Source organism: Geotrypetes seraphini, chromosome 4 (genome assembly GCF_902459505.1).
Source record: "Geotrypetes seraphini chromosome 4, aGeoSer1.1, whole genome shotgun sequence".
Taxonomy (NCBI): Eukaryota; Metazoa; Chordata; class Amphibia; order Gymnophiona; family Dermophiidae; genus Geotrypetes; species Geotrypetes seraphini.
The window spans coordinates 82,806,698-83,960,130 of record NC_047087.1 but is presented as its reverse complement, the minus strand read 5'-3'; the positions used below and the strand labels follow the sequence as shown (position 1 = coordinate 83,960,130).

General features: G+C 41.8%; 1 protein-coding gene and 1 long non-coding RNA gene across 2 annotated transcripts; one reads left to right on the top strand and one right to left on the bottom strand.

Annotated features, from left to right (window-relative positions):
- Positions 1-35,064: 35,064 nt before the first annotated feature.
- LOC117359889 lies at positions 35,065-93,185 on the bottom strand. Its single transcript, XR_004539320.1, has 3 exons — positions 92,908-93,185; positions 57,890-57,975; positions 35,065-35,284 (listed from the first exon to the last, which is right to left on the bottom strand). It is a non-coding gene; the product is annotated as an uncharacterized LOC117359889 (long non-coding RNA).
- Positions 93,186-185,831: 92,646 nt separating this feature from the next.
- Positions 185,832-1,070,777, top strand: ROBO2 (roundabout guidance receptor 2). Its single transcript, XM_033941714.1, is given in 29 exon segments — positions 185,832-186,450; positions 250,375-250,701; positions 750,961-751,118; positions 754,248-754,368; positions 766,280-766,418; positions 806,463-806,590; positions 857,448-857,560; positions 857,563-857,610; positions 877,747-877,918; positions 899,163-899,368; positions 905,799-905,880; positions 907,524-907,689; positions 924,271-924,437; positions 942,977-943,098; positions 958,333-958,564; positions 970,818-970,942; positions 979,573-979,744; positions 999,787-999,969; positions 1,010,810-1,010,852; positions 1,012,434-1,012,561; positions 1,022,698-1,022,979; positions 1,026,878-1,027,034; positions 1,034,957-1,035,217; positions 1,036,935-1,037,140; positions 1,055,146-1,055,328; positions 1,060,505-1,060,675; positions 1,061,682-1,061,951; positions 1,062,956-1,063,153; positions 1,069,888-1,070,777. Coding segments are annotated over 29 exon segments (4,617 nt in total). The 5' UTR covers positions 185,832-186,395; the 3' UTR covers positions 1,069,890-1,070,777.
- The last annotated feature ends 82,656 nt before the right edge of the window (positions 1,070,778-1,153,433 follow it).

Sequence of the window (1,153,433 nt, the reverse complement as noted above, 5' to 3'; positions counted from 1 at the left end):
ATACAAGGTTCTTCCTTTTGGCCTAGCAACCTCTCCTCGGGTCTTCACCAAGTGTCTGGTTGTGGTAGCAGCGGCTCTTCGAGCCCAAGGGTTGCAAGTTTTTCCTTACCTCGACGATTGGCTTATAAAAGCCCCTTCTCTCTCAGGGGTTACGCAAGCGACCCTTCAGACTATTTCTTTCCTTCAAAGTCTGGGGTTTCATATCAACTTCCCAAAATCTCAGTTAGTTCCAACTCAATCGATTCAATTTATTGGGGCGGTGTTGGATTCCATCCGCATGAGAGCTTTTCTTCCTCTCAACCGACAGAATACTCTCTTAAACCTTTGTCATCATGTAACTTCCCTATCAGCTATCAGAGCGCGTCAAATGATGGTCCTTCTCGGTCACATGGCATCTACAGTACATGTGACTCCTTTAGCAAGACTACATCTTCGCATCCCTCAGTGGACTCTGGCATCCCAATGGCAGCAAGCTCTAGATCCACCTTCTCGCCATATAACGGTGACGCCTTCTTTAAAGAAGTCTCTCCGATGGTGGATGCTCTCTTCAAATCTTTCCAGAGGTTTGCTGTTTCACCATCTTCCTCATCAGAAAGTTCTCACAACAGATTCGTCCGAGTACGCATGGGGAGCCCACGTAGATGGTCTCCGTACGCAAGGATTATGGACGGCCACAGATCGTCGATGTCATATCAATCTGTTGGAACTCAGAGCGATATTTCTTGCTCTCAAAGCTTTCCTTCACATCCTTCACGACCAAGTAGTCCTTGTTCGGACGGACAATCAAGTAGCAATGTATTATGTCAACAAACAGGGCGGGACGGGTTCCCATCCTCTGTGTCAGGAAGCTCTGAAGTTGTGGCATTGGGCGATTTCACACAACATCTTTCTTCGAGCCGTTTATATTCAGGGTATTCAGAATTGCCTTGCAGACAAATTGAGTCGTCTGCTTCAACCTCACGAATGGACGATCAACTCCCCCACACTTCGTCAAGTATTCAACCGATGGGGGACTCCTCGGGTGGATCTTTTTGCGTCACCCAACAACTTCAAACTTCCTCTGTTTTGTTCCCGCATCTTCTCCCCTCTTCGTCTCGAGGCGGATGCGTTTCTACTAGACTGGAGGAATCAGTTCCTTTACGCTTTTCCTCCTTTTCCTCTGATTCTCAAAACTCTTGTCAAGTTGAAGTCGGATCATGCCACAATGATACTCATAGCTCCTCGGTGGCCCCGACAACATTGGTTCTCTCTTCTTCTGCAACTCAGCATCAAGGAACCTCTTCTTCTGCCAGTTTTTCCTTCTCTGCTCACTCAGAGTCAGGGATCCTTACTTCATCCAAACCTGCAGTCTCTTCATTTGACAGCATGGTTCCTTTCCACTTGATGGATTCTGCTGAATTTTCTCAGTCTGTTCAGGATGTTTTTCTGGCTTCCAGAAAACTGTCAACTCGTCAATGTTATAGTCAAAAGTGGACCAGATTTTCTTCTTGGTGTTCCACTCATAATCTTCAGCCAACTTCTTCTTCTTTGGCTTCTGTTTTGGATTATTTACTTCATCTATCCCAGTCGGGTCTCCAATCCACATCTATTAGAGTTCATCTTAGTGCAATTGCTGCTTTTCATCAGCCTTTAGAGGGAAAGTCACTCTCGGCACATCCTCTAGTTTCTCGTTTTATGAAAGGTCTTTTTAATCTCCATCCACCGATCAAACCTCCCCCTGTGGTATGGGATCTTAATGTGGTATTGGCTCAACTGATGAAACCTCCTTTTGAACCTATTGACTTGGCTCATTTTCGATATCTTACTTGGAAAACTGTTTTCTTGATTGCTCTCACTTCAGCTCGTCGAGTTAGTGAGTTACAAGCTTTGGTTTCGGATCCACCTTTTACTGTTTTTCACCATGACAAGGTGGTACTCCGTACACATCCCAAATTCTTACCTAAGATAGTGTCTGATTTTCATATCAATCAGTCTATTGTTCTACCTGTATTTTTTCCTAAGCCACATTCTCACCCTGGTGAGGCGGCTTTGCATACTTTGGATTGTAAACGTACGTTGGCTTTCTATCTTCAACGTACTCAACCTCACAGAAGTTCTCCTCAACTTTTTATTTCCTTTGATCCAAATAGATTGGGTCATCCCGTTTCAAAGCGTACTATCTCCAACTGGTTAGCTGCGTGTATTTCTTTCTGTTATGCTCAGGCTGGTCTTCCTCTACAGAGTCGAGTAACGGGCCATAAAGTCAGGGCTATGGCGGCTTCCGTTGCTTTCCTCAGATCAACTCCTATTGAGGAAATTTGTAAAGCTGCCACTTGGTCCTCGGTTCACACTTTTACTTCTCATTATTGTCTGGATACTTTATCCAGGAGGGATGGCCATTTTGGCCAATCTGTGTTACAGAATCTTTTTTCTTAAATTGCCAACTTCCCTCCTCCCTTTTGATTTAGCTTGGAGGTCACCCATGTGTGGGAATATGCTGCCTGCTTGTCCTGGGATAAAGCACAGTTACTTACCGTAACAGGTGTTATCCAGGGACAGCAGGCAGATATTCCCACAACCCTCCCACCTCCCCTGGTTGGCTTCTTAGCTTGGTATCTGAACTGAGGATCCTCTCAGGAGATGCGCCCCCTAGTTTGGGCGGGAAGGCACGCGCGCATGCGCGATGCAGCAATCGAAAGCTCGAGATCTTCAAGCAAGATGCTTTCGAGGCTGTCCGCTGCGGGGCTCCGTCGGTGACGTCACCCATGTGTGGGAATATCTGCCTGCTGTCCCTGGATAACACCTGTTACGGTAAGTAACTGTGCTTTATGGCATCATGTATATCAGTTCTGGTTGCCACTGAGGGGGAGATTCACAACTTGAGCCAATGTTAAGATGTATTTTATCACAGGTTTCATTTTATGCAATGACATCTAGGGCTCCTTTTACGAAGCCTAATAGTGCACGCTAATTTGCCGGCCGCACTAGCCGCTACCGCCTCCTCTTGAGCAGGTGGTAGTTTTTCGGCTAGCGTGGGGGTTAGCGCATGCTAAAAAGGTGCATGCAATAAAGCCGCTAACGCGGTTTTGTAAAAGGAGCCCCTAGTTACTAATAACTGGGGTTAACAGTAAAATAACATGTATTAATAGTTACTCACATTCATAACTTCCCCACTAAGGCCCCCTTTTACTAAGCAGTGGTAGAGGTTTCTACCACAGCCCAGGGCGCTAAATGCTCCGTCACTGCTCCAAGGCTCATAGGCAATATCAGAACATTTAGCGCTCTGGGTCACAATACAAAATGATACCAGGCTTAGTAAAAGGGGGGAGGGGAGGTAAATCTCCATTTAATAGGAAGTTTTTGATAGTCCACAATACTATCGAATTAGGGAATAGAGGGAAAACACAAAGATACAAAAAAAAACTCACCCCATTGATGAAAACCGCTATTTTTCTGTAAAGTGTTTACCTGCTACAATTAACCAGAAGCAAAATATTTTTTTGCCTATAATGCTTGTGTGGTAGAGTGTGGGCTTACCTCTCCTATTGTCTGAGGCTTTTTCTTTCGCTGGTTAACACTGTTTTGGTGCATAGCGGTTTCCATCAATGGAGTGAGGTTTTTTGTATTTTTAAGTTTTTGCTAGCTGCACACCTTTTTGGTTAAAAGCAACAGCAGATAGTTCCTGCATAAATTTGAGCCTTTGTAGTACATGATTAAGGCTTTTAGATATCAGAATAAAGTCTGTGAGAATATGGTAGAGAGTGGAAAAGATATATTCCTTGGCTGTCAGACGAACATTCTCAAGAGATAACATAAATCATGTTCCTGCTGATTAAACTTTGGAGGTCTACAAGCTGGCTCCCTATTCACACTGTAATCTAGCAGCAAATTAAAGTCTCCTGCTTAGGAACTGTAGCGTGTTCAAGGAGTTTAGTTGCAAGCTTTAAAAAAACAAACAAAAAAAAAAACAACAACCCTCTTGTTTGTCTTTAGTAGGAGCACAGGAACTCACAATATGAATTCTGCATTGTGCAATCTGAATTATCATGAGAACCATTTTAGATATCTGCCCTGATGCAGTGATCCTAGACTTGATCCGGCAAAAAGCGGGCTAAGTCGGTTAAACAATAACGGAGCAGCGGTTTACATAAATTGATAAAAGGATATACTGTATTGAAGGGACAGCAGCAATTGAGAATTCCCTAAGATAAGTAATCCTTTAGTTTATGTCCAGAAGACAGAGATAAAAAAAAGTCTTCCGAGTTAAATGTGAGATTTGCCGATTCTGTATATTTCGACGGGTTTGAAAGGCTAATGGCTGGGAGTTAGTTACAGGAAAGTTAAAATGGAGGCCATAAGCTATATATTGCTAAGATAGCTGATTTTATGATAAAATATAAATTGAAAAATCTAAAAGAATAATAAATAAAACAGTTTTACAGGGTTTTTGCCTGTGACGTGAGCAGGAGCTAATGCATCTCTTCATGATTGAAACCCGAATTGGGTATATTGCTCCATTATCTGAGGCTTTTTTTACCCTGACAAAGATATTACTTTGATAATAAAGAGAATGAAATTGGTAAGCCTTACAAACTTTTCAGTTGGAAACCAGTGGGATTTATCTAGAAATGTAGTTACAGATACCCATTGACCACAAGGTTAATTGTTAGGTTTGGGGACATTTTAGATAGGTCATGGAAAGGGGAACTGAAACAGAGATGTGCTTGAGTCCTCCACCAGCATTCCTTCTGGTCCCTGCTACCTCTCCCTTGTAAATGAAGGCATAATATTATATCACCTCCTCCCCACCAGAATGATGGCACAGTACTCCCATGATCCAGACACCGAAAACCACGCCACAATCACATCACTAAACTGAACCCGTACAACCTAATAATAATCCCAACTACTTTACATGAAGGAAATCTTACTCGCCTCAATCCCATGTAGATAAGTTAACACGAGATCAGTGGTCAACAAGACTGAAATTATAAAAGATCTGTTTGATGAATTACAACCTGACTTTCTATTCCTAACCAAAACATCGATATCAATGCACGATGACCCCAGATTACAACTACTCTGCCCATTAGACTACAAAATCACCTACCTGAGAACTGGTCTCAGGGGAAGCAGCCTGGCAATAGTACACAAATCATCTTTTCACATCAAAATGAAGACATCTATAACTTTCATCTCACTAGAACTATTAATGGTAGAAATAAACAGCGACTCTTGCCAATGCCCTATCTGCTGCATACTATTCTACATCCCTCCTGAAAAGAAGATAGAAGCTCAACCACAGTTCTCAGACATCATCTCAAGAACCAGGGTACAATATGATTCCACTTTCATCATAGGAGATCTCAGTCTCTACCTAGATTCCTTAAACTCTCAAACCCTGAAATTCCTCGACCTTTTAAATGAGCTGGACCTTAAACCTTTATTTCAACAACCCACACACAAAAAGTTAGATCTACTCACCTCCTCAACTTCAGCAAAAAAAAAAAACAAAAAAAACCCTCAAAAAAACAAGCTATCTAGAATCCAAAGTACCTTGGTCGGACCAGCTACTTCTAAAATTCACCAAATTCTGGAATTAGATATCAACACCCAAATTTACCCCTCCCCCTGCCCGACTAGCCTCTTATTATAGAAACAAAGTATCTCCTGAATCATAATGGAATGAAATAGATAACTCATTACTATCCCTCCCCATCCCTGACCAAGACTTTCTGAGCCATTGGAAAACGATCAATGAACAAACCCTAAACAAACTAACCCCATTCAAATGCAGCAAAGGAATTCAAAGATCATCAGAGAAGTGGTTCAACTCAGCGCATATGTCTCTAAAAAGAACCTGCTGATAAGCTGAGCACTACTGTATAGATCCATGGTAAGGCCATGGTAAGGCCTCACCTGGAATACTGTGTGAAATTTTGGAGGCCGCATTATCGCAAGGATGTGCTGAGACTGGAGTCGGTTCAGAGAATGGCCACCCAGATGGTCTCGGGACTCAAGGATCTCCCGTACAAAGAACGGCTAGACAAATTACAGCTATACTTGCTCGAGGAGCGCAGAGAGAGGGGGGGACATGATCGAGACGTTCAAGTATCTCACGGGCCGCATCGAGGCGGAGGAAGATATCTTCTTTTTCAAGGGTCCCACGGCAACAAGAGGGCATCCGTGGAAAATCAGGGGTGGGAAACTACGAGGTGACACCAGGAAATTATTTTTCACTGAAAGGGTGGTTGATCGCTGGAATAGTCTTCCACTGCAGGTGATTGAGGCCAGCAGCGTGCCTGATTTTAAGGTCAAATGGGATCGACACATGGGATCTATTCACAGGGCAAAGGTAGGGGAGGGTCATTAGGGTGGGCAGACTAGATGGGCCGTGGCCCTTATCTGCCTTCTATTTCTATGTTACTGGTTTAAACACCCATCCCCAGAAAACAAAGTTCTCAGCCCAGCCAAGAAGAGAATGAGGTGGATATGGTTCAATCAATGATCTGAAACAACGTCACAGCAGAGAATTTTTTTTTCTGCAAATTGGCACTTAAAATAAGGTAACATACTTTTCAGTTAAAGTGACAAAATAATGCTCAGAATTTAGGAAGTTGATTGGTAGGGGCTGATACAGTTTCAGCACCCTCTCAGATGAGTCTTTCAAGTGAAAAAGTTTGGAAATTTTGAAGAAAGGGTAAACTAGATGCACATCTCCTTAAGAATGGCATAGAGTGATATGGGTAAGGGTAAATTAGATACACATCTTCCTTGAGAAGCATACAGTGATATGGGGACTAAAACTATGCCAGGGTACACCTGGCGGGGCCTCCGCGTGTGCGGATCACCAGACTTGATGGACCCAGAGTCTGATCCGGAGATGGCAATTCTTATGTTCTTATGCACTGGTCTACTGTAGTTTACTGTAAAACTCTTGTGTGCATGCACCAAGCACATTCTTCTCCCTTGCTCTTGGTTTCATAGTGTGCATATAATTTGAATACCATTTCTTTTGATCATTGTAGCATTAGAGGGCTACTTTTCTGCACTGTTCTGGTAGTATGGGGCAGGCACTGTTGGTTTTAGCACTGAAGTTTTGAGAATTGACTCCATGATTTGCAAGTCCCTCTGTATCTCATTTGAGTTAATGTAAATCAAGCAGCTTTGATTTTAGAATTGCTACTTGAGAATCCAGCTTGGTCAGCTTGCATTTCTACTTCTTTCAGTCTGTTCAGCAACAAAGTCATTTTTGCAATCAAGGATTCAAGTTCAGATATATTTGTGGAGTCATTGAGTAGTGCTCGCATTATAGCTTCCACAATGCTCAACTTATTAAGATAGTAAGCTGCATCTGGTCATCTTTGCCCGTGGCTATCTTTTCCATGATGAAAGGATCTTGATTAGACTTTTAATCCCAGATGCTACTGAATAATTATTATCAGACTTCAAAGACTTACCTTTAGCCGTTTTTTATTAAGGCAGTTGATGTTTCTGGCATGATTTGATTATCTAAGTTCATGTAGGATTCAGTTGAACAATAAGTCCTGTAGGAACACTATAATCATGCTAAGCACCTCCTAACCAAACATAGATTCATCTTAAATGTCAATGAATAACTGTTATACAGTATATGCACATTATTTTATTTTTCACTTTCCTTGATGTTTCATATACAGGGCCCATGGCTGGGTTTTTCACATATGTAAACTTGGTGATGTCTATATTGCCTGTCACCTTCCAATGTCTAATGTAGTAAGTCACAATTTTATTGCATCCTATACCACCCATAAGAAAGTTCTGATATAATTGAGATAGAAATTTCTTTTGGATAATATAGGGAACAATAAAATTACTACATAAGAATAGCCTTACTGGGTCAGACCAATGGTCCAATTAGACCAGTATCCCATCTTCATGGAGGCCAATCCAAGTCACAAATACCTGGCAAAAACCCAAATAGTAGCAGCATTCCATGCCACTGATCCAGGGCAAGCAGTGGCTTCCCCCATATCTATAGACTTTTCCTCCATGATCATGTCCAAACCTTTTTTTTAAAACCAGCTACATTAACTACTCTTACCACATCCCCTGGCATCACATTCCAGAGCTTAACTATTCTATGAGTGAAAAAATATTTCCTCCTATTGGTTTTAAAAGTATTACTCTGCAACTTCATCGAGTATCCTCTAGTCTTTGCAAATCTTGATGCAGTAAAAAATAGATCAACTTGTACCCATTTTACATCACTCAGGATTTTGTAGACTTCAATCATATCTCCCCTCAGCCATCTCTTTTCCAAGCTGAAGAGCCCTAACCTCTTTACTCTTTCCTGATACGAGAGGAGTTCCAACCCCTTTATCATCCTGGTTGCTCTTCTTTGAACCTTTTCTAGTGCTGCTATATCTTTTTTGAGATAAGGAGACCTGAACTGAATGCAATACTCCAGGTGAGGTTGCACAATGGAGTGATACAGAAGCATTATAACATTCTTAGTTTTGTTTACCATCCCTTTTTAAATAATTCCTAGCATCTTGTAAGCTTTCTTGGCCGCCATCACACATTGGGTGGAAGGTTTCAGCATATTGTCCACAATGACACCCAGATCTTTTTCTTGAGTGCTGACCCCCCAAGGTAGACCCTAGCATCTGGTAACTATGATTTGGATTATTCTTCCCAATGTGTAGCACTTTGCATTTGTCCTCATTAAAACTGAATCTGCCATTTGGACACCCAGTCTTTCTATTTCCTAAGGTCTTCCTGCAGTTTTTCACAGTCCGTATCGCAGTTCTTCTACAATAGGCATTGGAAGGTAACAGGCAATAAAGGCTTAACCCAGTTATGTGAAAAACTCAGCCTTGGGATCTATATATGAATCATCATGGAAAAAGAAATATAAAATAACGTGCATATAAATCTATAATGATTTTACATAGGAATCAAGGGTCGTGGAATGGGTAACCAGCTCTCATACTTGGGCTGCTCAGGATTCTTTTTCTCAGGGCTGTATTATTCTGTTAGCAAAGACTTCTAAAGTAGAAGCGATGCTCATTGTCAGATTAAAATAATCCTTGTTACATCTATATTTCAATTTACATCTTGGTAGAAAGTTTGTAACTGTAAAAATGGCCTATCAGGACAGAAAAGTACATTAATATAAATGTGTATTGCCACTCAGATGTCATGTATGTACAGCAAATAAGAACTAGCAGTAAGGTTTTAGATAGGCAATATTCAGAACAAGGCTAGTGACAGAGAGAGTCTTCTATTTATCAACGTCAGATGCTCAAGGATGTTCATATTTTTGCACCATAAAATCAAAGCATTAGTCTATATCTGCTTTATGAAACTGTCTTGAAGAGCAGTGCAAAAATAAATTAAATATTATCATCATGTCAGCTATCACATTCTGCACAAATTATAACCTCCTCCAAGGACAATGGTGCATTCTACTTTCAGTCACATGATCTTGAACCAAGCAGACATCTTACAACGAATGAAAGGTGTTACAGAGCATTAGTAAAAGTACAATCACCTGGATTATCAACTCTTTGGTACAGAGAGCCTGCATCTATTGCAAATACCTTTTGTGACACCATCTGTTTATAATGGGAGTGATTCAATAAGGCAGATTTAGACAGCAAGAATGTGTCTAAATGCCAGTATTCTAGTCATTTACATGCATAAGTGGACACATATTGTGGTCATGTGTTAATCTGTAAGTATCAATAGTATCGTATAATCTCTACTTTACAAAAAAAACCCAACATCACTAATGCTAGAGACAGCAAAAGAAAAAGCCTCAGTTACAGTGAACCTATAAAAATCTGGCTCTACTCAAAGTACATCATAGGCATAAAAACATCTGGGTCTCAATAGCGCAGGGGAGAATTCAACACTTCAGTTCTATAAAAATGAGTCAAAGGTTAATGGAACAAGGCCAACGATCGTTTCGTGGTTTATCACCACTTCTTCAGGGCCATTGCAACAAATAATACTTGATGTAAAAAAACTACATAAACAGTAATTAACTCAAACTTTTTACAAAAGCTACTTACTCAGAAGTGATCTCTTCCTCTGCCAGCGCAACATGCAAAGCTTAGCGTAGTGACGTCTTAAATACTCTCAAAGGACCAATCAAACAAAACACGATACTATTGATGGTCTTTCCTCCACACCTCCTGTAGTTTGTTAGTGATTATCACGGTACTAATCTGTAAGAATGCACTGAGATGAGATCTGTATATTGCAGATGGGTACTTGCATGGACAGAGTGTGGGCGGGGTGCATTACATAGACCTTGAGAAGGGGCAGGGAGGGAATCTTCACTATGGTAACACCCATTGGCTGAACTCAATGCACATGTACTGTAATGCAGTGATTTCCATCCCAGTTCTGAGACCACACCATGAACTGGACTGAGGACCAATTCTGTAGAGCCTGGGCTGAGGAAGGATGGGAGACCTATAAAACAAGGAGAACAACACGATTAAAGGTCCGTAGTTATGCAGCCCGATAGATTTTGGCTCCAACTGAAATAGAAGCCCAAAGCGGCAAGATGGAAATTGGTAGGCCAAAAATAAAAAATGAAAATAAATAACCCAGAGACAATGTTATTATGCTTTAAAATAGACCAAAAGCAATGGGGTTCTATTTGAAAGGAGCGATTCAACAAGTCCATATACAATAAATCCATATAAATTTATGTAATCTGCTTCCAGCAAAGTGAACTAGGGCGAGAGAGAATAATTAAGGGGATAGAAGCTTCCAGTCAAGCTGTTGACCCTATTAGGTTAGCTTGCAATAGGGCTGTCACGGGCTATGTGAATGGTACAGCCACATAGGGCGCAGTTGTCCAGGGGCACATTACATGGTCTGCTCACACTTTTCAAACTGCTTCTTTCCCAACTACCGGTCCTCTCTTCCGCTGCCACCACCACTACCACTATTTCTTCCGATCTGCAGTAGTAATGGCAAAAGAAGAAGAAACTTGTGCGTGGCTGCTCTGCTCATGCGCACGCTGTTGGTTGTTGCCAGTCCTCTGCTCCCCTCTGTTGTCAATTCCTCTTCTGAGGCAAAGGATCATCACAGCCGACAGAGCACCCACAATCAGAATGGCTCCGTGCATGTTTCTTCTTTATTTGCCATTACTACTGCAGATCGGAAGAAACAGCTGTTACTACTGATGATTGGAAGCAGTAGCAGGAGGGAATAGATTAAAGCCAAAGTAACACAGGAAGGGGAAAGGGGGCTGGGAACAACTGGATGGAAGGGTAAGGGGAGCAGGGAGATGCTGGATGGAAGGATGGAGGAGGGAGGGTAGGGGACATGCTAAATGGATGAGGATAGAAAAAGGGTAGAGGAGATACACTGGATGGAAGGATGGGGGAGAGAGAGGGGGTCATGCTAAATGGAAAGATGAGAGAAAAAGAGGACACAATAGATAGAAAAGGGGCAGAGAGAAGATGCTGGATGGAAGGATGAGGAGAAAAAGAAGGAAGATGCTATATGGAAGGATGAGGAGAGAAAGAGAGGACATTGGATGGAAAGAGGTACAGAGGAGATGCTGAATAGAAAGATAGAGAGAGGGGGGGGACTGGATGAAAGGATGAGTAGAGAGGAGAGACACTGAAGAGAAGGATGGGGAGGGGCTCGCTAAATGGAAGGATGAGAGAAAAAGGGGACATGCTGGATGGAAAATGGGAGAGAAAAAGCAGAGATGCTGGATGGAAATGAGGAGAGATCCAAGAGAGGGGTGGCACACTGAATAGAAGTGGGAACGGAGAGAGAAGGACATGGGGACTGGAGAATTAGAGGAAGGGGAATGAGAGGTCTGGTATGAGAGAAAAGAGATAGAAAGCTATAGGTAGAAGCAATAAAAAAAGAGAGAAATGGAAGAAAATACAGTAAGAATGAATGAAGAGAGGGAGCAAAATACTTTGACGAATGCTAAGAAAAAAAAACAACACAATGTTAGAGATGGATGTAGTGGAAGAGATGAAGACAGGAGGAGAGAGAAAAGTGACAAATGGACATAAAACCCTGGCATGAGAAGACAGAGGACAACAGAAAGGACAAACATGATTTGAAAAATGAAATGGCTAGACAACAAAGGTAGAAAATAGAATTTTAGTTTTAATTTAGAATAATGTACAAAACTCACAACTGAAAATCTGATATATCATGATTGGGGCAGCACAATATAGGATGCAAGGGGGGGGGGCACAATTATAGCTTGCTATGGCCCTGGTTTACAGGGCACAGGGACTGCATTGAAAGGATGTGAGTTTCTAACTAGGTCATTCATACAAAAACTATTTAGTCTTACTGCAACAGGAATATTTTCAGGAGCTTTTCTATAACACCTCCTACTTCTTCACCAAACACCCTTTAGCCAGACTGAGAACTAAACAGATGGAATTTTCTTCTGTCACCAACACCCAATTCATATTATAATTATAGTACCAGTTGGATAGAGGTGAATGTTGATGTAGTATTGCACTGATTTTCTCTATAGAGCTTGTTGCATTTTTATATACAGCATCTAATCTAATAAAAGCTTACCCGCACATGCGCTGTAACATGGTGTGATCCCTGCCGCCGTGATTCCTGATCCATGGCTGTATTCTATTTGGGGCCGCATGCACCCCGGCTTCCAACGTCTTCAGGCGCTTGCGCTGGCTTCCGACTTCTTCAGGCGCTTGCGCTGGCTTCTGACGTATGCAGCCATCTCAACAGCGGTGGCAGTTTGTTAGCTGGCACAGAGGAATGTCGTGCGGTGGTGGTGCGGTGTTGTGCGGTGTCGTGCGGTGGTGGTTTGTTATCTGGCACAGAGGAATGGCAGGAGGGTGTCATGTGGTGGCGGTTTGTCTTCTGTTAGCTAGAGGAGTGGCAGGAGGGTGTCGTGCCGGTGCTACAAGGTAAAAATTACCATGCTGTTAAAAATTCTGTTACTACTCAGGGAAGTGGAGGGGGAGAGGGAAAGGGGGCTGCTTTGGGGGGAGGGATGTGCTGGGGGCAGACAGCAATCATGCTTTGCTCTGGGGGGTGAGAAGGGGGCCACGGCGCAGGCAGGCATGGCACAACAGGGGGCCAGGGGGAGAGGGAAAGGGGGCTGCTTTGGGGGGGAGGGGTGTGCTGGGGGTAGACAGCAATCATGCTTTGCTCTGGGAGGGGGTAACAGAAGGGGGCCACAGATCAGGCAGGCATGGCACAACAGGGGGCCAGGGGGAGAGGGAAAGGGGAATTACAGACAGACAGGGGACTAGGGAGAGACACAGACAGAAAGAATGACAGACAGACAGGGGGCCAGAGAGACAAACAGAAATGAAGACAGACAGACAGCGTCCAAGGAGAGAGAGACAAAGACAGACAGACAGCGGCCAAGGAGAGAGAGACAAATTTTTTTAAAAACAGACAGTGGCCAAGGAGAGAGAGAGAGAGAGAGAAAGAAACAAAGAAAAACAGACACACACATTTATTCTGGCACCCGTTAATGTAACGGGCTTAAAGACCAGTTATAAAATAATGCTTCCCTTTACTTAAGAAACATTCAGACATAGCTCCTATGTTTTCAATAAATTTCATTTTTAAATTGCAACAACTTACACCAAATAAACAAAATAGATTAAGAAGATCATTTTATAACTGGGTACCTACCTTTGGGGCTTAGAAGTGTTGTCTCTTGTATAACTGAAACTTAAGTGCATATCACTCTTAGAAATGATCAGCCTAATTCTATAAAAGGCATTAAAAACTGAAGCACAGGTTTGGGCACATAGCTAATTTAATTGAATAATGAGACTATTAGCACCAATAATTAGGATCTTAAGTAATTATCTGTGCTAATTGTAATGAAAATTTATGTGCATATTATAGGCACTATATGTATTGTATTTGTTATAGCGCTTGTATATAAGTATTCAGCAGTTTACAAAAACTAGAACATTTGGCACTTTAACTTCCCTTACTGTCCCAAATGTGCTTACAATCTAACTAAATTGCTTAGGAGAAAACACTATTTAAATAAAAGATAAAGTGTGTGTGTGGAGGGGGGGAACCATCATAATATTGGAACATTGAATCTAGTAAAAAAAAAAAAAAATGTATAAGCTGCATTTACAAATAAAGGATTGAAAATAAAAGAAAGAAGCAGAAAATTAAACAAATGCAGCAGAATAAGAAGAAATAATATAAGGTGCACAAAAATAAACAACGAAGGAGACCAGATGATGCTCAATCCTATTTATTAAACAGACTCGACACGATCGTGTTTCGGCCCAAGAGAGCCTGCCTCAGGAGTCTTGGTATCGAATAATAAAACCAATGGCGTATCAATCCAAATGTCCAAGTATCGCAATAAAAACACTGATGGCAACGATTGCCGTGAACACCGTACAAAAGTAAGCTATTTTTTTTGTGGCGTCAACACAAATGCTTGCTCTCAGTTTTGCACAAATGTCCTGGTTTATTTTAAACAAAACTGTTCTACAAACAATTATTTCTGCACTTAAAACTCTGTTTTACACATGTAAATAACATACTCGTATATTGACGTCCCTAAGTGGCAGAGGTATACTTTGCTTTCTTTTATAGAAGGCAATCCACTAATAAACAGAGTCTTATTTTGTACTACTACTAGTGAAAATATTAATAAAATAGGCAAAACAGTGGGATTGGGTTTTCTTTTAGTGTGGGTAGCAGTCAGTCCTTCTCTTTTTTATTTCCACAAATGTATTGCTAATCTAATCTATTACACAGGCCAACAATTTTTTTTTCTCAGTGCCTTGGGTTTTTTGACTTGTTCCTGGGGTTATTTGGGGCACCGATTCAGAAAATTGCATTGGATAGACCACATTAGCTCTAGTTTTTTTGTTTGTTTTTTTTTTTTAGAAATAGTGGCTATACAAAGTATCCTTGCTTTTTATGCCTTTGGAATAGTATAGCCAAACATGAACATTGGGCAAAAAAAGATTGGCCTCCGAAGGACTATATGGTGGTTGGAGGACAAAATGCAATCAATGAACCTTTGGTAGCACGAGATGGAATCATACTGCCACCACTACCTATAAAGCTAGGCCTGATGAAACAATTTGAAAAGGCTTTGAATAAAGACAGTTCATGCATTGAATACATAACACATATGTTATCTGGACTTACCATGGAAAAACTGAAGGCAGGAATTTTCAATAGTCCACAGATCAGACAACTTAGAAATGGCACACATTTCATTCATCAGTGAATGAAATCAAATCATGTGCCTGGTCTTCATTTGTTCTAGTTGTGAAAAACTTTCTTGGCAACAAGAAGGCAGACAACTACACACAATTAGTAGAACATATGCTCTTTCATTTCAACAGGCTTGGCTGCAACATGAGTGTTAAAGTCCATTATCTGCACAGTCACATACATCACTTTTCAGAGAACCTTGGTGACTTAATCAAAGAGCAAGGTGAAAGATTTCACCAAGACATAAAAACAATGGAGGCCAGATACCAAGGAAGATGGGGTGCACGCATGATGGAAGACTATTGTTGGAATCTTGTGCGGGATTGTCCTGGCAGATCCCACTCTCAGAAGTCTTAGAAAAAGAGCTTCTTGTGTATCGAATGACTGGAAAGTATGTATCATAAACTTGTGCTTTTGGTATGAAATAAGTAGATTTTCATGTTGTACACTTTTTGTTTAATTTTTTATATGTATCCTTCATGCTTAAAAGATATTACCGTATATGCTCGAATATAAATCGGGATTTTTGGCCCAAAAAATGGGGGTCCCAGTTTATATTCGGGCCAGCATCCAGCACACACTCACCCCCTCCCAGACTTATTGCAGGCCTCCGCTGGACCGCCAGGCTCTGCACCTTGTCCCCCCTTCCTGCCCTGTTCATCTTACCTCCTCTGGTGCTGGAATCCCTGGTAATCGAGAGGTGTAGCAAGTGCTGCTAACCCGGTTGGTCATTGCTGTGAGTTACGGCTTCAGCTGCTGAGTGGTATCGAGCGGGAGTGCGCTTTGGCGCTGCTGCTCGGCATTGAGTGGCTTCCTGAATGGTGAGGGGAGAATCATCTTGGAAGTGTTAAAGGCTCTGGTAGATGAGAAATGCAGTCTTGAGAATATATGTGTTAGTGCCTTTGTGGAATTTAGGTATAGAGATGATTGTTTTCGGCTTGAAATACCTGCAGCCTTTCTCTACCCCTGAAATACCTGCATGTCTGTTAGATCATATATTGTAAAACACTTGGGGCTGGATTCAGTAAATGGTGCTCAAAATTCAGCACTGAAAACAATCGGAACTGAACAGTGTTCCATGATGGGCGCTCTGGGATCAGTGCTCTTTATGGAATAGCACACACCGCTGGTATGTGCCCAACTATGGGCGAAAGGATTTACACCAACTGAAACCTGGTGTAAATCCTGGCAAGTAAGTTAGGCACGGATCCTCGGTATTCAGTAATAACCCTCCCATGGCCACACATCCTTATAATATTTGTACATGGATCTCTATAGAATAGCACGGAACAAGATATATGCACAAATCCAAATTGTTGTCAATTAATGCCAATAATTGTTAGCTCCCAATTATTGGTGCTAATCAACTTGTTAGCCAATTTATGTAGTTGCATGCACATCTCAAGATAGCATGCAAATTTACATGATTAAATTTGCATGACATTTATAGAATCCAGTCCTTGGTAACCATACTCAGTAAAAGGTGAACTATATGAGGGGCTGCTGAAACATTATAAGCCCAACCAACAAAATTAGAGCAATCTATATCAAGGTCTATTCACTTAGTCCTGTAATTTTCCACTTTTTTCATTCCATATTTTTCTAATGGAACAAAAAACATGGAAAATCACTGGATTAAGGGGATGATTCTATAAACTGATTGTAGGCAGCAGTAAATGTCCTACTGCCATCTGGAAGCCAATCTGGATGCATGTTAAAAAAAAAAAAACAAAACCCCAAAGCAGGATGCCTACACTGTAGGCATTTGTCGTGGGTCTAGGGAGATGGGTGGGGACACTTAAGCTCACCCAAGGCTGGGCATGGATGTGGTTTCACCTGGAAGTGGTCTTGGGCAAGCTTAGGCGGCCCTAGGCATCTTCCCAGGTTTGCGACAGATGCCTGAAATGTTAAACGTAGACGCGACTGACAGGGCTGATCCCCGATCAGCTGAGCCGGCAGACCTCCCCAAAGCCACTCTATGGCTCTTAACATCACCTACAGCAAACATGAGTCTCCCACACTCTACCACTTGTGGTTTTTTGACTTCCCTTTGCTTTCTGGATTGGATGCAATCAACAACTGAAACACATTACTGGCCAGAGCCAGCTTAACTATTAGACCAGGTGAGGCTCTGACCCAGGGTGCTGGCAATTAAGGGCGCCAAAATACTCAGGTTCCAACCTTAACTGGTCTACAGATTAAGCTTTTTCTACACCTCCTTAGCTAGTCTCCTCCCTTCTCTCTTTCACCTATCTGTGAGTCCAGCAATGCTCCTTCACCTCTCTCACTCCCCTATGTAGTGGCGTAGTGAGAGTGGGAGGTGCTCGGGGCAGTGGCGCTCCTGCCCCATCTACTCCTTCCATGCTCCCCCACCACTATCATCATGCATGCTTCTTCCCTTCCCCTGTACTTCTTTAACTTCCCTGGTGTAAGCAGCATTTTCAACTTGCTGCCCGTACCAGCCTCAGCACCTCTGATGTCACTTCCTGGTCCCATGACTAGGAAGTGACATCAGAGGGAGAGCTGAGGTCGGCGCAAGCAGCAGGTTGGAGCTGCTACTCATGCTGGCAAAGAGCTAGAGGTACGGGGAAGGGAAGGTGCGCATGCACACAATGATGGAACGGTGGGAAGGAGCGGGGGTCAGAGAGAAGGAGAGGTGCCAGTGCCCCCCCCAGGATGACACCCAGGGCGGTCCACCCCTGAACTCCCCTTTCCATGCCACTGCCCCTACAGTCTTGCAAAGTTTATTTTGGTGACTGGAGGCAGCAGCAACAGTATGACAGACTACCTTTGGCCAGCCCCTGGATTCTTCCTTTGCTGGGTCCTTCCTTCTCCGATTCAATTTCCTATGGGAGGCACACATTAACTGTGATATATTCTCCATGTCCATTCTCCATCCATGCCATTCATAGTTATGTCCTTAATATAAAATGCCCTTAACATATGAATTGGTATGCACTAGGTGAAAAATAATGCAGAAACAGTTTCCATATTTGTATGGCAGCAGTCAGTGCACAGCAATTCAATGCATTAAGGGCTTGATTCTATATATGGCACCTAAAAAATCAGTGCCGATCAGGATGGAGTTTAACGCAGTTCTATAAAAGTTAAGTGCACCTTATAAAATTACGCATGTCATAACTTTTAGACACACTCATCTAGGCCAAGGAAAGCAGGCCTAAACTCCTGCACTTAAGTTGTGTGCAGATTGGGCATGTTCTATAACAGTGCTCATAAGTTTTAGGAATGGCCACGATTCCATGCTCCTCTACTAGCCACGACCCCTTTTCAGATTCATGCACTAGAAGTAATACAACAGTTTGGACAATGCACCTACCAAGCTGTGTGCGTAATTATTAACTAGCACCAATTAGGTATTGCAGTACTTGCCAATTAACAGCGCTGATTGGTCCCAAATAAGTTGTGCGTGCAAACCGGCTGTGCGCACCGATTTGTGCACACAAATTACAGCGCTATATACAGAATTGGGGAGTAAGTGCCTAACACTTAATGAAAGGGCTCCCAAATGTGTCCATGTACCCTGCTTGACAAGTAAAATCCCAAAATGCAATAATGAATCACAAATGGTGATCTACAAAACATAACGTGGTACTCGCGAGGCAGGCTGCCAAACAGTAGGAGTTTTCTAGATGAGAAAATCCGTATCAGGCCCACTCTAACTCAAGTTAACAATCAATCAGAATAAACCTATCAGTCACCTCTTTCCAGGCTGCTGCAGAGGGGAAAAAATGTGCCACTCTTATTTTTCATTAAATGGGGCATCCTTAAGTAGAAAAGCTAGACACGATGACATACAGCAGAACCCAAGCAGCTAAGATTACATTCTTCATACCAAGGCAGCAGGGGGAAAAAATTGCATTTGTCTAAAGTTTAAAGGGCAGCCCTGAGTAACTGAAACATAAACAGGAAAGAAACTTGATAGAATACCTTGGCACTGCTCTCCATCAATGCTAATTACTGCTCTACCATTGTTTTCTGAGAGTCCTGAATTAATAAGGTGGGAGGAAGGCAGACGAAGTACAAGGCGATGGGGGTAAGAGGGAGGGTTCAGTTTTGCTTTCTGATATCTAATATTTATGACTTTTAAGGTTTATTTTCCTTTGGAGCATACTTTTCTCTTTTCAACGGTTCTCTTGTCCCATCCCCCTCTTGTTGACCAATCCCCTCACTTTTCTCAACTTGTACTTCATTAATCTTTTGTAAACCACATAGAACTTAACGGTACTGCGGTATATAAACTGTTATTATTAATATTTATTTATTTATTCAATTTTCTATACCGTTCTCCCAGGGGCAAGAACGTTTTACATGAATTTATTCAGGTACTTAAGCATTTTTCCCTGTCTGTCCCTCTCAATCTATCTAATGTATCTGGGGCAATGGGAGGGGGGGGATTAAGTGACTTGCCCAGGGTCACAAGGAGCAGTGTGGGTTTGAACCCACAACCTCAGGGTGCTGAGGCTGTAGCTTTAACCACTGTGCCACTCTATTGCTTCATGTTGTTTACAAAACAGGCAAAATTGAAGATTGAGAAGATACAGTGGTTCTTCCATCAATGCTTTAATATTTAGGTGTGCAGATGGAGGAGAAAGAGAGAGGGAAAGTGCGTCAAGAATGTAGAGAGGGAAATGAATGCAGCATGGTGTCCTGGAAAGACAGATTAGAAATGTTTATTTTAAAGATTTGTCTTCTGTGTGCAAAAAGGAAATGCTACTGATAACTATTGAAATACTGGGTCCAATGTATGTGAAAAATTAATGAGCTGTTCTCCATCCAACTGAATGCAAATCATCTCATTAATATTAAAATAAAAGATTTAATGGAGATTGCAATAAACCATGATCTTCTATAAGCAGTGGAAAGCTAACTTCACCTCAAGAGGTGTAATCAAATTTCCCTGAAAGCATTGGCAAGCTAATATGCCTGCCAGTAGACTCATGCCTCATCCTGGATCTTTAAAGTGACAAGGAACTCTAAGATACAGCTCTTCAGCACTCAGTTCAACATTACTAAAATCCTCTCATTAGCACACCTCTTCTCAACAATAATTCTCCTCACTGGCTTACCCCAAATCCTCCCTTATCCTTCTACTTTAGCTTCTTGGTTCATTGGACACAGGAGAAATCTCAAATTATTTTGGGTACCGTAATTCAAAACAGTGCCAGCTGAAAATAGACCCCCCCCCCCCTCTTTTAGTCAGTATACGTCATTTTGAATTGCACCACCAGTTCGTGGGTCTAGGTTCTTTTCTGTACCCCAAAAGAGAAGTTTTGCATAGAGGAATGCTATGAGGACAACAGCAAATTTATAGCAAAGCTCAGCCCTCATTAAAAACGGATTCTTGGCAAACAGAGCCGTTAGTGTGTTAAACTGCAGTAGCTTAAGGGTAATTTGGAATTCCTTAAAATGAGCCAAAATTAAGTTTGCCAGTTCTACTCGTAAATCCCTACTGAATCTTCTCATGTAACTTGGCAAAACATTAGGCATTTTGAGCAAATGTGAAGACCACAGAGCAATACGTAACAACAACAAAGCAATTGGTATAATAGGCAGGAATGGATATTTCATAAAATCAAAACAGTTATGAAAATAAAGTTATCTATCAATCTATCTATGCCAATCAATGTGGTAAAGTTTATAACTTTATTTTCATAACTGTTTTGATTTTATGAAATATCCATTCCTGCCTATTATATCAATTGCTTTGTTGTTATTAGACTGAGTTTCACTATTATCTATCAATCTATCTATGCCAATCAATGTGGTAAAGTTTATAATAGTGAAACTCAGTCTAATAATATAATAAAAGACTAAATCTATCTGCCAGCCTATGTGGGTACTGGTTTGAATATCTACTGGTGCCTGGATAAGTTCCAGGTAGCCATATTAACCTGGATATTCAATGCTGATACTAGAAACATAGAAACATGATGGCAGATAAAGGCCAAATGGCCCATCCAGTCTGCCCATCCACAACATCCACTATCTCTCCTCTTTCTAAGCGATCCCATGTGTCTGTCCTGCACTTTCTTAAATTTAGACATAGGGCCTCTTCTATCAAACTGCGCTAGCAGTTTGTAGCATGGTGAGCCGCGCTGAATGGTCCACGCTGTTCCCGACGCTCATATATTTCCTATGACCGACGGGAGCAGCACGGGCCATTCAGTGCGGCTCTCTGCGCTAAAAACTGCTAGCTCAGTTTGATAGAAGAGGCCCATAGTCTTTATCTCCACCACCTCTACCAGGAGACTATTCCAAGCATCTACTACCCTTTCTATTAAAAAAAAGTATTTCCTTAGATTATTCATGAGTCTATCACCTGTAGACCTCATTCTATGCCCTCTCACTCTGGAGTTTCTTTTTAATTGAGACTCGCCTCACGTGCATTTATGCCACGTAGGTATTTAAATGTTTCTATCACATCTCCCCTCTTCTGCCTTTCCTCCAAAGTATACATATTGAGATATTGAAGTCTGTCCCCCATATAAGAACATAAGAATTATCTTACTGGGTCAGACCAATGGTCCATCAAGCCCAGTAGCCTGTTCTCACAGTGGCCAATCCAAGTCCCGAGGCCAAAACCCAAGGAAGACATTGGTTCCTCCATACCAAAAAAAAATATAAAAATCTGTGCGAGTGTCCGACTGGCTCACTCTATTCATTCAATGTTCACTATGTGTTAACAATGTCGGCTCATTTTTCTTAGTGCTTGCATGATTGTTGGATTCATCTCTTTAAAGTAAGGCAACTCGAGTTTGGAAATTTCCCCTGAAGAAGACCCGGTCAGGGTTGAAACACCTTCAGAAACAAGAGGCGTCGGGAGTTGTTTAGCATATCAACGTTGATGGTGGCTGGTTCCACCTCACGATAAAGCTAAGTATTGCCTTTTTCTTTCCAAAAAATTTTTTCTCTCTATTTTTCCTTTTTTATCTAACATTAGCAGTTTTGCACATTATATTCTTCATATTTAAGGAGCTGTTTTGCACATAATATTATTTATATTTAAGAAGTTTTTGTAGGCTTTTTGCACATTTTAGGCACATGGTTTAGCTGATCCAATGCATACATACCAACCCCCTTTTTAGTTTATAAATTGAAGGTTTTCCACTTGCATCTCGTGCAATTTTAAAAAAGTGCTTTCAAGTTATAAATTCATTGAATTTCCAAAAGCACCTTTTAAATTTATATGAATTTATCACATTAACATGAATCAATATTTTAAGTCTCTTTTTTATTTGTTCTATTTTATTCATTATATAAAATAATATACAAAATAATATACATTATAACAATATTTAATTAGTCATTATTAAAAATAGTATGGGATTCATAATTTTAAAAAAAACGTCTAAAAAGTGTCCTAAATGGCTACTTGGACGATCAAAAAGCCTGATCGTCCAAGTACCCATAACCAAAGCTGGTTTTAGACGTATCTAAAACCAGCTTAGGCCTTTCTCCTGCCACTAAACCTACAGAGAGAAAAGAGGCGTGTTTAGAGGAGGGGACAGGGCGGGCAGTGAGCGGGAGGTGGGCCGACCTACACCTAGGCGTGCAGCAGGTATAACCAAAACCTTAGGCAGGTTGCCTAGTCGGCACTTATACCTTTTTGACTTAGACGAAGTCAAAACAGGTCTAAGTGCCGAAAAAGGGCCCGCTGAGTTGATGGCCGCTGGCGCGATCAGTTCAGCGGCCCGGCAACCTACCCACCCACCCACCGCAACCATCACGGCAGGAGTAATGACTCATCTCCCCTACCGCGATGCAATCACCCCTCTACCCGAACTGCCGCGGATTGTGGCAGTTCGGGTAGAGGAGTGATCGCATCGCGGCAGAGGAGATGGCCAATCTCTCCTGCCGCGATACATTACTCCCACCCCGACAATATTGGGGCAAGAGGGAGCCCAAGCCCTCTTGCCCCGCAGTATCTCTGACTTCCCCGACGACATTGGGGCAGGAGGGAGCCCAAGCCCTCCTGCCCCGCCAGCCACGGCACCCCATGACAACATCAGGCCAGGAGAGAGCCCAAGCCCTCCTGGCCCCAGCGATCCGTGACCCCCCCTCACTGATTACGTTTGGGACAGGAGGGAGCCCCCTATCCCCCACCTCCCACTACAATATGGGCAGGAGGGATCCCAGGCCCTCATGCCCTCGACACAACCCCCCCCCCACACACATACCCCTCGACACAACACAACCCCCTCGTCCGCCCCCACTAACCCCCGATCTGCCCCCCACCGACCCACCCATGTGCTTAAGGCCCCACCCATAGGAGGAGCCTAAGGCTCCCGGGTCTATTCTGATTGGCCCAGGCACCTCAGGGCCAACCTGTGGGCAGGGTTTCAGCCACCTGGGCCAATTCGGCCCCATTCCGGAGCCGGCTGGCCTGCTGGATGGGCGGGCTTGGCACCCTTCTGTCCGGCCAATGATTTGAGGTACGGGGAAGGGTGGTGGGGCTGGGGGGATCATGGGGTCGGCGGGGGTGCCGACCGTGGTTTTGGGGGCGGACGTTGGGGGGAGGGGGTTGTGTCGAGGACCTGTATTGTAGTGGGGGTGGGGGATAGGGGGGTCCGCCTGGGCAGGAGGGGTTGGGCTCCCTCCTCCTGAACATGTAGGGGGGTGGGGGGCGAAAGGCCAGGAGGGCTTGGACTCCCTCCTGGCCTGATCGTAATCAGTGGGGGGGCCTGCGGGGCAGGAGGGCTTGGATTCCCTCCTGCCTGACCGTAATGGGGGGGGGGTTAGGGATCGCGGGGCAGGAGGGCTTGGGTTCCCTCCTGCCCCGATGTCGTGGGGGGGGGGGTTAGGATGGATTCTGTAACTGGTGTTGTTTTTGACAGACACCGTTTGTAGACCCCCGGCTTTTAGGTGAAGGACTGGCTCCTCCTTCGTCTAAAAGCCCTTGTGTTGGACGTTTGGGGCTTAGGAGTTTTTTAGTACATTAAGGGGTATAAGTGTAGATGTCGTTTGGGTACAAGTGTAGACGTAGTGGTGGTCTGGGCGTTTAAACAGCTGAATGTAGAGGCAGGCCATTATCAAAACAAGGACGTTTGTTTTGGTTATGGACACTTTCCCTGCTTCAGCTTTCAACGTTGAAGGCCTTAGGCCAAAAAGGGACTTAGACTTTTTTTGATTATGCCCCTCCACATATTTTAATAAGATTCAAAATTAGTTAAAATAAATTTAGTAATATTAATTCTATTAGGGAATAAAGTTTTAATACATTTATTACGGAATAAAATTTAAAATTAAGCAGTTGAAAAATAAAAAATTGTTTGGTAGGGGATGGTGGACATAGATGATTACAACAATATACAAGAAAGGAACTTGCAATGGTATACATCATAAGAGGTTCCAAAGACATAATGATATGTCCACCATTTTTGCTTTAAATATCTAATAGGAATTGTGATTTAGTATTAATATTTTATATATATATAGTCCTTGGAAATTATTGATTTAAAAACCTCGTTTATTAGTTGCTATGATGGCTTTAATACAGTTATGAACATAGTTAGAATTGTTATATAACAAATATTATCTTCCCTTCCAATTTTTCTTGTTATCAATCATTTGAGTCTTAGGGATGATATATATTTAAGTCCTCATTACATATTATCAAAACCCAAGGAATAGCAACATTCCATGCTACCGATCCATGGCAAGTAATGTCTTCCCCCATGTCTTTAACAGTCAATAACAGACTATAACAGATTAGTCTGACAATAACAGAATAGTCAGACAATAACAGTCAATAACAGAATAGTCAATAACAGACTATGGACTTTTCCTTTAGGAAAAGTCCAAACCTTTCTTAAAACCAGCTACACTATCCACTCTTACCACAACCTCTGGCACTGCGTTCCAGAACTTAACTATTCTCTGAGTGGAAAAAAAAAAAATCCTCCTATTGGTTTGAAAAGTATTTCACTGTAACTTCATTGAGTGTCTCCTAGTCTTTGTAAATTTTGATGGAGTGAAAAATCGGTCCACTTGGACCCGTTCTACTCCACTGAAGATGTTGTAGACTTCAATCATATCTTCCCTCATCCATCTCTTTTCCAAGCTGAAGAGCCCTAACCTTTTTAGTCTTTCCTTATACAAGAGGAGTTCCATCCCCTTTATCAACTTGATTGCTCTTCTTTGAACCTTTTCTAGTGCGGCTATATCTTTCTTGATATACAATGTTGACCGGGTCACCCTTGTCTATCTGCCTGTATACTCCCTCGAAGAAGTGCAGCAAGTTCGTCAAATAGGAACTGCCTTTGCTGAAGCTGTGCTGGCTGGTCCTCATCAGATCGTGTGTGTCAAGGTGATCAATGATGCGGTTCTTTATCAATGATCCAACAAGCCCAGTAGCCCATTCTCATGGTGACCAATCCAGGTCCCTAGTACTTGGCCAAAACCCAAGGAGTAGCAAAATTCCATGCTACCAATCCAGGGCAAGCAGTGGCTTCCCCCATGTTTTTCCCTCTCCCCTCAAGATAGGTAAGACCTGTACTCAGATGATTTGTATGTGGTATAAAATACTTATAATTGCTTTTGATTCTTTTTGTCGCATATGGGATGGAGACTGTAGAAGTCTGTCTAGCATCAACTACATCACCTCACACTGCCCCATGGCTGGAGTTGCCATCACAGCTAACTTCAGCCCCCCCCCCCCCTTGCCATATATGGGACACAGACCGTAGAAGTCCGTCCAGCATCATCTTGCTTCCCTGCTGCTGGGCTTCTATTTAAACAGCACTCCTGCACATTATAAATGAAAATATAGCTTTTGATCTGTTGAGTTTTGTGTTGATACTATCCTCCTTCTTTTTAGGGATCCTTTGTGTTTAACCCATGCATTTTTTAACTCCGTCACCATTTTTGCTTCTACCACCTCTTCCACTAGGAGCGCATGCCAGGCATCCATCGCTCTCTCCATGAAGGAGTATTTCCTGACATTATTCCTAAGTCTGCCACCCCGCAACCTCATATTATGTCATCCGTTACTGGTTTTAATACTTCTCCATCTCTGAAATAGATTTGTTTGTAGATTAATACCCTTCAAATATTTAAACATCTGTATTATATCTCCTCTATCCCTTCTTTCCTTCAGGGTTTACATATTTAGGTATTCAAGCCTCTTCTCATACATCTCTCAGCACAATCCTAATATCATTTCTGTCGCCTTCCTCTGGACCACTTCAAGTCTTTTTATATCCTTAGCAAGGTACGGCCTCCAGAACTGAGCACAATATTCCAAGTGGGGCTTCACCAATGACTTGTACAGGGGCATCAATACTTCTCATTTTCTGCTTGCGATTCCTCTCTCTACGTAGCCCTGCATCCTTCTGGCTACGGCCATAGTTTTGTCACATTGTTTCGCAGCCTTGAGATCCTCAGACATTATCACGCCAAGGTCCCTCTCCTTGTACATTTATTTATTTGGTTTGTTTTATATGTATCAGTTTTTCACATCTACGTATGTACAGCTCCTTTGGATTTTTACTCCCCCAAGTGCATCACTCTGTACTTCTTCGCATTAAATTTTAACTGCTAGACATTAGACCATTCTTACAAGGACACTAATTGTATTATCAAAATATAAATTCAAAATACAGTCAAAATGTTATTAGCCAAGTGGTGGAAATACCACATTTATATTCCTCTATTCGCAAATCTCTTCTCATGTTTTCTATTCCCTCCAGCGTATCTACTCTGTTGAAAATCTTCATGTCATCTGCAACAAAAATGCACTTTTCCTTCTAATCCTTCAGAAATATCACAAATATATTGAACAGAATGGGCCCCAATACAGATCCCTGAGACACACCACTACTCACCTTTCTTTCCTAGGAGCAAATTCAATTCATCACCACTCTGTCATCTGTTCGTCAACTAATTTCTAATCCAGGTCACCACTTTGGGTCCTAACTTCAGCCCACTAAGTTTATTGATGAGCCTCCTATGAGGGACCATATCAAAGGTTTTGCTGAAATCCAGGTGGACTATATCTAGCGCACATCCTTTATCTAATTCTCCAGTCACCCAGTCAAAGAAATCAATCAGATTTGTTTTGCATGATTTCCCCTTGGTGAAACCAAGCTGTCTCAGATCTTTAACCCATTGGATTCCAGATAGATCACTATTCTCTCCTTTCGCAGAGTTTCCATTATGTTTCCAACCACTGAAGTGAGGATTACCAGCCTGTAATTTCCGACTTCTTCTCTGTTCCCACTTTTTTTGAAGAGGGACCACATTTGCTTTTCTCCAATCTCACTGAATCTCTTCTATCTCCAAGGATTTATTAAACAAATCTGCCAGAGGTCCCACAAGAACTTCTCTGCATTCCTTCAATACCCTAAGATGGATCTCATCAGATCCCATGGTTTGTCTACTTTTAGTTTCCCCCAGTTGTTCATAAACACTTTCTTCCATGAACAGAGTGATATCTACTCCATTCCCATATATACCTTGGTCAGCCAATTGAGGTCCTTCTCCAGAATTTGATGTGTAGGTAGCACATACTAACAGGCAACCAAAAATGTATTATGTGATAATATTTTTAGGAGGGGGCATGTCATGGGTGGAAAGTGGGCATTCCTGTGTTATCCAATTAAGGCCTCATTCTCTATATGGTGCCAAAATAATGAGCACCGACTAAAATGATACTTAGCATGTATCTTTTATAGAATCGCGTTAAGTGCCAGTGAACTGCATAAATTTTAGGCGCATCCATTTAAGCCAAGGAAATCCTTGCACATAACTTGTGCACTCATCAAGTGTATTCTATAACAATGTGCCTAACTTTTTGGAATGCTCACGATCTGCCCATGCCCCTATCCTAGTGTGCACTAGAACTAGCACTTACTTTTTAAAGAATCGTGCTTTCCAAGGTGTGCATGTAACTTTTAGTGCCAATTAGTATCAATTACAAGGTGTTTATTGCCAATTATCATCAATGATTAGGCCTATCAAACAATTAAGTTGTGCATACAGATTTTGGGGTTATTGTGCTATGATTAGCATACACTAACTGTATAAAGCACAGTTAGTGCAGAAGTCCCTAGCACCTCCGAAACAGCAGGCAGTAAATACTCCCGTATTAACTGTATCTAGTTGCCGTATGGTCAGTGGCTTAACACCAGCACCTCGCCACCCCCCAATGTCACGCATATGCCCTCTCTCCCCCACCCCATACCTCTTTAAATCTTCACAAGCATGAGCAATTTATACAGCCTGCTGCTTGCACCGGTCTGGCTACCCTCTGAAATCACTTCACGGTCACAGGGCCAGGAAGTGATGTAAGAAGGAAAGCCGACGCCAGGCTGAAGAAGCTGCTCACACTGGCAAATATATAAAGAGGTGTGAGGAAAAGGAGGGCGTGAGTGTGGCATGGGGGGTGGGGAAGGAGCGGGGAGCACCTCCTACCCTCGTTATGCCACTGTGTACAGTGACAACATTAGTTCAAAACCTGTATTAAAACATTAAAAATCCCCAATAAATTAAATCTGGTCTTAGCACGCATGAAAGTCCCATATTAAAATGTGTTAAGCTCAGATTTCATGCTTCTAAAATGGCTATTGGTGCTGAATTTATCAGCATTTCTACTTACAGTACAGTATATTCCTGTATGTCCTTGCATAGAAACATAAAGACATGATGGCAGATAAAGGCCAAATGGCCCATCCAGTCTGCCCATCCGCAGTAACCATTATCTCTTCCTCTCTCGAAGAGATCCCACCACATGCATATTTACAAAAGGCTCCACACTGAGCAAAGCCTTTTGGACATTCCATTCTACACATACTGTATATGCCCTTTGGAAAATTGCACTTAAAATGTCCTGCAAGACATTTAAATAAAATATAATAAAAGCTTACATTCTGAAAAGGAAGGCATTCCACAGTGATGAAAGACAGCCACTGTGGCAATGATTTCATCCAGGATCGCATTCTACAATTTTTCTTACTTATACTGTGGTTACTCAGACTGGGGATATTCTTAAAATTCATGAGACATCAAAAGCAAGATATTTTTGGATACAGACTTGTCTCCTTATTGGCTTACACTTTTTAAAGACTAATGTGAGAGGTGACTCAGTAACAACATAAAAATTCATGTTGAATATAATGAAGATATTTTTATGTACTGTTTCATATGTATGTATAATACAAAGATTAAATATTCTTAAGAAATGGCCTCTCTTAGATGTTCGACTCTCTGCATATATGTTGGTAGGTATTATGAGGGAGTGCTGAAAAGTTCTCAGCCCAACCAAGAAGAGAATGGCATGGATATGGTTCAATCAATGATATGAAACAAGGTCAAAACATAGAATTTAGTTTCTTTTTTTTATTATTAATTTGATAACTTGAAAAACAAGCATACAATACTTGAAAACAGATTCATTTAAAAACCACAATATATTTTACGGTGAACAAAGTCACCAAACAAAAGAATTTTGATTATTTAGTCCACAATTTTTAGAGATTAAGGAAAGGAAATATAATTGAAATACATTTTATATATTACTGAGAAGACAACATTGGACAAACAAAGTCGGCAGCTGGTATGTATCAAGGTATAGGAGAAGCTAATGATCTTATAATTTATTCCACCCCCTTCCTTAGCCACAATAAAGTCCAGTAATTGCTTCGGCTAAAAAAAAAAAAAAGAAAAAAAATTACCACCTAGTGAAACACAACATTTTGCAGGAAATTTTAATATAAAATATGATCTCAAAGCTTAGACCCTAGCATGCCTATAACCCAAAAAAGTTCTTCCTTCTTCTCTGTGTCACTTGAGATATATCAGGAAACAACAAATTGATGTATTAAAACCCTATCATGTTCCAAGGAAACATCACTATAAGAGTAGTTCTTTCAGCAATTACTTCCAAGGAATTCTCCAAAAAATTTGTTAGATTCATCTCACCACCAACTCCTCCAGCCGTCTTAGTAGGGGTAGAACTTCCCAATTTATTACTAATGGTAAATTCTCTGTAGGAATCATCAATATCTCTTTCGTTTATCTTCACACCATTTCAACAGCTGATACAACCGGAGATTTTGGAAAGTTTTTTAAAGTCAATCATCTTTATTGGAGTAACAGAACAAAAATCAAACAGAACAAATCAACATAAATGGCACAGGCATCATCATCAACAATAAAGGCAGAGACATCCATACGCATACTGTAACAATATGGTATCACACCAAAACTTCAGTAAGTACAGACGTATAGGCAGAAGTAAATGAAAAGAAAGAGAAACACTGTACAGTTAATTAACCATTACAGTAAGTTAATAACGGAGACCAAATACGATGAAAAGTTGAATGTGACCCCCTGCGTTCAGCCAGACGAAGCTCATATTGATAGGCATTAAGAACCATGTTCCACCAATGTGATGAAGAGATTGGTGAGTGATATTTCCAGTGGAGTAGCATGGTCTTAATGGCCAGTCCAAGTAGAATGTCAAATAGAGCAGAATGTGGACAAGAAAGTGGTGGCTCCAGAATGGCAGAGCGCAGTATCATCATACGGTAAGTCAGAGTAACAGGGGAGGGGAGAAAGTGACTCATAATATCCCCCACTTCTGACCAAAAACCAGAGATGAAGGAGCAGTCAAAAAGCAAGTGTTGGAAGGTGGCAGTAGACACCATACATCTCCAGCAGTTGGTAGAGGAAGTCAGTGAGACTCGTTGCTGTTTGATAGGAGTCCATAAGGATTTATGAAGTACAAAAAATAAAGATTGTCTAATGGAGGGGTCGATTACAATAGCGCCACACCTGGGACCATTGATGCGCAGTGATGTTACATTCAAGATCTCGCAACAAGAGCCGCTGGAGAGGAAGAAAACGTTTATGATCTGAAGTCATAAGGGTACCATAAATCACAGACATTAAATGAGGTCTGAAGCTCCAATAAGTCAACAGCGGAGCATAGTAGGCATAACCCCTATGGAGACTCTCCAAAGCGGGACCAAAAGCAGTATGTGTGCTATGACAAAGTTGGAGATATATATATACCTGGTGAGGAGGCATACCATAAACTGATTGCAACTGTGCAAAGGTCATTAGACTATGGTCTATCAATATATCTTGGAGATGCCAAATTCCATACGCAATCCAGGTAGGCCAAAACACCGTACAAGACCCAACAGTGATGTGTGGGTTAACCCATATAAGGGAATGTATACTAGTATACATAGGATAAGGTAGGGTCCGCCCAAGGTCAATTAACACCTTCTGAGTAGCAGAAAGCACCGCCCATTTCTGGAAGCAAGGAACATTGCTTCCAGACATCAGAGGAGGGGCGGGACCGCGGCGGAGGAAGCAGCGCCAAAGCAGCCCAGGGATTGCTGGCATCGCGATCCCACTGCAGGCTGCTTCTCCACCGCAAACAGTTCGGGGGAAAAATCCGGACGTCGGGTGGGGGGGAACTGGACGCCAAGGCCGGGAGCACCCCCTCAGGGCATGCACCCGGGGCAGACCGCCCCTCCCCCCCCCCCGCCATCCCCTTGGTACGCCACTGGCTTTAGCCAATCTGTCTGCATGAAATTTCGCAAAAATTTTACAATCGTATTTGAGTAGGGAGATGGGTCTGTAATTTTTGGGCAGAAGGGGATCTCGACCAGGTTTAGGAAACATCACAATGTCGGCTTCAGCAAAAGTTCCCCCACTGGTCCCCCTATCCAAAAAAATCATCATAGAGTCTAAGTAACTGGGGAATCAAAAGCGTCTGAAAAGTTTTATAGAAGCCCAAAGAGTATCCATCCCCCCCTGGAGCTTTCCCTAATTTTAAGCCAGCTATAGCCTCTCCAATTTCCACTCCGGTGAGGGACCGGCGGAGATCCATAAGGAGTTGGGATGATAGTGAAGGGGGGCCATGTCTTTAAAGAAAGCAGCAAAATTGTCCATAGAAGGATCAAAAGCGTTCAATCAAATACATGAATAAACTTGAAACTTGAAACTTGAATCAACTCCCGAAGTATATAAGTGTTCATAAAAGGAGTGAAAATGTTCAGCAATGGCATTAGGGTCAGTGATGAGGGGTCCGGACGTTCTAATGGCTTTGATATGACTAGCTCGCTTTTTCTTCTTGAGGTAATTGGCCAACATAGTACCTGCTTTGTTGCGATGTTCATAATACACAGCCCCCTCATGCATCAGCAGAATACCAGCCCTCTCGGAAAGAATAGAATAATAGTGAAATTTAAGCTTGCGGAGTTGCATTAAATCGGAAGCAGTGGGAAAGGCATGATAACGGACTTCCAAAGGTTTAATTTGGGCATCCAAGTCAGTCAGTAGTCGCTTACGGTCTTTGTTGAGATGAGCGGAGTACGCTATGATTTCCCCTCTTAAGTAAGCCTTATAAGCATCCCAAAGGGTCTGATAGGCTATATCCAGAGCATCATTGTGCATAAGGTAATCCTTAGTCCATGTCTCACCTTTGGACAGAAATTCAGTATCAGCCAAGAGGGCGGCATTCAGGTACCAAGTAGAGGCAGGAGAGGATGGAGTAGATAAGCAAAGAGTAACCGAAATCGCTGAATGATCCCTTAGAGGACAGGGAAGTATAGATGAAGATTGTACAAAATGTATGAGAGAGTGGGATAGAAGGAAATAGTCCAATCTCATGACAGACGTGTGGGGCACTGACCAAAATGTGCATTCAAGGTCCTTAGGGTGGAAAAGGCGCCAGACATCAGCCAATACATAGGACTGGATAATATTCAACAGGAGTGGATGCGTTTTCGGAGGTCGATAGGAAGACTGAGATCTACAGTCCAGATGCGCATCAAGAACCAGTCACCACCCACTATAAAATAGTCTGTGGTGATAGAAGCCAACTCTTTAGCTAAATCCTGAAAAAACCCCGGATGAGCAACATTAGGACCATAGAGCGTAAAAAAGGTATAGCGTTGGGAAGCAATGTTTTTTTTTTGTTTTTTTTTAAATTATAGTTTTGAATACATTACAATATCCAATAATTCCAAAGGAAAAAAGGAAAAATCACACAAAGCAATACATAATCAAATCATACATACATAATTCCTTTTAAGCCCACATCAATGGGGAGAACATGTTACTATTTCTAATCAAATAAATTAAAGAAAACTAAAGGACAATCATTCTCGGTTTGTACTAGACCACCTTGAATCATTCCTTACTAAATGGGATATTAATTTAATTTATCCTCTTATTCTCAGCTAGATGAAACAAACTCATTTCTGTTCTCTCGCAACTAAAAATTGTTGTAGTTGTATAGGATCCCAAAAAGCATACTCAATATCTTGTAACTTAACCAAACATTTACAAGGAAATTTCAGGTAGAAAGATGCCTCTAGAGCCAGAACTCTATCCTTCAATTTCAGAAATTCTTTCCCTCTCAATTGAGTGGTTCTAGAGACATCTGGAAAAATCCTAACAAAATCCCCACAAAATTTAATTAACCTATTTTTAAAAATAAAGTTTCATTATTAACGTCTTATCCATCTCGTTCATGCATGTTATCACCAGGGTGGACCGACTCTGGATCACATCCTGTGTATCTTCCAAAAATTCAGTCATATTTACCTCTGGTGTGGCCAGATGGTCCACCTCCTGGGCAGATTCAATTTTTTTTAGGAGAAATGTAATAATAATTATTTATTGGAAATTTCTCCGCATTGGCCATTCCCAGTACTTCTTTGAGAAACTTCCTTAATAAAATTTCAGGTGACAATAAATGAGTTACTGGAAAATTGACCAAGCGGAGATTTTTTGCTCTATTCATATTCTCCATAGATTCAATTTTAGAATGTATCACTGTAGAATCTTTAACAGCAGATACCGAGACAGCTTGTAAATTATTACATTGAGTTTCTACAATATTTAATCGTTTATCCAAACAACCTAAGTTAGAATCCACATTTTCTAATTTAGAAGAAACGGAATGAGAAAAATCCCCCATTTGTTTCATCAACTTCAACTTCAACTCTAGATATTCCTAGCCATAAATCCCTTAGGGTAATATCCTGTGTTTCCTCTGTATGTGGACTTTCCTCCACTCCTCCAGAAAAAATCAATGGTTTAGGTATTTCAGTATAAACTAATTTACCTATATGAGTAGAGGAAACCCCTTGTTCATCGGATATAGTAGGGTTTATATTCCTACTATCACTTGATACTGGGTGAAGGGGAGGAGTCCGTTCGAGGGGACTTAGATGAATCTATATTTGATGATACAGCAAGTGGATTTTCAGATAATAATGTTAAATGTCTGTCCATGGGACCAGATACCACTGGTGGTGAACTTTTTGGTTTAATTTTTCTTTTCCCCATATTCAAACAAACATGCAAATATTTAAAGTAAATTATATTACCAAGAAGATCCTGCTCTCAGGCTCCTCGTGGCTCCAAGGGGCGTGCCCTAAGGGGCCCTGCGGCCGCGGCAACTTTTTAAGAAGTTGGAGACGGACCCGATGAAATCAGGGGGTCCGTCTCTATGAGTGCCTGTTGGCGTTGGTCGAACAAGGTGAAGAACCGCTGCTGCAGGAGACAGGGACCACCAGAAAGCCTCCTCAGATATCCTCCGGGTCAGTAACAGCTCCCAATGTGAACCGCGGCAGCGGCAACTTTTTAAAAAGTTGGAGACGGACCTGATGACGTCAGGGGGTCCATCTCTATGAGTGCCTGTCGGCGTTGGTCAAACAAGGTGAAGAACCGCTGCTGCAGGAGACAGGGACCACCAGAAAGCCTCCTCAGATATCCTCCGGGTCAGTAACAGCTCCCAATGTGAACCACGGCAGCGGCAACTTTTTAAGAAGTTGGAGATGGACCTGATGATGTCAGGGGGTCCGTCTCTATGAGTGCCTGTCGGTGTTGGTCAAACAAGATGAAGAACCGCTGTTACAGGAGACAGGGACCACCAGAAAGCCTCCTCAGATATCCTCCGAGTCAGTAACAGCTCCCCGGGAAGCAATGTTAAGTGTGACCGTAACCCATCTACCCTGAGAATCATGGGAGGAGTGCACGATGGTATATTGAAGATGCTTAGCCAGTAAAATAGCCACCCCACCTTTAGATGAAACTGCGGGAGAGAGAAAAAACAGTGAGAGATCCAGTCTCGCTTCAATTTAGCAGACTCAATGGCGTTCAATTTGGTTTCCTGCAGAAAGACCACCTGAGCAGAATGATGCTTGCAAAATAACAACATTTTCTTTCTCTTGATAGGGTGATTCAAACCTCTAATATTCAGAGATAATACATTACATACTGACATTTAAACAAGTAAATCATATAATATTGCAATCCCCTGCATGAAAAAGAAGAAAAACTGTACAGCACACTTACAGACATCCCGCTGCCTAGTGATTCTGATACCTGATAAAAACTGCCTAGCCCACATCAAACATAGGAAACCCCCAAACATACACATACAACCCCCCACCCTCCCAACAGCCATCTAAACCCCCACCCACCCACAAAACAAAAGCCTTGTAACCATCCCGCCAAAAAGGCGACCCGAAGGCCTACGGAGGGGAAGAGACACCACAATATGGAGGCTCGAAGTCAACTCCTGCCCCCCAACAGCCCCGCAAAAAACAATGTTAGGTAAATACAGAAAATACAACTGGTATAACATTTCACTCATAACCCTGGTATGAGCATGACAAGGCTAGCAGCCAGAGCTGCACATTGTCATTAAAGCGAAAGTAAAGAAAACAGGATAAAGATAAAGTCTTAGAGGCAATCAGGTATCCATGCGTTGCAGCTCTTCCTGCTCCCTCAGGAAGAGATCCATCTCCTCAGGGTCGGTATAAGTTTTGGTTCTGTTTTGGTAGGTAATTTTGAAACGCGCCAGCGATAAGAGACCAAAGCGGGCCTCAAGAGCACGCAGACGAGGGCGCAAGGCCAAGAACTTGCATCGCTTCTCTGCCATGGCCTTAGTGTAATCAGCAGAAATGTAGATAGTTTGACCCTGCCAGTCAAGTTTACGAAGAGTTTTCATCTTATCTAGAATCATTGCCATATGAGGGAAGCGCAGCAACTTCATCACCACAGGTCTCGCTGTGATCCGAAAGGCGATTTGGTCAGTGCCCTGTGGGCCCTTTCCACCTGTCGAATTTCAAGGATAACACTTTGGGGAGCCAATCTTCAAAAATTTTGCAGGCCTTCAATCCCCTCATTTAAGCCGCTGATGCTTAAATTATGTCTGCGACCACGGTTGCCAATATCTTTCAGCTGAATCTCCAGTGCATGCAGGGCTCTCCGATCCATTTTTTGATTCGTAGCGATCTCATCCACGAGCTGACTCTTCCATTCCAAAATAAGCATTTTGGCATCCATCGCCGACATTTTCTCCGTGAGATTCATAATCTCGTGCTTAATATCCTTGATATCATCCTTGCTCTCTGATAGCATGTTAGAAATGAGCTGTAGTTGATCTGACACTGTAAGCTCAGGTCTGCACGTGGCCTGTTCACATCGCCCTTAGTAGGGGGTCAGCGGATCTTGTTTCGGCCGTTTAACACCAGAAGTGCCGGCAAAAGCAGCCTCAATTTTACCCTGCTTAGGCATCATTTCAGCTAGGAATATCGCTATTTCTTTTGTAGAAGGTGAGTGGAAATGTAGAATTAGCGGAGCCATTGGCGGGAGCTCGTGACTCAAGCCTCCATATTGATCGGGCTCCCTAGCGTTCCCCACCCCTCCCCGATTTTGGAAAGTTTAACATTCTCAAATTATTTCTCCTTTGCTTATTTTCAATGAATTCTTTTTCTGGATATATAACCTCTCATTAATTTCCACTTCTAAAGTCTTAATTTGATTAAGCTGTTCTGAATGCTTTTTTATACTCTAACAATGTTCTCGTAGTGTTTCACCTTGATGTCACCAAGGAATTAATAGTGCCACAATCATTTCACAAACTTGTCACTACTTTCTTCAGGTTGGAATCCATGACTTCAATAGCCTTCCACAGTGCATCCGTATTGACTTTGGCAGGCTTAATCATCTCTCCAAACAGATAGTCTTACTCCCAAGATAGCTTCCATGTAGGGTGTCGATATCCAGGCTCCAGCAGAGCAAGCATCCACCAACAACTTTCCCCCTGCTGCTCCTCCAGAATTAGACGCCGTCCTTTCCTCTTGGGACAACTGACTTGTCCAGGTATGACTTGTGTCCATACCTGCTGTGCTCTTGCTTCCAGGTTGGAGAGGGGCCTGTCCCTGATCCAGGCTTAGAGAGACCCAATCGATACTGAGATCTGTCGATTGGTCTGGCGTTCCTCCCAAAGCCAACAATACATTCATCGTGTGGTGTGCAACCGCTCCAGTAATGGTTGTTTGGATCAGTCACCTCAAGTTCCAGACTGCTAGAGGACCTGGCTGGGAACTTCCTTTCCACTTTCCTATGTTGAAATGCCAACAAAGAAGAAAGAAGAACCTCAAAGGTAAACTTCAGCAAGTGTTCAGACTTCCATAGTGGCGGGAGCTCAGCACACCGTGTCTGTCTTCAACGCCATCTTCTACAAATTGGCACTTAATGAAATAAGATAGCACTCTTTTCAGCTGCAGTGGCAAAATAATGCTCAGAATTTAGGAAGTTGGTTGGTTGGACTGAGAACTTTTCAGCACCACCTCGTAGATGCTTTTATGAATGGAAAAAAGACTACTTACATGCTGTAAGTAATTGTAAGCTGCAAAGTTATAAGCTCATTATTGGAAAATAGGCAGGTCTTTATTCATTTAGACTAGAGGATTTGATATACTTCCTTTCTGTGATACAACCAGTAGTTTACATGTATTCTATACAGGTACTTTCTCTGTCTCTAGCAGGCTCACAATCTAACACCCCCCTTTTTCTGCCATATTATCTGGAAAAATATTTGACATTGTACATTCCACTGTGGAAGCTGAGATCTGAGAATCATAGGTTGCTGGATACAAAGAAAGAGATCAATACCCGCTATGTACGAATGAAGAGCTCTTTTTTTCTCTATAGCCGGTCCATTGATGTGGAATGTCTTGTCCGGAGCATTACGCCATTGTAGAAATCTCCTGCAATTCAAGAAGCTGCTTAAAACCCATCTGTTTCTTCAAGCCTTCTTTAAGTGAATATAAAACATCTTTTGAGTTATGTTTTCATTGAAAAAAGGTGTACTAAATTGAAGAATGGAAGATTACTTGATAATTAGTTTGGATGCAGCCTTGTCGAGGACACGATGAAATAATATCGTGCCTTTGTATTTTCCTCTAATTCATATATGTCTCCTTTTAAAATGTGTGAGCCGCCTTGGATAAAGGCAGATTAAAATGTTTTAAATAAATAAATAAAACCACAGATTCGTTTTTTAGTGCCAGCCAGCATACAGAATGCTGCTACTACTACTACTATTACTATTAATTATTTCTATAGTGCTACCAGACGCAAGCTCTGCGCTGCTCCAACACTCATGAGCATCAGAGCAGTGCAAAGCATTCAGCGTGGGGGGGGGGGGTAAATTTTTGTGCCTGAGCAACAGAGGGTTAAGTGACTTGCCCAGGGTCACAAAGAGTTACAGAGGGACTTGAACCCCGGTTCTCAGCTCACTGCACTAACCATAAGGCTTCTCCTCTTTTTTTTTTTAATTACACATTCTGGTGGGCGAGCATGTGCAATACATATAAATATGAAAGAATGAATGCGGATTGCTTAGGTTTGAGTAATGCATTTAATAAAATATGGAGCCCATTGACTGCATTTGTTAACAAACAATAAGGATAATGTAATTTTTGTTTTTCTTTCTCACGTTTCCTTACACATCCAGGGTGGGGGGGAAGGGGGAGAGAGGGATATTTTGAGGGGTTAAAATATATGAGTATATTATTGTATTAAAAAATGATTTAATGTATTAATAATTGGATGGGGGGAAATGGTTGTTTCATTTATATTTTATGTATTAGCCGAAAAACTACCACCTGCTCATGAGGAGGCGGTAGCAGCTAGTGCGTGCGGCATTTTAGCGTGCACTAAAACTGCTAGCGCGCCTTTGTAAAAGGAGCCCTTAATTGTGGGAATGCTATAATATGGTTATTTGGATTACTAATATGAGATAGAATGGGATTTGGGGATTTTAAAATAAGTGAAAAAATTTGAATGACACTAGAATATCCAGGTAAATAATTTCCCTGTCATCTTAAATTTAACAGTCAAGAACAAATCCTATGCCAAAGACCTACTTTGAAAAATATAGCTTTGGGGGGTGTGTGGGAGGGATAAATATCTAATCCCTGCTATTCCACATGGAATCCACATGACAAAGGATAGGCATTCAAAGTTGTTTGTGGGTAAGGAAGTTAAGTTTTTATCTTATACCCTTTTTTTTTCTGTAGACAGGATTTGTGGCACAGTGCCCTATAAATCCCTTTGCAAATGAACAATTCCATTTCTTTTCTCTGTTAAGCACCCCCTGCAGGTTCAAAATAATTGGAAGGACTGGAGGCCCTTTTAGAGAAGGAAGTATTGGTTAGATTACAGTTGGAAAAGACAGAAGCAGTAAAACTTAATTATGCAGTGTATATTCTGTTTCAGTTCTGATCCATTAATACTGCCAGTCACAATTCAAAACATAGTTATGGTATGAGTGACCGAATCTATTTTATCTGACCCCTAATTGCTTGAAACACACTATGCAAGAGAAATAAATAATTAGTAGACTGCTACAACTATGACTGGGATTTTGATTAGGGGAGTAGAGGAACTTGTGAAACGAAGCTAAAAAAAAGTCATTTTGCACACTAATAAAAGACCTTTTTTGATATCCTTGACTCATACATTATGTATATGCTTTAATGGCCCGTGTAGTCAAAGGATGGCACTTAAATTGATGAGGGCGATATAGTCATATGTGGAACAAATTAGTTTAAGGAGAAATGAAGAATAGATGTGCATCCTCGCCACCATGACCTGCTACAGTTATAGCAATTATTACAACCCCAATCTAATACCTTCATAATTTCAAATATCATTAAATGCCAAAGCTTTGGAAATCTGCAACCATCTCCTTTGAAAGAAAAGTGTGTTGTTACAGCTGGAGAATGACAAGGGAAACTCAATTCCCCTGTCCCATCTCTGCAAGTTTTGTCCCTGTCCCTGCCTCAATCTTGTAAGCTCTGCCTTAACCACACAAGCCTTGAACATTTATGATTTTAAAGTGTTTGAGGCATGTGCAGATCAGGATGGAGCTTGCAGGAATGGGGCAGGGAGAGGAAAAGAACTCTTGGGGGCGGGATGGGAAAATTTATCCCCGTGTCATTCTCTAGTTACAGCCATAAAATGGGCCAGGAGATAGGGATCTGTATATGAAGCCGTACTTCTGATTAAAGTTCCCGTAAACACAAATGAAATAAGGTGGATTATTTTATTTGTTAGATGATGACAATGAGGATCCCATGAGAAGAAGCGACAAGATGGTGCAAATCTGTAAATCAATTTTCAGAAGCTTTTTACTTAAAAGGTTGTTTGTAAATTGACTTCCCTTAACTTTGCTAAAAGTACTGAGGGGGGGGTGTCATTTATAGTACACATAGGGCTCCTTTTACTAAGGCATGCTAGCTGTTTTAGTGCACGCTAAACGCTAACGTGTCCATTATATTCTAATGCATCCATTATATTCTATGGATGCTTTCCATTATATTCTATAGATGGGTTAGCATTTAGCGTGCACTAATATTTAGCATGTGCTAAATCGGCTAGGACCCCATAGTTCTAGTCAAGTTAAGAGGAAAAGTTCTAAGAGAAGGATTTTGGATGAGATTGAAAGAACCTACATGGACTACATTTTCAAATGTACAGCCACATTTAGCCTACACCTAAAAGTGGTACAGACAGGGATTGAATAAAGAAATTAGAGGTCCTAAGCAAACTCTCAGTCTTCTGCCCATTCTCAATTAGTATTTTGATTTATATATATATATATTTTCAAATTTTACACAAACTTTAGAAAATAAACAATCCCTATAATAATAAATAGGATGGCACCACATAAAAGATTAAGACAATCCCAAAACCTCCCCTTAAAAACCCATAGCAGATGCCCACCCTCTGTAAAGGCCCGCCAAAATGAGAAAATCTAACACAATATGTGAGGAAAGTACGTATTATAGAAAGTCCAACAATTTAAATATGAGCATCTAATCAGACTACAAGAATATGATCCATTAAACCAGGGGTGTCCAACCTGTGGCCCGAGGGCCGCATGCGGCCCCATGAAGTATTTTGTGCGGCCCCGGTTGAAGGCGATGCAGTGTTTTCCTCTGCTGCCCCCGGATGTTTACTGTCTTGCCGGCTCCCTCCTCTGTCTTGCTGCAGCGTTTGCGCAGCCCCAGAAACATTTTTTCAGCCAATGCGGCCCAGGGAAGCCAAAAGGTTGGACACCCCTGCATTAAACCATCATAGTATATGTTACATCTGGTCCTTGTGTGTATCAACAGGGGTCTGAATGAAACATTTTTTTATGCACATATTCTTTCAGATGTGCAGGTAGAAAAAAAATGTATCTTACTTTAGCGATTTTAATCAGTAATCATAATCACACCAAACCCAGATTGGTCTTATTAAAACATTGATTGGACATCACACTGTTAAATATTAAATTTTGTTGCATATATAGAATGCATTATAAAAAGGACATTCAAATCAGAAACATCCAGGTTCAGGTGTCTGAAGTTCTGCTACTATTTTAGAGCTCTAAAATACATAGTGAAATGGATGTCAATGGGTTAGCTATTTCCCACAGGAATATCAATTTAAAAAAGGGAAAAGCGGGTATACTGTATAAGCATCCACTGAAGGCACATTATTGTCCATTTTGTGAAATAGTAACATAGATGTCCATGTTGACTCAGAATGCTACAGAACCTGGTATGACAACTAATATGCGGGTTGTAACCATGGGCTAGCTGTCACCAATGCTGATAGCACTGCTGCTCTTAATGCCACCGCAAGAGGAGGCATAGACACACTGGTATTATTGGTAGTCTATTAGCACAGCTGCACAAGTACACTCCCTTCCTGAGCCCCCTCCCTCCCAGCACAAAACCCTGCTCCAGAAACAACTCCCTAGAAACCTACCTTACCTCACTCCCTAAACTCCCCTCCACCCTGGGACCTACTCAAGATGTACATTGCTCGTTTCTGTGGTCCTGAGTGGCAGTAATCCCCCTCCATTGCTGCCTGGGAAGGTGCTAGGATCTGAGATGGTATCTTTCCATTTTCAGGGAACTGCTGACACCCAAGAACTCTAAATGGGCAACATACACCTCCGGTAAATCCTGGGGATGGGGGTTTGGGGGTGGGGAGAGGAGGGCTTTTGGGAGGCTGTAGCTGTTGTGGTTTGGGGTTGGGTATTGTGTCGGGAGATCAGAACACAATGGGGTTTTCAGGAAAGGATTTAACACCCATAAAGTTCCAAAGGAGGTTTGTGGACCCTTGGTGGAGGGTTTGGATGGGGTTAAGGAGCTCTTGATGGGGGGTGGGAGGAAGATGTGGAACTCCCAGGGGGGTTGAGAGGGAACAACATTATTTTGGAGGTGCATCTTCATGTTTTTTTGGGTTTATGGGGGCTCTGGAGTGGAGTGAGTGTGGTATACTTTTACTGCACTTACTTTGTATTATGTTTTGCAAAAAAAAAGCAGGGCTCCAGGGGATTCTTTTAACCAACTGAAGGCCCTGACAGTAATGTAATGTAATGTAATTTATTTCTTATATACCGCTACATCCGTTAGGTTCTAAGCGGTTTACAGAAAATATACATTAAGATTAGAAATAAGAAAGGTACTTGAAAAATTCCCTTACTGTCCCGAAGGCTCACAATCTAACTAAAGTACCTGGAGGGTAATAGAGAAGTGAAAAGTAGAGTTAGAGGAAAAATAAAAATAAAATAAACATTTTAACAAGACAGCATTGATCTAAATACTTTGGAAGGTAGAAGAGAGGAGAGAAAGGAATAGAAGCAGAAGGGGGAGCCGTTGAACAGTAGAATTCTGGAGAAATTTAAATGATAGAAATAGAACAAAACAATAGATAAGATTAAAGATAAATCATAAGCTGGAAAGAAAAATAAAATAAAACTTTGTCTTCAATCCACGGTTTCAGCGTCAGTGATGAAGTGGAGCAAGTAAGTTTAGGAGGAGCGATTGACGTTTCCAGAAAGGGCTTCTTCAGGGAAGAGACTTGGCAGACAGTCCCAGGATGCCTATGTCTCCTCCCCTGCGATGTTCTCCCATCCATGCATCCACTGCCCGTGCCCCAGCCGCTCCAAGGAGGCTGCCCCAGATGAGGCCCACGGTGAATGCAGGATTCTCTCTTCTGCGGGAAAGCCGCCCGGAGCCGACAGTCGATCTTCTTAGCGGATTGCAAGGGGGGAAGAGTTCACACTCTTGGTAGGATCGGGTCTGTGTGCTCTCGGTGGTTGTGGCTGGTCTCGTTGCTGCTTAGGTGTAAAAGCAGTTGATCTCCACTGCTGCTGATATTTAAAGCAGGTAGATTGATCTCTCCAATGGACTGCAGGGGGAGGAGTTCACTGATCTGATCTGAATTTGATTGGCTGAGCAGCATCTGCCTGTTGCCTGCTCGACCAATCAAATTCAGAGAAGTGCCTTAGGGCCTTTAAAGGGTGAGGTGAATCCCCTGAAGGCCCTGATCACACAACACTGGTGCAAACAGTTACTGATCCTTACAAAAAGGGTTTCCTGGATATCCTACAAGTAGCAAGTCTAACTCCAGATATCTTTTTTGGGCATGGATGTTGAGAACATAAGAGTTCATCAAACCCAGTATCCTTTTTCCATCAATGGCCAATTCAGGTCACAAGTACCTGGTAGATCACAAAAGAGTATAAACAGATTTTATGCTGCTTATCCCAGGAATCGGCAGAGGATTTTCCCAAATCCATTTTAATAATGGCTTATGGACTTTTAGGAAATTCTCCAGACCTTTTCAAAACCCTGCAATAGGAAATGAATACTTGGGGGGTTTTTTGTTTTTTAAAAATTCTTTATTGATTTTCTAAACTTCAAAAGTGCAATACACAGATATATATCATATAATATAATAAGTTAATAAAAGCACATTCAACTTACAAATATGCATAACCAACCATTTTCTCCTACCCACCCCCACCCAATGATTAGTCAATAAAACACAGAAACATAGACTATCCCAATAACCTTACCCTATTCAGATTAAAAATATCCTTCCACCCTCCTCTCACCCCTGGTGGATATACTCAAAAGTCAAATTAGAATGAATCTGAATGTGCTGCCTAAGGAGGAGCTCAGCAGTCAAGCAGCCATCCTCACTGCCCCCAAGTTCCGGAACCATGAATGCTTGTTTAAATCCTGGCCAAAACTCACCCAGATCATGCTCTCTTACCATATGCACATTCTTCACTTTTAGAAAATTAATATCTTAGCTTTGAAAAATCAGTATTCAGATGTCCATGTGTATTGGAATAGGATGCCTAAGTACTGGTTTATGGGCATTTAAAGCATGAATAGTGCTTCTAAAATAAGCACCATAGCCTTATAAAACTACCCTTTCAATTATGTCCAGGTTGTAATTTCTCTATAGTTGTTTTTCTTTCACATACAATGTACAGCCTTTTATTTTACTTACAGAAAGTGTTTTTACAGACCTGTATAACTACAGACGTATTTAAGAAATAGACACAAAACCCTTGTCTGCATGGTGTACCCAGAAAACTGTGCGCGGATGTCACATTAACCAGACACTTCCATCTACGCTTCCTGCATTGCTCCCTCATGTTAAGCAAGGCAAACACAATTTAAAGATAACTGGCTAGGCTACATGCTTCCAGTTGCTGTGAGTATGGAAGGCTAGAAAGGGAAAACCTAAGGACCAGTCCCACCTTTGCTGTGTCAGAAAGAGGAAGAAGGTAATTGTGAGCATCAAGAGAGGAGCATACCTCCTTCAAGCTAAAGGTAAACTAAGTAGATTCTGAAAAGAGATGGAGAGTTTGGGCAAAGGGTTTCTCCTCAGTAATATGGAGTGAGCAAATAGAGGCTTTGCTGCTCAGAAGCTAGAAAAAGAAAACCACCACATGCTCTGCAATGCATGGAGAATCTAGATTGCAGTTCCAGAATCTAATCTAATCTAATCTTCAGTTTATATACCAGTTCATTTTCTATAGAACTACCTGTCGTCAAATGCTAGCTGAAAGAAATATATTTCAACCCTCTGCTCCCTTAGTCCCCTGCCGCCCCTTTCCCATGGTCCCGACAAACGTCCTTATTCCAGCAGGGGCCGCAGCATTCTAAACATGCTGCTTCGCGGCCTTCTACTGGCCTGATTTGCTCTGCCGTGTCGGGCAGAGCAAATCAGGGCAGTAGCAGGCCGCGAAGCAGCATGTTTAGAGTGCTGCTGCCCCTGCTGGAGTAAGGATGTTTGTTGGGACCATGGGGCGGGAAGAGAAGAGGAGCGGCGGCAAAGGACTAAGGGAGCCGAAGGTAGGGTCAGATGGGAGGCTGAACGGGGGTTCGGGTGTGCCGGGGAGAGGAGTGAAGACAACGCCGACGACCGGCCAGAGAGAGAGAGATTCGCGCGCATGCGCACTCCTACCTGTGGTGCCCTACATCTCACGGAAAACGGACGCACGCAGGTGGGAGTGTGCATGCATGGCTTAGGGTTTTATTATATTAGATAAAATGACATAGTGGTAGATCCTATTAGTGCTATTAGAATAACAAAGTGCTATTAGAATAACAATTCCTGAAACAGTACTGTTTGTTAAGATTAAGATAGAAATTTAAAAAGCTAAAATATACTTTATTACAGTTTGTCGACTGGTGATCTTAAAAACTATTGCATAAACAGCCAAGCTTTTAAATCTTTACGAAATTGCTGTAACTGACCTAACAGTCTTAAAGAATCTGGAAGTTTGTTCCAGATCTCCACCAGTTTAAATGCCATAGATTTACTAAGCTTCCCGGCACATTTAAATCCTCTAGAGGATGGAAATGATAATTTATTAATTGTTGTAATCCTTGAGTGGCAAGATCTAAAAGCATTCCAACATAGAGGGACTGAAGGATCAAATATTCCATAGAGGAATTTAAAAATGACACGCATACTTAAACTGTATCCTATGATGGACTGGAAGCCAGTGAAGTTTTCTCAATAATGGGAACACATGGTCGTATTTTCTCTTTCCAAAGATAAGTTTAGCCGCTGTATTCTGTATCAACTGAAGTCAGTCTAGACTACGCTGTTTGATACCCAAATAAACAGAGTTACAATAGTCCAACTGAGCAAGCACAGTGGACTGTACCAATACTGAGTGAGTGAATCATTAGCAAAATATCTTTCCAGTGGCTAAGAGCCTTACTGTACCTGCTAGATATTCAGTGGGATATTATCTTGAAAGAGGAAAACATCAGCAAGTGGCCACCAACAAACAGCACTGTTGACCATAGTCTAAAAACAGCATCGTAAGTTAGGCAGCGGTAGTCGCTTTGATTGTTTCTACCAGTGCCAAACTTCATTGCTTTGATTGGCTTTTCTTGGGATGGTAATTGACTGTGTCATTTAAAACCAATTAAAAACACATTAAAAAAAACAGGCATCTGAATTGCGCCTACAACATGGCGGCTAGCCTATGGTCAAAGTAGGCGTAGTTAGGGGGAGGTGTATTAGATAGATTGTGAGTCCACTGGGGCAGCCAGGGAAAATGCTTGAGTGCCTGAACAAATTCATGTAAACCATTCTGAGCTCCCCTGGGAGAACGGCATAGAAAACTGAATAAATAAATACATTGGGTTTTTTGCTTGCAGGTGATTGCAGGTGTTATAGAGGGGAACAGAAAAACAGGTGGGGCATTTTGTTTGTACCTGAGAGGACTATCACCAGGGCAGGATTAACCAATAGGCCAAGTAGGCACGTTCCTAGGGCCTGAAATGGTCAGGGGGGCCCGATGAAGGAGGGCATCAACATTGTGATGGGCCCCTCTAGCATTGATCGGCAATGCGTGCCCCCACCCAATCGGCAACACAGCCCCCCCCCCCCCCCATCGAAGGAAAGTAAGACAAGCAAGCAACGCGGGTAAGAAAGGCAATGGGAACTGTAATTGTGCAAGCGGTACTGCTTGCCCAAAGCTTCTCTCTGACGAAGCTTCCTGTTTCTGCCTGGGCACATGGTGGGGTGGGGGGGCCAGTTTACTTGTGTGCCTAAGGGCCCTCGACGAATTAATCTTGCCCTGGCTATCACAGGGGTTGGCCATAGGATTCGGGCAAATAAATCCTATGGTCAATAGGTTCTCAGCACTCGCTGGTCCAATACCCACATATATTGCAAAGAATACCCAGTAGAATCTCTGAGAGAGGAAATGGGTTTCTCTCATATGGAAAATCAAAAACTGTGGATATGATCTTAAAATCTGATTGTGAGTCAGGAGCCATTGCCAGCTCTTCATGTTTACAGATTTCTTATCTTTAATAGTTGAAGTGCTGAATAATTTCAAGTACAGTTGTATACTAAGTTCATGCCTGAATAGAAGTCTCCTTGGTATTTAGGGATTAATAAATTCAAACCTCGATGCTCGTCACACTCTAGAATTCATTGCCACAAAGGGAAGTAAAAAAGATTGGCATCTGTCAGCAGTGTACATGCAGTAAGGTGCTAATTTTAGAAGACAACTAATCTGTTTATTTATCCGAAGAACGAGACATGTTTTAATTAAAATATAATCCTTAACTGGTAGGAAGAGTAGTATAACTGTTTTAAAATCTGGAGGGGAAGGTCTAAATTCCTACCAATCTGTGTTCCTTGTGAATGTTTTGGTACTCCATCTTAAATATAAACTCACTGCAGAGCTCTATCAGGTTCTCTCAATGAGTTCCACGGTTCATAGTCAAATGCGTACAAGACAAATGCGCATGGCCAAATGTCGTTGCACTCAATTGTCCACGCGCATTTGTCTTGCACACATTTGACTTGCCACCGAGTTCCACTGCTTGGGCTCCCTCTACTGGCTGGCTAGTGACAGGGAACTTTGTCACTCACCACTCTAATCAGCAGATTAATCATCCCCCTAACAGTATCTCCCACCCTGACATCCTATTTGTCTAGGCTGTTTAGATTGTAAGATCTTTTGAGCAGGAACTGTCTCCTTCATGACTCTGTGCAGCGCTGCCTACTTCTGGTAGCGCTCTAGAAATAATTATTAGTATTGGAAGCATTTGTTTTCATGTTACTGCTAGGTACAACAAAATGAAACCCCTTTTTCTCATGCTACTAGATTTCATCATGTCACTCCTTGACTCATTCAGCAATATTATCTCCCAGATTCAGCTTGAAGTACGACCCCTCACATACAAAGTGTTCCATACCGGCACTCTCCCTTACCTCTCCTCTTTAATCATCCCTTACGTACCACTCAAGAGTTCTTCACTCTCTTAATGATTAATGTCTCCAAATTCTCACTTCAGAACAGGTCCACTACAATCCATAAGAATTTTCTCCCCTCCACACTATGACGAACCCTCCAGAAATTTAGATCCCTCCTGATGACTTCACTATTTCAGAAAGTTTTAGGCATATACCTCAATGTTGACAGGGATCACAAAACCTCCAAAATCTCATTTATATCTTTTCCTTCTCTCTCTCGCTCTTTTGTTTGTTTGTTTGTTTTTTACTGTTTCTCTTCTTTCCTAATGCTAATGGCATTCCTTGCCTTTTATATTTAACTTGTTTATTATTCACCACCTTCCTAACCTTAGAGGAAAGGTGGTATATTAAATTAATGAAACAATAAACCATATCTGTCTACTTAAAAGATTTGAAATAGAGACCATTTAAGGAGGAAACCCTGTGGGCTGGCACTATTTATCTTTGTCCATATACTGGCATCTAATATATAGTTATTCTTTTCAATAGTAATGAAATTGAAGTCCCTGAAAGTCCTTTTAGGAAAATTTGATCATGATATATAGTTAAGTACCAAACAGCACATCAAAAATACAGCAAGTTCTCCAAGTGGGAGTGACACTTGCAGTAAGGTATTGCTTTAGTAAGTCAATCTTTCATTTGTTGATCTGTTGATGGCCTTCATTAAACATTCCACTAGAGCAGGCTTGAAGAATGAGTTTCATTTGGGCTGTACTTGTATAAGTGTTTTCTAAGATCTTAAAATATTTTATAACGTTTCTTTTGTTTCAATTGAACCAGTTTCTGGGGTGGTATGCGGGTTCTCTGCCTAGGGGGTCTAGAGGGAGGTAAAAAAAGAATTAATTAAAAGAATGTTATTCTGTTAAGCAAAGAATATGGTATTAGATATGAAAATCAACAAAAGATTCACCACATGGTCTCAAATTCAAGGCAATTTCAATATAAGGCAAGTCAAAATTTAGAGGGAGATGATTGAGTTGTTTATTAAGGCTTGTTGTTGTTATACCACTTATGAATAGAAACATAATTGCTCAAGGTATACAGTTCCTCTAAAATGATTGTCAACTTTTCTATTTTCTCTCTATGATATTGTTAAGTGCAATCGATTCGTGCTTGACTTAATGAATTGTGAATCTAAAAAGGAATCGGTTTTGTGTTAATCCAGAAAGGTCCTCCAGCATCATCCCCTTGGTTGTTTTCAATGTGTCCAGCCATCTGATTGCAGGTTGCCCTCTTCACCTGGTTCCTTCAATCTTCCCAAACATGATGTCCTTCTTCAGTGATCTCTCTCTTCTGATGGTGTGACCAAAATAAGACAGTCGTAATTTCATCATTTGGGCTTTGAGTGACATAGCCAGTTTGATCTATTCTAGAATCGATTTGTTACTTCTTCTGGCAGTCCACGGCATGCTTAAAATCCTTCTCCAGCACCAAAGCTTAAATGAGTTAATCTTTCTGTCTTGTTTCTGAAGTGTCCAGCTTTCGCATCCATAACTTACTACTGAGAAAATGAGTACATGGCCAAGTCTGATCTTCATTTGGAGTGTTACCTCCTTGCCTTTGAATATTTTGTTGAGAGTATTCATTGAAGAGCAACCAAGTGCTATTCTAAGGAGTATTCCCTCCCTGCTAGTTGCTTCTTTGTTTACAAAAGAGCCCAGGAGATTGAAATCCTTTACAACTTCTATTCTATAGCCTCTAAGCTCAAAATCTTCATCATTTTCCATTTTCATGATCTTCGTCTTGTTTATGTTCAGTTCTAATCCCATATTATTTTCTCTCTATACTTTATACCTATTCTAATTTTAGATAGTATAGATATGTGGTGTATTTAGATTTTAGCAAAGCCTTTGACAGTGTTCCACACAGATATCTAATTAAACTGAGTGCCTTCGGGATAGATCCCAAAGTGACGGACTGGGTCGGGAACTGGTTGAGTGGAAGGCGACAGAGGGTAGTGGTCAATGAAGATCGCTAAGAAGAAAGGGATGCTACCAGTGGTATGCCTCAAGGTTCTGTTCTTGGGTCTGTTCTTTTTTAACATTTCTGTGAACGATATTGCTGAAGGGCTGTCGGGTAAGATTTGTCCCTTTGCTCCTTTGCGAAAGAGTGCACACCCCAGATGATGTGAATAACATGAAGAAAGACCTGACGAAACTTGAACAATGGTCTGAAATTTGGCAGCTATGATTTAATGCTAAGAAATGTAAGGTCATGCATTTGGGCTGCAAAAACCTGAGGGAAGGGTACAGTTTAGGGGGTGAAGAACTTATGTGCATGACAGAAAAGCAGGACTTGGGTGTATGTGATGATCTTAAAGTAGCCAAACAGGTTGAAAAGGTGATGGCGAAAACTAGAAGGATGCTAGGGTGCATAGGAAGAGGTATGGCCAGTAGGAAAAAGGAGGCATTAATGCCCCTGTATAAGACTCTGGTGAGACCGCATTTAGAATATTGTGTACAGTTTTGGAGACCACACCTTCAAAAAGATATAAAAAGGATGGAGTCAGTTGCAGAGGAAGGCTACTAAAATGGTGTGTGGTCTTCATCATAAGGCATATGGGGATAAACTTAAAGATCTTAATATGTATACTTTGGAGGAAAGGCGGGAGAGGGGAGATATAATAGAGACATTTAAATACCTACAGGGCATAAATGCACATGAGTCGAGTCTCTGTCATTTGAAAATAATCTCTGGAATGAGAGGGCATAAAATGAAGTTAAGAGGCGATAGGCTCCGGAATAATCTAAGGAAATACATTTTTACAGAAAGGGTGATAGACTCATGGAGCAGTCTCCTAGAAGAGGTGGTGGAGACAAAGACTGTCTGAATTCAAGAAAGCATGGGATAGGCATGTGGGATCTCTTAGAGAGAGGAAGAGATGATGTTTACTGCAGATGGGCAGACTGGAAGGGCCATTTGACCTTTATCTGTCATCTTGGTTCTATGGTTTTATGTAAGCTGCTTAATAATAAAGAAACTTGAACTTGAAACTTCTTAGAAACGCTGTATGCTAAGGTATTATATTAGCAGTTAAGATATGGCTGAAAGCTGAAATCAAACATTAACAACATGGAATTAAATAACTGGATAGACTGGATGGGCCCAAATGATCTTTATCTACTATTATCTATTATGTTAGTATATTATGTTAGCTCTGTTGAAAAAATATTTTCACAAACTGTCATTATCATAAACCAGTGTTTCTCAACTGGGTCCTGCCAGTCAGGTTTTCAGGATATCCATAATGAATATGCATAAAAGAAATTTGCATATAATGAAGGCATTGTATGCGCATCAAGTTTATGTATAGTCATTGTGGATATCCTGAAAACATGACTGATAAGGGGGTACTCCAGGACCAAGTTGAGAAACACTGTCATAAACCAGGCATAACCTAACAGAAGTCTGTCTTATTAATATCCCCCTAAGCTTCAGATCCTGTATCTAGTATTGAAGCTGCTGTGCTATTATTGATATGATTTAAAGAATCTATATTATAATGCAACTACATGAGCATAACGGTTCACAGTCAAAAGCGCGTGAGACTAATGCGTGCCGACATTTGAGAGCGGACAATTGAGCACAAGACTTCAGTGCGCTGCTCTAAAAGCTTATTTTAAAGGGCTCCGACGGGGGGAACGGGGGGACCCCCCCCACACACACACACACACACTTTACTTAATAGTATTGGTGCTGTTGTTGGGAGTGGTTTGAGGGGGTTGTAAGTTCCCTCTAAGCTGAGCAGGTGTCCTCCAGCTGCATTGCTACCACTAGGGGGTGGAATATTTTCAGTCGCTAAGGACAGGTATGCTCCCTGGAGTCCTGCAGAACTTGCCTGTCCCTCACAATTGAAAAATGTGACAGTAAAACAGCACCCTCTATTGGTGAGACTGTGGGTGGAGGACTCCTGCTCAGCTTAGAGGGAACAGTGCCACAGAAAACTTAACTGTTCCCCTAAAAATAGGTAAAAAGTTAAGTTTTCTGTATAATGTACACCCCCCACATCCTAAGCTTTTAGAGCGGTGCGCTGAAGTCTTGCGCTCAATTATCCGCTCTCAAATGTCGGCACGTGTTTGTCTCGCGCACTTTTATCCTATCACCGAGCATAACATACATTGCTCGATAGTCATTGCTACATGCAAAAAAGTGCTTTTGTGCAAAAAGAATTCTGTTGACACTGTATAAAATACAAGGGTTGGAATGAAACATAATCGCTTAATTTAGCATACAGTATACGTATTTAGTAAAAATATAAAAATGCAAGCTTTTTAGACTAGTAGCAAACATGGAACTACTCCTGCGAAGTAAATGATCAGGTTACTTTTGGTCATAGAATTTGTTTGAAATGTTCTCTTTGAGCGGACACATAAGCGTAGATGTGTACACCACTGCATTATTGCAACGTCAATCATGTATTGATCAAGCTGTTCCCATGCAGTCACTACCCTTCCAGTGTTGCATCAGTTTCATTCATCTTTTTCAGAAGCGTATGTCCCTCATTTTCCACTTCTTTGTTAGAAATTCAGCAATAAGTTTTGACACACTGTAATGTTTGGATTGTAGCAAAAAACTTGATAGCAACTCTATCTTCTTTAGTAAACACCATTTTCACAGCTAGTGTAAACAGTGACATCATATTGTCGATAATATTGCACAGTAGAAATAGCAAGTAAGCAGATAATTCTGGCAATCGTTGTGCAAAGTTTTGTTCGATATTTATTTTGGTACAAATTAATCCCAAATTTGCTTAAATTAAACTGTTAAACTACAAAAAAAAAAAAGACAAAATCTACGGACTCCCTTTTTTCCAAGTCACCGTAGTTAAGCGTAAACAATGACATCACATCCCCATCACTTTTGCACAGTAGAAAAAGGAAGTAAACAACAAGTTCTGGTGGTCAAGTATGCAAAATGTTTCTTGATATTTACCTCCCCCTCACCTTTTTTTTACAAAACCGCAGTGCAGATTTTAGTGCCAGTTGCAGCAGTGTCAGCTCCAACGCTAAAAGCCATGCTACGGTTTTGTAAATGGGGGGGGGGGGAGTATTTTGGCACATATTCCCCAAATTTGCTTAAATTATAAACAAAGGTAGATGACAAAATCTAAAAAATCACCAAGTATAACAGAATCTAGGCAATTAGGTTCCATTATAGAATATTAGTGTAAGTCCCCTCCCCCACCCAATATTTTAAGCTATTTAACCAGCCAGAAATGGCCACTAATCAATTAAATAGCTGAATATTCATGCTTGGCAGCTAAAAGTTAACTGGTTATATCGTGCGATAACCAACAATATTCAGCGTTGACTGGCCAAGTTTAGTGAGCAAGATTTGATATAACTTAGCTAGTCAATCTTGAATTCTGATTTAACTGCTTAAGTTATACCCAATCCAAACAAAAAAACAACCCAGATATCCAAATGCTACCTGGAAATGGCTCTGCATTGAATATCCAGGCTCTGGGACTTGGGCTGCCTCCCTTGGTCTGAAATTTGAATATGAAGCCCAGGTGTCTGCAGTTACACGAGTCATAGAGCTGGAATGAATTCCATGCCAAACTGCAGCAGGGACATGTGTAACTCACAGAATATTGTACGTTGTATGCATAAATGAGTGGCCCACCCATAATTTGCCCCTGCACATGCCCCCATGCAAAGCACACTCTGCACGTTTTATTTATTTATTTTAAAAAAAATATACACCACCTAAACCTAGGTGGTTTACAAAAAAAAAAAATAGATATGATTAAAAAAAGGCAGCAGCAAGAAAGCTGAGTTTTATGCATTTTTAAAAAAATGGTCATCTATTGGGCAATGCTGAAACTATTATCTTGAATAGATGTTTCTATCTCCTAATGAGGGGATTGGTTAACCAAGAGGATGGTAGATCCGATGAATCTAATCAGAGGAAAGATCCATTCGAAAATTTAACATTATTTTTTGAAACAAGTTACAATGATATTTCAGATCATGCCACCCTCTTAGTTACCTTTGCCTCAGAGAATTGTAAAAGTAAGGTGTTGAAAAATTATTTCTTGAAAAAAGATTTCCTCTTTTGTGGGCAGAAACTGCAAATATTTCCAGACATTTGTAGAGCTAACCAGTTTAGGCGGAAACAGTTTCTTCAATACAAATCTCGTTTATTATCATTGGGAGCAACTTTTTTCTTAAAATTTCCTGTTAAATGTATGATTATTTATTCAAATATGTCATTTGCCTTTTTTGAACCTGATCAGTTGGAAAGATTCCTGATAAATAGGGAAACGGGTGTTCAAACTAAAACTTAAAATAGAGGTATACAGGCTTTTTTTTCTTTTATTTGTTGGCTATGTATATTTAAGAATGACCTCTTTCTCTTCCTTGATGTGGACTCATATTGCTTTAGAATACTGTATGTATTATAATTGTTATATTTAAATAATTTTTTAACTTCTTTATTCATTTTTAAAACTACAATTGTGCACAAAAAATGATATAGTTACATAGAAGAATAATTTTATAGCACAATACACTTTTAAAGATAATAAGAAAACTTATTTTCCCCCAACCAATTAATCAACAAAATCTTTAAAATATATATGAACAATTCAACAAGCTTTTAATCAATCCCATACCATATCCCCTCCCCAGGATGTGTATATTTACTTATCAATATAAAAATAATCAATCCTTACAATATTTGGTTAATGGTTCCCAAACATCCATAAATTTTTTTATAATAACCCTTCTGAATTTTAATGACATAACATAGGGATTCCCACCAGAATGAATAATTTAATCTATCCCAATTTCTCCAATTCTTTAAGATTAGCTGCATGGCAACCCCCGTCATTATAAGCAAAAGTTTGTTATTTTTTACTGAAATTTGACTTTTTGCTCTCATAAGTGTTCCAAATGAGATAGTATCATATGTTAAAGCCACTGGATTTTCTAATAAATTATTAACTTGATCCCATATAGATCTCCAAAATTCCATTATCAACGGACAATAAAATAATAAATGATCCAGTGTCCCTATTTGAAGATGACAATGCCAGCATCTATTAGATTTAGTATTATCTACTTTATTTAAACGAACTGGGGGTCCAAAAAACTCTATGCAACCAAAAAAAACCATCTTTCTCCCATAGATGCTGACAATGTACATTTCATCCTCCAAGATGCAAAAGGCTAGGTAAACCACTCCATAGCCTCACTCCTACTAGTGCAATTGTTGAAACAAGTTCAAGTTTATTAGCTTTTATATACCGCCTATCAAGGTTATCTAAGCGGTTCTACAATCAGGTACTCAAGCATTTTCCCTATCTGTCCCGGCGGGCTCACAATCTATCTAACGTACCTGTATAGACATAACACACTTTCAACAAAATTTTCAGCTGTATCCTATATCTTACAGTTGTCTACATATTTGTATTTTAACCCCCACTCCCCACCCCCTTTTTACAAAACCATAGTGTGGTAGTAATAGCTCCTACGCTCATAGGAATTCTATGAGCTTCGGAGCTGTCACTGCCGCGGTCGGCGCTAAAAACTGTGCTACAGTTTCGTAAAAGGAGGGGGGAGGTAAATATCAAGAAACACTTTGCATAATTGACCACCAGAACTTGTTGTTTACTTCCTTTTTCTACTGTGCAAAAGTGATGGGGATGTGATGTCATTGTTTACGCTTAACTACGGTGACTTGGGAAAAAGGGAGTCTAGATTTTTTTCTTTTTTTTTGTACTTTAACAGCTTAATTTAAGCAAATTTGGGATTAATTTGTACCAACATAAATATCGAACAAAACTTTACATAATGATTACTAAATTGTATTAAAAAGGCAATTCTAATTGGGTGTCGAGACGTGGATTGGCAACTGCGGTCGGTGTAACACTGGGGTATTTGTAATGGCAGAATAAGAACATTAGAACATAATTATAGGCACACTGGATCAGACCTATGGTCCATCTAGCCCAATATCCTATTTCCACATTGGCTAATCCACATCTCGGCACTCTGCTAGAATTGCCTTTTTAATGCAATTTAATAAATAGACCCCCCCCCCTTAATTCAAATATTAATCAAAAAGGACAATCCTCTCTCAGTTGCTACAGGCTGAGCAGGCAAAAACAGGGTAGTTGGTTTTTTTTTTCACAAAGACTTCCCCTTCCTCCCCCAGCAGCTGAATTTTACAGACCTAAAATGAAAAGATATTTGTTGGATCACAAAATAAGAATGATAGACTTTCACTTAATAGTATTCTGTCTTTTTAAACATCATTCACATTTCCTTAATTACGTAGCATTCTTTTCAATGGTAACCTTTCAATGCAAGAAAGGTATTTCTCTCTCTTTATGGATCCTATATAAATGCGGGAGCATTTATTTTCCAAATGGCTTTTCAACGCATACCTGAGCATTCAACAGACTAAGATTTGAGCATTCTTTCTGGTTCTGTTGCCCTTTTTTTTCTCTCTGCCATTCATTAAGTTAGCAGACATTCTCCCATTTGCTTTTTACACCTTGCACAATTTGGCTTTTTTTTTTTTTTGTTCTGGGTCAGAGTTTTGCAGTTATCACCATAGCAACGTTCCCAGTCTAATAGAAAGATACATCTTCTGAATGACTGGGGATACAACATTAAGTGTAAGAACATCACATTTTTTTTCAAGCAGGGAAACATCTGGCTGCACTAACTGTAAAGATGCGTTAAAATGACTCTGCCTCTGTAATAATCACCTAAGGCCACCCTTGCTAGGGCTTTTCTAAACACTTTATATTAACAGAATACAATAAAACTGAGGTTTATTTCAGCATCAAGGAAGTTTAATTTATAATGTAAGTTGTAAAAGGCATGAATCACCCTTGGAGGAGAAGGACGGAATGGTGCATTGGGCCATCTTCCCTTCCCCTGCTATTAACGGCCTTTTAAAGCTGCACTCACACTGCTATTTACCGGTTGCTGATTATATCCTGTGGCAAGATTTGAGTCTACGTCTACTTCCCTGCTGCAAACTAATCAGTTTTCAAAATTAGTTATTGATCCCAGATCCACTGCACTGGACAAATTTGGTGGCTGGTTCATTGAGTGCCAACAGTGTGCACTGCACAGAGGTGAAGGCAAATAAAAGGAATCCAGCACCCATGATTTCACATGCTGACCCAATCTAGAATAAGGCAGGATAGGTGCAACCATCATTTTAAGAAGAACAGCTCTTCCAGCTAATAATAATTATAATAATAAACTTTAGAAAATAATGTGTTCATTCTTACATTTTATTACTCTTCCATTTAACTGTTCTGATGTGGTAGGTTAGATTTGATAGCTTGACACCTGTCAGTGGAGTTTTCCAGTATTCCTACAAAAAAATAAAAAAATAAAAATCAATATAGATTATTTTGAACTTCACTTTTGGTAGCCTGGTGAAATCTATTTTTTTATAAGTAGACTGGAAAGAGGCTTTTGTATGGGAACTGGATGAACTGTATCAAACTTCTGCAACAAGCAAAAGCACTAAGGTCGCATCGGAACATTACTGCCTGGCAAGATGAGATAACCCTATCACCTCTTCATACAGCAAAGGGACAAAAGAATTGGAGGAATGTCTGAAAGAAATCAACGTACCAGAAGTAGAGGTTAGGCTCGAACAGAAAAAAAACACAAAAAACTTGCAAGAGAAATGAATTTCAAATTCAATAAGGTATTCCAGGTCAGGTGTGTCAGCTCGTAATCCTGGAAGACCACAACCTAGCCTGGTTTTGAGGATATCTCTATGGTATATGCATGATATATATATTTAAGTGCACTGCCTCCATGGTATGCAGCTTAAAAACAAATGGAGCAAGTGGAATCATTGTCCTGGATGAGGCCAAAAAAGTTTATTGAGGGTCTATTAATAACTGAGAACACAAAATAGTCCAAACAACCCCTAATTGGATGTCTAGAAGGGATATGAGCAACATGATACAGGGCTCCTTTTACAAAGGTGCGCTAGTGTTTTTAGCGCACGTACCGGATTAGCGGATTAGGAGGCGGTAGTAGCTAGCGTGCGTGGAATTTTAGCGCATGCTATTCTGCGCGTTAAGGCCCTAACGCGCCTTCGTAAAAGGACCCCACAGTCAACTAATAAGACCCAATATAAGCAGTGTAGTACAGTTAGTTAATAGAACCTGTTGGTGGAACCCAACACAATCCATGTTTTCAGGTTTATTAAAATTTGATATACCACTTTATTGAAAATCAAAGCGGTTTTACAATGTATTAATCGAATTAAAAAGGGGCAACAAAACAACAGCGAAGACAACAGAAGACTGACAAGCAATGACTTACTGGAACGAAAGGTAACGGGGTGGAACTACAGTGTTTAGATAGATAGAAAAGAACAGAAAAGGAAAGGAAAAACCAGAAGGAAGGGAAAGCAGGCATGTCAGCCAAGGATGGGCTGTGAATCACCATCCATCGCAGTTCATGAAGGAGCAGGAAAGAAAAAAGAAACTTCTCTCCAGCGCCGTCCTCCAATCCAGAGCTGCCAAGCTCTTCCCCACCTGTGAATGTTCTCATCCTCTTCTGTTGCCATTCAGACAGTGGCACGGGACCAGGCAGGTGCGCAAAAAGCTCACACCTGCCTTGTTCGCCACTCTGCCTCTTGCTGCCGCAGCCATACAGCGAGGGAAGTGCCGGGATTAAAAACAGGTGGGGTGGGAGCACTGCATGCCTGCCCTGTGCCCTGTGTGCCCTGTCCCTACCTGCCTGCCAGCCACTAGGCCTGCCTGCCCTGTGCCCTGTCATTGCCTACCACTAGATCACCAGAGGGGGGACAGGGTACAGAGCCTGGCAGGGAGGGAAGACAGGGTGCAGAGCTTGGCAAGGAATGTGGGGTTGGGTGCAGAACCTGCCAGGGAGAATTTGGTTCAGAACTTTTTTTCTTGTTTTCCTCCTCTAAATCTAGGATGCTTCTTATGGTCAGGTGCGTCTTATGGATCAAAAAATACGGTATCTTTTAAGTTAACCTCTGCTTTGCTAGGAGTTGTCTCTGAAGACAGTAGTGGTAGCCAGTCTCTCTCTGGAACCTCTTTGTCTCAAACTGCTTTTCACCAGTTCCCTTCTTACATGTTTTATAATCCTTTTTTTAAAAAAAACCCTTGCAGCAGTGGTATACTATGGGTTTCTCCTAGTTGAGAACCAATATCTACATTTGTACTTCCTTCTAACACACATCATATCACAAAGGCCCCATGCTTTGTTTTTTGACCTTCCAGCTACACCCAGAGAAGATAGATCCTTCATGAGTCACCTGCATAATTTGGTTATGCTATCATTAAACCTGGACAAGTGTTCCAATAAGTGGAAAGAAATGAGTGAGAATTCACTGGTATGCATAGGAAAGGATGCAACAGAATTAGCGAAAGAAAAAATAAATCTGTTTGAAGAATTAATATAAACAAGTGACAGATGCATTAAAAAAAAGGTGAAAAATACAAAGTGTGACTCCAGGACCCCATTCATTAATCAAAATTGGAGACATGAATGGTTAAGGAGTGATGAATTGAAGCCTAAAGATGAGCTATTGATAGTTGTAGAGCAAAGAATTAGGCAATGTATAATGAAAACACCCTCACAAAGTTACCACAACACAATAGAAAAATGAAGGGTGAAAGCAATGACCTTATCAAAAATGAAAAACCATAAGCATTCAACTGTTAACTGTTGAGTGTTTATGTTTTTCATTTTTGATAAAATCTGATAGTTGTAAAGCAAGATATGAGATTATGACAGGGGTTGCCATACAGCAAATTATGAAAAATTGGAAAAATTGGGATCGGCTGAATTATAATTTTTGGTGGAATTCGTTATGCCAAATTTTTAATATGGAACGGGTACTAGCTATACAGCAGAGGCATTTTAAGAAATTTAGAGATGTTTGGGAGCCATTAACAAAATATTGTACAGAATGAATATTATTTTTTCCCTTTGTTCATACATGTCCAGGGTGGGGAGGGGGGGAGGGAATATTGTATGATTTATTATGCTTAAGTACAATTGTTGGATAAAAGGGGGGGGAGGGATATTTGATGTGAGTTAAACTTTGATGGTATATTAAGTGATGTTAAAGTATAAAATGATTGTATCTTATGTTACACTATTTTTTTTATCTTTATTCATTTTCAAACTTACAATAAGTGTGACAATATATTCAAACAAATTAACAATAAATATATCACTTAATAATCATCAATGATACAAATGATATGCTCTTATCTCCCACCCTTTCTTATCACATAATCAAATACCTTGTACGATTTGTAATAATAAATTACCCTCTCTCCCCCCCCTTCACAATTGAACTTGTAAATTCAAGGGAAAAAATGTCCTCTAATCAGTACAATATTTTGTTAATGGCTCCCACACATCTTGAAATTTCTTAAAACACCCTTTCTGTATTGCAATAAATCTTTCCATTTTATATATATGACATAGGGAATTCCACCAAAAATTATAATTTAGTCTACTCCAGTTCTTCCAATTATAAGTAATTTGTCGAATGGCAACCCCAGTCATTATAAGTAACAATTTGTTATTATTTGAAGAAATCTGACTTTTTGCTCTCATTGCCATACCAAACAGCACAGTATCATATGACAATGCCATGGGATTATCTAATAAACAATTAATTTGGTCCCAAATTGATTTCCAAAAAGCTATAACATATGGACAATAGAATAGCAAATGATCTAAAGTCCCTGCTTCAAGATGACAGTGCCAACATTTATTAGACTTAGAGCTATCCAATTTTTGTAACTGAACAGGGGTCCATAATGCTCTATGCAACAGAAAAAAACCATGTTTGTCTCATAGATGCTGACATTGTACATCTCATCCTCCAAGTCCAAATTTGTGTCCATTTAAACAGAGAAATTTGATGTTTGATCTCTATGCTCCAAATGTCTCTCAGACCAGTGTTTGGTTTCTTTTTAATCAGTCCAGTTAACAATTTATACCACTGGGCAGCCTGGTGACCCAGGAAGTCCGCCTGAAAGCATAGGAATTCCATACTATATTGATCATTAAGGTTTTTCCATTCAGGGAACCCCCGCCTGAATGGCCTGCTTCAATTGCAACCATCTAAAACTTTCTGATTTATTGATGCCATATTTATGTTGCAATTGTGAAAACTCAAGCAGTTTACCATTAGAGATAACATCATCCAATAAACATATTCCTGCTTTCATCCAATGCTTCCAGGCGACCTTTTCTCCGCCTATTTGAATCTTGGAGTTTAGCCATAAAGATTGATTTGTAGATTTATAAATTGGAATAGTTGTTAAATTACTTACATAACGCAATGTTTTCCATGTATCAGCTAATATTCTATTATCTTTACTGTATCTAGGCATAAGATATCTTATATTACACTTGTTAAAAGTTTTAAAAATGAATAAAGATTAAAAAAAAAGATAGGAGATTATGGATGAAAAGATTCATAGCAAGTATAGAAAAAACAGGTACCACTACTATTTATCACTTATATAGCGCTGAAAGGCATGCGTAGCACTGTACAATTTATAGACAGTCCCTGCTCAGAAGATCTTATAATTTAACTTGGACAGACATAGAAACATGATGGCAAATAAAGGCCAAATGGTCCATCTAGTCTGCCCATCCTAGGCCCTCTTGAATTTAGACATAGTCTCTGTCTCCACCACCTCTTCTGAGAGACTGTTCCACGCATCTACCACCCTTTCTGTAAAATTCTGTAGATTACAGACAGACATAAGAACATAACATAAGAACATAAGAATTGCCGCTGCTGGGTCAGATCTGTGGTCCATCGTGCCCAGCAGTCCAATCACGCGGCGGCCCTCTGATCAAAGACCAGCGCCCTAAATGAGACTAGGAACTTGTCTTTGTCTAGAACCCCTGGAGGGTGTTTTCCCCTATGACAGACTCCAGAAGAGCGTTCCAGTTTTCTACCACTCTATGGGTGAAGAAGAACTTCCTTACATTTGGACGAAATCTATCCCCTTTCAACTTTAGAGAGTGCCCTCTCGTTCTCCCTACCTTGGAGAGGGTGAACAACCTGTCCTTATCTATTAAGTCTATCCCCTTCAGTACCTTGAATGTTTCGATCATGTCCCCTCTCAATCTCCTCTGGTCAAAGGAGAAGAGGCCCAGTTTCTCTAATCTTTTGCTGTACAGCAACTCCTCCATCCCCTTAACCATTTTAGTTGCTCTTCTCTGGACCCTTTCGAGTAGTACTGTGTCCTTCATGTATGGCGACCAGTGCTGGACGCAGTATTCCAGGTGAGGGCGCACCATGGCCCGGTACAGCGGCATGATAACCCTCTACGATCTTTTCGTGATCCCCTTCTTTATCATTCCTAACATTCTGTTCGCCCTTTTTGCCGCTGCCACACATTGCGTGGACAGCTTCATCGACTTGTCGATCATAACTCCCAAGTCTCTTTCCTGGGAGGTCTCTCTAAGTAGCGCCCCGGACATAGGTACAACAGATATCTATAGATTCTGTAAGGACCTGGAAATGGGTACTCATCTTATAGCTGGCAGAACAATTCTAGACAAAAAGGCATAATAAGGTGGCACTTCTAACCACTGGAAACTTTGTAACCATTACAATATTGCTGTACCAGAAAACACTGGGATAATGACCCTAAGAGAATTATGGAGAATGAAGAGGCTATGTTCACCTAGAACATCCCCAATCTGACCAATATAAAGCCGGACACAAGGAAACCAATCATAATAGTAAAAGAGAAAAACAGCAGAATGGTACAGATCAAAGAGGTGTTATCCTAATTTATGTGGCAAGAAATGCAGTCAAAGAGCAAGAAAATGTGGCAGAAAGATAAATACTGTACTTTCCATTGAATCGAGTGTCACAGGCTTGATTAAAAGGAATTTGCAAGCATACCTGGATAGGTCGCCTATAATGTTACATTTTACAAATTCTAGAAGGAAATTCTGTTTGGCACAATGCAAGAACTACAGAGAGCATTACTAATAAATTTGAGAACATGAGATCATACTTTGGTCTAGGAGTGAGGTTTGTTACTTTCATGGTATGTGCAAAACTATCCCATCTGGAGACATTGCCCTTGAAGGAGAAAGGAGGAGGGATTGGGGGAGTCCAGAATCTTCCCTAAGTCGCAGTCCATTTTTCTCTGTTATGCTTCTCTTTGTTTCCTGGATTCGGCAGCATTATGTCTGTCAGCAAATCTCTCCGCCTTTGTAAAGTTGCTTGAGAGCAGGTTTAAAGTCCTGGCCTTCCTATATCATAGATCTCGATCCCCAGGGCCCTTTTCATTTTTTTTTCTCTTTTTATTTTCTCTTACTAGGAAATTTCTCTGCTACCTGTGCCTTCTGATTACCCCTTAGGGCATGGAGTGTAAACTGTGCCACAGTATATAAATCCGAAAGTGTTAAATATTCTCTAGTAAAAAAGGAGAGCTGAAAGGAAAAATATGTGGTTTAGTTTAGTACATAGTACAGAGTCATAACAATGAGACTAAATTATAATTCAATAAAAAATGGGATGTTTACTAAGCTGCAGTAAGCAGTGGCGTAGTAAGGATAAGTGGCACCCGGGGCGATGGAACCCTTCCACCGCCCTCTTCTCTGCCCCCTGCTCCTTTCCAACTCCCCTTCCACACGCATGTCCCCCCCCCCCTCACCTTACCTCGTACCTTTTTAATTTTCCAGGCGAGAGCAACAGCGCAAACTTGCTGCCCACATCGTGTCGGCTCTCCCAAGGCGTGGGACCCGGAAGCGACGTCAGTGTGCTTACTACAGGCTAGAAATCACTACTGCAGGGCATGCTCAAGCATCCTACGATGGTTTCAGAACCAGTGCGCACTTCCCATATTCTAAAAAAAACTTTTTATTTTTTAGTACCGGGGGTATGTTTGAGGGTGGAAAGTAGGCATGTTCTGCGCATAATCAGCACAGCTATTGTTCCACGTACCAACCAATTAGTGTGGAATTAGTGCAGGAGCCCTTACCGCCTAGAAAATAGGTGTTGGGAAGGGCTGTCACACTAATGGCCATGTACTAATGGGGAAATTAGTGCATGGATATTAATTGAGAAAATGGGAAATGCTGCCATTTTACGGGAATGCTAAAAGTGGCCTCAGCATGTGGGAAAACCTTACACTAGGGGTACCACAGACAATTTTATAGTGCAGCTGGGAAAAGGACCCCTTAACTTAAGTGTATCTTAAATTAATGTAAAACATTTAGGTCCTGATCCTGTAAGCTGCACCTGCCATGGCAGGCACCTACAAAATGGGCACATGATGCGTGTCAATCACCGACAGGTGCTGCATCCAGAATCATGGCTCCCAGGGTTTTACAGGCCTACATTTCCGGCACCCAGGTCCTTCCTGAATCATAGCCAGTGGCACATGGTGATGCTGAAGTCCAGCACCACCACTAACCACACCCACTTCCAGGCTCACTATCCACAGCTAGCTGCCAGTGACCTAGGGCTAGATTCACTAAAGCCCCCTTACCTGTCCGATCTGTGGCCAAGTCTTTCCCGGGCGACTGATCCACCAAGCCTACTTATGCAAATGACTGCGATTGGAGGCCCGCCCCACAGCGACTGCACTGATCGCAGCAGAGCAATCCCGACACATGCGCAGACCATCTTCTATGCCTGTAGATGGTCTACGCATGCGCTTGCTGTCCGTCACAAAAACTTTGCTTTATTATTTTTTGACTTTGGACTTTTATTTTTTGACTTTTTTGTTTTACTCGCGAGCCCGTGTTTTTAACCCATGGGTTTAAAGCGGGGCTGCATTGCAGAATGTTCTGGAACAGAACAGAGCACGCCGTAGTGCAGCCCCGCTTTAAACCCACGGGTTAAAACCATGGGCTCGCAATGCGGGGAGGGGTGGCAGAGCAAGAGAAGTCGGGGCAGCAAAAGCAGGAGAAGTCAGGGAGGAAGAGCAGGAGAAGTCTGGGTGGAAAAAGCAGGAGAGGCAGAGAGCAGGGATTTTTCAGGGCTGCAGGGCTGGGATTTCATGGCTGCAGAGAGCAGGAAAGGAAGTGAGCAAATGGTCCCCAGCAGTCACTTCTTTTTTGATCGGCCAGCCCAGTCAGTGTTCCTGAACAAGTTTAGTAAATTGAGGCCCCTCCTACTTTGCATGCCGTTTCCCCTCATTTGCATGTGTGAATCGGATCAGATGCAGGGGAAGGTTAGTGAATCGGGTCGGGGTCGCAAAGTGGTCGGGATACGATCGGTGGGTTAGTATATCTAGCCCTTAGGCCAGTCCCGGAGGCCATGTATTGGCACCAACTTTTTTTTTAGCAAGGGCTTAATTGGGCTTTAATGGCTCAACCAATTATCATGCCACTTAAACCCAATTAAACCAATTATGTTAGGTGGCAGTAAAGCAGCTACCGCCGCCTAATTTTCAGTGTGTTTTGTAGAATCTGGCTAAATCCCCAGGCCTTTCATCTAATTCAAAGACAGATGAGTACTAATATATAACATATAAATACAAATGCATAAAATTAATTAAATGTAAAAGATAAATCATTGCATTTGTGACCGATGACGAGTTGGGTGCATGAGTCTGCATATATAAGTTGGATTTATGCAGTGGCACCGGCTGAGATCTGAAGATTCACAATTCAGAGTTTGTGCATTTGAATACTGTATGGATGTAGACTCTGAATTACAGTTTGAAGCTGGTGAATTGTTTGCTTTGTAATTTATAACATAGGTACAGTATGTGCCTACATAATCAAAAGTGGCTTCTACTTTTATACCTGCTGTTAATAACATCCAAACTTATAGCAATATAATTTTTGGGACCTGGTGCCTTGTTTAGTGGTCACAGATGGACATTTGCTTGAAAGTTTATGGTCAACGTTCCTCTACTAGGTGGAGATACTGCAACATTTACATAGCATATTCCACTTAATATGCTCACTAATTCCTGTAGGAAGAGACTGGAAGCAATAAAATTAAAGAGAGGTATGAGGGGAACGGGAAAACAGAGGAAAGAGAGGTCGCTTCATAGAAGCGGTTCTCATGGCTAGTATGATGTGGTTGGAGAAAGAATCTTATCTGGTGTTTTGGTAAGTGTCTTAAAATAGAAAGGTTTTGAGTTTGATTTTTAATTTGTCAAGAGAATTTTCATGACGGAGATGTGGTGGCATGGAATTCCAGAGGGCAGGGGCTGTGGCGGAGAAGATGGTATTTCTGATGGATCTGAGGGTATTTCGGTGGATCTGAGGGCCTTAGATGAAGTATAGGGAATAAGATGTTTCTCGAGAAAAGCTGGGGAGTGGGTAAGTTTAATTTTGAAAACGAACAAAAGTATTTTAGATGTAGTTCGATGGGAGACTGGTAACCAATGAGTTTCTCGGAGTAGCAGGGTGACGTGGTCGTATTTCCTTGCTTTGTAGATAAGTTTAATGGTGGTATTTTAGATCAGCTGTAGTCAACAGATTTCTTTTTGAGTGGTATATAAATAAAATAATAAATAACCTAGATTATACCCATGTTGCCCAATTTTGCACAGAACGTGAAGATTAGAAATGAACAATACACTTGTATAAATCAAAATGTCAAGGAACTTTAAATTAGAGAATGACACAGGGACAAATTTTTCCCTGTCCCTGCAGGAACTAATTTTCCCATCCCAGCAAGTTCATTATTGCATTATTTGCTGATGATGCTAAACTGTGCAACATAGTGGGCAAAAGCACCGTGCCTGACACTATGACGCAGGACCTACTCTTACTAGAACAATGGTCCGCAACTTGGCAACTGAGTTTTAATGCCAAAAATTGTAAGGTTATGCACCTTGGCAGCGGAAACCCATGCAGAACTTACACCCTGAATGGTGAGACCTTAACAAGAACTATTGCAGAACGGAACCTAGGAGTAATCATTAGTGAAGATATGAAGACTGCCAATCAAGTGGAGAAAGCATCATCCAAGGCTAGACAAATGCTGGGTTGCATCCGTAGAAGTTTTGTCATCCGAAAGCCCGAAGTTGTAATGCCGTTGTACAGGTCCATGGTGAGACCTCATCTGGAATATTGTGTTCAATTTTGGAGGCCACATTATCAAAAGGATGTGCTGAGAATGGAGTCGGTTCAGCGAATGGCCACTAGGATGGTCTCAGGACTCAAGGATCTTTCATATGAAGAACGTCTAGGTAAGTTGCAGCTATACTCTCTCGAGGAACGCAGAGAGAGGGGAGACATGATAGAGACGTTCAAATATGTTACTGGCCGTATTGAGCTAGTAGAAGACATCTTTTTCCTTACAGGACCTACGGCAACAAGAGGGCATCCGTTAAAAATCAAGGGTGGGAGATTTCATAGTGACACTAGGAAGTATTTCTTCACCGAAAGAGTGGTTGATCGTTGGAATGATCTTCCACTTCAGGTAATTGAGGCCAGCAACGTACTTGATTTTAAGAAAAAATGGGATAAGCATGTGGGTTCACTTCGTGGAAGTGCTTAGGGGGGAGGGTTCTTAGAGTGGGCAGACTTGTTGGGCCGATAGCCCTTTTCTGCTGTCATATTCTATGTTTCTATGTTTTCCTGTCCCTGCCCCATTCCTGCAAGTTCTGTCTTCATCTGCACAAGCCTCAAACATTTTACAATCACAACTGTAGGTTCTTCCCCCCACTGCTTGTGTTGGCTTCAGCCCTCCCTCTGATGTCACTTCCTGTTTGCAGGACCAGAAAGTGACTTCAAAGGGCACGCTGAGCCACAGTGAGCAGCAGGTTGGAGATCCTGCTTGATGCCACAACTAAGTTTCAAGTTTATAAAAAATGTGATATACCGCTTATCAAATATCTAAGCGATGTGCATGACTACAAAGCTAAGATTAAAAACTTAAAAAGGTAATCACAATAACCAAGACAGACTAACACAAAGATAGGAAAAGAGGGAGATACTCAAAAGAAATAATCAAAATGAAAGAAAGACTTCAAAAAGGAAACAAAATAGGGAGGGTATTACAATTCTGTAAAATAGTAGAAGAATATAAACGTTGTTAACAGCCAAATGCATCTTTGCATAAAAATGTTTTTAAGTTTGATTTAAATTTGGTAAGAGAAGAATCTTCCCGAAGGTACATAGGCATGCTATTCCATAATGATGGAGCAATGACAGAAAAAATTGATTCTCTGGTCGTAACGTATATTATGTGACGTGGTGACTGAATTGCTAATAGATTTTGATTGCTTGAGAGTAGTGATCGTGTGGTGTATATGGAGTGAGGTATCTATTAATGAATCCTGGGGATTGTGTCATTCTAGTTTTAAAGGTTAGAAGTAGAATTTTATAACTAGAAAGGGTACAAGGGGGAAAAAAAATCCATTTAAGAGACCCCCTACATATCCCATTTAAATGGCAATAACCGGTTGCTAGCATTCAATTATTGCACTTTAATGGCTCATTAGCCAATTAAGATGCACGTGCACCCAAATCTGGACATCGTATGTAGAATTCAGGAAAGTTGAGACATAAAAAGACAATAAAAATTATTAACCAGAAAATGCTAACAAATCTATAAGCACAAACTTCCAAAGGCCTTCCTAAAGAGAGGAGCTTTAGCCTCATAGTGAAAGTAAAGTAATTATCTCTGTTCATGGATTAAAAGCAAGACAATTCCATGCCATAGGCCTTGCAGCTGGTAAGGCTGATCCACTGGTAATGCACCCTATGAAGCTTAAATATTACAGAGCTAAGCAGGAAGAGAATGTTGTAAAGTGGTGGGTGGTGTGGCCTGGACGAAGAATGACCCTAAATGGACCCTGGGCAAAAGCTGTCCCTCCCAGGAACAAAGAAGCGCTTACCCACGCGATTGATGCAACAAATGGCAGAGTTTGAGCATCAGGAATTTAAGAAGAAAACCTTAACGCTTTTTCTTTTTTTTTCTTACCTCTTCTGACTATGTCATCATAAAGTATGATTTCTCTCTTTTTTTCCCCCCCTGTATTTTTCTCTTTATTTTTATTTCAGCAGTACCTTACAAAATAATAATAATAAAAAACTAAATATTACAACAGCCTAACATATAACTAGCAATCTTAAGGGACCTTAGTGTACATATTCCCATTCCCTTAGCGACTTAAGAAATAAATAATCAATATTAAGATGCAGGAAGCAGTGCAGCAGCGAGATGGGGGCTATCCAGTCTTATGCACTGAGTGTCACATGTTTGATGATCTCCCAGTTGGTGAGAACAGGTCCGATCTCTGGAGGCTAGAACAGAATAGCAGACTTGGAGAAGTTGAAACAGACAGAGCTATGTTCCCTCTAACCTGAGTACGTGAGCAATAACATACATTTTAGGAGCATCGCTTACAGATTTTACATGGCCACAAGCAAAAATACTTGCATATCTGGAAAATAGTTGGATTTTAGAACTTGATGCTCACACGAAAACATTTTTTTTTCTAAACTGAGCTTTGTCTCTCACATGAGAAAAAATGTGTGCCCACCCAACTAATCCTTAGAGAGATAATTGACAGAGAGGTATATAAAAGAGGCATACAGGGACATACTAAAGAAGTCCCACCACCAATCTGGCAACCTTTCAGCAGCCATGCAGGGGAAATGTCTCCTGAATGGAGAGCATCACTATGGGGAGGAAGAAAGTAATCCTATAGCCAGGACATGCCCTCCAGGGGATATAATATACTCTTGCAGCAAGGATGTGTCTCCAGGGGCTTCTGCCCAGAAAGGAAGGGTTAGGACAGCCATGGTAGCACAAGATTCGATCATTAGGCCTGTAGACAGCTGGGTGTCTGGAGAGGATCGCTTGGTTATTTGACTGCCTGGTGTGAAGTTGACGTGCCATCTAGATAAGCTTTTAGACAGTGCTGGGAAGGAGCCTGCTTTCTTGGTACATGTGGGTATCAATGACATAGGTAAATATAGTAGGGAGGTTCTTGAAGCTAAATTTAAGCTCTTAGGTAGGAAGCTAAAATTCAGAACCTCCAGGGTAGCATTTTCAGAAGTAGTCCCCATTCTATACGCAGGACACAAGAGACAGGCAGAGCTCAAGGCGTGGATAAGGAGGAGGGTTTCAGATTTGTTAGGACCTGGGCAACATTCTAGAGAAGAAGGAGCTTATTCCACAAAGATAAGCTCCTCCTTAAACAGGGTGGAACCTGATGGCTGGCATCAGCATTTAAAAAGGAAAAAGAGAAACTTTTAAACTAGAAACTGGGGAAGGCTGACAGTCGCTCAAAAGAGCACGGTTTGGAACAAGATATCTTTAAAAGATCTAACAAACAGGGAAGATTGTGCACCAATCTACCACATTTCCTCAAAGGAATCAATAAACATGTTGATAAAGGTAGGCCGGTGGATAATATGTATCTGGATTTTCAAAAGGCATTTAAAACAGCATCTCATGAAAGACTAATGAGGAAATTAGAAAGTTATGATATAGGAGGTAATGTCCTATTATGGATTAAGAACTGGTTAAAAGGTAGAAAACAGAGAGTAGGGTTAAATGGTAAAGGGTAAATAGTGGGGTTCTAACTACCAAGTGAAACCCTCCACAATCACATAACTGCAAGGAAACCATCAATTCAATACTCCAAACACCTAGGGCAGGGGTAGGGAACTCCGGTCCTCGAGAGCCGTATTCCAGTTGGGTTTTCAGGATTTCCCCAATGAATATGTATGAGATCTATTTGCATTCACTGCTTTCAATGCATATTCATTGGGGAAATCCTGAAGATCCGACTAGAATACGGTTCTCGAGGACCGGAGTTCCCTACCCCTGACCTAGGAGATATATTCACTTGTTCCCCAATTAAAAGGAATTAACTTTCAATATAGGGCTCCTTTTACTAAGGTGTGCTAGGGCTTTAACACATGGAATAGCGCACGCTGCATTGCCGTGTATGCTAGACCTTAACGCCAGCATTGAGCTGGTGTTAGTTCTAGAAGTGTAGCGTGCGGTGTAGCGCATGGTAATTTCCTGCGTGAGCTATAAACACTAGCGCACTTTAATAAAAGGAGCCCATAGTGTTATGCTACCATAATATATTCAGCCCATAAGGAAAGGAGGAAAGAGTCTCAGACTCCCAGCCTGTCGCTGCTCATTAGATTTCAAGCAGACTGTATTCATGAGCTACCTCATTGGCTCAAAAACCTCCTCCTCCCTACGTTTCTTTGTTAATTTTATAACTCCCTATCAATTTTATAATTTTAAATTTATAATGTAGTAATAAATCATTTTATAATTTTTAAAATAAGTTTTCATATTAAAAAACTTCCTCAGAGCGAAACACTACATTCCAGACTTACTTTCTTAAGCTGGAGGGGGCCTAAAAGAGGTTCATGGGAGTGACCATTAAATCATTTTCCTTCTAGTGTGTTAGAACTGCAATCGGATGAGTGCTAGCATAAAATATGCACAAAAGCCTGAGAGGGGCATAATCAAAAAAACCATGTGCCTAAGGCCCCGCCCTCAGGAGGGGCCTAAGACTCCCGGGCCTATTCTGATTGGCCCAGGCGCCTTAGGCCCCACCTGTGGGCAGGGCTTTGGGACGGCTGGGCCAATCCGGACCCATTCTGGCATTGGCTGCCTGCCGGACGGATGGGTTTGGCACCCGTCTGTCCTGCCAACTTTAAAAAAGGTACGGGGGGGGGGGTGGGGTGTCGTGGGGTCGGCAGGGGGGTCGCGCGTCAGCTGGGGGGGCGATCTGGGGTTCTGGGGGCGGCGATTGTTGGGGGAGGGGGGTTGCGTTGAAGGCAGGAGGGCCTGGGATCCCTCCTGCCCATATTATAGTGGGGGGTTGGGGGTAGGGGGTCGCTAGGGCCAGGGGGGCTTGGCCTCCCTCCTGGCCCAATCCAGTCGGGGGGGGGTGCCTGGGCCAGGAGAGCTTGGGCTCTCTCCTGGCCCACTCGAGTCGGGGGTCGCCACGGGCCAGGAGAGCTTGGGCTCTCTCCTGGCCCGATGTTAATTGCGAGGGTGGGGGTGAGGGACGATATAGCGTACAACAGGTATAACCAAAACATTTACAGGTTGCCTAGTCGGCACTTCGACCTTTTTGACTTAGACGTAGTCAAACCAGGTCTAAGTGCCGAAAAAGGGGCCGCTGAGCTGATGGCCGCTGGTGCCCTCAGTTCAGCAGCCTGGCAACCTACCCACCGCAACCATCGTGGCAGGAGAGATGCCTCATCTCTCCTACCGCGATGCCATCACTCCTCTCCCCAAACTGCCGCGACCTGCGGCAGGAGAGATAGGGCACCTCTCCTGCTGTGGGTCGCGGCAGTTCGGGTAGAGGAGTGATGGCATCACGGTAGGGGAGATGAGGCATCTCTCCTGCCACGATGGTTGCGGTGGGTAGGTTGCCAGGCTGCTGAACTGAGGGCACCAGCGGCCATCAGCTCAGCGGCCCCTTTTTCGGCACTTAGACCTGGTTTGACTACGTCTAAGTCAAAAAGGTCGAAGTGCCGACTAGGCAACCTGTAAATGTTTTGGTTATACCTGTTGTACGCTATATCGTCCCTTGCTCAACGCCTAGGTGTAGGTCGGCCCACCTCCCGCCCACTGTCCGCCCTTTCCCCTCCTCTAAACACACCTCTTTTCTCTCTGTGCGTCTAGAGGCAGGGGAAAGGCCTAAGCTGTTTTTAGATACTTCTAAAAACCAACTTTGGTTATGGGTACTTGGACGATCAGGCTTTTTGATCGTCCAAGTAGCCATTTAGGACACTTTTTAGACGTTGTTTTTTTTATTATTATTATTAACCCCTTAGGCTACAACACTTATCTCTGTCCCTTGCAGTTCAAGGTATCATCAGCATTCCACACTCTTGTTCAAAAACAGAAGTCTGTTAAGCCCATCAGCCAAAAGCCGACGGTGAACTGCCAGTGTTTCGCTATGCTGCGTCAGGGCAATAAGGTTGCGTATCAGCACTTAACTCTGTGCTCAAAAGGCTAGCCTTAAGGCTTTTGTGCATATTTTATGCTAGCACTCATCTGATTGCAGTTCTAACACACTAGCAGGAAATGATTTTACGGTCACTCCCGAGTACCTCTGTTAGGCCCCCCTCCAGCTTAAGAAAGTAAGTCTGAAATGTAGTGTTTAGCTCTGAGGAAGTTTTTTTAATATGAAAACTTATTTAAAAATTATAAAATGATTTATTACAAAATTTAAAATTATAAAAATTAATTATTTGATTATGAAATTATAAAATTGATAGGGAGTTGTAAAATTAACAAAGAAACATAGGGGTTCCCCAGGGGTCTGTGCAGGAACCACTGCTTTTTAACATATTTATCAACGATCTAGAGATGGGACTAACAAGTGAGATAATTAAATTTGCTGATGGCACAAAGTTGTTCCAAAGTTGTTAAGATGCAAGAGTATTGAGAAAAATTGCTAAATGACATTGGGAGACTGGGCATCAAAATGGCAAATGACATTTAATGTGAGCAAGTGCAAATTGATGCATGTTGGAAAGAGGAATATGAACTATAGCTATGTGATGAAGGGTCCAACACTAAGGGCTTGTTTTACGAAGGTGCTCTAGCGGTTTTAGTGCACATAATGCCGGGCATTCTAGACACTAACACCTCCATAGAGCTGGCATTAGTATTTTCCATGTAGTGTGGGGTTAGCGCGCACGGCATTGTAGCGCACGCTAAAAATGCTAGCTCACCTTCGTAAAAGGAGCCCTAAGAGTAAACATCCAGGAAAAGGATCTAGGTGTCTTCATTGAGGATATGTTGAAACCCTCTGCTCAGTGTGCAGGGGCGACTAAGAAAATTAATAGAATGTTAGGAATTATCAGGAAAGGAATGGAAAACAAAGATGAGAATGCTAAAATGCCCTTATATTGCTCTGTTTTGTGACCACACCTTTACTGTGTGCAATTCTGGTTGTCACATCTGTAAAAAGATATAGTTGAATTAGAAAAGGTACAGAGAAGGGCAACAAAGATGATAAAAGGGATGGGGTGACTTCCCTATGTGGAAAAGCTAAAGCAATTAATAAATAATAATAATAATAACAGTTTATATACCACAGGACCGTGAAGTTCTATGCGGTTTACAATGATTAGAAATGTTACAGATTGAGTGAATAAACAAAGTTACAGATTGAATGAATAAACAAAGTACAGATTTAGCGACAGGTGGTTCTTGCGCTCGGTTGTTAAGGACTAAGATTGAATAGGTTGGTTTCCTAAGTATTTCAGGAATAGATGTGTTTTCAGGCATTTCCTGAATTCTCCATAGGTAGTAGGCACAAGCAATTGTTCAAGGTCTTTACCCCATAATGCTGCTTGATGTGCTAGAAGATGTTGATGATGACTTTTAAATTTACAACCTCTAACCGTTGGAGAAACGAAGTTCAGGTGTGAGCTTCGCTTGTGTCTGTTGGTTGAGAAAGAGAAAAGGTCTGTTATGTATTTAGGGGCTAAGCCATAGAGTACCTTGAAGCAAAAACAACCAAACTTGAATTTCACACGTGCCTCCATCGGTAGCCAGTGTAAAAGTCGATAGGAAGGTGTCACATGATCAAACTTCCTCAGTCCACAAAGCAGTCTAACCGCTGTATTTTGAACTAGTTGCAATCGCCACAAGTACTTCTGGGGGAGTGCCAAGTAGGCGATGTTACAATAGTCGAGTTGACTCAGAATAAGGGATTGTACTAGAATGTGAAATGATGAGGCATCGAAGTAAGCTCTGATGGACCGAAGTTTCCAGAGGGTGTAAAAGATTTTTCTGATCAAGGAGTCTACCTGGTCTTTCATGGTCAGGTTTTGGTCCAGTGTTACACCCAATATCTTCATAGCAGGTTGAATTGGATAACTAAGGTTGTTGATGCACATTGGTGCTTTAGTGTTGAGTGGGTATGGCGCTGCTATGAAAAATTTTGTTTTCTCTGAGTTTAGTTTTAGTCTGAATTCGGTCATCCATTGTTCCATCCGATTTAATACTTCTGTTGCTTTGGAGGTGACTTCTGAGACAGAGTTGGTGAATGGGATGATTATCGTGAAGTCGTCAGCGTAACTAAATAGTTTTATCCCCAGCCGGGATAGTTGTGCACCCAATGAGGACATGTAAACATTGAAGAGCAAAGGGGATTGCGGTGATCCTTGTGGCATGCCAGATGGATTGCTCCATGTATCTGAGAGATCGTGATTAAAACGGACTTGGTATGTGCATGATATAAGGAAACCTCGAAACCAGTTCAGTACTTCTCCTCTGATTCTGATTGCGTCCAGGCATTGTAACAGTTTTCCATGGTCCACCAAGTCAAAGGCAGAACTCATGTCAAATTGCATGATTAGGCATTGAGGCCCTTACTGAACAAGTAGTGCAAATTGTCCAGAATGGCTGCAATTACTGTTTCAGTGCTAAATAGAGGCCTAAAACCAGATTGAGTTTCGTGCAGGAGGGAGAATTGGTCAAGGTATTCCATTAGTTGGGTGTGTACCAGTCCTTCCATGATTTTTACCATAAATGGAATAGATGCTACAGGTCTATAGTTGGTTATTGATGTTGCTGGTTCTTTACAATTTTTTGGGTTTGGGGTTATTATAATATGACCATTGTTGGTGAGGAAATTTCCATTGTATAGGTTATTGGTTAGATAATTCAATAGGGATAATTTAAAGCCTAATGGAGCTGCTTTCATAATCTCTGGGGATCATGAGTCCAAGACACAGTATGAATTAGAGTATTTGTTATATAATTTGATGTAGTTATTCCAATCTGAGTTGTGGAAGGAACTCCAGATCATATCCGCTGGTATTTCATTTCTTGGTGTATCAATTGATTGATGTTCGTATGCAGGAATTGTCGAGTAGTTGTTTCTTAGGTTTTTTGATTTTTGAGTCGAAATGTTGTGCTAGTTCGTTTGCTGAGGGTAGTTTGGCATTATGCATGGGGTTAGGGTTAGGATTAGGGTTCTTCAGCCTGGAGAAGAGACAACTCAGGGGTGATATGATAGAGGTCTATAAAATAATGAGTGCAGTGGAACAGGTAGATGTGAATCGCTAGTTTATTCTTAAAAAAAAAAAAAAAAAATGTAGGACTGGAAAGCATGCAATGAAGCTACTAAGTAGTAAATTTAAAACAAATCAGAGAAAATATTTCTTTATTCAAAGTGTAATTAAACTCTGGAATTCATTACCAGAGAATGTAGTAGAAACAGCTTAGTAGGGTTTATAAAGGTTTGGATAACTTTTTAAAAGAAAAGTCCATAGGTCATTGTTAAGATGGACTTGGTGAAAATCCACTGCTTATTCCTAGGTTAAACAGCAGAAAATCTGTTTTACTCTTTGGGAATTTGCCAGGTACATGTGACCTGGATTGGCCACTGTTAGAAACAGGATACTCAGCTTGATGAACCTTCAGTCTGTCCCAGAATAGGACAATCAAGCCATTGTGACATCATTGATGAGTTTGACTCTTAGGCATTAGTGGAATGAGGCATTATGACATCAAATGTTGCTACTATGAGGGATCTAGCTAGGTACTTGGGACATGGGTTGGCCACTGTTGGAAACAGGATACTGAGCTCGATGAACCTTCAGTCTGTCCCAGTATGGCACCTCTTGTGTTCTTATGTTATCTGCTGGCATGATCACTCAGACTGTCATCTTGTTTATTATTTATTGAAAACTTCTATACCGCTACTAATGACTGGGCAGTCAATTCAGAGCGGTTTACATGAGCTTCAGCAATGGTATTATGATACTTGACATTTGGTAATGAGGTTACAATACATGAGCTTTTCTGTTGATGTTACAGTTATATAACAATACATGAGCTACGATGAGTGTTTTAGGTGTTACTGTACAGAGCTAGAGGGTTTCTGTGATGGTTATCTATACATGATCCCCCCTATGAGCATCAGGATGTGTGCAGAGCATTCAGGGTGTTGAGCTGCGCTAAAACCGCTATTGTAGTTTTGTAAAAGGGGTGTGTGTGTGTGTGTATATATATATATATATATATGCCTTGCAGAATGTTATATTAACCCTATGTGTACATTCATCATACCATATTACACAATCCCATAATATATAATACCATAATACTTAAACAATTTTATTATATGTATATACATATACATGTTATTTCTATTTATTTCTAGTTTTTGTGTGCCAAGGAAGAAAAAAGCAACATAATTTTCTAATCAGATGAAAATTAACTTGTATTTCCCATGAAATCCAGTCCTGGGCTGAATTTTTCTAGCAGCTTCTCCTGACTGCAGTTTTTCCCTAAGTTTATACCTTGCACCAAATCTATTAGGGATTATGAATAGGAACAAACATTTTTTGGTTCAGCTCATTCTCAGATTAATCACCCATTCCGTTCATTTTTGGATACTGAATAATGTGTTTCTTTTGTTTCACTTGTTCCATTAAAGTCAATGGAGTGAGCAATTTTGTGCTGTTACAGTAGCAATTTCCATCCTTTTTCAATGAAACATGCCTAAAAACTGGAGTGGAGAAGTAACCTTGTGTTTAGTCTACTGCAGTGAGAGCAAGGGAAGCTAGGATTTAAATCTCATTATTGCTGTACTGCTTCATACAAAGTCACTCAAACTACTACTTGAAAAGATGTGACCTAAATCTAAATGCAATTTTTAAACTTGCTAGCAGGCATCTATAACAGAAGCAACAACACTACAAGACATCAAAAGTATCACAAAGACTCCTTGGCACCGAAAAGCATGAAGACTTTTAGTTACCTTGGCAAAGGCAAACTGCACAAACAGGCAAAATAAAGATGCAGAGCTACCAGAACAGGGGCAAAGCAGTGAGAAGAAAAAAAATGGCAGGAAGAACAGAAGAGAGATAGAGGAGCACCAGCATTGATTGACCGTGCTCTTTTCAGTTGATTTTCTGTCAAGATTCTCACTACTGAGTGTCTCTGCTCTTTAAACAATAAAGTCTGACTTTTCTCTGACACACAAACTTGACTGGTACCTAGCCACTTTGTATTTGATCCCTATGTGCGCTCTTTGCTATCTTTTTGCCTCTAAGCCTGATTTTTACCATGTTTTCCTCTTACGCCAACTCCCTCCTAAGAAAAGCTTCTCTTCCTCTGAAATCCAAGAGAGAATTGGCAACAACTGCTGCTGGTCACAGGTTCATGATGACATCATCTGCCATGGTATTTTGAAACGAGGCTCGGCTAGGCTTGTTTGGCAAAAGGTTTTAGTGTATTAGGGCAAGTGGCTTCTGCTTTGTTCTTGCCTCTTTTAAAGGCAGCTCTACTCTATTTGGCTGTTAAGTTTGCCGGGGATTGAACTCATGATCCTCAACAGAAGAGGCTGTAAATTTACAGTTGAAACCATGGAAGCTAGCCAATTGAAGCAGAAGTCAGTGAATAGTTATCCTCTACATAGGCCTTGCCCCTCCTCTCTCTTCTTGCCTGTAACGCAGCCTCCTGAAGCCTCAAACTGAAGCTTAACTACTGCCTGGCTGTAGCCCCTCCCAATCAAGCAATCAGCAGTGACTACAAACTAACCTCTGCAGCCCCTCCTCTCTCTTGCTACCTGTAACCCCACTTTCTGCAGCCTCAGACTGGTGCCTAACTACTGCTTGGCTGTAGCCCCTCCCAATCAAGCACTCAGGTGCCCTCACAAACCTCACTACATATTTAAACAAAACCCTCTCTGGGTGAGCCGCCATTGTGAGACGCATCACATGATGAAGGAGCACAAACAAGGAGCATGTGCTCCTTAGTGCACTCCTTTGTGCGCCTCCTGAGGGCAACCCCCCCACCCCTTTTTTTTTCTCCCTACCATACTTTTTGTATGTTTCTGTTTTCTTCTCTATTCCTCTCCTTATGACTCCAATTCATTTTCTGCTTCTCATACTCGCTCTCCCTAATCTCACTCCCTATTTCCTTCCACTCCACCCCAATAGTCCTCACTATCCTTCTCCTTTTCTTATCCTCTCACCAGCCATCTTGTCATCTACCTTATTCTCAGCTCTCATACTCAAACGTTCTCTCCTTTCTATTCATCCATCTTCTTTCTCATTTGAGCACCTACCGTCTTCATCATTGCCGTCACTATTCCCCTTTGCTTCAATGCACTCTCATACTCCTTCTTCTGCTCATCTCAGGCCCTCCATGCCATATGCTGGCCCTCCATGCCATATGCTTCACCACATGTGTAACTGTCCCAACCTTATTCCTACTCCTCCCCTTCTGTTCTCTTCTCTCCCTTTCTCGTGCATTCTATGGAATGTTCACTCTTGTCTCCAACAAACTACAGTACCTTATATTCACAACCTCTTTATCTCCTATTCCCTCCACCTGTTTGCTCTAAGACATAGATTTGTCCAGAGGACTTCACTGTAGCTGCTCCCATGGGGGTTACCAGTTCTCCTATACATGTTCTACTAGTCAAGGCAGAGGTGTTGGGCTTCTTCTCTCCCTTTCTTGCACATTTCAGCCTCTTTCCCCTACCCCAATTACACTGCCTTTCCTCATTTGAAGTCCACACCATCCACCTAGTCACTGTTCTACCTCTCAGAATAGCAGTCATGTATCATTCCCCCCCCCCCAAGTTCCCTTCCTCCTTTCTCACCGAGTTTGACTCCTGTTTTTCCATCTTCCTTGATTCATCTTCTTCCTCCATCCTTCTTAGGGATTTTAACATTCACACTGATGATCCCTCCTTTCTTGCTTTAACCTCCTCATTTGGCCTCCATTTATGATCTACTACCCCTACTCGCCACCATGGCCACTGATTTGATCTTGTCTTCTTCTCCAACTGCTCCCTCAATGCTCTCCATCTGATAACCTTCACAATTACTTACCCTCCCCCCAGCCACACCCAGTCATCTCCAACAGGTTTTGAAATCTTCCTGCCCTTGATCCTGCCACACTCTCCACCACCTCTCCTCGCATTTATATTATCCAAGTCTGTTGACAAGGCTGGCTTATGGTACAACTCTATTCTCTCCTCTGCACTAGACACTCTTGCTCCCCCTGTAAGGAGTACCAAACCTCAGCGCTGTCCTCATTTGGATTCCACAAATCTGTCCTCTCCTGGTTTGTCTCCTACCTCTCCCATTGCACCTTTAGTTGCATGTGGATCCTTCTCTGCTGATACCTTGCCAGCGATTGGTGTACCCCAGGGCTCTGTCTTAGGAGTTCTTCTCTTCTTCCTCTACATCTTTTCCCTCAGTGCCTTGACCTCCTCCCATGGCTTTCAGTATCACCTATATGCTGATGATTCACAGATCCACCTTTCTACACCCAAGAATCCAAGAAAAGTCTCAGCCTGTCTGGCTGATATTGCAGCCTGGATGTCCTGCTGCCACCTGAAACTAAACATGTCCAAGACTGAACTGCTCCTCTTTCATTCTATACCCTCTGCTCTTCTCCCTCCATTTTCTGTTTCTGTAACTAATACTATCATTCCTGTATCTTCTGCTCTTAACCTTGGAGTCATCTTCGACTCAGACCTTTCATTTTTCTACCCAAATCCAATAGACTGGTAAAACCTGTCACTTCTATCTCTAGTACATCGTCAAAATGTGCCCCTTCCTCTCTGAGCACACTACCCAGACCCTTGTCCACACTCTCATAAACTCACTCTTAGACTACTGCAATCTACTTCTAATAGATCGCCTGCTGAATTGCCTCTACCCCCTACAATCTGTACAAAACTCTGCTGCATGACTTATCTTCTGCTAACCTCACTACATTCACCTCACCCCTCCTCAAATCACTTCACTGACTCCCTATCTGCCTTCGCATACTGTTCAGACTCTGATTATTAATCTACAAGTGTGTTCATTCTGCAGCCCCTCAGTTTCTCTCCTTTCTTCTCTCTCATACACCTCCCTGAGAACTCTGTTCCTCAAATTTATTTTATCTGTACCCTTTTCCTTCACTTCCAGTTCCAGACTTTGTTCTTTCAACTTGCTGCCCCTGTATGCCTGGAATAAACTACCCGAGTCTATCCACCATGCTCTTTCTCTTATTCAAAAGGAGGCTGAAAGCTTACATTTTTGAATTTCCTTCAACTCATAATCTTACTCCCCTCTTCCCTCTGCTCACCACCCTAGCCAGCAGTTTAACCTTCCCCTCTAACTATAACTCCTACCCTGACATCCTGTTTGTCTGCCCTGATTGTTTAGATTGTAAGCTCACTCGAGTAAGGACTGTCTCCTTTGTGACTCTGTACAGCACTGTGCACATCTGGTACTGCTCAAGAAATAATTAATAGTAGTAGTAGTAGTCCATTAGGGTAGAATAATGTGTATATTTGAGTAGAGACTAAATGCTGTTCCAGTGGACTCCTGCAGGTGCTTGTTTCTCCTGCCTAGAAGATAAAGCAGCATCTCGCAAACTTTTCCAAGCCACGGCACACTAAATCTGGGGCTGAGACTGGAGGGTCTCTGCATACGCGTAGATGTTGACGCGATGATATCACGTGCATGTGTGATGTCATCATGTCAACATCTGTGCATGCGCAGAGGCCTTCTAGATGAGGCCCTGAACTTGTTAACCCTAAAATGATTACTTTTGTGGGGAGCTGCGGAGAGCAGGAGAGGCACCTGCGAGGAGGAGAGGGGGGCGGCACTGGCTGACTTGCCTACATGGCATGCCTCTCGCGGCACACACAGAATATCACCGTGGCACACAGTTTGCAATACACTGATATAGAGTTATTTTTGATATGACATCTATGTCCAATTGTAGAGGAGGTTTTGATGAAATCTAATATTCTCATCCTGAACATAGTAATTTTCAAATCCCTCCCCCCCCAAAAAATATTTTTTTTTCTGTTTTGAAAATTTCTAATTTCCAGAAGTTTTTGTGCTTAGTATGCTTTTCCAGTCATGATACATGGGCTTGTTGCGCCACTGGGGCTTGCGCGCATCTGAGAAGCTGAAAGCTATGCCATCAATAGTTTCACTACCAACAGGGCCTCCCACGGTGAATAGGTTTCAGCAGAGATGTCAGACTAACGATATACCACCCATCTGGGCAGAAGCAGATGGGCAGTGTTTGGAGGTGGAGAATTGTATTTAATGTGACAAGAGTGACAACATTGAACTTATACTGCGCCGTAGAAAGGCCCGGCAATCTACATCTGTAGTCTCCCAAGAAAGCTTCGTGATGATGATGATCTGCAATTCATCAAGTCGCTAGGACTCGAACACGAGTTGATGGCATCTAACAACGAAGAATTCTTTAGATACCTAAAAAAAAACCAGCCATAGGGATAGCTGTATGACACCATTCCTAATAAATTGCCCACACAGGCATCCCAGCAGAACATAGGGGTAGGAAAAGTCCATAGTCTGTTATTGAGAAAGACAGGGGGGAAGCCACTGCTTGCCCTGGATTAGTAGCATGGAATATTATTACACCTTGGGTTTTGGCCAGGTACTGATGATCTGGATTGGCCACCGTGGGAACGGGCTACTGGGCTTGATGGCCCATTGGTCTGACCCAGTAAGGCTATTCTTATGTTCTTATGTAGCCATTATTTGGTATTGTGAGCCCTCTAGGAACACTGTAAAACCTACTGTACTTAAATGTACACCACTACATAAAAACCCTCAGGTCTGCACAGTGGTGAGGCGAGGCTGAGAGGCGCCCAGGGCGATGGCACCCCTCCTCTGCCCTCTTTCCCGCCCACCCTGCCCCTTCTCATTCCCCATACCTTTTAACTTCTCTGACGTGAGCAGCATGCCCACGTGGGTGTTGGCTCACCATTTGACACCACTTCCTAGGCATGGGACCCAGAAGAGACTTCAGAGAGAACACCAATGGCAACACAGGCAGCGATGTTGCTCACGCCGGAGAAGTAAAAAAAGCTATGGGGGAAGGCAAGAGGCACACGCGTACAGCAAGGGGAGGAACGGGGAGGTGGGCAGAGAGGAGGAGGGTTGCTGGCATCCCTAGCAAGATGGCGCCCGGAGCGGACCACCCCCCCTTACTACCCCACTGGATCTGCAGGTGTCTCCTATTTATAGCTTCAGTTGGTATTTTGTGGATTTTGAAAGGTTCATAATTTAGAACCATAGAAACATGATGGCAAATAAAGGCCAAATGGCCCATCCAGTCTGCCCATCCGCAGTAGCCATTATCTTTTCCTCTCTCTAAGAAATCTCACGTGCCTATCCCACCCCTTCTTGAATTCAGACATAGACTCTGTCCCCACCATCTCTTCCAGGAGTCTGTTCCATGCATCTACCACCCTTTCTGTAAAAAAGTATTTCCTTAGTTTACTCCAGAGCCTATCACCTCTTAACTTCATCCTATATCCTCTCATTGCAGAGTTTCCATTCAAATGAAAGACTTGACTCATGAGCATTTTACACCACGTAGGTATTTAAATGTTTTTATCATATCTCCTCTCTCCCACCTTTCTTCCAAAGTATACAGATTGAGATCTTTAAGTCTGTCCCTATACGCCAATACACTTCATAAGTGTACTAGTTAGAGTGGGATATGAACACTGTTCTCTAGAGTCCACTGCACTGGCCACTAGCCTACTCCTGAGACCAGCTTGCTGCTCTAATAGGAATGGCCATAATATTTGAAGCTTTCAGTCTGGTATATATTGTCACATCTTTGGGGGAGGGATGGGAGATAGTCAGTGACCATTGGAGGATTAAGGGGGGAGGGTCATACCTTAATCCCTCCAGTGGTCACCTGGTCGATTGGGGTACCTCTTTTGTGACTTAGCTGTGATTGAAACAGATCCAGATAAAAATGTCTCCATTTTTGCCCTAGTCCATAATGTGGTCCCATCCAAAACATGCCCCCAATATGCCCCCTTGCAATTTAAATGAATTGCAGAAAAAAAGTCTACAATTTGAGTTTCATATATCACAACTTGGACATTTTCTCATGAAAACGTTCATCTGTCGCTTTGTGCTATTTTGGGGATTTTTTTCTCCTATGAAAGCGAATGCCGCAATGACTACTTAGCTTTTGTAGCTTCAGTTACATGTCTCTAGTTTAAAGTTTATTTAAAATTTGATTTAATCACAATATCATATTTCAAAGCGATTTACAAGTATAAAAACAGGGTATCAGTAAAAGTGACATATTTTAGACTCTGACAAAACAGGAACAAAAGGCAGGCAGGTTGAACTACAATGTATAAAAGGAAAGCATGTAGGGCAGGGGTGTCAAAGTCTCTTCTGGAGGGCCGCAATCCAGTTGGGTTTTCAGGATTTCCCCAATGAATATGCATGAGATCTATTAGCATACAATGAAAGCAGTGCATGCAAATAGATCTCATGCATATTCATTGGGTAAATTCTGAAAACCCGACTGGATTGCAGCCCTCCAGGAGGGACTTTGACACCCCTGATATAGGGTTAGAACATTAGGATAGGGAATTGTTATCCATTAATTATCTTTTATAGGGATAATGGCTCTCTGAAGAATGTTGAGTTCAGAGGAATCCGAGAAACTCATTTTTAAGATTCAAAAGCATCTAGTCCAGGGGTGGGCAACTCCGGTCCTCAAGAGCCGCAATTCAGTCGGGTTTTCAGGATTTCCCCAATGAATATGCATTGACAGTAGTGCATGCAAATAGATGTCATGCATATTCATTGGGGAAATCCTGAAAACTTGACTGGATTTCTGCCCTCAAGGACTGGAGTTGCCCACCCCTGGTCTAGTCACTACTCTGAAAGGTTATAGTTTTGATTTCTAGTCAGCTTCATACTGTACAAGGGAAAAAGTGTTGTTTTTCCATCAAAATCAAATAGGGCCTAAACATTCTGACCAAATGGGTGACTTTCATGTGTATGTGCCGTCATCTACACATGTAGGGTTCAATTTTGTACAACCTACATGCGTAGGTGTCAGCAAGTACTCGTGTATGTGACCCTTGCTTTCCTCATTGATTTTTGTCAACATGAATTTATTCAAAAATGGAACCTCTCACTGCACGTAGCCAGCACCTATCTGTGTATTCCTTCATATATTTAGAAAAGGATCTATGTGGGCAGATGCTGATGTATAATGCTGCTGGAATTGTTCTTGTCCTGACCTAGATGTGTCGATTCATGTTTGCATGTTCTTTCTAAAATTTGCCTCTGAATCTATTTATGCATGCTAAAATGTCAAATGAAATAAAATGGCATTTGGTATGCTTTTTTTTTTTTTTAATACAATTGTAAATGAAGCAAAATAAAACAGCAAATATTATTTCTCTGTTATTTCAAAAATGCAGCATATCCCTAACTTAAACTAGATTTTAATTCAGTAACTGCTTTATAACATAAAAATAGCCATACTGGGTCAGACTAAGGGTCAATCTATCCCGGTATCTAGAATTGGAGACTGAAATAAGGAATGCCGACCTAGATGTGGTGGCAATATCTGAAACTTGGTTCACGGACCCACATGGGTGGCATATGGCTATACCGGGCTACAATCTACTTCGTCAGGACAGAGAGGGCAGGTTAGGAGGGGGGGTAGCTCTATACATTAAAGAGGACATCAAAACCACCAGGATCACAGATGTCAAGTACACCGGGGAGTCCCTCTGGGTAAACCTGGCAAGAGGCAGAGAAAAATGCCTGTATCTAGGTGTGGTATACAGACCCCCAAGACAACTGGAAGACATGGACGCAGAATTAATTGAAGACATAGAGAATATCACTCTACGAGGAGAAGCTGTACTGCTAGGGGACTTCAATATGCCTGATGCAGACTTCCATTTTCAGCGACAACCAGCAGTAGCAGGAGGCTCTTAACCGCCATAAAGGGAGCACGTCTCAAACAAATGGTAACGGAGCCCACTAGGGCCCAGGCGATCCTCGACCTGGTACTCACCAACGGGGAAAGCGTCTCAGAGGTCTCAGTAGGAGATACGCTAGCCTCCAGCGACCACAACATAGTATGGCTCAACCTTAGGAAAGGCTTCCCTAGATCAAACACGAAAACAAAGGTACTCAATTTCCGGGGCACAGACTTCGCACGCATGGGAGATTTCGTCCATCAGACGCTGCAGGACCAAGTGGAGACCGATGATGTGGTTAACACTGAAATCAACCATATGAGAAGCTAAGTGGTTAACACTGAAATCAACCATACATGAAGCAACTAGCCGCTTCATAAAATCAGTAAATAAACGACAAAGAAACAATAAACCCCAATGGTTCACCGCGGAGATCTCGCACCTCATTAAGGAGAAGAAAAAGCGTTTCTCTCCTACAAGTGCACGGAGAAAAGAGAGGCAAAAGTAGAATATAGGACCAGATCTACAGCGGTCAAAATGGCAGTTAGGGAGGCAAAACTTCGAGTGGAAGAAATTCTGGCAAAAAACATTAAAAAGGGGGACAAATCCTTCTTCAGGTATATTAGTGACAGAAAAAGGAACACAGGTGGGATAGTACGCCTTAGAACACCGGACGGAAGTTACGTGGAAGCAGATTCCGTTAAAGCCGAACTACTGAATGAATACTTCTGCTCAGTCTTCACCTGTGAGGCACCGGGACACGGTCCGCAGTTGAAGGCAACACAAAGCATAGAAGACCCGTTTCAGAATTTTGAGTTCACACCAGGTGAAGTTTACAGTGAACTGGCAAGACTCAAGGTGAACAAAGCCATGGGACCAGACAATTTGCACACAAGAATGCTCAGAGAATTGAGCGATGTCCTGGCGAAACCGTTGGCTGAGCTATTCAATCTCTCCCTAAGTAAGGGGAAAGTTCTCCTGGACTGGAAATTAGCTAATGTCGTTCCTCTGCATAAAAAGGGTTGCAGGGCAGAGGCTGCGAATTATAGACTGGTGAGTCTCACATCAATAGTGTACAAACTCATGGAAACACTAATTAAAAGCAAATTGGACACGATCTTGAATGAAGGGAATCTTCGGGATCCCAGTCAGCATGGATTCACCAAGGGTAGGTCCTGCCAATCCAATCTCATCAGCTTCTTTGACTGGGTAACAAGAAAGTTGGACTTGGGAGAGTCTTTGGACGTCGTGTACTTGGACTTCAGTAAAGCTTTTGACAGTGTCCCACACCGCAGGCTGCTAAGCAAGATGGAATCGATGGGGTTAGGAGAGACACTAACTGCATGGGTCAATGATTGGCTGAGTGGCAGACTTCAGAGGGTGGTGGTTAATGGTACCCTCTCTAAAACATCGGAGGTGACCAGTGGAGTGCCGCAGGGCTCGGTCCTGGGTCCACTCCTTTTCAACATATTCATAGGGTATCTGACTCAAGGGCTTCAAGGTAAAATAACACTATTCGCCGATGACGCCAAACTATGTAATATAGTAAGTGAATGCAGTTTACAGAATTATATGGCGCAGGACCTGCTTACATTGGAAAGTTGGTCTTCAACCTGGCAGCTAGGCTTCAATGCTAAGAAATGTAAGGTCATGCACCTCGGAAGCGGAAATCCATGCAGGATGTACTTCTTGAACGGAGAAACTTTAACTAGGACTTCAGCAGAACGAGATTTAGGAGTAATCATCAGTGCAGACATGAAAACTGCCAATCAAGTGGAGAAGGCTTCATCTAAGGCAAGGCAGATATTGGGTTGTATCAATAGAAGTTTCGTCAGCCGAAAGCCTGAAGTCATTATGCCGTTGTACAGGGCCATGGTGAGACCTCATCTGGAGTACTGTGTGCAATTCTGGAGGCCACATTACAGTAACGATGTGCGCAGAATTGAATCGGTTCAACGGACGGCCACCAGGATGATCTCGGGGCTCAAGGGTCTCTCGTACGAAGAGAGACTGAACAAATTGCAGCTCTACACTCTTGAGGAACGTAGGGAGAGGGGAGACATGATCGAAACATTTAAGTACCTCACGGGACGTGTCGAAGTGGAAGATGATATTTTCTTTCTCAAGGGACCCTCGGCCACAAGAGGGCACCCGCTCAAACTCAGGGGCGGAAAATTTCATGGCGACACCAGAAAGTATTTCTTCACAGAGAGAGTGGTTGATCATTGGAACAAGCTTCAAGTGCAGGTGATCGAGGCAGACAGCGTGCCAGACTTTAAGAATAAATGGGATACCCATGTGGGATCCCTACGAGGGTCAAGATAAGGAAATTGGGTCATTAGGGCATAGACAGGGGGTGGGTAAGCAGAGTGGGCAGACTTGATGGGCTGTAGCCCTTTTCTGTCATCATCTTCTTTGTTTCTATGTTTCTATCTAGTTGACAACAGTGGCCAGTGAAGGTCACAAATACTAGGCAGTGTCCCAAAAGATAGCAAGATTCCATGTTGCTTCACCTTAGGGATAAGCAATAGCTTTCCCCAGACCTACCTTAAAAATGATTTATGGACTTCCATAATATGTAAAATAGGAACTTAAATTATACCTTAGGGTAGGGTTGCCAGATTTTCTCATTGGAAAATCCAGACCGCTAGACCCGCCCCCCAGGCCCGCCCAGTTCTGCTCAACCCCGACCTGATCCCACCCCAATCCCACCCTAGCCATGCCCCCACCTGGCTGCCTGCTCCTGTTGAGCAGGGAGGAAGTCTGCACATATGTAGATGCCATACGACAACATCACGCGCACATGTGTGTGTGATGTCATTGCATGGCATCCGTGCATGCGCGGACTTCCTTTATGCCCGACGCGATTTGAGAAGGCTTTTCAAAACCTGAACAAAGTGCCGGGATTTGAAAAGCCATCCAGACCCCCGGACATGTCCTCAAAAGGAGGACATGTCCGGGGAAATCCAGAGGTCTGGTAACTCTACCCTAGGGTAATGTGGGCGAGCAGCAGGCTTGGATTTCTCAGGAATGCAGGCAGAGAAGGTATAGTAATAACCAAAAGTTTTTCTTTATTATTAACATAACTTGCACTAAAACAGTAGCATTAACATTCCTTGTAAACCAACAGAAGGCTGGACCCTGGCCACACCCCAAACACAGAACTGTAGTTCCCCAATTCTATAGCGCTACTAGACATATGCAGCGCTGTACATCAAAACACAGAAGAGATGGTCCCTGCTCAAAAGAGCTTGCAATCTAGTCAAGACAACTGGACAAGAAGGTACATCAGTACACTGTGCCCTAATATCTAGGTCTTCAAAATGATAAGAGAATTCCTACTTTAATAGTCTCTCCCCACACAAAGATACCCAAGTCATCCTGTTTCCCTGGTCCTCTCTTCAGGTATTATGGCTCGTCCCTTGACAGGAGTCCTCTGAGTCCCACTCCTCTGACTTGGGGCCTGTTCTAGCAGTTTAGCACCATCTGCCGTCAGCTAAACTGTGTCGCCAGTGAGGAAGTATTCCTTGCCATCTCACCCACTTCCTCACATACCCCTCTTAGGGAGTCTTTTACTGTAGTTGCAGTTTAAATTCTTACATAAAGTGCCTACCTGCAATATAAAAGTACGTTCTGTGGAAGTACAGAGAAAGAAGAAAACATTAAATGGGCAAGGAGACCCTGGTGAGCGAGTTAACAGAAAACAAACAGAAACCAGAGCCTGGGATCAATATGATTTGAATAATAAAGTGAGCAGACAACAAAAGGTGGAAAAAATAATTTTATTTTCTATTTTGTGATTGCAATATGTCAGATTTGAAATGTGTATCTTGCCAGAGCTGGTGTTAGACAGCAAGCGTAAGCTAGGACCTATAAGAGAGAGGAAAAGTCCTTTTTGTTTACACCTCAGCGCCTACGTGGGGTTGGAGAGGTTGTAACCCTATGTAATGTTATATTGTAACACTGGGAATGTTAAACTGTAACCCGTTCTGAGGTCTCTGGGGAGGACGGGATATAAAAATAAATAAATATATCATTTTGACCTGAAATCCTCTCACTAACACATTTATAATTCATAGAACTAAATACACTGGTTCCACTTACTAATTCAGTATGTTAAACAAATGCGGCTTTTAAGCAAATTAGGGAAATTTCAAGTAAATAATAGACTCTTAAGATCAGAAACAAGTTTTGTAGACCACATACTAATTGCAAGAAAAGATTTACACTAGAAATTTAAGTTTAAGGTCTTTGGAAAGAGACTTTGAAGCCAACAGCGGTAAGGCATGGGTTGTCAAATAAAATGAAGAATGCTAAGAGCAAGGGTATCGCAGAAGAAAACACTATCAAAGTAGTGAAAATATATAGGGATCTTTTTACTAGGGTGAATTAAGCAGTTAATGTGGGAATTAGCTGTTAGGGCAAATCTGTAGTAACATACCCCCTCTTCTACTAAACAGCGGTTTCGTAGAAGAGGCCCATAGTGGCTGGGCACTTGGGGCTAATTCTGTAAAGTGGGTATCTAAATCTGCATGCCAATTTTGCACATACATTATTAAAATACTGTCATACAATCTCTTCGTATTATGCTTAAATGAAAGCGATAAGGTCTTGATCATGAAATAATACTTTAAGAATACAAATGCAATGTTTTGTGGTGCTATAATTCAAATATTTCCAGATGTGGCCATATCTACCCAGCTCAGAAGAAAGGCTGTTTTTGCCCTGGAATCTAGAGCTGTAGGATCTGGAGCCACTTTCTTTTTGAAATTTCCCTGCAAACGTTTGATAACATTTCAGAATAAAGACCATCCCCCTCTTTTACAAACACATAGGGCTCCTTTTACAAAGGTGCACTAGCGTTTGCAGTGCATGCACAGGATTAGCTGCGCGCTAGCTGAAAATTACTGCCTGCTTAAAAGGAGGCGGTAGCGGCTAGCACGTGCGGCATTTTAGCGTGCGCTAAAACCGCTAGCGCGCCTTTGTAAAAGGAGCCCATAGTGCAGGTTCTAGCGCCGGCAGCTGCAGTAACTGCTCCGACGCTCATAGGAATTCTATGAACGTCGGAGCAGTTACCGCTACTGCCGGTGCTAAAACACACGCTATGCATTAGTATTTTCTTGTAATATTGATGTACTCCCTTTCCAATGATGAGAGCTTGATGGTATTTCTGTATTGTTATTTTAAGATTATGCATATTGTTTTCTTGGATTCCCATATCTTGTATATATGTTGGATACATTTATTAAAATTCTAATAAAAAACACTGTCATACATGCATGTAAATGCCAAACATTTACCGTATTTTCACGTAGATAACGCGCACCCGTGTAAAACGCGCACACGGGTATAGCGCGCGGGAAACACAAATTTATGTAAAGAAATTTTTATATACCGCGCTCACGGGTATACCGCGCATGCCGCCCCGACTCTCCTCTGGCTGCCCTGACTCTCCTCTGGCTGCCCCGACTCTCCTTTCACCCACCCGACTTTCCTTTCGCTGCCCCGACTCTCCATTCGCTGCCCCGACTCTCCTCTGGCTGCCCCCCCTTGAAGTCCTGTCCCCCCTTGAAGGTCTGCCTGTCCCCCCTTGAAGTCCTGTCCCCATCCTGAAAGCCTGATGCCCCCCCGACGCCCGATTCATCATCCGGAAGGACCGTTCGCACCCCCACTGCTCGCACTCCCACCCCGATGGACCGCTCGCACTCCCACCCCGATGGACCGCTCGCACTCCCACCCGAAGAACCGCTCGCACCCCCACAGCCTCCTCCCCCTCCCCATGGAAAAGCTGTCTACCTTGTTTCCGGATGCCAGTGAGCCCAGCTGCTTCCTCTGCCGGCGGTCCCGCCCCTTCTCTGAGCCCTGCGCTACGCTGCTTCCTCTTCCGGCGGTCCCGCCCTTTCTCTGATGTCAGAGAAAGGGCGGGACCGCAGGAAGAGGAAGCAGCACAGCAGGGCTCAGAGAAGGGGCAGGACCGCCGGTAGAGGAAGCAGCTGGGCTCACTGGCATCCGGAAACAAGGTAGACAGCTTCTCCATGGGGGATGGGGGGAGGCTGTGGGGGTGCGAGTGGCTCTTTGGGTGGGAGTGCGAGTGGTCCATCGGGGTGGGAGTGTGAGCGGTCCTTCCGGATGATGAATCGGGCATCGGGCGGGGTGGGAACTATGTAAAAAAAATTTTATATAGCGCGTTCACGCGTATACCGCAAGGTTATGCACAGTTTGTAAAAACACGTATAACGCGTACGTTATATGCGTGAAAATACGGTAAGCGTTATTCTGAAAACACATGCACCTTTTATATAGTGGGTATTTGAAAGGTGAGCATATACCTGGGCAGAGTCTTAGCGGAGTCTGGGCAAGACTCACCCCTTATGTGCATAACTTATAGAACACTATGAGTTATGCATGTATTTCTCGCATTTAAGCACAAACATTTACTCTAGCTCTTAGGCTGGCATGAGTGCTCACATCTTAATGGAAAATAGGACCTTTTCCTTTACAGAACAGGCTTCAAATAAGTGCCCTTTTGGCATCAAATAATAGGCAACTGTGATCATGTGATCAGGCCGAGCAGTTATTACCCGTCACACAACTGTCCCCAGGTACTTCTGGTCTTCTGCTGTGCTCCACCAAATGTGATTGTGTGATTGGGCCGAGCGGTCATTACCTGTCACACCTCTTTCCCCAGGCACTGTTAGAATAAACACAACACTGTTAAAAACATGTGACCAGGTCCCTACAGGCACTTTCTGGTTATCTCTGGTCCTACCAGTAGTTCAGCCCTGAAAACAATATATTTATAACATACCATACCATTTTGTTTAATGAGCACAGATTCTGTCTCTGTGTTACACATGCATAATATCTGCCCCATTAAAAAAATAAGCGTGCCGAGCTACACATCCCCTCCTGATGACGAGCCGCCGCAACCCCCTCCGAAGACAACTGCAGGTCTCCAACTCCCCCCCCCCCCCCCCGACGATGATGGCCACCCCCGCTACAGCGACGCACCCAGAGAGACTGGAGGGATGTCCGCTCCCTCCTGTCTCAGCAACCTAAGCAACACTTTGAGAGATTGATGGGCAACTTCTCCCCTTGTCTAAACTCCTTTCTTTTTTCATCTTACATTTTTCATTTACATGTATATTTTGACTCTGCTAAACAGATCTCCTTTCAAAGCTTAACTCTCAGCATAAAAGACCACACACCCCTCTTTGAAGGAGTGGAAGGAGCGTTTTAGAGTTTCAGAGAAATGCAATGTGAAAGAAACATTATTGTAACGTCTCACGTCCAAGATTTTCAACCCTGTTTCTGAAAGTAAGTGTTGCAGATATATAACCAGTTACTGAGTGCATAGCAAAGCAAGCAATGAAATTGGAGACCAGGACACTGCCTTTGGTCTGACTGAACATGCAGCTTAGATGTGCAGGATAGGCTTGGATCAAGCAACTGTTTATAGACTTATTTATTCCATTTGTTTGGGTTAGTCTCCATTTCAGTCTAGACCTGAAGGCAGTCAGTTCCTTCTAAGTATGCTTTGACTTGTAAATTAATTCTGTGGTTCTGACTCTGCATTGAAAGATTACCTAGTCATGGGAGGCAGCTGAGGGTACATAACATGACTGTACCCTTGTGCTTCTTGGGTTGTTCAGGGTTCAATGGCTGCATTAATAAGAATTTTGATTTTTTTAGGGGAGGAGGTGGAGGGGGGGAGTAGGAAAGGTAGAGCCCAAGAGCTTGTCTTGACATATGGCTATAACAATGGACTGGAAGGCCCAAGATGGTTGCCCATCGAGACCTTCTAGAAAGGTCTTTTGGATGAGGAGGCTGGTACTCAGGGCAAAAGGGAGCAGGTGGAGCAGGCAGGTGGGGGAGCATCAGGAATGGCTTCCTGGTGAAAAACTCTAATTTGACTGGGCAGGGGCAAAGGAGTAGGGGCCTCATGAGAGGGGGGTATAAAGTTCTGGACTCTGAGGCTCAGGACCTTTTCCTTGGAGATGGCTTTCCCTCCCTCCCACCCCTTATCGATGAGATGGATTAATGATGCCAAGAGGGCTCCAGATGTCGCAGTGGTGGTAATCCCGAGCTACTGGGTATTGGGCTCATCAGGTGATGAGCGGTTGGCTCAGGTAGTGGATGCCATTTGGGTCAGGTGACTCGGAAAAGGCATGGAGATCTATGCCATCCCCAGGCCCTAGCTGACACAGTACGGTCAGAGGGGGGGGGGTCTATAATTTGGTTTATTATGTTACATATTCTGGTAGCTAGGGAGATGTTATTCTATTGTCAATGTTTGCACAAATTGTGTTTACAATAAACAGAGCTGCAGAAAGTATCTTTTGTTTAATTACAGTAAATTCCATTAATAAAAAGTTATGCAGATGGTTTCATGATGTTAAGTGCATATAGAGGTGATATAGCAGGAGGGAAAGAAATTGGGGCTGGGGTCAACCGGACCATTCCAGATCCAGGTGTTATAAAAAAAAAAAAAAACATGACTGAAAAGAGAAAGGGAGGATCAAACATTTGAACAGGTCCTTTCGAAGACAACAGGAGACCAAAAAGAGGCAGAAAAGATGCTTATATAACAGCAGTAGCCATGACACATCAAATAGGTTCAATCATATATTTGATAAACACATTAATTCTTTTGTAACAAGCATGAAGTCCATAATCAAGGATGGCTTTTGATATCCCTTAAAGGCATCAATCTTATCATTAAAATAAAAAAGGACATAGCAATAAAATACAATAACCAAATAGAAAATAAAAACTGAAAATATCTATCCGGTCAATATCCAGCTCACAGCAGTTGGTCATCCCAATGCTGGGCAGTCTCCAGAACTGTACACAGTATGTCAAGTGAGGTTTCATTAGAAATAGAGAATGACACGGTGGCAAAATTCGTCACCGTCACCACCCCTACGGATAACCGCGGGAAATAATCCCATGCCATTTTCTAGTGTCTATTTCAACCTCAGTCCTTCTACCCCAGCATTCTTCACAGCAAAGCTTGAGGGTCAGTGGTTGTGCCCATTCATACTATGATTCTTATGTGAGCCAAGAATAATGAAGCCATTATGACATCACTGATGTGATTGGCTCTTAGGCACTGGTGGAATGAGGCATTATGACATCACAATATCTGCTCTGGATACCAGAGAGTGTCATTCTGTAGTGTCTATTTCAACCTCAGTCCTTCTACACCAGCATTCTTCAAAGCAAAGCTTGTGGGTCAGTGGTTGTGGCCATTCATACTCTGATTCTTATGTGAGCCAAGAATAATGAAGCCATTATGACATCACTGATGTGATTGGCTCTTAGGCACTGGTGGAATGAGGCATTATGACATCACAATATCTGCTCTGGATACCAGAGACTGTCATTCTGTAGTGTCTGTTTCAACATCAGTCCTTCTACACCAGCATTCTTCAAAGCAAAGCTTGTGGGTCAGTGGTTGTGCCCAATTATACTCTGATTCTCCCCTCTCTCTTTAAAGAATGACATGAAGATGGTTTCCCGCGGTTATCCAAGGGGACGGGAACGGTGATGAATTCTGTCACCGTGTCATTCTCTAATTAGAAACTTATACAGAGACACTTTCATCTCCCTTTTCCTGCTGGTTATTACTCTCTGTATCCATCCCAACATCCTTAAGACTTTTGCTGTTACCTTCTCTATCTGGTTGGCTACTTTAAGATCAGATATGATTCCCTATATGTCTTGTACTTCTTCTATGCATGGAAGTAGTGTACTCCCCAAACTGTATTGCTCCCTCAGTTTCTTGCAGCCCAAATGCATGACCTCCCCCCCCCAACACACATTTCTTAGCAATAAATCTTAGCTGCCAAATTCTAGACCATTCCTCAAGCTTTGTCAAATCCCTCCTCGTGCATTGCTTACCTAGGGTTGCCAGATTTTCCTTTTGGAAAATCCGGACCCCTAGCCCCACCCCCCTGGCCCACCTAGTTACACTCATCCCCTGGCCCTAACCCTGCCCCCAAGCCCGCCCTAGCCCCGCCTCCCACTGCCTGCTCTTGTCAGGCAGGGAGGAAGTCTGCACATGCGTGGATGCTACATGATGACATCATGCATATGCGTGTGACAGCTTTTCAAAACCCAGACAAAGTGCCGGATTTGAAAAGCCTTCCGGACCCCCAGACATGTCCAGGGAAATCCGGACGTCTGGTAACCCTATGCTTACCATACTATCAGAGGGGCCTACCCTATTGTAGATATTATTGTCATCTGCAAAAAAACCTTACCAGGCAGCTCTTCTGTGATATTGCTCACAAAAGATGTTAAAAAGGGAGATAAAGGACACACAACTCTGGAAACATTTTTTTTTTCCTCAGTAATAGTAAAGGGGATGAGACTTGCATACTGCTTTACTGTGTGCTTTACATACCCAAAGTGATTTACATATTTTAGACAGGTACTTATTTTGTATTTGGGGCAACAAAGTGTTAAGTGACTTGCCCAGAATCACAAGGAGCTGCAGTGGGAATCAAACTCACAACCTCAGGGTGCTGAGGCAACTGCTCTAACCACTAGGCCACTCTTCCACCCCGTTAAGGCCCTGATTCTATAAATGGTGCCCAAGACTTAGGTGCTGAGGAACATGTCAATATTAAATTGGGCACCTAAAGTGGACAGTTACGTCCTAATTATGTCAGTGTTTTCTTGGCCTAAATACCAGTGCCTGAGTTAGGCACCTATGGTGCTTAATTCTACTGTAGGTGCCTACACGTAAAACATGACCACAATCCACCTCTAACCACTTCTACTTTCTAGCAGGAGCCTACCAGAAAGCGGTAGGCACTTACCACCCAATTAATTTTAATTTAAGTCAATTATGAGGTGCTAATTTCTTGTTATTGGTGCCAAGTAAGCTTGTTAAATAATTAAGTTAGATATCTTGATCAGCTAGGTGCATTGCTCTAGGCACCTAACTTTAGGCATTTTTTTTAATCGAATCAGGGCCTAATTTACTTAACCGCACAAGCCTGTAGTTCCTAACCATCTCTTTACTTCCACTTTTGTATAGATGGACCATATCCATTTTTCTCTCCATTTATATAACTGCTTTGCTATAATTCTAAGGCTAATGTGGAAAGGAATTGGGTCTAGCAAAGGAATTCAGAGGGGAAGGGGACAGGACTTGATATACAGCCTTTCTGTGGATACAATCAAAGCGGTTTATATATTGGGGGCAATGGAGAGTTAAGTTTTTTGCCTAGAGTCACGAGAGGCCGCAGTGGGAATAAAACCCAGTTCATACACACTACCTCTCTGTTGCACACTTTTAATGTTTTAAAGTGAGGACCAGTGATCAGTGCTCTCGCATTAGACTTATCTCCAGTTATCTTTAAGTCTTATATCTTCAAAGATTACTCTATTTAGAGGAGGGGCCTCAGATCCCCGCGCGCTGCCAGCAGTTAACTTAACAGCATGATCACAGATTGTATAAGGACCTATGTAATATTGACCACATCATCATATTATTATATTTGATGCATCATCATTGTTGTACAAGTTTTAATGTTGTATTTGTTGTTGTTTGCATCAATAAAAATTTTTTGAACTTAACAGCCGCACTAGAAAGGGAAACAACCTCATCGGCCCTTCTCCCCCTCCTGCCTAGCATTCTAGCAATCAATGGTCAAAGAAACTTAGCTTAGGCAGGGATTGTTCAAGTGGTTGTTCAAATGATGGAATTTGCTGTCTTCGCTGGTCCGCTTCCGCCTAACGTAAAGCTAGCTGACGTTTCGCTATGTAGCTGCGTCAGGGCAGTGGACTCCCCAGGCTCTTAGGCCAGTGCACTAATCACTAGGCTGCAATAGACAGCAGACATCCTTGAGAATTTTAGGGACTGAGCATAATTGGTCAAATTTACTTTTGCATTCTTGATATTGTTTACTTTGATGGAATATTTATATGTCTAATTTTGCTTTCTGTACAAGTTATGTTTGGTAATTAAGATTGAAAATCTAATAAATATAAATAATTAAAAAGAATTTTAGGCAGGACTGGGGTTACCAGATGCCCAGAAAAATCTGGACATGTCTTCTTTTTTAGAGGACTGTTCGGGGTCCCAGATGGACTTTCTGAAACCTGGCAGTTTAATCTGGGTTTTGGAATGTCCCGACGAGCTCCGGCCTCATCTGGAGGACATGTTAGCTTGTGAGGATGACGTCACACACATCCGCACATGCTCCAGGCCCTCCAGACATGGCTGGAGCTTGTCAGGGAAGAAGAGAGGAGGTTTGTGGGGGTGGGGCTGAAGGCTTAACTGGGCTGAGCTGAGCTGGAATGGGGCGGATCTGAAGGCGGAACTAGGTGGGGTGGGGAAGAACGGGGCAGGGCCAGAGGCGGAACAGGGTGGGGCTATGTGTCCGGATTTTTTGCAGCCCCAAATATGGTAACTCTAGGCAGGACAGAAATAAATCATGAAGCACTTAAGAGAGCATACATGCAAGTTTTTTGAGCAAATAAGAGTGCAATTTAGTGGAATGAGGATGATAGATTTAGTTTCACAATTTGGTTAACAATTTAAAACACTGCAAAATATTAGTGAGGATTGGGCCTTATCAAGATTTTACTGGGGAAGGGGTAAAATGCGTACCTCACGGACTTCACGGATCTAAAACCGCACATCCTTAAAAATCTGAGGTCCGTGCCACTTGTAGTTTTGGGCTCTGACAGACCTCGATGACAATTTAGCGTTGACAGATCCGTCTCAACATAGGGAGGGAAAAGTATTAGTATCTGTCAGCGCTAAAATGTCATAGAGGTCTGTCATAGCCAGAGACTAGTGCTGGAGCAGCTCTAAAACGAATCCTTTAAACCGGTTTCCTGATAAAAGAAAGTGAGAGGTGGTTGTGTTTGCTATATCCCTATCCCACCCTGCCTATGGGGGTCTGCTTAAACCTGACTTTCTTTCTGGGCGCTGTCTATTCTCATTTGTGTTTGTTTTCAATAAATTAAAAAATCTGAGGGCCACGCCACTTTTAGTCTCTGGCAGACCTCTATGACATTTTAGCATTGACGGATCCTAATACTTTTCCCTCCCTATGCTGAGACGGATCCATCAGAGGTCTGTCGGGTCTGTGTTTTACCCCTTCCCATTTTACCGGCCCCTTTTGTAACAGAAGTTTTTCGGCTAATAAAGAAGGGTAAGTGGAAATGGGGTCACTCAGGTGCTATTAGAGGGCACCTGGGTTGATGATGGCTATTAGCTTTATGATAATATAGTCCCTTAATACTTTGACCATGAATAAGAGTAGCTGTAGGAAAGCAACAGTATATCACTCTTAATAATACTTATGCTAGACATATGCAGCACTATATGTTAAACATGTAAGTCCCTGCTTAACAGAGCTTACAATCTAATCAAAACAAACAGGACAAACAAGGGATTAGGGAATTGTTTACGATGGGAATGATTAAAGCAGACATGGGTACTTTACAAGTAGGAGTTAGGACAGAATTAAAAGCAGCCTGAAACACCACTTTTTATTTTTTTGTAAAAAGGAGGGAGGGGGGTGGTAAGTATGTTTTTATTGATATTTTAGGGGGATTTTCTTGTACTGGATAAACACAAGAATGGAGAGAAGAGAAAAGGCCTTGTTGCCATTTTCTGCCTACTATGTACATCCTTTACGGTCAAGGAAATATTTGGGGGGTTTGAGGCAGGAAATGTCTACAGTCATGCTTAGTTTTCTGCAGAGCTGTGGAAACATTCCAAAAGACTCTGAAAGTATGAATAGATTCTAAGGAACTTAGAAACATAACTTCTAGGCATTAAAAGCAAGTTTAGTGTTTTAATATCATTGCATTTGATGAGACTGATGGTCCCTTCTCTTCAGTGTGTATATTCACAAGTTTTAATTGGAAAATTGTGTATGAGTTACCTCAAATAAAAATAAACTAGTTATTTTCTTTAAATTAAACTTTATTTCTCATAAGTATTTTTGCATGTTAAGTGACAAACATAAATCAAATAGGAAATCTAGTAGTTAGCAATATGAGCATCCAGGAAATGAAAAGAAAGACAACTACTAGGCATAAATTATTCCTGTAGAGATTCTCATATGCTAGAGGGAGGACACCCAATACAATCAACATGACAAGAAAGAAATCCCAAAATTAGCAGACAGAAAGAAACGCAGCCCAATATGGTGTCTCGAAAGAAAATCAATTCCATCATTATGTAAGTCAGATTTTAATTCAATAAAAGGACCTTAATTCAGTTCTCCTGATGAAGCAGGGCTAATTTCACCCAAGAAGTGAATTGCTGAAAATGCTAAATTGTATCCCTAGAAAATCTGCTATGTGACTAAGGGGCCTCATTATTAAGCTGTGGCAAAAAAAAAAAAAAAAAAAAGCTTTTGCACACCATTGTGTGGGTTTTCCCCACCCACTAAGATCATTTTTACCACTGCTTTAAAAAAAATAAATTATTGGCCATGCACTAATGTTGACATTAGCACATGGCTATTAAAAAAATTAATGAGAAACTCTATAGTAATTGAGTGATCCAATAAATAACTTCAAATATTCAAAACTAAATTCTTTACTATGGCTTATACTTAAATTGTACAAAATATGAAAAATTGGTGAATGTGAAAAGCTCAGACCCTATACTCAAACTCTAGTGTAAAGACATGGAGCTGGTTGTTGAAGAGACCATCACAGCTGATCACTGCCTCATTCCACCGCTATTTATCAAACTTTTCACATTCACCAATTTTTCATATTTTGTACAATTCAAGTATAAGCCATAGTAAAGAATTTAGTTTTGAAGATTTGAAGTGATGAATTTTTAATAAGTTATTAAAAAAAATTACCACATGAGAACATATTGCATATTGTATGCAGTAAGGAGGAAATTCTATAAGCGCCTAAAGATAGGTGCCTAAATAAATAGGCGCCTAACTTAAGCTCATAACTGAAAAAAATTAGCTTGATTGGGCTATAGCAGGGGTAGGGAACTCCGGTCCTCGAGAGTCATATTCCAGTCGGGTTTTCAGGATTTCCTCAATGAATATGCATGAGATCTATTTGCATGTATTGCTTTCAATGCATATTCATTGGGGAAATTCTGAAAACCCGATTGGAATACAGCTCTTGAGGACCGGAGTTCCCTACCCCTGGGCTATAGGCACCTCTCTTCATAGGCCAGGGTGTCAAAGACCCTCCTCAAGAGCCGCAATCCAGTCGGGTTTTCAGGATTTCCCCAATGAATATGTAAGAGACCTATTAGCATACAATGAAAGCAGTGCATACAAATAGATCTCATGCATATTCATTGAGGAAATCCTGAAAACTCGGATGGATTGCGGCCTTAGAGGAGGGACTTTGACATCCTTGTCATAGGCGTAATTCTATAAAAAATAGATGCCTATAACATGGTGCCTAGTGATAAAATAGGCCTGTTAAGGGATGGAGAGTGACTTAGGTACCACTTGGCACAATTCTGTAAAGGACTTAGGTGCCTATAATGTAGGCCTTTAAACCCCTAGCACCTAAGTTTTATATCCACCGCCCCTTTTTTTTTTTTTTTACAAAGCCGTGCTAGTGGCTGCTGCTGCAGTAACTGCCCAGAAACCCATAGGGATTTAAAGGGCTTCAGGGCTTTTGCTACATGGAAGTCACTACTATGGCTTTGTAAAAGGGTGGGTAAGTTAGGCGACGCTAAGTCTGATTCTGTAATGGGTGTGACTGACATGCAATAGGCACCTAACTGTAGGCGCCTACCTTTTTTAGGCGCCCATTACAGAATCCAGCCCTAAGGACTTACGTGGTAATCTCTACATAAAAGCAATTAATAAATTCTAATAAATATTAACAGTCCTGTGCTAACCTGTTAGCATGCAGTAATATAACTGCACTAACTGATTAGTACATGAACATGCCCTGACATATCCCTCTAAAGAAAAAAAAAAAGAAAATTTTGTAGTATGAGTGTAGATTTGTGGATGCTAAATTGGAATTTATCTCCTAATTCTATTTAAAGCAACAAAATTTGAATGCAAATTTTGGTAGCATTTTCAAATTGTGTTTGCAACTTAATTGACTAGCAAGCTAATTAAGAACATAAGAATAGCCTTACTGGGTCAGACCAATGGTCCATCAAGCCCAATAGCCTGTTCTCATGGTGGCCCATCCAGGTCCCTAGTACCTGGCCAAAACCCAAGGAGTAGCAACATTCCATGCTACCGATCCAGGGCAAGCAGAGACTTCCCCCATGTCTTTCTCAATAATAGACTAAGGACTTTTGCTCCAGAAAATTGTCCAAACCCTTCTTAAAATCAGCTACTCTATCCGCTCTTACCACAACCTCTGACAAGAGCTTAACTATTCTCTGAGTGAAAAATATTTCCTCCTATTTCCCTGTAACTTCATCGAGTGTCCCCTAGTCCTTGTAATTTGGCATTTCAACAAGCAATTATTGGCATTAATTAGAATCAATTAAGGGTTACACCAATGGCATAGTAAGGGGGGCAGAGGAGGTGGCGGTCCACCCCAGGTGCCATCTTAGTGAAGGCTCAGGCAACCATATTCCTCTCTGCCCCCCCCCCCAGCTCCTTCCCCACCCCCCACTGCCGTGAGTGGATACCACTTCCCTTCCCCCGTAGCTCTGTAACGTTCCTGGTGCAAGCAGCAACCCCCAAGCTGCTGCTGCGCCAGTGTTGGCACTTCCCCTGATGTCACTTCCTGGATCCATGCCTAGGGGTGGGGAAGGAGCGTGTGGAGGTGGGGGTCAGAGAAGAGGGTGTGGAGGGGCACCACCACCTCGGACACCTCTCACCCTCGCTAAACCACTGAGTTACACATATAAATTTAGGCATGAATCAAAAACAGGGATGCTGAAATGTGTGGGGAATGGACAGATAGGGGTATTCCTTTAAATTGTGCACATAAGTACAGAATTAGGGCCTCCAAAGCCCTTTAAATCCCTATGGGCTTCGAGGCAGTTACCGCAGCAGCAGCCACTAGCACGACTTTGTAAAAGGAGGGGCTAGTTTTGTAAAAGGATCCCTATGATTCTAAAAATTTTTGGCCCCCTTTTACGAAGCTGTGCTAGACTTTTTTTTATTGCCAGCCATTGTGGTATTAGCTTTGACCATAGGCGTCGGAACAGGAGAGGCCACAGGGGCCCTGGATTTTCCAAAGACTGGTGCCTGCCCTCCCACCCGCTTCCTGGTGTTCTAATGTTTAAATCTTCTGGCAGCTGCCGTGCAGCATCAGCGAGCAAGCCTGCCCCAGAGCACTTCATTCTACTTCCAAGTGCAGGACTGCTCGCTGACATTGCACAGCGGCTGGTTAAAGATTTAAAAGTACAGTGCCAAGAGGAGGTAGGTAGGAAGTTAGGAGCTAGGGAGAGTTCACACCGTAGGATTCCGCGGGCCTAGAGCAGAGCTCCTGGGCCCCCCTCCCACCCCCAAACCAAGCAGTGTCCCACTGCCTATGGCTCTGACACTCATCGGAATTCCATGAGCACCAGAGCTAATACTGCTGCGGCTGGCAATAAAAAAGCTTTGTAAATGGTGGGGAGGGGGGAATTGACAGTATTTTGGACTGAGAGTGGCTTGCATTTTAACAGCCTCTGAACAGATAGCTAAGTTATTCCTCTTGGCTGCCATCACAGTGGAAATGTCTGAAAAATGTTTAATATGGCATGAAACAAACTTAACATAATGGTCCAGTTCAAAAATAAAGGTAAGTAGGAAAGTCGTCTTCTTTGAATAGATAAGAAATTGATGCTTTGAGTTCCTGAGTAGAGAAAGTAATTGCTGGTAAGATTTTGATGATCTGTAAACAAGCTTTAGTGATTTGATTATATTTTCGACAATGGGGCCAATGACACCAGAGTAACTGGGGATCATTTGTGCCTCCCACTGGATATCAGTGAGACCAGGGAAGAGGAAACATAAACTCATTTTTTGTTTTCAAGGGATTATGAGTGGAGAGAACGGAAGAGTCTTGGATGTGAATGGGATTTTTTTTTTTAATACATTAACTGGTCTTTTTAACTTCATCCCCAGCAACATCAACTTGCACATTATCAGGCTGATGCTACTAGGTGAAAGCAAACAACACCTCTAGAAGTATTAACTTTCTATGAATAACACATTTTACCAAGGTTAATATAAGCTGCATTATATATTTTGCATAATAAAGTGATGCTGAACAAAATCTATGTATACACATAATTAATTTGACCTACAAGCTATTTTTTTGTAATATTTAAAACACATTCTTATCCCATCAAATCAAAGCATACAATTCTTATTCATATACCACCAGAGGCAGCTTCTGCTATTACCACTCTTTCAGAATTCAAGTAACGTCCAAGCCCTTGCATCTCAAAACCTAACAATGAATATGAGGATAATTTTATAACAGGGCATTAGTCCGATTATATTTTTTTTTCTTTTATCTTTTGAAACATCCATAAACTTGAACTTTATATCTCAAAAATCTTCACTCACATGCACTTTAAGATTAAACATTTACAATTAAATGTTGTATGTACCCATCTTCAAAACGAGGCTCCCCTCTTGAATAAAGTCAATATGGAGACCATCATCTGACATACATGAATTTATGTGAACATATATTTATGTTTCACCAAAAAGTAGTAAAATTAAAACAAAGCAGAGAAAATATTTCTTCACTCAACATGTAATTAAATTCTGGAATTCATTGCCAATGAATGTGGTGAAAGCCAGTGGCTTACCAAGGGGGGGGGGAGGAGCGGGGGGGAGATCCACCCCGGGTGCACACTTCAAGGGGGTGCAGAACCGGCCGGGTCAGGAACCTCACACGCTGCTCAAAACGGCACCTCAGCGCGGCTGCCAACTCTGCTTTGAAATAAGTACGGCAGCCACGCTGAAGTGCAGGAAGGTCCCGGGATGACTATTTCTGCTGCCTCTGCTCCGGAAGAGGTAAGTGACGTCGGAGGGAGGTGGACTGACAGCCGCAGTCATCATGGGACCTTGCCGCAACTCTCTGCGTCTGCCGGCCCAGCCCCCCTCTGACGTCACTTACCTCTTCCGGAGCAGAGGCAGCAGAAGTAGTCATCGCGGGACCTTGCTGATTTGGATGGAGAGAGAAAGGAGCATAGCAGGGTGGTGGAAGGAGAAAAAGGGGGTCAGGGTGGTATGGAAGCGTGGTGAAGGGTGAGAAAGGGGATCAGGGTGATATGGAAGCATTGTGAAGGGTGAGAAAGGGGGTCAGGGTGGTATGGAAGCATGGTGAAGGGTGAGAAAGAGGGCAGATGCTGATGGAAGTGGGGGGAAGGGAGAGGAGAGAGTGAAATACCAGACCATGCGGGTGTGGAAGAGGGAAGGAGAGGAGAGAGATGCCAGACAATTGGAGGAGGGAATGGAAGAAGATGGATGCTAGACCAGTGGGGGTGAAGGGAGAGATGGAAGGGGAGGCATAAAGTTTCTGGAAGGGGAATAGAAGGAGAGAAGATGCCATATAGAAGAGGCAGAGAGAGGGTATACAGTGGATGAAAGGAAGAGAGTGACAAGAAGACGAGGAAAGCAGAAACCAGAGAAGACAAGGTAGAAAAAAATTCTATTTATTTATTTATTTTTTGCTTTAGGGGAGATGCATCACTGTTTCTGTGTTGTTGCATTGTATGCAGAGTCCAGTTTCTTGGTGCTTCAGTTTAACCTTGACTACGTATTTTTATTCTATCTCCCCATTTACAAAACTGTAGAGCGTTTTTTAGCATTGGCATCTGAGCTGTTACCACCATGGCTAAAAACCACACTACAGTTTTGTAAAAGGGGGAGGGGTTAATTTGTGATTACATTCTAGGTGAATGTGTTTTCTGTGTGTTCGAAAAGACATGGTTTTCTGTTAGGATTGACTGTGTAGGATTGATCTGTACTAGTCTGGCTTGTTTAGTTTTACAATGGATTTATTGATGTACTACTCACTGCAGTATGTAAGATGCTGCCTTTTCCTAGGTACATTCTTGTGTGGACGTGTGGATGTTTTTCATACAGATGGGGGGGGGGGGGGTAAAAAAATGATGGGCCCCAGTTGTCACATATGCTAGGTACGCCACTGGTGAAAGCAGTCAGCTTAGCAGGGTTAAAAATGGGTTTTGGATAATTTCTTAAAACAAAAGTCCATAAGCCGTTGTTGTTTTCATTCCTCTCTATAAAGGGATGTAAATACAAGAAATTTCAGGAACAATTAATATCTTTTCAGGCAGCCTCATAGACTAGGGATTTAACTCATATATTCACATTCCCAATTTCGTATCAAAAATTTTGATGTGCCTTAAAAACGTATCTTTTTAGGGAATCATTCGGAAGTTAGAAATTGGATGTTTATTCATTTGTATTACTAATCTTTGTGAACTGCATAGAACTTAATGGTATTTACGGTATACAAGTGAGTTTTATGTTTATGTTAAGATGGACTTGGGGAAATCCATCACTTATTCTAATGATAAGCAGCATAAAATCTGTATTACTTCTTGGGCGGAGATTGGCAGTTTATGATACTCTTGACAAAACTACACTGTTTATGTTTTATTATATTTGATACACTGCCTTATCTGTCAGGAAGGTCAAGGTGGTTCACGCAAGACAACATTAAAGAAAAATTAAAGAAAAGTGCTTTTTTTTTTTTAAACAAAGGGCAGTATCAAACATACAAATCAAACAATCAAAAGGGGGGTAACATAACAGAGGGAATTGTCCAGGAGAAAGGCATATGAGCAGAAGGCCTCAAAGCATATGCCCAAAATGTACACTTCCCCCTCCCTATTCGCTATTTCATCATTCGCGGTTTTGATTTTTCGGGGGGGGGGGGGGGTTCCTTACCTGGTGCATGGATCTTACCTGGTGGTCTAGCGGTGACGCGGGGCAGAAGCGTTCTTCCTACATTCCTGCCCCGTGCAGAGCTGTGCTGTGAGTTCCTGTGATCTCATGAGACTACAACAGGGAGTTCCTGTTTTAGTCTCGTGAGACCATGGGAACTCATAGCATGGCTCGGCACGGGGCAGGAGTGTAGGAAGATCGCTCATGCCCCACGTCACTGCTGTTGTAGTCTCGTAAGACCACAGGAACTCACAGCACAGCTCTGCACGGGGCAACAGTGTAGGAAGATAACTCCTGCCCCATGTCACTGCTGTTGTAGTCTCGTAAGACCACAGGAACTCACAGCACAGCTCTGCACGGGGCAAGAGTGTAGGAAGATCGCTCCTGCCCCACGTCACTGCTGTTGTAGTCTCGTAAGACCACAGGAACTCACAGCACAGCTCTGCACGGGGCAAGAGTGTAGGAAGATCGCTCCTGCCCCGTGTCACCGCTAGACCACCAGGTAAGGTCCAGGGGTGGGTCAGAGCCGGTCCAAAGGTTATTCATGAATTTTCCCTATTCGCGGGCCGGCTCTGCCCCTAATCTCTGCAAATAGGGAGGGAGAAGTGTAATTTAAAAAAAAAAAAAAATGAGTCTTCAATAAAATTAGAACAAGACTGTTCTGTGCATAATGCGGGAGAAAGGTCATTCCACAATCGTGGTCGAGGTAGAAAAAAGCCAAGAGGAGAAATTCTATAAATGGTGTCTAGAAAGATAGGTGAAACAGAGGATATCCATCATGGTATTTTGTAATGTCTGGATGAGTCTGAGTTGCATTTGGACCTACGTAAATAATGTTACAGTAGTTAATGTGCGACATTAAGAAAGCATGAATCAAAGTGTGGAATGATGATCAAGAACTCTGCAAAACTCCTCCCAGAGTAGAATCCCATGAACCAATCCCCCCTTAGCCACCTTACCCAGATTTTCCTACCTGCCTCCAACACCCGGGGGGGGGGGGGGGGTCCATGGTAGTCTAGTGGAACAGCACAGGAACAATCTTTCTTTGCTCCCACCCCTTCTGGCACTGTGATCCAAAATAGCACCTATGAATCTGAGTGGTAGTCTCATGGTAATAAAGCTAGTGAGTGATAGACAGGGCAGTCCGTTGTGATTATTAGTGGCATTATTCAGTTAATGCTGCCGAAAATCTATGGATAACCCTAATCAGCACTGCTTATCCCTGGTATTCAGTTAGGTAGGTAGCTTTGAAAATGGGACTTTCTGTATTAAATTATCAACTCTAGGCAGTTGTTTCTGCTTGAGCGGCTATTTCACATTTATCGCATAATGTTTTCATACGTTTGTTCAAGCATTCCTTCACCATGCTACCATGTAATTTTGATCGATTTTATTGAAATGTCGGCACTTCCATTTTAATCAATTTTAGTGCCTTTTTCAATGTATTTTATTAAGTTTTTTTAACTGAAATGTATGTATTGTTTTCCATGCTGTGAGCCGCTTAGAACCTCCCCGGTATGGCGGCATATAAATAAATTATTGGTAGTAGTTGTAGTGGTAGTAAAGCACAAATCTTGCTGCAGCTATGGTTTCAATATGCTGGTGAAATGTATCGATCCATTTTTTTGGTCTTCCTGTGGGCATTTTCCCTTCCATCTGCCATTCCATTTCTTTCCTGCCAATTTCACTTTTGTCTGTTTGTTTTCTACTTCTCCAAATCACACCAGTCTTCTCTCCCTTATCCTCTTTGCGATCTCAGTCACCTTCAGCCTTTTTCTAACTCCTTTGCTCTGACCTTGTCATTTCATGTTACCCAACACATTCAGCACAGAATCATCCTCTCAGTCATGCCCGTTGCTTCTTCTTCTTCTTCTTTCTTTCTCATGCTTCAACAATCTCCTGACTGACTTTCTGTTCAGGAATATATTTACTCATATGTGAGATAAAAATAAATACTCTCTTCTGCTGGAAGTGGCCATACAGCTCCATTTAACTCTAAGGGAGTTAACCAATGGCCTTGTGGCATTAGTAAGAGCCTGATTTACTAGGTCCCTGCCCCCCCCCCTCTGAAACAAAGAAATGAACAGAAAGTCTTAATAAATCAAGACCTAAGTGTTGCTATGCAGGAGACTCTAGTTTAGGGTTACCATATGGCTCCAGAAAAAGGAGAACAGATTGAGATATCCAGATTACACTTCCATTGCTTTCAATGGAAGTAAAGCCCAGATGTCTCAATCTGTCCTCCTTTTGCTGGAGCCATATGGTAACCCTATGTAGTTTGATTCCCATCAGGTTGGATACCTGCTGTGAAGACAGGGGTCTTTGCAAGTTCTTGTCATCAGATAATAAAACACCTGGCAACCTCTGACTATGACCTTTCAGCTACAAAACTGTTGCCACAATGGCTGAGATAGGTAAAGAAGGAAAGTTCAAAGTGCCTCAGAACTCGACACACCCTTATTCACAAGTGGTAGCAAAAAGACTGAATTAGAAGTCCAGAAACCAAGGGAAGACCAACAAGCCAAATTGAAAGCTAATTAAAAGCACATTTTATTCTAATTCAGACTCTGAACAACTGAATGCTGTCTTACAATAAGACAGTTCTACAATATAATAATAATAATAACTTTAATTTTCTATACCGCCATAGTCAGATGACTTCTAGGCGGTTCACATCGAAGAGGACTGGACAATCAGCGAATTACAGAATGCAAAAAGTGAGGGTACAACATATTACACAAGAAATAGACAGAAGGAAAATATAAATGTATAAATTTAGTGTGGCTTCTGTTTAGGAGATGAATCTGTCAAACAGTACAGTTTTAATTACTCTCCAAAAGGTGCCGTAGGTCAGCCTGGCTCCATTGATGTATAACTGTGAAAGATTTAAGCATATATAGTTTCAGCAGTTGAAAGCTGTAAGAGGAGATATGCTGAGATTCAGTATACTGAGGAGCTGCGATTTCTAAACCTTATGAAGGAGATTTGCAGCCGAGAATCTTTTGATTTTCAGAGATTGATTTGTAGAATGAAAGGGGGGAGATATTTGGCTATGTAGGTGAAAACATGTGTTAGTAAAACATATTGACCTCTGCCATTTGAAAAGAACAAATGCAACAAAGGAACTATTAAAGCCATCAGATCTATAGGGAAGAGATCTAAGTGACTTCGGGCAATGGATGAAGGCTTTAGATGCTTCTAAATAGCTCAATTAAGCTCTGGATTGCCTTGAGAAGATACATAGTTGACCAAAAAGGAGTTATCAGAAAAATCAATATGCATTTAAGGAATAAGATGACTATTCTGATGGGTGTTTTCTGATATACCAGAAGCTTGTGGTATAGCATTCATTTCAGTAATATAAATGGTTAAAGATGTAATTGCTGTGATTTATTCGTATGCAGTTGTGAACAGGATAATCTATCTAAGGTGTCCAGACACAGGCAGTGCCTGCCTAATGTTCTCATAGTGAAGAATTTACCAATAGGAATGTCAGACTAATGCTTAGTAGGCAGAGAACATTTTCTCTCACTTTGGCAGACTTTAGAAATGTCAGTGAAAATATCAGCACATTTTAAACATGGGAAGAAAACTGGAGAACAATTTTATCTACTATACTCGTGGTGTTGCTTTCAACATAGGCATACACTGCACATTTCAGCACAGAAACAAAGAAGAAATATGATTTCTATAGCACAATAGAGCTCACAGATCCGTCAGGCTGTTTTATTTCGCTTTAAGGTCAATAATTGTCCTATATGTTCCAATTCTCATGCTAGGGTTTGCTTGGAAAACAGACTTCCTGGGTTTCCATATTCAAATTTTTCCGGATGTCTCTAAGGAGACTCAAAAGAGAAGAAGGGAATTTCTAATGTTGAAACCTGGTGTGACCCAGATTGGGGGTTTATTTTTCCTTAGCTATCCTTGTAAATGTGTAGTAAGGTATCATACTTTGAAATATGTGTTCTTTGAACCAGCTCATTTGACAGCCTTCTTCTCCACGAAGCGCCTTGGGAATGAAGGAAAATCAGCGTCCAAGGAATAATTAGCTCCTTTTCAGTATCAGATAATGTGATTTCCTTTAGTTGTTATTTTGTATCCTTAAATCACTCCGTTTCTTAAGTCTTGGATCCTAATTTTGAGGACTAGTGTGCGATTAAGTTGAGAGTTATTTCTTCTTTTTTGGAAAAAAAGTTTTTTTTAATGTTGTGTTTAATATTGTTTTCTTAATTGCACTTTCTGTACAAGATGATATGCTTGTTAAATAATGTAAAAATTTCTAAAATAATAAATAAATAAATAATAAAAAATAATAAAAAAAAAATATTAAACATATCTTGAAGAGGGCCTACCTATTCCTCTCTGAAGCCTCTAAGAGGAAGTATTGACACTGCCCAACAGATGGCATGGTGTGGTTAATCAGTAGGGCATCATATACAAAATGTCATTGCCCTTAGCTGTTTGCATGTTAGAGGAGCAGAGAGCAGTCATCAGATTTTTATGGACGGAGGGTGTGAAACCTTGTGAAATTCATAGAAGAATGCTGCAACAGTATGGAGATGCCTGCATTGGTGACAGAAGAGTGTACGAGTGGGTAGATGTGTTTAAAAACGGGCAAATATCAATCCCTGATGAGGAACGCTCCAGTCGTCCCAGCATGGCTGTCACTGATGAGAAGATGGGTCATGCTGACGCCATTATTCATGAAAACAAGTGCATTTCTTTAGAAGTTCTGACCAGGGAATTGGATGTATCGATCCGCACATACCATTGTCACAGAAGTTCTCAAGTATCTCAAGTTGTGTGCGTAGTGCGTGCTTAGGATGCTGACTGATGGGTACAAGATGATTCATGTGCAGATTTTCACAGCCTTTTTTAGTGTAGTATAATGAAGGAGGAGAAGGCTTCCTGGCACATATTGTTACAGGGGACAACACCTTGGTGCATTACTATGAGCCTGAAAGCAAGAGGCAGTTTTCACAATGGTGTCACATATCATCTCCAGTCAAGAAGAATTCCAAGTCTCAAACCTAAGCTGGAAAGGTCCTGTTCACTCTCTTCCGGGATATGAATGAACCAAACTGACCAATTTAGGAGCACTGTCAAGAAAAGGGTGAAACAGTAAATAATGCCCTATACAGGACATTGTTGGAGGAGAAGCTGAAGCCAAAACTACAGAGCCGTCACAGAGGACTTTTGTCTAAAGGCGTTCTTCTCCTTCATGATAATTCACAACCTCACACAGCCATTGCAACTCTTGACAGCATTCGGAGAGTGAGATTTCAGATCTTACAGCATCCTCCATACAGCCCTGATCTTGCTCCCTCTTATTATCATGTGTTTGAACTCTTGTGTTTGGTTATTTTGGACCCTTGAAGGATACTTTGAGAGGACGAAGATTTGGAAGCAATGACGTAGTCAAAGAAGTGGTGCATTCCTGGCTGAAGGCACAACCAAAAATGTTGTTTTTTTTTCAATGAAATAAAGAAGTGGGTGCAATGGTGTGAAAAGTGTGTTGAAAAGGAGGATGAGTATATTGAAAATGATATATACCCCCTTTTTCAAAACTGCGCAAAAGGTTTTTAGCGCCGGCCAGCACGCTGAATGCTCTGTGCTGCTCCGATGGTCATAGAGTTCCTATGAGTGTCGGAGCAGCACAAAGCACTCAGTGCGCTGGCCGGCACTAAAAACCTCTTGCGCAGTTTTGTAAAAGCGGGGGATTATTTGTATCTCTAATTGAATTATATATCTCAAAATATTCAATTTTCTGTTACTTTTTGAAACACCCTCGTATTTTATTGAGTCCCATAGCTCTGCTTTCTATAAGGCGAACTTTGGCCTCTTTTTATTAAACTGCGCTAGCAGTTTTTAGTGCGGGTCATCAGCATACAAATCCTTGTTTAGATTTGGTCTTTAACTTTAGCATCTAAAGATATTTTTTTTTCATGTGCTAAGATAAAAACAGAAGTTGGCTACCTACTGACCGGCTGTCACCGTGGCATATAAACTAACTCCGCAGTTTATTCAACATCCAAATAAAATATGGCCAAGTATGCTGAGCTATGAGGTTTGTTTAATAAAAATAACTTCTCCTGCATGACGGCCAGCACCAGACAGCCAAAAATATGTTCATACCATTTGTATATTTTATGCATTAGGTAAACATTTGTCTTTGACTTGCTTCAATTTGAATGAAAACAACAGGCAACATGGCACACAGCATCATTAAGGATTGCATGAGGCAGCAGTTATCTATCCACAGAATGCAGAATGCCAACATTGTACAGGAAGAATTAGCCAAATATGAACAACTGCACAAGAATGCTCAGGCACACAGTATTGCCATTAACCAGACTTGAAATGTAGGCATAGCAAATTGACCCAACAAAACTGAGGGCCATGAGCGGCTTACAGTACAGCAGTAGACATGGCCACTAATTTGGGAAATGATGCACTGTGTCAGTACTGCTTGAAATTTCAGTGGGTAATATTAATTCAAACAGAGGTCTTTGCCACTAATAAATGAGTTAAATTGAGTCAATTACTAATTTCATGCTTTTATGATTTTTTTTTTCTAGCTACTTGCTGCATTTTTAACCATGATCCTCTAGAGACCCTGACCATTTACAAAGAGCAAATGTATTCACTGCGCTGTTTGCACAATTCATTATGTGAAAGATTCGCTGTGCATGAGGAAAGCTCCTCAGCCATAGGAGGAGTTTTCCTTGTGCACAGGAAACATTTCACAAAATGAATCGTGCAAATAGCGCTGTGCATACATTTGTTCGTTTTTCAACTAGTGGTGAGCTGTGTTCTCAAGTGTTTTGATTTAGTTGCATTCATTTGACTCATAAAACACCATTCTGAGAAAAACGCTCCAGGAAGTGGGCTTCCAGGAAGTTTTCTCTCTGTACCCATTCACAAATAAGATTTAAATATGCTCACTAGGTCATCAAGAGCTGGGGATGCGACAGAGCAGCAGTGGGCAACCGTAGTCCTCAGGGGTTTTCAAGATTTCCACAATAAATATGCATGAGATTGATTTGCATGTACTGTTTCCATTGTATGCAAATAGATATCAGACACATTCATTGTGGAAATCTTGAAAATCTGACAGAGTTGTGGCCCTTGAGGACCGTGGTTGTCAACCCTGCTACAGAGACATGATTGATTAATCCGTTGAGGAGAGGGGGAAAGAGAGTTAACATCTCTATGGAAAGAGAGTTAGTAATCTCTATACCTAGTAGCCTGATGGTCCATGTTGGAGGATTCTAGAAGGAGCTGCAGCTATTCAAATAGCAGTTGAATATCAACAATATCCACAGAGCCAGCAGCACCTGCTTTTCATTATCTGGAGAGTAATGCTAAGTGCATAGAATCAGGGTCGGATTTAGATGAAAAGAGGCCCTAGGCTATTCCACTTATGAGGCTCTTTCACCTCCCATTTTTAAGTTTATAAATTACATGAGAGATAATAAAATACATCATTACTGTGATATATATCAATATGTTAAATGAAACATGTTGTTATTGGTACTTTATAAAAAATGTGACACGGATCTTGAGGCCCTAGGCTGAAGCCTAATTAGCCTAGTTAGCCTATAGGAAAATCCGGCCCTGCATAATAGATTTAATGCCATGGTGGCATTTTTTACAAAATGCAGAACATAGGGGGGTATATCGGTATATCCCCAGATTCAAAAAAGGGTGCAAAAAAAGCCAAACAAAAGACCCGGCGTGGATAACTAAAGAAGTGAAGAAAGCGATAGGGGATAAGGAGAATTCATTCAAGAAATGAAAAAAGGGCAAAACCGAGGAGAACTGGAAAGAACACAGGAAGTATCAAAAAGAATGTCACCTCGTGGTTAGAAAAGCAAAAAGATAATATGAAGAGAGGCTAGCAAGGGAAGCACAAAATTTCAAACCGTTCTTCAGATATGTTAAATGGAAGCAGCCGGCTAGGGAGGAGGTGGGACTGCTGGATGACAGAGATAGGAAGGGAGTGGTGAAGGAGGAGAAAGAAGTGGCGGAAAGATTAAACATGTTCTTTTCGTCAGTATTTTACAAAAGAAGACACATCCAGCATACCAGAACCTGAACAAATCTTCAAAGGAGACCAAGCAGAGAAATTGAGGACGTACACAGGCAGATAGAAAAATTAAAAACTGACAAATCGCCGGGCTCGGACAGAATCCACCCTAGAGTATTGAAAGAACTAAAGAAGGAAATAGCGGAACTACTACAACAGGTTTGTAATCTATCCCTGAAAACAGGCATGATCACGGAGGATTGGAAGATAGCCAATGTTACGTCCATCTTTAAAAAGGGATCGAGAGGTGACCTGGGGAACTACAGACCGGTAAGTCTGACCTCGGTTCCGGGGAAAATGGCGGAAGCGCTGATAAAAGATAGCATCGAGGAGCATCTAGAGAGGCATAAACTTATGAAAACAAGCCAACATGGCTTCTGCAAGGGAAGATCGTGCCTGACGAACTTATTGCACTTCTTCAAAGGAACTAACAAATGGATGGATAAAGGGGACCCCATAGACATTGTATACTTAGACTTCCAAAAAGCCTTTGACAAGGTACCCCATGAACGCCTACTTCGGAAACTAAAGAACCATGGGGTGGAAGGAGACGTACACAGATGGATCAGGAATTGGTTGGCAGGCAGAAAGCAGAGGGTAGGAGTGAAGCGCCACTACTCGGACTGGAGGAAGGTCACGAGTGGTGTTTCGCAGGGGTTAGTGCTTGGACCGCTGCTATTCAATGTATTTATAAATGATCTAGAAACGGGGACGAACAGCAAAGTAATAAAATTTGCAGATGACACCAAAGGTACAGCTACACGAGATAAACCCAAGGTACAGCTACACGATGGGAGGGCTGTTATTGAGTGAGAGTTCCCAAGAAAGGGACTTGGGGGTAATAGTGGATATGACAATGAAGCCATCGGCACAATGCACAGCGGCTGCTAAGAAAGCGAATAGAATGCTAGAAATAATCAAGAAGGGTATTACAAGCAGAACGAAATAAGTTATCCTGCCGTTGTATCGGACGATGGTGCACCCGCATCTGGAGTACTGCGTCCAATATTGGTCACCGTAGGATATGGCGATACTTGAGAGGGTTCAGAAGAGAGCAACACGTTTGATAAAAGGTATGGAAAACCTTTCATACGCTGAAAGATTAGAGAGACTGGGGCTGTTTTTGCTTGGGAAGCGAAGACTTAGAGGGGATATGATAGAGACTTATAAGATCACGAAGGGCATAGAGAAAGTGGAGAGGAACAGATTCTTCAAACTTTTGACAACTACAAGAACGAGAGGGCATTCCGAAAAATTAAAAGGGGACAGATTCAGAACCAATGCTAGCAACGTGCTTCCAGAGGGAGTGATAGGACAGGGTACGGTATTGGAGTTCAAGAAGGGATTGGACAATTTTCTGAAGGAAAAGGGGATAGAAGGGTATAGATAGAGGGCTAGTATACAGGTCCTGGACCTGATGGGCCACTGCGTGAGTGGACTGCTGGGCATGATGGACCTCAGGTCTCACCCAGCAGAGGCACGGCTTATGTTCTTATGTTCTACTAAAACGCTACACAAAAGGCAGTAAGTCATTAGGTTCCCAGAGAGAACTCTGGGGGTAACCACTCATGAGGAGAATAAATACTCAATGATTCATTAAATAAAAATAATAAAGATTTTTTGTGAAACGGGGTATCCTCAGTGTGGGGGGGTCTGCAAACGGGGCAAAAACCTCCAGTGCAGAAAACAACCAGGTTGGGGCAGCAAACCCCTACCAGCACACCATCATCGGACACCTCACGTGTGCATAAATCATACAGTGAAGGTAAAAGTGAAAAATAAGTGATAAATCATTTAATTATCACACGAGTGGAATCACACGGAGAACACTCTGAGAGCCCCCCAACCAACTCCCAAAATAAACTTGAGTTTGAACTTAGCTTGAAGGACAAAGGTTGCTTCCTCTTTAAAAGTAACAACAGGCACGATGGAAAGGGAATCCAGAAAGTCACCACAGTTAAAGATCCCCGGGTTCAACCAAGCCCGGTTTCGGTAACTCAGCGTCCTTTCATCAGGAACCCTTTGAAAATGGTGAAAAATAATCACACATAACATCCAACAAGCCGGCTGGGAGGAGGGCAGTTTCCCTTTGGAGTTTTTTGTGTACTTATGTTCTACTAAAGCATATCCTATTTTGTGCCATGTTAACTGCTAGTGTAGAGTTGCATTAAACAGCTTCGCAGTATTTTCGTTGTATTGCATTAAACAGCTTTGCAGTTAGGAGCCATTTTACACCTCCCCACTTTTACAAAAACAGCAAAAGTGTTTTTTAGCGCAGGCTGGTGCGCTGAATGCTCTGCGCTGCTCTCAACACTCATAGAGTTCGTATGAGCGTCAGAAGCAGCGCAGAGCATTCAGCGAGCCAGCCTGTGCTTAAAACCACTTCTGCAGTTGTGTAAAAGGAGGGGGGGGGTTAGTAATGTGTGCCTAACACATCGAGTGTTCTGTGGTAAGTTCCATTTATTTTTTGGGGGGTAGGGGGTATTTCTGTGCTAATCAGTTAGTTCAGCTACATTACCTCATACTAACTGGTTGGTGCAAGATTACCTCATGATCCTTTACCGCCTACAAAATGGTAGTGGTAAGTGCCCACAGGGTAAATTTTTTTTAATGGCCACATGCTAATAGCGACATTAGTGCATGGCCATTTGTACAAAAATGGAAAATTGGCCATTTTACTGCTGCAGCACTGTGAAAAATCATACAAGAGCATGCCAAGGCCACTTTTTGCCACAGCTTAGTAAAAGAGTTCCTTAGCATGCTAAACTGGTTTAAGTGTTATGGCATGGATGGAGATTGGACAAGTAAGGCATTTGACGGTTAATGTGCAGATCTTTTCGTGAGATCACTGCCTCATGCAGAGTTAATGTGGAGCCACTTAACTGTTTTCCAAATAGGAGGTGCTAAGGGACAGATTCTTTAATTGGCGCCTAAAAAGACAGGCGCCTAAAGTTAAGTACCTATCACATGTCAATCACTCTTAGGCACCCATTACGGAATCGCGCTTAGTAGCGCTTAACTTAAAACTTAGACACCTGTAATGTAGGCCAGGGTTTTAAAGGCCTACATTATAGGCACCTAAGTCCTTTACAAAAGCATGCCTAGCGGCACCTATGTCACTCTCCACCCCTTAACACTAGGCTTACTTTACCACTAGGCTTACTTTACCACTAGGCTTACTTTACCACTAGGCGCCATGTTATAGGCACCTATCTTTTGTACAATTATGCCTAAGAAGATAAGCATCTATAGCCCAATTAATTTTTTTTTCAATTCTGAGCTTGTTAAAGCTCAGAATTGAAGCCAATTTACCAATTAGGATAGGTGCCTAACTTTAGGTGCCCTTTATTAAATTTAAACCTAGTGTTTCTCTGTTGACCAGGATCAGGTAGCACATAAGAACATAAGAATTGCCATACAGGGACAGACCAAAGGCCCATCAAGCCCAATATCCTGTTTCTAACAGTGTCCAATATAGGTCACAAGAACCTGGCAAGATCCCAAGGACTAAAACAGATTCTATGCAGCTTATCCCAGGAACAAGCAGTGGAGCCATCTTAACAATAGTTCATGGACTTAAACTGCTAGTTAAAGGTTTTATTGGCTTTCCAACCTAATGCATTTGACCAGGATTAGTACCTTAAGAGCATTTCCTACTCAAATGTTTATGGCAAGGATCCATTAAAGGTACTTTGCTGGAGTTGAGATTAATGTTATTGCATCAAGTAGCATGCAAGATTGTCTATCCAGGAAAACCAAAATAACATGTTTTACAAGACTATTATATCCTCACTAGCTTTATAGCCCGTTACATATGTGTGTGTGTGTCTGTCTTTATTTCTTTCTCTCTCTGTCTCCTTAGCCACTTTCTGTATTTCTGTCTTTCTTTCTTTTGGCTGTCCATTACCACCCCTTGCGTGCTCCCCCTGTCCATTCTCCCTTCTTTTTATCTCCCCTGTATCCACCACCACCCCTCCACTGCTCCCCTTATCCAGCTGCAGCCCTTCTCTCTTTATTTTACCTCCCCCCTGTCCATCAGCACCTCTTCCTGCTCCCCCTGTCCAGTAGTAGACCTCCCTTCCTTTTTCCCCCTCTGTCCATCAGCACCTCTTCCTTCTCCCCCTGTCCAGCAGTAGGCCTCCCTTCCTTTTTCCCCCCTGTCCATCAGCATCTCTTCCTGCTCCCCCTGTCCAACAGTAGGTCTCCCTTCCTTTTTTTGCCCCCCCTAGGCCTCCCTTTCTCCTCCCTTTCTCTATCCCCCCAACAGTCCAGCATCTCCCTTCTCTCTATCTCCCATCAACCAAGCATCTCCCCTCTGTCTCCTCCTGTCAGCCGCTGCTATTCGCCATCTGGTCGAGCTGCTGCCGACAGGCGGTGTCCAGCTCCAGCGCGTTGCTTAAAGGCACAGCAGTGGGAGCAGTGCCACCAGCAGCAGCGCCACCATCTCCGCTTCCGGACACTGCGGGAGCCCTTCTCAAGGGGGCGGGACAGGCTGTTGAGGAGCTTCGGGGGCTGCTGCTGTTAGCCCTGGCAGAGACGGAGCGGCCAAGCTGAGCTGGCGGCAGTGTCAGCGCCGCTCTCCCTCTCAATGGGCCAGGCCAGAAAAGGAGTAGAGTTACGGTTGGGTGCAGGCCGTCTCCTGGCATTGTCGGTCGACGCTGAGCCGCTGGGGGCAGATAACTGAGCCGTCCGCGGACAGAGTGTGCGAGGCGGGTGGCTACACGGATCACCGGGGACTGCTGGAGCTGCCATGCGAGCTGACGGAGGGGATGGTGGTGGGTGGGCAGTGGCGCTGCTGCTGGTGTCAGAGCTGGTGACAGGTCAAAAGTGCGCGCTGACAAAGGCAGCGCCAAGTCAGAGCTTCGTGCTGGTCTGCGTCTTCCCTCCTGTCTGCCAGCTGCTTGCCCCGGAAGTGTTATTTTTGGTTGTTTCGTCGCCGACTCGGGCTCGGGGCCTTCTGCTGTTGGAGGAGCGGAGCGGGCTTCTGGAGGCGATCGGCGGCTTGCTGCAGTCGGGAAGACTGACTGCGAGGTCCTCAGTACGCGACTGGAGGTGCACTGGTAAATAAGAAGACGTCTGGAAGGGGTGGGCAGCAGACAATGCGGTTCTCCAAAGTCCCGATCCCTTCCCGAAGCTGGAGAGGGGCGGGAAAAGCTCGCGATTGCCTCTTTTTTCGCTCTCCTGGGCCTGCTCTCCTTCCCCTAAGTACCGACTCCTCACTCCTTGCCATCTAGCGCATGCGCACTCATGCGCCATAGTGCGACAGATCAGGGAACACGCAGCGCGAGTGCGCATGCGCGCTTAGCATTTTATTATATATGATATTATACATTTTTGCTTCTGTTGTCCATCTAACTTCTCCAGAAACTCAGAGTTCAATCAAGTCAAAATTGAGGCATAAAAATCTTCCTATATTACGAAGCATTCTCTATCACAGTGTTTTTGAAGCCAGATCATGGAATATCCCCTAGTTCAGGGGTGTTAAAGTCCCTCCTCGAGGGCCACAATCCAGTCGGGTTTTCAGGATTTCCCCAATGAATATGCATGAGATCTATTTGCATGCACTGCTTTCATTGTATACTAATAGATCTCATGCATATTCATTGGGGAAATCCTGAAAACCCAACTGGATTGTGGACCTCGAGGAGGGACTTTTACACCCCTGCCCTAGTTGGTATAGTTTTCGGGAAAATCATAATGCACATGCATGAACTAGATTTCCATGCAATGGAGACAGTGCATGTGAACCGTCTCATGAATATTCACGGTAGACTGGTTAGGGAGATGTCTAGGACTGATTTCAGAAACACTATAATATAGAAAGCTTTATAGCAGTGGTTCTTAAATGTGTCCTGGGGGACCCCCAACCAATCAAATTTTCAAGTTATCTCTAATGAATATGCATGAGGCAGATTTGCATGCCTGTCACCTTGATTATATGCAAATCTGCCTCATGCATATTCATTAGGGATATCTTGAAGACCCAACTGGTTGGGGTTCACCCAGGACACATTTAAGAACCACTGCCTTATAGTATAAGAAAAGTTTGCATATACAGTATGGAGCTCATAATCAAAAGAGAAAAACGTCCAAAAACTGGCCTTAGTCGGCACTTGGACAAACATTTCCCAAATACATCCAAGTGCCGATAATAAAAACGGGTTTTGGACATATTTCTAAATGACCTAGGCCTACATAGTGCCGCTGAACGACCAAAGTTAAATGGAGCGTTTCGGGAGGAGTTGGGCGGAACGTGGGCCAGCTTAAATTTAGTCATACAGCATGTATAACCGAAAGTTATACAGCCCACAATCGACGGAACTTGGACGTTGTGACAGACTATGTAAAACATGGTCTAAGTCACAAAAACCCACCTAAAGTCACCAGATAAGCACTGAAAACACATAAAATAGATCCCCACATACTACCCCAGTTATCCCCGACCCCCCGCCCCCCACTCCCATAAAAATATTAATCACATCTTTAAAATTCAGCCTCGAGACCATCATCACCTGGCCGCCTGGCATAGGAAAGCCTAGTTGTCCAGCATAGAGGCAGCTTAAGTCATCTTGAGGGTGGGTTAGGGACTCATGGAGAGGAGGACCCATGCTCAAAAGCCCCCATAATCACTGCATTGATACTTAAACATGTGCACTCCCCTATACACCCCCAAACCCTTTTTTACTGGCATATAAGTGGCTCCTGCAGCCATAAAGGCTATTGGGGTAGTAGATAAGTGGGTCTAGGGGATTCTGGAGGTGGTTTGGGAGGCTCACCATGACCTATAAGGGAGCTGTAGTGAGGAGAAGAGATGGCGTGACGTTCACATCAGTGCCCTGTAAGGTACCCCACTATTTAGATGGCATGTCTGGGTGTTCAGTTCATCACTTTGCAGAGCCTTCCCATGTCCAACAGGGCTTGTTCTAGGCATTTTTGACTTGGACAAAAAGTTGGACGGAAATGTGGTATAAAGATGGATGATTTAGCGGCTTGGATGATCAGATCAGCAGGACGTATAATTAGACGATTTTCGAAAGAAAAAAAATTTGGGACGTATTTTTCGAAAATGTGTCTTAGGCTGTTTTTTTTACTTTGGACGACTTGCAACTTAGACGCAAACGTTCTTAGACATCCCTTTCGATTATGCCCCTCCACATGAAAACAAAAGAAAATTGAACTCTTCTTCCCTACATGCCCTGGCTTTGTTGTAACTGAACATTACACAATTTTATTCATGAGCTTAATCAAAGTTTTTTATTCTTCCCTTCACAAAATAACCCACTGGGACATCATGAATTAGTGATTTTAGGTGGCACCTTGTGTTTGCAATATTGCATTGTACCCCTTCTTTTTATATAGCAAAAAAATTAGATTTCAAATCTTATTTGTATCTACAGTTAAAATTACATCTAAACATGAAAAGATGCAACATCTTGATTCATGCTGAATCTGAAGTTACTATTCCCTTTGATATAAATTTTAAAAAAATTTCTGCCATCCCAATGCTCTCAAAAGGGAGAAGCTATCAAGCTGTGTTAGGGATTTAAGGCATGTTATTTGCCCTTGAACATGACTTAAAGTGACCTAACAGTCCAACTAGTCTTAATTTATCATTATGGATAGTAATGTGGGACTACTTCTAGAGACACTATTTTAGATGCAGCACCAGACAAGGCAAGAGAAACTAGGGATCACTTCTGCCCAATTACCACTGAACCACAAGAAAATACATTTGGTAGGTCCTGCTAGGGGTGGCAGACCTTTTGGTGGGGGTAGTGAAGAATTGGGGTCCAGGGATGTAATCGATAGGGTAGGGGCTGGGGAAGTGCTTCAGGAGAGGTGAGGGAGAGAAGGCTCTGACAGCCCTCAGTCTCTGACACAGGAGCATCGGGTCACACCGAAGTCCAATGCTCCCTCGCCACTGGAATAATGCTGCTTGTGAGCTGTGCAAGCAGCATTATTCTTTTACCCTGGGATTGATGAACCTATGGGCAGGTTTGCTAAATCCCCTGATAAATCAAGATGCAGTAAAATCTCATCTTTTACCATAAAATGATAACTTTCCATTAAATAGAGTTACCATATGGCTCCAGAAAAAAAAAAAACAAAAAAAATTTCCAGGTTTTACTTTCATTGCTTTCAATGGAGGTAAAACCTGGGCTCTCAATCTATCCTCCTTACTTCCTTTGCTTTCAGTGGAAGCAAACCCAGATGCCTAAATCTGTCCTTTTTTTTTTCTGGAAGCCATACGGTAACCCTACCTTTAAATCTGGATAAGAAAGCTAGGAAGTAAAATCTTTCAAATAACAGCTTTTATGATCATTGCTACTGGTTTAGCTTACAAAAATTTACGCTCTAGATGCAAAACCTTAAATGGTTAGAGGTTCTTAAATACTTTAATTAAGCTGATAGAAACATTCAAGATACTGAAGGGAATAGACTTAGTGGATAAAGACAGGTCGTTCACCCTCTCACTCTAAAATTAAAAGGGGATAGATTCCGTACAAACGTAAGGAAGTTCTTCTTCACCCAGAGAGTGGTGGAAAACTGAAACGCTCTTCCAGAGGTTGTTATAGGGGAAAACATCTTCCAGGGATTCAAGACAAAGTTAGACAAGTTCCTGCTGAACCGGAACGTACACAGGTAGGGCTGGTCTTAGTTAGTGCACTGGTCTTTGACCTAGGGGTCACCGTGGGAGTGGACTGCTGGGAACATTGGACCACTGATCTGACCCAGCAGCAGCAATTCTTATGTTCTTATGGAATTTGAGAACCCTTTCCATATACAAAGATCATGACATTAGCATCATAACTAGTAGTTCTTAGAGGCCCTGATTCTATAAAAGACGCCTAACGATCTAGGCGCCTAATGTTTTAAAATTGGTTTATTTGTTGCTGATAATTGAAAGTGCATTTAAACCAATTAAAACAGTTTAAAAAAATTAATTAGCCAGTAGGGGGCCTACCTACTGCCTCGCAATAGACATTTATACCATGGCGCCTACCAGCACTTATATGGAAAGTTGGCACAATTATGGGTAGAGTTTGGTCACAGATTGAGTCAGGCAGTGGTAGGCGTCTACTTTAGGCACCATGCTTTATTAGGCCAAGAAAGCCCTGGCTTAATATACCAGTGCATAACATTTTGACGCCTACTGTTGCCGAAGTTGATTTAGGCACTGCCTGGTACAATTCTACAAATGGCGCCTAACTTTGAGTGAAATGTGATAAGTGCCACTTTTCCAGGCGCCTACTTAGTTTGTTTTATAGAATCTGGCCTAAAATGTTGATGTCTCCAAAACAAACCATTGGAATGTAACAACTCTGTGATACGTGGGAGACCCCATTGTACTTTTCTTTACGCCATAAAAAGTATTATCTTCAGGATAGGGGTTGTCTTCCACCTATTTGAGGGGCAGTTTGGTTGGATATCCATTAAAGAGGTAATTTTATACAGTCATTTTCACACTTGTGGGAGTTCATAAAACACCAACCAGTGTAAAAGTACACACTATAGCACGATGACATGTACTTTGCTGGTAATCATGTGTAATTGTGAAACTTGGACGGAGCATGGATGGAGTTTTCAAGTACGTGGGTGTATTATAAAATACATTTATCTACACCAAAAGCTAAAAATTATGGGTGTGGACCAGTGTTCCCTCTAAGCGGGCGGGTGTTGTGAGCAAACTTTTTTCACTGTGAGCTAAAAATATCGGGCGCCAGCAAGTTATGAGCCAAATAAATATGTTGCTTTCTACCACAGAACTTCCTTACGTTTGTATGGAATCTATCCCCTTTCAACTTTAGAGAGTGCCCTCTCGTTCTCCCTGCCTTAGCTACTAAGTCTATTCCCTTCAGTACCTTGAATGTTTCTATCATGTCCCCTCTCAATCTCCTCTGCTCAAGGGAGAAGAGGCCCAGTTTCTCTAATCTTTCGCTGTACGGCAACTCCTCCAGCCCCTTAACCATACGTGACAAAAAATCAATTCATGTAGCAAATGCTACATTTATCTTTTGGCATGGCCCATCATGTAGCAAATGCTATAACTGATGGGCCATGCCAAAAGATAAATATATATATACTAAAAAATAAAAAATAAAAATAAATATATACTAGGAGTAAAGGGGCATGCAATAAAGCTTTTAAGTAGTAGATTTAAAACAAACCTGGGAAAATATTTTTCATTCAACATGTAATTAAAAAAAGATTTGGATAATTTCCTTAAAAAATCTGCATGACATTATTAAGATGGACTTAGGAAAGCCCACTGCTTATTCCTAGAATAAACAGCATAAAATCTGTTTTACTCTTTTGCACTGTTGTGCTTTCAGCAAAATGTTTTAAACACAAAAACAGAAAATCACATGCACAGGCATTAGGTCACCCAGGCATCTAGAATTAGCAATCTTGCACAGCCAGCCTATGATTGACAGGAGCTGCCAAATCACATTGAAAAGGATGATAAGGAAGGCAGATAAGAGATGGTGGAAGGAAGACAAAACGAAAAGGCAAGAACAAAACTGAAGTAGAAACGAGCCAAACATACAGTATAGCATACAAAAAATGTATGTTTTCCTTTGGCTTCCAAAAACTGATTGGCATCCAAGTTCCCTAAAGTTTCACACAATCATCTTCTAATAATGTCACCATATACAGTTGGCTTGCCAGAAATATGTTTAGGATGCCACTGCAACTCTACCAACAGCATATTAACTTAACAGTGTAGCTTCAAAATAACTGCATCTCTATCCTTCCCTCCCCCCTGTGGTTTTTAGCATATCTCTCTTCTCATTTCCTCCACTCAGATCTGATCATTCTCTGCTCTCTCTTCCCTTTTCTTCTCTGGTCTTCCTTCTCTATTTTCTGCCTCCATCTAAATTAAATTCTTTCTTACTATTTAGTCCCGTTTCCCTCTTTTCACTGTGTCTACACACAGCTTGTCACCCCTTTCCCTCACCCCTCCATTATCTTACTATTTTCTTCCCCCTTTATTTATCTCCTCCTTCCATCCAGTATGTGTTCTTTCCCCACTTCCATTCAGCATCTGCTCTCCCTTCTCAACTGACATCCATCTGCCTTCTGCTCTCTCTCCCTTCTTCTCACTTCCATCATCTGTCCCCTTCTCTCTCTCTCTCATCTCCTCCATTCCATCATCTGCCCCTTCTCTCTCTCTCTCTCTCTCCCCCCCCCAACTTCCATCATCTGCCCCCCTTCCCCTCACCTTTGTGGGTCACTTTCTTTCCCCTGAGGGTGGCTCATGTCACAGGGGAAACTTTGGCCGAGCAGAACCGCTTGATTGACAGTGGAACTTACTTGATTGATGTCGATGCTGGGGCCCGTTGCCGTTTGAAGGAAAAAAAAAAAGGTGGAAAAAAAGGAACCTGTAAAGGCGAGAGGAAGGGAAACCTCCAGGACAGCTGCTTTTTGCCCTCCTTCAGCGGCCCAAGAGTTCAGACCAGCAGCGGCAGCTCTGTATGCTTTTAACTTCGGCACAGAGCTGCCCCTAATCAATAGTTTAGCGCGGTTTCATGAGGCAGCCTCGGGGCCTTTGATAGCCGGCCCGCTTCGATGATGCGATGTGGGCCGGCCTAGCAAAGGCCCCGAGGCTGCCTTATGAAACCGCGCTAAACTATTGATTAGGGGCAGCTCTGTGCCGAAGTTAAAAGCATACACAGCTGCCGCTGCTGGTCTGGAGGTGCGGAGACAAGGCAGGAGGCAAACGCGGTGGAAGGCAGGAGTCCCGGCGAAGGCAGGAGTCCCGGCACAGCGACTACAACAGGAAGTTGCAAGTCAGCTGACGCCGGCCTTTCGTTGCGGCGGGGACCGAATCCTTCGCGGACCGGCAAGATTTTGTTTGCGGACCGGCGGTTGAAGAACTGTGCTCTACACTGTGTGCGCTGTGACGAGAAACTTGTGCGCTGCGAGGTAATATTTTGTGCGCCAGCGCACCCAACTGCTCTAGGACGGGTGTAAATATCAACGCCTACATGGTAGGTTTACCTTCTGCCATTTTCTCTCATATTGTATAAAGATGATAAGGTACCTATTTGTTTGTATAGTATTTAAGTAGATACGTTCGTGTCCTCTTAAACCCAGCTTCCTGGTAGAAATTTACCCTCTGAAAGCCAATAGCAAACAATCTGCAGTTACCCATTGCAAACTCCACTGGTTTACATGTCCAAATTATTTTCAGATTCAGTCCAGATAGCCACCTGGTTTTCAGGATGTCGATAAGTAAATATTCAGGAGCTATATAGTATTTTCATATGGGTCTGAGAGCCAGGTTAATTTGCATATGTATGTTGTCATGAATCACCAGTCCTTTTTGAGGGTTAAGAAGTGAGAGTTTGAGAATCACTGATAGCTGTAGGTCGCTCACAAATTCCCATGGTAATTTCAACCTTTTAGCAGCTGCCATTGAACAAACATACATGGATTAAAAGACCTTTGAATCCTTCTGGGGAAAGAGTAAGCTCTACCGGCGGGACGGCCTGCACCTGAGCACAGAGGGAACTAGACTACTGGCTACCAATGTGAGGAAGGAGATCGAGAGGGCTTTAAACTGAGGAGAGGGGGAAAGCCGACAGCTGATCTGATGTTGACGCTTCGGACAACAGTATCCAGAACAGATGCTGAACGGGCTGACTGCACGGAGGAAGTAGAGAGACCAGTGGATCTCAGGATCAGACAGCGAGGGAAACAACAGGTAAAGGGAGCTTGCTGGATGGAGACTAAGGGGCATGGAGACACAGGAGGACTGGGTGGCAAGAGGACGAAAGCTGAGGGCATTTTAGGGGCTACACAAGGCGAGGGGGATCGAACAGAGGCCGGGGCCCAGGAGGGGGCAAGAAAACCCAGAGGAAAAGCGGGGAAGTGGGGTGGCAGAAATGTGGGGAAGCTGAAAGCTACGAGGGTAAAGGCAAAGGGCAAAACAGAAGTACAGGGAACAGGAGAGGCGGCCCAGGTGAATGCAGAGGTGAATACAGAGGTGAATGCAGAGGTGAATGCAGAGGTGGAGGAAAAACGACGGGACCTGCGGTGCTTATACGCAAATGCAAGAAGCCTCATGGCCAAGATGGATGAACTAGAGGTCGTGGCCAAGGGGGAAGACCTGGATATAATTGGAATTACAGAAACATGGTGGACAGAGGAGAATCAATGGGATGTGGCGCTGCCGGGGTACAAGCTCTACAGGAGAGACAGGACCCACAAGAAGGGAGGGGGCATAGCACTATATATAAAGGACTCTATCTACTCGGTCGGGATGGATATGGCAACGAAGGCAGAGGGGCTGGAATCGCTATGGGTCAAATTGCCGGGAAACAAGGGTGCAGGCATAAAACTGGGGCTGTACTATCGCCCACCTGGTACGCCGGAGGAAATCGGACACGACTTGGAAGCTGAACTAAGACAAGAATGCAGGACTGGAAGTGTAACAGTGATGGGGGACTTCAACTACCCGGGGATTGACTGGAGTACGGGTCACTCCAACTGCACTAGGGAAACGGGATTTGTAGAAGCTGTGAGGGACTGCTTCATGGAGCAACTAGTCAGGGAACCGACGCGAGGGAGTGCTACTCTTGACCTCATCCTAAACGGATTAGAGGGGCCTGCAAAAGGAGTAGAAGTGGGAGGACCACTAGGCAACAGTGACCACAACGCGATCAGATTCACATTAGAAAGGGGGGGTAATGAATTTTTGGGTGTGACAAGATGGCGGCGGTGAGTGAGTCGCAGTGAAGCGTGTAAGAAGATCGGGACGTTTGCCGGACGTTTGCAGGAGTATTTTCCTCTTACCTCTCTTTTGAGTGCAATGCCGCCGAAAAGGAAAGGGGTGTTGAGGGCCGTTTCCTCGCCAGCCCTCTCTTCGACACCCATGCAGCAAACTATCCAGCAATCGCTGGAACGCTTCTTTACGACTCAATCGACAGCAACCCGAGTTATCGGAGGTGGTGACCCGGTTTTGGGAGAAGGCGGTGGAGAGCTTTTCTCCATTTCGGGGAGTGAAATATCTCTGTCCCCTCCGGATCCTTTCGTCCCCGGGTGTCCTGCTACAGCCGGGACTCAGCAGCGGGAGAAACATGACCCCGGAAGGTAAACCATGGAGCTGCCCGGTGAGGGCGCTGGACCGGAACGAGCAAGTGCAGGGAAGCTGAAAGAACCAACAATCAGCATATCTACACCAACACCATCGGAGGCTTCCTTGGGAGATATCTGGGTGCTTCTACAACGTATGGAGGCTTCTATGGCTAAAAATACTGAGGAGGTAACAAATATTAACTTTAAAATTGATACTTTAACTAAATCTATTGACTCAGTTAAACTGGATTTCTCAAACCAAAACAAACAGATACAGGAGGATATACAACAGCTTCAAATGTTTAAAACAGCAATAATTAAAGATAATTCCTCTATACATAGGAAATTAGAGCAATTTGAAAATTATAATAGGAGATTGAATCTTCGTATATTGAATTTCCCAATTTCACCTGGTATTCCGCCTATTGATTTCTTCAAAAGATATTTGATTGAAAAATTGGGAATTTCTCCTGAAAATATTCCTCCTTTAAATAAGATTTATTATTTGCCAAATAAAAAATTTCCTCAGGAAAAAAATGTTGAACAAGAGAAAAATAATGGACAAGAGGAACAGATTGACTTTGCCAATGTTACTGCTCTTTTGGAACAAACCTTGAATCCAGATACTGCAAGATCTACACTTCTAATATCTTTTGTTTTTGAGCAAGATTTAAATATGATCTTAAGATTATACTTTAAAAATTCTCAAAAATTATTTGGGGCACAACGTATTTGGATTTATCCAGATGTTTCCAAAGTGACTCAGGAGCGAAGGAAAGAATTTCTTTCCCTACGACAAGAAACTCTAAAATTGGGTGCTACATTTCTTCTAGCCTACCCCTGTAAATGTTTGGTAAGGTATTTGGGAGTCAAATATGTTTTCTTTTCATCAGAACATTTAAAGGAGTTTCTAAAAGTTAAAAAGATTACTAAGAGTTAAAGGATTACCAAGGTATGATGTAGAAAGGAATAAAATAAATTGGAGGGTAGCCGTGCCTCATTAAGCCTTTTCCTTTAAATTAAATTCTTAAATTTAGGTCTCCAACTAGTATATGATTATCACACCCCTTTTTAGTGGTCTAAGGAAGGGATAAAAATGTATTTTTAAATTTTCTATTTGAATTGTTTTGTTCAAATTTGATATATTACTTTGGTGGAACCTGTTTTCTTTCTCTGTATTTCATGGAACAAGATTACGCTTGTGAATTGTTGTTTTGAAAAATTTAAATAAAGAATTAAAAAAAAAGAAAGGGGGACACCCACAGTAAGGAGGACCGCAACAACTGCGCTCAACTTCAGGAAAGGGAACTATGTTGCTATGAGGGAAATGGTGGGGAGGAAGCTCAAAAACATCCTTAGGATGGAGACTGTAGGAAGCGCCTGGACCCTATTCAGGGACACCCTGCAGGAAGCACAAAGAATGTACGTCCCAAGTTTCAGGAAAGGCGGCAAGAACAAGCGGTCAAAGGACCCAGTTTGGATCTCAACAGAAGTAAAGAGGGCAATAAACGACAAGAAAGTGTCCTTCCGGAGATGGAAAAAGGACCCAACGGAGGAAAATCACCAGGCGCACAGGAAATGCCAAAAGGAATGCCACCGAGAAGTTAGAAAAGCAAAAGGGAAATACGAAGAGGGGCTGGCCAGGGAGGCGAAAAACTTCAAGGCTTTCTTCAGTTACGTAAAGGGGAAGCGACCAGCGAGAGAGGAGGTGGGGCCGTTGGACGATGGGGATAGGAAGGGAGTGATTAAGGAGGATAAAGAGGTAGCTGAGAGGTTGAACACGTTCTTCTCATCGGTTTTCACGAGAGAAGACACATCTAATATACCGGACTCAGAGGAGCTCATGAGTGGGGAACAGGCTGAAAAATTAGAACACATAGAGGTAAGTAAGGAGGATGTCCTCAAGCAGATAGACAGGTTAAAATGCGGCAAATCGCCGGGCCCGGACGGGATCCACCCAAGGGTTCTGAAAGAACTAGGACAAGAAATAGCGGGCACAATCCAGCATGTTTGCAACCTATCCTTGAAAACTGGAGAGGTACCAGAGGACTGGAAATTGGCGAATGTCACACCTATCTTCAAGAAGGGATCGAGGGGTGACCCCGGGAACTACAGGCCAGTGAGCCTGACTTCAATTATAGGGAAGATGGTGGAAGCTATGATCAAGGATGGTATTTGCGAGCACATCGAGAGATATGGCCTACTGAGAACAAGCCAGCATGGATTCTGTAAGGGAAGGTCATGCTTAACGAACCTTCTGTACTTCTTTGAGGGAATAAGCAGTCGGGTGGACAATGGGGAACCTATAGACATCATTTACCTTGATTTTCAAAAGGCTTTCGACAAGGTGCCACATGAATGGCTGCTTAGGAAGCTGTGGAACCACGGGGTGGGAGGGGATGTGCACAGATGGATCGAGCACTGGTTGTCGGGTAGACTGCAGAGGGTCGGAGTAAAGGGACAATACTCTGACTGGCGGGGAGTCACGAGCGGAGTGCCACAGGGATCGGTGCTGGGGCCGTTACTTTTCAACATATTTATCAATGACCTGGAAAAGGAGGCAAAGTGCGAGGTTATAAAATTTGCAGACGATACCAAACTGTGCGGCAGAGTTAGGTCCAGGGAGGAGTGTGAGGACCTGCAAAGGGACCTGGACAAGCTGGAAGACTGGGCAAACAAATGGCAAATGCGCTTTAACGTGGAAAAATGCAAGGTCATGCATATAGGGAAAAAGAACCCGTTGTTCAACTACAAATTGGGAGGGGCATTGTTGGGAGACAGCAGTCTTGAGAGAGACTTGGGTGTGCTGGTGGATGCATCACTGAAGCCATCTGCACAGTGCGCAGCAGCCTCGAAAAAAGCCAACAGGATGCTGGGCATCATAAAGAGGGGCATAACAACCAGGACGCAGGAAGTCATCATGCCATTGTATCGAGCGATGGTGCGTCCACATCTGGAATACTGCGTTCAATATTGGTCGCCGTACCTCAAGAAGGACATGGCGGTACTTGAGAGAGTCCAAAGGAGAGCAACGAAACTGGTAAGAGGGCTGGAACACTGCCCGTACGCCGAGAGGTTGGATAGGCTGGGGCTCTTCTCTCTGGAAAAAAGGAGGCTCAGGGGAGATATGATAGAGACCTTCAAGATCATGAGGGGCATAGAGAGGGTGGATAGGGACAGATTCTTCAGGCTGAAGGGGTCAACAGGCACGAGGGGGCATTCGGAAAAACTGAAGGGAGATAGATTCAGAACAAATGCAAGGAAGTTTTTTTTCACACAAAGGGTCGTGGACACTTGGAATGCGCTACCGGAGGAAGTGATCAGGCAGAGTACGGTACAAGGATTCAAACAGGGATTGGACGGATTCCAGAGGGATAGGGGGATCGTGGGATACTGAGAGAGGTGCTGGGATGTAACACAGTTATAGAAAGCTAACTAGGTAATAAGTATAGAAATCCAACCAGGTCGTGCATGTGCAAGACCGGAGGGTTAGGACTTCGATGGGAAGATAGGACTCAATGGGAAGATAGGACTCAATGGGAAACCAAGGTGGCAAGGGGGCCCCTTCTGGTGACTCAGACAGGCCGTGACCTGTTCGGGCTGCCGCGGGAGCGGACTGCTGGGCGGGATGGACCTATGGTCTGACCCGGCGGAGGCACTGCTTATGTTCTTATGTTCATGGGCATTCAGTATTCTTGACCGTTTCAAAGGGGGAGGGGGCTTCTCCTTTTTTCTTTTTTGTTCCATTTCTTGCTTATTGACATTGAAGAGGTTAGGGTTTACACAATCTATGCCACTATCCTCCGTGCTACAAAAACTGTGACCCTCACCCTGCTGCTGTGTTTTATGCAAGCAGAAGCAAGATTAGGATAACATTCCTTATAAATGAGAAAACACAAGAATACTTGCATGTGTAGGAGGAACTTACTGTAAATCATTAAAGGCCCCTCCAGAGTTTGACACGGGAGTTACATTCATTTATCTACCAGTATGTTTCTTTTCTTTTGTTTATGGCAGGGATTCATAAGTAGTTATTTTTAATATTTTGCAGATTGTAGCAATTATGTATGCATATGTTCAAAGATTAACAATTTTTCACTGCATTTCTTGAGAAACATGCCAGTTGGTGCTAGATTTTTAATTCTGAGAGTTAGGGTGGTTTGGGGTTGTTGGTTTTTTTTTTTGTTACTCCTGGGAATTGCAAAACTGTTGCTAATCATTCAGAGAAAAATGATATATTTTGACATTCTGTCAAAAATTGACTTATGTCACATATTTATTGCCTTTTTATGAAGTATTTGGCAGTTACACAATACTTATTCGCACTAATTGTTACATTTACAAACTTGAGATTTATTTACCAAACTGTTTAACTATTATCATACAAATGTTTTGTCTAGAAACTCTAATGACGGGAGAGCTTCACACAATTTCAGACTGATAGGGGGCTAATCTTAGCCTGTGCATGCTTTTTACCCTCATTCTTCAAAACCATCTTTGAAACAAAATTGTTTCCTTTTGAAAACTGACTTGGAACAAATGTGTACCTGCTATTTGTGTGGGTACATTTAGAGCGTTTTTAACATGAAGGCATTGACTTTCAAGATATTACAATTACACCAATACTTGTACATGCGTGTGCTATGTTACCCCAAGAGTAGCTTGTTGGTTGTCCCCACAATTTAAAAAACCTGATTAATAGTGGCAGAGAAGGATATCTGTAACTGAATTTTGACGTAAGCTCATGGTAGATCTTAGAGAAACAGAAACCTTATATCAGGATAATAATAATAATAATAATAACTTTATTCTTATATACCGCCAACAATCTTGCGACTTCTAGGCGGTTTACAATGAAGATGAACTGCACAGACATCGAATTACAGAGTGTAGCAGTGAATATCTGATAGTAGCAACAATAAAAATAATAACAACAGTTTATATACTGCAGGACCGTGGAGTTCCATGTGGTTTACAATGAATTAGAAAAATTCCATAAATTGAAAGGAACATTCATAGTTAGAGATTAGAGGTTAACAGTTTACGAGATCTAATTTGGGGAGGGATTGCGATGGGGGCTATTGTTCTGATTCGTTACCTAGGTATTTCGAGAACAGGTATGTTTTTAGGTGTTTCCTAAATTCACCATAATTGTTTGTGTGTGTAATTAGTTTTTCCAAGTCTTTGCCCCATAAGGCTGCTTGGTATGATAGAAGTTGTTGATGGTGTCTCTTATATTTGCATCCTCTGGCTGGTGGGGAAACGAATTTCTGGTGTGCTCTTCTCTCATGTCTGTTGGTTGGGAATGAGAAGAGGTATGTTATATATTTAGGGGCTAGACCGGATAATACCTTGAAGCAGAGACATCCCAGTTTGAACTTCGTACATGCCTCCATTGGCAGCCAGTGCAGGAGTCGGTAGGAAGGGGTTATATGATCGGACTTCTTCAGTCTGAAGATCAACCTGACTGCTGCGTTTTGGATCAGTTGAAGTCTCTGCATTTGCTTCCGGGTGATTGCCAGATGGGTAATGTTGCAATAATCAAGGTGGCTTAGTATTAGGGATTGTACCAGAATTCTGAATGCTGAAGCATCGAAGTATGCTCTAATGGACCTAAGTTTCCAGAGAGTAAAAAACCCCTTTCTGACTAGGGAGTCCACATGGTCTTTCATAGTTAGACCTTGATCCAGTATTACCCCCAGAACCTTCATTGTAGGTTGAATAGGGTAGTTAAGATCGTTAATGCGTAGTGGTGTTGTGGTGATAGGTGGGTGTGGCGAGGCTATGAAGAATTTAGTTTTATCTGAATTAAGCTTCAGTTTGAATTCTGTGGTCCATTGTTCCATCAGGTTTAGCGCTTCTGTTGCTGTGGGGGTGATTTCGGAGGGTGACGTATTAAACGGGATAATGATTGTGAAGTCATCCGCATAACTGAATACTTTTATACCCCGTTGGGCCAGCTGCATGCCTAGTGATGATATATAGACGTTAAAGAGTAGTGGGGATAATGGAGACCCCTGTGGAACGCCTGATGGGTTTCTCCATGTTTTAGAGAGGTTGCAGTTGAAGCGTACTTGATAGGTGCGGGTCGTGAGGAATCCTCGGAACCAGTCGAATACCTCACCTCCGATGCCGATTGCGTCTAAACATTGTAGCAATTTTTATTGATCCACCAGGTCGAAGGCCGAGCTCATGTCAAATTGCATGATTAAGGCATTGTGGCCCTTGCTGAATAAGTTGCGTAAGTATTCTAGGGTCGCTGCAATCACCGTCTCAGTGCTAAACAGAGGTCTGAAGCCAGACTGGGTTTCATGTAGTAGTGAGAACTGATCAAGGTAGTTCATCAATTGGGTATGTACTAAACCTTCCATTATTTTTACGAAGAATGGAATGGATGCTACCGGTCTATAGTTGGTTACAGATGTTAGGGATTGTTTACGATTTTTTGGAATTGGGGTGATTATAATGTGACCGTTATTCGTTAGGAATTTTCCGTTTTTGAACTTATTGGTCAGATAACTCCACAGTGTTAGTTTAAAGTCTAATGGGGCTGTTTTCATAATGTTGGGGGGACAGGGATCTAGAATGCAGTGTGATTTAGTGTACTTGTTATAGAGTTTTATGAAGTTATTCCATTCTAGATCCTGAAAGGAGGTCCAAAACATATCCACAGGTATTTCGTTTTCATGTATGTTGGCTATTTGATGTGCAGGTATGCTGTTTGTTGGGCAATTGTTCCTTAGGTTCTTAATTTTTGAGTCAAAGTGTTGAGCTAGATCGTCTGCTGATGGAAGTTTTATGTCGTGCATGGATTGATTGTGGCGTGTGGTGTCGAATAAATTTGTAACCAGGTTGAACAGTTCTTTAGTGTTGAATCCTTTTGAACTCATATTGGATGTATGGATTTTGGAAGAGTAGAATGTTTTTCGTTTTTCTTTTATCAGTTGTTTGTAGTCCTTTATGTTGGATCTCCAATTGTTCCGGTCTAATATTTCTCCTGTTTTATTCCAGATCCTTTCTAGTCGTCTTACTGATTTTTTCATGTTTAATAGTTCGTAGTCGAACCATTTATTATATTTATTTGAGCGGTTTGTTCTGTTGCGTTTAGGGGCTATTTTATCTAGGATGGATGTGCTTGTTTTCGTCCACTGTTCCCAGAACTCATCCCCTTCATTTATTTCCTCACGCGATTCGTAATGTGCCCAGTATTCCTCTGGGTTGATGTGGCCCCTTGTGAGATGTTCTTTTTTTATCTTTGGGTGAGTTTTTTCTTTTGGTTGATTCCAGATTAAGTTAAAGTAGTAGGTGAAATGATCGGACCAGATGTCGTGGTACCAGATACCGTCGGATATAGAAATAGAGGGATTCAGGATCTCTTTTGAGGACATAGCTACCAAATCTAACTGATGGCCTTTTTCATGAGTTTGTGTAGATGAAGGGAGATTGTAGTTGAGTGAGGATAGGAAGTTTTTAAAATCTTTCGTGTCAGGATTGTCCTCATTCTCTAAGTGTATGTTTACATCTCCTGCTATAATATTGGAAGACGGAGTAATTGAATTATGTAGAATGAATTCGTAGAAATCCTCTCTGGCCTTTGAACAGCTTTTTGGCGGGACATAAAATAGAATACAGGAGAGGTATTCTTCTAGATTCTTATTACTAATTTTGCATGCTAGTATTTCTAATTGGTTGGTTATCTTGGATTCTACTAATTCAAGTTCAAGTTCTTCCTTAAGGATGACTGCCAGTCCTCCCCCTCTTCTGTCTTCGCGGTTTAACATGTGAATTTTATAGTTATCTGGCATTAGGTCGTTTAGTATTGGATCTTCTTCGGACAGTAGCCATGTTTCTGTTAGAAAGAGGCAGGCTAACTGCTTGTTGATGATCCAATCTTTGATTAAGAAAGCCTTGTTCCTTACTGATCTAGTGTTGAGGTAGGCGCAGGGAACAGAGGTAGTGATGATGGGTAAGGCGAATGTAGTGGTTTTGATTGGTTTTATTTCCCTTGATCTTTTTTTGGTGGTACGGTGTGGTCTTCCGTTACTTGTGATTATTTTGATATGATTTACTCTTTCTTCCTGTTGGTCAATTGGAAGCCTAATGGGTGTGACAGGGTAATGAACGGATTGAGGTTTTGGATAGAGCGAGATAACGTCCCTAACGTTATTGCTTAATAAATAGATCAATAGGATCAATAAGAGCTTCATGTTTGCTGGTTGTTGTAATTGGTGCTAATCTTTGAAAAAGGTCGGCTTTTCTGTGTCTGGAGGGGGGCAGAGCAGGGCTCCCACGCTCCTCTCCTTGCTGCAGAAGGGCCGGCGAGAGAGGCAGGTTCCTCCGGTGCTAATCTTTGAAAAAGGTCGGCTTTTCTGTGTCTGGAGGGGAGCGGAGCAGGGCTCCCACGCTCCTCTCCTTGCTGCAGAAGGGCCGGCGAAAGAGGCAGGTTCCTCCGGTGCTAATCTTTGAAAAAGGTCGGCTTTTCTGTGTCTGGAGGGGGGCGGAGCAGGGCTCCCACGCTCCTCTCCTTGCTGCAGAAGGGCCGGCGAAAGAGGCAGGTTCCTCCGGTGCTAATCTTTGAAAAAGGTCGGCTTTTCTGTGTCTGGAGGGGGGCGGAGCAGGGCTCCCACGCTCCTCTCCTTGCTGCAGAAGGGCCGGCGAAAGAGGCAGGTTCCTCCGGTGCTAATCTTTGAAAAAGGTCAGCTTTTCTGTGTCTGGAGGGGGGCGGAGCAGGGCTCCCACGCTCCTCTCCTTGCTGCAGAAGGGCCGGCGAAAGAGGCAGGTTCCTCCGGTGCTAATCTTTGAAAAAGGTCGGCTTTTCTGTGTCTGGAGGGGGGCGGAGCAGGGCTCCCACGCTCCTCTCCTTGCTGCAGAAGGGCCGGCGAAAGAGGCAGGTTCCTCCGGTGCTAATCTTTGAAAAAGGTCGGCTTTTCTGTGTCTGGAGGGGGGAGGAGCAGGGCTCCCACACTCCTCTCCTTGCTGCAGAAGGGCCGGCGAAAGAGGCAGGTTCCTCCGGTGCTAATCTTTGAAAAAGGTGGGCTTTTCTGTGTCTGGAGGGGGGAGGAGCAGGGCTCCCATGCTCCTCTCCTTGCTGCAGAAGGGCCGGCGAAAGAGGCAGGTTCCTCCGGTGCTAATCTTTGAAAAAGGTCGGCTTTTCTGTGTCTGGAGGGGGGCGGAGCAGGGCTCCCACGCTCCTCTCCTTGCTGCAGAAGGGCCGGCGAAAGAGGCAGGATCAGAAGGGCTCGACATATTTATTTATTATTTAATGTGTGAGTGTTTTATATATATATATACTATTTTGAATGGACCATTTTGGTCCAAGAGAGGGTATATAAATTTTATTACATAAAATAAAGATCGTGTAAACTTTTGAATTTTCAAAAGTATGACTTCAGTGCCTATCAAGTCTCGGGACCCCTTTTACAAAACCACAGTAGTGAGTACTGGTGCGGCAAATACGATACAGCTTGTAGGAATTGAATGGGCTGCATCTCATTTGCCGTGCGAGCCTCGCTACTGCAGCTTTGTAAAAGAGGCCCTCAGTTTCTGCGCACATAGGCTTATGCATATTTAGGATGGGCAGTTTTCAATAAAGGCCATTTCCACGATTGCATCCTTTGAAGATTTTCCCCATGCAACATTTAATGCCAACATATTGAATCTCTGTAGACTTGTACTAGGCTAATATTTTTCTGCTGTGAACACATCTCTTAATCCTGAGCTGGCAGTTATTAGGAAGGAGAGAACTTCAAAATTAGGACCTATGTAGGGCTTCATGATGAATGGGAAGCATATGAGCTTGATGGGTACCCTAGCAAAACACCATAACAGGATGTGAAAATATGTTAATACCTGCAAATGCTGTGAAAGGCACAGTAGAAAGACTGCTGGTAATTTCAAGAGGTGCAGAAATCTGGTGGTTTTATTGGTACTGGACCAAACCAAACTGGATGTGTGTGGTGATACTTTCAGTGGGCCAGCAATTCTCCTCTCCCCATTGTTTCCCTTTTGTATCATGTACGTCAATGCATAAGGGCTTCCCTCCATGTTTTTATTTTTTATATATATATTTTTTATATTCGATTTTATTGTTAACCGTTTAGATACCTATATGATAAATGGTATATTAAAAATAGAGAAACTTGAAACTTTTTTTTTAAGTTCAACACAAGTTTTATTGAATTAAAATATACATGCTAAGTAAATGCTTTGGGGATCCAAAATGTCCCCTTTTCACTTCTAAAGGGATCAGCAAAATGTGTCAAAGATTCCTTATCATCAAGCAGAAATCTGTGTATTCTAATTTTTTTACAGATACGTATGTATGTGGCTGGGACCTTATTTTCAAGCAGAACTCTGAAACAATCTGTTGATGCTGTTAATAACAGACATAGTTCTGGTTGTAACATGGTCACTTTATGGAGCTATTAGCAGTTCATACCCCCAATTTTATTTATTTATTTTTTTTACAAAAGCGTAGTGCGGTTTGTAGTGCCATTCGTGGTAGTAACAGCTCCGACACTCATAGGAATTCTATGAGCGTCAGAGTTGTTACTGCCACGTCCGGCACTAAAAATTGTGCACGGGTTTTGTAAAAGGAGGTGGGGGGGGGAGGAATGCATAGTAGTTTTGCTGCTCCAACCCACTGGCCCACATATGTTCTGAATTTAGAATGGGCTCTTTTGCAATTCCAAAAAACATTAAAAATAGGTCTACAATCACAGCCATGGAAATACAGGAATCAGATTTGGCTTTAGCTCATACCCTTTCTCAGTAGTTCAAGGTGAATACCTGAGTTTGTACCTGAGGCAACGGAGCGTTACGTGACTTGCCCAAGATCACAAGGCGATGCAGAGGGACTTAAACTTGGCTTCCTCATTCTCAGCCCTCTGCTCTAACCATTAAGCCAGTGTCTCGCACACTATCCAGAGCCATGGGCATACTAAACAGGAAGCCACGACTGGAGCTCATCTGGTAGTGTGTGAACGTTGGCGTGATGATATTATATGCATGCGTGACATCAAAAATGTTCCTAAGTCTGAGGTTGGACGTTTTGTGCAAAACATCCACAAACTCAGCAGGAAAAATGTCAATTTTCAAAGCTGCTAAATGTCTATCTTTTATTTTTGAAAATGAGCAAGGTATAAGTTTTGGTCCTTAGGACGTCAACCTTTTTTGCCCATTTTCAAAAATAAAATCATCCACACAAAAAAAGTACAAAAACAAGTTTTGTAGACGTACCTACCAACTACCGTATTTTTCACTCCATAAGACACACTTCCCCCCCCCCCCATAAATAGGTGGAAATGTCTGTGCGTCTTATGGAGCGAATATAACTATTTTTTTTTATAACCCCCCCCCCCCCCAGTACCTTTTAAAATTCTGGTGATTCAGTGGTATATCGGCAGAAGCGAGCTTTCTTTGCTCCTGCCCCTCCCTCGCTGGACAGCTGCCTCATCATATGCTGTGAACAGCGGCGCACAAGGCAGGAGTGAGCTTTTCGTGCTCCAGCCTGACGCCACCCCGCCCCTAAACACACCTACTTCGGAGTTAGGTGTCGTTAGGCACCATAAGATAGGCACTTATCTTATGTAAAATTGTACCTATGAAGATAAGTGCCTATCACCCAATAAATTTTTATTTTTCTTCAATTATGAGTTTATTAAAGCTCATTATTGAAGCCAATATACTAATTTTAGGCACCTTTTATATAATTTCCCTCTAAATGCCTGCACCTAAGTTGTGTGTGAATCAGGCATTATCTGTAACAATGCCTATAACTTTTAGAAATGCCTTTGATTCGCCCAGAATCCACACCTGGCCACTCCTTCTTTTCAAATTTCTGCCCTGCAACTGGTGCATACTTTTTATAGAATTGTGCTTTCTGAGTTGTGCGCATAATTTTTAATTAGTGTTGATTAGCGTCAATTGCAAGGTATTAATTGCCAATTAGGCCAATCAATTAAGTTGTATGTGCAAATCAGCTGTGCACACCGATTTGCATGCACAACCTAAGGTACCATATGCAGAATTGGGGGGTAAGTCTGCAATTGCACACACCAGTTTAGGTGCCCCCACTTATGCCAGCTCAAAGGCTTATATAAATCCGGTCGCTTAAATATGTAAAATACAGGTATTCTGTAATCTATGAGCACATATTCTGGGCACACCTCTGACTCACCCGTGCCCCTCCCACATCTATGCCGCCTTTGAAGATGCGAGCTCTTGAATTTACATTCATGGTTTATAGAATAGTGACTAAGGGCAGTTGCCCTAATTAACTTCAATTATAGCCAGTAATTGGCAGTTAAGTCTAGTTAACAGCCAATTATTATATTGATTTGCACACAAAACTGATCTTATTCTAGAACAGTGAGTACAAATGTGGTCACTAATACATGCTCTGTCATTGGCGTACCTAGTATATGTGACACCCGGGGCCCATCATTTTTTGGCACACACACCCCCATCTGTACAAAAAACATGATTTTTAGTAACAAGCCACACGTCACACATGAGTACCTAGGAAAAGGCAGCATCTTACATATGCAGTGAGCAGTACAACATCAATACACCCATTGTAAAACTAAACAAGCCAGACTAGTACAGATCAATCCTGCAGTCAATCCTAACAAAAACCATGTCTTTCGAACACACAGAACACAGAAAACACCTTCGCCTGGTATGGGATATGTCATCACAAACTAACCCCTCCCCCTTTTACAAAACTGTAGTGTAGATTTTAGCCACGGTGGTAACAGCTCGGAAGCTCATAGAATTCTGAGCATCAGAGCTGCTACCACCACGGCTGGGGCTAAAAAACGCTCCACAGTTTTGTAAAAGGGGGGATAAAATAGAAATACATAGACAAAGGTTAAATTGAACCCGCAAGAAGCTGGACTCTGCATACAATGCAACACCACAGAAACAGTGACACATGTTTCCTAAAGCAATAAATAAATAGAAAACTATTTTCTACCTTTGTCTTCTCTGGTTTTTGCTTTCCTCATCTTCTTGTTACTCTCTTACTTCCATCCACTGTCTGCCATCTCTCTGCCCCTATATGGCATCTTCTCTCCTATGCCCCTTCCAGAAACTGTATGCCTCCCCCTTCCATCTCTCCTTTAACTCCCATTGGTCTGGCATCTCTCTCCTCTCCTTCCCTCTCCCACACCTCTCTTCTGCAATCCATTTCTTCCTTCATTTTCCTTTTCAATTTATTTTCTGCATCCATCTAGATTACGTTCTTACTACCCTCTCATCAATTTCCTTTTTTACAGCTCGCCACCTCTTTCCCTCACTCCCTCTAGTATTTCCCTAACTCAATCCTTTTCCCCCATCATGTGCCCTCCTTTTATCTATCCCCTCCTTCCATCATGTGCCCTCTTTCTCTACCCCTTCCAATTAGTACCTTCTCCTCTCTCTGTCCACTTCCATATAGCATCTGCTCCCCTCTTTCTCTCCTCACATTTCATTCCTGCATTTGCTCCCTTATCTCTCCCAACTGCACTTCCATTCAGCATAGGCTTCCCCTCTACCCGCCACACTACCATCCAATGTCTGCCCTTTCTCTCTCCATCCACCCCTCTTCAATCAGCATCTGCCCCCTTTCTTTCCCTCCAATCCAATTCCATTCAGTATCCTTCCCCTAATGTCTCTCTCCCTTTTCCCTCTATATCAATTCCACCAGCATCACCCTTCCATTCCACCCTGCCCCCTTTCTCTCTCTGCACCACTCTTTCATTCCAGCAGTCCTGCTCCTTTCTCGCGATGACTGTAGCTGCCAGCTGCCGGTCCACACCACTCTGACGTGCTAGCTCTGGAGCAGATTCAGCAGCCATGTGCTGGAAGGTCCTGCAATAACTCCAGGCTTTGCTCCGGAAGAAGTAAGTTACGTCAGAGTGGGTTGACCCAGCAGATGCAGGGAGTTGCAGCAAGGACCTGCGATGACTGCGTATGCCGGGTCCACCCCCTCTGACATAACTTACTTCTTCCGGAGCAAAGCCGGCAGACGAGTCATCAGGGGACCTTCCTGCACCTCAGCGCAGCTGCCGACTCTGCTCTAGAGCAGTGTTTTTCAACCTTTTTACACCCGTGGACCGGCAGAAATAAAATAATTATTTTGTGGACCGGCAAACTACTAAGGCTGAAATTTAAAAAACACATTTCTGCCCCATCTCCACAAGCTCAGTCCCCGCAAACCATCTGATCCCATCTGCATAAGTCTCAGTTATGATTTTATATTGAACATATTTTATTAAAGTATAAAAAGAAACAATATTCTGTACAATTGTCATTTTTTAAATATAAATATACAGAGCAAGGACCAACAAACCCCCTGTCTCCCCGCTCCTTCACATATATCTCCTCTACTATCAAGAAAACTGAACAAGCCAAATTATTATAGAATGCTACACAGAAATATCATGCTAACAGAATGCTGCAGTCACACATGACAGGAATAGTGTTAGGGGAATGCCCCCTGGTCCGAGAGAGCCTATATCGGCGCCTAACTTTTGGGCTCTTCTTATAAAATTTACCCTTAAGTGCCAACATTTTAGGGATATATATAGAATTTGCTCCTCAATGCATACCATCCTTCAATCAAATTCAAAATTGACCATGCCGCAGAAAAAGTCAACTTTCTATATACCACAGTTTCTATCAACAATGGCTATATACAAACATTTAAATATGGGAATCCAAATGATACAACTCCAGTTTCCACCCTTTATAAACATAAAAGTTCATTATATGTTATACAAAAGTCAGAGATAAACAGCTCAAAATCCCGACTGAATCCTTCAAACAAAAAGGCTACAACGCCAAGATAATCTCCAAGAAGATTGCGTCATCTCATTAAATACCTAGGGAAAACCTTTTGTAATACAAAGAAAATAAACCCACAGAGAGAGCTCCCCTATGTAGCGACATACAATCCAGAGCTGGAAAAACTGAGAAGAATCATAAAATATCTTAAGCCACTGCTCCAAAAGGATGAAATACTAAGAGAGATTCCCACCTCCACCAATGTTAGTCTTCCGACCAAAGAAAAGCAAACTCCAAAAAGAAGCTGTAATGTACCAAGCTGCAAACTGTCAGCATATATCACAGGATCCCACAGTCACTCACAGGGGAAAAGGGGTTTTAAGGGAGGGTAATTGGATGTGTAATTGGGATAATTTATATATAAGAATTAAAATCTTTTCAGGTCATTTTCTTTGGTTCCTTAAAATAAATATAAATATAAATGTATTTTAAAATGTATTCGTTGAATGTTAATGGACTCAATCACCCTATAAAGAAAAAGAAAGCCTTATTTTTTCTTAAAAGACAGGGGGCAGATATTTATTTCCTGCAAGAAACTCATTTATCTGCATTAGAATCAAGTAAGCTGGAAGGGGGTTGGGTTAAACAGTGTTTTTTTGCCCCTGCTGCAGGCAAAAAAGCTGGTGTGGCTATCTTTGTTATCTATGATCCTTTCGGAAGATGGGTCCAAGTAAAAATGAGCTCAGGGAAAGATACCTTGATACTGTTCAATATCTATGCACCTAATTTGAATCAATCTGAGTTTTTTAAAAACCTTCAACAAATAATTTTACCATCATCTTCCTCCAATTTAATTTTGGCAGGGGACTTTAATGCAGTAATGGACCCTATTTTAGATAAAAAGCCTAGTAAAATTTTAAAATCTTTAGGATTAGATAATTTGATAAATTCTTGTGGTTTAAAAGATATTTGGAGGATTTTTCATTTCAATGATCAGGAATTTTCATTTTATTCCCATGTTCACAAATCATTTTCTAGAATTGATTATTTTTTCGTTTCAGATAATTTAGTACAGAAGGTTAAGAAGGCGAATATAGATTCAATTATACTTTCAGATCATGGGGATATTTGGATTGATTTTGAGATAAATGAACAAGAAAATAATAGACCTGTTTGGAGGTTTAATAATACATTGCTAGCAGATTCCAATTTTATAGAAAAATTTAAGTTAAAAATAAGTGAATTTTTTCAGTTTAATGAATCAGAAGAAATGTGTCAGGAAATTTTATGGGATGCCTTTAAAGCTACCTTGAGAGGACACATAATTTCGTACTCAGCATATGTTAGAAAACAACTAAATAAAGATTTTTTAATTTTAGAACAAAATATTAGAGAATTCGAAATTAAATTAAAGGAAAAATGGGAACAAAGTATTTATCAGAATTTGCTAAAAGTAAAATTTAGATACAATGAGATATCATCACAATTGGCTAGAAAGGAGTTTGTGTCCTATAAGGCATTGTATTATGGAACCTCAAATAAGGCGGGAAGATTACTAGCTAACTATTTAAAAGCAAAAAAAAGGAAAGCTAATATAATGGCTATTTCAGATGATAATGGAATAATTCATTCTCAAATTAAAAATATTTTACAACAAGTTTTTGAAATTTTATGAAAGCTTGTATTCTTCTGAGCATTATTTTAATAAAGAGAAAGATGGTTTTGAATTTTTAAAGTTGATTAATGGGCCTAAAGTTCCTGATCATATGAAAGAAAATCTCGAAGCACCTATAACACAAAAATAAATTCAGAGGGCTTTAAAGTCCCTTAGAGTTGGATCCGCTCCAGGAAGTGATGGATATACGGTAGAATTTTTTAACTCTTTTCAAACTATTTTGTTACCCCATCTTTTCAAATTATATCAATTTCAACTAAATAAAGGTTGTATTTCAGGTACTATGGCAGAAGCTTTAACAATAGTTTTGCCTAAGCCAAACAGAGATCCCATGTTGGTTTCAAACTATAGGCCTATTTCTTTGATTAATGTTGATGAGAAATTGTTAGCTAAAATATTGGCTTTGCGTTTGAATAAGGCTCTCCCTTATATTATTGGTATGCATCAAACAGGTTTTGTTGCTCAAAGACATTCTTCAAATAACACCAGATTAGCTTTTCATATTTTACATTTAACAAAGGATATGAAAGATCCGGCTTTCTTTGTTTCTTTAGATGCAGAGAAAGCATTTGATCGGGTAGAATGGACTTTTATGTATCAAGCAATGGATTGGTTTAGTATTGGTTCTCGATTTATACAAATGATTCAATCCCTGTATAGCTTCCCATCTGCTAGATTATATATAAATAGTACTTTTTCAGAAAGGTTCTTTTTAGAAAGGGGAGTTAGACAGGGTTGTCCATTATCTCCTTTGTTATTTGATATTGTTTTGGAACCTCTACTTTTAGCTATTCAACAATCAAAGGAGATAGAAGGTATTCCTTATGCAGGTCGGGAATATAAAATTTCTGCTTATGCAGATGATATTTTGATTCATTTGAGAAATCCGGAGTCAACCATTCCACATTTATTGGATTTGATTGATAAATTTGGAAAATTTTCAGGTTATAAAATAAATTGGAATAAATCAGAAATTCTTCCACTAAATGTACATTGTATAAAAGGCTTATTTGATTCGTTTCAGTTTAGTTGGAAGAAAGATGGAATAAAATATTTAGGAATTTGGATAAAAAGTACATTGGAAGAAACAATGAAGGTAAATGAAAAATCCTTATTACTAAAAGTTACAGAATTGTGTGAGCAATGGAATTCTTTGCATATTTCTTGGTGGGGGAGAGTGCAAACAGTAAAGATGATGATTTTACCTATAGTTTGTTACCAAATGAGTATGTTACCAGTTTATTTTCAAGAGTCCTTTTACAAAAAATTAAATAATATTTTGACAAAATTTGTTTGGCTTGGGAAAAAACCAAGAATTGCTTTAGTATCGTTGCAAAAATCAAATGTGGAGGGTGGGGTAAATTTTCCAAACTTTTATAGGTACCATCAAGCCTATATATTGCGTCAAGGTATGTATTGGATCATCCCTGAGCTTATTGATCATCAACCAGATTGGTTATATTTGGAACGGAATTTGGTGTCCCCTATGAGACTTCCACATGTATTAAGTATCAGATTTCATAAATATGCTAAGGACAATATAATTTTATTGGATACTTGGAAAACTATTAAATTTATTGATAAATTAACAGAGGTACCAATAATGAAATCTACTTTACAGTCCTTATGGTTAAACTCCAAGATTCAAATAGGCGGTGCTGGAATCGCTTGGAAGAATTGGATGCAGGCAAATATTAGGACATTAGATGATCTTATTTCTAATGGTAATCTGCTTGAGTTTTCACAACTGCAGCATTCATTTGGTATTTCAAACACTCAACAATATAGGTGCTTGCAGTTGAAGCAGGCTATTCAGATGGGGTTCCCTGAATGGAAAAATTTGAAAACTTATTTTAGCTTGCAAATCCTTTGCTACCAAACAGATTTAATAGGACATCAGGCTGCCCAGTGGTATAAATTGATTTCTGGATTTTTAAATAAAAAACCAAAAAATAGTCTTAGAGATATTTGGAGTATCGAGTTAAAACAGCATATTTCTGTTTCTCGTTGGCCACGAATCTGGACTTGGAGATTAAGATGTACAATGTCAGCATCTATGAGACAAACATGGTTGTTTTTATTACATAGAATTTTTTGGACTCCAGTTCGGTTGAATAAAGTAGATAGTTCTAAATCTAATAGATGTTGGCATTGTCATATTGATATTGGGACTTTGGATCATCTTTTATTTTTTTGTCCATTGATACTTGGCTTTTGGAAGTCGATTTGGGGGCAAATTAATAATATTCTTCAATCCTCTATTCCTTTGACATATGAAGCAATAATTTTTGGAACGATTCTGCATGATAAACCCACTTTGGATAGAAATAATAGTCGCCTTTTCATGATCTTATCAGGAATAGGGGTTCAAATGATCACATCTAATTGGAAAAATCATGATAGGATTAATTTTACTTTTTGATGGGCAACTGTATGTGCAACATATAAATATGAAAAGATTATGGCAGAGCGTTTAGGGTTTGTTAAATCCTTTAAGGGGATTTGGGGTCCATTAACTAATTTTGTCACATTATAATTAAAGTGATTCCTTTTTCTTTATGTTAGATTCCTTTGCACATCCAGGGTGGGTGGGGGGGGGTGTATTATTTATTTAGAGGTATAAATTTCATAATATTCTATAATATTGATGAGTATAATATAATATCATTACTGTTATAGGTTAAGAAGGGATTTAAAATTTTTATTGTAATATTTCTGATGTTAATAGTGTATTTTCATATAGGTTTTTTTTTTTTTCGATTTTTCAAATGTATACATTGTCAAGCTCAAAATATCAATAAATAAATTAAAAAAAAAATACAGGGATAGTACTATGCTCTTCAAATATAGTTTATATCAGTGTTCTTCAACCTTTTTACACCTATGGACTGGCAGAAATAAAAGAATTATTTTGTGGACCGGCATCGGTCCGTGGACTGACAATTGAAGAACACTGGGCTAAGTCATGGGCCAGACCCCGCCCATCTCTACCCAATCTCCACCCCAGACCCCACCCCCATAATAGTACTAATTGTAACACTATTTTTTCCATTCATTTTTCACAGATACACAATATAATCTTATTAACAAAACATAATGGTTAACCATAACATTAAACTACACAAAGCAGCCAGTTGGATCAAGGGGAATCCATTGACATCATTTACCTCGACTTCCAAAAGGCCTTTGACAAGGTACCCCATGAGCGGCTACTTAGGAAGCTGTGGAACCACGGGGTGGAAGGGGACGTATACAGATGGGTCAAGCACTGGTTGGCAGGCAGAAGGCAGAGGGTTGGAGTGAAGGGTCACTACTCGGGCTGGAGGAGGGTCACAAGCGGCGTTCCACAGGGGTCGGTACTCAGACCGCTGCTGTTCAATGTATTTATTAATGACCTGGAAACGGGGACGAAGTGTGAAGTTATAAAATTTGTGGATGACACTAAACTCTGTAGCAGGGTTAGAACTGTGGAAGAGTGTGAGGACCTACAAAGGGACCTAAACAAACTGGAGGAGTGGGCAAATAAATGGCAGATGAACTTCAATGTAGGGAAATGCAAGATCATGCATATAGGGAAAAATAACCCGATGTTCAGCTACCAAATGGGGGGATTAGTATTAATGGGAAGTAACCTTGAAAGAGATTTGGGTGTGCTGGTGGACACAACAATGAAGCCAACGGCACAATGCACAGCAGCCTCGAAGAAGGCAAACAGAATGTTGGGTATTATTAAGAAGGGTATTATGACCAGAACGAAAGAAATCATCCTGCCGTTGTATAGGACAATGGTGCGCCCGCACCTGGAGTACTGTGTCCAGTATTGGTCACCATACCTTAAGAAGGATATGGCAATACTTGAGAGGGTCCAGAGGAGGGCGACAAAAATGATTAAGGGCATGGAAAACCTTTCGTACACTGAAAGATTGGAGAGACTGGGGCTCTTCTCCCTGGAAAAGCGGAGACTCAGAGGAGACATGATAGAGACCTACAAGATCATGAAGGGCATAGAGAGAGTAGAGAGGGACAGATTTTTCAAACCTTCAGAACATAAAAGAACAAGAGGGCATTCGGAAAAGTTGAAAGGGGATAGATTCAAAACGAATGCTAGGAAGTTTTTCTTTACCCAGCGTGTGGTGGACACCTGGAATGCGCTTCCAGAAGGCGTAATAGGGCAGAGCACGGTACTGGGGTTCAAGAAAGGATTGGACAATTTCCTACTGGAAAAAGGGATAGAGGGATATAGTTAGATGATTACTACACAGGTCCTGGAACTGTTGGGCCGCCGCATGAGCGGACTGCTGGGCACGATGGACCTTAGGTCTGACCCAGCAGAGGCATTGCTTATGTTCTTATGACAGCGGATGTAAATTCTAAAGATTGACATAATTCAATCACTAAATTAAAAAATATAATCATTCCCCCCTACCTTTGTTGTCTCCCTCCCTCCATGCTTTGCCTTACCTTCTGGCCTGCTCCCGCTTAGCCATTGCATGCCTCCCCCGGTGTTATCTTCAGGCCAGCTCCCTCTTCCTCACTGATGCAATGCACAAAGCTGTGGGCAGCAGCTTCTTGCATGTCCCGTGCCTCATCTGGAAGCCTTCCCTCTGACGCTGCAACGTTGTAGAGAAGGCTTTCGGTTCAGGCGCAGGACGCGCGTAGGAGCTACTGCCCGTGGCTTTGTGCACTGAATCGGTGAGGAAGATGGAGCTGGCTCGAAGATAACGCCGCATCGATCGTACCGTGGTTGAAGAACACTATTTTGGGCCTGATGCAAGTGCTGGCCCTGTGGACCAGCAGGAAATTTCTATGGACCAGCACCAGTCCACGGACCGGCAGTTGAAGAACATTGGTTTATATCATTCAATGCAGAAAATGTGAAGAAAGATGCTATGCTCGGGAGACAGGACAGATGCTTAAGCATCACCTTACACAGGCCCACATTAAATACCACAAAGTTAACCAGGGTGACACCTCTTTGGGAGAGCACTTTGTAACACCAGAGCACTGTGCCAGTGACTTTATAGTGAGAATACTAAAAGGAAATTTTAAAACAATCCAGGGACATAAAACCTTTGAAGTTAAAATGATGAAATATTTGGATACCCACTAGGCAGGACTTAACAAAGGTCAGGGTTTCCAATCACTTTATAAGTCTTATCATTATCCTGCTTTGTCACCATCTGACAGCCCATCTATATTTCCATTTCTCAACTCCCCACAACAATTCCTAACTTTCCCTGTGATACTATCACTGGAATGCGTTTATGTTTCACTTATACATTTTTTGGGTGAGGGCCCTTTGGATTAGTCTAAGGTGTACCATAACATGGCCAAGCCAAATCCTCTACTATTTGAAAGGTGTTTTAAAAAAGGAAGGAGGTGGGAGGAGGGGGCACAGGTAGGGTTAAAGAGGATTAGGTTTTCAAGGAGTTACTAGAAAGATTCTGGAATGGGTTCTTTGGATGGACAAAGAAGGAAGGTTGAAGATAGCGGAAGAAAAGCTGTTTGGAGCACAGGAGCAGGGAAAGGCTTGGATCAGTGTTGAGTATGGGTTTAGCTGAAAGCAAAGGTTTGGATGGGAAACAGTTAGGTATGAGCACTCAGGCATGTGGAGAGCTTCAACCTGTCCACTCACTCAAGGTTTGTGGATATTTCACAGGGGGGGGGGGGAGTTTCTCTTTGGGCATGAAGGAGTGGTTTTGGTTGTTATTGCAGCAGTTTTGGGTAGTCAACAGTAATTGGCAGAATTGATTGGGGTAGATGTTATGAGGAAATTTGGGGACAGCGGTTATGTGAATGGTTCATGTGTGACACCGTCATGAACTTTGGGGGAGGACAAAGGCATGATTTTGTATTACCTTAGCTCCTGTCCTGGAAGGTAAAAATAAAATTAATTATTGAAATGTTTATTGTTGGTTCGTTTATCCACTAAAGGACCTCTTTTATCAAGCTGCATTGGGGTTTTTTTTTATTGTGGGCCGCTGCGGTAAAAGCTCCGATGTTCATAGAATTTATTTGAACGCCGGAGCTTTTACTGCAGTTGCCCATAATAAAAACCCTAACACAGCTTGATAAAAGGGGACCTAAAGGAGTAATATTTATGAGTTGTTATGTGTTTTATTACAGCGCAAAAAAAAGGTTGAAGTTGAAACAGTTGACATGTTATTAAATTAACTCCCCCCCCCCCCCTTTTACAAAACCGTAATATGTTTTTTAGCGCCAGCCACAACGGTAATAGCTCTGACCCTCATAGAATACCTATGAGCATTGGAGCTGTTATCGCCGTGGCCGGCACTAAAAACTGTGCTACAGTTTTGTAAAAAGGGGGGGGGGGGGGAGAGGGTTAATAAAGCTGCAGCCAGGATTTGTCAATTAAAGCTTAGTTTGGCTTATTTTTTGTATGTTTGTAGAAGTGAGAGGTGACAACATGTAAATGCCTATGTTATGACCTCTTTTATTTCTATTTAAAAGTGGACTAACACAGCTACTACACCATTTTATCCAAGATTTTGTAATAAATTGTTAACTCATAAAGGGCATTTTAGAAGCCTTATGCAGCACTTCTGTGCAAATGATGGCATCTTCATAGAATATATACTGTACATGTATAAATGCTAATTGTAGAATGTTGCTATTTAAATGGAGAATTGTTGCAGGATGCTCTGATTCAAAAGGGAAAGTTCTGGGTGGCCCACAATATTAGACCTATATTCCCATTTTACAGTGTATATAATTTCAAGAACGTTTCCTGTTGATATTTTAGACAAGCTCCAAAGCTGGCATGTCAGCCACCTGCTCAGCTGGACCAAGTGACTGAGGGCACAATTATGCTTATCTCTATGATGCATAACTCCCTTTAAATATATTTTGCTCCTAATTGATTTTCCTGTATGTGCAGGTTTGTTAAATCTGGCACTTACACATGTAAGGCATGGCATTTATTTATATATAGCACACACCTCTTCTGGTAGCCACAGCAGTAAAAGCTCTGATGCTCATAGGAATTCTATGAGCATTAGAGCATAGTTTCAGATCCTAAAGTAGGAGATTGCTTTTGAGTGGAGTATAATATAGGAGACCAGAAATAGGACAGTATTTTATTTATTCCCCAAAATCTATAAAGTGCCAATTGACTACTTTTATTTACCATTTCTAAAGCACTGAAAAGTGTACGCAGCGCTGTACAATCAACACACAATAGATGGTCCCTGCTCAGAAGACCTTACAATCTAATTGGACAAACAGGACATGTGTGGATTGGGAAGTTTCTTGCAGAGGGAATGTTAGGATGGATATAGAGTGGGAGTTAGGAGTTGAAGGCAGCATGGAAAAGTGGGCTTTTCTGCCAGAGATGGCGTCTGACATAATGACTAAGACATTTTGTTCCATGCATCAAGATAGAAGGGACGGAGTCTGGAAGTGGCAGTGGAGAAGGGTAGGAGGGACTTCTCTGATGAATGGAGTTCATGGGGGGAGAGCATGGGGGAGAGAGGTGTGAAGTTAAAGTTAGAACTGTAATATACTGTAGAAACATACTGTAGTGGATGACTGCAGAAAAAGACAAATTAGCCCACCCATTCTAGCCCGTAATTCTGACGATACTGCTGAGAATAAATTCTAGCTGTTAATCACCCTGTGTATCCACCTGCAAGATATTTCCCCTTATCCTAGACATCCTTTTTTTGTCTTTCTCCTATGCTGTGCATCATCCTAGATAGATAGAAACATAGAAATATGATGGCAGATAAAGGCCAAATGGCCCATCCGGTCTGACCATCCGCAGTATCCACAATCTCCTCCTCTCCCTATTGGATAAGGCTCATTACACCTGCATTGTGATGTCATAGAAACATAGAAACATAGAAAGATGACGGCAGATAAGGGCCATATAGCCCATCAAGTCTGCCCACACTATTTACCCACCCTCTTAAGTCTTCTGACCCCTTAAGTATAATTGTAATTATACTGTCGCTCTACTGACCCGCTCATTCAAGTCCTAGTGACCCTATCCCTTGGCATGACCCCATAGGGATCCCACATGGGTATCCCATTTGTTCTTGAAGTCTGGGATGCTGCGTGCCTCGACCACCTGCACTGGAAGCTTGTTCCAATGCTCGATCATTCTCTCCGTGAAGAAGTACTTCCTTGCGTCTCCACGAAACTTCCCTCCCCTGAGTTTGAGCGGATGTCCTCTTGTGGTCGAGGGTCCCCTGAGAAGAAAGATATCCTCTTCCACCTCGACCCGTCCCGTGATGTACTTAAATGTCTCAATCATGTCTCCCCTCTCCCTACGCTCTTCAAGAGTGTAGAGCTGCAATTTGCTCAGTCTTTCCTCGTACGGGAGACCCTTTAGCCCCGAGACCATCCTGGTGGCCATCCGCTGAACCGACTCAATTCTGAGCGCATCCTTACGGTAATGTGGCCTCCAGAATTGCACACAGTACTCCAGATGAGGTCTCACCATGGCTCTGTACAATGGCATCATGACTTCAGGTTTCCTGTTGACGAAGCTTCTCTTGAAACAACCTATCATCTGCCGTGCTTTAGATGAAGCCTTCTCCACTTGAGTGGCTGCTTTCATGTCAGCACTGATGATTACTCCTAAGTCTCGTTCTGCTGTAGTCCTGGTTAAAGTTTCTCCATTCAGGGTGTAAGTTCTGCAAGGATTTCCGTTGCCGAGATGCATGACCTTACATTTCTTGGCGTTAAAGCCCAGCTGCCACATCAAGGACCAACTTTCTAAAGTACGCAGGTCTTGCTCCATAGCATCTTGTAGATTATGGCCGTTTACTATATTGCATAGTTTGGCGTCATCAGCGAATAAGGTTACTTTGCCTTGAAGCCCTTGAGTCAGATCCCCAATGAATATGTTGAAGAGGAGTGGGCCCAGGACCGAACTCTGTGGCACTCCGCTAGTCACCTCCGACATTTTAGAGCGGGTACCGTTAACTACCACCCTCTGAAGTCTGCCATTAAGCCAATCTTTAACCCATGCAGTTAGAGTCTCTCCTAATCCCATCGATTTCATCTTGTTCAGCAGCCTGCGGTGTGGGACGCTGTCGAACACTTTGCTGAAGTCCAGGTACACGACGTCCAAGGACTCTCCTGAGTCCAGTCTTCTTGTTACCCAGTCAAAGAAGTTGATTAGATTTGACTGGCATGACCTACCCTTGGTGAATCCATGTTGGCTGGGATCCCGGAGATTTCCCTCGTTCAGGATCGTATCTAATTTATACTTAATTAGTGTTTCCATGAGTTTACACACTATTGAGGTGAGGCTTACCGGTCTATAGTTTGCAGCCTCAGCCTTGCAACCCTTTTTATGTAGAGGAATGACGTTGGCTGTTTTCCAATCTAACGGAACTTTCCCCGTACTTAGTGAGAGATTGAAGAGCACTGCTAACGGTTCCGCCAGAAGATCTCTCAATTCTCTGAGCACTCTTGGGTGTAAATTGTCCGGTCCCATGGCCTTGTTTACCTTTAGCCTTGCCAGCTCGTTGTAAACGTCCCCAGGTGTGAACTCAAAATTCTGAAACGGGTCATCCACGTCTTGTTTTATCATCAACTGTAGTCCGTGTCCCGGTGCTTCGCAGGTGAAGACTGAGCAGAAATATTCATAGAGCTTTATGAAACATAGAAACATGATGGCAGATAAAGGACAAATGGCCCATCCAGCTTGTCCATCCGCAGTATCCACTATCTCCTCCTCTCCCTATTGGCTAAGGCTCTTTACACTTGCATTGTGATGTCATAGAGCTTTATGGTTATAGAAACTGATAGCAGATAAAGGCCAAATGGCCCATCCAGTCTTCCCATCCGCAGTAACTATTATCTCTTCCTCTCTCTAAGAGATCACATTTGCCTATCCCAGGCTTTCTTGAAATTAAACACAGTCTCTGTCTCCACTACCGGGAGACTGTTCCATGCATCTACCACCCTTTCTGTAAGAAAGTATTTCCTTAGATTACTCCTGAGCCTATCTGCTCTTAACTTCATCCTATGCCCTCACATTCCAGAGCTTCCTAACGGATGTAGCGGTATATAAGAAATAAATTACATTACATTACATTTGTTCACCTTCCATTTTCATTCTGTGCAAGATCTTTTTAATAAATGAATTAGCCAGGAATACTAGTATGGCCACCTTGATCCCTTGCATAACATACTAGACAGACCCAGCTATGAGAGCACCTGCATTTCCATGGGATGTTCTAAGTGTTAGACCTAGCTGCAAGTTTGATTCTATTTCCACAGCCTGAAAAGAAAAAAAAAATGGATATCAAGCAATATAAAGTTGTGATACTTCATTGTATGTCGGAGATCTTATGGGATGATTTTTGTTAATATGAGTAAACCTTCAAAATTATAGAAAGGCAGCACAGGAACATCTACTTACCTGAAGTATTTGAGGTTTTCTACATTACTATCATTACATGTGAAACTAAAAGCTAGTTAAATGATCATTCAGTATCAGTGGGTTGTATATCACTTTTCTCTTCTGGGAGCTGAAAGCTGGAATTGGCAGGTTAAGAGCTATGCCACAGCTCTCTAGAATCTAATTGGTAGTGTAACTCACATTAGACATAACAGATACATTTGTGAAATACCCCCATTTATGTCCTCCTTCTCATCTAATTCCAAGAGATAGTATACATGTGAGCAAATTCATTTTATGCAGACAGAAATTAGGAAATAGACCTGCTAAAGGTCAAACCAAAAAAATGCCAAGTCAGGAATTTCTATTATTATTATTGTGCTGAAAATAGAAATCTCTGTTTTCTAGCCATATGAATGTGATACTAAGTCATATAGACCAGTGTTCTTCAACCGCTGGTCTGCAGAAATTTCCTGCCAGTCTGCAGGGCCTGCACGTGCATTTTTCCCCAGCCACCAGTCCATGGTGTGATCGATGCGACGTTGTCTTCGGGCTGGCTCCCTCTTCCTCAGTGCTGCAGTGAACAAAGCCATGGGCAGAGGCTCCTACGCACGTCCTGCGCCTGAACCGGAAGCCTTCTCTCTGACTTCACATCAGAGGGAAGGCTTCCAGATGAGGTGCGGGACGCACGAGGAGCCGCTGCCCACGGCTTTGTGCACTGAGGCACTGAGGAAGAGGAAGCCGGCCCAAAGATAACACCGTGGGGCAGGCCAGAAGGCAAAGCACAGCATGGAGGTAGGGAGACAACAACAGTAGGGGGAATGATTTTATTTTTTAATTTAGTGATTGATTTACATCTGCTGTCTGTTCAGGAAGAAATGCATTTGTTTCTTTTCCTCTGGGGTTGTACTTCATGCAGAGTCTTGCACCTTAGGGTTTTTTTTGTATATATTAGTACTTTTACGGCCTCTTTTACAAAGCTGAGCTAGAGGCCCCGCTGTGCTAAAGGCCCTGAATCCCATAGAGATTTAAAGGGCTTCGGGGCTGTTGCCGTGCGGCTTTGTAAAAAAGGCCGTTAGTTTTTGGTCCCGTATTTGCATGGGGTTATCTGTGTTCTGGTAGGAATGAATATTGAGAAGCATACAGTGTACTTTGTATAGTTTAATTTTGTGGTTAACCATTATGTGTTGTTAACACGATTGTATTGTGTGTGTATACAGTATATATGAAAAATGAATGGAAAAAATGGTGTTACAATTAGTACTATTATGGGGGCGGGGGCGGGGTCTGGGGTGGAGATGGGCGGGGTCTGGCCCACAACTTAGCCCAGTGTTCTTCAACTGCCGGTCCACAAAATAATTATTTTATTTCTGCCGGTCCATAGGTGTCAAAAGGTTGAAAACACTGATAAAGACCACGTGTCTTTGCAGAAGTAATTTCCAAATTCAGTTTTACTCACAGACTTTCTATGACTTTTGAAACTTGTCACAGGTACCGGCATATATTTGTATCTGTTTTTGGTGTGGATACAGTAGAACTGGAAATGCAGGTTTATACTCGTTTTTTAAAATAATTTGTGAAAGCTCTGACCTCACATTTAGGAGGGAATTCTATAAATGGTGCTCAAATTCAATACACACATAAAAAAATCAGTGTTAAGCATGATTCTATAAAGGGTGTTCACCATCTATAGAATCGTGCTTATATTTATTGACATTTTATAAGATCACCCTTAACTACAAAGCAAATCAGGGCAATTTACATTAAAGACCTAATCAATCAGAAAAAAGAACTCCATAAAAATAAAAGGAAAGATATCAAACATTCCAGAGGAAGATTGTTTAAGTGTTAGGGCAATATTGGCTGCAAGCATTCCTGAGTGCAGACACACCTTGTCATTTAATCTCTTGTCCCAATAAGGCTCCAAAAGCAAAAGTAAAAAGGTGCATCTTCATTTTTGTCTTAAATTTATGGAATGACAACTCAGAATGAAAGGCCAAAGAAAGGGCATTTTGCAGAAAAGGAGCAAAAAAACGTAAAAGCCATTTCTTCTAGTGAATTCCCAATATTTCCTTGAGGGGCTGGGGAAGACCAAACGGTGGTCGTTCAAAGACCTTAATGACTAAGTCGGAACATAAGGGATTGTTATGAAGCTAAATAATTTGGGATTCCAGTAGTGCTTTATGAGTCAACAGAAGAACCTTAACATTGTCATTTGCACCGGCCACTTGTCAGACATTCATACCACAATCATACCAACCAGATTTACTCTTTTTCCTAGTTACCGTATACCATTATAAGTATTAACTCACAATAGCAACTAACACCCCATCCCAACCCACAGTTCAGCTTTTTATGCATCCCAAACAACTATTGATTCAGATTTTCTCCTTCTTTCTCCCACACATCATTGATCCAGCCTTTACTCCTTCTTTAACCCCCACTCACTCACTAACAAGCCAATCATTGGTATAGCTTTGCTCCTTCTGCCCCTCCGCCCCCCCCCCCCAACTTTTCTCCTTCTCCCCCACCCACCATCAGTCCAGCTGTTCTTCTTCCCTCCACCTACCATCGGTCCAGCCTTTTTCCTTCTCCCTCCCCTACCTAACCACCCACCCACCATTAGTCCAGCATTTCTCCTTCTCCCTCCCTCCATTCCCCCCCATCATTGCCATAGTTTTTTTCCTCACCCCCTTCCCATTGGTCCCAGCTTTTCTCCTTCTCCCCCTCCTCCACCCACCAGAGGTATTGCATTTTTTTCTTCCTCCCCTTCCCCCAGCCTTCTTTTCCTTTTGCTTCTTTTGTAATGTGTGATGGCCTCCTGCCCCCCCCCCCCACCCATAGCTTTCACAAAGCTACCTTCTTATTTTAGAGGTTGCTAGCGATTCATAACACATTGTGCCAACATCTTAGATTTTAGTCATGCAACGTCCAGTTTCCACATAGGCGGGAAGGTCAGGCTGAAGGCTTCCATGTTGGCACAAGTAGTGCCTTGACCACTACAGGCAACCTCTAAAATAAGAAGACAACTTTATGTAAAGGTATGAGGAAAGGAGGGAGGAAGGTCATTGCACATTACAGAAGGAGCAAAAGGGAGAGAATCCCAATCTGGGGGTGGGTGGGGGATGGGGGATGGGGGAGTCACTGGTTGTGACACCACTTCCTGATCTCTTAGAAGAGCCTGAACATTCTTCCAGCACAAATTAAGCCCTGAGCTTGCCTATCTTTGTTAATATATAAATGTAAATAGAACTGCTTTCATAATTGTTAAGAATTTTTACAGGCCAACAGCATAACTCAGAAAGGGAAAATCCACTATATAGATTTTATGCCTGAAAAGAGGCTTTTAGATTCTGGTTTTTTTCTCTAAAGTAAATTTCTGTAATTTTCACCTTGACTAAAATGATGTGCTATCTGATGGAATTTCAAGTGTTCTCATCTATAAGTTAAAAATAGTTTAAGTGCCTGGATATTTATCTTGAAAGGCGTCATGGACATTCAATCAGTGAGGATTTATTTATTTTGTCAGAGAGGAGAGAGTAATTCATTGGTTTGTGCTTCTGCATCACATCAGCTCTGTTCTGGATTTCTTTTTTGGTTCTTGCATAATTCATGCAGTTTCTATATATTTATTTCTAAACTGTATATACTGCCATTGTTGACAAAACAAAAACTGAATATATAATAGATCCTGTTAATTTGCAATTATTTTTAAAAAAAGTAAAGTACAGACCTAGTGAAAAACAGATTCCAGAACTTTTAAGGAAAGTACTTTGGGTCTGACGTCTTGTCACCTGGGGCCACCAGTGGCATAGTAAGGGGAAGGGAGGTGCAGCACCTCTCTGCCTCACTACACCACACCATGACACACATGCGCCATCTCGCCCTTCCCCCTGTACCTCTGTAGATTTCTACGCTAGCGTGAGGAACTTCTCCTGCCTGTTGCACGCACCAGCTTGGTTCCCCTCTGAATCACTTCCGGATCATGGGGCCAGGAAGTGACTTCAGAGGGAAATCCAACACTGGTGTGAGGAGCATGCTGGAGAAGTCACTCGTGCTGGCAAAGTTTTAGAGATACAAAGGGAAGGGGAAGTGTAGAGTGTAGAGTGTAGAGTGGGGGGCGGGAAGGTGCAGGGGGGCACAGAAGGAGCGGGGTCACGGAGTGGAGGGCATGAGGGGCACAGGGGGTGCCACCGCCCCAGGTGCCTTCTAACTTTACTACACCATTGGTGAACACAAAGTATACAGGAGTAAATTAAATAAATGACACCCAAAGGAAGGCACTGGGAAGAACTGAAGTTTGCTAGTATGCCCTAAAGAGTGCTCTGCATGGAATAACCTTTACAAAATACTATACTAGCTTAACATGCATTTTCCCTCAAATTCTATATATAACAAAAATTGGCACTGATCAGAACATACCATATATAGAATAGCATTTAGTGTACCAGCCATATGCATCATTAACATTAAGGTGCACCTATTTAGGCCAGTGAAAACCAGGCCTTAGTATCTGTGCCTAAATTGTGCACATATTGGGCATATTCTACAACAGTGCAACTAACTGTTAGGAACACCCATAATCCACCTATGCTCCTCCTCTGGCCATGCCCCCTTTTCAGATTCACACTCTAGAAGTGATGCACACCACTTTATAAAATGCGCTTACAAAGCTGTACACATAGACCCAGATTCTCTAACCGGTGCTGATCTTTTTAGGTGCCAGTAGGTGCCCAAGCTCATTAAAAAAAATGTTGTTTAAACAAAATTTTTAACTGAGTTTCAAGGTGCCTACTGGCGCCTAAAAAATCAGCGCCAGAATCATGTCTATGTAGGTGCCTTAGGCCGTGTAATCCCAGCATGGGTGTGGCTAATGCCAGAAGTGGTGTTAGGTGGCCTAAAGCGCCTATGGAGGCATGATTCACATCAAAAGTAGGCACCGGAAATGTAGACCTGGAACACCCTATCCTACATTTTCAGCTCCTACCTTTCCCGGGGGGGCCTCAATTCTGTCCCCAGCACCTTTGTGTGATTGACATGCAATTAGTGGCCACTTTTAAGGCAGCCAATGACAATGGTGCAGGTTACAGAATCCAGGCCATGATTTCTAATTAATACCAAGTAGCATTGATTATTAAATATTAATTGCCAATGATCGGCACTGATTGGCTTGTTAAATAATTAAGGTACACTCGCAAATTGGATATGCGCATCGATTTGCACGCACACCTTAGGATTCCATTTACAGAATTTGGGTCTTTGTACTTAACTTTGAGCATGAGCAGGTACACCTGCCAAAGGCTGGTGTACCTGCTCATGCCCAACTAATTGCAGTTAGGACCGGTGCACAGATGTGTATAACATTGCATTTACTGCAGGGGTGGGCAACTCTGGTACTCGAGGGCCAGCATCCAGTCAGGTATTCAGGATTTCCCCAATGGATATGCATTGAAAGCAGTGCCTGCAAATAGATCTCATGCATATTCATTGGGGAAATCCTGAAAATCCGACTGGATTCCGGCCCTCGAGGACTGGAGTTGCCCACCCCTGATCTACTGTATAACGTTACATCTACTGTATTTTATGGGAATACCCATGACCCGCCCATGCCCCTCCCATAGCCATGCCTCCTTTGGAGTTGTACACTATCCCCCTTATTTACAAAGCTGTGGTAGCAGCTGAAGCTTGGCAAATGCTCCAACGCCCATTAAATCCCTATGGGTGTTGGAGAGAATACCACAGCAGCAGCCGTTACTGCGGCATTGTAAAAGGATCCCTATGAAATTTGGGAATGAATAAGGGCATTGGGCAAATCTGCACTGCACCTAACTCCTGATTACTGCCAATTAAGTGCTTGATTATCACCTAATTGTGTGCCCAATGTTGGGCAACCCATAAAGAATCCAGGAGACAGTGTCAATAGTTTCATAGAAATGTAGCCCAAAATGCTTTGTGTTCACTTTGTGAAATAACATCTCCCAGTATCACATGAGGCAGGAGCATGAGGACTCGAAGGGACAGTAGCATTGATAAGGTCAAAGATGTAGGTAGGAGCAGAAGATCTGAAGTTTATGGTGTTACAGGGTGCTTTGTGATTTTTATATTGGTAATAACAATTGTAGAATTAATATAGCATCTTTATACTCAGACTACACTGTACTCAATTCTGTTCTGCAGATGTCAGCATTGTACTGTAGAGATGAGCTGTTATTTGCACCAAAACAGCAAATGTCAACGACATATCTCATTGTTGCATGTTGTTAAACCTGAAAATGAGCAGGAATGTAGTGTTGTTGGTTTTTTTTTTTCCTTTACCAATAATCGTATGCATCTTTTTGAAAGAGAGACTGCATACTGTATTCTTTTCCCAATAGTGATCCATTGCGCATGCGTGGACCATCAAAAACTAAAATGATCAAAATAAACATTTCCAGAAACAAAAGAAAATACTGGCTGTCCATGCCCATCCCTATTGGACTTACCTCAGAAGTGGGTGCCCTAACAGTCCATTTTGTCACCCTGTGTAAAGCATTTATATTTTTTAAAAAAATGTTGAGCTGTTTGATTTTCTATCAAAATAAAGATTTTATTTTTGTAGATTCTTTACAACTTGAACAATTTCTTAAATCATATGAGCTGTAGTAACTGGCAAATTGAGGAATAAAAAAATCTAATACTGTGCCTTTAATGATGGGAAGATTTTTTTTTTCTTCCTTAATTATTTCCTGTTTTGATTTCTGTATAAAAATAGTTATGCTTCTCTCCCATAAAGTAGACTTGATTGGAACTGATTTATATGTTTTCCTTTTCTAATCCTAGTGTTATCTAATATTCTGTATTCTTTCTTAAATGTAAGATGTAAAATTGATATAAATAAAAAAAAAAATGTTGAGTGTGTGTGTGTGTGTGAGGGGGGAGGAGGCAATAAGGAACACTACTATTCTTATCAAGCTGCACTAGAGGTTTTTAGCATGGGCTGGCAAGATATGTTCTCTATAATAGGGCCTGGAAGGAACCACAAGGTACTGTGTTTCCCCGAAAATAAGACCTACCCCGAAAATAAGCCCTAGCATGATTTTTGGGGTAGGTCTTAATATAAGCCCTACCCCAAAAAATAAGGCCCTAGTCACCGGCAGCAGCAGTGCTTCCCCATGCCTGCCCGCTGATGCACACCCCCCTCACTGACCCATCTCTCCCTCCCATCCGAACTGCGAGACAGGAATACCTTATAACAGCATCGTCAGCAATCTACACAGGCTGCTTCATGGCTTCTCCTGGATGTTCCTCTGCCGCAATCACTGATGATGATATCAGCAACGCGGCAGAGGAATGCCCAAGAAATAGAAGGCCGTGAAGCAGCCTGTGTAGATTGCTGCCGACAGTGTTATAAGGTATTCCTGTCTTGCGGTTTGGATGGGAGGGAGAGATTGGTCAGCAGACAGTGGGGGATAGAAAGATGCTATACAGGGGGATGGCAGGAAGGGAGGGATAGAAGCTGCAAGGGTTCTGCTGCACATGGGATGGGAGGGAGGGATAGAAGCTGCAAAGGTTCTGCTGCACAAGGGATGGGAGGGAGGAAGGGAGGGATAGAAGCTGCAAAGGTTCTGTTGCACAAGGGGATGGGTGAGAGGGGAGGAAAGATGCTGCACTTGTGGGGGAGAGAAAGGAAATAGGATGAATTGGGGTGAAAGAGAGGAAGGGGGAGATGATCATTACATGAAAAAATAAGATATCCCCGAAAATAAGACCTAGTGCCTTTTTTGGGCCCCAAATTAATATGACAGTGTCTTATTTATGGGGAAACACGGTAGTAATTCTATGGTTTCTATACTGCGATATTTGGCTGTATTAAATACATTTTGTTATATCACAAGGTTGATGTGTACTGTCCCCTTCCCCACTTTCCTTCTGTTGTATATTAACCGTGGGTTGTTTTGCCTTGTTTTGTATATTACGATATGGTCTCCGACACTCATATGAATTCTATGCTCATTGGAGCATTTACCGCACCAGCTGGCACTAAAAACCTCTAGCGCAGCTTGATAAAAGGGGATGAGTGTTTGCTATCATATAGTTGCCTACTGAATAAAGAGAGGCAAGGGGGAGGCTGTGCTTTTCAAGGACACCATGATCACAATGGGTCCAAGCAGTTCTGATCTGTTCAATTAGCCGCTATTCAGCAACCCTTTGTAAACATAGAATTGTCATTTCATTTGGACATAATTTCCTTCCAGGCAAGCAAATAGCTCAGGTTCTTGCACGTAATGGAAATGCATAATACTAAAATAAAATATGACTAAACAAATGGGGAGAATGTTTCTCCTTTTGCATTTAAATCAGTGTGTTGTTTTCCCTTGCTTCCAAAATGGGCATTGATGGGTCCCTCCTCCATTAAGCCTATGTTAAAAAGAGCTTCTTACCATGGGTCAGTGAGGTAAATGCTACGACATTCATAGGAATTGAGTGAGCATCGGAGCATTTAACGGTGACGCATTAAATCCACGCAAGACAATCACACGCAGACAAAGCCGGGCCGACAATCGCATGCAGGACATCAGTGCGCCAGATTTAAACTCAATCCGAAAGCGCTCTGAGGGTGCTCTGAGGGGGTGTGTGGGGGAAACCCCCCACATTACAAAGGAAACTGAACTTTTTCCCCAAAAAATAGGTGAAAAAGCCTGTTTCCTCATCCCCCCCCCAACAGCAGCGCCAACTCTACTAAGTTAAGTGCGGTGGTTCCCTTCCCCCACAACCCACCTTGGGGCGCTTTCAAATAAAGTTTAAATCCAGCACGCTAATGTCCTGCGTGCGATTGTCAGCCCGGCTTTGTCTGCGCACAATAGTCTCATGCGGTTTTAACTATGAACCGCATTTACCTTACCGGCCTGCAGAAAGAAGCTCTTCAGCGGTTTAGTAAAAGGAGCTCTTATTTTTCTAAAATGGATGTTTGCTGCACACACCCTGGGCATAAACGTCTGTTTCTCTTGACTTTTAGAACATATTCATTAGGAGATTCTGTTCTAAAATACAGGTAATAAATAGAAATAAAAAAAACCCTAGAAAATAAGATAAAATGATACATTTTTATTGGACTAACAATATATTTTTTGCAATAGTTCAATAAAATGATATGGCCTGGCACTTAGTAATGGGGCCTCGTTCTGCCCCCTGTGGTCAGTGTGTAATAAAAATACTGACCATTGCAGGCTGAACAGCAACCTCTGGATTCTTTTTTACCTTGTCCCAATTTTAGGTTTGCTGTATTTCTGTTCCTTGGTTGTTGTTTTTTTTCTTCAACTGGGGATAGGTGTAGCCATTAAAATCACTTTTGGATCACAATTATTATTTTATGATAGGAAGGCAGTTCGCTGTGTTAAACTGCTTATATCTCTCTGTACCAGCCTTTCTGTCTTGAGCAGAAAGATAAAAAGATTTTTTGTTGAATGTGATAAATCGAAATGTAATGTGCTTCTCATAATCCAGATAAGGGCTTTCATGGATCTCTTTAGAGAAGCAGCAGCACATTGCATGATACAGATCACGCCATAGCCAGAAACATTCTCCCTACATCATCATATGAAAGGTACTGCTCAGATTCCAAGGAACCTGATGTCAGTAGAATAGCTGGCAAATACACAATAGGATGAAAGTTTGGAAAGGTAGTCAGAGAATGAGAAATGGCCCTGAAAAGTAAGCAAGAATGCAGAACAGAGACTTTCAGGTCAGCTTCAAACACTGAATTTAAGTAATAGGAAGCGACTATAGGAAACTTTTTCTGATTCTCAAATGGATGGTGGGTGAGTTAATTTGAATTATAGGGACCTGGTGACTTCTTTAACAAGATGATGATGTTAGATAAAGAGGGAATTGTATATTATCTTTTTTGTGGCTTTGGCATTTCAAGGCAGTGGACACTGGAGGGTTAAGTCACTTGGCCATTTTATGTGGCCCGTGGTCTGATGCCCCCGGTGTCATCTTGTGGATGGCTCCCTCCTCCTCACAGCCGTAGTGTGCACGGAGCCGCATGCAGCTGCTCCTCGTGTCCTGCACCTGAACCCGGAAGCCTTCTCTCTGACGTCGCAAGGGAATGCTTCTGGATGAGGTGGGAGGCGTGCGAGGAGCTGCTGCACGCGGCTCCGTGCACATTACGTCTGTGAGGAGGAGAGAGCTGGCCACAAGATAAAACTGGGGGCATCGGACCGCAGGCCGCATAAAATGACCAGGCAGGCTGGATTTGGCCAGCGAGCCTTGAGTTTGACACCCAAAAAACTCCATGTTGGTCTCTCATCTCTATATATTACCAGATCTATAACTTCTTATATAAAATGTATAAAATAAATTACAGGTGGCAATTCAAGCTTTCCTTTGCATAAATAGCATTTCAATGCCACAAAAGGCTGTTTGATCCATTCTGTCTTCCAAAAGGTGAATATGAACAAAAAGATGTTGAATTAGCCTCCAAGGATAGGAGTTTTCTCAAAGCATCGAAAGAGAGTAAGTACTCAATCAACCTGAACCACAGTAAACACTGCATGAAGACAGCGGAACATTATATCTATGAAAACAAAAAACTTTGCGTTCTTATTATAACAAAAGCACATTGGGAGTGGTTTGGAATGTTCAACTCCAGTCCCTGTTTGAGTGACTCTGCTGATCCTGGCAGAAGTTCCTACACTCCAAAGAGGAGTGTGTGGCGCAGTGGTTGGATCTACAGCCTCAGCACCCTGGGGTTATGGGTTCAAACCCCGTGCTGCTCCTTGTGACCTTGGGCAAGTCACTTAATCCTCCATAGCCCCAGGTACGTTAGATAGATTGTGAGCCCACCAGGACAGATAGGGAAAATGCTTGAGTAAAACTGCTTAGAAAACTTTGATAGGCGGTATATAAAATCCTAATAAACTTAACATGAGGCCATTGTATAAGGGCTGAACAACGCAAACATAAGATGATTTTCTGAGCTAAATTATTTTGAAATATCATTTGCATCTTTAGTTCAGCAAGGTATAATTTCAAGGTGACATTTCCTTAGGATTATGATACACCTTTGGTCTCTTCATCACATGGAAAATAGGATGTGCTTATCTTTGCCTGGATCAATTTTGCTATGGTGTGGGAAGCACACCAATACTTCAGGACATTGTTAGTGAAGGTGAGTCCCCTCAGACAGACTCCTGGCTTTGAAAGAAACTGCAGCGATCTGGGAGTTCAGTAACAGAAACTCAGCAGCTGTCCCCTTTTTCAGTAAGGAAGAGCTGAGTTATGCCATCATAATCTTCTTCACTCAAGATAATGACTTGGTATAAAACCCTGTCTTGGTATGTTGTAAAATGGTTCAGCCCACTAATTCTATAAAAGGTGAAGGTTATGGAGTATTTCAACAGTACTTGGGATTTCTGTTGCCATAGATACCAAATTAGAGAGTTCTTTCATGTGCTGTGACCTATAACTTTCTGCTTTTTTTATATATAAAAACTGGCAGCCTACAGTATTCTTCTAACACAGATACAGTGTATTTTATGCTTGCAGTAGCTATCAAGCTTTCTACTATTCTTGACAGTTTAATTTATTTTATTCATTATTTTTTGTTACTTTTCATTAAATTCTGTCATTTACCTGCATGCTGCAGTGTCAGTTCTAAACAAAGTATGGTTGCCATTACAAGTCTGGAGGGATAAATATATTTTTTAATCTTCTCTTTAAACTAGACTGAACTATGGTTAGATCTTCCTAAGAACAATGAAAATGGATGCATTTTTAATGCATTGCCATTACTTCATTCAAGATGACTTTCTAATTCTTTTCTTGTTGAGGAACTCTTCCCACTGTTAAGGTTTTGATGGTATCATGCTTCCATGGGTGGTAAAACATTTTCTATTTACACTTCTCCCTCCGTATTCACGGTGATTGGGGATTAACAGAGCAGCGAATACTGAAAAACCGCAAATAACTTTCTCATAAGTTATTCGTGGTTTTCTGTTCAAAAACCCTGGAGAATATTATAAAACTGCAAATAACCTGACCTGTTCCTGTGAAGAAAGTACAGCGATTTTCTCTGTGCAACGTTGTACTGTACTGATGGATGTTGTAATTTTGGGGGTGGAGCCAGCAAACGAAAACCCACGAATAATCAAAACCACGATTGTTGAAACCGCAAATATGGAGAGGGAGCTGTATCCCCCTCCCAAAGAAAAAGAAAAGCAGGGCTTTTGGGCTGGGGATTCTTCAAACCCCCCTGAAGGCCCTGAGGGTACTGATCTGAATTTGATTGGCTGAGCAGCATCTGTTGTTGCATGTTCAATCAAATTCAGAGCAGTGCCCTCAGGGCCTTTAGGGGATGGGGTGAATCCCCTGAACACAAGCCACTGTCCACCATACTCTTTCTCTGCTGGATTGAATATAGGTCACCCAAAACTGGGTGTGCAATTTTGGACACGGATCAGCTGCTTCAGAGAACCCAAATTCAAAACTATCTTCTTTCAAGCAATAAACAAGGTCTCTGTAGAAACAAGCATCAAACAAAAATTTTGAACTGAAAAAAAACCAAACTGTTGAACTTCTATAAATATTAAATCTATGTACAATAAACATTTACGATGCTATTGAAGGGTACTTCACTCTTCAAACCTCTTCAACATTTCATAGATGCTGACTGTCCATACACTCCTGATAGGATAGGTTTAACTGGAGCAACTTTAAAGATACAAGAATATCTTTAACCATACTAAAAACCACAAAAATACTGACCATTCTACTTCCCTATTAAGACCATATGGTGCAACATTCTTCCAATTGCAAATCCATTATTCTTTTTTCCCCACAAAATTGCTAGCAAATTACCTCCCCATATTAAAAAAGGGGCTTATAAAACAACAAATCATCCATGCTGCGTGGTTGGTCGATCCAGTGTTGAACAAAAGGGCCTCAACTACTCCTCATCGTATTTTACTTAAGTGTTAACTATTTTAGTGCAAATTTGTCTCTTAGGGTTAGATTCACTTACCTGACTCTCTGTGCCCGATCCGTGGCTGATCTGTGCAGGCCCGACCAATTCACAAAACAATAAAATTAAAATGAGGGCGATCGGAGGAATGCCCCCTCTGAACCCAAGCACAGTACCGGGTAAAGCATTGGATTCTCGCCCAGAAATAGCTAAGAAGAAAAAAAAAAAAAAAAAAAATTTAAATTGAATCAGGTTGGGCAGACTGGATGGACCATTCGGGTCTTTATCTGCCGTCATCTACTATGTTACTATGTTACTATGACTGTACTGATCGCTAGTGTGCGATCCTGATGCATGCGCAGACCATCTGCTTTCCCAGTAGATGGTCTGTGCATGCGTTCGGTGTTTGTATTTGCTGGGGGGGGGGGGGGTTTAACTGGCCCTGACTCTCCTGCTCTGAAAGGGCGATCCCCAGCATTTAAAACCACGGGCTCGCACTGTCGGGAAGGATGGCAGAGAGCAAGAGAGTCGGGGCAGAGTGGCAGAGATGGACTGAAGGGCTGGGATTTCAGGCCCACGGACAGTCGGAAAGGACGTTTGCGACTGGTCCCCAGCAGTCGATTCTTGTGTTGATCGGCCAGCCCAGTCGGTTTCAAAAATGTCTTTAGTGAATCGCATTCCTGCCTACTTTGCATGCCGTTCCCCTCATTTGCATGCACAGATCGGAATCGGGTCGGCACAGAGGTAAGTGAATCAGGCCGGAGTAAAATCGGGTCGCAAAGGGGTTGCAAACCAATTGGTACACGATCGGTTTGCTTTGTGAATCTAGCCCTTAGTATGTCCAACTTATAAAAGCAGTGATGGGCATACCCACAAGAGCATTCTTTGCTACTTTACATATCACTGCTCTTAATACAAATGTTTCCCCTCAAAGTACTGATCAAATTGTGCATCAGCATTTGCAGGCAGTGCTAATTTCACAGAAGCACACATCGATGGGGACCACTATAGCCCTGACCATAACTGACCTATATGTTAATGCTTTTGAAGATTTTCATCTTTATACTTTGTAAATTTTTTCCATATCTATACATCTGGAAGAGGATAATAGATGATATTTTTTGGTATGGACAGATACATTTCAACAATAGTTCTTAATAGCTTCCTAATGTAAGTATAAGTATATGGCATGATATCTATTTGTTTATTCTGTAATGTATTAAAACTTAATAAAGATTGAACAAAAAAAAAAAGTTCTTTTGTGGAATGGCTTAACAACTGTGATCCCAACTTGCAGGTTACTTCTACTACACACACTCAAACTAAGCAAATTTCCATCAGTCATTTTTTTGTATGGTGTGATGAATTTAGACTCTTCAATACAAATTAGAATGTCCAAAAACATTGATAGAGGGTTTAGTTAAGCATGCTTATAAAAGGCCTTTATATGCACAGTGGTCTCTATTTTTACAACCGGCACACAGCTTTCAATCCTTAACCCTACTCCTCTGCCCTCCAACCCAGCCAGCTAATTAACCGTTCCCCTTAACTGTATCCATGACATCCTGTTTGTCTTTGGGAAGCAGAGCTGAGTTTCTGATGTCATAATGGCTCTTCCACCAATAAGAGCCAATCTCATCAGTGATGTCACAATGGCTTGATTGTCCTGTACCTCCTCTGCCCTCCAGCCCAGCCCGCTAATTAACCGTTCCCCTTAACTGTATCCATGACATCTTGTTTGTCTGTCTTGCCTGTTTAGATTGTAAGCTCTTTCGAGCAGGGACTGTTTTATTACTCTTTGTGACTGTACAGTGCTGTGTGCGTCTGGTAGGTCTATAGAAATAATTAATAGTAGTAGTCAAGAACAGTTAGCATTGATATTCATATTGAGTTTTCAAGTTTTAAAAAAATCAAACAATATTGGGATGTAGTACAATTTAATACTGTGTTTCAAAATTCTCCAAAATTTGCCTTTTCATGGGAGAAAAAATATTCAGTGTATGAACATAACCCATGGGGTATACAGCATGTGACTATTGCTCTGTGTGCACTTATGCTATTCAGGTTGATTATGTAGTCTATCCCACGTTATAGACGCAACATCGTTTATGCAAACATACAAATTGTGATACAAGCGGAGTGGTATACATAGAATTTGGTTCCCATGCCCATGGAAAAAATGCTGTTTAAGAAAAGATGGGAATAGGGGAGAAGAAAGAGGGAGGTTAAGGAGAGGAGAGAGATACCAGATCACAAGAAGGAGGAAAGGGAAGGAGAGATATGGACTACTGGAGAGGGAGTGAGAAATACCAGACCAGGGAAAGGAAGGAGGAGAGAGGTAGGGGAGAGGTGGATGAGGACACAAAGGGGGAGGAGGGAAGGGAAGGAGGGGAGATTGATGCAGACTGCGGGAAGGAAAGGAAAAATATGTCAGATGTCAGATCACCAGAGGGTGAGAGAGAGGAAGGAGATGTTGCTCAGAGATGGGAAGGGTGGGGAAGGGAAGAGAGATGGAAAAAAAATGTTGTTTAAGAAAAGATGAGAATAGGAGAGATGAAAGAGGGAGGAGTTGGTGCACATGTGTATATCAAAAATTTTAGTTGTGGTCCTGTATTTGCATAGAGTTTATCTGTGTTCTACATTAGAGAGTTGCATGGGGATAGAAATCCCACCCATCCCCGCCCGTATCCTCTCCATCCCCACCCGTCCCCGCCAGGATCCTCTCCGACCCCACCAGTCCCCGCAAGGATCCTCTCTGTCCCCACCCATCCCCGCAAGGAATTACCTTCATCCCCGCCCGTCCCCATAAAAAGCAGCAATTACTTCTGACAGGATCATCAATTCCAGTTTCTTTTGTATTTACGCTGCTGTTTTCCTTGTGGAATCTCTTTGGCGGAACCCTTTTTTTGTTTTCTGTTCAGGTAATTAACTTATAAACCCCCTCTTTTACTAAGGCTGACGTGTCCATTATATTATATGAACAAACCCTGCTTCCAAAGCCTTCCATCCCCGTGGGAGTCCCGTTGGCTAGAGGGGGGTCCCCGTGGGAGTCCTGTGGGTTAGGGGAGGATTCCCGCAGGACCCCCGAAATCCCCATTCCCATGCAGACCTCTATTCTACATGTATGATCAAAGCCAGGTGTGCTGGTAGGAATGAATGTTGAGAAGCGTTATTGGTGTCATGACCCAAAACGGCCCTTGCTTAAAAATTAGTGAAGACCACTGACTTTGGATGTTGAAAGCTAAGTGCTATGAGAATTTAATTCAGCAGTTAAATGTTGATCTATTCAAAGCAGTACTTACATCACAAACTCAAAATTTCAAAAAGTTTTTTTTATTATTCACATTTAAATAAGGGAAGCATAGTGTGCAATGATTTACCTATGTGAGTGGAGTACGTGGAGACTGATTGCCCCAATTGGTTTCCTAGAGTTTCTGAGCACACTTTACACACAAAAATATTCTATGCATTTTTTATATGCATGAATTTGATATACTGAAGCTGTGGGTTTCAACATTGGTTATATACTTTCCATTACCTTTCAGCAACAGTGTAGTTAATTCAGATCCCTTACAAATTTGGGGGGATGTGCACATAAACATGAGGTGAGGAGAATAAGATTAGTCACTGAAACTGTGAAGAGAGAAGAGTTAAATTGCAAAAATAAATCCTTGGAAGCCACACATCCATGCATTTGTCTTGTATAATTCTTCTAGTGCAGAAATTATTAACCCTGTCTTTGGGACACACTGAGCTAGTCCGATTTTCAGGATATCCACAATAAAGATGCACAAAATACAGTAGATTTGCATACAATGGAGGCAGTGTATGCACCCGTATCTCACGCATACTCATTGTGGTTATCTTGAAAACCAGACTGGTTTGGTGTAACCTAAGGACTGCGTTGAGAACCTCTGCTCTGGAGGCTATCATCGAAACATTGTGGTGCTTTTCTATGACCCACGTAGACAATCAGCTACCTATGCTAAGAGAACATGCATCTCATTTCCCTATGGAATCTTTAGTGTGCACTTACGCAGTATAAGTCAGTTATATCAAGCTCTTATATTTGAAGCCCCTCCAAATATTCAAAGAATAACGTAATAGTTAGAGAGGCTCTAAAGTCTCTTGACCCACAGACCTCAGAAATGCCTAGGGGTATGTTCATAAATCTTCAAAGAACATACACACCACAAGTGGCACCCATATTCGTCATAGGTCTAATGTTAGTTATTTGTATTTATTTAAATAGCTTATATAAATATTTTAGATATTTTAAGTATCAAAAAAGTACTCATCTTTTGTTTTCATCTACGCGGGTGGGGGTAGGCACTCCGACATAGACTATGTTTCGCCCACACGGGCTGTATCAAGGAATCCCCCTGCGAATAATAACATTCTATTAGAGTAATTTAAATTTATAGTAATTTTAGAGCAATAGAAAAAGTATTTTAGCATACCTTACATCCAGCGACTCATGCTTCCCGCTGTAGAGTTTTATATCAGGAAAAACATGGCCGCGGCGTTCTGAAGCTATAAATAGCTGAATTCTAACGTAATGACGTATATCTAGCGTCAGACACACCTCCTGTCCTAATTCCCTATCAGATCTTCTAAAACTTCATTCAAATTAAAGAGAACCACTCAATTTCAGCGTTAAGTCCTAAAGGTGTCACAGTATTTAATCTGTAAATCCACTTCTGTTCTTTGAAATTTAGTTTTTCTTTAATATTTCCACCCTCCCACCCACTAGAGACCTGATCTATGACTCTCCATTTAATATCTGCAATTGTATGTTTTTTCTCCCTCCAATGTAGAACAAGGGGGGCCTCTAAATTCCCTGTTTTTATTCTAGATTTATGCTCTGTTAGACGAATATTAATTTTCCTGCTTGTTCGTCCAACATAGAGCAATTGGCAAGGACACCGAATCATATAGATGACTGAAGAGCTCTGGCAGGATGTATTCGAACGAGCTCGATAGACAGTGTTAGTCCTCGGATCCTTCCAAATGGGACCTTCAAGCGTTAGATCGCACCATTGGCATTGGGCACAAGCTTGATGGGTAAATGTAGTGTTGTCATCTCTTCTTTTAATTTCGTATCGGTGTGTGGATAGAAATTCCCCCACTGTCCTCCCCCGTTTATAAGAAACAGTAGGATAATCTTGAAGTTGAGGGCTGAGTTGGAGAGTCCGCCAATGATTCTTAATTATTGCAAAAAAAGCAGTACTTAAAGGCATATATGGAAGTACCATTATTAGCTGTTCCTCTAAAGGTTCTATATTTTTCTCCTTGAGGAGAAGAGATCGTTGAGCAAACTTTGCCCTAAGATAGGCACGTTTGACTGATTTACGAGAATAGCCCCTCTCGTAAAACCGATCACTAAGATGTTTAGCTTGTGTTTCAAAGTCTTCATCTGAAGAGCAGAGTTTCTTAATACGTAAGAATTGACTCACCGGGATATTAAACTTCAGAAGAAAAGGATGATAGCTAGAAAAATGGAGGAAATGATTTCTATCCACTTCTTTCCGGAATAATGTTGTTCTAATTTGTTGTTTCTCATCTTTTATCAGGAGGATATCAAGAAAAGAGATATGATTTTCATGGTAGGTCATAGTAAATTGCAGGTGAGGGTTGAGAGAGTTCAGCCATATTAAGAAATCATTCAGTTCGGATTCAGATCCGTCCCAAAAAATCAGAATATCATCCAGATACCTTTTCCAGAGGATAATATGTTGAAAATTGGAAGCAGGAAAGACTTTAGAGAGTTCAAAATGGGCAACATATAGACTTGCTACAGATGGAGCCAGAGTAGCCCCCATTGCCACACCTTGCGTTTGCTTATAGAAGTTCCCATTGTACCAAAAGAAATTTTCGGTTATTACTAACCTAGCTAGTGCTAGAACCCATTCGTATTTAAACCTGCCCAAATCTATCTGCATAAGAGTCTCTTTTATCACCCCTAAGGCAGCTTCTTGGGGTATTTTTGTATATAGAGATGTTATATCCAGAGTCACAAAAAAGGTAATATCACCAGATTTTTTGTTATCTTCTAATATACGTAATAGGTGAGCTGAATCTTTTATATAAGATGAAATTTTTAGGACTTCTGGTTTTAGAAAGTAGTCAACAAATTTGGACAGTGGTTCTAGAATTGATCGTCTCGTAGATACAATAGGTCTCCCCGGGGGGTCTTGAAGTCTTTTGTGTATCTTAGGCAGCATATAAATTTTCGGGGTAGATGGTCCTACTTCTAGAAGGAAATCAGCTTCCTTCTGAGTCAGAAATTTTCTTTGCATGCCTTCTTCAATAAGTTTTTCAATTTCCAATTTCAATATCTCTGTAGGATCTTTATCCAGCTTCTTATAAGCTAGAAAATCTGACAGTTGTCGGTTGACTTCCATATCATATGCTTTTCGGTCTTGTATTGTAATGGCACCCCCTTTGTCAGCTCTCATTATCATCACATCAGAATTATCACAAAGTTCTCTTAAAGCAAACTCTAATTTTTTTGAGAGATTATAAATCCTATTACCTCCATAGTATTTTTGTTCTAACTCACTAAGATCTTTCAATACTAGATCTCTAAAGGTAAGGAGAAAGGGCTTAATAAAACCAGGGGGGCACCATTTAGACGGTCTTTTCATAATTGAAGTATCAAATCCTGGAGGATTTTCTTCAAAAAATACCTTCAATTGAAGCTTCCTAAAAAACCGAAAAAAAGCAATCCTCATTAGAAATGAATCATATTTAACTGTGGGTACAAATCCTAGCCCGAACTGAAGAACTTGAAGTTGAAGAGCTGAAAGTGTGGTTGAAGAAAGATTAATCACTGTTTCTGATATTGTTTTGAGCGCAGGCTCGGGCCGGTTTGATCGCGAGGTCTCTGTATGAATTTCCCTCGTCCTTTGGATGGTTCGTTTTGTTTTAGAGACGACGTTGAGCTCTCTTCTGTAGTTGATTGTAGACTAGAGCTATCAGTGGTTTCACCACTACTTCCATCTGAAGTACCAGTAGATCCATCAAAGACCACTTTTTTAGTGGTATTATAAGGCCCCTTTTGATTTCCTCTTGGTTTGTTCCCCATAGATTTTTTCATCCATGTATATACCCGGTCATACTGGTAGTCGCGTTCATCACGCTTAAATTTCTTAATCTTGTTCAGACATAAAGAGTCTTTAAATGCAGAAATTGTATCGTCTAGATGTTTTCTTTTTATCACAATATCTTCATTATCTACTTGTTGTTCTGATTGAATAGTATGTTCTATATTCTTGATCTGTTCACGTAGTTCAGTTTCTACATTGGAAGTAGTTTCCACCAATAATATCATCAAGTCTCTACTGCATTTATTTAAGATAGCCGTCCATTTGTCCATGAACGTTTTATCCATGGTAAATGTCTTCGGCTCCTTAAGAATTCGGAGACCTCGAGGGATCATACTCTTCCGTAGGTATTGAACTAAAGTGCTTTCATGCAATTCGGCTCGAGTCAGCCTCTTCCAAACGTTCTCTAAATCTTCCCAGGAGTTAGTTGTGGCTGTATCGCCTCCTTCATCCAGCAAACATGGTCTCAATAAGATTTGCTGGAATTGTTCTTCCGTATAGCCTTCAAAGGTATTTTTGTATTGAGCCATATTATTTTGTCAATACAAGTCAGTTATATCAAGCTCTTATATTTGAAGCCCCTCCAAATATTCAAAGAATAACGTAATAGTTAGAGAGGCTCTAAAGTCTCTTGACCCACAGACCTCAGAAATGCCTAGGGGTATGTTCATAAATCTTCAAAGAACATACACACCACAAGTGGCACCCATAGTCGTCATAGGTCTAATGTTAGTTATTTGTATTTATTTAAATAGCTTATATAAATATTTTAGATATTTTAAGTATCAAAAAAGTACTCATCTTTTGTTTTCATCTACGCGGGTGGGGGTAGGCACTCCGACATAGACTATGTTTCGCCCACACGGGCTGTATCAAGGAATCCCCCTGCGAATAATAACATTCTATTAGAGTAATTTAAATTTATAGTAATTTTAGAGCAATAGAAAAAGTATTTTAGCATACCTTACATCCAGCGACTCATGCTTCCCGCTGTAGAGTTTTATATCAGGAAAAACATGGCCGCGGCGTTCTGAAGCTATAAATAGCTGAATTCTAACGTAATGACGTATATCTAGCGTCAGACACACCTCCTGTCCTAATTCCCTATCAGATCTTCTAAAACTTCATTCAAATTAAAGAGAACCACTCAATTTCAGCGTTAAGTCCTAAAGGTGTCACAGTATTTAATCTGTAAATCCACTTCTGTTCTTTGAAATTTAGTTTTTCTTTAATATTTCCACCCTCCCACCCACTAGAGACCTGATCTATGACTCTCCATTTAATATCTGCAATACTTTTTCTATTGCTCTAAAATTACTATAAATTTAAATTACTCTAATAGAATGTTATTATTCGCAGGGGGATTCCTTGATACAGCCCGTGTGGGCGAAACATAGTCTATGTCGGAGTGCCTACCCCCACCCGCGTAGATGAAAACAAAAGATGAGTACTTTTTTGATACTTAAAATATCTAAAATATTTATATAAGCTATTTAAATAAATACAAATAACTAACATTAGACCTATGACGACTATGGGTGCCACTTGTGGTGTGTATGTTCTTTGAAGATTTATGAACATACCCCTAGGCATTTCTGAGGTCTGTGGGTCAAGAGACTTTAGAGCCTCTCTAACTATTACGTTATTCTTACGCAGTATAGCCATAAGAATAGCTATACTGGGTCAGATCAATGGTCCATCTAGCCCAGTATCCTGTTGCCACAATGGGTTTTTTTTTTTTTTTGTAATAACGGTCATGTGCTGATGTTGCCATTGGTGCGTGCCCATTTTCAAAATTGACTGTGTGAGCAGTCTAGAGAATGACAGGGTGACAGAATTTGTCACTGTCAAACCATCAGTTTTCGTTCATTAATGTCTATCTCAACTTCAGTCCTTCTATAACAGCATTCTTCAATGCAAGGCTTCAGGGTAAGTGGCTGTGCCCATTCATACTCTGATCCTTTCCTCTCTCCTTAAAGAATGACATGGAGATGGTTTCCCGGTAGAGAATGACACAGTGACTGTTACCCGCTGGAAAGGGGGAAATAATCAACTGGTTGCCACGGGTACTGGGACAAAGCCATTCACCTCCCCGTGGGGCGGTGAATGGCCTTATCCTAGCAGTAAAGGATCTGCCAAGTTGCCTCCCTTCCTTCCCCTTTGGATCAGCCCTGACAGCTCCCCTTGCGCTTTCAGCTGCCTACCTGCCCGACACCCTCCCTCCCTATTACCCGCGAGTCCGGCAGTCCCCCACCCTCACACCAAGCCCCCCTCCACCGAAGCTGACTGGAGAGCTTCCCTCCGAAGTCAGAGCTGACATCAGAGGGAAGCCTTTCTCGTCAACCGGGGATCCCAGGCAGTTACTTCGACTGTCGGACACCATCTTCCTTCCAGCTTGGCTGCTCCTCCTTAACTTCAGCATTTCATTATTTGATTTTTTTTTAGCCCGTCCTTCCAAAGGAGCCCAGAACAGGTTACAAATCGGGTTGTCAAGCATTTTCTCTATCTGTCCTGGTGAGCTAAATAGGTATGAATAACCCACAAATGGAAAATTAGATTAGATTTCTAATGTCCCTGGAGCAGTGGAGGATTAAATAACTTGCCGAGGGTCACAAAAAGCAGCACACTGTTTGAACCCACAATCTCAGGGTACTGAGGCTATAGCTCTAACCACTATGTCACGGTCTTCTCCATGTGGTAATGTTAGTTCAGGAATGCCCACTCTCTGCCCATAACGTACTCCTTCAAAAAAAAAAAAAAAAATCTGAAATATTTTTTAGTGCACGGTTGTCATGCACACAGTTTGGAGTTCAACCCAGATACACTAACCACTGTAACCACATCCTCCAGCAATGAGTTCCAGAGCTTAAAAATTCATTGAGTTAGAAAAAATTTCATCCTATTCGTTCTGAAAGTATTCTAGCATGAATCATGAACTTAGCAGTTTCATGAATTTAGTTGCAAGTTGGCTTAAGGATTTTTACATAATATGAGCATGAAAAAGATACTGGGAGAAAAATGGTCCAGGGAAGAAAGAAATTTTAATAAAACCCAATGGGTGCTCTACGTGAAATGTCCCCAAATGCAGATAGCACTCAGTGAGGGATGGTAATTTTTGGCAATGTGTGGCATTCGGCTGTGGAATATCTATTTAGTTACATTGCCCTCTGATTCTCCATAATAAACATCAAGTCCTCTTAAAGTCTACTGGAAAACAGAAATAACATTTTGTATTTCATGCTCTTGTTTGGTATGGATGATTTACAGATTTCCAGCCTAGATAATCTAGGAGTCACTACCAAAGGAGTCCATTTTGATCATCTTACCCTAATTAGCTTTAATTATAGCCTCCTACACATAGTAGTCTTTAGATGAATTAAAATATACATTTATCTGTGAGGCAGATTGTGGGTACACAAAGCTTCTAGCCTTTTATTTACATAAGAAAGGATTGGAGCTGCCCTACAGCTGTAGCTTGTTATAACACGACAACACAGTGTTTAGGCATGGTGTTATAATTTATAAATACCACATCTTGACTTTTGAGGGTCAGAGAATGTGTGGGGGAGCTCACATCTTGATTTGTATTGGTTTCAGGCTTTCAACATCTTTCCTTCAGGATTTACTTAATCAGAATCACCCACATGTAAGGAATACAGTTTAATTAGCAGCTGTGGGCATCCTATTAACAGCTGTGCTTTTAAGTGATGGAAAAACATATTTTCCTTCTACAGGTAAAATGCCAGCCGCTGAAAGGCCCCAGAAATGTCAATTCACTTTCATAATGGAAAAAAAAAATTAGTCTACTGTAGACACACTGGGGTTTGCTTTTGGGGCACATGTAAGCTCTAGGCATGCTCCAGCAGTGACTATCCCATTCAGAATTGAGAATCTGTGTGAGGTGGTTGAGTTCATGGATATTACCCAAGGGAGCTGGCTCCTCGTGTAAACATCGATGACTGGTGCATGAGTCTATCAACTTTCTGGTGACCTTGAGGGCACTTGGCACAGAGACCAATGATGGGAGATGCCCTGACAGTATTTTTGACTTTTTAAAGGTATTTAGTGGCAATGCAGGAGGAGAAAAAAATCCTATTATTGAGATTTCTGCTTAATCATAGTAGCATAAACCATTATTTCATGGTGCCCTAACTAAAAAGGAACCTATGTTTCCAGCTTAGATATATAATTTCACTTTTTGCTCTGCAAGGTCAAAAAGAAAATCCCAAAAATAATAATAATAATAATAACAGTTTATATACCGCAGTACCGTTAAGTTCTTTGCGGTTTACAAAAAATTAGTGAAGTACAAGTTGAGTTGACGTACAAGTTGAGTTAACTTAAGGGATGTGGGAACAATAGGGAGAAAGGGCAGGAACACCGTTAGAGAGGGGAAAGAGAGGAGTTGGTCAGCTGTCTAGGTATTTCAGGAATAGGTGAGTTTTGAGGCGTTTCCTGAATACCTCATAAGTGGTGGGCTATAGGAGTTGTTCTAGGTCTTTACCTCATAGAGCTGCAGTAAACAATACGATAAACCAAAGACAAAGAAAAATAGTGCACAAGATGCTGGCAAAGAAGTATGATTCTTAATACTTTACATTGAAGCTATGTAAATGTTCTTTGCATTTTTATATATTTGGTATTTCATGTCACCTTTCATTCTAGGGTAGGGGGGAAAATAGGAGGGATGATATTAATATATGTAAAATTACTTGAACTGCATTTCTGTTTAATGCATCCTAGTAGGTCCTGATGGGGGGGAGTCAGGGAATAGGGTTTGAGCTGTAGGCATGGGGGATCAGGTCAGCAGGTGTCAAGAGGGATCGGAGGGGATCATAGGTTGGGGAGATGTGATCACAGGGGAATCAGATGCTGGAGGTATGGAGAGGGAGGATCAGATGTCAGTGGAATTCTGCTGTGTGCTAATCCACATACCAGCTGACACCCCTGGTCATGTCTCTGACCCACCCTTGCCACATTTGGTTCCCCCTCACAACCCTCATTAAGCAGCTAGTGTTGAGTGTGCCTCCATTCTGCTGGTTTTTAATGCATGCCAGACATTATCATGGGTCCGTGCTAATATTTACCATTTGGTAAAACGTGCACTAGTTGCTTAAAGAACCCCTTTATTGTGGGCCAACTTGGTTTAACTTAGAAATGAATGTGTTAAGTTGATTAGAACGCATTAGAAATGTTTCATTACAACAAATGTGTGAAATGAACCAAAAACATGTAAAAAAAAAATCAGGGGGAAAAGGCCAAATGAATTGAAAATAAACAGAAAAATGTTTGTCCTGAGCACATTACTTGTATAAGTTGTAAAAGGGCAATTATTGTTTCCTGCAGCTTTGCAAAAACACCTAACACGTGTTTACTGCAGCAAAAAATGGCTCACCTTGAGGCCGGCTGAGGCATTCTTTGGTAAATTGGGGATGTGCATGCATTACATACAGTATAAAATTTATATTTTTAGTGCTGAAGGGCAGGTCTGGGGACAGAAAGGGCTGGATTCTGTATAGGACACCCAGTCTCAGCAGCCACCTAAGCGGCTTTTGAGAATCGCACATGAGCATCCTATATAGAATCGCGTCTGTCCATCTAACCATCCTGATTCTCTAACTGGTATTGCCATTGAGCTGATCGTGGAAAGGGAATCTCCTTGCTGCGATCAGCACAGCGGCCGCAGCAGAAAATCCCCCAGCTGTAAAGTCAGCCAGCAGGAGGGATGCCCAGTTTCTTCTGCCAGAACCCCCAAAGCCCCCCCTAATATCCACAGCAGGAGGAGTCCTCCTGCTGCCATTCCCTGAAGATCACCAGCAGAAGGGATGCCCACTCCCTCCTGCCAGAACCCCACCTGAAAACTAACACCCACCTGGATCCCCACAGTATCTTTTATGTGTAGGCCAGCCAGAGAGATACTTACTTCCTCCAGCCGGCCCGCCTCCAGAGAATGGCAGGCCTTCCCCTTCCTCGTGCATCCTGGGATGCACTGGGGAGGGGCCTAAGGCCATACCTGGTCCAATGGGAATCTTAGGCCTCTCTCCCCGTGCATTCTGGGATGCACTGGGTGTGGCCTAAGGCTCTGATTGGCCAGTTTCCTTAGGTCACCCTCCAGGGATGGGGGCACAAACTCAGGACACAGAAGGAATGGGGGGGGGGGCATAAACATGGAACACAGAAGGGAGGAAAGAAGGGGGCACTAACTTTGGAGAAAAGAGGAAGGGAAGGAATAGAAATGGAGAATTGATGGGCATGAGTGCTGAGTGAAAGGGAGATCATGCAAGGAAAGAAAGAGGAAAATTGGGCATAGAGAGAGGAGTGAGTGGGGAAGAGAAGGATGAGAGGGAGAAATGTTGGATATGGTGGTGGAGAGAGAACAGAGGGACAGATTGAAGGGGATGCAAGGGGGAGGGATGTTGGACATAGTGATGGAGGGAGAGATGTGGCATGGTAATGGAGAGGAGGTGATAGGAGAAATGGGCTTGGGGCTGGTGGGCAGTGGTGAAAAATGCTGCACATGATCCAGGGGATGAGAGAGGGAGAAATGTTGGATATGACAGTAGAGGGGGTGGTAGGGATGCACCCTGGATTTCTCTCTCTCTCTTTCCCCACTCCCTTTGCAACAAGGGAAGGAATGAGAGAAAGACAGATGAACAGTGAGAGAGAGCGGAACGCGTTGCCAATAGGGATGGAAGAGAGAGGAAGAAAAATTGGACTCATGGAGGCACAGAGAGAGATGTTGGTTGGGGAAGGGAATGAGGTCCAGAGGAAAGGAAGCGCACAGAAGGCAGAAAGAATGAAATATTGAATGACAAAGTCAGAAGGAAATGTAACCAGAGACTCGTGTCTTTATTTTGCACTATATTTGTCTATTTTTCTATAGTTGTTACTGAGGTGACATTGCATATTTTAAAGTCATCTGCCTTGACCTGTTTGAAAAAAAAAAAAAGAGAAAGCATATAAATGATAATTAACATTTTATCTGTGTACAGTGCGCTTTATGTTTTTTTTTTTAATTTTGTGGTTACCATTATGTATTGATAAGGTTATATTGTGTGTATATGAAAAATGAATGGAAGACATTGCATTACAATAAGTACTATTATTATGGGGTGGGGTCAGAGGTGGAGCTTGGGTGGGTCTGGAGCAGAGCTTGGGCAGGGGGGTACTCGGTTGATATTTGTTAGACTTAAGGGGTACTTGGGTTGAAGAAATTGAGAAACACTGGATTAATATACAGGCCTTCTTCCATATTTGTGGGTTCAGTGCTCGCAACTTTGCTTATTTGTGGTTTTCATCTCTCTGACTCCACCCCCGAGTGACATCATCCTAAGATGCCAAGAGAAAAGTTCAGCGCTTTGCTTCAGCATGGTCGGGCAAAAATTTGTTCACAATTTTTTGGTATTCATGAGCCAGCTTTGCCCCTAACCCAGAGGTGGGCAAATCTGGTCCTCGAGGGCCGGAATCCAGTCAGGTTTTCAGGATCTCCCCAGGATCTATTTTCATGCACTGCTCTCAATACATATTCATTGGGGAAATCATAAAAACCTGACTGGATTCTGGCCCTTGAGGACCGGAGTTGCCCACCCCTGCCCTAACTTCTGCGAATATGGAGGGAGAAGTGTACTGCCTTTCTGTGGTACAACTAAAGTGGTTTACATTTATTTAAAGACCTCCAAGACTTCCAGAAATATCTACTAGGTACATTTTCAATCCTTTGCTGTTGCTGCTATGTTCTATCACTAATATATACTTTGTGGCTCGATTGACGTTATGGTCATTTAAATGTTCACCTAAGGCAGGGGTGTCCAATGTCGGTCCTCGAGGGCCGCAGTCCAGTTGGGTTTTCAAGATTTCCCCAATGAACATTCATGAGATCTATTTGCATGCACTGCTTTCATTGTATGCTAATAGATCTCATGCATATTCATTGTGGAAATCCTGAAAACCCGACTGGATTGCGGCCCTCGAGGACCGACACTGGACACCCCTGACCTAAGGTTTACAGCTGTGTAACTAGCAAAGCCTGCATTTTTCCACGTAGCTTCGTGGTTCCGCTGATCGCACAGTTTATATATCTTTCACACAAGCCTGTTTCGCAGGATTAGGGAAACTTAAACTGACACAGCGGCCCTTAGGTTCACTGTCTGGACGAGTGTGCCAAGTACAGACAGCAGAAAATGTTGCGCCACCGTGAACAAAAAGCCTTTTTCCACGGCCATTTCAAACAAATGCAATAAAACTGTGCCGCAGCGCCAGTAGGGGGAAGTAGAGATTCATCTTCCGACTCCGGCCACGGCTCCCGGCGTGTAAAGCGTTCCCGTAAGTTTTAGCTCCAGTCACCAGAACAAACATCAAAACGCTCCTCGGGTCGCACGTGATCGGTGTGCACCCAACTCTACCCGTTATTGCAAGAAATATATCTGTACTCCCTTCGCCGCTCAAGCGGACCTGTTCGCCCTCCCCCCCCTGCTTTGCACACTTCTCCCCTACATTTCCTTCTCTCCGCTAATTGCGTAGGATGGATTTCTGTTTGTTTGGTTCTATCTCCCCCTTTTTTGGCGAGTTAAGTTTGAAATCCTTGCAACAGCAGAGCGTCGCTGTCCTCTTTACTGTCACCAGTCTTTTCAGGCTATCGGTGCAGCCGCGACTTCCCCCTACTTCCTACGCATTTACAGGTGGCGGAAGCGGACGAGATGCAGCGTCCCACCAACTTTTATCTAACGTAAGAATAGCCTTAGTGGGTCAGACCAATAGGTCCATCAAGCCCAGTAGCCCGTTCTCACGGTCACTAGTACCTGGCCAAAACCCAGGATCTTGTAATGCTGGAAAATATACATTTCTTGGAGGGAAAAAATAGGGGTGGGGGGAAGAGCGCTGCTTAACACTCGATTTCAAGTCTCTTTAGTGCTCACACAGGATGGTTCCCGCTCTCCTCCCCTTCCAGACTTGCCCGAATCCAGACCGCTTTGGCCATACCTTAGGTGCTCGCATGCTTTACAGCAGGGGGGGGGGGGGGGGGGAAGGTGGGCGTTAGACTGGAGAAAGGCAATGAATAATTAGGGAATGCTTCCACGAAATCACTCACCAGAAAATTACCTGCCTTGTTAAATAGGAAGCGGAGAGCGATGGCGCAGAAGTCGAGCTTCCCAGCAGTGCAAAATATAAGAAAATAAAAGTAAAAAAAGAGAGAGAGAGGGAGGAAAGGCAACTTCTTTAATGTTTGTAGGGGATTTTGTTGTTGTTTGTTTTCTTTTGGGTGATGTGACTGCCGTTGCCAGTGCTTCAGTCCGCACCTCCCTCGCCTCCTCCCTGGGCTGAACTCCTATCCCCTCCCTCCTTCCCCGGCTCCCGATCGTTTCGTGCTAGCAGCCCAGAGTCAGAGCCCCAGCGGGAGGAGGAGGAGGACGACGACGAGCTGCAATCTCGGAGTACCAGGGGCAGGGAAGAGGTGCTTAGCTGCTCGATTGCCACCCTCCATTGATCTGGGAGGAGGGGGGGACTGCAGGCAGATCGCGCGCTAAAGCGGAATTCTCCTCCTGCCTCGAGCAGTCACACAGCCGGCAGTTTCTGGGGGGTTGGGGTGGGTTTTTTTTTTTTTTTTTTTGGCTTATGAAAAGCAGAAACGGATCGGATGTTCTCAGCTCTAGCCTCCTTCGGTTTAGGGCGGCAGGATGGAAGTTAAGTGAGAAACTGGGCAGCCCCAGCTGATCCCGGTTTTAAGACGCCGTCTGAGCTTTTTCTTCAGAAGTTTGTTGTCTCCCCCCCCCCCGGCACTTTCTAGGACTTGGATTCCTGCTCCTGTGTTTGTTTCTCCCTCACTTGTGAACGGCGGTGGGGGAAATCCCTTCAGTCCTGGATTGCAATGAATTGCGAGGATTTTTTTTTTTAGATCTGCTTGACTAATTGGCTCGGCCGGACCGGATTTGTGGGGATTTTAGAGCTGATTTTCGGTGTCCTGGGCTCATTTGGATGGAGCTGCGTTTGACCGATGCAAGATCACCTTATGGTCACATTTTGGACTTCACTTCCTGGAAAGTCTAAATTTTGGACTTAAGACTTCACTTCCTGGAAAGTCTAAATTTTGGACTAAAAAAAAAAAAAAAAGAGTTCCCAAATTACTTGCCTCTTTGGCTAAGTGGGATTTGGTCTCATACTGTTAGCATCGTTTTTAATATGTCAGCATGGCTCTTGTAGCGCAATTTCTACTCTGCAGCTTCCTGTGGTCCCAGGTCTATGGTAAGTTCATTTCATGTTAGTCTGGGTTGAGTGGGCACCAGGGTAACAGTGAATTTAATGTATCAAGTTAGGCTTTGGTGAAGGAACTGCAGTTTAAAGCAGGTTAAGATGTTTCCACTATAGACTTCCTTCTCAGGTATTTATCAGAAACGTGTACTCCAGTAGAAAGCTAGGCAAACCTCTATTCTGAGTACAGTACTGGTAAATCTCTTGGGGGGTGTCAAGGTGCTCTTTTATTTGTAACTACTTCTGTAGTGGTCACAAGGTAAAATGTTTCATTATTTACCTGGAAAACAGACTGATAGATCAGTTAAAGCAGATTTTGGGGCTCCGTTAATGTGAATTATAACTCTTATGTGCTTCTGATGCTACAGGGAGGGTTCAGAGTATGCCCCCCCCTCCCTTCCACTATTTCCAGTCTCCAAGATGAAGTTGTCAGTAGAAAGGTGACTCCTGAGGTGAGAGAGCAAGCCCCAGACACTTAAGGATGTGAACAGGTAGTTGTCTCCATGCAGACCAAGGAAGATTATGAGAGGTGCTGGGGCTCTTAGCTTAGGGGTTTGGTTTCTTGTTCAAGTGTGCTTGCTATTTTTTTTAAATTATTATTTTAATATAGAGCGCCTTTAGTGTTCATTCATGGCGAGCAAAAGGGGCTGGGGGATTTCAGGTGGTACTCGGTGATTACAAAGTTCGGGGAAACGAGCAAGGGTGAATGAAACTTGATTTTGCAAAAGACCCATGGGGGCTATGCCTATACCTAGAACATTTGGTTGCTACATACAAAGTTATAATGCAATGACCCTTTTCTGTGAGAACGAAGAAATATGAATTCGTCTTTAGGTGGTGGTATTCAGGGGAGAATGAGCGTAATTAGGAATTATGACCCATACATACACCTTATGCCAGAAAGAGCTTTAAAGGCAAGACATATTTGTACCCACAAACTGTTGTTTTGATATGTAGGGGATGTTTGCAAATGATATATATCTATGTGTTAGTCTATGGGGACTATGTGAATATGAATCATGCAGAGGTATTACTGTAGTTTTTGGCTACACTTATTTGGGTTATTATAGTTGATGTCTAGGACAGGCTATATTTGTCTGCTTGAGGTCGCAAATGTTGCTCAGCATTTGCCAGCCAATTATATGATGTGAGGCCATGGAGAGGCAACCTCCCTGTTTACAGTGTTTAACAGGGTACCTTAACAAGGGCTTTAAGGGATGGGCTCATGTGCTATTATTGCAGAATCTGAAGTGTGGGACCTAACACTTTCAGCACAGGGGTGTTTAAAGGGCAAGATACCTGTTTTGGCAGCAGTTGTGAAGGCATGAGACTAGCAAGGGGAAAGTGATGTGCAGACTTGCAGTATTTTAGTAGGGAGGAGGAGCCTCCTTTTAAACTCACTTTTGCTATTAGCTATAGGCAACACTTCTTACCTCCTTATGCCCCAAGAGCACCTACCACCAGCTTGTTCAAGGCTAAGGGAGGGGACCTGTTACTAGCAGCAGTTATGGATAGCCTGGACTTGAGAAACAGCACTTGGCTTGTAAGTTGAGGAGCATCTCTAGTTTGCTTTCCGATGATGGGTTTTTTTTTTAACATGATACATTCCTACTGGAAAGCAAAGTTCCACGTTCCTTTTTATTTTATTTCTGTTTTGTTCTTGCTTTGCCTCTCCCAAGGGCATTCTTTGTTGAGTTGAGTTCTTTCACTGATTGATCATTAGAGAAGTATTTTCAGAAACCAAGTCCCTTGAACATTGCCATTCTGTTAATCAGTTACTACAGCTGGATGAGAAATTCAAACCTTATGCACCCTCTAGGACAGGGGTGTCAAATGTCGGTCCTTAAGGGCTGCAATCCAGTTGGGTTTTCAGGATTTCCCCAATGAATATGCATGTGATCCATTAGCATACAATGAAAGCAGTGCATGCAAATAGAGCTTATGCATAATCATTGGAGAAATCCTGAAAACCCAACTGGATTGCGGCCCTCGAGGACTGACATTTGACACCTCTGATCTAGGGCTACAGCTGAGTAATGAGTTATCCCTCATTTCACTGAGTGTGCCCTGGAATGATGTACTCTCCGTTTGCTTGGTCTAGAACAGTGTTTCCCAACCCTGTCCTGGAAGACCACCAGCCAGTCGGGTTTTTGGGATAACCCTGATGAATATGCATGAGAGAGATTTGCATATAATGGAGGTGAAAGGCATGCAAATCTGCTCCATGCATATTCATTAGGGCTATCCTGAAAACCTGACTGGCTGGTGGTCCTCCAGGACAGAGTTGGGAACCACTGGTCTAGAACTCAAGCTGCAGTTAGCAATAATGTATTCAAATCCACATCTGTCCCGTGATTTGTTCTGCCAAAGCATTTGCTAGATTTTGAGTAGAGATTTACAATCATCCCATCATAGGCACTCTGTAAATGAGGGCAGAGAAAGACCAGTTGGCCCATCCAGTTTGTACTAACTAATCGGACGTCAGAATTTAAGTTTCCTTACAGCAGTCTTAAACATTTTTTGGCATTCTATCTTTACTTTTCAGTAGAATGATTTTTAAATTTTATACCAGGCAGGAACCTGAATCTCATGTCAGGGAGCAACATTCTTGGAGCACCTGCGACATCCTGTGTCCCCCCCCCCCTATTGTGGCTGAAAACAAGTGTCTTTGTGACCCTTTTCTTTGTATAGATTCTGTTTTCAAGGGCTGGATTCAGAGCCAAGAATATCCTCTTTGTGGTGGACCAATAGCAGCGTGCATGTTGAATGTGTCAAGGACAATGAGAGGGGCACACCTTGCTTTTTCTGTTCATGCCTGTAGCACTGCCATTCCCATTTGTTTTATCATTCCCCTATAACAGCCTGCTGTATTATACCATAGCCTACAGTCAACCTGAGTGATGTTCATTGTAAGTCCGACTTGTGTCCGTACAGTAAAGGCTGAACAAACTACACTGAAGGATTCATTCTTTCTATAAATAGAATTCTCACCCTCTGCTCTTATGACAAGTGTATATTGCAGTTCACAGGGCCATGCCTACGAGTACCAGGAACAGACATATACAAATGATAAATATTGCACAGCACAAATGCAATTGTTAGGAAGTGTTTAAAAAAAAAAAAGCTGGTGTGTTGCAGGGAGAAATACAATTAAAGTGCTCACTGGAAGTGACAGAGTGAATCGGAGAAGCTTGGTGTTACGAAATGTAATTAATGTACTAGGCTGTTTGAAGATATATGAAACAAATGCAATTAACCAGTATGCCGGAACGACAGAAGGAAGACATAATTTATGCCTTGCTTTTCGTGAGGAACCCAACTAGAACCTGTGTTCTTATTTAACACTACAGGAAAGGCGGAGAGGGAAGAGAGTGGATCGCCTAATCTTGTCCCGAGTCCATCAGTGTAGTGTTGTAGAAAAAAAAAAAATTAATTTTGCAGGTTCAATGTCTTGCTCGTGTTCATGAAGCTGTTGAAATATAGTAAATACTGGGTGGCAGGATCACACTGCCTTTGGCCTTTAATGCTGTTTTGTGTTGCTGGTATTTATCGATAGCGCACAATATGATTACAAATTAATCAGCAATACTGAGTATGGAATTGAGAGATTTAAGATATATTTAAAATAAAATCTGTATATGATTGCCCTGAGATTTTTTTTTTCAAATTTTAACTGTAGTACAGAATTATACTGGTTGCTTTGAAACGATGCATATAAACTAGGAGTGAAGTGACATGAAGCAATTAATTGAAATGACTAAAAATACTCTTAAAGGGAGTAATTTTCCAAAACATATTTTTTTTTTTTGCACCTAGACCCTGTTTTGCATGTGTGCAGCAGACCTTTCACTAATGAGATGAAGATGATCCTAGAGAAGCTGAATAAAAGAGTTAGAGGGTCCCTGTCACTTTAGAAAGAGGAAACATTAGTAAAAGAGCAGAGTGCCTGAAGTAATGTGTAAAAAGTCCTGGCAGATAGGGGGAGACAGAGGTCAAGATCTAAACTAGAAATTAACAAGTCAGACAGCAAAAAAAGACAAAATAGACCCCAAATTGATTTTTTTAATTAAAATATTTTTTTAGGGGCTCCTTTTACAAAGCCGCGCTAGGGCCTTAACGTGTGGAATGGCGCGCGCTAATCCGCTAAAACGCTTAGCGCACCTTCGTAAAAGGAGCCCTAGGTGATTCTCTCCTCCCCCCCCCCAAAAAAAAAGGGGTCAGTATTCAGCCAATAGTGGTCAGCATTTTTTTTTTTTTTAAGTGCTTACTGCCAGTGGCTAAATTAGACCCAAATATATAATGCCAGACTATGTCCTGGCCCCAGCTTTGACCATACAAGCCGTTGGCAAATCTGGAAGTTATGTGGGTGCAGGGCCATTGCCAGTACCTGCAAACCTAACCAGGGAAAGCAGGATTACTTTTTATGCAGTCCTGTCTGCCCAGTTAAGAATATAGATACCGGCACTGAATGTCACCAGTACCCACATAATTTCCAGGTTCACCCTGACTCTGCTTTCAGACTGCCTGCATTGCCTAGATTTTGCCGTGGTGGTCTGATCTGATTAAATTTGGCAGAACTTTCTAGTTAAGTGTAGATTAATATTGGATGCCAGCCAGCTCAATGTGGTTTAAGCAGGTGGGAGCCTCCCTTGTCACCTTTAACCATGCTGAATATTGACCTCCAAGTATGTACAGTCCTTACTAAAGACAAAACCAACAGACAAGACAAAATGCTAATGATTATCTAAAACTAAAATCCCTGATCTTAGTTTGCCTTTCACAGTCATCCTCTGTCCTTTTCTTTGTGGTTTCCAGGTAGATATCCTTTTCCCCTCTCTATCTTGGAAGAGACAGCAGCTTCCTGTTTGGATTGTTACAGCAGCTCAGATAAGAGCATAAGAATAAGAGCGGTTAGACAATGGGTCCATCTAGCCTAAGTTCAGGTCACAAGACTCCATGCTATTAAACCCCAAGAATAAGCAGTGGCTTTCCCCAGGTCTATCTTAATAACAGTTTATGGACTTATCCTCCAGGAATTTGTCCAAACCTTTTCTAAACCCAGCTACATTAACGACTTTTGCTACTTTCTTTGGCAAACAGTTCCAGAGCTTAACTTTATATTGATTGAAAAAATATTCTTCTGTTTGTTTAAAATATACTACTGCTACTGCATATAATTTCTATAGCACTACACAAGAGACAGTCCCTGCTTGAGAGAGCTTACAATCTAATTGTCACAGGCAAACAGAACAAAAGGGGTAAATCTATACACTCTTCTCAGGTAGGGAATGACAAGACAGGATAGGGAACTATAGAGGGAATGACAAACTGATATGGATGCTTTATAAGTGGTTTGGAGTTAAGACTTGAAAGCAGCTGCAAAAAAGTGGGATTTTAGCATAGATTTGAAAACTGCCAGAAACGGAGCTTGACGTATTGAGGCAATTTGTTCCAGGCATATGTTGCAGCAAAGTAGAAGGGACGAAGTTGGGAATGGGCAGTAGAGGAGAAGGGTACAGATAAGAGAGACTTATCTGATGAATGGAGTTCCTGGGGAGGAGAATAGGGAAAGAGAGGGGAGATACTGAGCAGCAGCAGAGTGAATACACTTGTAGGTCAATAAGAAGAGATTGAACTGTATGCTGAAGCAAACAGGGAGCCAATTGACGTGAGGAGAGGGGTAATATGAGCATAATGACACTAGCGGAATATGATGCATGCAAATGAATTCTGAACAGATTGAAGGGGGGAGAGATTTAGCGGAAGACCTGTGAGAAATAAGTTGCAATAGTCTTAATACGAGTGTGGATGAGGGTCTTAGCAGTGTGCTCAGAAAGGAAGGATCTGATTTTAGTGATGTCATAGAGAAAGAAATGGCAGGTTTTGGCAGTCTGTTGGATATGTGAAGAGAAGGAGAGAGATGAGTCAAAGATGACCCCAAAGTTGCGAGCTGATTATACAGGGAGGATGAGAGCATTATCCACAGAAATAGAGAATGGAGGAAGAGGAGAGGTGGATTTAGGAGGAAAGTCTTGGCCTTGTTTAATTTTAAATGGCTGTGAGGCATCCAGGTAGCAATGTCAGACAGGCAGGCTGAGACTCAGTCCTGGATTTCAGGTGTAAAGAGGTAGATCTGTGAGTATAGAGGGTGATACTGAAAGCCATGGGAGGAGATTAGAGCACCAAGGGAAGAAGTGATATAACATAGACCCAAAACCCAAGTGAGGACAGTGCATCAATGAGTAAGTGTGTTCTACAGTGTAAAAAGCTTTAGATAGATCAAGGAGAATGAGGATGAAGTAGAAGCCATTGGATTTGGCCAGGAACAGGTCATTTGAGACTTTAACAAGAGAGTTTCTGTAGAATGAAAAGGGCAAAAGCCCGATAGAAGTGGGTTGAGGATAGCTTGAGACAAAAGAAACTCAAGACAATGGCGGTGAATAGCATGTTTAAGTAGCTTGGGTAAGAAGAAGAGGAGGAGGGAGACACGGCAATAGTTGGAGGGAAAGATAGGGTCCAGCGAGGGTTTTTTGAGGAGCGGTGCAACTACGACATGTTTGAAGGCGTCAGGCACAGTTGTAGTGGAGAGTGATAGGTTGAGGATATGGCAGATAGAAGGTATGACAGTAGAAGAGATGGTGATAAGGAGATGGGCGGGGGTGGGATCAAAGGAACAAGTAGTGAGTTTAGAGGAGGAAAAAAAATCTGCAGTTTCTTCTTCATTGATTTCAGAGAATGAAGAAAAAGTGGTAGGAGTTAACGGAGGGTTGATAGAGACTGGAGAAGGGAGAGGTGGAGATGAATTGGTCGAGAACTTGAGATTAATCTTGTGAACCTTGTCGTGGAAATACTCAGCCTTAGTCTGGGGAGAAAGCTAAGGGGTGGGGGGTGGAGATGAGGGCACTTTGTTGAGAGTTGAGTATAGCAAAGAGAAGGCGAGGATTGGATCCAAGAGAATTAGTCAAGTGGGTGTGGTCTTGCTTTGCAAGTGAAAAGGCGGGCTGGAAAGAGATCAGCAGGAATTTGAAATGCACAAAGTCAGCACAGGTATGGAATTTCAGCCAAAGACGTTCCACAGATTGGGAACAGGAATGTAAGTAGTGGATCGTGTGTTTAGCAAACTGTACAAATGTGAAATGGGAGCAGCATTTAGTACGTGCTAACGTGGTAGCACCCTTTGATGGAATAATGCACCTAATGTACAATGAAAGATTCTAGATGTATGCTTCTGTCAATAAAAATTTATTTTACCCATTGTACTGAGGAGGGGAGGGGGTGGCACAAGTGGGGGAGGTTGTGTGGAGGACACTATTGCCCCAAGCGCCTCTTACCCTTGCTACACCACTGCACACTGCCGTTTAGGCCAGGATTTTCTTGGCTTAAAAGTGAAAAAGACCTCGTCTCTTTTAAGAAAATTTTAAAAACATATTTATTTCAAGATGCATTTCTCATTATTTCTTTTTATTTATTTTTTTTCTTTCTCTTTTCGCCCCATTATTACCTAATGTGTTCTCCTTTTGATGTAAAATTTTAACAAATAACGAAATTTTAACTTTCCCCTTTCTTCCCACTATCTCCCGTTTGTCCAATTTGTTTGTCTATTGTCTACCCTATTTAAACTAAATGTATTACCACATTCTGATGGTTTTTTAAACTGTACATCGCTTAGATATTGTTATAAGCGATTCATCAAATGAAAATTAAACTTGAAACTTGAAACTTTGCACCTAAGTCAAACCATTCCCTAAATCCACCTCCCAAACTCCCCTAACCATGCCTACTTGCTGGTAGATGCCTCTTTGTAGACACCTGCCTCATAGTGGTAGGTGCCTACCAGATAATTAATTTTTTTAAATCATTTTTTAATAGCGCTTTCAATTAATGGTGCCGATTAAGCCAATTAAGAAAATTAACCCTCCTCCTTTTATGAAGCCGCATTAGGCTTTTTTATCACCAGCCGTGGCAGTAAAAGCTCTGATGCTCAGAATTCCTATGAGCGTCAGAGCTAATACCGCCATGGCTGGTGATAAAAAAGCCTAATGCGGCTTCATAAAAGGGGGCCTAAGTTAGGTGCCTAGGTCAGCTAAGCGCGCCAATCTAGGCACCCAGATTCAGGCACCGTTTCTAGCAGTGTATCGCAAACTGTGTGCCACAGCAGATTACGAGATCCTGTAGGCAGACAGCCGGTACGACTACTCTCCTCCTCTCCCCACACCTCCCCTCCTTCTGGATCCCCCAGGGTCACGGCCAGAGGGCCTCCATGCTTGCGCAGACATCGACGTGATGATGTCACACGTGTGTGATGTCATCGTGTCGATGTCCATGCACTTCCAGGTGCCTTCTGGTCGGGGCACCGAATTTAGTGTACCACTAGGCCGAAATGTTTGTGGGACACTGGTTTATAGAATCTGGGTCTATGTGCACATCTTGAGGTTTAAGCCACTAATTCTGTAACACAACTGGTGCCCAGCACTCCCCATCATAGCACCTAACACATGGCACAAGTGGCGTAGCGAGGGTGAGAGGAGCCTGGGGCGGTGGTGCCCCTTCTCTTTCCCCGTGCCTCTTTAACTTTCCGGCACGAGCATCATCACCAACCTGCCACCCGCCTCGGCGTCGGCTCTCCTTCCGACGTCACTTCTAAGCACGGGACCCGGAAGTGATGTCAGAGGGAGAGCTGATGCTGGCACAAGCAGCAGGTTGGAGTTGTTGGTCATGCCAAAAATTACAAAGATTAGGGGGGGGACACTCGATAAAGTTCCAGAGAAATACTTTTAAAATCAATAGGAGGAAATAATTTTTCACTCAGAGACTAGTTAAGCTCTAGAACGCATTGCCAGAAGATGTGGTAAGAGCGGATTGTGTAGCTGGTTTTAAAAAAGGTTGGGACAAGTTCCTGGAGGAAAAGTCCATAGTCTGTTATTGAGAAAGACATAGGGGAAGCCACTGCTTGCCCTGGATCGATAGCATGGAATATTGCTAAACCTTGGGTTTTGGTCAGGTACTAGTGACCTGGATTGGCCACTGTGAGAACGGTCTACTGGGCTTGATGGACCATTGGTCTGACCCAGTAAGGCTATTATGTTAGAAGTATTTTTTTTTTTTTGGGGGGGGGGGAGTGAAGGTGTGTGCCCAGTGAAGTAGGAGTGGGAATAGGAAGGAGCGGAGTGGGGTGTGGAGAGGAGGTCGGGTGCTGGGCCCCCCTCCACTAATACGGTGCCAAGGGTGATCTGCCCCCGCCCCCTTATTATGCCACTGTGTGGCACCCAATTATAGACTTATTCCCATAGTTTGTCATTCATTCACTCATCCAAGCTCCTCATATAAATTAAATCAGTACCCATTTCTTCTCCGGGTAGCTTTTCTCTTAGCACTAATTTCTTCTTTTATCTTTGCCTTATGTGCCATTCTAATGCATGCTCATATCTGATTCTACATTAAAATCTGAACTGATGAGGAGATACATTTTACAAATTGTGAGTTATATATAAAGCTCTTTATTTGGGTTCAGCCCACCGGGAGCCCTGTTTCTTTGTTTACTAAGGAGGCTCACCTGTTGCTGCATCTTTGCAGCCCAGGCAAACATTGTCTCCTGGGAATTCCCTCTACATCAGGTGCTTCTAACATTGTAAACAGAGAATGCTCCAGGGACCTATAATCTAACCTGAAAATCCTTAATCAAGTGCATCTGTACACTGTGATCGTAACTACTAACATTGGCAATACAGTGTGTACGTGTAGACTGAAATACTCCCACTCTTACTTCTCAGATGTTCTGCACCCATATAATAATGCTAAAAGTGTTAGATCTTGGTAGCCATAAAATGTAGCTGGTTTTATTGCCTTGCATTCTGCTTCCCAGGTTGCTTTGCTGCTCTACTTAAATGCATTTTTCAAGGTGCATTGTTGGTCCTTTTTAATTATTCAGGGATGCTTGAAACAAAATGTTCATTTGTGCTCTCTTACATTCCTGTAATATACTGGTTATCATTCAAACTGTACCGGCGTCTTCCATGTATGACTTGGGCACTTATTCTTGTTCTTAACAATAGCTTCCTGCGGTCAACCTACTGCCCTCACAGCACTGCCTAGCTATACTAGCAGGTACATTGGTGTATCACATATGTTATCTTTGGGCTCTGCACAGGTCTGGAGATGTAGCAAGCATTTTGTTCTATAAGCCTGTAATGAGGCGGGGACCCTGGTGACACTGACTACAAAGGAGTTTCTTAGCTGTAGGGGCTATCGCTACACAATCCCAGAGACAGCCGAGGAAAAAATTGTGATTCTCCTTAAATAATGCTCAGGGTTCCTTAAGACCACCCCAACTCAATAACTGCATTGGGTTAGAATTGGTGTAAAGCTAATGGTGTTATTTCTGTAATGTTTTGCTAGCTGTATTTCTCTTTTCTTTAATGAGAATTTATATTTTGCCAAACCAAGAGTTGTGCTTTCATCAGATTACAGTTAAAAGCATAGAACTAAAACAGACCTTATCTATCTATCTAATCTATCTAGATTATCTATCTAGTCTTCCTACTAAAGACATTTATTAAGGGCACATTTTCATTAAACCACTGCATGGCATTGGCAAAATGGCCAGCTCTAATACAGACCTACATTTAAAATTGTATTGCAGCTGGGAATAGTATGTGTTCTTGACCACAACAATGCCAAAATAGTGGGTTATATAAGTCAGACCTTTTTATCTTTTGAAGGGCCAAGCCAGTGCATTACAAAAGACATCCACAATCCTCTTCTCCAAGATCCCTGTCCCATTATCAAACTACCACCTCATGAATACTATCCCATTATCAGCTTCAGGGAGTTGGGGGCAGAGAATAGTTAGGCAATTGGATGGGAGTTGCTTATGAGAAAGGAGATTGACAGGTGAGGGATAATTTTTTTTACAGCATTGACTCTTTTAAATTGCTCTCCAAGAGCATCATGCCACACACATGCAAACTTTGTGGTGCCTTCTTTCCTTGAATAATGCAGCTTGCAAGGTACATTTATTTGTTTTGTAGAAGCCACTTAGTATGCTTTGTTTCTCAATAATAGTTTCTTGCACTATGGTTAATAAAAACCCCATGCATTAAAGGCAAATAACATGATATTCCCGTAAGACAGTGTAAATTGAAGAAGTGTATTTTATCTTCAGTCTAGTTAGCTAGGCTGCGGTTGAAAATTCATTTAAAACTTGCAGGCAGTAACATAGACATCTAGATTTAAGTCAGCTATCACTGTACAGTAATGGCCACAGAACAAGTCCACCTCTCTTAAATCAACCATCCCTTTGGACTTTTTTTTTTTCTTTTTTGAGAGGCTGCAGATTGCTAACCAACATTCTTAGTTTTTCCAAGCTACAAATGTAGTCACCTTATTCTTTCTTTCTTTAAAATATTTATATTCCACATGTTTCACGGTGGATAATTCTGCTGTTAGATTTATGTATTTATTCAATTTTCTATACTGTTCTCCCAGGAAAGCTCAGAATGGTTTACATGAAATTATTCAAGCACTCAGACATTTTCCCCTGTCTATCCTGGTGAGCTCACAATCTACTGTACCAGGGGCAACGTACCAGGGTCACAAGTAGCAGCGTGGGTTTGAACCCACAACCCTAGGATGCAGAGGCTGTAGCTTTAACCAATGCGTCGCACCACTACGCCATGATAGAAAGTCACTGCTCTCTCACCAGCCAGAGAGCACCTATTCCTTAAGACACATAGTTTTAAATAACTGCAATTTACTTGGATTTTAGGTTCAATTACCGGTATTTGCCTTCCCAAACCCAAACGTCAGTCAGTCTAGAAGGTTTACAATCTGTTTTAAGGTATCTGCTCACCTACCTATGTCACGACAATACAGATTAGAGAATGAACAGGGACGTTTGTCCCCGTCCCTATGGGACTCAATATCCCTTTTTCAACCCATGAATTCATGTCCCTGTCCCATTCCTGCAAGCAGTGCCTTAACCGCACAAGCCTCGAACACTTATGATTTTAAAGTGTTCCAGGGTTGTGCAGATGAGGACAGAGCTTGCAGGGACGGAGCAGGGACAGAACTTGTGGGAGGGGGAGGGGTGAGGGGGGGGGGGTTAGAGAGAGATCCAGCGGGGATGAGGAAAATTTGTTCCTGTTCATTCTCTAATCTGTACTAAAGTTGCTATTACCAATGTTAAAGCTCTGTGCCATGAAACAGTTTCATTCAATGCACATTGGGGTCCTACTACTACATTGGGGTCCTACTACTAAGGTGTGCTTATGGAATCAGCATGCACTAACTAGGGGTTTGTTAGCATTTAGCGTGCGGTAAATCCGTTACTGCACTTTGATAAAAGGAGCCTGTTGTTTGTGAAGCTCAATAGATGTCATGCCAAATTTTGACCCAGTGCACATTAAAAGCAAATTAACTGTGTGGCAAGCTCCATCTTTACTAGCAAGGTATCAGTGCCTCCAGAATGGGTGTTAACTTTCTCTCCAGAACATCTGGCCAGTAATATGCAAACTGACGCTCCTAGGGATGAATTTAAAAGTGGTGATAAACAGACTTAAAATAGCATCTCTTAAGAGTGGAACTCTTCTGGTGTAGTAGTGAAAGTCCATGCACATTCCTCCCCCCTGCCTGCACATGGTTGTAAAATGTAGAAAGTGAAAAAGTATTACAGCATCCCTTTTAGCTCTGCTTTGGCACCTGCGGTGCAGCCCTGGGAGAGCAGGAGCCAGCCTCAGCTGCTCCATGGTACTTACTAGCAGTAGTCTGTGGTACCATGGTGATAGCATTGTGAGATTACTACTTGAGAGGATCAGTCCCCGGCATTTCTCAGGATCTCTCAAGGATTGGCTGTTCTGTGCTTGGGGCGGACAGGGTGGATGTTGGGAGAGAACAGGCTTGAGCTGGGGCCCACTATCATGCACCACTGCAGTCAGAAACACTCCGATGGTCCTGACCACAACTCATGACAAATATCTATGAGTTTCACTAACTGAATTTAACCTGCAGGTTTAGTGAATCTAGGTTAAGGGTCAGTGAATCCAGGGGTAATTTTTCTTTAGTAAACTGTTGTGCAAATATGCTCTTTTAGCTCCGTTTTTTTGACTTGGCCTCCCAATTTGTACTCGAGACAAAAGAGGGTTCGATAGAAACATGATGGCAGCTAAAGGCCAAATGGCCCATCCAGTCTGCAGTAATCATTATCTCTTCCTCTCTCTAAGAGATCCCTCGTGCCTATCCCAGACTTTCTTGAATTCTTACACAGAGTCTCTATCACCTCTTCCAGGAGAACAGTCTCTATCACCTCTACCACAGCCTATCACTTCGTAATTTCATCCTATGCCCTCTCATTCCAGAGCTTGCTTTCAAATAAAAGAGACTCGACTCATGTACATTTACATCATGTAGGTATTTAAAATTCTCTATCATATATCCCATCTCCCACCTTTCCTCCAAAGTATACAGATTTAGATCTTTAAATCAGTTCCTATATGCCTTATGACAAAGTCCACGCACGTACCTTTCCTCTGAACCAACTCCATCCTTTTTATATCTTTTTGAAGGTACAGACTCTCAAATTGTATACAGTATTCTAGATGAGGTCTCTTCCAGTGGCGTACCAAGAGGGGGCGGTCCGCCCTGGGTGCACGTCCCAATGGGGTGCACAGCTGGCCACCCTCCCTATTTTGCCGCCGCTGTTGCTGCTTTCCTTAACCAGCAGCAGCGGCAGTAAACTTTAAATGAGGGGTGTCTGTGGCCCAGCTTGTGCTATCTCCGGCGGGTGTTTAGCTTCTGGCCGGCTTCCCTGCAGCAGTTTTTCTGCTCAAAAGCCGCAGCCGTCGGCTCCTCGCGCGATCCATGGCTGTTTTGGAAGGGTTTCCTCTGATGTCAGAGAGAAGGCTTCCAATGCAGCTGTGGATCGTGCAAGGTGTCGACGCCCACGGCTTTGAATGGAAAACCAACTGCAGCAAGGAACTGTCCAGAAACACTGTTGCTGCACAAGGCAGGGAAGAGAAATGTTGCTGCTGCTGCACAGGGAAGTGGTGGGGAGAAATGCTGCTGCTGCTGCACAGGGAAGTGGTGGGGAGAAATGCTGCTGCTGCACAGGGAAGGGAAGGGGGGAGAGAGAAATGCTGCTGCAGCTGCCCCAATTGGGGAGAGAGAGGGAAGGAGGGAGAAGGAAGACAAGGGAAAGAAACCAGAGATGCCAAGTCGATGGGAAGGAGAGAAAGGAAAGAAGGAAAGGAGATACAAGACCATGGAGGGGGAGGGGAAGGGAGAGATGCCAGGGCATGGGGGAGGGAAGGAGACAGATACAAGACCAGGGGAAAGGAAGGAAGGAGAGAGGGAGAGAAAGGAAGAGTAGGAGATGCAAGATAATGGAGGGAAAGGGGGAGTTGGAAGGAGAGGAGAGAGATGCCAGGGCAAGGGGGAGGGAAGGGAAGGAGATAGGGGAGAGAAGGGGGATGGTGATAAACAGACTTAAAATAGACTTAAAAAAGTGGTGATAAACAGACTTAAAATAGCATCTTAAAATAGCACCAGACCATGGTGTGGAATGGGAAGGAAGGAAAGGAGAAGAGAGAGAGATGCCAAAGCATAGGAGAGGGGCTGGAGACAGAAAAATGGACAGGGGTGAAGCTGAAATGAATCATGTACAAAGGAGAGTAGGGGCACAAGATATTGAAGGGATATAGAAAGAGGGAAGATGCCATATGGAAGAGAGAGAGCGTGGACAGTGGATGGAAGGGGCAGAGAGTGTGGGCAGTGGATGGAAGGGGCAGAGAGTGTGTGGGCAGTAGATGGAACGGGTAGAGAGAGTGTGGGCGGGCAGTAGATGGAAGGGGTAGAAAGAGAAGGCAGAAGTTGGGTGAAAGGGGCAAAGGGGGGTGCAGATGTTGCATGGAAGGGAGAGAGGACAAATGCTGTATAGAAAGAAGAAAGAGAAGATGATTAAAGCAGAAATGACAAAAGGTAGAAAGATTTTTTTGTTGCTTTACTTAAAATCAAGTAGTATTGTAACTGTATTGATAAAAATTTATAAATAGCAAATGGAAATAAAACAATTTTTTTTGGACTAAATCCCTTTTCTCAGGTGAGGACAGGATACCATAACAGCAGTATATTGTACTGTTCTGAAGAAAAATTTGGCCTCTGAAAGTTAATTGAAAAATGGATTAGTCCTATAAAATGGTATTTTCTTATTTCTCATTATTTGTTTTATTTCTATTGTTAATTTGCAAAGTGGTGATTGTTATGTACAGTAAACCCTCACGAATTCATGGTTCCGAATTCACGTGGTAAGCTAGGACTGAGGGAGCCGTTGGGTCTGTGTTCACGCGCCCCCCTCTCCTGCCGCTATTCTGTTCCAGCTCCCATGTGCTCTTGCACTGGGATTGTTCCGCTCCAGACACCATCGGGGTGCTCGGGTCAGAGAAGAATTCGTGTGGCAAGCTAGGACCGAGGGAGCCGTTGGGTCTGTGTTCACGTGCCCCCCTCTCACCTCCCGCTGTTCTGTTCCAGCTCCCATGTGCTTCTGCACTGGGATTGTTCCGCTCCAGACACCGTCGGGGCGCTCGGGTCAGAGAAGAATTTGCGTGGTAAGCTAGGACCGAGGGAGCCATTGGGTCTGTGTTCACGCACCCTCCTCTCACCTGTTGCTTGTCTGTCCCAGCTCCTGCATTGATTACAATACTCATCCAATATTCGTGGTTTTTCAGTGTTCGCGGTCACTCCGAGAACGTAACCCCCGTGAATTTCAGGGGAGTACTGTATCAGTTTTTTCAAATTTACATCTACTGGATTTATATTTTGCACAGTATTAGGGGACATGTGCCACTATATCTGTGGTGTTGTGGTGTTGCATTGTATGCAGAGTTTGGTTTCTTGGCAGTTCAGTTTAACTTTTGTCTACATATTTCTATTTTTAGTTTGTGATTATTCCATATTGGGCTAGGGTGTATCTCTGTTCTGTGTGTATGAAAAGGACATGGTTTTTTGTTGGCTTTAAATGTATTTAAAGGATTTGGCTTGTTTAGTTTTACAATGTATGTGTTGGTGTTCTAGTGCTCACTGCAGTGTTTAAGATGCTGCCTTTTCCTAGGTACACTCTTGTTGTGCGATATGTGGATTGTTACTAAAGATCATATTTTTCATATAGATGAGGGGAGTGTAAAAAAATGATGGACCCCGGGTGTCACATATGCTAGGTACACCACTGGTCTCACCAAAGTCTTATTGAGAATTAGAGAGCTGCACCCAGGGTCAGTGGAGGTTACTCTTAAGCCCCTTGGCCTTACAGTGATAAACACTGGGTTAGGGTCTTTCTATGAGTTAGTGAGTGGATTTAAGAGCAGCAGGGATTGAATGAGTAAGTGAATGGGGAAGTTATGACAGTTATGAGAATTGAGTGGATAGGGATTGTGAAGGGGTGGCAGGACTGAAAAAATGTGCCTGGTGCGGGGTGAGGAGCTGCATTTTATCCCACATATATTATGAAGTTTGAGGACTTTGAGGATGTGGACTGTGGAGCAAGATAGTCTTGTGTGTGAAGAGGGAGGGAGATGCAGGTGTGGTAAGGTAATAGTGATAAGTAGTGTGCGTAATGTATAAAAACAGATTTTGAAGCACCGCAGCTGTAACTGTACATGGATGCTAGCATTTACACCTGGTTTTAGCAGGCATACGTCTGGCATTTAAAGTTTGGGCACAGGAATCGGTTCCCATTTTTGAGTGTGACTTACAGAATCTCTCTGTACACGCATAAATGTTTAGAACTTCTGTGTGTGTGCTAGCAAGCCACCTAAGCAGAATTCTGTAAATTCCTACATAATGTCTATAGCAGGGGTGCCCACACTTTTTGGGCTTGCGAGCTACTTTTAAAATGACCAAGTCAAAATGATCTACCAACAATAAAATTTTAAAAAAAAACACAACGCACACTGTACGCATACAATTGTTAATTATCATTCCTATTCTGGGGTTTTTTCAAAGAGGTCAAAGGAGATGACTCTATGCACTGTCACCTCAGTAACAACCATACAAAAATAGACAAATACCCACCCCCTCCCTTTTTACTAAACCACAATAGCAGTTTTTAGCGCAGGGAGCTGCGCTGAATGCCCAGCGCTGCTCTCGACGCTCATAGGCTCCCTGCGCTAAAAACCTCTATTGCGGTTTAGTAAAAGGGGACCATATTGTAAAATATAGAGAGCAGATATAAATTCAGACACATTTTGATCACTAAATTTAAAATAAAATCATTTTTTCTACCTTGTCTGGTGATTTCATGAGTCTCTGGTTGCACTTTCTTCTTCTGACTGTGCATCCAATCTTTCTTCCCTTCTTTTAGCCTGTATGCTTCCTCTCTTCCTGACCTCATTCCCCCCCCCCAATGTTTTCTTCTTCTCTCCTTGCCCTCTCTTTCTTTCTCTCTTCATGCCCCCATTCTTTTTTTCTGTTTCTCTTCTTTCCTTCTGTTTCCCTGCCTGCCCTCTTTCTCCCTCCCTGCCCACCCACAAGCCACTGCTTCTGCCGCTGCCATCGGATAACAGGCCCCCAAAGCCGCCCGCCGCCGGCCAAGCTCTCCTTGCTTCGGGCCCACCAGCATTCCTCTCCCCGACGTCAGTTTTGCCGTCGGAGAGGAAGTTCCGCTGGCCAGAACTTCCTCTCCGACGGCACAATTGAGGTCGGGAAGAGGAAGGCTGATCGGCCCAAGATCGACATTTTGGGAAAAATGCTGCCGGGTCCTGCCTTTGAGGAAACAGAAAGTAGGCAGGACCTGGCAGCAAGAAGAGCAAATCGCAAGCTTCACTGACCTGTCTCCCGCTTTAGCCTGCGAACAGGGCTCTAACATGTGCGTGCCGGCTTCCCTTCTTACCCCCTCCCCCTCCCCGGACATAACTTCCGGTTTCAGAGGGAAGCGAAGGGAAGCCGGTACAAGCACATGTTAGCCCCCGGAGCATAAGTTCTCCAAGCTTTTTTTTTTTTTTTTTTAAATGTTGAGCAGCGGAGGCAGCAGCAGAATTCAGGAGCAGGCCAGTCAGGAGGGGAAAAAAGAGAAGGGAAGAAGGGAACCCGTTCCGCGATCGACTGGGGTCGCCTGAGCGAGCGACCTGTCGATCGCGATCGACGCGTTGGGCACCCCTGGTCTATAGCATGTATTTGTAAAGTGGCGTGTGCAGGGGTGGAATGTGGACAGGGTATGGGCAGGGATCCCACCTAACACAGGTAACTTACAGAATACTATAAATTAGCACTTGTCACTGCTGTACTTGGGCAAGCACACACCAGCTTTATAGCTGTCATAAATGTGAGTGCCTGAATGTTAGGTCGATACTGATTGGGTTTTGCTAATATTTTATCATGGGAACTACCATTTTCCCTGAAAATAAGACCTATTCCGAAAATAAGCCCTAGCATGATTTTTTTAAAGATGCTCCTAATATAAGCCCTACCCCCAAAATAAGCCCTAGTTAAGATAGACTCCCGAAGCCTCCCCCCCCCCGAATATCCCTGACACTCCAGAACTCCATCCCTGACACTAGAGCTACCTGATTTGCTGAAAAAATCCCACCCTTGCTGCTTTAGGAGGTCTCGGAGCGGAGGTATGTCAGTCTTACGGTGGGAGAGTTGGTGGGGTTCTGCTGCACAAGGGGATGGGTGAGAGGAATGATGCTGCACATGGGGGGGGGGGCGAGGAGAAAGGAAAGAGGAATAATTGGGGTAGAGGAGAGGACGAGAGAGATGATTGCTGTACATTCCCAAAAATTAGCCCTAGTGCGTTATTTTGGACCCAAAATTAATATAAGACACTGTCTTATTTTCGGGGAAACACGGTAGGGGTCATGGTTCTGATATGGAATAGATTCCTACCTTGTGGTACTTAAATAGAGGAGCCCAGTTAAAGAATTAATTCAAAGAGGGTTAATTCCATAAACTGGGTGTTAACATGCACCAGTTACAGGTGTCCATGTTTACAGCAGAGGTGTTCAACCTTGGTCCTCGAGGGCTGCAATTTAGTTGATTTTTCAGGATTTTTCCATTGAGGTCTATTTGCATGCACTGCCTTTGTTACCAATTCCTTTACGGTACTATACCTGAACTATTCAAGAATAATATGACTAGCTATCTACCAAACAGATCACTACGCTCTGAGAATTCAGCCTTATTAAAGGCAAATGTTAATCCAAAATACGTTGAGACCAGCTCAGTTACCTTCTGTTGTGCAGGGGTCAAATTGTGGAATTCACTTGTAAGTCAAATACGGAAATGTGGTGAAAAGGGCACATTCAGGAAATTACTTAAAACACAATTGTTTGTAAATGCCTTTTTCTAGATATTGATTCTTTATGATTGCTGATCTCTGAGAACATAGAAACATAGAAATTGACGGCAGAAAAGGGCCATAGCCCATCGAGTCTGCCCATACCAATGACCCACTCCCTGACTTTTACTCCCCTATAGATCCCATGTGAATATTTTCTGTATTATACGTGAATATTTTCTGTATCTCTTTTCTGTGTCTCTTTTGGCATTGATTTCTCTATTGTTGATTCTCTGAGGATTTGTATATTTACGTTTATGAGTTTTTAAGTTTTTTGTTTTATAAATTTATGTATTATCATGTAAACCGTTTAGGTTTTAGACGGTATAGAAAATGTTAAAAATAAATAATGAATGAATGTTCATTGTGGAAATCTTGAAATTCCAACCTGGCAAGAGCCAAGCTGGTTGGACACCTCTGGTTTAGGAAAATAGAATCTATACCCCTAGATGTGTACAGGTAAACACCAAAATGCCATCTAAGCGCTATTCTGTAAATACACACATAAGAACATAAGAAATGCCTCCGCTGGGTCAGACCTGAGGTCCATCGCGCCCAGCAGTCCGCTCACTCGGCGGCCCATCAGGTCCAGGACCTGTGCAGTAATCTTTTATCTATACCCCTCTATCCCCTTTTCCAGCAGGAAATTGTCCAATCCTTTCTTAGACCCCAGTACCGTTCGCTGCCCTATAACGTCCTCTGGAAGCGCATTCCAGGTGTCCACCACACGTTGGGTAAAGAAGAACTTCCTAGCATTCGTTTTGAATCTGTCCCCTTTCAACTTTTCTGAATGCCCTCTTGTTTTTTTATGTTCTGAAAGTTTGAAGAATCTGTCCCTCTCTACTCTCTCTATGCCCTTCATGATCTTGTAAGTCTCTATCATATCCCCTCTAAGTCTTCTCTTCTCCAGGGAAAAGAGACCCAGTTTCTCCAATCTCTCAGCGTATGAAAGGCTTTCCATCCCCTTAATCAGTCGTGTCGCTCTCCTCTGAACTCTCTCGAGTAACACCATATCCTCATCGCTTGTATTTTGCAGGTAAATGTAAACATAAGCAAAACATAGGTGCCCTCTGGATATTTCTATATAGACGTAATGCTATGAAGTTATCCCATATGGATTTACTGAAGACTAAAACCAGTCAGAAGCTCCTGTTAGCACAAGCAAGGTGAAATGGAAATGTGTTGGGTTTTCCCCTGTCATTTTGGATTGGAAATGACACGCAGTGAAACAGATGTCATTTCCAAACAGCATGTCCTCAGGAATGAAAGGTGTCATGGCCTGCAAAGAATGCAGGTTCCCTTCAGACCGATTCAGCCACTAAAACTCTGCACAGAAGTATCCGTGCGTGTGCATCTCTCCCCCATCTGCCTTCGCTCGCCTTTTAAGAATATGTTCAGTAAGTATTAAATTGCAATTCCTTGATTTGGTTTTCATTGACAATCGGTTGGGGATCAAATACCGGAGAGCATGTGCCTGGCTTTGTACATGCAAACATTCTTCTGTTTTTCCCTCCCAGTAGACAAGATGCCTTTTTCCCTAAGTGCTAGCAGTTGCTAGGAGAAGTGCAGTGGTGCTGCCTTCTCTCATTCAGCACTAAAGGCGAAGAGGGTATTGAGGTAGAGACAGGGGGCAAAGCACAGTGTGACCATGAATCACACGCTGACGAATATGTCCACTTTGTTCTCACTTTTTTCTCAAAATACTTTTGTTTTTGCTTACAGTCCTTGCTTTCAACTGTCTTCTGTGAGCCCCTCAGCAGAAAGATTACGCTGCTAAGATTCCTCTTAGCGAAACAAAACCAAGGGTTGAGAGTTATTCATGGGGGCCACGTCGGTGACAATGCACATTCAGTGAATAGCATCAGTCAGCTGCCTTTAAAACGTGGTGATTAATACCGTCTGTTTTTGTGTTTTTTAAAAAAAATAGGGATAAAAGAGACACAGAAAGGTTCTGCCTACTGGCTTTGCCAATTTGCAACACAGATCTGCTCACATTCTTCTGAGCTATGTACAAAGAGGTCATTAAGCCACTTCAGTTTCCCGTGCATGTTTGATAAAAATTGCAATGTCAGTAAACAACTCATGCATTTTCTTAGTATTGCGATACCCGGAGCAAAGAGTACCTGATTTGCAGGCAATAACTGGGTTGTGAACGCCATGCTATACAAGCACCGAATGTTACCACAATGCTATCTCGAAATGTGCCTGCATAGTTTGGAATGCAGCGATGCTCGTGTGTTTGTGGCTTGTGATGAGAACAATTATAGAACCCTCTGAAGGTTTTTCTCTGGGCCTTATGAAGATGGGCACAATGGCAGCATCTGTGAATTTCCCATGAGCACATATATGTAGTGGAGGTGATGAGGCATGCACAGCATTTTATGTTGCTGTTGAATGCCTGGGTGGGGGTGGGGGGAGCTGTGCCCAGCTTATTAAAAGACTTTCTACAGCTGCTAAATTGGAGAAGCTATTTGTAAAACAGAAAGATGAGCAAAATGGAAACAGAGTATTTTTATCTGCTTGCACACTGCTATTACTGAATCCCACTACTTTTCACTTACCTAGACAGCAGCCACAAAAACAAAAGTCTAAAAGTGGTCATCGTGGCTTGTGTACCCCAGATAGTGTGGCGTAGCGGCTAGAACTACAGCCTCAGCACCCTGAGGTTGAAGGTTCAAACCCCACGCTACTCCTTGTGACCCTGGGCAAGTTACTTAATCCTCCACTGCCCCATGTACCGATAGACTGTGAGCCTGCTGGGACAGATAGGGAAAATGCTTGAGTACCTGATTTGTAATCGATTCTGAGCTCCTTTGAGAGGACGGGCTAAAAAAAATCATCAAATAAATAAAAATCTGCTGGTCAATGTAAATCAAGAAAACTAGATTCTGAAATAAAGTGCTTACTTCTTCATTTATTACTTCGACCTGCCTGTGTGTATCTCAGGAAGCATTTTCCATGGACTTTTTGATGGGTGTTTACAGTATCCTATATCTTCAAAAATACACATCCAATAATCCACCCAGCATTTCACACACCAAAACCATCGAGCCTCAATCAAACTCAAAATTGGAGAGAAGACCTCAGTGTCTAATAGGGGTATCTTCAAAATTCAACTCCCACATAGACAAACCTGCCTCAATATACAATCATTAAGGCAGGAAGACACATCCTCGGTCTGAAAAACTCCAAAAATAAGTGGAAAAAATTTCTCTTCTTAATTAAATAACAGTTGCATAAATATATATATCAAAACATTGTCACACTTATCTGAAAAAGTAATCTTCGTAGTGCTGGGCTGTAGATGCAGGAAAAACCGTCAAAGTGGAGCATGAGCTAAGTGCAAAGTGGCCACTCAATCTCTACTGCTTGCACACTGTTCAACAAGTCTTCCTTCTGACGTCAATTCCAATGTCGGAGAGAAGGTTCTGGGTCAGCTATGCAGCGTGTGAATCGCTGCCTGTGCCCCTGCACAGAGTTCTGCTGGGGGGGAGGAGGGAGCCAGTCCGGCTCCAACGAAGTAACAGGGTCAGCTTTTGGGGGGGGGGGGGGGGGGTGCAGCAGGCAGATAGGCAGGGAGGGAGAGATCCTTGGCATTAATTGGTTTTACATGGCACCAATTAGCAGTTTCACACGAGTGCTCTTAGCTGCTAGTTTAGATGTTAAGTGTGCTAATTCTATTGTGCTCAATTTCAAGGGTGTGTGGATGTGGGAGGGGCATAGGTGGGTTAGGTGCACGCCTAAGTGTTTTGCATGTAGATTATAGAATACTTGGAATTAATGTGCTTAATTGCCAATAGTTAAGCACACGTACTTAACCAGCCTTTGACATGGTTAGATGTGAAATTGAGGATGTATGATAGTATTCACTTTATCTATCCCCCAATCAGAGGTGTCAAATGCAAAAAAATGTACAATGGCCTACTGGCCACGCAGCAGCAAAACTTGACCACCAACTATCCAATCTACTGATCATGACATCAGACTACAAAACTTTCAGAAAAAAAAAATAAAAACCCTGCTATTCAAGAAATCAGTCAAGATAAATAACTCCGCAGGAAGCATTTCAATCCCCCAAAGTAACCCGCTCAACTATGTAACTCTTCTGGAATTGTCCAGATAACCTCTTATGTAATCCGCCTTGAACCGCAAGGTAATGGCGGATTACATAAGTCACCAATGTAATGTAATATTTTGTAACAGCAGTTCATGAAAAACTACCATTAGAGAATTTGCATTTAGCACACTTCATCCAGTCTGGCATTCATTTTTTATTAAATCCATCCCCGAGTGCTTAACATGGTTTAGTAAAAGCACCCCTAAAATTCCTGCTTATATTAAGTATAAGCAGTCTCTAGTTCTTAGCAGCAGTCTGAGCTCACATTCTGCAACCAGACACATGAAATTTCATAGACAAAATTAAAAATATTGATTTATTTGTACTATGTCTGCAGCGTAAAATACATGCTGGTATATTATCTTCTGGGTCATGAGATCATTGTAAATGGAAGAAAAATGTATATCTTGCTCTTTACATACTGAAAACCTTATCATCCTGACTACTTCCGATGCATATAATTATGTCAAACCTGATTGGATGTCTTTTAAATATTGTACATTTTTATTGTAGTTATGTGATTAACATACCATCTAAATGTGATTAACATTATCCAAATGTCACTTTTTATTAAAGACAGTGTTGGCTTACCCATTCAGAGGACAAGTTTCAAAGCCATTTATTCAAGCAAATAATGATTTGCATACACTAGTTCTGTGTCTGAAAATTTATCTCCCTCAATAGGGCTAAAAGTAAGTTCCACAACCTTTGCTCTGTTCACTACTTTTAGCTGTATTTAGAGCAGTGATTCGTAACCTTTTTTGAGTCACGGACCCCTTTAAGAATCTGATGAAAGCTATGGACCCCCTTCCCCAGAAATAGTCACATAAACACAACTTTGCATGCAATGAATATAATGTACTTTAAAGTTTAATAATACTTTGTGTATGTCATATATGTATGAGAGAATCCAAAAAAAAAATACTCCTTTTTAATGCAAAAAGTAATGGCCACTTATTATAATTATGAAATACAATCCTCATGTGCAAATTAAAACAGATCTACTAATACTACGTTTTCTGCAACCATTACTACTACATTTCTCCCTCCTTATTCACGGTTTTTCAGGACCTGCGGTTTCACCTATTCACAGTTTTTTGTGCCAGGACTCCCCATAGTGAATCGACCTTACCTGGTGGTCTAGCGGTGACGCGGGGCAGGAGCGATTTTCCTACACTTCTGCCCTGTGCAGAGCCGTCATCAAAATGGCTGCTGTGAGTTCCCATGGTCTCACGAGAGTACAACGGGAACTCACGGCAGCCATTTTCGATGACGGCTCTGCATGGGGCAATAGTGTAGAAAGATCACTCCTTCTCCGCGTCACTACTAGACCACCAGGTAAGGTCCAGAACGCAGGAGGGGGAGGCAGGAAGGGGTGGGTGGGTCAGAGCCGGCCCAAAAGTTATTGGGCCAGCTGTGCCCCTAAGCACCGCGAATACGGAGGGGGGGGGGGGGGAAGTGTATTACTACTTCATTAACTCTCTCATAATCTGCAATAAAAATCAAGAATACCGGGGTATATAAATGAATATAAATGTTAATTTTTATTTGACCCTCACAGACCCTCCTGAAACCCATCCATAGACCCTCCTAGGGATCCACAGTAGAGAGTTGCGCGGGGACAGAAATCCCACCCGTCCCCACCAAAGTCCCACCCGTCTCCACCCGTCCCCGTGAGGAATCCCACCCGTCCCCACCCATCCCCGTGAGGAATCCCCTCCGTCCCCGCCCGTCCCTATAAACTTCAGAAATAGTTATTTCATTTAATTATGCTACTGAATTAAAGGCTCTGGTAGAAACCCATTTACAAATAAGCAAAAAGACTTTATTAAATTGGAAATATTAATTGGGAAGAATACATACTTTGTAAACAGGTTTCTACCAGAGCCTCTTTTGTTTATAAATTTTTATCAACACAACTAATATACTACTTTATCCTGAAGCAAAAAAAAAAAAGAAAGAAATAGAATTCTTTTCTTACCTTTGTTGTCTGGTTTCTGATTTCCTCATGTTCTCATTCAGTTCCTTCCATCCACTGTCTCTCTTCCTTCTGCGTCTTCCATTTGCTCTGTTACTGTGCCTCTCCCTTTCTCCACCCTTCCAAATTGGTCTGGCACCCATCTTCTTCCCTCCGCTCCCCCCATAGTCTGGCATCTCTGTCTTCTTCCCTGCCAGCGTCTTCTCCCCACTCTCTCTTCCCCATTTCCTTTCAGCGTCCTTCTCCCCCCCCCATCTTCCCCATGTCCGGTCAGCATCCTTCTCCCCCCTCTGTCTTCCCCATGTACTTTCAGTGTCCTTCTCCCCCCCTCTGTCTTCCCCATGTACTTTCAGTGTCCTTCTCCCCCCTCTGTCTTCCCCATGTCCTTTCAGTGTCCTTCTCCCCCCTTTGTCTTCCCCATGTCCTTTCAGTGTCCTTCTCCCCCCTTTGTCTTCCCCATGTCCTTTCAGTTTCCTTCTCCCCCCTCTGTCTTCCCCATGTCCTTTCAGCGTCCTTCTCCCTCTCTGTCTTCCCCATGGCCTTCTCCACACACCCCCGTCTTCCCCATGTCCTTTCAGTGTCCTTCTCCACCCCTTTGTCTTCCCCATGTGCTTTCAGTGTCCTTCTCCCCCCCCGTCTTCCTCATGCCCTTTCAGCGTCCTTCTCCCCCTTCTGTCTTCCACAAGTGCTTTCAGTGTCCTTCCCCCCCTCTTCCCCATGGCCTTTCAGCGTCCTTCTCCCCCTTCTGTCTTCCACAAGTGCTTTCAGTGTCCTTCCCCCCCCTCCCGTCTTCCCCATGGCTTTTCAGCGTCCTTCTCCACCCCTTTGTCTTCCCCATTGCTTTCAGCGTCCTTCTCCCCCTCCTTCTCTCCCGCCCTGGGTGCAGCACAGCCGGCCAGGTCCCCTTACTTTTGTTGGCGCTTCCCCGACCGACCGACAACAGCCCCGGTCTGACAAACCTCCCTGCCCTTAACCGCGAATCTAAATTTCCTTCTTACAGCTGCTGTAAGAAGGTAATTTAAATTCGCGGTTAAGGGCAGGGAGGTTTGTCGGACCGGGGCTGTTGTCGGTCGGTCGGGGAAGCGCCACAAAAGTAAGGGGACCTGGCCGGCTGTGCTGCACCGGGGCGAACCGCCCCCTCCCTTGGTAGCCACTCGAGCCGCGAGGCTACTCTCCTCCTTAACTGCCATGCCTGCAGCACAGAGCCGAACGGAAGTCTTCCCAACGTCAGCTCTGACGTCGGAGGGAGGGAGGGCTTTGTTTAAGCCCTCCCTCCCCTCCAACGTCAGCGCTGACGTCAGGAAGACTTCCGTTCGGCTCTGTGCTGCAAGCAGAGCAGGTAGGGAGAAAAGCCGCGCGACTTAGTACATCCAGCCCTGCAGGAACCCCGCAACCCTCGGAGGCGTCCCCACGGGATCCCCGCAACCCTAGGGGGCGTCCCCACGGGATTCCCGCGACCCTAGGGGCGTCCCCACGGGATCCCCATGACCTGAAGGGGAACCCGCGGGATTCCCGTCATCCCCGTTCCCGTGCAGCTCTCTAATCCACAGTCCCCAGGTTAAGAACCCCTGATTGAGAGGATGCATTCCAGGAGATTTATTTAGCCTTGGGGAAGAAAATAACACACTATAGAAGCAATTCTCAAACCCCTAGATTCTATATACTGTGACCAAAGTTGCGCATTGCCAATTAGTGTGCAAAACTTGATTAACAAACCAATCAGCGCTGATTAATTGCCAATTAACAAGCAATTAGTGGCACTAATTAAAGTTTACACACATAGCTTTCTAAGTGTATTCAATACAGTTACGCGCATAAATTCTGCATAGAACATAAAAGGGGGGGGGGGAAGTGATCGGGGAGGGGCATCAGCGAGTTGTGGGCATTCATAAAAGTTAGGTGCACTGTTACAGAATAGGCCCGATCCACGCACAATTAAGCACAGGCATTTAGGCTTGGTTTTCATTGGCATAAAAGGCTGTGCCTAAATGTTAGTCATATAGGAGGGCGTTATGTGTATTCTAAAAACCATGGCTAACTCTGGAGGCGGTTTATAGAATAGCGCTAAGTGCAGATTTTATCAACAATGATATATAGAATTTGATCCAAACTCTCCACACTAGGGCAGTCTCTGAACTCTCAGATTTTGCACCAGTTCTCAGAGCATAGGTAGGCACATACTTTTGCTTTGGTACTTGTTAATGGAAAAGAGAAACAGACATTTGCAAGTACATCTTGTGAATTGGATTTTACTGGAAACGCTTTCTCAGCTAGGGGAAAATGCATCTTAAAAAAAAAAAAAATTATTTGCATTTGTAACTTACATTGAAGAAAAAGAAAACCAAACTTAACAGAAATCCAGAAATATTAAGAAGCTAATTAACAGATTAGCAAAGTAACTATTAAGGAAACAATTTACATCTTATAGTCTACAAAAAGAAAAGAGAAAAAGAAGAGAAGTGAACCAAGCATAATATCCATAGGAAGCTGAAAAATAGAGGCAATAGCAAAGGAGCAGATCCTGTTGCTGTTTAATTCATTAAAGCCTGGATTCTAGGATGCATTAGGTCAAGCCATAAGACTCATTTACCTTTAAGAAAAATTGCAGTTGGGCTCGTTCGTAGAAAATATATCTAGTCCTCCTAAGGCCCCTCCCATAGGCCTAAAGCGCCTATGTAGATGTGATTCTAGCACCTCAGCCTAGCCATTTTTTGCCATTTCTAACGGTGTTCTTCAATTAACTTAGGCGCTGGTAGGCTGCATAGGTTTCAGCACTGGTTTTAGAATTTCCGCCAGATTGTTACTCTGAATATACTTCAAAATCTTTGCGGAACTCTATAATGGAAGCGTGCTAAGTTGAAGGTTTTCTTGGTTGCAGATGCTTTTGTTGCTTGGTTGCAGATGCTTGGTTGCAGATGCTTTTGTTTGTAGATCAACTGCAGATTGATAGTGGATGAGGTTGCCATTTCGATTGTGATTATATTGTTTCACTACAAAGTTTACTGGCATCCAAGTACTATGTTATGGAGGCTTTCAATATTTATAGTATAAACAGCTGAAGGCTTAAAGAATAAGAGCAAAACAAATGTATGTAAAACTTACAAAGACCAGAAAGGTCCAAGATGCCCACACTCTTTATTTTAATGCTGGGGTTTTTTTTTTCTCACTTACTGTAGCGCTCTTCTTATTGATGGTATAAGGGTGCAACCTTCAATTGCCTCTCCTATAGGTCTGATGGATGTGTAGATAAGTGATTTGTCACATCTAGGCCTTTTATTGGTAGTACTCTGGAGCAGTGGTTCCCAACCCTGTCCTGGAGGAACACCAGGCCAATTGGGTTTTCAGGCTAGCCCTAATGAATATGCATGAAGCAAATTTGCATGCCTATCACTTCCATCATATGCAAATCTCTCTCATGCATATTCATTAGGGCTAGCCTGAAAACCCGATTGGCCTGGTGGTCCTCCAGGACAGGATTGGGAATCACTGCTCTGGAGGAACTCCAAATGATGAACTTGAGGCTTTTCTGAACCCAAAATATGATTTTCCCCCTTCACAGCTAGTAAGGGAGATGTGTGTGTGTGGGGGGGAGGGGCAGTGATTTCTACTGTGGAACATCTATATATTTTTAGTGATGATGAAAGCATTGGACTCTAACTCAGTGAGTGGTTGTCAATTCCATTCCACAGGGCACAACCAGTCATGTTTTCAGGAAGGTTAGATAACATACCATAGAGACAATGCATGCAGATCTATCCTCTGCATGCTCATTATGGATATCCTGAAAACCCAGGTGGCTGGGTGTTCCCCAAGGACTGGTTGAAAAGTACTACTTAAACCTGCAGAAACTGAGAAACTGGAGAGTGCTAAAAGAAGAAGCAACTTATGTCTAGTTAAAGCCTCAAAATCTGAACTTTTCTTTCCAAGGAAGATATTTAAATGGCGGATGCCTGCAATGTGTCTTTGGAGGAGAAGAGGGCAACACAGATGGTAGTGAAATGCAAAAAAAAAAAAAAAAGTAGACTGGATGGGTTTTCTTGATCTTATTAATTATTAATTGCATCTATAATCTTCCTATAGCCATACATTATTGTAGAGATTTATTTAAAATACTAGCTGATGCCCCGGCGTTGCACGGGTATTTAATTATAGCAATAACACTGTAAATGGATTCAAATAAAGATACTTTATAGTGGTGAATGAAATTATTTTTTAACAGCTTTATAAAAAGTACAATATTCAAATTATAATGTGAAATATTTGACAAAATGAATACAATACAACTAACACAAAACTTGATTATAAACAACATTTTTAGTTTTACCTCCAGGAGCAAGAACATATAAATTCTTGGGTGAACCCACCCTTGAGCAAGCAACATAGAGTTGTCCATGGGAAAAACAGGGGGATCTTAAATCCACTCCACAGTATGTAATAGTCTGTCCCTGTGATTTGTTGATTGTGATAGAGAATGCAAGTCTCACTGGAATTTGCAATCTCTTAAACTGAAAAGGAAGATCTGTTGGAATAAGTGGCATCCAAAAGTTTCAGTATTGATTTAAACAACTCAATATGTGGAAACTCAGGTTGAAAAGAAACTCCATGCAGTTTTTCCCCGGTTCAGAATGGAACCTGTGTTCCTAGTTCAGCATATGTGAGTACTCATGTAATGTAATAACATTATGAACTGGGGTTCATGAAGGAAACAGTTACAAACACAGTTAGAACATACAAACTCTATATGTATGGTGTCCGTAGTAGAATAGAAACGATGTCCCTAGTGGTTATAGTGTCATAGAAAGTGTTTTATAGTTGGAATTACTGTGAGAATGGCAGCTTTTTACATCCTTTCCATTGACATGAATGGGTGAAATCTGATTTTCTGTTTGTAGCTCCGCCCACGTGTGCAGGTGGGCCACGAGACCCCCAGAACATATCACCCCAGGTAGTGAGGGATCTGCATACCAAGTTTCGTTCACATCGGTCAAGCCGTTTTTGAATTACTGTGAGAATGGCAGCTTTTTACAATTTTTCCATTGACATGAATGGGTGAAATCTGATTTTATGTTTGTAGCTCCGCCCATGTGTGCAGGTGGGCCGCGAGACCCCCAGAACATATCACCCCAGGTAGTGAGGGATCTGCATACCAAGTTTCGTTCAAATCGGGCAAGCCATTTTTGATTTACTGTGAGAATGGCAGCTGTTTACATTTTTTCCATTGACATGAATGGGTGAAATCTGATGTTCTGTTTGTAGCTCCGCCCACGTGTGCAGGTGGGCCGCGAGACCCCCAGAACATATCACCCCAGGTAGTTGGAATTACTGTGAGAATGGCAGCTTTTTACATTTTTTCCACTGACATGAATGGGTGAAATCTGATTTTCTGTTTGTAGCTCCGCCCACGTGTGCAGGTAGGCCGCGAGACCCCCAGAACATATCACCCCAGGTAGTGAGGGATCAGCATTCCAAGTTTCGTTCAAATCGGTCAAGCCGTTTTTGAATTACTGTGAGAATGGCAGCTTTTTACATTTTTTCCATTGACATGAATGGGTGAAATCTGATGTTCTGTTTGTAGCTCCGCCCACGTGTGCAGGTGGGCCGCGAGACCCCCCAGAACATATCACCCCAGGTAGTGAGGGATCTGCATACCAAGTTTCGTTCAAATCGGGCAAGCCATTTTTGCGTTGGCAGCTTTTTACATTTTTTCCATTGACATGAATGGGTGAAATCTGATTTTCTGTTTGTAGCTCCGCCCACGTGTGCAGGTGGGCCGCGAGACCCCCAGAACATATCACCCCAGGTAGTGAGGGATCTGCATACCAAGTTTCGTTCAAATCGGTCAAGCCGTTTTTGCGTGATCGCGGCACATACACACACACATACATACACACATACCTCCGATTTTATATACCGTATTTGCCGGCGTATAAGACGACTTTTCAGTACCTTAAAATCCTCCCCAAAGTCGGGGGTCGTCTTATACGCCGGGTACTGTTTACATGCCCTTACTTTACATTAGAGAGCTGCACGGGGACGCCCCTAGGGTCGCGGGGATCCCGTGGGGACGCCCCCTAGGGTCGCGGGGATCCCATGGGGACGCCTCCGAGGGTCGCGGGGCTCCTGCGGGGCTGGATGTACTCAGTCTTCTGGATGTACGCGGCTCTTCTTCTCCCTACCTTCTCTGCTTGCAGCACAGAGCCGAATGGAAGTCTTCCCGACGTCAGCGCTGACGTCGGAGGGGAGGGAGGGCTTAAACAAAGCTTAAACAAAGCCCTCCCTCCCTCCGACGTCAGCGCTGACGTTGGGAAGACTTCCGTTCGGCTCTGTGCTGCAGGCAGGGCAGATAAGGAGAAGGAGAGTAGCCTCGCGGTTCGAGTGGCTACCAAGGGAGAGGGGCGGCCCGCCGCGCCCCGCCCCGGTTGCAGCACAGCCGGCCAGGTTCCCTTACTTTTGTGGCATTTCCCCGACTGACCGATAACAGCCCGGGTCCGACAATCCTCCCTGCCCTGTAGCCGTGAATCTAAATTACCTTCTTACAGCAGCTGTAAGAAGGTAATTTAGATTCGCGGCTACAGGGCAGGGAGGATTGTCGGACCCGGGCTGTTATCGGTCAGTCGGGGAAGTGCCACAAAAGTAAGGGGACCTGGCCGGCTGTGCTGCACCTGGGGCGGTAGAGAAGGAGGGGGGGAGAAGGACGCTGAAAGGCCATGGTGAAGACAGGAGGGGGGGAAGGACTCTGAAAGCACTTGAAGACAAAGGAGGGAGAAGGATGCTGGAAGCACATGGGGGAATACAAAGGGGTGGAGAAGGACGCTGAAAGGCCATGGGAAGGGCGGGGGGGGGGAAGGACTCTGAAAGCACTTGTGGAAGACAGAGGGGGGAGAAGGATGCTGAAAGCACATGGGGAAGACAAAGGGGTGGAGAAGGACGCTGAAAGGCCATGGGGAAGACAGAGAGGGAGAAGGACGCTGAAAGGACATGGGGAAGATGGGGGGGAGAAGGACACAAAGGAAATGAGGAAGAGAGAGTAGGGAGAAGACGCTGGCAGGGAAGAAGACAGATGCCAGACTATGGGGGGAGCGGAGAGAAGAAGATGGGTGCCAGACCAATTTGGAAGGGGGAAGAAAGGGAGAGGCACAGTAACAGAGCAAATGGAAGATGCAGAAGGAAGAGAGATAGTGGATGGAAGGAATTGAATGAGAACATGAGGAAAGCAGAAACCAGGCAACAAAGGTAGGAAAAGAATTCTATTTCTTTTTTTTTTTTTTTGCTTCAGGATAAAGTAGTATATTAGTTGTGTTGATAAAAATTTATAAACATTAGAGGCTCTGGTAGAAACCCGTTTACAAAGTATGTATTCTTCCCAATTAATATTTTCAAATTAATAAAGTCTTTTTGCTTATTTGTAAATGGGTTTCTACCAGAGCCTTTAATTCAGTAGCATAATTAAATGAAATAACTATTTCTGAAGTTTATAGGGACGGGCGGGGACGGAGGGGATTCCTCGCGGGGATGGGTGGGTACGGAGGGGATTCCTCGCGGGGACGGGTGGGGACGGAGGGATTCCTCACGGGGACGGGTGGGACTTTGGCAGGGACGGGTGGGGACGGGTGGGATTTCTGTCCCCGTGCAACTCTCTACTTTACATGCCCTAACATCTCCTTCCTTACCTCCTTACGGTGCTTACGGTACTAGTAAACCTGCCGGGACATCAGCGGGGCCATGGTGGGACATCAGTGTGACAAGGGTGCCAGCTCCTTCATCCTGTGCAGCGGGAAGCAGCGGCGCTCTGGCCCCACCCCTTTTCTCTTTACTACGTCTCTCGCACATGCGGCCGTGTGTGGAGTCTAGCCCTTAAGGAAGTTGCGGGGGCGAACAGGAGGCTTTTGAAGGCTTTTAAAGGGAAACTGTCATGCCAGCAAACTTGCTAGGGACTTGCCAGGCACTTGCTCTCTCCCTCTATGTGCTATCTTCCTTCTATCATTGACAGTTTCAGTTTGGTTAACAGTTTAGAAAACAAATAGCATGGCAGCTCCCATGGGTTTATTGTTCTATTCAGCTTTAGTGAATTAATTAAAATTGTTGAAATAAATTCTGATGTTCTTTTAAGTTTTATTTGTTGTGCAGAAGGTGTGCGGAAGAAGGGGTAGTCTTATATGGCGAGTATATAACAAACTCTATATTTTAACTGTAAAAGTTGGGGGGTCGTCTTATACGCCCAGTCGTCTTATACGCCGGCAAATACGGTATATAGATTTATAATCCACGTAATAAACTAACCCCCTCCTTCTCTAACGCGTAGTGAGGATTTTAGCGCCAGCAGCGGCGGCAAATGCTCCGAAGCTCATAGAATTCCTATGAGTGTTGAAGCAGTTACTGCCGTTGCTAAAATCCACGCTACGCGTTAGAAAAGGAGGGGGGGGGGGTAAGTGACTCACAATCTCACATTCACAATTCATTAGACAATTCATTAGACTTTACAAAACAACACTTTAAAATTCTAGCCTTACTTAGCCATAAATTAAATTGCTATAATCTCTTGTCTTCTAAATCTGATTCCACCATCTCTCTTTCAAACATAATTTATCAATATTAAGTAAAAGCCTGGACAAAGAAGTATGTTTTAAGAAGTTTCCTAAACTGTAAGACATTTTCACAAAATCGTATTGCACCAGGTATCTCATTTCATAAAACTGGACCTGCAACTGAAAGACAAGATTTTCTCATATTTGCATATTTCACTACATCCGTTTTCCATACGTCCAATAACATATCACTTTCAGATCTTAACAATCTACCTGGTCATAAGAACATAAGAAAAGCCTTACTAGGTCAGACCAATGGTTCATCAAGTCCAGTAGCCTAATGTCACGGTGGCCAATCCAGGTCAGTAGTACCTGGCCAAAACCCAGAGTAGCAACATTCCATGCTTCTGATCCAGAGCAAGCAGTGGCTTGCCCCATGAATTTCTCAATAACAGACTATGGACTTTTCCTCCAGGAAATTCTCTAAACCTTTCTTAAAACCAGCTACGCTATCCGCTCTTACCACAACCTCTGGCAATACGTTCTAGAGCTTAATTATTCTCTAAGTGAAAAATTATTTCCTCCTATTGGTTTTAAAAGTATTTCCCTGTAACTTCATCGAGTGTCCCCTAGTCTTTGTAATTTTTGACGGAATGAAAAATCGATCCACTTGTACCTGTTCTACTCCATTCAAGATTTTGTAAACTTCAATCATATACCTCCCCTCAGCCGTCTCTTTTCTAAGCTGAAGAGCCCTGACCGTTTTAGTCTTTCCTCATATGAGAGGCGTTCCATCCCCTGGTCTGCACATTATCATGCATTTTCTTAAATAATCCGGTATAATTTTGTATATCCCTTGTTGAATCAATAACTTTTTCTCTGCTCCATCCTAGGTATTTTATTCTGTCCATATTTAATTCAGCTTTGATCTCAGGGGCCAATCAGAAGCTGCCCTCTCTTTATCAGATACACTGCAACTGAATTAGGGCTGTATGCAGCAAATGTTTTCTCCTCTTCTTGCAGAAAACATCTGTGTTTTTCAATTACCCTATTCTGCTTTCTTTGAAAATTTTGCTTGGTATAACAAATCTTTTACCTGTATCTCTCCTGCCGTTTTGTTTAGAAAGTAACTTCTGGGCTATCATCACATCAGCCATGTTTTAAGATAAGCAGAAAGGGTCATCAATCAATTGACATCTTGCGTGCATTGATTAGTTTTGTTCATTTCAACATTTGGCTGGATTTATTAAAGTCAATATAGTAAATTTAATGAGTAGATAAAACAATACTAACATGATTTTGTAACTTAATAATGGAAAGGTTATCATTTGTGGGCATATGAAGTTTATTTTACTTCAAATGTATTGAAACAGTAACAGAAAGCACCAGTAAAGAATTAGTGGTTCAGATGATGGCCTTTCACCCTTAGGAACAATATTCAGATTGAGTCTTAGGTCCAACTTAAATTGAGATGGATGGTTCTCTCCTTGTCCCCAGGGTAACATGGAATATAGTACATGAAGAAAATCACCATACATCTTTTCTTAGTGAATTGGCAGCCTTTCAGGGCTCAGATGGCATTGAGAATGAGCTATGCACAAGAAGGTGCTTCCAACTAGGTCAGGGTCAAAGTCACTACAGGGCTGGAAAGAGAACTCCTACTGTTTAAAAACATTATAGGAACCTTGATGCTAAAACTGCACTAAAAATTTCAGAACTTTGAAGACCACAACTGTTAACAATTATTTAAAACTCATTTACCAAAGTTTCAAAAATATTGATGTTGAAGCCTCCAGGATGCTCTTCTTATGCTAACAGGGCTAGATATGTGGATCTGCCCAATGTAGTTTATACTCTGCAATTTACACATCTGTAGAAATGCATGTAATCAAAAAGTGCCAAACAGATAGGTGTGGCTTTATCTGTAAATGATTCTTAAGTTTCTGATGTTTCATGTTAGCTTTATCTGCTTATGTTCAGACAGGCAATAATGTTCCAATAACTAAATGAGTAAACTAAAAAAGTGCTACATGAAACAAGTAAATACCATAGTCCAGTTAGCAACTATCCTTTCACTACTTTTGGACAAGCCAAATTATAAAATCTGGGCTATTTAAATCTCTTGTCCTCTGCAGGATAATAAAACAATCTGCAGTTGAGAAAGAAATTTTTGTTAAACTACCATCTTTTTAGCCAGGAACCCAACTTTCCCAACTGAAGTAGCTGTTAGGCAGTTAAGTTAGTTGAACTTGGTACTGTCTGGTGTTCTTTCAGCCTTATCAACTGCATGACAATGAAGGAGACTAACACATTCTGAGCAACAGCAAAAAGCAATTAACTTATACACTCAAGATTCATCTATGAAGGTGTTATCTAGAAATGTTAGGCAGAAAAATGTCTTCCTAGTAACATAAAATCATATAAACATGATGGCAGATAAAGGCTATGTACCTTCCACTATCTCCTCCTTTCCCTAATAGAATCCATGTGCTTGACCTACTCTTTCTTGAATTCAGACACAGTCTTTGTTTCCACCACCTCTACCGGAAGACTGTTCCACCCATACCACCCTATCTGTAAAAAAATATTTCCTTAGATTACTCTTGAGTCTATCACCTCTTAACTTTATGCCCTCTCATTCTGGAGCTTCCTTTCAAATGAAAGAGAATTGCCTCACACGCATTTATGCCACATAGGTACTGAGCCATCTTACAACAAATTTCCGTAGTATAAAGACGAATTGGCAAACACACTCAGCTACAGATTCAGTACAGATACCGCAACAGGAATGTAATAGTTATTCACTGGAAGGTTAACAGAGGTCCATAGGGGTATCAGACGGCCCACCAAACAGCATAGTTTGAATGGGTAAATTCTTCATTTGCCTCGTGGTACCTCCTCCTCCTTACTTTTTTGTTTTTATAAATATTATTTTAAGAATTTTTAATTTTTGTTTATATTATAACTTTAGTTATTCAACTTGTTCATATTAAATGTACTTAGCTTTCAGCTTAGCATTCAGCTGCAAACTGTTTCCCCGAACGCCAACGCATTTCGAGTTCTTTGTCAAGGCGACATGGGGAACTTATAATTAACAATGCACAGCATACCATCTACCCGTATCGTAAAGCCGTATCGTATGGCTTTACGAAACGGGTAGATGGTATGCTGTGCATTGTTAATTATAAGTTCCCCATGTCGCCTTGACAAAGAACTCGAAATGCGTTGGCGTTCGGGGAAACAGTTTGCAGCTGAATGCTAAGCTGAAAGCTAAGTACATTTAATATGAACAAGTTGAATAACTAAAGTTATAATATAAACAAAAATTAAAAATTCTTAAAATAATATTTATAAAAACAAAAAAGTAAGGAGGAGGAGGTACCAAGGGGCAAATGAAGAATTTACCCATTCAAACTATGCTGTTTGGTGGGCCGTCTGATACCCCTATGGACCTCTGTTAACCTTCCAGTGAATAACTATTACATTCCTGTTGCGGTATCTGTACTGAATCTGTAGCTGAACATAGGTACTGAAACATCTCTATCATATCTCCCCTCTCCCGCTTTTCCTCCAAAGTATTGAAATCTTTATGTGTTCCCATACACCTTATGACAAAGTCCACTGACCATTTTAGTAGTCGTTCCCTGGATCAAATTCATCCTTTTTATATCTTTTTGAAGGTACAGTCTCCAGAATTGTACACAATATTCTAAATGAGGTCTCGCCAGACAGGGGTTTCATATCTCCTTTTTTCTACCGGGCATACCTCACCCTATGTACCCTAGCATCCTTCTAGATTTTGCTGTCATCTTTTCAACCTGTTTGACCACCTTAAGATCATCACATGCTATCAGCCCCAATTCCTGCTCCTCTTTCATGCACATAAGTTCTTCACTCCCTAAACTGTACCATTCCTTCGAGTTTTTGCAGCCCAAATTCATGACCTTGCATTTCTTAGCTGCCAAATTCAGACCATTCTTAAAGCTTCACTAGGTCCTTCCTCATATTATTCACACCATCAGGGGTGTCTGCTCTATTGCAGATTGTGGTATCATCTGCAAAGATGCAAATTTTACCTGACTGCCCTTCAGCAAAATTGCTTACAAAATTGTTAAAAAGAACAGGCCCAAGAACCGACCGTTGAGGCATACCACTGGAAACATCCCTTTCCTCAGATCAATCTCTATTGATCACAACCCTTTGTCACCTTCCTGACCCAGTCCATCACTTTGGGGCCCAAACCAAGGGCACTCAATTTATTTATTATGCCTTTATAGAACATTGTCAAAGACTTTGCTAAAATCTAAATACACCATATCCACTGCACTCCCTCTTTCCAATTCTCTGGTCACCCAGTCAAAGAAATTGATCAGATTTGTCTGACAAGACCTGCCTCTAGTGAATCCATGTTGCCTCAGATTCCAGAAATGTTACTATTTTCTGTTTTAAAAGCATTTCCATTAATTTACTTACCACAGAAGTCGGACCTAACTGGCCTGTAGTTCCCTACTTCTTTCTTACTTCCATTTTTGTGGAGAGGGACCACATCTACTCTTCTCGAGTCCTCTGGTACCACTCACAACTCTAGAGAAGCATTGAAAAGATCACCAGCGGAGCTGCCATAACTTCCTTAAGTTCCTTCAGTACCCTCAGATGTACACCATCTAGCCCCATCGCTTTATCCACCTTTAGTTAAAGCTAGCTCCTCATGAACACAATCCTTTGAAAATTGATCAGGATCTATAACACCTCCATTCCTTTTTTTGTTGGTCTTCTGTGGTCCCCCCTCTCAGCTATGAACATAGAACAGAAATATTTATGAAGCAAATAAGCCTTATCTTTATCAGCTTCTATATATTCTTCCCCTTCTTTACCTTTGAGTATCATAATGCCGTAGCGTGTTTTTCCTCATTTTGTTTGGCTGAACGTTTTGGTAGATATAATTCCTGGAATTTGTTTTGCTTTGATGCAATATTTATTGATTGGCTGTCTCCAGCATCCTGAACTCTTAACGAGTCCGAACACTAACTAGACATAAGAAGGCAAAATATGCTCTTTAAGCTCCACTTGAGGATTTTATTTTCCAGTAGATCAGTGTTGGCTCAAAGGTATCTACTGCCTTAGGTGAACCTTCAGTCTTGTACCCCCCCTCCCCACACACACATACACTAACGATACTTTAAGTGTGCTTTATAGAATTAAGACGCCAATTGTGCATCAGTGTTTACAGATACTAATACTTAACGCACAGGATTGGTTAAATTGTCAAATACACTGATAAATGCTAGCTGTTATTTTATAAATATGGCATTGTATTTTGCTTAGTGTACAATTGGAAGTAGGCTGTACCTGAGGGTGGATCATGGGTTTATCATGGGTGTTCCACCTAGTAATGTGTGAGACGAGGGGTGCATGCTGCAAGAGCACTTAAGCGACAACTTACACCTGCCTTTGGCGTGGTGTAAGCAGTCATGTCTAGATATCAGCATGCCAAGACTACTCTGTGCTAGTATTCTACAATAGATTGTTGTTGTTAGATGCCATCGACTTGTATTCGAGTCCTAGCGACTTGATGATGATATCAACTTTTTGTGGCAGAATACGGTAGTAGATTGCCAGGCCTTTTCTTCTACGCACTATAAATTTGATGTCGCCGTTGTCACATCAAACACAATCCTCCGCCTCCAACACTGCCCGTCCGCTGCTACCTAGATGGGTTGTACATCGTTAGTCTGACATCTCTGCTGAAACCTGTTTGCCTTGGGAGGTCCTGCTGGTAGTGGAACTACCAATGGCATAGCTTTCAGCTTCTCCGATGCACACAAGCCCCAGTGGCACGACAGGCCCAGGATCATGACTGGAGATAATAGATTAGGCAAGCACTAATTCCGTTATAGTACTAACACTGTGGCTTCCCCTTTGTGGTGTCTGTATTTTGGCACAAATTTATAGAATTGCCACCTAAACTTTCAGCCATATTTTCTTTAATTTCTGGTTGCATTTTATGTTTGTTTTGGTACTTAAGGAACTTCTCTTTGTATGTTATGCATAACAGTTTCTAGATACTATCAATGTGTCTTGTTTTCTGCATTCATCAATGTGGATATGGATAAATTAAGTAAAATGCACAGAGTAAAAAGGGTTAAAAAGTAATAAGGTGCAAGGTTGTGTGTGTTCTTCAGGGATTACAGTAATTTCAGCATACTGACCATGTATTTAAAAAAACATTTGTTAGGACAAATTGCAGGAGATTCAATTATTCAGCAAGTAGTCATTTCCATGGAAAGTATTTGCTTTATTATTTGTCTTAATAGGTCAACGTTCCTGGCAATGGTTTACATGTCTCCTTTTTAATAAAGTTGCTTTTTTTTTTGCCAGGGAGGCTGAAGATGTAATTAGATGAATCGTTTGTATGGAATAATGCAGGGAAAGTAAAGCTATATCATCCCATGGGGGGAAAAAGTAATGACAATGCCAGAGTTGGAAGTCTTTATAATGTAGCTACTGCATAGTTCAAGCAAGCAGAATATTTTATGGCCTGGGATAATGATTAAAAATTAAAAAAAAAAAAATAATTTATTTGAAATGCTTCCGAGATAAATGTACCAGTTAAGAGAGAGGGGAGTTAAGACTCCTACAGCTGCAGACTGACCACATGTTTCGAAAAGATAAGCAGTAACAGCAGTGAGAACTGAACATCGAACCTATCATCCAAACATGATCGCAGTATGCTTAGAGTGTTGTTGATAGTGTTGGCCAATTACAGTTGGGCGAACTGAGGAAGCATGGGGAGATAATGTGCTATTTAAATCAAAATGCTCTCTTGAGACTTGAAAGCTGTGAGTTTTTCCTGATGGTGCAATTGAGTGCTGTAACTATTAGACCACACCTTCTCCCCATGCTTTCTTTCCTTTTATTTATTTATTAATTTCTGTCTGCCAACATTTTGAAGACATTTTCCCAAAGCAGTGTACAGCAAGAATAAGCCAAAGGCAATAGACAACTGAAGCAGTAAAAATGTTCATAGAAGATTACACAGTCATAGTATTCTTTTTACAGTGTTGACAATACTCATTAAAACATTTTAATAGACTGCTTAAAGGGTAAGAGGAGGTGGAACATCTAGACCAGAGGTGTCAAAGTCCCTCCTCGAGGGCCGCAATCCAGTCGGGTTTTCAGGATTTCCCCAATGAATATGCATGAGATCTATTTGTATGCACAGCTTTCATTGTATGCTAATAGATTTCATGCATATTCATTGGGGAAATCCTGAAAACCCGACTGGATTGCGGCCCTTGAGGAGGGACTTTGACACCCCTGATGTAGACACAGAGTGGCAGGAGTTAGAAAATAAGCGTGACTAATTTAGATAAAATTGAATGGAAATTATCTCAGTTAGATTAAGAATGAATAAGTAAGAAAAGAATAGCCTTACTGGGTCAGACCAATGGTTCATCTAGCCCAGTAGCCAGCCCTTACGGTGGCCAATCCAGTACCTGGCAAAACCCCAAAATGTAGCAACATGTGTTTCATTATGGGATATCTTTTAGCACTTCCAGGGTCTTCTCTGCCAAGTTTCTTAATGCTGGTATACACAAGTATCATATTGTCTTGATAATATGATTCATGCACTATAGACGATATTAGAGAGTTTTGCTATATAAAGATACTGTGGTGGTATATACAAGTATGCATGTTTCATGTAAGACCCTCTATTATCCCCCACACCCTCTTTACATTCCAGCCTCTAGCAGTTACAGTCTTCCTTTATTCCAATAGACTTGGTGATTCTCAAGTACTCTAAACAGTTCCAATAGAAGTCTTTCCTGCTATTGGGCTTTTAAAATCTTTCTTCATTTTCTAACCAGATACATTTTTATTTTCCCCCGTTAGATTCCTTTACACATCCAGAGGGTGGGGGTGGAATATTTATTTGGAAGAGTAAAATTAATTCTTTTTTATTATATTGATAGTATAATATATAATTTTATTGTTTATAATTAGGATAAGAAGGGGATAAAAAATTGTTTAATATAATAATTGTGATGATTACAATGTATTTTCATACAGTTTTTTTCTGATTCTTCAATTGTATACATTATAAAGTTTGAAATATCAATGAAGATTTACCAATTAAAAAATCAAACAAACACAGAAATTATAGTCTTTGAGCTCCCCCAGTGATTTTCAACTCAGGGATTTATATCAAAGGACAACATTCCCCAGATTCTATACATGGCGCCGATCCATCGTATGTGCCCAAAAACTAGAGTGCCAATTAGTGCCGATAATTTGTTGCTAATTGGTAATAATTGCTACCAATTTGAATTTGCATACACATTTTGCTACACCTGACTCTATAATAATGTGTGTCTAACTCCCATAGTGAACAACCCAAAAAGGGGTGGGGCCATAAGAGATGCATGGGTGGGTCAGGGGTATTCTTAAAAAGTGTGTATAGTATAATAGGATGCGAGGGATATGCACCCTAATTGGGCACTGGGAATTGCACTTGATTTCAGCAGGTGTAAGTCGTCATTGAGTGCTGATTTTTGAATGCCATTACCCAAATCTATCTCTATATATCTCCATGTATGTGGAGCAAACCAGAATTAAAGCCAACTTGTGAAAAAAATAATATTTTGGAATAAAATTCAGTCGGGGCCCTTACAAACCATTGAACTGGAGAAAATGTTAACACTTTTTCTAAAGATGATGCTTAAATGAGATCTGGGGGAAAACATGCTTTTGTTTTAGGTTTGCAATGATTGTTGAATGTATATATTTAAGTTACATTATATAGCACTTGGAAGTGTTCATTCTAAAGCTAACTATAATTACCTTGATTGTTCTTTCTTTCTGATGACCTAATTATATTAGTCTTTATGTGACTTTATATAGTAGCTTGTTGTGTCTCCTTTGGCTTTCCTTCAGTTTATCCAACTTATGCTTATCAGTATTTTCCCTTTACACCAAACACCAGATTTACTAAAGAGTTCTGCTTAGTGCATGCTAGTAATGTTAATGTGTGTGATTTAGTAAATAGGTCTCATTGTTTAAAATGGACACTAAAGGCTCACAATGTGCCTGGGGCAATGGGGGGGGGGGTTTATGTAACTAGCCCAGGGTCACAAGGAGCAGCATTGGTTTGAACCCACAACCTTAGGACACTGAAGCTGTAGCTTTAACCTCTCCCCTAGGAGTCTTGGTTCTCCTGTAGAATAGGCTTCTACCATGCGACCTGGGGGCAGGGGAGCTAACTGGAGGTACCCAGTTACAGAAGTACACCCTTAATTTTCTCAGTTGGGGAGTTAAAGCCTCAAGGCCAACCCTAAAGGTTTTTAAATCTAGGCGTACATGCCATCCGCCAGTATATTATTGCTTATTGAAAGCTTCTATACCGCTACTAATGGCTGGGGAGTCAATTCAGAGCAGTTTACATGAGCTTCTGCAGTGGTGTTACCATACATGAGTTCCTGCAAAAAGAAGGCATTATTATGATTATGAACTTGGTCGTGGAGAGCCTACATTTATCATTAGGAATGATACTTTTATTAAAGATGCAATATTTTAGCATTATTAAAATCCATTCCTTAAGCAATATTTAAACAAAGCATGCATTTCATAAAATGCCTTTGACAGTCTAGTGATGCCTTGGGTCAGACAGTGGCATCTGCCCCAAATCTCATCATTCCAGTGTCTATTGTGATCAGATGTGTGCTACAGTTGGCTTTTCCCTCTTTGTTCATGACCCTTATGTTTTGACTTGAACCATGTATAGAGTGACACTTATGTTTCTGTGGGCAAAAAATGGCAAATCTTGGTACTAGAATGCCATCAGATGGTAAAGATATGAAGGCAATGTCCTTTTTGTTAGAAGAGACCTTTTCTGTCTTCAAATATTTGAAATTTAATTAACTAGATTCCTTTATTTGACACCTGGAAGAAAAAAGAGTTGTTAACATCACACTGAAGGGAAGAAGGAGCAAGGGGAGTTGTGTGATTAATCTAGGGAAAAAGTAAGATCTGCTTCATTATTCATCAGTTAATGACAGTTTGGAGCAAACTGCAATGTTTCAATAATGAGAGCTATAAAATGTTACTGAGAAGTAGCCACCATCCTTCAGAACACAGGACTTGGAGTTCCTCAATGAAAATGCTAATTTCACATGATTAATCCCTCGTTCTTTACTGTCAACATGAATGTTACTGTAAGTAAGTTATTTTAGAGTGTCAGTGCCCTATATTCTTTCTTTGAAGATATTTTCTTTTTTTTTTCAATCTTTATTAGATAAACTGGGTCTTTACAAGAATATCACTCAAAGATCAAAGTATATTCCAAACAGTATTTGCCAGATCATGGTTTTAAGTTGGGCAAAGCCTAAAATAACCTAATTAAACAAACAGAAAACATACAATTGTGTTTGAGAGGAGCTAGCTAAACTAAAGGTGGACAACGTGATGGGGCCAGATGATGTACATCTGAAGGAACTTAGAGAAGTCTGGCGGCTCCGCTGGTTGACCTTTTCAATACTTCTCTAGAATCGAGAGTGGCATTGGAGGACTGCAGAAGGGCGGATGTGGACCTTCTCCACAAAAGTGGAAATGAGGAAGAAGTAGGGAACCACAGGCTGGTAAGTCTGAATTCTGTGGTAAGTAAATTAATGGAAATGTTTTTAAAACAGAAAATAATGATGTTTCTGGAATCCAGTGGATTTCAGGACTCAAGGCAACATGGATTCACTAGAGGCAGGTCTTGTCAGACAAATCTGATCAATTTCTTTGACTGGGTGACTAGAGAATTGGATAGAGGGAGTTGCATTGGATGTGGTGTATTTAGATTTTAGCAAAGCCTTTGACAGTGTTCCACACAGGTGTCTAATAAACTGAGTGCCCTCAGGATGGGTCCTAAAGTGACTGACTGGTTCAGGAACTGGTTCATTGAAAGGTGACAGAGGGTAGTGGTTGATGGTGAACGCTCTGAGGAAAAAGATATCTCCAGTGGTGTGCCTCAAAGTTTGGTACTTGGGCCTGTCCTTTTTAACATTTTTGTAAGTGATATTATTGAAGGACTGTCAGGTAAGATTTGCCTCTTGGCCGATGATACTAAAATCTGCAGTAGAGTGGACACCCCTGTGGATGTGAATAATATGAGGAAGGACCTAGCGAAGCTCGAAGAATGGTCTGAAATTTGGCAGCTAAGATTTAATGCTAAGAATTGCAAGGTCATGCATTTAGTCTGCAAAAACCCAAGGGAATGGTACAGTTTGGGGAGTGAAGAAATTTTGTGCAAGAAAGAGGAGTGGGACTTGGGTGTGATAGTATGTGATGATCTTAAGGTGGCCAAACGGGTTGAAAAAGTGACGGCAAAAACTGGAAGGATGCTAAGATGCATAGGGAGAGGTATGACCAGTAGGAAAAAGGAGGTATCGAGACTTCATTTAGAATATTGTACACAACTCTAGAGACCATACCATCAAGAAAATATAAACAGGATGGAGCTGGTCCAGAGGAAAGCTACTAAAATGGTTGGTGGTCTTCATCAAAAAGCATAAGTGGACAGACTTAAAGATCTCAATATGTATACTTTGGAGGAAATGCAGGAGAGGGGGAGATATGATAGAGATGTTTAAATACCTCTCTTGAAAGGAAGCTCCGGAATGAGAGGTCAGGAGTAATCTAAGGAAATGCTTTTTTTACAGAAAGGGTGACTTGTGTCTGAACTCAAGAAAGCATGGGACAGGTACATAGGATCTCTTAGGGAGAGGAGGAGATAGTGGATGATGTGGATGGGCAGACTGGATGGGCTATTTGGCCTTTATCTGGCATCATGTTTCTAAGTTCTTTGAAAGCTCAAATCCTGATGTACAGTTCATAGCACAGTTGGAAAGAAAGGAAATAAAACTAAAGATTCCTAGAAAGTAATCTGTATTTACTGTACTATATTTTTGGGCTATGATTTAAACACTTGGCCAAGTGATGGACTGTACACATTAATTCCTATGTACTGTAATAGAAACATAGAAATATAGAAACATGATGGCAGATAAAGGCGAAATGGCCCATCCAGTCTGCCCATCCACTGTAACCATTATCTCTTCCTCACCCAAGCCCTTTCAATTATTCAGTGATTCTGAAAACTATCATAGCTGCTCATTTTTACTTGATCTTCATGTAACATAATCTTAAGATTAGTGCTAGGAATATTCTGCAGGTTGCTTATATGTTAATTATTTCATTCGGGCATGCACAATGAGTTAGGATGGGGTTTCCATGGGGAGAATCACCCTCATAATTGAATAGTGGCTGTAGGCTGTTTTGGTTTATTGGCTCTCTTATGTGCTATAACATGAAATTGCGAACATTTTATTGACCCTTTTGTTTAACACTTTTTCCTGCTATGCAATAGCAAGGCACCTTTGAAAACAGAAGTCTGTCTGTATATGTTTTAGAAAATGATGATTTCTGTTTCATTTCAGGAATAAACTGATTTGAATATAAGGTATAAATTGTATTTTTCCAGTTAAAGTGTTTTAAAAAAATGTTCACATCCTGGTTGTTTAGTAGATTCTGCAAATAATGGATTTTTGCTGTTTAGCTAAGTAAAACCTAGTGCTGTGTTTGGGATGCCCTGAACAATAGCCAGTTCTGAATATAATGTCCAAATGATAGATGAGTGTACTGTTATCTTCCTGCAGCTTTCCACTCTTGACTCTCTATCCTGTGCTTTTTCAGTGGCAGTATTATGTAAATCAGCCAATTAATGGCAGACAAAATGGCCTCCCTGCATCGCCATGTTTGTTGTAACAAGAAGGGCAGCACTCAAAGTCACGTACATAGTCAGTGCATGCTGTAGGCCACTGCTAGGGCATGATTAGCCCTTACTGTGGAAGACAATTGCAGAGGCATCTGCTTGGTTAATTTCATGAGAAAATTTACCAGATGGAGGCTGAAGATTTAAGTGATTAGAAGGTAGAAGATTGGAATACAAATTGGATTAAAAGAAATTAGATTGATATAAATCGAATTGAGTCACAACAGTTTGTGTTGCTCCTACCAAGGGGCAATGGATTATGGGAGAAGCAGATGCTCCAGTGAGATAGGAATTAATGTGGCTTTGACAGTCCATCTGGGAAGGCCTGACTATCGAGTACATCCCTAATCTTTCTCTCCATTTATCAATGCCATAATGTTAATTAGTACTTCATTCATTAACTTACTTGCAGAAGAAAAAAATTTCACCCTGAGCCCTTCTCTGCTTGAGAATTTGTTTTTCTGCCAAGAATTAGAAATTCTCTCTTGGCTGAGCTAGCTACAGTTGATTGTTGTTCCTGTAGGACTTTGCCATTTCCCCTTAACATGCCATAACTGTCTTGTGTTTAAGATAGCCCAAGTTTGACCCTTGTGGGATTTCTGTACCTGCATTTTATGACACACTGTAATGATTTTCCCTAAAATCTGCATTTGAACTGTTTATGTATTTATTGTATCTGATATTCAAATAATTTATGCTCGTAACTTAGCCTCTGAAAATTTACTAGGGCGGAGAGCATAACTTTACACTCAAAGGGGTCAATATTCAGCCGGTGGTGGGGAGAGGTTATTTTAGCCGCTGCTGCATTATTCCTGGATATTCATTGCTGGGCTATGTCTGGGCTGATGTACTATTAGTAATCTGTGTGGCACAGTGGTTAAAGCTACAGCTTCAACAAACTGAGGTTGTAGATTCAAACCCATGCTGCTCCTTGTGACTGGGCAACTCACTTAAGCCCACCCCCACCCCCATTGCCCCAGGTACATTATATAGATTGTAAGCCCACCAGGAGAGGGAAAAATGTTTGAGTATCTGAATAAATTCATGTAAACTGTTCTAAGCTCCCTTGGGAGAACAGTTTAGAAAATTGAATGAATAAATAAAATTGTGTATGATACCTGATGGGAAGGTGGCCAATATAATGTCAGTTTTAAAAAGGGCTCCAGGAGTCATCTGGTAAATTAGATTGCTAAGCTTGACAACAATGCTGGGCAAAATGGTAGGACAGAGTCAACATGGATTCAGTCAGAGGAAATCTTACCTTACCAAGCTGCTATATTTTTTGAGGATGTGGATAACGTTGAGCCAGTTGACATAGTGTTTCTGGATTTTCAGAAAGATTTTTAGAAAGTCCCAAATGAGAGATTCCTGAGAAAATATAAAATTCATGGGATAGGAAGCAATGTTCTGTTGTGGCTTAGGAACTGGTTGAAAGACAGTAAACAGAGAGTAGGGTTAAATGGCCAGTTCTCTAAAAGGAGAAAGATGAATATTGGAGTGCCACAGGAATCTTTACTAGGACTGGTGCTTTTTAACATTTATAAATGATTTGAAATGGAGATGCTGAGTGAGGTGATAAAATTAACAAAAGCCATTTAAAATGGCAAAATATCACAATGTTAAAATGCCTACTGGCGCCTATATAATACATGACCGAATCATGCCTACATAGGCACTTTAGGCCACCTAACACCACTATGGGCATGGCTAATCCCAGAAGTGGCATTAGGTGGCCTAAAGCGCCTATGTAGGTATGATTCATTACAAAGAATAGGCACCAGAAATGTAGGCCTGGAAAACCTGGCCTAAATTTCCGGTGCCTATCTTTCACCGAGGTGAGATTCTCTATAGGGTACTGTCGTGTGATTGACACATGATCAGCGGCCGCCGATACCGGCCCCATATAGAGAATCTAGGCCTTAATGAATAGCTAAGCTCTAGAACTCATTTGCTGGAGGATGTGGTAAAAGCTATTGGCATAGCTGGGCTTAAAAAAGGTTTGAATAATTTCTGGAGATAAAGTCCGTAAACTGTTGTTAAGGCAGACCTCGGGGAAAGCCGCCGCTTATCCCTTGGGTTGGTAACATGGAATCTTGCTGCTTCTTGGGATTCTTCCAGGTGCTTGTGACTTGACTTGGCCATTAGGAAGCAGGATACTGGGCTAGATGGATCTTTGATCTGATCCAGTATCCACAGGAATCTTTACTAGGACTTTACTAGAATCTTTACTATGTTTTTCTTGGTACTTTCCTTCATTTTGTATCCAGAGAAATATATAGCTGAAGGGGGGGGGGTATTGGGACTTGTATATTGCCTTTTTATAGTTTTACAACTACACTTAGAGCACTTCACATACAGGTACTTCAAGCATTTTCCCTTATCTATCCTGGTGGACTCACAATCTATTTAATGTACTTGGGGCAGTGGATGAATAAGTGACTTGCCCAGGGTCACAGGGAGCAGTGTGGGGGAAAGACTCCTTCTGGGTTTGTATGAGGATCCTTTGAACTCCAAGGCCCTAAATTCAGTGGACACGTTTTTCCTGGTATGTTCCCAGTGCTCAGTGTCTCCAAATAGCAAACTGATTCTATCAGTCGCTTCACTATTCAGTTAGAGTTCAAGTGAGTTAAAATTAAGAATATTTACTGATATAAAACCAGAAGGTAAACTGTGCAGAAGAAAATGCAAATTACTTCAATCTTAGAGGTAGGCAAGAGGGCACAGTAGAATTCAACTGGAGCAAGATTCTTCAGGCTTCTCCTCTTTCAAGGGTTTTTGACTCCAGTACAAAGAATCAAATTCTTTTGGTCTCCGACAAATTGTGTACATTTGATCTTGTTTTGAGGAGTCTTCTCTTCGGGTGGTGCAGTGATTGGCTTGAGGGTCTTTAGGCAACACATTCCAAAAGCACAGAACTCTCTTTTTAAAACAGATTCCTCTCCCATTTCTCTCTTTGGCCACTTTGGCGCTCTAGACCCTTGACCCTCCCCAGGAAGGTTTTCCAAAATGTTTCTTCCAAATGCCGTGGTACACATTCTCCTAATCTCAGGTCTCTAATCATTGTCCAAAGATTCCAGCAGCTCCAGCCTTGAGCTCTAGCCACTCCTCAGGGCAAGGGAACGGGGAACTAAGCTAGTAGCTCTTTTCTCTTTGTCTCAAGATTTCTTTGATACTCAGGACAGAACCCTTCGGGATTCAGGTGTTCATTCTAGATGAGTCCAAAACCCCTTGGCTGCTTGCCAAAAAAGATGAGAAAATAAAGACCTTTTTTTCTCTGTCCCTAGACCTCTTTGGTGTGTCAAAACCCCAGTTCCATGGTCTGGGCACTGTCATTACAGGATTTCAGATGTTCTAGTAGAATGGCTTTCAAGAGGAAAAACCCTATAAACCCTTCCCATACTTAGGGGGTTTTATACTTAATCATATCATCATATCTCTTTCCATATATTCCCAGAAGTGAAATATATTTAGCATAACTACTCCCCGTTTGACTGATACTCTGAAGCATTACAACTTATTGCCGACAAAAATGAATTATTCTGTGAGCTGTACAGTGAGAAATAGTGGAGAACAAGTGTTTAGCTACTCTCCATGTTCATTGATTTGAAGGGTAGGTAAGTATGTTGATAAGATATTTTTCATTAGTGGTTCAGACAGCACACATTAAGCATATTAGAAATAATGATGTTGTCTCTGTAAATTGTCTCGAGCTGACTCCATGCCATCTGCTTTTTACAGGTGTTTTCTAAACCTTCATGCACTGCTTCTCCATCTCTGCCATGAAATTATTGCTGTGATCCGCAAACAGAGGGCAAGGGATTTCAGTTCTAGAACAAAATTGAGGTAGTTCTGATCACATGTTCCCGTGCCACCCATATAACATTTTATACATGGGAAGAAAGCAAGCAGACTTGAACTTCTCACTATTGAAATTGTAGGTCACAGAATTTAAATTTCTGTGCTACTCCCTGGGTCCTTTCAAGGATTGCTGTATTCCTAAAGCCATTCAGTTTAGCTGCTAGTTAAACATGGGGCAGATTTTAAAGCAGTAGCACACCAAATCCAGTAAGAACTGAATACAAACTGACCTACGCTGCATATTCAGTTAACATAAACTGTTTAATTCTTGTAGTATCAGCACAGAGCTGTTAGTATATCTTTTACAGTTTTCATAGTGTGCATACAAATAAAACTAATATAATTTAATTTTTCTGGTGCCTGAAAGCCGCGGGTGACGTGTTTTGACCATACTCTATCAGTCTGGTATATATAAACTGTAAATGCCGCCATCAGAGCTGTTTCCTAACCTCACTATGCACTTGGTCTAGTGCTTGGCCCCCAAGTGCTGTTTAGGCTTGTGTGACAAGTAGCAGATGAAGGGATTTGGGATTTAGTTGAGGACTTTTGACTGATAGTTCAGGTCAAGTTGCATTCAGCTATAGCAGGCATTTCTTTGTCCCATGTGCACAAACTCAAGTTTGTACTTGGGGTTAAGCATGGCACTGGATTTGAGTCCTAGCTTTCCTGGTTCTTGGCCCGCTGTTCTAGTGAAAGAAAGGCTGCTCTGTCCACAGAAAGCCAAATATTCCACACAGTGTACCACAGTCTTCCTGGATAGTGAGGCATTCACACTTTTAGGGAGATTTGTCAACCAATTGTTGAATGAATGAATTCTCAGGGCTCATTATAGACTGGTTTGTCGGTGGCAAGGGTTAGGGGAACTAATCATAGACTCATTGGAAGTGGTATTGTGTTTTTCATTACACTGTAATAGCCTGATAAAGAAAAAAGTTTTGAAAAGAATGTTAAGCACAACTTTACAGATATGAGTTCCCAGATTGACATATGTGGCCTGAGTGGACATATGTGAAGATATGTTGGTGGGAGCGCAAAAAAGAGTGGAGAACCTCTGAGCAGAAATGCACGAACTAGTGGACAAGCTAGAGGACCTGGAGAATTGTACCTGGTGCAATAATTTCAGGCTGTGAGGGGTAAGCAAACCGTGCATAGATCAAGCACACTATGCATTAGGCCCTTTGGAGAGACTTTGAGACATTGTGGTCTGCCTGCAGAGCTCCACCTTGAAGGAGCATATTCTGCGGAGAGCGCCAGAGCTGGGGATGCTTAATTGGAATGGCTGCAGGACGAAGTTATATTAGGATTTGGTATCCAATACTTTTCAGAAATGAAGATCTTTTTAGTAGGTGACTTGAGCGCTGATCAAAGCTAATATCCAGTATCAATGGACTTTGGTATGGTGGTGACTTTTAATGTAGTTTATAAACGGGTCATGCAGATCCTATTGCAAAAGGATGGGTTTGAGGTGCCTGTGGAGGTTGGAGTGATGGCAGAGACTCCATCATTTCAGCGACGCCACTAGCAGAGGATTGGAAGGAGTTCTAGATCATCAGCTTCTGGCCTACGAGGAGAGGGGAACAGAGCTTGAATTTCTGGACTACTGAGAGACAATCTATATGCTCTGCGTGCTGCTTCTTTTTTTTTTTTGCACTAAACAGAGATGAGACTTTGGGTGGATGTGGTATCATGGACAGGCTATTTGGAGATGGTTTTGTATATGAGCAAATGTTGGGTTTGACTGGGTGAATTGAGTGTATGTGGTGGTTAAAATAGATCTGAGATGGGTGATTTGAAGTGATAGTGGATGGGTTGGGGGGATTGTATGTCTGCTGAGTTTGAGGGAGGTTGTCTATTATACTAGAATATCCTGTGATAATGGCTACTGGAGACAGTTACTGCCTTGTCTGTTACTGGGAGGTCATACCTGTTTTTGAACAGGGGGGGGTGGACAGGGAGGGTATGGGTATTGTGGTTTGGGTATTCAGCAGGGGAGGGTGAAGGGGTTAAAGGATGGAATGCAGTGGGCTTAAGTTTTCCTAAAGTGTGCATGGTCTTAACTGTCCCCATAAATGCAGGGCTCTCTTTAGGGAATTGGTGAGTGGCCAGATTTGCTTCCTACAGAAAACACATCTTTTAAAATCTCATGAGCAGTTAGTGATTGACCCCAGATTCTCCTTAACCTATTGGGTGTCCAGGGTAGGCTCTGCCAAGAAAAGGGGTGCCTTTCTTTACCCCACTGAGCTTTAATGTGAAGTTTGACCTAGGTATGGAGGGAGAATATATTTATTTCCTGAGAAGGTAGGGGATTGGTGTATGTGGGACAGTTTTTGGATTTGGCTAGGGAGGAAATTAAAAAATTTGGTTAGCTACCGGACCAGTATGGGTTGGGGGTCTACAGATCTTTATCCCTACCTGCAGCATATTTCTAGCTCTGGGATGCTGAGGGAGTTACTTCAAGAGCAAACTGGATTTGAAAAATTTGGGGGACTATTTCTAAGGAAGGGGTAATTTCAGAAATTTATAAGTATCTAAATACAAGAAGGGGGGGAACCCTTGCAGCGTATAGTGGCATGAGAGGCAGATTGGGGGAGTCCTTTAAATTTGATAGAATGAGAAACTATGTGGAGACACACTAGGTTCTTGAGAATGGCCACACTTTTAGTGGAGGCCTTCAAACACAGACAGTGTTTGTGTTTATTCTGCTGATGTTCTGAGACAAGGCCATTTAATCTTGTTAATGAAGTTAGCTGCTTGAGACTAAATATAGTACTATACCCCAGTCCGCATAGGGTTACCAGACATCTGTGAAAACCTGGATATGTCCTCTTTGTAAAGAATTGTCCAGGTGCTCACAGGGATTTTCAAAACCCAGCAGTTTGTCCAGGTTTTGGAAGTTCTCAAGCTCGGGGCCGTATCTGGAGGGCCTCTGCGCATGCAAGGCTTGAGGGCTAGTGTTTGTGCCCATTCATACTCTGATTCTTCCCTCTCTCCTTAAAGAATGACATGGATATGGTTTCCCGCGGTTATCCACGGGGATGGGAATGGTGATGAATTTTGTCACTATGTTATTCTCTATTTGGCATCCCTTGTTGTGTACACAAATATTGCTGTCCTCTTTACCCCGCAGCACAGATGGATGTAGCCAGCCCTAAATGAATTATTTTACTAGTTTATAAGTTGCACAGAAAAAGTAAAAGTTAAAATAGGAAATAAGTTATAGATGATAACTTATTGGACAAACCTAATATACTTTGATTAGGTTTCAGGAGTTATGCTCTCTTTATCAAACTGGTGAAAATTGAACCCAGACCTACATAAACACAATTACTCTAGTGAGTTGCAGGAATAATGTAATAATGTGCTGAATAGTTCTCAGAAAAAAATATTGGTGCAGAACTTCAGTTTGAAGAGTAGGCGTAGAAACATAGAAACATAGAAACATAGAAAGATGACGGCAGATAAGGGCCATAGCCCATCAAGTCTGCCCACACTATTTACCCACCCTCTTAAATCTACTGACCCCCTAAAGAATAATTGTAATTATACTGTCACTCTACTGACCCGCTCATTCAGTCCTAGTGACCCTATCCCTTGTAATTATACTGTCACTCTACTGACCCGCTCATTCAGTCCTAGTGACCCTATCCCTTGGCATGACCTCGTAGGGATCCCACATAGGTATCCCATTTGTTCTTGAAGTCTGAGATGCTGCGTGCCTCGACCACCTGCACTGGGAGCTCGTTCCAATGCTCAATCACTCTCTCCGTGAAGAAGTATTTCCTGGTGTCTCCACGAAACTTCCCTCCCCTGAGCTTGAGCGGATGTCCTCTTGTGGTCGAGGGTCCCCTGAGAAGAAAGATATCATCTTCCACCTCTACCCGTCCCGTGATGTACTTAAATGTCTCAATCATGTCTCCCCTCTCCCTACGCTCCTCGAGAGTGTAGAGCTGCAATTTGCTCAGTCTTTCTTCGTACGGGAGACCCTTTAGCCCCGAGACCATCCTGGTGGCCATCCGCTGAACCGATTCAACTCTGAGCACATCCTTACGGTAATGTGGCCTCCAGAATTGAACACAGTATTCCAGATGTGGTCTCACCATGGCTCTGTACAGTGGCATCATGACTTCAGGTTTCCTGTTGACGAAGCTTCTCTTGATACAGCCTATCATTTGCCGTGCTTTAGATGAAGCCTTCTCCACTTGAGTGGCTGTTTTCATGTCAGCACTGATGATTACTCCTAAGTCTCGTTCTGCCGTAGTCCTTGCTAAAGTTTCTCCATTCAGGGTGTAAGTTCTGCAAGGATTTCCGTTTCCGAGATGCATGACCTTACATTTCTTGGCGTTGAAGCCCAGCTGCCAGATCAAGGACCAACTTTCTAAAGTACGCAGGTCTTGCTCCATAGCATCCTGAAGATTATAGCCGTTTACTACATTGCATAGTTTGGCGTCATCAGCGAATAAGGTTACCTTGCCTTGGAGCCCTTGAGTCAGATCCCTAATGAATATGTTGAAGAGGAGTGGGCCCAGGACCGAACCCTGTGGTACTCCGCTGGTCACCTCTGACATTTTAGAAAGGGTACCGTTGACCACCACCCTCTGAAGTCTGCCACTAAGCCAATCTTTAACCCATGCAGTTAGAGTCTGTCCTAATCCCATAGAATTCATCTTGTTCAGCAGCCTGCGGTGTGGGACGCTGTCAAACGCTTTGCTGAAGTCCAGGTACACGACGTCCAAGGACTCTCCTGAGTCTAGTCTTCTTGTTACCCAGTCAAAGAAGCTTATTAGATTGGACTGGCATGACCTACCCTTGGTGAATCCATGTTGGCTGGGATCCCGGAGATTTCCCTCGTTCAGGATCGTATCTAATTTATACTTAATTAGTGTTTCCATGAGTTTGCACACTATTGAGGTGAGGCTTACCGGTCTATAGTTCGCAGCCTCAGCCTTGCAACCCTTTTTATGTAGAGGAACGACATTGGCTGTTTTCCAGTCCAACGGAACTTTCCCCGTACTTAATGAGAGATTGAAGAGCACCGCCAACGGTTCTGCCAGGACATCTCTCAATTCTCTGAGCACTCTTGGGTGTAAATTGTCCGGTCCCATGGCCTTGTTTACCTTTAGCCTTGCCAGTTCGTTGTAGACGTCCCCAGGAGTGAACTCAACGTTCTGAAACGGGTCATCTACGTCTTGTATTATCATCAACTGTGGTCCGTGTCCCGGTGCTTCGCAGGTGAAGACTGAGCAGAAATATTCATTTAGTAGTTCTGCTTTTTCTGAATCCGCCACCGCGTAGTTTCCGTCCGGTTGTCTAAGGCGTACTATACCGTCTGTGTTCCTTTTCCTATCGCTGATATACCTAAAGAAGGCTTTGTCCCCTTTTTTAATGTTTTTTGCCAGAGTTTCCTCCACTCGACGTTTGGCCTCCCTAACTGCTGTTTTGACCGCTGCCGATCTGGTTTTATATTCTACTTTAGTTTCTCTTCTCTGGGTGCGTTTGTAGGAAAGAAATGCTTTTTTCTTCTCCTTAATGAGGAGTGAGATCTCTTCAGTGAACCATTGGGGTTTGTTGTTTCTTTGCCGTTTATCTTCTGATTTTATGTAGCGATTAGTTGCTTCGTGTATGGATGATTTCAGGTACGACCACATAGTTTCCACATTGTCGGTCTCTTCTTGGTCCTGTAGCGTCTGATGAACATGATCTCCCATACGTGCGAAGTCGGCGCCCCGAAAGTTGAGCACCTTTGTTTTTGTGATTGATTTAGGGGATCCTTTCCCAATGTTGAACCATACCATGTTATGGTCGCTGGAGGCTAGCGTATCTCCCACCGAGACCTCTGAGATGCTTTCCCCGTTTGTGAGCACCAGGTCCAGGATCGTCTGGGCCCTAGTGGGCTCCGTTACCATCTGTCTGAGATGTACTCCTTTTATGGAGTTCAGAAGCCTCCTGCTGCTGCTTGTTGCTGCTGAAAATGTGTTCCAGTCTGCGTCAGGCATATTGAAGTCCCCTAGCAGCACAGTGTCACCCCGTAGAGTTATATTCTCTATGTCTTCAATTAATTCTGCGTCCATGTTTTCCGGTTGTCTTGGAGGTCTGTATACCACACCAAGATACAGGCATTTTTTACTACCTCGTGCCAGGTTAACCCAGAGGGACTCCCCGGTATACTTAACATCAGTGATCCTGGTAGTTTTGATGTCTTCCTTAATGTATAGTGCTACCCCTCCACCTAACCTGCCCTCTCTGTCCTGACGAAGTAGATTGTACCCCGGTATAGCCATATCCCACCCATGTGCGTCAGTGAACCAAGTCTCGGATATTGCCACCACGTCCAGGTTGGCATCCCTTATTTCAGTTTCTAGTTCTAGAATTTTATTGCCTAAACTGTGTGCATTAACATACATGGCCCTCCACACTTTGTGTTTGCTGAGTCCCTGTAAGGCTATTCCTGACCGAGTCTGTGTGGCTCCAAGAGAACTGTTTGCATATTGGGTCCTTACCTCGGAATCTGAGTGTCGACTCGTCCCATCAGGATAGTTCCTTTCCACCCCAGTATATGAGTAGGTCCCCTCCCCCAACTTACCTAGTTTAAAGCCCTGCGAAGTAGGCGGGCTAGTCGGTGTCCGAAGACGTTCTTACCTCTGCTGGTCAAATGGAGTCCGTCTGGTCCCTGTAGTCCTTGCAGCGCCTCTCTATGATCAAGGAATCCGAAGTTCATATCTCGACACCATCCTCGTAGCCATTCGTTCGTTCTCAGGATGCATTCATCTCTGGCTCTTCCCTTGCCTCTAACTGGTAGGATTGATGAGAAGACTACCTGCGCGCTTGTCTGCTTCAGCCTCTCACCCAAGGCTCCGAAGTCTCTGGCGATGGTTTCTGGGGTGTTCCTGGCAGTGTCATTCGTACCTATATGGATAAGAAGCATAGGAAAATGGTCATGAGGTGTAAGTAATTTCCCTAGGCTGGTGGTGATGTCCCGTATTTTGGCACCAGGCAGACAGCAAACCTCTCTTGATTGTGCATCCGGTCTGCAGATTGGTCCCTCGGTGCCCCTCAGCATGGAGTCCCCGATGACTATAACTCTGCGCTTCTTCCGTTGTGGAGGAGGAGGAAGTCGGTCAGCAGATGGGGTTGCGTGTTGGGCCTGTTCTTCGAGTTCTTCGTGCTGGGCCTGCTCCTGTACCTTGTCGGCAGCTTCTTCCTGAAGAATCTGGAATCTATTCTTCAGGACGAGATGAGGGGTTGATGTAGGGTCGGCCTGTTGGGGAGAAAAAGAAGAGGATGAAGAGATTGAAAAAAGGAGGGGGGATCTTCTATGTTTACCTGTGGAAGAGGTCACCAACTGCCAGGTGTCATTGCCGCCAGCCATTTCCTGTAACCCAAATGTTGGCTTCAAAACTGATGATTTGGGTGTCTCAAGGATGGACTTGTCGTGGGTCTGCTCTGTAATTTGGGACAACTCCTGAACGGCTCCGTCGATGTAGGCCTCATCCTCTCGGATGCTTCTCAGGCGAACCACCTCCTCCCTGAGGCTCCGCAGTTCTTGCATGAGGGCTCCATCCAGCTGAGCAGCCTCCTCTGTCTGCGTGGAGACTGTAGTGTAGTGTCGGGGGATGGATTCGGTCTGCACGGAGACCTCTGTCCACCGCCCTGAGTCCTCCTCCCTTCGTTCGCCGTCCGTGATCTCCTCCAGGGTCCCCATGGTGACTGGAATGCTGGATGTGGTTGTACCCTTGGCGCTTCTAGTCCTCCCTGCCATCTTCAAGTTGTGAATTAGGTCAGCCTGTCAGTAAATTAGAAAAAGAAAGGAGAGTTAGAAAAAAATCCTGCTGAGAGCTAGTGCGAGATTATGAAAGATTTAGGTGTCTGAGAGAATAAGAAGTTAAGAGCTGAGGGTATCTGAAAGGGGTTAGCTGAGTGTGAGTTAGCTTGGCGTGCAGCTAGCTGAAAGAATAGAGAGAGAAGAGAAGAATGGGAACAGAAGAAAAGGTATTATATTTTTTTTTTTTTTTAGTTAGAAGTTTAGAGTTCTCTGCTGGGCTGCCTGTGCTCCTTCTAAGGCTCCTTCGCAAGCCTTCGCCGCGCGCCGAACGGCCGCGCGCCGTTGGCACCCCCCTCTTAAGGGGGAGTCCGGCGCTGGTGTCGCGGCTGGTGACGCGGGTGAGCGGAGCTAACTCTCGCCGCTACCCGCTCCTCACCGCCGCACCTCTCCTCTCCCGGCTCCCTGAAAAAAAAGCTGTTGCTGTTTTTTCTTCAGCCACGCGGCTGCTGTGGCGTCCTTCTCGCCGGCTCCCTTCTCTTAAGGGGGAGTCCGGCGCTGGTGTCGCGGCTGGTGACGCGGGTGGGCGGAGCTAACTCTCGCCGCTACCCGCTCCTCACCGCCGCACCTCTCCTCTCCCGGCTCCCTGAAAAAAAAGCTGTTGCTGTTTTTTCTTCAGCCACGCGGCTGCTGTGGCGTCCTTCTTCTCGCCGGCTCCCTTCTCTTAAGGGGGAGTCCGGCGCTGGTGTCGCGGCTGGTGACGCGGGTGGGCGGAGCTAACTCTCGCCGCTACCCGCTCCTCACCGCCGCACCTCTCCTCTCCCGGCTCCCTGAAAAAAAAGCTGTTGCTGTTTTTTCTTCAGCCACGCGGCTGCTGTGGCGTCCTTCTTCTCGCCGGCTCCCTTCTCTTAAGGGGGAGTCCGGCGCTGGTGTCGCGGCTGGTGACGCGGGTGGGCGGAGCTAACTCTCGCCGCTACCCGCTCCTCACCGCCGCACCTCTCCTCTCCCGGCTCCCTGAAAAAAAAGCTGTTGTTTTTTCTTCAGCCACGCGGCTGCTGTGGCGTCCTTCTTCTCGCCGGCTCCCTTCTCTTAAGGGGGAGTCCGGCGCTGGTGTCGCGGCTGGTGACGCGGGTGGGCGGAGCTAACTCTCGCCGCTACCCGCTCCTCACCGCCGCACCTCTCCTCTCCCGGCTCCCTGAAAGACTGAACAGCCATCAAAATATCCCACAAGAGACCATTTAAAAAGCGTGTTAGATGACCTGAATTAAAATGAAATGAAACTAGAAATCAGGTGTTTACCATAATCTGTTAAAAAAAATAGCTTTTAAAGTGTTCTACCTGAGCTAGGAGAATACTTGCCTGTGGTTACAAAAATAAAAGCATAGACTGAGTTAATCTAATGGAAACTTGTGCTTTTCCATCAACTGGAAAAGAGCTGCTCCTGTGTCTTGGGGCAATTGCTGAATTATCAGAGGATAAAGACCCTACTGTAGTTCTAACCATAACAGTGAGTACTTTATGTAGTTAATTAATTGTACAGTCTCTGTCACAGAGTACTTAGCAGAGATGAAATGATGCCTTTGGATGTAAATGCTATTTAAAGAATAGCTCTAACATGAAAAGGATATCCTTTTTTTTAATGTTTCATTTGGCAATGGGGGCTGCTTCAAATATCGGATTCCTCTTTATCCATGCTGAAATAGACCAGCCAAGTGGAAATATGAGGTCTGACAGTTAAGTTCATGAGCTCATTCTAGAAAAAGTACAACTTACCTCACTGCTGAATATCACTATGGTCACCTTCAAAGTACTCCCCTTGGGAACCGATGCCAGCGCCTAGTCCACTCTTCAAAGCAATTTTGGAACTCTTTTTCTGGAATGTTCATCAGAGCTATTGTATTACCTTTGATGTCTTGAAGGTCATCAAAATGTCTTCCTTTCAATATTTCCTTTATCTTCGGATAAAGGAAAAAGTCATTGGGGGCCAGATCAAGTAAGTGGGGAGGGTGTTCTAATACAGTTATTTGTGTACTGGCTAAAAACTCCCTCAATGTGAGCTGGTGCATTGTCGTGACGCAAGACCATGAGTTCTTGGCAAAAAGTTCATGTCGTTTTCATCTAACTTTTTCATGCAGCCTTTTCAGCACTTCCAAATAGTAAACTTGGTTAACTGTTTGTCCAGTTGATACAGACTGATAATGAATAATCCCTCCGATATCAAAAAAGGTTGGCAACATTGTTTTGACTCTTGATTTTGACTGACGGAACTTTGTTGGTCATGGAGAATTGGTTGACTTCAATTGTGCAGTTTGACATTTTGTTTCAGGGTCGTATTGGTATACCCATATTTCATCAGCAGTGATAACACAGCCCAAAACATCGTCTTGCCTCTCCAAAAAGTCTTGGCAAACTTCAACTCTCCTTTGCTTTTGTTCATTGGTGAGCTCCTTCAGGACCAGTTTTTCACACACCTTTCTCATGCCAGGATTTCCAGTTAAGATTTTCCTATTTCTCTATCAAAGTTTACTTGGTTTGCTATGCTGATGCTATGGTATGCTGATGAGTTTGATGCATAAGTAGACAAATTTTTGCAATGTTTATGTCAGTTCTACTCGTTACTGGCCATCTTGAACTCTCTTCATTAGTGACGCTTTCTCTCCCCTCAGAAAAACGTTTATTCAATTTGTACACTGCCATTTTCTTCATGGCATTCTTCCCATAAACTTGGACTAACATGTCCCTGATTTTACTTCCATTCTTGCCAAGTTTAACAAGAAATTTTAATGTTTGTTCATTGCTCTAATTAAAGCTCCGACATTCTTGCGACGGCACATAAAAACATGCAACAACAATAATGAGCACCACTCAGCAAGACACCGCCACATGTTGACATGTGCACAGCTGTGAGACACTATCTATCAAGGTTATGAAACCTTACTGAGCTTTTTGTTCAGTGTTGACAATGTAAGCGCACGATGGAAAGTTCATGAACTTAATTGTCAGACCTCGTATACCTTGATTCCAACAGTGCAAGTCAGAGCTAATACCTTCTGCATCCATTAGATTATTTGTAGAGCGCTACCAGACATATGCAATGTTGTACTGGTACAGCAGGTAGTCTAGCAGTAGCTACCAGGCAGAGCCGATCTGGAGAAAGGGGTGATCTTGGACCCCTCCCGGAGCATTCTGAAGACTAAAGATGTGGTAAGTCAGGGACTGAGGATTCACTGTCCAGAGCAGACGACTTAGTTCAGGAAGCTGAGCAGACTGCAGTAGAGGTTTCTACCATGGGCTGGGAAGGTAAATGCTCAGATGCTCATGGAATTCCTTAATGTTGTCAGCTAAATTATGCCACAATATTCACTGCTGGGCCATATCTGGGTACTGAATATTGGGGCATAATTCTGGGTGACCTGGCTGTCCAGAGTTTATGTGGGCCCCGGTTGAATTTTGGGCTGGAGCCTGCATTTTCTTTGTAGAAAAATTTTTTTAAACTCGTGCCCCTCCTACCCCCTCACAAATGCCTCCTTTCTACTCATCCCCAACCCCCACCTGGTTACCCCCTCCCGATTTGTAGATAGGCCCCCTGGCTGTACTCCCACTAAGGATTGTCTGGGTGCATGCAGATTTTTTCTCATATGAGCAACAAGTTCTAAAAAGTCTTTTTTGTGTAAGCAACAAGTTCTAAAAACCAACAGTTTTCCAAATTTGCAAGTATTTTTGAGTGACCATATAAAATCTATGAGGGACGCTCCTAGAATGTGTGAGTGATTGCTCACAAGCTCAGCTTACAGGGAAAATAGCCCCCAGGCCTACCCATATACGTGGTGGTCCAGTGGGGGTCTTTGGGGATGAGAGCACAGCCCCTTTGCTCCTGTCCCCTCATGGTATCTTGTCAAAATGGCTGCTGTGACCTCTCATGGCAGCTCGTTGTTGTACAGCTTTTGAACTGTGCTAAATTCACCCGTATAAGCCCCGGTTCCTCCCCAGCACTGCCCCCTTGTCTGCCCCTGACCGACCCACTTTTTGGGGAGCCAGTCAAAGCCGATATTCAGCGGCACTGCTGAATATTGGGCCCACTTATATGCTTCAGATCTAATAATACTATTCTTTGTGGATTACACTGAAAACATTTAAAACAATATTAAAGGACAGTGGTCTTCATTCATTTTCAAGCTTGGGCCACTTTGGATTCTAATTAGCTGAAGGAGAGCTGCCAAATATCTTTCCTTGCAAGGCCATGACTCAACTGACTAGTATGTGTCAATTGATATCAGCCCACCTTCAAACTTCATTGGAGGGTATCTTCAAGGTTATAAGCAATTCCAAATGAATTCTCTCTTTTCTACTGAGAAATGCTTTGTCCTTCAAGCATGTGACTCTTTCCTCTCATCTACTTTCCCCTTTCTGTCCTAAACCTAGGTTGAAAGGCAGCGTGTCAGACAAGAAAGAAACCCCCCCCCAAAAAAAAAAAAACACAAAATAAAAAACCCAACAACAAAAACCAAAGACAATGGGGACCACCATTGACTCTCGCAGGCCTTGCATTGAAGGACACTGGCATATGACATTGCAGAATTACATATATGAGGGGGTGCTGAAATGTTCTTAGCCCAACCAACCACCTTCCTAAATTCTGAGTGTTATTTTGCCGCTGTAGCTGAAAAGAGTGTTATCTTATTTTGTTAAGTGCCAATTTGCAGAAACAAAATTCTGTGTTTTGACATTGTTTCAGATCGTTGATTGAACCATATCTATGTTGTTCTCTTCTTGATTGAGATGAGAACTTTTCAGCACCCCTTTGAATATCTACTAAATACCTACCTTCTAAAAATGAAACCCATTCTAAAACAGCAGACTTGCATCATAGTGTATGTGACATTATTTACATATAATGATAGCATCTCTCTTGTTTATTTTGCCCTTTGTACATTAGTTTTATGGATCATTAAAAAAATTAATGCAGTTGAAATATGTTTTGAAAATGAACTGTTTTAAAGAAAGCCCTCAGTGCAACCAAGATTAAGTGTAGAATACAATACGTTTGACCACCGATGCATGAATTTTAATTAGTGAATTTTGGTATGGGTGTTTTAGAAGTTGTCTGCATATTACAGAAGTGTTTTGATGGATGATACCCAAGTCTTAGTGTAATGATCCAGCTACCAGTGAGATTACATTCCATTCACAGAACAGCATAAACTTTAAAGGCTGTGATTACTGTCTACAGCTGTATTTCTCAAGCTGGTCTTGAAGACCCCCCTCCCCTTATCCAGTCAAGAGATTCATAATGAATATGCATGAGATAAATCTGCATATTATGGAAGGAGGGCATGCAGATTTATTCATGCATATTCATTAAGAATATCCTGCTAATCACATTGACTAAGGGGTATTCCAGAACTAGTTTGAGAAACACTGACAGTAGCTATAGCTTGTCTTTATTTTTACCCCTTTCATCTTTTGACATTTCCAAAAAGATAACATATATTATCAAGCAAACAAATGTGCAAAACTTAATTAAAAATAAAAACTTTTGTATTTTCCAGGATCTCGTCTTCGACAGGAAGACTTCCCTCCTCGCATTGTTGAACACCCTTCTGATGTTATTGTCTCTAAAGGGGAGCCAACAACTCTGAATTGTAAAGCTGAAGGAAGGCCAGCTCCTACCATTGAGTGGTACAAAGATGGAGAGAGGGTAGAGACTGACAAAGATGACCCCCGATCCCACCGGATGCTGTTGCCCAGTGGATCTTTATTTTTTTTACGCATTGTGCATGGACGCAGGAGTAAACCTGATGAAGGAAGCTATATTTGTGTGGCAAGGAACTATCTCGGTGAAGCTGTGAGCCGCAATGCATCGCTGGAAGTGGCATGTAAGTGAATTGCAAACTTTCTAATATAATTCTATTTGGGACCAGTTTTTGATCTAACCAGTCACCAGGCTGACAAAAAATCAAAATCAAATGTGTTTTTCATCTTTATAATTCTTTGCAGTGACCTGTGTTTAAAATGTTTTACAGACTTCTGTTTTGCTTTTCTACTTTTTTCTGCTTGAAATTTCTTGGTTGCATGTCCCTGGAAGATCAGGGTTACTATTCCTTTAATACAAGGCCTGTGAGCCAGACCTTTTGGGTGGCCCGCATACCTATCTGGGATTCCATACCACCTTCCTGGCAAGATCTGATAGTCGCTTCCCTCTTTTCCTCCCAGCAACCGCTCTTTCACAATTCAGGTCGCCAGTAACGTGAGTGAACTAAACCTTCTGCCTTCAGCGGCTCGGAAGCTTTTCCCTCTTGTTACTGCTTCCTGTCTCCGCAAAAGTGGAAGCAGTAGCAGAAAGAAAACTTCCAAGCTGCAGAAAGCAGCATGTTTAGTTCACTCATGCTGCTTGAAGAGTGAAAGAGTAGCTGCCAGGAAGGAGAAGGGAAAGCATGTACCAGTTCTGGGGGGGGGGGGGGTTTGCACAAGGGGGGGGATCACAGGGGGATAGTTCCCTTATTATCAGTTTGCATGTTTTTGCTCCAAGAAGCAAGAGCCAGCTTAGTTCAAGAACCAATTTTCCTTATCTTTGATGCTGGCTCGATGCTTGCTCAGGGGGGGAAGAGAGAGAGAGAGATGCTTGCTTCGGGGAGGGGGTTATAAGGAGAGAAATGCTTTCTCTATGGAGGGGGATAGGGGGGAGAGAGTTGCTTGCTCTGGGGGGTATAGTTGAGAGAGAGAGAGAGAAATGTAAACATATGACTACAACTATAAAAGACAGACCAAGATTTTTGTCATTTTGATTGTTGATGATGTGCTTTGCAGCTCATTAATTGGAGCTGAAATGTTTGCAATTATTGATTATTTTATGATTCTTTTTTGTCAGCTGTATCACATGTTAAGTGATTTTTATTCTGGTACCATATTAAATACTTTTTTTCTTCTAATAAAAGATGCATTAATACATACTTTTAGTTTTATTACAGGTTGAGAATTGAGAGTAAGCGAGTCAGACAAGGAATTTGAGGTAGAGAGACTGGTGATATGCAGATACAGAGTGGGGAATGTTTAGTAGAGAGTCGAGGGTAAGGCTTGGTATAGGTGTCTTTTCAGAGCTAGTGAGGATTGGCGTCACTGACACACGCTGGTCAGCAGTGTTGCAATCCCATGTGGGAAAATATTTGGAGGCTCACCTTCGGCTCATTTGAATCCAAAATGGTCCCCGCTCAAAAATTAGCAAAGACCACTGCTTTAAGAGAAGGAAAAGGATACATTGTAGTTGCTGTAGGAATAGTAATGGTTTCAAATTCATGCATAATCGTGTTTGATTGATACTTTTATTGTGTTTTAACCGTTCCTTCATTCATTTGTCTTCTCATAAACCAAGTCTCTCTTCCAGTCAGAATATTGTTTCTTCAGGTTATCTGCAAACATGGGATTGGGAACTTAGGGTTGAAGTTATCATTTTGGACTACTGTTAAGGAATATTATTTTTACCACTATGAAACTCCTGCTGTTTTACCATAAGTACCATTTAATGCAATGAGACCTAGGCCCTCTTTTTTACAAAGGCGCTTTAGCGTGCGCTGAATCAATGTGTGCGCTAATCGCTAACACGTCCATAGGATAACATGCACATGCTAGAGTTTAGTGCGCAATAATATTTAGTGCTCACTAAAAAGCATAGCGCACCTTTGTAAAAGAGGGGGCTAGTTACTAATAACCTGGGTTGACAATAAAATAACCCTTCTTAATAATAGTCCATATTGATAACTTCCTCTATTAGAATTTAGATAATTTAGGAAGAAAAAAGAAAGCTGTTTATTGAATAAATGTCAGAAAAATTCCATTACCCCTTGTTCTCTCTTATCCCTCCCCTTGTTAGCCTTGGATTATCTAGTCTATTTTTGTATTTGTGCAATTGTATGTATATGATTCAATCGGAAAAAAAAAATACCCAACGATAGAACCTGCAGTGTAAAACAAAACAGTGACAAAACAACAAAATCCAAATAGCACCAAAAGGTTCCACATAGGAAATGAAGCAGCAAAACAACAAAAAGATTGTGGAACAGAAGATCGGAGGTACCAGTTTGTAGTTTAATAAGCATTCAAATTACTTAAAAGCAATAATCATAAAAACAATCCATAAAGGGTGTATACAGTCACAAGTGACCCACAAGATAAAACCCCAAAAATGTATACAATAAAAATTGAACCTACTACTTAACTAAACAAGCAGTTACTTCACAAAAATGCTGCAACAAACAATTGTATTTTTAATAAGAAAGCCAACGTTATTGACTGCATAAGTTTTCACATCTCTTGGCAATACTTCATGGAAAGCATCTTTACAGTACTTGAAGCCATTGGCATATCTAAAAGCAAGTCTTGTTTAGTAATATGGTACAATTTTGTCACCCTCCAATAGAAACATAGAAAATGAGGGCAGAAAAGGGCCACGGCCCACCTAGTCTGCCCACTCTGATGACCCACCCCCTAACTTCCTCCATGAAGTGATCCCATATACCTATCCCATTTTTTTCTTAAAATCTGGCACGCTGCTGGCCTCAATTACCTGTAATGGAAGATTATTCCAGCGATCTACCACCCTTTCGGTGAAGAAATATTTTCTGGTGTCACCGTGAAATTTCCTCCCCCCCCCTGATTTTCAACAGATGCCCTCTTATTGCCATGGGCCCTTTAAGAAAAAAGATATCTTCTTCCACCTCGATCATGTCTCCCCTCTCTCTGCGTTCCTCGAGTGAGTATAGCTGTAACTTACCCAGCCGTTCCTCATATGAGAGATCCTTGAGTCCCGAGAAAATGGAATACGTTTTAGCAATAATCTTCAAAACAACAAAAAGATTGTGGAACAGAAGATCGGATGTACCGGTTTGTAGTTTAATAAGTGTCCGCATAACTTAAAAACAATGATCATAAAATCAGTCCACAAAAGGTACAGTCACAAATGACCCACAGCATAGAAACCAAATAATGTATACAACAAAAATGACCCAACATGAGCCATGTTTCGGTAGAATAAAAATGTCTTCCTCTGGAGTCTTACATGGTCCTTGGCTATCTTAAATATAAAAACATAAAAGTCACTAAAGATCCAAATCATTACACCAGCCTGCATTGTAGTCTTGTGAGCTGCGCTGCTTGTTTGTAGCCTCTTAACTACTTGGATTTTTTGTGACATGTTTTTATATTTAAGACAGCCAAGGAACCTGTAAGACCCCTGAGGGTGGCATATAATATTATTGACCCATTTGAATGATGACCCATTATCAGCTCTGGCCTGATTTACTGTAATTCAGTAAATCCTTTTATAAATTGAGCATTTATGAATAAAGATGGTTTGCTTTGCCATTGGCTTAAAGTCTGTTAAGAAGTCTGAACAGGATGCTTTTGGTTCACTTAGAATATGACTTCAAGGAGTTAAGGAAGGGGAGGGGCTTCCCTTTTAAAAATGAATTTTTGAACTGGTGAAATGTGTATTCTCTGGGCCTATGCTAATTAAATATATTTAGGGCTTCTGATTTTAGGTTTTAATAAAAAAAAGCAAACGTAAATTGACATTAATGGATAAACACTGGAAAAATACCACTTCCCCTGGCTTGTCTTGCAGCCTCCATTTAGGTCTCTTTTTACAAAGCCGAAGTAGCAAGTGCTGGCATGGCAAATGCAACACAGCCCATAGGAATTGAATGGGCTGTGTCGCATTTTCCACCCAGGACTCATTACTGCAGCTTTATAAAAAGGGTCGTTTTAGTTTTATATCTTTTGGGCTCTAACAACTTTAGCATGACACAAACGTACATGTCAGATTCCACCAGTAAAGGTCCCCAGCAATAGTACTGTAGCAGAAATCCACTGGTCGGTTTTAGGTACTCTTAATAAAGCCCTATTGTAGAAAATAAGCAACTAAAATTACAATTCATAAACACGTAGAAACAGACATGCTAATTATATTCTAGTCCTACCGTCTAAATTGCTGCTAATGGAGACTTATGTGATCTGTGTGCACTAAAAGGAGGTATCTGTCACACTGTTTTTTATCCTTAACTTACAACTCTTGATATGGAAACTGAATATGCAAAAGGAAATAAGTATTTATGACGGGAGTAGGTTCTTCCAAACCCTTTCCGTTTGCTGATGTTTCTATATGGTTACTGCAAATGGGCAGACTAGATAGGCCATATGGTCTTTATCTGCCGTCATGTTTCTATGTTTCTCATTTCAATCAAACGTAAAATTCTCTATACTGTCTTGAAAACCGTTTAGCTTATGGTAATTTTTCAGGTCTTAAACTAAATCTGGAAAAATGAGAAGCCTTGGATATTAATGGCAAACTTCAAGAAAATTGGGTAAACATTCTTATGTAATGGATAGATGGTAGTATTAAATATCTAGGGATAGATGGTCCTTAAGAATTCTAGAACTTTACATTGCATTAGTGATTTCTATTCCGCCATTACCTTGTGGTTCAAGGCAGATTACAAATGAGTTGTCGGGACATTTAGGGGTTGTCTGGACTTATTCGGAGGTGATAAGGGTGAAGTGGATTGCAAATGGGGCTTGAGATGGATCTTGCTGTGTTAGTTTGTCTTTATGGTGTAAATCAACTCAAACATCGAACTGTGGACAGAAAGCTAAATGAAGTTCCCTTTGTTATGACAAGGGAGAATGGATCTACTTAAAATGATTCTGATCCTTGAACTATTGATTGGCCAGTATTCAGCCTGCAGTGACCAACATTTTGTGAAACACTGACTGCTGCAGGCTCATTTAGAACAGTATATTTTTTTTTGTACCTGGACATCGGTGCTGAATATTCAGTTCATTGATGGTTCCTGGAAGTTTTCTGGGTACTGCTAGGATTGAGTGCCAGTGCTTGGATAACAAGCAGGGCAAGTTGGGACAACTTGATATCTAGCTCAGCTTGCTAGATAACTTATCTGTTCACTGATACTGTCAGTGATACCCTGATAACATCTGGTTCCACTTTTGTTATGCCCCTAGAATATCCTAGCGGTACCCAGATAGGGCTGGAGTTAATCAAACCTGATGTTCTCTGGAATTTTCCAGTTAAATTCAGAGTATTATCCCATGCTGCTGAGTATTATCCCATGAGCTAGTCACCATGAGTTAACTGGTTAAGAGCTATAACTTTGGGTTTGGGATTTACACCTTTTTTCAATTGTAGTTCCAAGAAGTTATATTCAGGGTCAGTAGGTATGTTTCTATCCCCATAGGGCCTACAAGCTAAGTTGAACATATGCACATGTATGTTTGTAAACTGGCTAATATACACAGTACATATGCACTAGCACATGAACATATATTGAAGAGCCATCTTTCTTAATATGTTCTGAAATACCAGCCTATATATGTTTATGTTGCCATGTTATGCCTATTGATATTTAAGACATTTATTAATCTAAAATGCATGATATTTCTACACGTATTTAAGAAGAGGTTCTACATTGGCAGAACTTCCCAAACTATGGGTTGGGACCACAGATGGGGGTCTCAGGACCTGTGTTTGAGGTCACAACCTAGGTGGGCTCTCCATTGGTGCCTAATTATTTTGTATCTCTTGGGTGTTGCAGTCTTATTTGGCCGCAATCATGGGGTCACAGCCAATAAAAAAGATAAGCAGATCTTGAGATGTCTTGACCTTTAAATCTCAATTCAAATTTGTACATCTTTTTTAAAATGCCACACTATGGACTAAATTCTATAAATGACACTCAAGTTTAGATACCGATAAAATTAGTGCCAAGTGCTATTCCATAAATGGCACTCAGAGTTGGGCACCGTTTATAAAATAACATTCATGCCAGGATCCACACCCAGTTTTGGGCATAAGGATCTACACCAGCTGAAGCCTGGTGTAAATTCTCATGCCTAAATTAGGCGTAGATCTTGTAACTCTGCATGAAAATTTCAGGAATGCCTCTGATCTGCTCATGCCCCTTTTTCTGGTCCACACATAAAATTTACACGCAGAATCCGACACCTAAAGATATACAGATAAATGTAAATTGCTGTCAATTAGTGCTAATTGATTATTAGCTATCAATTATCATTGCTAATTGATTCATTTGTCGAGTAAATTATGTATGTAAATTGGGTGCCTGCCCAAATTTGTATGTGCAATTCTGAGCACCATATATAGTTTCAAGTTTATTAGTTTTTTATATACTGCCTATCAAGATTATCTAAGCGGTATACAATCGGGTACTTGAGTATGTTCCCTATTTGTCCTGGTGGACTCACAATCTATCTAACGTACCTGAGGCTATGGAGGACTGAGTGACTTGCCCAGGGTCACAAGTAGTAGCGCGAGGTTTGAACCCACAACTCCAAGGTGCTGAGGCTGTAGCTCCAACCACTGCGCCACATATTCCTCCAGAATTAGGATGAATATGTTTACCAGCTGTTCATGAAATTATAACTCCATTTGAATTCAGCGGCTTTGTTTTTGAGATGCATAAACATTTTTTCTGGGAAAATTTACTTAAAACCTAAAAGAGGAATATAAATCCAGATGCATTGGACTTGCCTAAATTGAAGTGATATTGTTATAAGAGGGTAAACTAAAAAGTAAAGGCAAAATACATTTAATGGCTTTTCTACTTTTGTTGTATCATTCAACTAGCTTCTGCATTCCTGCAGAAGTTTTTGGGCTGCTCCCGAAGCCAGGTGAGCACCGCTTCCTTTACTTCATTATCAGAGGTGAATCTGTGACTTCGCAATGTCTCCTTCAGTGGACCGAAGATGTGATAATTGCTAGGCACCAGATCCGGGCTGTAAGGAGGATGTGGAAGACATTCGAACTCATGCTGTTGCACTGTCTCTTCTGTCGCTGCTGCTGCCGTATGAGGACATGCATTGTCATGGTGCAGCAAGACTGTTTTGGACTACATTCTTCTTTTGCTGTGAATTGCAGGTTTGCGTTCATTTTCCAGCAATGTGCAGTAATTCTCACTGTTCGTTGTTTGTCCATGTGCTTGGAAATGTGCCAGAATAGGCCCCTTCCTGTCCCAAAAGAGGGTTAACATGATTTTCTTGGAGGAGGGCACTATTGCACGCTGTTCTTCGGTGGTGCAATCTTTCAATGAAGCGTCCATGCTTCTGACCTTGTGGCTGCCACATGACTAAACGCTGAGCGCTGCACTGTATGTGGACGCCAGGCAATGTATGAGTACATACATTGCATTTTTCTAGCGCCGTACCGGTTATTGCATAATTTAACAATTGACTTTATTTTTTTATTCGCCCTTGTATATTAAAGTCAAAATTGGAAAAAAAAATATTATGCAAATACTTATGGCATATGGTGACATTTTATTTCGATCCTCCAGAACGATGACGAGAAGAGCGTTAACCTCTTACTGAATAGATATAATCAAGGCAACAAAAAATGGCAAAATACATCCTTATGTCAAGGGGACTCTTAAGAAATCAGAGAATTCTTTCCTCATCACTGAGTATTATGTTGGAGCTGGAAATAAAATAAGGAAAAAACTTATCTTGTACAATGTTTTTTACTATAATTTGGTGACTGTAGAAAGTCAGCCTTCAAAAATATTCACATTTTGCTGCATATAGCCTTTGAATAGTATGTATTTAAACAGTATTTGTTCCCTGTGCAGCCTCTTCTGCAGTAGGCTAAGCTGCTTGTGACAGGGGACCCATTCAATCTCTTCCCCCCACACACACACCTTCCAGACCTCCCCTAAAAGTACCTCATAACCCATCCACCTTTCCAAACAGATGCAGCTGTTCTGCTCCTGGACCCCTCTTTAAGTTCCTCCCCGCTCACCTGCTCAACCGCAGCCTCTCCTGGGAATGGGGGGGGGGCATCCCTCAGATGTTTCATGGTGGCACTGCCATCTGCTGCAAAGGCTGGCAGGGAACCCTAAGCCCTGCCAGCTAAGGAGATTGTCTACCCGCATTCTACTCAATTCTTCCTGCCTCCAAGCAAGCATGGGACACACTCAGGCAGTCTGGATTTCAGGATACCCACAAAGCAATTCACCGCCTCCAGTGTTTGCAAATCTATCTCATGTATGTTCATTGGGAGTATTCTAGAAACCTAACTGGCTTGAGGATGAGGACTGGGTTGAGAACCACTAGGGTGGAGAATAGCATGTTGAATGGAAAAAAGCACAAATTTAATGCTTCCACATCCGATACAATGGCATAACAAAATTTGCCAACTGTTCAACGGTGTAAACTTCTGTATATCATTTGTATGCTTTATTTGTAAATGACAATTTACCGTATATACATGAATATAAACTGACCCGAATATAAACCGAATATAAACTTCCCCCCCCGAAAAAAGGTTGACTCTAATATAAACCGGGGTGTGTTTGTGTATTAATATTCAAGTGCAGTGCCTTGCTCTGCCCTGTCAGGCTCTGCACCCTGTTCCCCCTCCCTCGCTGCTCTGCATCCTGCCACCTCACTCCCTCCCTCCCCTCCCCTGCCAGTCTCTACATTTTCACAATTCTTCCACGGAGATACTTTTCCAATGATTGATTTTATATGACAAAGGCTCACGTTTATTTCTGTTGCGGTTTGATTTGATACCTGTACAAATTTGGGACCCCTGATGAAGGCTTGTTAACCGAAACACGGACCGTGTCGGGTCCCCTGGTTTGTATAAAGGTGGTGCTATTAACCGTAACAAATTACTGTTTTAATAAACCTAGCCTGCATCTTGTACTCCTCTCTGTAATTGCCTAAAGTGTTCAAGTTGCTGCACTAGACACGAGATACAAAAATTAAAAGTATATCTTTGCCTTTCCTGAGTCTATGAGAGATTAGGCTCAGGTAGATATCTCAATAAAACATGTTGTTGCACCTTCTAAAGTGCTTTATGTGTGCTGATTGGGTGAATGTGTAGGGTTCCTGGAAAACCTATCCAGGAATCTCTCGCAAACAACTTTATTTGTAGAGGCCTTTTGCTAAATGATTTGTTGATGTTATGCTTGTAATATATATACTTACTAGTATTTTAGCCCGTTACATTAACGGGTGCTAAAAGTCTGTCCGGCTCCCTTAGTCCATTGCCCCCCTCCTTCCCTTCCCGCGGTCCCAACAAACCTGCTGACTCTAGTAGCGTCTGCAGCACTCTACACATGCTGCTTCGTGGCATTCTGCTGTCCTGATTTACTCTGGCATGCCCCTGATGACATCATCAGAGATGCGGCAGAGCAAATCAGGGCAGTAGAAGGCCCCGAAGCAGCGTGTGTAGAGTGCTGCAGACAGGTTTGGAGTCTGGACCGCGGGAAGGGAAGAGGGGGCCGGTCAGATGTCGGGAAGGGATGGGAGGGTCAGACCGCAAAAAACTTACTGTGTTTTTGCCGCGAGAGAGCAGGGAGTCCAGCACTGGCGGCCAGTCCTGCCGCGAGTGTAGTTAGGTGCTGTAAGGTTGGGGACTCGCGCATGCGCACTCCTGCCGCCATAGACTTACATCTCACGGATCAGGGAAACACGGAACACGCAGGTAGGAGTGCGCATGCGCGGCTAGGGTTTTATTATATAGGATGTTTTATGTCATTTGACAGTTATGTATGTGTCTTTGTGAGCCGCTTTGGTGTAAGAGGTTTAAAAGAATTTTTAAATAAATAAATAAATTATCATAACATTCAGCCTTCCACTTAGATCTTTAGAAGAGTTCCTAGTGGATTTTGGTTTTCTTTCCGTAAGATATACAACACTAACTTCATGCGATCCCGGCCTTTTTTCATATATATACTTAATGACATCACAATTGTTCTATTGGCATAGATCAATAAATTTATAAAGTTAATGGTAAACTTAGCTCATATCAACGTCAGGTGGGGACAAGTGCTTCCGACATGTTTCGCCTCATGGCTTTTTCAATGTGGTCCCCCAATTCACTATGGGCTCCTTTTACTAAGCTGCAATAGCAGTTTTAGCATGCGCTTAGCGTGCGCAGAATTGCCGCGCACGCTAGACGCCAATGCCAGCATTGAGCTGGCTAGTTCTAGCTGCGTAGCGCCAAAATTCTGTGCGTGCTAAAAACGCTATTGCAGCTTAGTAAAAGGAGCCCTATGTCTTTCCTTCCCCTTGATAAAGCCGTGAGGTGAAAATGTCAGAAACACTTGTCCCCCCCCCACCTGATGTTGATATGAGCTACGTTTTCCATTGCAATATAAATTGGCTTTATTGATAGTATTCTTTAAAGATATTTGCTTGCTCACAATAGCTTATCTGTAAATGAAGCATAAAATACTTTTCAGAAAATATTTTTTATGAAATAAAAATCTTGCAGAGTGGAGTGGTCCTGGCGATAGGTCCTTGAAAAGCAGTTTGTACACTCAGCACTTTAAGCTTCAGCCGGGTTATGTCCAGACTCTTATGCCAGACTTTGTGACACCACAGCTGGTGGAAGGTCATGCATGAACAAAACATCCTGGAACACAAGACTATCCAAACAATAAAACTGGAGTTTTGGTGTGAAAACTATTTTGAGAACAGATCTCAGAACATAAAATCAAAGAACAGAAATTCAAGCCAGAGTTTTTATAGCAGGCATCGTGCACCTGACACCAGATTATTTTACTGTTTTTGTAGCTTTGAAAGTTAACAGGTTAAATTCTTCAATTAAGCTCATTCAGGATTCAACAGCTCATTTCTTGGGCTCATGGTATTAAAGAGTGAATTGTTTTTGCTACTGAGACATGATGGTAATTATGTAGAATTTTATCCTACTCATTTTGAAAATAAGAACTCCATGCTGTAGCACTGACATTCCTTCTTTTAAAAAACAAAATTGTATTTCAAAAAGTAACTCATGCTGCATCACTTCAAGAAAAAAGGTTCATACTATTTCCTCTCTAAAAGTCATAGCAAGGTCAAGCCTATGAAGCTGGATAGCAAAAATGACTGTAGTCCATTAGTGCTTAGATAAAAACCTTTGTACATGTGCTCAATGTGTAATTATGAACAGCACAGCTGCACCTTTACAAACAGCACTGCTACAATCTTCATACAGGATATAATCTTCAGAAGCCTCAGTGGTGACTAGCTTCACTTGAGCCACTCTGCCCATGATTGACCTAACCTTTCACAGGCTTCAAATATTGTTTACTTAAATACTCACGAAACACACATTTTTTTTAGTTCAAAGATTTTATTGATTTAAAATATAGTATTATAGAAAAAAGAAATGTTAATGAGGCAAGATACAAGCATTCTGTACACCCAAATAATCCAAAGAATAGAAATCATACAAATTGTCCACAGAATACAAAGACTTTCACAATAATCCATATCCAAAATGGTACTTAGCTTGAGAAAATGTGTCTCTTATTAGCTATCTGGTCCAAGTCTTTAATAAGAGACACACTTTCTCAAGCTAAGTACCATTTTGGATATGGATTATTGTGAAAGCCTTTTTCAAAAATGTAAGTTTTGTGAGCGTTTAACTAAACAATATTTGAAGCCTAATGAAAGGTTAGGTGAATCACGGGCAGAGTACAAGGTTTGGAAGTAATTGCTCCCGCCAGTAAGAAAAATTATTTGACCTGATCAACTTAATTCATTAGTGCTTAGATAAATGTGTGTGTGTATGTTTTAATTGAAAATTCAATTTTACATCAAGCACACTTGATAAAGAAAAAATACAGTGAATACAGCAGAAAGTGCAAATAAAAAAGAGAAAAGAAAAGAGATTTAAAAAAAAACCCCTATGATTGCAGATCAGCTTCTGGAATCCAGAAGAAAGCATGGAGATGGGGGTTGTAGTAGACATCCTAGAGGCAAGGTTTTGCAAAGTACCGTATTTTCATGCATATAACGCGTGCGTTATACAAGATTTTACAAACCGTGCATAACCATACGCGTTATATGCGTGAGCGCGTTATACAATTGTTTTCTGTCTTGCTGGCGCCCTCCTCCATCTTCCTGCAGCATTTGCTGAAAGCCGCAGCAGCGGCTTCCATGCGCCTCCTGCGGCTGGGAAGCGTTCCCTCTGACGTCGTGACGTCAGAGGAACACTTCTGGGTCAGCCGCAAGAGGCACATAGGATCCGCTGCCTGCGGCTTTCAGTGAACAATGCAGGAAGATGGAGGAGGGCGCCAGCAAGACAGAAAACACCGCATCACAATAGAATAGGCATTACAATAGAAAACCTGGGAAAAAATTACTTCATTGGTAATTTCCCTGCTGGCGGCATTTGCTGATAGTTAAAATAGCTCAGCTAATATTTCTTGTGAAGTCATTTTGCATACGAAGCAACAGTTAGATAAATAGGACTTAAACGCTGGCATGGATTATGAAAGTTCAATGAGGAGCATGTGCGGTATACGCGTGGGCACGCTATTCCAAAATTTTCTTACATAAATTCCTTGTTCCCGCGCGCTATACCCATGTGCGCGTTGTACACGTGTGCGCGTTATATGCATGAAAATAGAGTAATATACAAAGAAAAATTGTAATTTAACTCTAAACTGGGATATTCAAGCTCTTAGCATCTACTTGAGTTACAAGAAGTAATCTCAATGATACTTGTACAGTGAAGGTTTAATTTAGTTATTGTTTACTTTATTTCTAGACCACCTTTATCCAAACGTTAGGATGCTTTCCTTTACAATCCATCATACAACAGAAATATTCAGATTCTGGCATTACCTCAGCAACACAAAACCCCTCATAGGGGAGATAGGAAGGAGGGAAGAATACGGGGGAGCGGGTGGGGGGAGGAGTCAAACCTAGGGTGAAGGTGGAATATAGGGGGTTGGAAATGTGTAGGGGAGCAGGAGGGATGTGTGTGTGTAAGGGGGCCTGGGTGGCTTGAGAGTGGGAAGACAGGAGGGGATATAACCTGGGTAGAGTCTTTGAGGCAGGGAATAAAATGCTCCAAAGAGAGACATTTCTTCTCGTACTGCACAAAATATAGAGATGAGAAATGAATATTTTCCACAGCTAACCTATGTAGCAAACATAAGATTTTTTTGGCCTGTTTTTATCTGGACATTATTACATTAGTCCTGCTCTCTATCATTATCATGAGTCTTGACATTTTCCTCCCAAACTCCAAATCTCTGTTTTCCTGAGCCTCTACCCAGTCCCTGAGTTCTCCCTCCCTCCCTCCACGCATTCAATTCCTGCATCTTTCCCGGCCCTTTCTCTGCTGACATGGTGCCTGTAAAACAAGAGAAAGGCACGCAGGCACTTGTGCTGCAAAAACCCGAGGGAACAGTACAGTTTAGGGGGTGAAGAACTTATGTGCACAACAGAAGAGCAGGACTTGGGTGTGATTGTATGTGATGATCTTAAGGTGGCCAAACAGGTTGAAAAGGTGACGACGAAAGCTAGAAGGATGCTAGGTTGCATAGGGAGAGGTATGACCGGTAGGAAAAAGGAGGTATTAATGCCCCTGTATAAGACTTTGGTGAGACCTCATTTAGAATATTGTGTACAATTCTGGAGGCCAGACCTTCAAAAAGATATAAAAAGGATGGAGTCAGTCTAGAGCAGGCGTCTCAAAGACCCTCCTTGAGGGCCATTCCAGTCGGGTTTTCAGGATTTCCCCAATGAATATTCATAAGATCTATGTGCATGCATTGTTTTCAATGCATATTCATTGGGGAAATCCTGAAAATCCGACTGGATTGCGGCCCTTAAGGAGGGACTTTGAGATCCCTGGTCTAGAGGAAGGCTACTAAAATGGCATGTGGTGTTCATCATAAGGCGTATGGGGACAGACGTAAAGATCTCAATCTGTATATGTTGGAGGAAAGACGGGAGAGGGGAGATATGATAGAGATGTTTAAATACCTACGTAATGTAAATGCGCGTGAGTCAATTCTCTTTCATTGAAAGGAAACTCTGCAATGAGAGGGCATAGGATGAAGTTAAGAGATGATAGGCTCCGGAGTAATCTGAGGAAATACTTTTTTATGGAAAGGGTGGTAGATGCGCAGAACAGTCTCCCGGAAGAAGTGGTGAAAACAGAGACTGTATCTGAATTCAAGAAAGCCTGGGATAGGCACATGGGATCTCTCAGAGAGAGAAAGAGATAATAGTTACTGCTGATGGGCAGACCTGATGGGCCATTTGGCCTTTATCTGCCATCATGTTTCTGTAGGTTGCACTTAGTTCTGATGGACAAGCCACTTTCACTTTATGATTGCTCCTTCTAGAGCCTCCTTTATATTGAAAAAAATATGCCTTCTGTGTTTATATACTATAGAAGTATTTAAATGTCCTATATGCCTTTTGGAACCTTCTTAAGGGTATACACACTTAGATCTTTTAAGTCTGACCCTATATGCTTATTGATAAAGACCACTGACCATTTAATAGACACGCTGTGGACTGACTTTATCCAGTTTTTATCCTATTTGAAGGTATGGTCTATAGCAGGGGTGCCCAACGCGTCGATCGCGATCGACCAGTAGCTCAGGAAGGCAACTCGAGTCGATCGCACTCGTGTTGCCGTCCTGATCTACGGGCCGATCAGCCTTCCTCTCCAGTGTTCTCCCTAGCGGTCCGCCCAGCTGTCATCTGCCACTGCTGAACATTAAAAAAACCCCCAAAAAAACCGGCTTGGAGATTTCAGCCCGTAGCGAACTTATGCTCCGGGCTCTAACGTGTGCGTGCAGGCTTCTCTTCTCTTCCCTCCGAAACCGGAAGTTATGCCCGGGGAGGGGGAGGGGGGGAGAAGGGAAGCCTGCACGCACATGTTGAGAGCCCTGAAGCAAGCGTTCGCTACGGGCTAAGGCGGGAGACAGGTTAGTGAAGCATTTCCTCTTCTTGCTGCCGGGTCCTGCCTACTTTCTGTTTCCGCGAAGGCAGGACCCGGCAGCATTTCCCCCAACAGTTCCTCGCGATGCTGGTCGGCCGAAGCAGGGAGAGGTTGGGGCGGCGTCGGCTTTTGGGCGTGTTATTGGCGTCGGCTTTCGGGCCTGTTATTGGTGGCGGTTTGGGTCCTGGTCCCCGATGGCAGTTTGGGTCCCCGATGGCAGTGGCAGTGTCTTGGGGGAGGGCAGGGAGAAAGAAAGAAAGAAAAAGGGCAGGCAGGGAGACAGAAGGAAAGAAGAGAAACAGAAAAAAAGGAAAGGGAGGCAGAGAGAAAGAAAGGGCAGGGGAGAGGAAGGAAAAGTTGGGGGAGGGAATGAGGTGTGGAGGCTGAAAGAAGGGAAGAAAGATTGGATGCACAGTCAGAAGAAGAAAGTGCAACCAGAGACTCATGAAATCACCAGACAAGGTAGGAAAAATGATTTTATTTTAAATTTAGTGATCGAAATGTGTCTCAATTTATATCTGCTGTCTATATTTTACACTAAGGTCCCCTTTTACTAAACCGCAATAGAGTTTTTTAGCGCAGGGAGCCTATGAGCGTCGAGAGCAGCGCTGGGCATTCAGCGCAGCTCCCTGCGCTCTAAAAACTGCTATCGTGGTTTAGTAAAAAGGGAGGGGGGTATATTTGTCTATTTTTGTATGGTTGTTACTGAGGTGATAGTGCATAGAGTCATCTGCTTTGACCTCTTTGAAAAACCCTGGAATAGGAATGATAATTAACATTTTCTATGCGTACCGTGTGCGTTGTGTTTTTTTTAAATTTTATTGTTGGTAGATCATTTTGACTTGGTCATTTTAAAAGTAGCTCGCAAGCCCAAAAAGTGTGGGCACCCCTGGTCTATAGAATATCAAACAATACTCCAAAGAGAGTTACATAGAGGCACAGTCACTTCCTTCTCCTGTTGGCCATTCTTCTTTTTATGCACACACATATCCTTCTGTCTTTCTTGCTGATGCGTAGCCATTTTAACATGAACAGAGATAATCATCCCCAACTCCTACTTCATGTATGCACGGTTCTTCAACCCCTGTATTGTATTGCTCTTTTGGGGTTGTTGTTTTTTTTTAGCCCAAATGCATAATTCTGACATTGTTAGCATTAAATGTTAACTGCCAAATTCTAGACCAGTGTATCACAAACTGTGTGCAGCGGTGAGATTCCGGGTGAGCTGTGAGGAGGAGAGGCACCAGTGCCGGCTGACTGCGTGTAGGATGTGCCTCTCGCGACAGTCACATCCTGAAGACAGTCAGCTGGCATCCGTGCCTCTTCTCCTCACCGACGCCTCTTCTCTTCTCCATGATTCTCCTGCTCCAGCACCTCCCCGAATGGCGGCTCAGGGCTTGCTTAGACGTCGACGTGATGACATCACGCATGCGCGTGAAATCCTTTTACTACCATCCTTTGTCGCTTCCCAGTCAAATGGTATCTAGCTTAGCTCATTGCTCCAGGCAACATACCAAAAGTGCTCCTCGTATTTATGAATGGCCTAGGCCAAACATGGGCAAACTATGGCCTGCAGGCCATATCCAGCCCATTTTATTTTTAATCCGGCCCGCCAACCATCCAAACCCTGCTGACCGTGAGCCCTACATACCTCCCTCCAGAGCAGCGTCAGGCTGGCAGCACTCTAAACAGGCTGCTTCGCGGCCTTCTCTCATCTGGGAATTCCCTCTGCCGCATCACTGATGATGTCATCAGTAACACGGCACACGGAGGGCCCTGAAGAGAGAAGGCTGTGAAGCAGCCTATTTAGAGTGCTGCTGGCTCGATGCTACTCTGGAGAAGGGTATGTAGGGCTTGCGGTCGGTGGGGTTCGGATTGGAGGGAAGGATGGAGGGTCAGTGGGGGTTCAGCTGCATGGTGGATGCAGGTGCTAAAAGGTTCTGCTGCATAGGGGGATGGGAGGGATAGAGGGATAGAAATATGCTCTTGGTCCAGCCCCTCTGTCAAATTTAAGAACCCATTGTGGCCCATGAGTCAAAAAGTTTGCCCACCCCTGGCGTAGGCCACATCTTGTCAAAAGCCTTGCTGAAATCGAAGTACACCACAGCTAGCACTCTTCTGATCTAATTCTCTGGTCACCTAGTCCAAGAAATTGATCAGATTCATTTACCAAAAGCTGGTTTTTCTGCAGGCAGATTTGAAGCTGGAAAATAATGTGAGTAGACAAGAAAATCAAACCTGTGTTGCTTCCCAAATAATCCAAAAATGTGCCATCAGGAACACATCCTGTGTAAGTGGCAAAAGGAACCCATGATTGCTTTTAAACTGAACTCTTTAAGCATGTAATTTTTATATAGAGCAGGTATAATGTTAAATGATCAAAGCAATCGAAAATGAATCTTATTTTTTTCTGTTCTAAAAATAATACTGTAAAAAAAAAAAGCACAATTCATTCTCAAAGCAGAACTGGCATTACTGGACTTTTAATGCAGAGTTTTCCCCTGAGAGTTTTAAGAGACACATTCCGATAAAGCTGGGATCAGATTTCGGTTTTGAGCTGTTGGAAGCCACATGTATGGAAGGGAGAAGAGCAGGAGGGGGTCCTTGCATAGACCACGGCTTCCTGGGGAGCATGCCAGAGCCTGTGGCAGTCCCTGGATATAGCAGCTGAATCCCCAGGTGCTAAATGTGTGACAGCAGTTTGATCTATCGACCAGAGGAAGATGCGGACTCTGGCCTAAATGAAAATTCATGAAAAATTGATGAAGTTCTCCATATTTTTTTTTTTTTCCTTGCATGGCCTTTTCTTGATGTGATGCCAGTGCAGTGCAATGAAATTAAATGTGGTGTTGAATACTTTCCTGGGAAGGAGGGATGTGGTTCAAAGGTCATAAGTCATACAGACAGGCCTGTCTCATTTTTTTTCTTGCTTTTTCTTACACCCTGAATTTAAACTTGAGGCTTTCTTTGTGGGATATAGCCTGTCTTGGGCATTGCAATGAAAAGCATCAATGTTCAGGAGGGTTCCTTCCAGCCTGCTTGTAAAGAGCTGTATGTGAGACGTAATTCAATTTTGTAAAGCCAAACTAGATTGAATTCTGATTGCATTGGTTGCATTTTGGCCTTCCATCTTTTTGCCTTTACTAAACTCATTTTGAGCAAGAAAAGGTCTTGCATTATTTATAGGTCAGCAATGGTTGCAATAGCGATCCCTAGAACACTTACCTGACACCGTGATCCTGATTGCTTTAAATCCAAGTCCAACTGCTATTTTATTGGTATAAGTCAGAGAGGTGACAGAGGTAAACAGAGTTTGGTAAGTGGGGTCGCAGGTGGTTTAGAAAGAGTCTCAACATAATTGTGAACTGAGAAGTCACGGTATCTGCTCTCACAGCTACTGGAATATCTGAAGGAATGCATTTTTTTTTATATTCGGGACAGTTCTGCCATAATTAGTTCAAAATAGAAGTCAAAGGTCATCAAAGCTAAGCAAAGTGTTTAGAAATCCTTTTCTCTGAAGGTGTGTAGTGCTTTACATTAGTGATGTTGAGGAGCCGTGACATGTATTTAAGACGTGCGATGAATCCAAGCCTGCCCAACAGTGACATGGCTGGTAGGGGTCCCGAAGCCCTTCCAGCTGAAGACTCCTGGCCTCTCTCCATCTTCTCCCTCATGCGATCATGTGGTCTCTTAACGCCATACCCCAATCCTCTTACCCTTTAAATCCTTCTGTTTTCTACTGTCAGTGAGCAGTGACTCGCACCCACTGCTCATGCCTTCCATCTGATGCAACGTCTTGTTCATGGGATCAGGAAGTTGCATCGGAGTGAAGGCTTGGGGCTGGCATGAGCGGCAGGGACAAGTCGCTACTCACTGCCGGCAAATAAATGAAGGTAATGGGGAAATTGAATTAAGAGATCCTCATTTGCCTTGGGGGGGTGGAGGGAAGGGAGAGATGCTGGGCATGGTTTATGTGCTCCCCACCACGGACTCAGGCCCTCCCAAAATTGAGTGTCTGGCTAAGTCCCTCACATATACATGCATAAATGAGCATTTCCAGCTAAGCACTAGTCTAGTGTGTACTTCGCAGGAAGGTGTTTACATGGGTGGAGTTTGAGTGGATTGTGGGTAGAGTGCACATTTCCATGTACAGATGAAAAAATATAGTAATCTATGTATGTTCTTTAACCAACCAGGCAAGAGCATCCATACCAACTGTGCATAGAATGGATAAAAATGATTGCACCCTAAATTCAATCATGTTTTCTGTCTCCTGCGCTAGTATTCTGTTAATACAAAGTAGGCATCTACTTTTTTTTAATGGAATAGACTTAAAACGATGCCTGCTCACCCACTTATTGTTGGCCCATTGTTATTGAATTACCCCCTCCATCTTTAATGTTACTGAGTAAATGGCAACAGAACAGGCCTGTGCACTGCTTGGTACTGGACTTCCACACTTTAGCTGCAGCTGGCAATATGAAATTACTATAAATTCTTTGATAGTGCTTTTCATTAAATTTTCTTCCGTGAATACCACTGTATGTTTCTAAAGGGTCATCCGGTGATGTGTGACGTGAAGGCGCACTTCAGAATTAGATCCCATAACTCTTCCAAAGGATACAGTTGATGCATTCATAAGCGACTTGCAGTTGAAAGAGATGGGGCATAGGTGATCCTGATCTCCACCCTTTTCTTTGAAGTCACAGCTGTGGTGTAGTAATGGTCTCTGTGCCTTCATTAATTGCAACACTAACAGAAGGAATCGATAATTTGTAGGTAGACCAAATGCATCCGGTCCAGTTAGCCAAAAACCTCTTATGTGGTTTTGTAGAAGGGGTTATATTTAGTTATCATAAATATTATTACTTTGAAACAAGATTTAATGATCTTAAGCTATGTTAGGCCCTCCTTTATCAAGCTGTGTTACAGTTTTTTTTATCGCTGGCCCTAAGCATCAGAGGTTTTACCGCAGCGACCGGTGATTTAAAAAAAACCCCCTAATACAGTTTGATAAAAGGGGGCCTTAAAGCTACTTATATTTTAGCGTTACTACCTAGCAATTTTTGTGTGTTAAAAATGTTCGAGCTAAAATACAGTAAAATAATGAACAATGTGTCAGAATATTGCAGTCACTGAATGCTCAAAAGCCCGGATTCTATAAATGGCATCAGCGTTAGCAGCCACCTTAAAAATGGCTGCCGATCATGTGTCAGTCGCACAGCAACGGAAAAGATAGGCGACGGAAATATAGGCCAGGGTTTTCAAAGCCTACATTTCTGGCACCTACCTTTTACATGAATTTTGCCTAAGGAGGTGCTTCATGATGTCTTAACGCTACTTCCGGTATTAGCCATGCCTACAGTGGCGTTAGGCATTATAAAGTGCTTCCATAGGTGCGATTTGGTGCCACCTACACTTTTCTTTTTAAATGCTTTTTTTTCTTTTCTTTTTTAAACAGCGTTTTCAACCTAACTTAAGGCACTGTTTATAGAATCTGGGCCACCCCCCATCTTCAGTCCTTTGTCGATCGGTCCCTGAGGCAAGCTGTCCTTTCACCAGTGCTTCCTTGAGTTTACCAATTGTTTGTGGCTTTGGGTGGAGCTTGATAGGCCTCCAATATTGCTCCGCAGAGAAAAGCTTACATCACTGACTTCTTTAACACTAAGCTGGCACCCTTTTTTTTTTTTTTTCAAATAATAGTAGTTTTATGGTGCAAATATTTTTTGCACGCTTGAAAATCGCTGTAGTGTTACACCTCCCCTTTTACAAAACCATAGCATGTGGTAGCATGCCGACGCTAATGGAATTCCAATGAGAATCAGAGCTGTTACTGCCACGGCTGGCACTAAAAACCATGCTACGGTTTTGTAAAAGGCGGCAGTATATATAAAGGTAATATCATTCCACTCAGTGCATAAATGTAGATTGCAGCAACAAATAAAGCTATAAAATTTCACTTTCAAAAAACTCTAGGGCAGGGGTAGGGAACTCCGGTCCTCGAGAGCCGTATTCCAGTCGGGTTTTCAGGATTTCCCCAATGAATATGCATGAGATCTATTTGCATGCACTGCTTTTAATGCATATTCATTGGGGAAATCCTGACACCCGACTGGAATACGGCTCTCGAGGACTGGAGTTCCCTACCCCTGCTCTAGGGGGTTAGCGTTATTTATTTTGTGTTTTTGCCTTACCCTGTAATTAGCTACTCGGAATAAATCTCTTTAAAATCATCCCCTGCATTTTCCTTTTTTTCCCCCCTAGGTCTATACCTGATGGTTATTGCTTATTTTCTGCAAATTTCTTTGCAAGTGATTATTTCTTGTTTTATGTGATAAAAAAATTCTTAATAAATAAGTAAAAGAACTGTCCCCTGCATTTGCTTGGATGGAATCTTGTCGCAGTTTTCTTTTTTTCGCATACATTCTTTTCACTGAACACATTCTAATTTAGCTAATCCAAGAAATCATGCATCTCATCAAGGTAAATGTAACATCAAATTATTTCATATAACTACATTTTTTACACCTTTTCCTTCTGTGTAAAGAAGAGGTGGAGGAGCTGTAATTAAATTACTGTACTGCAAGAGATACTGTTGGCATGTAGCTCAGACAGATGTGAGATAAAAATAATTTGAACAGTAGCAAAAGCTTTTTTCATATTTTGTTTACATTTCATAATGAAATCTAGGGACCAGTCCCGTTATTTAAAATATTGTGAGATCACATGAGAGTATTCATACAGAAAAAAACCCCAAACTGCATTGAAGTAACATATATTAGTTGTTCAAACTCTTAGGGCTCCTTTTACGAAGCCGCATTAGCAGTTTAACGCACGTAATAGCGCGCGCTAATTTGCCATCCCGCTAGCTGCTACCATTTCCTCTTGAGCAGGCGGTAGTTTTTCAGCTAGCGCGCGCTAAAAATTTGCGTGCAATAAAGCCGCTAACGCGTCTTCGTAAAAGGAGCCCTTAATTTGAGGGTAGTGTGATAGGTAAGAAAAATAACAAAGAAAATGCTATCTGATGGAATCCGAAAGTAGTGATTGGCAATTAATTCAAAGTGAGATGGAAGATATACTTTGAATCCTCTATCAACACAGCAGGTAAAAATCAGGAAGCATAACTGGTCTCTGGAGCAATGTTGGGCTCTAGTAATGGTACTTTATCATGCAGAAAGGTTTCGAACAGTGGGGGATCGTAAAACACAGGGCTCTTCCCAGCATATCTCACTGTGATTTGTAAGAGAATGTTCCAGGAGCCTGTGCACTAAGGTAAGAACTTGTGGAAACACACGGCAAATAATTAATTGCACCAAGACTGTGTTGTTTTGCAGTGGGAGACATTGGGCATCTCCCCCCGCTGCCGAGCGGATTTGGGGGGGGATGTTATTTGGCAGTGGGAGACATTGGGCATCTCTCCCACTGTTGTGTTTTATTTTTTTTCCTGTGTATTCTGCACATGTGCCCATCACTGTAACAAGTGATGGGCACATGCAAATTTAGAGAGTCTTCACTACTCTCCGCCAACCTCATTTGTATGAGCGTTTTTTGGAGAATGACTTGCTTTTTTTGCAGTTGCTGCTATAACGACTGTGCTAGCAGCCTGCCGTGTTTTTATTTTTTTGCATTTTTTTGAAAATCTAGCCCTTAGTCACCTTGCAGAGGCCTGGAGAAAAGGGTGTTTCGTTCAAAGGCTTGCATCAGGATTCAAAAGCATGGAAATAATCGATGTCCCAAGCTGATTTGATTGCAATTGTAAACAGATGTGAAATTACAAAGGTCGCATATCCCCTCTTTTACTAAGGTGCGCTAACCGATTAGTGTGCGTTAATCGAATTAGCGCGCGCTAAATGCTAACATGTGCCTGTTAGTCTATGGATGCATTAGCGTTTAGCATATGCTAATTCGATTAGCGCACGCTAATCAGCGCATCTTAGTAAAACAGGAGGATAGTCTTGGACATTGAACCAAGAGTTGTATGAATAAAGTTTGCTATCAAATCATCTTTGTCTCCTTCATTGTGGTATTGCTTGCAACTTAATTAAATAACAGGCCAATTAGCGCTAATTGTCTTCTTAACAAGCAATTATTAGCATTAATTTAAATTTATAGGTATAAATTTGGGCACGGCTTCCTGGTGTAAGGGTTATTCCATAATTGACACCTAAATTTAGGTGCCAGCTATAGAATATTGCTTAGGAGGGGTATTTTTCAGTGACAGTTTTTTAGGCGCAATAAATAGAATTCAGTCTTGAATGTGTGCTGTGTGCATTGCTTCTTTTTGTGATGTATTTTTTCTGGGGGTATGGCATGGGAGGGGAAGTGTTAACTCATCATGCACTAATGAGGATGTGCTATCTAGTTAACTCTGACTTAATGCTTGAGACCTAGTGCTTCCTTGTTAATTTTTGTCAGGTAATGCCTGCTAATGCCAACATTAGCACTGACAAGAAAAAAAAATAATTGAAAATGCCCTATTTATTTATTTAAAAACTTACACCCCACTTAAACCTAAGCCTTGGTATGCTAGAAATGGGCTTAGCAAAGGAGAGTCCTATGTAAGCACGTGCTAAGTTGTTTCCTACCACCCTTTAGTAGACAAACCCCTATGTGTTATGACCCCACCTGAGGATAAAAAAAGAAAAAAGCACAAAATTTAGTTACACTGATATTTAAGGATAGAGCAACATTCCAGTTCATACACAGATATGTGCTGATCCTTGGAAAATCTGGTAACCCTTAGTGCATGGCACAATGATGCTGGGTACCTCTTTTCATTCGCTGTATTGCTGCTTGTATGCTGCCTTGGGCATGGAAGGAAATTTCTCACATTGGATGCCATTAAAATCCCCTATTTATTTCTGTGCATTGCAAAGAAATACTTAATGGCCTCATTAATATTCATTTTAATCTACTGTGCATCCACGAGTGCTGGGCAAGTTAACTTCTGCAATAAACCCCTTTCTGCATTGTGCACCTATTAACCATGCTTCCATTTGTGGTGGGTAACTCCAAAATAGGAGGTGCTAACTGTTTCAGCTTTAAACAGGAGCATGTACCTCATGTGTGAATATTAACACACAATCTGCAGTAACAAATACAGAGAATGCCCCCAATATATGTTGCATTAAGTTTGCAGCTACCACAAGGTAAAGGCCTTCATTGAACTGCAATAATTGTAATTTTATTGTGGTGTAGTTAGCAGAATAGAAGCATTAGGGGTTCCTTTTCATAGGTGCAATAAAAAAATGGCTTTAACACAACATTTTTGTTTGCAAATAAAGGCCTGTGTGTGTGTATTTTTCACAATGCAAATACATCAATAAATGTCTAGTATTCTAATCCTGGATAAACACCTAATTGCCTTAAAAATAAACCCCTTAAAATTGCAAGCAGTAAGGGGCTCATAATTGAAAGAGAAAAACGTCCAAAAACCGGCCTAAGTCGGCACTTGGACGATCATAAACAAAAGATGTCCAAGTGCCGATAATCGAAACGGGTTTGGACGTGTTTACAAATGACTTAGGCCTTTACAATCAGAGCTAGACAGGGTGTTTCAGGAGAAGTGTCGAGGGCGGGATTTGGGCAGGCTGTGGACCGTGCTAGACTTAGTCATACTGAATGTGTAACCGAAAGTTTTACAACACAGCCTAGACAGAACTTGGACGTTGTGACTTAGGCCATTTAAAACATGGTCTAAGTCACAAAAACCTATATAAAGTGACCAGATAAGCACTGCAAACACATGGTACAGACCCCCACACACTACCCCAGTGATCACCGAACCCCCTCACCACAAAAATCATAATCACAACTTTAAATATCTGCCTCCAGAACATCAGCACCTGGCAGCTTGTCATAGGAAAGCCTAATAGAGCTGCACAGAGGCAGCTTAAGTTGTCTTGGGGGTGGGTTAGGGACCTATGGAGAGGAGAACCCAGGCCCATAAGCCACTGTAATCACTGCATTCATGGTGAAACATGTGCACTCCCCTAAAAACAAACCCTTTTGTACTGCCATATAAGTGGCTCCTACAGCCATAAGGGCTATTGGGGTTATAGACAGGATTATAGTACATTTTGGGGGTGTTTTGGGGGCTCACCATGACCTAAAAGGGAGCTATAGTGAGATGCTTATAGCGCACCCTTTTTGGGAAATTCATAGCAGTGCCCTGTTAAGGTACCCTACTATTCAGGTGCCATGTCTGGGTATCCAGTCCATCACTTTGCTGACCCCTCCCACGTCCAACAGGGATTATTCTAGGCGTTTTTGACTTGGACGAATATTTGGACGAAAATGTGGTATAAAGATGGACGATTTAGCAGCTTGGATGATCAGACGGCTAGACATATAGTTAGACGATTTTCGAAAAAAAAAAATATATATATATATATATATATATATTTTGGGCGCATTTTTTGAAAATGTGTCCTAAGCGGTTTCTGACTTTGGACGACTTGCGACTTAGGCGAAAATGGACTTAGACATTTCTTTCGATTATGCCCCTCCACGCATCTAGGGCCAGAAGCCCTACTTATACCATGCATTCCATAAATGGCACCTAAAGGTAATGAATGCATGGTATAAGTAGGGCTTCTGGTCCTAGATGCTTACTGCTTGCAATTTTAGGGGTTTATTTTTAAGGCAATTAGGTGCTTTCTATATATTGCGCCAAAAAAATCAGCTGATTTTTTTTTTGGCGCAATATATAGAATTCAGTCTTAATGTGTGTTAAGTGTGCATTGTCTTTGTCATGTTTAAACTGGCTAAGACTCCCTGCGATTACAAAAAAATCCCCCAAAACCCATGCTCGTAAAATTTGGTCTAATTGAAGCACTTCAGAGACCCCATTTGCCATCCTTTTTCTTGCGAAAAAAAGAGGATTTTGCCTTTGGGTCACTTCCCTGATCGGTTTTACAGTATGTTGTCTTCTGCCATACAATAAACTTATTTTAATTTTGAAAATATTGTTTCTTGAGTAAGACATTACCAAGCAGCCTGTTAGTGTTGCTTCTTGTTTTTCTGCTTGTCTACTTTGTTTTCTACTTCCATTTCTGCCATAATTGGGAAATGGTTTGCAGGAGCATTACTTATGCTTGGTGGTTTATACACTTGTGGTACACATACAAGAGGGAAAAATCTGATTGTTCCACCAGTGTATGTTTCTATCACATGTCCTGGAGTCTTCTGTTGAGGTGACCTCTGGTGTGATAAGCAATATTGTTAATGAGATCCAGTGACTTTATGACCCTGACCTGGCCCTTACTCCCTTCATCTATCTTCTTAGCCCCAATGCTTGCGAGACAGTATATTAAAGCAGGATTAAATACGTGTGAATAAACGAGTTCAAGAACTCTCTTATACAGCTGCCAATGCAGGACAGTAGTGAAACAGGATAGCAGTGGCTTAGTGCACTGTAAATACATTAACAACTGGATGTTTGAGACTTTGATGCTTCCAGACTATGGCCGTAGACTTGATTTTCAGCCACCTGGGACGTATGTAATTTGACTATTTTGGCCTACTGAAGACACTAGTTAAAAAAAATTGGTTCTTTCTTTTTTTTTTCCTTCTGATTTTTGCTGATTTCCAGGTGTGTGTAATTTTCTATTCATTTCACATATTTGTTTTAATAGATAATATTTAATACATGCTGTAGCATTTAACATGTACTAGTTGACTCAGTGAGCATCAAATCCATAGGATAATGTACATTAAGGGACCCTTTTACTAAAATGCATTACTAAAATTTAATTGGGAGATAGGCGCCTATCTTCTTAGACGTGATTCTATAAAAGATAGGCACATATCGGTGCCTAACACCAAACTAGGCATGTTTAGGAGTGGAGAAAGGCTTAGGCGCCACTAAGAACGGTTCTCTAAAGGACTTTAGCACCTATCATTTAGGCTTTTAAAACCCTGGCTTACATTACAGGTGCCTAAGTATTAAGTTAGGCGCCACTAAGTACGATTCTATAATGGGTGCCTAAGTGCGATTGACATACAATATGTGACTAACCTTAGGTGGCTAACTTTTTTAGGCACCCATTACAGTATCTGGCCCTTAGGACCAATTCAGTAAATGGTGTTCAAAATTATGCAGTGGGAAAAATCTGGTCCAAGTGCTATTCTATAAAGAGTTTTCTGGGCTGAGCATAGCAATTAGGCCTTGATTCTGTAAATGTTGCTTAACTTGTAGGAGCTGTTAGGCATGATAGCCAATCATCCGCTAGGCACTGTTTATAGAATTGTGCCTACTGTACCTAAACATTTCTAGACACTGATGGATGTTGAATCCTTAGGTGCACTACCATTTAGGCCAGGATTTTGTAGGCCTAAATAAATATGCCCAAGTCAATCTAAGCCCCAAATCTACTCTTAACCACACCTACTTTCTGATAGGTGCCTACCAAGTTAGGCCCCTAGCAGCTAATTAATTGAAAAATTTTTTAATGGTGCTTTAATTTAGTGCCAATTAAGAAAAATTAAGTTGGTCTCCTAGATCAGCTAGGCATGCCAATCTAGTTGCCTAACTTTAGGCATTTTTTATAGAATCAGGTACTTAGGGCCATATTCAGTAAATGGCACTGAAAATTATGCGCCAAGTAAATTCTGCATCAGGCATATTCTATAAAGAATGCTCTGGGACAAGTGGGTTTTTTTTAAATAGAATAACACTTAGTGCAAATTCCTATGAGGGTATGAAGACTTACGATTCCTGAAACCTGGTGTAAATCCTGCTGTGCAAGTTGGGTATACCACCCTGGTATTCTGTAACACTGCCCTTAAATTTTTGAAATGTCCCTGACCTGCCCATCCCCTTTGTATGGCCATGCCCACTTTTGAGTTGCAAGCAAGACACTTTGGGCTCCTTTTATCAAGGCGCGCTAAGGGGGTTAGCGCGTCGGACATTTCATCATGCGCTAATCCACACGGCAGCCTAAAATCCTAACGCCTCGTCAATGGAGGCGTTAGGTACTAGCGTGGCAGGCGGTTTAATGCGCAGTATTCTGCGCCTTTGTAAAAGGACCCTTTTGAGTGTGCCATATTATGGAATAGCACATAGGGCACATAAGTCCAAATTAGTGACAATTAATGGCAGTAATTGTTAAGGATTCATTAACTAATTAATTTGCACTCGCATCTGCCCTGCATGTCCAAATTTGGGCACCATATATAGAATCTCGGGGTTAGTGTGCCATTTACCATGTGGTAATTGTTAGAGCACAATTGAGATAAGGGTTTTTGCAGTATTATAACAATTACCACATGGTAAAAGGTACATTAGATATTTGTGCATTAGGGACAAGGTACATTACGGACCAGGGCATGGGTGGAGAATGCTACTCTTACCAAACACTTACCTCCAAATTCTGTATATGGTGCCTTAAGTTTGTACATCAAGTTTCAAGTTCAAGTTTTCAAGTTTTTATTAAAATTTGATACAGTTGCTTATCAAATTGGTGCGCACAGACTATTTGCACACACAACTTAATTAATTGGCCTTATTGATGCTGCTAATTGGCAAATAACACCTCATAATTGACACTAATTGGCATTTTTTTAATATTATGCACACAACCTGGAAAGCACAATTCTATAAAAAATGTCAGTTCTAGTGCAGAACGGGACTTAGGGGTGATCATCAGTGAAGACATGAAGACTGCCAATCAAGTGGAGCGGGCTTCATCTAAGGCTAGGCAGATCATAGGATGTATACGTAGGATTTTCGTCAGCCGTAAGCCTGAAGTCATTATGCCGTTGTATAGATCCATGGTGAGGCCCCATCTGGAATATTGCGTGCAATTCTGGAGGCCTCATTACCGCAAGGATGTATTGAGGCTTGAGTCAGTCCAGCGAATGGCCACCCGGATGGTCTCGGGACTCAAGGATCTCCTGTACGAGGAACGGCTGGATAAATTGCGGCTATACTCACTCGAGGAACGCAGAGAGAGGGGAGATATGATCGAGACTTTCAAGTACCTCACGGGCCATATCGAGGTAGAAGAGGATATCTTCTTTTTCAAAGGTCCGACGGCGACAAGAGGACATCCATGGAAAATCAGGGGGGGGGGGGGGGGGGAAGTTGCACGGCGACACCAGGAAATACTTTTTCACCGAAAGAGTGGTTGATCGCTGGAATAGACTTCCACTTCAGGTGATCGAGGCAAGCAGCGTGCCTGATTTTAAGAAGAAATGGGATCGTCACGTGGGATCTCTGCACAGAGTTAAATAGGGGAGGGTCATTGGGGTGGGCAGACTAGATGGGCCGCGGCCCTTATCTGCCGTCTTTTTCTATGTTTCTATGTTTCTAGTGCACAAATTTGAAAAGGAGGCTTGGCTGGGGGATGGGGCATGGGTGGATCATGGGCATTCCTAAAAGTTATACACATTGTTATGATAAGTAGTAGTAAAATAGACGCGATTCGTGCACAATTTAGGTGCTGTCATTTAGGCCTGGGTTTAACTGGCCTGTCAGTGCGCCTAAAAGTTATGTGGTGCGCAGGTACTTAGTGCAATTCTATGAAAGGTGTGCACCATGTAGAATCACACTAAGGGACAGATTTTATAAGTATGGTACTTATGGTGTGTCAATCACACTTAGGCACCGATTACAGAATCCTGCTTAGTGGTGCCTGTAATATAGGCCAGAGTTTTAAAGGCCTACCTTATAGGCTCCTAAGTCCTTTAGAGAATCATATTTAGCGGCGGTGTCTAAGTCCCTCTCCATCCCTAAACAATCCTACTTTACTGTTAGGTTCCTCTAGGCACCATGTAATAGGCGCCTATATTTTGTAGGATCATGCCTAAGAAGATAGGTGCCTATCACCCAATTAATTTTCTTTTTCCAATTATGAGCTAATTACTAGGTGCCTAACTTTGGGTGCCTCTTATAGAAGTTGCCTCTAAATGCTAGTTGGCACCAATTTTTTTGGGTGCTATATATATATGTGTAGAATCAGGCCCTTACTGACTAAAGTGCAGTTAACATGGGACTACTTACTTTCTCCTAAATAGGAGGTGCTAAGTGCTGCCTTGTTAGCATAGAACCTAAAAAGGGGAAAGCTGATTTGCCCCCACCCCCTCAGGATCTGCACAAAATTTGCAGCTACCATGTGCTAAAGTCCCATAGTTGTATAATTTTACCATTCTTAAGGGCCCTAAATCAATTTACTATGCACTAAACTTTTTAAGTTGTACTAAGGGATGCACATCCCCAGGTCCTTGAGTTTTTGTATGGCAAGTTTGTGTGCCATTCAGGTGCAAACTGCTCAGTGTTTTTTGTATGATAAACAGTTGGTTTGTATACCGATTTCCTGGATATGATTATTTTTAGTAACATTCTACAAGTGCTCTTATTTGTTGGGGACAATCACATTTTAAAAAATCCGTGACCTTTCTTATTTTTCAGACAGTGGCTCGTTAGGGTGTAATCGGCTTACCTTCTGTGTATAATTTTATTTCATACAATGGTTTCATATTAGTTTCAAATATTGTGACTTGACAATAGCAAATGGTGTACGGATCTTGTAAAAGTAATTCCAGTCATTATAGCTCCGTTTCAGAGACCCCTCTTAATTAGAACTTTGTTTTCCAATCTCATTTCCCTTGTGAGCCTGTTCCTCCACATTAGACGCAATGATAAGGTATGCAGGTACTTTCCGGCTCAGGGCACTTACTGTGACAGTGTCTGTCCTTGCTTTGACAGGACCTTCTGTTTCCCCACGGTGTCACTTTGATAAGTTGATCAGACACTGATTAAACATATTTATTTAGTTCACTGAAGGTTAGAGCTATTGCAACATATAGAAGATCACTGATGGATTATATCAGCCTGGCCCTTGACATCTTGCCTTTACGTACTCCATCATAGGAATATTCATAGCCTATTTCTCTGAACAATAATGTGCTTAACCACCTGCATGATTACAGGTTGGTGGTAATTTGAATTATAATATTCAGCTGGCAATGGCCAGTGCATTTTTAAATATAAGTCACCACTGGCCGAATTGTACCCATTTTCAATGGCAGTACCTGGTTAGCACCCAGTTAACTTAGGACAGCTTTTGCAACTCCCAGCTGCACCCCTAGATTTTTATCTGATTATGAGCCACTGAAAATTCAGGATCACCTAGTCAATGGGAGATAACTAGGTAGTAGAGGCTTCTACCCTGTTTTCTCCTGACAAATATTGGCCCCCATAATAATCATATTAAGAAAGCATATAATAAATGTAAACTACTTTGGTTGTACCCCAGAAAGGTGACATATCAAACCCATGACCCTCCTCCTAAATTGAACCAGGTAGGCAAGATGTTTGCTAATATTAGTTTTAGCAGTTTTTTTTAAGGATTGTAGTTAAGTCCTTGTTATTTCAGAATGCTATCCTAATCCATATTATTACCTTACTAGCCTTTAAGCCCGTTACGTTAACGAGTGATAGAATAGATGTGTCTGTCTTTCTTTTTTTCTCTCTCTCTCTCTCTCTCTCCTTGGCCGCTGTCTCTCTCCTCGGCTGTCCACCACCACCACCCCTTGCCTGCTCCCTCTGTCCAGCAGTAGCGCTTTCTTTCTGTCTCTCTCCTTGGCTGCTGTCAGGAAAGGATTAGGTCAGTAAGGGACTCATTTAAGCACACCTCAGAGAACTATATTGAAGTCGATTCTGTAAATGATATTATCCAAGAAGGGGTACTGACTGACCGATGTTGGAAAGAATTCCACGTTACTACAGAAGAAGTCTCTTCCATGCTGAGAAGACTCTCAATACTTTGTTGCTTAGATATCTGTCCGGCTAACATGCTGGAATATATCCCTTAAGGTTTCTTGTTGTGACTGACTGATTTTGTTAATGTATGCTGTTAAAAAGGGCATATTCCCCAAAACAATGCCTGCCTTTGCACTGACTCCCATACCTAAAGCCTCGGGATTGGACTTATTTAAAGTAGAAAACTTTAAGCCATTGGCAGGAATACCATGGTTTACAAAACACTTAGAATTACATTACATTAGTGATTTCTATTCCGCCTTTACCTTGCAGTTCAAGGCGGCTTACATATGAATTCTGTGTCAATGTGCAATTCTCTGATTTTTCTATGTCTAACAGATGGATTTCACAGCATAGAACATGATTATACATAGCATAGAATCCTTACTGTTAGAATTAACGTCAAAAGCAAAATCATACCTAAGCAAAGGTAAACAAACCATCCTGTTGCAGTTTGACATCTCAGCTGCTTTTGATACAGTGCACCACTCTCTCTTGCTTCTACAATTGTGTGAAGTAGGCTTACATAGAACTGTTTTAAATTGGCTTACAGAATTCCTAGGCAATAGAACATACGAGGTAAGAAAAGACAATAAAAAGTTCCAAAGTTGAAAGGCTGCCTGTGGTGTTCCACATGGCTCCCTGCTGCAACCATCCTTATTCAATGTGTATTTGAAAACCCTGGGTAAGAGTTTCTCCTCTCCTCAAGTTCACATACACATTACAGTACTTAACAAGGCTCCTTGAGGACCTAAGTATGTGGTCACAGATGACTTCATTAAATTTAGTAAACTGAAGACTAAGGGCTCCTTTTATCAAGGCACGCTACGGGGGTTAGTGCGTCGGACATTTCATCAAGCGCTAACCCCTGCGGCAAGCCTAAAAACTAACACCTCATCAATGGAGGCATTAGCAACTAGCGCGGGAGGTGGTTGAACGCACGGTATTCCGCTCGTTAACCGCCTACCGCACTTTGATTAAAGGAGCCCTAAGATGCTTTGGTTTGGAGATCATAATTCACTACTACATACAGATCTGACGTTTAGTTACAGGAGAAAAACTTTTAAGATTTGATAAGATGTCAAAAGTCCTTGGCATTATTTTTGACTCTTGTCTAACCTTTGGATCACAAATTGTCTCCTTACTCAGGAAAGTTTTCTTCATATTGAGACAACTTAGAACAAGAAGATCTGTCTTAAGCCAGACCTGCTTTAGAACAGTGGCACAGGCGGTTTTATTCCCATATCTGGACTATTGCAATTCCTTATACTGTGGAATCTCAGAGAAGGAATATAAGAGATTACAGCTTTTCCAAAACACGGTGGCTAGACTAATCTTTCGTTTAGGAAAATTTAAGAGAGCCGGTTTGTTATTGGCAGAGCTACACTGGCTGCCAGTGAAAAGGAGAATTCAATTTAAGATTGCTTGCATGGTCTGTAAGGTCATATACAGTGAGAATTCCAATGGTCTAACATCTGACATCAGTCACATGCTCCTTCTGTAACTCGAGAGCGACACAGCGCTTTAAGATGACTTTTCCTTCTCAACAAATCCTCTGGAAAAGCTATTCACATCTACGTTCAATTTTCAAGGTCTCAGTGACTGGAACAGCCTACTGTACTACCTGCGTCAGCTCTCCACCTACTACCAATTCAGAAAACTGTAATTCTTATGGCTTATACTCCTTTTTTTTTTTGTATATCATTTTTATTAAGGAGTCAACAAGAGAAACAAGCATATTACAAGGATGAAATACGCAAACAATCAAAGGCAACCATGAAAAAACACAATAGCCATCAACAAGAATACATAGTATGCCAAGATGAATTTTTCTGTAACTTCAATGAATGCTCAGAATTCTTATTGTAAATCACAAAATAATTCTTGTTGAAAATTGTGAGATATAAGAAACTGTATGGTATGGTATGGTTCATTGCAAGTATTTGAAAACGCCTTACCTAGAATACTTTTTTCTGCTAATAGGTATAAAAGAGTTATTTCAGTGGTCTTCGCTAATTTTTAAGTGAGGGCCATTTTGGGTTTAAAAGAGGTGAAGGAGAGCCAACAAATATCATCTTACTTTGGGCCACCACACCAACAATGCTTCACGATATTCATTCCTACTAGAACAACTGGCCTTGGTCACACGTGCAGAACACAGATAAATCTTATGCAAATACAGAACCACAAACAAAACCCTAAGATGCCAGATTCTGCATGCAGTAAAATACCAGGGACATAAAAACAAATGCATTTCTTCCTGAGGAGTGCAAAGTATAGACAGCAGATGTAAATTCTCAAAATTGACATATTTCATTCGCTACATTGAAAATAAAATCATTTTTTCTTACCTTTGTTGTCTAGTAATTTTATTTTTCTAATCATCTTTTTCCAACCTCTGGTTACACTTCCTTCTGTCTATGCTCTTAATTGTGTTTCCAGGGCCTTCTTATGCATTTGCTGTATTTCTCTCCTTTTTCACTTTCTGCCGTCTTTGGTATTAACTTTTAATATTCAACTTTCTTCAATTTTTCTGCTTCCTTCTCAGATCTATCTACTTTTCTATGACTCCCCTTCCCTTCCCATCTCTTCCCTCTCTTTGCCCTTCCCATCCTCCCCCTCCATTCATATGTACCATCTCTCTTTCTTCTCTCCTATTCCCATCTTTTCTTAAACAGCATTTCTTCTATCTCTCTTCCCTTCCTCACCCCTCCCATCCTTGTGCACTATCTTCTCCCTCTCTCTTCCTCTCTGGTGGTCTGACATCTTTCTCCTTCCCTTCCCTCCCACAGAGGTCTGGCATTTCTTTCTTTTTTTCTTCCCATCCCCGCGATCCTACATCTCTCTAGTAACCCCCTCCCTGGCGATCCCTCCTCCACATGATCAGGTAGTTGCTCACCCTTCTCTTTCCCGGCAGCTGCGGCCCTGAAGCTTTCCCTCTGCTACTGCTTCCCACCTTATCTCACGCTGCCGGCAGCCCGAAGAGTGAAAGATTGGTTGCCGGAAAGGAGAAGTTTTAGATCCCAAAGTGGGGGATGGAAACTTAGTCAGCTGCATGGGCAGCCCAGAAGGTTTCCATGGGCCACCTTTGGCTCGCAGAACTTGCAATGAAGACTTCACTGGCTGCCAATAAGATCTCATATTATATGTAAGATTGCTTGTTTGGTCTATAAATCACTTTATGGGTTTTCTTCTGTTTGATTAACAAATTATTTAAAGTTTCCTGCAAAATTTGCCACATTGAGAAGTTCATGTTTTAAGCTGAATTATCCTGTGAAGAATATTTCCCTAAAAAAACAATTAGAAAACATATTTGCTTATCAAGGTGCTAAAGTTTGGAACTCTTTACCTCTTAATATAAGACAACTTGACTTTTTAAAAGATATAAAAAGGATGGAATCGGTCCAGAGGAAGGCTACCAAAATGGTATGTGGTCTTTGTGATAAGGCGTATGGGGACAGACTTAAAGATCTCAATCTGTATACTTTGGAGGAAAGGCGGGAGAGGGGAGATATGATAGAGACGTTTAAATACCTAAGTAATATAAATGTGCATGAATCGAGTCTTTCATTTGAAAGGAAATTCTGCAATGAGAGGGCATAGGATGAAGTTAAGAAGTGATAGGCTCCGGAGTAATCTGAGGAAATACTTTTTTTACAGAAAGGGTGGTAGATGCATGAAACAGGCTCCTGGAAGAGGTGGTGGAAACAGAGACTGTGTCTGATTTCAAGAGGGCCTGGGATAGGCACGTGGGATCTCTCAGAGAGAGAAAGATATAATGGTTACTGTGGATGGGCAGACTAGATGGGCCATTTGGCCTTTATCTGTGGTCATGTTTCTATTTAGCTTTTTGTAAACCTCTAAAAACATACATGTAATTCCCCTTGTTTTAAGGGTTTTGTCTTTTTTGTAATCCTCACCAAATCAAATTGAATGGTAGTGGAATACAAGTGCTTGAATTGAATTGGTTTGTGCTGTTCATATAAATAAATGGGGCTAGATTTACTAAAAGGCACTAAGAACGTTATTTATGGTAGGTCCTATTTTATGCATTGAAGCTTATTAATTAATATCATGCATTAATATACACATTCACAGCCATTCCTTTGTTTTCCCCCCTCCATCAAAGGAATTCCTATGGTGGTGCAGGATGTTATTAGCTCCCTTGGTGTCAAGTTTGACTCTAACCTTCCTTTTCATTAGCAAATGAATGTGGTAGTTCAGTCATCATTTGTTTGCTTTCTATAACTAGAGCTGTTAAGGCTTGACTTTCAACAGGGGGTTAAAAACTTAGCTTCTTGTGCTGGTGATGACAAAGACAATCAGTACAACTCCCTTTATAATAATCCCCCTGCTTTTCATCACTTAAATACTTAGGCAGCGATTCACAAAAAAAATGAGGGCAGAATCGGGGCAGAGAACAGGAGACTCGGGGCAGAAGCAGAGCCAGTCACTCAGGTCCTTTCTGAATGCCCTGCCTTCTGCTGCTCTGCTCTCTGCCCTGTTTCTCTGCTCTCTGCCCTTATCGCTGCCCTACTTCTGCCCCGAGTCTCCTGTTCTCTGCCCTGATTCTGCCCCGACTCTCTTGTTCTCCTGTTCTCAGCCACGATCGCCGCCCTGCTTCTGCCCCGAGTCTCCTGCCCCAACTCATCGCCCTGCTTCTACCCTGGCCTTTTTACCCCTCAGTGTGAGCCCGTGGTTTTAACCTGCAGGTTTAAAGTGGGTTAAAACCACGGGCTCGCTATAAAAAGTTAAAAGTGGACTTTAGATTTGAATTTAAGAAATAAACAAAAACACCAGAATACTGCACTGAATAAAACCCACGGCCATTGCACAACAATTAACCCAGCCAAACTGAAGAGGGATGTGAGGTTTAGCATTTTCAGTTGCAGGGACAAGCTCCAGCGGGTCTTTGCAGCTCTGCCTGCCACGGAATGCCAGTGCATGCGCAGACCATCTACAATTAACTGACTATAGTTTACCATATAACCTGTATTAAAAATGGATGCCGTGACTCCCATCGACAATCTCACACGACTGAGGCTGGAAGTCGTGGCAGTCATTTTTACCATAGAGACGGCATTGGCAGGCGTGAGTGAGGATCTGTCCTACCCCAAGGCGCCACTAAACCACCAGAGAGATAGGGTAGGCCTGGGAGTTTGTCTGAGGGGAAGGGGGAGGGAGAAACTAAATGTGAGTCATGCCTGTTCGGGGGGGAAGGGAGGGAGGAAGTAAGTCAAAGGTGTTGGCGACGACTGCAGTGGTGGAGGAGGAGGGACATCACCGAGAAGGAGGGAATGGTAGCAATGCTGGATATTACGAGAGTGGGAGTGAGGGAGGGAGGTAGGTAAGTTTTGAATATAAACTGAAGCCTTTTTGGGCCACAATATCTTAGGGCTCCTTTTATCAAGCCGCGCTAGCGGTTTAATGCACGTAATAGCGCACGTTAAATCGCTGGCCGCGCTACCTCTTGAGTGAGCGGTAGTTTTTATCCAGCGCGGGGGTTAGCGCATGATGAAAAGTCACAAGCATTAACCCCGCTAGCGCGGTTTGATAAAAGGAGCCCTTAGTTTTATTTGAGTATATATGATAAATCTCTTAATATCAACCCTATATTTTTCAAGCATGCACATTTAGAAAATTACCTCCTTTATATCTTTTTTTTTTTTTCCAGGAAATTATTCATTATAAAAGATTCTTTATCTGTTTGCGAACTCTCTTGTTTTTCGTCAACTTTTGTGATCTTTCGAGCACACCCACTGAGTTTATGGCAGGGGTGTCCAATGTCGGTCCTCGAGGGCCGCAATCCAGTCGGGTTTTCAGGATTTCCCCAATGAATATTCATGAGATCTATTTGCATGCACTGCTTTCATTGTATGCTAATAGATCTCATACATATTCATTGGGGAAATCCTGAAAACCCGACTGGATTGCGGCCCTCGAGGACCGACATTGGACACCCCTGGTTTATGGTTTCCTGGATATCTGTAGCCAGAGGTAGACATTATACTCCCTGGGGTGAAGGCAGGGTGAGAGTTATGGTTGTCGGAATGTGTCACTATGTGTAATGATCTTCCACTAATACTGTGTAGGACATTAACTTCGGCTAGAGTTACTTTAGTGGGGATGAAACCCAATAAGAAATGAGAATTTAACAGTACAATGCAGCAGAATATGAGTGTACTGTCTTGTCTTTCTCATTAAGGTATGTCAGAAACTATTTGAAAGTGATATGTCTGAAATGCCTTGAGGCTTTATAATGAGCTGTTATGGAAGTAACTGAAAACCAGTCTTCAGTATCTTACATCACACCTCAGGCTAGGTATTTGTTGGTGAATGGTTGTTGGACTATTAAAACATGTGGAATGAAAATCATTTACATTCACGACCATTCTTACTGGGTAGAGAGAGAGCTTGTTTAGCTGAAAACTTTTATTTCGGCCTCTTGTGCACAGTTTATGCTAAGCACGCTGCTTCATTAGTGCATGTGCGCGTTTGAATTGACCTGTCACACACTGATCAGAATAAAACAAGTGCATAGCTTGTGCATAGTTTGAGCATTTTGGCTCATTTTTGAAATGTAGAACCCTTAACCTTTGCAGGCCGGCTATAAACCGAGAGGTAGACGCCCTGCTGGCGTTTTGTTCTTTTCTGCCGTTCCCATCCTTATTAGCCCTTGAGAAGATAGGGGCTTTCACTCTTGGTTTCATGACAAATGCAGTCACTGCTGGTGGTGGCCTCCTCTGGTGACCTAAAGAACTGGCTTCCGCAAAGCTGCAGTGCTCTCCTATTAGAGCTGATTGGTGGGGAAGTGGCAGCAGAAAATCAAGAGCTGTATCAAGACTTTAAACGGTGCCAAGCTTTGGTGATGTAATGAATAAACGGGCTCATTTGTACAACTGGCTAGTTTTAAAAGAAATCTGTTAAGTTCTTTTTAAGAAAAATGTGTTAAATTCATGACACTAGATAAGCATTGATTTTAAATGTATTACCACATTCTTTTGAGGGAAAATGAGCAATATGTCAAACAGAAACCTTAATCTGAGCCTTATAACTAGTCTTCTATGCTACTGCTTTATTACTGTACCAAGTAAGGCTGATTAATCTTTGCTAGTACAGTCTTCTTAGGACTCTTTTAAGGAGACGTACTAAAAGTTCAGCTAAAATTATTGGGGGTAAAATTCAGGTCATGGTGGTAAGTGTTTTGCTGGCTGACCTAACCCCAGTTATTCAAAGCACACATAACCAGATATTAACTGGACTCTGGATGATATTCGGATCAGTGCCCTATTAACTCAGCAGATAAATCCCCCCTTTTACTAAACAGCGATAGCGGTTATTAACTCAGGGAGCTGCGCTGAATGCTCCGCCCTGCTCCCGATGTTCAGAGTTCCTATTAGCGCAGGGAGCAGCGTGGAGCATTCAGTGTGGCTCCCTGTGCTAATAACTGCTATCGCTTTTAGTAAAAGGGGGGGGGGGGGGGAAAGTACCTTCCATACTATATTTGCCAAGTTTCCAAGTTTATTCTTAATTTGATATACAGACCATCACAAGTATCTGGCCGGTTTACAATATTAAAAATTTTTAAATATCTTAAAAGTAAAAAAAAAAAAAATAGAAATAAAAATGGAGTAGTGAAGACCAAGACATAGGTATAATTTGTGGGGGAGCAAGGGGGAAGGAAAGTTTTAATTTCATTATGAAAATAAAAATAAAAGGGAGGAGGGGGAGGATAAAACAGAAGAGAAGTCACTTCTTAAAAGCGGTTCTATGTTGTTTGTTTATTTATTTTATTTTTCCATGATTAAGATGGTTAACTGCTATTTTGATATGCATCTTTAAATAAAAAGGTTTTGAGATTGATTTTAAATTTGTTTAAAGAGTTTTCACTGCGGATATGCGATAGCATTGCATTCCAGAGGGAAGGGGCAATTACGGAAAAAAATGGTGTTTCTGGTGTAGTATAGGTCTTTGATTGAGAGAACTGTTAATAGGTTCTGGTTGGAGGATCTGAGAGCCCTGGATGGAGCATGTGGGATTAGGCATTTGTCCAAGAAATCAGGAGAATGGGAAAGTTTAATTTTAAAGACAAGTAGAAGTATTTTATATGTTGTTCTGTGTGTGACTGGCAACCAATGAGATTGACAGAGAAGCGGGCTGACGTGGTCATATTTTATGGCTTTGTAAATGAGAGAACTGTTAATAGGTTCTGGTTGGAGGATCTGAGAGCCCTGGATGGAGCATGTGGGATTAGGCATTTGTCCAAGAAATCAGGAGAATGGGAAAGTTTAATTTTAAAGACAAGTAGAAGTATTTTATATGTTGTTCTGTGTGTGACTGGCAACCAATGAGATTGACAGAGAAGCGGGCTGACGTGGTCATATTTTATGGCTTTGTAAATGAGAGAACTGTTAATAGGTTCTGGTTGGAGGATCTGAGAGCCCTGGATGGAGCATGTGGGATTAGGCATTTGTCCAAGAAATCAGGAGAATGGGAAAGTTTAATTTTAAAGACAAGTAGAAGTATTTTATATGTTGTTCTGTGTGTGACTGGCAATCAATGAGATTGACAGAGAAGCGGGCTGATGTGGTCATATTTTATGGCTTTGTAAATGAGTTTAACTGCAGTATTTTGTATCAGTTGGAGTCTGCGGGTTTATTTTTGAGTTATTCCATGATATAAAGAATTACAGTAGTCTAAGTTTGAAATGACCAGTGAATGAATGAGGGTTTGAATAGACGCGGATTCTAGAATAGAGGTTATGGAACGAATTAGATGGAGTTTAGAGAAGCAGTTTTTTTTGTGACTGGGCTTATTAACATCTTTATCAAAGATGATTCCTAGTAATTTTAATTTGGATTCAAATTGGAGGGGGGCAGAGTCAATACATATTTGTCCAAGTAAGATGCCATTGTTTTTAGCGGGGAATAGGATCCCTCATGATTTTGCTTTGGTCAGTGAGAGTCTGTTGGTTCATAACCATAGGCTAATTTTATCCAGTTTGAGATTAATTTATTGGATGTCATTGATGTTTGCTGGGTTAATAGGGTGGAGGAGTTGAATGTCATCGTCGTAGGTGAAAGGGGTGAATCCGATTGATTGAGCTAACGTTAAGAGAGGGGCTAGGAAGATATTAAATAGTAGAGGAGATAGGATAGAACCTTGTGGAACACCATAGGTTTGAAAAATTGGAGAAGAAGAAATTCCTTTAGAGTGTACTTGGAAATTCCGATTGGAGAAGTAAGAGGAAAGTCATAAGGGAGCAGAGTCAGTTATGCCACTGTTTTTAAGACGGATGAGGAAAAGGTCGTGATCAATCGTGTCGAAGGCAGCTGATAGATCAAGGGATATTAGGAGAACTGATTTTCTATGGTCATGGAAGTAGAATATGGTGGTGGTGATGCCGAGTAAAGGCAGTTCAGTTGAGTAGTAGTTGTGAAACCCATTTGTTTGTTCAAAGAATTCGGAGAGTTGGCAAAAATGATTTTTTCAGTGAGTTTGGAAATGAAGGGTAAATTGGCAGTAGGCATTGGGTTTCATCTAGGTTTAGATTTTTTAATTTGGGAAAGACTAGGGCCGATTGCCAAAATTTTGGGACAACATTAGTTGAGAGGCTTTGAGTGATCATTTCTAACTGGAATGGTCCAAAAAAAGAGAAGAATTTTTTTTTTAATATAGAAGGGGGAATATTCTTTAGGATATTAGAAGAGGTATCCATGGATTGTATAGTTCTCAGTAATTCAGCTAGAGAAGGGAGTTTGAATTTTGAAAGTGTACTGAAGGACAGAAGAGGATCGTGGTTCTGAGAGTCTGGGGGATTTGTGGATGAAAAGTTGTTGAAGTTTGATCCAATGTCTTTTATTTTTTGGTCAAAATAGTTGGCCAAATTTGTTTCTGATAATGGCTGGTTGAGTGTGGAAGGAGAATTTTTAGTTTTTGAATAAGGGGTGAGGGATCGAACAATGGCGAATAGTGTTGAGGAGTTGTGGGCATTTGTTATGCATTTTGAATAATGTTCCTTTTTTGCAGTTTGTATTGCATGTTTGTAGAGAGTAACTAGTTCTTTATATTGAAGAAGGGAGAGAGTTGAGTGAGATTTTCGCCATTTGTATTCTGAAGAGCAGAATTGACGTCAAAGAAGTTTCAGATTTTCTGTGAACCATGGTTTCCTTTTAGGATTTGAATGATATATTTGTTGTTGGAGGGGGGCTAATGTGTCGATGAGTGAGTTTTTTTTGTCATTCCAGACGGTTGATTGATCTTCGGATTCTAATAGCGTAAATTCTTTTATGTTTAGATTGAAGGAGCTTTGAATTGAGGAGGTAGTGATCTTAGAATAATCTCTGGAATTATAAGCATGATGGGGGAATCTGTAGGTGATTGAAGAGAAAAATTGATTAGGACGTGGTCTGATCATGGAAGGGAGTGGGTGGCTGGGTTATTGAAGAAATGAATAATTGTTTCTGGTCCAAAAATCATGTTGATGGTGTGTCCAGCTTGATGAGTAGGGGAGGATATCAGGGGGTTAGGGAGATGTCTGAGATTAAGGTTAATAGTTCAGCGGTGTTAGAATGGTTTGGTTGGTTGAAATGGATATTGAAGTCACCCAGAAGGATTGGGCTAGGGTGGGAAATACAGAAGTCCATGATTATGGATATGAGAGAGGATAATGAAAGTTTGGTGATGGGGGGAAGATAAAGGAGTAGAAAATTAAGGGGCATCTTGTTTATAAGTGTGAAGTGTAGGGTTTCAATGGGTGAAGAATTGAGAAGTTGGAGAGTTCAATTTTAAGGGGTAGTGAAGAGTGGAAAATAATGGCTAAATTGCCTCCTTTGTCAACAATGCTACAATTTCTTATGCTATGTCTGCTACACAATGTTTGCCATTCCACGTCTAATGTACTAGGTTTTATCACTGTTGTCATACTAAGGCCCTCTTTTACTAAGGTGCGCTAACCAATTAGAGCACGCTAAATGCTAACGCTTGCATGTTAGTCTATGTACGTATTAGTGTTTAGGGCGCGCTAATTTGATTAGTAAAAGAGGGGGGTAAGTTAGCCATGCTTCTAATACTATGTTTGCCATGCTATGTTTTGTCATGCTATGCTCACCATGCTATGTCATATTATGTTTTACCATGCTTTGTTAATTATGTTTTGCCATCTTTGTCAGATAGTGTTCTGCCATGACATGTTTGCCATCACTTTGTATAAATTCTCTTTATTATGTATGTAAACTTGTAACCTGTTCTGAGCTCTTCTGAGAGGACAGGATATATAACCAAATATATAAAATAAAAAGATAACACCCCTCCTTTTATGAAACCACGCAAAATGTTTTTAGCCCCAGCCAGCGTGCTGAATGCTCTGCACTGCTACAACGCACATCGGAACTCTGATTATCGGAGCAGTGCAGAGTATTCAGCACGCTGGCCAGCGCTAAAAAACTCTTGCACGGTTTTGTAAAAAAGAGGAGGGGGGGGATAAATAAAGGTAGGACATCCTTGTTGCCATCCTAACTTGAAGAGCTCACTTATCACCCGCTAATCAGCTGAATTCTGGCTCTGCCTTGAGACTGCTCCTAACCTAGCCAGTAGGAAATGGGATGATTAGCAGAGATATTCAATGGCGCCAGTTCGGTTGAATATTGGCAGGAACATCTCTTGCCTGGTCAACCCCATTGTAAATGTTTTTGGCTAGTTTGCCTGCTTAAATGCACCATGAAAAAATGAAAGCTACATTCCTCTTTCACTTCCTACATCAAGCATGAATGAAATGTCAATGTCCTCTAATTCCTTCTTACCCTACTGGAGGGTTTAAATAGAGAAGCAGTGATCTTAAATTACTCTTGCCCTGCTTCTTCTATTTTTTTTTTCGTGATGGTGCCCGCTAACTTAAAACTAGCACCATTTTGATGTACAGACGGAACAGATCCTGTCCCATTTAAACTTGCAGTTGGAATAAGAAGGGGGGTCTGAGATGTTGGAGGATTTAGAAGGTCATTCATTTTTTACCCTGTTGGCAATTGCAAAGGAAGTAGTGAACAGGGCTGCATCAGTGGCAAAAGTGTTTTTTAATTTTTATTCTGCTTCACTGCAAGTTGAGGATATCACATAAGAACATAAGAATAGCCTTACTGGGTCAGCCCAATAGTCCATCTAGCCCAGTATCTCGTCTTCGTGGAGGCCAGTCCAAGTCACAAGTACCTAGTGAAAGCCCAAATAGTAGCAACATTCCATGCTAAAGTCACAGGTTGGATGGAAAGATCAGAGAGCAGGAGACTCCAAAGTCATGGGTTAGAGCAGTGGTTCCCAACCCTGTCCTGGAGGACCACCAGGCCAGTCGGGCTTTTAGGATAGCCCTAATGAATATGCATGAGAGAGATCAGCATATAATGGAGGTGCCAGGCATGAAATCTGCTCCATGCATATTCATTAGGGCTATCCTGAAAACCCGACTGGCCTGCTGGTCCTCCAGGACAGAGTTGGAAACCATTGGGTTAGAGCATTATGGTAGACCATATCCCCTATTAGTAGTTTTATCCTTTGAGGACATACTATAATATCCAAAGGGGTACACACAAAAATTGTTTTCCCTGGTCTTCCCTCCACTACATGTACTCTTGCCTCTGGGGGGCAGGTTCTTTGATGGATGGGGAAGAAATCTCTCTTCAGACCTTGAAATACAGATCTTCTGTCTTCTCACTCACCCATCTTTAAAAATTCAAGGAAGATTTATTTACAGGTCATGCCTGTAAGATACTGTCCCACAAGTTAAGCCAAATGAAATAAACTCTTCACTGCAAATTCAAAGAAAATCTGTACTGCCACCCAGGGGTCTCAGTTTATATAGGATTAGGCAGAACTATTTCAACCATCCAAGAGGGGTTGCTGTAACAGAAGGGTTTTAGCTTCCCCATTACTTTAAAGGTGGTAGGATCCTGATGCCAAGAGCATACGGGCTTATGATGGTCCCAAAGGAATTCTTACTGCTGCAAAAGGAACATATTTTGAAGTATTTTGGGCCTGAATCTATAACCAGTGCCTAGATTAGGCACTGCTAGGTACCCTAAACTTGGACACCTAGTGATGCTTAACTAAAATTCACACACATTTTTAAAATTGACTTAATTGGTGTGATAATTGACCACACCATTACAAAAATATTACAATTTATTAAATTAATTAGGGTTACACACGGACTATCGAATGCACCTACCGGTGCTTAAAAATGCCTACCTGAAAACTAAGCATCGTTAGGGGTAGAGAATAGGCATGGTTGAATTAGGTGCCACTATGTGAGTGTGTTAGGTGCCAGTAAATTAGGGTAGGAAAACATAGGACTAATATACTGGCTCCTACCACAGGGATGCCTAACAATGCTTAAGTGCCGCTAAGCGTGAATCTGTAAGTGGCATCTTGCGGTTGATTGATAACCATCCTGACCAACACCTAGAAGTTAGGCGCCATTAGGCACCATTTATGGAATCAGGTTCTGTAAGGCATAAACTAAATACAGCTTGATAGTCTCTACTACAATGAGTGTTGATCTGGCAGTTGTGGATTTGAAAGTAAATCAAGATTCCTTAAGGAAATTCATTTTTTGATAGGGTACTCACAGAAAGCACCTTTAAGGCACATTTTTTTAAGGTGATGCTTGGTAAAGATAACTTCTTTCATGGAAAAACAAGAGTATGTTATCTTAAGCCACATTATTTAAGATCTTCTGCAATGTACACTATTTTTCATTATATAGAAATACTGTACAATAAACACAATCGAGTCACATTTTTATGACCATCTGCTAATATCCAGAATAACTGCCTCTGGCAGCACGGACAGCAGCCAGATACCATGGGAGAGACCCTGTAAGATGCTGGGTGGTTGCTAGAGGTAGCTGGAGCCATGCAGACTGTAGTGCATCCAACAGTTTCTGATGAGTGCATAGTGGCGGATCCAGTCATCAAATATGTTGATCAAGGTGGTCCGAAATGTGCTCCATTGGGTTAAGGTCTGGAGAATTTGGAGGCCAGAAAAGTAGCTAGAAGTCTTGGTTGAGCTCTGTGAACCACTTGCGAACAATTCTGGTGCTATGACATGTCGCATTGTCCTAGTAAAAGATCCCATCGGCCATAGGGAAGACCATCAACATGGGTCATTGGTATGGGCAGACTCGATGGGCTATAGCCCTTTTCTGCCGTCAATTTCTATGTTTCTATGTACTGGTGTACTTGATTGGCAAAGATGGGGAGATACCCATATCGGTTGAGAGTGCCTTCCAGAGGTATCAAGAAACCCAGATCATAGCAAGAAAACATTCCCTAGACTATTAACGTTGCCGCCACCAGCTTGTGTACGTTCAACAATAGTTGCTGGCTGTTTGCTCTCAGCGGTTTTACTCCTGACACGCCAACGTCCATCCATTCAATGGGGCTCAAAATGTGACTAATTGGAGAAGGCACCCTCTGCCATTCGGTGAATGTCCAGTGTCAATGCTCCTGTGCAAATAGCAGTCATTTTTTGCAATGACCCCTTTTGAGCATGGGTACAGTCACCAGCCTTCTGCTCCGGAACCCCATTCGCAACAGGGCTCGCTGCACAGTTATTTTGGATAAACATCTGGAAGCCCCCTGGTTCATTTGGATGGTGAGTTGCTCCACTGGCGCATACTGATTGGCCTGTAGCAACCTACTTAGCCAACGTTTACCTCTCACATCGATGGTTTATGCTGCCCCACAGTTACCATATTGGGGTGTTGAGAAGATTCCATTCATCCACTCACCGTATACTTTAACCACAGCAGCCTGCCATTTCTGAAATGCTGCTGCCCTTGGCCCAGTAGCGGATGATCATGCCTTTTTCAATATCTGATAAATCATGCCTTTTCCCCCATGACAGCCACTGTTCGTCTATTGGCAACTTGCTGACATTCCACCTTACATACACACGAAGCCTGCGCGCAACACATGCATTCATTCATTGGCTTCAAGTTTCTTAAGGAAGGGTAGAATGTTGTTTTATGCTAAAGAGGTAAAGGTTCTGTCAGCACTGCCCTAGAATGCCACAAGCAGAAATTCATATTTATGCAGCTCCCATTCACTGCATACATTTGACCCCTAAGTGACAGAGTAAATGAAAGTCCTTTCTCAACATAATGCAATCAGTTCAAAAATATTGTGCTAATAAAGTTATGCATTCTAATTGAAAGATTTATGGCAATCCATTTAGTTGTTACTGGGTTATTTGTGACAGACAGATGCAGAGTAACCCGATTAGAGGCAGCCTTTGTGATGACTTGTAGCTACTGAGGGGAATAAAGCTTCAAACTGTTGTCACAGTTCATTCTCTGAAATCAGGTAGAAGATGATTTTAAGGAGGAATGCATTGCAGTTAAACTGAGGTCCACCTCTGCTTTCCAGAGGTTCCTTCACTGTAAACTACAAAATTGACTGGTGGTGGGTGAGTGTTGGTAGTGATGGGGTGGGGGGTGAGAGAGAGCAAAGGGTGGGTGGATGGGGGTAGCCTGATCCCTAATTGGCTTACTCCTATATAAAATCAGATTTGCAGGTTCTTTGTGTAATAGCTATTCAGTAACTAATAGTGGATTATAACGGATGATCCATCTTCTGTTGATAGGTTTCAGCCTAGACATCTTTTGTCTGTCTTAAGAAGCTAAATTGGATAAGGGTCATGAGATTTGTCAACTTCAGTCGAGTTTAAGGAGGTCCATCATGAACTTGAACTGTGATCAGAGGGCTGGTAAAAGAAAAATACTTGCACAATCAAGCTAACACCCCTCCCCCCAAAAAAAAAATAAATAAATAAATATTTTAACACTTTAATTGAAAGAGATTTCAAGGGTGAGGTCAGATGAATGCCTCAGCTCATTGCAAGACTATTGAAGTATCAGTGTTTTATTGATATCTAGGGTATGTTTGTGACTCATTCGTAGGACAAAGGAAGCATTAAGAGCAAGAATGAAATGAGGCAAAATGTGTTTCATCGTGGATACCAGCAGCAAAATGAACCTCTCTGTGCTAGCTGGAATATACATTAGTGTTGGCAAAAGTTTGAAATGGTAAGATTTTATTTGTGGCATTTTGATTGCAATTTTATGATATAATTACCTTCTATAACCAGCATGATTAAAGAACAAATGAATACCCAGCACAACCTCTATCCTTGAAAATGTCTCTTCCTAATGATCCAGTATTCTTTCTTTTTCCTTTGTTTGTTTGTCTTTTCAGACCTACTGTGATTTCCTGTCTGTAATTATCAGACTCATTTCAAGCGAAATGGCTGCAATATACCAAATGCCAGTGAAAAGTGGATTCTTTTTTATTTTTAATGGAAACTAATTAATAAAAAGGCACCATTTTACCAGTGTTGGCGCCCATGGTTTAATTGAGGTCTTGTCCTGTATGATTCTGCAAATGTGGATTAAAGTAATTTTGTATCAGAATTCTTTTCTTGGCTTCCTGCAGATAAGCTGCTTCATGATTTATGGCTGGAATGCAATCTTAAAACGCAATGGGACTCAATGCTGATTTTTAATAACACCATCATATCGCATGTTGTAAGATATATTGCTGCTTTAATATCATTGAATGTGGTGATAGAGTATCCCAATGGCTTTTTGTGATTATTGACTGATAAGCAATCAAATGATTCAAGGTTCAGTGGTAAATGATATTTTCATCCCCCACCCCTATTAGTAGTGGCCCTTATGCTGTAATGTGTCAATCTGCCACTGTTTCAAATTTATCACTACCATAAATGGGTTAGTTACCGCTGTTGAAGGTGAGCATTTTTTTCAGAAGTGTTTTTGTATTGTAAAGGTTTGCTGGTCGTCTGTAAATTGGCACCTCAGTCTAAGTGCCCTAATGTGGTATGTTTAGTGCCAATTCTGTAGTGGCATCTTGATACCAAGATTCAGTTATACAATACTAGCGTAAGTCAGGATTTGGCGTGCCCTTGATCAGGCATTCTCTTGCAAGTGTAAATTGTCGTATCTAGGTACATCAAGTGAGGTGTGTAACTTTGCTTAAATATGTGCACAAAACTAGCTACCCTTGGTTCAGAACCTTGTATGTATATGTCCGGTGTGCACTCCCTGATAGGTGCGCAAGTTCTTTATGCATCAAATTTGCATATGACTAGCTTCTTTCATCGATGAGCAAAACTTTGGTGCAAGCTTTTCTGCATTGACCCAAAATAGTGCACTGAGAACCTAAGAAGCCAGCAGGGCTGGTCTGTACACTAGGTGGATTAGGCATCTGCCTTGAGTGGCACATTTTAAGGGGTCAAATTATTAAGCCACTGAACCTAGTACTGAAATTACAAGTCCAAAATTGAGAGTACCAGTACAACTTGTCACAATACTGGACCCACTCACACTTAGACAAAGAATAAATAGGGGTGAGTGAAACCAATAGCTCTTATTATGATTTTTTAAAATGTTTTTGTATGGATCTTCAGAATGCAAATGGGTATAGTATTCTTCCGGTTGCTAACGTCTCCATCGATCCAAATTTTATTGAATTTTTAACATTTTTTATGTATATATATTTTAAAATTTTTCACATTTCTTCTTATCATAGAAAAAAGAAGATAAGAATGATAAGAATATGAAAATTTTTACGTGGGGGAGGCAGGAGGAAGATAAAAATAATTAGAATCAGGCTGGGACAGTAGGTGGGAGGAATCCCTTCTGTCACGGCCATCACTGGACCACCAGGTCTCATGACAGGCCCGGCCTGACAATAGAAGACAGCACAATATATGAATAAGACACATCAGAGGTTTTAAGGTACTATAACCAGATTTAGAATTGTTAATTCTCTGAAGCAAGACCAGATCAGATCATGTCTGCAGTTTGCTGAGTAAGACAAGGCATGTGGTCTAATAAATTGAGGCACAGAGTTGTTTTCAGTCTTCTGCAGAGTGGCCTTTGAAGTGTTGAGGTGTTGGCCAGCACTCGTAGCGTGCCTTAGTGCTCTTTTTTTTTTTTTTCCAACTATCCTCCAATGAAGCCACAACAGGCATAGTCTGAGCAGTTCCATCTCATACCTGTCAACACTCCCGGAACCTTTTCAACACCCTGTTTCACAGCACTGTCATTGATCAAAGCATGACCTGCTTACTAAAGCTCTCATAAGATAGTAATTTAATAACCACGCAGAGCCAGAAGACAAAGAAAAATACAGCATAGGAGATGACTCCTAATTTCTCTTCCCCCCCCAACGTAATCGAATCAGTATAGCTATCCAGCCAGGACTCATAACCCTTAATAAGTCACTCTACTCGATTAAGAGAAATTGATTTTCCTGCACTGCAGATCCTAGTGATTGTGATAAATATGGTATATTCTGCTCAATTCCCCTTGTCCCTTCCAGCACCCTTTGGTTTTGCAGGCCGGCAGGTAAACGCGTGGCGCAGGCTGTGCTGTCATTAATGGCCCCTCTGTGTTAGTATTCTGACAGCTGTGGGATTGAGTGGCTTCATTGATCAGTGCAGGAGCCAATTGTGAGAGGCATGAGCTGTGGTTATGTACCTCTGACAACTATTCTGACAGCCTCGGCACTATCATTTGCAATTTCTAGCCAAGTGGATAAATTAGCATGGGGAGGGGGAAGGAGGATGCCATTGCTTACAGTTTAGGATGAGTGAACAGGAGTTCGGGCAGCATCACTTTTACCAGTGAAAAACTGTTAGGTCGGTCTCCTCAGGAGGTCATGAGCCACTTTGTTATATATATATATATATATATATATATTTTTTTTTTTTTTTTTTTTTTTGAGGAGGGGGGTTGCTTCAGACATATAGAGCGAAAATTATTCTGTCTACAAGACATTTGAGTAACTTTATAGCCTTGGTCTAAAATAGATTAAGGCATCCCCAAATGTGTCCCTAGGTTCAGAAACTACAACCATCTCCTGCCCTTGATTTTGGTGAGCAGAGATACAGGAGTTTTCTTCTTTCACCATTCCATCCAATGCACCACAAGCAGCCTTTGCAGTCTTCTTGATCCTCCTCCTTCTCTCCTTCCATGCTGGTAGCAGGATGGTAATTAAGTGCATCCCAGAATCCTGTGCTGCATGGATCCAATCTTGCAGGCCAGAAAGCTGTTAAATGTCTCTTGTGCTGCTGGCATGGAGGGAGAAAAGAAGGTATTTTTGTGTCTGAGCTAGAAAAGGAGTGATCCGCTTTGCTCCTTTGCTTTCCTTCAAGCTGCAGCTAACCAAGGAAAAATTAACTGCAATGTTGCTTCCCTGCTTCCAGTTGCCTGCAGACAGAACCACAGGACCAGCTGTGGATCCACATGTCCACCGTAGGCTTATCTCCTCACCCTGTGCAGTTCATATCGGTGTTCTATATGTACAGGAGAAAGAGAATCACTTGGCAAGAGGAGTGGGTCTGAAGGAGATGGAATAGGAACATTTGAAGCTGGAGGGTAGAAGGGATTTGGAGAGTGACATAGAAGCAAGAACTGTAAGGGCAAAAGGCAGTGAGGTCAGGAAGTGGGAGTGAGTAGGGACTCAAAATATGGGTTGAGGGAAGTGTTTTGGGGATCTGTGGTCTGAGGGGAAGTGAATGAGGTTTCAAAAGACTGAAGTGGAAAAGGAGGCTCAGGAACTGGTATAGAAGATGGCAAGAATTGGTGACGAGGGAAAGGAGAATTGGGGGATAGAGAGGACAGTGTAGACTCAAAAGCACAGATTCAGGGAATGAGAGACAAAAGCTAACTGGCATGGAAGGAGAAAAGAAACTCTAGAGATCAAACAGAAAATATTTTTAACTAACACACAGAATATTGGAACTCAGCTCAAATATATTATGCTCTGTTTGTATCCTGTAGCTTTGATATTTTTTTTAGACTGTCTGGGGATGATAGACCTGCCAGCTAAGGCCGTTTTTCTGCCTGGGTCAAATGGCCATTTTTTCTATTTTTTTAATTAATGGTCATGCGTGAAGTTTTTTATTAGCACGTGAGCTGCTACTGCCACATATTTTGTAGGTGGGTAAGGGCTCTCACACCAATTACATGCTAATCAGTTAGTGCATGGCAATGTAGCAGCTAACCGATTAGCACAAAATATGTCCACTCTTCCCATCTAAAAATAAAATCTGTTTTTAGCACATGTGAAGCATGCACTGATTACAGAATTACTGTGGGATGCCTGAGCGCTCCATGTCATAAGGCCTTTTCTTGCTGTGCTAAGCATGAATTTGTGCTTACCACAGCTTAGTAAAGGAAAAAAAAATATATAGTTTTTTTTTTCCTGTCATCAATAGAATGCATTATCTTCAATAATGTATGTTATTGAAAAATAATGCAAGAGATTAACATAACAACCCAAAATAAAACAAAAATATTACAACAAAATGCACCAAGTGAGAAAAATGGAAACAAGCATACAAATCAAACAGAAAAAGTTTCCAAGCACATCCCTAGGGGTAACAACAAACAGGCTAGCAGTGTGGCACTTTATAGACAACTAATTTATTGACGAAAGAGCTTTTGTGGATGAGCATTTATCTTCTTCAGGTGTATCTGATGACATGAACTCTTGTCATTGAAAACAAATGCCTCAATACATTTAGGGCTCCTTTTACAAAGGTGTGTTAGGGCCTTAACGCTCGCTAAAATGCTGCACGTGCTAGCCGCTACTGCCTCCTCTTGAGCAGGCGGTAGTTTTTTGGGTAGCGCGCGCTAAAAACGCTAACGAGCCTTTGTAAAAGGAGCCCTTAGCTTTTCCTCTAAAGTGCCACCTGTATTTAGTCTTTTTGGCTATAGACTAACAAGGCTTTTCTCTGAAAGTTCTTTGAAATGAGGTCTTTGGTGATGTAACTGTCATTTTCAAACAGGGCCTATCAGATAAAGCCTCAGAGATCTTTGGTTCTTGCATCATACCTTCTAAGTGTCACCATTCGTGCTGCTTTAAAACCGACAAAAGCTGTAAGATGTGAACACTTGTAAGATGCAGAGATCCCATTCTGTACTCTGAGCAGTCTCTGAGTGGACAAGGCTCACAGAGGCTGTGTTTTGCCAACACTTTATGTCATCATAATACTCTGGTTTTCCATTCTCTGCCCACCAACACTTGGCAATTTGAATAATTTATGATCTCCAATTAATGCAAATCTGCAAGTGCCCTCCTAATGTGCCAGAATCAGAGCTTTAATTTTAGTCCTACGCACGCTGTTGAAAGCTTAGGCCATTCGCAGACCCTTCTGAACCAGATGTATGAGCTTCTAGCTGAGATTCCAGAGGCTCATTCTCTTCACATTGCAGAATGCATGGGAACGTAAACCTGCTGGCATGGCTGCACTTCCGAGCTCTAAATGAAACTTTTCTCAGGCAGCAATACCAACTGAATCGGGGACTGGGCAACCTTGGTCCTCAAAGGCTGCAGTTGGTGACCCAGAAGGAGGTTTCAGGATTTCCCCAGTGAATATACATGACATCTATATAGATCTCATGTATATTCATTGCAGAAATCCTGAAAACCTAACTGGGTTGCAGCCCTCCAGTCTAGATCAGTGCTTCTTGAGCCAGTTGGGTTTTTAAGATTCCCCTAATGAATATGCATGAGGCAGATTTGCATGCCTTTCACCTCTATTATATGCAAATCTACCTCATGCATATTCATTAGGGATATCTTAAAAACCTGACTGGCTGGGGTTCCCCAAGACAGGTTTAAGGACCACTGGTCTAGATGATATGTATAATTAGATTTTAGGTAAAAACCCTTGGCTGTTCAGACACTAAGGGGCAATTTTATTAGTGAGATGAGTGTGCAGAATGTGAGCAGTTAAAGGGGTATGTTGTAGCAAGTGCTAAAAAAAAAACCATGCACACCAATATTCAATGAAGTTTTACACTCACTGGTGACTGGAGAGCATATAAATTCCCTATCCATGGTCTTTTGGCCCTGTAAAAAATAGAATCAAGCCATAAATATATCTGAATGGCCTATTAATTTCCATATATCCAGGGTTATGAACCCAGTCCTTTATACCCAGCTGGCCAGTTTTTCAGGATATTCAATATATTTATTAATGACCTGGAGGCGGGAACAAATTGTGAGGTTATTAAATTTGCGGATGACACCAAACTCTGCAGCAGGGTTAGAACCACGGAAGACTGCGAAGACCTGCAAAGGGACCTAACGAGGCTGGAAGAGTGGGCAAAAAAGTGGCAAATGAGCTTTAACATAGAGAAATGCAAGGTCATGCACGTAGGAAAAAAGAACCCGATGTTCAGCTATAAAATGGGGGGGATCATTGCTAGGGGTAAGTAACCTTGAAAGAGACCTGGGGGTGATGGTGGACACAACATTGAAAGCACACAACATTGAAAACATTGTGTGCGACAGCCTAAAAGAAAGCGAACAGAATGTTGGGTATTATTAAAAAGGGTATCACGACCAGGACGAAGGAAGTCATCCTGCCGCTGTATCGTGCAATGGTGCGCCCACATCTGGAGTACTGTGTCCAGTACTGGTCGCCGTACCTCAAGAAGGACATGGCAGTACTTGAAGGAGTCCAGAGAAGAGCGACTAGACTGATAAAAGGTATGGAAAACTTTTCATACGCTGACAGGTTGGAAATGCTGGGGCTATTCTCCCTGGAGAAGCGGAGACTTAGAGGAGACATGATAGAAACCTTCAAAATCCTTAAGGGCATAGAGAAGGTAGACAAGGACAGATTCTTCAGACTGTGGGGAACTACAAGTACAAGGGGGCACTCGGAGAAAATGAAAGGGGTCAGGTTTAGAACAAACGCTAGGAAGTTCTTTTTTACCCAGAGGGTGTTGGACACATGGAACGCACTTCCGGAGGTTGTGATAAGCCAGAGCACACTACAGGGGTTCAAAGAAGGTTTAGATAAGTTCCTAAAGGATAGGGGGATTGAGGGGTACAGATAGAAGTAGAGGTAGGTTATAGAAATAGTCAGGGACCACTTCACAGGCACACTGCACATGTGGCATGCTTCCGTGCGCCACATGTGCAGTAGAAGGAGCCTGTGGCGGTTTGCATCGTGTGTGGTGGTTTCCCCAGCAACGTTCTTCCCCCGATCTCCGACGTTGGCTGACTTTCTGCCTTCTGACTATGCTGCCGCTGCCGGGACCCTATTCTTCTCACCCCCGGATCAGGAGCAGCAGCAGCTGTGGTTATATGAAGCAGCTGCAGGGCATTTGCTAGGCTGGCCCACTTTGATCATTCGAGGTGGGCCGGCCTAGCAAAAGCCCAGAGGCTGCCCGGCCTAGAGGATGCTGGACAGGGAGCAGGGAAGGGAGAAGGGGTACTACTGGAAAGGGGGGAGGTAAAAGTAAGGGAGAAGGGCTACTGCTAGACAGGGGGAGTAGGGAAGGGGTGCTGCTGGACAGGGGGGAGAAACAGAAAGAAAGACAGACAGGCAGGGGACAGGGAAAGAGACAGACATACAGAAAGAAAGAGAAAGAAAGAAAGAAAGAAAGAGAGAAATGCCTACATCTACACATCTATTCTAGCACCCGTTAATGTAACGGGCTAAAAAATTAGTGTTGTATAAAGTATTTTCTCAAAGATGATATCAAAATAGTGCTTACAATTACAGAAGGAATTATTTTAAGGTGGGTGGATGTTTTCTTTCGGGAGGCTATTTTTTAAGTGTTCAGGTAGATACCTTTAGTAAAGGCTTTCTTCCCCACTGTGAACACATACTACGGGAGTCTCTGCCATAGTACTTCTCCTGGATAGATGGTTCTCTCATTACTCCTCCCCTTAATTTTTCCTTTGTAGATAGTGCAGAGGTCTAGTCCCTACTTCAAATTCTTATTGGTCTCAAGTTCAGCAAGATGGATCTGCTACTGATTCCTACTTCCTTCCCCTATGCACTAAGGCCCAGATTCCAAAAACGGCGCCATTAGGAAGGCTCCGGTAAGTGCTCTACCATTTGTTTTAATTGGCTGTTAACAGCGTGATAATTGACCGCGCTGTTAAAAACCAACTATAAACAAATGAAAAAAAGTAGGTGCCACGAAACGCCTACAAAACATGGTGCTGAAATCACATCTACGCAGATGCCTAGTGGTGCTGAATGTCAAAAGAGGTGTGGTTATGGGCAGGGTTGACATTTGGTGCCTCTAAGCATGATTCTGTGTTGAAGGTAGGCGTTGGAAATTTAGGCCTTTAAAACCCTAGCCTATATTTCTGGTGCTTACCTTCAATGCAGGCCGCGATTGAAAACAGCGATGTAATCTGAGTGACATGCGATTGGCTCTGTTTTTAGAATGTGGACCTAGGTGTCTTAGTCTTAAGCTCGCCTTTGGTGCAGTGGTCAGGGGAGTCAGAAGCCAAAGACATGGCCCTTCTTTTGGACTACACTTCCCCCTCCCCATTCGCGGTTTCGACACTCGCGATTTCACATATTTGCAATTTTTTTGGGAGAGGGAGACTCCCCCCTATAGTTTAGCACATTCCTGCCTCTCTCCAGCCTTCCTACCGGCATCCCGGCCTTACCTGGTGGTCTAGTGGGCTTTCGGGGCAGGAACGATTTTCCTACGCTCCTGCCCTGTGTAGATCACCAATAGGAAATGGCTGCCGTGAGCTCCCATCGTAGGCATTATAATGAAGTCTGGAAGGAGTATAGCATGGGAAACTAAAGGGTGCATTTTGGAAATGTAACAGGTGTGGACTTAATGAGGTTGGCTACATTTAGTTATAAAAATATTGTGCTTCCCTGAAAATAAGCCCTAGCATGATTTCGTGGTAGGTCTTAATATAAGCCCTACTCCAAAAATAAGCACTAGTTAGATGCTGCGGAGGGAAGGCACAAGGGGATGGGTGAGTGGGGCGGAAAGATGTTGCACATGTGGGGAAGAGAAAGGAAAGAGGAAGAATTAGGGTGGAGGAGAGGAAGGGAGAGATGATCATTGTACATGAAAAAAAATAAACACAAAAATGAGGCAACCTTGATAGATGTGAATATCCTTCAGATTTTAACAAAGGATTAGCGACTCAGGGGCAAATGGACCTCAAGTGCCTACAGGTGTCAGATGTAGATGAAAAAAATAAGACATTCCCCAAAAATAAGTCCTAGTGCGTTTTTTGGACCCCAAATTAATATAAGACACTATCTTATTTTTGGGGAAACATAGTAGTATAAATAAGCAATTTCATTTATTAAATGAAAAAGGAACATCAATATAGGACCCAAACAGGAAGCAGTAGAACTGAAATGTGGGCAAGCTGGTATGCTGAAGAACCTGTTTAGTTGAAGAAGAGTCAATCGTTTGATTCAAAATGCAGGAACTGTAAACACACCTAAATTAATTTTCTAGCCATTACCTACAGCAGTTACCACAGATTCAAACTTTCCTAACAGTATATCGATATCCGTTTTGCTTAGATCAGGCCAGGGGTGAAAAAAGTTTAAAGACTTAAGTTAACATCTCCTGCATGTGGCAGCACACGATCAACAGTTGCTCTACCACAAACTTATTTTCTTTTCACTAGTTTTGATAATTGCGAGCAAAGGTCAATCACTTCTTCCGCAAGACAGTTTCTGACAGTCTGAAATGTCAGGGAGTAAAGCATAACTGACATGCTTATCAGCATCAAAAAAAAACCCCAGCCAGGGTACATATTTGATCTCCTGTTATCAACTGGAAAAGGGGAGGAAAAATCCCCAAAGTGTATTTTAAAGGGATTGCATTGTGACTTTATTGAACTGGCAGACTACAGCAGAGTGTATTTCTCAATTTTAATGGATCGTTTTGAAATATTGACAGTATAAATTTGTCAGTTTGAAAGTAAATGAAAGGCTGACCTTTCAGTGGTTATGTTCTCTCCTGTACTTGGAATGGGTGTAAGATTTAGTGACTTGTTTTGGTGTAATAGTTATTATAATGCTGATAAACCAGAAGCCATTACCCCTTTGTGATTTAGCAATCTCTTCAGATCCTTCTGATGGTGACTGATATAGCAAGATTCTCCTTTGTTGATTTTAGTGGAATATGTTGGAAGAACAAAGTTTATTATAAAAAGAGTTGACTGCAAGGGGCTGGCATGCTAAATCCTACCTGCAGTAATGTGCTATGGTATCGTGTTTCAAACAAAAATCAATTTTGTTGAGCTTTGATCTGGAGAAGGCAGTGACATAGACTATGAGCCAACTAGCCCATCCACCAGTATGAGAAACATTCAGAATACTGAAGGGAATAGACTTAGTAGAGAAAGACAGACTGTTCACCCTCTCCATGGTAGGGAGAACGAGAGGACACTCTCTAAAGTTGAAAGTGGATAGATTCTGTATAAACGTAATGAAATTCTTCTTCACCCAGAGAGTGGTAGAAAACTGGAACACTCTTCTGGAGTCTGTTATAGGAGAAAACACCCTCCAGGGTTTCAAGACAAAGTTGGACAAGTTCATGCTAAACTGGTGAGACTGGACTCATTTGGAGCACTGGTCTTGACCTTGGCGCCACCGCGTGAGCGGACTGCTGGGCAGGATGGAACATTGGTCTGACCCAATTCTTATGTTCTTAGCAATCAACAAGGGAGGATCATTGGAATAACCTGAGATTTAAAGGCTAACAGCCTTAGTATCCAAAATTGAGGGAGAATGGAGAAAGTGGACTGCTTAAGTACATTTAGACATGGATACACATATTCCTGTACCCTAGCAAGAAAAAAACCCCATCAGTGTAATATATCTGACACATACAGCATACATAACGTTACTTTCAGAGTTACAAAAATTACATTTTATATTCTGGATTAGGTTGAGAGAAGATCAAAAATCCATGGAATCTACCCTTTTCCTGGCTTCCTAACATAAAATATATCTGGAGCAAATTTTGTGGCAGAGATAGAAATCCTTCCTGACCAGAAACCTGGTAATCAGTTTAGAATTGCTGAATTATCCTATTGTGTAGCTATCAAATATTAATTTCCTCTAGCATTTTATTTGGTTTACTTCTGATTTGATTTCGTGGTAGAGCTGTAGTTGCTAGTAATAGTTAGTCAGGCACCACTGATATACACTATGTAGTGCTAGTGTCTGGGTAACTATTAGGACATGTAGATCTGCACAAATAGCTGTGCTGGATAGTTATGCGAATGCTAGCACCGAACATTGGCTAGCACCTGGATAACTCTGACAGTTCTGCAAGACCTGCATATTCAATACTGATGCCCAAACACAGTGCAGAGAACAAGATGCAAGACCTAAAAATAAAATACTAGTCTTTATTATACTTCAAAATGACTCAATATGGGCTGGCTTGTCAACATTGCAAAATGATGGTGTGTGTCTGTTTGCTTTTGACCGATGTTTAAAAAGCCTGGTTCTGGGGGGCACCCTAGCCAGACAGGTTTTCAGGATATTCCCAATGATTATTCATGTGACAGATTTGTGCGCATTGGAGGGGAGCGCATGCAAATATATCTCATGCATTGTGGATATCCTGAAAACCTGACAGGCTGGAGTTCCCCCAGGACCAGGTTTAGGAATATTGTTACTCCTTGGGTATTGGCCAGGTACTAGTGAGAACGGGTTGCTTGGCTTGATGGACCATTGGGCTGACCCAGTAAGGCTATTCTTAAGTTCTTAATCATTGGGCTAGACTCAAATTTAGCTGAGTTCTTCTATCAGGTTTTTTTTTTAAATTTAGGTGACTTGAGTCGGTCTTTCAGTGATTTTAATTTGGCTGGTTCATTTTGTCACAGAGACCCAGATGCTCTAAAATTGCCGTTAAAATCCTATGGGTCCAGTAAATAGTACGATTTGAAAACGGCGATTGATGATCAAACAATTTTGCATGCAAATGCATTTCCTGGCATTCCATGTAATCCTATCTGATCAGTCATTGGCAAAAGTGACTGACGCATGCACAGAGCCGGCAGGTGCCTCCTGCTGCTCAACTGTTTGGGACAGCACAAATAGTTTTTTTAATTTTTTAATGGGCATAGTAGTGCATGTGTTTACACATGTACAACATCTGTGTCCATTTAAAAAAAAAGTCATGTTGAGAGCCCCTCCCAATGATGGCCCTAAACCTAAAAAAAACAAAAACAAAAATTGGTAAAAGGAAAGTCCACTCCATCCTGCCTCAGCCACCACACTTCTGATCACCCACTTTTAAATTGAAGATTGGTGAGAGGGATGCTCGCTCCCTCCTGCCTCCAGTGCCCCCTGTGACCCCGCAAACCCCCCACCCCCTCACAACCCCGTACCTTTCAGATTAAAATCCAGCAAGAGGGATGCCCACTCCCTCCTGCCAGCAGGCCCGCCTCTTCAAAATGGAAGGCCTTCCCCTTCCCGATGCAACTTTGATTGGCCCAGCGCCTAAGGCCCCTCCCAGTGCATCCCATCTCTATAAATGCACATCCCTATTTATTAAACTAGTTAAAATACAGGAAACAGAGTCAGTTATCCATCTGGAAAAGGTTTAATGGTTGGAAGGCAATGCATGGGCCTTTTTTTCTTAACCTTGTTTAAGATACTGTATTTATAAATTATCTAGGGATAGGAGTGGCATATGAAGTGATCAAACATGCAGATGACGCTAAATTATTCATAGTTGTTAAAATAGCATAGAATTGCAAGAATTTGTAAAAGTATCTGTGAGACTAGGAGACTGGCCATCTAAACAACAGATGAAATTAATATACCGTATTTTCACGTAGATAACGCGCACCCGTGTAAAACGCGCACACGGATATAGCGCGCGAAAACACAAATTTATGTACAGAAATTTTTATATACCGCGCACACCCGTATACCGCGCATGCTGCCCGACTCTCCTTTCGCCCGCCAAGACTCTCCTCTGGCCACCCCGACTCTCCTTTCGCCCGCCCCGACTCTCCTCTCCCCCTTGAAGTCCTGTCCCCACCCTGAAAGCCTGATGCCCCCCCCGATGTCCGATTCACCCCTCCCCGCAAGACCGCTCGCACCCCCACCCCGAAGGACTGCTCGCATGCACTCTCACCCGCACCCCCACCCTGAAGGACCGCTCAAGCCCTCTTGCCCCAGCCAACCGCGGCACCCCCGACACGATCGGGGCAAGAGGGAGCTCAAGCCCTCTTGCCCCAGCCAACCGCGGCACCCCCGACACGATCGGGGCAAGAGGGAGCTCAAGCCCTCTTGCCCCCCCGACACGATCGGGGCAAAAGGGAGCCCAAGCCCTCTTGCCCCGCCGACTCCCCAACTCCCCGACAATATCGGGCCAGGAGGGAGCCCAAGTCCTCCTGGCCCTGGCGATTCCCCCCCCCCCCCGTTAGTTGTTCGGGCCAGGAGGGAGCCCAAACCCTCCTGGCCACGGCGACCCCCTACCCCCACCCCGCACTACATTACAGGCAGGAGGGATCCCAGGCCCTCCTGCCCTCGATGCAAACCCTCTCCCCCATCGACCTCCCCCCCAAGAACCTCCGACCGCCTCCCCCAGCCGACCCGCGACCCTCCTGGCCGACCCCCACGACACCCCCACCCCCCTTCCCCGTACCTTTGTGTAGTTGGCCGGATAGACGGGAGCCAAACCCGCCTGTCCGGCAGGCAGCCAACGACAGAATGAGGCCGGATTGGCCCATCCGTCCCAAAGCTCCACCTACTGGTGGGGCCTAAGGCGCCTGGACCAATCAGAATAGGCCCGGGAGCCTTAGGTCCCTCCTGGGGGCGGGGCCTGGGGCACATGATCATCCAGATTTTTTTAAGGATCTTCAGATGGCGTTAGTTGAATATGACTCTTGTTCTCTAATATTGGGCGGAGATTTTAATCAAATTCAAGATATCTATATAGATCGATCATCCTCTTGCAAACCCTCAAAATCTAAATCTCTTGCAGCTCTGCATGCTTTAAAAGAAACTTTTTCTCTTGTAGATCCATGGCGTTTACTGTATCCCAAAGGTAGAGAATATTCACACTTTTCACCACCACATAATACCTACTCGAGAATTGATTTCTTCCTTCTCTCCTCTTCACTCATTCAAGACGTGACAAATACTTTCATACACCCAATAACTCTTACAGACCATGCAGCTATTTCATTACATTTATCTATCTCTGCCCCACGTAAAGAATCTCCCTCTTGGCGACTTAACAATACTCTGCTTTTAGATGAGGTAATAATGGAAAAAATCAAATCTTTTACTATGGAATTTTTTGAAATCAACACCAAAGATCCAGAAATTTGTCCTTCTATTGTTTGGGAAGCTTACAAAGCCTCTCTCAGAGGTGAATTGATCAAACTTGCTTCCTGGAAAAAAAACCAATCCATCCAAAAAGAAAAAGAACTGGAAACCTCTATTAAAAATTTAGAACTACAACATATGGCCACCCATTTACAAGATCCATCCATGTCCCAACGTATTCAAAACTTAAAATATGAATACAATACTCTAGTCTCATGTACGGCCCGACGTGACGTTTTCATTTCCAACTCTGGTCACTACATGGGAGATAATCTTATGGGTCGCCCTTTAGCTAGGTATCTTAAAACTAAATCAAAACGCTTGCACATCTCAGCTGTTCAAGACTCATCAGGACAATTAGCCAGAACCAGATCTCTGATTTCTTCCCAATTTGAAAAATTTTACACTACCCTATATCAATCTGAATTTTCAGCCTCTGAAACGGATTTAGATTTGTTTCTATTCTCACTAACTCATCCGACTATATCGGAATCCATTAAAGCAAAACTAGATGCTCCTATAACAACATCTGAGATTGAAAATGCTATAACCTCTCTACCCACTGGGAAAGCTCCGGGCCCAGATGGTTTTACTAATGAGTTCTTCAAATGCTTTCGAACCCTATTGGCTCCTCAACTCCTTACATACTATGATTTCCTCCACTCCACTCCGGACAAACAATTTAATTTCGCTGAGGCTACGATTGTAGTTATTCCCAAACCAGATAAAGATGCTACTCTGGTTAAAAATTTTCGTCCTATCTCTCTTCTTAATTTAGACTACAAAATTATGGCTAAAATACTTGCAATAAGACTCACCACAGTGATCCCATCTCTCATACATGGAGATCAAACTGGATTCATCAAACATAGATACATAGGAGATAATCTTCGTTTATTTTATCATATCAATGCTCACGCCAAATCAATGTCGGATCCTGTGATTGGTCTAGCCATTGATGCTGAGAAGGCCTTTGACTGAGTGGAGTGGCCTTTCTTATTCCGAGTACTGAAATGGTACAACTTTGGTTCTTTCTTTACAGACTGGATAGAAACAATATACAGACAACCCACGGCGCGTATCCTGATAAACAACTCTCTCTCTAATAGATTTTCCCTCCATAGAGGTACCCGTCAAGGCTGTCCCCTTTCACCACTATTATTTGATTTAGCATTGGAACCTCTATTGTTAGCTATCCGACAATGTTCCTTAATTAAAGGTATTCCCTCGTCCAGTCGAGAGATTAAACTAGCAGCTTACGCTGATGATGTTCTTCTCTTTCTCAAGGATCCTCTTGTCTCTTTACCTCATTTTATCCACATCGTCTCTCAATATTCTCAAATATCTGGATATTCTGTTAATTGGGAGAAATCAGAGATCTTTCCGCTAAATGATCACATTTTCTCCTCAGATCTAGCTCAATTTCCTTTTTCATGGTCACAGGGAGCCGTAAAATATTTGGGGATTTTAATACATAAAGATCCATTACTTGCTCAGGATCTCAATATATCTAAAATCAAAAACTTGGTTTCAAGTACTACATCTCATTGGTCCCCGCTTTATTTGTCCTGGTGGGGTAGAATAGTCTCCATTAAAATGACCTTAGCTCCACAAATTAATTATACTTTATCTATGCTTCCCCTTCTCTGCCATAAACCGTTATTTCATTGGCTTAATATGAAAATTTCTGAATTTATCTGGAACAAGAAAAAACCTCGTATTGCTCTCGCCAAGCTGAAGGCCTCTAAGATTAAAGGTGGCTTAAATTTACCTGATTTTTATTATTACTACATCGCATCCTTAGCCAAATACGGAGCTCACTGGATTGTTGACTCTTATCCACAGGATCAACCAGCATGGTTTGAAATGGAATGCTTTCTATGTGCACCATTACACATCTCCTGCTTCCTTACAGTGTCGATACCTAGACACTTGAGAAAGTATTCTTTGCTGAGCGCAACACAACATGCTTTTCAATTATTAGATGCAGTGGCTGAGATCTCTGTTGCTGAAGGCCCACTCATGTCCCTTTGGAATAATTCTAAAATTCAAAATAAGGGTAGATCCCTTTCATGGAAGAGGTGGCAGCGGGCGGGTGTGTGGTTTGTTCATCAATTGATCTCCTCCTCTTCATTTGTCCCATTTGATACTTTTTGTTCTGTAAACTCACTCCCATCCTCTGTATATCCTCAATGGCTTACGCTTACTAGAATACTATCTAATGTGCAAATGCGCCCTGACTTTATGACCTCACATCAAACTATTCGTCACTGGTCTACCTTGGCTTTACTGAAAGGTAGGGCGATATCTCTTTTTTATAGTATCTTAAGAGATCACACCTTCACTTTTACGCCTCAATCCATGAACCACTGGGGCTCTATCTTAAAGACCACGCTTTCTGAAATAGATTGGGAACTCTTCTGGTCATCTACAAATCGTCCTCTATTATCCTCAAGAGTCTCGCAATCAATGTTCTTTATTATGTGGAATGCAGTATGGACTCCGTTTCGAATGTGGAAAGCGAAACTGAAACAAGATCCTATCTGTTGGAACTGTTTGAAAGAGCCTGGAATTCTAGATCACATGCTTCTTCACTGCACTATGGTTCATTCCTTTTGGATTCGTATCTGGGACACCATAAAATCTATTACCAAATGTTCAGAACCTATTTCCATGGACATTATAATCCTTCGTTCTCAACACCCTTGCTTCGCACTATCAAACTGTCCTCCTAAACTCATTGACACCATGTTTGTGACAGCTCTTATGCACATTTTAAAAAATTGGAAATCATCTACATTACTAGACTACACCTTTTGGTGGAACTCTTTGAGCATGTACCATAAATTTGAATCATATGCATATGAAAAGAACATGATATCTCGTTTCTCTACAAAATTGATGCGAAATAAATCACCTTGGTCGTTCTTAGATTCATATGTTCATTCTACCTCGTAGACACTTCTACCTCTCTCTTTTTCTCCCTCTTTCTCTTTCTCCTTCTTTACCTTTCTTTTTTCTTTTACTTCATCCTCTCTGCTTATCTAACCTTTTTATTTCTTTTCTTAGCAGTTTCAAATACTCTGAATTCTTCTTAATAATTTGTTATATGCAAATGAATGCAATTACGGTTTCTTTTGTTTCTACATCACTATTTCTTATTCAATTTTCATGTACTTGAACTGCTTTCTGTATATTATTTATAATATTCAATAAAATTATTGAACTGGAAATGTAATCCCAAGTACAGAATTCTGGGTTCTGAGTTAGGAGTCAATATAAGAGCTGGTTTTAAGTATAAGCTAGACAAGCTACAGCTTAAGTCCTCACATTACAAGGGTCTCATGCTTCATTTGTATGGAAGACTATTAAATCCAAAATGTAGTTCCTCTTTAATCTAGGGGAATCTCTAAAGGGCCAGAGTATGCATAAATCTGGCCCAGTCCCACTTAAGAAGATGATCTTTGAATCATTATGCCCAAAAATTGTAATTTTGAGCCCAATATAGCACATCTGTTAAAAAATAGAATATAATGTTGAGGATTATTTAGCAAATGATGAAGAAAAAAACTTGACTATCATTTTGCCTCCATCAGTGGCATAGTAAAAGAAGATGGTGCCCGGCATCTCCCCCTACTCGGTGATGGGGATGTCTCAATGCACTCCCCTTCTCTCATACCTCTTAAATCCTTCCATTCTTCACTGGAAGCAAGCAGGACTCCTACCTGCTGCTCATGCCAGTTTGATCCTTTTCTCTGATGTAACTTCCTGAACAGGAAGTTAAATCAGAGGTAGAGCTTGGGGACAGCATGAGGAATCCCTGCTCATTACCAATGAGGTACCAGAGAGGAGGGAATGCTGGGGGTCTTCAGCTGGCAAGATTTGTGGATCCTCGCCAGCCACATCGCTGCTGGGTGGCACCCCTGCTAAGATAGTACCTGGGGCATTCTGTTCCCTGCCTCCCCCTTACTACTCTACTAGCCTCTGTTTCGATCCCTGTGTAACCACATCTTGAGTATTCTGTGCAGCTCTTGTCATTCCATCTAAAAGGGACTTTATTTATTTAATTTTCTGTACCGTTCTTCCAGGGGAGCTCAGAATGGTTTACATGAATGTATTCAGGCACTCAAGCATTTTTCCCTGTCTGTCCCAGTGGGCTTACAATCTATCTAATGTACCTGGGGCAATGGGGGGATTAAGTGACTTGCCCAGGGTCATGTGGAGCGGCGTGGGTTTCAACCCACAACCTCAGGGTGCTGAGGCTGTAGCTCTAACCACTACGTCACACAGAGAAGGAAATCAAAAATGATAAATGGGGTAGAACATCACCCTTTATGAAGGTAGAATCTTCGGGCTAGAGAATTGATAGAAGTTTATAAAATCATAAGTGGATGGAATAGAAACAGTTGTTTAACCTTTTAAACCACACAAGAACGAGAGCATATTCCAGGAAACTAATGGCCAACAGACTGAAAACAAATTTTAGACTTGCTATTTTTTTTTCATGCAGTATATAATGAAGCTGTTGAATCTATTGCCAGAGGATGTAGTTAAGGAGACTAACGTGGTGGGATTCAAAAGAGGTTTGGACACAAGAGGGAAGGAAATGCAAGAAAGGAAAAAGCTGCAAACTCAAGTGTATGTACACAAACGCAAGGAGCCTTACAAATAAGATGGGTGAATTAGAAGCCATAGCATAAAAAGATAATGTTGACATCATAGGCATCACGGAAACATGGTGGATTGAGGAAAACGTCTGGGACACTGTGCTACCAGGATACAAACTATACCGCAGAGGCAGAGTGGCTCAAAAAGGTGGGGGCGTTGCCATATATGTCAAAGAGGAAATTGAATCTGCTGGAGAGAACATGCCACAACTGACGGATAAGTTAGAGTCTCTATGGGTCAAAATTCCAGGAACAAATGGCCTGGAAACAAAGATCAGCATCTACTACCGACCCCCAGGGCAGTCCAAAGAAATTGATGGAGAAATGACAGACGAGATTAAATGCAACTGCAAGGGAGGCAACACAGTTATCATGGGTGACTTCAACTATCCGGGACCAGACTGGAACCTAGGCACCTCCGGCTGCATTAGAGAGACCAAGTTCTTGGATGAGGTAGGCGATTGCTTTCTGGAACAACTTGTCAAGGAAAATACTAGAGGAAATGCAATTCTGGACTTAATTCTAAATGGCCTGCGAGGACCAGCACAAGATGTAGAAGTAGAAGGGACGCTGGGAAGTAGCGATCACAATATGATCTGCTTTGATCTGGACTCAGGGAAGAAACATCGGTCCAAAATGACAGCCATGGCACTGAACTTCCGAAAAGGGAATTACGAAGGGATGAGACTCATGGTAGGGAAGAAGATTAAGAAGAGGATAAACACTGTAAAAACGCTAGAGCAAGCTTGGTCCTTTTTAAGGACACAGTCACCGAGGTGCAAAATCTATATATACCGCGTATCAATAAGGGATCCAAGAGGAAAAATAACAGAGAACCGGCATGGCTCACTGTAGAGGTGAAGGAAGCGATCAGAGACAAGAAAACTTCATTTAAGAAATGGAAAAGGTCAAAAACGGATGAAAACTGGAACAAGCACAAACAACATCAATGCAGGTGCCATAAGGCGGTAAAAGGGACCAAAAGAGACTATGAGGAAAAAATAGCCAAGGAGGCGAAGAACTTTAAGCCGTTCTTTCGATATATTAAGGGGAAACGACCCGCAAAGGAAGTGGTGGGACTGTTCGATGACCATGGAATAAAGGGAGCACTAAAGGAGGACAAAGTAATCTCTGACAAACTGAACACATTTTTTTGCATCTGTATTTACTGAAGAAGATGTACACAGCATACCGAAATCCATCAGGCTATATGCTGGAGATGAAGAAGGAAAGCTGATAGGATTGACGGCCAGTCTAGAGGAGGTATGTAGATAGATTGATAGGCTTAAGAGCGATAAATCCCCGGGACCGGATGGCATCCATCCGAGGGTCATCAAGGAACTGAAAGGGACCATAGCTGAACTGCTTCAACTAATAGCCAATCTGTCGATCAAATCGGGAAAGATTCCAGAAGACTGGAAGGTGGCGAATGTTACACCGATCTTCAAGAAAGGTTCGAGGGGAGATCCGGGGAACTACAGACCAGTGAACATAAGAACATAAGAAATGCCTCCACTGGGTCAGACCAGAGGTCCATCGTGCCCAGCAATCCGCCCACGCGGTGGCCCAACAGGTCTAGGACCTGTGCAGTAGCCCTCTATCTATACCCCTCTATCCCTTTTTCCAGTAGGAAATTGTCCAATCCTTTCTTGAACCCCTGCACCGTGAGTCTGATCTCGGTACCGGGAAAGATGGTAGAGTCACTGATAAAGGACAGCATCATTGATCACCTTGACGGACACGGGCTGATGAGGACCAGTCAGCACGGTTTTAGCAAAGGCAGATCGTGTTTGACAAACTTGCTGCACTTCTTTGAGGGAGTAAACAGACAGATAGACAAGGGCGATCTGGTCGACATTGTATATCTGGATTATCAGAAGGCGTTCGACAAGGTTCCGCATGAACGACTACTTCAGAAAATTGCAAGCCATGGAATTGAAGGTGAAATACTCACGTGGATTAAAAACTGGCTGGAGCATAGGAAACAGAGAGTGTGAGTAAATGGACAATACTCGGACTGGAAGAGCGTCACCAGTGGGGTGCCGCAGGGCTCGGTGCTTGGACCCGTGCTCTTTAACATCTTTATAAATGATCTGGACATAGGTACAACGAGCGAGGTGATTAAATTTACGGATGATATGAAGCTATTCAGAGTAGTAAAGACGCAGGTGGATTGCGAAGATCTGCAACGTGACATAATCAAGCTCGAGGAATGGGCATCGACATGGCAGATGAGGTTCATCGTGGATAAGTGTAAAGTGATGCATGTCGGTAACAAAAATCTCATGCACGAATACAGGATGTCCGGGACGGTACTTTGAGAGACCTCCCAGGAAAAGGACTTGGGAGTTCTGATCGACAAGTTGATGAAGCCATCCACACAATGTGCGGCGGCAGCAAAAAGGGCAAACAGAATGCTAGGAATGATAAAGAAGGGGATCACGAACAGATCAGAGAAGGTTATCATGCCGCTGTACCGGGCCATGGTACGCCCTCACCCGGAGTACTGTGTCCAGCACTGGTCGCCGTACATGAAGAAGGACACGGTACTACTCGAAAGGGTCCAGAAAAGAGCGACTAAAATGGTTAAGGGGCTGGAGGAGCTGCCGTACAGCAAAAGATTAGAGAAACTGGGCCTCTTCTCCCTCGAACAGAGGAGATTGAGAGGGGACATGATCAAAACATTCAAGGTACTGAAGGGGATAGACTTAGTAGATAAGGACAGGTTGTTCACCCTCTCCAAGGTAGGGAGAACAAGAGGGCACTCTCTAAAGGTGAAAGGGGATAGATTCTGTACAAACGTAAGGAAGTTCTTCTTCACCCAGAGAGTGGTAGAAAGCTGGAACGCTCTTCCAGAGGCTGTTATAGGGGAAAACACCCTCCAAGGATTCAAGACAAAGTTAGACAAGTTCCTGCTGAACAAGAACGTGCGCTGGTAGGGCTAGTCTCAGTTAGGGTGCTGGTCTTAGACCAGAGGGCCGTCGTGTGAGCGGACTGCTGGGCATGATGGACCACTGGTCTGACTCAGCAGTGGCAATTCTTATGTTCTTATATGTCCTGCCCCTTTTGAGAAGCAGAAAAGGCTGGCTTTTAAGGCTATAGTTATGCAGTTGACTGAAGAGTCTAAGAGAGGATAAAGAATGTGCTATGAGGTCTTTGTGTTTAGGCAAAGTCCTGGTCATCTCAGCAGGTAAGTCAGAAAAAATGTCTTGGTGTATTCTTATATTCTTGGTGAACGTAACAATGTATTGTATTGTATTGTATTGTATTGTATGCCCAAGGTTTTTTTCTCACTGTATAGAATTTTCTTTTACAGCTTATCTTAAATAACTGGAAATATTGCAAGTGTTTGGACATGACATTATCTGGTAGAATGTTGGGAGTGCCATTCTCAAGCATGAGTTGATAACAGCAAAGCATGAAAAGGTTTACTTAGGTGACGGATGCTCTGGAAGGCTTTTGCCAATTTCTGTTAGCCCTGGGTCAGGACTGATTGCAAAATTATAGTCCATTCATGTGTGCTTAGCTTTTGTTCTTTGCTATTTTATGCTTAGGAAATACAAATATATTCAAACTAAAAAAAAAATATATATTTTTCGAACTTGAATTATTTTAAGGGCAGGCAGGGTGGTGAGGTTGGTGATGCCATCATAGTACCTGTCACATCTGAACAAAATTCCAAAGTAAGCCAACAAAATGACAGCATTTAAATGAAGAATTATGCTAGAAGTTAGTGATGACCAAGATGCTTTTTTCTTTGAACACCAAATCCATTTTCTGTGTTCCAGACAATTGGCTGAAGACTGTAACCTAGTGAATTCAGCTGCCATAGAAATGGAGGCTAGAAAGAATAGGATAGAGTCTCCTGGCAAATACACAGGTGTTTTGTCTTTTTTCCCCCCGTTTTTCTCAGTTATTCATTATGGTAATGGCACCTTGTGATGTGCAGTTTCTCGATTTATGGCCCATTCTCGATAAGCAGGGATGCAGGCTGCATGTGCATCTTTGATAAGGTTCTAATTGGATAACGGTGACCTTTCTGAATGTAATTCAGGGAGGAAGATTAAAAAGCAGTCCAGAAAGTGACAGGTTTGGGACAATAACATATGAATTTGGCTCTGCTGCCAGGCATGAGATGTAAGCCATGATAAATTAGATGCAGGCCAAGCGGTCTTGCTGAGTGAGTGTTCATTTCTGCTGTGTCCCTTAGCGAGAGCTTTTGCTTGGGTCACACCAACAGTTTTATGCTGTCCTCCCTCCATCCAATCCTTCATTTTCCCAGTATATTGCTTATTTATTGATTTCATTTACTGGAAAATGATACAATTAATAGGGATGTGAATTCTTTAGTACACATTCAGTTTGTTAATGTGCCTTAAAACATTTAGTGCACATGAAATCAATTTAACCTAGGAATTAACATGCATACAATCATTTTGCATGCATTAAAATGTTCTAATGGGGGTTAAGTAAATTTAGTTAAAAGAATGTGTGATGCAAACTGAAAAAGCACCTGAAAATTGTGAAAAGAAGCCAGTGAACAGAAAATGAATAATCTTTGGCCTCTGCACATTTTCAACAGTTAATTTAATTTTGCAAGGTATGAAATTTTTATACTGAAGACTGAATGTATGACTAATGTAAAGTTGGAAGGAAAATTCTCTCTCCTACAGAAATTTAAAGGCTGTAGGTGAAAGGCATACAGAGATGGACAAACCTACATTTCCCTACATTCTTAGAGGCAAAGGAATTCATCAGAGGAAAATCTGGGCTAGATGGGGTATTATGGGAGGAAAATCTGATTGTAATGGGTGTGGCTTCCAACCATGATGCAGTTATATCTACAAATAGGGGTACCTGCATAGAGTGCCAATTAGACATGTAAATGCTTGGGGTTGAAGACCTGCAACGAGCAACAGCTACAACCCTAAATAGCTTACATGGAGCGCGCCAGATACTTCTGACTTGGATTGGCTACTGTTGAGAAAAAAATAATTTTTGGTCTGATCCAGTAGTAGAATCCTTAATTTTTTCACATGTTGATCAGACTGGATAGGCTATTTTGGTGTTTGTTTTTTTCTACAGTCATATAACTATGCTATGCAATGATGAATCTATCAGATCCTTATCAGTGGTATAGCGAAGGTAGGAGGCGTCTAGGATGGGGAACTCCCCCACCCCCCACAGCATGCACGTGCCTTCCCTTCCCCTGGACCTCTTTCTCTTCATTGGAGCGAGCAGTATCTCCAATCTGCTGCCCGTGCCGGCTTCAGCTCTCTCTCTCTCTCTCTCTCTGCTGCCACTTCTGGTCTCACGACCAGGAAGATATCAGAGGGAGATCTAAGGCCAGCACGGCAACAGGTTGGAGATGCTGTTCGCGCCAGCAAACAGCCAAAGAGGTGCAAAGGTGGGGAGCAGAGAAGAGGAGAGGTGCTGCACCCCTATCAAGACGGCGCCCGGGGTGGTCTGCTTTGTGCCCCCCTTTATTATGCCAATGATCCTTATGTATGATGTTACTGTTCCATTTTAATGTCTTTTACTGGACCACTCTAGTAACCTTGTAACTTAACATGTGATGGCAGATAATGACCGGTATAACACAGGAGAAGCATATCCATAAACACACAAGCGTACAAGGAGTGGAAATGTCTCAAAGAAGACTGGTGAACAGATATATTGCATATAAAATCTTTATTTCTTCAAAACAGTGATTCGGTGACACAACACGTACATGTTTCGGCCAAAATGGCCTGCCTCAGGAGTCTTGCAAATCATGCAATGAAGTTAAAATCAGGTTCACATAAAAGCATTTATCCAATAATCCATAGGCAGCTAAAACAATTGGGAGCTCCGTACTGAAAACTAAAGCGGCACCTTCCAAATGTCCAACAGTGTCCAAAAATAGTCAGCCAGCATAAATGGATTCCAGTTGCCCTGATATCTTTTTTTTCCATAGTGGCAATGTCCTGGTGAAACCTTTCACCATGTTCGTTGCTGTCTGCACCAAGATTTGCGGGGAAGAAATGTGAATGTAGAAAGTGCATCTTCAGTGACATGTTGCAATTCATGGTTTTGTATGCTCTAAGAAGTTTGTCAACCAGTTGAATATACATAGTTTGGTGCTCTTGTCATTGATGACGTGTCTGTTCTGTGGACCGACAAAAATGCCTTTCTTAATCTTGGCATCAGTTATTAAAATTATTAATTGTGTTATCCTGAAAATACAACAGGAAATTGTAAAAATGTACTTTTTTGTTAAAACGGTACGTGACACGTAATTTTAAACATGATTTTTGTGATCAGCAGCCAAAAATCTGCAAGATACACCCGAAAGGGTTGAAGAAGCGAAAACTATGTTGTCCAGTGTATTCTTCAAGGTTACTCCTTGGTGGTTTATTCACTAAAGCTTATTTCCAAAAATACTGTATATATTACAAATATATATATTTATATCGCAAATACTGTATATATCACAAAAATTTTCACATTAGCAGAGTCCAGAAAATCATTCACAAGGAAACATAAAGTTTTCACATTTGAAACAGCTCAAGAGATCATTAGTAGTTTTACAGCTATTCTGATGCTGTCAGCATTTCGCAGCCCCAACAGCCAAGTTGCTGCCAAGTTAAAGAATTGCCTCTTTTGTATCTTTTATTTTCTCTAGTTTAAGCCCTGAGCTTTGTCTCTCTCTATCCATTAGGGCCAGGTTTATGTATACTGTGGCCTCTTAAACTATAACATTTAAAAGGCTCCATGATTAAATACAAGCAGATTTTAGGTTTAATAATTCTTCTATGTTAGTGAAGCATGAGAACCCCTTTTAATGTGAGATCCTGTAGCTTGTCTTACTTTGTATGTAAATCCAGCCTTGATTAGGACCCTTTAGATTTTACTTTCAATGCCCTATGTGTGCTGACCTTTTTCAATTTTGTTCCATTTTAAAGTGGAAGATATCCCTATAAATTTCTCTTCTTCGCCCTTTTGTTGAGAGGCTGGCTGCTTGCCTGTAAATGCCATTTTTACAATACTATAGTAACACAGGAAGTCTGTATCAAAAAGGGAAGGGGGGAGGGGAACATGAGAGGGCCTTGAGCCTCAAAGTAATTCAGAGGTCCCAGCCATGCTTATTTACAGTATTTTACTTCTTTGTTTCTTTGGCTGCAGCATGGGTTTTATGATCATACCACTGAAGCTCCATGGTCCTGGTTTCTAGTTACATTCAGCCCACTGGGGCATGCCCAAATGCCCAACAGAGCAACCCCTCCCTTGGAATTAAGTGAACAGGTCATGTGTGGAGGATGAAAACACTGAGGGCTCTTTAAAGAACTAATGGCTCCCCAAAGTAATTGATGCTCTATCAACAAGTGTTCAGAGAAAAGAAAGAGACCATAAAGGAGAACTGAAAAGACTGAAATTTTAGCTTCTTAATTAAACTGAAGCTTATTATGAACATACAGATGTTTTTCAAGTGCCTTTCCCCCACTAATCTCTCATAAACTCTCACTTTGAAAGATGGATTTGCTGCCTTTTTTTTTTTTTTTTTAAGGATAATCTAATTGGGGCTTCCAGAAAAACATATTCTTCTATAGTTAACTGATTACTTGAAAGGGGTTAAAACACTTGCAGCTATTAATACTTTCTTTAATTTTACTTCAAGGGCTCCTTTTACAAAGGTGCGCTAGCGTTTTTAGCGCATGTGGCATTTTAGCACGTGCTATTCCGCGCGTTAAGGAGCCCCGAGTTTCAAGTTTAATGGTTATTTGATATATCGCCTATCGTAATACTAAGCGATTATACAAAATATTTAAAATCAGTGGGTACACTACACAAAACAAAAATACATATTATCAGATACAAAGACAGAATGGAATAACATGGCACAAAAGGACTAAGGGTGAACTACAATAAGGTATAGTAAAGGAGAGAAAACAAAAGAGAAGGATAGAACAAAGGAGAGGGGGGTAGGAGTTTTATTCAAACTGTTGATTATCCACATGGAATGATATCCAAAATAATTCTGGTGGAAGTAGAATAGATTTCAAGAAAATACAACATGGTTTATTTGTAGTTGACTTTCTCTGCTTGAGTGTTTTCTAATTGTGAGAAACATTGTGGACTTACACAGGGGCATAATTGAAAGTGACGTCTAAGTCCATTTGCGTCCAACTCGCAAGTCGTCCAAAGTAAAAAAACAGCCTAAGACATATTTTCGAAAAATACGTCCAAAATTTTTTTTGTTTCAAAAATTGTCTAATTATAGGTCCTGCCGATCTGATCGTCCAAGCCGCAAAATCGTCCATCTTTATACCACATTTCCGTCCAACTTTTCGTCCAAATCCAAAACGCCTAGAACAAGCCCTGTTGGACATGGGAGGGGTCTGCAAAGTGATGGACTGAACACCCAGACATGCCACCTAAATAGTGGGGTACCTTACAGGGCACTGCTGTGAACTTCACAAAAAGGGTGCCATGTCTTCTCCCTACAGCTCCCTTATAGGTCATGGTGAGCCAGAATCCCCTAGACCCACTTATCTACCACCCCAATAGCCCTTATGGCTGCAGAAGCCACATATATGCCAGTACAAAAGGGTTTTGTGGGTGTATAGGGGAGTGTACATGTTTAAGTATCAATGCAGCGATTACAGGGGCTTATGGGCATGGGTCCTCCTCTCTATGGGTCCCTAACCCACCCCCAAGACGACTTAAGCTGCCTCTGTGTTGGATGACTAAGCTTTCCTATGCCAGGTGGCCAGGTGATGATGTTCTGGAAGCTGAATTTTAAAGGTGTGATTAATATTTTTATGGGGGTGGGGGGGGGCCGATGATCACTGGGATAGTGTTTGTGGGTCTGTTTTATGTGTTTTTAGTGCTTATCTGGTGAGTTTAAGTGGGTTTTTGTGACTTAGACCATGTTTTACATGGTTTAAGTCACAATGTCCAAGTTTAGTCGATCCCAGCCTGTATAACTTTTGGTTATACATGCTGTATGACTAAGTCTAAGCCGGCCCATGTCCCGCCCAACTCCCGTCCTCGACACTTTTTCCGAAATGCCCCGTTTAGCTTTGGTCGTTCAGCGGCACTATGAAGGCCTAGGTCGTTTAGAAATACGTCCAAAACCTGTTTTTAGTATCGGTACTTGGACGTATTTGAGAAATGTTCGTCCAAGTGCCGACTTAGGCCGGTTTTTGGACATTTTTCTCTTTCGATTATGAGCCCCATAGTGTTTTGGCTCTACCTTCTTAGCATTTCACAAAAAGAAATTAAGCAAGTTCAGATCATGCAAAACACTGCTGTGAAATTAATATATAAGGCCCAAAAATTTGACCATGTCACCCCTCTGTTAAAAGATGATCACTAGCTCCGAGTATCTCATCAAATCACATTTAAAATTCTTCTGTTACTTTTAATTCAAAATTACATCATTCCCCGGCATTTATCGATAGATTATTATTAATTCCCTATACTACCTCCAGATCACTACGTTCCTCCCAACAAAATCTCCTTTCAATCCCTTCCATCCGACAAATTGTTTACAACATATCACGTAAAACCATCTTCTCGGTTACTGCGCCAACATTATGGAACGCACTACCTAATCATCTTTGTCAAAAAGAATGCATACTCAGATTTAAATCGGAACTTAAAAGTTTATGTTTAAAGACACTTTTGAAACAGTGGCTCTCCCGAATTGGTCATTTTTACCTCTTCCCCTTTTTTTATTTTTTAACGATTCTAATGTATCTTTCAACACCCTCCCCTTGTGTGTCATTTCTCTCTATTTGCTGTCTTTGTCCCTCTCCATCTTTTATTGTATATACTACTTTTTATTGTAAACATAATAATATGTTTTTAACTTGTTTGTAAACTGCTTAGACATTTGTGATAGGCGATAAAATTTAAATAAACTTGGAACATGTTATGTATTTTACAAACTAAGAAATTGATTTATTTCATTGGAAATCTCCCGTTGTTAAACAGCTCTAGCATGAGGCTGAATTTAGGAAGTCTCTGCTGATTGGCATGTTTTTTGCACGGATGAATAATTAAAAAGAAAAGTTGTCCTCGTTGCCCAGATGCATCTCATGCTGTCTGCCCCAGTGCTTTACCATTACAACATGGTGGGGGGTGTATGTCATCTTTTTCCTAGTCTGCAAACTCTCACAATGCTATGGTATCAGGAGCCACAGGAATCAAAAGACCACCTACTGACCCTTCTTATTGTCCAGACATGTCATCCTCTATCCATGATGTGCCATAATCAGCGAGATACATATGTAGCTCGTCCATACTTGGGGTTTGGCAAACCCGCTCCTCTCAACCGCTTTGTTTATGCATGAGCTTGTGTGCATATTTGAATCCAAATAGCAGTGAGGAGAGAGAGGGAGTTCAAGGCCAACCCTGCATAAGCTTTTCATTACTGTGTGCAGAGCAGCCGGAGCAAAATTGTCAACCTGAGGCAAGGAAAATAGTGATTCAGTTCACAAGTGCCACAAATAAATGGCAATGTCTGTTAATATACAACCTAAATGTTACCCGCATAGATGTTTGATATGCGGGTATTAAATGTTTTAAATAAATAAATTTTTTTTAAAAATTAATGGATTTTTTTCACTGTCTTTGGCCCCATTGCTCTAAAATCACCATTAAAATTTAATGATTTCAATATAACGAGCGATGCCCAAAGAACCCTGCATGCAAATGAGGTTCACGGAGATCCACAGAAATCCTGTTTGATCAGTTACATATATTGGTGTGAGTCCATTTTGCAAGAAAATCACGTATTTTCAGAATAGCACTTAAGCATCCTGCCAGCACGTATGCAGCTATATGTGCATGTGCTAGGATACTAAACTTTTTATGTGCGCAGTGAACATGTAAATGTTAGTGCATCCTTCTTCACTGAGGCACTCACCCAGATAAGCCTGGTTTCATACAACTATGGAAGGGGAAATTTACTGTTGTGCTCCACTGACATGTACAATTTCCAACTTATTTATTTTGATTTGGCTTTAAATACTCGTAGACATAATATTTTCATAAATGCTACTGCATAAGGAACTAAATTGATGCATAATTTTTTATTAAAACTATATAGAGCATAACTTGCAATGGCAGATGAAGACTAAAATGGCCCAGTGAACCCTTTTCCTCCATATTTGTCCTAACCGTGCCACAATCCATTAGTGTTATATTTGTCCCCACCTCCACTGGTAGGACATTTCAGACCTTCCCCCATCTTCATATTTAATTTTATAAGAACAGTACTTAACCTGTCTCTCCCCCTCCCTGGCCCCCTTTGTCTTTCTGTCTCTCTCCCTGCCCCTGTCCCTGCGTCTCTCTTCCTATCTCCTTTCCTACTTCCCTGTGCAGCAGCCATAGCATTCTCTCTCCCTCCATTTCCCTGTGCATCAGCATTTTTTCCCCTCAGTCTAACTTCTCCTGCCCCTCCTACACTCACTACTTTTACTGACTGGCTATCCACTAAAACTCCCTATAGGCAGGCTCTTAAGTAAACGTCCCAGAAGAACATTTCTGAGACAGGCATCAAAGGGGAGAATACTCACAGAGGCAGGCTCCTGAGTGAGGGAGCATCAACTCACTGAGGCAGGCTTTCAGGATTGCCTCTGCTCCCTCAGTCTGCAGTTTCCTTCCTGCCTGGGCTTGCCAGCTCCTCAATGAGGCTAAGGCATGGGTGCTCTTTTCCTTACAGCTGCATCTCCTGGCTCGTCCCCTTCTCTCTTCCAGCCAGCTGCTTCCTTCCTGTCCGCCGGCAATACTGCGAGAGAGGAGCCCGCACGGACCAAACAGCCAGAGCCCCGACCAGTGTAACTTTCCGGTGGCTCCTCTCATGATCGCCGCCTTCTCCGACGCAGGAGCAGCTCGTGAGAGGAGCCGCTGCAGTCTTTTAAGTTAAAAAGAAACTTCGGCCCGGCTTGTAAGTCAAGGGTTTCTCAGGCTGACTGCCACCCGCTGCTGGTGGCTCCGTGCTCGCCTGCCGCGGCCTGCAGCCGCCGACAGCCAACAGCTGCCATGGCCTGCAGCTGCCGACATCTGCCTCGGCCGACATCCGCTTCGGGGGAACAGAGAAAGAGAGAGAGATTTGCGCACATGCGCACTCCTACCTGCAGTGCCCTACAGCGCACGGAAAATGGGAGCACGCAGATGGGAGTGCACATGCGCGGCTTAGGGTTTTATTATATTAGATAAATACTGTAATATGTTAACTAGACTTTACCTCTGTTTTTTGGGTGTTTCCATGAATAAACACCACAAATGACCTACCAAAAGAAGTGATTAGTAGTAACACACATTAATAAATAGTATGAAAGGGATATAAATATGAAAAATAATTATACAGATAATGAACATCATATAATTTGAAAGCAAATTAACTAATCACATTTGTATAATCATAGTTTCTAGTTGTACATTTTATCCAATCCAGGGACTTTCAGTACAACACTAAACTTTACTGCTGTTCATGCCTCTATAAGGAAGAAATGCATAGAACTATGTTGCATAGTGTTTAAAATCACTAGGTGTGTGTTGTGCTTGAGACTGGTTATTGATCTGCGGCAGGTGAAGGACGGCTTCCCACAATGCACTTGGAAGTGTTGCCATTGTTCCACCTCATGCAGCTGGAGCAAATGAGCAGCCCCTGAACTTTGAACAGAGAGTTCCCAAGCCTGGGCAGAAGGCAAGTACATCTGCAGGTCTATGCATGACTAATTTCATGTCAGCAACTGACTTTATTATCATTTAAATAAGAATTTATAATAATTGCTGTAAACTTGCCAGATGGCTTAATGGGTAAATTTTTAAAGTGTACAGGCTTAATGAGGTTAGTCTTCTTTTATTAAACTCCAAAAAATGCAGATGAATAAAAGATTTCATTAGGCACTTTTTGTTATCTAACACCAATACAGTATAGCCTCAGTCCCATGTAGGACCACGTCCTTTGTCGGTAGTTCTCTTCTTTAATAGCTCGATAAAGAAGAAAGCCGTGGATTTAGAAGCTTATTCTAAAACTTTTCTCCATACATAATAATGACTCGAGCCCATACTTTGTACAGTTACTTGCTTCATCACTTTTCCCTCAGCTGGAAAAACTTTGAAATTCTTAATACTGTTTGATTGTCTGTAAATTCCACTTTTTCTCAGCCTGCTGTGCCTGTATCAACAGGAGACTAGCGCTGGTGCATGATAGTCACCATAGGAGTCAACTTTTGAATATGATTGGGGGTGCTCAACTCCTAACCCAACAAATTTCCCCTTACCCAGCAAAGAAGAAAAGGAAAAACAAAATGGTGATGACCAGCCTATATCTAAATGTCAAGAGCAGGGGCAGGAAATGTGGACGAGAGCTAGGATCTAGTCAGTCTCTCCTTCACTTCCCAGCGTGTCAGCATCATATTCTCACTCTTATTCTCTCCATCCATTCATAACACTTTTCTCCAACCAAAGGCCAATCAAGCCCAATATCCTGTTTCTAACAGAGTACGCACAACCCAGGTCCCAAGTACCTAACTAGATCCCAAGTAGTAAAAAAGATTTTATGCTTCTTATCCTAGGAAAAAGCAGTGGATTTTCCCTAAGCCATCTCAATAATGGCCTATGAAATTATCCAGGCCTTTTTTAAACCCCGCAAAGCCAACTGATTTCACCACATTCTCTGGCAATGAATTCCAGAGTTTAATTACACCTTTTTTGCACTGCAGCACTTAACCTGGCACTCACAAATTCTGGACCTTTCTGCCTGCAGAGTTCATATGTTCATTACTTAGCCAGCCAATAGCTGCAGAGGGAGGCAGGACCAGTAGCTGAGGAAATATCAACCTTCTATCCTGCTTTCCCCTGTAGCCTATTGTTTGGCTAAGGACTGTCTGACCAATGGTATCTCCTCAGCCACTGGTCCTGCCTCCTTTGCAGCTTATTAGCTGGCTAAGGAATGAATGACTAGTAGGCTGCAGGGGGAGGTGGGAGTAGTAGCTGAGGAGGCACAGCCTTACTTCCTGCTTTTCCCTGCAACTCTGCATTGGGAAGATTTTTGCTGTGATGTATAGGCACTGCTGAAAAAAAAATATTGGGTGTTCTAGCACCCACAGATATGGCATCTATGCTAGTCACCAAGAAGTGTGATAACCAGTTAATACCCTGTGGAAACTGCATGCAAACACCTCTGTAATACTGCAGAACCTCCAAGTCTTCAATATTCAGTGAGAGATCTCCCACACTCCCGATGGATAAGCTGACTCTCCCCTTAAGCTCAGGCAGAGGGTATACAGCTATTAATAGGCACATGACAATTACCCTCAGCTAGCACAAGATCCCATGGTTGTGCTGTACCGCATGGCTATGTGGGAGCTGCCCATTCTGCAACTGTTTGTTGTGTTCACTAAGCACAGCTCCGGTGATCACAAGTGCTAAGAGAATTCATCACTGTCCCCATGGATAACCACAGGAAACCACCCTGTGTCATTCTTTAGTGTCTATCTCAACCTCAGCCCTTCTACACCAGAATTCTTCAATTCAAGGCTTGAGGGTTGTGCCCATTCATTTCTCTCTTCTTAAAGAATAACATCTGCCAATTAAAGGGTTAACTTTAGCTGCTTTCTTACTGGCTTCTCCAAGGTTCTGCCCAAGCTCTGCCCATGGACTGGCCCAAGCACCAACTGAATATTGCTGAGGCAATCTATGGTAATATTCAGCAGCACTGTGTGGTTAAGTGCATTTGAATTAGAGAATGACATGGTGACAGAATTCATCACCATTCCCGTCCCCACAAATAACCGTGGAAACCATCCCATGTCATTATTAAGTGTCTATCTCAACCTCAGTCCTTCTATACCAGCATTCTTCAATGCAAGGCTTGAGGGTCAGTGGTTGTGCCCATTCATACTCTGATTCTTCCCTCTCTCCTTAAAGAATGACACAGAGATAGTTCCTACGGTTATCCGCGGGGATGGGAACGGTGATGAATTCTGTCACCATGTCATTCTCTACTCTGAATATCAGGGCTTAGGTAGCCATAGGTGATTAACTAGGTAGGAGCTTCTCCTACCTGGTTAAACAACTTTGAATTTTGGGCAGATGGATGTCTACTTGATACCAATTAAATACAGAGCCCACAGTTAATTGAGAGGCAAAAGATGAAAAAACCCTGGGGATGAAGAAGTTTACCTTTTCTACTCCCTCCAATAAAATGCTCCCCAAAACAAGTACATCTATGAAACCCATACTTCTTGGGAAGGTGTAAATCCCAGCATTGATCTTAACTAGCATAGATGTACATTCCCTTTCCAAAATGGTGGAACACAGGTGTGTGTGTTTTGGTCCCATCCTAGCCCCGCCAGATCACTCTTAAACCAGACCCCCTTGCCATGTGCACTTATTCACCATTTCCCTCGTGAATACTAGCTTTCTAAAACCATGTTTTCTATATGAATATGTTAGGCACATGGAAATGCAGGCATTTTTATGTATAAATTGTTAACAGGATTCAAAATAGCAGTCTTAAAATTTTTCATATCTTTGTGGCATCTATTAGGTGTTAAAAATGAATCCTCTGTAACTTGATTAGTCAGATTTTCATAAGAAAATTATTTTAAATATGAGTATTTTCCTTTATTGCTTACACTAATATAAACAATCTTAATTATTAGTTTTTAAAAACTCTTCTTGTATGTAAAGCCTGCTTTGCATGTAAAAAAAAGCTCTTATTGAAAATACTTGACTACATATGTTCATAATAAACCAGATTCTATAAATGGCACCCAAATGTGGGCCCCTCCCCAAATAAAACCAACTCTGAGCACTGTCCTATAAGCATAGTGCATAGTGCTGTGATCTACACCCAAGAATTTACACCACCTGAAACATGATCTTGTACCTAAATTAGGCACAGATCTCCTGAATTTTATAAAACTGTGTGCACTTTTAGTGAACGCCACTCACCTGCCCATCAGTGGTGTAGTGAGGGAAGGAGACGCTTGGACAGTATTATCTGGGGAAGTGGCACCTGATATCACTGCACCGCCCCAATTCTTCCCCATCATGCACCCCCACGTACCTCTTCAGATCTTCACCATTAGAGAGCATTTCCTACCGCTGCTCACACCGGCCTCAGCTCCCCCTCTGATTTCACTTCCTGGTCTTGTGACCAGGAAGTGATGTCAGAGAGAGAGAGCTAAGGCCAGTGCAAGCAGCAGGTAGGAGATGCTGCTGGCGAAGATTTGAAGAAATGGGTGGGTAGAGAGGAGGAGAGATGCTGACATCCCAGCCCACCCCTCTTCGCTATGCCAGTAATGCCTTCTTGGCCATTTCCCCTTTTTTAGTTGCCCACTATTTATGCATGAATTTTTACAAAATATTACTTAACAAGATGCATGCGTAAATCCAAATTGTTGCAAATTAGTGACTATAATTGATAGCACCTAATTATTGGAGCTAATTATTACTCAAATAATGCACATAAATTGAGTTTGTGTCTAAATTTGCATGTACATTTTTGAGTGCCATATATACTTGTAGAATCTGGGGGAAATGTGTACACATGAAAAACATATAGGTGCTTAACTTTTAAGCATGAGCACTTAGACTAGCCATAGAGCTGGTGTGTTAATACCTAGTTGTAGCAGATAGCCATCTAACTAAGGGGTCCTTTTACTAAGCTGCAGTAAAAAGTGGCCTTAGCATGCCCTTACACAGGTCTTTTCCAATGCGTTAAGGCCATTTTTACCATTTTTGTTAATGGCCGGAAAATATGGCCATTTATAAACATTGACCCAACAAAGACACAAAAAGACTGTGGGGTGGTCAACGCCAAAAAGGCGGTCTAACTTCACACAGCCAAGGACCTTGGTGCCTCAAACATAAATGATGAAACAAGCATAAAAATGGAACCCAGTCCTGGACTTGCAGGAGTAAAAACCAATATTTATTGGTTTATATTAAAATGCAATGAAAAGGTTATACTATGAACTCTGGCTGATGCCAACAGTGTATAAAACAGGGGTCTCAAAGTCCCTCCTTGAGGGCCACAATCCAGTCGGGTTTTCAGGATTTCCCCAATGAATATGCATGAGATCTATGTGCATGTACTGCTTTCAATGAATATTCATTGGGGAAATCCTGAAAACCCAACTGGATTGTGGCCCTCAAGGAGGGACTTTGAGATCCTTGGTATAAAATCAACGGACCCTATGCGGTCCATGTTTCGGCAACAAGGTTGCCTTCCTGAGGTGTCCTTAGCACAGTGAGCTGGAAGTTAGGCAGCCAATTACATCATTGAAAGCACCTCCAGCAGATTCCATCAGCAAACATTTACAAACATTAGCACATGAGCATTTACCAGCACTATTTTGTACGTGGTAAGGGCTCATGAACCAATTCTGTTCTAATCGTTTGGTGGGCTGAATATGGTTGTGCTAAATGATTTGTGCTTCCATAACCACTCTGCCCCAGACATACCCCCTCCGAGATAAACACAGAAATATTTGCACATGGTTTGCATGTGCTTATTGGGATTTTACCATAGGATGCCTCAGTGTGTCCAATGGTAAATCATTTTAAGCTGCGGTAAGTATGCAGTAAGAGTTTACTGCAGCTTAGCAAAAGGACCTCGTAGTGTTTTGTAAATTATATGTGTGCTATGCAAGTTTTAGCCCCTTCCATTTGTTTACCCCTCTCCCTTGCAAATATGCACTATGGAAGCTAAGCAGGTATTTTAAAGCACCTACTGGCACCTAAACAAAAGGTGCTGGAATTAAGCCTCCAGAAATTAAAGCCAGAAGTAGTGTTAGACACTGTAAAGTGCCTACGTAAGCGTGATTCACAGCAAAGATATGTAGGCCTGGTCTGCATTTTTGGTGCTTATCTTTCCTGGAATAGTTCTCTAAACCAGTGGTTCCCAACCCTGTCCTGGAGGACCACCAGGCCAATCGGATTTTCAGGCTAGCCCTAATGAACATGCACAAGAGAGATTTGCATATAATGGAAGTGACAGGCATGCAAATCTGCTCCATGCATATTCATTAGGACTATCCTGAAAACCCAATTGGCCTGGTGGTCCTCCAGGACAGGGTTGGGAACCACTGATCTAAACGGTGCCGTGGCGTGATTGACACGTGATTGTCAGTTGCCAATATTGGCACTGCTTAGAGAATCCAGGTCATATTATACAACTATCCCTAATGAGTTCTGATATATTGCATTATGAAAGCTGTGATTTCCAAACCCATGTGCCTTATGTGGTTTGTTTCAAAGAGTTCATATTGATAGCTTCAATAGCAGCCTTTCTAGGTGTCTTAGACCCAAGGTATTAGGATCATTAGTAATGAAGTATATAAATCAGCAGCTACGAATCCAAGTGAATTTTACAAATCTTCCTTCCATGCCTTTGGGAATTTATCTTTCTTTTGCTGTTGAATGTTCCTTCAGCATCCCTTCGTGTGTTGAGCATACACCGAGATGCCTTGATGGCCTCCAAGCTAAAACACAATAAATTTATCAAGCGGCCAATGCTTGTCTCAGTGAGCATCTCTTCCCACAGGTCTTATGCATTTTTTTTTCAAACAGTAGATCTTTCTACTAGAATTATTCTCAAACATCCCTCTCATCCAGTTCACAGCTGGAACGTCTTTACCTAACCAGATACTGTATATATTTTTGATTACTGAGAAAGAAACTATGGAAAAATTGTTTTAGGAAGGACAGACAGTTTATTGACTTGGTCATATTTTGCCTCATTGCAGATGCAGTCTGTATAGCAGAAACCTTGGGTTTCTTTTACTAAGCTGCAGTAAAGAGTGGCCTTAGCATACCCATAGGTACTAAGGTCATTTTTAGTGCAGCCAGAAAATGTCCAATTTTCTATTCCAGGGGTGCCCACATTTTTTAGGCTTGCGAGCTACTTTTAAAATGACCAAGTCAAAATGATCTACCAACAATAAAATTTAAAAAAACACAAAGCACACAGTACGCAGAGAAAACGTTAATTATCATTTATATTCCACGGGTTTTCAAAGAGGTCAATGCAGATGACTTTATGCAATGTCACCTCAGTAGCAACGAAACAAAAATAGACAAATATAACCCCTCCATTTTTACTAAACCGCGATAGCGGTTTTTAGCGCAGGGAGCTACGCTGAATGCCCTACGCTGCTCTCGATGCTCATAGGCTCCCTGCACTAAAAACCGCTATTGCGGTTTAGTAAAAGAGGGCCATAGTGCAAAATATAGACAGCAGATATAAATTCTCAAAATGGACACATTTTGATCACTAAATTGAATATAAAATCATTTTTCCTACCTTTGTTGTCTGGTGATTTCATGAGTCTCTGGTTGCACTTTCTTCTTCTGACTGTGCATCCAATATTTCTTCCCTTCTTTCAGCCTCCTGTATGCTTCCTCTCCTCCAGACCTCATTCCCTCCCCAAACTTTTTCTTCCTCTCTCCTGCCCCCTCCCCTTTTATTTCTTTCTCTCTCCATGTTCCCTTTCTTTCTTTCTTTCTTTCTTTCTTTCTTTCTTTCTTTCTTTCTTTCTTTCTTTCTTTCTTTCTTTCTTTCTTTCTTTCTTTCTTTCTTTCTTTCTTTCTTTCTTTCTTTCTGTCTCCCTGTCTTTCTCTCTCCATGCTCCTTTTCTTTCTCTCTCCCTCCCTGTCTTTCTCTCTCCATGCCCCCTTTCTGTCTGTCTCCTTGTCATTCTTTCTGTCTCCCTAAAACCCCTTTCTTTCTTTCTCCCTGCCCTCCACTTCCATCGAGGAACAGGCTGCTGCCATAAAGAGGACGCTGAATGCCAGGACGACCAACCTTCCCCACCCGACATCAATTCTAAAGTCAGAGAGAAAGTTCTAGGCCAGCCAGGCAGCGACTGGCTGGCCCGGAACTTCCTCTCCGACGTCAGAATTTACAGGGTCGGGAATCAGGTAGAACAAAAGGCAATGCGAGTCTATCACGGAGCCTGGGATGGGCTCCATGATCAACTTGCGTTGCCTTCGCGATCGACTTTTTGGGCACCCCTGTTCTATTTTGTGCTAATGCTGCTGTTAGCTTATGGCCATTGAAAAGAATTACCGCATGAGAACTTACCGATGTCCATTTTGTAGGCGGTAAGGGCTCACCTGGTAATCTTGTGCTAACTAGAGAATGACACGGGGCCAAATTTTTTCCCATCCCCGCGGGAACTCATTTTCCCATCCCATCCCCATGAGTTCTATTCCTTGCACCATTCCTACAAGCTCCATCCTCATCTGCACAAGCCTCGAACACTTTAAAATCTTAAGTGTTTGAGGCTTCTGCGGTTAAGGCAGAGCTTACAGGAATGGGAAAGGGACAGCGACAAAACTCATGGGGATTGGGAAATTGAGTTTCTGCGGGGACAGGGACAAATTTGTCCCCGTGTCATTCTCTAGTGCTCACCAGTTAATGCACAATAATGTGGCCATGCTGGTTAGCATAAGAATTCCTACTCTCTGTCCCCACAATTTAAAACCTTCAAAGGGAATCACCAACAATATAATAATCCCATGTGAATTAATCGTGATAAGGTGGCATTTATATATTGAACTGCACTTAGTATAATATAATATATGAATAGTGTATCCTCAGTGTGATTTAACAAGCTAATGGGGCACCAGACTCAACCGATGTTCTAGGCTTATAATTCAAGCCAACACTCTTTCATGCCGTGCTACACACCATCATAGGCATAAACAGTATGCTTCAAAATAAAGTGAAAAACACAAATAACAGTGAATGTGCTAATAACTGTCTCAATAATTATATAACATAGCCAACTTGGCAAGATTAAGTGCTGTCAACTGGTGCAGTTTGCGGTACTTATCTCAGCTTTCTCCTCAGCCACCGTTTCACGATTCTACTTAATTGGGTGTTTTCGTCTAGTTGAAGTATCAACTCCTGATTTCATTACGAGCTGCAACTTTTCAGCAGCCCCTTGTAATGTAGAATGCCTGAGTGCATCTTTTGATAAGCCATTTTAAACTGTAGCAAGCCTGTGCTAACACTTGCCACAGCCTAGTAAAAGAGACTCTGTGTGACTCTTTGATTCTGGGGATATTTTTTTAATGTTCTTGCAGTCAAATTGTTTATTCTTTCCTTTCTCTTCTGCTCTGCCCATTAACTTGTTTTGCTTAGTTTCATCTAGCCAGGATTTCTGTTCATTTGCGAGATAAAGGAGATGGAAAAAGAAGGATGGCAGGTTTTATTAAAAAGAAAATATATAGCAGGGAAATATTTTTAATGAAAATGTCAAAATTGGGCAACTGGTTCCATTTACTCTAATTGCTTGAACTTTTAATGGCATCATTTGGGACAAAGAAAAATAAAATACAACCAAAGAATAAATATGTACTTCCGTTCAAAATGAGGGATTGATAATATTCTTTTGCAAAGGAAAATTTTAACTAAAACACTCTGAAGTTCCCTGCTGGGCTCAGATGAACTGAAATTAATTCAAGGCGGCAGCTAAAAAATTTCCAGCAGCCCAAGTAGAGATGACGGATGTGACAGCTCTCAGTTAAAATGTCTTTTAGTCATAGATGCATGCGTATTATCAAGTGATGTGACAGAACTGTCCCATCTGAGAGAACATGTGCCAGTGACCATTTGCATTGAGAACAAAAGAAAATCCTTAAGAGTTAAATGTGGAAATGGAGGGGAAAAATAAAACCTGGTGTTGAATTGCATCTACAGTGGTTTTGTGCACGTGCGAGTTTGGTGTCTGTAATCCCTGTGTTCTTTGACTTTGGAAGGTCTTCTGTGTGTCAGAAAGCATTATTGTTTATTAGGCATTCATATTTTGTTAATTTTCATAAAGTAAATGCTTGAGGGGAGTAAAAGGCTGGGAAGGATTCAGAATTTATTTGGGTGGACAAGAGGAAAATGAGTTTAAAACAACCTTACGTATTAGCTATTTACATAAACAAATGGACAGCACAGCTCTGCTATTCTGAAACACATCATTGAGCCAACATGTTTAGTATACATCTCTCATTATGTAAATTAGATTTTTTTTTCTTTGGTTCAACAGACATGACCTGTCCTTAAGTGAACTGAGTTTATGAGAGATCAGCCAAGGTTGCTAGCTAAGTTAAAATAGTAGAACCAAAATAAAAAGCACATTATCTTAGAAAAAAAATGAACATTATTAGGAATTGGAACCTATGAGTTCGCAATGTGGAAGTCATTTTCAATATATTTTAGGAGCAGATGCTGCCGTGCCTTAGCAGCTCCCAACCAGAGCTGTCAAAGTAATTGAATTTTCCCTACGATTCTGCTTATTTTATTTCCATTATAATCAAATTGTATTATCATAATTTTGTTATTAGGATGCACCTCTCACTGTGTACCTCAATAACATTCAAGGCCACATATGGAAGGCATTAGACTTTGTACTGCTAAACATAGCCATGCTATGAATTGTATGGCATACCCTCGCACAATGATCCGAGTCTGCCACTTGGTACTGCATCCCTTACAGAAGATTCCTCTGAGAAAGGTTACTATACGAGGGGGTGCAGAAAAGTTCTGAGCCCAACCAGCTTACTAAAATCTGAGCGTTATTTTTCCACTGTAGCTGAAAAGAGTGTTATTTTGCAAAGTGCCAATTTGCAGAATCGTAATGCTATGTTTTGACATTGTTTCAGATCATTGATTGAACCATGTCAACGAAAAGTGTGGAATTTTCAAGTGTGGAACTCCAAGCCATCATGAAGTTCTTATTCCTGCAGAAGAAAACTCCAAAGGAAATCCATGAATTTATGATGCAATTAGTGAGTGACAAATGCCCATCATACTCCACAGTGAAGAAGTGGTGTGCAAACTTTCAGTGTGGAGATTTCGAGACCAAAGATATGCAGCAATGTCTGGGATGCCTCAAGCAGTGTCAAACTCCTGAAATTGTTGATCATGTCCACGACCTGATTTTGGCAGATCAGCGAATATTGGCTAAAACAATTACTGAGACACTACAGATATCCAGGGAACATGTTCAGTGTATAATCCACAAGTATCTGGGTATGCAGAAGCTGTCAGCTCAAATGGGTGGGAAATGTTTGAGTGCTGATGAGAAACAACGTTGCGTGGACACTTCCAAGTCATTTTTGCAGCATTTTCAGCAAGCTGGTGCCAACTTTTTGGAACAACTAATTACTGTTGATACAACATGGCTACATCACTATGATCCTGAGACAAAAAATCAGTCCATGCAATGGCAGCACTCAGGTTCTCCAAGGCCATGAACATTCAAGACCCAAAAGTCAGCAGGAAAGGTCATGGCCACAGTGCTTTTGGAATCAGAAAAATGTTATAAAGACTGACTATCTTCCGAGGGGCCAAACAGTTAATGCAGAATACTAGTGTAACTTGATGTGCCGATTAAAGGAAGCATTGAAAGAAAAAAGGAGAGGGAAGCTGCAAAATGGAGATTTCTTTTTGCAACACAATGCACCTGCTCACAAGGCTGGCAAAACAATGAATGTTTTGAAGCAGTTGGTGGTTTCCACCCTACTCAACCAGATCTTGCTCCATCTGACTATTTTCTATTTCTAAACCTTAAAAAGAGTTTGAAAGGGCAACAATTTTCAAGCGATTCAAAGGTGCCTGGAGCAGCGGAGCAGTATTTCAGTAACCAGACATCAGAGTATTTTTTGGAAGGGATACAGAAACTTCAGACATGATGCGCCAAGTGCTTTGAACTTAAGGGTGAATATGTGGAGTAAGTTTCATGACTCCACATAATTCCCTTCTTGGTTGGTCTGAGAACATTTCAGCACCCCTTTGTACTGCCCTTTAACGAAGCAGTATGAGGAAGCTTATTCAGCCATTGCTCACATTCTGTCAGTATTGTTGAACAGGCATTGGATTTCACTAGAAATTCTAAGGGTTTTTTTTTTTTTTTAAATTAAGAATTATTTTATTCTTTGCAAAGAATGCAAACCAGAGCTAGAGACACAAATTACCATCTAGCTTAAGAAAATTAAGCCCCTTTTGTGTGCAACTGCACAAATGTTAAAAATGAGCCTTACAGAGGATAGTGTGCTATAATTCTTGAATCATCCAATGCCCATCATTCTGTAATAGTCTGCATGTCAGATTACTGCGTAATTAGGTGAAATGTAGCATGGCAATTCGTATAAATACTTTTGTAATGCAGAAAATATACTTGACATCTAAAATGTATTAAAAAAAAGTGCTGAACTGCTTAAAAAAATCATCATAGAGTCAGCAAACCTCAAGCCTGCTTCCATTAGCATTTTGTACTTTGGTGCAACTGTTAATAAAAATGCAAGCTTATTATCTACCCATGTATATTTCATAGCCCAGCTTGGTTATCAGGTACAGATATTAACAATAATAAAATGATTATTTTTTTTTTTCCAGTTCTTGTCTGCAGTATCCTTTCCTAAGTTTCAAGCTAAGGTTTAAACAGGAAATCAAAGCTCTGCAAAGGTTTGTTGCATTTACGCAATAGTGGTTTGCCTGGTGGCGTTAACTATGTGTTGTATGTGTTTAAACTCTGATAAAGGTTTTGATGAGATGATATAAATCTATTAAGCCAATTATGTCCATATAAAAGTTAACCAGATGAACTACGTATTGTTTCAGTGCTTCTGGGGTAGTGAGGAGGTATGGTGGACGTTGGCAACGATATTTTTAAAAGCTGAACCAAAGGTGACCTAATTCATTATGGTTTACCATTTACCCGAAATCATATGTACCCCTGGAATATGAGGATCTTAAGGTAAATGAGATGATGGCAAAACCCAGCAAATATGTGGATGCATAGGTAGAAGAATGACCAGCAAGATGAAAGAGTGATACTTCGTCTGTGTAAGTCTCTTGTGATCTCATTTGCAGCACTGTGTGCAATTCAGAGATTGCATCTTCAAAAGAATTTAAACTGAATGGAGCTAGTCCAGAGGGTGGCTACTTAAGCTGTCGGTGATCTTTGTTATAAAGCACATCGGGACATACTTACAGATGTAAATATGTATACTTTTGTAGAAAGGCATTATGGAGAGATGTGATTGAGACATTAAAATAACTCCAAGGTATAAATGCAACGGGAGTAGGGGGTGGAGGGGAAGCTCTGGATTGAGGGGGGAGGGGGGTCATAGAGTAAAGGGTGAAAGAGGGTAGACTCAGGATATTGTAAGGGAATATTACTTTATAGAAAGATTGGTGAATGCAGGAAATAGTCTCCCGCTGGAGTTGGTGGTGAATGCAAGAAACCACTGGCCATGAGTTTTGCATGTGTTGTGAATGGACAGACTGGATAGGCCATATGGTCTTTATCTGCCATCATTCTCTTACTTTTCTATGTATATTCATAGTGAACAGGAATGATTTATTGCAAATGCTTCCAAGCTCTGGATCTGGAGTATGCATCAAGAAGTCTAGAGTGGACATTAGGTAATCCCCGAGATCATTTTAAGACTTCCGCTGCAGAGCTGTTTATACACCAATCTAACTATTGCTATGATTTTGTTTCGCCTCCCTTGAACAGGCTGAAAGAACTAAGCACTCTTACACCTTTTAGGAGTTGAAATGACTCAGTTACAGTATATCTAACTGAAAGGGTCCAAACTGCTATATGCGGGTGTGAGCGCATGCATTCTTTAACAGCTGGACCACTAAAGGTAAACTAAAATATGTACCGGTACATCTCCAATCTGAAATCTTCAATTGGAATATTATAATCTGCACTTCCTTGTCAAAATACTTCTCAGTCCAGACACATTTTTTTCACACTTGTTTTCTAATGCATTCTTTAACAGTAGACATTTTCAAACGTAAGGGTCCTTTTACTAAAGGGCATTTGATTTTGCAGTTACTGCAGCTTAACATGGATAATTAATGCTCAGTAGCTGCAACTCTAATGCAGCAACTGTTGGAGGATGCCCAGCATTTTCTATTGTGGGTCAATTAGTGCACAGTAGTTGCATTTAGTGTTTAGACCCTTTCCAGACCCATTCTCAGCCCACCCCTTTATTTATTCATTCATTCATTCAATTTTCTATACTGTTCTCCCAAGGGAGCTCAGAACGGTGTTTTATTCAGGTACTCGAACGTTTTTCCTTGTCTGTCCCAGCGGGCTCACATGTCTGATGTACCTGGGACAATGGGAGGATTAAGTGACTTGCCCAGGGTCACAAGGAACAGTGTGGGTTTGAACCCACAGCCTCAGGGTGCTAAGGCTGTAGCTTTAACCTCTGTGCCACACTCTTCCCTGGTTCTGTCTCCTAACAATAAATTAACTTAATGTGTAACCTTAAAATTAACACAGAAGCAGTTAATGCATTTGTTCATTAGTTTTGGGATTGGATTGGTTTTACTACTGCGTGCCAAACCACACATTAGCAGTTTAACATACTTTAGTTGAGACAAGCCCATTGAAGGGCCCTTTATCCCGTTCATTTTGCTTGAGACTACAAGTCTAATTGTACATAGTTTGTTTAAGTAGGAAAAGAGGCCTCCAAGTCAGGCCATGCAAAATTGACAAGTTGTACATAAACCCAGAACCTGTAAGGCAGTAGGAAATAGACAATTATTTAGCAGCACTACAACAGGAGCAGCTGCTTTACAAAGAAACATGTCCAAACGAAGAGCGGCACTGCAACTTGTTAGTGGTTTCGTGGATATGTGAAAATTTTGCAGCCTTAACGTGTAACTGCCAATCCTTACATGAGTGCCAGATTTGATGCAACATTTAAGGGGAACCAAATTGAGGAGCCGAATTACAAAACACAATTTTTGGGAACTTTAGATATAGTATTTAATGCCAGAGAAGCTAATAAAACTGTTCTCCTCTATAATCCATCAAACCTGAAATCTGGACGACTATTTACACATTTCTTGGAGCATCTTGATTCTGTGAAGTGCTAGTAGACGTCTACTTCCTTTGTGTTACAAGAAACACACACATGACTCGCAAGCCTGCTTTAACTATGCCCTCTTCAAACATGAATCTCTGTGTGTGTTGTAAGTATACATGTGTAAGTAGCAACTTTAAAAAAATCTGAGCCACACAAGCCATCTAAAATGGCCTAAATATTTCAATGCATTGTGGTAGACATGGACGTAACCTAATAATTGTCTCTGAAGATTGACAATAGATGATTCATTAGTGTTCCTGATGCAGTTTCAGAGTTGCTATAGGTGATCTGTATATAATCTCAAGTTGTGGGGTTTGTTTTTTATTTTTTTTTTGGGGGGGAAGAGGGCAGATTATCTTAGTCCCTCAGAAAGGAAATGTGAAGATTGTGATATGGAATATGAATTTTCTCTTGCCAAGTATAAGTAATTTGTAGCATTATACTTTGTAGCATGTACCAGATTTTGCCTGCTTATGTAGTCATTTCAAGCTTATTAGACATGACCACAAACTGAGAGAATAGAAGGAATCTATGAAAAAAAATAGCAATAATTTGAAGTATTCATATTAAGAGCTTATGTGTTTCTAAGCAATGCACATACTGAGAAGACCAAGAAATAACACAGTATTGAAGCTAAAGCCTTAAGGCCTCTTTTACAAAGCCTCGCTAGTGGCTGCGCTGTACTAACAGCCCCGAAGCCCATAGAGATTTAAAGGGCTTCGGGGCTGTTGCCGTACGGCTTTGTAAAAGAGGCCATTAGTGCTAATCTTAAAGTAAGACTTTTCAATTGGAGGTGTAGAAATGGCAATCAAGAACCTCCCATGACTTCACATATCCATTGCTCTTGTATGTGGCCTAAATAACACTATGGGCTGTTTTCAAAGAGTTTCCTTTCTTCCATGTCCTTCAGAAAACTCTGCAGTATTTACAACATACTTATTGTGCAATTTTCTTGCATTGCCATTGTTTTTCAAAGCTCCTTCTCTATAGTTCACTTCCATTCTTCGGATCAACCATGTTTAGAATGGTATCGCAACTCTCTCTATTACTTTTACTAAGGTGCGGTAAGCACTAATGTGCGCTTACTGCAGGTTGAAAAGGCGCTGCTGTGGGACATGCTCAGGTGTCTTGCGGTAGTTTTGGATGCGCTACCCACATGCTAAAAAAATAGATTTTATCTTTTGTGCAGGGGGGGGTGTTTGGAGGTGGAGAGAAAGTGTGCCCTGTGCTAATTGTTTAGCTCAGCTACATTGCTTCATGCTAACCAGTTAGCATACGGTTAGCATAGGAACCCTTATTGCCTAGTAAATAGGTGGCGGTAAAGGCTCACGTGGTAATGGCCATATGCTAATTGTGAAATTAGTGAATGGATATTAATAGGGAAAATAGGAAATTCATCCATTTTTCAACTGCACTGAAAGTGGCTTAAGCGCAAGGGAAACCCCTCCGCTAATAATAGCTCAGGCCAATTTTTTTTAAAAATATAGCTTAGTAAAAGGGCCCCTAAGTTTGCCAAACACCAATTGAATATTCTCAATGCAGAAACAATTTGAATAGGTATTCCTTGGTATCCAAGAGTCGGACATGACTGAATGGATAGTAGTAGTAGTAATAGTAATTCCTTGGTAAAAGCTGAAAAAGCACCACTTCCTCTAGTACTTTCTCCCCTCCCCCTTACCCTTGCTTATCTTGTATCTTCCACTCAGTTTTTGTACCTTTTCTTAAAGGCAACACAAGCATATATATTTGATTTAATTGGAAATTATACCCAGTAATAATATGTGTGGCACAAAAATATCGAACGCTAATTTTCGTACCCTCAAACCCCTTTTTTATACAATGAGATCTTGATTTGTATTTGTCTGTGGACTGACTATGGAAAGTCAAGTTGCGATAGTTTCACACATTTCTAGTTATGACAGCTGCATCATAGTCATCCTTTATTTGATCAAAATTTTCTTCCGTTCTTTATGCGATGTCGATGTGGTTTTGGCTTGGTACAACAAAATGCTGTTACTTGTTTGCTTACTGGTGACATTTGGGCGTAATATTTTGCAGGTGTTGACGGATTAAACAGGTTTCTGGTGGATGTCAACATTTTGTTTAGAGAGCATTATATGATCAGAGTCCCCAATATCTGAAACAAGAAGTGGTACATCTATACACCAAAATTTATGTTCCTAGTCCTTTTTGTCACTGAAATTCCCAGTTGTGACCCAAAGGAAAACACTGCCAGAAAGAGCTAGAGCCCTCAGCCTTGCTATTCCCTGTCAATAGAATTCATTGCTAGAAGAAATGTGGAGAGCAGTCAGTGAAAAGAGTTGTCTTTTGAAAAACCTGCTTTTTGGCCGTTGCTTCTGGCTGATCATATTATGTTTGGAGATAATTAGGAGGAGGGACTAAACTTCAAGCGAGGTCTTGCCTGCCAAAGTTTGATTCTTTATAATTGTTCTAATTGCTATTGTATAATTTTTAATGCTGCTTTGATTGTCTGGAGCAGTGACATATAAATGTTATAAATAGATAAATATGTTCAAAATGGACCAGTCAGCAGGGCAGTATTAACCCTTTGTTTGGCTCTAGTCAAGTAAGTGAATTGGGCTCCCTATTGTATCTAGATAAATAAATACATACAGTTTCAAACTCTCACCAGAAAATCTGGCAAACGAGGACGTAGCAGATAAGAGCTGCTCATTGACTTCTGCTGATAGGAGGACAATTCACAGGGGGTAGGGAGAACAGACAAACCTCTTTTGAACAGCAGTAGCTCTGGTCTCTCCTCTCCTCCTCCCACATACATTCATTCTGCTGATAGTTGACTCACGAGGGCCAACTGCCATAGAATTAATTGACTTACCCATCAGAACCTTCTTAAACATGTGAGCCAAGGCATATGCCTTTTACCTATGTTTTAATTCTGCCCAGACAATCATATTTAATGGATGTGATTATGTTTGGTGGGGTGGACATCCTCAGCGGGGTGTGTGGAGAAATAACATCAGGCCTACAAGTACTGGGCTGTGGCTTTGATGCCCAATGCTCCTGGGATGCTGAAATAATGCTGCATTTGAGGTGGATCATAAGCAGTGTTATTCAATTACCGCAGTGTTATTCATTTACCGCAGTGTTCAGCAACCTGCGGGACTGCTATACTGTAGGTCACCAGCTCCCATGGTAAATCAAGGTGAGGTGAAAAGTCTGCCTTTTACTGCACCTTGATAACTTTGAGATGATGCATGGGACATAGAAAGTGCAACTTGAAGAAGTCATTATCATAAAATATGGATAGGTTTGAGTATGCCAGACTGTTAATTTCAAAATCATTTTTCTCTATTATGAAATAGCATGCTTCTATATTTTCTTCTGATTACCAGTAAAACAAATTATTGATTTTTTTTTTTCTTCTCCCAAATAAATTTACACATTGTGCACGGTAATGGACTTATTCATGCCATAATTATTGCTAAGCCTTACATATTCTTTATTTGTAGATTAGGAACTGGTCAGGCAAATGTATATAATTACATGAGCGTCATTGCATATTTAATCAAAATATAGAAGATTTACGGCTAAAGAACTAAAGAGGGCCAGCCTTGGAATAAAGAAATGTAAATCCTGGGAAGATAGGTAATGATGATATAGGAGAAAAACTGAAAGCTCTGGCAAATGTGTGTAGCTTAGAGGTTATTGAATTTCTCGTTGACGGATGGCTGTTATAAGGAATAGGGAGATCAATTAAACAATATACAATTAATTCTTAATAGTGAAAAGCTCATTACAGCCACCAGCAAAAAGAAAGATGCAGTACTGTGAAAATATCTGATGCATATATTTGCAGAAAAGGGAAAGGTCAAGTTATTCAGCATTAATGTTTTTTAACAATCTCATATTTCACTTTCAGAATTAACACGTTCTCTTGTATGTTTGCATCAGGGACTTGTGGTTCTTATTTCTCTATTGCATTCCGGAGGACAAGGCTACAAGTACCTGCGGGCAATGGGGTAAACCCAGGACTGGATCAATCCTGTTGAGCAAACCTGGGTAAAGTTGGCAACCTTAATTGTACTTCAGGGTTAGAAAACCTCCCTCACCTCCTGAAACACCTCATCACTGCATGGGCTCCTGCTTTGCACTAGAGAATGACACGGTGACAAAATTCATCACCGTTCCCGTCCCCGCGGATAACCATGGTAAACAATCTTCATGTCATTCTTTAAGGAGAGAGGGAAGAATCAGAGTATGAATGACCACAACTACTGACCCTCAAGCTTTGCTTTGAAGAATGCTGGTGTAGAAGGACTGAGGCTGAAATAGACACTAAAAAATGAAATGGGATTATTTCCCGCGGTTATCCGCAGGGACGGGAACGGTGATGAATTTTGTCACTGTATCATTCTCTACTTTGCGCCCACTACACTTCTCTGCTGCCTCCTAGAGTGGAAGACTTTTCTGTCCTTTGAAAAAGGGTCTTGCAAATTTGTGAAGCCAGAGTTAAAAACTAGTTTCACTGCCTTTCTTTTTGTGGTTTTGGACAAATCATTTAACTTTCCATGTCACAGGTACAAGTAGATTATAAACCAGTTTAGGCATGGAAATATCTCATATACTTGAACTTGTAACCTGCCTAGTTGTACCCATATTTGGAAAAGGCAAGTAATAAATTTAAAATCAAAATCCCATGTTCCTGCTTCACTGTGAGTAGAACATTATCAGAGACTGAGTTCACTCTCATTTTCACTGCCTTCACTATATAGCAGTGTATCACAAACTGTGCCATGGCACACTAGTGTGTCCCATGAGAATTCAGGTGTAAGATGGTGCCAGCTGACTGCCTACAGGACGTGCCTCTCACGGCGAGAGGCATATCCTGTAGGCAGTCAGCTGCCGCCAGTGCCTCGCCTCCTCTCTCTGCACTTCTTCTTTTTGAGGACTATCTACTGGAGGCTCAGGGCCCTGTCTGAAGGGCCTCCGCACATACGTGGACGTCAACGTGATGACATCATGCATATGTGTGACGCCATCTGTGCACTTCCGGGTGCCCTCGAGCCATGGCCGCAAGTTTAGTGTGCTGCATCTCGTAAAGTTTGTAAGATACTGCTGTATAGTGAAGGGTCAGATCAGGCAAGAAACCTAGTAAGAATGATGGGAAGGGTGGGGTTACCAGATGTCTGGGGAAAACCCGGACATCTTTTTACTTGTTAGTTGGACTAAGTTTTGGGATCAGGAAGGTGTTGTAATGATTTACTATCTTCCAAGGGGCCAAACAGTTAATGCACAATACTATTGTAACTTGCTGTGCTGATTAAAGGAGGCATTGAAAGAAAAAAAGGAAAAGGAAGCTGCGGAAAGGAGTTCTCTTTTTGCAAAACAATATGTTTTGGGTTTAGGGGTGAATATATAGAATAACTTGTAAGTTTCATGGCTCCACGGCATTCATTTCTTGGTTGGGCTGAGAACTTTTCAGCACCCCCTCGAAAGCAATTAGAAATTTTCCCATTTGTGGTATTTAAACAAGATAATATAAAAATTGTTTTATTGGCATTAACATTATGTCACAGCAGGTTTGATTAGGTTCAATTGCATGTTACCAATCATAGATCTGCTGGGGGGCTGGACTTAAACTTAGCTGGACTTTAGAGTGTCTTAGGGGTCCTTTTATCAAGCCGCCCTAGCGGGGTTAGCCCGTCGTACATTTCATCACGCGCTAACCCTCGCGGCCGGCTAAAAAAACTAACGCCTGCTCAATGCAGGCACTCGCGGCTAGCGCGGCAGGCGGTTTAACGCGCGTTCAAGCCCTACCGCAGCTTGATAAAAGGACCCCTTAGTTTCTTCCCCCTGGTCCAAGCCAGCTGATGCCCCATCCAAGATTCATCAATATGAATGTGGTACTTCATCCCAAAAATGATCTGTACCCATATTGTAGTGTAATCATATGTGCTGTACGCTGCATTGGGTGAATCTGTTCATAAAGATGGTAAGTAGATAAATAAATAAGGGCCCTTTTACCAAGCTGCTGTAGTCTCTAATGTATGCCTTAAGCAGCTTAAAATGGCATACCAAGGAACATGCTCGGGAATCCTGTAGTAAGTGCCAAATTAGCATGTGAGCTAACTATTTTTAAATCTTTTTTTTAGGGGCTATGTCAGAGGGCAGAGAGAAGATGATATAATCAAATGCAAGAATTTATCTCACATTCATGCCGTACTTCATTCATCCAGAATTATAACTTGTCTTACTGGTCCTCAGCGGGCCACCAGGCACTCAAACTACTTTCATAGTGCTGGGCTTTATGCTCCCATTCATCATCGGATCCAGCTTTATAAATACTTTAAATACTTTAAGAAGTTATGATTTGATGTACTTTAATGTTTATCTTAAATAAATATGATTCTACCACCGTTGAAAAGCGTCTTTTGCACAGCTAAGTACTTTTAGCTGGATAAATTCCTGAAGGATAGGGGATTGAGGGATATAGATAGAGGTAGAGATAGGATATGATAGGGTATAGATAGAAGGACAAGGGGGATTAAATGATTTAGACAAGGATCACCTTACAGGTCATGGACCTGATGGGCCGCCGCGGGAGCGGACTGCTGGGCGCGATGGACCTCTGGTCTGACCCAGCGGAGGCAACTTCTTATGTTCTTAATGCACAGGTAAATCCCATGTAAGAGTGCATTAAGGTTACTTTTTACTGCAGCTTAGGGAAAGGACTCCTAAATAAAATACGCAATTGTCACAAAAACATGAGTCGTGGTTTTAAAGTTTCTGATGATATTGCTAAATAATAAATATATGTTGTATTAATGTTTTCATGGTAAAATATTTGACTTATTTCTGAATCGCTCTTAATACTATTTAATTCTAGGAGATTTACATTAAAAAGAAGCCATAATAATTCTGTGGGAAAATGCAATTCCTTGGATAAAAAAGATGTCCTTACAATTCTTTATCTAAAAATACCAACTTTACAATCTATCATATAAAAATGTTTTCAACATTCTACAAAATTTCCAATAACTAAATTATGTTCTTATTTGTATAGGTTAATCATTCCAAATAACAATAGCAGCATATGTAAAAGAAGTCAGCTAATGAAGTTTCTTATAAAATATAGAAACACTATCGTATCTCCTCACACCATATATCAATCTCACTGTAGTATTTTGAATTGGCTGCATTTTTTGTCAATGCAATTTTGTTGTGAACTATTTAAATATGTTCTTTCTTTTATTATATGGATTGCTCTACTTCCTAACTGCTTACTATGTGTCTCAGTGGGATAGCCAGGCAGCCAATTTAGGGTGGGCCTGAAAATTAATCTCTTCCCCCACCTTCATCATCTCCTTTGCACCCCTCCCCCCAAACCATAAAAAATACCTGAACCCTACTAGCTGAAAATCTCCTCCTGGCAGAAGGAATGCTTACATCCTACGCAGTAAGCGGCAGAGTGCCTGAGCTGCTGACACTGTTAGTCTCCAGGCATGCAAAATGAGCACGTGCAAGGGGTAGGACAGCAGCGACTCAGGGACACTGCCGTCAGCTGCATAGGGTATAAGTGTTTATTCTGCTGGGAGACCTCCACCAACTACAGCAATGGAACACTAATGGCCTACCCATGATTGCTAATAGCCTGTCTTTGCTTAGCGTCATTTACAATGCAAGCGTGTTAGAAGCTATGATAGGTCTAAGACACTGAAAGCCAGATTCTATAAATGCTGCCTCTTGTTAGATGCTGCTAGGCACTCTAATCACGGACACGCCTGCAACACCTAACTTTGTTTTAATTAGCATGGTAATTGACCATACCAGTTTTCAGCCAATAACACCCCCCCCTCCCAATAAAAAACAACCTATCTAGTAACATAGTATATGACAGCAGATAAAGACCTGAATGGTCCATTCAGTCTGCCCATAAGTTATACTCATTAAAAAATACATGATTAGATTAACTTGCCTCTTCTTTGATATTTCTGGGCCGTAGGCTGTAAAGTCTGGTATTGCCCTAGGTTCTAAATGCTGAAGTTGCCATCCAAGCTCAGTCCAGCCTATCCAACCATCCTGTTATTTACAGGACATCTACCGTAAAGTCTGGCCAGTAACATCCTCCTGTTCCATATTAGTGGAGTTCACATTAATGCCCACCCCAGCCCATCCTACACCGAATCACCATATATGGAACACAGACAGTGCAGGTCTGTCCAATACCGGCCTTAGTTCTTTACTTTACATCCTTCATTTTCTAATTAGAGATCCTCTATTTTTATCGCACGCTTTTTTGAATTCTATCACCGTTTTCCTCTCCACTATTTCCCTCGGGAAGGCATTCCAGGCATCTACCACCCTCTCTGTGAAGAAGAATTTCCTAACATTGCTCCTAAGTATTCCTCCCCTTAACCTCAAATTATGCCTTCTAGTTTTACCATTTTTTCTTCTCTAGAAAATATTTGGTTCTATATTAATGCCTTTCAAGTATTTAAATGTCAGTATCATATCTCCTCTGTCTATCTATTATCTTATCTATTAAGAGTTTGGTGCCAATCTGTTAGGATGCCTAGCAACTCCTAAGTGGATATGTCTTCCGACAACTACCTGAAAAGTAGGCGTGGAGCGGAGAATAGACCTGGTTGATTTAGGTATCTGAGTTAGGCACTAGTAAATTAGGCCCTGTAAAACCTGGCCTACCTCTAAGACCCCTAGTGACACTTACATACCTAGGCGGGATTCTATATATAGCACTTAGCGATTGACAACTGCGCTGGGTGGTACCGTCATGTAGAATCTGGCCCTCAGGGGAGAATTCATCAAGCAGAGTTAGAGTTAAATGCACTTTGATAAGCATCAAGGGAATTAACACGCATTAAATGCTAAAAGCCCATAGGTTTAAAACTTGCCTTAATGCGTGTTGAAGGCACGATTAAGCCCTAACACTACTAGAAGAATTTGCCCCTAAATCATGATCACCAGAAGGAAGTGTTAATTAAATGATGCCACATTAAATGGTATGGGGGCATTTCTGTGAGTGAAACAGCATATTACGCACAAAAATTGCGTTTTCTAAACTCTGTATGGAGTACGAGGTATACATACTTAAATTGATGCACATAACAGCTGTCCTTAAGTTGCTGTATGCCCAGCCTTGCCATTATGTTACTGTATTGCATGGTATTGTATTGTAGTATATTGTATTGCCAAACGTACTGTCCGATGTAACCTACTGTGAATGTTAGCTGGTAACCCGTTCTGAGCTCCCGGGAGGACGGGATAGAAATCAAATTAATTAAATAAATAAATAAATAAGTGGTACATTTCTATGACTAAACAAATACAGGAGTCCCTAATTAAAGACAATATTAACTTAAGGAAGAAATTGGAGACACTTGAAAATAATTCCTGGAATAATAATTTGAGATTAATAAATTTCCCTAGATTGACTTCGGTTACTCCTAGGGAAATGCTTAGGAGATACTTGTTAGAAACTTTGCAAGTTTCAGAAGAAACTTTACCACCATTTGTTCAAGTGTATTACTTGCCAAATAAAGAAGGGGCCCAAACGCAAGTTAAAGTATCAAATCAAGCATTATTGAATGTTTCTGAATTGTTAGAAACTTCAGACAGAGAAACAGTTGTACCTTCTACAATGATTCTGACCGTAGCTCTCGCCATAGATAAAACATGGTTATTGAGAGTTTTATTTAAAAATAGACAGAAAGAGTTCCTTGGTTGCAAAATACAAATGTTTCCTGATCTCTCCAGAGAAACTCAAAAACGACGTAGATAATTTTTGTTGTTGAAATCTGGAGTCACTTCACTGGGAGCAACGTTTTACTTGAGACATCCTTGCAAGTGTATTATTTGCTATCGATCACTTACCGTAAACATGTTTTCTTTGAACCACAACAGTTAACAGCTTTTCTGGCTATGTCTCGACTGGATAAAGAGAAATCAACAGCTCCGTAATTATATATCTGTCCATTTCTCAGTGTTGTCTGTATTTCATCTTCTAATAATAATTTCTTTTTGTTCGCTTTAATGTAATCTTGGATCCACATTTTGAGGAGTTGAGTTGGTTGAAATAATTTTCTGTATTTAGTTCTTCTTTTGTTTGGATTGAACATGATTTATATTGGATATAGGTCATATCTTTACTAACTTGCTTTCTGTACAAGTGATTACTTGGTATGTCATTTGAAAAATTAATAAAATAATTAAAGATAAATAAATGGTACTAAAAGTTGGTGACAAAAAAACTGGGTACTAAGCTAGTATTCTATAATGGCAGAGTTGCGAACCAAATCTATTATGGAATACAGCCATAACTTCACAGATACGCACCAGAGTTTAGGCACAACCACGTTTATGGCTGGTGTTAAGGCTGATACCTAAAAGCAGAAATGCTTCCGACGCCTCCCGTGTTAATGAACCCTTTGCAGTTGGCGCTCAGTTTACAGAATAAGGGTGTAAGTAAGTGATGTGTGCAATTACTAGTTAGTGTCAATTAGTGCTGTTACGTGCATAATTGACTCTATTCTATTTCTGAGTGTTAAATTACTCACCTAACTTTAGGTGTCAATGATAGAATTTGGGTGCTTGTGCATATGTAAACTTATCCAACCTGCATGGAAGTGTTCTGGGTTTGGTGGTAGAGAGTTGCGCGGGGACAGAAATCCCACCCATCCCCGCCAGGATCCTCTCCGTCCCCACCCGTCCCCGTCAGGATCCTCTTCGTCCCCACCCATCCCCGCCAGGATCCTCTCCGTCCCCATCAGGATCCTCTCCGTCCCTACCCATCCCTGCAAGGATCCTCTCCGTCCCCACCCGTCCCTGCCAGGATCCTCTCCGTCCCCACCCGTCCCCGTCAGGATCCTCTCCGTCCCCACCCATCCCCGTCAGGATCCTCTCCGTCCCCACCCGTCCTGGTCAGGATCCTCTCCGTCCCCACCCGTCCCTGTCAGGATCCTCTCCATCCCTACCCGTCCCCGTCAAGATCCTCTCCGTACCCACCTGTCCCCATCAGGATCCTCTCCATCCCCACCGGTCCCCGCCAGGATCCTCTCCGTCCCCACCGGTCCCCGCCAGGATCCTCTCCATCCCCACCCGTCCCCGTCAGGATCCTCTCCGTCCCCACCCGTCCCCGTCAGGATCCTCTCCGTCCCCACCTGTCCCCGCCAGGATCCTCTCCGTCTCCACCCATCCCCACCCATCCCCGCAAGGAATTACCTCCACCCCGCCCATCCCCATAAAATGCAGCAATTACTTCTGACAGAATCATCAATTCCACAGTGTCTTTTGTGTTTGCGCTGCTGTTTTCCTTGTGGAATCTCTTTGGTGGAACCCTTTTTTTGTTTTCTGTTCAGGTAATTAACTTATAAACCCCCTCTTTTACTAAGGCTGATGTGTCCATTATATTATATGGACGAACCCTGCTTCCAAAGCCTTCTGTTCCCGTGGGAGTCCTGTGGGCCAGAGTGGGGTCCCCATGGGAGTCCCGTGTGTTAGGGGGGGATTCCTGCGGGACCTGTGCGATTCCTGCGATCCCCATTCCCGTGTAGGTGGGGGTGAGGGGAGAAAGGAGATGCATTGCTGATGGCAAAATTCAGACTTATGTGTCCACAAGAAAATGGGAAAACTGTGCATGTCAAAGAGCTGATGGAAATATGAGTGTGTGTGCATCGTACCTTGTGTGGTAAAAAGGGTTATAAAGTGTGCACATTTCCCTTATGTGAAAGGGTGTCACTTAGGACAAGTTTGAATAGGACAAGTTTGCTAGCCTGTTATATAAAATTATTCTCCATATTCTGGAGTTCGGTTTCATTTGCATTTGGCGCTTTTGGAAGCATCCAGTGAAGAAGTATTGGTAATTTTTAAAGAACAGATGTGAGAAACAGCTGCTTTTTTTTGTATTTGTGTAGCACCCGTCTCTAAACTGTCAGCTTGCATTTACAGCACTATATCATAAATAATATGGTGTTTTAGTTTATTTGCTAATGTTGTGCCAGCCAATTTGTAAGAGATTTTAATATAATACATAATCATTTACTGGAGCACAATTAATGGTTAGCTCCACCTTAAACAGTTGCATATTAATCAAGTCTCCAAGGGACTGAATGACTTTATACAACAAGGTTGCAACTGATTGTATTTCCTGTAAACTGATGTTGCTCTAATGACTTAAAGACTGACACAACAGTTATTACAAGACTGACTCCTTTTCTTTTCTTTTTGCTCATAGATTTACAGTATTATGTTCAGTCCTTTCAAGAGAGCGAATCAGTTTTTGGAGACGGATATATTTTCTTGTCATATAATGCAAGCAAGTACCGTAATCTAAAAAGCATGTTCAGTGTACCAGAGAGAGCTGAAATATTTTACTTTCTGGAGAGGAATACTGTATGTGTGTTATTAAGCCTTGACTGAATCCAGCCAAAAGACAGGAACATAGAGAATGGCCTGTGAGGCCTAGGTAGATGCATAGTGCTTTCGCAAAAGAACATATTTCAGTGAGCCTTTGTGGATCTGTGATATCGTTTGTTAATATGTGCTGCCATGAAAGTCAGTTTCTAAAATGTAGGAATAAGAATACATGAGCTTCTCCACCATGCATTATAAATTCATGTACAAAGTGCCATTAACTCGGATCCTGCCATCTTGAATGCTTTTACTACTCTTTTTTTCCCAGAACTAAGCTTTTTTTTTTTTTTATTGGACACAATTTTTGGTCACTTTTCATGTAAATGGATCTCAAAGTCTGTCATGCCACAATGCAAACTTTTTCATCTCTCAGCTACATTAAGGGCATAGATGAAAAGTCATTCAGAGGAGAAATAGTCTTTATCTGGAGCCTGTGGCGAGACACCTGGTCTGTCAGTAGTCTGCTGCTTGCTGTTCTAATTCTGCATTATTTTGATTTCACATTTAATATATAGGAGCTAATATTATATGGTCAGTGGTCATGGCAACTGACTAAGGGGGAGGTTAGCAATGTGGGCTGCTTTTCAGATGGGTTATTTTATCATTAACTGGTGCTTTTTTAGTATAGGTCCCATGTTATGCAATGAGATGTAGTTGCTAATAACCTGGGTTAACAGTAAAGTAAACCATTTTAATGGTAGCCCCCTTAATGCTTTTTTTTCTTTAATAAAATCTGAGCTACATATAGGGTTAGTCAGAGTTATCTATATATTTTTTTTTAAAAGGGGCTGCATGGCTAGGAGCCAAATAATTTACCTGTTTAAGCAGTGATATTCAGCCATTTAGGGGGGAGCAGCATTAGGGTTTAACTCACCTTAGTGTGCGTTAAACCCTAAGGCCCTGATTCTGTATAGGATGCCCGGGAGAGGTGTCCTATACAGAATTGGGCCTACACTAACCCCGATTCTGTAACCGGTGTCCATGTTACAGATGCCTATTAGAGAATCAGGTTAATGAGTAGACGCGGCCGCTACACTTATCGCGGCTGCCTGTCTGATCGTCAGCAGGAGGGTGCTCAACTCCTCCTGCCGTAACCCCCCCCCAAACTCGTAATCGCCGGCAGGAGGGTGCCCAACTCCTCCTGCCGGAACACCCCCCAAACTCATAATTGCCGGAAGGAGGGTGCCCAACTCCTCCTGCTGGAAAACCGGACCCCCCTCTGGACCCCCCATGCAAACGACCTCCCCCCCAACTAACCTCCCTCCCCCAACTAACCTTTAAATGTTGGTCAGCTGGATGGGTCTTGCTGCCGTCCAGCCGACAGGCCCACCTCATCAAAATGAGACGGGCCCGCCCCTTCCCGGCCCATCCCCGCTAAGGCCTGATTGGCCCAGGCTCTAGAAGCCTGGACCAATCAGGCCTTAGGCATAGCGGGTCCGCCCATCCCCACTAACCCTAAGGTGTGATTGGCCCAGGCGAGCTAAGGCGTCTTGCAGGCCTCCCTAGGTTCCCGGAGGCACCTTCAATATAGACAGCCTGCCTGGGGAGCATTTTTTTTTTAAACGTGCATCCCGATTGGTTGATTAGACAGCTGTAGGATGTCTACAGTTGCCTAAAATTGGGACGGCACTTTGCAGAATCAGGGCCTAAGGGCCTGATTCTTGAAACACACATCCCAATTGCAGGTGGCAGTAGGCAACCTACCACCATCTGGCAGCCAATCAGGATGCATTTTTTTTTTTTTTTCTTAAAAAGTGTCTAAGGCAGGACGCCTACATTGTAGGCCTCTGTAGCGCATCTATGGAGACGCATACCCAAGGTGAGGCGTGGGCATGGATTCTCCTGGAAGTGGCCTTGTGCCGGCTTAAGTGTCGGTACGCGTCACTACAGACGCCTTAAAAGGCCTGCAAAATGCTGGCCTGCATTTAAGGCATTTGTCTGGGAAGTGTAGACACGATTCTGAATAGGACGTCAATTCATGGACACGCAATCGGTGGCCTATACGGAATCAGGCCTAAAAGCTCAAAGGTATAAAATGGTCTTTCGAACTTAGCGCATGCTAATTCCCTTAATGTGTGCTAAAGGTAAGTTAAGCCCTAACGCTGCTTGAATTCCTCCCCCTTCTAAATGGCTGAATATCATTGTTTAAACATTTAAGTGCACTACACAAATAGCAGATATAAAGATCAATGGATGTTGTATCCAAGTCACTTTGGGATCCTTTTACTAAGGCGTGCTAGCCGTTTTAGTGCGCGCTAAAAGGGGAGCGTGCCTTAGTAAAAGGACCCCTTTATTCCTGAATACTCAGTAGCACCACTTGAATGGAGAGCCCCACTGAAATATTGTATAAAGTTAAAACAGAAAGATATCCTTTTTAACTTTATGCAGTTTGCCGGTTGCTGAAAATTGACCTCACAGTGCAGAATTTAGAATTACCATTGACTGTTTGAAGTGACAGTTTTAATTGATCACTAAATACTAGTGACCCCCAAAGGAACAGTTCATGTAGTCTGGAACAGAATTGTCCAATCAAGTGAGCAAATTGTTGATTTTTTTTTTAAATGGAAAGATACATCTTATTTCAGAAAGGTAATGTTTAGACTATACAGGTTGGTGAAACCTTGATTCTGTAACCAAGGAACTCTTGTCTCTAATAACAGACCATATTCTCTGGGAATAATCAACAGATCTTCCACATGTTACCTCTTATTGTCTGAATCTGGTAGAACCAATCAGTAGAGTCATAATGATAGCAAAATAGAATTGTAGAGCAGTTTCCCCCTTCTATCCTGCTATTTGCATGAAAATACAATTAGCAGCAACCATCACTTGGTTCTAATGAGTGAGTTTTCCCTCATGGATGAAGACCAGTTGTGGATGGTAATGAAACCAATCCACAAAATGAGCTTTTAAAGGGTGCAGCACTTTATCACTGGCACCATGGTGTGTGTTCTCGAGTGGGATGGCTATTAGTCTCAGATTAAGACTGATGACAGGAGAAAGCTCGACACACCCTCCCAACAGTGTCAACAGGCCTTAATGATAACATAGTACTTCTTTCCTTAAAGAGTTATATGTCTTATTTACAGTAAATGGTGAAAATGTGGCATTTTACAACCGATGATGTGTTTTTGTCCCTTATTGATGGTGTCACTCTGGCCAGTTGGTGAAAGAAGAGCTGTTTGTCAGATTCCATTCTGCTCAGTGATCTATCAGATAGTGGCAGTTCATGCGTGCACTCTTTGAGCCGAAACAAATAACTCACTGCCTGCTATTGAACAGAGAACGGTGTTTCATTATGTTGAAGCCGGAACAGTCACTGTCTGTGGTGTCGGAACAAAATTTTGAGGGCTGATTCCCTAAATGCTTGCATTGAGCTGTTTTATTATAAGGAGGAGGAATAAATAAAAAATAATTGATTCCCATTTTTATCAGTTCATGTATTTGGAAAGTAATGCATTTGTTGGCTTGGAAACTGTTTATATTTCAGTAATAATGAAGCCCGATTTCTATACAGAAGCAAGGAATGCAACCCCCTTGAATGCTGATAGTATCCCCAACTTTGCTACCCAATTTTAATGAACAGAGGTGACATTTTTCCTCAGAATCTATATATAGTGCCTGGATTTTGGCACGCTTCTGAGATGCGCACCCAACATAATTAGCCAACGCGCTGTTAGCCATCAGTAATTGGATTCTAATATGTATATGTGATCATACCAAGAACAATGATGAACACATCACCCCTGTAAGGACACGAAAAATTAACAAGTAGTGCCTCGGGTGTTTGAGGTCTGGTAGCAAAATCAACTTGATTTAAATGTAGACCTACATTTAAGGCATCTGTCTCACACCTAAGGAGACACATTGGGATGCTTAAGCGCACCCATGGCCACTTCCGGGCAAAACCACACCCATGCCCCGGCTTCGGCGTGCTTAAGTGTCCTTATGCATCTCTGTAGATGCTTGATACATGCCTACAATATTTTTGTTTTATTTTAAGTGTGTCCCGATTGGCTGAGAGATGGCGGTAGGACACCTACCATCGGGACATGCGTTTGCAGAATCAGGCCATAAATGTTAATTAAAAAGACAATCTAGTCAATATTCAGAGTGCAGTCAGCACTGACTGTGGATATTCAGTGCCTGGCAATTTGCAGTGACCGGCATTAAATGTTCGGTTTATTTTTGGCCAGCTTGAACTTAACTGCCAGCTAGTTAAGTTTATAGCGGCCAAAGATAGGACTGTTGTTTGCATGGCCAGATTTGGCTGCTAAACTTGGCTGGTCAGTGCTGAAAATTGCCAGTTATCATATGATATAGCCAGTTAACTTTTAGCGACTAACCAATAATATTCAGTGGAGATAACCAGTTATTGTGTGCTGAATAGTTAGAAGTTCCTGGAGGAAAAGTCCATAGTCTGCTATTGAGACAGACATGGGGAGGCCAGTGCTTGCCCTGGGATTGGTAGCAAGTAAAATTGTTATTATTCGGTTTTTTGCTAACCTGTATTGGCCACTGTGGAGACAGGATACTGGGCTTAATGGACCACTGGTCTGACCCAGTATGGCTATTCTTTACTCTTACGTAAGTGGTCGGTGCTGGAATAGATTCTGAAAATCATAGGTGATCAACAAGGGTCTAGAGCAGGGCTGCCCAAGTCCGGTCCTCGAGATCAACTGGCAGGCCAGGTTTTCAGGATATCCACAATGAATATGCATGTGAGAGATTTGCAAACCAAGAAGGCAGTGCAGGCAAATCTTTCTCATGCATATTCATTGTGGATATCCTGAAAACCTGGCCTGCCAGTAGATCTCGAGGACCGGACTTGGGCAGCCCTGGTCTAGAGACTTATTAAAAATAACAACAAAAGCAAGTGTATGGCCTATAACAGGGGTGGGCAACTCTAGTCCTCGAGGGCCAGAATCCAATCAGGTTTTCAGGATTTCCCCAAAGAATATGCATTGAAACCAGTGCATGCAAATAGATCTCATGCATATTCATTGGGGAAATCCTGAAAATCCAAATAGATTCCGGCCCTCAAGGACCGGAGTTGCCCATGTCTGGTCTATAAGCTAATTTTAAAAAAAGAATTAATATTACTAATATTGAAAATAGAATTGCATGTCTTTTACTGCTGCAGTGTGTATTTCTTCTTCATGAGAGCAATTGCATTGTGCTGGCTCCATGGTTTCCTATAAAACAGTGAATATGTAAAGTGTTCATGCAGCATCCTTTATGACTGAATGGTTAACTGGTTGCACAAATAGGTGAAAGAAGAGCACTCCAGTGGGTTGGAAAAGGCTGGTAATTACAACTTTCCTCCTGAAAGCCATGGAACATGGGCTGCTTTGGCAGTGGGCTGTGACAGCTTTTAGGGCATGTGAGACCCAAAAGGCTGCGAGATGTTTGCTTAGGTATTCAGGAAGAAGCTCATTATGACCCTCATTATTATGTATTTGGAATTGGATTTTTTTTTTTTTTTGCATCTATACAAAGTTCCATTTTGCATTGAAATGCAGTTTCAGCCTGATTTGGTGACGCTTCATTTACTGATGGGGTTTAAAGCCACTGTAATCTAGGCATCAGGTTGACAATACATGTTATAATCCTATGCTTGGTTTGCTGTGGTAAATTTGTTGAGTTCATGAATAATATTTCTTTTTTTTTTTTTTAGTTTGTTAGGGCTAGTATAGGCATGCATAGAACATGCCTGGAGTCCCTGTCATAACAATGGATCAAAATGGCTGAAAAACAAAGATTGGAGGAAAACAATTTCCTCCTCTTTCTTTATGTGTTCAGCAGGCCTGTTAGGATGGGGTGAGGTAGGGACAACCAAAGCTTTATCATTCTTTTGGCACAAAAGTTCTTATGAAAGGTTAAATTGCCAGAGGTGTTAGATGGGAGTCCTAGATTTTCAGGATTATGTTAAAAAAAAAAAAAAAAAAGATCTATTTGAGGTACAGTATGGGACAGGAAGGCACATAGAATTAAATTCTCTACAATCTGCATTATAATTTTCTGTTGATAGTGGAGGTTTAGAGGTACCTGACTTTTTTCCATTATTATTTAGTTTGGAGATTTGCAAATGTAAGAGGATGGAGTCTGACGTAGATTAGCTACATTGCTACATGATATCTCTGAAATACCTTCTTAAAGACAGATTAGTCATTCAAGTCCTGTTCTTACATAAACCTTTTGGATATAAAATTTAGCCATGAAAGAAATTAATGCTCCTAGTGCAGACGTTTCCCCTATAACTTTGTTAGTGGAGAATGTGCAATTATCACCAGTTACTTCCTGTGAAGATCTCCCATGCTGGATGGGAGAATGGGGAAGATATGGAAGGGGTCTCAAATCTATTGCAGTCCTTCGGGAAACATATATCTCACTCCATTTTTTTCTCTATTATGTTCTCCATATAGATAGATGTAGATATACAATATAAATACATATCTTCAGTTGAAACGGGTGGTTCTTTAAGTAGTGGGTAGCAATGAATTTTGAATATCTTGAAACTTTATGGAATAGTGACAACCCCCAGATAGAAGGGTAAACTAATTGCTAAGCTATTCTATGCACTGAATTTTGGAAGAAAATAATTTGAGACAGAATCTAAACTAATAGAAGGCTTGAAATATGTTGGATTGATTATTGGCTAAGGAAGAGTGACAGCGAGTCTGGTGTTGGACCACTAAAATCTCTCTATGTAATAAAATTAGAGCTTAGGTTTAACCTGCTTCATAGAGCCTATAGGTTCCCTGTATTTTTTCTAGGTTTAGCACAGTTGATCCTAGATGTGGACAACCATGGATTGGGGGGGAGGCGAGAGGGAAGAGGAGGACTGCATATGTGTTGGGGGTGTGACAGAGTGCTTAGGGAGATTTGAAATGTATTTATTTATCTGATTTTATATCCTGAACTGCTAAAAATGTATCTTTCAAACTCATTCCATGACTTTAGAAATGAGAAGATGGAACTGTGCAATCTGAGTTGGATTGCTTTGTCTGTATGCAATTAAGTTGACTATTGCATATTTTGGAAGAGTAAACCTGTGTTAATTTTTTTTAGAGCTAAACTCAAAGAAATAGGAATATTGGAATTGCTTGTGAGCAAGACAGGGAAATAAGGCACAATATGATAAGACCTGGGTTTATTATTGGACATGAAGGTTAACATTGGTTTAGGCTACAGACAAACTCTGGGTTTTGTCTTTGGAATATTCAGAGCTATATGGTGTAATCAGATATTGGGACAGTTATCATAATGTTATATACAATGCCTGTTTTAATACAGTTCTAATTGTTTTAGTTATCTCCATCTGCTTTGATTAAATAAAAGTTATTTAAAAGTACACTTAAAGGAGCTTCAGAAAATGTATCCACTAAGGGCTCCTTTTACAAAGGTGCGCTAGCGTTTTTAATGCACGCACCGGATTAGCGCGCGCTATAGCGTGTGCTAGCCGATAATCTACCACCTGCTCAAAAGGAGGCGGTAGCGGCTAGCATGCGCGGCAGTGTAGCGCGCGCTATTCCACGCGTTAAGGCCCTAGCGCGCCTTTGTAAAAGGAGCCGGAAGCATCTACATTTGAAAAATTCCTCACAAAGGAAACGGATTCAGAAGCATAGAGAATAAAGATCACAAACTCATTGTAACTAAAGTCAGTTCACTATTTGGGTTACGTTTTGCTGAAATTTAGCGATTGCTCCCATCTACCTTGTATTTTATAGCACTGGAATGTGTTCTGTTTCATTGTATTATGTTGCGTGTCTGGAATAATAAAGACATTTTAGGACAACGACGAGATCCATGAATATTATATCAATGAGATGAGAATTTCTAAAGACATCCCATGGGTTAAAAAATGCAATATGTAATAAAGAACTGAAGCTGAGACATTGTTCTCTAGTCATTAAAATCCCAGTTTCCACATACAGAAGCTGTAATAAGAGCAGTGAGTAATATACTGGAGTAATGCCCTAAGCCATTCATTTTAAAATGTCATATATTTAAAGGAAATCTATAATCAATTTAGAGGTCATCTATCCTCACTGCATTTTTGTATAATACTAGGCACATTTCCATTTCTGTTGAGGTATATATATTTTTGTTGCGTGTACTAATCTAATAAAAAGCCTTTTTTTGTAGAACTCTCCATTTAATAAACGTTAATGGACTATAAAAAATTATATAAGGTCTCAATCTCTTTTAAACTTTCTTTGACGGTCCAAATGGAAACTTAAGGTTTGATGGAATTTATAAAACTAGAGGTATGATTATATTGGAAGAAGGATGGGAGGGTGAAATTATAGTTCAATTTCACTAATTGTATGATTAATAAGTATTATTACAGTGTATGTGTATATGATTGTATAATGAATCACTTGTTGAAAGTTTAAAAATGAATAAAGAAATATTTTAAAAAAAAACCCCAACAACAACAAAAAAACTAGAGGTATTAATGATCAACTGCTGTTACTGCATATTCTAATTTTGAGAGTCATTTTTGAATAAACATGCAAATTGGGATTGAGATATCCAGGTCCAGACGTTTCTTCCAAACCTTTCAGTTTAGATCTGTCAGGTAGCATGGAAAGGTTCTGATGCCTCATTTCTGACGTCAACTTGCAACGTTGAGTCTGATCTGAAATACATTCAGGAATGGACATTTACAGTATGCACTATGAAAAGGAGGGGCTCACACGCTTCATATAAAATCGATTAACAGATGTAGAGTGAAAACAATAATATTACGATACCAGTACCCGTCTCTGCTGCAGGAACCACCTATACACTGAAAAATTACTCAAAGCAGCCTCATAGACCCAACAAGTATAGATGGCAGCCTTAGCTGTCTAAACAAACTATGCTATCCTTGAAAAAAAAAGAGCACTTTAGAAACATATCACCAAGTGCTCCAAAAAAACTGGCACAGTATAGCGTCACAAATAAAATAAAAGAACAGCGTATTCTAACAGCAGAGCAGGACTGGTAGAGGAAGAAGGTCTCAAAAATAGAAGAAAAAGAAGTAAAAAACACAAAACAAACTAAACTAAACTAAGCCTTAAGTTTATATACCGCATCATCTCCACGGAAGAAAAACCCCACAAAACTTATCTACATGAGCTGATTGTGTGGTGGAACTTTTCTTTCACACTGGAATCTTTTTTTCAAATGCAGTAGCACCTCTCCTGGCTTCTTTTATCACAGTAGGCAAACAGAGAGAGAGAGAGAGAGAGAGCCTCTATGCAGGCTCTCAAAACAGCAACACCACCCCCACTGTTAGGACAAAAACAGCAAGAAGGAGCAAACAGCCCCTCTTCATCGTCTGCACGGGTTTATCTCTGTAACTCGCAGTCCACAGAAAAAGAAAAGCAGGTTTATTTTTTTTAGGCCCATCTTAATCCCTCAGACCATGTCCCTTCGCCAAAGGCATTTTTTTGAGCTGTAGATGTGTATTTCCTGTCTTTGTAAAATCAGGAGATAGAGGTTTATGCAATATAAATGACTAAATTCTGGTTTGAGCATGTCTAAAACATGAATGATGGATATATGCCATTGAGCCAGCTACTGACTCATGGCAACATGCACAGTAAGGAATCCACCCTGTGATGTTTCATGGCAGAGTACAGGAGTGGTTTGCCATTGCATTCTCCTGTGTGGCTTCACTCTATCTCTGCTGCCCCTCAGCCTACAGCACCTGGTATTCCCAGGTGGTCTCCCATCCAGCTACTAGCCAGGCCTGACCCTGCTTAGCTTTCGATAGTAAGAGCAGGCTTACTCAGGGCAGCCAGGCTATAGGCTAAAACAGGATTACAGTGCTCCCCCGAGATTCGCAGGGGTTCTGTTCAAGGAACCCCTGCGAATCTCGAAAAACCGCAAATACGTTTTTTCATGGGGGAGCCTGAAAAGGGCAGCGGGAGAGCAGCCGGAGCGCCGCGAGTGCAGGAAATTACTCACGGTTCGCTCCGACCGCCTCTTCCTGCACGAAGTCGGACCTTATCCAATCAGGTGCTGCATGTCAAAGCAGCTCCTGATTGGATAAGGCCCGACTTCTTGCAGGAAGAGGCGGTTGGAGCGAACCGCAAGTGATTTCCTGCACTCGTAGCGCTCCGGCTGCTCTCTCCTGCCTCTCCCGCTGCCCTCTCCTTGTTGGTGGTTCGCAGTCCGAAAATACCACAAATGACAGGGACCGTGAACCGCCGACCGTGAACAACCGGGGAAACACTGTACTGCTTCTAAAATAAGCACTATTAGTATTTGAAGTACTCGCAAACAATGGTGTTTTTGCTCTGCTGCATGAGCTTTAGGGTGACCCTCACAAATACCTCTCTATTGGCTTCCACTTGTGCTTCTATAACAATGGGACCTCTGACACCTTCCTCTCAACACTTGCATGGCTACCTACATCTAGGGATGTAAGAATGTTTCCAGCTCCAGCAATTTCTTTATAACTTGTTGTGCAGTCACCCAAGGTTTTACCATCATGGATTGCAAACTCACACTTAGCATCAGCAGACGAGATCAAAGGTGTGCTTGCTGTATACTGCCTTGGGTGAATCTCTTCATAAAGGCATTTAGTCAATCCCGACAAATAAAAGAGGGCTTTGATATTCCTTGATTTTCCCATTTATTTTGACAGTTTAGGTACAGGAAAACAATGTCGCTAGGGTGAAAGGCAGGACAGATACTGGATCTAACCATAAGGTAGTCCTCTGCAGATGTGACCTTGTTCTCCACCCTACCTTTGTCACATAATTTGTCACTCACTTGTTTGTTCAGACATCATATTTTACTTTCACCTGTATATTTTGTTTTCACTTGATGAAAGGAATGTACCTCCCAAATGCTCAACATGCAATGTACTGAGTTACAATGAAACCTTATTACTTTGTGTGTATGTGTGTTTATTGACTCTATAAATTGGAACTTCCTTGGTAAGCGAAAGGTTGGCATATTTAGGGAAGGGGTAAAACGTGGACCTGACGGACCTCGCGGATCTAAACCTGCAGGTCCTTAAAAATCTCAGGTCCGTGCCGCTTGTAGTTAGTTTCTGGCTCTGACAGACCTCGGTGACAATTTAGCGCTGCAAAGGGAAGGAAAAGTATTAGGATCCGTCAGCGCTAAAATGTCACCGAGGTCTGTCAGAGCCAGAGACTAGTGCTGGAGCGGCTCTAAAACGAATCCTTTAAACTGGTTTCCTGCAGCCCCAGTAAATTTAAAAATTTGAGGACCGCGGTTCTGACAGACCTCAATGACATTGTAGCGCTGACAGATCCTAATACTTTTCCCTCCCTAATCTGAGATAGATCCGTCAGTGCTAAATTGTCACCGAGGTCTGTCAGAGCCAGAAACTAACTACAAGCGGCATGGACCTGAGATTTTTAAGGACGTGTGGGTTTAGATCTGCCAGGTCCGTGAGGTCCGCGTTTTACCCCTTCCCGCAAATTTATGACTGTTTAAAGCTAACCCCCTCCCCCCTCTTTTATAAAACCATAGCATGGTTTTTAGCGCTCTGACACTCATCGAGTTCCTATGAGTGTCGGAGCTGTTACCACTATGACTGGTGCTAAAAACCGTGTTATGGTTTTGTTAAAAGGGGGAGTAAACCAGCTAATTTCTTAGAAATACCTTTCAGTATTGGAAAAACACTTAAAGCCTGCAGGTTTCTAGAGCTTTATATGCCTTTTTCCCTTTTTTTCATTTTGAAAATACATATACCCTTCTAATTTATGGAGCTCTTTAGAATCTATTAATCTGTTAGACCCCTATTATTTTTTAATGACACGGATATAATTAACAGGGCTATAAAAAGTGTAGACTCCACAACACAAATGAGACATTTAGGAAGACCTTTCTGAAGCATTGAAGGAACACACTATCCGATTGAGTGTTTGGCTTCCTAATAGGTTTTTTTTTTTTCCATGTTAAGTACAATGATAGGATATGATTTCTCAGTCAATGTACTGTAAACAGTTATTTACATAACAGCTTACAATTAGCACTTCTGCCATTAAGAGTGATTTGAGTGGGGTTGTCTTGACTTAATCTCTAATAGTTTACATATGCTACTGTAGCTATGGTGGATTATTCCATTCATTGCGTTAGAAGTGCACATCAGTGTGTGTGTGGTGTTTAAATCTTTTAACCTTTAAAGAGGTTATAATTACGAGCAAAGGAAAACGTGGCTCTCTCTTGATTAACTGAAATTAAATAACACATTTTCGTTGGTAGATCACAGTAAAGCTGTGACCAGGGTGAAGATTTTCTAACATGCTTCATTAGCCTCTTGGCCTCTGTGCTTAATAAATTTTTGTTCGACTCTTTCGTTGTGAAAGGTTTCTGTGCATTTCTCATCTGAGTTCTGGAATTTGGAGCTTTAACCCCTTTTTTACTGTTATGCTTAAAATGTAACTGCTGGTCCAGAACCAGCATCTCTCAAATGAGAAAGGCAGGGGACGGGACATGCTATGATGCTCATTTTCAAATCAGGTGGATGTCTCGATTGGCCAAAAAGTGCATCTGTCAAAAATGTCCAAATCATGATTTTTTGAAAGTCAGATTTTGGTTGTTTTATACTGCAGTTTATCTAAATCAGGGGTGTCAAAGTCCCTCCTCGAGGGCCGTAATCCAGTTGGGTTTTCAGGATTTCCCCAATGAATATGCATTGAAAGCAGTGCATGCACATAGATCTCATGCATATTCATTGGGGAAATCCTGAAAACCCGACTGGATTCCGGCCCTCGAGGACCGACTTTGACACCTGTGATCTAAATAGTAAGGGGATGTGTTGGAGGTGTGCTTTGGGCAGGACTTGGATGGGCCCAAAACTAGGATGTCTCGGTGATATTGGAATGGGAAGAAACGCCCAAGGCAACAAAGAAGGACATTTTTTATCTAGACTTGTTTTAATCGTATCCAGTGTGCAAAAAGATGCCCTGACTGAGCAGCTGACCACTGGAGGGATGAAGGTATGACCCCTATTTCATCGCTCAGTGGTTAACCACTCCTAAGAAGTTAAAGTGACAGTGGATACCAGGCTGTATGACTGCTTCAGGTATTATGACTATTTTTAATAGTGCAGCAAGGAATATTCTATTGGTCAATGCAATGGACTTTGAACAATAGGACCCGGGTATAATGTCCACTATAACTCTTACTTGTGTACAAAAATGTGAGCCCTTCCTGGAACATACCTACTGTACCTTGAATTTATAAGACACCTCCAAGTATGATGTCTATTGTAGTGGTGTACCTTTAGGTACAGTAGGTTGCTATCTGTTCCAGGAGGGCTCACAATAACATATAAAGGAATTAAGGTGGGATTTGTACCTGGTTCCTATGGTTTAACATTCACTGCAATGACCACTAGGTTGCCCTTCTGCTCTGCAGGGACATCTTTGTAACTCTTTTTGTACAAATGATGCTAGACAGACATTATCGTTTTTGGTATTTGCATTTTAGATGTTTCATTTTTTGATGTTTTCAGCACAAGAAATTCTTTCTCACGTATTTTTGAAGAGGATATCCCAACATTTTATGTATTTGAAAATGACTGTGAGAGGGACAGGTTTTTTTTTTTGTGTGTGTGTGTGGGGTGGGGGGGGGGGATGTTATGAGCAGGACATCCCAATTCTGACTTGGATGTTCTTTTGAACGTGGAGAGCCAAACAGAAAAAAAAAAAAAAAATCAACAGGAAACAGCAATGTGGAATCCTTATGTTATTGATCTTGCATATGTTTAGGAAAAGAGAATACTGGTAGGACTATACTACTGTCCACCTGGCTAGAACAAACAGACATGATGAAATGTTAACAGAAATTAAGAAAGCAACAGTATTAATAGATTATTTCAATTACCTCACTATTGACTGGATAAATGTCATCGCAGGAAATGCTAGGGAGGTAAAGTTCCTAGATGAAATAAATGACTGGTCGACATGAGAGGAAGCTATTTTAGATCTAGGCCAGTGCTTACCAGTCTTTTTTAGTGGCAATCACCCCATGCTCTCCGTCACATTCCTTCTGGCACTTTCCCCCCCCCCGCATCTTTCCCTCCCTTGGGCCATTGTCTCTTTCTTCCTTCCCACAAGTCCAGCTCCTTCTCCTCTCTCATATCCTTGCGGTCCTGTAAAGTTTACATCGGTTGCCAGCAGCAGCACAACAGGCTGACTTTGGCCAGCCTCTGGGTTTTCCCTCTGCCATGTGCCACCCACAGGAAATTGTATCAGAGACGGCAAGACATGACAGAGAGGCTACTTGAAGGCAGCATGGCATGCTGCTGCTGGCAACTGCCATAAACGTTAGAGGACTGCAGTGGCGTAAAAGAAGAGGGAGTTGTGCCAGACCTGCAGGGAGGGGGACAGTGACACAGGACTCGATGGAACAGAGACCGGATTGAAGATGGGAGGGAAGAAAAAGTGATTAGAGGCTAAGTATTTTGGCTCTGTTAATCGTTGGTGCCCCAAGCCAGTGCCTCACCTGGTTCAGTGGTTAAGCTGGCCCTGATTTTGGAAGCTCAGTCCAGATATATTCTGCCTATTATTATGAAGGAAAGGTCAGATGAAAGCCACCTCATTGTTAAAAGGTGAAGTGAGAAAGAAATAAAGAAAACGTGACTAAGCATTAATACTGGCAAGTGAGATGAAAAGCATTGATAAGACTAAAATAAATTTTGAAAAGAATCTTGTCTTAGGGGTCATTTTGATTCCCAGAATGGAATGGCATTCATCCTGTCTCGCCTGTTAGACTACCAGGTTTCACCTCCAGATAAGTCCCAGGGGTGGGAGGAGGTTTTTTTTCGTCACAGCTTGTGGGTGGGTGGGGCTTTGATTTAGAGAAGGAGCTTATTGGGGGAGATCTGATCTGAGGGGTTGAGGGATTGGAGGGGAGTTTGCAGATTAGATTGGAGGGCGTCAGGGGGATGGGAGTAGGTGGGCTGAGGACCCATTCGTTCCGCGATTGTAGTGCTGGATTTTCAGTAGCGCACCTGCGTTTAGTGCCTCCTCTTCATGACAGCGTGCGTACTAGTGTCCCATGTGCTGTCCCAGCTTGCAATTCCGACTCACCCATGTTACCTTAGAACTTGCCCCGCCCTGTGTTAGGCAACTAATGCAGGTTTTGTTACCGCATTGCTGGTTTTAATATACTTTATAGTAGATGTTATCGCATGTCTTTGCTAACATCTATCGTAATAAAACTTGCACTAACTGCTTAACACAGTTTAGTAAAAGAGCCCCTTTATCCTGTTTATCTGGATATATTGTGTATATATTTCTGGCTATAAATTCTTTACCCCACTCAGAATTGTACATGGGACAGTTTATAAGTATGGTTTAAAACAAACAAATAAATAATATCATTGTTAATGGCTAACCTACATAAGTTGAAGTGCAGAATAAATTTCTGAATTTCTGATATGGCTCCTATTCTTACTGGAAGCTGTTCAGAGATGTACTGGCATGGCTGTTGTTTACTGGGCAGGACAATATCAATTTTTGAGAGGGTTGATTGGTGGGATGTCAGTGCTGTCATCCTTTTTCTGCTCATTGCTGACAGCTGCAATGACAATTACAGTGGGGCATCGTGTATGATGGTATATACGCTGGAGAGTGATGGGTCAAAGTAGGAGGCGGTAATGGTGTTTTAAGAGAGAGATAATCAGAGTTGTCAGGACCAGTTACATGTATGATGTCTGAATGTCAAGGCATGCTGTACTACCTCAATTACTGACATATGGCATTGACTGTCTTGTCCAGTGTATATATATATATATATAACAGTACAGCTATTGTCTGTCATCAGTAGTTACGGTAGCCAAATTTCTAATCAAGAGTTAACCTTTAAAGAAATTGCTGCCTTATTTTGTTTTCTTACTGTGCTTCACGATTCAAATAAGAGGTTTCATAAAGACAATTTGATTTATTGGATACCAAAGACAATTATGAGTAATAGAGATCTGTGGTTAGGCTGATGTTTGCAAGCAAACTAAAATCCATTATGGCTTCAGAAGTGAAGGTTGCTAATAATTTTTTTTTTACAATTGAATTGCACAGTGTTTAAAGCTACAGTCTCAACACCCTGAGGTTGTGGGTTCAAACCCATGCTGCTCCTTATGACCCTGGGTGTAAGTCACTTTACACTGGTTTTTACCGCAGGCTGGCGAGATAAATGCTCCAAGGCAAATAGGAATGCAATGAGCGTTTGAGCATTTACCTCGCTGGCTCACGGTAAATGTTCTTAACGCCGCTTAGTAAAAGGAGCCCTTAATCCCCCCATTGACCCAGGTACATTAGACAGATTGTAAACCCACTGGGACAGACAGGGAAAAATGCTTGAGTACCTGAATAAATTAATGTAAAACATTCTGAATAGAGAATGACATGGGGAAAAAATTTGTCCCCGTCACCGCCCCGTCCCCGGCCGACTATCCTCTGCACCGCCCCGTCACCGCCATTCCCTTCACCGCCCCGTCACCGCCACTGCCATCCCATTCACCGCCCCGTCACCGTCACCGCAGCATGCATAAAAGCCTCAAATTTTATATACTTAACTTTTTTATATACTTATCTTTTTTAACGTATAAAGGAAACATTCTTTACAACTTTACAACTTAGTTAACTATACAAAAACGAAACACAACCTGTACTTTTAATTGTCCTTATTTTTTAACCCGTGGATGAACAACAAATCATCCACAATCTCTGGATTCAGTCTAGTTCTCCTTTCTTCCACAGTCTTTCCTGCAATAGAGAATGCCCTCTCTGAAGATGTGCTGGTAGCTGGAATGCACAGTATCCCTCGTGCAACTTTTGCTAATTTTGGCCAGCATTCTTGTTTATTTCTCCAAAATCTTAAAACATCAGCATCAACATCAGTAAAACAAAGATAGCTATCCACCTCATTAACAGCAGCCTTCTGAGGTGATAATGTTTCAAAAAAGTCATACAATTTTTCTATCACTAATCTTCCCCCACCCCATATATATTCCGCAGGTTTTCAAAGAGGTCAAGGCAGATGATTTTATGCAATGTCACCTCAGGAACAACTATACAAAAATAGACAAATATACCCCCTCCCCTTTTACTAAATCGCAATAGCGGTTTTTAGTGCAGGGAGATGCGCTGAATGCCCTGCACTGCTTTCGATGATCATAGGCTCCCTGTGCTAAAAACCGCTATTGCGATTTAGTAAAAGGGGGCCAGAGTGCAAAATATAGACAGCAGATATAAATTCTCAAAACAGACACATTTTGATCACTAAACTGAAAATAAAATAATTTCTCCCACAAGTGGACATGCTTAGTTACATCATCTCTATGGCTGCTTTAACTGTAAGGCGCCTGAATCTAAGGCTATATGCTACCATTCTGTAATGGAACCTGGGAGCCCATTCACTGCTATAGAATAGGCGTTCCCTGTACAGTCTCAGGGTGCCTACGAGGAAGAACCCACTTGGAGAATTGCCCCTTATTTTTTTTAAGGATTATAAAAACAGAAGCAATAATGTGAAAAACAAAACCCAGCCTTAAAACAGGCTGAATTAATTTGTGAACCATTATTTAAAGGATACTCAGAAAAAATCTTGTTTTCCCCTAACTTAAATGAAATAAACATATTCCTGTCCATCATTTGACTATAGCTAAGGGCAAAAGAACCTCATAGAGCTGCAGTGAAATAGAAAAGTGATTTCGTTTTACTGTAATCTCTGCATTAAGTAGATTTGCACACCCCAAGCTCCTTAAATCGTGATGCACTTCTAGCTTTTCCTGTATCAGACTCTGCAAGATTAATAAATGGAGCATCCTTCTGCCTGCCAGTTAAAGGATGAAAAACAAATACCTATAAAGTTCAAATCACAGCTTGACTAAACTTGAACTTTCTTGATTTCATTCTTACTGGCTGACCACTTTATCTTCCACAATAGGCACCAAGGTTGCTTGGATCGGAGCTTTAAAAGAGCAAGCAGAATCGGGTCTGATGTCCATGCGTTTGGTTTTCTCAAATGGTATACCACTACACTTGTGCTTTTACTTGCTTCGGGCCTTCCTCGTTGCCGGATCCTGCCTACTTTCTGTTTCCGCGAAGGCAGGACCCGGCAGCAAGGAAGGCCCGAAGCAAGTAAAAGCAGCAAGTTGTAAGCTTCCCTCCGGGGCTCTATCGTGTGCGTGCCAGCTTCCCTTCTCTTCTCTCCCCCCCCCCCCCCCCGGGACGCTACTTCTGGTTTTGGAGGGAAGAGAAGGGAAGCCAGCACGCACACGATAGAGCCCTGGAGGGAAGCTTACAACTTGCTGCTTTTACTTGCTTCAGGCCTTCCTCGCTGCCGGGTCCTGCCTTCGCGGAAACAGAAAGTAGGCAGGATCCGGCAACGAGGAAGGCCCGAAGCAAGTAAAAGCATGCTGGCAAAAAAAAAAAAAGGCAGGCGTCAAACAAAATTTTCGGCGGCGAGTCAGCCTGGGAAGGAGCAGGATTAGCTGGGCGGTCATCTAAATCAGCCAGGGAGAACACTTACTTGTACCTGACGAAGTTTTCAGACTTTCAGCTCCTCCTAGTGAAATGAGTGAATCCAATCGAGGCAGCGACTGCAAACAAAATTCAAATCCTGGGCTCGGCTCCGAAATCCAATCGCTACTGCTGCACTACAACCCATTAAATATCAGGTGCAGCAGTAGCGATTGGTTCCCTTCTTTGAGCAAAAAGAACTGACCAATGAAGAGCCTGTATATTAGGGGGCGGAGTCAATGCGGCAACGTGCAAGTCGGGTAGAGAGTTGGAGGAGACAGACCACATGGAGGAGACAAACATGGCGGCCGGAAAAAATCTGACACCCGGTCCCGAACCAAAGACACACGGTGAAGACAAGGTAAATAGCAGTACATAGAAGGGGGGACATTTGCCTGCGGGGACAAATCTTTTCACTGTTTTTGCGGGCGGTGAAAACTTTTGTCCCCGTGTCTGCGGCGATTTGGCTATGGAGTCTCCATAGCCCGCAGCCAAACCGCAGCCACACTGCGGCTCCCTGCGGGGATCGCTCCCCGTGTCATTCTCTAATTCTGAACTCCCTTGGGAGAACAGTATAGGACAGGGGTGCTCAAAACCGTATTCGCGGTTTTCCAACATTCGCAGTTTGTTCCTGGAACGGAATCCCCGCGAATAACGGCATACGGTGCAGCAAGGTAGAAGAGACGGACTCTGGAGTTGGTTGTAGAGGAGAAGGGTATAGATAAGAGAGACATCCTATGAACGGAGCGCCATGGGAGGGGGGAGTGTGGGGAAAGATGAGAAAGCGAATGTAGTTGTAGGTTTGAAAGAGGAGTTTGAACTGTATGTGGGAACAGATAGGGAATCAATTAAGTAACTTGAGGAGAGGAGTAATGTGGCATAGCGACATTGGTGGAATATGTGGCATGCAGAAGATTTTTGAACAGATTGATGGGGAGAGAGATGGTTTAGTGGAAGGCCAGTAAGAAGCAGCTTGGAGTAGTCTAGGCATGATGAGGGTATGGATGAGGGTCTCAGCACTGTGCTCAGAAAGGAAGGGTTTGATTTTAGCGATATAGAGAAAGAAATGACAAGTTTTGGAAGTCTGTTGGATATGTGAAGAGGAGAGAGAGGAATCAGATTACTCTGAGGTTGCGAGCCAATGAGAGGGAGGATGAAGGTTTTGTTCACAGAAACAGAGGATGGGGGAAGAGGAGAGACAGGTTTAGGTGGAAGCTCAGTCTTAGCCATGTTTAATTTTGTAGTAGATGGTGATGAGCCATCCAGGTAGTGATGTCAGACAGGTTGAAACCCGGAACTGAATGTCTGTCAAGATTTCAAGTGTAGAGAGAGAGAGATCTGTGAGTCGTTGGCATAGAGGTGATGCAGAAAGCCATGGGAGGAGATTAGAGTACCAAACGAAGAAGTATACTGTAGATTGAAAAAAGAAGTGGTCTTAGGATAAAGCCCTGAGGTACACTGACCGACAGCAGAATGGAGGTGGAGGAGGATTTAGCACAGCATATGTTAAAGATGTGATGGAAAAGATAGGAAGAAAACCATGAGATAACAGAGCCATGAAATCCAAGTGAGAACATTATATCAATAAGTTGGTGGTGATTTACCATGTCAAAGCTGCAGATAGATCAAGAAAGATGAGAATGGAGTAGAGGCTTTTGGATTTGGCCAGGAGCAGATCATTGTAGAGTTTCATAAGGGCAGTTTCTGTAGAATGAAGAGGGCAAAAGTGAGATTGAAGCGGGTAAAATAGCTTGAGATGAAAGAAAGTCAAGACAACAACAGTGAAAAGCACATTCAAATAATAGAGGTTGCTGAAAAGTTTTAGCCCAACCAACAAAGATAGAACAATCTCCATCGAGGGCTATGAAATTAGTCCAGTGATTTTCCACTTTTTTTCATTTTGTCAGAAAAATATGGAGCGATAAAAGTGGAAAATCACTGGACTAAGCGTGTAGTCCTTGATGAAGGACTATCTTTGTTGGTTGGGCTGAGAACTTTTCAGTGAATCCATGTAGCTTGGATAAGAAGGGGGAGGAGGTAGACAGGACGAAAGTTGGAAGAGCAGGTAGGGTCCAGCAAGGGTCTTTTGAGGAGTGGAGTAAGAATGGCATATCTGAAGGCTTCAGTGACAGTAGTGGTGGAGAGTAATAGGTTAAATATATGGCAGATAGAGAGGATGACAATAGGAGAGATAGTGATAAGTAGATGGGTGACCATGGGATCGAAGGAACAGGTGGTGAGTTTAGAGGAAAGAAAATGTCCAGTTTCCTCCTCAGTAATAACAGGAAGGCAAGGGTCGAAGTGGGGTTGGTAGAGCGGGCTGAGGGAAGTGGCTCAATTGAGAACTTAAGGTTAATTTTGTGAACCTTGTTGTAAAAGTACTCAATAAAGCCTGGGGGGAGAGTGACAGAGGGGTTGGAGGTGGGGGGACCTTGAGTAAAAAGTTCAGTGTGGCAAAGAGGTGGCGAGAGTTGGAGCCAAAAGAGTCAGGCAAGTGTAGTAATCTTGTTTGGCAAGTAAGAGAGTGAATTAGAAATGAATGAAGTCAACATGAGTATGGGATTTGAACCAGAGCCATTCAACAGACCTGGCACAGGAGCATAAGTAGTGGATTTTTAGAGTTTAGCCAGGGCTGGGGTTTGGTGTGCCTTACAGAGCAAAGATATTTAGAATAGAGGAGAGAGTGGTATTAGAGGGGGAGACGGCCTCCTTTATAGACTTGTGTAATATAGTGGTAGAGAGGAGGGGCAAAACAGCAGTGGAGATAGTGCTGGGGTCAATGGCCTGAAGATTTCTAAATGTACAGTTGGAGATCGGACGGAGCTGGAGGAGAAGGTGATAGATTATGAAAGTTATCAGATGATGGTCAGAGAGGGGAAGGACTGAGGTGGAGTAATTCTTGGATTTCAGTTTTTGATTTGACCCTTCTGCTGCTGCCTGTTATTGATCATGACTTCAGCTTGTTCCTGATTCTGATCCCAGTTTTGTCTCTGACTTTGATGATTCTGTGCCTTGACTCTGCCCTCCTGCTTAGTTCACTTCCCTTTGGTGCCCTGGATCTGTGGCTAGGCTTGTTACCTGACCACTTTCTCCTCATGCTCTAGGATCCATTCTGTCTCTTCTCCCTGGTTTTGTAAGGGAAGACAAATCCTGGCAATTGTGGATATATGGAAATGTTGCTGTATAGTTCATAAACAATTAGTATTGAATTGGCTGGTAGTAAGATTATGGTGATATTGGCTGCCAACAATTTGTTGTTGTTTTTTTCTTTTTGTATTGTTTTGGTATGTATGTGTTTTATTGGTTTAATATATGTTACTATGTATGTTTATTGTAATCTTCTTAGGATGGTAGATCAAGTGGAAACTACATTTTTAAATAAATAAGTAAATAAGTTCACATTGACTCTATACATATGAGGTAGCTCAAGACTTTTTGTGAGCAATAAGAGCATGAGTTCTTTAGGATAAGTGTCTACCAACTTCGCACAACAGGATGGTGTAGTTTTGTACTTTTTTTTGGCAGAATAACTCGGGCTCTTTCAGATTGGCTATATATCATTGGTTGAATGCAGTCTTCAAGTGTTGTCATAGATTTCAAGTGGATTCAAGTCTGGGCTTTGACTGGACCACTCCAGGACATTTTGTTTTTTTTCTGACTGAGTACCTCTATTGTTGTTTTTGCATTGTGCTTATATAGAGACATTCAGGGTTATACATAAGAACATAAGCAATGCCTCCGCTGGGTCAGACCTGAGGTCCATCGCGCCCAGCAGTCCGCTCACGCGGCGGCCCAACAGGTCCAGGACCTGTGCAGTTAACCTCTATCTATACCCTTCTATCCCCTTTTCCAGCAGGAAATTGTCCAATCCTTTCTTAAACCCCAGAACTGTACTCTGCCCTATAACGTCCTCTGGAAGCGCATTCCAGGTGTCCACCACACGTTGGGTAAAGAAGAACTTCCTAGCATTCGTTATACAAAGTTATTTATCTGTTCTGTATGTTAAATGAGGAACTTTTCAGGCTTTAGTATACTGATGTTAGACAGATGCTTCCCCACTTCTGCACACTAAGCGGCCTGAGTATAAGAGGAGATCTCCTTGAGCAGAGGGCAATGCCAACCTGAAGGAGTTATTTGAGGCAGCAAGGAGGGTTGCAATCTAAGAGTATCCCAGAACAGAGAAAATGTCTTCCCTTCAAAGTGTTGTGTTGAGAGGAGTTAAGAACATAAGAATTGCTATACTGGGACAGATCAAAGGTCCATCAAGCCCAGCATCTTGCTTCCAAAAGTAGCCAACTCAGGTCCCAGGAACCTAGCTAGATCCAAAGTAGTAAAACAGATTTTATGCTGCTTATCCTAGGAAGAAGCAGTTGATTCCCCAAGCCATCTTAATAATGGCCTATGGACTTCTCTTTTAGGAAATTTTCCAGATGCTGCAGACGAATATAATTGCTGCAGCCATTATTGCCTCAATCTCTACCTAATCCAGCGTAAAAAAGGGGGTTACATTTAGCATTGGCATTGTCCTATTGAAAGATGAATTGGTTCTAGTCCCAGGTCTGTAGAACAGTGGAGTAAGTTTTCTCCATCCATTTTCCCTCAATCTTCACAAGACTCCCTGTCATCAAAGCATTCCCTTGACATAATGCTTGTCATTACCATGCTTTATTGTAGAAATGGTGCAGGCAGACTGATGTACTGTTTGTTTTATATCACACTGAAAGGAGGCATTACAGTGCTCCCCCGCAAATTTGCGGTCTGCGATTCGCAGTCCTGGTCCTTGGCGGTATTTTCTGACCGCGAATGACCAGGCAGGAGAGAGCAGCTGGAGAGGCAAGAGAGGGCAGCCGGAGCACCGGCGAGTGAAGGAAATCACTCGCGGTATGCTCTGACCGCCTCTTCCTGTACTAAAGTCAGGTCTCACCAATCAGGAGCTGCGTGTCAAAGCAGCTCCTGATTGGTGAGGCCCGACTTTAGTACAGGAAGAGGCGGTCGGAACATACCACAAGTGATTTCCTTCACTCACCGGCGCTCCGGCTGCCCTCTCCTGTCTCCCCTGCTAAAAACCGTATTCGCGGTTTTTCAACATTCGCGGTGGGTTCCTGGAACGGAACCCCTGCGAATATCGGGGGAGTACTGTACTTAGTATGGACACAAAAATGTTCCACTTCATTCTCATTTGCCCACAAAACTTATCCCATATAAGCAGTATGCCCTAAGCATTCTTTTGGGGAAAATGCAATGCAGCTTGTCATAAGAACACAAGAATAGCTATACTGGGTCAGATCAATGAACCTTTTAGCCCAGTATCCTTCTTCCAACAGTGGCCAATCCAGGTCACAAGTACCTGACAGAAACCCAAACAGTAACATTCCATGCTACCCAGGGCAAGCAGTGGCTTCCCCCTTGTCTGTCTCAATGGCAGACTATGAACTTTTCTTCCAGGAAATTGTTCAAACGTTTTAAAATCTAAATATGCTAACTTCTATTTACATATCCTCTGGCAATGAGTTCCAGAGTTTAACTATTCATTGAGTGAAAAATATTTCCTCCAATTTGTTTTAAAAAATATGTTCATATAACTTGATTAAGTGTCTCCTAGTCTTTGTACTCAGGATTTTGAAGACCTCAATTATATCCCCCCTCAGCCGTCTCTTTTCTTCAGCAGTAGCTTCCTTTTTACAACCCTCCTATGCAGGCCATATTTTTAGAGTAATCTTGAACATGTTGAACAGTCCGCATAAACCCCCATCTCAGCAGGAGATTCTGATAGTTCTTAAAAATAAAAGGTCATGGATTTGATATACTGCCTTTCAGTGGATACAACTGAAACAGTTCTAGTTATTTGCAGGTGCTTTCTCTGCCCCTAGTAGGTTCACAGAGTTATATACCTGGAGTTATGGGGGGTTAAGTGACTTACCTAGGGTCACAAGAAGCTGCAGTAAGGATTGAACCAGTTCCCCAGATTCTCAGCCCATTGCATTAACCATTTGGCTACTCCTCCACTATAAAGTAATCGTAGGCTTCACAGGGTCCTTCCTTAGTAGTTTCCTTAACACTCTGCTGCCTTTGGAGTAACAGTCTAACAGAGGTAATGTCTTGGTGGTGCTAAACAGTTTTTCACTGAATAGTGATGGCCCTAATAGTGCTCCTTGGATATTCAAACACAGTGATTTTTTTTTTTTTTTACAGCTTTTGCACAATCTGTGCTGTTGAATAACTTTATCCTGGCATTCTTTGGCTGTTCTATGTTCACTATGTTTAGAACTTTGTTTAAAATTCATTTCATATAACAGAAACATCTTCATCCTAGAGTATTTGGATCAACTCAATTGATGTGCTTGGACTGAACGTTTGGGCCTTGTTAAGGCAATTTTTTTCAAAAATGGAGCTATTCTGGGTTGGCTGCATTTCTCTAATACCATTCCAAGAGATTGTCGGGCCAGCATTTTAGCTTCAGCTATATTTTGGCTACAGAAAAAAAAATTAGCCCCAAAGCTACATTTGTAGGGAAGTTTTATTTGAACAAAGACATCTTCCTGAAAGTTCAAATCAAAGTTAAGGAAATGTGGTTTAAAAAAGAAGGTTGCTTATCTGTATGAAAGAAGCTGATCACAAAGCTATTTAGCCCAATAAAGAGTATCATCTTATTTCTATGCAAAATGAAAAGGAAGTGCACAAGGTAAAACATTTGTAATTTGTTGTCACTCATGCACTCATACATATTTTATGTGGTATTTCTGGGCCAATATTCAGCCTGGAAATGTTATATGATATGTGTGTGTCTGTGTCTGAGAACAAACAATAGATTTTCCAAAAGAACAGAACACAACCACTGGCTACATTTCTCTCATACTATTCCAAATGAGAGTTTGCCAGCATTTTAGATTCGACTCTGTCTTGGTTACAGCTGACAGTTATTCCCAAAGCCGCATTTGCATTTATCCAGTAAGCAGAACAAATATTGACGCTAACCAAATAACTCTAGGCTAGGGAGAGTACCCTTGCTTCATCCATGAACCACATTAGTGCTATCCAGACAGTACCAGGGCAGTCTGTCATAAATATCAGCGGCATTATCCGGATGATTCTGCTGAAACTCACTGACTGGTCCTAGTCACCAGCATTTATCTGGACATTGCGGGCCCGCTATTCAGACCATGAGAGGCAACTAGGGTACCTCCTGAAGTTGACAGCAAACTGGAAATTCAGAGCCAGAGCCATATCCAGCCACCGCCATTGAACTTCGGAGCTAAGTTCAGCTGTGTTTGACATAGTTTGCTAAGCCAGTATTCATCGGCTGGCTGGCTAAGTCAAAACAGCCAAAGAGAGGCCTGTTTTTTAGACGGGTCTGCATAGCTGCTAGACTTAGCCACTCAGCCAATGAATATTAGCGCTGATTGGCTATGTTGCACGACAAACAAGTAATCAGGATATTCAGTGGGAGATGGTTCATGGCCTCTTGAAGAGGTAGGAGGGGTGTGAGAAGAAATGCTGGACCGGGGGGTGGGGGGGGGGAGAAGGGGGAGAGGAGAACTATTATATGGATAATATTTTAGGGGGGTCCTCAATATTTTTGCCCATGGCCCCACGTTGTTCTAGCTATGCTACTGCTGCCCTGCTTTCATTCTCCTTAAAGGGCTGGTCATGGCCCTAAATTCCCACAACCACAGTAGAGCAGATACTCCTTCCCGCATTAGAATAGACACTGTCCTAGAGGTGCCAGTGAGTGCCAAGCCTTGAGGTCCCTCCTCTTCCTGAGAGCTGCAAGGTGAACAGAGGAGCAAACAATATTTGGTCAGTCCAAAGATCTGTCAAGCCCAGTATCATGTTTCCAAGAGTGACTAATCCAGGTCACAAGTACCTGGAAAAATCTCAAAGGTTAACTGTTCATGCTAATAAGCAGCTGCTTTCTCTATGTGTATCTGGTTAATAACCATTTTTGAACTTTTCCTCCATGACCTTATCTAAACCTTGTTTTAAAGCTAGCTCTGCTAATTGCTTTTGCAACCTCCTCTGACCACAAATCTGGGGCCTTAATTTTGTGTTGCGTGAACAGATATTTTCCCTGATTTGTCTTAAATATCATACTTAATAAATAGTTTATTCATATTTTCCGTTCCATTCCATTCATGATCTCTCATATCACCTCTCAGTCATCTTTAAGATCTTTGGTTCCCCCTAGACCAGTGTGCTGCAAACATTTTAAAGCCGCGGCACACTAAACCTGGGGCCATGGCTGGAGGGCATCCGGAAGTTCACGGACATCAACATGATGATGTCACGCGCATGTGTGTATGTGCTCCAGCCGCAGCCCTGGATCTCCTATTGCTGCTGCTGGTGGTGTTCTGGAGAGGTATGGATAGCAGGAGAGGCCCTGGTGCCAGCTGACTGCCTATAGGACGTGCCTCTCACGACAAGAGACATGTCCTGTAAGCAGTCAGCTGGTGCCGGCGCCTCTCCTCGGGCATCTCTTAGCACACCTGGAATCTGCCACGGCAGATCTGCCCAAGGCCTTCCTTTTCTAAATCTCCCTAACTAACCAAAAGTCAAGGAAGGCTTTTTGGGACAGTAGCAATTGTTTCTTTTTTTTCCCCAATATGCTTTTTGCTCTGTCAGTTCTTCAAGAAGTATTGGGGAGAGGCGGGAATAGGAAGTCTTGCGTTAATGCAGTTAGTATTGTAGCTGTGTTTCCACCATTGGTAACATTTGCATATTATTGGGACTGGTTACCCACTTTAAACCACCCTTTTACAAAACGGTAGCGTGGTTTTTAGTGCCAGCCGCGGTGGTATTAGCTTTGATTCTCATAGAATTCCTATGAGCTTCGGAGCTGTTACCGCCGAGGCCAGCGCTAAAAACCGCGCTATGGTTTTGTAAAACTGGGGGTAAGTAAATAGGCTTCTACTTATTTTGGATCATTTAGAGATCACAGTTTGATGGCTTTTCAAAGAAATTACTTCTTAGACATTAGTAGCTTATCTCAGAAGTTAATGAACTGGACTCTTGGTAGGTCATGAATAATTGTCTGATGCATTTTAGTAAGGCTGATGTTTTTGCTCTCTGCTGAATCCAGGGGCATTAAATTAGAGATCTCAGATGCCCATTCAGGGAAATAAACTTCTGCATATCATTCCGTATGTGTTAAATGCTTGCAATATAGCAGCGAATCGGGATTTTGCCAACTTTAATTGCAAATTTAATTGGAATCCTTTGCAGTATGACAGTAACATTTTGCTTTAAATGCCTGTCTTAACCATGACGCTTTTGTGCACTGAAGATCAGGTTTCCACAACATCAGGTAACACTGCATGGGAATCTTCTTTCACCATAGCTGTGGTGGATCCCTGACTTGTTTGTCAATTCTGTATAATATGCTCAGGCAGTTTCCAATAATTTATAGATTTTAATCTATTAAGACAAAAAAGTGATTATTCCTTAAGAACATAATACCGCATTGTGACAATTGGCATGCAACATGCAAACAGGTTGTCTGCTAACAAAGATATTGGTGTGTCTTTCTTCTGACCTGAAATCCCTGGAAGGAAGATAAAGACTCAGGGTATTTAAATGTGTTTAACCACATGCTTTGTTTCTGCTGTGGTTTTATTATCCCTTTTGTTCGTACTAGAATTTAATCTTTAAACCCCAGATTATGTCCTGCTTATTAAGCAGTGTATTAAATGGATCAGAGCAGTCCACTAACACTGGGATAACATAATTATTCTACGTGGTCTCTATGGAAAAGATGATTAATCTGTAGCTAAAAATTGGCTAATCTCTTATCTCTACCTAATTTATTCTCTACACTTTACTTTTGGTCTGCTTATTCTTCGTTTGCATGCAAAGCTGACCAAGAGAAGAGTTGTGGAGAGGGAGGGAAGGCCCCTTCTATGTGCATCCTCCATTTACAGTTTGTAAACTAATCAGTTTTCCTCCCTTTCACTGGGGCCCGACCCAGCCTTTATGTTTACCATAGGCTCAGCATGCAAGCAAATTCTATCAATAGATTTTAATTATACAAAAAACTTCTAAGGTCTGAAGCACTTAAGGGGGATGAGTGTTTATGTGACTGCCACATAATAATATACAGTAAGGAGAGAGAACTTGTTCTTTATGTTCACCCCACCCAACATATGGAGTAGAATAGTAACCATTCCAGCAATGGGTTCTCTAAAGAGCACTTCTGAATGACAGCATGCAAAAATATAGCTGAGATGCTGAGGAGAGAGGGAGCCACCCAAGTGAAATTTCCAGGAATCCAAGGCTGTAACTAGCTCACTCCAGGCAGGCACCCTTAATAGTATACCTTGGCTTTTTATATTTTCACTCCTCTGGTAGGTTATTCCATAAATATACCAGTCTGTCTGAGCCTGGGGTACCTGATTTGCTTTTAATATTACTGGAAGAGTTGGAACTGAGGGGGGACGATGCTGCCAAAGGAATGTAACTCCATATATTAACCAACAATGATAACTGCAGAATCATAGCTATCCATTAGGAGCTGCAGGAATTCCATTAAAAACCAAATTTCCACTATTACAGTAGTATGTAGTGAAAATAGAAAAAGGAACTTTTTTAAAGGTGCGAGTTCCAAACCCACAGTTTCCATAGGCGTCTTAACTGCAGACTTTTATTACATTTTTCACTTAACGGTCAGTTTAATAGCAAATGAAAGCATAGGGGTCCTTTTTCTAAAGCACGCTAATGGAGTTAGCTAATGGGTTGCATGGTATTTAATTAGTGCACACTAAATCCATTAGCGTGCCTTAGTAAAAGGACCCCATAGGCTCTAGGGATGGGCTGTCATTTGCTGCGACACATGTAATGTCAGTGACATCCTATGTTGTTACATTAAGTTAATTAATGAAATCAAGGAGGAAAACACAGATTAGTGGTAGAACTTGCAACATACCTTCCTCATAAAGCGATCATGGGTTTCATATACCACCTTTCTTTGGTATAACCAGAACATTTATTATATAAGGTACTTTCTCTGACGGCAAGCCAATCACGGAGAGGAGCAGGACCGGGCAAGAAGTGCAAAGGGTGCACTCCTGCCTTATGCGCCGCTCTGCAGGGAGAAAGGCAGCCGTCCAGCACCGGCCATGTCAGTTAAGAAAGGTACCAGGGGGTTGAGGGCTTCCCAGCACCAGAAGCATCAGACCACCACCTACGTGTAGAGAAGGAAAAAACAAGAAAAAAACAATTCAGAACCAAATTTTTTTTTCTTGGTTTTTCCTCTTCTACAGATGGGTACACCTATGGTCCGGTGCGTCTTATAGCGTGAAAAATACAGTAATTAAAAGTACAACACGGCCATTTATCGCCTTTATAAGGACTGCATCAGGGGCTGTAAAAACCAAAGGGTGTGCTTCTCTACTCTCCCTTTGCAAACTGCAACTGTTTTTGTTTTTTTCTAACACCCCCACCACTGGGTCTATAAGATATGCATGGGTCTGAAAATGTTACTCAAGGAGTGTGTCTCAGATATTTGGAATGTGATATTTAGAACAGAGAGATGTTGCAGAAGATTGTGGGCCTCTTCTTTTAAATTGCGCTAGAAGTTTCTAGCATGGGGAGCCGTTCTGAATGGCCTGTGTTGCTCCTGACATTCATAGAGTTCCTATGAATGTCGAGAGCAGCATGGGCCATTCAGCTCAGCTCTCTGTGCTATAAACTACTAGCGCAGTTTAATAGGAGGGAGTATAACTCATTTTTCCAAGGGGACTGTTCTTAAATTGGAAGACAAAGACATCAAGATAAACTTAAATTGTGGATCTCAAGGTGCAGGCTATTCAAGCTTATGGGACTTCAAGAATTAAGGATAACTTTATTTTCTATTCTAAACTGGAGGCCGCAGAAAATCTGCTGAAAATAAAGACCTTTATGATTCAGTGTCAAAATCAGTATATTAAGCCATGGTTTTCTTGGCTTAAAAGTAGGTGTCTATCAGTACTTAACTCAATCCACATTCAAACTCTGCCCCAAATCTGCCCCTAACTAAGTCTGTTTACAAGTAGGTGCTTCGGTGTTGACATCTGAGTTAGGTGCCTATCGGCAAATTCATTTTTTAAAAATCATTTTTAAATTGCTTTTTAATGGCGCTTTCAATTTTCAACACCAATTAAAAAATTTAAGTTAAGGCTAGATGGCGCCTAATTGTAGGGGGGCTTTTGGAGAATCAGGAACTTAATGCCCACATTAGTGCTGAATGTATGCAAGTGGCATTAATGTACCATTATTGACAAGGCAGATTTTTTTTTTTTCAAGTAACATAGATTTTTGCATTAAAATGTAAAAGAGCAGGTTAATATAGCAAATGAAGCTAACCAACTTTTTTTTGTTGTTGTTAAAATGCTTGTGTGATTTATGTGGTTATTAATTTAAAACTGTAGATGTCTTTCCGCTAATCCCCCAGTTTCTATAAATAGTGCTCAAAATTGTGAACCTTTAATCATTATCCCCCTCCTCTGCCTCCACAGGTGACTCAATGCCATACCTCTCTCCTGTCCAGTATATACCCTTGCCCTCGCTGCTCCCCTATAGGTAACCAGCACCCCCTCTTTCCTCTTCCGATCCAACCCAGATGACCAGCATCTTTCCTTCCCTTCCAATTTCCTCTACCACTGGTAAAGGAGTTCCCCTTCCCCAAGCATCTCATTTCCTGTTCCTTCCCCGGGTCCTATGGCTAGAATCTTCTCCTCTTTCTAATGCTGCTGTGGTCACCCTACCTTTTCTGGTGCTCTGGGCCAGTACAGGCCCTAATATATTTCCTGTAAGCTTCTAGAAGGTACCACACTGACACAAAGTACTTTTGGAATGACCCTGCAAGGAGTAGGTTGACAGCAATAGCATGAGAAAGGGAAGAAGGAGAAGATGCTGGAAGGAAAAGGAAAGAGGATGTTTTCCTTCCACCTTCCCCCCTCACCCCTCCCCGCTATATTCCTTAGGCAATCACCTAGTCTGCCAAGTGGCAGGGCTAGCCCTAGATACCATACAGAAAGAGTGAGAATAACAAGTGTAAAAGATGCTTGAATTTGATGTGGAACATGCTGTTCAGAAGAGACCTAGAATGTCCAACCAATTAAAACTATTTGATGCATTTTGTAACTACAGTACTTCATTTGCTTTATTTTTGTGGACTATTTGTCTTTTTGTTTTCCTGTCTCTTCTTTTATATATATTTGTGCATTAGGGGAGCTTTCATTATAAAGTGAGAACAGTCTCCCAGTCCCTTTTTGCATTTTGACTTTATTGTGTCTAATTATTATCAAACTGTCATCTCAATATCAGGGGACCCTTTATAGTCTGTGTACTGGAGAGAGAAGTGGGGAAGGACTGGAGAGTATTTTTGGCCATAGACAGCACTATAATTATAGAGCAGCCTCTGGGGTATCCCATCAGCACTGCCAATCTGAGAGGTCTGCTACATGCCTTTGAGAAACATGGCGTATAAAAGCTTTAAAATTAATAAATGTAACACAACATCTTCAAATGATTTTTATGTTGGTCCAGTGACTGTGGCCTTACAGGGATGCATATACTTACACTTGCCTTCGATAGGTTTAATAAAAGCATTATTACACTCTAAAAAATTGACAGTAAAAAGAAAGTGCAAGGTCGTATCCTATTTCCCAGGTAGCTGTACCAGAGTATTCAGTTGCTTACCAAAACACTATATTGTACGGTAAATGCTACCAGTTGGGACAAATTGCATGTGAAAGGGATGAGATGTATTCATTAAACATTAGCATGTAACAATTACTGTTTTTTTTTTTTTGTATGAGTGTCAAATGTACATTTGGAGAACCCATACCTGCCATAACAAAAGAGCATCAAGTTTCACAATTTTCTAGCCCCCATAATTGTTCAGATGAACCACAAACCATTTATTAGAAAACTGCTTAGAAAAAAAAAAAATAGATGCGTGTGAGATAAATATACTGAGATATTCAAAAATATAGAAAGGTTTTGATGATAATTGCTTTAGCTACTCTAAAGTGATCTGCTTATAACTATCAGTTTCTTTAGTATATACTATACATACAGAAGTCTAGAGTTTCATCATCAAATCTCTCAGGATGCCATCTGTGCCTGAGATCTCTCCTAATGCCTAAAACACTATGAACAAACAAGTCCCAAGGGCTGCATTACCTGTGCTTTTGAGACAAACAAAAAATGCATCTTCAATTACTTAAGAATCCCCATTTCTTTGTAAAATGTTTTATGGGGTATCCATAAATTCATCCATATCTGTATGTCGATAAGCCTGACTTATAAATGATGTGTTAAGTAAGGAGAGTGAACGTGATAAATAGCATGTTTCTTCCATAAAAGGCTACGAGGACACTCTCTGGTAACTGGGAATTTATTTGTAGAGAAAGAGACAGAAAAAAAAAAATCTCAGAAATTGAAAATGTAACGTTTTCCTCCCTTATTTTATTTTTTAAAATATTTTTATTAAAGGAGATAAAATTCCCAAGTCCCTCAGAAATAACTACAAATGATACAGAATAAGTGAATGTGAGGCCTAGAGAGAGAGGGTGTGGCCATACATGCTGTTCCACTTTATACCACTTTTTCTGCAAAGTAAGCACACTGAAAATAACTGATAGCAAATTTAAAACAGATTCAAGAAAGCATTTGTTTTTCAGTCAGCGCAGAATTAAGCTGTGAAAATTTACTGTCAGAGGAGGCTGACAGGGATAGTAGTATATACTGAGCTTTAGAAAAGAATTACTAGGATACTGTCAGTGTGTTATTCATTGCCATATCCAGAAGCTTGTTTACGAACTGATTAAGATGCCTGGAGAAAAATAGATTTTGAATGACTTAATCTGTCAGTGAACTGGTATTATTGTAAAGAATGGCCAGCACTTAGGCCCAAATTCTGTAACCAGCGCCTAAAGTTAGGCACCTATTTCGGAGGTGCCCACCTAGATAGGCGCCTATCTAAATTGAAGAACAAGCTCAATTAAGCTTTTTAATCAGCACTGATTGAAACCTAGGCGCCCATCAAGAAAGTGCAAGGCGCCTCTAAAAATTTAGGCGGCCTTCAAAAACATAGGCGCTATGCATGTTAGGCGTGGGTGTGGCTACATGTTAGGCGCCTTGTTGCAGAATCATTGCTCTTAAGCGTGCTTATGCGCTCAGCTAGGCGCCTAACTTTTAGTTGTGCCTAGAGCTGGCCTATTTCTTGGCCGCCTCCAAAATAGGTTCTGCTCAGCATGATTCATTAAAAAGCACCCAATTTTACTTGAATCGCGCTAAACAGTGCCTAATTAGGTGCCTAACTTTTGGGCGCTTTTTATAGAATTTGCCCTTTAATGCTATTGAGGAAAAAAAAATAATTTGGTTAGATATAACACTTTTAGATATAAAGCTAAGTACCGTATTTTCACGCATATAACGCGTGCGTTATACATGATTTTACAAACCGAGTATAACCATGCGCGTTATATTCATGAGCGCGTTATCCCCTTTTTTTTTACATAGTTCCCCCCCCCTCGACGTCCGATTCACCCCGCAGGACCGCTCGCACCCCCACCCCGAAGGACCGCTCGAACCCGCACCCCCACCCCGAAGGACCGCTCGCACCCCCACAGCCTCCCCACCCACCCATCATGTAGAAGCTGCCTACCGTCGTCCTGCTGCTTCCTCTGCCGGCGGTCCTGCCCCTTCTCTTAGCCCTGCGTCTACGCTGCTTCCTCTTCCGGCGGTCCCGCCCTTTCGCCGACTAACTGCCAATATTTAGTGGGAGATAGCTGGCTATCTCCGTTGAATATTCACATTTAGCAGCTAAAACTTAGTTGACTATATTGCACGGTAGCCACCAATATTGAGTGGTGACCAGCCAAGTTTAGCAGCGAAATTGGGCCACGCAAATGGCAGGTTTATCTTTGGCTGCTATAAACTTAACTGGCCAATGCTCACTCTATTACAAAAGCCACAGTAGCGCGTCCTGGCGCTGCAAATGTGACACAGTCCATAGGAAGTGTAAAAGGGGCCCTTAACCTGCTAAGTTTAGGCTGGCCAAAAATAAACTAGATATTCAGGGGCAGTCACTGGAAACATTAAACATGCAAGAGATGGTCCCTGCTCAAAAGAGCTTACAATCTAAATTATGACAGACACACAGGACACAGGGTGGCTCAATATATGATGCTCATGAAAGGACACAACAAAGGGATGAAGAGGTAGAGAGAGTAGGGGCTACGGAGGGAATGAGATACAGATATAGTGTATTACAAGTTGGAAGCATTAGGACCTAAGGGCAGCTTTGAAAAAGTGGGCTTTGACCCTAGATTTGAATACTACCAAAGATGGAGCCTGGTGTACTGATTCATGTGGGTTGTTCCAGGCATATGGCACAGCAAAGCAGAAGGTAACAGACAAGAGAGACTTACCTGAAGAATGGAGTTCCCAGGGGGAGGTATAGGGATAGATAAGAGAGGAGGAGCCACAGAGTGGGTACACTTATAGGTCAGTAGGAGGCGTTTAAACTGTATGCAGACGCGGACAGGGAGCCAATGAAGCGACTTGAGAGGGGTAACATGAGCATAATGACCTTGGTGGAATACAAGGCATACATCAGAATTCTGAACAGATTGAAGGAGGGAGAAATGGTTTAGCGGGAGACCCACAAGATGCACAATGCAGTAATCCAGGCGAGAGTTGATGAGGGTGTGGATAATGGTCTTGGCAGTGTGTTCAGCAAGGAATTTCCGGATTTTAGTGAGGTTTTAAGGGAAGAAGCAACACGTTTTGGCAGTGTGTTGGATATGTGAAGAGAAGGACAGAGCCGAGGCAATGATGAACCTGAGGTTACTACTAGAGCCTGGTGTGAGAAAGCAAACATACCAATCAGAAAATGGATGATTTGGGACATTTTTATATGGTGTTTTTATCCCTTTTGTAATATTTAAAATTTTCCTTTCACTAATTTCATAATCAGATATTTGCATCAGCAACCCAAAATATCAGAACATCAGAATAATCTTTGCATTTTGCTGGTGGGATGTACTGGAGGGCATTTGAGAAATTTAATTGTCCTCACATTTCTAGTGCAAATTACTTAATTGTGATTCATGAGATGTCAGAATGTCTACCAAAAGAAGAGCACTAGAATTCAGGTGCACAGTATAATGCTGTAAAAGGAAATGAAAAACTAAAGTGGGATCTGTCTCATTTTAGGTTAGGCTTCCAAAGATTCTATGCTGCTGCTTTAAGATAGAGTGGCCTTTGTCCTCATAAGTTGGGGGCAGCCCTCCAGTTGTCAAACTCATGAGGTGATAAATGTCCAAAACCCTCTGGGCTGGCGACAAATTTTTCATCATTAATCCAGCCCATTATGAGGTGCTGTACTCACATTGATTCCAACTAGGGGACATCATCTGCCATTAAAGAGGTGATGACTCGCTGAAAATGAAAGGCTGAAACTAATCAAGTGCATTTAGAGCTTTTGTTGGCTGCTTGCTGGGATAGCAGTAGGAGCATTAAGTAATGGAAAACTCTAGGCATGTGGGACAGTCCATCTCCACACTGCTTGGCTTTGTGTGGAAATGCCTTTAAAAGCGCAGTGTTTGAACACAGCCATTTGGGAATAATGTGAAATGACTTCTCTCTTTCTACAGTATTTCTACAGTAAATTATCTAGTACATCAGTAGGATGTAGTTAAAATCTGTATCTGTTTATTAAGATATATATTTTTGAACAATGTGTTACCTTTTAATGCATTTTCCATTGAGAATGAAGTGGGGGAAATAATAGTAATTGTTTTTGCAAAAGGTCCTAGGTCAGGGGTAATAGCTGCACTTACATTCCAGTCCAAATGCAATGAGGAACAGGAAGTAATTTCAGAAAGGTTCTAGGTCAATGACCTGGTAGAAGATCACTACTGGAAGGAAAATTAGTTTTCCTTCATTTTTAGAATTGGACCTCTACAAGTTCATTGTATATGAGTTTGCCTTTCTCTTGTCATTGTTCTTACCAGAGTTAATAATGTGAGCAAAGAGACTGATTTGTTAGTCATTTACACAAGTCAGCTGGTATCACCAACCTGATGGATCCAAAGAAATTTCAAACTGTGAGTTGCTACTCCAAATGGATCTCATAGTCTCTTTTTGGCTCAAAAAACAAACAAACAAAAAAAACCTATGAGGACAAGTGGCATCATTAGCCAATATAGTATCTGACAGGAACTTATAACTTGCTAACGGGAACCTATAACTTGATGCTCAACATGAGGAGGGGGACTTCAACAGTATTATCAGCAGACATTACAAGTTGGCCTATGTGGGCTCACCAGAAGATAGGGGGAGGGGCAGACTTCAAGAGTACTGCATCTCTTATTAGTTTTATAGATTCTCTCTTTCTAGTATTTGAAACAGTTTCCTATTTACCCGCACCACTCACTATTGATTTTACAGATCTTTATAATGCCTCCTCTTAGTTATCTCTTTTCCAGGCTAAAAAGCCCCTGCGTGTTTAGCCTTTCCTCATAGGGGGTGTGGCTCTTTCCCCTTTATCATTTTGGTTACCTCTCTAAATATGCTATATTTGCTATATCCTGTTGGGTTGATCAGAACTGTACACAATAGTTAAGGTGTGGTCCCATTATGTATCTATACAGATGTATTATTTATGTATGCCTGTATTTATTTAAGAACAAATATAATGGTCCATTTAGCCCAGAAGTCCTTCTTCACGGTAACCAATCAAGATCACTAGTACCTGACAAAAACCCAAATAGTAGCAACATTCCATGCTACCTATCCAGGACAAGCAGTGGCTTCCCCCAAGGCTGTCTCAATAACAGACTATGGACTATTCCTCCAGAAAATTGTACAAACCTTTCATAAAACCAGCCACGTTAACCGCTCTTACCACTACCTCTGGCAACATGTTCCAGAGCTTAACTCTTCTCTGACTGAAAAAATATTTCCTTCTATTGGTTTTAAAGGTATTTACCTGTAACTTCATCGAGCGTCCCCTAGTCTTTGTAATTTTTGACAGGGTAAAAAAAATCGATCCACTTGTACCCATTCCATACTACTCAGGATTTTGTAGACTTCAATCATATCTCCCCTCAGATGCCTCTTTTCCAAGCTGAAGAGCCCTAAACTTTTTAGTGTTTCTTTATACAAGAGGAGTTAATCCCCGTTATCATCCTGGTAGCTCTTCTTTGAACCTTTTCTAGTTTAGCTATCAGGCTTAGTAAAAGAGGGGGCAAGCTCCTTATTGTAGTAAGCAATTTATTTGGCCATTATAATGGTTGCCCTATTCTCTGTGATAAATAGTGCTCTTTTGTGGCCTCTTCACTTATTTTATATTGTAAAAGAACGTTTAAAAATTCAGATTTATATAATTTCATTTTTCTTTTACACCAGCACCTCTCTTATTTTAGCATCTTCAAACCTTAGAAACCAAGGCATATAATGTTTTTTTTTCACAATTGTTTTTCACATCAGAAATTCTAACTACATGAGAGTGCTGGTCCAGAGTAGTGTCCAATGATTGTATCACAAGAGTTAGGAGTATGTAGGTGTGATGGAGTCTATAAGACACTACCACACCCCCTGCTGAATACTCCCTCACAATGCCAGAGCCACCTAAACATAGGTAGCTCCTCCTTGAGGTAAAGTGACATAGGAAAGAGGAGTCATGGAGGCAGGAACTAAGAGGCCAGGTCAGAACTAGCTAGAGAGGCCCAGGGCAAAGAAGGAGGAAGAGGTGATGCATCTTGACTTACAACCCTTAGATACTCTGCTTGGGTGAGGTAAGCCAATAGTCATTTTCTTGCTGAACATTCATGAGTTGCTCTGAGGTTTGGCTGGGGCCTGACTGACGACGGCTGTTGAAGGACACTATTTTGGGCACGACAATCACAAACCACAATCCATGTCTTGGGTCCTGTCATCCAGAGGCCCTCTTCAGGAGTAACCAAAAGACTATTCATTGTATGCCTGGCCCTGTGAAGTAATAGGGTGCCAGATTTTTTTTTCCTTTTGAGTTAATAAAGAATTTTCCTTTATCTTCTGTGCTTATACCAGACTAGACTCCGCCCCACTTGCGCTGTTACAAACCAACTCAACCCTCATCATTCAAAATCCAATTAGTCTGATCATCACATGACCCTCATCAGATTCCCTCCCTCACTCCTACTGTCAACATCACACCCTAACCCTTCAATCACAAAATGAACTCTCCACTCATCACCCAACCTGCCTCAACTTACTCTTATCCCTCTATCTGCATTAACTTCTTTTGTCACCCCCCCCCCCCCAGGAGTCAAAATCTCCACCCCACTATGCTAACAGAAGAGGCAGCATCTTTCCCCTTTCCAACCAATCCCAGCCCTGGCTCTTGCCAGGGTCCCTGGTGTTCTAGTGGGAGCAGGATTAATCCCTAGTGCTTCGCAGGTTTCAAAATGGTATCTTGACCCTCTATTGGTAATTTCTTGTCCAACGCTCATATTCCAAATCTCAGCTGAAATAAGCACATAAGCACATAAGCAATGCCTCTGCCGGGTCAGACCCGAGGTCCATCGTGCCCAGCAGTCCGCTCACGCGGCGGCCCAACAGGTCCAGAACCTGCGTAATAATCCTCTATCTATACCCCTCTATCCCCTCTTCCAACAGGAAATTGTCCAATCCTTTCTTAAAACCCAGTATTGGACAATTTCCTGTTGGAAGAGGGGATAGAGGGGTATAGATAATCTACTTAATGGGATAGTTGGATGAATTTTTTGAGGAACTATTTTCTAATTGAGTAGACTCTTGCATTCAGTACTTCTTTACTACTCATGAAAAGCAAAAACGGGAAGACCCAATATTCCACAGAAAAAGGAGCAATCCAGCATCAAATGTGTGTTCAATCAAATCACCCTTTTGTTTTGACATTTTCTCCTATCTGAAGTTAACAGCATTCTGAAGTTCCTTTGTTTACACATCTGGGTGGCTTAGTTTGGTTATTTAATTGAGGTTTGATAGGTATTTCTGTCTATTCTGTTTCTCCATTAACAGCCAGTATAACTCACATGCATAAATAAATAGATGGTTTGTTACTTCAATCATACATTTGGGACTCAAAGAAAGAGTTTACAAATAATGACAAAGAGGGGGGAGACACACTCGGCTGTGAAATGACTGATTTATCAGGGGGTTTTTTCCTCTTAGTTTTGGCTGCTTAATGTGAACTGGAATCAGCACATTTTCTGCAACGTATGGCATTTCTTCTTTAGAGTGCTTTATACCAATTTGCTCTAGCTGATTACATGTCCATCTTACTGTGGCATTAGAACTAGGAGACTTACTTTATGCTACATTTTCTGTTGGAAGTTCTGAATATAGAATGAAAGCAATGTCACGTAAAGTGTAACTGTCCTAGCTCCTTAACAACATGAAGCGAGATAATGCCTAAAAGTCTATTGTTGGGCTCTGCTTATCTTTCAATAGTGATTGGGGTCATTAATGACTTTAAATATAGTCTAAAATTTATTTTTTCTTATGTATAATTTGAGGGACCAATATTCTCAGTAACATTGAATTTTGGAGAGAAGTATGAAATTCTGAGTTAAGGAATGAGCCTTGTTCCTTTCTTTTTGAAGGTGGTCCAGAAGGAGTAAGTTCAGTAGAACTACTGTAGATGGGCTTACCCTATTGTAGGACCCATCTGAGCCTTAACTCTGTACTGAGGCTGAGGAGAAATCTGATCTATAGCTGTCTCCTGAAGCACAAAATGCCTTAAAGGAGGAGGGGGCTGAACTTGTTTCTTCATAAATCCAAGGGCAGCAGAGTATGACTGAGAGGTTCTGGTGTGCTGGCTGCATAACCTGCTACCAAAATGTGTGTAGCCGTGCAGCTTAGAGAGAACATTGCTTTATTCCTTTTCATTTTTTATCTAATCAAGTTTCTATCTCCTTCTCTCATCTCCTAGCTTTCACATTTCTCATTCTCTTTTATCTTCTTCCCATTAGATTTTTACCCTTGTATATTTATTGTTCTGTTCTCGCTCATCTCCTTTGCAACTCTCCCACATGGATCCACCATTTATATATAGCATCTCCCCTCTTTGTCGCTGTAACCCATCATTTCCTTCCTCTCTTTCTCTCTCCCTCCCACAAGTCCAACATCTCTCCATCCTCTTCCCTTCTGGACCCTCTGCCTTTCCCTGTCCATCTCTGCTGTCCCTGAGTCACCCTTCTGATCCTCCCCCTTTTGCCCATTCCCCTGAATTTCCTTCCCTTTCTCCATGTTGCTCTCTCTACCAAATCCAACATCTCTCCTTTCTGCACTCCCTCCCCCAAGTCTAGTATCGCTCCCTCTCTACCTTCTACCTTTCCCCTGAATCTGACATGTCTTGGGAGGGACCTTATTTCTAGGTGGCACTCTGATGGAAGTGGCATCTTGTTACCTGCCAGTGTACCTACTGTTTGGCTATCTTTGTTGTGTTCTTTTCCCAATATCTACTCCTTTTACACCTCCCTCCCATGCATCTACCTTAGATTTGTTGTAAAAGTTGCCGGGCAGCAGCAGCAATTTACAGTACTGCCCTGCCAATGGCCCCCAGCGTCCTCTCTACACTGCGGTCCATCCTCTCTGACAACTTCCTGTTTCCGCTAGGGCAGGCACAATGAAGAGAAATTGCCAGGGCCAGCAGCAGGGTGGCACTGTGAATCACTGCTACCGCCTGGTATCTTTTACAAAAAATTTAAGGTATATGCACAGGGGAGGGAAGATAAATGCCTGTCGGGAGGGATAAAAGGAGTAGATGCTGGGGAAGGGACACAGCAGAGAGAGAGCTGACCAGCAGCAAAATGCCACTTCCATGAGAATGCTGCCTGAGGTCGCTGCCTCAGTTGGCTTCATTATAGGGCAATTTTATAGGGGGAGGGCTATGCCCGTTCCAATGCCTATGGATGTGCCTACATTTTAAGGGTGAAAACAAGAACTGCATCTGTCAAATGATCTATATACAGATGTCTGTAAATTTCAATTGTTAATATATGCAGTAGTGTTTAAGGATGATTTCTTTCTTTGGAGTACTTTATTTTGATGCCATTTGATGGATGGCCAGTATTGAGAGTTGAACAATTTATTTCTCGGACCTCCCTCTTATTTTGGCAATTCTTACTTCTTTTTGGGATAATGTGCAAGCTAATTTTGCAAGTTCACTAAAAAGGTTGTATTTTCAGGATCACAAAATCACCAGGGTAATTCCTGTTAAGTAGTATTTTAGGGTGCACAGTAAAAGTTTTATTATGTGCATATTAAAAACAAACATTTTTAATGTGGGCTTTAGTGCATAGGTCCTTATATCTTGAAATTGGTATCCTTTGCATTAATGTGAAAAGCATCTAAGGAAATCCTGTGCTTGAAATTTGTATGCAGTTTGCTTGCTCTAAATATATGGCACTAGGAATTACTTCTTTAGTAATACTTCAAAAAGATAGCTTAGGGGTCCTTTTACTAAGGTGTACTAACCGATTTAGCGCATGCTAATTGATTTAGCATGCACTAAAGATTAGCTTGCGCTAAATGCTAAGGTGCCCATTATATTATATTCTACTAGTCTTTAAGTCCGTTACATTAACAGATGCTAGAATAGATGCGTCTTTCTTTCTGTCTGTCTCTCTCTTTGGCCACTGTCTGTCCGTCTTTCTGTCTCTCTCTCTCTCTCTCTTTGGCCGCTGTCTGTCTTTCTGTCTGTCTCCCTGGCCCCCTGTCTGTCTGTAATTCTTTCTGTCTGTGTCTCTCCCTGGCCCCCTGTCTGTCTGTCTTTCTTTCTTTCTTGCTCCTTGGCCGCTGTCTCTCTGTCTGTTTGTCTCTCTGTCTCCCTGTCTGTTTGTCATCCTTTCTGTCTGTGTCTCTCCCTGGCCCCTTGTCTGTCTGTCTTTCTTTCTGTCTGTCTCTCCTCCTGGCCCCCTGCCTATCTCTCTCTGGCCATCCGAGCAAACTAAGATTGCTGCCTGCCCCCCCAGCACACCCCTCCCCCCAAAGCAGCCCGTTTTCCTCTCCCCTTCCACTTTCCTGTGCAGCAGTAGCAGCCGGACGCCTTACAGCACCTTGAAGGACACCCTCCTGTCGTTGCTCTCATCGCTGCATGTGCCACAAGCCACCACACACGCCACAAGCCGTCGCATGTGCCGCAAGCCACCGCGTGCCGCAAATGGAACATGGTACAGAAGCAGAAATCACGGCGGCAGAGATCACACCGTTTCAACAACACATCCATGGGTAAGGATTTTATTATAGAGAATGGGTGCCTTAGCATTTAGCACACGCTAACCTTTAGCATGCGCTAAATCGATTAACACACGCTAAATCAGTTAGCGCGCCTTAGTAAAAGGACCCCTTACTTTTCTACCATGTAGTTAAGGAGATACAGAAGAAAACACATTTAAGGGAAGACCATCCTGAATGTCTTGCAAGTCTCTGCTGCTTATATAAAATTAGAACCTAATTATTTGTGGTTTCACTTAAAAAAAAAACCCCTTTATCCAAATTTCTTAAAAAGGAGATTGCATGTGCTGGAAAACTTAAATTTGCTATTGTTTTTAATTCCTAGAAATGTTCTAGTCTTTTACATTGTGATCTGCATTGAACCAAACTGATGAGTAATCACAGAATGTAAGTCTTGTATTGTGTTATATATCCCTTGGCTAGTGAAAAAGTATCTATTCACAAGATGGTCTTGGCTAGGATAGATATGCACGTTTCTTCTGACCTAATGAAGAGAAAGATTAATATACAATTCACCATTAAGACATTAATGAAGTTTCAGTCCTTGCACCCAAGGTATCACATTTGTCTTTTCCTAATGGCCAAAATTAAATTATTGTAGATGCTTCTGTGTCAGAGCGATAAGCATTTGCCCTGAAGTTTATTATATATAATGAGAACTTTCTTAAGCCATGTGCAGATGTCATCATATGTAATGCTGTGGATAAATAGCAAATATCCATATATAGCAGTCCGAATGGTTTTCACAGTTATGTAGTTAAATGGTTATCTTTGGTCTGATTTTTCTCAAAAACATTAATACTTATGTTATATAATTTTTTTTTTCATCTCATCCCTCGAGTGCTATGGGCTTTCTTCAAATGGACAAACAGTTTTAGAACAGAATAAAATTTAGTAGCAGGTTTAAAGTCCAATAATTTTTGTTCTAGTTGAGTTTTATTTCACTTTTTTTTATATATATATAATGGCAATCCCCTTGTCCCAGGACCCATTAAGTGCCAGACATCTGGTGTACTGTGCACTTAAAGCCATGGACCCCATAGAGCAGCTCTTTACTTCCTGTTAAAATATGTATGAGCTGTTGTGTAGCTAAGCCACTTCACCCTGTCAAAATAATATCAAGTATAATACATTTATGATCTTCTCCCCTTTCCATGTTGGGGGAGAAAAGACATTTAAAGTCGATTCTATTTGCTGCATTTTCACTGCGAGTTGGCTACCATGTCGCTGTTCTCCCTGTTAATATAATGAATGCAAGGTATGAGACGGTTGCTCAGAAAGGGACTCACTGGATCAACAGAGGTTTAAGTGTATTTCAAGACAGGAAGATGATGCTGACAAAGGTTATGGTTTCACCTGATCTGTACAGGTTGTAACTGCTTTTCTTTCCTCTGCTTTTAAAGATCTTTGGCACTCCTTACCAAACCTAAATCATCAGCTAAAATTATTTTATTTTAATTATCTGGAGGAAACAATTGCCATTTTGCTCTAGTTTTCAATTTCATGTGGGTCGGTTAGAGATGACAAAGGGTGGCAGCGGAGCTATATTACTTTTGCTTGAAGCAAGAACAATGCAGATTCCTTCTGCAGCTTTCTGTGCTTTATTAACCCTTGTTGTACCTGTTCTAGGTCTTGAGTTTCAACCACTGCTGTAGCCTTGATAATCATAGCCTGAGGGGACGTGACTTAAAAAAGAAATACTTTATTCTCCTAAATATTAACCCTACTCATTATACCAGATATAATTGAGACTCTGAGATGGATATAGACAGCCTTCCAGTCCAGATGCTGTTTGTAACAATAGTTTAGTGAGATTTATAGAAACCATCGATGTTGTATTTCACCCACATTGTAAATATTTTTTCCCCCTTCTTTGGGAATAGTCTGAACGAACTGTTTCCTTTCTAGGGATTACTTTATTTTCTTGTTCTCCTGCACTAATGGATTTCAGGCTAGCCATCTTTGTGTTTTTCTCTTTCCATTTCAAAAGCTTTTGATACATGGCCATTTAGAATTTGCTTAATTTCAGTAGTGAGAGAAATGTTGATGCAGACAAGGGCAAGAAAAAGCTTTACAAAACAGTGACATTACATTTAGATCATAACAAATAAAGGTGTTCTGATTGAACATCCATCCATCCATTACAAATAAATATTTATTTCTTCCTTTTCCCACTTAGATATCTTTAGGGGATCGAGGGATATGGGCTCAGGATCTGCATAGTCAGGGGCCATACCAGTGGAGATCAAGCACAGGTCACATGTAGTGGTCTGGGAGGAGGTTCCCCTGAGCTCCTTTGAGGCCCAAGAGGATTTGGGAGTGCTTTCAAACTCACCTTCTGTGGAACAGTATGGCCAGAGACACTCATACAGGAGAACAAAGACAGATCTCTGATGGTCCATTTGCTTTGGTACGAGGCGTTGCCTCAGCTCATAGACTCTGGATGCATAGACATTCAAAGGCTCTGTGACAGTGGCAGCGCCTGAGGAAGAGCTCAAGAAGCCCTCTAAAACCTTTCCCCTGAACAAAGCTCTCTTGCATGATGTCCATGGAATGAGAGATCCCCAATGATATTCTCTGGGAAGTTAAGATCTGGATAAAATCTATCCCTTTGCTTATGAGGAAGTCAGGAAGTTCTGGTGGCTGTCCAAGAAGACCACTATTCTGGTTGCCCCTAACAATGTGCAGATTAAAAAGGTGCAGCAGTTTTCTTCAATGGTGGCTGGAGTGCAGGCAGCAATTTGTTGTGGTTTTGTGGCTCAGACCTTGTAGTGTTGGCTTTAGCACTTTACAGATTCTAGATCCCTTTCTATTCTGGTTTGCATATCATCCTGCTCAGTAACCTCAGTGGCTATGACAAGAAGGTAGCATTGGCTTTTGCTTCAGCATTAGGTGGCTGAGGCAGCCTCCAAGATGTATATAAGTAAGCTGCCCTTTCAAGATTACTTGCTGTTTGAGGAGGCTCTCGAGAAACTAGTCAAGAACTTGAAAGAGGCCCAGCTGGTAAGTTGTGGGCCAGAAGTGCTAACTGGTTTCAATTTGGCAGGTGGGCTTCAGGGTCAAATACCAAAAGTCAAGTTGTGGAGGCCATGCTTCAGTGCTGTCTTCTAAGTGCCATCTACTTTGTGGTTCCTGAAAAGGGTAGTTCCTTCAGGTTCACACTCAATGTATAAGGAATCAGCGCTTCTCTCTAGGTTTCTTGCTTCAGATTGGAGACTGTATGCTCTGTAACTTACATTTACATCCATTTCCTGTTCCATGCTCTCCCCTTTGGCCTGCAAATGGTACCTTGAAAATGGTCAATATACAACAAATATCAATAATCCATTCAAATGAAGAGGTCTGTATTCAATAAGCTACTGCCATTCTTATTGGACATATTTATATAACCATATTTTTGATCGTATTGTTTTTGCAGGGAAAGTCCTCAGAATCAGGGAGTACTACGCTCTATAGTCTCATCGACTCTCACTGTCAGCTAGAAGATTTCCACTGCTTCTGGCTTATGGTCTGGCCCTTGAAAGGCAGCACCTGATGAAATGAGGGTTTCTGCCTCTATTATCTCCACTCTACTCAGAGCCCAGAAACCCTCCCTGTTGTTGGCTTCCTGACATCCTTGCATTTCCCCAAAAGGAGTTGGAACAGTAACTGTGCTTACAAGCTACAGGAGGAAGATCCTTGGTATCTCCTTGGCAGCTCATTTGAAATTCAGGTGTTTCTTCAAGGAGGTCAAACACCTGCACTCCTCCTCTCAAACTGGTCTCGCCTGATTGGGATTGTAATTTAGTCTTTATTGTGACATTGGGTCCCATTAATGTCAGCCTCCATAAGGACCTTACTCGGAAAGCTGTCTTCTTGGGAGCTATTGTGTTGGCACAACAAATATGAGTCTCAAATCTTGCCCTGCCAAAATCCTCATCTGATCCTCTCAGAAGAAGTGTTCTGATATGTATTCATATAGTTCTTTCTGTCATTTCGGCTAAAGGTACTTTTTTTATTCCATGTGAATCAGTTGATATACTTGCCCTCCTTGTTGGATCAGGATCTGATAGATTATTATAAGAAACTTTAGAAACAAGGTCTGTAGGGTCTTGCTCTGCTATTTTCAGAACAAATTGGTGTCCTATCTCTCTACCTGATTATTGGTATTGAACTACGGACTGTAGAAAGGTAAAGCATTTTCCAAGCCATCAATAGTTTGCTGAATCAAGACAGCAATTAATGTGTACTGTACATGTGCTAAGGAAAGCAATTCCTGTAGGGCTTGAGAGCCCATTCTACTTGGGCTCAGCTGACATCTGGGACAGAGGCCTGAGTGGTCTCAGCCAAACCTATTTGCAGAGTGGTGACATGGTCATCACTTCATACTTTCTTAAAGCATTATGAGTTTAATATGCTGGTCAGAGGTGATTTGGCTTTTGGAAGAAAGGAGATTTAAGTGACCTTGTCTTCCACTGCACAGTAGAGTACAGCATTGGTACATCCTAGTGGATGTACCAATGCTGGTCTGGTCTAACAAGGATGATAAGGTGACATTTAGTCATAGCTATTAATTTCCTTTTCTTGAGTTCTGCTAAATCAGTCCAGGACATGCCCTAGAAGACTTCACTCTAATGGATATACTGAGTTCTCTGCACTTCTCTATTTTATTGAGGTACAGTTTTTAATGCACATCATTTAGATAGGATTTTAATTGTGATAATATATGAGGGAGCAAACTTAATGTTTCCAACAATGTTGCATTAGATAATAAGTTTGCTAATGATGCGTTGCACTAAGGGATAAACTGGGAAAGTAATTATCAAATGACAAGCCTCAAAACCAGTAAACAGGCTTCAAAATAGACCACTATTGGGATCAGAAGCCCAGCTCATATCACTGGCTTGCTCTTAACAGTCGGGAAGAGCAGAACAGTAAAAAAAAAAAAAAGCTTCTATAAAAGGATATGAGAAAAAGACTAATATAAAATCCAGACTCTAGCATTCCAAGTCAGAATCCCTTATGCAAATCATCTGCAGTTCAAGAATGTCAATATAAACCTCTTGGATGACAAGAGCTCCTTGTATCGTGACTTCCCACTGCTTCAGGAGAAAAACGATCCATTGTGACTGCTGTTAATTGTGATACCATGAATCTAGTTCTGCTTTGGCAGTAGAATACTGGAGAATTCCAAGAGATACCAACCCTTATACTGGTGATGTCACTGGATTAATTAAGTGCTCCTTTTACTAAGGTGTGCTAGCGTTTTTAGCGCACGCAGGAAATTACCGTGCACTATGCTTCTAGAACTAATGCCAGCTCAATGCTGGCGTTAAGGTCTAGCACGCGGGGCAATGTAGCATGCGCTATTCCATGCGTTAAAGCCCTAATGCGGCTTAGTGAAAGGCGCCCTAAGTATCCCTAGCTATAATTCCGCTGGTAGGAAAGGGACAAAACCCAATGATGTGGACTGGTCTAGCAGAACTCAAGGAAAGGAATTTAACAGGTATGACTAAATTTCACCTTAGCATCCACTGAAGTTCCTTTCATCCAAAAATGGGTGCAGAGCAGAACCAGGACATTTCCCAGAGAAGTCAGCACTTCCTCCAAAATTTGCGGTTTCATTTCATTTCCTTAATAGTGAAATAAATCCTCTTCAGTACCAGGCATTATGTGAAACAATTCACAATCCAACAAAAGTCATAAAACACTAGAACTCACAGAAAGAGGCAACCTAGAAAAAGGCATAAATATTGCAAACTGAAATAAAAGAAGACACACTTTATATGCAGTGAGAGATGGAAACATCAATGTATCCTCTCCATACTTTGCAAAATGTAGAGAACAGATGTCACTCCTAAAAACTGACATACTGGATTCACTAAATTGAAAATAAAATTTTACTTCCTTTGTTGTATAGCCATTTTACTACTTTATATAAAAAACCACTTTGTTCTGTGACAAGTGAAAACATTGTTACTTGTCTCTATCCATCATTTAAAAAAAAAAAAAATAATAACAATAAAAGAACAACTGGGAGAAAATCCCTTTGTTTCTTATACAGAGGGAACTGTATCATCTGTCCACTCTGCTATTTTTTTACCTTTTAGAATTTCTCTTCTCGCTATTCAGTCAGATATTCACCTCAAACAATGTCTATAACTGCTCTTTCTCTCTTATTCTTTCATCTCTCTCTCCACCCTCACACAGAAGTTCTTATTGGCTCAGCTTTATCGTCCTTAGGCAGTATCACTCTTCATCTTCCATTCATTGTATTCCATCTGTGATAGCAGTTTATAAATAAAAAAAATTGTACCATAATCTAAGATAAGGCATCAATACTGACTTCCTACTAGACCTTTGCACCCGTATTTTGAATAAAGCCATTTTTACCATGTTACCAAGTCGTAGGGATGAGACTTTTCTTTTATCTACTACTATCATTACCGTATTTTCGCGGATATAACGCGCACCCGTGTAAAACGCGCACACGGGTATAGCACGCAGAAATCACGATGATATGTACAAAAACTTTTGTATACCGCGCTCACGGGTATACCGCGCATGATGCCCGACGCTCCTTTCGCCCGCCCTGACTTTCCGTGCGCTGTCCCGACTCTCCGTTCACCCCCCCTGACTTTCCGTGCACTGTCCCCCCTTGAAGTCCTGTCCCCCCTTGAAGGTCTGTCCCCATCCTGAAAGCCTGATGCCCCCCCCCCGACGTCCGATACATCCCCCCCCCGGCAGGACCACTCGCACCCCCACCCCGAAGGACCGCCGACTCCCCAACAATATCGGGCCAGGAGGGAGCCCAAACCCTCCTGGCCACGGCGACCCCCTAACCCCACCCCGCACTACATTACGGGCAGGAGGGATCCCAGGCCCTCCTGCCCTCGACGCAAACCCCCTCCCCCCAACGACCGCCCCCCCCAAGAACCTCCGCCCGTCCCCCAGCCGACCCGCGACCCCCCTGGCCGACCCCCACGACACCCCCACCCGCCTTCCCCGTACCTTTGTGTAGTTGGGCCAGAAGGGAGCCCAAACCCTCCTGGCCACGGCGACCCCCTAACCCCACCTCGCACTACATTACGGGCAGGAGGGATCCCAGGCCCTCCTGCCCTCGACGCAAACCCCCCTCCCCCCCCAACGACCGCCCCCCCCAAGAACCTCCGACCGCCCCCCCAGCCGACCCGCGACCCCCCCTGGCCGACCCCCCCACCCCCCTTCCCCGTACCTTTGGTAGTTGGCCGGACAGACGGGAGCCAAACCCGCCTGTCCGGCAGGCAGCCAACGAAGGAATGAGGCCGGATTGGCCCATCCGTCCTAAAGCTCCGCCTACTGGTGGGGCCTAAGGCGCGTGGGCCAATCAGAATAGGCCCTGGAGCCTTGGGTCCCACCTGGGGGCGCGGCCTGAGGCACATGGGCCCAACCCGACCATGTGCCTCAGGCCGCGCCCCCAGGTGGGACCTAAGGCTCCAGGGCCTATTCTGATTGGCCCACGCGCCTTAGGCCCCACCAGTAGGCGGAGCTTTAGGACGGATGGGCCAATCCGGCCTCATTCCTTCGTTGGCTGCCTGCCGGACAGGCGGGTTTGGCTCCCGTCTGTCCGGCCAACTACCAAAGGTACGGGGAAGGGGGGTCGCGGGTCGCCAGGGGGGTCGCGGGTCGGCTGGGGGGGGCGGTTGGAGGTTCTTGGGGGGGCGGTCGTTGGGGGGGAGGGGTGTTTGCGTCGAGGGCAGGAGGGCCTGGGATCTCTCCTGCCCGTAATGTAGTGCGGGGTGGGGTTAGGGGGTCGCCGTGGCCAGGAGGGTTTGGGCTCCCTTCTGGCCCGATATTGTCGGGAAGTCGGCGGTCCTTCGGGGTGGGGGTGCGAGTGGTCCTGCCGGGGGGGGGGGATGTATCGGACGTCAGGGAGTCGGCCGGGCAAGAGGGCTTGGGCTCCCTCTTGCTCCGATCGTGGATGCGGGTGCGGGTGGGAGCGCGTGCGAGCGGTCGTTCGGGGTGGGGGTGCGAGCGGTCCTGCTGGGGGGGTGAATCGGGCGTCGGGCGGGGTGGGAACTATGTTTAAAAACTTTTGTATACCGCGCTCACGCATATAACGCGCGAGGGGTATGCGCGGTACGTAAAAACGCGTATAACGCGCGCGTTATATCCGCGAAAATACGGTACATTACATTACATTACATTACATTACATTAGTGACTTCTATTCCTATCATATCACCTTATGTGTCAGCAGGAGTTCAGTTAACACAAACATACCTTCTGGCACTTCCCAGTTTTCCATCATCAACAGCCTAAATGTACATTCCAATTCCTGAACCAAAACTTGTTCAATCATTCCAATTACTCAAGCCCAAAGTCCTTGAATTTGAGACCATTCTAAGGAGGAATGGTCATTAGGTTATACAATTATCATCTTCTCCCAAAGCTGCATTTGGAACCTTTTCACCGTATGCATTACTCTAAACTTCTCACTCCCAGTCTCTGGTTTTCTCTGTCTGTCTTCTCTTTGTTTCTAGGATCTCCTATCCATTTGACATTTCTTTTTTCCTCCCCCATTTTCATGTTTCCCCTACACCTATCTCTTTCACCTTTCTTTCATTTATTTTCTATTCTGTGTTCACTCTTTTAACCCTCCTCATCAGTCAGTCCTCAGTCTCCCTTTTTGTACTGCATCTACCTACGGTTCTTCAACTTCCTCCTCTGCTCTGTATCTAGCAACACCCTCTCTTTTTCCTTCCTCTATGTTCCATGTCCTGCATTCCTCCACTAGCCTAATGGATAGTGCAATGGGCCGAAAACCAGAGGAACTGGACTAGACTTCCATTATAGCTTCTTGTGACTCTGGGAAAGTCACTTTACCCTCTGTTGCCCCAGCTACAACAATTTTGATTGTGAGCCTACTAGGTTCAGAGAAAATACCCATATATAATATGTAAACTGCTTGTACCACAAAAAAAGTGGTATATCAAATTCATTACCCTTACTCATAGGCCAACATTTTTCTTACCCTAAGGTGTCCAACATCTTCCCCTTTTCCTATCATTCATAAGAACATAAGAATTGCCGCTGCTGGGTCAGACTAGTGATCCATCGTGCCGAGCAGTCCACTCATGTGGCGGCCCTTAGGTGAAAGACCAGTGCCCTAATTGAGTCTAGTCTTACCTGCATACGTTCTGCAGGAACTTGTCTAACCTTGTCTTGAATCCCTGGAGGGTGCTTTCCCCTATAACAGCCTCTGGAAGAGTGTTCCAGATTTTTACCACACTGGGTGAAGAAGAACTTCCTTACGTTTGTACGGAATTTATCCCCTTTTAACTTTAGAGATTGCCGTCTTCTCTCCACCTTGGAGAGGGTGAACAATCTCTCTTTCTCTTCAATATCTTGAATGTTTCGATCATGTCCCCTCTCAGTCTCCTCTTTTCAAGGGAGAAGAGGCCCAGTTTCTCTAGCCTCTTAGTGTACGGCAACTCCTCCAGTCCCTTAACCATTTTTGTTGTTCTTCTCTGGACCCATTCAAGTAGTACTATGTTCTTTTTCATGCATGGCGACCAGTGTTGGACACAGTATTCCAGGTGGGGGCACACCATGGCCCGGTATAGTGGCTTAATAACCTTCTCCGATCTGTTTGTGATCCCCTTCTTAATCATTCCTAGCATTCTGTTCATCTTTTTCACTGCACATTCTTATATGTCCAGGCTCTCCCCTTTCCTACCTCCTTATATTCTAGTTTCTTCCCTACTCCCAAGTGTCCAGCATTTGCATTTTCTCTACTTCCTCTACCTCCCCGGTGTCTAAAATCCCCTTATCCTTCCCTTACACCCTCTCCAAGTATTCGGTATTTCTTCTTTCTTCTCCTCTCCCCCTAAAGTATACATCTCCCTCTTCATCCTTTCTCCCTGCTTTGATTCTGCCTCCATCTTTCTCATCAAACCTAAGTCTTCTGCTGTAAAAATGAAATAGCAGGGTGATGGGCCTGTAAGCATCTGTGTACCCTCATGGCTTGACTTGTCCTGCCCCCTCTGATGCAAACTTCCTGTTGGAGAGGGTGGAATATAGCTAGCCTTGAACATGAGCAAGTGCTCATAGCCTGCCAGTGCCTCTGAATAAAGCTTCTCTAGGCATATGCCTAGTCTGCCTTTTACCAGGGTTGGCCCTCTCTCTGAAGATTCTAATGATGCTCTCTCGCTAGAGGAATTCCTTCACCCTCCACTCATGGGTCTCGAAATGAGACTGCCTTTATCTCTGACATTCTTATCAATGGACTCCAAGGGCCTACTGTCTATGTCATTTGATAATGGTTTAGGAGCCCTTTTACTAAAGCTTAGCCCATGCTGACAGACATTAATGTGTATTAAATGCTAAATGTCCTATTTTATACTTATGGGCTGTTTGGCAATTGGCACATGTATATGCTTTAGTGAAAGAGCCCCTTTTGTGATACTAGCCAACCTTGGTTTTTAAATTTCACATTAAATTAAATAAAGCTCTGTATAGAACAGATTAGTCTAATCCTAGTATAAAAAAAAAGTTGATTTACTAAAGAGATACAGTAGCGTAGGCAGTATGTGTTTCTAAATCATTTATGAATATATTCACTGTCAAGCTATTCTGTCTAATAGTGTATTAAAATGCCTTCTATTTTGCGGGGTAGAGGAAACCTTTGACTCTTTCATTGAAACTAAATTAACATTTCCAAGCACATAATGGTGTTTGAAAAGCAATAAACATTTACATTCAACCCCTCATTTCAGTGTAAGTGTACAGGAACAACTATAATATTCAGATAAGTCTTTGTGTCATAGTTATTTCATTACAGGCAGCACAAGTATTGATGTAAACCTTAATGGATTTCATAGATAACATACCCTTTATTTTTAATATTTGTCTCTTCTATACAACCCCAGCCTTTCTTTAACATATTCATATGATGAAAGTTCCAGCAAAGCAGATTTCATAGCAGCTTTTAAGAGTAGAACATACCTATTGTCTGCTTTGTTCTGTCAGCTTAAGGTGATTATCAGCAGTTGGAAAAACCTGGTTTGAGTTCTTGCAAATTCTTCACTATTGTGTACAGTTGAATCTATGCTTTGTTGAAGAGCGTTGCATGTGTTACAGTGGATTTATAGTGAAAATGATGGTGGATAAAGACAATATGGCCTATCCCGACCAGTAAATTGCAAAGGCAACATGAGTCAATCGCATTGCCTTTGTGATCTTCTTCTTCCTGCCTCCCCGAGCCAGGCCAGGCATGTACAAGCGCCGGACCCACAAGCCTTCACCGGAGAGGAAGTTCTGGGCAAGCCAATCGCAGCCTGGGATTTCCGCTCCAACGTCAGACTTGATGTCAGGTAAGGGGGGGGGGGGGGGTGGAAGGCTTGTGGGCCCGGCGCTTGTAAGCACCTGTCCTGGCTCGGAGAAGCAGGGAAAAATCGACATGGTGGCTTGGGGGGTGGGCAGGGAGCGAGAAAGGAATCAGGGAAGTGGAAAAATTGGCACAATGGCTTGGGGGAGGGGCAGGGGGAGAGAGAAAGAAAGAAAGACAGAAATAAAGAGGGGCATGGGGGAGAGAGAGAAGGAAAAGGGAAGTGGAGAAATTGGCACGATGGCTTGGGGGAGGAGCAGGGAGAGAGAAAGAAAGGCAGGCAGGCAGGGGGAGAAAGAAAGACAGAAATAAAGAGGGGGCAGGGGGAGAGAGAAAGAAAGAGAGACAGAAAGAAAAGGGGATGAGGCAGAAAGAAAGAAATATTGTATTTACAGAAGAAGGAAGTGCAACCAGAGACTCATGAAATCACCAGATAAAAAGGTAGGAAAAATGATTTTATTTCAATTTAGTGATCAAAATGTGTCTGTTTTGAGAATTTGTATCTGCTGTCTATATTTTCACTATTGCCCCCTTTTACTAAACTGCAATAGTGGTTTTTAGCGTCGGGAGCTGTGAGGGGCATTCAGCGCAGCTCCCTGCGCTAAAAACCACTATCGTGGTTTAGTAAAAGGAGAGAGGGTATGTTTGTCTATTTTTGTATAATTGTTACTGAAGTGACATTGCATATTTTAATGTTATCTACCTTGACTTCTGAACCTCCCCCCCCCCCCCCCCGAATACAAATGATAATTAAAATTTTCTATGCGTACAGTGTGCTTTGTGTTTTTTTTTAAATTTTATTGTTGGTACATCATTTTGACTTGGTCATTTTAAAAGTAGCTCGCAAGCCCAAAAAAGTGTGGGCACCCCTGTACTACACTCTAGAATGTCATGCTTTCCCTCAGAGGTCTTCTGTGCTTGTCCTATATTTTCTTGAATTCAGAAACCATCTCTGTCTATTTTAGAGCATTGCATTTGGGATGCAGCTCATTTGAGATTTTTAGCAAAAAGAAAAAAAAATTACCTAAATTAGGGGTCCTTTTATCAAGCTGCATGCAGCACTAACGGCCATATTCTATAAACAGCGCTCTAATTGTGGCTGCTTAGCAATACCTAAGTTTGGGATCAGCGCCAAACTTATTTTTTTATAATTGGCATGGTAATTTATCACACTGGTTTTCAGCCAATCAAAATAAAATAAAAATAAAGTAATTTAAGAGTTCAGCGCCAAACTCTTAGAATGCTTAGTGAAGTGGAGTTGCCATCCAATGCCTAGCAATGTTCTCTCTATCAGAGAAAATAGCCCATAAATCATCTGGAACTGAGAGCCGTTCGGCAAGCCTTAAGGTCATTGGAGAAAGATCTGGAAGGCAAAGCAGTGTTCTCAGACAATTCCACTGTGGTAGCATGTGTGAACAGACAACGAGGCACCAAGAGTGCTCCATTATGTTTGGAGGCTCACATGTTGTTCAGGTGGGTGAAGCTCATCATCAGGTGCTCTCCATAGCTCATTTAGCAGGAATTGAAAACATACAGATCGACTTTCTCAGCAGGCGCACGCTAGACCCGGGAGAATTGTCACTGTCTTGAAGAACATTCAGTCTTACTGTACAATGCTGGGGAAGGACAGCGATGGAATTGGTGGCTTCAGCCAAACACACAAAGATGATTTGTTTCTACAACTGAAGAGATGAACCATGAAGCGTAGGGTTGGATGTGTTGGTTAAACCCTGGCTGAAAGACAGGCTGGTTTATGTGCTCCTGCTGTGACCCATGGTGGGCCAAGTCATTCGCAGAATTGCGATCCACCCGGGACTTGTGATCCTAGTAGCCCCACCGGCCATGGTATTCTCTAACAGGACAGATGCATCAAGCTACTGGTTCATATGGGGCTACCCAGTCAGGGTCCAATCCACATGGAGGACAAAGTTTGCTTTGGTCTTACAGCATGGCTTTTGAGCGCTCTGCCTTAATACGCAGATGATATTCGGAGGTATTCATTTCTACTCTCCTCTGAGCTAAAAAGTCTTTGAATGTTGCAGCCTATGCTAATGCCTGGGACGCTTTCGATTAAGTACTCATAAATAGGAACACAATGATGCATTAATTTTAATTCCCAACCTCATGTTTTGACCCTACCTCTCTTTTTATTGAATTTTGTATTTCTTATCCCTTTTCCCTTTTACTCATGTCTTGTCAAGTATGTATATAGTATATGTTTACTGATTATGGACAATTAATGTTTTAGATTATATGTAATTTTTATTTTTTATTTTTTAATAAGGTAATTTTGTATCCACTCCTATTACTTTGTATTTATGTTCATCGCTTTGAAAATATGACAAAGCGATTAATCAAAAATTTAATAAACTTGAAACTTGAAACTTGAAACTTTTTATCTCTGGTGCACCAAAGATGATGTGAAGTCTTTCAAGGCTGCATTTCTGTTGATTCTTGACTTTCTGCAGGTCGGACTAGAGAAAGGCCTGGCAGTGGCATCTTTCATTGACATTTCGTCCAGTTGTGACCAGATGTTTTGAAGGAGGTGCTCAAATTGTGGCTATCTTTATGCCAGCTTTCTCTGACGTGGAATCTTAACATCGTTCTGAAGAGATTTTGTAAGCCTCAGTATGAGCCCATTCAAGAGGCATCCCTGCTGGATCTCACAGTAAAGACGATGTTTCCTTTGGCAATTGTCTCAGCGAGAAAGGTCTAGGAATTGGAGGCACTCTCGTACAGAGAACCATACCTTAGGATCAGAGAGGCAGGAATTGTCTTATGCATGGTACCTTCCTTTGTACCAAAGGTTGTTTTGGCCTTTCAAGTCAACCAAGAGATCCATCTACCCACGTTTCAGTCTTTGGATTTGGCCAAGCGAGATAGAATATTGCACAGACTAGGCAAACAGAGAGTTTTGCTCCACTGTTTGGAATGAACCAATGGCTTTTGTCTTTTTTTCTTTCTTTTTAATAAGAACATAAGAATTGCCACTGCTGGGTCAGACCAGCAGTCCATCATGCCCAGCAGTCCATCGTGCCCAGCGGTGGTCCTCTGGTCAAAGACCAGCGGCATGAGACTAGCCCTACCTGCGTACATTCTGTTCAGCAGGAACTTGTCAAGCTTGGTCTTGAATCCCTGGAAGGTTTTTCCCCCTATGACAGACTCCGGAAAAGCGTTCCAGTTTTCTACCACTCTCTGAGTGAAGAAGAACTTCCTCATGTTCGTACGGAATCTATCCCCTTTTAATTTTAGAGAGTGCCCTCTCATTCTCCCTACCTTGGAGAGAGTGAACAACCTGTCCTTTTCCACCAAGTCAATTCCCTTCAGTACCTTGAATGTTTCAATCATGTCTTCTCTCAATCTCCTCTGTTCGAGGGAGAAAAGGCAGAGTTTCTCTAATCTTTCGCTGTACAGCAACTCCTCCAGCCCCGTAACCATCTTAGTTGCTGTTCTCTGGACCCTTTTGAGTAGTATCATGTCCTTCTTCATGTACGGCGACCAGTGCTGGATGCAGTACTCCAGGTGAGGGCGCAATTATTCATGATAATACAGTTATATGCTTGCATTATATCTCAGTTCAATCCATCTAGCCCACCATATTGAGAGAAAGTGCCTCATTTTCACAAAACATTTAGAAGTAATTCCTGGAGGAGGGAAACATATACCCCCCTACTATTAATACACAAATTAACAATATTTTACCCCAAAATCACCCTGTAGAATCTATACATGTACAAATTTACTTCTGATTTACTTGAAGAAATGACTCTAGCTGTATCGGGTCCCAAAAAACAAGTTTCAGTCTATGGATTTGGCCAAGCAAGATAGAATATTGCACAGACTAGACATACAGAGAGCTTTGCTCCACTGTTTGGAATGGACCAATGGCTTTCGTCTTTCTGACTCTCTTTTTGTTCTACTCAGTCAGTCATGATGAGGCAAACCAGCTAGATGGATTCGTATGGAAGCCTTTCTGACGTGCATGGCTTCTATTTCTCTCAAAGCTCATTCAACTAGAAGTGTGACAGCTTCCTGGGCTGAGTCAGGGCAGTGCCACCCAAAGAGATCTGTAGAGCAGCTATTTGATCTACTCTCCGCACCTTTTGCCAGATTCTACAGAGTGGACATGGCAGATCAGGAGGATGCCACTTTTGGGTCCTCGGTCTAACGGGCATGCTTATCTGTCCCACCCTAGGTATCTGTCACTGGTTTGGTATATCACCTATAGTCTTCTATGTTTATGCAACAATGGAAGATTAGGTTCATACCTGAATAATTTTCTTTCTTTTAGTACACATAGGAGTCTGTATGGCCTGCCCTATCAGTTTTCAATGTATTAGCTTTCTGCTTCAGATAAATCCATAGTCCAGAACTGGAACTTTTCTCCTGTCAGTTGGAAGTACATGTAATCATATACAGTATGACTAATAAAGCAATATATTTTTTGAGTTCCTGAGCTCCATGTGTATTTGGGTTTATTGCACACAACAGGGTGATTTGTTGGTACACCTATGTTATTAGTTCATGCTAGCTATTCTTTTTCATGAGTTATGGAGCAGAACAGAAATGGACTATTGTTTTGTGGAAGTTCCTTGTACCCCTCCTTCCGCATTCTTCTGCTATAGTGGATATCAATTGCTTTGGTACAAACTGAAGAGGGCACTATACTCTACCAGTGAAAGAGGAGAAGCTGAAAGATGTGATTGACATCTTTCTGCAACAGTTCACAACCAGAGAATATTACCTACAGACTTCTATGTGTATTAACAGAAAGAAGATAATCCAGGTAAGAACCTAATCTTCCACTGTTCTTGATTTGACTATAGCAGTTCTCCCCCACCCCCTCCTCCCCAAGCTATTGCTCTAGGTAAATACCTAAACTGCTTAATGCTGGACTGATCCTGCCTAGCTCTTATGATTTTAAAGTATTGCAGAGCTGTTTGGTGAATATGAAATCACAATTTCATAAGAGATTCACAGATTTTGATAGATATTAATCACTCAATAAAAGGCTAAATGTTCCTGTGAACTCTATATAAAAGATATTCATGTGGCACACTTACAAATGGATTTTCTGATCATGCAGTTCACTGTTGAAAAAACCTGGAGGTCCCCACTTTATAGGTAAAACTTGTGACTTGAAAACTAGGATTTTTTGGATCTTAGCAAGAAAAGTATGGAAGAATCTGTTCAACCAGCCCTTATAGGAAAAAAAAGAGAGATGTGATTTCAATGTAAGATAGACTTGAGGAATGGAAAATAAAAGTAATGAAAATGTTCCACTTAAACACAAATGCATCCATCAAACAACCATTTTGCAGGTTTAGTTGTAAAATTGCTGCTTATTAATATGTATGTGAAGAAGCCTCTTCTTTATTATAAGGTAAAGTACTTTGTCTTCTGTCTACTTGTTCATGGTAAGAGGGTACAATCATCTGTAAGTGACATCAAAAACATTATCACAGCATTAGCTTCTCATCAGGAACAGATGATTATGGTTCTTGAAGTCCCATTGTCAAAAATGATTAAATACATAGATGACATGAAAATAGGTACTTCACACTCCTGCCACTGAGCATCAGTATCTGAGCAAGGGGGTGTGGCCTAATTTCACTTGTTATCATGGAAACTATATCAAATCAGTATATTTTTCAATTACCTTTACTATAGATTTTTTTCTGCTTTCTTATCCATTATTTTTTGACATACTCTCCAATAATGTGCATCAAAATCTTTGCCATTTCAATTTGATTGTGAGGCTCTGTAAGTCTCTTGTTGCTCAGACATTGTTTCCTTTTTTCCTAGCATTGTATCTGGGTCTTCTTGAAGCTGTATGGACATCATTTCATTTAGTTGTCAAGTAGTCTTCATCTTTAGTCATGCTAACCATCATTCTACCATCATCTGGTATCATTGCATTTTCTTCTCTATAGAGGTGCATTCTTATTGGTTTATTTAATCATATAACATGTTTCATTAAATGAGAACACTAAAGCAGAACTACATTAAAATAAGGGCTGTTCAGCTTAATAATAACTTTATAATAATAACTTTATTCTTCTACACTGCCACAGTCAGATGACTTCTAGGCGGTTCTCATCGAAGAGGGCTAGAAATCAGTAAATTACAGAATGCAAAAAGTGAGGTACAACATATTACATAAGAAATAGACATGAGGAAAATATGGATCTCAAGTATGCAATATGAATCTCAAGTATGCAACCCAAGGTAGAAAGCTGGACAGTCAGCAAAATTACAGAAGCAAAAAGTGAGGGTACAACATATTACACAAAAAATAGACAGATGGAAAATATAAATTTATGAATTTAGTGTGGCTTCTGTTTAGGAGATGAATCTGTCAAACAGTACGGTTTTGATTACTCTCCGAAATGCGCCGTAGGTCAGCCTGGCTCCATTGATTTAGTTACCCAGCCAGGACTGCTGTTTGCTTGCTTGAAACATGAAAGATCTGTCCAAAAAGGATTTGTATTTACAGCCGGGCTTGGGTATGTAAATATGTTACAGTTTGTAGTACAAAATGTGGTAGGAGATAGGAAGGCGCTAGACCACAGGCCTGCTTAAAACAAATACAGGCAAACTTAAACATTATTTGTGCCTCCATTGGCAACCAGTGTAACCTTTTGTAGTAGGGGCTAATGTGGTTGTTTTTCCTCAATCCGAATATCAAGCGAACTGCAGTGTTCTGTACTATTCTTAATTTTCATACTGTTTTCTTTGGGATACCTAGATAAACGATATTGCAGTAGTCCAGTATTGATAGGATCAGTAATCTAAAGGATATAGATTCAAAGTATTTTTTAGTGGTCCTTAATTTCCACAGTGCACAAAAGCATTTCTTCACCACTATGTTCGTGTGGGCAACCATAGTTAGATGTGTGTCTAGTGTAATTCCTAGTATTTTATAGTTTTAGAAATTGGGTATTCGTGGCCATTTAGATGTAACGATGTTCTGGTGATTTTGTTCTTTGGGCTTGCCAAGAAGACTTTCGTCTTTTCTGTATTTAGTTTCAGTTTGTAGTTGATTGTCCATTGTTCAATTTCAGTCATTATATGAGAGATGTGATCTAGAATTTCATTTGTTATGCTATTTAAGGGGATTAAGATAGAAATATCGTCTGCATATATGTAATAGTTTAAATTTAACTTTTGTAATTGATGTCCAAAGGATGAGATGTAAATGTTGAATAGTGTAGGCGATAGAGGGGAGCCCTGGGGTACCCCCGAGGGGTTTTTCCATGGGCTAGAGTAGTTCCCATTGCTGGCCACTCAGTATGATCTTTTTGTTAGGAAGTTCTGGAACCAGTTCTTAACTTTTCCCAAATGCCCCATTGCGTCTAGGCATAGTAGGCATAGACACCTAGGGACTAGCTTCAACAAAATTATAAAAAAGATATGTTATAGAGGGTTTGCCCAGGTAACAAAGTAGCTATCGGGGTAAATTTCATAGAATGAAAATTGCCCTCCACAGAAAGGATAAAAATACGTGTCGAGAAAAGCATAAGTCATGATCAAAGTCTATGATTTAAATTTTCTTCCATGCTTCCTTTCCTTGGAACTCTTCTTCTGTAGATGGTCCCAAGATGACTCCTCTTCCCTTCAGCCCTCTGTGGCAAGAGGACAAAAATTACTTGGAATTTCAGATTGATACTCATCAATTTCAACAATATCAGTACAAATAAGGTCAGTGCAACATACTCCCTGAGAACCAAAAACTCTCTTTACTTGCTGAGAGGCATGATCTGAGTTAGAGATAATTTTGATTAAACCATCAGTTTTCCTCCCCTAAAATGCAGACAGTAGTAGCAAAAATATAAATATCCTCATGTCTTCATTGTTAGGAAAGGGAAGCATCTAGATAACAGATTTATTGCACTCAATATTAAGTCCTTTTAGGTATTCATCAAGCTGTTTCCCCTTTCTTCAACACAAGGCAAAGGTGATTACTAGTACTGCCCAATTCACTGATTCAAATTGATTTATTTGCTAGAAAAATTGGACTTACTGATTCATTGAATCCTGACAGTACCTCCAAGCCTCCTAAAGCAGCAGCAATGGCAGTGTCCAGCAGGCAGAATCAGCACTCTAAACAGGCTGCTCCTGGTCTGCTGTGCCAGTGTTTTTCCTCTGCCGCATCTCCATTGACATCACTGATGCAGCAGAGGAAAGCCCTGGCAGGCAGGCTGCAAGCAGCATGTTCACCGCTGCTGCTTTGGGAGTCCCGGAAGTTGAGGTCTCACGGTGGGTATGGTGGATGTGGGGATGTTGACTGGTAAGTGCTGCACAGGGAAATGATGGGAGGGAGGGAGGGAAGGATGGAAAGCTACTGCAAAGGGAGATGAGAGGGAGGGATGGAATATTACTGCACAGGGGCTGGGAGGGAGGGATGGAAAGCAGCTGTACAGGGAGATAGGAAGGAGGGAAAACTGCTGTACATGGGGAGAAGAGAAAGGAAGAATTGTTGGATATAGGGTTGAAGAGATGAAGGGAGAGATGCAACAGAGGTAGAAAGGGGTGGGAGGAAGAAAACTTGCATATGGTAGAGGGGAGGGATACATGCATAGAGAAGAGAGAAATGTTGGACATAAGGTAGAGGGCAGGGAGAGATGGTGCATGGGGAAAGAGAAATAAATGTTGCACTTGAGAATGGAGGGGAGGAAGGGAGAGATGCTGCATGGAGGAGAATAGAGATGTTTGACCCAGAGAGAAATGGTAGACAGTGGGAAAGAAACAGAAATGTTAGAAATAGCAGTGGAAGAGAAGGTACAGAGATGAAAGATGCATGGTGAGCACGGAGAAAAAAGAAAACGTCAAAATACAGGAGACCGTGGTGAGCGAGTTAACAGAAGACAAACAGAAACCAGAGCCTGAGACCAACATGATTTTATGGCAAAGGCACGGCAAAAGCATGCAGGAAGCAGCGCTCAGCCAGGCTGGAAATCGAAAAGATCTCTCCTGCCCTGCACCACCGCAATTTGAGGAGCAGCAAGCCCAGCGAGGGAGATAAGGGGAGGGGAGGGATGAGTTTTTTTTTAAATTGTATAGGCTTGCCCAGTTTTGCAAGTCCAACCCACTGTGCTGGCTTGCAAAACCCATATAAAGGCTGCAGACTATATATGGGGAAATACGGTACTGCAAAATGCCTGAGTGAGCCCCACAGTAAGCCTTTTTAAGCTGCAATAAGCATGTGCTTGGTAAAAGGATTCCATTGTATTTTATTTAGTGCTTTATTATTATTGATTTTTTTGTTGTTGTTTTTATGCTTTTCAGTTTGTTTACTGTTTTAGTCAATTTTATTGTAAATCATTTTGTTGGTCTGAAAGGCAGCATATAAAAAAAAATCAATATACTGAACTAAACCATAAGAAAGTTGTTCTGGGTCTGGGATGTGCATTCATTACTGAGGGCTGAATTTACTGAGGTGTGTTAAAAATGTTGGTGCATTCAAATCAGTATAGGGGTGTGGCATCACTCCTTGCCAAATAGTATACTGCTTACTTTATATTTCATCGTTGTACTCCTAAACGTACTATAAATGTTTTGATTTGTAAGTTGCCTTGAATCTAGATAGGCATAGAGTGATCCAGAAATTGAAGATTGGATTAGTTATTTCCATCTGGGATTTTAAACCGATTATATACTGAAGTCAAGATTATTTAATGTACTGCATAAAAAGAAAATAAGAAAAAATGGCATTTTGGTAAGTGCACATATTGGCTTCAAGTATCATCCATGTTCAGATATGCTGCAAATAAAATTCTTAGCACATATTAATGCATGCTATATTTTTGCATGTGCTGCACAAGAAATATTGGGGTTGCCAAAAATGCCCAAGGCAAACGGAAGCACTTTGTGAAGGACTTAAATCTAGCCTGTAATGTCTAAGGCTTGATATAAGGGCCATCCAAATAAAATAATTGCTTTCTCTGGCAAATGGATTGCCTCAGAAAAGGACTGAACTGTATTAAGTGATTTCCCCCTGATGATTGGAAGTGTATCTCTCTTCTGGTTCAGGTAATTCTAAGGTTGTGCCTTCACTCTTTCATGCTAGACTGCCTTTCAATAAATAAAAAATGTAGGACTTGCTACACAAATGTAATATTAACCTAGATTTCCCTGAGGACAAAGGTGAATGCTATAGAGTCTGCTGAAGGCAAAGAAGAAAACCGTATTAAAAGAATATTAATGCAAGACTTGGGTACAGAAAACTAGAATAAACTCCTAGATGCTGATTGGGATGTATACATTTTAGATTAATTTCTATTTCTGTTTCACTCTTTGAAGCAAATCCTGAAGGATATATTTCATCGCTAAATTTCCCAGTTTGGATCAAATGCAAATCTTTTGAATAATTTTTTTGGGTGACCAAACAATGGGAGATGGCATCAGGTTTAAATGAGGTGACATCTGAGTGGGCAGAAAAAAAAAAGGGGGAAAGTTAAAAAAAAAAAATGAATATTTTCCCTTCTGCAATTTTACACAAGAGAATACATTTTGCCAAAAAAGATGGAAAATCATATTTTGGTTGTCAGATATATTTCAGGTTTATGTACTGCAACATAGCATGAAAAAAAATTAGCTAAAGCTGAAACTATCACACAGCAAAAAGAGGGATCCTTTATTAAGGGCTCCTTTTACGAAGCTGCGTTAGCGGTTTAACGCACGTAATAGCGCGTGCTAAACTGCCGGCCGCGCTAGACGCTAGCACCAGCATTGAGGTTGCGTTAGTTCTAGCCGTGTAGTGCAGGCTTAGCATGCGCTAAAAAGCTGCGTGCGCTAAAACCGCCAACGCGGCTTTGTAAAAGGAGCCCTAACGTGCTAATGAGTGCCTAATGTGGTGTTAATGGCCTAATGCTGGATGTGGTTCTATCATCTCTCCGTGGTATTTAATTTTTAAAGGGGCCCTTTCAGTGAAGTTTAGTACATGCTAATTCTGCTAGTGTGCACTAAGGGCTAGATTCACAAAGCAAACCGATCATGTACCGATCGGTTTGCGACCCCTTTGCGACCAGATTTCCCTTGGGCCCCATTCACTAACCTCTCCAGCGATCCGCTTCGAATCCGTGCATGCAAATGAGGAGAAAAGCATGCAAAGTAGGGAGGGACGCAATTGCACAGGTCTCTGCCGACTCTCCTGCTCTATGCCCCGATCTTGCTGTGTAGGAAGAGGGTTCAGGCACCGGGGGAATCGTGCGGCTCCTGTCCCTCCTCTGCTCTCTGCCCTGAGCTCTGCTTTGGAGCCAATTTCTAACAAATAAAAGGGTGAAGGGAAAGATTAGACCTTAGCTCAAAAGTACTCTCTATAAGAAACCCTCTGCCCCCAGCACAAAAGTTCAGACTATAGAGAAGGCAGGAAGTGTGATTCTCTGCCGTCTTCCCTGCAGTGCGAGCCCGCGGGTTTAAAGTAGGGCTGCATGCCGTAGTGCAGCCCCGCTTTAAACCCGCGGACTCGCACCTCAAGGAAGGCGGCCGAGAGCAGGAGAGATTGGATGGGGAGAGCAGGAGAGTCGGCACGCGTCCACATTCCCAGCTCCTGAATCAGAGAGCTTTATAGAGGGGAAAAAAAAAATCTATACCTGGCCCGGAGGTCCAGTGCTTGTGCAGACCATGATCAACCACCCTTTCGGTGAAGAAATACTTCCTGGGAAATTTCATGGCGACACCAGGAAGTATTTCTTCACCGAAAGGGTCGTTGATCATTGGAACGAACTTCCACTGCAGGTGATTGTGGCCAGCAGCGTGCAAGATTTTAAAAGTAAATGGGATAAACATGTGGGATCTCTAGGGGGGGTAAAGTCGAGGGGGTGGGTCATTAAAGTAGGCAGACTTTTCTGCCGTCATTTTCTATGTTTCTATGTTAATCATCAATTATTCTCATTTACAAACTCAATACACTCTATTTTAACTTCTTCAAGCCCAAGTAAGCTGATCAGCAGTAAAAAATAATGTATTTAGTCCCAGCACAATGAACCAGATATTTAAAAGGGTAACTCAACAAAAAAGTTGCACCAATGTCTTTAGTTTCCTGTCTCATTATGAAAAATAGTTTCCTCTCATCTTGAGTCAACTTCATTATGTCAGGATAAATCCATACCCTCTGACCTTAAAACATTGATTGAGAAGCACCAAAAAACATATGCATAACTGCATTAAGATCTTGTTGAAACACAAAGGAAACTAGTAAAGCAGATCAAACTTCAACTTCAGTTAGAGAATTCTCAAGAAAATCTGACAAATTATTTAAATTCAAACTTTGTCCCAAATTCTTCTCTTCTGAAGATTCTCCTGGTATCTACTTTATATTGATATAATCAATTTAATGGAGGTATAGTTTCTGAGGTAATTCCCAAATTATCGATTAGGTATTTCTTGATCATATCTAGAGGTGTGACTCCAGGAAACTTAGGAAAATTTGAAATCCTAAGATTAACGGCCTCTTTTACAAAGCTGTGCTAGCAGCCCCGAAGCCCATAGAGATTTAAAGGGCTTCAGGGCTGTTGCCACGCGGCAGCCGCTAGCGCGGCTTTGTAAAAGAGGCCATAAGTCTCCTATTAAAATTTTCAATTTGTTCAATCTTACATTGTAAAAATAGTTTGTCTTTCATGAAATTCGATGACAAATTTTGCAGAGGTCACTTCTTGTTGTATCTGTTCAATTTGAGTAAAAGTTTCAGTTCTAATACCCTCCATCTTAACATGTTGATAGCGTCAATTTTATCCACAATAGCTGAGACTTCTCCAGCAGATTTAGATACTGTAATCTCAAGCTTTTGTAGGGCCTTGCAAATACTTTCCAAAGTTACCACCATTGAAAAACCTTCTCTTTTGGTTCCCTGGATGTTAGCTGTTGTGCTAATTTGGTTGAGAGAAGCACCCTTTTCACTAGACCTCTGCAACACTTCCGGAGCAAGACCCTACATGCTTTCAACAACCGTTAATGCCAGACTTGTTGGAGGTCGAGATGCACCATCATATAGTTGATGCCTGCAGGCATAAGGGCAATTACTGTGGTGTATAGTTGAGTACAGTAGTTTGTGGATGAGTTTTTGGAGAGTTCTTACCATATACCTGTTAACTGTATATTATGTAACTCGTTCTGAGCTCTTTGGAGAAAACAGGATAGAAAACGAATTAAATAAATAAGTAATGTAAGGGGGTTATAGTAAGATGTGTACCTGGGCCTTTTTATGTGAAGTTCACTGCAGTGCCCCCTAGGGTGCTCCACTGCTCTACTGGTACAATGATCATCTCTCCCTTCCTCTCCTCCACCCCAATTCTTCCTATTTACTTTCTCTCCCCCCACATGTGCAACTTTCCTCCCATCTCATCCATCCCCTTGTGCAGTATCTTTCTTTCCCTCCCTCCCATCTCTTGTGCAGCAGAACCCTTGCAGCTTCTATCCCTCTCTCCCATCCCTTGCAGCTTCTATCCCTCCCTTTCTCCCATCCCCCCATGTAACATCTTTCTATTCCCCCGCTGCACGTGCACCCCCGTCCCATCTCTCCTTACCATCCGAATCGTGAGACCAAAATAAATACTTTATAACAAACCAGGCTGCTTTGCGGCTTTCTATTGCTCGGGTGTTCCTCTTCCACATTGCTGATGATGTAATCAGCAACGCGGCAGAAGAACGCCCGGAAGATAGAAGACCGCGAAGCAGCCTGTCTAGATTGCTGCCGATGCTGCTGGTTTGTTATAAGGTATTTATTTTGGTCTCGCAGTTCGGATGGAAGGGAGAGATGGGGGGGAGGGAAGTGCTGCCGCCGGTGACTAGGGCTTATTTTGGGGGGTAGGGTTTATATTAAGACCTACCTTGAAAATTATGCTAGGGCTTATTTTTGGGGAAACACGGTACTATCATGCAGTAAAGTTTTTCAAAATGTGTGTGTGCTGTCTTAAAGCCTGTGCTGTAATTGTCTGTGGCATTCCCAGCTTCTTGCTATACAGTTACTGCACAGCAAAAGCAGTGGCAGTGTGGATGCACTATTAGGGATTTATTAAGTTCATCCACACTGTTGCATTAGTGACAAGATGCAGTAAATTACTATTGCTATGGCTAGCTGCAAATAGAATCCACACCTATTCCTCTCCCATAACCCACCAGTTTCCTACTTGTTTTACAGGTAAGCAGAAAGGAGCCCATTCTGTAAGTGGGGGACCTCTGTTTAGGTGCTCTGATACAATGCAGGGAGAATCTATTCTATAATGGCATCTGGTTGTCTTGACCTAGAGTAACCTGTCATCAGCACATCTTATATTTATGTGAACACATTAATACCAGCAGCTGACCTGGCATAACTGTGATATTATAAATGTGTTTGTGACTTAGTTTCTGTATGTTAACCCCCAAATTCTATTTGTGAGCCCAATTTGTGTATGCAATTTCATTGAATAACTCACCAATTAGCGCTGATAATTGGATGCTAATAATCAATTATTTGCACTAATTGGCATTGATTAAAAGTTATGTGCATCTTAAGTTCTGTTAAGGTTGTGCATGTTTTCAGAGTGTTGTATCTTTTACTTTGTATATGAATTTGTATAAATAAAAATTTTTGCAATTAAAAAAAAAAGTTACGTGCACAATTTTAGGTGCTGGGATCCATGCATAAGTTTTATGCACAGTAGAGAATGACACGGGGTCAAATTTGTCCCCGTCCACACAGGAACTAAATTTTCTTGTCCCGTCCCCATGAGTTTTGTCGCCGTCCCTGCCCCATTCCTGTAAGCTCTGCCTTAACTGCACAAGCCTCGAACACTTATGATTTTAAAGTGCTTGAGGCTTATGTAGATGAGGATGGAGCTTACAGGAAAATGAATTCCCATGGGGACGGGGAAAAATTTGTCCCTGTGTCATTCTCTAATGCACAACTCCAAAAAGAGGGCGCAGCTAAGGGAGGATCGGAGGCATTTTTGCAATTTATGTGCACTGTTAATAGAATAAGAGGGATCCATACCTAATTTAGGCATGAGGATTTACACCAGAGTTCAGTTGGTGTAAATCCTCCCTCCTAAAGTTAGGCTCAGATCCCAGCGCTGTTCTATTCTATAAATAGTACCTAACTTTTAGTGCCGTTTATAGAGTACATTACATTACATTACATTACATTAGTGATTTCTATTCCGCTTGTGCCTTGCGGTTCTAAGCGGATTACAAGTTAGAAGACTGGACATTTCCAGTAGCATTGCAGTACATGTAATTAAGAATGCGTCAAGTTACAATCAGTGTTCCCGCTAAGCTGCGCTGGCGTGCGCTGGCGCACAAAATATTACATCGCAGCGCACAAGTTTCTCGTCACAGCGCACACACGTGCTTGCAGGCAGGCGAGCTGGCAGTCCATGTAACGCGTCGCAAAGGTAAGGGGAGGCTGGGGGAGGAATCGGACGTCGGGGTGGGGGTGTTTTAATGTATTTATACTTATTTAATTTAGCGTGTAGGCCTAAAACTTTGACAACATATTTATTTGGCTCATAACTTGCTGGCGCCCGATATTTTTAGCTCACAGTGAAAAAAGTTTGCTCACAACACCCGCCCGCTTAGAGGGAATACTGGTTACAATTGTTATTCTGGACTATTCCAGGAGAAATTGATAGCAGATAGTAGATAGTGATAGGTTATTTATACGAATAGAGATAAATATTGTCCAGATTCTGTTGTTTAGACGAATAGAGATAATACTGTCCGGATTCAAGGTGTTGCTGGTGATGGTGGTAGGGTGGTCATGAGAGCATTTTCTAATACTTTTGTGAGGTTATGATGATGGGAAGTGTTTTTTGAAGAGATGAGTTTTGATTTCTTTTCGGAATACTTTGGTGTCTATTGATTTGGTCAGTAGATTGGTGATGGTAGTATCGATCTTTGCTGCCTGTGTCGCTAAAAGGCTGTCATATAGTTTCTTTCGTCGTGTTCCTTTGAGAGGGGGGTGAGTGAATAGGCTCTGAGTTCTCCTTAATCTGTGTGAGAGGTTATGGTGTAGTCTGTTGTTTAGAGTAGTGCGTAGCGCAGGTTCTTTCTGGTGCCAATTTCACAAACAATTTATAGAATTAGGTCCTATATGTGTAAGTAGTTTATACATATAAGTGGTTTATATACAGTCCATTCTTGTTATTCACACGTTCCCAATGTGCAATTTCACATATACGCAGTTGCATCATTTGAGACCAATATTCCCCATTTACACCGCTGTGTTCACATATTCGTGGATCGGCTGTTAAAAGAAAACCAAAAAAACCACTAGCTTTCTTTGCTTTCACTTTCACCTCACGGTGTGGCGTTTACTTCTAGATATGGCCCCCCAAGTGTCCGGAGGGTGAATTACAGGTATTCCAAGTGCTGTCCCATGCAGGAACCTAACCCTGTCTTTCCAATAGGATCTATTGCTTACTGTCCATGGTTATGAGACCCAGTGTGTACTGCTGGAACCTAACCTTTATTTTCCCCATAGACTCAGCATTTCATCATTTTTGATTTTGCATTTCGTGAACATTTTCGAGAACCTTACAACCATGAATAATGAGAACGGATTGCATAAGGTTTATATTTCGGTCCATTGAATATTTCCACTTAATATGCTTGGGTATTCCCCAAGGCTAAACCTGACATCTTTATCCGACTTTCATCTCAAACTATCATACAATGTATTTTGAGAAGTTCACTGATTGAGGACTTATATTATAAGAATTATGGTCTCACTTTCACTCTGACAGAACCGTCTATTTTCATATGCTTACTTCATGATATGTTCAAAAGGAAAATAATTGCAAATAATGTGGAAATGCTTTAAAATGCTCACTGGTTAAATTAATTATGCAAATGATGAGCAGTGATGCTGTGAACCAGAAACAAAATATAGTAAGATCTGGTAAGAGAAAGTAAAAGGAAGAGCAAAATAGACCTTGGGATAGGAAAAGCTTGTCTAGGAGATACTGATGCTTAGAACCAGAATTGAACAGAGAGTGTGGAGTGGGGGGTTGGGTGACATCAGGGCAAGGTTATGTATAGTGAGCAAAGAGATTGGATTAAGTTGGGGCATTAAACGCCACACTGGATATAGTGGGGTCAGTAGCATGGAGACATTGGTAGTGTATAAGCAGGATTGTGTAATGGATTTTAAATGAAAGCGGTACCCAGTGGAGATGAATGAGAAGAGAGGGCGACATGAACAGAGCGTGGGGAGTTAAGCATAGCTAGTCAGAGAGGCTCCACAGCAGCGGCAGAGGCTTTCACATAGCTGCTGATATAATGGTCATGTCTTCAAATGCAGTAGGTGAGAAAAGAATTGCTTTGTACCGTGACAGGGCTATTCAAAACAGGGGCCTTTTACTAAGACAGTGTCTCTCAAACTGTGTGCCAAAGCGCAGTGGCGTGCCGCAAAAAGATTCCAGAATTTTACTTTATTTTTAAAAATTACCTTTTTGGGGATAATAGAATCACCTTGTCCTGGCAGTTCTATATCTCAGAATATATGTGTATGCTAGAATAGATGGCATGCACATTGCGTACACAAGAGTCTGTCAATGTTATGAACAACTGGGTGCTTAAGAATAGAACCGCCCAGACAAGCATCATTCTTTGACGTGATTGGTCCATGAAAACTAATGACAAGTAATTTTTATTTTTTTATGCAGTTCTTATCCTAACTTAAGCAACAATGCAATCAAGGCTTTGTTACCATTTGGATCTTTTTATCTTTGCGAACTTGGATTTTCAGCTCTGACAGAAATTAAATTTTTTAATAAAGAGAACAACTGCAGATGGTGGATGATGAAATATGTATTCGCTTGTCAACTATTGAGCCTCTTTTTGAGTTGATTTGCACTCAAAAACAAGCACATCCATCGCATTGATTAGCAATTCTATTCTGCCTACTTTAGTTACACCATTGTTACGATTACCCATACATAGCTTATAAAACTTTAAATAAATAACTCTCAAATTAAATTTTTTATTGGTTTTTGCAATTTTATCATTTCAATTGTAATATGCTACAAAAAACATTTGCTCCATTTAGTGTGCTGGAGCTAAAAAAAAAGGGTTTGAGACACTGTGTTAAAGTGCAAATTAGAGCATGTAACAGCTACTGCAGTGACATGATAGTTTTCATGCACTAATTTTCATGTAAACTGCACGTTGTAGTAGAAGAACTAGGCGGATCATGGGTGGAGAATGCATATGGACTGCATAATGCAGTGAGCTCACAATAATGTGTACTAACTTCTATTTGTGCAGTTAGTGTGGCTTCAATTAGCAACTTTTCAATAGCATATGCTAAGTGCAGCCAAGCTAATAGTGATCAAGTTCTACACACACTAATGCACATATCCGTGCATTAATTCCACAGGACATGCTAGACTCACCTTCAGCAATTAGCAAGCAGCCTTTGCAACTAGTATGCACTGATTTTTATGGTTAGGGCAAGTTAAGTGTAAAAATGTAATGCACTTTAGTTAAAGCATCAAACAGTCCCAGAAAACCTGTTTTCTGCAGAACCAGTGTGGCTGTAAGGGATTTCCATTTGGATTACTCCAAAATAATTGATTTTTCATTTTGGCTCAGCGATGACAAACTAAATGAAAGCCCTCAGAAAAAAAGTCATAAACCAAATAGCCTCATTAACATTTGTGAGGGAAGCAACGCACTTTGCTTTGCTGTTGGGTCTTTGTTGCTGCCCAGTCTTCTTCTTCCACCCTGTGGTCTCTTGGTTATATTGGTGGGGTTTCCTCCTTCCTCAGATCCTCTCGGAATGCTTCAGAATATGAAGCCTTGCCTCTGCTCCTGCTTCCTGGCTTGCCTTTTTCTCGATTTACCAACTTGTCGTCTAATGCTGCACCTTTTGTTGCATCGCTCGACACCTGGGTTATTGATGCTGTTTTTGTTACCGCTTTCCCCTTTTCATATAACTTGGGGCATTGAAACCACTTGTGAAGAGCGGCCTAGTGGTTAGAGGCGCTGCCTTAGCACCCTGAGGTTGCAGGTTCAATCACAGCACTGTTCTTTGAGACTCTGGGCAAGTCACCTAACCTTCCATTGCTCCAGGTACATTGTTAGATTGTGAGCCCACCAGGACAGATAGGGAAAAATGTTTAGAGTACCTGACAAAGAAAATGTGTGAACCACTTTGACCTTGATTGATAAGGTGGTCTATTAAATGAACTAAATTGTACTTTAAGTTCAAGTTTAATAAAAATTTGATTAATCGCTTAATCAGAATTATAAGCGATGTACATCTAATCTAATCTAATCTAATCCTTAGGTTTGTATACCGCATCATCTCCACGTTCGTAGAGCTCGACGCGGTTTACAGTAGGAGAACTAGGAAGGAACTACAACAGAGGGTTAGAGGTAGAAGTGTGAAGAAAATTTAGAGGACTTGGGATGCCAAGATATAAGAGTTTCCTTGATTCCTAAGTTGGAGGGAAACTTACATTTTTTGAGAAAAGCCAGGTTTTCAGATGTTTGCGGAAAACTTGGAGAGAGCTCAAGTTCCGAAGAGGGGAGGTAAGGTTGTTCCAGAGCTCAGTGATTTTGAAGTGGAGGGAGGTCCCTAGCTTTCCTGTGTGTACATATCACTAAAGTTACAAAATTTAGGGAACAATACAGCAAATGACAAAAACTAAGTCTTGCAAGACTAAGGACTAACATGACAAACCCATTCAACATAAGGAAAAATAGGGAGGGGAATACAAATTATTTGGTAGTACATTCAAGGAAAAAAACAAATGAAAAGGAAAAATCAATGAAAAAGCAGTACACTTTAAAGAAGCTATGCAATAAAGTTAAAATGAGGCTTACTAATTATCAAATGCATCCTTAAAAAGAAAGCTTTTTAATTTGCTCTTAAATTTATCCAAGTTACGTTCTTCTCTTAAATAAATAGGGAGCGAGTTCCATGTTTGAGGGGCTGTGATAGAAAAAAATAAATTGCCGTGTTGTATTAATAATTTTGAGTGAAGGAATTCCTTTTCCATTCTCCCAGCATCTTTCGTTGGTCATGCCGCCTTCACATTACTCTTGTCCCCTCTTAGTGCTTTGGGGTGTTCATGCCACATTTTGTGTGATTTTGGCCATCTCATGTAACTACTAGGATTGGTCATTGATGTTCTTGACTGCACAGTGCTATTATCTAATCTAATCTAATCCTTAGGTTTGTATACCGCATCATCTCCACGTTCATAGAGCTCGACGAGGTTTACAGTAGGAGAAATAGGAAGGAACTACAACAGAGGGTTAGAGGTAGAAGTGTGAAGAAAATTTAGAGGACTTGGGATGCCAAGATATAAGATTTCCTTGATTCTTAACAACCCCTTCACCAAACAACCCCTTTATTTCTTCCCCCCATGACTTATTACATCTTGACTGTGAACTCACTGCCCTTTAATCCCATGTTCACCTTGCTAGCCTGATTCTGAATGGTGACTTGCTATGTATGATTATCATCTATCCTTTCTTCCTGCAGTATATTGCACATTTTCTCGGATTGTAAACCACTCTGGTCTGCTAGTTAGTTTGGGCATGTGTAAATAAACTATTTCCACGTTTTGTATGTATTCTTATATTTTTCAAACTACAATAAAAGTTATTTGGAATAAACTAGGCTTTTGCCTCTTTTGGTGCCTTGAGGTGTTACAAGTTATGCACCTAGAAAATATTCCACCAAGGTGCATTTTTTTTTGTATATATCATACCTTAACTACAAAGTAAGGTGCAGTAAGTGAAAAACCTGTTCAATAAATGCAGGGGCTGTGCCTGCCGCCTGCCAATCATTTAGCACAGCCTGCCAAGCAATTAGACAGACGTATAAAGGCCTGTGTTCTATGCAGTGGCAGATGCCATGAGAGCACCTGCTCTGTCAAAGCATGCAGCACAGTTCTAACCTCAGCTCTTCTTCAGCAGAAATCATCATATCTACCAAGCCCCTGATAAAAGTCCCCTGAGCATTCCTGTACTAGGGAACTCTCCCTACCTAATTCTCTCCAGAGCTATCCTCCTGATCTGATACCATCCACAAAGCAGACCCCTTTCCCGTCCCCTGGATCTGATCCCCCTGAGCAGACCTCCTTTCCGATGATCCCCCACCCATAAAGCATACCCACTCCCTCAAAAGCAGAAACACCTAACTCCCTTAAGACTTACCAAGGAGTATGACTGGTCCATCTAGTGGTCCAGGTTGGGTGCAGTTTCCCTCTACTTATGTTATGTCCTGGTGCTGCCTGGGTTGAATATGATGCTCAATAGAGTCATTGCACTACTGCTAGAGGGTCTTTCTTCCATATAAAGGCAACTGTGCTTTATATGACAGATTGATCCCCAGCAGCACTACTCAGTTTAAAAAGGGTCCTTTAGTGTCTTTGGATAGTGCTTCCTTGTCTATCAATATGTGCAATAAAGTTTCTTTAAACTTGAATGAAAAATTCCAATGTTTAGAGTCCAAAATTAGACTGGATTGCTTCCCCTCGTTCACTTTGAAGGAATCAAATGAGCTTTTTGATCCAAAAATGAACAAAGTAACGTTTTTGTGTGCACTTCCATAGTGGCTAATAGAACTCAACACAACAGACAACCAGAAAGATAAATACAGTAAAACGTACAAAAATTGCTACTGCATATGGCACATATGTGTGCTGCATATTTACTGCACCTGGAACAATTCATGTTTATTCTGCTAACCCCCTGGAATTTAAGTTAAATTTTCATCTTAAATACAAAGGGTCTTAAATCTCAGAATTTTATAGTCAGAAAAAGCTTTTATGCTTTCCTTAAAACCTTCTTGAAGGCCATTAGCTCTTTGGAGCTCTGGGACCTCACCCCTTTGCCTCTAAAAATTAAATATTTAATATTGTCTTCCCTGTGCTTACTTTGAAAATCACTCATCCTTCATTTGGGCGTCATGTCAGAATTCATTGGGCAGCAATAGCTAATGTAGCTGACTGATATCAAACCTGCCCCTTCTTATGCCCCCCCCCTCCCTTCTCTGCCCTAGAGACTCTGACATCATTACCATCTAAACAAATTCCCCGGGTCAGCCTTGCTGAAATGAAGTGGAATTAGGGTCCTTACAGAAAGCAGTCCGATATTGTATGCACTAATCTAGGTGGAACCTCTTTTTATTGCTTTCCTGGAAATGAAATTCTTCTTGCTCGAGCAATTACTCGTGGGTAACTTAATGTGCAATGGGGACAGAAAAGAACACCAATAAATGAAGAACGCAAATTAAATAAATACATAGAAAATGTGCTTTTTCAAGCATTGTTTAAAATGAAAGATGCACACATTTAATGATTCTCCTGAATGTAGAAGCAGTCTTTACTCCCTAAGGATAATGGAAACCACCAAGATCAAAAAAAGCCTTTCATTGTTGTTGCTTAATTATACTTCTTTTCTATTTTTAATGTAATAAATTGACTGTGATAACTGTCTTTTGTATATAGAACCTTTCACGTATTTGACATCTGCAACAGTGGTTTTATTGGTACCGGAGATGCACAGACCCAAGAAAAATTGAATGCAAATGTAAATCTTTTCTTCATTTTAATCGCACAAGCCACCAGGCTTTGTTGTGTTTATTTTTTTTTTTTTTTTAATATCCCTGGATGTATTTGCCAGAACGAAGGAGAAAGAGTACTTGGAAGCTCATCAAATTAGCAGGCTCGTGGTTTACATTTTCTCTTATCAAAAATGACATTGTTAGCTGCTATTCCATTTTTGTCTACGTGAGAATTGAATTTCATCGGACCATGCTCGCTATGCCATTTTAAAATTCTTAAACCATATTTTTATATTTAGAAACTGGACAAATAGGTAGCCAGTTAAAAACAAAACAAAACGGTAAACCCTCCTTTTTTTCATTTTTGAGTTTTATTTTATTCTTGAGTAAGCATTTATGATTTTGGAAAGTATCTCTTGCTTAATTGGCCTTGCAGCTACAGATATTAATGCACTAAAGAGTCAGGAATCAAATAAGATAGTTGGAAGAATGTAGCAAATACCTTTAGGGCCCTTTATTATAGTGTAGCAAGTTTTTGCATTTTTTCTGTGGTATAACAGATGTGTGGTAAGGGCAAAGGCTGGAATGGGGCTATTCATCATGGCTGCTTCATCGTGAAATCAGTCACTGAACGGAGCATGTGCAAGAGTGGTGGGCATTGGTAGTTGATGTGTGCCAGCCAACTTAAGTGCTGCTCAGACCGCAGGGGTGGGAACTTGCGCAGGAGCTGGCAGAGCATGAACATCCTCACCAGTCATCAAATTGGAGGGGCTTAAGCCCAAAGTGGGGAGACACAGGCTTCTAAGGATCCCGCTAGCTTTGTCCCTAGTTACTATACTGAAATGGGTTTTTTTTTACCCTGCCTTAAAACTATCTGCAATTAGCTAAATGCATAAGTGACTGTGCACGGTAAGAACACAGAGTTATCTTCAGTTTGCAGTCCATGCCCATTGCCTGCCCAGTTTTTGCCCATAACATATCATGAGTGAGTCCCAAAGTTAGTGCCCAAAGTTAGGCATCCAGTTATAGAAGAGAACTAGTTAATATCAATATCTGTTTTGGAGTTCCATGCATAACAGATTTATACCCCTATTCTATAAATAGCGTATCTATCTTCTCTAATGTGCAAATGCAAAGAGATCATTAACATGGGAGAGAGATGGCTGTGTTGGGGCATTCTGACTATTCTTACATGCACTTTATAGAATAGTTGCATTATGGACCTGATTCTATAAGTGGCATCCTAGTTCCTAGGTGCTGCTCGTCACGGTTATCAATCAACCTCTATGCGCCATTTACAGAATCACACCTAATGGCTCTTAACCACTAAGCATCCTAGTGGCAGACGCCGTTAAACTAGGCCTAATTTACTGGCGCTTACCACAGATGCCAAATGACTCTTAACTATACTTAAGTCATACCAACACCTATTCTCCGCCCCTCACCATGTAGATGCCTCGACTTAGGTGTCACTAGGGTTTACATAGAGTTCGCGCACAACTTCAATTAATTGTTTTTAAATTAGTTTTTAACAGAGTGGTCAATTAAAACGGCAATTAAACTAATTAAGAAAAATTAAGTTGTGCGTGGATTTGGCTAGGCATTGCAAGGCATTGCCGGTAAGGGCACCTAGTGATGCCTAATCTAGGCACCATTTATAGAATCCCCCCCCCTCCTATGTGCTCAACTGCCTCATTTCGGCTCCACCATTTACGCCAACATTGCCGTGGCATGAGTGGCCATAGCTAAAATGTGGCTTGTAACTGTGATCTTACACTAGTATTCTATAACAGATTTGGTACACAACTCTGCCATTTATAGAATACTAGCTTTGTGACCAGTTTTTTGACACCTAATTTTTAGCGACCTATAAAAAATTTACCTCTAACCGCTTAGCATGCCTACTAGTTTTAAAATAATTCTTCCTTACAGATCTGCTGCTCCTGGAGTCCTGAAGATCATAGGTCCCTGGCGTTAGCTGACTCGCTCTTTCCATGTGATGCTATACAGTGTTCATTTGCCATTGATTGCTTCCAATTCCTGTTCAACACCCAAGGCATATGTGCTTTTGCATTCAAATAAATTTTCCTATTAAAGTCTGATATTGATCTGAATGAGATCAAAAACCAAAATCAGCATTTCATGCCACATAATACATCTCAACCAACTGATGAATAAGCAATCTGCCTACCATACTAACCCAAAGGATGAACCGATAGCCTTTTCAGTATTTTGGGGGGAGCCTCCAATCAGTAAGGTTTTATGGTTTTGCATGACATAAGGATCATTGCCAAGGAACAACAGTATATTATTTATAAAGAGATGCTAAACACTTTGGTGATTTAAGATTACTTTATATGCCCCTTTGGTAACCTTTTTCTGTGCCTCTTTTCCACGCGACTTTCAAAATTTGCTAATATAAAAATAATCTTTCACTGTTTTTCCTATATGCGAAATAGCAGAATGGCAATTTTACAAAATATCAATCATTTTCTCACACCTGGCTGCTTCCCTGTGCATTTTTGAAATTTAATACATGGCTTAGCAATCCCTAAAGAGGTATGCATAATGAGATTCAGTAAATATATCTAATACTGTGGTACAGCAAATATACTTTAGAGCAGAAATTAAAATATTTTCACATCCTTGCTTGTAAATCATTAGATGCCAAGTACCTGCTTGCAAAAATGCTCACTTGCAAAGGACTTAAATTTCAAAGCATGGAAAAATTAGCACTGAGAAAACTTCTGTTTGTCTTGGATGTGCACTCGCATTGCAGTCTTGTGTTTTCTGGCACTTGGAAACTGTCTGAATTACAAGCACAGTCCTGTCTGAAACTGCCCTTGGTTTTAGATTTGTTTTAAGCTTTCCTTGACAAGGCCAGTCTAAAATGCTTTGACCCAGATAGTATTTCTAGTTGTTGGAGAACTTCATTTTAGCAGGGAGTTAAGAAGGTCAAGCGGCCAGAGATGGAGTGATGTGCGAGGGGGGTCACCCAGCAATTCCGAAGCTTACAATTGTCTCCTCTCTCCCTTAACACTTAGCCAAACTGGAGAAAGTGCCCTGACTTCTGTTCTCTGAGCTTGGCCTGTCAGATAAAGGGTGAAAGTCAAATGGTTTGTTGCTGTTGTCACTCACTTACTTCCTTTAGCTCCATTGAACAATCTCAACATATTGATCCTTTCTGAGACATGTGAAGAAGGCAAACCTACATGGGATATCATTTCAGTTGTAAACATCTTGATAGTATTAAAACTAAATGGTAAAACAGTGCACTGTTTAAAATATTTTCACCAGGTTTACCTAACCTGTTAGCCAGATCTTTTGCACTTCAGTTACTCAGAAAAAAATGGGTGGGTCAGTAGTGGGCCAGGGGGCAGTGTTTGGGAGGAGCTAGGCCTTATATGAGTGCCAGTGATATTCAGCCAGGTCCTGAATAAGATAAGTGGGTGAATTTAGGATAGTCAAAAGCAAATGGAGTTCCTTTCTGTGTACTGATTTTATTTTCTTAGTCTCTGAACTGCTTAGTTCTGCTAGTAAGTTGCTGAAGTATATCAAATTGTGAATAAATAAATAAATATTGGGCCGGGGCCCACATAGTTACTTTTCTTAACCTTTTTACCCTTCCACACCTCCCAACAATGCTTCCTTCTTCCTCCACCTGCTGTTAGCAAAGACCCCCCCAACTGCAAAACCCCTCCCAATGTATAGGTTGCTCCCCACCCCCGGGCCTACCTTCATACCTGGTGGTCCAGCAAGGGCCTTTGGGAGCAAGCCTATATACATTGGGAGGGGGTGAGCAGGTGGTGTGTCTTTACTGCGAAAAGAGGGAGGAGGTAGGAGGCATTGTTGGGGGGAGAGCAGGAGGGGGTATTTTTAAAGAAAAATACTTGTGGGCCCAGGTGAATATCGGCTGAATTATGTATCAATATTCAATGCTGAGGTCCAGAATTGTCCCGGCATTGAATATTGGGACATAATTTAGCTGGCGATGATCATTTCTATAGCACTGAAAGGCATACGTAGAGCTATACATTTAACATGCAATAGACTGTCCAAGTTCAAAAGAGCTTACAATTTAATTTGCACAGACGGAGCATATAAGACTGGGGAGTTTCTTGTAGAGAGAATGATAGGATGGATATAGGTATCTTGTGCTGAGTGGGAGTTAGGAGTTGAAAGCAGCCTAAAAAAAATGGACTTTTAGCTTTGATTTGAATATGGCTAGAGCTGGAGCTTGATGTATTGACTCAGGCAGTCTGTTTCAGGCATACAGCCCAGCAAGATGGAAGGGATGGAGTCTGGAGTTGGCCTTGGAGGAGAAGGGTACAGATAAGAGGGACTTACCTGATGAACAGAATTTATAAGAGAAGCATAAGGGGAGATAAGTGAGGGTAGATTTGGGGGGGAGGGCTCCACAGTGAATGCACTTGTAAGTCAGTAAGATGAGTTTGAACTGTATGCAAAAATTGATGGGGAGTCAATTAAGTGATTTGAGGAGAGGGGGTGAGTATGGTGGCTCTTGCGGAATGCAAGTCATTGAACAGGATTTTGAATGGCTTGAAGGGGAGAGAGATGGTTGAGCAGAAGACCTGAGAGCAGTAATCCAGGGGTCTCAAACTCCCTCCTTAACGGCCACAATCCAGTTGGGTTTTCAGGATTTCCCCAATGAATATGCATGAGATCTATGTGCATGCACTGCTTTCAATGCATATTCATTGGGGAAATCCTGAAAACCCAACTAGATTGCGGCCCTCAAGGAGGGACTTTGAGATCCCTGCAATAGTCTAAGCAAAAGGTAACGAGAGTGTGGATAAGGGTTTTGGTAGTGTGCTCGGAAAGGAGAGGTCAGTTGTTGATAATATTATAGATGAAGAAGTAACAGGCTTTAGCGGTTTGTTGGATCTGAGCAGAGAAGGAGAGAGAGGAGTCAATGATGACCCCAAGGTTGTGAGCTGACAGGGAAGAGGAGAGTGTTGTCCACAGAAATAGAGAACTGGGAGAGTTGGTTTAGGCAGAAAGATAAGGAGCTTAGTCTTTGCCATATTCAGTTTTAGGTGGTGCTGAGACATCCAGATGGCAATATTGGACAGGCAGGCTGAGACCTGAGCCTGGATTCCTGTAGAGATGTCTGGTATGTAGAGGTAGATCTGGTAATCATCAGCATAGAGGTGATCATTTCACTGAGGGAGTGGGTTATATGGAGAAAAGGAGGGGGCCAAGACAGTGCCTTGATGTTGACGTTGGACTAGCAATGGGATAGCAGTAGAGATTGCCATTGGGATAGCAGTAGAGATTGCCATTGGGATAGCAGTGGAGGAGGATCCACCATTCCATACACTGAAAGTACACTGTGAGAGAAAGGAAGAAAGACAGGAGAGAACAGAGCCCTGGAATCCCAGCGAGAACAGCATATCGAGGAGTAAGTGGTGATCAACAGTATTGAAGGCAGCAGATAGATTAAAAAGGATGCGGATAGAGTAGAGGCCACTGAATTTTGCCATGAACAGGTCATTAGAGACTTCAGCAAGGGAAATTTCTGTGGGATGGAGTGGGTGGAAACCTGATTGAAGTGGGTCAAGAATAGTTTGAGATGATAGGAACTTCAGGCAACGGCAGTGGACAGCATGTTCAAAGTAACTTGGATAAGATGGGGTGATATTTGAAGGGGGATGTGGGGTCTTGTATGGGTTTTTTGAGGAGAGGTGTGACTATGGCATGTTTGAAGACATCAGGAACAGTTGCAGTAGAGAGTGATAGGTTGAGGATGTGACAGGAGAGATAGTGCTGTGTAAGTGGGTGGGAATCAGATCAGAGGAACAGTTAGTGGTTTTGGAGGAGGAGAGAAAATGTGCAGTTTCTTATTCAGTGATCTCAGAAAAGTAGGAAAGGGTTGAAGGGAGGTTGGCAGTGGACAACAGGAAGGAGAGGGTTCGGTGGTAGTGACCTGGTTGAGAACTCAAGATGAATCTTATCATAGAAGATCTCTGCCATCATTTGAGGGAAAAGTGAAGGGGAAATTGGAGATGAGGGCACTTTGAGTGTGCCAAAGAGACGGTGAGGGTTAGAGCTAAGAGAGTTAGTTAAATGGGTATAGTATTCTTGTTTGGCAAGCAAGAGGGCAGATTGAAAGGAGGCCAGCAGAAATTTGAAGTGTATGAAGTCAGCATGTGTGTGGGATTTAAGCCAATGATGTTCAGCAGATCGGACACAGGAGCACAAGTAGCAGATGTTGGAGATCAGCCAGGGCTGAAGTTTGGCTTACCTTACAGGACATGAAGTTGGAGGAGTGAGTGTCTAGAGCAGAGGTAAAAATGGTATTAAAGGAGAAGATGGCTTCATTGACAGACTTGTGTGACATAGTAGTTGAAGGAAGGGATGAGGCAGTGGTGGAGAGGATGTCAGGATCAATAGCCTGAAGGTTCATAAACGTATAGGTAGTGATTGGTTGAGTTTGGTGAGTGGGGGGTAGGAGGGTGATGAGTTGTGAAGATTAACAAACAATGAGAAACAAAAAAACAATGTGGAGAAATAATGTTCCTAAGATTACTTTATTAATATTAAAATAATATTAAAATTTAGCAAACTTCTAGGACGCTGAAAAGCTTTGGGCCCTGGTGGTAGAGCAGTTGGAGGAGGAGACAAGGTCAAGGCAGTGGCCATTCTGGTGTATAGGAGTGGTGGAGCATAGATAGAGATTGTATAAGGATGTTAGCGCAAGAAACTTGGAAGTACAGGAGTTAGCGAGGTCATCAGCATGGATGTTGAAGTTTCCAAAGATGAAGGAAGGAGACGAGGGTTCAAGAAAGAATGAGAGCTAGGAGTCAAAGTCAGTTAGGAAAGAACAGAGGAACTTATCCGGGGGTCAGTAAATGACTGCTACTTGGAAGGGCAGAAGAGCAAATAGCCATATGGAGTGAACTTCAAAGGAGAGAGAGCAGCAAGATTGAGGTGGAAGAAGGGGTTGATATTTACAAGATGGTGATAGTAACAGCCCAACACAACCTCCACAACCAAATGGGCGAGGTGCATGTAAGAAAAGGTAGGCTCTATAACAGAGGGCAGCAGCTGAAGCAGTGTTTTCAGGGCATATCCAGGTCTCAGTTAGCATTAGCAGGTAGAAAGTTCAAGAAATAAAGAGATCATGGATGAAGGCAAGTTTGTTGGAGACAGAGTGGGCATTCCTCAGGGTGCAAGAGAAAAACAGAGAGGAAGGGAGGGAGGAGAGAAACAGATGATTGATTACAATGTGGTATGATACGCATGAGTAGGGTGAGAGCTGGCTGGCAGGACCTGGATTGGGATTGATGCTCACTGCAGAGAGCAAGAGAAGGAGTAAGTGAATACGGATGTGTGTGGGAGAAGCATGGCGGGGGGAGGAGGGTGGGACTGTGCCACAGTCGAGATGCAAACAGGTAGCGTGGAGATGGCTGAATGAGAGGGAGAAATTGTTGAAGCTCTAGGGCTGAGAAGAAAGTGGAGGACAAAAGGGAGGTTGGTGATGAAATCAAAAAGTGAGTGGCATGGTGGTGAGGGTTAAGTGGTTTAGGGTGGAAAGAGAGATTGGTACCGATAGCCTGGAATATTGCTGTTCCTTGGGTTTTGGTCAGGTACTAGTGACTTGGATTGGCCACCGTGAGGGCTACTGGGCTTGATGGACCATTGGTCTGACCCAGTAAGGCTATTCTTATGTTCTTAAAGTCAGTATTAAGAGGTGCACAGGAGTCATAGGAGAAGGAGTAGGCACTAGGCACCTCCTTAGTGGACAATGAGATGTATCCTAGGTATGGGAGAATTTTCTAGGCCCGCATTGGTGATACAAGTCAGATTTGCGAGACTTGTGAGACAGTGGTGGATAGTCTCATAAGGTGAAGGTGAAAGTAGATTAGGAACATAGATTAACCAGGGAGAGTTCACATGCAAGAGGCATGGCTATGTGAGCGCTACGTATAAAGTAGGGTTAAAGAAAGGGTAAAAATAAATCTGCTCTTGCCGTCCCCACAAAAGAGAAAGAAATAATTAAGTCAGTTATAAGCGTTATGGACCTTTTTAAATGCTTGAATCAGAGGTGAAGGGAGGGGCTCTGCTAGATAATGAGCTGGGTGCCGTATTTATTGTGCTCATATACGCACAGAATCCCAGCCATTTCACTTGGAAGTGTTGGTTCAGCAAACAAAGTGGCTAAACACTATTCTGGCAGAGCACACGTAAGCGGCATAATGTCCAAATGCAAGGGCGCATTCACGTGGGCAGAGTATGATGGGGGCATGGGTGGAGCTGTCTGGGTTCCTTGGACCCCCCCAAGGATGTTTATGTACTCAAACTCTTCAGTTTAGTTCTGTCTCTCACTGTGGAATCTTCTGGACTCTGAGGATGACACTGAACAGACTGGCTCATAAATCCTTAAGCAGGCATCTCTCACTGCATCCTCTGCAGAGGGTCTCTTTCTCCTAAGTCCCTGCCTCACTATAGAAATATTTATCTATTTAATTCATTTTCTATCCCATTGTTCCCCAAAGAGCTCAGCACAGCTTACAGGTTAAACATACTTATTATATAGTTGACAGGTTACAATTTGACATAATTACAGAACAAGTTTACTATACAAAGTTGTATCCTAACTTGATACAAACTAGGGATCTACCGTAGTACAAATAGAGTTTCCAGGTTACAATTTGCATAGTTATCCTTGCCAGTGCATGTTTTTTTTCAATATAAGTTTTTAACCTAATGTGACACATATTGAGATCTAGTATCAATATACATTTCTCTGCAATCCATTTGTAATGGCTGTTTCTCCTTTGTGTGTACGGGAGCTTGCTAAAATGTGATAGCGTAATGGACATATACCTGGTGTAACTATCATTGTCTTTAAGCTAGGAGTCAGGGCAAGTCCTAAGTCCTTGTCTAGCAACTGACTCTTTAGTACACAAGCAGACTAGGGCTGCTGCCTACCCACAGGCTCCATTCCTAGGAGCTGAGAGATACCGGTCCTGGCTTTTCATACCCTTAGCTTTCTGGAACATTCTGACAGGTTGCTGTTCCTGCCAGCTTCAGACACAGTCGCTACTGACTGGACTGCATCATTTGTGATCATTCCTATGGAGGGTGTACCTTTAAGCATTGATTTATTTCCTCCTGTGCTCACTCTGTATTTACACCTGGTAACTAGTCATAGAAAGATGGTCCAATTGATCATTTCTCCACTGGTGGGGCGTAAGGGAAGTCACGATACATATTTTTTTTTTGTCCCTGGTGGTCTCAGAATTAAAAATTTAAAAAAAAAGAAAGAAAAGGCAATTATAAATAGCTTCAGTGGGATTTGAATCTGCAACCTCTTTTTTTTTTTTTTTTTAACTCTGACTCTTAACTGTTTGCTCTAACCATTAGGCTACTCTACCACCCAGATGCCTATGAAGTCATTTTGTCATCTGGATGTTCCTGTACTGCTACAAAGACATCCATGCCCCTTATTTTGCCCTGTTCATAGGTTGGGCATTCCAGTCTGTAAAACGGATATTGATGTTGGATGTAGCTAGCACTCGGATGCTCATTCTTCATGTGTTTTAGAGCAGGCTGTATGTCATCAGGTCCTATTCTAAAACATGTGAGAAATGGTTGCTGATATCTGATGTACCAACACGGTCATTCATATTCTGAGTTGGATGTCCTTTCTAAAATGCTGCTTTAGGTGAAATGGCTTTTGAATGTGTTACCGTAAAAGCTGCACACTGGTACAATTGCATTCACCAATAACATGCTTCATTAAGGGCGCCCTGTGGATGCTGATGGCCTAGCACATTTCAGACATGTTATACTGAAAGATAATGGATGTCTGGAGACCACAGGATCCCCTGTCCCTTCATCATTATGAAGAATAATTTACAATTAGAATTAAACCAATTTTGTGCTACCAGCCTTATTAACTAATATGTGTCATGCAAATATATTATATCCTCTATATATTTTCTAGGATTTATGTCTTACATTGTCACATCAGGTTTATGAAGATAATTGGTGATAATTTCAGAATAATCTCAACATGCAGCTGACACAAAGGGAAACCTAGAACACCAACGTGAAATAAAGTTATTTATGTTGCATTTGAAAAATGTCACCATTTCACTGGCTGTCTCCCTATGTTTTTATTTTTGGAATTTATAAAAAGACACCTGTCATATCCGCCCTAAGGTAATAAAATAAATGATAAAAGAAACATCATGCGGAAGAATTCCTGCGTACTGATTGACACAGGGACACCATTTCCTGTAAAGGGAGGTGGTTGAGTTTATTGTAGCTTCACTGATGTCATCTGCTTGAAGTGTCTTCCAGAGATGTCACTGTCCCGTGGCATTTGTGGACTAAAATCTGCTTGTAAAGAATCCTCATTTTAAGAAGATAATTCTGGGCATTTTTATGGTAATTCGTATTCTCTTGACAGATGTTGGCTTATTGTCTTTCCAACTTTTACACCTATTATTTTGTTTGACTTTTGTCTTCAATCAGTCTATAATGAGCATCCTGTCTCCTTTAACTCAGACTTTTACATGTCATTGCTTGCCTTCAATGGTGCAGGTTCAATTTCTCTGACCCCCGAGCACAATTTTTGTGAAGGGTATCCTATGCTAGTAGCAGGAGGGGTCTCTGCTGGGACCGCTGCTTTTTAACATCTTTATCAATGATCTAATAATTAATGAGATTAGGGAATAATTAGTGGAATCATTGAATTTGCTGATGGCCCAAGTCATTTAAAATTGTTAAATCGCAAGAGGATTGTGAAAAATTGCAAGAGGACCTTATCAGACTGGGAAACTGGGCATCAAAATGGCACATGATGTTTAATATCCGTAAGTGCAAAGTGATGCATGTGGAAAAGAGGAATCCAAATAAAAGCTGTGTGATACAGGGTTCCACAGTAGGAATTACCCCCCAGGAAAAGAACCTAGGTCTCAGCTCAGTGTGCAGTGGTAGCTAAGAAAGCAAATAAAATGTTACAAATTATCATGAAAGGAATGGAAAACAAAGATAAAATGTTATAATGTCTTTCTATTGCTCCATGGTGCAGCTGCATCTCATATACTGTGTGCAATTCTGGTCGTTGCATTTCAAAAAAGATGTAGTGGAATTAGAAAAGGTACAGAGAAGGGTGACAAAAATGATAAAAAGGATGAGACGACTTCCCTATGAAGAAAGGCTAAAGTGGCTAGGACTCTTCAGACTGGAGAAGAGACAGCTCAGGGGTGATATGATAGATATCTATAATATATTGAGTAGAGTGGAGCAGGTAGATGTGAGTCGCTTGTTCACTCTCTCCATAAATGCTAGGACCAGGGGGGTAGGGCATGTAATGAAGCTACTAAGTAATAGATTTAAAACAAACAGGAAAATATTAACTTCACTCAACATATAATTAAATTCTGGAATTCATTGCTAGAGAATGTGGTAAAAGCAGTTAGCTTAGCAGGGTTTAAAAAAAGGTTTGTATAACGTCCTAAAAGAGACGTCCATAAGCTGCCATTCAGATGGATGTGAGGAAATCCACTGCTTATTCCTATAATAAGTTGCATAAAATCTGTTTTACTCTTTGAGATTTTGCCAGGTACGTGTGACCTGGGTTGGCCATTGTTGGAAACATAATACTGGGCTTAATGGACTTGCCATCTGTCCCAGTATGATGTCAGAGAAAGGGCGGGACCGCCGGAAGAGGAAGCAGCGCAGACGCAGGGCTCAGAGAAGGGGCGGGACTGCCGGCAGAGGAAGCAGCAGGACAACAGTAGGCAGCTTCTCCATGTTGGGGGGGTTGGGGAGGCTGTGGGGGTGCGAGCGGTCCTTCGGGGTAGGGGTGCGGGTGCGAGTGTGAGTGCGAGCGGTCCTTCGGGGTGGGAGTGCGAGCGATCCTGCGGGGTGAATCGGACGTCGGGGGGGGGGGACTATGTAAAAAAAAATTTGTACAATGCGCTCACGAATATAACGCGCATGGTTATACTCGGTTTGTAAAATCATGTATAACGCGCACGTTATATGCGTGAAAATACAGTAGTTACAGTAAGTACATAATCTCCTGGTAGGAGTTGCAAAATCACATGATTTCTTATCACAGTGTTTGGCTCTACAACAGCAGATCACCTTGGCAGGAAACAGGGTGTCAACAGCTTTTTTGGTGGGGTACAGATGGGTTGGTTAGACGAGCCCAAAGCCCCAAATACAGTATAAAAGCATTAAGGAGGAAGATAAGAATAGCCATACTGTGCTGACCAATCTAGACCAGTATCCTGCTTCCAACAGTGGCCAGTACAGAACACAAGTACCTGGCGGAAACCCAAATAGTAGCAACATTCCATGCTACCAATCCCAGGGCAAACTGTGACTTCCCCCTTCTCTGTCTCAATAGCATACTTTGCCTACAGGAACTTGTCAAAACATTTTTTGTAAATTGAGATACACTAAGGGTTCCTTTTACAAAGCTGCGCTAGGGCCTTAACGTGTGGAATAGCGTGCGCTAAATTGCCACGTGCGCCAGCTGCTTCTGCCTCCTTTTGAGCAGGCGATAGATTTTCGGCTAGCATGCGCTAATCTGGTGCGTGCACTAAAACCGCTAGCGCGGCTTTGTAAAAGGAGCCCTAACTGTTGTTACCACTTCCTCTGGCAACGATTTCCCTAGTTTAACTATTCTTTGTTTTCAGTGTACTGCCATGTAATTTTATTGCGTGTCCCCTAGTCTTTATTGTTTTTGAAAGAGTAAAAAATCGATTTACTATTACCATTCAGGATTTTGTAGACCTCAATCGTGCCCAATTTAGCCATCTCTTTTCCAAGCTGAAGATTCTTAACCTCTTTAGTCTTTCCTCATATGATAGGAGTTCCATCCCTTTTATCATTTTGGCCACGCTTCCTTGAACCTTTTCTAATTCCACTATATCTTTTTTTTGAGAGATTGACCAGAACTGAACACTCAAGGTGAGGTCATACCATGGAGTGATAGAAGCATTCTAATATTCGTGGTCTTATTTACCATTTCTTTTCCAATAATTCCTAGCATCCCGCTTACTTTTTTCTAGCCCCTTCACACACTGGGTAGAAGATTTCAGTGTACTGTACTGACACTCAGATCTTTTTCTTGTTTGCCGACTCCTATGGTGGACCCATCAGGCAACTAGGATTTAGAATATTCTTCCAAGTATGCGTCACTTTGCATCTGTCCAAATTAAATTTCATCTGCTATTTGGATGCTCAGTCTTTCAATTCTCTAAGGTTTTCCTGTGGTTTTTCACAGTCCGCATGTGTTTTAACAACTTTGAATAGTTTTGCTTCATATTAAGATTTAATCACCTCACTTGTTTCAATTTCCAGATCATTTATAAATATATTAAATAGCACCAGTCCCAATACATATCTCAGTGGTACTCCACTAGTCACCCTCTTCCATTGAGAAAAATGGCCATTTAACCTTACCCTCAGTTTTCTGTCCAAACATTGCCTCCTAACCCATGACTTTTTAATTTTCTCAGAGAAACTTCGCCTAAAGCTTACTGAACATCTAGATATATACTACATCAATTGGCTCACCTTTATCTACTTGTTTTTTTATTCTTTTAAAGAAACAAAAGCAAATTGGTAAGGCAAGACTTCCCTTGGTTGAATCTATGCTGACTCGGTCCCATTTATCCATGTTTGTCTATATGTTCTGTAATTTTATTCTTCATGATAGCGTCCACTATTTTCCCGGCACTAAAGTCAGATTTACTAGTTTTAATTTCCCAGATCACACCTGGAGTGTTTTTTTAAAAACTGGTGTTACATTGGCCACCCTCCAATCTTCAGGTACTCTGGTCGATCTTAACAACAGATTACAGGTGGCATTGAAACTGAAAGACAGCAAAGGACCTATGTGCCACTTCTCAAGAATAAGGGTCATAGATGACATCTTTCATGCTCTTTTCACTGGGCTCCTAGATTGGGGGCCCCCATTATACACTCCGGGTGCTGCTGGGGCAATATTCATCACTGCTTGCACAATCTGAAGAATATTGTCTCTGACGAAAATGCCTTAACCAACAATATGCAGTTTTACACAATAGACCAGGGGGTCTCAAAGTCCCTCCTTGAGGGCCACAGTCCAGTCGGGTTTTCAGGATTTCCCCAATGAATATGCATGAGATCTATGTGCATGCACTGCTTTCAATGCATATTCATTGGGGAAATCCTGAAAACCCGACTGGATTGCGGCCCTCAAGGAGGGACTTTGAGATCCTTGCAAAAGACTGAAGATGTTGACTATATCATAACCTGTGGGTAATCAATAACTGCATTTGTTTGACATGTATAGCACTGATTTACGGATTTGAAGTTTTACTCAGCTGCTGCAATAACATATTGCTAGTACTTTGTACTGGGATTACTTTATAAATGGCCAGTAATACTTTACAGACATATTATATTATTTATAAATGATTGCATTATACGTTTTAAAGGGGATAATGGTGTAGTTCACATAGCAACACCGTCACCTACCACTAAAGACCACAGAGAAAAAAATGAGAATATTGTAGACGGGTTTGTGGTATGTGAATTCAAATTAGAGTCTGATTTATACACTAAACATTAATGGTGTATGAAAAGTGTGAGTGGTTAAATATATTTTTACAGTATATATTAGCCAAATGATTTACCTCAGTGTTCAATCGGGACTTGAGCTATTTTCCTTACAATCCTTCATTCCATGTCAATGAATATTTCTCTAATGACTGCCCTCGTTCTCTGTTTATTGCTGTGGCTTGTCATGCCATAGTGTGGTGAAAGTGCAGTTGACATGGCACAGTGCCTGTGGAAATGGGCTGCCACTGACCCAAATTTTTCAAACACCTCCCTGCCACGTCTTTCCACAGAGATGAAACCTTTCCAGCCGTGCCCAAGTGATCGATCTTTTCTCATTGCAGAACGCTTGATAGCTGTGTAATGTATATGACCTCCTGTGGATGGGGAAGGCAGAGTTAAATATATGTTTGCCTGCCTGCTGTTCATTTCCACTTGCAGAATGCTCCTGACCCTACCAGATGGCTGTGCCTGTCAGTCTTAGGGGACTGGTTTTCTTCCCTCCCTCTTGGCCAGAAGTCTAAAATCTTGGTACTTGGCAACAGATATAATACCTGTGGTGCTATAATTTCAACGTGGGTATTTAGAAACACATTCTAAGGCATTGATGTATTACGGTAACTCTTCCTTGTGCAGACTCCTGTGGATATATTAATCTCAAAATTCAACTGAATCAAATAGGCAAGAAGAAGAAGAAAAAAAAAAAAGCTTTGCTGTAAATGTAATTAGGGTTTCTGATTGTAGGTGTTAACTGATAAACACCGATAAAGCATTCTCAATGCAATAAACAAATAAATTAATAATAAATACAGAGGAATTCTATAAATAGTGCTGAAGATTACGCATGCAAATTTAGGGAATCAATTATTGGCAGTAATTGACAACAATTTGGATTTACAGGTGCATCTTAAGTGCTATTCTAAAAGATGTGCATGTAAATCCTTTAGCGTGCAACTGAATGAGGGTGTGGCCTTGGGAGCGATGATTGCAGTATTATAGAATTTGGAGGATCTGTGTCGAATTTAGATGTAGGGATTTATACCAGGTTTCTGTGGATGAGCAGACTCGATGGGCCATGTGGCCTTCATCTACCATCATGTTTCTATGTTTCTAATACTGTGCAAAATATAAAGAAAACATATAAATTTGAAAAACTGACAAATAACAATCACCGCTTTACAAATTAACAAACAGAAATGAAAAAAAAAATAGAAAATACAATTTTATTGGACTAATGCATTTTTCAATAAATTTTCAGAGGCCAAAACCTCCTTCCTCAGGGCAGTCCAGTATACTGCTGCTGTGATATTCTATCCTGTCTTGTCCTGCCCTAAGGAAGGGGATTTTAGGGCTCCTTTTACAAAGGTGCATTAGGGCCTTAACGCACAGAATAGCAAGCACTAAAATGCTGCGCAAGCTAGCCACTACCACCTCTTCTTGAGCAGGCGGTAGTTTTTCAGTACGTGCGCTAAAAATGCTAGCACACCTTTGTAAAAGGAGCCCTTAGTCTCTGAAGGTTTGCAAAATATTTAATAAAATTAGTACAATAAAAAAGATTAGCTTATTTCCATTTCTATTTATAAATGTTTATCAAAACAGCCACAATATTACTTTATTCTAGAGCAACAACAAAAAAGTCTGTTTTCCTTCCTACCTTTTGTCATCTCTAGTTTCTGCTTTCCTTATCTTCTCTTCTCTTCTATTATCCCTCTTTCTTTGCCCCTTCCATAAACTGTCTGTCCTATCCCATTCCATCCAGCCTGTGCCCTTTATCTCCTTTATATGTGATTAATTTCAGCTTCACTCCTCTCCATTTTTCTCTCCCCTCTCTGTCTCCAACTCTCTCATGCTCTGGCATCTCTCTCTTCTCCTCTCCTTCCTTCCCACCCTATTGTCTTGCATCTGTCTCATTCCCTCCCCCCCCCCATTAAACATAAGAACATAAGAAGTTGCCTCCGCTGGGGCAGACCAGAGGTCCATCCTGCCCAGCGGTCCGCTCCCGCGGTGGCCCATCATGCCCACTGCCTGAACAGTGGTCTCTGACTAATTTTGCAATTTACCTCTAATCCTGTCCCTATAACCTTACCTCTACTCCTATCTGTACCCCTCAATCCCTTTGTCCTCCAGGTACCTATCCAGACCTTCTCATCTCCTCTCCTTTTATTCCTCCTCCCCCTCCATGGTCTAGCATCTCCAGCCCTTCCTCTCTATCCCTCCCTCCCTCCTCCATGGTGTGCCATCTTTCTATCTCCTCTCCCTTCCCTTCCCTAATCTTCCTTCTCCTCTCCCATCCTCCTTCCCTGATGGATATTCCCCCTCTCTTTGTGTCACCCCCATTACAGAAAACTTGCCTTCCACCGTCAGCAGTGGCAGCCTTCACAACTAACTGCTCTGGCCTTCCTCTCTGAAGGTTCTTCCTGCTTCCGTGAAGGCAGAACCCGGCAGAGAGGAAGGCCCAAGGCTGCTGCTGCTGGACCATGACACTGGCCCTGAGAGCACCCCCATGGGCTGCATCCAGGGCGGACTGCCCCTGCTCCCCCTTGGTGTGCAACTGTGATGGTTAGAAAAGCCCTGAATGCCATATAAAAGCATTATGGAAGCATAATGTTAAAACTGAAAGGTAGCATAGGGCTTTAGAGCCACTTCACATGCTCAAACCCTGTTAGTCCTGCTCCTTTCCAAAAGAGAAGTCTGTGTTGTAGGGGGATAGGACAGACTGACCTTAAGCATATGCAGAGATTCCAAGACCCCACTTTGTATGAAGGGGAGGAATGGCCTAGTGGTTATTGTTGCTGCCTCCGCTCTCTGAGGTTGTGAGTTTGATCCCAGTCTGCTCCCTGTTACTCTGGACAAGTCACTTAACCCTCCATTGCCCAAGGTACCATATCTAGATTATGAGCATGATAGGGAAATATTTGACAGGCTGAGTTTGGTATTGTAAACCACTTTGGGCAAATCTCTTCATGAAAAAGGCAGTTAATAAATCCCAATAAATAGGCTGAGTAGAGATGGACTTACTCTCTATATTGCAATAATAAGCTCCAATGGCACAGAGATGAATTCTTACAGTTAGTTTTGGACCGTTTGGCCTTTATCTGCCATCATGTTTGTATGTATTTCAGTTTGGCAGGTGGTATGATGACCAGGGGAAGAAATATAAGAGGGATTGCTTCCCTTCCCCTCCTCAGGTGCAAGGATTGATGCTGTATGGCGTGGATGGGATGGGAAGCAGGTGAGGTGCTGCACTGGGATTGGGAAGGGAAGCAGGGGAGATGTTGCACGGGGGAAAGAAGCAAGAGAAATACTGTTCAGAGGGGATAGTGGAAACAGTGTATAGCCATGGGTGGGTCAGACCCATCCATAATTGTAGCACTCTGGCTGGCGGGGATTCCGAGACCTCACCAGCTGAAGACTTCTCTGGCAGTCACGCTCTTCAACGTATGGGTATGGTGGGGGAAGAGAGAGGAATAAAAATTAGCGATAGGCTGGGAAAAAAGAGATGGAAAGTTATAGGCAGATGTACTAGAAAGAGGGATCCTGAAGACCAGATGACAAGAAGGCAAGTTGGAATCTGAATTGATAGGCCAAAAAAAGGAATGGAAGCAAGCTGAAAATGAAAGATCGGTGTCAGAGATAGATGTAAAGAAGAAGTGAAAAAGACAGGGTGCTTTTGAAACATTGCTCAAAATACTTGCATTTGAGGCAGCGGTTTCAGAGGTGGACATGAACTACATCCTTTTTGTAAAACCCTGACTGAAATGTGCTATTAAGCACATTGCCCGGTGCATTCCCTGTTAAAAATTGATGTGGAAATTTTCCCCTTACATATATTCTGAAATGAGGAATCCCTGTATGGATTTTAGTCCTGCCCAAGCCCTTGAAATCTGTACATAGTGTAGATCTCGATATGTAAATAGTGGCTCTCTGAAATCGGTTCTTACTTGTGCATGCAATATCAATGGGTAAATACTGGCATTTACATGTGGAAATTACAAATAAGCCTTCTAAAATAACCCCCTTACTGCATGCTAAATTGATTTAAGATGTTACCATATGAATGTACACTCATCAAATCAATTAGCATGCATTGAAAAGGTCTAATGGATATTTAAAGTTCTTTATTAAAATGTGTTGAAAAATGTGCCTTCAGCCTGAAGAGGCGGAAAATGTTCTATCCCTCCTGAAGAAGCGTTGTCATTAAAATGTGTGCAATAAACTGAGAAAGCCTGAAAATTGAGGGGGGAAAGTCAAATTAAATTGACAGTGAACTAAAAATGTATGGCCTGTGCATATCTCTAGTAAATATATATCATGGCAAAGATTTTAGATTTCACTGGGCAGTGCCGTATTTTTCAATAAATAATACCAATAGATTAACCACAGTCATAGTTTCCATATTATTCATAGTCTGAAATTTTACTTTCTGTATCAAGTTTGTATTATGCATGTAGCAGGTGGCATAGGAAACACAGAAAAGGAATAAACATTAGCCAAGTTCCAGCTACGGAGCCATGTGTCCGAGAACTCCAAAGTGTGGAATGTGGAAACAAATAACCGCATGCCAACCTGCCTGATGTGGAAAGAGCCATTTTCTTTGATCACGCTACTTGTGGACCATATAAATGTCTCACGCTAGTTCAAGACAGCAAATACTTCAGTACTTCTGCTTTTCAGAGGTTGATCCTATTTGAGCAGTTGGTTTCCTCTGCGCCCTTGGGCTGGGATTCAGTATCGTGAGCTTTCATGTGCAGCTACCAGGGCATTTTGATTCCAACCAGTTTAGATTGCTTTCAGCTCATTTACTGAACTCACTGTAAAGACAGTCCTTAGGTGGCATAGCCATTCAAGGTGTGTGTTGGATACCTCCCCCACCCGATTACTGTTAATAGTGAGCTGCATTTCCCTCTATTCTACCTCCTGCCCTCCAAACACAGTCCGGCATCTCTTTTCCTTTCCCAACCCCTCAAAGTTCTTACAATTCTCTCCATCCTACAGTCCCACCATGCCTTAAAATCACCTCCAGTCTTTGCCCGGGCAACACCAGTGGCACTCATAGGCTGCCTGCACCAAGGCTTTCTCTCTGAATGTCCTGCCTCTTCTCACATGCCTTCCTGTTTTTTGACGGCAGGATGGTTCAGAGAGAAAGTCCTAGTGCAAGCCGCAGACAGCCTATGAGTGCAGGTGGCATTGCCTGGTGCACCCCCTGTTAAATATTCCTGCCAATGCCACTGATAATCCTCATCTGGGGGCCATGCACAAGGACTCCTTTTGAAATTCTACAAGCATAGACCCTAAATCTAGCCAGTAGGTGTCATTGCTCTCCTCAGTCCTGTCTGACCCAGCTAGCAGAGAACTGGCCTGGGAATTGAACCCTGCTTTCGGATGTAACAGTTCTGATTTTTTTAAGAGAAACAGGACTACATGTAAATGCATACAGTAGGAGAAAGGCAGAAGTTGATTTGCTTGGCACAAAGAATTGTAGCAAATTGGTTGAAGGGATGTTCACTTTTTTATTGTTTGCGTCCAGGGGAAGAGTGTCTTTTTGTGTGTGTGTTCTAAGTCAGGATTTAGAGGGCTTTTATAAAAAATGTCATTTCACTTTGGTTTTGGCTTTCTTTGAGACAATGCACAGTTTTTACAAATTTTGGTGCTAAGTGACGTACATGTACATAAATCACTTAGATGCTTACATTGTATAAACATCTAAACCCAGATTTTACAAAGCTGGAATGTAAACATTCACACACAAAAAAGGGCATATGGCAAGGACGCATGCTCTAGACATGTTTTGGAGGGGACTAGGTAGGCCTAAAAAGTAAATATGCATCCCCCATTTCAGAAGAGGAATGCACATCTGTGTACAAAAATGGATCAACTTTGGGATTTACACCTGCTACCCAGGATATCTTGAGTTTAAGAAAAATGCTCATATTCAGCAACCCTCCTGTGGAGGGATAAAGGGAATTTGCCCCTTTAATTCTCCAGGGCTCCCTGAATATGAAACTGGCAAGAGATATCAAACTCCTTAGGAAAAATAAATATTTGTTTATACAGTTCTAGTGTGCAGATCTGAAAAGGGAGTATGAGCAGATCGTGAGTATTCCTAGAATTTATGCCGATTGTTATAGAATACGCCCGATGTGTGCACAAGTTAAGCACAGAGGTTTATACTTTATTTTCTTTGGCTTAAATGGGTGCACCTAAAAGTTGTGACATGCGCTGCTGGTTAGCGCGATTCTGTAACATGCACATACCTTTTATAGAATCACGCTAAGCGCTATTCTAATTGGTGCCAATTTTTGGGGTGCCATATATAGAATATGGCCTTCTATGTATATCTTTTCATTTATATTGCATCTCTTCAGGCAGTCTCTATTGTTAGGGCCAGAAATATGGTTTATAAATATTTCAATAAGTAAAATAATCTGGGGATAGATTCTTGTGTTTCCTTTTTTAAGCTGTAATTTCCTTGCTGAAGTTATTTCCAACCGAATCCGTTCCTCATTTATTTAAAGAGCTTATGTAGACTTTCTCATTACAAATAACTTCTAAAGTTTGATGGGTTTTAATGGCACTAAAATGGCTGAAAAACATAATAAGGTGTACATTTTTGTTGCTCTAACTGAAAGCATTGAACCAGTTGGATATGAGGAATTAGGATTTGACTAGTTTATGTTGTAAACCTCTAATAAAAATACAGTGGACATCATTTCAAGCCAGCACTGAAACAGCATTTGAACATCTCCTAATGCACTACCATTTTATATAACATTTCCAATAAGAAGAAAATTAAGAGTCTTCAAATTATCATTCACTATAAAACAGCCAAACACTTATTTGGGAGCATTAAATAATAATAATAATAATAACAGTTTATATACCACAATACCGTTAAGTTCTATGCGGTTTACAAAAGATTAGTGGGGTACAAGTTGAGTTGACGTACAAGTTGAATTAACTTAAGGGATGTGGGGAACAATTGGGAGAAAGGGCAAGAGAGGGGAAAGAGGGAAGTCGGTCAGCTGTCTAGGTCTTTCGGGACTAGGTGGGTTTTGAGGCGTTTCCTGAATATCTCATAAGTGGTGGGCAATAGGAGTTGTTCTAGGTCTTTACCCCATAGAGCAGCCTGATGTGAGAAGCCAGATCTACTTATTCACAATGGATGTAACAGGAGTTTTTGAGGGAATTTCATACGTCCCCACATTTCGTTTTCATGCTTTTAGCACCTTTGCTGTGGTTATCAAAAAGTAGAAGAGTTGCAGATTGTATTTATTCATATTGTATGGGTCAGACGCACAAAACTCAGATACTGCGTCAGAAAATGCCAGCTCTTACAGTGATTCTAAAGTACTGATCAGGGCTCAACACGAACATAACATTCGGCACTCGCACTACTGCATTCCAAATAACTTAACACTCATAAACTTCACACTCCATTAAAAAAAAATCATCTTACAAATATGTGTTGGCAAAAACTTGGCCGCAGCTTTATTTACTTCAATAAGAATTCAATTAACAATGTAATTCCAATTTTATCACCCCTCTTCCTAGGTGCCCCCCCAACTTTCTTTTTCCATCAGCTACTTGGTCACGACCTAGTTGCTCTGCCACCATATTCCCAGTTCATCATTTTCAATTCCAATTATCCCATTTGCAAGACTTGCGGTGTTGGCCGGTCTCACAGCTACAGTATACATCATAATCCCTCTTATACCCTTCACACAATGAGTGACCACTTTGAAGGACCCCCTTCCCATTTCCACACAGCTGCAACCTCTCTCCCCCCCACCCCCCTGCACAAAACCCCCAGAGATGACCGACAACCAAATATGGAACCAATCTCCTCCCAAGGAACAAACATCCACAAATACCAAAACTCAAATACCCCACTCTTCTACACCAAACACACCAGGGAGGGCAAAATTAAAATCAAATCAAAGGCACTCTCTTACCCCAATCTTTTCAAACTCTCCCTCCTAATCTCCTACCCTTCCAAACACCACACTGCTTCCAAAACCCTTTCCACACAACCTCCCACCAGAATCATCCAATCACTGCCTCTACCATTCTGTCCAACCCCTAACCACCTATTCCCTCGTATCCAACCAGTCTTATAACTTCCAACCAATCCCCTACTCCCCACACTCACCCAGATTATCCAACCTCCCTTAACCCTATCACCATCCTCCACTCCCCCCCCCCCAATACTAATCTCACACTATGAGCACAGCCAATGTTATAAGCCCACTGATTATCTCAGTTGGGCTCCCAAATACAAATTACTGTATTTTTCGCTCCATAAGATACACTTTTTTCCCGCCCAAAAGTGGGTGGAAATCTCGATGCACTTTAGGAAGTGAAGGTGAAAAATTTGAATCCCCCACTTGGCTGTAACCCCCCCCCCCCATGCACCAGCTTTTTAAACACTGCCCACCGCCCCCCCCCATACAATTGCAACCCCCCCTCGCCGCAGCCACACCACTTTTCAGCCGCATACCTTATTAAAACAACCACCACCCCCGCTGCTGCCGCTGTCTTCACTGGCGTACCTTTTTCAAGCCTGGTGGTCCAGCATATATCCCTCCCTCCATGGCTCTGCATTATTTTCCAGCAGCAGGCGCGCGAGTCAGGAGTGCAGCAGTCAGGCCCAAGCTTTACATTCCCCTGCTTGGGCCCGCGCCACTTTCTGAATGGCTGGTGGCAGTTCTCACAGGACTCGCGAGAACTTCTGGCAGCCATTCATAAAGTGGCGCGGGGCCAGGTGGGAACCTGTAAAATTCGCGCCTGACCTCTGGGCTCCTGACTCGCATGCCTGCTGCCAGAAAATAATGAAGAGCTGTGGAGGGAAGAATTTAAAAAGGTACTTTTTTTTTTTTTTTTAGGTACGGGGGGGGGGTATGATTAAAAAGGTACAAGAGGGGGTATGATTAAAGGTACAGGGGATGATTAAAAAAGGTACTGGCAGTACGTAGGGGGATGATTTAAGGTACTGGGGGGTACGTGGGGGGTATGGGGCCTGCCTGCCTGCCTGCCTGTCACTAGGCTTGCCAGCCCTGTGCCTGCCCACCCTGTGCCCTTTCCCGGCCTACCACTAGACCACCAGAGGGGGGGACAGGGTACAGAGCCTGACAGGGGAGGGCAAGGTGCAGATCCTGGCAAGGAGTGTGGAGTTGGGTGCTGAGCCTGGCAGGGAGAATTTGGTTCAGAATATTTTTTTTTTCTTGTTTTCCTCCTCTAAATATAGGGTGCGTCTTTATGGAGCAAAAAATACGGTATATGCATGTTGTTAATGTTGAGCATCAGTAGTAAAAAGGGGAAGAACATGCCTGGCGCAGATATAGAAGAGGTCAGCGGTAAACACAAACTGCTGTGTGCACACGTATCTCCCCTCTTCCACCTTTCCTCCAAAGTACACAGATTGAGATCTTAAAGTCTGTCACCATACGCCTAATGACAAAGACCACACACCATTTTAGTAGCCTTCCTCTGGACCGACTCCATCCTTTTAATATCTTTTTGAAGGTGCAGCCTCCAGAATTATGCACAATATTCTAAATGAGGTCTCACCAAAGTCTTATACAGGGGCATCAATACCTCATTTTTCCTACTGGCCATACCTCTCCCTATGCACCCTAGCATCCTAGTATTTGCCATCACCTTTTCAACCTGTTTGGCCAACTTAAGATCATAATAATAGTCTATATAATGCTCTTCTCACATAAAAGAAAGGTTTTTGCTAAAGAACTAGTATTGTATTTGATATACCGTTTGAACATAAGTATTCAGCGGTTTACATTCGGCACATTAACTTCCCTTACTGTCCCAAATGGACTCACAATCTAACTAAATTGCCTAGGAGAAAACATTTGAATTAAAGATAAAGAGGAAAAAAATCAGAATATTGGAACATTGAATCTTGCAAAATAAGTAATGTATGAGTAAATACATATATGGATTATGGGAAAATCCATTGAAATTCTGGTGCTGTTAGTGTCTTGCTCTGCACGTCTCTTGCGTATATTGAGAAATCATTGGATTTAATTAGTTGCTTTTTTCAAATCCAGCTTAAGGCGAGTTACATAGTTATTTTCCTAACCAAGGAGGATTACAATGTACAGTAGGTTGCATCTTAAGCAGTGGTGGGTGCAGTGACTTGCCCAAGGCGCAAAAATGATTAGTGTGAGAAATGGGATTTGAACGCTGACTTCCTGGTTATTAGTCTGCTGCTTTAAATACTCTTCCACCCCTTAGCTGACAGTCTGGTGGTTTGGTTTGGAATTATGAGGTAAGAGAAACATGACTGCTTTGTACAAGATCTTCAAATCTGTGGCTCTGAAGAAATGACCTGACTGACCTATGTGGTCTTGGAAGTTTATGTGCATTTTTTAAGGCATGCTGTTATTTAGTTACAAAGTATAAGAGAATGCCAAATGGGTAGGTCATGGCGGTCCAGTGAGCTTTAGAGCAGTGATTGCCACTGTAGAGAATGACACGGTGACAGAATTTATCACTGCCTCCGTCATCGCAGATAACTGTGGGAAACCATCCCCGTGTCATTCTTTAAGGAGAGAGGGAAGAATCCGAGTATGAATGGGCATGGCCATTAACCTCAAGCCCTACATTGAAGAATGCTGGTGTTGAAGGACTGCAGTTGAGATAGACACTAAAGAATGACATGGAATGGTTAGAACATGACCATAAGTATTGCCGTACTTGGACAGACTGAAGGTCCATCAAACCCAACATCCTGTTTTCAGTAGTGGCCAACCTAGGTCACAAGTTCCTGGCAGAAACCCAAAGAGTAGCAACATTCCAGAGCTGAGATTGTGATGTAATAATACCTCATTCCACCAATGCCTAAAAGTCAACCTGATAAGTGATGTCACAATAGCTTCATTATCCTTTACTTGGCTCACATAAGAGAGTATGAATGGGGACAACCACTGACCCTCAAGCTCTGCATTGAAGAATGCTGGTATAGAAGGACTAAGGTTGAGATGGACACTAAAGAATGACTCAGGATAGTTTCCTGTGGTTATCCACAGGGATGGAGATGGTGACAAACAATGTCAATGTGTCATTGCCTCCGTAGTCCTTACAGTCTACCTAGTCAGTGTGGATTTCATGATATTACAAAGAGTATGTTTGAGAGAGATTGACATACATTTCATGTAGTGCCTGCATTGTATCTTGTGAACATGCATTAAGGATATTTGAAAAATAGACAGCGGAGTGGTTCCCTAAAGAAACTATTCTTCCGCTAGATGGGGAGTTTCATTAGCAGGGATTGATTAGAGATACAGCAAACCATGGGATGATTAACTTTTTTTTACACTGTACAAAGCTGGATACACTACCAGAACTTTATTTTTTTTATTTAAAAAATGTATATACCGCCTGCAGATCTAAGCAGCTTAAAATCAACATACAAGTATTTAAAAACAATACATCTTATATCTAACAAAAGCTGCTACTACCCACATTCATGCTTATTCACATAATTCCATCAATAAAATACTATGGAGTCCTTTTACTAAGGCGCACTAACCTATTTAGCGTGTGCTAAGCCTGCGCTAAATGCTAAGGGACCCATAGAATATAACGGGCACCTTAGCATTTAGCGTGCGCTAAATTGGATAGTGCGCCTTAGTAAAAGGACCCCTGTATCCTCTAATTTCTAAAGATATTGCAGATCTTATATAACTATCAATCATACATAATCATAGAAACATGATGGCAGATAAAGGCCAAATGGCCCATCTAGTCTGCCCATCCGCAGTAACCATTATGGCCCAGATTCACTAAAGATAGTCCTTTCACATAAACGCATCAACAAATAACTGTGTCTTCAAAAGCTTTTTAAAAGATATCTCTAGACTTACACAAACACAACTGACCTGGCAATGTGTTCCAAAATTTCACACCTGCAGCTGAAAACATAGAATTTCTAACTCTTGCATGCATTACGTTCCTCTCCTTCTCTGTAGATAGGTCCTGTAGTGTTTTCAGATCGTAATACCTTTCTTGGACGGTACGACTCCAACATATCTTGAAAACATCCAGGCGCTTTATCAAATAAAACTTGCTGTATTATCGATAGCACTTTATATTGTATCATTTGCTTTATAGGAAGTCGATGCAACTGCTTCATCAAAACCGGCATAATATGGGTCATTCGTGAAACACCATTTTAGCAGCAGAGTTCATCAACACTTGTAAACATTAAATTAAAATGTTTCCCATTGCATATAATTATACTAAAATATGGAATTTATTTTTTTTTTCCTTGTGTCATTTCTTTTACTGCAGTATAAATCTTTCTTTTTCTCCAAATAGGTAAGAATTAGACCAACTGGAGAGTAATGACAGGTGGATTTAGAGTGGTATATGATTGAACAAATTAGGGAGAAACATTTTAATTCATAAGAAGGAACATTGTAATACTTAGAAATTATCTGCATGGCAGCAATTATGTGTTTGTGCCTACCTTATGGTCTGCAAATTTGTCTTTAGATAATAAAACTGAAGTGAAAACAGAGTAAAAAGCCTGTCTTCTCTGTGGTTGGATTATTGTAGCTGATGCATGCGGAAAAAGTTGCTATTTTTATCTTGGCAGCGAAGTATTAAAACTGGCAATATACACACACTACTTTATAGGATAGAAACCTTACAAACGATGGCAGGACCTTTCAGTTGCTCTTATGCCAAGAAGCCCTTTTCAGATCTCATCTTGTGTATAAACAAAAGATGATTGCAGAATTTTAATTTTTTTTTTCTAATATCGGAGCATTTAGTGTTCTGGGCTGCGGAAGAGGAGCTCATTGTAAGGGACACATATACTAAACCATGGTAACATCTAAAACCAAAAGTGGAATTTTCAAAAAGGAAAAAAAAAATCTTAAAGGAAGAGCACTTCTTCTCAGTCTGTTGCCCCCACCAATTACATTACATTACATTACATTAGGGATTTCTATTCCGCCATTACCTTGCGGTTCAAGGCGGCTTACAAAAGATTTATAAAATGGGGTTACAATGTAGGAATCGAAGATACATTAGAGTGGTAGTTAGTTAATTTCGAGGTAAGGATAATTACAGTTTACAGTAAATTGTGTACATGGAGGTAAAATTAGGTGAAGTTAGGGCTGATTTAGGAGTTTCTTAAAAAGTATTGTTTTTATTTCTTTTCTGAATGTTCTGTAGTCTGATGTGGTCATCAGTAGGTTGGAGATTCGGGTATCTATTTTTGCGGCTTGAGTGGCTAGGAGGCCATCGTGAAGTTTTGATCTTTTTACTTCATTGATTGGGGGAGGTATGAATGGGGAGTGCGCTTTTCTGTGTCTGAGTGTGGATGCTTGGTTGAGGCGGTTTTTCAGGTAGGAAGGACTGTCTCCGTTTAGGGATTTAAATAGCATGCAGTAGAATTTGAATTGTATTCTTCCTTGGATTGGTAGCCAATGTGAGTTGATGTAAGCTTCTGTGATGTGGTCAAATTTTCTTAATGAGAAGATGAGTCTCAAGGCTGTGTTTTGGATTGTTTGAAGTTGTTTGATCATAGTAGCAGGGCATGGGAGGAAAAGGATGTTGCAATAGTCTAGCAGTCCTAGGATTAAAGATTGTACTATAAGCTGGAATTGATTTCTTTCAAAAAATTTCCGGACTTGTCTCAAATTTCTCATGATTGTGAAGGATTTCTGGATTGTATTATTTATTTGTGGTTGCATGGTACAGCTTCTGTCTAAGGTCATACCTAGTAGTTTTATGGTGGTTTGGATGGGATAGTTGATTGAGTTGATTTCTAAATTTTTTGAGGTTTGGATTTTGTCATTTTCAAATAGGATGAGTTTGGTTTTGTCTGGGTTGAGTTTAAGTTTGTGATCTTTCATCCAGATCATAACTGTATTAAGTATTCGGTGTAGGATGTTTGGCATGGTGGGTTTAGGCTGATCGTAAGGTGTGAGGATGGTAATGTCGTCCGCGTAGCTATAGGTGGTTATACCTAGATTGTTCAGATGTGTTCCGAGAGAGGCAGTGTATAGGTTGAAGAGGGTGGGGGACAGTGGAGAACCCTGTGGTACTCCGCAGGGGTTTGCCCAAGGTTCTGATTTTACGTTGTTTGATTTTACGCTGTAGGTTCATATCAATCATTATTAAGTCTTATCAATTCACTCTTTTTTAAAAATCTTTTTTTTTACTTTTTTTCTCTTCTTCTTGTGTCTGACAAAGGAGAAAAGATCTCAGACAGGTTTCCGGTACTTACAAGCCAGCTAGAACAGCTGTTCAGCTGAATGAAACCATAGTATAATCATTGATCCTCCTCTTCCTCCCTAGCTATTATACTGTGCAAATTCAACAATTCAATCACTTAAAATTTCTTAAATAAATTCATTAATTGTATTTAATAATTCCAAGTATCCAGGCCACTTATTTTCTATTTGTTTTCTTTGCTGCTGCCACAACTGCACTGAAAGTTTCAACGTTGACATTTAGATCATTTTCCTGAGCAGTAACTCCTAATGTGTAACCTTGCACCATGTAGCTATAATTCAGGTTCTTTATTCCCATATGCATCACTTTGCACTTGCTCACATTAAGCATCATCTCTTATTTCGATGCCCAGTCTCTGTCTTGCAAGGTCCTTTTGCAATTTTTCATAATCCTTATGCAATTTAACAAGTTTAAACAACTTTATGTCATCGGAAAATTTAATTATCTCACTAGTTATTCACAACTATAGATCATTGATAAATATGTTAAAAAGCAATGGTCCCAGCACAGATCCTTAGGGAACCCCATTATTTATCCTTCTGCTTTGAGAATATTGATCATTTAACCCTACTCTCTGCTTTCTATCTTTTAACCAGTTCTTAATCCATAATAATACATTACCTCCTATCCTTTGACTTTCTATTTTCCTCCAAAGTCTTTCATGAAGTACTGTGTCAAATGCCTTTTGAAAACACAGATAGAAAATATTGACTGGCTCATCTTTATCCACATGTTTATTCACCCCTTCAAAGAAGTAAATTGGTGAGTCAAGATTTCCCTTGACTAAATCCATGTTGGCTTTATCTAATTAATCCACACTTGTGTATGTACTCTGAAATTTGGTTCTTTTTTTAATAGTCTCTACCATTTTGCCCGGCACTAATGTCAGATTTACCAGTCTATAATTTCCCTGATCACTTCTGGAACCTTTTAAAAAGTTGGTGTTATGTTGGCCTTCTTCCAGTCTTTCAGTACCATGCTGGATTTTAATGATAAATTAAAAATTACTAACAATAGCTATGCAAATTCATTTTTCAGTTCTATCAGTACTCCATGATGTATACCTCCAGTCCAGGTGATTTCCTATTCTTTAATTTGTCAAGTTCTCCAATACTTCTTCCAGTGTTACAGAGATTTGTTTGTTTCTCTTGCACATCAGGATTGAATACCATTTCTGTCACCGGTATCTCACCCATATCTTCCTCGGTGAAGACTGAAACAAATAATTCATTTAATTTATCCGCTATGGCCTTGTCTTCCCTGAGCATCCCTTTTATCTAGGGCTGTGGAGTTGAGGAGTCAGAGACAATTTGGGTACCTGGAGTCGGAGTCATGGGTACCAGAAACAGAGGAGTCTGAGTTGAAGGATTTATCTACTGACTCCCAGCCAGGGCTGTGGAGTCAGAGTCGGAGTCGAGGAGTCGGAGACAATGTTGGGTATCTGGAGTCAGAGTCGTGGGTACCAGAAACTGAGGAGTCGGAGTTGAAGGATTTATCTACCGACTCCACAGCCCTGCTTTTATCCCTTGGTCATCTAATGATCCAATTAACTCTTTGCTTGGCTTCTTGCTTCTAATATATCTAAAAAGGTTTTTACTATGTATTTTTGCCTCCTATACAGTCTTTTCAAGGTCTCTTTTTGCCTTGCTTATCAGTGCCTTGCATTTGACTTGCCATTCCTTATGCTGTTTTCAGTTACTTTCTACTACTATTTATCATTTCTGTAGTGTTGAAAGGTGTACAAAATGCTCTAATAGCTTCCTTCGTCTCACTTGTTAACCACGGCAGCTGCCATTTGGTTTTCCTTCCTCCTTTTATAATACATGTAATATATCTGGTCTGGTCTTCTGGGATGGTATTTTTGAATAATATCCATGCCTTTTGTAAATTTTTGACATTTGCAGTTGCTCTTCTAAATTTCTTTTTTACATTCTCCTCTTGCTTTCATAGTCTTCTTTCATAAAGTTAAATGCTATTCTATTGGATTACTTGTGTGTACTTATTCCAAAAATTAGATCAATGGTGATCAAGCTATGATCACTATTATCAAGTGGCCCCAGCACTATTACCACCTGAACCAATTCATTCGTCCCACTAAGAACTAGGTCTAGAATTGCTTTGCCTCTTGTCGGTTCCTGAACAAGTTGCTCCATAAACCAGTCCTTGATTTCATCAAAGAATGTTATCTCCCTAGCATGTCCTATGTAGTCTAGTGGTTAGAGCTATAACCTTAGCACCCTGAGGTTGTGGATTCAAACCCCGTGCTGCTCCTTTTGACCTTGAGCAAGTCAATCCCCTATTGCCCCAGGTGCATTACATAGAGTGCGTGCCCAGGACAGATGGGAAAAATGCTTGAGTACCTGAATTTGATCCGCCTAGAAACTTACTGATAGTGTGGAATAAAAGTGTTACAAATAAAAATAAATTTACCCAGTCAATATCAAGGTAATTGAAATCACCCAGTTTGTTAACCTCCCTAATTTTTGGTAACATCTGTGTATTTATCCTGGCTAGGCAGATATTTAGAAGTGTTTTTTTGCATCCTGCTGCTCTAATGAATCGCTCTGGCAAACGCTCTGTTTGTGGATTACTGCCCACTGTTTATCATTCTCATGCCTTTGAGAGGATTCATAACGACTCCTGATGAAGACACATTATTTATGTGTTGAAACACTGGCCGTGTCGAGCTGAGCTGAGCTGTAATCCGTCTTATGAGATTCTCCAATAAAGTTGGTGTGTTCCTAAGAAAGGACTATCCTTTTGTCCTCACTTTTTTTTTCTGCTTGGAGTATTACTTGGTTCCTATAGGCCAGGGATCTCAAAGTCCCTCCTTGAGGGCCGTAATCCAGTCGGGTTTTCAGGAGTTCCCCAATGAATATGCATTGAAAGCAGTGCATGCACTTAGATCTCATGCATATTCATTGGGAAAATCCTGAAAACATGACTGGATTGCGGCCCTCAAGGAGGGACTTTGAGACCCCTGCTGTAGGCAGACGGTAGTATACTCCAATCCTCTTCCCCTTTACACATGGAATTTCTACCCATAGAGATTCCAATGTGTGTTTGGTTTCCTGTAAAATGTCTATTCTATTCAATTCGAGTCCCTCCTTTGTATGGTGGTGTAATTTGATTTAATTGCGTCTGTGGTGGCTGGGCATACTTCTGCTTTAAAAACAAACAAAAAACATACAAGAACAAAGCAAAAGGCTTGGGCTTTTTTTTTGGGGGGGGTCTTCTAATACAGAAACCAATAACTTTTATTTGTTTTTTTTCAGGTTAGCTAATCATTCTATATTATAGTATCTTGATATAAAGTTCATAGGTAGTGGTTCATAGTTTTAGAAATTCAGATTACTATACCTATATTCCTTCCCTCCCCTAAACCTTTCTACCCCTAGATATGCTGTTCTTATGTAGGTAACCCACCAGATAGCAATATTCTTCAATGTTAGTAGATGATTTTGCTGATTCCTATCCATCACAGCACACCTGTTAACCTCGCTTCAATCTCCATAGCTTTCATTCAGTGTAATACTGGTAATTGTGGGGTTCATTCTAAGAGCAGCCATTTGGTCATTTAAGGCTTGCCCCATCTGTCTCCAACTCTCTTCTATGAAGGAGGAGATCAACAGGCTTAGTTGGCTGCAATTAAAGGATCTTCTAGAACTGCACTGCCTGCAGCCAACTTGCCATCCCTACCCCAGAGGATAATGCAATCCAGGAACAAATAGACAACTGTACTTAGGCTCTGGTCGATTATGACCAGTGACACACATAAAGGCAAACTGACAAATTTTAGAACTTGTGTATATAAGTAAAACATGCATGTATTTATATAAAAAAAAAAAAAATACATAATGGCATATAAAGAATACCGTTATGTATATATTTTTTTAAATACACATATGTTTTACTTATATACACAAGTTTTAAAATGTCAGTCCTTTGTAAGTGCATGCAATTTGATTACCGTATTTCCCCATGTATAGGCTGCAGTCTATACATCAATTTTGCAAACCGGCCTGATGGCCGCGGCTTGCTTAAATGGGGCGGCCTATACATGGAGCAATACATCACCCCCCCTTAAATATCTCCCTCGCTGGTAATCCTCCTGGACCTGCCTTCTCTAAACATGCTAGGGGAGTGGGCGATGAGATGGCAGATGAAGTTTAATGTAGAGAAATGTAAAGTCTTGCACGTAGGGAACAGAAACCCGAGGTACAGCTACAAGATGGGAGGGCTGTTACTGAGTGAGAGTACCCAAGAAAGGGACTTGGGGGTAATAGTGGACAAGTCCATGAAGCCATCGGCACAATGTGCAGCGGCCGCTAAGAAAGCAAATAGAATGCTAGGTATAATCAAGAAGGGTATTACAACCAGAACGAAAGACGTTATCCTCCTGTTGTTTCGGGCGATGGTGCACCCACATCTGGAGTACTGTGTCCAATATTGGTCACCGTACCTAAAGAAAGATATGGTGATACTCGAGAGGGTTCAGAAGAGAGCGACATGTTTGATAAAAGGTATGGAAAACCTTTCATACACTGAGAGATTGGAGAAACTGGAGCTCTTTTCCCTGGAGAAGCGGAGGCTTAGAGGGGATATGATAGAGACTTACAAAATCATGAAGGACATAGAGAAAGTGGAGAGGGACAGATTCTTCAAGCTTTCGAAAACTTCAAGAACGAGAGGGCATTCGGAAAAATTAAAAGGGGACAGATTTAGAACCAATGCTAGGAAGTTCTTCTTCACCCAACGGGTGGTGAACACCTGGAATGCGCTTCCACATGGCGTGATAGGACAGAGTACGGTATTGGAGTTTAAGAAGGGATTGGACAATTTCCTGAAGGAAAAGGGGATAGAAGGGTATAGATAGAGGGTTACTAACAGGTCCTGGACCTGATGGGCTGCCGCGTGAGCGGACTGCTGGGCATGATGGACCCCTGGTCTGACCCAGCAAAGGCACTACTTATGTTCTTATGCTGTACAGGGCAGGAGTGATCTCAAGCCTCACCCCTCACCCTTCCTGATTGGCTGCCATTGTGAGAACTGACTGCAGCCAATCAGGAAGGGTGCGGGGCGAGGCTTGAGATTGGAAACATCGCTCCTGCCCTGCACAGTGTGTTTGGAGGAGGCAGCCAGCGTGTTTGGAGGAGGCAGGCACAGCTGTCCAAGAGGATTACCGGCTAAGGAGGTATTTAAGGGGTGGGGGAATAATGTATAGGCCACCTCATTGTATAGGCCAATAAGCCACGGCTAGTAACATGGGGCAGCTTATCTAAAAGTTTTTAAAACCTACATCGGCATTTCCTACGTCCTATACTAAGGGGCGGCCTATATATGGGGAAATACAGTACTGGATTCCTCATATCTTATGTGTATTTATATAATAATATTTTGTTTACATATTTATTTGTCCTCCATTGCCCCAGGTACCATAGTTAGATTGTGAGCCTGCCGGAACAAATAAGAAAAATGGTTAGATTACCAGTCAGTGTATTATAAACCGCTTTGATATCTTGGATGAAAGGCAGTATATCAAATAAAAAATAACCATGACCATTCTTATTTGTATATTGTCTTAGTACTGACCCCTGAGGCAAACCATTCCGGGGTTTGTTTTAATAAATGATTATTTTTTTTCTCGGTACCTTGTATGGTGATCTTTTTGGTGGCATCATGTTTGATGCAGCTCTGAAGAGCCTCTCTGTTGTTGACAAGTGTCTATTGGGTCAGCCTGGTCTCACTTATCTGGGCAGAGATTCCTCAAGCTGTTTCCTCCATTTGAGCTAGTTGTGCAATGGTCTTTCCACCCATTCTGGCGGTTTGAAGCTTTACTTCCCCCAGTTCACCACTTTGGGCCATACCAACTCTACAGAGGCGCCAATCTGGAGTGCTGGATCTGCAGAACACCCTCTCCTCCAGGCTCAATGTGATGTTGGCCACATGCATAGGAGCTGGCACTCATTCCCCCATGCTCCCATGCAGATTCTTGCTATGTTGTTTTGATTTTTTTTAAACAAGGTTTATTTGCTGGATAATTATAGTTCTCTATTTTCTACAAGGGAAATGGTTAATCTATAAAAGTAGGTATTTTAGAAGCCCTAGTCACATTTTAGACATGGAAAAAACCTGGATTTAGATGTATATACTAGTCTAAATCCAGGTTTTAGAAAGTTGTGATACATGCCTATGGCAAGGGAGCATAGTCTTGGGTGAGGCAAAAGGTTACACATGCATTTCCCATTTCAGAAGGGCCATAGAAACATAGAAATAGACGGCAGATAAGGGCCACGGCCCATCCAGTCTGCCCACCCCAATGACCCTCCCTATCTATCTCTGCAAATAGATCCTATATGTCTATCCCATTTGGTCTTAAAATCTGGCACGCTGCTGACCTCAATGACCTGAAGTGGAAGACTGTTCCAGCGATCAACCACCCTTTCAGTGAAGAAGAACTTCCTAGTGTCACCGTGCAGTTTCCCGCCCCTGATTTTCCACGGATGCCCCCTTGTTGCCGCGGGACCCTTGAAAAAGAAGATATCTTCTTCTACCTCGATGCGGCCCGTGAGATACTTGAATGTCTCGATCATATCTCCCCTCTCTCTATGTTCCTCGAGTGAGTAGAGCTGTAACTTCCCTATCCTTGAGATCCTTGAGTCCCGAGACCATCCGGGTGGCCATTCTCTGGACTGATTCCAGTCTCAGCACATCCTTACGGTAATGCGGCCTCCAGAATTGCACACACTACTCCAGGTATGGTCTCACCATGGATCTATACAATAGCATAATGACTTGTGTCTGTCAATGTCTGTATTTACATTGCTTCCCAGGACATCTAAGTTACTACTACTACTACTACTACTACTACTACTACTACTATTTATCATTTCTGTAGTGCTGAAAGGCATATGCAGCACTATACATTTAACATTCAGTAGACGGTCCCTGCTCAGAAGAGCTTACAATCTAATTTGTTAGAGAAAGTTCCTTGTTTTTTGGAACACTCCATTGGAGGAATTACAGGTGCTCAATCCCTTGATCCTCCAGTATTATTTGTCTTATTCTCCACCCGCTAAAATGGCTGAAGTACACATGTATGTTTGGAAATACATTACTCTAATTTTATGTTAGGACTGTTAGTTTAGGCACTTCAACAATAATGATCCCTTGGATCCCATGATAAAAACGTTCAGTGAAACGGGTCCCCATCAGGATTTCAGAAAGAAAGATAAGTTCCACTGTCTTGCCTTATAATGAATTAATGAGTTTTGAATATATATTTTTTGTTGATATGGGAGGGTTTTTTTTTCCCTTTGACATATATTAACCTCTGATAAAGCGGTGCTAGCACATTTGTATATTTGCAGACACCGCAGGGTGTCTGAGGCCATTTTTTCCTCTTATATTTACTGTAGAGTCTTAAGCATAGTATATATTTACTAGTCTTTAAGCCCGTTACATTAACGGGTGCTAGAATAGATGTGTCTATCTGTCTGTCTGTGTTTCTTTATCTCTCTCTCCTTGGCCGCTGTCTGTATCCTTTTGTCTCCCCCCCCCCTCCGAGCAAAGCTGTCTGCCCCAGGACACACCTCCACCCCAAAGCAGCCCCTTTTCCCTCTCCCTAACTGTCTCTCCATGTCCCTCTTCTGTCTTCCCCCCCCCCCGAGCAAAGCTGTCTCCCCCCAGCACACCTCTCCCTATCTCTCCATGGCCCCTTCTGTCTCCCCCCAGCACACCCCTCCCCCCCAAAGCAGCCCCCTTTCCCTTTCCCTGTCTCAACATGGCCCCTTCTGTCTTCCCCCCAGAGCAAAGCTGTCTGTCCCCAGCACACCTCCCCCCCCAAGTAGCCCCCTTTCCCTATCCCTATCTCTCCATGGCCCCTTCTGTCTCCTCCCAGAGCAAAGCTGTCCCCAGCACACCTCCTCCCAAAGCAGCCCCCTTTCCCTTTCCCTCTCCCCCTGGCTCCCGGTATTGATCCCCTTCTTACCCTCCCCTCCATCCCGGCGTCTTCTGGCCTGCTCCTCTTCAAAGCAGCCTGCGATCGTGGTGGCCAGCTTTAGCGAACCTCGCAGGCTGCTCTCCAACTCAGTAGCACGTTCCCTCTGACGCAATCCCGTGCGTCAGAGGGAGTGTGCTACTGAGGTTGGAGAGTAGCCTGCGAGGTTCTTTAAAGCCGGCCACGATCACAGGCTGCTCTGAAGAGGATCAGCGGCGGCGGCGAGTGAGGTGACACGGTGAGGACGCGGGTAGGCAGCGAGTGAGAGGCAGCGGTGAGTGAGGGCGGACGGTGACGCGCCGAGGACAGGGAGAGAGCACAGTCGCGCGCCTTCAGCCCCCGCATGCGCCGAGAGGTTAGAATGTTGCCACAGAAGCACACCTCACGGCGCCACACCGCACAAATTTTCGAGAGCGCATGCACGCTCTAGCATTTTATTATATATGATGAGATGGAAGCTCTTTAATAAATCTCACTCCCTTCTTTTGTTCTGTGGTTTTGGATTAACAAGATTTTGAGGTGGAGTTTTCCTGATTGTTGCTTTTTTGCGGAAATACCAACATAATATATTTTTGACCTGACACATACTTGTTGACCCCGTTGCTATTGTAGAAGTTGGTGCTTGTAAAATGGATGCTCCCACCATATGTAATCGGTGCATATATTTTGCTTCCTGGATGTAGTTTAGAATAGGCTCTACATCGGCAGAAACTGTTCTGAAATACTAGTGAAACTTGACACATACCGTCCTCGTTGTCTCAATTCCAATTTGTACGACCTTTTTAAAATCAGCCTGAAAGAGCACTTAATTGACAAAGGCATTAGTATGAAATATGCATAATTCAGATTTCAGAAAGGTCTGCAAATCACTGACTTAGTCCCTAAATCAGTCCCAGATAGATCTGAAACTTAAGGATATATAAGTAATATTCATTCATGCATTTAAAGCAAGTAAGATCCATATGGGAGGATGAGAGTGGAAAAAGTGAACAAGAACAAAAAGATCTCACTTGCTTGTGCATTAGTGCTTGTGCCACAGAAAATAAGTGATTTATTTGATGCACGCAGCTATGTAAAGTGCCTGCAATTTGTGAGGGAGCTTGACCCTTTGACTGATGGGCCATATGTTGCAAAGCCCCAGAGGCATCATTTAACTGAGTTCTCTTCCTCTCTCTGTCTGTCCACCTATAGTCCTCATTCAGTCAACATGTATTGAGCTCTAGGCTGGCTAACTTCTCCAATAAATTTCCAGCTAATGGCTCACAGAGGCCACAACTTAACCCTTTGTATACAAAAGGATCATATTATTTTGAATCAAGTGTTTGCATCTAGTGAAACAAATAATGAATATTATATGACCTTGTGAGTATAAAGAAGCAGATGGCCATTAAATGCCATTCCCTACTGAGCATTTGCTGAGTATGAAAGTGGTAGATTTTATTTGGAACTGTCTGAATAGAATTGTATGCCTCAGCACAAGTGTACAATAAAGCTGTCTTACATTATATTTTTTAAATACAGTACATTGCTATTACTGTCCTAGTTGACCTACCGTAGAACATTTCATGTTTCAAATCTAATAACCTGTTTTGTCTCTTGCATTTTTCCATCCTAATGCAGTTAATAAGCACTTCATGACCTCGTTTTTTAGTTGTCTTAAGAGACTAGACATATTCTTTAATCCCCAAAGGAGAACCTTTTCATAACCTTTTAAAATCTATCATCGTTTTTTCATCATCATAAAGCAAAACAGCTCTTAAGTTAATTTATTCATGTGCATAGACTGGCAACTTTTGTGTTTGAGGATTAAAAGGATCACTTCCCAATTCAAGCATAAAGGGATTTTTTTTTTTAAGTTTGGCACAGGCATTTGTGTTGAATTCAGATCTCTTGTGATTAGGGCAGAATGGAATAATTCTATGAGCACTGGATATATTGACTGTTGACAGTTTCCCATACTGCAAACACTATTACGCCTGAGCCAATTAAAGAAAGATTCATCTAGAGCTGGAATTAGGTTTGCTATTCGCAAAAAGCCCTGTGTTTGAATTATCTGATTATTCCTATAATAATTAGCATGAAGTTACCCAAAGCAGTACAACTTATATTATAAAGTTAAAAAAGGGAGTGGTTCCCAAGCAAACTCATATGCCAAAACTCAAAATAGGCTTTACATAAATATATAGACTTATTCCATGTTTTCTTCCCAATAGTTCATGTATAGGAAAGAATGATAATTTAGATGAATTCCAGGTTGGTTTTAGGACAAGATGCATTACTGAAACTGCACTGGTTTCAGTGTGCTTGATAATATTTTGAAATGGGTGGATAAGGATGAAAAAGTACTTTTAATATTGTTGAACCTTAGTCAGTTTTTGATTTAATCTACCACAGTAATTTTGTTGGAGAGATGCGAGGCATTTCATTGCAATTTTTCAAGGAATTGAAGTTGAAATTTCGAAACGTGGCAATTAGATTAATGCAGACTAATATGTGGTCACTATGGGCTCCTTTTACTAAACTGCGTTAGGGAATTAACACATGGAATAGCGCACGCTGAATTGCCATGCACACTAGACCTTAACGCCAGCATTGAGCTGGCGTTAGTTCTAGCTGCATAGCGCACGGTAATATCCTGTGTGCGCTAAAAACGCTAGCGCACCTTAGTAAAAGGAGCCCTATATTTTATCTTAGATGTATTTATCAATTAACATAACCCCCCACCATCATCAGCACCACCACACACACTGCAAATCCATGCTAGCTGCTGCTGCTGCTGTGGTAATCACTCCGATGTCCATAGGGAATTAATGGACGTCGGAGGGTTTGCTGCACAGCTTTGTAAAAGAAGCCCAAAGTTATTTTGAATGATACCATCTAAGCTGCCCTGGTTTAAGATTTCCACAGTTTAAGAAGCTAAAAATATATTATCCCTTATGTTCTAGGCTTTTCCAAGGGAAAACTGCATTGCTTCACTATTTGTAAGGGTACAGGAATATTTTGGTTTTGAAAATACTTCCTAATTTTTTCTTCCTGCAGAAAAGCTATGGGCATTCTTTTGAAATCAAATGAGACATGTCAACATCAGTTTTTCTCATTTTAAACCCAAAACAATGGGAATAACCCCAAAATTTTAGGGCTTTTTTTCCCCTTTATCATCAGTGGTGCACACTGTTGCTTAATAGTAAATCCTATTACTTAGTAATACACACTATCTATCAATAGTTTGTCTCTATTATCTACTTGTGAACATAAATACTACATTAAAAAAATCCATATGTGCTTCTCTGTATTCAAAATTGTAATTGAATGCCCTGTGTATACGAGACTGCTGCAGAAAGCAAAAGTAATATCATATGGTCCATCTAGCCCAGTATCCTGTTTCCACAGTGGCCAATCCGGGTCACAAGTACCTGGAAGAAGCCAGTATACATAGTAGCAACATTCTGTGGTACCAATCCCAGGGGAAGCAGTGGCTTCCCCTGCCTCCCTGAGGCTCTAGGGCAGTGTGGGTGCTCCAGGGACTCTACTTCAGAGTTGTGCTGTTTTTTAATTTGCATCGGCAGCAGTTCAGTGATGGAAGGTAAACCAGGAGTTGAACCTTGAAGGTGTTTGGCAGCATTACATAGCCAGTTGCAGGAGAAGTTCCTAGCACCAAGCAGAAGATTTGGTGGGCTAAAAGGTTTCCCATAGCTGGAACTCTGGTGAGGAGCACTGGAGAGGCGATCTCTTTTGAGGTCTGGCACTGATTTGCAGTAAGACTCCAGGGGCCATTATTGAAGCTCAAAAGCCAAGCGTTCTCATCCCGTAATGCAAGAAAGAAAAAGAGGGATCTCCACCAGATAAGAGAATATTGCTGATCACAGGGCAGAGCTGCAGGTGAGGAGATATCCGAGGCTCCTGCACATTCCTGGGAAGGCGAGACTATCCCTGGAGGGGATGGACAGGGAGGAGGAAGGGAGAGCAATCAAAGTATGTAACTGCTACAGTCAGGTAGGTCAAGTTAGGGTTACCAGACATCCGGATTTTCCCGGACATGACCTCCTTTTGAGGACATGTCCGGGGGTCCAAACAGCTTTTCAAAACTCGGCACTTTGGGGGCGGGGCGGGGCTAGGGCGGGATTGGGGGCGTAACGGGGCATTGATGGATGGAACTGGGTGGGCCTGGGGGGGCAGGTCTAGGGAGTCCAGATTTTCCAAACGGAAAATGTAACTTGAAACAATGCAACTTTGGATTTTTGACCCAAGTAACTGCCAGAGACTCCATTGGTAACTCCAGGGAATCAAACTAGAGACAAGTAAAGTTTACTGCTGCACTGAGGGACAGTAATGTATGCCATGGCCCTACAGGAGCATGCCACTGGAGAAACCTGTTATATATAACAGTTTTATGTTTGGTTTTTTCTACCCTGCCTGTGAATGGAACAGGACTCCTACCTGTTCCTTTACCTGCACCCGTTGTGTGGCTGCAGTTTGTTCTGGCTCCAGTCTGGCCCTCGCTCATGTTACCATAGCATTATTGAATAATAAAAGAGAACACTATCTGAGAAGTAGGGCACATTATTTATGGTATTGCCCCAAAATGGAAAAAAAAAAAAATCAGAATAAAATGCAAAATTCCGTAAATAACTCAGGAAATTGAAACAAAACAAAAATTTTGGCCCGCAGCACCCCCTATAAATTACAATTATGAAACAAATCTAGCTGATATACAAAGCTGCGGTAGAGGTTTCTATTGCGGGCTGGCGAGGTAAATGTTCTGATGCTCTGAATTCTCCAATGCTCTGAATGTCGGAGCATTTACCTCACCTGCCCATGGTAGAAACTTCTACCATGGGTTTTATAAAAGGGGGCCGTAGTTAACTGGATAAGTTTCACCTCTGAGTTTGCTAACATTTTTTTAGCCATACAAACATTTCCTTCATGTGGTTTAGAACAGTGGACCCAACCCTGTCCTGGAGGACCACTAGCCGGTCGGGTTTTTGGGATAGCCCTAATGAATATGCATGGGCAAGATCTGCATTCCTATCATCTTCATTACATGCAAATCTCTTTCATGCATATTCATTACGGCTATCCTGAAAACCTGACTGGTTGGTGGTCCTCCAGGACAGGGTTGAGAACCACTGGTTTAGAATGCAGTTATGAGAGGGATAATTTGTTCTTTTTCTCCTCTGAGAGAGGACATGGAAGGCCACACAATAGAAAATCATTGAGACTGAATTTTATTCCTTTCATTTTCATTTCTACCTCTTCTCTAATTATAGATTCTTCATAGCCTGTTCTTTAATTTATGTCACGAGCAAACCATAATTGAATGTGTTTCCACAGAGGTGGTCATAAATACTACATAAAAAAAATCCATATGTACTTCTCTGTATTCAAAATTGCAACTGAATGCCCTGTGCATAAGACTGCTGCAGAAAGCAAAAGTAATGCCATAAGGTATACTTAAATTAATATATACTTTCCATTTGAACAGGGTGGATTTCAACCATGATTTGAGTTTGGAGAAGTCTATAGATCTTTCTGTGAGCCAAACAAAGCTCTAGGAAGGCTTCTAAAGCAGCAGCACTGTACTTGGAGATGGTGCTGCGGAATTGTAGAAAGATGGGCAGAATTACAGGTGACATGCAGGAATTCCCTCCAGGCTGGCTTTCAACAATATTGACTGTCTGGTCAGCAATTCATCTTATATACCCTACCCCCCTCCTTTTGTATCTAAGGGGCCCTTTTACTAAGCTGCACTAAGAAATGGGCTTAGTGTGTCCTTACATGGGCATATCCTATATATGGCCAATGTTAAACATGTTGGAGTCCAGGGCAGAAATTAAGGATGCCCCCCTCCCCAGCTGATCTCCTCTCTGCCCCTCCCTTGATTTCCACACCCACCAAATGCCCTCCCATCCTGCATCTCTCACTTCCTCCTCCTTCCTTCCTTCCTTCCTTCGTTCCCTCCCACCCCCACCCTCCCTTCATTTTTAAAATCAGCCGCTCTAGGGGGACCCCTTTTCCTCACCTAGTTCCAAAGCCCCCTTCAACTGTAAAAATGCAAAGAGCTCACCGGTACAGTAGCGATTCAATCGCACAGTTTGCAGCCTCCTCCCACTGTTCCTCTGCTGTGTTCCACCCAAGTGGAAACAGGAAGTTGCATCATTGGGAGGGGGGGGGGGGGCGGACTGCGGCAAAGGAATAGTTCCAAGAAGGCCATGGGCTGCCTTTAGAGAATCACTGCCGTGCTGACAACCTCCTTGCGTTTTTGCAAGTGAGGAGGCCTCAGAACTGAGTGGGGAGAAGGGAAGGGCATCCCGGCCCACAGGGAGCTTTGGGGCATAGGGTTGCTTTGAATCCTCCACATGCATCAATAGATTTTCCATTCTTCCCCAGTCTGAACATCAAAGTCAATGTGAAAAAATGTGTTAATAAACTTAATTTTTTTTTAAAAACCATTTTGGCACAAATAAACTTTGGAGGATTATTCCATAGTGATGGGGCCAGCTGTGCAAAGGCTCTTGCCCTTGTAGTTTCCCATCATGCACTCTACTGCCGCCTTCTTATGGCAGTAAGGGCTCATGCACTAACCACACCCTTATTGGTTAGCGTGCAGCAATGTATTTATTTATTTTAAAAAATGTTTATACCGTCAAAAGTCTCAGCAGTTTCCAAAGTAACATACATAAAAGTATAAAAATACACATACACTAAAACATAGCAATCTAAAATCATCACACATATAACTATTGATACACACACACAAAAAAAGACCTTAACAATACTTTCAGCAAATACTCATCAGATGTAACTGTGATAACTGAGTAATGGAGAACATGCCCACTCTACCCCAGACTAGCCCCCGGTGCTAAAAATAATTTGATGTTTAGCACATAGGTTGTGTACACTGATCCGAAAAGTACCATGGGACACCTGAGCAAGCCCCATGGTAAGGCATTTTTATCTGCAGTAAGTATACATTAATGCTTAGTGCAGCTTAGTAAAAAGACTCCAGAGTCTTGAAAATTAGACCACTTTCTTAAGGTTTCTTTCAAAAAAACTTTTAAAATTCTTTATTTATTTTCATGTTGCTTATATAATAATAACTTTATTTTTATATACTGCAGTACCACAAACAATTCAGAGCGGTTTACAGAGGAAGAGACTGTATACAGACAGCGATGTTACAAAAAACTTTCAAAATATCATCAGTAGCATAGCCAAAACAAGTACAGTAAAATGGTGTAATGGAGATTACTGGGTTCCTTGTTTAACGAATAATTAAAATGCCATATATTAGCCCAAAGTGTGCATAGGAGCAATATCCAAAGAGCCCAAGAAATGCCAGTGTTTACTTATAGTCCTTTTATGCAAGTAGGATTTTAAATTCATGTCATTTGTGTGCATTCAGTTCATATACCTACAAATTAAAGCATGTCTAATCGATTTGCATATGCAGAAAAGCTCGTGTGTGTACACAATATGAAAAATCACCCCAAAATCTTAGTTTAAAACAGACTAATTGAAACCATTTTTTGGTCCTTCACACCACTAATCCATACAAATTATATACATGTTGCTCTGTATCAGGCAGAAATAATTACTATTTTATGCATGATTTCGGCATTTCTCTCGGCTATTTCTTGTATAATAAGATAAAGGCACATGTTTAACTCCTTGGGAATGCTTGTTAATAAGAGGGAGGTTTTTCCTATCGGGTGTTTTAGTCCAGGCTTTCTTGTTTCGCCACAGAGTGAATTTATCCTTGATCTTTGGTAGAATGGTTTTATTTTTCTGCGTAAATGTAGGATACAAATGCATGTTGGAACATTGTTCTTCTGCTGCCTATATCATTGTTGCATAGTAGTGGGGGGACATTTCACCTGCTGCACTAATAAACTTCCCTGCAGAGAATAGACAGAACCACTTAATTTTAGGGTTTTGTTCAGGCTCGAGGCACTGCAAATGCTGTATAAGGCAGGTAGCAGGTGGCTATAATTTCACACCCTGTGAGCAAAAATGTATTATTTTTTTTTCTATAAATGCTTCTGTTTCGCCATGTTAAGCTGGTGACTGGGAATTGGCTGAATCAACATTTTAAAGTTGTTTTTAGAATGAACTTCTTGATGGAATAATTTGAAGGCTGATTCAATTCAGTAATAACCGTATGGAATGTTATAGCTCAGTTGTACTGATGATGGTTCTATAAACACCTCTGGTATAGATCAGTGTATCACAAACTGTGTGCCGCGGCGAGATTCCAGGTGTGCCTTGAGAGACGCATCGTGTAGGCGAGTCAGTCGGTGCCGGCGCCTCTCCTGATCTCTGCACCTCCCCACCAGTGTAGTCATTTCAGGGTTAACCAGCTCAGGGCCCCATCCAGAAGGCCTCTGCACATGTGCGGAGACCCTCCAGCCGCGGTCCTGAGTTCAGTGTACCACGGCTTGGAAAAGTTTGTGAGACACTGATATAGAAGATAAAACTTTATTTATTCAGTATTTATTTGGGACCCTATTTAAAGGGCTGTTGAATCAATCACATTGGCAGTTTAAACATTCGATAGCAGAGGACAATAATCTTGTCATTTTTTGTTGACTTGGAAATTTAGGGGGAATTCATTGTGGCGTTAAGGCTGTAAATTGTGTTAATTGACCTTAAACATGATCTAAACAGCCCTAACGCTGCTTTTCTAAAAATAGTGTGGCAATCTTTAAGTTGCCGTGCATTACGGAGTGATGAGATGCAAAATATGCAAATGCATGTTTTGCATCTCATTACAATATAAATAGTCTATGGTGACTTGTGGGAAAATACCACCACACATTGCTTTAGAACCCAAAAACCATGGTAAAATAACTCCCCCCTCCCAAGACCTGATCCCTCTGATGGTCAAACTCTCCAGGCCCACCCACCTCCCTTCATAGCTGCCTGACTTTATCATTGGTGGTTTGGGAGGGTGGTTTAAGCAGTCTTGGGGAGGGGGTCACAGGAGTGGTCTGTGGTCCAGGGATCTTCAGCCATGAATGATATCCAGTTGCTCCTGGCCACTCAAGCGCTGTCGCTATCGCTAGAGATCATATGTCTGTATAAGGAAATGTTTGCATACATGATGTAGTTCTGAATGCCAAGTTCATATCTTTAACAAAAAAAAAAAAAAAAGACACCTGAGATCTTTTAGGGGAAAGAGGATGAGGCCTTTCTGTGGTTACAATCAAAACGGTTTACATATTATATACTAGTTTTTATTTTGCACCTGGGTCAGTGGAGGTTTGTGATTTGCCCCTGGTTTTCAGTGCACTGCACTAACTAATAGGATACACCTCTACTCCTATATCTCTGTGTTTATAATGGGCTTGAATTGGGGGTTGGGGGAGGCACTGTTACTTTTTCTATTAAGTACTTCTGTGGTTTGGTAGTAGCATAGTAAATGACAGCAGATAAAGACCCGTATGGTCCATCCAATTTGCTCAACAGCCACATTCATTATCAATGAAATATTGAACCAACAATCTAGTAATTGTTCATTTTACTTGCTAAGTTCCCCCCTCCACCCCGAGATTGGCAAGACCTGTACTCAGATGATATGAATGTGGTATAACATTTATTTATTTAATAAATTTATATATTGCATATAGCCTACATGGTTCACATGAGAAACATACATAAAATTTGACTATACAGACAAAATCATTATAAAGAGAACTCTTACATAACTTAAACTAACATTAGAATACACAAACCAAGTCATTGACCTACCATAAGCCTCACTTCTCAAGCTCAGTCAAACCCTATCACAAAAATGTATTGTCAAACAGGTATGTTTTTAATAGTTTCTTATAGCCTAATCTGGACATTCATAACCACAAGGTTCCAGCCAGAGTGTTCCAAACCTTCCACCCTCCCACCCCCCACTTGCTCCTGATCCATCTTGCTGCGTTCGGAAACGGACTGTAGAAGTCTGTCCAGCATCAGCTACACAACCCCACTTCTGGAGTCACCATCAAAACTAACTCCAAGCCTCAAGTCTGTCCAGCATCGGCTTTGCTTCCCCACTGCTGGAAATTTTTTTTTCTCCTGTTGTGTACAATAGTGGGTTGGCCCATTTTGAGGTATTTGGCTTTTGTAGTGGGTGAGGTTTTTTTTTAATGCCTATAATGTAATTGTCAGCAGCTTATTGCACTGCATGTGACTGCTACTGTGAAGTTTTTTGCAAATTCACATGCTCTAGTGTAGGGGTCTCAAAATCCCTCCTCGAGGGCCGCAATCCAGTCGGGTTTTCAAGATTTCCCCAATGAATATGCATGAGAGCTATTTGCATGCACTGCTTTTATTGTATGTTAATAGATCTCATGCATATTCATTGGTGAAATCCTGAAAACCCGACTGGATTATGGCCCTCAAGGAGGGACTTTGACACCCCTGCTCTAGTGTGTTCTCCCTGTATTGGTTGAGTAATATTTTTATTTTTGCTCTGCTGGTTTGATTATTACTTGTTTACAATATTTTGCTTTAATGTAAGTTCCATTTCTGCATATCATAAACTGATAATTGTTGATCTGTTGAGTTTTGTGTAGAAACAAGGAGCTGTAGGAAGGATTATAAAGACAAATAGAAGAATGGGGAAAAACAGAAGGGGAAAAGCTGGGAGAGACAGAACAGAATGTGAATGCATTAGTCCAGTCTGTTGTACATAGCAAAACATTTGACTAATTCATTCTTTAATTCTATACATCATTACAGAATTCCTCTAGCCTCCACGTTTCTATAATAGTTGATGATGTGTACTATGCCTTTCTCTAAGGAGTTATTCATGTTATTGTTTGCTAACAGTTTAACCTAATTATATACCTTATACTCAAGTGCATGTTCTATACTTAAGTAAACTAGTACCACTATGAGTTAAATATTCTTTAAGCACTGTGAAAAAGTCTACAGAAGGCTCCAGGGTCCAGTTAAATGCACATAGTTGTGTTCCTCTTTCCAAAATTTGAAGACAAAGGTCCATCTGCTTAGGGGTTGGACTTTGCAATTGTGGAGTTGCCTGTCCTGTTAACTGTCTTGCTTCTTTCTCTTGTCTTTCTACAAGACCACCCAGGAATTCCGACCTCCCATGTTAGTCGTAAATAAAGGATCCCGGCTGAAAAGCATCTAGTCTTTTTTGGATGCGCAAATCAGGGGTGGGTAGTGATAGTTTTTATGCATTTATCAAGGAAGCAAATCCCATTCCGTTGGTTCAAATTGTTTCATGAAACACAAGTGTAGATTTATTATTAAAACAGAAATATCAAATTATGATTTTTTTTTCTTTTTAATGATTATGTTAAGTAAATCATGCAAGTACACAAAAAGGATTGATACAAAGTCAAGATGCTAGACTAGACACTCCCCAAGACTAGAGGTTCCCCAAACCTCTCCTAGGGGAGTCTCAGCCAATAAAGAATGACACAATTTGTCTCTGTTCCCGCAATTAACTGCGGGAAACGATCCCTGTGTCATTCTTTAAGGAGAGAGGAAAGAATCAGAGTATGAATGGGCACAGCAACTGACCCTGAAGAATGCTGGTGTAGAAGGACTGAGGTTGAGATAGACACTAAAGAATGACATGGGACGTTTTCCCGTGGTTATCCGCAGGGATGGGGACAAATCAATAGCACTCAAATTCATTGTGGATATCCTGAAAACCTGACTGGCTGGGGTTCTCCCAGGACAGATTTGGGAATCATTGCCCTACACATATTGGTAATGCGTAGCCTTCTATAACATGCAAGAAGCTAGGAAAGGTGTTTTCTTCATGTGTTAGTACTAAGTAGTAAATTTAGAACAAACTAGAGAAAATATTTCTTCACTCAACATGCAATTAAACTCTGAAATTTGTTGCCAGAGAATGTGGTGAAAGCGGTTGGCTTAGCAGTGCTTAAAAAAAGATTTGGACAACTTCCTAAAAGAGAAGTCTATTAGCCATTATTAAGGTGGACTTTGGAAAATCCACTGCTTATATCTAGGATAAGCAGCATAAAATCTGTTTTACCCCTTGGGATCTTGCCAGGTACTTGTGACCTGGGTTGGCCACTGATGGGCTTGATGGACCTTCAGTCTGTTCCAGTATGGCAACTTTTATGTTCCTATATAACCAATTAAGTTCAGTAATTGGGTGCAAACAACCAATTATTGATGTTAATTGACACTTAATAAAAACTGAGTGTTCATCTTAGCTGCACACTCTCCTGAAGGCATAGCACCCAACTCTTATGGCATAGAACTCAAAAGTGGACATGGGAGGGATGATTTGAGAAGTTATACACATTGTTATAAACACTGTCTCAGTGCACCTCACCTGGGCACCAGTGCTTACAACACGTTTCAGCAGACATGCAGCCAAAGTTAGGCTAGGAATCGCCTATTATAGAGTCTCACGCTTAGCACCAATTTTTTTCTGTGGTGAATTTTGAGCACCATTTATAGCGTTTCCCCCTTGTGTGCCAAACCCACCCTGTTCAGTCTATTATCTACCTCAGGGAATGCCTACATGTATATGATATAAAAGCTTGCACTATGGGATAATTCTATCAAGTAGATGCAAATCTTTATGCACTAGTTATGCATGTGAATGTTCCAAATATTAGCATGTGTGTGCACAAGGATAGGTGCCTAAGTGATATTTGAATACATGCATAGCTTACATACTATGTATTTTATAGATGGATATGCTAAGGGCAGGGTGCACACTTAGACATATGAGTTATAGAATGCTATAAGTTACATATGTATCACTGGCACTTATGCCCACACAGTTATGCCAGCTCTATGGATGCATTAGTGCTTATGCCATTGTATCACAAACTGTGTGCTGCACAAGATTTCAGATGTACTGCCAGATGCTAGGGAGGAAGAGAAGCGCCAGCACCGGCCGACTGCCATGAGAGGCGCATCCTGTAGGCAATCAGCCGTCTCCGTTGTGTCTCCTCTCCACGCCTCTTCTTTTTCTGCGCCCCTCCCCCCCTGGCAGCTCAGGGCTCTGTCTGGAGGGCATCCGCGGACATGGGCTGGGTGATGTCACATATGTGTGCGACCTCACGTTGACGTGTGCGCACTTCTGGGTGCCCTCGAGCCACGGCCGCCATTTTAATGTGCCATGGCTCGCAAAGTTTGCGAGACACTGGCTCATGTCTAAGTATATCTACATATATATATACCTGGGTACGCTAGCATTCAATAAAGGAAACTAGGCACCTACTTTCCTTTATAGAATATGGGACTGATTCTATAAAGTGCACCTATGGGATAATATATGGGATTCTATAAAGTACACTATGGGATAATTTCCTTTTTGCTAAAGTTAATTGGCAAAATATCCTTAATAGCCTCAATAATTGGGGGGGGGGAGGAATTTAATTAGGCGATAGGTGCCTATCTTTTATAGAATCAGAAGGCAACTGTCGCATGGTGCTTCGCGCCGCCTAATGCCTAAGTGGATGTTTCTATGGGTGGAACATAATTTAGGCGCTATTAAGCGCGATTCTTCAAAAACGTAGATGCCTGAAATATAAGCCCTTAAAATCTTGGCCTACATTTCAGGTGCCTGAATTTTTACATAGGCACCCACTAGCTGTGATTCTGTAAATGGTGCCTAAGTGTGACTGATATGTGGCTGGCACCATTTTTCTAGGTGCTGGCCAATTTAGGTGCCATTTATAGAATCAGCCCCTATGTGCCTATAGGCAGTCTGTGGACACCTATATATGAGTGCAAGATTATAGAATTACCCCTTAGTTTTGAACATTGCCCCCCTCCCCCTTTACAAAACCATATCACGTGGTGATAACAGCTACGACACTCATAGAATTCCTATGAGCATTGGAACTGTTACCACCACAGCCGGTGCTACAGTTTTGAAAAAGTGTGTATGTATGTGTGTTTGTGTGTGTATGTGGGGGGGAGTACTTTCATGCTCCTATATAATTTTAAAAATGCCTGCTTGAGTGTGTACATTGCCGGTCTGTATGCTCAAATAAATTAACACCTGATACGTTCGATCTCTAAATTTCTTGAGCCCAAATCCATCAATATACTAATCCATTCATTGATCATAGCCAAAATCGATTACTGTAATTCCCTTTTATTCAATATTTCGCAAAAATAAAAAAGAAGACTCCAAATAATCCAAAACATGGCAGTTAAACTGATCTACAATGCTAAAAAATATGACCACGTCACGCCCTTGATGATTGATTCCCATTGGCTCCCTATAAGCCATTGCATCACTTTTAAAATACTACTTCTAGTTTTTAAATCCTTAACCTACAATGAACCTCAATTCATAACCAGAATGCTTACTCCTTATAACACAGTGGTCTCAAACTCAAACCCTTTACAGGGCCACATTTTAGATTTGTAGGTACTTGGAGGGCCTCAGAAAAAATAGTTAATGTCTTATTAAAGAAATGACAATTTTGCATGAGGTAAATCTCTTTATAGTTTATAAATCTTTCCTTTTGGCTAAGTCTTAATAATAATATTGTCATTTATAGCTAAAGAGACATATGATCAAGAAACTGTTTTATTTTACTTTTGTGATTATGATAAACATACCGAGGGCCTCAAAATAGTACCTGACGGGCCGCATGTGGCCCCCGGGCCGCGAGTTTGAGACCACTGTTATAACACATCCAGGTCTCTCCGTTCAACTTCTCATAACCTTCTAACGGTTCCATCCCTGAAAATTATAGGCACCAGAAGACAGGATATGTTTTCGGTTATGGCCCCTCAACTGTGGAACTCTATACCACAGTACATCAGAGATGAAAAAGATCTCTCATCCTTTAAAAAAATCCTAAAAACCTATCTTTTTTTTTAAAGTGCAATATCTTTATTAAGTATATTAAATATACAAGGAGAGAACAAAGTGACACATTCAGCCTATCACTCATTGACCTGTAATCATAAACTTTTTTCTTTTAACATCTTTGAATTTTTTACCCTTCCTCTCATTTACTTCCCTATTGTTTTTCAACTCTAACAAGGAATTGTAACTTTTCCCCCCTACCCCCACAATTCATGTTAGTCCTATTCTGTAAGTCTGAAATTATTTTATTGTATTCACTACCCGCTTTTTAATAATTGTACATCGCTTAGGAAATTAAATAAGCGATTCATCAAACACTAATAAAAACTTGAAACTTTGTGTGCCATATTTTGTTTGTGAGGTGCATGCATCAAACTTTGGTTCAGTTTAAAAAGGACATTACCAAAATAAAAAAGGGAAATTGCCACCTTAAACTCTATGGGCTCCTTTTATCAAGCCGCGCTAGCGGGGTTAGCGGGTCGGACATTTTATCACACACTAACCCCCGCGGCTGGCTATAAAACTAATGCCTGCTCAAAGCAGGCGTTAACGGCTAGTGCGGCAGGTGGTTTAACGCGCGGTATTATGCGTGTTATACCCCTACTGCAGCTTGATAAAAGAACCCCTATGTTGCAGTAGGATACAAAGAGCATAAGAAAGAAATAAAAATAATAGCCTTGCTACTATTACATATTTACAAGCCACCTGCTTTTTTATTTTATTTTTAGGACCAAGCACTAAAGCAGATGGATCAATGAATGTGCCAATGATGTTTAGCTCAAGCATACCCAGGCCAATTAATGAGTATGCATTCAACTAGTGTATATTAGCCAACAAATCCACAGGGGAATCTTTTAAGTTAAGAAAAAATGCATGATTTAAGAGTGTCCTTAAGCCATTAGTGATAATTTAGAAACACCAGACAAGAGGGTGCCAATGACACGCGATAAAGAATAATTGCCAATGTACTTCATCCATAGCAGACCCATGAGCATGGAAATCTGTATCCTTCTGAGAGTTTAAAGTTTTTCATGCTGTAGAGCTGTTAAATTGTGTTGAGCTTAAATGATGAAGGATAAAAGGCAGCTTGGTACACGTTTCATGAGTTTTCTCGGAATGTGGATACAGGAAAATATACGGAGGCTAAAAGACTTTTAGTAAACACCACTGCATACATAAGACAACAATAACTAAAATATGAAAGAAAAAGCATAAATGTTGTGCAGGAGAACTAGGGATTCAGGAGGTCATTCTTCCCCGTTTACAGAACCGCAATAGTGGTTTGTTAGTGCAGGTTGGCACGCTGGATGCTCTGCGCTGCTCCAGACACTCATAGAGTTCCTAGAGTAACTATATATACTATATATATACTAAATAGATAGATATAAACTATATATATAAAGCTGTGTCTTTCTTGAGCCATGGTGCACTACTCATAGTGGCCACAGCTCGAGGCATCCGGAAGTGCATGGGCGTCACCGTGATGACATCATGTGCATGTGTGATGCCATCACATTGTCATCCGCATACGTGGAGGCCCTCCAGACGGGCCTTGGGTCGTTAATGTGGGGAGGAGGGTGCCAGCAGGGAAGAGGGCTGGAAAGATGGAGAGGTGCCAGCGCCAGCTGATTGCCTACAGGATGTGCCTCTCGCCGCAAGAGGCATGTCCTGTAGGCATGTCAGCCGGCGCTGGCACCTCTCCTCCCCAGTGTGCCACAGCACAGCTGAAATCTCAGGAGGCATACAGCTTGTGATACATTGCTATAAAGGAAAACAGGTCTTTAATTTTCCTATATGGAATAGTTATTCTAAGTTTCAAGTTTTTATTCTTTCTTGATATCCCACAAATCCCATAGTAACTAAGCGACTTACAACAAAATTAATATAATTTAATCAAAATGGTAAAAATAAAGTACAATACAAAAAGGGACAGCGAAAGAACTCCAATTTGTAATAGAAAAGTGAGTGGAAGGAGAGCACATAAGGTTAGGGGAACAGTCTAGTTGCTTATAATAGGTATCCCGTATTACATAATTTTAAAAGGTCAGGTACCTAGGAGAACACATCTCTGAATTAAAAAAAAAGCCTTAAGATCTTTGTAAAAAGTATTGAGTAAGGTTGAAGTCTAAGATTGCTAGGAAGCAGATTCCATAATTTAGGGTCCTGAACCGAAAAATGGAGTTACGAGTATAGTGTAAAAATATCTCTCTAAATGAAGGAACCACTAGCCGATTTTGATTGAGAGATCTGAGTGTCCAGGAGGGAGTGTAAGTTGTTAGATACTTACTAAAAAGTAAAGAAATCTGTAGTGCGGATTTTAAATATTTATTTATTCATTCAATTTTTTTTTAGCCCGTCCTCCCGAAGGAGCTCAGAACAGGCTCCATAACAGGTACTCAAGCATTTTCCCCATCTGTCACAGTGGGCTCACAGTCTGTCTAATGTACCTGGGGCAGAGGAGGATTAAAGGCTCCTTTTACTAAGCTGTGATAGCATTTTTAGCATGCAGAGAGTTGCCGCGTGCGCCAAACCCGCGCTATGTGGCTAGAACTAACGCCAGCTTAACGCTGGCGTTAACGCCTGGCGTGTGCGGCAATTTAGCGTGCGCTAAGCATGCGCTAAAACCGCTATCGCAGCTTAGTAAAAGGAGCCCTAAGTGACTTGCCCAGGGTCATAAGGAGTAGCATGGAGTTTGAACCCTCAACCTCAGGGTGCTGAGGCTGTAGCTCTCACCACTATGCCACACACTCAAAAAGGTGACCTCTAAATTCCTAAAATATGTGCCTCTTTATAGACTTTATAGACTTGGAAAACCTTACATACACTGACAGACTGAAGAGGCTGGGGCTGTTCTCCCTGGAAAAGCGGAGACTCAGAGGAGATATGATAGAGACCTTCAAGATCCTGAGGGGCATCGAAAAGGTTGACAAAGACAGATTTTTCAAATTGAAAGAAACCACAAGAACAAGGGGTCACTCGATGAAATTGAAGGGGGACAGGTTTAAAACAAATGCAAGGAAGTTCTTTTTCACACAGAGGGTGGTGGACACATGGAACACCCTTCTGGAGGCCTTGATAAGAAATAGCACAGTACAAGGTTTCAAGGATGACCTGGATAGGTTCCTGGAAGACAAAGGGATTGAGGGGTACAGATAAGAGCAGTGGAAGGTTTAGAGATAAGTGTAGAGGTAGGCATAAAATTAGTCAGGGACCGCTGATCAGGCAATATGCCTGATGGGCCGCCGCGTGAGCGGACCGCTGGGCTGGATGGGCCTCTGGTCTGCCCCGGCGGAGGCAACTACTTATGTACTTATGTACTTATGTACTTGCCCAGTAGGTGACACTTTTTCTCAACAGCCTATAGAATACATGTGATTTGTTACACTGGAAGCATACCACAATGCTTTTGGAATGAGTTTCATTTTATATCTTTATTCATTTTGAAACTTTCAACAAGTGTGATACAATAATACAATCAATTTCATTTAACATCACTTATAATTCTTACAAAATTCCTAAAAAAACCCAAAACAAAACAAATATCCTCCCTCCTCTACCTTCATTTCTTCATTCAAAAATCTTAAAAATCCTTCCCTCTCCCTCCCTCCCTCTGGATGTGTATACACAGCATAGAATATGAAAGAAATAAAAAATTATCAATCATCACAATATTTTTTCTAATGGTCCCCAAATCATCCTAAAGTTTTCAAAATGCCCCTGCTGTGTGGCCAAAATATGCTCCATTTTGTAGATGTGACATAAGGAATACCACCAAAAGGTGTCATTTAAAAGATCCCAATTTTTCAAATATGTTGAATGGCAACTCCTGTCATTATGAATAAGAGTTTATTATTATTAGATGATATTTGACTCTTAACTCTCATTAACATACCAAATAAAATAGTATCATATGACAATGCCACCAGATTTTCTATTTACGGATTTTCTATTTCTATTTCCGGATTTTCTGTTTCCAGATATATTTCCCAAAATTAAGTATTAATGGACAATAAAATAAAAGATGATCTAATGTACCAGCCTCAAGATGACAATGCCAGCATCTATTAGACTTGGAACTATCCAACTTTTGTAAACAAACTGGGGTCCAAACTGCTCTATGAGTGAAAAGATGTGACCGGTGTAGTCATCTGGCACTCCTAGACATTTCCTGTCAGTCTTCTAAACGGATGTAGGGGTTGGTTGAAGTCTTCCCCCTGCACTTTTCGGCTTCTTCTTCACTGTAAACTGTACAGAGTACTCCTTGCTATTGTTATAAATGGCTGACAATCTGAACACACGCTTTCCAATTATAATTCGACTGTCTTACTTTTGCATATTTTTGCACGCGTCCTGTTTCCTTGCGTGTTGTCTAATCAGTAGACTCTCTGCTAATCAAGTCATTATCAGTGGGCGATGATTAGAACATGTGAAAGAAAGGCCAGTGAGGAGCTGGCACATCGGTTTAATGCTCTGTGGGGAGCCTGAGATGGGTTAAAACAGCTTTGTTTTGAATTTGTGGAATCTGTAAAAAAAAAAAAAAAACATAAAACAACAAATGTTAGAAACTGTAAAACTGAAAATCTTCTCTTTGTTCTTTTGTGAAAATCTGCTGTATATGGCAGGTTTCTCTCATTTGTTGGTGCAAAGCGCCCATAGAATATAATGACATTTACATACATTTAGAAGAAAAGAAGAACTAATACATATATGCACACAACATTAATAATTTATTAATCAACCTTACTTTTGTCATAAATATTATAAATATATTGAATGTACCACCCTCTGACTTATAACAAACACCTATTTCAGCAGACAACCCGGGCAAATGTCCTTGTCTGGACAATGTGGCTAATCAGTTCCACATTGTCCAGTGTTCTATTGAAAATGTCCTTGCCAAACTGGGGCTTCATGGATTAAACTCCTGCTTTCGTGATAAGATGTTCAAGCCATCCCATAGAATATAATGGGCCCGTTAGCATTTAGTGTGCGCTAAATCGGCTAGCACGCCTTAGTAAAAGACCCCCCTTTAATTCTTTGTATTGCTTCTTCTTTGGATGCCGTGCCAGGACTTTGAGATGATCCTTTAAATTAATTCAAATGAGTGGCTTGGCTATCGTTACACTCAATAGTCTAAGTTTACTTAATAATTAACACTCATTAAGGTATACGTGGCATGGAGGGGGGAGGGGAGTTATTAATGTGGGCCACTGTTAAGCTGTGTTAACCCCAGTTGTTTGTAACCAGGTATTATTACATCAAAGAGGACTTGTGTTAAAATAGTATGAGTGAATGGTTAGTTAGCATGTATTAATAGTAGCCCATAATAACTATGGGGCTATTTTACTAAACTGTGCTAGGCACTAACATGCGGCTAAAGCAAATTCAAATGCAGTACTGTGGAACACATTCGAGTGTCCTACAGTAACTCTGAAATGTGTATGTGCTAACCATGCATTAAAAATATTTCTAATTTTTAAAGAGAGTAGGTCATGGGTTGAAAGTGGATATTCCTGCAATATACAGTTGGGGCCTGATTTTATAAAACAGTGGTTCTCAACCCTGTCCTGGGGACCCCCCCCCCCCTCCCCAAGCCAGTCAGATTTTCAAGATAATGAATATGCATGAGAGAGAGTTGCATATAATGGAAGTGACATATTCATTAGGGATATCTTGAAAACCCGACTGACTGGGGGATCCCCAGGATAGGGATGAGAACTACTGCTATAAAAGGTGCCTAGCAGTGCTTAGGTGTTGCTAGGCATCCTATATTAGGCCTGATTTTACAAGGTCCAATTTATACACGGTGCCTAAGTTGGACATCTATGTCTAAGTCAACCATTCCTATTCTCTGCCCCAATCACACCTACTTTTCAGGTAAGCGTTGGAAGGCGTTTCCACTTAGGCATCGCTAAGTGCCGCGCTGAATTCCATGCCTTACTTTTTTTTTTATTGCTTTTATTAACAGTGCCTTACTTTTAATTTGTTTAATCAATTTTTCAATTAGCTTCAATGGCACGGTCAACTGCCTCATCATTTAAGCCAACCAATTTGAATTTAGGTTAGGCACGGATGTTAGTTAGGCGTCGCTAGGCGGCCTCAGTTATGGTGTCCATCATAATGGCACTTAATCATGTGGCTGTACACGTTTAGACACATCTATTTAGGCCAAGGAAAACCAGGCCTAAATACCTGTGCCTAAGTTGTGTGCAGATCGGGCACAGTCTACAACAATGTGCATAACTTTTAGGAAAGCCTATTGTCTACCCATGCTCTTCCCCCTGGCCACACCCCCTTTTGAGATTTGCACACTAGAACTGATGCACCACTACCAAGTTGTGTGTGTAACTTCTACTTAATGCCAATTAATGTCAGTGATACGGTGTCAATTGCCAATTATTGGCACCAATTGATCATTAAACAATGACGTGCTTGCAAATCAGCTGTGCGTACCAATTTGCACGCACAACGTATGGCACAGAGTTTGGGGAGTTAGTACATGCACCATACTGTGCAGAAACTGATTAGGGCAGGGATACTATGTGAGCCCGTAGGGCCTGCTTCTATAAACAGCGTCTAGTGGCATCAACAAAGGTGGCCAATGATGTTCAGTCTCTTTTTTATTCCGACTGACTCGACACGATCGTATTTCGGCCCACAAGGGGCCTGCTTCAGGAGTCTTGTAGTTAAGTCGTGATAGATAGTGCCTACAAACATAGATTCTTAACTGATTGATAACCCCACACAAATCTCCATAAAGCGATCAAGCATTCCTGTCTATAATGAATTTTTCCAAATATGCAGAATCACAAAAAAATACATAGGACTCCTTTTACAAAACCGCATTAGACTTTTTTTTTTAATTGCCGTCCGTGGAAGTACTAGCTCCGACGCGCATAGGAATTCTATAAGCGTCGGAGCTAATACTGCCACAGCCAGTGATAAAAATAAAAAAGCCTAATGTGGCTTTGTAAAAAAAATAAATTAATAAATAAAAATTAGTATCTTGATATTTAATTGGACATTTGCATGATAACTTTTTTTAAAAGAGTAATGCTAATTCCCTACTTCTCAGTTTTCTTTTTTGAAAGGTCTGCTGTTAGTCCTCAGTTTTTGGCAAATGTGCATTACTGTTAACAGTGCTGGAAAGTGTGTAATCACCCTCTGTTTGAATAGAATAAACAGTGCTTTCAACCAACCGCATGAAGGGCAGGATCCTATTTTGGGTAAACCCAAGAGCATATATTTGAAAAGATACTCCTAATAGGAGCTCCCTGGAGAGAGATTGGTAAACAGCGGCAAGGTGCTGAACATGCAGAATGCAGGCAGCCACACTGCATGGTTCCCTCTATTTGTTTTCTCGTTTACTGGGCAAATAATTGCACTGTAGTGTTCTTGAATTAATAGCTCCTAGACCTTTAAATACATTGGCAAATCATTCACCTTTCTGTATTTTATAAATGCTTTTGTAATTAGACGTTTGCAACCATCAAAAGCACTTTGAACATTATTGGATGGCATAACGTAAAAACCACAGCCTTTGCACTTAATCACTGAACTGGCAATAATTGCTTTGTCTGTTCTCCCAGTTATAAAGAAAAAAGAAAACAGACTTGATTATTTTCTGGTTATCACGTTCCAGGTAAATGTTTTTCTTTTTCCTGATGGAGACCATTGCTCCTATGTCTGGCTGTGAGGGCTCTAGGGCGTTTTCTTTTTTTTTTTTTTCTTCCTATGAAAACTAGGCTAAGTTCATGGATGATATTTTGGGAGCAAAGGGAAGGAAGTGAGCTCCGTTGATTTTAGTAGGCAATCACAGGTGAAGCAAACTATCTTGAGACTCAGTACAGAGAAATGAAGTTGCATCATGCAGTATTTTACTTGGAAGAAATGACTCCTTTTATGTCCGTTTAACCCTTTCAGGACCATAAGGATCGTAGGCCAATTTTTGTGGTTTTGACAACATTTTTATGGTAAAAAGGGCTTGCAGATGCCAAAAAATTGATTTTTTTTTGTGAAATATCATTATTTTTATTTAAAAAAATCACACTTCTGGCTTATGGACAGTGTGGCAAGTGAATCTTCTTGTCAATCTAGCAACGACGCTAATGAATGAATGTCGGAACCAGTTTGTTTACATAAAGGCAGTATCATATGGAATCCGTACATATCAAATTTAGAACTGTAGACTATCCCAATCAAAATTTATAGGATTTTAAAGTTATGGGACAAGTATGTCCCTTGGTCCTGAAAGGGTTAAGAAACAAATTGTAGGTGATAACATTTTATTCATAAACAATTTTTAATAAGTTTACAGACAATCCATATTTCATACAGAGAAAACATTCAATATAGCACGAAAACAAAAATGAAAAGAAAAAAAGAAATATTTGAATGTAAGCCAAGCTATTTGGGTTTCATAACCCATAAAAAGAGGGAAGGAAAGAGTAACTGCAGTGGGAAAATCTAACATTCAGTTAGGCTAGTGACATGACTTATAATACGTATAGCTGATAATGAACTTCACTAGTTAAATACATTACTGATTGGCTGACTTCCCTTCAATAAACTCACGTTTGGGATCATAGAAGTTATAATGAATCCCTGAAATCTGACAATACTTTAACTAAAAATTTAAGGAAAAATTCTATTCCAAAATCAAACACTGCCAAAAAGTAGAAAGTTTTTTTTCTAAGTTCCTATACAGAAATCAGGGTAAATTCTGATTTTTCTGACCCAAAAAGGAATTATATTTGTGACAAAAATGTAAAGAAAGGGGTAGATAGTCAGTTAGTGTCACTCAGCATTTTGTTGACCTCCTCCAGCATTATCCCCAGAAATTCAGTGCTGGGTCATGTCCTGGCTCCATCATTGAATTTTTGGTTCTACACAGGTAGCAAAAACAAAGCTACTCAGTGCGATGTTCATCATTTAAGCAGCTATTTTAACCACATAAATATAGGGCTGTGTTTTATGCCATCCTATTTATGTGGTTATCCAACCTAGGGGAAGATTCTCAAAAACTACTGTGCCTTTAATGATGGTTGCTAAACTGGTTCCAGCCAGTTTAGCGTAGAAGTATTCTACTGGCCAGTTATCAAAAGGGCTCACCGTGGTCTTTTCCAAGCTTACTGTCAGACTCCGACACTGCCGTGCGAATGTATTACAGTGAGATCATTAATATTTAAACGAGTACTCCGGGCAATTCTCTATCATCACTGGGTGATTCCCTAACCTCGTTGTCCTACATTTGCAGGCAAAATTTTCTGGCAGGGTCTGAGCTGTTGTTTTACTTTCCTGTCAGTGCCTGAGCACTGATTGGCTGAGACATTGACATGAAAGTAAGGCTTGAGAGCTCACCCCCCCCCCCAACACATTAAAATAAATAAATAAATAAAAATAACCCCCAAATTCGTATTAAGAATATTCCTCTGAAGGACGGCAGGAGGTATGCCCACTCCTTCCTGCTGCCAGTGATACCTACCCGGCCACATACACCCCCAACACCTTTCAGTCACCAGCCAGCCGGAGGGATGCCTACTCCTTCTGGACGGCAGGCCCGCATCTTCAAAATGTGGGCCTTTCCCTTCCCGGTTCATCCTGGGATGCACCAAGAAGGAGAAGGCCCACCATTTTGAAAAGACAGGCCTGCCGGCCAGAGGGAGTAGGCATCCTTCCGGCCAGCTGTCAGGGGAACAGGGATCCCTGCAGCGGGAGGGAGTGGACATCTCTCCTGCCAATCTTCAATTTGGGGTCTCTCTTTTAAAAAAAAAATTGTGGGTGTATTCTGCGCATGTGCCGATCGCTATCACCAGCAACTTGCCCCATGCAAATTTAGTGACCCTCCGCGACGCTCCGTGAACCTCATTTGCATGCACGTGTTTTAAAGAATGACTCATCTTTTTCAAATCATTATATTTACGGCCGCGGCAGTGGATTTTATCGCAAGTGTTAGAGCAGGGGTGTCAAACTCAATCACATAAGGGGCTAAAATCTAAAACACAGGCTAAGTCATGGGCCAGACCCGCCCATCTCTGACCAATCTCTGCCCCAGACCCCGCCCTCATAATAGTACTAATTGTAACACCATTTTTTCCATTCATTTTTCATATCTATTTACACAATATAATCTTATTAACAACACATAATGGTTAACCACAAAATTAAACTACACAAAGCACACTGTATGCTTTTGCGCATTCATTCTTCTGCATCGATCGCACCGCGGGCAGCACAAAACAGCCAGGTGGGCCGGATTTGGTCCACTGGCCTTGAGTTTGACACCTGTGTGTTAGAGAATCCTCTCCCTAGTCACTTAAGTGCTGAATATTAGCGCTTAACTGGCTATGTCTTGACTCCACCCTGGGAGGCTCACAAAATAGCTGGTTCCTGCTTAGGTGATAGCTGGGCTTTTTCAGCTGCACGGTCTAGTTAAGTGCCTCTGAATATGTCTGGTTAACCCTAGACCAGCAATTTAAAGGGCCAGAAGTAATTTTCAGTCGTTTAAATCACTTGAACATCTATCCCAAAGATCCCAATTACTGTCGATCTCTAATGCAAAAGCTACAAGTCAGTAGATACCTTTTTTCTTTTTCACTGAACAAATCCAATACACCCAATAAAAACATCTACAACTTATTTTGTGACCCTTACTTAACTAGATTCATACAGCTGCCACAAACTCGGTCTTTCGAGCTACTGGGTTAAAAGGTACACTATTTCACATGGCAGCAACAGAATTTATGTTTCAGTTCAGCTCTCGCTATAATATTACCTTATCAGTACATAGTTCTGCATAATTGACAGTAATTGCCTGGATTGAGAGAGCAGATATATGAACAAATTAATGTGTGCATTATTGCATTTTCTTGCTTATTTCTACCTGCCCACTTAACCTGCAACCCTATGCTATTGAAAAAATCTAGTTAAAAATAAATAAAAATGTTCAATTTAAGGTGAGCTGATAAAGCCATTACAGTTTCTCTGTACTGCTCTAGTTTTATGGAGAGTTCTTCTTGTGTGTTTGATGTATATATTTTTGTAAATTTCTGTAAGATTAGGTGGCCAGGCATGAAATTGATTCTAGAAAGCATGAGGGGAGACTTGAGTGGCAAGAAATCAGGATACAACTGCCAGGCTAGTCTAGATTTGAGAGATTAAAGCCAGTCATGTTTATGAATTCTGTACTTTTATATTTTGAGCAGTATTTTGAATTGCTCTAGTTAGTATGGCCTGTTTGCCCCCCCCCCCCTCCAATTTAAATTAAATACCGTATAACACCTCGCAGGCTGAGGCACAGGTGGAAAACTGGTATGGGGCTTTTACCTTATGGTGAATGCCACCCAAGGCAATTACGGCTCATTACGGCTGTGCTTCTGCTATGCTAATCAACTTGCCTGTTTTTCTGCTTTCCTTGTTTGATCATGTGACAGCCACAGGTCTGACACCCTCTGAGAGTCAACAGCTGAGAAAATGCTAAATGGAGCAGATTTGTTCAAAGCCAGTGATGTTAGCATAATGTGATTTACATCCTTAATTTTACAGACCTATGAAAAGTAAACAAGGACACGTTAGAACTCTTTGACCAGTTTTGAATGGTTTCTATCAACCTACGCTGGGAGTGTATTGCATATTATTATCTGTGCTGTGCCTATATAGGATGGCATGCTGGAGACCTAGTCTCTGCTATGATTTTGTATGCTGGCTGTGCTGCTTGTTTATTACAGAGGTGGTTGTGTGCTGCTGATTGTTGTTGGCTCAGAATTGTGTAGAATATGAGGCCAGGTAATACAGTACAAAGACTGTATTTATGGTACAGCATTTTTGTGCTTTAAATGTTAATTATTAGAGATATAAGACTACCAAAAGGCATGCATCACACTGAAACAGATTCTTATAAAACTGGGTGCAGTTATAGATGTGTGAAAAGCAGGTCCCTTACTCTTACACAGTCAGCAAGCAGGTTCTCCCCAGGATATAGCTTGAGACGGAGTTGGGATATACATATGTTTAGAGTTAACAGACATCCGGATTTATTCAGACATGTTCTCCTTTTAGAGGACTGTCCGGACATCCGGACGGCTTTTCAAAACCCGGCTCTTTGTCCAGGTTTTGAAAAGCTTCCAGCTTAGGACTGCTTAGGGAGGAGGTCATTGGCACATGCATGGATGCAATGTGGTGATATGACACGCACGCATGCATGTGATGTCATTGTGTCATATCTGCGCATGCGCCAGTGCCCTCCTGACGTGGTTCCGAGCTTAAGAAGAGGTTGGGGAGGGACAGGGCTGGGGCAGAACGGGGCATGACTTGTACAGAACTGGGCAGGGCTGGGAGGAGCTGGGTGGGACTGGGGGCGGGGCCATGGGTCCAGATTTTACAATCATAAAATCTGGTAACCCTATTGGGTAAACTACAACCTACACAACAAGCTCCAGTAATTTATGCTGAATATTATTATGATGCTGAATATTATTATTATGCCGTGTTAGCACAATCCCTCTACGGAGGAAAAAATGCCTCAGAAGCTGCGGGGAAACCTCACTGCGGCTATGCTCCCCTGCAACCTTCTGTCATTGGCCAAAAAATCTGCCTTGTCTCTAACTACCCACGTGCTATTAAACAGGTTACTTGAAAAATAAATTATTGTCTGGATTGCTGAACTTGTCCTTTAAATACGCCAAAGTGAGTAATGTTTCCAATCCAGACGCAAATATTGCTGCGTATACTTTGCCATCACTCGAGGTGCCAGTGCTTGTACTTTGTTAGCATTGCCGGTAGGCTGAACTAATGTCCGATGGTGGCCATTGTTTCGCAAGTTCACACTCACTGCTTCAGCCCTCAAGGGAAGATATTTCCAAAGGGGAAATTCTATAGCCCTGGAGGAAATGCCAGCTTGACTTCAGCCAGACTTGTAGAGCTCAGTTGCTCCCAAACTCATTATGTACCTATACTCTGCTGTGAGCTATAATTATAAAAGTTTGAACCAGCCTGAGCGAGACACCCCATTTACACACTACAGACTTTAAAGATCCAATCTCCTTTTTATTTTTTTTATTTATTTAGCCCATCCTCCCAGAGGAGCCCAGAACGGATCACAAGAGTGCATTCAAAGTATAAGCAGGACAAACTTTACAGTATAGTCATAATATACAGACTTGAAAATACAGACTTAGTGGACATAGGGTGTTTAAATTGCAGCATTTTCTGTATAGATATAGGGTGGTTTAAATTACAGCATTTTTCGTATAGACATAGCCTAACTTGGGGGTAAAAATAGCTTCTGCTTTGCAGGTGTGTACATCATTGAAGTATGGCACATCTTTGATCCGGTGGGTGTCACAGAATAGTTTTATTGGGAATGAGGTTGGTTTTAGAACATAGTACAATTTGATTTTGTTTGGAGTGATTTATAAGTTTGGTGGTAGCTCAAGTTATGCCACTGTATTATAATGGGAGTGTCAGTTGTAGCCATTTATAATATTGAACAGCTGGCAAATGGTATTCTTGACAACATTGTCAAAATTGTGTAAGTCTGGCTTGAGTTGAGGTGTGGTCTAGTGGCAAAGCTTTTGCCTCAACACCCTGAGGTTATGGGATCGAATCTCAGCACTTGTTCCTCCATTACCACAGGTATAAAATAGTGCCTGTATATATGTAAACCGTTTTGAATGTGTAACCACAAAAAGGTTGTATACAAATCCCTTTCCCTTTCTTCCTGGCTGATCATTTCAGGGAGCGTTTTACGTTAAGGATTTTCAACAGCTGCTATTTACATCGCAGTCTTACTTACATTTCAGAAAACAATTGAAGACTTATCTTTTTTTCAAAAACACTAGGGGCTCCTTTTACAAAGGTGCGCTAGCGTTTTTAACGCACGCACTGGATTAGCATGCGCTAGCTGAAAATCTATCACCTGCTCAAAAGGAGGCGGTAGCGGCTAGCGTGCGCGGCAATTTAGCGTGCGCTATTCCGCGCGTTAAGGCCCTAGCGTGGCTTTGTAAAAGGAGCCCTAGGTTGATTAGATTTATATTGATTTCTTCTTTTGTTATTCTGTAATTCTTTTGTAAACCGCATTGAACTTTATGGTTATGCGGTCCAGAAATCTGATAAACATAACATAAAATTTGATTTTGTAAACCGCGATACACTGTGAAGTTTGATGCGGTTAACAAGAATCAACTAAAAACCGTACATAAGCAGTGCGGGTACAAATACAAACCGCCTAGGAGCAAGACAAGATCAGAATCGGGTACAATCACGGTAAATGAATACATGGTAGATATTAGATGCATGGAGCATAATGGAGTTGCCATATTGACAAGTTAACAGGCTTTCTGTTATTTTATTTATTTTGGTATTTCTACACTGCTTATAGCCTTAGTGGTTTACATTCAAATACTCAAGTATTTCTACCTATCTGTCCCAGTGGGCTCACAATCTGACTAACATACCTTGCCCAGAGTCACAAGGAGCAGTGCTGGGCTTGAACCTGCGACCTTAGGGTGCTGAGGCTGCAGCCTTAACCACTAGGCCGTGCCTCCACTCCACAAAGGAGTCTTCAGTGAATAAGAATTCTTTTGCAATGCATTAACATTAAACCAAAGATTGAAATGAGTGAACTGTTATCATAATGGATAGTCAATCTTCCATTTTTTTTTTAAATGGGGGAGGGGGAGTGCTGTTATATCTAAAAGATATAGTTAGAACATATGTTCCTTCAGATGCTTTGTTTGCAGCCAGCCATACTTGACTTTCTTTGTCTTTGGCTCCTGCTTTCCTGGCCATTATACCACATAGCAAGGAGGAAAGAATCTTTGACTGCTCTCTGCTGGAGAAGCTAGGATGGAGAACAATGCCAGAGCTGTTGAGGCCGACGCATTAGCCTTCAGGTTTAAGATAGAATGGGAAAACTGCACAATGCCATCCCTGCAGAGGAAGATAAAGGAAGACATAGTAGGAGTAACAGAGAAGCTACAGAAAATCAAGCCCTGAGAAGCAAGAGGGGTCAACGAAGAAGTCTTTGGATCCACAGAGATAAAAGAACTTACAGAGAAACTACCATTTAGCAAATAATCTTTTCTTTTTTCTTCCCTTCCTTAGTCTGGCATCTGTCTCGTTCCTTTCCCAATTTGCTGGTTTTCTTACTTACACTTCCCTCCCAAGTGGGTGAAGCATTTCTCTCTCTCCCCCCCCAACCCCAAACGGGATCTGTTGCCTCTCTTCCCCACGCTGCAGTTTGCAGTCTTCAGGCCACTGGCAGCTTAAACATACTACCTTCAGAAGCTTTCCCTTGTGCTTCAACTTTCTGTCCCTGCAGAAGCAGGACACTGCAGCACAGAGAAAGCTTCTGGGTCATCAAAGGCAGCAGATATAAGCTGCTGGTGGCCTGATGATTGTAAGCAGCAGTGTAAGGCACAGAGTCAGATAGATCCACCTAAAAAGCAGGTCTATCTTTGGCTGTTACCCTTAGCCAGCCAAGCAAATTTTCCTCCGTTGGCATTGAATATTTGGGATTGCTGCCGACCATGGGAGATAGCCAGGCTGCCAGTTTCAATGTTGGGGCTCTATTCTACATAGGTTTAAAATAAATTCCATACCCTGGTAACTTTCTAACAGGTTGCCTTAGTTGAGAGGCGAACTAAGCACATATTTTGAGACTATTTCATAAAGGCACATGGGCCAAAATGCAGATAAAGACGTTGCATGGTCAAAATGGCAACTTTTTTATTCCTGTTTCATAAAGGCAACATACGTGCCAATCTGCTTTTATAAAACAATTTTCTACAATGACCCTTGGTAGCACACAAACTTTCCTCAAGCACAAAATTACATAATATAGTGTATTTTGTAAAAAAAAAAAAAAGAAGTGTGTTTCATAGCTCCACTTGTGCCCTGTCTAGACTGTGAGAACTGTAGTTCACATAAATATATAGTAGGTACAATTTGGTAGTTTGCTAATTTTTTTAAAAAATAAATATTTCTACCGTTGCACCATAGTATGAATCATTTTCTGCATGCAAAGCATGTTTTTGTAAATTAAAATGATTTTATAAAGTTTATAACATTTTTTATAAGTGACAAATGCATGCATATTTTTGCATTGATTCACCTTCCAACTACCTGTAAGTGCTTTGTGTTCAGAAAGCCACTATGATTGAACCCGTAAGTAGTGTAACTCGGTAACCCCAATAAGCATAAGGAACAGCCATGGACATATGCCACGAGGGTCTATTTTCCTTTGGAGATTTAGAGTGATGAGAAGATAAAGGGCCTGCTTGCCAGATGGAGCTTGTCAGATTAGCAGTCAGCACAGAATAAATAGCAATGTTATACTAGGGGATTTTTACTTAAGCATAAAGAATACCCTCTATAACGCATATGCATGTTGAATAGTTGTAAAGGGGGGGAAAAAAATGCTCAGCAGAAGGTTTGGCTTTTGGGTCCTACCTCTAGCCATTTGCCTCCAGGCGGTTTTCTGCTTTGCTCATAATAGGACACATTAGCAACCAGTGGCTCAGGCAAGGCAGAGTCAAATCAGTCTCTTGAGGACAAGTAGGCCACATGAAGAGAGGGCCATTAGACAAAGCAGCACAGTTACTGCTCCAGAAAAGGTTTAATATTACCACATAGATTTTACCGGGCTGCCAGCTCACTCAACTTACAAATGTCAAACATGATTTAAAAGGTTATTATACTATCAAGAGGGAAAGAGGATGATTTTCCATCACTGGAATTTCTATTTTATTCTCCAGCACACGCTGCATTTCACAGTATCCAATATAGCCGAACGGGCTGCTTTTATCTTTAATAAGTGTTTTATGCGCCTCAAATTGGATAGGACTATTTTCACTTTAGTAGTGTTAGAAAATTTGATCTGGTCTGGAATAACAATCTGACAGATATTGTATGCAAGTGAATAGACGGAGTTTCTATCGCTGCTGCTAAACATGTTTTCTTGCCATTGACACAAATTTTGGACATAATACTAGAGTCTACTGCAAGATAGCTACTGCTTTATTCCCCATAGCTTTATTCCCCATAGAATAATCATTACTGGATTTCATCTTCTGGATTTCATCTTTTTTTAATGGGGGAGGGGGATCAAAACAAAGTTAGCTGATTAAAGGAGATTGTTATCAAGGTGTATTATTGTTATGTAAAGTATACTATTTATTCCTTAAAGCGCACTATATTACCATAACGTAGGTTTATAGGTTACATTGTAGTGAGATGCAAAACATGCAAATGCATTCAAAACAGCTTATTACTTTGTAAATGTAATAATGTGGCTTGCAGTGAACACCACAAGCTTCATTATTGCTGGAGGAATACTTCTAGCAAAAAGCTGGCAGTAATTTTCTGTCCAGGCAGCATCGATGTTACAACCCAATGCATCTGGGTGTTTCTTAAAGAGGCCAACACTCAGAATCAAGAGTGTTGGCCTCCTCCCTTTCCCCCTGCAGTAAAATACCCCCTCCCCCCACACACAGAAGTACCCCCAAATATATCCCCTCCAACATGAAGCTCTTGCAAGCACATTTCTCTATCTCAATGTTCCCCTGAATGACATTTATGTATTTATTCATTCATCTATAGCAGGGGTAGGGAACTCCGGTCCTCGAGAGCTGTATCCAGTCGGGTTTTCAGGATTTCCCCAATGAATATGCATTGAAAGCAGTGCATGCAAATAGATCTCATGCATATTCATTGAGGAAATCCTGAAAACCCGACTGGAATACGGCTCTCAAGGATAGGAGTTCCCTACCCCTGATCTATAGCGTTCTCCCAGGAGAGCTCAGAATGGTTTATATGACTTTATTCAGGTACTCAAGCACTTTTCCCTGTCTGTTCCGGTGGGCTCACAATCTACCTGGGGCGATGGGGGGATTAAGTGACTTGCCCAGGGTTACAGAAGCAGCGAGGGGTTTGAACTCACAGCCTCAGGGTGCTGAAGCTGTAGCTTTAACTACTGCACCACTCTAAAAATCAAAATGTAGTGAAAGTGATCCAAGTATAGGACATTCAAGCCATTGTGACATCACTGATGAGGTTGGCTCTTAGGCATGGGTGGAATGAGGCATTATGACATCACAGTACCATCTCTGGTTATCAGAAGCTGAAGCTTTTCACACTATTCAATTCTGCTCTCCCAGGGGAGCACAGAATGATTTACATGAATTTTATTCATGTATTCAAGCATTTTCCCTATCTGTCCCGTAATCTCCCATACAGAAGCCCCACTCCCACCCCGAATAACATTCCTGCCACTCTGAAGATTCCATCCAATCATCCCAGACCTATATTTCTTAATCCCTGGTGTCTAGTGGGTTCAGGAGTGATCTTTACTTGTTCCTGCCTCTTTTGGTGCTGGATTCAAAATGATATTACCACTAGAGGTCAGCTGCCTCATAATAGACTTTTGCTCTGTTTCTTTTTATTGTGTTTTTATTATTATTATTATTTTTTTTTTTACTGACCAAAAACTAAAAGTACTAATATATACAAACGAAACCCTAAGATTCAAGACTCTGCATGCAGTACAACCCCCAGAGAAAAAGAAACAAATGCATTTCTTCCTGAACAGTACAAAATACAGACAGCAGAAGTAAATTCTCAAAATTGACACAATTCAATCACACAATTTAAAACTAAAATCATTCCCCTTAACTTTGTTGTTTCCCTCCCTCCATGCTGTGCCTTACCTTCTGGCCTGCTCCCGCCTGGCCATTTTATGGACCAGCTCCCTCTTCCTCACTGACGCTGTGCACAAAGACGCGGGCAGCGGCTCCTCGCGTGTCCCGCGCCTCATCCCTATGACGTTGTGACATCAGAGATAAGGCTTCCAGTTCAGGCACAGGACACAAGTAAGAGCCGCTGCCCGCAGCTTTGTGCACTGCAGCACTGAGGAAGAGGAAGCTGGCCTGAAGATAACGCCGCATTGATCGCACTGGGGACCATCGGCTGAAGAACATTGTCCCTGTCCCGATGCACGTGTCGGCCCTGTGGACCGGCAGGGAATTTCTGCAGACTGGCACCAGTCTGTGGACCGGCGGTTTAAGAACACTGCTCTGGGGTATACATATTCAGGGCTTCCAACTTTTCAAAGTTTCATGAAAAATAAGATTTGTTCACTCAGCTCCTGAATTGTCTCTTTCAGGGTGGCAAGTATTTTGAATTCTGCCACTTAAACATGGAAGCGATGATGCATGTATAAGCGTTGGCATTTACACATGCAGAACCCTGAACGCAGAACATGCAGAACCCTGAATGCAGAACATGCAGTAAGAAATGTCTTACTGAACTGCCTGGTCCATTGGGTATGCTGGCATTTGCAGATGTATTATACTGGCACTAGAACTGCAATTTCTTTAAATTGTTCCACAGCATCACATACGCTATGTTAATACAAGTTCTAAGTGGGAATGACTGCTTTCATTCTGCCGACAGCTATCATCGCACATCATCATGACACATCAGGGTGATGGCTTGTTCTTTAGTGAACTCCTGTCAAATTGCATCATAAGGACACAGTGAAAATCATTCTCACAATGGATGAAGACTGTCTTGAAATGTATGCACAACATTTTTTTATAGATTGATTAACATAAAGTTATTGTCAAGCGACTGACAAACAAATGGACTTGCTCCCTGATCACTGGTATCAAATACATTCAAACAATGCGGAGAGGCATTTTCAATATGACGTCCAAATCTAAGGGCTCCTTTTACTAAGCTGTAATAGCGGTTTTAACGCGCGCTAAATTGCCGCGCGCGCTAGACGCTAACGCCAGCATTGAGCTGGCATTTCTTCTAGCCGTCTAGCGTGGGTTTAGCGTGCGCTAAAAACGCTATTGCAGCTTAGTAAAAGGAGCCCTAAGTTTAAATGTTTTAAAGAACGCACACAAAAATCCTGTAGCGAATGTGACCATTTTCAAAACAAAAAAAAATGTCCAGATCTGAGATGTGTATGTCCCAGTGCATCTGTCTTTTCAGAAACATTTTCGAAAATAAACTTATCCAAAAGAAAAGCACACAAAACTTGCTATTAGGACGTAAGAGGGGCAACATTTTTAATAGATTGGCCCCACAGACATCCCAGCAGAGCAGTGGGGCATTGCAGTGAACTTCATATAAAAAGAACCAGGTACGCAGCTTATATTTTAGGGTGAGCCCTCCAAAATTCACCCCAAAACTACTGGATCCAACTGTACACTACACCAATAGCCCTTATGCCTGCAAATGGGTGTCAGGTCAAAAGCGCGCCGGGACAAAGGCGCGCGCAGACAATTGAGCGCAGCGCGGAGGCGTGCGCCGCAGAAAATTACTGTTTTTAGGGCTCCAACGGGGGGGCGTGGGGGCCCCTAAAAACTGTAATTTTCTTTGGCGCGCGCCTCCGTCTTGCGCTCAGTTGTCGGCGCGCGCCTTTGTCTTTCGCGGGGTTGTCTATGAACCCTGCAAATGTCACCTAGATGTAGCTACAGTAGGATTAGGATGGGCTTTGGAAAGCTCATATATTCCACCATAAATGTAATAGTTAAAAGTGGGACTTGGGCCTGAGTTTCCATCTCTATTAGTCACTACACCATCTACCAGGCTACTCTAGGAACCTACTTGCTGCTCTAATGGGACTGGCCATAACATCTGAAGCTGTCATACAGGCAGGTATGCACTGTTTCATTTACATCTTTGAGGGGCGGGAGGGGGGTCTTTGACCACTTGGGGAGTAAGATGGGATCATGCCTTCATCCCTCCAGTGGTCATCTTGTCAGTTTGGTCACCTTTTTGTCACTTATTTGTTATGAAAACAGGTCTAGTCTCAAATGTCTAAATTGTGCCCTGGACATACTCTACAACGTTCCATTACTACAGAAAAACGTACAAATCATTTCCCAAAATACACCTATCAACACAACCCCTTGAGATTACCATGGGGGGAGGGGGGGTCAGTGCTCCAGGCACCTCCTATCCTCGCAATGTCACTGGGTCACCCATCAATGTACTTTAGTGGGCTGTATTCCATGGCTTGTTGCAGTGCCTCTACAATAGATGTTTCTCTGCTCAGATCATATTGAGGCTTACCTCTTTCACCATGTGGAAGCTCCTAGTCCCTCCTTATTGAATGATATGTGCTACAGCTATAGCAGTGTCCATTTAGCTAATTCCCTCTTTCTTCAAGCAGGCTGATGAATGTCCATAGTACTATGGAACTGGAATGGAACCTAGAGGAATTTTTGAAAGTCTGGTCGAATCAGAATAAGTAAACTAGCTTCAAAAGACATCTTGAGACCATTTTCTGGAATCACCACCTCAGGTTTATCCTCTGAGAGGCATTGCCTATGCCCTTCCAAGTCTATGTTGAGTTTACCCAGGCCTTTCCCATTACAACCCTTTAAAGAATAGTCTGCTGTGGTGAGTTTTTGACACCCCATTCACTGACCAGTATATTAGCCAAATATGCCTTTGTTCCATGACAAATGAGGCCATAATTCATGCCACTAATCAGATTGTGAGAATCACTGCTGATTTCAACATGGATCCTTCCAAAATCCTTTGGCCTAAGTCACTCCTATTACCCTGGCCTTCTTTTATTTGCTATTTTTCTTCTAATAAACTTTAACTTCCTTTATTTGTTATACCAACTGCCTTCCCTGCTGCAATGACATGTACTAGATGGAGAAGGAATTTGTCTCCTCCTGCTGGAGGGAGGGTGGTCTGAATTAGCGCAACATGGATGAAGAAGAAACTGATGCTATATAATTTGATGGTAAGAAGTAGGTTGAAAACATAGTGCCCATTATTTGGTTCTTAAGGTATAGCACAAATAACAGAGCAAAGAAGTCTGAAATATCAAATCACATGAGTGTCAACCATTTCATGTAGTTGTTCTGGAAACCATTACTTTGACTGGTAAGATGCATCGCCTGTCTCAGCTATAATTTTTGTTTTTGTTGGGTAATTATGTCAGATTTTTCTGACCACCAAATGACTGAAGTTTTCTCTTCAATGCATAATTAAGCTCTGTATATATCTTTACTACTTTTCAGTGTTAAGAACAGATGTTCTCAAGAACATGAATTTTTTTTCCATCTCAACACATGAAATTATCTACGGTCTCAACAGAGCCATAAAAACAAGCAGCAAAAGGTGCTGACCTTTAAATAAATTCATGCTTACTGTTTTTTTTCTGAATTTTAGTTTTCCAGATTTTAATTTCCTATGTTTTAATTTCATTTGCAGGGCAAAGTTAACTTCCGCTTACTACCTTAGATAATATTAGAAGTTCTCAAACCAGTCTTCACAATGAATATTGAAATAAATTTACATAAAATCAAGGCAATACATGCAAATCTTGCTCATGCGTATTCACTGAGAATATCTTGAAAATCGAACTAACTAAATGTGGGCTGGGTCGAGAACTCCTGCCTTAAATAAGATGCATCTCTATATTGAAGGATCCCAAAGTTAATGTAATAATACATTGCTTCCTGGTTCTTCCTACTAAGAATAAATTCAGCTCCTGAGCTTAAGATGATCCCTCCTTATCTATTGTCGGACTTTGAAAACCTATTTGACTCCATTTAGGGAAGATGATATTACAACCATTCCCAAAGCAAGAAGGTTATACTACTACTAATAAAAACAAATAAATAGTCAAAGTTCAGTATATTCCAATAAAATCCATGCTAAGCAACTTTAAATATGTGGAGGGACATAATCGAAAGGGACGTCTAAATCCGTTAACGTCCATCTCGCAAGTCGTCCAAAGTTAAAAAGAGCCTAAGACACATTTTCGAAAGAGACATTCAACTTTTTTTGACTTTCGAAAATCGTCTAATTATACGTCCTGCCGATCTGATCGTCCAAGCCGCTAAATCGTCCATCTTTATATCACATTTCCGTCCAACTTTCCGTCCAAGTTCAAAATGCCTAGAACAAGCCCTATTGGATGTGGGAGGGGTCTGCAAAGTAATGGATTGAACATCCAGACATGGCACCTAAATAGTGGGGTACCTTACAGGGCACTGCTGTGAACTTCACAAAAAAGGGTGCCATGGCTTCTCCTCCCTACAGCTCCCTTATAGGTCACGGTGAGCCCAGCAAACCACCTCCAGAATCCCCTAGACCCACTTCTCTACCACCCCAATAGCCCTTATGTCTTCAGGAGCCACTTATATGCCAGTAAAAAAGGGTTTTGGGGTGTATAGGACAGTGCACATGTTTAAGTATCAATGCAGTGATTACAGGGGCTTATGGGCATGGGTCCTCTTCTCTATGGGTCCCTAACCCACCCCCAAGATGACTTAAGCTGCCTCTGGGCTGGACAACTAGGCTTTCCTATGCCAGGCGGCCAGGTGATGATGGTCTGGAGGCTGAAGTTTAAAGTTGTGATTAAAAGTTTTATGAGGGTGGAGGGGTTGGTGATCACTGGGGTAGTGTGTGGGGGTCTTTGTTATGTGTTTGAAGTGCTTATCTGGTGCTTATCTGGGTTTTTGTGACTTAGACCATGTTTTACATGGTCTAAGTCACAACGTCCAAGTTCCGTCTAAGCTCTGTTGTAAAACTTTTGGTTTTACATGCTGTACGACTAAATCCAAGCCGGCCCATGTCCCGCCTAACTCCCGCCCTCGACACACCTCCCGAAATGCCCCATTTACCTTTGGACATTGAGCGGCACTATGAAGGCCTAGGTCGTTTAGAAATACGTCCAAAACCCATTTTTATTATCGGCACTTGGATGTTTTTGAGAAATGTTCATCCAATTGCCGACTTAGGCCGGTTTTTGGACATTTTTCTCTTTCGATTATGAGCCCCATAGTGTCTCGGTTAACTGGGTCTCAGTTAACTGGGACTCTCACACAATCGAGAAAAAAAATTGGGACTAGGGCATAACAGGCAGGGATGGATGGAACTGGGCGGGCCTAGGGGGGACGGGTCTAAGGGGGTCCTGATTTTACTAAGGGCTCCTTTTACAAAGGCACGCTAGCGGGGTTAACACACGCGACTTTTCATCATGTGCTAACCCCCGCGCTGGCCAAAAACTACCACCTGCTCAAGAGGAGGCGGTGGCGACTAGCGCGTCAGGTGGTTTAGCGTGTCCTATAACGCGCGTTAAACCGCTAGCGCGCCTTTGCAAAAGGAGCCCTAAAAGTAAAATCTGGTAACCCTAGTTAGGTGATCTGAAGCGCTTATGGAGGCATGATTCTAGCACCAAATTTTTAGACGCTGGTAGGCACTTTGAAACTCAGTTAAAGATGCTGTTTAAATGGTGTTTGAGGTTTTTTGCTGAGCTTAGGTGCTTACTGGCACCTAAAAAAATCAGCACTGGTTAGAAAATCCAGGCCAAAGGGTAAAAAAAAAAGATACCAATCGTAGTTCAGTAAGAGGATATCATTAATAACTACGTTTGTTAACTTGTATAAGGAAATGGAAAGACATGAAAAAACAAACAAACAAAGGGCTCCGTTTTCAAGGAGGGGCTCAGTGTACAAAATGAATGATTACTTTTAGCCTGCTGTTTTTTACGTGGATCTTCAGCTAAATCTATCTATTTTAGTCTAAGTCTTAGACTGAAAATTCCCCTACATCTATACGATTAAATTTTAACCAAGTAGCTATAGGAGTGTTATTTCTGTGACTGCCATTATTTGGCAGCTTGACCACTAGTGGTAGTACTGCAAATGTTTATTTACTGTAGAAGTTACTAACCTGCCATGCTGAGGTGCCATAAATTATCTATTTATTTATAAATATTTGACGATGCCATTCAAACCAATAAGCACATCAAGGCAATTAACAAAAGAGTCATAATAATAAAATTTGCACGGGGTTAGCTTTTTTTCTGGTAGGAATGAATGTTGAGAAGCACACAGTGTGTTTTGTGTAGTTCAATTTTGTGGTTAACCATTATGTGTGTGTGTGTGTGTGTGTGTGTGTGTGCGTATGTGTGTGTGTACAGTGTGGTGTTACAATTACGGTAATACTATTATGGGGTAGGGGTCTGGCCCACGACTTAGCCCAGTGTTCTTCAACCACCGGTCCGTGGAGTTAAGGTGTCTGGATAAATTTTTTGAAAAGCAGGGTTTTGATTTCTTTTCGAAATGTTTTGAGGTCGCACGTTGTTGTTAGCAGGTTGGAGATGGAGTGGTCGAGTTTTGCTGCTTGCATCTCAAGTAGGTTGTTAAACATCTTCTTGCGTCGAGTACCTTTGAGTGGAGGATAGGTAAATGGGGTCAGAGATTTTCTTTGTCTAGTGGTACGGATCTGATTTAGACGGTTGTTTAGGTAGGAGGGGGCAGAGCCATTTAATGCTTTGAATAATAGACAGTAAAGTTTGAATTGAATTTGTGCTTGTATTGGTAACCAGTGTGAGTCTAGGTAGGCAGAGGTGATGTTGTCGTATTTTCTCAGTGAGTAGATCAATCTGAGCGCAGTGTTTTGTATAGTCTGTAGTTGTTTTAGCATGTTGGCAGGGCATGGCAGATAGAGGGAGTTGCAGTAGTCCAGTAGACCTAAGACTAGGGATTGGACAATGAGCCTGTATTGCTCTATGTCGAAGAATTTTCTTATTTTACGTAGATTTCTCATGATTAAAAAAGCTTTCTGGGTTGTCTTGTTGATTTGAGCCTGCATTGTACAGCATCTGTCTATCGTTACTCCTAGAAGTTTAAGATCGGGCTGTATTGGGTATTTGGTGGCCTTGATTTCTAATTCTGTGATGGAAGGGGTTTTGGACTTTTCGAGTAGAAGGAATTTTGTTTTATCTGAGTTTAGTTTCAGTTTGTGGTCTGTCATCCATTTTTTCACTTCATCTAGAGTTTTTTTTCCAGTTTTACTGTTGAGGTGGGGTCTGGTGAGTCAAAGGGGAGGAGTATGATGATGTCATCATCTGTGTAGCTGAAAGATGTAACATTTAAGTTGTCTAGAGTCTAGATTGGTTCCGAGGGAGGAAATAAAGAGGTTGAAGAGGGTAGGTGATAGTGGTGATCCTTGTGGAACTCCGCAGGGGTTGGACCAAGGATCAGATTTGAGATCATTGGACTTTACTCTGTAAGTTCTTGATTTGAGGAATCCTTGGAACCAGTTGTATACCCTACCTGAGATCCCTGTAGCTTCAAGTATCTGGAGTTTAGTGTGGTCAACCAGGTCAAATGCCGCAGAGAGATCAAGTTGAATTATCAGCATCTTTTTGCCTTTGCTAAGGTGCTGTCGAGCTGTGTCTAGTAGGGTTACTAGTAGTGTCTCTGTGCTATGGTTGGTTCGGAAACCTGATTGTGAGGGATAAAGTAGGTTGTGGTCTTCCAGGTAGTTAGTGAGGAATTGTGCAACTAGACCTTCTATTATTTTAACGTATATTGGTATTGAAGTGATGGGTCTGTAGTTGGAGGGGGTATCAATTGGAGCTTTGTGATCTTTCATAATTGGGGTGATTATGATCTCTCCTAGGTTCCGTGGGAATTGTCCTTCCGTTAACGTGGTTTGTATCCATTGCATGAGGCTACTTTAATATAGCATATGCTGGACTGCCCAGATTCCAATTGTGGGTATTAGATGTTAGGCATGACAAATACAAGGCAAGATTAAGGCATGGGTAAACTAGACATGTACCTAGGGCTTAAATGTTTAGGAAGGCTGATATTTGCTCTTGTAAGTCATCAGTTGGCAGAAAGAAAGGTATATGTGTGTATATAGGGGAGTTGCTGAAGGGGATCCAAGGCTAGTTCTGCCCCCATGCTTTTGGTGAAACCTAAGTTAAAACCAGGAAACAGTGCAAGATATAATTTACTGTAGGCATGTGGCAATTCAGTCCCTACTTTACTTAAAACATGGACATGAACAGATTTCTAGTTAGCTAGAGGAATGTTTTTATTTTTCTTTCTGAGGGGAAATAAATTCAATTTTTCACAGTTATTGATGTGTGCTGCCTTCAAATTCTAGCCTTAAAGCAAAAGAATGCAAGAACTATGTTCTAAAGTGATGTATTAAAAACATATTGAAGGCAAAGTGCTAAGCAATTCATACCATTTTCTATGAATTTTATAGCAGAAAAAAAGTCTACAGTACTGTGCTTGTATTTTATTCTAGCAAGTGACTGGTTAGATTTTCTTATAACTTTTATTTACGATTATTGTTTTAAAACATTAATATAGTAAATAAAACCCAAACAATATAATTTACCGAAAGAATGGGTAGGCCTAAACATATATGGCCCTACATTCATGCACTGCAACATATTTAAAACCATATATTAAAGCTCCACTTCCATTAGTATAATTTTCAAAAACAAATGTTTTCCTTTTGAAAAGCTAACAGGTGAGGAGCCTATAGACCTCCAAGATGGCTTCTTAGTTGCCTTTTTCACTCCCTGACCTAGCAACTTTCAACATTATGACTGTATTGGCGAGTCCAGCACTTTGGGCTCCTTTTACAAAGGTGCGCTAGGGCCTTAAAGCGCACATTAAATTCCCGAGTGCGCTAGCCACTACCGCTTCCTTTTTAGGAGGCGGTAGATTTTCAGCTACCGCGTGCACGCTAAAAACTCTAGCGCACCTTTGTAAAAGGTGCCCTTTGTTTATGCTAATGATAATGGCGTCTTATATACCGCTGTATCTCTTACTGGATTTAAAGCAATTTAAAAAAGATTACAAAAGTTTACAAAGGGTGATGAAGAACAAAATTACTGAAAATTATAAATACTATTGCTTAAACATCATGGTTTGAGTGAAGCCCACTGTTCAGAGATAAATTTTCAGTAATTTACAGAATATGCAGTAAGTAGGTACCCAGGTTATGAAGGGTACGTTCATGATCATGATATATTTTATATGTATCGTAATTGTCCAAGTAGGCGATTTAAAAAAATAAATTATATATACATGTATGTATATATTTGTGGACGTCTAGCTGTTCGGGTTTTGAAAATCGACTTTACTGTGGATGTTTAGCGGGTAATGTCCAATTTGGACATAGACGTCCTTTTAAAAAATGGTCCTTCACCTCTCTGTTTCAGTGCAAACTCATTTAGTTAGAAGCTGCTACTAAGGGCTCCTTTTACTAAGGTGCCCTAGCGTTTTTAGCGCACACAGGAAATTACCGCATGCTACACTGCATGCTATGCTTCTAGAACTAACGCCAGATCAATGCTAGCATTAAGGACTAGTGCACCTTCGTAAAAGGGGCCCTAAGGAATTTAATTTTTTTTAAAAAAGCTAATTGATATGGAAACTGGCAACCGTGAACAGGGTTGACAGTCAGTCTAGGAGGTATGCAGGCAGATTGATAGGCATAAAAATGATAAATCCCCAGGACCGGATGACATCCATCCGAGGTAATCAAGGACTGAAAGGGGCTATAGCTGAACTGCTCCAACTAATAGCCAATCTGTCAATCAAATCAGGAAGGATTCCAGAAGACTGAAATCAGGAAGGATTCCAGAAGACTGAAAAGTGGCAGATCTTCAAGAAAGGTTTGAGGGAAGATCTGGGAAACTACAGACCAGTGAGTCTGACCTCGGTACTGGGAAAGATGGTAGAGGCGCTGATAAAGGACCGCATCATTGATCACCTAGACGGACACAATCTGATGAGGACCAGCCATCACAGCTTAAAGAAAGAAATAATTTGCTTGACGAACTTGTTGCACTTCTTCGAGGGAGTAAACAGGCAGATAGACAAGGGTAACCTGGTCAACATTGTATATCTGGATTTTCAGAAAGCGTTTGACAAGGTCCCGCATGAATGACTACTTCAAAAAATTGCAAGCCATGGAATTGAGGGTGAAATACTCACGTGGATTAAAAACTGGTTGGCGGATAGGAAACAGAGAGTGGGGTAAATGGACAACACTCGGACTAGAAAAGCATTACGAATGGAGTACCGCAGGGTTCAGTGCTTGGACCCGTACTCTTCAACATATTTATAAACGACCTGGAAATCGGTACTACGAGTGAGGCGATTAAATTTATAGACCTAGCAGCGGCAATTCTTATGTTCTTATGTTTTTGGTCTTACAAGAGTCAGACAATGAAGATGCTTATTGCTGCTTGGCTGGCCTGGAACGTCCTCTCCGACGTCAGAATTGACATCGGAAAGAAGGCTTCTGGGTTCGAGTAGTTTGCAGCAGAGGAGCAGCGGCGGTGGACCTAAATCGGCCTGGAGGGAGGCTTTTGTTTTCCGCAGTAGGGGGGGGGTAGGAGGTAGGCAGGCAGGCAGGCTGGTTGGCTGGCTCTGGGGGAGGGAGGTAGGTAGGCAGGCTTTGGGGGAGGTAGGCAGGCAGACTCTGGGGGAGGCAGGTAGGCTGGCTGGCTCTGGGGGAGGTAGGCAGGCAGAATGGCTGACTTTGGGGGAGACAGGCAGGCTGGCTCTGGGGGGGGGAGGCAGGCAGGCTGACTCTGGGGGAGGCAGGAAGGCTGGCTCTGGGGGAGGTAGGCAGGCAGGCTAGCTCTGGGGTAGGTAGACAGGCAGACTGGCTTTGGGGAAGGCTGACTTTGGGGAGGTAGGCCGGCAGGCTTTTTGGGAGGGGGTGGGACAAAGGCTGGAAGCAGTGAGGGGACATAGGAAGGAGGGATGAAGGAAGGAGAGAAAACAGCAGAGGGGGGGGGGGTTGTAAATAGAAGAAAGACTAGAGAGCTAAAGGCCTGGACCAAAGGGGAAAGACAGGAGGCAGAAGCAGGACTCTGGGAAGTGCAGACAGAGGGGGGAGAGCCCCTGAGGAAGAGCAGAAAGAGGCAAGATCATAACAGAGGAGGGAGAGAGAGAAAGGGAGACCTGGTACAAAGGAGAACTGACACTGGATCTGGGGGCACTAAGGACATAGGAAGGAGGCACTTGGGCACTAAGGACATAGGAAGGAGGCACTGGGGACGCTAAGGACATAGGAAGGTACTGGGGGCACTAAGGACGTAGGAAGGAAGGAGGGAGGGAATAGAAAGGGACAATTGCTGGGCCTGAGTGCAGAAAGAAATGAAAGATAGGATGCACAGTCAGAGGGACACACAACCAGAGACTCATGAAATCACCAGACAGCAAAGGTAGGAAAAATGATTTTATTTTCAATTTAGTGATAAAAATGTGTCAGTTTTGAGAATTTGTATCTGCTGTCTATATTTTGCACTATATTTGTCTATTTTTCTATAGTTACTGAGGTGAAATCGTTGAAAACTCCCCAAATATAAATAATTAACGTTTTCTCTGTGTATAAGGTGCTTTGTGGTTTTTTAAAATTTTATGGTTACCATTATGAAATAATAAGATATTGTGTGTACATGAAAAATGAATGGAAGAAATTGGGGGCGGGGCTAGGGTGGGATTGGGGGCAGGGCTGAATATTAATAGATGTCCCGTTTTGATGAAAAAAATAAATGGTCACATTAGGAAAAACATGTATTAGAGCTCTGGTGTCTAGGCCCAGACTGGCCATTTTCCTGCCTCCTCCTGGTTGCTATCTGTTACTCCCTGAAGATCCCCTGGAGATGCCCTAGACCCAGGAAAAGGGTCTCCCACTGCCCACCAATGCACAATATGGGCTACTGATGGCCAAGGACAGTCCCACAGCCCTGAACCTTCCAGGTAATACTTAAAATTATTTTAACCCAAGGTTATACTACTAATGAGAGAGAAAGTCAGATAGAAATGGTTACTGATGTTAAAGTATTACCCAGTTTGTCAGCATAGATTATTTCTCTTTCTCCTGAATTTGGGTTTCAATAGCCATAATTTTTTTTTCTTATAATCAGTGTGGGAATCTATTCTGGGAGCTAGGGAGGCCATAGTGCCTCAGATTAAAGCCCTGGAGGTCAAGGTACACAATCATGTTGAATTTGCTTCAAAGAGAAGTGGAAGAATTTTAATTGTTTGTGAATAAAGTGTCTAAGGAGGCTCAAGAGCTCTCTGAAAGGAATGTGGTGTTCAGCATAATATGGATTTGGGAAGGAAAATGGAAGCTTCAAATTTCTAACTGTTTCATTTCACAAATCTTTATAAGTATACGTTAGGGCTGTTGAAGGTCCCTAAAGCTTCACTGCTTCCTATTGCAAAGGTTTTTTTAATCTTCATCTCAAAGGGGATCCGCTTTTTACTCCTATGCATTTTTTTAAATTTTTTTCCTTAATTACTGACCCTCCCACCCACCCATTTTACAAAGCTGCAAAAGCGTTTTCTAGCACAGGCTGGCATACTGAATGCTCTGCACTACTCCCGATGCTATGAGCGTCAGGAGCAACACAGAGAATTCAGCATGCCAGCTGGCGCTAAAAATTGCTTTCATGGTTTTGTAAAAGAGGGGGGTGTTAGTGATGCAAAAAGGTTTGTAATGGGTTAGTGATGTAGTAGTTATGTAAAGGGGGGTGTTAGTGATGTAAATTGAAATTTTTTATGAACAAAAAAATAAAATAAAAGGAAACACATATTGTAACAATCTAAAGGTGACAAAGGGGTAGATGTATTAGACGTGACAGCTTTACTGGAAACATTGGATTTGGATGTGATTGTTCCAGCTGCCCTATTAGTGACCTTGGTTTTGGCCTAAGAACAGAGCTGGCTTCTCTGAATTATTTTCCACCATCACGGTGAAAAATGTATATATTACTCTGTTAGGATGTTCCCAGCTGTTTCAAGAGAGACCTCGCTAAGGTTTTGGACAGGTTTTGCTGACGTGGCCTGGGATTCTTCAGTTGGGACTTTAATCTTTTCTAAAGATTTTATAAAAACGTAACGTTCCAGTCTGTAAAGTGTGTATTTTTTGAACAAACCTGACTTATAGCCCTTATTAGTAGTAAGCGAAGTTTAGCTATTTTTGTATGAGTGAAGTGCTGTAGAATTATGGTTTTCTGGTGTGCCAGGAGAACTGTTATGTTTCCTGCGTTATTTTGTAATTTGTTCTTTGTATTTCTCCTCTTGATCCCTTTCATTGTGGACTGGATGTAAATGTAAAGATGGTAAGATTACTTTAGATCTTTTCTTTTAAATGTTCTTTCATAAAGGGTTATAATTTCTCTAAGGTTGATTTTCTGTACAAGTGTTGAGAAATGTCAGTATATGAAATTGGTGATGTTGACTGTTTCAAGATTCTGTTGAAAACTTTTTTAGTTTAGGGAGGTATATCAACGCTGATTTTCTAGATTTATTTTAAAGTGTTTTGGTTTATTAAGTAATTGCTGTTTTAATGTATTTGTTACAAATTATGGGATTCATAATAAAAAAACAAACAAACGTCTAAATGGCTACTTGGACAATCAAAAAGCCTGATCGTCCAAGTACCCATAATCAAAGCTGGTTTTTAGACCTATCTAAAACCAGTTTAGGCCTTTCCCCTGCCTCTAGACGCACAGAGAGAAAAGAGGTGTGTTTAGAGGAGGGGAAAGGGCGGGCGGTGGGCGGGAGGTGGGCCGACCTACACCTAGGTGTACAACACATATAACCAAAACATCTGACAGATTGCCTAGTCGGCACTTATACCTTTTTGACTTAGACAAAGTCAAACCAGGTCTAAGTGCCGAAAAAAGGGCCGCTGAGCTGATGGCCGCTGGCGCGATCAGTTCAGCGGCCCGGCAACCTACCCACCGCAACCATCGCGGCAGGAGAGATGCCTCATCTCCCCTACCGCGATGCCATCACCCTTCTACCCGAACTACCACGACCGCGGCAGGAGAGATGCCCAATCTCTCCTGCCATGGGTTGTGGCAGTTCGGGTACAGGAGTGATCGCATCGCGGCAGGGGAGATGGCCAATCTCTCCTGCCACGATACATCACCACCCCCCTATTCTGATTGGCCAGGCGGGGGTTCTGTGGGCGGGGTTTATGCCGCCTGGCCCAATCTGGCCCCATTCTGGACCCGGCTGGCCTGCCGGACGGGCGGGCTTGGCACCTGTCCGTCTAGCCAACGTTAAAGGTACGGGAAATGGGGGTGGGGGGGTCGTGGGGTCGGCCGGGGGGGGCGATCGGGGGTTCTGGGGGGGCGGTTGTTGGGGGGAGGGGGATTGTGTTGAGGGCAGGAGGGACTGGGATCCTTCCTGCCCGTATTGTAGTGGGGGGGTGGGGGGTATGGGGACGCTGGGGCCAGGAGGGCTTGGGCTCCCTCCTGGCCCAATCCTGTCAGGGGGGTCGCCGGGGCCAGGAGGGCTTGGGCTCCCTCCTGGCCTGCTTGTACTTGGCGGTGGGGGGGGCACAATAGCCGGGGCAATAGGGCTTAAGCTCCCTCTTGCCTCGATGTCATGGGGGGGTCGTGATTTGACGGGGCAAGAGGGCTTGGGCTCCCTCTTGCCCTGATGTCATCAGGGGGGGTTCGCCGGGGCAAGAGGGCTTGAGCTCCCTCTTGCCCCGATGTTGTCGGGGGGGGAGGGGGGGGTCGCGGTTCGACAGGGTAGGAGGGCTTGGGCACCCTCCTGCCTGGATCGTTGTGGGAGGGGGATTCTGTAACCGGTGTTGTTTTTGACAGACACCGGTTACAGAATCCAACTTTTAGGTGAAGGACTGGCTCCTCCTTCTCCTAAAAGCCCTTGTGTTGGACGTTTGGGGCTTAGGCGTTTTTTTGGTTCATTATGGGCAAAAAGTGTAGACGTCGTGGAGGTGTACTTGTAGACGTAGTGGTGATCTGGACGTTTAGTAGAGGCAGGCCATAATCAAAACAAGGACGTTTGTTTTGGTTATGGACACTTTCCCTGCTTCTTCTTTGAACGTTTAAGAACTTAGGCCAAAAAGGGACTTAGACGGTTTTTATGATTATGCCCCTCTATGTGTCTGATGGAGTCTACCCAGAATTGTTGATAGAGTGGGATATAAATTTATATATATGTATACAGTATATACAAGTTGAACCTGTTTAACATATACAGCGGTCTTTCAGAATCCAAATGCCCTAGAACTCAACCAACTTAGAATCCAAACTATTTTTTAAATTAAATTTTGCCCTGGAATCCGAATTCTGCTTTGGAATCCGAACATACGGGAACTGCAAGTGTTGCTCAGCCCAAAGCTTCCCCTCTGATGTAGCTTCCTGTTTCCGCCTGGGCGGTTCGCGTCAGAGGGAAGCTTTGGGCTGAGCACTGCTTGCAGTTGCTGTTGCCGATCTTGCTGTCTATGCCAGTTGGAGTGCCCAATCTTGCTGTCTATTTGAAAATCTGAGTTTGTGGGAACAAAGAACGGATTAATCCAGTTTCTATTATTTTCAATGGGAAAATTTGTCTTGGAACTCGAACGGGGTTCTGGAACGGATTAAGTTCGGATTCTGAGGTACCGCTGTATATATATCAGTTACAGTATTCCTCAGTGTACAGTTCTGAGATCCTGTCCTTTCAAATGTCTAGTACAAAACAAAATAACCCTTAAGTAAGGCTGGCATTTTATGAGTTCCTTTCTAGGATTATGCCTTACAGTCAACACAGATGTTTTTAACCACACATTAACAGTTAAAGGTTGTATCAAGCAGCAGTAAAAGTTTGCCTTTTACTGCATCTTGATATAGCAGCAGGTTGCTGAAGCTGCTTGCAAACCACCTCACAAGCAGCATTATCCCAGTCACCTGGAAACATCTAAATGCTCCGGGGGCCACAGTATTCAGGAGTCGTCAGAGCTTCCCCACTGCCTGATCCAGCACACTTCCTCTCACCCAGTCTGATAAAGCCCCCAACCTCCCTGATACAGCATCTAACCCCCCTGATCCCGTGCAGCACCTTTCAATCCACCACCCCTCTACCCCCCTGAAAAGACCTACCTGTTATATCTCAGGTGGTCGAATGGATATCAGGCAAGAGCAATCCCCAGTTCCTCCTGCTCTGGCCTGTGTTGGATCTAAAATGGTGTCTACTACTACTATTAACTATTTCTAGAGCACTACCAGACATACACAGCGCTGTACAGAGTCACAAAAAAGACATTCTCTGCTTGAAAGAGCTTACAATCTAAACCGACAAGACAGACAAACAGGATGCCATGGATACAGTTAAGGGGAATGGTTAATCTGCTGGCTAGGTTGGAGGACAAGGGGAGTACAAAACAATCAAGTCACTGTGACATCACTGATGAGGTTGGCTCTTAGGCATTGGTAGAATGAGGTATTATGACATCACAATCTCAGTTCTGCTTCCTAATGATTGAAACTCTTCACACTACTACTATGAATTATTTCTATATCACTACCAGACATACACAGCGCTGTACAGAGTCACAAAGAAGATAGTCCCTGCTTGAAAGAGCTTACAATCTAAACAGACAAGAAAGACAAACAGGATGCCATGGATACAGTTAAGGGGAACTGGTCCTAGAGTGTTCCTTGACATTCAGGCTTTCAGTAATTCAATTAAGCAATTTCCTAAAAGTTGAATCTGCTTAACATAACATGATAAATGATAGCAAATAAAGACCTGAATGGTCCATCCAGTCTGCCGTTTATTTACATGCATTACAATTTCATGATTAAAGTGTCTTTTTTTTATTATTATTATTTTTGGGCCTTAGACCTTGGAAATCTGCCCAGAACTCTCATGTATGGTTTTCTACTTAATTCCTGTTAACCGCATCAAACTTCATGGTATATTGCGGTATATAAATAAAATTTTGTGTTATGTTATGTTACTGTCTTTGAGTTGTCGTTGAAGCTCACTCCAGCCTATCCAAATCATCTCATTGTTTGCGGGATTCATATTATGAAAGTCTGCCTAGCACCGTCCTCGTGATCTAAATTGCTGGGGCTCCCAAAGTCCTCCCAAGTTCATCCTAAACTGAATTGCCGTATACGTCAAGTCTGCCCAGTACCGGCCTTAGTAATTCAATATATACAAGTCATATTCTGTGTTCATTCCATGCTTTGTTGAATTCTGTCACTGTTTTTCTCACTATCACCTCACATTCCAGGCATCCACCACCCTCTCTATGAAAAAAAAAGTTCCTAACATTACTCCTAAGTCCCTACAACCTCAATCAATGCCCTCTAGTTTTACCAATTTTCCTTCCCTGGAAAATATTTGGTTCTATATTAATACTTTTGTAGTCTGTATCATATCACCCCTATCCCTCCTCTCCTCTGGAGTATACACCTTCATGTCTTCCCCTCTCGTAAGTCTTTTGGCACAAACCCCCTATACTTTTTGTCATCTTCCTCTGGACTGCTTCTTATATCTTCTTAGCCAGATAAGGCCTCTAAAATTGAACACAGTGGGGCCTCACCAATGACCTGTACAGGGACATCAAGACCTCCTTTCTTCTGCTGGTTACACTAAACTAAACCTTGGGTTTATATACCGCACCATCTCAGTAAATGCAGAGCTCGGCACGGTTTACAGGAATTAGGATGAGAGAGGAACTCCAGTGAAGAGATTAAGAGTTAGATGTAAAAGGGTGGGGAAGGTGGGAGAGGCCTAAGAGGGGGGAAATGTTACAGTTTTGAGAATAACCAGGTTTTTAGGTGTTTACGGAAGAGTTGGAGGGAGCTTGAGGATCGGAGCGGGGAGGTAAGGTTATTCCAGATCTCAGTGATTCTAAAGGGGAGGGATGACTCAAGTTTGCCTGCATGAGAAATACCTTTTGTGGAATGGAAGGATAGTTTAAGAGTTTGGGAGGATCTGGAGGAGGTAGGGGTTGGGGAGTTCCAGGATAGAGGGATAACGGCAGGAAGGATGCCATGTAGGATCTTGTAGGCTAGGCACGCACATTTGAAATGGATCCTGGAGATTACTGGGAGCCAATGGAGCTTAGACAGGAGTGGCGAGACGTGATCAAATTTGCTTTTCGCGAAAATAAGCTTAGCCGCGGTGTTCTGAATCCGCTGCAGTCTGTGGAGGCTTTTCTTGGTTAGGCTGAGGTTGATAGAATTGCAATAGTCCAATCTGGAGAGGATGATTGATTGTACTAGGACTGCGAAGTGTTTTTGGTGAAAATAGGGTCTGACTTTCCTTAGCCAGACACTATCATTCCAAAGGTCCCTCTCACTGTCCAGCCTCTCACTTTCCAGCACATACATCTCCCTCAGATTTCTACTCCCCAAATGCATCACTTCAGTTCTTAAAAAAATCTGTATACAACCACAAAAAAACAGGGAGGAATGGAGGGAAGTATAGTACAAAGATTCAAAAATATCACTCCAAAACGAAAGCACCACACAAGTCAAGAAAGCTAGCTTATTACTTAAGCGAAAGAAAAGCCTCAGACAAACGGAGAGGTGTACCCACACTCTTCCACCAAAGCATCACAGGCAAAAAAATTTCGCACAAGTTTAAAGTTAGCAGGTGGGAGCAAAAAATAGCCGAGAATGATTAATGGTAAAAACCACTGAACACAAACAGGCCAGGCTGACGATCGTTTTGTGGCCGGTAACCACTGCTTCAGGGCCTTAGCGCCAAATCCAGGCTATCCTACAACACAAAACACAAACCCAAAAGGGAAATGAAATTGCTCACCTGCTGAAAGCTATCTAGCTTTCTTGGCTTGCGTGATGCTTTTGTTTTGGAGTCACTTCAGTTCTATACATTAAATTTTATTGCCAGACATTAGACCTGTCTTCCACACATTGCCAGACATTAGACCTGTCTTGCAGATCCTTTTTCACGTTTTCCATTTCATCTGGGGTGTTCACTCTGTTTCAAATCTTGATATCACCACAAAAAGGCTAATCTTACCTTTTAACCCTTTGGCAATGTCGCTCACAAACATATTGAACTGAATTGGCCCCAGCACCGATCCACTATTCACCTTTCCTTCCTCTGAGCAAATTCCATTAACCACCACCCTCTGACGTCAGTCCATCAACCTGTTTCTAATCTAGTTCACTACGGGTCCTGACTTCAGTCTATCAAGCTTTGTTCAAGAGTCTCCTATGAGGAACCATGTCAAAGGCTTTGCTGAAATCTAAGTAAATTACACCCAGTGCACGTCCTCAATCCAATTCTCTGGTCGTCCAGTCAAAGAATTCAATCTTTCATTTGGCTTGATTTACCTTTAGTAAAACCATGTTGTCTTGGATCTTGTAACCCATTAGATTCTAGTAAATTCATTGTCCTTTCCTTCAGCATTGCTTCCATTATTTTTTTTTATCTTTAATGTCTTATATTTAGAACAATGTTTTTAAAATCTGTCCTGAGGGACTACCAGCCGGTCGAGTTTTCACAATATCCACAATGAATATGTTTGAGAAAAAAATTTAATATAATGAAGTTTTGCATATTCATTGTGGATATCCTGAAAACCCAACCTGGCTAGTAGTCCCCCAGGGCAGGTTTGAGGACCATTGATTGAAAGCACACATGCACAGATGAATCATTGCTGAACCTATCTTTTTTACTTCTTAACATAATAAATTTGTATTAACTTATCCAAGACTTACATGGATTGTTTGCTATCCGTGGACCTTGTTCTAAACCGACCACTGATTTTTATATTGTTTAATATAAGGTATCACATCCTACAAAGATTTCTGGTTTCTTTATGATTAATGTATATGATTGCTGGAGTTCTGCACGATTATGGTGGTGAGAGGGCAGGAGCAATCTGAAGGGTCAGTGCCGTGCTGAGAGGAAGGATGTCTCTTGAGGGATGCAACAAAATATCTAAATTCTACATCTATCAGGGCTAAGATGCTGCAGTCAAAGGATTAGGGAGCTGCCTGAGGTTTTCTTGAAATGTCATGTACAGTAATACTGGCTGTTGATATGACAGTCACTGAGATACTGACAGTAAATTCCAAGCAGGCAGGGAATGCATCGCTAGGAGTTAATTTGAAGCTAATCTTTAATTAGGTGATATGTCAGCTGCTGCTCTACAGAAATCATAAGGAAATGATTGGACAGTGTTTCAACTCTCAACAGAAAATAAATGTCTCTTTGACTGAATATAAAGTTCTACCCAAGTTGTAGGAAACCATTCCCATGCATATGCTAAAAAATATCTATCTGTCCCTACCAGTTGCAACAAAATGACTAAACAGCTAAAACACTACAACTGAATTCTGTAAATGGTGTCCAAATCTGGGTGCAAAAAAAGAGCACTAAGGGGGAAATCCATTAAGCAACGTAAGGCTTTAGGTTGTGGTAAATGGCCCTTACTACAACTTAAATAAACCTAACACTTCAAAAATAGTGCAGCAATATTTAAGTTACCATGCGTTTCTAAGTAATGAGATGCAAAACAAGCAAATGCATTTTATCCCTTTTTATTTTTACACTTTCCCCTTGCTTTTCTTTTTTTTCTTCTTCCGTTTCTATCATTTCTTAGACTATATATTCTTTTAAATGCACTACTACACCATTTTCCCACTTTTTTAAAATCTATCTTATAGGACTTTTTTTTTTTTTTTTTAATAAATCTCTTACAGGACTTTTGGTATTTCTGATGGAACTAGTTCTGGTTAGTTTTACATACACGTTCATGTTGTACACATGTCATTATTACACAAGACACTACTTGTTTTAAACAGCAAGGCTTTTGGCAGGCTGATTGTTTTTCCGAAAGCAGTTGTTGCTTTGCTGTATGAAATCATTTGCTACATTTTTTATTTGAACAAGTTATGTTAGATTTTTTTTTTTTACTGCCAATTATCATCACTTGAGCCAAAAGTCTTATGAAAGTTTTTGGAGCCATGTTTCTAAACTAAACTAAACTAAACCTTGGGTTTATATACCGCACCATCTCCACGAATGCGTGGGTTATAGCATCTTAGCAATTCTGGTGCATTCAGATCAGGAGTTTATATCCCACTCTTGGTAAAATAGCACTTTTTGAGTCATGCTTTTAGGGTTATGGCTTCTGTTGCAATGTATGAAACTTTTTTTTACCAAGGTATATCAGAGATTTTGTTACCTTTTGGTATAAGTGCTTTTTGTGAAGGCTGTTTTGGTGAAGTCAAACATCCGTATTAAAATATGAAGTGTCTTTTCATCAACAGTGATGTCAGCATTTTTAATGTGTGTAGACTAGTTGATTATATAGCACCCCTTGTAAAAACACTTTTGTGTGTACAAATTGGGAATTTATTAAATCCTCTTGGTATAGCCTACTGTGCCTTAGGGCTCCTTTTACTAAGGTGCGCTAGCGTTATTAGCGTGTGCAAACCCCATGCTACATGGAAAATACTAACGCAAGCCCTTAGTAAACATGAATATTAATCAAGCTGTGCATAGGTTCCCCACCCCCCTTTCCTGTCACTCAAAAAGCAAGATATTTTTAGTCAGATATTCTTGTGCTTCACTTTTTTTTCTTTTCTTTTTGTTCTTTCTGTTCGTTTCCTCTCTTTTCCATTTCCTTTTGCCTTTACTTTCCCTCCCTTCCATGTCTGTTCCCCCTTTCACTTATTCCTACCTTTCTCCCCTCCTTTTTCCCTTTCTTTTCTTTTTTTTTTTTGCTCCTCTCTTTTTTCATTTTTTACAGTTTTATTTTTATGCTTGTCATAGAGTTGTGGTTCCCAACCCTGTCCTGGAGGCCCACCAGCCAGTCAGGTTTCAAAGTTTTATTAAAAAAACACTACCCTAAATTATACATTAATTATTGTTTAATAATGCTATACATACGTGAAGATCAGCTCAGAGACATGGAGGTGTTTTAATCTTGTTTCACTTTCAGCTGAGTTGTTTTCCCTCCCCTTTTGTTTAACCATTCTCCCTTCTTTTCTTTTAAAACATTGTAGTTCTTCCTTATTCTATTGTTTCATCTTTGTGATTTATTTTTGTATTAAGATATGTTACCCAATTTTATCTTTGTAAACCGCCTAGTATGCTGATTTGCATACTAGGCGGTTTACAAAGATAAAATCGGGTAACATTTCTTAATGCAAAAATCCAATTAAAAAAAGACTAAAAAACAAGTATCAATAGACAAAAAGACAAGTAACAGTAGACAAAAATAAATCACAAAGATGAAACAATAGGATAAGGAAGAACTACAATGTTTTAAAAGAAAAAGAAGAGAGAATGGTAAACAAAAGGGGAGGGAAAACAACTCAGCTGAAAGTGAAACAAGATTAAAACCCTTCCATGTCTCTTAGCTGATCTTCACGTATGTATAGCATTATTAAACAATAATTGATGTATAATTTAGGGTAGTGTTTTTTTTTATCATACTAAAAAGAATGAGGCATTCTTAAAATATGCATGAGGCAGATTTGCATATGTGTCATCTCCATTATATGTAAATCTCCATTATATGCTAAATGTTCCGATGCTGCTCCAACTCTCGTAGAATTTCTTTGAGTGCTGGAGCAGTATCGGGGCATTTAGCATTTTGGGCTATGGTAGAAACCTGTACCGTGGCAAAAGAGGCTCTAAGTTTTATGTTTAACATTTTGTTGTTATATGTTTTAAATCGTGTTTGTGTCCCCTGATGTAGGCATTTTCATGCTGAAACACAGTTGTGTCGGGTCCTTTAGTACATGCCACCTGCTGTTGGATTGAATAAATCCTCCTTGTGATACTCATGTAGCTACTGATTTGCTTCGTTGTCCTTCTGTTTCTCCATGTGAGGCCAGTCTATCCTTTTATTGCTATGTGGTAAAGGGCAAACCATTACTGCACCTTTATGAATCCCTTCTCTAAGCACTTTTATATAAATGGTGTTCAAAGCTTGAATAGCACTTAGGGCTAGATTCACTAAGCAAACTGATTGTGTACCGATCGGTTTGCGACCCCTTTGCAACCCGATTTACCTCCCACCTGATTCACTAACCTCTGTCCCGATCATCCTCCGATCTGCGCATGCAAATGAGGGGGGACGGCATTCAAATGCAGGCAGGCAACAATTCACTAAAAAAAAAAAAACTGCAACACCGACTGGGATGGCCGATCAATAAACAAGCGACTGCTGGGGACCAGTCGTTCACGTCATTTCTGACTGCATCTCCTGCTCTCTGCCCCGACTCTCCAGCTCTCTGCCCCAAGCACTGCCCTGCTTCTGCCCCGACCTTCCCCTGTAGTGTGAGCCCGTGGTTTTAATCCACGGGTTTAAAGCAGGTTAAAACCACAGGCTCGCTGGGCTCGCTAAATACCTTTTTGGCACATTAGGCTTTTTTATTGCCAGCCGCAACAATATTAACTGAGAATTCTAAGAGCGTTGGAACTAATATTGATGTGGCCGGCGATAAAAAAGACTAATGTGGCTTCACAAAATGGAGGGGGAGGGGATAAGTGAAAAAGTTACATTTACTATACATATAATAATGAAGTATGAGACAATGTCTGAGAAATAATAATGCAGTTGAAAAACTGACCTATGAGGAGGCAGGCAAGTCATGGATTGAGTAGTCTGTGTAAAAAGTTGTTAATAAGCAAGAGAGCTGCTGTTTTTGAGATGATTTTGCTGTTAAGGCGATTAAGGGCTCCTTTTACTAAGGTGCGCTAAGGCTTTAACCCACGGAATAGCACGCGCTAGAACTGGCGTTAGTTCTAGAAGCGTAGCGTGCGGTAATTTCCTGCGTGCGCCAAAAACGCTAGTAAAAGGAGCCCTAAATGCAAGAAGGTAATGCCCTTTAGTTAAAGACCCCCATTGTGTGTCCCAGATCAATTCCATATGCGCTAACTTACAAATTAGTGCATATTATTTTTTAAGTAAATGAAATATGTGACATGAAAAGGAAATATCTTAAAATTGAGAAAATACCAAAATGAATTTTTTTTTAAAATGGATTGAAAATTTGGGATGTGAACATCCCTAGTAATTTCTGGAAATGTAGACCCTTTCTTGTTAGCCTGTTAATTTTTGTTGTTTTGCTCTCATATTCTATACCCATAGTCAAAAACAATACATGTAACTGCCAAGAGGTATGATTTACATAATGTAATGGCATTATCAGGTCACAAACATTTAGCTCTGCCTCTGCCTCTATTAAAGCCAATCAATCAAAAAAAGAATTCTGTATCCCAAGGCTGTTGTTTTTTTTTTGTTTTGTTTTTAATATAATGAGCACCCCCACCCCAAAGTTGCTTTATGGCTTGCAGAATTATAATTCAGTTATATATAATGAAAATATTCATGTTTGTGTGTGTATGTGTGCAATGTACATATATAATACACACACACATCTCACGCACACACAACTTTCGTCCTTAAATAATGCATAATAATTTTCATATTGATACTGTTAAATGTGTTTAGATGGATAAAATTATATGTCTGCTTATAAATACGTTCATCATTAATATACATAAATGGTGCTTTATCATAATCAACAATGACTCAAATACATTTGTAGCAGTTAGTGTACAGTATGCAAAATGAAAAAAGGTGTGTGTGTGTGTGATATAAGACCAAGGGAGAGCCTACACTACTTGTGCTGTTAAATTGCTTCTATGAAATGGGCTTTGAATGAGGGAAAAGATATCCTGACACAACTCTTCTAATGCATTCCATCTTTCATCCAATTGCTTTCAGTTGCTTGAAGGATGGATAGACACCAGAGTTTCTTTCAACAGTGGCCATTTTCAAACAAATCTATTTGGGGAAACCAACTGGTAAGAGTAGCTATTTTCTGGTCTTTATGTATAAAAAAAAGCCCATTGTCATTGTCAAGCCACTTGATACCACCATATATTCTCTCATCCAGAAGATACTGTAGGGATGAACAACTTCAAGTGCTGACTGAATCCTTCAAACAAAAAAGCTGCGATCCCAAAATCATCTCTGAGAAGATTTCCACATTACCTAAAACCCCAGGGAAAATCTACTGTAGTACAAAGAAGAAAAAAAAAAAAAAAAATAAATTAGAGTCCCTACAGCTACTACTCTAGGAGGATGTTTATTAAAATTTGATTAACCAGCCAAAGAAAATGCATGTCAAGATGGTGAACAAAGTAATATTTTATTTATTTATTCAATTTTCTATATCAGTGTTCTTCAACCTTTTTACACCTATGGACCGGCGGAAATAAAATAATTATTTCGTGGACCGGCAAACTAATAAGACTGAAATTTTAAAAAAACCCATTGCCGCCCCATCCCCCGCAAGCTCGGTCCCATTAACCATCTGATCCCATCCGCACAAGCCTCAAATAGTCATGATTTTATATTGAACATATTTTATTAAAGTAGAAAAAGAAACAATATTCTGTACAATTGTCATTTTATAAATATAAATAATACAGGGCAAGGATCAACAAAACCCCCGTCTCCCCTCCCCTTCACATATATCCCCTCTACTATCAAGAAAACTGAATAAGCCAAATTATTACAGAATGTTACACAAATATCATGCTAACAGAATACCACAGTCACACATGGCAGGAATGGTGTTAGGGGAGTGGAACTAGGGCAACTGCCTCCTGGTCAGAGAGAGCCCTAAGCCAGCTGGAAGCTAAAGACGCACTGCCTGGGCTTTGCACTCCCCAGTTATGTCTAACATCAGCTCTAGCAGGATACATATTTTAAATCTGATATATTCTAATCACAAGATAGAAATAAAATTATTTTTTCTACCTTTTGTCGTCTCTGGTTTCTACTTTAATCTTCTTTTCACTCTCTTCCATCCAGCGTCTGTCTTCTGTCTCTTCAATCCAGCATCATCTGCCTCTTCCATCCACTGTCTGCCCTCTACCCCTACCCCTTCCATATGGTATCTGCGTTCTTTCTATGCCCCTCTATCCTACACCAGATCTAGCATCTTTGTCCCTCTTTCCTTATTTTTCATCTGATCCCCCTTCCCAGCATCAATCTCTTCTACTTTGTCATTCCTCTGTCTAACCCCTTTCCCTCATCTGATCTCTCCATTCCATCCTGACTCCTTCCCCTCCTCTAATCTCCCTGCCAGCTGTTTCCTTCCAATGTTCCTCCTCCCCTGTCCAGCAGTACCTTCTCCCTTTCTTCCTCCCCTTATCCAACAGTAATTCTCATCCCTTCCCCTTCTCCCCTGTCAGCAGTAGCCCCTTCCCCTCCCTTGTCCAGGAGTACCCCTTCTCCCTTTCCTCCTTCTCTTATCCAACAGTAATTCTCATCCCTTCCCCTTCTCCCCTGTCAGCAGTAGCCCCTTCCCCTCCCTTGTCCAGGAGTACTCCTTCTCCCTTTCCTCCTCCTCTTATCCAACAGTAACTCTCCTCCCTTCCCTTTCCCTTCTCCCCTGTCAGCAGTAGCCCTTTCCCCTCCCTTGTCCAGGAGCACCCCTACTCCCTTCCCTCCTTCCCTCTCCAGCAAATGTTTCCTCTATGTAGGCTAGTGGCAGCTCTGTGTGCTTTTAACTTTGGCACACAGCTGCCCCTAAGCAGTATTTTAGCCGCGGTTTCATGAGGCAGCCTCGGGGCCTTTGGTAGGCCGGCCCGCTTTGATGATGCGATGTGGGCCGGCCTATCAAAGGCCCCGAGGCTGCCTCATGAAACCGCGGCTAAAATACTGCTTAGGGGCAGCTGTGTGCCGAAGTTAAAAGCACACAAAGCTGTCCCTGCTTGTCTGGGGGTGCGGAGACATACGCGGCAGGAGTAGGAGGTGGAAGGCAGGAGTGTCGGCTTAGCGACGGCAACAGGAAGTTGCACGTCAGCTGACGCCGGCACTTTTTGCTGTGGCTGGGGACCCGAATCCTTTGTGGACCGGCAACATTTTTTTGCGGACCGACACCAGTCCGCGGACCGACAGTTGAAGAACTGTGTTCTATACCATTCTCCCAAGGGAGCTTAGAATGGTTTACATAAATTTATTCAGGTACTCAAGCATTTTTCCCTGTCTGTCCCGGTGGGCTCACAATCTATCTAATGTACCTGGCGCAATGGGGGGATTAAGTGACTTGCTCAGGGTTACAAGTAGCAGCGTGGGTTTAGAACTCATAACCTCAAGGTACTGAGGCTGTAGCTTTAACCACTATGCCACACTCTCCCTTCTATTACTACAAAGTGTTAACCCTTGACCCCAACCTCTTAGATGTCAGTACAGTGGTATCTTGGTTTGTGAGCATAATTCATTCCAGAAGCATGCTTGTAATCCAAAGCGCTCGTACATCAAAGCAAATGTCCCCATAGGAAATAATGGAAACTCGGACGATTCATTCCACATCCCAAAAACTTTACTAGAAAATACAGTACTGTACGTATGTACTTGTATTGCAAGATTTCACTCGTTTTGAACAGTCACTACACTGTGGGTGTATTGGGCGTGATGGTTTTTTTACATTCAGCCGCGCTCAGTGTGAGATGTGTGTATGTTGTACGTGCTTGAACTACGGGTGTATGTATTACGTTCAGATGCGATCAGTGATGCGACACGCATATATTGTGCGTATTTTGACGTGACACACGAAAATGTGCTTATACTGCAAAACAACGCTTGCTTATCGAGTTACAATTTGAGGAAATGTTTTGTTCGTCTCGCAAAACACTCATAAACCACGCTACTCGCTATCCAAGGTTTGACTGTATATCAAAAGAATGCCCCAAATAGCACTCAGTGTGTAAGAGAACTTCATGAAAAGGCAAAGGATGGCATTTTATGATACCATGCTTTATTCTGATCATTGCTTGTCCTCACACTGATACTTAGACACTTCACCATATCAGCTTTCCTAGGCCATCCTTCCCAGCGCATCAGGCTCCAGAATGCAATGTGTAGTGTATGCCTAGTTAGTACAAAATATTGAGGAGTATTGCAGTTTGGAATAAAGTGACACTTACCCATACAGGATGTGGATTCCAGTATAGGGTGTTTGATATCCAGTCACTTACATCACTTAGCAACAAAAATGGTAAAAGGGCTGGAACACTGCTCATACGCCGAGAGGCTGGATAGGCTGGGACTCTTCTCTCTGGAGAAAAGGAGACTCAGGGGAGATATGATAGAGACCTTCAAGATCATGAGGGGCATAGAGAGGGTGGATAGGGACAGATTCTTCAGACTGAAGGGGACAGCAAATACGAGGGGGCATTCTGAGAAACTGAAGGGAGACAGGTTCAAAACAAATGCAAGGAAGTTTTTTTTCACCCAAAGGGTCGTGGACACTTGGAATGCGCTACCGGAGGAAGTGATCAGGCAGAGTACGGTACAGGGATTCAAGCAGGGATTGGATGGATTCCTGAGGGATAGAGGGATCGTGGGGTACTGAGTAAACCAACCTGGTCGTGCATGTGCAAGACCGGAGGGCTAGGACTTCGATAGGAGGGCAGAACTTAAATGGGAAACCAAGGTGGCAGGGGAGCCCCTTCTGATGACTCAGACAGGCCTTGACCTGTTTTTGGTCACCGTGGGAGTGGACTGCTGGGCAGGATGGACCTGTGGTCTGACCCGGCAGAGGCACTGCTTATGTTCTTATGTTCTTAGAGCAACAATACAATCACAGTTCTGAATGGAAAAAGCATGGGGCATCCCAGTAGTGCATAGGCTTACTGGGGCATATATTTTTTATGCAGGCATGGCCGACTTAGCATAAACAATGAGAACAGGGTGAGAAACAGATGTCTGAAAGGCAGAGGTATGAACCCCCATGGTCAAACTTACCACACATCACCAACGCTGAAGAAAGGCCTCGATGAAAATACAGATAAATAATGGTTATTGAAAATTTCCCTGAAAACGCATGGAAAGTTCCATAGAATTTATTTATTCATTTTTATAGCCCATCCTCCGCAGGAACCCAGAACGGCCTACAAGGATACATACACAAAGTTTTCAGGAACAAAGATACGTACATTACAGAGTGAATAACATGCTACAGGATCAAAACACAAAGCTATAGAATCAATAACTTACAATTATAGAGATTGTGACTAAGAACACGTGCTTTGCAGAATCTAAGACAATAAATCATAGAGTCACGAATGGCTATTAACATATCTGTAGTGAATGGTAGAAGAACTGGTTAGCAGGCATAGATGTTCTGAGGTAAGGTACGTTGAAGCAAAGTCTGTCAAGGTTTGAGACCAAAATTGATCCGGTCCATGAAAAGAAGCTTCTTTACTGTTTTCCGGAAAGTCAGTAGGTTATCAATTGCCCTAATGGTAGGAGGAAGTTGTTGCCATAAATTAGGTATGCTATAGGAATATTATCGCTTTCGGGCTGTCTCCCAGTGGAGGCTGTTTGCTGGAGGGTTGGAAAGTCTGAGTTCCTGTTGCGAACGGAGGGACTGCTAGGAGTGGTATATTGGAAGTTTCTTCGCTATGTAGTCAGGCGTCATGTCGTGGAAGCGTTTAAACGCTAATACTAGTTATGCAGATTGGTGAAGTTGTTTCAGGAGCAGGTATTTGCATTGCTGTTTTTCTCAAATCTCTAATTAAATATGGAAGAACTCTAGCCAGAGATTGGTGGTTTCTGACATGTATGTTTTCCTGTAGGAACGGTAACTAAAATATTATGAACCTGACATTTTTGGTCTTAATATATAGTAACCATCAAGAAATGACCATCTTAGTGATCAAAGAAAAAAAAAAAAAAATATATATATATATATATATATACACACACACACAAGGGCTGTTCAAAAAGTATCAAACCTTTATTCACAAAAAATACTCGTATTCAGATACAACAATCTTATACTAATTTCCTTCAAAATTGCCCCCTTGGGCTGCCACACACTTCTTCCAATGGTTCTGCCACTGTCGGAAGCAGCGCTGGAATGCCTCTTTTGAGATTGCTCGAAACTGGTCCATCACATTTTGCATGATGTCTTCTCTTGACTGAAATCTTGTCTCTTTCAGGGGCATTTTCAGCTTGGTAAAAAGCCAGAAGTCACACGGAGCCATGTTGGGAGAGTAGGGAGCCTGAGGAATCACAGGTGTGTTATGTTTGGCCAGGAAACTCCATATCAAATGTGAAGAATGGGTAGGTGCGTTGCCGTGATGGAGCTGCCAATTGCCCACTGTCCACAGGTCTAGCTGTTTGCATCTCACAGCATTATGAAGGCGACGCAGAACCTATTGGTAGTACCCCTTGGTGATTCAACGATCCTGCATAACCAGGGTCCTTACTTGGTCAATGATGATCTCATTTCTGGATGTTGAGGGCCTACCTGAACTTGCTTCACTCTCCACTGATGTGCGGCCACCTCTGAAGTGGTTGTACCACTCCCCATATCTATGTGGTGCCCATTGCTTCGTCCCCGAAGGCCTGTTGAATCTTGTGGATTGTTTCCACTTGGGAATCGCCAAGCTTTACACAAAATTTAATGCAGTAGCATTGTTCAACTTTTTCTGCCATTTTGTCAAAAATGAAAATCGGAGGCACTCACTAACACTTCCTCACTCATTGGCGGTCTGCTGTTGACTGACAGCTTCTGTAGGCGGGAAAAAAATTCAAACATGCACATTAGGATCGCCTACATACGTGCACCAAACCACACCTCCCTAGTTTACTCATCATGGAACTTGAAAGGTACAGGATCTAAGCATAAAATTTGTAAGCTTGCAAATTGTTGCAGCTGGGGAATCAATGGATTTATCTTATTAAATAATAGATGGACAGTTTAAAATAAAATGCATATAACATGTCTTTATTTTCTCTTTGTAGAATATTTGACTTGTAATTGGTAGAGACAAAGGTAGAAATTTAACCTTACTGTGTGTGTGTGTGTATATATATTGTATATACACCCACACACCAATTATGTATATATATATACTTTATACACACACACACACACACACACATACATATATATATATATATATATATATATATGTGTGCAAGTATATATGCTTTTTATTATTTTTTTTTTTTTTTGCTTAATCTTATTTTACACCAAATATATCTCCATTATGTAGGCACTTTCTTTTTCATCTTTATGGTTCATATTGGCTTAAAACAATCACCAGTGGGACCAATTGTTCAACAAAACCTGAGTGGACCTTTGTCCTCTTCTAGTTGAAGGTTTGGGCAGATTTGCTGGCACTTATTCAGATGGCCGCTTGCTCTGTTTGGTCTGATATGAGAGACCACTGTTCTCTACTGCTCATTAGAGGTAGTGGCCTTTCTAAAGCAGGTCTTTGGGGAGCAGCAGTGATTGTGACAGATGGTGGAGGAACACTATTACACTGGGCCCTTTCTCTCTCACTCTGTCTCTGTCTCTTGCTTGGCTGTATTTATTTATTTATTTGTTTTGATGCCCGTGCGAGATTCCTATGCTTTTGCCCCTGGAGAGAGACAAATGGCTGTAGTGATTTACAGAGCTCTTCACATAGCACTTGTAAGAATAAGCACTTCTGTTTCCCCTTTGCTAAGTATAAATCAACTGATCCTTGCTACCTTACCTCTAAAAATTGGTTGTTGTTTTTTTATTGCAGCTCAATGTGTGAAAGATAAAATGCTGAAGATGCTGCTTAGAAAGCCTTTTGTTTGTGGAGAAGTAGAAGGGAAGACACCGAGTTTCTTTTTGTGGTTTCACAAGAGATTTGCTTGTGTTTTAAATGATGCACCCTCTCGTGGAATGAAGTGACTTTGTTTCATTGCTCTTTTCACCATCCCCTCCCCCCCATCTTGTTTTAAACACTTTGGGGCATATTTCTGAAGCAGTGTTTTGGTTTTAATGTGAAGAAATGTACCTAATTAGTTAATATGTTCCATTGAGAAAATGAAACTTGCAATAATTGTTCATATTGCAACACATTTATACTTTTTTTTTTCTCACTGAAGTTTCTTCAAACTGTTTTCTCTGTGCCTGTGCTATAATCACACAATCTCCAGAACAAGCATCTCCAATAAATGGATTTATCAGTGCATTTATGTAATGTGATGCCAGTTTGGATTTGCACCGATGTTGATCCTTCAGTATTATCCTTTTTTGTGATCTTGGACACATTGGGCCTTGGTAGGGAAGTACATTCATTAGTGTGCCTTAAAAGTTAAGTAAGAAAGCACTAAGCAGCCAGTCCACTAGATACAACATGGAAGACAGAAGAGAAGTAGATCATATAAAGAAACACAGTATTTATTAAATAAACTCCAAGGATTCAAACTAGAGAGTTGCACGGGGACAGAAATCCCACCCATCCCGTGTCCGCCAGGATCCTCTCCGTCCCCACCCGTCCCCGTCAGGATCCTCTCCGAACCCACCCATCCCCACAAGGAATTACCTCCATCCGCGCCCGTCCTCATAAAAAGCAGTAATTACTTCTGACAGGCTCATCAATTCCACAGTTTCTTTTGTGTTTGCGCTGCTGTTTTCCTTGTGGAATCTCTTTGGTGGAACCCTTTTTTTGTTTTCTGTTCAGGTAATTAACTTATAAACCCCCTCTTTTACTAAGGCTGACATGTCCATTATATTATATGGACGAACCCTGCTTCCAAATCTTCCATCTCCGTGGGAGTCCCGTTGGCCAGAGTCCCCATGGGAGTCCCATTGGCCAGAGGGGGGTCCCCGTGGGTAAGGGGGGATTCCCGCCATCCCCGTTCCTGTGCAGACCTCTAATTCATGCTCTACATGACAACGTTTCACCCAAAAAAGGCTGTGTCAGGGGCAAGATAACTAAAATAATAAAATAAATAATATGGGGCTCATAATAATAAAAAAATCCCACAATGCATCGGGAACTGGCAGGCCTGCCATTTTGTCCGTCCATCTTTTTCAGGTTAGAGGGATCTGGGGGGGTTGGGGCGTTAGGGGGATCCGTGGGGGTGTACCCGGTCAGGGGATTAAGGGGGTGCCCAGTCGGGGTTTTGACGGGGGGAGGGTTGTCTTCCGGCAGGAGGGCTTGCGATCCCTCCTGCCGGCAATTGTGGTTTTGTTGGGGGGGATGTGCCAGCAGGAGGTCTTGGGATCTCTTCTGCCAGGCATCGAGGGGGGAGGGGGTGATTGCAGTCGTGGCAGGAGAGATTAGGCATCTCTCCTGCCGCAATTGGGGGGGGGGGGAGGAACAGTTACAGGATTCTGTAACCGGTGTTGTTGTTATAGAATCCTGCTTTTAGGCGAAGATTGGGCCTTCCTTTTCCTAAAAGGTCTGATTTTGGGCGTTTGGGACTTTAGCAATTTTTTGGGTCGGGAATGTGTTGTAGTTATAGACGTAGTGGCAGTCTGGACAAGTAGATTGCTAAATGTGGAGGTAGGCCATTTTCCTGCTGCCTACTTTCAGCGCCTAGTGACTTAGGCCAGAAGGGGACTTAGATGTTTTTTCTGTTTTTAAAAAAAAATTATGCCCCTCCACGCATACAAATAAACAAAAGTTTACTATGGTGCAATAAATATGAGTATCAAAGATACATCAAATCTACAAAATCAAACCATATCAAAATCAAACCAAAATCAAAGACTACAATAAATAATTGAATAAAAACATTAAATATAAATAACACTTAAACATTCTTTAAAATGTAAAAAGAGGTTTTTCACCAACTGGGTGAGACAATCTTCACCAAAACTGAAAAGAACTGATAAAAGGAGCAAACAGCTCTGAGTCAAGAAGGAGTTCTAGTAAAAGCACTAGTCTCGAGAAAAAAAAAAAAAAATCTCAACGTAGTGGAACCTTAATTACAAACCATAGTCTAAAACCAGGATCAAACAAGTAAAATTTAACGCTCATGTTCCTGGTTCTGGTAAAAGAATAAGGGCTGGATTCTATAAACGGTGCCGGTGGTGGCTATGAAGGTCACCTAAAAAATGGCTGCCAACCGCATGTCAATCACGCAATGGCGCCATTTGTGGCGCAATCGTGACTTTGTGAAAGGTAAATGCCGGAAATATAGGCCAGGGTTTTAAAGGCCTACATTTCCAACGCCTACCTTTCATGTGAACCATGTCTACGGAAACGCTTTATGACGCCTAATGCCACTTCTGGCATTAGCTTACTATGACATTAGGCATCATAAAGCACCTCCAAAGATATAATGGTGACTTCGTTTTTCTAGGTGCTGGTAGGTGCCTACATTTAAAAAAAAAAATAAAATCTTAAAACTGTTTTAATTGACTTTTATTGATTGAATCCCCCCTCCCACCTTCCCCTTTTTTATGAAGCCGGGTTCGGCTTTTTTATCGCTGCCATGGTGGTAAAAGCTCTGACACTCATAGAATTCCTATGAACATTGGAGTTAATACCGCTGTGGCCGGTGATTAAAAAAAGGTAAATTTAATGGATAGGAAACCTCTGCTGTTGCTTGTACAAATCAAAAAAACAGATTTCTAATACACAACTGGAAATGAATATAATTATGAGCGTCGGAAGCAGCGTGGGCCATTCAGTGCAGCTCTCTGTGCTAAAAACTGCTAGCGCAGTTTGATAGAAGAGGCCGTTAGGTTTTTTGTTTTTTTTTACTGTTGAAGATTTTGTAATGAATGTTATTGTATGGAACATTTGGACAGTGCAGGTTACAAATATTTTAAATAATTAAATGATAAATAGTAGTACTGCTGGGACATCTCTGATTATAGTTTTGGACATAATTGAATATACTTGACTATAGTTTAATGAAAAATGTAACTTTGATTTCAAAGTGCTCACTTTGTTAATATAATTTACAAGCATAGTTGCACATATAAAAGTTGTTACAGATTGTATCTATCTTTAATAATAATAATTTTATTCTTATATACCGCCAAAGCCATGGAAGTTCGAGGTGGTTTATAACAAGAAGCGCTGGACAATCAGCGAAGAGGTCATAAATTAAAGTCATCAATACAATCTTACATAATGAAAGAAATGGAAAGCTATATAGTTCTTAAGGTTACTGGTTGAATTAGCAGAGCTGTGTAAATTCTTAGTTTACAAATTGATTGAACAAACTCGTTTTTACCAATTTTCTAAAATTGAAATAGGATGAGGAGAGCGTGATAACGTTACTAAGCCAATTGTTCCATTTGCCTGCCTGGAAGGCAAGAGTTCTGTCCAAGAATCTTTTGTAGTGGCAGGCCTTTTTGGTCAGATAGGTGAACAGATGTATTCTTCGTGTGGGCCTAATAGAACATGCCAGGTTAAATTGGGAAACTAGGTAAGTGGGGGATTGATTTATAACACAGACAAGAGATGAACAGCTAAATTGACGTCTAGAAACATTTGACCCTGTGAACCACGAGTTTGCAAAGACGCTATTGGCAGCCCGTTTATCTGTACTGTAAGATCCTGGCACTAAGGGAAAAAGTTACGTATCAATAAGAACATAAGAATAGCCAGTGGTCCGTCAAGCCCACAGTGATCAATCCAGGTCTCTACTACCTGGCCAAAACCCAAGGTGTAGCAATAGGGGCTACTCTTAAGATATGCTATTTTACCAATAATTTGTGCTCTTTTAGTACAGGTTCCTTTTGATTCAAGGAAACCCAGTAGTAGTTACTAACTCATATCCGGGCTAAGAGCAAAATGGCACATCTTAATGGTAGCTCAAATTGATAACTTACCCTCTAAGTGGTGTATGAAATGAACAGAGAATTGGTGGTTTGGAAGTTACAGGATCCCATCGAGATACGTAGAGAGGAGCTCAGGTAACCATGCATAAGTCCTTTGCAAAGGCTATTTCTACCTTGAGGTGGCCTGTTAGTGGTTCACAGTACAGCTCATAGATGTTGGTATGAGAGCTGAACATCTCTTTAGCAAGAATTTCAACACTAGAGGTAGATTACTCTGAATTAACTGTAAGTTACCGAACCCTTAGAAATTACTGATGCCATCATGAACTTGAGAGAGGCCAGATCTCTTTAGAGCACTCTTTTACAATTGTAACAAAAAATTCTACATTGTCTATTTTTGTTGCACTGGCAGGGAACGGGTGTTAAATAATTGATATGGGAAGTAGGCTGACTCTGAGTGGCATTAAAACCCCAGAGAGTGGTGAATAATAAAGTATTTCTATTCTTTCATTTATATGTTTGAATCATGTTTATTCAAGAAAGCAAACAAGGACAACAAATGATACATACACAGAGAATATAAACAGAAAAAGCTCTCTCAATACAACTGTCATGAGAGACAGAAGAAAATTACAAATGCATTGTCACTCCAATGAATCATACAACCATTATATTTGTCATCCATTCCCTCCTCCCCCCCATAAAAAACCTCTTCTATTGTCTCAGTTTGAGGACAGCATAAACAATGCAATCCAAAATCCCATCAAAAATTTAAGAGGCGGCTTCTCGCCTTATGTGGCACGGCAAATAAAAAATGTTCACATGTAGCTTGAAATTGATTTCCAGTTCCAGACATATCCTGTACATCCAGTCACTCCATTCTCATCAAAATTATCATATTAAAACATCACACCTGCTGTGATGGGGAATCCAATGATATCCATGCTAACAAAATAATCTTAATGCAAGATCAAAAACTCTCCTAAAAAATCAAACAAACTGTAAACATGCTGGACATTTTGAAGAAATGGCATATTCCCTAAATAAAACTTTCAATTGTACCAAAATAACACAAAACTATCTCTGTGAGATCCATCCTAATAGCACCGAAACTTACAGACAAGTGGACATGTCCAAAACATGTGTCCCAAAGAGGCCTTCCAACGACCACACATTAAACACTATCCCTCTGTGGCCATATCAGTTTTACTGGCTTTACTACAAGGGTGTCAAAGTCCCTCCTTGAGGGCCACAATCCAGTCAGGTTTTCCCCCAATAGATCTCATGCATATTCATTGGGGAAATCCTGAAAACCCGACTGGATTGCAGCCCTCAAGGAAGGACTTTGACACCCCTGCTTTACTAGGAGACACATGTAAATGAAGTACAAACCTATATTGTAGTTCCCAATAGTTAGTATTCTGTGAAGACTTAATGGATGACTCTGACAAAGGAACATATCAATTCAGCAGAAATTGACTCCTGAAGATCCAAGGACCATGTTTTAGAAAGGTGCCAATAGTTTGATTTTGTTGCAGTATCTTGTAAATATTTGTGATGAAAAGACAAGGATGCTTTGACCTGTGCCCCAAATATGTAAACCATGGAAATAATGTCCTGCACATCTTGTGATAGATCTTACTATAGTAAAGCACCTACATAGTGTCAAATTTGTGCATATGCAAAAATATCCCTCTCGGGAACCTGTTAGGTGGATTGTAGGTCTTGCTTTCATCTGTAAGTACCTGTAATAAAAATCTGAGTCTGCATGCCTCTCAACATTTAAAAGTGGCATTATAACTTCCTAGTGTAAAATCCAGATTGCATGCCTCTCAACATTTAAAAGTGGCATTATAACTTCCTAGTGTAAAATCCAGATTGCCTTGAATTGGTAAATAATGTGTGGTTCAAAATGAGAGCTAATGTCTTCTACAGACCCATTTCCAGACAGCTTTGCCCGTTTAAAGTACAGATAGTTTCCAAGTTACAGACACCCAAGTTAAGTATGACTCTTATTTAAGAACGTGGTTGCGGTTTCATTTAATTTCACTGAACAGTATTTCCAGTGGCAAAGACTCCTACATTTCTCCTGTAGCAGGTTCAGGAACGATGGATGTCCACATTAAAAACAGTGTGTGGTTATGCATGCTTAGTGTTACCATATGGCTCCAGAAAAAAGGGGACGGATTGAGACATCCGGGTTTTACTTCAATTGAAAGCAATGGAAGTAAGGAGAACAGATTGAGACATCTTGGTTGCTTTCAATGGAAGTAAAACCCGGATGTCTCAATCCGTCCCCTTTTTTCTGGAGCCATATGGTAACCTTATGCATGCTGCACCTTAGAGGGAACACTGCTAGGGACAGCTGGGAGCAGAGGTAAGCAGTAAGAATCTTAAAATCTACAAGTTCTGAGTTACATACATATTTGACTTAAGAACAGCTTTAAAAATGTAATTCATTCTTAACCCAGGGAACTGTCTGTATATGATTATTCAGACAATCTACAGAAGAGAGACCTATCTCTTTCAGGAAGTCAATTAAAACCTATGAGGGGCATAATCGAAAGGGATGTCTAAGTCCGTTTAAGGGAGCCACCCAGGTTTGGCTGGGGGGCTGATAACATTGGGCGAAGGACAGCCGGAGGAGGGGCTGGAAGGCATGAAGCTGAGGTAGGAAAGGCTAGGATTGGTGGAGGGATAAGAAGAGGGAGGAGGTTGGAAAATTGAGGTTAGCTGACTGGATGGAGGAAGGATTAGGGAGGAATTAGAAAAGTTGGGAAGGGGAGGGGGTTTTTGTTTAGTGAATTTGGTGGGCGGGAAGAAAGGATTATGCGAGAATAGAGAAAGAGGAGGTTGGGAGCAGGGAGTAGAGTTTCCTTCCCGCCCTCCCTAAGGGGAGCGTTGCTATTAGGTTTTAGGTGGGGTGGTGGGTCTGAGGCGGTCGCAGTTTTAAGTGCTGGAGCCTAGATATGAGCATTTATTGCGGAAGGGGTGAAGTGAAGACTTGATAAAGGAGTAATTGACATATGGACTCGTGGGCGACACCGCCACGAGTTAAGGTGGCTTGAGGGCACCGTAAGTCACAAAATGTTATAAAGTAATTTATTGTATACTGGAGCTAGTTTCGTTGCCGAATAGCTCCAGTGAGTATCCAATGATTTTCAAGATTGTATTTGATATATGCTGAAATTTGTTATCAGCTATTGAAATTTGTTATGGAATTTAATGGGTTAATATAAATAAAGCTGTGGCCAATGTTATGCCAACAATTATAGTTGTATTTGAGTTATTGAAGTGAAGTGGTAATTGAATGTATGGCTGATATCTGAGTCCCAATGTTATGTCCATCTCGCAAGTCGTCCAAAGTTAAAAAGAGCCTAATACACATTTTCAAAAGAAATGTCCAACATTTTTTTACTTTCGAAAATCGTCTAATTCTACGTCCTGCCGATCTGATCGTCCAAGCCGCTAAATCATCCATCTTTATATCACATTTCCATCCAAGTCCAAAACGCCTAGAACAAGCCCTGTTGGATATGGGAGGGGTCTGCAAAGTGATGGATTGAACACCCAGACATGCCACCTAAATAGTGGGGTACCTTACAGGGTACTGCTGTGAACTTCACAAAAAGGGTGCCATGGCTTCTCCTCCCTACAGCTCCCTTATAGGTCATGGTAAGCCCCCCAAACCACCTCCAGAATCCCCTAGACCAACTTATTTACCACCCCAATAGCCCTTATGGCTTCAGGAGCCACTTATATGCCAGTAAAAAAGGGTATAGGGCAGTGCACATGTTTAAGTATCAATGCAGTGATTACAGGGGCTTATGGGCATGGATCCTCCTCTCTATGGGTCCCTAACCCACCCCCAAGACGACTTAAGCTGCCTCTGGGCTGGACGACTAGGCTTTCCTATGCCAGGCGACCAGGTGATGATGGTCTGGAGGCTGAAATTTAAAGTTATGAATAAAATTTTTATGGGGTGGGGGGGTTGGTGATCACTGGGGTAGTGTGTAGGGGTCTGTGTTATGTGTTTGCAGTACTTATCTGGTGACTTTAGGTGAGTTTTTGTGACTTAGATCATGCCTCCCGAAACGCCCCGTCTAGCTTTGGACGTTGAGCGGCACTATGAAGACCTAGGTCATTTAGAAATATGTCCAAAACCCATTTTTATTTTTGGCGCTTGGACGTTTTTGAGAAATGTTCGTCCAAGTGCTAACTTAGGCCGGTTTTTGGACGTTTTTCTCTTTCGATTATGAGCCCCTATCTCTTTGATAAATTTCTTTGACCCCCATTTCTGCCTTGATGCATCTTTAAAATGCTTCCAGATAAATTTGATTAATCTTAACATGCTAATGTAATTTTGAAAGTTTTTTTTTATAATACAGTCTCTTCCTCTGTAAACTGCTCTGAACAGTTTTGTGGTATTGCAGTATATAAAAATAAAGTTATTTTTTTATTATTGATCCAAAGAAAAAAGCTTCAATGCTAGCATGGAAAAGTAAGTAGTGTTTTATAACCAGTCATTGACATGTATCATCTCACACGCTGTGGTCATATATCTGAGATTTAATCATCCCAAACCCCCCAAGAACACTGGGATATATAAACTCTGGATTGACAAGCGAGGTCACCTACCTTTCCACAAATATGACAACCATTTAGGCCCTGTTTTACTAAGGTGCGCTAACCGATTAGTGCGCGCTAAACGCTAACGTATGCATGTTAGTCTATGAGTGCATTAGCGTTTAGCATGCGCTAATTCGATTAGCACATGCTAATCAGTTAACGCACCTTAGTAAAACAGGGGTTTAGATATCTCTCATCTGATTTATCAAGGTATAATGGTAACATCTGAAACACATAGTTAGATCTGTCCCATTATCATATTATACAGTTGGATCCGTCCCATCAGTGACAAAGGGTGTGATTTCCAAAGTCAATGTCTAGCATGGACATTAACCGTATACAATTTTGATAGATCCCCTAGGATCAATACTTCTAAATAACAAAGAGTTTTACTTTCCCACAACAAGGGAAATTGGCCATCCCACTGGTCCTTAACCTCAGGAAGCACCAGAAGAGACTTTGACATCACCAATTCTAATTTATAAATAGAAAGATGTCCATACTGCGCCATATGATTAAAAAGAGCAGCTAAGGATGCAGAAGGTGTACTTAATACTGCCAACAAATCATCTGCAAAAGCTAATAATTAATGTGTTGCCCCCCCAATCACAATTCCGCAGACATCAGCTGCTCTCTGGAAGACAAGAAGCAGGGTCTCCAAAGCCAAAATAAATAATAATTTGTAAACCGCACTGAACCGTGAGGTAGTTGCGGTTTATAAGAATCTATGTTATGTTATGCTAATAATGGCAACAACGGGCACCCCTGTCTTGTGCCTCCATTTACCCAAAATGGAGGAGCTTGAACCCTTTCAAGGGCTGGGCCTCTGGTTATGCATACATAGATTCCACTGCTCATAAAATCCCACATATTGCAGAACAGAAAATAAAAATTCTCACGTAACTTTTTCATATCCTTTCTCTGTATTCAGACTAACTATATGTGCTGGATCTTTCAATTTATGACATTAAAGCATAGCCAATAACACTTTTCAAATGCTAATCACTGTCTAATTTTGATGAAACCCCTCTGATCTTCCTCAACTACATGTGGCTATTAGTCTGTTAGCCGAGGTGCCATTACTCTAGAAATAATTTTTAGGTCAATATTAATGAGGGATATTGGCCTATTTATTTTATTTATTTATTTTAGGCATTTATATACCACCTGTTAAGGTTATCTGAGCGGTTTACAGTCAGGTACTCAAGCATTTTCCCTATCTGTCCTAGTGGGCTCACAATCTATCTAATGTACCTGGGGCAATGAAGGAGTGAGTCCCACTGGGACAGATAGAGAAAATGCTTGAATACCTGATTGTAAAAACCGCTTAGATAACCTTGATAGGCGGTATATAAAAATTCTAATAAAACTTGAAACTTGACTTGCCCAAGGTCACAAGGAGCAATGCAAGATTTGAACCCACAACCTCATGCTGCTGAGACTGTAGCTCTAACCACTAGGCCACTCCTATAAGAGTTTACCTCTGTTGGAGGGTGATAGGCTTAAGGATCAAGGTAATGAGGACATACAGCAGGAATGTGTCTTGTTCTATAACTGCTTGATAATAAGAGTAAATTGGTCCCAAGATTTTCTCTATCATGAGTCTATAGAACTCCATGATAAAGCCATTGGTCCCAGGCACTGAAAAGAGCCTCACTGTCTTTATCACATGCTGAAGCTCCTTGTCTACCAACATCCAATTAAGGAGTCCCCGAGCCTCTGTCTACAGCTTGGGCATCCCAGATCTCTCCAGATAATCCTGTTTTACTCCTTCCCCTACATGCTCCCTCTTCAAGTAAAGTAACTGAAAAGAATCCCTAAAAACACGTGTGATCTCCTCTATATTATTGGCTGTCCGTTAGATTTGCAAATACTTTTCACCTATTATACCCCCTTCCTGGGCCAATCTTGCCAACATCTTCCCTGATTTATTTTTATACCTATAAAATTTATGTTTATAATAACGTATGCTTCTTGCAGTCTTTTCATGTATCAAAGAATTCAGGGTCACCCGAGTCGTTAAAAAAATGTCTTGGGTAACTCTGGATGGAAAATTTGCATATGCTTATTTCTCCTTCTTAGCTGAGATTATAGATGTATAATTAGATGCAAAGCATAAATTAGGGGCACTGATATATGCTGCTGTTGCCCCTCTCAAGACTGCTTTAGCTATGCACCAAAATAGCTGGGGATGTGGTGAGAAGTTGCTGATTATGGTATAAGTACTGCTCTCATTGCTTAATGAGATTTTATGCAAAATCTTTATTATTGCTTAAGTGGGCAGAAAATTGTCAACCCTTTTGTGAGCATACAACCAGGAGGCCCTACTGTCACCTAGACTGGAAAGTGATCAGACTTCCCCCCAGGTCCCACCTCTGCTGCAGAAATATATGGGAAAAAGGAATGGAAAAAGGAGCCCTGAGCCCTGGAGAGGTATGTGTAATCACGCTCCTGCAGATAATATAGTTTCCATGGGACCACCCACTCAAAATCTTCCACAAACAATGCAAGGTCACTATCCTGAGACACCCTTCCCTCTTTCCCAGTTCCAGAACAATCTAGCTCTGGATCACTTGATTCACATCACTCACTACTATCAAAGCTTTTTGATATGGAAGGCATAATTTCAACATATATCTAAAAAATGAAGGATTAAGAGGAACACCATTTCCCTACCCTGAAACCACAGTTTCAATATCAGAAAACGTCCCCTCCCCACCTCCCGCTCAAATTTAAGCTGTATATTGAGCTGACTTTTTAATGAGGACAGCCACACCATTCTTGCTCATCCCCAAAGATGCAAAATAAACCTTAACCCACTGATACTTAAGTTTGGTGTACTTCCTGTCCATGAGTTGAGTCTCCTACTGCTTCTTGATATCTGCTTCTTGATATTTTAGAGTAGCTAATGGAGAAGTGAATCTGCCTACATTCCAAGATACAATTTTGGCCTGCATGACACTCATACTATCCCTAGATTATGATTGCTATCACAAGAGAGAGCTAAAATCATACAAAAACTGCCCCCTCTACCTAAATCTTCCTTACCCACTTCTTTCATCTCCCTCCCACCCACTCTCTTCCCCAACCCTCCCTCCCTCCTACCCCCACCTACACTCCCATGAAGAGATCCATCCTGCTAACACACAACAGATGAAATGAGATACCATGCTTATAGTTTGAAGTCATACACCCCAATGACCACTTCTAAAGGCAAATTCACAGAATACACAATCTACGGAATCAAAAGGTTACACACAGTGAAAGGTCTCCCACCCGCTGGTAATTCTCTCTACCTAGTACATTTTACAGGCAGCAAGAGTAAAAAAAATAAAAAAGTGAAAAACACATAATCACATTCAAAAGTTTTGTTCCTCATATATAAGAAACAACTGTGAATCTGTTGGTTGCAGATTGAACTGCTTGTGCTTAAACAAATGATTTCCACTGCTCATCCATATATATTTTCAGTATCTCTGGATAAGGTAACATGAACCTTATCTTTTTCTCATCCAGAGATGAACAAATCTGATTAAACTTCCTCCTCCTCTAATCTAATCTAATATTTGTGTGTCGCACCTTACCTATGCAGGCTCGATGCAACTTACAGAGAAAAAAAAGAATTACATTAGGACAGTGGTCTCAAACTCGCTGCCTGGGAACCACATGCGGTCCGCCAGATACCATTTTGAGGCCCTCGGTATGTTTATCATAATCAAAAAAGTAAAATAAAACAGTTTCTTGATTATATGTCTCTTTAGCTATAAATTACAATATTATTATTAAGAATTAGCTAAAAGGAAAGATTTATAAACTATAAAGAGTTTTTTACCTCATGCAAAATTGTCATTTCTTTAATAAGACATTAACTATTTTTTCTGAGGCCCTCCAAATCCAAAATATGACCCTGCAAAGGGTTTGAGTTTGAGACCACTGCTTTAGGACATGGTAGGGTCATGTGTGTGTGTGGGGAGGGGGGAAGGGGGGAGGAGGAGATTTAATAGGAAAAAGAGGTAGGAAGGGCCTAGTCATAAAAGAAAGTAATCTGAAGGTTCATGTATAGTACAGTTATCAAAGAGAAGGTTCTTCAGTTTGTTCCAAAATAAGATGTGGTTGGGTTCTGTTCTGTTTGTTTCCTCTCTTGGGGTGCCATAGAATGCTCTTGGAAAATTTTAACTGCTCCCCCTTTATAGTGAAGAATATCTTTTTTTTTTTTTTATTTTTTTAAACAGCATCTCAAGATCTCAGCTCTATGACTATATTTATGGATTTATACCACCACAGCACATGGCGTGTGCTGGCTTATCTTGTATGCATCTCTGTGTGCTCACTCCTAACAAAGTGGGCTCATACTGTCGGACAATGCAAATTGAGTTCCAAGTCATTTTTCTAAGTCGGGTATTTGCTTTGGACAAGCTTATTATGCACAGATTTCCTCGCTAGGAACAATTTTCTACATCGTCAATTTTGGCTGCCTGTTCTTTACTGCATGTTTTCAAATTTTTCAAGCCTTGGAGTCAAGGTATGTAAGTGATCCTCCAGATCTGACATCCTTTGCTCTAAATCACTCGTGAGCTTTGTAGTTTCCACTAGCAGTACTTCTATCACCGCTATGGTACGGCCACAACTTGAATACTGTGTGCAGTTCTGGTCGCCGTATCTCAAAAAAAAAATATATATATATATATAGCGGAATTAGAAAAGTTACAAAGAAGTCCAATGAAAATGATAAAAGGTTTGGAACGACTTCCCTATGAGGAAAGGCTAAAGTGGCTAGGGCTCGTCAGCTTGGAAAAGAGACGGCTTAGGGGTAATATGATAGAGGTCTATAAAATACTGAGTGGAGTGAAAAGGGTAGATGTGAATCATTTGTTCACTCATTCTTTCCAAAAATACTAGGACTAGGAGGCATGCGATGAAGCTACTAAGTAGTAGATTTAAAACTAACCGGAGAAATATTTTTTCACACAACGTGTAATTAATCTCTGGAATTTGTCACCAGAGAATGTGGTGAAATCAGTTAGTTTAACGGGATTTAAAAAGACTTGGACAGTTTCCTAAAAGAGAAGTCCATTGGTCATTATTGGGATAGCTTAGGGAAATTCACTGCTTATTCGTAGGAAAAACAGCATAAAATCTGTTTTACTACTTAGGATCTAGTTAGGTACTTGGGACCTGGGTTGGCCACTGTTGGAAACAGGATGCTGGGCTTGATGGACCTTTAGTCTGTCCCTGTATGGCAGCTCTTATGCGAACCAAGTATATGATAATCAAGTCATTGTGACATCACTGATGAGATTGGCTCATAGGCATTGGTGGAATGAAGCATTATGACATCACAATATGAGCTCTGGGAATGTTGCTGCTATTTGGGTTTCTGCTGGGATTTGGGTTGTCCACTGTTAGAAACAGAATACTGGGCTTGATGGACCTTCGGTCTGTCTCATTATGGCAATCCTTATGTCCCTATGTTCTTATGCTAATTTTTCAGAGCCTTGCTTACTGCATATGTACGGTAAGTTCTACTTGCTGATTGGTAAAAGATGAAGGCGACAAAGTTAGAATTCTTGTCTTTGCCTCTGTGGGACTTTTCTTTGTCTTTTTTTGTGGATTTGCTGGTTATCTCTCTTATAGATTTTGACACAAACCTGTCCATATAGATAACAAACCAAAGGTTTGAGTATTGCCTGAACAGCAAAAGTTGAGTGACAAGAGGGGCTCATAATTGAAACAAAAAATATGTCTAACAACCTGCCCAAGTCGGCACTTGGACAATCAAAAGGACAGGTCGTCCAAGTGCCGATAATCAAAACAGCATTTAGATATAACCACAGACTTTTTAGGCCTCAGAATCCGGCTGTGCACCCAGAGCAGAAAAAGGCATTTTTGGAGGAGTGGTTAGGGCCAACCTAGATTTAGTCGTCCTGCAGCGATAATCAAAAGTTTGACAAGGGTGCCTGGACGGAACTTATACATTTTGATTTAGGCGAACTAAAAACAGGTATAAGTGCCCAAAAAGTGACCAAATAACCACTGCAGGGACAAAGTAAAGACCCCCACACATTCCCCCTGTGTTCATTGACCTCCCCATCACACTGCCACAAAAATCAGAATGAAAATGTACATACCGGTATCCGGAACATCAGCACCTTAGATCTTTTTGGGTCTTTACTTTGTCCCTACAGTGGTTATTTGGTCACTTTGGTCACCTGAAAGCCTAGTAGAGCTGCACAGAAGTGGCTTAAGTAGAGAGGAGGACCAAGACCCGTAAGCCACTCTAATCACTACATTAATGGTGCAAAGCCCTACTGTACTGCCATATAGGTGTCAGCTGCAGGGTTGTTGGGTAAAATTTGCCTCTTTGCGGATGATATCAAAATCTGCAATAAAGTAGACACACCGGATGGTGTGAATAACATGAACAAAGACCTGATGAAGCTTGAAGAGTGGATTGAAATTTGATAGCTAAAATTTAATGCTAAGAAATGCAAGGTCATGCATTTGGGCTGCAAAACTCGAGGGAACAATACAGTTAAGGGGGTGAAGAACTTATGTGCACATCAGAAGAGCGGGACTTGGGTGTGATTGTATGTGATGATCTTAAGGTGGCCAAACAAGTTGAAAAGATGACGGCAAAAGCTAGAAGGATGCTAGGTTGCATGGGGAGAGGTATGGCCAGTAGGAAAAAGGAGGTATTTATGCCCCTGTATAAGACTTTGATGAGACCTCATTTAGAATATTGTATACAATTCTGGAGGCCGTACCTTCAAAAAAGATGTAAAAAGGATGGAGTCAATCCAGAGGAAGGCTACTGAAATAGTATGTGGTCTTCATCATAAGGCATATGGGGGACAGACTTAGATCTCAATCTGTATACTTTGGAGGACAAGCGAGAGAGGGCGATAAGATAGAGATGTTTAATTACCTACATAATGTAAATGTGCATGAATCGATTTTCTTTAATTTAAAAGGAACCTCTGCAATGAGAGGGCATAGGATGAAGTTAAGAGGTGATAAGCTCAGGAGTAATCTAAGGAAATATTTTTAATTTTTTACAGAGAGGGTGATAGCTGCATGGAACAGTCTCCCAGAAGAGGTGGTAGAGACAGAGACTGTGTCTGAATTCAAAAGGGCTTGGGATAGGCATGTGGGATCTCTCGGAGAGAGAAAGAGATCATGGTTACTGCGGATGGTCAGGCTAGATGGGCCATTTGGCCTTTATCTGCCATCATGTTTCTATAAGGCTATTGAGGTTGTAGACAGGTGGGTATAGTGGGTTTTGTTTTTTTTTTGTTTTTTTTTTTGGGGGGGGGCTCACCATGACCTATAAGGGAGTTCTGGTGTGATGTTTATGTGGCATCCTTTTTGTGAAGTTCACTGTAGTGCCCTGTAAGGTGCCCTACTGCTCTCTTGTTATGTCTGGGTGGCCAGTCCATGACAATGCTGGCCCCTCCCACGTCCAAAAGGTCTGGTTCTGGCTGTTTCTGACTTGGACATATTTTTGGTCGAGAATATGGTATAAAGATAGACATAGTGGTGGTCTGGTCGATCAAACGCCTGGACATACAGGTAGATTATTTAAAAAAAAATATATATATATACTTTAGATGTATTTTTGAAGAATGGACATTTTACCGCTGCCGACTTTGGGTGACTAGTGCCCTACATCCAAATCGGACTTAGGCATATTTTTTTTATTATGTCCCTCAGAGTGTTTTTATTGTCGATGTGGTACAGGGTCCTCACAACAGCATGGACCTGCATCCTGATCTCTCAAGGTATCACATAATCTCTAATATTAATTTATAATATGTACCTTGGCTTATCTCATTGTAGATAGTCTAAGAGGAAGATTGAGAGAGAGAAGGCATTGAAATAGCAGTGGTTCTTTACCCAGTATTGGGGAAATTTTAATCAGATCTCTTAAAGCATTTAAAAAAAAATTACAGAAGAGATCTTTGAAAGATTCACACACACAAAAAAGTATTTTTTAAAAGAGAAAACCTGGAATAGTCTTATAACACCAACATGGTAACGTCTGGTTGAGCAAGGTCATTTTATGCACCAGCAGACCAATAACAAAATATCAGGACAAATGTGCAGTTTATCCATGTCACTATTGACTGCATACAGCTCAGACTGCCAAAAGCTTCTAGATTTCTGTGAAAATGAGCATTTCTCTATCCTGCCATTCAATTTACTTCTGGTGCCTATAAATTGCCAAGAAAATACGAAACTAGTGGTGTGTGTTTTATGCTGGTGGTGATCCCTATAATTACATTACATTGGTGCCATTTTTGGTGAAGATAATGTTTTTCTTGGATTGCCACATACTGCAAAAAAGTGTGAGCTATTATTGTAACAAAAATACATGCCAGTGACATTTGGACATTCATTTATGTTAATTTGTATAATCCTCCCCCCCAAAAAAAAAAAAAAAATCAACCAGAAAAAAAAAAAAAAAATAGGAAGCAAATGTTGACAATCAGACTCAAGAAAATTATCTTACTCAAAAACAAAAGTAGGGAGCTATGCCCACTACTTATATACAAAACACTGAAGAAACCTCAAAACTCCCAGACTAAAAATACCTCATTGCATCAGTCTTATACAAAGTCCAGGTTATTATCATCAGTTTCAATAAATATGAAATATGGAGAAAAAGTTTCAATAAATATGAAATATGGAGAAAAAGTGTCTCTTCCAAAAAGCTCCAAATAATAGAAAAGAAATAAAAAAGTGAAAATAACCACCTAGTGTGGCAACCAGAGTCCCAAACTTTCAAAAAATTGTGCACAAAAACATTCAAAGTTCCCAGTCATAAAAACTTAGCTTATATTTTATGATTAACCATAAGCTACTGTTAATCTTTTTCAAATCTTTTGTTCTCAATCCAAAAGTTTTACTCTCATGCATTGTGTTAGGAGGAGGAACTTCAGTATCCGAATTCTGGGTACAAAATGGTGGCAGCATTTAAATAAATGCCGTTACTAAACAGACCAATCAGAAATTATATCAGCCTTAAAGACATATGCACACTAATAAAGGCATAAATTTAATGAGCCCATTCAGACCTGCAGGTTCTACTGTTCCCAATTTAAAAATCCAGCACTGTTAATGTTGTTTTAAATGTTTCCTTGAATCTCCACCTCTTAAGGATGTAGGAATTTGTTCAATTACCTTGCACCATAAATCTTGACAACAATACTGTGCTTGCATACAATAGTTTACCAAAGGTGATTCTAATTTAACATTATTAATATAGTGGCAAAACTCAATAAGTCTCATTTTAACCATTCTAGAAGTTTGCCAAATATAAAACATCTCGCAAGGGCAGCAAATATAGTAAATGGCATTTTTAGAATCATATGTGGTAGATTAGTTAACATATATATCCCAATTCTCCTTCTTTCACCAGTAAGACAGACCCTCTTCTGTCATATCAGAAATATAATTTTACCAAATTTTTTTTGGCTTGTCAATTCCTGCGTTTGATTTGTCCATACATCAGATATACAAACTTATTTATCAGCAATGTTTACATTGTGAGAGTAAGCAATCATACATCTTGATTGGGCAAACTTATATATCATAAGCACACTCCAATGTTATTAAATTATGGACACTATTCTGGTATATAAACTTGTGTATCTCAATATGCAGGAAACACCACCTTTTGACTCCCAACTAATCTGGGGGTAGAGCAACCAATCTATATCATTAACCCTCCCTTATATGAAGCCGCATTAGGAATTTTTATTGCCGGCGTGATGTTCATAGAATTCCTGTGAGCATCAGAGCTTTTACCGCCACAGCTGGCAATACAAAAACGCTGATACGGCTTCATAAAAGGGGTGATAAATAAAGCTCTCTTATATGCTTTCTTTACTGTTTTTAAAGGATAACCCAAATTTAAAAATGTATCAACTAAAGATTGAGCCTCTTTTTTTTTTTTATATTGTCAAGCTGTATTACACATTCCATTCAATGGTACCAATTTTTTTTTCTTCAATTAATTGGAGTTTTTGGGAACAAATGTTTTTTTCTCCATGGGAGTTTTTTTTCTCTCTGTTTAATTTTCTCCATATTTATTAAACCGATGATAATAGCATGGACTCCGTAAGACTGATGCAATTAGGCATTTCAATCTGGAAGTTTTGAGGGTTTTTAAAAATTATTAGTATTTTGTATATATATGGTGGGCATAGTTCCCTAGTGTTGATTTTAAGCAAGATAAATTTGAGTTTAATTAATGTGTATATTCTGATTCCAGGAAGTAAGTGGTAAGAAAATTATATTTAACCTTATCTGGATGTCAAAGCCCCAAACTGCACCTAGAAATAAGAAAACTGATGTAAGTTGTGTATGGTATAAGATTTATATTATCCAACAATATCTTCATGAATTCCGATTTATGGAACTAGTTATTAGGGCAGATTCAACCATGGTGTTGACAACCATGTCCATACATTGAGTGGACTGACATTTGCTTAGCAGTAACGAGCTGCCATTGTTGGGTGCCAAGGGGGCTCTTCAACTTGATTTAAGAGGGTTGACACTGACTGCTTGTTATTTTATATCTTGGAGCTGTCAGGGAGGATACTGATGTCGGCATAAAATTATTTGATTACTTGAAATCATGTGGAATGTATGAATCTGTTGACGCCCACCAAACAAAAATTAAATTGCTTCTGCTGATGTATCCAATTGTCTGCATTGACAACTAAACAAAAGCACGTGTCATATAACTGGAAGACATTTTATCATTTTTCTGCATCAAACTACTTGCTCTGAACTTAAAATGAATATTTATATTGTATCCAGTCATCTCTTAACATTCTGGCTTCTAAAATAGAAGGTGTTATGTACTGTATTATCCACTAAGAACTATAATAGAGCTAATTAATTCTGTTCCAACCCTAATGCACAAATTTTGAAAACATGTTGGATGGAACAGTCAGGGAAATTCCCAATAGCAAATCCAAATGAGACAGGCTAACTACTGTGTTTTAGTTTCTGTGTGTCAATCTGCTTAAAAATTGGTAGTAAGTAAGCAAACTGCATTATTCTCAGGAAACATTTCTCTGTTTTCAATAGCAGCTTCTCATTCTAGAATGTGAAGGATGAGATTGACAGGAGTAAAAGAGGATGAGAAGAATATGATTAAAAAGAAAAAAAAAATTGACTTTCCCAATACTTTGCAAGGGATTTTAGATCATGTTTTTGATATTGCCATTACCTGGTAAAGGTTTCATTTCAAGAACCTAGTTCTTTTGGCTAACCATAGAAATAATGAGCACCCCTGATTCTCTTTAATTCTATCTTGGCGTGTGCCAAAGCGTTTAGCTGCGATTAAAGCAGATTGAATGAGATAATCCCTCTGAGTGAGCAGCTCAGACAAACTCTTCAGGGACCTGAACTAATTCTGCACCATCTAATTCCTGTAACGTAACCCTGGTGATAGTTCAGGTGTCATCCTGCTGGCAAAGGAATGTTATGGCTTTCTTTGACAATTCTTTCTCATGCAGAAATCAAATTAAATGACAACCTTGAACAGTCAGTTAGCTCTTGGATCTTCTCTCTGCGCATCCTTAGTTATAAAGAACTTTTCTTAATACAAGACCAAGCTATAATAAAGGTTATACTCATAGTGAGAGTTGAATTATATTAATAGGATATAAAGCCTTGGCTAGGTGACTGCCTCGTTCAGCAATTGAATGGCCTTAGTGTAAAATAATGTCTGCAAGTGCACATTAATTAACATAAAAAATAGCAATACTTGCTCCAAAGAAAGCTTCTTTTAATTTCTATGGACAGACTGTATTATTATTATTTTTTTTTTTTACCTTTAATAACCTAAAGTCAAAGAGCTATGCTGCTTAAAGATGGAGGAAGGAGTGGCCTAGTGGTTACAGCTACAGCCTCACTGGCACAGATAGGGAAAATGCTTGAGTATTTGATTGTAAACCACTTAGGTAACCTTGATAGGCAATATATAAAGTATATAAATACCTAATAAAATTTAAAAAATAGGTTTCAAAAGCATTTCTGCGGCTATAGGCATAGAGATAGGCACTTATAAAACTGCATAGCCGGTATCCATATACTGAGGAAGGGATTTTACCAATGATGTGACTCGAGGTTCGGTTCTTGGGTCTGTTCTATTTAACATTTTTGTAAGTGGTTTTGCTGAAGGGCTGGCTGGTAAGTCTTGCCTCTTTGTGGATGATGCCAAAATCTGCAGTAGAGTAGACACCCCTAATGGTGTGGGTAACATGAGAAAGGACCTACTGAAGTTTGAGGAATGGTTTGAAATTTGCAGCTAAGATTTAAGGCTAAGAAATGCAAGGTCGTGCATTTGGGATTCAAAAACCCAAAGGAATTGTACAGTTTAGAGGGTGAAGAACTTTTATGCAAGAAAGAGGAGTGAGACTTGCGTGTGATTATGATTTTAAGGTGACCAAACAGGTTGAAAGACGATGGCAAAAACTAGAAGGATACTAGGGTACATAGGGAGAGGAATGGCCAGTAGAAAAAAAAGGAGGTATTGATGTCCCTGTATATGGCTCTAGTGAGATCTAGACATATTCACAGCCTTTGACTCAACAAATCATGAGATCCTCCTTAACAGACTTCACACTATCAGAATTCAAGATAACATCCTCAGATGGTTCAGATTATTTCTAGAGATGAGGAAATTTGTTGTACAAAATGGAAGGGATATTTCCAAAGTAATGAGCATGTACCACAGAGTTCCTCAAGGCATTACACTCTCAGCAACTCTTTGACATCTTCCTCCATTCACTCGGTAAAGTCCTATACAAGCTATTCTATTCTGATGATACACAATATATCTTTCAAGTTAAACAACCCTATTCTGAAACCTTAATGTTTATAGTCTCAACCCTTAACACAGTAAACCAATGGCTCCAATGAACAGACTCAAACTCAACATAGACTCCCCCCCAAGATAATGCTAATGAGCAACCATGACCACCCTACATTTCCATCTTCAGTTAAAATTAATACTATCAAAATCCAGCTGAGAAATTGCCTAAAATCACTAGGGGTACTCCTTGATTCAGTCCTAAAGATGAAAGACTACATCACACACACTCTTAAAAATTCTTACTTAAACTGAAAACTATCAAACTCCTCAAAAGAGTATTATCCAATAAGAACTTCAGACTCGTCCAAAGCACCATCATACCCCTCTTTGACTACTGTAACTCTCTGCTGATAAAAATTCTAAACAAATACCATAAGTTCTGCACTCCATGCAAAACACAGTGGCCAGAATAATTCACAACATCCTCAGACAAGAACATATCACACCAACTCTGATAGGGAGGGGTATGACCAGTAGGAAAAATGAGTTATTGATGCCCCTGTATAAGACTCTGGTGAAACCTCATTTAGAATATTGTGTACAATTCTGGAGGCTGCACCTTCAAAAAAATATAAAAAGCTTGCAGTTGGTCCAGAGGAAGGCTACTAAAATGATGCGTGGTCTTCATCATAAGGTGTATGGAGACAGACTTAAATATCTCAATCTGTATACTTTGGAGGAAAGGTGGAAGAGGGGAAATATGACAGAGAGGCATAGGATGAAGTTAAGAGGTGATAGGCTCAGGAGTAATCTAAGGAAATATTTTTTTTTTTCCAGAAAGAGTGTTAGATATGTGGAACAGTCTCTCTACAGAGGTGGTGGAGACAGAGACTGTGTATGATTTCAAGAAAGCCTAGGATAGGCACGTGGTATCTATTAGAGAAAGGAAGAGATAATGGTTATTGTGGATGGGCAGACTAGATGGGCCATTTGGCCTTTATCTGCCATCATGTTTCTATTTCCCTACTTCTATAGGACCCCACAATAGGGATACCTCAATCAACATATGGCATGTTAAAATTAGCTATTACTAAAACATCCCCTATATATATATTAAATCTATATATTGAATATATATTAAATCTCTGTCCATTTCTTCTTTCTGTAAAGGAAGCCTATATATAACAGCAATGTAAATATATTTACCATTCCCTCTTTCCAAGTTGATCCATACTATGTCTGAAGTTTTGTGCCAGCCAGAGCACACCTACTTTTCTATGATCTGTATATAAGTTGTAACTTGAACTCAGCAAAGGTGTTCCTAAGGAAAGCATTTGAATTTATACAGTGGTTTAAATGTAAAATAACCTATGATGTTGTGCATGTTGAAAAGAAAGTTCCTTTGTATTCTTCAGACAGTCCAGACCAGTAGGATTTTCATTGCTTTCCTCAGGTAGAGACAGAGCAAATCTTCTCATCTTCCTTCTATAGGCAGGTATAGAAAGGGAACTGTTCAGTGTTGCTCTGACTCCATCAGCAGGACACATCTGACTTGTGATTTTGATAATCTCTGACAGGCCTATGTAGCCTGGTATAGGGATTTCATAAGGCAGAACTACTTCAGTTACCTTATTCCATACTCAGTTATGGTCTGGCACTTGAGAAGGCAAGGTTGAGGAAGAACATAGAGGACCAGGATAATGTTTACCTCTCAAGGAACCTACATGGGAAAATGGAGAATCTTCAGTGTGGTCTAAGAACAAGATCTGGCTCCATGGAGAAGTCAGGTCCCACACATTCTGCCCTTCTTTCAGGAAGAGAGGGGCTGAATAGAGGTCCGTACCTATGTTAGCTTAAGGTTCAATGTGTAACACAGTTCTACTGTAGAGGACAGATTCTGGGAAAGTCTTTATTCACTTAAGAGATTTTATAAAGTTTTTGAGAAGGGTTATGCACATTAGAACCCTAATGCACAAGTTGATTTTGGCATGGAATCTAAACTTGTAACATGGCATCCTGGTACAGGATCCCTTAGAATCTATTTCACTAGCATCCCTCATAGTCATTATCCATAATAGAATCTTTCTGGTAGCAATGTCTTGTACAAATGAGGTATCAAACCTTCAGATATTGTCCTGTAGATAGCTTTATCTTAAAGTCTCTGTGCATTGTACCTTTCTTTCTACCAAAGGTGGTTTTCCCCTTTCATGTTAAACAGTCAATTGAGCTGCCTGTTTTGTTTTCTCAACAGACAGCTGAAGGGAAGGTCAAGTTACAGTGTCTGCTTGTCATCAGGAGTATGATATGCAGTTATCTGAAGCCAACATAGCCCTTCTGCAGAATGGATAGTCTCTCTGTTCTCTTTGTAGAGCCTTGTAAAAATGGAACAAATCCCTGCGTCCATATCCAGATAGATCAACAAGACAATTATTACTACCTATTCTTCACAGGGCCACATGGCACCTTGGGAGTTGAAGGTATATTTTGCAAGAGCACAATACACCTTCAACTCCAAAGGTGCCATGTAGCACAGATCATTCTCAGGTAAGCATTCAGATTCATCCTTCCATAAGCAATTTGTAAAGCAACTACTTTGAATTTGCTTCATGTTAGGTCCCCAATCAATATAGGTTTTATGTATGAGCTAGGCAGCCTGTGATCCTGAAGAACACATGGCACACCATACCCTACAAAAACTGACTTTGGTACTTCCTATTTGTCTGGACTGATTTGACAGGGACAAAGAAGTACAATAAAACATTGGTTTATGAGCATAATTTGTTCCAAAAACATGCTTGTAATCCAAAACACTCATATATCAAAGCAAATTTCCCCATAAGAAATAATGGAAACTCAGATGATTCGTTCAACAACCCAAAAACTTTAATACAAAATACTATACGTACTTGTATTGCAAGACCTTGCTCATTTAGAACAGTTACTACCCTCCCACAGCATCAGAGAGAGAAGAACCATTGGTTCAGTTGTGATGATGTAATGCATGTATGTTGTATGTACTTGTATTGCAAGACCTTGCTTGTATATCAAGTTAACATTTAATAAAATATTTTGCTTGCCTTGCAAAACACTTGCATACAAAGTTACTTGCAATCCAAGGTTTTACTGTACAATTATAGCTTACCTTATTATCGTTATAGCTAGAGTACTTTTAATTCAGCAGTATCTCATTGATTTTTTTTAAAAGCAGTAATTGAATCAAAAATTGCAAACATTTTTTTGTTATTGACATTTAAATAAGGGAAGCATGGTGTGCAATGATTTACCCATCTTTTGAGGATTAATTGTCCCAGTTGGTCTCATGGAATAAATAAATAAATACTGTGTAGATCCCAATAGGGGCGTGGCTAAGAAAGACACTTGTCCTAAAAGTTATGTGCACTGTTATAGAATATGCCTGATCTGTGCACATCTTAGGTGCAGACATTTAGACCTGATTCCCCCCTCCTCCCGACATAAATGGTTGTACCTAAATGTTAATTACCTGGACGGGCACTATGCTAACTTAGGAGGTCTTTTATAGAGTTGCGCTAACCACTGTCCTTTTCGGTGCCAGTTTTTTAGGTGTCATATATAGAATTTGGCCTTAACCGAATAACATGGACTTAATGTGGGAGCATTTAGCGCCTCTTAAATAGAAGGCAGTCAGTGCTCCTGGGTTAATTTTTTTTTTTTTTTCAGTGGTCATGTGCTAATGCTAACAGTGCAAGACCAGAAAAAGGTATAACTGGAAAAGGTTGAATTTACAGCCATAGTAAAAATGGGCTTAGCGTGCAGGAAAGCTCTATATTAGGTCACACAGAGTCTATTTATTAGCACATTTTAGTAAAAGGGTCCCATAATTAATTTTATGGCCTTAGCTTATCAGAAGTTTCATTAAGTAACTCTGTAATTATTCATCTTTGAAGGTGATTTATGTTTGCTCATCTTCTCGAAGTACTGCTTTGCAGATTTTAATCACACGCATACATACAGTAGATAGAATGGCGCTAGAATCTAGGAAAACGAGTGCGAGGGATGGTAAGAATTGCTGAATGCACATGATGAAATGCATTGCAAAGCCACTTGAAATGTGCGAGTACAGGCAAGTGATTGCAGTGATTAACCTTGTTTTCTTAAAGAGGGTGTCATCTTGCTTATTTGCTCCTCTCTATTTATAGATAGTCCTTTCTCATCCTTGTCACATTATTCTGAATTACTGTAACACCTGGTGAACACAAGAACCCTTCAAAGTGATTGGTTGGAGATGCTGCCTGGGACGAATCTGTCGTTCCTTACTGCAGTGGTTCAGCAGTGCCCTTTAGTATTGCTGAAATGATCAACAGTTCATCTCCTCCTCCCCGCACCCCCTCCCCCCAAGCCACCCTCCAAAAGAAAATAATTTAACAGGCCACATGAAGAGTTTTTTTTAAAAAAATATTTTTTCATCATCACATTCAAATGATAATATCTGTATGATGTCGTTGGATGCCATAAAAATGATGATATGAGGTTTAATTATCAATTAACTTATTGAGTAGAAGAAGGGTATCATAGCTACTAGTTTTATGCCTTTGTTTCAGGGAACAAAACAGTATATGGTAGCTTGAGATGTGAGAGCTCTGAATACAAAATCTGCTAAGACATGGGTGTCCAATCTACAGCTTACAGCAATATACAGCCTGGGGCACTGTATTATATCTAACACAGCAATTCCAATAGTTCCTTTGATCCAGCCCACTCAGTGTCATAGCGAGGGTAGGAGGCGCCAGGGGTGGTGGTGCCCCCACCGCACCCTCCTCTTTGCACTCCCACTCCTTCCATACCAACTCGCCTGGATCCTTCCGTACCAACCCCCCCACACACCTTCTACACCCCTATGCCACCCTCGCGCCCTCCCTTCCCGCCCCATGCCTCTTTAAATCTTCATGAGCAGTTTCTCTGACCTGCTGCTTGTACTGGCGTTGGCTTTCCCTTTGATGTCATTTCCTGGTCCCAGAACCTGGAAATGATTTCAGAGGGAGTCAGGCCAGCGCAAGCAGTGGGATAGAGTAGCTGCTCGTGCTGGTGAATATTTTAAAGAGGTACAGGGAAGGGAGGGCGTGAGCATGGCATAGGGGGTGGAGAGGTGCCTGTGCCAAGGTTGTTCCTCCCTCCCCTTACTACGCCACTGAGCCCACTATAGACCAGTCTCTAGATTCCATAAAGGGTGCCTAAATTTGGGCATGAACCAGATATGTGCATGCAACTAAATTGAGTAATGAACCAATTAACAGCAATATTTGAGTGCTAACAATTTGACACCAATTTGGATTTCTGCATGCATCTTGCTAGGCACTATTATATAACGTTTGCCCAAATCCTATAGTATCTAACCTAAAAGGTCGTGACCATGAGAGCAGTATGGGTGGGTCAGAGTGTTCTCCCTAGAAGTGTGCAGCGGAGATCTACCGTATTTCCCCGCATATAGACCACCCCGCTGCATAGACCACCCCCATGTATAGGCCGCAGAAAAGGGTGGCCTATGTTTAAAAAATGGAAGATAAGCCGCCCCATGGTATAAGCCGTGGCTTATCTTCCAATACCTCCCCCGCTTGCTGAATGGCTAACGACAGCTCTCGTGAGACTCGCGAGAACTGACATCTGCCGCTCAGCAAACGGTGCGGCAGCAGGCTGGATGCCGAAGAGATCGCGCCTGCCTGCCCTGTACCACTGGAGATTCAAGCTGCGTGTCATTTGCCGTCCAGCGAGGCAGCCTATATATGGGGAAATACGGTACTACTACTACTTATCATTTCTTTAGAGCTATTAGACATCTGTGAATCTTTACTATACATTTATGTGTGCACCTTCCCTAGAATGGACAATCTAAGTCAGGGGTGCCTGCACTTTTTGGGCTTGCGAGCTACTTTTAAAATGACCAAGTCAAAATGATCTACCATCAATAAAATTTAAAAAAAACAAAAAAAACACAAAGCACACTATACGCAGAGAAAATGTTAATTATCATTTATATTCGGGGGGGTTTTCAAAGATGTCAAGGCAGATGACTTTATGCAATGTCACCTCAGTAACGACTATTCAAAAATAGACAAATATACCCCTCCCTTTTTACTGCAATAACGTTTTTTAGCGCAGAGATCTTTGCTGAAAGCACCGCGCTGCTCTCGACGCTCATAGGCTCCCTGCATTAAAAACCGCTATTGCAGTTTAGTAAAAGGGGGCCATAATGCAAAATATAGATAGCAGATATAAATTCTCAAAACGGACACATTTTGATCACTAAATTGAAAATAAAATCATTTTTCCTACCTTTGTTGTCTGGTAATTTCATGAGTCTGTGGTTGTACTTTCTTCTTCTGACTGTGCATCCAGTATTTCTTCCCTTCTTCCAGCCTCTTGTATACTTCCTCTCCTCCAGACCTCATTCCCTCACCCAACCTTTTCTTTCTCTCTTCCTGCCCCCTCCCCTTTATTTATTTATTTATTTCTGTCTGTCCTTCTGTCTCTCTGTCCCCTTTCTTTTTTTCTTTCTTTCTTTCTCCATGCCACCATTCTTTCTTTCTGTATCCTTTCCCCCCTTTCTTTTTTTCTGTTTCCCTTCTTTCTTTCTGTCTCCCTGCCCCCCCTTTCTTTCTGTCTCCCTGCCTGCCCCCTTTATTTCTTTGCCTTTCATTCTCCCTGCCGCCCCCAAAGCCACCGCTGCCATCAGGGAACAGGCTCCAAGCCACCGCCACCGAGTTCTGAGCTTTCCCTGTTTCCCAACACCATAAACAGGACAGCAGCAAAGCTGGGCCCACCAGCCTTCCCTCCGACGTAAATTCTGACATCAGAGAGGAAGTTCTAGGGCTAGCCAATCACTGCCTGGCTGGCCCGGAACTTCCTCTCCGACGTCAGAATTGACGTCGGGGGGGAGGGAGGAGGGGAGGCTGGTGTGCCTGGCGCTTCTGTTGTCCTGTTTACGGCGTCGGGAAGCAGGGAGAACGCAAAGGCAACATGAGTCTATCACGGGGCCTGGGATGGGCTCCACGATCGACTGGCGTTGCTTTCGCGATGTACTGGTCGATCATGATCGACCTTTTTGGGCATCCCAGATCTAGGTGTTTGCTAGTCATGACTGAGACATCATGCATGGCCTTGTATTTTATTGTGGACCTTACCTCATTTCTGTTACAGAGAAACTTGCACTGGGGAGGAGGGCCTTCATTTCTACATTTCATCATTTGATGTATAATTTCTTTTGCTGGGTAAAAGTAGTGTATTATTTTCTACAGGGCTCATTAACATACTGTATGAGTACAAAATTTCAGTCTGTCAACATGAATACAAAATGTATGTTCCTGTAAATATGTGTGTAAATATTTCTACATAATTTCCATCAGCAATTTAGAGCACTGGGAGAAAATTAAAATAGATGCAGTCTGCTTTTAAAGTTAAAAGTGACAATTATCTCGTTGAAAGTGCACTTTCTTAATACACTAGTCCTTGACAGCTCTTTACAAGAGACTTCACAGTTCTGTGGCAGAGATTGTTCATGTTTTACTGTACCTATTCTTTAAATAGTACAAGTAATGTCCCAGGATTTAATTTGAAGAGGGGAGGAGGAATTCTACATATATCATCTACAAAAAAATCATATTGTTGTGGACTTTGACCCCTTATAAAATTGTTGCTGAAAATAAGTTTTTGAGAAAAAAAGATGTGGTGATGCTAAGGAAAACTAGTTTGCAGTCTTTCTATAGTCTGTCACCCCATTTTGACCCAACAAGTCAAGGCAATTTAAATTCTACTGTATACTATTTAAAACTATAAACGGAGACAGCCCAATCTACCTAAACAACCGCTTCATCCAAATTACCTCTACCAGGCATAGAAAAACACACACCCCATTCACATACCCCCCAATCAAAGAAGTAAAACAGAAAAAAACTATACGACGGCCTACTAGCCACTCAAGCAGCAAAACTAGATAACCAAATCGCCAACCTATTGATAACAACCCCAGACTATAAGATGTTCAGAAAGGAAATAAAAACTGTACTCTTCAAGAAATCCCTGAATAAGGCTTAATACCACAAATACCTTCCTTCTTACCATCCTCTCCCTAACCCCTGATCCTACCTAACCTCCTCTTGGAAATGATCTCTGATCTAACTTTGTAACCCTCCTTCTATAACTCTTTTTGTAACCGAAAGGTAATGGCGGAATAAAAATCTGTAATGTAATGTAATACAATAACATGTTATCCACTGCAGGTCCCGTTTTATGCAATGGGACCTGTTTAATAAGCTAGCAAATGGGCACACCAGATTTGTTCTAGAATACTAGCGTAAGTTGGTACAACTTCTTATACCTTGCCTACCCCCACAGATCAGATCCTTTAATGAACTTTAGGAAATCAATACAAACCTACCCCTTTACCTAATCTCCTGTGTTTTGCCATATTTGGGCAGGGGGAGAAGAAATGTATATTCTTTTGTATATATGTTTAGGCTGAAACATTATACTATGAGCTCCTTTTATCAAGGCGCGCTACGGGGGTTAGCGCGTCGGACATTTCATCACGCGCTAACCCCCGCAGCAGCCTAAAATCCTAATGCCTCGTCAATGGCGGCAGGCGGTTTAATGCGTGGTATTCTATGCGTTAAACCACTACCGCGCCTTTGTAAAAGGACCCCTATAAGTCAAGCAAATTGCAAACCATTTTGTCTGGATATCATCTGTATTTGTCTGTATGTTATGCATGTTAACCTGTAACCCGTTCTAAGTTCATTGGGGAGGACGGAATAGAAAACAAATTAAATAAAATATACCAGGTATAAATTCACATCCCCAAATTCGTCACCTTGTGTACATAACTGATAGTATTTTATGAAGTATGCACAATGATCGTAGGAGTACCATGCAAGCGCCTCCTTTGCAGTTACGCTCTAGATAATTTATGTGTACACATGGTAAAATAGGATCATAACTCAATCAGGTACATGCAAATTAATGCCACTTAAGACCAATGAGTGCTACTTAAGGCCAATTATTGATAGTTCTCAGCAATTAAGTGCCAATTTAAAAATTAGGTTAGGCATGTAGTACAAATGTATACAGGCAGTTCCCAGGTTAAGTACGAGTTCCATTTTTTTTAACCGTTCTTAAGTTGAATTTGTATGTAACTCGGATCCTGTACAGTACACAGTCTATAAAAACATTAAAGAAACACTCATAAAAACAAAGTACTGTAGTTTAAATAGAAAAGATAGGAGGTTTACACTTACTTTTGTTCCTCATCCCTCCCACTATCCTTCTCCACCGCCACATCCAACATCTCTCCCTCTCGTCTCTCTCTTCCCCATGCGTCTGTAGCTCCCTTCCATGTCCCAATGCACCCCCTCGTCATCTTTCCCTCTGTTCTGCATCCCAGATTTGCGCCTCCCATTGGCGTTTACCTCCTCTGGTCAGCCGCAAGCCTTGTGCAGGAACCAGTGGCTGCAGCTTCATAAATACGAAGTACCACTGAGAAGAGGGAGCCGGAAAGAGGAAGTAAACACCCGAGGGAGGCACGAATGGTCAGGCTGTTGTGTCGGCCGTGAGCCATGGCTATGCGAAGAGAACTGCGATGGAAGGAGGGAGCTGGCCAGAGGAGGTAATCTTTTTGAAGGTTCGGTCCTGGGCAAATCACTTAATCCTCCACTGCCCTAGGTACATTAGATAGATTGTGATCCCACTGGGATAGATAGGGAAAATTATTGAAGAACCTGTATGTAAACTGCTTCGAGAGTGGTTGTATAACTACAGAAAAAAGGCAGTATACAAATTCCAATCCCTTTCCCAGTATGTATTTACATTTAATATGGACAATTTTGGTGGTATAAAGTGATTTTTATGGCTTAAATTAGGAATCGGGCTACACAAAGGGCTACTGCATAAATGTCGATACCATCCATCCCCAGCAGGCTACAACATTATGTAATGTCAGAAATGCACAGAGCTCCATAGACCTTCTGCGATAAATAAATTAGTAAAACTTTAACTGAAAACAATGGAAACAGAGTACTAGTGTGGCTATTCTGAAAATATTTTCAAAATGCTGTATTTAAAATCAGTAAAGCTCTGGTTGATAATGTTTTCTACTACTATTTCTATAGGGCTACCAGATGTACGCAGCGCAGTGCTAGGGTTACCAGATTTTGCCTTGAAGAAAGAGGACGTTTGGCCCTGCCTCGTTCTGCTCCCCCCCAACAAACCTCGTCTCTTCAGGGTTGCGTCTGGAGGACCTCTGTGCTTGCGCAGGGGCCCTGCAGACGTGGCCTCGATCGCAATGCTTTTCAAAACCCGGACGGACGCCTGGACAGTCCTCTAAAAAGAGGAAATGTCTGGGGAAATCCGGACAGCTGGTACCCTATGCTGTATACAGTAGAGTCACGAAGGAGACAGTTCCTGCTCGTAGGTGCTTAGAATCTAAACAGACAAATAGGATGCCATGGATACAGTTAGGGGGAATGGTTAATCTGCTGACTTTGTGTATACTTTCCGTGGATTTGGCCTATGACTTAAATGGTGAAATTCACAGTTATTTTAATGAATTTTATTATTTTGCCAGGACCAATATTTGACAAGCTTAAGCTAGTAGTAAAAATTCAGCTGTGTGTATGGTTTTACTGTTTTCCTCTTTGCCTTTGTGATCTTTTCTTGTGGTCATCAAGAAACCTGATACACTGTTCTGTCTCCTTTAATTGAGCCCTGCTAAATATTCTAGATATAAACTGTTTTCATTTTTCACATGCATACACACCTGCTCCTCGTTCCATGTTTCTTCCTCTGTTTTTGCCTTGTTCTGTAATTTGATAGGCAGGTTTATGTGACAAAAACACAGTTACCCATGCAAAATCCATTCCTTTTGGAAACAACCCCTGTCAGTAGCTGGATATTATCATACACTTTACAAAAGGACACCATCCCCTTCATTCTATAATTTTACCCCCAAATTCTGTATATGGCACCTTAAGTTGTATGTGCAAATTGATGCACACAAGCCAATTTTCCACGCACAACTTAATTGTTTTAACATGCTTCATAATTGACGCTCAGTGGCATCAATTACAAGTTATGCACACAACCTGGTAGGTGCATTCTAGAAAGTGCTGTGCATCAGTTCTAGTGCATGATTATGAAAAGGGGATGTTCAAGTTCAATTTATTTAACCTACCGCAATTATAAAACAAAAATGTTACAATCTAAGCGGTTTGCAATAAGTATAAAGTAAGGGAATAAAGCAATACATGACAAACTGTTACGTTTAAAGGGAAAAACAATATGATAAATTACAATCAGAATTGCAAGGAAAATAAGTAAAGGGAAGGAAAAAAAAATAAGGTCCCCATAACGTAAACAACCCCCCCCAAAAAAAACTTATGTTGCTAGGGTAGGAGCATAGGTGGATCGTGGGTGATCCTAAAATTTATGCACTCTGTTATATAATACGCCCGATGTGTGCACAAATTAGGCACAGGTATGTAGGCCTGGTTTTACTTAGCTTAAATGGGTGTGTCATTGGCACAGAGCAATTCTATGAGATGCGATAAGTGCCATTCTAGTTGGCACCAATTTTTTGGGCACTATATATAGAATATGGCCTTCAACCCATTCTGAGCTCTTTGGGGAGGACAGGACATAAAGCGAACCAAATAAATAAATAAATTAGAGGCTGATTTTATATATGTCACCTAAAAAATCGGCACCAACTAATGCGTCACTAAGCTTGATTCTATAAAACTTAGGCACACTATATTGAATCACACTAAGTGGCGTTAGGCATCCTTACATTTAGGTGCACCATATTTATGCCAGGGTGTTCTTGGTGTAAATGCCTAAGCTACATGCACATCAGTCCATATTCTATATCTCAAAGAAATGCCCATGACCATCCCCTAACCATGCTCACTTTTAGATGGGCACTTTATAAAAGTTAGGAACCTTGTCCAGAATTGCGTCTACCAAGTTAGGCGCTTAACTGTCAATTCCAATTTACATCAGATATGAGGTGTTAAGTGCCCATTATCAGCACCAATTACCATATATACTTGAATACAAACCGATCTCAATATAAACCAAGGTTACCTTTTCCCCCCAAAAAAGAGGAATAAAGGTTGACTTGAATATAAACTGGGGGTTTATATTCTCAAGTGCCCTGCCAGACTCTGCATCCAGCCCCCCTCCCTTCCCTACCCAGTTCTGCATCCAGCCCCCCTCCCTCCCTTGCCCAGCCAGGCCCCCTCCCAGCTCCCTCCCTCCCCTTCCAGGGTCTGCACCCGCCCCCCTCCCAGCTCTGCACCCAGTCTCCTCCCTCTGCCTCTCCCCTGCCCTGCTAGGCTTTGCACCCAACTCTCCTCTCTCCCTCCCATGCCTTGCCAGGATCTGCACCCTGTCCCCTCCTCCCTCTCTCTCTCTCTCCCCCCTGATGCTTTACAGGCCTCCCCTGAGCATGCTATAAGCTTTGATGGTCCAGCGGTGGGACGGGAGGGACCCCACCTGCCTCCTGTCCCGGCCGACTCTGATTCATCCCACCTACCTCCCACCTCCTAGACTTTAAAAAAACCTACTTTTAAAGCTCTGTTGGTCCAGCGGTAAACCAAAACAGGGACAATCTTCCTATGCTCCTGCCCCGTGCAGAACAGCTAACTGAATGGCTGCCTTGAGTTCTCGTGGCAACCTCGCGAGGTCACAAAATATATCTGGGATGCTTATAAAGTGATTATTTGTGACTACATTATTATTAGTAGTGTGCTGCTAGGTAAGGCTTCAAGAAGTGAACTGGACAAACATTCTAAAGAAATCAAAATATTAGAGCATAGATATGTCAACAAAGGGTTAAGGCATGTCTCCTCCAATTATTCAAGTTGAAATACGAATACAACAAATTGATAAGTAAACAAGCTGGATTTTTTTTTTCTCCTCAAGGCAACTTAATTTGTTAGTACAGGTGCTCAAGGTCACAGCATCCAAACTAGAATTTTGACTATTAAAAATTCTATGGGAAAATTGCTTGATGGCCACACTTCTACAGAAGAAGAGTGCTAAGCCAGTAAATAAAACATGTGTATACATGTCTGTCTGTAACATGATGTGAACACCATTCCTGCACCTTTTTGCTTTTTCCAGAAAATAGTCTTGGATCACTATTAGGGCCTGATACCGACAACAAAAATGTTACACTCTCATATAATATAAATCAATTTATTAGTTAATTGGCTATTTCAGTGATGACAAATCCGATTGCCCTAGAATGCATTTTGCTTCTTGGCAAAGTCCAATAGGTTGTATAGTGCAACAAATCTGTACTTACTAGCTGGTCTAATTCCAGTGTCCTTGCAGCGCTTCATTGACTTTGAAGGGTTTTAGTTGCTCTTAAGTAATAATGTACTGCTTCTGAGGAAATTAGGAGGCGGGGCTCCAAAGGGTTAATTTCTTTCAGGGTCAGAGATCAAGAGTTCAGAGGGCTGTCATTGGGGAGGTAAGAAGGAAGGTGAACTGCTCAAGTGTGAAGTGACATGCCTCTGCCAAAAGTGATCTGACTTCACACAATAGTATCTTTTCAAAACTGTAATGCCAGGCTGATGTATATCATGTTTTGTTTTTGAAAAAAAAAATGTGAGTATTGAAAAAAACAAATAGGGACGTGTTACTTAGATATTTACGAAGGAAAGGGCACATAATGGCTGCTCATGGCTGAGGTAGCACAAGTTTGAAATATGTGGGAAATGAAAGCCTCTCTAATCCTTAGTCCCTCTTTATATGTATTGGCAGGCAATTGAATTATTAATTTGTATGAAAAAGAAGTACACTGTATTAATTCAACCATTTCTTCTTCTTCTTCTTCACAAAAATACCAATATCCCACAACAATTCATAAAAGCTTGCATATTTACTACAGTTTTAATAATCTGTTACCATTGGTCATTTTAGTTAAAAAATCATTAAACTAACCCCCCTCTTATACAAAGGCGCGTTGGCCGTTTTAGTGCGTGCAAAATATTATCATGCGCTAAACGCTAATGCATCCATAGACTTATAATGGGTGCGTTAGCGTTTAGCGCGCGTGTATATTTTACACACGATAACACGCGTAGCGCACCTTAGTAAAAGGAGCCTAAGTGAACATAAGCATCGCTGAATGGTTTGTAAGAAAGAGCAGCCCACATCTACTGAAGTTGCAATAGGAATACTTAGGGTTACCAGATGTCTGGGAAAACCGGGCATGTCCTTTTTATAGAGGACTGTCTGGGAATGAAGGAGCTGTCCAGCTGACAATTTAAATTTATTAAAGCTTCAAGCCCTGGCATAATAAGCAGGAGCAAGTAGGCCAAGAAATCCTCATCTTTTGACAATTGACCTTTATTTGCCACCATGTTTCTATGCTCTTAGCCGCTGCACCTTTACAATTCACTAAAGACGACCCTAATGATATAAGCCCTGGTTGTACATCCTGAACCTTATTTTGCAGATGAGCAGCTTTTATACAATGTAACAGCTGAACCCATCTAAATTGTTGTTGGATAGGAAGTTGATATTTCTCCGCTAGAACAGAAAAGGGCACCCATTCTTGTTGATGTCTCAGTTGTTTAACTGCCAAATTCCCTCTCTACTCCATATTTTCCAGTCAATAGTTGCTCTTTGAATTTTATATCTTGAATTATTCAAAACTGGAGCCCATATATAATCATTCCACTTAATATCAACAGTCTTTTCTATTTCTCCTTTGACCTCAACAAATGGTAATATCCAAAGTGGAGTTCCAAAAGTTTCTTCTTCAAATTTAATCCAAGCCGGTATAGGATCCTGTAAATCAGACACTACCCATTTAAAGCTTTGTCTAAGAATAAATGCCATATGATATTCATAGAAACTTAGGGAGTTTACCCCTCTACTAACTTTATTTTCTTTATGTTTTTTTAAAGAAATAATTTTAAAAGCTCATAGAAATATGTGTCTTCAACAAGAACAGGTGAGAAGAAATGAGGGACTAGTTCTCACAGATAAATGCACACACAAAGGAGTATCAATAATCAAAGAGAGGTTAAAAGATTCTAGAGTCAACTATGGTTATAAAGATTTATTCTGGTGCCCAAGGGCAAGTCACATTGGCCCCACATGGCTGTGTTTCAGTGTAGTTTGCCTGAATCAGGGGGTTTCTGAATTTAGACTGAAGCTTAATTCAGAAAAAATAAATTTTTTGTAGCCTCGCCACACCTACTTGTCGCTAAAACATCACTATTCATCAACAAACTCAGCTACCCTATTCAACCTACAATTAAGGTTCGGGGGGGGAGGGGGATAATGCTGGACCAAGGCCTAACCATGAAAAACCAAGTGGACTCCTTGGTTAGAAAGGGTTTTTTTACTCTCTAGAAGCTTCAGTCCATTGGAACATACTTTGACGCTTCATCATTCAGAATTCTGGTGCAATCCCTTATACTAAGCCATCTTGATTACTGTAATATCGCCCATCTGGCAATTTCCCAGAAGAACATGCAGAGACTACAACTGGTGCAGAATACGGCGGTCAGGTTGATTTTGGGGTTGAAGAAGTTTGATCACATAACCCCTTCCTACCGACTCCTGCACTGGTTGCTGATGGAGGCACGTGTGAAGTTTAAGCTGAGATGTTTTTGCTTTAAGGTACTATCCAGTTTAGCCCCTAAATATATAACTGACCTCTTCTCCTTCTCAACCAATAGACATGAGAAGCTCACACATGAAGTTTGGCTCCCCACCAGTTAGAGGATGTAAATTTAAAAGACACCATCAACATCTTCTCTCTTATCAAGCAGCATTATGGGGCAAAGACCTGGAAAAATTACTTATGCACGCAAATAACTATGGTGAATTTAGGAAACACCTAAAATCATATCTGTTCTTGAAGTACCTAGGTAGCTGATCTGCACAATCTCTCCCACAACAACTGATCTCGTAAACTGTTAGTCACTAATCTCCAACTATGTAAGTTCTACTCAATTTGTAGCATTTTTTTCGATCATTGTAAACTGCATAGAACTTCACGGTCCTGTGGTATATAAACTGTTATTATTATTATGTCAAATTCTTTAATTTCTCCCCAAATCATCTGAAATGAATCAATTAGCATGGTGCTGCCTCAATGTTAAGTGTCAGTTGCACCCAAATTGTTGCTTAATCTCAGTTGCTTACATTTTCACTATTTGGAACAGAACAGTGGGGGTTTGAGTTCCCTTAAATAGAAAAGAACATGTGTGGCATTATTTTAAACTTTTACTTCAGTGGCTACCACACCCAATGCTTGATGTGAGGCAGGAATCAGGCTATTGATTAGTTTCAGACCTTTAGAAGGAGATTTTCCTGAGGGCTCTGATATACAGCATTGACTTTGGTTTGGTTTACTTTGTAGATCATGCCTAGAGAATGACACGGTGGCTTGTACACGCGGTAAGCCACGGGTGACCGCGGGTAACCCACTAAAACGGTGGGGGTAAAACAGTGTTCACTGTGGCTACTGGGACAAGGCCATTCACCACCCCGTGGAGCGGTGAATGGCCTTGTCTTCACAGTTAAAAGAGGGAATGCACGTGGTCACCGATCATGCTCCCTCCTTAATGATAGCCACCACTCAAGCATCTCCCTTCCTCCCTCCTTACTGATCGCTGCTGCCCAATCGCTGCCGCCGCCTGAGCATCTCCCTCCCTGCCCCTTACCTTTGCGGCAGGCAGTTTCTCTAAATGTATTTCCTACGAGCAGCCAGAGCATTGAAATCGCGTGTGGCTGCCGTAACTGTCATCTCTGACGCAACCAGAAGTTACATCAGAGATGACCTTTCCTGCAGCCACATGCAATTTCAACGCTCCAGCTGCTGGTAGGAAGCACATTTAGAAATTGCCTGCCATGAAGGTAAGGGGCAGGGAGGTAGAAAGGGAGGAAAGGTGGGGGTGAAGAAGAACAGATGCTGAAGGGAACTGGGAAAGATGTGGTAGGGAGGAACAGACACCGAAGGGAACTGGAGAAGGTGGGGTAGATAGGAACAGACGCTGAAGGGAACTGGGGAAGGTGGAGTAGAGAGGAACAGATGCTGAAGGGAAGGTGGGGTACAGAAGAACAGATGCTGAAGGGAACTGGGGAAGGTGGGGTAGAGAGGAACAGACACTGAAGGGAACTGGGGAAGGTGGGGTGGAGAGGAATAGATGCTGAAGGGAAGGTGGAGTGCAGAGAAATAGACGCTGAAGGGAACTGGGAAAGGTAGGATAGAGAGGAACAGACACTGAAGGGAACTGGGGAAGGTGGGGTGCAGAGAAATAGACGCTGAAGGGAACTGGGAAAGGTGGGGTAGAGAGGAACTGATGCTGAAGGGAACTGGGGAAGGTGGGTTGCGGAGGAACAGACGCTGAAGGGAACTGGGGAAGGTAGGGTGGAGATGAACAGGCGCTGAAGGGAAATGATGAAGAGAGAGATTCCAGACTATGGGGGGAGCGGAGGGAAGAAGATGTGTGCCAGACCAATTGGGGGTGGCGGTGGAGGGAGAGGCACAGTGACAGAGCATATGGAAGAGACAGAAGGCAGACAGTAAATGGAAGGAAATGAATGAGATGAGGAAAGCAGAAACCAGACTACAAAGGTTTAAAAAAATTTATGTTTATATTTAATTTTTTTTTATTTTTTTTTGCTTTAGGATAAAGTAGTGTATTAGTTGTGTTGATAAAAATTTATAAACAAAACCCTGCCAGCTGAACATCTCTTTCTCTAGTTCATCAGCCAGAACTTTGATTTATAAGGAAGGAATAAGCTAAATATTGCAGTACTGAGGCTTGTATGGATGCTGTGGGGACAGTGGTCGCGGGGACAGTGATGGGGCAGGGACAGTGGTGACGGGGACGGGGCAGGGACAGGGTTGGTGGTCGCGGGGATGGGGCAGTGACGGGGACACATTTCTTCCCCATGTCATTCTCTTTTAATTTGCTTTTTGCTGGATTTTTCTTTGTATAAAATTCATACTGTATGCACATTCTGTTCAATTAGCTTAGAATATAAACTGGCTTATTGATTTAGAATTGATCATCCCATAAACAGATAGATTCTTTCATATAAACTGTGAGAAAACTGATATACTTCACTGCTTTGCTGTGTCGGGAAACATTTTAGGTTGAAAACATTAATATATATATATATATATATATATATATATATATATATATATATATATATTAGTGTTCAAAAGTTTTATTAAGTTTCATAAAGCGTAATGCAAAGGAAACAAAACATAAACGCAATTACAGAGTACATGGTCATATTTGTAGTACAATATACATTCAAGTCAAATACAAGTAAGCAACAAACAAAAGTATGCAAAAACATTATGGGTATGCCAATTCCGAGCAGTGATGTAAATGACATAACATCTTTAAGCAGGAACATCACTAACTGATATCAATGAACTAATACAAGATTACATTTTCAAACAGTATTGATGAATAGGAGACCAAATAGTTTTATACTTGCTAAGGGCATTCATTTTTTCAGCTAGCACTTGTTAACTGCAGGTGAATAAATTAGGCCTATTCTTGGACCCTTGAAGAGATCTTGACAATAATATATGATTAATTTAGCATAGCAAAGGGTGGCTAGGACTGCAGGTCCCACAAGAGTCAAGAACAGGCTTTAGAATAGGAGGTAACTGATGCTGTTTATTACATCTATATGGTGTCTAGATATACCATATTTAGACACCACAGAGATGGAGCCTGGATTGGTGGATGTATTGAATAGGTTGTCAAGTAAAACTCTGGCAAGATTCTGGATTCTGGAAATCAAATGAGGGCCAAAGTTTCAGGCTATTGATATTGCAGTTCAAACATAAGGAAGTTCTTCCAGTGAGTGGTAGAAGACTGGAACGCTCTGGAACACCCTCCAGAGATTCAAGACAAAGTTAGACAAATTCCTGCTGAATTGGAACCGTACACAGGGGCTAGTCTCAGTTAGGGCACTGGTCTTTGACCTTGAGGCCGCCGCGTGAGCGGACTGCTGGGCACGATGGACCACCGGTCTGACCCAGCAGTGGCAATTCTTATGTTCTTATGCAGTTCTCTACTGTAGAGTGGAACTGCAAATTGATAGCCTGGAACTTTGGCCCTGAAGCAGTGGTTTCATGCCACAAAACGATCGTCGGCCTGGGATTATGTTCAGTGGTTTTTCCACATCTTTTTTTCCTGGCTATATTGAGTCTCCCACCTGCCAGTATTTAACTTTTGCAAAAGTTTTTGCCTGTGATGTCAGGATAGAAGAGTGTAGTTAACACCTCTCCGTCGATCTGAGGCTTTTCTTTCGCTTTAGTATCATACTTACTGGGGCATAGAGAGTATATTTCTCACACTGGAGTGATTTGTGTTTGTTTCTTTGATTTATATCTTCCCTCCTGTCTTCCCATTTGATATTAAGTGCTGTTCTATAAACAGCTGCATATCTCACATAGCATGTATAGGTGGATTATGAGCAGGACTCACATTTGAATGTGTAATTTACAGAATAGTATAACTTTTGCACACATTATTCCGGAAATCAAGCATTTTAAGCTGCGGCACAATAATTTCAGGGCTGCAGCTGTAGGGCGCCCGGAAATGCGTTGATGCCGCAGCACACAGTTTGTAATACAGTGGACTAGTGATTCTCTATTTCCAATGTCTTAAAATAATTTTAAATAATATTTTGAGACACTGGAAATAGTGAAGCATATCTGTGCTGCAATTAGAATTTTGAAGAGAACCACTAATCTGTTGACTTCATGGTGTTATCCTTCTGCAGCACGCTGATCTATGAGCACAGAAAATCTGAAATCACTTGAATATACTTATGAATGCATTTTTTGAATTTTGCAATTGTCTGCGGGTAATACTTGTTGGATAGTGTAGCTACAAAAACTCCAGACCTTTTCTTTCATTTTATTGTATAATGCCTTGTTAGAGTCAGAAACCTATTAGCTAACTTTTTATTCTCTCCCCTTTTGTTTTCATTTCATGAAATCCACTGATCTGGGCTGCTGGTCTGCTGTTGATTTTGATCTGTGCCCATCTCTTCAATATATTCTGTTCCTTTCCCACAATGGCATTAGGTAAGTTAGCATTTGTCTCTGTCTATTAATGCAAACCACAAATAATGAGTGAGATGAAAGCTCTTGGCTTTCAATAGCTGATGGTTTAAATGGGCTTTTTTTTTTTTTTTTTTGCAAGCTCTCTCTAAATCGCAGAATACAAAGCAAAACCTATATATAAAACCCTTTTGTATCACACAGAAGGACATTTTCAGTCTTGTGGGTAAAACTGTGTTTTACCTATGAAAATGGCCTACGGAAATTGTGTTAACAACTCTTATGATGACACCAGCATATCATATATTCATATCACACTACGGAAATTGCCCGTCCTGTGGATAGGTAAAATGATGTGCACTAGAGAATGATACGGGGACAAATCTTTCCCCGTTCCCACGGGAACTCATTTTCCCGTTCCAGCAAGTTCTTTTCCTGTCCGGCCCCATTCCTGCAAGCTCTATCCTCATCTGCACAAGCCTCAAACATTTTAAAATCATAAGTGTTCGAGGCATGTGCGGTTAAGGTAGAGCTTACAGGAATGGAGCGGGGACAGGGACAGCAACAAAACTCGCATGGATGGGACGGAAAAATTGAGCTCCAGCGGGGACGGCAAAAAAATTGTCCCCATGTCATTCTCTAATGTGCACTGCAGAACAGTGTGAATGCTTTCTCTCACATTTAGAGGAGCATTTCTTGAGCAGAATTTGGATCAAAATGCATATTTTTGCATTTTCAAATGTACATGGATAAGATTGGGTTTGCAATTTTATTACTTGCCTTTTCCAAGTCATGGAAAGATGGGGTATGTTATCCATTGGGAATGTTCAAAGTGAAAGTATACATGAACTTTGCCACTGCACAGGTTCAACAAAAAAAATATAAAAAAAGAACATTTCATGTTGTTTGTATCATTCAGCTTTGATGCCTGACTAAGATGTTTCCTGAAACAAATAGTTGGGTAAAAATTGTGTAATGCTCTTCTTGGCTTTTTTTAAAAAATAAATTGAAGGACTTACTTCAAACCAGGCAGAGTTCCAGCCACCTTTATCTCCCCAAAGCCCCAGGATGGGTTCTCTGTTTAGAGAGAAGCTTGACCTCAAGTTGTAATGTGGTGTTTCCTTTGTTGGTATGCCAATAAACCATTTAAATTTCAGGCTGGTGTTCCAATATACAACTTTAATGAAGTACTTTAATGAGGCATGTTGTACATTTCCTCCTGGTAGTATTCATAGTGCAACTCACATTAGTGAATTTGTTTCTTCTGTCTGTTATAATCCCTTTGGTGCTTTCATGGGTAGAATAATAAGGTTCCTTCTGTTTGCTGCAGATCTTAGCATTACCTGTAAAAAGACAATTTTTTCTTTCTAATTCCTCCACAATGTTGCTTCCAAAGATATTGAACAGAACGAGCCCCAGGACTTGTCTCTAAGGAACTATGGCCCAGATTCACTAAAAGATAGCGATTCCATCGCTGTTGGCTGATTCCTGTCCAATTTTAAAACAGCGATTGATTTACTTGTTTGCATGCAAACTCCCCGACTCAGTTGCTCAGTGAGCGATTGAGTTGGGGAGAGCCCTGACAGCAGGCTGTCAGGGCTCTTGTCAACTGCCCACAACTTATGGCAGGAGGGATGCCCACTCCCTCCTGCTACCCAGTGCTCCCTAAACCGCGATGCGGTCCCTCATGCCATTGGCCCCCTCTGCCGCAGCCGCTGATGAACACCCGCTGATGAATACCTACTTCTTTCCTCCCTCCAACAAACAAACGGCAGGAGGGATGCCCATTCCCTCCTGCCACTGGACCCGGACCTGGATGATGACCCCCTACCCTCCCTGTACCTTTCAAAAGTTGGGAGCTGGAGGGGTGCTCAGTCCCTCCTGCTCTGTAGGGCTCCTCTGTGTGAATGCGGGTGTTAGGCCCCGCCCTGGTGCATCATGTGATACACGGGGTGGAACCTAAGACCCTGATTGGCTCAGGCACCTCAGCCCCTCCCACAGGGGAGGAGCTCAGGGCGCCTGAGCCAATCAGGGCCTTAGGCCCTACCCGTGCATCACATGATGCACCGGGGCAGGGCTTAACGCCCGCATTCGCATGCAGGATCTCTTCGGAGCAGGAGGGACTGAGCACCCCTCCTGCTCCCAACTTTTTGATGTATGGGGAAGGGGAGGGGAGGATAGGAGTGGGGATGGGCCAGGGTGGGCCCGGGCCCGACCAATGGCAGTGTGGGTTTGCTATGACAGGAAAGAGTTGGCATCCCTCCTGCCATATTTGCGTGGGATGGGGGGATGATGGGGGGGGGCAGCATTGAGAATGTGTTGATTTTTTTGAAGCGCCGATGGCAGGAAGGAGTTGGTATCCCTCCTGCTTTTTTCTTTGGGGGGGGGCTTGTTTTCTTTGGGGAGGGTTGTGTTTGTATTTGTGGGAGGGGCACATTTTTTTTGACATGCCTGCCTGTCTTTTATTAATTTTTTTTTTAATGGTGCAGCAGTCGGGTTTGTCAATAGTAAAACCCGATTCAAAATGTCCAAGCAATTGTTAGTGAATCGATCTCTTGGCTATTTTGCAAGGTGTTTTACTAATTTGCGTGAGAGGATCGGATTGGAGCTGTAAATGATCGAGACAAGGGTCGGAGGGAAATCGGGTCGCAAAGGGTATGCAAACCGATCGGTACATGATCGGTTTACTTAGTGAATCTAGCCCTATGTCCACTTATCCAGCTCTCTTGTCTGCATTTTCTTCTGTACCTAAAACTGTATGCAAGAAATATCTGAAGAACTAGTAGTTATTACTAGGAAATAAGTCTTAGCAAAGAAAGAATGTCTAGAAGCAGCATCATTTCCCTGACAAGCCACAACTTTAGCCTGGAAAATAAGACATTTGAGGTATAGAAGTACAGGCAGATTACCAACAGCACTCTATAATGCAATAGTCTTCATAAGATTTTTACTCAGATGAACAGAAAATAGGTGGGGGGGGGGGGGGGGCGGGCAGGACTTCAATATTGTGTGTTCAGTCTCTAGGAACAGGCAGGTTCCCTGGAGTCCTGCAGAGCTTGCCCATCCATTACTGTTGAAAATGTGATAGTGAAACAGCACCCTCTACTGGCAGGATTGTAAGTGGAGGACTCCTGCTCAGCTTACAATAAAGAGTGGTAGTGAATTAGAGAGCTCAGAATTAAGCAATGGCCATTCAACAGTACAACATCATGCAGGTAAGTGCAAGCCACTTCAATCCATTGCTGCCTGCCAGCGTGTGGTGTTTTGTGGTGCAAAGTTATCACAGACCTTTTCTTTAATTTTCAAACCTCTCAAGCCAACATTAAAATGGGAGGTTTATGTCCAGTAGCACACAGTAAACCTGTAATTCCACTTTGCTTAGATTTTTGGGGCTGAGCTGGTGCAAAGGAAGTGACCCGATGTGCAGTTCTTCTTGCCACTGAAGCAGAAAGCTGAAAGTATGCCGCTGATGTGTATGTGGTCAAACCTGAGAGTGGCAGGAGAGATACAGTGACAGCCGAGGAGGGAAGGAGAAAGAATGAGAGGCTGGGATATTGCATTCAGGAGAAGTTGTTGGGGGCAGACAGAATTATGGGTCTTGTGGGATTTAGAGGGAGAGAGAACTGCATTTGGCTTGAGAGAGGGAACTGAGGAGGCTGGAGCTTGAGAAAAGAAAAGGCAGGAAGGGAATTCTGAACAACAACAAAAAAAAATTTGAAAATTCTTCAAAGTTTATTTGTAGTGTTTTGTGCAGAATTCTCCAGGAGTAAAGTAATGCAAAATAAGAAGTGTTTCTACAACCATGCTTCTGTGTATTAGTATGTCCAAAAAAGATCCACAACAATTGCTTATAGGGACACAGGTTGTGGACAGAAGAAACTCACAAAATATGTTTTCATGAAGTATATTCTTCATTTTAATACGGGGTCCTCAGTGTGAGGTAGTAAGCTTCAAGGAGCAGATGCAACGGCACCTGCTCTGCTGCTTAAAGCCAAAGGCAAAAACACCCGGGGTTCCTGCTGCACACCATCATAGGCACCCCAAATGTGTGCTAATATAGGGCTCCTTTTACAAAGCCTCACTAGGGTTTTTAGCGCACGTACATTTTTAGCGCGTGCTAACCCCCACACTAGTCAAAAAACTACCGCCTGCTCAAGAGGAGGCGGTAGCGGCTAGCATGGCTGGCAAATTAGCGTGCACTATTGCGCGTGTTAAACCGCTAATGCGGCTTCGTAAAAGGAGCCCATAGTGACCTTAAAGGTGCAATAGTAAATCAAATTAAATAATCAACGAAAAAGAGATTCTCTGCCCCAACATGCGAGCCAACGGAGATGAAACAACCGGCGATATAAATGTTCAACAGGCAGTAAATAAACAACTTAGCTGAAAGCGCTGGAACCGCTGCCCAGTCAGTTAGTTAGTCGCTCTTTCCATTTTCAATGTGGGCACCACGTTCCTTAAGCTGTCAAGAGAGTTTACGCGAAATGATCAACATCTTTGGATAATCCATTATCTTAAATTGGCAAATAAGAAAGTGAATATATATATATAGGGTCCCTTTTACTAAGCAGCGGTAAGCTTTCACATGTGCTTACTGCCGCCTAAAACAGCACTAGTGGCATGTGCTCAGGAGCCTCACTCTAACTGCGGACTCAAAGCATGCCACCCATGCGCTGGACAAATTCAAAACCAATCTCAAAACCCTTTTGTTCCAAGACGCATTGCAAAGCACTAGATAAAATTCATTCTTTCTCCAATCACAGCATACTCTTCATACAAACCGCTTCAACGAAGCGACCCCCTTTTCCTTGTTGTTCTTTTCCCTTCCCCTCGTACCCTCTCTTACTTTTATTTTTACGATGTAATTAACCTACCCTTAACTCCTTTTGTATCTGGTTATGTCAATGTCTTTGTTCCGATTTGATTTTACCACCCTTCCCACTTATTTTTAAATTTTATATTTTTAGTACAGTGATACCTTGGATTACGAGCATAATCCGTTCCAGGAGCATGCTCGTAATCCAAAATGCTCGTTTATCAAAGCGAGTTTCCCCATAGGAAATAATGGAAACTCGCTTTGATATGTTTCCCCCCCCCACGAGAACCGGCATTGCTCACCCCAAAAGCCCCCCCTGCAATCCGGCATTCTCCCCCCATAATTCGGCACTCTCCCCCCGTGATCTGGCACCCCCCCCGACGCGATCTGGCACCCCCCGACGCGATCCGGCATCCCCCGCTGCGATTGGGCACCCCCCCCGCCTCGATCGGGCACCCCCCCCGCCGCTTCTTACAGTCATCTGGGCACCGGCACCAGCATGTCCTGTGCTTGGTGCTGGTGCCGAAGATCGTCCTCCTCCTCTGCTGGGCCTTGAGCATCTGCGCAGAACGTGAACTCGCAGGCCTTGAGCATGCGCAGATGCTTAAGGCCCAGCAGAAGAGGAGGAAGATCTTCGGGCACCGGTACCAAGATCAGGACATGCCGGTACCGGTGTCCAGATGAATGTAAGAAGCGGCGGGGAGGTGCCCAATCGCGGCGGGGGGGGGGTGCCGGTTCGCGGGGGGGAGGGGCGCTCATAAATCGAGCCTCGCTCGGTTTCCGATTCGCCGATTTTGCAAATGTTTTGCTCGAACACTCGCAATCCGGTGCACTTGTAAACCGAGGTACCATTGTATTATAAACCAACCAGATAGATGGTCGGTATATCAAAGTATTAATAAACTTGGAAACTTGGATTTTATTCTTTAGTGCTGGGAGTAGGGTACCAGACGTCTGAATTTCCCTGGACGGCTTTTCTAAACCCTCGGCACTTTGGGTTTTGAAAAGCTTCTAGCTAGGAGCGACGTCAGGATGGCATCTGTGCATGCGTGGATGCAGTGTGGTGACATCACACCAGTTCATGCGCAGATGCCCTCCCGACAAGTGAACAGGTTGAGGGGGCGGGGCTGGGGGATGGAATGGGGCGTGACTTGGGCGGAACTGGGCAGGCCTGTGGTCGGGACCATGTCCAGATTTTAGTTCCGGAAAATCTGGTAACCTAGCGGGGAGGGTGTTTGAGGGCAGAGAATAGGCATACTCTGTGCTAATCAGTTAACACATGGGCATAGGCGCATGCTGTTGATTAGTTCAGGATTAGTGTGGGAGCCCTTAAAATCTACTAACGAGGTAGCATTGAGGGTTCATGTGCTAATGGCCACAGGCTAATTTTGCAATTTGTGTGGCCATTAATAAGAAAACATTGGTGACAGCCATCTTAGAGCCACACTAAAAAGAGGCCTCAGTACATAGGAAAACCCACTGCTAAAGGCAGTGGCATTCACTTTTTAGTGCAGCTTAGTAAAAGGACCCCATAGTGTTTGTTTTTTTTATGTACAGTATTTATATGTTACAAAAGCTACATAAATAAATTAAAAACTATATTTAAAAATACAGTATATACAAAGCAGACATAACTTGGCCAGTCTGCACGTATATCATCTCTGACTGTTCATGAAATGCATAATCACCCTTTGATCAAAATTAGCCTATTAACAAAACCACTACCTCCTCCCCCTTCAAAGAAAAAAGATTAAAAAAAAAGGACATCTAAATGTGCTCTTTTGTAGGAAAGGCTGAGCAAGCAGATGAGCTTTCAGTTGCTTTTTAAAAAGAGGCGTGTCAGACATCATTCTTAAAAACAGAGGGAGACGGTTCCACTCAGCGGGTCCTGCTAATGAAAAAGCACTATTCTTGGTTTCAGCAAAATGTATTTGTCTTATGGATGGAATTGAAAGTAAATGAGCTCCATCTGAGTGCAGCGAATGAGACAGTCTGCAGATCTTCAGCACCGAACGCTGGTACATCGGAGCTTCATTTTGCAAAGTCTTAACATATCAACAAAAGCGTCTTAAAACTTCATCTGGAAAAACAGTGGTGGTCAATGTAAATCTATTACAATTGCAGAAAAGTATTGTGATCTCGCATTGCCCATTAAGAACCTATCAACTGCTTTCTGTATATATCTCATTATTATATGGCATGGCACCTAAATTAAAGCAAGCATCCAACTAGGGTAAACCTTCTTAATGAATGAACGGAAAAAGTAGTTACTAAAATAATCTTCAATCCCTTCCACTGTAACTGGAAGTGCCACACTTCACAATATTTACTATGTGTACTTGCTATGCTTATTATATGCTCAGAGTCTTGGAGACCAACAGGGAACTCAGTCCCAATGCAACTCACCACCCAATCATTGTATATATCTACATATCTATATGTTTCTGTATCTATCTATATCTATATATATATACACAGTGTCACCGCCTTCTTTTTTCAATATCAAAATATTTTTGTCAACCAAAAATCATTGTGAAAAACATGAATAAATAAATTTATTTTGAGAAACTTCAAGGTCCCAGCGTGGACCATATTTTATATCTTGCTTCACGGAACCTGAGAATTATACTTTAAACTGTACCCTGCATAGGTCTCTGTGAACAAATACAAATAATCACATCAACATTTCATAACACTTATAGTACCATCACAAAAAAAATTCTGAAGTGACTTAAGTCTCTGTCAGGGAAAATACCTTTTTATTGCTCTCTTCTTGCCTCAAACTTCTCAAATATTAATGGGCAAAAAACACCAGTCTCTGACCTTAAAAAGCCACGTGATCACATGAATGACGTCCTGATTAATGACTGTCAAGAATAGCCAATGAAATGTTGTAAAAATCGGTTGATACATTTCAAAAAGCTACCTCAAAAAAGCTTGCCATTCAATTTCATTGTTAAGATCTTGCAGTTGGAGAATATTCAGCTTGCATATCCAACGATGCTCCCAACTCCATAACCAGTCAGTCACATTACCACCACATATAAACAGAAAACTTCAAATCTTGCACCAAATGCTGTTGCTCAATCCAATGTGATATGAGGGGGGCATTCACCAGTTGGGTCCTGATCTTGCTTAGATGTTCATTGATGCAGATTTTTATACTTCTATGTGTATAACCCACATATAGATGGGGCACAGATATTGCACGGGTGTTACAATCTGAACTGATCACTCCATTTCTTCTGTGTACCCAAGTAGGTAACTCCATTTGTGGACAGATCTTACAATTGCTGCAAGGGCAATGTCCTGTTGAAGTCTGTACTTGAGATGTTGTGCCAGAAGAAAAAAACTGGGATCTCATGAGAAGTTGCCTCAAATTAAGTGCCTTGGAAAATGCAAACCAGGGACATTCCTGAAAAATGGAGTGATACTGTAAAATACCCCAATGAGATTTAATAATACACTTGATTTGAAAAGTGTGTTGAAAATATGGTAAAACACATACTAGCGAGGTGTCTCCAGACTTTTCAGAGGGGTATAATAATATTGAGCAATGTGCATGCAAGGCTCTTTTATAAGCACTCTTACCTGGATACCATCTTTCCATAAATCTTAACCACATATTTTTGGCTTTCGTAACAAAATCATCCCAGGATGAACATAACCTCTTGAGTCACAAAAATTGCCCAGTTGGAATATTATTCCTAAGGTGTCTGGGATGTAAACTTCTCATATCACAGTAGGTTGTTCTAATCCATGCTCTTCCTGAAAATAGTGGTGTTAAAAATGCCTTTCTCCAAAGTGATCGGTATATCCAAAAAAAGGAAGTTGTTTCTGATGTACATTGAGAGAAAACCGTTAATTGGGATCACATTGATTCAACCACTCAAAACAAACAAACAATTCAATTTTAATCTAGTACCCAACCATACTGCAAAAATATCAATATAGTGTTTCCAAAAAAGCATATTCTTATAAAACTGTGAAGGGTTCAAAAATTGTTCTTCAAAAACTGTTGCATACAGACAAGCAATGGTGGGGGCCATCTTAGCCCCATAGCTGTACTTTTTATTACATTACATTAGGGATTTCTATTCCGCCATTACCTTGCGGTTCAAGGCGGATTACAAAAGGTTAATTTAAATAAAAAACAGAGTTACAATGATTAGCTAGAGAGGTAAGTTGTAGATCTTTTAAACATTTAACGGGTTGTTGAGGGTGAGGTGGTTTGTAAAAGAATTATTAGGTGGTCATAGTGGAGGTTCTTTTGTTATTATTAGTGCAGTGATGGGTAGATCAGATGTCAGTTTTGGAGTTACTAAGAGGTCGTGATGTTATTGCTGCTTCAGGAATTTCTTGAAAAGTGTGGTTTTAATTTCTTTTCTGAACGTCCTATAGTCTGGGGTGCATGAAAAACTTGTCATCAAACTGAAAATAATTCTTGTTAAGAGCCAACTCAGCTAGCTGTATCACTACACTAACCCAAGCTGATGACAACTCAAGCTGTTCCAAATAATATTGATTGTTGCTTTCTATGGTATATTTACATATAGTGCAGTGATATCCAGCTTGGTCAGGAGAGCATGTGAGGGAAACTAGTTTTATCCTTCACATATGATGCTGCCTTAGGAATTACATGCTTAAGTTGTAAATCATTAAATTCTGATAATGGCTCCAAAACTGAGCCAATCCCAGAAACAATTGGGCAGCCTGGTGCATTTACTACAGATTTGTGAATTTTCAAGACAAAGTATATAACTGGGATGTTTTCATTGTAAAAACTTGAACTCACCATCAATGATTGCCCCCGATTCTAAAGCTCATAGCAATACATTTGAAATAACGTCAATGAGGTCGCCAGCTGGATCATGATCAAGTATTTTATAATAAGACTCATCAAACAATTGACTATGTGCTTCTTGAATATACATTTCTGTGTCCGTAATTACTACTCTGCCCTCTTTATCTGTGGGGCAGATAATGCTGGTGTCTGTAGCAAGAGTATGAAGAGAGCTGTATGCTGAAAACTTGTCAAATTATATCAAGTTCTTGTGTGTTGTGCTTCCAAAGCTTGTATATACCTCTCCACTAGTTGCTTAAAAACATTAATGGGCGGATCTGTTGGTCACGGAGGACTCCAAGTAGTTTTCACTCTTCTTAAAGAATCACTCTCATGTGCAATGTCTTGAAAGCAATGCCTCTGCTTATACATACTGATGCATGTTTCCAATGAATCATTCGACATGTTAGAACATAGAGTAAACCCTTGTTCAGTACTGAAAGTTGAGACTCACTTTGCTCCCTGCTAGTTAAAACCATTAGACTGCTTTTCTAGGTTTTCTGAACTGTGGACTGCGTTTTGTCTTAAAGTAGCCCTTTCAGGACCAAGGGACATATTTGTCCCATAACTTTAAAATCCTATAAATTTTGATTGGGATAGTCTACAGTTCTAAATTTGATATGTACGGATTCCATATGATACTGCCTTTATGTAAACAAACTGGTTCCGACATTCATTCATTAGCGTCGTTGCCAGATTGACGAGAAGATTCACTTGCCACACTGTCCATAAGCCAGAAGTGTGATTTTTTTTTTAAAAAATAATGATATTTCACAAAAAAAATCAATTTTTTGGCATCTGCAAGCCCTTTTTACCATAAAAATGTTGTCAAAACCACAAAAATTGGCCTACGATCCTTATGGTCCTGAAAGGGAGCACCATTTGTGCCCTAAACTTATTGAATACTATCATTTACACAAGTAGGTGCTGTGGGTGCAGCATTAGTCTATAAATGGCACACACAACTTGCTTAGCACATTTATGCAAGGGAGCAATCATAAGGGAGGGGAGGGGCATGGGGCAGGATAAACATTTGCACCTGCAACTTCAGTGCTGTATACAGTGTGTGCATTTACACTTGCTATTGACATGGTGTAAATAAATATACCTAAATGTAGCTGATTTGCAATAATATTCTATAATGGAATCTTGGCATCCTTAAGTATAGTATTGTATTAACAAAGCAATAGGGGATAGACTGGGTTTTTTGTAAGTTGTCACACTGAGAAACAGTCATGTGTATGTTAGAGGGGCATTAGGTGAAATGCACATTTCCAGGTATAATTCAGTTGTGTTTCCTGACCCTTTCCATGGAGATGGAAGCAGCAGAAGTCACCAGGGAAAGAACAGCTGGATTCTTTATTAGGTTTTTTTTGTTGCACACTAAGGAGTCCATGTTTTCTGTTGTCAGAGAGTAGGAGAAAATGAAAGCTGCAGGCATTATTAAAGTCTTCAAAGCCCAGCATGTGTCAGTTGTCATCCCTTAACATTGGGATTGAAAGCTTTAATCTGAAGTCACTTACAAAACAAAAACAGGTTGTCTTTGGTGATTTAACTGTTGATGTTAATGTCCACATATCTATGCTCATCATGTCTAGCATACAGTATGTGGTTAACATGTATCATACCCTACCAGATGACGCTCAGTTGCCCCTCTCTATCTCTCTTCACTTATCTCCCCTTATGATTCCCCCTCCCCCCTCCTGTGAACTCCACTCAGCTGGTAAGTCCCTCCTTGCTGTGCCCTTCACTTCGGCTGCCAACTTCAGACTCCGTTCCTTCTGTCTTGTTGCGCCGTATGCTTGGAACAAGATGCCTGAATCCCTACGGCAGACTCCGTCTCTAGCAGTGTTCAAGGCTCAGTTAAAAGCCCACCTCTTTGAGAGTGCTTTCGACTCCTAACTCTTCTCACCTTGGGTTCTGCATCCCCAACCCTATATGTCATGTCTGTCTGTCCAAATTAGATTGTAAGCTCTTCCGAGCAGGGACCATCTATAAATGTCAAAATGTACAGCACTGCGTATGCCTTTCAGCGCTATATAAGTGATAAGTAGTAGTAGTAGTAATGCATGAAATGATTCAGACTGGTACTGCTAGAACACTGAATCACAAACTGTGTGTCACGGCAAGATTCTGAGTGTGCCGCCAGGGATTGAAGGACACGTGACTTATACCAAGTGTCACTTTCAGCGTTGGCGCCTCTCCTCCTCTTTGTCCCCACATGAACCTTGTCTTGTTTTCCCTAAGCTCGGGGCCCTGTTTGGAGGACCTCTGCACAGAGGTTGACATGATGATGTCAACATCTGCATGCATGCAATGTCATCACGTCGCCATCCACACTGGCTCGGAGGCCCTCCAGACAGGGCCCCGAGCTCAGGGAAAACAAGACAAGATTTATTTGGGGTGGGGCAGGGTTGGGTACAGAGCGTGGCAGGGTTGTGGGTGTGCCACAGAAAAATATTTGCTCCGTTACTGAGCCAAAAAAAAGTTTGCTTGACACTGCTAGAAGAATGTCAGTGAAGACACGTCCAGAGCGAATGATGTGGGCAGGGGAGGCTCCAGCTTTCTTAAATAGCTTGGTGCCGCCTAACTACTGATATTCGGCGGTACCTAACCTGGCAGTGTTGCTGAATATCACCTCTAACCGCCCATTAAAAAGATGGGAAGGTCAGGGGCAGTACAAGGAGTGGCGTTGGGGGAGGAACTGGCAGTTATGCAGGTGCTGGACATATTCAGTGCCAAGAACCGCATAGCTAACCTGGCCAAGTTAGGAGAGCTGAAAAGCTGTTCTAAATAGGCTGCAATAGCTATTTTTAGTCTCCACAATCCCCCTCCTGATGCAGACGCACTCCTTGCCTTCTACCCGGAAAGACTTTCAATCATATTGAGAAAGAAATTAATCAAGTGAAACAAGCTAAGCAATAAACAAAGTAAAATTTGTATTTTGCCCTTTCCTTGGACTGTCAGAAAGCATTTGCTGCGAGAAACCAAATATTCTTTGTATATTATGATAATGGGTCATTATGCTATTTTCCCAAGTGGTTGCTTAAACCTGTGAGCTTTATGACGCTATGAAACTCTCCTTATCCACTATTAAAATATAACTGGAATCTCTCCCACTCTTTCAAAGCAACAGAGTATAAATACTTATGCAGTGATGAAAAAGTATTTTCATTTTTATAGGAATTGATTTTGGCATTTATTGCCAGTATAACACCAATCACATTATCTTTGCTAGCTATAAAAATAGATCACTTTCTGTCCACCTGTGAATAAAATGAATACAATTTGAAAGCGGAATAGTGACATCCAATTTGCATTCATATATATAGGTGGCATTCATCAACGGAATCTCCCCATTGAGCTGATGGTTGTAATTAATGTACAAAAGTTATTTAAGAGTTAGTTACTAAAATGAATAAGGAGATAACCTAGGATTTGTGACACTTAGGATGCATTAGTGTACCTCAATAATACTCCTTGTGTTAAACTTCCAAAGCTATGTTTTCCTACCTGGGCTGATGGTAAAAAGTGCAATGTGGACTCCCCCCCCAAAAAAAAACAAAAACCCCAAAACCTCACTCTTTGGGACCTACTTGGGTTTTACCTGGTGTCTAGGTGATAGGGTAGGCGTGATCCCCCCTTCCCTTCAGTCACTTCTGTCCTCATGGGTAATAGGTTCATAATGGCAGGTTGACCCCTAATGGTGGTTAAGTGTTTCTCACAGTAAATTATGCTGCAGCTTAGTAACCTCCACACTTAAATTGCTGTTTTTCTTAACCGTAAGTCTCCTTGGTGGTGAGCAACTGTTGTGATACAGTTTCCCACCAGGAAACAGATTTTCAAAAGGAAACTCCACAGTTTCCCTTTAAAAATCTGTTCATGGGTTTTGGATACACAGTTCTATTTGAGGGGCCACCAATTGAAGGCCCACAAACTGGTGTATGGATATTTCATCACACAACAGTTCTTCACTGAGATTATTCATCACTGAAACACTTTATCACATGTTACTTCATCACCATGAAAATTTCATTATGCAGCACTTCATCACGTATTCAAGCTAATGTGAAAAGCTTGCAGTAAATGGGGGAGGGGGCATGCCAATGCTCACTGGCACCTTTTTTTTTTGGTCTAAGAGCCTTGCTAAAAATTTTTGCACATAAAAGTTTTGCAAGGCTCATATTGAGGTATAGAAGAATAATGTTTTCATCAGCCGACACTTTTATCAGGTACATACTACAGTAATTTTACTCAAACTATATGCTTGAAAAGCTGAACAAAAATATTTACATTTAAAAAAGTGTATAGCATACTTATTCAAAAGGGCCAGACTGTGAAAGTTCATCACCAGTAGGCTATCACATAGCACACATCACAGCTGGGTTGGGGACGAAACAAGATAGCATCTGGAAGACCTGTGTGGATAAAACAAGAAAGAAAATTGGGGGTGTGAGGCTTCAGTGTTTTATTTATTATTTTAGATTTTGCTTACACGTTTTTCAGTAGTAACTCAAAGTGAGTTACATTAGGTATTTCCCTGAGCCTGGAGGGATTACAGTCTATTTTTTTTTACCTCAGGAAAAGGACAAGCGCCCAACCGTATAGGGGGCAGCAGCGACAAAATAGCTGAGGCCGTTGCCTAGGGGGGGAAGGGAAAGGGAGGGAGGGGAAAATCGGGGTAGAGAGAAATAGAGACAAGAAGGGGGGGCAATCAGGGTCAGGGACGTAAGCACAGGGGGCGGGGTGAGCGAGGGGAGGCGACCCGAACTGTAGCGGAAGCCGCAGTTCGGCCCTCACCATGAGAGCATTGCAGCGTTCCCGCCCTCCCACCCCATAGGAAACCAGTCGCAGCCGTAGATGCAACTATGGCGGAAAGAATCCTAGTGGGGTCATAGGCACAACATACAGATAAGAAAGAACACTGCGTTACAGTTGTTGATAGCTAAAGATGTGGCGACGTATAGCCTTGCAGAAGCAAGAGAGGTAAGCACTTAGAGGCTTGCTTGTCTCCCGACTTGGACGGCGGGGAGGCTGTGTGACATGACTTCAACAACCGACAGGACGGGATGGGGAGAAGGCGAGGCAGCTTGAACGGCTCTCTCACGAGAACAACGGTTGGCCAGCCAAAGATGCTGGGCAGGACACGGATCAGTTGATGGGTGTAAGGACTGAGATGCAGCAATATGATGTTGTGCCTATGGTGTGCATATATATATATATGTGTGTGTGTGTGTGTGTATGTATATATATATATATATATATGTGTGTGTGTGTGTGTGTATGTATATATATATATATATATATATGTGTGTGTGTGTGTATGTATATATATATATATATATATATGTGTGTGTGTGTGTGTATGTATATATATATATATTATATATATATACATTATATATATATACACATATTATATACATTTTAGATAGATAGATAGATATAGGTATATATAAAATGTTCAGGCGAATGAACATGATGATATACATTGGTATCTAAATTGTGCATGGTGAAAGTTTTGTATGTTGGTATTTGCTGTTTGTAGATGATGTTATAGTAGGGCATTTATGGCTGCGGCCATTAATAAATCCACTTTAGAATAGCGTGTCTATGTAATACTTGCAAGGTGTTGAGAGTGGGTGGGAGGCAACAAGTGCCGAGTGCCAATTGTGTGGAGGGTTAAGTGATTTGTCCAAGATTCCAAGGAGCAGCAGTGGATTGGAACCAAGTATTTATTTTAAAAACTTCTATTCCATTTAACAACCAAGCCCAGTGTTCTAAGCTAGAGAATGACACGGGGACAAATTTTTCCCCATCCTGGCGGGAACTCATTTCCCATCCTGTCCCGGTGATTTCATTTCCTGTTCCTTCCCCATTCCTGCAATCTCTGTCCTCATCTGCACAGTCCTCAATCACCTTAAAATCATAAGCGTTTGATGCTTGTGCAGTTAAGGCAGAGCTTACAGGAATGGGACAGGGACAGCAATAAAACTTGCGGGGACGGAAAGAGGAAATTGAGTTTGTCACTATGTCATTCTCTAAGCACTAGGGTGGTGGTTTATGTAAAAGAAAACAGGGGCCACAACTTGTGTACCTTGCCCAATGAGAGGAGGATGGTGGTTGGTGGACCGCTGAGGTGTCGAGGAGAGAATGAATATTAGGGTTGACTTGAGCATGTAACAGACAGTGGTAGGAGGAGATTGAAAGAGAAAGAAGTATCATGACTTACCAGGAAAAAAAAGAAGAGGACCTGAGAAACCCATGCTGTGGAGTGTTCTGTAAAGAAAAGACAGGAGAAAACCATGTGTGGCATGAATAATAATGAACAGCACATGGAGTGAAAAGGTAAAAAGACCCACAACGTATCAGCGCCATGTGATTCATGGGTGTTGGCATTACTGCCAAAGGAAGTGGCTGGAGAGTGGGCATTTTTGCAGTAATCATTAGCACAGCTACATTGCCAAAATGCCACTTGCCAACTGATTAGAGCTTGAGCCCTAAGGGGCTGATTCTGTAAGCAGTGCCTGTCGCAGCGGGCGCCTACAAAACAGGCGCCTGTCGCATGTCAATCACTGGCAGGCATCACTTCCAGAATTGTTGCTTAGGTGCCGGAAATGTAGGCCAGGGTTCCACATTTCTGGCACCTGAGGTCCTGTCAGAACCATGGCCAGCGGCGCATAGTGACGCCAAAATCTGGCGCCACCCATAACCACGCCCACTTCTGGGCTTTGATGTCACTATGCGATGCTTAACTGCCAGGGAGCTAGGCGCCAGTCTCGGAGGTCATCCATTGGTGCCTATTTTGGGGTAATTACTTTTTAATTGGTTTTAAATTATATGGTCAATTACCATGTCATTTAGCTTCAGTTAAAAAAATTAAGTTAGGCGGTGGCAGTGTTCTGGTGAGAAGCCAGGCCTTACTGACTACAAAATAAGTGGCAGTGAGGGCCCAAGCACTAATCTTTTTTAATGACCATGTGCTAATGGCAACACACATTTGAAAATCAACCATTTTACTGCCGCACTAAAAATGGCCTTATCACACAGAAAACATCTGTGTAAGGGCGTGCTAAGGCCATCTTATAGCACTGCTTGTAAAAGGGCCCCAAAATCTGTACAGTATTTTCGGTTCATAGTCTGAAGCGCGCGAGACAAACGCGTGCTGACAAACGAGCACCGACAATTCAGCGCAAGACTTCATCACGCTTCAGGAAAACCTTCTTTTAAAGGGCTCCGATGGGGGGTGTTGGTGGGGAACCCCCCCACATTACTTAATAGTGATCGCACTTGCGTTGGGGGTATTTGGGGGGGTTGTAACCCCACATTATACCGGAAACTTAACTTTTTCCCTATTTTTTTAGGGAAAAAATTAAGTTTTCAGTATAATGTGGGGGGTTACACCCCCACAAAATGACAGCGCGAGGCAGCTCAATCTCTATTAAGTAGAGTGGGGGGGTTCCCCCCCACCCCCCATCGGATCCCTTTAAAAGAAGGTTTTCCTGCTGTGCGCTGAAGTCTTTGCACTGAATTGCCGGCGCTCGTTTGTCGGCACGCGTTTGTCCTCACGCACTTTTGTCCCGTCAACCGTATTTTCAGTGGCACTCTAAAAGAGATGCCTCAGTGGGGCAACCACTAATAGAGCACCCCTTCAGTGGCAATCCCCCAATCATCAGCAGGCTGATACAAACCTATCCGGCAGGGCCGCCATCAGAAATTTCTGGGCCCCTTACTGAGCAATCCTATTGGGACCCTCATGCACCCCTTCCCCCCCCCCTTTTGTCCGGGAAGGTGCTATCAGGAAATCGGCAGGGGACAAAAAAAAGTATGACAGCAGTGTTTATTGTTGTGCACAGCAGAAGCATAATACAGGAATTTGTGCTATGGTGGCCTAGGACCAATGTTTCCTCTAAGGATTGATGAGGTGTGTGCAAAAAAAAATATGCATGAGCGACAAGTTACATACTACACAAATTTATGAGCAGGCACAGAGGACGCATTTTTAAACAAATGTAGTTTATCCTTGTACTCCTTATGTATTTTTAATCATCTCTGGATATGTTTGTATGTTTATTGTTTAAATGGTTTTATTTATTTCCCCAAATTTATTTTTGTTATACGCATTGAAAATATTTGATATTGCGAATCAAAATCTCAATAAACTTGAAACGAGTGCCCGTGAGATTGTGGGAGGGTTAAATACTCAAAACTTAGAAGAATAACAATTTACTTAAAGTTTTAGCTACGCCAGCTTTCTGGTATCTTTACATACAGTGGCGTACCTAGCATATGTAACACCCGGGGCCCATCATTTTTTGGCACCCCCCCAATCTGTACGAAAAACATGATTTTTAGTAACAAACCACACGTCACACATGAGTACCTAGGAAAAGGCGGCATCTTACATATTGCAGTGAGCAGTACATCAATACACCCATTGTAAAACTAAACAAGCCAGACCAGCACAGATCAATCCTACATCGTCAATCCTAACAGAAAACCATGTCTTTCAAACACACAGAACACAGAAAACACCTTCGCCTAGTATGGAATATGTCATCACAAACGAACCCCTCTCCCTTTTACAAAACTGTAGTATGGATTTTAGCCACGGTGGTAACAGCCCTGACGCTCATAGAATTCTGAACATCAGAGCTGCTACCACCACGGCTGGCACTAAAAAACGCTCCACAGTTTTGTAAAAGGGGGGATAAAATAGAAATACACAGTTTCAACGCTCTAGCTCAGAGATGCCCAAACTTTTTGGGCTTGCGAGCTACTTTAAAATGACCAAGTCAAAATGATCTACCAAAAATAAAATTAAAAAACACAAAGCACACTATACGCTGAGAAAATGTTAATTATCATTCCTATTCTGGGTTTTTTCAAAGAGGTCAAGGCAGATGACTCTATGCATTGTCACCTCAGTAACAACCATACAAAAATAGACAAATATACCCCCCATCCTTTTTATTAAACCACAATAGCAGTTTTTAGCACAGGGAACTGCGCTAAATGCTCAGCGCTGCTCTCGACGCTCATAGGCTCCCTGCACTAAAAAACACTATTGCGATTTAGTAAAAGGGGGCCATAGTGCAAAATATAGACAGCATATATAAATTCAGACACATTTTGATCACTAAATTGAAAATAAAATCATTTTCCTACCTTTCTTTGGTAATTTCATCTGGTTGCACTTTATTCTTCTGACTGTGCATCCAATATTTCTTCCCTTCTTTCAGCCTCCTGTATGCTTCCTCTCCTCCAGACCTCATTCCCACCCCAAACTTTTTCTTTCTTTCTCTATGTCTGTCTTTCTCTGATTCTGTGCCCCATTTTTTTGCTTTGTTTCTGGTTCCCTGTCCCCCCCTTCTTTCTTTCTTCCTTCCTTCCTCCGTGCCCCATTTTTTGCTGGCTCTCTGTCCCCCCCCCCACACACACACCTTCTTTCTTTCTTCCTTCCTGCCTCCCCCATGCCACCACCGCCGCGGAATAGGCTGCTGCCGCTGCCGCAATCGGGAACAGGCCAAAATCTCCCTGCTTCTCTTCTGCACGGGGCCGATCAACTCTCGCCGCCCGACATCAATTCTAACGTTGGAAAGGACGTTCCGGGCAGCCAGGTTAGCCAGAACGTCCTTTCGACGTCAGAATTGACGTCGGGCCACCGCGAGAGTTGGTCGGCTCCGCAGGGAAGAGAAGCAGGGAGATCAAAGACACGGTGCCGGCCTGATCCCCGATGGCAGCAGTGAGAAGGGAAGGGAAGCAGGTTGGGCACCACTGCTCTAGACGAGCCGCGAGCCGCACTCTAAGGAGAACAGTGGACTGCCCCCCACCTTGGTACGCTACTGGAGCAGCAGCGTGTCTGGCCAGCTCATTCGTTCAAAGCCGCGGGTGGTGGCTCCTTGCGAGATCCGCGCCTGCGTCTGAAGCCTCTCTGATGTTGTGACATCAGAGAGGCTTCCGATGCAGGAGTGGATAGCGCAAGGAGCCGCCAACCCGCGGCTTTGAACGAACGAGCCGGCTGCTGCTCCAAAAGGAAGAGAATGATCGCCTCCAGACCGCAGGCCACAAATAAAACCTGGAGAGCCACACGCGGGCCGCGTGTTTGAGACCGCTGCCTTAGAGGGAACACTGCCTAGGACCCTGGGGGAGCCCGGGCCCCCTGTCACCTCCGGGCCCCTGAATGCAGGACTGGTAGTACTGCCCTGATGGCGGCCCTGTATCCGGGGAAGCATCGGTCATGGTAGGGCTTTCCAGCAGAAATGGAGAGCAGAGATGAACATAAGCAGCAGCTGGTCTGTAGGTAATAATAAAAGTTATACCCCTCTTCATGGAGGGTTTGGCTGCCTGCTATTGCACTCTAAAACACTGATGCGGGAAAATAAATAAGTATTAGAGAAACTGGTAACTGGACTGGCTTGATAATCCTCCCTTGTGTTCAGTAATGCATTTTGCTTGCCGGTATTTTCCTTTTTACGCCATCAGTAGCATCAAGCGCCAGAGTGTAGGTTTTAATAGTTTTAGGGAGAGATGATGGGTGAGAATTTGAAATAAACCACACAGAGAGAAGTGCATAGTCTGAGGATAATGCTACGTGAAGGCTTTCTCCGCTCTCTCCTTCATAATTCACATTTTTATAGGGTTAGTAGGGCAAAGAAAGTTCAACATTATCATGGCTCATTAAAAATAAACTAAAAGGAAATGGTAAGTGATGTAGTATATAGCTGAAAACCAAGAACAGTCTATTAAAAGATTCAGGAACAATAAAACCCGTAAGGGTTAACAGCTGAGAGTTTGACACCGTTCTGCAAAGCGTAATAAAAGTATGCATTGGGCATGAAGCATTAAATGTGTTATGGAGATGGCTGGAATTGATTCTCATTGCCCTTCTAGGGAATTATCAAGGAGTGATGAAAGGTCTCAGCCTTTGAGAATAGGAGTCATTTTTCCCAGGTTCCCTGAGATTGCACAGTGCTTAGCACGGAAACTGTGTGTGATAAAAGCTGCCGCGGAATTGTTACCTCGGGCTTCAAAAGCTTTCGTCTGCCGACTCTCCCAAAGGAGTGCCCTGCTGTCCCTTAACCATCTCCGGGCTGGAACTCATCAGTGGTTGTCTTTTTGGACGAAATGAATTATTCTGTTTTATGTTCACTGCATCTCTTCCATTCTGCCCAGCCTACTTTGGAAAAAATAGGTTTAGCAGTAAACTTTAGGAACCCCTTTCATAAGCTCCTGTAATCATTCTGACTTGTTTGGAGTCATGACAGACTTAAAGATCTCAGTATGTATACTTTGGAGAAAAGGGGGAAGAGGGGAGATATGGTAGAGACATTTAAATACCTAGGTGGCGTAAATGCGCATGAGTCGAGTCTTTTTCATTTGAAAGGAAGCTCTGGAATAAGAGGGCATAGGATGAAGTTAAGAGGCGACAGGCTCAGGAGTAATCTAAGGAAATACTGTTTTTTTTACAGAAAGGGTGGTAGATGCATGGAACAGTCTCCCGGAAGAGGTGGTGGAGACAGAGAGTGTGTCTGAATTCAAGAAGGGGTGAGATAGGCATGTGGGATCTCTCAGAGAGAGAAAGAGATAATGGTTACTGTGGATGGGCAGCTCTATGACCTCACAATGCAGGTGCAAAGAGCCTTAGCCTATAGGAAGAGGAGATGCAAATGTTAAGAGCCTTAGCCAATAGGGAGAAGAGGAGATAGTGGATGCTGCAGATGGGCAGACTGGAAGGGCCATTTGGCCTTTATCTGCCATCATGTTTCTATGTTCGTGAGAGAACAAAATGTCTGAAGGACTCTTGTAGAAAACTATTTGAGTTAAGTACTTCTCTACATTTTTCTGCTCATTTTTTTCTGAGATACTGTACACATGCACAGCCAAGGATGTGGAGTTGGAGTCAGACTCGTGGAGTCATAAGCAATTCTTGGGCTGTGGAGTCAGTGCGGACTCCAACTCTGACTCCTAATAGAAATGTTTCCTGCACCGGAGGAGTGAAAAAGGTACGGGGAAGGCAAGGGTTGCACGTGCGCAGCTGGAGGAGGAGGAGTGAGTGGAGAGGAGAGGAGAGAAGGAGGGGTGCCGGTGCCTCTAGTAAGATGGTGCCTGGGGCGAACTGCCCCCCACCCTCCTCTCCCACTTACTATTCCACTACTTTACTCTTAATTGAGGAAATTTCACTGTGCTGGTTTATTCAATTTACGAATGCTGAGGAAGGTTAGATCTCTTTTCCATCAACGCCATTTCTCTGTCTTAGTCCAATCTCGGCTAGATTATTGTAATGCTATTTATCTTGGCATCATAAAGATCTACCTCCAAAGACAACAATTGATTCAGAATACCGCTGCGAAGCTGATTTACGGAAAAAGCTAATTCAACCACGTGACTCCTTTGTTTTTGAGTCTCCATTGGCTCCCAGTTTATCTCAGAATCCAGTTTAAATGTATATGTATTATTTTTCAATGTAGATGCTCCACTTTTTAAATTAGAGAGCCACTCTCAACGGAAGAAAAAGCCTCAGGTTTTCTTTAGGTAGGGCATAAATGCTCAAACCTCCTCCACCAACATCATCGGCAAAAAACTTCCGGAGAGAATATGCAAACTACCACATTCAACTCTTAATGCAGGACTGAAATACCTATCGCTCTTAATTGTGAGAGAACAAGTGATGTTTAAATATTAGCCAACGTTTCACGGTCAAAAAACATTTCTTCAGGGCTTATTGATTTTCACTCTCCTCCAACACATTTTGGCACTATTTTTCAAGAAGCTGTCACTGAAACAGTAACAAGTGGGAATCACTTCTGTCCCCTTTGGTTACCCAAAGGAACCATTTATTTTTATTTTCCCCAGGAAACTATTGCTCATAATAACAAAAGTATTAGGAAGAAGCAGTATAGTGGAACAATAGGAAGGTAAGAGCAGAGCTGCATTCAGCCATACTCTTGAAGTATTGTAGAACCAAGAGAATTCTCAGGGGCCTAAGGATTATGAGGTCAGCAAAGATGTTCACCAATGATGAGATGTTTTTGAAAAGTCGGATTGCAATACTTAATAGGTGTGTGTTGGATCTTATGATTTTGCTCATTAACACCTTAAAGAAGAAAGCAGAAGGTGTGAAGGAACAAGTGGATAGAGCTTCAGCATTTAAAGGACACTGATTTATGTTTTGACATGTTGATTAAGGAATAATAAAAATTTAGAACAATTTATTATATTTATTTATTTTTAAAAATATATATTACGCCTGGAGCCTCAGTAAAGTTAAATTAGAGAAGTTAAAGAGAGATGAGAATGATTATTGAAGTGGATCCATTTATCCACTTAATAAGGACTTATCCAGGAATAAGTCCAATTATATTGACAAAAAAACATGATTTAAAAAACAAAAAAAAATCTGTTTTGATGAATGATATAATTGAAAGCCTGACATAGGTATAAAAGGAATAGCAATAGGAATAGAAACGCTGATCTTTCAATGCCACACTTCCGTTCCTCTCCCAGAATGTATATTCACTGACAGGTTTTTCAGATGGGGTGCTTATGACAGAAAGATATGAGATCAGACAATTCCAATAGGTCATCCTGGAGATGAGAGAGAGAGTTCCTTTTTCATTCAGAAGGACAGAGAGTGCACTCTCTTTTCAATCAGAAGGAGGAAGAGAAGAAAGTTAACATTGAGGAGGCACCTAGATTAAGTATTATGGTAGTAGTCAATTTGTCAGATGGAAAATTGACATTAGAGGGCTCATCAGTGCCTCTTGATGTCCAGACCGCTTGCTCGGTGCCTCACTCTGTGCTACTTTTCTGTCCTTTTTAAAATGTAGTTCCTTTCTGTTTTGATTTGATTTTATCTTATTTGTAAACCACTCTGATAGGATTCTTGAGAGCGGTATATCAAGACTGATAAAAACTTGAAATGTGAAGAAGAAAAGCGCTACATAGGTATTGTCCTGTGTCTGTAACCCAGATATAATGCTTCTAATACTAGATCTTTTAAAATTCCTACAGAAACTGAAGATCATTAATTATTTTTACAAACTGACAGCTAGCAAAATTGGTATGTTGAGTCTTTGCAATCCTCTCATTTATACAGATGAGAAAGTTGTTCTAAATGACTTAGAACAATTGACAAATAAAAGGGACAAAGTTTATAATTGTCCATTCTCTACGTATGACTATCATATAAAATTTGAACGAGGATAGAAAGATCATTGACACATTAACTGTTATAATATGATGTGATTATGTTGCTGATGGTTTGAGACAATTAGATAATGAGACCTTATCCTAAAAATTAAAAGGTGCTACCAAGCCGTCTTTACATAATAAAAATTTGTCTATTTTGGAGATGTGTTGACAAGGTAGTTTTTTTTGCCAGGGAAAGAATTTGAATTCCTTTTTTAAACATCTGAGAATACCCACACTTTGCGTGTTACCAAAAAATTACACAAATTTTAACATTGCTATCTGGAAGACCAATTGTGTGGGCTAACGACTCTTTTTGAAGCCACTATCTATATTTACTGGCACATTTTGACCGTTTGTGCTGCTTGTTCCATCATATATCCAAGATTCTAAGCACATGATCATATATCAAATGATTTGATATGCCCCCAAGGAAGAGAAAATTCTAGTTACATTGGACATAGATTCTTTTTACACCAGAGGTTCTTAATCCAGTCTTCAGGATATACCCGGCCGGTCAAGTTTTCAAGGTACACACAGGGGGAAATTCTAAATCCCCCTAAACTATTGCAATCCGGCTCCTAAACTATTGCAATTTGGTGCTGTTAGGTGTTTCCAAAAGTGTGATTCAGGCGCTACAAGTTACACAAAACTCGATTATTTGCATCCTGTTTCTTATTGGAAGATTTGATCATGTGTCTGAATTTTATGTGAAACTTTACCGGTTGAAGATTGATTTTAGAATACGATATAAATTGTTGTTGCTAAGTTACCTTTGCCTTCATAGAATGAATCCGAGATATTTGATCAACTGTGTATCTGAGTATGTACCATCACGTAGTTTACGCTCCGCTCAAGCTGGAGAGTTATATGTTCCTACTATACATCAGAAAAAACACAAAAAGGCAACCTAGTCACATCAAGGTTTGTGTGGGGGACGCTCAAGACGCCAGAATTGGCTCGCAATAACCAACCAAAATGGGGTGAATATAATATAGGGTGCTCTCAGTGTGAACCCTCAGTGATTGGAGCACAGCTCCGACACTTCACTTCTGGGTCAAGGCGGTAAGCCTCCACCCACACACCATCATTGAGCACCCTGAGTGTGCTGAAATTAAAGGGACCAGAGTCCACTAAATCAAACAAATCAAACAATCAAAGTGAGTAAATTAAACTCAACACAAACGGCAATACATCAGGCAAGGTTGAAAGTCACAAGAACGGGAGCTTTTTCTTGTGCTGGTTCAGAAGCGTGGAATGCTAGGAGAAAGCAAAAAGATAGACTGTTTTTAAGAAGCTTTTGAAGAGACATATTTTTTGCAATGGGTGCTGAGCATTTTCACCCAGTAACTTGTATGAAAAGTTGATGAAGTTTGTACATGTGTGTCTTATGGCTGTTTGTAATGCTTATTGTGAATGTGGTATTGTAACCCACCTTGTTAAAGGGGGGATATAACAAAATAAACCATAAACTTAGGCACCCTACTAGCACCTAAGTTGATTGAAGAATGCCGTTAGAAATGGCAAAAAACGGTGAGTTTGAAGTGCCTACCGGTGCCTAAAAAAAAGATGCTAGAATTGCGCTTATGTAGGTGCTTAGGCCGCCAAACACCAAAGTAGGCATGGCCAACCACGGAAGCGGCATGAGGCGGCCTAAAGTGCCTATGTAGGTGCTTTTCACACAAAAATAGGCACCGGAAATGTGTGCCCAGAAAACCCTGGCCAACATTTCTGTCACCTATCTTTCTCATAGGCACGCTTCTGAAACCGGTACTGGTGCAGGATTGACTTGCGATTAACGGCCGTTGATGTAGGCGCCGGTTACAGAATCCACCCCGCAATGAATATGTCTGAAACAGATTTACATATGATGGAGGCAGTGCATGGAATTCTATCTCATGCAGCTTCATTGTGGATACCTTGGCTTAGATCTAGGATATTGTGAATGATAATGATGTTTCATTTCAGTATTTATCGTAAACCCACTGATGTGAATAAAATGTCTTATTTAGCAGTTGCTATAAAGGTGCTTTGAAGAATAATCTTCCATTCAGCCAGCTTTTATAGTTAAGAAGATTATGCTCATAGGCTAGTGATTCTGAAACACAATGCCACCGTATGGTTTCCCAATGCACAGCATATTACATTACATTAATCAATATTTGTATCCCGCATTAGCCATGTGGGTCAATGTGGCTTACAATATACAAAATAAAATGATCAATCTGATAAGTCCAGCATGAAAGAAAAGGAGATGTAAAGTCACAGCACACTAAGGAAAGATCACCAATTCACAGAACAGAAAAGTTTTCAGCTCTTTACGGAACAATACATACCTTTTCTGGCATCTTTCTAATGACAATTGGTTCCACCAATTAGCAGCCTGATAAAAAAAATAAATAAAAATTAAAACCCTGAGAAGAATGAATAGCCTTATAAGCAACCCTACTACATTTAGGGAAATGAAGAATTCCCTAGACTGTATTTTGGCATTCTGCTTTGATAAATATATTAAACCCTGCATATAATTTGGAGCAGCAAATTATAAAATGAGCAAAGTTTGAAATAGACCACACTCCAATTAGTAACTAGTGCAGTTTGATCAATGAAGGTGTTATTGGGCATGATGGACCCCTGGTCTGGCCCGGCAATGCTTATATTCTTATGATAATATTTTATTCAGGAAAAAATATTTGTCATTACCCGTACACACTCATGTTTTTCTTTACCAAGAAAAAATCAATCGTAACTTCACTCACCGACTCATTTCACATGTGTCATCTAAACTTCTTCTTTGAACCTACTTCTTGAGCCGCCAGCCAGTGAAATGGATTTTAGTTATCACCTGGTAATTGTCATGCACACTTTCCTGCAGGCATATCGTCCTCTTACTTGCTCATCTACTCCTAACCTCTTGTCTTTAATTTGAACACTATAGAAACTCACCCAGAATTAAAAGTTCTTCCTACTTCAGTACAAACAGTGTTAAGTTGTTAGAGGCAAACAAAAAATTAAACAAAAAACTTAGCTCTTAGCTGTAAGGTAGGGTCCTTTCTCTGTTGCTGTCTATGTAATAATAATAATAATAACTTTATTTTTTCTATACCGCCATAATCTTGCGACTTCTAGGCGGTTTACAGTGAAAGAGAGCTGTGCAATCTTCCTGCCTTTTACCACAGTCCCAGCGCTTAAAAGGTATCCACAATGCCTTGAACTCCTGGAACGGTTTAAATCAACAAGAGAACCTTACCGCTAAGAGCTAAGTTTTTTTTTAATTTTTTGCTTGCCTCTTACAACTTAACGCTGTTTGACAACCTGCCTCCTTGGTCTTATGACCTACCTCTTGATTCACACTCCTCCTCACTGTGGCATGCTGCCATGTAAAACTAATCTTTAATAACTTACGCCCGGTTTTTGAGCTCTGAGAGTTTTTTCTCCCTTTGCAGGGAATTTTTCTCTTGAGCTTTTTCCGGAGCTGGACCCGTGATAGTCTTTTATCTCCCTGTTCCTAGTCTTTGTACTTCGGGAGGCTATCCTTTGGATTTTGAGGTCCATTTGCTAACATTGATTGTAGCTTATTAGGGCGCCCCCTACAGAGAGGTAGACACTTTTCAGTTTGATTTGTATTGATTTAATTTTGGGTGTCTTAGCTCTAATTTTTGTTTACTGATGAGAATGACCTATAGATAAGGTGATTCTGGATTACTGAAGTCAAAATTTCTCAAATATGATTAGATATGGTAAATATTATTAAAATATAGCATCACAACCTTTTTTTTTTAAATCAAAATCTAATTCTGGCTAAAATTTTTATTTCTTTTCATACATTAAAACTTACCTTATGAGTGAAGAAGTATTAAAAAAAAATAAAAAGATATTGAGTTTACTGGCTACTTGTTATCAGTCTTGTATTTGTTCTGAAGGCAGGCTAGGAAGGAAAAAAGTAAATTTTTTACAGCATTCTCAAAATGTGCAGCATCTAGAGAAAAGACATAGCAAAGGAAGAGCTCTTTATTGTGGCAAGATGGTAATTAAAGCAAGATTCTCATTTAATGCTAGAACTTTTTCTTTGAAAAAAGGCTCCTTTGCGTTAATTATAAGAACAAAGTACTGAGCCTAGCAAACTCACTTTAATTAGACCTCACCACAGCTGTCTCATCAGAATGATTTATTTATATATTAATGATGTACTGTAGTGTGCTACAGTGAGTATTAACCCTTATATGTCATGTGTTTGTGCCATATGTACAGTAGAAATTTGTTGCCATTCTAACCTACTGATTAACAATATTATAACAATAATAGATCGGATCTGTCTTGCTTTTGAGAAAAAAAAATTGAAATGTATCTTTATATGTTTTAATGATAATAGGAATTTATTGGTGTAATAATTATTGGATGATGCTTTCCTGAAGCAGAAACATGAGCTTATTCATCTTAAAAGTAGTGTTAAGGTGCATTTCACTTGTTTGCAAAGAGCCATTCTTGGCCGGTTAAATAGTTTTGAATATTAGGGGATTTGGCCAATAATGCACAAATAGAACAACAATGAAACACAGTATTAATCAACAAAGGCAAAGTGCTCTTCTGCTTTGGCAGTGAGCCCAGAAACTTTTATGCTTAGGTTAGCCCCCTAAAACTATTCAAGCCCTTCAGCAAGAAATGGGTCAGTTCAAATCACTTGAAAAAAAAAATAGTAAATCTACAGTCAAGGCCAGTGTCAGCATAAAGAAATACAAGTAAAAAAGAGCATGCTAAAAAAAACATTGGATTAGCTGCAGTTTAAGCACAAGGCCTACAGTATTTTAGCTAATCTCATTGAAGGGGTCTTGGGGATCACCATTAATGAATGAAGGGTTTCTACAGTTGTCCGCGTTCTTATATTTTATACTGTTACATATGTGGTATGACCTACTTGAAAGAGTTTTGTGGATATTCTTGGCTTTTGATCTTGTATCTTTGTATTCTTCTGCTTTAAATCAGAAGTTAAAAAGAGGGGGGGAGGGGTAAAACAGGAACCAAAACAAATTTTCCAAAGAAAAATGTTGAATTGTTCATGCCAACAAAATAAGCATGAGACACAAGGCTGAAGTTACATACATAAATGCGTGTCTACTTTATCGTGTGACATAAATTGAGGGGTCCTTTTACTAAGGTGCATTGAACGCTAATGCATCCATTATAGCAGGGGTAGGGAACTCCGGTCCTCAAGAGCCATATTCCAGTTGGGTTTTCAGGATTTCCCCAATGAATATGCATTGAAAGCAGTGCATGCAAATAGATCTCATGCATATTCATTGGGGAAATCCTGAAAACCCGACTGGAATATGGCTCTCGAGGACCGGAGTTCCCTATCCCTGCATTATAGTCTATGGATGCGTTAGCTAAAACGGCTAGCGCACCTTAGTAAAAGGACCCCAATGTCTTGAAATGGCCATGTTTTCACAAAACAATGCCTGCATTGGGAATCCAGTCTCAGAAGTAGGTGTCAGAGCAATCCACTTTTATGGTAAATAAGAAACACCGAAACCAATTATTCTAAGCCTCTGAAAGACGAATGCTTTTCAAATCTATAGAAACACCCGCAAAAACCTCAAGGATATCTATAACATATTTTTCACTCTTTAAGACGCATCTGACCATAAGACGCACTCACCTGTAGAGGAAGAAAACCCAAGAAAAAAAAAATTTCCACAGCCTTGCTCTGTATTCCCTCTGGTGGTTTAGTGGTAAGCTGGGACAGGGTCTTATAGAGCGAAAAACCCATAGGCAGCCCCGGTACCTTTTTAAAAATCTGTTGCTGAGGACCAAGCATCTGAGGCAGTGCAAAAATGCACTTTTCATTGTGCCCCACCTCATCCACTTCTCTACTCTCGCAGAAATAACCTAAAGCTCAGGACTCTTTTCACCCCCTCTTTCTTCCTTCCTGCCTCTCCTTCCCTCCACCTGTCACCCTTCCTCATTCTCCAAGGTGATGCCACACGAGCATCTCCACAGAAACAACATTGCGGTACCTCCTTTTATTAAACCGCGCTAGCGGTTTGTAGCTACGGGAGCTGTGCTGAATGCTGCGCACTGCTCCCGACGCTCATAGGAACTCTATGAGCGTCAGGAGCAGCACGGGGCATTCAGTGCGGCTCATGGCGCTACAAACCACTAGCGTGGTTTAATAAAAGGGGAGTCCGTTGATTTTATTTGTTGCTTCATAGTAAAGGATAATGTATTACCTTCTGAGTTTTTTCATTACACATCCGGGGTGGGAGAGGGGCAAAGGAGGGAAAGATACTGGATAAATGGATATTAAATCTTTTTATTAAAGTAATAAAGATGTTTAGTATTATTGATGGAAGGGGGGATATAGTTATGCTTCTATATACTAATTATAAAAAATGGTGTATTCTCTGTAATATTTGCTATTTTTAATCAAATGTATTACACTGTTGTAATTTAATAAAATAATAAATTTTTTAAAAAATAAATTTTACATTACGCAGTTCTGAACGAATCATAACTGGAAGAGAATTCCACAGGCGATGAACTGCGGTAAAATAAAAAGCAAACCTATGCGTCAATGCCGAACGTACCAAATGAACGGCAGGCAAAGCCAATTGATGAGCAGTCAAAGAGCGTAGGCTACGAGAAGGCTTATAGGGAACTAATAAGTTTCCTAAGTAATCTGGTTGACCTGATATCACAATAGAGTAAAAACAAAACAAACAATATAAAAAAATATAATGAAAATTCCTTAAAAAAATAACAGTTTTACTCAGTTGTTCACATAAAAAAGACCTTAACTAATGGCCTAATGAATCGATGATATCATATTTTGTATCCAGCAGGATGCAGAGTCCAAGACAAGATAATTTTACTAAAGAAAAATCATACCAGATAAATTTGATTAACTTGTTTGGATAACCAGATTATTAGATTATGGACATACTCTGCATTTGGCATATTTTGATTTCTTGGGATTTCACCACAGTACACTGCATATATTTTGTTATCTTTAATTTAATGTTCAGTAGTAATAAAGATGTTCCTATTTTCCTTTTGTCTTTTTCAAAATAATTTGTTCTTGGGCTATTCACCTTCCGGCGCTCCCACCATCAGCATGGCTAAACCAACAGAGTTTGAAGGAACTAAATAGCAGTCCATCAGGCCAGTAACTGAAGTGGTAGTTGGCACTGCAGGGGAACTGAGAGACCTGCACTTTATTTATTTATGGTATTAGGATAGGAAGAAACTATGGGCTCCTTTTACAAAAGTGCGTTAGTGCCGCTAAAATGCCATGTGCGCTAGCCGCTACCACCTCCTCTTGAGCAGGCGGTAGTTTTTCGGATAGTGCGTGCTAAAAACGCTAGCGCACCTTTGCAAAAGGAGCCCTATGTTAAGTAATTATAGAAGACTGAAACCGGAGAACATCCTCAAACCTTTCTCATTGCCAATGTTATCTCATCTCATCTTCTCTTCCTTGTCATATCCCAGATTGAGCAATCTTCCCTTACTGCCAGTGCAATAGAAGCCCACACTCAAGTGTGGTTACCTCTCACATTTCTCCTGACAGGAAATTTTTCATGGGGCAAGGGAGGGAGGCAGCACTTGAGTACAGGCATCTACATAAAGTCCTAGCGTAGGCGTGGGGTACTTGTGAAGGAGTCCTAGGAAGATGTACAACATCAGGAATGGCATCAGGAGGAGCATGCTAGGCAGGATCAGGGTGAGGAAAGGGAATTGAGATGCTGAACATGGTGTGATAAGGGGAGGGGGTTAGATGACATACTGTACACAGTGGAGGAGGGGGGGGACAAGGAGGGAAGTGGAGATGCTAGTCACAAGTTTCAATTTATTTGATATACCGCAAATACAACCACAGTTAGTTTAAGCGGTTTACAATAATAATATATTAAAAGAAAATTTTTAAAAAACATGACAAGGGAGGCAATAAGCAAGAACATAAGTTTAACCAACATACAAGCAAAAAATGGGGTACAAGGGGGATAAAGAAAGGGGAGGTTACAATAAAAACAAAATGGTTGGGGTAAGGAAGGAGTGGATCAAAAGGTATGGGGGGGAGGGAGGGGGAGAGGCGATGGACTCCAGAGGGCAGGATCTTGAACTGACCCTGGTGATGGGGAAGGCTGGACCTGTTTGTAGCAAAAAGGTAAACAAGTTGCAGGTGATAACCTCTCCTTTGACTAATTTAATAGAGCTTTCAATGCCTTTCATCAAGTTAGTGAATCGTGTGTATAAAATAACTCAAAGCTTAATTGGGATAAACTGAAAAATTGTATACATTGAAAGACAATTATTCATATTTCTTTGTAAATAAATACCTCTGGTAAGAAGTAGGTACAAATGCACCAGGGAAGGAAATTGGCTGTGAAGGATAATTGGAAAAATATTGTCTCCCTTTGTGAAACAAAAATATTTTTTGCAGCATATCGCTAAGAAAATGTGTTTTGCTTTTCAAATGGTAAGCAGATTGCTTTCAACAACTCTATGGAAACATTTCTTCTGTTTGTGGCTTCCTCTCTGATATAGTTTGTGGATACAGATTTTTTTTTTTTTAGATTACACCTGCAACATAATCAAACACGTTTAATGTTTCTGGCTTTTCATAGTTTAACAACTGAGTCTACAATTGTTACCAAAGTATGACTACTTTATGGGATGGATGGGTGGAACTCATATTGTTTTTATACTCCTGTTTTAAAAATATCTTACCTGATAATCAGAAGAACCTGCAAATTAATTAGGGGCTCCTTGGGCTTTATCGCACCGCGACTTTCTATCACACGCTAACCCCTGCGCTAGCTGAAAAACTACCGCCTGCTCAAGAGGAGGCGGTAGCGGCTACTTATATTACGCGCGTTAAACCGCTAACGCGGCTTCGTAAAAGGAGCCCTAAATATAGTAACTGATGTAGGGAAAGGGAAGGGGGGACTTGTATACTGCCTTTTTTGTGGCTGTGGTATTTCAAAGCTGATATTCAAAGCAGTGAGCACTCGAGGGTTAAGTGAGTTGCCCAAGGTCACAAGGAGCAGCACTGGGATTTGATCTCATAAACCTCTGGATGCAGAGGCAGCCGCTCTACCAATGAGCCACAAATAAAGAACAGCCTCCAGGTTTTGTTTTGTTTTTTTATGAGTTGGCGGGGTAAAGAGGGTAAGCAGCTCTGTTGGAAAGATTCTAGAATGCCCTGCAGGAATCTGCAGATGTTCCATGAGTGATCTTTACTTTACAAAAAAACAAACATCATTTTCCATCATGAAATATAATTTATATTAGGGATGTACATTCATTTAAAACAACATGAGAAATGAAAACAAATATCCTTTCATATTGTTTCTAACCCAAAACCACAGGGGAGAAAGACCTGAAATGTCAGTTTTCTATCCAGTGTTAAATTTCTGGGATTCCCCCGCTAGTATTGTTAATAGCTGCCAGCTATAAATCAGCCTCCAACCAGTGAACTGTGGGTTGTGGAAACACTTGTTTTCCTGGATGAGCTATTCTGTCTCTTCTCTAGTTCTCAGCTGGCTGTTCTAACCATTAAGCTACCCCCCCCCCCTCCACATAGTTATTCTGTCTCTTGTGACTTTAGTTGCAACTAGCCCATTCCTTGTATGTTATGTATTTCTGGTAATCTTTGTTGCTGTTTCTTGATTGGCCCAGTAGAGGCCAGCCCAGAACAGACAGGCATTTCTGCTGCATCTCTGGGGTAGTTTACTGCTGTTTGTCTTGTTTTCTTGTTCAGCCCTGCATTTTATTCCTCTTGGTACATTGGCATAAAAACTTACCCTGAGCAATCATAGTTCTCATCTTTCTCTTGTCTAGTATACAAGGCTTGGAATTCCCTGTCTAGTAGCTGCCCACATCCTAACTAGGGACTCGGTAATGGAATGGACCGGCCAAAATAAAGTTGCTGATAGATTGGCAAAGCCAGCTGATAGAAAGACTCAGCTAATTCTGAGTGCCCATAGGCAGCAGGGAGACGATCGGCGGCAAATGGAGGCGATCAGAGGTGGAGGGGGATGATCAGAGGTGGCATGGGGGCGATCGGAGTTTGGACCTTTCCTGGTGGTCTAGCGGCCCCACGGGAACTCAGCAGCACGGGGCAGGAGTGTAGGAAGATTGCTCCTGCCCCACCTCACCGCCCGGTAAGGTCCAGGTGTGGGTCAGAACCAGCCAAAAGTTATTCGCAATTTCTCCCTATTCGTGGGCCGGCTCTGCCCCTAACCCCCACAAATAGGGAGGGAGAAGTGCAATAGGCATCTTAACATTCAGTGTCTGCTAATTGTTAATGCGTGCCAAATCTGTTAGCACATCTAGATGAATTCCCCTCTTATATTCTAAAAAAAACAAAGGAAAACCTACAAATAACACAAAAATCTAAACTTTTTTTTTTTTTGCCTGCACATTTTCTAGTTTGTATTTCCAATGGTCTAAGGAAAAAAGGGTCTGAAAAAATGGGTGACAAAATTTATTTTTTGAATATAGAATTATTTTCTTCATAGTTAACGCAAAAACCACATGAGGGCATCAAATGAATGCTTGGGCCTTATTTGTTTAAAAACACACAGTTGTGTGAATACTGTAACAGGTGCAGTAAGTAAGCCAATCCTAGATATTATTCAGTGAAGAAAGGGAGAATTTTTCAGTTAGATGGCATGCCAAGAACAAAAATAAATTAAATAATAATAATATTAAAAGAAAAACAGTAAAAGGAGAAAGCTCGGTGAAAATGTAATGTCAGAGCTTTTTTTTTTGTTTTTAAACAGCCATAAAGAAAGAAAAAAAAAAAGAGGAGGAGGTTGAAAGAAGAAAAGAATATAGGAAAAAAAGGCAGCAGATGGGGTTTTCTATTCAGGATCATGGCTGTGAAGGGGCAAAAAAAATCCCCCGCTGTGCTTTGTTTGTTTCCTTGTACAGCACATCCTTAAAACTGTGTTGGGCTAAAGTGGCCTTTTTTTTTTATCAGAACACTGGGTGTTGCAGAGATTAGTTTGGTGTGTAGAGATGAATGTGCTTCTGTTTCTCTGTGCTGATTAGCAAACTCCCAAGTGCGATAAACCCTGCTCTTTTGATGCCCTTTGAAAGGCTGAGATCACAGGGTCCATTTTTATCTAACAAGATGTTGACTTACCTCCCTCGCTGCCCCCCCCCCCCACCAAGTTCTTCTTAATTCTGTCTGTTAAATTATGTCCATACATTTCCGCTGTTTGCAAGAGACTTCTGTGAGAATTGGGGACGTCCAGGCTAGTGTTAAACCTCACTTAATTCTTCTGAACCATTTTTCCTGCAGATGAGCTCAGCATGTGAGGTCTTCAGATACCTCTGAAGCTCTTGTTTCTCTTTTATGGTTCTATGCGGTTACTATTTTTATATCATCCTGACATTTGTGCTTCTCTTAAGGCATGTGATGCAACACATCCCACTGACTGTTCCATAGCTAGTCACAGGTTTAAAAATCTGTGAATGAGCAGACTTAAGGCTGTGCAGGCCAGAAATGTTTGTTTTATTTAGTTTTCCATCTGCTAGATGCATTAAAGATGTTCATTAAGACCATGTGGGTCACTGTGAGCCAATTTTTGGGCTGATTTCTAAACAACGATCAATGATCAAATGGCTCCCCATGCAAATGAGTTTTGCGGAGGGCAGCCGTGATCCCAGCCAATCAGTTGTTTAGAAACCAGCTCTCACACATGCGCAGAGCCGGTTTGGGGAAGCCCAAAGAGCTGAGCGGTAGGGGAAACCCCAAAGCAGCCTCCTGCCGCTCAGTTGTTTGGGGCTTTTTTTCTTTTTTTTTTAGTGGCACAGATGTTGTGTGTGTATCAACACACGCACAATAACTGCCCCATTAAAAAAAAGGATGAGTGGAGACCAATATTCCCTCTAAGCTGTGCGCTTGTGCGCGCGCACACAACTTGCCGAACCCACGCACACAAATTAAAAGAGCGCGCACAAAAAAATAAATTTTTGCCTAAAATGATTTTCACTGCTAAAATGAAATGTTGCAGAAGACCAGCTGTTCCGATTTCCCATTTATCACATTTATTGAAGAGCTATAATATACATTTTAAGTCATTCACGTGATTCCGTTATCTTTGGCAGTTGAACTTGACATGTCATGTGCCCCATAGGGCCATAGCCTATGGCCCATAGGATATGAAACACTTCCGATTCTTTGACTTCCTGAAGTTCCGCCATATTGTTTATTTCGTGGAATCGTAGTGTGCAGCGTGGTACTGCGGTTGTATAACTGTATTCGTTTATTAAATTGCAACCAGATATAACTCTTAAAATGTTTAAACAACGAATGGTGAAAAGTGTAAAACGCAAGAGAGCTGCAACAGCTTTTAGGTCTGAATGGCTTGAAGAAATTGTTGAAACAGAGACACCGGAATCTCGAAATACAATGCGTGTTCGACTGTGTGAAATATTTACCTATGACGAAGACGATGGAGTTGTGTGTTGTTATTGTCAAGATGCCAAAGCAACTGGAAAATTCTCTACTGGAAAATTATGGGATGATTTTTGGAAACTGGACTTTCTGAATCGCCATCTATCAAGTAAATCTCATACCGACAGTATTAGGAAACTCAGAAGTAAAAATCCAAATTTAAGAGGGGGACTGGTTAACATGTTTCTTGAAAGTCCAACCAAAAAAGAAAACAGGCAAATTAGTAATGAACGGAAGCGTTCCAGTCCTGATGAAATTAAGGTTCTTGTTGACAGTGTTGTGCTGGCCATTAAGATTAATATCTCAATGCTCTCTGTTCAAGATATCAATGAGCACCTGGCGAAGTATGTTAGTATACCTGATAGCTGGAGAAGCAAAAACTATGCGTTTGAATTTCTTGGAATTATCAATGGCATCATGCAAGATGATTGTATGCAGACATTAAATTAGCAATGTATCATACATTAACTGTTGATGAAAGCACAGACATTTCTGTCAACAAGTACTTAATACTCTACTTTAAGTATCGGCCAGTCAATTCAAATGAGTATAGGACATCATTTGGTAGGATGCTACAGTTGGAAGCATGTGATGCTACATCAATAGTAACAGCAATTAGGGAATTCTATAGGAAACATGAACTTGACCTAAATAAAATGGTTATGTTCACTTCTGATGGTGCCTCTATTATGTTGGGCAAAATAGATGGTGTTGCAGCACAGCTGAGAAAAGACATTCCACATTTAGTGCAGCAACATTGTGTTGCACATCGGGAAGATTTGGGACTTTTTGATTCATAGAAAGAAGTAAAATTGATGAAATAAGTAGAAACTGTAATGAGAACTGTGTGCACGGTGTTCTGTCGGTCTTCTACTAAACGATGCAAATTTCAAGAAATAGCAGATGCATCTGAATGTGAATCAATTGCTTTCAGACCTCTGAATGAAGCGCGCTGGTTATCTAGACACTTTGTACTTAAAGCAATTATTTGAAATTGTGTTCCCCTGTTAAAATATTTTGAAGAAGACAAAGATAATGATCCTATTGCAAAGTACTGCTATAAGAAACTGAACAGTGAACAATTTCATATTACACTTGAAGTTTTGAATGATGTCTTATCAGAATTGGCTTCCTTAACCATAGCATTTGAAAAACGTGGTTTGACACCATTGGAAACTTATCATCTTGCACAGGGTAAATTGAACAAACTTTAAATGCAATACTTAGGCGACAAGGTTAAGTGGAGTGATAAAGTCAACAGTCTTCTTGATAACAGGATGAGGTCTGGAGAAAAAGTTTCAGTGGATACTAATTCCATATTAACCTTCATCAACATCCTATGTTTGCATCTGGGTGAAAGGTTTCCTGAAAATGAAGTTGAGGAATGGTCTGCTTTTGACTGTACAGCAATATCACAATGCGACTTTGATTTCGGAAATGGACATATCAGATCTCTTTGTTTAAAGTATAAACAATTTCTTCCGGAGGAAAGTGTTACTATTCAGCAATACAATGACTTTAAATTCCTTGTTGCAGAAAAAATCAAAAGCAATCTGATAAACAGCTTTCCAGATATGACAAAATTTGCATTTCAGAATGATCAATTTGCAGATTTAGCAAAATTGATGGACATTGGTGCCACATTCTTAGCATCTAGTTCAGATTGTGAGCATGGTTTTAGTCTAATGAACAATTTGAAGACTAAATAAAGGAATTGTTTACATTTAGAGCATTTGGAAATGCTGATGCGTGTTAAGAGTCACCTTCAAGATGGAGGCTCAACAGATCTTGACAGAATTTATTCGGACTGGATAAATATGAAAGATAACAGGGAAAAACTTTGAAAACTAAATTGCTGTTATTTTCTAAATTTTAAGTATAAAGTACAATTATACCTTATTTATAGGTAGCGCTCAATGAAACATATTTTATGTTTATTGAAATGAGAATTTGTTGCATAAAATGTAACTAACATAAAGTGTAACTAAAATTACATTGTGTTTTCGTTAATTCAGATTAAACTCAAAGACCTGCCCATAAATGCCCATAACTGAACTCCGGGCCCTCTGGCAATCATTTTTATAGCACACACAAATTTAGTTTTTCTTTAAAATGCACACAGATTAAATTTTTGGCGCACACAGCCTATGAAAAATTAGAGGGAACATTGGTGGAGACACCCCTGACAATCCCCAGAAGAAAAATAAAGAGAGGCAAGAGGGATGCCCATTCTCTCCTGCCGCTGCGAAACTCCCCACTGAACCGACCCCCCCTCTCCAGACCACCCCCCTCCCCATCCTTAGAAAAAAATTGTCAGGAGGGATGCCCACTCCCTACTGCCTCAGCCCCCCACAACCCCCAAAGCATCGCAGACCTCTGCGTGAAGATGAAAGCAAGAGGGATGCCCGCAGACCTGCCACTCAAAAATGGTGGGCCTTTCCCTCCGTGGTGCATCCTGGGATGCATGAGGAGGGGCCTAAGGCTATGATTTGGTCAGGGAGGAGGAGGAGCCTTGGGTGTCTCAGCCAAACAGGGTCTTAGGCTCCTCCCAGTGTATCCCAGGAATCACCAGACAGGAGCCCTAAGACCTTGATAGGCTTAGACACCCAAGGTCCATCCCCCTCTCCGAGCCAATCATGACATTAGGCCCCTCCCCATACATCCCAAGATGCAACAGGGAGGGGAAGGCCCACTATTTTGGAGTGACATGTCTTCAGGCAGGAGGGACTGGGCATCCTTCCTGCTGCCATTTTCACTCAAAGGTACAGGGGTGGTTTTGTGGGGTGTAGGGGGAGCCGGGAGGGGGGATGAGACAGGAGGGAGTGGGCATCCCTCCTACCAATTTTTTTCTAAGGATGGGGAGTGGGGAAAGGGGGGGTCGTGACAGGTGGGGTCTGGTAGAGTCCTGGCAGTGGAGTCAGTTCGGTTGGGGGGGAGGTGCGTGCAGGGAACTAGGGGGGCTGAGGCAGGAGGGAGTGGGCAATCCTCCTGCTGATTTTTTTTCTAAGGAGAGGAAGGGGGTGCTGGCAGGGGGATTGGTTCAGCCGGGGGGGGGGGGGGAATTACAGCGGTAGGAGGGAGTGGCATCCCTTCTGCCTTATTTTTGTTCCAGGTCCTCATGGGAGGAGGAGGGGCCAGTACGGCACAATATTTTTTTTATGGGGCAGATATTGTATGTGTGTTACACACAGACAACATCTGTGCCCGTAGAAAAAAAAAATGGCAGACCTGTTTTTGTTTTTTTTTGGATCAGTATTAGCAGTCGCTAATGGCTTTGCAATCTTAGGCCGTTGATCATATGGCTTGTTGTAATATAAATGACCTAATTTTAATAGTAATGAGGTCGTTTGCATACCATAGTTGGAGAATGTTCAGAATACAGAATACCATGCAGTGAGCCATTTTGAACATTGTGTTGGTAAATTTGATAGGTCGCTAAACCAGTCATTTAGTGCCCATCAGTACACAATCGCAGCGTTTAGTGCATCTAGGCCCATGTCATTTATTGGGAAGCTTCCAAATGGTGGTAAACCAAATTGCTTCAATTAAGTACATTTTTCACTGTATTAATATTATTTTATTTTTCATTTGGGGGCAATATTGTCTATAGTAAGTACTTTTGCTCGGTGTATAGTGTTCTTGAATAGTACTATTTTTCACTATTATTGCTACATCTTAAATTTACAGTAGACATGGGATGGACTTATATCTCTACTATCAGTAGTGCAACTCCATGCCCACCCTAAAGAGAACAAACATATGTCAGCATTCACAGATTTCTTACTGCATGTCAGCAATAAATATTTTTAAAAGTCAGTGCTTTGACATTTCCTGCCATTGGATAAAGCAGGATGGCCCATGCAGTTACAGGAGGCTCATTAAGATACAAAGCCATGCCATGAAGAATGGGAGCTCCAGGAGCGTATTTGTCATTTTGACATGTCTATGTGACTGGATTTCTGCTTTGCCTTTCTATTTTTTAAAACTAGTCAATATAATTACCGGAAAATACTGTACTTATAGGAGCTATGTTTCTGTACTAGTCTATATTATTATATTTACAGTATTTACTCGAATATAAAAATGGGGATCGTGTCCTATATTCGGATCATCAACCAGACCCCCCTCCCGGACGACCCCAAGACGACCCCCTCCCCTCCTATCTCCCGTCCCGGCCAACTAACTTTTTTTTTAACTCCCCCCTTCAAACACCCCCCCCCCCGGCGCGCGCTTAACTTTTGCACCATTTTTAATCCCTGGTGGTCCAGCAGTGTACGGGGCAGGAGCAATCTTTCCGCACCCTGCCCTGAACTGAGCCTCTCCGTCCCCGTTCCATTTTCATGGCCAGCGGTGTACCCGACAGGGCTGAGCTCTTCCTGCTCGGCCCCTGCTCTCTGAATGGCCGCTGCCAGTTCTCGTCCCAGACATTTTCTATACTTTTAGGCATGAGCAATTACAAAAGTACATTTAGTGCCCTGGAGCAAAAATCATGTTACATAATGAAATTTATTGAGGTCTGGTCTAGTGGTGTCCACTCCCTCTTCTGTGCAGAATACCAAACAATCCCTGGAGTCTGATACCACCCCCACTCCCCCCGGGTGACCAGCCTCTCTCCCGTTCCAACCCTCAAACCAAATCCCTGGTGTTGAATGGCAGCCCTCCCTCCACCCATATTGATTAAATAAAATTAAAATGTCCTGGAGGCTACTGAGTGGTCCCCTTGCCAAGACCTCACACCCTGTACTTTACATGATACAGGAATGAAGCTCACTCACTTCTACCTTTCGGTGTCATCATCTATAAAATGACAGCACCCTGCCTGTGCAGTGCAAGGAAGCCATATGGGGGAAAATTCCAAAAGGGGGGGAGGGCAATCTGGCTATCAGGACATTTTATTTGTATTTATTTGAGCCCTTGTGGGGGGAAGGGAGAGAGGAAGGGGCGTAACTAAACACCAGGTGTTTGGTTTGGGGCTTAGGAATGAGAGAAGCTCATCATATCAGAAAGGTGACATTAATGAACAGGGATTGTTTGAGGGTCGGGACAGGAGGGGGGAGTAGGCAGTCATGTTAGAAGGGGGGGTACTAGGTACCAGGGACTTTTTTTTTTTTTTATCAAGGCAGATCAGGAAGTCAGGGGGGAGTGAGAGGGGAATGTGCCACAGGGAATTTGCTTTTTGTAGTTATGGGGAGGGAGGGATAAAGGGTGCCCAAACATTTGGTAGAAACACTAGGAGAGGGTACCGCCCTGGTGCAGAAAGTTATGTATGTGTGTGTGTGTTATGTATGTGTATGTGTTATGTATGTGTGTGCATTAATATAAGGCCACACAAATAAATCTATCTATCTATATATATGTTTGTGTGGCCTCATATTAATTTATATAAAAGCAGCAGGCAGTTATGAAGTCAAGCAGAGGTAAACCCTTCCTACATTGCTCGCTAGTATATATACCTCCCTGTATCCATACAGCTGAGCTTGCAGTAGCTTTCTGTATTTGCCCCTCTGTCTCTCCTTATTGAGAAAACATGTCAGGGTTTGGCCTTTTTTTTGGAGAGCGTAATGTTTCTTGAATACTTTATCACTGTTCTTCAATTTGTGGCCTTTTACAACCGCAGTAAATTGGCTGTAAATCAGGGGAAGACTTAATATGCCAATTTGTGCTGCAGAAAAAATCTCCCTTAAACTGCCAAGATCCCCAAAAGTAGCTGGTAAATGGAAGGAGGATTTAGCACTAGCAGCATTTTACAGACTGAAATGCAGTGTCAGCTTTGTAGCTCAATACTCTACTAAAGTCTTTACGTGTGAACAGGAATCTTTGTCTACTGTAGTTGACATGAGAATTACAGTGCATCTTGTTCATTACACAGAGAGATTTTTTCGCTTGATAGTCTTGTATCAGTTTGCTGCCACTCTCTTTTGCTAACAACTACTTGACCTTGAACTAATTTCCAATCCTGATCTGCTTAAACAAACTGAAAATGCACCTTGTTTTCTTTTTTTCTGAGCTCAGCTATCTCCCTGTTCCCTAAGCCTTGCCCCAGCATTTCATTTCAGTTTTTAGCTTAGTCATAACCTCACTCCCGTGGAAAAACATTACGCACTTAGGATTACCATATTTTTGACCTGAAAAAAGAGGATTCATGATCTCTGCGCTCATCCTGCCCCTGGCCCAGCCCCCCCCAAAAAAAAAAAACACAAAAAAAAACTATTTTGGCAGGCCAGCTTACAAAGAATCTGGTGGCTCTCCCCCTTTTACCTCCTCAGCGCTGCAATTCTTTATTTTTTTTCAGGCCGCCGGCAGCTTGGCGACATGAACCTGCTGCCATCAGCCTGCCCCAGAAGCCGCCTCTCTGCATGTCCCACCTCCACGGGAACAGGCAGTTGCTGCAGCGAGGTGGCTTCCCGGGCAAACTGATGGCAGCAGGCTCGTGTTGCTAAGTTGCTGGCGGCTTGAAGAAAATAGAATGGTAGCGCTGAGGAGGTAAGAGGGGGAGAGCCACCAAATTCCTTGTAAGCCAGCCCTGCCAAACCTGAACAAACTCCACAATTTGAAAAACCAATCTGGACAGTCCTCTACATGGAGGATCGCTGACAGCTTGTTCAGCATGGGCAAGCGCAACGGGGATCGGGGAGGGGGATTCCCAGTGTATGATAGTAGTGTCGGTCATCTTAGGGGAGGGATTTTGGAAAGAGGGACAGCAGTGGGCTGATGGTCATTGGGGAGGGGGAGGGACACTAGCGTCATGGTTATCATGAGGAGGAAAGAGTGGGAGTAGGACACTAGTGCTGGTCATCAGGTGTGGTCATAGGGAGGGACAACTGCATACCAATGGTCATCTGGGGGAAAGACACTAGCACCAGACATGGGGATGTGGTGGAAAATAGAAGTGTCAGTGATCTTGGGGAGGAACAGCAGCACAGTGATGGTCATGGTGGTGGGGAAAAGTAGAAAAAGATGGTCATTGTGAAGGATGGGAAGGGAGGACACTAGTGCTGGTCATCGGGGTGGGAGTGGTGAAAGACAGAAATGCCAATCTTGGGGGAAGGAAAAGACAGCAGCATTGGAAGAAAAGAGGAAAAGACAGTAGTTAATAAATGTGTTAAAACTTATGACAAGGACGTCTGGTCTTTGTAGTTGGTTTACTACGATGGCCCAAATATCTTACCTCAGTTAATATTCGAGTCAACTTCCCCCCCCCCCCCCCCTTTTTGGGAAAAAAAAAGGTTACCTTGGATTTATATTCGGGTCAGTTTATATTGAGTATATATGGTAATTTGTTGCTTAGAAGTATGTGAATACAGTTCTCAATGGTCAATTCTGTGCTAAATATTAAAGCCTGCTTCATATTTCAGAAGACAACTAGCCACAAATCAGTGAGTGACTGGGATGAGCAGCATGCATGATGCCATTTTTACTCAGAGATGTCAAAGCTGACCCCATTTTAGAGAACAGAGTGATATTTATTGCCCCAGTGATTGAGATTGAAGGCCAAAGTTTGAGAATTTTCTGATGATGTTTCTGGGATATAAATCTCAAGAAATGAGTGTCATATTGCTTTGCAAATGAAAGGAGCAATACAAAGCATAGTCTGCGTTCTTTGGATTTATTTTAATTGCAGTGCTTTGATACTGTATTTCTTTATTGGGATTTATTAAATGCCTTTTTGAAGATATTCACCCAGAGTTATATATGTGGAGATTTGAGGGCATGAGGCAAAGCAAGAGATAAAAGAAATGACTGAAGATTGAAGGGGGGAGGGGGCAAACGAATCAGATACTAAAACTACATGTATCTATGTGTGTCTGTCTGTTCATGTGATTTTAATACCTTTTCCTTCTCTCCCCCTACTAAGGGGCAAATTCTGTAAAGGATGACAAAAAGTTAGGCATCATTTCTATGTCCAGCAGCACAAAACTGAGTGCGATTCTATTAAGCATAGATGCACAATAGAGAATCACGCTCAGCAGCGCTCAGTGAATGTAAGCATGTCTATATAGTTAGGCATGCTTTATAGAATTAGCTTTTGGCATCACATAGATGTCTTCACAAAGTGTATAAATTCATCGTGCTATAGCATTATAACATCATTAGAACAGTGATTTTATGCTGATTTTTATATTAAAATTGTATGCAGTAAAATGGCAAGCAGAAGGCAGCCCAATTTTATATTTGGTTACTTTATCATATTTCCCTTTTGTCCTGATGGACTCAATGGGATTAAGTGACTTGCCCAGGATCAAAAGGAACAGTGAAGAGTTTGAACTCACAACCTCAGGGTATCGAGGCTGTAGCTCTAACCACTTTAACACATACACCCAGATGTTAAACCACATATCAGTTCAAAAGCCAAACTTATATTCTCTTGATTCATAAGCAGATATTTCTCTAGAATAAATATCAAACATGTACCTTTAACACTTGTCTAGTTCCTCTTTTGGCCTATGTGTTCCTCAATCAAAGCAAATGAAAAAAAATAATAAATAATTTATGCACTAGTGTTTAAGCCCGTTAGATTAACGGGTGCTAGAATAGATGTGTAGACTTAACAGATCCCAAAATTTAATGAAAACTTACCATGTGAGCTGTCTGTCTTTTTTTCTTTCTCTCTCTCCTTGGCCGCTGCCTGTCTGCCTGATTTTATTTCTTCCTTTCTCTCTCTCTCTCAGCCGCTGTCTGTCTGTCTGTCTCTCTGGCCCCCTGTCTGACTGTCATTCTATCCGTTTGTCTCTCTTCCTGGCCCCCTGTCTGTCTGTCTTTATTGTTTTCTGTCTCTCTCCCTGCCCGCTGTCTTTCTGTGTGTGTCTGTCTTTCGTTCTCATGCGCTACCTGCTTGTCTTTCTGTCTCTCTCCGTGGCCCCCTTCTGTCTCCCCCCCATAGCAAACCAAGATTGCTGCCTGCCCCCAGCATACCCCTCCCCCAAAAGCATAGCAAGTTTGCTCCCTGGCCCCCTTTCCCTCTCCTCCCCCACTTCCCTAAGCAGCAGCAGCATTTCCCTCCCATCCTTCCCTGTGCAGCAGCACCCCTTGCCTGCTCCCCCTGTCATGCAATAGCCCTTCTCCCTTCCTGTTACATCACCCCTGTCCAACAGCACCCCTTCCCTGCTCCCCCTGTCCTGTAGTAGGCCAGCCATCAGTAGTGTTTTTCATCCCCCTCCCCTCTCCTCCCAGGTGTCACACAGCCGTCAGCAGCGCAGCATTCACAACTCACTGCTCCTGCTTGCTTCGGTCCTTCGTCGCTGCCGGTTCCCACCTACTTTCTTTTTGCGTGAAGGCAGGAACAGGACCCGGCAGTGAGGAAGGCCCGAAGCAAGCAGGAGCAGTGAGTTGAAGCCTCCCTCCCTGCCCTAGGCTGGAAACGACGTCGGCAATGGCAATGCTCCTCTTACCGCCGCAAATCAAACTGCCACAGACTCCACCGCTGCGTATGCATCGCAAATGGAACACAGCACACAGCACGGAAGCACAAATCACGGTGGCAGGGATCACGGCCTCCTAAGTGTGCATGCGCGCTTAGGGTTTTATTATAAAGGATATATCTATCTATCTATCTATTTATATATATATATATATATATATATATCATACTAAAACCTTCCATTTTGGGGTGTAAAGAGAACTGCTTTGCAAAACCAGGTCTACTTTTGGACGTTAGTTGGGCGCGAGTAAGGTGGACGTGACTTAGGTATCATGCATTACGTAGGGGTAACCGAGGCATCCAGGGGCTTCTATCTTTTGGGGTATAGAGGACTCCTCTTTAATAATGGTAAAAGATGTTTAATAATGTATTACTCAAGCAAAGTACAGAACAAACAACAAAAAGAAAACTAACAAAGAAAAACTGCAAACAAACGTACAAAGATGCAGGCTAAATATATTATACCAAATAATTGAGTGCAGTTAGCATTACCACCTTAGAACAAACCAAAGGACCCGACACAGTCTATGTTTCGGTTAACACGCCTTCATCAGGGGGTCTCAGGTTGATAAGGTATCAAATAAAACTGCAAACAAAAAAACTTTAGCCTGTGCAAGTCGAAAACAGTCACCGGAGAACAGTCTCTGTGTAAACTTCTGTGTAGATTTTTGCAATGAGAGAACATTTTTGTAAGGTTCTGTAACAGATCTACCTGTTTAAATGAAACAGCAGGATTTTTTTGTATGCATATGAAGAGGCAAGGATAGATCTGTGGGAACCCTGGTCCTGGATTGTGCCCTGAGACTTTTCCTCCTTGTTTTTAAGTAATTGCAGGTAGTTAAGAATTTCTTTCGAGCTATTCATTACAAAATTTGAACTTTCTGTTCTAAATTTTGGCAGTGGAGAGCTGATAGGGATTTTGTAAAGCTCCACAGGTTTCGTAGATTTTTTTTTTTTGATGAACTGGATTCAATTCCCACTGCAACTTCTTGTGACCCTGGGCAAGTCACTTTAACCTTCCATTGCCCCAGGTACAAAAAATTTAAATTGTGGGCCCACTAGGGACAGAGAAAGTACCTGCATATGACGTGTATACCACTGTGTATGCTTACTAGCACTATAGAAATGATAATTTATTTATTTTTACAATTTATAAACCACTTAAATCTAAGTGGTGCACATATCAAACATACACAATTTTATACAGACAACACAATAACAAATGATACAAGAATCTAAACTGTTTATAATTGGTAACAAAATTTTTAATGTTACCATAAATGTTAAGTCATCCCTCCTTAACTTTAATCTACCCTTAGAACTGAAAAGCATCCAAATCTGGAGAATTAAATCCCACCGAATTTACAAAAAGGCATCTACAAATCGTTGCGTTTTCAAGAGTTTCTTAAATGACGTATGATCCCTACATACACTCAGAACACCAGGAAGGGAGTTTCAATGGTTTTTACAGCTATAGAGAACATAGCCATCTTTGATCTGACATAATGAACCCCTACTTCCTTCAGACTGATCAATTGCATTCCTTCCTTAGATCTCAAATAACTCACTGGTTGATAAATCCTCCCACAAATTTTGAAAATATGAAGGCGCAGAAGGATATAATATTTGGTGAACAACCAACAACACCTTGTAATATATCTGCTATTGTACAGGCAACCAATGTAAAGACTTCAAAACTGGAGTAACATGTTCTATCCTGGGGATACGCCTAATCAATCCTGCAGCTTAGTGCATTAATAGCTGCAAGGGTTTGCACCTCCGTCTTGTCAACCCAAGATAAAGCACATTACAATAGTCAAGTCTAGTTTTCAACAATGCCTGAACCACAGAATGGAAATCTACAGGTAGAAACACTGATTTCAACCTATATAGGATATGTAGTTGTGCATATCCCTCCCCCCCCCCACAAGACTACTCTTGAAATCTGCTTCCCCTTTGAGAGTTCAGAATCTAAACAAATACCAAGAATCAACATTTCACTCTTCACCAACAACTGTGTTCCCATAACCGAGAACTCATCATGAATGCATATACCGCCACCATCTCCCACTAAGGATAGAGAAAGTACCTGCGTATAACATGTACACCATTGTGTATGCTTAGTAGCACTATAGAAGTAATTATACCATGTTTGCCCGAAAATAAGACAGTACCTTATATTAATTTTAGGCCCAAAATACATACTAAGTCTTATTTTTGGGGTATATGCATGATCATCTCTCCCTTCCTCTCCTTCACCCCAATTCTTCCTCTTTCTTCCCCCACATGTGCAGCATGTTTCCTCCCCTCCCTCCCATCCCTCATGCAGCAGGACCCTTGCCCAGCTTCTATCCTTTCCTCCCTCCCATCCCTCGTGCAGTAGGACCCTTACCCAGCTTCCCTTCCCTCTCTCTCATCTCTTGTGCAGCAGAACCCTTGAGTGAACACCTCTCTCTCAAGCACCCACACCTGCTGCGCAGCCGAACCCCCATCCTTCCCTCTCTCCCATCCAAACCCTGCCAACCATGAGCGAACCCTCCATACCTCCCTAAGCAGCATCAGGCTGACAGCTGTCTAAACAGGCTACTTCGGCCTTGTCCGCCTATGAATTCACTCTGCCGCGTTACTGTTTAGAATGCTGCCAGCCCGACGCTGCTTAGGGAGGTATGTAGGGCTTGCTTACAGTCGGCGGGGTTCGGATGGGGGAGAGGGAATGATGGGCGTTTGGCTGCATGGTGGGGGTGGGTGCTCGGGGGAGGGCAGTGCTCACTCAAGGGATGGGAGGGAAGGGAAACTGTTGGCGAATCCCGGGACTAGGGCTTATTAAGACCTACCCCGAAAATCCTGTTAGGGCTTATTTTCAGGGTAGGTCTTATTTTTGGGGAAACACGTTAGTACCAGTATATCCTCCACTATGTTCACATCACCTGAATCTCTTTCACTCCCTTCCTCAACACTCTCCTTTGGCTTCAATGACCTTCCTTAAGTCCAGAAACATTCCCTCCCCTATCTCAGTATCCCCTCATCCACCACATTTGTCTGTTGTTAAATATGCTGCTTCAACCCTGTTCTTCTTTTCCATGAACACTTGTAAAGCACCCATGCTTGAGAAACTCCCTAACCCCCTACTTGTCTTACTTGTTCTATAGAACAGGGACTCTCTCTTTAATGTTTTAATGTACAGCACTGTGCATGTGTAGCAGCACTATAGAAATGATAAGTACACTTCTCCCTCCGTATTTGCGGTTTCAGTATTCACTGTTTGTAGCTTGCTGGCCCCTCCCCCAAAATTACATCAGCTTACATAGAGAAATCGCTGATTCCAAGCGTTTACAGAGAAAATTGCTGATTCCCAGCACTTTCTTCACCGTGTTTTGCCTCTCCTTCAGAAAAAGGCCAGGTCTCCCACCATGTTATTCGCGGTTTCACCATATTCACCATGATTTTCAGTAGAAAACAGCGAGTAACATATGAAAAAGTTATTTGTGGTTTTTCTGTATTTGCGGTTCAGCGAATACAGAGGGAGAAGTGTAGTAGTAGTAGTTTTGGAGTCTTGGGATTCCTTGTAGCATCAGAGCTCCAACTGTGTTTGTCCTCCCATCTTCAGCTAGTGGGGCCAGGGTATCTCTGTTATCCTTGTAGCCCTGGTCAGGGTAAGGGCTGGCGGGAACTGGTGATCTCTGCTTGTCTTGCAGTTCCATCCTCCAGGATGGGGCTTTCTTTGTGAGATCCCTCCAATTGATTGTGTCTCGTGCCTAATGTGTGAGACTAGGTATGTCTGCTTACTGTCATGTTTGCTCTTTGTTCTTGATTTTCCTTTCTTTTTTTGTTCATCTAGTATGTCTCTTCCAATTAATGATATAAATAAATAAAATGTATTCACTTGAATGTCTGCATTAACCTTTACATTATTAATAAAGTAACATCCATTGATTTCCTTCAGTTGTTCGAACATGAATCGGGTCTAATCCTGCCTCAGGCATGAGGGACAAGGAGATGAACAGAAAATCCTTAAGCAAAACATTAATTTCATGGGATTTGAGCAGCATTTTTTTCCTTCTGTCTCCCTAAAGGGAGAAATATACTTTCTGCTGTTTGTTTTAAAATCTGTTATGAACTGTTCAGTCCTTACACACTGCATAGTAAAGATGCTGATAGAATGCATTTTTTAGGAGTAAACATATCTGACTTCTATGTCTATTGCATTTGTGTATTCATGTATAGAGATTAAGATTAGAATTGTATGCTTGCAAAAAAAAGTATACATCATCTGGTAATCTATACCATAGTTAATCTATTGAAAACCTGCAGTCTTTCTAACTTGCCTTTACACTGGAAGCTCAATTTATTTATTTGTTCAATTTTTTTAGACCGTTCTCCCAGCGGAGTTCGGAACAGTTTACATGAATTTATTCAGGTACTAAAAGCATTTTTCCCTGTCTGAGATGCAGTGGGAGTGGCCTAAGACTCTGATTGGCCCAGGTGCCTAAGGCCCCTCCTATACAAGGGGCCTTCGGCATCTGAGCCAATCAGAGACTTAGACCCCTCCCTGGTGCATTCCAAAATGCATCGGGAAGAGGAAGGCCTGCCATTTTGGAGTAGTGGACTGGCTGGCCGGAGGGTGTGAGCATCCCTCTGACTGGACATTCAATTGAAAGGTACAAAGGGGTTGAGGGTAGAGTTATGGGCATGGAGGTCTGAGCCTTAGGGTTCTGGGGGTTTGGGATGGGTCAAGTTCAGGGGGCATCCGGGGCAGGAGGAATTGAGCATCCCTCCTGCCCTGCTTGCTTCCGTGTTCCGTGGCAGAAGGGAGTGGGCATTCCTCCTGCTGGCCAAGTTTGCGTGAGGGTTCAGGTGTTCTGGTAGGAGGGAGTAGGCATCCCTCCTGTTGGCTGAGTTAATGTGAGGTTTAAGGGGTTACAGCGGGAAGGAGTGGGCATCCCTCCTGCTGGCTGAGTTCATTTGGGGGTTCAGGAGTTCTGGCCAACTTCGCAGAGGGGGATTTCCTGCTGTGGCTGTTAAGCTGATCATGGCAAGGAGATTTCCTTGCCATGATCAGCTCAGTGGCCGCGTCTATTTGAAATGTAGGCCAGCATTTTGCTGGCCTACATTTCAGATGTCTGTCATGGCTCTAGGGAGATGCCTAGGGCCACTTAACTCACAGAAGGCCACTTTCAGGCAAAACCATGTCCACGCCCAGGCATGGGTGAGCTTGGGTGTCCCTTTGCATCTCCCTAGACCCACAAAAATGCCTACAAATGTAGGCCACCTGCCTTGGGTAGGTTTTTTCTAAAAACGTGCATCCTGATTGACTGCCACCTACAATTAGGACTCCCATTTATAAAATCAACCCCTTTGTGTCCTTTATTACCAAATTTTTATTTTTCATTATACAGTGAATATCATAAAGAGAGCACACTTTTCATAAAGAGTACGCACTATATGACAGAAGGCATACCCTTTACCCTTATAGTATGTCCATATGTGTATCCTCCTGCTTGTGCAAACCAACACACATACTATCAACATATTGTGCACCCTCTTTGCATATACTCTTTAATTCTATAAACTTGGACACATCTCCCCCCCACGCACCCCTTTTACTAAGCCTCTACCGCAACCCAGAACACTAAATGCTCCAACATTTCTCCAATACTCATAGAATTCTTATGACCATCAAAACATTTAGTGCTCCGGGCCGTGGTAGAAACCTCTACCATGGTTTAGTAAAAAAGAGTTATAATTTTATGACTAGTGCACAATTTATGGAATGATGTCTAACTCAAGTTTAAGTGGGCACATATTGGATTTAATTGTGAATAATGACCCTTAAGTGGTGTTAATTGGCACCAATTCACAGTTACACAACTAATTGCACTTAGGCCCAAATTCTATATATGTCACTTAAATTGGCACTGACTAGTGGAGCACTAAGCACAACTCTGTAAAAAGTTTGGTGCACTGTGTAGAATCATGCACAACTGACAATATTTAGGTGCAAGCATTTACACTAGCTTTTGACGTGGTATACATTGTTGCACCAAATAGTGGAGCTTTGCACAAACAACAGCAGATCCATAAACAGAAGCAGAGTATGCCTGGTCTTCAAACAAACCACACTTTATTAGTAATCAATGGTGTAACACATGTAGAAAATCATTTGGCACATCGTATGCCTCGACACAGGCTGTGTTTTGGCTAAAAAGCCAGCATCAGAAACTTTTGTGATTGACATACCAGACAATAAACAGTATTAAGAAAAGGAATGCCAGATCATAAAAAATAATTTGATGATTGAAATCTCGTTCAACACTGTGACGTTCTTTTTCATGAGTGAGATTTCAAGTATAGATCACTGAGAGAAAAACCAGGCTGAACCATAAGGATATTTGTCCCATATTCTATAACTAGCGTGATAAGTTAGGTACCGGTAGGCACCTTACTGGCACCTAACTTAAACAGCAAAGCCATGTAAAACCCTCCTTAAAATTGTTTAAAGCAAAAAATTAGGTTTACGGCAGCACCTAAGGTCAAAGTAGGTGTGCCTAATGCTGGAAACAATCTTAAGTGTCCTTAGGCGCCGCTGTAGACTTGATAAATGTCTAAAGAAGATGCTGGAAATGTAGGCCTCGAAAACCCTGGCCTACATTTCCAGCGACTATGTTTGAGGTAGCTGCAATTCTACAAACGGTGCTGTTGCATGATTGACACACGGTCGGTGGCTGTCTTTTACGTGGCCACCAATACCAGCACCTTTTGTAGAATCCAGCCCTTTCTGCTCTTTCTACCGTACAGAGTTAATATCAGTTACCTAATAATCAGTTCTATAAATACATGTGACATCAGAATGTCTGACTGCAACTTCTCACCTAACCTCAGCAGAATTGCCCACAAGCAAATCAGACATTCTGACCATACTACATAGATATGGCCTCTAAATTTTATAAATATTTGCAGCAGGAAAAATATCACTCTGTTCTTACAATCCAATCTATATGAGAGCCGGAATTAAATATTACTTTGAATAAACATCACTGGAAATATTTTATGTTAAAAGCTAACAGGCTAACAGGGTCAGTTTCCATTTTGCAAATGTATTTATTAATGCACAAGGCTTTATGGACACCAGTACGTCAAGCTTATGCCCAGGCAGGACACCCTTCTTCCTCTTTATGCCATCAATTTCATTCACATTAGGTACTTTTCAAAATATGATTGTGATTTATTATCATCTTATTGGCATGTTATTTGGGATATTATTAAGAATATTTTTTCCTTGTCAAACACTTGTCTTATTCTACTCTTACTTTAAGATCTGTACTTTTTTTTTTTAGACAATTTGCCTTTACATATATATAAACTGTTGGATATTATGATGGCAGTTATTGGTCGTTGGACTTTAGAAGCAAGCTAAAGTTTTATCGGCACATTATTGGTGGAACCGGTTAGCCTTATTGTATGATATAAACTTTGTCAGTGCAGTGGGATCCTATCATACGATCTGTGATCCTTTTCTTTGTTACTGCACTGTGGACACTGGTTAATCTGTTGTACTATGTGTTCAATGTTATATACACTCTTAGGGGCAGATTCTGTAATTGGGTGTCTAAAAAGATAGACGCCTAAAGTTAGGCACCTATTCCATGTCAGTCACACTTAGGCACCCATTATACAATTGTGATCAACTAAAACTTAGTTGTCTATTAGGAGCCTAAATGTAGGCCAAGGTTTTAAAAGCCTACATTATAGGCACCTAAGTAGTTTAGAGAATCACGCCTAATGGCACCTTAAGTCCTTCTCTACCCCTAAACATGCCTACTTTGTAGTTAGACACCATTAGATGCCATAAGATAGATACCTATCTTATGTAGAATTGTGCCTAAGAAGAGAGGTGCCTATCACTCAATTATTATTATTATTTTTTTAAAAATTATGAGCTTATTAAAGCTCATAAAAGAAGCCAATATACTGATTAAATTAGGTGCCTAAATTAGACGCCTTTTATAGAATTTCCCAATTAAGTCATGTAATGATTATATACTTTTGAATATTTCATGGCAGCTAATGTTCTCAGATTTACTTCATGTTTGTATGGAATCCATATGGTTTCTATTTTTCTGATTTGTCCACCTTCTTGAACTAAAAAAATCAAACAAAAACTAATAGAAACATAGAAACATGATGGCAGATAAAGGCAAAATGGCCCATCTCATCTGCCCATCCACAGTAACCATTATCTCTTTCTCTCTCCGAGAGATCCCATGTGCCTATCCCAGGCCCTCTTGAATTCAGACACAGTCTTTGTTTCTACCACCTCTTCTGGGAGACTGTTTCATGCATCTACCACCCATAAGAACATAAGTATTGCCTCTGCATCCATCCATCGTGCCCAGCAGTCCGCTCCCGCGGTGGCCCCCCAGGTCCATGACCTGTAAGTTCTGCACCACCTAAATTGTTTATACCCTAATCCTAAAGTACCCTGTATAGTAACCCTCTATCTATACCCTGTAATCCCTTTCTCCTTCAGGAAGTCATCCAATCCCTTTTTGAAACCCAATATTGTACTCTGTCCTATCACCTCTCCTGGAAGCACATTCCAGGTGTCCACCACCCTCTGAGTGAAGAAGAACTTCCTAGAATTCATCTTGAATCTGTCTCCTTTCAGTTTTTCTGAATGCCTTCTTGTTTTTGATGTCCCCGCTAGTCTGAAGAATCTGTCCCTCTCCACCTTCTCTATGCCTTTCATGATCTTATAAGTCTCTATCATGTCCCCTCTAAGTCTCCGCTGTTCCAGGGTAAAGAGCCCTAGCTTCTCTAGCCTTTCAGCATATGAAAGGTTTTCCATGCCCTTTATCATTTTTTTTTGCTCTTCTCTGGACCCTCTCGAGTATCACCATATTCTTCTTAAGGTGCGGCGACCAGTATTGGACGCAGTACTCCAGATGCGGGTGCACCATCGCTCGATACAGCGGCAGGATAACTTCCTTCATTCTGTTAGTGATACCTTTTTTGATAATGTCCAACATTCTGTTCGCCATCTTTGAGGCCACAGCACATTGTGCCACTGGCTTCATCGTTGTATCCACCAATACCCCCATAAAAAAATATTTCCCCAGATTACTCCAGATATCACCTCTTAACTTCATCCTATGCCCTCTCATTACACAGTTTCCTTTCAAATGAAAGAGACTCGACTCATGCACATTTATATTACTTAGGTATTTAAATGACCCTATCATATCTTCCTTCTCCCGATTTCCTCCAAAGTGTACAGATTGAGATCTTTAAGTCTGTCCCCATATGCCTTATCATGAAGATTACACACCATTTTAGTAGCCTTCCTCTGGACCAACTCCATCCTTTTTTAATCTTTTGAAAGGTGCGGCCTCCAGACTTGTACACAATATTCTAAATGAGGTCTCACCAGAGTCTTATATAGAGGCATCAATACCTCCTTTTTCCTACTGGCCTCCTTGTTCCTACTGGCCATACCTCTCCCTATGCAACAATGATCCTTCTAGCCAATTAACTAATTGTTATTTTAAATTACACACATAACTAACATTGCCTGTTACTTGCATGCACACTAATGAGTAAATTCTATATATGGCACCTAAAACATATACCTAATAAAGCACTATTCTATAAACCGCACATAAAGTTAGGTGCACTTTATTGAATAGTACTGATGTCCGGAAACTGCACCTAACTTTATGTGTGGCCATTTGTACCAATGAAAACCTAATGCAAATGCCCGTGCCTAACTTTAGGCGTGGGTGCCCTTAGTCTATAACTTAAAGGAACGCCCCCGATCTACCCATGGCCCACCCATTTATGTGCTCCCTTTTTTTGACTCGTCTGTAAAGTATAGGCATATAACTTGTAATTAATTCTATTTAGTGACAACTATTAGTGCTAATTAGCTTTTTATTCTATTAAATTATGCATGCAAATTGTGTACATGTTCAAATTTGCGAGCAATTTTCAGCACTTTTTTATAGAATTAGGGGCACAGTTCCCTCTAAGCTGAGCTGGTGTCCTCCAACTGCCTTGCTACCAGTAAGGGTTGGTGCTTCAATATTGTGTTTTTAGTCGTTATGAAAAGGCAGATTTCTTGGATACAGAGTTCCTGCAGAATTTGCCTGTACCTTACTATTGAAAATGTAGTGGTGAAACAGCACTCTCACCACAACCACCACCACACACACACACACACAGAACTATATGTGGAGGACTGCTCAGCTTAAAGGGGGCAGTGATTGGGAGATAAGTATAAAATTGTGCACACATATGTATAGACTTGGGGGGAGAATGTGCATTCTTTAATACGAGTGCACACTGTTATCAGCGACATTTCATCGCAAACAGAAGCCCCTCCCTATTTAGTTGTTGTCATTCTTCCTTAAACTGCCATGGCTACAACAGGAATTGGTGTGGCAAATATCATCATTTTACTTATGCCAGGTTTCATCTCCTGTGATGTGCAGTGGCTTGTGCTCCCTGCTGCCATTTAGTGAAAGCCTCCTCTGGGACCTTGTTAGATGCTTTCACACGAGGTCTATCTGACCCATTTTGGATTAGTAAGCAGACTTAGACAGTCCTAAGCCAGTAGTTCCTGAGGCAGCCTTTGACTGATCCCATTTTCTCAAGCAGGAGATGCCTCTCACCGGAATATATTAGGGCTTATAAATAGATAAGGAAAAGTCATCTTAAAGGAGAAAGGATAGAGTTCTTATTAAAAGCATACAAAAGATATGCACCTGTGTTTAGCTCAAGAAGAGGGAACATTGATTAAATGAAAAATTTCTGTTTGGTTTTTTTTTTTTTTTTAATTGAGAATACTTGTTATCACAGCTGTGCTGTTGCCATTTATAGAACTGATGCTTTTTTTCCCCTAAGGATTTGTAGCCAAGAAACTTACCCCCTCTTTTACTAAGGTACGCTAAACGCTAACACATCCATAGACTAACATGCACGCATTAGCGATTAGCGCGCACTAATCGGTTATCACACCTTAGTAAAGGAGGACCTTAGTTCTATTGCCCCTGGCTTTGTTTTTTATTGGTTTATTAGAGGGAGCGTTCTTATTTAGTTGCCAATCACACATGTTTGTCTGAGTTTTCAACATGAAATTATTTTCTGACTGTAAAATAAGTTTCAAGTTCATTTAATTTTTGGTATATCACTCATTATAATACTGAGCAGTGTACAATAAAATTAAAGGAGAGAGAAAAAATAGGGAGGAAAAAAAAAATAACCCCTCCTTTTACAAAATCGTAGTGCGGTTTTTAGCACCAGCCGAGGTGGTAACAGCTCCAGCGCTCATAGGAATTCTATGAGCGTCTGAGCTGTTACTGCCATGGCCGGCGCTAAAAAACCCTCTACGGTTTTGTAAAAGGGGGAGGGGGAATAAATAAGAAATAGGGATATACACATAACGATAATAAACATAGGATACGATAGGATAATAAAGGTTAACATAGCATTGTTTGCACTGTGGTATAAGAAATGTACAAACTGGTGAAGTATCGGGTCACTAGGGCCCGGATTCTCTATAGGGTACCAGTATTGGCAGCCGCCTAAAAAGCGGCCGCCGATCGCCTCTTGATCATGTAACAATGCTCTATAGAGAATTGCATCTCCACGAAAGATAGGCACTAGAATTGTAGGCCAGGGTTTTCCAGGCCTACGTTTCCGGCACCGAACTAAGCACTGTAAAGTGCCTACATAGGAGCGATTCTATTGCCTTTTATTTAGGCAGTGGTAGGCGCTTTATTTTTATAATATTTCACTGTAATAAATGGTGTTTCTCGATGAAGTTTTATCCCCCTTGGTGTCAATTTGAGAGTTGAATGAGTAAAGAATGCCTTGGTTGTTTTTTTTAAGTGTTGACTTTATTATTATTATTTATGTCATTGCTGTAGTGTTCATAAAGTTTGACAACTGAGTAGAGCTTGAGGCTCAATAGTAAGAAATAATAATAATAAAAATTCTATAGATGTTATCGTTTTTGGAAAAATAGACGCGTGCCTTGGTTTTGCTTGGTCTCTCAAAATTGTAGCAGTTGTATGTGGCACTGATCAATCGCAAATGTCCTAGTTCTATTATAATTATCTCTGGCGTACCCATTGCTCTTTATAGCTGTAGGCTACGTAGACCGATATTCAGCTATGGAAGCTTATAATAGGTCATCAAACCTCTAATTCCTTATGTCTCATTCCTTCAAAAATGAAACTATTAAAATGAGTGCAAGAAACACGATGCATAATTGGACAACTGAGTGCAACAAGTAGAGTGGTTTTATGACAGACCAGCTGGTGCTGCTTTATGTGAAACCTAAATTATTACAGTGAAATTTAATTTAGTGAGAAACAATTTCAGCTTGTTTCCCTCCTGATACAGAGTTCCAGCAGCTATATTGTTTCTGGAGAAAACTGCAGTCATACATAGTGGTAATACTTTATATTGAACCGGCACAAGTGCAGTGTTCCTTTGGGATCCCTACTAGCAGAATGTACTTCTGCAGAAGAGACATACCAAGTAGAATAGGAATTGGTGATGCTGTTATAGCACTGCCTTGGAGAATACTGCATGGCGTTTTCCTACTTCTATAATGTCTGGACCTGCTAAGGAAGGAACATTTATTTATTTATTTACAAATTTATATACCGCATAAAAACTATGCGGTTTACAAAATTACATGCATACATATTTAAGAAATACTAAACAAGTTTCAACAAGACAAACACAAAAAGACATTAACTAATGGTATCATTATTATTATTATTATTTTAATATTAAAAAGAAAAACCGGTATCATTATTAAAATCTTCTTTTAAATTCATCCTACAAGATGGAAGCCGCGTTAGCGGTTTAACGTGTGTAATAATGCACACTAATTTGCTGGCCGCTAGTGCGGGAGTTAGCGCGCTAAAATGTTGCGTGCGATAAAACCGCTAACGCGGCTTTGTAAAGGGAGCCCCAAATCCCATAAAATCATTTACAGGACAGGAAGGCATTAACAGAGAATAGCATTATAGCTCTTGTACAGTTTATTCCTTCTTATATAGTGTAATTTTAGGGAAACAGAAATGAGACTGCAGGTCTTACCTGGAAGCTTTTATCTATTTATTTATTTGGTTTTATACCTCCCAGAAGAGCTCAGAGAGATGATTGGAATAACTTGGTTGTAACTGTTTTAGGTAGAATTGTGCCAATTAAAGAGATGAAAATTGGGAGGAAAATATCTCTCTTTGGTTTAATGAGGCTCTGGGAGAACTTAAGAGAACATGTAGAAGGTTGGAGAGAAAATGGCAGAAAACGAAGGAAGAAGATATATTTTTTAGAATGGAAAGGATAATTTAAAGGCTATAAAATTAAATTGAATGAAATAAAAAAGGAGTTTTATGAAAAAAGAATTAGAGAGCAAAAAATGAGACCATTTTTTTAAATTTTGATGGAGCTAAGTTGGATTCTGTTACTTCCATAGCAAAAGAGTCTGTACCTACTGCAGAAAAGATGGCAAGTTTTTTGGGGTTTTTTTTTCCCAATCTAAAGTAGAGAAGATTAGGATGCCTTTTTTGAATCAAATTTCAAAGGAACTGCCAGATTATGGTATATGAAATGATGAATTAGGAAGTTCTGGCAATTTAAGTTGGACTACCTTTGTTCAGGTCTCAGAGGAACAGATTGTAAAAGTTTTATCATGCTTATTGAGTAAACATGGTATTTTAGACACTTGTCCTTCTTTCTTATTAAGATCAATTCTAACAAAAAACTGTCTTGACTAGTTTTGTAAACAAGATCTTAATTGAGGGTTTATATCTAGGTCAGCTTGCTGATATTGTATTGACACCAATTCCGAAAGCATCGAATGTGGATTTGAGTAAAGTCGAGCATTATCGTCCAGTAGCGAGTATTCCATAAGAACATAAGAATAGCCTTACTGGGTCAGACCATCTAGCCCAGACCATCTAGCCTTACTGGGTCAGTCCATCTAGCCCAGTAGCCCGTCCTCACGGTGGCCAATCTAGGTCACTAGTACCTGGCCAAAAACCAAAGAGTAGCAACATTCCATGCTACCGATCCAGGTCAAGCAGTGGCTTCCCCCATGTCTGTCTCAATAACAGACTATGGACTTTTCCTCCAGGAAATTGTCCAAACCATTCTTAAAACCAGCTACACTATCCGCTCTTACCACAACCTCTGGCAACGCGTACCAGAGCTTAACTATTCTCCAAGTGAAAAAAATATTTCCTCCTATTAGTTTAAAAAGTAGCTCCTATAGTCCTTGTAATTTTTGACGGAGTGAAAAATTGATCCACTTGTACCCGTTCTACTCCACTCAGTATTTTGTAGACTTCAATCATATCTCCCCTCAGCTGTCTCTTTTCCAAGCTGAGGAGCCCTAACCTTTTTAGTTTTTCCTCATACGAGAGGAGTCCCACCCCCTTTATCATCTTGGTTGCTCTTTTTTGAACCTTTTCTAGTGCCGCTATATCTTTCTTGAGATAAGGAGACCAGAATTGAACGTAATACACCAGATGACATCTCACCATGGAACAATACAGAGGCATTATAACATTCTTAGGACTCCTTTTACAAAGGCGCGCTAGTGGTTTTAGCGCACTCTTAGCCCATGCTAAAATGCCGCGTGTGCTAGCCGCTACTGCCTCCTTTTAAGCAGGTGGTAATTTTTCAGCTAGCGTGTGCTAAAAACGCTAGCACACCTTAGTAAAAGGAGCCCTTAGTCTTATTAACCGTTCCCTTTTTTAATAATTCTTAGCACCTTGTTTAATTTTTTGGCTGCCTCCACACATTGGGCGGAAGGCTTCATCATATTGTCTACAGTGACACCTAGATCCTTTTCTTGGGCGTTAACCCCTAAGGTGGACCCTAGCATCTGGTAGACAAAATTGGTGGAATTTATATTGTATCAACAGTTTGTTGTTTATATATCTTCTAAGGGTTGCCTGCACCCTACACAACATGGTCTTCAACTGTTCCATAGTACTGAAGCTTATTAATTTTAGTTTCTAAGATAAGAAAGATTGAGTTTTGGAAAACACATTATTGCTTCAGTTTGCTATATCTGCAGCGTTTGCTTCAATATACAGCTGTTCGTTTGATTTTTAGAACAAAAAAATGTGACCGGGTTACTACTCTTCTGAATCAATTGCATTGGGTGAAGATTGAGAAGAGAGTAAATTCTAAATTGGTTATACAGTGGTGCCTCGCATAACGGACGCCTCGCACAGCGAACGCTGCGCACAACGAACTTTATGTCTTGATCCGTACAACGAACTTCGTTTCACACAACGAAGTCGCCCGAGCTGCATCCTTCCGCGCAGGCACTGCGCTTAACTGCCCTCTCTCCGCCTGGTTCCCTCTTGCCCCCCCCGACTCCCCGACACGATCGGGGCAAAAAGGAGCCCAAGCCCTCTTGCCCCGCCGATTCCCCAACTCCCCACACAATATCGGGCCAGGAGGGAGCCCAAGTCCTCCTGGCCACGGCGACCCCCTAACCCCACCCTGCACTACATTACGGGCAGGAGGGATCCCAGGCCCTCCTGCCCTCGACGCAAACCCCCCCTCCCCCCAACGACCGCCCCCCCCCAAGAAACTCCGACCGCCCCCCCAGCCGACCCGCGACCCCCCTGGCCGACCCCCACGACATCCCCAACCCCCTTCCCCGTACCTTTCTGTAGTTGGCCGGACAGACGGGAGCCAAACCCGCCTGTCCGGCAGGCAGCCAACGACGGAATGAGGCCGGATTGGCCCATCCGTCCCAAAGCTCCGCCTACTGGTGGGGCCTAAGGCGCCTGGGCCAATCAGAATAGGCCCGGGAGCCTTAGGTCCCTCCTGGGGGCGGAGCCTGAGGCACATGGGCCCAACCCGACCATGTGCCTCAGGCCCTGCCCCCAGGAGGGACCTAAGGCTCCCGGGCCTATTCTGATTGGCCCAGGCGCCTTAGGCCCCACCAGTAGGCGGAGCTTTGGGACGGATGGGCCAATCCGGCCTCATTCCGTCGATGGCTGTCTGCCGGACAGGCGGGTTTGGCTCCCGTCCGTCCGGCCAACTACAGAAAGGTACGGGGAAGGGGGTTGGGGGGGGCGTGGGGGTCGGCCAGGGGGGGCGCGGGGCGGCTGGGGGGGCGGTCGGAGGTTCTTGGGGGGGGGCGGTCGTTGGGGGGAGGGGGGTTTGCATCGAGGGCAGGAGGGCCTGGGATCCCTCCTGCCCGTAATGTAGTGCAGGGTGGGGTTAGGTGGTCGCCGTGGCCAGGAGGACTTGGGCTCCCTCCTGGCCCGATATTGTCGGGGAGTTGGGGAATCGGCGGGGCAGGAGGGCTTGGGCTCCCTTTTGCCCCGATCGTGTCGGGGAGTCGGGGGGGCAAGAGGGCTTGAGCTCCCTTTTGCCCCGATCGTGTCGGGGAGTCGGGGGGGCAAGAGGGCTTGAGCTCCCTCTTGCCCCGATCGTGTCGGGGAGTCGGGGGGGCAAGAGGGCTTGAGCTCCCTCTTGCCCCGATCGTGTCGGGGAGTCGGGGGGGGCAAGAGGGCTTGAGCTCCCTCTTGCCCCGATCGTGTCGGGGAGTCGGGGGGGGCAAGAGGGCTTGAGCTCCCTCTTGCCCCGATCGTGTCGGGGAGTCGGGGGGGCAAGAGGGCTTGAGCTCCCTCTTGCCCCGATCGTGTCGGGGGTGCCAGGGACCACACGGAGTCACCCACCGTACCACCCGATTCGGGTAAGCGCAGGTATCGGTGGGTGGCTTATTTGCGGGGGGGTGCCTTATTTTACATTTTTTTCTAAAAAGGGGGGGCTGTCTTATTTGATGGCCCTGCCTTATCATCGGGGAAACACGGTAGAAAAAAAAAAAAAATGAACAGTTAAGTCCCAGTTTTTGCAGCTGAGACTCTGCCCTCTCACTGTAAAATTAGACTCTACTTAGTCTGTCTTTAAATTTAAAAAATGTGTGTTGTTTTAAAAAACAATTATGTTTTTAGATGTATCTAAATAAAAATAATAACCAAAAATTTATATTTTTTTATGTCATCTTAGCATATTTTATGCTACAGAACGAATTATTTTTTTTAACATGTATTGTTATGGGAAAACGCGTTTCACACAACGAACGTTTCACATAACAAACTTGCTCCTGGAACGGATTAAGTTCGTTGTGTGAGGCACCACTGTACTTATATATAAATTGTTGCAGGGAATGGGACCAGAAGGTTTAATGAAGTATATAACTTTCCCAATAAATAGAGCTACCTCCTGGTATAAACAGTCATTGAAACTTGGCTATTCTATAAGTTCACATGGTCGTTTGAAATCTTTGATGAACCAATCTTTTGAGTTCATAGGACCAAAGCTTTGCAATGATCTTCCAACTGCACTAAGAAAACTTTATTCTTATTATATCTTTAGAAAATTGTTAAAAATTGTTTTTATTTTTAATGATTGTTAAATGAATAATTTTGTATGAATACAATATTTTTAAAAACTTATTGTTATCCACCTAGAATCTACTGTGAGACTAGTGTGGAATATGAATAAAGAATAGAATAGAATACTGTCTGAATCTATCATTTCCCCTTCCCTACCCCTCTCCAGATGTCCAGCATTTCCCCTTCCTTACCCCTTTCTACGATGTCCAGTATCTTCTTTTTCTTATACACTTCATAAGATATCCCTTGTGAATCCAATCAACTAAAATCAACCAGGGTATGGTGACTCAAAAAAGATCAGTAAAGTGTGCTAGGACCTTAACGCACGCAATAACGCCCGTTAAATTCCCGAGCACGCTAGCCACTAGGAGGCGGTAGATTTTTAGCCACCGCGCGCTATAGCTCGCGGTAATTTTGTGCGTGCGCTAAAAACCCTAGCGCACCTTCGTAAAATGAGCCCTTACTTCTATACAGTCATGAGAACTATAGTCTCAGTAGATTGATCAAATACTTTCTTGTACGCTCAGTGAGATGGAACGCTATTGGGGAGTGGTAGCCCCCCTCGCGGAGTTCACCGTCCAGTCATAGTGTTAGATCATATGATCAATCTCTGAGGCTCAATGACAGTCTATCACAATATCATAATTTTTAAATTTCCCCTGAAGTGAGGCAGCTGCTGCAAACTACAACTGAATACTGCAGCACGCCCTCCAATTCAAACAGCCTGTAAAGCACTGCTCTCTCTTCCACTGTCTTGTTGGCCACGTTAGAACTGTGATACTGTCATTCTAAGTTCTGCTGCCCTACCGATCCTAAGTTACCTCTTTGCACTGCAGAAATGAACAAAATAAACCGGGATGGACAGAGCCCTGGCCATTACCTGCTTCTGTGGCTGAGATAGTCTTTTCCTTTTGTAAGCATTTAGACATTTTCAATGGGGGTAATATAGAAATATAATTGATGAAATCTAGAAAGTTCTCATTTAAGGAGCTTAAGCAAACTGTTATTCCATGTGTCCATCTAGACTGTTGAACCTGTTGCCTTATGGTTTTGTCAATATCTACTGGAGTTTATCAAGGCTTTGTTCAGTAGATTTAAATAGTTATCTAAGTTCAAGCCATTGATGTATATCTTGCAGGCACCTTTTATGGAAGATAGCTCATTACTATTTTATCCTATTGGTCTTACCCTTTGACCCCTGTGTGGATAGAGTGCCGTTTCCACAGTAGCTAAAGTGCTCTTTCCACTGCCAGTTAGGATGAATGTCCTTCATTTTCCATCATACACAAAGTACTTAAGCCAATCAGAAAGAAGTTGTCATAACATTTGTCTTCATTTATTTCATTGCATATTGTTTGGCAAGCATAGGCGATGCTCATACCATATGAAATCCATAGAGGTCTAAGAAATAAATGTTTTTGTTCATGTTTCTTTTTGTTTGGGATGGCTAGTTCACTAAGGGGCCGTTTGGATGTAGGTTCAAATCTTGCTCTGCTCCTTGTGACCCTGGGCAAGTCACTTATTCCTCCACTGCCCCAAGTACATAAGATAGATTGTGAGCCTACTGAGACAGGTAGGAAAAATGCTTGAAGCACCTGTATGTAAACCGCTTTCAGTGTGATTATAGAACTATATATATATAAAAAAGACTTTCTGGGGATGCACTCAGGCATCATGCAATAAGTACCACATCTATACATGCTAACCATGCACTACAAATATTTAAAAAAAATTAGGAGGTCATGTTTGGAGAACAGAGAGTGGACATTCCTGCACTAATCAGTTGGTGCAAATATATTACTGAGTGCTAACTGATCAGTGCAGGAATAGTGCATGAGCTCTTACTGCCAACAAAATAGGTGGCAGTAAGTGCACATATACTAATTTTTATAATGGCCATATGCTGATGAACACATTAGCGCATGGCCATTCATATAAAGATAATAACAATAATAATTTTATTTCTTGTATACCGCTATACCGTGAGGTTCAAAGCGGTTTACAGTAGATACGAAAGAGATGCAATTAAGTAAGATAATTAAAATGAAGAAAAAGTACTTAGAGTTCCCTGACTGTCCCAAAGGCTCACAATCTTGCTAAAGTACTTGAGAAAAATAAATTAATTAGGCTAGAAACATAGAATAGAAGAAGGCAGGAAAACAGTACATAGGAAAATTAATTTAGAATACATTATATAGCTTTTGGATGGCCCGGAACGTCCTTTCCAACGTCAGAATTGACATCGGGAAGAAGGCTTCCGGGTGCGAGTAGTGGCAGCAGAGGAGCAGCGGCGGTGGACCTAAATCGGGCCTGGAGGGTGGCTTTTTTTTTTTTTTTTTGGTGCGGCAGGGGAGGGACAGGAAGCGATCGCCTGTCCCGTTGTCCCCGCGTACAGCTTCGGGACACTGTCCCTGAAAACGGGACATTTTGGCGTCCCGAAGCTGTGTATGGGGACAACGGGACAGGGGATACGAAAACAGGACTGTCCCGTTCAAAACGGGACGCATGGTCACCTTATACAAAGACCACTTTTATGGCTGAGGTAAAACTGGCCTTAGTGCATTGGAAAATCCTGAGCAAGGTCACTAAGGCCACGTTTTACTGCAGTGTAGTAAAAGGACCCACAAATGTGGTCAACGTTTCAGTACAATCAAGGAAGAAGCCCCGAAGGGAATATGAATGAAGGATTTCTTTTCAGGTTAAATTAGCATAGCATGGCATTTCTTGAAAACAAAATATAACGTTCTCTAGTGTGTTTGATAGGATGAAAAAGGCCTCGACTTTAATGGTGTGACTCTGTCCACAAATTTTATATTGCTTCGCTTTCTGGAAACATTGCTTCATTGAATAGGAAAAGACTGATTTCTTAGGATCCAAAATATCACCAGGCGGTAAGAATGACTTCACCATGATTGCACTCTTTCATCTGACTTCTATAATGCTGTCAGAAAGGATTGTAGACATTGGGGAAAGGTTTCCCCCCTCCCCATTCTTTATCAAACAGAAATATGCTTAATACATGTGGCCACCATGTACATCCTGTTTACTGAAAAAATAAATCCCTTTCTGAAATGTGTAGAACTTCTAATTCATTCAAACAGAGTGACTTTGTCAACTTGTCAGTCTTTCTGTGATACTTTAGTAACTTACTTACGGTAATACATCAGCTATTTTTTTGAAATGCATATTAATGCAACAACAAGGGAGAAATTGCAGAAATGTTTCATAGTTTGTGTAGTCTTGCATACCATTTGTCAAAAGGGTTCAAAGAAAATGCTGGAGGTTGTATAATTAATACCAGATTCTGTTATGTTTATATAAATCCTTGCACATAATTTATGGATAATTTGTTCATGTTTTGTGATTTACTCTGCCAACTCTTTGAGGCCAACAATCCCTATGCATAACTCAGGATAGCCTTTGTTTTTCAATGTGCTTTTTCATATGTAGGGGGAAAAAACGCTGGGTTTTAGAATTTTCTAATGACATTTTCCGTTAACAGTTGGTGGACAAATAGATTTGACGAGTGTTAAGAGCATACAGATGTTATAATTAAACTCTGTCATCAGCCTGGAAGTAAACAGAATGGGACACCTTGAAGGCCAGTTGAACAGCTGTTCCTGTTTGTAAGGTATCATATGCCCTGCTCTAAGCAAAATATGATATAAAAGCAGAGACTAAAGTTGTAAATGCAGTGTAGAAGGCATGATCACCCCTAATTAATCCCCTAATAGTATAGAAATGGCTTACCTCCTCTTATTTCTTTGCAATTCTGGTTTGATATAATTAGGCATGAAGCCTTATAGTCATAAACTCACATTTTATAAAGCTAAGGCAGCACCAACACTTCTATGGATTTCTATTATGATTTATCTAATCTAATCTAACACTTATGGCTCCTTTTACTAAGGTGCATCAGGGCCTTAACACACGGAATAGCATGCGCTAAATTGCCCCGCACGCTAGACCTTAGTGCCAGCATTGAGCTGGCGCCATTCTAGAAACGTACCGCGTGGTTTAGCACATGGTAATTTTGTGCGCGCTTTAAAAACGCTAGCGCACCTTAGTAAAAGGAGCCCTTAATATTGTGTGTTCCCCATCCCATTGTACGACTGCCCAAAGTGTTTTACAACATATTAAAATAACATACATAATTAGAAATGAAATATAACATTAAAATGTGGTTCAATAAATGAAAATTAAGTATTTAGGCAGCAGAAATGAAATTTTTAGGATTAGTTAAAAAATACAGTAGTCAAATGGGCCAGGTTCTATATAGGATGCCTACATTCGGTGCCACCAGTACTGTAGTGAGGGAGGGCAGACTGCTCCTGGCACCTTCTTGGGGGCATGGGCATCTCTCCACCTTCCCTCACACCACACTCACATCCTCCCTTTCCCCCTTCCCGTACCTCTTTAAATCTTCACCAACTTGAGCAAATCTCCAGCCGGCTACTCGTGCCAGCCTGGCTCCCCTCTGAAATCACTTCTGGGTCACGGGGCCAGGAAGTGACATCAGAGGGAAAGGCAGTTCCAGTGCGAGCAGCAGGCCAGAAGAGCTGCTCGCACTGTTGAAGATTTAAAGAGGTACGGGGAAAGGGAGGGTGTGAGAGTGGTGGGGAAGGAGCTGGGATGAAGAGGATGGGAGGGATGCCTCCATCCCAGGTGCCTCTTACTACCACTATACCACTGGGTGCCACTAGGCTCCCTAATCAAGAAAGCTTGGCAACACCTAACTTTGGATTCCACGCACTTTTTTTTTTTTAAATTGGTTTAATTGGCAAAGTAATTGACCAACAGTTTTCAAACAATCAAAAAAATTAAATTACCAATTAAGAGTTCTGTATGGAACTCTTAGGATGCCCAGGGACACCTAAGTCAAGATATCTTCTGACACCTACCTGAAAAGTAGGTGTGGTTAAGGTGGAGAATAGTCGTGGTTGATTTAGGCATTGCTAGGCATCCGAGTTAGTCGCCAGTATATTAGGCCAAGTAAAACATGGCCTAATGTATTGGCGCACAGCTCTAGGATGCCTAGGGGTGGGTGCTGGTATTTTGGGAAGGGGGGGCTAGGGGAGAGAGTGGAGGGGTGTCTTCAACCAGAGGGCCGTGCTTTGCTGGCCTGGGAGCTTCGGGTCACAGCTTTGTGGCCCAGTGCTTCCAGGCTGTGGGAATCAGGCCACTTGTGAGGAAGTTCTAAGCAGCATTATTTGTGTAACCTGGGATGCAGCAACTTGTGGGATTGAGATACCGCAGGTTGCTGGATCCCGAGGAAATCAAGGTGCCCTCATGTTGTTGGGGGGCCCCAAACCTGCCTGAAGTTGAAAAAGGAACAGCTTGTAAGCAAGTTTGGGGGGCCCCAACCTAGCGTCTGTCCTGGGCCCCATTATGTCTAGCTCTGTTTATAGGCATGGACCACATATTAGTTAACAAACTACATTTACCACACACTGTAAACTTGTGCAGCTAACACAAATGCACTTACCACCTTCTTAAAAGGAGATGTTAAGTATATTTATTTATATGTTTATTTTATTTACAGCATCTTGATACACTGCAAAATGGGCCATAGCATGGCATCTATGCAATTTACAAAAAAAGGCAGAGGGTGAAAGGAAGCAGGAAGGAGAGAGAAGGTGGAGAAGAGAAAGAGGAATAGCCTAGTGGTTAGTGCAGTGGCCTGAGAGGTAGGGAAACCGAGTTTGATTCCCACAGCAGCTCCTTGTGACTCTAAGCAAGTCACTTAACCCTCCATTGCCCTGGGGAAAAAAAATCCCAGAACCTTAGATTATGATCTCACTAGGAACAGAGTAAGTACATGTATATAGCATGTACAGCACTGCATACATTTAATAGCACTATAGAAATGATAATTTGTAGTAGGAAAGGCTAACGGGGAAACATTACGAATTAAAGAGCCCGAGGGCAGGTCTTGATGGGCGACCATAGCAATGGACTGGATGGCCTGAGTCAGTTGCCCATGGAGTCCTTCTCGTAAGCTTTTTAGGAGGGGTAAGCCAGGTAAGGGGGTAATGGGCAAGCGCGAGGTGAAACTCGGCTTCCTTTCAGCAGGTTTTAAATTGATTGGGCAGTGAGGGAGGAGCAAAGAATTATGGGTAGCGGAGTATAAAGACCTTGCCACCGTGGCATCTGTAGATGGTCTGCGCATGCCCTTCGGATCCGCAATCTTTTTTTTTTTTACTTTTTACTGGACCTCTGGGCCAGCTTTTTTATTTTTCTTTTGCCCATGGTTTTAACCCGCTAGAAGCCCGTGGGTTAAAACCATGGGCTAGCACTGTGGGGCAGGCAGATCGGGGCAGCGGGCGGCAGATTGGGACAACAGGAGGCAGATCTGGACAGCGGGAGGTGTTCGGGGCTGACAGGGCAGAGAGCAGGACGGCAGAAGGCAGGGCAGCCAGAAAGGGCTTGAGCGACTGGTCCCCAGCAGTCACTTCTTTTGTGATCGACCAGCCCAGTTGGTGTGCCTGAAAAATGTTGGTGAATCGCTGCCTTGCTAGATTTGCATGCCATTTCCCTAATTTGTATGCATGGATCGGATTGGGTGCGGCCAGAAGGTTAGTGAATAGGGTCGGGGTCGTAAAGGGGTCGCAAACCGATCGGTACATAATTGGTTTGCTTAGTGAATCTAGCCCTTAGTATTTGCCATAGTGACATGTTTGTAGCTCAGGAGGTGTTGGCGTCATAAATTATTTAATTTCCTTTTCCCAATAAACAAAGCTGCGGCCGGATTTTCCATCAATAAAGCGTCTGGTGCCTTATTACTATACCAAAACAAACAAGACTGTGGAGCCTCAGTGTCCTTGAACCTTCAGTTGTAGTTTATTCAAATTTGAAAACCAATAACACCACAATAAAAACACAAAATAGATACTGTCCACATTTATCATGAATGGACCCTGATTACTATAGTCACTGTGGTTGACATTCTCTAATGTTTTAATTTGGTTGAGCATAGATGGGGCATTGGTGGTTGAAGGGGCGCAACTCAGCCATTCCAGATTCAGATGCTAAATCACAACAAACAGTAGAAGAATGTTTCTGCATGGTAACTGACTTTCTTGTTACATCACTTTTGTTTTAGTTATTAAAGCACAGGAAGTACAAAAACATATGTACCGCACTTTAGTAAAGAAGCCCCTTTGTCAGTATTACTGTATGTGCATTGGGTGTGAAACACACATTTTGGCTCTAAACAGAATGATTGCCACCTTTTAGGGAGGAATTGGAGGTAAAGAACGGGGACGGAAGCAGCTCTGCACAGTTCTGTTGGATGATTTTGTATGCATTGTTATGTACCAGAGGCTGAACTGTGACCTGTGAATGTGGCCTAAGGCTTTAGACATGAAAGCCCATGGGAGATGCAGTTCCTCCCTGGTATAAAAATAGCTCTTTGATGTTTATTTAAATTAAACACAGTCAAGTCAAAAAGGTTATAACCTTTTATTTGCATGCCTATTTAAATATTCATTTGGTGTGTGCTAGAAGTATATAAAAAGATATTTGCCATGTCTTCTGTTCCTAATGCATGTGCGTCTGCAGTATTTAATTTTGATTTGACTGCCTGCTGGAGCCTCAGCAAAGTCAGTCAGCTGTCGGGGTATTGCTCAGAGCATGAGATGACACTGGAAGTAAAATGAAGCACTGAACCGTAATAGGCACCAGTCACCAGTGAAATTATACCATCTCTCAATGAATGGCAGTTTGTCATCCGTGCAGAGAAAGTGAGGTCCCGGGGAAAGTTCTCAGTCCCTCAGGCACTTCCAAAAATCAAAAGGAATCTGCAAGTCTTGGAAACTGGCAACATTACTAATTGTTCTTTGGGGTTCTGGGAAGGCAAACCTGATATTTCCATTTGAGTATGTCTAAGACAAAAAAAAAAGAAGAAAATCTTGGTGGATTTATTAAAATGGATTTCCACTAAGTGCTGGGTTTCAAATTGAAACAAAAAAAGCAGAACCTTAACAGCCTGTGAAAATCACAAAAGTCAGGGCAGGCAGGCATAACAATAGAGAGAGTGAGGGATATCTACAGAAATCTCTTAATCAACCTCACCCTCTGTAGAAAACAAGATCCCAGTTGCAAGTCTGTGAGGTGTGAAGCGGTTTTCCTCCTCAAGCAGTACAAATGTTGAATTATTTTTTTCCACTCACTCGGAAATGTCTTATGTATTTTATCCAGCTGCTTAGTTTGCAGTATGTAGGTTCTTTGGAAAAATAAAAGATTTTTTTTTTAAGCATTAAGAAATTTGTCAAAGCCTTATTTCAAGAAACACTACAAATACAGCAGCTAGGGGAGCTATGTACTAGCTTATTAAGAATCATGTAGGCATATAATACTTGAATTTATACAATATCCCCAAATTCTATATATGGCACTGAAAAATGTGTATTGAGATTTGCATGTGGATTAAAAATGCATTCATAAATTAACTAATAATTGATGTTAATCAATTATTGCAGTTAGTTTATTTATCATTTATTAACATTTGCTAGATCCGCCTTTATTACAATAGCAAATCAAGGAAAACAGTAATTGGAAGTAATTGTTATTTGCATGTGGATCTTCCTGTATACTATTCTATAACACTGGATGCTGAAATCCATTAGCACATAATTCAAAAGGAGGCGTTCCAAAAAATTGTTATACAATAACGCCATTTCTCTGCCTAAATGTCAAGAGTTGGGTGCCAGCATTTATATCAGGTTTCAGCTAGTGTAAATATCGTGCTCAAATTTTTCTGCCACTGATTGTTTCAGTTCAGTTTATCGAATTTACCCCTATGTCTTTAAGCTGTGACAGTCTCTGTACAAGGTGATGCAAACTTGATAGTGCATCGATCGCTGCTTGAGAATTGGCCAACAGCTGTCCAGTCAGTATTTTTAGTGCATCTAGCCCTGTAACCCTTCCAAAAAATACGCTGATGTCTGGTCACTGAAATACTGCTCCGCTGCTGCAATCACTTCTGAATTACTCAAAAATTGTCGCCCTTTCAAACTCTTTTAAGGTTTGGAAACAGAAAACAGTTAGATGGAGCAAGATCTGGTGAGTAGAGTAGATGGTCTTTGCACGGAAACCCCAACTATGTCAAAACATCCATCGATTGCCAGCCTTGTGAGCAGGTGCATTATCTTGCAAGAAGAGAACTCCTTTCTGCAGCTTCCCTCTCATTTTTTCTTTTAATGTCTCCTTTAATTGGCACAGCAAGGTACAGTAGTATTCTGCATTAACTGTTTGGCCCCTTGGAAGACATTCAGCCATAACACTACCTTCCTGATCCCAAAACACTGTGGCCATGACCTTTCCTGTTGACTTTTGAGTCTTGAATTTCCTTGGCCTTGGAGAACCTGAGTGCCACCATTGCATGGGCTGTTGTTTTGTCTTAGGATCATAATGGTGAAACCATGTTTCATCAATTGTTCCAAAACATTGTCACCAGCTTGCTGAAAATGTTGCAAAATCAACATGGAAGTGTCCACTCAACGTCATATCTCATCAGCATTCAAATATTTGAGCATCCACTTGGCTGACAGCTTCTTCATACCCAGCTGCTCGTGGATTATACACCCAATACATTCCCTGGATATCTGTAGTGTCTCGGCAATTGTTCTAACCAATATTTGCCGATCTGCCAATATCAGGTCGTGGACTTGGTCAACAATTTCAGGAGTTGATACCGTTTGAGGCCTCCCAGACCTTGCTGCATCTTCAGTCTCAAAATCTTCATGCTGAAAGTTTGCACATCACTTCTTCACTTTGGAGTATAATAGGCACTTGTCACTCAATGTTTGCATCTTACATTCATGGATTTCCTTTGGAGTTTACTTCTGCAGGAATAGGAACTTCATGATGGCTCGTAGTTCCACACTTGAAAATTCCATACTTTTCATTAACATGGTTCAATCAGTGACTGAAACAATATCAAAACATAGCATTATGATTTTGCAAATTGGCACATTGCAAAATAAATAACATTATTTTCAGCTATAGTGGCAAAATAACACTCAGAATTTAAGAAGTTGGTTGAGTTGATAACTTTTCAGCACCCCTCATACATTGTCATTGATGTAAATGATCATTGGGATTTTATAACTGGGACTTTAAAAAAAATAGAGAGAGGGAGGAAAAAAGAAATGATAGATGCTCCTTAATATGGCAAAAGAGAGACCCAAATGTAAGGGGGTGAGGAGGTTCTAGTTGCAGAGTTGTTCATCAACAGATTCACGCCCCTGGGATCCAACAGAACAGTGAAGTTACTTACCTGTAACGGGAGTTCTCCGTGGACAGCAGGAGGAGTGTGTGGCGCAGTGGTTGGATCTACAGCCTCAGCACCCTGGGGTTGTTGGTTCAAACCCCGCGCTGCTCCTTGTGACCCTGGGCAAGTCACTCAGTCCTCCAAAGCCCCAGGTACGTTAGATAGATTATGAGCCCACCGGGACAGAGAGGGAAAATGCTTGAGTACCTGATTGTAAAAACCGCTTAGATAACCTTGATAAGCGGTATATCAAATCCTAATAAACTTGAAACTTGGAAGTCAGCCACACAATATTTTTTTCTGGTCATCTTCTTTTTTCACTTACGCGACACACAATTTCCAAATGGGTGGGTGGACAAGTTTGAAAGCTGGATTTGCCTGGTTCTCCACAATTCCACCTGAAACAGTATGTGGATCCAGTTTGTTAGTCAAGTTTATTTATATTTGATAATCCACTCACAGGGCATGGGCTGAACCTCTCTTCTGTTGTCTCCCCAGGGTCCAAGCCAGTCCCTCTGCCCCCTTTTGCTGCTGCTTCTGAAATCAAAGCAGTTATGCAGGTAGCAACCATGTCAAGTGCCAGGGAGCCTTCAACTCTATATTTTCATGAAAGCCCAGCTGGTCTTGCACCCTCTGACATATCCATAAGCAGGCCCGGTGGAAGCAGCAAAGGGTAAATGGGAGTGGTCTGGACCCTGAGGCAGCAGCAGAAAAGAAGAGTGTTCAAACTATTGCTGATTTTTTTTTTTTTTAATATTCAGTGCTTTCATCATTTCTTGTGTTATTTCTGAAGTCATTGTGTTTCATTGTAATTTTTGTTGTAAAGTGCTTTGAGCAGCAAGTTCAAATTAGTATATACATTATACACAAAAATGAAAAATTTAAAAAAGCAAATCAATAGAGCAAAATTATAAAACCCCAGATTCTGTAAATGATGTGAAAATTTCAACATGCAAAATTGTGTGCTATCCTGAGATGCACTTTCAAATAAATTGGCTAGCAAGATAATTAGCAATTACCAGTCGTGTCAATAATTGGATGTTAACAATCAATTGACAACATTTTAGATTTCTATACATATCTTGCTAAGTGTAGTCTATAAAGATCCACATGATAATCGTATAGCATGCACCTCAAAGGGAATGTGGCCACGGGAGGGGCATGGACGGGCCAGGAGTGTTCACTAAAGATGTGTACGGGAATATTTGCCTAACTTACACACCAGGATTTATGCCAGGTTTCATTTAGTATAAATTCTCACACCCAAAGTTTGGAAATGAAATCAGCTCTAAGAATCAATAGCATCCCTAAGGGCAGTGGTTCCCAACCCTGTACTGGAAGACCACCACGCCAATCGGGTTTTCAGGCTAGCCCTCATGAATATGCATGGAGCAGATTTGCATGTCTGTCACTTCCATTATATGCAAATCTCTCTCATGCATATTCATGAGGGCTAGCCTGAAAACCCGATCGGCCTGGTGATACTCCAGGATAGGGTTGGGAATCACTGCCTTAGGGCACTCAGGGTGACGGTTGCAGTTTTGCCTCCCCTTTCATTTCTGTGTCTGTCGTGGCCTGGGGGGCACAAGCTCAGTCCGACTAAAGTCAGACTGGCAGTTGACCGATGGCTTGAGGCAGAGAATCCCTCCATTTCCAGGTACACTTTCAAGGAGCTAAAGCAGGCTGCAACACCATTTCCCCAGCACATGATCTGTGAGTACAGGATGTGACTGTCAATGGGAAAAATTAAAGGGGGGGAGGATCTGAAAAACTGTGTTTTCACTGTGCAGTTAGGTCTAAAATACTAGTTTTAGTGTAGCTGCTTTAAAATTGGTGTTATGTGTGCTAATCTGACCAGAAATTAACCTTGCTGCAGAATTAATAAGCAGCTACAATGCCCTCATCTTTACTTTTGCAACCCCCAGGTACAATGCATTGCAGTAGTCGACCCTACTCAAAGTTAACACTTGTACCACAGTGCAAAAATCATAATTTTGAAGCATTGGTTTTAATCAGTACAACATGTGCATATATCCTACCTGAATTGTCTTCAAAATTTGTTTTTCCATAGACAATGCACTGTCCCAACAACCCCCCAACACATTCAGTTCCCTTTTAACCAACAGTCGCTCCCCATCACAGTCACACTCTCTATGTCAAAACTATCACGCAGATTTTTTACAATCATCGCTTCTGTTTTGTTTACATTCAACTTAAGGTCATGATTATCCATCCATTCCACAATCTTTTCCATATAACCCTGCAAACACTACTCTACCTTAAGACCATCATCACAGACTGGGAAGAAGAAAAATATATTGTCAGCATACAACCTGTATTGTACTCTTAACTGCTGAAATACGGTTCTCAATGTGGACATATATAGATAGATAGATATAGAATAGTATGGCGGAAAGAGCCAAACTTTGAGGTACACCTCTCTTAACATCCACATCCCTGAAAAAATCTACTCTACTTCTTACTTTGAATGATCTGCCTCCTAAGTAGGAGGCAAACCGTTGCAAAACCTCCTTAAAAAAACCTAACTTCTTCAACTTCAGTAAGAATACGTCCCGATTGACTGTATCAAAAGCTCCTGATACATCAAGTGACGCCAGGAAATATCTCCCAATCCCCTCCCTCAAAACATCCAATATAGAAATCAACAATTCCATGCTCTGTGTGGGTCAAAATCCAAATTGAAATGGATCAAGACAACCATTTCGGCTTATGTAATCATTTAATTGTTGTAGTACCACCTTCTCAATCACCTTTCCAAGGAATGGAACTACAGAAATTGGTCGAAAATTTTTTATCTCTTCTGAATTCAATCCCCCCCCCCTTTTTTTTATTTTTTAAAATCGATGTTACTGTAAATTCCTTGAATCCAGATGGAAATATTCCCGGAATCAAGGACTTATTCACAACCGACACTACAAAAGAGCCCACGTCCCAAGGGATTCAAGTTCACCCTCCTAAGCCCTGTTGTTTATTTCTCCTTCCAAATGGGAAATAAATAAGGATTGCAGCCTTTGTTGGCAATTAGTGACATGCATATGTAGTAGGAGGGTTTGCAAAATGGCAGGCGTATACATGCAAACTGTGAAAGGCCAAATTACCCGTGTAAGTTGTCTTGTTTATTCAGTATTTCAATGTATGTCAGTGTGAAGTGGCTGTTCCTGCTGCATTTGCAGTACCGTACACGTGCACTTTTGCAAGTACTTTAAGAGTCTCCACATTGACAAATCCTTGAAAATAGTACCAGAACTGTATATGGCCTGTACCAGGCCTGGAGATATCAATTCTAAATTCTCGGTTCTGACTCAAACTGGGCTTTCTGCTGCATTAAAGAGTGTAAGCACCAACATCTTTTCCCATAATAAGAATCAATTGTATTCTAGATGTTGTCTTGTTTTTTTTTTTTTCTTTAGCATGCCTCATCAATATGCAGGGTGTATCCCACTGCTCTTCTGTCCAAGGAATTAAAGGGAGATTATCTTGCATAAACACTGATGGCTCAGATATCTTGCCCACTAGCCCTAGGTCTGTGCATAGATCCTGCAGAGTTTACCTTCTGTATCAGTACTTAATTAAGGTGAAACATGAGGTAATTAGGGCTAATCTCTGCGCCTTCCTGCTGGCCTGTTGCCTCTTGGGCTATGCCTGAAACAAAACCAGTTTCACAACTCATGAAATATTAGTAGTATCTTGGGACACGTTAAATAATTAATGTTCATGTTTATCAGAAAGCCCTACCTTGCATCTTTTTAAAAGTGATACATGGAACACATCTAAAGCTTTTGCACATATCATTGCAAAACAAACAAAAAACCAGTGGGACTTGCAAAAGAACAGCAAAAGCAAACAAAAACTTTTGCTATCTGATCTACAGACTTCAGCACGCTGTGCAGGAGAGTTTTATGCCTGTTGTCTACTGATTTTATTTACCCTATCCATTCTGGTTTTCTGATACTCTGTGTACTACCGGTAGGGACCCCCTGAGGAAGGTGTGTTTCTTTGAAACACAGACCGTGTTGGATCCGGTCCACAGTCATTTTGGATATATTTTTGATGTAGTATATGCACTTGTTTTTAGATTTTTGTTTTTGTGATTTTAATAAATTCCTGTACCCTGTACATTATCATGCAGTATTGTTTTTGTTTGCACATATCATTGTGTCATTTTTTGGAAGTTGTCAGAAAACTGTGGGGGTTTTTTATTGAAACTTTACAGTGGAGAGTCTCTATTGGATAGGGTTGGGAGTTCCTTTTCTATTACAATGCATTTATAATTTTTTTGTTTGTTTGTTTAAATTCATGCTTTTAGGTTAGAGAATATAGAGTAAATCCAGAGAAGATGTGATTTCATATTTAGATCTGACAGTGAAAATTTGAGTTTCTAAAAATCCTTTGAATGATATCCAACTTCTGGTATTGCAGGTGTTTTTCTTAGGATATCTTAGCCATTAAAGGCAGTATGCCTACTATGGTTATTCTTATAATTCTGGAGGGTTTTTTTTTTTTTCTTATTTCCTTTTGTTAGAGGCTGCGTGTATAAAAAGCCTTGTGAATGACAGCTTTCTTTTGAAGCAGCATGTTTACAATCTGAACTTTATCCCTTGGTCAGTAATTCTTCCTCTTATTTGCATTACAGAAGATTGTTGAAGTCCTATGTAAGAAATATTTGGCGGGGAGTGATGTATTTATGATTTTTTGAGAAAGTGGTAATGTGTTTTGTTGATTGTTGATTTGTCAATTTGTAATTCCCTGAATATGTACAGTGTTTTCTTTTGTCAACCGTAGTGAACTGTGAGGCCTTTGTGGGATAGAAATATATTTTTATGCTATGTTAACAGTTCCCCTCTAATTCCTATGAGTGTTAAGTATTCTAATGAACATGTTTTTTGGTAGCCTAGGGAATGCTACATGGATGTTTCCCCCCCCCCCCCTCCAAAGTTTGCTTTGAATGCAGTCCTCGAACACACCTAGCCAGTCAGGTTTTCTGGATATCCATACTAGAAACATAGAAACATAATGGCAGAAAAAGGCCTAATGGCCCATCCAGTCTGCCCATCCACAGCATCTGCTATCTCCTCCTCTCCCCAAGAGATTCCACATGCCTGTCCCATGCTGTCTTGAATTCAGATAGTCTTTATCTCCACCAGGAGACTATTCCATGCATCTACCCCCTTTCTGTAAAGAAGAATTTTCTTACATTACTCCTGAGCCTATCACCTCTTAACTTCATCCTATGCCCTCTCCTTCCGGAGTTTTCCTTAATTTGAAAAAGACTCACCTCCAATACATTAATGCCATGGATATTTAAATGTGTCTATCGTATCCCCTCTCTCCTGTCTTTCTTCCAAAGTATACATATTAAGATCTCTAAGTCTGTCCCCATATAATTTATGACAAAGACCACTAACCAATTTTGTATCAGTCCTCTGGACTGACTCCATCCTATTTATATCTTTTTGAAGGTGTAGTCTCTGAAATTACGCACAATATCCCTAATGGGGCCTCACCAGAGAGTTATTCAATAACATTATCACCTCCCTTTTCCTACTGACCATTCCTCTATGCTCCCAAGCATCTTCCTGACTTTGCCCATTGCTTTTTCTACCTATTTTGCCACCCAGACACAATCACACCCAAGTCCTGTTCTGCTTTCGTACACAGAAGTACTTTGCCTCCTATACTATACCGTTCTCCTGTATTTTTGCAGCCTAAGCGCATAACCTTGCATTGTATAGCATTAAATCTTTGTTGCCATTTATCAAATCATTCTTCAAACTTCGCCAGATCCCACCTCATATTATCCACACCAATTAGAGTTTAGTATCATCCACAAAAAGACAAACTTTGCCAGACAGTCCTTCCACAATATCACTCACAAAGCTGTTAAATAGAGATGACCCAAGGATAGATCACTGTGGAACTCCACTAACAACATCCTTTTCCTCCAAGCAAACTCCATTTACCACTACCCTTTGTCTCCTTCCACTTAACCAGCTTTTAATCTGTTTTGACAATTTAGGGCCCCTACCAAATGTATTCAGTTTATCAATCACCTATGTGGCACTGTGTCAAATGCTTTGCTATGGTCTAAGTACACTATATCTAGTACTCCTCTCATATCCAAATCTTTGGTCACCCAGTCAAAGAAATTAAGCAGATTTGACTGACAAGTCCTGCCTCTCATAAAACTATTCTGCCTCGGGTCCTGCAGTCCATTCAGTTCCAGATATCTCACTATCTTCCGCTTAAGAAGCATTTCCATTAGTTTACTCACTAACAAGATCACATTAAATGACTTGTAATTCCCAACCTCCTCATTACTTAGCTCTTGTGCAGAGGACACCACATCCACCCATCTCCAGTTCTCTGGGACCACACCAAAATCTAAGGAAGTATTGAAAAGATGAGACAATGGAGCCCCATTGTTTGAGTTCCTTGAGGACCCTCAGATGTATCCTGTCAGACACCATTGCCTTGTTTATTTTTAATTTAGCTAGCTCCTCACAAACACAGTTTTCTGAGAGTCTTTTCTGGTCTACTATACTGTACATCCATTCCCATTTGTGTTTGTTTTCTACGGTCCTATCCCCGGTCTTTCATCTGTGAACACAGAACAGAAATAATTGTTGCAGTTCAGTCTTATCCTTATCAGTTTCTGCATATTTGTCCCCTTCACCCTTGAGCCTCACTATGCCACTTTGATACTTCTTCCTATCACTTACAGTACCTATCTAAAAAATGTTTTGTTCCCCAATTTTACCATATTGGGTATCTTTTCTTCCATTTGTATCTTTGCTTTTCTGACAGCTTTTCCTGCTTCCCATAGCTTTTCCACATAATTTTGCCTATCATCCTCCTTCTGCAACATCTTATAACTTATGAAGGCTAACCTTTTTTCTCTCATCTTTTCAGCTACTACATTTGAGAACCAAAATGGCCTTCTTTTCCTTTTACCTTTATGTACTTTCCTAACATTAAGGATTATTGCATTTAGAATAGCTCCTTTCAGTTTCATCTACTGCTTTTCAACTTCATTCAGCTGTTCCCATCCAGCTAACTCCTCCTTGAGGTATTCCCCCATCTTGACAAAGTTAGTTCTTTTGAAGTCTAGAATTTTCAAACTTGAGTAAGTCCTCTTATCCCTCATTTTAATATTGAACCTTACCATTCTGATTACTAGATGCCAAATGATCATCCACCATGACCTCAGAAACACTTTCCTTGTTTGTAAGCATCAAGTCCACAATAGTTCTATCCCTCATGGGTTCTGTTACTAATTGCTGGAACAATTCTTCCTGTAGCGCATGCAAGATCTCCTTGTTTCTGGATGACCCCGCAGCAGGGACAGTCCAAACAATGTCAGGCATATTAAGATCACCAGTCAAAAAGCCGCTCAGCGCCAAAGTGCGCTCCTGCTCGTTGCTGCTCAGCAGCTGAAAAAACAGGATTTTGCAGCAGCGGCCGGGTTAGCAGTGGAGTAGGAGCGTGGAAAGCTCGCTCCTGCCCGCTGCACTTCTGGACCACCTGGGATCGGCAGAGGACAGACAGGACATGGCAGGAGTGCCAATTTTTGGGGAGGTCACAGCCCCTGTGGTCTCCCCATTCCAATACTTATGACCACTGCTATTGCTTTTCTCTAGACTAGCAGCATAAAGCGTGCTATTGGCTCTGTCAGACTCCCATCACCTATGACATCAATTTACTGTTCTAAGGCAGGGGAGCATCCAAGCTGACAATGGTGCATGGAGACTGTGCCCTACCACTGCTTTATGATGTTTTGCCGCTGCTACTGCTGGCCTGGAGAAACAGCAGTAGTGGCTGAATAGCAAGAATGAATCAAATCTGGACAGAGAGGCAGAAAAATAAATTGAAGAAATCTGAAAGGAAAAGGAGAGAAGAAATGGCAGGGAGTAAGAGAAAAGGAAAGCAGAAACCAGATTCAGACCAACACAATTAGAAACATCAAATGACCGGACAACAAAGGCAGGAAAGTAATTTTATTTTCTGTTTTGTGATTAGAATGTCAGTTTTTGGAATGTCCATTTCAAAATCAATGCTGATTGTAGCTGAGAGATCTTTGTTGAAATTTGCTTGGCTTAAGGGTTACTTGATTTAGAAAACAGGCTCATTTTATTTTATAAGAACTCATCTCTGTACTTCAGAGCAAGCCTAAAAGCACCTACTAAATTCTCTTTCCTTTCTTTCTTTCCCCTGCAGACATTTTTATTAAGCTGTTACAAGTTCAGTGCTCATAAACAGGCTGTGCGGTCGTACAACATAAAAATAATGTAATTGGGAATAAGGAGCGTAGAAAGGGATGGTACTGATGCTTGCAGTTTGTAAACCATGAGATATGGTGGAAATTGTAGATGACCACAATCATTTTTCAGGGGAATCTAATTATCTTCACAGAAATGTGCTGTCTTAGCAACATCTGACTTTCTGCTCCTCCAAGTATATGTCCAACAAGCCTTAGTGCTCTTGAAATCTCTTGAACTGATCTCTATTCAAAAAGTCTTTTATGTGGAATAGAAAAAAAAAAAAAGAGGCTGATTCCAGAAGGTAGAATATTAATAACAAAGATCAGAAAATGTGCCTCCTTTAAAATATGTATTTAATCTAGCTGCTGCTTTTTCACAGCGCTGGAGAATGCAGCTAGATAAATGTTCTGCTAAATCTTTGGCTATGCATTGGCCTTTTTGAGTATAACAGCTGGAACTTTTAACAATGCAGTGTCCATCTCCTAAGAGATCAATCAATGAAATGCATCCACAGACATATTAAAAATCCAGGTAATTAGGACCCTTTTTGTAACTTTTCCTGGAAATGTCCAGTTATCTTTCTCTGTGATCCGCCTAGAACTGCAAGGTATAAACGGAATAGAAGTCACTAATGTAATGTACCCTTTAAAAAAAAAAAAAAAAGTATATATTGTTTCTCTATTCCTACTTGGCTTCGGAGAGAGACAGGCCATTTACCTTCTACATATATGTAAAGAGGTTCTGCAGCCTAACGTTTTGGAAGCAGATTGTATGAGGTTTGCTATTGATCTTCCTGGTAAGGATGAGCTCTTAGAGAGAATAAATACGCATCTTTTGTGAGGCTCCTTGTCATCATGGATTTAGCTATTTCATTTGAAGATTCCTGTAAATGTTTGCTTGATTCAAGGCTGGTGACTCTCAATGAAGGAAGAAGTGGCATCTCTTCAGCAAATTCCATTAAAAGTTTTGAGAGGTACTGCAAAGAATATAAGCCCTGCGGTTGATATGGCTCTTCCCTTTATATGGGTGAATGAAGGTCTCTGCTTTCTAGGTACAATGACTTCTGACTATGAGGAATGTTAACTGCAGTTTCAATGAGAGAACGTTTTTCTCAGAATAGCTGCTAAAACTTAGATAAGTAGAGAGCCAATTTAAAGAAGGTTTAGGTGCCTAATTTAGGCCTGATTTATGAAGCATTTTTCCTTTGTTAGAAAACGAGACAGCTTTAGTAAATCAGAGCTTTGGAGAGTTAGGCATCTAAATCAGCCCCAGTGGCGCAGTAAGGGGGGAGGGGGTGGTCTGCCCCAGGCGCCGTGTTGGTGGGAGAACCGTCATCCCTCCTCCTCTCTGCCCCCACCTGCTCCCCTCGCCACGTGTGTGCCCCCTTCCCCCGTACCTCTGTTCACTACCGCGAGCAACAACTTCAATGTGCTCCTCGCAACCACATCATCTCTCACCCTGACATCACTTCCAGGTGCCGCACATAGGAAGTGATGTCAGAGGGAGAGCCGATGGGGTCGCAAGGAGCATGTTGAAGTTCTTGTTGCTCGCAGTGGTGAACAACTAGAAGTATGGAGAAGGGAAGGAGATGCGTAGCGGGGGGAGGGATGTGAGGGTGGGGAGGGGGAGGGGCACCACCACTCTCACATCTCTCACCCTTGCTATGCCACGTATCAGCCCCTTTAAAAACTTAGAGCTGCGCTCCTACATTTAGTTTGTATTATTATTATTAATTTTCACAAGGACCATAAATTTATATGTTAAAAAAAACTTCCTACATCTAGAATATGAATGAATTGTAGTCTTAAATTTAGTCTTCTAAGTTTTAGGTGCCTGAATGTAAAAAAAAAAAGGCAGCTGCAAGCTCGTAAGTTGAGATAAAAATCCATCTACACTTCTCCCTCCGTATTCACTGTGATAGGGGATTAACAGAACTGCAAATACTGAAAAACCGCAAATAACTTTTTAATATTTTATTTACTGTTTTCTATTAAAAACTATCGTGAATATGGTGAAACCACAAATAACATGGTGGGAGACCTGGCTTATTTCTGAAGGAGAGGCAAAACACAGTGAACAAAGTGCTGGGAACCAGCAATTTTCTCTGTAAACGCTTGGAATCAGCGATTTCTCTATGCAAGCTGATGTAATTTGGGGGGGGAGGAGCCAGCATGCTAAAAACCGTGAATAATCAAAACCGCGAATGCTGAAACCGCGAATACGGAGGGAAAAGTGTACATGTTTGTCCGGGTTTTGAAAAGCTTCTTCTTTGGGACCACTTCAGGAGGACATCCAAGCATGCGCAGATGTCACGCGTGCATGTGTAACATCATCATGTTGCCCTCCCGACGAGAACAGGCTGAGGGGCAGAACGGGGCGAGCCTGGGGGTCAGGGCTATGGGTCCAGATTTTATTTAACTAAAATCTGGTAACCCTAACCCCAAGGAAGGGGTGAAGAGAATGGAAAGGGGTCACTGGTTAGGAGAGACAATGCTGCTCTGAAAATACCACAAGAGGCAGAAAGGAGCTGTAAAGGGAAGAGAGGGTGGGTGATGAAGACAGAGACTGATAGTGGAGCTGTCAGAGAGGAGTAGAGGGTGAGAGGAATTTAAGAAGAGTGCATGGGTTGTGTTGGGGAAGGCTACTAACAGAAGGAGACATGATCTGGGGGAGAGGAAGAAGAGCAAGCAGAGGAAACACAAACTGCAGACAGAAGAGTAGCTGAAAGATGGAGAGTAGCTGTGTGGCACTGGGAAAACAGGGGCTGAGGTTCTGGTGGAAAGATATGAAGGTGAAAAGTAGAGGAGGGAAGAAGACTAGAAGAAAGTCAGGTGAGACAAATATACATGGAGCAAAGAGAAATGATGAGTGCCCAAAAAGATCTTACTCGCAGTACCTACCGCACCTCTGGAACCAAATATCTACCAGCCATAAGATCATTGGAAGGCCTACTGAACTTCAGGAAGGCTATAAAAACTCACCTCTTCCCCTGATCCGCTATGACAGTGGTTCTCAACCCTATAGGCCAGTCGGATTTTCAAGATATCCCTAATGAATATGCATGAGAGAGATTTGCATATAATGGAAGTGACAGGTATGCAAATCTCTCTCATGCATATTCATTAGGGATATCTTGAAAACCCGACTGGCTGGGAGGTCCCCAGGACAGGGTTGAGAATGTACTAAACCAAATCCCCCAGAGCTCTGACAAAGGATTCCTCTATCTTGAGTCTCAGAAGCGGATGAGCTTCCTCCTATGTTGACCATACCATGTTCTTTCATACAATGTTATACCACACTCTGTCATACTGTTCACCACTGTCCTATACTATACTATACTATATGCCATATTTACCATACTATGTCTGCCACATTATGTCTACCATGCTACGATCTCTCATGCCATGTTTGCTGCACAATGTTTGCCGCTCTATATCTTCCATGCTATGTTTCGTCATGCACACTTGCCTTACCATTTTACCAAGTTGTATCATACTATAATAATAATAATAACTTTATTTTTGTATACCGTAGTACCATAACAGTTCAGAGCGGTTAACAGAGTAATGCTTTGTAATACTATGTTTGCCTTGCTATGTTTTGCCAAAGTATACTCACCATGCTATGTTTCACCATATCATATTATGTTTTGCCATGCTATCTTTTACCATACTATGTCTGAGAATGCAGCACCATGGTTGGAGCTGTAGCCTTGGCACCCTGAGATTGTAGGTTCAAACCCCAAGCTGCTTCTTGTGACCCTGGGCAAGTCACCTGCTCCCCCATTGCCCCAGGTACATTAGATAGATTGTAAGCCCACCGGGACAGACAGGGAATTATGCTTGAGTACCCCTGGGAGAATGTTATAGAAATTTGAATAAAAGAAAGAACTTGAGGACAGAAAGAAAACCAAGATCAAGCAGAGACAGAGTACTGAATTTAAACTACAGACACAAAGGTTTAGATTTTTAGGAATGATTTATGTGCCTCCTGGACTGGATAGGATAGCCAATGGCCATATTTTGTCCTTCTCCTATAGCTCTGTAGTCATCAGAAGTTATTTTATTAGAAAGATACAAGGGGGTAGAAGGGAACTGTGCCAGAACGTGATGCTATAGTCTGAAAAAATATATTTAAAATTACTTCTCTTTAGCAGCTCTGAAATGCAGAGACCTGAAACTGAGTCTCAAGTTTATTTAAAATATTTGATATGATTGCAATATCCAAATCCAATGTGATTTACAATGTGATTTACAAAAATTAAAAGTGGAAAAAATAAAAAAAAAATCCAACAAACAGAACATTAAAAACAATTATGATGTAAAAATGCAATGGGGGGGGGGGCTAAAAAATTGGATTAAATACAATTCCAAAAGGGGAATGGAGAGTAACACCATCTCCCTTTTTTTTCCCACAAAAATAAAACAGACATTATCTAAGTGGGCTCATTATGCTGTATCATCCCAAAGAAAAAGTATGGCTGCAGCAGGAAGAGGTTATAGGAGAAACAGGTGGAGTTTGGAACGTGGTAAGGGGTTCCTGGCTTCCCATTCTCACTTTCAGGGCTCCTTTTACTAAGCTGCGATAGCGGTTTTAGCGCGCGCTAGACCTTAACGCCAGCATTGAGCTGGCGTTAGTTTTAGCCGCATAGCGCAGGTTTAGCACACGCTAAAATCCTGCATGCGCTAAAAACGCTATCGCAGCTTAGTAAAAGGAGCCCTCAGTGCAGCTCTGCTACAGGCTTGGTCCAGGATGCTTTTGGATAACAACTGCCCTTTTAAGGACAAATTAGGTATGTTCTGTTTTTTTTCCCTCTCTATCATTCTTCCTTTTTATGTCCTTTGTTGCAAATATTGTCGTTCTTGCCCTTCTCCTTATATCTGGTGTAGGTCTGTTAGTCAAGACGTTCGTTGAACAAACATTCCCTAGTATTGTCCAGCTTCATTAATTTTATAATTTGGTTTTAATGTATCTTTTATATGTATTAATAGTATTGGACACCACCTAGAAACCTGATTAGGTGGTATAAGAAATTTTTAATAAACTTGAAACTTAAAGGGGGAGAGTATGAGGGATGTTGCACTGGAATCATCATTAATAAAAGAGGGGGCATTATGCCAAAGCTGTTGTCATCAAATAAAATTTTAATTTCTATTTTTGCAGAATGCACTTGTCATTGCTATATCGGCTCCCCAAGCCAACCACTCACTCTGTGACTGCTAGAACATTAGCAGGTGGTCTGGCACATAGTGGGCTGATTTGAATGCATGCCTTTGGGTTCATTGGTTTCTTGCTCATAATATGATCTTTGGGATTTTCAGTCTAAGGGCAGGAAGTACCACATGCAAATTTGGCCCTGAGGGCTGTGAAGCAACCGACTGCTGAGCTTCCAAGGTTTGTACATGCATAGAGTTACCAGCTGTCCGGGGAAACCCAGACATATCCTCTTTTTAGAGGATTATTCAGGCTCACCGGCAGACTTTCCAAAACCTGGCATTTGTCCAGGATTTGCAAAGCCCCAATGAGCTCCAGCCGCATCTGGAGGGCCTCTGAGCATGCGCGGAAAACGTCACACACATCTGCGTATGCTCCAGATCCTCCAGATGTGCCTGGAGCTTGTCCAGAAGAGAGGAGGCATTGTGGGGGTGGGGCTGAAGGCAGAATGGGGTGGGGTCATGTGTGTCTCGGGCTTTGGGAAGGGGGAGTAGGAATATGATCCTTGCCAGGAAAGGTGGGGATAAAAAATATGAAGTGTGTGATAAATCTGCTTAGGAGGTATGAGGAATGGATGAGCCTAGCCTTTAGGGGAGGGGCATTGATGAAGGTAGAGTAAGAGGGAACCTAATGGGAGAAGGAAATAGTAGAGTTCAAGGTAAGTCAGGTCAGGAGGAAGTAGAGAGCAGAGCAGTAAGAATGGGGGAATACAGTAGGAATGGTGGCAATAAGTATTCTACCCCCCCCCAAAAAAAAAAAAAAAAATTCAAAATATATTGGGAGAAAAATGTAAGAGAAAAACAGAATAAGAAGAGGAGGAAGATGACATTAAGGCAGAATAAGAAGAGGATGAAGATGAAGAACTGGGGATGGTCTGAGAGAGAAGAATGTATATGGTGTGCACAAGTTAGGTAGGGAAGAGAAAATATTGAGGACTGGCTGGCAGGGGGAGAATATAGGTTGTATTGTATATGGACCAGGATGGACTGAAGACATAGTGTGAGTATGGTGTAGATGGGCTGGGAGTAAGATGGCAAACTGTGGCAATGAGTCGGGGTTGAGGAGGGAGAGATACTGGTGGGACCTTCTACCTTAACATTTCTCTTAACCACAAGTCCTCCTTGTGTGGCACCACCTGCTGTGCTCTTCATTTAAGGACAGCCTGACCAGTTGTATTCATGAGTCACAATGCTTTAATTTATTTTATACGGACTTGGTCATTTGTGCCAACTTGAGCACCCCTGATTGCTTTGAAAAGTTGGATCCTATATAATGCAGAAACAGTTAACTACACCTTAGAGAGTATGGTTAACTGTTCTGCATTAAAATGTAATTAATTAATGCTCTTCTTGGTTTTGTCTGTCATTAATATTTTATTAAATATCCCCCCCAAAAAAAACGCCTCCAGTTTTTGTTATTGATTAATATTTTATTATGTTTTTACATTATTATTATGTATTTTTTTAAAGTGATCTGCTCAGAAGAATTGATGAACCTCCCTGCAAGGTACATTTCCTACCTTTTCCCCATAAGTATACAGTATAGCTCCACATGTTCCCTTATGGACTACTATAAGACTAGGCTCCTACCAAGTGCTTTTGGGTACCAATTTATAGAGTCCTAGTTATAGAATTGCCACTATAAGGTCTGTGCTCTATCACGTTGTGGTGATACTTGGTGACCCGCATCTCTCTGATTGATATAGATTTTTTTTTTTTTTTTTCCTGGTAGAAATAACATTCCTCAAAGAAAAAATAGCAAATATGGTTCACTGCAGAAATAGAGATAGTCAGAGTCACTACAGAACAAAAGGGCAAATTATGTGTAGAAATTGAGATTGAGGAGAAGGGATGACAGATTGTTATCTGAATAATCAAATATACATCAGCAGCCTGAAACACTGGAGAAGATAACAAATTAAGCTGTTGAGTACGGTATATAAAGAGCCACGAACAAATGTGAAAAATAAGATTGGAATGGCATACTGCACAAAAGAGTTCTGTACCTATTAAACTCATTCATTTTGCCATGCAAATGAGAGGAAATTGGAAAGGTCATACATAAGAAGAAGTTAAATAAGATGAGGTCTCAGCAGGAATGTGCCGTGAGTGAGAGCAAAGAATAGGAGCACAGAGATACATTTATCCACTTCACCATATGTTACCGGCACGTGCGTGGCGTATAAATGGTTTCAGGTGAAATGTGCACAGCTAATTTGATTGAGCAGAAACAGACATCACAGCTGTGGTTTCAATAACATGAACGAGGGAACCTAGAGGTACAAAATTAGTCTGAAGGTATTCTCCCTCCACGCTCAACAAAATGAAATGGGGAAGATTACCATAGGTGTGTGTGCAACTTAATGTCTGTGACAGTAGCCACAACACATCACACAGTGGTCCCCCATCCTAGTTGGATTTTTTTTATTTTAACATCTGTTTCTTAGAAGTCATTGGACTTTGAGACAAGCATCATATAGACCAGGGCTGCCCAAGTCCGGTCCTTGAGATCTACTGGCAAGCCAGGTTTTCAGGATATCCACAATGAACATGCATGAGAGAGATTTGCATACCAAGAAGGCAGTGCAGGCAAATCTCTCTCATGCATATTCATTGTGGATATCCTGAAAACCTGGCCTGCCAGTAGATCTTGAGGACCGGACTTGGGCAGCCCTGATATAGACTAATACCTAGAAGTTTAATATGACACAGTAGAAACACAGGGTATTTTGCTATTATTGAGAGGGTAATTTCAGAACAGGACACATAGGTTAATAGAGCAGGACGATGTCTGTTTTATAACGATACATAGATATGCATTTGTCTCTGTAAAATATCAGCTCAAATCCTGCATTGAAGGCATGGGAATTATGTCCAGATACACGTGGTCATGCATGCCTTATAAAAGACATGCGTACATTGTGATCGTCCAGAGCCTGCCCAAACTCTGCCCATGAGCACACTGACCCCCAGTCTATAACTTGTGTACCCAAATATATGCCAAGTGTGCAAATTTGCGCATGCAAGTTATAGAATAAGGGCAGTTGCACATGCAACTTAATTTAATAATTGATGTTAACTGGAGTTTGCCAATTAGAAGAGATTCATCAGTGTTAAGATGGGCTATTTTACCACAAGGCCTAGTGTACTTAATGTCAATTCCATACAGTATTGCCATTACAGAATTTGCATTTAGGCCCTGATTCTATTAAATGGCATCTGCTAGGTGCCGTTGAGTTGAATTGTCAATCATCTGCTAGGCGCTGTTTATAAAATAATGCCCAGTGGCACCCAAGCAGTTTTAGGCACCGGTAGTTGTTGAATCCTTAGGTGCACTAACATTTAGGCCAGTTTTTTCTTGGTCTAAGTAAGTGTGCTTAATTCAAACCATGCCCTAAATCCTCCCCTCCCCTAATCACGCCTTCATGCTAGTAGGCACGTTGGTGTAGATACCTACCTTGAAGTGGTAGGTGCCTACCATGTTAAGCACCTACCAGCTAATTCATTTTTTACTAATTTTTTATTAGTTTTATGTCATTTTAAATGAATGGCACCAATTAAAAAAATATGGGTCGGGTTGGATATGAGGGGAGGATTGGGGATGTTGTTGTTTATCTCTTACAAAAACACTTTCACACAAAAAAAGTGCACAATGTGTGATAGATTCAATAGCACAGCTCAGGCTTGATAACGACATGCAATTTGAAGAAGGAGATGCGTTTTGGCGTCCCATTTGAAGCTTGATCAGATACGTTACACCCTGAGGCAGCAGACTTGTGAAACGCTGGCCACCGTTGGTGTACCGATCAACAGAAGATAAGTTGAAAGTTATTCTTCTATCTTTTAGCATAAGTATAAATAGCACCGCATTAAGCTTTTATCTTTTGCAGTTAAATGGAGGTTTTTTGCCAATGAGGTTAACGCCTAACCACCTTTTGTGATAGTGGGAGTTCCCATTGCAGAATAGCATTGAGTACTGTTTTAAAAAAAATATATTTGTTGTTGTTGTTGCGGGGGTGGCATGCTGATTTTTACATAGAAACATAGAATATGACGGCAGAAAAGGGCCGTCGGCACAACATGTCTGCCCACTCAAAAGAACCCTCCCCTTAAAAGAACACTCCCTCTAAGCAATTCCCCGAAGTGAACCCACATGTTTATCTCATCATTTCTTGAAGTCGAGCACGTTGCTGGCCTCAACTACCTGACGTGGAAGGCCATTCCAATGGTCAACCACTCTTTCGGTGAAGAAGTGCTTCCTGATGTCACCATGAAATCTCCCACCCTTGAGTTTGAGCGGATGCCCTCTTGTTGCCATGGGACCCGTAAGAAAAAGGATATCTTCCTCCACCTTGATACGGCCTATAAGATATTTGAACGTCTCTATCATGTCTCCTCTCTCTCTGCATTCTTAGAGAGAATATAGGTGCAACTTCATATGGGAGATACTTGAGTCCTGAGACCATCTTGGTTGCCATTCGCTGGACCGATTCAATTCTCTTCACGTCTTTTTGATAATGTGGCCTCCAAAACTGAACACAGTACTCCAGATGAAATCTCACCATGGACCTGTACAATGGCTGACTAAACTTCTCCGGATGCAACCCAGCATTCATCTAGCCTTGGCCGAAGCTTTCTCCACCTGAGTGGCCGTCTTCATATCTACGCTAATGATTACACCCAAGTCCCGTTCTTTGACGGTTTCTTTGTTAAGGTTTCCCCGTTCAGGTGTATGTTCTGCTGGGGTTACCACTACCAAGGTGCATAACCTTACACTTTTTGGCTTTAAAGCTCAGTTGCCAAGTTTTAGACCATTGTTTTTGAGTGACATTTACTGATTCATAAGTAACCCACTTAATTATCAACATGTTGCGAGAACCCACTTTCTGGATCTGAATTTAAAATAAAAAAGGTAAAATGCATTGAAAGTATTGATGCAGTTTATTGAATGCAATGCTATGTCTTATAGTTTCATAGGCTTAGTACTAAATTTCAATAATAAGCAAAGCATTGCTTAATTATTGGGGAAAAGATAAAACTTGAAAATAAAAAAATAGGTCCTTAGGTGTAAGAAAGTAAACTGTAAAGTTTTAGGGCTCCTTATACGAAGCCGCGTTAGCGATTTTAGCGCAAGCAGCTTTTTAGCGCGTGTTAAACCCGCGCTACGCAGCTAGAACTACCGCCAGCTCAGTACTAGCATTAGTGTCTAGCGTGGATGGTAGTTTAGCGTGCACTATTACGCGCGTTAAACCGCTAATGCGGCTTCGTTAAAGGAGCCCTTACATTTCAGTCTCATAAAATTTCTTCTGCAATTGTAGTCCAGTAATCCTGGCAGCAACGGTCAATGCTTAATCTGTAGCAGTACAGAGTTCTGTCCTATAGCATAGCCATTAAAGTTTTAGTTACAGACAACAGAGATGATTTAGGACTTAACAATAATTGTGTTCATTCATATTTCTTAGCTTTTCCTTTATGTTTTGTTTTGTTTTTCCTCCATGCGTGTGTCTTTTGGTAAATCTCTCAGTAGGGTACATTTGAATAAAAATGTAATCCTTTCGAAAATGAAAATCTCTTCCAGTGTCTACATGTCGTAGCATGCTGAGAGTTTGTATGTATTGGAGACATTTCATTTGACAGTGTTATGAATGATGTCGTTCAAGGCCAGACAGCAAGCAGCAGTTGGCAGGGGATTTTTTTTATTTTCTGTTTATTTTCAAAATGAAAATCTAGGAGGGAGCGGGCTCTAGGGGGCCATGTATGCAAAGGAAATTCCTGAACAGTATGCCAAGCTGCACACTTCTCTCTTTGTCGTTCGTGCACTTATTATATTCATGAATGTGGGGCGTTTAATTCCCAATGTGCACAAATGCCGATAGATTTTTGCTAGGGCTATCATGCTAAGTGTATGCTTTGACTAATATCTGGAGCGTTTGTTTTGTGTACTTTGGAAATCTGAGTGCAGCATGATTTTGCTCACCTAGAAAGGCTCTTTACCATGTTTGGTGGTATAGCATTATCTCTGCAGATAGAAGCGTGGTCAGGTTTTGATATCAGGGGAAGTAGAACTTTTGTAAAACAGGTGCCAGTTCATGGCGAAAGGGTCTTACACCCCACCTAATTATGTCTCTGATTCTTCTGTACTAAGACAGGGAACCAACCCTGAAATAACTGAAATAGTCATTGTAAATCACCATTTCTAAGCTGTGTAATAATGCAACTCCTGGAACAAAACGACGAGCCAACGATGGCCTACTTGTAACTATGACCCAACTGTATTAATAGTTGTACTGATCTACCTGCACTAGCCACCATATTGAATGTCCATGTCAAACTGTCCAGTGTAACTTCCTGGGTAACTGACCCAACCTCTTATAATATAATCCGACCTTGAACTGAATAGGTAAAGGCAGAATAGAAAACCTGATTAACATAACATCCATATATAAATACACAGGGGCCCTTTTACCAATCAGTGGTAAAAAGTGGTCTTAGCATACCCTTACTGCAATCTTTCCCAGATGCAAAAGACATTTTTACCACTGGAGTAAAATGGTCAAATTTTCTATTTTTTGTAAAATTAATGGCCATGGGCTAATTTTGCCATTAGTATGTGAGCCTCTAACACTACCCATTATGTAGGCAATAAAGATTCACATGCTAAGCATGTGACAATGTAGCTGTATTACACAATTAGCATAGAACATGTCCACTTTCTGCCCTTGAGCATGCCTCCTTGTCAAAAAATAAAATGTTACTTTTTGGCACATGGGTATTGTGCACAGATCTTAAAATGACTACAAGATGCATCAGTGTGCCCTGTGCCATTCCAATTGTTGCTGCAGTAAGCAAATGTTAGTCCTTACCACAGTTTTCTAAAAGGACCACATAATATTATCTCACATATAATACACATTTCTTTAAAAAAGAAAAAAATCAAAGTCTAGATGTAGAATATACCATATACAGTAAAACTTTGGATTGTAAGTAACTTGGTTTGCAAGTGTTTTGCAAGACAAGCAAAACATTTTATTAAATTTTAACTTGATATACAAGCAAGTCTTACAATACGAGTACATACAATATATAGACATCACAACTGAGCTGCTGGTTCTTCTCTCTCTGATGCTGTAGAAGTGTAGTGACTGTTCTAAACGAGCGAGGTCTTGCAATACAAGTACATATAGTATTTTGTATTAAAGTTGTTGGGTTGTGGAACGAATCGTATGAGTTTCCATTATTTCCTATGGGGAAATTTGCTTTGATATACGAGTGATTTGGATTACAAGCATGCTTCTGGAATGAATTATGCTCGCAAACCAAGGTTTAACTGTATACTCGAATATAAACCGAGATTAACATTCTCCCCCCCCCCCCTTTTTAGGGGAAAAATGTTAACTCAAATGTAAACCGAGGGTTTCTATTCAAGTGCCGCCCAGCTGTACACCCACCTGCCCCGCCCCCTCCCAAACCCAGCGCTGGCCTCCCTGCAGGTCTACGTTAAATCCTGGTGGTCCAGTAGTGAACCGAGCTAGAATGGAAGCGATTCCTCCCTTCCCTGAGGTAAGGTGTCGAGTCCTGTCCTGGCTGTCTGCTGGCTGAAGAAAAACCACGTTCCCCTCCTAAGGGGATTATAATGAACAGAGCAAAAGGGGGCAAAATATAAGAATTTAAATCGAACAAATCATCACAGTGCTGTACTTTCATATACAATTTGTATCTCTCTTTTTGAAAAATTAAAAATAAAATTAGTGAGAGAATTACCAGTGATGCATGGAGCTTCCAAACCATAACCCAGAATGCTAGAAAGCATCTTTACTATATTTATATATATATATATATATATATAAGATAAGATTTTATTCAGTCCAAATGAAAAACATTTCAAAAATGCAGCATCTTGTTTGCTACTGCCATGAAAAATCAGCATTGGTAAAGTCCACAGGTTTTTAATCACATTACAGGGAATGCTTTTAAAATTAATTGTATTGTAAGAAGTGGTGCCACATAAGAATACAGAAATAGAGCCCCAAACATAGAAACCTTTGGAGGGATAGCTGAAATATAATGTACGTGCTATATCTGCATTTAAAGTACTTGTCATCATAATTCACCAGTAATTATGTTGCTTTGCTTTTTATAAGAGTGTATTTCATAATTGCATTCAGGAAAAAAAAAAAAAAATCAGGGGGCCCTTTTATTAAGCTGAGTAAAACAGCTAACGTGGGGTCTACTGCATTAAAAAGGCAGCTGCTGTAGTAAAAATCCTCTGTTAGCTGTCTAATACTAGAGCGGACTGGTTATGGGAATGGCATATGCTGACAGAGGTGTGGCCGGCTATGACACCTAGCATGTTTGTTACAATGCATTAACTGTCATAGCTGCCAATAATACAGCCAATCCTAATGCTACCTCAGCAGGAGATACTGTGTTTCCCCGAAAATAAGCCCTAGCATGATTTTTAAAGATGCTGCTGATATAAGCCCTACCCCAAAAGTAAGCCATAGTTAAGATCGACCCCACAGCCCTCTTTGAATGTCCCTGACTTGGGACTTGGATGATTTTTTGGATGAGAATGCGGTATAAATATAGACGACTTAGCGGTCTGGACAATCAAACGGCTGGATGTAGAAGTAGAAGATTCTTGGAAAAAAAAAAATTGGGATATATTTTTCAAGAATGGACTTTAGATGCTGTCGATTTTGGACGACTAGCACCCAAGGCCCAAAACAGATTTAGAGGGTTTAAAAAAAAAAAAAGTGCCGCTCCACATCTTTTCTATTCTTTAAATCTTTTCAGTTTTGTTGTCCGAGGCAGTAGCTGTAAACTCCTCCCAACTCTTCAGTTGGGTGGTTGTGGGTTGTATGCCCAACTCTTCAGTGTGTGGCTATGGTTGTATGCCCAAATCCTCTCCTTGCTGGTCCAACCTCAACCAGTCCACGGATCTCACTCCTTCTTTGGAATTCTGGGCAGGTGGGTGCTGAGCTTCCAGGCTGGGTAAGCCTGCTCCTGCTGCACTGTGCTGCAGTCTCCTGGAAACTTTCCCTGGGCTCTGAAGACTACTATCCTCCCAAGAACTATCCCTCTCTGCTGGTGACTCCTAAGGAGCCTTCTGTCCTGGTGCTGATAGCACCCCAAAAGCCTTGTCCTTTGATTGATCTTCAAGAGAATCCTCTTTGGTATTTCTCTACTGTGGTTCAAATTTACCAGACTTCATCAGGGCTCTGCAGCCATCAGTAGGAGGATCCTCACTAGAGAGCTATCTCTGATCTGCCCAGCCTTAGGCACTGATAGAGCTCCAGCAGGTCCTTTCCTTCCGCTCTGAGTTGCTCCCAAAGGCCAATTACCTTGAGCAGTGCTCCCAAGTGCTGGTGCCCCTCCTGCCCTGAGCTGTTCCCAAAGACCTCTTGCCTTGAGCCAGGCTCCTAAATGCTGTTTCTGTCTTCAAGAGATCCTCTAAGAGTGCATACTTGCTGGCATTCAGAATTACCAGTAACAAGTTTTTCCTTTTAGAGGGCCCATCTCAATCAGAGCCATCTGGGTTGGCTCAGCATAAGATATACTGTTCACCCATAGTGAACATAGAATACAGCTGGTTTAAAAAAAAAAAAAAAAATGTTTGGACAAGTTCCTGGAGGAAAAGTCCATAAACTGCTGTTGAGTCAGACATGGGAGAAGCCACTGCTTGCCCTGAATTGGTGGCATGGAATGCTGTTACTATTTTGGTTTTTGCTAGGTACTTGTGAGCTAGATTGGCCTCCGTGAAGACGGGATACTGGGCTGGATGGACCATTGGTCTGATTCAGTAAGGCTATTCTTATACAGATATAACTTTGTATTCTGAACTGAAGCCTGCTCTCTGGGAAGACCGCCCATTCCTCTCTCCACATGTGTGTTTGTGGCGGGAGTGGGGGGGTGAGGGGGTAGGGGGGCAAGTTTTCACTTCACATATTGTGATCTAGCACTTTCTATTTAGTATGCACACATTAATTAGATCCACAAGCTTTTTTCCCTTCCCATAAATTAATTTCCCCCAAATGTGTAAAATTCCTCCCATCTGCCTGTATGTTTGCCCCTCATTGGATAATTTGCATGCAGTGCTGCCGTCCTGCCTCTTTACTTCCTCAGCCAAGTAACATTTATAGATTTCTTACATTTCTGCTGCAAAGCTGCTGTTTAACCAAATGTTAGAAACTTTTCTAAATGCAATTTAGATAGAGAAATTCTGCTTTTAAACCCACTGAAACAAAGGGCTCCTTTTACGAAGGCGCGTTAGGGCCTTAACGCGCGCGCTGGCCGCTACCGCCTCCTTTTGAGCAGGCAGTAGATTTTCAGCTGGCGCCCGCTGTAGCGTGCGCTAATCCGGTGCATGCGCTAAAACACTTAGCGCACCTTCGTAAAAGGAGCCCAAAGATTTTCTTCCCCAATTTCTTGTCAGCAACCCACCTAGACCAGGGGGAGGAGGGGTGTCTTTATATATATTGTCTTTATATATATTGTGGATTTGTCTGCCACGTTACTGATGACATCATCAGTAATGCGGTATAGTGAAATCCTCGATGGACAAGGCCGAAGCAGCCTGTTTAGAGTGCTGCCGGCCCAACGCTGCTTTGGACATAGGTAGGGCTCGCTCGCGGTCGTCGAGGAGAGAAGAATGGAGGGTCAGCAGGGGTTCAGCTGCATGGTGGGGGGCGATGGCGGGGGGGGGAGGGGAGGGCGGGTTGAAGCGTTGCTGGCGAATCCCGGGACTAGGGCTGATTTTCGGGGTACGGCTGATTTTCGGGGAAACACGATAGTAGCAGCATTTCATGTTGTGGTTTAGGGCTAATGTCAATCATTCAAAATTTGAGTCCCTGGTTGAATTCTCTCCTTGGCGTCTATTAACATAGCACCTAGGGCAGGGGTGTCCAATGTCGGTCCTCGAGGGCCACAGTCCAGTCGGGTTTTCAGGATTTCCCCAATGAATATGCATGAGATCTATTTGCATGCACTGTTTCAATGCATATTCATTGGGGAAATCCTGAAAACCCGACTGGACTGCGGCCCTCGAGGACCGACATTGGACACCCCTGACCTAGGGTATGGGAAAATAACTAAAATCAATAGAATTTCAAATACTCCTGCATTTTAGATATCCAAGACAAAACGTAAACTACTGCAGAAACGTTGAAAGCTACTCTTTATTACCATAACACATTTAGTTATATTCAAATGATTGTATTCAATTGAAAACCATTAGTGGATAGTTCACCTTAATAATCAGAACTGTGGTAAAAAAAAAAAAAAATTGCACATATTCATGCATCAACTACTAATGAACCTTTGTGAATAGGGTTGATTGAATGCTGAAATGGAGAGAATCATCTAGATGTTTTTTTCACACTTGTGAGAACCTCAAAGAAAATATAGACTTCATTACAAAACACTGTTTTCGTAGTCTGTGTTTGTCAATGCCTCACTTTGGGACCTTTTCACTAAGACACACTAAAAGCGTCCAGCACTATCCTCAGTGCAGCGCTTTCCCGTACGCCAAGGCCACTGTTTGCACAACAATAAAGTGGCTAATTTTCCATAATTTCCTTTAATGGCCATGCGCTAATTTTCCCATGAATGCATGGCCATTAGTGAGTGAGTACTTAACTGATGCTTATTTTCTAGTTAGGCACCTATTTTAATTAGTAAATTAGATTCAATTATGAGCTTTAACAGGCTCAGAAAAAAAAAAAATACACTTCTTCCTCCGAATCCGCGGGATTAGTACTCGCAAATTTGGTTATTTGTGATTTTTGTGTACCAGATTTTTTGGCTAGTTTTTAAAGGCTCCGGACCTCCCCAGACCTTACCTGGTGGTCTAGCGGGGTTCATAGACAACGGCGCGAAAGACAAAAGCGCGCGCCGACAATTGAGCGCAGTGTGGAGGCGCGCGCCGTACAAAATTACAATTTTTAGGGGCTCCGACGGGGGGTTTTGTTGGGGAACCCCCCCAGTTTACTTAATAGACATCGCGCCGGCGTTATGGGGGGCTTGGGGAGTTGTAACCCTCCACATTTTACTGTAAACTGAACTTTTTCCCTAAAAACAGGGAAAAAGTTAAGTTTTCAGTAAAATGTGGGGGGTTACAACCAGTGTTCCCGCTAAGCTGCGTTGGCCTGCGCTCACGCACAAAATATTACATCGCAGCGCACAAGTTTCTCTTCACAGCGCACACACGCGTCGCAAATTTCCCCACAATTGCCATGCTTCGGTTCCTCTTCTTCCTTCCTTCCTCCCCCCCCCGCGGGACCCTGCGGCACCATCAACTCTTACTCCCTCTAATGTCGGCCCTGCAGCTCCAGACTTCCTCGCACCTTCTCCCCTCCCCCTTTGGATCGCTATTATTTTAAATGTTATAGCCGCGGAGCTGTATCCATCAGTGGAGATGTCTAACCTCGGCCTGCCCCGGAACTCTTACTGCAACAGTGACTTCCTGTTCCTGCCTAGACGGGCGGCTGCTGCAGTAAGAGTTCCGGGGCAGGCCGAGGTTAGACATCTCCACTGATGGATACAGCTCCGCGGCTATAACATTTAAAATAATAGCGATCCAAAGGGGGAGGGGAGAAGGTGCGAGGAAGTCTGGAGCTGCAGGGCCGACATTAGAGGGAGTAAGAGTTGATGGTGCCGCAGGGTCCCGCGGGGGGGGGGGAGGAAGGAAGGAAGAAGAGGAACCGAAGCATGGCAATTGTGGGGAAGTGCAGAGCTGCAGGGAAGAGTGTTGCGGTACCCAGCTGGAGGGAGAAGGAAGATGAGGGAGGGAATTAAAGGAGATGCCAGGGCTTGGAGCGTAGGAGGAAGGTATGCCAGTCTAAGGGAAAAGGAAGGGGGAGATGTGAGAGCATGGAGGGGGAGCGAAAGATGGAAGAAAAGGAAAGGAGAGAGATGCCAGAGAATCAGGGAAGGGGAGATACCAGACTATGAGGAGAGGTGTGGGAGAGGGAAGGCGAGGAGAGAGATGCCAGACCAATGGGGTGAAAGGAGAGATGGAAGGGGGAGGCATACAGTTTCTGGAAGGGGCATAGAAGGAGAGAAGATGCCATATAGGGGAAGAGAGACGGCAGACAGTGGATGGAAGGAAGAGAGTTACAAGAAGATGAGGAAAGGAGAAACCACAGAAGACAAAGGTAGAAAAAAATTTCTATTTATTTATTGCTTTAGGAGACATGTGTCACTGTTTCTGTGAAGCATTGTATGCAGAGTCCAGCTTCTTGCTGGTTCAATTTAACCTTTGTCTATGTATTTTTATTTTATCCCCCCTTTTACAAAACTGTGAAGCGTTTTTAGCACCAGCCTTGGTGGTAGCAGCTCTGATGCTCAGAATTTTATGAGCATCAGAGCTGTTACCTCCGTAGCTAAAATCCACACTACAGTTTTGTAAAAGAGGGAGGGGTTAGTTTGTGATTACATATTCCTTACTAGGCGAAGGTGTTTTCTGTGTTCTGTGTGTTTTCTGTTAGGATTGACGGTGTAGGATTGATCTGTGCTGGTCTGGCTTGTTTAGTTTTACAATGGGTGTATTGATGTACTGCTCACTGCAATATGTAAGATGCTGCCTTTTCCTAGGTACTCATGTGTGACGTGTGGTTTGTTACTAAAAATCATGTTTTTCTTACAGATGGGGGGGGTGCCAAAAAATGATGGGCCCCGGATGTTACATATGCTAGGTACGCCACTGTATGTAAAGATACCAGAAAGCTGGCGTAGCAAAAACTTCTAAGTTTTGAGTATTTAACCCTCCCACAATCTCACGGGCACTCGTTTCAAGTTTATTGAGATTTTGATTTAAACGCAATATCAAATATTTTCAATGCGTATAACAAAAATAAATTTGGGGAAATAAATAAAACCATTTGAACCAGTGTTCCCGCTAATCTGCGCTGGCGCACAAAATATTACATCGCAGCGCACACGTTTCTCGTCACAGCGCACAATCGGAAGAGGCGTACGGCAGATGGCAGGGCGGCGAGAGGAGAATCGGGCGAGTTGGCTCATAACTTGCTGGCGCCCGATATTTTTGGCTCACGGTGAAAAAAGTTTGCTCACAACACCCGCCCGCTTAGAGGGAACACTGGTTACAACCCCCCACGCCCCCCACAACACTGCGCGATGTCTATTAAGTAAAGTGGGGGGTTCCCCCCATGCCCCCTTGTCAGAGTCCTAAAAACAGTAATTTAGAGCGGCGCGCGCCTCCGCGCTGCGCTCAATTGTCTGGGCGCGCCTTTGTCGCAGTGCGCTTTTGACCTGACACCGGTTCATAGACAACGGCACGAAAGACAAAAGCGTGCGCTGACAAGTCTAGCAGTGACGCGGGGCAGGAACGATCTTCCTATGCTCCTGCCCCGTACAGAACCGTTATAAAAAATGGCTGCTGTGAGTTCCCTGAGGTCTCATGAGATCGCTCCTGCCATGCGTCACCACTAGACCGCCAAGTAAGGTCTGGGGAGGCACAGGATCCAGGAGGGGAGGCAGGGTGGGTCAGAATCGGCCCTAAAAGTTATCTGCAAATTTCCATATTTGTGGGTCACCTCTGCCCCTAATCCTCGTGCATTTGGAGGGAGAAGTGTATATTAATTGGGCTATAGGCACCTATAATAGGCATGATTCTAGAAAAAATAGGCACCTATCGCATAGCACTAGCCATGCCTAACAGTAAAGTAGACATGTTTATTTATTTAATGTTCTATACTGTTCTCCCAGGGGAACTCAGAACGGTTTACATGAATTTTTTCAGGTACTCAAGCATTTTTCCCTGTCTGTCCCGGCGGGCTCACAATCTGTCTAATGTACCTGGGGCAATGGGGGGATTAAGTGACTTGCCCAGATTCCTAAGGAGCAGCGTAGGTTTGAACCCACAACCCCAGGGTGCTGAGGCTGTAGCTTTAACCCCTGCGCCACACAGAATGACTTAGATACCCCTAGGCGTGATTTTGTAAAGGACTTAGGCACCTATAATGTAGGCCTTTAAAACCCTGGCCTACATTACAGGCGCGTAAGCTTTAACTTAGGTGCTGCTAAATGCAATTCTGTAATGGGCGCCTACGAGTGATTAACATGCGATAGGTGCCTATCTTTTTAGGTGCCAATTAAAGAATCTAGCCCTAAGGGCTCACATGCTAATCAGTAAGCATGTGGTGATGTAGTTGTGCTAACCTTTAAGTGCAGTACATACCTAGTCTCTCCACCCCCAGACATGCTTCCAGCACTAAAAATTAACTCCCCCTTTTATAAAGCCGCGTTAGGCTTTTTTATTGCCAGCTGCAGCGGTAAAAGCTCCAACATTCTTAGAATTCCTAGGAGCGTCAGAGATTTTTTTTACCACCACTGCTGGCGATAAAAAAAGCCTAATGCAGCTTCTTAAAAGGGATCGGTGGGGGGGAGGGGGGGTAAATCTGTTTTTTTAGCACATGGGATGTGTGTGTTGATGCTGATACCTGAGTGGTTTTTAACCTAAGGTAAGCATGCAGCTTAGTAAAAGGACCCCTTTATTTCAATATACTTTCAGGTTGTTATTCAGAAAAGGTAATTCCGCACATTAACTGTTAAATGTACATCTTGACTATTTGTATATTTTGAAAAATAAATATATCTAAGAACATAAGAATTGCCGCTGCTGGGTCAGACCGGTGGTCCTTCGTGCCCAGCAGTCCGCTCACGCGGCGGCCCTTAAGTCAAAGACTAGTGCCCTATTTGAGTTTAGTCGAACCTGCATATGTTCTGGTCCAGCAGGAACTTATCTAACCTTTTCTTGAATCCCTGGAGGGTGTTTTCCCCTATGACAGCCTCCAGAAAAGTGTTCCAGATTTCTGCCACTCTCTGGGTGAAGAAGAACTTCCTTATGTTTGCACAGAATCTATCCCATTTTAACTTTAGCGAGTGCCCTTTCGTTCTCCTCATCTCAGAGAGGGTGAACAATCTCTCTTTCTCTACTAAGTCAATTCTCTTCAGATTCTTGAATGATCATGTCCCCTCTCAGTCTCTTCTTTTCAAGGGAGTTTATCTAGCAACTCCTCCAGACTCTTAACCATTTTTGTCGCTCTTCTCTGGACCCTTTCGAGTAGTAACTTTCCTAGCAATTGACAAATTCTTCACCACCTTTATCGTGAAAATCTTGTCAAGAAGTGGAACAGATCACGGACCGCTTCAGGTCATCACAACGGGCAGCTCTGAGAAAAACGGAGACACCGAATGCCAACAACCCTAGCTGGAAATGGTGACTAAAACAATTTTACATGCTATAGTACCACAGCCACATTATCACTTATTAACCACACACCAATAGTCTACAGCAGTGTTCTTCAACCACCGGTCCATGGACCAGTGCCAGTCCACAGAAATTTCCTGCCGGTCCACAGGGCCGGCATGTGCATCAGGCCCAAAACAGTGTTCTTCATCCGCCGGTCCACGGTGCGATCGATGCGGCGTTATCTTCGAGCCAGCTCCCTCTTCCTAACTGATTCAGTGCACAAAGCCACGGGCAGTGGCTCCTACGGGCATCCTGTGCCTGAACCGGAAGCCTTCTCTCTGACATTGTAATGTCAGAGGGAGGCTTCCAGATGAGGCACTGGACATGCAAGGTGCAATTAGTACTATTATGGGGTGGGGTCTGGGGTGGAGATTGGGTAAAGATGGGCGGGGTCTGGTCCACGACTTAGCCCAGTGTTCTTAAACCGCCAGTCCACGGGCCGATGCCGGTCCACAGAATAATTATTTTATTTCTGCCGGTCCATAGGTGTAAAAAGGTTGAAAAACACTGCCATAGATCATCATCGACCTTAAAAAAGGGAACCTATGTGTTTTCAATGTCTCCTGCACATCATATTTGTATTATATTTGTGTTGGCTGAATAGAAGCGACACAACCCAGAAAGAATCCAGCTTTCTCCAAAGAGCCACACGATTGCTAGAGCTCTTCACTGTCCCATGAGACAGGCTGACAGTTCTGCAAAAAGGATGCCTCAAGCTAATTTGCTGAAGCGTGGGAGGGGCTATATGATGGAGTTAACCATATTTATTGGGAAAATTCTGGTTCATTAAGTTGATTTGATTAAGGGTTTCAGTTTAATCAGCAGATGCCCTTTCATCGTCAATAGTTAGACGGCTGCAGACCGGATGCCTTTCAACTGATACATTTCATCTTTCTGTTGTGATATGCAGTTAGCTGCACTTTTTTGGGCCTTTTTACAACATCAGATGGATATGAGGGAATTTTAGAAAGATCTCTTGAACTAAGAACCTGCTCTTGAAATTATTGGGTTTTGTTAACCAGCCTGGAGACAGGTACTAACTGCACCCCAATTTACAATGCATCAGTTTAGCATGATTGATCTTAATAAATAAATAAAGAAATATGTGAAAGCAAACTGAGCAGTGGCTGGTCTCATTACTAAAGGAATGATATATTGATTCCATCTGACAGTGCTTTGTCTACAGATCAATGTGGGTGTGCAGTATGGACCAGTTAAAAATGAAATGGGGTCATCAAAGGTCATCAAAAGAACAAGGCATTTAAGACTATGGGAGACAATGAAATGAACATATCATATCATAACATGGACCTGATTAGAATTTGTCAAGGAATTCAATGGCGGTAACAGGTTTTCACCATTCAGGAAAGGGATAATGCTAGCTTGTCTCAGGATTAGCATCAAGATAGACAGCATATGAAGACATTAAACCAGGAATGAGCCTGCAGTAAAGAGGATGATTGTCGGTTCTAAGTGAAAATAGACTACTGTTTAAAAGTATTGGCACTTCAAACTTGTACCTGCTAAACAGGAAACAAGAGCAGAGCTTGTTCCTCTATCAGTACAGCTTAGTAGAGATGGTGTTAGATATGCTAGGACCCAGGATAGAAATTTGTGAGGGGCTCTCAAATCCTTTTTGGCCGGACGTGGACCTTCAGCTTTAGGCAGGGGCCTAAGACAGTTACCCTGGCTGCAGCTCCCTAATAGTCTCTGCCAGCATACGAGGGCTGTTCAAAAAGTAACAGACCTTTATTTATAAAAAATACTCATATTCAGATACAACAATCTTATACTAATCTCCTTCAAAGTAGTCCCCTTGGGCTGCCACACACTTCTTTCAAGGGTTCTGCCACTGTCGGAAGCAGCACTGGAACGCCTCTTTTGAGATTGCTCGCAACTGGTCTGTCACATTCTGCATGATGCCTTCTCTTGACTGAAATCTGGTCTCTTTCAAGGGCATTTTCAGCTTGGGGAAAAAGTCAGAAGTCACACGGAACCATGTTGGGAGAGTAGGGAGCCTGAGGAATCATAGGTGTGTTGTGTTTGGCCAGGAAACTGCTTATCAAATTTGAAGAATGGGTAGGTGTATTATCGTGATGGAGCTGCCAATTGCCCGCCTTGCACAGGTCCGTCCTTTTGTGTCTCACAGCATTACAAAGGTAAAGCAGAACCTCGTGGTAGTAGCCCTTGGTGATGGTTGTGTTGTGTGGTGCATACTCGTGATGAACCATGCCACTGGTAAAGAAGACAGTCAGCATGACTTTGACATTGCCTTGCTTTTTTTGGCCTCGGAGATGTTGAATGCTTCCATTATGATGACATCAACTTAGTTTCTGGGTCATACCTATAAACCCAGGACTCATCGCCAGTGATCACAGTGCTGAGCAAGTTGAGATAACTGTTCACAGTCTCCAGCATGTCCTGTGCGATCTCCAAACGGAGTTGCTTCTGCTCGATCGTTAACAGCTTTGGCACAAACTTCACTGAAATTCTCCTGAAGCCCAAATCCTCAGTCAAAATGGAATGAATGGATCCAACGCTGATGTTCGCCTCGTCTGCAAGTTCTCTGATCGTGATTTGATAATCCTACATCACCAGGGTCCTCACTTGGTCAATGATGATCTAATTTCTGAATGTTGAAGTCCTACCAGAACGTGATTCACTCTCCACTGATGTGAGGCTATCTCTGAAGTGGTTGTACCACTCATTTATCTGTGTAGTACCCATTGCTTCGTCCACAATGTCCTGTTGAATCTTGCAGATCATTTCCACTTGGAAATCGCCAAGCTTTACAAAAAATTTAATGCAGTAGCGTTGTTCAACTTTTTCTGTCATTTTGTCAAAAATGAAAATTGGATGGCTCTCACTTACATTTCCTCACTCATCAGCAGTCTGCCGGTGACTGACAGCTTCTGTAGGCGGGAAAAAATTCAAACATGCGTATTAGGGTCGCCTACATACGTGTACCAAACCACGCCTCCCTCTGATACTTTTTGATCAGCCCTCGTATTCTATTATTCTGTAATGATAATTATGCACATAATTACCATTATAGAATTGGTACTATACACCCACATTTTTGGCAACTAGTTTTGGCACACTTTCTTAAATTTACCTCCGGCGCTAGCCTCCCCCCTCCCTTTCTCACTCATGCCTCACTGTGACACATCACAGTGGGTGTGGCTTCACTGTTCAAGGCAGGGGAAGCTTCTGACAACCGAAGAAGGAAATGCAGCACTAAGTGTAGCTGGAACACGCCAAAGCAGCACTCCACGCGCTGTGGCAGGCAGAAGTAAAAACACAAACTCCTTCCTAGCACTAGCTCCCCCTTTTCTCACTCACTGTGACATAAAAAAAAAAATTAATAATAAAGTCAGTGTGAAAGACTGGACCTTCAGCAGGCAAACTAACACACACTCTTCAATCCCTACCCTCCTGTCACCAACCCCATCCTCTTCAAATTGGCTCTGCAAATTTCTCCAGTTTTTACTTTCCCCCTATACTTTCTGCGGAGGCTTATTTGCGATGACATCTTTTGAACCAGCATCACAAACAGTAGGTTGCAGTAGCTTTGAACTGCATGGCCCTCTGTTTTATAAGTTCAGAGTGGCGTTTTGGGCAACACACAGCTCAAATTCAGAAAGCTGTGTGGTACAAGTATTAAACAGAATAACTGTTATGGAGATATGCCAGCAGCATGTCTGAGGGGGCCACCCTTAGCTTTGGTAGGGGCTACCACTGATCCCCAGGTCTTTCTGTAACTGAAAGCTTCACAAAGATTTAGACATGAAAATCTAAGATATGAAGGAAAAAGTTTTCTATAAATTAGGTGGCTGTGGTTAGCTGTTCTTTTGTGTTCATATGTGTGGAGGAGTAGCCCTAATAGTGCAGCGGCCTGAAAACCAGGGAAACCGGGTTCAATTCCCGCTGCATCTCCATTGCCCTAGGTACAAAAAAAATGGACTGGTCTTGGGTGGATTAGGGGCGTTCCTTTAAATTGCATGCATAATTACAGAATTAGGGCTTCCACACTTAGATTTAGGTGTGGACATTTGCACCATGTTTCTGTCGCCATAAATGGCCGTAAGCACTACTCTGTAACCCAGTGTCTTGCAAACTATCCGGAGCCGCAGCACACTAAACGAGATGCAGCTGGGGGGCACCTGGAAGTACGCGGACGTCAAAGTGATGATGTCATGCACATGCATAACGTCATCACACCGATGTCTGCGCATGCGCAAAAGCCCTGCAGACAGTCCCTGAGCTGCCAGTAAGGATGGTGATCAACAGGAGAGGTGTGGAGAGGAGGAGAGATGCCGGGAAGGAGGAGAGGCTCCGGCTGACTGTCTATAGCAGTGGTTCCTAACCCTGTCCTGGAGGACCACCAGGCCAATTGGTTTTCAGGCTAGCCCTAATGAATATGCATGGAGCAGATTTGCATGCCTGTTGCTTCCATTATATGCAAATCTCTCTCATGCATATTCATTAGGGCTGGCCTGAAAACCCGATTGGCCTGGTACTCCTCCAGGACAGGGTTAGGGACCACTGGTCTATAGGATGTGCCCTTCTCCGCGAGAGGCACGTTCTATAGGCAGTCAGCCGGCGACTTGCAACACACAGTTTGTGATTCACTGCTATAAACCATGCCTGGTTTATAGAATAAGCGTGGTTTATAGAATAGCTTTTTTGGGGGGTGCCATATTTAGAATTTTGTTCACAGCCCATAAAAATAAAGTAGTTAAATGTATTAGCATTTAACATATTAGCATTTCTTGATTTGCTCTGAGATGTTCTCATCATTGATATATAATGTATTAGTACTTTAAAGCTTGGGACTCCAAAAGAATCTTCAAACCACTGGTAGCACCGGAACCTAACCCCCTCCCCCTCCCTCCACGCCTCTACCACCACCACATATACATTAACACATCCAACATTCTAGTATTATTTTATTCTTTAATTTGATAGTATTTACTAATCCCCCTTTTTTCAAGCTGCGGTAGAGTGTTTTAACGCTGGCCGGCAAAGTAAATGCTCTGACGCTCATTCAATTCCTATAAGTGTCGGAGCATTTACCTCGCTGGTCAGTGGTAACATGCTCTACCGCAGCTTGTTTAAAGGGGGCCTACATGTTGAGAGCATTTTGGTCTGGTTTCATTGACACATTATAATCTATTGAGGCTCTTCTTCCTGACTCTCAGTAAAGAATAATGCGTAAAGCATTCTGAACACTCAGGTATTTGAATGAAAATATGAGAGGATTTGTGCCTCTTTGTAATGCCCTGGTTAAGTGATTTTCTTTGTCTTTGAATTGCTTAAAAGTACAAGTATCCAAGAGGAGAACCAAAAACCATCTTAACGTAATATACACTAAATAGTTAACTGCTAATTAACCAAGTTTCCTACAGGCCGACAGGAAATTACTGAAGCAGGATCTTGAGAGTTCCAAGTTAATAAGAAATATGTTCTTCCAATTACAGAGCTGTCAAATGTACTAAAATTGTACCACAGAAAATTAGCCATGGGTTGCATAATTTCATGCAAGAAAAAGAGAGCCAAACTTCTCAACATACAGTAATAAAATTGTGCCAGTCTGAATATTTCATTGTCAATTGTACAAGTGATACTGGTTTGTTCTTATTTATTTTACAGTTCTAAGGCCTTTGGTCAATTTCTGACAAGTCTGATTTAATTTCTAAAGGGATTTTACCATAGGCATAGGAACAAACACCTTTTGCATGCAAAAGTAGAATAGTGGCTCCACATAATAAAGCCTAAAAAATATGTGGAGGGGCATAATGGAAAGGAATGTCTAAGTCCATTTTTGTCCAAGTCGCAAGTAGTCTAAAGTGAAAAAATAGCTGAGGACACATTTTCAAAAAATACGTCCACATTTTTTTTGTTTCGAAAATCGTCTTAACTATATGTCCTGCCGATCTGATCGTCCAAGCCGCTAAATTGTTCATCGTTTTACCACATTTTTGTCCAACTTTTCGTCCAAGTCAAAAACGCCTAGAACAAGCCCTGTTGGACGTGGAAGGATTCTGCAAAGTGATGGACTGAACACCCAGACATGGCACCTAAATAGTGGGATACCTCACAGGGCACTGCTGTGAACTTCACAAAAAGGCTGCCATATCTTCATCTCACTACAGCTCCCTTATAGGTCATGGTGAGCCCCCCAAACCACCTCCAGAATCCCCTAGACCCACTTATCTACTACCCCAATAGTCCTTATTGCTACAGGAGTCACTTATATGCTAGTAAAAAAGGGTTTTGTGGGTGTATAGGGGGGTGTCAGGTCAAAACCGTGGAAGACAAAGGCGCGCGCGGACAACTGAGCGCAGCACGGAGGCGCGTGCTGAAGAAAATGACAGTTTTTAGGGGCTCTGACGGGGGTGTGTGTGGGGGAACCCCCCACTTTACTTTATACAGATCGTGCCGCGTTGTGGGGGGTTTGGGGGGTTGTAACCCCCACACATTTTACTGAAAACTTCACTTTTTTCCCTAAAAACAGGGAAAAAGTTAAGTTTACAGTATAATGAGGGGGGTTACAACCCCCCAAACCACCCACAACGCCACCACGATCTGTATTAAGTAAAGTGGGGGGGGCTCCCCAACAAAACCCCCATCGGAGCCCCTAAAAACTGTCATTTTCTTCGGTGCACGCTTCCGTCTTGCGCTCAGTTGTCGGCACGCGCCTTTGTCTTCTGCGGTTTTGTCTATGAACCCTATAGGGGAGTGCAAATGTTTCAATATCAATGCAGTGATTACAGGGGCTTATGGGCATGGGTCCTCCTCTCCATGGGTCCCTAACCCACCCCCAAGACGGCTTAAGACGCCTCTGTGCAGAACGACTAGGCTTTCCTATGCCAGGCTGCCAGGTGATGATGTTCTGGAGGCACAAATTTTAAGTTATGATTAATATTTTTATGTGGGGGGGTGGTCGGTGATCACTGGAGTAGTGTGTGTGGGGGGGGTCTGTATTATGTGTTTGCAGTGCTTATTTGGTCACTTTAGGTGGGTTTTTGTGACTTAGACCATGTTTTAAATGGTCTAAGTCACAACGTCCAAGTTCTGTCGATCCTGTGCTGTATAACTTTCGGTTATACATGCAGTACTACTAAGTCTAAGCCTGCCCATGTCCCGCCCAAATCCCGCCCTCGACACTCCTCCTGAAACGCTCCGTTTAGCTATGGTCGTTCAGCAGCACTACGAAGGCCTAGATCGTTTAGAAATACGTCCAAAACCCAGTTTGATTATCGGAACTTGGATGTCTTTCATTTATGATCATCCAAGTGCCAACTTAGGCCTGTTTTTGGACGTTTTTCTCTTTTGATTATGAGCCCCATAGACTATAACCAGAAAACAGGCTAAGCACATTAGCAATTTTGTCACTAGAGACTGCACAAGTTTCAAAGAGATGAGAAAAAAGAACTCGGATATCTTGCTCCAACAAGTCCCAACTTCATGAGACTGAATATATTTTATATATAGGAGCTTCTCCAGTGATTAGTCAAACAAAAACTCAACTTTAAGTCTACCACTTTATTGCAGTCTTCAAAAGAAATTGCTTTTTGTGAATGTGAGATAAAGAATACAGCTGGACTTGGCTTTTTTTCAACTGTTATGGCTGTGAGTTCTGATTGAGATAGGATTGTGTCTAAGAAAACTGTGCTTAAAGACACATTTTTGCAATTTTTTTGAAGACTTCAAGATACTTAAGGTAGAGTTTTTTTGGGGTTTTTTGGTTTTTGTTTTTTTTTTACCAGTGACTGGAGAAGCTCCTATTTATAAAATATAATCAGTCTCATGAAGTTAGGACTTGCTAGAGCAAGATATCTTTTTCTCCACTCTTTGAAACTTGTGCAGTCTCTATTGATATAATTGCTAATAGAAGCAGAGAAACATGATGGCAGATAAAGGCCAAATGGCCCATCCGCAGTAACCATTATCTCTTCTTCTCTCTTAAGAGATCCCACGTGCCTATCCCATGCTTTCTTGAATTCAGACAGTCTCTTGTGCTTAGCCTGTTTTCTGGCTATACTTTATATTTTTAGGATTTGCTAGTACACAAGGGGATGGGTGGGAGGGGAGGAAAGATGCTGCACATGGGGGAGGGAAGGAAAGAGGAAGAATTGGCGTGGAGGAGAGGAAGGGAGAGATGATTATTGTACATGAAAAAAAATAAGACCCTCCCCCCAAAAAAATAAAAGCCCTAATGTATTTTTGGGGAAATGTGTTTTCTGGGAAACACGATAGCAACAACATTCCATGCCACTGATCCAGGGCAAGCAGTGGCTTCCCCCATGTCTGTTTTAACAGCAGACTATGGACTTTTCCTCCTGGAACTTGTCCAAACCTTTTTTAAAACTAGCTTCATGAACTGCTCTTACCACATCCTTTGGCAACACATTTCAGGGCTTAACTGTTCTCTGAGTGGAAAAAATTGGTTTTAAAAGTATTACTCTGTAACTTCGAGTGTCCCCTAGACTTTGTATATTCCATAAGAATTCCAATAAATAGATTGAACTTAAAATAATACAGAATGCCTTGGTAGCATTCTTAGTTTACTCAGCCAGAAGAAATAAAAAAAATGTTTAATCTGTAACATGAGTGCCTATGTTGCTTGTAAAAGGAATTTGTATTCTGTTGTAGATGAATGATCCTTTAAAGGAAATGGGATTGTGTAATACTTCCTCTGCAGGAAATCAAAATAATGATAATAATAAAAAGCATGGTAGCCTACAAGAATCAGGTTATTCAGTAGTTGATGTGAATTCTACACATGAATACTAAAACTGCTGTTATGCTGTTAGCAGCTACTGAAATAAATTAAAATTTCCAAATGTATTTACATGGAGTAACAGGTCTTCCTATGCGTGTAGGCAGATGACTTCCTCTTTATTTACTTGTATGCATTAATTTAACAAGAGCAGAACAGTTTGTTTATAATCATCCAGTACCCGCTCCCATTAATAATAGCAAATGAACAGAATCTGGTATGTCATTAGCAAGCAATTAAAGTTCTTTAGATTTCAAGTCCTACGTTATTGCAGGAGCCACTGAAATCAGTTTCAGAAAGTGGCTTAAAATTATGACAAAGCATCAATTTGTGAAGTGAGGTAAAAATTTCAGCCAGAAAAAAAAAGATATTTAGTTTTAACAAGCTCATAATTGAAAAAAAAAAATTATAATTAGGAGATAGGCACAATTCTATAAAAGATAGGTACCTATCACATGGTGCCTAACAGCACCTAATCACAAAGTAGGATGTGTTTAGGGGTAGACAAAAACTAGGTGTGATTCTCTGAAGGACTTTAAACCCTTGGCCTATATTACAGGTGCCTAAGTTTTAGGTTAAGCAAATTAAAGGTTGGACTAGTGTTGCCAGTTTTACTTGTCATTTATGAGTATGCCTCAGCCCCACCACTCCACCGCTGTATTAACTTATAACTGCGTGGAGATTTAAGTGGTGCATCATCACTGGCTGCTCATATTTTTTGTGTGTAATATTCTATGCATTTTTTTTTTATTTTTGAAATGATTTTTGAAAAGTGTTATCTCAATTGTAAAGTACTCTAAATACTTAGCTTGTCAGCCAATGTCTGGGAGTCTTAACCCGACATGTTTCGCGCCTACCGGCGCTGTATCAAGGGTCTCCCGAGAACACGCTTGTCACCCAACTCAAAGTTGTTAGGGTGACAAGCGCGTTCTCGGGAGACCCTTGATACAGCGCCGGTAGGCGCGAAACATGTCGGGTTAAGACTCCCAGACGTTGGCTGACAAGCTAAGTATTTAGAGTAATTTACAATTGAGATAACACTTTTCAAAAATCGTTTCAAAAATCAAAAAAATGCATAGAATATTACACATCTGTCTCAGTAGCAGACTATGGACTTTTCCTCCAGGAACTTGTCCAAACCTTTTTTAAACCCAGGTATACTAACTGTTGTTACCACATCCTCTGGCAATGAGTTCCAGGGCTTAACTATTTATTGAGTGGAAACATATTTCTTCCTGTTTGTTTTAAAGGTACTTCCATGTAACTTCATTGAGTTTCTCCTAGTCTTTGAATTTTTGAAAGAGTAAAAAATAAATAATTAAATTGCTTTTACCTATTCAACACCACTCAGGATTTTGTAAACCACAATCATATTCTCCCCTTTTTTCCAAGCTGTAGAGCTCTGACCTCTATAGCTTTTCTTCATACGAGAGGAGTTTCATTCCCTTTATCATTTTGGTTGTTTTTCTTTGAACTTTTTTGAATTCTACTATATATTTTTTTGAGATACAGCGACCAGAATTGAATGCAATACTCAAGGTAAAGGCAACCATGAAGCATTGTAGTATTCATGGTCTTACTTACCATCTCTTTTCCTAATAATTCCTAGCATTTTTTTTTTTTTTTTAGCATTCTGTTTGCTTTTGTGTCTATCACTGCATATCGGGCATTAGATTTGAGCATATTATCTACCTAGATCTTTTTTCTTGGGCGCTGACTCCTAAGGTGGACCCTAGTATCTATTAATTATGATTTGAATTATTCTTCCCAATTTGCATCACTTTGCATTTGTCCACATTACATTTCTTCTGCCATTTTGACATCCAGTCTCCCAGTTCCCTATGGTCTGCTGCAAATTTTCACCTGCACTTACACCAGGCTTAGAGCTGGCATTAAGGTGGGCACCTAAATGTGGCAAGGACCCACATAACTTAAAGTGTTCTCTTAAGTTACACGCATAAGTTGTTGCCCTGCTCATGCTCCATAATTTTCTACAAGAAAAGTCCATAAGCCATTATTAAGATGGACTTGGAAAAGCCACTGTTTATTTCTTAGATAAGCAACATAAATCTGTTTGACTCTTTTGGGATCGTGCCAGGTACATGTGACCTGGATTGGCCTGGCTTACGTGTATGCTACATAAGATAGTTTCACATTTGCAGAATTGTGCTTAGGTGGCATACTGGAATATATGTACATAAGTGCTCACCTACACACTCGTATATGCTAGTATTGTAAGCATGTATACTTTTGAGTGCAATAAATGACAAGAAAGTGTCCTTCCGGAGATGGAAAAAGGACCCAACGGAGGAAAATCACCAGGCGCACAGGAAATGCCAAAAGGAATGCCACCGAGAGGTTAGAAAAGCAAAAGGGAAATACGAAGAGGGGCTGGCCAGGGAGGCGAAAAACTTCAAGGCATTCTTCAGTTACGTAAAGGGGAAGCGACCAGCGAGAGAGGAGGTGGGGCCGTTGGACGATGGGGATAGGAAGGGAGTGATTAAGGAGGATAAAGAGGTAGCTGAGAGGTTGAACACGTTCTTCTCGTCGGTTTTCACGAGAGAAGACATATCTAATATACCGGACTCAGAGGAGCTCATGAGTGGGGAACAGGCTGAAAAATTAGAACACATAGAGGTAAGTAAGGAGGATGTCCTCAAGCAGATAGACAGGTTAAAATGCGGCAAATCGCCGGGCCCGGATGGGATCCACCCAAGGGTTCTGAAAGAACTAAGACAAGAAATAGCGGGCACAATCCAGCATGTTTGCAACCTATCCTTGAAAACTGGAGAGGTACCAGAGGACTGGAAATTGGCGAATGTCACACCTATCTTCAAGAAGGGATCGAGGGGTGACCCCGGGAACTACAGGCCGGTAAGCCTGACTTCAATTATAGGGAAGATGGTGGAAGCTATGATCAAGGACGGTATTTGCGAGCACATCGAGAGACATGGCCTACTGAGAACAAGCCAGCATGGATTCTGTAAGGGAAGGTCATGCTTAACGAACCTTCTGTACTTCTTTGAGGGAATAAGCAGTCGGGTGGACAATGGGGAACCTATAGACATCATTTACCTTGATTTTCAAAAGGCTTTCGACAAGGTGCCACATGAAAGGCTGCTTAGGAAGCTGTGGAACCACGGGGTGGGAGGGGATGTGCACAGATGGATCGAGCACTGGTTGTCGGGTAGACTGCAGAGGGTCGGAGTAAAGGGACAATACTCTGACTGGCGGGGAGTCACGAGCGGTGTGCCACAGGGATCGGTGCTGGGGCCGTTACTCTTCAACATATTTATCAATGACCTGGAAAAGGAGGCAAAGTGCGAGGTTATAAAATTTGCAGACGATACCAAACTGTGCGGCAGAGTTAGGTCCAGGGAGGAGTGTGAGGACCTGCAAAGGGACCTGGACAAGCTGGAAGACTGGGCAAACAAATGGCAAATGAGCTTTAACGTGGAAAAATGCAAGGTCATGCATATAGGGAAAAAGAACCCGTTGTTCAACTACAAATTGGGGGGGGGCAATGTTGGGAGACAGCAGTCTTGAGAGAGACTTGGGTGTGCTGGTGGATGCATCACTGAAGCCATCTGCACAGTGCGCAGCAGCCTCGAAAAAAGCCAACAGAATGCTGGGCATCATAAAGAGGGGCATAACAACCAGGACGCGGGAAGTCATCATGCCATTGTATCGAGCGATGGTGCGTCCACATCTGGAATACTGTGTTCAATATTGGTCGCCGTACCTCAAGAAGGACATGGCGGTACTAGAGAGAGTCCAAAGGAGAGCAACGAAGCTGGTAAGAGGGCTGGAACACTGCCCATATGCCGAGAGGTTGGATAGGCTGGGGCTCTTCTCTCTGGAAAAAAGGAGGCTCAGGGGAGATATGATAGAGACCTTCAAGATCATGAGGGGCATAGAGAGGGTGGATAGGGACAGATTCTTCAGGCTGAAGGGGTCAACAGGCACGAGGGGGCATTCGGAGAAACTGAAGGGAGATAGGTTCAGAACAAATGCAAGGAAGTTTTTTTTCACCCAAAGGGTCGTGGACACTTGGAATGCGCTACCGGAGGAAGTGATCAGGCAGAGTACGGTACAAGGATTCAAACAGGGATTGGACGGATTCCTGAGGGATAGGGGGATCGTGGGATACTGAGAGAGGTGCTGAGATGTAACACAGGTATAGAAAGCTAACCAGGGGTCGCGGCCTGCTCTGGTCGTGCATGTGCAAGACCGGAGGGTTAGGACTTCGATGGGAAGATAGAACTCAATGGGAAACCAAGGTGGCAAGGGGGCCCCTTCTGGTGACTCAGACAGGCCGTGACCTGTTCGGGCCGCCGCGGGAGCGGACTGCCGGGCAGGATGGACCTATGGTCTGACCCGGCGGAGGCACTGCTTATGTTCTTATGTTCTTATATAGAACTGACCTTCATGAGTGGAGCAAAACATGCCATCGTGGTGCTGTCTGTTTCTCACTACATTACAGAAGCTTTGTGCTATGGTGCCCTCCAGCTTTAGCAGCTTCGTAAACCACAATAGAGAAATGCAGTGCCAGTGAGAGAAGGTGACAGTGCAAACAATATGGAGGAGAGTACATGGGAATTTGAGTGGATTTAGAAAGCAGGCTGTCATATAAGAAAAAGTGAGTCCCATAAGCCCCAGAATAGACATTAAAACCAATGTACCTCTTCTTTAACATCTGTTGGAGCAGGATGTTAGCATTTTAAATTCTGAAAACACTCCTATTATGATGAAACGTGAGAAATAAAGCACAGGGGTTTGGGGAAATGCAAATATGTAAACAAGTCAATCAGATCTGAGTTACTTTTCTCAGCATGTGAGGCTTTTTTCCCCCTAGATTGATGGCATTTATTTCTGTTTTTGACTGAGATGTCACTTGGACTTTGTTGCATTGTTTACATGGTACCTGATATTTTTGCCTTGAGAAAGAACAGTTTCCCTCCTAGTGATAATCTCTTTGCTAGTGATGTAGTTTAATATTGCAGCATGCCTTGAGCTAAATGCCTGTTGCGGTACAAACCATCCAGGGCACTGAGATCTGCAAATCGTATGTCGCTTGATACAGCGAAAGTAAATATTGTTTAATATGTGCGAACTAAAACTCCTGCTTTTCCACGACTAGGCCCGTTTTGTGGAACGCTATGTCTGATACTCTGAGGTTTTGCGATAATCTGTTGCTATTCAGAAAATTTCTCAAAACTTACCTCTTTGTACAGGCGTTTTTCTGTTAGTTCTCCACTTCTTAACAAAGATTTATGTTGCCATCATTAAGAGACTCATGTGATAGTGTTTGTATCCCTGACCTCAGTTTTTTTAACCTGTTATGTTCTTGGTCTTGTAAGACTGTATGTATTATAAACTGTGTATGTAAATTGTGAGCCGCTTTGGTTAAAAAAAAAAAAAAAAAAAAGTGGATATTTTAAATAAATAAATAAAATAATTAATTCTTTTTTTATAATCTTTATTCATTTTTAATACTTTCATTAAGTGAATACAAGGAAAAGAATACATTTTACACTTTATACATCACCTAAAGTCTTTACAATATATAATGAGATCAACATATTTCCCCCGTAAAAATTATTATATATAAAGTTTTAACATGGATATTATTAAGTTAAGGAGGATTTAATATCTTTCTGTTTTATTAAATATATTTACAATGTTATAATTTGAATTACAACTATTATAAATTTCACACATCACATACAATCAAATACTAGTATACGAATTTAAATAAATAATTATATTTTTAAAAGTTTATACACTGCTTCATAGAGCCAACAGCCATCCAAAACAATGTATAATATTAATATATATATTTTTTAAACCCAGAATAAAACAAACACAAATAAGCTATACTAATCCAAACCAGAAGCTATGAGAGATATGAACAGGGCCCCCAGTCTACCACAATGCCACAGTAAAGGCTGCCTGTTTCCTGCGGAATCATTGCATTTTCTCTTGGTAGACCAGGGATGATCCAAAGATGCAGTGGTGACATTTGATGGCTGTAGCAATGATAGCTTCTTTGGGGTCTAGGATGATTCATTGTGGCCGTTTCAGCATGATGAACTGGCCGCGATGATCATCCTATTCCGAGTAAGATTCAGCGTTTGGGGAGGCAATGCTCACCACCACCCCCTAATTATACCCTTCCCCCATCCGAAACCCCTTCAGCCATCAGAACCCAGGTACCTTCGCCCAGCTTGTCCTCTCCCATCGCCTTGTCTCGTCGAACAGGTGCCTTGGGCTTCGGGCCTTCTGTTTCAGGAGCTTCCTGTCCGCCATTCTGCTTTACTTTGCTCTGCTCCTCTGTTGCAGGGCAGGATGGGGCCAGGCACTCTTGCACCATCCTGCTCTGTTGCTGCCAGCGTACTGTTGCAGTGCATCTTCCACACTGGCACTGGGACTGCCAATGACTTTGGGACTTTGAAGCTCTGTGTGGTCTCAGGTAGTGCACCCCATCGGCTTTGGGCTGTTAGACTTTCATCACTGCCCAGCTTCTGTTTTCTCTCCCAGAGCGTGACCGAGTGTCCACCGGGCCTATGGATGTGCGGAATGGAACAATTCAGTGCAGCTGTTTCAATGTGGCTGCGTCGAAATGTCCCATAATGAAACAGCCGCTAAGAATTGTCCCATTCCGGCTTCTCTGTTCCCATTCCCCTCCTCTGCCACAATCCTTGCCTGTTAAGCCTGAAATACGGCAATAGCCTTATAACATAACTTCTTCTTTTCCTGCCTGGCACTTGAAAGAAGTACATATGTAGAAAGCACAGCATTTAGATTCTGGGCAGGAGAGGAGGAGGGCACAGTCCGGTTTGTTGCCTGGCTGCTGTCCTTTTCCATAGAAGGTGACAGGGCAAACATGGGGATGAAATAGAAATGGAAATGGAGGTGTTGCAGGGTGTCTAAGTTACAAAGAGTAAGGAGATCATGGCGGAGGGTGGAGGAGTATGAGGGGAATAAGTGAATAAAAAAATTAAAGGATGGGAGCTTAATTAATAATAATTTTTAAAAAAGCACCTGAAGATGAGTAAGATAATCAGAGTAGGTGCAGACTGTGAGATGGAGGAGATTGAATGAGAGCAGCAGAGGACAGGGGGACAGAGGTGGAGGAGCATGATAGATTTGGGAGAATGGGTAAAGTGAGGGGGAGGGTGCTCTGGGTGGGAAGAACGGGAATCACAGAGAGTTTTGTACCATTTCCCTTGTCTTGACACCCCCCCCCCCCCCGTCCCCTTCCCCCGGATACACAAAATGCCCTGGTAGCCTACTGTTCCCCTACCTGACCCACCCTTCCCTTACAAAAGTATAAATCCCTGGTATTTTAATGTTCCCCTCACCTAACCACACAGGACCTTTCTTGTCCTCCTCCAAAAGGCAAACGGCGGGAGGGATACCCACTTGCTTCCGTCTGTAGCGCTGCTATAATTTGATTAAATTACATTGGCTGGAAGACATTGTGTCTGACCCCTACTTCCTACTGAAGACTGAAAGATAGTTGAATTTTCATGAACTTTTACAGCCTCTTTTACAAAGCCACACTAGCGGCCCCGAAGCCCATAGAGATTTAAAGGGCTTCGGGGCTGTTGCTTTGCGGCAGCCACTAGCGCAACTTTGTAAAAGAGGCAGTTAGTCGCATTTAATGGGAACATTAGAATATATCTTTTATTTAGGACCTATTGCAATGATTTCAATGGGGGTCTATTACCAAGTAACTACTACTACTTACAATCTAACTTGGACAAACATTAATGTGAAAAATCACGCTAGTGCATTTGCTCCCCAAATTCTGTATATAGCCCCAAAAGTTGTGCTCACAAATTGTGGCGCACAGCTGATTTGCGTGCACAACATGACCGATTGACACAGATAATTAGCCAGAGTGGCATGATGGTTAGAGCTACAGCCTCAACACCCATAGTAATTCTATGAGAGTTGATTTTACTGCAGCGGCTGTCAATAAAAAACTTTAACGCGGCTTGATAAAAGAGGGGCTGAAGGAGTAAAAATAAATAAATAATTGATGCTAATTGACACAAATTAGAAGTTATGTGCATAGTAACATAGTAAATGTTGGCAAATAAAGACCTATGTGGTCCATCCAGTCTGCTCAAGTCTCACACTCATCATCTTGTAATTACTCATTTTACTTGCTAAGTTCCGCTTAGCTAACCTTGATAGGTGGTATATAAAATCCTAATAAACTTGAAACTTGGTAGGTGCCTTCTATAAAGTGTTGTGTGTCAGTTCTAGTGCATGAATCTGAAAAGTGGGCATGGCCAGGGGAGGAGCTTGGGAAGATTGTGAACATTTATAAAAGTTAAGCACACTGATATAGAATATGCCCATTCCGCACACAATTTAGACACAGGTATTTACAATATATACTTGAATATAAACCAATCTGATTATAAACCAAGGTAACCTTCCCCCCCCCCAAAAAAAAAAGGAACAAGATTCACTTGAATATAAACTGGGGTGTGTGTGTATGTTTATATTCAATTGTCCTGCCTTGCACCCAGCCATCCTTCCCTCCCTCCTTCCTGCTCAACTCTGCACCCAGCCTCCTATGCTCACTGCAAGCTTCCCTTACGCCAGGGGTGTCAAACTCAATCACACTAAGGGACCGAAATACAAAACACAGGCTATGTTGTGGGCCAGACCCCACCCAATCTCCTCCCCAGACTCCGCCCCCATAATAGTACTAATTATAACACAATTTTTTCCATTCATTTTTCATATATATATATATATTGTCACGACCCTAGCCCTAAAGCTGGACTCGTGCCTAGCCTTGCTAGGGCTAAGGCCACCCCAAAGATACAAAATGCTAATAAAAGAGATAGGGTGGTGAGCTGTAAGAAAGAATTCACTGACTGCCCCTTTAAGCATGAATCAAATCATTGTCAGGGACTGGAGGTTGATAAGGGGAACAGCCTGGAACAGCCTCTGAGACATGCCTCTCCCTCTGCTAGTCCCCAGCTGAAGGTGATAAGCAAGAATTCAGGCAAACCTAAGCAGGCAGGACAGATAACTCCTCCCCCTCTGAGAACAGGGGTGGGAAGTTGTGCAATTTAGAGGCTGCCCTCAGAAGGAGAAGGTCAGTCTTTCCTGGGCCAGCTACAGGAGAGGGCTCACCTGATGGAGCGCTTGAGCCCCAGGATATAGAGATGGCTGAAGCCGACACTGACCTTAGAACCAGCCAGCAGACAGTACCAGAACCCATGGACTGGACACAGACGGAAGGACTGCCTGAAGATTCCTGCATGGACTTAAGTTAAGTGGCAGATCTGTGTAGTCTATAATATAGCAGGGATAAGCTAATGGGGTGTTGCTCAAGGCAAGCTGCCTTGGAAATAGCATGAGGCTGGTACTGCTATGTTCATTTGGAACAGAGGAAAAAAAACAACGTTTTTGTTCTGTTCTAACTTTAATTACCAGAAGATCAGAAGTTTATGTAGCTTTCTTTCTGGCTGTTATAATTGACTGAGGGAAGTGAGTAAGTTTGGAGAGAATCCACTCACCATTTGGGTGGGTTAGTGGAGCCATTCGTGGCATTCTGTTTTGCAGAAAACTTTAAAAGGTGGATTCACTTACTCCCCTCCCCCACATCAGCTTAGCTAAGCTGATTGGGAACAAGCCAGCAGAACTACAAGGCTTGGATGTAGCACTATCAAGAGTGCTAGCTTTTGCTGAAGGCCTAGTGGAGTTTTAAGGCAGCAGCATTTTTGGACATTTATTTAGACCAGCTAACAACAATGTTTTTTGGACTATGTGATATTTTACTTACCTGAGTTAAGGTGGTAACTGAGCTCTTTTGGTTTGAGCTCTGCTTTACTTTGTTTATTTGCTGGACTATCATTATTACTTGTGGGGTCAGGACTAGCTGTGCATAGACTCCCACATGCCACAATAAAGTGTTTTATTTTGAACCAAGATTTGATTTTTCTTTGGTGACAATTATGGTTCCAGTATTATCAAGGCTGTTCCAGCAGGACTTCCTACTTGCAGGAAGCACGTGAGGGCCACGCTGAAGTGAGCAGAGTCCGGGAATACTGAAGACACAGGTACCGGCTCCGCTACAATATATATATATACACACACACACAATAGAATCTTATTAACACATAATGGTTAACTACAAAATTAAACTGCACAAAGCACACTCTATGCTTCTCAACATTCATTTCTACCAGAACACAGATAACCCCTATGCAAATATGACCAAAAATTAAATTGCTCCCCCGTAATGCCGGCTCTGAACAGCGGGCCACATAAAACAGCCAGGTGGGCCAGATTCGGACTGCGGGCCTTGTGTTTGACACATATGCCTTAAACCCTGGTGGTCTAGCCTCTCGGACCCCTCTACAACAGTGGTTCCCAACCCTGCTCTGGAGGACCACCAGTCAGTCAGGATTTCAGGATAGCTCTAATGAATATGCATGGAACAGATTTGCATACCTGTCAACTCCATTATATGCAAATCTCTCTCATACATATTCATTAGGGCTATCCCAAAAACCTGACTGACTGGTGGTTCTCCAGGACAGGGGGGTTCTCTAGGAAACGGGGCAGGAGCTATCTTTGTTTGCTCCCACCCCGTGCAGAGCCGTGATTAGAAAAGGCTGCCGCAAGTTCCTGGGGCAGTCTCGTGAGACTGCTACAGGAACTCCCAGCAGCATTTCTGATTGCGGCTCTGCACAGGGCAGGAACAAATGAAGATAGCTTCTGCCCCGTTTCACCGCTTGTTTTGTAGACACTCAAATGCAAGATTCAAATCATGTTGCCAAATAAGGATATAATTTAACAAGCAAGGTGGTTAATTAAAAAAAAGAGAAAATAACTTTTTTTCAAATACTCAATTTGTAAAATGCCACATGTGAATTCAATATCACAGGGCAATTTACTTTACAAGTTGACTTTCGATATGGCTAAGTCTTAATGACAGATGGAGGATAAGCAAATACAGTGGTGCCTCGCATAACGGACGCCTCGCACAGCGAACGCTGCGCACAACGAACTTTATGTCTTGATTCGTACAACGAACTTCGTTTCACACAACGAAGTCGCCCGAGCTGCATCCTTCCGCGCAGGCACTGCGCTTAACTGCCCTCTCTCCGCCTGGCTCCCTCTTGCCCCCCCCCCCCCGACTCCCCGACACGATCGGGGCAAGAGGGAGCCCAAGCCCTCTTGCCCCCCCGACTCCCCGACACGATCGGGGCAAGAGGGAGCCCAAGCCCTCTTGCCCCCCCCGACTCCCCGACACGATCGGGGCAAGAGGGAGCTCAAGCCCTCTTGCTCCCCCGAATCCCCGACACGATCGGGGCAAGAGGGAGCCCAAGCCCTCTTGCCCCCCCCCCGACTCCCCGACACGATCGGGGCAAGAGGGAGCCCAAGCCCTCTTGCCCCCCCCGACTCCCCGACACGATCGGGGCAAGAGGGAGCTCAAGCCCTCTTGCCCCCCCGACTCCCCGACACGATCGGGCCAGGAGGGAGCCCAAGTCCTCCTGGCCACGGCGACCCCCTAACCCCACCCTGCACTACATTACGGGCAGGAGGGATCCCAGGCCCTCCTGCCCTCGACGCAAACCCCCCCTCCCCCCAACGACCGCCCCCCCAAGAACCTCCGACCGCCCCCCAGCCGACCCGCGACCCCCCTGGCCGACCCCCACGACACCCCCAACCCCCTTCCCCGTACTTTTCTGTAGTTGGCCGGACAGACGGGAGCCAAACCCGCCTGTCCGGCAGGCAGCCAACGACGGAATGAGGCCGGATTGGCCCATCCGTCCCAAAGCTCCGCCTACTGGTGGGGCCTAAGGCGCCTGGGCCAATCAGAATAGGCCCGGGAGCCTTAGGTCCCTCCTGGGGGCGGGGCCTGAGGCACATGGGCCCAACCCGACCATGTGCCTCAGGCCCTGCCCCCAGGAGGGACCTAAGGCTCCCGGGCCTATTCTGATTGGCCCAGGCGCCTTAGGCCCCACCAGTAGGCGGAGCTTTGGGACGGATGGGCCAATCCGGCCTCATTCCGTCGTTGGCTGCCTGCCGGACAGGCGGGTTTGGCTCCCGTCTGTCCGGCCAACTACAGAAAGGTACGGGGAAGGGGGTTGGGGGTGTCGTGGGGGTCGGCCAGGGGGGTCGCGGGTCGGCTGGGGGGGCGGTCGGAGGTTCTTGGGGGGGCGGTCGTTGGGGGGAGGGGGGGTTTGCGTCGAGGGCAGGAGGGCCTGGGATCCCTCCTGCCCGTAATGTAGTGCAGGGTGGGGTTAGGGGGTCGCCGTGGCCAGGAGGACTTGGGCTCCCTCCTGGCCCGATATTGTCGGGGAGTTGGGGAATCGGCGGGGCAAGAGGGCTTGGGCTCCCTCTTGCCCCGATCGTGTCGGGGAGTCGGGGGGGCAAGAGGGCTTGGGCTCCCTCTTGCCCCGATCGTGTCGGGGAGTCGGGGGGGGGGGGCAAGAGGGCTTGGGCTCCCTCTTGCCCCGATCGTGTCGGGGAGTCGGGGGGGCAAGAGGGCTTGGGCTCCCTCTTGCCCCGATCGTGTCGGGGAGCCGGGGGGGCAAGAGGGCTTGGGCTCCCTCTTGCCCCGATCGTGTCGGGGAGTCGGGGGGCAAGAGGGCTTGGGCTCCCTCTTGCCCCGATCGTGTCGGGGAGTCGGGGGGGCAAGAGGGCTTGAGCTCCCTCTTGCCCCGATCGTGTCGGGGGTGCCAGGGACCACACGGAGTCACCCACCATACCACCCGATTCGGGTAAGCGCAGGTATCGGTGGGTGGCTTATTTGCGGGGGGGTGCCTTATTTTACATTTTTTTCTAAAAAGGGGGGGCTGTCTTATTTGATGGCCCTGCCTTATCATCGGGGAAACACGGTAGAAAAAAAAAAAAAAATGAACAGTTAAGTCCCAGTTTTTGCCGCTGAGACTCTGCCCTCTCTCACTGTAAAATTAGACTCTACTTAGTCTGTCTTTAAATTTAAAAAATGTGTGTTGTTTTAAAAAACAATTATGTTTTTAGATGTATCTAAATAAAAATAATAACCAAAAATTTATCTTTTTTTATGTCATCTTAGCATATTTTATGCTGCAGAACGAATTATTTTTTTTTTACATGTATTCTTATGGGAAAACGCGTTTCACATAACGAACGTTTCGCATAACAAACTTGCTCCTGGAACCAATTAAGTTCGTTGTGTGAGGCACCACTGTACATGAATGCAGCTGTGAGGGATTTGCACTGCTGTCATACAGAGCAGAACATTACTGTTGAGAACGCAAGTCATAGCATCCTGACAAAAGAAAAATCCTTTTTGGACATCTTATCACCTTAAGTATTGACTGTTGGTTATGAGTCAAAGAGGAACACACTGTATGCTTAGTGCATTCAGTTTGCTTCATCAGTCTTTTTATTAAGAATGGATGCAGAATACACAAAGCAAAGGATGTATGAAAAAAAAAAAAAAGATTTTCTAAATAACTTGTTGATAAGTTTAACATACGTATGTCACCAGTAGCTTGTTGTTCATTAAGGAACATTCAGTGTTCATTTTGAACTTGCTGCCAACTTTTAAAAAGGGAGAAAAGCAAATTGCAAAAAAAATAAAAAAAAGATTCCCTTAGATGTTGAATTAAAAGGCATGCATTTTTCATTATAATTGCACTGTAGGCTCTTTTAAAAAAAAATCATTTACTACTGGAAAGGAGGTTTGACATCCATTGCCTTGCAATTTCTAGGCAGTACAAGATTTTGTATATTAATATTCTATGGTTAGGTATGTTTTACCAAGAATCTGCATGCCAAGAATTCAAAATGCTATCCTTTTTTGTCTAAAATTTCTTATGTGAAAATGTGTTACTGGGTCTCTACAAGTGAAATAAAATGCCATCAATAAATATAACTGGTTTGGAAGACTTCTTTTCTTCACAGCACAGTAAAGATTAATGCTCTTACACACACATCCTTTTACTAAACCACAATAGTGATTATTAGCACAGTGAGCCGCGCTGCTCCCAGCGCTCATAGAGCTCCTATGAACGTCGGAAGCAGCGCTGAGTATTCAGCACCACTCCCTGCACTAATAACCGCTATTGCAGTTTAATAAAAGGGAGGGGGGAGGTTAGTAAATTCTTAATTATAGTAACTGTAATGGCAACATATGTAGTGGAACCACCAAAATGACACTGGATATAATCTATTTTCTCTATTTAAGCCTCAGAATATTGAGTATTAGATTTTCACCCATTCTGAGTTCTTTCAAAGAGAAAGACATTTATTTTCTCTTACTCACCTTCACATCACTGGCTTGAACCCATCCTCCCTACCTTTTTTTTCCTAACATTAAGTATAAATTTTATTTATTCAATAATTTTCATTAAAACTATTATTTAATACTTTTTTAATACTGTTTGATACTAAAGGGACTGTGTAATTCATTCATAATATAGACTATTTAAACCTCACGGTTCATTTCAGAGATTCTGGACCGACAGAAAGTGCACTGGTGCAAAAGTGCTTAAAGGTGCCATTTCATAAAGTGCCATTTCAAAAAGTACATATGTGCTGTAAACTTTTAAACCTCATAGAGCTTAAAGTACTTAGCTTTGTTCTTATGCTCTTTAAGAACCAGGACCAGAACCAGGCCTACATCGCTCTGAACTGGCAGGAGTTCGTTTGTAGCCCAGATAAGCATTGCAAAAAGACTCTTCCCTGACGCAGCGGGGATGTAATTTGATCCCGCGAAACGTAGGCCACGTTGGACATTTCTAGCCCCTTACATGGAACCCACAGAAAGCCATGTTGCTCCAGGGGCTATAACCCATTGGCTTCAGTTAGAGAAAACCTCCCCTATGAGCCTGAGTCTGATTGGAAACATAAAAAAATAAGTACAGTCTTTGTCCACAAAAATTCTCATTTTTAAATGTGGAATATGCCTTCAACACAGTAATCTTGTCAGACACAAAAGCAACCAACAAGGTTGCCCTTGAATCTGTAAAATCAGAGGAAGATCCCAAAACCTCATCCGAACCACCTTCTGCTTGCACAGATAAAAGTAAGGGCTCCTTTTATGAAGGTGCGCTAGGGCCATAACGCGTGGAATAGCGCACACTAAAGTGCCGCACGTGCTAGCCGCTACTGCCTCCTTTTGAGCAGGCGGTAGATTTTCAGCTAGAGCGCACTATAGCGCACACTAATCCGGTGCATGCGCTAAAACCACTAGCGCACCTTCAAAAACGTAGCCCTAAATTCTATAAATGGCACCCAAATTTGGGGAACAAAAAAAAAAAGAATGAGCGCAAATCTCTATTCTGTAAATAGAGCCCCAAATTGGGTGCCATTTATAATGTAGTGCTAAAGTCCAGATTCTCTAAACGGGGCTGTTTTTTTAGGCGCTGGTAGGCACCCAAGCTCAATGAAAAAGGCTATTTATATGACGTTTTAAACTGATTTTCAGGGTGCCTACTGGCACCAGAATCATGCCTACATAGGCGCTTTATGGTGCCTAATGCCACTGTGGGTGTGACTAATGCCGGAAGTGGCATTAGGCACCATAAAGCACCTACATATGCATGATTCAAGTCAAAGGTAGGTGCTAGAAATGAAGGCCTGGAAAACCCTGGCCTACATTTCTGCTGCCTACCGTTGCAGGAGGTGTGATTCTTTAAACAAAGTCATTGTGCGATTAACATGTGATCAGTATCTGCTTTTAAGGCAGCCACCAACAACAGTGCCAGTTAGAGAATCCGGACCTTAGTACCAGGATACGTATCAAATTGTAGGTTAAGGATTTACATCAATTGAAACCTGCTATAAATCATTGTGCCTAAATTAGACGCAGATCTGCATTATTCTAACAATGCAAATTCTAGGAATGCCCTGTCCCGCCTTACCCATTCCCATCCCAAGGCTTGTAAATTCTAATTATTGACAACTGGCACCAATAATTGATAGCACCCAATTATTCTTGCTAATTGGCTTGTTCGGTTAAATTGTGCACACAAATTGGGCATGTGTCCATATGTGTGAGCATAATTTTGAGCACCATATATTGAATTAGGGGGGATAGTATTCTTGAAGAAACATACAATAGATATAGAGGCTCATTTTCAAAGCACTTAGACATACAAAATACCATAGTGGTACTTTGTATTTCTTGATCTGCAGAAAATTATAAAATTTCAATAACTATTTCTTTAGAGGAAAGGTGTGAGAGGGGAGACGTTTAAATACCTACATGGCGTAAATGTGCATGAGTCGAGCCTCTTTCATTTGAAAGGAAGTTCTGGAATGAGAGGGCATAGGATGAAATTAAGAGGTGATAGGCTCTTGAGTAATCTAAAGAAATACTTTTTTACAGAAAGGGTGGTAGATGCGTGGAACAGTCTCCCAGAAGAGGTGATGGAGACAAAGACTGTGTGTGAATTCAAGAAAGTTGGGGTAGGCATGTGGGATCTCTTAGAGAGGAAGAGATAATGGTTACTGCAGATGGGCAGACTAGATGCACCATTCGGCCTTTATCTACCATCATGTTTCTATGTTTAATTCAAGATGAGAAAGAAGTCTAATTTCATGCAAATACAAACCTACACATTTTTATTCTATTTTCAGCAAGCTCAGGTTGTTGAATTAATAAATTATCCTTTATACTGATCACAGTAGCATTTTGTAAAGTCCCAATTTGGCCTTCCAATGTAGTTGTCCTTGTTACCAACAAACAAATATTCATGTCTTGTCCTTCAGGTTTAGCTGCTATCACAACTGAGAATCTTGCAATCTGAGTTCCAAAATGCTGTAAATGTTCCAGTCCAAATTAAAGACTTCAAATTGTCTAATATAATAGTTGAGCCTTCAGTAGGTTCTACTACTCCACCCGCTTCCCCTACCTCAGCCAGAGGAGGAACCTGGAGTACAAGAACCTCACGGGGGCTAACAGTTGAAACAATCAGGGAACACAATCCCACTAGGTCTAATTACCATTAGAAAAGCCTCTACATAAACTGGAAAGTTCTTGGGCAAGATACCCCAGAGTATTGGAGAGCAGGATTTGTGGGAGTCTCACCTTGATCCATAGGTCTATAGGGCTAATAATAGAAAATGAACTAGTACTTGTTTCTGGACTTTTAACTTTTGGCCCAATGTGCCAGGCCCCCAGGCACCTAAAGAGCACCAAAAGAACAGAATACACCCCTTTGAGGATGCCCCATTCAGCTCCCATGGCAAATGTTGAGAGTCTTATATAAACAGCCTTTGGGAATTTAGGCCACTTTAGAACTCAATTGAAAACTCATCTTTTTTCAAAATATTTAGAAAACTAATTTAAATCATCCTTAGGTTATATTATTATTAATTTTTTGTTCACCGCATTGAACTTACGGTTATGCGGTTTATAAGTACGATGTTATGTTATGTTATGATATCACAAAGTGGCCTCAAACATCATCTTCCATTTCTCACCACTATGACCAAAGGTCCCAGTACCAATGGGCAAGTTCCCTCTCCAGATATGCTTCCTATGATTTTGTTATTTATCACTAATTTTATTATATTGTTTAATGGGACCTATCATGAAAACTTTATGGTAAATAGGTGATATTTTAGAAATTTTTCATAAATACCTTTTTAGGAAACATTTCCCATATGCTTAAATGGAGGATGATGAAACTGTCTTTCTAGGACTGTGGAAACTTTCCAGTTTAACAAACAGCTGGGTCTACAAAAACGAACTGGTCTGTGATTTTGGAGTTAGAAAATGCACTTGATGAGGATCTGCCAATCCAATTTGGATTTTGTTAGTTTTGGGTCTGTCTATGAAAGAGATTTATGGATTCCTCTAGTAGGCCTGCAAACTTTGCTCCCAATACCCAAGGTCTTTCCAAAATCAAATTCTACGGGGTCAACTTTAGGGAAACTAGAGAGAATAAACTAATGGCAATGCAGAATAGGGAGAATGGATGTCAGGGGGGCTATTGTGAAAAGCCTTTAAATAACATGACTACATATTTTTGTTAAGATAATTTACACTTTGTTTAAACAGCTGCCCCTTCCTCTGTGGTTGCCAAGGAAAGCAGTGCTGGAAATCAGTGGAAGAAACATGAATTACTTGTTCAAAGGATAACAAAATTTCAATAATAAGGGTATGGCTAGATCTTCACCAGTTCTTTAAAGAGCAGCAAGTTCTATTTTTTCCAGAGGGTCTAATATCTATCCTCTTATTTGTTTCAAAACAAAATCATGTATGTCCTCCTTTTAATGTCATTGGTCTCATCTGCTCTTTCATTCTGACATGTGGCAAGGAGTGCCAGCTGAAAATTGCTGTGTGTAGTGATTGAATGAATGATCTAGTATTTAATGTGCCAGATTTGTTGTCATTTTTTTTTAAACCTTGGCTGTACTCCTTTGGCAAAGACAAGCCTAGAGCAACCACCATCTATGCAGTTTTCTTTGTTGATTGTGGTTTCTTCCTGCTATTACAGAAGATAGACCAAATGAAAGTGGTAGGAAGAAGCCTTACTCTACTGAAGGGCTTGACCCTCGTTATTATGCCCACTTGATTGTACAGGTTTCATCCTACCATAAGATTATGAAAGTAAAATAATCATTTTGTAAATTCACTAAGATACTTTAGTTTCTAAGCTGTAGTACGAGAAACAGAGCCTCTTCTTCTTGGGTTTCCTAATATCCTCCATCAATATATACCCTGCTGTGTCTTGCTGATTAAAGAGTTTATATGGAAAATCTTCAGTAATTCCGATAAGCAGTAAATGGGTTTCTGGCACTGAAATTTTAATAAGACAGATGATATGGCATCTGGCAGTAAACAGTGGATCATGAAGGGGAGGGATGCTGAGCAGGTTTTGTTTTGTGGTTTTTTTTTTTTATTCCTGTGGAAATGATTCACTAATGGAAGACTGATGGAAGTACCTTCAGACTTTGCCTAAAAAAAAGTTGGTTTTAAACTGTTGAAGATTTCTACAGGTCCCTGGGAAATTCTGTGGGGTTTCATTATGAATCCTGAGGATACTAATTGATATATTTTACTACTAGAAGGGCTGGATCAGCTGAAAGTTCAGTACTCCCCCAAAATTCATGGCAATTCTGTTTTAGGAACCCCTGCAAATTTTGAAAAACCGCAAATGTGTTTTTTTACCTGTCAAAAGGCAGGAGAGGGCAGCTGGAGTGCTGGCGGGTGAAGAAAATCACTTGCGGTCTGCTCCAACCGCCTCTTCCTGTAGTAAAGTCGGGCTACACCAATCAGGAGCTGCTTTGACATGCAGCTCCTGATTGGTGTAGCCCGACTTTACTGCAGGAAGAGGCGGTCAGAGCAGACCGCGAATGAGTGAGTCCATGATTCGCGAACTGCAAATTTGCGGGGGAACACTGTATAGCACATTTAATAAATCTGCTGTTCATTTGAAAAAATACCATTCAGAAGATGAGCCTGGCCCCCCCAAAAGTGCTAAACTTGTTAAAATCTATGCTTGATTTGTAGTGGCTCTGTTAAAACTGTTTCACATTTTGCAGATGACTTAAGCAGGTCTCATTCTGGTTTTCAAGTGCCCCCTATTCCCTCCTGTCAATCTGATTTTGGGGTATCCCAATGAATATACTGTATACAATGTAATAGATTACAGACACTGCTTCCATTGCATGTAAATCTGTTTAGATGCAAGTTTGTAGATAGCCTTAATAACATCTTGTTAGGGTAGTGTTGTTCAACTTTCTTCAATACTTGGCCATATTGGGAAAGAAATGTACTTGAAGTGTGTCAACTTATTGAAAACCAGAAGGCGGTCAGACTGAAAAATAATGAAATCCTCCCAAAACAATCTGAAATTACTTTGCATTGTGATCAACATACAGTATAACTGGATGAGAAAAAAAGACCTCAGAAGCTTTTACAGAGATATTAACAGTGAAATATCTCAGTAGATTAGACTAAGGGCTCCTTTTACTAAGCCGTGCTAGCAGTTTTAACGCATGCATCGGATTTGCGCGTGCTATAGCATGCGCTAGCCGAAAATCTACCGCCTGCTCAAAAGGAGGCGGTAGCGGCTAGTTTGTTAATTTGTATATAGTTCCTTTCATTTAATGGTTATATATTAATTAATGTTTTATTGTTGATTTAAAAAAATGCAATTTTATCTTAAAGTTGTAATTTAAATATTTTCTTTTATGTATGTACATCGCTTTGAAGCAAGATTAAGCGATTAATCAAAAATTTTAATAAACTTGAAACTTGAAACTTGAGTGCATGCGGCAAATTAGCGCGCGCTGTTCCGCGTGTTAAGGCCCTAGCGCAACTTTGGAAAAGGAGCCCTAAATGTTTCTTTCATTGGCCGCTAAAAAAAAAAAATCTCCCGGAACACCCCAAAGATTGTTTTGGGGGGGTTTAGGGGAGGGTTCACTTCAGACGTTATGGGAACTGGGGTTGGTTCTCTGATCTTATAGGCAAACCAGACAACATGTTGAAGATGTCTGTTTCTTCCTTTGCCACCCTAATTAATCCCTCTCATATCCTTTCGCTACTCGCTTTTTGGGGGGTTGCTGGTGGACCAAGATGGATGTTTGTTTTTATTTTTTGATCATGCTGTGTCAGGCTGCAGGGCTGGCAGTGGTGGCAAATGCTGGCCTGAGAGGTCAGTAACTTTTTCTTGGACTTCAGTCCAACTTTTTGCCCTGCTGTTTATATAGAGAGGGGGGTCTCACTTTAGGACCTCGTCCCCTTTATTCCCTTCTTGTTGCTCTCTGTTTAACCCTCTCCACTCTCAATGCTCTTTTAACTTGGTCATAATTCCCATCTTCCCCAGATCCTCATCCTGCTCTTGCCCTATATCTGTCTCCTCATCAAACATGGAGTCTTTCTTTCTCTATCCTACTCCTTAGTTCCTTGCCTTAAGTAAACTTGAGTAAAACTTGAGAAAAATGTCTAAAAATGGCATAAAGTAGCATTTGGACATTTTGTTTGCTAAAACTTCCAACTTGCCATTGTCAAAACACATTTTAGATGTTTTCAGTGCATCTAATTATCAAGGGGGGTTGTTTTGGGAGGAACCACGATGGACTTATGTTTTGAATGTATTTTGCTGCAATAATGGAACATTGCAGAAAATGTCCAGGGCAAAACTTGGATGTTTGAAGATAGACATGTTTCAATAATAATAAAAAGTGTCCTAAAGGTGGCCATTGGAGGCATTAAGGCTTGGCACCTCTCTTACTCCCCTATTGTTCACTGACTGTCTCCCACTCCCTAAAGATTACATTACATTACATTAGTGATTTCTATTCCGCTTGTACCTTGCGGTTCAAAGCGGATTACATAAGAAGAAGCTGGACATTTCCAGGAGGGTACGTGACATTTAGGGTAAGACATAGTTACAGAATGAGTATAGACTTGGTAACATTGGATGAGAGCAGTTATATTACATTACATATCAAATCTTTTTCCAGGCGTTGGTAGGTAATATGAGTCGGTAGGAAGAATTAGGTTTTTTTTTTTTGTTTTTTTTGTTTTTTGGTCGGTTGAGGATATGGTGTCAGGGAGTGGGTAACCTGGTCGGTGTATGTGGAAGAGGAGATTAGGTGTTTTGAATATGCTTTTTGAAAAGTAGCGTTTTGAGTTCTTTGCGGAATGCTTTGAAGTCAGATGTTGAGGTTAACAATCTGGTTATGGAGGGTTCGAGTTTTGCTGCATGCGTTGCTATGAGGTTATCGTAAAGCTTTTTACGATGAGTGCCGTTGAGTGGTGGGTATGAGAATGGTGTCAGTGTTCTTCTTATTCTGGGTGGAAGGTTTCGGTGTAGGCGATCGATTAGATAGGCAGGTGCTGTACCGTTGAGTACTTTGAAGATTAGACAGTATAGTTTGAATTGGATTCTGGCTCTGATCGGTAGCCAATGTGAGTCTAGGTAGGCGTTAGTTATGTGGTCATATTTTCCGAGGGAATAGATTAGTCTGAGAGCCGTGTTCTGAATGGTCTGTGATGTGAGTGAAACCTTATATACCAGTCTGCATGACAACTTTAGATGTTGTGGCTAGTGCTTTTAGAGCAGTAAGAGGTCTCTGGAGTAGTCGGTGCAGTAGATTGCAGAGAAGGGGACCCAGGACCATATCCCACTCTTAACTTGTATACAGTACTTGTGGTGGAAAGTTTGAGCCCTCCCAAACCTACTGTATCGACATATAAATGATAGTCTTACTTGCAAGGAAACTCTCCTGTTGATGCAAAGGGTTCTCCATGGCTGCTACCGATTTGTTGATAACACCCAACGAGAATCCTGTGCTAATGCATTACAAGGAGCTCATTAGTATTCTGATGAGCACTCTGTGTAATGCACAGCAGGGAAACGTGTTGTTTCCAATGCAAACTTTACTGACAGTGTCTGAGCTGTCATAGTCTTAATTTCCTGTCAGTGCCTGTACGCTGATTGTATTAGGCACTGACAGGAAAGTAAGGCTATGACATCCCACCCTGCTGGTAAAGGCCACAACAAGCATTTAAAAAAAATCATTCCCTCCCACCGATATCCCCATCCATGCCCCTGTCCCCCCTCCCGCTGAGCCCCTGCCCCATATGCTGTCCCACATGTGGCGTGTCTACTTTATTGCAGATTTTGGTATCATCCGCAAAGAGGCAAATCTTACCCAACAAACCTTCAGCAATATCGTTTATAAAAATGTTAAAAAGAACAGGCCCAAGAACAGAACCTTGAGGCACACCACTGGTAACACCCCTTTCCTCAGAGCGATCTCAATTCATCACTATCCTCTGTTGCCTTCCACTCAACCAGTTCCTGACCCTGCCTGCCACTTGGGACCCATCCCAAGGGCACTCAGTTTATTTATTAGATGCCTGTGTGGAACACTATCAAAGGCTTTGCTAAAATCTAAATACACCACATCCTCTATCCAATTCTCTGGTTACCCAGTCAAAGAAATTGATCAGATTTGTCTGACAAGACCTACCTCTAGTGAATCCATGTTGCCTCCAGTCCTGTAATCTACAGGATTCCAGAAACTTGACCATTCTCTGTTTTAAAAGAACTCAGACATGAAATTGCTGACCTGCTGTTAGGATCTGTAACCTGTTTCTAAAGTTGTCTGAAGTACCTGAAGATTGGAGGGTGGCCAATGTTACGCAGATTTTTAAAAGGGTTCCAAGGGAGATCTGGGAAATTACAGACTGTAAACCTGACTTCAGTGCCGGGCAACATGGTGGAAACAATTATAAAAAACTAGTCTTTAAGCCTGTTACATTAACGGGTGCTAGAATAGATGTCTGTCTGTCTGTGTTTCTTTATCTCTCTCTCCTTGGTCTGTATCCTTCTGTCTCCCCCTCCCCCCCGAGCAAAGCTGTCTGCCCCCAGCACCCACCTCCCCCCCAAATGTCTCTCCATGGCCCTCTTCTGTCTTTCCCCCCCAGAGCAAAGCTGTCTGTCCCCAGCACACCTCCCCCCAAAGCAGCCCCCTTTCCCTATCTCTCCATGGCCCCTTCTGTCTCCCCCCAGCACACCCCTCCCCCCAAAGCAGCCTCCTTTCCCTCTCCCGCTGACTCTCTCTCTGGCCCCCTTTCTCTGTCTGTCTTTCTGTCCCTCTCCCTGCTCCTGTGTCTTTCTTTCTTTCTGTCTCCCTCCCTCCCATTGTCTGTCTGTCATTTTTCCCCATTTCCCTGTGCAGCAGCAACAGCATTTCCCTCCTATCCCCCCCTTTCCTGTGTAGAAGCAGTAGCAGCATTTTTCCCCACTCCCCCTTTTCCTTCTTTTACCTTCTCTTCCCTGCTCCGTTCGGCCCCTCCCCCTTCTATTACTGGTGTTGTCGATCCGGCCTGCTCCTGACCCTCCCACCGCCGACAAACCTCGGGGCTCCAGCCGCGTAGGCAGCACTTTAAACACGCTGCTTCGCGGCCTTCTACTGGCGATTTCCTCTGCCGCGTCTGTCTCCGATGATGTCATCAGAGATGCGGCAGAGGAAATTGGCAGAGAAGGGCGCGAAGCAGCGTGTTTATAGTGCTGCCTACGCCGCTGGAGCCAGGAGGCGACGGGAGGGCAGGGGGTGCTAGCGGCCGGCAGCCGCCGCTCCGCAGGTGGAAAGTAGGGAAGGGCACGCATGTGAACTTGGCTTGCCTTGTGAGGCCAGACCGTAAGCCGCGCATAAGCACTTCATATGGGTCGCTACAGCTCACGGAAAACGGACGCACGCATAGGAAGTGCGCATGCGCGGCTTACCGTTTTATTATATTAGATAAAATTGTGGAACATAGAGTCAGCATGGGTTCAGCTGAGGGAGATCTTGCCTCACCAGTTTTCTTGACTTCTTTGAAGGTGTAAATAAACATGTGGATAGAACTCTTGCTTTTCAGGCAGCCAAAATGAACAATTGGCTTGATAAAATTATTCCATGTATTTCATCTTACTACTCTTTTAGAAAACTAGTAAAAACACAATTATTTGATAGATTTGTAACCTAAGTTTTTTACTGGTTTTACTATTTTGTTCACTTGTTTGTTTTGTATCTTACTATGATTCTGTATAATTCACTGACTGTTTCAGTTTCTCTTGTTGTAAACCACTGGCATGGTCTGGCGGTATATAAGAATTAAGTAGTAGTAGTAGTAGTATTTTCAGAAAGCTTTTCACAAAGTTCCTCATGAAAGCCTCCTGAGAAAATTAAAGACTCATGGGATAGGTGGCAAAGTTCAGTTGTGGATTAGGAATTGGTTATCAGATAGAAAACAGAAGGTAGGTTTAAATGGCCATTTTTCTCAATGGAGGAGAGTAAACAGTGGAGTGACGCAGGGATGTGTACTGGACCGGTGGTGTTCAACTCAGAGAATAGTTAAGGTCTGTAATGTATTGCCAAAGGTTGTGGTAAAAGCAGATAGTATAGCTGGTTTTAAGAAGGATTTGGACAGTTTACTTCATTGGCTGCCTTTGGAGGCAAGAGTATTATTCAAATTTTCCTGTATCTGCTTCAAGGTGATATCGGGATTATCTCCAGCTTACCTTTTTCCTCATTTTGTGTTGCATAGACCATCAAGAAAAACTAGAAACTTCTACTTATTTGTTTATCCAAAAATTAATGGGTGTAGATATAAAACCTTCTTAGATAGGACCGTAGCATTTCAAGCTGGTAGGCAACAATCTTGGTTAGGTAAATGTATTCAGCAAGCTATGTTATCCTATTGCTGTTTCAGAAATTAATTAAGACCACTTTGTTCGATAAGTTTATTATTTAATGAGATCTTATTTTTGAAATTATATATTACAAATATTTGTATTTTTTACTTTATTATTTTATTTTGCTGATTGTCCAGCTCTTTTTAGTGTAAACCGCCTAGAACTTTTGGTTATGGCGGTTTAAAAGAATAAAGTTGTTATTATTATTATTATGGGGGAAGTCACTGCTTGCCCTGGATCGGTATCATGGAATGTTGCTACTCTTTGGGTTTTGGCCAGGTACTAGTGACCTAGATTGGCCTCTGAGAGAAAGGACTACCTGGCTTGATGGTCTTTTGGACTGACCCAGTAAGGCTATTCTTATGTTCTTATTTGTGGCATTTAAAAAAAAAAGAAAAGAAAGAAAAAAGCCCCAATAGCTAAATAGTGGGAGGCTGCTTTGGGGCTTCCCCTAATGCTCAACTGTTCCCCAAACCGGCTCTGCACATGTGTTAAAGTCGCTCTTATAGTGACTGATAGGACGTGATTATGATGAACCTCCGTGCAAATCATTTTCATGCAAACTTGTTGGAACATCGATTGCTGTTCCAGAATCGGCCAGAAAATCTGCCTCCAGTGACCATGTTTTGTGCATCTAGCTCTAAGTTATCGAATGGCATGGATAGTGTCATCTACCTCCCATACAGGTGCCAAAAACAAATAGGTCATGGTGACCCTTTGACTAGTTTCCAGGATTGAGTCAGTTGTGTACTGTAACAGTTAAAAGATATCCTCGATAGAGATACAAGAGCTAGATGAATAATAAGAAAGAAAAAAAAAAAAAAAGCTATTCACTTCCTACAGTGAATTTAATTAAACAGGTCAGATTATGTTGTTGGCAGATCCACACTCTGAGGTGTACAGCACAGCAGTTTTGTGGTTTTGGGTTTTTTTTTAAATCATCGTTTCACGTCTGCCTTGTACATAGCTTTTATTCTCATTAACAGCTATACCATCAGATTTGCTATAGTCCTTTTTACTCAAGAAACATTTGTTATTAATAAAGTACTCTACTTGCAGTTCATTTCAGTTCATAATGCTGCAGCCAAATGTACAAACCTAAGGTTGTGGGTTCAAATCTCACACTACTCCTTGTGACCCTGGGCAAGTCACTTAATCCCCCATTGCCCCAGGTACATTAGTTAGAGTGTGAGACTGCCAGGACAGATAGGGAAAAATGTTTGAGTACCTGAATGTATACCACTTAGGCTATAGGTGGTATATAAATACTTAAATAAATTAAAAAAAATACACCAATGTACACACAATAGGAAGATGGCAAGTTTTCTTTCTCAACCTAAGCAAGTTATTTTCTGCCTATGAAATTTGTGGTTACTCTGCAAACCATGATGAACAGGAACACTGGTTAAAGTTAAACTCTTACTGTTGCAATGGGTGATGTGGGATTTTCAATGTCCAGTAGGAGCCAGCTCCGTGGTTGCTGAATTAAGGAAGGTCCTTTATTTTGTCCAGGGAGGGATAATTTATATTGTGTTTGGCACATGTTGGCATTAGTGGAGCCTCTTCCACACTATATGTTCTAACTTGTTCATGTACAGTAATTCAGTCTTAGCCCAGAGTAAAGCAGGCTTTTTACTTGGGGATTAGTACCACGTGCCATATGATCTAACAGAGGAGAATGAGAGGGTACATGATCGAAACATTCAAGGTACTGAAGGGAATAGACTTAGTAGATAAGGACACGTAGTTCACCCTCTCCATGGTAGGGAGAACGAGAGGGCACTCTCTAAAATTGAAAGGGGGTAGATTCCGTACGAACGTAAGGAAGTTCTTCTTCACCCAGAGAGTGGTAGAAAACTGGAACGTCTTCTGGAGTCTGTCATAGGGGAAAACACCCTCCAGGGATTCAAGACAAAGTTAGACAAGTTCCTGCTGAACCAAAACGGACGCAGGTAGGGCTAATCTCAGTTAGGGCGCTGGTCTTTGACTAGAGGGCCACCACGTGAGCGGACTGTTGAGCACTATGGACCACTGGTATGACCCAGCAGTGGCAATTCTTATGTTCCTATGTAACATTCCTTTGGGAGCCTCCCATCCATATGCTTTCTAGAGTTCTCAGGCTTAAACGCTAAGGCAGCATAGTTACGAGCTAATGTACAAAATAATACACGTGAATGAAAGGGCTCAGGTGGTGCAAGCTGAAGATTGCTTTCTTTCATATGTCTGTGGATGGAGAGGCACAGATTCACAGCGATATCAAACCTTTAATACCTCTCTGCATTAACAGTGCAATTGGAGAAAACAAATTCTCCTTAACCAGCTTCATCTTCTGAGAAGTTAAAATAATGCTACAATCAATCTAAATATCTTAATCTGAAGAACACTTGAATAGCATGTGTCAGAGATCTTGTTTCATTCTCTGCCTTCTGACAATCTGTACATAGTGCTGTGTAATTATTCCTTGTTTTCCCTATAACCCTTGATTCTTGCTCGCTCTCTCTGATTAAAGATTGTGTTCTCCTCTTATCCTTTTTAAAGTCCAATGTCTTCCAGTGATGCCACATGTGAACAGCCTGCAGGAGCCATTAGCACTGGTTGAGCAGCTCTGAACACACTCTGTGAGGTCAATTAAAGACGTCAGGGGGTGGGTTGGTCTGTTTTCTTTTACTAGAAACAGACAGTTGGGGGTGGGATACAAGAAGGGTTGAAACAGGTGATTTCTGCATTGGAGCTACAAAGAAAGGAACGAAAAATAAAATAGAAGTGTTTTCCTCCCTGCTGAATAAATTCTTTTTATTTTTAATTTCAGTCCTTTGGGATTTCCCTGTTAATAAGGCAGTTAAAGACGCAAAATGAACTTGTTTCAACTTCTTGAGAACTAATCAAGTAAAGGAATTGAGTGATCCAGTAGTTTCTTTGATTTTATTTGACAAATAAATGTCCAATTGGCCCATCCAGTTGCTCAGGTATTCCTGTCCTCACTGTCATTCTTAGGATTCTAGCTGACCTTTTAATGCTTCTCGAGAGTCAGGAATGGTACTAGAAGATAAATGTGTTTTATTGATGTTTGAACAATAAAGATCTTCAAATCACCAGACACATTGGATGACACTTTTTTAGGGCACATCATTTTCTTCTGGACAATTCCACTCTGTTTTGTGCAGACTAGAATATAGTAACACATTTTTTTCAATTGGCATGTTTATCATGAATAAAGGTAATCAGATGTACATAAATTCAATACAACAACAAAACGTCTGAAAATTCAACAAAAATATCAGTCAAGATTATTAAAATGTCATAACATTTCCAGGTATAAGAGCACTAAGAGAAAATATAAATATGGATTTCCTTAAAATGTGTGTCACACTGGCCTGCGTAGATCCAATTGCCATGTCTTTCAAGAAAAAAACATTATCTTGAAACATAAAATAATTACATTCAAGAGCAAACTGTTTTAATATACCCAGATAAAGAAACCTACAAAGTGTATACTTGCAAATTTGGTTCAACAATATTGAATGACTTCATCTTGTGAAGTGTTATTGTATAAAGTTGCACTGTCCAAAGTATTTAATAATGGTGTCAGGTCAAAAGCGCGCCGGGACAAAGGCGTGCCCAGACAATTGAGCGCAGCGCAGAGGTGCGTGCCGCTCAAAATTACTGTTTTTAGGCCTCCGGGGGGGCGTGGGGGGGAACCCCCCACTTTACTTAATAGACATTGTGCCGCGTTGTGGGGGCGTTGTGGGGGTTTGGGGGGTTGTAACCCCCCACATTTTACTGAAAACTTCACTTTTTCCCTGTTTTTAGGGAAAAAGTTAAGTTTACAGTAAAATGTGGAGGGTTACAACCCCCCAAACCCCCCATAACGCCGGCGCAATGTCTATTAAGTAAAGTGGGGGGGTTCCCCAACAAAAATCCCCGTCCGAACCCCAAAAAACTGTAATTTTCTCCGGCGCGCGCCTCCGTCTTGCGCTCAGTTGTCGGCCGCGCCTTTGTCTTTCGCGCCGTTGTCTATGAACCTTTAATAACAAGTCAGACAATGTTAGAAATATGGTTAAGAGAAACCAATGATATGAAAAATGAGTCCAAAAAGTTAGAAACACAATGCTTGAGATACAATGCTTGAGATACAAAGTAAGAGATACAATGCTTGCAACAATCAGATGGCCAGGGGGAAGGGGGAAGAAAACCACAGATTTATGAATTTTAGACACAAAATAATTTACAGGAACTAAATTATGTTGTTCTCCCAAATATTGATTCATTTTTTTTTTTTTATTGGTATACTGAATTCCATTATGCAGACCTTGGGAAAATAGTGATCCAAATAGTCTTAAAAATGGACAAGTAGGATTAAACAGTAGTGCTCACAGTGCTACTAAGCTCTCTAAATGCCTGATCAGCATAGGCTGAATGTTTAGGACACCTCTGCCCTCCGTTAGCTGATTAATCACTATTGTTCTGTTACAGTAAGGTTCATAAAACCCGTATTTGTCTGGCAGCTTCTCAGAAAGTTTCAATAAAATTGGTGAAGTGCCTCCTGCTTCTTTGTTGTCTCTTCCTAAGGCAGCTCCACGGTGTCTGGCCAAGTAGAGAAACTGGCGATTTTCCTGGCCCTACAGACTACAATGGTTCTGAAAATGAATGAGCAGATCATGTGGCCATTCAGTTATTTCAAGGAACCAAATAAAATATCTCTATATTTGTTGAGTACAGATTGTCTATTTGTTGAGGATGATTGTAACATAGCAGGGCACTAAAAATATAAGTTCCTGGAGGAAAAGCCCATAAACCATTATTAGCTAGGTAGACATAGGAGAGATATTGAATTATCCCTTGGTATGACTAAGAAAGGTTTGATTTATTCTATGGGATCCTGCTAGTACTTGTGACCTGGATTAGGCACTGTTTTGAGACATCGATCTGTATGCTAGTCAATTTATTTTGCCCCAGAATTATGGAATCACAATATCAAACACTTGTTGGAATTCATATTTGGGAGAATATGCCATGTTTCACCTTTTCAGGGGTTTCTTGGCCTAAATGTAGGTGCCTAAGTCCAAAACAGGCACCTACATGAAAACACACCCACAATGCTCCCCGTAACCATGACTACTTCCCGGTAGTCGCCTTAAACTAGATGCCTACCATCCAATTATGAACAATTTATGCCAGTTACAAGGTGTTAATTCTTAATTATCCACATCGATTAAACCTTTTAATTAAGTTAGGCGCCTAGATTGGCTAGGCATGCTGATCTAGTCATCTAACTTTAGGCGTCATTTATAGAATCAGGGCCAAACTCGTTGGCGGTGAGAAAAATGTACTATTTGCATATCTTTAGCCTTGAAAGCTGAATGAGGACTTTTGAAGGATGACCTTGAGCAGTTTTTGTAGGCTGTTGTATCTGCATTGTGTGGATCTGGATCACATGTACTTTAAAGAAAGCAGCAGAGAATGTCCCAGTTCTCATAATTAAATAGCAGTATCACTTTTGCAGTGTATTTGCAAATGGCAGTTCTTTAAGATCCTACAAAAATATGATCATGTCACCCCTCTCTTAAAAAAAGCTCATTGGCTCCCAATTCTCCATAGAATAACTTATAAAATAGCCATCCTCATGTTCAAAACCCTACAATCCAATGAACCCACTTTCATTGATAGAATCCTTATCCCCTATGATCCTCCCAGAGCTCTGAGATCTACCTCTCAACATCTTTTCCACGTCTCCTCCTTAAAAATTATCGGCACTCGTCGAACCACCTCTTTCTTGGTTACAGCCTTCCCCCCCCTCCTGTCTGGAACTCTCTACCAAATATCCTGAGGGCAGAACAAAACTTAGACAAATTCAAAGGAAGACTAAATTGTTTCCTTTTACCTCATTCTTTTCTTACACCCTCTCCACTTCCAGCCTCCTTATCAATGAGGACCTTCTCCCTTCCCCTCCTCGTGTTTATTCCTTCTGTATGTTTGCTTTTCCTGTAAATATTGTATTTCACTAAAACCTACCTTTTGTTTTTTATTTTAAGTCCTTAATTTGTCCTATCTATATGTCCTTGTAATTCTCTCCTTTGTTTTTAATATTGTAAAACGCTTAGAATCCAAGATAGGCGTTTCAACAAATTTTAATGAAACTTGGCTACAAAGCTATGATTTTTTCTATGGAATCACTTTTGTTATAAAGTCATAATAATAACAGATCTGTGCTATTCAGTTCTTTGAACTACGGTATATTGCTATGACCAGTTTTCCTAAGTGAAAAAAAAAAACCAACCAGAGCTATGCAATAACATACAAATTATTTCTGGAAAATGCATTTTAATCACTACACTGCTTAATTATTGGGTACTACTGAAAGTATCCTGTGAACCTGCTCACTATGCAAATGTATTCAGTTTTGGAAACAATTAAATGATAATAAACCATTCTTTTTCTTCTACAGCATATTACTGTAATGAAGCTGTTACCTCTCAGTATGCATTTTAATGAGTTTTACCTAACATTCTAATGAGCTGTACATTACCATAAACCCAAGGATTACACAAAATTGAATTTGCTGGAAAAGGGGAAAGGTTCATTAAGAGTTAATTATATTGTTTAAGAAGGAGTATAATTTCAGTTTATGATGTCCCATCAGCCAAGATCCCATCAGTAGATCTATTTTTATTAATATGTGTAATAATGCAGTTATTATGTTGGCATGAGGAAACATAAATTCACGAGCAAGTGGCTACTCTATAAATGAAGCAGACACTTATCTTTGACCAACAAAAATCGCACAATAGGATTGTTGTTTTCTGAATTGTTTGTGATTACCACATAAGCTGTAATTTTATTTAATTCATAAATTAGGGACCGGTTGGGGATGAATGACCTTTTAGTGGCTAATTAACCATCACTCAAACTCCTGAAGAAAGATCCTCCTTTGAAATAAAATTCATTGTTCTAATGCCCAAATATTTTTGTCCATTCTGTGTTTTCAATATAGTATTTCACTGTAATGGAGATTCATAGAAACATGCAATATAATGGCAAATAAAGACCTTCAAGTCCATCTGGTCTGCCCTGTGTCATTCTTGGTGCAGAACCTGTTGATTTTTTGCTTTTTCCTCTTTAAAAATATGGAATCTTATTTGCTTATTTCAAACATTCTGGAATTCTCTTGCTGTTTCTATCTCTACCACTTCTCCTAGGAGGCTATTTCATATATCTCTCAATCTCTCCTTGAATAAATTATTAGTGGTGTTGTTCCTGAGCCTATCCCCACAAAACTTTGTGATTGATTATCTCTCTCTAAAGCATTTTTACCTGCTCTGCAATATTGGTACTGTTGAGATACTTCCTGTCTCTCATCATCTCTGCTTAGATCCTTTAATCAGCTTCCATAGAATGTTTGGTGGAATTGGTAACCATTTTCTAGGCTACCTGCAACCTGTCTATATCCTTTCAGAGGTACAACCTCTAAAAATGGACACAGTAAGATTATTTTATAAGCAGCATGAATATGCAGTACACGAGTCGATGGCACCTAACAACAACATATACTCGAATATAAACCTATCTGAATATAAACGGAGGTACCATTTTTGCCCCTCCCCCTTTTCTTAGGGGAAAAATGGTATTTCGAATATAAAGCCTCGTGCAACTGCCGCTGGAAGTCCTGGTGGCAATTTTTATTGCGGAGGAAGAATGTGCAGGAGCAAGTGGGAATCGCTCCTGTCCCAATGCGCTGCTAGACCACCAGGAGAACGGGTAGGCCTGGGGAGATGTCAGTTTTACTTGCTAGGGAGGGAAGGAGCACTTGCTGATGTTCCGGGGGGTTGCAGGTGTTCCTCTGGCTTCGGAGGGAGCAGTAGCTGATGTTGTGGCGGGGGTTCAGGTGCGGGTGTTACTTTGCTTGGGAGGGAAGGTGGTGCGGACATGCGCTGATTGCGGCAGCAAAAGTCTGCCTGTTCAGAGGGGTTGCTGCAACAGTGAAGGTGGAAGACTCTAATATAAACAAAGACCCCCATTTTTGGACCATTTTTTTGGTCCCAAAATCTCGGTTTATATTCAAGTATATATATAAAAAAAAGTGGAGATATGAAATATATGCATAAGTTGTGATTTCTACCACCTCACACATGCACATAGGTACTAATGTCTCTCTCTGGTACAATCAAAGCAGTTTGCATTTATTGTATGGAGGTAATTTCTCTGTTCCTAGTGGCCTCACAATCTAAGTTTTGTCCCTGGGGCATTGGAGGATTATGTGACTTGCCCAGACTCCAAAAGAGCTACAGTGGGAACTGAACACAGCTCCCCAGGTTCTCAACCATTGCCCTAACCACTAGTTTACTCCCCCAATCCAATAGTATTTGTGCCTTCTTTTAAAGTGTAATTCCTGCAGGAATTGTGCTACTTTTTATTAAGGTAGGCAGATATTAATGTATCTATATAGAACAGGCTCAAAATAGGTGCCCTTTTTGCCCAATTAACCTGGGTGCGATATTATAAAATCACCTTCATTGTTTCTGTCTAATAAAGCGAAATTGCATTGACCAAGACATAAAAAAATCATGAAGAACAAATTGAAAACTTCTAAGTGTTACTTATGCTTAATGTACCAGCATAAAAACACACACAAAAAAAACCCCAAAACCCACGAACAGTCTGGTACTATTATTGTGGTTGATTTACATAACCTTTATTTTGTGCCTTTGGCTATATATGAAGCACTGCAAATGATTTTAGTCACACAGTTCTTGTTTACATAATACCTGATATTGAAAAGATTTTATACTTCTAACTTTGAGTTATGCTCATAAATTGGCCTCTTTGAATATGTAGTAGAGTTAAGAGTATAAATTCCAACTCAAAATTTCACTAAACTCTTAAATAGTGGGTGGTAATGGGTGGATTTAGGCAGGGAAAAGTTAGAAATTTAGCACTGATTTTCAGCACTAGGCTCCTAAATCTGACTCAAAAATCTAGGTACATGAATGGCAGGCTTAAATTTAAGAGTATAACTTTAGTGTTTCTAAATTAAGATGAATTGTTGAAGCGTTGTCGAGTAAGATTTGCCTCTTTTGCAAATGATACCAAAATCTGTAAATAACATGAAGAAAGACCTGGCAAAGCTTGAAGAATGGTCTGAAATTTGGAAGCTAAAATTTAATGTTAATAAATTCAAGGTCATGCATTTTGGCTGCAAAAACCCGAGGGAAGGGTACAGTTTAGGGGGTGAAGAACTTATGTGCACAACAGAAGAGCGGGACTTGGGTGTGATTTTATGTGAAGACATTAAGGTGACCAAACAGGTTGGAAAGGTGACAGCGAAAGCTAGAAGGATGCTAGGTTGCATAGGAAGAGGTATGGCCAGTAGGAAAAAGGAAGTATTGATGCCTCTGTATAAGACTTTGGTGAGACCTCATTTAGAATATTGTGTACAATTCTGGAGGTCACACCTTCAAAAATATATAAAATGATGGAGTCGATCCAGAGGAAGGCTACTAAAATGGTATGTGGTCTTCATCATAAGGCTTATGGGGACAGACTTAAAGATCTCAATCTGTATACTTTGGAGGAAAGGCGGGAGAAGGGAGATATGATAGAGATGTTTAAATACCTATGTAATGTAAATGCGCATGAGTCAAGACTCATTTGAAAGAACATAAGAATTGCCGCTGCTGGGTCATACCAGTGGTCCATCGTGCCCAGCAGTCCGCTCTCGCGGCGGCCCCTAGGTCAAAGACCAGTGCCCTAACTAAGACCAGCCCTACCTGCCTACATTCCGGTTCAGCAGGAACTTGTCTAATTTTGTCTTGAATCCCTAGAGGGTGTTTTCCCCTATAACAACCTCCGGAAGAACGTTCCAGTTTTCCACCACTCTCTGGGTGAAGAAGAATTTCCTTACGTTTGTACGGAATCTATCCCCTTTTAACTTTAGAGAGTGCCCTCTCATTCTCCCTACCTTGGAGAGGGTGAACAACCTGTCTTTATCTACTAAGTCTATTCCCTTCATTATCTTGAATGTTTATATCATGTCCCCTCTCAGTCTCCTCTTTTCAAGGGAGAAGAAGCCCAGTTTGTCTAATATCTTGATTTACGGCAACCCTCTAGCCCCTTAACCATTTTAGTCGCTCTTCTTTGGACCCTTTCGAGTAGTACTGTGTTCTTCTTCATGTACGGCAACCAATGCTGGGCGCAGTATTCCAGGTGAGGGCGTACCATGGAAATTGCAATAAGAGGGCATAGGATGAAGTTAAGAGGTGATAGGTTCCGGAGTAATCTAAGGAAATACTTTTTTATAGAAAGGGTGATAGATGCATGGAACAGTCTCCCAGAAGAGTTGGAGGAGACAGAGTGTGTCTGAATTCAAAAGGGCCTTGGATAGGTATGTGGGATCTCTCGGAGAGAGAAAGAAATAATGGTTACTGCGAATGGACATTGGATTGGCCATTTGGCCTTTATCTGCCATCATGTTTCTAAGCTGAAATGTTATGCTCCTAAGATTGGCTGAAAATAAGGTGCATACATATAGGATCCTAATTCAGGAGCACAAATGTAAGATCCTAGCTTTTTTGACCTGATTCTATAAACTGTGTCTAAGTCCTAGGCGCTATTTGGTGTGGTTGTCAATCAACCGCTAGGCACCATTTATAAAATCATACCTAGCAGTGCCTAAGCATTCTTAGACACCACTTAGGTCCATTGTTTATGTTCTATCTATCTATATTTACATAACATAACATAACATTATACTTATAGACCGCGTTACCAAAAAGTTCTACGCGGTTTACAAAATATTATAAACATTAAACATAATTGTATATTTGAATGAATCAGCTAGTCAGGTACTTGGAGAAAAGATAGGTTTTTAGCTGTTTTCTAAAATGTCTGTGAGCAACAATGATCAAAATTATTTTTCATGAGAAGCTAAAGAATGATTTAGAAATTTCTTGCTTTTACAACCTTTTACAGAAGGGAAATTGAACGGAGCATGAGTTTTTCTACTTCATTTGTGCATAGCTATGGAAAAACTATTAGCCAGATAAGTAGGGGCTCACCATATAAAACCTTGTAACAAAAACAGCCCAACTTGAGCAATACCTGAGCCTCCACAGACAACCATTTAGTCATGCATTCTTCCTTGGACAATGTTTAGATTGTTTAGGAAATATATTTAGTAATATTAGAACACAATCTTAATTTGTTGTCTCTCATTGTGAAGGTAAACCCCTTTCTAGAAACATTGCTTTTCTGTTCCTTCCACATTTGTTGCCCATGGTTTTCTAAGGTCTCCTTTTACAAAGCTGTGGTAAGTACTAGCACATGCTTACTGCAGCTGAAAAGGATTTACCACGGGACGCGCTGAGGCTTCCTGAGGTAATCTGCACGCACATGTATGGGTACTTCTTTGCTAATCAGTTAGCACAGCTACATAGTCGCACACTATTTATGCTAGGGTTTTCTAGGCCTAAATACTCACACACCCAGAAAACTATCAAATTAAGCATAGGACTTCTTACTCATAGTTTTTCCTCCCAGAATTTTTTTTTACTAAATTACAGCAATTTACAGACCATGGAATGGACAACATTGATAGTTTTCTAGTGTGGTCTGTGCAGTCATATGTATAATTTGATATGTGCATATTTAGCCCTGCAATTCCTAGACTCATACACAGGTTTATTTGGACCTAGTCTGATGCCTGACTAGGGGACATGGTTAGTCTCAAAAGCTCACATAACTTCATCATCGTCTTTGGAGAATTTTAATGTAAGCTCAATAAAAGCTTTGCTTTCAGAGCCTGCAGAGTCCACTTTCATTCAGGACCAATGTGACTGTAACACTCTATCCTGCATGGACAAAGTTTATATATGATCTCAGGCAATCTTCATTGCACATTGTGGCATTCAGCTAAGTACAGTGTAAAGCAGCCATTGAAGCCCTCCCCAGCCCATCCTCAACCAAACGGCCATATACAGACATAGACCATGCAAGTCTGCCCAGTACTGGCCTTAGTTCTTCAATATTTACTATTATTTTTTGATTCTAGATCCTCTTTGTTCATCCCATGTTTCTTTGAACTCCGTCACCATTTTCATCTCCACCACCTCTCTCAGGAGTGCATTCCAGACATCCACCACCCTCTCCGTAAAAAAGAATTTCCTTACATTGCTCTTGAGTCTACTACCCCTCAACCTAAAATTATGTCCTCTGGTTTTACCATTTTCTTTTCTCTGAATCGTCTGAATCGTATTTCCCCTTTCCCTCCTTTCCTCTAAGGCAGTGTTTTTCAACCATTAGAAAATGTTAAAAAATTTAACTCTGTGCCTATATTGACTATATATAAAGTAATTCTCTTGAATAGGAATCAAATAAACACAAAGAAAGTATTTTATAATTACTTTATTATGAAATATTAAGTAAACAGAATAGTGAAAAATTATAAAATACTTTATTCAGTGCGAAACCTGGGCCTGTTTGGCTGAACACAAAGCTGATATTCTGGCTGGAATCGAAGAAAGACACACACGTAGCTCTTCGTCAACAGCTCTCAGTCTCTCTCTGTATTTGGTTTTTATAGCATACAAAAATAGACAAATATACCCTCCATCCTTTTTATTAAACCACAATAGCAGTTTTTAGCGCAGGGAGCTGCGCTGAATGCCCAGCGCTGCTCTTGACGCTCATAGGCTCCCTGCGCTAAAAACCACTATTGCGGTTTAGTAAAAGGTGACCATATTGTAAAATATAGACAGCAGATATAAATTCAGAACTGTGCATAGTAAGTGAAGGGAAGTTTTCATCTCTGGGAATTTACCCAGTTAACTATTAAGTTATTTGGGCAAATTCCTTTGAAAACTGTGGTAATACTGCCTCCACTTTGCTAAATTTAAAATAAAATCATTTTTCCTACCTTGTCTGGTGATTTCTGGTTGCACTTTCTTCTTCTGACTGTGCATCCAATCTTTCTTCCCTTCTATCAGCCTGAATGCTTTCTCTCCTCCACACCTCATTCCCTCCCCCAACTTTTTCTTCCTCTCTCCCTGACCTTTCTTTCTTTTTTTCTGTTTCTCTTCTTTCATTCTGTTTCCCTGCCTGCCCCTTTTCTTTCTTTCTCCCTGCCGTTCCCCAAGCCATTGCCACTGCCGCTGCCATCGGGGAACAGGACCCACCAATGGATAACAGGCCCCAAAGCCGACGCCGACGCATGCTCTCCCTGACGTCAATTCTGCAATCGGAGAGGAAGTTCCGCCCAGCCAGGCAGCGATTGGCTGGCCCGAACTTCCTCTCCGACTGCAGAATTGACGTCGGGGAGAAGAAGACTTATCGGCTCGATAGATTAGATCGCCAAGACAAAGTGAGTCCTCGGTGATCGACTCACTTTGCCTTGGCGAGCTACTGGCGCCCCTGCCTCGGGCCCCCTGTCAGCTCCGGGCCCCTGAATGCAGGACTGGTAGCACTGCCCTGATGGCGGCCCTGCAGCACACCAGGCAACATCTCGCGGCACACTAGTGTGCCGCGGAACAGCGGTTGAAAAACATTGCTCTAAGGTATACATATTCAGGGCTTCCAGTCTCTCCTCAAACGTCTTTTGGCGCAAACCTCCTATCATTTTCGTCACCCTTCTCTGGACCGCTTCAAGCCTTTTTATGTCCTTCGCCAGATACAGTCTCCAAAGCTGAACACAATACTCCAAGTGGGTTCTCACCAATGACCTGTGCAGGGGCATTAACACCTTCGTTCTTCTACTGGTTACGCCTCTCTTTATACAGCCCAGCATCCTTCTGGAAGCAGCCACTGCCTTGTCACACTGTTTTTTCACACTAGATCTTCGGACACTATCACCCCAAGGTCCCTCGCCCCATCCGTGCATATCAGCCTCTCACCTCCCAGCATATACAGCTCCTTCCAATTATTAATCCCCAAATGCATTACTCTGCATTCTTTGCATTGAATTTTAGTTGCCAGATATTAGCCCATTCCTCTAACTTTTGTAGATCCTTTTTCATGTTTTCCACACCCTCCTCGGTGTCTACTCTGTTACAAATCTTGGTATCATCAGCAAAAAGGCAAACCTTTCCTTCTAACCCTTCAGCAATATCACTCACAAACATATTGAACATGATCGGCCCCAGCACCAAACTCTGAGGCAAAGCCTGCCTGTGCCGCCCTGCAGTTGCGTGTGTGTGGGCGGAAGCTTCTTCTCTGACGCAACCGGAAGTTGCATCAGAGGAGAAGCTTCCGCCCACACACACGCAACTGCAGGGCAGCACAGGCAGGCTTTGCCAGCTTCAGTTTCTTTTCTAAAGCGCCGCAAAGTTAAGGGGGAGGGAGGGAGGGAGATAGATTTGGCCGGAGGTAGAAAGGGGGCCATGCGTGATCGGTGACCACACGCCTTCCCTCCCTTAACTGCGGGGGCAAGGCCATTCACCACTCCACGGGGCGGTGGATGGCATTGTCCTCGTGTCCGCAGTTAGCACTTTTTCCCCCACACCGTTTCGGCGGGTTTCCCACGGCTAGTCATTCTCTAATCCATATGGCTACATGCAACTTGATCTTTGGTACGGCCGAGAGTATGGGTGAAGATAAGTCTGTAACACTCATACACTGGTGTTTTTGTGAATTTGAAATTAATAAAATGCATTTTTCTTATTGATTTGTGAAGTTAAGTATGCTAAAACACGTACACTACATGAAACAAATATGAAAGAAATAGTTTATAGTTCACTTTTATTTGATAAACTGCCCGTCAATAAATATCTAAGGGATTTACAGTCATCTTAAATAGGAAAAAGCAATACGGAAAGTGAGAAACAAAACAAAATCGTTAATGTTAGCTTAAAAATTTGGTTCAAATAATTGATTATCTTCTCTCTTCTTAGTTAAAAAAAAAAAAACATAGGCCAGTACTAACAAGGTGGTTATTAGTAATGATTACTTGGCCTTGAATTTACTTCCTCTTGGAAGTTGATTGAAACTTTTGTTTTATCGACAGCTTACTGATTTTCTGAATGAACACAAGTTACTGGATCCTTTCCAATATGGATTTAGAAAAGGCCACAGCACAGAAATATTAATGAGTTTCATCCTGGGTTTTCAATGTAGAGGAATGGATAGTCATGAAGCATTTTTTGCTTACTTGTTTTGACATTTCATGGACTTTTGATTCTGTGTGGATTCCCTAGGGATCAGTGATACAACATTGGCCCATGATTTGATTCTTTTTTTTTTTTTTTTTTAACTCAGTTACAGTATTAGTAGAAAATGGTGATGAGAGATGAGATGCTACTAACACGTATCAAAGACACTATGGGCTAGATTCACTAACCTGACTTCCGTGCCCGATCCGTGGCCAATCCCTGCATGCCCGACCAATTCACAAAAGAAAAAAATAAAAATGAGGGCGATCGGAGGAACTTCCCCCTCGGACCGCACGGATCGTCTAAGAGCCATGACTTTTAAAAAAATAAAAATTTTACTTGCCCAGCAAGCCTGTGGTTTTAACCTGTGTGTTAAAACCACGGGCTCGCAGTGCAGGGAAGGGCAGGAGAGTCGGGGTGGCAGGAGAGATTCAGGGTGAGAGCAGGGTGGCCAGTTGGGGCAGCAGGCAGGAGAGATTTGGGGAAGAGAAGTAGGACAGAGAGCAGGGCGGCACGGCAGTTGGAAAGGACCTCCGCGACTGGTCCTCAGCAGTCGCTTATTTTGGATTGGCCAGCCCAGTCGGTGTTGCTTTTTTATTTTGGTGAATTGCGTCCTTCCTGCTTTGCATGCCAATTCCTCTCATTTGCATGCACGGATCGGGATCGGATCGGTACACAGGTAAGTGAATCGGGTCGGAGGGAATTGGATCGCAAAGGACTCACAAACCGATCGGTGCACGATCGTTTTGCTTAGTGAATCTAGCCCTATGGAATTAACAGTTAAGTGCCTATGTGGGGGTGATCATTAGCGAAGACATGAAGACTGCCAACCAAGTGGAAAAAGCTTCATCCAGGACTAGACAAATCATGGGCTGTATCCGCAGAAGTTTCGTCAGCCGTAAGCCCGAGGTCAAAATGCCGTTGTACAGATGCATGGTGAGGCCCCATCTGGAATACTGTGTGCAATTCTGGAGGCCGCATTATCAAAAAGACGTGCAGAGAGTTGAGTCGGTTCAGCGAATGGCCACCAGGATGGTCTCAGGACTCAAGGATCTCCCGTATGAGGAGCGGCTGGGTAAGTTGCAGCTATTCTCACTCGAAGAACGCAGAGAGAGGGGAGACATGATCGAGACGTTCAAATACGTCACGGGCCGTATCGAGGGGCTAGAAGATCTCTTTCTTCTTAAAGGTCCCACGGCAACAAGAGGGCATCCGCTGAAAATCTCCCCTGTGTACGCCCCCTGCATCTATGGCCTTAACAAATTGTGTTCCTAAATTATTGATGCTACTATTCTATAATTTTAGTGCACAAATGTCACTAGTTACAGTAAGTAAGTGTCTGCACTCTAATTTCAAAGAATGAATGTACAAAAAAAGAACATATCAGTGCAGTAACTGTAGAGGACATGCTGGACCATCCTCCAACAATTAAATTAAAGTCTTTGCACTTGCTCCACCCTAACAGCAAGTATTTATATGTGATAAGTGCAAACACTTACAGCACTTTAGTGAAAAGGTCCCTTAAACATTTAGGGCTCCTTGTACTAAGGTGTGCTAGGGCTTTAACGCGCAGAATAGCGCGCGCTACACCTTAACGCCAGCATTGAGCTGGCGTTAGTTCTAGAAGCGTAGCGTGCGGTAATTTCCTGCGTACGCTAAAAACGCTAGCGCACCTTAGTAAAAGGAGCCCTTAGGGTTAGATTCTCTGTATGATGCTGAAAAATTAGTAAAGATGTAATCTTGCACTAAACGCTATTCTGCAAATGGTGCTCAAAGTTGGACCTAGTTTTAGGTGTGAAATTTATACCAGGTAAAACTGCTGCAAATTTGAGTGCCTATATTAGGTGTGGATCTTCCGAATTCTATAAAATGGTGCATAAATTCCAGGTATGCCCCCGATCTCCCCTTGCCCCTCCCATGGCCATGCCCTCTTTTTGAATCCACACGTAAAATATACATGGAGATCCCGGTGCCTAAAATTGATGCTGTTTAGTGTTGATAGTTGATTATTTGCACCCAATTATTGGCACTAGTTTATTTATTCGTTTATTTAGCCCGTCCTCCCTAAAGAGCCCAGAAGCGTGCGAGGACAAAGGCGCACCGACAAACGAGCGTGGACAACTGAGCGCAGGGCTTAATTGCGCCAAAGAAAACCCATATTTTAAAGGGCTCTGACGGGGGGTTTGGGGTGAACCCCCCCACTCTACTTAATAGGGATCGCGCTGCCTCACGCTGCCATGTTGGGGGGGGGGTGTGGGGTGTAACCCCCCACAAACTTAACTTTTTCCCTAAAAACCAGGGAAAAAGTTAAGTTTCCAGTATAATGAGGGGGGTTACAACCCCCCACAACGCCAGTGCGATCTCTATTAAGTAAAGTGGGGTGGGCGTTCCCCACTAACACACCCCGTCGGAGCCCTTTAAAATACGGCTTTTCTTCGGCACGATGAAGTCCTGCGCTCAGTTGTCCGCGCTCGGTTGTCAGCACACCTTTGTCCTCGCGCGCATTAGACTATGGACCGCCCAGAAAGGGTTACAGGAGTACACACAAAGTATAGTCAAGACAAACATGGACAAGACGTATTTGGAAACCTAGTGGTACAATGACTGAGTTATGGTGAATAGCGAATATCTGCAATATTCTAGGTAACTATACATGTTAAAATAGAAATAAACAGCTGAGATTCATTAATTAACTATATATACTATAGTAAAAACAAACATCCGAGACACGCTAATCAACTATACATGCTTTGGTGAGGAACTTAGCGTTATGGTCTAGTCCAGGGGTGTCAAACTCAATCACATAAGGGGCCAAAATCTAAAACACAGGCTAAGTCGTGGGCTGGATTTTTTTATTAAGATACTTATCCCCTCCTTTGCTGATGCACAGTGTGGGCCCCAGCGCCGGCGCCAAAACCCACACTGCGCGCCAACAAAGGAGGGGGTTAGTCTTAGTAGAACTATAGGGATACAACCTCTCCAACCCCACGCCGTCTACAAAATAAATAAAAACGACTCTTCCTCTCTTTTAGGTCCTAGTTCACGCTTGCTGTCTAACACCAGCTCTGGCAGGATACACATTTGTAATCACAAAATAGAAAATAAAATTATTTTTTCTACCTTTTGTTGTCTGGTCATTTTGCTTTTAGTCCTAGTTTCTCTTTCTGATTTTGTCTATCTTCTAATTCTCTTTCCAGTGTCTGCTGTTCATTTTTTTAACCTCTCCTCTTGCTCTAGTCCCTATCTCCAACATATTGATTTTTCCCTTTCAACTTTTCTCCTTTTTTCAAATCTCGCCCTCTTTCTCATCCTTCTCCTTTTTAAATTTTCAGCTACCTATCAATTTTCCATCTTTTCTTATTCTGTAGCTCTCCCATTTCTCAGCCTCCTATTTCCTTATATCTCTCCTCTTGGACCAACATTTTGCTCCCTCTCTTTTCTGTTGTTCTTCTTCCCTCCCCCCTTGATACTGAACAATGATATGGAAGGAAAAAAAATAAAGAGATGCTGCATCTCTCTCTCCCTTCCACCCCCAGGCCTAACATTTCTCCCTCCCTTCCATCTCTGGATCCAACTTTTCTCCCTTTCTCTTCCCAACTGCCCCTCCCATCTTTCCCCCTGTCTGCTTGCCTCCCTCCCTCCCCCCAGGTCCACCATTTCTCCCTTCCTCTTCTCAATGGTTCTCCCTTCAAGTATCTTTTTCCCTCTTCCTCCACACTATCCCATGTCCAACCTCTCTCCCTTCATCTCGCTCTCCTCACAGCCCAGCTTGCCTTTCCCTCCAGTGTCAGTCCCTCTCCTCATAGCCCGGCGTATCTTTCCCTCCAGTGCCAGTCTGATGTTGCCGCCAAGGTGAGGAGTCTGCCGGCCTCAGTGATTCGGCAGTGTTGTACATGGCTCCCCCTCCTGCTTTTCGCGTGCCGTGGTCTGTCTCCAATGACGTGCAACTTCCTGTTTCCACCTGGGTAGACCGTGGCAGAAGGAAGGCAGGAGGGGGAGCCATGGACAACACTGCCAAAGCCGGCAGACTGGGGTGACAGCGATGTCGGACCGGCGTGGGAGGGACCGGTGTGGGAGGGGCTGGGCTCTGAGAAGGGGAAGTACGGGAGCAATGCTGCGGGCCACATAAAAAGGCCAGGCGGGCCGGATTTGCCCCATGGGCCTTGTGTTTGACACATGCGGTCGCCTTGTGTTTGACACATGCGGTCTACTCGATGAGTTTATCTGTGTTCATTTATGCTTGTGGTCTTTTCACGGAGCTGGATTTGAGAAGAGGGAGGTTTTCATGGCCTTCCTAAAGTTCCATAGGTCATCCAGCTCTCTGACCTTATGTAGAATTAATCCGTTACTGTGAAAGTCACTAAGCTATAGTAGAAGTTGCCATCTTACTATGGCTTAATTTATTGTGGGAGTCACTAATCTATGGGAACTCAGTTCTACAGTTTAATGACCAACAACAGGCCATTAACATGATACTTTTGGAGAGCCTTCTTAAAGGGACCAGAACACCCTACACTTATCACCTCCCTGGAGTCTCCCCTTCCCTCCCCCCATCCCAAGCATATCCTGGAGCTTCCCACATGTTATAGGTTTCTTGAGCCTCTTTGATCCAATTCATGGTGACCCAGTAGAGTGGGGTTCACAATAGTAGTTGTGACAATACTAGTTCTATGGATCATATTGCCATATAAGGGCAAAAGACTTCAAGGGATAGGAGTGACTGGGGATAACTCCTACCACAATTCACTGGTTCACCACGGATTGGATCACGGGCTTGGATGGTCCTTTGGGGCAATGGGGGGGGGGGCTATGGGCAGGTGCCTTGAGGTGTGGCTTAGATGAGGTAGGGGAACAATGGGACAATGGGGGTGTTTTGGAGGGTGCCTGGGATTTTCAGGGCACATGTTAGAGGCTCAGTGCTCTTGAGCAGGAAAATATATGTCAGCTTTGAGTTGGCATTGTTTTTCCAAGAATAATACAGCTTGCATTGCTTATTTAGCTTGCCCTTGTACAGTATATCATACTGCATTTATAGACTGCTTGGATGCTGTGCTGACAGATAACACAGTGACTATGCTAGTTGCACATTAACATTAACAGTTAACAGAGAAAGGAGCCAGAGAATGGGCAAGGGATGGGACAGGCACTGTGTGGTATAGTTGATGGATAGGACTGGTTCTATCTTACAGGACCGATTCTAGGCATCAGCAAAGAAGTCATGTGATTGGGATGGCAGATATCCAGAGAAGGCATTTTAATCATTATTTTGCCAAATAAAGGCCACGGATGAACTTTTTGTTAGAGCTCCTTCAGTTCATGAGCATGCCTTAAAAATTTTACTGTGCTAAATCAATGTAGCACACATTAACCTTCCAATAACATGCATACACTCAAATTGCATGTGTTAAGTTCTAACACTCAAATTGCATGTGCTAAGTTCTAACACACATTTTAAAATTTGCAACTTAGGGCTCCTTTTACGAAGGCGCATTAGGGCCTTAACACGCGGAATAGTGCGCTCTAGCCGCTACCGCCTCCTCTTAAGCAGGCGGTAGTTTATTGGCTAGCGCGCGCTAATCCGGTGCGTGCGCTAAAAATGGTAGTGCACCTTCGTAAAAGGAGCCCTTAGTCATTAGTAAAAATCATTCATAGGAGGTGGGCAAAAATTATGTGCATGAGGCAGCAGAACGCCTAGAGGCCTGCTCATTATTCAAACTAGGTTGTTTCATGTACAATGCTCTTTTATGTCCTCCTACCAAACTACACAACTGAAATATTTGATTTCCTCCCCCAACCCGCCTTTTGTGCTCCAACTCTTATCTTCTTTAGCCCTCCCTGCAAAGAAAATCTAAAAAAGCTTAAGTGACAAAACTACTATCCTTTCAAGCAGCTCACTACTGCTGGGAATTACTCCCCATTATAGGGTCGTCTTCATCATACATGAATTTTAGGCGAGGATTAAAATCATACTTGTTCAACAAATTTCTAGTAGAGCACTAAACCCTGTGCATTAATGTTTGCATTTAGCGTGCTAAAACGGCTCGCGCACCTTAGTAAAAGGTCCCAATTATTTAGGTCTTAACTTGTCTTAAAATTCCGCAACACTGTCTGACCTAAAATATCACGGAAATATTTAAGTTGTTGTGGTTTAGGTAGTAATCTATATATATATAATCGGAGGTATGTGTGTGTGTATGTGCCGCGATCACGCAAAAACGGTTTGACCGATTTGAACGAAACTTGGTATGCAGATCCCTCACTACCTGGGATGATATGTTCTGGGGGTATCGCGGCCCACCTGCACACGTGGATGGAGCTACAAACAGAAAATCAGATTTCACCCATTCATGTCAATGGAAAAAATGTAAAAAGCTGCCATTCTCAAAGTAATTCAAAAACGGCTTGACCGATTTGAACGAAACTTGATATGCAGATCCCTCACTATCTGGGCTGATATGTTCTGGGGGTCTCGCGGCCCTCCTGCACACGTGGGCGGAGCTACAAACAGAAAATCTGATTTCACCCATTCATGTCAATGGAAAAAATGTAAAAAGCTGCCATTCTCACAGTAATTCAAAAACGGCTTGACCGATTTGAACGAAACTTGGTATGCTGATCCCTCACTACCTGGGGTGATATGTTCTGGGGGTCTCGCGGCCCACCTGCACACGTGGGCGGAGCTACAAACAGAAAATCACATTTCACCCATTCATGTCAATGGAAAAAATGTAAAAAGCTGCCATTCTCACAGTAATTCAAAACCGGCATGACCGATTTGAACGAAACTTGGTATGCAGATCCCTCACTACCTGGGGTGATATGTTCTGGGGGTCTCGCAGCCCACCTGCACACGTGGGCGGAGCTACAAACATAAAATCAGATTTCACCCATTCATGTCAGTGGAAAAAATGTTAAAAGCTGCCATTCTCACTGTAATTCAAAAACGGCTTGACCGATTTGCACGAAACTTTGTATGCAGGTCCCTCACTACCTGGGCTGATATGTTCTGGGGGTCTCACGGCCCACCTGCACACGTGGGCGGAGCTACAAACTGTTCTGGGGGTCTCTCGGGCCACCACTCTATGTTGCTTGCTCAAGGGTGGGTTCCCCCAACAATTTATATGTTCTTGCTCCTGGAGGTGAAACTAAAAATTTTGTTTATAATCACGTTTTGCGTTAGTTGTATTGTATTCATTTTGTCTAATATTTCACATTATAAATTGAATATTGTACTTTTTATTAAGCTGTAAAACAATAATTTCATTCACCACTATAAAGTATCTTTATTTGAATCCATTTACAGTGTTATTGCTATAATTAAATACCCGTGCAACGCCGGGTCATCAGCTAGTATAATATAAAATATGCCTACGCATGATTTGCATCTCATTAATCATCACTAATGCAACTTGGGATGATACAAAAATCATGGTAAAATATTCCCAGCTTTTTGCTGGGGTTATTTTACCTTTTGGGAGAATTGGGCTGCAAACCTGCCACCTAATGCTCCTGGGTCACAAGGAGAATGTTCTCCCCGTCCCATAGTCTCGCCTATAATCACAATTAACCCCCTCCGTGGAAGTCCTGTCTGCCCATCAGGGGCTACTTATTAAAAAAATATTGATGATCCAGGAGGAGATCAGGGGATCATCTTGGGGTCCAGGTGAGTCAATAAGGTCTTCAGGCAGGATCAAAGTCCAGTCACTACTTCCTAGTACAATGCCTTCCTGAAAATGGCTCATCTACCACTAGGGGTCATGGCAGTAAATTTGATTGAAATGTTTGTAATGAAATTTCTACCACAGAGCTTGAGTCCCACCGTAAGCTTAGACTTGTGCAGAATGGCAGAAAGCACATCCTTATGCCTGCCAACAAAAACACTCCTTGATTTTAAATGGTTACAAAATCAAAACTTATTGGAAAATGTTTATAAATAAAATGACAGCAAATACAAGTCCCAAAAAGCATGTTTAGCAAGATCTTACACAATTGTTTGCTCTTTCACCTTTATAAGCTGCGATTGATGCAGAAGTTACAACCATCAGTCAATGCAACGTGACAAAATGACCAGGTGATCCTCAAGTGGCTCCCTGAGATCACCGGACATTACTGTTTGTGAATTTTTCCTTTAGGGGTATGTACCTCCACTACTTGCAACTATGCAGGAATGCATCGCTGAAGCTATAAATGCGATCACGCCAGATATGCTTTGGAGAGCCTGGTCCGAGTTCGATTATTGTATCGATGTTTGCCGTGTAATAGGTGGGGCACACATCGAGTGTATGTAATCAACAGATACCATATGAAACTTTATGAGTTGATAAAACTGTAGCCTCAAAGGTGAATGAATATCCCAATAAATTTTGGGTTTGTAACCATTTATATACACATACATAGGGTGCCCACAAAAACACTCTTTGATTTTAAATGGTTACAAATCCAAAATTTATTGGGATATTCGTTCACCTTCGAGGCTACAGTTTTATCAACTCATAAAGTTTCATATGGTATTACATACACTCGATGTGTGCCCCACCTGTTACTCGGCAAACATTGATGCGATAATCGAGCTCAGACCACACACATACATGTTCATATACAGGATCAGATTAAGGCAGTGCTATTAAAGGTACTTGAAAGCTTTAAGTTTAAGTCCTTCCTTTTGTACAGAATGGGATTCTAGAATGATTAAGCAGTGATGACCTATTTGGGTGGAAGCCAGGAAAGCACATTTGTATTTAACCCTTATATGTTTATGTAACTTCTAGTCAAGGCTGACAACTGTATTGTAGATCACTACTTTTCACTGTGGCAAAATAGAGAAAAGAATACTGAAGGTGATTTGGGGGGGGGAGGAGGGGGTACTTTTATATATTTTTTAAAATTTTTTGCATTGAACATGGGTTCCCAAGGTACTTGCAAAAAAAGCTAGGTGCTGATGGGAGAAGAACATAATTATTCTGAACCTGCTGACAGGCCTCTTCTATTTCCTTCCAGCTTAGCTGCTCTGACCATCAATTTGAGGCTCATGGGACATGGACCAGATTGAAAAAAGTAGAAGCAGACAGATGGTTATTTGTAGTCATCAAGTAAATGTAAATCCTAGGAAGATTTTTCCCCTCTGAAGGTTCTGGTAACTGTTGAGCGTGGAAAGTAGGATTAAGGGGAAAACTATATTTTGGAGTTTTAGAAAGAAGGGACCCTTCTAACAAAGTGTGTTAGAATCTGGGCTTAACAAGTGCTAACACGTGCTAAGTCCAGATTTACTGCACCAAATTTTTTTTTGTCAAGGCTGTGTGCTAATGTTTGCATTAGAATGTGGTACCTTGGATGAGTTAACACAGGAGCACTTACTGCTTCCTGTTTAGGAGGTGCTAAGTGTTCTTGTGTCATGTCTAAGAGGTCCATTTACTGATCTGTGGTAGGGTGGGGGGAGGGAGTTTCTCCTGATTCCACCAAACTGGATGACACCTGTTGTATTGTTTTACTCTGTTCCTTGTTGCATTTTTGTGTAGTCATCAATACAGTTGTTACCACTTGAATGTATCATAGTTTTGCGGGGGAGTATATCTTTTGAAACTCAGGATGACACGCAATGTTTGCTTCTAGTTGCCATACAGTGAGAGATTGGAGAAACTGGGCCTCTTCTCCCTTGCATAGAGGAGACTGAGAGGGGACATGATCGAAACATTCAAAATACTGAAGGGAATAGACTTAGTAGATAAAGACAGGTTGTTCACCCTCTCCAAGGTAGGGAGAAAGAGAGAGCACTTTCTAAAGTTCAAAAGAAATAGATTCTGTACAAATGTAAGGAAGTTCTTCTTCACTCAGAGAGTGGTAAAAAACTGGAACGCTCTTCCGGAGTCTGTTTTAGGGGAAAACACCCTCCAGGGATTCAAGACAAAGTTGGACAAGTTCCTGCTAAACTGGAACGTACACAGGTGATGCTGAACTCATTTAGAGCCCTGGTCTTTGACCTGGGGGGCCGCCGCATAGGCGGACTGCTGGGCATGATGGACCACTTATGTACTTGTGCAGTTATCAATAAAAATCGTTAAGCCTTACTGATCTGTGGTAAAAAAAAAAAAAAATTAGCATTCGTGCACCCTTACATGGTAGCTCTTTCCTGCGTGCTAGGGCAATTTTTACCACAGCCACAAAAATGTGGGTTTTTTTTTTCTATTTTTCTATTTTCTCCATTAAGTCAAGTGCTGAAATGTTGCAATTAGCACATAGTCATTTTAAAAAATTACTGCAGAAGCACTTACTGCCGCTTATTTTGTAGGCTGTAACCTATTAGTGTGTAGTAATGTAGATGCACTAACTGGTTAGTAGAGGAACGCCACTCTCCACCTGTTTATCGGTGAGCAATGATACCGTCTGTAGATGCCAATTTCCCAGATGTTTATCTTGGCATGTTTCAAAACACACCATATGTTTTAGGTTTTTTAAAAAAATTATCGCTGTTAGATTTTGCGTATCTTCTGGGCGATGTCGATCTTCAGATTTAGATGTAATATCGAAAATTTCCTTCTCTACTGCTTTGGTCTTAATGTGAATAGGGGGTGTCTTGCCTGACCAGTGCTGTTGCCAGATGCTTTGGTAGCGAGATTTTTTTTTTTTTTCCAGACTGCAGCAGGTGCTATGCCTGAAAAGATTTATCTAAATACTGTCCCTGATAGATATGGTCGTGGCAGTTTATATACAGTGCACATATTCTGATCTGATTTACTCAAATGCCTAAAATTCAGTACTTCATGGGCACATATCTTGTTTGAACAGTTTTAGAAATGGTAAATCCAGGGATACTTTAGAAAGAGAAAACCCTGAGAAAACTGACAATCTCAATGAAATTATAAATCAGTGTCTCTCAAACCTTTTTAGCTCCAGCACATTAAACGGAGCAAATGTTTTTTTGCGGCACATTATAATTGAAATTATAAAATTGCAAAATGAACAAAAAGTTTGAATTATTTATTTAAAGTTCTTTAAGCTATGTACTCTTATAAATAATTGTAACAATGGTGAAACTAAAGTAAATGGAATAGAATTGCTAAGCAATGTGATGGATGAGCTTGTTTTTGAGTACAAATTAACTCAAAACGTGGCTCAATAGTCGACAAACACACATTTCATCATTCACCATCTGTAGTCGTTCTCTTTTTTAAAATTTAATTTCTGCAGAGCTGAAAATCCAAGTTCGCAAAAATAAGAAGATCCAAAACCTAAAAAAGCCTTGATTGCTTTGTTGCTCAAGTTAAGATAACAATTGCACAAAAAATAAAACTAAAATTACTTGCCGTTAGTTTCCAAGGACCTATCACGTCAAAGAATGTTGCATGTCTGGGTGGTTGTGCACGCAGATGCTCATAAAATTGACAGACTCTTGCATGCACAACATATACCGTATGTCATCGATTCTAGTATACACTTATGAAGGGAATTTTTAAAAATAAAATTCTGGAATTTCTCGTGGAACACCCGAAGTCTCTTTGAGGCACACCATTGTGCCATGACACACAGTTTAAGAGACACTATTATAAATAAAATATGGTTATAGAGTAATTTGATGATCCTTGTGTGGTCTTGTTTCTGCGCTCATTTCTTTTATTCAGCCCCCATGTAGACATACTTACAAAAATATAATCAAATGCCAAGGGGTTTTTTTTTGTTGTTTTTTTTTTATGTGGTCATGTTTGCTAAAACTTGGCTTCCTCAGCAATGCCTACTATCTCTGCCTGCATCTGTTATCCTTTTCTCTGAATGGCAGTTTTCAGATTTGCATTTCAGTGTGCCCTGTAATAATAATAATAATAATAATAACTTTATTCTTGTATACCGCAATACCATGGAAGTTCAATGCGGTTAACAATAGAAGAGACTGTACATTTACGGCGATGATACATATTACAGTGTTGTTACATTTACAGAGATGTTACATAAATAGCAGTAATAAAAAGGCATATACTAAAGAAGAGACAGTATGTATACAGCGATGTTACATGTTATAGCGGTGGTACATTTACAGTGATGTTAAATGGAGGCAATGAAAAGGCAGGGCAATTAGATAAAACAGAGATTGAGAAAGAGAGGCCATAGTGGCTTGGGAGGGGGGCGTAGTCAGAGGGAATGGAGGCATGTCGAGGTCAGGAGGGTGCAGGGAAGGAGGGAAGGCAGCGTTGGCGGAATTTGTCGAAGAGGTAGGTTTTTAGTGACTTCCTGAACAGGTGGTAGGGCGGGGAGTTGGAGATGAGGGCGGTAAGGCAATTGTTCCATTTGCCCGCTTGGAATGCTAGGGTTCTATCAATGAATCTCTTGTAGAGGCAGCCTTTTAGGGAGGGAAAGGTGAATAGGTGGGCGTTTCGTGTGCGAGAGGGGCCTGCTATTTCAAGGTGCTCAGACAAGTAGATTGGGGAAGATCCTGTAAGAGTTTTGAAACAGAGGCAGGCGAACTTAAAGATGATCCTTGCATACAGACAAACTCCCTGAATCATTATGTCAAGTTCTGTCCCTGGCTATATTCAAATTTAGGCTCAAGACCCACTTCTTCGAGTTTGCTTTTAACTTGTAACCCCCACTCGTTGTTAGGCATTCATGCCTGATGAACTCCCCACTCCCCTACTATCATGTTTGTCTGTTAAGTACCATGTTTCCCTTAAACTAAGACAGTGCCTTATATTAATTTTAGGCCCAAAAAATGCACTAGGGGCTCCTTTTACAAAGCCCTGCTATCGGGTTTAGCGCGCACAACTTTTAATCACACGCTAATCCCCATGCTGGCCGAAAAACTACCGCTTGCTCAAGAGGAGGCGGTAGCAGCTAGCGCAGCCAATGGTTTAGCACGCGCTATTAAACCGCTAGCGTGCCTTTGTAAAAGGAACCCTAGGTCTTATTTTTTTCATGTACAATGATTATCTCTCCCTTCCTCTCTTTCAACACAATAATTCCTCTTTCCTTTCTCTCTCCCACATTTGCAGCATCTTTCCTCCCCTCCCTCCCATGCCTCGTGCAGCAGGACACTTGCCCAGCTTCCCTTTTCTCCCTCCCATCCCTCATGCAGTAGAATCTTTGAGCGAGCACCGCCTCCCCACTCCCCTCTGGAGCACCTGCACCTGTCGTGCAGCCAAATCCCCATCCTTCCCACCCTTCCATGAAAACCCTGCTGCGAGCCTTACTTACCTCCCTAAGCAGCGTCAGGCCGGCAGCACTCTAAACAGGCTGCTTCGGCCTTGTCCACCCGTGATCTCTGCCGCGTTACTGATGATGTGAGTGAGAGATAAATCATCTACGAAATTATACCCTACCCTCTCCTCCCTGTTCGCAATCCGGCATCTATGCGGTGGCTAGCGAGGAGCCCAGGCCCTGGAAAAAGAAGCTGCTGTGTCGCCATACCCACTTCCTGCCGCCAGAGTTGCTGTGTCGTGTCCCTTGAGCCTAGGCCCTGTAATGGGATAAGCAGCTGCTGGAGCTGCTGCATCAGCCACCCTCTGCAGGTACTGTGAAGTTTCAAGTTTATCAAGTTTATTTAAAATATTTGATTTAATCGCAAAATCCAAATCCAATGCGATTTACATTTAGTTAAAAATTAGATTAAAATAAAAATTAAAAAACCCAAGACAATTAGTACCAATTATAATAAAATAATGCATTTGAGAAAGGGAGAGAAAAAAAAAGGGGGCTTAAATACAATTCTAAAACAAATAAAAAGGGATAGGTAATGAAACAAGAGGTTGGGGAACGCTACCCACTTAATTTTTACTTGGCAGTGTTCCTAGTCCAATGTAAGAAGCTCAGCCACCCCGTAATGGGACAACTGATTGTGGCTGTTTCATCACAGCTGCACTGAAACTTCCCGCCATGAAACGGCCACAATGACTTATCCCATTCCGTCCACATGTTACCAGTCACTGTGGCTATGGATCTAGGGATCTCTTGCTGTAATATTTTTTCTTTCACTTTCACTAGCAGTGTTCATGCTGTGTGTCAGCCCGTCAGAAGTTTTGCCTTCTATTCACAAATTTTAAGTATTTTAGACAACCATGTTCTCCATATGGTTCTCTGTAATACATAGGACATTTCAGACCCCTGAGGAAGGAGTATATCTCCGAAACACGGACCGTGTTGGGTCCGTACTCCATGTATATGAGAGCCATTTTATATAGACTTTTAATAAACATTCCTGTACCTTGTACATTTCATTCTGCAGCCTTTTTTTGCTTTTGTAGTATTTTTCAGTCATTACACTAGCATATAACTCCTTTTCATTAAGTTGCTTTTCTGAATATAGTATTTTAATAGTGTAGTCTTCATGATAAACAGTCTGTCTGTGTTTTTACTTATATATGTGAACATTTCCCAGAAATTGCTGGTAGACACATACTGTAGTCTTTAAGATGTAAGGAGATATTAGACAAATCTTACTATTTTGTTTCAATTCCTTTTCAGGTTGCGAAGTCCCTTGTACAAAAAATGAGAGAACATGTTCTTTTCACACCCATCCCCCTCCCCCCCCCCGTGGTGTTACCTATGATTAGAAGGAGGAACAGTAAATTAACTCTTCAACTATAGACTGAGAAGGGACAATTTCTGCCCATGCATCCTTGACTACTATTTCACTTGGAAGCGGTGATTTCTAATTTCTCAGAGGGCCATGGTTCCATTAAGTTTGAGAACTGTGTTAAATCAGTAATGAAATCCATATGTGGCTGGGATGCAAGGAAGATAATATGCCCTAAATTATATTTTCATTATCTCTATCCAGACTTATTTACAGCTACCACTTTCATGAGACTGCGAGAGAAGGCTTGTAAGTTTAGCACACTGAACTTAAGACTATCCCCTTCTTACACCAGTGTGATTTACTCAAGGTAGCCCATTTTGGCTAGTATAGGGAGCCTTTTACTGAACTGTGGCAAAAAGGGTCTTCGTGTGCCCTTGCACGGGTTTTTCTCAAGCACTAAGGCCATTTTTGCCACAGCCATAAAATGGCCGCTTTTCGAGTGGATGAGGGGTTTCTACTAATGTTTCCATTAGTACATGGCCATTAAAAAAATTATGGTACGAGTACTTACTGTCACCCATTTTGTAGGTGGTAAAGGCACATGTGGTAATCCTGTACTAACCAGTTAGTGCACAGTAATGTAGTCAGGCTGATTAGCACATGAACACCCTCCTCCCCGACACACGTCTTCAAAAAAAACAAGAAATGGACTAGCACATGCTAAAATAGCACCTACCATAGGGCACTTGAACGTATCTCTCAGTACACAATTTTAAGCTGAGTGAGTTGTGGATTAGCAGCACCTAACTGCAGCTTAGTAAAAGGGTCCTTTAGTTTTCTGATGGCTTGGACATTTCGATATTGCTTCCTTTAGATGTGTTTTGGTTAATTTAGGAACACCAAAAATACAGAGTCAGGAGCAACAGGTGTGTTGTGATATTAGACTGTCTGTTGAATTTGGAGAGCCCAGAAGAAAAGAACATTACGTGCGGTAAGAAAGAAGGTAATATTTAGCCGCATTTCCTTTGGTAAAACAGTATATTACCCATGGAAATGTGCTTTTATGAAATTTCCAACCCAATATGGGGATAAATGGTCATACAAACCTTTTGTATGTGCATGGATTTCCCTGCACGTAAACACTGAAACATTTCAGATGGTAAGACTGGGGCAGAGTTTTCATTTATATGCATGCTTTTTAAAAATTCAAAGCTATGCGTGTAAGTTACCGGTAACCCAGATATTGTGTGTGCACCAAAAGTTGTAAATATAAGCACAATTATTTTTCTCTTGGGGTTCCTTTTCAATACAAAAATACACATATACATTCACATTGAAAATGCAATAAATTTATTCATGAGCTTATTAATGGTAAATTTAAATGTTTGTATGAAGTGGACTTTGTATAACAGTTTACTGCTTTAAAATGTACTTTGGTGAAGTAACTTTTACAAAACTGTACACATGAAAAGTATTGCAAAATACTTCAAATCTGGCATTTTTACATGTTTTCATGTTCTTGCACTTCACACTTATAAAATCACTTCACACTTTAGTACAGGCAATCCCCAAGTTACAGACACCTGACTTAAGTATGACTCGTACTTAAGAACATGGTTGCGGCTTCATTTGATTTCACTGAGCAGTATTTCCAATGGCATAGACTCCTACATTTCTCCTGTAGCAGATTCAGGAATGATGCATGGCCACATTAAGAACAGTGTGTGGTTGTGCGTGCTGTACCTTAGAGGGAACACTGATGGACAGTTGGCCCTTTTATCAGCTAGGCACAGAGGTAAGAAGCAAGAATCTTAAAATCTATAAGTTCTGAGTTACATACAAATCTGACTTAAGAACAGCTTTAAAAACATAACTCGTTCATAACCAGGGAACTGCCTGTGCATTATAGGCCATTCATTGCCTCAGATAGGTAACTTCGACTGTAAGCTCTCCTTGAGCTGAGATTCAGAAAGCTAAGAAACCAAGTCTATCCAGTTGGCTTTAAATTTCAGTGTAGCCTTGGCTTGATGAATTCTGGTTTACCCAGTAACAGCTTGTTTTATTCATTTTATTCAAATCCAACTCAAATTTTATTTCACCCAGCAAAATTAAATCTGACTTCCATATCAGTGATAAAGGTTAGTCTCTTACAGAGGTTCATCTCATCGCTAAATGTATTGTAATGCTGCTATGAGTCTTACGGTTGGCAATGTTGCTTAAATTATTTGAAACATTTATTTTGCCCTACTCCCAGGGCTGAGTGAACATGAAGGTCTTCATCAGTAAACCAATCTATTCCCTTCAAAATATTAGAATTTCAAAGTTAAAACTAGCTTTATGGATGAGAAGAATGTTGCTTGGTGGGACAGCTTACAAATTATGGGAACCATTTTGAAATTCTGTCTGCCATTAGGCTAGAAGCTCCTTATCAAAAGTGTAGGAGCTCTGCTGCTGTTCCTTGGTTGGTAATCTATCTATACTGTATATATAAAATCGGAGGTATGTATGTGTGTATGTGCCGCGATCACGCAAAAACGGCTTGACCGATTTGAATGAAACTTGGTATGCAGATCCCTCACTACCTGGGGTGATATGTTCTGGGGGTCTCGCGGCCCATCTGCACACGTGGGCGGAGCTACAAACAGAAAATCAGATTTCACCCATTCATGTCAATGGAAAAAATGTAAAAAGCTGCCATTCTCACAGTAATTCAAAAACGGCTTGACCGATTTGAACGAAACTTGGTATGCAGATCCCTCACTACCTGGGGTGATATGTTCTGGGGGTCTCGCGGCCCACCTGCACACGTGGGCGGAGCTACAAACAGAAAATCAGATTTCACCCATTCATGTCAATGGAAAAAATGTAAAAAGCTGTCATTCTCACAGTAATTCAAAAACGGCTTGACCGATTTGAACGAAACTTGGTATGCAGATCCCTCACTACCTGGGGTGATATGTTCTGGGGGTCTCGCGGCCCACCTGCACACGTGGGCGGAGCTACAAACAGAAAATCAGATTTCACCCATTCATGTCAATGGAAAATATGTAAAAAGCTGCCATTCTCACAGTAATTCAAAAACGGCTTGACCGATTTGAACGAAACTTGGTATGCAGATCCCTCACTACCTGGGGTGATATGTTCTGGGGGTCTCGCGGCCCACAACTCTATGTTGCTTGCTCAAGGGTGGGTTCACCCAAGAATTTATATGTTCTTGCTCCAGGAGGTGAAACTAAAATTGTTGTTTATAATCACGTTTTGCGTTAGTTGTATTGTATTCATTTTGTCAAATATTTCACATTATAATTTGAATATTGTACTTTTTATTAAGCTGTAAAAAAATAATTTCATTCACCACTATAAAGTATCTTTATTTGAATCCATTTACAGTGTTATTGCTATAATTAAATACCCGTGCAACGCCGGGGCATCAGCTAGTCTATATATATAAAATCGGAGGTAGGTATGTGTGTATGTGCCGCGATCACGCAAAAACGGCTTGACCGATTTGAACGAAACTTGGTATGCAGATCCCTCACTATCTGGGATGATATGTTCTGGGGGTCTCGCGGCCCACCTGCACACATGGGCGGAGCTACAAACAGAAAATCAGATTTCACCCATTCATGTCAATGGAAAAAATGTAAAAAGCTGCCATTCTCACAGTAATTCAAAAACGGCTTGACCGATTTGAACGAAACTTGGTATGCAGATCCCTCACTACCTGGGGTGATATGTTCTGGGTGTCTCGCGGCCCACCTGCACACATGGGCGGAGCTACAAACATAAAATCAGATTTTACCCATTCATGTCAATGGAAAAAATGTAAAAAGCTGCCATTCTCACAGTAATTCAAAAATGGCTTGACCGATTTGAACGAAACTTGGTATGCAGATCCCTCACTACCTGGGGTGATATGTTCTGGGGGTCTCGCGGCCCACCTGCACACGTGGGCGGAGCTACAAACAGAAAATCAGATTTCACCCATTCATGTCAATGGAAAATATGTAAAAAGCTGCCATTCTCACAGTAATTCAAAAACGGCTTGACCGATTTGAACGAAACTTGGTATGCAGATCCCTCACTACCTGGGGTGATATGTTCTGGGGGTCTCGCGGCCCACAACTCTATGTTGCTTGCTCAAGGGTGGGTTCACCCAAGAATTTATATGTTCTTGCTCCAGGAGGTGAAACTAAAATTGTTGTTTATAATCACGTTTTGCGTTAGTTGTATTGTATTCATTTTGTCAAATATTTCACATTATAATTTGAATATTGTACTTTTTATTAAGCTGTAAAAAAATAATTTCATTCACCACTATAAAGTATCTTTATTTGAATCCATTTACAGTGTTATTGCTATAATTAAATACCCGTGCAACGCCGGGGCATCAGCTAGTCTATATATATAAAATCGGAGGTAGGTATGTGTGTATGTGCCGCGATCACGCAAAAACGGCTTGACCGATTTGAACGAAACTTGGTATGCAGATCCCTCACTATCTGGGATGATATGTTCTGGGGGTCTCGCGGCCCACCTGCACACATGGGCGGAGCTACAAACAGAAAATCAGATTTCACCCATTCATGTCAATGGAAAAAATGTAAAAAGCTGCCATTCTCACAGTAATTCAAAAACGGCTTGACCGATTTGAACGAAACTTGGTATGCAGATCCCTCACTACCTGGGGTGATATGTTCTGGGTGTCTCGCGGCCCACCTGCACACATGGGCGGAGCTACAAACATAAAATCAGATTTTACCCATTCATGTCAATGGAAAAAATGTAAAAAGCTGCCATTCTCACAGTAATTCAAAAATGGCTTGACCGATTTGAACAAAACTTGGTATGCAGATCCCTCACTACCTGGGGTGATATGTTCTGGGGGTCTCGCGGCCCACCTGCACACGTGGCCGGATCTACAAACAGAAAATCAGATTTCACCCATTCATGTCAATGGAAAATATGTAAAAAGCTGCCATTCTCACAGTAATTCTACAACGGCTTGACCGATTTGAACAAAACTTGGTATGCAGATCCCTCACTACCTGGGGTGATATGTTCTGGGGGTCTCGCGGCCCACAACTCTATGTTGCTTGCTCAAGGGTGGGTTCACCCAAGAATTTATATGTTCTTGCTCCAGGAGGTGAAACTAAAATTGTTGTTTATAATCACGTTTTGCGTTAGTTGTATTGTATTCATTTTGTCAAATATTTCACATTATAATTTGAATATTGTACTTTTTATTAAGCTGTAAAAAAATACTTTCATTCACCACTATAAAGTATCTTTATTTGAATCCATTTACAGTGTTATTGCTATAATTAAATACCCGTGCAACGCTGGGGCATCAGCTTGTGTGATATAATGGTACGACCATGCTCTGTATAGTTAGGGGGAGGAGTTATGGTCGGGAGGCAAGGAAAGGGAAAAAGGATTAAGAGAGGGAGGAATTTTGCAGTTGTATGATATTGTTGCAAAGATGGGCAAATGAAGAGCCAACATGCACCAGATGTGTTATATTTAACAGAATTTAATAAAAAAAAATAATCAGAAAACATTAAAGCCAAGCTAGTGTATTTTAACCAGTATCCATATCTTGCCATGGCTTGTTAACCTATGCTTAGCATTTTATGAGGTTTCAGAGACCTTTTCAAGTAAGGAAATACAATTATACTAATAGCTCCTGTTACTAAGCTGCACTAGCGGTTTTAGCACGCGCTGTATCTGCGGAACAGATTCCAGATTCTTCAGGAAGGAACTGCCGATGAGGAACAGGAGCAGGAACAGGAGCAGGCCCAACACCCAGCTCCATCTCCAGGGACAACTGACCGGCTCCCCCCAAAGAAGCGCAGAGTAATAGTCATCGGGGATTCCATGCTGAGGGGCACCGAGGGACCAATTTGCAGACCGGATATGCAATCTAGGGAGGTCTACTGTCTGCCTGGAGCCAGGATACGAGATGTCACCGCCAGTCTGGATAGACTACTCATGCCCCGAGACCACTTTCCTATGCTTCTTGTCCACATAGGAATCAAAGACACTGCCAGGAACACACCGGAGACCATCACCAGAGACTTTGGAGCACTGGGTGAGAGGCTGAAGCAGACAGGAGCGCAGGTGGTTTTCTCATCGATCCTCCCAGTTAGAGGCAAGGGAAGAGCCAGAGATGAACGTATCCTGAGGACGAACGAGTGGCTACAGGGATGGTGCCGGGATATGAACTTCTGATTCCTAAACCATGGGGAAGCACTACAAGGACTTCAGGGACCAGACGGTCTCCATCTGACCAGTAGGGGTAAGAACGTCTTTGGACACCGACTAGCCCGCCTGCTTCACAGGGCTTTAAACTAGGTAAGTCGGGGGAGGGTACCCATTCACATATTAGTGCAGAAAGGAATTATCCTGATGAGGTGAGTCGAAACTCCGCTTCCATGTCCAAGGTAAGTACCCACATTGCAAACAGATGTCAAGTACACCGGGGAGTCCCTCTGGGTAAACCTGGCAAGAAGCAGAGAAAAATGCCTGTATCTAGGTGTGGTTTACAGACCCCCAAGACAACTGGAAGACATGGACGCAGAATTAATTGAAGACATAGAGAATATCACTCTACGAGGAGAAGCTGTACTGCTAGGGGACTTCAATATGCCTGATGCAGACTGGAACTCATTTTCAGCGACAACCAGCGGTAGCAGGAGGCTCTTAACCTCCATAAAGGGAGCACGTCTCAAACAAATGGTAACGGAGCCCACTAGGGCACAGGCGATCCTCGACCTGGTACTCACCAACGGGGAAAGCGTTTCAGAGGTCTCAGTAGGAGATACGCTAGCCTCCAGCGACCACAATATAGTATGGTTCAACCTTAGGAAAGGCTTCCCTAGATCAAACACGAAAACAAAGGTACTCAATTTCCGGGGCACAGACTTCGCACGTATGGGAGATTTCGTCCATCAGACGCTGCAGGACCAAGCGGAGACCGATGATGTAGAAGCTAAGTGGTTAACACTGAAATCAACCATACATGAAGCAACTAGCCGCTTCATAAAATCAGTAAATAAACGACAAAGAAACAATAAACCCCAATGGTTCACCGCGGAGATCTCGCACCTCATTAAGGAGATGAAAAAAGCGTTTCTCTCCTACAAGCGCACGGAGAAAAGAGAGGCAAAAGTAGAATATAGGACCAGGTCTACAGCGGTCAAAATGGCAGTTAGGGAGGCAAAACTTCGAGTGGAAGAAATTCTGGCAAAAAACATTAAAAAGGGGGACAAATCCTTCTTCAGGTATATTAGTGACAGAAAAAGGAACACAGGCGGGATAGTACGCCTTAGAAGACCGGACGGAAGTTACGTGGAAGCAGATTCCGTTAAAGCCGAACTACTGAATGAATACTTCTGCTGTAGCCCTTTTCTGCCGTCATCTTCTATGTTTCTATGTATTGCCACGCGCTAGATGCTAATGCCAGCATTGAGCGGGGTTTGCGCGCACGGCAATGCGGCACGTGCTAAAAACGCTAGCGCACCTTAGTAAAAGGAGCCTTAAGTGTGGAAGAAATTTGCATGCAATCTTTCAGGCAATCGTTATATTGTCCAGTGCACTATTTTATGCTGCAGTTTCTGATGCCTAATGGGGTTTTCTCTTTAATTATATTTCAACAGTGCTACGGGATGACTTCCGGCAAAACCCCACAGATGTTGTCGTGGCAGCTGGAGAACCTGCGATCCTGGAGTGCCAGCCTCCCCGAGGGCACCCTGAACCCACGATCTACTGGAAAAAAGATAAAATCCGCATAGATGACAGGGAGGAAAGAATAAGCGTAAGTCACTTATGAGCTGTTAACATTGGTGCTTTTTGAAATGTCTTCCATCCAGTATGTTCATGCAGCTGTATTCTTCTTTTTCAACAGGTTTCCCCCCCCCCCCCAGTTGATTAGGGGTGTGAGTTACTAGCATAGAAATCTCTCTGCATTGACCTTCAAACATTAAAGAGGAATTACTGTTGAGTGTCATATACAGAGCTTTTACAAAGCAGGAAAGGAAGGTTTTAAAATCTACTAATAACATCAAATATGCTTCAGAAAAGCCTGCAAAAGGGCACTTATTTTATATGGAAATAATTGGGATTATAAGCTTTAGAAACTAGCTGTCATCTTTGTCATATTCCTATATCCTGGAAAGATAATCAAATGAAAAACTTGGCATTTTATCTGTCTTGCATCCTAATGGAGTACAGTGTATATTATATTAGGGGATTCTTTATGCTGCTTATTGAACTGTGAATTGTTTGCTTGCTACAAAAACACAGGTGCTCCTACTAATAGCAGGTTGTATTTTATTCTTGTGTCGAGCAAGTGTAAAATTAGATGGAAGGTAGTATTGCTGGTTATGAAAGCATTAAAAAACACACTGAGTCTCCTGGAAAGAAGTGAAATAATTGTAAATATCAGTACTCCAGAGTGACTGACTATTTTCATCAGTTAGAGCATGTTTAACAAGCCCTCTTTTGTGTACATAATTGTCATGTGGGTGGAAAGAAACTAGTAGTGGTGTAGCCTCCTTTAAGGTGCACACTGGCACATTGATTAAAACCGGTTGGCTAACATTGAAAACTAGTGTAGCGTCAGGAAATGGGTGCAGTTCTAGCAGCTTTACAAAGAATTTGTAAAGACGTGGGAAAATCGCCTTTCCCCGAGCAGATTTTAAGCACGTTGTTTAAGCCCTTGGTGGGGGAGGGATTATTTTATACAGAAACCTTCAATTTTTCCAAAGATTCTTCTTGAGTTACCTTCAACTCTGTATGTTGACCCTATTAACAAGCTGCCCCTGCACCAAAATATGCATGTTAAACCGATACTGTTTCAACAAGACCTAACTTAACAAGATGCTTCAATCCTGATTGAATCCAGCTATTATTGCCGTAACATCACAGTGATAAAAGAGCAGTGAGTGATTTTGCTTAATTCCAGTTTTAAAAATGCTGATGGTGGTGTTCTTTTAAGTAGAATCCATGACATCAACATTAATCCCGCCTATCCAGAAACAAATTGTTCTCAGTGTCTGTCCTCAAGATCCTCAACTAGGTGTGGTTGTGAAGACAGCAATTATATATTCACAAGATGTATTTGCTTGCAGATATTAAATATGGTGCCTAAAGTTAGGCACAGGAATACAATACAATTTTTATTTGTATACTGCAATTACCTTAAAAGAAGTTCAAAGCGGTTAACAAAGACCATAATCAATACAATAGATTTTTTTAAAAATTACAACTTTTTCAAAACATATTCCTGAAACAAATGAGTTTTCAAGGCCTTTCTAAAACTCTTATAATCGCTCATTTGAAGTACAGTGTTCCCCCGCAAATTTGTGGTTCATGAATCGCGGTCAGCTCCGACCGCCTCTTCCTGTAGGAAAGTCAGGCTACACCAATCAGGAGCAGCGTGTCAAAGCAGAGGCGGTCGGAGCAGACCACAAGTGATTTTCTTCACCCGCTGGTGCTCCAGTAGCCCTCTCCTGCCTTTCCAGCAGCCCTCTCCTGCCTCCCCTTTTGACAGATGAAAAACCGCATTGCGGTTTTTTTACATTTGCGGGGGTTCCTGGAATGGAACTCCCGCAAATTTTGGGGGAGTACTGTAATCTGATCTGGAAAATTCTCCAGAGTTTGGTAGCTTGATAGGCTAGCGTGGAAGTGAACATTTTGGTATATTTTAACCTTCTTACTTCCGAAAATCAAAATGGCAAGTATTGTTTCAGACCATATAATGTAGTATCTGAATAACACAATAATGGGGGCATATAAGATGATACTTCCCCTTGACATATTTTAAACACCATACAGAAAACTGAACTGAATCCTAGCTTAACAGGGGGCCAGGGCAGCTTTAACATATAAGGTGTAGTTTTGTCACTTTTTTCACTCCAAATATCAGCCTAAAAGCTGTATTTTACAATGTTTGCAATATTATTTTAGGACACGCCAAAAAAGTGATACTGCAATAATCTATTAGTGACAAAAACAAAGATTGAACTAATAAAACTGATGATGATCAAAATAATCCCTAATTCTCTTCAATTTCCAAAATAACCCAAATAATTTTTTTTTTATCAACTTAGTAACATGTGGAGCCAATGACAAATTAATGTCAAAATGCACCCTCCAAGATCTTAATAACTGAATCCGCTGTATAATCTACATTATCGATCTTGAAGGAACGTTCATAGGATCCTAATTTAGGATGGTTGACCGTTAATAATTTTTAGTTTTTCTCTATTTAATTTCAGCCAAAACTCATCCATCCATTGCTCAATTAAATTTATACAATTACTTGCTTTGAACCTCACATTCTCTAAATTATCTAAACTGTATCAACATTCTAATATCATCTGCATAGATAAACGTAGTATAACTAAACTTCTCGAGCTCATAACCCAACAAATATAAAAATACATTAAAAAGAAAGGGGGATAAGGGAGTGCTAATCACAGTTCTATAAAGGAATGCATCCTTTATGGAATCATGTTTAGCACCAGATTTTTTCTGCGTTGAGTTCTGAGCACCGTTTATTGAGTTCAGCCCATTATGGTTCTCCTGAAAACCAAACCTGATAGAAGGTCTTTGAGAGTGAGTTTTGGAACTGTTACATATACGAATCGGAACAAATGATCAGAACAACATATGGGGCTCCTTTTACATAGCCGCGTTAGCGATTTTAGCGCACGCAGCTTTTTAGTGCACGCTAAACCCGTGCTACGCGGCTAGAACTAATGCCAGCTCAATGCTGGCATTAGCGTCTAGTGCGGCCGGCAGTTTACCGTGTGCTATTTCGCACGTTAAACCGCTAACGCGGCTTCGTAAAAGGAGCCCATGGTATATATACAATACTTTTGATATCAGCATTCTGAGTACATAATTAAAAGTATATCATAAGGTGCACTTCTTTTAACAGATTCGAAATGGAAAACTGATGATCTCAAACACTAGGAAAAGTGATGCAGGAATGTATATCTGTGTTGGTACCAACATGGTGGGTGAAAGAGACAGTGATCCAGCTGAATTGACTGTCTTTGGTAAGTTGTCATCTACGTCCAGTCCAATTTTTAAAATAGTGTTATAGTCTACGTTGCCAAATACCATCGTATATGTGTTGTATTTGGGTTGTTTTTTTTAAATTTTTTTACACTTCAGGGTGAAACCCAGTGTATTTAAGAAAGAAGTTAATTATATACCTCCAGTGCTCATCTATTGTGATTGGATAGTGCTTTAAATCTGGCCATTTCTCATCATCGGGGTTTCAGGCGGATGTGTGCACTGCAACGCTCTTTTAGTTGAATTGAGCCAGGTCTCTGCAATATGCTTCCCACAGAATTAAAATCATAGAGTGGTGTCCAACAATTTCAACAATACTTGACAACCAGGATTCTTGGCCAGTTCCCCAGATAGCTGATGTTACGGAACTAAGATATCATTTAAGGAGGTCTTGTTTTACCTCTTTTTAGGTTCAATAAGTTCTTAATGGATCTTTGTAATTTATAATCCTCTCTGCATGCTTTATTGAGTGAAAGGGTGGAATAGAAATATTTTATATAAAATTAAATCAAGCTGGATATTTGAGGTTATGCTAACCCAATTAGAAAATAGTAAAGGTCAAATTTGTGATATTTGTATAATATAGACACAGAATGAGAGAAGCCTGCTTGAACTTTCAGGTTTTTATTTTCAAGCAGTTGCCTACGTACAGCAGAACTTTTATTTCACGGCTTCATTTAAAATGCTTTCAATACCATTTTCTAGGGGCTCCTTTTACTAAGGTGCGCTCGCGTTTTTAGCGCACGCAAAAGGAGGCGGTAGCGGCTAGCGTGCGTGGCATTTTAGCACGTACTAAGCACATGCTAAAAACGCTAGCGCGCCTTTGTAAAAGGAGCCCTAGATTTAGGAATAAGGAACTGGCTGGCTATACATACTGTAAACAGACATACCAGTGTTTCTACAGATAATGCAATTAAATTTTCACAGAATAAATATATCTCTAGTTACACAAATGTCAACTTTAGTCTGCTGTACAAAGGTATGATATTTCACATCTTGAAAACTCAAAAGACAGTTTTTTATGTTAACTGCATTAATTTTTTTTTTCAGTCATTCATTTTTCACTGCATTAATTAATTTTTCAATCGTACACCCATAAGAAATGCCACGATGATACATAGAAGTTGGATCCAAGTGTGCATATGTGTAGATACCTTTCAAATCCATATATGCTGTGCATGATTAGTGTATATACCCCGATATCTTCGTGCTCAAGGATTCTGGTGTAGGACCTCACTGCTCCACACTTCTTTTTTCAAGGTCTCCTATCCTTCCTTGCTGTCAACCTTTCGGTAGTTCCCCACACTTCATGGTAGGCTCTGTAATAGCACTTCAAAGCGCGCAGATAACCGTGTTATTTATAACCCTCTTTTTAAACTTCATTCAATATCCTTCTTGTGACATTTGGCTTACAGACTATAAACAGCCAGTATTATCAGACCCCTTTCAAGCAATAACACTTCATTGTGAGCTCAGATTCAGATTTTTTTTGTGTGTGTGTGTGCTGAAAAAAATATATGATTTCCAGCTTTTAACGTCTGGAATAGACATTATTAAGGGGAGGCAAGGACAAAGTTGCTCTACTGGGGAATCTGATTTTGACACCTGATACTGCTGAGCCACAAATTGATCATATGAGTAGCACTTTCAAGTCTCCAAACTTTGATGTATTAGGAAGAGAGTTGCCCGCATCATCTGCCTCAAGAGGACAATAAATGAGGAGGAACAATATTTAAGTGAACTCCTCTTTGAAGCTGCTGTCCTCTAAGTATCCAGATTATAGAAAATGTGACAGAATCCTTCTGTGCGACTGCAGTTGTGTCACTTCCATTCTACCACTAGCGGCATTGTTGTAGACATTGGGGAAGAGGTCTCGGATAGACAGAGCAAATCAATAGGGATAAAAGTGCAGATTAAAAGGTTTACAATTTTAATCTTCAACCATGCAATATTGGCATGCTGAGGTTTAGAAATCCAAACAAAAGGACCTTCAACGTTTCTCACGTGTTTTGTCATAGAAGACACGAGCCTCTTACAAACACATCTACTGTATTAATGTATTAACATTTGGTCTCATTTTGAATTGTTATCTTTAAATAAGATATACAAAATATAATTAATTTTGTAATATCTATTTGAACAAATGTCAAATATAAAAGACATCATGAGCGTATCTTTAATTATCTGGGAGCTAAAATCTGTAATGACCTACCGACAGAAATTAGATCTAAACCTACTTATTGTTCTTTTCGCAAAATGCTAAAAACCTACTTGCCTGCACTGCCTTCCTGGTATGCAAATCTCTCTCATGCATATTCACTGTGGATATCCTGAAAACCTGGCCTGCCAGTAGATCTCGAGGACCGGACTTGGGTAGCCCTGTGTTAAAGGATTCCTGGTAGTTGGCAATAGCAATTTCAGAGCAGTTTATGCAGATGAAATGTATTTTATCCATGCTGAAGGGGAAGTTACTAAAAAGATATTATGTTCTTACCTTGCTAATAATCTTTTCTATTAGATAGATGTGTTATTCTGGATGAATGGGTTATATCCCAGTGCTCGAGAGCCTTGCAGAAAGAATCCACTCCAGTTTTTTCATCCCTCCTATTTCACAGAGGGCTCTGCTGCCCCCTACAGTTAATTCCAAAGTAGGCAATAGCCCCTTCTAGAAACAGATGTGAAGTAGGGATACAGCCCCCCTCCCCCGAAGAACAAGTCTGTTCTGTTCTGAAATTGTAACATACATGCTAACAATAAATAATCAAAACAGCAAAACAAACATGCCAAACAGAAACATTAATAGAGCTCAAATAATACCCCAAAGTGTCCTAGCAATAGACTACTCTTCATACCTTTAAGGTTTGATTGGCAACCAACCTGCAGGTTTGGATAAGAACATTCTGAATGAGACAATAGGCAGGTGCAGAAAATAAATGACAGAGTGGGGCTCCAGAATGGCACACCTATCTGACCCAAAGTCTTTCATTGCCACCACATTTACCCTGTAAAACGTAGAAATGTGTGTAAAGTGGACCAAGTCACTGGCCTACCAATTTCTTCTGGGGAGATTGCCTGAGCTTCTGCCCACAAAGAAGCCATGCTTCTAGTTGAATGCACCTTTAAAGAAACAGGTGACTGTTTCCTACAAGCAGTATATGCTGATGAAATGGCCCAATGGATCTATCTGGCAATCGTGTCTTTGGAATCAGGTGCACTGCGTCTAACTGGATTTGTCAGCTCAAAAAAGATGATCAGATAGCCTGAACTCATTGGTTTCCTCAAGATATCAGAGAATTACCTTTTTAGCATCCAACTTCTTCAGAATCCGGTCCTCCTTCTTGGAACCTGTGGAATAAAACATTGGCAATCTGACTTCCTGATTGACATGGAATGCCAAAACCACCTTTGGCAAAAAGGAAGGAATGGTACACAAAGAGAATCCAGGTTCAGCAAATTTAAGGAAAGGCTCTCTGCAAGAAAGGGTCTGTAACTCTGAGACCCTTCTCGCTGAGGTAATGGCCATAAGAAAAATCTTCTGCATCAGATCCATCAAAGATGCTTCCTTCACTGGTTCATATGGAGTTTGACTCAGCTCCTGCAAAACCACGTTAAGATCCAAAGAAGGGAATGGAGGTTTTACTGGGGTCCTGATACACAGTGCTCCCTTCAGGAATCTGGCTATGTCCGGATGAGATACCTGCATTGATCTGTGGTCTTAAGTCCTGCTACTTGGACTCTAAGGCCCTTGTCAAGGCCAGCTTGGAGGAAAGCTAACACCAGAGACCGGAGCCAAGAATGGTTCCTCATTTTCTTGGACGCACCAGCACTGGAAAATTTTCCAATCCTTTGCATAGGCAGAGACCATTGTTTGGCTTTTTAGACCTGAGTAGAGTAGCAATGACTACCTCTGAGTATCTCTTGTGTGTTAACGCCTTGCGCTCAAGAGCCATACCTTAAGAGCAAAGCAATCCGATCATGTACAGAAGGAAAAAAAAACTATAGGGGCAGCAGAGCCCTCTGTGAAGTAGGAGGGATTCAGAAACTGCAAGGCTCACAAATACTAGGATATAACCCTATCGTCCAGAATGACACACCTCTTGCACTAGAATATGCAGAAAGGCTTAATAAAAGGAGCCCTAAATATATTGAGGGGCATAATAAAAAAAAAGTCTAAGTCCCCTTTTGGCCTAAGGCCTTAAACACTGAAAGTAGCAGCAGAGAAAATGTCCATTCTCAAAAAAACCGTCCAAAATGAGGTTTTTTTTTTTAGAATGGCCTATCTCTACGTTCAGCAGTTTAATCACCCAGACCACCACTACGTCTAAACTTATAACACATTATCAACCAAAGAATTCCCAAGTCCTAAACAGCCAAAACAAGACCTTTTAGGTGAAGGAGGGTCCAGTCTTTCGCCTAAAAGCTGAATTCTGTAACTGGTGTCTGTCAAAAACAACACCAGTTACAGAATACCCCCCTCCCCCCCCCCCCCCACAATGATCGCAGCAGGAGAGATGCCTCATCTTTATTTATTTATATTATTTTTATTTTATCCTTTAATGTATATTTCTCTGTAAACCTATATTACTTATAATTTTAATGTACCCTATTGTCTATTTTTTCTGTAAACCGCTTAGAATCCTAACGGAGTTTAGCGGTATATAAGAAATACATTACATTACATTACATTCCAAATTTTGACTCGCAGGAAGGTGAGCATGGATTGGAATATTTGTCTGTACTTCAGATTTGTGTGAAACAAACCCAAAAAAGTCCAAAAATCAGGGAAATTTTTTTTGCCCTTTGCAGATCCCTACAAATAGATTGATTCTATAAAGGGTGCAAGCTGTTACATGTGCATTGCGCAAGTTAATACACTAAGCTCCATTCTGTAATGAAGTGCATAAGTGCCTTAAAGTGCTACTACCAGGAACATGCACATGGGGGGGATGGGCATCTTTTGTATGTAACTTACAGAATAGTGTAAGTTACATTGCAGCTTGTCGCACTTAGACAGGCTAAGTCATGGTATAAGCGCACAAGCCAAAACTTAAGCATACCAATGCCAACTTATGTTAATATTCTATAATTGCATCTTGGCTTTCATATGCTGTTAAAGAATGAGTGCTCAGCACATGGCATCAAGTTGCCTACATTGTGGCTCCCAGTTATAGATTGTCCCCCAAATTTAATTGTCATGCATTGACTGCATTGCAGATAAAGCATTAGTTCTTTATACCTTTAGGGGTAGAGTTAACTCTACTATCTTATCAGCCATATTAACAGTTAATACATGGCAACTTCCTCCACATTAACTGTAAAGCTTTATCCTCACCCTTCTCTGTCCATTTTCTACCCATTTGCCCCATTATGCATTAGTTATAAATACAGATATGAATGTGCTTTAAATTAGCATGGCCTCTATGTTAATTCTTTGTGTGCTTTAATTGCCATGTTAACAGCTAATGTATCTTAGTAAATAGGCCCCAAAATGGGAGCAAACTCATGTTTACAGCCATAAATTATAATTTTATATGTTGACATGTTTTTCCGTAAAATTCTGTTGTTGTTTTTGTTGTTTTTGTTTTGTTTTTGCCTAGATTTAATATCTCTTCTTCAAAAATGCATTTGATTCATCATAATTCCTAGAATTTTAATGTGCGTCGCCTAGAAATTATGATAGTTGATTAATCAAATCATTAATAAACTTGAAACTTATATGTGAGAGATGCTCCTTTGTTTGCATGAGCTGGCAATCAACATGCTCTATCTCCTGAGAGATTAACATTGTAAGCAAGTTATGCAGGTGATTTGAATTCAGCTAATCTCACATAAAGAATGTTAATTGCGTTGTCAATGGCATTCTCTCTGATCACTCGGTAGTTGTGTAATTAGCTATTGGACTGATTTAGAAGACTCTCTTAGTAATACAGTACTGGAGAATAACAGAATGGATACTGATGCAGCACACAGCCCGACGATATGACGACTGTAACAGACACATTTTCATTACTTGCCGAGAACTGATCACTGCCACTTGTCTTATTCCACTTACTTCATTTCCAGTTAGTGCTTGACTTTTCTGACTCTTTCTCTAGAGAGACTTGAGTTTAAATAAGTCCTAAAGTATTTTGTTTAAAATCAGCTTATCAGACTGCATCCCACTTTCATCACCAATGAAAGCAAGACAAATTTGGCCCGAGCTTTACATGGGCAGTAGGGATGTGCACTGTGACATTTTTTTTCAGTTAATTTTTACTTCATTTGTATTTTTATCCCAGTATTATGACACTATTTTGGTGTTACATTTTTTTTTTTATATCAGAACCTTTCTATGGGCACTAATTAACTTTGGGCTGCTTTTACAATGCTGCACTAATGATTCCTTTGCAGCAAATATAACAAAGCCCATTCAGTTCCTATGGACTTCATCAGATTTGCCATACAGGAATCACTAGCGTGACTTTGTGAAAGGAGCTCTTTATGCATTAATTCATAGGTTAATGCACACTACTTTTTATTTTTAAATTATGTACTACAGTGGAACCTCGGTTTGCGAGTAACCCGGTTTGCGAGTGTTTTGCAAGAGGAGCAAAACACACAGCAAACTTTTGCCTCGCAAACCGAGCATGTTCTGGTGTACGAGCACTTCCCCCCCCCCCGCTCTAACCGGCATCGCACCCCACCGATCTGGCATTGCAACCCCCCCCCCTGCGAACACCCCTTCCCCGCGAGAACCGCAAAGCACCCCCGCGCTGAACGCGGCATCCGCCCACCCTTCCTCCCAAGCACGGTCCTTACCCCTTCTGCTCATTGTAAGGGTGAATGCGAGCTCCTGCCTCTTGCCTGGGCTGGGCCTTGAGCATCTGCGCATGCTCAAGGCCTTCTGGCTCTCGTTCTCTCGGAGAGAACGAGATCTCCGAGAGAACGAGAGTCAGAAGGCCTTGAGCATGCGCAGATGCTCAATGCCCAGCCCAGGCAAGAGGCGGGAGCTCGCATTCACCCTTACAATGAGCAGAAGAGGTGAGGACTGTGCTTGGGATGAAGGGCGGGCGGATGCCGTTTTCAGCACGGGAGTGCTTTGCGGTTCTCACAGGGGGGCGTTAGCTGGGGGGGTAGGGTTGCGATGCCGGTTCGTGGGGGTGCGATGCCGGTTAGAGCGGAGGGAGGGGGTGATGGAGCATCGCTGGTAACCTCAAGGGGGGGGGGGGGGTTGGTGGAACAAATTGTTCAAGTTTCCATTATCTTCTATGGGGAAAGTTGCTTTGATATACGAGTGTTTTGTTTTAAGAGTATGCTTCTGGAACGAATTATGCTCTTAAACCAAGGTACCACTGTACTTATATCCTAAGTGGTATTACTTTTGGGTACTTTATCATATTGCCCTGACCCAGTGGGCTCAAACTCTATCTAGTGTACCTGGAGCAATGGGGGGGATTAAGGCCCAAATTCTGTAAACATCGCCTAATGTTAGGCACCTATTTTGGAGGCGCCCAACTAGATAAGCGCCTATCTAAATTGAATAATAAGCCCAATTATACTTTTTAATCAGCAATAATTGAAACTTAGGCACCTATCAAGAAAGAGCGATTCTGTAACAAGGCGCCTCTAAAAATTTAGGGAGCCTTCAATAAAATGGGCGCTATTTATGTTAGGCGTGGGCGTAGCTATGTGTTAGGCGCCTTGTTACAGAATCGCTGCTTTTAAGCGTGCTTAAGCGCTCGCATGACCGCCTAACTTTTAGTTGTGCCTAGAGCTGGCCTATTTATTGGGCGCCTCCAAAATAGGTGCCGCTCAGCGTGATTCACTAAACAGCAGCCAATTGTACTTGAACCACGCTGAACAGTGCCTATTTTGGCGCCTAACTTTTGGGCACTTCTTATAGAATTTGCCCCTAAGTGACTTTCCCAGGGTCTTAAGAGCAGCGAGGGATTTGAACCCACAACCTTAGGGTGCTGAGGTTGTAGCTCTAACCACTACGCCACACACTTGTGCACTAAGGGGCCTTTTTACTTAGCTGTGCTAAGCAACTAGTGTTGGATTTACCATGCAGTAGACATATAAGACTGAATAATTGCAGTGTGGAATTGTTGCTATTCCAGGGGGGGTGGGGGTGGAGAGAGCATAATACCTGTGCAGCAAGTGTCTGCCTTGTTTACAAAATGCAAGGAAGTTGCTGAGCAAACCCCTTGCATTTACAACAGAGAATTTTGTACTTACCATAACTTAACATTTGCTTTCAGACTGGGATATTCAGAGACACTTTTCTTAGAGTGCCTCTGAATATCCTTACAGGCCACCTCTGCACTACAGCCCAGATTCTATAAATGGTGCCTGGAGTTAGGTGTCTGGACCGGCGCGCCTAGCCAATCTAGCTAGGTACCTAACTTAGTTATTTTAGAAGCTTAATTGGTGCTGATAACAAGCAATTAGCAACTTATAACTGGTAAAAATGAAAATTAATTGGATGATGCGAGTGCCTAACTCGGTAGGCGCATACTACTTTCAGGTAGGCGCCTACCAGAAAGCAGGCATGGTTAAGGGTGGACCATGGGCATGCTTTGCATGTAAGCGCCTAAATTAGACTTATGTGCCGACATTTAAGCCAAGAAAACCCTGACATAAATAGGGGGTGCCTAGGGTTTTGATACCTACTGGCGCCAAAGTCTAGTTTAGGCGCTGCTAGGCACCACATTCATTGGCGCCTAGGTTTTAGGCGCCATTTATAGAATCTGAACATATATGGATAGTGCAGGGGCAGTGTGTGGGCAGAGCCGAAGCAGTTCCAGAACTTATCTGAGTAGTGGCAATATTCATTCTGCTATCCAGATATTTATGTAATGAATAGAACTGACCCCTGGGTCAGTTCTATTCATTATATAGTAACTTTTTTCTGACCTTGTCTTTATAGTTCATATCCCTGAATTTACTTAAGGATCCAGATATTTATGGCAGAGAGGGGTCAACATTCAGCTGGTGGCAATCAGTGTTTCTTTTAGCTGTGACTGTCGCTAGCTAAATTAGACCTGTATATTTAGAGTGGCACTGAATATCCTAGTGTTTGGTGGCTGGTGGTACCCAGAATTAATTTGCAAATATCCAATAATTAGTACTGTACCTGCAGAACTAACTAGGCATAGTTAAGGAAGCATTAAATGCAGTGCCATGAAGGGCAAAGCAGGCAAACAAAAAGAATCAGATCTTGTCTTCAGAAAAAAATATTTTAATTGAATATAACCCAAATAGAATCCAAGTTTTGGCAATAACAATTGCCTTCATCAGGGGTCAATAAATACAATATCAAACCTTTAGAAAGGCGAATTACCACTGCTGTAAAATGTGATAGAAGCTTCTGTGGCATCCTTACTCAGAATCACGCAAGCCACTACTGAGATATAGATGTGGAATATGTGGATATTTTTTGTTACTGCAACTGTTTTGGGTTTTTTTGCATTGACCATGACTTTTGAATATTATTCTGCATATAAACTGTGATTACACGTGTTGACGGTTCAACAAGGAAATTCATGCTGGAGCTTTGCGGCTTTAGTCCCCCACTTTTAAATCCCTCCTTTATAAAAGTAATAGTCCAACTGACGGAGGTTATCCTTGACTTCCTTTGGATGATTGAGCTTTGAGTCAGGCTGTCATGATTGACTCAGACTAGCACTTAGGTCTGACAGGCTGATTGCAGATCCTGTGATTACTAGAAGATCTATTGGAAACACAATTACTCCTGTAACCAGGTCTTCCTAGCAAGGTGTTTGGGTAGCATCGCTAGCAGTTTAGATTGTTACAGAGCTTCATGGTTAGACTTGCGAGAACCCACGAGAGAACCTTGTACAGGTACAAGGTCCTGTATTCGAAATCCTTGGGACCAGGCCTATTTGGGGTTTTAGAATATTTCTGTTTTCGGTTTCCAGCCCTCCGACCTTTTCTGCTTCTCACTGCCTCCCTGGAATCTGCAGCTCTCCACTTTTCAGCCCTCCAACCTGAATTGCGTTAGTTTCAGCATGTGTCAAGTAGGAGAAATTAACTACTTTGGTTCGAGTCAAATTTTGGGTTTTGGGGGCTTTTCGGATAAAGGATCTTGTACCTGTATTCTCGTCTATCCAAGGTGGTAGTATACTAAGGAAAAAACACTGTGCTCGAAGTCTTAGTCTAGGATTGACAGCTGGGATATTTCCTTGGCAATGAGGACAGAATAAATGAGCAGACTGAATGGACCAGCTGGTCTTTTTTCTGCATTTACCCTTGATTACCTTTAGATGCTTTTGCTCTGAAACATGATGCAACCTTGGTTGCTGTTATTTTCATGTAATGGCAAAGATTGCTACTTTTAGAGCTCATCTAACTATACTTCTTGTTTCAGCCAGGTTAATTGCATGTTACCGTAAATATTCAAATATAAACCTATTTGGATATAAACCAAGATAGCAGTTTCCCTGCCAAAAAATAGGGGGAAACTGTTAACTTGAATATAAACCGTCCATTGGCACAGCTCTCCTCTCTTCCTCACCCAAGCTGATTGGCTCCCCATGATGACCACTGTCGCTGTTGTCCTCCCGCTCAACCCTCTCCCCCGAAGACCACTGATGCTACTATCATACACTCCAACCCCCCACTGGCACTGCTCTCCTTCACTCTATGCTTCCCCCCCTTTATCGCTGCTCTCCTTCCTTCTTCACCCAAGCTGATCAGTGCTGCTGCCCCCACCCCCGATCAGCACTTTACTTACTATAATCATGCCGGTGCTGAAAGAGGCTGATGTTGATGTTGTATGTTGGGCCAGTGCAGGGCCTTCAGCATCTGTACATGCTCAAGGCAGTCTGGCTCCCACCCTCTCCGAGATTCTCATTCTTAATAACCAGAGCATGAGAATCTTGGAGAGAGCAGGAGCTAGAAGGCTTTAAGCATGCACTAATGCTCAAAGCCCTGCACTAACCAAGCATAAAACATCAGTGTCAGCCTCTTTCAGCACCGGCACACATATGATAATTAAGTGTGGGTCGGGGGGGGAGAGGAAGAGTTGGACAGCAGTGCCGATCATCTTAAGTGAGGAAGGGAGGAGAGCAGCGCCAGTGGCTTGGTGGGGAGTTAAAGTGGAGTAGAGCAGCGCCAGTGGTCCTCAGTGAGAGGTTTTCGAGTGGATGATAGTAGCGCCGGTAGTCTTTGGGGGGAGGGTAGTTGAATGGGATGACAGTAGCGACAGTGGTCTTCAGGAGGAGAGGCTCAAATATAAACCAAAAATCTCAGTTTATATTTGAACATATATGGTAATTAATCTGGAAATTTTTAATTAACAATTATTTGGTTATACCTGCAATATTAGAATTTTTTTTTTTTTAGCAATTAAGTAGGTACTCATTCAAAATTACTTTTCTTTTTTTTGTTGTTGTTGTTAAATAGTATCCTTCATGTTAGTAGTCTCCAATCAATATTTTAGTGTTTTCCCAAGTTTAAAGAAATACACGGAAAAGTGCTCTGAAATTCATTTTAAAAAATTAAAATTAAGTCATCTTTTACCTGTAATTTCCCTTCTCCAAGGAATTAAACTTTTTTGTTGAACACAAGTTGATTTAATTTATACTGCTGGTGGCTAAACTAGTTATCATAAAGTGAAAACAAGGATTTGATGCATCGAAAAGAGCGAATAAGGTTGATAGAAGGAGGGGGAAATACATGGGGGCTCCAAACTGAGAAGACAAAGGAAGAAAGTAGTTAACCGCTTTTATCTTACTCATCACTAGAAAGTTCTGGTCTCTCCACCACTTGCCACTGTCATTATTCAGAGCACTGACACTGTTTGATACATCTAAGGACTATGGTATTCTTTTTATATTATATATTTACATTTATTTTTTTATGCTATTTTTTTTTTATGTTACTTTCAAGAACGCCCCACGTTTCTCCGGAGGCCAATTAACCTAGTGGTTTTGGAGGAAGAAGCTGTAGAATTTCGATGTCAAGTTCAAGGGGATCCCCAACCAACTGTGCGATGGAAGAAGGATGATGCTGATTTGCCAAGAGGAAGGTAAGGATAGCCATCTAAGTTATCCATGATATTTTTAATTTCATCTTTCTTTGCGAAATATTAAAGGCAATTCTAAAACTGTATATATACGGTTGTCTATACCGTGAACACAAAGTGCATGGAATAGAGCCACTGCAAGTATATGCACTATGTAATATAGTACTCCCCCCAAATTTGCAGGGGTTCCGATCCAGGGACCTCCCCATGAATTTTGAAAAATTGTGAATATGGTTTTTATAGGTAGGAGAGGACAGCTGGGGCGCCAAGGTAGGAGAGAGCAGCTGGGGCACCGGCAGGTGCAAAATCACTCGGCGGTATGCTCCGACCGCCACTTCCTGCTGCTAAAGTCAGGCAACACCAATCAGGAGCTGCTTTGACATGTAGCTCCTGATTGGTGTAGCCTGAATTTAGTACAGGAGGAGGCTGTCGGAGAATACTGTGAATTCACGGGGTAACACTGTATTCTATACTATCTAAGGCCCCGTTTTTTTTTTTTTGTTTGTTTTTTATTAAGCAGTGGTAGAGTTTTCTACCATGGCCCGGGACACTAAATACTCCAGTGCTCATAGGAAATCTATGAGCATTAGAGATTTTAAAAAACATACACACACACAACAAGAAGACACGTGTCCCTGCAAAATTTTGTAAATCCAATCAGGAACACTGTCCACTCTTTAAAGCCAGAGCAGTGGCGTAGTAAGGGGGGTGCGGGGCAGTCCGCTCTGGGCGCCTATCTTGGTGGGGGCACCGACACCCATCCTCCTCTCCACCCCCCCATGCTCCTTCCCCTCCCCCATACCTCTTTAATGTTAGCGGCACAAGCATCGATCCCAACCTGCTGCTTGCTGCTGGATTCGTGCCTAGGAAGTGATGTCAGAGGAAGAACCGACACTGGCCCAGGGTTTCTTCTCTTGCCATGAACATTAAAGAGGTGTGGGGGAAGGGAAGGGGCACGTGCGTACAGCAGGGAGGATGTGGGGAAGAAACAGATGGGGGGGGCGGGAGAGGGGCGCCACTGCCCTGGGTGCTGCTCACCCTCGCTACACTACTGAGCAAGAGTAACCATTGGAGCTGAGGTGCAGGAGGGACGCTAGTCACTGCTGGAGTTTTACTGCATAAGCACCTAGATTTTCCTCTAGGAAAGAAGGGGAGTGTTACAGATAGAGGCGCAAGAAAGTGTTTCCTATTCTAATTTAAACCAATATGGTCTAATCTCCAGCCATTTATAGGCCACTTATTCTGTCTCAGGTCGGAAGTGGCATAGACCAACAATTTGCAACCTAGTCCTTAGGAGCCACTTAGGCAGTCTTGCTTCCAGGATATCTGTAATGAATATGCATGAGATAAATTTGTAGACACCAAATATTGATGTTTAAACCCAATTAAATTCAGCACTTTCCCTTCACATTCACTCTTCAATTTTATGCTGAATAATGTACAGTTTACTATACCGGCCTCAGACCCACCACTCCACCGCCTAGTAAGAATTTCAAGCGGGAAGAATTACATGGTTCTTCCTCATCGGCCCTAGCTTTTCTTTTTCCCAATACGTTCTCAATAAATTACTTTAAGATTCAATAAATAAATTAATATCATTCACTGCCATTGAATCTTAAAGTAATTTATTGAGAACGTATTGGGAAAAAGAAAAGCTAGGGCCGGTGAGGAAGAGCCATGTAATTCTTCCCGCTTTAAATTCTTACTAGGCGGTGGAGTGGTGGGTCTGAGGCCGGTATAGTAAACTGTACATTATTCAGCATAAAATTGAAGAGTGAATGAGATAAATTTGAATGCACTACCTTCTTGGTATGGAAATCTCTGTTAAGCTTATTCATCGTGGATATCCTGGAAAACTGAACAGCTAGATTGTCCCTGAAGACTGGGTTGAAAACCACTAACATAGTTATCGAATTGAATCTGAGATTCAGGTCTTGGGAGTATGCTTGACTAGAAATTTAACTATGAAACCATTCACGTCGTCACTGGTGAAAAAATGTTTCTTTATTCTATGGAAGTTGCAAACTATCAAATCATACTTTGAACCTACGGCATTTAGACTGCTTGTTCGGTCCTTGATACTTAGTACCTTGGTTTATTGTAATGCTGTTCACATTGCTGGACATCGTACAAATATTCATAGACTTCAAAGAGTACAGAATGTTGCAGTGCGTCTGATTTTTGACCTGAAAAACACAGATCAAATTACTCCTTATTATAGAAGGCTCCACTGACTTCCATTTGAAGCACGTGTGAGGTTTAAATTGGGAACACTTTGTTATAAAGTCCTGCATGGTCAAGCACCAGAGTACCTATTAAAATTATTTACTCTACTTACACCAAATCATCCACTATGTAATACTGCTTTATTTGTCGCTCCCTCAGTTCGAGGTTATATTTATAAAAAGTTTCAGCAACGTCTGCTTGTTTTTCAGGCAGCTAGCTGGGACAAGGAGTTATGCATTCTGTTTTGTTTTTTTTACTAAGGCGCTAGCCGATTTAGCACATGCTAAACACTAGGGGGCTCATACTCGAAACACACGTCTAAGAACCGGCCTAAAAGACGATCTAAAAGACAAGTCGTCCAAGTGCCGATAATCGAACTAGGTTTTAGACGTATTTAAAAATGACCTAGGCCTTCACAGTGCTGATGAACGACCAGAGCTAAAAGGGGCATGTCTGGAGGAGTGTCGAGGGCGGGATTTGGGCAGGACGTGGGCCGTCCTAGATGTAGTCATACTGCATGTATAACCAAAAGTTTTACAACACTGCCTAGACAGAACCTGGACGTTGCGACTTAGGCTATCTAAAACCAGGTCTAAGTCACAAGAAGGTATCAGATAAGCACTGCAGACACAAAGTACAGACCCCCACACACTGCCCCAGTGATTACTGACCCACCACCCCACCCCCATAAAAATCGTAATAACTTTACATATCTGCCTGCAGAACATCAGCACCTGGCAGCCTGGTATAATGAAGCCTAGTAGAGCTGCACAGAGGTGGCTTAAGTGGTCTTGGGGGTGGGTTAGTGAACCATGGAAAGGAGGACCCAGGCCCATAAGACACACTAATCACTGCATTAATGGGGAAAAAAGTGCATCCTCCCAAAACCCCCTTAACCCTTTTGTACTGCCATATAAGTGGCTCCTGCAGCCATAAGGGCTATTGGGGTGGTAGACAGGTGGGTCTAGTAGATTCTGGGAGTGTTTTGTGGGGCTCACCATGACATATAAGGGAGCTGTTGTGAGATGTGTATGTGAGACTCTTTTTCTGAAGTTTACAGCAGTGCCCTGTAAGGTACCCCCACTAGTCTGGTGCCATGCCTGGGTGTCCAGTCTCTTACTTTTCTGGCCCCTCCCACACCCAAAAGGTCTTTTTCTAAGCGTTTTTGAGTTGGATGAATTTTTGGTCGAAAATAGGGTATAAAAATGGACGACTTAGCGGTCTGGACAATCAGACGGCTGGATGTACAGTTACATGATTTTCGGGGAAAAAAATGCTGAATGTTTTTTATGAAAATGGACCTTTTTCTGTATGCGACTTTGGGTGACTTGCAACCTAGGCCCAAAACGGACTTAGACATTTCTTTTGATTATGCCCCTCCACATGTCCATAGAATATAATGGATGCATTAACATTTAGAGTGCACTAATTTTTACACGCTAAATTGGCTAGCGTGCCTTATTAAAAGACCCCCCTCTATTTGGAAAGTCTGATTCTTACACACATTTCAGAAAGTTATTAAAATCATCTTTGTTTATAAAATCTTTAGAGAATTAACATGATTAATGATTATTCTGTAGTTCACTGAATATGATCAGTTTTGTGAATTGCATCGATCTGTGAGGTTTTGTGGTTAATAAATGTGATAATGACAAATTAAATATAAACAAAACAACCCGTGATGTGGAGTAGAGAAAGGTAAAATTGTGGATGGGTGAAAAATACTAAGATACTGGATGGGGAAGGAGCGAAAGTGGTAAATTACAGGATCAGGGAGGAATGGGAGGATAACGATACGTGGAGAAGAAATGTTGGGAAGAAGAGAATGAAGAGAATGGGAAAAGATAGAGGAAGAAACAAAAGAAGATTTGGAGAAGGGAAGGGAAGGGAGGAAGAAGGAAGAAGCTGGTGGATGAGATCATTAACATTTCCATCTAGTTCTGCTGATGATTTTGTATGTTGTTTGCCTTTTTCTCTAAAATGTTTAGTATCCCTTGCTCTAGAATCCTTATCTTCTTTTCTCTCTATCTGTATATAGCTGTAGACTGAAATAGATATAGAAATACACAAAACATAAACACATTTTTTTTCACTCACCTGATTTCTTTTCACCAAAATATGCTCTGATATTTATGCAGAAAACTACTGTATCAGCTTTTTTTCTACTGATTTGCTCCCGTTTGTATAATGAATGCTGATGATTTCCCAGGAAAAACATAATAGGATAAAAAGGTTCCTAGATATAGGTTAGCATCACTGAAGATGAAATCTATAATCTTTATAACAGACACACATCCTGAATGGGTGTTAAAACAATATTCTTTGAAGAAGAAAGCTGCTTGAGACAACAGCAACGTAGTAACCGAGAGTTGGTTTCCTCCGATAAAAGGAATACATTTGTGAGATTCAGCAAACAGCATGCTATGATATTGGCAATTTAGTGAGAAATGAACCATAATAAATATCTGTCCTGCTAGTATTTTATAATAGAAATGAAATGTAGCAGATGTGACCTAATTGTTGGGTTTGATACCTAAGTGACCATAAGGGGTTTATGCAGGTCACTGCAGAATTGTGGTGAATACACAGAATTTGTCCAGAATAAAGATGACATCATAAGCATCCCATGTATACTACAAACTGGTATAAACAGAACTTTCTAAGTAGTACCTTTGGAACAATATTAATTTAGACCTTGTCAAAGGCCAATTAGCTAATAAGTAGTAGATTTAAAACAAGCTGGAAAAACACACAGCATGTAATTAAACTCTGGAATTTGTTGCCAGAGAATGTGGTGAAATCAGTGAGCTTAGCGGGGTTTTAAAAAAGCTTGCATAATTTCCTAAAAGAGAAATCCATAGGCCACTGTTGAGATGGCTTGGGGAAATCCACTTCTTATTCCTAGGATAAGCAGCATAAAATCTGGGGATCTAGCTAGGTACTTGGGACCTGGGTTGGCCACTGTTGGAAACCAGAAACTAGGCTTGATGGGACCTTTGGTCTGTCTCAATATGGCAATTATTATGTTTTTATGTTATTTCTATCATAGTAGTGCACTGTGTGTTACATCCGTCACATTTATGGCTGTGCACTTGTTGTAGTCTTTAGAGCACTTGAATAGTTCTTGTAAAACAAACTAGGTATTCTAATGTTTGAACATCTTAAAGTCTGCAAGTAAGACAATTAGTAAGGACTGTGCCAGTTTATTTTTTTTTTTTATATATAATTTTTATTGTAAAAGCAGTCAAAAACACACATCCGTGGTCTGGCAGACGACCACATAACAGGTATAACAACATAGTAAAACAATAGGAAATACAGAAGCTTCATAGCAGAAAAGGTGTGTTCATAACAGCCGTCATGAATTATAATTATTATTTTGCCCTCTTGCCTTCATAGGAAAAGGGATTGGGACTTGTATACCACCATTTTGTAGTTTTACAGCCACACTCAAAGCGATTTTCATACAGTCCTGGCAGGTTCACAATCTAATGTATCTGGGGGAAGGGGATTAAGTGATTTACCCAGGGTCACAAGGAGTGGCGTGGTTTTGAACCCAAACCTCAGGGTGCTGAGGCTGTAACTTTAATCACTGTGTCACACTCTCCTTCAAAGGCTTGTTATTAACGAGAAGAACATTTAAGGCATTGGAAGTGGTTTCATTTCATTGAAGTCTATGAGATACTGAAGCACACTAAGGAACTGAATTCTGTAAATGGTGCCGAAAATACAGAGCCAGCTGAAAACATGCGCCAAGAGCTATTCCATAAATGGCGCTCAAAGTTAGGCACTGTTAATAGAATAGCGCTTGGCACCAAGAACCACACCTAACTTTAAGTGAAAGGATTTATAGTAACTGAAACCTGGTGTAAATCATCACGCCTAAATAAGGTACGGTTCCATCTTATTCTATAGCAGTGTACATAAATTACAGGAATGCCCCCGATCCACCCATGACCCTCCCGTTGGAATGCTCCATTTTTAGAACCACAGGTAAAATTTACACGCAGATCCCAGCACCTAAAAATAAGCGTGCAAATTTTAATTGATGCTAATTAGCATCAATAATTGATTTCTAGCACCAAATTATTGGTGCTGCTGCTTGTTCAATTAAATTGCTTTTGGAAATTGGACGAATGTCCAAATTTCCATGTGTAGTTTTTAGCGCCATTTATAGAATTAGGCCTTAAAAGGTCTTCCTGCGGGCCACATGTGAGTTTTTATACTGACCAACAGTCCGATAGAAGCTCTGCCTGCTTTTTATGAACTTGCTGTGAAATTCAGGGACAATGATTACAGACCTGAGGTCAGAAATAGGCTATGATATCAAAATCATTCAACTGACCCGCATTGGTAACAAAATTCATGGAGAGTGATCAAAATAAAGTTTATAAAAATACTCAGAGATATGGAACTCTGTAGGGAAGGCTTGAATACCTCCCTTTGGTGAAGAGTTCACCTTCCAGTCATTGTGATTTTATAAAAACTTTGATCACTAACTCCACAGAATATTGCTTAATTCAGTCTCAAAAAAACTTTCATAATAAAGATTTTTAACGTATTTGAGAGTCACTGTGTGTTATAATATGTTTAGAAATAACACTTAGCTTAAACAGGACTTGGGGGTCCCCTTCGTGGCCCCGTTTTGTTCCCTGCGTCAGGGGACCCGAGTGGTGTAATTCAGACAGGTTCCTGATGAAATGCAGTTGAAAAATGGCTCTTGTGACTATCAAAATGATTCTCTGGCGGTTTTTTAATTAAACAACTGTTTTCCAGCAGAGAATCATTTTGATAGTCACAAGAGCCATTTTCCAACTGCATTTCATCAGGAACCTGTCTGAATTACACCACTCGGGTCCCCTGACGCAGGGAACGAAACGGGGCCATGAAGGGGACCCCCCAAGTCCTGTTTAAGCTAAGTGTTATTTCTAAACATATTATAACACACAGTGACTCTCAAATACGTTAAAAATCTTTATTATGAAAGTTTTTTTTAGAATGAATTAAGCAATATTCTGTGGAGTTTGTGATCAAAGTTTTTATAAAATCACAATGACTGGAAGGTGAACTCTTCACCCAAGGGAGTTATTCAAGCTTTCCCTACAGAGTTCCATATCTCTGAGTATTTTTATAAACTTTATTTTGATCACTCTCCATGAATTTTGTTACCAATGCGGGTCAGTTGAATGATTTTGATTGCTTTTTATGAACGGCAGAAAAGGACCACGGCCCATCTAGTCTGCCCACACTAATTGCCCACCCCCTAACTACCTCCATGAAGAGATCCCACATCCCAATCCCATCTTTTCTTAAAATCTGGCATGCTGCTGGCTTCAATTACCTGTTGTGGAAGAAATATTTTCTGGTGTCGCCATGAAATTTCCCAGCCCTGATTTTCAGTGGATGCCCTCTTGTTGCCGTGGGTCCTTTAAGAAAGAAGATATCTTCTTCCACCTCGATACGGTCAGTGACATATTTGAACGTCTCGATCATGTCTCCCCTCTCTCTGCGTTCCTCGAGTGAGTACAGCTGCAACTTACCCAGTCGTTCCTCATACGGGAGATCCATGAGTCCTGAGACCATCCTGGTGGCCATTCGCTAAATCGACTCAACTCTCCGCACATCTTTTTGATAATGCGGCCTCCAGAATTGTACACAGTATTCCAGATGGGGTCTCATCATGGATCTGTACAACGGCATTATAAGGATTTTACAGAATAGTGTTGTATTCTACAATGGTTCTCCATTATTAAAACACAATACAACTCGGACCCCTGAGGAAGGAGTAATTCTCTGAAACACGGACCATGTTGGGTCCAGTCCCAAAGTATATGAGAACCACCCTTTGGAAGATAACGTTTCATTGTCTTAATACATTTCGTTCTGCAGTTTCTTTTTGTTTCTAGAGTCTATAGAATGAAATTGGGTAAACCTGCAACCTTAAAGTAATGTTTTAATAGTAAAGGACATGATATCAAAATAGAACTAACACAATCATTTTTATTGTTAATGATTTCATAAAGGCCTACGTTTGATGGCACATGTACATATAAGAAATATTTGAAAGCCCTGGTGAGTGTCATCATGTGATGTTTATCATTGTTGCATTTTTAATTTGTGCAAGTATTCCTTTTATCTAAGCAGGCAGCATATTCTCACATGTGGGTGATATCATCCACGGAGCCCCGGCACAGTCAAAAAGTGTATTATCACTTAAAAATTTTAAAGACCACTCATACTGCATTTGTCTGGTGCCTTCCCACCTGACATCAGCTCATGGACCATCAGTTATCAGTTTTCTTTGTAGCTGAGAAGCTGTTTCTTAAAGTTTCTCTAAGCATGTCAAACTTGTGTGTTTTTGTGACTTCCCGTTTCTTTTCTTCCTTATGTTTAGTCATATTTTTGTATATATTTTCTTTTTCTACATTTGGTATAATTTTTTTTGTCATTTTTATTGAATATCCTTTTTGGGCCTTTTGGCTCTTGTTAGCCTGATTTTTGGCCAGGAGCTTTGATGCTTTTTCAGATTACTATTTACTGAAATAGATTAGTAATATATTAATTTTGGATTGATTCTCATGCTAATCATATTAGCCTTTTGATATTCTTGAGTATCAAAATCATCTCAGGCATCTTTGTCATTCCAAGCACTGAAGGTTGAAACTTAGCACCTATTTATTCCTTGCAAAAACTTAAGATAGGGTGAGTTAGAAGTCTAATTGATTGATGTTAAAAACTTAATGAGATAAATTAACATTTGATTGTTCCTTGTAGAATAATAGATCAGAACATTTGATCAAAATAGTAGATCAGAACATTTTATCGTTGTAGAATAATAGATCAGAGATAAAAATTTGCATCTATTAGAATCAAGAAAAAAAGCTTAAATAGAGGTAAAAACTTATAGGCTATTTGGATCTTGTTAGAGATTTGATTTTTTTTTTTTTTTAACTTAGCATTTTAAAGAACTTAGCATCATAGCAACTTTTTTTTTTTTTTTGGGATAATGGCTCTGAACAGGGCCAATGTGGCAAGGTCCCAAGATGGAATAGGGGATCTCCCGCTGATAAAGTTCAAAAGAGAAAAAATATATATATATACACTAGTCTTATAGCCCATTACATTAACGGGTGCTAGAATATATGTGTGTGTGTCTGTCTTTATTTCTTTCTCTCTCTCCTTAGCCGCTTTGTGTATTTCTGTCTTTCTTTCTGTCTTTCTTTTTCCTTGACTGTCCACTACCATCCCACACCCGTCCTGACCCGACTCCCGCTGTCTTTCTTTATGTCTGTCTCTGTCCCTGGCCCCCTTTGTCTGTTTGTCTTTCTGTATATGTCCCTGGCCCTGTGTCTTTCTTCTTTTCTTTATGTCTCCCTTCCTCCCTCTGTCTGTCTGTCAAAAGCAGCATTCCCTCCCCCTCTATTTCCCTCCCCCCACACCAGTTCCCTGTGCACCTGCCCCTGTGTCTTTCTTCTTGTCTTTCTGTCTCCCTTCCTCCCTCTGTCTGTGCAAAGCAGCATTCCCTCCCCCTTCCATTTCCCTCCCCCCACACCAGTTCCCTGTACAGCAACATTAGTGTTTCCTCTACCCTCTTTCTCTTCCCACAGTGGCGACTACAAACGCGGGTCCGAGTCATTTGCCGCCGCCCCCCCCTTCCATTCCCGTGGGCCCGACTGGCGATTTAAGCAGCGTGTGCATCAGTGTTCACACGCTGCTTCGGGTCCTTCTACTGCCCTGATTTACTCAGGCACGTCCGGAGCAAATCAGGGCAGTAGAAGGGCCCGAATTAGCGTGTGAAGACTGATGCATACGCTGCTTAAATCGCCAGTCGTGCCCGCGGGAACGGAAGAGCCCTCCTCTTCCGTTCCCGCGGGCACGACTGGAGATTTAAGCAGCGTATGCATCAGTCTTCACACGCTGCTTCGGGCCCTTCTACTGCCCTGATTTGCTCCGCCGGCGGCGGCAAATGACTCGGGTCCTGGGCAGCGGAAAGTTGCTGGGCTCCGCAGGCCTCCCCACCCCACCATCCTAACGTCAAACTGATACCTGAGGCCGGCCACCACCACCACCACTTCCGCAGCTCGCTCGCGCTTCGGCCGGTAGGTGGAGAGCAGGGAAGCTTTTGTGATGCGCGAACACGCAGCAGCAGGACGGACCAGAAGCCGCACATGCGCACTTCCTATGTGTCGCTACAGCTCACGGAAAAGCAGCACACACTTAGGAACTGCGCATGCGCGGCCTAGCATTTTATTATATTAGATATACATATATATATATATATATATATATATATATATAGCTCTGAACAGAGCCGATGTAGCCGAGATGAAAGTGAAGAGAAGTGAAGCCGGAACTCTGAGCAGAGAGGGGGACGGTTGGCTTCTCTTCTCCTCATTATGCTGGCGGAAAGATGGCCGCGCGCTGGAAGAGAAGGTGGCTATTCGGGGAGGAAGGGGCGGGGCTTCCCACCGAAGAGGAGGGGAGAAGGCTGATTCTCGGTGCAGTGAGGGGAATGGTTGGCTTCCCTTCACTGTGCTGGTGAGAGTTTCAGCTTCTTCGGCTCAGTCGGTTAGTTGCTCCGCTCAGTCGCTCTGCAAAGGCGCTTGCTAAGGCACGCCGAATGGCTGTGTCCCGTTACTCTGCAGACTTTAAGAAAAGTTCCCGGCTGGTCAGGAAGGGGTGGAGCAGGCTTTCATGCCCGGCAGAGACGAGGCAGGCAGGAACAAGGCTTTAAACTTGAGCCGGTCCAGTGGCTGCAGGCCGTCGATCTGGAGGGGGCGAGTTGCTCTGCAGACTTTAAGATGTTCCCGGCTGCATCAGTGTCAGCCATCATTGAAGCTTCTAGAAAACCTTCCACACAGTGTTGCTATTGTTTCAAATGGACTTGTGTCACAGTCTGATGTAATCATTCACTGGATCTAATCACATGCCCTCTTCCATTGGTGCTTGACTATCTCCTTGAGCTTTCCAACTCTGGTCTAAAAACTATTTCAGTCAAAGTTCATTTAAGTGCTATCAGTGGTTTTCATACATCACTAGATAAAAAGCCTTTTGTTTGTTCATCCTCTAGATTTATGAAAGGTCTTTATCATACCAAGCCACCTCTCAAGCCTCCTCTAGTGGCGTGGGACCTTAATGTGGTACTTTCCATTCTGGTGAAGTCTCCCTTTGAGCCGCTTTCAACCTCTTCTCTCAAGTACTTGGAAAGTAATACAGTATTCCTCATATCTCTTACATCTGTTTCCCTAGTCAGTGAGCTTCCAGTGCTTGTGGCAGATCCACCTTATACAACATTCTACCATGATAGAGGAACTCATCTGAAGTTCCTCTAAAAGGATGTCATAGAATTTCATCTAAACCGGTCTATAGTTCTCTCTGACTTTTTTCCAAGATCACATTCTCACCCTGATAAAGCTGTGTTCCATATACTGGACTGTAAATGTGCATTTGCTTATTACTTGGATAGCAGCAAACCTCACAGAACTTCCACTCAGCTGTTTCTCTCATTAGATCCTAAGAGACTTGGAGTTTCTCTTACCAAGAGAACCATCTCCTAATGGCTGGCAGACTATATCTCCTTTTATTATGCTAGGGCTGGGCTAATGCTTGAAGACCATGTCACTGCACATAAGTTTTGAGCAATGGTGAGTCAGTAATTCATCTATGTTCTACTCCCATTGAGGACATATGTAAAGCAGCTACTTGGTCTTCAATTCAAACCTTCACATCCCACTATCTTTTAGATGTGATGGTCGGTTTGGCCAAGCAGTTCTTCAAAATTTATTCTCTATTTAAATGCCAATTTCCCTCCAACCCTTTTGGTTTCACCAGGTTCATGGTAGTTGTCAATAACCCTCTTCTCAGAGGCATGATCCTGGCAGCTATGGAGCTCAACATGTGAGAATATGTTGCCTGCATGCCCTTGGATAAAGCATAGTTACTCACCTATAGCAGGTGTTATCCAAGGGCAACAGGCAGTTACATTCTCACAACCCTTCCATGTCCCCTAGCTGGCTTCTTAGCTTTGTTACTGAATTGATGGTCCAACGAACCGACGGGCAGGAAGGTACCAGCAGATGCATGGTACAGGTGGCCTTAAAGTTTTAAAGTGCCCCATGAACGATTACTCCGGAAACTGAAGAACCATGGAGTGGACGGAGACGTACATAGATGGATCAGAAACTGGTTGGCAGGTAGGAAACAAAGGGTAGGGTTGAAGGGACACTACTCTGACTAGAGGAGGGTCACGAGTGGTGTTCCGCAGGGCTCGGTGCTCGAGCCGCTGTTATTTAATATATTCATAAATGATCTAGAAACAGGGACGAAGTGTGAGATAATAAAATTTGCAGATGACACCAAACTATTTAGGGAAGCTCGGACTAAAGAGGACTGTGAGGAATTGCAAAGGGACTTGAACAAACTAGGAGAATGGGCGACAAAATGGCAAATGAAGTTCAACATTGAGAAATGTAAAGTATTGCATGTGGGAAGCAGAAACCCGAGGTACAACTATACGATGGGAGGGATGTCATTGAATGAGAGTACCCAAGAGAGGGACTTGGGGGTAATGGTGGACAGGTCAATGAAGCCGACTGCACAGTGCGCAGCGGCCGCTAAGAGAGCAAATAGAATGCTAAGTATAATCAAGAAGGGTATTATAGCCAGGACGAAAGAAGTTATCCTGCCGCTGTATCGGGCGATGGTGCGCCCACACCTGGAATACTGTGTCCAGTTTTGGTCGCCATACCTTAAGAAGGATATGGCGTTACTCGAGAGAGTTCAGAGAAGAGCGACACGTCTGATAAAAGGGATGGAAAACCTTTCATACGCTGAGAGATTGGAGAAACTGGGTCTCTTTTCCCTGGAGAAGAGGAGACTTAGAGGGGATATGATAGAGACTTATAAGATCATGAGGGGCATAGAGAGAGTAGAGAGGGACAGATTCTTCAAACTTTCAAAAAATAAAAGAACAAGAGGCCATTCGGAAAAGTTGAAAGGGGACAGATTCAATACAAATGCCAGGAAGTTCTTCTTTACCCAACGTGTGGTGGACACTTGGAATGCGCTTCCAGAGGACGTTATAGGGCAGAATACAGTACTGGGATTTAAGAGAGGATTGGACATTTTTCTGCTGGAAAAGGGAATAGAAGGGTATAAATAGAGGATTACTGCTCAGGTCCTGGACCTGTTGGGCCGCCGCGTGAGCGGACTGCTGGGCAAGATGGACCTCAGGTCTGACCCAGCAGAGGCATTGCTTATGTTCTTATGTTCTTAAGTGAAAGTACTTATTTTGACTGTCTGTGCTGGCGATCTGTGGTTGACGTCACCCACATGTGAGAATATCTGCCTGCTTTCCTTGAATAATACCTGCCACAGGTGAGTAACTATGCTTTATAGATTGTCAATGGATTCAATAACAAGCATATAAATATAAACAAATAAAGGTGCATGCTAACACCGTTAATGTGTGATTTATCTCAGGGTGGTAAATAGTGTGTGTTAACTGTTATTAAATGACCCCCGAAGTGAAAGAACACAGCTCAGGCAGCAGAGAACTTTCTGTCTATAAAAATACATAGACTAACCCCTCCCCCTCCCCAATTTTTTATGAAGCCACATTAGTATTTTTTATTGCCAAATTCTTTGAGTGTTGGAGCTTTTACTGCCACGGCGGCAATAAAAAAACTCTAACGCGGCTTCATAAAGGGGGGGTGGTAGTCTCTGTACTTTTACCACCCTGAGGTATATGTATACACCTGTCCTTGGAAACAGTTGACTATCTCAATTTAAGCACAAGAAATATATTTATATTTTCAACACCCTGCTACATAAAATATAGCATCCCTAGAGTAGACATCATGCCCATCTGCTTGTTTTACAGATTAAAGTGTCCGTTTATTATCTAAACAGCTGATGGTTTTCTGCATGCAGCTGCCCTGTGTTGTCATATCGTTTGGTGTTTTGGTTAAACAGTAGCAATAGCTTATTTTCAAAGCCATATGGCACTGCTGGGGCATTTTCTTGGGGAAACTGAATACGTTGTTTTATTGATCTGAATTATACTGAAGAGTTTTGCAATAACATAGATATGAAGCTTGCTACAGAAAATAAATAGTTTTGTGCATTTATTTTTTTTTTTTATGAATGTAAAATTAGTCACTTATGCACCCTTTCTAGCAAACTGGAGTCGCCAGAGCTCTCTGTCTATCTCAGTTCCTTCATCTTCCAGCTTAATCTCATGCCCAACTATTTTCTTGTTTTGGAAATATTTGATGGCTTTTAATTTTGACATACTGTATGTCAAAATGTACAGTGCTAAGTGATAAGTAGTAGTAGCCACCTCTCCTTATACCTCTGAGATCTTCCTAGATGCACACTATTCCCCTTAGGCCATTCTACTACTACTGTTTATGATTTCTATAGCGCTGAAAAGCATACACAGCACTGTACATTCAACATGCAATAGATGGTCCCTGCTCAGAAGAGGTTACAATCTAATTTGGACACACAGGACATAGGAAGAGGTTGGGGAGTTTCTTGCAGAGAATGATAAGATGAACAGAATCAGCCCACAGGCATGCCTACTTGCATTTCATGCCCAAACTATTAATGAACTAGACGACTTATGGAGCTTTAGGAAAGCCACAGAAACTTTCCTCTTTACAAACCCAGCTCCATGAAAAGACCAAGCTCTAAAGATCTCTTATAGTCTCGCCAACTAGGCCATTTGTCTAAGTTCAACACCAAAGTAAGTATGCAAATTAATGTATCTCTTATGTTTATACCTACTGTACCTTGACTTGTACTACTCTTTCCTATTACATCTTGTTTCTATTATTTTGCCCATTCTGTGAATGGACTCCTGTAACTCGTTCTGGACTCTTTTGAGAGGATGGTGTAAATAAATAAATAAATAATTTAAGGTGAGTGGGAGTTAGGAGTTGAAAGCAACATCACCATTTTTGTGTTTTATTTTATCACTTTTTCTGCAACGTTATATCTTCTGCTTACAACGTTTTAGTCTTAGGAGAATGCAAAAAAAAAAAAAAACCCAAAAAAAACATTTGATATGGTTGCGTAGAGAGATTTATTAGAGAAATTTGACTTAGAGCATCTTTATCCATTATAAAAAAAAAAAAACTTGCCTCCTTCGGCATCCATTTCCCTTGCTCTCTTTTGTTTATTGGCCTTGGCACTTGAGCCTCTGACAGTGGATTAAGACATCCCAAATTAACGTATGGTTTAACAATATGAGGCCCTATTATAAAACTGAAGAACACACTCTTGCATGCTTACCACAGGAAAAAAATGACTTACTGCAGGACACACTGAGGTGTCCCAGAATAAGTTGGAGATTTAATTAATTAGGTTTTATATTCGGCCCTCCCAGAAGGGTACACTGTCAAAAGCATGGAAGACAATGGCGTGCCGACAATCACACACTGACATTTAAACGCAGGAGAAATACGCACCACCGCTTATGCCGCTTTGAGGCCTTCCGTTTTACGCTGTGAGAGGGTGTGGGGGGTACCCCCCTAATACAGTTAGAACTGCTCGCGCTCCCATTGGGGGGGGTGTTTTTTTGGGGGAACCCCCCAGTACACTGAAAACTCCAGTTTTCGGTCTTCGGGAGTTTTCAGTGTACGGGGGGGTCCCCCCCACACACTTCTAATGGGAGCACGATGACTTCTATGTGTAGGGGGGGTTCCCCCACACACACCATTTAGTGCGTAAAAGGAAAGACCTCAAAGCGGCGGAATCGGTGACACGCTTTTGTCCTGCGCACAAATATCGGTGTGCTGTTGTCTTCTGCGGTTTTGATATGTCACTCCCCAGAAGAGCGCAGAAATGGTTACAAGTTTGCATACATAATAAAGCATATTTATATAAAGTGATGGCAAACATAGCATGGCAGAACATTGTCTGACAAAAATGACAAATATCCCCCCCTTTTAGAATAACCCTCAATTGGCCTTATTTGGCGTCAGTTTTTTTTTAGGTGCCATATACATAATCTAATGTTAAGGGGCTGATTTAACAAACAGCATCCTAAATGTGGGCAGCGGTAGACATCCTTCCACCGTCTCACCAGCCAATCGGGACACATTAAAAAAAACCCAAAAAATATGTGGCGAAGGATGCCTACAATATTAGCATCTGACTTACACCTACAGAGGCGTCTAGGAATGCCTACCGACACCTAAGGCTGGAGTGGGTGTAGTTTCCACCAGAAGTAAACTTGGGCGTCCATAAGCATGCCTTTGCTCCGTAGACGTGAGACAAAGGCCTTAAATGTAGGCTATATTTGCTATATTTAAGGCGTCTATTAGAAAGAAAAAAAAAACCCCAACAACAACAACACAATTCTTGAAAGGATGCCAATGTGTGATTGACATACGATCAGTGGCCTTTAGAGAATCAAGCCCTAAATGTACAATAAATCAGTTTTGTGTTGGCGATGTACAACAGAATAGAACATTTGGGGAACTTTTCCAGGCTAGGAGTTTTATATAAATACTGTGTGCTGATGTTTTCCAGGCTCCTCCAGCAATGATTTAAACATCTTGAAAGTTCAAAGAATACGCTTTAAAAATATCCCATTTTATATTTAGTGCTCCTGCCATCATGTTTTCCTTCTTTCTCTGAATTTGCTTGGTGTGGCAGGCATGTTTTCTTTGGCATCCAGCCTATGTAACATGCAGCAATTACTCAGCCACCTCACTGAATAGCTAAAGTTTACTTGATTCATTTTAGAGCCATGGCTTTGAATGTATACGCTTGAATCATATGAGCGTGTGGTCTTGGTAGACAGGATGCAATTTATTTGACTGGAAAGCTATTAGATATACAAATAAGCGTTACGTAGTGCTTTCGTGTCTCAAGAATTTCTGGCCGGAGACTCGGAAAGCAGTAGCACAGCCTGTAATTGCTGAGCACATAAACTAGGGGGATTTTCCTCCTCCTGGGTCAGTCAAGAGATCTTCAATTACACTAATTTATGGCACTAATAACTGTGCCACCTTATGCACAGAAGAACCAACACTGCACATCCTCTTCATCAGAGTAAGACTCGTTTTTTTGAGAATTTATTTTTGCTTCAATTTCCATAAAAGGAAACTGGACATGGAGAAGTTTGTACATGTGCGCTAAAGCTTAGAACAGCCGGCTTCTCTCAGTAAATATATCTTCAATTAAATTACAACCTTCATGTCTATGTTGCACTTATACCCTTTTCTGATTAGGTAAATGCCTTACTGGAGAGCCAAAAAATAGCAGAGAAGTCACACGCAAATGGTTTCTTGCCACTGTTATGCTCTTCAGTGGGTGGATGTACTATAGGAAATCATTTTGCTTTGTGGAGCTGCTGGCATTCACAGTGGAATGTGCCAAACTCAATTGGCATCCATTACATCAGAAAGACATTAAACTTAAAAGTAATATGTCATTTTGGAAAGCAGTATTTTTTTTCTTTATAAAACATACAACAATACTTAGATTTTTGATCACACTCAATTGTAAACATTTCAAATGTCTTCTTAACATGTCATTTAGAAACATAGAAACATGACAGGAGATAAAAGTCAAATGGCCCATCCATAAGATCCACTATCTTCTCTCCCTAAGAGATCCCATATGCCTGTTCCATGCTTTCTTGAATTCAGACACAGTCTTTGTCTCCACCACGTCTACCGGGAGACTATTCCATGCAAATGCCACCCTTTCTGTAAAAAAGTATTTTCTTTGAGCCTATCACCTCTTAACTTCACCCCATATCCTATCAGTCTGGAGTTTCCTTTCAATTGAAAGAGGCTCACCTCATGTGTATTTATACCATGTAGGTATTTAAATGTCTCTATCATATCTCCCCTCTCCTGCCTTTCCTCCAAAGTATACATACTGAGATCTTTGAGTTTGCTCTTATATGTCTTATGATGTAGACCACTGACCATTTTAGTAATCTTCCTCTGGACCGACTCCATCCTGTTTATATCTCTATTTTACATCATATCTTAATTCTCTTCAGATCTTGGGAAGATGTAAAACAGGCATTTTGTTAGATTTTTTTTTTCACATCCATTTCAGATTTTCTGTGATTTGCATATCCACTTTGTCTATTCCCCAGATCTAGGATAAGTGTGATGAATTTCACCAGTGGATCTCGTAAAAGTCTGATTTTTTTTTTCCCTCCAGAAGGCCTGATCCTAATTTGATCTGAATTCACACACACGCACACACTTGTTAAAAGAAGTGCAATGAGGTGTGTTTATAGAGTTAATAATAGTGTCCCGTACATAAAATTGACAAATGTTAATCCAAAGGTGGTATATGTTTTCATTGTCTAAGAGCCTAATAGCACGTGTGCTTAATATTCAGCTAAATAGTCAACCTTAAATAAAGAGGTTGGAGAATAAGATTCTAATTTGTAATTGTGATGAAATACATTGTTTTACTTAAGCATTCTGCTCTGAGCATTTTCTTTCTTAAGCTAATTACCAAAGAGAGATACATACTCCCTTTATGAGGAACATAGGGACAAAACTGAATGTTCTTAATAGCTTATCATAGAGAGGCAGAGAAAGATAGAGGCTTAATGTGCCATTTGTATTCTTATGTACATCTGGAGAGCCTATAGGTAGTTTCCTGAGAATTTTGTTATTCAGAGTTAAATAGAGCACATGGTTGGCACATGGTTGACTGTGGTTCATCCTGTGAATGGATAATGCAGTCTAATTGATCATAAATGGGGATCCATAACCTAGAAATAATTAAAATTTCTGTCCTGAATCAGTCGTAAAGCATAGCCAAAAAGACACTTAAGTGCTCTCTAATAATGTCTCACTAAGTTTTATTCCACAATCTGTAGAGTTTGTATGATCAAATTGTTGCAGACAAAATAGGCCATATCAGAGGTTCTCAACTTTAGCTCTTGAGAGCTTCCAGCAGACCAGCATTTCATTATGTCCACCATGAAGTTTCATCCAGGACATTGGCATATGCTTAGCCCAAGACACGAGTTAATTTGTACATATTGATAATCTTGAAAAACAGGCTTCAAGGACTGGAGTTCAGAACCTTTTCTCTATTATTTCTGTGACACTGCGTGTTAACAGGGCAAGAAGTTTAACGTGTTACATTTTAGGCTTATAGTTTTTCAGAGGTTGTTGTAAGCTAAGGTTCAGAACCCCTATTTGGCTCATAAAGTGTAAAGCCTAATTACAGAGCAGTTGTTTCCTATAAATACCCCTGAAAGCACCATGATGCTTAAAATTAGCTTTACCTAGCATACCATTTTTACATGTACATTTATACTTTTACAAATAATGTCACAAGAACTTTCTGCTTTTATGTAGGCCCTCCTACTGAGTAAGCCCTTTAGATGAGGCACATTTAATCCAGGGCTAAGCCACACAGATCTCTTTTAGTCCTTGACTTGGATTCTCTAGTGTTGCAAAGGGTCCTCTTGCCTCAAAACCCATGGAGTATTGATAACGAGCTCAAATAAGTATTTTAGACATAGTAATAATGTAATAATAAGACTGAATGGTATTAAAGCCCAGATTCTCAAAAGCTGTCCGTGACAGTAAGACTCATTAAAGCAGTTTTACTGGCACGGAAGCTCTTCTGCTGATGTTCAAAAGATTTCTCAGGGGCTGCTACCAATCCTTGTAGCAGCCACCAAGAACTCTATGCAAATGTATCACAAGGAACTCATTAGTATTTAAATGAGCTCTCCTTGTGATGTACAAAAGGGAATGTTCCTCTTTTATGGTAGCTGTTGTGTGAGACACATAACACAGTGGTGCTCACCCCCCCCCCCCCCCAAAACAAACAAAAAAACCTGAAGCTAAGGTTAGTTTTGATTATTGGGCTGTCCATTTAGCTACTGCAACTGCTAAGGCTGATTGCAGGAACTGTCTGGAAATGATTTTGGTGTGCATTTTGAGGATAGGGGCAATGGCAACCATACTCCTGCTGAAGGACGGTTTGCTGCTGGGTTCCAACTTGATGATGCACATGATACTTAGGCTGTTAGGCCACAGTTGCAAACTGGGGCTGAGCTGTGAGCTGAAGGCTTTCCTATTCAGCTCACTGGAAAGCAGCAGGGGCCTGGCTGGGGCAGTATGGGCCACATTGGAGGACTGAACTCTGAGGACGTTCTTAGAGCTCAGACTCCACAGGTGACTTGAAGTTAATTCCCTCCCACCCACCCCAAGGCGGAGCTTTTTGGGCCCTTCAGCCAACCAGAAACAGGGCATTGCTTTGGTAGGATTTTTCTGTTCTTTCTTTTTTTCTTCCAATTGTAAGTACTTCTGCAACCACAATATGGCTGGGAAACATTGTGTCAACAAAGCTGCTGCTCAGGTTACAGCTTCTGTCTCTGTGCAGACAGAAAATGTTACCCAGGCAGAGGGAGTGGTTCTATGTGCAAGCTGTCTTCAGTTTGAATCCCTCATGAAGGAAGTAAAGGAACTGAGAGAGGAGGTGGCAAGACCGAGAAGCATCTATGAGAATGAGAGGTTTATGATTTATTAAGCTTGTTATACCGCTCGTTCATTTTACTGGTCCAAGCGGTTTACAAAATATAATAAAAGTAAAATAAAATAAAACAAATGTAAAAAAGAACTCCATTATTAGATAGTATAGACCTAGCCCATATAAATAGCAGGCATGAGGCATGAAAGATTTCCAGCAGTGGGGAAGAAGAGGCTATGCTGAGGGAAGACAGCTGGGCTCAGATTATGGAACCCAGCAATATTGGTACTGTGACTCCACCTGCCCTTGAACTGAAGAACTGGTATGCTGCCCTGGAAGTGGATGAGATGAGAGCATCTTAGGAAGAGGAAGGGCCAAAGCTTGAAATCCCAAAAATTGCTGGATCAATGACCACTAGGAGGCATAAGGTGATGATTCCCTTCTGAGGGGTACAGAACATCCATCTGCAGATCAGACATGATGTCATGGGAGGTATGCTGTATGCTTTGTGCCAAAATCCAAGATGTTAAGGCAATATTGCCAAGAATCATCAAGCCTGATGACTATTATCTGATGCAGCTCATCCACGTTGGCACTAATGATACTGCCAGGTACCCTTGTGAATGTATCAAAAGTGACACTGTGGCTCTGGAAGAGAAGGTGAAGCAGTCAAGTGTGTATGTGATATTCTCGTCCATCCTCCTTGTCGAGGGTAAGGGCCAGGTCAGAGAAGCATGCATCCTGGAGATGAATGTGTAGCTATGTGGATGGTGTTGTCAAGAGCGTTTTGGCTTCCTGGACCATGGGATGGTTTTCAAAAGCTGCTGAGCAGGGATGGTATCCATCTATCAAAGAAGGGAAGAAGTATCATATAAGCCCTCAGGTAAGTAAATCATTACATGAATGGGAAAGGGGGTAATGTCCAGAAAGCAGTATATACTAATGCTCAAAGTATGGAAAACAAGATTCTGGATCTAGAAGCTGTGATGGAAGATGAGTTGGATATAGTGGCGATCACAGAGATGTGGTTCATGGAGAACCATGACTGGGATATAGTTATACCGGGCTATAATCTGTTCAAGAAAGACAGGGTAGGAAGAAAAGGAGGGGGAGTAGCTTTATATGTTAAAGATCATATTAAAGCCACACAATTGCAGGATCTGCAGGGCAAGAAAGATCAATTTGGAAAGAGGGAATGGTAAATATATGTACATTGGTGTAATATACAGGCCTCCTTCACAGATGGAAAAAGTAGACAGAGATTTAATAGAAGACATTCAGAATATATCTAAAAAAAGGGAAGTTTTACTAATAGGTGATTTTAACATACCATTATTAGAATACTAATAGGTGATTTTAACATACCATTATTAGAATGGCTTGGGAAAATCCACTGCTTATTCCTAGAATAAGCAGCATAAAATCTGATTTACTACTTGAGATCTAGCTAGGTGCTTGGTACCTGGGTTGCCAACTGTTGGAAACAGGATGCTGGGCTTGATGGACCTTCGGTCTCTTCCAGTATGACAGCTGTTATGTTCTTATGTGAGCCAACTATAGGACAATCAACCCATTATGACATCATTGATGAGGTTGGCTCTCAGGCATTGGTGGAATGAGGCATTATGAAATCGCTAGATACATGGGACCTGGGTTGGCCACTGTTGGAAACAGGATAATGGGCTTGATGGACCTTCGGTCTGTCCCAGTATGGCAATTCTTATGTTCTTATGTGCTGCAAGTATTACCCAGACACAGCCAATAAACAATTACAGCAATAAAATATTTAAACAGCAGTACTCATTACGGCATCTTATGCTACTTACAGTATCAAAGCAATACACGTTAAGAGATGACAAAGGGAACAAGTGGAGATAGAACATATAGACAGATAAGATAGAATAAAAGAGATAGATAAAAGGGTGACTAATGTAATGAAAAAGTGCATGTGGAGTGTGAAAAGGTGTGTATAAATGATCTTTGGAGTACTTTTTTTGGTAAGGAAGGCCTGCTTTATAATAATAATAATAATTTATTTTCTTATATACCACCAAAGCCATGGTAGTTCGAGACGGTTTACAACAAGAGGAGCTGGACAGTCAGCGCTAAGTTACAAAATAGAATCGATGAATACAAGTACACTGGAAGCAAGTACAAATAAGTGTGTGCAGCCAGTATTTTTGCACTTTGTCACATAAAAGATCACATGCTAATGGCCATATGCTAATTGCCTTAGTACAAGAGAATAAGATGCATAAGCACATACGAAGGCTGCTTTTTACCACAAATTAGTAAAAGGGCCCCTTAGACTTTTATATTGCATAAATGTTTAAAGGTAAGGGAAAATTATCTACAGAGGGCTACTGCTGTTTTTACCACTATTTGAGCACAGGTCCCTTTTTATGCAATGAGACCTAGCTACTAATAATCTGAGCTAACAGCAAAATAACCCATTTTATGGTAGCCACTGCTTGCCCTGGATTGGTAGCAGGGAATGTTGCTACTCCTTGGGTTTTGGCCAGGTAATAGGGACCTGGATTGGCCACCGTGAGAATGTGCTACTGGGCTTAATGGACCATTGGTCTGACCCAGTAAGGCTATTCTTATGTTCTTATGATACAGTATTTATGATTTCAAAATGGATACTCCTGCTGCATGTAACCAGTACATCAATGTCCACCTCACCGTATAATTTAGAAAAGGCTTTATACTGGCAGATCCTGTTCTAAAATACTGCCAGAACTTGAGATATCTCAATGCGAGAACTTGAGACATCCGACTCCATCTTTATAAGGGGCTAAATCTAGAAAAAGTATAAGAACATCTGCCTAGGATGTTCAGGAATTGTCCTAGAGCAGAGGTGAAAGTCCCTCCTCGAGGGCCGCAATCCAGTCGGGTTTTCAGGATTTCCCCCAATGAATATGCATGATATCTATTTGTATGCACTGCTTTCATTGTATGCTAATAGATCTCATGCATATTCATTGAGGAAATCCTGAAAACCCGACTGGATTGCGGCCCTCGAGGAAGGACTTTGACATCTCTGTCATAGAGGAAATAAAGCAGTAGCTGTCTTAAACTTACCCCTCTTCTATTAAACTGCGCTAGCAGTTTTTAGCGCAGAGAGCCGCGCTGCTCCCGACGCTCATAGGAACTCTATGAGCGTCGGGAGCAGTGCGGGCCACTCAGCGTGGCTCCCCATGCTAGAAACTGCTAGCGCAGTTTGATAGAAGAGGGCCTTAGTGGTTTAATTTAGTTCTGTAGTAATTTAATACTGTAGCATTGATATAATGTAGATGCTTTTTGGAACTAACAAGCATAATAGCTTATAAAATAGAGGCACTGTTTAGCAGTGCTCCGTATGATGCTGATTTCACATTGTTATTAGGTGAGCGGAGCTTCAATTTAATTTGGCATCAGTAGAAATGGACATTTTTTTTTTATTATGCACTGGGGAATCCTTATTTTCAATGTACTGTTGACAGTAATTTATACAATAAGAAAATGGCTTATGACCATGATGAATAGGAATTAGTTCTACCGGAAAATGCAAGAAGTTTGATCAATACATGCAACTAAGCAGGTTCATACTCTATGTATTGCAGTCCTGGATTTTATAATTATGCATGTTAATATACAGATAGTGCATTTACATATGGTGTGATACCTAGAGGTAGTTTTTATACATTAAAAATGTATTAGAAACAAATGGGATAAGTGCACCCAATATTCACATATGAAGGCAATTATCAGTAAGATATGGGTCACTGATAAAAGTAATGCTTTACGTAATGCATGCACTATTATTATGATCAATCATTTGTATAGCGTTGACAGTACATAATGGGTGTTAGATAGGCCAAGAGAGAAGACTTTCAATGCTAGATACTAATTAAAGAGACCCTTACATTTCAGCTTTAACAATGTTGTAAGATCATTCAGATATCTAATATTTTTAGATAATAGATGAGAAAATGTTCAAGATAAGAATGTATCTTATAACTGCAAATTCAAAATCCTTTGCACCATAAGAAGAAAACCAGTCATGAGGAAAATTACAATGCTTGATGATAACTTAATGCACTTTCATATTGTAGAAATTCCTGTTGGAGTATTTGAGCATATGGGGTCAATTTTATAAAAGTGTACATAAATTTGAGGTCTGTTATTCACCTATGTTTTATCAGTTTTCAAATGAAATTAGGGTATGTCGGCTCACCTTGAAAATTACCCCAGCAGAGCTAGCCACCCACATTTATACTTGCTAATAGTGGTGTGAATTAAGACATTTTTTTGGTTAGTTTCTTGGATCATTGTTGGAATTTTTGGTCAATTGTTGACTTTTTTAGTTATTATTATTTTATTTCCAAAATCAGTGCATAGATAACATTTTTAAATACGTTTAAGATATAGGAACTAAGAAAAGTTATGCGGAGTCAGACCAAAAACCATTGAACCCTGCTTCTTGTATGATAGTGGCCAGTCTGGCATATCCAGAAAAGTAGATCCATTTCTTATATTTCATTTCCAGTATATCTATACTGAATAATATACTTTATTATTCGGCTGAATACGAATAACTGTTCCTTGTGGCTCGGGGCAAGTCACTTAGGCCCAGATTCTGTAACTAGCGCCGTTATTGGCAACCACCTTAAAAGCAGCCGGTGAGCGCGTGTCAATCACGTGATGGTACCAGGTACAGAATTCACCCCCGGCAAAGGTAGGCAACAGAAATATAGACCAGGGTTTTTCTGGCCTACATTTCTAGCACTTACCTATGATGTGAATTGTGCCTCTGTAGGCGCCCACAGTGGTATTAGATGGCCTAAAGCACCTATGGAAGCATGATTCCAGTGCCAATTTTTTAGGCACCTTGAAACGCAATTAAAAATATTGTTTCAACTGCTTTTTTTTTTTTACTGAGTTTGGGCACCTACTGGAGCCTAAAAAAAAAATGGTGCCATTTAGAGAATCCAGGCCTTAATCCCTCCTTTATCCCAGGTACCACAGTTAGATTTTAAGCCTGTTGGATTATATGTATTCAAATTTACCCCTCCCCCCCACCCTTTTACAAAACTGCAAGAGGTTTTTAGCGCCAGCTGTTGCTTTAAATGCTCTGCGCTGCTCCCAACGCTCATAGGAACTCTATGAGCATTGGAGCAGCGCAAAGCATTTAGCGCTTAAAACCTCTTGCACGTTTTTGTAAAAGGGGAGATTAAATCACTATTTAGTTGAAGACAAATGATGTATTTGGAGCACTATTCAGGCCTGAATTGAATAGAAATAATTGATACAGCCCTGATTTCCAGGAAAGAGTCGTAGTTCTTCCAAGTCTACCAAGCTAATACATATTTTACAGACCTTTTCTCTAGGAACATGTTGAAACCCCTTGAATCCCTGAGTTAGTCACCTTTACTGCATTCTGTGGCAACGTTTTCCACAGTTTAATTATGTGCTGTGTGAAAACATGACTTTTTACAACATTTCCCATAGTTTCATGGAGTTGTTTTCTATTTGAAAGAATAAACAGCCTTATTCTATCTAATTATTCCACCCCATGCATATCACATTATCTCTCAGTCATCTTTTCTCCAAGCTGAAAAGCCCTAGCCTGTTTAACCTTTCTTCATAAGGAAGGTGTCCTCTCTCCTTCATCATTTTGTCACTTTTTTCTGGACCTACTATATCCTTTTTGACACAGAGCAACCAGAACGGCACAAAATAATCAAGCCAGTAATCTATACGGAGGTGTGATGATGATTTCAGAATACTGAGAGGGATAAAGAACAAAACTATTTGCCCTTTTTTTTAAGCAGCTGTGGCCTGAACATTTTTCTCTGGAATGACCAAGATCTTTTTCTTGAGTGGTGTTTCAGCAATTTATACCTGTAAGCAAAATTGTGTTTTCTCTTTGTGCATTATTGCAATTTTCCACAGTAAATTGCAATGGGGATGAGGTGGGGGGGGAGGAAACTATGTGGCTCATAATAAAAAAATAAAGTCATCTAAAAACCATCATAAGTCAGCACTTGGACATCCTAATCACTGGGATGTCCGTGTGCTTATTTTCAAAATTGTCTTTCTGGACGTCTTGTGAGGTAGTCTAGATGCTGTACATCCGAAGATCAAGAGGGCACGTTGGATGTCCTGCACCCATAATCAAACCTTTCCCAAAGCATCCTGAACAGAGCTTAGATGTTCTGATCTAGACCTGTTTTCAGAGTATCTAAGTGCCAAAAATGTACCCAAACTGACTAGATGATTACTGGAGGGATTAAGTTATGACTCCCCACGCTCCCCCAGTGGTCACTAATCCCTCTCACCCCCCAAAAAAAAAAAAAATTAAGCAGTACATAACTGTCTCTAGAACAATAGCATCTGGTATGGGAAAGGTTAGTTGAGCATCACATTGGTGTCTTAAGTACAGTAGCCTGGTGGATGGGCTAAAGACACTGAATCAGAAGCCAAGGACAAGCCTCACGACGGGACTAAAGCACACAACGAGGGAGTCGTGAGGGCAGGATGTCAATAGATCAGCCAAGGGTGTATTGTTCAAAACAACCACTTTATTGAATATGCCACAATGGCTCAATAGACTCAGAGCCATAGAGAGGAGACCCAGGTCCATTTATGGTGGAAGTGTGAGCCCACCAAAATCCTATTCTATTGCCACATACTGTAGGTGCTACCTTCAGCCATAAGGGCTATTGGGGTGGTAGGCAGGTGGGTATAGTAGGCTTTGGGGAGTTTTGGAGGGCTCATCAAAAATTATAAAGGGGTTATGGTGAGATGGACATATGGCACCCTTTATGTGAAGTTCACAGCAGGTCCCTCTAAGGGGCCCTACTGCTCCATTGGCATGTCTGTGTGGCCAGTGCATTACAATGCTGACCCCCCTCCCACATCCGAATGGTCTAGATTTGGATGTTTTCTACTTAGATGTTTCTGTGGTCGAAAATGGGGAATAAAGTTAAGCACCCTAAGATTGTATGTCCTAGCAGCCAAGACATCCAAGTAGACAATGTTTGAAAAATAAATTTGGACGTCCAGCAGTTTCGAACATGGATGATTCTCCGTCCATGACTTTGGACATCTTGTGGGAAACATCCAAAGTCGGACTTAGACATTCTGTTGAAAATGGCCCTCCATGTATACAGGGTATCAGGAAGGGGGGTCAGCTTAAAACAGAAGGAACCAGTGTTGCTGCAACTTTAACTCTTTTTTTTTTTTTGGACAGTTTGGTAGTGGCTATACTACACAACTGCCAGTAGACTGTTGCCATAGTTTGGGCAGAGCTGTTGTGTAGTTGTGATGTACAGGCCTACTTTTTTAAAATAGGCATTCATTAACATGTGGTATATGTATACATTTACATCTGTCTTGCGGCAGGTATACGTTTATATAAGAACATTTATGCCTGTGCTCCTTTATAAAACAGATGCTTTAAAACATTTTTTATACATCTTGTTATAAACATTAAGGGGCCCTTTTACTAAGCTGCAGGAAGCACTAGCACAGTGTATTGCAAACTGTGTGCCGCCCGAGATTCCAGGCGAGACACTGGGGAGGAGGAGAGGTGCCAGCTGACTTCCTTCAGGACGTTCCTCTTGCGGCCAGATGCGCATCCTGTAGATAGTCAGCTGACCGCCATCTCTTCTTCTCTCCACCTCTTCCCTTCCAGCACCCCCACTGGCGGCTCAGAGCCCCATCTGGGGGATCCTTCACGCAGGTACGGATGTCGACGCATGCGCACGACATCACCCCATCGATGTTTGCACACTTCCAGATGCCTCGAGATGCAGTCACCGAGTTAAGTGTGCCGCGGCTTTGAAAAGTTTGCGAGGCCCTGCACTAACACGTGCATATAGCAGATTCAAATGCATTACTGTGGGGCACACTCATATATCCTGTGGTAGCTTTTGTATGTGTATGCGTTGCTTACGTACTAAAAAAATAAAATTAATGTTTTGGTGCTGGGACAGAGAGTGGGCACAGCTATGTTACACCCCCTTACCCCCCTTTTTATCAAGCTGTGTTAGTGGTTTTTAGCGCAGGCCGGCGAGGTAAGTGCTCCAGCACTCATAGGAATTCTGTGAGCGTCGGAGCATTTACCTCACCAGCCCATGCTAAGAACCCTTTGCACAGCTTGATAAAAGGGGCTGTTAATTGGCTATTGTGTGAGTATATGAGCCTTTAGTCCCTGATTCTATAAAAGATGCCTACAATTAGGCTCCTAGATTGACATGCCTTGCTAATCTAGGTGCATAATTTAATAATTTTTCATTGGCTTAATCAGTGCTGGCAATTGAACGTGCCATTAAAAACAAACTATTTAAAAAAATGAATTTGCCAGTAGGCACTTACCACATCAATATAGGCATCTACACCAAGGTGTCTACCGCCAAGTAGGTGTGATTGGGGGTAGATTTGGGCAGAGTGTGGGTGTGGATTAAGTTAGTCACCAGTGGGTGCCTACTTTATCCGCACTCATTTAGGCCAAGAAAAAACCCTTGCCTAAATGGCAGCACGCCTACGGATTTAACACCTACCGGCAGCTAAAAACGCTTAGGCGTGATTCTAGAAATGGTGGCTAGCATTTGATTGACAACCATGCCAAATGTAGGCTAAGAGTTGGACAGCGTTTATAGAACCAAGGCCTTGCTGCTCACACAATAGTTGTTGGTAAGTGCTCACGCGGAATGGCCACACGCTAATGGGAAAATTATCATATGACCATTATTGTAGAAATAGAAAAATCAGCCATTTACTGGCAGCGCTAAAAGTGGCCTTAGCTTGTGGGAAAGACCCACCTTGGAGAAGAGCGTAGTCCACTTTCTGGCACTGCTTAATAAAATAGCCCCTAAAATTGGTGCCACTCTCAACATATACTGACAGTGGCTGACCTTCATTCCTAGGCTTCTACCTGGAAGACATGTGATAAATTTTAATTCAATCTAAATTGCAGTTAATTATAAATGTACTAAATTTTCTTATGAAGACTCTATCCAATACACTTCTATTCAGCAAGATAAAATAGGTTAACAGTATGAAAATATATATTTTTTTGCAATAATAATATACATTGCTGTCCTGGAAATCATTACAATTTATATTTCAGACACTCGTAATGCAGTTTCTTTGTTCTAGATAGCAGCTAAGTATTGATCCTAATGTTTCTATTTTATTCATAATTTGATTGGACAGATGGCAGTGGTTTTTTACATGATTTGGTTTTCCTGGGACTTATTTTTTTTTTCTCTTTAAGAGAAGAGAATTCTTTATCCCACTTTGTCACAGCTGGTTATCAATCAATCTGTGTTCACGGTAGAATGGTGATAGCACATGTTGTCCAGGGGCCAAATCTGATTGGCTTGCAATTTTCAACAGTGTTTTGATGACAGGAAAAAAACATGTCTACAGCAAGGGACTGTCAGTGCACCGCTATATAACTATCATTAATCAAAAGCAACAACAAAGAATGCATTCATACAGGCCAGTGACTGCCAAATTTCACAATCAAAATCACCCAATTTCTATTACAATTTCCTCTTCAGCCATGTTGTTTTTGTTGTTTTGCTTTTTTTTCATCTGCTCTGTATTTAATAAGTTACAGATTCTAACTATTAAGCACTAAAGGAGAGCAATGTTGTATGATATTTTGAAAAAGCTGTCTTATTTTAGCAAGCACATTGTCCAGTTGATTCAAAATTCTCTCTCAACTGTGTGATTAGAGGGAAGGGTTAATTTCCTTAAACGCTTTAACAGAACTATGGATGGGTATTAGGCTGTGTTGGGAATGGCAAAAATGTTGGTATCCTGAAAGATAATGCAATGTGTACAGTATCTTAGATGTTCCCTATTTATTCACATATAAATTTTACTGATGGGAAAAGACTGAAACTAAAAATATATTTTCACCTCATCAAATTTTATGTTGTAGATACTTCTACTAACAAGGCAAATGGAACGCAATTGTAGCAACATGAGGAATTTGGCAGTAATGAGTGTTGCATGAATCCTCAGTGCTTCTACCATATTCCACCAATAGAAGAAAACTCTCTGTCAGACTTCACATGTAGGCAGGCAAACTGATGTCCTTTAGGTGAACTTTCTAACTTTCCAGAAAGGTATAGAAGTTTCAGGAAACTGGTAGGAACATAATTAGTAGCATATGACAATTGGTAGGATCTTCCTACCAATTTTTGTCCTACCAATTGTTGTACCTAATTTACCTGATGGCTTTCCGAAAGGCAGTGAAGACTTTCCTTTTCGGTCAATGATGACTTCAACAAACAGACTCCTCTCCATAAAATGACTCCACCAATTAGACTCTAGCCCTTTTTGCCTCCTTCTATGTACTTCCCGAATGTATCTGTCATGTCTGTGGACTTATTTTGTGACTGTCTTCTTGTAACCCGCTCTGGGATAAAAATTGAAATAAAAAAAAATAAATAATTGTCCTACCCTGTCAAAAATGTCAAAATTAAAAATCTAAATAGTTCATGGCTTGTTATCAGCTGATCGATGAACCACATCACCTTAAAATCTGTATATTGTGTGGATCTCCACATTTAAATAGCAGTTTTCTGAAATCATTATTTGCATGTGTAGACAAACTGTGAGTTAGCTACTGTAGGTGCCATCGACTCATACTCAAGTCCTAGCTACTTGACGAATTTCAGATCTAAAGAGAGATCAGTTTTGTGCTAGTTTTGTAAGGTCCTCCAAGGTCAACCCTATGGTTGTTTTCAACATGTCCTGCATCTGATTGCAGGTCTCCCTCTTCGTCTGGTCCCTTCAATCTTCCTAAACATAACGTCCTTCTCCAATGATCTTTCTCTTCTGACACTGTGACCAAAATAAGACAGTCATAGCTTCATCATTTGGGCTTCAAGTTAACATAGCTGGTTTGATCTCTTCCAGAAATGATTTGTTAGTTCTTTTGGCAGTCCATGACACGCATAAAATCCTTCTCCAGCGCCAAAGCTTAAATGAGTCAATCTTCTTTCTCTCTTGGTCCTGTAGTATCCAGCTTCCACATGCATATTTGCATGTATAGCCAAACTGCATGTGTACAAGCTACTATTTCTACTCGGAGATGTTTCTACAATAACCTCCTAAATCTCAAATTGAATTTATCATCCCTAAGGCCTCCTTATATATACATAACAAAAGGGCTTTTAATTTATGATGCTTGAAGCATTGATGAATGGAGGTTCTAGGTTCTATGATTTTAGCTTTGGAAATTGGGGAGGATTTTGTTTTGAGGTTAGAATTTGGCATGGGCCTGATTCTAAATATCACACCTAAAAAATCAGTGCTGACTAGTGTGTTGCTAAGTATAATTCTATAAATGTTATGCACACCTTATGGAATCACACTTAGCACTGGTATACATTGTAACTTTTATGTGCACCCATCGCACATCAACGTATAAGCCAAAAAACATGCACATAACTTATAAGAATGCCCAAGATCTGCCCCTAACTACACCCTTTTTCAGATTCACCCATTTAAACTGGCGCATAATATTTTCAGCAGTGTGCATACCAAGTTGTGTGTATAACTTCCAATTAATGCCAATTAGGCTTGTTAAACAATTAAGTTATGTATGCAAATTGGCTTTGTGTACCAATTTGCACGCATAACGTAATCGTAGGGTACCATATTCAGAGTGTAAAATTGATTTTATTGTGAAGTATATATTTCAGTGTAAAGGTATAATAAGTAAAATGAAAGCCATAGATCAACTGAGGTCTCTGGCACTAGATAAGGAGTCGGCGGCTTTCAAGTACCTTCAAGACATCTTCCCTAATCTTTCTGAAGCTTAGGTCAAAGATACTGTCTTTGTCAGACCACAAATAAAGAAGATTATGGAGTGCAATTTCCCAAGAAGCTAACTAGAAAGAAGAAAGCGGCTTGAAAAGCTTTGTCACAGTGGTTAGGGACTTCCTGGGCAATCACAAGGCCAAAAACTGTGTGGAGTTGGTTAAGAATCTGGTGAAAATTTACAGTAAAATGGGAAAATATTGGACTCAGATGAGGAAAGGAGGGAGAGTTGTGAGGAATGGAGTAAGGGAGGGAATGATGTCAGATGTGTGAGGGACAGGGAGAGATGGATTTGGGGATGGCAGAGGGGGTAGAAGGAAGACAGGGAGGGGGCTGAAAAGGGACAATAAGAGACGGATTTGGAGAAGGACAGAGGGAGTAAGAGAGGGAGAGATGGACATGGAAAGCAGGGGGAAGGGAGAAATGGATGAAGGGGACAAAATGGGGAGAGGGAGAGAGAGATTTGGTGGAGGGGGCAATATAGGTAAAGGGAAAGAGATTCAGGGGAGGGGACAGCAGAGAAGGAAGAGAAGACATGGCTAGGGAAAGGCGGAGGGGATATGGACTGGGGACAGGGAGAGGTGAGAGATGTCATACTTGGGAGTATACCAGGACCTCTGCCTATACTGTGCTGCTGCTGCCTGTGGCTTTGTGAAGAAAGAAGTGTAGCTGGAAAGAAGGAGGAGAAGACCTACTTGGATGTTTTAGAGCCAACCAGAACACAAGTACACATTCTTGGAAGGGGGCATGAACTTGGGACATAGGATGGAAGGATGGGGGAAAGAGATGCTGAGGTGGGGGAAGGAATAGAAAGGGAGATTTGTGAGTGAGAGGGAAAGAGGTGGTGTACATGGGGAAAGGAAGAAGGAGGAGAATTATTGGACATGGTGATGGGAGAGGAGTGAGGTAGAGAGAGATAAGAGGGGGAAATGTTGGATGTGGTGGTGGAGAGGAAACAGTGGAACAGATGGAAATGGATGCAAGAGGGAGGAATTTTGGACATGGTGGAGGAGGGAATAGAGGAAGAGATGTGGTATGGAGCTGGAGAGGGGAGATAGAAGCAGAAATGTTGGACATGGGGCTGATGGGTAGGGGCGAAAGATGCTGCACACAGTCTGGGGCATAAGAGAGGGAGAAATATTGGATGTGGCAGTAGAGGGGGTGGGAGAGAAGCACCCTGGATCTCTCTCTCACTCTCTCTTTTTCCCCACTACCTTTGCACCAAGGGAGGGAATGAGAGAGAGATGGTGGACAGTGAGAGAGAGGAAGACGTTGTGCATAGAGGTGGAGAAGAGAGGAAGAAATCCTGTGCAGGGGAGGGGAAAAAGAGTGCACTTTGTGTAGTTTAATTTTGTGGTTACCATTGTATATTAATAAGATTATATTGTGTGTATATGAAAAATGAATGGAAGAAATGCTGTTTACAATTAGTACTATTATTATGGGGCGTGAGATCTGGGGAGGAGCTTGGGCAGGTCTGGGATGGGGTCTACTACTATTAATTATTTCTATAGTGCTACTGGGCGCACACAACGCAGCACAGAGTCACAAAGAGTAAGAAAACAGTCCTTGCTCGAAAGAGCTTACAATCTAAACAGGCAAGACAGACAAACAAGATTCCATGGATACAGTTAAGGGGAACGGTTAATCAACGGGTTGGGTTGGGTTGGAGGGTAGGGGAGTATAGATAAGGATTGAAAGCTATATCAAAAAGCTGGGTTTTTTTAGTCTGCTTTTAAACAAGGGAAGGGGCTAGACCAGGGGTGGGCAACTCCAGTCCTTTTGGGCCAGAATCCAGTCAGGTTTTTAGGATTTCCCTATGAATATGCATGAGATCTATTTGCATGCACTGCTTTCAATGCATATTCATTGGGGAAATCCTGAAATACAGGAGTTGCCCACCCCTGGGCTACACAGACAAACTCGGGTAATTTATTCCAGGCATAGGGGGCAGCTAGATGAAAGGAGCAAAGTCTGGAATTGGCAGTGGTAATACTAAGAGTGACTTATCTGAGGAACGGAGTTCTCTGGTAGGTGTATAAGGAGAGAGAAGCGAGGAGAGATATTGAGGGTCTAAGGCAGAGCTTTTGGGGCCCACCAAAACAAAAAAGTGTACTCTAGTCCATGTACATATAAGTATACCATAACCACCAACTTGTAACGTATCCGGTAATCTAATTTCAGCCAATATAATAGAGTACAAAGAAATGTATATTGAAGCAAGATCCTCAATATGTGTCGCATTAGGATAAAAACTTATATTGAAAAATCTTGCACTATAACTATGACTAATTTAACCTGTAAACTGTATTTGCAGGGGTTCTGTTCCAGGAACCCTGCGAATCTTTAAAAAATGCGAATACGGTTTTTCGTGGGAGAGGCAGGAGCGCTGGTGAGTGAAGGCGTGTCAAAGCAGCCCCTGATTGGTAAGGCCCGACTTAGTGCAGGAAGAGGCGGTCGGAGCATACAGCAAGTGATTTCCTGCACTCGCCGGTGCTCCGGCTGCTCTCTCCTGCCTCTCCAGTTGTCCTCTCCTGATTTGCGGTCGGAAAATACTGCGAATGACTGGGACTGTGAACCGCCAACCGCGAACGACCGGGGGAACACTGTATTATGGATATTGTTATTAGATCCCTAGTATGTGTCGAGTTAGGATAAAAACTTGTACAGTAACTTTTGTAAATTGTAACCTCTTAACTGTATATTGTGTATGTTGACTTGTAACCCATCCTGGGCTCTTTGGGGAGGACGGGATAGAAATTGAATTGAAGAAATAAAATATACTGCAACCTGTATATTATATATAATGTTAAGTAATTGTTTTGTTTAATATTATCCATTCCATGAACATTTGCTGGAGTGATGCTGTGCCACTAAAGATGTGGAAAACTTGTTCCAACTAAATCTCTCATAAATTCATGGCTGACAGCTGGTCACCCTAATGCCAAGGTCCTTTATTTTCAAAGTATACAGGCATTGTTACTGCAAAATTAGAAATACATGCATGTTTTTCTGGCTTGCCCAAAACATGGCCACAGCTTTCCTTTCCCGATCTGTGCATGAATTGGCTTTTTTGCGTGTAAGGAGTAGCTTCTAAACTTGATGTTTACATGTGTAGGGCTTTTAGTCATGAAAATTCAACTCTTTTCTCAAGTGAAGGATATACAAGACTTCAAAAATTACTCTCTCTCTCACATATATGCCTGACTGAATTCCACGGTTTCTAACACTGCCTGAGACAGCAAATGCTCAATGGCCAGAGACTCATGTTCTCTAACCTCTCTGGCCATGCATTTGAAAAACTTTAGCAATCATAAGAAAATAAGAATAGCCTTACTGGGTCAGTAGCCTGTTCTCAAGGTGGTCAATCCAGGTCACTAGTACCTGGCCAAAACCCCAAAAGTAGCAACATTTCATGCTACCAATCTAAGGCAAGCAGAGTCTTCCTCCATGTCTTAATAACAGACTATGGACTTTTCCTCCGGAATTTGTCCAAACCTTGCTTAAAACCAGCTACGCTATCCGCATTTTCCACAACCTCTGGCAATGCGTTCCTGAGCTTAACTATTCTCTAAGTGAAAAAATATTTCCTCCTATGGGTTTTAAAAATATTTCCCTGCAGTTTCATTGAGTGCCCCCCCCTAGTCTTTGTAATTTTTGACGGAGTGAAAAATGGATCCACTTGTACCCGTTGTACTCCACTCAGGATTTTGTAGACTTCAATCACAGTATGAATGTTGGCTTGGATAGGTGAAAAACCCTGGGCCTGTACAAAACAGAGAAATCATTCAGAGGAAAAGATGATATATTACAAAACCCCACTGAGCACCATAAATTCTGATATTTGGAAATTCATGGGCTTGTTTCACAATACATCATTCATTCCTCTATTCTGAGGAAAGTCATACAGCAGGGACATTAGTGCCATAAAAAACACCAAAAATGAGGATCTCAAGGATCTCATCCTCCAAGGTATTTTGATGACCCCTGTGTTCCTTGCCCACTGCTCTACGAGTTTTCTCTAAAGAGCTATGTTGGAAGTCAAGATCAGCTATTTGGTTCCTAGGTAAATTATTAAAACTTCTCCTGTGGCATAAAGCTATCAGCAGCAGGTCCAATAACATTCTCCACAATCCAGTCTACTGTAGACATATTTCATGGTTCTCTAAGCCAAGATGTTTGCTTGTTCACCCAGCAGAGGTCCCTTTTGTAAAACAAAACACGTAGCAGCGATTGCATATTCATGCCATCTGGAGCTGTGTTGGCACCCTGCTGATTTTGGCCTTCTTGTTTTATGATGTCCTTTTTGGAAGCTGTCCACATCCCCCTGGGCATGGCCGATGGGGCACTGGGTCAGTTGTTGATCTTGTTTTTGGCATTTTTCCTGGTAGTCAAAGCAGGAGTTTGCGTTCTCTAACTGGTATTTGGCATCGTCCCACAAAATATAATTTTTTTTTAAATTATTTATCAAGATGAATATCTCGGAGGAGGGAGCTGCCTCCCTACAAGGGGGGGGGGGGGGTTTTGCTATATGTGTTTGTCTTAAAGTTAACATTGCTTTAAGTTTTGCGGACTGTAAGAGACAGCACACAGTGAAGGTCTCTTTAAAGAGGCAGCAGTCAAAACCCCAGTTGTTTGTTCTTTTTGTGCAGACACCTACAGTCAGCAAGGAGCTGTTTTGGAGGTATGCCACCACTTTGGGCTGTTGAAACAGTTTCCACGGTGTCCCTTTAAGAATTTAAAGACTTTAGGGTCCTTTTACTAAGGCACACTAGCCGTTTTAGCGCCCGCTAAATATTAGCACGCTCTACACGCCAACGCGTCCATTATAGTCTATAGCGTTTAGTGCGCTAAAAGGGCTAGCACGCCTTAGTAAAAGGACCCCTTTGTTTTAAACATTGAAGTCACCGCAGCAGCAGGATGCTGCCTTTGTCACACAATACAGTTTCTTTTTATATTGTTATGGTTGCAGACAAAGGAGAAACTGGCCTTTTGCACACCTGGCCACTTTAAATCTGCCCGCTGGTCCCCTGAACAACTATTCATCACCCTTACTCAATTGGGATCGGCCCAGCCACATAGCTGGTGGCCAGATTGTGCTTTCGACCATGGGCAAGAGGCGAGCCCAGGGATTTAGGCAGGCTGTTCGGTCAGGTTGATGTGATGGTTCCAAACTTTGTAAAACACCACAGCCTGATTTGACATGCTGAGCAACGAGAAATGATAAAGCATTGACGCTTGTGAAACGTTTTCATTGATTATCTATAGAAGCCTGTGTGATATTTCTTGTAAGATTTGCACTCTGCTTTTTGGAGTTGTTCATGGTAGAGCTTCTTTGGTGGTGGTTGTTTTTTTTAATGATACATTTTTTTATCTAAGCACAGATCTTAGCGTTCAGAAAGTCTTCTGACCCTCTCTTTCCCTGCTATGGCAAAAATGTGATACAAGTGATTTCATATTTTTTTTTGTTTACATACCAGGCAGCTATACCTGGAATTCCTTACCACCAGCTGTTAAACTGGAATCAAATTAGATGGGGTTCAGGGGAAAATGTAAAAACTTATACTCCCCCCTCCCCTTTTACAAAACTGGGCAATAGGTTTTTAGCACCGTCGGTGCGCTGAATGTTCTGTGCTGCTCCAACAGTTTCTATAATCATTGGAGCATGCTGGTCAGCGCTAAAAACCTCTTGCACGTTTTTTTTTTGTTGTTTTTTTTTTTTAAGGGAAGGGGGGGATGTTATATGTTTAACAAATTCATTAAAAATAATTCTTAAAACTAATACATATTTTTGTTCCCTGTTTTTTTTTTTGGGGGGGGGTTAGAAATCTGTTTAATATTGTAGTCTTCATTGAGCCACTGCATAGTAGCTGAAAAAAAAAAAAATATATATATATATATATATATATATATATTTATTTATTCATTTTTGAAACTTTCAACAAGTGTAACATAAGATACAATAATTTTATACTTTAACATCACTTAATATACCATCAAGTTTAACTCATCAAATATCCCTCCCCCTTATACCCAACAATTGTACTTAAGCATAATAAATCACAAAATATTCCTCCCCCCCCAAACCCGGTAACTGAAAATATTAAAACAGTATTAGTAATGTATTTAAACACCTCCCCCCCAAGCACACACACACACACACACTTTTATCAAGCCGTACATAGGATTAGAATGGGTGATTCAGCATTTAGATCATGCTCCTCGGCAGTGCGACTTTTTAAAAAGGGTGGGGGTGGGGGTGGGGAGGGTTAAGAAACCAGTAAACATACTTTTGAATAAGGATGGATTGGTGTGTTGCAAATTAACCTTCGCCTTTTATCAAACTGCGCTAGAAGTTTTTAGCATGGGCCGGCAAGGTGAGTGCTCCAATGCTCATAGGAATTCTATGAGCATCGGAGCATTTACCGCACCGGCTCACGCTAAAAACCTCTGGCGCAGCTTGATAAAAGGGGCCCTAAATGAGCTGAATGTTTTGCAAAATATGCTGTCCAGGTCATTGGGATGCATTGTTTTGCATTATTGTTTTTATACACATTGCGGTAGCCTGTTACACAAATACTTAACTGCTCCTGTAAAGGCAATAAGTATTTATGTTAAAAGTGTGCACCATCTCACAATTTTAATGTACAATTTAGAAAAGGCTTTATGCTCTTCAATGCTTCAGTGAATCATGAGTGTATCACAGTTGTGCTTTAACATGAATATTTAGTGCACTTTGATAAATACACTCTACAGTTAATGAATATATCACAATTGTGCTTTAACATGTGTATTCAGTGCACTTAGAGTGGACTATATTTGTCAAAGTCTTCCTGCTCAACTATACGAGAGCAACAGAGTCAAAACAAAGAAACTGAGTTTTGTTTTTCTGGAAAACACTTTTTTTTTTCCAGTCTCCTCAGCTTTTTAATTATTGATTAAAATCAATATTAATGCATCTTTGAAATGAAGCGTTTTCCCTTGTGGTGGAGTTTCCACCCCACCCCCTTTACTGTTCCATACGAAATCCACAGTGGTCTTAAGCTCATTTCCCCAACCAGAATTGCTTGGAAATAATGTGATGTAATATATCAAGGGACTGTGACTGGCTCATCTTTAAAATGGTTTCCCCGCTTACGGTCAAAGGGGAAAAATAACAAAATGTGATTCTGGCAACTGAAGACATGATGAATCTGATCTGTCATGGCTTGTGAATTGCTATCTGCTAGCTTAATGTTGCCATACTCCAAAGAACAGAGTAGTAATATTAATAGTACTCTAATAGTGAGTGAACATATAGTAACACTAATTTTATGGCTGTAAAGTTTTTAACTAATGCATGGAGCTATAAAAGTGTCATAGAGATTAATATCAGTGGAATTGTTTAATCTCAGATAATAAATGATCTTTGAAAGATGTATCTTGGATGGATACAGATCTGTACACTTCAGGTGAGGTACTTTGTCTTCCCAATTGTCAGCTGCTTAATGATGCCCATTGCTTTGTTCTACATCTTAGGTATGATATTAAGGATGATTACACCTTGCGAATTAAAAAGGCCTTGAGTACTGACGAAGGATCTTACTCGTGCGTTGCTGAGAACAGAGTTGGGAAAGTGGAGGCTTCAGCTACCCTCACAGTTCGAGGTATGTACCAAATACTTCAGAAGAAAGGAAGGAAAAAAATGCAGGTGGTAAAAATTAGATATATTTATAATGCACGTCGTCAAATATATACATCTGAATATATATACATGGAAAACTAGCTCTGTCGATGCACTTGATCACCTGGAGAAATTGTTTTTTTGCTGGAGAAATTCACATCCATTTTCAGAGATCTCATGATTAGGATCTTCGTAGGGTTACCATATGACTCCAGAAAAAGGAGGATGGATTGAGACTTCAGGGTTTATTCTCCTGAAAGCAATGGAAGTAAAACCCGGATATCTCAATCCGTCCTCCTTTTTCTGGAGTCATATGTCAACCCTACATAAGTTAAAGCTCTGGATTTGTGAGTAGTGAATTAACAGTAAGATATTTTAGGGAGGGACATATGATACTACAGCAGAATTTTAGGTTACTTAGCACATAACAAAAAACAACTTTGGCAGTTGGAGAATTAGGACATCAAAAATGTACAGTATGCATAATGGCCTGAACATGCATCCGGATAAAACCGTCCATGGTGGAAAGGTATCGGGTCTGAAGAGGATGATTTAATAGGCACATTCTAGCCGTTTAATCAGATGGCGACTTAGAGAACGGGTTCTAAAAACTGTTAGTCTCCATGGGCTCCTTTTATCAAGGCACGCTACGGGGGTTAGCGCGTTGGACATTTCACCACACGCTAACTCCCACGGTAGCCTAAAACCCTAACGCCTCATCAATGGAGGCGTTAGGTACTAGCGCGGCAGGCAGTTTAACGCACGGTATGCTGCGCCTTTGTAAAAGGACCCCCATGTTCCACTCACAGTTGTTGAAATTTGCTTGCAATTTTTTTTTAGGATTTTTAGTCAGAAGGATTAAGAATTTTCAGATTGGTGGGGGCTATTTCTGTCCTAATTTGACTTTTGAGTATGTCCGCCTGGGGTGGGAGGATATTTTTAATCTGAATAGGGTAAGGTTATTGGGATAGTCTATGTTTCTGTGTTTTATTGACTAATCATTGGGTGGGGGTGGGTAGGAGAAAATGGTTGGTTATGCATATTTGTAAGTTGAATGTACTTTTATTAACTTATTATATTATATGATATATATCTGTGTATTGCACTTTTGAAGTTTAGAAAATCAATAAAGAGTTTAAAAATAAAAAAAAGAACTGTCAGACTGGCTCAAACCAAAGGTTCGCCAATCCCAGCATTCCCTTCCTGATCGTGAAAATCATTGCGTGCTTATGGGATGTAAGAAACAGGGAATATGTAGAGCCTATAGGGACTGCATGGAATAAATCTTTTGTTCTACTCTTTCTTTCTCTTTTTACATGTGCTAAATCATTATGCTGTAGTATGCACTAAAAGGACAAGCAAATTGAAGCATTTCATAGTTTATTTTTGTGTCATTTTTTCATATTGCAAATTACGCAAAACAAACAATGTGGTATTATTATTACCTTGCCATTATGAAACCACAGTATATCCCTAGTAGGTTGTGTTGTCATAACCTTCCAGTTTTCAGTATTCATAATTTAACAATACACAAATCTTAGGAAGCTATCCCAGACTGTTAGGTTCAATAGGCTTAGGTCTCTTTCTCCTCTAAATTTGTCTAATCCCATTCTGAATCTTTTGGTATTCTGTGCCACTTCAAACTGCTGTTTAACCATGACATTTAATATCACCACTATTTATCATTTATGTAGCACTGAAAGGTGTATGCAGCGCTGTACAAGTAACATTCAGTAGACGGTCCCTGCTCTGATGAGCTTACAATGTAATTTGGACGGACTGGCAGGGCAACTCAGGGTTGGAGAGATTCTGGTAGAAGGAATGATATAATGGGTATAGGTATCTGACAGTGAGTGGGAGCTGAAAACAGTTTCAAAAACGCAGGCTTTTAGCTTGGAATTGAATACTGCTAGAGACTGTGCACGACATATTGATTCAGGCAGCCTGTTCCAGGCATGGCAAGAAAGAAGAGACAGAGTCTGGTGTTGGCAGTTGAGAAGAAGGATACAGATAGGGGGGGGACTTACCTGACGAACGGAGTTCACGGGAAGTGGTGGGGGGAGATAAGGGAGGAGAGAGATTGAGGGGTTACAGAGTGAATGCGCACATTGTAAGAGGAGTTTGAACTATATTCAGAATTGGATGGGGGGAGCCAGCGAAGTGATTTGAGGAGAGGGGTAATGCAAGCATAACGGTTCTCACGGAATATGAGTCATGCAGCAGCATTTTGAACGGATGGAAGGGGTGAGAGACGGAAACCCGAGGGAAGTACGTTGCAGTAGTCTAAGCGTGAGGTGATGAGAGCGTGGATAAGGGTTTTGGTAGCGTGTTCAGAGACATTTGTGCTTCTATCTTGGAAAAATACAAATAGTACAGAGTGAAAAACAAAACAATCCAGCCGTGTGAAGGCTTTGCTACATCGCCTTGATAAAAATGGATGGAACTGCTGTTGTCTTTTCCTGCGAAAACACTGTGGAATTTAGTGAAGCGCTTGACCTGTAATGCAGTATCTGAGACTAATTTGCAATAAAGTCGTAGATGACAGGGGGCTTCCCTGATAATTTAAAAAAATGTTGTGCAGCAGTCTCATCTCATGCATGTGAAACCGTAGTGCTTAAAATAGTTTCCTTCTATTATTATAAAGATAAGCAGCAGTTTGCCTTGCTGGATGCCAGCACTATTTCACAGTTTAGTGGTGCATGCTGAAGGTTTTCAGATGGGCTGTGAAAGGTTAATAAAAACATTTTTTAACATAATCTGTGCTCCCAATTTTTTTCTTTTTTTCCCTTTCATTCACATTAAATCAAATGTTCAAAGTCTCCATTGATTGCTTTATTGGAATAGAGGTCAGCTGGCCCAAGGGGCCAACTTTCATTTCCATCCCATTTAATGCAAGAACACAGTTCCTTTTTATTTGCGAAAGCCAAAGTGCAACAGAAAGTTAACCTGATATCTTACAAGGAGAAGTTTTGACACATAACAGATAAAATAGGATTTTGTATTGCTCCATTTGCTGTAGATTACTGGTGTGTGGTTAATAAGTGATAATGTGGTTCATAGACAACAACGCGGAAGATAAAGGCGCGCGCTGACAACAGCGCAAGACGGAGGCGCGCGCCGAAGAAAATTACTGTTTTTAGGGGCTCCGACGGGGTTTTTTGTTGGGGAGCACCCCCAGTTTACTTAATACAAATCGCGCCGGCGTTGTGGGGAGTTTGAGGGGTTGTAACCCCCCACATTTTATTGTAAACTTAACTTTTTCCCTAAAAACAGGGAAAAAGTGAAGTTTTCAGTAAAATGTGGGGGTGTTCCCTCTAAGCTGAGCAGGAGTCCTCCACCCACAGTCTCACCAATAGAGGGTGCTGTTTTACTGTCACATTTTTCAATTGTGAGGGACAGGCAAGTTCTGCAGGACTCCAGGGAACATACCTGTCCTTAGTGACTGAAAATATTCCACCCCCTAGTGGTAGCAATGCAGCTGGAGGACACCTGCTCAGCTTAGAGGGAACAGTGCCCCCACAACGCCTCCACAATGCGGCGCGATCTGTAATAAGTAAAGTGGGGGGGTTCCCCCCCACGCACCCCCCCCCCGTCGGAGCCCTAAAAACAGTAATTTTCTTCAGCGCGCACCTCCGCGCTGCACTCAATTGTCTGCTCACGCCTTTGTCCCGGCGCACTTTTGACCTGACACCGATAATGTGGCTGTGGTACTATAGCATGTAAAATTGTTTTATTCACCATTTCCAGCTAGGGTTGTTGGCATTCGGTGTCTCCGTTTTTCTCAGAGCTGCCTGTTGTGATGACCTGAAGTGGTCCGTGATCTGTTCCACTTCTTGACAAGATTTTCACGATAAAGGTGGTGAAGAATTTGTCAATTGATAGGAAAGGGTGGGCAAAGAAATCTGACTCCTTGAAATAGCAGCACTTATGGTTTTAATGGGGATCTGCTATGGTTACAAATGGCCAGAATTTAGATATTGATTCCAGATGATGCCTTCCTAGACCATACAGTTGGTGCTTTGGCTATGAAGGCCAACAAGGTGTTGTCTTAATATGTGACTCCCATAATTGTGCAACAGATGTTCAGTCCTGTTTGTGACTTAAATTGTCATTCTTGGTTGACACTTGCATCAGGGACTATGGTGCCCTGAGAGCCAGCTTTTGCCCCTCCCTCACATCCAGTGGCATAGTAAGGGGGGGGGTCTTCCCTGGGTGCCATCTTGCTAGGGGCGTCGACACCCTTCCTCCTCTCCGTCCCCCTTCCTACTCCTCCCCCTACTGCACGCATGCCTCTTCCTTTCCCCTGTACACTCCTCCCTCCGTATTCGCGGGGATTAGGGGCAGAGCCGGCCCACGAATATGGAATATTTGCAAATAGCTTTTGGGCTGACTCTGACCCCCCACACACACACCTCCCTCCTGCATCCTGGACCTTCCCCAGACCTTACCTAGTGGTCTAGCGGTGACGCGGGGCAGGATCAATCTTTCTACGTTCCTGCCCCGTGCACAGCCATCATCAAAATGGCTGCCATGAGTTCCCGCTCTCTCTGATGTTACTTTCATGACCCACACCTAGGAGAGAGTGCCGAAGCCAATGCGGGCAATAAGTTGGTGATTGCTCACACCAAAGTTAAAAAGGTACAGAGAAGAGTATGCACATGACTGGGGGGGGGGGGCACTGCTCACATCAGCTCTCTTCTTGCTAGCCAGCCTACCTGCATAGCCCCAACTCAGCTCATGGGTCCCCCACTTGTTCTTGCCCTGGCTGCCACCTTCAAACTTGCGCTGCTAAGGGGTTCAAGCTTACGTGAACACAAATAGGGAGAAACCCTTTCAAAAAGAGAACTCAAATTCCTTTTGTTTATCAAGAGATGTGTTTTTGAGCATATCAGAAAAAAAGGTGACGGGACATTCGCGCGCGAGACTTCAGTGTGCGGACATTGCAGCGCCGACAATTTGGCGCAAGACACCAGCGTGCCGCCTAAAAAGTGACTTTTAAAGAGCTCCAATGGGGGGGAGAGTGGGGGGACCTTCCAAACACACTTTACTTCAGACTGTTCACGCTGCCGTTGGAGAGGTGTATGGAGGGTACAACCCCCCACATTATATAGAAAACTTAACTTTTTCCTAAAAAAATTGGGAAAAAGTTAAGTTTACTCTATAATGGAGGGTTAAACCCCCCCCCCTCAATGGCAGCGCGAAAAGTATGAAGTAAACTGGGGGCATTTCCCACTCACATCCCACGCCGGAGCTCTTTAAAAGTCACTTTTTAGGCGGTGCGCTGGTGTCTTGCGCCGAATTGTCAGCGGTGCAATGTCGGCGCACTGAAGTCTCGCGTGCGATTGACTATGAACCGAAAAAAAGGATATAGATAAACCAGTCTCAAGTTCCTATAGCTCTTTTGGTGATATACAATTGTGTTACTCCTTCTAGAATCTGTGAGCCTAACACCTAAATGGAAACATTTTAATGATTGCTGCAGTTTCTGGATATTTCCCTTACCAGCATCAATCCAGAGATATTCAACAGCACTATCTGGATAGTACCATTGAGATCCAGACCTTTTTTTTGTTTGTTTGTTTGAAAATGGCCCTTAAAGAAGACACACCGAACACAAAAACATCTAAAATAGGGTGATTTTCAAACCAAAAAGACAGATGCTTTTCAGGATTGAAAATGACTTGTGTTTAGCACTGGATTTTTGGATATCTTTGGCAATATGTCCAAAATCAGATTTGTACAACTAAATGTATTAGGAAATACAATTGTATATAATCAAAAATGTATGTAAAACGTATTGTGAATGATATTTAGTAGCAGGGAATCAATCATGCCACATATACAAGAACTGTTGACATCACACCATCAATATGGAAAATTATAACACAACGGAGAAAAATAAACCTCAATTGTGAGAGGCCGGGACTCTCACAATTGAGGTTTATTTTTCTCCGTTGTGTTATAATTTTCCATATTGATGGTGTGATGTCAACAGTTCTTGTATATGTGGCATGATTGATTCCCTGCTACTAAATATGTAATGTAATGTAATTTATTTCTTATATACCGCTAAACTCCGTTAGGATTCTAAGCGGTTTACAGAAAAATAGACAATAGGGTGCATTAAAATTATAAGTAAAATAGGTACTTAGAAATTCCCTTAATGTCCCGCTGCATCTGTGCTAGACTGATAACACTCAAATACAAAAACCCAAAGGGGAATATCTCAGATAGTAACAATCAAAAATCCCCAAATACAAATCACTGACCACCGCGTTTAGATATTCACCGCTGCTCACTATGAGGTCCTTTTAATAAGCTTTGGTGACAAATGGCTCTAATGTGTTATTCCCACCCGTTAAGGCCATCTTTAACATATGGCCATTAATAAAAATAAGTACTGTATATTGTGAGTTTTACAGCCACTGTAACGCTGCCATCACCATATAGGAGAGAAAAGCCAGAGAGGCCTCCATGACAGGGAGAACAATAACAGCTACAAGAGTCATGAGGAAAAGATGTCAACCATACAGCCATGAGTGATTCAAAGCAAACTTTACTTAGTCAGCAGCATAGACTCGACACTGGCAGCATTTCGACAATTCTGCCTTTGTGACATTGTTGTGTGTGACACTGTTGCCAGGGGACTTTCTTCCTTCAGTTTCTCTAAAACCGCCAAATGTGAATTGTGAACTAAGGAACCGCACACGTATATTTTGGCGAGAGACTCTTGACAAAGGCAGAATTGCCGGAGCACTGTCTATGCTGCCGACTAAATAACATTTACTTTAGATCGCCCACCGCTATATGGTTGACATCTTTTCCTCATGACTCTTGTATCTGGAGCCATCACCATAGCCATTTCTGAAAGTTACCGTGGGGGCACTTACCACACCACCTGTTTTGTAGGTGTTAAGGTTCTCCCGCTTTATCTGTGTGCTAACCAGTTAGCACAGTGGTTCCCAAACCCTGTCCTGGGGGACCCCCAGCCAGTCGGGTTTTCAAGATATCCCTAATGAATATGCATGAGAGAGATTTGCATATAATGGAAGCGACAGGTATGCAAATCTCTCTCATGCATATTCATTAGGGATATCTTGAAAACCCGACTGGCTGGGGGTCCCCCAGGACAGGGTTTGGGAACCACTGAGTTAGCACATGGTTATGTAGACGCTCTAATTGGTTAATTAACAAATACTCATTCTTTGCTCTGAAAATCCCCCTCAAAAATGCAAAAAAATAATTACTGCATGGCTTTTGCACACATATAAAAAAAAAACCAACTAGCATGTGGTGATTTTGTTCTTCCTACATTAAGTTATTTTTACTGTGCTGGGCATGCATTAGGCCCTAGCACAGCTTGGTAAAAGGAACCCCTGTCTGCATTTTATTTAAATGCTGTGGTCAGAGTTTTTACAAAGTGTGTACTGCAGACTTTAAATATTGCCTTCTATGTGGCATTCCTATGGATCTTATAACTTCAAAGGATTTCTATTTTCCAGGTACAGTAAAGCACCTTGAAAAATGAAGTCTGTGTGCTATCGACCAATGGCTTCTTTTAACATATGACTTCAACAAACTCGGCATTGCCAAGTAGCAAATGTAATCTGTGTATCATCCCCAGAAAGATTATTTTTATGAAACAGAAGTTAACAAAGTAGCAATTTGGGAGTTTCTTGTTTTAAAACTCTGTGGCTACTCCAAACCCATTTGTCATATTTTCATCAGCATTGTGGGTGGAAAGCAGCAATCTGCCATGAGGTAAAGCATCTGTTAACTGGAAGGGAGAAATAGGGTCTTGGCCCTCTCTGCAGTACTCATAGCTGTTCTGATTGACTGTGTTTAATAAAAAGTACTTTAAACATACAGTAAAGTATAGTTTATATTTAAATCAGGCAATGGGAAGGGAATATACTATGTTAGCATTCCAACAATAAAGCTTATTAACAGAAAATGGCTAAAATACTTGGGAAGAAATGAAGCTTTGTTTTAAAAAAAAGTGATGGATTGCTTCAGAAAGATGTCTCAATATCCCAAAAGCTTTTATCTTAAAATATTTGTTGACCTAATGGACATATTTTCTCTTCCCAGCTATTTTGTGGGGTTTTATTCACCCCAAATCCCCTTTTACAAAATCGCACAAGAGGTTTTTAGTGCCAGCCGGCGCACTGAATGCTCTGCCCTGCTCCGACGGTCATAGAGTTCCTATGAGCATTGGAGCAGCGCAGAGCATTCAGCGTGCTGGCCGGCGCTAAAAACCTCTTGTACACATTATGGCCATTTGTAAAAGGGGAGGGGGGGGGGCTTTATTATTAATTTTTTAAAATCGTAAGGTTCTTATTTTCAATGTCAGGCTGCTCTTGCCAGTCTCTAGTTTAAATGGACATTTTCGATCTCCCAAGTTTCAGCATGTATTATTTTCAGTGAATCCATATTAACCCATCTAAAACAAAAATCAGACTAGCTGCAAATCTTTGGAGCCTTATTACAAATGTGTAGTAAAATTTTGCAGTTGCTGTGCAGTAATTGAGCAACTTACCACATAATAATTGCAAAACATAAACATGCACTGTTGAGGACATATCCAGCATCTGTTCATTTAGGAAAGGCGGTAAGTGCACTCGGACTAACTGCAGAAGTGACAGTGCATGGTATTTGTTGCAGATAAATGCAAAATAACTTCTACACCCATCCCCCGCCCATGCCTCACCTAACGTGTTTCCCTGAAAATAAGACAGTGTCAGATTAATTTTGGGTCAAAAATGCATTACGGCTTATTTTTAGGCGATGTCATTTTTTTTTTTTTCATATACAACAATCATCTCTCCCTTCCTCTCTTCCACATCAATTCTTCCTCTTTCCTTTCTTCCCGCCCCCACCCTCAATGTGCAGCATCTTTCCTCCCCTGACACCCATCCCCTTGTGCAGCATCTTTCTATCCCTCCCTCCAACCCCCTTGCGCAGCAGAACCCCACTGACCCTCCCACCGTAAGACTAACATGCCTCCAAAAACAGGAGAAACAGCAGCTGTTTTTGGAGGACTCAGAGCGGAGGTATGTCGGTCTTGTCGGGGTAGGGATCGCTGAATTGACGAGTCTGTTTTTTTCTGAAAATCAGGCAGCACTAGTGTCAGGGATGGAGTCGGGGAGTATCGGGGGTGGGGGGATGGGGGGGCTTCGGGGGGTCAATCTTAACTGGGGCTTATTTGGGGGTAGGGCTTATATTAAGAGCTTCTTTAAAAATCATGCTAGGGCTTATTTTTGGGATAGGTCTTATTTTCATGGAAACAGGGTAGTTACTGCTCCCTAACGCCAAATGCCCTTAGCACACGGCTTAACACATGGTAATTGGCAAAATACAAAAAAAAAAAAAAACCCACACTACCATGCTTGCATGGCAGTTGTTACCACACCATATTATGAGCTATGCAGTAAGGTCAAAATTCCATACATGGCGTTGAAAGATCAGCACTTAAAATAATGAGCGCTAAGTGCTACTCTGTAAACAGCATCCCAGGTTGGATGTCATTTACAGAATATTATCTAACGCTGGGATCCATGCCTAACTTTTAGATGTGAGGATTTGCACCAACTGAAACCCCATGCCTAAATTAGTTGTGAATCGGGTTTATTCTGTAACAGTGCATGCAAATTCTTGCAATGCCCATGCCCCTCCCCCCCAAGTCCATACCCCCTTTCAGATGCACACACTAGAATTTACGCATGCATCTTTATGGACTTTGCTTAGCAAGATGCGCGCATAAACTCAAATTGCTGCCAATCAGTGCTGATCTTAGTCTTAAAGAAGTGGTCAAGCATGATGGTGGATATAAAATAGTTGGGGGCTTTTTTTCCCAGTGAAACACACTAACAACTCCTAATAATAGGCTAATGCTAGAACGAGCATATCTCTAAAGAAGACTTTATTAGAGACTATGGATTCAAGATGTAATGACAGCCGAGTAGAAAACTACACCCGAGCTAAAACAGATTGCAAGAGTCCCCAATAGGGGTGAAAGACAATATACCTAAAGAACAATAGTAAAAGTTTATATATAAAAAAAATAACATTTGAAAATTAGAAATCAAAAAGAGACATTTGGAGCGATGATAGCCCGCATATAGGTTATTAGCCAAGACTGGTTTTAACGGCAAATAACCGTGGACACTTGAGATCCATAGTCTCTAATAAAGTCTTCTTTAGAGATATGTTCGTTCTAGCATTAGCCTATTATTAGGATTTACAATAGGGACATTGACTTGAAAAAGCTTCTAGCAAAACATGTCGGCAAGGTTTTACCTACTCATCGGACCACTAAGGGCTCCTTTTACAAAGCCGTGTTTATTTATCTTTACACATCCAGGGAGGGTGGGGGGTTGGGAGGAATTATTGATAATTATATTTTAGGTAACTTGGTTTCATTTTATATTATTTACTTGGTTCTTATGTTATTACTATATGCAAAATAATGTAATTATTGAAGGATAGTTCTGTTATCTATATAGATATTAGTGTTATGACTGAATGCAATAATATAGTTCTTTTATTTATATAACACTGTTCTTGTTTAAAAATCAATAAAGAATTATTAAAAAAAACCAAAAAAACAAACAAAGCCGTGTTAGCGGCTTAATCGCACGCAACTTTTTAGTGCGCGCTAGCCCAAAAACTACCGCCTGCGGAGGCGGTAGCGGGTAGCCTAGCCAGAAAATTAGCGCACACTATTACATGTGTTAAAACCACTAATGCGGCTTTGTAAAAGGAGCTCTAAGTTAAGTAAAGTATTTAAGCTGCTTCAAATATTTATATGAAAGTAAAGCAAATGGGTAAAGATGAATGCAAAATATGCACACTTGTGAGAAAATATACCTAATTAATAAGAGCCGATGACGATTGGACACATAAAGCGTAAGGCAATAAATTGCTTGAGCCTTAAGGGGTGTTGCTGAGGTTCTGGGGAAATACAATACACTTGTGGATATCAAGAGCGTTATATTTGTATAAAAATAATATAGAGGCTGCTGAGTTGAGTAATCTGGAGATCCTGCGTTTATAAGTGTGCTAAAATATTGACAATTAATTGATTAGTAGCACCCGATTATTGGTGCTAATTGGTTGTTCAATTGCATTGCGCCCAGAATTTGGGCATGCGCCCAAATGTTTGCATTCAGTTTTGAGAACCATATATAGAATCTAGGGATAAGTGCCCTACACACTTTAGTAAAAGGGCTCCTAAGTGTCAGTCCACCTTATTAATTGTTAACGCTAACTGCCAATTTAAGTGCTTAATATTTCCATAGTAAGTGGCCTTTCTGATTGTGTTGCACGTCTATTGGCCTTCCACAGCAAACCAAATAGCAAAATGTCTGCCTGTATGAAAAATTCATAGGGAATAACATGAGACCTTGGGTATGGGTACAATGAGTCCACATTTAAATACAGTGTTGCATGCCACTCGTTCTGACAATTTTCTTTCTTTTCTACATTTTTTTATGTTCTTTCCACACCATTGTATTGTCTGCAGTGCGCTCTGTTGGTAAGTAACCATCCTTCTCTCCATTTAGCATGGCTTTAGGTAGTCTTTCATCTTCCTTTTTTTTTTTTGTGCTGCATTTAACCGACTAACAGTGTAGTAATTCAGCAGTTAAATGTTCTAACAATTGACTAGCTGCCGTAGGGCTTGAAATGGAAATGATGCATATTTTGCAAACATTCTGCTGCTTCTAGCGTGCTAACTTTACAGTTCATGGAGGCCAGTGTATCAAATGGTGACACTTTTTTGCTGAACTGACCCGGCACCATAGTGCTGGCTCATTTGAATAAGATGAAGTGTGTGAAATTTTCATTGCAATAAAAGTCTTGCAAAAAAAAAAAAATCTAAATACCTTTTGGGGAAAATTTGGCAAATGTGGTCATTTTCTGCACAGATTTGCTAATGGTAAATAGTTCATGGTTAGAGATGCATGCTATTTCAGCTCAATAGCAGCCGTGCTTAAACTTCTGCAAATAAATTCACAAAGCAGAAAATAGCAAACCTTATAACACATGAAAAAAAAAGATAAATTTCATCTGTTTAATATCTTGTCTGTAAATCCAATCACAGTTTCATACATTGGCCTCTTGGTCTGCTTTGCCTATGTATTTAAAAAGATGCTTTCTTTTGAAATCAGACTATCTGGAGCGGAAGGATCAGCTATTAAAATAGGGGTGTGTGGGAAAAATAAGTGCACAATTTCTCAATAGCATGTGCTATTGAAAATGTTATTGAAGATGAATGCCTACTGTTGACAACATGAGATAAAACATATATTTTGTAGTGTGTTCCCTATTGTTTCTTTCTAAAAATCGAATCTGTGATTTGTGGATCGCTCTATGTCTATATAGGTTCAAGGCGATTTAAAAAGGTTAAGAGCCCATAAAATACATGGGGAGCTTACAATTGAACGACTTTTCCGCTAAAGGTACAAGCAAAGGGCTTTGGCATAATATGCCGGTGCTAACGATTACAGACTATGAAACATAGAACAAGTAGGCAACACGGTCAGATATGTAGAGTGGAACTAGTTGAGCAGAGTATACAGTTTAAGGTTGCAATTGTATGATCGGTCTTAATGGTTTGTGGTATAGAAATGTTTTCGTCTCAACTTTAAGTAACAGGATTCTTTTCTGGTTTCTGATGGTAAGTCAAAGTTTTGAAGGCAACGTAGGTGAAGAATGAGTTTAATATACAATTATACTTGGTTCCTTTCGGCGAGGAGAGGATCATCTTAGAGGTGTTGGACAATGTGGTTGATGTGCAGTCTACAATGGAGGAGAATGAGTTCCTCCAATGAGTTGGTGTTACGTATGTGGAAAATAATATGATATGAAATGGAATGGAATGGAATGGAATAGGATAGGATATTCCATTTCACATTTCTAATGCTGTTTGAAATAAATTAGTGCACATCCATATACTTTTTTTTAATGCTGGGCAGATATTCAAAGAGGATATATATAGTACACGGGCATCTTGCATTTTTGGCTAATTTATAGATGGTGTCAGGGCAAAACTCCCTCTGACTTGCCCAATACTGTCCATATACTGAAGGATCAAAGGGAGAGTAGAGCAATGGCTGTATTGAGAAATTATCCAGATAGCAGCATGTGGATATCTATGGAATCAATATTCAGCCAGCTCACTCCTGATGGAGTTATTCCCAGATATTCAAAGCCGGACCATTGTCTGGGCTTTGGCTTTGAATATCTTGTTATTTTTGAGCTGTCCAAGTCAATATTCAGCACTTCAGTGGCCACGGGTTAGCAGATAGGACAGGCTTTATGCAGTCCCATTAATGTGCTAAACCTGGCTACTTAAGGACACCCCTGGAATGCCCCGAACATAGCCAGCTTTGAGTTAGGCACTAAGGGCCAGATTCTGTAAACAGTGTTGTCAATCAACCATTAGGTTCACAGCTAGTGACACCTAAATGGACTTGAGCATCACTAGGTGCTTTTGAGGTAGGCGCCAGTACATTATTCCAGGTTTTACCGGTGCCTTTCTCGCATGTCTAGCGATGCCTAAGTTTACCATGCCTATTTCCCACCCCTAACTATTCAAACTTTCAGGTAGGCATCAAAGGGTGCCTCGACTTAGGCACGCTATGTGCCGCTATGAGTTCTGCGTGGAATTCTTAATTAGTTAATTTTTAAAAAATTTATGTCAATTAACCTCAATGGTGAGATCAATTACCACACCATTTAAGCTAATTTGGGTTGCACATGGATTTTAGTTAGGTGTCCCTAGGAGTCCACAAAAGGGGTACCTAGCAATACCTAATCTAGGTGCAAATTGTAGGCTATGACTCTAACTGTGAATTTCAGTGGCACTCAGCCACTGAAAATTAGCAGCTAGCTCCAACCAAGCAATGGAACCAGGCTGATATTACTTATTTATTGTACTGTTAACAAAAATATACTATAATGTTAGAAAGCAGTTTTCATGTTGATTCCATAGCTGTGCATGCGTGGCAATGTGAAAGTTCATGACTGAATACTGGAGACACAGTGGAGGCAATAACCACAGCCCCAGGGAGACTGATAACCAAAGTTTTGAAGCTAGGACTCCTGGGAAGAGCTCAGGTGATCACACTTGGGAAGCCAAGATGTGAAAGAGGGTCAACTCGGCTCTTAAAACTGTGTGCCTCCATTTAGGTGTCCTGAGGCCGTTCGGGAGGAACCTGTTCTACAATGGCATCTAGAATAAAATAATGATTTATTCATTCAATTTTCTATACTGTTCTCCCAGTGGAGCTCAGAACGATTTACATGAATTGATTCAGGTACTCAAGCATTTTTCCCTATCTGTTCCAGTGGGCTCACAATCTATCTAATGTACCTGGGCAAGTGGTCTGTTCAGGGTCACAGGGGATAATGTAGGCCTGAACCCACTTGTCGGTCAATTACAAAAACATTATGACAAGAGTAATTTCTGAAAACTATTAAAAACGCAGTTATTTGTTAATGCATTTTTCTAGGAACTGATCTTTGCAGTTGTTCTTTTGATGGGCACTTCACGTGATTTTCTGATGATTATATGTTAATGTTTGTTTGATTTTATTTGTTTTATTGAATTATGTATGTAACGATATGTAAACCATTTAGGTTCAAACGGTATATACATTTTTTTAAATAAATAAATAGGGTGCTGAGGCTGTGGTTATAATATCTGTACCACACTCTCAGACATTGTATGGTATAAAATAGCAAGGCAACCATTATCTGACAGAGATGGCAAACATAATTAACAAAGTATGATGATACATAAAATGACAAAACATGGTATGGTGAGACATAGCTTGGCAGGTATAGTATTACAAACATGGCTGACACATGGCATGGCAAAAATGGTAATACAAATGTTCATAGCATGGAAGGCATGGTGCAGTAAACATTAAGTGGCAAACATGGTATGAGAGATTGTAGCATGGTAGACATAGTATGGTAAACATAGTTTACTCATAGGGCATGAGTTCCCTGTCAACCTCAGCTCCTGCGGCACTGGCACGCACAGAGATCGGCACCAGATGGTTTTCTTCAGAGGAGGAAAACTGATACTACCGCAGACTTTATCTGCAGTCATTCAAGGTAGCAGCTGGAGCACGGGCAGTGAGACATAATGACTGTAAGGAGGAGACCATCACATTGGAGGAGACAAGACTTCCTGGGACTATCAACCTTATTAACTATCAAACTATCAACTATTTCATTCTCTTCTCTCCTCTATCTCCCATAATAATTAATTCAATACATTCCTGTTAGAATGTTTTCTTTCTTATTTTCTTCTTTTTCTGAACTCTTCACTTCTTTACTAATCTCTAGGCACCTTAGTTAGATTGTGAGCCTTCGGGACAGTGAGGGAATTTCAAAAGTGCCTTTCTTGCTCATAATTTTTAATGTATATTTTCTGTAACCGCTTTGAACCTAACGGATGTAGCGGTATAAAAGAAATAAATTACATTACATTACATTACATACGGTGTATAGTAAAGTATAGTCCAGTATATTAGGACAAAAATTAAGATAAGTGCCGTAGGCATATTTATTGATCCTATAAGATGCATGACTAAGAGTTAAGATAGACCGATGAGGAGGCTAGTTACAAGTAACTTGAATTCTACATGAAATAGAGAGTTCAAGGGTAGCCCCGAGGTCTGGTGAAGAATGAAGAATTGAAAAAAACTGAATACATCTTGAATTGATAAAAATATGATGAAGTTCACATATTGAAGCATGCTATAAGAAGAGTAAAGTTGCGTGGTAGAATTGAAATTTATGAAGAAAGACGAGTGTTGCGCTAGTTCTTGAAACTGCACCAATTTTTCCACCTTCAGAAATATTAGATCCAAATGCTGGCCACCTCATATGTAGGATTTCTGCAAAGTAGATGGAAAGTGGCTGTGAACTTTTGCTGTCCATATAAGTGTTAAATATGAGACTCGTATATGCCAGTCCATTCCTCTGCAAAGCCTTTCTTTAACATAAGAACATAAGAAATGCCTCCGCTGGGTCAGACCTGAGGTCCATCGCGCCAAGCAGTCCGCTCACGCGGCGGCCCAACAGGTCCAGGACCTGTGCAGTAAATTTCTATCTATACCCCTCTATCCCCTTTTCCAGCAGGAATTTGTCCAATCCTTTCTTAAACCTCAGTACCGTACTCTGCCCTATAACGTCCTCTGGAATTGCATTCCAGGTGTCCACCACACGTTGTGTAAAGAAGAACTTCCTAGCATTTGTTTTGAATTTGCCCCCTTTCAACTTTTCCAAATGCCCTCTTGTTTTTTTTATTTTCTGAAAGTTTGAAGAATCTGTCCCTCTCTACTCTCTCTATGCCCTTCATGATCTTGTTCCCCTCTTGATCATATCACCTCTTAATCTTCTCTTTTCCAGGGAAAAGAGTCCCAGTTTATCCAATCTCTCAGCGTATGAAAGGCTTTCCATCCCCTTAATCAGTCGTGTTGCTCTCCTCTGAACTCTCTCGAGTAATGCCATATCCTTCTTAAGGTACGGTGACCAATACTGGACGCAGTACTCAAGATGTGGACGCACCATTGCCCGATACAGCGGCAGGATAACTTCTTTCGTTCTGGTTGTAATACCCTTCTTTATTATACCTAGCATTCTATTCGCTCTCTTAGCGGCAGCTGCGCACTGTGCTGTCAGCTTCATTGTCATGTCCACCATCACCCCCAAGTCCCTTTCTTGGGTACTCTCATTCAATAACATCCCTCCCATCGCATAATTATACCTCGGGTTTTTGCTTCCCACATGCAATACTTTACACTTCTCAACATTGAATTTCATCTGCCATCTCTCTGCCCATCCCCCTAGTTTGTCCAAGTCTCTTTGCAATTCTTTGCAGTCCTCCTTTGTCCGAGCTCCACTAAATAGTTTGGTGTCGTCTGCAAATTTTATTATCTCACACTTCGTCCCAGTTTCTAGATCATTTCTGAATATGTTAAAAAGCAGCGGCCCGAGCACCGAGCCCTGCGGAACACCACTCGTGACCTTTCTCCAGTCTGAGTAGTGGCCCTTCACCCCTACCCTCTGTTTCCTACCTTCTAACCAGTTTCTGATCCAAAAGAGGAATTTATAGCCAAACCCATCCAAGAGCCAGTAGTTTTTGAAATAAAGCACCAAAGTAGTCAACAACTGCTGCCCACTATATAAGTACTTTTGAACATCTAACTGTTTTTAGGTGATTTCTTTTTAGATTTTTAAAATTGTTTACCCCAATTATCTTTTTTTTTTTCATTGTGATTCTTATTACTACAGGGGAGTATTGGATCATTGATGAGATATACAATTAGGTTAAAAACAGATCATTATTATTTTATTATCTGTCTCTAGTGCAAATGCATGTTCCAGTATAGTATTTATTTTAGATGTCAATATGTAATTTGAGCACTAAAGTTAACTGGGCTTTTCTTTGGAAATTATAGATTTTTTTTTTTTTTTAAATCTTAGCTATTAAGTTCAAAGTAGACTGTGCTTATGTTTTCTTAGATGAAAACACTAATAGAGCATTTCCTGTCAACTTGCGCTAGCTTTACCTTCAGTTCACAAAGAATCATAATTTTTTTTAAAAAGAAAAAACACACAATAAATGAGGATGGCCAATATGCCTATAAAATTGAAAGGAGTTGGGCTCTTCAATTCAGTGGTTCATTTCACAACTTGTAAATAGAAGTGGGCCTATAAAAAAAGTAACCCTAAATAGACAGAATTTATGGCTTAATTAGGAAGAGACAGTGCTCGAGACTTGTAATGGAAATGGCAAGCATGATATTGGAGGTGACGTCTCAAGGAGCAGATTAAAAACCTGCTGTAACAAAAAAAAATTGCTTTTTTCTTAACGTGGGCTGTTTGTGTTCAATTAGCAATAAAGAGTGTATTTTGTTTTATTAAAGGTTTGCAGGAACTACTTGACTACCTAATATTAATTAAGTCAGCAGCCCATTGGACATGTAGTTTTGAGTGCCTCTTGTTAAGAGAAAATTAATGTGTATCCAGTAGCTTACTTACTGTGGAACTCATGAACAATAATATTTACTTTAAAAAATCTTGATTAGGCACATTTTTTTATTTTTAAATTGGGGCATCTATATTGACATTCCATACAGATTGGGAAGCTATACATATAGAAGAAATTGTGTCTATATGTTTTTTGGGGGGAGTGCTCTTTTGTCCGGATATGCTCAAAAACTGTGTAATTCTATAAAAAGGCATCTTTCAAACAACTAAAGGGCAATGGATTAGATCCAATTCTATAAAGGAAAGCAGGCATTTACGTTCCATTATAGAATCTATAATAATAATACCTTAGATTGAAACTCCGTGCCTCCGTGCCACATTAAAACACATGTGCAGTACAATGGAGCCGCCGAGCAGGGAAACGTCTCAGCGTACGATATGCTGTCGGTATTCCAGAACGAATGGAGCAAAAGGAGTCAAATAGGAGAAGGGAACTAGGGCTGAAAAAAGGGGTAGGTGGGAGAAGGGAGCTGGAGCAGTGGACGGTATTGTAAAAAGGAAACATGTTAGTAAAAGGAGCTGGGAGCAGACAATGGGGATGTGTAAGAGAAGGGATGGGGTAGAAAAAGAGACATGTGTGAGAAGGAGGCTGCAAAAGGACATGTGAGAAAAGGGGGCTGGAGCTGGAGGCTGAAAGCGAAAAGATGGGAGAAGGGGGCTGGGAGGGGGCTAAAAAGGGGTTTAAAGCTGGGGCGGAAAAAAAGGGACATGTGAGGGAAGGAGGCTTTAAAGGGGGGTTCTTGGGAGAAGAGACCTGGTGTAGGAAGCTGTTAAAAGAAGACAGTTTGGAGAAGAGTTCAGAGAAGAGGGCTGGAGCCTGGGACTGCAAAAGGTGAGTTGTGGGAGAAGGGGTCTAAGGCTGGATTTGGGGGCTGAAAAGGAAGACAGATGTGATAAGGAGACTGGGGCCAGAACTGAGGGCTGGAAAAGCAGGTATGAGAAGGGGGTTAGGGTTGGGGGCCATAAAAAGGGAATGTGTGAGAGAAGGGAGCTGGGGATGAAAAAGGGGGAGGTGAGAGAAGGGGGTTAGAAAAGGGGACATGTGAGAGAAAAGGACTGGGTCTGAAGCTGGGGGCTAAAAAGGGGGCATGTGAGAGAAAGGGGATGAAGATAGGAGCTGGAAGAATAAGTGAAGATGCAGAAGCAAAGGTTGATGGGGAAAGGGGGAATGGAGAGGGAGTTCTATGGAGGTGAAGGACAGAGAAAGGGGACAGATTTTTAAGTTGGTGAAAAAAGGTGGAAATAGGGATGGTAAAAGGGAAGTGGGAGCGTGAATAGAAGAATAGCCATACTGGATCAGACTAATCTATTCTAGCACTCATTAATGTAACGGGCTTAAACACTAGTTCTTGTTATAAACAGATATACACTTCCCCCTCCCCATTTGCGGTTTCTCCATTTGCGGTTTCAGATAATCGTGATTTTTTCTGGGGAGGGGGGAAATAAAAAAACAGTCTAAACCTTTAAAAACCCTATATTTTTTCCTTCCCTGCCGCCTTCCCAGCCTTACCTGGTGGTCTGGAGGACTTTCGGGGCAGGAGCGATCTTCCTACGCTCCTGCCCCGTGCAGATCGCCATGAGGAAATGGCTGCTGGGAGTTCCCGTAGTCTATCGAGACTACGTCGGGAACTCCCTACAGCCATTTCCTGATGGCGATCTGCACGGGGCAGGAGCGTAGGAAGATCGCTCCTGTCCCGAAAGCCCTCTAGACCACCAGGTAAGGCCATGGAGGTGGGGGTGGGTCAGAGCCGGATAATCGCAATTTTTCGCCATTCGCGGTCTGGCTCTGCCCGTATCCTCCGCAAATGATGAGGGAGAAGTGTACAGTATACACTAGAATGTGTTTACCTGTGAGTACTTACACTAACCATAATCAGGGCCAATGTTAGACATGTTGGGACCAAAGGTAGAAATTAAGGAGGGGCCTCCACCCCCATAATTCCTCTCCTCCCTGTGTCCTCCTCCAATTTCCTCACCCACCAAATGCTCTCTCATCCAGCTTCCCTCCATTCATTTTAAAATCAGCTGCTCTGGGGGACGCCCATGGGCCAGTATGTCCTTCCCTTCTCCCCACTTGGTTCCAAAGCCCCCCTCACCTGTAAAGATGCAAGGAGGTTGCCAGCGTGACCTTGGTGCTGTCCCTCTGCCACTGTCTGCCCAAGTGGAAACAGAAAGTTGCATCAGAGTGGGGTGGAGTGTGGCAAAGGAACAGTGCCAAGGAGGCCACGGGCAGTGCTAGAGAACTGCTGCTGCACCAGCAACCTCCTTGCATTTTTGCAGGAGAGGGGGGCTTCAGAACTGGTTGGGGAGAAGGGAAGGACATCCTAGCCCACGGGTGCCTCCTGAAGCTGTGGGACCCAGGCTAGATATACTGCTGATGTAATTGCTGACATCTACCATATATACTCGAATATAAACCGGGATTTGGGGCCCAAAAATGGGGGTCCCGGTTTATATTCAGGTCATCCCCCAGTGGCCACCCGAAACCCTCCCGGACTTTCTGTAGGCCCTCCTTAGGCCGGGACAGGAGGGATCCCTCCCATCTCCTGCCCCAGCCGACACTAATAATTACCACTCTCCCTCCTTCCCTCCCTCACGTACCTGTTCCCTGGTGGTCCAGCTTGTATCCCACGCGGAAATCCTCCCGAAGATTGTAAATATAGTAGCCAACAGTGCACCCGGGCCGGCACACAAGGAGCGTGCTTTTCATGTTGCTGGCCGGCCCTGCACCACTCCTTGATAGGCTGCTGCAAATTCTCATGGGATTTGCAGTTTTCGTGGCAGCCTATCAAAGAAAAGTGCAGGGCCGGCCGGCAGCACAAAAAGCTTGCTCCTGCATGCCGGACCAGGTGCGCCGCTGGCTACTACCCTTACAAAGGAGGATTTCAGCGCGGGAGATAATACAATTGATGTGATGGGAGAGGGGAGAAAACTTCTGCACAAAGATTACTGCTTCTTGCTCAGTAGATTCCGTTTGGTATTGTAGTAATAGCTGACGTTGGGCATATTTAGCTCTTCTATATGCACTTAGTGCATACTAATCTTTAGCGCATGCTAAATCGGTTAGCGCACCTCAATTAAAGGACCCATTAACCTGCCTTAGGGGGTCCTTTTACTAAGGTGTGCTAGCCGTTTTAGCGCATGCTAAAAATTAGAACGTGCTAAATACTAACGCTTGCTAACATGTCCATTATATCCTATGGATGCATTGGCGTGTGTTAGCGTTCAGCGCACGCCAAAATGGCTACTGCTTAGTAAGAAGACTACTTAGTATTCATGATAATATTTGATGTTATCTTTTCCTTAGATTTTCATTAAACTCCTTGCTCATATTTTGCATATTGTAGTTGATAATATATATATTTTTTCCTTTAAAAGTACCGTATTTTTCGTTCTTTACAATGCACTCGTCCATAAGACACACACCCCTGTAGAGGAGGAAAAACCAAGGAAAAAAAAATGTTCCTCTACAGGGGGGGGTGCGTCTGGTGCTAAGCAACCTGAAGCAGCCCGCCCACAGCCAGAATCCGCCTGCACCCGAAGCCACCAGCAGCCGGAGCAGCCCTCCCATAGCACACAGTCAGAAGCCGCCTGCGGCCGAAGGAGCCAGCCCGAAGCTGCCCCAGTACCTTTTTAAAGTTGCGGTACTCTCCTGCTGGGTGGCTGGATGTCAGTTTGACCTCAGCCAATCACTGAGCGGCGCAGGAAACGCAAAGGTCGCACCACTCTGCTTCCAAAGACAGCCGTCCAGCAAGACAGCACTGCAACTTTAAAAAAGTTACCGGGGGTGGGGGGAGGGAAGGTGTAGTCGCTCCATAGGATGCACCCACTTTTCCACCCCCTTTTTTGGGGGTGGAAAAAGTGTGTCTTATGGTCTGGAAAATACGGTATATTATTTTCAATATGTATTAGTCTATTTTTTTTTCACAAGTGTTAATCCTTGGAATTGTACATATAAAATAGCAATTTTTTTTTTTTTTTTTAATGGCCTTAGCACACAGGAAAAACCTGCATAAGACTGTGCTAAAGCCAGTTTTGGCCAGAGCTTAGTGAAAGGATCCCATAAAGAACTAGGAAAGTGAACTAGCATGTGGTCTATAGGTTGACTGTTATCAGGACGCATAGAACATCACTCTTGCATGTGTACTCTTTGGGGTATGCTTTCTAGGTTGTTGTTTTTTTGTAGCCCTGGATGCATTAGTCAGGATTATAAAACATCCTGGAGTCAAGAGGCTGGACTTTGTGTGCTCTACAAGAGTGAAATATGTATTCCAGCTCTAGAGGGAATTACTTCCAGATAATTTAATACATTGTGGCACAACTGAGGATTCTGCTTCAGCCTTGGCAGAAGAGATCTATTGTATGCCTCATTCTGCCCTTTGTTATACTGTAAAATTAAACTGCGTCCCTGCTGATCTGTTGAACAAATGAATGTGGCAGTAATGAGGTCTTAGATTTTACAATCATTTTATAATGGCATTAACCTACTATGTCTCCAATTGGCATTCGTAATTGGACTTTTCATTGAAAAATCACTGAAACTTATATGAAGCGGTGGATAACTGCACCCGCTCAGTCCAATCAACATATGACCTTAGGTTGTTCAATATTTATGTGCCACAAGCAAAGAAATATAGACTGTACAGGCATCATTCTAATATCTTCTTTATAATCCAGCCGCGAGTATTTTATTTACAAGCAGTGTTAGAACTTCAGGAAAACACTTATATACGAGAGGGGGTGATGAAAGTTTTTCAGCCCAACCAAGAAGAGAATGACTTGGATATGGTTCAAACAATGTCAAAACAGAGAATTTAGTTTCTGCAAATCAGCACTTAACGAAATAAGATAACACTCTTTTCAGTGGCACAATGACACTCAGAATTTAGGAAGTTGGTTGTTGGGCTAAGAACTTTTCAATAGAGAATGACACGGGGGAAAAAAATCTGTCCCCGTCACCGCCTCGTCGCCGGCCCACCATCCTCTGCACCGGCCGGTCACCGCCGTTCCCTTCACCGCCCCGTCACCGCCATCCCTTTCACCGCCCCGTCACTGTCCCCGCAGCATCCATATAAGCCTTAGTACTGAAATATTTAGCTTATTCCTTTCTTATAAATCAAAGTTCCTGCTGCTGAACTAGAGGAAGAGATGTTCAGCTGGCAGGGCTTTGTTTATAATTTTTTATCAACACAACTAATATACTACTTTATCCTAAAACAAAAAATAAATAAATAAATAGAATTTTTTTTTCTACCTTTGTTGTCTGATTTCTGCTTTCCACATCTTCTCATTCAATTCCTTCCATCCACTGTGTGTCTTCTCTCTATGTCTTCCATTTGCTGTTACTGTTCCTCTCCCTCTCCCTTCACCCCCCTCCCAATTGGTCTAGCACCCATCTTTTTCCCTCCACTCCCCCATAGTCTGGCATCTGTCTTCTTCCCTTCCAGCGTCTTCTCCCCATTCTGTCTTCCACATTTCCCTTCAGGGTCTGTTCCTCTCTACACTCTTTCAATGTCTGTTCTATTCCTTTCCACCACCACCCTTCCCTACCTCCTTTACCATCTGTTCCTTTCTACCACCCTTCAGCTCCTCTCGTGTGGCCTATCTACCTCCCTCCTTCTTATTTTCATGGCACGTTACAATGTAATTTGTGCCATGATAGGATGCAGCCTGGAGCCTGCGAGCTCGGTCCCTGTCCCATCCCCACAAACCATCTCACTTCTGTGTTCCTATTTTCCCCATTTCTAATATCTCCCCTATATATCTGGCATTGCTCCCCCCTCCGCCCCGTGTCCATATACCATCCCCATGGCATGTCCCTATGCCCCATGCACATAATTTCCCCTCTTTCTGTTACCTTCCTGTGTCCAGATTTCCCCTATCTTCCGCTTCCATACCAGTGTGTCTCTTCTTTTCAACCCCATCTAGCTTCTTTCCCTCTTTCTTCCCCCCCTTCTGCTTCCAGCATCTGGCTCACCTGCCTGTCTTCCCCGCCTGTCTTCCCCTTTCTTTCCTGCTGTGGGTTTCTTTCTTTCCCTCTTCATCCCCTTGGCCCAGAATCTTTTTCCTTTTCACTCCCTCCTTCCTAGTTTGAGCCGGGAACACAGCAGCCCCCACTCGCCTGATGGCAGCGTTTAGCCAGCTCCCTCCTTCCACCTCACCTTAGTTTGCTAGCTTTCTTTATCGGCGACCCGCACGCTTTCAAAGAGCCGCGCACGTGCAGCTGCTCAATGTTCAATCTTCTGCTCTGACGCAACTGGAAACAGGAAGTTACAGCAGAGGAGAAGATTGAACAATTCCAGCAGCAGCGCGTGCGGGTCGCCGAAAAGCCTGCAAACTAAGGTGAGGTGGAGGGAGGGAGCTGGCTAAACGCTGCCATTGGGCGGGTGGGGGCTGTGGGGACCGCGCGATCCTTGATGCCTCACTGCAGAGACAAGACCATTCACTGCTCCACAGGGCAGTGAATGGCCTTGTCCCCGTCCCCGCAGCGACTACTATTTTTCTTTCCCCGTTTCGGCAGGTTACCCGAGGCTATTCGCGGCTAGCCGTGGGTAACAACCACCATGTCATTCTCTACTTTTCAGTACTCCCTGGTATGTAATAAAAGTGAGCCAAGTATAGGACAATGAAGCCTTTGTGACATCACTGATGAGGTTGGCTTTTATTGGTGAAATGAGGCATTATGACATCACAATCTCAGTTCTGGTTACCAAAGACTGAAAGTCTTCACACTAGGAGGTAACTGGTGGTCCAGTGGGATCTTTGTGGCAGGAGCATAGCCCTCTCACTTCTTGGCAGACTAAGTGGCCCTTTACCAAGCAGCGGTAAGCATTATCCCATGTTTACCACTGCTTAAAATCCCATTGTTAAGGGAAGTGCCCAGACACGCACTAATTTTGGGCTCCATGCATGCCAACCATGCAATAATTTTTTTTTTTTTAATAGCATTGGGAGTATGTTTGAGGGCAGAGTAGACACACTGGGAAGAATAATCCAAAACCTAGTTACCAGATGTTAATGTCCACCTTGTGAGTCAGCACCCAAGAAAATGATCTAGGTGTCATTGTAAACAATATACAGTAAAACCTTGGATTGCAAGTAACTTGGTTTGCAAGTGTTTTGCAAGACAAGCAAAACATTTTATTAAATTTTAACTTGATATACAAGCAATGTCTTGCAATACAAGTACATATAACATACATGCATCACATCATCACAACTGAGCTGATGGTTTTTCTCTCTCAGACGTTACAGGAGTGTAGTGACTGTTCTAAATGAGCGAGGTCTTGCAATACAAGTACATATAGTATTATGTATTAAAGTTTGTGGGTTGTGGAACGAATCATCAGAATTTCCATTACTTCCTTTGGGGAAATTTGCTTTGATATACAAGTGCTTTGGATTACAAGCATGCTTTTGGAACGAATTATGCTCGCAAACCAAGGTTTGACTGTACTACAATCTTCTGCCCAGTATGTGGCAGTGGCCAAAAAGCAAAGAGGATGCTAGGCATTATTAGGAAAGAGATTATAAATAAGACCAAGAATATTATAATGCCTCTATATTACTCCAGGTACACTCCCGCAGGAGGGGGGCACGATCTTGGGACAAGGAATGGAAGAAGGGAGGGAGAGAGGCACATTGGGACATGGAAGGGCCAAGCAGGATCCCATTCATAATTACAAGTCTGATGTAAATTGGAATTTCGTAATCCGGGGACTGCCTTTACCTAATAACAACTCAAACTGACTTAACTTTTTTTTTTTTCATAAACAGTTGTTATAATTGAAGTGGATCAAAGAAAATATAAGTAGAATCAGGAAACTTAACGAAATATTTGCAGGGGAACTTCAAAAACAAGCTAATTCCCACAGCTAATACACATGGATGGCTCATGCCACATAAGGAGATATGCGCAGTTTATCACAACAGAAAAGGACATCTTTTTTTTTTAAATTGTTATTACCGGTATTTTCTCATATTCCCCCCACCACACAGACACCTTTTACAAAACCGTGCAAGAGTTTTTTAGCGCTGGCCGGCGCGCTTAATGTTCTGCTCTGTTCTGACAGTCATAGAGTTCCTGTAAGTGTCGGAGCAGTGCAGAGCATTCAGCGCCCAGTTCATAGACAACGGCGCGAAAGATAAAAGTGCGCACCGACAATTGAGCGCAGCGCACGCCGCTCTAAATTACAGTTTTTAGAGGCTCCGACGGGGGGTTTTGTTGGGGAACCCCACCCAGTTTACTTAATAGACATCGCACCGGCGTTATGGGGGGTTTGGGGGGTTGTAACCCTCCACATTTTACTGTAAACTGAACTTTTTCCGTAAAAACAGGGAAAAAGTGAAGTTTTCAGTAAAATGTAGGGGGTTACAACCCCCCACACCCCCCACAACGCGGTGCGATGTCTAATAAGTAAAGTGGGGGGGTTTCCCCCCACGCCCCCCCCCCGTCGGAGCACTAAAAACAGTAATTTAGAGCGGCGCGGCGGCGCGCGCTGCGCTCAATTGTCTGGGCACGCCTTTGTCCCAGCGCGCTTTTGACCTGACACCTCAGCGCCCTGGCTGGTGTTAAAAAAACCTCTTGCATTGTTTTGTAAAAGGGGGGAGGGGTTATTTTTTGTCTAGACAAGTAGTACAGGTTAACCAGGGGGAAGGTAAGCTAAATGTATTGCCTTCTACTGAACCGTTTAATTAGTTTCCTCGAATCTTCCAAGTTTATTACAAATTTTTGATAAAACACAAATCAAGATTTCTAAGCGTTTTACAAATTGTATTAAAATAAGGGGAAAACACTGAACATATAAATACCGACTAAACAATATATCGCAAACGTGAAACGATAGGAAGGTGGGGAGAACTACAATTTAAAAGTAAAGAAAACATAAAGGGTAGACTACAATCGGGAAGCAGGAAATTATTTGATAACCTTGGCTATTTCTAAGACTGTTCAGCAGTTGTAAGCATCTCGGAAGAGGTAGCTCTTTAGATTTCCCTTAAATTTGTCTAAAATTTTTTCTGCACTAATATGAAGTAGCAAGGAATTCCATATTGTAGGGGCCTTAATTGCAAATAAAGCCACCCTTCTGGTAACTTTCACTTGTGAAACAGATAAGGTTACTGTATTAAAGCCACATTTTTTTAAAAAAAAGGAAATATTTATTTTGCCACAATTTCTTGGTCTCCAACGGGCTTCTTAGTATATGAGAATCCTTTCTCTCTCCCCACAATTCATAGAGTAATCACTTGAGTCTGACAACTGTGGTGTTTTTCTGATACCACTATGGGCTCCTTTTACTAAGCTGCGTTAGCGTTTTTAGCCCACGCTACAAGCTAATGCCTCCATAGAGCTGGCATTAGTACTTTCCACGTAGTATGGGAGTTAGCGTGTGCTAATCTTCAGCGCGCACTAAAAACGCTAGCGCACCTTAGAAAAAGGAGCCCTATGTCTGTCTATTTTTTTTTTTGTGCTTCTAGCTTTTTATCATTTGGAATGGGGATGTCCCTGGGAGAATAATAGCCTCTTCATTCTCTGTAATTCTCTGAGGCTTATGATCCCAGTGCATTTCCGGTATAATGATTTAGCAATGTTTATGTTAAATTGCTCTTGCATAGACAGAAATGCTTAATATACGTGTGTGTGTGTGTGCGTATTCAACCAGTGCTGAAAACCCGCACTGCAAATATTTAAGTAAAATATCTCGGAAAGTTAAGAAAGAAGTCATTCTTATTCTTTATATGCCGTGGAAGTTTTATTTATAGATATGCACAGGCAAAAGGCATTGATTACAGCACTCAGCTTTTGGGTCTTATGCAAGGAGAATGTGCATCAAGAGAAATATTGATTGAAACCCTGAATTATTAATTATACTGAGTCAGTGTGAACTCACTAAGACTGGTAATTGTGGCCTAGCTTTGGTTCCTGATGTTTTCTTTTTGTGTGCTGCTGGTCAGCATGCTTTCTTTCTGAAGCTGGTTCTGTAATACTGCTCTCTCGCATTCAGAGGGGAAATAAATGTTGAATCTTTTTTTTTTTTAATTCTTTATTGATTTTCCAAATACAAACAATGCAATACACAAGTATCTAAACATACAATAAATTAAGAAAAGCACATTCATCTTACAGACATACATGAGCAACCATTTTATCCCACCCATCCAATGATTAATCAATAAAAACACAAATACATAGATTCTTTCAATAACCTATCCCTATTTAAAATTGTAATGTAATCCCACCCTGGATGTATATACTCAAAGGGCTAAAATTAAGATAGAAATATCCCCCCCTCACCCTTTCCTGGATGTGTATGGAAATAAACCAAAATTAAAGACAAAAGACAACTATAATCTAATCTAATCTAATCTTTGGTTTATATACCGGGTCATCTCCCAGTGAAGCTTGACTCGGTTCACATATAATGAAGTAATAAAAGACGTCATCGGGCCCCAAACCAGTTTAAATAAATTGCTATGCCCCAACATGTCAGCATTTATTTTCTCATACCTATAACTTGAGCATAAATTTGCCCACCAAAAAGGAAAATTGAGGCGATCATAATTCTTCCAATTATGAGTTACCATTTGTATGGCTATTCCGGTTATAATTAGGAAAAGCCGGCATTTATAGCAGTCCATGGGGAGCTTAATATGCAATAATGTTCCACATATAACGACCTCATATGTTTATTTTTTAGATTTATTTATTTATTTAAGCATTTATATACCACTTATAGTCTAAGTGGTTTACATTCAGGTACTCAAGCATTTTTCTCTATCTGTCCTGGCAGGCTCACACTCTATCTAATGTACCTGGGGCAATGGGGGATTAAGTGACTTGCCCAGGGTCACAAGGAGAAGTGTGAGATTTGAACCCACAACCTCAGGGCGCTGAGGCTATGGCTCTAACCGTTGTCCCCATATTGACTTCCAAAAGTTGAGTATGTTGATTCTTGAGCTAGAAGAAAAAGTTTTTTTCTGCTTGCAGCATGGATAGGGGTGGAACATGGAGAGTGTCTTGTCTTGAGTGCAGATGAAGAGTGTAAGAGAGTTAGAGAAGAAATAAAGTCTGCGTATAATTGTTTTGTTGGATTTTAAGAAATTGTTGAAAAGACATCTGTTTTGTTGTATGAAATACACAGTATGAGATGTTGGTCGTTGCAAACCTGAGTTGTATTAGGTTGCTTGAGATAGATTTTTGGTATAGGAGAAGTGATTGGTGCTGCTATTTTAGTCAGGCTGTTATTTTATTTTGATTTTATGTTGAATATGATGTATATTTCTTTTTACTTTTTTGTAAAATGTCTGAAATGTTTGTGAAGTACGATTATATATTTGTTGTACTTCACCTTGTCAAAGGCAGAATATAAATAAACAAACCCAAAACCATTTTAAGAACTGAGGTCACCTGTTGGATAGTAATCTAATCGCAATATAGGAAAAGCTGGAACTAGGTTGTTTCTGGTTTTTAAGATGGAGGTATGGGTTTTGAGAAAAGGTCAGTTTGAACTGATTCAGCTGGACACATGTCATGGCAATCCAGGTACTCAGATGTAGAGAATGACACGGGGAAAAATTATTCCCCGTCCCCGCGGGAACTCATTTTCCCGTCCCAGCCCAGTGAGTTCTTTTCCCATTCCTGCAAGCTCTGTCCTCATCTGCACAAGCCTCAAACACTTTAAGATCATAAGTGTTTGAGGCTTGTGCAGTTAAGGCAGAGCTTACAGGAATGGGACAGGGACAAAACTTGTGGGAATGATAGGGAGAAATTGAGTTCCTGCGGGGACGGAGAAAATAGATACACATTTAAGAACTTCAGGATAGATGGTCCATCTGTGGGAATGCCCAGGCTCTTTTGTTTACTGTCAGTATGGAGACAGGCCTATCTCATATGTGCAGAATGATGATATTTATTTTCTGCTAAGTCCTTTTTCCTGTTTGAATTCTTTTGTCTCAGTTTCAAACCTTACAATTCCCCATGTGTCTCCTTTATATCTGCTCTGCTTTTTTTAACAGGAGGTAGTTGGCAAATTAACATTTCTTTTGCTCCAGCTGGCCATAGTCAGAAAGGGGAGGATGGGTAGGGATGCCAGAACTGCCTCTCTGAGCTAGTCAAGTTTCAGCAGGCAATTAAAAAAAAAAAATAAATCCTGGATCCAGTAAAATTTACAGCTCTTCCTATTCACCACATCACTCTATATTTATACCCTGTTCGATGGCTGACATGCTACCTTGCTGTGTCTTACTACACCAGCTATGAAATGAGTGATTGTTTCTAGCTCTTTCTTACAACATTTATTTTATTTATTTAATTTGGTTTCTATCCCGTTGTCCCCAAAGAGCGCAGAACGGGTTACAGGTTCAACATGCATAATATCAGTACAAGATTACATTGCAAGTTTTCATCCTAGTTGGCACATATTAGGTGTCGTTATCCTTACGTGACACAGACTGGTTCAGTTACCAATACACAATTCTTTGTAGTCCATGGATCAAGGGCAGGAGGTCAGATGAAAAGGTATGTTTTTATTGCTTTTCTGAAGTTAAGGAGACCTTCAAGAGATCTGATCTGTGATGGCAGTCGATTCCAGGGGCTCGGTATGAAGTGGGAGTAGGACCGTTGTTTGGCGGTTTGTGGTTGAAGGGCATGACCAGGGTGCGTTTTGAGGCGTATTTCATCCTGGAAGCGGAGAGACTGGTTTGGCACATCTCACATCACTAGTGAGTAAACTCATGGAAAAGTTGATTAAGAACAGATTGGACACGTTTCTGGATGATGAAAGATTAAGGGACCCCCCCACCAGCATGACTTTACAAAGGGAAGGTCCTGTCAATCCAATCTGATAAGCTTCTTTGGCTGGGTAACAAAAAAACTGGATGGGGGTGAGTCCTTGGACATAGTGTATTTAGACTTCAGTAAGGCTTTCGACAGCATTCCACACCGCAGGTTATTGAACAAGATGAACTTGCTAGGACTAGGAGACACACTAACAGCTTGGGTACAAGACTGGCTTAGCGGCAGACTTCAAAGAGTAATGGTAAACGGTATTCCCTCAAAAATGTCGAAAGTGACCAGTGGAGTGCCACAGGGCTCGGTCTTGGGTCTGATGCTATTTAATATCTTTATAGGGGACCTGACTCAGGGACTTCAAGGCAAAATCACATTATTTTCTGATGATGCTAAACTATGTAACATTGTGGGCAGGGCAAAAGAAACCGACAGCGCAACCAAGCCAAGTGCTATGGAGCAGGACCTACTTCTATTGGAACAATGGTCCAGCACTTGGCAACTAAACTTTAATGCACCTCGGGAGCGGAAATCCATGCAGAACATATACCCTGAACGGTGAAAACTTAACAAGAATTACTGCAGAAAGGGACTTGGGAGTTCTCATCCGAGAAGACATGAAAGCTGCCAATCAGGTGGAGAGAGCTTTAGCAAAGGCTAGACAAATGCTGGGCTGCATCAGAAGGAGCTTCATCAGCCGAAAGCCTGAAGTCATACTACCATTATATAGATCCCTGGTGAGACCTCACCTGGAGTACTGTGTCCAGTTTTGGAGGCTTCATTACCAAAAGGATGTGAAGAGAATGGAGTCGATCCAAAGAATGGCCACTAGGATGGTTTCAGGATTTAAAGGCATCCCATACAAAGAACACCTAACCAGACTGCACTTATATTCTCTCGAGGAGCGCAGAGAAAGGGGGGACATGATAGAAACATTCAAATACATCACGGGTTGCATTGAAGTGGAGGAGGAAATCTTTTTTCTGAAGGGTCCCACATCGACATGAGGGCATCCGTTAAAACTTAAGGGGGGAAGACTCCATGGTGACAGGAATTCTATGATGACAGGAAATACTTCTTCACCGAACGGGTGATCGATTGATGGAATAGTCTTCCTCGCCAGGTGGTCGAGACCAGTAGCGTGCTTGGCTTCAAGCGTCGATGGGACCAACAGGTGAGGGTACCTCAGAGTTTTGCTTAAAAGATGGATACTTCAGGTGGGGGGGTTTGTCTTGAGTAGACTTGTGGGAGGGAGGGTTATTGTGTGGGCAGACTTGTTGGGCCGCCAGCCCTTTTCTGCCGTCAAACTCTATGTTTCTCTATCAGACCCTTGAAGACACAATGTTTAGCTACAGGCAGCCAGTGAGCCAACGCTAGAGCTTGGAAGACAGGGTCAAGGAAATGGAGATCTTTTAGAAGCCACATTTTGAACACAGGTACCTTTTCTACCAAGTTTTACTATGTTTGCTGTAAACCATCTCATGTAATGCTGTCCTGGGGTGCAACTAGCAGTTTCTCATTTTCAGGTTTCAGTTTACTACGACTACTTATCACTTATATAGCGCTGAAAGACATACGCAGTGCTGTACATTTTGACATTTATAGACTGTTCCTGCTTGGAAAAACATAACACAGCAAGTTGTCTGAACAAGATAAGATCTTGAACGAGATAAGTTCTTGTTTCTTAATTAGATGTGAGACGTTTTGGCTTTACACAGCATAAGTGGTATGAATGTATCACAAGGAATTGAATACACTATCATGAGGTTTTTTTAAGCTGATGAGGTGGTTTTCCTTTCTAGTATTACCTGCAAGTAAGTTCACCGGTGGCATACGAGGATCTGAGGCTTTTTCCTCCTTGAAGAAGAATCTTTTAATGAGCTATCTTTTCACAATCACTATCATTGGATGGAGGTGTCCCTATGCATCACAACATAAGAACATAAGGATTGCCGCTGCTGGGTCAAACCAGTGGTCCATCCTGCCCAGCAGTCCGCTCATGCGGCGGCCCTCAGGTCAAAGACCAGTGCTCTAAATGAGTCCAGCCTCACCTGCGTACATTTCAGTTTAGCAGGAACTTGTCCAACTTTGTCTTGAAACCCCTATAACAGATTCCGGAAGAGTATTCCAGTTTCCACCACTCTCTGAGTGAAGAAGAATTTCCTTATATTTGTATGGAATCTATCCCCTTTCAACTTTAGAGAGTGCCCTCTCGTTCTTCCTACCTTGGAATGGGTGAACAGGTTTTCTTTATCTACTAAGTCGATTCCCTTCAGTATTTTGAACGTTTCGATCAAGTCCCCTCTCAGTCTCCTCTTTTCAAGGGAGAAGAGGTCCAGTTTCTCCAATCTCTCATTGTTCTTGAATATTGGTAGAGTAAGATTTGGGAACAACTGGTTTCTTGGTCAGTGATGTGGTTTTAAGCCGTACAGAATTGTCTTTGTAACTTTGGTGCTCTAAATCTGACCAGCTGGGCCGTGAGAGTGTGGTGCATCTAGGACAGTGTGCAGTTTTGTGGGCATGGTGTTATGTGGCAATTAGGCCTGCTGATGGGTTGTATTGGCTTGTGCACTGGGATGATATGCCTTTAACCCATTTCGAGTTTACAGTCCTGAGGTCTAGTTTGAGGGCAGTGGGATATGAAGCTGCAAATTATGAGAACCATTCATTTAGGATTGAGGCAGCATCTGTAGTGGCGGTGGTGGTGTGGGGGGTTCAGTGGGTCTTAAGAAGATGGGAAGATGGGTATCTAATAGTTATAGGGTGTATATTTGGGCCCTTGATTTTTAATTTTATTCTGATTTTATTTTGTAGTCTGTCTCCAGCACTCATTGGTTGTTGAGACATGCATATATGGTTGTGTGGACACTCCTTCTTATGGTCAGGAAAGAGAGCTTCTGAGTCCTTTCTGTGGAATGCATCTGAAACTAGCTGAAGAAGGAGTTTCTATTCAGTGGTTGAGTCTACGGGGAATGCTTTGGGAGCAACTAACACCCACATTGATGGCTGCTCAACTTTTTTCATACCCAGATGTTATCTTTATTCATCTTGGGGGTAATGATTTATGTCACATAAAGGGAGTGTATTTGGTGCTTGAGTAATTAATGAGAAGAGAGACTGTCTGCATGAGAGCAGTATGAATGCCAAGGTTAGAGGAGCTCACTATAATTGACAATAGGCTTGTAACCTTGGCTGAGGATAGAGAAGGCAGGTTTTAATTATGGTGAGGGGGAAGGTGGGTTGGAGGATGAGGAGGAGTGTTAGGAGAGAGGTTTGAAGGTGGTTGGATGTGAGCGTGTGGTAGAAAAGGTTATTGGAGGAAATTGGATGGAGAGAAATGGAGGACAGTGATTGGTGATTAAGAAAGTGAGGAAAGAGGGAGAAGTTTGGGGAAATTTGGTGGGCATTGTAAGGTGTTTGGGAAAAGTGGGGGGGAAGGCGGTATAGGACATTATTGGGCTTGCTAGTAGGGAAAATGGGGGAGAAAAAGCATCAGTTGACAACCGCTCTCCCTTTACCCTTTTTTAATGGAGGAAAGAATGGGGGATGGGTGTTGTGGGGAGGGGGTGGTTGGTGTTATGTGGTGGGGGTTGCAGTTTGTAGATAGGAGGCCATTAACCCAGGTGACAATATGGGCAGGAAGAAATTATTGGAAGAGAGACAGTGCTGATGTTTGAAGGATGTGTGTAGGCTCAGGGGCGACACCACACTGAGGTGAGATCTGGGCATCACTGCAAGACTCACCTTAGTTAATTAAATATATGAGGTGATTATTTTGAAAGTGATGTTGGGCATTTGGGCTAGGTTGTCACTGACTAGCCTGGATGGAAGTACGAGGGAAAGTTAAATAATGGATGTATGGGTTAATTTGATATGATATTCATATTTAATTGTAAGAAGTTGTATTGATGTTATAAATTAATTAACAAGCTGTGGCCAGAATTTCCCCATTAAAGATTTGGTGTTTGAGTTATTAATGAGAAGAGACACTGCCTGCATGAGAGTAGTATGAGTGCCAAGGTTATCTATTTTTATGAGAAGCATTCCTCCTTTGGCTCGGGGAGAGTACAATCTTCACATACACTGATTCTTATAAATGATCTTGTGGGCATGGAGTTTTCATGTTCATACATCCAGCTTTTCAAGAAATCAGTCTACAATTCCAAAGCTGTATGAAAACATGGGAATTACCAGTTGATTAATGGCTTGTATTTTATTCTATTCTTCAATATCAATTTTAGTCTAATCTTTACTTGTCTTTTATCTTAGTGATTTATGTTTCATTGTCACTCCTTCCTCCACTTCTGCTATCTCACAATCATGTGTTAGAGGGATCTTTTCAGTTTTGTTCAATTTTCCTCTAAGTAAACGTGCCAAGCACATTTGTCTAGATCAGGGGTGTCCAATGTCGGTCCTCGAGGGCCGCAGTCCAGTCGGGTTTTCAGGATTTCCCTAATGAATATGCATTGAAAGCAGTGCATGCACATAGATCTCATGCATATTCATTGGGGAAATCCTGAAAACCCAACTGGACTGCGGCCCTCGAGGACCGACATTGGACACCCCTGGTCTAGATTGTAATATTTGTTAAATTTTGTAAACTGCACCAAACTTATTGGTTATGCAATATAGAAATGACTTGTTCTGTTCTTATGTTCTAAAGTCATCTTGATGATATCTCAGAAGCTTTTCACTACTTTGGTCTGCTAATTGTTAGTCACTGAAATTATGGAGCTTCAGGTTATCTACAAACATTAAGGGGCTCATAATCGAAAGAGAAAAACGTCCAAAAACCGGCCTAAGTCGGCACTTGGACGAACATTTCCCAAATACGTCCAAGTGCCGATAATAAAAACGGGTTTTGGACGTATTTCTAAACGACTTAGGCCTATATTGTGCCACTGAACGACCAAAGCTAAACAGCCCAGGATCGACGGAACTTGGACGTTGTGACTTAGACCATGTAAAACATGGTCTAAGTCACAAAAACCCACCTAAACTCACCAGATAAGCACTGAAAACACATAAAACAGACCCCCCACACACTGTCCCAGTGATCATTGATGCCCCCCCCATCCCCATAAAAATATTAATCACACCTTTAAAATTCAGCCTCCAGACCATCATCACCTGGCTGCCTGGCATAGGAAAACCTAGTCGTCCAGCACAGAGGCAGCTTAAGTCATCTTGGGGGTGGGTTAGGGACCCATAGAGAGGAGGACCCATGCCCATAAGCCCCTGTAATCACTGCATTGATACTTATACATGTACACACCCCTATACACCCCCAAAACCCTTTCATACTGGCATATAAGTGGCTCCTGCAGCCATAAGGGCTATTAGGGTGGTAGATAAGTGGGTCTAGGGGATTCTGGAGGTGGTCTGGGGGGCTTACCGTGACCTATAAGGGAGCTATAGGGAGGAGAAGACAAAGCACTCTTTTTGTGAAGTTCACAGCAGTGCCCTGTAAGGTACCCCACTATTTAGGTGCCATGTCTGGGTGTGCAATCCATCACTTTTCAGACCCCTCCCACGTCCAACAGGGCTTGTTCTAGGCATTTTTGACTTGGCCGAAAAGTTGGATGGAAATGTGGTATAAAGATGGACGATTTAGTGTCTTGGACAATCAGATCGGCAGGACGTATAATTAGACGATTTTCAAAACAAAAAAAATTTTGGACCGTATTTTTTGAAAATGTGTCCTAGGCTGTTTTTACTTTGGACGACTTGCGAGTTAGACGCAAACGGACTTAGACGTCCCTTTCGATTATGCCTCTCCACATGTAATGTAACCTCTCGATTGGGGCCATCTTTTAGAGGTAAACAATAGAACATAAGATTTGCCGTTGCTGGGTCAGACCAGTGGTCTATCATGCCCACCAGGTCAAAGACTCACTTTAATTAATTAAATATATGAGGTGTTCATTTAACTAGGCCGCACCCCATACACGGGTTTGTAAAACTTATGTATAGGGTGCGGCCTATATATAGGGAAATACCGTACTTAGATCTCCCTTTAAAGAAGTGTTTTACTTCTAATTATACGTCCTGCCGACCATTGTAGCGTTATGTCTGGCTGCCTGACCAATTGATGTTTGCAGTATGCCAGGTCATGGTGGAGTGATGTTAATTGTTTGAGCCAAAAATTAGGCACTCCATCTGGACCAGGGCTGTCTTCAAACTATTTTCCAACTCTTTTGTTGTTCCAGCAGGCTGCTTCATAACTTTTTCCGGATTCTCCTGTTTGCAGAGTAACAACCTCTTTCTTAATTGTACTCTATCTACAATGTCCTTGTATAAGTTTCTTCAGAATGTTTCTGTTCCAGTTTTAGCTGGTGGTGTTTTCATTGTTCTTGTGCTCTTTCTCAGTTCCCTGTAGAATTGTTTTGGATTATGTCTAAACAGTTTATTTTGCAGTCTCCCTTTTTTGTTTTCTTTATATCTCATAGAACTTCAGCTTCTAATTTTAATGTATTCCTGGAGCATATAAATGTAATATCTTCCTCTGATAAAGCACCATATTCCAGTTTGAATATCTTTGGATCTTTCTCATTATCTTTACTAATCTTGGTTCTTTTGGAACCCATGTATTTACAATGATCTTATTTTTCCTTGAGTAGCCTACTGGTTAAAATACCAGGCTGACAACCAAAGAAGCCTGGTTAAAATCCCACGTCTGCTCCTTATGATCTTCGGCAAGTCACTCAACCTTCCATTGTCCCAAGGACAAACTTGGACTGTAAATTTTGCAAGAACAGGAAAAATGCCTAATGTACATATGTGTAAATTACAGGACTACTGGAGATGTGTTGGGGTGAGTTTTGAACAGCTCCTCACAACATAAAGAAGTTGCAGGTGGAAATTGCCAGCTAGGCTGGTAATCCTTCTGTATATGTATGAATGTTGATTTGAACCTTGTGGGATTTGAATTAATGAAAAGGTCCTTCCACATAGGCATAAAATAACAGAAAGCCCTTTATAGAGAGGCTCTGCATTTTCACTGGAATTTCTTTTCTGCCTATGAAAAATATTACTGAATGTGGGTTGCTCCCTCTTTGTCCATCTTGTTAGAATTTTTCTTCCTTACTAAAGCCATGTAGAAATAAGTCACACATATCTTCAGATTTCTCTTAAAGCAGTTAGATATCAGCTCGCCAGAGCTAATTTACAGGGGTACAGAGCAGCAAAATAATAACTAGGCCTTTGTGACCTAATAGAACTTTAAGCAGAAGTTCAATCTTCAGCCAATATGATAGGGGGAAAGACTTGTTTGTGTAGACACATTTAACCTAGAATATTAAAGTCATAAATTTAATAGCATAAAAGACTCCAGCAATTAAGCTTAGAGGACATGTAGTGATACATTTTTGAGACAAATATAGCTGGAACAGAGGCCTTCAAAAATGTGTGTATTAATGTTAAGTTCTGCAGCCCAGAGGCACATGTGGTGTGCTATCATGAATTAAAGTTCTTATTTTATAAGCCATTTCTGTCAAGGTAAACATTGCTTTAATAAATCATAGTCTTAAATCGAATGAACGATAGTTTATAGAACTTGAGATCCTACAGAGTAATTGTCACACTGTTTTTATACTCTAATCTGATTATCATTGGGTTGTAATACAGATTATCCCAAGTAAACACACTATATTACTATTTATTTAAAAATATTAAACCAGTAAATTAAAACTGAAACCAAATCTGAACCATTTGTGAACAATGCAAAGATACTAGATGTTAGCTAAATGGCAACGTATTTGCTGCAGTATGTCATTCTATACTTTTGCAATGTGCAAAAATCCAGTAGGAGAAAAATCTTCTGGCTCTTCTGTAGGTTGTCAGTTACTACATAGAAGCGCAGTGAAATTCATAGAACAAGTACACAGGAAAGTTCAAATGAAGAAGAAAAACATAATGATATTCCTAAGTATGTTATTTCTCCCTACTTCATAGTTTAATATGTTTGCTAAGGGTGATGTAGTGAGATTCTTGGTTCGCCTCAGAAAAATCAGTGTCTTCTAACATGGAGTTAGTCCTATCTGATAGCTTTAATAATAATAACTTTATTTTTCTATACCGCCATAGTCAGGCGACTTCTAGGCGGTTCACATTGGAAGAAGGCTGGACAGTCAGCGAATGATAAGGAGCATAAATAGAAAAGTTACATAAACAAGTTACATATTAATTTAAGTTCCATGGGTAAAGAATACATGAAAAAATGGAGCTTCCTGAGAGATTGAATAGTGATTACGGGGGGTTTGTTTTCATTTAAGGGAGGTCTGTTTTAGTCAATGAATTTGTCGAATAGGGCGGTTTTTATTGCTTTTCGGAATGCATTGTAAGTCAGATTGGGTTCATTTATGCAGTTTGTTCATCCTAAAATGGAGGAGAGAGTCTGGTGGCTGCACAGACTCTGGAGTTAATATTCAAAGTGATTTAAACAACCAGAAGTGGCTTATCTGGGGCTAACCAGGCATATTTAGTGACTCTTAACAGGACAGTGCCGCTGAAAATGCCTGGTTAGTGCCCAAGCTAAAACTGACTATTTTGTGTGTGTTCTTGGGGTGGGGGGGGGGGAAGGGCGAAGTCAGCATTTAGCCAGTTAATTTCTAATATTCAGCATTAACCCAGCTAAGATAAAACACAGTCCTCTCTTTATGTGGTTCTTCTTATCTGGTTAAGTGCTGAATATCACCCTTAACTGGCTGATATTAATGATTAAACCCAGAATAGCATATACTTTTAAATAATGAAATAAACTCCGTTTATATGAATTCACGTTCACTCATGCGAGTGAGCACAGTATATAATGTGCAAAGTGCTCAGGAAATGGCTACGCCAGAGCTCTTTGTGCAATTTCTCATTCAAAGACAAGCCAGCACCATTCTCTATCTTTGCACTTATTTTAAATAACCTTGCTAGAGATGGGAATAAAGTGCACCTATCTCGTAAAGTTATAACTCCGTTCTTCTTTTGAAGTGGCAAGATTATTTAAAATAAGTGTGATGATATTTAAAGTAAGTGTGATGATAGAGAATGATGCTGTCTTGTCTTTGAATGAGAAATTGCACAAGGAGCTATGGTGTAACCATTTTCTGAGCGCTTTGCACATTATACAGTATTCTGTGCTTACTCGTATGAATGAATGTGAATTCATATAAATGGAGTTTATTTCATTATTTTAAAATATATGGGGTTCTGGGTTTAATCCAGTGGTCTCAAACTCACGCCCCGCCAGGTACTATTTTGAGGCTCTCGGTATTTTTATCATAATCACAAAAGTAAAATAAAAGATTCTTGCTCATATGTCTCTTTAGCTATAAATGACAATATTTTTGAGACTTAACCAAAAGGAAAGATTTATAAACTATAAAGAGTTTTACCTCATGCAAAATTGTCATTTCTTTAATAAGGCTAACTATTTTTTCTGAGGCCCTCCAAGTACCTACAAATCCAAAATGTGGCCCTGTAAAGGGTTTGAGATTGAGACTACTGGTTTAATCAATGGTATTGAGTAAATATACCTGAGATGTAAAGATATAATACTCCCTCATTATAATGATAAATATCAGGTGCTACTGCCATGTAGGCAGTTCTTTTCTGGAATAAAGATTTTAGAGATGCCAAGTCTTACTCATTAGGAAATAATCATATTTACTAGTATATGAAGGCTCATTTTTCCACTTATTAATACTTTGGCACCAGAGCAATGATTTTTATCACTATTTTCATGAGAGGCAAGCCTAAGATAAGAAAAGCTAAGTAGTCCAACCAGTAAGAATTCTGAGCACTGTATCCTGCATGCTGTGTCTATCTGCCCCTTCCTTCCCTTTTTCCTGCACCTTTAAGAAAGATTTGGACAAGTTCCTGGAGGAAAAGTCCATAGTCTGTTATTGAGAAAGACATGGTGGGGGGGGGAGCCACTGCTTACCCTGGATCGGTAGCATAGAATGTTGCTACTATTTTGGGTTCCGGAATCTTTTGTCATTCTTTGGAATTCCAGAATCTTGCTATTCTTTAGGATTCTGAATGGAATGTTGTTACTCTTTGGGTTTTGGTCTGGATTGGCCACAGTGAGAACGGGCTACTGGGCTTGATGGACCATTGGTCTGACCCAGTAAGGCTAAACTAAACTAAACCTTAGATTTGTAGACCGGGTCATCACCAACAGGAGCTCAACTCGGTTAACAATAAGAGAAAAAATACAAAAAAAAAGAGTGGCGTAGAGAAAACTTAATATGACTAATTTCCGAAATGTTTGGCAAACAGAATTGTCTTTAAAGCTTTCCGAAAAGAGGAAAAGGGACTTAAACTTCTTAGTGAATTTGGCAAGTTATTCCAAGAGAAAGAATGTTCTTATAAGACCCATACATATACTTTAAACTACTGAGGGGAGGGCAAATTTCAGCTCAGAGGATTTCCCTATGTTGCCTTCACTCTCTGTATTTGTATCGGAGAAAACCAAGTATGTTAAGCTGGCTTTTTTCATTTTGTGAAGCATTTCAATCTTTTTAGCTTTATACCCTGGATGCACCATCTGGAAAATCTCTCTCTTTTGGATGGTTCACCTTTAGCATCTCAGATATTTTAATGCTATTTTTATAGGGTTTTCTGAGCTGTGGCACATATGTTTCCTTGCAGTGAAAGTTACTTCCTTCTGTCTCAACAACAGTCAATAACAAATCATACAAAAGAATATTTGGGAGGATCAGAATAGCATGAGAAGTGGAAAAGGCCAAGCCAGATGAAGACAAAAAGATTTTGATTGGTCTTCCCCACCATTACTTTATTGTTCAGGCCACAAACATGTGTCTTAGTAGCTGCTTGTATATCCAGTGCTATATTTAGAGGGCATAAAATTCAGATACTTGTGGTGAAAATGACTGTTTATTGTTTATTGAAAGCTTACTAATGACTGGGAAGTCAATTCAGAGTGGTTACATGAGCTTCTGTAATGTGTTACACTACATGAGCTTCTGTAATATGAAGGTGTCCACAGGACACTACCATTTCCCTTGCCTGGATGCTTCCTCACAATGTCAGAGTCACCTTAACATAGGTAGCTCCTCCTTAGGGGAAGTGACATGAGAAAGAGGAGGCAAGGAGGCAGGCATCAGGAAGTATAAGAGGTAGGGCCAGAGCTAGGTTAAGGAGGCCCAGGTGAGAAGGAGGAAGAAGTGGTCCCAGCATAATCATCAACAAACAATCCTTAGACATTCTACTTGGCTGAGATAAGCCAGCTTCTGGTGCTACCTGGGTTTAAGAAGACTTTGGCAGCCTGTGTTTGAGGCATAGTACTACAAGCTTCAGGCCCAGCTCAGAACTTTTTTTTTGGTTTAGCAAACCAAGAGATTGCTTCCTGTTTACCCTGCCCTGTGAAGTAGCAGAGCTCAAGGAGTTTTTGTTTGAATCAATAAAGAAATTTTCTGTACTATTGGTGGTTGTCTCTGACTTCGGTTCCGGGGAAAATGGCGGAAGCGCTGATAAAAGACAGCATCGATGAACATCTAGAAAGGAATAAACTGATGAAAACAAGCCAACATGGCTTCTGCAAGGGAAGATCGTGCCTAATGAACTTATTGCACTTCTTCGAAGGAATTAACAAACGAATGGACAAGGGACCCCATAGACATTGAATACTTGGATTTCCAAAAAGCCTTTGACAAGGTACCCCATGAACGCCTACTATGGAAACTGAAGAACCATGGGGTGGATGGAGACGTACATAGATGGATCAAAAATTGGTTGGCAGGTAGGAAGCAAAGGGTAGGAGTAAAGGGCCACTACTCTGACTGGAGGAGGGTCACGAGTGGTTTTCCACAGGGGTTGGTACTCGGACCGCTGCTGTTCAATGTATTTATAAATTATCTAGAAATGGACGAAGTGCGAAGTAATAAAATTTGCAGACGACACCAAACTATTTAGTGGAGTTGGGACTAAAGAGGACTGTGAGGATTTACAAAGGGACCTGAACAAACAAGAAGAGTGGGCGACGAGATGGCAGATGAAGTTTAATTTAGAGAAATGTAAAGTCTTGCATGTAGGAAACAGAAACCCAAAGTACAGCTTTACGATGGGAGGGCTGGTAATGGGTGAAAGTACCCTAGAAAAGGACTTGGGGGTAATAGTGGACAAGACAATGAAGCCGTCGGCACAGTGCGCAGCGGCCTCTAAGAAGGCGAATAGAATGCTAGGTATTATCAAGAAAGGTATTATGAAAGAAGTTATCCTGCCGATATATCAGGCGATGGTGCGTCCGCATCTGGAGTACTGCATCCAGTATTGGTCGCCGTACCTTAAGAAGGATATGTCGATACTCGCGAGGGTCCAGAAAAGAGCGATACGATTGCTAAAAGCTATGGAAAACCTTTCATATGCTGAAAGATTAGAGAAACTGGAGCTCTTTTCCCTGGAAAAGTGGAGACTTAGAGGGGACATAATAGAGACTTACAAGATCATGAAGGGCATAGAGAAAGTGGAGAAGGACAGATTCTTCAAACTTTCGAAAACTACAAGAACGACAGGGCATTCGGAAAAATTAAAAGGGGACAGATTCAGAACCAATGCTAGGAAGTTCTTCTTCACCCAAAGAGTGGTGGACATCTGGAATGCGCTTCCAGAGGGTGTAATAGGACAGAGTACGGTATTTGGGGTTCAAGAAGGGATTAGATGATTTCCTGAAGGAAAAGGGGATAGAAGGGTATAGATAGAGGATTACTATACAGGTTCTGGACCTGATTGGCCGCCATTTTAGCGGACTGCTGGGCATGATGTACCCAGCAGAGGCACTGCTTATGTTCTTATGGCTGTGCATGTACAGGCCCCAAAACCTAAGAGCCGGCTTACACTGTTACAATGACATATGATTAAGATAACAGTATCATGAGTAGAATGATTTGGCCTAGGGAGATAATGATGGGTCATAATTGAGAATGGTAATAATTTACCTGTGGTAGTTCTGTTTTAAATTCTGATCTTAGGGTATTATAGAATATAAAATCTGGTCTTTTCTGTTAGGAGTAGATTTTATTTATTTTATGGGATATATTAACTACCTTTATGAGGAGATTCACTCAAGGAGGTGTACAGCTTGTCCTAAAACAGCATAACAATAGTAAGTTGACCACATAAGAATATAAATACAATAAATGAGGTAAACTAGAAGATGGTAAATTGAATCCTAGTTCACACTGAATCTATATTATGTGTACGCCAACTATGTTTTCATTTAGGATGAACAAACTGTATTATAGGTATATCAACTTGTAACCCAATTTTACCATTCTTATATATGTTAACCTGTAACCTGTTCTGAGTTCATTGAGGAACACAGGATATAAAACAAAATAAATAAATAGTAAGAAGACTACATAATATTGTATCAGAAATATAAATGTTTAATGGCACTATAAAACAATCATATAACAGAAATTTGATACCATAATAGACTACATGGAAAAACATTTATATAACATATATATGATACTCATGATTTCAGAACAATACAAATGAACAACTTAATAATCACACATTAAAATATTCAAATAGCATACTGTAGATATGATGCTAAAGCTATTCTGCAATACAATGAAACATCATAAAGGGTAGTAGAGGAGGAAAATGAGTTGAGGTATATATACCGTACCTACTCAAATATAATCTGAGATTTTGGGACCAAACAATGGGGGTCTTGGCTTATATTTGGGTCAATGCCCCCTCCCCCCTCCTGAACCTGTTGCAGGCCTTCACTGGGCCTGCCGTAAGACCCGGTGGCCCAGCAGTGGGCTGGGACAGGAGCGATCCCTCCCGCCTCCTGTTCCGGTCAACTGTGAATTTTTTTTCCTCCTTCCTGCCTCCCCTGTATACCTTTCAATTCCCTGGTGGTCCATTGATGAACCAAGCAGGAGTGATCTGGCGTGCCTGCTCTGCACAGAGCTGCTAGCTGAATGACTGCTCTGAGTTCTCACGGGACTCGTGAGAACTTGTGGCAGTCATTCCGCTAGCGGCTCTTCACCCAGTAGGAGCGCTGGAAGATCACTTCTGCTCAGTTCACCACTGGACCACCAGGGAATTGAAAGGTAGGTGAGAGGGAGGTAAAAATCATCATAGTCAGCCAGGACAGGAGGCGAGAGGAATCCCTCCTGTCCCGGCCCATCACTGGACCACCAGGACTTACAGCAGGCCCGGTGGAGGCCTGCAGGGCATCAGGAGAGAGGGAGAGGGTTCAGGGGAGGGAGGGGGCTGGATGCAGAGCCTAATGGGGCAGGGAAGGGAGGGGACTAGGTGCAGAACTGAGCAGGGCTCTTTAATATTAAGTCCCTGGCCTATATTCAAGTCTGCCTTTTTTCCTCCTTTTTTGGGGGAAAAGGGCTACCTCGGCTTAGTCAGGTTGGCTTACATTCAAGTATATACAGTAGATTGGACAAAATGGGTAATATAGGATCATTAGGAAAATAGATGGGTGGCTAAACTGAAGGTAAATTATATGCACAGTTGAATAAGATATGAGGAACTAGTCTAAGTCCTCAGCAAGCCAGTCCAGGTGCAGAGAGAGTGGATAAATAATTGCTGTATGTACTAATGGCTTAGAAGAAGAGTTGGGCTTTCACCTGCTTTCTGAAGTAGAGGTAGTCTTTAGTTTGGCATAGCCCCTCTGGGAACCATTTTCCTGGCCTTGGCCACCACCCTATCACATTGTTTGCCACCTTGAGATCCACTGTCATCGCTTTCTAGTATGTGCGTATCAGCCTCTCCACTCCTATCACACTCAGTACCTTTGGATTTTTGCACTCCAAATATATCACAACATTCTTCAAATTAAAGCTTTACTGCCAAGCATTAGCTTAAGCTTCTAATTTTTGTAGGTCATTTCTCATGGATTTCACTCCCTCCAGAGTCTCTGATCTTTTGCCAATCTTCATGTCATTCACAAAAATGCACACGATTCCTTCTACCCCTTCATCAATGTTGCTCACAAATATATACGAGAGAATCGGCACCAGAAGACATTCTCAGACGACAGTCTAGCCCAGTTCCTTCCATAAGATGTGATCACTGCAGGGAGAAGCATACTGGTGTGGCTGAGCTGCTTCTCAGCAGATATTTTGTAAGCTGTAATCATTAAAATTCCTCATTGCTGAGTAAATTTGTAGTAGCCTGTAAACAACAGCATATGCTTACCGTGTTTCCCCGAAAATAAGACACTGTGTTATATTAATTTGGGCCCAAAAAAGACTCTAGGTCTTATTTTCGGGGATGGCTTATTTTTTTCATGTACAATGATCATCTCTCCCTTCCTCTCCTCCACCCCAATTTTTCCTATTTCCTTTCTCTCCCCCACATATGCATCTTTCCTCCCCTCTTACCCATCCCCTTGAGCAGTATCTTTCTATCCCTCCCTCCCATCCCTTGTGCAGCAGAACCCTTGCAGCTTCTATCCCTCCCTTCCTCCCATCCCATGTGTAGCATTTTTCTATCCCCCCCCCCGCCATGCGTGCACCCCCACCGACCCATCTCTCCCTCCCCTCTGAACCGCGAGACCGAAATCAATACCTTATAACAAACTGGCAGCGTTGGCAGCAATCTAGACAGGCTACTTCGCGGCCTTCTATCACCCAGGGTTCCTCTGCCCGTTGCTGATGACATCATCAGTAACGCAGCAGAGGAATGCCCAGAAGCAGGCTGTCTAGATTGCTGCCGACACTGCCGGTTTATTATAAGGTATTGATTTTGGTTTTGCGGTTCGGATGGGAAGGAGATATGGGTCGGGGTGGGAGGGGGAAGCACTGCTGCTGCCGGCGACTAGGGCTTATTTTTGGGGATAGGGCTTATATTAAGACCTACCCTGAAAATCATGCTAGGGCTTATTTTCGGGGTAGGTATTATTTTCGGGGAAACACGGTAGATTGTGATCTTTTTTTAATGTCAGAGATCTCTTTGAATATATATTTTTGATGGTTAAAACTCTGTTATAATAGAGCACAGTTTATTAAAACAGAGATAAGATATAGGTGTCTGTACATGAAGAAGAAAGCAAAACAAAATCCTGCCATAACACGGTAAAGCTCCGGTGTTAATACGGTTTGTAACACATTAGTTCACCTAACTGCTGGTTCATTATCTCCATTTTTATTCCTGTGTAAAAAAAACCATCTTCTGCTGTAGAAACAACTCTGAACATGATGTGATTAACCTTCAGGTCCCCTGTCCCCTCATCTCAAAGCCCACCTCACACATGCCCTGCGCTTTCTATTCATGTTCAACCATCTGATTTCCATATCATCCTACTTGCCCTCACAAGTTGTCATTAGCATAACAGAGCTTGGGCATGACATTGATTGAAGTCAGCACTTGCTGAATTCAGTATCAAAGTATAATCGCTAAAAATCAAATCACGTTTACTATGTACAGTATTTAGCATTTACTGTTGTATTTTAAAGGAGCAGTCATCTTAAAATATCAGAAGCATGAATATAGTGCATAAAGTATCTCTCTCTCTCTCTCTCTCACTCTCTCTCTCCTTCTCTCTCTCTCTCTCTCCTCTCTCTCTCTCTCTCTCTCTCTCTCTCTCTCTCTCTCACTCTCTCTCCTCTCTCTCTCTCTCCTCTCTCTCACTCTCTCTCTCTCTCTCTCTCTCCTCTCTCTCTCTCTCTCTCTCTCTATATATATATATATATATATATATATATATGTATATGTATATTTTTTTATTTTTAACATTTCTAGACCGCTTAAGCCTAAACGGTTTCCATACAAAACATACATAATATTTTATCACATGTTATTTCTATTGCATAAACTCAATATAACATCAAGCTTAAAATCCCTCCATATTCTCAGTAAAGTGCAAAAGTACAAAACCATCAGAGTTCTCTTCAATATATGCTAACACTGAATCATTCTTCAATGTTATTTCATAAGAAAGTGGTAACAAATAATTGCCTTTTTTCAGCATCTTTTTAAATTGCAGGTGATCCATACAAATCCTCAGGATTCCAGGGAGGGAATTCCAAAGCCTCACCCCCAGCTATAGAAAGCATTGAAGCTCTAGATCTTACCTACTGAACATTATTTTCCTTCATGGAAATCAGCCTCATCCCTCCTTCAGATCTTACTTTTCTACCAGGCTGATATACCTTCCAGAGCGAGTGGAAACTTAAAGGAACTGACCCATATAAGGTCTGATGCACCGTAGACAACACTGTATGACAGATTCTTTGTGGTATTGGAAGCAATGTAATTGCTTTAATGCTAGTGTAATATGTACAATCCTTGGTAGTCCTGCAATCAGTCCTCGCCGCTAAATTCATCAGCTGTTGTAGGGCTTTACATTAGCTTTCGGCAGACCTAGATAGAGCATATTACAATAATTCAATTGTGGTAGTATTAATTTTGAGCCAAAGACTGAAAGTCATGTCGCAGAAGCATTGGTCTCAACCAATACAGTGTACACAACTGCGAATACCCTCCCTAGATAACCCTGAGGATCTGTTTCTTCCCCATCGAAAATGCATTGTCTAGACCAGTGGTTCCCAAACCTGTCCTGGGGGACCCCCAGCCAGTCAGGTTTTCAAGATATCCCTAATGAATATGCATGAGAGTGATTTGCATATAATGGAAGTGACAGGTATGCAAATCTCTCATACATATTCATTAGGGATATCTTGAAAACCTGACTGGCTGGAAGGTCCCCCAGGACAGGTTTGGGAAACCACTTGTCTAGGCAAACACCTAAAATTACCATCTTTCTTTTAACGTCTTTTTGCAGACCTTGAATTCTGTTGGAAGCTTTTCCACATCTTCATCACTCACAGTCATTATTTCTGACCTCCCAAAATTCAACTGTAACTCATGTTCATCCATCTATGCATTCACGTCAACCATATATGTTCAAATCCTTCTCAACTTTCAACATACTCTTCTCAACTGGGAAAAAAAAACAAGATATCATCTGCATAAAATCAGTAATGCACACCCAGGTTATGAAATCTTTCTCCCAATGTTTCTAAATATACGTAGAATAACAGGGTTGATAGGGCAGATCCCTGAGGCATGCCTTTTTTAACAGTCTTTCTGCCTGATACTGATTGTCTATTGCAGACAATAAATAATCTTCCCAATAGGTACGATGAAAACCAAGATAGTACTTCACCACAAATTCCTACATTGGACAGTTTCAACAGTAATACCTGTAGATTTAAATTAACAGTATCAAATTCCCCCAGAGACATCAAGAGAGACCATAGAGTGAGAGAGAGAGAGACAGAGAGACGGATACTGTAGTATATCATGATAATTATGCAGCATACATTTTATAACAATTATATTTAGAAACATAGAAACATGATGGCAGATAAAGGCCAAATGGCCCATACTAGTCCTGCCCATTCACAGTTACCATTATCTCTTTCTTCTCTGAGAGATCCCACGTATTTGACTTGCAAATGTATAGAAATTCTCCCTAAAAACTTTCATGTTCTTTTTATCCAAATCAATTTCATGTTGTAGCTGAAGAACTGAATGGTTATAGATTGAATCTATTTTTGTTCCTATCTTGTTCTGATTTTTATAAATAAAATTTTATGTACAGTATGTAACTTTTTGTAAACTGTTTTGGAAAAAAATAGTATAGAAATTTAAAAATAAATATATATATATATTTTTTTTGCAGTCAGATTTCTTTTATCTAGCTATGCATATATTCAATGTTACATATTAGTGCAAAAAATTATGAAAACTGTTGAAGCAAACTGGCTGATATTCAGCCTGTGGCAGTCAGCGTTTTTTAAGCCGCTGACAGTGATAATCAGATCAGTACCAAGGTAGCTCAGCAGATTAGAGTTAGGCCAGCCTTTTTCCTATCCTACTTTATCCACTTATTTAATTAGTTAGCAGATTGAATATTGCCGCTAACTGGTTAAGCATTTGGCTCTACCCACAAACTGCCTCGGTACAGGGCAGTGCTGCAGTAATAAGAATAAATATTCAATGGCACTGTCCACTTCAGTACCGCTGAATATTCCCCCTCTGTCCACTGTGTGGTTAAACCAGACAGGATCCAATGATTTCTCATTTGATAACATTTTGGTTGGAAGACAGTGTTCCCACTGATATTCAGCACGATTTAACCAGTCAGCAATGGCCACTGACTGCTTAAACAGAGTTAAACCTGTGAATATTTAGAGGGAAATAACCAGTTATATTCACTGAATATCTGCGGTTACCACAAGTGGCTAATTGGCTGTCTGGCGCAATATAGCCAGTTAATGCTGATATTCACCTGGGTTTAGTGGTAAATAGGCCATGCATAAAATAGCTGTCCTATCTATAACTGTTATGAACTAAACTGGGTATTGCTGATTATTGGCTTTAAACCAGTTAAGTTTCGTTTTCCTTTTGCCATATGTTGATCTTTACTCACCAGATGAATAAATCTTGTTACAATGCGTAGATTTCACAAAGATTATTTTACTGTTTGTTCTTGATAATGCCCAACCTATCTAAAATGTAAGATTTCAATAGATCTCTCTCTAGAATCACTGCTTATTTGAATTTTTTCCCCCTGCCTAACACTGGTACAACCCAATGCGCTTCATTGCTTTTTTGATGACAGTAAACCTAAATACCGAGAGACATTATAATTCCTTTCTCCTCATTTTGTCCTCAGCCTATGCTTGTGACTAAATGGGTATCATTTAGAGGCAAATTCCCCTGGATATACAGTTGAAAAAAAAAAAATTGTTCCATCTTCTTTTCCATGTATGAGTTGTATCTGTTGAATGGGAAACAAAATGTAGGAAAAAGATTAGTGTAACATTTGATCTCATTGTCTTTTTTAGATTAGGTATACTGTCTGAATATAATCTATAAAGTAATCTAGCACTTGTGGTTCAATATATAATCTTTGTCCTTGTACTGCTGCTGTAATATATCTCTGTCATTCTAGCTTTCGGTTTCCTACCCTTTACACAGTACTTCAGAGGTCTCCATTTCTCCTATTTCTTTTTCTTTCCTTTTGCTCCACCACAGTTTGTGGTAAGGCCACGGGATCAGATTGTGGCCCAGGGCCGAACAGTGACATTTCCTTGTGAAAACAAAAGGGAAATCCCCAACCAGCTGTTTTCTGGCAAAGAGAAGGCAGCCAGGTGAGTCAAATTGCTTAATTGCTTAAGATCCTAATCTCTTGAGATTCTGAATTATTGAACTTTATCAATTAAGATTCAGTAGAGTCAGGGCTTCATTCACAAAGGAGAGTAATAAAATGAGAAGGAAATAAAAACCTACCATTTGACAATCTGGGGCATGCATTTTCTTTGCCGTTTTATGGAATTAACTTCTCTAGCTTCTTTTGCATTTAATATATTGCACCAGGAGAACCTGTTCACCTGCTTATAACATGGATCTTGGCTGTCTTATTAAACCCCATAGTTCACTTAAAGCATTTATAGCATGTACCTTGGAGAATACAGAATAGTCATTTCTGGAACTGTCTTGCAAGCATATTCAATTTAGTCAGATTTCAGGTTATCCTTGACAAATTACACCTGAGATAAAATTGCATTCACTGGATTTTTATTCAAATTTATCTTGTGCCTAGTCCATATTTTGATATTGTGAAAAATGTGAGTAGCTGTGTGGGTCCCAGTGGCAGCTATGAGAAGCCCTGAATTAGAATGAGACAGCCAGAATTTCCAGAGATCAGGAACAGTTTGAGACAGTGGTGGTTTTACGCCACTAAATCTATGTCCATTATGACTTAGAACTGTCTGGTCTCTTTATATTAAAAATTCTCAATTGCAGTTAATTGCCGTACATTCAACCAGTGCAAGACTTGCTTTTCAAGTCTGAGAGAGATAATTAAACTGCATTACTGTCCTAAAACTGCATGACCAGAGAAGCAAACTAAGACCACCTAGTGCAGGTTAGTTAAACCACTGTGGCACCAGATTAGCCCAAAACACAGAGTTTATTAGGGCCATCACTTATTGCGCTAACTTTTATGATCATTCTTTGAAAGTACCAACAGGACTGCTATTCAAAGAAGTTATATCTTTATCGGCAGCCAATGAATGAATAAATTATTGGCCAAAAATTAGTATCCGTATAAAAAATGGGCTAGGTTTGGGGGCAAGATATGACTAGGCTAAGCACCTCAAAGGACCTCTGTTGAAGGCATTGTGCTGAAACATGGCCATGTTGGGTCAATTAATAAAGATCTTTCATTTTTGACTTATCATCATGCCTCCATTCTTTGTCATCTCCCCTTTGCTTTGTATTTGAGGATTTCAGCGGAGATCTCTGTTTTGTTGCTGGTCTAGAAATTGCCCAGAGAGCAGTGACATTCAGCCATTGTCTAGATAATTTGGGGCTCATAATAAAAAACAATTAAAAACGTCTAAAAAACCATCATAAGTCAGCACTTAGATGTCCTAATCGCCGGGACATCCAAGTGCCGATTTTTGAAACCATTTTTCTGGACGTCTTGCGATGCATTCTGCCCGCTATGCATCCAGTGTTCCATGGGATGTGTTGGGAGGCTGTTATGGGTGTGCTTTGGGTGGGCTTAATTTGGCCGTCTTGCAGAGATAATCAAACCTTTCCCAAAATAGTCCTGTATGGAAGTTAAAAACAATAGGCTTGGACAATGTACTTGTACAAGGTGTTAATAATATCCACCCAAGGTGATGTTGTAAATCACCCTTTATACCTTGTGACTAAAGTGAGTCAATCAGTTTGCATGGCCCTCAGAGATGCCACCAGGGATCAATATGATCATAATCCCAAGGCTTTACACACCCTATCGTCATCGGGTCAATATCAAATGTGACACTGATGTGGAACATTTTTTTCTTCTTTTTTTGCTTTTTGCTTTACTAATTTTTACTCATATATGTTAAACTCTCTTTACTAATTTTAAAACAATAAATATGACTAATGAGTTTAAAGTCAATACTTAGCTTCACCGGGATGGTTAGTAGCTGTTGGTAAGGGATACATATGCCAACATGTTTCACCCCTAAAAAGGGGGTTTCTTCAGGGCTACTATCCCTGCAAACAGAAAACCTTGTTAAGATATACAGAACGCTAAGCATGGCATGTAAAAGTAATCAATCACACCACATATATAATACTATCGTACCTTTTGTGTTAGTTTTACAACGGCTGGCCACCCGATCTAAGTTTCACTAAGATGGCCGCGGCGTGCTTGAAAATGACTTTAAATATCCCGAACCCCGGAAGTGGGGCGGGAAGGGGGAGGGACAACCCAACCTCTCTACACACACCCACAAATGGGGGGAAGGGGGAGGTAAATACATTGTTGCTTTTTGCTCTCCTATCCTCCTATCATATTTGGTATCGGGGAGGACATTTATACTGCCCAGCAGAAAAATCAGAAGAAGGGATGCCCACTCTAATTCTAGGTTTAGACCATAAGGGATAACCGATTTCAAACGGTATATCCACTGCTGTTCCAAATAGTTAAGCCATAGCCTTAGCCCCATCGGTGGCCACTTTGTATGTGGGTCGTTTTGAAGAACTTAATAGTCTATCCATCTAGTTTTTTACAGTGCTCATATAAAATTGTGGCTCAGGTTCTTGGACGATATTTTTCTCCTTTGGACTGGATCAGAGACGGAACTGATCAATTTCATACAATGGATCAATACGGTAAGAACCCCAATTTGAAGTTTACTGCTACATACAATTGGTCTCAAATTGATTTTTTGGACATTACAATATACAGAGTGGGCACTACGTTTGAGACCACCCTGTATAGAAAACCAGTGGCTAGAAATACTCTGCTACATTTCGGTAGCTTCCACCCTTATAGACTTAAAACCAGCCTCCCCATTAGCCAATTCCTAAGAGCTAGACGAGTGTGTTCAGACATAAATGATGTTCCAGAGGGTAGCTAAAGACATTAAGCCAACGTTTTCGTTCCCGGGGCTATCCAGAGAAAATGCATTCACCAAGCATATGTTAAGGGCCCGTTTTGCCCATCGGGACCTCCTTCTCCAAGATATCATCCGGTTCGGTCCGGGAGGAGGTCGAACTGGTCTGCGTTTTACCTACTACTCGGGTAGTTGTCAATGTCATGGTGAGATCTATTAGGGAACATTGGCATATCCTAAAAAAATCTTAGGGGTTTGGTTGACTCTCTCCCCTTATTACATACACTAAGAGGTATTACCATTGGTCAACTATTAAAACGCCGCAGACCAGATAATGAACCATCTTGCCTCCATGCTTCCTTGTTCCCACTGTCAATGGTGTGACAAGACCAAAGGGGGTCATGTTTGGAAGAGGATCCAGGCACCGGGAGGGTTATCCAGGCTAGAACACATACAACATGCAAATCAGCCTGGGTTATATATGTCATAGTCTGCCCTTGCCCTCTGTATACGTAGGTCGTACTAAACGTGCGATTCACCTAAGACTCAATGAGCACAAATCTAGAATAGTGACAGGAAACTTATCTGCACCTTTAGTCCAGCACTGGCAGTTGAAGCAACATCAAATAGACCACATTAGATGGCGTGATCATTGATACTCTCAAGATTGAAGGGACACAGGGCAATGTGGAAGGCTAGGCTTAACTATTTGGAACAGCAGTGGATATACCGTTTGAAATCGGTTATCCCTTATGGTCTAAACCTAGAATTAGAGTGGGCATCCCTTCTTTGATTTTCTGCTGGGAGTATAAATGTCCTCCCCGATACCAAATATGATAGGAGGATAGGAGAGCAAAAAGCAACAATGTATTTACCTCCCCCTTCCCCCATTTGTGGGTGTGTGTAGAGGTTGGGTTGTCCCTCCCCCTTCCCGCCCCACTTCCGGGGTTCGGGATATTTAAAGTCATTTTCAAGCACGCCGCGGCCATCTTAGTGAAACTTAGATCGGGTGGCCAGCCGTGTAAAACTAACACAAAAGGTACGATAGTATATATATGTGGTGTGATTGATACTTTTACATGCCATGCTTAGCGTTCTGTATATCTTAACAAGGTTTCTTGTTTGCAGGGATAGTAGCCCTGAAGAAACCCCCTTTTTAGGGGTGAAACATGTTGGCATATGTATCCCTTACCAACAGCTACTAACCATCCCGGTGAAGCTAAGTATTGACTTTAAACTCATTAGTCATATTTATTGTTTTAAAATTAGTAAAGAGAGTTTAACATATATGAGTAAAAATTAGTAAAGCAAAAAGCAAAAAAAGAAGAAAAAAATGTTCACATCAGTGTCACATTTGATATTGACCCGATGACGATAGGGTGTGTAAAGCCTTGGGATATGATCATATTGATCCCTGGTGGCATCTCTGAGGGCCATGCAAACTGATTGACTCACTTTAGTCACAAGGTATAAAGGGTGATTTACAACATCACCCTGTATGGAAGTTAGACATTCAGGCCCTGATTCTGCAAAGTATGTCCCGATTTTAGGTAGCTGTAGGCATCCTACAGCTCTCTAATCAGCCAATCGGGATGCATGTTTTTTTTTTTTAATGCTCCCCAAGCAGTCCACCTATATTGAAGGCGCCTCCAGGAGCCTAGGGAGGCCCGCAAGACCACCTAAACTCGCCTAAGGGCCTTAGGTGAACCTAGGCGGAACTATGCATCTCCCTAGTCGAGGAAGAGACACTTACAATGTAGGCCATCAAAATGCTGGCCTACATTGTAAGTATAACACTGCGGCAGGGAGATAATCAGTTTAATCCTGTGATGATTAATCCAAAGACTCTCTCTCTCTCTCTCTCTATATATATATATATATATCACAGCTCAAGTTATTTAAATAATTATTAGTGAAGTGCTCAGACCGATAGCCCTAAATTCAGTGATAACACTGAACCGTGGCTACACAGGGACCATCATTGCCTCCACTGTCCCTGGCCAAACCTTATGAAACAAATTAATAATATAATATGAGGTTTACTTATCTTAAAGGTGATGGAAAGTTGGGTCTCAATAGCCACGCAGTGAAAAAACATACAAGTGCCCAATAGTGAATTGTCTCCAGTTTTTGTGCTGGAATGTATTTTATTATACTCCAAATTTCCATGTTCCAGGGAAGGCTCGGGGACAGGGAACATGGAAATTTGGAGTATATAAAATACATTCCAGCCACGGTTCGGTGTTATCACTGAATTTAGAGCTAATCGGTCTGAGCAGCTTCACTAATAATTATTTAAATTACTTGAGCTGTGATATATATAGAGTCTCTACATTGTAAGTAGACACAGCCGCTATACTTATCGCGGCAAGGGATCTCCCTGCCGCAATAAGTATAGCAGCCGCAGCCGGGCTGTCCGATCACCGGCAGGAGGGTGCCCAATCCCTCCTGCCGGAAAAGCCGCACCCCCCTCGCGCTACCACCCCCCGATGGCCCCCCTAACCTCCCCCCAACTAACCTCTAAATTGTTGGCCGGCTGCCGGATCTTGCTGCTATCCAGCCGGCAGGCCCGCCTTAGGCATAGCGAGTCCACCCATCCCCACTACCCCTAAAGCCTGATTGGCCCAGGCACCTTTAAAAAGGCATGGATAATTTCCTAACCATCCATAACTGTCTTTCTACCCCCTTCCTCCCAAATCTAATTGATGTTCCATGCTGTCCTTACAGCACCTCTTGTTGTACACCTTCTTGAACTGAAAAGGTATGACGGGATATAAATAAAGCTATTATTATTATTAAAAGAGAAGTCCATAGGCCATTATTGAGATGGCTTGGGGAAATCCACTGCTTATTCCTAGGGATAAGTAGCATAAAATTTGTTCTATTACTTGGGATCTAACTAGGTACTTGGGATCTTGGTTGAAAACAGGATACTGGATTCTTATGTTCTTATAGGTATAAATTTGTATATGTACTCAACACTTTTTCATGCACATTTTATGTTCTGCATGTAAAGCCAGATTTATAAAATTATCCCTCTATATACATTTATATATTCAGGGCTGCTACTTAGAGGGGTAGTCGTGTAAATATATTGTATTAACTTAATCACCCGATCAAGCACTTAAATAAACAGGGACTAAGCCAATTACGCATTGGCCCCAATATTTACTTTTTAACTGAAATATGACATTGACCCAAGATGTTTAATAGCTCCAGAAAATTCCAGAACTTCATCTTGGAGCAATGTTTTAATAAAATGGTAATGTTTATGTAAAGAGGGCTTATAGTGTCACACTTGAATCTAACAAAGTGGACATCCATCATGTTGCAATAAAGAGAAGAGCTTCTAATTAAAGTAGGATATCATTTGCAGGATTAAAGTCATTTAGTGTAATTGAAAAGTGTTAATATCCTATTTTATCCTCTTCCGCTGGTCTTACTTCAAGGGTAAAAACATTTTAAGGTGAAAGTGTGACTTGCATGTTTAATTGAATGTTATTGCCTAGTGATTGTACCATGTTGAAACTCTTAATTACAAATCTCAAAAATTAATTACAACGTTAAGGAACAGATCCCATAGGGTAGCATGTTCATTTACTGCACGTTAATCACAATAAAAATTGCAACCTCGACCACTGAAAATCAAAACCTAGGAAACATCACGTATTATAGAACCGATCGCATCATAAATTTAAATATTAAACAGGTAATATAAATCAATTGTTTGTTTTGGATTTTATCTTGTATTAACAAAAGAAGAAACCTTATTAATCAGGGATATTTGGAACTAAGGTTCTGAAAAGGTTTCTATGCCAGTTCTTTGTCAAGCTTTGACAAGTGGGAGAGATACATCATTATACTCACCCGCCAAGCTTTATATCATGAAATAAATAGAAAAATCAACAGATGTCTCTGCAAGTTTCTCCATTAGGTAAAGGAATTCAATGGACAAAATTTTAAAATACTATATTTATGCCTCAAATGAATGGTTTCTAATTCTTTTTTTTTTTTTTTTGACGTTCTAGTGTTTGATTTTCATTTTTGGTGTACTGGTGATAACAAACTAATGCATTTATAAGCCGTCCTTTCCTCTGGACTTTTTTCCAGTCTTACTAAACTGCACCAGCTGGGAGGGAGTTGAACATTCCCCTCTAGAGCTGTCCCATTGCCAGCCTGTGCATCAGTTAGCAGCTGCTCCTTTGTGTGTGATAGCCTTTTCCCCTCCAAGATTGTCAACAACGCTTCCATGAAATGTTTAATTTTCACCAATTTTAGGCCAGGGAATATGTGTGCCCAGTATCAGTCTAAACATGTCCAGTTTGCAAATCGTTATGCCACTGCCTTGCCAGTGGGAGATAGAAAAACTCAAAGCTCTTAAATCTACTTGCATGAAACATACAATTAACACTGGCAAATACTGCTACTGGCACTCTCCTAAAGGAGTCCATGTCATTCTCTACCGTGCCTCTGTCCTCCTCCCCTCCAGTACAGAGCATGTCACATTTATACATAGCTGATGTCAAAGGGCCAACTGTGATGGCAAAAACCCAACAGAAAGTAAGCAGATATTATGTACACCATTGTATTTTTTTTTTAAAAAAAGAAGAAGCAGGCAAAATACAAAATTGGATGATTATTTAGTTTGCAGTAGACCTGATATAGCAATGATTTGTTCCATCATGCCAAAATTATAAATACGGTTTTAGATGCTTGATTTATTGATGTAGCTTTGTTTCTAACAGAAACACATATAAATGAACTCACAAAGAGTGCAAAATATATATAGTAAGACAAATTTAGCTGCAAAAGATATCTGAGGTAAGATGTTTTATAGCAGGTATATAATAAAAATGGCGCTAAAATATTATTTTTTAGCTAGAACAAATCTTCTCAACAAATGCCGGTGCCTTTTTGTAAACAGAAATTTTAAATAGCGGGAAAGGGCGCATATTAAGGATGCCCAGACATCAACATTACTAATCAACATTCATAATCTATTAGAGCTTGCAGCAGCATATTCCAGTGCTATATTGACCAGACATATTCCCCCAGATTCTATGAGTATGGCACTGAGATTTACACATGCAAATTAATTGGGCAACAAGCCCTTTAACAATAATTGGGTGTTAACAACCAATTATTGAAGTTAATTGACATCAATTAGAATTTGTGCGTGCCTCTGCCTGCACACTCTCCTATAAGAAATGTCACTGAAATCTACTGGCATGTAACTCAAAAGGGAACCTGGCCATGGGAGGGTCAGGGGCATGTCACGGGCATTTCAAAAAGGTGCATGCATAGTTACAGAATACTGCCTCAGGATGCCTAACTTGGACTCCAGAATTTGTATCAGGTTTTAGCAGGTATAAATTTGGCACCTACAGGTAGGAATCAGTGATAAGTGCTATTCTATAAATCAGTGGTTCCCAACCCTGTCCTGGAGGACCACCAAGCCAATCGGGTTTTCAGGCTAGCCTTAATTAATATGCATGGAGCATATTTGCATGCCTCTCACTTTCATTATGTGCAAATCTCTCATGCATATTCATTAGTGCTAGCCTGACAACCCGATTGGCCTGGTGGTCCTCCAGGACAGGGTAGGGAACCACTGCTATAAATCACGCGTACTCTTTATAGAAGAGCATTTAGCATCAGTTTTGGGGGGGGGGAGTCCATCACTCAGCACCATTTCCAGAATTTCCCCCATTGTAATTTAGTTTCAAGTTTTATTATTTATTTATTTATTTATTCGATTTTTTAGCCCATCCTCCCAAAAGAGCCCAGAACGGGTTACAATGAATATATTGGTACATTAAAATTATAAGTAAGATAGGTACTTAGAAATTCCCTTACTGTCCCGAAGGCTCACAATCTAACTAAAGTACCAGGAAAAATGACAATTAGAAGAGTAATAGAGATAGAGGAGAAAAATAAGAAAATAAACATACTAATAAGATTACAATGATCTAAAGGAATTTGAAAGGTTAAAAAGAAGGGAGATAAGAATAGATGCAGAGGGAGAACCGTTGAAGCAATAGAATTCTGGGGAAATTTAAATGAAATTTTAATGATAAAATAAAACAAAATAAGTGGTAAAACAATAAGTGAGATTAAAAAATATATCATAAACTAAAAAGAAGTGAAAATAAAATCAAAACAGTCAAAACTGAAGTCCAGCTTGAACGGGCCCCCGAGCCAACCGTTGGTTCGATGGCCGGACTGCAGCCCTCCTCCGTCGGCTGTCCCCTGCTGGAATGGGGGAGGAGCGAACACAGTGTCGGGTGCCCCGCTGGAACGGGCCCCCGAGCCGACCGTTGGTCCAATGGCCGGACTGCAGCCCTCCTCCTTCGGCTCTCCCCTGCTGGAATTGGGGAGGAGCGAAGACAGTGTTGGGTGCCCCGCTGGAATGGGCCCCTGAGCCGACCGTTGGTCCGATGGCCGGACTGCAGCCCTCCTCCGTCGGCTCTCCCCTGCTGGAATGGAGGAGGAGTGAAGACAGTGTCGGGTGCCCCCGCTGGAATGGGCCCCCGAGCCGACTGTTGGTCCGATGGCCGGACTGCAGCCCCTCCTCCATCAGCTCTCCCCTGCTGGAATTGGGGAGGAGCGAAGACAGTGTCGGGTGCCCCGCTGGAACGGGCCCCCGAGCCGACCGTTGGTCCGATGGCCGGACTGCAGCCCTCCTCCGTCGGCTCTCCCCTGCTGGAATGGTGGAGGAGCGAAGACAGTGTCGGGTGCCCCGCTGGAACGGGCTCCCGAGCCGACCGTTTGGTCCGATGGCCGGACTGCAGCCCTCCTCCGTCGGCTCTCTCCCCTGCTAGAATGGAGGAGGAGCGAAGACAGTGTCGGGTGCCCCGCTGGAAACGGGCCCCCGAGCTGACCGTTGGTCCGATGGCCAGACTGCAGCCCTCCTCCGTTGGCTCTCCCCTGCTAGAATGGGGGAGGAGCGAAGACAGTGTCAGGTGCCCCGCTGGAACGGGCCCCCCGAGCCGACCGTTGGTCCGATGGCCAGACTGCAGCCCTCCTCCGTCGGCTTCTCCTCTGCTGGAATGGGGGGGGGGAGCGAAGACAGTGTCGGGTGCCCCGCTGGAACGGGCCCCCGAGCCGACCGTTTGGTCCGATGGCCGGACTGCAGCCCTCCTCTGTCTACTCTGTACTACTCTGGTCCCTGCCTAACAGATCTAGGCATCTGGGTGGCTTACAGTCTATAAGTAGGAGGAGATATACTAAACAATAGGGGGAAAGGAGTTTGGAGCTACAATCACTAATAGAACAGAAAGGGGGAAACACAAGAGGTTAGCATTCATGTATTCCCATAGCTTCACGGCCACCAGGGAAAAAGAGAATGGAGTTTAGAAATAAGCATCTCAAAACAAAAAAGTTTTAAGAGCGGCCCTTAAATTGAACTAGAGATGATTACTGTCACAAGTGCCGGGAGGGTAGGGGAATTCCAAAGTTCGAAAAATAGAGCATCTAGTACTTTCATGCATGATCTCCCTATAGTTTGACACATTGAGATGATTTTGATGCACAAATCTTAGAGCCCGTGAAGAGAAGTATGGAACTCTGTGACGTGATAAATGGGCTGATTCTTCCAGAGAGCAATCTTAAACCCAGATGTAATATCTTATAAGTGATTTGGTGCTGGATGGAGAACCAGTGGGCATTTTAAAAATAGGGAGTGGCATGGTTATATTTTTTTGAGGGGGTTGATAACTTTATCAATGTGTTTTGTATTATCTGCTGCCTTTAAAGGTCCTTGGTCCGAAGACCCATGTATAAGGAATTAACAGTAATCCAACTGGCTTATTAACAGACGTCAACTCCATGGGCTTTGGCTTAGGGCTGAACCAATCAGGGAAGATGGTATGTGGGATTCCTTAGAAACAATCCACAAATACAACAAAAATTCCACTGTAGGGTACTTCAGAAATAACTAGCCCTTAATGAGGCAGGACGCCCTCCAAAAATTGGCAGCATGTCCTGAGAACCCTTGAAAAAGCCACGTGAGTGTGCGAAACGGGTCCCTGTCGGGCTTGTCAGAAAACTGCACATTTAAAGATAAGTAGTAATTTTTTGCTGTTGGTATAAAAGTAAAAGATAAACAAAAAAAATGATAAGTTCATGGCACAGTAAGAAGTAAGTTAGACACAAAATGAGGTGGAGGTAATATGGGTCATTGATGGAAACTATGAACCATTAAAAACTTAGTAGTTACCCGGACATGTCCTTGTTTTAGAAGACATAGGAAACATAGAAATTGACGGCAGATAAGGGCCACGACCCATCCAGTCTGCCCACCCTAATGACCCTTCCCTGCCTTTACTTTGCGAATAGATCCCACGTGTCGATCCCATATGGCCTTAAAATCAGGCACACAGCTGGCCTCAATCACCTGAAGTGGAAGACCATTCCAGCGATCCCACCCTTTCGGTGAAAAATAATTTCCTGGGTGTCACCGCCCGCAGTTTCCTCCCGCCTCTGATTTTCCACGGATGTCCTCTTGTTGCCGTGGGACCCTTGAAAAGAAGAAGATATCCTCCTCTGCATCGATGCGGCCCGAGTGAGATACTTGAACGTCTCGATCATGTCTCCCCTCTCTCTGCGCTCCTCGAGCGAGTATAGCTGTAATTTATCTAAGACATGTCCGGGTATCTGAATGGCTTTTCAAAACCCAGCACTTTGTCCAGGTTTGCAAAGCTTCCAGCTTGGGCCATCGTCGGGAAGGTATCTGCAAATTGCACAGGCGCAACGCGGTGACATTATCAGTAACGCATGTGCATGCGCAGATGCCCTCCTGACGCGGCGTCTGAGCACTTGAGGGGGTTGAGGCTGGGGCGGAAATGGGGAGTGATGTGGGCAGAACAGGGGGGGGTTGGGTGAAACTGGGCAGGACCTGGGGGTGGTGGCCATAGGTCCAGATTTTAATAAACATAAAATCTAGGTAACTCTAGCCCTGGCAAAGCAGTAAAGATACCATGTGGCAACATTAGAATGGCAGTTACATGCAAATGCTTGTTAACAAGGGATTTGCGTTTCTGCTTTGCTTAATTTTGTTTTCTAATAGCCTATTTACTAAGCCATGTTAGCACACACTAACGGTGTCAGGTCAAAAGCGCGCCGGGACAAAGGCGCGCCCAGACAATTGAGCGCAGCGCGAGGCACGCACCACTCCTAAATTACTGTTTTTAGGGCTCCGGTGGGGGGGCATGGGGGGAACCCCCCCACTTTACTTAATAGACATTGCGCCGCGTTGTGGGGGCGTTGTGGAGGGTTTGGGGAGTTGTAACCCCCCACATTTTACTGAAAACTTCACTTTTTCCCTGTTTTTAGGGAAAAAGTTAAGTTTACAGTAAAATGTAGAGGGTTACAACCCCCCATAACGCCGGCGCGATGTCTATTAAGTAAAGTGGGGGGTTCCCCCCCACACACCCCCGTCGAAGCCCTAAAACAGTAATTTAGCGTGGCGCGCGCATTCGCGCTACGCTCAATTGTCCGGGTGCGCCTTTGTCTTTCGCGCCGTTGTCTATGAACCCATACTAACAATGAATGTGGGTGCCATGCTAAAAAGTCACACGGGCTCCTTAACAGTTGTCAATGCTAATTTCCATGATAACTGCCTAACAGAGAAGGGGAAAGGAATGTACCTAATAGTTCATTTGTGCTCTTAAATGGCAGATAGCACAGTACAATTAACTCCACTGTGTTATCTCCCATTCAGTCAATATGTGTTAAAAAAAAGTCTGCTTTAAGTGAAAGCAATACCCACAGCAATCAACAAACCAGGCTTTGCACTTACCATATGTATATTAATTTTAGTTGTTACTCCATGGTAAGTTCAAAAATTTTAAATATGTTATTACTAATAATGCACATTATTACAAAGCAAAACAATGACTCTAAAAGCAAAGCTCAATGAAATAGAATAAAACATTTAAAAAAACCAAAATGTTTCTGCCTGAACAAACACACTACACATATTTCCAAAATGTAACAGAACAGCCTAGAGAAGCAGGCTACTTACTAGGTATGTGCATTCACTTGAAAAAAAACATGGGAATCATGTTTCATAGAAACTTGATGGCAAAGGAAAAATGGCCTATCCAGTCCTGTCCATCCGCAGTAACCAATATCTCTTCCTCTCTCTAAGAGATCCCTCGTGCCTATCCCACGCCTTCTTGAATTCAGACACAGTCTCTGTCTCCACCACCTCTTCCGAGAGACTGTTCCACATATCTGTAAAAATGTATTTCCTTAGATTACTCCTGAGCCTATCACCTCTTAACTTCATCCTATGCCCTCTCATTTCAGAGCTTGTCAAATGAAAGAGATTTGACTCATGCGCATTTACGCCACGTAGGAATTTAAGCACCTTTATCATATCTCCTCTCTTGCCCCTTTCCTCCAAAGTATACATATTGAGATCTTTAAGTCTGTCCCCCATACGCCTTATTATGAAGAACACACACCATTTTAGGAGCCTTCCTGTGGACCAACTCCATGTTTTTATATCTTTTTGAAAGTGTGGTCTCCAGAATTGTACAATCCAAACAAACAAAGCTGTGGAAATCCAATGTTCTTGACGCTTCTTTTTATTCAGTTAATTAAAATACAATGACATCGCCAATCATTAGCTCCTCCAGAATTGTACACAATATTCTAAATGAGGTCTCACCAGAGTCTTATACAGGAGCATCAATACCTCCTTTTTATTAATGGTCATACCTCATCCTATGCACATGTTTTTTTATCCTAAAATGACAGGAAAAAAGCACAAAATTTAATTTTTTGTGCCATTAATAGTTCATGGCACTATGGGCTGATTCTGGAAGTAGTGCCTGCCGTGGCAGGCACTTATAAAATGGGCACCTGCTGATGTGTGTCAATCACTGACAGGCGCTGCTTCCAGAATTGTGGTTTGACAGGACCCTAAGCACTGGAAGTGTAGGCCAAGGTTCATAGACTACATTTCTGATGCCTAGAATCATGTCAGAATCGCGTCCAGTGGCCCATAGTAACACTGAAGTCCGGTGCTACGCCTAACCACATCTCCTTCTGGGCTTTATCATCACTATGTGTCGCTAACTGCCAGGGAGGTAAGCATCGTGGGTGAGGCCACTTAGCGGCAGCTATATATATATTTTTTTATATTTTTTTGTTGTTAATCACCTTTTAATTGGTTTTAAATGATGCGGTCAGATATTGCATCGTTTGTCACCAATTAAAGCAATTAAGTTAGGAAATCAGGAAGTAACTTCGAAGGAGGGTGGGATCGAAACCAGCAGAGCTTTGGCAAAATAGAAGGCCCTGCGGCGTCTGGCTTCATTATTGCCAGACAGTTTAGTGGAACTGGGACTGAAGGCAGGGCTGTTCACGATCCGGATGTACCACAGACTCCTCACTCTCCCCTCCTCCCGGCGGCAAGCAAACAGTATGGAGGGCCACCGCAGCCGGGAGGAATCCACTGCCTAACTGCATGTCGGGCCTGCGCCTGACCTGCAACTCCATTCCCCAGATAGACTGCGAACCCTGGAAAGAAAATTAAGAAAAGACAGAAGAAAGCAAAAACTGGAAACTGGGATAAACATGAATAAAATGGCCAGACAACAAAGGTAGGAAAAAAAAAGAATTTTATTTCATGAACAGAAAATGCAGTTTTACTGTAAATTTGCACTGCTTTCTTTTTATATATTCAAAGTGTAGAGTGTTGTTTCTCTTTCTCTGGTGTTGAACTGCATATCTTACCAATCTTGAGGTTTAAGTTTGATTTTTGTCTACATTTATTTAAGTTTGTGGTTGTTTGTAGTTCTGTTTTCCTTTGTAGGGGCCTTGTTGTGATATATGCATCACAGATAATTGTATTATGTTTAGTGACCTACAAGATAGCTGCTGGGGAGAGAGGGTGAACAGTCTTTATAGATTGGCTCATCACAATAACCCAAATTTCTAACCTAGGTTTATGTTTGAATCAACCTTTCCCCCTCCCCTTTTTTTTGAGGGGAGGGAATAAAGGATACCTCAGTTTATATTCAAATCGGTTATATTCGAGTATATACGGTACTATGGGATTATAGAATCACCTTTGATCAGCTATTTTAGGGCTGCTTTTACAAAGCCGCATTAGGCTTTTGTATCTCCGGCTGTGGCGGTATTAGTTCTGATGCTCATATGAGCATCAGAGCTAATACCGCCATGGCCGGCAAAAAAAAAAAAAAAGAAGCTTAACACAGCTTTGTAAAAGAGGTGTGGGGGGTAGTATTATCTACACTGGACTCTTTTTCACTACACTACCCTTCTGACCCCCCTCCTTTTTCATATATATATTTTCATAATAATTTTTTTACGTGCACTATTTATTAATTTAATTAATTATTTATATACTTAATTTGTTTTATATCCCGTCCTCCTCAAAGAGCTTAGAACGGGTTACAGGTTAACATCATCGACAATAAACTTTCTTACCACGAGTATATAAGTAGTATAGTTAAATCCTGTTTCTAGAGGCTGCGAATGATCTGCTCAATTTCTAGAGCCAAAATCATGAAATATATTAAAACATTCATTAATCATCGCAAAACTCGATTACTGTAATTCCCTACTAATAGGCATCACAGAAAACGAAAAAAAAGTGCCTTCAGATAATTCAGAAAACTGCCGTCAAACTGATCCATAATGGTAAAAAATATGACCCTGTAACACCCTTTCTAGTTAAATCTCACTCGCTTCCAATTAACCATTGAATCACTTTCAAAATTCTACTTTTATCATTTAAAACCCTCTCTACAAATAAACCACAATTCATTGATAAGCTACTCATCCCTTACAGTATTTCACGTTCACTTCGGTCTATAAATCAATAGCTCCTAACAGTCCCCTCTTTGAAAATTATTGGGACACGACAACACAATATATTCTCAGTGATGGCGCCGCAGCTCTGGAATGCCCTATTGTTCTTTCTATATATGTCTATCCTCTGAACTTTAAAATATACTTACTTAAAGTTCTATCCCCTCTCCCCTTTTGTATTAGTTGGTCTGTAAATCTAATGGTTAAGGGGTTGGAGTAGCTACCGTACAGCAAAAGATTAGAGAAACTGGGCCTCTTCTTCCTCAAACAGAGGAGATTGAGAGGGGACATGATTGAAACATTCAAGGTACTTAGTAGATAAGGACAGGTTGTTCACCCTCTCCAGGGTAGGGAGAACGAGAGGACATTCTCTAAATTTGAAAGGGGATAGATTCCGTACGAATGTAAGGAAGTTCTTCTTCACCCAGAGAGTGGTGGAAAACTGGAACACTTTTTCGGAGTCTGTCATAGGGGAAAACACCCTCCAGGGATTCAAGACAAAGTTAGACAAGTTCCTGCTGAACAAGAACATGCATTGGTAGGGCTAGTCTCAGTTAGGGCGCTGGTCTTTGACCAGAGGGCCGCCGCGTGAGTGGACTGCTGGGCACAATGGACCACTGATCTGACCCAGCAGCGACAATTCTTATGTTCTTATGAAACTTGGGAGATTGAAAATGTCCATTTAAACTAGAGACTGGCAAGAGCAGCCTGATATTGAAAATAAGAAACTTTTGATGAAAAATAATGAATAATAAAGCCCCCCTTTTACAAATGGCCCCAATGTACACAAGAGGTTTTTAGTACCAGCCATTATATCACATAATGCACTCACTTTCATTGCTGCCTTACTTCTTTGTGTGAAATTTTTATGTGTACAAATTTTTTGGTGTTATCATTTTATTGTGCAATATAATCTATTGTATTTGATTTCTTTGAAGACTCCTGAGAAAGGCAAAAACTGCCGAAACAAGGACTGTGTTGGGTCCTTTGTATACCTTCTTACTTTATCTGGATTTTACTGCCTCTTTTTATCCACTTTTTCCACTTTCCATGTTTTCTACTACTATTTTTTGTGGTTTGCCCCTAACCCTGTGTTTTTTGGTTTGTTTTTTGTTATTCTGGTTTGAGGCAGTCCCAGATAAAGAGCATTATAATAGCCCTACTGTGTCAACGCCAGACACTGCATCAACAGCCTAAAATCATAGAGTTTAAGCACAAACTTCAACCTCATGTTTAGTCTTAAATAATAGAAACAAGATTACACAGCCTTACTCACTTGATCTTGAAATTGTAACCTAGCATCCACCCTAATCCCCAAATTCTGTATTACTGATTTTTCTACAATTGGAGAATCAAGATTACAGCTGCTGGTTCTGGCAGTGCATCAAGGTTTCTGTTTATCATCAACATATCTGTTTTCACCAAACTCAATAGTAGTTTATTACAGGGAAAAATAATTCTATATAATCTACCTATATACAATATTACTACAACTACTACTATTTATAAAGCGCTACCAGACTGTAACCCGTACTGTGGTCTGATCAGGACTCAACAGTACCCCTCAGTGGTTACAAGATATAATAGCACTTGCGTGTGACCCGGACTGGAGTCACCCTGCAGGCTTGGGCTGACACCATTAAAAAAAATAAAAACCCACAATGTTCCAAGAAAGTAGTAAATCAAAATACCTCAGGTTTATTCTTTCCAAACATAAAAAATCAGGAAAATCATGAATCCAAACAAACAGGTAAGTAAACCATAAACCTTCAAGCAGTCCAAACTCAAAAGTGAGAGCAATAAACAGTTCAAATAATAAAGCTCAACTGCTTTCCTTACTATTTCCTTTTCAGGTTATCCTTCCCTGAGGTTAGGCTCACCTCAGAGCTCAATGCAACCTGCTCCCAAACAGGTTGTACAGTTTAGTAAAAAAAATAGAATTCAAGTCACTGAATTCACTGTACACAGTGCTCCTCTGGCAGCCTTACACTAGACTGCCAGGCAAAGGAGAGTGTCACAGGTTTGCTTTCATTTAGCTATAATATAGCCTACAAAATGCCCTCCCAGGTAACAGCAAACCTCTCCCAAAAACTGACACCTTCAGCTTCATAAAAGTAAAAGAAACAGAAAAGCAAAAATCCCAAAAGGTCCAGTTTCAGCACACAGTCACTTTCAATCAAAGGGAGCTGAAAACACACTCACTGTTTCTGCCAATTAGGACTTACAGCTGATGGAAAGACCAACCTCCATGGCTTCCTCACAAGGACTTACTTCCTCAGGCAGGTTGTCAAGTTCCATTGGAAGATCAGCATCAGAAAGAACTTCCTCCAGCATTTCTCCAGCCTCCTGTACCTCCATAGGTGAGGCTGTATCATCCTTGTTTGGCCCGAGGAAACTCTCAGGGAGGAGAGGTCTAAACCTTCTCCCTAGCCTGCCTCCCTGCTTGCTCTCAGCTGCTGGTTTTTGTACTCCAGGGGCACGCCCTATTCTACCTGAGTCAGCAGACCTGCCTGGGGCTCTTGGGCTCCTCCTGTGGTGACCTAGATACTGCTCTTCCAGGAGATCCTTGGAGATTTCGGGCTCCCTCTGGTGGTTAACCTGAAAATCATCCCTAGAACAATCCTTGTCCATTCCCTTCCGGGTTTTCTTTTGTGTCTTAGCAGGAACTTTAGCTGGAACCAGGTCAGGCACGATGCCTGTCTGGTTACAAGACGCACATAGCACTGCACAACAAACAAGCAAGAGAGGGTCCCTGCTCAAAAGAGCTTACAATCTAATTAAGACGGACATAGGACAAAGTAACATTATACATGTTACTTAGATTAGAGAATGACACGGTGACAAAATTCATCACCGTTCCCGTCCCCGCGGATAACCGTGGGAAATAATCCCATGTCATTTTCTAGTGTCTGTTTCAACCTCAGTCCTTATACACCAGCATTCTTCAAAGCAAAGCTTGCGGGTCAGTGGTTGTGCCCAATTATACTCTGATTCTTCCCTCTCTCCTTAAAGAATGACATGAAGATGGTTTCCCGCGGTTATCCGCGGGGACGGGGATGGTGATTAATTTTGTCACTGTGTCATTCTCTAACTTAGATGAGGGCATACAAGGGACTAGAGGTAGGGGAGTAAAGAGGGAATGGCAATAGATATGGGTGATTTACAAGTTGGGAGGGAGGGCATAAATGCAGTTTCAAAAAAACCCAAAAAACACCTAGGTTTTTAGCCTGGATTTGAATGTCATGAGATACGGGGCCGACGCATTGAGTCAGGTAGGATGTTCCAGGCATAAGGTGCAGCAAGACAGAAGGGAAGATTCAGGAGTTGGCAGTAGAGGAGAAAGTGTGATACCTATTTCAACCTTTGTAACCAAAATGGTGCTCAGAATCGTATAACGGTAAGAAAATCACAAATCGGGGAATGCTCCCCTGTAGGGGTTTTCAGTCATCTATCATTAATGCCTACAGGGGAGCATTCCCCGATTTGTGATTTTCTTACCGTTATACGGTTCTGAGCACCGCTTTGGTTACAAAGGTTGAAATAGGTATCACAGTTCCTATTTTGGTTTTGTTGAGTAGTTCTACGCTTTGGGAACTTAGTGTTTATATCCTTTACCCAGTAGTTTAGTTGGGAGTAGAGGAGAAAGGTCATTGACAAGAGAGACTCACCTGACAAACGGAGCTTCCGGGGCATGGAGCTATATTTCATTTTAAATTAATTTCTTGTATACTGCCAGCAAGACTGAAGGCTATTGAGGTACAGTTGGCTTTTTTTTTTTTTTTTGCCTTGACAAGCTCAAAATTAAATTAAATGAATCATAAAGAACTGCAGTGGATTTTGGAACCAGGGTCCCCTGGTTTCAGCCCACTGCTTTAACCATTTAGTTATTCTTCCATTCTACATAGATGTTAATGTGGCCATTTTATAACCTGTTTGTTCCTATGTTGTCATAATAATGTCCTTTTTAATTTGTAAGACGAGTGTTCATGCCGGATGCAGCCAGCACATGGACATCTTTTTTTCATGTATTTTAAAACATGCCAATCTAGATGTCCATATTCTGAGCTGGGCAAGAATGTTGACATCAGTAGAAAATTGGTCTGATCCAATATAGTTCTACTTCTGTATTTTATATATACTGTTCATTTACTATGGAGGGCGATTTTACAAGGAATTTTTGTGTGTAAATGAGTGTTCACCCATGAAAAAAACCATTAGAAAATTGTTTCCTTCTTTAAGATGTAAATGTGATAATGCTGGAGATAAAGTTTAAATTGCATGGGCCTATGGAGGTACCTGTGAGTGACATGAGATTTTTCATACACACACATCAAAAAAAAAACCCCAAAAAACCTCCAGGTGGAGTTTTCCTTTGTAAACTGTCTTGTAGGCCTGTCCTTTTTAAAATACAGCTATTGATTTTCTCCTTATGCTAAGGTGTGTTGCCTAAGGATTGTTGCTTTGACAATTGATGATATTTCACAGTGTTAACTGCTCAAGTGATCTCTAACACTGATACTTTGGTCTTATTTGTTTCCTCAGAATCTGCTTTTTCCAAATCAGCCTCTCCAGCCCAACAACAGGTATTCTGTATCACCAACTGGAGACCTTACCATTACCAACATCCAACGGGCTGACACAGGTTATTACATCTGTCAAGCCTTGACGGTTGCGGGCAGCATTTTGGCAAAGGCTCAGCTGGAAGTTACTGATGGTGAGGAAACAGTTTAAGCTGATAGTGTGAACAATGAGAACTTGGGGAAGCTTAGTAAATCATGAAATCATGAATGCATTTGTAACATTGTTTTTTAAAAAAATCCATATGAGCAAATTAGTACCACACAGCAGAGTTCAAGGCAGAATACATATCTTAGTATACATGTAAGTGTGAGTTAACTTTTTCAAGATGCCAGTCACTGATAATAGTGCACACTCATTTTAAAAAGGACACACTATTTAAAAGCGTGCCCAGTAATATGTAGAAAAACTTGCACTCTTTTCTGATAGTACAGGGGTGTGTGTGTGATGGCTCCCTAGTGCTCTCACTGTTGGGAAGAGTGTCCATTCTTTAAGAGCAGTGTAACCTCTTTACACATAGGGCCTGATTCTATATATGGCACCTAAAAAATCAGCGCAGGCAAGAATGGCGCTAAGCGTGATTCTACAAGGTGCGTATTCCTTTTATAGAATCGCTCTTAGTGCCTGTGAGTCACATAACTTTTAGATATACCCATTTAGGCCAGCTTAAACCAGGCCTAAATGCCTGCGCCTAAGTTGTGCGTGGACTGGTCATATTCTAGAACAGTGGTTCCCAAACCCTGTCCTGGGGGACCCCCAGCCAGTTAGGTTTTCAAGATATCCCTAATGAATATGCATGAGAGAGATTTGCATACCTGTCACTTCCATTATATGCAAATCTCTCTCATGCATATTCATTAGGGATATCTTGAAAACCTGAATGGCTGGAGGTCCCCCAGGACAGGGTTTGGGAACCATTGCTCTAGAACAATGCACATAACTTTTAAGAGCATCCATGATCCACCCCTGCCCATGTCCCTTTTCAAATTTGCGCACTATAACTGATGCATAATTTTTAAATAAAATCGCACTGAGTTGTGTACGTAACTTAATTAGTGCCAATTAAGGTCAATTATGAGCTGCTAATTGACAATTCTCTGTACCAATTAATCAGGTTGTGCTTCCATATCATACCATATATAGAATTTGGCGGGTAAAGGGCAATTCTCTACTGGTTCCAAAAGTCACTCACTAGGATGCATACTAAATGTGACTTCTACAAGTATAATGACAATTAAATGCGTAATTGCCATTCTAGCCTAAGTGGGTGTTTATTTGCCAGTATTTAGGTGTGGCTGCCTACACCATGTCAACTGCTAGTGTAAGTGCCCTCCATTAAATGTCAGTTGAATGCATACTGTCAGTATTATATAGCTTTAACGCCTCAAGTTTGGTCACTTCAGTGATCCACATTCTAGGTCTCCATTTTAAAAGCACTGCCACATGTAAATAACTGCATTTACATGTGTAGATCACATGCACATGTACCGTATTTGCCGGCGTATAGGACGACTGGGCGTATAAGACGACCCCCCAACTTTTAGTTAAAAAATAGAGTTTTGTGTTATACTCGCCGTATAAGACTACCCCTTCTTCCGCACACCTTCTCTACCGCCCCGGGTGCAGCACAGCCGGCCAGGTTCCCTTACTTTTGTGGCACTTCCCCGACCAACCGACAACAGCCCCGGTCCGACAAACCTCCCTGCCCTTAACCGCGAATCTAAATTACCTTCTTACAGCTGCTGTAAGAAGGTATTTAGATTTGCGGCTACAGAAATTTGAAGGGGGCACACCCATGCTTCGTAGTAAGAGTCTGATTCTCTTTTGGATGCCAAAATCGGTGGCTGCCTAAGAAGCTGCTGCTGATCGCCTGTCAATCACATGTTGGTGTCCAAAAGAGAATCGCGTCTACAGTCCCGGTCAGACACCCGAAATGTAGACCAGCATTTTTCAGGCCTACATTTAAAGTGTCAGTCTCGCATCTACGTAGATGCGTAGTGAGGCTTAAGCCCGTCCAAGACCACTTCTAGGCAATGCCACACCCTTGTCCCGCCTTAGGCGTGCTTAAGCATCGTTATGCGTCTACATAGACATGCTTCGGAGGCCTACAATGTGGGCTCGGAAAATTTGTTTGTTTGTTTTTTTACATACATCCTGATTGCCTGCCAGACGGCTACCGCCGCCTGCCTTTGGGACACACATTTTTGAGAATCGGACCCTAAAAGCCTATTATATAATGGCATCTGAGTTTCCCGATTCTGTTATTGAGTACTAGCAAAGTATGGCATAACTACTGTTACATAAATGCAGCAAGGGCACACATAATTTACAATATTCTGCAAGCTACACATCTAAATGGGAGCTTCGCCCATGCATATACCCCCTTGCATTGATGCTGTATGCAACTTATGTGCACCATTATAAAATAACCCTAAGGGGGTTCTGCTAACATTTACACGTATAAATGTACGAAAGTACTAATATTCTGAAATTTTATATGCACAAGTGGCATGTAAATGTAAGCCCCTACTTCCAGAATTGCCCTGTACATGTTTGAAAACATGTTTAATGCTGAATAATTCTGAGTCTGTTTGTCATACGTGTCAGGCCAGAGAGAGCCAGACTGTTGTAGTCTTGTTGTCAGCAAATCAGTATTGCTTTTTCTTTGTTTTTGCCTGTATTATTATGACAAGGAAATATCATTTCTTCCCTATCCATATATCTTTACAAGTGCCACATTTCCTTAAACTTGCTTGTGAGAGATTAAAGGCTAACCTTCCCACTATGACCTCTCGGAGCCTGCTCTTTCTTTCTCCCTCTGTCTCTGACAAAATGATGCATTTTCATACAATTCAAATTTCCATGTAGATTAAAAGGTCATTTGAAATGAATGGAAAAGCAGTATTTTTTAATATCTGTCTGTGGTACTTGCCTGATTCAGTGCTGTGACTGTGATTGGAATAAATAGGATGGATAAACATTGGCCGGGAAGACATAGAGCTGTTAATGGTTGCACCTGCTGGTGCTGCGGAGATTTACTGCTTAGCAGGCGGCAAGGAGCAAGTCAGTTCAAGGATATCAGCAATGAGAAATATTTCTTGCATATAGTCAAGGCCCCTGATCCGCTGAAATCTTTATAATTTCTGTAAAAGAAAATAAAATTGCTTTGCCTCACCTGAGTTGATGTGTTCGGGGAACAATTTAGCATAAATTTTGACTTCAGTATAAATGGAGAAGACTACTTAGAACTCCACTTGAATGTGTTTGATTGGGTTCTGTTGAAATAGTACATAGCAAAAGACAACAGATAAAGGCCTGCACAGTCCATCTAGTCTGCCCAGTAAGATGAACTCATAGCATATGATGCAAAATATGCAGTCTTGATCTGTCCTTGCCATTTTGAGGGCACCGGCCATAGAAGTCTGCCTGAAGTCCTACTTCCAATTCACTAGAGTTACCACTGCTAAATTTGGTTACTGTTATACGGTAATGATAGATGATTGAAAACACCTACAGGGGAGCATTCCCCGATTTGTGATTTTCTTACCGTTATACGGGTCTGAGCACCGCTTTGGTTACAAAGGTTGAAATAGGTATCACAGTTCCTATTTTTGTTTTGTTGAGGAGTTCTACACTTTGGGAACTTCTATTCTCTTTCAAGATTTGTTTATTCCAAAAGTTTTTGAAATCCATCACCACTCTCTTCCATGAATGTATTTATTTTATATTTTTATATCCCACATACCCTACAATTCTATGTGGATTACAAATTATTCAGGTACTCAAGCATTTTTCCCTATCTGTCCCGGTGGGCTCACACTCTTATCTAATGTAACTTAGACATTGGGGGATTAAGTGACTTGCCCAGGGTCACAGGGAGCAGTGTGGGATTTGAACCCATAACCCCAGGGTGCTGGGGCTGTTGATCTAACCACTGCACCACACACTCCCCATGAAAAAGTACTTTCCGACATTACTCATAAATCGACCCCTCTGCAACCTCAGTTCATGTTCTCTTGTACTACTGCTTCCTCTTCTCTGAAAAGATTTGTTTGCATATTAATATCTTTAAATATTTAAACATCTATATCATATCCTCCCTACCCCCATTTCCTTTAGATTATACATATTCAGGCCCTCAAGTCTCTTCTTATACATCTTTAGGTTCAAACCCCATATTAATTTGTGTTGCATTTCTCTGAACCACTTCAAGTCTTTTATGTCCTTTAGTGAGATATGGCCTCCCGAACTAAACACAATACTCCAAGTGGGACCTCACCAATGATTTGTACAGGAGTATCAACACCTATTTTCTTCTGCTGGTTATACCTCTTTCTATGTGGTCTATCATTCTTTTGGCTATTGCACCCACCTTGTCACATTTTGTTTTGCCATCTTGAGATATTCAAACACCATCACTCTAAGGTCTCTAAACTAAACTAAACTAAGCCTTAAGTTTATATACCGCATCATCTCCACGGAAGTGGAGCTCGACACATGCTTATCAGTCTCTCACCTACAATCTAGTATGTCTCTTTTGGATTTCTGGAACCCAAATCATCACTGTGCACTTCTTCACATTAAATTTTAACTGCAAGTCCTAAGACCATTCTTTTAATTTTTAGAGATCTCTTCTCATGTTTTCTATTTCCTCTGGGTATCCTCTCTATTTGTAATCTTTATGTCATCCAGAAAAAACCTTTTCCTCCTAACTCTTTTTCTCTTGCTTTTGTTTCGTTTCCTTATACAAGTATAAAGACCTGTTGCTCTATTAATAGCTGCTTTCAGTTTGAACCACTTCTCTTCCATTTCTCCATACCATCAGCTCTTTCTTTTGAAATCTAGCACTCTGTCTTGTGTGTCTGCAATAGAGAATGAAACAGGGACAAATATTTCCCCATCCCCTCAGGAAGTAATTTTCCTGTCCCCGCCCCATTCCTCCACCCATTTAGGCCAAGGAAAACCAGGCCTAAGTCTCTGCGCCTAACTTGTCCGCGCATTGGGTGCATTCTATAACAAGGCGCGTACATTCTAGGAACACCCACAGTCTGTCCATGCTCCTCCATGGCCATGCCCCCTTTTCAGATTCACATACTGTCATGCATCACTTTATAGAGTACACTGACCATATATTGCAGTATAGCGCATGACCATAAAGTGCATATATTGTCAGTTATGTGTTAATGGCCAATTATTGATGCCAATTAGGCTGATTAAACAAATCAGCTGTGCACACCAATTTGAGTGCACAACATAATGTGCAAGGTACAGAATGGGGGGGGGAGGGGTAATGGATAATTTATGGGACTGCCCATACTTCACCCATTTACCTCCCTTACACTATCCAGATAGTACCAAAGCACTTTTCATACAGTGCCACTGAGTATCCCAGTAAGTGACATTTCCGATTAATAGGGGGAAAGGGAATCGGAATCATAAACCACCTTTTTTGTGGTTACACATTCAAAGCAGTTTACATATATACAGGTACTTATTTTGTACCCTGGGCAATAGAGGATTAGGTGACTTGCCCAGGGTCACAAGGAGCAGTGCTGGGATTTGATCACACAAACTTGGGATTCTGAGGCAGCAGCTCTACCACTAGGCCCAACTATATAAGTTTCACTGAAAATTTGACTGTATGTGCCTGTCCTGTATGTTTTTTTTGCTTTTCTGGAAACTAATAAGATCAGTAGAACTTTTTTTTAAACAATTTTGCCATGTGAGTGGACTGATGTGAAGAGGGCTACTAACTCAATATCTATAGTTTGGCAGTGAATATGACTTGTGAAATGCTATGAAAATAATAGCATGTTCCTCAGGGCACATCCATCCAGTTAAGTTTCAGGATATTAACAAGGAATATGGCTGACAGGGGATTTGCATACAAAAGAGCTGTGCATAAAAATCACTCTCATGTGTAAGGTTAACAGACGTCCATGAAAACCTGGACATGTCCTCTTTTTACATTCCAAAACTCGACAGTTTGTCCAGGTTTTGTAAAGCCCTGAGCTCTGACCGCATCTGGAGGGCCTTCAACAAGCATGCGCCAATGACGTCACCTGCATCTTCCCATGCTGGAGGCACTCCAGATGCAGCCTGGAGGTTGGAATTAAAGAGAGGAGGCTTTTGGGGAGGGGGCGTATTGCAAGTGGAATGGGGTGGGGCTGGGAGCAGAACAAGTTGGGGCCATGCGTCCAGGTTTCTCCGCCTTCTCATGCATATTCATAGTGGTTTATTGAAAACCTGGCTGACTTGTGCCGAAGGACTGGGTTGAGAACCACTGTATTAGAAGAAATATGTGTTCTATTGCGTTTGCATAACACAACTGTGCGTAAGCACTGATGTATTATATCCCACTAAATCAGGGATCAATATTAACGTAGCTTTCTTGTTTATAAGTTACTATCAGCAGTGTATACATTCCCCCTACTGCTCAAATTCCTTAGGCCAAGGAGGAAACAGAGATGTATATGTATAGTTTCTGAATGTAAAACAAAGATATGTTCCATTCTATGCTGTTTATTAAGACGGTAAGAGGTTTGAGCCAAAAGACATATAAGGAGAGACTGGAAGATCTGAATATGTATACTCTGGAGGAGAGGATGGACAGGGGAGGTATTATACAGTGTTTAAATACAGAACCAAATATTTTTTGCAGAGAAAGGAATATGGTAAACCTAGAGGACATAAATTGAGGTTATGGGACGGTAGACTTAAGAGTAATGTTAGGAAATTATTTTTCACAGAGAGGGTGGTGGATGCCTGGAATGCCACCCTGAGGGAAGTGGCGGACAGCAAAATGGTGACATAATTTAAAAACGCATGGGACAAGCATAGAGGATCTCTAATCAGAAAGTGAATGAATGATACATAAGAATATAAGAATAGCTTTACTGGGTCAGAGAAATGGTCCATCTAGCCCACTATCCCGTCTTCACGGAGGCCAGAACTGAGCAGATTTGCACGATCAGTGTACGCACCATATATGACTGTATGAAGTGGGATGGGCTGGGAAGGCTTCATCAGGAATTACAATACTTGGGGATGGTTTAGAAAGGCGGGCGTGAGCTTGGACGGCAACTCCAGTAGTTGGAACCTAATGACAGTGCTAGGCAGACTTCTATGGCAGAAATATCAAAGAAAAACAATAGACTGTTGGGCAGACTGGATGGACCACATGGATCTTTATCTGCCATCATTTACTATGTTACTATGTTTTCATGTGCATTGGATTGACATTGTAAGTAGAATACTATGTCATAATATGTAGTGTTATCTGGATATTTTTATCGTAGTTGTCCAGGTCTAGGTTACTCTTGATGTATACTGCCTTGGGTGAATTTCTTCAAAAAGACATAAATCCTATTGAATTAGCAAAATAAAATGCACATGATATTAGAGAAATGCATTTAAAGTCTTTCATCAGATAGTATCTGGCGGTTGTTCCTTTTGACAGGTTGACAGTGTGTTGCCTTGCTGGTAATGTGGCTTGGGAAAGGAGCCATCACTTTTCATGGCCAACTCATTTCTGCCAATTGTATCTCCATTATAGAATGAACTCATATGTTAAGTGAAATGAGGGCTAAAATATGCCATATGCAATAATGTTTCTGGTCTGCATTTTATCGATCTGAAAGTAAAAATGTCTTTATTGGAGATAGTTTCCAATTGAATCTAAATCTGAAAGGGAATTACTGCTGAGGTGTGTTGAGTTGAATGATAATTGCCTTGATTATGGATTGAACTAAGAGAGTATTTGATGTACTTGAAATTCACATCTGGTACTTTCTTCTGAAAGACTGCTACATAAATCTACCAGTTCTCCCAGGATGAGAAAGATAAAATCATGTTTAAAAATGATGCAGCTTTTCAAGGCAAAAATAAGCATTCAATTTAAAAGCTGCTGGGCCTGAATATCGTTTAAGGAATCCTGAATCTATTTCTGTTTAATATGCATTTAACATAGAGTTTAAAAACAGCTAATGTATCATGTTAACATCTATACACCTAGGGTGGAATTTCATGTTAGGCAGTGGGGATTGCACCTAAAGCATCCCTTTGGCTGGCCTTGCCTTTAAAGGTACAGGGTGGGGGGTTGGTTGGAGGTTCAGGGGCGGTGCCAGCAGGAGGGCGTGGGCTTCCCTCCTGCCGGGGATGTTATGGGGGGAGGTTTCAGCAGGAGGGAGTGGGCATCCCTCCTTCCGGGAATTGTTTTGCGGTTTGTGGCAGGAGAAAGAAGGCATCCTTCCTGCCTCAGACATGGGGGGTGGGCAGTGGCAGGGAGTGGGCATCCCATCTGTCAGCTGACTTGTGATGGGGTTTGGGGGTTCCTTGCCGCAATCAGTTTAGCGGTCGCGTCTATTTAAAATGTAGGCCAGCATTTTTACGTCGGAGAGGAAGTTCCGGGCCAACCTTCCATGCAACTACCACCTTCAGTACACCAAAAGAAGAAAATAATTCCTATGAAAGTAAAGAAGATATTATGTTATGCATGGATGTTTCTGGCTCTGCCTGTTAGAAATGTGAAAACTTTATTAGAGAAAGAAAAAGGAAATTGTGTGTCTGCATGTATGTATGTGTATTTTTGCTGGCCATGAGCAGTGAAACGAGTCTATTTATAGATAACTAGAATGGGATGGTTATTGAGGAAAGCTATTCCATATTTTATGCTTAAATCAATACTTTCTTTTCTAGAAAATAAATAGGAATGATTGCTGTGTATGCAATTCAAATGGAAAAAGTATGGTGGTAAATCTTTCAAATTATATACTTTAACACCAAAGATTTTCATGGGTATTGAGAGACTTTTTCTGTAGATGTGTAAAGGAAAAGTAGGGTCTGACATTCTAAGTATTTGCTTTATCTTAATTTTATTGGCTGTATTTTTCTTCCACATGTGGGAGGGCAATTGTATAAAAAAGTAGTTATTTAGAGAGCCTAGTCTAAACAGGAAAGAAGGCACCTGCTTTCCTTTATATAATTTGTCCCCAAACAAAACAAAAAATCATCAGGACACCCAGCCACCCAACACCATTGACCCCCCCCCCCCTGCATAAATATTGGCAGGAGAGATGCCCATACCCTCCTGCCTCAGCAGATACCCGGACCCCCAACCCTCCCGCATGAATATCAGCAGAAGGGATGCCTACTCTCTCCTGCCTTGTCCACCTGTGCCACCCCATACCCTGCGACCCACCCCTGTATTCCCCCACTCCCCTGACCCATCCCATACCTTATTCAGAAGAACGGCATGAGGGATGCTCACTACCTTCTGCCGGCAGGCCCACCTCTTCAAAATGGTGGGCCTTTCCCTTCCTGATGCATCCTGGGATGCACTGGGAGGGGCCTAAAGCTCTGACTGGGATAGGCCTTAGGTGCCTGAGCCAATGAGAGCCTTAAACCCCTCCCAGTTCCTCCCAGGATGCATCAGGAAGGGAAAGGACCACCATTTTGAAGAGATGGGCCTGCTGAAAGGAGGGAGTGGGCATTCCTCCTGCTGATCTTCTGAATAAAGTACAGAGAGTGGGTCTGGGTGGCGGAGGCAGGAGGGCGTGGGCAACACTCCTGCTGATCTCCAATGGGGGAAGAGGTCAATGGTGTGGCAGGTTCTGGTGGCCACCAAGGCAGAAAGGAGTGGATATCCCTCCTGCTGTTAGTCACAGGTGGGTCAGGGGTGGAGTGGCTACTGAGACAGGAGGGTGTGACCATCCCTCCTGCCGATATGCATGGGTTGTGGGGGGGGCAGGTCCAGGAGGGAGTGGCAACCCTCCGATATTCACAGGGGGTCGGGGTGGGAGAGGTCAGAAGGGGGGATTGGGGTGGCTGCTGAGGCAGGAGTGAGTGGGCTTCCCTCCTGCTGATATTCACGAGGGGGTAGGGGTGAAGGGTGTGTGTGTGGGCCTGGGGGACCTGTCAAATTTTTTATTGTTGTTGAGGGGCCATCGTCGAGAAGGGGCCATTATTGGGGGAGGGGGCTGCCATGACTTTTTAACTTTAATGGGAACAGATATTGTACATGTGTAGCACACATACAACATCTATGCCCATTTAAAAAAAAAAAAAAAGAAAAAAAGTCTTCCTGCCCTGAACAGCTGAGCAGAAGGATGCTTCTTCAGGGCTTCCACTGCCGCTCAGCTGTTCGGGCTTCCCCTGCTGACTCTGTGCATGTGTCATTTGCTTTTCCAGCAACTGATCAGATGGGATTATGGAGGATCTATCTCCGTGAAGCTCATTTGCATGCAAAATTTGACTCAACTTTGATCGCCATTTTGAAATCGGACATTTTGCCGGTACTACAGCGACCCAACAGATTTTATTGGCGATATTAGAGAATCTGGCCCTAAATTTTAACCATCATAAAACATATCCTATGTTACACATACTTCATTATTCACTAAAGTTAGGATCCAGATTACACAAACTTCCTCATGGCACACATGAAGACATCTTTACAGAGGAGCCCTGTTAGATTTAGATCCAAGCAAAACATAAATAAAGAGATAATTATGGAGCCCTGCAAGTTCCTATTATAAAGTCCAGATGGAGTTACACGTCTGTATAGTATATAATTACACACCTCAATATACAAAATAGAGAATTTTGTTGTGTATTAAAAACCGTGAATAATCGAAACCACAAATGCTGAAACCGTGAATACGGAGGGAGAAGTGTAAAAGCAAGACTGTGTGTCTGTTGCTCTGTAACTACTGTTCTAGCCTCCCCGTGAAGGACATTGGTCATGTGTAAACAAACTATTGCCAGTTTCCCCAACAACATCAAAACTAAAACTACAACCCGAACAACAACCCCATCATAATCACTCACCCCATTTCCCCCAAGCAAAGCTTGGTCTTCCAAGTACTGATGAAGCATATAAGCAATTTTAAACTAGCCTCTGGACTAACTTTAACCAGTTTTGAAGGTATGGTCTCCATCTTTATAGTTTGGTCTATTAGAGACTTAAGCAAAAGCACTATCACCTTTATTTTATTTATTTCTCAATGCCCCAAATTATCTTTTCTTACTTTCCCATCAACTGTTTGGCTACCTTAAGGTCATCAGATAAAGTGATGTTCAGGTCTTGCCCTTCTTACATCGTAAACAATTTTTATTGACAAAAAAGACCGGCAGAACTAGAGGAAAACAACAGGTTACATAAGACAACGAACATAGGCGGGAGATCTGCTTAACAGAGCACTTCAGTACAAAGACATGCGTCATTTACAGCCACCCACAAACTCCCTAACCCCCCTTCCCCCCTCCCCAAGACTCTCCCACCATCCCCCCACCCTCTCAAGATGGAGGGGAATGCAAAGGCAGTGCCAGGGCGTACGGGATTCCTAGGACCCCGGGAGCCCGAAAGCTCCCCCCCAAGAAAAAAGGGGGGGGGGACCAGCCAAACTAAGCCTATATGGAAAAGGAAAACACCAACAAAATTCCCCCAGGGTCTGGACTCTGGTGACCCTAGGGCACTCAAATGAGCAGGGCACCTCCACCAGATACAGACCCCCCAAACCCTTCCTCCCCCTCCCCACAGAGCAGAACTCCCATATTGTGTCACTCCCTTGGGTTTTTATAGCCCAATTAGATGATTCTGCCAATCTTTAGGCTATTCCTTAATCCTCTGCAATGCAGCTTAGAAAAGTATTGTAAAGAATCGGGCCAAAGACTGATCATTGCAGTATATCATTGGTAATGCCCCTTTTCTAGGTATGAATTCCATTCACAACTGCCTTTTGTTGCCTCCTACTCAATTTGTTTCTTACCCAGTCAGTCACTTTTAGACCCATACCAAGGATGCTCAGTTTTAGCAGAACTGTGTCAAAGGTCTTGCCAAAATCCAAGCACACCACATCTGGCACTCTCCTGTGATTAAACTCTTGGACTCCCTTGTCAAATATACTTATCAGATATGTCCAAGAAGACCTACCTCTGGTAAAATCCATGCAGCCTTAGACCCTGTAGTCCACTGGTTTCCAGAAAGTGCTTTATTCTTTTATTTATTCAGTAGACGGCCGCCGCTCCAGGCCGAAGAAGACACCCGATCCGCTCCCACGCGACATCGCAACGGGCCCGGGCCCCGCCAGAGCCATACCGCCATGCACAAAGACCAGCCATGGGCCCAGGGCACGGACCGCAACCGTCAGCGGCCGTCGTGCGTGGCGGCTCCCCCGAGACGCTCCTATCTCGTAGGATCCGAGGGAGCGTCTCGGCGGGCCCTGCCATTTTGGCCGCGACACAATATGGAGAGTCGGGGTGTGAGCTGCGCGTCGCTCCGTAGGGGTGAGTGCACGCCGAGAGCAGGGCGAGCCGGCGATGCACGTGGGGAGACAAACCTGGCAATTAGGAGACACGTTGCCATGGTCTCCCGCGATCTCCCTTCCGCTCCCATGGATTGGGGACTGCTCCTTGCCGCGGAGGCGACCAAAGGAAGCTCTGCCCGCCTCCAGGTGAGAGACAAATCCATTGCTGCAGTGGGTGAGCGGAAGGGAAGCCGCGTCCGCCTCGTGTAAAGCCGGATCGAAAGGGGCGATCTCCCCTCCGCTCACCCCTAATCTATCCTACCCCCCTCCCCCCCCCCCCCCTTCTACACCTAGCCGATTGGCCCCAAGGCTTCGGCCGATTTGTCATCACTCCTCCCTATGTGGTTCGGAGCTTGTTCTATTCTTTTATTTATTCACCACTAAAGTCAGACTAACTAGTCTGTAGTTCCCAGCTTCCTCTGTTCCACTTCTGTCAAAAGAAACCATATCCACACACTCCCTATCCTCTAGAAATATTTTTTCACCCAGAAAATAGTTTAGCTCTGGAATGCATTGCCAGAGGTTGTGGTAAGAGCGGATAGCGTAGCTGGATTTAAGAAAGGTTTGGACAATTTCAAGGGAGAAGAGGCCGTCTCTCCAATCTCTCAATATACGGCCAACTCCTCCAGCCCCTTAACCATTTTAGTCGCTCTTCTCTGGACCCTTTCGAGTAGTGCCGTATCCTTCTTCATGTATGGCGACCAGTGCTGGACGCAGTACTTTAGGTGAGGGCAAACCATGGCCCGGTACAGCGGCATGATAACCTTCTCCAATCTGTCCGTGATCCCCTTCTTTATCATTCCTAGCATTCTGTTCGCCCTTTTCGCCGCCGCCGCGCATTGCGCGGACGGCTTCATCGACTTGTTGATTAGAACTCCCAAGTCTCTTTCTTGGGAGGTCTCTCCAAGTACTGCCCAGGACATCCTGTATTCGTGCATGAGATTTTTGTTACCGACATGCATTACTTTACACTTATCCACATTGAACCTCATTTGCCATGTCGATGCCCATTTCTCGAGCTTGATTATGTCACATTGCAGATCTTCGCAATCCCCCCTGTGTCTTCACTACTCTGAATAACTTTGTATCGTCCGCAAATTTAATCACCTCACTCGTGGCATATCAGACTGGACAGGCTGGTTACGTCTGATTTCTGGCTACAGACTATCTCTGGTACTAGTTACTGACTGACAGTTTCTATTATTGGGCTGATTGTAATGGCTTCGTTGCTAAGGGGAATTTCCCTGACGTGGTCAGTCTTCTGTCTAATGCATGATAGATTTTCTGATCCATCCAAATCTTGCAGATGTTACTTATCATTGGGAAGTTTACATAATATTAAGCACTGCATGCAAACTACAGTACATCAGAACATTTTTAATTGCATGCCAAATATTCTGCTGTTCAGAAATGAACAAGAAAAGCAAAGATGCATATTGTCCTATTTAGATAATCCTACTGTGTCAGCAATATTCCTGAGATTCCCCCCTACTTACTGAACAGATGGCACTGCAACTGATTCTAAATTGGAATATTTATAAACAGAAATATGTTTGCCAGCCAGTGAGCATAAGCACACACCCCATCTGTGGGATGTCCCACTTCTAGTAGAGCTAAACGTAGTGCAGAATATTTGATGAATTACTTCAAGCGTGAAAATGTTAATGTGAAGCCATTAGATAGAAGGGGACAAAGTTCAACTTATGAAAGAAAAAGATGCTCCCAAATGTGAGGAAAGCAGCAACCCTATACAAAATCTTGTCTCTTTGTCTAGATGTTTCTTCTTCTGCTTCTTGATTACTTTTAATAAAAAGATTCCTTCTTTCCTTTTTTTAAAAAAATCTTTATTCATTTTTAAAAACACAATAAGTGAAACATAAGATACAATCATTTTGTACTTTAACATCACTTAATATATCATCAAATTCTAACTCGCATCAAATATCCCCCCTCCCTTATTGAAGGGACACATATATTCCTTGTAAGTTTAATATTTGAACTGCTGAAAACAGGTTGTATGTGCCAAGAAATCACAAGGCCATTTTCTCTTTGTGTTGTGAGCTCTGTGTCTTACATCTTGTGCTTTAGAGAGATAAGAAACATTGCTAGACCTCAGATGGAAACTTCCTACTAACCTCCCCCCCCCCCTTATGTTTGCTACCTCTTTCTAATGTATCCCGATACCAAATATGGTCTTTCCTACAGTCATGTTGCTTTTATGTATCCTGTTACCAAATATGGTCTTTCCTACAGTCATATGCTGAAAAAACTGACCAATGTATAATGCTATATAAATGAATGAAGGACTCATAATAAAGGGACAATTTCTTTGGGACAAACCTGAGCCTGAGGGTCCTTTCTTCCTAAAGAGACTGTCCCCAAATGCATCTGACTTACAAACGACAGAGCGTGTGAGGCAGTATTGGGACCAGAACCTTTTCACTTATACCCAACAATTATTCATAAGCAAAAGAAATCATAAAATATTCCCCCCACCCCCACCCTGGATGTGTATGAACAAAAAGGGAAAAAAAAAAATATTCTATACAGTAGTTTGTTAATGGCTCCCAAACATCCCTAAATTTCTTAAAATGCCCCTGCTGTATGGCTATTGCCCGCTCCATTTTAAAGATTTGGCATAATGAATTCTACCCAAAATTATAATTTAGACGATCCCAATTTTTCCAAGGACTTTTTTTTTTACAAAGCCACGATACCAAGTTCTGTTGCAGCAAATGCAAAACAGCTCATAGGAACTGAATGGGCTGTGTCACATTTGCCGCGTGGCTTTGTAAAAGGGGCCCCAAATTATTGTTTGAGATATCTATGTACTTTAACATTTAATTACATCTCCTTCTTTTAAAGATCTCCTAGTCTGATGACACTATCCAGATGTTAATGTTCAAGTCTTTCTTTTAATATATCTGAAAATACTTGGTTAGTTTGAATAAGTAGATTGCAACATCATAGTCTCTTTAGTTCACCAAAAATCCTAAATGTGAACATAGCTGATCAATCAAAGCAGATTACTCTCTTTTCAGAAATCATGTTCAATGCTATTTATTACAAAAAACATGTTTATTGCTTTCCTTTTTATTTTATTTTTATTGAATTATTTTGAAAAGTATCATCCAAGAGAAAAACATCAAGAAATATATAAAACCAGTTTCTGGGTCCTTTTACTAAGCTGCAACAAAAGCTGGCATTAGCGTGCGGGTCTTTCCTGCTTTGCTAAGGCTATTTATACCACTGCAGTAAAATGGCTGATTTTTAATTTGTTGCCATTGAAACGGAAATTATCCTGCGAGCACATGCTGACACCTATTTTGTAGGCGGTAAGAGCTCATGTGATAATCCTACGCTAACTGATTAGCACGGGAATTTTTATTCTCTGCCTCCAGACCCTCCCCTAGGGAAGGCTAAAATGGCTTCAGCTTGGAGAAGTGATGGCTCAGGTGTGATATGATAGAGGTCTATAAAATACTGAGTGGAGTAGAAAAGGTAGATGTGAATTGCTTGTTTATGCTTTCTAAAAATATTTGTACTAGAGTGATGTGATGAAGCTACTAAGTAGCAAATTTAAAACAAACCAGAGAAAATTCCTTCACATAACATGTAATTAAACTCTGGACTTCATTGCTGGAGAATGTTGTGAAACCCGTTAGCTTAGCAGGGTTTAAAAAAGGTTTGGCTAAATTCCTAAAAGGGAAATCCATAGGCCATTATTGAGATGGCTTTGGGAAATCCACTGCTTATTCCTAGGATAAGCAGCATAAAATTTGTTTTATTACTTGGGATCTAGCTAGGTACTTGAGACCTGGGTTGGCCACTTTTGGAAACAGGATACTGGGCTTGATGGCAATTCCTATGTTCTTTTGATGTCCTACATTTATCCGTTTATTTAACTGTTTAGTGGACTGAATATTTCTGCTAAGTGACTGTCCCCAGTCCTTCCCTAACCTAACCAGTTAGGGAATGGCCAGTTAAAGTCAATATTCTCCTCTCTTACGCAGTTAAATCCTTTTGAATGTAGCCCCCTAAATATTTATTGCTTTCTAAGATTTTTTAGTGAATTTACTCTTTTGAAAACTTATTACAAATTGTAGGTGCCTAATTAAAAAAAAAAAACCCAGACCTAAACCAATTTTGAGACTGATGACCTGTTTCCCTGATTGTAAAGAGATTGAATCCAGTAAATACAAAGGAGGCAATTCGTATATAATTTTAAAAACCATTGTACAGGTTTCAAAGTGAATTTGGGCAGTAACAGGAAGCCGATGCAATATAATTTCATATAAGGGGCAATCTTGTCAAATTTAGATAAAGCAAACAAAGAGAAGATATTGCCTTACTATGAAAAGGCAAGAGAGATGTCCTCTCAACCAAATAGTGTTTATTCTTTAAAAATGTGTTTTGTCCCAACAAGGATCCAAGTTTCGGCATACGGATATGCCTTCTTCAGGGGACACTAAAAAAATAATATACAAATCATATAAATACTGATAAAATGATAAATATAAACATAAAGAACAATAAAAACATGAAGAAAAAGCATAAATATCACATTAAATACATTAAAAGCATATAGAAATAAACAGTAATAAAATATCTTATGGTGCATTAAAAATATCAAAAACGTAGTGAAAGTGATAAAACAAGGAAAATATATATATAAAAGAAAAAAAAAAAATATATATATATATCTCAAATACGTCAATAAAAATATCAGATGTCATTAAGGTGTCCTTTTACTAAGCTGTGGTAGCCGCTTTAGCGCATGCTAAACACTAATACGTCCATTATATCCTATGGACGCGTTAGCGTTTAGCGCATGCTAAAACAGCTACTGTGACTTAATAAAAGGACCCCTTAATGACATCTGATATTTTTATTGACATATGTGAGATATATATATATATATTTTTTTCCCCTTATATATATATATATATATTTTCCTTGTTTTATCACTTTCACTACGTTTTTGATATTTTTAATGCACCATAAGATATTTTATTACTAAATTGATCTAATCCAACTTATGTCTTTAGAAACTTAAAAAAGCTAATGTCTTGTGGTGATCAAAAAATGGTAACCGGAATCTCTAAGGGCTAATAGATGCAATGTACCATAAACCAAAACATAAAAATGAAAAAAAGTGAAAAATAAAAAGTAGTATAAGTGGAAATATGAATAAATTTAAATAAAGAAAATATCAACCTTAATGCGACATTTTGAATGGTGTGAAGTCTTTTTAAGAGATAAGACAACTAAATACGCTAATTTACAGTAATCAGTCTGGGACAATATAACAGCCTGTACCACAAGAGTAAATGCTGATTCCTCAAAATATTTATGGATCACCCTCAATCTTCTTAACATAACAAAAACATTTTTAGTGACCAATTTAACTTGGTGTTCCATGGAAAGAAGATTATCCAACTACACTCCCAAGACTCTTGCCTGCGTATCAAAATTATAGTTTCTATTATCAAAACTTGATAGCAAATTGTTCCTAACATTCTCTTGTGGTCTCAACCAAAGAAATTTGGTCTTAGACTGTATTGATCCTGAATTTATGTGCAGCTACCCAAGCCTCAACACTATCAAGAGCTGGCTTTAAAATACTCAAATCTTTGAAATCATTGCTCACCAAGGGAACAAGTAGGCTAATGTCATCTGCATATATATAGCTAAATATATTAAGAGAGTTCAACACTCTCCCCAATGATTGCATTATTATATTAAATAACAAAGGTGACCCCTAAGGGATGTCACAATCCAAATTCCAGCTTTCAGAGAATAAGCCTTTCATTTTAACTTTATAGGAATGGTGTGTCAGAAAACCCCATCAATCTAATTCAGGATATGGCCCCCAATTCCCCATTCCATCAAAATTTGTTTAAGCAACTGATGGATCCACAAGGTCGAAATCACTTGACGGGTCAAACTGAATTAAAACAACACTTTGACCTTGACTAAATATAGACTTCCCTCTAGCTACAGGAAAGCAAAGTAGAGTTTCTGTGCCTTGCAATGTATTACTAAGGATTGTAGATTCTCTCAGCTCAATGCCCTGTTTAATTCTCTGAAGACTAAGATGCCTTGTATTCTGTATCCGTTAATACTGATGTTTACAAATAAATATTGGGTTATATCCATTGAGAACTGCGGTTTAATTCAGGCTAGGAAACTGACAGAGATCTTTCCTATGGAGGAAGGGGTAGGTTGCGTTGCATGCCCTTAACTTTTGATGAGTTTGCCAGATGGTGTCCAGTGTAATGTTTCTCTTTTTTTTTTTCCTGAAAAGATTATACTACACTGCTAAGTGGTAGCAAATGACATTCAAATGGCAATGAACTTTAGCCACTTTTATGAAGGTGAAATTTTTTTAGCATGTGTTCAGTTCACTGGTGCACCTTAAAAGAACCAATATTCACAACATCGATTGATTGAGATTTATTAACCACTTTTATGAAGAGATTTCACTCAAAGCAGTGTATGGCAGATGTAACAAATAAAAACGAAGGGAGGAACTGATGTACTGGATCAAAATGAGTTTATGCCAAAGTATAAAATGGCAAATGATTTTGACAAAGTTAGACAAGTTTCTGCTGAACAAGAACGTGCGCTGGTAGGGCTAGTCTCAGTTAGGGTGCGGGTCTTAGACCAGAGGGCCGCCGCGTGAGCGGACTGCTGGCCATGATGGACCACTGGTCTGACTCAGCAGTGGCAATTCTTATGTTCTTAAAAAATTGCCTTCCTCAGGGGTCCGATATGGAAGGGCCAGCATTGTGGAAAACAATATTTCAAAGCTGCTAAGAAAAGCCCATAGATACCATTGGTAACCAAAAAAAAAAAATGCTGCTGTATAAAACTGACAGGTTTTGTTTTTTTCATGTGCTTTCCTTGCTTTCAGTAATGAGCTGATTAGTCAGAAAAAAAAGGGTAACTTTATAGCAAGAAACATAAAGCTGTGTTTTTCATGTGCTGTGCTTTAGTTAATGGATCTTTTCCTCTAATTAGCAAATAGCATTGCTGTTTGTCCCCCAAAATAGGTTTTGCATGGCAATATATCTGTTCTGATGTGCCCTGTTTATGTGGTGCCTCATTAGCCCACTCTTTTACTAAGGTGTGTTAACCAATTAGCACTCTAATCGAATTAGCGTGCGCTAAACGCATCAATAGATTAACATGCACGCGTTGGCATTTACCGTGCGCTAAATCGATTAGTGCATGCTAATAGGTTAGCGCATCTTAGTAATAGAGGATCTAAAATGTATTTTGAGCCTAATAAAGCAAAAATAAAAACCCAGAGAGCTATTTAGCAGGTCGCATTAAGGATGCCCAAACTGTGCCTAAGTTCCATCCTTAGAACTCGGGTCTATCTGAAGCCCAAACTATGCTCAAAAGTAGATCTGGTTTTCATTCGTCTACAATGTAGGCATGAGATGGACCCCCCTAGGTCGCTCAGCGTTATTCAAATGAATCAAAGGACACCCATATTGAAGCCTCGCCCAGACCATGCCCATTCCACGCCCACGCCTATTCCATTAGGCGTGAGTTTTCCTAATGGGTGTCCATGAAATTGTGGACGCGCCTACAAAGTGACATCCACGTACTTTGGACGTCCATGTACCAATTATCGCTCGTTAAGACCCTTAAATGGCTCATTAACCACTTAGTTTGGATGCCTAAGTCCCACTCAGCTTTAGGCGCCCTTTATAGAATCGGGGCCATTATGTTTATCTCAAAAATAGACTGGATAGGACCAGTTTATTAGACAGCCAAGATTTTTTTTTCACTGAAATGAGCCAGCACCAAAGGACATCTGTTTCATGGTACCCCCACTCACATCCCCATGAATTATCAAGGGCAGCATACCCCTTCTCCTCACTACTGTGATATACACTTTCTTTCTTCCCCCCAGTATTCCAGTATTTCCCCCATACCATGCCAGTGTGAATCTTAAGAAATACACAGGGTCTGGATGTATAAATGCTGTATTTGGAAGACACAGTGGCTGATTGTGACTGCAAGTACTGTAACTTCTTTCCTTCCAGAATATCTTTAGATGAGTTGGTTTTATCTATTCCATAACAGTTACAGGAAATAATCTTACTCTCAAATCAGAGAATGTTGCTCACAGATGATCTCAGACTCTCAGAGGTGCCATTAATGTTCATCTCAACACTTAAACAGCCTGCTTCAGAGGTTTGTAGGGTGGAACATTGACAAAGAACACTTTGATATGTTGCTTAACCTTCATCAATAGAAATTTGTACTCATTCCATCTTTATTCCTTTTTACCATTATCTTTCATTATCTTAGACCAAATTTATACAATGTGTAACCTATAGAAGACAACTTTTTAGTATGATGGGAATGTTAAATCCAATTAATTTTACCCCTCCCTGGACATAATCATTGTTTGCATAATTTGGGGGGTACTTGAGCACCCACAGAGCTGGCTTCTATGGTGTAACCTTTAAATGAATTGCAAATTGAATCCAAAAAGTCAGTAAACCATAGGAAAAAGCCAGATGAACTGAACCTTTTTTCCCTTGGGCACATCCCTAGTCACTGTCAAATTAAAAAAAAAATAAAAAAATTCAGTATTTGACCTTGAGGTTTAGGACTTAATATTAGGGATGTCTACAATTTTTAAAAAAACTGTATTTATCTCTCTCTTTTTTTTCTAAATCTATCATCATTTTCATTTGATTTGATGCCTATTTTGATAGCAAATACCCTCTACTACCCCCACCTCCAGCCTGACCTTCACTTGTCTATCTACCCCAAGAACCCATGTAATAGACTTTGAAATGAGGGGGAACAATCCCCCAATTGCTCTTTCCCTGCCTTGTCACTATAGGTCTTTGAACTGGGGTAGGAGCTATGCTTAATGGTCCCTACTGATCTTGCTTTCCAAATAGAATCTTAGCACTTAGGCAACCAATGCTACTTCAGTCACATCTGAATATACACCCTATATATATATGCAATCTCTACACCACTGTCTAATCTATGGATATTGAACATGTGATATAACAAACTCTCATTAATTTTTGCTTTTAGTTTTGACAGATAGACCTCCGCCCATCATTCTCCAGGGTCCAGCCAATCAGACATTAGCAGTGGATGGGACTGCCTTACTCAAGTGTAAAGCTACTGGTGATCCTGTCCCTGTTATCAGCTGGTTGAAGGAAGGGTTTGATTTCATGGGAAGAGATCCTAGACTATCCGTCCAAAATCAGGGCACATTACAAATTAAAGCGCTCCAGGTGAGTACTGTCTCTGGACATTGATAAATAACTTGATGATGAGTTTTGAAACTTGGTTGCAAACTCTGTTCATTCTTTTAGTCTCAAGGTTTTCACTGATAAAAAGAGCAAAACGAACACAATTTTTTCAGTACAAAACCAATTCAATCTAGCACTTTCTTCCTACTCTTTAGATGACCTCTGCAGTCCATGGGTAAAGTTCACACTCTGTTGAGAAAGATGCATAATTATCCCCACAGAGAGAGAAATCAAAGAGCTGTTTTGCAAATAAAACAGTTGCTTACTAGAGATTATTATCCTCCCTAGACTTACACCACTGGACTTAACATAAGACTTCTACTATGAAAAGGAAGAACAAGGTAACCAACTGGCTTCCAGTCATTGGGGCCAGATTGAACCCTTCCAACTTTTATCAGTTGCATGTACAAACTTCATGAGGGTGATTTTATAACAGGGTACCTAATTGGGAAGCCTGGTGCATATTTTTAGTACTTCAGGTGTCTATATGTCTTTCTAAAATAATAGCGTAAATTGTGCGTGGATTGAAGGCCCACAAACATCAACCCATACTTTACATGTGCATTTTATGAAATATCATATAACTTGTGATCATACATGCTTTATCCAAATTCTGGACCCAATTCTGTATACTGTGCCAAAAGTTAGATAACAATTTGACATGTAACTTTCACAGTACAGTGGCAGTTACTCACCAAAATGGTGGTGGAATGACAACTACATGCAAAACGTCACTTAGGTGCAATTCTGCAATTTGGGCACGTAAGAACTGCAAGTGGGGAATTGGAGAGTCATGAGTGTTCCAATTATTCCACGTGTGCTTTACAGAATACTGTCAGTTGCATAGCACCACACTTAATTATGAATATTTACACTACAGAATGACATGGGGAAAAATTTTGTCCCCGTCACTGCCCTGTCCTCGGACCACCATCCTCTTCACTGCCCCTTCCCTGCCGTCCCCTTCACCGCCCCGTCCCCGGAGTGGAGAAGCACTAAAATTAGAGGATACAATTTAAGGTTGCAGGGTGGTAGACTTAGGAGTGACATCAGGAAATACTTTTTCACAGAGAGGGTGGTTGATACTTGGAATGCCCTCCCAGTGGAGGTAATGGAGACAAAAACGGTGACAGGATTCAAAAATGTGTGGGTTAGGTACAAAGGATCCCTAAATAGAAAGAGGATAGTATCAAAACAAAACTTGATACGTCAACAGTTATAAGTTCATGTATGATGAGCAGAAATGGTGCTTAGATGGCAGCTCTACCAGTGGAGAAGTAAATTCAGTGTTGGATGGACTTCTACAGTCTTGTGTGACTTGTATATGGCAAAACAGTGACTTGTATATGACAAAACAGATCAGGAAGAGCTGGAGTAGACTTCAGTGGCAACTCCAGCATGGGGAAGTGCCAGACGGATTTCTACGGTCTGTATCTTGTATATAGAAAGGCAGATCAGGATGAGGGTGGAGTGGGTTTTGACAGCAACTCCAGTAGTTAGGAAGTAGGGTTAGTGCAGTGTAGACTTTTAGGGGCTGATTCTACAAACGGTGTCCTAACCCTGCAGTGGTTGGGTGGGATGTTGGGGCTTCAGTGGGTTTTGAGGTGGGGTGTCAGGGATTTGGGGGATTGAGGGGGCTTGGCAGCATGAGGGAGTGGGCAACCCTCCTGCCAATTGGATGTGTGTGTGTGTATGTGTGTGGGAGAGTTGTTGGAGGAGTTAGGCTGGAGGGAGTGGGCATCCCTCCTAGCAATCATGGATTTGGGTGTCAGGGGAGTCCTCTACCGTAGCAGCAGGGGTATTTCCCCTCCCCCCTCCCCCGATCAGCTGAGCCGGCAGGATTCTCTGAAGCCGTGGTTTCAGGGAGTCCTTCCAGCTCAGTTGATCAGGCATTCCCATGCTGCAATCAGCTGAAGGCAATGGATACTTCAGCAAAAATAGGCGGCTGAGCCACCTATCTTTGTGATCAGGCAGGCACAATTCTCTAAACAGCACTAGTGACAAGACGTGATTCTCAGTCGATGGCCGAGACTGGCGTCCTATATAGAATCAGCCCCTTACAGTCTGAGTCTTGGAAATGGCAAGGATGGATCAGGAGCAAGTATGTGTATTTTATATCTCATTCATCTCTTATATCTTGGCATCCCAAGTCCTCTAAATTTTCTTCACACTTCTACCTCTAACTCTCTGTTGTAGTTCCTTCCTATTTCTCCTACTGTAAACCGCGTAGAGCTCTACGAACGTGGAGATGATGCGGTATACAAACCTAAGGATTAGATTAGATTAGATATTGTATGAGTATGGATCCTATATATCTCAGTAGGGAGAGGAAGGCATCGTATAGTGGAAGTTATCAAGTAAAATGTTATGTTAATACTATTGAATTTGATAATGAATGTGACTGTTGGGCAGACTGAATGGACCTTGCAGGTCTTGATTTCCCATCATTTACTACGTTGCTATGTGTAGGGTATGCATCTATTTACAGAATGGTCCTTAGGCAGAATTTTGACATATGAATGTATATATGTTATACGTAGTCTTATATCCTGCCGAATCCTCCACATTGGCGTTCAAGGTGAGTTACATTTGCACACATGCATGTAAATTTCTAAACATTTACATATATTATTGGCAATAATAGTGTCAGTGCTATAGAACTGTCCCCCCAGTGGGGTAATCTCTGAGGAGCCATAGAAATGAATGCAGGAAATAAGTGCATAGATGTTAGTATTTTATTTATTTATGTGTGCATGTAAACACATGCATGTGGAAATGAAAATAATCCAGCTTGCTAGATGCTGTTCTGTAAATATGCGCATGCACTTTGCAGGTGGGATTTCACAGGAGCAGAGTTTGGGTGGATTGTGGGCAAGACGCACAATGATGCATGTAAATTATAGAATTCCATAAATTATACGCATATCTTCCCAGTCTAGGTGTGAGCATTTACACCAGCTCACACATAGGGAAATGGTTACGCCAGTATTGCATAAAGAAAAATAATCACCTACTTTTTTTTTTTATAGAAGAGATTTTAAATAGGTTCATGGCACTTAAATATAGGCACCTCCTGAAAACAATTTCATTGAGGCCAAAAACAAGCCTGTCCCCGACAAACTGATTATATTTTCATCAAGTATCTAGTAGCTTTTTCTTCTAAAATTAAAAAAAAACAACAACCTGAGAATACTTTTATGACAATCAACTTTCTTGAAACACTTTAATATTTTCCAGAGCAGAGTTGACACAAGCAGTTCTTATAATACTTTTAAGTTCTCAAGGATGCGGTATAAATGAAGTAAAAAAAAAAAAAAAAAATCTCAGTGACAGAGTTGGGACTGAATGTTCGGAAATGAAAGAGAGTTTTGTCTTCGGCCACTTGCTTGTCAGTGGCTTAAATTAATTATGAGTCTTCTCAGAACAAAATGGAATTTATTAAAAAATTAATGTCAGCACTTCTTGAGTAAACAATTTAGCTTCCCACTCTGGTGCTGGAGGCAGGCTTAGGCCACGAAGGTTAATGCATTTTTACTGTACTGTTGGATTAGACAGTACAGCTGGCTGTTCGAGATCCCAAGATTCCTCTGTACTGTGGAGAAACAGCAATTGAACATGAGTGCCTAGTGATCTCCAGCTAACATTTTGAGCATTCTCCTTAAAAGATGTTTGTGAGATGTTTGTCTGCAGCCCAAAATGTAAATAGTAAAATATATTAAATTATACAGTACAAATGTATTAATCAGTTCTCTAAAGTCTTGATACCTGGGTATATATCGTGGAATTGTGGCAATGTTTTTCTTAAAAATGACAGTTAATAAATCTAGAGTTTTCTAGCACTTTCCAAATCAGAGGTGTTCAATTCTAGTCATTGAGGGGTTGGACTAGTCTGGTTATACTTAAAGAATATGCATAGCATATATTCTCATGGGTAATAACTCACTGGGGTTGGTTTACTAAGTCACCATAAAATCTGAGTTTAAGGTGGATTATTGTATGGCTTTTTCTGTGGTTTTAATTGCTGGTCGAGTTCTAACGTTTCCATTCATGCAGCGCTACCTGTATAGAATTAACACAGACATTTACCTCCTATTTAAGAGGCATTGTGGCCCAGATGCTATAAGCTGTGATTGACAGCCGCCCTCAAAAGTGGTGCAGATCGCATGTCCATCATGTGACGCGCCATTTATAGAATCACGGCTACATCATAGATAGGCGCCAAAATGGAGGCCATGGTTTCCATGTAATTTTTTTTTTTTAATGTTTTAGTTTAGTTCTCATATTCAATCTAGTTGCTCTCTTCTGGTTTACCCCTAGTATTCTAGAGATACATAGGGTTGCTTTTACTAAGCTGTGTTAGGTACTAATGCAACTTAAAATATGCGTCCTATGGTAACTGCCAAATCATCGCGTGCCAATCCAGGCGCTAATAAATTTTTGTAATTTATTTTCTAAGTGGCATGTCAGGGAGCATAGATTGGCTGCATTAATTAGTTAGCACAGCCACATTACCATGCACTTACTGGTTAATGCAGGATTACCGCGGAGCCTTTATCACTTACTAAGCAGGTATCAGTAAGTGCTCATGCAGTAATTTTTTTTATTTATTTAATGAGTACTTACTGTTACCTACCTAAGGTATTTCCTCTTTTCTGTATCTGTGGGCAATTCTTAGAAAATCTGAATATGCTGCCTTACAAAGAAGTTTTCTGGTTTTTATGTCCCTTATAACTAAAAAGCCCTTTTACTAAAGCTTAGCATTCATTAACAGATATTTGCATGTGCTAAATTGACTGCGTCTGGTGGGCCTTCAGCAAGCATGCGCAGATGACGTCCCACGCATCCGCACATGCTGAAAGCCCTCCAGACGTGGCCTAGAGGTCAGCAAAAAAAGAGGCGTGGCTTTTGGGAGGTGGGGTTGGAAGCAGAATAGGGTGGGGCTAGAGGTGGAATGGAGTGGGTTGGAGGCGGGGCTGGGGGTTAGAACAAGTTGGGGCTATGGGTTTGAGTTTTTCCATCCTTAAATATGGTAAGGGTTACCATTTTACTGTATATCCCAGTTTTTAGTACCACCACTATTTTGCTCATGCTGTAGTTACTGGTGTAGCAGACAGAGCAAGGATTGGATAAACCACTCTCCCAAGTCAGAGGAAGGTACATTATTATGTTTTAATTTTCTTCTTTGTGTCAAGTCTGAGATTTAAGTTTTCATGACGGTATTTCTATAGAGGAGCACCTGTCCGGAATCTATTCTATAAAGGAAAGTACGCACCTCCAGTGCAATTTAGTCTCAATTATCTGATGTAAACAGGATTGACCCATTGTTGGATAAGTAAAAAGAGGGGATAATACATAAACAAAGGCACAAAGTGAATCTCACCAGGAGAAGTAGAGTCTTGGGTCACAACAGTGCTGTTTTGCAGTAAAGGTAGAGTTCCAGGTGCAAAACAAATTGGCTCAGATGCAAAACTTCCCTCTGTGCTATGCCAGAAAATGAAAAAAGAAGCCCTACACTTCTTTACAGCGACGTGATGATATCACCAGTGGGGGGGGGGGGGGGGGTCTGTTGGATATGTTGGATGGTCGGATTAGCAAAGGTCAGATTATTAAGACCGTACTGTGCTTTCCTTTGTAAAATTGTTAGAGGTATATACAAATGTTTGTATTTAGGAATGAGCCAGCCATTGAACTGGTGTAAATGTTTGCACCTAGGTGCAGGAAATGGTGCATGTAGAATATTCCATTAATTACGCACATAAGTGTGCGTCCCACATTCATCTAGACTCTGCCCATGTGTATTCCCAACTGCAGAGTGTTTGCTATTCAAGAAATGAGGGCCTGATTCTCTATAGGCTGCTGATCGCGTGTCAATCACACATTGTCATCCTATGGAGAATCATGTCTAGTTTTCTCACAGATGCCTTAAATGTAGGCCAGCATTTTAGAGGACTACATTTAAGGCATCTGTCTCGTGGCTATGGGGATGTGCAGTGACACTACCAATGCCCAAGGCCACTTCCGGGGGAAACCATACCCATGACACAACTTGGACATCTGTAAGCATTTGTATGTGTCTCTTTAGGTGCGCGACTTAGGCCTACAACATAGGCATTTAAAACGTGTGTCCTGATTGGCTGTGAGACAGCGGTAGGACAACTACCGCTGCCTACCATTGGAATGTGTGCTTGCAGAATCAGGCCCTCAGTGCAGAGCTGGTTTATTGCCATTTATGTGCATATGTATTCATATGCACATGCTTTAATGGCTAGAATACTGGTATTTACATGTGTACATGTAGGCAGTTCCTTATAGAAATACCTCCTTTGTGCAGGAATCCTATACTAAAGAGCAGTGAGCCAATTACAGAGATGATACTATGTAAATAATGTCCATGTTTCCTTTTTACACACAGGTCTCTGATTCTGGAACCTATACTTGTGTGGCTACCAGTTCTAGTGGAGAGACGTCATGGAGTGCTGTATTAGAGATAGCAGGTAAGGTCATGTTCACTTTTAGTTATCTTAATGTGAAAACCTCTAGTGGAAATATAAAATGCCCATAAATTGCTGCTGAATATCAGCTTTTCATGCTCTAGATAGAAATCATTCCATAAAACCTAATTATTGCAGACATTTTTTTACGTTCACATTTAATGATATTATACAACAGATCTGAAAGGAGTGGTATTCATTTAAAATGAATTATAAGCTGTCCCTCCCAAGTCCAAGGACCCTTTTCTTATTAATTTTTGGATTAATAATTTTTGAGTAGGATATTATTAGTCTGCTAGCTATCATGAAATTGCTAGCCTTAGTTCACTTTCCATTTTGTACAGAATATCTTGCGGCTGGGGGTGTAATACTATTGTACTTTTAGGGGTTGGTTCACTAAAGTGCAGTAAAAATTAGTAGTTATCACCTGTTGGTAGTCAAAATTACCATGTAATAACTGTAAAGCTTCTGTATTAAATGTTGGGGGCATTCCCAGCATCTTCCCATACAGTTAACAGAGAGAATTTCCTTACCAGATAATATGATGCAGTTAGCTACACCTGTTTGATGTCTTGTTATCTGCTGAATTTATAGCTAATGCAACTTAGTAAACAGGCTTATTAGATCCTTAGACTAGTAGCAGGGGAGAAAAATCAATGGGGGAGGCAAGATGGAGGCAGCAGAGAGACATTGGGCCTAATATTCAACCTGCAGGAGGCAGCCTGGCTACCTCCTGCCGGCCAAGGTGATCCTGAATATCCAATGCCAGGGTCATATCTGGCCCCAGCATTGAATATGCAGGGCAAAGTCATCTGAATTGGGATTTGAACCTGTGCCTTCTAATTCTCAACCTTCTGTTCTAACCATCAGGGTACCCCCTCAGTTTTTTCAGTACTAGAACATAAGAAGTTGCCTCCACTGGGTCAGACCGAGGTCCATCTCGCCCAGCGGTCCGCTCCCACGGCGGCCCATCAGGTCTGCGACCTGTGAAGTGGTTTCTGACCACTTTTATAACCTACCTCAAGTTCTATCTGTACCCCTCTATCCCTTTATCCTCCAGGAACCTATCCAAACCCTTCTTGAACCCCTGTACAGAGTTCTGGCCTATCACTTCCTCCGGAAGCGCGTTCCATGTGTCCACCACCCTCTGCGTAAAAAAGAATTTTCTAGCATTTGTTCTAAACCTGTCCCCTTTCAATTTCTCTGAGTGACCCCTAGTGCTTGTGGCTCCCCTCAGTTTGAAGAATCTGTCCTTATTTACTCTCTCTATGCCCTTAAGGATTTTGAAGGTTTCTATCATGTCCCCTCTAAGTCTCCTCTTCTCCAGGGAGAACAGCCCCAGCATTTTTAACCTGTCAGCGTATGGAAAATTTTCCATACCTTTTATCAGCTTAGTCGCCCTCCTCTGCACTCCCTCGAGTACCGCCATGTCCTTCTTGAGGTACTATATAAAGGCTTGTGCCCAGGATATGTTAATTTCCTTAATAAATCAAAAGCATGCTATCAAATGGGCAACTCTAATGAGAAAGTCTTGTGAAAATAGGACCTCTTGTCTTTGTGGAATTTCAGTTCTCATACATGGGCAGAAAGGCAGTCTGGTTATTTATTTATGCATAAACCCCTCTAATCATATTTAACTCTTTCAGAGTCAGGCGGAGCAATAATTAGTAAAAATTATGATCTGAACGACCTGCCTGGAGCACCATCTAAACCCCAAGTCACCGATGTCACGAAGAACAGTGTCACCTTATCTTGGAAGCCCGGCACCACTGGAAGCTTACCAGTTAATGCCTATCTCATTGAAGCTTTTAGGTAATGTGAAGAATTGCATCTTTAATCTTTATACATTTAAATTTACTTTAGCAATGATGTCAGCTGTCTTGCAGTTTGTGTATGAATTTCTGCAAATTGAATAAGCTCATTAAATCCTTTTTCTGGATGTCACATAGTTCAGTCTTGATCTGCAAGAATTTCCTTGTTTTTATTAACCACCCGGTTATGAAAGGAAAATGGCAGCCAGCCATTAAGGAATTGTGAGGGAGCCAAGAAGTCATTCAGCTGTAACTGTATGTTCCCCTTCTACTTTTACCATCACAAGAGGTTTAACAAAGGAGATTTGAAATTAAACATTGTTGTTTTTTTTAGCACCAACCGTGGCAGTATTAGCTCTGACGCTCATAGGAATTCTATGAGCGTCAGAGCTTTTACTGCCTTGGCCAGTGATAAAAAAAATCCTAACAAAGCTTCATAAAAAAAAAAGGGGGGGGGGGAGTTATTTTTAGATAGGCTTAACAGAATCAGAGCTTTTGTTTTATTCCAAGTGTACTATGTATCAGTGAAGAAACTCATGCAAGGTGGAAAACTGTTTTGGCTCCATTCTTTCTTTTATGCATATGTAAGTGTAAAACTCAGACATGCTGGGGCTAATCTTATAGCAAGGCGCCTAGGTTAAGTGAGCAGGAAGACATGTATTTTGAAGTTATCTTATAAAGAAATATAAGCACCCATTATGACTAAGATACTAATGCAAATTGAGCACACTAGAGCCTAGATTGAAGATGCAAATATTAAGACTATCTAAGAGCAGGTACAAATGTTAGTGCATACTTTGTACAAATGGGTATATTAGATAAAATATGCCTATAAATTATGACTCTATACATACTTTTACCTATATTAAAAGTTTGCTTTACAAACAATGAAGCCCATTCATTCAGTTCACATAAAGCAAAATTCAACACAGTACTTAACAAGAAAGAAAAGAGAATTACAAAATAATAACAACAACAAAAATGAAACCAATTGCATACCCTATATAGGACTCCTAGAGCAACAAATTAAGCTACCGTATACAGATTTTCAACATCTCAGATTATTTAATATTGCTCTCCTGACTTATTTCCATCAGTTCATTACTATATTAAGCTGTAAAATGCTAGGTTTTTAACATTATTTTAAATTGTTTAACATTGTTCTTCCTCATTGCTTTTGGTAGATTATTCCATCCTACAAGAGGGTGCCATGACTAAAAACATTCTCCATCTAAACCTCTCATCTTTTTCCTTAGTTATAGTTGGACTCTCCAGAAGAGACTCCATGCCTTTTAATGTATGTTTAGGAAAATACCCATTCAATCTTGTCTTGAGGTATTTAGGATTATCATTTTACAAAACCTTAAAAGTCAACAACAGTATTTTAAACTTCACTCTTGATAATACTAGGAGCTATCAAAGTACGCCCAGCTTGCATCATGGTTACTTTTAAACATGACCTAGTTCTATGAGTCCATTTAAATATCTAAAATAACATTTAGGTGTGAAAGTTTTTGATATATTTAATCTCTGCATGGATTTTTGGCTATGGGGGGGAGGAAAGGAAATTCGGCTTTGTCTTCTGGCCACACTTTTTATATGAAAATACCAAAATGTTTATTCTAGTGTAGCCTCATATATTTATACCTCTTTTAGCTGTGCTTTCTAACTGATAATATATTTTCAACTATTATGAAAATATGCACTGCATTTGCAATGATTAAAACTCAAAACTTTGCACTCCTCATTGACCAGCTGTATTTCTATTCACTTCATTTCACAAATTTTTCAAAACATATTCAAGTTATCTTCAATTCATTTTTTCAATTCTCTCATTTTCCAAACTTATTTCAATCTTTCATAATAGCAATGGCAATGTTTTGTTTTGTTTTTTTTAGTGTCCCATCTCTAAGGATAATAGGTACTCGCCGTACCACAATCTTCTCGGTAACTGCGCCTATGATTTGGAATTCTCTTCCTATATATATAAGATCCGAACAAAATATACAAAAGTTCAAAAGCAGTCTAAAATGTTTTCTTTTTAAAGATGCCTATAATTGACTATTTGATTTAGTCCAGCAAATTTGTTAACTTTCTCTACCCTAATGTGCTTTCCTTTTATGTATCTTTCCTCGATAAATATTGTAGTTCTCCCCTCCCTCCCCTCCCACTGTACCACTAAGGTCTTAATAGTTAAGTAAGAAAACTGTCTGACTTATTTGTTTGTCTATAAAAGTTTTTATTATCATTGTACAACGCTTAGTATCCTAGGATAAGCGTTTAATCAAATATATGAATAAACTTGAAACTTAAGGCACTTATTTGAGTGTTGTGTAATCAATGTCAGCTGGGGACTGACTTCACCCGACATGTTTCACCTATCCGGCTGCCTCAAGGATGTCCCCTATTAAATGTAAGAAATAGTATAACTTATCTTGGTGTTTTATATGCAAGAGCACATAATCATCAGTGGTTTCTCTACTTACTTTTTTACATAACACCATTGAATTGTCCTCTCTCGGCACGCCCTGCATGTCAAGTTGACCTTGGCATTTTTTTTTTTAATCAACTTTATATAGATTACATTCTGAACACACCTGATTATTCATGGTCTATTTCCAGATAACTTCCTCTTTTCTCACAGCAAAGTTGCCCACTCAATCTCCAAATGTTTGGTACTACTGTGTTCATTTGAATATCCAATTTTGTTCTCTATAATTTAATAATTTTTCTTGGTTGCCACCCTCCCACTGTGTTACTACCTGATCTATTACTCTCCACTTAATATCATTTATTTTGTGTTCTTTCTCCTGCTAGTGATGTACAAGTGGTGCTTGTAATGATTAAGTATTGATTCATGATTTATGTTCATTCAAATGAATATTTATAGTCCTACTACTACGTCCAATGTATATCAAATCACATGGGCAAACTATAGCATATATTGCTTGTTTGCTTTTACATGTGGTATCAGTTCTTGATTTTATTCTCTTGTCTCTATTAGGCACTTTCCATTCATTACCCTGTATTGTGCTATTTCACCACTAGCAAGAAGCACAACATAAATATGTGTAAATACGTTCTTCTTCCTTTAAATTATATCTATTCTTTGCAATCATTCTCCTATGTTTTTGCCCCTAGTATATGTTATTATTGGGGGATCCTTAAAAAATGGTAGAAGTTAATTGTACAGTGGTGCCTCACACAACGGACGCCTCGCACAGCGCACGCTGCGCACAACGAACTTTATGTCTTGATTCGTACAACGAACTTCGTTTCACACAACGAAGTCGCCCGAGCTGCATCCTTCCGCGCAGGCACTGCGCTTAACTGCCCTCTTTCCGCCTGGCTCCCTCTTGCCCCCCCGACTCCCCGACACGATCGGGGCAAAAAGGAGCCCAAGCCCTCTTGCCCCGCCGATTCCCCAACTCCCCGACAATATCGGGCCAGGAGGGAGCCCAAGTCCTCCTGGCCACGGCGACCCCCTAACCCCACCCTGCACTACATTACGGGCAGGAGGGATCCCAGGCCCTCCTGCCCTCGACGCAAACCTCCCCCCCCCCCAACGACCGCCCCCCCCAAGAACCTCCGACCGCCCCCCCAGCCGACCCGCGACCCCCCTGGCCGACCCCCACGACACCCCCAACCCCCTTCCCCGTACCTTTCTGTAGTTGGCCGGACAGACGGGAGCCAAACCCGCCTGTCCGGCAGGCAGCCAACGACGGAATGAGGCCGGATTGGCCCATCCGTCCCAAAGCTCCGCCTACTGGTGGGGCCTAAGGCGCCTGGGCCAATCAGAATAGGCCCGGGAGCCTTAGGTCCCTCCTGGGGGCGGGGCCTGAGGCACATGGGCCCAACCCGACCATGTGCCTCAGGCCCTGCCCCCAGGAGGGACCTAAGGCTCCCGGGCCTATTCTGATTGGCCCAGGCGCCTTAGGCCCCACCAGTAGGCGGAGCTTTGGGACGGATGGGCCAATCCGGCCTCATTCCGTCGTTGGCTGCCTGCCGGACAGGCGGGTTTGGCTCCCGTCTGTCCGGCCAACTACAGAAAGGTACGGGGAAGGGGGTTGGGGGTGTCGTGGGGGTCGGCCAGGGGGGTCGCGGGTCGGCTGGGGGGGCGGTCGGAGGTTCTTGGGGGGGGCGGTCGTTGGGGGGAGGGGGGGTTTGCGTCGAGGGCAGGAGGGCCTGGGATCCCTCCTGCCCGTAATGTAGTGCAGGGTGGGGTTAGGGGGTCGCCGTGGCCAGGAGGACTTGGGCTCCCTCCTGGCCCGATATTGTCGGGGAGTTGGGGAATCGGCGGGGCAAGAGGGCTTGGGCTCCCTTTTGCCCCGATCGTGTCGGGGAGTCGGGGGGGCAAGAGGGCTTGAGCTCCCTTTTGCCCCGATCGTGTCGGGGAGTCGGGGGGGCAAGAGAGCTTGAGCTCCCTCTTGCCCCGATCGTGTCGGGGAGTCGGGGGGGCAAGAGGGCTTGAGCTCCCTCTTGCCCCGATCGTGTCGGGGAGTCGGGGGGGCAAGAGGGCTTGAGCTCCCTCTTGCCCCGATCGTGTCGGGGGTGCCAGGGACCACACGGAGTCACCCACCGTACCACCCGATTCGGGTAAGCGCAGGTATCGGTGGGTGGCTTATTTGCGGGGGGGTGCCTTATTTTACATTTTTTTCTAAAAAGGGGGGGCTGTCTTATTTGATGGCCCTGCCTTATCATCGGGGAAACACGGTAGAAAAAAAAAAAAATGAACAGTTAAGTCCCAGTTTTTGCCGCTGAGACTCTGCCCTCTCACTGTAAAATTAGACTCTACTTAGTCTGTCTTTAAATTTAAAAAATGTGTGTTGTTTTAAAAAACAATTATGTTTTTAGATGTATCTAAATAAAAATAATAACCAAAAATTTATCTTTTTTTATGTCATCTTAGCATATTTTATGCTACAGAACGAATTATTTTTTTTAACATGTATTGTTATGGGAAAACGCGTTTCACATAACAAACTTTTCGCATAACAAACTTGCTCCTGGAACGAATTAAGTTCGTTGTGTGAGGCACCACTGTATAACCAATGTCTTGGATATCTTGGATGTTTTAGAGAACCAGAGGATACAAACCATTGTCTCTTTTTCTTCTTGGTTTTCCTTATTCTGCAATAATAATTGCCTCTGTTCATATTTTGCTCCCAAATATGCTTGTTGTATTGCTTTGATTGACTATCCTCGGCTTAGGAATCAATTTTGCAAAATCTTAGCTTCTTCTTTAAATAGTAGTATGGTAGAACATACTCACCTCGATCTTAAAAATTGACTAATTGGTAAATTAAATTTTAGGTTGTATGGATGAAAACTGTGAAATTTCAATAAAGCATCCCTCTCAACAGGTTTACAATATAACATTGTGATTAGTCAAGATTGTTGCTTTATTATTGTCAGATCCAAAAATTTGATTTGTATTGATCATATGTTATTGTAAACTGAAGATGTTCATTCACTGTGTTCAGCCATTCACCAAATTCCCTTAGTTCTTGTTCTGCGCCTTTCCAAATAATCAATATGTCATCTAGGAATCTTTTCCAAAATATTGCTGAAGAGTAATATGGAGATGAATATATTGATGTTACTTCAAATTTTTCCATAGTACCAAAGTAGCCCCCATGGCTACCCCTTGAAGCTGCTTGTAAAAATGCCCCACATATCAAATATATTTTTTTTATAACAAAAGTAGCCAATATTTGCAAATATTCTATAGAAAGTCTTGTTGGTATTTCACTATTAGCCAAAGTATCGGTAATTATCTCCAACACACCTTTCTGTGGAATACTTGTATATAATGAGACTACATCTGTTGTAGCTAACCAAATAGGTTCACTTATTTCCCCCCTTTCATCCAAAATCCTTAGTAGTTGTGAAGAGTCCTTCAAATTAGAATATATCTTCTTAACCTGTGGTTGTAAAAGACAATCAATAAATTTTGATAAAGGTTCTACTATTGAACCCCTGGTCAAAACAATTGGTCAACCTAGGGCTCCTTTTACTAAGGTACGCTAGCAGTTTTAGTGCATGCTTAGTGTGAGCTACAATGCCGCACGCACTAAATGCTAACACCTCCATAGAGCTTGCATTATTTTTTTTCGTTTAGCGCGCACTAATCTTTTACGTGCGCTAAAAATGCTAGCACACCTTAGTAAAAGGAGCCCCTAGTGGATTAAAAAAAAAAAAATGATGAACCTTCGGAACAAAATAAATCTTTGGAGTCCTTGGATATTCCTCCACCAAGAATCTACTTTCTCTGTTGGTCAGCATAGCCATCTTCTCTACATTATTAATTACTTCCTTGATCTCATTTAATAATCTTTCCATAGGATTTTCCTGTAATTTCAAATAACCAATAGATATTGATAATTGGCAGATTGCTTCTTCATTTTATTGTGTTCTTGATTGTAAAACTGTAGCATTGCCCTTATCTGCTCTCAAAATAATTTCTCCATCTTTATTAAGTCTTGTATGCTTTTCTTTCTTCTTTAGATATTACATTAATAATAGTTTTCTCTCTGAAATTTCTTCATAGGTGTCCCTGTTGGCCTTGGCTAGCTTTTCAAAAAGGTTTATTATGGGCTTGATAATACATTTACTCTAAGGAAGCTATGTACCGGTTCTTATATTTATACCTATTCTTTGTCTCACACAAATATTCAGTTAATTTATGCACATATGTTTAAATTTTCAAAAATAGGCACATAGGGTTGGATTCTGTAAATGATGCCATTATCGGCGGATGCCTACAAAATGGCCGCCAAGCCCATGTCAATCACACAGCGGCACTGTTTATAGCGGCTTTTGTCAAAAGTTGTCATAAATGTTGGCCATGATTTTAAAGGCCTACATTTCCGGCACCTACCTTTGATGAGAATCATGTCTACAGAGGCACTTTAGATTGCCTAAGGTTATTTCCAGCATTAACCATGCATACTTCAACCTTAGGCGTTCTAAGACGCCTCCATAGATGCGATGAAGGCGTTGTTTTTCTAGGTACCAGTGGGTGGCTATATTTTATTAAACAATTTTTAAATCGTTTTTAAATGGCTTTTACCAATTAAGTTAGGTAGTGGTAGGCGCTCTACCGGCACCTAACTTAAGATGTCATTTATAGAATATGGGCCAGAATCCTTATCTTCACCCTGAATTCACTCAATTTCAGTAAACTTATACACATATCTGATGGGCAGTCTTATAGAAGCCCATTTACTTGAGTAAAAAACTGTTTAAACCAATGAAATGCTTTGGAAAATCACCTACATGTGCTTGTAAGGTGGAATTTGCATAGTATTTCTCAATATAGTAAATCGGCATGCTACATCTATACCAAAATCACTGGTTCTTGTTTGATTCTGATCTTCATACCAGTAACAAAGTCAGACTCTTTTCACATGGTTTAACATTTCAGTATCTATTGTGAGACAGAAGCTGCATGCATGCCAAAGCCAATTAGACTACAGGTTTTATTTCAGTGTTTACACAGAGCTAATCAATGGGGTTGAATGAGAGGGAAAGGGAGAGATCCTTGCTGTGCTTATGCTGAGGTTGTGCTTGTTGTGCTTAGATTCTGAGGTTCTATGATATTACATTCTTGGTGTGCTGACCTATAATATACTACGAGAATTTAGGGTCATTTAGAAACCCAGAAGGGTTAATTAATATTCTGTTTTGCTTGTAGTCTCCTGTTTCTCATGGCAGATTTTTTTTTTGGGGGGGGAAAAAGACATTGTTATAATAGACTTTATTCTTCTTCTAATAGACTGTGAGCTCTTTTTCTGAGTCTGCTTGTGGGGCTTTCATGCGCACTAAGGGGGAAATTCTTTAACCAGCACCTAAATTTAGGCATTGTTAGGCGCCCTGCCAATACCTAAGTAACTGAAAAATGCAATAAAAAATGGCAAGGTTGAAGCACCTATCGCCGCCTAAATAAAAGGTGGCTGAATTGGCCGCTGGATCACAGCTAGGTAGCTGCTTTAGGCTGCAGAACACCAAAGTATGCATGGTCAATGTCCGAAGTAGCATTAGGCAATCTAAAGCGGCTATCCAGCTGTGAATCACGCCAAGATAAGGCAGCTGAAATGTAGGCCTGGAAAACTCTGGCCTACATTTCAGCCGCCTATCTTTGCCTAGACTGCAGCAGCCAGTCGCGACAGAGGGATTCCCCCTCCAAACTTGGGCACCGGTTATAGAATCACAGCTTTGGGGAGTCCCTGCCACTCAGCTGATGGGGAGGGAGGTAATCCCCCTGCCGCAATTGGCTGCTGCTGTCTAGCAGCAAAGATAAGAGGCTGAAATGAAGGTCTGGAAAACCTTGAAATGATTGACAGGCGATCGTCGGCCGCTTTTAAGGCAGTCACTGACTTGGGCACCGGTTACAGAATCAGGCTTCAAGTCCATTTGCAGCATGTCTATAAAATAATCCTTATTCTCAAAAAAAGTTTTTCAGGCTGTGTGCTAATGTTAGCATTAGCGTGTTGCAATTGAAAAAAATTAACATGGGAGCTCTTAGGGCCACATTCTGTATAGGATGCCCGGTCTCAGAAGCTGCCTAAGTGGCTTTCTAGAATTGCACAACCACACCCTATATAGAATCACGTCTTTCCTCAAGGACAGACGCCTAAGCCCGCCTAACACCGCGATTCTCTAACCGGCGTCCATGTCACAGACACCAGTTAGAGAATCGCATTGCCGCTGAGCTGATCACAGCAAAGGAATCTTCCTGCCGCAATCAGTTTAGCAGCCTGGCAACCTGTTCTCTTTTTACAGAATTGCCCACATACTTTCTATATAGGGTGCTGAAAAATGTGCACCAAAATTTGTGCATGGATTGAATATGCACGCATAAATTAATTAGCTAATGAACTATTAATTTACAATAAATTAATGTTAACAATCAATTATTTCAGTTAATTGATAGTAATTAGAGTTTGCACATGCATCTTCCTGTGCGTTGTTCTATAACACCAGGTACTCAAATCCACTAGGGTCATTCTGAAAAATTATGTGCATTGTTATAAACTAGCACCATACACGTGCCTAAATGCTGAGAGTTAGGCGCCAGCATAAATGGGCACGAGATTTGGCTGTAAGGGCTCTTCTATAAATGGTATTCAACTCGGTGGAAATCATAGATTTATTCAATTGATCCACAAAGGTGTTGACGCAACATCACTGGTACACAATGCGCTTGCGTCAGGGGTCAAATACACACTGAGAATGTAAAACAAACAAATAAAATAGATATGACATACTATATAAAAATAAAACATACATTATTCCAATATAAAATGCATAAAATATAAAATGTAGAAGAAATTTAAAAGCATATTGCCAAATCTGAATGGAGATAAATAGGTAAAATAGATAAAAACAGCGCCACTATACCGATAGCTTATGCATCTACTTTTAGTTCTAGTGTAACATAGTAACATAGTAATATAGTAGATGACGGCAGATAAAGACCCGAATGGTCCATCCAGTCTGCCCAACCTGATTCAATTTAATTTTTTTTATTTTTTTTATTCTTATTTTTTTAATTTTTCTTCTTAGCTATTTCTGGGCAAGAATCCAAAGCTTTACCCGGTACTGTGCTTGGGTTCCAACTTCCAAAATCTCTGTTAAGACTTACTCCAGCCCATCTACACCCTCCCAGCCATTGAAGCCCTCCCCTGCCCATCCTCCACCAAACGGCCAGACACAGACCGTGCAAGTCTGCCCAGTAACTGGCCTAGTTCAATATTTAATATTATTTTCTGATTCTAAATCTTCTGTGTTCATCCCACACTTCTTTGAACTCAGTCACAGTTTTACTCCCCACCACCTCTCTCGGGAGCGCATTCCAGGCATCCACTACCCTCTCCGTAAAGTAGAATTTCCTAACATTGCCCCTGAATCTACCACCCCTCAACCTCAAATTATGTCCTCTGGTTTTACCATTTTCCTTTCTCTGGAAAAGATTTTGTTCTACGTTAATACCCTTCAAGTATTTGAACGTCTGAATCATATCTCCCCTGTCTCTCCTTTCCTCTAGGGTATACATATTCAGGGCTCCTCATACGTCTTCTGGCGCAAGCCTCCTATCATTTTTGTCGCCCTCCTCTGGACCGCCTCAAGTCTTCTTACGTCTTTCGCCAGATATGGTCTCCAAAACTGAACACAATACTCCAAGTGGGGCCTCACCAATGACCTGTACAGGCCCCACTTGGAGTATTGTGTTCAGTGTTCAGTGAAAAGCTATCCTTGATTAAAATGCCTACGCTGTCCATATGGTAGCAGAATATTGCTGCTGCATATAAAAGATAGTGGTCAGCATTGCTGAAGATTTGCAGTTTTTCAAATGCCACAGCCAGTGTTTAAAAAAAAAAAAAGGGTGAGTATCTCCACTGACCATTGATGGTCGGTAGTTTCACTACCAGCAGAGCCTCCCAAGGCAGACAGGTTTCAGTGGAGATGTCAGACTAACGATGTACCACCCATCTGGGCACCAGCAGATGGCTAGTGTTACAGGTGGAGGATCGTATTTGATGCGACAATGGTGATATCAAATTTATACTGCACTGAAGAAAGGCCCAGCAATCAACTTGATATCATCAAGTCACTAGGACTCGAACACGAGTCAATGGCACCTAACAACAAGTAAGTCAGTGGTGCTTTTGCATGGATGCCCATTAAAGTCCCATATAGAAACTGCACTGATATTTGTAAAAAATACATTATGGATAGCTGATGAGCATAACATAGCACTCGCATATTGCCACCTCTCACGCTAAATAAATAAACTGAACTCTCCAGCTTAATGGCAAAAACCGGTTGCAGCGTTATTCAATATCACATTCTTACCGTTCATAGTCAAATGCGCATCTGCGCGCATTTGACTTGCCACCCATTCTTACAGTCCACTTGTTCATGTAATTGTAAACCACAACATCAACAATACAGATTAGTTAGTTGGTATCAAACTAACATTAATTTAATGTATAACTGTTCCCCAGTAGTAGGTTCTGCGGTATCACAAGACCCTTCATGTCTCTATTCACCCCGCCCTAAGATCCATGTGGTGCCTCACATGAACCAGTGCCTGCACTCCCTCCCATCCCTTCCTTAACCTCTTAACGCTTTCTTATTATCAAAAACACTGTAACAAACTAATCTCCCCCAAACCCACTGAACTCCAAACCCTCACCATCCCCTGGGTCGGTGGTCAGGCAACGCCTTTCCACCCTCCTGCCCAAAACAACAATAACCTCCCATCAAAACTGCCTCCTAGCTCCATGAACTCCAAACCCTCACCATCCCCTGGGTCGGTGGTCAGGCAACGCTTTTCCACCCTCCCGCCCAAAACAACAATAACCTCCCATCAAAACTGCCTCTTAGCTCCACGTACTATCACTTAAGCTGATTGGCAAAACCCCTCAGCCCCGCACCAATCAGCTCCCACCTCCATACCCTTCTGTCTTCCCTCCCATCCTCTCTCACTTCCCAAACTTTCTTACCCCCTATACTAAATTTAACAAGTAAATGATGAGGTGACTGCTCGACCTTGTTATGGTGCCACCAGCTAAATGCAGCGTGGCACATTCAGATATTTTTCAGAACCCCCATTCAAGTATCACATAGATGAATGTAGAAGTATGTAGAATACAGCATAAACAATTGTAAAATGGGCATGCAGAATAAGATCTTTTTTTTCTAAAGGGAGGTTTATAAATTTATTTATCTTTGGAAGAACATAAGAATAGCCTAACTGGGTCAGACCAATGGTCCATCAAGCCCATTCTCACAGCCAATCCAAATCACTAGTACCTGGCCAAAACCCAAGGAATAGCAACATTCCATGCTACCGATCCAGGGCAAGCAGTGGCTTTCCCCAAGTCTTTCTCAATAACAGACTATCGACTTTTCCTCCAGGAAATTATCCAAACTTTTCTTAAAACCAGCTATGCTATCTGCTCTTACCAGAATCCTGTGAATGACTGTAAAGTAAAAATGAACAAAGGAAGAGATAATGTTGCTGAGCTGGTGGCTGGTGATACACTTCCATACATTACCATATAGGCGGATCAGGGCTCAATTCTAGACTCAGGTCTTCCTCGACCCTTCTATTTACTGAAAGAATGTTGTTTACATCCCCTGGGAGAGGAAAATTAATAGTCATCACACAATGATAACATGCTGTATTACATTTAGATCCCATAATGGTAGGGTTCCAGAAAGGTCCATGGTACACGATTTCACCTCCTTTCATCCCCCAGTGACTGGATTAAAGCAAGCTGAGAGGAGATACAAAATAGAGAGGAAAAAAAAATCCCCTTATAGTTGCCAATGAAAGCTTAAGGCACCATATTCCAGCATAGGTCCAACTCAAACGGAACAGAAGGGCAATGCCAGCTTGAAAAAAGATGACCACCCAGTCACTTTACATTCTTCTTAGTCTAATCATTGCAGCAATGGTTCTGACACCAGAAGCTGTGTACCAGGATTCCTTCTAGAGCTTTTATTAAGCTCACCCCCTCTTTTACTAAGCCACAATAGAGATTTCTACCACAGCCTGGAGCACTAAATGCTCCAATGCTGCTCCAACGCCCATAGCAATTCTATGAATGTTGGAGCAGCATTGGAACATATGTATAGTGCTCCAGGCCATGACTGAAACCTCGTGGCTTAATAAAGGGGGACGTGGGGTGGGGTGTTAGTTATTTAAAATAATGTATATCATATAGCATCTATACAATCTGAGCAGGTTCCAACCAAACATACATAAAATTCAAAACAAACAATTAAACATAAAATAAAGCAAAAAGTACATATAAAATTATTTTTTACAGAAATTTGTTGAACCGTCAGATCATCTTTTAATAAGCAAATGCCCACTGAAGCAAATATGCCTTGTATTATGTGATTCAATTCCAATCATCTTCTGCTTCCCTTAACAGTAATAAGACCATGGACTTCTCTTTTTCCTAGGGGTTGTTGTGAACACTGCATGTATTGCATTTCCAGCTCCAGTCGACCTAAAGTGTTGATGGCTGGATTGTAGGAAGCATGAGGTAACACCTCCCAGCCGCATTTGTGTAGTTTTTCAATAACGAGTGGAGAGCTCCATCTTCCCCACGACCAAAAAAATGTTGACGAGATCAATCAAAAGTCAAACAAATGATGATTTTTGCTTATGATCATGAAGGCATCATCATCACAGACAAAGTTCCATGTCACAATAGTGTATTATCATGATTTTTTGCAAAAAATGTGCAGAAAAATGCACAAAATACGACCTCAGTTGCTCTTGGCTGGTCCATTCATTCTTCATAACAATACTCGCCCACACATAGGGAATGTTGTCATTGAAAAACTATGAGAATACGGCTGGGAGGTATTACGTCATACTCCCTACAGTCCAGAAATGAGTCCACCAGACTTCGACCTTTTTCCAAAGTTGAAACAACCTATGCATGGACATCGTTTTACATCTTTGAAAGAGCTTTCTTTTGCTGTTACCCAAGCCATTCGGCAACTGAACCAAAACGATGTCTTGGATGGAATAATGAAGCTTCCCGGATGTTGGGACTCGGTCATTGTAAAGCAGGGAGACTATATTGAAGGATTGTAAAGAAATACTTGAAAAAAAAAAACATGTAAATTAGAAAAAAAAAAGAAAAAGTAGTGTGCATTATTTATGAAATGACCCTTGTCTTAAGTAGTTTTCTAAACCTGCCCAGCAATTTCGTATCTGGCCCACCAAGGAGTTTCATAACTTAACTGCTGCACAACAGAAAGTCATTTTACCAGTCTCAACAAGTCTTGGATTCACAGATGTCCTCAGTAAAGCTAAATTCTCAGAATGCAAAGATCTTTTTGCTATATAGCTAAGTATATTATTCTTAAACAATTCTGGGATGTTTCCGTACAAGAATTGATGACAAATTATCACTGCTGGTTAGTATGCAGCAATGACATGCCCACCCTCTATCCAGATATGCCTCTGCACGAAAAAAAAAATAAAATAAAGTTATTTTCTAGCATGGAGATAGTGAGCACACATCCTGAAATGACCACCGGATACTTAGCAGTGCCTCATGTTATGCCATTTCTTGCTGTGGTAATACACGTCAGAGCACACTGTAGCTTTGTAAAAGGGCCCTCGTAATGTTTTCTGTGGTTAAAGCACTCGAAGTTGTAAGTTTGCTGAATGTACTTCCGTTTTGCAGTAAATAATTGGCCACTAATATGCAATTATCATTATTAATTGAAACTAATTAGAATTTGCATGCACAGCTTTCTAAGTATATTCTATAAAGTGATGTGTGTAAATTCTAACAGGCAGATATCAAAAGGGTGTGTGGCCATGTGAGGGATACGGTCAGGTATATACACTATTATAGAATACATCAAATCTGCGTGGAATTTAGGCATGGGTATTTACACCAAGTTTTAGTTGCTGGAACGGCCACTATGCACATTCTATAAACCAGGGGTGTCCAACCTTTTGGCTTCCCTGGGCTGCATTGGCCGATTAAAATGTTTCTGGGGCCGCACAAACGTGCAAACGCTGCAGCAAGACAGAGGAAGGAGCCGGCAAGATGGTAAACACCCAGGGGCAGCAGAGGAAAACACTGCATTGCCCTCGACCGGGGCCGCACAAAATACATCACTGGGCCACATGCGGCCCTTGGGCTGCAGATTGGACACCCCTGCTATAAACTGTGCCTAACTTGAGATACGATGTATAGAATAGTGCTAAGTGCATCTATTTCCACTCCAATTTTTTGGGAACCATATAAAGAATATACCCCTAAATATCAATCATGGCATTGGAAATTATGATGTTTATTCAGTGCCACTATATATAGATTTAGGGGGGATTCATCATGGGGCGGTACCTGATTTAGCATGTGCTAATGGTTAGCACACACTAAACACTAAGGGGTAGATTCATGAACCTGCCCGATCGGGCCCAGATCTGGACAGGTCCGATGAATTCTTAAAACAAAAATATGCAGATGGGGGCGATCGGAGGAACGCCCCCATCTGCCTGCCCGGAATCCTGGTGTGCGATCCCCACGCATGCGCAGACCATCTGCTTTCCTTGCAGATGGTCTGCATATATGTTTTATGTTCGTTTTTTTTTACTGGGGGGGTGGTGGTTTCGGGCCCAACTCTCCTGCTCCTGTTATTCCCGGTGGCAGCAGCCTCTTTCCATGCCCTGCTCTCTGCCTTCCCTGCAGTGCGAGCCCACATGTTTAAAGGGAGGCTGCACTGTGGTGCACAGCCCTGCTTTAAGCCCACGGGCTCTCACTGCAAGGAAGGCAGCAGAGATCAGTCTGGGTGGGGAGAGGAGCTAAAGTTTCAAATTTTAAAGTTGTGTCTCCACTGTAGCCCATTCCAGCTTCGTTTGTCAGGGAACCAACAGGCACTGCTCTACCCCCCTCCCCCCCCCCCGGCCCCAGGGCTTCTGCAGCCCCTGAAACAGTAAAGGCAGCAAGATCAGGGCAGCAGAGACCAGGACAGAGAGCAGGAAATGGAGCTGGAGAGTGGGAAAAGAAGGTTTGTTACTGGTCCCCAGCAGTCGCTTCTTGAGTTGATCGGCCAGCCCAGTCGGATCGTGAATTTTGTGTTGTGAATCGCGACCTGCCTACTTTGCATGCGTTTCTCCTCATTTGCATGCACAGATTTGAAGCAGATCGCTGGAGAGGTTAGTGAATGGGGCCTGAGGGAAATCTGATTGCAAAGGGGTCACAAACCGATCAGTACACCATTGGTTTGCTTTGTGAATCGAACATCCATTATATTCCTGTGTGTGGGCATCTTAGCATTTAGCACATGCTAAACCAGTTAGCGCCCCTGGATGAATTCCTCCCTTAGTGATACTGGATATAGATAAAGGGGGTCAATCCTATAACTGGGCTCCCCCATTTAGGATCCCCCAATACTGTACTCTGGGATACTCTGATTATGTTATAGAAAGCTAGAATAATCTAACATTGATATGTCTAACATTTAAGCACCAGCCACCAATGTGATGTTACTAGGGGGGGAGGGGCTAAATACAACATGGGTACATGCAACATTGAATATTCTGTAAGTTGCTCTGTCTATGTGGCTGCACTTTTTGCAGTTAAGCAGCATGCCACTTAAGTGCCCTTTTACAGAATAGCACTTAGGTGTTTTGCTGCCACTTATGCTCATAAGTGTAAACTTGTCTGCAAAAGTGACATTCTATATTCTATGTATTTATACACCCAGGCGGTTCTTAAATTTGGATGTCCAGTTTCAGAATTGCCCCCACAATGCAATCAGTGCTGCCTCTGCTGATCCTTTAATTTGCTATGCTTGACTTTTAAATGTTTCTTTATATCTGTTCCTAATTTGAGTGCTCATTTAACTGCTACATGTGCAGAATTGGACCATGTTGCTTTTTGTTTGCTTCTGCTCGTCATTGATAAATTAGATAACAATTCCTAGCTTGCTTTTTTTGTATTTTAAGTTGAACACCTGTGATAGCTTGGTGCTGACAGTTCATAGTCTTGCACACTGTTCCTTCAGCGTTTGTGCTCTGCTCCCATTTCAGTCAGTCCGTGAGCAACAGTTGGCAAACGGTGGCTAATCACGTCAAGACAACTCTGTATACTGTCCGAGGACTGCGACCTAACACCATCTACCTGTTTATGGTCCGAGCAATCAACTCAGAAGGCTTGAGTGATCCTAGTCCTATGTCAGATCCAGTGCGCACTCAAGGTAATTTCAGTTTTAAATATATTGTTAGATTCCAGCATTGCGAGGACCTTTGGGTTGCTCGGCCTTCAAGTGCAGTCTACAGAAGCAACTTATACTTTATTAGTGAGCAGCTCCAGAGACTGAAGCCAGACCGTCCTGAAGCAAATGGTCATCCTGACAGGTTCTTTGTCTTTCTTAAGTGGAATAGAGGAATAACTTAATGGTTAAAGAAGCAGGTCCAAAGCCCGCTGTGGTGCTTTTTGATCTTGGGCATGTCGTTTAACTCTTCATTGGCTCAGCTACAAACTTAGGGCTCAATATTCAAAAGGATTTAACTGAACAGGAGAGGTTCCTGCCCGATTAAACCTTACTGAGCTGGACATCTGCCAATTGTCTGCAGCACTTAAGTGGATAGTGCAACTAAATATTGCCTGTGACTACTGGGCCTTGTACAGAGCCAGCAATTAACTGGTCCTAATTTATCCACAAGGCTACCTGGGTGCTACTCTGAATATTGTATTGTGCCCAGTTAACTTTTGGGTGAGTTCACTTGTCTGAATATTCACTGCCAGAACTGGAACATGACCCTTAGCTGTCAGCAGTTTACAAACCACTAACATGGAGTAAATATTGGGCCTTCAGATTGTAAGCCTTCAGGAGACAGGAAAATAGCTACTGGAATGCATCTTTAGCTACAACTGAAAAAGGCATTAGCTAAATCCCCCTTCCCCAACTGATATTCAGCCAGCGGCAAGCAGTTTTGTTAATGTCTGATACCGGCATTTAACCTGGATACATCTGGTCGCCAGCTTTGACTGTGCAGTTTTGTAAGCCTTCTAGTCTGTGCCCAGTTAGCTCAATATTCAGAGCTAACCAGCTAATTGTTAACACATAAAGATAGGACACCTATTTATGTTGTCCTATTAATGCACTAACACTGGCCGGTTAGCTCTGAATCATTAACACTAGAAGACAATTTATCTTCTCTGTTACTGCTCCACAAATTTGGAATTCTCTGCCAATATATTTAAGGAAAGAAAATGATATTGAGAAATTTAAGATTAACTTAAAAACATTTCTTTTTAAAGATGCATTTGATTAACAAGTTCTTCCCTTGAATTTAATAATGCTGCTTTCGACAATTCTTTGAACTCCCATCCTTATGTTTTCCCCTACCTACTTTTCTATTATAAATTGTATTTCATTTCCCCTTTTTCCCTTCGTTCATGTTTGTTTTTATTTAATGGTTATATATTAATGTTTTATTGTTAATTTTAAATAATGTAATTTTATCTTATAGTTGTAATTTAAATATTTTCTTTTATGTATGTACATCGCTTTGAAAAAAGATTAGGCGATTAATCAAAAATTTTAATAAACTTGAAACTTGAAACTTGAATATCAGAAGCTAGCCGGATTTCATCTCTGAAATGCCCCCAACATTGCACGTTGGTGCTAACCAGTTATTTTCAATGGAGAGAACCAGCTAAGTGCTGCTAAAAATGACTGGATAGCTGCCAATAAGTGAGTAAACCATTCAGTAGCCATTCCTGGCTGGTTAACTCATGTTAAATATTGCCCGGAAGATTTCTTCCATTAAGATTCAAGGTGATGTTAAATGCTCCTTGATAAATAAAAAGTTCTAGGTCTGTTTTATTTTTGGGTAGTCTCCACTAATTTACCTGCTTGTTCTTTGCTATGTCTAAATGGATCGAGCAAACTTGTTTCTTATTTGGGGATATTCTGAAATTCCCAATCATATAATAAAGCAAAGTCAAGAACTGACAGCTGATATGGGAAGGAGTCAAATTAGTTTGTTACAGAAGAAGTAAGACAAAGGGACCTTTACAGGGGTCTTTTCTCTGGAAATTCTGAGGATTTGCTGCCACTCCTAGCAAAGAATGAGCTTTAGGCATTCTTTTATTAAATGATGGGGTTTATGGCAGTGTGACCCATAGACTATTACTAGGGGTCATCCTGCACCATTTGAATCTGGTGCTAGCAGAGGCAAGAGTAACTGGAGATCACTCCAACTTCAGATCCCCTAGACAGCAGAGATTTCAACAGGTAAGCTGGTGGGGGGAGGGGGATTGGAGAGATCTTCTGGAGGGAAGAGGTAAATCTTTCATTGTAATGCCCAGCCTCTTTTAAGATGCAACTTAGGAACACCGGGCCACTCATTTAGAGCCCAATGTTCCCAAGCAGTATGAATAACACAGCTAGTGAGGTTGATTGCAAGATGTTATCCATGGTTAATGACTCCCATATTAAACATATTAAATGCCTGACTTTTATTACATGTTAAAACTACTCCCCTTAAAGGATATAAGAAAAATAATCCAAACTATTCTAATTACATGATGCTTAACTCAATATTTGGAAATTCCACCCAGGAAAAGGATTTGGGGGTAACAGTAGAAAATATATTGAATACCTGATTGTGCGGCAGCATTCAAAAAAATACAAATTGAATGTTATGAATTATTAGAACAAGAAGGGAGAATAAAACAGAGAATGCTATAATGCCCCTCTGTATTAAGAACATAAGAAGTTGCCTCCGCTGAGGCAGACCAGAGGTCCATCTCGCCCAGCGGTCCGCTCCCGCGGCGGCCAATCAGGCCCATTGCCTGAGCAATGGTCCCAGACTATCCCTATAACCTACCGCTACTCCTGTCTGTACCCCTCAATCCCTTTATCCTCTAGGAACCTATCCAAACCTTCTTTGAAGCCTTGTAACGTGCTCCGGCTCCTTCTTTGAAGCCTTGTAACAGCCTCCGGAAGCGCGTTCCATGTATCCACCACCCTCTGGGTGAAAAAGAACTTTCTGGCATTTGTTTTAAACCTGTCCCCTTTTAATTTCTCCGAGTGCCCCCTTGTACTTGTGGTTCCCCATAATCTGAAAAATCTGTCCCTATCTACCTTTTCTATACCCTTCAGGATCTTGAATCAATTGTACCTTGTGCAGATATAATGGAACTAGAAAATAGACAGAGTAGTGTAACCACAAAGGGGATCGAACAACTTCCCGATAAAGAAAGACTAGACAGGTTAGAGAAGAGATGGTTGAGAAGAGATATAAATACAGGTATATAAGGCAATAGAAAAAATATATTTCTTTTCCAAGGTTAAACTCAGATAGTATCACATACACAACCTTCGATAGAGCTATGTATTCCCGTTTAGGACCTCAGCGGTGCAAGCTGTGAGAGCATTTCATTCACAGAATTGTTTGCACTAAAGTCTTCATCGGTCTTATTTTATATATATTTTTTTTAATTATTTTTCTTATTTAAATATTTTAATTATAGATAAGTTAGAAAGGTACTCATCTCTTTTAGAAAAGCATAGCAGGGGCTCTTCACCAACATAGGCTATGTTTCGCCCAGGGGGCTTTATCAAGGTATTTTCCCCTGACAGAAAAGAAAAAGAGAGTCACCATAAACTGTTTCAATCGTACCACTTTCACTTATAATTTTCAACTAACCCATACAGACATATCTTCAAGCCCATATCAGTAGCTAGTGACAATTTTTATAAAAAGAGTCAAAAAATCTTAGCGTATACCTTTGTTATGCCGATTCCATGAATACTGCCGATAGTGTTTGAAGCAGAGACATGGCGGCGGCATTTTTTTATCCCAGGGGTAGACGTAATGATCTCATACAGACGTACCCAATCAGAATCGCAAGACAGCAAGGAGAGATTTAAACTAATGTCATCCATTCAACTTCAGAGTTCAGACCATTAGGTTTGACAGTGTTCAGAGAAAAAATCAGTTGTTTTTCTTTAAAGTTTAGACGCTCCACATGGTTACCACCCTCCCACCCTAGCTCGATGTTTTCAACTATTCTCCATTTAAGATCTGTTATTTTATGCCTCATGACCTGCCAGTGTTGAACGAGCGGCGCTTCCAAACTTCCGGTATTAATTTTAGATTTATGCTCCGTTAACCTGACCATAATTTTCCTACTAGTTCTTCCGATATAGACAAGGTCATAGGGGCATATTATCGCATATATAACATGGGTGCTGGTACATGAAGTATTTCTCTTTAATTTAAAAGTCCTCTTGGTACCTGGGTGAGTCCATTCAGGGCCCACAATTGCTTGCGAGCACCACTGACATTGTCCACAGATTTCCTGAGTGAACCTTTGTCCCTCTGCATCCTCAAATTTTTGTACAAACAAAAATTCTCCAATAGTTCGACCTCTCTTAAAAGAGACAGTCGGGTATAATTGAAAACATGGGTGAAGCTCTAACACAGGCCAATGGGACTTAATACTTTGAAAGAATCGATTACTTAAATCAGTATAGGGGAGCACACAGATCAAGTTTTAATCAATCTCATTATTTTTATTACTTTCTTGAATCAGTAGAGATCTATTAGCATATTTAGCACGAAGATATGCTTTCCTGATAGATTTTTTTGGATATTGCCTCTCACGAAATCTCTGAGTCATTATTTCTGACTGTTTTTCAAACTCATTACGATCAGAGCAGATCCGTCTGAGTCGTAAGAACTGACTCACAGGTATATTATATTTCAGAAAGTACGGATTAGCTTGAGAAATGTAAAAAGTTGTTCCCTTCAACTTCCTTCCTATACAGAGTAGTTTGAATAGATTGATCTTTAGATATCATTAAATCCAGATATGCAATCTTATTAGGATGAACTGTCATAGTAAAGGTGAGATGCGGATCCAAGGTATTCATCCATGTGAAAAAATATTCCAAATCTGCATATGATCCACCCCAGAAGATCAGTATGTCATCCAAATAGCGTTTCCATAGCTTGACATTTTGAAATATTGGTGCAGAATATATATACTCAGCTTCAAATTTAGAGACATAAAGATTGGCTACCGAAGGTGTTAGGGTTGCCCCCATCACTCCACATGGTGGTAACCATGTGGAGCATCTAAACTTTAAAGAACAACAACTGATTTTTTCTCTGAACACTGTCAAACCTAATGGTCTGAACTCTGAAATTGAATGGATGACATTAGTTTAAATCTCTCCTTGCTGTCTTGCGATTCTGATTGGGTACGTCTGTATGAGATCATTACGTCTACCCCTGGGATAAAAAAACGCCGCCGTCATGTCTCTGCTTCAAACACTATCGGCAGTATTCATGGAATCGGCATAACAAAGGTATACGCTAAGATTTTTTGACTCTTTTAAAAAAAATTGTCTCTAGCTACTGATATGGGCTTGAAGATATGTCTGTATGGGTTAGTTGAAAATTATAAGTGAAAGTGGTACGATTGAAACATTTTATGGTGACTCTCTTTTTCTTTTCTGTCAGGGGAAAATACCTTGATAAAGCCCCCTGGGCGAAACATAGCCTATGTTGGTGAAGAGCCCCTGCTATGCTTTTCTAAAAGAGATGATTACCTTTCTAACTTATCTATAATTAAAATATTTAAATAAGAAAAATAATTAAAAAAAATATATATAAAATAAGACCGATGAAGACTTTAGTGCAAACAATTTTGTGAATGAAATGCTCTCACAGCTTGCACCGCTGAGGTCCTAAACGGGAATAAATACCTCTATCTAAGGTTGTGTATGTGATACTATCTGAGAAGAGATATGTCATCTCTAAAGTTCTGACAGTGTGATGCCGCCTACCCATAGGCATAAGACCTAGTCTCCATTAATACATAGTAACATAGTAAATGATGGCAGATAAAGACCTGAACAGTCCATCCAGTCTGCCCATTAGTTATACTCATTAAAAATACGTGATTAAATTAACTTGTCTTTTCTTTGATATTTCTGGGTCATAGATTGTAAAGTACACCTGGTATTGCCATAGGTACCAAATGCTGAAGTTGCCATCCAAGCTCACTCCAGCCTAGCCAACCATGCTGTTTGCAGGATATCTACCATAAAGTCTGACCAGTAATATCCTCATGTTCCAAGTTAGTGGAGTTCCTATTGATGCCCTCCCCAGCCCAATCCTACCCTAAATCATCACATATGGGACACAGACTGTGCAAGTCTGTCCAGTACAGGCCTTTAATTTACATTCGTTGTTTTCTAATTAGAGATCCTCTATGTTTATTCCATGCTTTTTATAATTCCATCACCGTTTTTCTCTCTACCATTTCCCTCAGGAGAGTATTCCAGACATCTACCACCTTCTCCATGAAAAAGAATTTCCTAACATTGCTCCTGAGTCTTCCTCTAGTTTTACCATTTTCTCTTCTCCTCCAGAGTATACATATTTAGCTCTTCCAATCTCTTCTTATATTTCTTTTGGTTCAAACCCCTTACCATTTTTGTTGCCTTTCTCTGGACCGCTTCAAGTCTTTTTATATTCTTCACCAGATATGGCCTCCAAAACTGAACACAATACTGTCAAGTGTGACCTCACCAACGACCTATACAGGGGCATCAACACCTCCCTTCTTCTGCTGGTTATTCCTCTTTCTGTACAAACTAGCATCCGTCTAGCTACAGCCACCGCCTTATCACCCTGTTTATATGACTTTAGGTCCTCAGACACAATCACCCCAAGGTCTTTCTCTCCATCAGTAGTTATCAGCCTATCACCCCCCTGCATATATGGTTCCCTCAGATTTCTACCCCCCAATGCATCACTCTGCACTTCTTCACATTAAATTTTAGTTGCCAGACTTTAGACCATTCTTCTAAAGCACTTGAGGATATGAACTGAGTTTTTAATACTCCTCAAGCAAAAGGTCCATATATAATCAGTAATCCTCCCACAAAAGTCCATGCATAATCAATAATCCTCCAGCAAAGTTCTATCCATGATCAGTAATCCTTTAATATTACTGTATAACAGTCCTTTCTCTTGAGGATTTGGTGGTGATAACAAGGTGTATAAATCCAAGGAGGTGCCCCCAATCTGGTTGTGTAAACATAAGAACAATGTATAATTAGTAATCCTCCAACAAATGTCCATGCATTATCAGTAATTCTCCAACATAGGGACATGCATGGTCCTTACATCTCTCCTTGAGTACCCAGGAGGGTTGTGTTCTAAATTGTAAATCTCTCACTGGCTCAAGGTCCTCAACTGGAACCTCCTTCTCAGTTAAGGTGAGCTCTGGGTTCTTACACCCCTGCCCTGCTGTTTCCCCCTCCAGGTTCCAGGATAGAGAGGTCAACCTGTTCCCCACACTCACCCTGCCCCTTAGGACCTAGCAAGGATGGCTCATTCCCCTCCTTTATCCCAGCTTACTCCCTTGGCCAGGTCTATTCAAATACTATGCTAATTTCCCTATCCTACATCTTTCAATCAGTCTGGTTTACCATCACTGTTCAGAGAATGAAGTAGCAATAATCTTGAGGGTTTGGATCCCTCCTCTGCCACCTCCCACATAGCTCTCTCTGCTAATCTACAACTTCCCATGCAGGGTCTTGCCCTTCACCCTGATTGAACAGATGGGCCTGATGATTCACTCCCACATTCTGCTAACACTAGTGCTAGTTGATCTCTGGGTTTTCCTTCCTCCGGAACTGTAGTGTCTTCTAATGGGACATACAAACAGGGAAAGAGGACACATAAATAGTGAAAGTTGTTTACTATCTCAAATAGTATGAATATGAGAGGGCACACTATGAAACTAATAAGTAGCACATTTAAAACCAATGAGAGAAAATATTTGCTTAACTCAGTATACAATTAAGCTGTGGAATTTATTGCTGGAAGGGTTTAAATAATTTCCTGGGGAGGGTTAGAAAATTGTATAAACTGTAATTATTCATGTACATGTGAGGAAATCACTGCTTATCTCTGAGCAGACAGTATACTGCACAGTTCTTCAACCGCCGGTCCGCGGACCGGTGCCGGTCCGCAAACAAAATCTTGCCGGTCCGCGAAGGATTCGGTCCCCGCCGCAACGAAAGGCCGGCGTCAGCTGACTTGCAACTTCCTGTTGCAGTCGCTGTGCCGGGACTCCTGCCTTCCACCGCGTTTGCCTCCTGCCTTGTCTCCGCACCTCCAGACCAGCAGCGGCAGCTGTGTATGCTTTTAACTTCGGCACAGAGCTGCCCCTAATCAATAGTTTAGCGCGGTTTCATAAGGCAGCCTCGGGGCCTTTGCTAGGCCGGCCCACATCGCATCATCGAAGCGGGCCGGCTATCAAAGGCCCCGAGGCTGCCTCATGAAACCGCGCTAAACTATTGATTAGGGGCAGCTCTGTGCCGAAGTTAGAAGTACACAGAGCTGCCGCTGCTGGTCTGAACTCTTGGGCCGCTGAAGGAGGGCAAAAAGCAGCTGTCCTGGAGGTTTCCCTTCCTCTCGCCTTTACAGGTTCCTTTTTTCCACCTTTTTTTTTTTCCTTCAAACGGCAACGGGCCCCAGCATCGACATCAATCAAGTAAGTTCCACTGTCAATCAAGCGGTTCTGCTCGGCCAAAGCTTCCCCTGTGACATGAGCCACCCTCAGGGGAAAGAAAGTGACCCACAAAGGTGAGGGGAAGGGGGGCAGATGATGGAAGTTGGGGGGGAGAGAGAGAGAGAAGGGGCAGATGATGGAATGGAGGAGATGAGAGAGAGAGAGAAGGGGACATATGATGGAAGTGAGAAGAAGGGAGAGAGAGCAGAAGGCAGATGGATGTCAGTTGAGAGGGGAGAGCAGATGCTGAATGGAAGTGGGGAAAGAACACATACTGGATGGAAGGAGGAGATAAATAAAGGGGGAAGAAAATAGTAAGATAATGGAGGGGTGAGGGAAAGGGGTGACAAGCTGTGTGTAGACACAGTGAAAAGAGGGAAACGGGACTAAATAGTAAGAAAAAATTTAATTTAGATGGAGGCAGAAAATAGAGAAGGAAGACCAGAGAAGAAAAGGGAAGAGAGAGCAGAGAATGATCAGATCTGAGTGTAGGAAATGAGAAGAGAGATATGCTAAAAACCACAGGGGGGAGGGAAGGATAGAGATGCCAGACCATGAGGGGAACAGAAGGAAGATGATGGATGCTAGACCAAATTGGGGGGTGGGGGGGGCAGGAGGAGAGATGGCAGGGAAAGACAGACAGTGAATGGAAGGGGCAGATGCTGGACTGAAGAGACAGAGAAGGTTATCATGCTGCTGTACCGGGCCATGGTACGCCCTCACCTGGAGTACTGCGTCCAGCACTGGTACTTGAAGAAGGACACGGTACTACTCGAAAGGATCCAGAGAAGAGCAACTAAAATGGTTAAGGGACTGGAGGAGTTGCCGTAAGCAAAAGATTAGAGAAACTGGGCCTCTTCTCCCTTGAGCAGAGGAGATTGAGAGGGGACATGATAGAAACATTCAAGGTACTGAAGGGAATAGACTTAGTAGCTAAGGCAGGGAGAACGAGAGGGCACTCTCTAAAGTTGAAAGGGGATAGATTCCATACAAACGTAAGGAAGTTCTGTGGTAGAAAGCTGGAATGCTCTTCCAGAGGCTGTTATAGGGGAAAACACCCTCCAAGGATTCAAGACAAAGTTAGACAAGTTCCTGAACAAGAACGTGCGCTGATAGGGCTAGTCTCCGTTAGGGTGCTGGTCTTAGACCACAGGGCTGCCGCGTGAGCGGACTGCTGGTCATGATGGACCTCTGGCCTGACCCAGCAGTGGCAATTCTTATGTTCTTAGGGCAGACACTGGCTGGAAGAGAGTGAAAAGGCAATGAAAGCAGAAATCAGAGACGACAAAGGTAGAAAAAATAATTTTATTTCTATCTTGTGATTCAAATATATCAGATTTGAAATATGTATCTTGCTAGACATAATTGGGGAGTGCAAAGCCCAGGCAGTGCTTCTTTAGCTTCCAGCTGGCTTAGGGCTCTCTCTGACCAGGGGGCAGTTGCCCTAGTTCCACTCCCCTAACACCATTCCTGTCATGTGTGACTGTGGTATTCTGTTACTTGATATTTGTGTAGCATTCTGTAATAATTTGGCTTATTCAGTTTTCTTGATAGTAGAGGGGATATATGTGAAGGGGAGGGGAGACAGGGGTTTTGTTGATTTTGCCCTGTATTATTTGTATTTATAAAATGACAATTGTATAGAATATTGTTTCTTTTTATACTTTAATAAAATATGTTCAATATAAAATTATTTCAATTCAATGTACGTTGTAAATAGTTAAAGCAGGGGTTCATTCACTCAAAACATCACAAAAACAGGACAGTTGACAAAATCATAAATAAACGGAGAAAAATAAACCTCAATTGTGGGTCGCCAGGACTACACAAGTACCAAAGCTCACCACCTCATCACGGGTTTATGAAAAAAAACTCCGTACAGTTATAAATTACTTTCACACTTCAGCATCAGCAGAATGTTTATCAAAAGATTTTCAAAGGATTTGAAATCAAACGTCCTGTAATTTTCTATAAATCAGAGAGACAGCCCCAAACTAACTAATGTGTGGCAATCAGCTACAGCTGTAGATAAATTCTAAGCAACGTTTAGAAGCGTGGCTAAACAATTATGTATCTTAGCATGTATAAGAGAGTCAAACACTCATCTGAAGAAACATCTTCGTCCCGATAGATAAGATCTTCTATTTCGCCTGCGAACAGGCTACTTCAGGGGAATATTTAACACTGTAGTCTCCACGCTGTCAGCTGTATAACGGGCGGCCAGGCACTCTCAAAATGGCCCTCAGACCGAGATACGCGCCCGACTCGTTTAAAAACTGAATCGAGTCGGGCGTCATGACGTCAACGCAAAGACGCGAAGGGTCATAGGTCAGTCCTCACTGCTCCACATATACTCTACAATCCAGACCGAACAAACGAACCTTGCATTCATAAAAAGGGCTGCCACTCATATTCAGAATTTAAACCTAATGGTTCTATAGTATGGAGGCGATTTATCCATTGTTGTTCTTTTTGCCATAAAAGGTTTCTTATATCACCTCGTCTCATTGAAGGGATCACTTTCTCCACCACCCAACATCTAAGGTTTTCAAACTTGTGTTTAAAATTAATACAGTGAGTCACTATTGGAGCTGTCATTTTACATGTGTTTAAGCAACTTTTATGTTCAGTTATTCTTATAGTTAAATTACGTGATGTCTGGCCCACATAGAATAATTCGCATGGGCATTTTATTATGTAGATCACGTTAGCTGTTTGACAGGTGGAGGTATGCTTAAGAATGTAATTTTTCCCATCAATAGGATTTATAAAATTCGAGAGCGGGGTCATGATTTTACAATTAATGCAATGTCCACATGGGCTGTGTCCAAGAGTAGATTCTGAATTCTCTTCTATAAATTTTTCTTTAGATGTATGACACAGCCAATCACTTAAATTTCTATTTCTGGATTGAGGAAAAATGAATCTTTTATTCGCAAAACATGGAAGTGTTTTCAGCAGTGGGAGATGTTTTTTATATTTCTTAATCATCTGTGGAGATGCACATGTCTGTTTGATAATGCAGGGAATTATTTCAGATTGTTCATTGTTCTCAGAAGATTTGTTGTAATCCAGTAACGTTTCTCTGGGATTGTATAACGCTCTTTTCTTTGCTTTCTTAATTATAGATCTTGGATAATTTCTAGATTTTAATCTTTGTTCCAGTACCTTTGCTTCTTGGAGAAAATTTTCTTTACTATTGCAAATTCTCCTATATCTTAAAAACTGAGCAAAGGGAATACTGGTTTTCAGGTGTACTGGATGCATACTGTCAAATCTTAACAGTGTATTTCTGTCCGTTGGTTTTCGAAATACTGATGTTGTTAAACGGATCCCGTCCAATTGTATACAGACATCCAAAAAGCTTATTTTGTTTTTACTAGATGACATAGTAAATTTGATGGATTCATGGCACTGATTTAGCTCTGAAGCGAATTCTTGAAGTTGGACTTGGGTTCCTAGCCAAATTACAAACACGTCATCTATAAAACGCCACCATTTAAACGCCCATTGAAATCCTATCAGTTTATAGATGAAAGTCTCCTCAAACCACGCCATGTATAAATTGGCTATGGTTGGGGCAAACGATGCGCCCATAGCTATGCCAGAAAGTTGTTTAAAGAGTTCTCCATTAAAAATGAAGTAATTATTTTTCAAAGCTATGGCACTTAGTTCTTTCAAAAATAGTACAAACCCACTCTCAGGGTTATATTGCCTAATCCATAAGTTGACCAAAACTTGAAGGGCTTCATCCTGGGGTATGCTCGTATATAACGAGCAGACGTCAAAAGTAACTAAAGTACAATTTTGTAAGATATCAGGTTCAATGTCATTTAGCATTTTAAGAAACTGTGTGGTGTCCTGAATGTATGACTTAATATCCTTCAAGTGATCCTTTAGCTTTATGTCAATGTATTTACTTGTCTTCTCCAACAGGGAATCTCGAGCCGAGACTATAGGACGTCCAGGGGGATGTTGAGTATCTTTGTGGATTTTGGGAAGAAGATAGAATATGGGAATTTTGAAATGTTGAGGTGTCAAAAACATATATTCTTTTTTTGTTATGAAGCCTTGTTTTAAGGCTTCAGAACTCTTTTGACTCTCATAAACCCGTGATGAGGTGGTGAGCTTTGGTACTTGTGTAGTCCTGGCGACCCACAATTGAGGTTTATTTTTCTCCGTTTATTTATGATTTTGTCAACTGTCCTGTTTTTGTGATGTTTTGAGTGAATGAACCCCTGCTTTAACTATTTACAACGTACATTGAATTGAAATTGTTCTACACAGAATACGATTGTACCTTTATTATATTAGTTAATTCAATATAAAATTATAACTATTTGAGGCTTGTGCGGATGGGATCAGATGGTTTGTGGGACCGAGCTTGCGGGGACGGGGCGGCGATGGTTTTTAAAAAAAAATTTCAGTCTTAGTAGTTTGCCGGTCCACGAAATAATTATTTTATTTCCGCCGGTCCATAGGTGTAAAAAGGTTGAAGAACACTGGTATACAGTGTTCCCGCTAAGCTGCGTTGGCCTGCGCTCACGCACAAAATATTACATCGCAGCGCAAAGTTTCTCTTCACAGCGCACACACGCGTCGGTAAGGTAAGGGGACGCATTGGGGGGATTGCACTTCCCCACAATTGCCATGCTTCGGTTCCTCTTCTTCCTTCCTTCCTCCCCCCACCCCCGCGGGACCCTGCGGCACCATCAACTCTTACTCCCTCTAATGTCGGCCCTGCAGCTCCAGACTTCCTCGCACCTTCTCCCCTCCCCCTTTGGATCGCTATTATTTTAAATGTTATAGCCGCGGAGCTGTATCCATCAGTGGAGATGTCTAACCTCGGCCTGCCCCGGAACTCTTACTGCAACAGTGACTTCCTGTTCCTGCCTAGACGGGCGGCTGCTGCAGTAAGAGTTCCGGGGCAGGCCGAGGTTAGACATCTCCACTGATGGATACAGCTCCGCGGCTATAACATTTAAAATAATAGCGATCCAAAGGGGGAGGGGAGAAGGTGCGAGGAAGTCTGGAGCTGCAGGGCCGACATTAGAGGGAGTAAGAGTTGATGGTGCCGCAGGGTCCCGTGGGGGGGGGGGGAGGAAGGAAGGAAGAAGAGGAACCGAAGCATGGCAATTGTGGGGAAGTGCAGAGCTGCAGGGAAGAGTGTTGCGGTACCCAGCTGGAGGGAGAAGGAAGATGAGGGAGGGAATTAAAGGAGATGCCAGGGCTTGGAGCGTAGGAGGAAGGTATGCCAGTCTAAGGGAAAAGGAAGGGGGAGATGTGAGAGCATGGAGGGGGAGCGAAAGATGGAAGAAAAGGAAAGGAGAGAGATGCCAGAGAATCAGGGAAGGGGAGATACCAGACTATGAGGAGAGGTGTGGGAGAGGGAAGGCGAGGAGAGAGATGCCAGACCAATGGGGTGAAAGGAGAGATGGAAGGGGGAGGCATACAGTTTCTGGAAGGGGCATAGAAGGAGAGAAGATGCCATATAGGGGAAGAGAGACGGCAGACAGTGGATGGAAGGAAGAGAGTTACAAGAAGATGAGGAAAGGAGAAACCACAGAAGACAAAGGTAGAAAAAAATTTCTATTTATTTATTGCTTTAGGAGACATGTGTCACTGTTTCTGTGAAGCATTGTATGCAGAGTCCAGCTTCTTGCTGGTTCAATTTAACCTTTGTCTATGTATTTTTATTTTATCCCCCCTTTTACAAAACTGTGAAGCGTTTTTAGCACCAGCCTTGGTGGTAGCAGCTCTGATGCTCAGAATTTTATGAGCATCAGAGCTGTTACCTCCGTAGCTAAAATCCACACTACAGTTTTGTAAAAGAGGGAGGGGTTAGTTTGTGATTACATATTCCTTACTAGGCGAAGGTGTTTTCTGTGTTCTGTGTGTTCGAAAGACATGGTTTTCTGTTAGGATTGACGGTGTAGGATTGATCTGTGCTGGTCTGGCTTGTTTAGTTTTACAATGGGTGTATTGATGTACTGCTCACTGCAATATGTAAGATGCTGCCTTTTCCTAGGTACTCATGTGTGACGTGTGGTTTGTTACTAAAAATCATGTTTTTCTTACAGATGGGGGGGGGTGCCAAAAAATGATGGGCCCCGGATGTTACATATGCTAGGTACGCCACTGTATGTAAAGATACCAGAAAGCTGGCGTAGCAAAAACTTCTAAGTTTTGAGTATTTAACCCTCCCACAATCTCACGGGCACTCGTTTCAAGTTTATTGAGATTTTGATTTAAACGCAATATCAAATATTTTCAATGCGTATAACAAAAATAAATTTGGGGAAATAAATAAAACCATTTGAACCAGTGTTCCCGCTAAGCTGCGCTGGCGTGCGCTGGCGCACAAAATATTACATCGCAGCGCACACGTTTCTCGTCACAGCGCACGATCGGAAGAGGCGTACGGCAGATGGCAGGGCGGCGAGAGGAGAATCGGGCGAGTTGGCTCATAACTTGCTGGCGCCCGATATTTTTGGCTCACGGTGAAAAAAGTTTGCTCACAACACCCGCCCGCTTAGAGGGAACACTGCTGGTATACTGGATTTGATAGACCTTTGATCTGACCCTTTATGGTACATTTCATGATGTTCTGTTTTCTGGTATGGTTAAGTTACTGAGGAATATATTAGCTCTACTGTATTCATAAGATTAAAAAAAAATAATTGATTCAATCTACTGTCTGCTAGCAGAGAGTATTGCACTCCTATTCTAGATAACTTAAATAATTAAATTTGAAATACAAATTGAGTGGTTAAGCAGATGGCTTCATAACATGAGCTATGATGAAGTGATGCCATTTATATAATTAAAATCATTTGATCTTACTGCAACAGTCATTTCACTTCAGGTTTTGCTGCTGATAAGTACAAGCGAACACAGGTGTGTGTCTTTGTAATATTAACAGTTTACGGGTTAGAGCTAAAAACTTTTCATAAGGAGACCAATATACCGTAAGAACTAAGCACCTTCTTTGCAAAGACGTGCATGGCTCTGTTAACATATGTGGGAGGGGATTTTAAAACATGGAACCAATGCACATTTTGAAAATGAGCCTTTTTAAAATAAACTACTATTACTACTACTACTGTTAATTATTTCTAAAGTGCTACCAGATGTACGCAATGCTGTACAGAGTCACCTCCCAGAACTATTACTAGTAGTATACAAATTATCTTGTACAACTTTACTTATCTGCTCACTATACTCCAAGGAAATCCCATGTGTATATTGCATCGAAGGAGGAACTGTTTCTCTGTGCCAATTTTTATGCATGTATATCCCCAGAAATTTTAAAATAGCCATTTTCCAAGGGGAAACGGCTTTATAAAATTACCCCATAAATGAATGTTAGATCCCACAGAAAAAGCTTTGATTAAAGGGATCAGGGATTTAAGGACCAGACTCAGTAAAGATGTTCAAATTTGTGCCCAGATCGCTATTCTAAAAATGGTTGGGCACCATTTAGAGAATAGTGTTGGGATCCACACCCAATTTGGGGTGTGAAGATTTACACCAACTGACCTGGTATTGCATGTAAATTAGGCATAGATCTCCCAAAATTCTAAAATACTATGCACATCTTAAATGAATGCCCATGCCTCTCCCATGGTTACCCCCCCCCCCCCCTTTCATTTGTGTGCTAAAAATTAACATGTCCGTTTTATTTTTATTTTTTTACAATAGTGCCTAGCAAGATGTGTGCATAAATTCAAATTGTTGCCAATTAGAGTCAAAAATTGATTGTTAAGGGTGTTAAGGATTGAATTTTATAATAAATGCTGCCTAAAAAGTCAGTGCAGAAACAGCATTCAAAGTTATGAGCTGTATTTAGAATAGAGTTTAGTGCTGGGAAATGCACCTAACTATAGACGCAGCCATTTACACCAGCTGAAAGGTGGTATAATTCCTCATGCCTAAATTAAGTGCAGATCTCCCTTATTCTCTAACTAGGTGTTTAAATCCAAGGAAGTGCTCCTGATCTGCTTGTGTCATCCCATTTCCACACCTCCTTTTTTGACTCGCGTGTAAAATTTTGACACGGATCCCAAGCCCAAATTTACAGGTGTAAATTTTAAGATCAAGTAGCACCGATAATTGCTTGCTTATTGGCACTGATTGGCTCATTCAATTAAATTACTTTTGTAAATTAGGCACACACACAAATTTGCATGCACAATTTGTAGTACTTTTGATAGAATTAAGGGGTAAGTGACTCGTTACTCAATTAAATTGCACACACAGTTTTAGAAACATGATGGCAGATAAAGGCCAAATGGCCCATCTAGTCTGCCCATCCGCAGTAAACATTGTCTCTTCCTCTCTCTAAGAGATTCCAGTCCTATCCCATGCCTTCTTGAATTCAGACACAGTCTCTTGTCTCCACTACTTCCTCTGGGAGACTGTTTTAACTAGCATGCATAGAATTTAGAGGTAATTGTGTCTTGTAGTGAGCCTGAGGCCCCATCCCTATACTTATTTCTAGAACATCTCTAATAAGAACAAAACAGTATATCAGTTTTGCTCTTAGCAAAAGACCCTTCTATTTGTTGTGTTAGCTTTCTTTGTTTTTCTCTCCTTTCCTTGTCCTAGACAATAGATAAGGCATACCAGAGCCTGCATGCCTGCTTTTAAAATATAGCCAGACACAATCCAACCACGTGTTTTCTTCTCAGACTCCTAGAAAATAGTCTAGGCTGTACTGCAGCTCATGATTAATGTCTGTTTTAAACCTAAATGGATATATTTTATTGGCTTTCAAACAAACACACTCCAAGAGAATACCTATTTCATGATAGTACAAAACAGTCATTAATGAAAACAAATCATGCTGCTTAGATTTTGAAAGAACAGGAAAAGAAATTGCTAACTATGGAAGTATCTTTATGTGGAAATGAGGGCCAGCTTCATCCTAATCACTTTTCTGTGGTACTGCCTCTCAGTATTTATTCTCTGAAATAACTTATGAATATCCCTCCAAGTGACTGAAGCTCTGCTCAGTGTATCTGCACTGTCCTTTTACTGTAAGCAAAACAATATGTTTAATTTTATTCCAGGGTTATACTCTGTGAAGCATATATTTAACTCCAGATTATAGAGTTTTTTTTGTGTAGTTTACCACTCTCCTGGGAGAAAATAATGATAGAATATAGCAGGGGCGGACTGACAGTGACCTGGGTCCTTGAGCAAAAACTTACTTCTAATCATTTCTATAGTGCCACTTGACATACACAGTGCAGTATACAGTATATGCAGGTACTTGTCCCTAGTGATCTTACAATCTTAAATTTTGCACCAGGGACAATGGAGGATTAAGCGACTTTCCCAAGGTCACAAGGAGCTGCAGTGGGAATTGAGCCCAGTTTGCCAGGATCAAAGTCCACTGCACTAACCATTAGGCTACCCCTCTACTCCAAAAGGGTCATGGGATCCTAACCACTTGTCAAAGATGATTAAACTAGATAGTGGTTAGGGTTCAGTGGGCCTCCTACTGTTGTGGGCATTTGGCTACTGCCCTGTGGTCAGCCTGCTCTGCCATAGGGATTAGTTAATAGTTATCATAATCTTCTGTGCAAGGCAGGGGATTTGCTCACAATGTGCATTGTAGGTCCTCTGAATCAAAATCTAATTGCCTGTTATTGTTTAGCGGTGGATTTTTATTGGATTTCTTTTCTCTCTTTGCATATTCAAAAGTTGCCACATAATATGAAAACCATGCAAGAATAAATGTGTGTAATCTCAACCATCTTGTAAGATCCTGTTATTGCATGGCATTGTGCTGTATAATTAGATATAGTATTACTGTGCCAAAATGACTATGACAAAGTACTAAATGCAGACCTAGGTTTCTCCCTTTTAGGATCTACAAAAGAGACTTTTGAAGCCAGCAGGTTCTTTATGGATCTTTATCTTTTTATGAATTCTGATTAAATGATTGATGTTTAATGAATATCAAATAAGTTTTGAAAACTTATTGACATTCTTAGCTTCTTATTTTTTTAATCCCTAGGATTATTTTAGTTGCAATTATACATGAGTCATACAAATTCCAATGGATAAAAATATTCATATTTGCCTATTAGACTCTACATTGACTTTTTTGAAATCCCTTGCTTGGGAGCATTAGATAAATTACTCCATTCATTAACATCTGTGCATCATCCTTATTTATAGATATTAGCCCTCCAGCACAAGGTGTGGACCACAGGCAAGTTCAGAAGGAGCTGGGAGATGTCATTGTCAGACTGCATAACCCTGTCGTATTGACACCGACCTCTATCCAAGTCACGTGGACAGTGAGTGTCTGATAGCTAACTGGCATGCAGAATTAATCTTGTTTTTGTGCCCATATAGTTCTTTCTTTTTCTTAATAAAGCAGTGCTCTGCCTCAGTAAGGATTATAACATGTTAACTTCTATTTAATAAACCACATCTTGGTTTCTCGGCTAATGCACAATAACTGCAAAAGTTAACTTAGGGTGGCTGCAAACCCTCCATGGTTATTGTAGGCAGTGTTCCTTGCAATGGGAGAAGGCAGCTGTGCTACAAATGTAGGACTGGGTAGTATCATACATTAATGATAAAGCCATTAATGTGTAATATGCAGTTAGGACTGGATTCTCGAAAAGCCACCGAAAGTTAGTCGCCGGCAGACAACTAGATCACACCTACCGGTGACTAACTTAAGAGTTTTAATTAGTTCTAATTGGTGCGATAATTGGTTGCACCATTAAAAACTAATTAAAAACTCGTTAAAAAAATTTGGCAATGCTAGGTGGCCTTCGGGACTGGCACCTAGTGTCACTTAGTGATGTTGAAGCCTGTAAGTGTGTATGTTTAGGGGCAGCACTGGATTTTGGCATCATTAGGTGACACTGGCCGCAGTTCTGCAAAGAACCTAGGCGCCAGAAATTTAGGTCTGTAAAATCCTGGCCTACATTTCTGGTGCTTGGGGTCCTTGCTAGGTGCCGGTATCCCTGATTCCGAAAGCACACCAGGCTGTGATTAATATGTAGCAGATGCCTATTTTCAAAAGGACATCCATGTTGGAACATCCCAAACTGGAATGCCCAAATTATGAATGGGGGAAAAACAATGGATGTCTGTATAGCAGCGTTCTTATTTAATAGCCACACAGATATCCATGCGGAGCAGAAGGGCAGCCTAGAGATTAGTGCAGTGGACTGTAAACTAAGAGTTCCAGGTTCAAATCCCACTTTATTCTTTTAGGGCCCCTTTTACAAAGCTGTGGTAGTGAGTATCGGCCTGGCAAATGCAACATAGCCTATGGGAAGTGAATGGGCTGAATCACATTTGCTGTGTGGGACTTGCTACTGCGGCTTTGTAAAAGGTGCCCTTATTTTGCAATTGTGAGTTCTCCAGGAATAGAAAAACATCTACTGTACTTGAACGTATGCCACTTCAGTAGCCTTCAGGCTTGCAAGTAGCTTATATTTAGGCACAGGAAGTATTTTTTCTGTTCTGGAGGGTTCACAATAACAAAACAAAAAAAGTTAAAGTAGAATTTGAATCTGGGTACCGTGGTTTAAAGTCCACTGCACTAACCATTAAGCAACTCAGCCTTGCTTCTTGCTTCCAGGAAGTGATGTCATAATGGAGCCAACCCCGTTGCAAGCAGCAAGTAGAAGATGCTGCTCAAGCTGGCGAATATTTAAAGAGTTATAAGGGATGGGGGAGGGAAGGAGGAGAGGCACCAGTGTCTCCTGCGAAAACGGCGCCCAGAGTGGTCTGCTCTCCCCCACCCCTTACTATGCTACTGCATGGAAATCCATTTCAGTATTTTGAGACATCCATATGCTTTGAAAATAAGTGCCTTAGGTGCCTTTGTATTTATAAAATAATGACTAAATAGGTTCCTACTTACTCTCTTAAACTATGCACCCACCGTTGTATAATTATCTTTCTGTGTTTTCTTCCTCCTTCTATTTTGATAGTGTTCTACAATAGCTTGTAACAATGCTTCAGACAGTGGTATAGTAAGGGGAGGGAGGGGGGGGCTGACCGCCCCGGGCGCTGTCTTTGAGGGGATGCCAGCACCTCTCCACCCCCCCCATACCATGCTCGTGCCCTCCCTTTCCCACCCCCAACTCTTTAAGTCTTCACCAGCGCAAACAACTTTTCCAGCCTGCTGCTCACGCCGGCCTGGCTCCCCTCTGAAATCACTTCCAGGTCGCAAGTCCAGGAAGTGACATCAGAACGAAAGCCAATGCTTGCGTGACCAGCAGGCCAGAGAAGCTGCTTGCGCTGGCAACAATTTAAAGAGGTATGGGGAGAAGAGAGGAGGGTGCAGGGGGCACCACCGCCCTGAGCACTTCCTACCCTTGCTACGCCACTGGCTTGAGGAAGCAGGTTTATGTAAGTTAAGAGGAATGAATGGAGGTAGGGGAGTCCAGCAACTAATATTTCATTTTTTTGCATAACAATATCTATTGATCTGCTCTTGGAGGACTAGTTTATCCTGCATCTGGTCTTAAATCCAAGACTCTTGTTGATTGAACTCTGATGTTCAGGAAGTCTGCAGTGTTGTAGTGACACTGGAGCTTGTGCTATTCCGCAAGTAGATTTCACAGTGACGTACAGCTAATAAGCAGGAGGCTATGACTCGGAGCATGCCAAACTGGTAAGGTATTTTCCATGTTAAATTTTCAGCAATTATAGTCCTATCATTGCTAGTGAACAAGAAACTGGTAAGGGTATTCAGCGATTCTCAGTAAAGCCCAGCAGCACTGCAGTCAAAATGGAGAATTGCTGTAGGCAGTGCTACGGGGGAATTCACTGAGAGGATTAGGAAAGGTGGATTTACATTCACAAGTGTATTCAGTAAAAAATCCCTTCAGACTGGAACTAATAGGGCTGTGATCATCCAGCCGTAATTGGAGGGTGTGTGATACTGTGAATATCTGATGCAACCACATAGGTTAATATATTAATTTATTGGTGCTTAGCTGCTTGTTTGGATATGTATAGCAGCTTAGGGAGCAAAAATAAAATAAATGCTTCATCCTTTTACATATCTCCCGTATCCGCTGGTCTTATTAGGGCATTGTGGAAACTTTTGTGAAAAGGATATATAACAACTATGCCAGCTTATGAAAATGTTTGTTTTATTCACAGTATAAGTCCATTATATTGCTAGTGAAGCTGTGTGGTTTTGTCAGTATTGATATTATAGCATTATTATTGGAGTTAATTTTTAAAAGGATGTCCAGTATATAATAATAATAATAATAATAACAATTTATATACCGCAGGACCGTGAAGTTCTATGCGGTTTACAATGATTAAAAGGTATTACAGATCAAGTGGAATAAACAAAGTTCAGATTTAGTGAATAACAGTTCTAAAGATCATTTGTTGAGGACTAAGATTGTATAGGTCAGTTACCTAAGTACTTATTCATATAAATCCACTGTCTGTCTGGTTTTCAATATGTTTATAGAAAGTGGTAGGCAGGAAATCTATCGAATCATCCCACCACTATCTGTATGGGGCTGGGGCAGAGTAAGAGTGGAGTGAACAATATTTATTTTATTTAAGTACTTATATACCACTTATAACCTAAGTGGTGTACACTCAGGTACTCAAGCATTTTTCCCTATCTATCCTGGCAGGCTCACACTCTATCTAATGTGCCTGGGGCAATGGGGGATTAAGTGACTTGCACAGGGTCACAAAGAGAAGTGTGGGATTTGAACCCACAGCCTCAGGGTGCTGAGGCTGTGGCTCTAACCATTGCACCACACACTCCCCCACACTCTCCAGCTAACCTGTGCCCTGTTATTTATATGCTATCTGTAACTGAATATAGCCACTATTACATTACATTAGAGATTTTTATTCCGCCATTCAAGGCAGATTACAAAAGAGATAAAAATGGTGGGTTACAATGGAAGAACATTTGTCATTTCTAGAGAGGTAAAGAGTAGGTTATGTAGTTTCTGTGTGGCGGGAAGAGGGAGTAAGGAAGGACGGTAAGTTTGAAGTTAGGGCTGTTTCAGGAATTTCTTGAAGAGTATAGTTTATAGCCATCGGACAGAAGTGAGTATGTAAATAAATATTCAATACCACTGAGTATAGTTGTTTTTTTTATTAATGTCACAGCCAGAATTTAAGAAAAACACACTGGCCACCGACCACCCCTTTAAAAAAAAAGCCCTAATTGTTTTAAGGTGCCATTAATGGACATTATGCAGTGCTATGCATGTATATCCAGTATACAAAATTAGAAAACAGTGATGAAATGTAAATGTTATTGACTAATATATGTAATCTGGTTACTGTGCAAAAGTCACAAAACCTAGGATGACTCAAGAATGAAAAGAGTAAGTCAGTATTCATAATGATGGATATGCCAGTATAAAAATGCAATTGACTGTTTCTTAGAACTCTCATCTCATGTAATATTACTAAATCCTGGCTTTAGAACTTGCCATCCCCTGGGATGGGCTAAGCAGCTTTTCATCTCTTCAACACTCATTAGGCATTGTAGGCCCCTATTCTCCCCAGGCTGTTGTGGCATAAATCCTCTATGGATGACCCTCAGAAGTAGAAAATCTGGTGGTTTCTTGAGGAAATGAGGAAGGTTTGCCTAGCAGTAGGAGAAAAACAGGTCTGATCCACTAAAAAAGACCTTGAAGCAATGGTGTGTGAATGGTAATTGGAAACTGAAAGATATCCAAAGTTTTTGACTGAGTTACAAGCAAATTAATCGGCTTCCCCCGCCTCCTCCACCTAATTCAAATCCAGGCTCACATTTATGAATATCTAATTTTCATTTAGTCAGATAATTCGTGTGCACTTTGCCTGACTGACAGCTGACCACCTCTTGGTGCTTGCCTGATGGCTGTTACCATCGATAAAGCATCAACACTTCCCTCAGCCCAAGTTGAATAAGAAATCAAATGTGCATTTTTACTCTTTTTTTTTTTTTTTTACACTATAGGTTATCTGTGTCATTCAGTATAGTCTGAGGTTTTTGATGCGACATGCCGCAGAAGTTCAAACTTTTTTTGTGGTAAACATGGGGTTCACAAAATCTTACGTAGAAAAGCATTTAATTAATGGCAGTCAAACATGGATAAAAAACAATTTACCCTGATTTACAGACTCCTTTCATCTGGAAACAGCTGCTTAATGTTCTTCTTAAAAACACAGCTTGCTTCTTTCAGTATTAACAAGCTATTATTGTGAGTTATGTTTTTCCGTCAGTGTATAAATTTGCTTAAAGCGAATGTAGAGAAGTTTACAAAATGGAAGCTTAATGTTGTTGTAGCATATGTTGTAAGGCTTATAATAGTGACAGATTTGACAAAAGACATTTTTGTGGTGTTCTCATAAATTCAGCTTTCTGCTGAGTGTTTATCCTGCTTCTTAAAGCTATGAAAATGTTACTCATTGTCGATCAACTACCAAGTAATGTATCTAAAAAGATTACTAGAGGGTTGAATAGTAACATGATAAATGACAGCAGATAAAGACCTGAACGGTCCATCCAGTCTTCCCAGCATTCACACTCATCATATATTCATGTTTAAATTATATTTTCTTTAATATTTATGGGCAATAGACCATTGAAGTACACCCGGTACTGTCTTTAGGTTCCTACTGCTGGATTTGCCACTAAAGCCCACTCCAGCCTATCCTAACCATCCAGTCACTCGAGCGGTGTCAGGTCAAAAGCACGCCGGGACAAAGGCGCGCGCAGACAATTGAGCGCAGCGCGGAGGTGCGCGCCGCAGAAAATTACTGTTTTTATGGCTCTGACGGGGGGAACGTGGGGGGAACCCCCCCACTTTACTTAATAGAGATCGCGCCGCATTGTGGGGGCGTTGGGGGTGTGGGGGGTTGTAACCCCCCACATTTTACTGAAAACTTCACTTTTTCCCTGTTTTTAGGGAAAAAGTTAAGTTTACAGTAAAATGTGGAGGGTTACAACCCCCCAAGCCCCCCACAACGCCGGCGCGATCTCTATTAAGTAAACTGGAGGGGCTCCCCCAAAAAATCCCCCGTCGGAGCCCCTAAAAACTGTAATTTTCTTCGGTGCGCGCCTCCATCTTGCGCTCAGTTGTCGGCGCGCGCCTTTGTCTTTCGCGGGGTTGTCTATGAACCACTGGAGCTTCTATCAAAGCTCTCCCCAGCTTATCCTAAACCAAATCACAATAAACGTGACACCCAGTACCGGCCTTAGATTGTTTTATACCATTCATTTTCTAATTAAAGACCCTCTGTGTTTGTTCCACGCTTGAATTCTGTCACTGTTTTCCCTCTACATTACCTCTATCGGGAGGGCATTCTAGGCATCCAGCACCCTCTCCATGAGAAAGAATTTCTTAGCATTTCTCCTAAGTCTGCCACCCTGCAACTTCAATTCATGCCTTCTATGTTTTACCAGATCCATAGGTTCTCTCATAACGCCTGATTTGAATTGTTCTTAACGTCCCCAAACTAGTCCTGGTTTAGAAATGTTTTGGTTTTGGTTTTTTATGGTCTTAGAAAGCTATTTTTATCCCAGGACAAGCAGGCATGATATTCTCACATGTGGGTGACGTCATCTACGGAGCCCCAGCGCGGACAGCTTTTCAAGCAAACTTGATTGAAGTTTCAAGTTTGCACACTGCACCACGCATGTGCGTGCCTTCTCGCCCACTAGAGGGCGCATCCCACCTCGTGGTCCTCAGTTCAATTTTTTCCACGGAGCAAGAAAGCCCTGTGGATCTGAGCTCCAGTGTTTTGCCTTCTAGCTGCCGCGTTTAGTTTGTTCTTTCATCGAATTAGTTCGCGGTGCTGCTTTCTTTTCTGTTCTTTTCTTTTAAAAAAAAAAAAATATATATATATATTTTGTTTTTCGTTGGGCTCCGGGGGCTCCCGGAAGCCGTGGCCGCGGGACGTCGGTCGTTCCCGGCCTTCTTCTTTTTCTTCGTTGATGTCCCGTCCTGTTACGGGATTCAAAAAGTGCAGCCGGTGTGAGAGGTTACTTTCCATCACTGACCCTCACCGGTGGTGCATTGTCTGTCTTGGGCCCGAACATCCGACAGCGTCGTGTGATCGCTGTGCTACTTTCCAAAACAGGGCCCTCCGTCGCCGTAAGGCCAGAATGGCTGAATTGTTCGCCGTCGACGCGCCGCCTAAGGCCTCGACGTCGGCCTCGGCTTCGGCCCCGGCCTTGACCTCGGCCTCGGCTTCGCCTCGGCCCTCGTCTTCGAAGGCGTCGTCAGCGAAGCCAGCTTCGGGTAAGTCCTCTGTTCCATCCCCTTCAGCAAAGAAGCCATCCTCGACTCAGGCCAAGGCGGGTGGGTCGACCCCGGCCCCGCATCGGACCTCGACGTCGCACACCCCGAGGGAATACTCGAGACCGAGGTCGCCCTCCAGGGAGTGTGCCCCGGACTCGGAACTCCCCACCTTCGTGGGGATTCCGGCCTTCCAGGATCTCCTCCGAGCCCTGATCTCATCGGAGCTGTCGGGAGCCCTGGAAGTATTGCAACGTGCTGCGGTTCCGGCGGCCTCGACCTCGGCCGGGGCGCCTTCGGTCTCGGAGGCCCCGGCCTCGGCTCCCTCGACCTCGGGAGCCCCGGCCTCGGCGACCTCGGTCTCGGGTACTGTGGCCCCGTTCACCTCGGTCTCGGCCCCGCCCCTGACCTCGACCTCGGGGGAACCTCCTGAGCGGAGTGTAAGGCCCAAAGAAAAGTTGCGCAGAGTGCGCCGTCTTTCCTCCTCTTCCTCCGGGTCTTCCCGGGACGCCTCGCCCTCGACGCGACCTCGGACGAGGCGCCGATCGAGGAAGTCTAAGCGGGCCCGAGGCTCGCCTCGGCGCGATCGTTCCTCGTCGTTCGGGGGCGAGGCGCTGCAGGTGTCGGAGTTGCGCCTCGACAACCCGAGGCTCCTCCGCTCACCTCGTGGGAAGTCTTCCCGTGCCGCCTCGCCGAGGAAATGGGAGAGTGTCCCACGGACCCCGGGGTCCTCGCCCAAGGGTTCTGCGAGGAGGATAATTTCCCCTTCCCCCTCGAGGGCCTTGGAGAGGGGATCCTGGGATTCGGGATCTGTTAGGGATCCTCATTATTCTCATGAGGCCTCCCCCCTCTCCTCGGTGGGGCGGTCGAGAACCCCGTCTCCCCAGGCTAGGCCGTCCTCATTTTCATCCTTTGTTCAGGACATGGCCCAAGCCCTGGGGATTGACCTGATGGTAGGTTCTCGGTATTCCAAAGAATTTTTGGAGGAACAGGACCTTCCCACTCCTCCTAGAGAGGTGCCTAGACTCCCTCTCAACAGTGTCCTTCTGCAGACCTGGCTGAAGAACTTGTCAAACCCTCTTACAGTCACGTCTGTGCCTTCAAAAATGGAATCGAAGTATAGGACGATTCCCCCTAAAGGGTTCGATAAGGCGCAGCTCTCCCACCAGTCTCTTCTGGTGGAGTCTGCTCTTAAAAAATCACAGCCCTCACGGGTTTCTGCGGCGGTTCCACCCGGCAGGGAGGGGCGGACCCTGGACAAGTTTGGCCGTCGCCTCTATTCAAATTCCCTGATGGCCACCAGGGTTCTAAATTACGCCTTCACCTTCTCCTCCTATTTGCGTGGTATGGTGAAGGACCTTCCTCAATATCGAAACTCGTTACCGGACTCCCAAAGAGCAGGATTCGATAAGTTTATGTCCAACCTGTCTCAATTGCGGTTGTACCTATTCCATGCAGTGTACGACGCCTTTGAGCTGGTTTCGAGGGTGTCGGCCTTCGCAGTGGCCATGCGCCGCTTGGCCTGGCTTCGCACCCTCGACATGGACCCAAACCTGCAGGAACGTCTTGCAGACTTGCCTTGTGTGGGGTCCGAGTTATTTGACGAGTCATTGGATGCGGCGACCAAGCGGTTGTCGGAGCAGGAGCGCTCTTTAGCATCCCTGGTCCGCCCCAAACCTAGGCCCCCGCCGCAGAAACCTTTCCGGCCTCCGCCGCGCCGATACCCTCAGAAGTCGACCCCGGCTTTCTCGAGACCGCCTCCGAGACGTCCGTCTCAGCGAGGCAGAGGGGGACAAACCCAAGCCCCGGCGCAGGGCCCTTCTAAGCCCGCGCCTTCCTTTTGACGGGCTGAGCGGACGGGGCGGGTTCCCCTCCGCACTTTCACAGGAACCCCTTCCTATCGGGGGGCGTCTTCGGTCCTTCCGGGAGGCATGGACCGGGATTACCTCAGACGCTTGGGTGCTCCGGACCGTCTCCGAGGGCTACTCGCTCAACTTTGTGTCCTCGCCGCCGGACAGTCCCCCAAGTTTAGTCTCTTGCAACCGTTCGCAGCTACCGACCCTTCTGACCGAAGCCAAAGCCCTCTTGAAGCTTCGGGCGGTCGAGCCGGTCCCCAAGGACCAGTGGGGTACGGGGTTTTACTCCCGTTACTTTTTGGTCCCAAAAAAGACCGGGGACCTGCGCCCCATACTGGACCTCAGGAAGCTCAACAAATTCCTGGTCCGGGAGAAGTTTCGAATGCTATCTCTCCCGGTTTTGTATCCTCTCTTGGAGGAAGGGGACTGGATGTGCTCCCTCGACTTGAAGGAAGCATATACCCATGTTCCGGTGCACCCCGCCTGCCGAAGATTTTTACGATTCCAGGTGGGGGACCTCCACCTCCAGTACAGGGTACTGCCCTTCGGCCTGGCCGCGTCCCCACGAGTATTCACGAAGTGCATGGTGGTGGTTGCGGCAGCCCTGAGGTCGCGTGGACTCCATGTGTTCCCTTACCTGGACGATTGGCTCATCAAAGCCCCGACCAGGGAGGGGGTTATCTCAGCGACCCGACAGTCTATTGCCTTCCTGCAAACTCTCAGGTTCGAGATAAACTTTCCAAAGTCTCAGTTGAGGCCGGCTCAGTCTCTTCAATTCATAGGTGCGGTGCTGGACACGGTGCGCCTGCGCTCCTACCTTCCGACCCAGCGGTTGGAAGCCTTGGTACGGATGGGCCGCCAGGTCTCTCAACTATCGATGGTGTCGGCCAAGCGCATGATGATGCTGCTCGGCCATATGGCCTCGACGGTACACGTCACGCCGTTTGCGAGGCTACATCTGAGGATCCCTCAGTGGACCCTCGCGTCCCAGTGGCGTCAGGAGTGCGATCCGGTGTCTCGCCTCATTTCGGTGACCCCGCTTTTGCGGAAATCGCTGCGTTGGTGGACAGACTCTTCAAATCTGTCCATGGGGCTACTGTTTCGCACTCCTCCTTTTCGCAAGGTCCTGACCACGGACTCCTCGGAGTACGCGTGGGGAGCCCACCTCGACGGTCTTCGCACGCAGGGCCTGTGGTCGGCAGAAGACCGTCGGTGTCATATCAACGTGCTAGAGCTGCGGGCCATCTTCCTAGCACTTCGAGCCTTCGTTCACATATTGCAGGACCAGGTGGTCCTCGTCCGCACGGACAATCAGGTGGCAATGTACTATGTGAACAAGCAGGGGGGAACGGGGTCTTGGCCCCTCTGTTCCGAGGCTCTTCGCCTCTGGGAGTGGGCGGTCTCCCGGAACATCTTCCTCCGGGCGGTCTACATCCAAGGAGAACTGAATTGTCTGGCGGACAAACTCAGTCGACTTCTGCAACCGCACGAGTGGACTCTACACTCAGCAGTTCTGCGCGAGGTTTTCGCTCGCTGGGGAACGCCTCAGGTGGATCTGTTTGCCTCTCCGGAGACACACAAACTACCACTGTATTGTTCTCGGATGTACTCGCGGGATCGTCTGGAAGCGGATGCCTTCCTCCTCGATTGGGAAGGGAGGTTCCTATATGCATTCCCTCCTTTCCCTCTGATCATGCGAACGTTAGTACATCTAAAATCGTCCACGGCCACGATGATTCTCATAGCACCTCGGTGGCCGCGTCAGCACTGGTTCTCCCTGCTACTTCAGCTCAGTGCCAGGGAGCCTCTTCCTCTGCCTGTCTTTCCTTCTCTGCTGTCTCAGAGTCAAGGATCCATGTTACATCCCAATCTGCAGTCATTGCACCTGACAGCTTGGTTTCTTGTTCCCTGACTCCTCCGGACCTGTCTCAATCGGTGAGGGAGGTGTTGGAAGCCTCCCGCAAGATCTCGACGAGGCTTTGCTATTCGCAGAAATGGACCAGGTTTTCCACCTGGTGTTCGTCTTTTCACCTGGATCCGGTATCGGTTCCGGTATCCTCGGTTTTGGACTATTTATTCCATTTGTCGCACTCTGGCTTGAAAACCACTTCGGTGCGTGTTCATCTTAGTGCGATTTCTGCTTTCCACCAACCTCTGGATGGACGCCCTCTGTCACTCCATCCCTTGGTGACACGCTTCATGAAAGGGTTACTCAGGGTTTGTCCCCCTCTTAAGCCTCCTTCTGTCATGTGGAATTTGAATGTGGTTTTGGCTCAACTGATGAAACCCCCTTTTGAGCCACTCAACAAGTCCCTCTTGAAATTTCTGACTTGGAAGGTGGTGTTTCTGATTGCCCTCACCTCCGCTAGGCGGATTGGGGAGTTGCAAGCCTTGGTTGCGGACCCCCCTTTCACCGTCTTCCATCACGACAAGGTGGTTCTCCGCACCCATCCTAAGTTTGTCCCTAAGGTTGTTTCTGATTTCCACCTCAATCAGTCCATTGTCCTTCCTGTGTTCTTTCCCAAGCCCCACTCCCATCCTGGCGAGGCGGCGCTCCACACGCTTGACTGTAAGAGGGCGTTGGCGTATTACCTTCAACGCACCAGGTCTCATCGGAAGGTCCCTCAATTGTTTTTGTCCTTCGATCCCAATCGATTAGGGCATCCAGTTTCCAAGCGCACTCTGTCTAACTGGTTGGCCGCTTGCATTTCCTTTTGCTATGCTCAGGCTGGCCTTCCTCCCCCGGGTCGAGTCACGGGGCACAAGGTCCGAGCGATGGCAGCTTCGATAGCTTTCCTCCGATCCACTCCGATGGAGGACATATGTAAGGCTGCCACTTGGTCTTCGGTTCATACATTCACCTCTCATTACTGTCTGGACACTTTATCCAGGAGTGACGGCCGGTTTGGCCAGTCAGTTTTGCAAAATCTGTTTTCCTAAATTGCCATCCTCCCACCTGCCCTTTTTTGGTTGGCTTGGAGTTCACCCACATGTGAGAATATCATGCCTGCTTGTCCTGGGATAAAGCACAGTTACTTACCGTAACAGGTGTTATCCAGGGACAGCAGGCATATATTCTCACAACCCGCCCGCCTCCCCGGGGATGGCTTCCTTGCTAGTTATGGAACTGAGGACCACGAGGTGGGATGCGCCCTCTAGTGGGCGAGAAGGCACGCACATGCGTGGTGCAGTGTGCAAACTTGAAACTTCAATCAAGTTTGCTTGAAAAGCTGTCCGCGCTGGGGCTCCGTAGATGACGTCACCCACATGTGAGAATATATGCCTGCTGTCCCTGGATAACACCTGTTACGGTAAGTAACTGCTATTCTCCTAGTGTCAGATGTAAGGCTAAATATAGCAAAGCAATCAGGTGTATGGGCAGACGTATAGGCAGTATAGTTGTATTGTTGCTTGTAAAGTGGACAAAGAATGTTCACAAATTTTATAGTACTATATGTAGACTATATAAATTAAAAATCCAAATACAGTAAAACCTTGGTTTGTGAGCATAATTCGTTCCAGAAGCATGCTTGTAATCCAAAGAACTCGTATATCAAAGGAAATTTCCCCATAGGAAATAATGGAAACTCAGACGATTCGTTCCACAACCCCAAAACTTGAATACAAAATATTATACGTATTTGTATTGCAAGACTTTTCGTTTAGAAAAGTCACTACACTCCTGCAGCGTCAGAGAGAGAGAAGAACCATCAGCTCAGTTGTGATGATATGGTGTGTGTATACTGTATGCACTCGTATTGCAAGACTTTGCTTGTTTAGAGCAGTCATAGCTGATAAAGACCTGAACAGTCCATCCAGTCTGCCGATAAGTTATACTCATTAAAAAATATATTAGATTAACTTGTCTCTTCTTTGATATTTCTGGGCCTTAGATTGTAAAGTCACTGCACTCTTGCAGTGTCAGAGAGAGAAGAACCATCAGCTCAGTTGTGATGTCTATATATTGTATGTACTTGTATTGCAAGACATTGCTTGTATATCAAGTTAGAATTTAAGAAAATGTTTTGCAAAACACTTGCAAACCAAGTTACTTGCAATCCAAGGTTTTACTGTAATTGTTTAGCCAGTAGACAGGCTGGCTTCAATAAACCATCTGTGTTTATAACTAGGTGGATGAGAAGCAGTGATTATTGGGAAGAAGTAAATGCAGGATGATTAGCTGTTATACTGTTATAGTTTAGCATTTTATGTTATGGATTTTATTTTATGGTCGGTTTTTTTTTGTATGTATTTTTTGGAACCTGCTTAGGTTTAGGTGGGCAATAAAGTTTTTAAATTTTTTAAAAATAATAAATAATTTGGGGCCGGATATTCAGCTGGCAACAATCAGTATTTTTCTGGCCATTGGCATTAAACCCAGAAATTTGATGCCAGGCCACGTCCGGCCTCCAGCACTGAATTTCCAAGTTTCTGGTACTGGTTAACGCATAGCCAGCTTTTAGACCCCTTTTAGAAAACCGTGCAGGCGAGTGCCGCATGGCAAATGCTCCGAGGCCCATTCAGTTCCTATGGGCTTTGGAGCATTTACTGAGCCGGCCCATACTGTCGGGATTTGTAAAAGGGGGCCTAAATGTGATTTTCAGCACTTAGCCAACTATGGGTTTTCGCATAAAGATGAGACTGACTTTTATGTGGGCAGACTTGCTTATGTAGTTAACCTGGCCAGTTAAGGCTGAATACTGGCACTTAACTGGCCAAGTGCCAACTCTGCCCTGGCATACCACTAAAGTAGCTGGGTTTTTTTTTTAAATTTCAGTGCTAACTGGCTATTTTCAGCAGCACTAATCACTTAAGTGCCATTGAAAATTAGCAGTTAGCCCCAAGCAGGTGATTTAACCAGCCAGGATCTGGCAGTTTAAATAGCTTTGAATATCAACCCCAATGTGTGTAGAATACTAAGGGGCAATTATATAACTGAGCACCACAAGTTACACGCCAACATTAAAAAGGTAATGCACCTATCGTATAACAGCACTTAACGCATGTGATTTCCATTATAAAATAATAGGGTACGTTGACATCAATGTGACTATAGTTGGTAGCTAACTGTTCAGGTCTATGGCAGGCATAAATGTTAATGCCTAAATGGGATATGTAAGTACACAATTGGCAATGTTGATGGCCTTGCCTATGTCCCACCCAGGCCCTTCCCCTTTGAATGTCCCCTAACAATTACTCACTAACCCATTTTAGTATGTAATTATAAAATAGCACTTAGGCATGCTACTGTCATTTATACACATAAGTGTACACTAACCCACATGAATGTCGGTAGTCTATAAATTTAAGTATGTAAGAGGCACTTAAATATATGCACCCTGTGGGTGTAATGCAATGGATTGGTTTAAATACTTTAGGTATAGAAATGTAGGAATAATGACTTGCTCAGGGTTACACTTTGGTGGTGAACATGAGAATTAGGTAAATCTCTTCATAAAGGTGGATAATAGACAGTGGCATTGTGAGGGAGGTTGGCGCCCAGAGTGGTGGTGCCTGACATCGCCACACTGTCTGTCACCCCTCGCCCCCACGTAACTATTGAAATGTTCTCCGGCATGAGCAACATATTCCACTTGCTGCTTGTTCCAGCCTCAACTATCTTCTGACGTCACGTCCTTTTCTGCCGTCATCTTCTATGTTTCTATGTCCTGGTCCCGCGACCATCAGAAGGGAGCCAAGGCCGGAACAAGCAGCAAGTGGAAGATGCTGCACCTGCCGGCAAACATTTAAAGAGTTATACAGGGGGTGGAGAGCAGGAAAGGTGTCAGTGCCCCTGTGAAGATGGCTATGCCACTGATAATAAATCCCAATATTTATTTATAATTTATTTATATTGGACATGGGTCTCTGTTCTCCATTGGAGGGAGTAAGGGAAGTCACAAAGATATTTTCCTATCCTTAGAGAGTTCATAATTTAAAGAAAAAATTGCAAACAGCTACTGTGGAATTTGAATCTGCTACCTCTGGATCTTGCTCATTAGGTTATTCCTATGCATGGATATGAGTGTGGTCATTTTATAATATGGCTGTTCTTATGCCATCACACAGACATCCATGGGCCTTGTTTTGCCCTGTTCATAGTTTGGACATTTCAGTTTGTAAAATGGCATTTCATGTTGGATGTAGCCAGAACCTGGATGTCTGTTTTCTTGTATTTTAGAAACAGGCTCTATGTCAGCAGATCCTGTTCTGCAAAACATGAGAAATTGATATCCATGTCTGATTTGCAGACATGGACATCTCTTTTCTGAGCTGAATATCTAAAAATTCTGCTCTAGCACTCTTGTTAAAAAAAAATCACTATTAAAATAAATGTGTGAAACTAACCAAAATCCACCCCAAATCAGGAAAATGTGCACTTTCATTTGCGAGATGATGATGATGATGCCATTTTTGTCTCTATCAGGTTGATCGCCAATCCCAGTTTATACAGGGGTATCGGGTGATGTACCGCCAAACATCAGGTCTCCAGTCCCCCTCTGCATGGCAAGCACTGGAAGCAAAAGTGCCCACGGATCGCAGTGCCACCATAGTGAATCTCAAGAAAGGTATAGCGTATGACATCAAGGTCCGGCCCTACTTTAATGAGTTCCAAGGAATGGACAGTGAACTGAAGTCTGCCCGCACCACTGAAGAAGGTTAGTAGAGTGATGAATACAGCTTAACTAAAGAAAAGCATTAGCTCTGGAAGCTAATGGTAGTAGCAGCCATTGTAATAGGACATAGGGATATTTCTGGACCACTCTCTGATGTATCATTTGAGGACGAGAAATATATTCAACTTCCTAATCTATTAATTTCGTCAAATAACTGTTTTTAAGAATTGCCAAAGGTATGCTCCCACTAAGAGCTATGGAAATAGCATTCCTTCAGCTCAATAATAATGCACTAAACAGTGTGAAACATGATGGTGGTAACCAGCATACTACATTCTTAAGTCATACCAAATCAAACGCTCCTACCACTTATCCTTTTGCTTTTTATTCTAGGTCATAGTCAAATAGATAAATTTCCCCTCGAGACACTTTCATTATACTTTAAAGAACAATGTCTCAAAAAAGGACTTTAATCATTGAGCCATTGAGATTTTGGCCTGGACATTGCAATGCTGCCGTATGCAAAGGTCAGCTTAACCATTAGGCAGAATAGATGATCACCGAGAGTTGTAGCTTTTGAGGACTGACAATAAGTATTTGCAGTCAAAGCAAACCAATAATCCCTAAGTATTACACTTTTAGCCATGGAAAGGGAGGCCAGTTTGCAAACAGCATATTTATCTAGATAAATATCTTATGAAAATTGCCCTCATGGGTGCTAATCATATAAAAGAGTGTCTAAATGATAAGTCCAAAAAGATGCTTATTTTATGAAAACTACTCAAGCTATGTAGATGTAAAAAAATAAAAAAGGCTTGAACAATGTTCTCCAATAGTGCACACATGCTCTCACCCAAACGTGTACCTCCTCTGAAGATATAAATGTGTGCACCTTCTTTTTGTGTACATGTAGATATAATTATATGCAGTTTTTAGCAGCATGTAAAACATGTTTTGCACCCAAAAAAACTATATAAAATGGCCTCAGTTATGCATATATACCATATATCAGTGTATCACAAACTTCGTGCCATGGCGATATTCCGGGTGTGCCGTGAGATGCTGGCAAGGAGGAAGGGCATTGGCGCTTTGGTGACTGCTTACGGGATGTGCCTCCATCTGGAGGGCCTCAGCACATGTGCAGATGTCGATGTGATGACACCATACGTGCACGTTACATCATCGCATCAACATCCACCCCCTCCAGACGCGGCCCCAAGTTTAACGTGCCTCAGCTTCAAAAAGTTTGTTCGACACTGCCGTATATACATAAAAGAAAGGGGTGCTTGTACTATTGCACTTGGCACCTGACCTTTCACGCAATGACTTTCAGCACACGGCTGGGAAAACAATTATTGTATTGACATGACAATATGCGCTAATTCATATACTTGCAGCATGGAGGCTAAGTCTACATATAGGTGCCTAAGCCGTTATAGAATACCAGCGCAAAACCGCATCAGCACACCAAAAGATAAGTGTACCCACTTATGACAAGTCAATGGCTTGCATAAGTGAGGGTGCCTATATGCCATTCAACATTTGCACCTGATAGTGTTCTATAAGTTGGCAACACACCCATGCCCCACCCACATGTATATCCCTCTGACTGTTGCATGCTAAGCAATTTACATACACTCCTGTATTGCCTTTGTTATTTTGCTGCTGTATTTGCTTGTTTGGGCTGTTTGCCATTCTTAATAAAGATATGTTAAAAAAAAGAAAGAATAGCACCTAGCACTTATGCATGTAACTGCCAATTATGCTAGTAAGCAGATTGGTTGCACTGTTCGCACCTGAACTTAGGCACCAACTAATAGAATTTCCTTTATAGCCCACTTTAGGGTGGTATACAGGCAAATTATGGGTTGGGCATGATTATGGACTGTACTTTATAACATGTGCAGTCACTTAGGGCCATATTCTATATATGGCACCTTAAAAATCAGCACCAACTAGAATGGCGCTAAGCGCCATTCAATAAGGTGTGCATGCCTAAATTCATGCACCTAAGTTGTGCATGCATCAGGCCCTTCTAGAACAATGCACATAACTTTTAGGAACGCTCACACCCCCTTTTCAAATTTGCACACTGAAACTGGTGCATACGTTTAATAGAATCCTGCTTTTGAAGTTGCGCACATAACTTTTATTTAGTGCCAATTAGGGTCAATTGCGAGGTGTTAATTGCCAATTGTCGGTGCCAATTAGGTCAATTCAGTTTTGCACACAACTAGGCTGTGTACGCTGATTTGCGCATACAGCTTAAGGCGCCTTATATGGAATTTCGGGGGTACTGCATATGGATAATACAAATGCACTTATCACATCCTAAATAATGTGAATACTGTAATAATGTGATACTCTATACAGGTGGCACTGTCGGCGGTACATGCACTGTGAAGTAAACTTTTTCTGTCTGCTGCTGAATGATAATAGGTGGGAAAGCCCCCTGCAGTTAGCATGCAGGCTTTGCACTTACAAGGCACTTTTACATGGTTAGTGCAAAATGTACCACACTTCATTAAAAAGACCCCAATATTGAACACGGAATAGTATGATGTGCTCCCAGTAATAAGAGAGACTTTGAAAATAAGCTTGCTGTAGTGATCCAGGAGACTATAAACCAGTAAGCCTATATCAGATCCAGGCAAAATGATAAAAGCTATACTAAAAAAATAAAATTACAGCCCCTATAGATGGGAACATCCTAATAGGACTGAGTCGGCATGGTTTTGGATAAAGAATGAATCTCTAATCAGAAAATAGGAACTAAGGCCAGTACTGGGCAGACTGATATGGCCATTCAATTGAGGATGGGCTGGGGAGGGCTTCAGTGGCTGGGATGGTTTAGATGGACTGGAGTGAGCTTTGATGGAGACTCCAGTAGATGGAACCTAAGCACACTACCGGGCAGAACTCTGGGTTTCTTGCCCCAAAATATCTAAGAGAAAGGACCATTTAAATTAAATTATTAATTTATAGAGCATGTACAGTTGGGCAGACTGGATGGACCATGCGGTTCTTTATCTGCCATCATTTACTATATTACCTGTATGTGGGTATTATAATTTTTTGAAGGTGTATGCATTCATGTGTGTAAAGGTGAGCCACCATACTTTAATTTTCAGAAAGTGTTTGACAAATTCCTTAATCAGGAAATTAAAAAGTCAAAGCATAAAGGGCGAGTCTCATTTGTGAACTTGAAATGGCCTAAAAGACAGAAACAGAGTAACACTAAATGGGTCAGTTTTAATTATACATGAAAAAGAGTCAACAGCACAGTGCCCAATGTTCTTTACCAAAGCCTGTGCTGTTTAAATGATCTGGAGGAAGGAGTGCAGCATGAGGTGATCAAATTAGCAGATGACACAAAATTATTCAAAGACGTTTAAACTACAGTGGATTGTGCAGATTTGCAGAAGGATTTTTTAAGACTATGAGACTGGCATCTTCAGTAAATGGCAGCTGACATTTAATATGGACAAGTGCAATAAAGAAATCACCACTGAAGAAAAATACCATGGAGTTACTGTGGGCAAAAATGTTGAAGTATTTGATCTGGAGTGCTGTGATTGCCAAAAAGGCAAATACAGTCAAACCTCGGTTTACGAGTATCGCGGTTTACGAGTGTTTTGCAAGACGAGCAAAACATTTGTAAAATCTGTGACTCGTAAACCGAGCTTGACTCGCTATACGAGCGTGTCCCAAAGTAAAACATCCCGCATCCCCCGCTCCATACCTGGCAATGCACGCACACTGACTGCAGATTTTCTCTCAGATTCTCTTCCACTTCAGTTTTGCCATTTAGGGTGTCCAACCTGCTGCCCCGTGCGGCCCGCTCCAGGGCAATGCGTTTGTTCCCTCTGCCGCCCCCGGAGGATTGCCTTCTTGCCGGCTCCCTCCTCCTTGCTGTGTTCGCTCGGGGCCGCAGGCGGCAGCTCCTGCATGCCTCCTGCGGCTGGCCTGGAGACGTTCCCTCTGATGTTGCGACGTCAGAGAGAGGGCTTCCAGGTCGGCCGTAGGGGGCACGTGGGAACCACTGTCCACGGCTTTGAACGAGCACTGCGGCAAGAAGGAGGAGAAAGCCGACATGAAGGTAGGCACCGCGGCACAGGGAGGGCTTCCGGGTCGGCCACGGGGGGCACGTGGGAACTGCTGCCCGTTGCTTTGAACGAGCACTGCGGCAAGAAAGAAGAGAAAGCCGGCATGAATGTAGGCACCCACGGCACAAAATGAACAAAAAAGAAATTAAAGCTGCAAGGCCCCAGTGAGGTTGGTTCGGCTGTGGAAAGAGCCCCAGTTCTGTTATGTTTATGTCGGTCGATGGCAGCAGTAGCAACAAATTGTCCGAGTCTCCATTATATCCTATGGGGAACTTTGCTTTGATAAATGAGCGTATTGGATTACGAGCATGCTCCTGGAATGGATCATGCTCATAAACCAAGGTACCACTGTAGAATGTTAGGAATTATTTCAACGGGAATGGAGAGCAAAACTGAGAATATCATTGTGCCACTCTGTACAGGTCCTTGGTGCAACCACGCATTGTGTATTGTATGCAGATTTGTTTCCCCATCTAAAAGGGGGGAAAGAAATTTGAACTTGTATACCACCTTTTGTAGATTTACAACCACACTCAAAGCGGTTTATGTACATGTACTTCAAGTATTTTCCCCATTTGTCACAATGGGCTCACAGTCTATCTAATTTACCTGGGGCAGTGGAGGATTAAGTGACAGGGATTGAACCCACAACCTCAGGGTGCTGACCACTATGCCATACTCTATCCATATAAGAACTAAAAAAGTTCAGGGATGAGAGAAAAAAGATGGGATGCCTCCCTTATGAAGCAGAGATAAAAAGATTAGGGTTCTTCAGCTTGGAAGACTAAGAAGGCTGATGATGAAGTTGGTGAAACAGTTAAGCAGAGAACAGTTTTGTAACCTTCTCAATAATACTAGAATAAGTTGTGGTCAAAGCAACTAACAAAACAGAGATCAAAAAGGGTTAGGAGACATCTCTAGAGTAGTAGTTGCCAAAGCTGATCCCGGAGGCTCCCAAGGCAGCCAGGTTTTCAGGATATCCACAATCAATATTCATGAGAGAGATTTGTATGCACTGGCTTCACTGCCTGCAAATCTCTCTCATGATTATTTAGTGCAGATCTCCTGCAATGTTAGTTGCTTTGACCACAACTTATTCTAGTATCATTGGAAAGGTTACACAACTGTTCTCTGCTTCACTGTTTCACCCTACTTGTGATTCTACAAACTTCATCATAAGCTCTCTCAGACTTCCAAGCTGAAGAGGCCTGATCTTTTTATCTTTGCTTCATAAGGGAGGTATCCCATCTTTTTTCTCTTATCCCTGAACCAATGCCCTAGAGGAAAAGTCAAATAAATTATTATCCAGGTAAAACAGGGAAAGTCATTGCTTATCCTTTAAAATAAGTTATAAGAAACTGTAATTTTCCTTTTTGGGGATCTGCTGGATACCCATGATATGAGAGGCAGGCCGTACTGGCCTCAGTGGACCTTAGTCTAAGTCAGCGTGACTTTTGTTATGTTCTAATTATGCATTTTAAAGAATTTCTCCAGAAGAAATGCTATTGAGGTAATAATAACTGCTGAGTTTAATTATCTAAATCTCAGACGGACCCTAGAGGTTTAATAGTTAATTTAGGAGCAGCACAAGGCTGAAGGGTTGTGTAGGGTACCTAATACCCTTGCAACGGCGCTGGGGACTCCTCTCACCTTTCCCAACCTTTGCCCATATCATTACTTATTTTATGCCTCCATTTATTTTAACCAGTTAATGCATTCAGTCTTCCTAACACAATGCTGGAGGCACACTGAACCCATCTGGCTAGCCACAATGTAATGTGTGTGCAATAAATTTATAATGTATTCAGCTGTATCTTCCAACGTTAGGAGGGTGCACAGAAAATGTTTTCAGTTTGTTTATGCATTTTGAGGCCTATGGAAAGGTCACCATTTATGAGCTGGTGCTGCAGCAGAAGAGCTGAAATGTGGCGATATGAGTCAGATGCTAGCTGCTGCAATATTTTCATTCCTGTTAAATGGGAAAAGGCAAAAAAGTTAAACTGCTTCTTTAGTAGAATCTCATAAGAACATAAGAATAGCCATACTGGGTCAGACCAATGGTCCATCAAGCCCAGTAGCCCGTTCTCACGGTGGCCAATCCAGGTCACTAGTACCTGGCCAAAACCCAAGGAGTAGCAACATTCCATGCTACCGATCCAGGGCAAGCAGAGGTTTCCCCCATGTCTTTCCTCCAGGAACTTGTCCAAACCTTTCTTAAAACCAGCTACGCTATCTGCTCTTACCACATTCTCTGGCAACTATCCTCTGAGTGAAAAAAAATTTCCTCCTATTGGTTTTAAAAGTATTGAGTACAGACTGCATCGAATACAGACTATTGCAGGGTTATCTCTGCTGCTGCTGCTTGTGCTAAAGTTCCACTTTTTGTTCATGTTTAGCAGGTAGTTTGATTAAAAAAGAAATGTAGGTTACTTCAGCAGTTTTTGGGTGGGTTTTTTTTTTTTAACACTGTAGATGTTTTCCATTATAATATGGGGTCAATTCAATAAAGTTCACCCAAATTTAGAGGCCAGAGTGCAGTGTGCACTGTGTGCAAATTCTTTAAACATATCTCTTCCATTATAGAATACTAGTATAAGAGAGTATTTACATGCTAGGGTCAAGGTTCAATTGTCCACAATAATGTATTTGCTTAAAAAGGAGGAAAATACCTCAGATGCCAACAGACACTATCAGGCTCATAGTCAGACCACAAGAGATCACTGATGATCTCCTGCGGTCTGTGGCGATACCGGAAACGTAGTGTGAGTGCCATAGCCTGTCCCCGGCATTGAATTTCCAGTCTGTTTTTGGGCAGCTGGATCATAGCCAGCTATGCCAATATTCAGCAGCTAGCCGGCTCAGTCTCAATGGTCAAAGTTATGCCACCCCTTTAGGTGGTTGTATTCATCCACCGAACTTAGCAAGCAAGCAAGCTGCCGATTATTGGTGGTGACCAGCTACGTCGCATATCTTAGACAGTCACCGGTAAATCCAAAGACCTGGGATAGTCAACGCGAGATAACCAGTTTTATTTTTGTCCACTAAAACGTAACTGATTAAGTTTCACCAGTTTAATATAGGACTTCTATTTATGCTCCCTGATTTAACCAGTTATCTTATGCGGTCAGACATGGAATATTGGCACCTTACCACATAAGTCCTCCAATTTTGTGGTAGGCGCTAAATGCAAATATTCAGCAGAGATAACCAAAGTCCTTCTGAATATTTGCATATAGCCACAAACACTCTATTTAACCATTCAGTGGTCTTTCCTGGCTGGTTAAATAGCTGTGAATATCGGCCGATATGGTTTTCTTTATGTGTCTGTTCCATGGCTCGGTTTCCAGTCATTGGTCAGAAACCCGCAAATGTTTTTATTAAATTCTACATTATAATTTCCTCTATGAGTTAAATTCATAATACCGTATGTTTCAATGTGGCTTTCCAAATTCCATACAATTTATTCAGAAATATAGTCAACAAAAGAACGCCCTTTGACAGAGGCCACCTGTTTTACATGAGTGCTTCCTCAGAGGCTCTTGATTCAAAGCAGTTCTTAAAAACAGCTCACAGCCCTTGCACGCACACAGTGCCATAATTTCATTTTCTTACCAATCTTTCCATTCACCCAGGTCAGCATGTAAAGGCAAGTATTCTATACTCTTCGTATGTAAATGTTTGATAGCACAATGCACCAACCCCTGTGCACACCCCCTTGCTTGTATGAATGCACAACTGCATTTATATGCACCATTTACATGCCCCACTTATGCCAGCTCAAAGGCTGGTGTAAATGTGGATACCTAACTGTGCCACATGCACTTGTAAATGCAGGTGTTCTCTAACTTACACGTGGGTATTCTGTAACCTACATGTGCATATTCTGGGCACACTCCTGACAAGCCCATGCCTCACCCATATCTAAGCCCCCTCTGAAGATGCACACCCTAGAACAGGGTTTCCCAGGTTGCTTTTGGAGTTTCCCCTTGCCAGTCAGGTTTTCAGGAAAGAGATTTGTATATACTGTAGGCAGTGTGTGCAAATCAGTATGAGTTAAGTGCACGCTTAGCACTTACACACAAGAATGCTACATTCACACGCATAAGGGCTAGTATTCTACACTTTTAGTACTTATATGTAGGCACTAAGATTATACTGTAGAACGAGGATGTCAATAAAATCAACATACTTTATTAAATGTTGATGCAATCCAGACTTTTTAAAGCCAGAATTTAGGATCCCTACCAGCAAAAAGTTCTAATGTGTGGGAGTGCAACCATTAAGATCCACCTCCCTGCTGGCATTGAACATTTGTCACAGTATGGTAACCATCCATTTCCCTCCTCTTTGGCTTCATGTAGATAACAAATGGAAACCCGCTTGGTCGTGTCTGGGAAAGATGAGCAGCAGTTCAGGTCTCTGCACTTTTGTGGGAAGATGCTGAACGCTGGAATAATTGACCTGTCATGAACAGGGCAGCAAGGGAAATGAGGAAAAAGTTTAAAAAATGTTATTTTTCAGTGTAGTCTATTTAATAGCTGTGGAGCTGTCAGGCAAGTGGTTTAATTTATATCCTGGTGCCAGTCTTTAGAGAGAGTATCACTTAGATAAATGGCAAGCAAGCAAATGGTTTCTGATGTTAACATGCATGTGTATGTATACTGTATACTTATCCGTTTTTACTGTACTGATGAGTGTTTGTAGTGTTGATAAGTATTCATGTAACATAAAAAAAGCTTACAATCTAAAGGAACACCTGAGGAGATAGTGACTTGCTCTAGGTCACATGGAGTTTCAGTGGCAGAAGCAGGATTTGAACCCTAGCTTCCTTTGTTTATAGCCTATTTCAAGTTTTAAGGTTTATTAAAGTTTTGATATACTGCTCATTATAATACTGAGCGGTATACAATAAAAATAAGGGGGGGGGGAAGAATTAAATATAAAGAAAGAGGGATACATTACATAGACAAACATAAAATGCAATAGGGTAAGATAGTTATAGGGAAGAGGGAGGAACTACAATATCTTGATAGGACAGAAGGAGGGAAAATCACACTAGGAACAAGGGGATTTATTTAAAAAGTTTCTATACCGCCCAAAATCTTAGCGATTTCCAAGATAATATACATAAAAATACACACACACTAAAGCATGACAGTCCAAAATCATCACACATAAAGCATTAAAAAAATGCCCTTTACAATATTTTCAATAAACACTCATCTTCCTTAAGTTCAGGGAAAATGAGATAGTTTCAGGGAAAAAAATATCATGTCATATTAGAAATAAGCGTCAACAAATAGTTTAGTCTTAAGCGTTTTTTTAAAGGTGGAATATTCCGCACATATCTTAGATTCATTGAGGTTAATTTTCAGGAGTATATGTAGAGAATAATTTGAAATATCTAATCTAAACATTTCAATTAAATCCTAATAAATAAATAAAACATCGTTGGTGAATCTCGTCATAAAGGCAGTTAATAATTCCAGTAAATAACTACATACACCACTCTGGGTGAATCTCTGTAGAAAGGAGGTTACAAAAATCCCAATAAATAAGTAAATAACTACACCATTTTGAATGAGTCTGTTCATAAATTTGATTAGTACATCTCAATAAATAGATAAATACACTCCCTTGGATGAGCATCTTTATATATATATGGTTAAGAAATCCCCCCCAAATAAATAGACCACCTTGGGTGAATCTCTTCTGAGAGGCAGTTAACAAATATCAATAAATACATAATTTAAAAAAAAAATATTCATATGGTTGACAGTGCTATGTATAGAGGGGGGAATTCGGTATACTGTGCCTAAAAAGTCAGCACCAAAAAAAGTGATATTCTATAAACCACAATATTCTATAAATGTTGCTACTATTTGGGTTTCTGCCATGTTTAGTTTCAGATGGTGGTGAGACATCCAGGCATCATTGTCAGCTAGGCTGAGTCTTTGACCTATATTTCTGCTGAAATTTCTGATGTGGAGAGGTAGACCTGGGAGTCGTCAGTATAAAGATGATACTGAAGACTATGGGAAGCGATCAGAGCACCAAGGGAATAGATATAGATGGAGAAAAGAAGAGTTTTGAAGGCAGAATCTTGAGGTACACCAACTAATAGTAGGATAGCATTGGAGAAGGATCCACTAGTGCACACGTTAAAAATGTGATGGGAGAAATAAGAAGGAAATCAAGAAAGAACAGAGCCCTAAAATCCAAGTGAAGGCAGTGTATCAAGGAGTAGGCAGTGATCAAGTGTCAAAAGAAGCAGATAAGTTCAGAAGGATGAGGCTAGAATAGAGGCCTTTGGATCTGACCACAAACAGGTCATTGGAGACTTTTGCAAGAGCTATTTCAGTTGAATGTAGAGGATAAAAGCCAAAGTGAAGTAAATTAAGAAGAGTTTGAGATACAGAGTCAAGACAGTGGGGGTAAACATCACCTTCAAGTAGCTTGGATAAAACTGGAGGAGGGAGATATGGTGATGGTCAGAAGAGCACGTAGGGTCCAGTGAAGGGTTTTTGAGGAGTGGTGCAATTACAGCATGTTTGAAAGAATCAGGAACAGTTGAAGTGGAAAGTGAAAGATTGAGGATATTAGGGATAGAAGGGATCACAGTAGGAAAGATTGTGCTGATTAGATGGGTGGGGGTAGGATCAGAGAAACAGGTACTGTAGTGAGTCTAGAGGAGGAAAGAAAATGTGCAGTTTCCTCTAAAGTGATCTCAGAAAAAGAAGGAAGGTTGACAAAATGGACTAGGAAAGGAGAGTTGGAGGTGACTTAGTTGAGAACTCAGGGTTAATCTTCTGAACCTTATGAAAGTACTCAGTCAAAATCTGGGGAGAAAGTGAATGAGGGGTTGGGGATGAAGGCACTCTGAGTAAGTTCAGTATGATTAAGAGACGGTGAGATTTGAATCAAGAGAGTTTGACAAATAGTTGTAGTAGTCTAATTTGGGAAGTGAATGAGCAGATCAGGTACAGGAATGTAGATAGCAGATTCTAGAGATGTTTGGGGGTTTTTTAATCTTGACCTCACACATAGGAAGTAATTCTATAAGAAACTGTCTAAGGTTAGGTGGCAAGTACCCATGCAAATGCCAGTATTCTAGTTATTTCCATGTGTACATACAATACAACTTCTTATATCCCGCAGTTTTCGTCAGAGAATCATTACGGCGTACAGCAAGATGAGTTGAATTTGTGATAAAGTGTTATTGATATGCATAAAGATAACAATAATTTGACAATGCACTATTCTGTAACTATATTTATGTCCTCGACAGCACAATCTTTGCTGGTGGGCAGAGCAATTGTCAGGGCACATTTGCATAATGTATACAGTTCTATAATTTATGCATGTATTTCCTGAATGTCGGTGTGAGCATTTACAGCAAGGGAGAAAGTCTGTAAATGGCACTTAAAAGTGGACGTCAAATAAAATTGGTGCTAAGCACCATTCTATAAAGGGCACATGCCCTTTATAGAATAGGGCTTGGTGCTGATATTCACGCCTAACTGTAAGTGCCAGACTTATACCTGTTGAAACCTGGTGTAAAGGCTGGCACCCAAGTTAGGTGTGCTGAGACAGTACTCTATAACTATGGGTGCATCTTTTTGGAATGCCCCTGACTCTTCCATGGCAATTACCTAATGGTAGATCTGGCTTTACCTTGCTTCCCTTAAAATGACATAAAGGGAGGTTCATGCTTGATTCCTGGAAATCTGAGGCAGATATTTAGAAATCCATGCAAAATGTTGTGATAACCTATGTTGCAATTTCTGCAGTTATACTTGAAGTTTGGCCAACAGTGGTACTGAAATTTTAATGGTAAAGTGCTTCCTGTACGCATGCAAATTTACATTGTCAGATTGATGTTCTAAGGAAGAAAAAAAGACAGCTTCAACATTTTGCTATATTAAGCAACAAAAAAGAAAGACAAAAAGCTGTAACTGTGGTTTACATTGATTTTCTGTGCCATACCTACTGCATTGTGTTTTCTCAGCACAGAGCTTTATGTTGTAAAGACATTTTTCAAAATTGTCAGAGCCCGACCATGTATGCACAGCTAGGCCCATAGGGATTATGAACTTTGCCCATTCCCTGCTTACACTTGCACTGTTCTAGCAAAATTAATGCTCTAGCAGCTTGGATTAATGTCTTTGTTCTGTTTCTACCCACTTTAGTTCCGAGTGCCCCTCCACAGTCTGTCACAGTTCTGACTGTCGGCAACCACAATAGCACAAGCATCACTGTCTCCTGGGATCCTCCACCTTCAGATCACCAAAATGGAGTCATTCAGGAGTATAAGGTAATATTTCCTGAGTGGGGGAGTAGGGGGAAACTTAAGCACATTTATTTATTTTGTTTTCCTTTCCCATTCTCCCCAACAATTTCAGAACGGGTTACAGGTTAACATAAATAATATACAGCCAAAGACGGTTAACAATTTGTTTTATTTATGATACAGTGTGCTTATTTTAGCTTAATCTATACAGTGGCCATAGTTCAATATATATTTCTTATTTACCTGCTTCTCTAAAGTTCAGGATTTGATCTGCACATGCAAGTTTTTTAACCATCTGTGTTTTTGTCACAATCTCAGATTCTTCATGGAGCAGTATCAAATTTTCTCCATATTCCCCTAATAGATGATGGGGACTTCCTTGACGAGAGGTTCATTAGAAGGATTAGTCACAATCTGACTGAGATTCAGCACTATTTACCCAGCCAGAAATAACACTGACTGATCAAATAGCGCTTAACCGGTTAAATGTGACTATTCGGTGTGAAATAACAGGTTATCTCTGCTGAATATTTGCAGTTAATGGCTAAAAGTTGACCATATATATCGTGTGATAAATGGCAATTTTCTGAGCTGAATAGCTAAGGGCTCCTTTTACAAAGCCGCGTTAGCAGTTTAACGCACGTAACAGGGCGCGCTAAACTGCCGGCTGCGCTAGCCGCTACCGCCTCCTCTTGAGCAGGCGGTAGTTTTTCGGCTAGCGCGGGGGTTAGCACGTGATAAAAAGTCGCGTACGACAAAGCCGCTAACGTGGCTTCGTAAAAGGAGCCCTAAGTTTAGCGGCAAAATTGGATCACATAAATTACAGTCCTATCTTTGACCACTATGAACTTAATCTTTTATTTATTTATTTAAAAACTTAATATACCGCCTGGAGTACATAGATACGTACATAGATTAAAAACAATACAAATCATTATTCAAAATAATATCATGTGTAGACAAAACCTACAAATTCTTCAATAACTTATTAAAATGTTACAAAAATGCCCAAACAATGTTAGGAAAGACAGATCAAAAGTATGGGCTCCTTTTACTAAGGTGCGCTAGTGGTTTTAGCGCACGCTACAATACCGCACCCGCTAAACGCTAACGCCTCCATAGAGCTTGCATTAGTATTTTTTGTTTAGCGTGCACTAAAAAACATTAGCGCACCTTAGTAAAAGGAGCCCTATGTGTCTATACCCAGCTTGATTTTCAACAACAATTTCTTAAAGCTGTAATTGATCAGTTTTGAATATTGACAGCAGGTTAACATTTTAGCACCAAGAAAACCCCTAGGTATTCAGTGCCGGTCACTGGATTCAGCCTGGCACTGACCACTGTAGTTATCCAAGCTGCTTTCCAGTGATTAAATATCAGACCGTATATCATATTTTTACAGGTTCATCATTATGTTTTGCAGACCTCTTTACAAGGAGTTCACTTATCCTTAAATGTGATATCTTACGCACTATAATACTTCTAGCTGTAGATATGCTTAAAATGCCTTTTTTTCCAGTGTATTTAGAAGTGTTCTTTTCAAGATAGCTTATGCATGATGTCACTCAGGGCCTGATCCTCGAAACGTGTGTCCCAATTACAAGCAGTAATAGGAGTCCTACTGCCGTCTGTCAGCCAATCGGGACGCACTTAAAAAAAAAAAAAGTAGCATGCAGTCCAAGTAGATCACTACAATAGTCAAGAAATTAACAAGTTAATATGATTTAACCATTGATAATGCCCCAATTCTAAAGAAAGTTTCTGAAATGCATTGGAAGGGGTAGTATCTGCATTCTACAATATGAGGTAAGTTCTTACATTAAATTAATTAAGTAAACCAATTGAAAAACAACATCGTTATGAACATAAGAGAATAGCACTTTAACAGAAGCACTTTACATGGCTTATTGCACTTAAAACAAAGGAATCTGTGAGGATGTGAGTCGATGTGTGTTATGCTACCACATGGCACCGTAATCTGAGGTTCGAAGAGGTGTCTACAGATTTTACCTTTAACGTGATTTAAACACATGGGGCTCCTTTTACAAAATATATAAAAATATATAGGAGAAATAATTTTTAATAATAAATTCACCAATGTTGTATAATGTCAAATAAAGTGAATTCAATAATATATAGTCTAATCAAAATTAATAAAAATAAACAATAAAATATTATTTAGAGTGCTCAGTGTGATATCTTATTCAAAACCAACAGGTTTGTAGAATAAAGATGTATAGCTTCTACATCATTGCACTCACCTGCCTACCAACCTTATTGACACTTATTGAAACTGAACTGACCTAATCAACTAGTAATAGCAAAACAATGATTGAAAAATGTATAAAGTACTTAGCTGGATTCAGATGATACCGATTTTCAAATAAGAGGTATAAAATCCAGGATCAATTGACATATCTTCACAAGATGAAAAAGAAAATACGCAAGTTCTTAAATGTTGCAGGTGCTGACAAACTCGCAATGAGTTACTCCATGGTTGATTAGCTGATTTTGAAGTAGTAGCAAAATATATGTGAATCACCAAAAACAAGAAAAAACTGCTGAACTTAAACAAAAAATATCCAATTGTCCAAAACTCCTCAACGTGAAATGAATAAAAATCCAATATTTCCTCAACACCGATCGTGTTTCACCATGCTAGGGCCTTAACATGTGGAATAGCGTGCGCTAAATTGCCGTGCGCTAGCCGCTACCGCCTCCTTTTGAGCAGGCGATAGATTTTTAGCTAGTGCACGCTAATCCGATGCATGCGTTAAAAACGCTAGCGCACCTTTGTAAAAGGCGCTGTGATTTATACTGCGATAGATGCTGTTTTCATTGATACGGGATTGAATTTTCATCAACAGTAGCCAATTGGGTAAAAGACTGGCCTACATTTAAGGCATCTGTTCGGGAGTGTAGACATGATTCTGAATAAGACACCGAGGCTTGACTGATAGGCAATTGATGGCCGTTGATATTGGCATCCTATACAGAATCAGGCCCTTAATGCTATGGGCAACAGTTGGGATCTTGCATGCCCTTATACAAAAAATGATGGTATAAAAGAAAGATATAAAATACTGTCATGGATAAGGAAAAATCATGATATAAGAAATTTTCAAGAAAAACAAAGAGATGATAAAATTATAAATTAACAAAATATAAACTAGAAATTATTGTCTTTTAAAATACAAAAAATATGTCTTTAAAACTTTTTAAAAAGAGAAGTAAAAAGGAATTTTGTCTAAGCTGAGGTGGAATTGTGTTCCAGATTTTTGTTTATTGATAGGAAAATGAATGTTCTAACAATGATTTAGATCAATTGTTTTTTAACAGAAGGGCAACCTAATTTTAAAGTTAGTCTTTTTCTGCCACCATCTACCACGTTACTCTGTTTGAACGTTGAGTTATTTGTGCTGAATATTTATATCTTGTCTTTGTGACACCAGAAATCATCAATTTCTTATCAAACAAGAATGACAGAAACAGGTGGCACCTTATAGACTAACCAATTTACTGAGGCATGAGCTTTCAAGGACTAGAGCTCACTTTATCAGACCTCAATAAATTGGTTAGTCTGTAAGGTGCCACCAGCCTCCTTCATTTCTGTTGTGCCAGACTAACTTAGCTACCCCTCTGAAAGGTTTTATCAGACAAATACCTTTTCCCGCAGCTGCAAGAATCTAATTGTCTGTTATGAAGACAAAATTGTGGTTTTTGTCTGTGCTTCCAAGACACAAAGGTTTTCTCTGATGCACATAAATTATACTGTGGTCTGTACACAGAATAAGTTCACTCTGTTCTTTTTTTGCTGGTCAATACAATATCAAGCATTATTAACCCCATTGTAAATATTGACTTCAGCTTCACCTCAGCTAGTAGTTACTGCTGGGTCAATTAAATTTGATATACCACAAGTCAATATTTACTTATTGTAGAATATAAGTTATACAGAGAAAGATATGGTCCATGTCTATACTTGTTCTAATAAACAGCACAGATGTCTTGAATTGTTGAAAAACAAGCTTGGAAAGGAGGATCTCAAGTGTTGGTTGAGATGTATAGGCATTAAAAAGAAATGTCATGAAATAACATTCTATAATCTAGCATTTCCATTGACTAGGTTTGGCTGTGAAAAGAATAGTCTGGACTCAATCTGCCTGGTTTTGAGCATAGGTATTATTATGTGTTGCCCATATCTACCTCACTTCCCCATTCACCACACCTGGTTTGAACTTCAACAGTTCACTTTAGCTGCCTGTGCTCAGGTTGATCTTGTGCAAGTTTTGTTAAAGGACATGATCAACTAAAAGGGAGCATTTACAATGCCGTGATTTTCCAACATTCAATTTTGAATTGACTAGACAATTCTGGGTCAAATTTGAGCCCACTGTGGTTAGTGATTTTGGAAATCCCAATGCTGCATTTGATTTAGGATCCAGTATTCAACACTGGGCCACATCTGAAGGAATACCAGGGCTTTGGTAGGTTCTAAAAGGTATCTCAGTACTGTGGAATCAGTCCCTGTATCTGGATAACTACTGTATCCAGACAGTTTAGGCCAGCTTTTTATCCTGTCTCACTTGCCAAGATATTTGTCTAGGCACCAGCACTGAATCTCAATGGTGCGCAAATAACATCTAGAAAGAACAGGACTCTGCTTTCAGACCAACCAGGTGCTAACCAGATAGTACCCACACAACTGGAAGTCCCAAAATTACAAAGACCACTTTATATATAGTTTGAGAATCAAAGCCTTTGTCAGGGTATTTAACAGTGTTGACGTATGATAAAGAAGTGAAGACGTCTGAAGATGCAAGAATGAAGTTTTGGAGTGTCGATTTGATGTTGGAGATAAGTGTTACAGCATTTTGAATTTGTGTTCCTGCCTTTTGAGTACAGTCCTTTTCTGTGGCTGGAAGGTGGATCTAAGTAGAGTTTTATTTTTATTTTTTTTCTGACGAATGATAGTGTTTTTGACCCTGCCTTTGAGTTACTGAAGTAAAAGGAGGAAGCTGATGTGGCTGATGTCTTTTTTTCTCCACTCTCTGAGAGGTCAGCGGCTTCAGCCCCATAAGGGCTTTTATTCTCAAACTATATATAAAGTGGTCTTTCCTAACCAAATACAAATAGTTTCCATGCTAGTCTACTCTGTGTAATATTCAGTGGCACACTCTGAGTAAATGCATTAAGTAGGCAGGAGTCTCTCCTATCTGGTTAAATAGCCCTGAATATTGATCACTCCTTTCCTTCTGGCTTTCCTTTATCTTATTGTTCTCCATCCAGGCTTGCTTTGTAGACACATATCTTCTCTCTTGTCCTCCTTGTAATCCCTGCTTCCTGTCATTTGACTATCTGTTGCCCTGTTGTAGTTATTGCTGTTGCCAGTCCTTACACTTAGAGTGAACTGCTTTGCTGTAATGTTTCAAGAGGCATATCTCACATTTCTGAATAAACTGCACTAAATTCATAATTTCCATGCAATGTACCAGGTGATTAAGGTCTTATTGAAGAAACACCCTGGAAAATAAAACAACATGAACCTGCTGGGGATAAAAAAAAGACCTGTATAATTTGATTGGAGTGTTAACCATTTAGATTTAGCCCTGTTCTGCATTTATATGCATACAGACATCAAGACTTTGTGAGTGGTGGTGGCAGAAACGAGTAACTGGCACATTTATATGAAGGGCAGTGTTGCTTTTTTTATGTTATACATGTGTGGACCAGTTGCTGTAAGTAGGAAGAAGCAGATAAGATTTTAAAAAAGATGTATAGTACATGTAATATACTGTGTATTCTAATAACATAGAGGGAGTATTTATTTCTGCAAATATACAAATCCTTTATCCGCCAGTATCTTGTGCTTCTTTCCCAACCTTAGAAACATGATGGCAGATAAAGGCCAAATTGCCCTTCCAGTCTGCCCATCTGCAGCATCCACTATCTCCTCTTCTCCCTATTGGCTAAGGCTCTTAACATTTGCATCTCCTCTTCCTATAGGCTAAGGCTCTTTGCACCTGCATTGTGAGGTCATAGAGCTGCCCATCCACAGTAACCATTATCTCTTTCTCTCTCTGAGAGATCCCACATGCCTATCCCACCCCTTCTTGAATTCAGACACAGTCTCTGTCTCCACCACCTCTTCTGGGAGACTGTTCCATGCATCTACCACCCTTTCTGTAAAAAAGTATTTCCTTAGATTACTCCGGAACCCATTACCTCTTAACTTCATCTATCAATTCAATGCCAAGGGCAAGTACAAGGAAGTTGTTGATGTTGTCTAGCAATTTGGTGCTGGATATAAATTGCTCGGCTGAAACAAATTTTCAGTGTACAAGCCATTACAAAACAGGCAGAATTCCAATTCAGATTTCAAAAGTATTACTTTCAAATTTTACAATGATAAAATCCCTCATAGCAAGACATTCGACAAAAGAGCAGGAGCTGAAGTTGAAAAGCGCAAATGCTTTGATGATCATTTTGTATCTCAATAAAAAGTTTTGAATCCCTGTTTACTGTACTGCTTTAAGATTTTGTGGTTACCATGGATTAATTGTCCAAATTAACCCCCTCCCCCTGCTAAAAAAGTGCTATTGTTTTGTAAAAAAGGGGTGGGGGGTAAGTGTTGGAGCATTCCCAGTATTTTTAGGAAGGATGTTGTACAGTTATCATTGAGAAAAAGTTGCTTCTACATGTTATCCTTTAATGTAGCTTAGTAAAAAAGAGCTTTAACCCTTTATTTGGCATTGTTGCTCAGAAGCACCATGTGTTTCTATGGCTCTTATGGGAGATCTGCATCTCCAAATGTCTGTTACCTTGGCACAGTTGCTCTCGTTCAACATCAAGTTACGTAAAGCAGCCGTTTCACCATCTGCCAATTAAAGGGTTAAACATGTTAACTAAAATACGGTAAGTTTCTGCATTTACCGCACTTAAACAACAAAAGCAAGCCCATCATGAGTACAAAGGCAGCACGCTAACTATTAGGGATGGGCCCAGCATGTCTCCTGCAGTCAACACGCCTGGGCTAGATTCTATAAATGGTACCGGGAAAAATCCACACTCAGTGCTATTCAATTAAGAGAGCTCTGGGGCAAGTACTTTGTACTGAATAGCGCTTAGCGCAGATTTCCATGCCCAACATTGAGTGTGAGGACTTATGCCTCCTGAAACCCGGTGTAAATCCTGGCACAGAAGTTGGGTGTGGATCTCCATTATTCTATAATACTGTACTAGGGTTCCCATATTTTTGGTTGTAAAATCCTGGACACATTGCCATGCCCCGTTCTACCCCCAGTCCCACCTTGTTTTGCCTCAGCCATACCTCACTCCACCTCTCCGTCTCCAGACTTTCCCCCAGAAACTTCATTTCTGACCTCCAGGCCACGTCTGAGAGCCTCTTAGCATGTGTGGATGTGTGTGACATCATCCATGCATACCCAGAGGCCCTCCAGACGTGGCCAGAGCTTTCCAAAACCCGGACAAACTGCTGGGTTTTGGAAAGTCTGGACAGTCCTCTAAAAAGATGACATGTTCAGGTTTTTCCGGATGTCTGGTAACGCTATACTGTACCTAAATCTTGTGAATGTCTTGGCTTGCACATACCTCGCCCATGGCTATACGCTGTTTTGAGTGGCATGCATGGAAACACACATGCAAATTATAATTAGTGTCAATTTAGTGCTTTGTTAACGCCAATAATTAAATCATTGGAGCTCATTATTTTGCATACAGATCTGGTATCTCCACCCAATTTGGGGCAACCTGTATAGAATCTGGGGGATATACGTTAAGAATAATGGCATTCATGTGTGTTTGTTTGTGCATAATTGCCAAAAATTCTACCTATGTGCTGTTCTGTAAAATCCATATTTGTAAAGGGGCCTGCACATAGGCAGAGCTTGAGCAGAGCATAGACAAGGCCTTATAGAATACTGTAAGTTATGAATGCATCTTTGGCAGTTAAGCACTAACACACCAGCTCTGTAGCTTGCTTGTGCCTATTAAGTGTCGTTAGGCTAGTCTTCTATAAAGGAAATTAGGTGCCTACATTCCTTTATAAAATAGGCTCCTATCAGGTGTCTTGCTATAAATTTGCCCTCTCTGAGGGTAATTCTATAACTGGGAGCCTATCCTTATTGAGGGGCTCCAGCTGACATAAGTGTGTGAGCCAATGTTTTGGAGATACATGCGTGACTTATAGTATTCTATAAATTATAGATATAATTTTGTGACCTACCCACACCCCACTCAGACGCCACACTCTCAAACTATATGTAATCAATGATTCAGGCATATGCTTAGAATGGCAAGTAGGCAGGTATATATGTACCTAAGTGCATATATTATGACGGTATTCTAACAGTGCCTAAATATAGGTGTCTTCTTTATAAAATTGCCCCATTACTGAGGGATTTTTTAAGCATTAGCTGTTTTTAGCACACAGGAGCTATTACCAAGGGCCTGCGCTAACAGCAATGCCAAATCTTATGCTGACTGGTTATGACACTTATTAAACAGGTCCTTTAGTTTGTTAAAGCTGGTGAATTTTTGGATGAAAGAATCTTCAAGTGTATAGTCATATATTACCCAGAAAAATGCATAAATATAGAAAGTTACATACATTTACCACAATATTATTTGTCTAGATCTGGTGCCTAGCCAACGAAACACGATTTCATATCAACAAAACTGTAGATGCAGCAATTCGCTCGGTTGTGATAGGAGGCCTCTACCCTGGCATTCAATATCGTGTGGAAGTTGCGGCCAGCACTAGTGCAGGAGTTGGCATCAAGAGTGAACCACAGCCTATCCTTATTGGTAAAGCATTCCTACTCTTTGTCATAAACTAATTCATGTTTTTGCATATATTTTCTTTTGATAACTATATATTTTGAAATTCTCTTTTATTGATCAGGTATTGCAAGTATCAGTCTTTTACTGCTATAAATCAAACATCATATTACCTATTGTCAGTAGAATAAATTACTGTAATACAAAGTGGAAGATACTAAAAGTATCAACATTTTAAAAAGTCTAATTTTATGCTTTTATATCTCTCTAAACCCCCATAGCCCCACCCTGTAGAATTGTTATATATTTCTTTCTTTATTTATTTTTTAATTTAATTTAATTTTTTTAAATTTGACTCGCATGAAATTGGGTTAAATGTTTAGAGTTAGTTCATAACTGTAGACCATTTAGAAAATAAGCTCATAAAACCATCCACCAATAACTTGCTGTACAATCAATAATGCAAAATTTGTTTTCTGGGTCTAATGTGTTCAATATTCAGGGAAATAATTGTTTCTTTTTATTTTATTGCTAATACTACTCATATAGGCTTACATTGTCATGGATCTAGGTGAATACAGACCTATTTTATTCCTGCTATTGACATGCCTTTACATGTCAGCTTATATTAATTGGTTCTTTAAAAATTTGAAGCTCACCATTTCTCAATTCTGTCATGAAAACAAAGCATACATTCTGTCATCCTAAACCATTTCAAATTTCAGGTTCCCTTTTAATCACGCTGAACAGGAAGGGGCAGTCTGTATAGAGAAATCGGGCGTGATCACATCTTTGACCTCTGAATTTGATTTATGATATATGTTCAGAAATGTTGCAGTCCTACTCTTAAGAGATTCTGTTACAACGTTAGGATTGAACTTATTTCCCAAGTATTAAAAATATAGTTTTATGATAGACTATGATTATTCATTTGACCTGGGCTCTATATTTTGAGTACAGAAATTTATAATGGACCTGATATTCAAAATGTTTTAAATGGCCAGGAGAGTTACCTGGCCGTTTAAATCGCCTATCCAGGGCTAGCTGATTATTTTCAGTGGCATCCAAGCTGAAACAACAATTTGTGGAATGTTCTGGGGCAGAAATGACACTTAAGCCTCCTTTTACGAAACTGTGATAGCAGTTTCTAGCGTGGGGAGCTGCGCTGAATGGCCCACACTGCTCCCAATGCTCTAACGGATGTAGCGGTATATAAGAAATAAATTACATTACATTACATTGAGTTCTTATGAGCGTCAGGAGCAGTGCGGGCCATTCAGTGCGGCTCCCCGCACTAGAAACTGCTATCGCAGTTTCGTAAAAAAGAGGGGGTTAGCCAGTTAAGTTCCGATATTCAACACTAGACCAGCTAAGATAACTGCATAAAAGTCAATCCTATCTTTACGTGGTCCTTTAAAGCCAGTTTAGTGCTGAATATCACCTTTAACTGGCTGTTTTTGCTGGCTCCATATATACAGAAATTCAGTGCATGAGTTCAGATATGGGTATAACACTAGTGGTGATCAGTAAAATTCTGATCACTACTGGTTTCTAGAGCAGTGCAACTCCTCCAGAGCTTGGGCTAGATAGTCAATTTCAAGAAGAGTCATCTGGAACCAACTCATTGCCTAGAGTACTTGGGAGTCTTGTTTGACATGACCTTGGGTAAAGTGTTTCTTCCAAAGCCATGCAGATTTCAGAACTACTCCAGAAGCTGGCTCCCAGGGTGTGGCATTATCTGCAGGTCCTGGGGTCAATGGTGGTGACCATAGAGATGGTTCCTTTGGCCAGAGTGCACATGAGTAAAGAGCAGCCTGTAGCTGTTAGCTGAGGTCATTTGCCTTTTCCAGAGGACATGCCTCTTCATATCGTCTCCTGGGAGATATTAATGACTGATGCTAGCCTTTTCGTGGGGGGGGGGGGGGTATCACTGCAACAGACACCATGTCCAGGGGTGTTGGACTCTGGCTCAATAGAAGTGGTCCATAAATCACCTGGAACTCAGAGCCATTCATCCAGCACTTTAGGCACTGGAGGGCAAGACATTCAGAGTCTTCTCGGACAATACAACAGCAGAAATATATGTCAACAGGCAATGAAGCACCAGCAGCACCTCGTTGCGCCTAGAAGCTCAACTTCTCAGTGGACAGAGGATCACTTGCAGGCTCTCTCGGCTGTGCACATGGCAGGAGTGAAAAATGTGCAGGCCAAATTGCTCAATTGGCAGACCCTTGACCCAGGGCAATGGCCTCTATCTCCACAGGCATTTGACTCCATAGTTCAGCGGTGGGAGCCTCCACAGATGGATCTGATGGCTTCGGTGGTGAAGGGGGGGGTTGGATGTGTTGGGCTAAATGTGGCTGTAGAATTTGCTCTTGTATATATTTCCCCCATGGCCCATGCTCGGTCGAGTCATTTGCAGGATTGTGATCCATTCTAGCTTGGTTGCCTTAGTGGTGCCCAATTGGCCTCGCAGACCTTGATATGCAGAGTTAGCTTGTCTCCAGAGGGACTAAGGCCTCAGACTTCCAGTCCAAACAGATCTTCTTACTCAGGAACCTGTTCCTATCGAGAATACTGTACATAACACTTTGTGCTTAAGGTATGACTATTGATTGGAGATGATGCGGTATGATGTGGAGATGATGCGGTATATAAACCCAAGATTTAGTTTAGTTTAGTTTTAGTTATTAAAACATAGTTGTTACCACATTGCTCAGAGCTGAGAAGCTGGCCACGGTAGAAGCCCTTTCTATGGAAGTTCTTTCAGCGTTGGTGCGCGGTGAAGGATATAGAGCCCTGGCGAGCTCCGATTTTAGTAGTACTGGACTTTTTGCAGGAGGGACTGCAGAAGGGGCTGTAGGTTGGTTCTCTGAAAGTGCAGGTAGAAAGCTTTTCATGTTTCCAAGCATGGGGGGAAAGAGGCTCTATGGTCTTTCACCCAGATGTCGCCAGGTTCATTAAAGGGACTCTGCAGTTGAGCTTTCCGGTGCGTTCCCCTTTCCTTTCCTGGGACTTTAACATTGTGTTGCAGGGTCTCAGTACTGCTCTGTATGAGCCCTTACAGGAGGATTCCCTTTTGGGTCTTGCAGTCAAGACAATGTTCCTGGTGCCAGCTACATCAGCGAGACAGGTTTCCAAGTTACAAGCTCTTTTCTGCAGGGAGCTGTTTCTTAGGTTCTCGGAAGCAGGGCTCTCCTTATGCACGGTTCCGTCCTTTTTGCTGAAAGTTGTCTCGTTCTTCCATCTCAGTTAGGAAGTCTGCCCGCTTTCTGCCCTACGGGGTCTAAGAAAAAGGATAACGCATTGCATTTGCTGAATATCAAGTGCTTCTTTGCTACCTTGAAGTTACAAATGATTTTCAGCTTTCGGATTACCTTTTTGTACTGACCAGTCATACCAAGAAAGGGAGGCCAGTAGAGCCTCAATTTCCAGATGGATTAAAAAGGCCATTTCCTCTGTGTAAGTGGATTGTGGTAAACAGCCACTGATTGTGTTGAAAGCAATCTCCAATAGAGGAGTTGCTGCCTCTTGAGAGGAGATTGGAACTATCTCACCTGAGGAGATTTGTAGAGTAACCACATGGTCTACCCTTCATACTTTTACCAGGTTCTATAGGGTGGATGTAGCAGCCAGGAAATACTGTTTCACTCTGATTGATGCATAAATGTCAAGTTCAATAAAAGCAAAACAGCAGAGGCTCTGCAATACATCCAAATTGAAGGAAAAAGCCTCAGACAAGGGCTCTCCCACCTCCACTGAAAAAGTGGTATAGTTTCAGGTGGTTGAGCGATCACCTCATCGGCAAAAAAACTTCATTAGAATTAAGATTGAAAAAGACTGTGCTGTGTTGTTGAGGACATAAAACAAGATGGATGAAATAATATCAACTTATCCTTCAGCTGATCGGTACAACGACGGTGGCCAGCGTTTCACAAATCTGCTGCCTCAGGGTGTGACACGACCGATCAGACTTCATAAACGGGACACTAAACGCATCTCCTGCAGCCAGGAAATACAGAACTTTCAGGTCCTCTGTTTTGAAGGCAGGCTCAGTGGGCCCACACTAGTCTCTGGGGACTGCTTTGGTACATCCCTAGTATTTAGGACCACTAGACACATTGCACTAGAAAAAAAGATTAGGTTCTTTCCTCATCATCTTCTTTCTTGTAGATGTGTCTAGTGATCCTGAAGCCTGCCTTCTGCCTTAGGATGTCTGGATTTGAAGAATTTTCTGTCTCTCGCCTGTTAGTACCTAAGGCAGGTTATTAAAAGAGCCCTTAATGAGGGAATGGCCATAGTTTCATGACTGGCAATGGTGTAGAGTTCTATTTTAGAAATTCTGGTTCATTGGAACACAGAGTTTCTATAATTTTATGATGGGTAAAAATTGTAATTTGGATAGAACCATCTAGTGTTTAGGAACTGCTAGGAGTACGGATCAAACTGCTTCTCTCTGACACATTTTACTTTCTTGCTTGTGTTAATGAGCTTTAATGACAATACTCCTGCAAGGCTCAAAATAATGAAATAATTTCTGATGAAAACATGAATGTAGAATTTGTTTTTCTTGCTCCGTGAATTCAAATGCGCCAAAAAGCTTACAAAAAAAGGAGTTCAACCAATACATAAGACCTTTCATTTTCAGAATCCTACTTTTTACCCTTGATAATCCAAAAAAACGAAGCAGTACTTCCTCCCTTGCTCTTCCTTTGGAAAAACTATTAATCATTCACCCTGGATGGGAGAGTTCCTGGAGCATGAAGACAGAGAGAAGCATAGCAAGAACAACAGAAAAGTCATTTGCCCCCTTAGAGACAAGTTTCCTTTTCAGAACGATTACAATGGAGCTGGCATTTCATTGGTTTTTTTTTAATGATTTCAATAGCTTTGTTTCTGTTACCTTTCACTTTATAGCTGTTAGCATTTGAATGAAAAGTGAGTCCCAAAGACAGTGCTTTGCATTTCTTTCAGATGGATTTTCACTGACTCTGCCTGTCTGAATCAGGTTAGAGGTAGTTGTCACAATCAGAGGCTCTGTCTAAAAGCAATCTGGAGTTTGGTTAGGTATTTACAGGCAATCCCCAAGTTAAAGACTTAAGTACGGCTTAAAGTTAGACATGTAACTACGGACTTAAGCTAGTAGTCTCTAATGTTAATTGCATGTGTAATTTTGTCAATACCATATTCAAGTTTGTTGCTCCTAACTTTGGGCGACCTGTAGAGAATTATCTCTTTAGTGTACTTTTTATTAACATAGGCAGCTATAAAATATACTCTGGGTATATTTATCCAGTACATCTCTCCTTAAGGGAAGATGTCACACAGCCTTTCACTTCATGACTCACATATCGAGAGTAATTTTATAAAGTATTTGGGGGCATTTCTGTAACTTGGTGCTCAATTGCCATGCAGCAAGATCCAGTTCTAAATGGCTATTATATTTTATTCTAGAATACTAGCATAAACCAACTTTGTACGCCTAACCTTTAGGGACCCACAGTTACACCTGCCATAGACTAGCGTAATTGCAGTCACGTAAATGTGGCAAAGTCACACATAATTAAAAGTGTTCTGTAAGTTGTGTGTCAAAGTAACAATTTTGCCCATTCAGCCACCCATGTGAACACCCCTTGCATTTACGTATGTGCTAAGCCACTTACATGTATCCTTACAAAATAGAGCTCACTTTGCTGCCACCTACAGGTGGAAGTGTACATTTGCACAGAAAGTTCTGGTATTCTGTACTCATACATCTGAATGGCCCATAAATATGGGCACCCAGTAATAAAACTGTCCTTTTTCTGCATATACATCATGTTTTACATGCATAACAAAAACTCATATAAAAAAAGAACACTTTTCCAAAACTCAGTCTCTCAGCAGCAGTTTTGAGAAAAATAGGCATCAACTTTTGGACTGAATGAGTTTTGCATACAATATTCAACATAAACCCATGGATTCTATATATGGCACCCCAAATCAGGTGCCAATATTTGAACACCGATACAAGCTGTGTGCCCAATTAAATTGACTAGTGAACCAATTAATGACAATAATTTGACATTAAGTATGTGGCATAGTGGTTAAAGCTACAGCCTCAGCACCCTTAGGTTGTGGAGTCAAACCCACACTGCTCCTTGTGACCCTGGGCAAGTCATTTCATCACCCGCATGCCCCAGGTATATTAGATAGATTATGAGCCCGCCAGAACGGACAGAGAAAAATGCTTGAGTATATGAAAATTCATGTAAACCATTCTGAGCTCCCTTGGGAGAACAGTATAGAAAATTGAATAAATAAATAATTGGAACCAGTGTGAATTTTCACACACATCTTGCTATGCACTATTTTATAGTAAAGTGTGCTCAAATCTCAGAGAATAACCCAAAAGGGGGCATGGCCATGGGGGGTGGGGGGTGCATGAATGGGTCAGGGGCATTCCTAAAATTTGCTTGCAGTATTATGGAATACTGGGATATATGTCCAAATTGGGTGCCAGGAATTATATCTGATGTCAACAAGTGTAAGCCCTGGCACCCATTATAGATAGTGGGCCCATTGGGACAGCCAGAGAAAAAAAATACTTGAATATCTGCATGTAAACCATTCTGAGCTCCCCTGGGAGAACAGTATAGAAAATTGAATGAATAAATAAATAATAGAACAGCACTGATCGCTGATTTTTTTTTTTTTCGGTGCTGATTTACTGTATCTAGTCCAAATTCATTAAAATATTATGGACTTAGAGAGTTTGGGAACAGGAATAAGTTACAGTAAATGAATTTTGCCATGATGATCAAAATTAATTACGTAGCTCAAAACTAACCAAAAATGAGTCGTGTTTTCGAAAGGCACTCTTAAATTAAGTGGGTAAATAAGCTGAAAAGAGCATGCGCACATTTTCACACAGTCTGTGCAGATGTTTCTGGAAGCATAGTTTTTAAGTGCAGAAGAACAAGCCACGTTTGTTATCTAGTATCTGCCTTTAAAACATGCACGGGCTTCTATCTGCTTGCATAACAAGACAAAGCCAGCACTTTAATGTAAAAGAGAGACAAGAAATTCTCCTGCAAAACCTTCTATGCTACCCTGAACTAGGGTTACCAGATTTTATGAAGTAAAAACACGAACACGTGGCCTCGCTCCCAGCAACGTCCAGTTTTGCCCTAGCCCCAACCTGTCCCGCTCCAGCCCCATCCCATTCTGACCCAACCCCTCCCCCCACACAAAGCTCCTCTTAAGCTTGCATCTGTGTCTGGGAAGGCCTCTGAGCATGCGCAAATGCGACACAACGGTGTCACATACATGCACGCGTGCATATGATGTCATCAAGTCACAGACGTGCATGCTTGGAGACCCTCCCACACAGAGCCCTGAGCCGAAAACCCAGACAAACTCTTTACAGGTTAGAAAGCTGCCTGGACAGTCATCTAAAAAGGACGTGTCCGGGTAAATTTGGATGTCTACTAACATTACCCTGGACCTCACAGAAAAATTCTCACATTTTGTACGCTTTAAAAGTGGTCAGTCATATTTATTTTATCAAAATCTTTTTTTTTCCACTTTCTTCTCCTCCCGTAATGAGGACTAGAATTTTTTTTGTTTGTTTGTTTCTGAATATTATAAAAAAAAATAAAAGTGGGCAGTGTATTTTCTGCGTACCATGGAACACCTAAATTACCTCATTAGAATACATTTTAATACAATTTGTGGCTGTGTCTTTCCCACAACTTAACCCTCACACACAAGGGAAACAGAATGAGCTTTGTATACCACCTTTTTGTGGTTACATATATATATGCACTTATGTGGCTACATATATACAGGTATTTATTTTGTACCCAGGGCAATGAAGGATTAAGTGACTTGCCCAGGGTCACAAGGAGCAGCACCGGGATTCAATCCCACAATCTCAGGGTGCTGAGGCAGTAGCTGTATCACAAGGCCATTCCTCACCTCCACAAGTCCTCTCTGCATTCCTCGGCACATACAACCAATGTTCAGCTCTTGGTAACCCTTTGGCTAAACCCATGATTGCTTTCTGCATCAGCCTCTTATTTTATTAAATACACCCATGTATGGAAATAAGAGGGTAAATCAAAAAGAAAAGGCAAAATACATTTATCGGCTTTAATAGAAGTAATTGTGAACAAGTGAACATATCACTTTTCCACATAGTACCCATGCAAGACGACACATTTGTTGTATTGTTCAACTAGCTTCTGCAGCTTTTCACAGGTTTAACTCCCTCTGCCCAAAGTGCACTATTGCACATTGTTCTTCAGTAGTGCACTCTTGCAATGGAGAGTCCATGTTTCCGACCTCGTGGCTGCCACATGACTAAAGGCAGAGTGCTTCACTGTGCGTGGAAGAACTATGTAAAAAGCAACTCCATTTTGTCAACTCCATTCTGGTTATCGTGTAATTTAGCAATTACCTTTAATTTTTGATCCGCCCTCGTATTTGCTCCAGCTTAAGAGCAGGTATAAATTTTTACTAGAGCAGGGGTAGGCAATTCCTATCCTCGAGAGCCATAGGCAGGTCATGTTTTCAGGATGTCCACAATAAACATGTATGAGATAGATTTGCATCTCAAGGAGGCAGTGCATGCAAATCCATCTCGTGCATATTCATTGTGGATATCCTGAAAACCTGACCTGGCTTCGGCTCTCGAGGACCGGCATTGCCTACCCCTGTACTAGAGCATTGGTGCTCTCCTGTGGTTAGTTCTGGGAAGCTCTGTTAAAGGACGCAAGTGACTATACCAACTCTAAAAAGTAGGCATGCTTTGGAAATTGGCCACATAATGTTCAAGGTGTGTAAGGCAAAACACTATCAACGATGCTTTGAGTCTTCACAACAAATGGTGAAGGAGCAGCTACCAAGAAACACTTTTAAAACTAGTGCTATCACTAATTTACACTTCCTAATATACTTAAAACTTCAGAAGTATGCAATAATAGAAAACACTTGAAATTAGGATGATCAAACACTTTGAAACTAGCTCAGAAGAATTCAGCAGTGACATTAGCTTTCTCACCCATCATAAAGTGGACCGAACAATAATTACATAGACCCGGATTACTCTGTGTAATTAAACCCATTGTAGCTGCATGGTTTCTTCACTGAACTGATGGAGAGAGAATAATTCTCCAAAGCTTGTCACTTTTCCTTGATGTAACTTATCGGCGTCACCTAGGACTTGCTTATTTTTCCATTTTGAAATGGACTAATACAGCAACTGCAGTTCTTTATCAGTCAATGCTCAGCCAGCGGCAGTTAGAGGGGTTTTAAATGCTGATTGCCGCCTACCAAATTAGTTCTGGATATTCAGTGCCAACTCCTGTCTGGATACTAGAATGGAATATGCGGGTGTTTGGTGGTGTACTATTACTGCTATGATTTATTTCTAGAGTGCTACCAGACGTACGCAGTGAGATAAGAGAGGAGAGATACTGAGGGGCTGCAGCATGAACACACTTGTAGGTTAGTAATAGGAGTTTGAACTGTATATGGAAACAGATAGGGAGCCAGTGAAATGATTTGAGGAGAGGAGTAAAGTGAGTGTAGTGAGGTTGGAAGAAGATAAGTCGTGCATCTGAGTTTTGTACCGTTTGCAGCGGGGAGGAAGGGGGGTACATCTGAGTTTTGTACCGCTTGCAGCGGGGAAAGGGGAGTTCAGCAGGAGACATGTTAGAAGTAAATTGCAGTACTCTATGCGTGAGGTTACGAGAGTGTGGACAAGGTGCTCAGAGAGGAAGGGGCAAAATTTTGGCGATGTAGAGCTAGAAGTAAGCGACTAGAAGTCTTTATTCATCTGGACTCAACATGGCCAGTGTTTCGGCCTTTTGAGTCTACAATATTAGTCCAAATGACTTCTACTTGATGGAATACACCCTGGTTGATAACATCTCTTCTTCACGACTTTTGTGTTTGACTTTGCTCGTCGTGGAGGTATCCTTCTGGCTTTCTTTGACGGTAGAGATAGAAGTGACAGACTTTAGTTGTCTTTTGGATGTGCGTAAAAAATGAGAGGTCAGATAACTGTCCTCCAGCTGCATTGCTACCACTAGGGGGTGGAATATTTTCAGTCGCTAAGGACAGGTATGTTCCCTGGAGTCCTGCAGAACTTGCCTGTCCCTCACAATTGAAAAATGTGACAGTAAAACAGCACCCTCTATTGGTGAGACTGTGGGTGGAGGACTCCTGCTCAGCTTAGAGGGAACAGTGCGTGGGCACTCGTAAGGACTGTCCAGCATGTGTCTGGATACCTTCTGAATCCTCCCCGGCTCCATCTTTGGATGCTTCAGTGCTAACCTGATGATGCTGCTGTGATCTTCCCGGCTGTTCAGCAGTGTCCGGGTAAGTGCTGCTGAAAATTAACCTTTTAATATTTTACACAAATTTTTCTCCAGATGAAGAAAAAGTACTTTTTATAAAATGTATCAAGCATTACAATACATTTTTATTTTGAAAATGATCTCCGTCCCTACTTCAGGGTGCAATCTAAATCGAACGCCACACTAAATCGCCTCTAACATTTCTCTATGTAGAGCAGGGGTGTTCAACCTGCTGCCCAGTGAAGTATTTTGTGCGGCCCCGGTCGAGGATGATGCAGTGTTTTCCTCTGCTGCCCCCGGATGTTTACCGTCTTGCCGGCTCCCTCCTCTGTCTTGCTGCAGCGTTTGCACGTTTGTGCAGCCCCAGAAACATTTTTTTCGACCAGTGCGGCCCAGGGAAGCCAAAAGGATGGACACCCCTGATGTAGAGTTTTCCACCACCATAGAGCAGTGTTTCTCAGCTCGGTCCTGGAGTACCCCCAGACAGGTTTTCAGGATATCCACACTGAATTTGCATAAACTTGATTTGCACACACTGCCTCCATCATATGCAAATGTATTTCATGCATATTCATTGTGGATATCTTGAAAACCTAACTGGCAAGGGGGTACTCTAGGATCGAGGACCAAAGAAGCATAAATTATATGTCAAACTAAGGAGCCCTTTTGTGTATCAGAATCTGGGTTTAGCCTGTCTTAGCAGTTTCCCACGCACTAAGCCAAGATTCGGTGTGGCACAATTTTGGACTTTTTTGATTAATAATTTTTTCAGGTTGTGCGCTAGTGTTCACATTAGCACGTGTTATCCGTATAAAGTTAACACAGGATCACTTACTGCCTAAGTAGGAGATGTTAAGCGCTCCTTTGTTTTACTTGGTGCTAGCCAGTTGATGCTTATTAAAGCTCCCAGACCTATGATACACCCCCTCCAAAAATATTTTAAAAAATAGCTATTTGCAAGTTGGCACTTGCAAACAGGGCAAACTACTGCACAATGCAGTAGCCAGTTTTTCACCAACTAAGAGCTCCTTTTACTAAGGTGCGCTAGCGGTTTTAGCGCATGGACAAAATTACCGCATGCTACACCACACGGTACGCTTCTAGAATAACGCCAGCTCAAGGCTAAGGTCTAGCGCACGTGGCAATTTAGCATGCGCTAAGGCCCTAACTTACCTTAGTAAAAGAAGCCCTAAGTGTACACTAGGGTTTGACACCCTTTAAGGGAAAAAGGCCTGTACATATTTGAAAATAATTTAGGAACTATGCACACTAGCCAATAAAATTACACTTTTGCTCTAAATGGATATATTACTGTATATGGATATATCTGAGAGAGCAGCTAAATCTTCTGAAACAGCACACACTACATTCCATCATGTAGTTAAAAAAAAAAAAAGTAAATATTTAACTTATTCTAGTTTGAATTAAAACCAGATTGAGTGATATTCATGAGGGCCCTGTGGAAATGAGAAGGAAGGTAAAGAGTAGGATTAGGGTATCTGTTGATAATATAGCTATTATTCCTTAATCAGTTGACCTGCTCAGACTACATTTTGTGGCTGACGTGCTAATATGAGGAACAGCTGCAAACTTTCACACTAATAGGTGCAATCGAATCTGATGGGTCTAATTAATTTTTGGGGCCAACAAATTAGTTGTGTTCTTCATTTTTCTCCAAAGGGAGGAAGACATTATATTTCATTATATTTTTTGTCTGTAAAAACAATGGAGCGTTACTGGCCACACACATTTCTCATTTTGTGCTTTAATTAGTCGAACTGACAGCATTGTTACAATAACACCTGCACTCGAAGAGAGGCTAATTCAATGATGCCTTGAACGACAAGGTGTGCGTTTGTACATATGCGTGTGTGTGAAATAGATAGATAATTTATAGGGTCAATTTTGAATTGAATGCCTGAGGAATAATTTGCAACACGAAATTATTCCCTGCAGCACTGTATATGTGGCATGTGTTACTGAATATGCAAATGTAACTGTAGAGATAACTATACATAGACACACTGAACATCAGGACTTCTACGTATAAGATGCAAGAAGTATCTAAATTTGATGCTATACACATAAGGGATTGGGACTTGTATACAGCCATTTTTTTTATTTGTTCTGTTTTATATCCTGTTTCCCCCAAAGAGCTCAGAACAGGTTAAACATATATAATATACAGGTCCATTAATCATAATTTGACACATATTCGGAATCTAATACCAATATACATAGTATCAGGTTATAATTTGCCATAGTTCCAGTGGGTTCTTCAATACAAGTTTTATCCTACTTGACACATACAAGGGTTCTAATACCAATATACATAATATGCAGTTTACAGAATAAATTTAACATAGTTACAGTGCAAGATATACATTAATATTTATTTGTTAACTATTTGCCTTAGATAGGGGAGTTTATTGCTTTTCTAATGTTGAGTCCTTTAAGGGATCCGATCTGTGGGGGCAGTTGATTCCAGTGGCTTGGTATGAAGCGGGAGTAGGAACATCATTTGGCGGTTTGCAGTTGAAGGGCACGACCAGGGGGCGTTTTGAGGTGTATTTCATCCTGGGAGCAGAGGGACCTATTTGACACGTACGGAGGAAGCTTAGTCATCATGCAGCCCGGCGCCATGTCGTATAAGGTTTTGAACGCTAGCAACAGGTCCTTGAAGACACAACGTTTGTCTACGGGTAGCCAGTGAGCCAACGATAGAGCCTGGTGAGGCAGGATCGCTGGCACGGATGTTTTTTAGAAGTCTGATTGTCGCATTCACACTGAAGATGTCGTTTGTTCTTCGCCATGAGACCATTCAATAGGGCGTTGCAGTAGTCCATGCAGGAGAGGACTAAGGCATAGAGTAGTTATACAACCACACTCAAAGCAGTTTACATACAGGTATTTCAAGCATTTTCCCTATCTATCCCAGTGGGCTCACAATCTATCTAATGTACCTGAAGCAGTGGAGAATTAAGTGACTTGCCCAGGGTCACAGGGAGCAGCACAGGGTTTGAACCACAACCTCAGGGTGCTGGAATCCATGGATCCTGAATGATGGTGCCTAGATTTGCATGCCCAAATTTGGAAGCATATTCATGATGCATATGCAAATTGAGTAATGAGCCTTTAATTACAAATACTAGCCATTATATCCCTGACTGCTTATAGTTAGGCATGACTATGTACGCCAGCCATGGAACTAGTGTGAGTGTCTGCACCTAAAGTTAGACACGTAAATGTGGGATTATGCTATAACAGCAGTTGTGCTTATAACTTCAGTTATAGAATTCAGACTCAGCCCACATCACCGCAGCACCTAACATAGGCAACCTTTTGAGAATTAGCCCCATATATGGCTGATTACATAAGTACCGTATTTTCGCGGATATAACGCGCGCGTTATACGTGATTTTACGTACCGCGCATACCCCTCGCGCGTTATATGCCTGAGCGCGGTATACAAAAGTTTTTAAACATAGTTCCCACCCCGCCCGACGCCCGATTCACCCCCCCAGCAGGACCGCTCGCACCCCCACCCCGAACGACCGCTCGCACGCGCTCCCACCCGCACCCGCATCCACGATCGGAGCAAGAGGGAGCCCAAGCCCTCTTGCCCGGCCGACTCCCCGACGTCCGATACATCCCCCCCCCGGCAGGACCACTCGCACCCTCACCCCGAAGGACCGCCGACTCCCCAACAATATCGGGCCAGGAGGGAGCCCAAACCCTCCTGGCCACGGCGACCCCCTAACCCCACCCCGCACTACATTACGGGCAGGAGGGATCCCAGGCCCTCCTGCCCTCGACGCAAACCCCCTCCCCCCAACGACCGCCCCCCCCCCAAGAACCTCCGCCCGTCCCCCAGCCGACCCGCGACCCCCCTGGCCGACCCCCACGACACCCCCACCCGCCTTCCCCGTACTTTGTGTAGTTGGGCCAGAAGGGAGCCCAAACCCTCCTGGCCACGGCGACCCCCTAACCCCACCCCGCACTACATTACGGGCAGGAGGGATCCCAGGCCCTCCTGCCCTCGACGCAAACCCCCCTCCCTCCAACGACCGCCCCCCCCCCCAAGAACCTCCGACCGACCCGCGACCCCCCTGGCCGACCCCCCCACCCCCCTTCCCCGTACCTTTGGAAGTTGGCCGGACAGACGGGAGCCAAACCCGCCTGTCCGGCAGGCAGCCAACGAAGGAATGAGGCCGGATTGGCCCATCCGTCCTAAAGCTCCGCCTACTGGTGGGGCCTAAGGCGCGTGGGCCAATCAGAATAGGCCCTGGACCCTTAGGTCCCACCTGGGGGCGCGGCCTGAGACACATGGTCGGGTTTGGCCCATGTGCCTCAGGCCGCGCCCCCAGGTGGGACCTAAGGCTCCAGGGCCTATTCTGATTGGCCCACGCGCCTTAGGCCCCACCAGTAGGCGGAGCTTTAGGACGGATGGGCCAATCCGGCCTCATTCCTTCGTTGGCTGCCTGCCGGACAGGCGGGTTTGGCTCCCGTCTGTCCGGCCAACTTCCAAAGGTACGGGGAAGGGGGGTGGGGGGGTCGGCCAGGGGGGTCGCGGGTCGGTCGGAGGTTCTTGGGGGGGGCGGTCGTTGGAGGGAGGGGGGTTTGCGTCGAGGGCAGGAGGGCCTGGGATCCCTCCTGCCCGTAATGTAGTGCGGGGTGGGGTTAGGGGGTCGCCGTGGCCAGGAGGGTTTGGGCTCCCTTCTGGCCCAACTACACAAAGTACGGGGAAGGCGGGTGGGGGTGTCGTGGGGGTCGGCCAGGGGGGTCGCGGGTCGGCTGGGGGACGGGCGGAGGTTCTTGGGGGGGGGCGGTCGTTGGGGGGAGGGGGTTTGCGTCGAGGGCAGGAGGGCCTGGGATCCCTCCTGCCCGTAATGTAGTGCGGGGTGGGGTTAGGGGGTCGCCGTGGCCAGGAGGATTTGGGCTCCCTCCTGGCCCAATATTGTCGGGGAGTCGGCGGTCCTTCGGGGTGGGGGTGCGAGTGGTCCTGCCGAGGGGGGAGAAGAATCGGACGTCGAGGGGGGGCATCAGGCTTTCAGGATGGGGACAGGACTTCAAGGGGGGACAGGCAGACCTTCAAGGGGGGACAGGCAGACCTTCAAGGGGGGACAGGACTTCAAGGGGGACAGGCACGGAGAGGCGGGGCAGTGCACCGAAAGTCAGGGCGGGTGAACGGTGAGTCGGGGCAACCAGAGGAGAGTCGGGGCAGTGCACCGAAAGTCAGGGTGAGTCGGGGCAACCAGAGGAGAGTCGGGGCAGTGCACCGAAAGTCAGGGTGAGTCGGGGCAACCAGATGAGAGTCGGGGAGGGCGAAAGGAGAATCGGGGTGGCCAGAGGAGAGTCGGGGAGAGCGAAAGGAGAGTCGGGGTGGCCAGAGGAGAGTCGGGCAGCATGCGCGTTATATGCCTGAGCGCGGTATAGAAAAGTTTTTGTACATATCATCGTGATTTCTGCGCGCTATACCCCTGTGCGCGTTTTACAATGGTGCGCGTTATATCCGCGAAAATACGGTAGATCTCCTGTTATAAATTTACAACTAGCAGAAAGGTACATGCATTGACACAATGATGCATACTTCACAAGCAGGCATGTCCAGGGTCAGTTAGTCAAATACACAATTCATATACATCAGGGGTGTCAAAGTCCCTCCTTGAGGGTCGCAATTCAGTCGGGTTTTCAGGATTCCCCAAATGAATATGCATGAGATCTATTTGCATGCACTGCTTTCATTGTATGCTAATAGATCTCATGCATATTCATTGGGGAAATTCTGCAAACCTGACTGGCTTGCAGCCCTCGAGGAGGGACTTTGACACCCTTGATATACAGGCTAGTTAATCTAGGTATAAATTTCTATGCCTAGTATGTTATAAACCAGGGGTGCCCACACTTTTTGGGCTTGCGAGCTACTTTTAAAATGACTAAGTCAAAATGATCTACCAACAATAAAATTTAAAAAAAAAACACAAAGCACACTACGCTGAGAAAATGTTAATTATCATTCCTATTCCAGGGTTTTTTCAAAGAGGTCAAAGCAGATGACTCTATGCACTGTCACCTCAGTAACAACCATACAAAAATAGACAAATATACCCCCTCCCTTTTTACTAAATCACAATAGCAGTTTTTAGTGCAGGGAGCTGCGCTGAATGCCCAGTGCTGCTCTCGACGCTCATAGGCTCCCTGCGCTAAAAAACGCTATTGTGGTTTAGTAAATGGGGGGCCATAGTGTAAAATATAGACAGCAGATGTAAGTTCAGACACATTTTGATCACTAAATTGAAAATAAAATCATTTTTCCTACCTTTGTTGTCTGGTGATTTCATGAGTCTCTGGTTGCACTTTCTTCTTCAATCTTTCTTCCCTTCTTTCAGCCTGTATGTTTCCTCTCCTCCAAACCTCATTCCGTCCCCCAACTTTTTCTTCCTCTCTCCCTGCCCTTTCTTTCTCCCTGCCTCCCTTTCTTTTTCTCTCTCTTCATGCTCCCTTTCTTTTTTTCTGTTTCCCTTCTTTCTCCCTGCCTGCCCCCTTTCTTTCTTTCTCCTTGCCCTCCACCAAGCCACTGCGGCCACCATCAGGGAACAGGCCCCCAAGCCGCCACCGCCGCCCCAAGCTCTCCCTGCTTCCCTGCGTCGGGCCGACTAGCATTCCTCTCTCCGACATCAATTCTGCCATCGGAGAGGAAGTTCCGGCCCAGCCAGGCAGCGATTGGCTGGCCCGAACTTCCTCTCCAACGGTAGAATTGATGTCGGGGAGAGGAAGGCTGATCAGCCTGGTAGGTCGCCAAGGCAAAGTGAGTCGATCACGGAGCCCATCCCGGGCTCCGTGATCGACTCACTTTGCCTTGGCGACCTACCAGTCGATCGCGATCGACCTATTAGGCACCCCTGTTATAAACGATATATATGTGTAAAAAAAATTCAGACAAAGTGAAGAACCAATATTCATTTACAAAGACACATTCACAAAGGCAATGCAACAAAGGAACATCACTAAGCATGAGTTAGGAACAGACCCACATGAGAGGAAAAAGCCGAGCTTCACTAAGATAAGTCAGAGTTAATTTTACTCGTATCACTTTTTTGACTCACAGTTTCATTGCATCGCACAAAGTTTTGAGAGACCTGCAGGAGTTCTTTTGTGCCTAAGAGGTTCCCTGCCTCAACACCTTAAGCCATTGCTGTGGTGGTGGGAGGGTTTTTCTGAGGCGTTTTCCTCCCAAGTGGGTCTGTTCCTAACCCATGCTTGTTGCACTGCCTATGTGAATGTGTTTTTGTAAAATAAACAATATATATAACAGCTATATTATGGGCCTTGTTGATGTTGTACTTGAAGTAATATAAAAATAAAAATGAAACAGCTGTAAGATGCGCTGCAACAATGTTGTCACCCGCTAGCGACCCCAAACCCCCTGGCCTGGGAGGGGCCTTAGGCATCTAAGCCAATCGGGGCCTTAGATCCTTCCCCATGCATCACATGATGCACCGAAGAGGGAAGGAGGAGGGACCATGCTTCCCTCCTCCTTCCAGCATTAAAAGATACTGGGGAGGGGAGTTTAGAGGAGCATCCGGTGGCAGGAGGAGGTGGGCATCCCTCCTGCCCTTTTGTTGGGAGGGGAGGAGGGTAGAGGATGGTTCAGGGGGTCCTCTGTTGGCAGGAGGGAGTGGTCTTCCCTCCTGCCAATTTTCTTTCACGCAGGGGGAGGGGGTGGCACGGCAGGAGGAAGTGGGCATTCCTCCTGCCATTTTCATTGCCATGGAGGGGTGTTTCGCGGTGCCGGTTGTCATCAGTGGGTAGGAGGTTGCTTTTTTTCTTTTATTTTCTAATGGAGCAGATATTATGCATGTGTAACATGCACAGCATCTATGCCCATAAAAAAAAAGTTAGGCAGGTAAGCGACTGGTCTTGATCAGTCGCTTTTTTGGATCACTAAAAGCGATCACTTGTTTTAGTGCAACTGGAAGCCGTGTTAGAGCATCTGTCGCTCTACTAGTTTACTTGGCTTTTTAATTTTAATTAGCTTATTTGCTTGGTCAGATCGTGGAATCAGCGATAATGCAGAAAACCATGCAATTGTTGCTAAATCTGTTAAAACCGGTTTAGTGATGATTGCTAGTTTTAGTGCATCTGGGCCCAGGTGTCTGAGTTAGGTGCCAGTAAATTAGGACCAATAAAACCTGGCCTAATGTACCGAAACCTACCTCAACTGACTAATATAGTTATGTAGAATGTGCTAACTGGTTAGCACTTCCATGCCCACTCATTGCACATTATACACACCCTTGCAAAAATATTTATTAAAAACCAGTAATGTACAGGTTAGCACATGCTAGTAGGCAAAAAGCACAAAAAAAAAAATTATCACATTTCTATGGTAGCCTGTTTGTGTGCATTGATCATGTGTTAAGACCACGTGTGTGGGTCCTCGGGAGTAAAATAAGCTTCCGGGATATTTACAACAGCAATCAAGTTTGAATAGTTTTAAGAAAATGTTAAAGAAACACCCCTTCTGTAAGATGAAATATAGTACTTGATTTTTAGGTCTTTGATGCAAGGCGCTGGTAGTTTCTTTGTAATTTTAGGAGGCTTTACATTATCACTATTATGTTTTATTCATGTTCGATTTGTTATACTGTATGTGATTCTGTTTGGGTATGTGCTCTATTGTGACTCGCCTTGGGAAAGATGGGGTATAAATAAATAAATACAAACAAATAATGAAAGGGCTCCTTATGTAACAAAAAATAAACAAAAAGCTAAGAAATGTTGGTTGCTGTGGAAACTTGATGAACTTCAGAATTTATAATGTCCATTTACTGAACATATGGATGTGGCAATATATCTCTCCAATAAAAGGGTGTCCAGTCAAAAGCACGCGTGGACAAACCCGCCCAGACAATCGCACACAAGATGTCAGTTTACTGGATTTCAACAGGCCCGCAGTATCCCAGACTTCAAGAACAAATGGGATACCTATGTGGGATCACTGCGGGAGTCATACCAATAAATAGAGTCGCTAGGATATAGACTTAATAGAGCAGGTCAGTAGAGTTAAGGGGGCCAGTGGACTTAATAGGGGGTCAATGGTATGGGCAGACTTGATGGGCTGTAGCCTTATCTGCCGTCATCTTTCTATGTTTCTATTTTAAAGCGCTCCGAGGGGAGGTGTGTGTGGGGGAACCCCCCACTTTACTTAGAAATGTTGGTGCTCCCGTTGCCGCTTCCGTTGGGAGATGGGGGGAGGAAGCCACCCCTCCCCCCATTACAGAGGAAACAGTAATTTTTCCCTAAAAAACAGGGAAAAAGGGAGCGCCAACATTTCTAACTAAAGTGTGTGGGGGGTTTTCCCCTCCCCCACACCCCCTCGCAGCACTTTAAAATACTGTTGAAATCCTGCATGCAATTGTCTGGGCGGGTTTGTCCACGCGCAATTGTCTTATGCCTTTATGTCTATGAGCCAAAAAAAAAGGGAGTGAGGATTTTAGTCATTTGTTGTATTATTTGCTTAGCATCTGCTCAAATGGCAAGTGTTGCTGCCTTCTAATAAAAGTATTCTGTCCCAGATGATGGTGTGGTATACAGTATATTCTTTGACGTAAACTTAAAAGGTGTGAGTTTCAAAAACCGCTGGAGCTTCCGTGAACTGTGGATCAGTTTCAGCTTTACATGTGCATTGTTATCACCATGGTTGCTTTTATATTTCTTTCATAGGGAATCGCAATGAAGTAGTTATTACAGAAAATAACAACAGCATAACTGAGCAAATCACTGATGTCGTCAAGCAGCCTGCCTTTATAGCAGGCATTGGCGGTGCATGCTGGGTGATTCTGATGGGCTTCAGCATCTGGCTCTACTGGCGCAGGAAGAAGAGGAAGGGGTTGAGCAATTACGCAGGTGAGAGCTGAATCAACTCTTCTAGTAATCTCTGTTGAAGAGTAAGCTTACTTTGGAATTTCAAATCGCATTAAGATTAATGATTACTTGTTTCTTACTTATATAACAAACCTGGGTTGGCCACTTTTGGAAACAGGATACTGGACTTGATGGACCTTCGGTCTGTCCCAGTTTGGCAATTCGTACGTTCTTACATTAATAAACATCTTAATTATGCTATTTGGAAGGCATTTCACGGTATCACTCCCTAACATTACCATCAGATCAAGCTCTTTTTGTTTGCATTTTCAGCTCATCAAGTAGTGTCATGTTCACCATAGGTCAGACTTATTATGATATTTTTGGCACGGTTTAAAATTCATAATATGTGGTGAGAAAGTGTGATCTTTCATGCTCAGCTACGCCTCACAATAAGAGACTATTTGAAAATATTTAAGTTGAAAATGAAGAAACATTCTAGGCACTGGGTTTTGTTTTCAGAAATCGTTTACTTCATTCAAAGGCCTATTTACTGGGTTGTGTTAGATTTTTAACACAGAAATTACCTCAAGCTGTTTATTCAGCATCTTGACAGCACCTGGTAACAGCTATCACCACTGGTTTAGTAAGGAGGTTGCCGGGGAGGGGTTGTCTTTGTGAAGGGTGCAGGCACCCTTCCTCCTTTCCGCCCCCTCCTTCCCGCCCCCCTTTGTCACTCGTCTCTTCTCTCGTACCTCTTTAATTTTTCCTGGGTGAGCAGCATTACAAACTTTCTGCTCGCATCGGTGTAACCTCTCTCTAACATCACTTCCAGGTCCCACACCTAGGAAATGATGTCAGAGGGATAGCTGACACAACACTGGCAGCAAGTTCGTGCTTTGATCTCACCTGAAAAATTAAAAAGGGACGTGGGAAGGGACAGGGGACACATACGACGGAGGGAGGGGGTGGAGAAGAGGGTGGGGGAGGGGTGCCAAAGCCCCGGGCGCCACTTACCCTTGCTACGCTACTGGCTATCACAGAAGGGAGAAGGGAATGAATAAGGGACTGCACCTTACACTTAAGACTGAGATAGTTACTTTGTGTTAACTGTTAACATGTGAGTATGGAGTAGTTAATCTGACCTCAAAGAGGCTAACTAATGTCATCTCATTATCAGCCATTCAATTACTTTGCAGTAAGACAAAAAAATATTTGTGTTAACTGAATGGGAAAAATTATAGGGACACCCCCAGTAGTTAATTAGTTAATGCAAGAGTTTCCAGGTTATCACCTGTTAATTGTAGAGTTACCACATTTTAGTAAATAAGCCCTAGGTCAGGGGTCGGCAACTTTTTTTCAGCAAACAGCCAATTTATACAACATATTTGACCCAAGATTTACGAAGAGCTGCAAGGTATAGCTTCTCTCCCCTCCAAACCCTCAAAGGTCTCTGCATCTGTCATCCTTCCCTCCCCTGCCCATAGCCAAGGTTCTCTCCCCTCTCCAGGCTCTGACTCTTTAATCTCCCTCCCAACCCCATGATTCTTTCCCCCTGGGCCTACTGAGGTAACTGGAGGTCCAGTGGGAGTCTTTGTTGCAGGAGCATGGCCCTTTTCGCTCCTTCCTCCTACAGGAAATGCCATGAGCAGCTGCAAGAGGTCACGATAGTTAATTTAGAAGGCAGCCGCGAAGAGGCGGAAGTGAGAAAGCCTTGTTCCTGCCACAAAGACCCCCAATGGACCACCAGGTAGGCCCGGGGGAGTAGATTGTGGGGTTAGGAGGGAGATGAAAGGGTTAGGGCCTGCAGAGCCACAGCCACATTCAAGAAGAGCTGCATGTGCCGACCCCTGCCCTATGTGTAAGCCATTTCAGTGTTTTCTGAAGTCTCAGTGGCAATACCGATGCGAAGAAACAAAACAGTTATTCAGTCAAAATCTTAGCAGATTTAAATAAATTGTATTTTCCTCCTTGATTTTCTATCAAGTTAGCCAAATCTAGGCACCCAGATGCTATTATTAGCTAAGTAGGGTTTTCTACCATATATTTAAAGATGTGCCACTTAAAATAAGCATTGATGTTTGTTCCCACAACAGGGTCATTTCTCATACACAATCTTCAACAACCCAGTTTTCCTATTATTTTACCAATATGATACAACTCTACCATTTCCATATCCATTGATTCCTCATAGCTTATCTTGCCCAAATTGTTTGCACTTAAAAGAAGCAATACATTCATTGAGAAATCAACTTGTCATCAAGCTACCACTAAGGTTGATAGATTCCCCATTTCTACCCTTCAGTGTAATTCTGAAAATTCATTCCCTGCTGGTTGGCTTGACCCGAGAGCTGATTTATTATATGCATTAAATTTCCAGCCAGTACGTTGGTGAGTTGCTAAAGATGGCGCCAGGTAACTGGTCTTGTTTCTCACAGTCTCTTTGCTTTCTTGTTTTACAGTTCAGTCCTTCACCTTCACCCCTGCAGGTATTGTCCCCATTAGTCAACTCTTATTTCACGCCATACCATTTATGACCATTAGCTGTCATTGGGGCCAATGTACTAAGCATTTTTCTCAGACACAAAGGGCCTGATTCTGGAAGTGGTGCCTGCCGCGTGTCAATCACCAGCAGGCATCGTGTCCAGAACTGCGTCTTTTTTATTTTTTTTTTTTAAACATAGATGCCTTAAATGTAGGCCAGCATTTTAAAGGCCTACATTTAAGGCGCCGGTCTTGTGCCTATAGGAATGCCTGCAAATGCCTAAGGCCACTTCCGGTGCAAACCATGCCTATGCCGGCCTTAGGCATCTGTAGACATTCCTATCCACCTCCATAGGTGTGAGACCGGCGCCTGCATTTTTTTTGAAAATATGCGTCCCGATCGGTTCATTAGACGGTGGTAGGACACCTCCCACCACCTAACTTTGGGACGCCGTTTTGGAGAATTTGGCCCAAAATGGGAAAAACACTGAAGTACATCTGTCGCTTAGCATTGCAGCCACTGGAAGTTTGCAGAATTAAAAAGAAACCAGGGTGACAATCAGTGTTTGCCTCTCTTGAGGCAACCAACTGTATGGGTGCTTTCCACAGAAAGGCCATAGGGACCTGAACAGGTTTTCATTCAGGTTTACATTTAATACTGCATACTTCTCTTTCATCTGGCTTTAAAAAAAACCATGCATTTCTGAAGATTAATATTTAGGCCAGTGCATTGTTTTGCAAATTTTCTTTTCAGCTATGCAGGCACTATTCATCAAGGGGCCAATTCATCTTATTCATGCAGAATGTCCAGCCATACGCGTGAGGTTAATTTGCTAAAAATTCCTAAATCTGCCAATGAACTTGGCCAATTTAGCTTTTTGGGGTGAATAACTCATCGGTATGTTACCACTCCTCAGTTGCATGTAAGGTGTAAACTGGCCCCTCAATGCTCCACCTTTCCAACATTGTTTGCTCTCAAATGTCTGATAATCACCCTGCAATTGAGTTGCTTTATAGTCAAAAAAGGCACCCATTCCCTGTTTTTCCTGTTCACCCTCTACTCAGATTCCCCAGAAACAACCATGCACCACAGGGTAGCACTTGGCACAAAGAAGGGGAGCTGGCACAAACCAGGTATTCCAAACTAGAGTATTGTTTTCACTGACAATTATGGAATGCAATAGTGTCTTTTTTTATTATTACTATTATTTATTGGGCTCATACAAAGTTACATCACACTTACTTTGGAACCCTTCCACAGAGAATTCACGAATTGGGGAGAAGCTCTATAATGTTTGTTTTACTGGTATTTGTTATACCGCTGTAGCTAACCAGGCAGATCAATGCAGTTTACAAACTTTAAAAACAGAGATATAAGAAATACAATTTCAAATAGGATAGGGTAAACATATTTGAGACCTATCTAAACAAAAATTTATAGTAAAGGGAAGTAGAAGAGATGGAAGGGTGCAAGCAGGGAAGGTGGTAAAATAGTGACTAAATAGAAAAAAAGCAAACTATTAGTCAGGGCAATGGAGATTTTGCAACTGAAGAATGAAATACATGGATAATTAGTTGTTTTTAAGATATTACTTATCAATACTTTCTATTATTCTGATTTTAGAAGTTTTTTATTTTAATTTGTGTGTGTGTGCGTTTTTTTCTTATTGCTTTTTTTTTTTAATTCAGACCTTTCTAAGGCCCTCTTTTACTAAGCCACAGTAGAGATTTCTACCGTGGTCCGGGGCGCTAAATGCTCTGATTTTCATAGAATTCTATGAGCATCGGAGTAGCATTGGAGTATTTAGTGCTCCAGGCCATGATAGAAATCTCTACTGTGGCTTAATAAAAGGGGAGGGAGGGGGGGATAAAAAATAGTAGAATAGAATTGTTCCTCATGGGGCATATTTCTTTTGCATATCTAGAATATTTGAGTTAAAATAAAGGCAACTCTTATTGACTTAAAGGGCCTGATTCTCAAAACGGTGTCCCAATTGTAGGCGTCAGTAGGTGTCCTACCGCCATTTAATGGATGCATAATTTTTAAAAAAATCATTGCGGTGAATGACGCCTAGGCATGCCTACGGATGCCTAAGGCCAGCACAGGTATGGCTTACGCTGGAAGTGGCCTTAGGTGTCCATAGGCATGCCTAGGTGCTTCCATAGGCACGAGTCAGATGCCATAAATGAAGGCCTAAAAAACGCTGGCCTGCATTTAAGGCATCTGTACAAAAAAATAGACGCAATTCTGTACTCAGCGCCTACCGGTGATTGACACATACTAGGTACCCATTTTTCAGGCATCTACCATGGCAGGCACCGTTTCCAGAATCAGGCCCATATTGTACATGCCCAAAAAATGGCAGAACCCCATATAAAGAACTCTCAAATGGAGTTAACTAGCACTCATATATTGGTCAAATTTGCTGAATAAAACAACCAATAGATAAAAACCGTGTGAATAAATAAATAAATATGAGACACTTCAGTATGGGCCCATCGTATCGATAGCCTTTCCCGGCCCCGGACAAAAACTCATAGGTGACCAGCACTAGGTTTTAAATAAACCTAAATGAGTTTTACCGCATATATCATTGGTCTCTTCTATAACAAATGGTGCAGGTGATAAACCCCAAGAGGGAAAAATATATAGGGAGGTGCGACTCAAAAAGCCCACACCTTAATGGGATATCAGTTGATGCAAGAAAAATGCAGAGTGCTAAAAATAAAATATAAAAGTGGTGAAAAATAAGTGCAAAAAGTGCATGTTAAAAAGTCTGATTATGTTAAGTTTCTCTTTTTCTAAAAGTTAAAAGTTTATATAAATTAATGTGCAATCACAATCCCAACCTATTAGAACTTTCATGCATTACTGGATGCAATTCATAGATCAATCCCAAAGTCACAATTAATATCTTCTCTTGATTCAGTCTGAATAAATAAAGAACTTATCTGGATCCGAGCGAGTAATAAACTCAGCTCCTCAAGAGTGGAAACACTTGATTAATCCTTGTACAAAAGCTTTCTTTGTAAAGAAGAACTCCGGATTCAATGAGGGGGCATTGACAATAAATAAATAGCTCCCCATTCAGGCAAAAATAATCGGGCGTTATTTTTGCCTGAATGGGGAGCTATTTATTTATTGTACGAGGATTAATCAAGTGTTTCCACTCCTGAGGAAGTTCACGAAACGGAGCCCCGTCGAGCTGAGACAAACACTCGTGAGCTGAGTTTATTACTCACTCGGATCCAGATAGGTTCTTTATTTATTCAGACTGAATGAAGTGATTGAACGCTTATAGAAAAATAACAGAAGATGAATCCTCTGCAAAGCCAAGCATCAGTTCACAAATAGTGAATGAGAAGAAACACAAGGCACTTTGTTGGATGAATGAAGACTCAACATGAATTGTGTTTTGGCCACTGGACCTGCATCAGGATTTGTCATTGGTAAAGCAATCCATGTTGAGTCTTCATTCATCCAATGAAGTGATTGAACGCCTATAGACGTCCTTGTATTTTGTCTCCTTCACTGTTTGAGAGCTGTATATCCAGGTATAACATGACCATTGGCAGTTATTTGGATATTGGTAACATATGCATAAGTACTTGGGATAATTAACTAGATAGAGTTAGGAAAGCCTTTTTGCTGACCTTATCCAGGTAATTTTCTTGTTAGCAAGCTGAATATCACTGCTAACTGGCAATGGTGTAGCGAGGGTGAGAGTTGCCCGTGGTGGTGGCGTCCCTCTTCTCTGTCCCCCATACATTCCTTTCCCCGCCCCTTCCTGACTGCCCATGCTGGTGTCATCCCTCCCCGCCCTCTTCTCTGTCCCCCATACATTCCTTTCCCCGCCCCTTCCTTCCCCTTCTCTTCTTTAACATTACCTGCTGCATATGTCAGTGTTGGCTCTTCCTCTGACATCACTTTCTAGGTGTAGGTTTAGGAAGTGACATCAGAGGAACAGCCGATGCTGGCAGAAGCAGCAGATTGGGGTTACTGCTCGCACCGCAAATGTTAGACGTACGAGGGAAGGGAAGGAGCGTGTGCATGTGATCATGGGGAAGTGAGGAGCAAAAAGGAGGACAGCCCCTGGCACCCCAGTTCATAGTCAGTTGCACGTGAGACACCAGTGCGCCGACAATGGAGGGCAGACAATTCAGTGCAAGACACCAGTGCGCCACAGGAAAACTTGGTTTTAAAGAGCTCCAAAGTGGGGTGTGAGTGGAGAACCCCCCCACTTTACTGCATAGTGTTCGCGCTGCTGTTGGGGGAGGGGGGTTTGGGGGGGTTGGAACCCTCCATTATAGAGAAAACTTAACTTTTGCCAATTTTTTTCGGGAAAGTTCTGTTTTTTCTATAATGGAGGGGGTTGCACCCCCCAACAGCAGTGAATGGCAGTGTGAACAATATGCAGTAAAGTGGGGGGGTTCCCCCCCACACCCCCTCCCCCATCGGAGCGCTTTAAAACTGAGTTTTCCCAAGGTGTGCTTGTGTCTTACGCCGAATTGTCGGCGCGCTGGTGTTCGGCACCCCCCACCAAGGTGGCACCTGGGGCGGACCCGACCCCCACTCACTACGCCCCTGCTAACTGGGTAACCTGAGATTCTACCTACACTCTTGTCCAGACTGTCCTGGCAATGACCCACATAAATAGGCTTGCAAACAGTTTTCCCCAATGGCAATATGGGTCATACTGTTTCTTCCTTAATCAAATAGGGGTAATTTCATTTCAGGGATCTTTAAAAACTATAAAAACAGTTCCTGATTTATACCTGCTCTATAAAGGCAACATAGTGCTCATGTGCGCATTTATAAAAGAAGTTCTTAGAGGTATCCCCAATAGCACACAATGCTCTTGCATAAAGGAGCACCTGCTCCAAGGCAGGTGGAAATGTGTATGTGTGCTGTATAGGGCAGATCTATAACTGGGTGCTCCAAATTAAACACCATGATGCTATGCAGTGAAAGCTCGGATTCCATTATACAATGCTATCATAAGATGGCATTGGCATACTTAGATGTGCATGATTGCAGTTTCACCAGTTATAGACCTGGCATAACTGCAGGGGCTTATATAATTTACATGATTCTGTAATTTAGGGGTCCTCAAATCAAGTTTCAAGTTTCTTTATTTTTGATATACCGTCTATCAAAACAAGTGTCCACAACTCAGCCTGGTCCACAACTTTGAGATTCCATACTCAGCCAGGATTTGTTCAATGACTTTATATAATATCTACTGTAATTGCATGCAGATAGATCTCATCTTTGAATGCCCATTATAGAACAGCGTTGAGTGCCGATTTTTGACTGCCATTTACTGTCTCTAGCTCTTATGTGTGTAAGTGTGGTCGCACCAATGGAAGTTCTTGTATTGTGTACATTTGTGCACACAAGTGATATGTAAAAGTGGGCACCCAATTAAAAAGAATTGGATCCACGTGTATTTTATAAATTACAAGGATAAATTTATAACAGATCGCCTAGATTGGAGGCCTACTTTGTGGCTGTGTAACACACGCAAAATATCTGTGCCATTGAAAAAAACAAACAAACAAGCAGACCTGTTGGTAACACAGCCTGTCAGTTTTTTTCGATAGCTAAACCCCCTGTTTTTTAGGGATTTTTTTGCATAGCCAAGTGATGTTAGTGCTGCTTTGCAGGGGTTGTAGCTAATTTGCATGGCTGGATCGGAAAATGGGCAATCGAGGGGATAAAACACGTGGTGAGCTGTTTTGTGCACTGGGTCGGTAAAAGCGATCATTGCTAAAGCTGTGAAAACAGGTTTAGCGACAATTGCTGACTTTAGTGCATCTAACCCTTATCCAAATTGTTGCTGACTAATGCTGATAATTGTTAGCACCCAATTATTTGGTTTCTTACTCAAATTATACATGAAAATTGAGCACATGCCCAAATTTGTGCACACAACTTTGCGTACCATATATACAATCAGAGGGTATATGTGTACATCTCAGCTTCATTCGAACTATGCCTCCAAAAATGCATACATGCAAATCACTTAAAAGTAGGTGCTATTTTTTTTTTTTTTAAGTGTACCCCCATAAACTGAATGTAATGGAGACCTCCCTCAAGAAGTTCAAAATGGGTCTTAAAACCTTTTATTTTGGCCTGGCATTCTCTCTAGCCCTCTTTGTTACCTCATGGTCATCTATTTCTCCATAGCATTCTTTACAGATGAAATGCACTAGTCAAACAGTCAGGAAGAGAGGAGTCTCGTGCTCAGAATTGCAGAAGGTTTAAATCTTCCAAAGAAACTAACCACGTCAATAACTGTAGCTTTGTATTACTAGAGGAAGTGCTTAGTAATGGGCATTCACACAAAGATCATTTAAGGTAGAAATATTGTTTCCCTTTTTATCTTATTTTAACCAGCAATTGATTACATCTCTGTACGTACAACAAAGCACTCTTTGGCAGTATTGGTCAATAGTCCTTGCAATCCTAGTTTCATAGTCTTGTACCAATAGAACTCTCATATAGTATTCTCCGGCAATTTCCCTAGACAATGTGGCCTGTTCAGAAGGTGAATTATTTTAGGCATTAGTGCTTCTCCTGCCCTTTCTTTTCCCTGCAATATTGGTTGTCAGTTGACAATGGCAGGATGTTCATAAAGAAAAAATATATACAAGTTAACATCTGTCAGAGCTATGGTTTTTACAATTTGTGCCATGCTCTTGCACATAGCCTGTCAGCAACCAATTGTATATATATTCACAGTGAAATTAAGAACATATATTAATGGACCATAATTATAAACATAATTACTGAAGTATATTTTATAAGTGCTCTTTCCTTAAATGACATATAGGATGTCTCAACAACAAAAATATATACCTATTTATATGCACATCTCCCGCTCTGTAGATATCTTTCTATATATATTTATACACCTCTACATCTATGGCACCTTTTACTAAGCTGCATAGCCGAGTGCCACGCAGCAAAAGCTGTGATTCCATTCAATTCCAATGGGCACTGGAGCATTTACCACACTAGCGTGCACTATTGAACTTAGTAAAAAGGGACATATGTATGTGTGTGTGTGTATATATTTATTTATTTATGCCTTTGAGCTGATGTACAACTGAAATTGGAAAAATTTTCCCTATACATGTATAATGTGCGTAGATTTTAGTACTACCCAAACCACACCCAAATCATACCTTTTTGAAATCGCTTGTTGAGGATCTCCACTTGTAAACAGCGGCTTTTTATAATTGGTATTTACCCTTGTAAACACCATTATTTACCTGTGGATATGTTTCTAAACTAATGGCCTGAATGTTATGCTGAGCATAAGTAGAGCATAGCTCAAACATATGGGGGGTTTACCATAGAAATGACCCTCATCAGAAGAAAAATAAGCAATCAATTAGTTGTTTTGTTTTGGGTTTTTTTGTGGTAGGGTGGGGTGAAACGTGTGTAAAACGTTTAATATAAGGAAAAGAAGAAAAATATGAGTTATAGATATTGGAATGTTCTGAGACAAGAGTCTATGGTATAAATTTCTTCCTCTACATTTTCTATCCTCTGATATCATTTTCTCTCCCCTACTGTCCTACAACCCTTCTTTTCTATTAGAAACAAGTCAAGTTGTGTCTTCTCATGTTCTCCTATTCCTGAAAGCTTTCTAAAGAATTTTGATTGCAATTTTAAGAAATGTGAACAGAACTACCGTCTCATTTTCATTTAAAAAAAAACAACAATTGCTTGTAATTATTTTGAAACATGGCAGCCATGATTTGGCAGAGTAGTGTGTTATGAAGGTGGCTAGTAGATTTTTGGAAGATGACTGCAGGACTGCTTCTCCCCAAAACTGCAGTGGAATTAATTTTGTCATTTGATGAGGATGAACCACAGGTAAAGCCTCATGCTTCAGGGATGAAAATATGTCTTTACCTATTTATGTATTTGTAATGCTGGTTCCAACGCTGCTGGCACTGCCTGCCAAGCCAATCACAGGATGCTAAGCAGTACCATAGCTAGAGAACAGCAAGAACTGCTCTCCAGTTTCAACAGATGGTCAGTAATACAGAATATATCATGTCTGAGAGTGCAGTGTACCTCTAAAAAATTAATCATAACCCATATTCTGCCCAACTTCCTAGCTGTGATGCCAATGCCAAGGGCTAAGAATACTGTAGCTCCCATTGTTTTCATTATTGATATGTGTAAATGAACAGACTAGAGAAATATCCTGTATTTATAGGTTTCTGTTATATATTTATATTAAAGCACGTCATCTTTATACTAGTGTAAGCATGTGAATGATCTGTGTTGCTGTGTATTTTAATGGTGCTATTTAAAAGATATTTTCACTACTAAATTTACACTAATTTAACTGTCTCATCTCTCATGTCACAATAACAGTCACATTTCAGAGAGGAGACAGAGGACTAATGAGCAATGGAAGGTACGTTAATTGCTATGAGAAAAAAAAAAGACCTAGTAACATTTTTCTTTATATATTTTCATATGGAATTGGAAAATTGTCTAGACAATGCTACATAATAGGGCAGTACGCAGAGAATCCTAGGAGGAATACCCCAAGGTTTAATGATCTGATTGCTGTGCATGTTGGAAGAATCAAGTCCAGATGTTTCATATCTCCCAAGATGCCCAAAAAGAAATTAGTAGTAAATATCACAAGAAATGTGTTCATTTGTTTCTAGGATGTTTATTGCATTAATAAGACATTAGCAAATGAAGTTGCTGTTGTTTAAGACTCCTTATTGGCTCCCACTAAATTGCTGTGAGTGAACAATTACACATAATCGATCACAAAATAAATGATTCATGGATGATGAATAGGTTGTAGATTGGAAGGACTGGATTCCACAACTCTGGCTACTCAATTGAAATTGATAAAACCTGATAACATACCCATATATCCTCATCTATTTTCTCTTTGTCAATATAGAGATTGTAATTAGGCTCCAGTAATAACTTCCAATCTCCTATTTAATCAATATTTTAGCAAAAAGAGATTAGGCCTAATGAGAGCTACTAGATGTGGCAAGGAAGCTGCTGGATCTTACTGCTGTTACCATAGAAACTCATGGTTCTCTTAGGGATTGTGCAAGAAAGGTCTATCAGCAAAAGTACAGTCATTACAAAGGTTCTACAAAGGGGCCAACCTACTGATAATTTTTTCATTGAGCTTAATATGACTGTACAGTTTTATTAACCTAACATTCTTCACCAAGTTGGCCATTCTCCCCATCCCCCCCCCCCCCCCCCACATACTCCTAAAACATATCTAATAATGACTGCCTTCTGTTGATGCTGCACTGTAGCAATAGGAACACCTCAGCCAGATTACAGCCTTGGGAGTAGTGATACTCAGCCTTTATGTAGGTGCAATATAGTTATTACTCTCCTTTTAATGTATTCAGGATATCATAATATTGCTGCTTTTTTTTTTAATTCAAACTAGTCCTGTTAACATCTACAATTATAAAACTAGTAGAATAAATTCAAATATCTCAAACTCATGCACCTTCAAATTACCTTTTGAGAGGAGCAACCAGAACTAAAGATGACAGGCCTTTATTTGTAACACAAACAGTGAAAAAAAATAGTAGCCTAAAGTCCTGGAAATGGCTGATATAGAACAGACAGTTAGAATGATTGTTCCCTTGAGGTAGCAATTTATCATTCAGCCCGAGCTGTGGATCCTTCCACGATACCAGCCCAGTTCCCTATTTCAAGCAGACACAAAGTTCATTCTCATTCTGTCCAGAGCATGACTGATGCCTTATCCCATTTCTTCTGACAATGCTGATTTGTATATAGCTTTAATTAAGTGCTGATGGTCTTTAAATCATGATAGCTCACATACTTTTAATTTAAAGCCTTTCGAACTGTTTGCCACTGAGCTTGTTAGCAGGAATATGATAAGATTTATCTTTCCTCTCTTAGGTGTGGTCTTGTTTTCTTACAGGCCTTTGCTTTACATTTTTCTTTTTCATTTCTTTTCATCTTCCTCTTGCAGTCGTCCAGGACTACTGAATGCAAGTGACCCCAGTTATCCCTGGCTTGCTGATTCCTGGCCAGCCACCAGCTTACCAGTTAATAACAGCAATGGTGGACAGAATGACCTCGGAAATTTTGGCCGTGGAGGTTGGTAATCTGTATACAGTAATTGTACCATTTGATAAGAGAGTCCTGTTAGCTATTCTGCTACTTGCTCTTTGCGGTTCCATGTCATATGATATACTATATATGGATGTAGATTGCATTCTTATTCTTGGATCTTTGCTATATATTTGTAAGAAAGCAGCCATGTTAATATCACTTATTGACTTCATGGCTCACCCAATTGTATAACTAAGGCCTTGATTCACTAAACTCACTGGTCTGGATCGTTGTTGGGTGATTCATGGCCGAGTTCTGCCGGGCGACCAATTCACTACAGAGTCCTCATGCAAATTATTTAATCGGACACACGCCCCACCGTGATCCCATGGATCGCTGCAGAGCGATCCCGATGCATGAGTAAACCATCCTGGTTGGCTGTAGATACATAAGCAAGGTCAAAACAAAGGGGAAGGGGTGGCTGCAGTTTACTTGAGTGGACAATTAAATTTAATGGAACAGAACATGCTGCAGCCAGATTATGGAACAGAACACGCTTTTAACCCACAGGTTAAAACCACGGGCTCGCACTGCACTGCGTTTTTTGCAGAATATATGGGGAATAATGTACAATTTCAGTTTTTATTTTGAGGGTTGTTTTGTAACCTCAATACTGGGATTTCAGGGTGGTAGAGAGCAGGAGAGTCGGCTAGAACAGTAAGCGACTGGTCCTCAGCAGTCGCTTCATTTTGGATCAGCAAACCCAATCGGTGTTTCGTGTTCTGTTTAGTGAATCGATGGCTTCCTACTTAGCATAAAATATGAAACTATTGAAAACCATTTGCACAATATCAAAAATTAACACTACTTCTATAATCCAACTTATTAATTAGATTTACTACTTAAGTAATTGGATTTAACAATTGTTAAAAAATTTGTGGTAATTAGTGAAATATGTAAGATACATGAACTGATGAAAACAATGGGATGAACTATAATTAACAATAAGAGGAAATGAATTGCAGTGAAATTGAATAAGAATTTGAGATGAGATATCTTGATTGAATTTGATTAGGTAATATATATGGTTTGATATGAGTTGGTCCTGAGTTTCAAAAATGGCATGCTGATCTATTTTAAGTAATATATATCCCATACCAAAATAGTTTTTGTAGTTTAAATTTAATAAGTTTTTAAGGATTTAAATTAATAAAAGAGGAGTCGTGGAGGGGCATAATCAAAAGGGACGTCTAAGTCCGTTTATGTCCATCTCGCAGGTCGTCCAAAATTAAAAAGAGCCTAAGACACATTTTCGAAAGATACGTCCAACTTTTTTTGACTTTCGAAAATCGTCTAATTATACGTCCTGCCGATCTGATCGTCCAAGCCACTAAATTGTCCATCTTTATATCACATTACCGTCCAACTTTCCGTCCAAGTCCAAAACGCCTAGAACAAGCCCTGTTGGACATGAGAGGGGTCTGCAAAGTGATGGACTGCACACCCAGACATGCCACCTAAATAGTGGGGTACCTTACAGGGCACTGCTGTGAACGTCACAAAAAGGGTGCCATGGCTTCCCCTCACTACAGCTCTCTTACAGGTTATGGTGAGCCCCCAAATCACCTCCAGAATCCCCTAGACCCACCTATCTACCACCCCAATAGCCCTTATGGCTTCAGGAGCCACTTATATGCCAGTACAAAAGGGTTTTGGGGGTGTATAGGGCAGTGCACATGTTTCAGTATCAATGCAGTGATTACAGGGGCTTATGGGAATGGGTCCTCCTCTCTATGGGTCTCTAACCCACCCCAAAGACGACTTAAGCTGCCTCTGTGCTGGACGACTAGGCTTTCCTATGCCAGGCGGCCAGGTGATGAAGGTCTGGAGGCTGAAATTTAACGTTATGAATAAAATTTTTATGGGGGTCGGGGGCGGATCGTGATCACTGGGGTAGTGTGTGGGGGTCTGTGTTATGTGTTTTCAGTGCTTATCTGGTGAGTTTAGGTGGGTTTTTGTGACTTAGACCATGTTTTAGATGGTCTAAGTCACAATGTCCAAGTTCCGTCGAACTCCCCACAGCCATTTCTTAATGGCTATCTGCACGGGGCAGGAGTGAAGGAAGATCGCTCCTGCCCCAAAAACCAGCTAGACCACCAGGTAAGGCCGGGATGCCAGGGGAAGGCAGAAGGGAGGCGGAGGTGGGTCAGAGCCAGATATTCGCAGTTTTTCATCCGGCTCTGCCCCATCCCCCGTGAATAACGAGGGAGAAGTGTAACACAATTTTAGTGGTAAAATAATCATTTTAACAGTAGCCCATATTGATAATATTGCTATTTGACTTCTGAAATCATCTTTTCCTTCTGACCATATTCCTTCAGCTCCTCAGGGGCTTGGGGGGCACAGGTTGGGGGGGGGGTCTGAAGGAACGACAGAGCCTCTGTAATAGTGGCTGTGAAAGGTAGATAGGGGGTTGAAGTGGGGTGGATTGTGGTAGTTTAATAGAAGGAGGAGAGAATGGGTGGAGTTTACTGGGTGAAGTGATAGGGAAGGAAGGTACAGTGCTGTTTAAAAAGAAATCAGATCTTGTGTTGGGTGTTTAGAGTAGAAATGGATTTTGATAATATGTTAATGAACTCATTCAGGTTATTTTGTGCTTCCAAGCATTAATGCATGTTTCATTGTGTTTTTCAACAAATATTGAAAGTAAAAAAAAAAAAATAGAAAGAAAGAATATATTTCTAGAATTCATTTTAAACAAATCTGTGAACCACTTAACAGCATTAATCTGGTCAAGTCCGCTGATTGCTCAGAAAAAAATACACAAGAAGAATTGATGAAATTGACTGCAATAATTGATTACAAACATAGCAGAAAAACAAATGAGCTTAGTAGAATTCATCGTTAGGATACTGAGGAGCTTTCTGCGTATAGTTATATTCAATAATATTTTCTGAATAATGTTATCGAAACTGTGGTTCAATTATTGTATTTGATCATTTTGTTATGACCTGATAGGGGTAATTTTTCACAGCTTTCTGTTTAAAGCCTGTTGTAAATTTGCAAGACTGCATACATACATCAAAAGTATGTGCATGGAAAGTATAATCTACTCTTATGTAGAGGATGACTGAATTTTTTGTTTGCTTGTTTGTTTTATCTGAAACCAGATCTGTGACTAAAGTTAGGCACAGTTCCCAGTGCCAAGTCCCATTCTTTAAACGTTGCCTGACTTTGAACGCTGTTTATTGAATAGCACTTAGGCCCAGATTCTATAAATGGGGCCTGGAATTAGGTACCTAAATCAGTACACCTAGCCAAACTAAGGGCTCCTTTTACTAAGCTGCACTAGCAGTTTTAGCGCATGCTAAATTGACGCTAATACCTCCATTGAGCTGGCGTTAGTGTCTCCATGTAGCGCGGGGGTTATCGCGCACTAAAAATGCTACCACAGCTTAGTAAAAGGAGCCCTAAGTATCTAAATTACTCCCCCACCCTTTTTACTAAGCCACGGTAGAAGTTTCTTTTTAAAAAAAAAAAAAAAAAATTATTTTCCCAGGCACAATTCAAATTCCCAGGCCCAACTAATACACGCAGTGCCTACTGGTTCTCTTTTCCATCCCTAAAGAGCTGTACCTACAAGAGATACCTTGATAGAACATTATCATTCCAAGCAGGCAAATGGAACAAATGTTCAACCAACTTCATCTCAAACGCACTCTCGTGCCAAACGTTTAGGAAGTCAATCAAAACTTATCTCTTTGACAAATTTCTCTGACCCCACTTCAACCTTGATGTACTTCTAAAATGCTTCCAGATAAACTTGACTAACCTTGACATGCCAATGTAATTTCAAAAGTTCTCTGTAATGTCACTGTCCATATACAGTCTCTTCCCCTGTAAACCGCTTTGAACTGTTTGTGGTATGGCGGTATATAAAATAAAATTATGATGAGATGCTGAAAAGTTCTCAGCCCAACCAAGAAGCGAATGACATGGATATGGTTCAATGATCTGAAACAATGTCAAAACAGAGAATTTTGTTTCTGCAAATTGACACTTAGTGAAATAAGATAACACTCTTTTCAGCTACAGTGGCAAAATATTGCTCAGAATTTAGGAAGTTGGCTTGTTGGGTTGAGAACTTTTCAGCACCCTCTCAAATGTAATAAAAGTGAGCCAAGTATAGTACAATCAAGCCATTCTGACATCACTGATGAGGTTGGCTCTTATTGGTGGAATGAGACATTATGACATCACAATCTCAGCTGTAGTTACCAGAGACTGAAACTCTTTACACAACCAGGGGGTGCTGAAAAGTTCTCAGCCCAGCCAAGAAGAGCATGACGTGGATATAGTTCAATCAATGATCTGAAACAATGCCAAAACATAGAATTTTGTTTCTTCAAATTGGCACTTAACGCTCTTTTCAGCTACAGTGACAAAATATTTCTCGGAAGTTGGTTGGTTGGGCTGAGAACTTTTCAGGACCCCCCTATTATCGTCTATGTGCTAACTGAAAGGGAAGAAGCTGGACACTAGAGGTCTGCACAGGAACGAGGATCATGGGAATCCCGCGGGAATCTCCCCTTAACCCACGGGAGTCCCACGGGGACCCCCCTCTAGCCAACGGGACTCCCACGGGGATGGAAGGCTTTGGAAGCAGGGTTCGTCCATATAATATAATGGACACGTCAGCCTTAGTAAAAGAGGGGGTTTATAAGTTAATTACCTGAACAGAAAACAAAAAAAGGGTTCCACCAAAGAGATTCCACAAGGAAAAGAGCAGCGCAAACACAAAAGAAACTATGGAATTGATGATCCTGTCAGAAGTAATTGCTGCTTTTTATGCGGACAGGCGGGGATGGAGGTAATTCCTTGCGGGGACGGGTGTGGACGGAGAGGATCCTGACGGGGACAGGTGGGGACGGAGAGGATCCTGGCGGGGATGGGTTGGGACGGAGAGGATCTTGGTGGGGACGGGCAGGGATGGGTGGGATTTCTGTCCCCGCGCAAGTCTCTACTGGACACACCCATGGCAGTTAACACAGAGATTTTACAGTTACTGCCTGTTAATTTTGACTATTAATCCATGAGAACTGAAGAATGTGAATGCAATTTAATAACAGGGGCCTTAATATGCTGCCATTTCTGGACATTAAAAAAAGAAAAAAGTATTCTGCAAAAATCGCTGTGGAGCTTGACACCCATTCTTGAAATGTATCACTTTCTGACAAAAGTCCCACCACACATTTTACTGGGGTTGTTTGCTTGCATAAATTGTCCTCAAGAGCTTGATTTAATTCCACACTTTTCCTATTACATGTACCTGGAATTAGAACAAGTGAGATATTTTAATAAAACATGCTTCCTGATTCTGAAAAAAAAAAAGAGTAATTTTAGGCAATGTTATATTGTTAAAAACACAGTGTAAATGCTGAGGACATTAAAAGCTCATACAGGGGATAAAGTTTTAAATCCTCCACCTTTATACAAAGGCCCTCGTTCCTCAGTGCAATAAATGGCACTGAGGAACGAGGTGCATAGCGCCTGTCAATCTTCAATTAGGCACCATTTATAGCAGTGTCTCGCAAACTCTCTGGAGCCGCCACACACTAAACCTGGGGCAGCGGCTAGAGGGTGTCTGGAAATGCGCCGATGTCGACGTGATGACATCATGCACATGGATGACATCATCACATCGACATCCGTGTGGTCCTGAGCTGCCAGTGTGGGGCAGGGTGCTAGCAGAGGAGAAGTGCCTATGAGGAGAGGCACGTGCTGTAGGCAGTCAGCCAGTGCCTCTCCTCCTCACCTGCGTCTCGCAGCACACCAGGAATCTCACCACAGCACACTAGTGTGCCACTGCACACAGTTTGTGATACACTGATTTATAGAATCATGCCTAGTGGTGCTTAAATTGGCATCAAAATCTTAGGCGCCTCCTATTTATGCCGGGGTTTTTTGGCTTAAATAGTTTGAAGTTTAATAGTGATTTGATACATCGCCTATCGTAATACTAAGCGATTTTACAAATAAATATCAAAAATTACTTGAGGACAAAGACAAAACAGTGCCTAAGTCCAATTTATGTGCCCACGATCTACCCATTGCCACACCCACTTTCTGTTAGGCACCCATCGAGTTAGGTGCCTACCACCCGATTAATTTTAATTTTTGCCGGTTATGAGCTCATTATTACTACTACTTATCACTTATATAGCGCTGAAAGGCCTACACAGTGCTATACATTTTAACATTTATAGACAGTCTCTGCTCAGAAGAGCTTACAATCTAAATTGGACAGACAGACATGACATATAGGGTTGGGGATGCAGAGCCCAAGGTGAGAGGAGTTGAAAGCACTCTCAAAGAGGTGGGCTTTTAACTGGAGCTTAAACACATTAACGACGCTGATTAAGCTAAGTTAAAAATTAAACACCCATCCACACACCCCCCTTATACAAAACTGTAGCACAGTTTTTAGTGCTGTTCATGGCGGTAACAGCTCCGATGCTCATAGTATTCCTACCACCATAGCCGGCGCTAAAAACTGCATTACAGTTTTGTAAAAGGGAGGGTAAGTTAGATGCCTAGATCAGCTAGGCGCCTAATTTCAAATGCCATCTATTAAATCTGGGCCAAAATGTATACATATTTTTATTTCATGACATTTGCATCAGATTTATAAGGAAAGGTCCTGGAAACAAAAGTACTCATGGACTTTTGTACCTGCCGTTGGGGAAAATTCTATATACAGCACCAAAAGTTAGACACCGTAAAGATTAGCACTAAGCCCCTTTTCGATAAAGGGCAGCTGACCTTTATAGAATACCAACTTAGTGTGCAGGTTGCATCTATTTATTTATATACCATTTATATCCTAAGTGGTCTTACATTCAGGTACTTTATCATATTTCCCTATCTGTTATGGTAGGCTCAAACTCTTATCTAGTGTAGCTGGGGCAATGGGGGGGGGGAATTAAGTGACTTGCCCAGGATCACAAGAAGCAGCGAGGGATTTGAACCCACAACCTCAGGGTGCTGAAGCTGTAGCTTTAACTACTGTGCCACACATTCCCCCCACTAACTTTCGGCATCGGACTTACACTTGATAAAACTCCAGTGCCCAAAGTTAGGTGCAGATCAGCAATATTCTATAATTTGGTGCCTAACTTTTGGGAATGCCCATGACCTGCCTATGCCCCTCCCATGGCTAGGTCAGATGTTCATAGGACTAGTTAGCACCGCGTATAGAATAGGGTAAAGGGGAGAGCTGAGTGGAAATTTAATCAAGCACCAGTTAGGTTGCGTATGAATCTCATTTACAAAATAGGAAAATTCGATCACGTTACCCCGCTTCTTAAGGAGGCTCATTGGCTCCCAGTCACACACCGTATAGTTTATAAAATTCTACTGCTCTCATTTAAAATCAAACTCTCCCATTTGCCCTTATTTTTAGACAAATTACTAATTCCTCAAAGTTCTCCCCGTACCTTACGTTCTACGGACCAAAAACTCCTTTTCATCCCTTCTCTAAAAGAATCTTATTATACAAGGAAAACCAATTTTGCTATAACAGCTCCTACTTTATGGAACTCTCTTCCTCAATTTCTTCGGGATGAAACTAATTTACCTAAATTCAAAACTAATCTAAAAACTTTCCTATTCAAGGATGCTTTCAACAACCCTTAACCACTCATATTCACTTACTTACTCATCATTGTCCTAAAAGCTCCCCTTTATTTCAGCGCATATCTTTTATACCATGCACCCCTGTCCTTCATGTTCTATCCCTTCCTTCTATCTCATTTCCTCTAATATTATGTAACTTTTCCCTTCCTTCCCATCTCTCCTCACGGTCATGTTTGTTCAGTATATGTCTAATATGTTTTCGCATATTTCTCAAACACCCCATTAACTAGCTCTTACTCTCCTATTTTAAATTTTTTTTTATATTGTTAACCGGTCAGATATTTGTTTTATGATCGGGATATCAAAAATCAATAAACTTGAAACTTGAAAACTCAGCTCTGTGTGCAAATTCTAGCGCCGAACTGTCGGCACTATAAATAGAATCCAGGGATTTATATCCAACATTTTGTTGGAAAATAGCATGCCCAGATTTGAAATCTCAGTTTACAAAATTTTCAAAACTTGCCTTCAGGTGATGCTCTTCTGCCCATACCCATGTAGTGGCCCCTTCTGTGCTTTGTCAGATTGGGGAAGGGGATTTTTCAGAGAGACAATTTATATCAGTAAATGACTAAACCTTTTGACTGTAAAAAGCTGATCAAATAATGGTGCTGCTGAAAAAAAAATCTATAAAACAGCACATTCTAAAGATAACCAAGCAGCTGAACTAAATAAAACAAGTTTTTCTTTATAAATATCTTATGATGGACAAACAGCCTCAATGCTTGATTAGAGTAGATGCTCAGATGAAAATGTAGCATTTCATATAGTAAGTACCCTGATGAATACTATTAGAACCATGTTTTGCTTTTTAGTGGATTTCAAACTGCCTGTGAATCGACTTCTGAGAAATTACAAAATAGTGAGAAGCAGTTTTAAAAAAACAACCACCAAACACATCAATCTTAGCCTGAAGGAACAGAGACTATCTGAATCAAAACAAATCAAAGAAATGATTATTCTTTGGAACAGTTGCCCCATGAGAAAGTCCAAGGGCTAGAATTCTGCTTCCTGAACTAACTCATTGATTATCGATTAAGAAGCTTTGTAATCCTTCTGTAAGTTTAGCACATGACTCCCACAGACAGTTTTTTATTGCATGTTAAATGCTGCCTTTACTGGAGATGATGAAAGGCTGAAGAGCGTGAAGGTTTCTTCAGCAAAACTTTACACCTCTGCTTAAAGTTACAGCTTTTTGATAACTCATTAGAGAAATTGTTAAACAAAATGAAGAGAGCTCAGCACTGAATAATGAAGCCAAAAGAAATATTTATATTTAAATGTAAAATCCATAGATGTGTTAAATGTTTTTGAATGGGTAGTAGATATTTTATACAAGGTTAAAAAAGTATTTTTTGCAAGGTTTCATTTTAACCATAATGATTAACTACCATATACTGTATATTCAAATATAAACTGGGATTTTGGGGCCAAAAAATTGGCCCAAAAATGAGGGTCCCGGTTTATATTCGGGCCAACGCCCCATCCCAGAATTATTGCAGGCTCTACAACCTGTCCCCCCTCCCTGCCCTGCCTTCGTTCCTCCTCTGCTGATCCCTGGTGGTCCAGAGGTGCAGCGGGCAGGAGCAAGCTTTCGGTGCTCCTGCCCAGCTAACCCGGTCAGTGGTTGCTGCCGCGAGATTGTATTTCTTCAGCCGCTTAGCGGCACCAAGCAGGAGTGCACTTTGGCACTCCTGATCTATGCTGAGCAGCTTCATGACTAGTTCCTGCAAATTCTGGGGCTGGGTGCAGAGCCTGGCAGGGCACTTAAATATTAAGCCGCCTGTCTTATATTCGAGTCAACCATTTTTCCTTCTTTTTTTGGGGGGGAAATGGGGGTCTCGACTTATATTTGGATCGACATATTCAAGTATATACGGTAGTATCTTTTTCATTGTGCTATTATAAATTCTGCTTTTATATTTTAATATCTTTACAATGGATTTATGTCTTGAAATATCTTCATTGTAACTTATTGCATTTTCATCTAAAGAATCCTTGACAGTTTTTCTTGGCCAAACATGAAATATTTCTTTAGTCCTTGGTTTCTGAAAGAGGGAGAAGGTGAGGTTAGATATAGAAGTATTCTTTGATTTGTGGATTTACACTTTTCATCATTCCGTCATAGTTCAGAGAGCATGTTCACTTCTCACATGGCATGAACATTTGAAAATAGCCTTGGGTAATACAATATTCCAAACTTCAACTTTCACAGCTGAAGGTACTGAATGGAGGGAGGAAGAAAAAGAAAAGGAAAGGAAAGATGGTTTTAGGCAGTGAAACATGAAGGACAAGTAGTAGGCCTGTCACAGGAGCTGATAGCTTTGTGATGGTTGTATATCATCTTCTCTTGGTTGGCTCATAGGCCTTTGTGTCAGCTGAAATGCAAACGTACTGGATGGCACATTATTTTTCATCTTAAATTTTGAGTATTCCAGGCTGTTTGTGCATCACTGATTAGTTTCATTCCCCTATATTCTCCACAGATGTGCTGCCAACAATGCCAGGCCAAGGAGATAAAACAGCCACAATGCTTTCCGATGGGGCTATATATAGCAGCATTGACTTCTCCACCAAGTTGAGCTATAACAGCCCAGGTCATATAACACAGACCACACCGTATGCTACCACCCAGATTCTGCATTCAAACAGCATCCATGAGTTAGCAGTTGACTTGCCCGACCCTCAGTGGAAAACTCCAGTTCAACAGAAGACTGATTTATCAGGATTAGGTTATTCTCTGCCTGATCAAGGCAAAGGAAACAATGGTAAGTTCATTTTTTGTTAATATAGCAGTTTCTGCTGTTAATTCTTCAGCCTCTTAATTATTTCTCAGACTTTACTGTTACTAATATCATGGTTTTGCATGCATTCCCTACTCTGGTTGGCTGCGGTCATCCCAGTCCCTTCAGGCACTTTCGTCCAGTTGGCTTCCTTTGCTTCTCACCACCTACCCAAAAGTGTAGGCCAAACTTCCATCCATGTCCTTCGGTCCTTCCAAGTGGCTTGGTCACGCTGAAATATCCTGGCTCTGCCGATGCACAGGTCCCTGCGGACCTTCCCACCACTGGTCACTCTGGTCCTGCAGGTGCACAGATCCCTACGGACTTTCCCTGCACCAGTCACTCTACCAGTGCACAGGTCTCTGGAGTCCCTCCTGCCACCGGTCGCTTTAGCCCTGTCGGTGCACAGGTCCACGCAGACCTTTCTGCCACCGGTCACTCTTGCTCTTGAGGGCTTACTAGGAGTTAGGCACTCCTCTTCCTGAGGGACACCCTTGAGTATATGCTCTTTTCCTCTGGAGGGTCTTGAATAGGATCTTTGAATAGGGTGAGAGGATGCTTACACAGAACTCTTGGAGTTCTATAACAGGAGGAAGAGACTTCCCCCACCTCTCTTCCTGAGTCTTTCCCCAGTCCTTAAGGTCTCTTATTAGCTTCAGAGCTCTTTTATCTCTGTAATAAGTATGTATGCAAATAAATATGCAAATCAGTTCCTATAGATGCAAATAAGTCCATTCTCTCTTCTGAACTGTCTTTCATCAACTTTTACCCTGACCAAGATGTCCCTGTTCAGAAGGATAAGGGATATCTGGGTTCTGCCACCATCCTCCTAGTCTTTCTGTGCTGACTAATACCTCATATAGGACCCCATTCCTATCAGTCATTTCCCTCTCCCCAGGGGCTGGTCCACAAGTGGATGACCACAAGTGGATAAGGCGACCCGTGATCCTTATGTTCCTGGGATGGAATGTACACCCCCGTCACACCTACCTTCACCAGAAAATATGTTTTGATTCTTCTTTAGTGATCAGGTTTCTTATATATCCATTTACCGAAGCGCAGGTTCCTGTTTCAAATTCCTCTGCATCGCTTATACTGCTTTAATTGCTAACTGCATGTTGAGCATGTGCCTGTGCTGTGAACTAATCACATGATGCCGCTGTGACCTTTGCCCTTTAACCCTTAGCCGTACTTTACATTCCCGACTACCGAATGGCTGAGGGATTATCTAATAGAATGCCACACAACCAGTCACAGGATTTCAGCACTACCAGCTCTCACAACAGCTCAGAAAGAAGTGGCAGCCTCTCAGGTTGGTTTTGTTCCTTGTAAGGCAATAAATGTTTGAGTTTCCAAGCGGCTTGCTCTTCAGTATATTCTGACGAGTAATATAGTATTTATAACTTTACTGCGACCCTTATGTGATGCTATGCAACAAATTTTAAACAGGTGCAAGGATATTCCTGCTTCATAGAGCTTAATAACTAACCACGGAATTCTATATATGACCCTTTGAATTGCACCTAAAGTTTGAGCATGTGCATCTTAATTGAATGATGAGCCAATTAGCTTCTTAACAATTGTTTTTAATTTAAATTTATACATGTAAATTTAGGCATGGGATCTGTACCTAAAATTTATATGTGGTTCCATAAAAAGGGGCACGGAAATAGTAAGGTCATGGGCGGATCAGGGTTTTTCCTCAAAGTTATATGCATAATTCTAGAATAAGGGGTATCTGCACCTAATGTATCAGAAGCAAGACAAACTTAGATTTCATATCTCCTAGTCCTTAAAACCTCTAGGCCTGTCGAATTCAGATATAGAGAATGAAATGGGGGAAAAATTATGACCCTGTGAGCTCGGACCCTGTCCTCGCCCCCGCAAACTCAGTCCTTGCCCCCACAAACCATCTGATTTCATCCGCACAAGTTATGATTTTAAATTGAATTTATTTTATTAAAGTATAAAAAGAAACAATGTTCTGTACAATTGTCGTTTTATAAACACAAATAATACAGAGCAAGAATCAACAAAACCCCTCTCTTCCCTCACCTCCCCTTCACAAATATCCCCTCCACTGTCGAGAATAAGCCAAAATTACTACAGAATCAAATCTGAATAAGCCAAATTATTACAGAGTACTACACAGAAAAAAATCATGCTAACAGAATACCGCAGTCACACATGACAGGAATAGTGTTAGGGAAGTGCAACTAGGGCAACTGCTCCCTGGTCAGAGAAAGCCCTAAGCAAACTGGAAGCTAAAGAAGCACAGCCTGGGCTTTGCGGTCCCCAGTTACGTCTGCCACCAGCTCTAGCAGGATACAAGTTTCAAATCTGATATATTCTAATCACAAAAATAGAAATAAAATTATTTTTTGCTACCTTTTGTTGTTTTGTCATTTTATTTTTCAAATCATGTCAGTCTCAGGTGTTGATCTCTGTTTTCTTTTGTCTTCTCTTAACTCACTTGCCAGGGTCTCCTGACCATTTGACATTTCTTCTTTCTCCATGCTCACCATCCATCTTCTATCTCTATGTATGTATTGTTACCCATGTTCACCATCTCTATGTCTCCTATATGTCCCTTTCTAGTATTTCCCTTGTGCCCATCTCCCTGCCTTCATCATAATTCTATGATCTCCTTCCCCTGTGTATAGTATCACTCCTCTATATCCCTGTACCCCCCTGTACAGCATCTTCCTTCTGCGCTCTTATTATCCCCCAGATCTAGCCATCTTCTCTCTGTATCCATTTTCCCTCCCAAGTCTAGTATTACCCCTCTGTATCCATATACCACCCAATGCAGCATTCCCCTTTTTATCCCTATTCCTATGCTCCTATAAATACCCACCATCTTTCCTCTTTATATATATGCCCCTGTGTCCAACTTCTCCCCTCTCTTACACCAATGTGTCTCTCACACTCTCTCTTTCCTCCCTCCCTCTGCTAGGTTCAATATTTCACTCACTCTTCCTTCATCCCCTTGGTTCAGCTTTTCTCTTTCCCTTCTCTCTCTTCCTCCCTGCAGGTCCTGCATCTTTCTCCCTTCCCTTTAGCCCCCTCCCCAGGGGTCTAACACATCCCTTCAGCACCCAGAAGTGTGTCTGGCACCTTTCTCTTCCCTCCAGCTCCACTCCAAGCACCTATCACTTCCCCCCAGACCATATCCAGCAATTCTATCCCTTCCCTTCAGGTCCAGCAGTCCAAGCAACACCTCCTCCACTTTGTGAGTGCAGCAGCTGCCCCCATCATGAGTCCAGAAGCCCCCCTCTCTCCCTATCTAACGCAAGTCCAACAGCCCCACTCCCTTGCTCCAGATCATGGGTCAAAACCGGCAACTACCCCCTAAAAAACTGTGACTCCCCTGGGTCAGCCCCTTTGCACCTCTTGGGGCTGGCCTACCAGCCTCTTAGAAGCTTCATGGAAGATGAGGCAATATCACATGCAGGGCTGCTCTGGGACCTTCGGATATAACTTCTGGTTTCTTTTCTATGTATTTTTGTCTGTCATCCGCTTTCTGCGACATCTTGTAATTTTTTCTCATACCTGAGAATTCAAGTCATATATGGAAAGTATGTTCTGTTTATAGTCAGATTCAGTGTATATCATGTTTGGAATTTTGTCTTTTCATTTATATGTCAGTCTTGGGATCTCTATTGAACAATAACAATGTGAGGGTGTAACAAACTCCCTCTCAAAAAAAAAATCCATGCATGATGACAGTTCAGGGAAGTTGACGAACAGTTTGTGTGGTACTCTTTCTGCAGCAAAACTTTCCATGCTTTGTGAACTTCATTTCAAATATTGGCTCCAAATTTATTTTGCCAAATGTAATAGTTGTGCTTCATCTTCTACTTTCACTTGCACTTGCTTGTAGGTGGAAAAGGTGGTAAAAAGAAGAAAAATAAAAATAGCACCAAACCCCAGAAGAACAGTACACCTAACTGGGCTAATGTTCCACTTCCCCCGCCTCCAATTCAGCCACTACCGGGAACAGAACTAGAACATTATGGACTGGACCAACAAGAGTTAGGGTAAGGATGTTTGTTTTACATTTATTTTTATTATGATTATTTTATTGTTTTTGTGTGTTTAGTTGTCAGTGGTGAAGAATAATAGTTTACCAATAAAGCAGTACAGTACTCCACCAAAATTCACGGTGGTTCCGTTCCAGAACCCCCGCAAATTTTGAAAAACCACGAATGCAGTTTTTCGCCTGTAAAGAGGCAGGAGAGGGCAGCTGGAGCAGGTGAAGAAAATCACTCGCGGTCTGCTCCGACCGCCTCTTCCTGTAGTAAAGTTAAGCTACACCAATCAGGAGCTGCTTTGACTCGCACCTGATTGGTGTAACCCAACTTTACTACAGGAAGAGGCGGTTGGAGCAGACCGCGAATGATTGATTCCACGAACCGCAAATTCACGGGGGAACACTGTATATAAATGTGTATAAGTAAATACATTCAAAATAAGCTAACATCTTGAAATCAAATTATACGTCAACAAAAACAATGTTGGAGTTACATACTACGTGTTTTCTGTTTGCATCTACTGTTTTCTTGAAACAATTTGTCTAACCCGTGTCCTAACTCAGCTATGTAGTGGGTGGGATTGTTGACACTTGTCTCCCCACCTAGTGCTGCTTTGTTTGACAGTTTGAACCATTTAGGACCCCGCGATTTCACCCTAGTTCAAATCGCAAGATGGCTGGAATGGCTTCAGATGAGAAAGATGTTGACAGCTTGCAGAAACCTAAGTTGCAAGTAATTTCTACGCTGTCATTTGAAATGAAACCACAAACAAGGGACTCTACGTGCTTAATGTGTTTAAGATTTTCAGGTTGTCAAAGCCTAATTATATAGATGCCAAATATTAAAGTGCCTGCAGGCTTGCAAGCTGATTTTCAAGGGGGAACTCCCTTTAACTTTGATTACTACGAAGGTGGAAAGAATGCAATGTAAAGAACACATGAGAATTTCAAACAGGAATTCACCAGACTTGTTCTAACTGCACCTAGCTTGTCTCTTTCCCCCCATGGGTCACAGTATGTGCACTGTGGGCAAAATAAGAGAGCAGGCATTTTTTTTTCAATGGGTAATCTCCTGCTTGACTTCAGAAAGCCCATGGAAAATTGTCCTTATTGCACATTATTTAATAGATATGGTTTCCATAACACGTGATGGAAAGAAAGTCCTTTTGAATAAACTAAGCAAAACTGTAAGGAGCATCTGAGGGGATGTGGCACTGTTAAATGATATTTCTGTACATGTGCTCTGTAAATTAAACTTTTCTCAGAACTGCTCTTTTCTGACCTTTATCCTTGCAGACACTGTAAAGCAAAATCTTTGGTGGGATTGGTCAATACGATCAATATCTCTTGGTAGTTTCCTGACGCCCATGGTTGACTAGAGGAATCTAAGTCAATTCTATATTCAGTTTGACTTTAAAAGTTCATTCAAAATACATGCCAATATTCTTCTCCTTGGCCTTTTCACAGTTTAGAAAGAATTGTGTTAGCCCAGTATAGGAAACGGAACTTCAGCAGTAGGTATTAAATAAACAGAAAAAAATGCAAATTGAAAGGATGGCATTCTAGAAAGCCTTAGTTCAACCTTCAACTCCACATTTTTCTTTTAGGAAATGGCACCTTTGTGCACCCCCCAAAAAAAAAAAAAAAATATATATATATATATATATATATTTTTTTTTTTTTTTTTTTAAATCACTGATCAACTTTGAAAAATAGAACAATTTGATGACTGTACAAGAATTTATCTCCAAAGAGCTTCATTTTCTAAATTGTGAAGTGATTTTGCAAATGTGTAAATAGGCCCAGATTGTATAAATGGTGCTTAAAGTTAGGTGCGGTAGAGGTTTTTACCGTGGGTCAGCAAGATAAATGCTTCGGAGCGTTTATCTCACCAGTCTGTGGTAGAAATCTCTACCATGGCTTTGTAAAAGGAGTTCTTAATTAGCTGGTAGGTGCCTCTTTAAAGATGCCTTTACTCTTTAGTACCAGCTTCCGCTTCCGCTTCTGAAGTGATCCCCATCCTAATGTTTTGCCACTCCCCATTTACCTTCCTTTTTTATTAATTTTACTTCGATGTATTTTAAACAACCTTTCCCTCCCCAGCTTCCCTTTTGTTCCATGTACGTCAATGTGAATTCGTCTAACATTTTTAATATTTAATAAAATATTGCTTTTATTTACCTATTTTAATTGTTTTCTACAATCTTTTTATATTGTACACCGTTTAGACACTTGTTTTGATGGATGGTATATCAAAAATAAAGAAACTTGATCTATTCTGAGGCACCTATTAGCAAGTAGGCATTGTTACGGGTAGATTTGGGGCAGGTTTTTGACTGTTGTTTGACTTAAACACACTCATTTAGGACAAGAAAATCCTAGCCTAAATGGAAGTGTGCCTATGGTTTCAATGCCAATTGGCACCTGATAGGCACAATTCTATAAATGACGCTGAGTGAATAATTAACAATTGCACTCAACGGTGCCTAGAAGTTAGACACCATTTATAGAATCAGAGCCACAGTGCAAAATAGCTGGAAACATGCAAAAATGGCATAGTGAGGGTGAGTAGCGCCCCTCCCCCACCCTCTTCTCCCCACCCCCGCTCCTTACCGACCCCCCTGACCCTCACCATGTGCACCCCCTTCCCTGCCCTTATACATATTTAATTTTCCAAGGGTGAGCAACCTTATGAACTTGCTGCCCATGTCATGTCAAATATCCCTCTGACGTCACTTCCTAGGCATGGAGCTCGGAAGTGATGTCAGAAAGAGGCAACACTAACGCGGACAGCAAGTTTCTAATGCTGCTCACACAGGGAAAATTAAAGAGGTACAAGGGAAGGGAAGGGGCGCACTATGAGGCAAGTGAGGGTCAGGAAGGAGCCGGGGGGTGGAGGAGCGGGAGCGGGGAAGAGGATAGGTGCCGGCACCCCTACCAAGACAACCCCCCCTTTACTATGCCACTGGTTTTATATATATATATATATATATTTTGCCCAAAAACTCAGCACGAACTGGAATGGCAGTTTGCACAATTCTATAAAAGGTATGTGTACATTCTAAGTTCAAGTGTGAATAATGACTTTATGCACACACAATTAGGCCAAGGAAAACCAGCCCTAAATACCTGCAACTAACCTGTGCGCAGTTTGGGCGTCTTCTATAATATTGCAAATAACTTTTTGGGAATTCTCAAGATCCACCCATGCGTCTCCCTGGCCGTAACCTCCTTTTCAGATCTGTGCATTAGAATTGGCATGCAGCACTTTATAGAATGCGCCTACCAAGTTCTGTGCATAATTAGTGCCAATTATTTTCAATTATGAAGTGGTAATTACCAATTATTGACACCAATTAGGCCTGTTAAACAATTAAGTTGTATGCACAGATCAGCTAGCATATCAATTTGTGCACACAGTTTAAGGTGCCATATATAGAATTTGAGGGTAAATGCACATATTTGAAGTCCCTTTGTAAAAGTGCATTTTGCAGTGATATTTTCCTGTGGCTTTTTATTTTAAAATTCACTTTAATGAGTTTCCTGAATGGAAATTCATACAAAGCAACTTTTTATTGCCAAAAATTGGGAGCAACAAAAAGCCAGTGAAAAGGCTTCACTGTCACATTTTTTTGCTGGAATATCCGCCCTCTGGAGGTTTGCTTAGGTTTGGCAAGATCAGATGAAAATCTGCCCCAAAACTTGCTATTGCAATCTCTTGGAAGGGTTTTAGATCAGTTTAGGTATAGGCATTTTATTATGCCGATGACATCTCTGTTAGTCTATTCTTTGTCACAATTTTGGTTAGAAACTTTGGGAAGTATCCAAAAGTGTATTACATATTGAGAACTGAATTATTGTTCATCGTTTAAAAATCAACAAATTGAAAACTAAGGGCTTCTTTTACTAAAGTTCACTAGCGTTTTTAGCGCACGCTGCATTGCTGCGCGCGCTAATCCCACGCTACATGCCAAGAACTAACGCCAGCTCAATGCTGGCATTAGCGTCTAGCGTTCGCGGCAATGCAGCGCACGCTAAAACCATTAGCGCAGCTTAGTAAAAGGAGCCCTTTGGGTAGGTTTTACTAACAATCTAAGGTATATCAAGGATCTATTTTCATCCAGCTCCTTATCCCTTCCACTCAGCTTCTGCTCTCCTTATCTTCCCCTTCCATTCCGTGTCTGCCCTCCTTCTCTCCCTTACTATCCAGGTAATGCCCTCCTATCTCCACTTCCTTCCAGGCTTTGCTCCTCTCCTTCTTCCACCCAGCTTCAGTCCTCCTATTCCCCATCCATCCAGCCACTGTTCCCTCTCCTCCTTCCACCCAGATTCTGCCCTCTCTTTTTCCCCGTCTTCCATCCAGCTAAACCTCCTCTCTGTCCCCCCAGTCTAGTGTCTGCTCTTCTCTGTCCCCCTCTTTCCACAGGCCTACTCAGCCACCCCTATCATTACTGCTGCTTCTTCTCCTCTACACCAGTAGCAGCAGCAAAGCAAGTTGCAGCCACTGTGGGTCCATACTTTTCATCCATATAGTTTCCAGCTGTGCCTCAGAAAAGGGGGACAGGAATATCAGCTGTGTGGATGAAGAGTCTGGCTCCAAGTTGCTGCATCTTTTTTTTCTGCAATTCAGTTTTGGAACTGTTGTCTTAGGCACATCCAAATGCTTTTATAATCTGGCACTAAACGCACACCAGTGTGGCAACTACTTTGAAACACCAAATTAAAGAATTACCCCCTTTATGCTCAGTCTTTTTTTAAACTCTTTATTAATTTTCCATTCAAAAACAGTGCATTAAAATATACATACAATTGACTTCAAGACAACACTTACAATCGATCAAATAAATACTACAAAACATCCCCCCCCCAATTCAAGAACCAAAACAAATGCATACAGTAAAAATCATAAACAGCACTTTCATTTGGTCAATGAATACAGCAAAATATAATACCTCCCCCCCTCCCTGGATGTGTAAATCAAATAGGAAATAAGGGGATAATCCAGCTAATCAGTGTTAACAAAATTTTTCAATGGACCCCACGTTAATTTAAATAGCTTATTATTACACAAAATTTCTGAATTCATTTTCTCATATTTGTAACATAAACATAAAGAACCCCACCAAAAGGAGAAATTAAGTCTATCCCAATTTTTCCAGTTTTTGGTAACCATTTGCATGACTATCCCTGTCACTATGGCAAATAGTCTACTTTTATATATATCCAATGGCGGTTTAGGTGCTCAGTCTTGATTAAACTACTTCCTTAGGATTTATGTCATCCCTACTGTCCTTCACCAGTTCCCATTCTGTTTGATCTTCCACTAAAGCCTGTAGACGCCTTAGATATCTAGCAATGATTATTGACTACCAATTACCTCACACCTCACAGATCTCTAATGTTTAATAAAGTATTTTTTGTGTGTATGTTTGTCCTAGAACTACTGTGTTCTGACTGTAGGTATTTTAGTAACTCAACCTTCCACACATACTTTTGATTTCCCCTCTCGATTACTGTAATGTTGTCTATACTGGTATTTTTCAAATAAATTTGAAAAGGCTTCAATCCCTTCATAATAAAGCTATTCATCTTTTGTGCAAACCTGAAAGTCAGATCATGTCATTTCTCTTCTGTTGTAGCTTCCTGTTCAATTTAAGATCAATTTTAAGATTCTTGCCCTTGCTTACAAGATGGTTTATGATGGTACTCCACTCTGTCTGTCTTCCTTGACAATCACCTTTCTGCCCATGTGTCCTTTTAGACTGTACAATGATCATTGTGTTCTTCTTCCTACCCCAGCACCTGCTCATCTGCTATAGTCTATTAGGCAAACTGCTTTTTTCCCTTCTGGAATGAACTACCTATCATATAAGAAATTTGGAACTACTCAACTAGCTTTTGAGGGTCTGGGTTTGGGGCCTTAATTTTCCTGTAGATTATGATTTGGTATTTTTCCCCCCTTCCCCTCTGAGCTGATTGTGTAGTTTCTTTGCTATTACAGAATTGATTTCCTTTCCATATTCCCTGTATTTTTAACACATAAAGGGCCCGATTCTTTATATGTTGCTAAAAAATCAGTGCTGACTAGTCCAACTAAGCGCGAACCTATAAAAGTTTGGTGCACTGCATAGAATCATGCTTAGCACCACCTGAGCGGTGTTAGGCATTGCTGGGTGTCCTAACTTTTAGGCGCACCGTATCTGTGCCAGGGTTTTCTTGGACTAAATGCCTGTACCTAAATTAGGTGCAAAATGGCATCTAGGTCAAAAACAGGTGCCTAATTTAAAAACACACCCATGATTCGCCCCTTAACCATGCCCACTTTTAGGTAGGTGCTTTGGACTAGGTGCATACCACTTTGTGGTAAGCGCCTACCAAGTTGTGTGACTAACTTTCAATTAAGTCCAATTTAAAGCTCTTAATTAACAATTATCAGCACCAATTAAACCTATTAGTTAAGTTAGGAGCCTACCAAAACCCTTGTCCACACTCTCATCACCTCGCACTTGACTACTGCAACGTACTTCTCTCAGGCCTCCTTCTCTCACCTCTTCAATCCGTTCAAAATTCTGCTGCACGACTCATATTTCGTGAGAGCTGCTATTCTCACTTTGCCCCTCTCCTCAAGTCACTTCATTGGCTCCCCATCCATTTCCAAATACAGTTTAAAATCCTCTTGCTCACTTACAAGTGCATTCATTCTCAAGCCTCCCAATATCTCTCCTCACTTATCTCCCCCTATGCTCCCCCCCCCCCAGTGATCTCCGTTCATCAGTCAAGCCTCTCTTATCTATACCCTTCTCTTCCACTGCCAACTCCAGACTCTGTCCCTTCTTTCTTGCGGCACCGTATGCCTGAACAGGCTGCCTGAATCAATACATCGTGCTCCATCCCTAGCAGTATTCAAATCCAAGCTAAAAGGCCATTTTTTAAAAAACTGCTTTCAACTCTTAACTCTCACTCACTGCTGTCAGATACCTGTACTTACTGTATCATTTCCTCTACCATTATCTCCCCAACCCTGAAATGTTCTGTCTAAATTAGATTGTAAGCTCTTCTGAGAAGGGATTTTCTATTGTATGTTAACATGTACAGCGCTGCGTACACCTTTCAGCGTTATAGAAATAATAAATAGTAGTAACTTACTATACACTATAGACCAATGGTTCCCAACCAGGCCAATCGGGTTTTCAGGCTAGCCCTAATGAATATGCATGAGAGAGATTTGCATATAATGGAAGTGACAGGCATGCAAATCTGCTCCATGCGTATTCATTAGGGCTATCCCAAAAACCCAATTGGCCTGGTGGTCCTCCAGGACAGGGTTGGGAACCACTGCTACAGACTCCATAGCAAGGTGAATTTTCAGGCTATAAATAATGAATGTACATAAGATAGATTTGTATATGTGGTTTCTAATGCAAATTTGTTTCATGCATAATCGTTGCAACTATCCTGAAATCCAGGTTGTTTTTTTTGTTGTTAAGGTAAAGAAGTTTGATCTCATGAACCTATGTCTGGAGTTTATCAACCCTAAGCATTAGAATAAATTAATTCGTAGTTTGGTGTTTTTAATGATGGAAAACAGGTGAATTGTTAATGTGTTATATTTGTTTAATCTGTTGCAGTAACATATTCACCTCACACAGAAAATGAATAAGCTCATTTCCTTTGCTAATTCTTCGATGAATCTACCCTAATAAACATTAGCAAACAAAATAATGAATTTTACTGCTGCTCATGCCAACTTGTTGAAATAAACTCATTAGTTAGTGTAAAATGAAATAATGAAGAAGCAATATTATGTGGAGAATCTCCAAAATAATGTAGTCCCTTGTTATTGTCTGGAACAATTTTTGTTAAGAAATATTTATTCTTGCCATTATTACTTTGTCCCTCTTGAAGGATCGTATTCTCTTTGGATTTTAGGTATGACAGTGATGGATGGTGTCCACCTCTTCCAATTCAGACATATTTACACCAAGGCATGGAGGATGAGCTTGAAGAAGATGATGATAGAGTCCCTACACCTCCAATTCGAGGGGTGGCCTCCTCACCTGCAGTCTCATTTGGACAACAGTCCACTGCAACACTAACACCTTCTCCACGGGAGGAGATGCAGCCCATGCTTCAAGCCCACCTTGATGAACTAACACGGGCCTACCAATTCGATATAGCAAAGCAAGCTTGGTGAGTGTCAGAGATGAGAAAATGCAGGGCAGTTGAAAAATGGAGCATAGCATTCTTATAATGTTATGTATATTGCTTTAATGGACATCATTACATTACATTACATTACATTAGTGATTTCTATTCCGCTTGTGCCTTGCGGTTCTAAGCGGATTACAAGTTAGAGGACTGGACATTTCCAGTAGCATTGCAGTACATGTAATCAAGAGTGTGTCCAGTTACAATTGTTAGTCTGGACTTTTCCAGGAGAAATTGATAGCAGGTAGTAGATAGTGATAGGTTGTTTAGACGAATAGAGATAATACTGTTCGGATTCAGGGTGTTGCTGGTGGTGGTGATGGAGGTGGTCGTGAGAACATTTTCTAATACTTTTGTGAGGTTATGATGATGGGAAGTGTTTTTTGAAGAGATGAGTTTTGATTTCTTTTCGGAATACTTTAATGTCTGTAGATTTGGTCAGTAGATTGGTGATGGTAGTATCGATCTTTGCTGCCTGTGTCGCTAAAAGGCTGTCGTATAGTTTCTTTCGTCGTGTTCCTTTGAGAGGGGGGTGAGTGAATAGGCTCTGAGTTCTCCTTAGTCTGTGTGAGAGGTTACGGTGTAGTCTGTTATTTAGGTAGTTGGGGGCTGTTCCATGTATTACTTTGTATAGTAGACAATAGAATTTGAACTGGGATCTTGCTTTTATTGGTAGCCAGTGTGAGTCTAGGTATGCTTTGGTGATGTGGTCATATTTGCCGAGTGAGTAGATGATTCTGAGGGCTGTGTTCTGAACTGTCTGTAATTGTTTTATCATGTAGTTTGGGCATGATAGGTATAGGCTGTTACAGTAATCTACAATACTTAGTACTAGGGATTGTACTACTATCTTGTATTGATCTTTGTTGAAGAATTTTCTTATTTTTCTTAGGTTACGTATTGTGAAGAAAGCTCTTTGGATGATTTTGTGGATTTGAGACTGCATTGTGCAGTTTCTGTCTAGATGTATTCCCAGGATCTTGAGTGTACTTTGCATTGGGTACTTGATTGTATTTAGTACATCAACAAGAAAAAAATCTCTAGCATTAAAAAAGCCACTCTATAAGGACAATGGAGTACAGTTCCTGTACTTTGTGAAGTCACAGTTATTGGTTTCCAATCCAGCCACACTACTGCAACAACCATGACTATTAAAGACAAAAAAGATTTATGGGGAAAGAGGAAGGAAGAAAGTCAAAACAAGTTCATTAAACAGTATCTCTGCCCTCAAAGATATTGTATCTCTTAGGCCGCAGCCCTTAGAAATTATTCTAAGCTTTTAAAAATTAATAGCCATATAAAGAGTTTACAGTAGATACCCTAATTTTATGTTTTTTAGTGAGCAGATAATGATAAATTGCAATGACAATAATTAATTATTAAACTCCACAACACATCTGCATGGTAAAGTATGCACAGGGATTTTAGAAAGAAATTCCTATTCATTTGTTGTTTCCCCTAATTTCAACCAGCCTGGTCTCTGTTTTCCCATAGACCGAAATATGCACATTGGGTATTTTTGACAACTAAAGGTAGGACAGTTTTCAATGTAGGAAATTTAGTCATGCAAATTCCTCTGAAAATTTTCTTCCCAGTCTACAGTAGGCAGATCTTTGTAGAGCAGTGCAGGATTACACAGCACAGCATTCAGTGGTCCTAGGCAAAACATGTTTCACATTTCATGTTTTCTTTCATATAGGCATTTTCAAGGCACGCAGCCACCCCAAGCTCCAATTCCACCACTGGGCTATGTATCGGGAACATTTCTGTCAGATTTGGAAACAGACATTCCAGATGACGATGAGGATGAAATAGAAGAGGAATCTTCAGAAGTTACTAGACCATTAAGAGGTCTAGAACACACACCTGGCTCTAGCATGGACAATCTAGACAGTTCTGTGACAGGTAAGCAACGGTGATGGCAATTTGATACTGGGTGTCAGTCCATTGTAGAAATCCAATATCCTACTTTGTAGCAGAATTTATTTAGGTCAACTTCATAATGTTTTAAAAATATTAATGGTAAATGCAAAGTTATAAGGTTGAAAAATATATTTGTTCTGTTGTAAAATAGGAAAATTTAAGGCATAAAAGGAAATGTTAGTTTTTATTTTGGCTTTCATTTTTAAAAAATATCTGTGCTACTGGGAAAACAAGTGTGTTATATGAAAAAAAATTTGCAACACATGGAAGGGATACATTCAACCCACGATGGTTAGCGTTTTTAAGCTGCGTACTGCCACGGGCTGAATTGAGGTAAACAATGCTATGCCATATCAAAGAAGTAGCACTGAATATCTGGACCCAGTGGCCATCCTGAATCTAACCACGTACCACTCACTATTCAGACTGGAATGTTGTTAGCTTGCTTAACTAGTTAGTGAACTGAATATACATAGTAACATAGTAACATAGTAGATGACGGCAGATAAAGACCCGAATGGTCCATCCAGTCTGCCCAACCTGATTCAATTTAAATTTTTTTTTTTTTTTTTTCTTCTTAGCTATTTCTGGGCAAGAATCCAAAGCTTTACCCGGTACTGTGCTTGAGTTCCAACTGCCAAAATCTCTGTTAAGACTTACTCCAGCCCATCTACACCCTCCCAGCCATTGAAGCCCTCCCCAGCCCATCCTCCACCAAACGGCCATATACAGACACAGACCATGCAAGTCTGCCCAGTAACTGGCCTAGTTCAATATTTAATATTATTTTCTGATTCTAAATCTTCTGTGTTCATCCCACGCTTCTTTGAACTCAGTCACAGTTTTACTCTCCACCACCTCTCTCGGGAGCGCATTCCAGGCATCCACCACCCTCTCCGTAAAGTAGAATTTCCTAACATTGCCCCTGAATCTACTACCCCTCAACCTCAAATTATGTCCTCTGGTTTTACCATTTTCCTTTCTCTGGAAAAGATTTTGTTCTACGTTAATACCCTTTAAGTATTTGAACGTCTGAATCATATCTCCCCTGTCTCTCCTTTCCTCTAGGGTATACATATTCAGGTCTTCCAGTCTCTCCTCATACGTCTTCTGGCGCAAGCCTCCTATATCTCTGCTAAAAGCTCCATCCACAGACTACCCTGATGCTAGGCTCCTCGCGCCTGCTTGGCATTGAGCCATTCGTTGAATGGCTGCACCGAGTTCTCGTGGGACTTATGAGAACTCACAGCAAAGATTCAGTGAGTGTCTCAGAACCTAGAAGGAGCGAGGAGAGATAGCTCATGCCCGATACACCGCTGGGCCGTGAGAACTTGAGGTAGTCATTCAGGGAGGAGCTCAGCATGGGGCAGGAGCACAGAAAGCTTGTTTCTGCCTGGTACACCACTGGACAACCAGGGATTCAAAAAGGTATGCAGGGGGAAATTGGAGGGAGGTAAAAAAAAAAAAAAAATTGGCAGAGTTGGATGGGATAGGAGACAGAAGGGATCCCTCCTGTTCTGGCCCACCATGTCATATGGCAGGCCCAGTGGAGGCCTACAGGACATTGGGAAAGTGGGGAGATAGGGTATGGGGCAGGGAGGGGGACTAGGTGCAGAGCCTGGCAGAGGAGAGGGGGGAGACAAGGTGATGAGCCTGGCAGGAAGGGATGGGGGCTGGGTACAGAGCATGGCAGAGAGAGAGGGGGGCTGAGTGCAGATCATGGCAGGGGAAGGAGGGGGGCAGGGCACAGATCCTGGCAGAGCACATTAATATTACCCCCCCTCTCCCGGCCTTATATTTGAGTCAACATTTTTCCTCCTTTTTGGGGGGAAAAGGGTGCCTCGTCTTATACGTGGATCAACTTATATTAGAGTATATACGGTAGGTGCCATTTTTTTTTCTTAAAATAGGTGACTGGTTACAAAATCATCCTCTATGTGACCTGACCAGTTGTGTGGGTAGATGATATAAAATAGTAGAAAAGTTATTTGGTAGCTGTGAATGGAGAATAATGACAACACTCTTCAGCCCTGCTTCTAACTGAGCTGGAAGTACAAAGCAATAGAAGGGAACCGTGAGGTAAAAAAAAAAACAAAAACATGGTTACTTAGTACTGAAAGTGTACAAGGTGGAAGCTTAGTATGTCAACAAGATAGCAAACCTTCAAGACTCATGCGCACATAATCCATAACTCAGTATAAACATTTCATTAATTATTGTAGGGGAGCAACAGAAAACCAAAATCCCAGTAGACATTGTTTACATCAGCTGAAGACAGGTTAAGTGTACCACTGCCACAACCCTATTTCAGACTGACTGTGCTAGATGCATCCTAAGCCCAGAAATTCTTATCTGTATGCAGCAGTTCAGGAAAACCGAGCACATTTCCAAGTGATGGAAGGGGTGGAATGTGACAATGATGAAACATCAGTGCCTGTAATTTCTCTCTGTATCCCTGGTTGTATTAAACAGCGAGATGCCCTGTCCTACTTGTCTGGTTTTTCCCTCACCCAAGGGCAAAACTGCTTGCCATGCTAATTAAGATTTAAGAACCTTGGCTACAGCACTGTGATATGGGGACCTGTTCTAAATGAAGGCTACAGAATAAAACTTTAAATATCTTGACTGCAGTAGCTAAACTTATTAATACACTGGCTTTGGATGTTAAGCTACTTTGCCTGAATTCCAAATATAATTCCCCTAAGGCTGTAAGTCTGCATATTTTTACATATCTTACTAATAGTCCTGAAGCTTGCTCATTAGAAATATATAGTGAAGGTTTACTGCAGCTATAATATGTAAGTAAATAGAAAAGAATTATTTGTATATGAACTTAGATGCATTAATGAAATAATGTACTTTTATATGCCTCCCCATGCACATTAAACAGCAATAATATGCGTTATATTACCATGACACATATTAGTTTAGGTTACTGTGAGAGACATAATAGTGAAATGCAAAGCATACAAATGCATGCAAAACACCTCATTATTATATAAGTCAAATACTGTATTTGGGGATGGAATCCTCTAGCTGTTGGGTACTGCAGGTAATCCAGAATGCTGCTGCATGAATGATTTTTGGGACATGTGACACCCCTCCCCTTTTGCGAAAATTACACTGGCTGTACAATTTTGTTTAAAGTTTTGGGTTTTTTTTTAATCTTTATTTATTTTTAAACTTATAATAAGTGTGATAACATATCCATACAAATAACCATAAATATATCACTTAATAATCAACAATGATACATATAATATTCTCTTATCTCCCCCCCTCCCCACCCTTATCTATCATATAATCAATACTTATACAACATGTAACAATAAAAATACCCTTCCTCCCACCCCATAATTGAACTTGTAAATTTAAGGGAAACAAGATTTTTCTAATCATTACAATACTTTGTTAATGGCTCCCAAATATCTTGAAATTTCCTGAAACAACCCTGTTGTATTGCAATAAGTCTCTCCATTTTATAAATATGGCATAAGGAGTTCCACCAAAAATTATAATTTAATCTATTCCAATTATATGTAATTTGTTGAATGGCAACCCCAGTGTTTTTAGCGCACACACCGGATTAGCGCACGCTACAGTGTGCGCTACCTGAAAAACTACCGCCTGCTCAAGAGGAGGCGGTAGCGGCTAGCGCGCACGGCATTTTAGTGCACGTTATTCCCCGCGTTAAGGCCCTAACGCACCTTTGTAAAAGGAGCCCTATAAGTCTTGTAAATAAATAAATAAATCCATATACCAAGAGTTTAAGTTCAATTTTTTTGATTTACTGCAAATATAAAACTGGAGTTAAAATCTAAGCGGTTTACAAAATATAAAAAGGGGAGATAACAAACACAAACAAATTAACAAATACAATACAAACATCTCCAGAAAACATAAAGGAAAGACCTGTGCATTAGTTGGTGCTACACCGACGAAAGCGCGCAGGACATTGGCATGCCGACAATTGCGCGCTGACATCTGCGCGCAGGATGAATGTGTGCCACTGGTTCCGCAGCTTTCATGCCTTTCCATTAGCATTCTGAGGGGGGTCTGGGGGACCCCCACAGTACACTTAGAACTGGTCACGCTCCCATTAGGGGGGTTGAGAGGGAGAACCCCCCCCCTAGCACACTGAAAATTGTTCTCTCGCTGTTCGAGAGTTTTCAGTGTAGTGGGAGGGGGTTTCCCCCTACACACACACCCTCAGCGGGAGCGCGAGCAGTTATAAGTGTAGTGGGGGTTTACACACACACACACACACACTCCCTCAGACCGCTAATAGTAATGCGTAAAAGCGGCAGAACCGACAGCGCACATTCAACCTGCGCGCAGATGTCGGCCTGCGATTGTCGGCGCGCCAATGTCTGTCACACTTTTGACGTACCACCTTGGTAGTTTGCAAATAGAACTCATCCAATGTATTGGGAGCTATATGAGTAAATTCCAGAGCTTGGGGGCCACTACTGGGAAGGCTCGGTGGCGGGTATCACATCGTACAATTAGTGATGCTCCTTGAGAGGACCTTAGAGGTCTCGACAGTGTTATAAAGGGCTAGCTTGTTCTTTAAGAATTCTGACTCATTTTGCCTGAGGACCTTGAAAATCAAACATACAGTAGAGATTTAAATTTAGCCCTGTAGCGTACTGGTAACCAGTATAGTTTGTGCAGTAAGGATGTAATGTGGTCCTTTTGTAATGCATCTTAGTAAAAGAGCCCTTTCAATTTCTGGATTATATTTTAATACAAAGCTCAAACAATAAATTAAGGAAGTTACATCGAAACAGGAAAATGCTTCAGAATAGTTCATCTTTTAGTGAAATATCTACTAATCATTTAGTAATTGGCCACAAAAATTTGGCTGTGATTGAAGAGTAGGATATGTAGTATAAAAACAGTGGCTAGTTCACCAAAAGGTGAATTTTCTGAGGCCTTTTTCTCCTTTTTAGTGTAATTTGTTGTTTGAACTTTGACAAAACAAACAAAAAGTGAATTAGTAAAATGATAAAAATTAAAAGCTAACAAGTTTATCGATTCCATGAGTCTATTCAAGACAATCCAACAGTACAAGAGAAACAGGGAATTTGACATGGGAAATGGTTAAAAACAGCATCGGTAGGAGAGGAGTCGAGCTGGCATCTTCATTGGATACATGAGAGGCAGCTTTATGTGGTGGCTTGGCTTATCACTATACCTTGAGGATTCTTCGTTGTTATGAGAAAATGAAAGTGAAATTGCAAGTTTCTTAGCCGAAACTTTCTGTTCCAGTGAATATACATTTTGCCCCTAGTGTAAGCTCGGGAGGGAGGTGTGAAATACGCCTTGGCAGAGTCACACTTGATGGTAAGCTTTGGAGGCTGATCTATCCCGCTGCAACCTCTGAGAGACTGGGATGTTAAACCTGGAAGCTCGTGTCAAAAGTCAATAGTACAGAGTTGGTGAAGTGGAATGTGGAGGATCTCTGGCTTTGGCGAATATTCTGAAATCAGAGAGAAGTCATCATGTGATCCCTTTGTAAGAGGCAAGATTTGGGGGTTCTAAGGTTGGTTTGATTTCACCAGCCCAAGGGTGGAAAAAGCCATAAAGTTAGTACTGGAACATATTTGGAAATATTTTTTTTTTATAGAATTGAGGGTATTCCTTCTGAGTTTGTTGCTGGAATTTACAAAACAGACAGTTGCTCAAATGACTGAGAACTTCATTTAAAGCTAGAAGCATTGGAGAAGTTGAATAGTAGAGAAGTTGCTGAACTTCACTAAGATGAGTGTCTAGCTCTTAAAGAACTATGGTGTATATATGTAAGAGATATTTTGAAAATTGGTAAGCCTGATAATATAGGACTGTCTAAACTATTCTATATACCATGTGGGAAGAGGAGTAGCAATGAAGAAGAAGGTGGAATGAACTCTTATTGTTTTCAGCAGATAATTTGGACATCTCAGCATTTGTAGAATCATCTGCAAATAATATAATTGTTAAAACTACACTGATGGTTGTTTTATATTCTGAGACTGCTAAATCTTTAATTTTCAGAAACTATTTCCAATTTTAAAATGTTTCTCATTTGGCAAGATACTATGACCTTACTTTGTGTTTCATTCTGTTTGCTGTATCTCAAAACAGATATAATGGAATTAGAAAAAGGTTCAAAGAAAAGATGACTAAAATGATGAAGGGGATGGAATTTTGGGCTCTTCAACTTGGAAAAGAGATGGCTGAGGGAAGATATGATTGAGGGCTACAAAATCCTGAGAGGTATAGACAGGGTAAAAGTGAATCAATTTTTTACACTTTCAAAAATTGCAAAGACTAAGGGACGTTCAATGAAATTACATGGAAATACCTTTAAAACAAATAGGAGGAAATATTTTTTCACTCAATGAATAGTTAAGCTCTGGAACTCATTGCCAGCGGATGTGATAACAACGGTTAGCGTATCGGGGGTTAAAAAAAAGTTTGGCCAAGTTCCTGGAGGAAAGTTCTTAGTCTACTAGACATGGAAGAAGCCACTTCATGCTCTGGGTCCGGTAGGATGGAATGTAGCTACTATTTGGGTTTCTGCCTAGTATTTGTGACCTGGATTGATCTCTGTTGAAATAGAATACTAGGCTAGATGGACCATTGGTCTGACCTAGTATGACTAATCTTATGTTGAAAGGGTGACTGCTTTCTCTGATGTAGCTAGGGGCACACAGGTATGGAGGAAGCCTTCCTTTTTTTCTCCAGTTTCCTTATAAGTACATTTAGAGTCTCTTCTTTCAGGTAAATGTTTCTCTAATTGACAATTGCCTTTGTACCTAGTGTGGAGTTTATAATGAGCGATAGGTATCTTCAGTGAGGCATGCTATTGTTACTTTAACACTGGCAGTTTGTTATTCATGTCTCTCATCTTGTATGTGGGCTTCAGAACGGTTGGAATTTGTTTCCTTTATAATTGCTGCGGTTTGAATATAATATGAATACAGGCTTTCTTTTCTTGATTCGCTGTTTGTAAATCTATTGTGATAAAATTTTCAATTAAAAAGAAACATAGGAATGAACGGGAGAAGAAGCAATTCAAATTTAAAAGCAAGCTCAAAGAGGTAGATTTTGTTTGTATTTAAATAGGGCCAAAGATGGATCAGGATGCTCCAACTCAGAAAATATATTTCTGCATACAGTACTGTAAGGTGAAAAGAACAGTGTCTTCTGTAGTTAGAAGTGGAAGAAATAGACACAGATAAGAGTGATTTTACCTGACAACCAGAGATCCTGAGGAGGGGGTTCAGGGAGAGATAAAAAAGGAAAAGTAATGAGGAACAGAGAATTAATGGACTTGGATTTTGGCCAGGTATTAGTGACCTGGATTGGCCACCGTGAGAACGGGCTACTGGGTTTGATGGACCATTGGTCTGACCCAGTAAGGCTATTCCTATGTTCTTATTTTTACAAAGTTTTAATTCTAAATAGCAAAATAATCTAAAAGATTATTCTGCCTTCACTAATGAAACCCATTTCTTTGGGCACATCAAGCATAATAAAAATCTCCATCTATAGGCATAAAGAGGGGCCTGCAGACTTCCTATTAGCACAGTTAAGAGGTGATAGGCTCAGGAGTAATCTAAGGAAATATGTTTTTTACAGAAAGGGTGGTAGATGCATGGAACAGTCTCGCGGAAGAGGTGGTGGAAACAGAGACTGTGTCTGAATTCAAGAAGGCCTGGGATAGGCACGTGGGATCTCTTAGAGAGAGGACGAGATAATGGTTACTGCGGATGGGCAGAGTGGATGGGCCATTTGGCCTTTATCTGCCATCATGTTTCTATGTTTCTAGGAATAACATAGAGGATCTCAAAGCTCTCGAGCCTGCATGCAGTTTACTGATCAAAACTAATAATGAATAATTGTCCGTCATAAGGTGTAACATGCTGTATAGTTTGTATTGCTTCATATTGTACATCAAGTCAATAATTGAAATGTTATAAATGAGATTAATAATATTCAGGACTGAAGCGTCCTTCGGTAAGGATTTAGGGAACGGCAACATAGGCTTGTGCCTAGAGTGCTAAATTCTGAAGGCATCTAAATACATTCCCCAGCCTACTGCTCTCTTATCTCCAAGGGGTAGCTTAACTCACTCTGTGGTTTTCCACTCCTGGTCCTTTGGATGCCATAATCCTAAATCCATCACTGCATCTAGTAGACCCGTTAAAACATGCTTAATGCCTGTATCTACTATACAAGTGGAATAAGCTGGAAATTACACCAGATTAGTTACCTTTAGCAATACATTACCTGTTTAAGGGGTCAACACTTGTATTGATTTTTCAGAGATACATATCACTGAAGATTTTATGTAACAGGCAGTTAAGCAGATTGCATTTAATAGGCTGAATGTGGTGCATGGATTAAATATGTGTTCTGGAAAATGGGGACCAGCTAGTTTTTGTATCTCATAAAAATGGTAATGCAACAATTAGCAGGGTCATATTATAAAGCACAGATTTTACTCTAGCTTAATGGATCTGGAGATACGCATTCATCAGCAAGGATGGATTTAGCATAAAATGACATGTAAATGAATTGATGACTGATTGTAAATTAATTTTAGTGCTGAAGATGTAATAGAGACACAGCAAGATGCCACTTTATCATACTACTTTACTGCTCAGCAACATTTCGGCAACTGCTTAATGTTCTATGAGCATTTTCCTTGAGCAGCTTGAATAGATTTGTGACATTTCTTTGTCATTCAGTAATATAAGACTCCAGAAGGACTAAGATTGCAAACACACATAAATTTGGCTAAGTAGAGTAAATTCATTTTTCATTAAATGTTTAAATATGTATTGATTATATTAGACGCTGTAAAGTGCCAAACTTCTATAGGGTTTGTCTTCTGATTGTAAATGTCCTACCAAGGGTAATGTAAGATTGATTTTGGCTTATAAACATATTAAAAGCAACGAAGAGATTACAAGCTGTCATTCAGCCATCACAACTTAAGAACATAAAGAAAGTCAGGCTGAGTCAGACCAAGGTCCGTTGAGCCCAGAATCTTGTCTCCAGCAGTGGCCAGTCAGGGTCACAATACTTGGCGGATCCCTAAATGCAGATCTGTTTCTCAAAGCTCATTTCCAGTAATTTATTTATTTAAAAATTGATATACCGTATAATTACAAAGATTACAATCATAACAGGTTAAACACCACATACAGGCACAACTGCAAACAGCTCTGAGAAAAAAAAGAAAAGAACAAACAATTGAGTTTTTGGCATTTTCTTAAAATTTATCCTCCCAGCACAGTATCGCAAAATTCCAGGCACTTCATTCCAAAGCTTGGCGCCTGCCACAGACAGCATCACTGCACCAATCCTAACATGCGAGATTGACATCTTGCCCTCGAAACTCAGTTTCATACTATTTTCTGATCTCAAACACCTTCTAGGCCGATAAATTTCAAAAACCCTTGTAAGACAACTGGAAAAACATGATACAAAATGTGATGTATGGTTGAAAGAATAATCTTAAAGTGAACTCTGTACTGCATGGGTAACCAATACAATTGCTTCAGCACTGGGGTTATGTGAGGCATTCTTAGCATCCCAGAAATCAGTCTTGCCGCAGAGTTAATCCACATCTGCAGTGCCCTCATTTTCACTTTAGCCACTCCCAGGTATAGTGTATTGCAGTAATCCACTCTACTCAGGATCAGTGCATTACAGTATGGAAGTCGAATGCTGGTAACATAGGTTTTAATCTGTATAACAGTTGCAATGTCATATATCCTACCCAAATTGTTGTCAATATTTGTTTTTCCAGAGTTAAACAACTATCCAAGTATACTCCTGATACAGTCATCTCCGTTTTTACTACCAAGCGCTCCCCCATCACAACACCACTTTCTATCTCAAAATTGCCCCTTAGACTTTTCACCACCATCACCTTAGTTTTATTAACATTTAATTTCAAATCATGTTCGTCCGTCCACCTCACTATCCTTTCCATGTATCCTTGTAAACATAGCTCAGCACTTTGGGCGTCATCTACTGGGAAAACCCCCCAAAATATAATCGGCATATAGCCGTTATTGCACTCCCATCTCCTGAAACAACGCCCCCAAAGTTGACATAAATGTTGAAAAGAATAGCAGAAAACGCGGAGCTCTCCCAAGTCTACCTGGCTAATACTTTTGTATGAACCTTTCTTCTAGAAACTTGTCCAATCCTCTTGTCTACTCTGTTATATAAGTTATCTTGACCACTTTCTCCCTCTATAGATTCTGCCACTTAATTATGCTCTACACTTTGTTTTCAATTTGACGGTCTTGAGTATCATGGAGTGTTCTGTTGTTTTTGTGTTATTTGAAAGGTTAAAGAATCATTCCCTATTTAACGATTCAACAGCATTCTTGATTTAATAAACTTCTATTTTATCCCCCTCCCATTTGACTTTTCTCCAAGATGAGCTCTAACCCTTTTTATCATTTTGTCATCCTTCTCTGAATCTCCTAGTTCTACTATATCGTTTTTGAAATGGGGTTATCATAACTGCACACGGTACTCAAGGTGTGGTCCTATACAGGTGCCTCAATGGAAGCATAATGATACTCTCAGCTTTGTTCTTCATCCTTTTTGAATAATCCCTAACATTCTGTTTGCTATTTGGGCAGCTATAGCATACTACCATCTGTTTTTTTGTGTTCTGGTGTTAGAAGTCCATTCAGCATTCAGTATGGATATAATAAATGGTGCTGCGGTGATGTGCCAGACCAGAATAGGAGGATGTATTTCATGCTGACTTGAATAAGAACAGAGCAGTAGTGCAAGGAGAGAAGAGATAATATATACCTAATACTGGCACTATATGTCAAAGAAAACTTATGTCAATATAGTAGTGTGTGCCCTTGGTAGTGAATGAATAATATCATGTGAATATGAATGAGATAAGTTTGTGCAATAGTGATGTTCATGAGTACGTAACCAGAATGAGAGGACGTATTTCATGCCGACTTTAATGAGAACGGAGCAGTGTCTTAAAGTTGGAAGGAATGAAAAGATTGTGCATACCGTATTTTTTTTTTGCTCCATAAGACACACCTGACCATAAGATGCACCCTAGATTTAGAGGAGAAAAACAAGAAAAAAAACATTCTGAACCAAATTCTCCCTGCCAGGCTATGTACCCTGTCCCCCCCCTCCCCCCCGGTGGTCTAGTGATAGGCTGGCACAGGGCGGGCAAGGACATGGCACAGAACAGGCAGGCCTAGAGATGGATAGGCTGGACTAGTGACAGGCAGGCAGGCAGGCCCCATAACCCCCATGTGCCCCCCAGTACCTTAAATCATCCCCCCCATGACCTATTTTAATCATCCCCATATCTTTAATCATACCCCCTTGTACCTTTAATCTTAGCCCCCCTTGTCTCAGCTGATCAGGGAGGGGGGAACATAACATAAGAACATAAGAATTGCCACTGCTGGGTCAGACCAGTGGTCCATTGTGCCCAGCAGTCCGCTCATGCGGGGGGTGGGTGGGAGAGAAATACTCCTGTCGCAATCAACTGAGCAGCTACGGCAGGGAACCCCCCGACATCAGCAGGAGGATGCCCACTCCCTCCTGCCAGAACCCGTGAAGCATCCTCCGCAACCATGATAAGCAGGAGGATGCCCACTCTCTCCTGCCAGAACCCCCAAAGCACCCAGCCCCCAACATATACCGGAATCTGGCCATTATATAAAAGCAAATGCAGTCTTTACATGCATGGTTGAACAACTGTATAAAAGTTCTGTGTGCAAATCTGACTTTACACTTGGAAAAAGCTTTATAACATCACGCCTTATTCGAGCAAGTGTAGTTTTAATGTCTTGTATTTTTATGAATTCTGTTAAACATCAGAGAATCAGTTGGAACTTGGCATCAGCTGAGATGAAAATAGCATATCTGTTTTATCTTTCTCCCTAGAAAGAATGCTGCTTTCCTTTCTGTCTACAAGTTCCTGCTGTGAATATGGCTTACTAAATATGGCACAGTCTGAGGCTACCTGTCAAAATATTACCTTATGGAAACCAATTTTTTTCATTGTTTTGGAGGAGTCTTGGGGTTAGCAGCTTAGCTCTGTCTTAATGTTTTCTTAGCCTCCTCAGAGCTATGGCTCTCTTTGGATCAGGAATTGCTTATCCAGAAGTTGCTTTAACTTTTTTCTGGGCTGTTTTTTGCAAATAGTTTCAGTCCCTTTTATCATGTTTTCCTTTCTGCTTCACTCATCTGCTATTTGTCATGCTCCCAAGACCTCTTCAGTGTTGCTGTTCCTTTGCAAGTTAAATGTGTGTAATCTATCTGTTGGTACGCCATTGTCAAAAATATGTATCCATTTTAAAAAGCAAAACAGAGTACTTTGCTGTCTTCCATGTGATGGAAACACATGCAACTCACTGTTAAAAAATATATACAAAAATGATCCTGCTACTTAAACATAAAGAGATCAAGTTTATAATGGGCATCCAGAGGGCCCTTATTAGAAGTCTGTTCTATAAAGATAAGTAGGTGCCTACTTTCTTTTACAGAATACTAGCTTGACTTGTAGTGTTTGATAAAGGGAAGGGGTATTGATTAGTCACATTAGACATTTCAGCAGCTTTTGATACTATTGATCACAATATTTTGTTGAATTGTCTACAATCTGTTGGTCTGAGCGGATCAGTACTGCAATGGCTTAGATCTTTTCTGCCAGAGAGAAAATATTGTCTTTTTAAAGTAGGAAACAAATCATTTGAAATTGGGTATCATACAAGAGTGCCCCAGGATAATGTTTATCAGCAATGCTGTTTAATATTGTTTTCTTACCATTATACAGGTTGTTTAATTGTTTAGATTTGCAATTTTGCTCTTGTGTTGATAATATCCAATTTATAGTAGGCATAGACCAGTCAGTTGAAGACATCATCAGGACGTTAACTCGGTGCTTGCAGGCTATTAGTCAATGGATGTCTAGTAATTGTTTAAGATTAAATATGTCCAAAACACAATTAATAGTGCTGTCAGGATATCCCTTTAATGATATTCTCTCTGAGATCTTGATTGACAGTGTATCTATTCCAGTTGTGAATAAGCTCCATAATTTAGGTGTGATATTAAACTCAGGACTAATGATGAAACATCAGGTACATAAAATTATCAGTTAGATGTTCTTCAAATTGAGGTTAGAACATAAGAATAGTCTTACTTAATCAGACCAATGCTATGCTATTTGCTCTTACCAGAACCACTGGCAACGCGTTCCAGAGCATAACTGTTCTCTGAGTGAAAAAATATTTCCTCCTATTGGTTCATCAAGTATCCCCTAGTCTTTGTAATTTTTGACAGAGTAAAAAATAGATCCATTTGTACCCATTCTATTATCCGGGGATAGACTGGAACCTAGACATCTCTGGCTGCAATAAGGAGACCAAGTTCCTGGATGCTGTAGGCAAGGGTAATCAAGGAACTGAAAGGAGTTATAGCTGAATCGGTCCAACCAATAGCCAATCTGTTGATTAACTCCAGATTCCAGAAGACTGGAAAGTGGCGAAGACCAGCCAGCACAGCTTCAGCAAAGGAAGATTTGCTTGACGAACTTACTGCACTTCTTTGAGGGACTAAACAGGCAGATAAACAAGGGTGACCCGGTCGACATTGTACATCTGAATATTCGGAAGGCGTTCAACAAGGCGTTCGCATGAACGACTACTTTGAAAAATTGCGAGCCATGGAATTGAGGGTGAAATACTCAGGTGGATTAAAAATTGGTTGGCGGATAGGAAACAGAGTGTGGGGGTAAATGGAAGATACTCAGACTGGAAAAGCGTCATGAGTGGCATGTTGCAGGGTTTGGTGCTTGGGCCCGTGCTCTTCAACATTTATAAATGACCTGGAAATTGGTATGATGAGCGAAGTGATTAAATTTGCAATTATTCAAAGTAGTGAAGACACAGAAGGATTGCAAAGACCTGCAACATGACATAAACACACTTGAGAAATGGGCCGCGACATGGCAAATGAGGTTTAACGTGATAAGTGTAATGTGATGCATGTCAGTAACAAAAATCTTATACACAAATACAGGATGTCCGGTGCAGTACTCGGAGAGAGCCCCCAGGAAAGCGACTTAGTAGTACTGGTAGACAAGTCAATGAAGCTGTCTGTGCAATGCGCGGCGGCAGCAAAAAGGGCAAACAATGCTAGGAATGATTAAGAAGGGGATCACAAACAGATCAGAGAAGGTTGTCATGCCGCTGTACCGGGCCATGGTATGCCCCCACCTGGAATACTGCGTCCAGCACTGGTCACCGTACATGGAAGAAGGACATAGAAATACTCAAAAAAGTCCAGAGAAGAGCGACTAAAATGGTTAAGGGGCTAGAGGAGTTGCCGTACAGTGAGAGATTAGAGAAACTAGGCCTCTTCTCCCTTGAAAAGAGGAGACTAAGAGAGGACATGATCGAAACATTCAAGATAATGAAGGGAATAGACTTAGCAAGATAAAGACAGGTTGTTTACCTTCTCCAAGGTAGAGAGAACAAGAGTGCACTCTCTAAAGTTAAAATGGGATAGATTCCATACAAACGTAAGGAAGTTCTTCTTTATCCAGAGAGTGGTAGAAATCTGGAATGCTCTTCTGGAGGCTGTTATAGGGGAAAACACCCTCCAGGGATTCAAGACAAAGTTAGACAAGTTTCTGCTGAACCAGAACGTACGCAGGTATGGCTAGACTCAATTAGGGCACTGGTCTTTGAACTAGGGGCCACCACGTGAGCGGGCTGCTGGGCATGATGGACCACGGCTCTGACCCAGCAGCGGCAGTTCTTATGTTCAATCATATCTCCCCTCAATCATCTCTTTTTCAAGCTGAAGAGCCTTAACCTTTTTAGTCTTTCCTCCTATGAGAGGAGTTCCATCTCCATTATCATTTTGTTTTTTTTTTCATTTAACCTTTTCTAGTGCCACTATATCTTTCTTGAAATGAGGAGACCAGAATTGAACACAGTACTGCAGGTGAGGTTGCCCCATAGAGCATTACAGAGGCATTATAACATTCTTAGTCTTGTTAACCATCTCTTTTTTAATAATTCCTAGCATCTTGTTTGCTCTTTTGGCTGCTGCCACTCATTAGGCAGAAGATTTCATTTTATCGTCTACAATGGCACCCTGATCTTTTTCTTGGGTGCTAACTCCCAAGGTGAACCCTAGCATCTGGTATCTTTGATTTAGGTTATTCTTCCCAATGTGCATCACTTTGCATTTGACCACATTTAATTTCATCTGCCACTTGGATGCCCAGTTTTCCAATTTCCTAAAGTATGCCTTCAATTTTTCATAATCTAATCTAATCTTCAGTTTATATACTGGGTCATCTCCCAGCGGACCTTGACTCGGTTCACATATAATTAAGACTAGAATACAAAAAAGAGGAACTTGAGAGAAAAGAGCTATATTATTATTTTTTTTGATATTGTGGCTAAGCCATTTAAATATTGTGAGAACAACAAAGTTTTCAAGGCTTTACGAAATAGATGTAGTTGGCCTATCAGTCTAATAGAGTCAGGAAGTCCATTCCAGATCTCTACCAACTTGAAGACAAAGATTGACTAAGCTTCCCAGCAGACTTGATTCCCTTAAAATAAGGGAAAGATAGCTTATATTTCTGTGTATTCCTCAGATGACAAGATCTGCATGCATTTTAACAACTTTGAACAGTTTAGTGTTGTCTGCAAATTTAATCACCTCACTTGTCGTTCCAGGTTCCAGATCATTTATAAATAAGTTAATTAGCACTGGTCCCAATACAGATCCTTACTGTACTCTACTATTTACTCTCCTCTATTGAGAAAAATGGCCATTTAACCCTACCTTCTGTTTTCTATCCGATAACAAATTCCTAATCCACAACTGAACTTTGCTACCTTTTCCATGACTTTAATTTTCTCAGGAGCCTCTCATGAGAAACTTTGTCAAAAATTTTTTGAAAATCTAGATACACTACATCACCCGGCTCACCTTTATCCACATGTTTATTCACACCTTCAAAGAAGTCAAGCAACTTGGTGAGGCAAGATCTCCCTTGGTTGAACCCATGCTGACTCTGTCTCATTAAATGATGTTTGTCTACATGTTCCACAATTTTAATTTTTATAATGATTTCCACTATTTTGTCCAACACTGAAGTCAGGCTTACTGGTCTGTACTAGATCTTCCCTGGAACCCGTTTTAAAAATTGACATAACATTGGCCATCCTCCAATCTTCATATATTACAGATGATTTTAGTGACAGGTTGCAGATCACTAACAGCAGGTCAGCAGTTTCATATGTGAGTTCTTTTAGTACCCTAGGATATATACCATCTGGTCCAGGTGATTTATCACTTTTTAACTTGTGAATTTGGCTTATTACATCTTCCAGATTCACCAAGATTTCTCTCAGTTTCTCCACATCATCACCCTTAAAACCCATTTCCAGTTAAGGTAGATTTATTACATCTTCTTCCGTAAACAGTGAAGGAAAGAATTCATTCAGTCTTCCCACTATGGCCTTATAATCCCTGAGCCCCACATTTTGCTCCATGATCATCCAATGGTCCCATGGATTCTCTCAGGTTTCCTGCTTCTGATGTACCGTGTCTATTTGAAATGTAGACCAGTTTTTTGTTCGCCTTCATTTCAGGCACCTATTGCGGCCCTAGGGAGACACATATGGCCACCTAAGTTCACCCAAGGCCAGCTTAAACATCCCTATATGTGTCTTCCTCAACCGCGATAGAGGCCTACGGTGTAGGCAGCCTGCCTCGGGGTGTTTTTTTTTTTTTTAAACATGTGTCTTGATTGGCTGGTTAGACAGCGATAGGACACCTACTGCAGCCTATAATCAGGACGCTGTTTATAGAATATGTCCCTAAATGCTTGAGTGTTTGGAACACCATTGGTAGCTGACTACACCAAAGTATACGTGTTTAGCTATTAGCAAAGTATATTAAATTTCTATTTTCCACAATAACATACAGATATTGAATGTTTATTTAATAAAATACTGCTAGATTTTTTGCATACTATGTCTTTATCATTATTTGATGACAACAGAATGTTTTACTATTCTTTTTTGGTTGTAACACTGTATTAGTGGGTTCTAAGGAATCTGACCCCACTTATAATAAGCATATTGGAGACTCTAATGTTATTTCTGTACTGATCTATTGTTGGTTTTCTAACAGACTTGACATAAAATGTCTTTTTATTCATGAATCACTGCTGAGTGTGAAAACATAAAAGTTATAGCTATAATGCCAAGAAATTTGCATCATTAACATAAATAATAGCAAATTTTAAGAAAAATGGAGCTTTATGTAATCAGTGGCTTTGAGCTCGACCCCAAGATGGGATTTTTTTTTAATTTTTTTTTAATTTTAATTATTTTCTGATCATGCACAATCAAATTCATGGGAAAAAGTTCAATTTGCATACCGTAGTTTTTCCAGTACAACCCTACTGTTGAGTAAATATATGTTTGTTTTTTAAGTGGCCCAGTCAGCATTAAAAAAAAAAATACAATGATTTTATATCTGGTGAGAGCTGACCTGTATTTATACATATAAAGTGTATTCTCCTTTTGTTGCATTTTCCCCACCTCCATCACCTGCCGCTGTGTTTTATATGGTTTACTTTTTATCCTGATAGTTGAATTTGCATGACTACCTGTCTTCAGATCAAAAGGAATTTTGCTTGAAAAGAACCAAAAAAAGCAAAAAACAAAAGTTACTCAGCTAGGAGTTTGAAGACTAGGGCTGTACATCCTCTTCTGTATGACCTGGTGATCATTCTTTTCTTTTTTTTTCAATTATCTTTATTAACAATTGCAAAGGGAACATACAGGTGATCATTCTACCTTGAAGTCTGGAAGAATACACTGTGTAGCAAGCAATTATGCTATAAATGAATACCACTCACTAGCCCCCTCCCCTGCCTTTATTTTTAGGTTCAATGGTAAACGGATGGGGTTCCGCATCTGATGAGGACCGTAACTTTTCTAGTCATAGGTCTAGTGTAGGTAGCTCCTCTGATGAGTCGATGTTTGCCAGTGCCAGCTTTGCCCAAGCGCTGGTTGCAGCCGCAGATAAAGCTGGTTTTAGGCTGGATGGGACCAGTCTGACAAGAACAGGTTTGTAGTTTCCAAGTTGGTGGGGATGCTTTGGCATGAGGGATGTCTGTCTTCCAAAGCCTGGGCTTGCCACCAGCTTTTCAGTGGACTTGAAAATCTTGCAGCTGCGTTTAACATGCATGGCACATGGTGAATGGTCACTTGCATGGTGATGAGGAGCACATACTCTAGCAACAGATAACATATCATAGCTCTTTATCAACAACTTCTGTCTCATCTTCTTGTATCATCTTGCTTCTGTATTGCAGAGCAGGGATTAATTCTGTTTATGCAGCGGCACATTTCATTTATATCACTGCAAAATGCTTTCTGTGCTTGATTTATGGCAATTTTTCTTCAAAATGTTTACCTAATTGGTAAGGGTTACTTCTGGGAAATACAATCCTCTGATCTTTCATGCAGCTCTGTGGTGAACTGCTGTCATAAATTATCTTTTGTTGGGAAAGGCGTACAATACACGCATGGAGAACCTACTCAATTAACACACTCTTTGCACTCAAAGCAACTTATTAACTCATTGCTCTTGAAGGTCTCATTCACTGTTTTCTTCTAGAATCCAAGAATATACACAAATCAAATTCTTTAAATGGGAGCAATATGTAGAATATGGTGGTATAAAAACAATTTTCCCTGCCTATTTTATATCTGTTTTCAGTCACTTGAAATAATTATAGCATGAAATTGGCAACGACAAGTGGCCAGGGGATGAAGGGGAAAGCCTTGCCCAAATTGGAATCTTCTAATGTGTTCAGATGTCTCCAGGTTATAAAGACTGTACAACATAAAAATTCTTTTGATATCTAGAGAGACTGACATATTGTTAAAACAAGAAATACATCTCACAAGAGGAGCCACACCTAATAATCTTCGCTAAAGTAAAAAATAATTGTGAAATGTGTACAAGGGTCCTCAGTTCACAAGCCGGTATAACTAACCAGCCTCCTTCAATGAAGGGTAATTTAGTAGACCTCAACCTAAATGGGTATAATCATTGGGAACATCCTCTCATAATGTGTTACCATGTGCCACCTATTAATGAAACAAAATTCAAACTCAAAAGTTCAAAAATCCTCTATGTGCAGTTGAGGCATTCAAACTAGCCGCCTCTTTTACTGCCCTGCGCTAATGACCCCAAAGCCCATTGAGATTTAAAGGGCTTTGGGGCTGTTATGGGCTTCGGGGCCATTAGCACAGGGCAGCCGCTAGCGTGGCTTTGTAAAAGAGTCCCTAAATTTAATTTTAAAAAGTCTCCCAAATTATTATCATCTGTTGCCAAACACACTATTGTCCATGTTTGTATAAATTAAAATCTCTTGTGCAATAATGCCATTAGCACTTATTTGATATATTGTTGAACCAGGTTATAAGGAACATATACTGAAGGAATCTGGTTTCTTTCTCTCCTTGGGTATGAATTTCTTTTAAAAAAAAAACCAAAACTTTATTGCAATACAATTTACATACAAATAATAATAATCAAATAAGCACTTATAAACAATCAGAATCTATACAAAAAATAAAATTCCCTCCCCCATCCAACATTATCATCAGGAATACACTTCCCCCTCCCCATTCGCAGTTTCCGCAATCGCGATTTCACATATTCGCAATTTTTTGGGGGAGGGGGAAAAAGAAAAAAAAAAAAACATCGTTAAGTCTTCCCCCCCCCCGGCATCCTGGCCTTACCTGGTGGTCTAGCGGGCGTTCGGGGCAGGAACGATCTTCCTACGCTCCTGCCCCGTGCAGATCGCCATTAGAAAATAGCTGTAGGGAGTTCCCGTCGTAGCCTCGAGAGACTACGGGAACTCACAGCAGCCATTTCCTAATGGCGATCTGCACGGGGCAGGAGCGTAGGAAGATCGCTCCTGCCCCAAAAGCCCGCTAGACCCACCAGGTAAGGCTGGGAAGGCAGGAGGGAGGCGGGGGTGGGTCAGAGCTGGATATTCACAGTTTTTCACCATTTGCGGTCCGGCTCTGCCCCTATCCCCCGCGAATCTGGAGGGAGAATTGTAATACCAAAACAAAAGATATACCTCCCCCCCCCTTTGGATGTGTAGGTGCAAACAACGGAAAATAAAAATAAAGGGCAACTATAACAAATCTACAAAAGACATCAATGGACCCCAAACCAATTTGAATATCTTATTTTGCTTCAGCAAGTCAGCATTCATTTTCTCATACTTATAAGTTAAGCATAAGCTTGCCCACCAGAAAGGAAAACTAAGGTGCTCCCAATTCTTCCAGTTACAAGTCATCATTTGCATAGCTATCCCGGTCATAATTGGGTATGAATTTCTTATTCCACTTTGCTTAGAGTAAGTCCATACATGTAACAAGATAAAATCCATCTCATCTGATAATGCTAAACTCAAAACACCAGGATAATCCATAGATCAAGCAGCAGTCCTGTGCAGATATCTTCAAGTAAATCATTTATACCAGGGGTTCTCAACCCAATTCTCAAGACATACCTAGACAGTCAGGTTTTCATACTATCTAGCCTGAATATGCACCAGATAAATTTGTATGTGTTACCTTCATTGTATGAAAATTAATTGTGTTATCCTTATTCAATGTATCTAAAAAAACATGACTGGCTATGTTTGTCCTAAGAACTTGACTGAGGACCGACCATTGATTTACACCAATACTTCTATAGGGAAATGTAATTCAAGAGTGCCACACCTTCACTAGCTTCATCAAAAGAGACTATAGGTAGAGGAACTCTGTTCCTCGAGGGCCGGAATCCAGTCGGGTTTTCTAAATTTACCCAATGAATGTGCATTGAAAGCAGTGCATGCAAATAGATCTCATGCATATTCATTGGGGAAATCCTGAAAACCCGACTGGATTCCGGCCCTCGAGGACCGGAGTTGCCCACCCCTTGTGTAGAGGATCTGCACCTTAAAGTTAATGCTATGTTATGTTAATCAAGTTTTCTGTTCCGCCTTTATCTATTCAGATCAAGGTTGGATTACATTACAAGAGGTTGGGTAAGTTACCCAGGATGCTAAAAGTGGCCACTAATCGCATATCAATCACTTGACAGCGTTGGGCACAGAATTGCACCTCTGGCAAAGGTAGGTGCAGGAAATATAGGCACTTTGAAATTAATGCATAGAAAATTACTGCATGTTAAGTGTTAAGATGACAGAAAATGTGGCACAGTAAACCTCACCTGAAGAGATGTAGCTAACTGCATCATCTTACCAGTTCAGTTATTGTGTGGAAAAGAATTTTTCTCTACATTAATTGAATAGAAAAATGTTGGAAACACCCTAAACCAGGGATCTCAAAGTCCCTCCTTGAGGGCCGCAATCCAGTCGGGTTTTCAGGATTTCCCCAATGAATATGCATGAGATCTATGTGCATGCACTGCTTTCAATGCATATTCATTGGGGAAATCCTGAAAACCCGACTGGATCGCGGCCCTCAAGGAGGGACTTTGAGATCCCTGCCCTAAACCCTGAAGGCTCTGCAATTCCTCTACCTATAGTCTCTTTTGATGAAGCTAGTGAAGGTGTGGCAGAGCCTTCAGGGTTTAGGGCAGGGATCTCAAAGTCCCTCCTTGAGGGCCGCGATCCAGTCGGGTTTTCAGGATCTCCCCAATGAATATGCATTGAAAGCAGCGCATGCACATAGATCTCATGCATATTCATTGGGGAGATCCTGAAAACCCGACTGGATCGCGGCCCTCAAGGAGGGACTTTGAGATCCCTGCCCTAAACCCTGAAGGCTCTGCCACACCTTCACTAGCTTCATCAAAAGAGACTATAGCTAGAGGAATTGCAGAGCCTTCAGGGTTTAGGGCAGGGATCTCAAAGTCCCTCCTTGAGGGCCGCGATCCAGTCGGGTTTTCAGGATCTCCCCAATGAATATGCATTGAAAGCAGCGCATGCACATAGATCTCATGCATATTCATTGGGGAGATCCTGAAAACCCGACTGGATCGCGGCCCTCAAGGAGGGACTTTGAGATCCCTGCCCTAAACCCTGAAGGCTCTGCCACACCTTCACTAGCTTCATCAAAAGAGACTATAGGTAGAGGAATTGCAGAGCCTTCAGGGTTTAGGGCAGGGATCTCAAAGTCCCTCCTTGAGGGCCGCGATCCAGTCGGGTTTTCAGGATCTCCCCAATGAATATGCATTGAAAGCAGCGCATGCACATAGATCTCATGCATATTCATTGGAGAAATCCTGAAAACCCGACTGGATTGCGGCCCTCAAGGAGGGACTTTGAGATCCCTGGTTTAGGGTGTTTCCAACATTTTTCTATTCAATTAATGTAGAGAAAAATTCTTTACCACACAATAACTGAACTGGTAAGATGATGCAGTTAGCTACATCTCTTCAGGTGAGGTTTACTGTGCCACATTTTCTGTCATCTTAACACTTAACATGCAGTAATTTTCTATGCATTAATTTCAAAGTGTCAAACTGTCCATTTTAGCATCCTGGGTAACTTACCCAACCTCTTGTAATGTAATCCAACCTTGATCTGAATAGATAAAGGCGGAACAGAAAACTTGATTAACATAACATAGCATTAACTTCAAGGTGCAGATCCTCTACACCAGGGGTGGGCAACTCCGGTCCTCGAGGGCCGGAATCCAGTCGGGTTTTCAGGATTTCCCCAATGAATATGCATGAGATCTATTTGCATGCACTGCTTTCAATGCACATTCATTGGGTAAATTTAGAAAACCCGACTGGATTCCGGCCCTCGAGGAACAGAGTTGCCCACCCCTGCTCTACACTCATTCTCAGCCTTCTTCCATGTTAGCTGCTAGTGTGGCCCCACAATAACTTTTAACGTGTGTTGATTGCAAGGATAGCTGTGGAAGCTAATGCAGATTAGAAACTAAACCTTTATGTGTTTATCTCCATTTCCTTAGAACTACAAATGTTCCACGTAAAGACATAATTACGCAAAAGGCAAGAAAATTAGATATCTGCCAATCTAAAGAGACATAACATCAAAAAACCCCAAACAAACAGATAAACACAATGAGTACATATAAAATGTAATGGCAAGAGTGACGCTGAGAAATCTTTGCACATTGCCCAGGAAACCTGGATATTCCTCAAAGAATAGTAACTATCTCCCACCTAAAAGAGTCAAATAGATTCTCTTTGCCATTATACTAGGCTTTCTAACCCTTTTCAATTTTCCTATAGGCAAAGGATATTCCTCTTCTCAGAGATTCCAACCCAGCAGCCCTTTCTCTACCGACAGCAATACCAGTTCAGCCCTAAATCAGAGTCAAAGGCCCAGGCCTGCTAAGAAACAGAAGGGAGGCAGACTGGACCAGCCGCTGGTGCCTCATCGCAGGGAGGGCCTAACAGAAGGTAATGTTTCCTTAATGTTTCCTGTGCCCAAGATCCTTAAACCAAACTGCATGGCAGAATCAGTCTCTTGATTTAAGAAATATATATACACACACACATACACATTCCTCAATGGATCTGGTGAGTCTGAAAAGGACAGGCAACAGAGAACTCCCTCTCATCTCCACCGCTTCGCCTCAACCCTGTTCTGGAGGGTCCACCTCTGGGAGTGAGAGGGTAAATCCAGTCTCCATTTTGAGACTTTGCTTTTTTTTTATTTTTGCTGAGACTGCCAACAATGGTGCCACTTAGCAGCAAATTGTGATTCTGTGTGGATGCATGTGTGTCTTATATACAGGGATGTAGACACTGTTTACTGTGGGACTACACTGAAACCGATCTGTTAACAACTGAACTCTGATTATTATATCCATTGTTGGTTGAGGGATTATATTACTGAAAATCCACAGATTCTCACTGGCAGTCTATAGGAAGTTGTATTAATTTGTAGTGGTGCCTATAGTGCCCTGCAGATTCTGAGATTTGGCAGATATTCCTGTAGTCTGTGGTATAATTTTATTTTCTGAATTGGTTACATCCCACTGTAGAATGATGGCCAGAACAATATTATTTCAGTAAAGCCTAAACTCCTTTCACTTGATGTCAGGAGAATGCTTGTGACCCTTTCTCAGCATAATTATTGAAAATTCCATAATTATTGTAAACTCCCTATTTTCTACTCTTCACCAGGGTGATAATGCAGTTATTGAACCTCCAAGAATCAAATGCAGAAATATGTGGCCTCATCAACTCTGTGACAGTGTTATATTGTAGTAGTATGAACATTCCTTTTTAATCACCTTTGTTCAGAATTATTCCGCCTTATATACGCCACAAATTTCAGTAATCCTTCACTTCTGAAATTTTTTTTTTCTTCTCTTTTTTATTGCTTGGTCTGGAATCAAAACTTAAAGCATTTATTAATATTGTATCCTAAGATACCCTTTTTATTCTTATTATTTTTAAGATCTCCCTCCACCACCAGATCCCCCACCAAGCCAAGACTTGCGGCAACAAATTAGCCCTGGACAGCGTGGTGGTAGCACTGGAGGCTCCACAGAGAAGAAAGCAAGCTCCCTCGAGAGGCACACGGCCAGCATAGATGAAGCCAAAACCTCACTGGAGCGCCATGCCAGGACATCACTGGAGCGACAGCGACAGACCCAGGAATGGCTAGGTTCCACAGAACGTCAAGAAGATTTAAGGAAACTTCAACATAAACAAGCATTTGAATCAGGTTGGTGTCTCTGTTGTTGCCAAAGCCACAAAGTGGAAAGCATTTTTATGAAACTGTGAGGCTGAACTCTTGTGTTTTCTTTCTCCAGATTGGGTCCTAATATATATATTTTTTTGTGATGTTAACATTTAGACTGAAAATTATGATCTTGTCTACATTTAGCTACAGTTAATAGAGGGTTTTAAAAAAATCATTCTTAATATAAACCAAAACCCAGCCAAACCAGTAGCATATATTACTTTTTAACCCATCAAACAACCAAGCAAGCATACATTTTGAGAAAAATCTTTAGGATTCTATTTTGTAAATCCCTATACTATACCTATACCTTAACTATGCCTATTATGTAGGTAAGAAGGCCCAGATTCTCTAACTGATTTTGATAGGCGTCCAAGCTCAGTTTTAAAAAATGACATGACATTTTTAACTGTTTCAAGGCGTCCACTGGCACTTAAAAATCGGTGCCGGAACCGTGCCTTCATACGGGTTTTAGGCTACCTAATGCCACTGTTGGCATGGCTAATGCCAGAAGTGGCATTAGGCAGCCTAAAGCACCTATGGAGGTGCAGTTCACATCCGAGGTAGGCGCCGGAAATATTGGCCTGGAAAACCCTGGCCTATATTTCCTGCACCTACCTTTGCCAGAGGTGCAATTCTGTGCCCAACGCTGTCAAGTGATTGATATGCGATTAGTGGCCACTTTTATGGCAGCCGCTGACGGTAGCACTGGTTACAGAATCTGGGCCTAGGGTTTCAAGCACCAACCATGTGCTAATAGGATAGCGCATGGCAAGGTAGCTACACTAACCAAGAAACACTAGCTATGCTTACTCTCTGCCTCCAAACACACCACCAACATTATTTTTTATCATGCGAGAAGTGTGCATAGATGCCTGAGCGCACCCTGCTGTAGTAGATTTTAACCTGCGGTAAGCATGCATTATTAAAAGGACCCCTTTGTTTAAGCGACGCATAAAGTTTTTGTGCTATTCATTTCTTTTTAGAAGAGGCATTAATGCCATACAGCAAACCCAATTTCCCGTCTCCTGGGGGCCACAGTTCTTCAGGAACATCTTCATCAAAAGGATCAACTGGACCCAGAAAAGGAGAATTCTTGCGAGGTCACCAACGCAATGCTAGTGATTTTATAGATGTAGGATATATGGGAACAAACAGTCAAGGCCAGTGTATAGATGAATTATGTAAGTGGGTTTTCTTTTTATTCGTCTCTGATATGCCTGTGGTTTTCTTTAATGTAGTATGGGACATGGAATCAGTATAACTATGAGCCAAAACGGTTTGCAGCTTGTAGCTATATAAAAACACATTGTACTGTTGATATGATAAACACTGACTATTTTTGTAATATAACAGTGGAGCTATATTATCTATTTTAACTCCCTGAGGAAGACCATTTCTGTGACTAAACCCAGTGCTCTATTGGAGGAAATGCAGTTTTGGAAGACAGCGTGGATTTTCAAATGTCCTTGGGTGGTGATTGTTCTTTTGATTATTAGTAAAAAGATGAGCTGATAGTCCCCTATTTTTATAGGCGCAATAAGAAGATGAGTTGATTATTATTCATTTTTTGATAGTCACTGTGGAGTCCTTTTACAATGCCATGCTAGTGGTTCCTGGGCGGCAAATGTGATGAAGCCCGAAGGAATAGAATAGGCTTCATCACATTTGCTGCACTGGAATTGCTAGCATGGCTTTGCAAAAGGAACCCTGTAAGGCAAAGCTGTTAGTGAAACATTTTGCATGTATGATGATGATTGTGCCTCCTTACTCTAGAGCAGTGGCTCCCAAACCACACTTCATCCACACCTCCCAAAGTGAGTAATATTATACAAAACTTTGGATTTGTACATGACCTGCCTTGTAACAGAACAGTAGAAATTAAAGGGAAAGAAGGCTCTTTGCCATGCCAACTGAGTTAGAAGAGGCTATACAATATGAGAAGCATGGCCACCTGTGAATTTATAGACCTGATGCAGAAAAGGTCCCCTTCCTGCTTTTCCTTCCCCTGATTTTCCCTCTTTTCTTGATCGTTTATCCTATCTTTTACATTTCAACTGCTTCTTAATAACACATTTTATCTCCCTTTTACAAAACACGCTAGTGGCTGTTGCTACGGTAACTGCCGTAAATGCCCTGAAACCCATAAGGATGTAAAGGGCTTCTGGGCTTTTGCTGCTAGTGCAGCTTTATCAAAGAGGGATTTAGGAAACTGAGATGTGTAATATACTGTATATAGTAATAACGCATTGAAACCCTCAACCCAATGTGTGGCGGCAGCTAAGAAGGCAAATAGAATGTTAGCAATTATCAAGAATGGAAACCAAAGATGAAAATGTCATAATGCCCTTGTCACTCTATGGTACAGCCAGAACTTGAATACTGTGTGCAGTTCTGGTCGCTGTATCTCTAAAAAGATATAGCGGAATTAGAAAAGGTACAGAGAAGGGCGAAAATGATAAAAGTTTTGGGACACCTTCCCTATGAGGAAAGGCTAAAGTGACTAGGTCTCTTCAGCTCGGAAAAGAGATAGTTCAGGGGTGATATGATAGAGGTCTATTAAATACTGAATGGAGGGAAAAGGGCAGATGTAAAATGCTTGTTCACTCTTTCCAAAATTGCTAGGACTAGGGGGTATGTGATGAAGCTACTAAGAAAAAGATTTAAAACAAAAAGGAGAAAATATTTCTTCATACAACCTGTAATTAAACTCTGGAATTTGTTGCCAGAGAATGTGGTAAAATCAGTTAGCTTGGTGGGGTTTAAAAATCAGTTAGCTTGGCGGGGTTTAAAAAAGAAGTCCATAGGCCATTATTGAGATAGCTTGGGGAAATCCACTGCTTATCCCTAGGATAAGTAGCATAAAATCTGTTTTACTACTTGGGTTCTAGCTAAGTACTTGGAAACAGGTTACTGGGCTTGATGGACCTTTGATCTGTCCCAGCATGGCAATTATTATGTTCTTAATTAAATCAATTACATTATAGCTTCAGCTGGGCCAACTATACTCTTGCTTTGTCTTGGCCTTTCACAGGTGGATGGAAACTCTTTCCCCACTGATTTACCTTTAAAACATACAGCAGTGCTATATATTTGGGTTTGATATTCAGACCACGGGAGGCAGCCCGGCTAAGTCCCATTGTCAGCAGTGAGGCCAGATATCCAATGCTGGGCCATTTCTGGTGCTGGGACTTGACTCTACGGAGTGTTTTGGCCACTATTAGCCTAACTGACTAAGTCAATATTGAGTCCTGGCAGGTTAAGATAATAGCAGCCAAAAATAGGCCTGCTAGTAACGTGGCCCATTTTGGCCACTAAATCAGCCTGCGCTTGAATATTTATAGCTAGCTGTCTAAGTCACATGACATAGGCAGCAAGCCAGGTACCCACTAGCCATGAACATTCAGCAGAGCTAGACGGCTATCTCCCTCTGAATATTAGTGGCTAGCCAGCCAAATAATATTTAACTGGCCAGAAGCTGTTCTGGCCAGTTAAATAGCAATGAAATGCCGCAGTGTTTGTGTTGTAGTATGGCATGCCACTGTGCAGATGTCATATGCTAAAACAAATGCTTAGCATGTTACCATAAACCAAATAAAATGACATTTTTAATGCTCAATTATGTTAAAAAATACATGATATTTATGAGTATACCTAGCTCGATTCTGGTCCTTGAGGTCCACAGGCAGGCCAGGTTTTCAGGATATCCTCAATGAATATGCATGAGGGGGGTTTACATGTAGTGCCTCCTTGATATGCAGATCTCTCTCATGCATATTCATTGTGGATATCCTAAAACCTGGCCTGCTTGTGGACTTCAAGGGCCGGAACTGAGTAGCCCTATTCTAGACCAGTGTTTCCCAAATTGGTCCTGGAATACCCTTTGGCTGGTCAGGTTTTCAGGACATCCACAATGAATATGTATGAAAATTATTTGTATGCATGCAAGCAGTGTATGCAAATCAATTTCATGCATATTCATTGTGGATTTTCTGAACACCTTAAATAAAAGGAAACTGCAGAGCGAAATGTACAAGGTACAGGAACCTTTATTAAAAGTCAATGAAATTTTATCTTCCAATTGATGGCTCTCATGTACATGGAGACCGGATTCCATGTATATGAGAGCCATCAGATTTGTTGGATGTTTCTTTGTTTTTGCTGTCCTATTCTGTAAACCTAACCAGCAACGGGGGTACTTCAGGACCGACATGGGAGTACAGGGTTAAACTAAACTAAACTAAACTAAACCTTAAGTTTATATACCGCATCCTCTCCATAAAGATTGAGCTCGGCACGGTTTACAGGTACTATAATAAATGAGGGAAGAACATAATAAGAATTAGTGGTTATAAAGGGGGTGGTGAGCTTTACATTTTTGAGAAAAGCCAGGTTTTAAGATGCTTTCGGAATAATTGGAAGGAGCCCGGATTCCGTAGCAGGGCAGGAAGGTTATTCCAAAGCTCAGTGATTTTGAAGAAAAAAATATTTCCCTGCATAGATTTTGCTTTTTAACAAGGGGAAAGATAGTTTAAGTTTTTGGGTGGATCTGGTAATGTCAGGTCTTGAAGAATTCCAAGATAGTGGAATTAGGGGAGGAAGAATGCCAAGATTCAGGGGCCTAAGCAAGAAGCTAAGCCTTAATCTGTACACCAAGCTTCAGTGTAGCTTCCTAATGCAAGTACTAAAACAAATTACTCCTAGTGCAGTAAAATAATAATGACATAAAAAGTTCTATGGTATTAGAAGATGTGCACAAACTGAAAAAGCTGTGCACACCACCGTGCTTTGTGCACTGATGGGAAGTCTTTTTTTTTGTACGTGACTATCAGTGTGTGAGCCAATTCTATGGCTCATTCACTGACAGGAAAATTGAAACTAAAATGTCTCTCTCCATCTTCCTCTTTTAAGGAGGCTATCAGGTCCAGGGCACCTGTGGCTCAGGCACTTGGTACACTTACCCCCTCTTCTACAAAACCGCGGTAGCGGTTTTTAGCGCAGAGAGCCACGTTGAATGGCCCGCGCTGCTCCTGACGCTCATAGGAATTCAGTGAGCGTCAGGAGCAGCGCGGGCCATTCAGCGCGGCTCTCTGCGCTAAAAACTGCTAGTGCGGTTTCGTAGAAGAGGGGGTTAGGGTTTTGAGCAGAGTCCCTGAAGCTGCAGCACTCCTATGAACTTACTACTGTTGCTACTGTTCATCATTTCTATAGCACTGAAAAGCATACACAGCACTGTACAATCAACACGCAATAGATGGTCCCTGCACAAAAGAGCTGCAATGTAATTGGACAGACAGACAGAACATATAGGGGCTGTGGAGTTTCTTGGAGAGAGAACAGTAGGAAGGCAGAATCAAAAAAGTGGGCTTTGAGTTTGGATTTTAATATTGCCAGAGACGGTGTCTGATGTAATGACTCGGGTAGTCTGTTCCATGCATAAAGTGGAGCAAGACAGAACGGATGGAGTCTGGAGGTGGCAGTGGAGGCGAAGGGTATGGATAAGAGGTACTTGCATGCTAAACAGAGTTTGCGGGAGGGGAAGTATAGTGGGAGAGAAGTGTGTAGAGATATTGAGGGGCTGCAGAGTGAGTAGGTCAATAAGACGAGTTTGAATTGCATTCAGAGGTGGGTGGGAAGCCAGTGAAGTGTCAAGGAAAGGGATTATATGAGTGTGGCAGCTCTCACACAATATAAGTCGTGCGACAGAATTTTGCACATATAGAAGGGGAGGGAAATGGTTGAGCAGAAGACCTCATAGAAACAAGTTGCAGTAGTCTAAGCAAGAGGTGATGAGAGTGTGGATAAGGGTTTTGGTAGAGTGATGAGAGTGTGGCTAAGGGTTTGGTAGTGATGAAAGTGTGGATTTAGTTTGATAGTGAGGAGGGTGATGAGAGAGTTTGGTAGTGAGGAGAGTGTGGAAAAGGGTTTTGGTAGAGTGCTCGGAAAGGAGAGGTTAGATTTTGATAATATTATAGAGGAAGTTTGTTGGATCTGAGTGGAGAAGGAGAGAGAGGAGTCAAATATAACCTGAACTTGTGAGCCGACGAGACAGGGAGGAGGAGAGTGTTGTCCAGCGGTGAAACATCCAGGTAGAAATATTGGACAGGCAGGCTGAGACTTGTGCCTGGGCTGAGAACTTAAGGTAAATCTTGTTGTAGAAGAGCTCTGCCATAATCTGGAGGGGAGTGAAGGGGGAATTGGAGGTGGGGGCACTTTGAGTAAAGAGTTGAGTGTTCCAAAGAGATGGCAAAGATTAGAGCTAAATGGGCTTAGTATTCTTGTTTGGCAAGTGAGAGGGCAAACTAGAAAGATGTCAGGAGGAATTTAAAGTGTATGAGGTCAGCATGTGTATTGGGAGTTAAGCCAAAGACATTTAGCAGATCAGATACAGAATCACAGGTATCAGATGCTGGAGAACAGCCCAGGCTGGTGTTTGGCATGTCATATAGGACGTGAAATGGGAGGAATGAGGGTATTGAGATCAGAGGAGAGAATGCTGTTATAGGAAAGGACGACTTCATTGACCGACATGCATGATATAGTAGTTGAAAGGAGGGATGAAACAGTGATGGAGAAGGTGTCGGGGTCAATAGCCTGGTCTTGGGGAGAGGGTAATGAATTGTGAAGGTTAATAGGTGATGGTCAGAGAGGGGAAGAACTGAGGTGCAGAATTTGGTGGTAGAGCAGTTGGAGGAGAAGACAAGATCAGGGCAGTGGCCATTCTAGTGCATAGGGGTGGTAATAATTACCTGGTTCCAGGAAAGCATTCTGTGATGTCCTCCTCTTCTACTGTCGTCCTGGATAATGGCTGCACTTGACTTTTGTAGCACCAATAGGGGTGGGCCTGTCAGTCACGGAGTGCTCCGTTATTTGTCGGGCTACCTCTAGCTACAAGGGAACAGGCGTTGCTATTTTCTAAGTCTCAGCCATTACATAGAACAGGGGTAGGGAACTCCGGTCCTCGAGAGCCGTATTCCAGTCGGGTCTTCAGGATTTCCCCAATGAATATGCATTGAAAGCAGTGCATGCAAATAGATCTCATGCATATTCATTGGGGAAATCCTGAAAACCCGACTGGAATACGGCTCTCGAGGACCGGAGTTCCCTACCCCTGACATAGAACCTTGTAATGGCCAAAAGCATACTTATCCTAGATTCCTAGATTTCAGAAAGAGCCATAGCCCATACCCTAGGACATTGAGTTGTGATGACTGGGCTAGACAGGAGGAGGATGAGGAATGACATTTAAGTAAAATATAAAATACTTGCATAGGATAGCTTTCAATAGCTTTCTCTGGGTATCCAGTATCCTTTCACTCTACGAGTAGCTTTTTGAACAGTCTCCTTCCAAACCATACTACTGTATATAAATCATGGTCCTTCACCTTCAGTAGGTAACAAAATAAACAGTCCCCGATTGTCAAAGAGTTATATACATTGTATTATCTTCATAAGTGCTTAGAGAACAAATGTTTTAAAGAGACCAGACTTTGACAATCGGGGACTGTATATTTTGTTACCTAGTATCAACTTTTCCTTAGTGATTATTTACTAATTCACTTCCCCAGTGAGTGTTGGTTTCTCCTTTACCTTCAGCGACATATTCTATTTACAGTAAATTGTTTAGTATTTCAGAGTACTTTCCTTTCAGGTCTATTATCAATTTTGTACATCCTCTTTCTTTCAGTCCTCATCTCTACTGATACACAAATGACAGCAGACGTGATTTTATGAACGATGCTATTGCCGGAGATGTAATTTATTTCAGCATTTGGAGGACATAGCTAGAGCCTCTTACAGACTGAGATGCACGTGCTTTAAGTACTATTTGTGTCCAGTTAACCTGTTATCTGCAAAATAATAATCCTCAGTCATGCTTTCCAATAACACAAGGTTTCTCTTTTCTTTATGTACACAGAGTAGTTGAAAGGATTCAGTGCAGGCTGATCTGAAGAACCCAGGAGGTCTTAACTCATGAAAGTGATGACACGACAAATGGTGCAATGAACTTTTTCCTTATTTATGTACTTACTAAAAGAACTGTAAATGCAATGTAAAGACACAGTCACACTTGTTCCACAGATGTTTTAATGTGCATTCTTCTCGCAAATACACCGTCCACCTTAACTATTTCTTGTCAGGAGTATACTAAAGAGAAAGAAAACACAAAATCCTCCTCCAGGTTAGAAGACTCTCCCCTCTGTACATAATTTCTTTTGTTGCATTGGTATGCAAGATCCATCATCATTCTAGCTATGTTCATTTTATGGTCTGTTCTTATCGTTCTCTTGTACTATATGTGGATTAATAGGCTGTGGTGCCATATAATATTTTTTGTTTAATTCTGTAACTTATGTTTAATGTTTGCACTGCAATTTTATTTGGTGAAAAGCACAAAAAAAGTCTACTCCTCATGACATGAAGAAGAAGAAGAAAAAAAAAAAGAACTGAACATGGAGAGAATTCATATACTGTAAACTGCGCCAGTTTTGTTTAAACCACTGAGGTGGTTTTTCCATGGAAGTTTGGAGCTAACCAAATGTTGTGGGATAAGAGATGACGACAAGATGGTCTGGGACCAAGAAGGAACTGAGTCAAGTCTATTAATTAAATTTTGTCTGTCTGCTTTTGCTAAACGAAAGGGGGAGAGGCAAAAAGAAGAGTATGAAAGAAAATACCGGAGACTGTCCAAGTAATGACAATAACATTCAGTGAAACTCATGTAGATGTTCTAAATTCTTAAAATTATGATTGATCTACCCCAATGTAATTGAATTACATAAGAATAAAAGAAATTAAGGTGTTTCATTAAAGCTCTGATTATTCACAAATGATTTAGAATGATGTAAAACCAGAATGTCCATTACTGAATTCAGCACAACAGTGAGCATGAGTAATCAGGTTTACTGGATCCCCTATTAAAAAAAAAAAAAGTCTAAAATACCTTGGGGATCATTTACTAACAGATAATGCACAGTAATGGCATTAAACCACTGAGGTGGTTTTTCCATGGAAGTTTGAAGCTAACCAAATGTTGTGGGATAAGAGATGACGACAAGATGGTCAGGGACCAAGAAGGAACTGTTTATATTTTGGACTCTCTTGTGTCCATTTTACATAAAGAAAAGATTTGGGCCCTGGTTCTATAAATGGCGCCTAACTGCTAGGCACCGTGGAGAAGAATTGTCAATCATCCCCTAGGGGCCGTTTATGGAACTGCACCTAGTGGTGCTTAGGCACCAGTAGGCGTTGAAAGCGCACACTGCTATTTAGGCCAGGGTTTTCTTGGCCTAAATGAGAATGCCTAGCTTGCCTAAATCAAATCATACGCAGAATCTGCGCCTAACTATGTCTACTTGCTGGTAGGTGCATTGAATTAGACGTCTACATCGAAGAGGTAGGTGGTACCTACCAAGTTAGATACCTACCAGCTAATTAATTCTTTAATTGGTTTTTTTAATGGTGCTTTTTTTTATATATAAATTCTTTATTCATTTTACATCTTACAACAAGTGTATCAGACAATATCATTTAAACTTATACAGTATCACTTGATTAATGGTGCTTTCAATTAACAGCGCTGATTAAGCCACCTCTTTTACAAAACCGCGCAAATGGTTTTAGCATCAGCCGTTGTGCTGAATGCTCTGCACTGCTCTGAGCTTATAGTAACACTATGACCATTGGAGCAGTGCAGAGCATTCAGCGTGCCAGCGCGGTTTTGTAAAAAGGAGGGGGGGGGCACCTAACTTCAGGTACCATTTATAGAATTGGGGCCTTTGTGTCTAGGAGAGAGATCTTTAGCGCTAGAGTTACTAATGTGCTACCATCGTAGCATGCACTAACAGTGTTAAAGTGTGTTACGTAACTAGGTCCCACTGTGTAAAATGAGACCTGCGGTATAATAATGCACATTAACCCTTGAATTCTATATATGGCGCTCAGAATTGTTATGCAAATTTGGGTGCATGTGTAATTTAATAGAATAACGAGCCAATCTGCACCAATAACTGGGCCCTAATAATCAATTTTCAGTGCTAATTCGGATTAATTAAAATTTACATGCAGATAATTTTAGGCTCAGCTCCAAAAAGGGGACGCAATCACCGAAGGGTCAAGGGTGGATCAGAGACATCTCTGCAATTTATGCATGCTGTTATAGAATAAGAGGAATCCACAGCTAATTTAGGCATGAGTATTTACACCAGGGTTCAGCTGGTGTAAATCCTTGTGGCTAAAGTTAGTTGCAGCTCACAGTGCCAGGCGCTGTTCTATAAATGGTGCCTAACTTTGAGCGCTGTTTATAGACTAGCATTTGGCACCATTAATAGAATCTGGTCCTAAAAACATTGATGCACACAAATATGGCAGCATACATTAGTAAATACTGAAGAGCCACCTAAAGCTAGGCAGCCAGAGCTTGTGTAAATGCTGGTATTCTGGTCACCTATGCACACACATCCACTATTCTGTAAAGACATATGTATTGTAACATGTAGCTTACACATTGGTGTTTGCATAAGCAAGTTTGGGTGGAGCGCACAGTTACACCTGCAGATTACAGAATCTGCCAGCTCTATAATCTGCCAGCTCTATGTCTGGTGTAAATTATTCCACCTAGGATATAAGTATGTTCTCGATGGCTTAATACACTGGTATTCTATTTTTAAAAATTTTAGCACTTAGACTCCAAATATGTACGTTTTAGGTGCCAATGTGTACTACTACTTATATAGCGCTGAAAGGCCATTTTGTCAATTATATACGGTCCCTGCTCAGAAGAGCTTACAATCTAACTTGGATAGGCAGACGTGACATAGAGAGTTGGGGATGCAGAACCCAAGGTGAGAGGAGTTAGGAGTCGAAAGCATTCTCAAAGAGGTGGGCTTTTAACTGAGCCTTGAACAATGCTAGAGACGGAGCCCACCGTAGGGACTTGGGCGGCTTGTTCTAAGCATATGGTGCAGCAAGGCGGACGGGACGGAGTCTGGAATTAGCAGTTGAAGAGAATGTAAACACCCCTTTATAAAATTTCCCCTAGTCTATATGCTTTTACAGATTTGTGAAGCTGGGGAACAGTTTACCAATTTCTGAGGTATTTTGAAAACTGCTGGTTCTCTACAGTTTGGTGTTCTACAAATTAAAAAAAATAAATAAATGTTCAACACCTAAATAAGAAGAAAATTTGAATGTGGCAGGAATTATGTTAAGCGGAGCATTTAAAACTGATTTGGTGAAACACTTTTATTCCCTACAGCGTATTCAATCTGATAACAAGGTTGGTGATAATTGTAGTCATCCTGGTTACCTTCTGCTCATGTATTTTTCCACCATCCTACAGGAAGTGATTGCGCATCAGTATTAAAAGCTGTGTAGTACCATGACTTTCACTAACTCATTCATCTGCTTTTCTATCTCATTTTTGGGTATCGTTGTGCTAAGGCAACATTGCAGAGTAAGAAGCCACTATACTGTATGTCAAACAAAACAACTCTTTCACATTTCATTTTATCATGAGGCTCATTTTCAAAGCATTTAGACACACAAAGTACCATAGGTTACAGTGGTACTTTGAGTGTCTAAGTGCTTTGAAAATGAGCCTTCACATGTTTCAAATCACCCTCAATTGAATTGTTTTGTTTATACATTTTCATTTGCTAGTTAAAAGCACTCTTTTGCTCTTATCTATGGTGTTTTTATGAGATCTGTGCATCTGAAAATACAGGATAACAGAGCCACATTTAGAAAGTATCCAATCATCATAAAGTTTTGATCTGCCTGAATAGATGGTGGATTGGAAGAGGGAAGGGTCAGGATAGGCAAAATGATGTACCAAGAAAAAATAATTTAAAAATAAGAGGATGGAACCGATTTAAACAAGCATTATTAATACATTTATAAAACTCATAAAAGATTCTCAAATGGTATGAAACACATGAGTTTTAATATCAGGTTTATCATGTGAGTCTGCAAGCGGCCTGCATAGTTAATGAGCTTCAAAAGCATTCTAGAAAAGCCACAATCAGTCAGTTTGATTTGAATTGTAGCTGGACTATTGTTCATTAACTGTGGTGCAGCATTTCTCACATTTTCCCGTGCAGTTAATTTAAAGAGAAACCCCCCTCCCCTAATATTCAGCGGGACGTAGCCAGTTGGGAACGGCTCCTGGCTGGTTAAGTCCTGTTTGGCCATTTGCCGATATTAAGCGGGGGATAGCCGACTATCTCACTGAATATATGGCTAGTCCCATAACTGGCTGTGTCATGTGACATAATTGGTCACTGCTGATTATTATTCATTGGCTGGCTGGAAAAGTTAGCATGCAGCCAGATAGACCCACCTAAAAAGCACATCTATCTTTAGCCGTTAGCCATAGCTGGTTAGCCGATGAAAATCGGTTTGGCTGGTTAAGTGTGAGCTGCTGAATTCTGCCCTTGATATTCAATGCCAGTGGCCAGATACGGTTCTGTCATTGAACATCCAGGATTGTTGTGGCCCTTGGGAAGAAGCTGGGTTGCCTCCCATGAGCTGAATATTTACCACCATCGCAGGTTAACAAAACCAACTGATATGGTATTAATTGAGATGCATAATCTTCTGTGTTAATGTTTAATGCAGTGGTTTCCAACCCTGCCAGGCCAGTCGGGTTTTGAGGATAGCCCTAATGAATATGCATGGAGCAGATTTGCATGTCCTGAAAACCCGACTGGCCTGGTGGTCCTCCAGGACAGGGTTGGGAACCACTGGTTTAATGTACCGTAACTACCTCCATGTTAACAGTAAGGCTTGGTCCTTAACCATTACCTGTCCTCCCTCCCCCCCCCTCCATTCCATACATCATTCTGTGTTAGGCAGTTAACAAAGGAATTAGTATGTTCTGCTAGAGAGAGTCCACGCTGTAAGCAAACACTAAATTCCAGATTGTATATGTATCACTAAATGATTGGCACTGAGATTTAGGCATGGTGTCAAGATGCTCATGCAAGTAAATGGATAAATAAGGGGTCAAGTATGAATGAACGACACCCTTTTTTTTTTTTTTTTTCAAGAACTTCATTGGCTACCAGTGGAGGCCCGTGTGAAGTTTAAATTTTGTTGCCTGTGCTTCAGGGTATTGTCTGGCCGGTTCATAGACAAAATCGCGCAAGACAACAGCGCGCCGACAACTGAGCGCAGACAACTGAGCGCAAGGTTAACGGCGCGCCGAAGAAAAGCACTATTTTAAAGGGTTCTGACGGGGGGTGTTGGTGGGGAACCCCCCTATTTTACTTAACAGACATCGCGCTGGTGTTGTGGGGGGTTTGGGGGGTTGTAACCCCCCTCGTTGTACTTGAAACCGAATTTTTTGCCTGTTTTTTAGGGAAAAAGTTCAGTTTTAAGTATAATGTGGGGGGTTACAACCCCCCAAACCCCCCACAACGCCAGCGCAATGTCTGTTAAGTAAAGCGGGGGGGTTCCCCCCACACACACCCCGTCGGAGCCCTTTAAAATAGTGCTTTTCTTCGGCGTGCCGTCAACCTTGCGCTCAGTTGTCTGCGCTCAGTTGTCGGCGCGCCGTTGTCTCGCGCGATTTAGTCCCGTCACCGTCTGGCCTCATACCCAATTATCTTGTTGACTCGTTTGCATTTCTTGATTCAATATGCCTTAAATGAACGCACACTTTCTTTATTTTCCCATCAGTCAAAGGTTGCAAATTTTTTAAAAATATCATCACCGTTTCTTGTCCTATCAGGCAGCATCTTGGGACAGGGATTTTCAATCTTTAGTTGTAACTTATAGCACCTACCAACCTTTTAAGAGAAACCTAAAAATGTTTTTGTTCACTAGATTTCTGGGTAATTGAAATTCTCGTGAATCTGTAATTCAATTCTCTTTTGTAAACTGCATAAAACTTAACGGTATTGCGGTATAGAAGTCAGTTTTTAAGTTATTGTTAATAATTGAACTTAATTAGCACTAATTGGCTCATGCATTTTCTTGCGTGCTGTTCTATATTACCCTGCGTTGAAATCGTCTAGCACGCAACTCAAAAGGCATGGGCATTCCAAAAGGTTGCATGCATTGTTAAGGACATAAGAATTGCTGCCACTGGGTCAGACCAGTGGTCCATCGTGCCCAGCAGTCCGCTCATGCAGCGGCCCTCTGATCAAAGATCAGTGCCCTAACTGAGATTAGCCCTACCTGAGCATGTTCCGGTTCAGCAGGAACTTGTCTAACTTTGTCTTGAATCCCTGGAGGGTGTTTTCCTCTATGACAGACTCCCGATGAACGTTCCAGTTTTCTACCACTCTCTGGGTGAAGAAGAACTTCCTTACATTCGCACGGAATCTATCCCCTTTCAATTTTAGAGAGTGCCCGCTCATTCTCCCTACCTTGGAGAGGGTGAACAACCTGTCCTTATCTACTAATTCTATTCCCTTCAGTACCTTGAATGTTTCGATTATGTCCCCTCTCAATCTCCTCTGTTCGAGGGAGAAAAGGCCCAGTTTCTCTAATCTTTCACTGTACGGCAACTCCTCCAGTCCCTTAACCATCTTAGTCACTCTTCTCTGGACCCTTTTAAGTAGTACCGTGTCCTTCTTCATGTACGGCCACCAGTGCTGGACGCAGTACTCCAGGTGAGGGTGCACCATGGCCCAGTACAGTGGCATGATAACCTCCGATCTGTTTGTGATCCCCTTCTTTATCATTCCTAGCATTCTGTTTGCCCTTTTCGCCGCCACCACACATTGCGTGGACGGCTTCATCGACTTGTCGATCAGAACTCCCAAGTCTCTTTCCTGGGAGGTCTCTCCAAGTACCGCCCCGGCATCCTGTATTCGTACATGAAATTTTTGTTAACTACATGCATCACTTTACACTTATCAATGTTGAACCTCATCTGCCATGTCAATGCCCATTCTTCGAGCCTGATTATGTCATGTTGCAGATCTTCGCAATCCCCCTGCGTCTTCACTGCTCTGGATAACTTTGTATCGTCCGTAATAGCATCATTTATGAGTTGAAATGCTATGAGTTGGGTGCCGGTATGTACACCTGGTTTCAACTATGGTAAGTTCTGGCGTTCAATGTTAAGCACGGGAATCAGCTCTCAGTGCTACTCTATAAAGTGCTCTCATCTTGGAGTGCCCTAGAAATGTTAGGATATATAGGATAGCATTTAGTGCCAATTTTTTCCAGTGCCAAATTTTGAGTGCCATTTTTAGAATTCCCCCCTAACTGCCTAGCATAACTTAGTATTATCAAAGCATCAAGACCACTGTTTCCAAACAGGGATCTGCAAGATTACTGGATAATGCTGTTCTCCATTATTTGCCCATGGTCTTTTAATAAGCAGATTCTAGGGATCTCTGTCCATTTTCACCCATTTGCTCTTAGTACTTTGCTCTGACTGAAGAATAATCTATTTTAGGCTGCCTATTTATGATCTGCTTATTTGAATTAAATATACTGTTGATTCTGATATCAGTTGTAAGCGTAGATATGGAGAGCCATTTTCTATATGTCTAAATTCAAGTTTAGATGTTTTGTGGAAGATGCACAAAAATCCAGTACCAAACATGCTCATTTTCAAAACTGCAAAACATATATCTTGCTTTTTTGAAAATGGATGTTTGCTCTCAGTGTGTCTCTTTTTGAAACATTTTTGGGGAAAAAAAAATTCAAATTAAAAAAACATTCACAACAAGCCAATGGGATGTAGGAGGGGCCAGCATTTGTAGTAGACTGGCTACACGGAGATCCCAGGAGAGTAGTGAGGCACCTTAGGGGGCATTGCAGTTAAATTTATATAAAAGGTCCCAGGTACACATCTCACCATAATCCCCTTATAGTGTATCATGAACCCTCTAAAATCTGGATCCAACTGTACACCACACCAATAGCCCTTATGCCTGCAAGTGTCATGTATATGTAGGTACAATGGTATTTGGGTGGATTTTGGAAGACTCACATATTCCACCATAAGTGTAGTAGAGTGGGATTCAAGCCTTTGTGGTTGACTACACCACCCACTAGGCTGCTTCAGGAACCTGCTTGCTGCTGTACTAGAACTGGCCATAACATCTGTTGTTGTCATATAGGTAGGTATGTACTGTTCCATTCACTTCTTACAGGGGGAAGGAGGGAGGTCAGTGAGCACCGGGGGAGTTTGGGGGGGTCATTGTATTTTTTAAAAAAGGTCTAGCTCCGGAGGTCCAAACTATGCTCTGGATGTATTCTTAAATGTTTGATTATGGCAGAAAACATCCAAAAAGGGAGCCCCTCCCTCCCTAGTTCCACCCCACACCATGCCTCTAACATGTCCCCCTTGAGATTTAGACAAACTACTGATCAACAGCATAGATATTCATCTAGAATACAGGTTTTTAAAATAGCAAATTGGAAGGGTTTGGCAAGAAAAATGTCCATCTGCTCCTTTATGCTACTTTTGGGACTTTTTTCTTTCTTTCTTTTTTTTTTTTTTTTTTTTTAATGAGCCCCATGGTCGATCATCAACAGTAAAGTTAAATAATGGGGAACAAATATATTTTGAGCCTTATAGAAATGTTCTAATATATTATGCTACCATTGTAATTAATATGCAGTATTCATATAATAGATAGTTTAGTGTGATGATAAAGTATAACTGCTGCAAAAATATGCAGTAGCAGTTTATGAAAATAACACATTGCCCAATGCGGCAAATTTCAAATACTTTACATATCACAATATTTTTGACACAGTGCAGTTTCCAACCTAGTTCTTACTCTAGAAATATGACTGTGATTTACTGCAGGAGTGCTCAGTGTCAGTCCACAAGGTCTGCAACCCAGTTGGGTTTTCAGGATTTTCCTAATGAATATAGAAACATGATGGCAGATAAAGGCCAAATGGCCCATCTAGTCTGCCCATCCACAGTAGCCATTATCTCTTTCTCTCTTGAGAGATCCCACATGCCTATCCCACCCCTTCTTGAATTCATACACAGTCTCTGTCTCCACCACCTCTTTTGGGAGACTGTTCCATGCATCTACCACCCTTTCTGTAAAAAAGTATTTCCTTAGATTACTCTGGAGCCTGTCACCTGTTAACATCATCCTATACCCTCTCATTGCAGAGTTTCCTTTCAAATGAAAGAGACTTGACTCATGCACATTTACATTATGTAGGTAATTAAATGTCTTTATCATATCTCCCCTCTCCCACCTTTCCTCCAATGAATACAGATTGAGATCTTTAAGTCTGTCCCCATACGCCTTATGATGAAGACCACATACCATTTTAGTAGCCTTCCTCTGGACTGACTCCATCCTTTTTATATCTTTTTGAAGGTGCGGCCTCCAGAATTGTACACAATGTTCTAAATGAGGTCTCACCAAAGTCTTATATAGGGGCATCAATACCTCCTTTTTTCTACTGGCCATACCTCTCCCTATGCAACTTTGCATCCTTCTAGCTTTTGCCATCACCTTTCCAACCTGTTTAGCCACCTTAAGATCATCACATACAATCACACACAAAGTCCGCTCTTCTATCATGCACATAAGTTCTTCACCCCCTAAACTTTACCGTTCCCTCGGGTTTTTACAGCCCAAATGTATGACCTTGCATTTCTTAGCATTAAATTTTAGCTGCCAAATTTCAGACTATTCTTCAAGCTTCGCGAGGTCTTTCTTCATGTTATTCACACCATCCGTGTGTCTACTCTATTGCAGATTTTGGTATCATCTGCAAAGAGGCAAATCTTACTCGACAACCCTTCAGCAATATCGTTTATAAAAATGTTAAAAAGAACAGGCCCAAGATCAGAACCTTGAGGCACACCACTGGTAACATTCCTTTCCTCAGAGCAATATCCACTGATCTCTACCCTTCCACTTAACGAGTTCTTGACCCAGCCTGTCACTTTGGGACCCATCCCGAGGGTACTGAGTTTATTTATTAGACGTCTGTGTGGAACATAAGAATAGCCTTACTGGGTCAGACCAATGGTCCATCAAGCCCAATAGCCCATTCTCATGGTGGCCAATCCAGGTCACTAGTACCTGGCCAAAACCCAAGGTAGCAATATTCCATGCTACCAATATAGGGCAATACTGTCAAAGGCTTTGCTAAAATCTAAATACACCACATCTAACACACATCCTCTATCCAAATCTCTGGTCACCCAGTCAAAGAAATTGATCAGATTTGTCTGACAAGACCTACCTCTAGTGAATCCATGTTGCCTCCAGTCTTGTAATCCACAGGATTACAGAAACTTGACTATTCTCTGTTTCAAAAGTGTTTCCATTAATTTGCTGACCACAGAAGTCAGACTTACTGGCCTATAATTCCCTACTTCTTCCTTACTTCTTTATTTGTATACACTGTTTCCACTGTATACCAACAGATCTCATGCATACTCATTGAAGAAATCCTGGAAACCCAACTGGGTTGTAGCCCTTAAAGACCGACATTGGGCCACCCCTGTTGTACTGACTGGAATGGCTGTTAATTAGAAAAAGGGGCACTGGTCGAAGTAGACAGATTTATAATCAGGTCAAAGAATATATGCATTTGTCATGAAGGTTTTAGCTAAATGAAGGAGGATTTAGCCCCTCAGCCACAGATGTAAGCCTTTGAATATCTTTACTTGTAAATTATTTTTTAATCAATTTTTAGTAACATGCTTGTGAGTACAGAAGACTGTAGCATAAGTACAGTATGTTTCTATGATGTTTACTTTGCAGTATTAGATACAGAATCTTATGAGTTATTTGACCAAATGCAGATGTTGCAATCAAAAACCATTATATTCGCACATCAAAATTCATGATCACTTCATTTCCCTATCAAGCAGTTAAAAGTGTGGTGTTCCTTGCCTATTGAGTTGAGAACCATTCCATCTTATCTACTATTCCATAGATCTTTGAAATATTGGCTGCTTAAATTTTTTTCTGTTAAACTCTTTAAATATATTGCATTTATATGTTATCAGTTGTGAACCTGATATTGGAGAGTTGGCAGAATACAAGCACTATTACCATTAAAGTCATCATTTACAGAAAAAAAAAGAAAATATGTAGGATTCCGTTGCCTTTTGAAAGTTTACAAAAGCTATGACACACCTGAAACACTGTTTCCAACATATTGTGAAACAGGAGTTACTCCGCGATAGAGGTTTCATAGATATTATGGGTTGGTTTGTAATATAAAATGGCCTTCTATGCATTCCTATAAAATCTTTTAAGAAAAAGCTAAATTATCTACAACCTCTTCAGAAAATCATTTCAAAGGGGAACACAAATACCAAGCATAACTGTTTTAATATATTCAAATTATACTGTGATTATAACTATGAATATGTTAATAAAGAAACATTGCTCCTTTAGTCAATGGCCCCTTTTGTATATTGCCTAACAGAAGAATAGACAAAGTTGCAAAGGAATGAAGAGAGAGTGCTAAATTTTTATAAAGGGTTTTTTTTTTTTTTTAAACTTCATACCATTCTGTTGGGTTGTTGTAGACATTTCTCTGTGTGTTGCCTTTTTATACAAACCTTTGTGAATATTGATCATTGAGGAGCTGGAGAAGGACTGAGAGCACCCTATGTTGAGATGTCTTATTGAACCTTATATCTCTCATTCTGTGATCAAGCTCCAGAATTCACTTGCATGTATTTGTCCAAACGTTTAATATGTTTTAGTTCTCATGTCCTGTATAAAATTCTAAAAAAGCAAAACAAAAAACCCATATACCCGGATCACTAGTTAAAAATAAAATATTTTTGATAAAGCACCTGAAATACTGAAATTTCATTCAGGATATTTTTCTTTTTTGCTCTAGTTGGAGATCCAATGCCTTAGATTGAGAAGACTTCCATTATTATGCAGTTTCAAAGATTAACCAGCAGAATAAAGGACAGCAGTAGACACAAGGCAGGATTAATTCGTCGAAGGTCCCTAGGCACACAAGTACACTGGGCGCCCTGCCCCACCCCACCCCACCATGCACCCAGGTGGAAACAGGAAGCTGCATCAGAGGGAAGCTTTGGGCAAGCAGCACCGCTTGCACAATTACAGTTCCTGATGCCTTTCTTACCCGTGTTGCTTGCTTGTCTTACTTTCTGTTGGGGGGGGGACCCACATTGCTGATCAATGCTGGAGGGGCCCATCGCTGTTTGGAAAAAACAATGTTGATACCCGCTTTCATCAGGCCCCTCCTTACCATTTCGGGCCCTAGGCATGTGCCTAATTGGCCTATTGGTTAATCCTGCCCTGAGTAGACAACAAGCACTTTGACCAATTCATCTTGCCAGCTGGATGCCAGGGGAATGTGAGATGGTGGTGGAGGGGATATAAGATAAATTTAGTGCTGGAGTAATGAAGGAAAAAGGAAAGGAGTGAAGGGATAATACCAGTGTGGGGAAAGGGAAGATGATAATCCTAGAGGAAAGAGGAAGAGGATAGCAAAAGTGGCAGTGCACCATGACAAAGCAAATCCAATACTAAGCATGCTATGACTTTAAAAGAAAATTGGAAACCACTTTACTAAACATCAAGCTTCTAGCAGCTGAACTGTTTTCCTGTGGAATGGAGGTCTAGAATGAAGGTCTTGTTATGAAGGTCTTGTTATGGGTGTGGGTGGTGATGGGGGGAGGGAAGTATGTTCCATAGTAGTAAAAGTTTTTTTAAACACATAAAATGACTGGATATAATAGAACAAGATCCCAAAGGAAGTGGATGAGTCTAACAATTGATTTCCAGACAACATGAGATAAATCCCGGATCCTTAGCTAAAGATAGGTGAACATGAAACAAAGTTTATGTAAAGTCTGTGGCATCAACTAAGAAAATTAAATAGGTAGGCCTTGTGATTATCTGTCATCATATTCCTCTTCTTACCAGAAACTAGATAATTGCACAGTTTCCTGCAAAAGGTTCAAATAGAGTGACACAGTAATAGACTCATTTACAGTATATTTTCATATAAATTGTAAGCCCCTGTTCAGCTCCTGACCCCACCTCAAGAAATTTTGGAGCTCTGTGGAACACAAATTTTTAGTTGTTAAACTGGGATAAGCAATGTTTGAAATAAATACCAGATGCTAGATGAAAAGTAATTATTCTATGAATAATCTATGAAATTCTCTACTAGTTGTCCAAACTTAGGAACCAGGATAATCTGTGCTGATCATCTGATATAATAAAACCCTAAACGCGCATGCGCACTCTTACCTGCGTGTTCCATGATCTCTGATCCATGATCAGTAGGTCTGTGGCTGCAGGAATGCGCATGCGCAAGTCCCCAGCCTTACAGCATCTAACTACACTCGCAGGCAGGACTGGCCACCAGCGCTGGATTCCCTGCTCTCCACAAGATCACGGTGTTGGCTTCTCTTACGAGCCACACCAGCATCGGAGAAGGCTTCCGACGCTGGCGGGGATCGAGAGGAGCCGTCGTGACACCTTTAAAATTCACCCGGAGCAGGCCAGCAGGGAAGCACCGACATAAAAGACTCCAGCCACGAGCCGCTCAACGGGACCAGTCAGGCAGCCACGCGAGGGAGGGCAACAGAATGAAAAAAAAGGTAACGTGCAGGGAGAAGCTGGGCCTGCCTGCGAGGAATGCAATAAGGGAAGGGGGCCCTTGGAACAGGCTAGACCGTGTGAAGGGAAGGGGGAGGGGCCAAAAGGAGCAGGCCACATCGTGGTAAGAGTAGGGAAGAGGGTGGGGGACAATGCTGCTACTGCTGCACAGGGACCTGGAAGGGAAGGGAAATACCACTGCTGCTGCTGCACAGGGAAGTGGGGGGGGGGGGGAGGGAAATGCTGTTGCTGCTGCACAGGGTAATGCAGGGAAAAAATGACTGACAGACAGCAGGAGGGAGGGAGACAGAAAGAAAGGAAGAAAGACACAGGGGCAGGGAGAGGGACAGAAAAACAGAGAAAGGGGGCCAGGGAGATAGAGAGACAGTGGGAGGGAGAGAGATAGAAAGAAAAACAGACAGACATATATTCTAGCACCCGTTAATGGGCTTCAAGACTAGTGAATTCTATAAAGGTTGTTCCATGCAGAAAGGCTTTTATATAATTTGTGATTATCAAGCATTTCAACCTGGATTCTCTGGGAAGATATTGGCCGCCGATCACGTGTCAATCATGTGATGGTGGTGTATAGAGAATTATGCCTCTGGGAAAGATAGGTGAGGGAAATGTATGCCAGGGTTTTCCAGGCCTACATTTCTGGCACCTATATTTATCATGAATTGTGCTTATGTAGGCGCTCTAGGCTGCCTAATGTCTCTTCCAGTGAAATTCATGCCCACAGTGGCATTAAATGGCCTACAGCACCTATGGAGTCACAATTCTGGTGCCAAATTTTTAGGCACTGGTGGGTGCCTTGAAATTCAGTTAAAACATCATTTAAATTGGGCTTGGGCACCTAAAAAATCAACGCCGGTTAGAGAATCTGGGCCTTCATGCCTGATTTTGGGCATGAGAATTTACACCCATCAAAAATATAAATGCACATGCCCAAATAATGGCAGTTAGGCATGGAAATACAGGTCTTCTATAACAGCATGCCCAAATTCTGGGAATTTTCCTGACCTACCCAGGCACCTCCTATAAATGTGCCCCCTACTGAAGTGTAAAAATTAGGCGCCCATAACTCCTAATGATTGCCAATTATGTGCTTGTTAAAACTGGATTGGAGGAGAGCATATGTGGTCCCTATTCACAAAAGTGGTCACAGGGATGAAGCAGGAAACTACAGGCCGGTGAACCTCACTACGGTTGTAGGAAAAATAATGGAAGTGTTGCTGAAAGAAAGGATAGTGTACTTCCTTGAATTTAATGGGTTACAGGATCCGAGGCAACATGGCTTTACAAAAGGTAAATCATGCCAAACGAACCTGATTGAATTTTTTGATTGGGTGACCAGAGAGCTGGATCGAGGACATATGCTAGATGTAATTTACTTAGATTTCAGCAAAGCCTTTGATAAGGTTCCTTGAAGGGCTGAAGTTAGGTCCCAAAGTGGTGAACTGGGTTAAAAACTGGCTGTCGGACAGACGCCAGAGGGTGGTGGTTAATGGAAGTCGTTCGGAGGAAGGAAAGGTGAGTAGTGGAGTACCTCAATGTTCGGTGCTGGGGCTGATCCTGTTCAATGTTTGTGAGTGACATTGCTGAAGGGTTAGAAGGAAAAGTGTGCCTTTTTGCAGATGATACCAAGATTTATAACAGAGTAGACATCGAAGAGGGAGTGGAAAATATGAAAAAGGGTCTGCAAAAGTTAGAGGAATGGTCTAATGCCTGGCAACTAAAATTCATTGCAAAAAAAAATGCAGAATAATGCATTTGGGGATTAATAATCGGAAGGAACCGTATATGCTGGGAGGTGAGAAGCTGATATGCACAGACGGGGAGAGGGACTTTGGGGTGATAGTGTCCAAAGATACCCCCACTGTGCAAAAATGAAGCTCAGTTCAGTCTGCCTGTACTGTAAACTCATCACAAATATCCCATTTTTATAGTCCATGCTGGAAAAGCTTTGCTCAGTGTGTTGTGCGTACCAGTAAAGATGTCGGAACAGGGGGGGGAGGGGGATTGCCACAGGGGCCATGGCCTCCCCAAAAATTGGTGGTTAGGGTTAGTTATGGATCTACTCCCCCACCCACCTCCTCCCGGCTGCTGTAATTTTTAATCTTCCAGCAGCTGTCGCGCAGCACCGCTGCAGAATGAAGACTTCCAGGGCAGGCCTGCTTGTTGATTACAGTGACCGGGGAAGATAGGTAAGGGAGTCAGGATCTGGAGAGTGAAGTCATGCCACAGGATCCTGCTGGGGCTAGGGCGGAGCTTTTGCCCCCCCCCTCAAATGAGAAAGCATTCTACTGTCTATGTGTCTATATCAAATCTATATCCACCTATAGTTCATTACAAATGATTACTTGTTTTTGTTCATCTCAATGTGTCCTTGATTGCCACGTTCTCTGAGTCATGAATATATATATACTCAACAGTTTTCAAAAGGTATTACTGGTAAAAGAAATTCTATTCTACCATGCAGAATATCTACATTATATACATATATATATAATGTATACATATATATATATATACAGTATATATATATATATATACACCCTTTTTCTTTGTTATGGGCTAATGCACTTCTTCTTGTGAATAATTTGTTCCAAGATCAGAAATAAGGAACTACATAAAATAATGGTTTATAATTAAACAAGTTCCTGGAAAATTATTTCTGTCCAGATGTTAATGGAGCATGTCTCTTTGATTTGGACCAAGATCCTTTTAACCTCCTATAACAGGCAGCATGCTAATTACTGAAGGGGGGGAGGGAGGGAGACGGTTTAGACTGTAATCCGGTGTTGCATTTTCTAGCCCATCCTTAATGAGAGCCAGTGATAAGTGCCACAACTTCAAACAAGTTAAAAGCGGGTGCCATCTGTTGTTTGTGGTTTTCTTCACCAAGTACACTGCATTACCCTGTAACATTCATTAATCAAACGGAAGGGCTTAGCTTTCCAAATATGTAAATTTACAGCTGGCACATGGAGCCTTGCTTACTCAATTCCAGGGCCTCTTTTAACAAAAGCCAGGCAGTTGCGTCCAAATCGCTGTGGTTCATTTTTGGTCCAAGAGTCAAAGGTTAATCCAAAACTATAGCATGGACTTCAGAGAATATGACATTCATGCCCAATGTAGACTGGCTCAGAGCTGTACTGCAAATATTTATCTATATTAGAGCAATACTTTATAAATAATTGCGTATGACTAACTAACTTTACATGATGGGATCTATTTACAAGCACTTGCAAAAAATCAAAAAAGGTAACTTTGTCAAAAAAAAAAATACTCCTCTTAAGCACACAATAACTTGCCAAATATTAGCGTCACACTGTGCCGTACTGAACAACTGGACTCATGAATTAGTTAAACAAAATAAGCCTCAGACTCATAAACAGGACATTCCAGTCCACGCTAAATAATCAAAGCCACACAGGCTTACAGTCTGTTAATTATAGGCTCCTCTTACATACGGGGATAGTTACTCAGGTAACTGACTTATACAGAGGAATATACAAGACTGGAGATGGCATGTTTGATTTCACTGGTTGAAGAATTTATGAGAAAGTGGTAAAGGATTAATAAAAATGATCATTGTTTAGGCTAGGATTAGAAATAAATGAATAAAAGCTTTATGCTAAAGCCTTAGGTGAACAATGCCACTTGAACACGAAGCGCCAGTGAACTATTCATGTCCTCTGGGAAAACAGTGCAGATGTAGCATTCAGACTCATTGAAAGCAATCAAAGAATATAGGATTTTTTTTTTTCCTCAACACCTGAATGTTAGACATAGTGGCTTTGGGGAGGGGAGGGTGGGTTCTTGTTGTTTTTTTTGCAGTATGCGTTGAAAAGAAAAGAAAAAAAAAAGAAATAACTAACCATGGAGGTCCATGTTTTTCTAGCAGAAAAAAAGTGCTGGTACTCAAATATCAGGCCATTCTTCATGAATTCTTCTTTCACCCCACAGTAGCCAGGTCCCTGCAATCAGAGTCCATGAAAAGGCAGCAATGAGTGTGCAGAACCTGAGTTGCTTTATTAATACTTGGGGATCGTGGGTCGTTTTTATAAAGCAAAGGGAAAGATGCCGGTACTCAGTATCCCCTCAAAAATAGCCCTTGTTTTTGCAGAGAAATTGAGCAAGAAAAATCATATGAAAGACAGGATTAATTTTCATTTCTGAGGTACATAATAGCTAATTTTTAAATCTATATAGTGCTCTGGGCTTGTTTTCTAGGATTAGTTGATTTATCAATCGGCTGCCATTTTTTGCCTTAGAATAGACATTCTTTGAGCCTTCTGCACCTTAGACACATTCAAGTCAAGGATGCTGTAGAGATTACATTTACAGTGTCTATTAGTGAGGAAGTCTTGGCCATCCTTCCATGGGACCACTCACTCGACAGTCTTGACTGCACACCTTTGGCAGTCCAGAGCAAACTTTTGTAGCGGCCAGTTTTGACTGAGCTGGAAACCCAAAGGAATAAGAATACACTGTTGGAGAATCCTTAACTACAAAACAAAATTAGGGTGTATATATGAATGCTGCAAATCTTTGCGAAGCCGTTTAGCGCGGGCCACTGCGGTAATTTCCCTGAAGCCCATAGAGATTTAAAGGGCTTCGGGGCTGTTGCCGTGCGGCTTTGCAACAGAGGGGGTTTGTATTCCATAAATCCAGTATTTTCAAGTAATTTCCTCTTAACTATTATAAACTAACATTGCTCTCCCTTTTTTCACTTTGATAAGTTATTAAAACTCTGAGCCTTGTTTCCTAAATTGCATTAAAGCATTGTTTTAGAAATGAAACGGAGAGGGGAATTAAGATGTTCAGATCAAATGTGGAAAATTCCATCAGTATCTTACAAAGACCATTTTCAAATTATTTTGAGATACAGCATACTTTGGAATTTAAGTGAAAACACCTTCCAGTTATAATATTGTTGGTGATAACCGTCATGGAAGCAAGACAACTATAATAATTTTTCATCTGCTCAAGATAAGTACACACCTTTTATATCTATCTATAGATATAGATAACATGAAGTCTAGTTGATGGTGTTATTGTTGAAACACAATTCATACAGTTTTTGAGGAAATGTTTTTTCTTGCAATGGAAGATAAGAGCATAGGAACATGAGTTGCCATACTGGGACAGATCGAAGGTCAATCAAGCCCAGCATCCTGTTTCCAACTGTGGCCAACCCAGGTCTCAAGTACCTAGCCAGATCCCAAGTAGTAAAACAGACTTTATGCTGCCTATCCTAGAAATAAGCAGTGGATTTTACCAAGCCATCTCAATAATGGCCTATGGACTTCTCGTTTAGGAATTATCCAAACCTTTTTTAAACCCCGTTAAGATAACTGATTTCACCACATTCTGTGGCAATGAATTCCAGAGTTTAATATTGTGTGAAAAAAATATTTTCTCTGGTTTGTCTTAAATCTACTACTTAGAAGCTTCATCGCATGTCTCCTAGTCCTAGTATTTTTGGAAAGAATGAACAAGTGATTCACATCTACCCTTTCCACTCCACTCAGTGTTTTATAGACCTCTAACATATCAACCCTGGGCCATCTCTTCTCCAAGCTTAAGAGCTCTAGCCACTTTAGCCTCTCCTCATAGCAAAGTCATCTCATTCTTTTTTATCATTTTTGTAACCTACAGACAAAATATAATTTCAGATCAACTTCCTGGACATTTTTCTGTTAATAATCAGAACTGTTGTTAGTAGCAATGCCAGCAGTGGAGCTGTGATTATGTTTCCTATGTTTTCTTCACTGTGATAATCTGTGTTTCTTTAATGCACTGGTTCTGGATTTCACATTTCAAATGTTCGGGAAATGAACAAATATGTTGTTTGTAAATAGATCCCATCATATAAAGTTACAGTTATATAATCATACGCAATTATTTATAAAATATTGCCCTAAGGTAGACAAATGTTTGCAGTACAGCTCTGAGCTAGTCTACATTGGGCATGAATGTCATATTCTCTGAAATCCACGCTATGGTTTTGGATTAACCTTTGACTCGCTTGAACCAAAAATGCATGCAGCTATTTGGATGCAACTGTCTGGTTTTTTTTTTAAGAGAGGACCTAGAATTGAGTAAGCAAGGCTCATGTGCCAGCTGTAAATTTACATATTTGGAAAGCTAATCCCTCATTCTTTTTATCATTTTTGTCACTCTTCTCTGTACCTGTTCTAATTCTGCTATATCTATTTTGAGATACGGCAACAGAATTGCACCCAGTGTTCAAGGTGTGGCTGTACCATAGAGCGATGCAAGGGCATTACAACATTTTCATCTTTATTTTCCATTTCTTTCCTGATAATTCCTAACATTATATTTGCTTTCTTAGCTACCGCTGCACATCGAGCTCAGGGTTTCAATGTATCCTCAACAATGACACCTAGATCCCGTTCCTGGGTTGAGACTCCTCTTTCCAACATGCATCACTTTGCACTTGCTCACATTAAGGGCTCCTTTTACAAAGGTATGCTAGAAGTTTTAGCGCACGCTACAATGCCACGCACGCTAGACGCTAACACCTCCATAGAGCTGGCGTTAGTATTTTCCATGTAGCGCGGGGGTTAGCGCGCGCGGCATTGTACCATGCGCTAAAAACGCTAGCGTACCTTTGTAAAAGGAGCCCTATGTGTCATCTGCCATTTTGATGCCCAGTCTCCCAATCTCACAAGGTCCTCTTGCAATTTTTCACAATCCTCTTGCGATTTAACAACTTTGTGTCATCAGCAAATTTAATTATCTCACTAGTTATTCCCATCTCAAGATCATTGATAAATATGTAAAAAAAAAAAAAAAAAAAAGCGGCAGTCCCAGCACAGACCCCTGGGGAACCCCACTATTTACAACTAATACCCCTCTCGTGTAAATTCAAATCTGTAAATCAACTTTGAAATGTGAAAAATCTTCTTTCCACCATTAATTGTCTCAAAATTAATTCAATCTTGTTTAATGGAGGAAAAGAGCCTCAGAACCCCTTATGCTGCAAGTACAAAACTGAGCAGACATACAAAGCAAATGGAGACAAGAATGCATTGAAGAGAATGTGACCTAAAATAGAATCCTGGGGTACCCCTGAAATGAGTGGCTTGGGATCCTCTTGTGAAATGTGTATAAGGACATTGAGGAGGAGGAGGGAAAGTCCTGTAAGCTCAGGTGAAGACGCCCGAGAATTTCCCTGTCACAGCAGTAGCAGGCCAATGCAAGGCCAGTACAGCTAAGACCTAAAATGGTTGCTGAAAAAGCAAATAGGCTCTCTGACTAGAAATTGTCAACGCTGTGCTGTGCTGTGCTGAACTGTGAAAGACACTTCTGCTTTTTCCTAGAAACAAAAGATGTAGTTATAGAGAAAAATAATTCTGATGAAAAACATAAGCAACATGATAACTTTCACCAGAGGAAAGACAAGCAACATGATAACTTTCACCAGAGGAAAGACGAACCACGGACATTAGTATACAAGAAAGCTAAACACAGAGCTGAAAAACCGTTAGGCCCAGGTGCTCAAAAGAGGAACATGGTATATTAACAGGACATTTACGGGGAAGTGAGGGAGAAGCATATGGAAAAAGGCATGACACAGAATCACTCAATTTATGTTAACCAATCCATAGCTTAATATATAAGATAATGAATATGATTAACCAATGAAAGTGTGAAATGTAACATGCACCAACGTGGGCCAGAGCTGCCAGAATCATATAAAAGAAAGTTCCCTGAACCATAGTTTCAGAACTCATCGGAAGTTCTCCATCAGCCTGGCCAGCCTGGTGTATGCTCTATCACTCTGTATGCTGTGTGATTTGTTCCTGTAAGCTATTACTATTTGATTATTAAAGCTCACATTATTTGTATCAGCATAACGAGAGTTGAATGGTCTATCCGTGAAGTCCTAGGGTCTTCAGTGGTAGATCCCGACGTTTGATAGAGGGGATAGCAGCCTTTAGACCACTCTTTGGTTTGTACACGGGTTGTAGGCTTCTGCCTCCCCATATGTATCTCGCTTTCCTGATTATCTGCTTTGCTAATAACTGTTTTTCTAGTATTTATGCACGAATATAATTACTCTAACTGTATATCTAACTTGTTTTTTCCTTTTCCTTCATAATTTTAACCTTGGGGTTTCCCTTCCAGAAGTGGGTTAACGAAGGAGCTACGCCGAGCTACGGGGTCAGCGGTGGGCCTGATTTCTTTATTGCAGAGGTGGGGACCAGGAAGGATGGTAGCGGGTGTCAGGCAGGGGTTGATGTATTGCTAAAATTTTTACTATGGTAATGGTATTGCTGTGAGGGTCGAACCCTTTGCCGTAGGCAGACTCTGTGACCTCCCGTGGGGCCATGGAGCCCATATCTACTGAAAGTGGTTCACATAGACCCAGAGAAAGATAGATAAAAAGGTGCACCTCTGAACAATCCGGCTGATTGTTGGGGCTTGGGTTATCCCTTTGCTTAACCCTAGAAGGCCCAGGGGCCTGGAGGCCTGGCTTATAGCCGTTGGAGCTCTCCAATAGGCATGACCGGACCAAAGTTAGGGGCTATTCCACTGGCACGTTGTTAAAAACGTTATCAACAGTTAGGGATATCAGCCGTATGCATATGGGTCAGACTAGCTGCTTACAGGTGCCTTAGGGGCGGGTGGCACGTATCCAATGGATGAGGCATTGTGGTTGTTTCAATAGGACATCCCTGATTCCTCAGGACTCAGGAATAAGGCCTTATTGTATGAATCTTGTCCTGATGTATCTCTTCGTCTGACTATCATTCTTCTGTCCACAGGTTAACCATTTAAAAAAAAAATATTACATTGTATAGTGATATTGTATTTTGCTGTTTCTATGAATTCGCTGTCCTGCATTACATTTGCATTCTGATGTTTCTCTGCTTCCGCATTGTTGGTGCCATATGAAATCAGTCACCTATATATCTCTCTTTGATAACTTATCTGCCTCTGTTGTTCTTTCTGCAGGTAATCTCTGTTTCCATTAGTCTCTCTCCTCCATAAAGGAGAGCTTATTGTCCCGATTAGTCTCACCTTCGTGACGCTCCTTCATAGGGATTTGTTTTCCTTACTAGTTTTCCCTCCAATATGTCTCTTCCCCATCCATCGGTATCCACCGATTCAGTATCCCTACCCTCTGTGGACTTCCTTTCCCCCTCCACTTGGAACTCCCTTTCCCAATCTATTAACCAAATTTATGATTCTATTCAACAGTGCTGCGCCTTCTCCACTTCCTCACCTAATGCCCTTGCGACCATAGTTACCCTGTGTTCCGATCTGGAGCTTTCCACTACAACCACAACTTTGGACCTGTCCATCTCCCCTGCACCCTCAGTCTCTCCTCCGGTGCCTCCCCCTCCCCGGCTCTCTACCTCCCAGTCTACTCCCGTACAATTTCCTCTCCCTTACAATCCCTTTTGCAAACCCCAACTTTGCCTTTCCCATTTCCTTTTGGCCCTCTTACACTTTAACATACTGCCAAATTATCTCTGGTGGCTGGATCAATCCGCCGGCATCTTTCGATTCTCCTCATCTTATCGAGACCCTCTCCTGACTTTGTGGGCTATCCATAAAGGGAATCGTTGTCGTATGTCTTACCCCAAATTGTCTCAAGCCCTTCGGGCCTATGAGCCTCTTGGTCCCATTACCAAGTATCCTGGTCTCTTGTCATGGCGATTCTCTCCCTCACTGCTGCCCCAATCTTCTGTTGCTATCCATATCTTCAAACAGGTTCTCCCCCTCTCTTTTGCCTCTCATATTTTCCAAATTCTCCTCCCTCCTCTCTCCTTTTCCTTCTCTCCCTCTTCTCCGCCTGTTGGTCATCTCCCGCATACACTCGTCCCTTCCCTTTTCACTCAAAAGCTGTTTGTCTCTTCCCTACACAATTCCCTGAGCCAGGTTTCCCCTGCCCTTCCTGAAGCTCCACGTGCTTCTACCACCCCTCCACATGATCCACTTGTCCCCATTATCCCTCTACCTGCTGTCCCCTCGAACTTATACCCATCTTCCCCTGACTCACTGTTGTGCCTCCCCTCTTTCTCCTTTGACGATCTCCCCTTGCCTGACTTTTCCATCCTTATTGCTCCTCTCCTCTCTTGAGCCTTTCCCCTCTTATTCATTTTGTCCGCCCATATGTTCCTGTGAACAGGGGCATAGCTAGTGATAGTCGGTACTGACACCAGCTGGTACAGATCAATGTTGCTTTAACGCTTTTATTGTTTGCAGACCCTGTATAACCATCTACATGGGCCCCTATGCCTTGTATACATGACTACAAGTTGTATGCCACTTTGGGTACACTGAGTGTAGTAGCCCACAAGTTGCAGACCACCTCCAGGAGACTTGATCACGACCTGGACAGTGCGCTGTAGACATAACATTCGAGTGTCTAATAGACTGGCTAACCTACTCCATCTGGATGATCGTAACCTACATGGACTGGTAGAACAAATATTTTAGGTTGCATATATCTTATTGTTCTGTTGCTTACCATATTTTTGACTTAGTTACCTATTGCACTTTACTAATTTTAGCTCTTAGTTTCCTATGTTATTTTACTAATTTTCACCCTGAAAGGGTGTAGAGAGTTATATATATGTATGCTTTATGACACGGTATGCTAAACCCCAAGGCTTCTGAGGCTTCTGATTCATCCCCATGATTGAGGAGTGTATCCCTTTTGTATCGCCCGCTGATAATTACCCTAATTGTAGCAGTGGGATTAGTGATTTTACGACTCACTTTAGCAATAGCTAGAGGCTTAGCCTGGTTATTTGACATTAGCCTTCCCAAAAGGATTCGGCAGTGTTCCAGTTGTCTCATCCCTTTAAAGCAGGAAATACCCACACCCCGACTTGCCTTAACACCCCGTGATGGGGCTTTTCTTCAACCCATGTGTACGTTCCAAACTACCCCAAACGAGGATCCCACAGACCCAATATTGTTTTGGGTTTGATCTCTTTGCTAGTTTTTGGTTTATCCTAATCTTATCCTTTCCCACTATACACACATTGAACCCCATTGCCACCTCCCCACCACTGGGTACCCTGCTGGACTGCACTCCATGCATGCACTTAACCAAGACTGGCACCCACATTGCCAGTACTTTCTTGTACTTGAAACATTACCAGTGTAATACCACTGTCACAGCATGCATGTCACACCTTGTTTACCACATGTATGAGGTCAACCGGGATGAGGAAACCAAAGGTACAGTTTGCTTTAACCCACAGGCTAGCCCTACATACCAGTGGTATGTGCAGTCTTGTGAAAATCATAGACAAACAGGAGGAGTCAGATGTTGGGACAAAATAACAAATAGGCCAGATAAACTTAAGACCCTAGACGCTCCCATTAGCTTTACATTTGATGTATGTTCTGTCATTAATGCCCAAATGTTCTCTTACCACAATTGTGTCAAATATACCCCTAGGTATGCATTCTGGATAAGTACATTTGCCCAGAAATCACTGAATGGGGGGACCCCCCCCCCCCCCAAAGTAATAGGAGAGAAAGCCCAATTCAAGCCTGGCAATGGTGTTTCTCCAAACAATCCACAACGACTACCTCTAAACTCGCTCTATTTGGAGGGACTTCTCAAATAAAACTTACTCAACCAGCAGTAGACAAGACCACCTGTCAAAAGCAAAACACCTGTACACTTATTAGATTTCACATGCAGAATCCTCGTGACTTTCTGTCCCCTAAACGGTATCAAATAGTTATTGAGGATGGGGATAAGGGCCCGTATGGGTTTAAAGAAGTAGGCATGACTATCAGTCGAGAGATATCATCCCATGCCCTTCACCATACTGAGGAAATTGAACACAACATCAAATACGGACCCTCAGCTACCAATATTTTCTTTGACCTAGCAGAAACCATAGCAGACACACAAAATATCACAAATTGCTATGTATGTGGGGACACTCACATGGGAGAACACTGGCCTTGGGAAGCGCAAGAAGTAGACCTCACTAGGTCATCCCCCTTTAAAGTTCAGTTCACTAGACCTCCTCCATCATCCTTAGGTTAAAAACATAAGAACATAAGAAGTTGCCTCCGCTGAGTCAGACCAGAGGTCCATCCTGCCCAAGACTAATTTTGTAACTGCTTCTAATCTTCTAATTCTATCCCTATTACCTACCTCTACTCCTATCTGTACCCCTCAATCCCTTTGTCCTCCAGATACCTGTCCAGACCCTCTTTGAAGCCCTGTAGTGTGCTTCTGCTTATCACATCCTCCGGTAGCGCGTTCCATGTATCCACCACCCTCTGAGTGAAAAAGAACTTCCTGGCGTTTGTTCTAAACCTTTCCCCTTTCAGTTTCTCCGAGTGCCCCCTTGTGCTTGTGGTTCCCCGTAATTTGAAAAATCTGTCCATGTCCACTCTTTCTATGCCCTTCATGATCTTGAAGGTTTCTATCATGTCTCCTCTAAGTCTCTGCTTTTCCAGGGAGAAAAGCCCCAACTTCTTCAGTCTGTCAGTATATGAGAGGTCTTCCATACCCTTTATTAGCTTAGTTGCTCTTCTCTGGACTCTCTCAAGTACCGCCATGTCCTTCTTGAGGTACGGCGACCAGTACTGGACACAGTACTCCAGGTGCAGGCGCACCATTGCACGATACAGTGGCAGGATTACTTCCTTCGTCCTGGTCGTGATACCCTTCTTAATGATGCCCAACATTCTGTTCGCCTTCCTTGAGGCTGTGGCGCACTGTGCTGACGCCTTCAATGATGTGTCTAGCATCACTCCCAGGCCTCTTTCAAGGTTAATCACCCCTAGCGGCGATCCCCCCATTTTGTAAGTGAACATCGGGTTCTTTTTCCCTACATGCATGACCTTGCATTTTCCTATGTTGAAGCTCATTTGCCACTTTTCGGCCCACTCTTCCAGCGTTGTCAGATCTTTTTGGAGGTCTTCGCAGTCCTCCATGGTTTTGACCCTGCTGTATAGTTTAGTGTCATCCGCAAATTTAATAACCTCACATTTTGTTCCCGCCTCCAGGTCATTGATAAATATATTGAACAGGAGTGGTCCCAGCACCGACCCCTGCGGAACTCCGATCGTGACCCATTGCCAGTGTAAGTAATGGCCTTTTATTCTAACCCTCTGTTTCCTGTCCGCCAGCCAGTTTTTGATCCATCGGTGGACCTCCCCTTGCACCCCGTGGATCCATATTTTCCTTAGCAGTCTTTCATGTGGTACCTTGTCGAAGGCTTTTTGGAAGTCAAGGTAAATGAAGTCTATAGATTCCCCTTTATCCACCTGGCTGCTTACCCCCTCAAAGAAGTATAATAAGTTAGTGAGGCATGACCTGCCCTTGCAGAAGCCATGCTGGCTCGGCTTTAGTTGCCCAGTGTTTTCGATGTATTCCCAGATGCAGTCTTTAATCAGCGCTTCCATCATCTTTCCCGGGACCGAGGTCAAGCTCACCGGCCTGTAGTTTCCTGGGTCTCCCCTTGAGCCTTTCTTGAAGATGGGCGTGACATTTGCTATTTTCCAGTCTTCCGGAATCTCTCCAGTTTTTAAGGATAGGTTGCATATTTGTCGAAGTGGCTCAGCTATTTCGTTCCTTAGTTCCTTGAGTACCCTTGGGTGAATGCCGTCCGGACCTGGCAATTTATCGCTCTTTAGCCTGTCTATCTGTCTAAGGACATCCACTTTGCTCACCTCCAGTTGGACCAGATTTTCATCCTGATCTCCTTTTACGATCTCCTTGGGTCCCAGATTGTTGGTTGTGTCCTCTCTCGTGAAGACTGACGTGAAGAACTCGTTTAACCTGTCAGCTATCTCTTTTTCCTCTTTTACCACTCCCTTTCTGTCTCCATCATCCAAGGGTCCCACTTCCTCTCTTGCCGGTTGCTTCCCCTTGACGTACCTGAAGAATGATTTGAAGTTTGTTGCTTCCCCCGCCAGTCTCTCTTCATATTCTCTTTTTGCTTTCCTAACCACTCGGTGACACTCCTTTTGGTGTTTTCTATGTTCCTTTTGGTTGTCCTCTGATCGATCCTTTTTCCATTTTTTGAAAGATGCCTTCTTGTCATTTATTGCCTTTTTCACTGCATTTGTTATTCACACTAGGTTTTTAGTTCTATTCTTCTTGCACCCTTTCCTGAACTTGGGGATGCACAGGGTCTGTGCTTCGTGCACCGTGTCCTTAAGTAGGGTCCAGGCTTTTTCTACAGGCTCCATCTTCCTTGCGGTGTTGAGTTTCTTTCCCACCATTTTCCTCATGGCATCATAATTCCCTTTTTTGAAGTTGAGTGCTGTCGTTGTAGTTCTATTCACCTTTGTAGATCCAATTTCTAGCCTGTACTGGATCGTGTTGTGGTCGCTGTTTCCTAGTGGGGCTAGTACCGCCACCTCCTTGGCGGGTCCCCCTAGTCCGTTGAAGATTAGGTCAAGAGTTGCAGACCCCCGTGTTGGTTCTGTGACCAGCTGTTTCATAAAACAGTCCCTTGTGACTTCCAGGAATGCGGTCTCCCTCATGCAGTTTGAGTGCCCGATACTCCAGTCTATTCCCGGGTAGTTGAAGTCCCCCATCACCACCACACTTCCGCTTTTGCATACTTGCCTCATTTCAGCCTCCAGATTCTGGTCGGTTTCTTCCGTTTGTCCAGGTGGGCGATAGTACAGACCTAATTTTATGTCTGCTCCAGAACCTCCGGATAGCTTAACCCATAGTGATTCCAAGTCATCCGACCTTACTGCTGTTTCCATCCTGGTTGAAGGTATGGAATCCTTTATATATAGTGCTATTCCTCCACCCTTTTTGTGTGGCCTATCTCTCCTGTAGAGTTTGAACCCTGGCAAAGCCACATCCCATTCATTCTCATCGGTCCACCATGTTTCTGTGACTCCAATTATGTCTAGGCCCTTTTTGCTGGCTAAGACTTCCAGCTCTCCAATTTTAGCCCTTAGGCTCCTAGCATTAGTGTATAGGCAGTGTAAGTCCTGGTTGTTCTCCTTTCTTGCTGGTTTTCCTTGTGGTTTGGCACTCCTGGCGACCCCCTCATGAGTTGCCAGTCCCCAAGCCTCGTCCCGGACGTCCTCCTCCTGTGGGGTGTCTGTTTTGTCCTCAGCCCGTTTCTCCATTTTTGGTTCAACATCCTTGGCGCTGGTGCTCTGCATTGCGTCCTTAGGTCCTTTACCCAAAAATTCCCACTCAGTCCTCTGCATTGCGTCCTTAGGTCCTTTTCCCAAAAATTCTCACTCAGTCCTGATCCCTTTTTTACAATCTCCTTGTCCAGTGTCCTTGGCCCCCTGTATTGTATCCTTAGGTCCTTCTTCAAAAAATTCCCACTCAGTTCCAAGCCCTCTTTTACAATGTCCTTGCTCAGTATCTTTATTTGATACTTTTGTCCGATGTGTCAGATCGACTGTCGGCTTTCCCCTCTTCCTCAGTTAAAAGCCAAATCTATGACGCTCTGGACGTTGCGTGCCAGCATCCTCATCCCAGTCGTGCTCAGATGCAGTCCGTCTCTCCTGTAGAGCTTATTCTTTCCCAAGAAAGTTGTCCAGTTCCGAATAAAAAGGAAACCCTCCTCTTCGCACCATCTCCTGAGCCAACCATTTATTGCTTGTAGTTCACTCTGCCTCCTTGTGTCTGCTCTCGGTACTGGCAGGATCTCCGAGAAGGCTATCTTCCTTGCCCTCAGTTTCAGTCTCCTCCCCAGGATCCTGAACTGATCAGTTAGCGCAGTCCTGTTGTAGTTTCTTCTGCTGACGTCGTTGGTTCCTACATGGATTACTACAGCTGTCTCCTCCGTCTCAGCCCCTTCCAGGATCCTCTCGATTCTGTCGATGACGTCCTTCGTTCTGGCCCCCGGGAGACATGTCATTAGTCGGTCCTCTCTTCCTCCAGCTATGTGACTGTCCACTCCTCTCAGGATTGAGTCTCCCACTACGATAGCAGATCTCCCCTTCCTCAGCTGTCTCTCTGGTCTCAGATCTGTGTCAGTGGCGCATTCCTCCAGTCCTTCCTCTGGGTTCTGTTGGGTCTTCTCCTCACCTGCCTGTCCAGATTCTCCGCAAGGTCCTACTCCTATGGTGTCTGGTGGGTTAGGTCGTCCGACTGTTGGTTCTTCTCTGAGGTGTTGGTGGTCCTGTGCCTCCACCATCCTGCAGGCCTCTTCGATGAATTTCTCAAGCTCTCTAACTTGTTCCGTGATGTTGTCCTCTCTGGCGGTGTCCTCGGTTGTCCAGCACTGTTCCTCCATAGTGCACAGTCCCTCCAGTTCCTGTATTCGAACCTGCAGTCTCCCGACCTCCTTCTTCAGGCTATCCAGTTCCTGACATCGACTGCATATGTACGCCTGCCTCCCGGAGGGGAGGTAGTCATACATATGACATTCGATGCAGAATACTGGGTAGCTCCCCTGGGTTCCTGTAGCCTCCATTTCTTTGTCCTTGCTCCTCGTTGATTGGGAGTGGTGCCTGGCGTGCAGCTAGCTGAAAAAGTAGAGAGAGAGAAAAGAATGAGAAGAGAAGAAAAGAAAAGTACCTTTTTTAAAAAATTTTTTTTTAAAGTTAGATTTGCTGCTGGGCTGCCTGGGTCCTTCTCAAGGCTCCTTCGCAAAGGCGCTCTTGCTAAGGCGAGCGCCTTTGCCGCGCGCCGAACGGCTGGGCGCCGTTGGCTCCCTTCTTCTTAAAGGGGAGCCCTGGCGCCGACACGACCTGTGACGTGGTGGGGTGGGCGAAGCTACCTCTCGCCGCGACCCCGGTTCCTCCTGCCTGCTCTGGCTTCCTCCCCTCGGCCTCTCCTTCCCTCTCCGGCCCTCTGCGCTGCAAAGAAAAAGCAAGTAAAAAAAACAGGAAGAAAGAGACAAACCGCCGAGGTCTGCCTTGTGCCCTGATTTACTCTGGCACGTCCCTGATGACATCATCAGAGAAGCGGCAGAGCAAATCAGGGCATTAGAAGGGCCCGAAGCAGCGTGTGAAGACTGCTGCACACGCTGCTTGAATCACCGGGTAGGTAGTCGGGCCCGCGGGAAGGGAAGGGGGGGGCTGCAAAGGACTCGGGTCAGTTTAAGAGCAGGGGCGGAAAGTTGCTGGGCTCCTCGGTGGGAGCGCTGAGCGGCTGCGATCCCTCTCCTCCGAGACACCCCCACCCCAGCCCGCCCGCTGCCCGCTGGAGGAACAGAGATCGGCGGCTGGCTGCAGTCCCGGCTTGTGGAGGCATTGGCGGCTGGTGTCGTAAGCGCGCATGCGCACTCCTACCTAAGGTGCCCTACATCTCACGGAAAACGGACGCACGCAGGTGGGAGTGCGCATGCGCGGCTTACCGTTTTATTATATTAGATGGTTCAAATGGCTTTAATCATCCAATACCTCAATGACTCGACATGTACATGTTTCGGCCAAACCGGCCTGCTTCAGGAGTTAGAGTCTTTTGCAATGCCCAGATCTTTTTGGTACCGAGTATTGCTGCAAAAGACTCTTAACTCCTGAAGCAGGCCAGTTTGGCCGAAACATGTACATGTCGATGAATGCCATGATCACACAACATTTTGACTCATTACATGAACATATTGTATGTTGTGGGTCCTCATGTAATTGGATGAATAAAGCCATTTGAACCTTTGGGTGAATAAAAGGACATTTTCATAATAGCTTATGTTCACCAGTCTCATTAAGATAATTCCACTCCTTATTTTGGGTATTTGTATTTGTGTTTTTGTTTCCCCTGGGTTGTTTTGTTTTTTTTTTTTGCATACAAATATAATGGACACTAATTGATTTTCAATTGCAATGAGTGTGAAATAATGCAATTTAAAAGTACTGATGTTCTGGAGCACCTCCAGAGGTTTCTTCTCACCTACCCAGTGGACTGTTGGAGAGAGTGTAGAATGCTGGGAACTTTATATCAGGATGTTTAGGGGAAGTCTTTTTGGACACAGGTCAGGACATAAGGGATGTTCAAAAAATGTCGGGGAGGGTCATGGAAGGGAATTCTGTGGGATATTTGCTAGAGGAGTTGGGGAGTAGTGCTGTTAATATGTCTGATAAACAAGAGTTACTCTGCTATATGGCTGCAAGGAGAGAATTTACATGTCAGTGAGAAAGCTGCAGTCCCTCCATTGATGGAACATTGGTGGAGAAGACATGAAAGTAACCTGAAGCAAAAATGTAATGGACCCTTTTTACTAAAGCTTAGTGCTGTCCAATTTTATATCCATGGGCCATATGGCACTTAGCACACACTAATGTCTATTGGTGTGTGCTAAGCTTTAGTCAAAGGAACCCTTAATTAAATCACACAAAACAACGTGGGCCTGATTCACTTTTGGATGCCAACATTGACGGCTGCCTAGGAAGCAGCCACTGATTGCATGCCAATCACGCCTTGAAATCCAAAAGAGAATCGTATCTACAGTCCCAGTCAGACACCCAAAATATAGGCCAGCATTTTGGAAGCTTGCATTTAAGGTGTCTGTCTCGCGTCTATGTAGACACGTAGTGATGTTTAAGCCCTCCCAAGGTCACTTCTGAGTGAAGCTACGCTCATGCTCTGCCTTGGGCATGCTTAAGCATCACTATGGGTCTACATAGACATGCTTCTGAGGCCTACACTGTGAGCATCCTGTTTCTGAGAGATTAGTTTTAAATGTGCATCCTGATTGGCTGCCAGATGGCGGTAGGACACCTACTGCTGCCTGCTATCGGGCCACACATTTTTGAGAATCAGGCCCAAAAGGCATGGAAATCAAAATGATTTTTTTCCCTGCACATCCTTAATGGTGACCCCCATGCTATTATATTGTATATTGGAACTCCTTCTCAGGCGAAATATTATATTTAAAGATCAAGTAAATTACAAGTTTTCATGTAATCACAGGTGCATTGAGATAGCTTGTATCAGCAGGGTACAGCATATATATTTTGTGACATGGTGTACACTTTTATTAGTTGTAGTCTGTGAACACGTTATAGCAAAATATTGATCAGTGCTGTATCTTTTCAGGTCATGGATATATAATGGGCTATTCCAAGACAGATTGGTGCTTTATAAAATACAGTTTCTTCAATAGATTCAAGATTTTCATTCCCTTTTCCCTGTCATGTTGCACACGGTTCCTCAGCAGAGGAAAGCTGCTGCCTTCTGATAGCTACAGCTCAGCAGAGGCTGAACCCTGGTTGGCTGAGCACTAACTTCAGCACACTTGATAGCTCAGTCCTGCAACATTTGACTGTTCCAGTTGGATGCGACTGTTGCTGCCTGCTTCGCTGAAAAATTTGAGCTGTAGCAGTGCAACCTGAGATCCTTCATTTGCATACTCAGGCATCTCCATTCAAGATGAGCATGAGCTCATTTGCATGGCAGTATTTCAACTCGTCATCAATCACTTAATTGACAGCTTGTGAAATAGTAATTAAGAATTCATAGTCGTTGATGTGTTTATCTGTGAAGCGCAGTATCAGCAGCAGCGTCAATGCATGGAAGGCTCTTGCAGCATATCCAAATTTTTTCTTTCTTTTTTTATTGGAACAGTACACGTTGTTTTTTTTCCCTATACTGTATATATATTTTTCCCAAGCTTCCTTTAACTTTCAGTTATGAATACAATGATATGGCATCTTCCAAGCTGTCCGTTTCTAGAAAACACCACCAGTGCAGCTGGTGATACCATCCTCTGAAAGTATGTAATGCCAACATAGAGAAATTATACAATCAGCTTTTAGCAATTCTATTGGGAAACTGAAATTAATTAGATACATGAGGAAAGAGGGTTGTGAAGTATAATAAGGAAAATCTAGTCAATTTATTCTGCATGTACTTCTGCTGTTTTAAACTGTTTGTCCTTGCAAATCTGGCAATATGAAGAGCAAGCTGTTGATGGTCTATGTCTGTGTTTTTGTGATATCTGAATGCAAAGTGATCAACTGTTTTTACTGAATTTGCAATGATGCCTGCACATTATTGTTTGGCTGCCTGGTGGCAGTGGTACCACCGCTGCAAACTGAAATGAATAACCGTATAGAAAAACAGGACAGCCTTGATTGTCCCTGGTTCTTCTCTATTGCAATTACAAGGACGTTTAACGCAATTTAATGAGCATGATTGGAGGAAACCCAAAAGTGGCCTAACGTATCCCATTTGTAAGAGAAGTGTAGCGGGGACTTACATAATTAAGAGGATCTGAATAGTGCAAAAGATAAAAGCTTAATATGAGTGGGTGTGCAAAATTCTCTTTTCTTCATTTTCTTTGCTTTATTTTTTGTTCACTTACTTGTATTGCTTTCTGGGGGGTGGGGGATTCCCTTTTAATACATGTTAAATAGTTTTCAGCATGCATTAAAACCATTTAGGGTGTTCTGGACAGCAAAATAAAATTTGTTAAATTTTGGAAGGCATTTTATTTTTTCATTCAGTTTATATTGAATTTATTTAGGAAATCAAGCATTTTCCCTGTCAGTGGGCTCACAGTCTATCTAATGTACCTGGGGCAATGGGGGATTAAGTGACTTGCCAAGGGTCACAGGGAGCAGTGTGAGTTTGAACCCACAACCTCAGGCTGCTGAGGCTGTAGCTTTAACCACTGTGCCACTCTAGAAATCAAAATGCAGTAAAAGTGAGCCAAGTATAGGACAATCAAGCCGTTGTGACATTGCTGATGAGGTTGACTCTTAGGCATTATGATGTCACAATACCAGCTCTGGTTATCAGAGGCTGAAATTTTCACACTATTTATTTATTCAATTTTCTATACTATTCTCTCAGGGGAGCTTAGAATGGTTTACATTAATTTATTCAGGTACTCAAGCATTTTTCCCTGTCTTTCCTGGCAGGCTCACAATCTGTCTAATGTACCTGGGGCAATGGGGGATTTAGGGCCAGATTCACTAAGGACACCGATTGTGTCCCAACCACTTTGCGATTACTTTGCGACCCCAACCCAATTCACTAACCTTACTCCTGATCCAATCCGCACCCGATCCGATCCGCACATGCAAATGAGGGGGAATGGCATACAAATGTAGGAAGGCAGCGATACACTAAAAAATTTCAGGAACACCGACTGGGCTGGCTGATCAAAAAATAAGCGACTGCTGAGGAACAGTTGCTCATGTCCTTTCCGACTGCCCTGGTCTCTGCCCTGACTCTCCTCTTGCTGCCCTGCTCTCTTCCCTGACTCGCTGTCCTGCTGTCTGCCTCGGCTCGCCACCCTGTTCTCTGCCCCGACTCTCCTCTTGCCACCCTGCTTTCTGCCCCGACTCGCCACCCTGTTCTCTGCCCTGACTCTCCTGCCCTTCCCCACAGTGCGAGCCCGTGGTTTTAACCCACAGGTTTAAAGCGGGTTAAAGCCACGGGCTCGCGAAGCAAAACAGTAAAAAAAAAAAAAAAAAAAGGTTAAAACTCTGTAAGCATGTGCAAACCATCTACAGGCAAAGAAGATGGTCTGTGTGTGCATGAGGATGCTTCGTGAATTGGGTGGCCGGCAACCTCACGGATCAGACCGCTAACGAATCGGATCCATTAGGTTAGTGAATCTAGCCCTAAGTGACTTGACAAGGGTCACAGGGAGGGTTGAACTCACAACCTCAAGGTAGCTTTAACTGTAGCTTTAACCACTGTACCACACTCTCCCTCAATCCCTTCACCCATAGATTGCCTATAGTGTAAATGGCAATTTCTGAAAGCCACTATTTGTACATGTAGATGGCCTGGTTGGTGCATGGTGTAGATGGGCTAAAACTTTCTTTATGTACTTTGCATTTTACAGTGGGAATATACATGTATTTTTGCACCAACTCCAAGCCATGCATAGATTTCATAAAAGTGATCATTTCTGCCAGCATTTAAATGAGGGATTAAGGAGTAATTTTCTTTATTTTTCCTTTTCCAAGTTTATTAGTTTTTAATATCCCGACCATCAAACAAATGTCTGGCCGGTTAACAATAAAATTTCCTTTTTCCTTTGCTTTTGCCTTATAATTAGAAAAATATCTTTTGCAGCTTCAGCAGTTAATTGGTGCTATTTCTATGTATAGTTTTGTGACATCAGCCATTATACACGTAGGTGTTGGCACTTAAGCATGGAAGCTGCTGCTCTTTTACAGTTTTGCAAAATCATTGCTTCCACTGTTCATATTGGTGAAGACAAGTGTCAGTGTTTGGAAAAGCCTTTTATAAAATATTAGGGAAATACAAACATCCATACCTGGATATTCCATTTTCCAATTAGGCCTCTAAGCCAAAATGGGACTTTGATTCTTTTCAGATGTTTTCATATTTTTTTTTCAAATGACAATATATCTTTATAACACAAATTATTAGGAAAACAAAGCAGGCCCACTAAGGAAGTGCAAATAGGCAGACAATATAGTTTGTGTCTGTAGCCATTGTCCATCTACCTACATACCAAACCTTGCAAATTATGAAGGTAAATCAAAAAGTAAAGGCAAAAATACATTTAACAACTTTAATAGAAGTAACTGTGAGCAATCGAACATACTGTATCACTTTTCCACATAGTCCCCATGCAAGACGAGACATTTGTTGCATCATTCAACTAGCTTCTGCATTCCTGCAGATAAGTTTTTGGGCTGCTTCCTAAGCCAGGTGAGCGTCGCTTCCTTTACTTCACCATGCTATGTCATTTGCTCTCCTGGTTGTTGTCATGCACCCATGACACATTGCCAGTGACAAGTCTCTCCAGAATACTCGGATCTTCTTCATACCATCTCAGGAACTGGGTCACAACCTCCACATGCTATTGCTTGTGCAGATCAGTGAGCTGTTTGGGAACTATCATGCACAGACTTTCCTGTATCCTAAGTCATCATGCATTATGACAAATGCAGATCCATAGCTGATACCCAAATTTGCAGCCCATTGAGACACTGTTATCCATTGGTCTTCTCTAATCAAGGCATCCACCTTGTCAATGTGCTCTTGTGTGCATGATGCTGATGACCAGAATGACTTTCGTCAGTTATACCTGTTCTTCCAGCTTTAAACCTTTTTACCCACTCATAAACCTTTCATTGATTCATTGTGCTATGTCCATTCTGAGTCAATATCCGATGGTGAATTTCCACAGGTTTTATGCCCTCTGCCCAAATAAAGCACACTACTACACGTTGTTCTTCAATGGTGCAATCTTGCAATGGAGTGTCCATGTTTCTGACCTCGTGGCTGCCACACGACTAGAGGCTAGCTAAGCATTGCACTGTGCTTGGACAAACTATCCAACAGGCAAAGTACGAGTACATATGTTGCATTTTGCTAGATCAACTGTATGTTAACTTAAAATGATCAGATTGTATACTAATTTTGATCCTCTGTATATAACACACTAAGACAGCCAAAGACTACTGTATATTTTTCCCTCTATATTCGCTGTGATAGGGGATTAACATACCCGTGAATGCAGAAAAACCACAAATAACTTTTTCACATGTTATTCACTGTTTTCTATTAAAAACCATTGTGGATATGGTGAAACCGCAAATAACATGGTAGGAGATCTGGCCTGTTCCTGAAGGAGAGGAAAAACATGGTGAAAAAAGTGCTGGGAATCAGCATTTTTCTCTGTAAACGCTTGGAATCTGCGATTTCTCTATGAAAGATGATGTAATTTGAGGGGAGGAGCCAGCAAGCTAAAAACTGCGAATAATCGAAACCGTGATTGCTGAAACCGTGAATACGGAGGGAAAAGCGTATACATATAAATTCACAGTGTGTTTGTCTATGCATTTATGTTTGCAAATAATGGCCAGATTGTATGCTAACTTTGACCCTCTGTTAAACCAAGGCGGCCTGAGACCACTGTACACATGTAAACCCACAATCTGTTTGTCTACGCATTATGTATGTTAACTTGTAACCAATTCTGAGCTCGTTAGGGAGGATGGGATATAAAACTAACCAAATAAATAATAATTTAACAATTGCCTTTAATTTTTAATCTGCTCTCGTATTAAGGCCTATTGTTTTCATTAAACAATCTGGTCAGCAGCCAATACCTTCTGTTTTGTTTTCTATTGCTAGAAAGCCATCCTTTGCTTATTTCTCTCTTTATCTAGGTCAGATATCCTGGGGAAATAATTAGGAGAAATGAGCTTCACTGCAAAGATGTGAACATCTGAGGAATGAACTGCACATAATTCTTGCAAAGCTGTGTACAATCTCTGGGCTCTAGACACTATATTTTGCAAATGTACTCTGGTCTAACCTACATCTTTTATTGACTGATGTTATCCTTTTTACATTTTAAAAGATTTTACTGTGGGTTTTATCATTCCCATATGCCTCTATCTTAAAAATGATAGGCATGATTGCTATTTCCAAACATCATTGATAATCAATTCAGATGTTATGGTTTTCAGCAATGTCATATATGGTGAACGATGCTTCCAAAGACTGATTTTATTTTTACAACTTTGGGCGTGGTTCTAGCAGGTATAGAGAGCAAGAATGATCATGGCCAAAACAATTCATTCTATATGGTTTTTAATTTTCTGGATTTTTCCCCCCCAGTTTTCAGGAAAGGATTTAAGCTCATTTCTCACATTCATTTTTAACTGTATGCACTGTATATGTGCTAGAGCTTTATTATGTGCAGAAATAGTTTGCACAAATGTCAATGTATAGATATGCACCCAATCAATTTGCATGCAACAACGTTTTCTAGGCACCAATAAAATCAATTGTGCACTGCAAAATGCACATCACTAGAAGTTATCCCACAGCTGCTGTGACATGTTCTTCTTAATATCAAAAATGTAGATTGTACAATGGCTATGTTGCTTCCACTTTGATTTACCTCTACTACACATAGGGAGAGACTAATCGGAGTTTTCATGCCTCATTTGAGATGCTTAAATTTACAGGTCCTCTCCAAATTCACATGGTTAACCATTAGTTTTTGGGTGATTTCTTTTATATCAGTAGGTTTTATTATTGTTCCACTCTGATTTTGTTCACACCTTGCTAAGGACATACAGTATAATGTGTGATAGGCAGCCATGGATGACAGTATTGAAAAGGTCCCAACCAGTAATTACTTCTCTGTATAACCTGAAGCCTTGAACAGGAGCAAAAAGAATAAAAAAACAGCCCTACCACACCTTTTACCAATGCCAAAATACTTCTGAAATCAGGCACCAAGCTGGCTGTGTCCCTTTTCTCAGACCCCTGTCCACTTAGGGTGAATACAAAGCAAGTTATTCTTTTTCATATTGGTACAGTACCTTAGTACCAGTCACACCAGCCTCCTCTGTGTGTAACTTTTGATGTAGATTAACTTAATTCTACTGCATCCACTAAACAATGATCTTCTCATCAGGCAGTGCTATATGCAAATTAAGTCAGCTCACCAAGTGGCTGGAGCTAGGAAATATGCCAATCAGGCCAACTAGGTCTCTTAATACTCTTGTTTAACTGAGTTTAATGGGGAATTTCTGTGGAATATGGGGCCAACTGGACTACTAAAAGTAGTAAAGCAACAAGTCTAAAGAGTTTGGGAAAAGCACACACATGGAGTGCATCTAAATCATCCCAAATGCCAGGAATGCAGATCTCCAGTCACTCTGCTGGCATTGCCTTTACATGGCTGCTTTCCATCAGAATATAATAAAGTAGATATCTTTTTGGTATGTGTATGTCTGTCTATATATATTCTGCATATCATACAAAGGTTTTCAAAAAGTAACAGCAAATTGAATATTTTGGGATATAAATATCTCAATTAGAGATACAAATTATATGTTATTTTTCTACAAAATCACCCTCCTTTTCAACACACTTCTCACACCGTTGTACCAACTTCTTTATTGCATTGGAATAAAAACATTTTTAGTTTTGCCTTCAGCTAGGAATGCACCGCTTCTTTGACCTCATCAACGCTTCCAAATGTTTGTCCTCTCAAACCATCCTTCAAGGATCCAAATACATGAAAATCAGAAAGAAGAAGATCAGGACGGTATGGTGGATGCTGTAGGATCTGAAATCTCAACTTCTGAATGGTGTCAAGAGTTACAGTGGCTGTGTGAGGGTGTGCGTTAACATGAAGGAGAAGAACACTTTTAAACAGAAAATCTTCTGCAAATGCTCCACATTATTGGTTTCAGCTCCTCCGCCAACATTGCACTATATCATGCACTATTCACTGTTTCACCCTTTTTCTGATATTGCTCCAAAATTGGTCCATTCATATCCCAGAAGAGAGTGAACAGGACCTTTCCAGTGGAGGGTTGACACTTGAACGTCTTCTTGATGATATGTGACAGCATTGTGAAAACTGCTTTTTGCTTTCAGGCTCATAGTGATTCAAACAGATTTCATCCCCCCACAATCATTATACTGCCCCAATCATCTTGGGCTCATCAGTCAGCATCCTTGGCACCTACCATGCACACAACTTGTGATATTTGAGAACCTCCGTGACAATGGTATTTGTGGAGCCGATGCTCACATCTGATTCCCTGGCCAGAACTTCTACAGAAATGCACCTTTTTCCATGAATAATGGCATCCGCACAACCCACCTTCTAATCAGTGACAGCCGTGCTGGGGTGACTGGAGTGTTCCTCATCAGAGATTGATGTTTGCCCATTTTTAAGTGTATCTAATATAGGGACTTTGGATCATCTGTTATATTTTGTCCATTGATACTTAGTTTCTGGAAGTCAATTTGGGGACAAATAAATCTTATTCTTGAACCATCTATCCCATTGTCATATGTGGTACACTACTTCATGTCAAACCTACTTTAGATAAATTTAAAAATCGCCTTTTCATGATATTGACAGGAATAGGGGTTCAGCTGATTACCCATAATTGGAAAAATCATGATAGGATTAATTTTACTATATGGTGGGTAACTGTGTGTACCATGTACAAATATGAAAAGATGATGGCAGAACGTTTTGGGAATAAGTCTTTTAAAGATATATGGAGTCCATTGACTAATTTTATTGTATTATAATTCAGGTCATGTTTCTTTCTCTTTTTTCATTACATTCATTGCACATCCAAGGAGGGGGGGGATATATTTTGAAAACTTTATTCATTTCATTATAATATTGAAAGGGAGGAAATGATTGTTAATGTAATATTTTATAGTTAATAATGTGTTTTGTGCAGTTTTTCTGATATATCAATTGTATAACATTATTGAAGTTTGGAAAATCAATAACAATTAAAAAAAAATAAGTGTATCTACTCACTTGTATACCCTTCTCTCGCCAGTGCAGGCATCTCCATAATGTTGTAGCATTCTTCTGTGAATTTCACGAGATTTCATACCCTCCAACCACAAAAATCTGATGACTGCTCACTGCTTCTCTACTGTGTAAACAGCTAAGGGTGACACCATTTTGTATATGCTGCCCAACCGATTAAGCACGCCATGCCATCTATTGGGCAGTGTCAACACTTCCTTTATGAATGGATGTAAGAATGCTTGAAATGTCAGGGGTGTTTCATGAAATACTGTCAACTTGCTGTTGCCTTTTGAAACGCCCTCATATATTAACATGAAAGTGATTTATCCCATCCGTGGCTGGTTTTAATTTGCATTGTACTTTATGGAATCCAAACCAAACTGCTGTTCTTATTTAAAGGACATTGACAGGGTCAGCAACTCATTTGACAGCAAGAAAGGAAAGAGAACTCATTCGGACCTCCTTAGGTAATGGACACTTACCTAAGATGGGGCCAATCCTACTACTCTAATTTTTATACTTTTGTTTCTCCATTGTAGTTGAAAATAAAGAGTAAATTGAGAATTTGAATAGGATGAATGGTTTATTTCTTAAACCATTCATAAAAATAATAGTTCTGAACAAATTACAAATTAATATGCATTAGTGTAATTTAACATACGCATGTCACTTTTTCCATTTACACATCCTATTAAATAGAAAAAAATAATTAGAATGAATTACAAATGAATGTGCATTAATGCAGTTTAACATATATTAAAAGACAGATTTCATATAAAACATATAAATTGGAATTGAGACATCCACATCAAATTGTGTACAATTCCAGTAGTATTTTAGAAAAGGATCTACTGAATAAAGACTTTTCTAAAATACTGTAAATGCAAGAATGGACAAGTATATGCCAGTTATGTGTGGCAGTAGCACTCATTTTGCAATTTTCAACAGGGGCAATGTAGTTATACATGTGTCAATATGGTGCTAACCCTCGCCATCTCTTTGCCACACTCAACTCTCTACTCAAAATACCCCGCCTCCTATCCCCTCTTCACTTTCTCTCAGACGATGGCAGAGTTCTTCCAATACAAGATTCACAAGATCCACCTTGAATTCTCAACCATGTCACCTCCCCCACCACCCCTTCTGGCTGTCCACTCTGCCAACCTCCCTTCAACAACAATTACCACCCTTTCCTCCTTTTCTGAAGTCACGGAGAAGCTTACCTTCTCTCCTGGGCCCTCTCCTCTTTTCCATACTGTGCATACCTGCTCTCTCGGAAAACTGACCATGGTTTTCAATATCACCTCTATGCTGATGACTCCCAGATCTACCTCTCCAAACCAGATATCTGTACAGGAATTCAGGCCCAAAGCTCAGCCTGCCTATCCGACATTGCTGCTTGGATGTCTCACCGCCATCTCAAACTGAATATGGCTAAAACTGAACTCCTTATCTTTCCACCTAAATTCACCTCCCCCCCTCTTGCCCCTCTATTAGATAACACTCTCCTCTGCCCTGTCTCGTCAGCTCATAACCTCGGGGTGATCTTTGACTCCTCTCTTTCCGCTGCTCTGATCCAACAAACTTGTCACTTTCTCCTCTATAATATTACCAAAATCTGTCCTCTCCTTTCTGACCACACTACCAAAACCCTTATCCATGCTCTCATCACCTCACGCTAACTGATTAGCGAAGATGCGTCTACTCTCCATCCCCAAACACACACCCTCAGTCAAAAAAATAAAATGTATCTTTTAGCACATGGGTAGCAATGCACATTGGGATTTTATTGCAGGGTGCTTCGGTTTACTCCATGGTAACCCCCCCCCCCCCATTTAAGGTGTGTTAAGCATGTGTTAGTGCTTCCTTCAGCTTGGTAAAAGTACCCCTTTAAGTGGGCCAAGAAATGGAATAGGCAATATCAGAGGGAAGAGCAAAAAGGTCATTACGCTGTGAGATAAACAGTTACAAAGTAATTTAACACTAGCCCAGGCATAATTTCAGTTTTAATTATTTTCTGATGAAAACCACCAAAAATCAATAAGAACATGAGCATTGTGTCCAAGAACACATAAATGTCATTAACCTGAAATTTAAGAGCTCCTCCAACGCTCTTTACTTTTTTTTGATAAACCTTTTCTTACTTCATTGGCTTTTAGATTTATTTACTTTTTCTAAAGCATGCTCAGTATGAATTATATTCAGAAACAGTAGATCATCCCTGAACAAAAGGACTTATTAGCTAAGTTTTGTACCTACTACTGCTACTAATCATTCCTTTAGCGCTGCTAGGCATATGCAGCGCAGTACATTAGAATATTCAAAATACTGGGATGCACTGGGAGTGGCTTGAGAGTCTGAGTGACCAGATACCTAAGGCCACTCATTTTACACACCTTCTTTTTCTGGATTAATTACACCATTTGTCCTGCTTTATCATCGTCGCCTTTTCATCATTTCACCTCACACAGTATCTCAACATTCACACATTCATTTTTATCACATGTGCACCACCACTTATTCTTGGTAATTTTAAATAAATACATTTTTTTCTAAATCTTTTATCTTTCCATCTTTTAGGACCCTATAAGACTCCCTGAGGAAGGCATTTTTATTTTGCCAAAACATGGCCCGTGTTGGGTCATTTGTATTTTATACATTATTTGGTTTTTATCCTGTGAGCCACTTTGTACACCCTTTGTGGATTGTTTTTTTTTTTAAGATTATTGCTTTTAAGTTATTTGGATGCTTATTAAACCACAAACTGGTACATTAGATCTTCAGTTCCACAATCTTTTTGTTTTGCTGCTTCATTTCCTTTGTGGAACCTTTTGGTGCTATTTGGATTTTGTTGTTTTGTCCTTTTATTTGACTGCAGGATTGAGAGTGAGGTAGATGTAGGGTTACCATATTTGTGATGACATAAAAGAGGACACATGACCCTGCCCACACTCCACCCACAGTCCTGCCCACACTCCACCTATTTCCTTGGTCACCCAAAGTTGTGAAATAAACTCTGGTTTGCACTAAATGCTGGACTGTCTCGGGGATTTTTTTCCTCTCACCCCACCCACATTGTTACAGTGCTCAATTGAGAAATCATGTTTCTCATTCTTTTTCTTTCATATTTAAGGCCAAGAAATTTGACTATGTCACTCCCCTCCTGATTAAAGCTCATTGGCTTTCTACTGATCACTGTATCAACTAAAAAACATTACTGCTGACATTTGAAACAAGAAAAACAGGACAGCCAGAATTTATCAACAAACTTCTGATCCCATACTCTTCACTACTTAGACACATCAATACCATGAGAAATTCCATTTTTTCTGTTGTTGCTCCTATCCTTTGGAACTCAGGCCCAAATTCTGTAACCAGCACCTAAATTGAATAACAAGTCCAATTAAGCCAATCAGCACTAACTTTTGGGTGCTTCTTATAGAATTTGCCCTTCGGTGCCTAACTTCTTGAGACAACATCTATGGAGAAATTCAAATCCTTCCTTAAAACGTTCCTTTTTAAAGATGCTTACCAAGTTTGATTGTCCTTTTAAGGATTTTATAAACTTAAGGACAAATTCTATAAGATGCGCCCAAAAGTTAGGCACCTAATTAGGCACTGTTCAGCGCGATTCAAGTAAACTTTGGTGCTGTTTAATAAATCATGCTGAGTGGAACTTATTTTGGATGCGCCCAAGAAATAGGCCAGCTCTAGGCACAACTAAAAGTTAGGCGCCTAGCTGAGCTCTTAAGCACGCTTAAGAGCGGTGATTCTGCAATAAGGTGCCGAACATGTAGCCACGCCCACACCTAACATGCATAGCGCCTATTTTTTTGAAGACCGCCTAAATTTTTAGAGGCGCCTTGTTGCAGAATCGCGCTTTCTTGATAGGCGCTTGTTTCAATCAGTGCTGATTAAAAAGCTTAATTGAGCTTGTTCTTCAATTTAGATAGGCGCCTATCTAGGTGAGCACCTCCAAAATAGGTGCCTAACTTTAGGCTCTGGTTATAGAACTTGGGCCTTAATTTCAGTCCACTTCAGTTGGACTGCTAAGTGTCACCCTGCCCTTTTGTATTTTCCTGTGTTTCTCTCTTTTCTTTATTGATATTGTAGTTTTCCCTTTTCCACTCGTTTCAATATGTCCTTTGGTCTTATTTGTCTGTTGTTTTAATAATTGATGTTGTTTCTTTGTTACTATTTGTTCCCCCCTTGATTTTATTGTAACAACCACCTTGAAATATTTGATAAGGCGGTATAACACATTTTTTAATAAACTTGGGAAACTTGGAAAATCTTTTGGAAGAATCTTAAGACTATCTTGCTTGATGCTGTTTTAGATTAACATCTTCTATAATTATATTATTTAAAAGTCTTTTGTAAACCGCATTGAGCCCCACATTGTGGGGATGATGGAGTATTTAGGAAGGATTAGATTAAATTATCATTTGACTGTTAATTTCACTATCATTCTCTTACATGCATTTTAGAAGATTAATGAAACATTTGTTTAGTAGATTAGGAAAATGATTATTGTATGGTTTTAACTGATTGTAAATTCAGCAGTAATGTGCTGGTTTTATATTATGTAAATCGCTTAGGATTGCGAAAATATCTGTGATTCATGAATAGTTTTATGTTATGCTATGTTATGGAAAGATGTAAATATAACCCTTTCACACTCGCCCAGTGGTTACTGATTCCACCCCTCCTCCCAAAGAAATCAATGAAACAGTACATATCTGCCTGTATGATAGCTTCAGGTGTTATGGCCAGTCCTAGTAGAGCAATTTTCAGGTTCCTGGAGTAGCCTAGTGGGCAGTGTAGTCAACCATAGAGATGGGGATTCAGGCCCATATCCTCCTTTAACTACTATACTCAGTGGTCCATCCAAAAGTCCAACCAAATCTTAATGTACCTACATATCGGTAACACCTGCAGGCATAGAGACTATAGGTGTAGTGTACAGTTGGGTCTGGTAGGTTTTAGGTGGGATTTGGAGGGTTCACCATATACTATTAGGGGGTTATGGTGAGATGTGTACCTTGGCCTTTTTATGTGAAGTTCACTGCTGTGCCCCAAGGGTGTCCCACTGCTCTGCTGGCATGTCTCTGTGTCCAGTCTACTAAAAATGCTGGCACCTTCTACTTCTCAATGGCTTGTTTTATGTGTTTTTCTTTTTGATGTGTTTTTTTTAATGTTTTAAAAAGATAGACACACATCTGAAAAATGGCCATGTTTGAAAGAAGAAGATAAATGTTTTGCAGTTTTAAAAATGTGCATATTTGCTACTGGATTTTGGTGCATGTCCTGCAAAATGTCTAAACTCGGATTTAGACATCATATTGAAAATGACCTCCACATCCTTTTTGAGATATGGTGACCAGAATTGCACATAGTATTTGAGGTGAATGGAGGCATTAAAATATTATCAATTTTGTTTTCCATTCCTTTTCTGATCTTTTCTAATATTCTATTTGCTTTCTAAGACACTTCTGCACACTGAACAGAGGGTTTCAACATATCATCAGTGATGACACCTAGACCTTTTCATGTATGGTGACTCCTAATGGGGAACCTTGCATCATGTAGCATAGTTTGGGTTCCTCTTTCCAACATGCCTCACTTTGCACTTGCTCACATTAAATCTCACCTGCCATTTGGATGCCTGATCTCCAGTCTTGCAAGGTTCTCTTGCAATTTTTCACAATCCTCTTGCAATTTAACTTTGAACAACTTTGTATCATCAGCAAATGTAATTACCTTAATATTTATTCCCATCTCTGTATCATTTATAAATATGTTAAAAATCAGCACTCCTAGTAGACCCCTGGAGAACTCTACTACCATGTTTTCCCGAAAATAAGACAGTCATATTAATTTTAGACCCAAAAAAGGCACTAGGTCTTATTTTCAGGGTATGTACATGATCATCTCAACCTTCCTCTCCTTCACCCCAATTCTTCCTCTTTCCTTTCTCTTCCCCACATATTCAGCTTCTATACTATCATCCCTCCCTTTCCTTGTGCAGCAGGACCCTTGCCCAGCTTCCCTTACTGCCCTCCCATCCCTTGTGCAGCATGACCCTTGCCCAGCTTCTAGCCTATCCTCCCTCCCATCCCTTGTGCAGCAGAACCCTTGAGCGAGCACTGCCCCCCCCACCCAGCACCCACACTCACCACGTAGCCGAATCCCCATCCTTCCCACCCTGCCATTGGAAACTTGCCACAAGCCTTACATACCTCCATAAGCAGCGTCGGGCCAGCAGCATTATAAACAGGTTGCTTCCGCCTTGTCCACTCATGATTTCAGTTTGCCGCATTACTGATGATGTCATCAGTAACTCGGCAGACCGAATTCACGATATACAAAGTTCATTCCTACAACTAGGTTGTTACATGAATTAGTCAGCAAAGAAAAATTCCTGCCGGGCTGCTATTTGGTTATGATGAAGGAACAAGATCAGTTACCTCCAATATAAGATAAGTGCTACCTTTTCCATTCCCATAAGTAGCCGTTGTAATAACTTGTTTGTATTGGGATGGAAGAGTGTTGTGATGGTCCCAAACTTGTTCTCTTAGTGGCACTGTCTGTGCAGGAGACAAAGGACACTGAGCACTTTTCACATTATAAATTAAAAAAAATTTTAATGTTATATTTATGGACACTATTGAATATTTGAAGATATATGTTGATATTCTAATAATCAAATTTTGAAGAGCATATTTATTAAAAGTAATTCTAAACTCATTTTTTTGCTTGAAGGCTCAGGAGTAATCTAAGGAAATACTGTTTTACAGAAAGGGTGGTAGATGTGTGAAACAGTCTCCCAGTAGAAGAGGTGGAGCCAGAGACTGTATCTGAATTCAAGAAAGTGTGGGATAGGCACTTGGAATCTCTAAGAGAGAGGAAGAGATAAAAGTTACTGCAGATGGGTAGACTAGATGAGACTTTTGGTCTTTATCTGCCATTATGTTTTTATGTTTCTATAGAATAACACATAACACTTGTGCCCAATTTTGGATGTAAGGATTTACACCGAATGAACCCTGGTGTTAAATCCCTGCACCTAAAATGAGCGCAGATCCCCCAAATTCCTTAACACTGTGTGCAATTCATGCCGATGATGGTGCTGTTTTACCCCTTTGCTAGTAATTTACTAGTACTTTGAGGTCTCTATGTCAGTGTTGATGTTGAGTTATCCCATCCCAATTCCTTGGGGTCTTGCTGGCATTGTTGGTGCTGCTTTGCCACTCTCTTCATGCCTTGGGTCTTCATTTCACTGTGTCTGCCTCTTTACACCTCTCAAGATGGTTTGATGTCTTCATATCATTGTCAGCACCCTTTGAATCTCTTGATGCAGTAGTCTTCTTGCCACTCTCTTTGACTTGCATGCTGCTGCTGTTGCCTCTGCTGTAGATTCCCACTATTAAGCAAGTTTAATTACAAATGGATAGAAAACTGATTCTTCGACATAAAAAAAGGATTGCAAATGACGATACCTGTACTTTAATATCATACATTCCTTGTCCTTTTATTTAATCTTTTGTAAACCGAATTGAGCCCCTTCGTCGGGATGAATCGGTATATAAGACCAAGAATTGGATTGGATTAGAAAGTTGCTTGAGCTGGACTGATTTTTTTTTTGTTGTTGAATGCATTCTTGGCATTTGTGTACACATACACACTTATTTTGTTCAGACAGGAAAACAAGCTATAATTTCATATTATGTTATACATCAAAAGTATTATATGGTTACTAGAGGCATGTTTGATATTTTTACCTTCCTTTCTGTCTTACCCTCCCCCTCATACCTCACTGCCTCAGGGTGAGTACAATGTTGTTACAGCGTAGAATATATTTGCATAATTACTGAAAGATGTTTACATATTCTGGCACTGACTAAATACCAGAAATCTGTCTGTAAAATATACTTTTGTGAGGATTTCACTGTAATTTTCTAAAGGAAATGCACATTCCCACAGGCTGTGTAAAAATATCCTGACCATGCAGGAAAGGTGCAGCTGCTAGCTATTCATCACCTCAGTTTTGCTTCCCCTCCCCTCCTCCCCCCCCCCCCCCACTGGTGGATCATTTTAATGACCACAATTCTACTATCAGATGGGAAGCAGCTTGCCTTTAAATGCAGAAGCCATTCGTTAGCCCCACTGCACTAAACAGTTGTCATATTTATGTACTTTTATATTTTTTCTTTCATTTTTTTTCTTTGTCCATCAGCCAATTAGCAATGTTTGAGCTTTTCAAAATATGACTTGACTAAACACATCATTAATAAGTATTGGCAGTATAGAATAGAAGCAGAATGTTAACAGAACAATGAATGACAACTCATTAATTGAAAGTTGCTACACTCTCTTCTGTTAGACAACCCTCCATCACAGAGAATCTCTCATGGACAATATTCTTGCCAGTGAAGTTACTGTGCTGGTGTCTGATATTGAGACATGCCATAAAACGTAAAATAGTCCCATGAGCATTTTAAAATGAACATAGAAAGTGAATGGCTTTTGCACTTACAGGCCTTGAAATATTCAGATCAAGACAAACTGTGAGATATTGAATTAAAAAAAAAAAAAAAAAAATATATATATATATAATTGTATAATTCACCTGTGAGTTAATAGGGTGGAGAAACAGATGGTAGAAAATATATCAGAATTGTTTTGAGATGTATGCTTATTTCATCAAGGCCTTATTACTCCCAGTATAATGTACTTTTAGTGCTGAATCTACTCTCTTTTTTTTTTAAGTTCTCAGACTTAGAAGCAATATTAGTCTATCGAAAATATAAAGTGGCCCTTCTACTAAACCGTGGTAACTTTTGCACACAGGTAATATAAAAATGCAGAGGTCCTATGTGATAAATGTACCCTCTGGGTTCTGCATTTACCACACTGGTCAGATGGTTACCACATGTACATGTGCAGCTCTATGCAGATATACACTACAAGCAGTCCCTGGGTTATGAACGAGTTATGTTTTTAAAGATGTTCTTAAAAGTCGGATTTGTATGTAAATCAGAACATGAAGACTTTAAGATTCTTGTTGCTTGCCTCTGCTCCCAGCTGCCAATAGGGCCAACTGTCCCTACCAGTGTTCCTTCTAAGGTGCAGCATGCACAACCACCACACTGTTCTTAATGTGGCCTTGCATCATTCCGGAACCTACTGCAGGAGAAGTATAGGAGTCTGGGCCACTGGAAATACTGCTCAGTGAAATCAAATGAAGCCACAACCATGTTCTTAAGTACATATCATACTTGAAGTCGGATGTCTGTAACTCGGGGACTGTATCCCCAAATTCTATATTTGCCACCTAAAATACAGCACGGACTAGAACAGTGCATAGTATGACAGTACTATAAAGTATATATACCTTTTACAGAATTATGCGTAGCGCCTATGCATGTCACATAAGTTAGGCGCATCCATTTAGACCAGCTAAAACCAGGCCTAATTGCCTGCACCTATGTTGTGTATGTATCAGGCTTATTCTATAACAAAATGCATAACTTTTAAGAATGCCCACGATCGCCCCAACCACATCCCCTTTTCAAATTCGCGCACTGCAACTGGTGAATAGTTTTTATAGAATTGCGCTTTCTGAGTTGTGTGTGTAACTTTTAATTAGTGTCAATTAGCATCAATTATAAGATATCAATTGCCAATTATTGGTGCTGATTAGGCAACTCAATCAATTAAGTTCTACATGTACTTCATCTATGCACAAACAACATTAGACGACAGATGCCCTATACAGGATTTTGGGGCATCGCTCTAATTCTAGAAATTTGTACACATAACTTTACTTTTAGCACACAATGTTGCATGTGCAAATTATAGACTATTGCTAGTTTAATAATTAGTTGTAGGCTGAGCATGAGACAAGTGTAAGGAGGGATGCCATTTATATACCATTTAAAGATAAGTTGTGCACATTGCATGCTGCACTTATGCTTGCCCATTTACGACTACACTTCTCCCTCCGAATCTGCGGTTTCAGCATCCGTGGATTCGGTTATTTGTGATTTTTTTTTTAGATCCAATTTTTTTTCAGGCTATTTTTAAGCCCTCTTAGACCCCTCTTAAGCCTTACCTGGTGGTCTAGCGAGTTTTCGGGGCAGGAGCGATCTTCCTATACTCCTGCCCCGTGTAGATCACTCATAGGAAATGTCTGCCATGAGCTCCCGTAGTCTCTCAAGAGCCATTTCCTATGAGTGATCTGCACGGGGCAGGAGTGTAGGAAGATCGCTCCTGCCCCTAAAACCCGCTAGACCACCAGGTAAGGCTTAAGGGATGCTAGGGGAAAGCGGGGGATGGGTCAGAGCCGGCTCAAATATTATTCATGGTTTTTTAATATTCGCGGACTGGCTCTGCCCCTAACCCCCGTGGATACGGAGGGAGAAGTGTACATTGACCTGGGAGAGATAGGCACGCCTACATTTAGGACTGCTGAAACTGGTTTTATGCTCCTATTCTGTGATGGCGTCCAGACACACAGATGCAGTTATAGAATAAGTGCTCCTTATGCAGCATTGGGGCACTTACTGGGGGCTCAGTTATTGATTTGCCAACTTGCTCAGGGAAGACAAGGGCTGAAAATCCCCATCAGGATAGTGAAAAATTCAGTGTACTGTTCCTTTGTGTATTCATTGTTCTGCTGAATATTTGCCTCATTTTCAAGACTTCTAATTTGTACTGTCCTTGGGGACTGGGAGACCTTTATCTAGGATCAAATACAAGTCTGCATCTCCTCATAACACAAAGAAAAGTCATGCTCTTGCCACGCTCCTAGACTTTAGATACATTTCCATATACTGAAGTACACTTCTAATATCTCGTATCTAATTGCACTGCATGATCAAGAGCTAGATCAGAAAAAATTGCTATCATGGCATACCTATTCCCTATTCATGTTCTTTTATTTTTCAGAGCTGATGCCCACTTTTATATCAGAGGCATAGAAGTGGAAAATACACTTGAGCTGTCCACAAATGTGCAGTTGTCATCAGGGTGCTTATATCATTTGTAAGCTTAATTTGCCTGTTTACTGATGCTGTGTAATGATGCATGTAATGTGATAATGCAGTATGCAAATACATTTACTTTCAAATGGTGAGAGAACATTGTGATAATGTAGAGTATATTTTCATGACATCTAAGGTGTGAAATCATAATATATGAAAGTGATGTATGTAGTTGCTTTTTATCAGTACTACATGTCACAAAAAAATCTGTAATTGTCAATGAATGAGAAGGGGTGGGTACAGAGTACAGAAATTTAGGGCAAGACATTATTCCAGAACATAGGGTTTCTTTCTAGTTGCCTAATGGCAAAATATATTTTTGTTAAGCATTTCATAGGAGTAATCTCATGTTTAAACTGTTTGGTTGTTGTTATTCCTTTTCCTGCTGATCAAAAATAGGGTTTTTGCTGCTACTATTAAAGCAAAATATTTTATGACTACAGAAATAGATGACTCAGTCAAAATCAAAAAAGTAGTAGAGAAACTACCAATAATTCTTACTGTATGGAATGTAAAGATCAGAAATGTAACCACAAAAAATTATAATAAATGATCTCTAAAAATGTTAAACTATAACATTATAAATGTTTATAGTGTTATAGTTTAACATTTTTTAGAGATCATATATTATAATTTTTTTACAGAAATAGATGAACCTTATTCTTAAGCTTATAGAATCATCTTATTCCTTCACAAAAGGATCCACAGCAAACATTATAAATATATCAATACAGCATAGTACCTATTGAGCCATACTTCTCAATCCAGTCCTCAGCATACACGCAGCCAGTTTGGCTCTCATAATATCAACAACAAATATGCATAAACATAATAGCATAGTAAATAACAGTAAATAAAGACCTGAATGGTCCATCCAGTCTGCCCAATAGGTACACACATTATAAATTCATGATGAGATTAAACTGTTTTTTTTCTTTGATACGAGGTCGTAGTCCATAAAGTTCGCCCAGTACTGTCTTTAGGTTCCAACTACAGGAGTTGCTATCAAAGCTCACTCCAGCCTATCCAAACCATCTGATCATTTGTGGGATAAAGATCAAAAATGTCTGCCCAGCACCGTCCTCATGTTCCATATTGCTAGAGTTCCTGTCGAAGCCCTCCACAGGAAGCCAAAAAAAAAAAGGCAAGAGAGATGTCCTTAAAACCAAATTGCATCAATTTTATTCTTCTTAAAAGAAAAATAAAATTTGATGCAATTTGGTTTTAAGGCCATCTCTCTTGCCTTTTTTTCATTGGAAGCCCTCCTCAGCCCATGCTAAACCGTATTACCATATACAGAACACATACTGTGCAAATCTACCAAATTCAGCCTTGGTTCTTCAATTTATACTCTTTGTTTTCTGACTAGAGATCCTCTGTATTCATCCCATGGTTTTTTGAATTCTGTCACAATCTCCCTTGGGAGGGCATTTCAAACATCGAACACTCTCTCTGTGAAAAATAATTTCCTGACATTACTCCTAAGTCTACCACCCCACACCCTCAATTCATGCCCTCTAGTTTTACCATTTTCCCTTCTCCGAAAAATATTTGGTTCTATATTAATACCTTTTAAGTATTTAAATGTCTGTATCATATCTCCCCTGTCCTTCCTCTCTTCTCGAATATACATATTCATGTCTTCCAGTCTTTTGTTGCACGTCTTTTGGCGCAAATCCCTTTTCATTATTGTCACCTTTCTCTGGATCGCTTCAAGTCTTCTTCTATCCTTCACCAGATACGGCCTCCAAAACTGAACACAATACTCCAAGTGGGGCCTCACCAGTGACCTGTACAGGGGCATTAACACCTCCTTTCTTCTGCTGGTTAAGCCTCTCTATATACAGTCTAGCATCCTTCTGGCTACAGCCACTGCCTTATCACACTGTGTTGTGGTCTTCAGATCCTCAGATATTATCACCCCAAGGTCCTTCTCCCTGTCCATGCACATCAGCCTCTCGCCTCCCAGGACATATGGCTCCCTCAGATTTCTACTCCCCAAATGCATCACTCTGCTCTTCTTTGCATTGAGTTCCTATGAGTGTCGGGAGCAGTGTAGGCCATTCAGTGTGGCTCTCTGTGCTAAAAACTGCTAGCGCGCTTTTGTAGAAGAGGGGGTTAGTTACCAGACATCAGACTATTCTTCCAACTTTTGAACATCCTTTTTCATGTTTTCTACTCCCTCCGGGATGTCCACTCTGTTACATATCTTGGTATCAAATGTAAAAAGGCAAACCTTACCTTCTAACCCTATGGCAATATCGCTCACAAACACATTGAACAAAACCAGCCCTAGCACCAATCCTTGAGGCAGTCCACTATTCACCTTTCCTCCCTCTGAGTGAATTTAATTTATCACCACCTTCAACCAGTTTTTAATCCAGTTCACCACTTTTGGTCCTAACTTCAGCCTGCCAAGTTTGTTCAAGAGCTTCCTATGAGGAACCATGTCAAAGGCTTTGCTGAAATCTAAGTACATTACATCTAGTGCATGTCCTCAATACAAATCTCTGGTTGCCCAGTCAAAGAAATCAATCAAATTTGTTTTGCACAATTTACCTTTGTTTTGCACAATTTACCTTTAGTAAAACCTCAGATCTTCCAGGAAATTCACTATCATTTCCTTCAGCAACACTTCCATGATTCTTTCAATAACCAAAGTGCGGTTTGTCAGCTTGTAGTTTCCTGCTGGACCACATCCGCTCTTCTCTAATCCCATGGATCCTCTCCCGTCTCCAAGGATTCATTGAACAAATCTTTAAAAGGACCTGCCAGAACCTCTCTGAGCTCCCTCAATATTCTGGGATGGATCCCATCTGGTCCCATGGCTTTGTCCACCTTCAGTTTTTCAAATTATTTAAAAACACTTTCTTCTGTGAATGGTGCAGTATCCACTCCATTCTCACATGTAACTTTGATAGTCAATTGCAGTTCTTCACCAGGATTTTTTTTCCATGAACACAGAAGTATTGTTTAGCATGTTTGCTTTTCCTCATCACTCTCCACATAGCGATTCAGAGCTTTTTTTAGTTTTGCAATTCCATTTGTTGTCTTCCTCCTTTCACTAATATACCCGAAAAAATTTTTGTCTCCCTTTTTTACATTTCTAGCCATCTGTTCTTCTGTTTGCACTTTTGCCAGACATATCTCTCTTGGCTTCTTTCAGTTTCATCCAGTACTCTTTCTGTGTTCCTCTTCTTGAGTTGTTTCTTTTTGCCTTTATTTTCTCTGTCACTAAGGTTGGAGAATCATATCAGTTTTCCTTTTCTTTTGTTTGTATTTATTTTCCTCACATAAAGGTTGGTAGCTATTTTTATTGCTCCTTTCAGCTTGGACCACTGTTCTACTTCTCTTATCTCCTCCCCATCCTATCAGCTCTTTCTTCAGTTGCTCCCTCAATTTACAAAAATCCGCAGGTTTGAAATCCAGGACTTTTGAGTTTTGTGTGGCCTCCCTTCACTTTAGCTGTTATATCAAACCAAACCGTTTGATGATCACTACTGCCCAGGTGGGCACCCACTCGGACATTAGAGACACTTTTTCCATTTGTGAGCACAAGATCAAGTATTACTTTTTCCCGTGTGAGTTCCATCACCATTTGCCTGAGCAGAGCCCCTTGAAAGGCATCCACTATCTGTCTACTACTTTCTGATTCCTGATGGAACTTTCCAGTCTGCATCCAGCAGGTTGAAATCTCCCAGCAACAGCACCTCCCCTTTCTTTCCCAACTTTTGGATATTTGCAACAAGATCTTTATCGATTTGCTGCAATTGAGTAGGAGGTCTGTTGACAACACCCATGTATGCCTGGAATAAACTACCTGAGTCCGTCAGCCAAGCCCCTTCTCTTTCCTTATTCAAAAGTAGGCTGCCTTCAACTCATAACCCTACTCCCCTCTGCTCAGCACCCTAGCCAGCAGTTTAACTATCCCCTCTGACTATAAACCCTACTCTGGCATCCTGTTTGCCTGTCTTGATTGTTTAGATTGTAAGTTCACTTGAGAAGGGACTGTCTTCTTTGTGACTCTGTACAGTGCTGCATACATCTGGTAGCACTCTAGAAATAATTAATAGTAATAGATAGAAGTTCCATCTTCTCTTTTCGGAGTGGTCCATATTGCTTCTTCCTTTCGCTTGGATATTGTTCTTTACATAAAGAGCTACTCCTCAACCTTTTCCACCATCTCTGTCCTTCCTAAAAAGATTATTGCCCGGTATATTTGCATCCCATCCATGGGAATCACGGAACCATGTCTCTGTGATAGCAACAATATCCAAGTCTGTCTCTAACATCAGGGCTTGCAAGTCATGATATTTGTTGCTTAGACTGTGAGCATTTGTGGTCATTCTTTCCAGCAATCTCATTTTTTTTGTATAGCTTTTTCTTTATTCTCATTTCCTATTGCATTGCTTAGAAGTGAATTGCTAATATTGTTGCTTACATTGCTGTCTTTACTACTGTCACATCTTGTCTTTTGCTGGGGTTGGCCACCGGAAGTGACCTGCATACATACACCACCCCCACCTGCTAGTTTAAATGCCTAGAAACATATTGCCTGAATTTCTCACCAAGGATTTTTTTTCCTGCCATAGTAAGTTTGTTTTTCCATATATTACCATATCCTCCTATACTGTATACCTAAAGCCTTATTTATTTATTTAAAAACTTAATATACCGCCTGGAGTCACAGCGGTTTCCATATAAGCAAAAATAATACACATCACACTGTAAAATAATATCAAAACATATGAAAATAAGATCTACAAATTCTTCAGTAAGGTATCTGATAAAATGTTACAAAAGTGCCCAAACAACGTTAGGAGAGACAGATCAAAAGTATGCGTCTTCAAACAGCTTGGTTTTCAACATCTTCTTAAAGCTGTTATGATCTGCACATAATCTTAATTGCCCAGTAAGCTTGTCTCAATATGACATTCAAGCAATAGAAAACATTTAAACTTGACTTGCCTTTCTTGATTACTCCAGGCTTTGAGCCATGAATTAAGGTCCTCCACATTTTGACTCTTTTCTCTCCCTTTCCATAATTAGGCAGTATTTATGAAAAAGATTCTTTGGAAAAGATTTTAACCCCTCCCTCAGCTCCTGAAAAGCTTTCCGTGCTGCAAGTAGGGCATTGTTGGCTAGGCCATTTGTTCCTAGGTGGATAACAAAATCAGTACACATTTATTGTGGATATTTTGAAAACTAGACTGGCTGGGTGTGTTCTGACTAAGGTGACCATACGTCCCATTTTGAACGGGACAGTCCCGTTTTCAGATCCCCTGTCCTGTTGTCCCCACACACAGCTTCGGGACATCAAAATGTCCCGTTTTCAGGGACGGCGTCCTGAAGCTGTGCGCGGGGACAACGGGACAGGCGATTGCTTCCTGTCCCTCCCTCCCGCACCAAAAAAAAGGTCTCCCGCCAGGTCTGCCGCCGCTGCTCTTCTGCTAACCACCCTGCCGCTAACCACCCTGCCGCTAATCGCGCCCAGAAGCCTTCTTCCCGACATCAATTCTGACATTGGAGAGGACGTTCCGAGCAATCCAGGCAGCGATTGGCTGGCCCGGAATGTCCTCTCTGACGTCAGAAATTGATGTCGGGAAGAAGGCTTCTGGGCGCGATTAGCGGCAGGGAGGTAAGCAAAGGAGCAGCGGTGGTGGACCGGGGGAAGTTTAAATTGGGCCTGGAGGTAGGCTTTTTTTCCGCGGTAGGGGGGGAATGAGGTAGGCAGGCAAGCAGGCAAGCTGGCTGGCTTTTGCGTGGCAGATTGGTAGGTTTGCAGGCAGGCTGGTTGTCTGGCTTTGGGGGAGGTAGGCAAGCAGGCTTTGGGGGAGGCAGCAGGCAGGCTGGCTCTGGGGGAGGTAGGCAGGCAGACTGGCTTTGGGGGAGGTAGGCAGGCTGGCTCTGGGGGAGGTAGGCAGGCAGGCAGGCTGGCTTTGGGGGAGGTAGGCTGGCAGGCTGGCTTTGGGGGGGAGGTAGGCAGGCTGGCTCTGGGGGAGGTAGGCAGGCAGGCTGGCTTTGGGGGAGGTAGGCAAGCAGGCTCTTTGGGAGGGGATGGGACAAAGGCTGGAAGGCAGTGAGGGGGACATAGGAAGGAGGGATGAAGGAAGGAGAGAAAGAGGCAGAGAAGGGGGGGTTGTATGTAGAAGAAAGACTAGAGAGATAAAGGCCTGGACCAAAGGGGAAAGACAGGAGGTAGAAGCAGGACTTTGGGAGGTGCAGACAGAGGGGGAGAGCCCCTGAGGAAGAGCAGAGAGAGATCATAACAGATGAGGGAGAGAGAGGGAGACCTGGAACAAAGGTACAAAGGAGAACTGACACTGGATCTGGGGGCACTAAGGACATAGAAAGGGGCACTAAGGACATAGGAAGGAGGTGCTGGGGACACTAAGGACATAGGAAGGAAGGAGGGAGGGAGGGAATAGAAAGGGACAATTGTTGGGCCTGAGTGCAGAAAGAAATGAAAGAAAGGATGCACAGTCAGAAGGAAAGGCAACCAGAGACTCATGAAATCACCAGACAGCAAAGGTAGGAAAAATGATTTTATTTTCAATTTAGTGATCAAAATGTATCAGTTTTGAGAATTTATATCTACTGTCTATATTTTGTACTATATTTGTCTATTTTTCTATAGTTACTGAGGTGACATCTTTGAAAACCCCCCAAATATAAATGATAATTAACATTTTCTCTGCATATAGGGTGCTTTGTGTTTTTTTAATTTTAATGGTTATGAAATAATAAGATATTGTGTGTACATGAAAAATGAATGGAAGAAATTGGGGGTGGGGCTAAGGCGGGATTGGTGGCGGGTCTAAGGCAGGATTGGGGGTGGGGCTAGGGCAGGATTGGGGGCAGGACTGAATATTAATAGATGTCCCGTTTTGATGAAAAAAATAAATGGTCACGTTCTGACTATTGAAGACTAGATCAAGAATCCTTGTTATAGGGCAGGCTTGTTCAAATTCAGTCATTGAGGGCAGCAAGCAGATCAGGTTGTATATTATTTATTTATTCAATTTTCTATACTGTTCTCCCAAGGGAGCACAGAATGGTTTATGTGAATTATTCACGTACTCAAGCATTTCTCCCTATCTGTCCTGGTGGGCTCACAATCTATTTAATGTACCTGGGGCAATGGAGGGATTAAGTGACTTGCCCAGGGTCACAAGGAGCAATGTGGGTTTCAACCCACAACCTCAGGGTGCTGAGACTGTAGCTTTAACCACTGCGCCACACTATCCTTAATTCATAAGAAATGCACATACAATGGATGTATTGGATATGCAAATATTTCTCGTGCATATTCATTGAGGGTTTTCTGGAAACCTGGCCTGCTTTCAACCCTCAAGGACTGAACTTGGACAAGCCCATTCTAGGGTGTGTCAACACAAACAGCAGCTTCACAAAAAGCAGTGCTTCTCAACCCAGTCCTTTGGAGCACACTCAGACAGCAGAAATTTTAGGATATCCATAATGAATGTGAATGTGACAGATTTGCATACCAAAGAGGCAGGGCATGGAAATCTCTCTCGGGCATATTCATTATCCCAGGACAAGCAGGCAGCATATTCTTAACACATGGGTGACGTCACCGACGGAGCCCTCGGTACGGACCTTTTTAACTAGAAGTTTCTAGTTGGCCGCACCGCGCGTGCGCGAGTGCCTTCCCGCCCGACGGAGGAGTGCGTGGTCCCCAGCTTCTTCGTTTCCGCGGAGCGAAGAAGACGCGTGTGTTTTTTCAACGGCCGTTGAAACCACTTTTTGCCTTCCCGCTCGCGCTTTTTTCCATTTTTTTATCTTCCTTTGCCTTCGGGTTTCTTTTTTCTTTGCTTTGTAAAAAAAAAAAAAAAAAACTTTGCTTTTTTTCCCCTTTTTTCGTTTTGCCCCGGCGGGGCCTGTTGCCATTATACAGGCCTCGGGGTTCGATTTTGCGGAGGCCGTTTTCCCCTTCATGCCCCCGCAGGTCGGTTTTAAAAAGTGCCAGCGGTGTGCACGCCCGATCTCCCTCACTGACCCACACAATTGGTGTTTGCAGTGTTTGGGTCCGGAGCATCGGGCGGACTCCTGCACCCGCTGTGCCACTCTTCAAAAGAGAACCCTTAAAAACCGAAGAATTCAACAAACTCTCCTCTTCGGCACCGGGTCGGCGATGGACTCCTCGACATCGACAACGGTACCTCAGAAATCGGCACCGTCTACCTCGACACCGCCCGACCCCACATCGGCGTCTCTGGCGCCAGGTAAGCCGGCTAAGAAGCCTTCCTCTTCCCTTGAGCGCCCTCCAACTACGGTGGCGACACCGACCTTGCCGGCATCGCACCGGTCCCGCAAGCGCTCCGCCCCGATCTCGGTGAGTGCCTCGTCATCGGCCTCCTCATCGCCGGGGCGTGGAGCGGCATCTAAGGAACCGAAGAAAAAGAAAGCGGTTCCGATGCCACCCCTAGATGACCGTATCTCGGCCATCTTAAAGGCTCAACTCCAGGAACAATTGCAGCAACAGCTCAAACACCTGTTGCCCACTATCCTGGCACCGCTCCTTCCGGTACCAGACTGGCCCGAGCCCCGTACCGAGCCCCCGGTATCCACCCCTGCGGTACCCATCAATACTTCCATGCCGATTCTTTCGGCTGAGCAGCTTCATGCCCATCCAGTGGTGCACTCCCATACCACATCGGATCCTCCTCGGCACCAAGCAGTGCGTCATTCTTCCCGGGACAGGGATCGACGCCGGTCTTCCTCTCCTGGTACCGTTTCGGTGCGTTCTGGAAAATCTTTATCCAAGACCCGCCATACCTCACCTTCCACCCCGGTGTCTCGACATGCACCAGAGGTCCGGGACCCTGACTTATGGGAGGAAACCCCTCTCGGTACCGAGGAGGATCCCTCCTCATCTGAAGAGGACCCGTCGGCACCCGATGCCACCTCCAAACCGGAGCAGTCCTCGTTTTCTAAATTTCTGAGGGAAATGTCTGCAGCCCTGTCCCTTCCTTTAGAATCTGACTCAAAGAAGTCTCAAGCCTTCCTGGAGGCTTTAGATTTCGAACAGCCTCCTAAAGAGTTCCTCAAGCTCCCCGTGCATGACATCCTACGGGAGACCTTTTACAAAAACTTAGAGAATCCCCTTACGGTACCGGGGGCTCCACGTAAGCTGGACAACCTTTATCGAGTCATCCCTATTCCAGGGTTCGACAAATCTCAATTGCCCCATGAGTCCCTTCTTGTTGAATCCACCTTGAAAAAGACTCAGGGCTCCAGTGTCTATGCATCTACCCCTCCTGGCAGAGAGGGTAAGACCATGGACAAGTTTGGCAAGAGGCTCTACCAGAATGCCATGCTGGCCAACAGGGCGAACAACTATTCGTTTCATTTTTCGTTCTATATGAAACATTTAGTCCAACAGCTGTCTGCCCTTCAAAAGTACCTGCCGGAGCGCAAGGTCCCACTGTTCCAACAGCACATCTCTGGCCTTCTTCAGCTGCGCAAGTTTATGGTCCGCTCGATATACGACTCCTTCGAGCTCACCTCCCGTGCCTCTGCCATGGCCGTTGCCATGCGCCGCTTGGCCTGGCTGAGAGTCTCTGACCTGGACATCAACCACCAGGACCGTCTAGCCAATGCCCCCTGTCTCGGGGATGAACTTTTTGGAGAGTCACTGGATTCCACCACCCAGAAACTCTCCGCCCATGAAACAAGGTGGGACACCCTGATCAAACCAAAAAAGAAGGCTCCACCTGCCCGACCTTATCGACCTCAGTCATCTTATCAGCGCAGGTTCTCAGCCAGGCCACTCAATCCGCCTCCTCAACAACCTCGGCGGCCCCGTCAACAGCAACACCATGCACAGGCTCGTTCTCAGGCCGCTCAACCCTCCAAGCCTCTTCAGCCTGCCAAGCAATCCCAGCCCTTTTGACTCTTCTCTCCAGGGCATAGCCAGTCATCCACCTTCGCTACCTCTTCCACAACCAATCGGAGGTCGTCTCACCATATTCTCCAGCCGTTGGGAGGTCATCACATCGGACCAGTGGGTCCTCAACATCATCCGCCACGGCTACTCTCTCAACTTCCAGACTCTTCCACCGGACAACCTTCCCGTAGAGTCTGCTTCACACTCATCTCAAACCCCCCTCCTCCTGAGGGAGGTTCAATCCCTCCTTCTTCTCAATGCCATCGAAGAAGTACCTCCAGATCAAAGGGGTCAGGGATTCTACTCCCGCTACTTCCTGGTTCCCAAAAAGACGGGAGACCTCCGTCCCATTCTCGATCTCAGGGACCTCAACAAGTGCCTGGTCAAGGAGAAGTTCAGAATGCTCTCCCTTGCCACGCTCTACCCTCTTCTTGCTCAACACGACTGGCTATGTTCCCTGGACCTCAAAGAGGCCTACACTCACATCTCCATCAATCAGAATTCTCGCCGCTACCTGCGGTTCCAGGTGCTGCACCACCACTATCAGTACAAGGTGCTACCGTTCGGCCTCGCTTCCTCACCCAGGGTCTTCACCAAGTGCCTTATAGTAGTGGCGGCCTTTCTCAGGTCTCACAACCTCCAGGTGTTCCCCTATTTGGACGATTGGTTGGTGAAAGCACCTACGTCTCAACTTGTGCTACAGGCTACTCATCACACCATCTCTCTCCTCCACCTCCTGGGGTTCGAGATCAATTACCCCAAGTCGCATCTGATTCCCACCCAGCGACTTCAGTTCATTGGAGCAGTTCTGGACACCACACTAATGAGGGCTTTTCTCCCCTCCGATCGTCAGCAAACCCTGCTCCACCTCTGTCGTCAGGTGCTTCTGCATCCCTCCATTCCTGCCCGTCAGATGATGGTCCTCCTGGGTCACATGGCCTCGACGGTACATGTCCTTCCTCTGGCACGTCTCCACCTTCGCACACCTCAGTGGACCCTCGCCAACCAATGGTCACAGACTACGGATCTTCTTTCTCATCCCATCTCTGTGACATCATCTCTTCAGCAATCTCTCCAATGGTGGTTGAACTCCTCAAATCTTTCCAGGGGTCTTCTTTTTCATCTACCCCCTCACTCTATGATCATCACCACGGATGCATCCCCCTATGCGTGGGGAGCTCACCTGGGAGATCTACGCACCCAGGGACTTTGGACCCCACAGGAGCTTCGTCATCACATAAATTTCCTGGAACTCAGAGCCATGTTCTACGCCCTCAAGGCTTTCCAACATCTTCTCTGCCCTCAGGTTCTCCTCCTGTGCACAGACAATCAGGTCGCCATGTACTACATCAACAAGCAAGGCGGCACCGGATCTCGCCCCCTTTGTTTGGAGGCTCTACGCATCTGGACCTGGGCCACGGACCGCAATCTCTTCCTCAAAGCGATCTATATCCAGGGCGAACAGAACTCCCTGGCCGACAATCTCAGCCGCATCCTTCAACCTCACGAGTGGACGTTGGATCCTCCGACTCTACTCTCCATCTTTGCTCGATGGGGCACTCCGCAGGTGGACCTCTTTGCAGCCCCTCACAATCATCAGCTGCCCCTCTTCTGCTCCAGACTCTTCTCTCCTCACCGTCTGGCCCCGGATGCATTCCTACTCGATTGGAGGGATCGATTCCTGTATGCCTTCCCTCCACTTCCTCTGATGTTGCGGACCCTGTCCAAGCTCCGCAAGGACAACGCCACCATGATTCTCATCGCCCCTCGGTGGCCTCGTCAACACTGGTTCTCCCTCCTGCTCCAACTCAGCTCCAGGGAGCCCATTCCTCTTCCTGTGTTTCCTACTCTACTTACACAGCAGCATCAGTCTCTACTGCATCCCAATCTGTCTTCACTCCACCTGACAGCTTGGTTTCTCTCGGGCTGACCTCTCTGGAGAATCTATCTCAACCGGTCCGCCTCATTTTGGACGCCTCCAGGAAACCGGCCACTCTCCAATGTTATCATCAGAAGTGGACCAGATTCTCCTCGTGGTGTCTCCGGCATCATCAGGAACCCACCTCTCTAGCGGTGGAACTTGTATTGGATTATCTGCTCTCGCTGTCCAATGCTGGCCTCAAGTCTACCTCCATCAGAGTCCACCTCAGTGCCATCACTGCGTTTCATGAGCCTGTTCTCGGAAAACCCCTCACGGCTCATCCTCTGGTTTCCAGATTCATGAGAGGTCTCTTCAATATCAAACCGCCTCTCAAGCCTCCTCCTGTCGTCTGGGACCTGAATGTGGTTCTCTCAGCACTCATGAAACCTCCGTTTGAGCCTCTTGCCACAACTTCGCTCAGGCTTCTTACCTGGAAGGTGCTTTTCCTGATTGCCATCACCTCTGCCAGGAGGGTTAGCGAACTGCATGCACTGGTTGCTGACCCACCGTTCACTGTTTTTCACCATGACAAGGTTGTTCTGCGTACCCACCCTAAATTCCTTCCCAAGGTGGTCTCGGCTTTTCACCTCAACCAGTCCATTGTGTTGCCCGTCTTCTTCCCTAAGCCTCACTCGCATCCTGGGGAACAGGCGTTGCACATGCTGGATTGTAAGCGTGCCCTTGCTTACTACCTTGATCGTACCAGAGCTCACCGAACATCCCCTCAGCTATTTTTGTCTTTCGATCCCAACCGTTTGGGTCGTCCTGTCTCCAAACGGACACTTTCAAATTGGCTTGCTGCCTGTATTGCATTCTGCTATGCTCGGGCCGGTCTCTCACTGGAAGGAGCTGTCACGGCCCACAGAGTCCGAGCTATGGCTGCTTCTGTAGCTTTTCTCCGTTCCACGCCCATCGAGGAAATCTGCAAGGCAGCCACTTGGTCCTCAGTTCACACGTTCACTACTCACTACTGTCTGGATGCGTTCTCCAGACGGGATGGACACTTCGGCCAATCTGTGTTACAAAATTTATTTTCCTAATGGCCAACCATCCCCCCTCCCTCTTTGTTAGCTTGGAGGTCACCCATGTGTTAAGAATATGCTGCCTGCTTGTCCTGGGATAAAGCACAGTTACTTACCGTAACAGGTGTTATCCAGGGACAGCAGGCAGATATTCTTACGTCCCACCCACCTCCCCGGGTTGGCTTCTTAGCTGGCTTATCCTAACTGGGGACCACGCACTCCTCCGTCGGGCGGGAAGGCACTCGCGCACGCGCGGTGCGGCCAACTAGAAACTTCTAGTTAAAAAGGTCCGTACCGAGGGCTCCGTCGGTGACGTCACCCATGTGTTAAGAATATCTGCCTGCTGTCCCTGGATAACACCTGTTACGGTAAGTAACTGTGCTTTGTGGATGTCCTGAAAATCTGACTGGCTCTGTGTGCCTTGAGGATCTGGACTAAGAAGCACTGACATAAGGTATCATGAAATTCTCAATGACTAATATCCTCCTTCAGAGTCCTATGCTATATTATCTCTTATTTTTGATTCTAAATGGTGATAGGATCCACAATGGTGGCAGAATCCAAGTATCTGGATTTGCAGTGCATTGCTTTTCTTCCTAAGCCTGTGATCAAGGCACGTTGCAATTCAGATACATTACACAGGTCTCTGCCCCAGAGAGAGCTTATAATATAAGTTGGTGCTTAAGGCAATGGAGGGAGAAGTAATTTGCCTGAGGTAATAATGAGTATCAGTGGGAGAAATGGGATTTGAATCCCATCTTCCCAAAGATTCAGCCTACTGCTCTAACCACTAGGCCGCTCCTCCTCTCCAGCTTAGAAAAAGCACCAAATGGACCACAGTCAAATGGGAAGGGAGGGAGGAAGAAGAACAGAAATGGAGTAATGGGATCTCAAATTGGCGAATGAGAAGAGGGTAAATCATTCAGTTCTTATCTGACAACATATGCCTCAAGTATCAGTACATAGAGTACTTTAGACATAAATTTGGGGGTGGAGGGTATTGACACATTATTCTATTCTATTCTTATTTATTTTTATTCCACACTATTCTCACAATAGATTCTAGATGGATAACAACAGTTAAAAAATATTGTGTTCATACAAAATTATTCATTTAACAATCATTAAAAATAAAGCAGTTTTTAATAATTTTCTAAAGGTATAATACAAAGAAACTTTTCTAAGTGCAGTTAGAAGATCATTCTAAAGCTTTGTTTCTATAAATTCAAAAGATTTGTTCATCAAAGATTTCAAAAGACCATAATTGGGCTGTGTGGGTAAGTGGGCTGGCAATGGGAGCAATCTGTTATGTCTGACAAGCTGACACCCAATGAAATCCACTGGGGGAACTCTTGTTCCTGCTAAATTGCTGCTCCCCAGCCTGAATCCATCACCTCTGCTCTGAATAGTCACTTGCCCTCAGACCCCTAGTTTCATCAAAGACATGAATCCAGCACACACATTGTCCATTTTCATCCCTCTCCTCACCAGTCAGCATCCCTCTCTCAGCCCCATCTCTCTCTTTCCAGTAGTCTGAGTGCTAATGGGAATGGAAAGGAGGAAGCACTATTCTTTCTTTAATCTCTTTTTTCTCATCTGTTGTATTTTCCTTCTATTTCCTTGCCAGCACCCCATCCTTTGTCCTAGCTGTGCTCTAAGTTTGCCATCAAGGCTGGGTTTCCTAATGCTGAGCGATGTGAGAAAACCCCACCAGTATAGCAGTAGCTGTACTTCTGCAACTTTTTACCTTTCAGCTAATGTAGGAATCTACCAACACTTCAAGACAGCTTTCTATGTAGTTGCGCCTGCTTTTTGGAATTCTTCACCTCAACATCTTTGGTTAAAACAATAATGTCCCCTTTTTCATACCACATTGAAAACTCATTTGTTTAAAAAGGCCTTTTTTGTTGTTTTGGTTTTCTGAGTGATGAGAACATGTGAAAACACAGCGTTAGTGTGCCTGGATGTGATTAGTATATCTGTGAATGTCTGTTTCTTTCCTTCTATCAATGGAATTCTGCTTTTAATTTCCTTTTTAAGATTGGTTTTTATTGTAAACTACCTTGATTTGTTTTGCAAAAAAGGCGGTATATAAAATTCGATAAATGATGCTATTGCTTAGTAGTTTTGCAGGTAAAGAGGAGGGTACATAGAGTCACATAGTGGTAGTATGTGAATGTATACGTTAAACTGTATCCATTTCCCAATGACTACACTGGGTCAATGACCGCAATTATGCTTAGCGCCTGTGATGTCACATAAGTTAGGGGCATCCATTTAGACCAGCTAAAACCAGGCCTAAATGCCTGCACCTATGTTGTGTACGCATCAGGCTTATTCTATAACAAAGTGCATAACTTTTAGAAAAGCCCACGATCGCCCCTGACCACATTCCCTTTTCAAATTTGCATACTGCAACCGGTGAATAGTTTTTATAGCATTGCGCTGAGTTGTGTGTGTAACTTTTAATTAGTGACAATTAGCATCAATTGTAAGGTATTAATTGCCAATTATTGGTGCCAATTAGGCAACTCAATCAATTTAAGTTATACACGCACATCGTCTACGCACACTGATATGCACACACAACGTTAGATGCCCTATACAGGATTTGGGGGCATCTCTCTAATTCTATAAATTTGTATGCACAATTTTACTTGTGGTGCCAGGGATCTGAAGCGGAACCCTAGGAGCATTAATTGGTTAATGTAAACATGAGTGCCCCCCCCTCCACTGGCACTCAGAGCGACTCTCCTTTACTTCTATAATAAGAGGATAGATGACCATTCCTTATGTATTTGCATTATTTTCTCAAAGATTATGTCATTATAAAATTTTTTTTTCAAAGGTTAGGTGTCAAAGTACTACAGTTACCTCATAATTTAATTGGAAAATGTGATTAAAACAAAGGCAGAAACCACAAAAGCACACTATTTTCCTTACTGAGTCACCTCTAGAAAGCACATTCCAAGCTTGGGATGAAAAAGAGAACATTTTATTTAAGAATGCAAACATTTTATTTAATTTGTGACAGGGTAGGACTCAGGCATGATTTCAGCTCTGGGAGGGATGGGTGACTAATGCTTGTGTTAGCAGCACCTGTTATTCTGATCTGCAATTAGTAGCAAACCTTGAACACTGCTGTTGATTTACTAACTTTTAATGCGGTCTGCTGGGTGACTGGTTGGCACATGCTTCTACAAGAAGTCTACAGAAGAGTGGCTGAAGCAGTTAATCTCATTTTTGTCAATGGAATCTGTTCAGAAAGAGAGATTTATGTACAGCCGTGTTACACTTGTTCTACTCCTGTGTGAAATGCTATCAAGTCTCACTTTAAATTTAATGTCCAGACTGATATTAAAAAAAAAACACACACACAACAATCCCCGAACCTTCTTCTTTGATTGCCTTTTGCCATTTTTTTCCTTATAATTCTTCACCTCATTTATCACTAGTTTACTCGATTCTGTGTACTCGTAACCCTGTTTTTACAAAATGCAATTAAACCTTTGGTAATGCCACTGTAGTTGCCCAATGCATCTCTAAATGTTGGGGCTTTAAAGCTTCTGTTATCACTATATCAGTACTTTACCATTTGTTTGCAGTGTCCAGAATAATGCAGGCACGTTGTATTAATTAAAGGAAGCATCCAGTAATGCTGCTCTTTTTTTTTTTTTTTTGCAGTCTTTACACAGATTTGGAGGCTGGTGCCTTCTCGTTTTTAAGGGCCATTCATCACACATGTCATCCTGAAGCAGCCAGCTGTCTGAGCAAAGGCTGATTTACATTTCATCAACTCCTATTTCCTTCCCTTCTTCATTCCCCTAGCACTTCCTTTGCCTCTCTCCCCATGTAAGAAAAGTCTTCTTCAAAAGCAGCTTAGCAAGAATAAGTATTCTATTAAGTTATTTAGCAGCAGCTCCAGGTTTCTAGGCTTAGTTTTGATCCAGACCAAAAATGATATACATTTTCCAATGAATAATAATGCTAACTAAATCCATTTCTACATATGCAGAGATTATACATTTATATTATTATTGATATATTTTCTATTACTCTGTTTACGCTGACAGGTTCTAGAAACCATTGTTTACACACAGGATGTATGCAGGACTGTTCTTTTTTGCCACATCACCCTACAAAGCCAGAAAACTGTATAGGGAATGATAGGTGAACTTGTGCATTATACGTAACAGGAAATATCAATAAGGGAAAGCAGTTTTATTTCTTGAGGCAATCAAGAGAAAATCTAAAATGGTTTTGGACTGAACTCATGCCTTGTTACGGTCCATTAGGAGGTATTTTATGAGTCCCATGTGATTACAATCTAAAGCTATACTTCAAGAACGCAAAGAGCATCAGTGGAATTTGAACCCTGGCTTTCAGTCCACTGTTCTAATCACTAGGCTACTCCTCCACATCTCTGGTAAAGGGTCTACACCAAAATCCTTAAGAAATGAATCATAAAACATATGAGAGAATAATAGGGACATTCAAATACCTGAAATGTACCAGTGCATAGGCATAGGGCTCAGCCCCAGACCCCGCCCACATAATTATAGTACTAATTGTAATACCATTTTCTCCATTCATTTTTCATATATATATATATACATAATATAATCTTATTAACAATACATAATGATTAACCACAAAATTAAACTACACAAAGCATACTGTATGCTTCTCAACATTCGTTTCTACCAGAACACCTTTCCTTGGATACACATGCAGAACACAGATAACTCCTATGCAAATACGGGACCACAAACTATAAGTACTAATATACACAACTGAAACCCTAAGATGCCAGATCCTACATTCAGTGCAACACCAGAGAAATAGAAAGAAGTTAATTTCTTCCTGAACAGTGCAAAATATTGACAGCAGATATAATTTCTCAAAACTGACACATTTCAATCACTAAATTGAAAATAAAATCATTTTCCCTACCTTTGTTGTCTGATGATTTTATTTTTTTTAATCATTTTTTCCCAGTCTCTGGTTACACTTTCTTCTATCTGTGCTCTTAGCTGTGTCTCCAGGGCCTTCTTACCATTTGCTATTTTTCTCTCCTTCTTCACTTTCTGTCCTAAATCCATCTTTGGCATTAACTTTTAACATTCAACTTTCTTTCATTTTTCTGCTTTCTTCTCAAAATTTATCTACTTTTCCATGTCTTCCCTTCCCATCTATCCATGTGTACCATCTCCTTCCTCTTTCTTCTCCCCATTCCCATATATCCATAAGAAGCATTTTTTCTATCTCTCTTCCCTTGCACACCCATCACAGTGTACCATCTCCTCCCTCTCTCTACCCTTCCTCACCATTCCTGTGCACCATCTCCTCTCCCTCTCCTGTGGTCTGACATCTCTGTCTTCCCCCTTCCCCCCTTCTATGGTCTGGCATCTTTCTTTTCTCCTTCCCACATCCTGGCATTTCTTTCCTCTCTCATGGTCTGTCATCTCTCTCCTTCCCTCCCCCTTCTAATGGTCCAACATCTTTCTCCTTCCTTTCCCACGGTCTGCTATCTCTCTCCTCTCCTTCCACAGTCTGACATCTCTCTCCTCTTCTTCCCACAGTCTGGCATTTGTCTCGTCTCCTTCCCACAGTCTAGCATCTGTCTGATCTCCTTTCCACAGTCTGGCATCTGTCTCGTCTCCTTCCTGTACTCTGGCATATATCTCTTTCCTCTCATTTCCTTCCATTCCCTGGTCTGGCATCTCTCTCTCCCTCATTCCTTCACCCTTGTCTGGAATCTGGCATCTCTCCCTTCCTTAAGTTCCTCCCTCCCATTCTTCCTTTCTGTCCCCTGCAGGCCAACATCTTCCCTCCCTTCCTCCTTTTTGACCCTCTCCTAATCCAACATTTCTCCCTCCTTTCTCTCTACCAGTCCAACATTTCTTTCTCTCTGCCTCCTCCATGCTTCCTCTCTTCTGGTCCTCATTCCCTCCCCCAACCAACATCTCTCCCTCTCCCTCCATGAGTTTAACTTTTCACTCTCTGCCCTCTTCCCTTCTCCTGAGTGTGACATTTATCCTTCCCTCCTTTCTGCCCTCCCCATCTAATATCTCTCCCTCTTTCTCCATGAGTCCAACACTTTCTATCTCCTACATATTTTCTCTCTTTTTCCTTGTCCCCTTCCTTTGAGTGTGACATTTCTCCCTCCTTCCCACCCCCCAGTCCATCTCTCCCTCTCTGACTCCTTGCGTGATCTCTCTTCCCCGGCTCTTCTCTACCCTGCCCCATGATCTACCTTTATTTGTGGCCCAATGGACATTGCCAGTGGCAGCCAATCACATACACAACCCTGCCACTGGCAGTTTATAGTTTATTTATTTATATCCTACCTTTCCCAAGGCAGGTCACAAATAACATAACATAATCAAACATCATAACACATACATATAATATAATCAAACATCAAAACACATACATATAAAACCCCATGAAAATCACAAAGTGGCCACCCCTAGCCACATACCAGTTTAGGTCACATATTTCATCCTACAGAAAAGATGTTTTTTCAGCATTTTCTTAAAATTGCTCAAATTTGCTTGCTGTCATATGTACCCTGGGAGCTTATTTCACTCCTGAGGGACCACTCGTGAAACATACTAATGCTAGACACAGACAATCGTAGTTGTTTCACTGTTAGAATAACCAGATCAGCATGAGTAGCTGAACGCAACTCACACTGCGGTTCATATGGCAGAATGCTATCTACTGCGGGCCTGTCTCTGATGAAACGGAAGTTATGTCAGAGAAGGTGGGTTGCAGTAGTGAGAAGGCGCCGGTGCTGGCAGCAGTGCAGTATATGTGATTGGCAACTGCCAGCGACGTCCTTTGGGCTGCATATGAAAGTAGGACTGCCTCTACTCTGGATGATGATCATGCCAATTTGGGGGGGGGCATGGCCCCCTGTGGCCCCCCATTCCAACACCTATGTACCAATATACAAACAACTGTCTGTTCAGAAGAAAGAATGCTCTTGAACAAACAGTGGTGTGGCTATTAGAGGAGGGGGAAACCCAGGTTATAGAGATTTGAGCCCACTCCATCCATCAGAAAATGTAACTCACCCATGGCATTCACTGACAGTAGTGTGGGAGCTTACCATTCCACTCCTCACCACTCTGCCTTCCTTCCCCAGAGTGAAAGTGGCACTGTGTACACTGAAATCTCAAGGGCTGGATGTTCTCTTCATGATCTCAAAATTCTGACTATGAAGTTTGGATGCTCTGAAGTGATTCAACTGGCAGAGATTAGCGATTTGTACCAGTAAGAATGAATGGGGATTGTTGGATGTGTATGCAGGCTATATGCAAATATGTTTAATTGCATATTGCCTGGGCTATTTTATAAAAGGATATTGTAGCACTTAAAACAGTAATGCAATGAGGAATTTCTGCAATGGAAGGAACAAAGGAAAATTTTCTGCATTACCTCACAGAGCTTTCTATGGAGCAGGTAGTAGTAGAAAGGCTCACATTGATGAGAATTCCAGGGGAGGGAGAAGGGCAAATGCTCCCCCACCCCATCCATATTTTAAAACACTTACTTGTAGAAATGCCTTTAATATTATCCCCTTTATGAAACAACAGAAAAATCAACAAAAAAGCCTTAGAGGCATTGTAGCAAATTCTATAAGCCTCCCTATCTATGAAAAAACAGTGCCACAAGTATTACGCCATGACCTAGAATACTGATATGCCTACTATTGGGAAAATAGGCCAAACCTATACACAAAAACTAAATCTTGTACAGTATTAGTCACATGCAGAACACAAATCAGCTCTCACTTAATGCAACATAAAATACTACCAGATTATAAATATCATGAAGACAAAAACCAATGTAGAAACACTAAGAAGTCACTCGGGGGGGAATTCTATAAGCGGTGCTAAAGTTAGATGCCTAACTTACCCCATTCTTTACAAAACCATAGCACGGTTTTTAGTGCCGGCTATGGCAATAACAGCTCCAACGCTGGTGCTAAAAACCGTGCTACAGCTTTGTAAAAGGGGGCGGGGAGTTAATTAATAAATTGGCTTAAATTATGAGTTTTAAGAAGCTTATAAATGAAGAAAATAAAAAATTAATTGGATGACAGGCGCCTATCTTCTTAGGTGTGATTCTACAAAAGATAGGCACCTAATGCATGGTGCCTGGCAGCGCCTAATACCAAAGTAGGCGTGTTTAGGGGTGGAGAGTGGCTTAGGTGCCACTAAGCCTGATTTTCTAAAGCAGAGATTCCGAACCCTGTCCTGGAGGACCACCAGCCAGTCAGGTTTTCAGGATAGCCCTAATGAATATGCATGCAGCAGATTTGTATGCCTTTCACCTCCATTATATGCAAATCTCTCTCATTGCATATTCATTAGGGTATCCCAAAAACCCGACTGGCTGGTGGTCCTCCAGGACAGGGTTGGGAATCACTGCTCTAAAGGACTTAGGTGCCTATACTGTAGGCCTGTAAAACCCTGGCCTATTTTACAGGCACCGCCACTAAGCGCAATTCTGTAATGGCGCCTAAGTGTTATTATCATGTGATAGACTATCTTTTTTTAGGTGTCAGTTCCAGAATCTGACCCTCTGTATGTAGTCCAGCCTTTGAAAACTGGAAACAGTAATATATGTCCAGCTATAGTGAGCAAAATGCATATATATAAGAAATGTCAATTTTCAAGTTGACATTCCAATCAGTAAAAACTGAAAATAAAATTTTCTTGCCTTTGGGAACAATCCAATTAGAAAAATGCCCCAGCAATCTCTTCTCACTTTCCTACTGTAAATTTTTAAAACTCATTCCAGATTCTCCTTTTCATTTCATTTTCTAATCTCTGTCTGACTTAGATCTTTCCCTTTCATCTATTCCCCATCCTCTGCCTCTCCATGCAATACATTCACTTTCATCCCTTTGACTGAGGGGGTTAAAGGGGCATTCAGGGAAGACAAGGCCATAGTATTGAGACTAAATAAATTATTTGCGTTGGTGTTCACCCAGAAAGATGTGGAAGACACGATGAAGTTACAGGGAAATACTTTTAAAACCAATAGGAGGAAATTTATTTTCACTCAGAGAATAGTTAAGCTCTGGAACACGTTGCCAGAGGATATGATAAGAGCGGATAGCATAGCTGGTTGTAAGAAAGGTTTGGACAAGTTCCTGGAGGAAAATGTCATAGTCTGTTATAAGACTATGATAAGACATGGGGGAAGCCACTGCTTGCCCTGGATCTGTAGCATGGAATATTGCTACTCCTTGGGTTTTGGATCTTGGACCTGGATTGGCCATCGTGAGAACGGCTACTGCGCTTGATGGACCATTGGTCCGACCCAGTAAGGCTATTCTTATGTTCTAAGAGATGCCAATGCCAAAAAATGACATTCAGTGATGATGAGTCAGAGGAACTGAAACAAATCTCTGTAAACCTGGAAGATGTAGTGATGTAGAGCTATTAGTAATAATATATAAGTTATCTATATAATCCAGCATGGTACTGGAGAATTGGAGGGTGGCAGATGTAATGTCAATTTTTAAATGTTTCCAGAGCCGACCTATGAAATTATAGACCAATGAGCCTGATGTTGGTGCTGGGCAAAATGGTAGAGACTTTTATAAAGAACAAAATTATTGAGGATATACTATATATAAGCATGGATTAATGAAACAAAATCAACATGAATCTAGTCAAGGGAAATCCTGCTTCATCAATCCCTTTGAAGGGCTGAATAAACATGTGGACAAAGGTGAGCTGGTTGATATTGTGTATCTGGATTTTCAAAAGGCATTTGAAAAAGTATCTCATGAATGACTTCTGAGGAGATTAGAAAGTCACAGGAAGCAGTGCCCTATTGTGGATCAAGAATAGGTTAAAAGAGAAAACAGAGTTAGGGTTAAGTGGTCAATAGTCTCAATGGAGAGGAGTAGATAGTGGGGTTCCCCAAAGGTCTGTGCTGGAATTGCTACTTTTTAACAAATTTATAAATGATATAGAAATGGAAATAACTAGCGAGGTATAATTAAATTTTACTGATGACAAAGTTATTCATAGTTGTTAAATCACGAGATGATTGAGAAAAATTGCAAGAGGCATTGGTGTCGGAACAGGGGGGGGGACCACAGGGGCCATGGCCTCCCCAAAAATTGCCACTTTCATCATCTGTGGTGGTCCAGAGGTATAACAGGCAGGGGGAGAAGAGGGATGAGAGGAGGGAAGTAATTGGGTAATGGGAGGGGGAGGGGGGATACAGGGAAGGGGAGCGTGGAACAGGGGTGTGGGGGAGGAGAGAAGGAGTTCAAGGAAGGAGAGCAAGGAGGAGGCAGTTTGTTGGTGCTGTTCAGTTGAAGAGATGGGTCTTCATCGTTTTCCGAGGTAACCTTTATCCCATATAAAGGAGGAATAAAGGTTGACTCATATATAAACTGTGTGCGTGTGTGTTTATATTCAAGTGCCCTGCCATGTCAGGCTCTGCACCCAGCTCCCTCCCTCCCTGCCATACCAGGCTCTGCACACTGTCCCCATCCCTCACTCCCTCCCCTGCCAGCTCCCTCTCTCCCTCCCTCCCTTCCAGGTTATGCATCCTATCCTCTTCCCTCCCTCCCTGCCCTGCCAGGCTCTGCAACCTTGTGAGTTCCTGTGGTTTCAGAGGAGATGGGACACATTGCAGGGAAGGTTGAAGCCCCAAGGCAGTCTAGTTTAATTGCTGCGGTGCCACCAATGTTGGCAATCCAGGACTGTTATAACTGTCAGACCCCGGGGTGGATGATGGAGGGCGAAAAAGAGAGATGCTAAAACTGTGGTGGGATCTTCGGCTCAGGGCTGTAACACTGAAACTGTATCCCAGAAAGTCATCTGGGCCAAGGTGGAGGCATGTGGTAATGTTGGGCAAAGATTCTGCCCCAGTCTGCTTGGAGCCTCTGGAATCAGGGAATATCCAAAATAATGTCAATGGCATTCTTGTGGCTACCATATCTCTAACAATCAGGCAGGGACCAATCACATATAATGGCTGTCGTGACCTCTAGAGGCATCCTTGTGGTATTAGCAAAGTACCATGAGGCTGCTGCAAGAAGTCACAGTAACTATTTTGTGAAAGCAGCCACTAGGGGCAAGAGCAAATGGGCTTTGCTCCTACCCCATCACCCCACTGCACCACCAGGGAGATCAGGTAGGCTTGGGGAGGGAATCTATCCTAACTGGTAGGTAGGGGTGAGAATGAAAGAGAGTGTGAACCTTGGGGGGGTTGTGAGAGGGGGCTATAGACCATGTCAGAGGGATTGGGAAAGGACAGGCAGGGGATTGGAAGAAAATTTGTGACTTTTTAAAAAAATTATTTATTTATTTAAAAAAATTATATACCATCTGCAATTTAAGTGGTTTCCATAAAATAAACATGAATTCCAGCTTTTAATCAGCCAGTACACACATAACGGCAGCTAATTAGCTAGCAGCTTTGCACAGGCAGGCATGAAGGAAGATGGTTCCTGCCGTGACTTACCGCTGGACCACCAGGGATACTACAGATACGTGAGAGAAGTGGGAGGGAGATGACAATAATTAGAATTGGCTGGGACAGGAGGCGGTAGGGATCACTCCTATCCCGGCCACCGCTGGAGTGCCAGGTCTCATGGCAGGCCTGGTAGAGGCCTGCAAGGCATTGGGAGGTAGGGGGAAAGGGTACAGAACCTGGCAGGGAGGGAGGGGGACTGGGTGCAGAGTCTGGCATGGAAGAGAGGGAGCGAGGAGGCTGGATGCAGAGCAGCGAGGGAGGAGGAACAGGGTGCAGAACCTGGCAGGGCAGGGTAAAGCAAAGCACTACACTGCACTTGAATATTAAACCTCTCCCCCTCCCCAGTTTATATACAAGTCATCCTTTTATCCTCCTTTTTTTGGGGAAAATGGTTACCTCGGTTTATATTTTGGTCAGTTATTGGCTGTAGACAGTAGCGTAGCCTGTTTTCTAACACTAGTCCTTGCCTATTCTTAGTTAACAAATTTACGTAACATTACCGACTCACATACTATATCATACAAGATAAATAACATGATTAGAGATTTCCTATCCTGCAAAGCTTAGAATTTTGATGGCCACAAAGTGGCTGAATGACTTGAGTAGGAGGAGAGACTGAGAATTTATATCTTCCAGGTTTCATATTATTTTATTTCAACTTCTCTGCCAGGCCAGAATGATTTAAGAACAGAGAAACATAAGCCTTGTCATTCTGATACAGACCAAAGGTTCATCAAAGCTAGTATCCTGTTTCTAACAGTGGCTAATCCCAATTACAAGTACCTGACAGGCTCCTAAAAGAATAAATCAGATTTTTATGCTGCTTATCCTAGAAATAAGCAGTGGGTTTTCCCAAGTCCATCTTAATGATGGTTTATGGACTTTTCTTAAAAAAAAAAAATATCCAAACCTTTTTAAAACGCTGCTGTTAACTGCTTTTACCACATTCAGTCACTGTAATTAGAATTAGCACTGTGCGATACAGCGAATTTAATATACAGGCTTGACTAAAGATATAAAATATTTTGTTTTGTTGTTTTTGTTTTCTTTTTCTTTACTTACTCCCAGTTGTTTCTAGTTACTTTCCAGAATTCACTTCTTAGTCATTTTTGAGCGAATCAAAGCAGAGAGAACTTGTAGTTTAGTGATGCATGCCCAAACACCCTGTGTGCTATCAGCTGTGTAACAGCATGGGCCAGGAGCATTTCCAGAAGTAATTGGTCTTAGTTTTAAAAATAAAGCAGGTTTATGCAGTGATATTTTATAGTCTCTGAGCATTAGCATTTCGCCCAAGCTGACATTTCCTGCTGGAAGAAGGTTTGAAGTAAAGGAGATTAAATTTAGCAGAAAAAAAATATGAATGTATATTTGCAGCATAAAATCAAAGCTTACTGGAGGTTACATAAATTCCTCCTGGTCCCTTTATAATTCTTAAAAGAAAAGCAAGGAACTTCACTAGATAATGGAACAAATTGAAATTAATAAATCAGGAAGTCCCTAACAGAAATCCTGATTTTAATGTTAAACATATGCCATTTTATGCGCTATAATATATTTTAGGAGGCAGGCTGATATTAGCCAGCTTTATTCCAAAGTCCTTTGTTTTCTTATCAATACTGGACCAGCACACGGCTGCTTTTTGCACTAACCTTTGTCACACCACCACTGAGGAAAATGTGTATTTGTCTCTATTCCCATGCATTCCTTAATTAGCATCACCTGTAGTCTGCTTCATTTGCAATTACACCATAAGCAGGTAGAACAAAGCTCAGTCCCCTCTAGGCCTAAGGAATTTCATCTGTGGTTCCTTCCAATAATGCTGTGGAGTGGACAGGGCCAAACACCTGTCCTAGGTAGAGCTACAGGGAGGGAGGGAGGGATGTGGGCCGGCCAGATCAGGATGGGGTTGCACATGGCAGGAGGGAGTTGGCATCCCTCCTGCCTTTGGCAGGGCCACGTTATTTTTATTTTTTTTTGGGGGGGGGGCATTTTGTAGGGGTTTGGGGAGAGAGGAAGCAGTTGCAGGGGGGCTTTATTTTTTTTTTTAACCAAGCAGATATTTTGCGTGTGTAAAACACGCAAAATATCTGCCCAATTAAAAAAAAAATACAAGCCCTGACAGCAGTGACAGGAGGCTGTTTTCCCCTGTCACTACTGTCAGGGTCTGCGCATGAGCGGGGATCGCAGATTTGCGATCCCTGCTCAGAAATGGGGGCGTTCCTCCGATCGCCCCCATTTGAATATGACTGATTTGTGAATCAGTCGGACCTGCCCGAATCGGAAATGGATTGTTCCGATTCAGGCAGATTAGTGAATCTAGCCCTAAGTTAGGCCATTCCACGACCATGCCTATTGAGTTAGGTGCTAGTTTTACAAATGGGCATCCATGAAATTATGAACGCATCTACAAAGTGATGTCCACATCCTGTGGACGCCTAAGTGCCAATTATCGCTCGTTAAGGCTCTTAAATGGCTCATTATCCACTTAGTTTGGATGCCTAAGTCACCCTCAACGTTAGGCGTGATTTAGGCACCATTTATAGAATCAGGGCCAAAGAGTGTATAGAAATTCAAGAAAGCTTGAAATAAAGTATATAGGAAGGATTGTAGATGGCATGAATGAGCAAACTGGATAGGCTATATCATCTTTATCTGCCTTTTTTTTCACTGTTTCTCTGGACCATCCTAAACATTTGGATCCTGGGCACATTTCTAGTTTGCCTAACCTTAATCCTGCTCTACTTAATCGGGCATTGCTACCTTTTGGAAACGTCTGTAGCATGGCAGCTGAGAACCAAGTGACACTTTATGCTATTTTTTGAAAGTCTTTCTGTTTTGAAAATGTGCCCCATAGTTAACATAACATAACAAATTCACTTATACAGTATACCGCAGTAACCTCTCAGTTCAACGCGGTTAGCAACAATCAAGAGGCTGTAGAAATACAGTGTATTATAATCACATTCAGAATTTGTTAAATAAGTAAGTCTTTAGCATTTTTCTAAAGGAAAGATAGGAGTTAGAGTGTGTTAGGACAGAAATTGGTTTATCCCATGATACAGCAAGAAAAGATATAATTCTATGAAAAAATCTTTTGTATATGCAACCTTTTACACTAGGGAATGTAAATGCCGAGAAAATAATTTTCTGTAAGTAAATTTAAAGTGATCAATAATATAATCAGATATATGGCCAAACAATGTCTTGTAACAGGTACAACCTAACATGAATAATATTCTTGCATCAACTGGGAGCCAATGTAGCTTCTGATAGAATTGTTACATGAACATACTGTCATAGGATTCTACACTGAGCAGTGAAAGAATGGTGAAATTTGCCTCTTGACACTGGTAAATGCCATATCCAATTCTGTCTCATGAAGCTGGAAGCTGAAAGCGATACAACCTCTAAAGTCTTTTGACAGAGGCAGTCACTTATCCAAGTAACTCTATATCTTAATTGATTGTTTTAGCAGTCTTAACAGTTCTTTATTGTTAATAAAGTTCCATCAACAGAGTTTCAATGAGAAAATCCGGTAGTCCATACTGAAGGGCTGCTAATCTATTTTGCATTCTCAAACCTATATAGCCTTTGTTTTGTTATACTCAAATTGAGACAAACTAGTTGGCGCATTAGAAGCATCCCCTGTAAAGTATTAGCTGCCAAGCATTTGAGCTGGACGATCACAAGTCTTAATCAAAAAAACTAAAGGAACTTTGCTGAGCACCAGTGAGCCGTGGATATTAGCTAGCACTACACATATACAGCGATACTGGGATTACCATGCAGCTCTCCTGTAGTCAAGGATTAATCTAAAATTCAACCTGCTGTGCCAGGAAAAACTAATTCTACTCAGCTGGAAATCAGACCTTATTTCGGTTGCAGTACTCCTGTAGAATCTAGTTTAGAAATGTGACTTCTAGGTTAGAGACTCGTGTTAAAGAAATATTATTTTATTCCTCCTGAGATAAAAATATGTGAATCTGTATATATACCCATATTCAGCACCAGTGGCGTACCTAGCATATGTGACATCCGGGGCACATCATTTTTTGACACCCCCCATCTGTACGAAAAACATGATTTTTAGTAACAAGCCACACGTCACACATGAGTACCTAGGAAAAGGCAGCATCTTACATATGCAGTGAGCAGTACATCAATACACCCATTGTAAAACTAAACAAGCCAGACTAGTACAGATCAATCCTGCAGTCAATCCTAACAAAAAACCATGTCTTTCAAACACACAGAACACAGAAAATACCTTCACCTAGTATGGAATATGTCATCACAAACTAACCCCTCTCCCTTTTACAAAACTGTAGTGTGGATTTTAGCCATGGTGGTAACAGCTCTGATGCTCATAGAATTCTGAGCATCAGAGCTGCTACCACTACGGCTGGCGCTAAAAACGCTCCACAGTTTTGTAAAAGGGGGGATAAAATAGAAATACATAGACAAGGGTTAAATTGAACCAGTAAGAAGCTGGACTCTGCATACAGTGCACCACAGAAGCAGTGACACATGTCTCCTAAAGCAATAAATAAATAGAAAATTTTTTTCTACCTTTGTCTTCTGTGGTTTCTGCTTTCCTCATCTTCTTGTAACTCTCTTCCTTCCATCCACTGTCTGCCGTCTCTCTTCCCCTATATGGCATCTTCTCTCCTTCTATGCCCCTTCCAGAAACTGTATGCCTCCCCCTTCTATCTCTCCTTTCACCCCCATTGGTCTGGCATCTCTCTCCTCTCCTTCCCTCCCCCACACCTCTCCTCTGTAATCCCTTTCCCTTTTTCACCTCATTTTCCTTTTCAATTTATTTTTTGCATCTGTCTAGATTACGTTCTTACTACCTTCTCATCAATGTCCTTTTTTACTGTCTACCTAAAACTTGCCACCTCTTTCCCTCACCCCTCCAGTGTTTCCCTAACTCAATCCTTTTCTCCCCATCATGTACCCTCCTTTTATTTATCCCCTCCTTCCATCATGTACCCTCTTTCTCCAACCCTTCCATCTAGTATCTTCTCCTCTCTCTGTCCACTTCCATCCAGCATCTGCTCCCCTCTTTCTCTCCTCCCATTTCTTTCCTGCATTTGCTCCCTTATCTCTCCCATCTGCACTTCCATCCAGCATAGGCTCCCCACTATCATCCAATGTATGCCCTTTCTCTCGCCATCCACCCCTCTTCAATCAGCATCTGCTCCATTTCTCTCCCTCCAATTTCCTTCCCTCTTATGTCTCTCCCCTTTCTCTGTACATCAATTCTATCAGCAACACCCTTCCATACCACCCTGCCCCCTTTCTTTCCTTCCACCACTCTTCCATTCCAGCAATCCTGCTCCTTTCTCTCCCTTCATGCAGCAAGGTCACACGATGATTGTAGCTGCCGGCTGCCAGTCCACCCCACTCCAATGTACTTGCCCTGGGAGCAGACTCAGCAGCCACATGCTGGAAGGTCCTGCGATGACTCGTCTGCTGACTCTGCTCCAGAAGAAGTAAGTTAAGTCGGAGGGGGTAGACCTGGCAGACGCAGGGAGTTGTGGCAAAGTCCCGCAATGACTGCGTCTGCCGGGTCCACCCCCTCCGATGTAAATTACTTCTTCCGGAGCAGAGCCGGCAGATGAGTCAGTGCGGGACCTTCCTGCACCTCAGCACGGCTGCCGACTCTGCTGCAGAGAAAGTAAGTCAGAGGTAACGTGACCATTTATTTTTTTCATCAAAAGGAGACATCTATTAATTGACTGTGTATCCTTTCTTTCATTTCTTTCTTTCTGCACTCAGGCCCAACAATTGTCCCTTTCTATTCCCTCCCTCCTTCCTTCCCATGTCCTTAGTGCCCCCAGTGCCTCCGTCCTGTGTCCATAGTGCCCCCAGTGTCTCTTTCCTGTGTCCCTAGTGCCCCCAGTGCCTCCGTCCTGTGTCCTTAGTGCCCTCAGTGCCTCCTTCCTGTGTCCATAATGCCCCCAGTGCCCCCTTCCCGTGTCCTTAGTGCCCCCAGTGCCTCTTTCTCATATCCTTAGTGCCTCCGTCCTGTGTCCATAGTGCCCCCAGTGCCTCCATCTTGTGTCCATAGTGCCCCCAGTGCCTCCGTCTTGTGTCCATAGTGCCCCTAGTGCCTCCTTCCCGTGTCCATGGTGTCCCCAGTGCCTCCATCCTGTGTCCATGGTGCTCCCAGTGCCTCCTTCCTGTGTCCATAGTGCCCCCAGTGCCTCCTTCCTGTGTCCATAGTGCCACCAGTGCCTCCGTCCTGTGTCCTTAGTACCTCCAGCACCTCTGTCCTATGTCCATAGTGCCCCCAATGCCTCCTTCTTATGTTCCCCCACTACCTTCCAGATTTTGGCCACCCCCAAAGCCAGCCTGCCTGTCTACCTATCTCCCTTCCTCCCTGCCACGCTAAAGCCAGCCAGCTTGCCTGCCTACATCCTGCCCTCCCTGCCGCGGAAAAAAAAAAGCATCTCTCCCCTCCTTTCCCCCGGCCGCGCCGCTACAATCCTACCTCCCCCCACCATCAATTCTGACGTCGGAGAGGACGTTCCGGGCCAGCCAATCACTGCCTGGCTGGCCCGGAACATCCTCTCTGATGTCAGAATTGATGTCGGAAAGACTTCTTGTCGGCGGGGGGAAGTAGGATTGTAGCTTCGCCGCTGGGGGAAAGGAAGGGCAGGAGGACCCAGACCTGGCCAGCTATGCACCCCCCCAAGCCTTGCACCCGGGGCGGATTTCCCCCCCCCCCCTGAAACATCTAATGTAGGCATTTTAAATTACATTTAGCAGTGCTATACATTTGGTCAGTGCCACTGAAAATGAAAGTATATGCATGACATCCTGGATTAAAATTACCCCTCCCCCTTTTACAAAACTGTAGCACAGTTTTTAGTGACAGCTGCGGTGGTAAGAGCCCCGACACTCATAAAATTCCTATGAGCATCAGATCTGTTACCGCCATGGCCAGGGCTAAAAACCGAGTTATGGTTTTGTAAAAAAAAAAAGGGGGAGGGGCAGGAGGGGCTGGGAAGTAGCAAATGGGGGTGGAGGGTGGAGAAGAGGAAGGGGGAGGGTCACCTCCACCCTGGGTGCCTCTTACTCATGCTACGTCACTGAGAACCTAACTCTTTGAGGTAGGCATCTACACAGAGGTGCCTACCGGCAAGTAGGCATGATTAGGGACAGATTCAGGCCAGATTTTCTGTGTAGTTAGACTTAGGCACCAAAATGTCAGTATGTCTAAGGATTCAATGCCTACTGGTGCTTAAAACAACTTAGGTGCTACTAGTTGTGATTCTATAAACGACACCTAGTGG